At 45.2% G+C, this 1,052,071-nt stretch overlaps 4 protein-coding genes, 5 long non-coding RNA genes and 1 pseudogene across 57 annotated transcripts; 4 read left to right on the top strand and 6 right to left on the bottom strand.

Moving 5' to 3' along the window:
- The first annotated feature begins 32,972 nt into the window (after positions 1–32,972).
- LOC147827960 (uncharacterized) lies at positions 32,973–39,057 on the top strand. Its single transcript, XR_015451400.1, has 2 exons — positions 32,973–37,467; positions 38,767–39,057. It is a non-coding gene; the product is annotated as an uncharacterized LOC147827960 (long non-coding RNA).
- A 186,933-nt stretch (positions 39,058–225,990) lies between these two features.
- Positions 225,991–228,601, bottom strand: LOC110350539 (uncharacterized). The gene is made up of 3 exons (XR_002397154.2): positions 228,116–228,601; positions 227,485–227,701; positions 225,991–226,150 (listed from the first exon to the last, which is right to left on the bottom strand). It is a non-coding gene; the product is annotated as an uncharacterized LOC110350539 (long non-coding RNA).
- Positions 228,602–369,922: 141,321 nt separating this feature from the next.
- On the bottom strand, positions 369,923–591,014 carry LOC110350581 (uncharacterized). Of its 2 annotated transcripts, XR_015451399.1 has the most exons (10): positions 553,867–591,014; positions 524,727–524,946; positions 506,745–506,911; positions 401,897–405,491; positions 400,810–400,976; positions 400,363–400,464; positions 392,251–392,865; positions 391,791–391,883; positions 371,352–371,488; positions 369,923–370,625 (listed from the first exon to the last, which is right to left on the bottom strand). It is a non-coding gene; the product is annotated as an uncharacterized LOC110350581 (long non-coding RNA). The 2 variants fall into 2 exon arrangements; XR_015451398.1 differs by having other exon boundaries at positions 391,791–392,865.
- A 646-nt stretch (positions 591,015–591,660) lies between these two features.
- LOC110350582 (uncharacterized) lies at positions 591,661–605,983 on the bottom strand. 2 transcript variants are annotated; one of them, XR_002397237.2, is made up of 4 exons: positions 605,795–605,983; positions 603,738–603,782; positions 602,663–602,733; positions 591,661–596,140 (listed from the first exon to the last, which is right to left on the bottom strand). It is a non-coding gene; the product is annotated as an uncharacterized LOC110350582 (long non-coding RNA). The 2 variants fall into 2 exon arrangements; XR_015451330.1 differs by having other exon boundaries at positions 603,738–605,972.
- Positions 605,984–605,997: 14 nt separating this feature from the next.
- Positions 605,998–664,182, top strand: Dnajc24 (DnaJ heat shock protein family (Hsp40) member C24). Of its 3 annotated transcripts, none has more exons than XM_004851597.4 (5): positions 605,998–606,221; positions 606,709–606,851; positions 639,659–639,797; positions 648,769–648,837; positions 652,106–652,385. In XM_004851597.4, the coding sequence occupies exons 2-5, from the start codon at positions 606,744–606,746 to the stop codon at positions 652,234–652,236; spliced, it is 447 nt and encodes a 148-aa protein (XP_004851654.1). In that variant the 5' UTR covers positions 605,998–606,221; positions 606,709–606,743; the 3' UTR covers positions 652,237–652,385. The 3 variants fall into 3 exon arrangements, with proteins under 3 accessions (XP_004851654.1, XP_021119638.2, XP_021119637.2); XM_021263979.2 differs by lacking the exon at positions 652,106–652,385 and adding an exon at positions 663,929–664,182 and having other exon boundaries at positions 606,015–606,357; XM_021263978.2 differs by lacking the exon at positions 652,106–652,385 and adding an exon at positions 663,929–664,182 and having other exon boundaries at positions 606,095–606,221.
- Positions 655,600–713,956, bottom strand: Immp1l (inner mitochondrial membrane peptidase subunit 1). Of its 23 annotated transcripts, none has more exons than XM_021263970.2 (10): positions 713,843–713,956; positions 698,836–698,934; positions 689,575–689,672; positions 687,595–687,851; positions 685,278–685,446; positions 674,593–674,721; positions 672,995–673,083; positions 662,576–662,864; positions 656,485–656,595; positions 655,600–655,770 (listed from the first exon to the last, which is right to left on the bottom strand). In XM_021263970.2, exons 6-10 carry the CDS (start codon positions 674,695–674,697, stop codon positions 655,702–655,704), a joined length of 663 nt encoding a protein of 220 aa, XP_021119629.2. In that variant the 5' UTR covers positions 674,698–674,721; positions 685,278–685,446; positions 687,595–687,851; positions 689,575–689,672; positions 698,836–698,934; positions 713,843–713,956; the 3' UTR covers positions 655,600–655,701. The 23 variants fall into 23 exon arrangements, 22 of the variants coding, with proteins under 22 accessions (XP_021119629.2, XP_087067344.1, XP_021119625.2 ...); XM_087211218.1 differs by lacking the exon at positions 662,576–662,864 and adding an exon at positions 669,551–669,677 and having other exon boundaries at positions 713,782–713,928; XM_021263966.2 differs by having other exon boundaries at positions 713,782–713,928.
- A 53-nt stretch (positions 713,957–714,009) lies between these two features.
- Elp4 (elongator acetyltransferase complex subunit 4) lies at positions 714,010–907,403 on the top strand. Of its 16 annotated transcripts, XR_015451326.1 has the most exons (12): positions 714,010–714,269; positions 721,085–721,120; positions 730,843–730,964; positions 752,324–752,455; positions 760,358–760,500; positions 778,894–778,978; positions 783,715–783,903; positions 798,608–798,716; positions 801,324–801,430; positions 904,969–905,035; positions 905,166–905,451; positions 905,552–907,403. XR_015451326.1 is itself a non-coding variant. In XM_087211214.1 (10 exons), exons 1-10 carry the CDS (start codon positions 714,041–714,043, stop codon positions 904,969–904,971), a joined length of 1,155 nt encoding a protein of 384 aa, XP_087067340.1. In that variant the 5' UTR covers positions 714,010–714,040; the 3' UTR covers positions 904,972–907,403. The 16 variants fall into 16 exon arrangements, 12 of the variants coding, with proteins under 12 accessions (XP_087067340.1, XP_087067332.1, XP_087067336.1 ...); XR_015451325.1 differs by having other exon boundaries at positions 905,166–907,403; XR_015451323.1 differs by lacking the exons at positions 904,969–905,035; positions 905,166–905,451; positions 905,552–907,403 and adding exons at positions 834,182–835,466; positions 902,520–902,871.
- Positions 865,427–872,652, bottom strand: LOC106009931 (tyrosine-protein kinase Fer pseudogene; annotated as a pseudogene). Its single transcript, XR_015451366.1, has one exon. The product of XR_015451366.1 is annotated as a tyrosine-protein kinase Fer pseudogene (transcript).
- On the bottom strand, positions 907,357–929,996 carry Pax6 (paired box 6). Of its 7 annotated transcripts, none has more exons than XM_087211200.1 (14): positions 929,869–929,996; positions 924,815–925,006; positions 921,253–921,325; positions 920,861–920,922; positions 918,315–918,445; positions 917,571–917,612; positions 917,261–917,476; positions 916,445–916,610; positions 911,945–912,103; positions 911,493–911,575; positions 911,230–911,380; positions 911,017–911,132; positions 909,161–909,311; positions 907,357–908,373 (listed from the first exon to the last, which is right to left on the bottom strand). In XM_087211200.1, exons 4-14 carry the CDS (start codon positions 920,868–920,870, stop codon positions 908,288–908,290), a joined length of 1,311 nt encoding a protein of 436 aa, XP_087067326.1. In that variant the 5' UTR covers positions 920,871–920,922; positions 921,253–921,325; positions 924,815–925,006; positions 929,869–929,996; the 3' UTR covers positions 907,357–908,287. The 7 variants fall into 7 exon arrangements, with proteins under 7 accessions (XP_087067326.1, XP_004851663.1, XP_087067328.1 ...); XM_004851606.4 differs by lacking the exon at positions 929,869–929,996 and adding an exon at positions 925,095–925,380; XM_087211202.1 differs by lacking the exon at positions 917,571–917,612 and having other exon boundaries at positions 929,869–929,962.
- LOC147827959 (uncharacterized) lies at positions 926,430–935,851 on the top strand. The gene is made up of 3 exons (XR_015451329.1): positions 926,430–927,555; positions 927,687–929,104; positions 932,597–935,851. It is a non-coding gene; the product is annotated as an uncharacterized LOC147827959 (long non-coding RNA).
- The last annotated feature ends 116,220 nt before the right edge of the window (positions 935,852–1,052,071 follow it).

Genomic DNA, 1,052,071 nt, shown 5'->3' with positions numbered 1-1,052,071 from the left:
CAGTCCTGATTGCATACCTCCCTAGGTTTTGTTTTGTTTTCTATTGTTTTTGGTTTGTTTCGAGACATGAGCAACATTCTAAAAATCAAGTCAAGGATTTAATCTTTTTGCTAGCTGCAGCCTATTCTTAGTTATTTATACTGTTCAAATTCATAAGCAAAATAAAGTTTATTGAAAAAGCAGTGACTAACAATATTTAAACTTTATCACCCGTTGGTGCGACACTCTTCAGAGTTGTCTGGAATATAACATAGGTCTTCAACTTTGCCATTTCTCTGATACAGGAGGTCCAAGATATGATAGAAATAACATGAGCAAGTTATAGAATTTCAGAGAGGAGGAATTTTAGAATTCTTTAGAAGTTGGCAGTTTTTTGGCAAATTGTGTGGCTGCTGCTTTTCTGCCAGCTGAGATATGAAACCTGGGGAAGGCTGGATGGCCAGTGTTTATTTCAGCATAAGATTTGCACATTGAGCTACAGTCCTCTGTAGTAATCTTCAGCCGTGACTATAGACACGGACTAATCAATTTAAACAAATACAGTATGAATGTCAAGAGGTTGGCCTGGTGAATTCCAAACTTTTCTTTCAGAAAAGGCTGGACTAAGAGAAAAATATGCTCTACCACAGCTATTATCTGGTATCTGAATCAGCTGTTGGCAAACTGGTTCTCACACGTCTTTGAGGCATATGGAAATTGATGATGAAAGTGTCTAGTGTAACTAGAAATATAATTTGATGAAAACCGAAGCAGTGAACTGTGAGAAACTGTTAAACCCATGTCATCAAACAGTGTTTCAAAAATAGTGAAACAAATACCAACCCTTTCTAGGTAATATTGGGGAAAAATGAGAAAAGCAAATGGTATGCACAAAACGTTTAAATATATGAGGTAATGCTCTTTTTAATTACTACTATTACAAAGACCACTTCAGAATTCTACACCCAGACCTCGTTCCATTTATCTCTCAGTAGACAATGACATCACGTCTCCTCTAAATTATGCAGGCTCAGGGGACGGAATTGGCCCGTTAATGGGGAATGCCATGTTTGGGGCTGGCACAGTACTGAAAGCTTCTCTCACATTATCCCCAAACTGAAAAGCACGTTTGATCGTGGCCAAATAATTCAAAACGTTCCCTCTAGACTTTCAGCCTCAGAAAAACACGAAGAACAAAAGTAGAACTGCGCCGTGAGGTATAACCATAAAATGTCACAGAAGGAGAAGTCTGAGGGTCAGAAGGCTCCAGTCACCTGACAGCCCGCAGTTCCAGAAGTCCCTAAAAGTCACTGCACACTGCCTGGGTTTGGGACAAAGTCAGAGGCTGCTTTGTTCTCACTGCGAGGGAAATCAAAACCGACCCAGACTGCACAGGGCCAGTGCGCTTCGCCTTCTCGCTCACTCTGTGCTCAGCACAAGGAAATGACTTATGTTCAGAAAAGTCTGCGATTCTGTTCCTACTAATCCACGTCTGGGCTGGCAAAGTGCCAAAACACAATCAAAGGGGGGCAGACGCCTGCCCTTTCAAACAGGCTAGAAAATCTGTACCGAAAGATCACAGGCCGGCAGGGACAGCTGGAAAAATTGGAGCCGGGGCTCTGGTTTTTTGTGCCAGCGTTACACTTAATGCAGAGCGAATGCAGGGGGGAGATGGAGCTCTGTGTGCACTCTGCTCGGGCAACTCAGCGTTTGCAGAGCGACACACTACAACCTAACATTAAAAGCCCTGCTGAGGCGCAGAATTCATACATCGGAATCCAGCAACAAGTTGCTAACACAATAAGACAAGCACATGCAAAGAATCGCGAGTGAAGAAATTTCTCCAAAACTAGTTAACAGGAAGATGTTTCGCAAGTGACCTTTAACAATTATTTCTTTGGGAAAATATTCCCTAGGAATGTATTCACCCAGACAGAACTTCCTGCAAAGTGGCTTGCCATGTGTAAGCCACAGTGATTTTCCAATCAAAGACTTTAGGACATTTGTGATTTCTGTAAAACACATAGGTGATTTTTCTTGGGCTTTAGTAGTGGTTTTATTCACAATGGACAATAAATGCTAAGATGTTGGATGCAGTTCTCTATCATTTCTTTGTTGGATGGGTCTTTTCATTCACGGGTCAATTACATTAAAATTTTTCCAGGTGAAGTGTATTGCTCACAAGTGAAATCCTGAGTGTAAATAAGCTGCAGTATTTTATTGAGATGCTGTTGCAGGTCTCTGGGGTGCAGGACTACGCAGGCTGTTTTCAGCCTCCCACATTCTGTGGTCTTTGACAAGCATGAAGAAACGCAAGACCAAAACAGTCCTCAGAACACAGCTGGTGGCTACAAAGAGCTGCATTGGGAATGCCTGTCACCAAAGACAGCAGCTCTGAAACCCAACCACGGGAAGAAAGAGGTAAAAATCAAGCCAGAGAAAGGAGGAGGTTACAGTGGGTGAAATATAATACGAGAGCACGAAGAAGAAAACATTCAATCCCGAAAAATACCAGCAGCTGGAATCCCCAGCATATATTTTCTTCTCTTTTACTTCTAAGGGGTTCATTAATAAAGAAGTTTAGAAATGTACTACAGACAATTTATTTTTTTATTTTATTTTTTGGTACTGGGGATCGAACTTGGGACCTTGTGCTTGTGAGGCAGGCAGCAGAACCACTGAGCTAAATCCCCAGCCCCTGAGAAGTTTAGAAACGTAGATGGCCAACGGCACAATTACATTAAAAAAAAAACCTTCTCAAACCTTCTGACATCTCAGGAATATTGACTAATAAATTCCAGAAAAAGGAAGGTCTCTTCCTAGAAGCAACACATTTACTCTTTCACTCCATTATTTAATATTTTCATCTTTGATAAAGCAACACTTCAGTTTGCGTATGATCTCATTCTCTATTTTTTCAAACCTGCATTTTTTGATATTCATGTCTTCTTAGGTCAAAATTCTTTTTAGGGAGAGAATTTGATGACTCACTGATAATACATATTAGAACATGTATTCTTATTTAAATATGTACATAAATACCTTGAAGTTTTTTAGAAAAATATTCAGTTAATAAACACACACATACACATGCACATATACATAAGCTCATGCATCCCTAATATGTAAATTCTTCCAACAAGACTGGTAAAGATAAAACCCTAAGCTAATATGGAGCTAGACTTCTACTTTCCCAGCCTCTCAATATTTTTTTTTTCTGGTTTTCCAAATAAACAGCAGGCCCTGAGGGCTCTTTGAACTCACTGGTGTTTAGTTTAGCAATCGCTGGTTCGTGCTCTTACTTCTCCCGGTTATGTCTGTGTGATTGAATAGCTCCACCCTGGCCCAGGCAGTGAGAACTGGAGGGCCTGTTTCTAGAAGTCCTGCCCTCCCTGTTGCTGTCTGTGATAAACCAAATAAGCTTTCTTTGCCTCAGCTGTTTTCTTACAATCGTGTCTGTTTAGCAGCAGTGGAGTGAAGCTTCATTTATGAAAGTTGCTCACCATGGAAGCACAGCCTTCTACTGAGTTGTGCAGGTGAATGTAATGGACAAGTACCGGCCTCCTGATGAAGATATTAATTAAATATTCAGCATTGAAGTGACATTTAGTTGTCAAGAAATTAATACGACACATCTTCATTCTATTGATTGGGATTCCTTAGCTTTAAACAATAGGATCTGACCCTGGCTAGGTCAGCAGCAGGGAGTTTATTGAGGAGTGACAGGATTACATCAAGCAGGAAGGCTTGGGGTGTGGGATCCATTCTCTAAAGATGGTTGTACCAATACATAGCTTCTCACACGTTTTTCCTACACTGTGATATCGACTGTTCTCCCTGGACAGGTGGGCAGGTCTATGTTCTTTCCACTTGATCCTGAGTGGATTTCTACAGTTCTTCAATCAAGAATACAGGGCTGAGACTGGCTTGGTACTGCCTTCCCAGTACTCTGGGAGGCTGAGGCAGGAGGATCACATATTCCAGTCCCACTTGGGCAACATAGCAGACTCTGAAAATAAAAAATCAATTAAAAGGGGCCAGAGATTTAGCTCAGTGGCACAAGGTTCTGAGTTTGAACCCTGGTACCAGAAAAAAATCAATTAAAAAAAAGCTGGGATAAATTTCAGTGTGAAATTTCCAGTTTCACTACCCAGTACTGCAAAAAAAGAAAATCGGGTGCAGAGTACAGAGGTACAGCACATACTTAGCATGCACGAGGTCCAGGATTCAATCCCCAGCATTGTAAAAAAATAAAAATATAAGATTTGAAAAAGAAGTGCAGGCATGTCACCAGATGATACCAAGGGCTAAGTCAGAAAAGGAGATAGGGTTTCTGTCTGGACCCCTCTTGGGTCATGGATCTTTGTATTTCTAACCATATCTGACATTTAGGAAATGTGGCCACCCTCAAGCCCACATGTTGGATAAACCACAGAAAGGTTTTGAGAAAAACTCCCGTGTCTGGTCCCTGCCTGTTCAGGTTTCCATTACACAGACACCAGATGTGTGAGCAAGACTTCAAGCCCCATCCCATGCAAAAGATGAGTAGAGGAGGAAAACCTCCCACCTGGGTAAGCCCTGGTCCAGCCTGCAGGCTCAAGGAAAGAGATTATGTCGTAGTTAACGTTGTTGTGTAGTGGTGGTGGTGATGATGTTAGTGCTGATGTTGTTGCTTTGAGCCACTAACTGGGAGCTGGTCTATTAAAAGCTGTAGTTACTGGAACATTTGGGTAGAAAGCAAGAATGAAGGAAGGACAACCCAGAGCGCTGGGAGCCAAGAACTGGAGAAATAGCTCGTAACGATAGAACATAGTGTGAGGCAGCTACCAGGGCCACTCGGCTCCAAATGTCTCTCCAGTCCTGTGTCACTTGCCTCAGATTCTGAGTCCTGGAGAGCACATCCTGGAGACCTGTGCCTGATTGGGTGGAGCTGAGGTGCCTGCCCAGGAGAAAAGCAGGGCTTCACAGTGCCTGAGTGTGTCCTTCTCACCAGGACTGTAACATGGGAGGAGAGAAATTACCAGGGAAAAAAACCCAAACAAAAATCCAGAACAAGGCTGGAGATGTGGCTCAGTGGTAGAGCACTTGCCTGGTGTGTGTGATTTCCTGGGTTCAATCCCCAGTACCACGAAATAAAAACAACCCGGAATATTTTTCAGAAGGGCAGATGCCAGAAAGCCAAAAGCCAATAAGGTTCCACTCAGACACATTTGCATTCTACTTAGATAAACAATTTTCCATAGTCATGGTATCCTTGAATACAAATAAATTGCACATAAAATGTATTCTTTGTTTGCTAATGATGTCAGTAAATTGTATCAGTAGTCTTCAAGATAAAGACACTTATGGATGTTAGAATATATTAGGGTCCTTCCTTCTTTTATTCCATCCTTTCCTTTCTCTCTTTAAATGATTTTTAGTAATTTAATATCTAGCACCCAGTCTATGAAATATTCACCAACAGAAGACAAGAGTTTGCCCATTACAAAAATATGCAGGACTGTCTTAACTCGCTTTTTGATCAAAATAGAAAGATGAACAATAAATTTTAAAATACTCAAAAAATTTTCAGGACCATTATTTCTCAAACACTAGGGTCCCCTTCACTGGCATCTAAGCCTTGTCAAATGCTATGGCCCAACACACACACACATAATTGCCTGAGTCGTTTTCAGTCAAATAAGGTCCTCACTTTCTTGAAAATAGTAAGACTCACTGATTGGTGGACTGGATCAAAAGTTTATTTGACTGAGTTGAATGGCCATTGACCCAGCGACCTCATGGATAGCAAATGGAAAGGGTAATTTTTTCTGATCTTTGTGCTCATTCCAGTTTTAATCTGTGTTAGTTATTTAATAGAAGCCATCATTCCTTTTTTAATAAGGGCACACTGTTAAAACGATTCCTTATCAATGAGATTTCTCTATGATATTAAACAGGAGAAATAAAGAGATTTTTTAAAAAACTGAGATGTTTTCTTTTTTGTAGAAAAGATATCTGTACATTTCCCAAGGATTTCAATCAGATTACCTATATGCAGACACAGCATACTCTGAAGTAATACACCCAGGCTAAGAAAGTGTATTATTGTTTCCTACATATAAATCTTTGTAGAGTAGACTTGAGAATACAACCAAACATGACTTTGTCATAGCAATTTCCAGTTTAATCCAATTTAACTCTCCAGTGGGTCATTTTTCCAACAAGTGTTAATTGTACCTGCTGTGTACTGCTGCCAAATAATGAATCTGCCTGGCTTTTGTTTCTTGTTCATGTAAGGTAACTGTTAGGGTTCAGATCTAAAATGTCCCACAAAGTCTCATGTGTGCTGAAGTAGGGATTTTGGAAGGTGATTGGACCGTGGGGTGCTGACTCAGTTGTGGACTCATCCGTGGATGAGTTCATAGCTGGACGTGTGGTTAAGAGGTAGGGTCTGGACGGAGGAGGTGGGTCTCCGGGGACATGGCCTGGAAGGGTGTCCCTACGTCCTCCCTCCTCTCTCTCAGCTCCTGCCACGAGGTGAACATTTTCTGTGACACACCCTTCTGCCATGCCATTCTGCCCTGGAGCCAGTCAGCCATGGATTGAACCCTCTGAAACTGTGAGTCAAATAAACCTCTCCTCCTTATACTGTGTGTGTCAGGTGCTTTGTTCCAGTAGACACCAAGGTGACTGAAGTGGTAACCTCTAAATGCTTGGAGCTCCTCTAGCGAGCTGAGGATTTTTGTTACTCCTGGTAGTCAGCTGGGGCCACACCTGATAGGTTGCAGTCACAGCTGGCTCATGGCTGGCCTCGAGGTATAGTATTTTATACTAGAGAGGTGACCAGGTTAAGAACAAAAAGAAATCCCTTGAGTAGACCCTGAGGCTTTGCACCTCCCCTCTCCCAGGGAAGGGAGCTAGACATTGGGTACGTGGGGAGTGCCTCACCAATTGCTCCTATGTAATAAAACCCCAAGGGCAGCTCTGGACCCTGAGGCTCCAGTGTTCTTCCCTGGTTGGCAGCACCCTGAGTTGTCCCAAATCGGTGCACTGTGAGGAAACACACATCATGAGGACAAGGAAACTTCACAGCTGGGCCCTTGCAGACCCTGCCATTTATGGCTCTCCCTCTGCACTCTTTTGCTATAGCAAATAATTAATTCTGATGTGCTCCTGAGCTCTGTCAGGTGTTCTAGTGAATTATCGAGCCTGTCAAGCCAGCGGTGGGGAATGGGACTTGACATTTGTGGCAAGCTGGCCAGAAGGGGCATAGGGCCCCTTTGGTTTGGTTGGGTGGTGTCTGAAGCGAGGGTGGTTTGTGGAGGTGCCCTTCACCATGACACCTGGCTTCTCTCCAGGCAGTGGGCATGGAGCTCATTACAGTCACTTGGAGGCAGGCCATGAGCCCATGTTGAACAAAACAGAGTTGCTTCCTAACTCAAGAGCTTAAAGTGGAGAGAGATGAAAATATATCCAGGAAACCAAACACAGAAACTTTCTTGTGTACAATGAATTAAGTTTACAAAGACTGGTGGCCTTAAGTCTATCTGTTCCCAAACCCAAAATGATTCCTACAATGGATGAGCCAGATCATAAACCGATGCTTGGTGTCCCTGTTTCCTTCCCGATCTTACACCACTAAGGGTAGTTCCCATCATTCTCACTGCATATACATTCAGACATAATGAGGTTAATAATGCTCATAAAACACCTCAAAGTTAAGCACAAACATGAGAAGGAAGAAAAACACAAAATGACTAAGATTAGAAGGACTGTCCACAATCACTTCTGTCTTCAGTTGTCAGTGAATAGAACAGCCTGGGCTTTGACCCGGGCAGAGCTTTGTTTACCTGAGAATTTCTTAAATTGGACTTCAGAAAGAGCAATGGATGGATGGATGGGTGGGTGGGTGTAGAGGCTCCTTTAGAGCAGAGTTCAGGGCAGGTTGAGTAAAATTATCCAGGCAGAGTAGAGAGAGTGTTGAAGAAGGAAGATTGAAGAGGTACAAAGGGCCTTGCGGTGGATGAGAATTTGGTAGATTGGAAGCAAAGGGCAGCGCATCCAGGCAGTGAGCTTAGGAGTGGGGAGACAATTAGGGGCGGACTCTGCCCAGTGAGCCAGAGCTGGCATCCAGGCTCGAGCGTCCCAGGAGGTGAGGATTTGTGGGCTCAGGTAACATGGCTGACACTGGGAACTGTGTATAATCCAAAGAAGCTACAATAACTTGAGCTAAAAACAGGGATACCTGGCATGAATTGAAGCAGGTGCTATACGAGAACATGATGCATTAGCTGATCTCAGTGGGTAAGGTTGAATGTCAGATTGCTGTTTGAACACAAGCACTGTGGCGCTGGCCACCTTGGGTCTGAGCTCCATGGCGGAGAGGCCTCCTCGCTGCGTGGCCTGCATGTTCCGTGGCCCGCATGTCCCGTGGCCCGCATGTCCCGTGGCTGGGTCCCCACACCCCCAGCCTTTGGCCCCCAGGAATGGTGGGTGCTCCATGCCCATCCCTGAGCTGGGCACTAGCAGGCCAGGTTGTGATGTATGAAGCCCCTGAGGGTCTTTATGTTTGGGGAGGAAAATTCCTTGGAAGACCAGACTTGTGAGGCGAAGGGAAAGGGATCTGAAAGGCAGAGGGTGAGGGTTCAGCTCGTGGCTGAGGACTGGCACCTCTGGTCTTGACGTCATCCACCCGAGTGAGTGCTGCACACAGTGGAGCCCCCTGGAGACTGACCTGACTCCTCCGCTCACGTCCTCCAGCCCAGAACTGTCCAACTTGAGCCCCACAACCTTCCTTAGCTACGTTTCCCAAGACTCCCCCAGTGTCGCTGCGCTGACATTCTTGTCGTCCTCCCAACTCCTGGCGTCTTTCCCCACCAGTGCACACGCTGCTCCTTTGGCCAAAGTATTCATGTTTCGTGGTCTTCCGCTTCTAAGGCGCCTTCTCTGAACTTACGCTTGAAGGTCACTTCCGGTCCAGAGTGCCCATGCCTGGAGGACACAGGTTTGGCGGTGGCCCAGTTTGCCTTTTATGTCACACTGCTTCGCTTTCCCTGTGTGTGATGCAGAGCGCCTGAAGTGTGTAGCACAAACCCCCGGGCTCACAGAGGCAATAATCCAGCATCACAGGCCTAGCAGGGAGTAGCTCCGAATCTAGCACAAGTGTATCTCTCACACTTATGTAACACACAAATTTCTCCCTGTGAAAAGGGAAATCCCTCACTATCTGGCTTGAGCAGTATGTACGTATGTCTGTTCGTATCTGTTTAGTGGTACTGTGGATAGAACCCAGGTCCTTCATGCTGAGCTATGTCCCCAACCCGTTTTTAAATTTTACTCTGAGACAGGGTCTCACTAAGTTGCTGAGTTGCTCAAGCTGGGCTCAAACTTGCCATCTTCCAGCTTCAGCTTCCCAGAGGGCTGGGATTAACAAGCATGTTCCACTATGCTCAGCTTCATTGTACTTATTTTTATAAATTTAATTCTATGGCAAGAAATAAAGCTATGCCATTCACTATACTAATATAAAATTTTAAACACAAAATTTAAATTTAAATATGGAGGCATTTTAAAATTAGGTATTAGTCCAGTGTGTGTGGAGGTGCCAAAGATTTCTGAGCCAATACACAAGCACCTGCCGTCAGGAACATGCTGTTTCATGAGGTCAGTGCTGTCACTGCAGATGGCTGGGTCTGGAAACACCCCAGATGCGCAGGTCACAAAGGTGTGGGCCTCAGCTTAGCTTCATGGGAAGAGGTGGGGCTTTTCCAGAGCAGGCCAAGGAGAGGGTGTAGGTGCTGGGCACATGTCCTCCAAGTGGGTCCTGCACCCCCATTTGAACTGAGGGTCTCCCTTGTGTGCTAGGCAAGTGCCGCAACTCTGAGCCACATCCCTGCCAAAGGAATAGATTTTTTTAAACATCCTATTTGTCTGCATTGTCAAATTTCTTAGAGTTAAGAAGGTGTAAATGTCTATGACAGTAAAAGAAAATTCAAGGTGACCAAAGGAAACTTTGCATAAATTTAAGATATTACTCTATGCCCAGTGTTTTCTAATTTTGATCTCAAAGTAAGGGTGAGAGGGTTTGGTGAATTGATTCTATCGGGAGTAAAATTTCTGATGTTCTAGTCTGACTGTATTAGACTGCCTGCCTCCTACCCATAAGAATATGGAACTGCTAGTTATCGAGTGTCTGTGGAGTGCCTAACACCCCGGTGATTATCGCTTATTCTATGATAACCTGGCAAGGAGAGTGTTGTTACTGCCGTTATAAAGGCCAAGAAAATGAGCCTTTGGAAAATTAAACGGGTGGCCGAACTCACACAGCTAAGAACAGGCCCTGGCGCTGCCGGGCTCCGAAGGTTAGTGCTCTGCCCTCTCCCAAGAATGGAGTTCTGATTCTTGCTCTGCTGTCACCAGAGCCAGTTCACTCACCGGTTTGGTTTCATCGGAATGCAGAGCTCTTTTCCAGAGCAGATGCCAAGCAAGAGGATTTTGTTTGTGTGTCTTGAGGGTTCGGCCGTCAAGGCTAGGAAGAAACTGCTAAGACAGAGCTGTCACTTTTACAGTTACCAGTAGCTGGTCCTTAATCCAAACCAGCCGGAATATCACATTTGGGTCCTCACAACCTCATCCCATACATGCATTTTTTACTTCCGTTCCACTGACAAGAAAACAGGCATATTGGGCAAGCCACTAAGTTACCCAACTGCACCCAGCATTCGGGCCCAGCACCGTGACAGCAGTGTGCAGCACTCGGTGAGCAGACCAGGGGCCCTCGGGGAGGACAGGCTAGTACGTGCACAGCTGCATTGGTAGAAGTTCCTCCTGCAGCTTCCTTAGGAAAGTTGAGTCTTGCCAGTACCCCTTGTAATAGTCCTTTTCTTCATGCTTCCTCCTCCCTAGTTGATATAGATGGATACTTAGGTGACCTTAGGCAGTGTATGGGTTTTCTGCCAAAAATTTTTTTAAAAAATCTTTATGGACCAGAGTAGTGAGCTTTTGAAGAACCTCGAATAGAAACGTGTTGTATGAATTCCATAAGCACACAGCCCAATCTGAGCTACTTCTCCACTTGGTCCAATTTTGAAGTGATGAAAGAGCAGCTATGTTTTACCAAAGCTCCAATATTTTTATGTTCTGTTAGCAGAGTTTGCTTCCAAAAGAAAACCTATATAATTTGCTCCTTCTGGAAAAATTGCAGTTCTCAGGACTATAATATTTAAGGATATTAACGAGAAATATCCAAGGGAAACTCTAATCATTTGAGGAAAAAACATACATTTTCTGTGTCAAGGCAAAGATATTCCAGTGCTGTAAGTGGGCCAAATTATGAGAATTAGTCACACTTTTTCTATAGCACTTGCCAGAGCAGTTAAGATAATCTATGCTTGACTGCATCATGTGGTCCAGTCAGGATTTGGCATTTAAGGATGACACATGCTAAATTGAAAATACCTACTTGTTCAAAACAGAGTAAGAGAATTCAGTGGGTGCTTTTTCATATGTCAGGGGTTATCGGAAGCTGTAATTCAGGGAAGAATGAAAGGAAGAGATATAGTTTGCTGGATAGATTAGTACCACGTAGGGAGCTCTCAGCCTCTGCAGTGAGGTTTCCATTTGACAGGCAAAGAAAAGAATGACACTTCTTGTTGTGGTGATGGTTTGAGATGGCCTTGCTGTGCGACTCAGGCTGGCTTCCAACTCACAGTCTCCATGCCTCAGCCTCCTGCGTACTGGGCTTGTGCACCACCACGCTCAGCCTCCCACACACTTGGATGGTGACAGTCCGTGGTAAAGCATTCAAATCCTTCTACAGTTTGTACCAGTTGCCAAACTATGCCCCCTCCCAAAAACGAAAGAAAAAGTTAACATGAAGCAACAATCTCTGTTCTTCCAACCTTGCCAGCCTAGCAATGATGGGAAAAGAATAATAATGAGTTGGATGATACATGATGAACCATTCACTTTTTAAGTTTATATGGGACTTCACATTTATCCTAGAACAGCTTTCAGCACTGGCTTTGAGTGCCTGTAAACTCATTTCTAGGTTGTGTAAGTGCAAGATTTCATCAGGTAGGAATAGTACAGGACATATAATAGGCAATGCAAGTCATTTTTATCTGATGTCAACATTACAAGTAATGTGTTAATTTCAATAGGGTGAATCATAGGGAACTGTCAATATTCTGCTGTTATTGAACTACAAAATGTCACTTTTCATGGTTCAACCTGATATTTTAAGATGTAAATAAACCACAAGAAAAAACTGTTATTTTTGGACTTCTAACAATATTGGAATTACACTGGAATTTGTTCAAATTTACAGAAGCTATAATGATTTGAATATTTTGGCTTCCTGATTGCATTTGGAAGTGGTAGACTGAAAAATAAATAGAATATAAAGTGTCCTGACATCTTTAAGTATTAAATCAGACTGGTTCAGCATGGTTGATACTTTCAAAATCATCTTAAACCCAAACAAACGGATCATAAATTGACAATGCCGAACTTCCAGTGATTGCTGGAGTGTTTTCTTTGTCCGCCTGCGTGATACTTAAATGCTACAGAAAAGCATAGATAACTCCCCTTTAAGAAACTCTGCTGCCATACACAGCATCTAATGCCTGTGCAACAGCAGGAGAATTAAAATAAAAACAGAAAAGGCCACTGTGCAAAAGGAATTATAAAGACTAACCAAAGATATGGTGAATTTATGAAATTCATTATAGTAAAAGACACATTGCCACAAATCCCCCTCAAAATATTCCCTTTGGCTTTGAACACACTTAATCCCATCATTCTTGCCACTTTATGGAACATTTCTGTAAGTCCTCTACTGTGAGTGTCTTTTTGAGTTGTGCTTAACAGCTAATGGTGAGTGCTGCTGCCAAGTGTCATCCAACAGAAAGCCAGGCTTGTTAATACGTCACAGTGTGTCCTTGTCTACTTTATGCATCAGGGCTGGCACAGAGCCACTCCGGCTCTTCCCGAGCCAAGATGACCATGGAGGGAAGGAAGTGTTCTGAATGGATCAGGGCATCGAGGCATCCAGGACAGTGCAGCTGAAGCCACTCAGCAAAGAGGACCCCAGAGCTGCTGGAGAAAATGGCAGGAGTAGGAGAACAAGTGTGTTCAGAGCAAGGGGAAGCTTCTGAGGGGAATTCATGGCAATGCATCTTTTACTGCAATTTTTTTTTTTTATTTAAACACACACCATATTTCTCTGTCCTATCTCGCAGTCACTATGTCGGTCCCTTAACATGGACATTGAAATCCACTTATCACTTAACCCACAGAAACATTTTTCCAAGAGTGAAGACTCAGTGACTCATTACCATGATTGCTACAGAAAACCAAAGGTCACCTCAGTCCCAGAAAGAGCAATTAGCCAACCAGGAAATTAGTTCCTTCCACTTTTTTATTTCAAAAATTTCAGACCTACATAAAAGGGCGGAAAGAACACCAGGCCATCCCTACAGCCCTCACCTAGACTCGAAAATTGTTCAGTTGATAGTCTCTTGCTCCATCTATGCTGAGAGTCATAAATCATCAAAGATGTATTTTAAAGACTTTCCAGGGATTTTAAACACTTTCCATGTCAGCTGTGCACCCCCCTCCCCATTAACCAGTTAAGCAACATGGAAAATATTCATAGAAAGATCTGCCATCCGGAATGACAGGTCACCACCTTCGGGAAGCCCACGTTGATCACGTGGGTCTCTTGGTCAGAAATGTTCACCCGTGCTCTCGGTCCATCACCACAGATCTCAAGCTTCTCAGTCTAGGACGGACATTCACCTGGTACCACCTCGATGGCTGCTCTGGGGTGACACTGTGGATGCCCTGCTGCAGCACTTGGTAGAGAGAAATACAATAAAACCTTGGTGTGCGAGCATAGTTCTTCCAGACACATGCTTGTAATCCAGACCTCTTGTATGTCAAAGCCCATTTCCCCATAAGCAATAATGGGAACTCAGATTATTTGTTCTCCAACTCAAAAATAGTTAGGTAAAAAGGGTTATGATGCGGTAATATATTACAAAATAAGAAAGTCAACACAAAATATACAGACAGGTAAGCAAACTAACCTGCACTTTCCTTTGAAAACCCATGTGGCAGTTGGGAGGACAGCAGGTCGTGGTGTGGGATGACTCACTATCAGGGAGTCACTGCTGTCTGTTGGCCCAGTGGAATCTTTCTTTTCCTGCAACTTGAACAAGGAACCTGTCCAAAGTTTTGCCTCCTTTTGAGGATTTTTCAGAAATGTGTCATTGCACTGTCGTTAAACATATTCATCACTTGCACTGCTACAGCCTTATTTGGGTGGTGCTTTTCTACCAGTTTTGTGCTGTTTCCCACTTTTTCCACATCTCCCTAGTCTCATTCAAAGTGAGGGATTCCTTCGCTTTTTTCTCCTCCTCCCTGCAGAGGAGATTTCCTCCATGACCTCTTGCTGTTGGGAGCCAATCACCTACAATACTGTAGCAAGAGAGAGAGAAAACCATTGGCTCAGTTGTGACCGTGGGATGTTTGGCATCCCATACTGCTGGTAATGCAGGACATCACCCGGTCACCAAGTTAAAATCGACAGGTGTTTGCGCTCGCTGTGGAACACTTGCAGAACGAGTCACTTCCAGTCCAAACTTTGACTGTATTGCTTTGCCAACTCTCTGAGTGAGCTAAGAGTCTGTCTTGGTGGCTGGTCCCCAGAGTGCTGGGCTCGGGACGGGGCTGGCACGGGCAAGCGGTCAGTGGGGCCGGCCTGGCAGGGGACAGCGATGAAGGTGGTGCTGCTGGTTGGCCTGCATGGGTCTTGCCTGCTTCTAGCAGAGACATCACCTTTGCTTTAGGTCCCACCTTCAGATTCCACATCAGGGCGGTGAAAATGAACAAGTCCGTCCCACGCCTACCGGCCACTGCAAGCACTGCTGGGCCCTGGCCTGGCCACTCCCCGCTCGGCCTTCTTGGCAGCCTCTGCCCCTGCACCCTGCAGCCAAGCTCATCTTCATGCTGCTGTCAGGCACACAGGCGGGGCTCCAGAGAGCCGCAGGTGAATGTCCACATCCCCCATGGTGACCGGCCAGGCCCGCCCTGGGGTTCATCTCCTCACCGCTTCCCTGGCTCCGCTCATAGTGGTGCAGTTCCCGATCCTCAGCAGTGCCAAATGCTCTTTGCCTCATAGATCCACTCAAAGCCAGGTCCTTGGCGAGGCCTTCCCCGGGCAGCCTGGACGAGCCTTATCTCCCCTACATTGATCTCTCTCTGCCCCACCACCCTGTGTGCTTTGTTATATTGTAGAATGCCAGCCCTCTCTTACGTCTCTGTTACAGGTTTATTTGCTACCAGCCCACACTGGAGTCTGGCTTTCTAGAAGCCGTGGCTCTGTCTTGTTCATTGCTTAAGAACAGTCCCTGGCCAAACACTCGTTTGTTGGTGATGATCTGATGGACAGAAGCACTGAGCGCAAGGACCTGCACACTGTAACCCAACATCTGTTAGCTGTTTTACCATCACTGTGTTCCATTTAGTGAGACATCTGTCAGCAGCCCCTGCTCATCTCTCTCATGTTTGTATCTCAGCACCAGCATAGTGCTCAGCACCAAACTGACTGTGTTGCTTCTAAATTTTTAATAGTATCAGTCACCTTTCCTGTTGCTATAACAAAATATCTATCTGACACTTGGAACTTAAAGGAGGAAAGTGAATTTTGGCTCACAGTTGCAAGGATTCAGTCCATGGTCAGCTGGCTCCAAGGCAGAAACATCATGGCAGAAGGGCCTGGTGGAGGAGGGCTGGTCACTCATGGCAGCTGGGAAGCAGGAAGGGTTGGGAAGAAACAGCGAGGAAGGGCCCGGGGCCAGGTGATCCCCAGGGTCATGTCCATACGAGCCAGCCACACACAGCCAGGAGTGTGTTTGCTGATCTATCAGGCACCTCTCGAGTCAATCAAGCTGACAGTCAAGATTGAACAACACATTTGTGATCAGTAAAAATAACCAACCTGTTAAGAGCTTGGAGAGAGACTTCTTAGGGCCGCTTCATCTTTTTCATTCTCTCCATTTTGGCTTTGGGAATAGGAAGAACACAATTTCTTAGAAAGATTGGTTATTCATTTCTAAGTTATACGTATTTTCTGTAAAACTAATATTGTAAACTGGTAGCCCAGGGGTTCAGTATGATTCGTTTTGCTCAACAGTCCATTAAAGTAAAATATTTTCAGGGTACATTTAAAAATCAAAAGAGTAGCTCAAAGTTTTGCTTATGAAAAGGCAATTGTATTTTCAGTCTCTCTCTCAGAGGAAGATCTGGATACAGTTAACTCCCTGCCATATGGCAGTTGGCCAGCGCCGAGTAGGAAGCTCACTTCCACCTGGGCCTGAGCCCACCCACGCCGACTCATCCGCTTGTCCCCTGCCTGGATCCCAGGAGGGATTCGTGACTCCTCTCCTCAGAAAGGTCTCCAGAGGAGGATGCATGATTTTATTCCTTAGCAGGTAGAACTAGAATACCCCAGCTCCTCTCATCCAGGGTCCTGGTTTCATTAAGAAGCCAGGAGAGGAAGAGGCTGAGACGTGAAGAGACACTGACAGATATGATGGGTGGGGCAATGAAATTCAGGTTTTATGGGACGAGAAGCGTGTGCATCTTCTTCCTTAAGCTTTAAAAAAGAATATACCATTGACATTTTTTAAATTGCTAAGATCGTTCCTAGCACTTCACAAGAGGTTGGAGCAAGTGAAGGGCCCTGAAGTTGAAGCATCATTCGCTGTACTGTCGCTGCACCTCTGCCTGGAGGAAGGAGGAATAAGGAAAGCTCTGTAAGACTTTGCTCAGGTGAAACCCTCTGCATCCCCACAATGACAGGTGTGGTGCTGGAGAATGGGAGACAGTGGGCTGATGGAAGCTGCAGCGCAGCCCTGGGCCAAGCACATCCTTATTTCTGGCCTTCAATGTCCACCTCGTTCTGAGTGACCCTCTCCCGGTTCTGAGGGTTTTAAAATCACCCACAACCTGAGCCTCTCAGCTTCCTGTGTCAGCTGGCCTTGGCCAGTGGGAGCCCCGTGTAGCTGAGGCGGGGGACTGGCAGCAGCCACTGAGCGGTGCACCCGGCTCTCAGCCTGAGCGGAGCAGAAGCGGCCAGGTCTCCTCTTGTCCCGGGGCTGCAGGAGACTTTCAGGATCCCATGGCCGTAACCTCAGCTCCTCTGCACTTCCCAGAGGTAAAGGGACAGAATGTGTTTACGGCATGATGGGAGAGACATTTCCGGTTGTTCCTAACTCTGGGTGACCTATTTCCCCTTGGCTTTCCGCTTCTCTGTCACCTGGTAATCAGTTTCTTGCATTAGATTCCCTCTTATTGGTGCATAGCAGTTGCACAAACCCATGGGTTTCCTTTCAGTGCACTCGTCGGTGCATGTAAGGCCCTTTGGCCCTTCCCCTTCACCACCGCTCTTCCCCAACCACCTTCCTCTTCTCTAATCATGTCCTGTCCCCCAAGCCTCTACTTCTCAAATGAGAGGAAAGCCTCAACATTTGTCTGAGTTTGGCTTTTTTCATGGGCCATAATAATCCCCAGTTCAATCCATTCTCCTGCAAATGGCATCATTTCTTTCCTTCTTTATGGCTGAATAATATTCCATGGTGTATGCATACCACATTTTCTTATCAATGCATCTGCTGGTAGGTATGTAGACTGTTTTTTAGCTTAGCTATTTTGAGTCGCACTGCAATAAACTTGGGCAAGTAGGCATCTCCATAGTATGCTGACTTTAATTCTTTGGGGAGAATATCAGAGTGGTACAGCTAGATCAAATGGTAGCTCTCTTTTTAATCCTTTTGAGGAAGCTCCTCATTGATCTTCACGTTAGTGAAAAAGCGTTCCTTTTTCTCTATAACCTTGTCAGCATTTAATTTTTTTAATTGTATTTTTGATACTAGCCTTTCTAACTAGGGTGAGAAGGAATCTAAATGCAGTTTTGATTTACCTTTCCCTGATAACTAAAGATGTTGAACATTTTCTCATGTACTTATTGGCAATTTTAAATTTTTCTTTTGAAAACTATCTGCCCAGTTCATTTTTCCATTTGGTGACTGGGCTATTTCATTTTCTGGTGTTAAGTTTTTTGAGATCTTCATTTATTCTGGATATTAATTCTCTGTGGGAGGAGTAGCTAGCAAAGGTTTTCTCCTCTCCCTAGGAGTGTCTTCCATGGATCTTGCTCATCTCCTTTGCTGTGCAGAGACTTTTTAATTTGGTGTAATCCCATTTGTTGACACTTACCATTGTTTCCTGTGCCACTGATTTTGATTGTTTCTCCTAGTTTTCATCTAGGAATTTCAAAGTTACACATCTCTTAGCTAGGACTTCGATCCATTTTTAATTGATTATTGTTCAGAATGAGAGATAAGGATTCTCCATGGGGATATCTAACTTCCCCAGCTTCATTTGTTACAGGGCTGTCTTTTCTCCAACACGTGCTTTCAACCTCCTGCCAAGAATCACATGGCTGTGGCTGTATGAGTTTGTTTCTGTGTCCTCCATGCTGCCACTGGTGTATGTGTATTTTTGTGCCAGTACCATGCTGCTTTTGTTATATGGCTCTGTGGTATATTTTGAAATTGAGTATTGTGATCCCTTTAGGATTGCTTTTTTTGCTCCAGATTCCTTTGGTTAGTCTAGGTTGTTTGTGCTTCCATATGAATTTTAGGGTTGTTTTTTCCTACCTCTGTGAAGAACGTTATCAGTATTTTGATGGAGTTTGTATTGAACCATAGATGGCTTTTGGAATTGTGACCATTTTAACACTGCCGATCCATGAACATGGGAAGTCTTCCCACTTTCTGGTGTTTCCTTCAATTTTTGTAATTTTCATCATAGATGTCTTTCACCTCCTTGATTAACTTTATTGATTGTTTTTCTGTTGTTGCATTGTTCCTTATTTTATAGGAAATGCTTTCAGTATTTCCCCACTCAGTAGGGCATTGGCTAGGGTTTTGTCCTATATACCTTTCACTATATTGAAGTCAGATCCTTTTAGATATATTTTCTCCAGGACTTTTATCACAAAGGGAAAATTTTTGTGTTTTACATACTCAGAGTGTGTGCATTTTTATACTGGACTGATGTCTTTTTTGATGTTGGAACATATTTTATCTAGCTTTATTCATGGATTTCACTGAAACCTAATTCTATAATCTTTTTTATCTCATTATAAACTTTGATTTCAGTATAAAATCTTCCTACTTCTGACATCATGAAGTTGATTGGCTTATTAGCTTTATCTATCATTCCATCTTTGGATTATCCAGCTTGTGATGTACTTTGGTTTTATAAGAGTGACTTTCCTTGTGCAGATATTATTTTAGAGTAACTCTGATGAATGAGATATTAGAATACCAAAGAAAGTCCCAAACACACTTTCCATAAAGCATGTGCACTTAGAATTGATCTGAGATAGAAACGCAGGTTGTTGGATGATCAGATAGACTTTGATTACATAAAACTTTTTCTAGAAAATTTCAAACAGTCAAAGTGAATAAATTTGTATAATGAACCTCGTATTATCACTCAACTTCAACAATAATCAAATTTTCTTTTCTTGCCTCTATCCAATACCCCCAATAAAAATGTACATTTTAATTTTTATCATAAAATTTAGACATTAAAATGTACATATCCAGGTGTCATAGTGCATCCCTATAACTCCAGCATTCTGGGAGATCAAGGCAGGAGCCTGACATGTTGGAGTGCAGCCTGGTCCACTTAGGGAGTTAATAAGACCTTGTCTCAAAATAAAACACAGAGGGCTAGATATGTAGTTCAGACCAAAGGCCTTGGCTTCAATCCCCAGTACCACATAAGCAAAAGAAACCTTAGTCACATAATTCAATTTCCCAAGAACATTCATTCTCTCCCATCAAGTGCACCTATTCTAAAATATATCAAAAACAAACTATCCAACACATAAGTGGAATAATAAACATGTACACTTTGTATAGTTCAGCATCTATACATGGCCCTCATCCACATTATTGAGTATATGACTAATTCATCATTTCTTGTATTGCATTGTGTAAAGATTTCTCTAATTTATGGATTTGTGTTATTTTTTACTTTTTATGTATTGTGAAAATGCTTCTATGACTATTTCTAGTACATTTATTTTTTGTGACTATAGGTTTTCATTTCTCTTGTATAGCTCAGTAGAAGTGGAATTATTGAGTCAAATATATGCATGCTTAACATTATAATACTGCCAAGTTATCCAGTCTGGGCTCGAACTTCACAGCCTCCCAGAGTGCTGAGATTACAGGCATGCATCACCATGCTCTGTTATCTTTGTCTGCTTTCATGTTACAAAAAGTCTCTTATATTTTCTTTTAAAGGCTTTATAGTTTTATATTTATGTCTATAACCCTGCTCAATTTAAGTTTTGTATATTGTAAGAGATAACATTTGTTGTTTATTTTATTTTTTCACATGGATACCAGTTGTTTCATGCTTTTCACGGGAAATTTTCCACGTTTTTTGTTTTCCTTGTTTGTTTTCCTTCCTTCCTTATCTTTCTTTCCTTTTTTTTTTTTTTTTGGAATTTGAGTATCAGGATTATCATTGATTCTTTCTTCAATTTGAGTATCAGGATTATTGTTGATCCATAAGTGAATTAGGAAATGTTCCTTCTTTTTCTATTTTCTGAAGGAATTTGTGTTACAATTGACATTATTTCTTCCTTAAATATTTGGCAAAATTTACCAAAGAAAAATTTGGACTCAAAATGTTTTTTCTTTATTTTCATTTTGTGGAAAAGGATAGAAATGAATATGGGTATTTTGTGTTTATTCTGTTTTGCCCATAGTCAGTCTTTCTAAATTTAAAATGCTTTCTTCATTTAAAAAAAAACTTAATAAAATACGAGGGAATCAAATACAGAAATATATAAATGGATATTGCTTCAAGCCAAATGGCAATTACCCCAGAAATGCAAGTTTGATTTAACATTTGAAAATTAATCAATATAATACAGCTGAATAAATGAAAATGTAGTCATTTCAACAAGGACAAAAAAACATATTTGGAGGGGGGGGGATTAGCTCAGAGGTTCCGGTGCCTGCCTCGCAAGTGCAAGGTCCCAAGTTCCATCCCCAGTACCAAAAAAACAAAAAATACATTTGATGAAATTTCTTAGTCACTCAGGGTAAGAACTCTCATCAAACTAAGGAACAAAAGAAAACTTAATATGATAAAGAACACCTATGAAAAAATTACAGCTGGCTCTAGACCAGATGCTTTCTACCTTAAAAATTTTAAAAGTATGTAAGTCTTTTAACTCCTTTATTCAACATAGTACTGGAAGCTGTAGAAATGAAGAAAGGGAAGAATAATCTTCCTCTCTATGCAGATGGCAAGATTGTTTACTTAAAAAGGTATCAACCAAAAAATTGTAGTGGAACTAATAAGTAATTTTGGAAGGTCTCAGATGTGAACTAATATTGTTTAAAAATTAAAGGAATATCTGTGTCATAACAACATTTGAAAAGGAAATCTTAAACATGACATAAAAGATGTAAATTAACAATTTAATAAAGATTTATTTTTGAGACAGGATCTCACGATGTATTTTAGGCTGGACTTGCCTTAAGTATGTAGCCCTGGCTGGCCTTGGACCCAGTGATCCTCCCTTCTCAGTCGCTCAAATGCTGAGATTACGGGCTTGCTTTAAAAGATATTTTTAAAAGTGTCTAGGGTTAAAATGAAGAAAGTAAGTAAACATAACCTGAATAAATGGAAAGATATACTATGTTCATGGATTCAACACAATTCTTGTCATAATTCTGACAGTCATTTTAGAAATGTGTCAGTTGATAGCCCTCAATGGGTAACAGATAAAGGTCATTACTCTTAATTTCAAAGTGCTTAGTCTATAGCAAGTGACTATAATAATTTGTGATGAGTGTTTCAATGTTAGGAGAACACTGAGGAGAGGCACAATTTCATCTTTTAGTTAAAAATATCTTGTGTTATGTGGTCATGTTTTGATGTAGCTAAACACTTCAACATATTCCACCTGTATGGTACTTTCAGGATTAGATTCTTCCCATACTCTTCCCCTGGTTTTCTTTATCCTATTGAATGGCAGCCCCTCCTACAATCTAGATTTTAATTTGGTATTTGCTTATGTGTCTACCTGTGAAATATTTTTATTTATCGTCCTGGAATTAGTTTAGGTTTTTGAATCTATGGATTGACACCTTCCAGCAGATTTGAAAAAAAAATAAGTCATTTTCTGTTTAAATGTTTCCCTGGTTTATTGTTGCTTTTCTGTTCTACTCATTCACTAATTATTCACCATGGATGTCCACCATGGAAGTCCACCATGGAAGTCTTAGTTTTGCTGTTGGTATTTTTCCATTATGAAATTTTTATTATTTATTTATTTACTTATTCTTACATCTATTTTGTTACATTTTAAGAATCTGTGATTGTCTGCTTGAATTCATTAGGAATTAATTTTTATCTTCATGAATATAGTTGATTTATACTCTATAATTCAAAGTTCCAAGATTTGGAGTACTGGCTGGTTTGTTTCTATTGACTTTTACATCTGCTGTATACCTGTACATCTTTCTCTGTCTTGTCTTCTCATGGATGTAATTAGGTTTGGTTTGAAAAAACATTTGTAAAACAGTTTTTAGACCGTATTTTCTTTCTCTAGATTGAGTTCTCGTGTGTTCAGACAGGCATCTGCGTATTAGCAATTAAAGATCATCCCAATTCAGCTTCCATACCTGAGACTTTCCTGGGTCACTCTGGTGTCTAGACACTAAAGCCTTCTGTATAAGGACTGGCTGTCTTCCGGTGCAACCATCTTTCATGATGTAGCCCGCTGGGTCTGAGATGGCTCTGCAGTGTTCCTTCTTTCTAAACCATGGGCTTTGATTTTCATTTCCTAATCTTCTCCAGGAAGTTAAAGTACACCTCAAACTCTGGCTCCGTGTCCTGGATGGGCATCTACAGAGCCAAAATAACTTCAGATGTTCGGTTCATGTCTCTGAATTTCCATCCCTTTTTTTTTTTTTTTTGATGTTAGTCTATTGATTTCTCATGTATTTGTTAGCTATTTGATTATTTTTTAATTTTAATTTTCCTATGCATGTTTGCAGTACATAATGGTTACCCTCATCATAGGAAGTCAGTACATGCACATAACACACCTTAATTCTTTTGTACTTCCCCTTCCTCTTTGATTATCTTTAAGATATTTTTAAATTACTTCACATTTATCCATAGTGTGAATGATTTAATCTGCCACTATCAAAAACAGAATTCCAGTACCATTAATTTCTCTCCAACTTGTATGTCTGAGCTGCTGACTTCTGTGCATGTCACGGTCAAAAATTGAAGCACCATTATTTCTTTTTACCTGGACTACTGCTATAATCATTCCACTAACCCACCTGTGTTCTAGGTTTCTAGGTTCTAGGTTACCTGTGTTCTAGTTTCTAGGTTACTTCCTTGAATACAGTGTTTCTCAACCTGAGCATGTGGACATCTCAGTCAGGGTCATTCTCTATTAGGATGGGCGTAGGAGGCTGTCCCATGCACTGCAGCATGGGTGCAGCCTCACCTCTACTCACTGGATGAGAGCAGCCAACTTCTCCTTCCTACCCTGGTTATGACAACCAAAAATATCTGCCAAGAGACACTGCCGAATCAGCTTTTGTTGAGAACCACTGTTCTACTTCATCCATTACAAACATATGTATTTGTAAGCTCCCATCATTGAAAGTCCTTTCATGGCTCTGTCAGAATTATTCAAATCCCTTAGAAAATCCTTTAAAGCCTTATACAAGATGCTTTCTGTTTATATTCTTAATGAAATCTTGTGCTCGTTTTATATTCCATATTTTGTATGGCAGATGCCTTGACTTTTAATTTTCCTCAAGATTTTTTACAGCTATGGGGCCATTCCATGAGCTGTTCCTTCTGCCTGGATAGCTTTTCTCTTGCTTCTTGTCTGTCTTCTTATCCTCCAGGTCTCTGTGTATGTTTCTAATTGCCATTTCTGCAAGGTGAAATTTTGTTGAGAGAACGAAGCAATTTTAGCTCTGGGTTGGCTATCACTTTAGATGACACACCTTTTTCAAGGTTGTCTTAACAAAGCCAAAACCTATCAACTCCTCTTATCCTCTCTATCAAGACAGGCTATGATTTTCTTCAGATTTTCTGAGTCCCAGAAACTACCCGCTGGCCAATCAGGAATTATTCCTTATTCCTTTCAGATGGTTCTATAGTCCTATGCTTTATGACCAAACTAAAAGTTTCTGAGGTGATTTAAAACAGAATCAAATTCCTCCCTTTTCCTTCTTTTATATTCCCCTCCACATTTTCTTGATACCTGTACCATCTACAATTTTAAAACATACATTGAAATTACACATAGTGTTCCTCCAATGTAGTTACATTAAAAACGTTTTCATTTCATGCTTTTAAACATGAAAATATTAATTGGATCTCAAGTTTCATGTTTAAGTGGAGAAGGATAAGTGATATGATTTCTATTTAGCTCATCTCCTGGGGCTTCAACATCAGGAGACCTCTGCTTCATGGTAGAGGTTTGTTTAATCCTCCAAATCTCAGATGAAAGGATTCTGGAGAGGTGGTGAGCTGTCTGAACCACCAGACACTTGCACAAGCTTCCCCGTGGAGGGTAAATGGTCTGAATACAGAAGGTGGGCAAGAATGCTCATTTGTAATATTGTTTTCTCTCCAGCCCCCTATAAGTGAGATTATAAAAGACAGAATGTCAATTTCAACAACAGTTTGACATGACAACACTGTAGTCCAAAATATTTTGAAAAATACTATCTTTTCACATGTACAGTTTATCTTCATTATTTATATCCAACTATAAGAAACAGATGCGAGATGTCTGTAGTTTTCTCTAGGGAGAAATAAGTAATACTAATGAAATACAGATTATGCTTAAACAGATAATCAAGGAATTAGGATTTATGGCATTGAACAAGTCTTGGCATAAAAATGATCTGCTTAAGGCTTCTGAAGACCAGGTACACCTAAGGAGAAATATCAGCTACTCTAGAAAGACAAAGGTGTACTTGAACTGTGTGCTCCTGAAATGTTACCACATGTACTCCGGGAAATCCTGAAATACAAATAGGCCTAATCGTTGTTTTCTCCATATGAATAATGCATGTTGCATTAATCAAGACATAACTAGAGGAACATCTGGGAACTGATAGCTCACTCAGGGAAGAGTAGCTCAGATTCTACAAAGGAAAGCCCACAGGACACAAGTATTTTACCTGGTTTTCGGGATGAGAAACAGAAATAGGAACGGATTGTCGAATGAGGGCAGGGTGTGATGGGGAAAATGGTGGCCAACAAAGGGAACTCTGTTTTCAAGTATTTTCCCTGGCTGCGTGACACTGGACACTTCATTTACTTTTTCTTTTTTTGAAAGGAATAAGCTATTCTTGGAGAAGTTTTAGGTTCAGAGCAAAGCTGAGTGGAAAGCAGAGTTCTCGTGCGCACCTCCTCCTCAAGCGCAGCCCAGTCCGCATCCCCACCCCAGGGGCCTGGGTGAGGCCCTGACTACAGTGACGTCCCGGCCACCAGGCCCTGCCTCTGCAAGGCGTCAGCACCCTGCGCACCAAGCCCGGGCCTCTGGGCACGTTCCAGACCCAAACTGTCCAGCCCGGTAGGTACCTGATACAGCCCAGGAGGTTTGGCCCCAGTGGGCCAGCTGCTCGGGGCAGGCCTGGCTGAGGAGAAAGGAAAGCCTCCATAGTGTCAAACAGTTCCTCTCCCGCCTGCCTGAGGGAGGCTAGAGGGCAGCTTTCCCTGACTTTCACCGCGAGAACCCACTGGGGCGACGCTGGTAAACCCCACTGCAGTGTGAGGCCCCCCGCGACCGGGTCCCCCAGTTCCGGCCTCTCGCGTTCGTCCGCGGTGAGCCTCCCGCCGCTTGCTGCCCAGTGACGGCTCCTGCAGAGGGTTTGCTAGGGGCTCCTCGGCCTGGCCCTCTCTGACCATTCTCCGGCTCTCATCTTATCTCAGGGTCGAATCTGCCCGAGACCTTGCTTTTCCGAAGCATCTCAGCGGACCTGACGTTTCCACAGTAAGCTCCTTGGTTGGGGCTGTGGGCATGGAGCGAAGATCCCTAAGCTCCCTGCAGGACGAGCCCAAAACGCAAAGTCAAGTCACCGACTAGCCCTGGATCAGTCTCTCGGGCGGTCTGCATCCTCAAGGGCGGTGACGTTTTCTAAGCAGAGGGCCCACTCAGGAAAAACCCTATTAAAAGGCTCTTTATTCAAAATGAAGATTATTTTATTGTGCCTCGAGGAAACTGTACATTCATACTTTACCTTTTTCTCTGATTACCCTACTTGGCCAATAGGTTACTTAGATGGAGATGTCAGCACTATCTTGATGCTGGGCTTTGAACAACACAGTAAAGAGAGAAAGGCAAGAGGGATTTTTACCACCAATGCTGCTAAATTCAGTTTTAGACCAATGGAGAAGCTTGGCAGGACTCAGCCTCCAAGTTCAATGGTTGTTCATCAAAGAACTGTACTTATTCCAGGTCTGAAATTACATAAATGCTAAAATCTTCCTGTAACACCCCCACCCATGGTAAGATATTTAAAGGGACGGGTGATAAAACATCAGTGCCATTGTAGGGGATAAGAAAATAATATGTAATGCTAACAGTCGTTGATTCTATAGGAACTCACTCAGAGTCTTCGGAAGACAGAGTTGAGATGATAATGCTAGCTTGCTTTGTGTAACTCTGAGAAATATGAGCCTGCCATGAGCAGAGAACTAAATCGAGATGTGCGGACTAGAAATCCCCAAAGGTTTCGGGGAGGCCGCAGAGCTCCCCAGTGTGCACCAGAAATCTAAAGATACGATCTGCAGAGGGACCTTCTGCTATGAGTCCGAGTGAGAGGACCTTTTACAGGAGAGGAGTCGAGGGGATCAGGTACTAAATGAGCAAAAAGGCAAAGAAGAAAACAATGTTCTTGCTGGAATTTGAGAGCCAAAAAGGTCTTCTGAAGCTCAGGGCTCAAGAGAGTGAAGTAGATTTGAGGGAGGTTGGATTTGTGCTGGTGTCAGCTGTTGCAAAGTGTGCGTTTCACACATTTGCTGTCTGATCCAGTGACACACAGGTGAAACACTGGCCGCGGATGGCAAAGGCCTGCAAAGACAAGGGAATGGAATGCTGACTGTTGTGCAGGAGAAAGCAGAGACAGAGGAGATGTGGACCTCTGAGGGATGTGAACATTTGCATCTTTAGGATCAGAAACCTATGTCCTCTCCAAAACATGGTGTGCATGCTCTCCAAGGAGCTGCTGGCTTCCTGCTCAGTATTTTGCAGGTGATTATGAGTTGTATTCTTTCCTTCATGATATCAGCTCCTCTATGAAGCATCAACAACTGAAGGGAAACCCTCTACCCATAAACCCGAAACCAATAAAGGCTCCCTCTTTGTGTCCTTCAATACCTTGTGTGTATCTTTGCTGTGACTCTTGTCACTCGGGATGGCAGTGGGCTTCAGCCTCCTCGGTTTGGGAGTGTGAAATGTAGGGCAGGACATGTGAAGGCATCAGCGATACCCATGGATGCCCCTGTGATACATAAGTTTTCAAAGTGACTGAATGTTGGCCCAGCCTGTGGAAGATGTGGACTCCCTGGACTGTGTCTTGAAGTGGTTGGGAAAGCTGTGGCATCAGAACGGCTGGGCTGTTTCTACTTCTCAGCTGTGGGTGAATGGATGGATGATTTGAATTGAGCATGGAATGCTGTAAACATTAGCCCTGTGGATTGAACCTGGGGGAACTTAAGGGACTTAAACAAATAAGCCATGCCCTAAAATGTGGGTGCTGAATGTTTTAAACCTCACTTCTTCATCCTAAGCCATCACTAATTTCCGAACTTTCTTACAAAGCTTTTCACACCTGCTCACTCTCTTCTTCACTGTCATCTCTTTGTCTTTTATTTGGTACCAATGTTCCTCTGCTTATTCCTGAAACTGCAGCCCCACTTGGAAGGTTCCCTCATCCTCAGCATGAGAAACTTCAAAACAGGAAGGCTCTTTTTTTTTTAAAGCTGAGGAATGCATTTTACGGGGTGTACCCAAGAGAGTTCATTATTACAAAGCCAGTTGTGGTACCTGAATAATTAACCTATAACCAATGTATGTGTGAAATTATTGCCTGCAGCTCACCTTGGTAACTGTTTGCCATTAAATTAGTAGAATAAATAATTTACACCAAAATGTGGACCTGAGATACCACCGTTAAAACTGATAGGACCTGTTCATTAAAGGCACAAAATGAGAGGAGACACAGTTCCCCAGTGTGCGCTGTCCTGTGGTATGAGCGCCGTTTCAGTTCTGCATTTGCATGGAGGATAGAAGGAGATCCTCGACTCTCTCAGTTGATGATGGATCTAATTGAGTGAAGCATGTGTAAAACAATAAACTACAGAGAAAACGGATGAATGCCTTTGTCTTTCTATTTTTTGTTGTTTGGGCAGTGCTGGGGATTCAGCCCAGGGTGTCGCTCATGACAGGCAAGCACTGTACCTTGGAACAACACCCACCCTACCTCTTCTTTTCCTTAGATGACAAATGAACTCCAGCGCTATTTGCAGTCCAGAACATTTTAGGATCCTATTTTTAACAGCTTCAGAAACATTCAGGGATAGGAGAGAATGAAACTTCTGGTTCAGCCTCTTTATTCTACAGCTGGGAGACTCAGAAATCTGACATTATTCAAAGTTAACAGCCGTTCAGTGAACAACCGAAATTACAATTATCATCTCCTGACTCGTATTTTAATAATATTCCTCCACCTCATGAGGACTTGAAATAATTGAAACAACAGCTTTGCATTTAAAAAAAGGAAGAAAAAACTCCAAAGAACAAGCGTGTTAACCTTCCCTGGAAGCACAGGCATTAGCCAGGTTTTAAGTTCCTTGAACATAATATAATTTAATAGGGAGAGCTTCTGACATCAAGCGGCAAAATTTACACGGAGAAGGCCGGGAACGTGACACAGAGGAGGATGCTGGCAACCAAGGCCGACAGTAACTGATGGTTGCTATCCTGCAAGACAAAGGAGTGGACTCTGGAACTAAAGGTGTTCCAGAGTCGTTGCTGGCTGTGGGGAGGAGCAGCACCTGGCTTTCCCTTTTTCTCTGAGGATGGCTCTCTCCAAGTAAACACGGAGTGTTTCCTCACCCAGAATGGAGACTGGCTGTCATTCCTCGCGCACCATCGTATGGTTGGTGGCCGGCGGATAATGGACCAGAGTGTCAAGGTGACTGCCTTTCAATGCACACAAAACTAAAAATTATAGACCTGTCATTCCAGAGGCAGCCCACAATTAGCTGTCTATGCAACTTGAAATTTCCATTTTGCCAGCTGAGCGATCACTTGACGAGAGTTTCTCGTCATGGAAGCATTTCCAAGCCTTTTGTGTGTGAGTCTTTAAAATGTGGGTCCGAGAGTAAGTAAACAGTGCACTTAATGAGATATATTATTTTCATAAGCACCCCTTCCCAAACACACAGGCAAACCCCAGCACTGTCATCACAGTAACAACAATCACGTGACAAACCAATGTGACCCTTGGGTGTTTTATTTAGATAATGTGAGAGTTCAAGCTGTAAAACAAGGCTTGGGTCTTAATAGTTTGGAGTTCAGAGCTTAGGAAAAGAGACTGAGAGTTTGGCAGTGAAGTAACTTGATCAGGGAAATAAGTGAGACATAAAACCAAACTTGGGAATTTCAACCTTAGAGCCTTTTGTGGATTCAGAACTATCCGTTTACCAGTTTTCTATTTAGATTTGGTTTATAATTTCATATCTGAGTTCTATCCTAGTCTTTTATACTTGGAGAAAATGATACCAGAGGAGGCTTTATTGGAAAATCGAATTGCAATTTCAATTTGAAGGATCGTGGACTTTAGGATTCTACCGCCTCAGCTCAGATTCTAGATGGTCTAATTGAACACGGATCCCAGGGCCTCTCCCTCCCTTCCTTCTGTCCACATTACTCCCTTCCTCCCCCTGCCATGTGGATGATCTCTATCGAAATTTAAATTGCCAAGCCATGAGGATACACAAGAAGTTGACAATCAATACAAATTAAGGAAAAGATCAGAAGTAATTCTTCTTACCAGAAGACTTGGCAGCCTCATGGTTTTATTTAACTTTCCATCATGGCTTCTATGACTGGCCACGTTGGGCAGGGTTACACAGAATTGAAAAGATTTGCCTGGCATAGTAGAAGAACCGACTTTATATTGTATTGAAATAAGTCCTAATGAGGCTGTTGATGGTGAAATACTGACGATTCTATTGTTTTGAATGAATGAGTGTCATATTTTACTGGGACTGATTTCCAAGCCTAGGTCCACGAGCGATTGCATTTGTAGTTGGAGCTGCTCTGTCATGTGGCTCAGTGTGCAGGATCATCTGAACGGCAACCAGGATGTAACCCAGCATTTGGTGTGTGGATTCCAACTAATTTCTTCATTTGGTGTGTGCATATTCAATTTTTAAAGGACAAAAAGCCTCTTTTCATCTCCTTAGGAAAAAGCAGGGCATAATCAAGGATTCCAGGAGGCTTGATTATTAGGTTTAGGTGAATGTCAACCAGTAATTGGTTAATATTCTTTCTCCCATTTAGAAAAAAATAGGCTTTGCCAGTGATTCCTAATGATCAGCACACACGCATGCGCATACATGCACACATACACACTTACACACCCACACATTCACACACACTCACCAAGGCAGTCTCTTTAATTCCAAAAGTGTCCATTTAAGAAATATAAACTGTGAAGATAAGCAAAGGCTATTCTTGCTAAAGCAAAGTGTGTTCAAATGAACAGAGCTAGCGGATGTGGACTTAATTAGGTGGAGTCAGATGGGCATTAATTATTCACCTGCCTCGTCACTGAAGGAAAGAGAGCCGGTCTGGCCTGATGCTGACTTCTTTCCTGCCCCTGGCACTGAGGCTGCTGCAGTCCGAGCTGGCCGAGGATGTGAGAGCAGAGGAGAGAGGACAGTGTCCCCTGCCTTCACAACTGGGCGTGGGTTGTCGTTGGCAAGCATAGAATCCTCCACTGACACCAAATGTTATTGACTTCCTGCTCTGCGGCATAAAGCCTTCTGTGTGTGGAGGCACACGGGCTTGCCTGTTTTGCTCTTTAATACTTTCAAAATAGCTGTCCTTATTGTCAGAATTTTGTACACTCCAGACTTGGGGACAGCAGCCAAAAGTGATCAATAATTCAAATAGAGGATAACCACACATGGGTTAGGTTTGCTTACTTTTTACAGTCTGTAAAAATTAGTGTTTGTCACAGGCTAAAATTGCTGCAGTAAAAGATCAGCAATTATCTTTGAGTGTAATTTGTTAGTTTCAAGTGGCAAAAAGCAGAGTCAGAAAGAACCCAGAGATAAGACTTAGCAGAGCTGGGCTGGTGGCACATATCTGTGATCCCAGCACTCTGGGAGGCTGATGCAGGAGGATCGCAAGGGCAAGATCAACCTGGGCAATTTAGTGGGACCTGCTTTAAAATTAAAATTAAAGGGCTAGGGATGTAGCTCAGTGTGAAGATCCTGGATTCAGTCCCCAGGACTGAAGAAAAGACTTACAAGGAGTGGAGAGAGGTTACCTGGCTGATGGAGTAGATGCAGAAAGAGACTCCCCACCCTGAAGAGTGTTCCTGAGGAGCAATGACTCCATTATCATGTGTCCCTATTCATTGTCCTTGCAGTCCACACACTTTTAATTCTTTCGGTGAACTCATGCTAATTGCCTTTTATAGCTGAGAAAACCAATACCCATGAAGACAGAGTGACCTGATGTGAAATGGACAGCTTGTCAATAGGCCAGAGTCGGACTCGGAAGCTCCTGTTCCTGGCTAAGATGCATCTTTTCCTAAGCGACTGCTTTTAATCTTGGTGTTCTGGAAATAAGCAATTTTTTCAAAGTGGCTGTGCATTTCTGTGGGCTGTTTCAAATAGCTCCCTGGAAAGCCAGAATGATGATCTCAGCTCAACAAGTCCACTGTACATTTTGGTCTGGTGTAAAAATACGACTCATCCACATGTGAAGCTCTCAAGTCCATGACGGTTAGGGAAAAGAGTTGTAGGCAGCAGGAAAGTCTTTCCTAAATATGCGTTTCTCGGTGGAGAGGTGTATAAGAGTAAAATGGGAATCAAAAACACGGATTCAACTTCCGCAATAGCTAGTTAGGTTCGATTTCTTGGTGAAGCCGAAAACTACTCAAAACCTGAATAAATGTAGAGATGTGGCAGAAATTTGTCTTAAATTTGAATCAGCAGACATGATTTTTAAAAGTAATTCCATTTGGTTAAAGTCCCCCATTAAAAGATTTATGAAAATTACTGTGCATCACACTTGAAACACCTTTAATTTCTACCAAAGCTAACTCAATTTTAGTTTCTAAGTTAAAAAGTTCTAATATAACTCTGCAAATGTATTTGTCACATTTGTTGCTACACTTGTAGAGAGGTAGGTGAGTCAGAAACAAAATAAACGCTATAGGGAACGTTATTTGTGGACAGATGTGATGAATAAATTAAATTCCAAATTAGTACAGATCTGGCGGTGCAATCCACTTCTCTCCCAGGCCTCAGGTTATTACCATTTTGTCGTGGACTTTCTGCATATTGGCACCCACTGATGTCACGGTGTTGTTTTCCTGAGGGAAAGCGTCTTTTCCAGAGAAATAGAGGTTGGCCGAGTTTTAAGTCTAAGTTAGACTCTGTGTTTGGACAATGCATCGCTATAGACGGTCTCAGAGTTGTGTGCACGGAGGCTGGGCCTTTAGTGAACGCGTCCCTCTTGGCCAAGATTGTGTGCAGGCTTTCGCCCCGCCCTGACCGGTCATAAACAGGACGGCGGCCCCTGCCGGCTCCGTTAACGGGAAAAGCGGGCGGTGGCGGTGCACGCTGAGCACCGCACCCCGCCCCGCAGTCAGGCATCGGTCGGTCGGAGTCCCGCGGCCCGGGTCCCCCTGCAGCTCTTCTGCAGGACCTGCCTTTTCCGTAAAAGCCCCCCAGCTACAGGGGTGCACGCGCCCTGCCTGCCTCAGACTTGTGAGTGCTCTGGATTTTGTTCTGTGCCGGGCGCCCGTGGCCGCCGGATGCTGACAGCGCGTTAGCAGGACCGGCCCTGCGGGCCTGCGTCCCACTCAGTGACAGGCTGACACCACCAATCAGCGCGGGCGCAGCAAGGTCACCGCGCAGCCCCGACTGCTGATTGGCTGCGGCGCGTCAGCGTGTTATTACTGTCTGATTTGATCGGAGGCAGGGGGTGGTCTCCAATCAAACAGAGAAAAGGTCCTGGAGAAGGTAATTAAATCCTGTCAGAGGCAATTATCGGTTCCAGGGCCATGACTCTGGCCCTGAATGCAGATGATCTGAAACTGTATTCTTGCAGAAATTCAAGAGGGGCCCTGGCTCGGTGCAGTTGGGCATAAAAGGCTCAGCAGGCGCCCTGCAAACAATGCAGCTCTGTGTCTGGAGCCTTTCTGCCTCCCCCACCCCCTCTCTCTTTCTTCCCCTTTACCCGAAGACTTCTGCGTGCACTGATCAAAAATATTCCTTTTCAGGCCGCATTCTAAGCAATTTAATAGACTTTAAAGGCTTCCCGTTCTTGTGCATAAATAATGACAAGTTTTACCGAAGAACTTCTGCCCCTAACATGGCTCTGTGCCGGGGCCTTTAGCAAGGGCCGAGCGAGGCGAGGGATGCAGGACACAAGCCTGCTGCAGAGGAAGGCAGAGACAGCGCGAAAAGCCTGCCTGGCCAGCCTCCCTCCTGTCCATCTGTCCGTCTGTCCTGTACCATGTGCAGGCTGGGGATCGCTGCTGTGAGGATCCAGGAGTGAGATCGGCAGGGCGCTGGCTGCAGTTCTGTTTTTAAATTTACAGACAGGAGAGTCTGCAGCAGTCTGCCTTGAGCAGAATCCCCGCCCTGCAATCTCCCCGAGTTCCAGTTTTACACCGAGGCCTGGAAAACAAGAACAGAAAAGAGAGAGCAGAGGCCCACTGGCGTGGGCTCGCACGTGCGTAAAAACAAGACTTCAGCTTCATTTCCTTGTGTTTTCTTTTCAACTGCTGTGAAATAACCTTTAAGAGGTGGTTTTGGCCCAAGAACTCGGTCCTAGAAAGTAGATGTCTCTCCAGATCCTGAATAATCGTCATTGTTCTCCACACTAGGGCTCCGTTAGCTCGCAAAAGACCTGCTCCAATATGAAGTCATGCTGCAGTTTCCAGGCCCTCACGCTGCGGCTTTACCAGGCTCCGAGAAATGCTGCATTCTCTAAACGTCAGCCTTCCCAGCGGCAGCCGGCACGGCAGGCTTCGTGTTTTGTGAGCTCGGCTGTTATTTTTGCAAGAAGATGTTCAGAACACCATTAAAACAATTTCTGTACTGCTGATGAAACAGTGCCACCGCTAGGGTTTCTCCCCCGGGAACAGTTAACTTTCCTCTAATCTCGGTGGTTTTCTTTGTTTCTGAAACCCCATATTCCTTAATACGCTTGACTTTATTTGTTTTGTTGAAGCCTAAACAGATCTCTAAGCAAAACATCATTTTTAAAAGGTAGTCCCTGCCACTAGTCGATCCGTCAGAATGTGATATCAGGCTGGGAAACAAACTGGTGGGAGAAGATGTTAAGAATAATGAAAAATGATTTGGATAAGAGGTTTTAAAACATTTGGTCAGCTGGATTAAAAAATTTTTTTTTAAATCTCAAATCCAAATCTGCCCACGAGACTGGGAAAATGATGCTTAATTCATCCCATTTCATGTTTTTGTATCATCAGAGATTTCCCCGGATTCTCTAATGAAGATAAAATGGATAACAGGGAAAGAAGCGAACTGCTCACAAATCTGATGCTGTATTTTAGGTCATTAGGATCAAGTTCAGTGCTGGGAACACAATATTTCTCTTTTCCTCCATCAGAGTGACAATTCCAGGACAATTCCACTTTTGAGCAAGAGTTTATTTTTGTTTAACCAGTCATTGTCTAGTATTGTGTGCATCGGTTGTTTTCTTTTATTTTATTTGTGCTGTTTTAATGGAGATATTTTTTAGAAAGAAATCTAGGTGAAGAAGATAAAGAGTTCTGTCTCCCCACCAGTATTGTGGATGGAACTCGGGTCCTCCCACTGAGCTGCATCCCCAGATCTCTTTTTATTTTATTTTTGATTTTGCAACGTGGTCTTCCTAAGTCACTAAGTTGGCCAAGATGGGGGCAAACTTGCCACCTTCCTGCCTCGGCCTCCTGGAAACATTTTTTAGTTTATCAGTGTGCGTGTGTAGTACACCATGTTCACATTCCTTGTGTGGAGTTACCACAGCTCGATTCCTTTTTCTCAGCCCTTATCTCTTCCCTCCTTCCCCGGGCCTCTGTCTTTCTGTCCCGTTCCCCTCTGAAAATGATCTAGCTCCCCACTTCCTATCATGTCTTTTATTTGGCTCTTTATTTTACTCTGGTTTCTCATACAAGAGAAACCGTGTGATATTTAAGCTTATGTGTCTGCTTGACCCAGAAACATTTCTTGCGAGTAAAACAAACGAAAATATTAGAATATTTTCCCACAATAATTAAGCTCAGTGCTTCCAGAATGCAGTGAGGAAGGAGGAGGAGGAAAAGGAGAGGAAGAGGACAGACACCAGGGTGGGTGACCCACGCCTGGGGCCCCGCAGGAGCCCCTGTGCTCCGGGCAGCACCCCATTCTTTGCCCCAGGAGCGTCCTTCGAGGTGGGCTTGAGCTCCTGGAGGACAGGATGCTGTCCTGCTCTATGTGGCCCCTTGGCAACCGCCCAACGGCAGATGCATCAGCTCCCCACCCCTCTACATGGTGGGGCCACCCTAAGGTAAAACCCTGGGATCAGCAGTAACTGCCTGGCCGTGGGGGCGGGGAGAGAGAGAGAGCGTAAAAGGTCTTATTGAGGGGCTGACCCTGGACTGACTGCCATTTCCTGTGTCCAAGTGCCTAATTTGTGCACTAAACAAAGACAGACGCTTCATTACGCTCCCACTTAATTCTGCAGTCCTTCAAGCCCTGGCCATCAGCCTGCCGTAATCAAAACGCTCCACTCTCCGAGGTCCCTGGAATTGCACAGGTGGCAGCGCACGATGCATCTTTAAATGGTTGGTAAACAGATCTCTCCAGGGAATGCTGTGGTGCGCTCAGTATTAAAATGCATTTTAAAATTTACAACATTTATGCAAAACATTGAAAATAATTCCCATTTATCTCCTTATGCTTCGCTGCTTCGGTCAGCATTATCAGAATGGGAAGAAAGGATCTGCCTTTTAATTGGCCTTTCCCAGATTTCTGGTGAGATTCCCACTTCCACCAGCTACAGGAACTCGAAGCCCAAACAAAGCCCACCAGGTCCAGCCTCAGGATGGTTTATATGGGAACAGTAATTTATGAACAGTAATAGGAGCTGGGTATGCAATTCCCTGTCCCACACCAGCTAAGTGCACCCCACTGATTACCTGGTGCACTGAAAACCCGTGAGCAGATAAGACAAAAGCCATCTACAATTCTTCTTTGTAAGTTGGAATCCCTCAAAAGCAAATGAAAAAGGAAAAAGCAACAAAGACATGAAGATCGCTGTTAAGCAAATTGTGCTGAGAACCGTATGCATTTTTAAAAGGGGCTGGCAGTGAAAAATGATCTGGACCTTGCCGCTTGGGCAGGCGAAACTTAACTTCCGGCGTCTGCAGCGTAGCTGTGAATTTGGTTCCTGGCAAGGACATAGCCACCCCTCCAGGGATCTGAAAACAGATCAGGGTTTATTAATTTATTGACTCTGCACTGAGGTGTATTGGAGACCAATTTTAAGTACTTCATTTTGGTATTTATTCACTGCTTACAAAGAGAAGCAGCCTTCCCACAAACCCTGAGGGTTTTCCAACCCAAGGATATGAAATCTAAACCCTTCTGAATATTTTATTTGATATTTCTTAATGAGTGTCACCTTCATTCCTGACTTGCAAAACTCGCAGCATGGGCGTGCCTAGCAGGGTGCAGTTGCCCTGGGGGATGTGGTGTAAGAAGGAAGCGTCTCCTTATTCACAGGGAGCAGTGGTTTGGGCCTCCTTCAGCAGACAGAAATTGGGGGTGTGGCTGAAAGGATGGACATGCTAATCTCACGATGAATTTGAAGTTGCCTGGCCGGCTCAGAGAAGAGTAGGAAGGAATGCAGGGCCAGGGTTTGGACTCAGGAGAGCTGAACGGGAATGAAGAAGAGATGGATGTACTGAAGGAGCAATTGCTGGGGAGGCTGAGGAATACAAAGCCAAGCTGGCCAGTGGAGGCCAGGGCGCTGGACTGGACGTCCAAGAAGGCGGGCCCAAGTGCAGCACCTGTGGCCAGCCCTGCTCGGAGTGCCTGTGCTTTTCCTCCCTGCTGCAGGTAACACATTCAGTTACATCTCAGTGCCAGACAAATAATGAACATTTTAGTAAAAATATGCCCCCAGGGTTGCATGGGATAGATACCAAAAAATTATTTCCTTCTTTATGAGATTCAAATGTTGCTGGTCACACTGTATTTTCTTTGCTAAGTCTGGCAGCCACAGCCATGCACCGGCAGGAATACCTGCAGTGAATGCAGATGTCCTGCAGACCGAGGGCGGGGTCAAGACCGAAGCCCCTTGATTGAGTGTCTGCTAAGGGCTTTGAGGCTGACTTCGCACCTCCAGACCCTGTCACCTCCGGACGCCAGCTCACATCAGTTCCTTCGTGCTCCCCGTTGCTCATCGGCTGTCTCCTACCCCAGCTTCTCCCAGCTTCTTGGTCCACAGTCCATCCTTTATAAAGTCCTCTTTATCTTAGCATGGGAATTGCGTCTTTCCTTAGAGAAATGTGCTCTTCCTGAGGGATATTAATTCCTTTGTAGCCTCATCGTCAGCCAAGTTGTCTGGAGGCCACTCTGGGAGGTGCTCTGAGAACTAATGGGGGGAAAGCAGGTGTGACATTCTCATCTTCCAAATCCCGTGCGACAACTTCTGTCTGTTCAAAGTCCATTCCGTCTGTCCCCGCAGTGCCCTTCCCACTGTCTCATTTCCTGTTCACCCTTCTTCCCACTAGATGAAGCCTGTGCTACTCTCTCGCTTGCTCTGGGTACACACAGGGACCGTCTGTGGTTATTCACGAGAATCTGAGCAGCCTCACAGTCCGCTGACACCCTCGCTCATGTGCCATGGCGAGTCATAAGCCCCATGAAGTCTTTGCGCCTCCTCCATCGCCCACCCTTTGGACCAGATGACCCTGTGGCTTGATTTGTCTAGTCCAGTGTGACAGAAGGGACACTGCTACCTTTGAGCCCGATCTCCGTTTCTGAGGCTGGGTGCGTTGGTGCTGTGTCTCTTCATGTCTGAGCACAGCTCATGGGCCAGAGAGGCCATTGAGAGCCCCGACAGGCAGACTCGCTGAGATCCCCAGTAAAGGCATCAGGCCGTCTGAGAGCATCAACCTGGCAGTGCTTGCAGCCCACTGCAGAGCTCCCCAGAACCCGCCCAGACTGGAGGGGCTCCCTTAGTCTTCCCACTGCCCCATTATCTCAGCTAGCTCACAGCAAATGGGCCAAGTGATCAGGACTCACGGGTTCTGGCGACTAAGTTACAGGCTGATTAATCAGGCAGCACAATTTAGATGAGTGTTTTGGCAACTGGCTCATATCTTTTTCTTTCTGTCTGGATTCTGCCATCAGCCTCGAGCATTCCAACATCCAGATGGAGGTCTACCGATGCCCTCTCCTTGAAGAAATTCATCTTCATCTAAAACAAAGCAAAAGACTACAACTAACGTTAATGGTTTGGATGTGGAGAGAGAGACAGAAAAGTATAAGGGTAGGGAGTGTCAAGGTCATGATCTGAAGAGGTGAAATCCTTTGTGGACTGGCAGCACAAATGCAGACACAGGTGGGAAACTTGTTCATCACCAATCACATCTAACAAGTGAATCAATTCTGTATATAAAACCTCACCCCAATCCTCCGTGAGCTATTGCTTCCTGAATGGATCTGTGAGAAAGAACTCACTGTGGTGGTCAGGGTTGGGCTTGGAGAGGTGAATACTCTAGCAGTGGTGTGACAACAATGAATTCTGTCACAGCATATTCACACCCTGAGGTCGGAGATGGTGAGATGCCCCCAGAGCTTAGGATGGGAGTGGAGGCCCTGGGGGTGGTAAGAGCACAAAGTAGGAATGCGAGGAGGATGCTGGGAAGATGAGCGCACCTACGTTTATGAGCTAGGGAACAGAGCTGTGGAGGCTGGAGTGGAGGTGGAGTGGGTGCTGAGTGGAGAACGGACAGTCTGGGCATCTCACCTCTCTGTGGCTTGCTTTCTTCTCGTGGAAATCAGTGAGTGGGACTAAAGCTGGGACAGCAGATTCTCACCCTGCATCCCTCCACCTTCCCACTCTGTGGGCAGCCCGGCTCCGGTCATCCAGGACGGCCCATGGTCCTGCTCAGCACAGCCGGCCTTTCCCATCTCTCTCCTCCCAGCCAGCCCACAGCTGAGCCAACACAGTGCCTGGGCCTCTGATAAAATCCCGCGCCTTTACCCAGGTGAGCTCAAACGGCCTTTACAGTGAAAACTTTAACTTTGCAGTTAAAACTCTTCATGCCCAGTGTGGAGGATCCCAGCGCGGCTTTCCACTCCTGCTTCGGGAGAAGATACAGACCAGTGAGGTGACAATTTAGAGACCAAACTGCAAACCCAAACCCACTTATTTATTGAAAAGTGCCAACCCGAACAGGATGGTTTTAGTTCAGAAAAAACAACTCATGCCTTAACATCTTTTGTCTTAAAAGAAAAACAAGTAGCATGCGTGCCATAGGTTCGCCATCCCTTATCTAGACCGCAGCATGTTATAACGTGATGACTCACATCAAATGACTTCAAGTTCTGGGGAAAAATTCAGTATAGGTACTTGCCCTCTTCAATCTATTTCTCAGAATTCTAATGTAGAAAACCAAAACAGACATTTAAATTTAATTTTATCAAGATGAAAGGGAAAATTGATTTTAGGAGCCAACGTTCAATCTTGTGCGCGTTCCTCCTCTACCATATACGTCATACTGTAAATCCATTTTGAAGACACAATGACAGTCTTTTGAAGATTTCATTACATTTTTCTTAGAGCAGAACTGAAACCTACCTTTGAATACCAAACAAGTTTCCTCAAAGCCTTTTCTCAAAGATCATCTCCCATCCTCTTTGTTTCAAGAGAAAGTGGTGCCCCCAAATCACTTGTCCTGGTGGGAACTGTAGAGCAGGTGTGGCTCTCATTCATTAAAAGAAGCTGATTAATATCTTGAATAGTTTGATCCCTGCAGATGACACCAAAAGTTCAAAATGTTGGATAAGTCATATTTTTAATTTTATTCCACCAAATATAATGCAGCCACTACTGAAGATGCTGTTTAATTATATGAAAAATATGGCTGTGTTCATAAATTCACATACATTTTACACACTAAAAATATATAATTTTTCTCTTCACAAATATCCATGCTTCATGCTGTAAATACACTAGATGCAGAAAACATAAATTAAAAAATTCATTTATGCCTCTTCCACTTGGAAGTTGCCATGTTTAGCACGTTTCTGTTTTCACCATTGTTCTTCTCTCTTTCCCTTCTCCCTTCCTCATTCCTTCTGTCTCTCTCTCCAATGTTCCTCCCTTCTTTCCTCCTCTTTCTGGACTCATGAAGGATTTGTTGTTTTTCACTGCCTCCGGTTTAACTGAAGCACCTTCCTATGAAGATAAAGCCACGTCAATGAGTATTCCATCTTAACAGTTATCGTGATGATCTTTCCATGCAGTAGGGTGGAAAGCGGGGCTGGGGGAGATTTCCAGAACTGTGTGACCATGGAACCAACACTCACCAAGACTCGGAATGGTTTCCCTGTCCAGTTCATTACCAACCCTAGCCCGACACAGGCAACGCTAGCTGTGTCTGCTCCCAAATTTGTTTAATGGAGTAATACGGTAGGTAGGTGGTTTTCAGGATTTGAATTCTTTTAATCAACATAATGCTCCCTGCTGCTACCCAGCTTCAAAAGAGAATTGGTAGTCCAGGAAAAGGTCAGATTTCAAACTCCAAAGTGCAATTGTCATTAAATGTGTATCACTGTCACACTATCCTAAAGTTGAAAAATTGTACCCGAACACCGCAAGTTGGGTGTCTGCACGGTATTTTGCTTTTCCATTCATCTTTTGGCAGATGTTTGTGTTCTTTGTACTTTTTGACCACTATAAATACTAGTGCCAAGAACACTGGATGTGGGAGTAGAAATCTCTCTTCAAAGCTTTGGGTACAAACCTAGAGATGGAATCGCAGAGTCACATGGTAATTTCATGTTTAATTATTCTGAGCAGCCCAAAAGGCCATCCTAGTAGGTGTAAGGCTGCATTTCATGGTGATTTTGACTTTGTGTTTGGGCGAAACTTTGAACCTATTCTGATTATAAGTTTGAATAACATTTCCAGAACCATTTGTGTTTGGGGTTCTATCCATTCTAAAGTCATCTTACAGGCATACTCAGATTTTACTCCATAAAGGGAATCCTTTTCAGTGTATGTGTGTGTGTGTGTGTGTGTGTGTGTGTGTGTGTGTCTGTGTATGTGTCTGTGTGAGTGTGTTACTGACTGGAGATTGAACATGAGGCCTTTACACTTAGCTGCATCCCTATTCCCTTTTGTACTTTTTATTTTGAGACAAGGTCTTGTTAAATTGTTAAATTGACCAAGCTGGGCTCAAATTTGTGATCCCCTGCCTTGGCCTCCTAGGGGGTTGGAATTACAGATGTGTCCCACCATGCCTTTAGACAAGACTACATTGCTCTAAACCATTCTGTGGATATTACCCAACATTGGTGTATTTTGCTACCACTGTGGCAACTATTCATGTTCCATACACCGCTGACCGCCGGTGCTTGTGTGAATGGGCACAAATGAACCGTCACCTATCAGCAACCTGACACCTTTCATCCACTAACTATTATTCATCTTTAGATGGTAGTTGGTCCCTGCCGCCCCCTCTCTGCTCCTTTCTTCTGCTTCGGGTCCTCAAGGGGGATTGTGCCATGATCTGAGTGATTGTCTCCCCTCAGATCCATATGTTCAACTCTGCTCCCCAAGGTGATGATACCGGAGGTGTGGAATTTGGGAGGTGACTGGGGACTTACAGAAGAGGCCCCTGACAGAAACCTCACCCCTTCTCTCTATGTGCGAATCCAGCAAGAAGGCACCATTTTCTAGGTGTGGAAATGCACATCTGTGATCCCCACACTCCAGAGACTGAGGCGGGATGATCTCCAGTTGGAGGCAGGCTTGAATCCCACAGTGAGACCCGGCCTCAAACACAAGCAAACAAGAAAGGCAGTCACCATTTGTGAGTAAGGATGCCGATACTCGACAGACACAGGTCCTGCCAGCACCCAGACCTCAGACTTCCCGCCCACTGAAGCTGTGGTGAGGAAGTCAGCCATCCAGTTCGTGGTATTTTGTTATAGCAGCCAGACGGAACTAAGACAGTATGATAAATAATAGTGAGAACAATTGCCATACTCCTGGTGTTTTCTAGGTCCTTTAACTATTGAAGTACTGTTCACACTCTCCTGAATCTTGTCCTCCTGCATGCCTGTTACTCCCAGCTGAGCCTGCAGTGCAGGTCTGGTTTTGTCAGACCCGAGGGAGGAGTTAGCCATGGGGCAAGCCAGCTCCTTCTCAGAGCTCCTTCTTGGGCCCTGTACAACCTTCCATAAATACAGAAGAGGGATCTCTTTCAAAAACACCATACGTACAACATTTAACATAGAAGACGGAGCTCGAGTGGAACTTGCCACTTTGTCAGGCTCCACACACAGAATGTTGATAGGGTGCCAAGCTCGAATGAGCGGAGGCGTATAATTTCATCATCAGACTGGAAATAGACATTCTGAAGCAAGCACTGTGGACAATTAGCTTGTCCTGACAGATGAGAGTTGCTGTTTTCAGTTACTTTGCGGGTACTTTCCTCAGGAACCCCATAAGGTTCAAACTGCCTAACGTGATCTGGTGTCTGGGAAGACAGACCCTGAAGTGTCTGGACTGCTTTCCTCATCACGAAAACTTTATCAATATGACAATTGCTATGTCTTTAAAAATGAAAGGTGAGGTTGAAAGAACATAAAATCCAAATTTTGAAATGTACACTGTCATAGTAAGAACCAAAGGCAAGACCTTCCCAAAGCTGAGTCTGTTTTCTGCAGGGCGTGTTACCCTGGCTCAGGCCGGCACCCGGCGGGGGCTCCACAGTTCCCACTCCCGATTGCCAAGCCTGTGACACTGGCCTCCGGAGTCAGTCTTTATGGAAAGCCAGGGTATGAAAAAAGGGAAGGATGGCCCTTAGCTCCAGACTGAACCTCCGTGCCCTGGAAGATGCCCATTCATTTATTCATGCACGTGAAGCTCCCGTTGCGCCCAGTGACAGGGACCCGACAAGGAGCAGAAGACACAAGATCTGTTCTCCGTGGAGCTGAGGGCCAGCCGACTCCTCGGGTGTCAGATGTAACCTCAGCTCTGCCTGCAGCGCACGTAGGGTGCCCTGGGAGCTCTCACCAGGGTTCCGGTCTGACAGGGGCCTGGGAAGTCTTCTCCAAGGGGTGGTACTTGGGCTTGGATCTGAAAGAGGAATCAAAACCGACTGATGAAAGGGAGCATGAAGAGGACACCAGAGACAGAGAGAGAGAGAGAGAGAGAGAGAGAGAGAGAGAGAGAGAGAGAGAGAGAGAGAACTGTGTGTGCAAAGGCCCCTCCCAGAGGTGAGAGAGAGGAGGGAAGAATAGAGAGCTGGGCCTGGACCAAGGACAGGAGAGCAGGGCATAGAGCACCGTGAGGGCACCGGGAGGCAGACTGCGGATAGCGCATGCCCAGGGGCGTCCACGGAGCCCACCGGGTGCTGCTGAGTGTGCCAGCGACTGGGCGGGACACAGAGCACGGGGAGGGGGCCGCGGGGACTCGAGGAAACAGGCACCGGGGGCCGAGAGCGATTGTACAAGGGCATGGAGGAGCGCACGGTTAGGGCTGTGCAGGACGCGGATGTGCAGCCCTGGGGACGTCGGAGAGGGCAGGGAGGCTCCAGGGCAGGCCTCCGCCGGTGCGGTGCGGGAGGTTCTTGCAGAGCCGGCTCCGTGCACGGCAGCTGCTCGGACAAATCCTGCCAGGTGCCTGGTTTTGAAGTAAGGTTTGCTCGATCGAGGCCCCAGTCATCGTGTCTCTGTGTAGCTGGGTTTAAGCAACGAGAGCAGCATTGAGTAGAGCAGGGCGGAGAAAGGCTGACTTAGCCTGCAGTGTCTGTTACCTAGGTGTTCGCGAAAATGTCCGCCATCCATAGCAGGAAACGGCATCCGATACACAGACATGGACTGGGAAACACAGGAGAGCGGGAGAAAAACAGTGGGCCGGGGTGGACCTGGTACACGTGTGTGAAGTGCTTTGCTAAAGGCAAGAGATGAGTGAGGAATAGCACGTGGGACCGTGGGGATGCTGCCAAGGGGGGCGCCAAGTGCCCAAGGCCCGCGCTGGGAGCAGTGAGTACGGATGAGACGCCCAGGGAGAGGCTGGCACGGGGAACGGAAGAGGCCTAGGACAGAGCCCGGAGAGGCGGCGCCGGGCACGGGCCAGACAGGCGAGTGACCGAGGGAGATTCCAGCAAAGGACGCAGCGCTACAGAAGCCAGGCGCATTGGTGTCCCGGGGCTGCAGCCACAAATACCACAGGGAGCAGCTTCAGAGGAAACTGGTCTCTCGCAGCTCTGGAGGCAGAAGTCCAAATTCAGCAGGGCGGTTCCCCTGGGGCTCACGCGGAGACCCCTTTGTGCCCATTGCTTAGCTGCGGGCGTTCCCTGTGGACCCTGGTGGCCCTGGCTGGCGGGTGCATCACGCCAGGCTCTACCTCTGTGGTCACACGGCTCTGCCCTACGCACCTCTGTCCTGATGGGTCGCTGCTTCTCAGTCACCAGTCACTGCGTAAGGGCCTGGCCTGCCCTGGCATCACGGCCAGGAACCAGCGTAGTCTGAGGCTCCTGGAAGGGCGTGAGCTACGGGCTCCAGTGCACAGGGCAAAGGCAAGCTCCCCGAGGACGGGGTACCAGCGCTGTCCGAGGCGGCTGAGAGGGCCAGGTCGCAGAGCAGAGCAGAGCAGAGCAGAGCAGTGCAGAGCAGAGCAGAGAAGAGAATGCACACTCTGCCCCGCGTGTGCAGCCCCGCCTGGACTCTCACGCCGAGGGCGGATGGAGGCAGCCCTTCGGGTTGCGCCTGCTTTGACGGATGGCCCGGCCCTGTCCCTCGTGCGGCACAGGGCTTCCGGCTCTGGAGCGATGTGAGAGCAGCGATGGCACCTTCGGAATTTCTCTGGGTGACCTCTGCAACCGCGTGGCCTCCCTTGGAGGCGCTCCTTAAGTGACCTCCACGCCTGCTCCCTTCCAGCGCTCCAGGGCTGATGGGATCACGAGCTGAGGTGAAACGGTGGCAGAGGAAATGTGAAGACTAATTTATTTTCAGGGCTTTTAGGGATTCATGTGCTTTTAATGATAGCTTACTATAACCACAAATCCCTCATTTTCACTCTTGCAGGGGAGAGGACATTGCCATTATTAACAAAGAGGAAGACAGAGTAGGCAGCTAATTGACCCAGCTAAGCTGACACGATTGTGCTGGGGTTGTAGGAGCTGAAGAGCTTTAGAGGCTCGGAAGACTTCGGCCTCATCTTGATGGCGACTTCTTTAACCTCCCGCCAGCCATGTTCACCTGGGCATCTCTCTTCCTGCGACCCTCCACCTGGCAGGCACTCACGAAGACCTGCTGGACCGGGCTTTATGATTCACCCCTCCTCCTTTTCCTTTTCCTTTTCCTCCCCTCCTCCTCCTCTCCCTCGTTCTCCTCCTACTTTTTTCTACCAAGGATCTGATGCTGCCTGTGTCCCCGCCAATGGGATGGTGGTTTCCCTTGGAGAGAGCGGAGTGGGTGTGCTTACATCCTGCCAGCCCCTCTGCCCTGGGCTCCTCGGGTCCCCTGCTTCTTAACCGAAGGTGGGGTGATGGTTTGCTGTCACTGGCTGGGAAGGAAAGGAGGGACGCTGGGGGATGGTGACAGGGAAGTATACTTTCTTTTCATCTTGACATAAAAGGAAAGAGAAAAAGCCTCCCAGAGCCAGCAATGGCTCATCTCGGGGGACATCTTGGTTCCTTCCCTGTCCTAGCAGCTGGACCCCCACACCACACGCTGTAAGTTCCTAAGGTCCAGCGAGGCTGGGTGCCCATGTGCAGTGTCCGCTCCCTCCACTCCCTCTCCCTGTGCTGAGCTCAGGTCTTGCCCCAGGTCCGTGCTTTGCCTCTGATGAGTCACTAGGAGACACCGAGCCTCCCCAGGTTGGCAGCAGGGACTTCTCAGAAGGGATCTCACACAGCCTGAGGTCCTGGCTGTCAGAAGCTCCCGTTCCCAGGCTGCCCAGAACACCCAAGGCTGCTCCAGGCTCTGGCCCGAGACAGGCCCGGGGCCTGCTGTTCTGGGACAGTGCCTTGCTTGGGAAATGACTCGAAACCACTCTTGGAAGAGTGTGGGTTTGAAGTCAGCCCATCCAGGACTGAAAGCCAGGTTCTTATCACTTTTAAAAAGAAAACCTTCCACTGAGCACATTCTAAAAACAACGCTGCAGTGTTTATACATAAAATATACAGATAAAAGCAGACCTGAGCAGGACTGGGATAGCTCACAGGCAACTCTGGAGCCAGACAGTGCTGCTCAGGGAACAGAGGGATGTGCAGGGTCTTCATTAACGGCTTGGAGTGTTTTTCATTCTCAAGCTACCGGGACAAAAGGTTGACGGTATAAAGCTTCTGGTGGTGGGTCACACGATTCTCCCTACTTTTTTGCATTATCTTTTTATAAATCTATTTACCATTTTTACTTCTCTTGCAAAATAATAATTGCCTCCTATTTTTCTGCTGAGTTCTCTTTCCCATATTGCTTTGAGGTTATTTATATTTTCTAACCCCAAGGATGGGTTAGTTTTGCACATTCTGCCTGCTCCTTGTCTTGATTTACTGTTTCCCTTCTGTCTTTGGAGTTAGTGACAGTGACAGAAGTAGGGGACAGAAGTCCATGTATCGAACAACTCCTTTATGACTTGCATTTTTGGGGCAAGGAAAGACTGAAAGTCCCTCCTTACCTGAGTTTATAAGATTAGTTATTTTTATATATTTTTCTTATAGACTTAAAGTTTTGTTTTCCTTTGTAGGTCTCTAGTCAACCTGGGATTTATTTTGTTGACATGAGTAATTTACACATTTAATTTAATTTCTTTTCTACATGAAAATTCAGTTGTCCCCAAACTGAGTGGTTGGTTACAGGAATGTAATTGATTTTGTGTTCAGAAAACTCATTGAATTCTCATACATTTTAATAACCATAGATTTTTTTCATTTTATATGTAAGTAAAGCCCTGGTATTGTAAATAATGACTACTTCGTCTATTCCTAAATATCATTTATCATATTTCTTTTTCTTGTGTTATTGTAGTGTCAGAATCTCTAGTACAGTGTTAAATAGCCATGACAATAGCATGCATCCTTATCTCATTCCTGAGATCAATGAAAATGCTTTCAAACTTTTAAGTAGAAGTTTGCTATATATTTTGTTAAATATTATTTTTATCAGTTCCCAGAAGTTCCCTTTTACATCTAGTTAGCACCAAATACATTTTTTAAAAGCTATAAATAAACTTATTTCTCCTAACTTTCTCATGCTGCAGACTGATAGTCAGAGCCGCTGCTCCTTGAGGTCTTCGGTCCGCCTTCCCGTGGGCCGCCATTCTCACTGAGGACAGGAGGCGGCCAGGAGGTGGCCAGGAGGCGGCAGGCCAGGACCTTCAGCCCCAACATGGCCTGTACCGACCCTGCTCCTGTCCCACAGGCAGAAATTAGTCACAGGGCTGCACCTGCAAAGGAAGCCAACACTCACAGTGTGCACAGCCTCTGTCCAAAAGATATAACTTATGTGTTTAAAAATCTCCACCACTAGTCATTTCCTTTAACACAACTCATATGTGCATTTCCTAGGTATAGGAAAACACCAAAGTGTTTGTGAAGCTGGTGTGTGCGGGCTGCTTCCCGCACACCAAGTGATTCCTGAGTGGAAGTCAGCTGAGCGTCCTCTCCACCATTTGGGTCTGACCCTCCTCCCAGGAGACAACAGATCCCACAGGTGGAGCTTCCGTGTCCTTTCCCACTGCAGACACAGTCGCAAACCCTGGTTGGGGCTGAGCTTGCTTGGGTCTGAGTAAGTTGTGAGGTCTCAAGACTCTGGGAAACACCCACCTACACTGGTTTCTCAGTGAAAGAGATAATAAAGGATGCGGATCAGCAGCCAGACAGAGGAGGTCTAGAAAGGTCCTGTCCAGAATCCACAGCCAGGGACTTTTAGGAGGACTCATATGTAGGTGGGGCTGATTTTGAAGTCCACTCCCAGCCCATGTCCTGTCTCCAGGAAGTGAAGAGCTGGGGCATAGAAGCTCCATGCTTAGCACCGTGACTGGCTCTTTCTGGTGCTAGGTCCCATCCAAGAGCCCACAGAGAGTCACCTCATTAGAATCCAAGGAGCTCCTGCCACCCAAGGAATGCCAAGGGGAGCAGGAGCGCTGAGCCGCACCCTCATCACTCAGGAAATGACAATACTTTTAGGAGCTCCGTGTCAGGAGCCAGAGTCAAAAACTGAACATTAGAACTAAAGCTTCTCTTACCACCCCCTCCATGAGGGTGTTTAAAGGAACCAAGGTGGAGACCACATGTGGAACAAAACCTCTTAGTGCTGCCACTCTGAGGATAACACCAGGCTGCAGGGCTTTTTTCGGGGCATGGAGGGAGCCCACTGTACATTTTGTTCTACGATGTCGTTTCCGCCTTGGTCAGTTGCTGACATCTTTTATTCTAGTTTCTTATTTTTTGAAAACCCTGACATAATGCTCATTAAAAACTGGTGAAATCCATAGGCACACTGGACTGTAGCTAATAGTCACACACTGATGTTGATTTCTTAGTTGCAAAGTCTGAACCATGATTATATGAGAGGGGCAGGTCAGGACAAACTAGGTGAGCGCTATGTAAAAATGCTATCTCTGTGACTTTTTCTAAAGCTAAATTATTGTAAAGCCCAAGGGTGTTTTTTAGAAAAGGCTTTGGCTTTGTTGAACATTGCTACTCTTTCTTTTTGCTTTGATTTCTTTTTCATTGATCTGTGCCTCTGAAGCTGTCATTTCCTTCTCTCTAATTGCTTCAGATCTAAGCTGGTTTTCCAGCTCCTGGGTTGAAGGGGATGCGTCATTTTGCCCCGAGTCTGCTACTCTGGCCAGGTGAACTCTGTCAAGTCACTTACCATCATTTAACCTGCCATGTCCTCTGTCTGCATGTCCACGTCCAGTGTTGATGTCTTCCTTACAGAGTGAAAGGGGATGCAATGCACAGTAAGCACTTCACGAGTGATTGTTTCAATCCCCATCATTTTTGTCAGCATCATCAGGAAGAGCATTCATGGCAAAAGTGTTTTAGATGCCTACAATGGTTTCGGTGGGGTAAATTTCTTGGGAAAGTTAGTTATATTACTTCATGGACACAGTTTCCATGTTTTATTCACAGTTCTCCATTCTAGTGTCATAAAGTCCCTTCAAATGCCAGTCAGAATTGATGATGAGTATTTGGAAGGACATAGAAGTAGACGTGTGGGATAAAAGTAGTCACAGAGCTGTGGGGGGGGGGGGCGTCTTGTGTGTTGTGCTGCACATCTTCCACTGTCCTTCCAAAATGAGACTCTGCTCCTCTGCCCTTCTATGTCCATTCTGCTTCCCGGGGCTTAATTCTATGGCCTGAGTCAGATACATTCCCTGCCGTTTCTCAAAGGGAGGCATCAGTAGGAGGTTGAACATGAAAAGAAGGATTGTCCAGAGCATTTGTTTCCTTAGCCTTCTGTCGAAGACCACAATTCCTCACAAGGAGTCTAGGGGTCTCCAAGTCTGGGTAGTCTGCTCCTCCTCATTTCTTGCCCAGTGTCCCTTCAGACTGAAGAATGGTAACAGTTCCTAGATATTGCTAACATTGGAATACTTCACCCTTTTTTATAAATAGTCCCTTCACTAAACTCATCTCAATTAACCTGTTTAAGTACACCATCAATTTCATCACTAATGAATGTATGTTTCATCAATTACAATTTAATTTGCCACCATAGTTGAATTTTGAACAATTATATTAAAAATGGCACCCAAGGTTCAGAGGAAATTAGTCCAATATGCTTATCTTCAATTACAAATGTTAATGAGTAAAAGCTCTGAGATGATGACCCTCTGAGCTCACCTTTGGATATATTGATATTTTTTCCTACTGTCTCAGTGTCTATTACCAAGGGTATTATGGGGTGCATGAAGACATTAGAAGCAGTGGGCATTTGAAAGTATTTACTATGCGTAAGACATTCTTCTAAGTTGTTTTAATCCTTGAAAGAGCACCGAGAGATATTTACTCTTCACTATTATCTCTTTGGTTTTGTAGATGAGGACACTGAGAGATGGAAGAGAACTTTGTTCCAGATCACATGGTAACAAAGTGGTCAAGCTGAGACTTGGTCTGAGCATCTGGACTGCCACACCCGTCATGGAGCCACAGTTAACAACATGGTTGAGGTGATGGCAGCCCACTTCAGAAGATGCATGTGTCAGTCATAGTTCCAGCATGAAAGAGATGACAGCCTCAAGGCTGGCTAACTGTGAGGTATTTAATAAAGAACTTCCTCCAGGGTTTAGGGAAACCCAAAGGAATGGTCCAGTGTCCCAGAGCTACCAATAGTAGATGGGTATGCCTACCACCAGTCCCAGAAGGACAAGGAAAGGAAATGGTTACTGGAATCCAGAATAGTTCTAAGAGGAACTTCAGTCATAAGAGAAGAATGCTGTGTAACAGCCAGAAAAAGAAATATTTCCCTCTCACCTCCCTCCCATTTACCTATCTCCAATTTATCTCTTAGTCCCTTTCCTTTTGCTCTAACAAAACACCTGATGCTGGATACTTCATAAAGAAAGGAGGTTCGTGTAGCTCACAGTTGTTGAAGTTCAAGAGTGTGTTGCTGGGTAGGCTCCACTTCCTGAAGGTTCTGTTACTTCTCACTGTCACCACACTGGAGGACATGCAGCCTGCACACTCTGGGCCTTTGGGAAGCACCCAGCCTATATCGAAGCCCTCACATCCCTCCTGCTGAGCAAACCCAACTGGAAGCCAAAGGCTCAGTTGACCATCTACAAAGCTTTGCCTCCCAGGCTCTGGTGCAACATGGTGACTATGTTGGAGGGGTGACAGGAATATCCAGCTGAGCAAATGTTTTAAATGAAGGAAATTTAAGGAAATAGCTATGTTCCTGGAAAAGTTTTATGCAAAACTGAAATCTAAAGTAAAACTAATATACCCAATAAGGTGTTTAAAAACATCCCTTTCTCCTCTTCTTTATTTTCATTGCTTTTGGAAAGCAGCTGAACTTTTGTAAATGCTTCCACATACTGTTTGTTTGGTCTCTGTGGAAGAAATGCATATATGCCTAGAGTCTGCAGATATAACTGTGGATGGAAGGCAGTTTGGTTCTGGTTATCAACTCATGAGGAGGGATGCGCAATACATAAGAGAATACGGTAGGCAACATAAATCGGAGCCATTAACTTTTTAAATGCTAGAGAGCAGTAGATCCAATCATAGACATTTTATGGAACTTTAGAAATTGGATGATTGTTTAGGATTAAGTAGTTCAGCTTCCCATTCACTGAGGGAACATGGTATCCTGAAAGATAACTTTCCAATCTGTGAATCAGTTTTCCAATCCATGGGTCTATAACTCAAGGAAACAGAACTTCCTGAGACTTTATGATGCCACTGACTGCAATTCTCATCTTTTCCAGAATGAGCTTTTTCCCCTCTGTCACATGATTCTTCTCTAGTATTCTAGTTTACACCAATCACAGAGCGGTATTTAAGTTTTGAAACTATTTCCTCGGGGGTATCTTCTTTCTTAGATGAACAGGAGCTGAAACAGAGCAACTACAGTGGAGCAGTGAATTAAAAGTGTTCATCTAAACACTTCCCAGGGAAAAAGGGACCACAGTTACTGGGCACTGTTGGGTTCAATCTAATCTGTTTCCCTGGAAGCACTTATCTCCTTGTATATGTATTCGGAATTGTGCCTTACATATTTCATTTAGTCCATGCAAATAAAGGAGATATAAATACCCATCTTACAGACATGAAACTAGATTGATTTCCTATGAATGGAAAGCTATAACCAATCCCCAACTCTATCTCTTCAACCAGTGTTTCTCAGCACAGTAGAGAGAGAAGAAAAAAATATTCATAGAGGGGACATATGAAATGAGTGTGGGCAGTTTTTAAAGAAATTACTGTTGAAATGGTGGAGGAATGCTAGTGCTGACCAGGGCACTGAGTGTCCTGTGAGACACTCTAAGCACGATGAAGAATTCATTCTACAAAACAGCCCAATTAGGAGTATGGCTTACACCATACTGAAATAAAGTCAAGGAACACTGAGATTGTTAATGGGTTATAAGTGAAACCAGGATAGTCATGCATTTATTGTTTTATGCATTTTTTAAAAGTATCTATGCCTTTGTAAAAAATGTGGTAGCTGAAGAAATTGAAATTTTTATAAAGAAATCTTAGGAATATCAGTGAAGAAAGTGGACACTGAAGAAATATCGTCATAGTCTGAATCAAATAGAGGACCAGGTGACTGTAAGGTGTGTTGAATACTGGAAGCCTTGTTTTACATCACCGTGAAGACAGGCGTGAAAAGTGAAGATCCATCTGTCTTATGGATTGCCAGTATTCATGAGTGTCTTGGGCAGCACTCTCAGAGCGGCAGGGCTGGCTCATGAGGGATGTTTCTGGGAAGCCTTCTTGTTCAGCTCACTCCTGAAAGGCAATGGATGAGTGATTGCCAGGCCGCGAGTTCCTGGGTTTTCCTGCTTGTGTCAGGAGATTTGGACTGGTGAGGGAGGAACCTCCCTTGTGCGCTAGTTTGAAAGGTGCACATGACAGGGAGCGTCTTCTTGGTGAATTCCGTCTCCATCTTCCCAACCCTTCCTAGTTCACATCTTTCTCCACATGCAGGCATTCTCTGCCACCGTGGTTTTCGGTTTTCCGACAGTGGCTACAAAGGGCTTCCTGGGGAATCACTGTGGGAGAGAATGGGGTAGGGACCGGGCGTAAGGGTGAGGACAGAGGGTGCAGGACCCAGCAGTCTGTCCAGAGCTCTGCTGTGAGGATCAAGTCCAACCCTAATACTACTCCTCATTGCCCTGTCACCTCCACTGGGTCACCTCACCCTGGTAAGCCTGAGCCCCTCCATCTATAAAATGGAGGAAAACAGCAACACATACATCATGCAAGGGTGAAAATTCAACGAAATAATGGGAAGAAAACTATTTTTAATTCATCATCTGACCCTATGCCTCGGCCCAGCTTCACCTCCCTCTGACAGTAGCACATTGTACGCTCTGGTTACAGCAGACTAACTAGTTAGCATTTCTTAAAGTAAGTATCTTCTATGGCTCATGGGGTCCCATACTTGGAAGATCCCTCTCCTATTCTCTTTGGGGCACGTTTCAGTTCAGATCTAAAATGACCTCCAAAAGTCTCATGCTGAGGAAGGGTGGGATCATGGAGTGCTGTACCATGCAGTTAATCTTTCCATTCATGAGTTCATAACTAAAGGTGCTGTTAGGAGGTCGGCCTGGTTGGAGGTGGTCACTGGTGACATGACCTGGAAGGGTGTGTTCTGGTCCCCAGTTCCTCTCCTTTCTCTCTCTGCTTTCTGGTTGCTGTGGTTGAGCCCCTTTTCTTCCTCTGTGCTCCTCCACAATCTTGTTCTTCCCTCAGAGCCAGCTGTCTATGGACTGGAATTTGAGGCAAATTGAGCCTCTTTTCCTTTAAGTTGTGGGTATTAGATGTTTTGTCTCAGCGGTGAGAAAGTGACTAAGACAGAGCACAATCTCACAGCCTTTCTAGAGCCAGCTAAAATGTGCGTCAGACTCACTGTCAGAATTAATGGCTCTCTCTGTTGGCTTCTGAGACTCCCACATGGCCAACATCCAATCTTCTACTCCTCTTTTCTAATGCAACTCTGACCTGTTTAACACCCCAGCATGTGGAGCTGCAGAAAAGGTGATGATTGCTCAATTCCAATGCCAACAGTTCTGCTCTCCCAAACTCCACTAAATGCAGGTGTGGCCACAGGATACACGGAGGGGAGGTCTGTTGGGGCACCGTGTGGGGGAAACCTTGCCTTCCTGTTGGAGAGACTAGTGTGGCTGTCTGCTTTTCTTTTCTTACCGCAGTCTCCTCTTTCCTTCCACAGAGAACTGAGGCATGTGGTCATGCTGGCCTTGAACTTGTAATCCTCCTGTCTCAGCCTTCCAAGTAGCTGAGATTCCAAGCATGTGCCATGGCTCTCCAGCAAGCCTTAATTTTTTAAGCCACTGAAAGTCAAATTTTTGGTTATTTGTAGCCAAATGAGTTTCCAGCTACAGAAAATTGAAGTTCTTTAAAAATCCACATCATTAACTTTTTTATAATAAATATTATCTATATAAATTGCAGAAAAATGGTAAGTACAGAGTGGTCTGAGGTGGACTACTTTATTTGTTAAATATTTGGGGCCTGTCTTAGTTACTTTTCTCTTGTTACGGAGACAAGATATCTGACACTCAAAGTTAAAGGGCTTATTTAGCTCCCAGTTTGTAGAGGTTTCAGTCCATAATCAGCTGGCTCCAAGGCAGAGTGGCACATGGCAGAGGGGGATCGCAGAGGAGAAACAGTCCATGGCACCCACACAGTAACAAATGCAACAAGGGAACCTTAACAGTGTCTTTCTGCCCCTTTTATCCCATCCAGACTACTGGGATTAGGGTGGCACCAAACCAATCAGTGTAGCGGTTTAGTAACCTCACAGCCTTAATCCCAGCAACACACACTCTAGATTCAGCACCTTGACAAAGCTGCCTAGGACTGCATGAGGCTTTGGGGACATCTAGACCCGACCCTAACAGGGCCTTTCTTTACAGGAGGCATGTGGCTCCTCCATAGGATATGCCTGTGTGGTTTGTGCAGACACATGGAATGGGGGGAGGGATGCCTGCCACTTTCAAGACAAAGCCTTTGCCCACTTCCGTTGTGAGACCACAGTGTCCCAAAGGGAGGCTGACCCCTCCAGCATGGGTAAGAGAGAAAAGAACAAGGGACAGAGCTGCATCCCACCCCACCAAAGTGGACATGAAAATGAGAGAGAAATGAGATCTGGGATGATTTGTTTTTGAAGCACAACTGAACATAAGCTGACTTTAGAACAGAAGGAGGCAAAGGAGATTTCTAATTGTACAAAAAGGAAACAAATACTGTTGGTGATTTCTTTCACTAAAAAATTAGTAATTTTCAATGTATTTTAAATATTTGAGATATACCATATTTTTCTCAAAAACCTATAGAGTATAATTATTTCCCCTTGCTATTAAAATTTGAAATTCTATAGTTTTCTTAAAAATGGTTTTTGCTGTGTTGTGTAGGCTGGTCCCAAACTCTGGGCACAAATGATCCACCTCCTTCAGCCTCCCAAATAGCTGAGTGGACCATGGTGCCTGCTTCATAGATTTTTCTTAGTGATTGATTAATATCCCATTGTTCAGAAATCCTTTCCACAAATCACAAAGAGTATTTGTACCATTATTATTTGCATGATCAGATGAAGCCATTTTTAAAATTCTTTATTTATGTTGTCAACTATGTAGCACAGTATTTGGTATCTGTACAATCTCAAACATTTTTGTTCAAGAGAGGTAAAAATGAGAACAAAAATGAACAATTACCGTAGGCAGAGGCATGGGAATAGGCACACAATAGGAGGCATGGGAAAAACTGCAAGAGCTGAACCGCATATTCTCTAGTTACTTGTTTCTTTGTGGAGTTGGTTACAGCTTTTCTATATCGTTCTGACATTGTCTGCTCACTACCTTATTCATCTCAATGAGAGAAATGCAGCAAAACATGTGATCAGAGGAGACTATTCTGTCAGGAATTAATTAACTAACCCAATTATCTTTTTATTCAATAAAATTTTTATGAGTAAATGCTCATTTTGTAACAGGTCATGTTCTAGGCTCCGCAAATGAAACAATGACCACAACAGACAAGATCTCTCATGTATGGACCTTTATACTTTCCTGATATTGGAAGGGAGGCAGACAATAGGCAGTTATAAAAGAAAGGGGATGAATATTTCTGTATTGAGAAAAGTGTTAAAAAGAAAATAAAACAAGGTGTGTATTAGTCAGTTCTCCTGCCCTGGGATAAAATCCCTGGCACCCACAATTTAAAGAAAGAGAGCTGTAGTTTATTTCATGGTTTGGGGGATGCAGTCCATGGTTGGCTGGCTTCAGAATAAAAACATCATGGTGGAAGGGTGTGACAGAGGAAAGCTAGTCAACCCATGACAGCCACAAAGCCAAGAGAGAGAAGGGAGGAGCCAGAGACAAGAACACACCCTTCCTGGGCCTGTGCCCAGGGACCCATGACCAGTTTCTCCCACCAGGCCACACCTCTTACCTGCACATTCAGGCATGGAAGCATCAGCAGGTTAACCCACCGATGAGTATAACACCCCTGTGATACAATTGCCTTCCAAAAATCCCACCTCTGAACACATGAGACTTTTGGGGAACATTTTAGATCTAAGCCACAAAGGGGTTATCAGAACCAACGGAATCCTAGAGAAGGGAGTGCATAGCTTTAGCTTGGAGGATACGGAAAGTCTCCCTCAGAAGGTGACACTAGGTTTTTCATCTGAGCAACAAGAGATAATCTATATGAGGATGAGCGGAATAAATGTATCAAACTAAGGGAACAGTCATTACCAGGGCCCTGAAGAATGAGCTTGACACACGTGAAGAAAAGAGAGAGAACAGTGCGGTGAGTGAGAAGAGGAAGGGCTGAGGTGAGGGGCGACCATGCTCAGACAAGATGCACTTTCCAGCTCGTCAGGAGCTTCGAGTTATTCTAAGAGGAATGGAGAAGCCAGCTGAGTGCTTTGGGCAATGGAGCAAGATCGGATCCAAGTCCGACTTACATCCCGCGGTGCCCACGTGGCTGCCCTGTGGAGCATCGGCTGTTGGAGGTGACAGTAGGAGACACCAGCTGGACCTCACGGCGGGGCCAGGGTTGGCTCAGATGAGGGGGTGTTGGTGAAGACGGGGAAAATGAGCAGATGGGACGCATGCTTTGGAAGTGGAGCCCGCAGACTTGGTGGTGGGTTATACCTGTGTTGGGTCCCCTTGATGCTTTGTGCAGTGTTCTGGGTGTGGGCATTAGTGTCAGGTTGTCTCCTGGAGCCCTGGCTGCCACATTTTCTGATCTGGAGCAAATTGCAAAGCGTCTGTGTTTCAGTCTCTACATCCGCAAGCCATCTCATGAGGTTGAACAAATGAGTCAAGCATGTGAAACCCTTACTTAGCACGTTTGGCCCATGGGCAGCATTTGATAAATTCTACCTATTGTAGGGCTGTGCAAAGGATAGTATTTTTATGCAGAAACAACTGTACCTCAACCATGTCAAGTACATGAAGTGGGCAGTGGAACAACAGACGCAGGAGGACCAAGGAGGGGGCTTGTCTGAGGAGACTCGTGCTGCTCCTTGGGACAGCATCTGCCCTGGACTGCACAGAATACATGGGCTCTGTGCTCCTTTGAAGGCAGCGACTCAGAGCAGGGGAGAAAGGCCGTTCAGGAAGAAGCATAATACTGTTTTTTCATCTTGTATTTCTCCCTAAGATCCTCTTCTTTATTCCAGCACAGTATTCATCTGTAATACAAAGGAGATAATATGGAAATTAAAGTGCTAATTTCCGCTGTTAAGGGAATCAGGTCACAAAGTAAGGGTTAAGAGACCAAAGAACAAAAAGCTCAACACCTTTCCGCCAGGTTTCTTTGAGCCTATAGCTTTCCCGTGAAGAATTTTCTTAGTTTTGAAAGGAAAACGTCCCTTTTACTGTTGAATTTCTGGACATGGTAGAGTTCAGTGGTAGGCACAGTGATTTGTGATTCCATACGTGAGTTTCTCAAGTGTGAGAAATGGAGAAGTTAAGGTTTATATTCTGCAGGCTGCGTTATTATTAGATTTTGTTCATTAACAGTAAAAGCCGTGCTAATCGTGTACCAGATACTGTGCCAAGTTGCCAAAATACCCTAACTCACTTTTTACTGTAACCAAAAATAGCTCTTATCATGTCCATTATGAAAACGATAACACTGAGGCGTGAAGAGTTAAGCACTGGCTCAAAGTGATGCATAGCAAGTAGTAAAGCTAGCATTTGAACTAGGATTTGAATTCTGTGCTTTTAATAGCTGTGTTTTAACACCTATCCCTGCCAAAGTCTTACTGAACTTTATATAAATTACATATGTACCTTGTGTGAAATGCAAACCCATGAAAATAAGAAGTACAAAATTTTTATAGGAATAAAAGCAAACAGATTTACATAGTATAATTCGAGTGGTATAGGGTACCTTGTTTGTAACTCAGTTTTGGAGTCTCGATCATATATTGCTCACTGTGTAGTATAATGTGCAAATACATTAAACTTATATTTTTTTCTAAGTTAAAAATAACCTGTCCTACAGCTTAAAGACAAGAGAGCATGAGAAACAAACCTTGAAGTATTAGATTCGTGTATGGGTTGGTTTTGTCTTCAAATTACTGTTCTTATCACTCCTGGCCATGAACCTTGTCAGTTTGACATTTTGTTTATTTCAGAGAGAAATAATATAGACTGAAGTTTAATGTCAGGTAAGTAAATAGAATCCTCCCTGTTCCATCTCATCCTGAGGAATAGTGCAGTAGCTTTCCTTTCACAGATTAACTCCTGCGGTTCATAGGAGGAAAATGTTCTGGGGACACCAGTCTCCTTGTATCGGCAGTGTCACCAGTCTGATTTGAGAAGTGTTGACAGATGTGAGACACACCCAAGGTTTGAGAGACACTATGACAGAACAAAACAGAAAGAACACAAAACATCTCAACAATCGTGTTTTGCTGGTTACAGGTTGGAATATGGTAGATATTATCAGTAATTTACAGCCAGTGAGTCAAAGAAAATAGATTAGGAAAATTAATTTCACTCCTTTTTTAATGTGGCTACTAAAATTTTAAAGTGACCCATCTAGTTCACTTGATGTTTCTGCTTAATATCACTGTCGCTGAGTCTTAGGTTCAGTGTATTTATTTCCGAAGTCATTCTGGAGGTTAATGGGGGAGAGATTCATGCCCTCAGATGGAAGAAGAGTGGCTGGGCGAGGCTCCACTTCCGATGTAGTGCAAAATCAATGTAATCACCAGCGTAATAAAGTCAGGCTTAAGTTCCACAAAACCAAACATCTTCTTGGGAACTCATCTGAACTGTGGGAGACACCGGGCTTGGGGCCACATGGGCCTGATTTTAAGCTCTGAAGAGCCACACGGCCTGGAGCAGTGGCCATCCGTGTCTCCGTGCCTGACCCCAGCCCACCTCCTGCCATGGCCATGGAAGGCCTGGCTGTCCCTGCATGGGCTGCCGCTGGCTTTGGGCCGGGAGACGGGACAGTTCGAGCCTCACCCCACCCACACATCTAGCTTCCCGCCTGGGGCGTAGACGTGGCACTGCTACATGCAGACTTGAACATGCCAGGGAGGTAGGACGGGCAGGCCACTGCAACTAGCGAGGGGTCTCTCTTAGGTACTTTCTCCTCGATGGGACAAAACATCCAGCACCCACAAGCTGAAGGAGGAGAGGCCCATTTTGGCTCAGTCTGCAGAGGTTTCAGACCATGGCCAGCTGACTTCAAAGCAGGGGGCAGGGCAGAGGGGCCTGGCAGAGGAGGGTTACTTAGGGCACAGTGGAGGAGCAGAGAGTCAGATCAAGGAAGGAGTAGGGAGCAGCGAGATCCAGGCCCCATGCGTGGTGACCACCTCCTCCCCCGGACTTCGCCTCCCAACACCACGTGGAGCGATCAGCTCAATGGTGGACTCATGGCCCGGTGAGTGCCAGGCCCCCGTGATCAGATCACCTCCCCAGATCCCCACCTTTGAGCAAAGGAGGCTTCGGGGGACATCGAGCGCAAACAATAACAAGCCAGACACCAAAGACAAAGGCTCTGTTTACCCAGGGCCACATTACAGGGGCCGCTGTACTCAGGGTTTGCAAGGGAATAGATTTAATGCAGGACACATAGTTTATAGGATTATAATGGTCACCCAAAAAGTCAAATGCAGAGGAGCGCAAGAGATTAGCTTCACACTAGAGACCTGAAGAATCCAGCCAAGGGCCTGGGTCCCACAGCATAGTCCAGCCTGAGGGCTTAGAGCCCATGGCATTGTTGTCCCAAGTCCAGCCAGAGGCCTGGAGCCCACGGCAATGTCTCATGCTTGTCTGTATTGAGGATCTGCACCTGGAAGGCCCAAAGGCCAGTGGTGGAAGCCAGAAAACCTGCTCTCTGATGAGATGAAGGATTTGCCTCACCAAGCTGAGGGATCTGCACTGGAGCCAGGAAGTGAGGCTCAAGGTGAAGATCAGCACTCCCCTGAAGAGAACAGCCGAGTTCGCATCAGGAAAACCATCCACAGCAAGGTTCCCCTTGAAAATCAACAGCCCCCATCTGATCTTCCCCTCCAGCTCTCTCTTATGCCATTGGCAACAGTCCTGGGGTGGGTCCTCCACACCCAGACCACACTGACTCAGTTCAGCTGGGCGCTCCAAGGTGACCATTAGTTAACCCACCACAGTGGCATGCTCGAAATTCAGGGCCCGGCGGAGTGAAGCTCTGTCACCTTCACAAGTGGCCGGCTGAATAATGCCCCCTTGTACTGAATTTCCTCTTTCTCTCTTCCTGCGTCCCCGTCCTATTCCCAGGCTCAGTTCCCAAATAAACCACCCGCACACAAGCCTTTGTGTGAGCTGTGGATCCGGGCTAAGGCCCTTGGAGAGCGCTGTCAGGAAACCAAGATCTCAGTGTTCTTGTACATGAACAGGGACAACGCAAGGTATTTCGAAGAGCTGCAGGAGTTAGTGTCATGCGCTCAGCAACCTCGGGTAACCGTCATGGCTGTCTCGCTTGACATTATTAAGGTAAAATGCCTTGTCCATGGCTGACTGGGGAGGGTTCTTCAAGGGAGCTCTTTCAAGGGGTCTTGGGAAAGGCCATGGTTCGAGAAGGTGTTTTCTGAGGGGAACTCAATTTTACCATTCTAACATATGCAAGTGGATTAGAAATAAAAACATAGGTGAAAGGGAAAAGGGTTTTCCTTGGGAAAGTCATCCATTTGGAAATAGAAGGAGAAGGAGATGGTGACTTCTAAGGACGCAGGGTTCTGGTCTGGGGTCATCACTCTCCACTCTGTCTCCGATGTAAAATTAGGAGAAATATCGCACAAGTAAGGTCTTCACTCCCAGTGGGTTTGGACAAGAAAGCAAAAGTGCTCGCTCTAGATTTTTTTTTTTAAATGTTCATTACTCAGGAGGCTGAGGCAGGAGGACCAAAGTTCAAAGCTAGCCTGACAGCTCATCAAGATCCTGTCTGAATATAAAAAAATTACAGAGGCTGGGGATGCAACTCAGTGCTCCTCTGGTTTAACCCCCAGCACCACACAAAATAGTTTGATGTGAGTTAAAGACAAACACCAAGCTGTAAACTCAAGTGTATTTTCCCTATAAGTGTACCTAATTTCTACATATAGCTCCCATCCATTGGGAGAGGAAATTTTGTCTTGGTCAGTGCCAGGATACCTGGGTTGACTTGAGATTTGCCATTTCCTTCTCTTCTTGGGGGTGTATCTGTGTTCATGAAGGCAAAGAAGAGTCAGGCACTCTGTATCTCAAGGCCACTGCACTCATGAGCAGAGGCCATCCTGTCCTTGGCCACCATGTTGCCATGCTGCAGGTGCTGGGACTTCCATCAGCCTCCGTGGTACCTGGTTCTCCATTGTTAGCACTGGTCCAGTAGAGAAATCTCTCCTCATCTGTTCTGGAGTTTGTCGACCTCTCTGGATCCTCTAGTACCCCACACCCTGCCCACGCTGTTCTCACCTGCACTAGGACAAAGCACTTCGCGACGCCCTGGCATTCTGTGAAGTCCTGCCAGGCATCACACACAGCTGAGGTGGGTTGAACAGAGGCCTCCTGAAGCTGCCTGTGCCTGAACTCCAGCATCCGCAGTAATGCTGTTTCACAGCAAAGGAAAATTAAGGTGGAAGGTGCAATTACGATTGTTAATCAGTTGACTTTAAGAGGGGAAGATTATCCTGGATTACCCAACAAACCAGATGTAATCACAAGGGTCTTCAACTGTGGAAGGAAGAGGAAGAAGAGTCAATGTCAGAGCGATTCAGTGTTAGAAAGACTTGAGTGGCCACCACTGGCTTTGCAGATGGAAGAGGACCATAAGCAAAGAGATGTGGACAGCCAATCAGCAGCCAGAAAATACAAGAAAAAAATTCTTCCCTGGAACCTCCAAAAAGGAACGCACCTCTGCCCACAGCTGGATTTGAGCTCATTGAGGCCCATTTGGACATCCGACCTCTGCAACTTTAAGAGAGTAAATCTGTGTTGCGTTAAATCAATGATGTGTTGTGATTTGCAAAAGCAGCAACAAGAAATGAACATACCCCTTCTCTCTCACTGCTGCCGCCTGCGGACTCGATGTTTTTCTACCTGTGAGGCTGCTTTGCTTCTCCCCGTCCAGTTCTCTTGGATCACAGAACTCGGCAGTGCCATCTGTTGCTTTCCCCCTTGGTGGCATCCCACTGGGACCTTACCCACTTCCTCTTAGTCTATTTTCTTCCCCCAAGCTTTTAACAACTCTGGGTTTGAGAATGAGCAACTTTGGTCAGTTACATATTCCTCTAGGTATAGCAGCCCTGCTACAGCCTCTTCAAAAACCCAAGGCCAGCAGTATCTTCCTTCAGTTTTCATTTTCAGAGCAGGTTGTGTGTCTGTACACAACACATGGAGGTGCAAATGTGCACACTCACAGACAAGGAAGGAAAGAGAGGAAGGACAGACAGGACAAAGTTGGGACAAAGAAAACGGGAGGCCGGAGGCACTGGGGAGAACTAAACATGACGGAGATGCTGGCTCCGGCCAGAGCTGGTCGCGGCAGGGGCAGCCTTGCCAGCCCCTAGCAAGGGTGGGCGACTCCCTCTTCCAGCCTGTTCTCGGCAGCACCTGGATTTTCATTTTTTCCCCAGATTCTCTACCTCTCCTCAGTCACTTCTTTTCCATCGGTTTCTCATCTTTATTCCCATCAACTGAAACTGTCTGGATTCCATGACAGTCTCTTAACAGCCACCAACATCAGTGCCAGGCCGTCGGGTCGGATGAGAGGAAGGCTGCTCTACCCAGACAGCGAGGAAACAAAGATCGCTCTGTCCGGATGACACAGACAAAGGGCAGAGCTGATAGAAATTACCCAGAGACATAAAGCTATTTATCCTGCCATTTTCCCTCCATTCAAGGAATTTATAGATCCTAATAGAGAAAATTATAAACCACTTATGCAACGTGAGAGAAGTGAATACCTGCATGACATTTTGAGTTTTATACAGAGTTCTCTTTCACCGAACTTGTGATAAATTATTACTATCATTTTTCTAATTTTGTAACTAAGGAAAATTAAATCTTAAAGAAGTTCAGAGCTTTGACCCAAATCACTGGAAGTTGGAGCATGAACCCATATCTCTTACCTCCAAATCTAATCATTATTTTACCAAACAATGCCATGTACCAAATTGCTAAATGAATGTGAGTTTCATTTTCTGTGCAGTTCATCTAGGAGTCGTTATGTGTTAGGTAGCAGCTGTTACGTAGACTGAAGCAGCAGGGTTTAATACAAAGGAATTCTCCTTCTTACTTTTAATTGGCAGCAGATGCTCTCTCTGATGGGCAGGAAGGGCTTTTTCATCTCCCAGTGCAAAGTCTTCCAGAATGCAGTAGTGTGGATTATTCTTAAGTCAGAGCATAAATTCTAGGCCTATCATAAAAAGATGGAAAATCCACTGTAAGACCAGGCCTTCGAACAACCACTCTTAAAATCGAAGTGCAGTGGGTAAAGTCTTGCCCTGGGAAGACCACCTTTGTGATTCTGGTTCCTCCCCTGCCAGGATACATAAGCTTAAATATCGCATGGTTTCTCTCATACAAGAAACCCAAATTATAAATAAGAGCGAAATAGAAGACAGATAATAGGTCATAGGGAGATAGATTTATTTCGGGGAGAAGGGGGTAAAATAGGGAGGGAGGGGAGGGAAACAGGATTCAAAAGGAACTAAGAAATGTCCTGTACCTACACCAACACCCCACGAGGAGCACCATCATATATTGCAAACATGGGCCAACAAAAAATGAAAAAATTAGAAGTTCCCTAGCTTCAATCTTCAAAATTGTTACTGAAGAAAGGAAAGTTTCAGGAGGAAAACTTGTACTTAAACTTTTGTTTAGGGTTGACTGATAACTACTTACTATTAAAAATATTAAAATACAAAATGTAAAAATTTTTAAATTTTAAATCTTAGCTGGGCATGGTGACGTATGCCTTTACCATTACTCGGGAGGCTGAGGAAGCAGGATCGTGAGTTCAAGGCCAGCCTGGGCTATACAATGAGGACTAATTTAAATATTTTTTTCATTTTTAATTTATTCTAAGAGGAGCTTAGGGATGAATCACTGTCTCTAATGTTTTCCTTGGGGAGCTCTAGAAGAACCCCAATTCTGTCTGTTTTTAGATCTGGTCCTAGTCTAATACCAGGCTCAAACTGGCCACATGACCATGCAATATTTAGCATATCTGAACCTGGAGAGAGGGGATTTATGAAAAAGAACTCACCAAGGTAAAACTGACAAGAGGAAGAAAGCGGGAAATTTAAGTGTCAGAGAGTGACGAGGCCAAACAACCAATTGAAGGGACCTGAAGGAAGGTCACTTCTACCTGCCCATCTGGACACTGAGGTGAGCATAGGAGCAGGAAGAGGAGATGTTCGTGGAGAACTCCAGGAGGGACATCTGGCTTCAACTCTTGCAGTGATTTTCCATTTGTGACATGAAGATGGCTGACCATGACCTGGGGACTAGCAGGGTCCTGATCACACAGGGCAATGTCCTCACTTCACACAGGGACAGCGTGCGCCTCCATCCACACACAGGATGCTCACCATAGGCGCTCTGGCTCCAACGGCTGCCACCTTCCTACTCAGGGATCTCCACACGTAGGTGATGATGACGGAGATAAATCAGGATAAGAGAAACAGGAGAAGGAAATGAAATCAAAGTAAGCTCAGCAGGAACCGAAAGCAAATTTAAAACAAATAATGTTCCTATCTAATTATCTGTTTCATAGCTTACTTGAAACTTTTATAGTGAGGATTTGATGAGAAGAGGCATAGTTTTACTATAGTGCTAACAATGGGATGAGCCTGTGCCCTAAGGAATCTGACACTTCACACACCGATGACTTCACTGTCTTGTCTTCTTCATAAGTTTTTGATTAAATAAGAGCAGAAAGAGAAATGTCTTTCCAAGGATAAGGTGGCCGGGTACCAAGCTTTCCTTTACTACATCACAATTACTTTCCATATTTCAGTCAGTTCTGGGCCATGTCAGAGTTACGTCCAATATCATCTATTCTATTCATTTCAACTTTAGAGCAATATTAGTTTTCATGGAAAAATTCAGCATGAATGTGCTCTTGTCTGGTATCCTTTTATTGTATTTCAGAGAGAGGGCCATGGTCTTGGCATTTTTGTCATGATTTCAGGGAGCAACCAATGAGCATTTAGTCGGGTTTCTTTCTTATCTATTTTCCTACCACAGGTTTACGTGGGAATAGATTTCACCCACGTGTGGAAGCAAGTAAGTTGGAAACCTTACTTGTCCAAAATGTGGGAAATTACAGAAACGCAGGGGAGAAGATGATTTTTACACATGCACAGTTCGGTGTCCCAGAAGGACTCTGAGGTCTGGTTGCAAGCACATCTGGCCTTGGACCCTTGCTCTGTCACTTAGGGCTGGGGTGGCCACAGGACAGCTACTTCCTTCTGTTTGCTCATCTATGAACCGATGATATGAATGCACGACTTTACAGGTTAACTGTGAGGATAGAAAAGTACATGTGGAAATACTTGGCACAGTACATAGCATATAGTAGGTGCTTAATAAATGCTAATATTTTAATATCATTGGTATTATTGTCACCATCTCTAAACGGCGCTGAAGGACCAATTAGAAAAGTTAACATTAAAAACAGCACTTGAATATATTCACCTGGGTCCTGAGATGGAAACAGCCTTTCATGTGGCCAAAATAACCAGGGGAATATAAGTATAAAGTCACATTAAAATGTTTCATGCAGGGAAAAACAAGTGGTCTCTTAACTTGATTTTGCTCATTTATTTTCCTAGCAACCATTAACCCATAATCAGATCCTCAGAACTGGAAATAGCACATGCTAATAATCAGCTCTCGGGTAATAACTGAGGTCTCTGGGGAGAGACACTGCTGACCCCCGAGCCCATTCTCTCTTCAGCAAGCCAAAGCCCTCCTTGCGGCAACAAGCACTTAGTAAGATGCTTTCACTACCCTGAAATGAAACCCAGAGATAAAATAACCCATTTTTATCAAACTTTTAAAAAATGCCCTAAGTATAATTAAAGGAAAAATAAAAGTCATATATAGTAAAATATGCTCGGGCACATTATACTGGGGACCTAATGAAGCTGTCAGACAACTGTGCTTAAAGCAAAATCACCTTAACTATGGTGACTACAATCAGAGATCCATCCAGGTGGCTGAATTGGTGAGTCAGAGGCCACGAGCTGTGACTGAAGCACGGAAGTTATTTTCTGAAATGGTGATTGACTCCCAGTGAAGTGCCAAACAAGGCACAGCACCATCTTTCCTTGATTTACATACTAATTGCATTCTTGGAAAATTCAATGTATGTTCAAACTATACAGAAATATCTTGAGTTACATGTATTAGGAGTTAAACTCTATTCTGAGACAGTTGTAAATAGGTTTGCCATTGACGTCATGCCTGGAAGCAAGTTCCAAACTTGTCCAAACTGAAACTTGGGGCAAATTTTCCTTGTGCAGGCTTGTCTTGTTCATTAAAGAGCACGTGGCATTGCTGGCCCTTCACTATTTCAAGCCCAGAGGTGCCTACCAATCACTGGGACCTAGAATAATTCCCACTAAACTTTCAAAATATTCCCCAGGGACTGGTCCAGCACGCATCGAGAATCCTACGGTAGCCACACTCAGTACCTGGAATTCTATGGACAGCCAGCCTTTGGTTTTCTTCTTCTCTTTGCTTTGGAAGCTCCTCACCTTCCTGGCCTTGCTAGGATCCACTCATCCCCGGGGCTCACCTGGGCGGGGTCTCTAATCCAGGAACCCAATGTGAAGCTTCAGTTCCTCTTTCTGTGTGTTCCAGGAGACCCAGCTCTGCCTAAGGCTTGCCTGACTTTCATTGTCCTGTGCTATCGGATTTCCCACATTATCCCAAGAGCTCCTAAGGACAGAATCAACCAACCAATTTTTGTAACTTTATACTTTTACTCCTGCTTCTTTAAATTTAGATTTATGTCTTTATCCTTAGTGCCTGGCTAAGGACTATCATATATGAAAGATAGATAAAAAAGATGGTTGAAAAGATTGATAGATGACAATTTTATGCCAAATATTTGCCCTGAGAGAGCGACATTCAAGGTGGATTCCATTCTCGAGCTGTTTGTAGTCAAAGAAAGGACCTATATGACTCCTGACCATTTCCCAAAAGACTGGCAGAAGCCATAGCACATTCATCAGACAGAGGTTGTCAGTGAGCTTCGTGGTGCCGTGTATTTTATTTGGAACTGGTGGAGAAAAAGGGCTGCTGTAAAACTCCAGTTTAGGAATCATTAGTGTTATTTCAGGTGTACTGGGCAGGTTATTCTCATGTGGGGCAGAACAACACAGGATTGTTTTTAAAGCACAGTTTTCATACTTGGGGTATTTTAAAGTACTTCAAAATGCTTTACAAAGTAATGAGTTAAACACTAGCAATGAGAAACCATGTGTGCTAATGGAGAAAGCCATTATGTTCTTGACAGTAGCTCAGACAGGACTGTGGAAATTAGAAGCAGTTTTATTGATATTGGCCAGGATTTGGGACTAATCCTTGTTCTTTTTGAAAATCGCCATGGGATCTTTAAATTGCACTTGGACGGCCGCTGTGTTTAATAAGATTGTTTTCTGGACCTGAAACTCAACCAAAAAGTTTTTGTGCAGATATTCTACAAATAAAGTGCATTCGGAGACAGCGTTATTTTCCATAATGAATTTGGATAATGAAAGGTTTTTATTTTCAGTAGATGAAGCAGGGAGAGAAAAATTCCCCCGACCCTCTGTGGATTTCAGAAGCAACCTCACCGGAGACTCTGAAATATTCAGATGAATGTGTTCCAACTCGGCCTTGGCTCTTCAGGGTTCTGGCTGGGACTAAGGCAGAAATACCAAAAATCTGATGAGAAAGCCTGCTCATGAACAATTTCCATTCCACTATTAGCAGACATGCAAGGTTAAGAAGGTCTGAATAAATATGCAAACTTGATGATATTATGCTTTTGGAGCTCTGAAAATTTTGTATGAAATTCCAACCAAATTCTATCCAAACACCAGTGACAATTTAATTGGAAAGGGTGTAGCAACTTGAAGTCTAATATCTGTTTTAATATGTTGTATCATCTATTTATATGGAATGAAATGTTAAAACTAGTGGATTTGAGAAATACACACAATAAGCCTACAATGAAATTTACAGCTTAAATGACAGATGTTAAAACTAATCACTTATTAAAGTTCTTTTACATTTTGGTTAGAAGTTGCTTAAAATCTACAGCATTGTAACTCACTCTTCATTCGCTTAGGTACCCAGTGCCTCTAAGACAAGAATATATGCTAAGAAAGTCATGGTGATAAATACCCCGAAAGCTCAAGTTTCCTAGGTTTGAAATATAACGTTAGTAATAGTGAGACTGTCTATTCACCCTGGAACTGAAAAGTCTCCAAACCATCGACCTTCGGTTCTGAACTTGGTCTTTTCATATTTTGCCAAGGTGGAAATGCCAAAATCTTCACCACCAGGAGGTCTGCTTCGCTCCCAAACGTTTGAAGTCAAAGGAAGAGAAGGAAGAACCATGGTTAGTATCAGTAGCCATTAACTCTGCAAATTGCATGCAAAATGAGACAAAACAATATACTCTTTACAAACAGAAGTTACGAGCCTTTGGCAGCATTTGGGGGTCGCCCTGCTTTAGCCCCAGTGTGAGTCTGAGAAGTTTTAGGTGGCTGGGGGATCAGAGCGGCCCACTGCCAACATTTAAGTGTAGCACCAGACTGCCCAGGGTCGGAGAAGGAAAGGAATTGTGACAATGTAACAGACTTTTCAGGAACTCAGGAAAAGCATAAAAGATGCTTCTTACTATTTTTCCGTTCTAAAATTTACATATTTCACATGTAAAACTGTCCATAGTTACTTATCCAAATAAATGGCAGACTGCTAGCCCATCCTGCCAAGGCCTGCCCCGATGTGATTCTCCTTGTGCCCACACTCAAGCATGTTGGTGGTGTCTCCTCATTCTCAGTTACTGAGATTGTAATGACAGCCAAAACTAGGGCAAAGTTTTGTGCTATAAAGGCAGGAACCCAGATCTAGGACACAGCCCAGGTCTCCTGCTCTGACTTCTGCCATCCGCCCTTCCTCTGTGCTGGACTGCAAAGGCAAGAGCCACAGCATCTTATTTGCCATCAGATTCGCAACTGCTGGTACACTGAGGATGGGTTTCCCTCAAGTACTTTTTGAATGAAGGAGTAAAATTGCCTTGTGGCTATGACTTCCGTCTTGGCCTGGGCCTCTTAATTTGTGAACTGAGGGGGCTGGGCTTGCTGATGTCCTTGTACCCAGCCCAGGACCCTGTTGCTTAGCTGCTGGCCCTTGTTGTACATACGGCCTGCAGGACCTTGGCTCTGGGGACGCCCCAGGGCAATTCCTCTTTCAGTGCCCACACATGCTCCTCGCGCACAAAGAACCCACTCCAAGACAGCACAGATATGCTGAAATGGGACTGAAAGCAGGAGCTTTGCTCGACCCAAACCATCTGCATGCAGAGGGCAAGTGAGTATCTCGATAATTTGGACCTCCGGTTCCCAATACCACTAGCTTAGGGACAATGGATATTTTGTAAGAGGGCTTTATCCAGAGAATTTCCCCCATTCTTGATGGACATAGACAAGGATACATCACTTTCAGGCTTGGTGGAAAAGCTATAGCTTTTAAATAGAACCAACTTTACTTTTCCTTCCTATACAAAGATGTAGTTTTCAAGTAGTTTCCTTACACAAATACAGTATGCCACTAAATTAGGTTTGAAACTTTGTTTTACACACACACACGCGCGCGCACACACACATGCGAGCACCTTTCAAACTGATTAACCAAAATATAATTGACTTTCTTAGTATCCCAACAAGTGAATCTTTCTTCAAATGTTGATTGACATGTACTTTTCTGGATAAATATTTTCTTTTTCAAAGTGTAATTTTAAGAAATCCTAAATTTAAAAGTTGGCATTGGTGGGAACAAAGGCTTCAAATTGATAATAGAAAAGACAACTTCTTCTACTCAAATTCCTACTAACCACAGAAAGAACAGTGAAATGCGATTAAACAAACAATGCTAGGCCCTCTCTATGACATTTCCAAAGGCCAAAGTTAACAGCTGGGTTTAGGGTGCTCAACTTCGTCTTTGTTCTTACAAACTTCATCCTCCGATGTAGCGTGGATTGATGTGACTCAAGATGGGCCAAAGCAAAGAGATTTGGGTTATACATCTGAACTGTGGCCCAAGTCCCGTAGGTGGAGTTTTAAAGGAGGCCCAAGAACTAGAATTCCCAGCATTGCTTGAGCAGAACCCAGCCCTATCCTTTGAAAGAATCTTCCAACCTAAACACAGCCACTCGTTTCCCGTTGTTTCCGTTCCCGTGCATGGTTTCCAACTGCAGAAACCAGAGATACCGTTTGCCTTCCTGGCGGATGTCAGGCGTGCTGACCTTCAAGGAGAGCCGAGCTGGACAGGGTGGACGTTGCTGGAGAGTACAAGCCTGTGGTCTGCGCCAAAGTATTTGCTCTTCTGCCAGAAATACAGATGGAAGTAAAAGGAGAATGGTTTACAGGCTCAAATTTAAACAGTGCACTTTAAAGAACACATTATACTGAAATTTATTTTTTCTTTAAATCAGAGCTATTATGTGTTTAAATCACAGGAGCAGAAAGGATTAAGCTGATTGAGAAGATGTGGCATTTGCCCCCTGCCTTTAAAATACACTGTTGATTTTTCAGAATTATTACATGAAAAAGCAAATTTCAAATGCGTGTAATACGCTACCCTTCAAATGAGAAAGACGGGTAATTGAGAAAATACAGGCATGCTCAGTTATGTGGAAGACATACAGGAAGGATAAAGTGGAAATGAGAAAAACTGGACACCAAAGGAAGATGAAGAAAAGCAGCGATAGGAAGAAGGAAATCATGGAAGCTGCACCTTCTATGTGGAGCTAGGTCCCTGGGCTTCGAGTACATATCCAGAAGATAGTCGATGGCAGTTCCAGTGTTAAGTTTTTGAACAACATCCATCCTATTTTCCGTAATGGTTGCACCCGTCTACATTCCCTATTTCTGTGGTATTCTTGCCAAAAATACATAACCTTACCTCATTCCAATCATGAGAAAATGTCGGACAAACTCAAGAAACACTTGACAAAATATGTGATCCAGACTTCAAAATTTTAAGGTCAGGAGAGACCAGAAAAAGAACCACAGGACTGCAACAAAATGCAGGAGATTAGGGATAAACAAGAACCAAACACAACAGTAGGTTCTGAGAAAGACCCTGGGCCTGAAAAGCAAAGTGAACAGAAAACATGGGTGACACTGGACTCAGCCTGTGGTCCGGTTCTGGTGTCACATCGGCGTGGGCTCCGCCCTGGAGACAGACATGACAAAGGAACTGGCTGGACGAGACCCGTGTGGATGTGGAAATCCTCTCTGCTACTGTTACAGCCCTGCTCCCACTCTGAAAGGCGCTCAGAATAAAAGTATAAACACCAACATCGAACCTCATGGGCCAAAGGAGCTTTAAAGAAAACTGTCAGTGTGCCGTGTCCAGGCTGTTTGCCAAGGACCTTCGAACATGTATCCCACCTGGCTCATTCTCACCTCTCTTATGTCCCCTCCAATTCTGTGATGCCCACCCTGGTTTGTCTCTGTCCCTTGAGCACACACACACACTCACACGCACACACTCTTCCCCTGATCGCCCCCAGATTGGCTCCTTCTCATTGATCAGCAGCTTTGACCAAGTTATGACCAAAACTAAGACTTCCTCTTGGGTATGTTGCCTGGCTGGCCCAGGGTCGAGGGTCTGTGGTATACCTTTTCCCTACGTCCTCTGCATTCTAGGGTCCAGATCCAAAGGCCAAAGCAGACCTGGTAGTTCCTGGTAACCTGACCAAATTCAGGGTAGAGGAAAGCAGACAAGCGAGCTGATGGTGTCAAGCAGGACCTCTCAGAGCCCCCGCAGGGTGGCTCTCAGGCACCCACACTGCATGAGCATGGACAACCGCTTCATGAGGATGTGGTGGGATGGAAACTTCTTCTGCAGAAAGCAGTGAGGGCCCTTGTTAGGAGGTGCAATCTCACAGGGTAGACAGGAAGAATTTGGAACAATAATCTACTGTAAGACTCAGCTCCGTGAAGCTTTCTTGCAACTAAATCCACACAATTTCACAAAGTTACTTAGTATTCTATTATTTTATTTTGTTGTCACTTTCTAGAATTATTTTACTTTGTCAAGAATATAAATTCTATGGGAGAAGACAATTTGCCTAAGTTGTTCTGAGCTCTGCCCAGAAATCCCTTGCACGTTTTTAAGTGCTCAATATGTGTTTGTTAGATAAAAGTAAGGCATGGCCTGGAGTTGCTTAATGTTCATATCTTTATACAGCACGTCACATACAAGGTCTCACAGACGTGGACAGATGCTTGTTAAGTAAATGAATTCATTTTTATATTGAAAAAAATTAAAGATGCAAGCAACATGCACATATTTTGTTACTTGCATAGTATGTTTTATTATGGCTACGACAAAGGAAAAGATTTCCCTATGAAGAAGGAGCATCTCACTGCACCGAGCTGTACTCCACAGACTTCTGGAAGAGGTAGTGATTTTCCCCTCACAGCCCCAGCTAACCTCATCAAGGAGGAAGGACTTGAGGATTCAGTCCAGCCGATGCAGATGCAGAGAGTCTGCAGAATGGTCAAATTAATAATTTCCCTTCAAACAGAGCAGAAAGACGTGCAGTCAGGGAGAATGGATGAAACAGACAACCCACATGGACACACTGGTGTTGTAAGTGGGTTTTCCTTCCTCCCGCAGGTAGGTGCTACCTTTGGTAGAACACTTCAGTAAAATGTTCAACAATGCTGGCTCTTAGAGAAATGGAAATTAAAACAAAACTGAGATTCCAGCTTACTCCAGGAAGAATGAATATTATCAGCAAATCAAATAAGAGCAAGTGCTGATGGGGCAGCAGAAAAAAGGAACATTGTTGGTGGGAGTATAACCACTAGCACAACCACTGTGGAAATCAGAATGGAGTTTCCTCAAAAAACTAAAACAAGAAATTCCATTCAACCCAGTTATTCCCTTCTAGGTGTCTTCCCCAAAGAGTTAAAGGCATCATATTACAGTGATCCATGTACACACGTTTATAGCAGCACAACTCACAACAGCTAAATCTGGGGAGCAGCCTAAGTGTCCATCAGCAGATGACTGGATAAAGAAAATGTGGTATCTACACACAACAGAATATTACTCTGCTATAAAGAAAGGTAAACTTGAGTCATTTGTAGGAAAATGGATGCACCTTGTGACCATAATTTTAAGTGAAGTAAATCACACACACACACGCTTAATATCACATCATTTCTCTTATACGAGAAACCCATATAAAAAGAACAGAATGAAAGGTAGAGAATTAGAAATCGGAACATAGGGAAGGGGAATTGGAACTCAGCTCGATCTTTTGCAAAAGGGAAGGGAACCCAAAGATGGAAGGAATGGGGAGCAGGGAAGGAGAAGCGAAAAGGGGTGGAGAAATATTTAAGATGCGTTGTTCCCCACCAGGAAGCTGATCACTGTGTTCTACAAACGTGCTGAAAACTGAAAAAAAGTGAATGGCACCTGTTTGTAAGGTGCCTTTCCACAGTGAGTTCCACGTCTCTCACTTGCTTGAGCTCCCACTTTGCTCCAGAAAGAGAAAAATACTGATCCTGTTTCCTTAGACAACGTCTAAGTCATCTTCTGTTTTGCTGCGACACAATGCCCAGAGCCCACAACTTCGCTCTGGCTCATGCGGTCTTGACCGACCGGCTCCAAGGCAGAAACTAGATGGCAGAGGGTCACCGCAGAGGAAAAGCCCAGCTCAGGGTGGTCAGGAAACAGAGACGGGAGCAGCGAGAGCGAGTGGGAGATAAAAATTCCCGGGTCACGGCCCTGGACATCCCTCTTCCAGCCAGGCCTAGCCTCCCAGTAGCAGCAAGTCCCTGGCAGCGCCCTGATTCAGGCACCTCCCAAATTCCCTGCCTCTGAACGCAGAAGGCTTTGGGAACGTTCTCATCTAACCCCTAACAGATGGATGTAACCCTGCTGATGTCGCTTTCCTTGGCATGACTGTTTGCAGGTCCAAAGTGTTTACAGAGCTCCTCAGACTTAGCTTTCTGTAGAGACTGTCAGGGCTGTGAGGGTAAAAATCTTGGGCAGACCCTGCCTTCCTGGCCAGATTTCCATCACTAATAGTTCATTCCTGTGGCTGTAAACTAGATGACCTAAGAAAGTTGCTTTCGATCATAAATATGAAAAAGATTCATGTGAAAAATGTTGATTCTTTTCTTAAAGAAGTTTTTCTTGGTTCCAGGAAAAGAAGGATGCCATTGTTGGGAAAGAGGAAATGGAAAAGCGAGGGAGGAGTGGAACTACGAAGCTGAGGGGCTTTTTATTTTCCAGGTTTACCTTGAGCTGGCTCTGACCTTGGTAAATTACCTACGGTTGTAGCCATAAACCTGCAACCTATTATTGCGCAGAGTGAACTAAGATGAGGTCTGTAATGAACTCTGTGCCTGCGGGGAGGCTGGGTGGCCGGTTATCAATGGGCCGGCTATTCCGGGTCCTTCCGGGGGAAGCAGTCACAGCACAGAGCCCATTAGGGTGAGTGTGAGGAACAGTTACCTCCTTTCCATCTTTCTCAAATGCAGACATTAGTAACTCCGGACAGTAAATACCACTCACCATGTTTCTGATGAGTTGTACATCTTTGTAATGGGATAGCCTGAGATTCACTTCTAGTCCGTCATTCGTCAGCTACTGATCGGTGAGTCTCTCTGAGGCTCAGTCTCCTCCTCTGGAAGGTGGGTGTGCTCAGAGTGTCTGGCTCCAGGCGTGTTGTAAGAGTTCCGTGGAAGCATCCGTGTGTACTGGATGTCTTCAGCTGGACATCCCAGGGGCCCATCTCAAACAAAAAGGGGGGCTTAATGCACAAAGCCTACTTCGGCAGCTGGATGGAGATGTTTCACGACTGTTCAGAACCTGCCTCTCCCCGTTCTGGCTCAGGCTTTCTTTGGGCTTAAGTAGTTCTTCTTCAGGTGTTGGCAAAGATGACGCTGAGCAGCCAGCCTCAAACTGACGTCCCACTGGTTACCCCGTCCCACAAAGGTGGACGAGTAGCTGCCCCGCCCACAGTGCAGCAAAAGTCCCGAGACTGAATCTCCCGCCCGGGCCTGGGGTCATGTGCTCCAGCCGAGACCAAGAGAAAGAATTTCGGAGGGGCTTGGCTGAGCCAGAGTCACCCACCTTACACACAGACAAGTGTTCCGAGAGCAGCTCCCCTCCCTTACAAAAGGGGACACAAGAAACATCGGGGGAGACGAAGGGACAGGTGTCTACTCCGGTGCTTGAGGCATGGGCACCAGGCCTGACAGAGCCGGGCATCCCTGAGTACCTGGCGCTGTTCGTGCCGTCGGGTTCCCTCTTCAGGAAATAGGTGGGGGTGAGCGCAGGCAGTGGGCGGCCGGCAGAGCCAGACGGCTGTCGGCTCAGTAAGGATGCGAAGCACGGTTGTGGGACCAGCTCCTCTTGAGCTTTCTATTCCCGGAACGCACAGCACCAGCCTCACAGAAGAGGTGCTTGTGACTGCTCCTCGGGTGAGCCATGCACGCCGAGGCCACACTGCGCTGGGGCTGTGTCCGTGGACCCTCTCTCCGGGCAGAGCTGCCGTCTGAGTGCTGAGCTGGGAAGGCATGCCGAACCGGGGCCTGTGATACGGGCATATTCGGAATCCAGGAGACTGGGGCGAAGTGTGAGATTCTGTATTTTTAACAAGTTTCAGGAAGTCTCGTTGGCACTGGTCTGCAGAACGCCTTGGGAGTAGGGTCTCCGTCCACCTGGGTGTTGACAGCAAAAACGCCACCAGCTGGGGAGCTATGAACAATGAGAATTTGTATCTCACTATGGGGAGGTTAAGAAGTTCGAGGCCAGGTCAATCGTGAGTTTGGCATCCACCTTCTCAGTGCGTCCTCACGTGCTAGAAGGGCAGAGCATCCTTCTGGAGGGCCTCTTTCACAAGGGCTAATTAGGCCAGGCATGGTAGCAAAGGCCTGTAATCCCAGCATTCTGGTAGGCTGAGGCAGGAGGATTGTAAATTTGAACCCATCCTGGGCAGCTTAGTAATTTACTGAGACCCTGACTCAAAAATGAAAGAAATGAAATGGTTGGGAACGTAGCTCAGAGCAAAGACCGTGGGTTCAGTAACACACACACACACACACACACACACACACACACACGTGCACGCGTTAACCACATAAATGTGCCCCGTCCTCAAGACCTAAATGACTCACAAAGCCCTCACTCCCTGACGCTATCACTTTGGAGGACAGGATTTCAACCTAAGAATTTCAGACCTTAGCCGTTAGCCAGGATCTGAAGTTCTAAACTATCTCCAAGTAGGAGCTGACATAAAGCCTCTGCCGAAGGTTGTTCAGTCCCCTGCCTTGTAGCGTCTCCTTTAGGGTGTTCTCCTAACGTAGCATTTTGTGTGTGTGTGTGTGTGTGCATAAGGAGACAGAAAGGAAAGAACAGAGAAGTTATGCTGAGGAGACCCCTATCTTGGAAAATAGAGAAAACCACATAGAACGTACTTCTGAAGAGCTTAGTAAATTGGCTCCGAGCCCTTAAAATTGTTCCATGTTTATTAAGCAAATAGCTGCTTTTATTGAACACACACTCGACACCCAGGCATGGCAGTTTACAGATATTATTTCAATTAGTTTCGCAACACCCTGTGACACTGTAAATGGTGTCCCCAGTTCACACGCAAGGAAAATCTTCCTGAGAGAGCCACCCAGCCCTGCTGCGGGTTATGCATGATTTGTACTTTGACCTCTCCTCAGCTGCATATTTTAATTCGTTATATACAATCCCTAAATATGTTAGAAAATGCACCCATGACAGTCATTACAATCAAGCATGATGATTTTTAACCCGTTGCTGACTTCCCGTAGCACTCCATGGTGTGCAGACTCTGTGGATTTTTATTTTATCTCATCTGGCACGCTGAGATACAAGCTGACCTTCTAAGAGAATAGTCAGATGCTTGTGACAGCCATCTGACAGCATGAGAGAGGACAAAGTCACTCTAGGGCCTGCCTGGCAGCAGCGAAGTTCATGCTGTCGCTTGTGGGCGGACTGCAGTCCAGTTCTGACCTCCCGTGGGGATGACCTCTGCACTTCCTGGCTCAGCCTCACCCAGCAGTGCAGCCAGTAAACCCCACTCACCTCTGTCCTGTTCCTCGCGAGCAAAGGTGGGTGTGGTAAACATGGCCCTTAAGGATCCCTACTGCCTGCTGTCTCTTTTCTCTGTCTGCCCTCAGCCTCATTTTCATGCTCTCATTATCATCCTCACGTTTACCCCAATCCACTCCATGTCTAGGATGTGGAATTCTTGGCTCCACACCTGAGATTCATAATTGCTTCCTTCTGTTCAGGCAGCTGTGCGAAGTTCACATGCACAGCCCCCTCCTCTCTGTGTAGCCATGACACTGAACATGCATTTTCCCTCCTCAGCAATTACATGGAGGTTACTTAACCTGCTTGTTGGATCATAGTAGCAGATCCAGGCTAATAAAATGTTACCACAGACGGCCCCTTAAAGGTGATCTGTGGGTAGATGAATCAGAAAGACATATTTGCACATGTAATAGGGGAAGCAGAAAGACTCGGGCAGATGTAGATACAGGAATCCAAGCAGAAAACAAAGTTACGGTAAAGCTTGTCTGGCTTTCCCTGAGCGTGTCCAGGGCAGCAGGTACACCTGGAGACTTGGAGGGAGCATGTGGCTGGGGTGGAAGTTCTGTCTGCATGTGATTGTGCAGTCTGGCCACTCTGTCAAGCAATTAATGGAGCTAAGGAATCCAGCATATCCTCCCTCTAATTTGTAAAGTTCTTCAAGTTTCTGGCACTTCAAGGGAGTAGGAAATGAGGAACACTTCACTAGTCTAACTGAATGTCTCCAGGACTCAATTTTAAGGCTAAACATACAGAAACATTGTTTATTTTTTGTTGATCTCTTTGAGCCCCATGTATTTGGGGGGCCCCTTCTTAAGTGTATGGCTCATTCCCCATTTTTGCCATTTAAGTGAGAATATGCAATAGTTCTGCCCATGTGCCAGTCTTTATGTGTCACAGTGATTAGACTGTTTAATTCTTTCCTTTCTCAATAAAATAAAATTAATATTTATTTGACAATAAAAGTAGCAGTTAGAAAATTTAAGAATACAGAAAAGTAGAAAGAATAAGGAAAATACTAACTGTAAATCTACCCCCTACAAATAATCATCACTAACTTTTAGAATTTAGTTTCTGTCATCTATTTGTATGTGTACTGTTAATCATATTGGAATTATATAAATCTCCAATTTTACACTTAGCATCATATAAAGAACATATTCTATTAGCTTTAAGAAGTTCATAAGAAAACATTTTAATATATGTGTAATATTCATTATAAGAACATTACATCATTTATATACATTTTCTCTTGTTTTTTAGATGCTCACTACAGTCTATATTTTTCAGTGCTGTATATCAAGGATCAGTGTAAAAAGAGGTTGGAAAATGTTTGGGTTTTTTTGCAAGAGTTAACTGGACACAGACATCGCATGATCTCACTGTGGTGTGGAAGTGAAAACTTGATCTCAAAGAGGTGGACAGTGAATGACAGCTCCCATAGCATGGGGACGGTGTGGGGAGGAGATAGGAAGAGGGCCGCTTGTGGGGACAGGCACAGCCGGGGAGCAGGAATACGTCCAGCTGTGCTGTAACATGGAAGGGGAACTGCGGTTGACAGCAATTAACTGAACATTTCAAAATAGCCAGTAGAGAGGAAGAACCTCGGACGCTTCCGGCCGAAGGAAATAGTGTTCATGCTGATGAATATGCCGATCATACACATTGCAAATACGTATCAAGATGTCACACTGTACCCCACACATACATATAGTTACTCTGTGTCATTAAAAATCACAACATGTTCTTTAAGAAAACAGAGAGGGAACCAAAGGCAAATATTTTCACCTTTGTGAACTCTAAAGTCTCTGTTGGCAGAGAAAGGGCCTTGGACAAGACATTGTGGGGTGGCTGTGTCTTCCTTCCAGCACACACTTGTTGAAGATACAAGTGGCAGGAGGGGTGAGACCTGCTGCCTTCGAAATGACATCACCAGTTATTCCTCATGTGACTCAGAATCAATTCTTGGAACTAGAATTATGACTGAAAGAAGGTAAATATTTCCACAGTTGGACTGATTGATTGATGGTTGATCGGTTAGCGCTTGGGGTGGAGCCCAGGGCCTCCCATGCACTGAGCCAGTGCTCCACCACTGAGCTACAGCCCAGCTCAGTTTCTAAGAATCTTTATGCACATTATTAAATTTACCCCAAAATATTACAATTGCATTCCTCCTCAGTGAGTATAAAAGTCCTTATATGGCCGTGCAGCAACCATTATAGATTATAAACATTTAAAATTTTTCATTTAATAGGAACAAATTAGGAGTATCTTACTATTTTGACTTGGTATTTTAATTACCATTTTACAAAGTTCCTGAATATTTATTTAATATTTATATCGTTTTCTCCGTGTTCAACTTTTTTTAACATTTAGGCGATTTTCATTGTATTTTTCTTTGCCCTTAAAATTGGTCCATTCTTTTTTTGGTACCGGGGATTGAACTCGGGACCTTGCACTTGCGAGGCAGGTGGCGGCACCACTGAGCTAAATCCCAGGCCCAGGCCCTTAAAATTGGACATTAAAGATCTGCCATAAGGGCTGCGGGTGTAGCTCACTGGTAGAGCACCTGCTTAGCACATATGAGGCCCTGGGTTCACCCCAAGCACCCCAAATGGAAGAAAAGAAAAAGAAGGGAAGGAAGGAAGGAGGAAAACATAGAAGTGAAAGAGAGAAGTGCTGTGACATTAAGTTCAAGTGGGAGACACTCAGGGTTTGACTATAAATGGACAGTGCTCATCCAGGCAATTAACTATAAATATCAGTCAACTCTTGACCCTCCAGAGGCTTTTCTCACCTAGGACACAGCCCCAGAGTGTTTGGCGACTGACACGGCTCAGCCAGTCCCGTGTCTGTCCCTGCACGTGGAAATCTGTGTGGAGAAGGTGTCCATTGCCCTCACTGTCAGCACCTGATGGTGACAATGTGGCCCGGCCCAGGGCTGCTGATGGCACTCTGCGGGTTGGCCCAGCTGAAGGACCCAGATCTGGGAGAAACAGCCTTCATGAGCATCCAGACACCAGGTTTCAGGACTCCAAAAACATTTTTTAATTAAAAATCTTTTTTTAATGTTAATGGTAAAGACTAGTATTATCTTACATAAAAAAAGTTTGGCTAAATAACACTACTATAAAATATTTCAATAAGAAAAAATACAAAGCCAGTGACCAAACTGTACACATTTTCTTCCTTTATCGATTCTCTTTTTTTTAGGTGCTAAACACTTAATAAGACTGAAGTGTACCTGTTTGCATTTGGAATTAGCCCCATGTTATTACTACAATATCCAAAATTTGCACAGTTGTTATCGATTTTCTCAAGGGTAAGAAGACTTAAAATTGGCTTACTTCTCAGAGGAAGCCAAATAGAAAACCAGTAGGTTAAACGGCAGCAAAAGGAAACATCGGTACAGAGAGAAGTCAAACGTACGGCAGAAGAGCTCTGTGACTAATGCGTGGCCTTGTGCTTCGCACACGACCTCCATCTTCCTGGTAGGGAGCCGGGAAAGCAGGGCGAGGGAAGAAAACCCTGGGAGCCGGTGCCTACGATCGCGGCGGAAACTGTAGTTCTTTTCTTCCACACGTGGGATCACTAATGGCCATTTCTGGGATGCTTCCGCGCAGTCTTCTCATCAAGCGGGCTCGAAAGCATCAGGTGGATGGACGGATCCCCCCCTTTAAAGGGCGTTTGTGCTAACGCAAGCCAACGCGGCCGAGCAGACGTGGGGAATGAAGAGCCGATTCAGTGACCGGAGTTCAGCACCAGCAATTCCAAAAGAACAGACGACCATTGTCTGCCTCCCGCTCCTCCAAGAAGACCCTGGCTGTGCCCCAGCTGCAGGACTCCTCTGCTCCCAGGAGGGGCTGCTCGCGAGGCCGGGCTGTTTGATTTGGCAGGCTCACAGGCTTGGCAGGTGATCAAACAGAGGGCACAGAAGTGCAGGAAAAGCCTTCAGAAACTGTCTTCGCTGTTGTCGCTCCTGCCTTCGTGAACTGACATCTCAATGTTCAGCGGAAAGCAGCCGCAGACACCAACCGAGCGTGCGCCGGCCCCACGTACACGTCTCACACACCTTGGCCTGGAAAGCACGCACTTTCACGGGCCCAAAGCTTTCGAAGGAGTTGTACGTATCGCGACTTGTAAACAAATACACTCTCTTAAAACGTTTAAGTCGGTTTTACCCCAGCATTCTTGGGTGATGATACAGGCATAATGCAGTGGGTGGGGTTTGATTTTAACTCCGAAGATCTGGGTTCTGCTTCTGGAGATTCTAGATCTTGGCTGTTAGACCCAGGGCGAGCTTGGCCAAGCCGGGCTCCACTGTCTTTTAAACAAACTCCGGCCAGGGTGCTGATCCTCCCTGATCTGCTGGAAGCAAGCGAAAGACGCACATAGGGTCGCGTACAAACGCCTAGACAACGTGGCGAAGCGTAAAGAGCGATCCACGTGACTAAGTGGAATTTCCCAGCCTTGGACTCTCATTTAAGATCGGGATTTTAAGCAGCCGATTTTACAGTGGAAGAACATTAATCATAGGGGAACTTACTGGAGGGTGCCTGAATTTAAAATGTAAATGTAGAGAAAGCGAATGCTCAGAGCAACAGAGGACATGAAAAAAAATGGACCCCAAATTGATTTTTTAAAATGAATGCTAACTGTACAAATGATTAGCAAGATCGTGGAATTTCTAAGCCAGGGAATTACTAAAAATCGATTATTTTTGTTTCCGAGAGATCTTTGTGGCATAAGATTGTGATTTCGGGGTGGTTTCTCTCAGCTTCTGGGCCTTCACGCGTGCGTTCACAGGGTACAACCCCCTTCGGTTGCATTTCCACACCTATTCTGAGGGACCAGACTCAGTGCTCGAGAAATACCCGTGGAATGACTTATCGAGGTTATAAACTTCCGACACCCTGTGCCATTGATTGCGCAGGTGGCTGGGGATGAAGGAGTTCGGCAGAAAAGGCCTTGCTGTCCAGGTGCTGGGGGCGGGGGCAGGCAAACAAATACGCGCCTGGGGAGGATGCGGGCCTCACAGGCAGCCCTGCACTGACCATTCCGGGCGGGAAATAACGCAAACGCGAACTGCAGCTGCTCCGCAATTCTTACTCAAATTCTTTGAAAATGCCTTCTAAATTCCCATTTCTATTTGTCTTTTAAAATGATGACATTCGGTATGTGCGCAGAGTACTTTAATGGCCGCCCCAGCCTCGGCCCCTTCCCCCGTCCCACAGTAATTGTTATGGGGTTTTTTTCCAGGGATGGTGTGTGTGTGTGTGTGTGCGTGTGTGTGTGTGCTCATGCACCCATTATTGATTTTAAAGTACATAGTAATTAAAATAATAGCATACACATATGGTATTCTGAAAGTTTCTCTAAACAATACGTCTTGGAAATGCATCTCCATTGGTGTATTTTAATCTAGTTTTTTGTTTTGTTTTTCAGTACTGGGCATGGAACCCCAGGGCACTCTACCACTGAGCCGCATCCTCAGCCATTTTTTAATTTTTTATTTTGAGACAGGGTCTTACTGTGTTGCCTAGGCTGCCCTTGGACTTTCGATCCTCCTGCCTCAGCCTCCTGAGTAGCTGGCGGGCACATAGCCACGGGGCCCAACTCCAGTTCTTTCCTTTAAAATGCTGCAGTGACCGCGGCATGACCACCCTCACTTGGCGCTCCCTGAGGTGCGCAGTGAGCAGTCTGCCCTGTCTCCAGAGCGAGGCTACACCAGCTCCTCTAAAGCCCCTCCTGCTGGCACATGCAGGTTGGCCCAGATTCTCACTGTCACCCCCCACGCTGTATAGATGACCTCTGCACAAATCAGCTGAATGAGCTCATCCATTTTAAATCCCAGGCTTGAGGTCAGAAATTCCTCCCCGAGTTCTTATGCTAAGAGTTCACAATCGCAGCAGAAATATGAAAAATAAAAACAAAATAGCCCTTTGAGGAGCTGAGAGAGATGAACAACCCTGGTCTACTCCTTAAGCCCGGTACTTTAAAGGTTGAAGCCCCTCTCTTTTTTTTTTTTTATTAAGTTTATTGGTACATTTTAGGTGTACAATATAATGACATTCATCATTGGAAATTTGCACCTTTACATAATCCATCTTGGTTCTTATTTTCCCCCCTTCCCCTGCCCTCCCTTCAACCCCTCCATCCTCCCTATTTACAAAGACTTTGCTTCCATTTTTTCATTTTCTCATATTAATTCCATTCCCTTCTTTTTAAAGCCCCTCTCTTTACCTTGCTGTGCAGAAGGCGTGAGGATTAAACCTTCCCAGCCAGGCTTTGGCTTCCTGTGAAAGGTGGAACATGTACCACCCCTGAGGCCAGCCAGGCTTTGTGCATTCTTGAATGGCAGCACTTCTTTTCCACAAAAGCTGGCTATGACAAGCCCCGTACTGAGAGGGCCTTGACACCATGTTCCTATAGCGTCATCTGCAGGCAGAGGTCTCCCCTTCACAGCCCTAGTGCTTTCCTGTGCCGAATACGCTTCTGCACATTGAGGACCTCTGTCCCGAGGTGCAGCCACTGGCGAACACACTGCCACCCCACGTGCACCCTGCCAGGTGACAGCATGGGGACTGGGTCCACCTGGAGCCCTAAATATCCTTTCAGAGCAGCAACCAGTTAAAGAGATGCAGACTCGTGAAAGGGGCTTGATGAAATCCCCACGGGTTGGAAGCAGCGTTTCTCGAGAAGTGGATAGACAGGGGCCTCCTTGCTGTCATTTTGGCAGTGATGTGTGGGATTGATCCTGGCCTTTGGCTGGATCTCACGCGAAGTAGAGCTGAGGTCTGCGTCCTCGACCTGCAGTGGTGTCTGCTTGTCTCAGGGGCAGCAGCTGCAGTGCTGCAAGAGGACCTGGGAGGTGCTGGAGAATCGAAGGCTGCACAGGGCACAGGAAGGTGCTGCCCTGGCCGAGGGACAAGGCCACCCTCTGGCCCGCCCAAGGCATGGCCCTGTGAGGGGCTGAGGACCTGACCTCGGCCAGTGGGGTCCTAAGCACCTTGCCAGGCCTCCCGGGGCTGGGGCAGGGCCACAGGGGCACATCTGGCTGCCTTTCGGGGATGAGTCCTTGTGCCCGCCTTCAGGGTTGGATCATGCCTAGCACGCAGCTCCCTCCTCCAGGGAGTGACAGCAGCTTCTGCCTGGAGTGGGCTCCTCCCCGAGGGCTGCCTTTGTAACCGAGGAGTGGGCTGCGGGCTGTGTGAAGCTCGGGTGCACATCCTGTGTGCCACGGTGGTTCTTTGAAGGTGGAGTTAACAGACTTTAATGTCAGCTGCTGCTTTATCCCATATTTAAACTCAGCAAAGGCCTTAGTCCCAGCACTCTGGGAAGCTGAGGCAGGAGGATTGCAAATCTGAGCTTAGCCTGGGCAACTTGGTGACTTAGCGAGGTCCTGTTCCAAAATAAAAAATAGAACAAGCTGGGGACACAGCTCAGTGTGAAAGCCCTGGGTTAAACCCTTGGTGTCCCTCACCAAAAAACAAAAGCAAAACAAAATAACTTGGCAAAGGATGTCCTTGGGGATCACATGAAAGCAGGGTGGCTGAGGAGGATGTGACATGGACAGCTGGATGTATCAGGCAGATGCTCCACCCTCCAGAGGTACCTGCTTGAATGCTCTGACAGTGATCAGCTTCTTTGTATTCTGCTCTCCAGCTCCATGGTCCCAGGCCTGACATCAGATTCAATAGCACTGGGAGGGGCCTGAGAGTCTGTATTTTAACAGACTCCTCTTGTTATAACTGAGAAAGCCAATAAAAAAGCAACCGTACTGATCTGGTAGCAAAGCAGTGGGGACGGAGTTAATGCCGGGGCTGGAGAAGACCTTAGCAGAGTTTCAGGCACATGACAATTGCGGGGAGAATTTTAGCTGCTGTTCTCCTTTCCCCGGCCTTCTGGTGTGCCGCTGATCGGCCACCACTTGGGAGGTAAACCTGCTTTGTAAGTAGGATGTCACCTTGTGGGAATTGGATGCATGAATTTGAAACTGGAGATGTGGAACTTCTTTTGCAAACCCAAGAGGTGTCGCAGGGCCAGGCCTGGAACTGCGCTTTGGGGGAGCTATGCCTGGACCCGGCCGCTCCTTGAGATGTGTGCTCCCGGGGGAAACAGTCCTCCTTCCATCTGCCCCAGGGATCTGGATGTCTTGATCGGCTCCCAAGGACACTGGCATTCGAGGATTCCTGTTACAGGATCCCATCCAGCCTCTCCCTGTGGGATTCTAGAGGAAGATTGGTGACGGTTCTTTTATCCCAGCTATTCTTGATCAAGTAGCAGCTGTCCATGGACAGAGGCACAGTCTCGCTCGGCTTTGCCTGGTCAAGGGGATGGCAGGAGTAGCCTGCCTTCGCAACTTTCATGATTTAGTGGCATAATTTAGGATGCGTTCCAAGGGGCAGCGTTAGGAAAGTCTACTGAAACTCTTTGCCAGGGAACCTGACCCATGCTGAGATGGTGCCCAACAGAATCAAAGCGGGGTTTAAAGTCAGCTGCTGCCATTATTACACATTTAAAACTTGGCAAAGGATGTTCCTTGGGTTGGGACCACATGAAAGAAATGATGGCAGGTGAAGGGAGGCTAAAGAGAACAGATGGACTTGGACATCTTAAACCATCACAGTGACAGCGCAGCTTCCAAAGATACCTGCTTGGGTGCTCTGAAATTAATCATCATCTTTGTGATTATTTCTCTAGCTATGAGCAAGAAAGAGCTTGCTACAAAGGTATTGAGGCCACATTTGTCAAGCCTAGAATCCCACACAGATTTAGGAACTGTGCTTCAAGCTGAGCTCAAAACTTTCAACTCTCCAAAGTGCTACTTACCCCAAGTAAAAAGCAATTTTCCAGCTCAAAGAAAGGCAGGACTGCAAGGTTCAGGAGGAAAGGTCAGAAGACTCCTTGTACATCAATCAGCTCCTGGAAAACAACATGTCAATGAGTTAAGTGAACACGAATCAGGCACATATGGATTGAATTTCCCTTGAAATACTCCTGAGGTCTGAGATTTAAAGGGGGAGTAGAGGAGGGGTAAAAATTCTTAGGAAAATCTGCAGGCCCCGAATGCCTGAAAATACTTCCCCAATGTGGACTGCAGGGGCTGCAGGTCCTGCTGACCTGAGTCAGTGCTGAGTCTAGCCTACCTCTGCTTTCTGAGACTGGAAGGTTCTGAGGCCCATGTGACAGCCGAAGACACCCCCAGCCTTGAGGTGAACTTCATTCCATGGCATGAAGGTAGGGAGGGTGAGCGCATGAACGTAGGTGCGGCTTGGAAGCATGGATGAAGGGAAACACATTTATTTCAGAGAAAAAATAAACTTCAAGAAACTTGAATGGTTACCAGTTACGACTGCCAGGAGCCTGTTTTTAAGCAAGCAAATCAAACTTTCTGCACTTCCTTCCTTACTGGAATCTTAGGAAAAGCAGTGGGGAAATTATATAAATGTGGAGGTGAAAAGCAATGCAGGAGGGTTTCCTGGACTCTTCCCCATGGAAGTGTGTGGCATAGAGAAAATACTTTTTATGGCTAATATGAGGTCTCCCCAGCCTAAAACATGAAGGGAGGAGCGTTCAGAGTTTGCATCTGGTGTTAGGTTCATAGACACTGGGACTATTTAAGTCGATTTTAGTGTTGAAGGTAAATTAGTTTGGTAGTAACCACACACAGAACTTAAAATCAGAAATTAAAATCAGAACTTACAATCTTTCCCCATGGAGCATTGTAGAAAACTCAGAGTGAACTTTGAAACGGACATTTTCAACTCTCTAAAAGGAGACCTGTTGAGAAAAAATTGGGTATATTTCAGTTTTGTTGTATGGGGTATTTTGTGGTTGAACTGTTACTTCTTTTTAGGAAGAATAACCAGCTAGAAACTTCTTCACGGAAGAGGAACTACTGCTGTAGCCCTGCCCTTCTTTGTCTTTTTATTATTTTTTAAGCCAGTAGGTAATCAGAGATAAATGCTAATGGGATTTTCTAAAACAAATGATGTACCATCAAGCAAAGATTTTTCCACAATTGTCAAATTGTGTGGACAGTGTTCACACGGCTCATTCATTATTAGCAGCACCACCAACTCGTGCACACGCTTTTGCCGGTCTGCAGTTGATTGATGTACATTACTCGCATCAGGCTAATGGCACTTTATTTTCCAACAGCAGCAAGTCAGGAATGACCTTGAGTGCATATTGTTTTCCTGAAAGGGTTTGTTGTTCTGCTTCCTTTCCAAGCACCCCAAGGAAACAAGGCCTCTGTATTGGTGCTTTGCAGCAAACCTCATTTCTTTCATGGCTTTCTGTAAAAGAATTTGATACAGGGATAGAAGCTAACCTCCTGAGTAAATGAAATATTGATCCATGCTACTCTGGCCTTGCCTTCACCTTGTCCCAGGGCGGGTGAGTTACTGACTTTTCCGTTTTGGCTGTAATAGGAATTATTACAACAGACCTGTGCAAGTAATTACTTGGCATGGTAAAAAAGGAGGGTCCATCATATATTTCTGTGGAGACGTTAGTTTCCATCAGCCTAGCCGTCTGCTTTTTGGGCTCTGTCTTTCCTACTCTTGATTCAATTCTTTTACCCATCATTAATCACCCTCCTTGTCAGGAGAAGTTTATCAAAAGTATTAAGTGAGCAAGGTTGCCTGGCCTCCTGGAAAAAAAAAAACCAGCCAGTGCAGAGCAGTAAATTTCAAAATATGGAAGGTTGGTTCGGTGATATATACGAGTGTCTGTTCAGCTAGAATGAGCCGTTTGTTTTCGTGATAGATATTGTAGTTTGAGCCCTGATAGAACCCTTCTCAGGTTTATATGTTGCAGGCTATCGTTTATGAGAGACCGTGTGTTTCTAAATGGTGAAGGTCATGGCTGATGGCAAAAGTAAAAGCAGTGGTGATTCATTAAAAATAGTTAATAAGGACTGCGGCTGACAGCGATAAATAGGACCATGTGGCTCGCCAACCCCCAGCACCCATGCGGACACAGCTCTCGGCCCCTGCTCACCCCTGCTGTGGCCAGGCAACTGTGACCTGAGGGACAGACAGGCAGACGACAGACGGGAGCAAGAACACCTCTTTTGTGTTAATAATACTGAGGGAGAAATTTGTTTGTAAACACGACTCTTTCCCTCAGCTTGGCTTGGCTGCTATTCAACATTGTTACTGGGTTTTCAGTGGTCACAGAGAGGTTTATTATGTGGAACTCAAGTATGATAGAAGTACGTGATGCTGAAAAATGAAAAGGCTTCTCTATTAGCTCTGAAATGTTTAATTTATTTGAAAAAAGTAAATAAAACAAGTCAGGTATAGTTTTAAGATTTGATAAAGCTGAAAGGCAGCTCTGTGAGTATTTCTTGTGTTGGTCTGCATTCTACCCTTAGCTACTTTCAGAGTTTGCATTTAAGGTGTTTTTCTCATTTTCACAAATAAATATATCTATCACAATAATAATTTGTGATGTATGTGATAAGGAAAAATATAATCCATGTAAGAGTTCAATATATAGCTTATATTCTATTATTAGGTCATGTTATAATACAGATTCACAACTGCCTGTAAAAACTTTCTCCCATTTAGATGTGAATGTCTGATTATACTCATGGATGCAACCATTTATTCAGAAAATATATTGATACCTAATGAGGTATCCTTTAGAGGTGAGCATAGAGCCAGAGGTCTGCTTCTAGTTTGCACTCCAAATAGATCTAATAAAAGTTTCTATTCCCAGGTCCTAGGGAACAAAATAATCTGGAAACTCCTAAGAGCTAGAAAACAAAAGAGATTTTACTGATTAAGATCAATAGAGTTTGAGGATCTATTTAGGAAGGATAAATTAACAAAGGAATATGGGGAAGCAGATGGGGCCCTGGGGCAACCTCCACATGAGCATGTATGGATTTTCTATACCTACTTCTAATGAAGAAGGTTTTAAAAACAAAATTGTTTGGAGATTTGTTTCTTTTTGGTTATCTGAGTGTTCTTCTCTCTCTCTCTCTCCCTCCTTTAACTTGAGGAATCAGTGAAAAATGGCAGAGTGTCTTAAAATAATACCAGGACATAAAGATCTTCACTCTTCTTTGGAGTACCTCTTCTCCCTAGAAAAACAAATCATTTGGGAGAGCTAGAAAGTGGTTGGTGTTTCTGGATGGAAAAGGATAGTAAGGAAGCTGCACTGGGCAATCAGTTTCCAAATTCATTGGACAAGTTTCAGAGCACCCAACACAAAACGAAACAAAAACCCACACCATTTTATGTAAGCAAGTAAGAAGGGAAAAAAATGAATGAAAGAAAGAAAAAAAGAAGGAAAGAAAAAGAGAGCATTGTAGTCCCCCAATAGCCTCAAGTGCTGATGATGGGAGCTTCAGAAGGTGACTGGATTGTGGGGATTTATAGCTGACTGGCTGTTAGGACATGGGGTCTGGCAGGAAGAGGTGGGTCCCCAAGGGTTATGACCCGGAAGGGTTTATCTCCCTTCCTGCTCCTCCCTTCATTTGCTCCCTGCTTCCTGGCCACCATGACGTGAGCAGCTTTCTCCCACCAGGCCCTCTGCCATGCCACCCTGTCTTGGAGCCAGCTGACCATGGACTGAAACATGTACCAAAATAAATCTTTCCTTCCTTAAGTTGTGAGTGCCAGTTATTCTGTCCTAGCAAGGAGAAAAGTGACTAAAACAGAGAGAAGGAAGAAAGAGAAGGAAGGAATGGATAAAAAGAGGGAAGAAGTTGGTCTTTGGCTTTCCCACTTGCAGCCAGAGTGATCCTCCTCCGTCTGACTGTACCCTCTGAGTTGCTAAGGCCAGGTGGCTCCAGGTGTGTTTGCCATCTAGACAGCCATCAGAAAGAACCATCCCTTTGTGCCGTTTAAAAAAGTGCAAGTCACTCCACAGTTCTGCGAACTAAGCCCCCAACTTCAGCCTACATGCCTTTATTGTAGATGATTTCAGTTCTCGGGCCTCAATCATTACAGATGAAACTGCCAGAGCAATAGCAGTGCGTTCAGACCAAGCAGCATTGCAAATTAACATGTTTACAGGGAAAAGCACTTAGCCTCAAATTACCTAGAAAAGACCGGAGAAATGCACTGGATTTCACTCAAGGCCGAGGATGTTTCTGGGTAGCGTCATTTTGAAAGAGACTTTCACAGTGGTTACAAAGTGGCTTTTTATGGAGAATCTAAGACTGTTCCTAACCTATGGCACTGATATTATATTTAGTTAATATTTTATGAAAGAAAAGTCCTCCCATTAGAGGTGGCAAATTGCTTTATAATTATAGTACTTTACAGAACAGACTGTCTGCTTCATTTTAAAGCAAAAGCATAAAAATGCAGCCCCCTCATCCGTATAACTTCAGCGCAGAGCCCTTGTGGTAAGGGCTCCTTCCTGTGGTTTTTTTTCCTTCATTTCAAATATTAGTTTCATCTAATATTTTAATCTGGAGATTCAGGACGCATGCTTGGTGTGTGTTCATGAGCTGCTGATGCAGAAATCTCACTGTTGCCGGGCTGGGGCGCACTGGTGACCAGAGGTGACCGAGGACACCTCCCCCTTCCTGTCTCTGCCCCATGTCCACGCCGCTCTGTGGTGGCCACAGGCCCTGACAGGACAGCCACGGGTACCGATGAGGCACTGGACTTGGGCTGAGCAGCTTCAGTTTCCACCAGCGAATACAGGCTGGACGGGAGTGGAAGCTGGGCTGTTAGCTCCCTCTTCCTCCTCCTCTCCCTCTGCCTCTCCATCTCCTCCTCCTTCTTCCTCTTCCTTTTCTCCTTTACGCCTTCTTGGAGGAGTAACAGTGCCGACTTTCTCGCAGGAAAGGAGTCTTTCTTACGTTGCTTTCCGCAGAACACCTGGTTGACACAAAATGCACGTTGCCACAAACAAACCTTGCCCTGACTGTGTGGGAAAAGCTGTCAGTGCCTGATGCCTCCGGTTAAACTCCCCACTCCTTTGCCCCAGTGCAGTCTTCCCCAGGCCCCTGCCGCTTCCCCTTGGGGGCCCCCCTTGTCCCCTAAAGCTCACGGGACTAACCCCCAGGGTCAGCCCTTACCCAGATGAAAGGAGCAGGTGGACACAGGCCTGCTCCCAGGCCTGGGCTGGCTAATTCACAGGTGTGCTCTGCAGACTTCCAGAGTGCTCAGCGGAGCAGCCCTGCATCTGCGGGGCAGACTGATCACAAACATGCCCTTCCCTCCTGCCTGGTGTCCCTTCCCTATCTCTCTCAGCACTGACTCATGCAGCAGCTGACCTTGTGCCGCGCACTATGGGGCTGTGAAGCTGTTCAAGAGACTTACCTTTCCACTGCTCAGAAGTCCACAATGAGTGAGCTCGGAAGAGAAAACACACATTTAAAACAGTCAGCCAGCGTGGAGCAGACAGCCTGTGCAGGATACAATAAAGTCTGGGGTGAGTGTTTTGTGTAACTGGAGACAAGGACGCTGGAACACATTTGCAGGTGTGCAGTGCAGACAAAAGTCATCAGAAGGGCTTGCTGGACAAGAGGGAGACTAAACACCAGGCCCGGTTGGGCCCAGCAAATACTCCAGGTGGGAAAATGGACCAATGGCTTTATCATGAGAGCTCAGATGAGCTGTGCTGTAGATTCTCCCAAACTTGAACATGTGCAAATAGCACTTTCATCCTGGAGTTTCGTTTTAAGGCTTCACTTTCCCACTTTTCCTCTCTTTTCCTAGTCCACCTACATCAGCTTCTCCATCTCCTGGGGCATCTACTGCTCAGTAGCTGGGTGGCCAGAAGCAAGCTACTTAATCTCTTTGGATTCAGATTCCAGTGGTTGACTGGGACCCTGGGGAAGGGGGTAATGTGTCCCAGGAGGGTGTGGTGGTACAGTCCTGTAATCCCAGCATGCTGGGAGGGCCACAAGTTCAAGGCCAGCCTGGACAACTCAGAGAGACCCTACCACAAAATAAAAAATAAAAAGGGGCTGGGGAGGTAGCTCAGTGGGAAGGCTCAGGATTCACCCCCAATGCCACCAAAAGCAGTTCCATTGAAAAAATACAGTCCCGGTCTCTGTATCTGCTAAGCCTGGGCTTCACTCTACTCACTTCTATTACTGAGCCTGGGACTGTACGGAGATTGCCGTGCCTGTGTTACATGATGTATGGCATCCTAACAAAAATGCCTTGAAACAAACAAGAAGATTTGAACCTAAGCCTGTGCGGATCTAAGATTCAATTTGTTTTCCAAAAATGAGGCTGTTCTGTCTCCACCAGATATGATTATGTAAAGCATTCGACTCCAAGAATGCTCAGAGAATGGTGCTTTTTCGTCAGCTATGTGGAGGTATGATTTACATATAACAAACGCACGCATCTTATGGACAGAGTCTGAGGAGTGTTGACAAATGTGTCCACCACGTGGTTGCTCCCTGCCTGTCCACACAGCCGGCGTCTCCCTTGCCCTGGAAGGTGCTCTCGGGCTGCTTTGCAGCCGACCAACCCCTCCACCCCTGGCTCCAGCAAGCAGTGGTCTGCTTTCTGTCACCAGAGATTAGATGTGTCTTTTTCTAAGGTTTTACATAAATAGAATTATGCAGCATGTGTTCTTTTGTGCCTGGCTTCTCTCCTCCGGCAAATGTTTCTGAGATTCATTCATGTTTTCACATGTTCCCGGGTTTGCTGCTTTGTAATAAATGGCAGATCTTGTTCTGCTAATCTCACAAGAATCTTCTTTCTTTCTGAGACCTTTGAACATTATCATATCATCAGCAATCATGATGGATGGGTGAATTATGAATAGATTTATTTAAATATCTGAAGTGATTGCATTTAATCACTTTTCTTAAAAATTTATTAAAAATAGCTAATATTTATTAAATATATTTTTGTAACAGCACAGAATAGAAATAGGAGCTTTATTAATTATTTATGGTTGTGTAACAAAGTACCCAAAACTTACTGCTTTAAAATAATGAACATTCATTATCTCAAAACATCCCTGGGCCAGGAATTCAGAACTTGCTTAGCAAATGATCCTGGCTCAAGATCTCTGTAATTAAGAGGCTGACTGGAACTGCCGTCATCTGAAAGCTTGACCAGGACGACAAGAGGAACTAGGTGGCCCAGAGCGGCTGGCAAGATACCGGCCAGAGGGTCCGTCCTCCCAACTGGATTCTCCATGGCTCTGCTTGCGTCTTCCCAGCAGTCTCCTCCCAGAGTGCGAGAGTCAAGAGAGGGCGAGGGAGAGCAAGGGAAGCTTGCCTCTGGGTACCTAGCCTCTAAAGTCTCGTCTGCCTCTGCCCACACTCCAGGGGCTGCACAGGTTAGTTTTGTCCAGCGTGGGAGGGGACAGTTCCGGGTTGAATTCGCCCCTGATAAAGATATGCTGAAGTCCTAACGCTAGTACCCATGAATGAGGCCTTATTTAAATATAGATCACTGCGGACGGAACCAGGTCAAGACGAGGGATACCATGGGCCTTAAGTCCCATGGCTGGAGGGTTATAAGTTCAAGCCCAGCTGGGCAATTTAGTGATTTAGTGAGATCCTCATTCAGTATCAGAAAAGATCTGGGGATGGAGCTTAAGGGCAGAGGCCTTGTTTTCATTCATCAATGTTGAGAAGAGAAGAAGGAGAAGGAAGATGAAGAGGAGAAGGAGGAGAAAGGGAAGGAGGAGAAAGAGAAAGAAAAGGAGGAAGATGAAGAGGAGGGGAAAGAAGAGAAGGAGGAGAAAGAGGAGAAGAAGGAAAAGGAGGAAGAAAAGAGGAGGAAAGGAGAGAAGGAGAGAGAATTTTGAAGACAATCAGACACCCTGAGAAGGAAGCTACATGAAAACAGGGGCAGAGACTACTGTGACTAACCTAGAGGCCCAGGAGGGCCGAGGATTGTGGGGAACCCCTATAAGCTGGAAGGGCAAAGGAAGAATTCTCTCCTAGAGCCCTAAGAGGGAGTGTGGTCCTGCCAACATCTTTACTTTTCACTTTGAGCTTCCAGAACTTTGAGACAATAAGTTTCCATTCTTTCAGCCACCCACTGTGTGGTAATTTGCTGTGGTGCCCGTAGAATGCTGAAAGAACTAGATAATAGCACAAATATCAGAGGTGAGAATCACTGGGTGCCATCTTGGAGGTTGGGCACCATGGGAGGGGATAACTGGCTCCAGTGGAGTAATTAGAGAAGTGATAAAATGTGGACTGACACATGAAGAAGGAGAAGAAGCCGGCAAGGTGAAAAGCAGGGGCAAGAGTATTTCAGGTAGGTAAGTACCTTGAGAAGACTCAATGGTCATTGAGTTTGAGGTACAGCAAGGAGGCTCAACTGCGCTGTTGTCTACCAGGGAAATGAGAGAGGCACACACAGCAGGGTGAAAAGACCAGCTGAGGCCACATCCTTCCAGTGGTTTTGTAGACCATGGGAGACAGCATGGATTTTATTCACAGGTGACAGCAGACATTTGAAGCTGGGAAGTGGCATGCTCTTGTTCACAATTTTAGATGACTTTGGAAGCTATATGGACAGCAGATTGAAGAGTGACAGAACCTTTTCCAAAACAGAACATTTCTTAGGCCATAAAGCATGTTTGAATAACTACAAGAGGATTGAAATAATCCTCTGCAAACTTTCAGATCACAGCACCATGAAGCCAGAAAACAACAGCAAAGGAAGCCACAGAAACTATGCAAACATGTGGAGATTGAATAATACATTACTGAATAATCAGTGCATCACAGAAGAAATCAAGGAAGAAACAAAAATGTTCTAGAATCAAAAGACAGCGAAAGAACAACATACCAAAGAAATGACACAAAGAAAACAGTTCTAAGACAGAAGGTTATAGCTGTAAATGCATATATAAAAGAATAGAGTAATCTCGAATAAATAACCTAATGGTCCATTTCAAGGACATAGAAAAACAAGAACAATCTAAATCTGAGACAAATGAAAGGGAAGAAATAATAAAGATCAGAGAGGAAACTGATGAAATTAAGACTAGAAAAATACAAAGGATCAATGCATCAAAGAGTTTGGTGTGAAAAATGTCAGGAAAATTAATTAAAAATTAATTAATAAAAAATTAATCAATTAATAAAAAATTGAGAAAAGAGGAAAAGCTCAAGTGAATGAAGAGATGGACTAGGAAGCTCTTGCAGAAGTGGAGCCCGAGGTCGTTTTGGCTGGGCAGAGACCACAAGAGAAGGTGAAGGGAAGCGGGCAGACTGCTAGAGGGCCAGCCTGGAGCTCAGCCTGCAGGGTTCCCCTCCAAGGGGGACACAAGGAAGAGGAGGAACCGCGAATCCAAAATACTCCTTTGAATAACTGAAACGTATTCATTTTAAATGTGGACTTCACCCACGTGAGATCTTCAGGCTCAGAATTCCCTGTCATCCCCACTGCCCAGGGGACAAAGCCCACACTACTTCCCATGACAAAGGCCATCTCAATCTGTCCCTCCACTTTCTAGCTTGCCCTTCTGGGAGTGTGGAGTGCTGTAATGCACACCCTCTTCCCTCTGCCTGAGATTTTTCCCAGCTCATCTCCATGAAGATGTGCACTTCAGCAAGGTGCTCAGCACCTCCCTGCCTTTGCTCGAAGTGCATCCCTCCCACCTCTCACTTCTTTCTTACCCCGCCAGATGCTGATCCTTCCCCAGCACATGTTGTGTGTCTGCATGTTCCTTACACGTGAGCCTCTTGAGGGCGAAAAGCAAATCTAATGTTTACTCTCCGTCTCTGTCCAGCACAGTCTCTGGCACATTGTAGAGATTCCGTTAATGATGACCAGGCTGAGAGAGAGGTGTTTGGCATTTACTGGTCGACAGAATCATTTCTGGTGAATATCAAGCTATCATGCTTTCTCCCTATGTCAAAATCAAAGCATCCCAAAGACTTACTGTGAAAGAGAGAAAAGGCACATTTAGCATATTTATAAAGACATTTCTAAGACTATTCATAGGACAAATATAGAGCACCTACTGCGTGTCAGTCGTGGTTCTAAGTGTTGGGGACACATCAGGAAATAGCGCAGAACAATCTCAATCCTCATGGACCCCAGTTCTTTAGGAAGAGACAAATAACCACATGCACAAAAAGTGAATAAGGTAACTTCAGATAGAGGTAAAGGCCCCGTGCCGCAGTGGAGCCTGCATGGGGGTCTCTGGCTGGCGGTGGGTGGGGGACTCCAGAAGATCCCAGACTGCGGAAGGCCACAGTGGGAGCCAGCATGATGTGTTTGCAGGAAAAGAAAAGGGAGCCAATCATGGGCCCCAAACACGCTTCCCAAACGCCATGCCGTTCTTATACTTATAATTAATTAATATATTTTAAAGCAATCTTAAAATTGCATTAAACCTACTTCCTTTTTTTAAGTTGACACTTTTCATTGCCAGTGAATTTAACAGAAACTTTAATGACTGAAGAGTATTTCCACAAGGAGGTAATAGTTTATTTAAGCAAATCTCTCTTTCTATCCATGATGTTCCTAAAAAGCACAGTAAATATATAGTTTATATCCAGATGGCTCCCAAGAGCCTCGAAAGTCAGAGGCAGGGCTTTCGGGGTGCCGAGATGATGGGCTGCAGAGCTGACTTCCAGGTAGGAGGTGGGGTGTGGTGAAAGGGGTGGGCCATGGGTGCATCTCCTTTCCCTCTCCTCCCTTCACTCTGCTCATGAGCAGCTCTTTGCCCCTCTACCAAGCAGCTTTTCCCAAAGCCCAGTCCCAGGGGAGCTCGGGACTGACAGCTGAGCTCTCCGAGGGTGACCTGTTCAGTGGTCGCTCCCGCAGTCGCAGGGCTGGAGGGCCTGCCCCTGGCCTTTCCAGTAGCTCAGAGCAGCCACGCGCCTCTCCTAAAGAATGGGAGGAACCCCAGCTGACCAAACGTCTCCAAGGCTAGTTTCTGAGTCAGCCTTCAATTGTCTTTAAGCATCTGACTCAAACCAAATCTAATAAGCGTTCCTAAGCTTTGCCAAACTCACTACCAATAGCATAGGAAACTGCCAATTTATGAAAAAAAAATCCCATCTGTTGGCATTGGAAGGAGCAGCCACTGCCACATCACCAGCTTCTGCTGGCTTTCTCTTCTGTTTTTCACCGGCTAGAGAGGAAACCCAGGGCCTCTCACCTCCTAGCAGGGGCTCACCACTGAGCGACCCACACCAGCCCCAGCATCCGCTCTTCAGTTACAGTCTTAACAGAACATCCGGGACAATCACTGTTCTTGCCATAAAGAGCAAAACGTGAACAGACTGCACCGGGGGAAAGGCGATCTAAACGCATCATTCCTACGACTTTAAAAAGTTAATAGTTCATTTAAATTGTCTCTTCCAATCACAGAAATTTACGGCTGGTAGAGTTTTGACTTATGACCTCCTATCTTTGAAGAAATGGAGACATCATTTTTACGTAAAAATGTCTTTAGGGGCCCCAACTTGATAGAGATAACTTTTAGTTCATTGTTTGAGAAGATACTACCTGACCAGGAATGTATGACGTCAGGAGTAATTCTGAAGTTCGTGTTGATGTGCCAGAGACAATCGGCATAGCTCTGAGAGAGAAGGGTATTTTTAGCAAATGCCCCCCACAGTCAGTCGGCACAGTGCACGGGTGACTTGCAGCGAGCCCCAGGCCTGTTTCCTGGGAGGCCAGCTCAGGTCAGGACCGTTGAGCGCACTTCTTTACAGATGAGGAGACCAGAGTGCACAGAGGTCGAGGGGCTGTCCAAGTCCCGGGTGGAAACGGAGCTGCGGGAGCCAGCCTCTGGCTTTTCCCCACAGCTGCTCCAGCCGGCTGGGCACGCGGTTAGACTGGTAATTCCCAGTGTGATCCTGGGCAGGTCCCTGGCCGAGCCTCAGGGCTCTCCTCCACGCCACGAGTGGGTCCCATTTGTGCGACTCCTCCCTCGGCATGTGGGGCGAGCTGTCCACGCCGGCTACTCTCATTATTATCTTCACTGTGTCCATTTCCAAGAGCCCCAAACCTCATTTCCAACTTCTGTGCCAGGTCTCTGATTATCAATTCTAATTTCTGACGAGACTCCGTGTAAGCCAATGTGGGAGAGAGACTAGGTTTCTCTCTGTATTGCAGGAACTAACTTTGTCTCCTGGGCATTTTTGTAAGAGCAGGAATCTATTTGTCAACAACTCTGGGAATTAATTGCCTTACACTGTTTGCTATGTTTATGTACAACGAACTGCTGTCATTTTTACTTATCTCTGTAGAGTGAGACTGTTTAAAAAGTGAAACCTGTATATCTTGACTAATGGGATCACGAACTCTGTTGAAAAATATTATTATTTCTGTTATGGAAATTGGCCCTTTTACTGGATTTTTATTTAAATGCATTGTTAAAGTAAAACCAAACCAAACAAGAGCAATGTCCCTGCTTCTGGATACATGATTAGCACCTAGAGAAACTCGGGTCTTCCTTTCTCTGGTCTCTTCTTGGTCATTTAGACTAGGCAGAGTCAAGCTGTGGCCTCAAACTACAGTGGGAATGAGAATGTTATAATGTTTTGCAAAAGACTATTGTGAGTTTTTTTCAAAGTGCTCTTCCATATGCAAGAAGGACAGCATGTCTGGTGCTTCCCTTGCCTGAGCAAATCTGCACATCACACAGGATTACATGCATGGATAAGTGCTCGTCTGGACAAATGTAGCCATGGGAGAGAGAAATCTTCACTATTTCTTTGTTCTAAATTTTAACCTGACTCCAGTTATATTGGCTGAAAGCTTTGTGAATAGGCTGCCATAAAAAGCATTTGCCAAAACAGGACGGGATGCGCTCCGCAGTGACTCAGTCAAAAACAGTCACGTGAAGAACAGAAAGGAAAGAAAGCATTGAGGCAGGGAGCAGACTTCCCGAGGAGAAGCCTGTGCCATCACAAGGCAATGATGACCTCTTGTCCCAAGCAGGGACAATTTGGTCTCAAACAAACCCCTTAGCCTCTAAGCATTTCCCCCATTTCATAAAGCAGGGAGAAGGAAAGTCTTGGTCAGTTTCCTCCCCAGGCTCCTGAGACTCAAGCCAGGTGGTGAACAGGAAGGGTTTTGTGAATCAGGCACGTCCCAGTGCTCCTGGCGGAAAGTGGTAGCTATTCAATTGCTCTCCATTTGTTTCCACATCCAAGAAGGAGATTTAGTTGCACCGAAAAGTAGGCTCAGCTTTATATTCTTATTTTCACACTTTGTGAAATATGAATCAAGCAGGAGAGAAAGAAAACAATGCTTTTATTCTTGCATCATTAGAAAAAAGGACCCCAGCCACTGAGCACGGTGATCTCATGCTCTGCCGCGTTTGATGCCCTCTGCGGACACTCTTATCTGACCATCAGACAGGGGTCAGGGCGGAGCAGGACTCTGTGCTCCTTTCATCTGCATCTCTCCCAATCTGCCGGTGCACTATCGGGCCTGCCTTATCTGCCTTCTGAAATATTTTTCTGTTAATCACCAGATAATTCAATCGAGACAGTGATTGTGTCTTAAAAAATAACCGAATGTCTACAGTTCCTTTTTGATGTCCTAATACTCATATGATACCTTTTATCTTTCTGTAAATATCTCTCTATGACCTTTTAGAAATTGCCAGCAGCTTTCCAAACATCACTTGTGACATGATTTTATGATAAATCATCTAAACCAACACTACACTGAAATAGTATTATTCCCTAATTTTAAACTAAAGATTAATTTTTAAAAAAGGTTTTCATACATAGGATCAGACTGGGCTTATGGTAAGGGATGTTTCCTTTTGTAAAAGACTGGGGCATTGGAAGAGGGGTTAGCGTTTGTGCTTTTGAGGCAAATCTAAACTTCTTTATTTCATTGCTGTCTTTGGTTATACTTAAATTGAAATCTCATTAATACCCAGGCCCCTACCCCTGGGGGCAGGCACCCTTTTTCTGCTTTCTTCTCAGAAAGATTCTAGAGGTTGCTTCCTGGCCAGGGAGTAGAAGGAGGCCTGGGCCATCGTGAAATCCACAGGCAGCTCACAGACATGTAGCTCCGTGACACCTACAGCCATGAGTTCAGCAGACAGTGCTGATGCAGGAGCCTTCGCTGCGAGGTTCACTGGGTCCCAGGAAGGATGCACTTAGCAGCCCGGGATGTCGCGCCTGGTGGCTTCCTCATTATGCCACGCAGTGAACTGCAGAGGGAGAAGAATAAAAAGAGTCATTGTTCACATTTCCATGTCACTTGACTCCAGCGTGTGGAAAGGGTCATTTTTGTACCAGGGAAATGAAGATTTGATCCAGTGCTGCTAAAGTAAATATTTTTACTCAGTATGATCTAAATGAACAGTAGACTCTACTGTTTTTTCTTTCTCCTGGTATTTTCTCTTCTCATTAAAAGCTCTGATGGTGCTTTGTCGTAGTTCCCAGACAACAGGCTCTCAGGCTCATTATACGCAGCTCTGAGATTTGAGACAAAGGTCACCTGAAGAAGGGAAAATTGTGTTAAATAAAACTTGGGGAGAAAATCTGAATATGACAACAACTATAAATCTGTTATACATATAATGAGTTTTGACTACTTTTACTCTGGAAAAAAACTCAAGGCATTAAATAAAATTCTTTAACTGTTAAACTATTATTTCATAAAATGCTACCTTTTAGTTTCTTATTCATTTATCTCCTTTCAGAAATGTGATTGCTTAATGAACATATTCTCTGTGCTGCAGCCACAAGACAATTATACATCTTTCTAAATAGATTTATTCTCTGGAAGGAGGGGAAGGCTAATGTGTACAGGAAGATGAAAATAAAATTTAAATTCATTGGAAAATCAGAGTAAGGCCCAGGCAAGCATGCAATCAGTTGTAACAAGGTAAACAATATTAGGCAAGTGTTATCTTTTGTAGACTCGAATATAAAACTTGGCCAAGGAGAAAGCTGTAACGGTAACACTGTGCCAGTGTAGTAACACTAATTGTCACTGATGGAACATTTCTGCATGCCAGCTGCGAACTAAACATAGTCTTTATCCTACGGGTGGGTCACCTAGAGGTAAGCCTTGGCTTATAGTCAGTGGGGAGCTGCTTCCTTCTCCACCCTCCTCTAAGCTCTGAGGTATTTGTGCCATCTGCATTCAGAGACCAACGCGGCTTCCATGCTGCCCTGGGAAGGTGGGAGATGGCTCACATCTTCACTGTTCACCACTCTCCCACTGGAGCTCTGTTTGGAATCCCTGTCAATGGCTCGCGTGGGGCCCCAAAATATCATGGTTTCATGATTTTCTTCTGAACAGGTATGACTTTGTTGTTTTTATTATTTTATTTTATTTTTAGTACACATTTTTGGTACAAGAATCTTACACTCCTTTTGTGGAGCTGCCACATGTACTTGATACATCTTCACTCCTTTTCCATTGCCTCTCCCACTCCTGTCTCCCTCCTTCCTCCATCTCTTCACTCCGTTCCATTTGAAAATATCTATCACCCTACTTCCCATTAGCTGTCATTTATTTCACTCTTTATTCATGCTTTGAATTTCCCATATAAGAGAAATCATGTGACATCTAAGCTTGCATGTCTAATTTATTTCACTTAATGTTATGATCTCAAGGTGCATCCATTTTCCTACAAATGACTCAAGTTTATCTTTATGCCAGAGTAGTACTCCACCATGTGCAAATACCATGTTTTCTTTATCCATTCATCTGCTAGTGGACATACAGGCTGCTTCCAAGATTTAGCTGCTATGAGTTCTGCTGCTATAAACATGGGTGTGCCTGTATCACTATTATATGATGCCTTAAACTCTGTGGGAGAAGATACCTAGAAGGGGGAAAGCTAGGTCAAATGGAATTTTTAGTTTTAGTTTTTTGAGGAATCTGAGTTCCATAGAGGTTATATTAGTTTACATTTCCACAAGCAATGTTTCTATTTATTTTTTGGCATTAAAACTGAATTACTTAAACATTGTGTTATATGTGTTTTGTAATAGTACTATATAATTTTTTGAATAAGAGGAGGAACATAACCATGGAAGAACATAACTATAGAAAAAAGTGGCCTAGTTAATAAGCAATTGTTGAAAGTGATGCCTTTCTGTGTTTTACAATTTTAATCAATATTAACTATTGAAAAAATTGTAGCCATTATTATGAGATGTGGCGTTGCTTTAGTATCAGTGGGTATCAGGAACACACAAAACTTAGCTGCTGTACCCATAATTCAGAATATTTTTAGAAGTTGTCCTTGGCCCTACTGTGCTTGTGTGGCACAGGAAATACTGTTTCAGGACTTTGCAGTCATCTCCCAACACAGGTCAACTTTATGTTCTTTTATTTTTTCCCATTAAGTTTATTGGTACATTTTTGGTATAAGATACAGTTACATTCATCATTGGGATCTTGTACCATTACATGAGTATCTTGGTTCTTATTTTTTCCCCATTCCCCTGCCCTCCCTTCCCTATTTGCAAAGATTTTGTTTCCATTTTTTTCCTTTTCTCATATTTTTTCCTTTCCTTTTTTTCCTTTCCTCTACCACTCTCACTTCCCCTGTACCTTTAGACCATTCCTTCCTGTGACACAATATCAATTTTACATTTTTAAAATTAAAATATAAAGACCTAGGAGACATTACCACAGATTTTACAGAATTTAAAAGGATATAGAAAGCATATTTCAAAAATCTGTTTTGAAATAAATTTGACAACTTCTAAGAAGTACCTTGGAAGACAAATTAATGAAACTAACTCTGGAGGAAATAAAAATTTGAATAGCACCTATTAAAGAAAGTAAATTCCTAGCTCGAAAACCTACCTATATGACAACAGCAGGCTCATAAACATTTTAGCTGATAAATTATATCAAACAATTAAAGCAGAAAAAAGAAGGAACACTTCTCCTCTCATTTTAGGAAATCAACATTGTGCTAATACTAAAACTGGATAAAGATAATAGAAGAAAAAAGTATGAACATAGATAGAAAGTTATTTAACAAAACAAACTATTAGAAGTCAGATCTGGCAGGATGTAGAAAGTGGTTTTGTTATAGGGATGGCAGTGTTGGTTCAGCACTGGAAGATCCACCCCCAAAAGTCATCATTTTAACAGAGGAAAGGAAAAAGCCATATGATCCTGTCACTAGTTGGAGAAAAAGTATTGGACCAAATTCTACAGCTGTTCATGGTAAAAGCTATCAGGAGACCAGAAGTAGAACAGAACCTTCTCCACAGATTAAAGACATGTACTCCATACTTCCAGTGAGAACACCTTATAGGAATGGAGAAGATACAATGCTTTCTCCTTAAGGTGGGGAACAAGGGCAGATATGCTTACTCTTTATCTGTCCATTAAACTTTGAAACCTAGGCCCCACCAAAATAGTCTGACAATAAAATGTTACAACTAGGATAGGATTGGCACAGCAGAAGCAAAATCTTTATATGTAGATGAAATGATCATCTACAGAGAAAATACTAAGAAATCTCTAGGAGTCCCTAGAACTTGTACTTGAATTTAGCAAGATTAGAAAACACAAGGTATATATAAAAATTCAGGTCTGTGTATACTTGCTAGAAATGAAGAATTGGATATTGAAATTTAAAAGTTATGTAGGAGTACAAAGGACCTAGAAAAGTTTTTTTAAAAAAAGCAGTGTTAGGGCCGGGGATTTAGCTCAGTGGTTTCTTCGCCTGCTGCGCAAGCACAAGGGCCCGAGTTCAATCCCTGGTACCAAAAATAAAAACCAACAAAAAAAAACAGTGTTGAAAGACGTTTAGTACCTAATTTTAAGACTTCTTCTAAAGCTACAGTAATCAAGGCAGTGTTGGTGAAAGGAAAGACATATAGATCATTTGAATAAAACAGAGAATCTAGAAATAGAACCACACATATATGGTCCACTGAGTTTTGAAAGATGATTTAACATTAGCATTTTATAGAATATAAACTCAATTCAAGAGCTGAGGAAGAGATAGTGTCTTCAGCAAACGGCACTAGAACACCTGGTATCTGTATATAAAATATTAACCTGAACCCTTTATTTCCATACATAAAAATAACTTGAAGGGATCTATGAACCTAAATATGAAAGCCTAAAAGCATAAAACTTAAAGAAGAAATTATAAGGGAAAATGTTTATGAATTCAGGGTAGGCAAGAACTACCTAGGATACAAAAGACATAATGTATAAAAGAAAAAAATTGATAAATGAGATTCCATCAAAATTTAGAACTTTAAATGACCACATTAAAATGAAAAGTAGTCCTTAAACAGACCATATTTACAATGCATATAACCTATGACCAGAATATATGAAGAATTCTTAGAGCTCATTAATAGACAACCCAATTAAAAAGTAGACATAAGAAGATGATAAATAGTCAGTACAGCACAAGAAAAGGTGTGCAACTCTAGAATCAGAAAAATACTAATCAGTACAATAACAAGATTGAATTATACACTCATTAGGGAGATGAAGTTAAAAGTTTTAAAAGCCTTGTCATGACTTTTTCTTTTTGTTGGATTCTCCCACTTTGCGTTTAATTTGTCACACCCAATGGATTCATTCTGCTGGGGTTCCTGGGGTTTTGATCCTTATTGTCTTTTCCTAGGGTATTGTCTAAAATTTTTTGGAGTGCCGGTTTGATATTCATGAAGTTCCTGAGGTGCTCTTTATCATGAAAATATCTTATTTCTCCATCAATTTTGAAAGATAGTTTTGGAGGGTACATCAATCTGGGTTGGAGGCTGTTTTCCTTTAGGGCTTGAAATGCATCACTCCAAGCTCTTCTTGCCTTGAGGGTTTGCACTGAGAAGTCTGCTGTGATTCTGATGGCCTTTTCTTTGTATGTGATTTGTTTCTTTTCTCTCACTGCTTGTAGAATTTTGTTCTTCTGTTGGATTTCTGGAATCCTAACTATGATATGCCTATGTGTAGATTTTTTTTATCAAGGCTATTTGGAGTCCTATATTCCTCACTTATCTGTATGTCAAGTTCTTTTCCCTTGCTTGGGAAGTTTTCTGCCATCACTTCTGTGAAGTTTTTTTATGTCATCTGCATTCTCTCCTCTTTCTTCATTGACTCCAACCAGTCTTATGTTATTCTTCTTTGCACTGTATAGCAGCTGCTGGACTGATTTCTTGTGTTCCTTTACAATTTTAGAGAAATTTTTCTTTTCCTGGTCACTAATTGGAATATTTTCTTCTATATGTGAAATTCTATCCTCACATTGGTTCATTCTGCTCTGCAGATTTTTGATGGAGTTTTTAATCTCTTGGAAATCTGTTTGCATCTTTTTTATGGATTCCATTTGTTTCCTATGTTGGGATTCCATCATGTTCCTCAGATCCTCTATTTTTTTATCTGTGTCCTCTCTAGATTTATTAATCATGTCTTGCACCATGAGCAAAATCTTTCCTGTTATCTGAGTAATTATTTCTGATTTCATTTTTCCCAGATCCTCTTTTGTTGCCAGTTCAGAGAGTCCAGGTGGTTGAGTATCAGATTGTTCCATGTTGTTTCCCTTTGGGGTTACTGTAGGTGATCCAGAAGTCTGTTTTTGAGACTTGTTTACATGTCTTTTCATTTCCACCGGCGGGGGGGGGTGCTTCTGGCACCCACGCGGCTCACCTTCTCTGCCCTAGGAGTTTGGGATGGCAGCGGGGGAGCTTCCTTCCAGGTACTGGGACCGGCTCAGCTTCTCTGCCCTAGGAGCTTGGGATGGCAGTGGGGCAGCTTCCTTCGGGGTGCTTGGACCAGCTGAGCTTCTCTGCCCTAGGAGCTTGGGATGGCGGCAGGGGAGCTTCCTTCCGGGTTCTGGGGACCACTCTATGTTCTTGAGAAGAGCTGTCACTGACTGAAATCTGCAACACTGCTGAGAAGAATGAAATTTTGGCACCATTTCTGTTTTGTTTGTTTTTTTAAGAAAATGAGACCCAGACCCTGAGTACTGAGCATGAAGTCTCTAAATAGCTTTGAATAATGACAATATTGTTGTCCCCCAATTAAACCACATCACCCAGTCCTTTCCATGCTAAGCTCTGTACGCCTGTTACAAAACATACTTGTCAAGCAAGGACTCAGAGATCTTACCACTCGGGGCATTTTGAGACATAGCGATGTAGAAAAGATACCACAGGGAAGTTAGGAGAATTTTATTTTGCCAGAAATTTTTTCTAAAGAGTAAACTCCATAGAAGACAGTGCAATAATATATTCAAGTTCTAAGGGCAAATAACTGCCCATTTCAAACTCTGCTAGGCTCCCGTGACTTCAGTGGGATGGGTGGGCCCTGCCTCTCCCCAAGCCCAGAGCCTTCTCCCCAGCTGGAGGAAGAGAGGCTCACAGGAAGGCCTTCAGCCCTGAGCACCACAGTCACCTTATTAGGCAGAAGCCTGAAGTGAATGAAAAGAAGGAGTAAATGGAGAAAATAACAGAAAACAACAAAAGAGAAAGAACTGAAAGTTAAGAACAGGATCTTTGTACAGACCAATGCAGGGCATAAGCTGCCCAGACTGATCAGGAGGACAGAACACAGATGAGCGATGCTAGGAATAAAAAGCGTAGCTCTGGACGTATTGAAGGTGGCAAAACTGGAAGAAGGTGTCAGAAGCAGCTTTATTTCACTACTACTGAAATCTTGCATGAAGCAAAGGATTTACTGGAAATCATGAATTATCAAAACTGAGAAATAATAGATATTTAGATATAGATCTAGATATAGATGCAGATATAGACACAGATGGTATTGAAGAAACTAAGTTAATAATTATTCACCAAAAGTAAAAGTATCAGGGCCAGACAAGTTTAATACTAACACATAAGTGTCACTTCATGTGAATTATTCCAAAGGTTAGGGAGAGAGGGAAAACTCCTCATCCAATGGCCTGGGTCTTTCCAGCTATGCATTTAATAAGGAGACTGTAGACCTGTCTCATGAGGAACACGAGTTCAAAACACTTAAATAATGTGTTAGCAGAGTAATAAATACAATACTGTATATAAAATACAACTGACCAAGTAAGGTCTATCTCAGGGATACGAGAATGATCCAGGAATGATGGTACATGGTTTTGATCTCAGCAGTAGAAGGCTGAGGCAGGAGGATTGCCTGGCCTAGGCAAATTACTGACTTAGCAAGAACTGGTCTCAAAAACTCATTCATTCATTCATTCATTCAAAAGTCTGGGGTGTAGCTTGGTGCGAAGGCCCTGGCCTGAGCCTCAGTACCCCCCAAACGAAAGAGGGATGGCTGTCACTGACCAACACCTGTGAGACCCAGCCAGCAGGAAACTTGCTCCATGGCTTGCAGGAAGAGGTGTTTATTTTACCAGCGCACCAGGAACTCGGGAGCTCAGCGCTACAATTGGCTCAGCGGCTCATCCACACCGGGACCGGTTATTTTTCAGCCAACTCAGCCGTGGGCCCAGGCCGGTGGAGAAGGGAGGGAGTTGAGGGGCACCTGCTGTGTCTCCCTGGACTCTGCCCGGTGACCTCGCGGGTTTCCGGGTGCAGACCAGCAGGCACTGCGGCCAGAGCGCCCGGCATGAACAGGGCCTGCAGGGACAGCGAGGAGCACACTCAGTCATCTTCCCGCGTCGCAGCAACACCAGGATTCAGTCAGCGGCAGAATGGGCTCTGCCATAGACCCAGCAAGGAAACTCACCCTGTGGACAGATTAAAGGGGGACATTCGTCACACGCCCATCCTGTCAGGTGCCAAAAAGCAGTTAGTGAAGTAATACGAATTATTAGCACACTAGAAACATCAGACTCTGTTAACACAGTAAAGGACACACGTCAGAGCCCTCTAGAAAATGTTACCCTGAGTGCTGAAACTCCAGAAATGATGCCTTTGTTTTTGAAGATCGGTAAGTGCACGTTGTGACACGCGATAACGGCACTCAGCGTGGGTCTGATGCATGTGCACGTCCTCCACGTCTCGGTCATCTTTACTCCCTCTTCACTCTGACTCCCTTTCCTGACCACCCCCCAATCTTTTCAGCTTCTACCTTCCTATTGCTTAAGATGTCTCCTTTATTTTGCTCTTTAAATTATTTATATTTTGGGTCTTTCATATAAGAGAAACCATGTGATTTTACCCTTCTGTGCCTGAGTTCATTTAGTACTATTATGGTCTCAAGCTGCATCCATTTTCCTACAAATGACTCCAATTTATCGTTCTTTCTGCCAGAGTAGTACTCCATTGTATATACATGCCACATTTTCTTTATTCTTTCATCTGATGATTGATATGTAGGCTGCTTCCAATGTTTAGCTATTATGAATTGTGCTGCTATAAACATGGGTGTACTTGGGTCATGGTGATATGATGTCTTTATTTCTCTCACATTCAGTCCTCCTGACTTAGTACATAGGTCTTTGATCTATTTTTATTTCATTATAGTACAAAGGGAGAGATATGGACCTAGATTCTTTCTTACACGTGGATAACCGGTTTTCTCAGCGCCGTTTGTCAAAGAGACCATTTTGCCTCCAGTTTATATTGTTGGCCACTTTGTAGAAAATCAGATGGCCGAAAGTGCCTAGAGTCGCATCTGTATCTTACATTCTATTCCATTGGTCAATATGTCTGTTTCTGTGCCAGTTCCATACTGTTTTATTACTGTAGCTTTGCAGTGTAATTTGAAGGTTGGTATTGTAATGCTTCCCACTTGCTCTTGTTGCTCAGGGTCCTTTAGCTCTGAGTCTCTTCTGACTCCAAATAAATGTCAGAATTGCTTTTTCTAGTTCTGTGAAAAAAGCTGATGGTATTTTGTTTGGAATTGTATTAAATGTATATATCATTTTTATAATAAGGGAATTTTTACAATTTTGTTTATGCCTATCTAAGAACAGAAAATATCTTTCCGTTTTCTAATGTCCTCTTCCATTTCTTTTTCAAAGCAATACTGTTTTCAGTATAGAGGCTTTTCATTTCTTTGGTTGGGTTAACTCCTAGATGTTCAATTTTTTTGAAGCAGTTGTGAAAGAGATTGTTTTCCTGATTTCTTTCTCAGTGGGTTCATTCTTGGTGTACAGGAATACTACTGATTTTCATGATTTAGACTACTGTATTGAACAGGAGTGGTGAGAAAAGACACATTTGTCTTGTTGCTGATTTTCGTGGGAATATGCTTTCAGCTTTTCCTCCTTTAGTAGGATGTTAGCAGTGTGTTTGTCATATGTGGCTTTCTTCTTAAGGTTAGGTCATTCTATGCCTGTGTCCACTGAGGTTTTTATCGTAAATGGATGTTTGATTTTGACAAAGACTTTTTCTATATCTTTTGAGATGATCATATGATTTTCTCCTTACCTCTGTTTATGTGGTATATTACATCTATTGATTTCATTGCATCCCTGGGATAAAGCCAGTTTGGTCATGGTGTGTGATCTTTTCAATGATTAGTTATATTCTCTTTGCAAGCATCTTGCTGAGGATTTTTGCATGTATGTTCATTAAAGAAATTGGTCTGTAGTTTTCTTTTTTTAAGTCCTTTCCAGTTTTAGTGTTAGGGTAATGGTAGCTTGAAGAAATAAGTTTGGCAGCTCTTTCCCTTTCAGTTTCATGGAAGAGTTTAAAGAGTATTGGCATTAATTCTTCCATGAAGTTCTGATAAAATTCAATCTAGTCCTGGGCTTTTCTTAGTAGAGATTTTATTTCTGCCCATTTCATTGCCTATTTTTGGTCTATGCAGGGTTTTTATATCTTCTTGGTTTCGTTTTGGTAATTCATATGTATCTAGAAATTTATCCATTTGTTCTAGATTCTCCAGTTTATTGAAACATAGGTTTTTGTAGAAGTTTCTCATAGCCCTCTGATTTCAGTGGTGTCCATTATGATTTTGCCTTTTGCATGTCCAATAGCATAGATATGGGTATTTTCTTTTCTCCTTTCGGTAAGTTTGGCTAAGGGTTTATCTATTTTAATTATCCTTTCAAACAACCAACCCTTTGATTCATTGAGCCTTCTGCAGTAAGTCCCCAACTTAAGAATGAGTTCCATTCTAGGAAAAAGTTTGTAAGTTGGATTTTTTTTCATAAATTGGACAATACCTTTGACATACATATACAATGTAAAGCCTAAAAAAACCAAACACAAACACACAAATACTGCAAACCATTTTTTACTTTCGCAGTTACTTTAAAATGGTGATATAGTACTTTCATGATTTGTTCGCATCTACAAATGTTTATAATGTGAGTTCTATTTGTATCTGTGAAAGTTTGAAATTCAAATGTTCATAAGTCAGGGACTTACTGCATTTTTTTTTTTAGTCTTAATTTCATTAATTTCTGTTCTGATTTATAATTTCATTCCTTGTACAAGTTTTGGGTTTGGATTCCTCTTGTTTTTCTAGGCCCTTTGGGTGCATCATTAGGTTGTTTTTTTGGAATCTCTCTGTTTTTCTAACATGGGCATTCACAGCTATAAACTTCCCACTTAGGGCTGCTTTATTATGTTTATAGGTTTTAGCCTATTGTGCTGCCCTTGTTATTTGATACTAGGAAAGTTTTATTCCTTCCTTATTTCTTCCATGGCACATTGATTAATCAAGAGTGTATCATTTAATCTTCATGTATTTGCATAGAATCAGTGATTTCTTTTGTTTGTTGCTTTCTAGTTCCACTGGACAAAAGTCTGACAGTACACATGATAGTATTTCAAATCTTTTGTATTTACTTAAGCATACTTTTTGGCCCAAAGTGTAGTCTATTTTGGAGAAATCTCCATGTGCCACTGAGAAAAAATGTGTATTTTCTTATTGGATGAAATACTGTAGATATCTTTTAAGTCTATTTGTTCAATGGTGTGGTTCAGCTCTGATATTTCTTTGTTGTTGTTGTTGTTTTTTTTTTGGTCTGGTTGACCTGTTTTTGTGAGAATGAAGTATTGAAGACCCCCACTACAATTGTGTTGATGTTTATCTGACCTTTTATGTCCAGCAGTATTTGTTTTACAAAATTCCACTCAGTGTATATATATTTACAGGTGTTATCTCTTCTTGTTGAATTGTTCCCTTTACTGGTATATAGTGTCTTCTTTGTCTCTTCTGATCAGTTTTGGCTTGAAGTCCACTTTGTCTAAAGGAAAACAAATACTCCTGCTTGCTTTAAGACTCCTGTTTCATGGAATATCGTTTTCCATCCTTCCACTTTTGGTCTGTGTTTTTATAGACGAGATGTGTCTCCTGTAGGGAGAATACAGTTGGTCTTTGCCTCCTTATTTGTATCTTTTTTTTTTTTGGTACCAGGGATCGAACTCGGGACCTTGCACTTGCAAGGCAGGTGGCAGCACCACTGAACTAAATCCCCGGTCCATTTCTGGGGATTTAACCATGGAGTTCTTTTCTGATGGTGGCTATTTGCGGTTATGTGTCTCATCCTCTCAAAAACTGAATTCTTTTCCTTGGCTTGGAAAATTATCTCCCTTGATTTTGGTAATTAAATTGTTTATATTCATTGTATCATCTTCTAATTTTTTCTTAACTCTTACAATTCTTAGGTTAGTTTTTGAGTCATCTAACAGCTATTGGGTTCAATAAAAATAGTATCTTTAAAGGGGGGAACAAAACAAGGATGCACATTATCTCTGATAAGGACAAGAATACATAATTATGTATATTTTGCATGATATATAAAATAAATTATTATATAATCATTCACTCACTGAAATACCATTCATCAATTAAAATGAATGTTCAGTACTAGCTTTTTATCAACACATAAGTACCTCAAGCATATATGAAGACAATGAGTAGCCAAAGGATATAGATATATATATATAGATATATAGGCATATAGATATGATATACTGCCATTTATGTAAAATTTGAAAACCTCGAAAGTACTATTATATGTTGTTTATGAATAATTGCATTTTTCAGTATGAGTAGATGCCACACCCCCACTTTTCCTAGGAAAAAAAGAAACAAGGGAGAAAGATGTGGGCCACAGGAAGGTTTTTACAGATGAGACATGAACCCCTCAAAAAGAATCTAAAGAAAATAAGCCAGAATGCATTAAATGTGGGTACAAGATTGGCTGTTTTTTATTCTCTTCTGATTTCTTCTGAATGTTTTGCCTATTTGATAAAGATTAAAACCTCAAGAATGACTTGTGTCCCTGAGGTTCCCGTAGGAAAAGTCCTAGAAGGCCTGAGAGGGTTTCGGTGGTTTGCTTCACGCCCTGTGTGACAGCGGACTCAGAGGCTGACGTGTGCAGGTCCAGCTGCTCTGCAGGGTGCCTGTGCTCTGGCTCTCACCTCCCAGCCTCAACCAGCTCCCTGCTGAGGCCCTAACTTGGACACCTAACATGGCTCCCAATGCTCACTGCTTTTATAGAGCCCTGTAATAGTTTTCCTAGGTGGAATGAAGGTACTCATCTTGCAATTCATTCCCAAATGAGCAACTTAGAGCAAAAGCTAATTGCTTCAGGCCCCAAGCGTTATTATAGCTTTGTAGTATGTAACATACAGATCTACTCGTCTCCCTTCCTACCAGCAGACACAGGGCAATTTTCTCCAAGACTGGATCACATTTCCCAGATGGGCAGAGCTGGAGAAGCTTCATTAGAGATGCACTGTGCTTGAAAGAAACCCTACCCTACCACCTGCCAGGACGCCAAGCCCCCTGCTCCTGCTGTAAGCAAATGAGCACTGGCCCCTTTCTATTTTCTGGTGACCCTTGAGTCTGAGACTCTGCCACTTCTACTGGCCAACAGCAAAGGGGTGGGAGGAGGGCAGAAAAAGCAAGAGGATTTGTAGAATCATTTGCACTTGATAAGTCTGGCTGCACAATTTGTGAGACCCGGTACAAAATAATTGGAGCTCATTGTTCACAAACCAGTTGTGTGAACCTGTGTCACTGCATAGGTCACCTGACCGTAAAGTTGGACCTGGAGCCTGGTCGCCTTTCTCAACTGTGGTAAGCTCTCCTGCCCCTCAAAAACAGTCCCTATAGCCTACCTTTCTCTACTGCCAGATATCTGAAAGGATATTTCAGATATTTAACAGGAAGGAACTTTTGCATGTATACTGATGCCTTATTACTACCAGATCCAGATCTGCCTACTCACCACTCGAAAGCCAGTATTCAAGAGATGAGAGTTCATGTGGTGAGAAACAGATTTATTTGTGGGCCAGAAGATAGGGGGAACTATTATTCCCCCAAAGAGACCATCTTAGGCAATCCGTGTGTGCAAAGGGATTTTATAGAAAGGGAAAGGAGAGGCAAGGGATGGGCTGGGAGATCAGGAGTCAGGGGGTCTGTCATTCTGGGCTTGTGTGTCACCCCTCCACCCTGAGAACATTTCATCTGCTCTTGACTTCACCTCTTTTGACAAACATACTGATTTCTGGAAGTTAAACCTTGCAGAAGTTTACATGCCTCGATTAGGCGATGTGTCAGGCTAAAGAATAAGGAGGAGCGATACATATTCTGATGTTATCTGAAGGTCAGCAGAGGCTCTGGCTCCTGTAAATCAAAAGAAAGATTATTTAGCAGTTAAAGTCTTAATTATTATATTGGGCTTTTCTTTAGAATTTAGAATGGGAGGTGAAGTAACTTTGTAAATGACAACTCCCAAGGGTGTGGCTAATGTTGCCTTATTATCCTCCTTTTTAAATATAAAGAAACTAAGATTACACAATCAATAAGGTTTTGAACATAGTTGTACTTTACCTGAATTTCTATTCTCTCTTTCCCTTTTCTAAACAAGAAAAATAACCCACGTCTGTCATTGGCTCAGACTATGATAAAACAATGCTAGATGGTATTAAATAAAGATCCACTATTCGGAGGACCAGGCACTATACAAAGAACCACAGGAGTTAAAGCTGTCCGGAAGGCTGTGAATCCCTTGAGAACATGCGCTTGTAAGTGTAAATATCGAAAACAATGTGGAGCCTTGAGGATTGTCTGCAGGTCTGTCTCTTCTGGCTCACCACAGATGGCACCATCCCACCTACTTATGGCCATGTGACTGGCTTTGTCCAGCAGAAGGTTAATCGAAAATGATGGCTGTTAGTGGGGGAAAGAAGCTTTAAGAATCTATGATTTCTGCTATGTTACCTTTCCCTCTGTTGTGGGAACCAGCAGTGCTCCAGAGAGCCATTACTCTGTCATTGGGGTCCCAAAGGGACAATAAGCTAAGGCCCCCAGGTGACCTGTGGTGGGCATGTAGTATTGAGGCAGGAGATTAGGGCATTGCAGAGCTGGCTGGGGAAGTAGGTGTGACTTATTAATTACAAGATCCCAGAACATACATGCAGAACAGTTCCCAAAGCCCTGCATGTGGACTTCTCATGAGAACTCCAGCAGGTTTTCAATAGGATGACCTGGAGCTGACGTCAGCCTGAGGTGTGAATGTTACAAAAGGGATGGTCAGCAATGAGGTTTTGCCTCTGTGTTCTCTCTTGCCTCGTGGCCCACCCTCATGCTGTAGGGTGCACTTCTTTTCCAACCTTCACTTGGCCCAAACTCGCTCTGTAGATCTCTTTATTTTCCTACCTTTAAAAAAACTGCTACCATTTGTGCTTGTCTTGACCAATTCTTTGCTGAGGACAGAAAGAACCCAGAAACCACCTGCAGAAAGAGACCCCAGCACCCCCAAACCCAGCAACATTATTAATGGGAAAATAGTCCTTTGTTGCTTGGAGACATGGAAAATCCAGGGATTGCTTGTTACTGCAGCATAGTGTAACTCATCCTGATTAATATGTAAAGAGCTGCTGTTAAGTCCAATGTCATTAGTTATCACAACAGAAAATGAACTAGTTGTACATAGACCGATCATAAATACCAAAACATTTTTGCAACTCTGCCCATGTCTGCCATACCTTCAAACTGCTAACTTAAATATGAAATAATAATAAAACATATATATGATGTTTACTAGGGGGGCCACTGCTCCAAATGCTTTATAAATATTAATTCCTGCAGCTCTCACAGCAACCTTATACGGTAGGTGTTTTAATCTTCATTTTAAAGAAGAAAAAACTAAGAGAGGTTAAAATACAGAGAGGTTAAATACTTTGCCGGAGATCACATAGTTTGTCATTGAGGGGGGCTGGTATTTGAAGCTCAGGAACCTAGTTCCAAAATGTACACTTTTGACTTCAAAGTTCTGTTTTTAATATAAATAATACAACTGGAGCTACAGGGCTGCTCCCCTCCATTCACCTGAACCCGGGGAATGCCACAGGGCCAACTCCCCGCCACCCGCACCTTTGTCCTAATGCCTACTACCTAGAGGCAAAAAGAAGAAAAACAAAGACCTCTGAGCCTGGCCTGGAAAAATCCAAAATTCCAAAGCAGAACACAGGCAGCCAGAGTCTCTGGCGTGAGCTATGGTAACCTCACTCCACCAGGAGCTCACTGAAGTTCATGCACATGGACTGCATCTCAGGCATCAGATTATGACAGTGAATTACAGAAAAGGACATGCGCAATAGACACCGCTGACACGACTCCGCCCCCCCGTCGATCATGCCATCAAGCGTGCTCTGGAAGCCCCAAGAGGAGGCCCCCAGGACCCCTGGTGCCAGCTTCAATGCCCTCAGCACCTGTGGAGTTTTCCTTTCCCTGACCGTCAGCCCGCTCATTCTGAGAGGACTGCGCCTAATTAAACCTTGCTGCTGCTTCCTTACAGTCGCATGCCACGTCCAATTCCTTCGTTCATTGTGCACAAAATCCTAGGGACCCCATCACCCACGATGACACTTCCTCAGTGAAACTCAAAATCTGAACCAACGCAGGGAGAGCAAAGTCTGCTTCACAGCTGTCAAGAGCATAGTTGTTCACCGCCTCTTACCGGCAGCAGTAGTTCTTATTCCTCTGGGTGATTCTTTCTCCTCCGCTTTCAACCAGTATCGAGGGGCAGTTTGGCACCAGCTGTGCCCTGAGGGAACCTCTGGATCTCCTTAAACTAACCGGCCCACTTCCTCTTTGGGTTGGTTTGGGCGTGGAAAAGGTAGCTGGTGTTCCTGCAGAGGAAGGTTTCTCGTGGTTGCAGCCACCCTAAAGCTCTGAGGGATGAGGCTGAGGGGCACGAAGCCTGGAAGGGAAGCAGGCCCCAGAGAGCACAGCCAGGTGCCAGGCGCTTCCGCCCCTGGCTGAGCCCTGAGCCACGACGCACCTGAGGCCGCTGTGCCTGTGGGACTTTGCATTCCATGAGCCAACTAATTTCTCTTCTCACCTTAATCCATTTTGAGTTGGTTTTTCTGTCACTTGTGGCAAAATGATTTGTAATACATAAAAATGGAGACAAAATGAATAAATAGCAAGAGCAACTATAAAACACATGATATTGCTGCTCAAAGGGTGATGGTCAATGTCAATTATTGGAAGTGGCAACATGTATCATTGTTAAACAGCAATAGTAATAAAACATCAACTCCATTTCTTTAACTGAGAAAATCTCCAACAGTATATTTAACTGTGGTATATTTAACCTACGAATCTGAAATAATTGTTATGCTTATTTTTTAGACAAATTGCTAAGAATCATTTCCAACTGGCATCTCTTGTTGGAACACACAGGGCACTGCTCGGTGCCGTTGAACAATTTGTCGGACTTGTTTCTTAGGATGGATAAAATGCCTTCTGTTCCCTCAATAGGCCGGCTTTAAAAATATAATTTTAGGGATTCTTTTGTGGCAGAAGACATATCAATTATTTAACTCAAAGCTCCCATAGATTCAGTAAAGCTCTTAGGTATTTTTAAATTTTATTTATCATAACAGAATTTATATGCATTTGGAAATTAATGACTTCTATGTGTACTGGCCCAGTTCACACTAATGTTTGTCCTGCATGTGGATCTTGAGGGCATTAAATCCCTCTATTTATTTCCTCCCCAGGTGATGAAAGGACCACTTTTTTCTAAGCTTCCCAGCTAGTACCCTTGTAGAACTGATGTGGTCTACAATAAGGGTTGGAAAACTTTCCCTCCTAAGAGCCAGATAGTCCATGTTTCAGGGCCCCTGGGTCCTGACTAAACACTGGCCTCACTGCTATGACACATCCGCAGCCACAGTCACTGCACAGATGCGTGAGCACAGCTATGCTCCAACGAATGCATATTTACTTGTAGCCCATCATTTTCTATACCTTATCTACAATAACGATGTTTTTATGAAAAAATGTTCAACATCACTGGTCATTCGAGAGACGCAGATGAAAACAACGCTGAGATTCTACCTTACCCCAGAAAGAATGGCTGCTATTAAGAAATCAACAAATAACAAATGCTGGTGGGGGTGTGGAGAGAAAGGAACTCTTCTCCACTCCTGGTGTGAGTGCAGACTGGTGCAACCACTGTGGAAATCAGAATGGAGATACCTCAAAGAATTGGGGCTAGAGATCCCATTTGACCCAGCTATCCCCCTGCTGAGGATCTTCCCCAAAGAATTAAAAGAATCATACCACAGTGATATATGTGCACCCATGTTCATAGCGGCACAGTTTGTAATAGTTAAAGTTTGGAAACAGTCCAAGTGCCCATCAACTGGAAACTGGATAAAGAAGATGTGGTTTTTTTAATAATGGAGTACTACTCAGCCATAAAGAATGAAAAGCTAGAGTCATTTATAGCTAAATGGATGCATATCGAGGCCATACTCTTAAGTGAAATAAATAGGACACCGAATAGAAATAAATAGAATACCAAATAGTTTCTCTGGTGTAAGAAATTGAAAGTATAAATAAGGATTAAAATGGTTAAAATGAATAATTGATAATGTGAAATAGGAAGAAAAGGTCCAAAGCAGTAGGGGAAGTGGGAGGGGGAAGGGGAAAGGTAAGAAGGGAAAGGAAAAATTATGAGAAAAGGAAAAAATGGAAATAAAGTGTTTATAAATAGAGAAGGGTGGAGGGGGTGAAGGGAGGACAGGGAATGGGGAAAAAATAAGAACCAAGATCCATCATGTACAGGTACAAGCACCCAGTGATAGATGTAAACGTATACCTAGAATGTACCAATAGGAGAATTTAAGGAAAAAAATAAATAATAATGATGTTTTACTCTTTCAGATGCATTAGGCAATACTTAAAGCCTAGGAAATTGTTGTTCTCTTGGTTTGAGTAGTTTTATGTGGCCAGACCATTGGATTTGGCAAGAAAACAAATATCCTGAATTCTCTGTCTTTCTTCGCTTTGCCATTAGCTATAACTACTAACTATTGTTAAAGGAAGGCAGTATGAAATAACAATTAATGAGAATGAGCTGATGACAGGTGCTATGTTACCTGCCTTATTTATATGACATCCTTTAGTTCTCACTAGAAGTTTAGGAAAGATAAGTGTTTAGAAATAGAAGATGCTAGAAAGAAAGAGAAAATTTACAGGTGAGAGGCAATGAGAATAATGGAAATAACATGATTTTGGGGACAGACAGACTTGGTTTCAAGTCCTGGCTTTATTACTATGTCCCATGCAACCTTGGCTAGATTATATACGTCTCCGAACATTAGTTTCCTCATTTATAATTGCAAATATAAAATTATATGATGAAATTACATTCTAGTTGCAATTTTTAATATTACCTACATTTAGAAACATTTAAGCATTTACTAAAATAAACAGAAAAGCATGTAGCCCTGGGACATGGTACATGCTCCTGAGATTTGAGCCCTGCCATGTTTTACATGTGATGATGAAGTCACTTGCTGAAGGTCACACTGCAGCATGGGGTGGGTCTAGGATTTGCACCCCAGACCAAGAGAACTCAAAGTTCATGAACTTTCCACAGCATTTCAGATTCCCAGCTATAAATTTGAAGTAGCAATTGCTCAACCTGTTAAAATAGGAAGCTCCAAAGTCAGTCCCTCTGGGTGAGTCACCTGTCTTGGGCCACCAGAGCTGAGTGCATGTTTCTGGAAGAAAACCCGACACAGCCAGCATACCTCACTGCTGACACTGCTGTGCCACCCTGGACTTGTCATTCCTCCACAGGCAGATGCCACGGGAAACACTCCTGACCTTCCAAGTCTGGCTCAGATTCTCTTGCTGCCGAATTCCACAACCACCATAAAATGTGGCCTGAGCGTGGAACCTCTCATTACCTCAGAGTCTGTCTGGCCAAAGGCAGGACACGCGGGAGGAGAACTGCCAACTCCCGCCTCCACTCTCTTGACAGCATCTCAGGCCAGCAGCACTGACCATGGCTCATGAGTTGTCTTTGGCTGTGTCAAGGACAATCTCAACAAGGTAACTCAAGCTGTGAAGCTGGGGTCAGAAAGCAGTGGAGAGAGCATGAGACCGACATCCTCATTTGCTAATGTGAAGACTGAGGCCCTGGGAAGTAAGTAACAAGCTCAACTCACAAGTCTGGCCCTTCCCGATTCCTCTTCTCCCACCTCACTTGTAACTGGGGGCAAGGAGGTGGGAAGCTGAGGGAGGAAGTAGCTAAGGGAAAGGCTGAAGAAGAAGGGAGGGTCAGTCCACCTTGGAGCCTGCTCTCCAGCTAGAGCTGAGGGGTCAAGTGAGCAAGGAAGCAGCTGGAACGAAGGGAGGGCTGCCTTGGAGCCACTTTCTGGGCCTGCATCCACTCTGAGTTAAACTTAGCACAGGGCCGGGATGCCCAGCTCTAGCAGTGGGGAGAGGGGACTCAGCTCACATGCAGTGCTGCCCAGGCGGCCGCCCGGAGGTCTCCTGCAGCCCTAATCACGATGTCACTGACTGCAGATTTGACCCCCTTGGGCTTTGGGTGCCATGACAGTTTCTCCAAGGGTCACAAAAATCTCCACCAGCTGACGCAGGGGCCAAGTCAAGCCGCTCCTGGCTCCACTCTCCGGCAGGAGTCAGACCTCAGAGCCAACCTCGATCCAGCCCACGCCCTGGGGCCTAAAACCTTCAGCACCAAGGCCCCTGGGTCTCTCTTTCACTGGCCCTGCTGCCGCCCTTGGGTGTCCTGCTCAGCTCTGTGTTCAGGGCATAGAGAACCTGGACAAAACCCCCAACAGGAAAACCTGAGGACACCTAATTTTAAGTGAAGTCTGTCAGATTTAGTAAACAGAAACAAGGATGCTCAGTTAAATTTAAATTTCTGGTAAGTAATAATACTTCGAAAAATATAAACATGTTCCATGCAGTATTTGGGGCAATGTTTGCAACGTATTTACACTAAATAATTTCGCTCCATCTAACATTCAAATTGAACTGGGCATCCAGTATTTTTATCTGACAAACAGCCTAAGTCAAATAATCAGTGTTAAGATTTGGACCTTCTAAAAACCATTCGGAAGTGTCTAGTGAGAAATCTGGCTTAAGTGGAAGAAAAAAACCCTCATGAATTGAAGTTGAAAAAAGTCGGTGGCTAGAGAAGAGGTAATGAGGAGTTTAAGAAGAGCACGGAAAGAAAGAAAGGGAGGGAAGGAAGTGAAAGACCTCCAGGATGCAGTAATCTTTCCTTTATCTGTACAAGCTCTACGAAATAACATCCAGTCTGCTGCCTTTCCTGTCCCCTTTCACTCTGTCTGCTCATTCAGATCTCTACTTTTCCGGCATACACAGGTACCTTCCTACTCCTCTGCTGAAACAGAGGAGTTTTCATTTTTAAAGCCATTCACTTAGATGACCTAAAACTCAAAGAGCGTTTGAAGGCTTATAAAGAAAGGCTCCGGTCTGTCCCCCACCGCTAGGTTCTTCCCTTTTACAAACCACTATTAAACTCCTTGTCTGTTTAGAAAATGATTACTTGTCCCTGTCTGTCCAGAACAAGAGGTTTCCTGGGACCACTCTCTGGTCACCCCAGTTTTGACATCAGACATGTTTCCATCTCTGTAAACAGAACCCTATTTTGCTGGTCAATTTGAGCCCATGTGTATTTCTTTCCTACTTTTGTTCATTTCCAGTTGGTTCAACACCTTTCCACATAGCATGAGTTCCCCACATGGCTTCAAGGCTGCAGAGAGAATGTGTTTTCTCTAATCAGCAAAAGCAAGAACTCACTGTGTCACAAGGTACCACTTTATTTTCCCACTGAAATAATGTCCCCCACCTAGGAATCCTTTTAAATATTCTTAGGTTTAATTGCCTTCCCCCCCCATAAAGAAGTCAATTTAAATTAAGCAGAATTCATCACTGTGGTAATTTTTTAATGAGTAAAGATAATGTACTGTACAGAGATTGAAATGAAGTGATCCCAGGATCATTTGCATGGTCTCAAAAAGTCCTCCGAAGAGTCAGCTGCAGTTAATGAACCTCAGAGTCACGACCATCAGTGCCTTAGAACTGAGGACTGGGCTCAATGAAAAAACACACAATAATGAGAATTAGACTTTCCAATTTAAGCATCTAGGATCTTTCATTCCCCGGTCCTGAAGAATTTTATAAACATTAATTCAGCTCACAGGTGTGATTTGTTAGATTAACTCTCTGATAGCCACCAAGGAATCTCAGTGTGCCCAGAACTGGTTTAATGGGCTGAACTGTGAAGAGGAGTGATGAACACCCCAGGCTGACTGGTACCCTGGGTCAGAGCCTCCAGTGTTTGGGGAAGGTCAGGAGATGAGATGTGTGCCTTAGCTCAGACTTCTCCAGTGACCTCTGGTCTCAATCTGTCCTGACCATAGTTTGATGGTTCCGAATGTCATTGAAACAGTCACCTTCTATGGCTCATTTCAGCCTTTTTGTTGCTGTGTCCTCCTAATGCCACTGGATGTCAGAGATGGACATTGTGAAATGAGTGCCTTTCATTTCAACAAGAGTGTGCTGTGTGGAAATCTGAAGACACACTGACGGGTCTTGGGGGTGCAGGTGGTAGTCATGGTGCAGATACATAAACTGAGATTTTATTTCACAGGTCACTCAGGCCCTTCTTGGAGTTAAAGTTATTACAGGGGAAAAGCATTACTACATTTTGGTACTGTACTATGAGCAATATGCTGCCTTGATCATGCATGTGTGTGTGTGTGTGTGTGTGTGTGTATTCACACGCATGGTGCACAGAAGGTACTGAGACAGTAATAGTTGCAAATTAAAAATAGAATCTCACAAAGCCTTTTCAATAATGGATTGAGTTTACGGAGGTATGAAGGACTTTCCATTGTGTGGACCAAGAGGTAGACTGGCGTGCATGCTGCAAGAAGACTAAACAAAGCACGGCTCCACTGTTGAGTTCCAGTGACCTCTGAAGAAGAAGGGGCCAAACAGGGGAGACTGGTGAGTCGGGGGGGTCCTCCCAAAGTCTGGGACTCTAACGTGGAGTTGGGACCCTCTTTCCTCCAGCATCAGTAAATTCAATCCCCTCACCAGCGAGGTTGGTGATAAACGTGAGTCCTGGAGAACTAGTGACTCCAAATTAAGAATGTTAACTAGTGGCAGATCCGGGAGGGGGCCAATGTCCCTCTCATCTCCAGTTCCCATGGTGCTGGCGTAAAATCTGGTGGAAGCACTGGTTGCTTTTGTTGGATGAAAGCGTTTTGTGGAGACAAAATGAGAAGTGCGTGCTTCCCTGACAAACATCCAACAGTGAGGACCCTGAGTGCGGCTCTCTTGGGAGGGAGATGGTGGGTTAAAACCTGATCCGTGACCTCTGCTCAGCATGGTGGGATCCCGGCAAACACCATGGCTGCTCCAAAGAGAGCATAGCTCACCTTTGAGGAACTGAGAATTTACTCTGATCTGCAATGTTTTTTAAATAGTTCAACATGGGATATCAGTGCCCCCTTATTCAACCATCAAAAAGGCTCCTAGAAGTACAGCAAGTCCCTGAATTACCAGCGGTGGAGCTGTGGACTTCCACAGGTCTATTGCACAAGATTCACTCTGTCAGACCAAGAACAAATCCTATTTACAAACATTCTCCCGGAACTCACTCTAGTCAAGTAGGGAGAGACAGACGACGGCTGGTACTATTCAGTGAGACATTAGGATGACCTTGAGAGAAAGTGGAAATACTGAAGGCCCGTAAATAACGTGTCTTTGGATTTGAAGAACCTTAAACAGAAATCCTGTCTCCAGCTCTACCAACCTGATCAGTTCCCCAGGAATAGAGAGCTCACTAATTTACACCACAGGCCTTTCGCTGATAGGTAGGTTGGGTGTCAGACTTCAGTACACTGATCTAGGAAGCTGTCCTGCTATTTGGATAGGGTGGAAGAAATAAAGACGGGTAGAAAGGAGATAAGAAAATCATAACTAAAAATTGTGCTTTTAAAAAGACTACAACTTCCGGGACCCAGTGGAAGCTACCCACATCAGCTTCCCTTGGTAATCTTGGCACCTTTCCTCCCAGACTGTCACACTCAGAATCCCTCAAGATATTCTATGTCCATAATTAGCATAGTTTAAAACCAGTCAGAAGCAGGAACCTGGCTGTAAGATACAGAAGTGGGTTGACAGAATTCAAGGAATGCTTCAATTATCCGTCTTCTAAAAAAGAAAACAAAGAGCTCATACTTAAAATGGGCCAGCACCCTGCTGGGAGGTGAGCCACCTTTACTTGGGGCTTCCTCTCCTCCAGAGAAGCATAGGCAGCCCCAGATCCAGGAATAATCTGTCTTTCTCTGGAGGGCTCCCACTGCATTTCTTTGAGTGCATGCTAAAATTTCCGCCTAATAGATCCCTTGGTAGCTCTTACTGAAAAGTCTTTTTCCATGATGGAGTTAGCAAATCTGTGAACTTGGTCTGAGAGTAGGGCAGGTTTGGACTTCTCAGACCCTGCCTGGTGACGCTGATTACTGACGTCATGCCCCTGTCCTGTGGGTCCCTACACACGTGCCCTGTACATATCTGGGGGCTGCTATTTTCCAGGAAGTGCCGGGTTTCTCTGTTGGGTCTCTCCCTCTGCACTTTGCCAGGCCCGCAGTCCCTGTCTGCAGTGTATGCCCTAGAGTGGCCCCAGAAGATGAGCAATGGGGGCAACACGGGGCTCTCTTAACAACGGCTTCTCATTTCAGTTTGGTCAGTGGGAAGACCAAGAGGAAGCTGGAGATCAGAAAGAAGGAGGTTGGGCATTTCACAAGGCCACCTTCCTGCTGTGTACACTCTGGGTTGTGGTGCTGGGTATGTCCTTCTGAGTGGGCAGTTCCCGTCAAACCGTTCCCTCCACCCAGTCCACACCTCCATAAGCGGATAGTTCATGGGGTCCTCAAAGTGTGAGAGATCAGTTCTACTTTCCACTAGGCCTTCCACTGATTCACTAATGTTTTTAAAAAAAGATTTTCTGTTTCTTGAACTTCCCTCAATTAATATGGTTTTCTGGTGCTCTAATTATTTTAGGTGCTTTTATTTGGACACATTCTAGCTGGTCCAAATCATTCTGAAGAATTTCCCCCAGGACGGCAGGAGTTTCCAGGTTTAACACAGCAGTGGCTCCCTTCCCTGCCCGTGTTAATGACACCTGCGCTCTCTGACTCGTGCTGAGTTTAGGTTGCTTTTGTTGGGTGTGCAGCCCTTTCACACTGACATTTTACCTGGAGCTTGCCTTCAATTCAACTCCAAGATTTTTTCTTTCTTTTTTTTCCCCCATGCAATTTTCCTATTAAGCCAGGCCTCTCCAATATTTCGCTCCTTGTCAGGAGGCTGAATTATTTAAAAGGCCCAGCCCTTTTAAATTAAGATGCTGGTACTGAATGGTGAAAGAGTGCAGAGCAGACGATTTTAAAAACACTTTCAAAGAAGAATGTTTTAGTTTATCTTGTCCAGACTCCATTTGCTCTTGGAGACCATGTTATAAAACTTTCATGAACGTTCATGCTCTTCATCTTCCACGATCCTTATCAGCTCTAGACTTTAATTGTCTTCCAGATCGTCTTGGCTTTTGTTAACAACCTTCTCCTTTTCCTTCTGGTTTAGTTCATGATCCAAGGTCCTAAGAACACGTACCTGTGAAGACCAGCCAGGAACCCTGTACAATCCATCCTCATAGGAACCTCTTGAAATATTTGTGTCTGTATTTGACCAATGATGAACTGAAACTACACCCACTGAAGGTGCCGAGCAAGAAGCAGTTCTGACTGCTACGGTGGCCAGGCCCTGAGAACAGTGGTCTCTCAGAACAGCCTGCCTGGGGGCCTTGGGTAGCCCTCCACCCACCCTGCTGGTTACCAAGGAGATGGATCTGAAGGACCCATGTGTGGCAGGCACCTCCTTGCCAAGACTACACCGAGTCTCATTATCACACTGTCTCACCAGTGTGGTCATATTCCAGGTACACTGTCTGAGAGCTTTAATGGTGGAGTTATTGGCCACAAGGTTTCATAAAGAAAGATAGTAGTATAGTATCTCTGACAGGTGTTACCGACATATGGATAAATGGGAAACATTGGTCTTTAAATGTAGAATTAACCTGTTAATTACTAAGAAAACAGAAGCCTGGGAGGTAGAGAAATCTTAATGAGCAAAACCAAATTGTGTATAAAAGCTAAAAGTAAACTGTTTTGTGATGAATGCATATGAGCAAGTCTGTAATAATATTATTTACAATTGTCAGTACCTGCCAGCTGTTGATTAATAGAGTAGATTTGTATAATGCATGGTAGAAATATAATACTGTATTTATATTACCCATTAGGACTGGCAAGTCATCTAGAAGCTTCAATATTTCAGCATTTCTTGAAAAGTGAATGTTGGGGTGCAGAATACACAACACACACACACACACACACACTAAAACATATGATGCCAAGCCCACACTGTAATTTATCAACTGGGAAGGAAATTGGCATGTCTTTTCCTGCTGATTTATTGGTTAATTCCAACAATTCACTGTAGAAAAGGCCAACAATGAATTACAATGTCGGAAAAAAAATTAAGCAGAGCATTTAGAAAGGCGTTTCAGTATCCAGCTTTTAGAAACAACTTACATAGCAAGTTTGCAGCCATCCACAAAGCAAAGCAAAGCAATGGTGCACATGAAAGACAGTGTACACTGAAAAGGAAAAACACGGGAGGGAAGGACGCCCATCCCACCTCCCACCTGTGGGAGAATGTGCCCCTTCACATGGAGGCTGGACTTTCCCTTCCCCTTCACACTGGCATCCGATGGCATTGCTCTCACCTACTGTTGGCTTTAAGAATTGGGCTGCAAGAGCAGAGTAACAAGCAGGCAGCACCATGGAGAGGTCAGTGATGGGCAGTCTGCTTAGGGGCAGCGAGGGTCATCTCTAGTCCACAGGGCAGGAGCTGGAGGGGGGACACCTCTCACCGCCGTGTCCTTGGACCCAGCCCGGGTTCCACAGATCTAGAGATATCTGAAGAAAGGAAGTCCCCTGAAGAATTCCATTTCTAACTGCTGGAATCTGGCTTAACCAGGCAGCTCATTTTCATCAAAGGCAAGTCTATCTGGAATGACCAAGGATGCACGTGACGCGTGACCATGGCTGGGTCACAGTGCCCAGGTAGCTGTCACACACTATTCTGGATGTCTCTGTGAAGGGTTTGTTTGTGTGTTTGCTCTGCTTTTAATGAGATTTAGAGTTAAATCTCATTGAGGAAAGTCGATTGCCCTCCCTAACATAGTGGCCTTGCCCAGGTGGCTCAAATAGGGAAAGACAGGACCCCACCTGGCCCAGCCAGGGGCACCTGCGGGTGCAGCCTGCAGCATTGGAGCTGGAGCTGTCACGCTCCTCCTGGGGCCCCAGCTTTGGGCCTGGACTGTAGCAGGCTCTTCCCAGGTCTCCAGTCTGCCACCCAGATTTCCGTGATGGACAGCGGCTTCCACTGGCCCCTGGGCTGACCCCCTAAATGAATCTCTAGATACACATTCTACTGAACCTGTTTGTCTGGGGAACCCTAATGGGAAACAATGTAAATGGTGCCCTAAAACTGTAGGACACACTGTGCATGTGATGCCCAGAATTAATGTTAGCAGATGGGGTCATGTGCTTTCCACAGGCTGCTTCTTCTCCCCCGTCCTTTTCCTGCCTCCTTCCCCTCCTCCTCCTGTTCCTCTTCTTTGATGGTACTGGGGGTTGAACCTAGGGCCTTTACATTGAGCTACATCCCCAGACCTCTGTAAAAACATTTTTATTTAAGACAGGGTCTGTCTGAGTTGCTAAGTTGCCCAGGCTGGGCTCCAACTTGTGGGCTTCCTGCCTGGGGGTCCCACAGTGCTGATCACAGAGGTGCCCAGCACCTGCAAGCTCACGGGCATCTGTATTATTACTGTGCTCCGAGCGGAGGGCACATACTGAGCACCTCTGTGCCAAGCATCATTTATGAACACCAGTGACTCTACACTAGCAAGAAGGGATCATCTCTTCTATAAATAAGCAAAAGGAGCCCCGGGGGCTTGAGCACTTTGTGGAATCCACAGAGCTAACCTGAGTCCATGTACATTGCGTTTATTGGGGTCAGTGATTTCCTGCTCCTCCGTCACACTTTCTCATGTTGCCTCACACATTCTGCTGGGACCCCGTCTACATACAGAAGAGCACCCTTGGGAATGGAAACTACTGATTTTTGCAGCTCACCGTGAACGAGGCCCTGAGCTACAGGCTGTTCTTACACCCTCTCTCGCCTACATTGAACTGTGACAGCAAGGTACTAGCGTTTCCATTTGCCACCCAGGCTCAGAGAAGGCAAATGATAGCCCCAGCCCGCAGGTAACACAGCCAAGCCGGATGCGTGCCTAGGCTTATGTGCCCGTCCACTCTCAGTTCCTGCACTTCCTGGGACCTCTCCGGCAGTGCAGTCTCACAAATCACAGCCCTTGGTTTTCAGACAGCGAAGCTCCCAGGTTGCTGAATTTTCTTCTCTTTAGCTCCAAGCAATAGCCGAAGGGCTGCTAGGCTGCCACGTGCTATTTCCTGAGTGTTCAAGAAAAAGAAATAAATGTTCCTGAAGAAAGAGCAGAGTAAATACCGCTGACTCCAACACGGCTTTCCTCTTCGTGCTCTGGTCCCTGCAGCCCCTTGGGTTCTGCTACTGTCAGCACAGCGTCCATCCGCACCGCCTCTCCCTGCGAGTCCTGCCTGTGCCCACCTGGTCTGAAAAACTGAGCTGGGCTCTAAGTGCCGCATCGTGGGTGTTCCCTGCCCACAATGCTCCCCACTCACGCCAGGCTTCATGACCCAAAGTCACACGTGGCCCTGAAAGAAGAGACCGAATCAGCTGGAAGGAAGAGCCAGGGCCAGGAGAGGCCCAGTGGCCGGGACTGGGCAGCTCTCCCGGCCACCCATGGGCCTCAGAGAAGGCCGTTCTGCCCAGCTCCCCAGCGCTCCTTGATGACTGTGCCTCGAGGGCCTCGGGAGGCGAGCCCATTTGTCACTGGGGAGAGTGACAGAGATCTGCCAAGCCAGCTTCTTATCCCTGCTTCAGCAATTTATAGCGTGCTTCTCACAAGGTCACCTGCTCGGCCACCAAACAAAGGCGTCCTCCTCCCTGTTGCTGTCCCGCAGCGACCTAACACGCACACAGGGGTGCAGGTCACCAGATCCTTTCCAATTAATTTGCAGCCACTCGGGCAGAGCCGCACAGGCCTGGCATGGGTGCGTCTGTCATTGCCAGCAGCTCGGCAGTGTCGCAACCCCATGTTTTCAAAGAATCCTGCTCTTCTTTCTAATTCACTCCATTCAGATTTTTCTTTTCTTGTGAGGTAAGGAGCTTGCAGTAAGGGGGAAAATCATTCTTTGTGATTCAGGAGGGAGCTTTCCCTTCTGATAAGCTGCCTAGATTTCTCCATCGCAGACGCCTAACTCTCCTGCAGACGCGCCCAAGAGCGCAGGGCACCGGGACTGGGTCTTCAGCGCTCGGAGCATGGAGTGAGCAAAGGTGAGGGCGGGAACGTGGAGGCCTAACATCGGCCAGGCACGGAGGGTGGGTGTTTGTCACAGGAGCGGCCTGGGTGCCCCAGCGCAGGCCCCTCTCCCCACCAGTCTCCAGTGTTCGGTGAGGGGCTGCCCCAGGCTAACCCGGCCTCCCACTCCGCCTGCCCGGAAGGGCATCTGCTCCGCTCCCTAGCCTGGCCCTCTGGGCGGTCCTCATGCTGGGGCTGCGAGCTCCTTATCCTGTCTCCTCCAGGCCGCGGGAGACGTGTGGGCCACAGCCTGCTTACTGAGAGTCTTTTCAGCCCACCCCACCCACTGGGACCCCAACGAGGGGTTTCCTTTCTCTCTTCGTCACTTCCTGTCCCTGTCCTGACCACCGCATCAGGCCTCACTGGCTCACTGTGAATTCCTGGCATCTCCCAGCATTTCCGGAGGAAAGCAGAGCTGCTAGGGCTTCACCTCCGCTGCCTCAGTCTCCCTCCTGGAGATCGTGAGCTCAGGTGTGGAAAGTGCTCTACACACGCTCCCACCCATTGCTGCCAGATATAAACAGCGGCACTTGCTCCTCCAGCCTCCGCTGCCTCCTCTGTTTCGTTGTGTGAAGCAGTAGATCAATCGCAAGCTCTGTGACTTCAGCGGGGATGGGCAGCAACCGAGGAGGGGGCACTGCAAAGCTGGGGACGAAACAGACAACGGCCTGGAGGACACAGAGGCCGGGGTCAGAGCGAGAAGGGCTCTCCTGTCCTCCCGGGACCCCCAGCGGCCAGCAGCAATGGCCAGGGGCGCCAGCTGGGCCTGGGCAGCAGAGCCGGGGCTGGAGGCTGGGTGCAGAGCGTGAGGCCGGCAGAGGAGCTGGGTGGGTGGGGCGGGGCCGCTGGCGAGGGGCGCACAGGACGTGGGGGATGGGGCGCCAGCGAGCGGGCTGGGCGGGGTCCAGGGAGAGGGGCCTGGTTCTCTCCTCTGGGCTGGGAACACCACCCTGTGGCGGTGAGGACACAGAGCCTGTCCACGTCTCTGAGCTTTCTCAGACTTGGCGCAGTCTGCGGAGCCGCTCGGGTCCACACAGGGTCTTCCCCAGTTGTGGACACCAGGTCGACCTCCTCTCACGCAGCCCCTCGGTGGCCACGCCTCTCAGAGTGGTTGGTATCTTCTGGAGAAAGCCTTTCTGACGTCCTTCTCCATTAACCTGCACTGGCCGTGCAGCTCTCCTTGGCTGCCTTCGTTTCCCGTAGACATCGCAAAGAAGAAGCGAACGAAACACGCCCTGAGTCCCACGCCTGCGCACGCCACTCTCCTCCTGCGGAGCTCAGACCCCTTCCACCCTTTCCGAGAGATGCCAGTGCGTCTCCGCGGGAGCTGGCTGGCGTGTGGCACCGCTCTCCTCCCTTCCTGAACTGCGCCCAAGGCTAAGGAAGTGTGGTGAGCGGGTGGCTTGCGTGTGACTTGTGCGCAGGGCCTGTGAAACCCTGCTGTGCTCCTCCGAGAGCTCGTCTTCCACTGCGGCCACTCGCAGTCATGGGGTCCAGGATACAGAACCCAGAGGCCGACGGGGGCCACCCCAGGGGCACAGTATTGCACATGAAAGAAATCTGACTCCCTGGGGGCCCCTGAGGCTCAGAGTTTGTCTACCATAGCAGAAGAACCAGGTCTAGCTAGGTGTGTAGGACACCTTCTTTGCCGTTGCTTCTGACCGTGAAAGAGATAAAGCAGCCAGCTTTAAAACCAGTATGGTCAGCTATTGGTAAACAGAGTCAGCATTCTGTGGGCCCAGACTCAAAGCTAGAGCTGTCCTGTGTCCATGCACACCTGAACTACCGGCTGGCTTCCTGCCTGCCTTTGCATCTGAAACCCTGTTGAGGGCTCCGTGCCCCTGGCGCTACTGGAAAGCCAGGGACCCTCTAACAGGGGGGCTTGGGGTAAGAGGCTCAGTCCCCGCCCTTGTGGGATTTGGGGGCCCCAGCGCCTTCCTCTCTCCCTTTTCCCTCCCAGGGTGTCATGAGGTGAGCAGACTTCTGTCGTTTACTTGCTCCCACGTTGTCCCAGTGTCCCTGGACTGACACCTCAGAAACCCTGAGCCAACGTAAACCTTTCCTCTTTATACGCTGGCTCTCTTGGGTTTTTGTTGCAGCAATGGAAAGCTGACTAACACGCTTCCCACAATGGAATTTCTGTCTTTACTTTTCCTAGAGGAAGAAATGAGGACCTGAGTGGTGACATGGCTGCCCAGCCTGTGCACAGTAGCTGAGCGGCTTCTCGAGCACGCAAAGGCAGACCTGCCTCTGATCCAGCAGCTGACCTCTGGAGAGCCTGCTGTTCTTCCTCCGGGACCCCTTCTCTCTCCACAGGGAGCCTCGGGGAACAGCAGGGGTCCTGGCCATGGATTTACTTTCCTCTATAATGTGGAGTAACCAACTAGGGAACTGCCGTGCACACACTCTAAATGGCAAGACTGTGAGACTCAGGCATTATCTGGAAACCTGACTCCGCTCCTATTAACAAGGCCTCCTTTTCTTCAGTCTACCCCGTACCAGCAGCCACTGAGATCCTCAGTGTAGCATCAGGCCTGCTTTTCTCTCCTTCTTGATTGATTGATTAATTAGTTCTATGTACTCAGGTCCAGCAGGGAGTCCAGTGACAGCTGTGACATGAAAATTACTGGAAAGTTACAAAAATATGTAGCCGTGTTGACTGGCTGAAATGCAGTACCAGGGATTGATTAGAAACAGACACGTGTAACGATCATGTCTTGAAATTACCTGTCACTGAGGAGGCCTCGAGAAGACTCTTTTGATTAGGAAGAATTAATTCAGTTTCAGGCTAATCACCTGCAAAGAAATGAGTGAATTTTCTCTACTATTTTTTTTAAACTTTGTTTCTAGTCTGGAATCCTGGAGTATAAGAAAAACAATTCCTTTGGAGACAGAATGATTCTTTTAAAACTCAAACTCACTCAGGTTATTCCCTGTTTAAAATCCTCTAATGGTTTCACATTGTTCTTAGAGATAAAACAAACTGCTGACCTTGGCTTCCAAGGTACATCTTGTTTGGTCTTTAGCGTCCCTCAGCCCATGGGATATTTGCCTTTCCTCTCCCTTTCTCCCTCGCTGCTCACCACAGGGCCCTGGCACAGGCTCTTTTCATTTCTGAAATTCTCTCCCTTTTCAACTCTTTCTTATTCTTCAGGTCTCCGATCATCTCACTCGATGATCAAGCTCCTCGAGGAGCTTTCCAGGATCTCACTCTCAAATCTGTCCTCGCATTCTGTACCACCTTCTGTAGTACCTGTCACAGCTATATTTTACTACATGTGTATGCAATTAGAAAATTAATTTTTCTTTCCCCTAATTAGAAAGTTCAGGTCCATGAGGACTGTAGCTACTTCTGTTTTCTGCTTATTATTTCTTCCCTCGCACAGGGTTCCCCTGGTATAGAGCAGCCCCTTGATTTATATTTGATGAAATAAATGAATGAGCCCTTGATTGCCGCAGAAAACAGCCTGGGAGAAATTGACTAGAAATCACAGCCAGGCATTTTTCTTACACGCCTTTGACAGAGAAGAGGCACAAGCTCAGGAGAACCTTTCAAAGAATCCTAAGCTTAGTATGATTTCTCGGCAGAAAATATCCTGTGCACAAATAACACAGGAAGTAAAAGCCCCACCCCGCAGATTTTGCCACTGTGGTTCTCAGGTGCAGCAAACCTGGGCATTCATGATTCAGAAGCTCCTGAGAATTATCTCGATAAAATGATCATCTTTGTGCCTGACAATCTCTTCTGACTACAGCCCTGCCAGGAGCAAGAGGACACATATATTAATAATGCCCGGTGTGTCTGGGCCTTGGTGGGAAGCACCTGGCTCACTCTGAGGGGATTAACGGAGGAACATTTAAGGAAGAGACAATGTGGAGGAGTGGGCGGGCATCAGGAACGGAGAGCGCAGCGGGGCAGTGCAGGCATTAGCGGCAGCTAGGAGCTTCCCTCTTGGGTCTGAGGTGCCCAGAGAAGGACAGGGTATGGGAGAGACTAGGAGGCGGGCACCCAGGGAGGGCAGACTTTCAGACCAGCCCTGGGGGACACAGCCACAGAGCACTCACCTGGAGCTGGAGAGACTTGGTCTTCCTTAACTACCTGGGGCAAGCGCTGCACTTCCTCTTGCTGTAGATGGGCACAGTGACACTCGCAGCTGTTAACTAACCGGCCAAGGAAGTCGCACAAGACACGGGTCAGTGAGGGGACGCACGCAAAGCCTGGGACCCCCGGCCCAGAGCCACTGGCTTCATCAGCATCTTAATTTCAGAGGAGCTCTGACTTGGGGTGAAGACTTGAGGCCGGGCTCTCAGGAGGAGCAAATCGCTGGTGCAGAACCACAGGAGGAGAGGACCCTCTGGAGTCAGCACTGAGAAGCCCTTGGACACTGGAAAAGCTGTGGTTTCTACCCAGATGGCCCCTAAGCCTCAAGTGCTCAGGTTGGAGCTTGTGGAAGGTGACAGGGTCACGCGGGTGATCTATTTAACCTGCTTGAGCAGGCCAGAGGGGTCTGGGGGAAGAGACGGCCGCTCGGGCCTGGCCTGGAAGGGGGCATCTCCCTCCAGGCTCCTCCCTTCTCTCTGCTTCCTGTTCACCATGCTGTGAGCAGGTCTCCTCTGCCAGACCCTCACCCTGCGCCTTCCTCCCTTGGAGCCAGCTGACTGTAGACCAGAAACATAAGCCAAAATGACCACTTCCTTCTTGAAGCTCTGGGCTTCAGGTATTGTGTCCCAGTGACGAGAAAGCACCTAACACAATGAGGATGTATAGATTTCCTAGTAAAGTGTTGTTTTGGGTTAGTAGCTACCAGTGAAAGTGGTGACACACACATATGTGAACCTGAGGTTGTAGTCAAAGGTGAACTCAAAGGAGAAAATCTGCAAGTATGTCAGCACCACCTGCCAGATATTATTAGAGACAGAGTCAGAAGAATTTTAGTATAAGGTACATTGTCCATCTCATATTTACCCCTTGCTCTGATGGCTTGGACATTTTATCTAGCAGTCAATAATACTTCTAAAATCTGATGTATGTCTGAAAGTTGAAACTAAAATCAATCATATCTTTTTTTCTATATTCAGTAACTTACTTTAATTCTTCATGCTACTAAATTTAGAAATAACACATACAGATATACAAAAAGAAAAAAAGGCAACTATAATTTTACCACTTAGAGGGAGAAAAAACATCCGGCTGGTAAGTTATCACCTTGTCTGGTTCTATTTGTGTCTGTGTGTTCTTTACAGGATGAGGATGTTGAACTGACTGTTTTAAGCTTTATTTTCCCTAAAGTATGTAACAGGAAAGCTTCTACATCATTAATTTTTTTCTCATTTAATCACCTACTGTATAGTTGGCTGTTTAATACAGGAATAAAGCATAATTTATGTAGTCGATCCTTGGTGCTGGACATTCAGGGTGCTTTTGGGTTTTCTTTATTGCAAGTAGCTTGTGAATAAGCAGGGCTTTGCATGTATGCTTGTGGAGGAAATACAGAGGAAGTCATAACCTTTTGTCCTACTCGATGCCCCTTACCAATCTGGAGGTTTTCTGTTAGTATTTGAAAGTTATACAGAGATAGGGTTGAGGAGAGATAGGATGGAGGAAATAAAGCTAAGTAAAAATGAGACAAGGAAAATCAGATTCAAGTCATCACTCAGATTCAAGTAACACATGCATACCTATGTTTATAGCAGCATAATTCATAATACATTGGCCTATAAGTCCATCAGCAGATGAATGGATAAAAAAAATGTGGTCTTTACACACACTGGAGTATTAGTCTGCCAAAAAGAGGGATAAAGTTGAGTCATTTGTAGGAAAATAGATGCACCTTGAGACCATAATGTTAAGTGAAATAAGTCAGACACACAGGCTTGAATATTGGATGGTTTCTCTTATAGGAGGAACCCAGAGTATAAATTAAAGAGCAAAAAAAAGGAAAAAGGATTAAAAGAAAAGACTAGAAGGAAAAAAATGGAAACAGAGCTGTTGTAGATGAGGAGGGGAAAAGGACTGAAGGGAAGGGAAGGGAATGGGAGAAAGCAAGGAATTAATATATACTATGTACAGGCACAAATCCCCTATGATGAATGTGATCATTATTATGACAAACATGTACCAATAAGAAATAAATTTTACAGATAGAAGATAGACATAGAAAATGGCAAGAGAGAGAGAGAGAGAGAGAGAGAGAGAGAGAGAGAGAGAGAGAGACCTTTTGCAGGGCAAGGACCAAGAAATGAAGGGAGGGGAAGGAGATGAAAAGGAAGGACGCTGTATCATGTCCCCACTGCAGCTCCCCACAAGGGATGCAGTCGGTACGCATGCAAAAGTGGGCTAAGAAAAGTAAAAACTAAAAAGACCCTAAAATTTAAAAAGAAAAATGCTTAGATCAGAAGAATCTCTCTGCTAGAAAAGTAAAAGCAAAAGCAAAACAAACAGCTGCGCCACGGACCCAGCGTTTTCATGTGAAGCAATGTAGCTGTGAAGCAACCTCTTAGTTTTGTTTCCTACACAATGCAGTGCCCAGCTCTGTTGCACTGCAAATAAAATAAAGCAAGCTCACAGTCCTAGGACCTGCAGAAAGCATGTGTTGTGCATGTACTATAGGGAAGTCTCTTAAGTCCTGAAGGCATTTTTAGATGCCTGAGTAGTTTAGTCTTATGACATCTTTCCTGCTAACTCAGTGTGAAAAAAAAATGACAGAACTTGCTCCTTTATGGGGTATTCATTGTATTAATTCTAAGCAAAAGTACTTTGAAATTCAGAGCCACTCCAGGAACTTCGATAGGAGCACAGTCTGGGTGGTGGCAGGGTCTTTCCCAGCGCAAGGGAGAGACAGCAGTTACTGAGGCGGGGCCGCTTCCCCATTTAGTACAGTTACGGGGGTTTCCCTCACCCCCCTGCCCTAGGAGTCCTGTTTGTGGGACAGACTGAAGCTGCAGGCTACCAACTGCTCCACTTCATGCCATTTCCTCATTCCAAAGACTCTTTCTTGTAAACTTTCAGGAAAGTTTGCCGGGCTATAAACTGTTTAAAGTGCATAAATAGGAGTGTGTATTCCTTTCAAGAAAAATAAACGAATAAAACCTACTGTGTACTTGGCTTTGCCATGGATCATTCCCTTAATTCCTTAACGTAAGGGGAAGACTGTCTCAGAGAATCCCGGAGAGAAAGACGCACCTGCCAGCTTCCTCAGCCACCAATTGGCAGGGCCAGGCTTCACCTAAGGCGGGCTGACCTAAAAGCTCACACACCCTTTGGCTACCTCAGGTACCTCACTTGGGGCGCACGCCCCACTGTCCTATGCCAAGGCAGATGTCCGGTGTCCAGTCTGCTTCTGGCTATGTGGTATTCGGTCAGCCTCGGCCCCGGTTTCCTCTTCTTTGAATGTGGTTTCGAGCTGGGAAAGTTCTCCTCTCCCATTGTAGGCTTTGTCCGTGTTTAAGTCCTTTGTACAGCTGGAGGGTGGTCATGTGACTGGGCCAGCTGCTGTGCCGATTCTCAGACTTTGACCCTGTAGTGACCCAAGGAGGGGGAGACTGAACGGACATTTCCTACTGAAAGACAGCGCTCCTCCCAGCCCCTGGGTTCCTCCTATGCCAGGTCCTCCAGCCTCCCATCGAGTCTGAGAACTCGCCCTTCCTCACAATAGCTCTCTTTTGCTAAGCAGCCAGCACTGGTTTCTGTGGTTTGCAATCGAGTCTCAAGAAATGTGAGTTTTTAGTGGTATGGGCCAGGGAATGGCCAAACTCCTCAGCAGATGCTGCGGGCTGTCCATTTCTAGGGACTCCGACATTATTTCTGGGATGCCAGCAGCAATAACTCCAATATAGAGTAATAAGAGGTAGCTACATTCTCGAGGTCACGGCTGGAGTTAGTGACCATCGTGCTGGCTGTCCTGGCCAACCACTCAGTTTTACAGCGGTAGGGGACCTGGTGATCCTAGAGTGACATCCTCATTTCCCTTTATGACAGCTCCCCATCAGCCGTGAGAAAGACATCACATCCTCTTTACCCTTTGGACTTCGCTGTGCACACTGTCACCTTGAAGCCTCCCCTGTTCCTCTTGGACATTAGCCCACAGCGACCAAGCTTAATGCTCAGGAAATGACAGAGGGGTCACGGAAGGAAATCTCATTCTTCTGTTTTGTGAGTTCTTTCATTTGCAGTGGCCTTCCCCACTAGGTGGAGGAATTTTATTTAAGATTAGTAGTGAAGAGCGGGAGAGTTAAGCACGAAGCAAAACTCTGAAGCACAGCTCCCAATTCCAGCTGACCACATAGGAAAGCCTGGAATAAGGTGCAACCAGCTGCCAGGGTGGCCACTCTTGGGAACACCTTTGCAGGAGTTTCCTGGAGAGGATCAAAGGCTGCAGGTAAACAATATCCATGCGTCCACTTGTGACACATGGCTGGGGGCATCGCGGGGCAGAAGTGCACTGGGGAAGGGAGACCTAAGGTTCCTGTGGGGAACAGGGACAGCCCTGGGTTCCGAAAGCTAGGAGAGGTGGCCGAGCTCAGCAGCAGTTATGCATAACACACAGTGCAGAGGATGCTGAGCCAGGCAGTGAGCTTGGAGGCAGGGAGGAGCTGTCGCATGGGTCAGACAGGAAGTGGTGCTGAGGAAGGTGGATCCTCCGGGGCTCTTCAGCTGGTGCAGGTGAGATTCTTGTCCAAGGGTGGGCTTCCAAGAAGTCGGTCAGCAGGGCCCACAGAGTCATATGAGGTGCAATCCAGGTGGGCTGGGGCTGAAGAGGGAGGCCCTGGACTCTGCCACACACTGCACCAATGAATCCCGGTGGATGCCAATGGCCTCGACTGTAAAGTGGTGAGAAGCACAGTGTTTATTTTATAGGGCTGTGAGGAGGATTAAGTGAAATGATGCGTTTGTTACATGTATTGCATGTGTGTGCGTGTATGTGCATGCACTGAGCGCACACACAGAGCTGAAGAAACGGAAGCCATGCCGCTGTGAGGGTGGTGGAAAGGGTACAGGGTGGGTGCCGAGGCCCCCGTGAGGCAGTCTTCTGACTCCCAGGCTTCGAGCGTGTCTTGATCATCCTGCCCTGGCAGCTAATGAGCCTGGCTGACCATATAATCCAATTCTTAAGCCTGGGGCTGTAGATACCTTCTTCCCTACTTCTAATTAACCCAGAAACCAGACTGAGGCTCAGGTCTGGCAGGAAACCAGGCAAAGGCAGCGAGGCAGGGCAAAAGTGTAGACTGCAGTAGGGTAGGTGCCTGGCCCTGATTTTTTCAGGCTCAGAGCTAAGATAGCTCGGCTACGGTTGTTTCAAATGGATAATCCACTGGGCAGAGCCAACCTGCCACAATGAGTTTGAACACTGTCCCTTTTGACAATAGCTGATAGATAATTTTACTACAGGATGATGCTACACAAATACATCCCACCTGTGCCGTGGGATACTGGGGCACTGGGCACAGGGGTTTGGAGCTCTGTCTGATTTGTCCACTGAGTCAGGTGAACTTGAGTCAGCAATTTGTTAGGGGAGCTGCAGTACAGTCATGAAGACTTCTCTGGCTGAGAGTTTGCATGTGCTTTTCTCCTGATTTTCCCTAGTCGTCAATCTTTGATGGGGGAGAGAGTGAAGAGGGTGAGCAGGTAGAAGCAGGGCACCTATGGGTCCTCGGGGCCCTGCCCTCATCCTCAGGCAGCAGAGATGGCAAATCAGACCATGCCACCACCACTCAGCACCCTCAGGAAGGCATTTTCACCAAGTCTCCCAGGGCTCTGTGCTCCTCAGTCACTGCTCAGCCTGAACGGAGTCTACACAGGGCGACGGGGCTCCATGGAAAGGGCGACAGCTTCCTCCGCCCATGGTGTTGCCTGAGAAAGTTCAGTCCTGGGAATCAGAGTCCTGGAAAGTCCTTGTCCTGTGTGCTTCCTGCCACTTGGGTTTCCATAGTGTGATCTGTGGTACAGAAGGAGGAGACAATCCTGAGAGCAGCTTCTGACCCTTTCTGGGTTGTTTTGTATAGTTTTGAACCTGATGCCTTTCCATCTTTCCCAGTCAAACTGTATCCTTCATTTAAGGGTTAAGCAGCATGTACTGTATTGGATTCTATTCCATCTTATCAAGTCTGACCATTTTCATTTTAAATTGGCATGCTGAAAGAATACATCATTCTCAGATTCATATAAACTGATTTTCTGTTGGTGTCACCTGGTTTATTTTCTTTCTCTTGTTTCTTGACCCCATTTGGATAAATCCTATATTTATATTCTATGTCTTGGAACTTTAGTTACTTATCATTTCATTATTCTTTTAGTAACATACCACCCTGATTTAATACAACTTAAAATAAGTACTTTTAGTACTTCATGAAAAATACAGGGAACTTAGAGGACTTCGACCAGCTTTCCTGTTGTTCTGCACTTTAACCCTGAGCTCCTGTAGCTCGCCATGTGATTATCATTTTGTGTTCAGTATTCGTCTGTATTTACCCACCTGCCTGATCTTCACTTTGGTCTTCACCCTTCCCAGATTTCCATGTTTCCTTCTGGAACCATTTTCCGTCTGCCCTTTTATATTTCTTTTAGTGTAGCTTTCCTAGTGATGAATTTGTTTGTTTATGTTTGTCCAGAAACATCGTTATTTCAATTCTAGTTTGTAAGAATATTTTTACAGAATATAAAGTTATATGGTGGCATTTTTCTTTCTCTACTTTAAAGGTGTTTTCCCACTACCTTCTCACTTCTATGCTTTCTGTCAAGGAGCCAACTGTAAGTTTTAACATTGGTCTTTTAAAAGTTATACAATCAATCTCTGGGTGATTTTTAGATTTCTGTCGTCTCTGTGAACTTAGATGGGTTTTCTTGGTGTGGGTGGCTTCCTATTTCTCCACTCATGGTCTTGTTGGTGGGGGTCTGTCCCTGCCTAAATGCTCCCTGGGACTCCCAGGCTTCCTGTGGCCACATTTCTGGTCAGGGCTGCAAAGTTTTAGAGGGATCCCTCCTATGGCCCAGCCCAGCCTTTCCACAGCAGACACTTCCCCAATTCTGTATGCGTGAGAGAAGTAACAGTGGAAGGTGGTCCTCAGCCTCAGCTCCTCCTGTTCTCCTGCTGTGGGAGTGGTCTCAGCTCAGCCCCAGACGTCAAGGAGCAGCGAGGAGCCAGCCCCAGCCTGCTGCTGTCTTCCCTCAGCTCCCGAGCCTCAGGCCCCATGTGAATTCTGATGCTTTTGCTTCTTTATGCTGCTGAGCTTGGGATGATTTGTACACAACAGACAAGCGGAATGCTTTCACTGGCTCAGCAGAGCCCAGGTAGACGTTCCCTATAACTCACTCTGGCTCTTTTCATTCAACGGACCAAACCCAAGAAGAAAGGAACAGAGACAGGGCTACAAGCAGATATAGAAAAGCTTGCACTGCCGTGTCCGGCTTAACCTGGAAAATTAGAACAAGTGGGGCATTTTCCTGGAACCTGCCGTGAGCCTTGGTAGAGCAGGTCGCCACCTCCTCTCCCTTCCTCCCTCCATGTAGCCCAGTGCAAACACCCCGCCTTTGCTGGCTTTGCTTCAGGACCGTGCTCTCTGCATTACTGCTGTTAACCCAGACATGGATTCAAAGGATTGATGAGTCACAGAATCTGCAGTTGGAATAAAAATAGGCATCCCTAAAGGCCACTCTGGGAGATAATTTTTAGACACAGGGACCTTTCTGCGATACCTAAATCCTATCTGAGGGAGATATTCCCCTTCTCCAGTGGTTGTTACCTAGCTCCTGCCAAACCATGTGTTTCTCTTGGCAAATCTGAACTACTAGATTTTTAAAAAATTCAGTCACTTAGTAAATGGATGACACAAGAGTGATTTAATAATATTTCCTGAGAAATAAGAGCTGGGAAACAAAGAAGAATAAAACACAGTTCTTGGCCTCAAGAGCGACACAGTTTGGGATGCGACATTCAAGGAATAAACGTAAACTAAGTGTCCCACGCTGGTGTCAGCGATGAAAATGCACAATCAGCGGTCAATGCACCCCGGCTCCACAGGTGTCTGGCGATTTCTGCAGAGTCCCACGGAGAAACTGACACCTGTGTGCTTTCCCTCGGGTGACTCGGTTTCCAAATCCATCTGTATTCTGTTGATTGCCCCTCGTCTGGACACTATTCAGTCATTTAGAATCTGAAGAAGCATAATTCACCTAAATAATAAGATTAATATTAATAGTACTTAAATAATCTACAGGTCAAGGGACAGTCACATCTCTTGACCTGAATGCAATAACTTTATTTACAAAATTGAAGATCTCATCTGCATTTTTTATCAGACAGGTCATAGTATTTAACCTATGGACAGCCTAATGTATATTAAAAACTCCAGAATCTTTTCCACATGGGCTACTTTGAAATCAGGTTTTCCCGCTGTTAATATTTTGAGCCTGCATTAAGACTCGACATTAATTCTCCATCTCAGTCCAGTGTTTGCCTCTGGAGACTCCATCAGTGGGGAAAGGGGCAGGGGAGAGGCCTGATCTCAAATGCTAACAAATCAATTGGCTTTCCAGGTGTGTGTCTGCTGCAGATTTAATGAGCAAACCTTGTGTGTCTTTCTTCAAGGTGGTCATTAAAAATGTTGACCAAGACAGTCATGTAATCCGGGCTTGGATGTTCTATAGGAATGTACTCTCCTGTTAAGTGACTCATTTTCATTTGAGTGGCTTTCTGGAGAACCGATCCTGCTACCCTTAGCCAAAGACAGAACTCAGATGGGAGGAATACTGGACATCACCGAAGGCCACTGCCCTGTTGGGAGGTGATTATCAGACACAGGCCTCTTTCCGCATCTTCTCGATCAGATGCTGGGCAGCCTTCCATTCAGGCTGTGGAGCCCGTGCCCTGGTGTTCAAGCTTCCCACACGCTGCAGATGCTGGAGAAGATTGAAATGCACAGACAACTGCCGGCCACAGGCCAAGTTGGGCAGGGCTGGGTTTGGGGCAACCTGGAAGCTGCCTGGGTGGTTCCAATGTGCAGTTGAGGTGCAAAACCAAGGCCATGGTGGGAAGTCATTAGCCCTAGAAGAAAGAATGGGAGGTGAGAGGTCAGTGTGAGTGGACTGCAGCTCTGTCAGGTAAGGTTTTGTGACTGGACAAGTGGCATAATCCTTGACCTTCAGCTCTCTGAGCAATGGGATCAGGACTGGTGGTGACCACAAGGTGAGGGTGGGGAAGGGTCACAGGAGACTCACGAGGCACCAGTGCGTAGTGGTGAGTCTTCTCTCCTGGGGCCGCCCACCCCCTGAGTTGATCTGCAGTAGGTCAGTCCAGCTGGCGGGTGGGGAGCAGGCCTGACGCTCAGCCCTCTTCTGTGGTCCTCCTCCAGGGGTCAGATAACCTCACTGCTGGTGACCCGAGGCTCAGGCTCCTGCCTCCTAGAGTGATTCATACATCGCTGAAAACCCACAAATGTAGCTTAGCTGGCAAATAAAACGTATCATTGACTTAAATGGCAAATAGAAAAGAAATGTTTCATTTTCTGACTGGTCACAGAAGAGGCACTGCCCAAGTGTCAACAAGAAGGCCCTAAGTGTGCCAAGTCCTTCCCAGCAGTTCTCCTGCAAGCCGACTTTGTGAGAATGCAGAGCTGTTCCCTCGCTTCCTCCCCTTCTTCTCTCTCTCCCTCTGCCCTCTGCTCTCCTCTGCTCTCCTCTGCTCACCTCTCCTCTGCTCTCTCCTCACCTCCTTTTCCCTTCTTCCTCCTTCTCCTCCTTCTCTTCCTCCTCCTCCTCCTCCTTCCTCTCTCTCTCTCTCTCACTCTCTCTCTCATTTAGCAAGGAAAGTAAATCCTAAACAAATTTTTAAAACTTTGTGAAAAATCCTAACTAAAACACTACCTAGACAGAATTACATGATTTTTTCAAAAGAAATTCTTCATTGCGGCGATATACAATACATGCAATGAAAAATAACGTGCTGTGTTTCTAATCTGAACATATATACCAAAAGCCACATATTGTGCCAAAATTTCAAATACATTGAAGACTATCATTGCATTTATGTCCTGCCTTCCACTCAAATATAAACGATGGTTCTTCGCATACTATGAGTAAACAAGTTCAAATTTATCTTACCTCATTTCTGTAGTCTCACCTTTTCTCTTCTCATCTCATCTCACTCATTTTAAAAATATTTATTGAGATCCTAGTGTTCATTAGCCAGCCAATATAAACATGACTGGGACTTGTGGTCCCAGACTTTGAAGAGCTCACAATCTAGTGTAAAAAGTAATGAAAACCCAACAACATTGGTGAAGCTGAATAGGGTGTTGTTCTGGTCGACTTTCTTGTTTCAACATTGACTGCAGTCATGTGAGATGTTAGTGTTGAGGAAGGAGCCACAATAGTACGTCGAGAACTTTCCATGTAATTTTGTTTGGAAATAATAAAGTTAAAAATCCAGTATGGGGGCTGGGGATTTAGCTCAGTGGTTTCGCCACCTGCTGCACAAGCACAAGGACCCGAGTTCAAACCCCAGTACCAAAAAAAGTCCAGTGTGATAGAAGTAAAACCCTAGAACAGAGCTTGCAGAATAGCTGAGTTCGGAGACGTGACCCTGAATAGGGGACCCTTGGCGGTTTCACAAAGGAAATGACACAAAATCGGGCTTGTGAAAGACAAGGAGAAAGTCCCTAGTGTGTGAATTTCCTACAGCTGCTGTGACAAATTTCCACAGTCCTGGCACCCTACAGTAACAGAAATTTGTACCCTTATAATTCTGGAGGCCAGAATTTCAAAACTGGACTAAAGTCAAAACATTCGTAGGGCTGGTTTCTTCTGGAGGCTTTGAGGAGAAACCGTGCCCTGGCCGTTTCTAGCTTCTGAAGGCTTTCCGCGATCCTCAGCTTCGGGCGCTTCCTCCAGTCAGTCTCCTCCTCCTCTTCTGTTACCAGATCTTCCTCTGCCTCCTTCTTGTGAGGACTCCTCTGACTCTGCTGGGACTGCCTGCGGCAGGCATCCAGGATAACCCCATCTAACATCCTTATCTGCATCCAAGTCTCTCTTGCCGTATAAGGCAGCACTCGCAGGTTCTGGTGATTAGACCTGGATATCTTGGGGCCCTTGCTCAGCCTGCCACATGGGTGAAGGGCAGTAAGATTCTCTGGGCTCTCCTGGAGTGACGGGCAGTTGCGCAGTTGGGGAATGGTGAGGAGCCTGTGTGTCTGGGGCACAGGGATGGCAGAGTGGGCTGTGTGAGGGGCATGGTAGAGAGGTACACAGGTCTGCTGCTGTTGAATTATTACACGCGGGGCCACTGACCCACAGCCATTACTGCCAAGATGAGGCTTGTTTCTCCTCAGCCTTCTCCTTGGCTTGCAGCTGGCTGCCCTCTCCCTGTGTCCTTACCTGGCCCCTCTTGTGTGTGCACAGCCTTGGTGTCTCTTCCTCTTCTTACAAGGATGCAGGGTGGATTGCATTAGGTGTTTTAGTCACTTTCCTCAGCACTGGGATAAAATACTAGACACCCGCAACTCAGAAGAGGGGAGGTTTATTTTGGCTCAGATTTCAGAAGCTTCTGTCCTGGCCTGGCCTGGCACTGAGGGAAGTTGCTTGTGTCCTGACAACCAGGAAGCAGAGAGAGAAGGGAAGACCGAGGTGGCAGATACACTTCCAGGTCACAGTGTCCCCGGTGACCTGCCTCTTCCGGCCAGACCCAACCTCCCAGGATCACAGTTAGCTGCAGCAAGCCCAGGATTCAGTCAACCCTCGGAAGCCCTGCCTGTGAGCACATGGGAATCAGGAGGGACAAACAGATGTAAACCATAGCAGGTCAGACTTGTGACCTCATTTAATTGAAAGTACCACTGTCTCAGCCCTGTCCTCAAGCACAGTCACCTTCTGAGCTTCCAGAGGTTAGGACTGACAGTGTATGCATGGAGGCGGGGGTCACACAATAATCGGGCTCCAGCTTTGAAGGATTGTGACTGTGACTTGGTTAATGAGCTTGCTCTTAAAAATCACAGTGAACTCCTGAGGCTTTTGAGGGTGACAGTGATGAACTCACATTGTCAGATTAACAACTCTGAGCAGAGGGAGGGAGAAGCAAAGGCCTATAGCAGGGAGTACAAGCAGACCCCTTCCTGCCCAGGCGGATGAACAGTAGTGGACCGAGCTGCCATTGCGCTAGGGCAAGGGCCGTGGATGGGCCAGCAGCTGCCTGCTTTCTTCTACCACAAACGTGTGGACTCCCGAATAAACCATTACAATGAACTTTTGTTTGTTGCCGTGCAGCTACATTTAAATAAACGCTCAGGTGCTAGAAATGAAGCAAGAACTCAGAGCCAGTATGGTCTAAAAAAAAGTCTGACATTGCATGGGCATCAAACCAGGTACTGGGTGTGTGGCCTGGCGGGTATTTTAAAGCCATGGAGGAGGGGAAGAACCACACCCATGGGTTCAAGGATCTGGAAAGGCCACTTAGTCTGGACAAGGGGACTAGAGAGACCCCGAGCCCTTCTTCCAGGAAGCTACAAACAAGCTTGGTGCCTCTCAGCATGGAGGTGGGTGAGGGGAGAGCACAGTAATATCTAAGAACCTGAATCATTGTCCCTATTTAAAAAAACTTAAAATCTAAATTTACTTTTCCCATGTGGCAAGGGAACCCCAGACCAAAGAGATTATTAACTCAACAATTATCCCAGGACTATTGGAACTCCTAGAGCAAAAGGAGCAAGAAATAGAAAGTAAGATCCAAAACATTTAAGAAAATCAGATAATTAAGCAATATTGGAACAACAAGAGCAAGAAGAGTAGTGGAGGAAAACATAGTCTCAAAGAAATAAGTCAAGATTTTCTCCAGTCCAAAGAACATGTTTCCAGACTAAAAGAAAACTCAAGTGCTGAGAACAATAATTTAAAACATTAGGGACCAAAAAAATTTATGAGTTTTGAGAAAGAAAAACACAGAATTCATACAAATGATCAGAATGGCCTTCGGGTGTGCACGCATGAGTGTATGTGTGTGTGTGTGTGTGTCTGTGTTTCATTTTCCAAACCACAAAATCAATGAATAAGGCCTACAATCAAGAAATCAAGAAGGGAGAACAGATGTATACTGTTTAGGAATGCAGGGCAAAACACAAAACAAAAAAAAACCCTAACCCGAAAGAGCTCAAAGAGGCAGCCTTGGGGTCAAGAACGGGATCACCATCCTCCTTCTTTCAGTGTTGTTTCCAGATGCTCGTCTCTGCCTCCCCCTCAGGACTCCTGGCCCTGTGGAAGCAGATGACCTGCCCCTCCCTGTCACCTGTACCCCAGTCCTCTCAGTCTCCGAAGGTTTCCGAGCTGTCCTGCACACTGCCTGTGTGCACGGTCACTCCCGCTTTATCTCCAGGAATTTCAATATTCACACCCTGCCTCTCACTTTCTGTGAACTTGTAATTTGCACCCTTCCGCCTGCCTAGGTCTGACCCTACCCCTTGACATCTTTAACCTCACCCCTTCCAAAAGTTTTCATGTTAAATACCCCATATCCCAAACATCAAAATCTTAACCAATGAATACGTTTTCATGTTCCAACTTACTCTCCCAAACCCACTTCCTTCTAGCTGCTTCCCCTTCCTCTCTTCCCTCTCTGGCCTCTCTTTCCTTCCTAGTTTGCTTAGACCCACAGATGATGACTACAAAAATCCTAATATAAACCTTCAACTGCCTTGTCACCCTTCACTTCTATCATTCTCCTGCCAAACCCCAAACCTTTGTTAAAACTTACTCTTGTCTTTGAGCAGTTAAATAGAACTGGAGGCTGAATGCCATGAAACAGAACAAAATCATAAAACTGTACAGACTGGTTTCATTTCAAGTTTATGTTCCAAATCTCAAGAAAACCTACCACACAGTTTGGAAATCTTGCCACTCAATTTGCTCTTCTATTCTTTTACAATGATGATCTCCCCTTGTCTTTACAAAACTTTGAACTCCTCTCTCTGTTTTCATTTTCAGTTGGTGATGGTCCTTTTTAGTTTCCTGATGGAAAAATAGCAATCAGAAGAGGAAATTTTAGTTCCAGTCCCAGTTTGGCCACTCGCTGCCTAAGAGGAACAGGCAGGCACTTATTCTCCCTGGAGCCTAGTCACCTTATCTGTGCATGGAAGAAGTGCCTGGCAATTTTCTGTGGCTGTGCCTAGTCATCCCCCAAAGCCTCGTGCATCATAGGTGGGGCTTTTGCAGGTGGCTGGATCTAAGGTGTGTGATACTGGAATCAAGGATGTGATGCTGGGATTGATTCTTGGTGCGATGCTAGGATTAAGGCTGCCTCACCCTCAGGCAGGTGAGTGCCACCTGCTCTAAGGGTGGATAGCCTGGTTGGGATTTAAAGGATAGAGAGTTACTACTTATCACTTGCTGTTTCTTCATGATTTTGCTGGGTTGCTGCCTTCCACACTGCCATGGACTGTTTCTCCTCTGTGATGCCCCTCTGCTGTGCCATCCTGCCTTGGATCCAGCCAACCATGAACTGAAACCTCTACAGACTGTGAGCTTAACAAACCTTTCCTCCTTTAACCTTGAGTGTTAGGTATTTTGTCTCCGTAATGAGAGAAAAGTAAGTAAGACATAGTGAATGTGTCTGAGACACAGTCTCTGCTGATGAAATATTAGCTTACAAAGAAAGAAGCAAACCCTTCTTTCCATCACCAGATCTTCCACCCAACCACCGTGGTCCCAAAGGAGACCTTCTGCCCTCCTGGTGCCCACACTGCTGTCTTGCCTCTCATTCATGTCCATGTGTCTGTTATCTCTGCCTCCCCATCTGGCATAACAAGAACTGTCCCTGTGCCTGTCAGAGGCCACCCCTCTTCATGAGTCTGTGGTCTCATTCTCTCCCTCTGCCCAGTGACTTGGTTCCTGCAGTTGTTCCCCTTCTGCCTGTCTATCTCTTCCTTCTGTTTACTCCATTGCCCCCTCAGCACAAAAGAATTCTCTCATCTCTGCCATCATAAAAGTTTTCCTTGGTATCTCCATCCACAGTCCTCTCTCCTTTCTCTGGTTCCCTATGCAGGAAGAGTCTGGAAAGAGCCACCTGTATTTGCTTTGCTTTTCCTTACTGTGTCGAACCCATTGCAACACTTACCATTAAGGTTCATCTTTCCAGGCACTCAGGTGAATTATGAGCTTTCTTTCATTGACTCTCTCAGAAGAATTTCCCTTTTAGACTTTTTGACTTCACCTGGCATCTTACTTAGCTTGAACTGCCAAGAGAAACAGCCTAGAGGGGACAGGTTAAACAGAAATCTATTTTCTCGAAGTGTTGGAGATAGAGAAGCCCAAGATCAAGGTGCTGGCTGATCCTCTTGCTGCAAAAGCTTTCTCCTTGGGTCCAGATGGCCATCTTCACCTCGGGTCCTCCTATGCCCTTCCCTTGCTGCTTGTACATGCTGAGACAGGGAGATTTTCTCTCCTCCTTTTCACTAAATCCTACTGAAGTAGGACAACAGCCTCATGACCTCATAAATTGTTATGTTCCTCATGCCCACCTTTACCTATACTCACTTCTGAGGTTAAGGCTGTAATACATTAAACTTTGAGTTCATAGCCCTTGCCTTCTGGGACACCATATTTCATTGGTCTTTCTCAGTATATGAGTCTCTGCTCACATGACATCTCCTCAGAGAGCATTTTCCTGGCCCTCATCTCAGACAGCTTTTCTTCTACGATATCACCGATTTCTGTTCTCTAGTAGAATGTTGAGTCCAAAAGCCTGAACTGTGGAGGAAACTTCCCTGGTTTAAATCTGGGGTCCATCATCTGAGTGTCATAACCTGGGCCAAAATATTTAACTTCTGCTATGGCTTGGCATTCTCTTTCATAGAATGAGGACAACAATAATATGCATCTCGTGAATTAAGCAAATTACAATATACAGAATAAAACTGAAAATATTGCCTGCAACAATTTAAGTGGTCTTAAACATAAGCTTAGCTATTATTTTATTCACATTTGTCTATTTTCCTCATTTGAAAAAAATTGCTACTCCAAGAGTATAAGGACTTTCTGCCTTGCTGAATTCCATAGTGTCCTTAGGGCCTAGAACATTGCCAAATGCACAACAAATCTTGCATATACACTTGTGGGAAGAATGTAGGTCTGCGTTAACAGCTTCTTCGGAGATTTCAGGAAGTGTGGTTGACAGCACACATGTTTCAGGAAGCTCAGCAGAGGAGGACTTCAGTCCTTCAGTCGTTTGTCAATCATAAGACTGTTGGTGATTGGAGCGGCAATTTTATTGAGGCACCTTGCTAAGTGTGCTAATGTGCACAATGACCCTGTAAGGAAGCCGTACTGTTACCATTTCATAGATGACAGACCATGTCAGGGCTCTGGGGGACAGCAGCAGAACTGAAAGGATTGAGAGAGGAACAAGAATTAAAGATGTGGAGTCAATGCTATTGTGATGGCCTCTTGTTCAAACAGATTAGCCTATCTGAGAATGAATGAATCCAGCTGGTCAGAAACAATTTATTAGCCAATTTTTTAAATGGAAGAAAATAGGTAAAGCAAAGAGAGTGAGAACAATATAAATGGAATCAAATTGTTCAACTTTGTCAATATTTTTTCTCATGAGTCATGATAATACTTTAATTTATTCTTTGCATCCTCCATACTTGAAATACAGAGATGACATAGAAAAATTACTATCTTTGTAAGAAGCTCACTAGATGAGAGTAGTTTCCAAATAAATCACACTACTGAAGAAATTCTACCCAAGTTTGGAATCCAAATCCATGGAACCTCTGGCAGAACAACTTCAGAAGAGAGTCCCCGAGCATTTGAGAGTCATAGTCCTACACCTGTGCAGATCCTGCTGTCCTCCCATTGCTAGGGGACGGGTAGGGGGGTATCTTCCAGCAGGCCAACCAAAACAAGCCTTGAAACACTTCCAGAGATCCGGAGCTACATTCTGGAAGCTGTAACTGGGACTTCAGTGTTCATTCACAGTGCCTGTCTTGAATAATTAAAGGTAAAGATACCTGCATCAGAGAATCTGCTGCCTCTATGTTCCCTTATTTAGATGGTGTGGCCTGGAGTCCTCTGTGTTTCCATCCTGTCCATCTCCTTCCAGAGCTAAGGAAACAGCAGGACAAGGATGTCTCAAATCACCTTAGATTATGGAATATTTCAAAGTGATTCCCTTTGTTTTACATGGAAGGCTGAGATGTCAGTGTTTTCAGAGCAGTGGGGAACCAGGAGCGATGGCCCAACGGTGATGTTGGCTCCCTGTCCTGTGAAGAAAAGGCACGGGACATGTTCTCAGGCTCCAGTTGTCCATCTGCGTCAGTTTTCACAAGCTCTGTCCACTCAGCCCAGTCTCCCAGCTCTGCTCTCCACCGGTTGTTTACAACTCTTCATTTTCTCATTCCTTAGTCCCAGCTATTTGGCTGCTGTTAAGATGCCCACTAGGGGCTGCCCCAGCCACGGAGCGATACGACACAATCTGGTTCGCGCAAGAAGAGGGATCATTTTATTGTGCATTTCCTACAATATTGACAACTAAAGTCATCACCAGCCTTTTGTCCTTTTTTCCTTTCTTAATTCAAAGCTTCCGTGTTGCGCCGTGACTGTTCCGGCTCTGTCCAGTGCTGACATCTCCTTGGGAATCTGCAGTCCTACCCACCCTCTGGGCACCGGGTCTGCAGCCTGGAAGTTGTCTCCACTGCAGAAAGCAAGGGGTTAAGGGAGCTGGACGCCTACTGAGTTGTAAAAGGAACTGCTGAAGCTGATCAATGACCACTGTTAAGACCTGGAAACCAATTATAAACCTGAAATTTGTGATGAACAAAGCCCTGAAACACTGGGATGAAAACTACTGAATTAGTCCAGTTCATTAAAATCATTAATAGTCATGAAATGAAAACCACCAGAGTCCAAAAAGGCTTAATGCTCTATCCATATTAATTAGATGGGAGCAAATCCGAACTGAAAAGCAGCACATGCTTTGTAGAATTAGCAATTGGTCTCTACAGACTACACAGATCTCTATTAAAATTCAGTTTAATTAAAATTGATCACGTTAAGAAACTGATGTGGTTAATTAACTGAATTCCCGGACTTCTTTTCATGGGTTTCCCAGACGCCTTGTCCCGGTGTCCGTGGGTGACACTGTGTTACACAGAGCAGAGCCCACTGCAGGGTTAACTCTCTGCATTCCAGGGCGCAGGCCACGGAAAAGGGGTGCAGACTGGGTGGAGGTGGGGTGAAGAAGCCAAAGCCCAGGCTGAACTCCAGGCAACTCCTCTGGAAGATTCGCCACACTCCGGGGGCGGCGCATGGATGAAGGGTGGTGACAAAGACACCTTCGTGTCTTCCGGAGCAGCGAAGAAATATGGCCCCTAAGTAAGAGCGGCTGAAGGCGGTGGAGCAGGACAGGGGTGCGGGAGGCAGCTCCCGGAGGTGCTCCCGCCTGGCCCAGGCCAGGGAGCACGGTGCTCTCCTGGCCCACTCGGGGCTGTCGCTGGCTCGGGGCTCAGCTTGTGTTTTCCCGTCTGCAGATGGGGACGGCGACAGTCACCAGGGCACCACGTGGCTGGACATGATGATGATGACCTCTCCACCCGGCTGCTGCTTGCCAAGTCCACAGCCATGGAGCCAGACCCCTTGGTCCCTGTGCCTCTCAGCATCCGAGTCTCCAAGGCTCGCTCCGCACTCTGCTGGGTCCTCAGCTCCTGACGCCCCTGCCTTCAGCCGCCTGCCTCTGCCCTCCTGTCCTGTCCCAGTCCACTGGCCCTGGTCCAGTCTGCACTGGCAACTCACAGCCTCACTGGGCTCCCAAAGACCCGGGTCGGAGGCAGAGGAACATGGATCGTCCCTGAAACTGGACCTGGGCGGGCCTGGCGGGAACGCTGCACAGAAGCCTGTTCACGGCCCGGACAGAGCTGCCCTGTCTCTCCCCTCTCTGCCCACCTTCTCACAGGAGGTCGGGCTTTACCTTCTACAGAACTGCTTCAGTGTCTGAGCGCGACACGCTGGGAACGGCAGTGACGGGAAGGCCGGGCCCACCTCAGGCTGGGTCCGGACTCCGTCGGGCGCCTCCCCTGCGCCCTCACTGGGTCAGGGCGCCCACTCCCCTGGCTCCTCACTCCACCTACCCGGCCCCGGGCCGGCGGCCTCTCTCACCTCTGGCGCTTCCCCCACAACGAAGGCTTTCTGGGTTCTGCTCTTTCTCAGATCTTTTCAAAGAATCGGCTTCTTAATATATGCATTCTGTGTTTTTATCTTCATTTGCTCAATTTTAGCTCATTATTAGATTCTAGTTCCTATATTTGGCAGATTCTGTTATTAATTTTTTATGTCTTGCTAATTTAATATGTTAAAAATTCTTAATATATATTCAATTCCTCCTCCTTTTTCTTTTTTCTTTCTTTCTTCTTTACTAATAAGGGCACTGAGGACTGTATATTTTTCCCCAAACATAATTTTTATCATGACCTTTAGGCTTTTGATGGAGTGGTTTTATTTTCACGCTCTTCTAGGTCATTTACAATTTCAGATTTGATGTCTTTTTTTGATCCAGTGTGTTTCATGAATTATTAGTGACTCTATTTTAAAACTTTCTTATTTCTAGCCACACTTTTGGTGGTGGGCACTTGTAATCCCAGTGCTCTGAGAGCCTGAGGCAGTGAGATCCCAAGTTCAAGACCAGCCTGGGTGAGTTAGCAACGTATTGAGACCTTGTCTCAAATAAAAAGTAAAAAATGGAAAAGGGCTGCAGATGTAGCTCAGTGTGAAGGTCCTGGCTTTAATTCCTGGTACAGAAAAAAAATTGCTTATTCCGAACTCCACCCTATTGTGATCATAGAACATGGCTATGCAGGTTCTTTCGTCAAGCATGCAATTAATTCTTATAAATATTTCGTAAATATTCCATGGATACATACACAATGCATTCTTCTCCTCAAACTTTATAGAATTATTCGGTTCTTTTATCTATGCCTAATCTTTAGTCTGATCTGAAACAACCAATTTGAAAGTCTTATTAAGGGGGCACAAGGATTGCATTTTAATCAAATTTCAATTGAAGTTCTACACATTTTTGCTCTTGTTCAGTTGTTATGTATTTTGATTCATAAAGATTTATACCAACTGTACCTTTTCTGCCTGGAATTTTTAACCTAAATTTATCATCTGATTTTAATATTGTTTCTCTTTTTTCTTGTTTTCCTGGCCTGTTATCTCTTTGCCCATTTATTCTCAAACCCTTTTTTGTTCTTTTTGGCATATTTTCTCCAAAATATATTTGTATGTGGTTCTTTTTTTCAAAAAGAAGAACGACACATATTCTTACAAAATATTTTCTCAAAATACATACTATGTTTCATTAAAAACTTATTTAAGGCAATTCATAAAACTACATAGATTTCCCCTCAAAATAAAATAAATTAGCTGGGAAAATTAGAGCCAAGGTAAAAGAAGGTTCAGAGACAAAAGTGATCATTTATCTTTTGCTAATATGATCAAGCAAATCATTCCAGCCCCTTTGTCCTCTTTTGCATCCATTAATCTAGGAGAGGCATAAACTATACTTTCCATCCCATTAGAGGTTCATTTCTCCTTCCTGAAAGTCGTAATGAGACGTGCACTTTTCTACTACGTGGACCCCTTGCCTATGCCCATGTCTTCAAAGAGTTTTAGCTGTTATATCTCCCAGAAGATTGCTTCTGTTTTAACATTTAGATCTTTGAATGTTATTGTTATTGATTTTTGAGACAGGGTCTCACCATGTAGATCAAGCTGGCATTGAACTCACTGTGTAGCCCAGGCAGGCCTTGAACTTGTGGTGATCCTCCTGCTTCAGCCTCCCGAGGGCAAGCATGTACCACCACAACCAGCTTTTTTAATCCATTTTAACTTTAGTTTAGTACATGGTGAGATATAAAGGTCTAGATTCAACTTTCCGTGTGTAGATAGCGCATTTTCCCAGCACCATTTATTAAAGAGGTTGCTTTCCCTCCAGTGTGTGTTTTTTGCCCCTTTGTCAAAGATCAGACAACTGAATGTGCCTGGGATTGGTTCTGCTGACTCTGTTCTGAGTCACTGATCATGTGTCTGTTTTTGTGCCAGTGCCATGCTACTTTTTATCACTGTAGCTTTGTAACCTAACTTCAGGCCTGGGATCATGATGTCTCCTGCTTTGCTCTTGCTACCTGGCATTGCTTTTGATATTCTGGGTATCCCCTGGTTCCACAGGAATCTGGAGATGTTTTCTCTAGTTCTGTGCGGGATGCTGTTGGTATTCTGATTGGACTGCGTTAAATCTCACATCAGTTTTGGGAGTATGGCCATCTTGGCAGTATCAGTTCTGCCTGTCCGGAGGAGGGACATCGTTCCTTTTTCTGATGTCCTCTTCAATCTCCTTATTCAGTTACTGTACTTTACATTGTAGAAGCCTTTTGCTTCCTTGGTTAGGTTAATTCCTAAGTATTCAACTTTTCTTGATGCTGTTGTGAATGGTATGGTTTTCCTAATTGAAATTACCTATCTTCTTGTGCACTATTCTTAGTTAAGATCTGCCTTTTTTAGTGTTCTGGAGTTCTTCCTTTCTCTCACTGCTGGGACTCCTTATGTGGACTGCAATTTCCTTTTGCCTACTTTGACATTCAGGTTGACTTCATGGGGTACTTTTGGGTGATGTGCGGCTGGTCCTGTAGCAGCCACAGGTCATCAGTGCTGGGTGAACACTCTCCAGGGACAGAGAAAGGGGAATGTGCCCCAAAACCTCCTGTGGGCAAGCCCACTCTTCCTCTTGGAAGGCCCTAGATTTCCAACATCTGTGTTTTGCTTGAGATCATAGTACACTGATTTTTCTCCAAAATTCTCCACAATTGTAGCCTCTCCCTAAGGTCAGAAGAAAACGTCTGGCCCCAGATTTCTCCATCTGGACCTGCAGAGCTGAGACATGCTCTTCCCCTCAGACTGCCTGCTTGTCCTATAGACTCGGGAAGAAAGAAGGCTGTTGGATCGGACCTGAGACTCCAGGACAAGGGAAGGTCCAATGTGCCACGTTCTGAGAACCCTCTGAATACATTTTAAATGTTTTAAAATGTGAAATGTAACACACACAGGAATGTGCATAAATCATATATGCCAGGACAGTGAATATCAAGTGAACCCTACCGAAATCATGACACAGAATATTTGTAGCCAGGCTGAAGATGCATGGGTCTCCCTGCCTTGACACAATACCTTCTCTGCTCTTCACAGCTGAACCACTGTCCTGTCTGCTCTTGGAATTAGTTTTTCTGTCTTTTGAAAACTCAGGGTTATTATATATCCTCAAAAACATATGAGTTAGTGTTGCTTATTAGGAATTTTATACTAATGGATTCTCACTGAATGTGTTGATCTAGGTCTTCTTCCATCTGCTAAGCCCTGTCATGGCTTCTACCATTTCCTCATGCATCTGTAGCTCATTCATTTTTACTTGCTGCAGAGTATTCCATCTGTTCTCTCATCAGTGGACTTTCAGGATGTTTCTAGACTTGCATTATTTCAAATATTGCTGCTATCAACATCCTCAATGCATGCACTGACTCACGTGTACCTACATTTCTTAGAACACCGAGTTAGAGGTAGAATTATCCGAGGGCTCATAAAGCTGCTTTTCCTTGATTTCGTTAGATAAAGCCATACTGTCTCCTGTGAGCTATGCAATGGCAACACCCAGGAGTTTCTCAGCGGTGACTGCTGGTGTACTCGCGCTCTCCTGCCCAGGGTCCTGCACCAGTCTCATGGGTATGGGACAGTATCTCATCCTGGTTTTAGTTTACATTTCCCTGATTGGAGACTCAGTAGCATTTCTCAAATGAGAAAATACAGACCTGAAAGCACCGCTGAAAGGCTACAGCAGTGGAAGGACACTCTGCCCCAGGTGGTCCAGAGTGGAAATCTTCATAACAACCTTGAGGCAAGCATTGCCATGAGCTCGTTTTACAGATGGGGAGCAAGGGTCAGTGCAAATGTACAGCCCCTCAGTAGAAGCTGAGATTTGAGCCAGACTGGAACTTCTCCTTCGGACTGAGTCCCTCATCCTCTAAGAGACTGAGTAGAACAGCCACGTGGGTAGTAATCTAGAAACTGGGCTTGCTAATGTTAGGGAGAGGAGACAGGCTTCCTTGTTGAGAATGACCACAATGAGTCATGTAGATGTAGCTTTGAAAGCTTGTTGGCCAAGGCCTCGGGACAGAAAAGCCAAGTTGTCAGATAAGTTGACATTTAGTCTTAACTCTGCTATGAAGATTGGAGTACTTGTAGGATTCAAATGAGATTTCTTTTTAAGACCAAAAGCTATTTTTAAAAATAACCTTAACTTGTTTCCTGATATCAGTATGTTTATATATTTCACTTTCAAAATTTTGACAAATTCAGAAAACCACAAAGATGAAAACAAAAAGTACTCTTACTCCCAGAGATAATCACTATTATTTTATTTTATCCTTCCAGCCCTTTTTGCCCAAAGATATATATTATATTTAAACAAAATTGAGATCTGACTATATATGACATCTTAAAAACCTATCTCCCAAAATATTAAGAATACTTCTTATCATTAGAAACTTTTTGGGCATCATTTTTGAAAAGTACTCCATTTTAAAGTGGGATCTATTTTTAAAAATACTTTAAATAGCTAACTTCATGGTGAAGGCATTTACAGATAAAGTTTGACCATATTTCTGATTATAATTTTCTCAAATGATATTTCTAGATGTATCCATGACTGTGGATCATAGTTTAAAAGTTCTAGTTGGCAAAATATATCACATCAGTGTGGTTTCTTTAGATCAATTCAAAAATTTTCTTTTTGGTACCAGGGATTGAACTCAGGACCTTGCACTTGTGAGGCAGTCGCAGTGCCACTGAGTTAAATCCCTGGCCCAAGATCAATTCAAATTTCCCCCAAGTCCCTGGATCTCTGACAAGTGGTATATCAGATTTTCTCTTAGGGTTTTACACGAAAGAAGTTTATCTTATGCCTGCATTGTAGCGGAAGAATGTGAAGGACTCTAAGCCACTGTGGTTGGCATAGACATCAGCACTAGCAAAACTCCTGCTGTCCTTGAAGCCAGGTAACATGGCTTCTATATCACCTTTGGGACAAGTTTAGTTCTAAATGCCTCTCCCCAAAGTCTCATGCATTTGGAAGGTGGCTGGATCATGGGGTGCTGTATTATCAGTGGGTTCATCCTTTGAGAATTCATAGCTGAATGAGCTGTTAAGTGATGGGGCCTGGTTAGAGGTGGCTGACTGGGGGTAAGATCTTTAACTGTGCATTTGTGTCTCTGGCTCTCCTATCTTTTCTCTTGTTTCTGGCTGCCATGAGAGGAAAAGCTGTCTTCCAGGCCTTTCTACCATGCCACTTCTGTTCTGGATCCAACCTACCATGGACTGAACCCACTGGGAATTGGGAGCCAAACAAAGCTCTCCTCCTTTAAGTTTTGGCTGATTGAGCATTTTTCCCCAACAACAGGAAAGTGACTAATACAGCTTCTAGGCCTGGGTACCCCAGTATCCAGCATCTAGTCTTCCTGGACACCACACAACTGCTCCTACTTGAGCTGTGGCCACCATCCTGCCAATGGAGAGGACATTGGTCCCCCTGCCTTCCTTCCCAGGCTGAGAGAGAAAATCTCTATCTTGACCTTTTCATGTGGTTTCCAGCTCTCAACCTCTCCCTGGGACATTTAACATGGGACCTTCAATGACTTCAGACATCAGATGGACACGTTCCTGACGCTAAACACCCTCTGCTTCCCACCATGTGACAAACTTCTCTTGGGGCAGGGAACCCCAAGGTGTGTCACCTGCCTCAAATAAAGAGGAGAAAAAACAAGAGAGCACCACCAGTCGAAATACTTTTGATACTCATCTTTACATGTTTCTCGTCTGTCCTCTTGCAATGTCCAAAACACTTGTCCAGGCAATTCTCCTCTGGTGGGAGAGATAGGCTCACGAGTAATTGTAACGACACGAAAAAGTACGAAATGCAAGGCACTGATGGCACTTAAATCAAATTAAGAAAACTCAGGGCAACAGCTCATGGATGGGACAATAAAGCTTGAGAATGGGTGACAACTGGATAGTCTAAGCAGAGAAAGCAGAATGGTGAAAGAGTGTATAGAGTTGAGAAATCCCAGCTGTGTTTGAGGCCTTATTTGTGGCCTGTGGACCAGCAGCATCAACCTGAAAAGCAGAACCTCAGGTCCCCAGCGTCTGTATACTGACAAGAACCAAAGTCAGGGAGGGGTTTGTGGGCAAGCAACGTTTGAAAAGCACAGCTTTCGCCTCATGGTTCTCAAAATGCCCCATCAGGGCTCAGTGTGGGTTCTACTGGAAGCTTCTTAGAAATGCAAGTGGCCTGGGTCTACCCAAGAAAGGTGGATGAGGGTCTCTGAAGGTGGGGCTAGCAGTGTGTCCTAACAAGACCTACAAAGAGAGGCAGAATCATGTGCAAGCATGGGAACCACTGCTCCAGAGCAAAGTGGAAAACACCTTTGTGGAAATGGGCCAGATGCTAAATATCGAGCAGACTCTGAAGACAATAAGGTCTCTGTCCCAACTACTCAACTCTGCCATCGTAGCAAGAATGTATACTAGGCAAGAGGCAAAACGGTGAGCATGCTCGTCTCCAGTGAAGCCTTATTTATAAAACAGTAGAGGACTGGACTTGGCCCTGGGATCATTTTCGCCATCTCTTCAGCTGGATCACGGGCTATCCAACTTGACTGTTCATTAGACTCACTTGGGACAAGCTGAGTCATCTTCACACCCAGACCCTTCGCCTCACCAATGAAGCCAGCTTGCGGTTGAGGTGTTCTGGTTTGTATCTGATTGTCCCTCAAGAGCCTTCTGTCCTCGGGCTTTCAGAAGGTGACTGAGTCATGAGGGGCTGTAGCCGACTGGCTGTTAAGATGGGGTGTGGTCAGAAGGAGCTGTGGCTGGAAAGTGTGCATCCTCCCTTGTCTCCCTGCTTCCTGTCTGCCATACCGTGAGCAGCTCTCCTCCACTAGGCTCTTCCTCCATGTTGCCGACCATGGAAAGACTGACTGTTCCGAAAAGTGAGCCAGAGTAAACCTCTCCTTTAAGTTGCAGGTTGGATATTGTGTCCCAGAGATGAGCAAGTGACTAAGATGTAGGGGGAAGGATTAATATTTTTAAAGTCTTCTCAAGTGATTGGAATGCACAGCTAGGGAAGAAACCAGATATAAGACAGATGGCTAAAAAAGGGGCTGAGAGGATGGAAGGAGATTAAATAGGAAGCAAGAGAGGCTGGAAGCCTGACAGCAGAAGCTCAGCAAATGAGATGTTCTCCAAACGCCACCACCACACGGGAATTTGAATATTCCTGTAAGTCAGGGTGCACATTTTCATTCTTTTCCTTAACCACATGTTACTGTATTTAAACCACATATTAAAAATGAGAAACGTCTGAACAAGGAATAGGCCAAATGGCTTTTAATTCCCCAGCAGCAAAACCCTGTTAATACCTTGCCCTGTGTCAGCAAAATAATTGTGGTTCAAGTGAATATAAAACACTCCCGTTCAATCTTCTGCCTCCTCCCTTAGGCAAATGCTTTCTTATCACAGAGAAACAGTACTCCCCAAACTGTCAGACCACATCAGGGACTTGGACAAGAATTATAAAGCCAGGCTAAATCCAGGCCTCAGCTGGGAGGGTGGAATTCTCCCACAGGTGAGCTTTCTGCTGTAGCTTCTTTCTGAGAGGACCCTTCACCCAGGCTGCTGTACAAATGCTGGGAGAGAAGAAGCAAAGATTTTTCTGGGAAGAGGAATTAAATTTCCTTGGTTGTAAGTAGCACAGACTGTTACTGGGTAACTCAAGTGGGAAAAAAAAGTATTTGCAGAAAAGATGTACAGTGGCCCATAAAATAGAAGGAAAGGGTGAAGAACTGGTCTTGGGAGGAAGGGAGAGTCTACCATCTCAGGGCTTTGCAACTAGAGCGAGGGAAGGCCTGCTCATGGAGAAGGCAGAGCCCAGCCCGGGCTCCTCCCTAGGTCTCCCCATCCCTGGGACCGGTTCCAAGAGGAAGACATCAGATGGGTCAGGCAGAGTCACAGGACCTCCCTCCCCTAAACCCACCTGGTACCCCACTAACACAGACAGGGAGAGTAGATGCTTAGAAGGCAAGGCAAAAACCACCGATGTCCGCCACAGGAGGCGAGATCCTTCTATTGTTGAACAATGCAACTAAAACAGGTTGTCGCATGTGGAGCTGACCATGGGGCAGAGGACACACTCTTACGATACCAAAAGGAGAATGCTCATGGGTCCTAGGCACTGGACAGGAAAATCTCAAAGATAGAATGCCCTGTGATATGGGGGAGAAAACCGAGGAAGACTGAATAATTTCCCGAGTCTATTCCTAGCCATGCTTAATGTTATTCATGAAAAATACACAATTAGACAAGCATCCAAGTGACACCTTCTAGATCATTCTGCCCGTGGCTGTGAGGCGAGGGTTTTAATTTCCCTGAAGATTCCACTCATGCATCACGGCTGCTCTTTTAAAGATGAAAAATAACAGCATCTCGTGTTTGTCCTGTGGTTGTTATTAAAAAGCACTGGTTCCCAGGCCTTGTCCTTCAGGGACTCTGACTCAGAGGTCTGGCCGAGGCCCGGGAATGCATATTTCAGACCAGCACCTGAGTATGGCCGTTCTGCACCCCAATACTTAACACAGCAGCGGGGTGCACACAGCAGCAGCATTTCCTGAAGCAGGAAGTCAGGTGAGCGAAGCCGGAAGCTGCAGGACAGTGAGAAGAGCAGGAAGGTGGGGTGGGAGCCACTGTTGTCAAGCACCCGGGTGCCGAACAAAGTGCATTTGCAGGACAGACTGTGCTCCAAGATTCTGTGGGTTGCCGTGTGATCAGTGCTCCAGAGTGACTTACGCCGCAGTGAGCATCTGCAGGGTTGCTGCTCTTCCACGAATGCAGTTCAAGGTGAGAGATCAAGAGAAGCTTCCCCAAGGACTGGCGGCACCAGCTGAATTTGAACACAAATCTTCTGAATTGTTCTGCGAGGAACTTTACCCCCAAGTGCTGTACCCCTCATGGCTATTTGCACCTCTGTCTGTGACATAATCTGCAAAAAGCATTCCTTTCACATGGGATTAGTCTGTGTAGTCATGTATAGCCCAGGGAGAAAAGCCAGGCTGCAATTTTCTGAATACGTGGGAAACATGCAAGGCGAGCAGAGGCTTTAGAATTTCAGATTCTGGTACAAATCTTGGCACGCTATTGTGCAAAGGGAAGCCAAGCCAAGGTTGACCCAGCCTGTATAGTCTTTCTTTCGGTCTATCCAATAAACTTAATATATATTATTTTCATATCACAGTTGGACTATTCAGAAACACAAAATATATCTGGCACAGATTCACAGTTCCTTAATGAAACAAAAGATAAAGCCCCTGCAACAGTTAGAAAGTTAATTATTGATCTTGGCCAAAGACTCTGAATGTTGTGATGACACAGATTAAAGCAGCACTTTTCAAATAAGATGGAGTTAAGAAAGAAGGGCCAAGTGGCTGGAGGGCAATGCACAAGGGGTTGGAGAGGGGACCAAGGTACAAGAGGCTGGAGAGTTCCAGACGTATCTCACTCAGATATTTGAACCTCTGTACTGTCCCTGCACAATGCTGGAGGTAGAGAACAGAACTGGGACTCCAGCAGAGGTTAACCATGTAACATCCCTCTTTCAATGAACAAAGTGTGGTTCAGGGAGTCTGCTTTGACCCATTGTACATTAAAATAGCACATGGAAGATACTTTTGTAGATACTAGAACTCATCAAAGAAGTAGAACAAAATACAGTTTGGGTTATTTACAGCACACTTGGTTTACTTGGATAAAGGGAAACAATGTTTATAAAAGTATATTAAAATAACATTACAAATAAGGACAATTTTATAACAAATGAAATGGAAATTAAATCACTATCTGTAATGGTCAGCTTTCCCATTGCTGGGGCAAAACACCTGACACACACAACTTAAAGAAGAAAATGGTTTCCTTGGCTCAAGGTTGCAGACGATTCAGTCCATGGTTAGAAGCATCATGGTGGAAGGGCTTGGCGGAGCAGGGCTGCTCAGCTCATGGAGGTAGGGAAGCAGAGCACAGGAACCCAGTATCGGTGAGAGAAGTGTCCTCCAAAAGCAGTCCCCAGTGGCCCACCTCCAGCAACTGGGTCCAGCTGTGAATATCAGTAGATCAATCCACTGCTGAGCACAGAACCCCTGCGGTCCACCCACCTCTCCAGGAGTCTCTCAGTCTGCTCAAGGTGGCAACTAAGACTAACAAGCATACTATCTATAATATGTAAAGAGTTAACAATCACTAAAATCTTAGAACTACAGACACAGTACCCATATATCAACAGCTTACTACAGAAGAAATAAAGTGATCAACAAACAAAAAAATTTTTGATTTTACCTGCAACAAAATAAATGTACATTAAAACACAAATAAGACAAAAAGTTTCACTTATCAAATTGTCAACTTTAAAAATTAAAGCCTGAAGCCGCAGTAAAAGAGGGATTCTGAAACAAGGTTTGTAGAAGTAAAATTTGGCACAAAAATTTTGGAAACAATTTGGTATTTATGTGTTTGGCATTTGGCATTTTCCTTACCTATAAGAATGTATTATAAATTGGGGCCGGGGATTTAGCTCAGTGGCTCCACTGCCTGCCTCCAAAGAGCAAGGTTCTGAGTTCAATCCCTGGTACCAAAAAAAAAAAAAAGAATGTATTATCAATTAAACATTAAAATCACAGGCAAGTTTTAATTTATAATAGTGTTTATACTTACTATTAATTCATTATAATTTCTATAATAGAAAATTGGCTGTTCTTCAAGTGAGAACCCACCCAGTAGAGGATGGATTGAATAAGTCAGGGATATTTGGAGACTGAAGAGAATCCCCATTTTTTTCTTGCTCTGACACAAACCAAGGGATTCTGAGACCAGACAGTGGGTGTGGAGGGGAGTTTCCCTACATGCCGACCAATTCCCCAGCACACACCCACAGGCTGTCCTCTCCTTCAGTTCCAGATAAATGGTTTATTTGTCGATCAGCATCAGACGTCCAGGGTTGGGGGCTCAGTCCCGCTCGAGACAGAGGCCTGTGATGAGCAGAGGGCCTCCTGGGGGTCCCCGGGGACTCGCGCGTGGAGTAGGGAGTGCACAAAACTCAGGGAAGCACTGCACTTACGCCTGCCCCTTTCCTAGGAAGACTGTAACAGCCGGCCAGTGGGAGGCACCCCTGGGGCAGGGCGGGTGGGAAAGGTAGGAGGGAGTCTGCCACAGCTCTGCAAGCAGCCACCGCAGGACCCTCCACTGGCTCCGCTGTTCCAGCGCTCCTCCGGACACCGTCGCTTCGGGCGTTTATAAAGACTTCGTTGCACGTGTGTGACTGATTGTGCTGTCGGCCAGTGGTGACTGACTGACTCTCCGGCTTGCTCTCCTCCCCGGAGGCTGAGGATGGGGCTGAAAGTCCCAGTTGTCTAATCATGCCTGGGTCTTTCCAGTGACCGCCCAGGTCCTGGTGCTATCTAAGGTCCCCAGCCACCAGTCTTCTCATTGGCATACAGACGACACCTTCATTACCCCGGAGACCCAAGGACTTTGGGAGCTGCACAGCGGGAAATGACAACCACATACGTATTTTAAATTACCACAAAGGTACGTGATGAAATATTATTCTCCTGCTTTAAAAAGTCAAATTTCAATGAAAATTAAACTTTTGGGGAAAATTCCAATGAGTGAAAAGAGGAGAAAAGACTATAAATAAGGTGAAATAGCAGAGGGGTGGCTTAAAGAATGGAAACTTACTTTCCCATAGTTCTGGGGGCTGAAAGTCCACCACCAAGGCCCCAGCACCGTTGGATCCCAGCAAGACCTTCTGCGCTGGCTCCCCGGCCGTTGGGCTCCCTGTGGCCTCACATGGCCTTTCTTCCACGCCCACACTTCCGGTCTCCTGGGTAAGGACAGCAGCACCACTGGGCCTAGCCCCGCACTTAAGACCTCGCTTGGTCTTCATTCCCTCCCTGTAGGCTCTGCCTCCAAGTACGGTTGCCTTGGGGGCCAAGGCTACAACTTAGGATGTTGGTGAGGCACCATTCAGTCCAGAACGTGTTTCTTACCTCGTCTTAGTCTGTTTGGGCTGCTAAAGCAAAACACCTGGAAGTGGGGAATTTATAAAGATCAAAAGCTTATTTCTCAAAGTTCTGAAGACTGAACAATACAAAATCCAGATGCTGGCAGTTTTGAGGCACAGTTAGCGCTCAATTCCTACATCTAAGGCTGAGCACCGAGAGCCTTGTTCTTTGGGCGGCAGGGTGTTCCCTTCACAGGACTGATGAGTGGGCTGGTGCACCCCACGCCCACAGCCCTGTTTTGTGGCATTGACCACTTATGAGGGAACAGTCTTGGTGACTTCAGCACTTCCCACCCTGTTGTACTGGGGATTAAGCATCCAACACGAAAGTTAGAGAAACAGCATTTAAACCACGGCGTTCCCATAAAAAAAGGAAGCTAGAATCATATGAAACAATATCGACGGTGGTTATTTTTGAGTCAGGGGGATACGGGATATGGGCGATTATTCTTTGTTTTCCTATGTCTCCTCTCTCTGCTTTCTCCTTTTTTTTTTTTTTACAGTGTCATGCATTACAGCATAGGAGAAAGGTAAATAAATGGGAAAAATAAAACAGCACTCAGATTCACAAGCATGGGAGAGAAATCACGCAATTTAAAAATCATAAAACTAGGATTTGAGCTCCATTATTTTGGTAAAAGAGATATGTGAGCCAATGCTTCAGTTTCCAGAAGTGCAGCAACGACATGAAAAAAAAGGATTCATCTCATGAAATCACTGTGAGAAATAAAGAAGACTACACATATGTGTATTAGTCAGCTTTCTAATGCTGAGACACAATCCAACACCCACAGCGTAAAGGAAGAGAAGGTGAATTTGCTCACAGCTTCACTCCACTGTTGGCTGGCTCCAAAGAGGAGACACAGTGGAGAAACCTGCTCGATTTCTGGGGGCTGGAAGCAGAGCAGGGGAACAGAGGCAGAGAGGAGCAGACCTAGAACCCCAGGCCACCCTCCACAGTGGGTCCCACCCAGGCGGCCTGGGAGTGAGCTCCACCCATCCCCAGTTGGATCCCAAAGCCAAACAAGTTGAAACTCCAGCCTAACCACCACAATATGAAAATAATTTTGCAGCCCAATGATTAAGTTCAGTTTCTATTTGTAAAGTTTAACTCACTTAAGGTATAAATGCCTTCTACATGGCATGGTGATCTGTGTCTGCTTGCATTTGTATCTAAACCTGTACCCATCTCAGGATATCTCGGTCTGCATCTATACCTACGTCTTTGATTTCTGAGAGCTCGCAGCTCAGCTGAGATGAACAATAACAATGGGAAGCAAGGAGAGCAAGCCAACTAGTCATACAGACTTGAGTAAGGCCTCGGGCCTGTGTCCTATGCTGATCACACATTGATTTCTTGCCGCTCCTTTGCTCAGTTTTTCTACCGCTCCACAAGTCTTCTTCCTTCTAACTGGGCTGCCAGCTACTCAGATCTGACTGTCAGCATCAGAGATGAACACACGGCGGCCCCAGGTGGCCAATCAGAGTGCCTCATTCCCTTGGGGGATGGGAGTTGGTTCAGAGGTGACCATGTGACACTAGCAGGACTAGAGATACTTTGTGGCATTAACACGGAGTTCACTTCAATCCCACCTCCTCAGATAGGAGTATTATATGAAGAGAGGGAGCCAATGATTCATCACACAAAGGAGGACACGTTTGAAAGTGAAAGGTGAGGTTGTTCATACACACACTGGCCCAACACCTCAAACTGGACCTGTCCTGGGCGAATGATGATGCATGGTCATCCTGACTAAGGACCATGGAAACCAAAAGCTGTCTGGAACCACCAGGAGGAAGGGCACACCTGGAAACGACACCACCAGAAAGGAAGGCAGCAGGAGAAAGCTGGAGAAAACATGCGATGACTTGTTTGTGGAGTCCGAGTCCGCCTCTCCCAGCCTGATGGCTGCTGCCCTCTGGAATTGCCACTGCGTTCCGTATTTACTTAAGAAGGTGTCTTCCTCACCTACCCACGGCTGGGACACAGTCCTAACAGGCACACCTTAGAGAAGGAGAGGTTGATTTTGGCTCACAGCTTCGGAAGCTTCAGTCCATAGTTGGCCAGCTCCAGAGCAGGCCTGGGAGAAGAAAGTTGTTCGTGTCATGGCAGGTAAGGAGAGAGAGAGAGAGAGAGAGAGGAAGCAGGAAGGAGATAAATCTTCACACCCCCAGTGGCCCGCCTCTTCAATCAGACCCCCCCCATAGCACCTTCAGCTGTAGCAACCCGATGGTCCAATCACCTTCCAAACACATGAGACTTTGGGGGACACCCCATACCTAAACCAGGAAAGAACACCTTGCAGGAAGTGAAGAGCAGCAGGGCGAAGGCCCTGAGGGAGGGAGGAGTCACTCTCGGCTTCGTCCTGACTGAGGTCTGCAAACACGTTCGCTGCCCGTAGCTCTGTGGGTTCCAGAGGCATCTGGGAGCCAGAGGTCACTCATAAAAGATGATTTTCTCCTTCCCCACAAGTTCCTGTGGCACAACAGTCCCTAGAACACCACAGAAACTGCTGAGAGATGGAGAATCCCACACGCCTGGTCATTTTGTCTCGCCAAAGTCTCCCCGAGGTCACCTCTCCTGCTGACAGAAACAACCCTGTGGCGATGGCGTGGTCCTCCCAAGGGAAGGGTTCTGCCGTCTGCCATCTGAGGATGTTTCCGGCATCTGCCGAGCTGTATTCTCTCATAGTTTGGGCCTTGAGTATCTCTTGAAACTGGCGTCAAAGACTTGGTCCTTACAGTGGAGGTGGGGGAGAGGGTGCTGGTGGGAGGTTTCAGCTCATGGGAGGTGCAGTACTCAGAAAGGACTGAGGGACCCTGACCCTTCTTTTTCTTTTCGTTTCCCGGCCATGATTCGCATGGCTGTGCTCCACCATGATGAGCTGCCTTGTCACAGTTGTGGACCAAAACCTCCCAAACTCTGACCTGAAGCAAGCCTTTCCTCTTGTCAGTTAGCTCAGATACTTGGTTTTCCTCACAGAAAGAGACTAACCCAAGCACCACAACAGAAGGATTTCCTGCTTTGACACGGACTTAACTAGTTGGCCGGTTCTACAGGGACAGACACTTGCAGAGTCTCCGAAAGGCTGGATCCACAGAGGGCAGTGACAGGTTCCGCGGGCCTCACCCTCACATGGACGGGGCAGAGCCTCTCCCTCCTGGGAGAGTTAGAAGAACAAGGGGCTCCTGGGTGTGAGTCTGGCACAGCAACAAATAAAGACCGTGTTGCATAAGTAGACATCTGGTGCTTGAGGGAGGGTGGGCAGGAGGCGGTGACCACCTCTTCAGACCTAAAGACAGTCGGGAAACCTCCACGGAGAGAACACGCCATGCCTGCCTGTCCTGTTCTTCAGGAAGCTCCGGGAGTTCTTTGACTGAGCCCAGAAAGGTCTATGAGCTCCACATTTCCTTTTTGAGCAGATATATTTCTTCCTCATTTTCTTCCTTTTGTTATCTTTTCTCTTCTCTTTTCTATTTATTTATATTTAATGCTTGTCTTCTCTTCACTTCTTTCTGTAGCTATCATTTACTGCTTTCTCTTCTTTGGACTGAACTGAAAGAACAGGAAAATAACGTTGCACACCTTTCAGTGGCTCCCTCAAATACTTACGGTCTAACATTTTTACCACATTTGCTTTTTGGAGGTCTCTCTCCCTCTCCCTCTCCCTCCCCCTTTCTGAACTATTTGAAAATAAGTTGTACACATAACGGTGTTTAATTTCTCAATAGTTCTTTGTAAAATCAAGTATGTTTGTATAAGCACAGTAAGATTCTTGCAATCAGAAAATTAGCATTGATTCAATACTATCATCCAGAGCCTTTATTCAAATTTTTCCGTTTTACCCATGTTTAGCAAATTTCATTTTTTCTCATTCAGCCTCCTACCCAGAGCCACGCATCATATTTAGTTGTCCTAGCCTTTCAGCCGCCTTTAATCTGGAGTCTGATATGGTCTTCATTTTTCCTTTTTTTAATAACTTTGACATTTTTGAAGAGTACCCTGCAGCTACACTGCAAGATGTCCCTCAGTTTGGGTTTGTCAGACCCAGGGAGCGCACGCAAGACAGGAGTAACACCAGCGGGACCTGCGTCCTCGGGGGCCTTCTCAGAGGCCACACGGTGTCTGTCGGCCTTATGACTGGGAAGCCCTCTCTGATCCCCCTTAGGCTGCGTCTGCTAGATTCCCCACTGCCAGATGCCCATTTTTCCCAGGTAATTTATAAGTGCCTTATGTGAAGCTACTTAGAGAATATGTAAATACCTGGTTTCTCATCAAACTTTTACCGCTATTTTTAGCCGGTATGCTGACTCTCACCTGAATCAATTATTACTACAGAGGTTGCCAAGTGGTGATTGCGTTCCATCACTCATTCTAAATTGATCAGTTGGCATCCTATCACAAAGAAGAACATTTCCTCCCCGTCTTTATGTGTTATTTAATTTATATCAGTGTCGACTCATGGATCCTTTTCACTCAGTCGTGTTTCATAGGCCAAATCCGTGATGATTATGTTGGTGCTTAATGGCCTTGGCCCCTGCCCCATCCGCAGTTCCTCTCACACTCCCTCTTCCCTGGAGTCCCTTGACCTCCTACCCCCTTCCTGCCTTTCTTCTCCTGGTTGGCTGGATCACCCAAAGTGCACGGGTTTCTCTCAGGCAGCACGGCATTCAGCTCTCCTTCCTCACTTCCTGGGATGTGCCCCAAACTCCAGCTGCAGCGAGAGTGAATCTGGTCATTTCTGAAGATGGGAGTTCTCTTGAGCTAATCATAAAGATGCCAATCGCAGTTAAGAGTCTCAGTATTTCCAAAGGTTTATAACTTAGCTATAAAAATTCACTTTAGGCTACAGCTTGACTTATAATCTCCCAGCCCAGGAATGAATTTCCTTAATCATTTTCTATTCAATTCAACACTACTTGATTCAAGGTAGCTTTCATCCTCTAAAAATATATGCTCATGAGTTGCTACTGCCTCAATACAAATCATGCCCACTGTTGAAGTAATCACTGAAGGTAAATATTAAAAAGACACAACTTCACTGTTGTAGGGGTTGCAAAAAGAAAATAGTATTGATTTTCTCTGATGTTCTTTCTTCTAGCCATCTCTCTATTCATAAATTTCCAGTCTGATGTTAGGAAAATTGTGTCGTTGCTAAGATCCTGGCTTTTCTGGGACGGGGAGGCCTGTGTCTACTTTTGTTTTATGATCTGCCTTTAAATCAAAGGACCTGACCTGACCAAACGAATATGCACTTATATTACATTTTAATAACCAGAATTTGGAGAAGGAAAATACATAGGAGTATTATTTGCAAGAGACTGGGAAACCAGCGATGCAGCTGTGGGCAAGTTATAGGAAGAGAAGCATGATATGGTAGAGAAAGGGCTGAGTCTGAAAGGAGAGCATTAGAGCTCTGGTCTGGGTCAACTGCCAGCAATCTGCATAAGTCAATCACATCAGCTTTCCTTGCATTCCTTTTCCTGGTCTGTAAAGATAAGCGGTTAGCGACAGTGGCCCATAAGGTCCTTTCTAACTCTAATGCAGTCCTACAATCCTCAGATCCACAGAACAATTGAGACTCTTTCTAGTTTGAATATGCTAAAGCAAGTGTAATTTAGGGTGGGAAAGGTAAAATAAGATGGAAGACATTTCTAGCCAATTCAGGAATGGAAAGAAGGGGGCGGGGAGACTGGAGCAATTCAGTTTACAAAGTCATTTACTGATTTGCCTAGCTGCTTGTTTAAACTCATTTAATCCATGTGATCAAAGTGGTCCCCTGTGTATATCCAGTCTCAAAGGGCAGTGGAGGAAGAAAACTGTCTTGGGAACCAACTGGGCCTACTTTCCTCTCTTCTGGACCTTTATTCTCACATGTACAGGAGGAAAGATGCTTTTCCCGGATAGAGGTTGTGCACAGAAGCATCCACTGAACCTAGCACAGCGATGCCGCCTGAGTGGGCACCACAAGGGTTGCTACTGAATTGAGCTGCCCTGGATCTAAATAGGAGCCCTTGCCCTATTTCCTGGTGTCTTGGTGCCTCTGTCACCTGCTTCTCTCTCCTCTCTGACTTTTTAGACAAAAGGGGTCCCCACCATCCATTATGGGCAGGGCTCCTCCCTCCTCCTCTGGACTCAGCACTCTCCCGGAATGGCTCCAACCTGTTTTCTCACCACACTTCTCCCCCAGGTGCCAAGGACTCTGAGATCTTTACTTGGGGGGTTACCTCTCTTCTGATACTTGATTTCCTAAGACTTGGTTTTCAACCAGAAACACATCAGTGTCCTAAATTCCACACCCTCTTAATGGAAGTGCGATTTGCAAACCAGAAGGAGAGTCTTATTTATCATAATTAGTTCCTTTTTCTCCCCTCCTGGAGTCTGGGGAGAAACTCTGCTGTCATCTTCATCTTATCTCTTCCACCTAGCCCATTTTTTCTCTTTCTGAGCTGGATCAGATTGCATATGCTGGTGGAGTTGATCTCCATTTGAATGTCCTGTAATCAAATTCTGGCCTTGACAAGAGCTAAGGGATCCCAGGCAACTCCTTCTAGCTCTTAAGTTTTAGTCTTGGCTTTTGTTCCATTTTCTTTTTCCTCTGAAGTGCCCAAACACACCTGCCTTGCCTTCTTTCAACATGTCTATCGCTGGGCTGATGGTGTCACTAGGTGCTCCCGTGCTGATCCTACCCTGGGCTCCTGGGATGCAGAAAGCTCGGCCGGGCCCTCTGCAATGAGCCAGCAGACAGAGGAGTAGCTGAGGGGAATCTGGCTTGGGGCGGGGCCTGAAGATGTAAACTTCTCCTCTGCCTGCATGTCCATGAGCAGGGTCGATCACCGGGATGTAGGCAGCGAGTCAGAGCCTGCCATCTTCCACTGCTCCAGAGAACACTGAGCCAGGGTAGAGAATGCATCCCCTGCCTCTGCCTACAGTGTGTGGTGATGGGGTGGAGCATTCAGAAAAGAAAGACAAATTGAAATAATGGGAATTCATTTCCCCAGACGTCTACTGTTTCTTTAACATAATTTTTCCTAAGTTCAGTCATCCCAGCAGCACCCAGTAAGTTTTGGTATGATGATAGTCTGTCATTGTTTCTCTTTCTTTGAACTGATTTCTTGACCTAAATGTTTATTTTTAAAAATGGATTTGTTTGGTTGCTGCTATGAATGGAAAACTGGCATTTCTCTGATCTATATTAAAATAAATTAGGAGCAACAAGATAAATGCATCCATATCTCACCTAGGACATTTTGCACAGCACTAGTGGGCTTTCTAGGCTTTGGGAAAGGCCCTACTGGATCGGGCAAACCAGACAGCCGTGGCAGCCGAGGAGTGGTAGCTGTTCACGCGTGTGCTCGGGAAAAGCAGAAACAAAACCCTCAGGCTCCTTCCCAGAGAAATCTGCTTCCTCAGCCTGCCAGCCTGCCTTCTTTCCCTCCTTCTCTCTTTCCTCTTCCTTCCTTTCTCTCCCTCCCTCTGTTCCTCCCTCTCTCTGTCTCCCTCCCTGCTCCGCCCCCTTTCTCCATCTCTCCCTCTCCCTCTTGCTGTTCCATTTTGAGGAGGATGAGAGGGAGGTCTCGGAGGGAGGGATGGCTCCTTCCCCAGCTCCCTCAGGACTTTCCTCTCAGGAGGGTGACACCTGTTAGCATTGGGAAGTGCTGTCCAGCTGAGCATCTTCCGAGCCGCAGGGTGCCGAGCCCACTGCCCCCTGCCTGCTCCGAGCCATGTCCATGGCCCTCGGATACAGTTCTCCTTCGGGCAGAGGGAAGGGCAGACTGGGTGTCAGTGGCAACAGAGTGGAGGCGCCTGCCGGCTGAGGTGTGCAGTCCCTGGGCCCCTGGCCTGCATGCAGGGCTAGATTCAGAACAGACCCAACAGCCAGGCAGGAGCCTGTGAAAGTGCTTCATCTTCCTATCAGCGGGGTTTTACATCTATGCAGTAAATTTCAGCTGAACCCTCTAACTCTAGTAAAATACACCAAAGCATAGTAAATTCCACTTTACGGGGTTTACAGTTTGAAAACAGCTCCAGGCAGTCTGGGGCCAGGCAACCGGCTGGAGGAGACTCCCAGGGCTGGTTTGTCTCTGGGGGAGGCTCTGTCCCTGCTCCTCCATGCCCCGTCCACCTGGTGAGTCCCCTGGTCCTTGAATGTCCCTTCTGTCCCAGGTCTCTACCAGCAAAGCCAGCTCTACCAAGTGGAGAAAGAAGCAATTAAACCAGGAAGCAGAGAGCTGCTTGCTTCCCTGGGATGGGAGCAAATGAGCTTCATTAAAATGGGAATTTAGTTTCTGACTTTTAAAAATAGAGCTGACTGCCCCCAAAAGGTCCGTAGGCCTTTCCCGCCTTTTCCAAGTGGCAAATCAAATAACATTCCACCCCCACAATGTTTCTGCAAATTTCCCTGAGGCAGGCCTTCTCACATTCATCCAGATTTTAATGCACTGCTGTTTCTCTGCCTTTAGAAGTTGTTAAGACTCAGGAGCTGGGTACAGACTGAGGCCTCGACCCAGGGCAGCCGCTTCCCAGGGGCCCCTTCGGTCAGGTTGAGCCCCGAGGTAGCGCCATCCTCCTGTCCCTTCGAAGAGAACCCCAGGGCAGAGGCTGGCCCGAGCCTCACAGCCAGAACGGCCCAGGAAGCCCACATGCTGCCCCCCAGACCCGCCCTAGAGCAGGCTTTCTCTGTAGGATCCAGGGTGGCAGCCAGGATGCCCCACAAACCCCATCTGCAGGAGCGAACAACTCTGGGAGCTTTTGTTCTGACCTGAGAAGCGAGGGGCAGCCTTTGGAGACGGAGAGGAAGGCTGGGGTCTGGGGAAGGGTTGGAAGGGGAACGAGTCCAAAGGAGGGTTTTGGACGCCTTGGAATAATAGCTCTGGAAGACTGTGCTTCAGGAACCAGGGGACAGAGTCAAACTGAGTCAAGGGGGGAGGCAGAGTCAGGAGGATCTCACTGTACTGCAGACCTCCCAGCCCCCCTTCCCCAGAGAAAGCATCGGTGGAAGTGGGGACCAAGCAAAGGGCTCCCATGGCTTGCAGATGTCCCCAGCTGCCCTTCCCATGGCGGCCCGGGCTCCCAGTCCCCCTGTGCCGTCCTCTGCCCCATCCTGCTGGATGCTTTTGGACAGTGCTCATCACCACTTAGCACCAGTCTACTCACCTTGTTTTCTCTCCTTGTCTTTCATAAGAACGCCTGCCCCACAAAAGGAGAGACCCTATTGGTCTCGTTCATTGATCCCCCATACCTGATAAATGTGAAGATCTTAATAAATACTTTTTGAGTAAATGAATAAAATGTAGGCAGGAGATGTACCTGGAACTGCCAGCAATACTTTAGAGATGGCTGGGTGGATGTGCTGGGACGAAGTCCTAACACCGGGGCTAAGGAGCAGCCTCATTCGGGACTGGCAAAGACTTGGCACGTTTTGGGGCAAAGGTCATCAGTACAATCTTACAACTTACACAGCAAGCATCTCCCTTTCCATTTCACAGGCGAGAAAGCAAAGACTCACGAAGGTCACTGACCTGGCCCTAGTCCCTCAGACAATCTGGGGAGGAAAAGAATTCTACCTCTATCCAGCTGGCTCTATAGGTCACACCACTCCACCATGTTGCTTAACTCTGCACTTGGGCCCGACTCCTGCCTGTGAGGTCTATGGAGGGGTAGAGAAACCTGAACATAAATCTCTCAAAAGAACAGCTCCATCATATCTCTTGTTTTGACAGTACTGTGCAGAGCCAAAATTAAAAAATAAAAGCAAACGCGGCCAGAGTTCACGGCCTTGGTCTGCCACGTGACAGGCAAAACAAGGGAAGGTTCTTTAACGTAGGCAAGCTCAACCGATGTCTTCATGGTCGGTCGGCGGAGTGAGGCTGTTTCACGGTCCTCATCCTCTGGGTGCCAGGGTGTGAGTGGTGATGACACCTGAAAGAGACGGCCGTGCTGAGCCTGGGAGGCTGTCATGTCAAGCCAGCGTATTGTTGTGGCTGACAATCGCAGGTCTCGCCCTTGCCTCTGCCCTTGAAATATTTTCCCAAACATCGCCGGTGGAGTCTTTGCACCATCTCTGTTCCCCCCGCCAGCTCCCCCGGGAATTCTAAAACTTGTTTTCCCAGGTGCAAAGAAAGTCAATTAGCAGTCAATGGCTGCAACGAATCACTATCGTATCCCCAATTCGATTTCAACCATGGAGAATGAAGTGACTTGTAAAAGAAGGCCGAAGGGAAATTCTGTTTAGAACATCCTAGCAAAGTTGGGATTAAAATAAAACCTGCCATGCTTTGCTGAGGAATTCCATTTTTTCTTTAATTAATAAGGATTTGGGGTACGTTTTAGGTGTCCATAATGATCACATTCATCATAGGGAGTTTGCACCTGTACATGATGTATCTTGCTGCTTCCTTTTTTCCCATTCCCCTCCCTTCCCTTCAACTCTTTCCTTTGTTTCCATTTTTTTGTGATTTTCTCATTTTTTCCCCTTTTCCCTTCCTTCCTCTCCCCCTTCTCGCTCCTAGTTCCTCTTCCTATTTGAATATTTTCTTCCTATTTCACAATGCCTATTATACATTTTGATCCTTATTTACACTCAGTTTCTCACACCAGAGAAATAATGTAATATTTACACATGTGTGTCAGATTTATTTCACTGAAGGATATGATCTCAAGGTGCATCCATTAAACTAAAATTAGAGGTTCCATTTGACACAGCTATTCTCTTCTTACTGTCTTATCAAAAGAATTAAAAGGACCATACCACAGCAACATATGCACACCTGTGTTTATAGTGACATAGTTTGTAATAGCTAAGTGTTGGAAACGGCCCAAATGCCATCAACCCATGAGTGGATAAAGATGATGTGTTTTTTATATACAGTGGAGTACTACTTAGCCACAAAGAAGGATGAAGTTGAGAAACGTTGTTTCTGTAAATAATTCTTAGGAAAATACTAAAGAGAGCAGAACTTTCATGTCCAAAGCTGTTTCCTGAAACAGCAACAGGGAAGTGGGGAAAAACTAAACATCTATAGCAAATAAAAAGATGTATAGGTGACAGCTTTAGCCTTGTAGGAAATAAGGTCTAGTAATTAAAAGCTTATGAAATAATATAATAGCACAGGAAATGCTAATGCTTTACAATGAAGTGAAAAATAGAAAACAAAAGTTAATACTTCACGTCATCATGACTAAAAAAAATATTTTTAATGCACAGAAGAAAGATTGGAAGAAAACACAACAAAATATTTAAAGGGTTGGATTTATATGCTAGGACTGAGATTATTTTTCCACCTTTTATTGGCTCATCTGAATTTTTCATGTATATCTTATGCTGATGTACCTTATTGTTTTAATTTTATTCTTGAAAGATTTCCAACCCTCTTTGGGAAAGCAAATTCATATCACATAATTTCTATTCCTTGGTGACTGTGGCCTCAGGCTCAGAGTCAGGCTGCGTGAGACGAATCATCCGAGCCCTTTAAAGCATTTTGTCTGCACTGGGCACACACTGCATTCTCAACCCACAGAGATCATTTCAAGACAGATTATTGTTATTTGGGTTTGCATCTGAAGAGTTAGAAAATCTCAGGCACTGGCACATCTCAGCGCGTGGGCTTGCAGTGCTGTGATGTATCCTAAAACAGATCTCTTCATCTTTTCGGTGTTGGGTCCTGACTCCCAGGCTGCAAAAGGCTCCTGACTCCCCAAGCATGGGGCGGCTAGGTGAGTGTTCTGCCCAAATCTGTGGTCTTTGACCCAGATCTTAATCCCTTGAAATTTCCAGGGCCATGGGAGTGTCTTTTGTGTTAATGAGGTGGCTCTTATACTTCCTGGAGGGGGAGGACCAGGCCAGGGTTAGAAACTCGGTGCTTTTGGCCCCACCCCTCCCCCCCCTACCTGGGACCTCTGGGAAGGGCAGGGGACCTGGGGCAGGGCTTCGCCGTCCATCCTGAGCCACTGAAACTCCAGGGTGTGGTCTGGAGAGGCCTCTGGGGCTGTGCACGCGTCATGCCCAGGACAGGTTGTGTGTGCCTAGCTCCACACGACAGAAGCCCCTGCTTCCGGACCCTCTCAGTCCTTATCCGTGTTGCTCTTCATCTGGCTGCTCATCTGTGTTCTTAGCTAAATGCTTTATAATAAATGTAGATACACTGTTTCCTTGATTCTGGGAGCCACCCTAGCTAATTAATCAAACCCCCGGAGGTGACTGTGGGAAACCCCAAATTACAGCCAGCCAGTCAGGCGTTCCAGAGCCCATGTGAAGCTACAGAAATTGATCTTGCAGAAGTAAGCAGTGAACTGGTCCCTCCTAGGGTGGGGAGTGGGGCCCCACAGGAAGAGGAAGGAGAATGAAACGGTTAACAGGTGCAGGGGTACAGGTGGCTAGAGGAGAAACTTCAAACAGGACAGCCACGACTGACAACAATTAGTTATCTATTTCAGACCACCTGATAGAGCGGATCTGACTATTCCCACCACAGTCATGCAAGCTTGCAGGGATGGCTGTGCCAGTTACCCTGCCCTGATCATTGTACGTTGTACACATGCGTTGAAATGTCACACTGCACTGTGCACAGTTATTACGTGTCAATTAAAAATAAAAACCAATAAACCTAACTCCAAGTGGAAATATATATATATATAAAAAGCAACATTCACATGCAATTATGATTTTTAGTAGCCATAGTGAAGACAGCAAATCAAAGTAGATAAATTAATTTTAGTATTGTTTTATTGAACCCAATACATCCAAAATACTATCATTTCAACGTTTAATTGATATAAAAAAGATAGTGCCATGTTTAGGAGTTTTTTCATACTAGGTCTCTAAAACCCAGGGTGTATTCTATATGCTCACAATATTTCAGTTCAAAATAGACTATTTCAAGTGTTCCACAGCCACATATTAGACTCAGGTTTTTTTTCTGTTTTTTTGGTACCGGGGATCGAACTTGGGAACTTCTGCACTTTTGAGGAAGACGTGATGCCACTGAGCTACTTTCCCGGCTCCCTACAGCCACGTATGGGCTGCAGGTTCTCTGCGTATTGGACAAAAATATTTCTAAACCTCCTTTTTCAGCCTGAAGTGGAATCTTCCTCATTCTATGTAAAAAGCTCCAGGTTTTGTTCTTGCCTGCCCCCCCCCCGCCATAGCATACATAAGGATGAGGCACCAGCCTACGAGAGAGCCTGCAGGGGGTGTTCCACTGACGCTGGAGCCCTCTCGGTGCCGGGGCTGCCAGGAAACACCCTGCCTGTCATCCTGTCACTTCAGCCACCATCTTCCTGTTGAGTATTTTAAATACTAGTCTACAGATGGAAATTAGTGCTCACTCAAGTAACTTCATTTCGGCCACTTAGATTAAATTGTCTTGAAATAATCTCAGTTGTTATTAGGATTTGGTTTTAGTGACTCCACGACCATAGCATTTAAAATATGACTTTCACGTTGTACTGTTTCTACGACAGGAGCTTTGTCTTCACCAAGACTTTAATGAATGCCTCAAATACTGATCTCCTGTTACTGCATCATCATTCAGCTGCTACAATGTCAAGAAAACAAATTGCGTTAATCAGCAGTGTTGTCGCTTACACAGAGGTGGCGCGGCGTGAATGGAGCCACTGTCAAATGTCCCATGGGAGGAAGCTGCTTCTTTCTCTTTCCGGACCTCCCACCAAGGTCATTTGGAGTATCTAATTCAGATCTGCAGCCCCTGTCTTTTTCATCCCCTAGTTACTTTTGCAATGAGCACGAACCTTGGTATTTCCTGTTACAAGCCATGGTGAACCCGTTCTTTCCACTCAAGTATATGGTTGTTTACAATAAATGTGAGACACAGTTAGTTGAAGGAGTCCTACAAATGGCATGTGGTAAGATGCGAAGTGTCCCTTGAGCAGTGGCTACAAATCCGAATATATTTAGTAAGATGAAGGGGCAGAGCATCTGAGGAGCAGTGACTATCTGCCTGCCCAGTTCAGGACAAGGGAATAGAATAATTATTGGATAAACTTGATCTGTTGTTTGAGTTAGAGTTTGGATTTAGGCAAACTAAACCTCTTCACATAATTATCCTAGAAGCTTGTGTGGCTTGATAGATTTTGGTGATTTCCAAAGGTTTTCTTCACATACATTATTATGTGCAGTACCAACATATATCTAAAGGACATAAAAGTGAAACCAGTGGGATGAGAAGTCAGTAGATCACCTGCATTCCCCCAGCTAACCAGACCTGCCAACCCTATTGCTTAATGCTCAAAGGCTCTCTCATAGGAAAACTTTGAAGCTTACAATAATTCTGAGTCCTACAACCAGACAATCTACACATCTCTGCATTATTGAACAAGATGCGGAACCTGGGACTACAAAAACTATTTTGTGTGATCAAAAGACACAATGAATGTTTAAACTTTAAAAATTTATTTCAGTAAAAGACACATTGCCATAACCCCCCTCAGAATACCCCTCTTCATTTTGAGCATGTTTCCCATCATTCTTGCCACTTTCCGAAGCTGTTCTGGAAATCCTCTTTCATGAGGGTCTTTATGAAGTACAATAAAAATATGGTGAATGCTGTTGCCAAGCATCATCCAGCAGAAAGTCAGACTTGTAAAAATATTACGCTGTGTCCTCATCCACCTTATTCACTGGATCTGGAATCATGTGACTTCTGGCTCTTCCCCAAAGTCAAAATGGCCATGAATCAGGTCAATGTTTTCAATCAATTCAGGGCACTGAGTTGGCCGGGACAGTGCAACTGAAAACACTCAGGAAAGAGCATCCAAGAACATTTCAGAAAGTGGCAGAAGGATGGATAAGTGTGTGCTACGTGAGGGGGGATGTTGAGAAGGGTTAGTGGCAAAGGGCCTTTTACCGTAATGATTTTTTAAATTTAACATTCAACATAATTGTTGATGACCGCTCGTATGCATGTAGTTTGAAAATCTTATATTGCAATAACATTGAGGGGGAGTGTAGAGGAGAAGGAACTTTTCAGCTTTTGGGCCTCTAATTGAGAACAGTTTCTCAGCAGCTGAAGGTCTTCTCTAAGGGGGGAAGCTAGGAAGGAGACCCCAGGATACCTTGGTCCTGGCCCTGACCCGGCTCATCGGCTGGGGCTCTCTTGGTGTATCATCTCACCTCTAGCCTCTGTCTGCTTCCATTTCTTCACCTATAAAAGAAAAGCATCAGAACAGACATATTCTCGTTGCCAGGAATTAAGTCTACAATGCTGCGATTCTACATTTAGACATATGCAGGGAATCCAGCTGAGGTGGTAAGGATATAAATACTAGTTGAATATCAATAATTACATATGGTTCAACCCAATAGTACCGAGAGGAATCCAGACAATTACACACAGTACTAAACACATACATTGCTGCACCTCAGTACAAGAGTTTAGTATATGGGACACAGGAAAAAAAACTCACAGAGAGAAAGGGAAATTATAGAAAATTTATTCTGAGTCATGTGCCTATCAGTAGCTTTCTTGGGAATAAAAGCAAGTCTAGGATATGGTAGCATAACACGTCCAAGATGTGACATTCTAAGTCATTTCTCTGCGATGTGTGCTACGCTGAGGAAAGGTAATAGGAGCCTGGGTTGATTCCGTCTGATAACACCATCTGGTCCTAAGTACTTATGTAGGCCATGGATGTCTCGGCCTAGATGTGGTCACCATGATATCCAAAGGTCAAAGAAGGGTCTAATTACATGCTCCAGTGCTTAAAGGCCAGAGTCACCGGACCATGAACTTAATCACTCAGGCCAAACAAGACCCATTTATAATTTTAATTATCAGTGGATCTGACAACTCTATCAAATACCAATTATTTGGCTGTTGCTGAAAATAACTGTCTTGTCTTGTTAGCCTCTAGAACAACCCCTTGAAGGATGCTGAAATGTTTTCCTTAATATAAATATTAAGATCAATCGAGAAGGATTAGACTCATTTAATGATGCTCAGTATGGGTGGTTTATATTATGTATTTTTGCGGAACTCCAGAATCCGGAGAATGTTTCAGAGAGATTATTAACATTATCCACTCCTGACATCCAGGGCGTGGGTAAGGACACAGTACAGGACACTCCAGAAGCGCACTTTTTAAAAAACTGAACTAGTTCACCTCACATTTCAGCAAAACTTTACTGGGGCCTCAGTCAGCGACAAATACTTTTTGTGTCTGTGTGCCTGGAATGTACAATAAAGTACAGGAGATTTTCCCCCAAAGAGTTCGTATTCAGAGAAGCTAATGTATGGTACTGAAGGATTTAGCTTTGGGGTAGACAGGACTTATTTTTCTTTAATTCCAAAATTATGTTCTGCTGGAGAATCTAAGAAATAGTCCATAAATGATAATCTTAACACTGAGCAATGTTATTAAATGAGCCCTGGGAAACTGTCAGTTCAATAACTTGAACATCAGTAATCCCAGACAGGTTAACCTAGTAGTATGAGGGAGGAAATTTCAAAGAAGTAAAATGTCCAGATTACCCAAGTTTTTAAAACTTGGCTATCTTGAAATGAGTGTCATCGAGTGACTTGTGCGAAACCCTGCCCCCGCCCCTGGCTGTCAGCCGTGTGGGGCTCTCAGAGCCCAGCGTGAGCTCTGCTTTCTGCTGCCATCCTTTCTCCCTCTTCCTTTTCACCCACGGCAATGAAGACTGGAGTAGTATGTCATCCGGGTGGCTTTGATTTTTCCATTTCACTTGGACTCCAGGGCTCCTCAGTCATTTTGACACTCTTATAATTTTTATCTGCAATTAAGCTTTCATTATCTTCCTTCCTGATATTCTACATGTCCAATAAGCCTCTCGATTTCCTTAATTACTAAGTAACCTTCCCTCTTCGTGCCTCGGGCTATTTTTATGCCCACAATATTTATTACTAATGGCGCACATACACTTATACTTAGAATCATTTTCCTGGCCTGCCCTCTTTGTACCCTCTGTTTTGCTCCTCGGGAAACATTTTGTCCTCCTTGGTGACACTTGATATTAGTTCTTTTTGGCATGACAATACACTGTCACCCTTCCCCCAAAGAAAGTAGTTTGAACTCTTACTGTTCGTTTACAAATGATGCTTACGCTCCCCTTGTCTGTCTGGCTGGCTGTCTGGCTGTCTCTCTCAACATGACCATCGCAATAACCCCAGATCCGGGGTCAGAGTCAGAGCTGAGGTTGTTTCTGTCCCATGCTGCTCCTGGTCCTTGATCTTGTTCTTCTTCATTTGCGTTCACATCTTTACACCCTGCGTTCCAGCCTAGGAACAAAGGGCTTGGGCTTTGGATAATGCAACTGCCCTGCCCATTGGGGCGCACCTCAGAAATGGGTCTCAAGGCCCAGTCTCTTGAGTCAATCGCTTCTGCCTATGAGTAGAAACTGGACTTCGGCTGGTACATTCTTCATCATCAGAAATTTATAGGAATTTAACATTTGCCTAGAAGTCCCCAGAGCTTGCCCTGCTAGGGAAAGTAAAATTAATTTTTAGAATAACATATATGTTTTATTAAATAAGGAATACATTTTAGTTGCCAATGTGTCAGACAAGGCAGGTAGAAAATAGAGGAAAAACCGTCTGTGTCACCTCCACCCAGAGACAGGGACTGCAATGCTTAGTCTAGAATAGTCTTCCTAACCTTTGCTTAAGTGGCAGAGAAACCTTCCCTCTCTGTACTTTTCACTTCACAATGTGTTCATTTCTGTCTTCTGGAGAAAAATTTCTGATATTCTCAAGGAGCTAATGGCATGTTTTGTTTTTCCTTTCATCTGACCGGTCTAATTTTGAATTTCTCTTTCCTCAAGGGTAATTTTGCCCCAGCTTCCTGCACATCTTCACATCCCATTAGCTGAGTGAGCTTCTCTCCTGGTTTTCCTCTCTGGTCTGGCACCACACCCATCCTAGCATATTTAGGGACTTGGGTTTCTCTGCAGTCTGGATGAAAGTTTTGGTGTCACTTACAGAATGGGAGGTCATTAGTTCAGAGATTATGAACCGTCTCAGGAGCCTGGGACCTAAGGAAGGACAGGCCATGACTGTGATGAAATGTCTGCTCCACAAGTCAAGAGTTAGCCCAGAGCTATGCAATTGGAAAATCCAGCAGGCACAAGTCCAGTAAAAGAACATTTGAACTAAAAGTGTCTTATCCTAAAGTGCACATTTTTATTTAATTCAGGGTAAAGCAGAATGAAACATAATAGGTCAATAATAATGACTTATGGCTTCCTTCATATGGCACATTTACAATAAATGGTAATTTACCATTAAAGAGAGACATATTTCTTTTTTGTGCACAAGAAAAATTAGCATTAGTCATACTGAGAAAGAGCAGGTTTTCCATCTCTACATTTAGGATTTGTACTCAGGGTTACAGGCTTAGAATATAGTATGCAAACCACTTTCTCCAGGATTCCTCCCTCCCTGTTCCCATTTAGAGCATACAGGAAGGATTAAAATGTGGCCATTTATGACATCATCCCAACTCCACAGGGATGGACAGCACATCCATTTGGTGCTATTTGGAGGATATTTCATGTTCCAGTCATTAGACTCACTAAATGAGTACAGGCTTGGAATTGTGTGGGTAGAGAAGAGAGCAGTCGTGTTTGTAGCTGAGTGTGCACCGGTGACAGAAATGTGTGCATGCAATTCAGCTTCCCAACTCCCCCAGAGGATGAAAGTGCTGTCTTTAGATCCTGCCTTTCTCTCTACTTTCCTTCTTTCTTCCTATTTGAAACACTCTAATGCTTTTCTTGAGGCATTGACTCTGTGCATTGACAAAATTATAAGCCATTATTGTTTTCACAGATCAATAAGCATCTTAGATCTGGACTTTTCAATTGAAAAATGACTGACTCTAATTTGTTTGGTTTACTATCCCACCTTTGTTGTCCAGGTTTTTAAAAAAGTATGTGTGTAAATCAGGCTACAAAAATATAATTAGAAAAGTTCCCCATCTTCCTATGCACCTCCTGAATATTTGGCTAAAATGTTCCTCAGCTCAGAGCGATGTCAGATTAAATTACTGGGACATCCTCACACTTTCGAGCCTGCATATTCCATTTCTGTGGTTTATAAACCAGCTCACAATAACTTGATTAGGGGAAAGTCTTGAGTAATTGGATGAAGTCAGGCTCAGAAGATCTGCACAATAATCAATGAAATCTCTGGCTCCAGCTCTGCTGGTTCCACACTGCTTTTCTGTCCATTCAAATGGCCCTTTTCAAAACTGGAGCCTCAGAGAAAGAATATCAAGCCCTCAAAACTGAGCTAATTTCATAAGCTTTTTGAAAGTAGATTGAATTTAACAGGGCTGTGCTTTTGGAAATGAATGGTTGATATAAATCAGAGGTAGTAGAAAGGTAACGTTTATCTGATTTGATTTAGCAGCAATCTGGTCCAGATGGCAACGTGGAATTTAAAGATATTGAAATATACGGTTGCAGCTGGAGACTATATAAACCTAAATATAAATAATTCAGATGTGCTTATGCATTTAACAACATCAGTTTTAAATATAGATAAGAGCCAGGACTGTAGGCTAGCAATTGAAAACAAGAAGATGGCTAAATGCAGGTGCTCTAACATATGTGACCATATTTTAATTTCTAATTTAGCCCCAATCTGGAAACTGAGGCAAGGTTCATGAGATCTACCTGTCTAGCCTACGTGAACGAAGCACAAATTAGCATATGGGTGGTGTATTGGAAGCAAGAGGTCTGATTAAAAACAAGCAGTAGGATGAGCACTGGCTGTGACTCAGAAATGCACACCTTTCTCTCCATGCTGGGAGCAGACTCATCTTTCTAACAGGAACAATGGAAGATGCCCCTTTACACTTGAACCTACAAAGGCTCCATGCCATCTTGACGGGAGGTGGAAACAGAAGCCCAAATGTTGAGGAGAGTCACTAGGGCTTATGACACAGGTTCTTCTTCCAGTCAGAAACAACGCTGAGTTTGAAGACCTGAATTCAAATTTTGTTGCCCCTGGCAACCCTGGGGGCTGGGCCAAGTGTGGAGCCGACTGTGAGTCCCTGGCTCACCAGTGTTGCTGGTTTTTCTCCTTGCTTGGATCTTTCCCTCTCTTCTATCCCCTCTTCTGTGACTGTCTTTCATTTCCCACTGAACCAGACACCAGGTGGCCACAGCTTGGGGCTGCGTTTGGCTCCCCGGGGTTCAGCAGATGGTGACTTGTGGGCAGTGAGCGCACCAACCCCAGGCGTCACCTGTTCACATGCACTCCACATCCACACCTGCACAGGCACGAGTCCCACCGCACATTTGGCAATCGGCTTCTGCATCGCCTGCTTGCAAAGCCAAGGGCCCCGGGATAGGGTCGTCAGAATGACGGGTGGCACGTGGTGAGACCGTCAACTAAACTTCTGCATTAAAAAATAATGATTTGTAAGATGTCTTTGTGGGGAGGGTTGGTTATGAGAAAATGAGACAGCAAAGAGGACTCCACTCCTCCCATTCAGCCTGATTAAATCCTACCTCAAACCAAAGACCTTGCTTCAGAATAAAGAACCAGTTTGGAAGATGAAATGACTTGTTGAAGGTCACAGAGCTAGTTATAGTTTGGCTTGGAGCAAAGGTCCCCTGGATCCCAATATAGAACCTGCTCCTTCTGCAGGGAAAAATGGGTGAGAAAATTTACTAAAGTCACAGGAAAAGCAATCGATGCAGGTTTGCATAATCCAAAACAAGTCTATGGGAAGATGATGGAACCTTGGCATGCTGTCCAAACTCCATCAGGGCCAGTGGCATCATTTTCCCTGGAATCTATTCTAGGAAGAGGAGCAGGAAAGTAAGTTTATTCGTGGTAGGAGGAGTGCAGGGAAGATTGGACAAGTCGGAGGTTCATCCTGAGATTGTCTCAGCCGCTGGAAATTGTTTTCTGAGGTTACTTTCCCAAATGGTAGGCAGTCTTAATTCATTAGGAATATTCTCTCTCCTTATCACCTGCTCCCTCACACACAGAGTCCAACCCCACCAGCAACACGAGCAATGGTCCCCCTCCGTTTATCACTGGGCCGGAAGCTCAGCTCTGCCCTTGGCCCACAGCCCATTGAGCTGCCGCACCCACCTTTGTACAAGCAACCTTTCCTCCTCCATGTGAGTGGGAGGGTCTGGGTGCTCTGGTCCATCTCGGAATTCCCAGCCAGAACCCGGAACAAGGGAGTCACACTCTACGTGTTGGGTCAACGACACTGTGACAGCCATGTGCTTCTACACTGCAATTTAGTCATTTCATTCATCGGTCCATTCAAATATGCACACACATGCACACGCACACAGTTCTAGGCCTGGGTGACTGTGGGGACTGACACAATTCCACCCTCCAGAAGCTCTCAGGCCCTGGCCCCTGAGACAGTTAAACGCGATTCCAATAGGTAGTGAGAAGGCTTCAGTGGGCCGGGAGTGTTCCGTGGCAGGACGTGTGCTCAGCACGCACAAGGCCCGAGTTCAATCCCGACACCAAAACAACACCAATAGGAAACTTGTAGTGATGAAAGAGCAAGGGGGGTTTCTTGAAAGGGCAGTCAGCTCCATCTTAGGGACAGGGACACGCCCACGGAGGAAGTGAAAGTAAGGTGACACTCGATGGCAGAAGGAAGGGAAGGTGCACAGAGGTGCACAAGTGGCTCCCTGTGGGGAGGTAGAACAGGTGACAGTGGGACGAGGACACGGCCCACTCAGGAGAGGCCTGGCTCCCTGCTCCCGGGGCTCAGGTGGAATGGAAAGTGGGCTCATGCTCAGTGCCAGCTCACAGCCTCAGAGTTTCTGTCGCTGCTCAGACCACACTTGCAGGTCTTGAGACTCCTCTGGGCTCATGCTCGCAGTACCGATTGTCCAGGCCCAGCCTAAGAGAGCCAAGCCAGGGCATAGGGGCCTGGGCTGGAAGGCCACACTGTCCTCACGCTGGGGATGGCAGTGACCTCGCCCAGCCCAGTGGCCTGGCCTCCACCTAAGTCCACAGATGCCCATGGGCTTTAACTTCAAAGACACGCCAAGCCCTGGAGGCTGCAGGGCCCTGGCTGGTTCTGGAACCTACACTCCTTGTGCCAGCACCTCCAACTGTGACACGAGGAACAACTGGCTCCTGAGCCTGCTCCAGGGTGCACCGGGAAAGGCCCTCAGGAAAGCAGGAGCGACCCAGCCGCCTGACTCTGCTACGCAGACCCACACGGAGCAACTTGCTCCAAAGCCTTGGTCCCTGCTCTCCCAGCCGCATGTCCGAATGAGCCTGTTTCTCACATCCCTGGGAGTCCGTCACCTGCTAGTCGTAAGCGTCCCTTGTTCAAAGCATGCCAGAGACTTCCGGTCATGTCTCTGGATTTCCTACAGGGCCTGGCACTGTGACAGTGAGTCGCTGCCCTTAGATGAACTATTTAAGCTTCACAGCTCCAACTCTCCTCACTGTGCTGAGCGGGAGACTAAATCAGAGAAAGCTTAGGTAGTAGGCGGAAGCGACAGGTCATGAACCCCAGCAGCTTGGCTCCAAAGGATGATCCTAGCAGCTTTCCAGGAAGTCGCGCCGTGGACCAGCTGGTGGCGGTGGAGCTGTCGACAACGCACAGTGCCCTTCCCTTCTCTATTGTCTCCTTCTCTCCCTTCTCTTCACTCTGCTCGTTTGTGCACTGAGGAGGACATGCAGTCTCCCGTGGCATCTCCCACCTCCCGCAGTCCCAGGATCACCGCTGTTCGAGGGTCCCCTAACCACGCGGTAATGATGGCATCTTGGGCCTGACCCCTCCGACTCTTCCTTCCAGGCTGAGGGCTTGCTTGTTTCGTTGCCTTCTACACATGCTGAGAAACTCACCAACGTCAGGCTGACCGAGCAAGGAAATACGCAAAGGCCACCATGGACGGAGGGTTTGCCTTTGCACTCCAACCCAAGCACTGAGGGACAGCAGTTGGAGGGTCCCCAGGGATAATTATCTGAGCGGAGTAAAATCCACAGTTGGTGGTGGCCGGTGGAAGGCGGAGGCCCTGTCGCTGACCCCATCCAAGGTGGTCAGGGGCCACACTGAGAAGGGGTGGAGGGGGCTCCAGGTGGGCGGGAGTCAGGACGATCACGAACTTGCTGCAGCCCCGCAGGTGTTGCTTGGGGTTAGGCCATGGTCCTCTAACTAGCCTCCCTTGCACTCCAGCCCCAAGCTGATGCTCCTTCGCACACACACACACAGCGCTTGTCGCTTTTGGCAGCTGTTTTCCCACTCGGTGTGTGTGTCCTGTACACGCTGCAGCCTGACTCAGCAGCTTCCCTGTGGACGCGTGAGGGGGTAGGGGTGTTCAGCTACAGGGTGCTGTACCCCTCCCCAAACGATAGCGAAAGTAACCCTGCTTCTTGTATGTACACGAAATATTAGGACTCTGTGGCCCATTTCATTTGAGGAGGAAAGTTTTGCTGATTCGAAAATAAAACTCAGAATCCCTGGCCTCTGGGATGCATTCCGACATTCTGGCACTGACGGCAGCCCCAGTACACCTCACTCAGCTCCTCTCTCCCTTTTGCCACCTGAGTTTCAGGGCTGTGACCAGATCCCACCACAGGCCCCTCCAGGCTCTGGCCTCTGTGTATCTCCGTGGGCTGGAGGGTGGTGGAGTCTTCTGTGATGTTTCCATTTTGGTGAAATGCTCTTTTGGTTCAAAGCTCAACTCCAACTTCCTTCTCATCTCCTTTGAGGACCCTGACGTAGGCATTTGTTGCAGGCTTAGCACACGCTGACTTGGGGATGCTTCCCACAAAGCCAGCAGCTCTTCCTGTCTCCAGGGCCCCCACAAGGCACCTCATAAAGGCTTAGCTATTGAAAAATGATTACAAACCTCTGTAGGACAACCCAGCTTAGCTCTTCAGAAGCAAAAGTACAACAGGGACATTGAATAAAGTCCAACTTCGCTTCAAACGTGGATGCCCTTGGAGTTTGTTGCCAGAAACTTGCCAGGGCAGAAATGATGATCAGGGCTTGAGGAGCAGTTTTCTGCAGCGAGCTCTGCAGAGCCTGTGCTTTGGCCTTGCTCCTGTGTGCTGTAAATTAATCTAAATCATACGCTGCCCCCGGCTGTGTTCAGAATCTGAGGAAGTGAGGAGATATACAGCCCTTGAGGAAAAGGAGAAGGCCGGGGAAATGATGGAAGGCTCAGACTTGAGCCCCTTAAATTCAGCGAGGCTGCACAGGGCCTCCCAGTGTTTCCAGGCCTCGGAGCAAAGGAGTTTGTGCCAATTCTTACCAGGGAAAATACCCACGGGGCAAAAGCAGATAAGGTCAGCTCTGTACTTCCTCTCCTGGGTGTGGGTTTGCCCTAAAGTAGTACACAAATTAGATTAGGAAAGCTGTGGGATTACTCAGAAAAGCTGCATTCCATTTCATCCCATAAAAATGCTAATGATTTCATTGCGCATATTTAGCAGGCAGCAAAGGAATGGTAACTGTGTGTACTAGTCAGGCTGTCCTCCCAAAAGCACTCTTCCATATCTGCAATTTTAGCAGCTAATTTTTTTTATGTTATGGCACTAAGGTTTCTAAGAGTCACAAATTACAGGGACTTTCATCTACTAAAGCCAAATTGGAAACAACTTGAAAGATCTCACTTGCGCCCACAATGATTCAAAGGTAAGAATCAAGAGGAGGGTTTTGATTCGTGGCAGACTTTGGTGCCAGGCTTCAGGATGGTGCCTGGCTTCTGCCACTCACACCTTTGAGCAGCCGCTTCCCAGAGTGAACCATGGTGGCTCTGTGTGACCCAGAGGCGCCATCTTGGAAACCAAGCCTCCACCAGGGAAGCTGGGAGAGGACAGCAGTGAGGACTCCTCCTCTGTCCATCTCATGCAAGGCCCCTATCAGTGACTGCTTGGCCACTTTGCTGCCAAATTCCTGGCCCACAGACACTGAGAAAATTATCAACTGCTTATGGCTGAGCCACGAATTCTCGGGGTAATTAGTGGCACAGCAACCAGTATCTGATAAAAAGGTGTGCAGATTTTCATCCATGTGTTGAACGCCTTCTTTGCACCAGGGATCAGAGTGATACAACCATGAACTCTGATGAAACATAGGAGAGAGACAGAGTGGGGCGACAGATGACTTGATGTCCTTCCTCACAAGCTGACTTGTCCTCAGTTTCAGTCTGGGCAAAGACCCAATACTTGTTTGCACCGGTAGCTGAGTTCCTTCCCTCCATTCCTGTGACTAGAACCTCAGCCACTGGTCCAAACAACAAGAATGATCAGCTCAGGTTCTGTTCAGTGTTGCCTATGTCCTAACTCATATAATCAGCAAATAACTCCACAAAAACGTACTGATGTTATTCCCATTTTACAGAATGAGAAAACCGATGCTCATAGAAGTAAAGAATGGTCAAATGATACCATCCAGAAGCTCTTTCTCCAAAGTTTGGCTCTGTTTTCTCTCTTGGCTTCAGACTCAGCCAGGTTTCCCTTTGTGGTCAGTCCTCAGGACTGCACACTACTGACTCAGTGCTCCCCACAGCACAAGTGCATCTCCTTGCCCGTAGTTGCTGGAAATGCCCTGCAGCTGACGTCCATTAGCTCTGCTCATCATCCCACTCTGTCACATGTCCACGCAGGACAAAGGTGGGAGAGTGACCCCAGGTGAACTATACACACCGAGGCTAAGTGAAGGGTGGATTCCAGAAACAATTTCCAGCTTTCAATGCCAGGAGAAAGGACAGTGAGTGAATAACTGATCTTCCCCAGAGCCTTTTTCACTTTGCTGACCCAAATAAAAGGTGCATAATGGGAGAGGGTAAAGGAACCAATGAGGTCAGTTTCTATCAGATAAAGCTTTGAATCCATTCTTTCATTACCTAAATGCTTGTTCACAAGCCTATTGCTAGGCCTGAGGAATAAATGCGGTGGAGAGTTGGTGCTGGGTCTTACTGACGTGCAAAAGCCAATCATAACTTCAGGAATTTTTCCAAGAGGATTGCAAAACATAGCCATTTTTTTAAAAAATTGAGCAATTTAAAATTAAACTATATATTAAAGGTAATAAATGTGCAACACTTATTTAATTATTTTAATGATGGCTTTCTCACACCCATAATATTTATAGTCATTATAAATGTAGAAATATACTTTTGGTAGCTTGAAATTGGCCAATATGGGAATACTTACACCTTAGAAATGGGCTTGGTTTATTTTCTATTGGTTATCTAGACTTAAGAAAGCAACAGAGAAAGCAACAGTGATGCAAATATATCTATGGCCATCAGATTGTTTACGGCATAAAATATTGAACAAACATTCCCTAGTATTTGTGAATTTCTGTCTCAGCAAAGATGATTCACATTTCAGATGAACAAGTGAAATTTTAGTGTTTTCTCTGCATTTTTATGTGTTAAAAGAAAATATCAACCCACTTTCATGTTGGAATTACACTTGTTCATCAATTGCAACTAGAGTTTGACAAGAATTAATAAAAGCATTCTGGATGACACAACTGGCTAGATGGGGTATACAATGGAGTACTGTACACTTATAACTACTTATAGTGAGTGTGTTACATGTCTTTCGTATCATTAATATTTAAACTAACATGTGCTCATCCATGCACAAATTTCCTACATCTCCTCCCCAAAAATACTGCTTAAACATTTACCAGAAGACTTGTCTTCAGCACTTTCTCGTTGCTGAAATGAAATACCCAACTCCTCTAACTTATAGAAGGAGAGGCTTCTTTAGGCTCACAGTTTCAGAAGGTTTAGTCCATTGTTGGCTGGCTGCAATGCAGAAACAGCCGGTGGAAAGGCCTGCCATGGGAGAGCACTGCTCACATCTCAGTGTCCAGAAAGAAAGAGAGGAGCCAGGGGAGTTGCACCCTTTCAGGCTACTCCCTCAGTAACTGCCTCTCACTAGGCTGACCTCCTAACAGCGCACTCAGCTGCTAAACTCATCCCTGGATGGATCTGCTAAGGAGGAGTACAGTGCCTCCTTGATCCACTAGCCTTCCAAACGCTCCACCTCTGAGTTTGAGGCTTTTGGGGGACTTTCTATGTCTAAACCATAATGGAAAGTTAAGGAGTGAATATGCAATCTTATATCAAGCTAATAATTCAGCTTATTCTGCAGGCTATGAGGAGCCACTCTGTGTTTTGAGTAGAGGCATGGCATAGATTTGCACTTGAGAAGGTTCACTGGAAGCTGATATGCAGGATCCATCAGAAAAGGGGCGATGCAAGCAGAAAGATCTCTTAGAAAGTCTAGCCAAACTCAAATGCAGTTAACAATAACCTTCAGTTAAGCGCTAGACAGTATGCTAAGAAATTGCATGTGCTATCGCTTTTACTACACATAGCAACTGTATTAAAGTTGATATCATCCTGAGAGATGCCACGAGTCTGCAAGAAGGTGCAGATTTCAGAAGGAAATGGCATGAACAGGCGCACCTGGCTGTGCGCAGGGGTGGGCTTCCCTGGATTCTAGCAGCCAGCTCCTTGAGGGAATGCTGCTACCAGGGGCTTTGGAGGAACAGCCTCTTTCCAGGGTGCAGACCCCCGAGGAGCAACCGCATCACTCAAGCTAAGCATAACAGCCTTTCCCTCCTTGAGTAAAAACCCAAAGATGGGAGATGGATGAACATCCATTCCAGAGGTAGTGCTTAGCATAGCTGTTTAAATTGTTGGTTCTGCTTGAGCCAAGTGCAACACGGGTTTCTGTCCAATTTCTAAACCTCATCTCCAGCTCCAATTATCTTCCCTTTCTGCTTAAGTTTTCCTCTATTGTTTGCAATCAAAAAACTCCCACGAATGCAGTGTCTGATTAGAGAAGAGAGTGGTGGGAGGGTACAGGACTGAGCAGTGTTTATGGGGTCCCCTTCTGTTTGGGGTGACTGTAAGCTATCCCCCTTGTGAAATGGCACTCGCACAGGTCACTGCAATTCATTCCCTGGGTCTCTTTTGTCCTGGAGAACAATCCACACTTTAACACCTGTATGCATGGGCTTCCTGAGCACGCATTAAAGGGACCCCACGCTCTCGGCTGCAGCAAGGTGAATATTAATGATGGCTGGGCAGACCCCTGCCTGAGAGGCGGGGACATGAAAGACACACCTATGCGCCTGTGATCTGTACCATCAAAGGCCATGGAAACATCAGCCAGGAGGAAAGCAGGAAAATTGATGCAGCCACAGAATCAGCCCCTTGTCAAACAGAAGGTCCAGGCGGGTGCTCCTTAGAGAGGCCTCTGTGCTGGCCCTGATTGAAAGGTCTCTGGCTGCAAGGATCCGGAAGCAAAGGTCAAAGTGGCCTTGCAGTCAGGTCTTCCCAAGCCTCCTTCTGTGGAGGGGGTGAGGAAGCTTTAACATGGGCCAGGGCCAGAGCCGGGTAACCACAGTGCTTGACCAGGTGCCCTTGGGCCCAGGGGGACAACTCTGACTGTGCCCAAGGAGCCTTAATGACAGATGCCCTACAAGGCAGTGGTCTCTTGACTTCGCTATCAAATCCCTGGTTGGCAATGGATCAAGGCTGCCACACTGACCACATCCGGCTGCGTCTGCAGCCAAGATCAAAACCATGGATCTGTGAGTGCAAGAGGCCCACTTGCCAGTCCTGTCTCAGCAGCCTGCTGCCTGGTGCTGGGGGCCCCCATAAGAGTGTGTGGGTGAAGGGTCAGGAGAGGGAGGAGGAGGGACCCACTGCTGCCGGAGCCTGGGGGGGGGGGGTCTCTCTTCACTGCACCTCGGGTCTCTGGTCCCGGGGAAGAATTTCCTCCCGTCCGTTCCTGCCTCCCCACCCCACTGTCCTCAGCAGCGTCCCGTTCTTGTGGGGGCAGAGGAGCCCGGGACCTCGCTGATGACACTTCCCGTTACTTATTCTGGGACCGCTTGAGAGAAAAAGAGCCCTGGCCTGGCACCCGCCTGCCTCCGCTGCTGCAGGTCTGCAGGTTGCAGACCGCGCGGTTTCTGCACTTGCTGGAAGAAGGGATGTGCGTCCTGTCTCTGTCTAAGGGTAACCTTCCCTGTGTCTGGCTGTGCCTGCCGCTGCCTCCCTTCACGGCCAAGGCATCTTTGCACAGATCCCTAGCACTGCCTCGTGCGCCCGCCCCGCCTGAGGACGCCGCCCGTGCTGTCGCCATGATAACCTTCTGCTGACAGGATCAAGGTCCAGGGCGCAAAAGCCGATGTCAACGAGGTCGCAGCCCTGGGCAGAGGGCGTCACCCCCTCCATGAGCCATCTCCCCGGTCAGAAACCCAACCCGCGTGGCTCCACCGCGCCAACCATTCAAAGCTGCCCTCTCTGCTCTTTCAAATTTAATTTGTCTCAAATCTTGTAGGAGCCACAGAATTATTTCAGGATCGGAGTCAAGTGAAAACAGGTGTGCTGTTCTTTCATGCCCCTTCAGAGGAGCCGAGGAGGGGCTGAGGGAGCCCGGCCGAGGAGGAGGGGCCGGCTGTTCCGGGTGCTGCCCGGGGTTCTTGGGGCTCCCGGACAGGACTCCTGACCGAGCAACGTCCCCCGCCCCAGCCCAGAGTCCCTGCAGCGGCAGGATGAGGTGCCATCCGCAGCCCCAGCCCAGCACCCTGCTCCGCCCTCCAGGAGAAACCCGAGCTCTGCTGGCCACCACGGCGTTTTCCTTGGCTGTCCCATCCGGCTGACCTTCCTGGAGGGTCGGTATTGAGGGGACCATGCACGGAAAACATTCACAATGTTTAACATGAAGTAGAAAAGTCTTATTCAAACATAAAAACTGGAGTTCAGCGAAAGGTCAAAGCACAGCAGAAGAGCATTCTGACTGTGCCGTCCTTGGAAGGGGGCTGCTGAGAGGATGTCTCCTCTCCTCTGCCCTGCAGGCTCCTTCGCCTTCCTTATTTTTTCTCACAATTTGAACCCATCCTCATGCCAACAGCTGCCAAACTTAGATCTCCAACTCGTACCTCTCCCCCGAACTTCGGACTTGTGCATTGGTGATGGACTTGCTGTCGCTCCTTAGTCCCGGAAATACTCAAACCACCCACCCCAAAGCTTGGTCCTCCCTGCAGCAACACAGGGCTCCACTGCGCTCAGGCCCGAATCCTCCCAGACATCTCGGCCACACTCCTTCCGGTCTGCTGGGGCCTCTTGCTGCTCCACCCATAAAGTATTTCTCAAGTCCAGTTACTTCTTACACTTATTTTGCTGCCACCCTGCCACAATTTTCCACCTAAAAATCACAGCAGGCTTCTAGCTGGTCAGCCTACCCCACCCAGCCTAACTGCAGCGAGAAACAAAAGCAATTCTCCTCAGCCACAGTTCAGTCACCTCATCATGGATTCGCCACCCTCCAATGGCTTCCCAGCTCACTCACAGGAAAGCCTGAGTCTTCTCGTTGGCCCTAAAGATCCTTCAATATCCACCTCCTGTCCCACTTCCTGCCACATGACCTCTGACCTCATCATCTTCCTTTACTCTCTCCGTTCCAGTTACATTGGCCTCCACCGTGGGCCTCAGCTCACCAGTGACTCTCCCACTACAGGACCCTTGATCCTGCTGTCCTCTCTTGTGTGGGACGCTCATCCCCTCCCCAGGTACCTCAGACTGGTTGCATCCTCCGAGGCTTTAGTTAATTTCCAAGTATCACATCCATTCATCTTCACAACAGTAACAGCCACATACCCCTTCCCACTGCCCCCCAGCCCCTGTGTATTGCTTAGCCTGCTTTATATTTCCTGTGATGATTATCTTCACCTTGTTTATTATGTACACATTGCTGATTTTCTGTATCCCCCAAAGAGAGGATAAGAATAAGAAGATGAAACTTTTCTCTGTTGTCGCTGATTCCCCAGAACCTAAGCTGACATCTCTATGTGGTAGACTTAGCACAGAAGTTTTAGGAAGCTACCATGCATCCTTCAAGGGTCCTGCCCCCTTTGCTTTGCATGATCACCCTGCTTTAAGGCTGAGTGTGAGGCTCAGCCTTGGCCAACTGCAGTGTTTCACGGCCCTCCACATGAGCTCACAGGCAGAGACTGGGCCAGGGATGGTCGTGAGACACAGTGAGATTATCTCCAACTTCAGGAGACTTTGGGGACACCTTTCTCATGGAATTTTAAACTAACAAGGTACAGGAGGAACTGGCCTTCTGCAGTCCTTCGAACACGTTGTGGGGAATCTAGGCACCCACTGAGACATGTTGGTGGAAAGAAGTCACCATTCCTAAGCACAATATGACTGTATTGGTTGTGACTCCTCACCCCACATGTGAAGACCTGAACATCAGGGAGAAAACACAGGAAGACAAATAAATCAGCCTTTCTCCTGCTGAGAGCCCCATTTGCACCCTTGCAGAGCTTTGATGACACTACAACGTACATCAGTGATGGTGACAGGCTGCCTGCCCTGTCCAAGTGCAATCAAAGCGTGGTCGGTCATTCCCCCAAGGGTAGTGTTGAGAAAGAGCCAGAAGCTGTGACCAGCTCCGTAGGAAAGCATGCTGCGACTGACTATTAATGTCTGTTACGAGCTCAAGACTGGGATGTGGTGTACATTAGGGTAGAAAATCTGTCTTTGCAGAAGGCATGAAACCTGAGTTAATTTGAGGGATGCAATAATGACTGAATATGTATGCGATGAGGAAGAAGGCGCAAAGTGTGGGGGGATGAAGGACAGGCAGGCGTGGTTTCTGGTAGGTGAAACACCGCAGAGGCCTGGCTGTTCAGGCCGCCCATGGCTACTTTATATGGAACAGAGGAGCCAGGAGGACGTGAGGTCAGGCTGGGGGCATTCCGCAGCGACAGCACAATCTATGGGGACCCTGAATGCTGGACCAAAAGGGCTGGAGTGGACGCAGCACTGTTAGGAGGCTGGGTCTTCGGCAGGCAGGTGAGGGCTGTACCGCACCAAGACTGATGTTGGAAACAGATTATTTGGTCAGGTGAATGTGGGATGGAGTGAAGCCTGGGGAACTGGTGTCGGGGAGGCTGGTGAGCATCTTGTTGTGGCAAGCCAGGAAATGTACTCTGGAAGACGTCTCGAGCAGATCTGTCAGGATGCGGACCACAGACTCCTTAGCCGTGTGCAGAGCTGCGCCGGAGATGTTTGTGGAGAAGTCTCAGGACCTCAGCAGGAAATGGCCTGAGCAGCTGCAGAGCCTCTTCCCATCCTGGACGCTGGCGGTGGCCAGGGCCGGGCGGGAGACGTGTCTGGAACCACAGCTGAAGATCAGGTGTGGAAGGAAGGAAATGAGCTTTCTGTCACTGTCCACTCAGAGGGGCTCCTGGTGCTGCCACGGAGTCAGACGCAGGGAGATTCATTAGTTACTAAGGTTACCTCTTGTGAGCCCTGGGCATATACCTAGTGCAGCCACAGCAAGGACAGGGGACATACATGCAAATATCTGAAGTAACCACGGAAGTGTGGGTGCACCGGGAGGCCAGCATTCCAGAAAAGAAGCCACTACTCAGCCCTCATAGGTGACTTCCAACCCACAGGTGGAGCTCAACACTCCAATTGGTAAAGGAGAAGTCTCCATCTTGGGCTTCATGTTACAGAAAATTTTCTGATTCTTAAATATTCATAACTACTTTAATTTTATTTTCTGAAAAAACACTGCTGAGTTCTCTGTTCAGATTCCTTAACTCACAAATTATAGGCGGGGATTTCACCCCTGTTTGGAGGCACAGCCTCTGCTAGAGTTTGAATCTGGAATCTACGCAAAGGCCCACGTGTTTGAAGACGGGGAGTACATTGTGTGTCTGTGTGTATGTGTGTGCGTGTGTGTGTGTGCGCGAGTGTGTGTGTTTAATCCCAGCTACTGCTGGAATCCCTTTCTGGCCCTGGCGAAAAGAAAGCTTCCTTTCTTGCAGTGACTCTTCTGTAGGAAGACACCTGGGAAGTCTTTTTAGGGTCTAATGCTTAACGCTGCTGAAGGGTGCTGAAGAGTGCAGCTGATGCAGTCTGCAGAGCAGCGAGGCTGGGGCTCGAAGGTCCAGAGAGTGCAGAGAGGAGATGAAGCGGAGGAGAAGGAAGACCCTGACAGGTCCCGCCTGGAGGCCCAGGGCAGGAGAGGAGGGGAAGCGGGCTGAGAACAGGCGCCTCTGTCCCTGCTGAGAGCTGAGTTTGAGGAAAGCCAACCCTCGCACAGGGCTCAGGGAGCAGAGCGAAGCCAGTGCCCTGGACCCTGGACGGAGGGCAGGGAGAGTTCCCTCTGGGCTCGCCCTCCTCCGGCCGCCTTCGGCCCACCTGATGCTGTCAACAGTGCGAAAGGAGGTGTCCGTTTAGCCCATTTTTACAGACAGGAAAACTGAGGCATGGGGAACGAGTACTTGGCCCAAAGATACCCAGCTATGAATGACTCTGGATTCTGTGCTCAACATTATCCTAAAGAAGAACTCCATTTCCGGCAAGGAGATGGTATGAAAGGGAAGGTCCACAACAGGAGGGAGGAAGGACAGTTACTCAAAGGAATGGAAAGCTGGTGTGTGGGGCACGCTGCAGTCTCAGCACCAGGGAGGCCGAGGCAGGAGGATCCCAAGTTTGAACCCAGCCCGGGCAACTTGGTGACTTAGTGAGGCCCTGCCTCAAAATCAGAAAGCCATGGGGCTGCAGGTCGGTGCAAAGGTTCTGGGTTCCATTCCTAGCATAAAAGAAGGAGGAAGAGAAAGAGGAGGAGAAGGAGGAAGAGAAAGAGGAGAAGGAGGGAGAGTAGGAGGGAGGGGGAGGAGGGAAAGCTCTGAGACCCCAGACCCCTGCGAGGATGGGAGGGAGGCCCCTGTTACTGATTTTCCACTGGCTTGTGGGGTGAGGGGTCCTGAACAATTTCACCTTAAACATTGAAGTGGCCCAGTTTCTGCTTGATTCCGAGAGTCCAGAGGAAACACAAGCGATGACGTCCCCAGCCCAAGGCGGCCCAGGACCCCAAGTCTCGCGGCTGGGACAGAGGAGCAGGCCGCCTGGTCGTGGGTTTGAATGGCCCCAAGGCGGAGGAAAGGATCACAGAATGGAGACCTCCAGCACAGAGTAAAGCTCCCTGAGGCTTTCCTGAGCAAGGGAGGCGGGACTGACCAATCGCTCTCAAAGACGCCCCTGAGGCAGGTATGTGAGCAGGAAAGCGGCCGAGAGCCTTCCTCGGGGAGGCTCTGATGATCTGGGCCCAGGGAGAAGGGGGACCAAACTGCTGCTGCTGCCTTTGGCACGCTGTTCATCTGCCCAGCACGCGCTGCTTCGCTTTTCCAGGAGACAACGATGCAGCAGTGGACGATTTCCCCACGTACGGGTTGGCTGAGCCTGGGCCTTGCCATTGCTTTTAACTTTCCACAGTGAGAAAAATCTTTGAATGAAAACTGTGTCCATCAAAGGTAAAAAAGTTGAGGCCTGCCTGGGAGGAGGATGAGTGGGCATGATCAAAGGTATGCGTTCGCCCTGGGAGAGATCGGGAGTCGGGGACCAGGCTCTCTGGTATTTCTCTTCTCTTCTCCCTTTGTTAGAAAAGAACCAATGCTCGTATTTTACTGATGATCCTGTATCAGCGTTGGCAGTGCAGGGATGGCCTTTTTTCTCTAGCGCTATGCTCTTGTTTCCCAGAATGGAAACTGCAGAGGGGAAGAAGAAAAATGGACTGAACTATGGCGCGCTTGAGTTCCCCTCCAGCCGTGCTTCAAGGGTTACTTCTCAAATCTGGTTTTCTTTTATCAGGAGTGCATTGCTCTTTGCACTTAGCATGCACTTTGCATCTGTCTTCTCCATCTTGGAGATCACACGTGTGAAGCAGCTCCTAGTGGCGCGGAGCCGGGGCTGTGCCCCGGGTGTTTACAAAGACTCTGAGCCTGTGGCCCGCACAACAAGCTGCTTCTTGGTGGGATTGTGTGGGGCCGATTGTGCTCAGCTCTGGTGGAGCCAAAGGGAGGGAAGGGCCTCGAAGTGCGAGGAAGCACTGGTGGAAGCTCAGAGTTAAACAAAGAAGCCTTTTGAGTCTTAAGAAATAAAACAATGGGTCCAGGGCCATGGAATGGTGCCCAGGGCCCCGAAATGCTCATTTGCTTTTTAGGGTTGTTTAGGTTTTAATTAGTGAAGCCTTGCCTAAAAGGACTGAAATCTTAAACTTTCAGAAAGAACCATTTCGCAGGGGCAAATGGGTGCGGGTGCCAGAGCAGAACCGGCTGCTTGTCTAGCCTCCCTAAGCCCGGAGGAGGGGAAGCTGTTTATTTACAAGAAAGGCTCAGTCCACTTTATCCTGGTTTTGGGTGTGGGATAAAACTTACCAAGAAGAAACTTGCAGAAATGATGCTCTTTTCTTTGTAGTTTTAATCTTTCCACTTTTATCGAGCATCCTGGCTCACATTTGCCCCACCTCTCAACGCTCCAAAGTATATTGGACGCCTTCCAGTCCCACCAAAGTCCAAGCTACTTCCTGTGTCTACATCGCCACATCAAATGCTCTTCACTGCTTCTGCTTGCCAACTCCCGTGTGTCCCTCAAGAGGACCCATTCCACCCTCCCGCAGGCCTCTGCCCGTTGCAGTGGTGATGGATCCTGTGCTCCTCCGAGCCGGCAACTGGAATCCATCTGTGCAGTCGCAATGATCACGCTGCATTGCAAGTACTTGGTGACACACGCGTGAATGCAGAAGATCACACATGGCCCACACGCACATTTCAAATGGGAATCCCTAACACTTCGACGTACCAGCCCACGAAGGAAGGGAATGTTGGAAATAACCCAACTGCCTGCCTGACACGCCTGCTATCTTTCTGCCTGCTTATCCAGGAGATGCAACTGAAGACATTTTATACTTACCACAACCTTGTTTCCCTTTCTAATTTAACTACAGATATTTGGGTCCTAAATAATATACTAATATTGCATGTTTTCAATCCTGTATTTTTTTTCAGATTCATCCATACTGATAAATGAATCGTACTTTCTCAATAGGGGGTGGAAAATGGTTCTGAAAGTACTGAAAATTGTTGCTGTTAAAGCAAAGATATACAAACAGCATATAAACACAGTTTGTGTGTTGAATTAAAATTTCATCCAGGGCAGAATGATAGGGAATAATATCTAAAAAGACCCTTTATGGTTATGATGATGACAGCAAGTTGGGAAGCACAACTGTGGTTACATTCTTTTTTTGCTATTCAGCTCCTTACTATACAATCGTGCTCATAATAGACCATAATTATCCACTTTAATGTTGATAAAAATATAGGTTGTTTCAAATTATTATTATTATTAAAACAATTTTGTGTCCACAACTCGATGACCTAGAAGATATACACCAGTCATTTGAAAAACACAATCTGCTAAAACTCACAGAAGAAATAAATAATTTGAGTAGGCCTGTATCCATTAAGGAAATTTAATCAAGCCTGGTATGGTGGTGTACCCTGAAATCCCAGCACTCTGGGAGGCTGAGGCAGGAAGGATCATAAATTTAAATCTGTCCTGAGTAACTTAGTGATTTAGCAAGACCCTGTCTCAAAAAAAAGTGGAATAAATTCTTAATATTTTTCCAAAGCAGATAGTATCAGCCCCAGATGGGTTCACTAGTGACTCTAAAAATATTTAAGGCAGAAATTCTAGTCATTCTCTACAATCTCTTCCAGAAGATAATGGCAGAGAGAATACTTCTTAACTCTCTCTATGAGGCCAGCATTACCCTAATCATGAAACCAGATAAAGACATTATAAGAAAAGAAAACTACAGACCAGTATCTCTCATGACCATAACTGCAGAAATCCTCAACAGAATATTAGTAAGTAAAATCCAACTACTTATAAAAAGAATTACACATATACCACAGCCAAGTAGGATTTATCAAAGGTGTGTGAGGCAGGTTCAACATTCCAAATTTAATGTAACATATCACATCAATAGACTAAAGGAGAGAAATTACATCATCAAACCAATAGATGCAAAAAATCATTTGACACAACCCACTAACTCAACGTAATGAGAACTCTCAGAAAAATTGAAAGAGGGGAAAACTGCCTCAACTTGATAAAGAACAATGACAGAAATCTATGACATCTAACGTCATGGCCAGAAATCCAACTGTTTCCTGCTAAGATCAGGAACAAAACAAGGATATTTCCTCCCATCAAATTACTTTTTAATGTTGTACTTGAAGGCCCAAGCTAATGTAATGGACAAGAAAATAAAATAAAAGTTATAGAGCTTGGGAAAGGAGAAATGAGACAAAGATGTCTTTGTTCAAAGCTGACAATAATAATCTACATAGAAAATCTGAAAAAAACCTTGTGAACATTCTATACCTTGTGTTAAATTTTGCCAGGAACCAAAAACTAACCACTAAATCCTCTTTTTAGAGTGTTAGGTGCACATTCTTATACCTGTCCACTGGTATATATGTGCATCCGTTAATTCAAGGAAAGCCTGAAAACAAGTTGACTGGTTTCATGGCATATGTATATCCAAATTTACTAGACAGTCTCACATTATCCACGGAAATGCTCTCACTTTATATCCCCACCAACAGAGTGGATTTCCCATTATACTACATCCTCATTAGCACTGAGAGAGTCATGGGTTGTCATTCCTGTGATGTCAAAGGAAAATTTACTTGGGGTTTAGTTTACGTTTATCTGATTAGTTATGAAGTACAGCATCTTCTCATATGTTTATGCCAAGACAGATTTCTTCATCTGTAAAAGCATTTGTTTCTTTTGCCACTTTATTGAGTTATTTATTTTATTGGTTGCTAGGAATTCTGAAAACTATTCTGTCGCTGCTAATATATGCTGCCAGTGTCATATCTGGTACATGTTGTTTTAAGGTTTTTTGCCTGTTTTCTTTTCAATTTATGATTTTTTTTGGTGAATGGAATTTCTTCATTTTAATGTGGCCAAATTTATCAATCTTTTATTTGCTGTGATATCTGTTCATATTTTTAACATTTTATTTCCTCTACTTTCTTTAAGTTTAGACTTCCCTTTTTATTCAAAGTTCTTAATTTTTTTATCTTCTTGTATAGCAATTTATAAGCATTAAAATTCTATCAAAATAGTTTTACTTTTTTATTATTATTCAGTTGTAAGATGTTTTAGAAATTACTCAGTTGTAAGTTTTTTCTGTTATTATTTAGTCACAAATTTTGATTTCCTCTTTTATGTGTGAGGGTTTTTTTTCTCACAAATGATGAGATTATTCTAATCATCTCTTTGTTATTGGATTCTGACTGCCGTGATGTAGTTAGGAATGTGGTCTCTATGATACTCTTTGATATTGATTAAATCCCCCTTTATGACCTAAAATATGACCTGGCTTCCACGTGCTCCTTGGTAAAAATGTGCTCTCTAGCTGTTGGTGTGTGCTGTTTGTCTGCTACATGAAGTTTCTTCACTATATTTCACTGACCTTCCACACTCTTACTCTGTGACAGGGTGAGCTGCCAGTTTCAGAAGGAAATGTGGTAAACCTCCCCTGCTCTCGTGGTAGTTTGCCCATTTTTCTTTGCAGTTTTGTTGCTACCTGCTCCATATATTTTGGTAAGTTTTTAGGTGCCTACAATTTAGAACTATGCCAAGTTTTCTGTCTCACGGATGCTGCCCGCCTTAGTTTATTCTGTCTCCTGTAAACATAATCACGCTATTTTTTTGCCTTTACTTGCCTGGAGTGTCAGAGTCTTATGAGGAAAGCAGAAGCCTCCTTAAATAGCGAAACAGGGGGAATGCAATTCAGGGAAAGGCTGCACTGATGAGAGAAGACCTGAGAGATCCGACAGGAGGGAGGAAGTGATGTAAAGATCAGCAGCAGGAGAACGTTGATAGCATGAGCACTGCGGGACGCAGAGGGGAGAGGCGAGGTCAGCAGGGCCCAGGGGTGGCCACCACCAGAGTGTGTGGGAGCCACAGCAAGAAAGAGGTGCTGGAAGCGAGCAGGCGATGCCCCCGCTCCTACGGGAGTGGAAGCGCCAGGTCACCGGCTCTCCTGCCGTCTCCTCAGCCTCCGCGGACCGGGGACGACAGAGCCGGCTGGCCGGGGCAGCCCTACAGGAAAGGCAGCACTTCGATTTCACGCGCAGGACCTGCCACCCTGGCCCGTCCTTCTATTATGCGCCCTGTGTTCTCTGAGTACATCTTGTAACTTCACGGTACGCGAAAGTTGTTGAGGTCCATTTTGACCTTTCTCTGTGGCCCAGGGAGTTCCTGCCACCTGCCCAGGTGGTCCTGTGCCCAGGACGGCCCCTCCACGGTGGGCGCTGGTCCCTCGTCCCCCCAGTGAGGACAGAGTCCCGTGGGCCTCGGAGTCGTGCCCTTCTGACTGCGCTAGCATTTCCGGTCAGCCCCTCTGATTCCTGTGGAGGGGCTTTGTGTCTCACCTGATCTTTATCTTTTACATAGATTGCTCTTTTTTCACTGATTTTGAGCTTTAATATACTTCGATAGTCCAACGCAGGACTTTCTGTTTGTCTCTTCCTCGGCTTCTTTTAGATTGATTTCGTTTTTTCCTCTTATTCCACCTTTTTCCTTTTTGCTAGTTTGGATGTTACTCTAGCCTTCTGGGAATTAGTCTCCAAATTTCAACACACATTTTCAGTTTACCAAGATTTAAAAATAGCGGGTCTGTGTCCCCACCAGCAGGGGAGGAAGGGAGCCATGTGGGCCAGCAAGCAGGGCAGGAGCACCACCGGGAATGAGGGTGTCCAAGTGGGAGAGCTGGCCTGGCCCTGAGAGCCCGGGAAGAGCAGGACAGCCCCGTGGCGAGGCAACGTGAGGCGGAGTCCGAGTTGCAGTCAGCACCCTCTGCCCAAGCAAGTCCTAGCAGCTCAGGGGAGCTCTGGTCAGGATGCCGGCTCTGCGTAGGGTGGAGCCAGAGCAGGGGTGGGCAGATCTCTCCATGGGGCTGCAAAGGGAGAGCATGTCAGCCTGGAGCCCTTTTGGACGCCATAAAACAACATTTCAAGACAGCAAAGAAGCCAGCCTGGTGGAAAACTCACTGACAGAACCAAAGGCAATTGGAACATCCAAATAAATCCTGCAAATGATGGATTTCAACCTAAGAAATTATGAGTCCAAATGACATACCTACTTGTGCACATAGAAAAACTGATGAGAAAGGAGCATCCGCACCTGCAACCCTGCACTCGGGAGGCTGAGGAGGGAGGATCACTGGAGCCAGGAGGTAGAGACCAGCCTGAGCAACAAGGCCAGACCCATCTGAGGAGAGAGGAGGGAGAAGAGGAGGGAGAGAGGGAGGCGAAGGAAATCTGAAAAGGAACAGGCTATCTATGTAGTTTCATTACACCTTCCATCGAGCACTTATCAACGACGGAAGGAAAAGAGTGTCACTTCTGCAGTGAGTGTGAAAGCTGGAGAAGTGTCATCTTAGTTGGGTGAGCAGACTTAGCCTCTCCAGAAGAGGACAGGCGCTGACAGCAGCCCACGAGGACAGAGCGTCACGTCGATTCGAGTTTTGCCAGAGGCGAGAACTCATAGCACTTGGGCCTCCGGACAAAGCGCCATGAGAGCTGCTCCACGTCATAGCTGGCCTGTAGCTCTCAGGTGTCAAGATCATGAAAGTTGGGGGTGAGGGCACTTTGTACTGGCCTAAAGAGACACTGAGAAATAAATGTCTAAACAGAAGTCATTTTTTTTCTGTTGCGAACATCATTAGGACAATTGGGGAAATGTGAACAGGCAAGAGGATAAAATGTAGTAAGGAGGCCATGTCAGTTTGCTGTTCCTAGGGTTGGCATCACATGGGTACAGGGTCGGGGGCTTGGGGCATCAGGGTCTCAAAAGGTTCTGGAAGAAAGTTACAATGGTGTCACTGCAGATCTTCTGTAAGTTTAAAAATAAAATTTTGATGCCAGGTGTGGTGGCACAAACCTGTAACCCCAGCACTTGGGAAGCTGAGGCAGAAGGATTGCTGCAAGTTTGAGGCTGGCCTGGACTACATACAGTGGTACCTCAGTTCATGAACTTAATTCTTTCCCTGATTCTGTTTGCAAACCGAATCGGATGAGAACTGAGTCAAATTCTATGCTTAAGTTCACTGTTGACCTTATGGGGAAATTTGGTTTGGCTCTCATCCAATTTGGTTTGCAATCAGAATCAGGGAAAGAATTAAGTTCATGAACCAGGGTACCATTATCGTGAGATTCTTTAAAAAAAAACCTAAAATAAACAATGAAGATTTTTTTTTTTAAAGATAATTGTATTAGTCAGCTTTCCCATTGCTGTAAAAAATATCTGAGACTCAAAACTTAAAAGAGAGGTTTATTTTGGCTCACAGTTTCAGAGGGTTCAGTCCATGGCTGTCTGGCTTCAAGGTAGAAACAACATGGTGGAAGGGTCTGGGCAGAGGAGAGCTGCTCACCTCATGGCAGCCAGGAAGCAGAGAGGGAAGGGAGAAGCCAGGCACAGGAGCATACCCTTCCAGTGTGTGTCATACCCCCAGTGACAGCCTCTTCTGACTCAGCCCTACCTCTTTCAGAACAGTGCCCCATGATGCCATTACCTTTCATAAGCCTCACCCCTGAGCACAAGATTTAGGAAACACTTTAAGGCTGAACAATAGCAAAAGTCAATATTTTTATTCTTTTATTAGGTTGTTTTGACAGAACTCAGATGCCATTCATCCATCCATTCATCTGGCTCTTGACCTACGTGCCATTTCCAGTGTTTTCATTATATCTTTGTTTTAGTCCGGCAGAGTAAACCCTAATATTACCTTATACACTGAGTTTTCTTTAGATTCCATAGATCTCTCCATATTTGTGTATTTTCCTAATGATTACTTCTGACATCATGGACATTTCTTCTGGGAATGTTTTCATACTCTCAAACGAAAGTCCTTCAGAAGTTTCTTATGAGAGAGCACCTTTTGATTACCTACTGTTTTAGTTACTTTCTCATCACTGACACACGATGCTTGACATCCACAAGCTAAAGGAGGAAAAGTTTATTTTAGCTCGCAGACTGTAGAGGTTTCAGTTCATGGTCAGCTGGCTGCAAGGCAGGATGGCACGGTAGAGGGGCACTGAATAGGAGAAAGAGCTCATGGGATGGCAGCAGGAAGCAAAGAGATCACCGGAGGCGGAGGGAGAGAGACCCTTCCAGGCCACACCCCCATGACCACCTCCTCCAACCAGGCTTCACCTCCCAACATCACATTTAGCTATAAACTCATCAGTGGGTGAATCCGTTCACGAGTACCATGTCCCTGTGATCCAATCACCTCCCCAAACCACTCCTATGAGACTATGAGTGTACGAGGCTTTGAGGAAAGATCTAGATATATTAACACCTACACTGTTTTTATTTACCTGAAAATGTTTGTTTATAACCCTCATTCTTGAAGTCTACAGTATGGAGGGTTATAGAATTCTAGAATGACAGATTTTTTTATCAGCACTTTGATGACATTGCTTCTGCATCTTATGGTTTGCTGTTGCTATAAAGAAGTATACTGTCATTTTTTCTGATCACATCTTTGTAGTTAATTCATCTGTTCCTTAATTTTAATAGTTCTAATGTTTTCACTTTATCTTTTGGATTCTGCGGTTTTAGTACAAGGTCCATTAGACTCCCAGAATCTGATAAATGGCATCTTTTACAAGATCCAGGAAAACGTCAGCCATTATCTCACTGAAGACTGACTCTCCACAATCTTCTGTTAATAATTTTAGAACTCCAGTAGACATTTACCGGATTTTTGTGATTTTCTATGGTTCCTCAATTTATTTATAATTTCCATCTCTTTGAATTCCTTAAAAGTTTATTTCTCGCCTTTATTTTTTAAACATACTAAATAATATTTTTTATTCTGTATCACATAACCCCAGCCTCTGTGGTCTTTGCAGGTCATATTCTATAGTTTGTTGTTTCTACTGACTTTTCAGTATGGTGGGTTGTTTACTCATGTGCTCACTTTTCATTATTGTTGTTGACTTATGTTCCTCAGACTAATATCCATGGCAATCCTCCGAATCTTGGATTTAAAGTGTACTCCAAATACTGTTTCCTCTGTTCCTGCCAAACATCTTGGGGATGTTACCTGAGAGCACTTTAAGCTATCTTTCTACCCTAAGGTTTCTACTGATGCATTTTCTACCCAGAGCCAAACTCATGGGTAGATATCCGTGTACTCTGCAACATCTCTGTTCAGCATCAATTCTTATTTTTCTCGTCCATATCCTGTGGTATTATCCTGCACGATTCATTAGCTTTATACAAGAGGTCAGAAGTCCTTCAATCACATTTCCTCCCATCTCCCTTCTGTTTTCCAAACCATGAAAGGCTTTCAAGTAGGGTGTTACTTGAAAGGGCAAAGAACCCAAGTAATTAGAAAGACTGAATTTTTGCACCATTCCAAAGTGGCAGGGTCTGGAAATGAGGTTCGATGTGATTTAAAGAAAGCAAAACATTGCCCTAGGCACTAATCAAAGAAAAATATGACATATTTTCCCCTTACAACATGAAATAGTTTCTCTTGCTTTGATCTTCTACAGCATTGAGAATCAAAGAATCTAAAGAAAAGAGCAACAAGAAAACAATTAACCAAATAGAAAAGACAACTACCATAAAACAGAAGGTCATGGCAACTACTTTTTCCCCAAACCATCAGTAGCTACATATGTGTGCATGCGTGTGTATTTCCACATCCATCTGTGAGACCGACATTCCCTTTCCCTACAATTTCTCACAAATTCCAAATATGCTATCATTTATTTACACAAAGGAGAAGTTAACAAAAATTATTGCCAACTAGATTGCCTGAGGCAGAGCTGCTGCCTGTGGGAGATCAGGATGTACCACTCCTAAATATGCAGAACTATTCAGCTGAAGGCAAATGAGATGTAGATGGAGGAAAGAACTCTCTCCCCCATCTCTCTCTGTCTCTGTCTCTCTGTCCCTCTCTGCCTAAGCTCAGGATGCAGATTTACAAACAGAGAAGGTCTGGACATTGTCGGGTGATGGTTCCAGAGAGACTGACTTAATAGCTTTACTCACTACTCTATCAGCCTGTTATTTTCCTTCCCACGAGATTTCACCTGTAAAAGACACTCCATGTCTTTTTCCTCGGTCTTGTTACTTCTCTAAAATTTCCGATTCTTTGTTGAAGATGCTGTGTATTCTGGAACTGGAGGCCACCTCTGTGACTACTGCTTGTCCCCTGCATGTCTCCCACATATACATCACATCTACATGCTCATAAATTGTTTGTTCCCCTCTTGTTACTGTCTTTGGTTGGAGGGGCTATTTGAACCTAGAAGCTATAAGGATTGATAAAAAATAAAACATTGTTTTTCTTCCCCTACATGGGCATGCAAGAAAATAAAGGAAAGGGTATAGATTCTCTCTTTTGATCAAGGAGCTTGGAGAAGCTCCTTGTATGTAGGGAAAATGCAGAGACTTCCAGTCAGTGCTGTGAGTGTGTGCTCGGTTACTCGCTAGTGCTATGATCTTAGACGGACTCTGAGCTGAGTATGTAATCTGTGAACTAGGAAAGGTAAGAGTAACTTTGTTTTGAGAAGTTCCCAGGCAAATTTTGCCAAAGGGATTATCATAGAAAGTGTCATGAGAATCTAGAAAATCACTCAAGGAAGGCAGGAGTTTTGGGGAAGTGGGCCCTGTCCAGAGCCTAGGAGGATGTCAGTATTTGGAGAGCAAGAAAGGAACCTGTTCTACAGATGCCTGTCCTTGACTTAGGGCTAACGGAGGGCCTACAGCCAGTCTCAGTTTTCAACTCCTCTCCAGATTTATGAGGCTTAGACCAAAGCCTAGCTCTTTTCAGCCCCTGGATTCACTACTTGGGATAAAGTTAGAGAACACCTCGCTTTTTGCTTATGCTGAAAACAAAAAGAAAAAAAGACTAAGCTTGGGATTATTTTATCTGGGAAGCAGGACAGTGTCTACTGCACAGGGTGGTGAAAGGAGTCAGTGGCATGGCCGCTGTGAGCATTTAGCACGCAGCAATGCTTCAACGGATACCAGTTTCTACTCCTCTTACCGGTTTTGCTCATTGCCTTCTACTCCTCTTACCGGTTTTGCTCATTGCCTCTTTCTCCACCCGCTCTGCAGTGTGGCTAACTCGCTTAGTCGGCCTGACCCATCCACCTTTGGCCCTGGGTGGAAGAACACATCCCTGATTAAAGGTTACATCCTGAGAGGGCCACTGCCCGGCCGGCCCACAATAGGCTGCGAGACAATGCTCTCCTGTTCAGAGCAGCCACCCACAGGGACAGCAAAAGCCATCAATGGGCTGGGGTCAAAGATCCCTCTGTCACTCCATTCTTCCTGTGGCTGTCAGCGGAGCTCGCAGGAGCTCATTCTCAAGTCCGGAATCTAACTACAGCTCATCATCCCTGGCCCACACCAAGGGCACTGGGGAGCAAACTCCTGAGGCAAAGCAGCGCCCCCTCAGGCTTCTGCAAAGTATGGCTGCCAGCCCTGGGGTGTGAGGAAGCCACCAGCCACCAACCAGGCGGGGGCATCAGGGGAAGTGGGGACTCGAGCCCAAGGGTGGGGATTAGTGGGGAGACACGAGCACAGCAGCCTGAGAGGCTTCTCCAAGGGGATACCCAGGAGGCCTCAACTGCGGAGACAGCAGAATTGGGAACCAGGAACACAGGGTGTCTTGACAGCATGGCTTTCTTGTTTCTGCCTCACCAGCAACAGGAGCTTCACCCTAGGAAGTCATCAGAATGGTTGACACATCTTCTCCGCTCTTGGGCCTTGAGCCTGACATCCGTCCTGATGAGCTGGAGTCCTCCCTCTGGGGAGGTTCGGTCCTCGATGCCACTGCCGGGAGACCACAGACTGTCTGGATACGGAGTGGGTAAGCCACACCTCTCTCCCACCACACACCCACCCCGACAGGCACAGCGGTGGCACCGATTTGCTGCACAATCCTTCTTGATAGTACCCAGGAAGCAGCCCTCCCGATAGCATGGCTAAGTCATTGCTCTCTCTTTGCCTGGTGTCTTAGTTACTTCTCTGTTGTTGCTCAGACAAAATACCCGACACCCAAAGTTAAAGGGGAAGGGGTTTGTTTGCTCACAGTTTGTAGAGCTTTCAGTCCACGATCGGCTGGCTCCAGGGCAGGGTGGATGGGAGAGGGGCATCGCAGAGGAGAAAGCACACGGTGCACACAGGTAGCAAAGGCAACAACAACAAGAGAGCTCCACAGCGTCTTTGGGTCTCAGACCTCTTGAGGCAGGCAGCACTCACGCCCTGAATCCTAGTGCCCCGGGGGCCTAGTCTCACCACGAATCAGTCACACGCTCCGGATTCAGCCACCTCCAAAATCTGAAGTTCAAGCCTAGCCTGGGCTACTTAGAGAGACCTTTCTTTTTTAAAGGTGGAGAATGTAGGGTTCAATCCTGATACAGAACCAAAAACAAACAAACAAAAACAGTTCGGTGGTTCTGTGAAGCCTGAAAAGCACTTCTCTGACTCCACTTCACTCTGACTCCTTTGCTACGCCGCCATCCACACATCCGCTTGTGTGCACCTGAGCGGCTCTTGCTGCTGATTCCGTCTTGGAGGGCTTTCTCGTCCTTCACGGCCTGGCTGCAATACCACTGCCCCGGAAGCCGTTCCTCTCGCTCTTGATGCACTTCCCCAGCTCTTGGCTTGCACAGCCCGTGTTAGACGTGCTGCGCTGAGCCGTGTGCAGTTGGCTGTGTGTGCGTCTCATCACTCCCGCTGGACTCCAGTGTCCAGCACGAGGGACGGGATGACAGGGGTGTTGTACCTTGGTTGCGTCTGCATGGCACCCCGGCATCCGACTCCGGCCCCACCGTGCCGGCTCTCAGTAAGGCATCTCCACGGCAGTAAACCTTGATTGGGGAGCACCTTTTCAACACTCACTTTGGGAAGTCGCTCAGGGTGACCGGGACACGCTGCTTTCCTAGTCCTTCTTCAGCTCAAAGCATCCTTGCCCTGACAGGAGAGTAGTGTTGGTGCTGTTGTTTGTTTTCTGTTAGTCATGTTTTCATAAATTTTCTTTGGGATACTTCTTTCTTCGAGTGTAGGTCCACGGGGGCCCAGCCAAATGCCAGGACTAGGGCACCGGCTGAAACTGTGCATACTTTGGCTTCCGTCCTTGCCAGGCTCCAAGTTCCTTACGCACAAGAACAGTGGCGTCCACTTCTCTATACCCTCGGTAGCCTCCCTCTGCCAGACCTGCACTCAGTGTGAGGGCAGAATTAGCACACTGACTCTCGGTTCTGAATCCCTCGGGGTGGTACCCTGGCTTCCCGGGCCCCTCGGAAGTCAGGTGCATGCCCGCTGCCTCTCCCCTCTGGAGGTAACATCCGTGGATGCACAAAGCCCCTACCTAGCAATCAATGCTGGGTGAGTGGACAGATGAAGGAATGAAGGAGTGAATGAGTGAATGAGGGAAGGGAGGGAGGGAGGGAGCGAGGGAGGGAGGGACATTGATCTTAAAAATCATAGAGAGAAATAGTCCAAGAAGCAAGAAGGAAGTGGACCGTTATTCCTTGGCTTGTGGCATAAACGTGTGAAGCTGGGCATGCTTGGGGACATCCCCCTCACTTACAGCCACAGTTTTGGAACCCAAAGGGCAGAAGCAAGAGATGTGGAGAGGAAGCCAGGAATGTCCACCAGACTGCCAGTAACACGAAGGACTTCAATTAACAAGATGGCCACAGCATCTACCACTTATTCTCTTGCATGGGTCAGACACCATACTGAGTTTCTTCAATGCTGTTTCATTCAATCCTCCCAGTGACTCTATAATGCTGATGCTATTCTTACGCTTCTGAAAATTTTGCCCCATGAGATGCTAAGTAAGTTGCTCAAGGTCTCAAGGCATTGATTCCAACCCCGAGGCGGAGCACCAGAGCCTAAGTCATGACCTCTGCAGCAGAGACTCTTTCACAGATTCGCCGGCCAGGCACCACCCACCAGAAGCTCCAGCCCTGTTTGCAAGGCTGTCTTTTGTGGCAAAAGTTACAGAAAATTTTGTAACAGTGTACCCCACTTCCTGCACATCCGTCCATGGGCGTCTAAGTAAGGAACGATGAGGAGGAGACATTTTGATACAACACAGAGCATTTGGAGACACCCGGTGAGAGTGAGGGAAATTCTAAACATTTCCTTGGGCTTTTGCTCCTTTGTCTGCTGGTGTTCAATGCATGTTAATCTAACAGAATGCTTTCAGTTTGGGATGCACAGCCCAGAACTCTAGATGGCTGCCTTAGGGTGCTATTCGCTCCTGGTGGTGATTTGAAGCCCAAGGACAGAGTCATCATCATGATGGAGATTGGAATTCATCGGAATGCAGAGCGGAGGAGCAGCTTTGATGCACACTGTACAGATGCCTCTGCTTTCAGCTCAGAGATCAATGTGTTCATTTTTCTTCCCCAGAAATTCATTTGTGTTTATTCAGCCACTGGTATTGCAAGTGCCTGGCTGTGCACAGCGCTAGAGAGTGAGAATGTCAGCTTGTGGGTCCTGGTTGAGCTCACATTCTAGGGCCGTCAGACATCACAAGGACATCACAGGCCTGTGTAATACACAGGCTGAGAAAGACAAGGAACTAGAGAGCACAGGGAGGGGCAGCCGGCCCAGGCTGAGGAAGTTGAGAGAGACTTCACAAACATCTCAGAGCTTCAGAATAACTTTTTTGAAAAGCTGGACCTTTACTGAATGAAAATGATAAATATCATTGCACAAAGCACATAGCTATTAAAGTGATTTTTTGTAAAATCTGAAAGGCAGCAGAAGGTTAAAAACATACTGTTGGCCAAACAGATAGATATGCAAACAATAGAGGTGATGGCAAGACAAGATTATTCATGAGACTCGTTAAAGGACGTGAGGGCCAGGGCCATTAGGATAGGTTCAAAGACCACCATGATGGGTTGGCAATGGAAGAGGAAGGTTAGGTTTAACTCCAAATACAAGGAAAGGTGGTTAGAAGAGACATCAGGACAGGGAGGGGGCTGGCTGAACACCCTGACAGTTCTTGCTAAAAGCAGACCTGCCTGACCAGGCATTGCCTGGGGGACGGTAAAGGAGAAGAAACTTGTTTAGATACTGCAGCTGATCCCATGAGGACAGCAGCTCAGCTGACACAGCAGGATTCGTGCTCACATGGAACAAGGGAGAGGAGAACCCAGAAGTCTAAAAGTTGAAAAAGCACCCAGAAGAGCCTGAGTTTGGTCAAGGGCAGAATCGTTGTCTTTCGACATAAGCAGATGTGCAGCCCTGGAGGAGGAGGGCCCTGGATGATGCATTCCCTTCCTCACCCAAACTGCTTCCGTGCCAGGGACCCCTAAACGCCAACCGCCAGAGGAGGGCTGCTGTGCTGTGAGTGTTTGTCCCTGTGAGGCTCGTGCTGGAATCTCAACCAGACTTGCAGCTCCAGCCTTGAAATTAGATTAAGATAAACAGCTGAAAAGGAAGAAGGATTTACTCTGGCTCACAAGTTCCGAGGCTGCAGTGCACGGCGTTGGCCATGGTGTTTTGCCCCTCGGTGACACAGAACGCCGTGGCAGCAGGCGCGTGCGGCAGGGAGGCTGCTCACATGGCAGTAGGGAGACGAGAGAGACAGGAAGTGCCTGGATCCCCTGCCCGCTTCCAGGGCGCACCCCTGCAACCTCCCTTCCTTCCTCCAGGCCCACCTGCCTCCTAACTCCTCACCACCGTCCAATACCATCCCTGGCTGACAAACTTCCTGACTCATGGCCTCTGCAGAACCTTTAAGACTCAAACTGTGGCAGCCTCTTAACTTCCTTTGCTCTCGTGCACGCTCTCTCTTTCCTTCTACCACGGAAGATAGGGCAAAAAGGCCTTAGCCAGATGCTGGCACCTTCACAGTAGACTTCCCAGCCCCAGAGCTGTGAGCCAGTGCATTTCCGTTCATTGCAAGTGACCAGACTGCATGTCCCACTACCGCACCACAGACCACTGAGGCAGTGAGGCCCCACCGGGTTTCCAAAAGGCCCAAATGACACCAAGCCTTAACTGTGTTGCATTTTCTGCCGGTTTATGACTTTTCATCACACCTCACCGCAACTGGAGCTACCGATCAGAGTGCCACAGCATCAGCCTTCACCCTGGGATGCAGTTTCGGGACAGGACTCTGTCCACCAGCGTGGCAGGTTCCTTTAGAGCATCCCTTATCTAATATAGAAACATAGTTCCTTCACCACTGTGTTTTCCATTTCACAAATCCTGAGACTTTCTGTACTATTACAACCATATAGTTCAATGCAATTTAAAACCTATTTTTAAAACTGTATGTTGGATTTGTCTGTAATGCATACACCCAATTTTCTGTGTGTTGAGATGCCCCCTAGTGGACTTCATTGCATATGGAAAAGTTAAACTGAGCCTTAATGGCTTGTAATATAGCATTTGCTGCCTGCAAGTTGGGATCCAACTAATCTTCTTAGCCAGGGAAATCTCTGAATTTGAATTCAGGATTTAGTCAACATATGGCTAGCTCAAAAGAGACCAAAATTTGAAATTTCCCTTAAATATTATATTAGAGGAGATTTACCAGGAAAGCATCTATCTACATCAAAGGGACTGGTTTTGAGTTATCATCAGTGATAGTGGAAAGAGAAGCTGTTTTGAAAAAGGAGACCATTTTATGTAAGGGATAGGATTTGAAGCAAATCAAAAACCCAAATTTCAGAATTCCAAGTATAGATGGCAGTTTTAAAGATTTACTCTGTTTCCCATCTCCTTTAAGGGTCAGTCTTTCTAAATGCACCTTTACATCAGGTCAGGGTTGATGTTCACAGACGGTTGATTGACTGTCTATCGTGAACTGAACAGAAGCTGAGGCCTGAGAATTACTAATGAGCAAAGCTGAGCGGACACTAGCCCCAAAGCAGAGAGATCAGAACGGTCTGGATTTCCACTTAATTTTGTACCGAGCATGGTGTCACTGCTTTGCTCGTGTTTTGTCTGCTACAATCATAACAGAATCAGTTACTGTTCTGTACTGAAAGCCAAGGAGAGCTGGCTCGCTATCATGACTGGAACACACTGACTTCCAGAATTCCAGGACTGCCAAGAGGCCTGCTCCATCTATGGAAATACATTTGGTGAAACAGTTCAATACTGTAGAAAAATCTCAACAGATCACCATCATGTGGCTTTAGGGGAACTCTTTGTATGCACCCGCAGTTGGCTTGAGAATGGGCCGTCACCCCCTGAAGTACTGGGATCACATCCCGTAGGCCCAGACTCAAGCCAGCAAGTAGGGCTCAGAAAAGTGGAAAAAGCCAAGGCCACCCAAAGTGGAAATGCAGCGTACACCCTAATTCAGATTTCCCTGGGGCAGAGTAAAGACAGGGAGAGGCTAGAGGACTGAGCTGAGCCTCTTGCTGCTCTACAGTCTGGACTGAAGCAGTGATTGCCCTCAGCTCTCCTCTGGTTGCCCAAAGCAGTCTCCAGAGAACCACTAAACCACTGATGAGTCCAAAGAGCAACCAAGCACACAAGGAAGTAAGAGTTCATAGTGAAAGCTTAGGCTCACACAACCTACCTTTGCTATATTTTTAATTCCTAGGATCCAGCAGTATAATCTCTACCAGGAATGTTTCACGCAAATGAGCTGCATCTGTGGTAAGAGTCCTGGCATCACATAATAGCAGACAACTTGTCACAGAGGTCTTGGCGAGAACATGTGTGATAGTTAATCTTGATTGTCAAACTGACCTTGAGAAACGCCCAGGAAGTTGGTCAAGCACACTTCTGGGGCGGGGCTGTGAGGGTGTTTCCACCGATGATTGGCCTGTGGGGCAACAAACCAATGGGTGAGACCCTCCAAGGATGTGGGTGGCACCATCCAATAGGGTGAAGGCCAGGATGCAAGAAGGCCAGGATGCAAGAAAGCAGAAAGAGGAAGCCCACCAACATAGCCAAGCTGGCTGTCTTCCTCTGCTTCCCAGACACCACGAAGGGGCACTCCCAGCCACAGTGCTCTGCCCCTTCACTGCCCAGGAACAAGGGAGCCACGGGACTGTGGTCAGGGACCTCCGAAACTGTGAGCCAAAACAAACCTTTGCTCAGTCAAATTGCCTTTCTCAGGTATTTTGTCACAAGAACGGAAAGCTGACTATGATGGGTCAACAGGAATGACAGAAAGAAGGGAAGATGAGAGGAGGAAGGCAAGAGGGAAGGGAAGAGGCTAACATAGTTCTCTCTGCAGTTTTGAGGCTTTAAGAGAAGTGCCTCGCAGTGAGTGTGAGGTGAATCCTGTTGTGGAGATGCCCGTGTTAAATCCCATCACTACCACATACGAGTGGGGGAATCTCAAGTGAGAGACCGAACCTCTCAGAGGCACGGTGTCTTATCTGTGAAGGGAGATGATAGCAGGATCTCCGAAAAGGCTGCTGTGTGGTTTAGGCTGAACATCATGGATCAGTGCTCATCACAATGCCTCGATATAGTGAGTTTCTGACCTAGTTTGGACAGCCACTTCTTATTGTTGTTGACATTTTGTGATTGTTATTCATCATTATAATGAGATTTATTTGAATGATGTTTGGCTACTACATTCAGTTCTGGAGACCATGCTGGAGGGATATGGTAATACAACTGAGAGAGAACTGAAGGTATTTTTACCAGGTATATCATGAAATCATGTTGCCTGAGGACCGAGAAAGCTACAGCTTTGGAGAAATGTCACCCTGGAACTCACCTACGGACGGGAAGAGGAGTGAGGCTTGGTCCATGTAGCTGCAGGTGTGGGACTAAGCAGAATGAGTAGAAGTTAGAGCATAAAAGTTTCAGGTCAATGTAAAGAAGGATTTTCCTCAGGACTGTCAGGAAGTGAAAGGGCTTCCGGTCCATGGTGATGCTTCCATCCGGATGGTCAGTTGTCCCGGATGGTGTGTTGAAGGGAGAGCTTCACACATTAGGATTAGGATTCCAGATATGTTCTCTGATTCTAGCAGAAAAGAGGAAGGTATGAAAGAAGTGCTAAAGGGAGGAAATGGAGGAAGATAGCCAATCATGCTTCCTTTCTTTTCTCCCTTCTTTTTGGGTGGTCTGCTTTTTATCAAGGGTCGTTGTAGTCCATAGAGCACCTCTGTGCAGATCAGAAAATGGCGCTCCCTCTGGGCTGACTTGGAAGCATGTGTTAGGGCTCAGTAAGATGGAGGTGTCTGTGAAATCACAAAACAGAGACTCTTCTGGGCAGAGGCATGAGGACAGGAATGAAGACTGAATTTTGACTTCTACTTGTCCTCTCTACTGGGCATTTGTATAGAGTGGAAAACCTGAACAACCGAACTTGGCCTTTCTGGCTTCAATGGTCTGGCCCTTTGCTTGTGTGTGTGTGTGTGTGCGCGTGCGCGATGTGTGGTTTCTCTCCTCAGCATTGCCATCTGCTCATCAATCTACCTGACAAGTCTTGGAGAAGGAGAGGTTGGAGGTAGAGTCCAGACCCTACTTTGTACTTACATTCACTCAGGACAATCTAATGACAGCCTTTAGGTCTTTTTTAGCTCTTAGAACATGGGAATGTGATGTGAGCAATGTGATCCTGGTACCATGAACATGTAGCTTCAAAGGAAGTGAAAATTCAGTGAAAACATTCGGGAAGGTTGGGTTGGTAATGATGGACATTATGGGTTTTGGCTGCCAGCACACGTTTTCCCCCTTGTGTGGTTGAGGTGGGCAGTAATCTCAGGAGCAGACCTACAGATCTTTCCTCTCCCTGTTCTCTGGCTCCTTGCGGGTTCGAGAGTGACAGCTCAGTCTGACTAACAGGGAATGCGTTCCTCTTCTGAGACTTCAAATGCTGGGTTAGTGACTGGGGACCAAAGGGAATGCTGGGAAGTCATTCGCCTGCCCGGCTGTTCTGGGAACCAGAGGTTTCCGTGTCTCCTGCCTTTTTCTTTTGTCTTCTCCCTCTTGAGCTTCCTGTGTATACCCAAGGCTCACTTCTGGTATCCTTCAATTCTTTGAGTGCCGTGTTATCTTTCACGGGCTCTTCCCAAGGTGTGTTGTTAGTAGTAGATTTCTGTTGCTTGCAACCCAGAACTCTAACAGAAATATCAATATTAAAATTGAAAATGTTAGTCTTCTATTAATGCTATAAATGGCTTGAAAGGCATAAAATCTTCACTACTAGAGGTAAAACTCTATCACGCAGAGTCATATGTAATTTCCTGACCAAACTTTCATTTACACAATAACCAAAATCATTATGTTAGCTTGATATTTATTGAGAATTAACTGAGTTTTGGCCTTAGTGCTTTATGTGAATCACTTCATTTAATTCTCACAACAATTTATTTAAAATAAATACTAATACTGTAATCATTTTATAGATCAGAAACTGAGGCTGAGAGTAATTTGCTCAAGATCAACTTAGGAAATGGCACAGTCAGTATTTAAAACCAAAATCTATGTTCATATCTATTCTGCTCTTGTCTCTTTTTCTGCCTTACTGACCTACACGTTGTGAACATTTTTTAAAATTTCTTCAAATAATAAGTCATGATAGGGGCCAGGGATTTAGCTCAGTGGTTTCGCGGCCTGCTGTGCAAGCACAAGGACCCGAGTTCAATCCCCGGTACCAAAAAAAAAAAAATAAGTCATGATAGATCAAATAATGAAACATTGAAGTAAAAAGCACGTCTTTACAAATTATGAACCAGCTCTAGGAAAACACTTAAACTGAGCTTATTTACGGAGTAGCAGCCAAGAGTCACATTTCATATTTATGTGTAAGTACCAGGGCTCCGGATTGCCCAGTTTGGGACCGGTGATGCATGATATCCCTGCTGAGTCTCTCCCACTTGTGAAGTATCTGCTGGACTAAGTACTCTCCAAGCTCCCAGCAAGTTCATTACTTCACCTGAAAACACCTACCTCATCTGTCATCGACACCCAAATGGCCCCGGGGGATTTTTCATTTCCACTCCATTTTCCAAATTCTTTCTAGCATTTACCTCCCACATCTGGAATCAATCCCAACCGGGAGCAAGATGCTCAGTGGTCAGTAGGCCCCTCCCAAGGCAGCCTTTCTTTCTCCCAAGGAGAGAGACAAATAGGTCACTCGTGACCATTCTCCTCTGAAGGTAACAGGCCACAGAGGCAGCCTCTGGATTCTAACTGGCTCACATTTCCTTTCTTCTTTACTAAGTAAAATATTTAACTTAATGCATTGAGTCATTGCAGCCTAAAAACCACGTGTTTTTCAAGACTGGATCTATTTATGTTGTGAACTTGTGAGAATTCTTTTAGACATACCCCAGCTCATCATTTTATTCTCTCAGTAGACAATTTTCATTTTGGCAAACATGGCCTACTTTGCTGTCTGCTGCCCCTACCCACTGCTCGGCTTCTCTCCGATGCCCACTCCACAGGGAGAAGACAGGATCAGGTTTCCAGTGACAACAAACTCAGTTACACATCACGCATGTGATTTAAACATTTGGTTTTGTGTTGTTTGGAGTTTTCCTTCGGCTTTGTGTTTGTTTTCCTACCTAGTATGGAGCTGGCTTCACAGACTCCTGTACTTGCTTTCTAGGGGCCAACCTCTCAGTCCTTGGGAAGAAATGATAGTTGATTTAGAAATTTTTCTTTTCAGTAGGGAGGCACTGGATAAGAAAAGGTTCAGTATACTGAGTCCGCATGTCTTTCTTTAATTATTCTTGGGAATATCTTCATGAAAAAATATACACACCAAACAGGCAATGAAAGCTGCTGTATGTCAGCTAGGAAAATGTGTATATGAACATGGAGACAAAGTCAGTCTCTTAATTAGATAAATCACACCACTTTAGTAATGTCTCATATCCTGGCCTTCATTTTAAGTCATCAAAAAATCTTTTCTTTTTACTTCGAGAGCAAATAAAAATAAGCAAAGCCCAAGATGCCCAGCCTATCCTGAAATAACCCTCAGCGCCAGCTGAAGGAGGAGCTATGATGCTAAAAGGAAACGTTGCTATGGACAACAGAAAGTTTCAAGATGCAGTGAGGGAAAAAAGGACTTGTGCTTTAAGGGAGGGAATCTGGGGCTTTTCTCCTGCCGTCTGTAAGATTACCGACTGAATCTCCTCTCTGGTGCAGCCACGCCACACTCGGTGCAAGGGACTCTGGCCTCTTCCTCCTGTGAAGTCCACCAGGGTCCTCAGCACATGGGGTGCACATGAACAGCCTGTCTGTGCTGTCCTCGCACAACTGGCCAGGATGCAACAGTGAAAGCAAACCCTGCTCCTCCTCGGGAGCGAGGGCATAAAAGCAGAGCGAGCAGTGAGCTCTTTAGAAGCAAACCACCTCCCTCAGGGAGAAAGAAAGAAGACAGGAAGGTGGGCCTGAGTCAGTGTGATAGTGCAGGGGCAGCCCTGTGCATCCTTGTCTAGTTCTGGGCACTAGAAGGTCTCTATAATTTCAATTCAGGCAAAAGAAAAAGGCTTCTCTGCATGCACACCCTCTGGGCCCAACTCTGAATCCTCTCCTCTGGATTCTCAAGGGGCCCGCCCTGCTGTGTGCACCTGGATGCTAACCCTTCGGGGCCTTCTCCCTGGGCCGGGCCTGTCCTGGAGAGGGTCCTCCTCTGAGACTGCAACAAGCAGCAAGGGCAGAGGAGCCAGTCCTTGAGGGATGGCTACGGGGAGGCCAAGTTGTAATGCCTCGCTCAGTGGGTTTAATTGAAACCAAATGTTTTGGTGTTCTGAAAGCTCCGGGAACAGGAGGAATACAAGCTTTGCATTCGCTGGAGTTCAAGCAGAGAGCAGAGAGAGTCCAGAAGCTCAGGGGTAGGGGAAGAAGGTTGTTTCTCCGGGGAGTTCAATCAGAGAAATAAGAGGGTAAACACACTTGGCGTTTGCATTCACTTGCATTCACCTCCTCCTCTATGCACTTTGTTTTCTCCTGACAGAAAGGAAGGTTCCTCTGCTTAATGCAAAGTATTTGGCACATAGTAAGGGGTCAGTAAATACTTCTGAGTAAACAGGTAGACAGTGGTTAACAGCAAGGGGCTTAATGTTTCTGCCCCTTCTTACCCATGAGACTTGAGGCAAGTTGTTTAACGGCAGTGCCTCAGTTTCTCCATATGCAAATGGACTTAACAATGGCTATGAGGATTGAGCAGGCAAATGTGCCTACGGGCATCCAGAGGCCAGATGACTGCATGGTGGCTCCCTGGCTGCTCCTCGCTGACCCCAGCCCTGGGGTCCTCATACTGTCCGCCAACCCTTCCCTCTGCCAACCTGGGGTGGATGGAGAACACTACAGTGCTGGTAGGGTGACGGGCCTTGGGACTGTAAGAGAGAAATATGAACTCAACCACAGTGTGGACATAAAATAATACAGGTGTGGAAATAAGACAAAAGCTCATTCTGAGCCCAATACCAGTGAGCATGGCCTGGGCCACAGATTCAGGTGACCCTTCAGGCGGTGTCCGCTGTGGCCCAGGTTACAGGAGCACCAGTCCTCTGTGCAGTCCTCGAGTAGCGTCTGAGCAGGGCCGTGGGGGCTGCAGGTGGCATAGGCAGTCCTCTTGCTTTGGGTTTGGCGGGGCTGGAGGTCCATGAAGCTGAGTCCCTCACCCAAGATCTGACCCGCTGGCCATAAGGATGCAGGGAGCTCAGACAGCGAGGCTGAAAGGAAGCCAGGCAGCATGGGACAGCGTGGACTCTCAACTGCAAAGTCATCTTTCCACCATTACAGTGCGTTCAGCCAACGTCTGGCAGCCTGCAGAATCATTGTTTTCTTTATTGACCTTGTGGAATTTATTTTGCCCTTTTAAAACTTGCACGTTTTCTAAATTTTGATTCTATTCTTCCTTTACCCTTAACATGCCTTTTCCTTATTAGTTCATGTCTGCAGTGCATGATGTTTGCATCCCGTGGCGGGGGGGGGGGGTGTCCATGCACGTAGCACATCTTCATTAATTTTTCCCTCCCCTTCCTCTACTGCCCCTCCCCTCCCTCAGTCTCTTGGTCCTCTTCCCATCTGAGAAAGATCCATCTCCCTATTTCCTATCATTTATCTTTTATTTTGTTCTTTATTTATATTTTGGGTTTCTCATATAAAGGAAACCAGGCGATATTTAAGCTTGTGTCTGACTTACCTCACTTAACATTACAGTCTCAAGCTATATCTATTTTCCTACGAATGACTCCAGTTTTTCCTCCTTCATAGCACAGTAGTACTCTGTTGTGTGTGAATATCACATTTTCTTTATTCCTGCATCTGTTGATGGACATATGGGCCACTTCCAAGATTTAGCTATTATGAGCTGTGCTGCTAATGAAATGTTTTACATCACCATTCACGTATTTATTCACACAAGATTTTTTGGTATCAATGTACATATAAATATCAGTTGCCCTTTCTGTGCCCTTCCCCAGGTTTTCTCCTTCCTGGCATTTACTTCATTGTTTTCTTAACTATTTATTAGGTGCCCTTTTTATTGAGTGGGTGCCCTCACTAGGACTGTGTGGTCCAAGAGGACTAAGGCTCTGCCTGGTCCACCCCATGGTGCCAGCACCTAGGGGGCATTGACTACATTGGCACCAGGAGTTCCAGGAACCCGTGTTGCCTGAGTAGGCCATGCCCATTTCCTGTGGCTTGAGGTAGCCCTTGACTCTCAGATTCTCAGAAACCCATAACCCTATAAACCTGTTATCAGCACCCCTCAAAATATTTTTTGCTTTCAGGGGCAGCTTCCACTTTTCCCTTCCCCATAGAATCAGAAGACTTCTTCTCCACAAGCAAAGCGAATGGCCTGTGACTCCCCAACACCCATAGTGGAGTTCTGAGAAGTCTTAGGTTGTGCTCACAAATATAAGAAAGCTTGCAACCTGGATACATTAACCTGTGGTGAAGGCAGACCTCTCACAGTTTGTGGCTATACACACTCCTCCTCCTTTGTCAGAATTAACATTTTCATCAAATAAAATGCCTTGTTTGGAATGCTAAGTCTATGATCTCTTTTTTCTACTACAATGAAACAATGATATTGATTTCTTTTGTATCTGCATGAGATCTGTGAGAGACAGAATATGCCATACCAAAATATGCCCATTATGGCTTATATCTAGATGTCCCCTCAAAATTTATCTATATCTCTATGTTCCCCCAAAGCCTCATGCTCTTGTACATGGAGCATTTGGGAGTGACTGGGACATGGGGTTGTGGTACTAGATTAGTCCGCTGCTTGGTTCAGCATGGTTCTGGGTGTGGATGATGGATTTATTGAAGAGGAAAGACCCACTGTAGATGTGGGTGGCACCAACGAATAGGCTGATGGCCTGGATGGACTAAGAAAGGAAAGAAGAAGGAAGTCAGCTGCTTCCTGCCTACCCTGCCAAGGACTGTTTCTCCTCTATGATGCTGCCCCAATTTGGAGCCAGGTGACTACGGACTGAAACCTCTGCAACCTGTGAGCTAAAATAAACCTCTCCTCCTCCTTTCACTCTGGATGTTGGGTATTTTGTCCTAGCAATGAGGAAAGGGAATAAGACAATGCCTCTTTGGCAAAATGCTTATTTGGAGCTGGTTATTTTGAGAAACTGTGGGCACAGAAACTGGAAACAGGGCAGAAATGACCCTGCTGTAAGGGAAACTCACCCCTAGAAAGGAAACCTCCATTTGTAAGTGTGCCTCACTCTAACAGAAAGAATACATGTTAACAAGCTTGTTTGTTTTTCTCCTGTTATCCATTACAAAGGTCCTCCCCAACTAAGAAGCAGAAGGATGGGGAGAAAATTACTTTTACTCCTTTATATATACCTAATTATGGAGACTACTACTTCAACTTTAAAAATAAAATGAAATAGAAGTGCTCTTCTGTGTTTTATCTAAGCTGACATTAGAAACAATGTGGGGCACTGGAGGGAAATATTACTATTCTCGTTTCACAGATGAGGAAATTGATGTCCTGGGTACTAAGGGGAACAGCCAGAGTGGAAACCTAGCTCTTCATCTGATGCTTAACAAAGATTTAATGAGCACCTACAGTGCTGCGGGCACCTTGCGGGCCGTGGGGACAACATGGGTAACACACAGCTGGCACCAGCTTGCAGTACCTCTCTGGCTCCTAGTCTCGTCCTCTTAACTCATCTGAGGACTTCAGCCAAGCACAGAGGCACGAATTCATAATCCAATACACTGTTCACAGAAAAACGCAACAGGTTGTAGAAGGTTTCAATATGACACCTTTAAAAAGTCTCAAAGCATTTTGTCCATGATTGCTGACTCAGAGTGCAGTGAGCTTTGACCTAATTAATGGAAGTGCAATGGCAACACAGTTTGGAGGAAAAGCAGTCAAAAGTTTATCTGAATGTTGGCCAGTGTCACTGTCTTAGATAGAAGTCAGGTGCCTGGGACTCGCAGAGGTCAGCTGGGGGGCCCCTGGCCACGGTGACCCATGACTGAGGGCTCACTCGAGGCATCTCCATGAGTCTCTGCCAAGTCGCAGCCCAGCCAGCCAGGCCTGTGGCTCTCCCTGTTGTTCTCCTGCAGACAAAAGGAAAGCAGCGTGTGCTCCTTCTGCCCGACAGCTTTGTGATGGTCAGAATGTCAGCTTCATCAGCTTTTCCCTTCTAGGTAAAGGGGTTTTCTCCAAGGAATGCTCACAACCATTTCAGGACATTTGTGTCTCTTTCTCTTTTCCCACTTAAGATTCCTAGATGCACAACTTGTATCCACCATGATTTATTGCTTTTTAGTGTAACAAAATAACATCAGGGCAGTGAAAGTTAGACTCTGCCTTCGTGCGTGCTCTGAAATCACCTGTCCAAGAGGGACAGATCCTCTGTCCCCCACATCCTTAAGATCCTGGAAGTGAGATACATTTTCTTTTATACCGAGCCCTCATTCTCTTGAAAGCTCACTGGTATTTTTCAGGGGATTCTGTGAACCCCATGAACTGGCCTTAAGAACAACGTTTGGGGGGTAGGTAATTTTGTGAGCTGAGTCTTGAATGGCCCTTGGAGGAAGGTGACCCAAACAGCCTGTTGGGTCTGCCAATGTCCTCAACATCAATTCATTTGTAAGTAATGTCATACCCTTTTGTATGATTCTTCATACTTGGTATTTGAACCCAAAATGTACAACCCCCCAGAGATACGCACTAAGATTGTATGGTGCTAGTCCATACCATGACATTTATTTCATTTGTGCAACTTTGAGAAGTGTTTCTTGCCTCTGAAAAGCAGGGAGGGCCATTCCACGGTCACCTACTTAGTCTGACTGGGGACGGTCAGCAACCTAAAAAATGGGCCTGTCAGTCTTCTGTTTGCAGGTGGTGAAGAAAGTGTTCTTTCCTGTGAGGAGAGTGGGGGAGAGAGACAGGGAGGGGAAAGGGAGAGGCAGAGGGAGGAGGGGAGAGGGAAAGAGGAGAGAGAATTTTGTGTCTATGTAGACACACATGTAAACACAGACACACATGCATACATTTATTTCTGTGCACATCTATGTATACCTGAAGTTCAGTAGAAGTTTCTGTTTTTAAAAATTACAGGTACTGGTGCATTAAAGCTTGATAAGCTTTGTAAAATTTATAGAGGCATCCCCTTCAAGGCCTGATGTGAGTTATGAAATCTAATCTTGTTTTCATAGCTCTGTGATAAAATTTTATCAACATTATAAAAGGGGTCTTTACTAAGACTGACCAGAAATCTGAACTATCTGGCCAGGCAATAAAAACACATTTCTTAGCAGGAAAGTGTCAGACAAGCAGGGTTTAACTGAAATTGATCGATAAGTCTTCCTTTTACAGTTGAGTGCATTCGCTTTACCTCATAGGATAATAGTCTTTTTTAATGGTTTTTCCATTAATATCAGACTTCAGTGTTAGTAAGAAAGAAGAAAGACATAAAAAGGAGGGAGTCAAGCCATCAAGAAGCTGTGATCTTTAATGGCAGGGTGCTCGTGCCCAAAGTACTTGTGAGGGTGAAGTGGGGAGCTTCAGTTACTGATGCTTAGAGGTGGAATGCTGTCTGTCCTCAAATTCACATGCTAAGGCCTGAGTCCCCAACATTTCAGAATGTGATCTTGTTTGGCAATAGGAGCATTCCAGATGTATTAGTTGGGAGGGGATCACACCAGAGTAGGGTGAGCCCCTAGTCAATATAACAATATCCTGATAAAAATGGGAAAATCTGGACTAGGCTCACAGGGAGAATGCAACATACAGACCGAGGCAGAAATCAGGGTGATGTTTGTACAAGCACGGGAATGGCAGATACTGCCAGCTGTCTTAGTCTGTTCAGGCCACTGTGAAAGCTTAGCTTAGACTGAGTGGTCTGGAAACAGCAGAAACACAGCGGTTCTATAGGCCGGGGAATTCCTAGTCGAGGTCTGGTGTCTGGTGAGGGCCTGCTTGGTGAACAGTGCCCCGCTGTGTCCCCCTGCAGTGGGAAGGGTAAGGCTGCCGCCTGACACCTCTTTTCTAAGGTCACCAACCTCCCTAAGGTCTCCTCCCTACAGCCCTACCTCCTGCTCATGTCTCCTTAGTGATCTGGTTTCAGCATGTGAACCGGGGGCCAAGAGGCAGCCAGAAGCTCCAGGCCATAGCTCCAGCAAAGCATCAGGATGAGGGAGAGGAGAGGGGCAGAGCCTTCTCAAAGCCTAGGGAGGCATGAACTCTTGCTGATACCTGGACTTCCAGTCTCCAGAACGAGCTCGTAGTTTGTGCTGTCTGAGCCCACCGTGCTGTGGTGCTCTGTGATGGCAGAGGCTGTGGTCTGAAAGGGTCCTCCAGGGTCCAGGCCTTGGCCATTGAGGGGCAGGGGCAGGCATGGGAGATGAAGGAGGCTGCTGCGCACAGGGGCTGGGGGAGGGCTCGCACCCTCTTGTCCTTCCACCTTGGCCACCTGAGGATGGGGTAAGAAGACCCTCACCAGGGCCAGGGCCCTGACCTCGGGCCTGGACTTCCCAGGCTCCAGAGCGTGAGCAACAGGGTAACCGCTCCTTCTTGAGTGCTGTGGTGTAGGAGTGTAAAGCAACCCTAACAAACTAATAGGCAACAAATGCCACACCGGAGTGGGAGACAGGCCCCTTCCAGTGACGAGAGGCGAGGGCCTCTCCAGTGTGCAGCGGAGAGTCTCCCAGCCCAGCCCCGGCATCAAGGAACTTAGCCTCGGAGGCAGCGAATAAAGTGTAAAGTGAGCCCTTGCCAGAATCCTGTGAGGCCGGATGAGTGGTAACACTGACGTTTCCCAGCACGGAAAACACGCAAAGCGTCCATCCGTGCGATGGGAAAGGGAGGGGCCGCGAGGGTGGCACACCTGGGTACCGACAGCAGCTCTGCCACTTAGGCGGTGGGTGGACTTGGGCGAGATCTGTCACCCTCAGAAGCCCAGCTTCTCCGCTCGTAAAAGCTGAACCTGTTACAGAGAAGGAATCCGCTTCACAGGCCGGTTGTGAGTGTTGCAGGAGACAGACAGCAACAGACGCAGGCATCCGGCACAGGGCTGCACGGGTGGACACTGCAGTGCGAGTGCCCCTCCCCTTCCGTGTTCATGATCTCTGCTTCTTACACCGCGGATGGGCCCAAGAGCCCAAGATGACACTCAAAGCCAGCCTTTGACTACCTCTTCGAGGAGCCGCGTCTACTCTTTGGCTATCACAAAGCCAGCCCTGTGACGACTTCCTTTTGCGGCTCTGTTGAGATTCAGTTTGGGCCTCTAGGGTAAAGGTGAGCCCCGGTACAGATCCTGGTGAACATCTGTAGAAAGGCCCTGCTGAGATGGACTTCAGGAACCAGGTGAAACTCTGGCTCCCCTGACTCCTCTCGTCTAATCATATTTCACCACTGAATCCAAATCAGACTTCTGTAGCTGGGTGTAACTGGAGAGATTGCCCGTCTGTCCCTTCCGTTTTCTGGAGGGGAAAGCCACCGCTCAGGCGCACCCTCTGCTGGTCAGCCCTGAGTTGGGCGGTCCCGGAGCCAGGTCAATGTTCCTTCCATTCTGCTGTCTGCAGTAACCAAAAGGCCAGCTCGGGAAAGGGAGAACCAGGAAGATTCAAGGACACGTAAGAGATCCTCAGAATTAACCTTTGTCATTGAGAAGAAACGTGGCTTCAGTAGAATTGAGATTCTTCCTGGGTCGTGATTCTTAGACCAAGACGAGGTGAAGGTAGTTTCAGCATGGGGTGCAGGGGAACTCGCCCTACCTCTCCTCTTGTGCGGGTGGAGGCTCCTCCGGGACAGGCACCGAGGGCTGACAGAGCAGCCTCAGAGCAGCCCAGAGGCGAGGCTCTGTCTGGAGTCCGTCAGCGCAGCAGCAGACTGAACGTGCTGAACATGACGACTATGTCAGACAAACGCTGGCTGTTCTTGGGTTATCTGTGACACCACAGGCCAAACTCGCAGCAATCAAACCTGGGAGTGAGTTTACTTTTCCTAGTGATTTATGGGATGAGAATTCTGGTGCTCTGTGGGACTAATTTAATAAGGAACATTCAGATGTCTCTCCTCCAGCACATCCATCTTCCCTTAGCCTCCGGCACCAGGGCAGGGGTTCCCAGCCAGCCTGTCCCTGCTGGGCCACAAATCACGCACTTGTGAGGGTGCTGACACGGCTTCCCCACTGGCTGACGGAGAGGAGCCTCTCCATCCCCGGGCCTCAGCGTGCTGAAAGTTGCAGTCGGTGAGGAAGGGAACACAAGCGACGTGGCTTTGGCCGCCTTTCAGGAAGTATATCCTCCACACTGCTTGAGTCATAAAGCCACATAATATTCCATGGATGGATGCAGTCCTGCATGTGAGACAAGGAAGCTTTACAAAAAGCTGAATTTTGATTCAGTATATCATCTTTCAAAAGAGGACAGGTGCCTTCACTGCATGGTTAAACAACCTTTTAAAAACTTTTCGGTTACACTATCTCACATTCATTCCACACACGTTCATGAATAGGAGCCATCAGACTTCGCATCCAAGTCTGGGCCAGCAGAGGTCTGTAGAGCATGGTCACTGTGGCCAGTGGTACCACTAAGGCAGAAAGAGCCAGGGGAAGGCAGGGAAGGGGGCTCAGAAGGCTAGGATGGGAGGTCGCAAAGCTGTCTGAGGAAAGGGCTGAAACCCAAGATGAAGTTGGGTGTGCTGTTGTTTGGTGCATATATGGTGATAATTGTTATCTCTTCCTGTTCCCTTACCAGTATGTATTTGTTATCTCTTCCTGTTCCCTTACCAATATGTAGTGACTTTCTTTGCCTCCGCTAACCAGTTTTTACTTGAAGTCAACTTTGTCTGAAAATGGGATAACTATTTCTGCTTGTTTTTGGATCTCGTTGCATGGACTATCATCTTCCATCCTTTGACTTTTAGTCTATGAATTTCTTTTTGTATACGGTACATTGTTGGGTTTTGTCTCTTGATCCATTATGCCAATCTGTGTCTTTTTGTTGTTTTGATTGGGGAAGTGAGACCATTCAGATTACAAGCTATTATTGAAACATATTAACTTATTCCTGTCTTTACATTATTTGCTTGTTACTGACTTCCTTTTTCTTTGGCTGTGTGGATTCCCAGCTAGAACATTCATTCTCTTAGACATTTTGTCATTGTTCCATCCCTGGTATTAAAAAAAAAGTGGACTGGGGATGTATCTCAGTAGAAAGGCCCTGGGTTCCATGACCAGTACCACAAAAAAAAAAAAAAATGACCCAAAGGCAATACAGATATTGACATCAGAAAAAACATTACTAGCAACAATTTTGTCACATTAGGTATAGTAATAAAATCAACAACAATAATAGCATCCAAGGAACACTGGATATTGACATACACTAAAAACCAATGATGTACTACCCTTAACCATAGAAAAGAGATAATATAATTATAGTACAAACACTAAGACAAATGTTGACTTACAGTAACTATCTACTAAATGAAACTGCTTTACCTTCACTAACAGTCAAACAGTATTCATCAGTAACATAGAGTTCACTATCTAAACATTCATAAAGCTTAATGGTTATGATGGTAAAGCCAGAAGAGATGGAGAACCAGAGAATGAGAAAATTAAAATTTGAAAAATTTATCGATGGAAAATGATAGGGCAGAGATAAATGAGAGGAGGGATCCTATTGAGGAGTAAAAGGAAATTGATAGTCTTAGAAAACAGTGACAGAAAAGCACAAAAGGAAAACAAGAAAAAAGAAAGCCAAAAGCAAAATATAGGAAATAAAAGGAAGATAAGGAGGAAGAAAAAACATTTTAAAGGAAAAGAACAAAGAGACCAAAAGGAAAAAAGGGAGAAATTTTTTTTAAAAACTGATGAAATGAGAAAAATAATTTCTAAAAATTTTTGTATAGATTGAGTCTTTTAAAAATTCCCCTGTGTTTTTCATTGCATGGTTTCTTTTTGGTATCTGAAGTCTTGGAATCTAGCAGGTCACAGTTTTCTCATTTTAGGGTTTGAGGATGCTTGCACCAAGGCCCCTCCGTCCATCCACCCCAGGCCATGGTAAACTTCCAGGCAAAGACACGTCCTTGCTCACATCGATAGGTGGGAAAAGCAATCAGCCCTCTGATCTCTGCTGGATTTGGTCACAGGACAGGGATCCAAGCAGACAGCTAGGCTTACTGTCAACGCTTGCTAAGCCTGGTTTCTCACTGTGGAGGGCAGGACCCATACCCTTCCCAGCCTGAGGTTCAACTTATCTTGAACTCTGGGAGTCCGTGTCTAGCCAACACCCTCTCTTCAGCTGTCTCCTGTGCTGTCTCTCACCCAGCCACTGTGTGAGGGTAACTCAAATCCCTGAAGCTACTTGCCAGGTCCGTACTTCCTCCCTGGGTCTTCTGGCCCTCTGGGCTTACCCTCTCTCTCTGGACACTGTCCTTGTCCTGGATCAGGTCGGTTGATTGACTTGTCAGTGCCTCTGCCACCCTACACCAAGGGGGACCAAAACCTAGAGTTGCACTAGAGTTCGGGTGGTCATGGCCACACAGCGCCTTCCTCTAGGAGGCTTTGGGTATGTCACCCCATGAACACACATTATGAATTACACAAGTATTGGGGTCACACGTGTTACATCCACCTTGGCATGCTCACCATTCACTAAAATAGTGAATGCCTGGATATATGCAGCAATATGGGTGGGTGCATAAGGGTGCCTGGCTATACATGAATTAAGTCTTTGAAAAATTAGTTTTCTTCATATTTCCTGTCTTCTAAAAATTCCTGTCTCGAGCTGTATAGATTCCACTTATGGGATGAAGACCTATCTTGAATACTAATCTTCTCTAAGAGTCCTTGTTATTGAGCTGAACTAATATCCTGTGGATTTCCACACTTTTAGCCAGGGATACAGATGGCTCCCATTTCCACATTAACTAGATGTGGGGCACACACGACGGAGAGGTGTGGCCACTGCTGGCCATGTAGCTGGTCATGTACTCCATGTGGAAAGGAGGATCGTTGTCCCGGTTCCCAAGGTCTTCCTATTTGTACATACAAAGACCTATAAGAAAACTCTGGGAACTTGGTTATTTTCCCCACCCCCAAAATGACTCTGGTCCTTGATATGTGTACCACAGTACTGACATTATTCCTGTGACCTTTAAAATAGCAAGATTTGATCAGTGCTGAAGGCAGCTTACTTAACATGGGGCACTGCCACCCCTCCAACCCACTTGTTTGGCCTTCCACTCTTCGGCCTTCTTCCAGTCTTGGGGAGTGAGTCCTGGCTCCGGAACAGTCCCATCAATCCTAAGAACTTGGTGATTAGAAAACATGAGAACACTTGAACACGAGCCCTTGCACACAGCAAAAATGCTTTTTGTCTTTTCATTCCCAGAAACTGCCACTTACCACCTGCCCGTGCCCCATGGATAGTTAGGATGTTTTCCTTGACTGGCCCCAAACTCGTGTCAGAGCCTCTCCAACCTCCATCAACTTCTCCTCCCCATGGATTGGATAAGATGCAGATTCTGTCCCCACCTCAAGCACTCAGGCCCAGGACTATGCATTTCTCAAGTTTCCGGGTGCCTCCTGTGTACAGGAAAGCTTAGAATCATATCAGGAAGTATCCCTTGTTGATGCACAAATTGTTCCAGGAAGGGTTTGTTTTGTTTTGTTTAGTTTTGTTTTTATTTTCATGAAAGACCGGATTTAAAGGTTCTTAGAGAAGGCCAAAAGGCAGGGAGGGAGAGAGAAAAAAAGAAGGGATAGAGGGAAGAGTGATACAAAGGCAAGCAGGGACATGCGGAAGCCTTATACTTTGGGAGCAGTAAGCCGGGGCTCCCGGGAGGCTGGCTCCTCTCCCCCAGTCTCTCCAGCAGTCTGGGTTCTTTCAGGACACTGGCTCCATACAGCTGTGTGATGCCCTGCTCTTCCTGAGCTCCTGCACGTGGCTGGGACCCAACCTCAGTTCTCAAGATGGCACTTTCTGCTCTAGGACCAGCAGCTTGGAGGCGCTCTCTGTCTCCCCAATACTGGCAGCACCCTCCAAAGTCCTTCCAGCTGCAATGTTCTGCAGACGATGAGCAGTGCCGACCTGACACAGATTCGACATTTTAGCTGCCCTCTAATATGGTTTTCCTCTTCTCTCCTCTGAGCTCTTGGCCCTGTGGCCGGAGCACTTCTTTCTGCTCATGTTTCTATTTGCACACATGGTGCCGTGGGCAGGACACACTATTAGGAGTAGCTTCACAGTGATGATCTGCAGAATTAGAAAGCGGTATATCTGGTGACAGCCTTGCCGAGCATTCGTGGTCTCTGTTATGTCCGTTTACTGCCACCAGCTCTGGCCGCAGAAAACTCTGTTGATCTGGCCTTGCAGTTGTTTATGGCTGTGCAGGCCCAAACCACATCATTTATGCAGATTTTAGTTTATTGTGTTGAGAATAAAACTTCTGCTCTTTATTTCTGTTTCCTCAGCCTTAGAAGGGGCAAAATGGGCTCAGAGCCAGGAGCAACTGGAGCCATTGGGTTAAGGAAAACTGGGAATCACTGTTGGGTCCAAACTCCACTTACCTGAGCACTTGGGCTCCTGAGTTAGTGATAATCCACAGTAGCACAGACTTGTGTGTTTGGATTCCCCTTTCCAAATGCTGTCCCCCCAGATCTGGGTTGGAGAATCGTAGATCTCTCCATGCCACTCCACAGCCCACCTGGGCTGTTGTTGAGGTGACCACACAAACATGCTACAGCTGCTGGTCAAAGTTTCTAAGTGATTCTCTGGCAAAACAGAACAAATTATTTTGTGTTGTTGGATGGTTTTCCCCTTTGTCTTCTTGATTCACAAAACAATACTTCAGTTATGGGAACAATCAGGAAAACAATGGACATTCAGGGTTATGCTCACAAAAAGCTACATTTGCATTTTGTATCATCATGTCCTGTTCTGCAAAGCTGGCATAAGTACCCAGATAAAATGCCTATTTATAAATCCTGCCAGTCGGTCTCCAAGTGTTTGTCAATCGTTCAGACAGATAGCTTTTACGTAACTTGATTAGAAACAGGCAGCTTCACCTCCACACTTCATCAGGCCACAAAAGCTATTGGTAGGCAGAAAATGCCAGCTCTCCTGAGGACAATCACAAGCATGCACGCTGCTGATTAACATCTGGATCACCTTAAGGCTGTTTGTGAACCAGTAGGAAATAAATTTCTGGAGAAAGCGATGAACTTGAGGGTAGTTGCTTTAGTATTTAATCATGAATGGTTTTCAACTGATAGAAAAATATTGAAATCTGACTTATATATGTGAGGCTGATTCAAATTTGATAAATGTGCCCCCGAAGGAAATGACTGGATTTATTAAAAGCTCAGGAGGGTTGCACAGAGCTGCAATAGCCTTATCCTACAGCCCTAACTCCGCTCTATTCCTCTATTCTCCTTCCAGCCAGCCACCAAGGAAAGCAACAAATCAGCAAAGAGCAGGGCTGAGCTTGGTCTAAGTTACAAGTGGCCGCAAATTGCCAAGGTGCCCCAGGCCAGCTGCTGTCTACAAAGTCAGTGCGGCTGGCTTGCTGGTAAGATGTGATGTGTTGATGACTGTTATATTACAACTAAAATCCCATTTACTAGCAATGGGAAAGTTCACTGAAGACTTTTGCCTTCTGCCTCCTGATGGTTGGCACGGCACTGTGTGATACTACCAATTTTCACTTCAGGCCCATTCACATGCAATGGGGAAGACTTCACAAGAATTTGCACATTTGATGTAGGGTGAAATTATACCATTTTCATAGCAAATCCACTTGTCCCTGGCAGTGAAATGATACGTATTTTTGCACTTAGAGAAATGCCTTTGTTTTCAAGGAATTTTGCAAAAAAGGTTGTCTTTACAGGGATGGTGCTCAAGTCATTCTATGGAAAGGCCCAGTTGGCTCCCTCTCCAAATGTGAGCAAGTTCTTTTGCCTTTATTGTTTCCATTTGCTTGTGACAAAAAAAAAAAACACAGGAGTGGCATGCAATGACATGCAGCCTTGTCTCCCATGTGGCACAAATGCTTTCCCATCTCTAACGCTGTGCAACAAATGTCTGCAAAAGGCAAACAGTTGCTGCTGGAACACGGGAAATTTCACCTCTATGAGCTTTGCTTTTTGTAGTGTCGGAGCATTAGGAGTTTATTCATGCAGCTCTACTGATTCACAATGTAAGAATAAATAATGTGCCTTCTGCAGAGATTACCAGAGCCCCCTTCCTAGAAATGACACATTGCCTTCCTGTGTCACCTGAAAGTGGGGGGCCTGGGAGTCAGCCCAGCTGAGCCTCTCAGCACACCCCTGGTTGCAATTTATGTTCAGAAAGAACTGAGGCTCAGAGGAGAAAAAGGAAGAGCAGCTCTTGGGATGATTCTCACTAGGAACCAAGCCCAACTATGTTTGCCACTGCTACTTCTTAAAAAAATGATTGTCTCTTCTTTTCTGGAAGAAAGTAACAGGTAAATTCTTGTTCTGCAGGACTGATGCCTAAGACTGCTAAGGATCTCCCCTAGGCTCTTTTTAAAATAACTCCACATGATTTTGAAATACTGCATGTGTAATATATATACAGATATAGATAGAGATAGATATGTATGTATGTATATGTATGTGTGTGTGTGTGTGTGTGTGTATATATATATATATATATATATATATATATCTATATATATATATTGCTTTCTCTACTTTTTGTGAGGACATCATCTATGACTTCTGACTCCTGGTTGTACTTCAGGAGTGATCTAGCTTCATTCTCACAAATGACAGCTACCTGTGTCCTGTAAAGGGGCAGATTGTGCTACTCCAAGCAAAACTGACAAGAAATTAGAGGAAAGACAGATTCATGCAGCTTTTGGTAGCTGACAGCCATTTTTGCTCTATTTGGCAAATGTAGGAGCTTAATGAGGAGGTTTGGAAAACTGGGTGACTGAGCCAGAAAATGTCTCTTGGGGTCAAACTTAGGATTCAGTGTTCAAAGAGTCTACTGTATTATCAAATGTGCTACCTAGAGACATAGATACATAAACAAGCCCTACAGGTATGAATGTTATATATAATTTACTTGACCCTGAAATCTTACATTTCAGTAACAACTAGCAGTTTCCATTTTCCCTCCTGGAAGAAAGTGTTCCAAGATAATTATTTTACTGGCAATATTTTGTCTTGTTCAACTGCCTCTCCAAAACCAGATTTAAGGCATCAAATACCACTTTCTCTAAAATGTGTAAGGTAATAACTTTTAAACAAAACTTCGTGGAGTTACAAGATATAAAGAACCACGGCGTCCTAACAGGCATAGAAATACATACAACTAGCCATCTTGGTGAGACAAAGTCCACAAAATGATGTGTGTGTGTCTGTGTGTGTGTTTGTGTGTTTGGGGTTGTTTTGTTTTGTCTTTCGAGACTGTGAGTTCAGGCTAGCCTTAAACTCACTACACAGCCCAGGCTAGCCTCAAACTTGTGGTGACCCTACTTCCTCAGCCGCCCAGGTGCTGGGACTATAGGTGTGCGTCACCACACCCAGCTGTGATGGCTCTGAGAAGAGTTAATCATGTAGATGTCCCAGAGACAGCAGTTTCACAGGTGGTGAACCACAATGCCTGTGGGTTCAGAGCTCTGCCGCCCTCAGGCTCTGGCATAATTCGCCCTGACCTCTCTGCTGCTGCTTTAACTCTATTAAAATAAAAATATTTTGAAAAAGAACTTAATGTATTTGCAGAAAATAATTAAAAGCCAGGGATAATGAAAACCCTGCAGCTGCTGAGAAGCCCTGGGCTTCCACTGGAGCGCTTTCATCATACTTGCTGTGCCCAGCCTGTCAGCAGGGCACTAACATCCCTCAGGTTTCCAGAGCAGGCACTGCTACACTGAGCTTCTGTCCACGCTTTTTGTAAAGCCCAGATTGGAAACCAACCTGGGAGAGCTCTCCAAGTTGAACCCATTGAAATAATAAAAACCAGAGAAATGAGAATAGGGTTCAGATTTTTATAGCAAATGACATAAACCCTGTTTTAATTTTGTTGGGGTCTTGTAGGTGGGTGTGGAGGTGCATATCTGTAATCCTAGCATTCAGGGGGTTGAGGCAAGACAATCAAAGCAAGTCGGGGGTCAGCCTGACCCAGCCTGGACCCCCAAATATATTTTGTTGGGCGGTCTGTGTGAAAGAAGCCATTCTAACAGCATCTGGCTTGTTTGGCAAAGTCAAATTCATTTTTTAAAAACCCAATGTGATTCCTTTGATGACTAACTTCCACATGCTAAATGTTTTTATTTTACATTAAATGACACAAAATGAGTCATTGTGGTGTGTTCCATTTGAAAACTGGCAGCCTGCCCTATTTTCTTACTGCATAGTTTAACCAGTAGGTCATGGAAAAAAACATGTGGGGTGGTTAGTCAGATGTCTCTTACTAAAAACATACACAGCATTCTCTGTATTCTTTCTAAAAGCATTTTGAGAATCTAGATTTCTACTAAATGATTATTTCTAATTTCATTTCAGGGGAAAAATAAAATGGCAACAATAAAATGAATTTCTGAAGGATAACTATGTTAGACTCTGCCATCATTCGGACTTCCTGGAAGGTCTATGACTCCCTGAAAAGATCTCGGACAGTTAAGGAAACTGCCAGCCCGCCACAGTGAAGGCTGTGTGGGAACCTGCTTCCTAGGGCCTGACATGCAGACTTGCCAAGGTCCGGAGAATTCCCAGGGAGCACAGTGAGGGCCATATCTGCCTTTGGAATCTCTCAGTTCCCTTCAGAGCTTTGAGTGGTGACAGGCTCGTTCCTGGAAAGGCAGCCTTGCTCTCCCTCTGACGTGGACGCGCTTTGGCCAGCTCGCAGGAAGCACATTCAGCTCCGTCCATCTGACGAAAGGCTGCAAGTGCTTGTGAGATCCATCCGCTGGCTGCGATCATCTGTGATGTGTGCATATCTGCAGTTGTATTGAAAAGCCTTTTCAGGACAGGAAGCTGGCCTTTTTTTCCCCCAGCATCAGGGACTGAACTCAGGCAGCAAGAGCTGTATCTCCAGCCCTTTTAAAAAATGTTTTAGTCTTTCTAGGTTTCCCAGACTGGTCTCAAACTTTCAAACCTCCTGCCTCAGCCTCCTGAGCAGCTGAAATCACAGGTGTAAGCTACTGCACTTGGCTGTCTGGTCTGCAAACTTTGGGGACACCAGACGCTGTCAAGTGAAGCTTGCTAAGGGCGAGAAGCCCCCAGTGGCGGGCCCTGAGTCATCTCTCATCAGGGTCCCCAAGAGCTGAGGTGACGCAGCGGAGCAGTGGGTATGGAGCACCGGGGCTGAGCCACGCTGCAGGGTGGTGCCAAGGGCACATCTGCAGCACCCTTCGGAACAGCACCAGGCACCCGGAAAGTTCTCACCTCCCTGATTTTTCTCTTCCTTCTGTTCCTCCGACTCTCTCTGCTGCATATGAAGATGTGATCCCAACTATTTCAAAAGGTTTCGGTTTACCCCCCTTATAAATAACATAGTAACGATTTTATGATGCCTTCCTAAAAGACAGAAATCTAGTATTTTATTAGAAGAATATCTAGTAATTCACTTCCTAATAATTTAATTTTCTTTAAAGTAATAAGTGTCCTTTGGAATTTCCTGAAAATTACATCTTTGCTAATATAAACCCACCTAGAGAAGGAATAAGTTCTTCAGAGTAAATAGCATAAGTGACAAGAGTTGGTTCTCTAACAAATAAATATTCTTTCAATTTGTCACTTATCAACTAAAACAATCAAGGAACAGACAAGATAATAAAAGCAGCATGTATTTACTTATTAACGAAGAAAGGCAATCTGCAAGCTATACAGTTGCTATTAATAAAGCATTGTTTAAGCAATTTGAAAGGTAGGAGCCTCACTTTCGTTAGGGTTCACAAGTCAGAGCACCTTCATGTGAAGCCCTCTCAGTGTCTCCCTAAGAGGCACCTGGAACCTGATTGAGTGCTTTAAAGAAAACAATGTTAACGGTGAGGTCCTGGCACATACAAACATCACAATTTGACTTTCCGAACATGGAGCAGAGCAGCATGGGGTGCGCAATTATTCCAGACTATCATGACAAGATGTAGGGTTCAACCCGTGAGGTCTATGAAGAGAAGATTGGATGCTGTCACCCCACCTTTGGGGTTACAAAGCCGTGTCCCTCTCCGGGACCCCCCAAGGGGCATGCAGGCCTGGGCCAGCAGGGCCATCCTGAGACCTGAGCATCCCAGGCACAGCCCACTGGAAGCAGGCGGCTCCAGGGTGTTCAGAACTGGAGATGCAGGTCTTGGACAACCTAAGTATTCGCTCTCTTGTATCGGCCAGAAACAGGGAAGAAGGGACAGGAAGAGGCGCACACGAATGTCCCCAGATGCGTCCCACCGAGGCCACCAGTGCAGGGGCCAAGGCCTCCTTCTAGGTCTCCGTGTCACCTGGAAAAGCATCTTGCCCTTTCAGAAATTCTTAAGAAGCTCTGCATGAGAATCCAAACATCTCAACGTAGCTTAAAAATTCTTTGAATGACCAGGGGCCTAGAATGGGGAAAGACGAGGAGAACCAGGCTCTGGGCTCCAGGGCCTCAGACACATCAGGAAACTGTGACGAAATGGGCTCCTCAGACTTCTCCGGCACCGTGACTCAATGCTTAGGACGTCTTTTACTTTATCACTGATGAGACTTAGTGCCGTTCAACTTCTGTGTTCTAGCTGAAATACTCAAAAGAACACAAGAGCTCATGGAAAGTGTGAACAGTACAAGGAAGGTCAGCTGCCCTTCGCCACACCCCAGGAAGGTCCCGTTACGGTTAGAGTGTGAATGCGGTTTGAGGACAGAACAGCAGAGCCATGCAGGAAGAGAGCGGAGCCTACACATCCGCCTGTGAGCCTTCACCCATGGGAGCCAGAAGCCCCCTCAAGGCATAGGAGCCAGGTCCGCCTCTGCACCCAGATCACCACCAGCACTTCTGTCTGTGGGCCACTGGGGGCCACAACCCACACAGGGCAGCATGCAGGGCCCGCCAGGGTATCTGGAAAGCGAGGGGTCGTAGGCAGGGAGCAAGCTGAGCAGCATGGTGGGCAGAGTCATCCACAGAGCGCTGCCCTCCGCACACCATTTTTATCAAGGGGTGAGTGGAACGGATTGAATCGAATACTGGTTGAAATTATCTAAGAATGCATTCCCTTCAGTAGAGTGGGATAGTCTGAAAAGACCAGGACCTTTCCCCTGAGCTATAACTCCCATCTCTGTTTGCTTTTCATTGGAAGCGAAGGTCTTGCTAAGTCTTCAAACTGCCCAGGCTGGGCTTGAACTTTCAATCCTCCTGCCTCAGCCTCCCAGAGCACTAGGGTTACAGGTGTGTAATCCTAGTTCTTCAATCCATTTCTTCAAATCAAAGACACCAACCTGGGATAAGGCAAAGTTAGTGAAAAAGTTTTCTAACACTTAGAGAGGGTGAAAAGCTTTGAGAGTGATTTTTAAGTGATTTTATTCCTCCTGAAATTTCACTACATATATGCACATGAACCAACATGGAAGATAGAGGAAAATGTTAAATTTTTAAATCTTTAGATTTGAAATTGAGGGAAAGATTCTGAAAGCTCCTGAGTAGATATTTAGGGTGACCAAAGAGGACTAACTCATCCCATCTACTTCCAGAGATTGCTCCTTGGACAATGTGGTACAAGTAGAAAAATTAACAACAGCAACAATCTGAGGCTTGTGAATATATTCTGCAACATAAAGAAGGGTTCACTGGACCTAAGGCGATGATTTGGGGAAATATTTACAACACTAGTACATTTTAGTTGTACTCCCCCAAAATATAATGAAATATGATTTCCATAAACACATACACATAGAGAGAGAGAGAAATGACATTGCAACAGCTTAAAGGAAAATATTTCTGAAAGGCAGAGGTGATGATAACAATAATTATAGCTAAAATTCATTGACACATTTCTGTGGATACTTATTCTACGGATGCACATTTCCGTAGATACTTACCTGCAAGCTCCATTTCATTCTACACAAACAACTCTTATCCTTGTTTCATCGATAAGAAAAATGGAGAACAGAAGAGCTAATATCATAATCAAGGATGCTCAGGTGGTAAGAGAAGAAATGGGGTTTTAAACTGAGACAAAGAGAACTATGAATGAAAAGAAGGGACAAGGGGAGATGGTAAACTATTTAGTAATGCACCAAATCCAGTCAGTATTGAGAATCAGGTTGAGAAGAGCTCCAAGGATGTAGAGAAAGGACAAGAAGTAAAATCATGAGAGTCAGAATGAGAGGACATCAAATATTAAACTCTGCATTATTCTCTCTGGAGAAGAGGTTCCGAATACATTAAACTTACGTAATTATAAAACAAAATAGGAGAAAACTTTTTCGTCCCGAGTAAAAATCCATTTCTTCAAATCAAAGACAGCAACCTAAGATAAGGCAAAGTTAGTGAAAAAGTTTTCTAACACTTAGAGAGGGTGAAAAGTATGGATTTCAAGCATGGAGGACAAGGTGTCTAGGTGTGTTTAGACTTGTTCTCTGCCACACTCCGTAGCGAAGAAAATGGAGCAAAATCCACAAAGTTCTTGGGGAAGATTGTATCATAATTCTACATCCACCCAAGCTACCAAGTTATTACTTACAGTCGAAGAAGCAAACAATATACTCCCAGTTAGAGAAGCCCAGGAAATGTGTAATCTACATATATTTCAGATTAAGAAGTGAAGAAAATTCCTTCACTATTGGAAAGGTATATTAAGCATTAAGACTACTAGATCATGGGCTGGAGATTTAGCTCAGTGGTTTCGCCACCTGCTGCACAAGCGCAAGGACCGGAGTTTGATCCTCAGTACCAGGAAAAAAAAAAAAAGACTACTAGATCATGACATAGTTGCTACAAAAATGATCTAAAAGTAAGTGAATAAAAATTTTAAAGTAAGTCTTCAAGGAAAAAAAACATAAAACAAACATACAAAACATCTCAAAATGGGAGGTGGACCTGATACAAAACAGCATTCTCTCCCACCGTGTATGGATGCATCCATTTTTCTTTGTTAAGAATATTTATTTTTATAATTATAACCACTGGAATAAAATACAAAATCAGGATAAAAGAACTATTTCTATAGTGATGGACAAATAATTGTCATATCAATCTAATGCGATGTTGTTCTTAGAAACCAGAACAAGTCAAATGGGAATTAATAACAAAAATAACAGCACATAATAAAGTGGCCAAACACAAAAGCGATTGTAAAGCATTAATATTTTACTGTTCACCACAAATGGGCACTTAGAAAATACAGTGCAGAAAACATTCATCCTAAAAACTAAGCCGATCATGAATAACAATTATTTTAAAATGTGAGATCCTTATATTAAAAACCATAGAATTTTACCAAAAGATAAAAAAAAAAAAAAGGATAAGGCAGAACTTACTGTAGCTAAAGAATCCAACAGGCCAGGAGGGGACTGGGTGTCATTGCCCAGCCTGTCACCTTCCCCTGGGGCCAGGAGCCACCAGGAGCTGGGGTCGTTCTTTCAAAACCTTCCTCACTGAGAAAGAATGCACATTTCTGACCCTCCCGGGAGTGGGTACCGTAGTGACCCTTCTTAACCCTTCTTCACCTGCCACCTCTCTGTCCTCTTCCCATTTGGAAAAGATCTACCTCCTACTTCCTATTCTCTACCTTTCATTTTGCTCTTTAAGTTATTTATACTTCTCATATAAGAGGAATCAGAGAAACTATGTGATGTTTAAGCTCTTGTGTCTGGTTTATTTCACTTAACCTTATGCTCTGGAGATGCATCCATTTTCCTAGAAATGATTCCAGTTTAACCTTCTTTAAGGCAGAGTAGTACTCCATTATGTGCAAACACCTCATTGTTTAAAATCCAGCTGTCTGCTGACGGATACACAGGCTGTTTCCAAGATCCAGCTAATTTTAAAAATGAAATGAAGGACACAGTAGGAAACAAAGAGGTAGGTCTGCTGCAGATGGGAAGGGATCAAGGGAGGAAGGGGGGTGGTGAAAAGAATTGCTAAGTACCTGTGCCTACTCCCTAAGATGAATGTGGACACAGTGGGCTCAAAGATGGGCCAATAAATAATATCAACAGAAACAAGGCGCCCACTCTGGAAAAGAGCGTAACCTTCATTGATGCTTTGGCGGAACGAAGAGAGATGTATTTCTGGACTCCCGCATGGTGTGTCTCCTGCTGAGAGGGTCTGTCTGCCTATAACAGATGAGGGTTTGGTCTGGCTTGGTTTGGCTTAGAATCACATCTTTTGCTTTAACTGAGAAACGCTAAGGGAGCGTGGCTGGGTGTGGAGTCTTTGTTCACTGCCCCCAAACCCAGCAGTGCCTCGCCCGCTGCTCACCCTCCTGCGAGCCATCCTAGGTGCCCCTGCACCTACGCCCTGCTCGGCGGACCCCTCTCAGCCCAGCTGAGACTGTTTATCATCAGCTTCCTCTTGCTAGCAACCTGCACTGAGGCACACATCTCAGGTTCGGACTGAGTGTAGTTTACAAACTTGAAAAACCTTACGTAGGAGTCTGTCACTTTGATGCAAACTTCACAAAGCCAGAAAAGCTTTCCCAGGTCTCTGTGCCCTGTCCTCCCTCAGGAGCCAGCCTTTCTCTGTCCTGTCCGGCGTTTACATGAGCAGTCCCGACTGGTTAGCCAACTGGGCCGAGCCCTTTCTGTAGCCCTGAGTGTCTCCGCTCCATGAGGGCCTCGCTTGCTGCTCCTTTCACCCCCAGAGCAGGGAGCAGAGGCTGGGCCTGGCAGCGCCTCTCACACGGCGGGACTCTGTGTCCAGTGAGGCCAGCGGCCTCCCCACACTGCAGCCACCAGGACAGACCCGGCCTCCTGTCTCCCCATCGCCCGCCGGGGATGCTCACCTTGCTCTCCTCACTGACAATTCGCCTCCCAAATTGGCTCAGCAGCCCGGAGTATTTCTAAAACAGTATTAACCCGACAGCCTAGAGCCTTTGTGTTCCATGCAGTGACAGCTGTGAACACGCTTGGTTTCTGCCACTCCGCTGTGTCCCTTGGGCTGGAAGCTGTGGGGAGAGGAAGTATTTACTGCAATACGGATTCTGAGGGGTCGCAGGCGTGATTTCCTAAGCATGGCGTTCAGACGCGTGCATTCTTTCCACTGACCACTCCAAGTGAGTATAAAAGAGGTTTAACAATCACACTTCGGAAACGGTTTTCTCTTTCCTTGCAGAAGGTACACTCAAGTCGGAATCTCCTACTGACCCCAGCACTGTGGAAGGCTGAGGCAAGAAGACTGAAAGTTCAGGCCTGGGCAATTTAGCGACTTAGCAAGACCCCGTCTCCAAAAAAAAAAGAAAAAAATTAAAGGGTTGAGAATGTGGCTCAGCGCGGGGGCTCTAGGTTCAATCCCCAGGTCCAACAACAATAAAAGCAAGTAGCAGAAGCTGCTAAGTGTGAGGCGTCGGACAGTCTTCTTTGAGAAATTCACATTCAGGCTGATAAGACAATAGGATAGCTGAAGCCAAGTCGAGACTCAATTCTAATTTTGTTGCCAAGGTATTCTCCAGGGCAGATTTTCAAACTACGGTTGCAACAACCGTCTTAGAGAACAGTTCCATATTTCCAGAGGATGAAGGACCCGTGCCCTTTTGCTCCAGTTGGCTCCACAGCACAAATGTACGCTAAATGCAGTTTTTACTCAGCTTGACTCAGAATGCAGAATGCAGCACTCATTGATGACGCATAGATTTTTATGGATCATACACCACTGAGCATTTTATTTATAAAGCATTTCAAACATTGAGATTCTGTTTAGCTGAAGAGGGTTCAGCAATAGTTTATCATTTACACTGCTGATCACCAGGGATTGAATATAGAAAATGGGAAAAAATATTACGCATTTTTAAAATTTTTTGTCAGCTTGCTTCTAATGGTCTTAGAACATGCATGTGTCTGCACTATAATTTTCCTAAAGACGCCTAATGTTGGCACAAGAGGTTTCAGCTTAGGGAAGGGTTTACATAATCAACTATTATTGATGTAGATGGAATAACATAAATCAAAGCCAGGCAAAAATGTGTGTTGCATAGATTATGTTTATATTTTTTATGACACTTTTTCACATTCCCTATTTTATTATACCTGAGGTCAGGGGGTAATAGGACAATAGGTAACTATGAATGGGGCACGTCTCTTCTGCACCCTTCTCGTTACTGTTTGGAGACAGGTCTCGATGTGCTGCCCAGCCTGACACTAAACTCACGGGCTGAAGTGATTTTCCTGCCTCAGCCTCCCAAGTGCTGCGGCTGCAGGTGTGTCACTCTGCCCAGCTCCTCCTAGCCCAAGATTTCATTTCAAGTGGACAGAGCCGCCCTGAGAGTGCAGACGATTTCTCTGATTGGAAATTGGGAAAAATAACCTGCAGACTCTTGGCCAACTTTCACCCTTTTCTCTCCAAGAAGCTAGAGGACGTGGTGCTCTGCTGCCCTCTCGTGCTGTCTCACTGGACAGTGGTTCCCGTTGTCCCCTGCCTTGCTGGGGGCCTCCCTTGGTCAGGGCCACGTGGAGGTCAGAGGCCTCGGGTCTGGGTCAGCAAGTCCACTTTGCTTCCCAGCAAAGGAGATGATCCACCATGGGCTTTTACAGCCCGTCTCACCCTCAGTGTCCTTTATGAAAGTCCCCAAGTGGGAAATGGTGATAGATCACCTTTTCAGGAGCCCTTTCACCAACATGTATTGAGTATTTAGGACGATCTAACCAGTAGTATTTGACATTTGTTAATCATAAAAAGCTACAAGGAATTGCTAGCAGTATCATTAATAACAACCATGACTATGCCATCTCAACAGACAGAAAAAGGCCTCCCTCAAACCTTGGATAAGGGTTCATATTTCGCAGCAGAAACCACACGCATTTGCATTCAATTCCAGGAGAAACGACTCGGTGCTCCGCTCTGCAGTGGAGTCAACGGACGGTTTCCACAAGGTGTGGACAGGACCCCGAGTTAATTTCCATGCCTTTGACTCCTAAATGCAAAAAAGCTGAACACGACATAAACTCAGAGCTCAGTAAAAGTGGGTTTGGTTCTGCCAGGTGCTATTTTCAGTACACTGCTTTCTTTTGACTGAACCGGATACGGAAAGGAAGCGTAGACAGCGCCGGAGGGCGAACTGCTGAAACTGAAGTCTGGGGCCTACAGCTGTGCACAGAGCCAGGAGAAGCGCATGGCTGAGCACAGAGGGAGGCGTGGGCAGGTGATCGTGTTGATGCGCTGAGGACCAAAGAGAAGCCAGTCATTCCGGGCTCAGGCTGGAGAAGGGCCCTGGGGAGAAGCAGCCAGCTAGAGGGGCTCAGGGAGCTCGGCAGAGGGACGGAGTTGTGCCGAAAGCTCAGCTAGGAAAGCGCTGCCGCACCAGGGCATCCATCGACAGAAAGCCTAGAGAGGAGGGCAGGCGAGCGAGGGAGACCTGGGGAGAGGACCACACAGAAGCGAGATACACATGAAGAGCCACGCTGGGGAGTTTCACTTTGTCCGGGACGGCAGGGACCCGAGGACCCGGCACCGGGGGGGTCTTGCATACTCCACAGGTCACCGTCGCCCCTGCAGTGGAGACCGCAGCTGGGCGGAAGCAGGCATGAGGTCGGAGGGTGTGCCGGTCACCGCAGAAATCGGGGGTGTGAGCTTGGGCTTGGGCAGCAGCGGTGGAGACCACAGAGGGTAGAATTCACTGGACAGCAACACATTCAAAAGGAGTGTTTTCTCAAGGAGGCCGAGAAGGAGACACCGAGGATGACTCCTGGGTTCGGTATCAAGACAGCTTCCCAAAGAGCCAGCGACATCATATCACGGTGCCTCGGGCACACTCATGTCTATAGCAGAGCAGCTCATGATAGCTCAATCTCAGAAATGGCCCGTGTGACCATCACACATGAATGGATAAAGAAAATGTGGTATTCACAACCAAGGGAGCACTACTTGAGTAGTGGATAAACTTGAGTCATTTGTAGGAAAATGAATGCACCTTGAGACCATAATGCTAAGAGAAATACACCAGACATAAAGCCTAAATGTTGAAACCCAAAATTAAAGCACAAATAAAAGACAGAAAAGAGGAAGTAGGAAGACAAAGCCCTGCAAACAAGAAGAGAGGGGCAGGGGATGTAAAAAGGAAGTGCATGTGTTGTGCACACACACCAACTCCCCACAAGGAAGGTAATCATTACGTACCACAGACATGTAAAAATAAAATAGGAAGGGACACCTGGGAGGATGGTGGCAGAATCCTCGGCGGCAGGAAACAAAGTGGCATTCGTGCAGGACTGACAGGATAGCCAAGGTCTGGATGCGTCCGTGGGCAGCCAAGCAAAACTGTCCAGGGGCAAAGCAGTAGCAGTCAGGAGTGGTAATCCACACTTTTCACCAACATCCACCTCACAGTCCTTTGGCGAGAAATGGGTAGCCGGCATTCCAAACCAGAGCTCTGTCGCAGGCCTGTTAGGGATAATTTGTGTTTATTGCAGCAAAACTGACATGTTTTGGATGCAAGGAGGAGCATACTCTCAAGAGCTGAGAAAAGCTCACTGCAAAGCTCAGGGTAAGCACAGCCTTTCCGGTCTGAAGTCCACGGAACAGTTTCTCCCCAAAGAATCACCTGCATTTCAGGAGGGGGTACAAGACCCCCAGACAGCCACAGGGTTTCTGAGGACCACGATGAACAATGACTTGTCTACACCTGCCGCGGGAGAGCCTGAGTGCGGCCCTTCACCTCCTCCCTACTCCCTTTCTCCTCCATAGATAGTCAAAAGATTGTCGACCCTGGACCACACAGCCCGGAGACAGTTACATTGTATCCTTCCCGTTCCCTTCCTGATCACTGCATGCCCTGATCACGGAACAGTCTCGCTAAGCTCCGCCTAGGCCACGCAGGCCGCGTAGCACTGTTTGCCCCGCTGTCTCTTCCTGTTTGCTTCCACTAGAAATAAAGAACATGGAGCTCTAGGCATCCGTTAGCTCCCGACAAGCTATGGTTCCTCCTGGTCCCAAACTTCAGGAATAGTCGTGGTTTCTTCATTTCTTCATCTCCCAGCGCTCTTCCTGGCTTCAGACCCTACACTGTGCGGGTTGTAGCATACACGTTCCAAGCCATCGGGTTTCCTAGACTCAAAATAATTTGTGTTTCATTTCCATTCCCGAGTTTTCTGGGAAGCAAATGACATACTTACAAATGATGTATGCAGGTGATGAATGATGAATAAAAATAAAAAAGAACTAAGCTGATTAAGATGTAGTAAGTATATGTACCAACTCCCCATGATGAATATAATCATTATCTATGGCAAACATATACTAATAAAAAAGATTTCAAAATAAATAAATATATATATATGCTTTCCAAATTCATTTGTCCATTCAAAATATTTCATTCTATATTAATGGCTAAACAGCTAATACCAAAAGGAGAGATCAATACATAATTTTGATCAGAATTTTGTAGGCAACCAAAGAATTCAAATTACATAACTATAAACATATACTTTAACTTTTCTTATGATTACCTGGTTCTGAAAGAAATTTGAAGTAGTTTATTCTGAAATGAGAATAACAGTGAAATGAGAATAATAAGAGCTTTTAAGTAAAGAGGAAAATAAGGAGGACAGACTGAAGCCAAGTTCCCTTCATTTCTTCCTATTTATATGAATAATAACATTTGTCTCATTCTAATAAAAAAGTTAAGAAAAATGTTTTTCCCATTTACTTCGACAAGCATCCAATCAATGGCAGGTATTTTGGGGGTTTTTGTGTGTGTGTGACAGGGTCTCACTTTGTAGTTCAGTGTGCCCCTAAACTCACTATGTAGTCCAGGCTGGCCTCAAACTTGGGGATATCCTCCTGCCTCAGGCTCCCTAGTGCTGAGATTGCATGGTGTGCTACCATGCCTGGCTTATTTTTATTGTTAAACAGAAATAAACATCACATTTTTTATTTACTAGAGAAAAATTCAATTTGGATTCTGAGCTTCCTAGTGTCCAAAGCAAAAAGAGAAACACAATTTCCAGATTTATATGACCTACATACAGAGATGAATTCTCAGGAGATCCTTTTAGTCTAGTCTGGTCCTAAAATTGGAGAAAAATTCAAACAAGGGTCTTCATATAGAGGTGATTTGTGAAAAAGTTAACAGTAACTTGGAATAGAAATTAGCATGCATTGGCTGGGGATTTAGTTCAGTGGTTCCAGTGCCTGCCTCGAAAGCGCAAGGTCCTGAGTTCAATCCCCAGAACCAAAAAAAAAGAAATTAGCATGCATCAAGAAGTTACTGTGTGCTGGGCATTTTACTACAACTTTTACAGGTACTACTTTATCTCAACATGACCCTCTGTGTCCGTGCTATTGCCATTCTTCTGTTATAAATAAGATGAGTGGGGTTTGTGACCTAACTAGGGTGTAGCAGCTCCAGATTAGATCCCAGACATCCATGGGTGGTGCCTCCCTCCTAACCACTTCCTGTCTAGGAGCTCTGCTGATTCCATCCACCCTGGTCCTGTGAGGCTTCTCCATGGCCCAACACCAGTTCCCAGCTCCTGACCGAGCGGCCCCGAGCAGCCCTGGGATCCAGGATGACTGGGAGTACAGGGCGAAGGACTGACCTCATCCTGCACAGTGAACATTCCTCTGTACTTCCACCAGGCAGAGATGAGCTTGGAAGCGTGTGCCTGAAACTGACTCTTCCAGAGCCTGGAAGTCAGGTGCTCTCTATGCCAAATAAAGGCAGCGTTGTGTGTGTTAGTAAAGTTCAGCAGTGACTTAGAAATGCTGGAAAATAAGAAATAGCCTACTTACAGTGATGATAAATAATATTCACTGATTGTATGTAAAACATCAGCTAGGTACATTATTCTAAGTAATACACGTGCATCGATATATAGATTCATTCTTATAAACATATACATTCACATTATGAGGCCCAAATGAATGTATTCAATGCAGGCACTGAGTGTATGCATGTAATATATGAATATTGCTCTGAGTACCCTCCAAATCCAGGTTTTGCACCCTAATAGCCAGTGTGATGGTTTTCAGAAGTGGGGCCCCAAAGGAGGTGAGTCCAAGAGAGCGAGTGCCCCACGAATGGGATCGCAGTGCTACCAGAAGCGTTACCCGCACTTGGCCGTGCTGCCCTCTGCCTCCCACTGCAGGAGGATGCAGCTCCCATCCCTCAGAAAGACGCACCCCTTACCAGAAAACCAGCCTTGCCGGTGCCTGATCTCAGACCTCGAAGCCTCAGGACAGTGAGAACCACTCTCCTGTGCTGCAGAGCTCCTGGTTACCGAGTCATAGTCATAGCACAGGAGCACGGAGTGAACCGAGACAGTACCCGAGGGCCTGCTGAGCTTGGCTGCAGCAACACAGCTGACTCTGGGATCCACCAGGGAGCACTGGACCCACATCTGCATGGGTCTGGCTGGGCCATGGAGGCATAACCTTGGGGACCATGTCTGGTCCCTGGCCCCTTCCTCTCTGGCGCTGTCCCTTGCTTCCCAGCCTCCATGAGCTGAGCAGCTTTGCTCCACCAGGCCCTTCCACCATGATATTCCTGCCTGGATCCAGCTGACCATGGACTGAGTCCCTGAAACCATGAGCCAAATTAAACTCCAACCCGAACCCACTTTATTTATCACAAAGTGCCAACACTGCCATTAAACCTGAATGCTGAGGTTTTAGTTTAGAAAAAACAACTCACACATTAACGTATTTTGTCTTAAAAGAAAGAACACGTGTGCCATAGTTTCACCACAATTGCTCTAAGCTGCACTTCTCAATGCAGCAACAGAAAAGTCTTGCACTAAGAAAAATCTGCTGAACCACTACTGGCAAGGTTTGCTTCCATCTCACAGTGTTGTTTGGGACACGGATCCCCCCCTTGAGACTAAGGGGCACACAAAGATGTGAACAGATGATCGGAATTCCGTGAGCTAAAAGCTGCAATAGACAGCAGCGACCACAGCTTCCGGGAGCTTGGGAAGACAGGGCAGGCCAGTGGGGACAGGAAGGAGGAGGGAAAGGAGCTACAGAGAGAAGAGGCCTCTTCTGAGAGCAGGAGGACATTTGCATTCATCTAGCAACACTTTCTTAAGAGGTCTCCAGTAGGGTTTGGTTCTGAATTTGAGAACAAGACATTTGTCTTTTTTTTTTTGAAAGCAAGTGTTTTATTTACATCAGTTGTTAAATCACAGTTTATCCAAATGAACATAATGCCACATTGTTTGTAAAAGAAGGGGCACAAATATGACACAGATACAATCCAACATCTATCAAAATACCATTTGGAAGGAAGAAAACTTGACTCGTTTCATTCTGTGAGCAAATGCGGTCCAACATGTAAGAGCAGAGTCAAAAACTTACAACAGTCAATTATTTTCTATATAACATGAAAAACATTTCACTACGCCACCTCGGTGTTAAGCACACTCCTCTGTCCACCATAACAAAATCAATTAGGAGAAAAGATTGACAAGACTATATCTGTTAGTGGAAAAAAACTTCCTTCCAACTTCCACTGGACTAGCAAGAAAAATTTCACAGTAAGTAGGGAACATTCTGTGTGTTTCAAATGCTTTTTATGTTTAGCTCGCTGTGCATAATGGGAAAGTGACTGGTTTCTGAGTCCTACACTAAGCATGGACCTAAGCTTTAGTGGATTTGTAGAATAAGAATTCTCACCAGGAATGTTATTTCTTGGAAGCTGTTTTCATGGGTGTGAGGCTTTGAACTTCCCAAGGCCTCCCCATGGCTGCACACATTGTCACATGCTGTACGATAGGAAAGGCATGTATTATGCTGCACGTCTTCAAACACCAAGAAAAAATATGCAACAGATACAGAAGAGGATTACTCAAAACACAGATAAATACATGAAGAATGATACTCCAGTTGGAGAAGTACAACTACGTGTTGCCAACTCCAGTTCCGGGTCAAGCATTTAGGACCTCAGTTCAAAAATATCGTATGATATCAAGGGAAAGTAATAGGTGGTCTGGCAAAAAAGGCAGTGTTAGATGACCATAGCTCCTGATGAAGCCACTCTTATAAAGCAGCTAACCTATCAAATGTACTTTATTAGTTCTGTGCAATCTATTTATTGTTTCAATGCTCGAATCGAAATATACATTAATTTTTATGTTTCTTCTTCTCCAAGGTAAAAACAAAGTGAGAATCTCGTGGATGCCTTTACCGTCATGGCAGCTGGCTCTGGTTCTAAGATTCTAGCAGTGGCTCAGTGAAAGAATCACACTTAGCATTTCACACTCAAAGAGAAATAGAACCAGCAGATGGCTCTCCATGGTCACCAGTCTTCCACCCTTTTAGTGGTCATCTGTTCTGCTCCATCCCCGGGCTGTATCTTTGTTTTGTTTCGCAGAATCTCTCTGTTTAAAGAATTCATCCTTCACCCAGAAAAGGTAAGATTTGGGTTCTGTCTCTGGATAAATCTTGGAGGCTTCTCTGGTAAGGCCAGGTTGTCCTGTGTGTTCTGTAGGAAGCTAGATAACACAGCTGTAAGGAACTGGCAAGAAATAGTAACAGAAGTGGGACTAACATCGAAGAGCTTGGCACCTTAGAAATCTGAGAAAACCCTTTAATTTGAGAAAATACAAATCTGAATTATCACAGATCTTGCTTTTTGATTAGAGACAGATTTTTCATATTAGATTTCCCTGACCGATCTCACATTCCTCCAATCCTGCTGTGACAATCCTAACTGAAAATCCCGCAGCTGAAAATACACCAGCAGCTGGAGCATGCTAATAGAGTTTAACCTCAGAGGATTTTTGAAGAAATGTCCAACCTAGGAATCTACTTTCATGTTGCTTTATAAGGCATAACATTGTTGTAATGCTTCATATTGATGAAGTATCTTAAAATAAATGAGTAGTGAACTTCCAAAGCAAGAACTGAGGTGGATCCTTATTACCTCTGTCCTCCGGATGGGAAAACAGCCCAAGACCTTCATCTTCTTGCTCAAGATCATAAAAGCCAGCCCTGGTTCCCTGCATGAATCTTCGAATCACCAGCTTCAGAACTTTGTTCAACCCATGGAACAACAATATCTTGATTAAAAATCAATTTGTTTTCTACGCAAAAGATGAGTGTGTGTGTGTGTGTATGTACACGTATGTGCAAAGAAGCCTGCGAGCAGCTTAGTATCGCCTGTAAAGATGAAAAGAGAATCAAGATGTGCAGTGTGCGTGTACCAGATCCTCACAATGCACGCAAACATCCTGATGTACTCAAATGTGGACTAATAATTTTTTTTAATTTTGCAAATTGTGTCCCTAAAGGCCCTGTTCTGAATGTGGACAAGGCAGTCACCAAGCAGGAGGAAGACAGAGCCACCTCGCTCGCTCCTGGGTTCTCTCCTTCCCTGCGGTGCGGCCGCAGGGTCTCCAGCACAAGCCCGGCCTCCAGTTTGAAGGTGAACAAAGCGCCGTGCCGACAGGCAAGTGCTGAGACTGCGGTGACTGCAAGGCCCCAGCCGTCTGCCTCTGCAGCCTCTCGGAAGGGCAAAGCCTGTCTCTTTGTCCTCTGTTCACACAAGAACAAGGAGACCTCGCCCTGCTTCTCCTCTCTGGCTCTTTGCGCTGGAGCTGACCTGAAAACCACACTAGACCAGCTTCTCTTGGCTCACTGAGGAGAAGGTTCTATTCATCTCTCCTTTGTAGGAGCATCTTTAAGCCCACACCTCCTACTCAGGACTACTGTGGATTTAGGGACACACCGACCATTAGCGATTGTTGCTCTTATTATTCATTATTAAATTTTATTTTCACACACAAAAAATATTCTGGATTCTCATTTTCTAAGTTCATATCCAAAACCCTAAAATACGGTCGCAAGGGAAGCCTCTAAGGACAGCGGGGTCTTGGCTTCTGGCCAGGGACAGCCGTCACCTGGGGTCCCTTGGCAGGCAGTCCCTAGTCATTGCCACCACCGCGAGCTGTGCGCTTCTGTTGTGCAGGCCCTGGCAGAGCTCCCAGGTCTTTCCAGCCGTGGAGTCCCCTGAAGTCTGGCCTGGCCTTCTACGAGTATGGAGCCCCAGCCTCTCTCTGCTCTGGCTCTCATCCACCTCTGACGGCAGATGTGGAGGGAAGGTACCAGGACCCAGGAGGGCCTGGGTGGGCGTAAGGAGAGACCACACTACAGATTTGCTCTGTTTCCTCTCTAGGAGAACACTACTCAGTCCCGAAGAAGGCTAAACGTGGGTCATTTGTAGGAAAGCAGATGTACCTCGAGACAACATTAAGTGAAATAAATCAGACACAGGAGCTCAAACATGGCACAGTTTCTCTTAGATGAGAAACTCAGAGCTAAAATAAAGAGCAAAATAAAAGACAGAAAGGATGTGGGGAGATGGGTCTCTTGGAAATGCGAAGGGAATCCAGAGTGGGAGGGAGGGGTAGGGAGGGATAAGGGTGTCTTCAGCTAGAGCACCAACTCTTGCTGTGAATCTAAGCACTGTGCCCTGCAAACGGGCACTAATAAGAAAAGGAAAGAGGGAGGACACCCTGCCCAGGAGGAAGACGCTGAGGACCGCAGAGAGGGGGCTGCACTGTCCCTCCAGGAGCCTCCGAAACCTCCCAGGATGGCTGCAGGGCTCCTGCACCAGCTGCAGAGCTGAGCGCTGGGCCTGGCTCAAGTGGACTCCGGGTCCCCTGCAGCCTGTCACGGCCCTGCCATAGGGGTCAGGACGGGGTCCGGGGGGCGAGAGCCCTGCAGACACTCAGGGCTGCGAGCTGCCCACTGGAGCCGAGGACTCCTTTTCTCCAGTGTGTGACTTGAGTCCTTTCCACTTCTAAACTCGAGGAAAGGGTTCCCTAAACGGATCCATTTTAATTAAGACCACAGGCAGGAGGCAGCTTTCTTTTTCTCCTTTTCCTGCTCCAGAAGTTCTAGATAGCACTAGACTCCGACCTGTGATTTCAGGTGCCCGACCTGCAGGATTAGTAACAGCCCCAGCTCAGACTCCCCCTGAAAGGCTCCCAAGAGGAGTTTATGCCACAGCTACAGGCAGAAGAGCACCAGCTCAGGTGCGGGGTTTCTTCCTCACCCGGGGGCCACGCAGGGCACAAGGAAAGCTGTCCCCAGGCTAAGGTGTGGCAGTGCCTGGTTCACTTCAGAGGGAGGGTGGTGGAACTTTGTCCTCAAACCACAAAGAGGAAAAGGCTCCGGGCACAGGATGGGAAAGGTGCTGGGGGGAGGAAAACCCCAGAGGAGCGGAGATGAACTCACACTGAGGTCCCCGCCTGCCAGGCACCCAGCTTTAGCAGAGCTCAGCCCGCTGTGACCTCCACCACGCTGGTGGCCCTGAAGGACACCCAGGCCTTGGAGCCTGAAGCACAGAGCAGCGGAAACGATCAGCTGCTTCAGTTCCTGCCCTGCTCTCAGGGCTCCTGAATGAGCCGGGCAGAGAGCACTGTTTTTCCCTGTCCACCAGGCAGTACCTAACAGTCTCCCTGAAATGGGAGCAGAAACCGCTTCTATACAGGTGCCTCTGAACTACAGCACTTCTGTAGATCACCTCACCACGTAAATAAAGCACTTTGTCAGCACCAAATGCTGAATTTGAAATTGCAACACAAATGCATTATTTCACTCCCTAGAAATTAGGTTTAAAAATTATTTCCTAATTCTGGGGTGACAATTTAAACACACACAAGCACAGCCTGGTCCAGAATCAAGACTCTGGGAGGAACAGCCAGTTGCAGATGGGAAAAAAACAAACAATACAAGCAAGAGACATCTTCCTGTGCCCAGAAAGGAAACAAGCCATTCTAGAGTAAAGGGACCAAGTCAGAAAGACAGGAGCCACATGGAGGCCCTGAGACTGGCTCCAGTGGGGCAATCAGGGGAAAACAATGATCACAGAAGCAGGTCGAGTGAGTCTGGATGCGTAACATCCCACGAGTTTATAATGACGCCATCACTCTAAGTAAAGACAGACAAACACTAAACTCAGCTTCCTGGTGCACCCTTTAAAACTGAAAACTGGCTGTTAGAAAGTGTGGCAGACTCCCACCCAAGGCCACAGTACCACCACCGAGGTAGGCGCGAAAGCCCCCAGAAGTGCAGCTTTGCTGCCCTCCCAGCAGGATGCGAGAGTTCCTTTCTCTGCATCTCCTTCCTTGTGGGTGGGCAAGGCACCGGGCTTGTCATGGCCCAGGGGGGCACAACCCAGGGCTAAAGAGCAGCTGGGTAAGATGTGCTGGAGTCGTGCTGAAAACACTGAATCAGCCTGTGCTCCAGCAGCAATCCACTGCCCCTCACCCCGCTCCTTTGGCCTCTTCTCTGTACAGCCACCTGGTTCCACACTACAAAGATGCAGAGGACACCAGACCACCAGACCACTGTACTGGAGCTAATCAACTTTTCAACATTTAAAGAATGCTGCCCAGAGGTAGGGGCTTCTGAGCCGCTATCCCACTGCTCCTGGCCCAGAGGAAGGGCCTGCCCGGCCACTATCCCTCCTGCTGCTCCCTGCCCAGAGAAAAGGGCTTTTGGGCTGCTGTCCCTCCCGCCACTCCCGGCCCAGAGGTAGGGGCTTCTGAGCCACCGTCCCACTGCTCCTGGTCCAGAGGAAGGGGCTTCGAGGCCACCATCCCTACCGCCACTCCCGGCCCTTGGCCCACCTCTCCCAACTCACAAGAGGTGAGCTGCATGGACATCAAGAGCAACCCCCCCGCACCCCCAGTCGAAATGAGAAAACATGCAAATAAGTCTCAAAACTAGACTTCCAGATCACCTACAGCAACCCCAAAGGGAAATGAGATGGAACACTCTGATACTCAACCACCTGGACCCACTGAACTGGAAACAAAAGGGGATCTGGAAAAAATGAAATCAGAAATAATTTCTCAGATAACAAGAGAAATTGCGCTCCTAGTGCAAGACATGATTAATAAATCTAGAGAGGAGCTCAGGAACATGATGGAATCCCAACATAGGAAACAAATGGAATCCATAAAACAGATGCAAATAGATTTCCAGGACATGAAAAACTCCATTGAAAGTCTACAGCAGAATGAGCCAATGTGAGGACAGAATTTCAGATATAGAAGATAAGATTGCAATTAATGACCAGGAAAAGAAAAATTCCTTCAAAATTATAAGGGAACATGAGAAATCAATCCAGCAGCTGCTAGACGATGCAAAGAAGAATAACATAAGACTGATTGGAGTCAATGAAGAAACAGGAGAGAGTGCAGATGACATAAAAAAACTCTTTGCAGAAGTAATGGCAGAAAATTTCCCAAGCAGGGGGAAAGAGCTTGACATACAGATAAGTGAGGCATATAGGACTCCAAATAGCCTTGAGCAAAAAAAAATCTACACATAGGCATATAATTGTTAAGATTCCAGAAACTCAACAGAAGAACAAAGTTCTACAAGCAGTGAGAGAAAAGAAACAAATCACATACAAAGGAAAGCCCATCAAAATCACAGCAGACTTCTCAACACAAACCATCAAGGCAAGAAGAGCTTGGAATGACATATTCCAAGCCCTAAAGGAAAACAGCCTCCAACCCAGAATGATGGACCCTGCAAAATTATCTTTCAAAATTGATGGAGAAATAAGATACTTTCATGACAAAGAGTACCTTAGGAACTTTGTGAATACCAAACCTGCATTCCAAAGAATTTTACACAATATCCTAGGAACAGACATTGAGGATCACAACCCCAGGAAGCAAAGCAGAATGAACCCATTTGGCATGACAAGAAATTAAACGCAAAGGGGGAGAGCCCAACAAAAAGAAAAAGTCATGGCAATGACAAGTCAATATGTTTCAGTTATAACCATCCATGTTAAGGGTGTCAATTCACCAATCAAAAGAAAAAGACTGACAGAATGGGTCAAGAAGCAAAATCCAACAATATGCTGCATACAAGAAACACACTTAATTCAAAATGAAACTCATACACTGAAAGTTAAAGGGTGGAAAACAATACTCCATGTGATGGGAACCCAAAAAAAAGCAGGAGTAGCTATCCTCTTTGCAGATCAAGTAGATTTCAAACCAACACTGATTAAGAGAGATAAAGAAGGACACTATATCCTTGTAAAGGGAACAATCAAAGAGGAAGAGATGACAATCATAAACATCTGTGCACCAAACACTAGTGTGCCCAACTATATAAAACAAATATTAACGGACATGAAAATTCATATATGAATTAACACAATTGTAGTGGAGGACTTCAACACCCCACTGTCACAAATAGATAGATCAACTAGACAAAAAATAAGTAATGAAATACTAGAACTCAATCGAACTCTTGAACAAATGAACTTAACAGATGTTTACAGAGTCTTCCACCCCATAAAATCAGAATACACATTCTTCTCAGCTGCACATGGGTCATTCTCCAAATAGACCACATACTCACACATAGAACATGTTTAAGTAAGTGCAAAGGAATTGAAGTTATCCCCTGTATATTATCAGACCATAGTGTGATGAAATTGGAGATCCATAGCAAAAGAAACTCAAAAAATTTCATAAACAGTGGAAATAGAACAACACACTTCTGAATAACCAATGGGTCACAGAGGAAATTAAAGAAGAAATCAGACAGTTCCTTCAATTAAATGACAATGACAATACAACATATTGGAATCTATGGGACACAATGAAAGCAGTCTTACGGGGGAAATTCATAGCAGTGAATACGCGTACTAGAAAAACAGACTGAGCCCAATTAAACAACCTGATGCTGAACCCCAAGCATCTAGAAAAAGAAGAGCAGGACAACCCCAAAGCTCATACAAGGGAGGAAATTATAAAGACCAGAGGAGAAATCAATGCAATGGAGACTAAGAGAATGATACAAAAAATCAATGAAGCCAAGACTTGATTCTTCAAAAGAATCAACAAAATTGGCAAACCCTTAGCCAACCTTATCAGAAAAAGGAAAGAAAAGGCCCAAATCCATGCAATTAGGAATGAAAGGGGTGAAATTACAACAGACCCAGCAGAAATCCAGAGGATCATCAATACCTACTTCCAGAATCTATATGCCAATAAGATGGAAAACACAGAAGAAATGGACAGATTCCTAGATACATATGAATTACCAAAGTTGAATGAAGAAGACCTAAAAATTCTAAACAACCCAATATCAATTAATGAAATTGAAAACATAATTAAAAACTTAAAGAAAAGCCCAAGCCCTGATGGCTTCACTGCTGAATTCTACAAGACATTTAGAGAGGAACTGCTGCCACTACTGTTTAAACTCTTCAATGAAATTGAAAGAGAAGCAATACTCCCAAATTCATTCCTGGAAGCAAGCATCACCTTGATCCCCAAAGCAGAGAAAGACCCAACTGAAAAAGAGAACTATAGGCCAATCTCACTAATGAACATAGATGCAAAAATCCTTAATAAGATAATGGCAAATAGAATGCAGAAGATCATCAAGAAGATCATACACCTTGATCAAGTGGGATTCATCCCAGGGATGCAGGGATAGTTCAACATATGCAAATCAATCAATGTAATACACTATATCAATAGAGCCAAGGGAAAAAAACCATATGATTATCTCCATAGATGCAGAAAAAGCATTTGACAAAATCCAACATGCATTTATGATGAAAACCCTACAAAAAATTGGAATAGATGGTCTCTACCTCAAACTGATAGAAGTCATCTATGAAAAAACAACAGCCAATATCATACTAAATGGTCAAAAACTGAAATCCTTCACACTAAAATCAGGAACAAGACAAGGATGTCCACTATCACCACTCTTGTTCAATATAGTTTTGGAAACATTAGCCATGGCAATTAGACAAGAGAAAGAAATAAAAGGAATAAAGATAGGAAATGAAGAAGTCAAATTGTCATTATTTGCAGATGACATGATACTCTATATAGAAGACCCCAAGAACTCCACCAAAAGTCTTCTAGACTTAATAACCAAATTCAGTCAAGTAGCTGGTTACAAGGTCAACACACAAAAATCAATAGCTTTCCTCTACACCAATGACAGACTCACTGAGAGAGAAATAGGGCAAATAATTCCTTTCACAATAGCATCCAAAAAACTGAAATACCTAGGAATCAACCTAACGAAAGAAATCAAAGACCTCTTCTCGGAAAACTACAGCACTCTGAAAAGAGAGATTGAAGATGATATCAGACAATGGACAGACATCCCCTGCTCCTGGGTAGGAAGGATTAATATAGTGAAAATGGCCATACTTCCAAAACTGCTACATAGATTTAATGCAATTCCAATTGAGATCCCAGCACCATACTTCACGGACCTTGAGAAAACAATCCAAAAATTCATTTGGAACAAGAAGAGACCCAGAATAGCAAAAGCAATTCTAGGTAACAGAGACATGGAAGGGGGTATCACAATCCCTAACTTGCAACTATACTACAAATCTACTGTGATAAAAACAGCATGGTACTGGCAAAGAAACAGACCTGAAGACCAGTGGAACAGATTAGAAGATGCAGAAACAATGCCAGACACACTCAGCCATCTTATCTTTGATAAAGGAGCCAAACACCCTCACTGGAGGAAAGAGATCCTCTTTAATAAATGGTGCTGGAAAAATTGAGTTTCAACTTGCCAAAGATTAAAACTAGACCTGTGTCTCTCACCATGCACTCAACTAAAATCAAAATAGATTAAAGATCTAAATATTAAAATAGAAATGCTGAACCAGTTGGAACAGAGGTTAGGTAGAACTCTTGAAGACATCGGTGTAGGAAAAGATTTTATGAACAAAACCTCAGTTGCCTGTGAACTAGCACAAACAATCAACAAGTGGGATCTCTTCTTATTAAAAAGCTTCTGCACAGCCAGAGAAACCACCAACAGTGTGTAGAGACAACCCACAATGTGGGAAAAAATCTTCACCTGCTTTTCCTCAGACAAAGGTCTACTATCTCAAATCTATAAAGAACTTAAAAAGATCAGACCTCCCAAATTTGAAGACCCAATCTGAAAATGGGCATCTAAAATGAACAGACATTTCTCAGACAATGAAGTAGAAATAGCAAATAAATACATGAAAATATGTTCAACATCACTGGTCATTCGATAGATGCAAATGAAAACAATGCTGAGATTCCACCTCACACCAGAAAGAATGGCTGCTATCATGAAATCAACCAATAACAAATGTTGGCGGGGCTGTGGCAAAAGAGGAACCCTGCTCCACTGTTGGTGGGAGTGTAGACTGGTGCAACCACTGTGGAAATCAGTATGGAGATACCTCAAAGAACTAGGACTGGAAGTCCCATTTGACCCCGCTATTCCACTGCTGGGGATCTTCCCCAAAGAATTAAAAGAATCATACCACAGCACTATATGTGCACCCATGTTCATAGCAGCACAGTTTGTGATAGCTAAAACTTGGAAACAGCCCAAATGTCCATCAATCGGAGACTGGATAAAGAAAATGTGTTTTTTTTTTATAAAATGGAGTACTACTCAGCCACAAAAAATGAGAAATTAGAGACATTTATAGCTAAATGGATGTACATTGAGGCAATACTCTTAAGTGAAATAAATAGGACACACTTGTATAAATACCAAATAGTTTCTCTGGTGTGAGAAACTGAAAGTGTAAATAAGGACTAAAAGGTATAATAGGTAATGTGAAATAGGAAGAAAAGGGGCAAAGGGGAAGGAAGTGGGAGGGCTAGGGGAAAGGAAAGAAGGGAATGGAATTAATATGAGAAAATGGAAAAATAGGAACAAAATCTTTGTAAATAGGGAGGACTGGAGGGGTTGAAGGGAGGGGTGGGCAAGGGTGAAAAATAAGAATCAAGAGAGACTATGTAAAGGTGCAAATTTCCAATGATGAATGTCATTATATTGTATACCTAAAATGTACCAATGATTAGAATGAATAATCGATAATGCATAATAGGAAGAAAAGGTCCAAATTGGTAGGGGTAGTGGGAGGGGCAGGGGAAAGGAAAAGGGAAAGGAAAAATGATGAGAAATGGAAAAAATGGAAATAAAGTCTTTGTAAATAAGGAAGGGTGGAGGGGGTGAACGGAGGGTTAGGAATGGGGAAAAAATAAGAACCAAGATGCATTATGTAAAGGTACAATTCCCAGTGAGAAATGTAATTGTGTTGTGTACCTACAATGTACCAATAAAAGAATTTCAGGAAAAAAAAACATGCTGGCACACTGGGGCTGGTCCTCTCTGGCCAATACGTGGAACTCTGAAATCACACTGTAACAAACCTAAGCTCGCCTTCTCCAGGACTCGAGAGGCTGGGGAGCCAAGCCCCACCAACAGCCAGCCCACCACCCGGAGCACAGGAAGGGAGCCATCTTTGACCACCCAGCGGTTCTCTTAGAGCAAACAAACCACTGAAGAGCGGCCCGATGAATCCGCCACCTACCTTCGTGACCCTAGCAAGACCAGGAGACAGCCCCCTAAGCTCAACCCAAGCGGTTGGTCCACAAAGCTGAAAAAGGTTTGCTTTAAGCCATGAAGATGTCTGCTGGTTTGTTAATGCTGAAACAAGTGATATGTAGAGGAAGGGTTAAGAACCGATCCTACCTTTCCTTACAAACCATGTTTTCTGGTAGTCAAGTATCTAGTTGATGAGGTAATGTTTTTCCTCATATTAAAAGTTCAGCTGACTGACCCAAGGATTTAGCTCAGTGGCACCACACCTGCCTCACAAGTTTGATACCTGGTACCAGAAAAAAATTAGTTCAGCTGATAAATGTAAGGAAAACACCACAATTGCACAAAATTGACTCTTTTTTTTTGGTACCGGGATCAAACTCGGGTCCTTGCACTTGCAGGGCAGATGGCAGAACTACTGAGCTAAATCCCCGGCCCCAAAATTAACTCTTTTTAAACAACATGGTGACATTAGGTGAAAAGTCACTGGAGAAATTTTTCAAGTGTGATCAGATTGGAATCATCTGTCCACTAACAATAATTATCGCTAAAAAATGGAAAACCTGTGTGTTCCTGTCTAGTGAGGAATGTGATGTGAAAAACACAGAAAAACTTACACAGATTCTGCCAAAATATGTTGAACAAAAGTGTACAATTCTATTATACACTTCTAGTGCACAATTCTAATTGTAGGAATTACAGAGACAAGTTGAAGGAAACAAACAAAATCAAACATGGGACATTGTTTTCGATAATGGATCAGATTTGCAACCAAGTGTCCCCTGGGGGCCTTATTTGAGTCTTGACTCGAATCAGCAACTTTGAAAAGAATTCTTAGTAGGGCCAGAAATTTAGCTCAGTGGTTCCTCCACCTGCCTCACAAGTACAAGGTCCCAAGTTCGATCCCCGGTACCAAAAAAAAAATTCTTAGTACAACCTGGGTGATTTGATTAAGAATGAAATATTACAAGACAAACAGTTACTGCTGATTTTGTGAGTTGTGCCAAGGGCATGAAGTGTGTGCTAAATGTAAAGATGGGATTGGCAAATGAGACAAAACCTTGGTAACAGTTGAGTCCATATGATGAGTAATGAAGATGCATTGTACTAGTTCCTGTTTTGGAATGTGCAAGAAAATTTCTATGATACATCTTTGAAAGCACTCCTATGTATACTGTCCAATATTTCATTCTTCATACTTTTCCTTCATTCTTTCCTAACTGGACTCACAGAGTCTAAGTGGTTTCCAGAAACCCTGGTGAGGGCTGGGTGTGCAGCTCAGCTGCAGAGCGAGCAGGTGCCAAGCCCTGTCTAATCCCCAGCACCAAAGAGGAAAATACATCAGGATGCAGCTCCTGTGACCATAAGCTTTTCTAAAAAAAATTTTTTTAAAAAAAGCTCCTTGCTTTATTAAACTACTCTATTTTTGTTTTTCTTTTATCTTTTGGAAGACGGAACTTCTTACTGGTTGATCAATGATTTTTTTTCTTCTTTAATGATGTATGATGTCCCAATGCCAGCAAAATTTGCTGATGTGATTTCCTTACCCAGGACAGAGCTATGAAAGGCAATAAAAGTTGCTCTCTTTTCCATGTAAAGCCACTTCTGATTGGCAGTCCCATTATTGTATGGCTTATATTTCTGGAAAAACAAACAAAACATGGAGTTGAATAGACACATGAGTATGTGAAATGGTTATAGCAGTCATGTTTTCCATTGCATTCAGAAAGAACAACCAAACATTTTCCAATATAGACAATATTTTAGGTCATAAAACATGCTCAAATAGATACAAAAGAAATAGTCCCCTGCATACTACCAAATCATTGCAGAATGAAACTGGAAATCAACAGCAAAGCAAGCCATAGAAACTATGCAACAGATAAAGTCTGAATAATACATTTATCAATGGGTCACAGAAGAATTCAGGAAAGAAATAAAAAGTTTCTAGAATCAAATGACAACAGAAGCACAACATGCCAAACTTTATGGCACGCGATGGAAGCAGGTCTATGAGGGAAGTTTACAGCTGTGAATGCTGTAAACACAAGAACAGAGCAAGCCCAAAGAAATACCCTAATGATGCATCTCAAGGTCCTAGGAAAAATGCAAATCTGAAACTAACAGACGGAAAGAAATTATAAAGATCATAGTGGAAATCAATGAAATTGAGATTAAAAATACACAAATGATCAATGAATCAGAGTTGGTTCTCTGAAGGGAGGGGAAGGGAATCAGAGGATGAGGGAAGAGAGGAAAGAAGGGAGAGGAAGAAGGAATAAAGGGTGGTCAAGATGGGCTATGGACATGTGCTGATTCCCCATGATGAATGCATTTACTCTGTACTGCAAGTATATACTAATAGAAAGGGGAGGAAATTAAATTCAGAAAGTGCAGATAATTAGTCACAATTTCACTATGCACTGGCAATTACCATTGATATTTTTGTGGTTATATACATAATTTTATGCTTATACATATGCCACGTGGATTATTTGATATATAACAATAGAATCACAAAATACATGCAATTTGATAATTGCATTAATTTTTTAAATTTAACAATATTCCATGAAACTTTTTCTAATATTTTTGAAGAATATATTCACTTCATCTTATGAATATTTTATTTTACCAAAAATTCAGTAGATAAAAATGTAAGTTGCTTCTTTAAATTTCCCTGTAATAGACAAAACAGCATGTGACAACAATGTAAATAAATATCTGTGTATGTCCATGATAATTTCTTTAGGACAAATTTTTAGAAGGAGAGTTGCTGATAAAATATGATCATTTTAAAAGATGATGATCTAACTCATCAAAACTCTTTCTGGAGAGATGATTTTACTTAACACTTCCACCAACTGCAGATGAAACAGTGCACCTTCCTCATGTTCCTGCTCAAAATGGACAATCTCTCCCAAAGCGATAGCTTAGTAAATGAAAAAAATAAAACCTTAATTGATTCACTGATATTCAAGGAAATTTTTGCTAAATACATTCAGTTAAATATGTAATGGAAACAAGATATTTATTCCAATCATAAAACTTGGCTCAAGTATTAGTTGAGAAATAGTTTCAATTTAACAGAAATTAAAGCAGTAAATTGCTCCTAACACATGAAGACATCTCAAGGAACTTTATAATTTATAACACCGACTCTCTCAAGTGAGAATAATACTAAAGAAGAAAATAAATTAGTCTTCAGAGCAGATTTAATGGGTCTGGCCATGGGAGCTCCTCAGAGGCCTGGAAAACCAAATGCTCTATTTTCAAGGAACAAATACCCTTAGCGTTGCCCTAATGTGCCTCATTTTCATTATTCTTACATGAACTTTAATATTTTCTCACAATCAGATTGCTTCAATAAATAAAAATGAAACACTGGCAAAGAAAAAATCTTGAAAGGTGATTCAGATTGCCTTGGGATTAAATTTATTTCTTAGAAAATGAGAGCCCTGGGGGAAGACATCCATCTCTACACTTAAGGAACTAAATTTACACATGTGTGAGGGTTGAGCTCACCATGCTGTGTGTGGAAGCGGCACCTGACAGAGAAGAATGTGATGTTATGCATACTGTGTCTCCCAGAATAAATTTCTAGTCCTTATTTACCATGAGGATGGAAGATTTAAATTAAACTTTGGTATTGGCCCAGATTGCTGTGCCCCCGTTTTGGACTTAGGGCCTGCCAAACAAGTTTCTTCACTGCTACACAAAACATGGGGGTGGGGACAAATGTTCTATGGAGACAATATATTCTGCTCAGCCAAAGAGATGGCAAATCCCGTGGCTGTCACAGAAGGTTAAGTGCAGAGGAGGCACAAGGCTAAACTTCCTCTGCTCCTCACGAGGGAAAATGCAGCCATTCACAAGTGTGTGTGGGTCCTTTGTCCAAAACCCAGAGGAGCCCAGGCTTCTCCAGTCTCCAAAACTGGCAGCTCTCAGAATTTGCAAAACTGTAGTAAAGTGTATTGCAAATGGATTGCTTAGTAGAATTGACACATCTTCCAAAAGGACCTGCCTGGCCCGGTTCCCTCCACCGGTTCCCAGGTATAGCCCTGTGTGTGTCCCCCGTGGTGGAACTGAGGTGCCTGGAGCAGCAGGCCACCTGACTTCATCCTCCCCGAGACTGTCCACACCATGAATTCTACCAGGTCATTTCTCACACCTCCTGTTGGATTTGATTTTGGTAACTAGCATAGTGCCTGACGTGCAGCAAGCCCACAATCACCATCTGCCATGTTAAACTAAATTAAGAGACACATGAACATGTGTGATTTGAGATCCAGGAGGGCAATTATGAAGATGTTAGCAATGACGTAGAGACAGCACTCCATGACAGCTATTCCTTACTCCACAATGAGGAAGGGAGCTTTAGTTGCGTTTAATCAAGGGCCCTGATGATTGGTCAGCATCCACCTGACCATGTCCTACCTTAACGATGACCTGAAGCCGGGGGTTGTGCATCCAGCCTTGGTCATAGACACGGCCAGCACAGGGTCTGGGTCACTTGCCAGGTGAAAGGTACTGAGGACGATAGATCACAAACACTCAGTCTCCTCCTGGGCCACTTGTCATTGTGGCTTCCCAGCTCCATTCAGGCTCTGCTACAACAGACGCGCATCCTTTCTCTCCCACGTGTGAGGACAGCCTTTCATCTTCTCAGTGGAGACTGCTGTAACAGCCAGCGAAGGGCTCGCCTGTTCTTTGGGGGCAGCAGACAGGCGTGGGGAGACAGCCAGGACCCTGAACAGAACACGGCTCCCAGCCTCGTTGCTGCCCTCCTGACATGGACACCACTGGTTCCAGCCTCTGCTTGGCTGGTGCCCCATCCCCTGCATGCCAGGGTGCCTGGCAGCCCTGCACATGGCACACAAGTGCCAGAGGCTTCTCCCCTCACTCAGCATTGCAGACCAGCCCTGCAGACCAGCCCTGCAGGCTCCCTGGGCCAGCTCTTCCCCATTAGTGGATGCAACCCTGTGGCTCCCTCACAGCTCTGGGGTCAGAGCCCAGCCTGGGGAAGGGTCCCAGTTCCAGGCTGTCCTTTCCTGGGGACCCTCCCTCAGCCATGGGGTAATGCAGATATTATATAATAGAATACAACATCCATACTACAACTCTGCAAAACTGATTGAAGTACCAAATTTGTGTGAGGTTTTACATCTCTGTGGTCTATGCTGAAAACACATCTGACAGGAAAGAACGCAATGCTTAAACACACTTGTCTCCTAGAATTGATTTAATACTGTGTACTCTCTGAGGAGGGTAATAGTACATGAGATATAATATTATGTATTATAATACATATCAAACGTGAGAACATGCATTATGTATACTCCAACTGCCTGGGTAAAGTACAGAGCTTAAAGCCAGGTATGATCCCACATGCCTCTAGTCCCAGCACTTGGGAGACTGAGGCAGGAGGGTCACCCGAGTTCATGGTCAGCCTGAACTATATAGCAAGACTCTGTCTCAAAAACCCAAACCAAAATAAAGCAAAAAAAAAAAACAAAAACAAAAAATAGAGAGATGTTAAAAAGAGTATGCTTAATATACACAGAAGTTTCTACAGATTTCTCTCCTCGTGTAACTCCAAGTTTCTCCAGGCCTCCCTCCACAGCTTACCAGAACAAATGGGTTTCAATATCCACCACAACAGATCTATGCTTTTCCAAGTAAGAAAGGGGCTAAGAGATGGAGGTAGGGAATCACATGGGGAGGGAAGGGAGTAGAAACAGAATTAAGCTGCGTTACGTACATTTTTATGCCCGATGTCCCTCAAAGCCTCATGCACACATAGATGGGGCTTTTTCAGAAGTGGTTAGATCAGGGTGTGTGATGCTGGGATCAGGGGTGTAAATCAGTCGACTGACTGGTTTGGCATAGTTCTGGGTGTAGATAATGGGAAGGCCCTCCCTGGGTGAGGGTGCTACCCCTCCTAAGTGCTTGTGGCCTGGGCAGAATATAAGGGACAGAAAGAGGCTGCTGTTGCCCCTTGCTGCTTCACTACTTCACTGCTTACTGCCTTGCTGTCTTCTGCCTTCTGCCTGCCATGGACTGTTTCTTCTCTTGCAATGCCCCTCTGCCATGCCACTCTGCCTTGGAGCCAGCCAAGGACTGAAACCTCTACAATCTGTGAGCTAAATAAACCTTTCCTCCTTTAACCTCGGGTGTTGGGTATTTTGTCTCTGCTTTGAGAAAAGTAACGAAGACATACACATACCAACTCCCCATGATAAATATAATCATTGTGGGCTGAAAACATGGACTAATAACATGTATCCAATGCAATATATATAGTGTAGATAATGTTACTGTTTTATCATGGCTTAATAATTCTTCATGTTCTGATTTCCCTATTTCAAACATGGTGTGATTTCTATTCCAGATATCCCTGAACTGATATGCTGTCCTTGGCCATCCTATGCTTAGTGAAAAACAGTGAGAATGACTAGGCAGATTTTCAACTTGGTGCCTGTTTACTCATCTGTACAATGAGATTAGATAATAATGCATGATATGGAATAAAATGAGTTAATGCATATAAGATGCATAAAATATTATAAGGTACAGAGCAAGTAATATTGGCTGCTATTATTAACAGTTGTGGCATTGTATATTTTTCTATCAGAGACCCCTGCAGTGGATTCTGATCTCCTGCTTGATGCTATGATGAAGGGCGAGAAGAAAGACTCAGACAGACTCAAAGAGAAACAGGAAACCGGGATGGTCAAAGCTGAGTAAGCAGAGACCCTGAACAACCAGACCACTGATATTTATTGGTGACACAATAAAGGGTAAGTTGGGCTGAGGGGGCTGTGTGTGGTTGCTATGGAAAAGTTACTGATTCAGGCAAGGCTTGTAAAAGAAGAGACAAAGCATTCTTGTGTTAGGCACAGAACAGACCAGATATAGGTTGTGGTTGATGATTAACCTCGTCTTTCTAGTTTAGAAGGTTTTAACTCAGAATGAAATTTGAGTTAGAGTCACTCTGACCTCGGTCAGTTTATTTCTCAAAACAAGCCAATTGCAGGGTTAACTCTCTACAGCCTGCACTACTTGCAGCTTACTTTGGGCATAATAAACTGGGTGGTCTCCCACATTTTTTCCTTAAATTCTTGTAAAGGAGTTTTCCCAAAGCCCAAGATGCAGGTTGAATTTTTTTATGGTGGTCTTAATTGGAGCTAACACAAAGCCTTCTTCATTGAAGAATAAAATAAAAATTATTGAGCTAAAATCTTTAAATTCTTTTTCTTGCATCCCTTCAGAGCAAAAATAAATGAAACATTCAAGGCTTTTGTCTGCATAGAAAAGCCAATTCCTTATTTCTGCCAACATGTTTACACCAGAGACTGAGGTGGCCTTCCTACTGTGGGAAATATGACTTGTCCTGAATATAAAACTTAACAGTTCGGGGAACAGAAGGAAGGGGAGACTGTGGGGAAAGATCCATTATAAAAGTAATATTTTTTCCATTAAAGACTTAAAAACTTCCAGATACCAATTCAGATTTCTGCTCAGTGTACAGAAAGTACAAAGTACTGGAAAATATAATAAACTTTATAGCAGAACTTTAAGTATCACTCAACCTTCTACACAATAGTCACTATTAATCTTACACATGTCTCTTCCTCTACTGTTAGTTGGTGAGGTATCATTTTCAGTCCAAATACTCAATTTTGTGAAATCCTTTTCAGCACCTATAAAGCTGCACTGCAAAGGAGCTCCCCTTCCACAGTGCACCTCGGGCCTCAGCTTGCTGCCTGGTTTGCATCTTGCATTTTCACTGCCACTTGATCAGGTCACTCAAATGAGCAGATGGCCAGGTGTGTTCCACAGTGACCTCCTTAGGTGTCCAGAGTGGGAATCTCACTGCCCTTCTCCTTCTCCTTCCTGGAACAGATAGAATTGCTTCTCCTGCTCTTCGATACCATGACCCCCATCCCAGTGCTGATTTTCTTTGGCTTCCTGGACAGCACCATGGACTCCTGGCCTTGCCCTCAGCAGAGGAGGACACACAATCTGCACGAAGCCTGTGCTCACCCACTTGCACAAGAGCCCTAGACTGCCAAAGAGCAAGGTGGAGAATGCTCTGTGCCCCCAAGACACTCATTAGGACACCAGCACCTCTTTCACCAGCCTGTGATGTGAGCACATACGGCTCACTCAGTCTTCATAAGCCTCAATTTACCTTGTTTTGTAATCAAGTGACTAAGACTCAATGGGGTTTTGGGGAGGGGGGGGTTGTACCAGGGATCAAACTCAGGACCCTGTGATTAGGAGGCAAGGGCGGTGCCACTGAGATAAATCCCCAGCCCACAGCTCAGTGCTTTTAAAGATCTCTTTTAGCTCCAAATTCCTCAGCATTCTATTTCTTTCTTCTATAATTGTGGATTCTGTTGAGGGGACATCTATCCCTGAGGACCCTCATATTTCCTGTCAGAGACAAAATGGTTGTTGATGTTATCCTGAAGGTTGACCACACCCTTCTCCTGGGTGGATGGCAGCCAGATGAACAGTGCATGGCACCCTCCTACCACCTTCCAAGTCTCCTCACTCACTTCTGCCTCTGCACTGGGCGACTGTGGGGAGGCCTTCCTCTCACAGTCAAATCTCACTTAGAAGGCTTTGCTGATGATTGTCTAAGAGAGCAGACCCCTTGCATATTTTCTATTGGACATAGGAGGCTGACATTAAATGCAAGGTAAAACCCAAAGGACTGAATGGCAAAATGAATAGTAGAAAAATCTGGGCCCAGTGATAATGACTTAGTCCCTGTCAAGGTTTATAGCTGGCTGTCCCCCTAATGCTTCATGCAGTCCTAGGCAGGAACTTTGAAAGGTGATTGGATTTTAAGGGTTTAAGCTGACTTCCTGTTAGGAGACAGGTTCTGGTCAGAAGAGGTGGTCACCAGGGCTGTGGCCTGCAAGGGTGCATCTCCCCCGGCTCCTCCCTTCTCTCTCTGCTTCCTGTCTGCCATGCCATGAGCAGCTCTGCTCCACCTGGCTCCTGTGCCAGGCTCTCCTGCTTGGAGCCAGCTGACTATGGACTGAAACATGAGCCAAAGTAAGCCTCTCCTCCTTTAACTTGCAGCAACAACATCAGGTATCGTGTCTCAGCAACAAGGAAAATGACCAAGACAGCACCTTCAAATTCCAGATGGGCAGTTTCCTCCCCAGATGCTAACTTACTGCCTGGGTAAAATACAGAGGATAAAAAGACTGTCATTAACATGAGTGGAATTTTATACAGGACAGACTTCTGCTCGGGATCACACCCAGCCTCACCTTTGTGACTTCCTGCCAAGTGTGGCTGGAGTCCTGGAGGTGACTGAGGTGACTTGCATGCTCGGGAGCTGCTCCTGCTCCCTCTTGCTCTGCCCTACCTCTTCCCTCTGGACTCTGAAGTTTCCAATAAGGGATCAGCCAGCACTCTCATCTCCTTCTGGCCAGCCACCTCTCTGTTCCCTGGCACACGATGGGAAGGCCTGGCGATGACAAAGTCATGGCGTTCTGGATGTCAGAAGAGCTCAGAAGAGACCGGTGTGGCCATGCTTGGGTCTCCCAGGTGTGATGGCCCTGGCCCAACAGCTCCGTCTGTTGGGCAGAGCCTTCTGGTTTCCTTGAACAGCTTCCCCTCGCCCTGCTCTCCACACAGCACTCAGAAGAATGAAAGGCAAGGCCACACCAGACACCGGACAGGACTCAGAGCTGCAGTCCTCTCCCAGTGACCAAACTCATTACACTGGCCTTCCTCTTGCCTTCTGGTCCTGCTTCTCATTCCCCATGGTGTTCCTGAAACTCACAGCCATGCCTAATTGTCCTGCAGGCTTGGTCGGGGACAGCCCTCTACTGTAATGCAGGAAGACCCAACAGGAAAATTTGTTGCTAAATACACCAGACAGCTGGGCAACAATGGGACATCAGCTGCTGCAGGACAGTAGTTTTTATCTGTTTGGTCCCTAAAACTGCCCTCGATAACCTCTCACAGCTAAATGAATGGGTTCTGGTCCTGTGTAGCAAACCATTCACAGGAGAAGAGCCCTATGCCAGCTCCTCGCTGCATGGAGAGCTCAGCCTGCATGGATGGGGAGAAGGGAACCATACACCAGTGCTGTTCACAGCTGCTCTCTGGCCTCTCCAGACCACACAGGGGTGGGGTGGGGGTGGGGGGTGTTCCTTGCTGGGAGCTCTGCTCCTCGCAGAAAGTGCGTGGACGGAAGACAGACACTCCTCCATCTGCAGAAGTGGATGCCCTCGGCCCCATAGCCTTGGATGGCACAAAGGTTTGAAGAATCCAGAAAGTCACAGAGAGAAAGACTGCAGATACACATTTTGTGCAGCACTTCAAGAGGCTGAAGAGGCCCAGGGACCCACGGTGTGACATTAGCAGCAGAATTTGAAGCAATACCATCTAATAAATAAAGTTTCTGTCTTGTTAAAGAAATGTTTGAACGTGGGCCAAGAAAGAGAGAAATAGGCAAGGAATCATCATAGACTTAACAACTGTCAACATTCTGCCATTCCTGCTTTACCCAGTCACCTCAGTTTTTCACACATTTATTTTTGCTGGAGCGTTTAGAGTAAATCGGAGAGACCTTGCAGTTTTATCTGTAAATACTTCCATTTGTATCAGACTTACCAGAACTTCTTTTCTTCCTTCTTCCCTTCCTTCAGACCATTAAAACATTATTACAGGGCTGGGGATTTAGCTCAGTGGTTCCAGGGCCTGCCTTGCAAGCTCAAGGTCCCTAAGTTCGATGCCTGGCACCAAAAATAAAAAATAAAAAACATTATTACATTCAGCAGCAGTAATTCTTTCTGAATATCAGATAATCAAACTGTTTTAGATTTCCCGATGGTCTGAAAAAGCCCTTTGATGTAGAATCAAAAGTGAGACACTGAATGGGGTCAGGGGAGAGTTGCTCTCACCAGCCAGTTATTTTCTGAAGGAGGAGGCAGCAGGGAAGGTGTGTGTGTGTAGGGGGATGAGGGCTGAGTGAACAAAAAGTACCAAAAATCTTCAAACTTGGGGGCTTTAGAATTCATATTGGATTCCCCCATATCATAGAGATAAATGAGATGGAATCCAGCCTCGAGCCCAACGGCAGGAGGAGACGTACCCAGAAGAGCAGGCTGGACGTCGCTCATCTGCACCTGACCATCTGACGGCTGAGGAGTTATGCCCAGCTCCCTAGCACCCGTACTTCTTTCTGTCTTTCTCCTGCCTCCACCAAGAAACACCCTGGCCACATTCACCCTCAAATGCGCTGGGAATACCTGTGTCCTCCTCATGAGTCCAGCGCCGATGGCTTGGTCGTGTTCTTCTCCACCAAAATCACCTCTGTGCCCGAGCGGAGGTCAAAACCTTGCACCCCAGGATGGGCGAGGAGCAGTTCGGCTTAGGATTTGCCCCTCTCTGAATCCAAACTGTGAAGCCAGAGCTTCTGCCCCTGGCCAGGCTTGGGAGAGACCAAGAAAGCCTGTCAGAGGCTGAAGGACATCCCAGCCACAGCGACACAAGGGCTCTGCACCTCCCAGCCCAGGAAGAGCGGAAGTCAGGGCCTGCTTCGGAACTGAAAGGAATGTGTTTTCAAGAGCAATTTGGAGGACATCAGGGAAGACAAAAGACTTTAGCTGAGGGAAGAATTTGGATGAGAGGAAAACGTGAAATTCACAAGAGAAGAGAAGGCACAGGGAATAAAAACAAATAAAGGAGTTCTGATCAAATTAGGGTCGTTTCTAACTGCTGGCTACAGCAGGCCTGGAAAATAAGATTCCAGGCTGCGTTTTCAGTCTCCCCACCACACACAGTCTGAGTATCATCACAGGCAGGAGGACACACTAAGCTAATTTAGAGGAACCTACTACTTAAGGAAATCAAAGCACCAAGCAGACTTGTTAAACATGCTAAATATTACAATGTGTTGGCAAGTAAATTAAGCTAGAGAAATCTATTAAGGCCCTACCATGTGCATGGTATAATGTTAACTATTCAATGTGCTTAAACCATTTAACTCGCAAATTGTCCTCACAGTGTAATGCTGAGTAGATGTCTAAAGCTCATGAAATAATACAAATTATTATAGATTCCTGCTACTGCATTGGACCAGAAAAAGATGAATTAAAAAGGAAGAAACTACATTTTACTACTTTCATATAGACATCAGGGCATCTCACCTGCTTATTCCTAAGTTTACCCACACACCCCTTCAACAAATATGCATACACCTTGGTAGGTCCTCAGGAGGCAAAGGTGGATGAGATTACTGTTTAGTAAGGCCAAGAAATTTCATTCCACTGCACAAAATGAACTAAAGGGAAAATGACCTTCCTGCAAACTCTTTAATCAAGAGCATAAGACAAAAATGTGCATGTTGGTATAAACAGTAGTGAAGAGCAGCAAACATTTTAATTTGTACCCAAATAAGAAAATCAAAGACCAGCAGAACATCTCACTGGAATCCTTTCTATGTGTTTCTTCTGTGGGTCTGCATTTCCTCTGGAAGACTGTCACCCTTGTGGGAGTCACGGGGAGGCACACGTGCCCGGAGCTGGGCCTTGAGTGTGAGTCTGTCAGGCCTCGGAAGTCTGTCATCTGCTCTTAGAATTCTCTCCAGGGTGGAGTTTGGCCAGGATGCTGGCAGATCTGTGTATAAATCCTATTTCCATTAGGATGCCGAACAGGAGAAATCCACATCTTAGTGATACATAATTTAGCTCCTTTAATATGTCTATAAATAAAGTCCTCCTATGACATAATAAACAGCATCCATCTTTGTTATATTTGCTCAGAATAATGGAGCCATGTATTATTTTTCAAAAATGATGAAGATTAAGACTTGGAAAATTCATGATGAGCCTGTAATGAGACTCTGCTTCCCTCCCCCAGAAGTGGGTCAGAATCTGCTCTGGAACCACGCAGTGTACATTCCCGGTTCCATGAAGTTTACTCAGTAGACAGTGCTAAGAAAGCTTAGTTAACGTAAATTTTCCTCTCAACAGAGAAATCTTGACAGCTTCAAACTACATGTGCACACACGCGCCAGCTTTCAATGGAGAATAATACACTACTACGTATAAACAAACAGCCATTGTGAATAACCCAGCCAGCCTTCTGGCTTCCTAGGAGGACAAATCTGGGCAGGCTGCGGTCCCACGGCTCGCAGCCGGTGTCTGAAGTCTGGCCGCTGGGGGCACAGGTGTTTGGTTGCGATCCTGGCCCAGCGCGACAACTGCGGTAAACGCACAGCCTAGTGGCAGTGCGGCTCAACCCCGGAGCACCCTCGGGTGTAAATGAGCTTCTCAGGGCACACTGTCACTGTGGTGATGGAACTGCAAGCATTAACAATTAAGTTCCTGGGTGAGCGGAGCTGACCTCCACTTTGCAAACCCGACAGCCGCATGGCGTGGATTTGCCCAGCTGAGGCTCCTGGTTCCGAGCCCAGCACCTGCAGCGGCTCCAGCAAAATCTCCCTGACAGAGACGGACAACAGCACCATCTGGTGTTGGAAACGGAAATCTCAGCTTCCCAACTCCATTTCTTTGAAGGGAAAAATAGACATCCTTGGTTTTAACACACTTAGCAAGATATGGACCATGATTCCTCCCTTACACCCAGTGTTCAGCCTCCTTCTTGGATTTTACTTAGGAGCTCCTGAACTTCCAGGCAGAGGACGCGTACTCACGTCAAGTTTGAGTCATTTCTAAACCATCTTGTTTCATTAATTCTTTCGTTCATTCATTCATAGGACGAATCACCCATTGGTTATTCATCCCTTTCTCCGGTATTTCTTGAGCATCTAACATCGTGATAAACAGGACGGTGCGTTTTCAGGGTTTGGGAGTTCACATTCCAAGGGAAAGAAGAGATAACAGACCCTAGGTGAGTAACACTGAAGCAGAGCAGAACCCTGTGGTGGGAATCCCCGGAGCAGGGTGGGAGCGGCCTTAGCAGCGCAGTCCCCAAAGGCCGCTCAGTCGATGTTTGACAGTGGACCACGGGAAGGAGCCAGCTGTGCTGATCTAGAGGGGGGACGGGCATGCTTGGCCGAGGAAGGGACAAAGGCGAAGCGCTGACTCAGGAACACACCGGCCCTTTTGGGGATCAGAGCGGCATGGGTGTGGTGGGTGCACAGTGAGGTGGGGTGGGCTGTCCCTGTGACTTGGTCAGAGACGACACAGGGCTTGCTCTGCCCCCAAGCCTTCTCCCTGGAGGCATCGGCGCAGGCTGCACCTGCTTCCCTCCCTCCCTCCGTGCTGCACAGGACGCTCCAGAGGGGAAGACGGGGCTGGAAACGTGGTCGTTGCCCTCGGCGTTGTGGAAGAGCCACTCGCGAGAACCACACTCTGGGAAACGCCTGCCGGGCTGCTGCTGGCATCAGGACAGAGCCAGTGAAGGGCTCCTCAGGGCCAGGAAATGCGTCTGCAGAGCTGAGGACGGCACCCGGGGCTCCGGAAGCAGTCTTCAGGAGAAATAAGTTCCCACACAACCGCGACAGCGAAGGCCAGGTAGCTCTGGTTTGGGATTTGGAACCACACCCACTCCTTCCTGCGCTCCTTTAGTGAGAGTCAAAGAGCGCTCGCTCCCTGGACATCACAGGGCCTGTGTGGCTCGGTCCTTGTCCTCTCGGAGTCCCCAGGCTGGGAGCTGGCAGGAGGACGCGGCCGGCAGGGTGTCACTGTGGACGCTCACTGCTGTCCCGACTCCTCCGTGGAGGAAGTCAGTCTACAGGCGTCTCCCCGGAACCTGCTTCAGCAAGAAGCTTCAGCGCCCTCAGAGGCTGCTTACATAAGCAGAATATGATGAACTCCTCGAATTCCCACCCACACAGCTGAGATTCTGGTCTTTTGAAAATAACATCACAACCAATCCTGCAGAAAGTAGATTGCGTGGTGGCCACCACCGAAGCTCCAGTCCTCTGCCGTGGCCAGAGAACCAAGGCCATGTGAGCTCCTCACCGGCGAGCTCCTCCAGCTTGGCCTGGCTGGCTGCTCAGCTCGCTGCTGCTTTCGGGCTCAGGAGCCAGGTTGGGAAAGCAGCCTGCTAGCTTTCGGGGCTGCACTAATCACCGAAGGATCTCGCTGGAGCGCGCGCTGTTGGGAGAGCATCCTTCTGTAGTTGCTTTTCCTCTGCTTGTCTAGCTTGCTTCTCTTCTCCAAAAGTCGCTGCAGGTTTAGGGATGGCGAACTTGCTTCTGGGCACAGCGTCAGCCTGGACTTCTAAAACCAGAGCTGCAAAGAAGAGCGTGAATCACAAGGCAGAGCCTCAGGAGGCTGGAAACACAGGTCAGAACACAAACGCAAAAAGCTTTCCAGCCCTGCCCTTCATGGGCTGCTCTTTACACTTAGAAGTTGGATTTCATTTAACTCCACATTTGTAGATTCCTTCCCCTCAAGATATTCTTAGTCAAAGACTCTAAAAATGGGTCTTCTAGGAGTAAGTTGGTTATTCTACATTCTTATTTATTTGTTTTTTGAGACAGGATCTTGCAGTGTGGCCCAGGCTAGCCTCGAACTTATGGTGATCCTCCTGCCTCAGCCTCCCAGGTGCTGAGATTACAGGTGTGCACCACCACACCCAGAAATTATTCTATATGCAAATGTGCTTAGACATTTGCCCTAGATCAGGCTAGGGGTTCAGTCTTATCAGCCAAAGTCCCATGGCCGTGGCTCAGCTTTACCCTATGGTGTTCCATGTATGTATGTGAGAGGGTGACGTTTTAAGTTGGATCAGCTGCCTTCCCTTTCTCTTTCCTCTGTAGGTGAGCAAAGGAAGAGGAGCACTGGAAATTAGGGTGCTGCACGAGGAAGCCCTGACCAGCAGTGACCTGGCAAGCAGAAGGCTCCCAGCGCTGAGGAAGAAGATAGAAACCCGGGCCGGCACTGGTGGCAGGCATCTGGGCAGGGCTGTCGGGTGTCGCGATCCAGGCTCCGTGGCTGCTGATTGCTCTGGGGTCCCCTCCCCTCTCCAGGCTGTGGCCCTCTGACATTATTCCACCTCTCTGATCCTGATTTTCTTACCTTCCAGGGCCACTGTGAGGATGAAAGTTTGACCCTGAGAAGTGTCTAGCCAAGCTCCAGGCATGACTGGAAAGTGGGCAGACGGCGCCCGGCCTGTCCTCCGAGTAGCCATCGCGTGGCCGTCGCTCTCGCTGTGCCTTTGGACATCCTCCCCTTCTCCCGAGGCCGAGGCCTTGGCTTTCCTGGTGCAGCCTCTCTCCTTCTCCTTCTGAGTCACGCCTGCCAGTTGCTGCCCCTCCTCCCTTCCACCAGATGTGGTCTCTGCAAATCTGTTTGAAAGGGCAGATTGGGCAGATTAAACACCAGATGCGGGTTCTTCTCCCCTCCAGACAAGAACTGGGAGAGGCCTCAGGGTTTCGAAGAACAGCAAGTTGCCCTGCTCCCCGAGGAGCTCTCTCTCGACAGCTCAGGGAGTGACCTGTGATGGAATCCTGCAGCTGGCAAGCATGACAGAAAACAGTGGATTCCTCTAGATGAGTCTTTCCTAGACCAGTGCCATTTCAGTTGGGCTTTAAGGGATGAATAGGAGTTCATCAAGAGGGTTAGGCTAGATCTGGGTGTATAGACAGGAGGGGCCAGGTCAAGCTGGAGAAGAAGAAGGGAGTTCCTTTGAAAGCACTGAGGACTCCCGACTCTGCACCTGGCTGTAGCTGATAAACAGCAGGAAGCCAGTGAAGGTGTCAGAGCAGGTGAGTGATGCTATCAGATCTGCCTTCCGGCAACTGGTTTAGGATGGAGGAAAAAGCACCTGAAAAGGAATTTGGGCTTTGGAGTCAGATGGCTGGGCTTGAGTTTTAGTCTTCTCTTGTTCTGGCTGTGCAACCTTGGAAAAGTGGTTTAAACTTCTTGTTTGCCCATCAGTCAAAGCTGGAGGGAGGCGCGTGGCTGAACTTCCAGGTGGTTAAGCACAGAACTATCCTTGAAATCAGTTCTCTTCCTCCTAATCCAGTGATCCCTCAATACCACACGTTGCCCACAACTTCAAAGGAAGTAGAGGCTCTCAGCAAAAAGTGCCACATCCATTACTCTAAAATGAGCTTTGTACCACACTGTGGATGGAACTTAGCCCCTGTGGCACAGATTAATGTATTAACATCCCTAAGGCACCTGGCACCAAAGAGGTTGGCAGCATGTTATTAGAACAGGCACTGTGAGCACTTCCTGTCCTGGCCTCCCTTAGTCCCCAGGCCAGTCCTCAGCTGCTCATTCCACCGAGGAGGCTGAGTTCCTGGCTCCAGGTCACCAAGCTGGTAAGGAGGAGGTCTGCTGTGTAATCCTCATCCATGTCTCTCTGGGTCTTACTGCACCCTGTGGCTCCCTGAGACAGTACCCTCAAAAAGTGACCACATCTCAGCCCTGGAAAGTGAAGACATAAGGGTCCAGAGGCTGAGAGAGCTGTCCAGGGTGTCTCTGTGATGTGCAACAGAGGCTAGAAACCAGGTCCTGGGACTCTGCCCCGGGTGACAAGACAGGTGACCTGGCTCCTGCTGCTCTCCCGGTGCTGGTGGATCCTGGAAGACTGGATCTCAACTCCACCCAGGGCTTCCATGGTCTCCCAGACCCAAAGCAAAGCAAATGTAAACCCAAGGAAGGTGTTGTCAAAATTGAAAATTTTTTAAAATGAGCTTAATTTACATTTATAAAGTTGATAGGTAGAAAACTAGGGGAACGAACCAGACCTTGAATTTGGGGGAAAAAAACATTTTTTATTAAGTAGCATTGATCTCACAAGCTCACATAGTTTGTATATTTCACAGATTTAAAACTCTGGATTCATTATGTTAACTTTTTGTTAAGTCAGTATAAATGCATTTTGTGTTATTTATTATACATAATCATTCAGATATTGGAATAGAAAAATACTTTTGCATTTAGAATATCCAGAAGACCATAATACTGATTATGCCAAAGCAGTCTGGGAAGAGTTAACCCCACAGCTGGCTTGCTTATAGAAGTGAGTCTGGCTGAACCCTATGTGCTGGGGCCAGAGTAACTCACACAACTAACTTTCCCACAACTAAAACCTTCTGACTAATTACAACCATAAATTTTGTCTATTCTGTCCCTAAGTCAAGAATGTTTTGTCTTGTCCTTTCTGAGCCTTGTTTACATTAATTTCTATAGAAATTGCACCTAGCTCACCTTTACCCCAATGGATTGCCAATAAAAGTCAGTGCCTGGGACTGGCAACCACCTTTGTTGGGTGCACCAGCATTGGTCATCCTGGCACCCAGCTTTCTCTCTCTTAGTTCTGTCTCTTAGTGTATTTATTTTTCAGGCCTGTGTTGTATACTGGGCAGGGTACTGGAACCTAACTGCAGGGGTCTTCAGTAATTGGAGCCCATCATAGGGGCTTGAACCACAAGCAATCACATGCTCAGTGAGGCTACTCAGAAAAAAAAGAGTAAAAACAAAAAGGAAAAAAATAGAATCGATGACCCAGTGCCCCTCACATCAAACTGATAAGGACATCCAAACAGGAGGAACAAAAAAAAACAAAAAAAGAGGTAGGTGCTTCAGATGCCAGAAGGTAGTAAAGGTAGTCAGCTGGGACTAAAAAATGGAGTAATTGCTTTTGGCCCAAGTTGGCCTGCAGTGTTGAAATAAATGCTACAAAGGATAATTTATATAATCGTCATTTTAACAAACAAGAACTTTAGATATGGAACTTAGGGAGCATGTCAAAAATAACATCCAGACAGCTCAAAAAAGAAGAAAAGTTGCCTCCCTTAAGATTTTAACTGAGTCCTTCCTTGACAACTTGGAGCCTAGTGTGCTCAGTTTTGCAGCCCGAACAAGCTAGGGAGCCGCTCAAGCTTCTGCTCTGCCACAATGAGCCACTGGTGAGAACTGTACCAGACATAAAGAGGTTTTACAAGAGAAATCAAATTACAAATTTTGGTTATTTGATAAATGTATCTTTGTTTCAATTTGAGTTGATGTTTAATTGTTGTGCTTAAAACATTTCTTATGCATTGTGAATACTTGAATTGTAATTATAGGGTTACCTTGCTCTTTTCTGTACTTTGTTGATGAAGAACTCAAGGTCACTACCATTCTGTTGGCAGCCAGTCAAATTTTAAAATGTAACAATCTGAGAACAGAAAAATTGGATACTTTAAAATTTTAACAGCTAAAGACAAGTTTGTTATAGAAAGTTTATAGTAAGTGAAACGGAGGAAAAATATTGACAAGACTATAAGTATGAGAGATAACCTTTTGATATGAAAGGATTTTGTGTGTTTGTCTTGTTAGAAAGATAGAGACATACAAGACCAGAAGTCCTAGGTACATTGAGAAGGTGTGCAGAAGTGATTTATCAGGAAATATGTATGTTTGCTTGTTGATTTAAAGTCTGTTATAAAAGGTTGCATTTACAGGCATAAAGAGTGTTCGTTACTTCTGATTCTAATTCTTCAAGAGATCTCTGTGAACTGACTTACAAAAAGTTTTTACTGGTCTTATTTACAAATGTGAACCTAAAAATTGCAAAAGGATATTATAATTCAATTAGGCTAAATATATTTGAGTGCATTCTAGTTTTATAAATTGTCCTATATGTTTGTTTGTCCGTTTGTCTGTCCAATCATACACTGCTTAGTTTAAGCTCAACCATTTTTTTTCTTTTTTGCCTTTAAAATTTTTTTTTTTAATTTTCCTATAAGTTAAATTGGCTTATAGATAAAAGTTATTAAAGTTAAAGGCATGCATCCCCCACCAACCCGGTTGCTAGCAGATCAAAATGATATAATACATATTGTTGTCTAAATATAATCACTCCAAAACTTTAGTTGGTTACAAATGATGTATTTTTTTCCATTAAGTTTATTGGTACATTTTAGGTATAAAATACAGTTACATTCATCATTGGGATCTTGTACCATTACATGAGTATCTTGGTTCTTATTTTTTCCCCTTCCCCTGCCCTCCCTTCACCCCCTCCACCCTTCCCTATTTGCAAAGACTTTGTTTCCATTTTTTTCCTTTTCTCATATTTTTTCTTTTCCCTTTTTTTCCTTTCCCCTAGCCCTCCTACTTCCCCTGCTCCTTTAGACCTTTTCTTCCTATTACACAATATCAATTATACATTTTTTAAATTACAAATGTCAAGATATAGGAGACAGATTTTACAGAATTTAAAAGGATATAGAAAGCATATTACAAAAATCTTTTTTGAAATAAATTTGACAACTTCTAAGAAGTACCTTGGAAGACAAATTAATGAAACTAACTCTGGAGGAAATATAAAATTTGAATAGCACCTATTAAGGAAAGTATATTCTTAGCTTGAAAACCTTCCTATGTGATAACAGCAGGCTCATAAACATTTTAACTGATGAATTATATCAAACAATTAAAGCAGAAAAGAGAAGGAACACTTCTCCCCTCATTTTAGGAACTCAACATTGTGCTAATACTAAAACTGGATAAAGATAATAGAAGAAAAAAGTATGAACATAGAAGTTTGTTTAACAAAACAAACTATTAGAAGTCAGATCTGGCAGGATGTAGAAAGTGGTTTTGTTATAGGGAGGGCAGTTTTGGTTCAGCACTGGAAGATCCACCCCCAAAAGTCATCATTTTAATAGAGGAAAGGAAAAAGCCATATGATCCTGTCACTAGTTGGAGAAAAAGTATTGGACTAAATTCTACAGCTGTTCATGGTAAAAGCTATCAGGAGACTAGAAGTAGAACAGAAACTTCTCAACAGATCAAAGACATGTACTCCATACTTCCAGTGAGAACACCTTATGTGAATGGAGAAGATACAATGCTTTCTGCCTAAGGTGGGGAACAAGGGCAGATATGCTTACTCTTCATCTGTCCATTAAACTTTGACACATAGGCCTAAACCAAAACAGTCTGGCAATAAAATGACACAATTAGGATAGGATTGGCAAGGTAGAAGCAAAATCTTTATATGTAGATGAAATAATCATCTACAGAGAAAATACTAAGAAATCTCTAGGAGCCCCTAGAACTTGTGTTTGAATTTAGCAGGATTAGAAAACACAAGACATATATAAAAATTCAGGTCTATGTATACTTGCTATAAATAAAGAATTGGATATTGAAATTTAAAAGTTATGTAGGAGTACAAAGGACCTAGAAAAGTTAAAAAAAAATGTGGGAAGACAGTACCTAATTTTAAGACTTCTTCTAAAGCTATAGTAATCAAGGCAGTGTTGGTGTAAGGAAAGACATATAAATCATTTGAATAAAACAGAGAATCTAGAAATAGAACCACACATATATGGTCCACTGAGTTTTGAGAGATTATTTAACATTAGCATTTTACAGAATAGAAATTCAACTCAAGAGCTGAGGAAGAGATAGTGTTTTCAGCAAATGGCACTAGAACATCTGGTATCTGTATATAAAAAATTAACTTCAACCCTTTATTTCCATACATGAAAATAACTTAAAGGGATCTATGAACCTAAATATGAAAGCCTAAAAGCATAAAACTTTAAGAAGAAATTATAAGGGAAAATGTTTATGAATTCAGGGTAGGCAAGAACTACTTAGGATACAGAAAACACGAGGTCTAAAAGAAAAAAAATGATAAATGAGATCCCATCAAAATTTAGAACTTTAAATAACATCATCAAAATGAAAAGTAGTCCTTAAACAGACCATATTTACAATGCATATAACCTATGACCAGAATATATAAAGAACTCTTACAGCTCATTAATAGACAACCCAATTTAAAAAGTAGACATAAGAAGATGATAAATAGCCAGTATAGCACAAGGAAAGGTGGGCAACTCTAGAATCAGAAAAATACTAATCAGTACAATAACAAGATTGAATTATACACTCATTAGGGAGATGAAGTTAAAAGTTTTAAAAGCCTTGTCATGACTTTTTCTTTTTGTTGGATTCTCCCCCTTTGCATTCAATTTGTCACATCCAGTGGATTCATTCTGCTGGGTTTCCTGGGGTTGTGATCCTCATTGTCTTTTCCTAGGGTATTGTCTAAAATTTTTTGGAGTGTCAGTTTGGTATTCATGAAGTTCCTGAAGTGCTCTTTATCATGAAAGTATCTTATTTCTCCATCCATTTTGAAAGATAGTTTTGCTGGGTACATCAATCTGGGTTGGAGGCTGTTTTCCTTTAGGGCTTGAAATACATCACTCCAAGCTCTTCTTGCCTTGAGGGTTTGCATTGAGAAGTCTGCTGTGATTCTGATGGGCTTTCCATTGTATGTGATTTGGTTTTTTTCTCTCACTGCTTGTAGAATTTTGTTCTTCTGTTGGATTTCTGGAATCCTAACTATTATATGCCTATGTGTAGATTTTTTTTTGATTAAGGCTAGCTGGAGTCCTAATATGCCTCACTTATCTGTATGTCAAGTTCTTTTCCCTTCCTTGGGAAGTTTTCTGCCATCTCTTCTGTGAACAGTTTTTTCATGTCATCTACACTCTCTCCTCTTTCTTCATTGACTCCAATCAGTCTTATGTTATTCTTCTTTGCATCATCTAGCAGCTGCTGGATTGATTTCTCGTGTTCCCTTACAATTTTAAAGCAATTTTTCTTTTCCTGGTCACTAATTGCAATCTTATCTTCTATATCTGAAATTCTATCCCCACATTGGCTCATTCTGCTGTGCAGACTTTCGATGCAGTTTTAAATCTCTTGGAAATCTGTTTGCATCTTTTTTACGGATTCCATTTGTTTCCTATGTTGGAATTCCATCATGTTCCTCAGATCCTCTATTCTTTTATCTGTGTCCTCTCTAGATTTATTAATCATGTCTTGCACTATAAGCACAATCTTTACTGTTATCTGAGTAATTATTTCTGATTTCATTTTTCCCAGATCCTCTTTTGTTGCCAGTTCAGAAAGTCCAGGTGGTTGAGTATCAGAGTGTTCCATCTCGCTTCCCTTTAGGGTTGCTGTAGGTGATCCAGAAGTCTGTTTTTGAGGCTTGTTTACATGTCTTCTCATTTCCACCGGGGAAGAGGGGTGCTTCTGGCACCCACGCGGATCACATTCTCTGCCCTAGGACCTTGGGATGGTGGCAGGGGAGCTTCCTTCCAGGTGCTGGGACCGGCTCCGCTTCTCTGCCCTAGGAGCGTGGGATGGTGGCAAGGCTGATGTATTGATTGTTACCATCTGGTTTTTATAGGTTATTAAATAAGCTTTGTCAAAGTAATTAATGGAGACCTTTATATTTGGGGAGGCTGCTAAATGGGACTCCTCTTGGTGAACAAAGGAAATAAAGGAACAAAGGAACAAAAAAAAGGCCACATGGAAATATTTTCCAGCCTTTGCTCACTAGGGGGACCTCAACAGTTTCCATACTCTTAGAACACACTGACTCCAACAGTTTTCATAGCCTTATAAGAGACTCACCTCAATAAACACTACTTAAATATGTTATTATAATATATTTACATTGGTTATCATCAAAGGGTTAAGTTCTAAATATGTTATTATGATATGTTTACACTGGTCATCTTCCAAAGATTAAATTTTCTGGGAGAAAAACAAAGTTTTATTTTTAAAAAAATGCTTTTGGTACCAAACTAAAGAGCATAAAGTTTCATATAATTGTGATAATTATTATTGTTAATTTTCTGGTGTACTAAATGTATTCATGCTTTCTGACTTTACATGCTTTTTAATATATTGTTTATGGCAATAACCTCCTTTTGATTCAGCTATTTGCCTATCTCATATACTCCAGCTGCTTATGATAACAGATACATTTATAGGCTGATATACTTCCTTTAGATGACGTCTTATCAAAAGATAACAATTTGAGTAAGAATTTTTTGGTGATTTTTGTGGGGGATGAGTGTGTTCAACAATGGCTATGTTATATTGAGGGGCATTTAAGTGCGCTACAAAGATAATGTCATCATGATAACTGTCATGCTAAAATATTATGTGTGGCTCTCAATTTAAAGCCTTTTTTCTGTTGACATTTTACAGGAATTCAATTACTAAAACAACTATGATTGATAATAACAACAGTCCTCTAACTATATTTTATATTTCAAAGTGCTTGATACCCAGATAAAATTATAATAATTAAGTTCACTACTCCTATTGCAATGCTAATGTTATTGATCTTCTCTTCTGGGTACTCAACAACTAAAGTTTAGAGACTAGAACTAGAAAGGTAACTGGAATAAGAAGACAGCCAATATTTTGGCCCTGGCCCTTCAAGGTCTACTTACAACCCAGGACCTGAGAGAACCTTTTCTACAAGATCCTACAACTTTGGTAAGTCATCCAACCTCCTGAGTAGGGAGATTGTTGGACACCAAAAAGATAAGAATCAATAATGTGCCAATGGAGTGTCACTTATGGGTAAAATTCTCCGTGCTTTCACAGAAAGCAATATGGTCAGGCAAGGCCATTACACAGCCTGATGGCTGACACTGACAGAAGCTGAGAAGAGACTTAATTGACCTTGATAGATAGCAAGAGGTTAATTCTTATTAATATAGGTCTCTCCTTAACTTGGTCTTGAACACCCAGTAGAAAAGTATAACCCAAAGATAGATAAAGTCAAGACCATGGTAATACAGCTGGATACAAGAAGGGGCTCCAATCGCTGACCCCTACTGGCAGTTTCCAGCTACACATTAGAAGAAACTATGGTAAAATTTATAGACCTCAACAAGAGTTTTAAAATTTTTTAGCTAAAATTGTTTTTTTAATTATTAAATTTTTAATCATTTTACAGATAAAATTAAATAAAAATTATAACAAAATATCAGACTTATAGACAACCTCCATTATTGAAAGGGTCTAAGAGCCAGCAGGTTACAATCACTATTTTAGTCCTTTAAAAACAGTTTCTAAACATGGCTCTTTCCCCAACCTGCTTTTTTATTTTAGTACTTGTACTTTGATTAAATATGCTCTAATTTCTTAAAGAATTTATTCTTGCCTGTGAGCTGCCAAACGTCAAATGATCATATAATAAAATCAACAACAAATGTGCTAAACTTTTTACCAAAATCTACCAGATTGACTTTATAGAGTTTATAATTGCTAAATTACAACATGATTTTTATTTAAGGCCTATTGAATTAGCTCCCTGAAGAGAGCCCCTAACTGCGGTCTTCCCTACACCGACCCTTCTCAGATTGAAGCAGTTGGATTGAAACTATACCCTTTCTCCCCTAACCATAGTTGGAGATGCTCTTTGTAGAAAAAATTATTATAGACAGCTAAGTCAGTTAGACACATTATGAGCCCTTGTGACATAGGTCCTTTGGATAACTCATGGGGCCAGCTCATTTTTGGATCTACTCACCTTTCCCTAAAAACACAATTACATAAACAAAAAAGGGGGGTACAGCTACCTCCACAAGCTCAATTAGATTTTGTTACTTTCATTTAAAATTTTTAAATCCACTTATAGAAGGTAAATATACTGCATTGAAACTACATTGATACAAAGATAGATCTACAGACATGTCCTAGACACTAGTGTTGTCAAAGGATGTCCTAACTAAAAGGTAAATGTCTCAATACAATTAATAACATAGGGGCCAGGGTATGCTTATTTTTCATCAGAAAATAAAAAGATGCTATGACCATCATCCCAGGATGTACAGTCATGGACCAGGATGATGGTTTCACTGCAAGCAACACAATGTGACACCCCTGCTAAAAAGCCATGCAAAGGCTGCATCTGAGTGACTCCCCTCACCTGCTACAGCCCTAGGACCTGCCAAGATACCAGACCTGATACAGCCATCGTTATCAAGCAGAGAAGAGGGAGATTCATAGGACTGCAATATTGATTATGCCCAAAGCAGGCTGGGAAGAGTTAACCCCACAACTGGCTTGTTTATAGAAGTGAGTCTGGCCAAAGCCTACATGCCGAGGTCAGAGTAACTCACACCCAAATTCAGTTCCCACAACTAAAACCTTCTGACTAGAAGGACAACGTTCTAATTACAGTCATATATTTTGTCTATTTTGATCCTAATTTGAGAATGCTTTGTCTTGTTCTTAATGAGCCTTGTTTACATTAATTTCCATAGAAACTGCACGTAGCCTTTACCCCAGTTGATTGCCAATAAAAGTCAGTGCCTGGGACTGGCCAGTACCTTCAGCAGTTGCACTGGCATTGGTCATCCTGGCTCTCTGCTTTCTCTTTCTTAGTGTATTTATTTCTCAAGACTGCGTCATATACTGGGCAGGGTACTGGAATTTAACTGCAAGGGTCTCTGGTAAGAATATTAAATATTTACCTTTCCAAAAGATGGTGAAATTCAGTCTGGTTTACTTCTACTTCAGAACATTTATAGACACAGATTTTTGCCTTTCCTTTCTGTGTTAACATTTCTAAAACAAATGGCCTGCCATTTGATTATGTTAGTGTACATTGTCAAGTAGTTCTCAACATTTTTCAACATGTTAAAATATTATGAGGTCTTAATTTAATATGATTTCCCCTAAAATACTCTGCTCCTCTTTAAAAAGTAGAGTTTTAAATACTGACATAAATATTAAACTTCATATTATATATTAAATAACATGAGAAGTTATTATATAAACATATTATGAGAAATTTATATAAGAAAATAAATTTGCAATAGTTAATCCTCTTATAATGCTGAACATACTTAAATTTGTCAACTTTGAAAAAAACTCAGAAATTACAGCCATTTTCTCTGTAACATTTTATCCTTATACCTAAACATTTTAAACAGAAAAATAAATAATGATCATCATAAAAATGGATGCTTAATTGGAATATACGTCTGTTCAAATTTTTAAGTTAGAAAACTATTCTGTGCAGTTTTAGAATCTCTGTATTTTATTAAATGAAAAAATTACTGACCAAATATAACTATTCGTTCATTTAATAAGCATTGCTTTGCGGCCTGCTGTAGGTCCCTGATCATGTGGCTAATGTGACTCCCTAGCACTTTGCTTGCCTGATTAGCCAGGACACGCTGTTCGGGTCCACGTCAAGCACACAGCTGTATGGGGTGAATAGGACATCACCCCCTCTCCACTCAGGGCTGAGACAGAACCAAAGACCCAGGAAAGCACTGAGCCCAGCGCTGGGGGAGAACAGGGCAGGGCAGGCAGGCAGTGTCCAAGGCCACAGCCCCTGGGAGGGAGGGAGTCAGGCCAACATGGGAATAAAGTCCAGACTCTTCTCCAAGGTCTTTTCTCCCAAGGAGATGGGAGTTGGGAGTACAGGGCGGGGCGGGGGGGGGGGCGTAGGCCAGGGTCACATTGGTAAGAATTACCACTGGAGAAAAACTACAAGAAACAGCTCGAGTGAGTTGGGATCATAGTTTGTTAGTGGTTAACACATTTATAGTGAAATTAAACCATAAAGTTTACTTTAGAGCCTTATATTCGGCTTCTCCCCTTACAATTCCTTAAAATATCATTTATAAAATTGTCTTTGATTAACATGCAGTTCTGAAAGATGAAATTTGCCTGTGACACACAAAAAAATTATGAGTCAATTTATTTGGATCTGACAGCTTTATTGAGACTAATTAATGCGATCAGTTCGTAAGAGTAATAATCAACTACATAATAGACAAACAATGCTATCTGATCTCCCTTTGGCTTTGGAAATGGAGGAACCAACAACAACAACAAACCCCGAACACTGCCCACAGTGAACATCGCATAACTGAAAAGCAGCATTACCTGGCCACGATTTGGTTCACTCCAGCATGGCGGTGCTATAAAGTTACTAACCAGCCCAGCACCCCTTCTTTCCAGAAATATGCTTCAGACTAATGCAAGGGATGTATCCAGAGAGCTCAGTAGGATTTATTTCTTCTAGAAGGTGGGTGGCTTGGGTCTCCTGAAAGTAGCAAACAAGGCTTCTACCTTGGGAAGCGACACTGGAGGCCACTGGCACAGATGACAGAAGAAATGGTCCCTCATGGTGGTGGGCGACAGCTATCCTGCAGTGTTAGCCGAGTGGCTTTCCCATTAATCCTTTTGTTACCCAGCACTTACACACAGCCGGGGTGGGCCAAGGAGGATGCTATTAATGGTCATGTAGAATACATTCTGAGTCAACAAAGAAAGGCCAAACTACCCTGATTAGAGTTCTGGTGTCAGGTGTGTACTGGTGCAGTTTAGTTATTTGGGAGTAATTATTTCACATGGTGAAGGAGGAGGCTTCTAACCTCTGAAAACTTGATGGATGGGGACCTCTGTCCCATGAGTGCATCATAGAGACAACCAAATGGCGAAAGGCTATCTGCAGAATAAGAGTCCAATGTTTGGATTCCCTGCCTGAACCATGCATTGTAAAACATGAATGGGATAAGATGTTATCTGAATATATCCTTGGGCCACAATTAAAGATATAGAATAAGAAAATAAAATAAACATAAGAAGAGACAGAAATTATGTGTCAACTTTGAGTGTTTAGAAAAAAAAAGCCATACATTTCTTTAAGGGCATCAGCCTCGATATTACATCTGGCAGAATGAGCTAATTATGAAATGTATGCGTCAAAGATTTCAATTTCAGGCTTGACTTTACTCTCAAGATTAATTTTTTACTTTATCATCTTTACAGGCAGTTCAATGGACAGCCAATCTGAATGTTACTCATTGTTCAGCGATGTATGAAGTATATTTAATCAATGTGAAGAAAGTAATATTAAACTATTATCAGCAGCTCCAAATATCCTAATATCTTAAAAGAAAGGTCAAGAGGTAATATCGCTGGTAATTACATGAGAAACAATGTGCTTAACTCATTCTTTACATCAAAGCTTTTCAAAGATCTATGATTCCTTTTGCCATACAATGTAATAAAAATAGAGGAGGTGAATTTTCTCTAATGTTAGAGAAATTGTGGATGTTTGGGAGGATTTTATTCCAAAATAAGGCAAGCTGAAAGTATAAGCCAATTTTTTCATAGGAAGATAAACTTTTAAAATATTACCCAGAGGAAAGAGTATAAATTATATAGTTATATTTATGATAACTACATTTTTTGTTAAATATTGCAAATATATAAATAAAAATAACTGTGTATAATAATAATTCAAATAAGGATTTGCATAGTTATATTTAAGAAGCCATTTATGAATTTAGTTACTTCAAGATACATTAATGAAATGCAAGCAAAAGTGATCAAAATAAATAGTGATCATGGGACTTTTAAAAATCAGAACCACTCATTTTTAACTCATTATTTTCTACACCGCTTACCCTAAATTAGCAGAGGTCAAATTCATTTCCTGACATAGGAATGAGGTGAATTCTTGTATCTATTTTCATCTTTAAATATCAATATAGGAGTCCTCTTTGTAAATAAATTCCTCCAGAAAAATGTTCATAATGAAGAAAACAAAAGTCAGTAGAAAGTAGGAAGTATGGCTGATAATAAGGATGAACAAGGTGTTCTTCTAGCAGGTTCCTTCCAGGTGGAACGCCTGGGCCCAGTTCAGATCCGGCTCTTCTCATGGAGGATCCTGGGATGAGCAGCCCTTCTACTGGTTAATCAGCCTCCTTCAGAAAGAAATGAACAAAAGGTAGTAATAATAAATAGAAGAGGCATTTCTAGATTTAAAAAAATAAATATGCTGCTTAAATCTTTAATCTTTCAATAATTGGGCAAAATATTTATCAGGCAAGGATTATAGACCTTTGCCAAGTTAGTATTTCTATATGAAGGCAACTGGAAGAATTTCTCAGATACTGAGAAGTGCATCCAGAAAGGATCTTGTTGGAAAAACTTGCTGAATGGTTTACTGCAGCCATCAGAAAAATTAAAAAGTGTAGGGAAACAACTGTATGAAAGATTTGATGGTAGTCATTAGAACTAGTTAAGAAGTACGAAGTCTAAACTTGTTATAAAGCAAAATAAACTTAAATGGAAAGTAGATTTGTAAGCTAGATCTAAAATTTCAGTTTATGTAGATTTAAACTGCAAAAGTACATGCCAAATATGCAATGTATTGGGCAAGTAAATGCTGTGTGATTTTTGCCATGTAATATTATTGATAAATATTATTATTATTAAGCATGTTGTTAAGCCAAATGTATGTTAAATAAAAGTGCTTTTTCACTGTGGGCAGGACAAGTACAGTAAAAAGATTCTAAATGCTAATTTGACAAAATTGGAAAATGGTACACCCCCCCCCAAAAAAAACCTAGCAAGTTCATAATGTTAATACTCATAATGTAAGGCAAAAATTTCCAAAGCACTGGTTGGAGAGGGGTGGGCATATTTCAAATACTGATTGGGAAAACTAGTAATTACTGCATCAGATGAGAGTTTTTATAAGCCAGTTTGTCACTAAATTGTGGACAAAAATAGAATACATGCATTCCAAGTTTCTGGAATTGAAAACAAGTGAAAAAACCAAGAAAAAGTAGCAAAAGAAAAACCACCAAGGAAATGTTAAAATTAGCATAAAAGAGAGCCCGGCCTGGTGGCACACACCTGTAATCCCAGCACTTGGGAGGCTGAGGCAGGAGGATCTCTGTGAATTTGAGACCAGCCTGGACTACATAGCGAGACCCTGTCTCAAAAAATAAAAACAAAACAAAAAATTATCATAAAAGATTGACAGAGAAGGAGATGAATTATATTCATAAACCAATTAAATTCCCAATTAATAAGATCCAAACTGAGTCAAAAAATCAATCTCTGATCCAAGATACTCACATTTGTGTAAAACAAAGTTTAAAAGGATTTAAAAGTAATAGAGTGTCATTAGGTCATAGAAATGGAAAGCAGCATTTTTAGTAGGCAGAAATAAGAAATAAGAAAAAACAGAAATAAGAAACGAGGATATTACAAGATATTTCACATTGCAGAGACTGTGTCATTGGAATATAAGATTTCTGCTCCGTATCTTGACATGGCGATAGTTTTACTGATGTAAACTGATATGGATAAGAATATTTTAAAACATTTAAAATGAGAGTATTTTATGTACTTAAAATTCACTGAGCAATCCTTCAATTTGAAGAGAATCCGCATAGCAAAAAGAAGAACACTCTGACATGCCCCGTCCGGCTTTAGCTGCATGTCCTTGCGGTAAGACATTCGCCTTAGGGTTTCTCCCTCCTCACAAGTTAACTGAGGGTCTGCCCAGCTTCCTCCCGGGAGCCCTGGCGGGGCCCTGTGTCAGCCTGGCCCGCGGCTCCCCTGCAGCGCTCTCCCCGCGTGCCCGGACCGCACACCCCTCTGGCAGGACCAGCTCCCCGCCCAGCTCGCAGGGCCCAGCCCCGTCAGCCTCGGCTGGCCTTGACGCCCGGCTCTGGAGCAGCCTGTGTGCCCCCAAACCCACGGCCTCCTGGGGCCCGGCCGTGTCCCTCCCTGTCCCTGCCAGCCTGCCTTTCCCGGCCCTGCTCCGGCCGTGTAGAAAGCAGACACACGTGAACTGACCGGGCTAGGACCCCACAATCCGCAAGACCAGAAGTGGGGGAGCCCCGAGGGGCGTGGGCGCCGTGCCCTGGTAAGGGCGGTGGCCCGAGCCCCGGAGGTAGAGGCACGTGGCGGCCGTGTGGCCTTCGGTGTGTGGACAAGAGAACATGGTTTTCAAAAGCAGCCGACAACAAGTACAGTTACGTTAACTTACCTTTCCCAAACAGTCTTTAGAATCTTGTGATTACACTGAAAAAAAGGTGTTTTAAATGAATTATAAACAGAATATGAAGGTTATGAAGATTAAATATTCTGAAACAACGTCTAATTATGAGGTGCCAGTGTGTCAAATGAGTAAATAACAACTGCGTAGTTAGAAGAAAAAGCGTATAAATAAATGTTTAAAAATCTGACGAGTAGAATGCTTTTCTTTATTGTTTTTCTAGCAAGCATGTTAATTCAGTGGCAAATAAGGTTAACTTACCACACTTCTAAATAAGCCAAATTTGAATCAAAAAGTTGAATTTTATTCCTCACCTTCATTGAGAAGCTTTCATCTGTACGGAATTAAAATTACAAAGGGCATTCTATAAAACATTTATTTAAATAAATGTCTATTCTCTATGAACAGAGCAATAGAGGGTAACGTTCCCTTACCATGGTTACTGAGCAAAAATACCAAAGGTTACGACAAACTCATTGTCTATTTTCGTTTGAAACTATCTCATTGTGTAAAAGTTTTACTTACTGTGAGAGGCAGTAGGTGGGATGGAACTGTGTAACCTAAGAAGTAAGTTTGGGTCAGTTTGTAACTACTCTGCCACTGAGATGTTAATTGATTGGAAACAAATCAACTTTTGCACTATAGTTTCAGTCATAAACCATCATGAAGTAAGGGTTGGGTAGGTGGGAGAAATGGGGGAGAAAATCTCATTAAAAGTTACGCTCACGTTGAAATCTTGGTGTGAAGTAACTAACATTTCCCCTTTTCTTTGGAACCACAGGAGCAAAAGTCAAGAGAACCTCCCAGAGCTTCCCTCACCTCCAACTCGGCTCTTGGCAAGTGGCGGCCACCGTGGACACTGGCTTCAGCACCCCCAAGACCCTGCAGTATCCCGTCCACCTCCCGTGTCCTCCACACACAGGAAGGAGGCCCAGAGTCCCCCTTTTCCATGGGAGATGTGAAAAATTAGCTTGCCTTTCTACACATTCCAAATTTATCAGCTACAGGTGTCAATTCTTCCCCTTCCAAAATCCCTTCCTTCGCTTTAATTTTTGTCTTGAGCTCTAAGACACCACTCTAGCCTTCATGGAAATAAAGAAATACAGGTTCCAGATAACAAAGGACAACAAAAACATGGATAATTGAGCTGGTGAGAGCACCCTTCTCCCCTCCATTTTCTCCGTGGGAACTCCTCTGTCCTCACGCATTTCCTTATTGGTTTCCCCGGGATTCACACCATGCCTGGCACAGCTGCTGAGCCGGGTGACCCGTGAGTGACTGTGGCACTTCCTCCAAGTGACAATGCTGCTCTTTCTCTTTTACGTCTCTCAGCAGCACAGGGCCCATGTCTGTTTGGGACCCAGCTCTTGGGCAGTCATCTCAAGTTCTTTGTCTTACTGGCCCTGAATTATCCATTACTAATACACTAGCAGACAAATAAACCTTCACTTTTCTCTCTGAGTGCTCCCATGTCACCTTGACAAATTCACTGCTTGCTTTCAAGGATGTGCTTCTGCCCCTCCTCCCCTCAAGAGGGGTCTGGACTTGGATGAAATTTCAGAGCAACTTAGGCCGCTGTTACGAAGGCTCCATGGTCTCTGTTAAGGCTGCCCTGCTCCTCAGCGGCTCCAAGGACAGGCCTCTTGTCCCTGTTGGCGACTGGGTAACCGCATATCTTAGCAGACTGATACAATGTGCACTTTAAGTCTCTTTGGCCTATCGGGGGCCATCCAAATAGATATATTTTAACTGAGAAATTTTAAAACTACTACCCAGTAGTACATTCCAAACTCTTAAGTCTCTTCAAACGCACTTTTTTCAATGATTTCGCCCTGGAATGTGAAAATCCATTGCTTTTTGTCTTTAAGGGCTTAGAAATGCACCTTCCCAATTCACTTTTCCCCAAAGTGTAAGGAAATAACTAGAGTCCCTCTAAATATTCCCATGAACGAACAGAACATACAGAAGTCATTAACCCTCTGTTTTCATGTTCAACGTATTTTAAAATAATGACATTCTTTTATATATAATACTGTTTATTAATAAAAATATCCTCAATGGCCTTTTAGGACGAATAATGCTTAAAAGTGCTACTGTCATGAAATCAGCACTCAGAGCTGCCGTCACCGCCAGGAGGTAAATAACTTTGGCACTGATGCAGTCCGAGACACTGCAGGCACAACTCCCCGCTTCCACATACTCAGACTCCCTCCACCCTTCCTTTGGTCTTTCTGCTAGTTTGGCAGGTTCTTGTCACGGAAGTAACGGAGAATTGGATTCTCGCTGAAGGTAGCGTGGCGTAGGCGGTGCCTAATCCAGCCCGGACTTGACCGTCGGGTTCCCTCGCGCACCTTTCTTTACCCTGACCACGTGACCGCTGAAGTGGCCCAAATGAGCCGTGATTTCTGGGACGCCCAACTTTCGTGCGAGGTTCTTCTGCTTCCCTTTATCCTCTATTCGCTAACGCCACCTCCTCCCCTTTCTCCTTTCTTACTTTTTGACTCGTAGCCTCAACTTCTTGGATGATAAGCTTCATGAAGTCGGGGTCATGCCTCCGCCCTTCCTCATTAAGTCTCGTATCGCCTGAATATATAATGAACAATAGTTTGCGATGTAATAAAATTGGGAGATTAAGTCTGGACTGAAACTAATCCATACACGAACAGTGCCCAAAGTATCCTGAATCCCATGGTATGAATGCCACGTTTCTGAGTGACAGTTTATTCATATGGAAAGTCTTCCTAACAGAAATGTTAACTGCATTTAATTACACACTGAAATAAAATATTCTTTTTGCTAAAAATCAATTCTATGAAAATGAGACTAGAAGAAAACTTGGTGCCTTCCAATAAGACGGAGCCAGACTTGAAGTGAAACAGAGCGCATTCAATTTGCATGAGAGCGATTTGAACTCTGTATTTCATGAGCACTTTCTCCTCTTCCTCAAATATTCCAAGAAATATCAGGGTCCTGAGACTGAGTCCTTTTGAAAACAGGGTCAGCGTTTCTGACTTCAGCTCATTTACTGGCCCCGTCCTTTCTTTTCAGTGTACAAGAGTTTTGCTGGAGAAAAAGAACTTACCCAAGCCACACAAAAGCTACCGTTTTGTTTGAATGGAGGAGATTGAAATATTCCATATTACTTCCTAAGATCATTAGTTGTCAAATCCCAAACCATCAGTAAAAGTGTTCTTTTTTGAAGTTCTTATTAAAAGGAAGCTGGTTAACTTGGGTTTCTTCACCATTGGTCATTTAAAGCCCTTAACTTGTTGAAATATTTTTTCTTATACACTGCCATCAAAATAAGCACACTATCTGTGAAATCTGTGGTAAGAACACTTTTCTCTCTTCCCACACAAGGAAGTGCCTCCTGGTGGTCCATCCCTGTCCACCCATCCATCAGGTGGCAGGGAAACTTGACAATCCCTGTAGAGTGCTCCCATTTCTGCCAATGTCAAGTAACCTCTTCTCTTTGATTTTCATTTCTGTCCTCCTGGATACATAATCCACCCCATTAAACATTCGAATTCCTTACCCAGAGCTTTTGTTTCCTTTCGAGGACATACCTTTCCCCTTTCCTTCCACAAGATGGTTTCCAAGTTTAGATGAAAGATTAACAAGCTGTGCACCACTGGTAAAGGGGGTCCATGGTCTACCTGTAGATACTTCTGCTGTCCAGGATCCTCAGAGGCCTCTAGGGACAAGGAGACACAGGGCACCCTGCTGGCATCTTATCAGCAACCAGGACTGCTCCTTGGGTCTCACCCTCTGTCCTTCCTGAACCTCTGAAGGAAAATCTACAATCAGTGTGCCTCAGTCTGATTTTCTTAGCTCATGCTGGCCCTCAGGCTACCCTGGTTCCATGTTGGCTTTCAGAGCTACCAACCCTGTGATTCCGGCACATGAATGCACCCAGCCCTCAGTGCAGGCTGCCCACACCATGGCCTCTGTTATCCTGAAAGACTCCTGCTCTTTCAATGAAACTCAGCTTCCCAGACCATTGCTTCTAAAGCAGTCTAAGTATAAAGACATCTTGGGGCCTAAAAAATGATGTTTAGGTCTCAGGTACCATGTGTCCTTCTGCCAAAATGCTGAGACTCTGATTTAATCAGTGAAGAGGGAGAGGGAATGATGGTTATAAGAAAAAACTTAGTGGAGACCAGAACATATGACAAAATAGGTTAATTCATCGACCTGCTATTAGAAACAACTCAAATAATCAGGATAAACTATCTGAAAATCCTGTGGAATGGATAATTGACCCAATAAAAAGGTAAGACATACAGAGGCACAGGGAGGTAAGCAGGATGCTGAAACTGACTTTTATCTCCAAGGAATTTGCCTAGCTCCATTGCCCTTGGGCTTCTTCCATGATCTTATACAGGAAGGGCACAAGGGACAAGTCCAGCCCCCAGTCCACGTGGGAAGTCCAAGAGGAGACCCTCTCCCCTCCTAACACGAGGATTGTGGCTGACTAAATTTCCCTGAAAAGCCAAACCAAAAATAATACCTCTCCAGGTAGTTGCACATAAAATAGGTGACCTCAAACATTTTCCCCAGGAGGGTAAGAAAAATAATCTTCATGAACAACTCACATGGCAGGCTGACCATCACATGGAGCTGAAAACATGAGACAGGGATGAGGGAAGCCTTAATAAATGGAAGGAAAATGTCCACATATATGATGCAAAAATGTATCATGGAGACCAAAAAAGGGCTGGGAATGCAGCTCAGTGGTAGAGCACTAGCTTAGCATGCATAAGGTGCTGGCTTTGATTCTCAGGGAAGGGAAAAGTTAGGTTAGGAGTCATGGAGGTGAGGATAGGTCACTGTAGCATGCATAATCAGAGTTCTGTAAAGAATAGAGAGATGGTGTACAGGAGAGGGAATGTTTGAAGAGCCGAAAGGTGATCACTTCCTGAAATGACACAAGATCAATTCACAGACTCACCAACTCCAAAGAATCTGAGAATCTGAATCAGAATGCACGGGGAGAAGCCCCTTTCAGATATATTGTCGTGAAACTGTAGAACAGCACAGAACAGACAGGAGTTAAAGGCAGCCAGAGAGAAAGGATGGATCAGCTTCCGAGGGACAGCTCTCTGGATGAAAGCCACATTCTCAGAGGGGGAGGCTTCATTTCACTAAGGAAAATTCCTGATGAGAATGAGGGCAAAATGCAGACTTCAGATGAGTAAAACCGGAAAGCACTTGCTACAACTAAAATAGGGGTGTACAGTGCAGAGGGAAAGAGCTTGAGATATAAGAACAAATGGTGACAAGAAAGATAAAGCTTTGGGGATAAATCCAAATATGGATCATTTGCCCAAGACAATGTCAATATCTTGTGAAATTTTTCTAAAAGATAAAGCATAAATATATGGCAATAACAGCTTATATCACAACTTATAGGACTGAAAAATATTCTATTATTCTTGTTACTTGACAGAGGAGTACATATATTTATTAACTTTGCATTTTGATTATTTATGTAGGCAGGATAAAATATTCAGGATAAGAAAAACAAAACTAACAAAAATAGAGGGTATAACTAATAGATGGGGAAAATATAATGAAAAAATCAGTCTAAAAAACAGAAAAATGTGGGTGAGGAAAAACAGAAAAGGCAGGACCAATAGCATATAATAAATAATCCAAATACTCATATATTTTTATTACAGTAAACAGAAAGACCAAATGCTTTAGTTTAGAGATAAAGATAATATTCTTAAATTAACTGCACTGGGAAAGGATGGACAAAAGGTACACCAAGCAAGTAATAACCAAGAACAGAAGAGCTGGGATATCTTTATCAGTATTGGATGACTGAGACTTTCACTGGAGCTACAGAGAGTTTCTACATAATAATAAAATATCCAACTCGCCAGAGAGTTATAACATTTGGAACACGTATGTGCATGAGAACTGAATTTCACAATGCATACAGCAGAATTTGATGGACTACAAGAAATAAATGAAACAATGAAACAGAATGTACCTGTTTCCACGTCTTCCTATTGAACTAGAGAATTCACAAGTTGTTGTTTACCCAGGACAACTGCATGAGGATTTTCAGAAGGCTGGCCACATACTGGCCTTAGAGCCAGTCCCGAGCACCCTGCTTATGCCAAGCCACACAACCTGGTTAAGCTGGCCAGGCGGGAGGGCTGGCACGGGTGGGTGAGCTTGTTCCACGGAGGGTTTCAACTCTGAACGTTTCCACTGGCCTGGTTGCTGGTGACTTCCTGCTTTATGGGCCAACTAGAACAAAAAAGAAGACAAACGAGACATCACCAAGTTAAACGTGATTTCAAAATACAGGTTTTTTTCTGTGAGTTCTTGCTACATACCAGCAAAGACTCAGTCTAAATTAAAAACTCCAATCTGATTGTTTGCGGTTTACAAGAGTCACAAAGGAAAGTAATTCGAAAATAAAAGAATAAATTTTTAAAATCAGGAAAATATGTTTAAAAGTAAACCAAAATTAGCAATGCTATACCAGAGAAATTTAGGGTGAAAGACAAAGGAGAGTAACAGTCATTTTATATCGGCAATGACATAAATAGCAATATTCAAATAGAAAAAGTCAAGGAAAACTCTCAGACATTCAAATGAAAACGAACATGCTGTTGCTGTGGGAGACATTACTACATAACCACCACATAACTTTTCGAGTACTAAACAAGAACATAAAATATCTGGCTATTATCACTAACATAATCATGACCATTTATTTACAAACGTTACAAATGGTAGAGAATATGCCTTTCCCAACCATTCCTGTAACAGCTGTAACACTGGTCATGTATGTACACAGTAAACATCAGCACAGTTTCAAAGTAAAAATTCACAAGTATTATGCCAAGTGATAAAATAAATTTAGATATAAATGAAAATTTATAATTTTAACTGTAAGATAATCTAAAACCCACACATTCTCTCTCCCAAAATACTATTTTACCTGATTGGGGGAGGGAAGAGGGTAACAATGATATATAGCTATTTAGTAATCAATAAAAGTAATATATGTGAAAACTTACAAGATACATCATTCAGGGTGGTATAGTCATAGAAGAGAAGTTCATAATATAAATATAAATGCAATATATAAATAAGATATAAATATAAATAGAAGTTCATAATATAAAGCACTGGCTTATTAAGAGCTAAACAGAGAAGCTAAACTAATGAAGCATCCAAATCAATAATTTATTTATTAATTAAATAAAATTGTCCTGTGGAAAATGGGTGATAGGAAATAATAATAAAGATTCTAATAGAACTAAGGAACATAGAAAATAAAACCTCAATAGAATGGTTTGAAAAGATGTTTTGAAATCAAAAGTAGACTAGTGCAAATGACTTGCAAAGAAATCTAGATAAATCGAAGTAAAATACAATCCAAATAGGAAAATGGAGCTCAATACTTACTATGGACCAAATTAAGTGAGCGCTTATCATGCATGTGTATATTAATCAATGCAACAGTTCAGATAAAATGCATAAATGTTGGAAAAAATCTCTCAGACTTGAAATGGAAAATAGGAATTAGAAAACATATTCTTGCTCCTATCATTTCACAAGTCATGAAATAGATCATTTTCATGCTAACTAAAATATTCTACACCATAAAGATGGAGAAAACTAGCTCATTCGTCTCATGAAGGGGAGATAAGCATCATAAGGAAGTCAGTCACTAGTAATTTAAGAAGATACACAGCAGTCTTATAATTAAAGCTCCTAAGTCAATATTGACTGATAAAATGCAGCATTATGGTGTGAGAAAGATCGCCTGGCACTGGTCCTGGAAACCAAGCCAGACTTCAAACAGCCGGGCTGAGGAGCCACACGTGGCCTCTGCACAGGCGCTGGCCAGCAGCCGGGTCTGATGGCCTGGCCCAAGCCCCCCGTGGACACCAGGCGTCCCACGCACAAGCTGGCTGGGTTCCACGGCCCGACTCGCAGAGCTGGAGACGGCAGGAAAGACCCATCCTTTCCAACATGGAACCAGGAGGAATAAAGCTGAGGTCTTCAGAAGCCAGGGCAAGGGCAGATGCAGCCCCGAGTTCAGGTTTTCTTCTTTTCTGCTGAAACCAGGCTTTGGTCTGAGCAATGCTTCTTCCAGGTCTTATTTGCTCAGTCTTAGCTACATACCAAACAGTGAATGCCCAATGACCTGCAGTCTAAGGATAACAAAGTTCATTCATTCAGACGACGTCCGAAAGCCACTAGGCTACTACCGAGCAACTTCAGATGGAGGAGCGCTCCTGCTATTGCAGGTGACATGTGAGCAACACCCATATTCAGGTCACAGCCCTACTATTTGACTGGATTCATGTTACTTTCTGAATACTTGGCCATCTCCAAGGACCTGTTGCTTTCAAAATCCTCTTTAGTGATAGCTTCACCGTCTGCACGGCACATGGTTCTGGGCTTGGAGTGGTGAAATCTCTTCTGTGCTACTTGTCACCACTTCCAGTTGTGGCCCTTGCCCTCCCATCTCCCAGGATCACCTGCTGAGGTGAAGCCAATCTATAGACTGTACCTCCTACTCCCGTCCTCCATGAGTTCGTACCAGTTCTCCCGCATCTTCCCTTCTCATTTATTGAAGAGTTTCCCCTCCTGGCTTACTTTTGTTCTCTCCACCTCTGCTCCTGAAATTACTCAACATCTTCTCAGGGCCTAAGTAGACAATCCACCTGGTCTCTGCATGCCAATCTATTATCCTAATCCTGCTGCATATCAGGATGCCCTTCCCATGCTGCAGCCCCTAACTGGTCATTGCAAACAACCACTTCCAGGGTCCAAGCCCCAAACCCCTGCCGTCTCCATAGCCTGTGAAGCCCACTTGAATCACTCCCCATGCATCCAGAGGCTCCAGCCTCCGGCATCTGCCACCTCCTCCACTCGTGACTCCCTGCCAGGGTGGCTCTGCCCTTCAAATTCATTCAGCTAAGATCCCCCGGCCAGCAGGATGGCCACTCTCTGACCTCTTCCTCAACCAAATGCCCCTCTTTTCTTCTTGGTACTCCCTTAGAAATAGAGTATAAATCAGCTACACACAATTTTCTCCCTATTCAAAACCTACACTGTGATGGTTGAGCAGTAGCTGGAGAAAAACCCACAATCATAAATAGAATCACTCGAAATAGAGCAGCACGCAGGTGGGAAGCAGTGTGCATGAATTAAAGAACACTTTGAGCAACTGAGGACTCGTGGTTGTCATGAAGATTAGAGGACACCATCATCATTTAACTAGCAGAAGAACAAAAATACCAAACGTCCTCCGAAGTACAGCAAAGTTAGCTCCACATCCTACTGGCTTTTAACTTCCCCAGAGCACTCATGTAGGTGAAAACCTATTTATCTGAGTCAGAACTAAATTATATTTATATAAAAAAGTATTTTTGGACAATTTTCATATGCACTGAATGGAAGAAAGATCTGTTTTATTTTTTTCATGTCATTCACTCTTTGGCAAAAGTCACATTACTAATGACACTGCCATTTGTGGTATTTGAGTTAACAGCACCACTCAGGCGCAGGCTTTGAGCTCTGGCCTTCACATATTCAGGAGATTCTGTGCATAGGAGTAGGTAGGCCCAGGCTTGACAATGTCTACACTGCTGCCCTTCCGTTACCATTATCATTACATTGCTTCATGAGCAGAGATTAATGGTTTGGCTTATTGCCGAAGACCCTTAAGAAAACAAAACTGGAAAGCATGAATTCTGATGGAGAATTAAGCCTGTGGCTGGACCTAGGGGAGGCTTCAAAGCAGGTGGGTGTTTATTTCCTATGTTGATGCTCACCAGAGCGTATCCATCACCAAAGAAGTGCTAAACAACCAAGAGGACATCCTGCCCATCGGCACCGTCAGGATGTCCACCCATTGACCTGGTGTCCACACACATCGCTCAGAACAAGGAACCTATTGAGGACAAAGGAGGCTCACCGGTGGGCACTGGTGTCCACCTGTCCTAATTATACCTCATCACCCAGCTGGCCACACAGTACAAGGCACGGCCCTGAGGCCTGAACGAAGGCTCCCGCTTGGGGAAGAACTTGCAGGCTGGGTGGGGTGTCCTCTAGGATTTGCGTGTGCAATGATCCAAACATACCAGAGTTGCGCCCTCAATAGCTGGAACGTATGTGTTCAGAAACCAATGTGGAGGGCAAACTGGCCCTTCCGGCCACACTTCCAATGACTCACTTCTGAGCTGCACTCCTGTTCCTAAAATCGCAGGCTCTGCTGGGTTGGAGAGCTGGTTTCCACTGCAGGGACATTTCTGCCCAGGAAGATACTCAGCCTTTGGCTGACCCAGGGAAGCTTCAGTATTAGCTGGACACTCTGGCCTAGTAGAGTAGCAAATCATTAAGAGTCACTCTATTGGCAGAAGAACGGCCCTTAGTCACTGCAGAGACTAAAAGCTGCCCCTGCAGAAGGGAGGTGAAGGTCTGAAACCCGGGCCCTCAGGAGTATCTCTTGGTGCCCAGCGGAAACAGTGGGCCGCCAGCTGCAGCAGTCAGAGTCTGGTGAAGGGAGGACACTCAGGGCTGAGCCCATCATGCATAAAGTCTGTGTAGAGCAACTCAGGTCAGCCATGTGTGGCCCATGCACTAGACCGACTATGGCCGTGAGGTGGAAGCTGGATGTGCTAACACTTTGAGTTCTGGAGAATCCAGCAATGCCCAGCCTGGAGCACCTGACAGTCCTTCCCCTCCAGTGGCAGAGTCAAGGGCATCTCCTGTACCCATGAGATCTGGGCACTACAGAGGTACCTGTGGCACAATGGCTGGATGGCAGCTGCCCATTGGCGCGCCTCCAGCTTCCCCAGCCCCATCTCCTTGCTCCTGTGTTGAGGACACCCTAACCACCTCTCATTTTCTGCCTGGCTCAGTTTCTCACCTGCTTCCAGAAACAGAGTGAGACCCGGCCACAGCCTCCTGCACACCCCAACAGAGGAGCCAAGCAGCAAATCCTTTTCCCTTCTTCACCAACATGCATGCCTCTACAAGCCTGGGCAGGTGGTGTTCTGAATGAATTCACTTAGGAGGCGATGGTCAAACCCACAACACACTGCCCACTGCTTTATTTCTCCCCTTCCCTGCCCCATTTTCAGATTTCTTTCACTTTTGCTGACCTAGGATTGCACCTCTTAATAAGACTTTAGCGGATAGACTTTTCCCTCTGCTTTTTGACTGGGAAACTGGAATTAAACACCGGAAGACAGGGTAGAGGCAGCTGAAATCTCTAACTGACCACACTCTCAGGTTGGGCACATTGCCTTAAAAAGTCCAAGTTGGATGTCAATAACCTCTTGGTCACACTGGGTGCTGAGAATAAGACTTGATCTTCATGTGTAAAGACTAAAAAATAGAACGTCAACTGCATGTACAGCATGATGTATAGATGCACACGTGCATCATGTAAAGATCTGTCCTTAGTTTACCTCTAAAGTTTTTGAAGCAAGGGGAAAATAATCATCCATCTGGTTCCAGTGCCTGCAACTCCGGCCCACCAGGATGTCTTTAAAATGAGCTGGTCAAGCTCAACTTACACTGTTAATAAACATTCACGCGGATCAAAGACCATTAGACTGCAGCCTTCTGGCACAGCATGAGCTTTTATGTAAAAGCAACAGACCTCTTAATATTCCGCATTATAAATGAAGAGCTGACAGAGCCTGGCTGTAATGGCAGTGCAGCCCGATCTGATGACAGTCCACGAGCGTGGCATGACCAAGGAGCCTGTCGGTCCCCATTCCTGGAAGCCAGCGCTAGGTGGAGGCAGTGGTTCGTGCACAGCTCAGCAGCCTTCTTGGCCCTGGAGAGCTCCTGTTAAACCTCTGCCATTTTCCTCGTCAGTGTGAAACGAGATGGTTCTGAACAGTTGGCATTTTTAATAGAAATATTAGATGAAACAAAACATCTCAGGTCTGGGAAGAACCTATCTGAAAACACATGCATGCCACACCACACAGCAGCCCACAGGCACTGCCATTTAAGAGAATCTTATTAACTCTGCCTTCCTATTAAAGGTAAAATCCTATTTCTGATATGTCATGAGTATACACCACCATGCACAGGAATAAGTTATAAGACCCTTCTAGATGTATCTGAACCAAAAAGAACAAAAACTAGTGTCATTCCTTAATATTTTCTTCACAGCTATCTCCTCTCTCAAAAACTAGGAGCAGAATTGATCACATTTATTTCAATCTGATTAATTTAGTCATGGCTTCACAAGAATGATCAATTCAATTAATCTTATAAAGCAGTGGAAAATAAATGCACTTTGGATAAAGCTTTCAGAGTCCAGGGCCCCTGATGGACTGCAGTGTGTGGCAGACTGAATGCTCGGGAACTCGGACAGAAAGGTATTATTTGGCACTCTAAATTGGGAAATTGATAGCAAAATAAAACAAAACTAAATGTCCCCCAGTTGAAAACAAATAAATCTTTTTTATATTCTTTAGGACACAATTATATTGTTCCCAACAATGTAATGAACACAGTAATAAAGTGATACAATCTGTAATTTGTTTCTGATATGGTAAATATTAGATGTGCAGGCAAATTCCAGCCCAAGTCAGCAGTTCTATCCAACACCCATGTGGAAATGATCAGATTCACACCCCGAACTGTCAGGGAAACACTTTACCTTTGTTCATTAACACCAACATATATTTATTTATTTAACTGATCACTTTTCAGTTTTCAAGATTATCCAAACCACAAAATTATAGCACTTGGAATTCATCTATAATTAATTTAAAACTGCTTGGTTCATCAACAACAGAGGGCAACATGTTATTCAGCAGCACAATGGTATATTCCACACATGGATTTTGATAGAATGTGTTTTAAAGGACTAGTTTTAAGTACCTTATCTTTGAAAAAAGAAGAGAAATTGACAGTGTATAAAATAACAACCCATTTTGATGAGATTTGATAACAGCCCAACAAAACCCTGTTGAACTGTTTTGAAGACTTCTAAGGATCTAGTCCTTTCTATGTGAAATAAATCATTCAAAATCAAAACTGCACATATAAGCTGATTTAAAACCCTATCGGAAGGTTAAAATATTACACACATAGCTGAAAACTTGATCCATCAAATATTCAGTCTTTTACCAGTACCACCGTATGAAATATTTAAAATTATATTTACTTTGCAATTTACAGTGAATATTACAGGCAATTTTGACACTTTATGTAAATAATCATTTTTAATAATTTTAATAATTAAGTAAATAATTATTTTACACTTTAAATAACTTTATCCCAATAGAAATAAGGCACTAAAGACTAGAATACCATTAATTTATTTGCAAGCTAAAATTTACAAAGCTCAAGTATCTTTTATACATTAAACACTATTCTAGTTTTTTGAAATATTTTGTAATATTAATGTTAATAATATTAATATGTTAATAATATTAATATTAATAATGTTAATAAATGCAGTTAATTTGTCTCATATATTCCCTTTTGCTCCATCTCTTTATATTATTTTGATAATTAGCAAATTACTTAAAACAGAGACCATATTTTAATGGCAACTAAAGGCTAAGAGGGAGAAATTTATGATCATGATCCAACTTGCATAACAGAATTTCTAAGAGTGAGAAATTATCTCAACAATTACACTGAAAAATCATTATTTTATCATAATTTCCATGATTTTATTTTACACTCATTTCAATTAAAACTCATTAATTAGGTCCCTTAACACAACCTAGAGTTGAGTTGTTTTTTAAAAGATCAGTTTTCAGGCCGGGGATTTAGCTCAGTGGTTTCACCGCCTGCTGCAAAAGCACAAGGACCCAAGTTCGATCCCCGGTACCAAAAAAAATAAAATAAAAATAAAAGATCAGTTATGAAGTGTGGTAGAAACTTAGGGTTCACTAATGATAACTGCCAGCAGAATATATATTTGGAGCCTAGAAAAATAGAGACACTGAAAGATACAAAACCAAGCATAACACCTCCAGGAAGCTTGCCATTTAAAGTAAGTCTTTTACCTGCTCTATTTTGTTTTGGTTTTCTAGTTGGTTGAGCTTCCTGGCTATTTAGATTCTGGATACATAGAAGTAATCTATATTCAGCACTAAAAACCTATGATTATCTCCCATCCTCAGAGAGTTTCACACTCAGTTTGAAAGCAAAGCTCTCTTTGCAACTCCAGTAGTGTCAACCAGAAGCAAGTTTTGTAAAAAATTAAAATCAAAAACTTCTGAAAAGTCCTTCCTTTAACAACACAGCTCGTGATGGAACCCCATGGAATCTCTGCGCTCCTGAATATGTTTAATTTTTCTTGTATGAGAGCCTAACAGGTTAGCTTTGCTGTCTCAGGTCTTGGGAAAGAGCCAGGCGTGGTGGTGATCTCCACAGTTCCGGCTACTTAGGAGGCTAGGGTAGGAGGATTGCAGATTTGAGCTCAGTCTGGGCAGCCTAGCAACACGCTGTCTCAAAATAAATATTTCAAAAATAAAAAGGGTTAGCACCATAGCTCAGCATTAGAGCACTTGCCCAACATGAGCAAAGTCCTGGGTTTTTATCCCCAATAACACCAAAAAGGGGAAGAAATTATTTTATAGGCAATGAGGATAGCACCTCAGAAATACTGCCGTCTAAGATGATGTTGCTTGGTTTCTTTTAAAACAACATTTTTTTAAATCTCTAGCACTATCCTTTGGGTGTGCACTCACAATTGGTGTGTGTGCAGCACTTGTCTATGTAAACAGTGTAATTTCAAAATACAGTCCAAAACATAAGGGTCCTTGTAAGACACAGTGACTTACTGATAAAGATTTAGCCTAAGGGACAGTGTTTGTTTATTGCTGTTGGTGCTTGCAAATATTCTTCCTGGGTCTAGACACTGCATCACATCTCAGAACTGCGTCTCTGTGTGCACTGTGATCAAATGTGCAAGTCCTGATCAATTTCATGTGCCTTTCCTCTGCCTGCCCCTAAGAAGCCCCAGCTCTGTGGCTGCTTAGGACCCATCTGTGTCGATAGAGCACTAACCTCCTTGCTCTGCCCACCCCTAGCACCTTGATGATGCTGTTTACTGGCACATTGTCCTTCCCAATGTCCATGGGAACTGGCAGCCCATGCTGCCTTCAAGCTGGGCACTACTGGTGCTGACCCGCTCCTGTCTTCCTCAGGGTATGCAGAAAAATAAGAATGACAATTTGTTTCTTATCATCTTATGTGTATGTTTGGAATCTTATAGTAAAATCATGGACCAACACACAACCATGTGTGTCTTTTCTTGTACTCTTTACACTACAATCCTGGCACTGTAGGATGTTATTTCTTTGAGTGTTAGCTGCACCCCACCCCTGCCACCAGTGGAGAGGTACACAGGGGCACCCCAAGATGATCAGTCTCGTTTGCACAAGGAATGTTCACCCTTCCTTCCACACGGCTTGAAACCAACAGGGAGGCGGAATGTCACAGCAAGCAGGGGTGGGGAAGAAAGGCCGGATCCAAAGAGCGTGTTGAGATCTCAGAGCAGCAGTCTTGGGAGACAGGTGTGGTCACCCCCGGAGGACAACATTCAGACAGGTGTCACAGAGCCTGCAGACCTGGTGGAAACCGGCCCTGGAAGCCAGTGGAGAGGAGCAGAGGGTGGAGGGAGAGGCACTAAAACTGAGCAGGGCAGCCATGCTCAGAACTCAGGAAGCAGAAGGCAACAGTGAGCCCACACAGCTGGAGCCCAAGGACAAGCCTGGCAGGGCCTGGCCTCCTCTTGCCTGAGACACGAAGGAGAGTTACCCTGCCCCCCGCAGCATCCCATAGCAGATCCCTCGCTGCAGCAGAAAGAGCCATGTAGCCAGCCATGCTCCGGACCCAGCACATGACACCACGGCAGAGGAACGAGAGGCTCTGCCGGATGCAAATTAGAAGAGGACCCACAAGGTACCTGTCTGGACCAGGAGCATCCGGCCAAGCAGAGGGTCTTAGCCCGAGACCCAGGGCTGGAGACCCACCGGTCCAACCTGAGGCAGCTCCGTGTGTGTCCCCACAGGGACTGGGGGGACGTGGGTCAACACCACCTGGGAGGGCCCAAAGAGAGGGCAGCCATGACGAAGTGAGTGAGGGCTTCTCCACGGTGCTCCCTCTTCAGAAACTTCCTCAGTCAGCTCGGAAGCCTACGGATAATCTCTAAGTCCCACCTTAGCTGTCAATCAACCGAAGATCCCTGGAGCAGATGAGAAAAAAGACAAATGAGCAGCGAAGTGGAAAAGAACACAGCAGAGGTTCCCCATGAAAAGGGCAAGAGCGGTTACAGGGAGAAGAAATGAGACCGGAGCTCTGAGGTGCAGCAGACGAAGAAAGACCAATGAGGAATAGCAAGAGTCTTCTCTCTACAGTCGGTCTTGGGAAGCGCTGCTCTACACGTTTCTATGTCCACATTTCTGTGTCTGGTGCCACAGGTCCCAGGCCCCGGGCCAGGTCTATCCTTGAGGAGTCTCAGTTTGGTGAGAGAAATGGGTACAGGAGCCCCTGACACAGATGGGCAGGGGGACTGTGGAGTGCACGCTGGGCTGATTCCCCCTGAGGGCTTGGGAGTCAGTGAAGAAGAAACGGAAGTTGGCTCCCAGGACTCAGGACAGAGTTGGGCCCTGAGGATGCTGTCCCACTGCATCTCGAGTGACTGAAAGAACCGAGACAGATTGAAAACCTAGCCAGTGGATTCCCCCTACACTGATATTGTTCTTGGATCCTATACAAAGAGAGAAAATACATAAACACTCAAGATTTCCCTCACACCTAAACAAAAGAAGATGTCTTAGGTGATGTGACAGACTCCAGAATGACCTGCTGAGCAAAATTATTTATCACAACAAGCCCTAAAACCTCCTCATGAGCAATCAGTCCCTTTATGCTCCCATGAAGGTTTGTTTGGCAAGGCTTGCCGGTCAGTTGCAATCTGCAGGAGGGAGGCTGGAAATGGTCCTAGAAAGACCTCTTTCTCCATCCTGGGCCATGTGAGTGTTACTCTGGAAACCAAAACTTAACCTGGCAAATACGGTTCCGGCCTTTGAGATGGGGAGATTGTCTCGAATTAACTGATGGGTCCGTCCTCTGTGTCACCCTTGTGAGTGTTACGGGTTGTGTCTCGATGTCCCCCAAAGCCTCGTGGTCATGGGCTATTTTGGAGGTGGCTGAATCTGGAGTGTGTGACTGATTCATGGAGAGACTAGGCCCGAGGGCACTAGGATTAAAGGGCCTGAGTGCTGCCCACCCCAAGAGGTCTGAATAAGATAACGGGCAGAAAGACGCTCTTGTTGCCTTTGCTACCTGTGTGCACCATGTGCTTTCTCCTCTGCGATGCCCCTCTCCCATCCACCCTGCCCTGGAGCCAGCTGATCGTGGACTCAAACCTCTACAACCTGTGAGCAAACAAACCCCTTCCCCTTTAACTTTGGGTGTCGGGTATTTTGTCTGAGCAACAAGAGAGAAGTAACTAAGACAAAGAGGCGGCAGAGGAATATTGGATGGCACCGAGGGGGAGAGGAGCCAGACTGGAGTGAATGCCTCAGCTGCAGGGAGATGCGGCCCCAGGGTGAGAGCCCACGCTGTCCTCCTGGGCCACCCGCACCCAGATTCTAGCCCAGTGAGGCCGATTTCGGGTTTCTGACATCCGCAACTGTCAGAGTCCTCTTAAGCCATCAAGTTTGGGGTAATTTGTCACATAGCTTCCTCAGGAAGCTAATACATGGTTTTCAAGTTCATTTACAGAAATCAACAATTATTGCTCCTATGCTTTGGAGCACATTTATGAGTGTAAAAATAGAAAACATTTTATAATTCACATAATGTTTGTATTCTTCAAGTAGTATTTTTTAACATTGACTTTAGGAGGTGGTTTTCATTTCCTTTTATAAAAAAGGGTCATAAAATTATAAACAAATGGCGTTTAAATTTCTGTCCTGTTTTTCTTTTTAAAAAAGCTTATAATTTTTGCATTATCCATTTATAACAATTTTTTCTCATCAACATTCATAGTAATGGTAAAAGTTCATTTAAACATATACCATAGAGCCAGGCTTGGTGGTGCATGCCTGTGATCCCAGCACCCTGGGAGGCTGAGGGAGGAGGATCACATTTGAGCCCAGCCCTGGCAACTCAGTGACTTAGAGAGATCCTGTCTCCAAAAACAATGGTATATGTACACACAGCATAGCTTACTCACATAAATCTTTATTATTAAATCTGAAGTTGCTTCTACTTTTTATAATGATGTAAAACATTGAAGTAGACATACTTGTTTGTAAAGCTTTTCTACTCAATATTTTCCATCTCTTTCTTAGGCTAGACATGTAAAAATGTAATCGCTAAGACAAATAATATTAACATTTAGAATTACCATGTTGTTATCTAACAGGAAACAATACATTAAAATGTTTTATAGAAGAGGTTAAGCCAGTACCTATGGTTCTTACTACACTGTTTAAAATTACCCGACTCTGACTTGAGGAGTGATGAACATGAGAAGACGTCTCTGAAAGTCTCGTGGGTGCCAAGCCCACGGTGGGTTGTCTCTGTGTGGTGACACAACCCTGAGCACCTTGCCTGATCTCAGCCCACCCACTTTAGGGACTTCTGTTCTCCAAACCTTTCCAACTAGAACCATTTGAGACTTAACTAGCAGCTGGCTGAATCCTATTCCTCTAACTAAACTGCAAGGTTTGTGAGAAACCCTGGTCACCACGCACGTGGCCAGGCCCTGGGGCCCAGCAGTGTCTGGGACACCACAGACCCAGGGACACTGAGAAAGAGGGGGAGTCACGATGGTCACGCAGGGCAGAGCTCCACTCTCACAGTGAGGCCGGCTAAGTCAGGGCCGGGTCCACTCCTCACCTCTGCAGAACTGAGCGCAATCACAGGCATCTACAGATAGCACAAAACACATGAGCACCCTGTGCTGAACACTGCTTATTCATTCATTAGAGTCATAACAATAACGTTGACAAAGAATTATTACGATATAATTATAAACAGGAATTAAAAAGAACTATAAAAATGTATGCCTGCGGCCAGCTTGTATTTCAGTGGGTTGGCCAGTGTGTGGGAGGTCTTGGGTTCAGTACACGTCCCCCTAAACCACCCCAAAAGGAAAACCAAACGCAGGCTTAACTTTCCTCCGTGGGACGGACAGCAACACAGCACGGGGATCCACTTAGCGACCGACACATTTATGCCTCCAGTGTGGAGGGCACAGGCAAGTGCGGCTTTTTACACACGAATCCGCATGAGCTAAGTGAACGAGAAGTGAAAACGCTCCCCTCCAGCCCGTGGGCCGCGGGTGAAGTGGGAGCAATGGGGCCGTCAGTCTCGAGAAGCTGGCGGAGTGGGACCGCCGGGAGGCCACGGTGGGTTTGAACTGACTCAGTGGGGTGAAGAGCCAAAGAGAAAAGCGGCAGGGTTCCACCAGAAACTTAGAGCGACTAGAAAACTAAATGGCTCAGGAACGTCTCTGCCGCAGGCGTGGCTGGGTTGCCTCCTAGAAGCCTCTCTGTGGCTAGCCCAGACCAAAGAGTGAAGAGTGAAATGCGGCCCCGCGGCTAGCCTGTCCTCGTACCCTCCTTCCCGGGCCGGCCGGCGTCGCATCACAGAGTCTTCCAGTCACGCAGTAGCTATTGGTCGGGTCAGCCGACCCGCCCACGTACACACGAGTAACCCAGGAGGCTGCCTGAATTCGGCTTCGGAGCACCTTGTGCGTGCGGGAAAGCCTGGGCCCGAGCCTGCTGGGGAGAGGCCCGTCCCGGGAGCCCTGCCTCCCCCCAGGGCTGTTTCCAAGGTGGGTGGGACTCTGCTCCCCGCCCAGCTCCGAGTGCAGATGCCTGCGGGGCCTCCTGGCTAGCTCTCTCCCGTCAGTTCTTGGTGAAGGAGGAAGGAGATCCAGAAAGATTCACAGTGGGCTGCAGGGGAACTCCTGCTGAGCTCAGGTTTCCACAGCCCAGCCAGGCTCGCTGCCCTCCTGCACAGCAACACCGATTTAGACACAGACTCCCGCAGGCCTGCACAGCCACCCCCTCATGCAGCGCTTTAGCAGGTCGGCTTCTTGCGTGGGACTGCCAGAGAGCAGGCACTCAATGGACAACGGTTGAGTAAACATGAAACCAAGATGTGAGATAACCTCTCTGCTCTTCCACAGCAGAACTGAGAAGTTTTCTGAGACAGGAACCCAGAGCAATTTTCCACATAGTCCCCGATCCCCGCCAAAGGGTTCTGTTTTCTGTCCATGCAGCGCTTTATATGAAGGAAACTCTTCACACACACTCATGCAAAAGCCTACCCTGGCCACAGCAGCGACCTGGTATTGTGATCCTCAGAGCAGAGGAAACAGCGTCTGCTTCATGGGTCTGTGAGTTCACAGGGTTGCGTCTCCTCTCTTCATGCAGCTGCAGGTCCCAGCACAGCATCTGGTGTAGAGCCGGTGCTCAGTGAATCCTCATGAAATATTCACAGTACTAGTCCTGGGCCCTGGCAGCCCGGGGCCTGCCTTGACCCCTCTGCTTCTCTCAGTGGACAGGGGCTCCATGCACGAAAGGGGGTGTCTACCTAGAGTTTGTGTCCCTCCTTCCCACTCCCAGGCCATTCTGAGACCTCCAGGTTATCTGGCAAAACAGACCCAAACTGGTTTCAGAGGGTGAAACAGCCACCCCACCCAGATCTACCTGAAAGCAGGTCATGCTGCTGCCAGGCAGCCCCTAGAATGAAAAGGTGGGCATGTGTGGACACAGGGCTGCTGTGGCTACCCGCGAGCTTCGAAAGCACATTGTGCTACTGGATAAAGCTGGGGCTTTGAAGGGAGAAGGGTTGGCCATGAGCTAGGAGCCTCTATTTGTTTTTTTATCTCAGCCCTGAAAATTTTAAGAGATTTGATTAAATGGATGGAAGGATGGATGGATGGATGGATGGTGGGTGGATGGAATAATGGATGAAACAATGGATGGAATAATGGATGGATAGATGGATGGACGGATGGAAGAATGGATGGACACATGATGGATGGATGGACAGATGGAAGAATGGACAGAAGAATGGATAAATGAATGGATGTATGGGTGGGTGAATAAGTGAATGGAAATAATGCCTGTATGTGAACCAATGAAGTATATCAGGGAAAGGGAAATGAACAGAGACATATGGTCTTTTCCAAAGATCTTAATGATAGACAACTCTGTCAAATGGACAAGGACCTCTTTTAGTGCCTTTAATGACCCATCTCAAAAGCAACAACGCTGGAAAAACAGTGACTATTCATGAGATATTTTGCATGGTGGAAGAAGCTAGTTCTTCTTTAACTTTCAGTCTGACAAAAGCATACATTGTAAACTTTTAAAATCAAGTCCTCAAGAGGATGAAATTTTAAAATGTGTCACTTGACATACGCTTATTTGAAATCAAAATAGATTCGAGTTTCAATTATAGAGTAAAAATCCTAAATTCAAAACTAATGAAGCGCTTTCTCTCTTCAGAACTCTACCTGGCAGCAGAGCTGGTACCTAGAGGTGCCCACCAGGCGTTTTCTGGAGTGGTTGGTAACAAGCGGCCAATGCCAGGCCCCGGGGACTGAGTCTTCCTCACCTTGGCATAGCTGGGTGGTCTTGGCACTCTCAGGATGGTCAGACTACTACTCAGGATGGTGGTCAGAAAGATTAGAGGCATCACTGTTTGTGAGGGAACAGAGGGTGTCTGGACTGTGGTCACAGTCTCAGAAGGCTCCCTCTGAGTTACGGTAAGCAGAGTAACGGCTAGGGAACCCATAGTGTACGCTGTCCTTATGACGTACCTTAGTCTCAAACACAAGTGTGATCTCCAATTTGATCAATTTAGATTTTAAAGTCTTGTCGCTAAGCTAGCTGCAAAGCAGCTCTGCAAGCACAGGTGTCAGCCTCATCAAGAGTGCTTAGTGCATGGCCACAATGGGCTCTGGTGACCAGCACAGTCACTCACGGGGCCTCTGTGAGTCGGCAGTGGGGAGGCTGAATTCTAACTTTGTCTTTTCTGGCGATAAAGGTATGCCCAATGCTTCCATTATTTAAAAATCAATGCTAAATTCATAGAATGGCCTGGACCAGGGTTCTGCCAAGGAGAGCTCCCTGCAAACACAGATAGCTGGCTCGTCAGATGTGGTGATGGTGGTGGTGATGATGCTCACCCATATTTTAGGGTTGCTTATTTCTGTGCTCATATAATGGAATTTTAGGATGTCTTTACTTTCCTTAAAATGGCTAATCCTAAATGGTTAATTTCAAACAGATATAAATTCTATGTTTAAAAGCCCATGCACACCAATGCTGTGCGGACAGGGGTCCTGAGAACTTCTCTGGTGCAAGTCTTAGTTTCCATTTCGGCCAGCATTTGTGTCGCAGTTGTTTTTCTTCAAGCATCTCTGTGGGAGACACCTTCCCACCACTTCCTCAAGGTGAGTCGGCTTTGATGCTGCCGAGGGCCCCTTCATGCCAGAGGGGATCTGGGAGAAGGCGATCCCAAGTGTGGCGCAGGGCCCACCGCCCTGCAGAACTCGGCCTCTCCCTTCGAGAGGCTCAGACTGCCTGGAGCGGGAAGTGTTGGTCTGGAAATTAATAGCAACATTCTTTTGTTTCATATTATACAGCTTTAAAGACCCGAAGAGCCTTAGGAATTAATTGCAGGCTTCTAATAAACACAATGATGTAATGACGTATTTAACATTACTGTTTTTTGTTTGATTCCAAATAAATTGCAGATTTTTTTCTGGTGTGATACTAAAACAATTACCATTTTGCAAAAAGGATAATTAATCTGCAATTTTTTCACATTAGATCATAGATCTCTAAAGAGGGCCCACGGGTTTGATAGTGCTCAGCTGCTGTGTATTTATTTTTCATTTTTTCCACCAATGCGCCGCCCCGTCAGGGCTGACATTTAAATGAGTGAGTATTCAACACAAATGTGATCATTTGTACCACATCCAAGGCGGCCCCATACTGAGATGATTGCTTCTGGGAGCTGTCCGCGGGCTCTCAAATAGGGGGAAAAAGCCAGGCAAAATTTTATCAATTTACATTTTTCTGTGATTAATTTTTATGCAAATCAGGGCCCGACGTGCTCCCATCTCACCTGAATCATCCGGATCATCAAAGACAAATTGAGCATCACTTATTTAAAAAATAGGCTTTAAACTACTCTACAGCTGTGTTGGAAAATGCTAAGAGAGGGGCATGAACTTCTCTAATAGAACAGGAAGAGATAAGAAAATGCCTTTTATGTACACAATGCCATAAACGTGGAACTTAACAAAATCCTTTAAAAAATGGTCCTTGCTTTGGATATTCCCTTGTTCCTGGTAAATATCCAATAATGGGAATAATAGTGCACACCGCCACTTCTCTCCAATTTCCAAAGGTATCATCAGAAAGGTTTTCTGTTAGGCAAGAGACACTGACCAACACTCATGGCATGTTTCTGCCCACTTTCTATTGCTGCGAGATGAGAATAACTAATGGTCAAAAAATATAGAAAAGGCAAACTGTTGCAGAATTAGATGGAAAGTCTGTGTTCAGGGAGTTTCTGCTGTCAGGCTCAAACCGGCATAGCATTTTTAGGTCCTTTCCATGCAATTCTAAATTCATAGAACTCACACCCAGATAATAGAATGCTCTGGTTCCCATTTGACAGCCACAAAAATTATAAAAATCACACTAGAAGTTTTTAAGTAGCGCTGTCCTCCGTATTTATGAAGTAGAAATAAAGATGTTTTCATGATCTCTGGAACCGAGCTGACAGCGCTGTTTGCATCTTAATAAACCGCACGACTCACACACAGCATCTCCGCAGCCACTAAGTTCAATTTGCCATTTTTTAGGGAAAGCCTCCTTTTCCTCGTGTGGTATCCTTTAAAAAAGAAAAAAAAGTGGCTCGAGTGTACATGACTCACTTATGAAAACTTCCCCAGATGCCTCTCCTGCTCTCACTCATGAAAATAATCACCAGAGCAGAAATAAGTTGTTGACAATTCCCTGAGAATGGAAACAGACCCCAGGGGGTGGAAATCTGGTTATCTGAATGGCCGACATAATCGAAGGTCCCGCAAAGCCGAGGGAACCGCAAGGTAAAACAACGCCATCCACAGCGGCGTGGCCTGCGAGCAGAATGCGGAGGAACAGGATTAGAATCTTAAAAGCTATCCTGGGGAGCGAAATTACTGTGGGTCCAGGTGGGGCGGGAGGAGCGCAATAAATGGAGTTTAGTCCGCGGTTTGTAGGGTTTATTTCACGAAGGTGGAAATAAAGAAGTCTAAATCCGTAGTTAGGGCTGCTATGTGTGCACGCGCTCCGCGCGTGTGCACGTGTACCTGGGTGTGCTCCGGATGTGTGCAGAGCCGGGTCACGCCCCCCCCCCCCGCCCCCAGCACCTTCCAGGGAAGCAGGTCCTGTCTGGGTCCGCACTGCCGGCTGCAGAAATAATCTGGGAAAGATGGGGTTTGTTCTCACAAAAATTGCTCAATTCAGCCTGGCAGAAAACAGGAGAAACAGGAGCACTGCCCCAGTCCCGGGGCCTCAGTTTACTCCGCGAGCACAGCGACTATCTAAAGGGAAGAACGGAAGGAAACAATAAGAGGTAGCTTGTTTTATGAAAGAGAAAATCATGCTGGACGTGGTGGTGCATGCCTGTGACCTTAGCACTCTAGGCTGAGGCAGGAGGATCACGGGAAGTTCAAGGCCAGCCTGGGCTACGTATGTAGTGGGACCCTGTATCAAATAAATAATAAATAAATAAAATCACAAGTGAGCGGGGTCCTTCAATAACTTTCCTGAGCGTCTACAATGCCAGGGATTGTTCTGGGTGTCTGGGGTGGAGCTATGACAAGACTAACATGTTAGCTTCGCTTACAGAGCTGATAATTAAGAATCAAAGATGGTCTGAAATGCTTTCCCTGGAATGCAGCGAGTTAAGTTACATCGACATGGTCAGGCATAGTGGTGAACATCTGTGATAACAGCACTTCAGGAGGCTGAGGCAGGACTGCACTGTCTTCAAATAAAAAAATAAGAAAGCCTGAGTGAGCAGCTCACTGTGAAGGCCCTGGGTTCAATCCCCAGTAGCAAAGAGACACATTGATTTTTACTTGGTTCCCTCGAGGATGGATGGATGGGGCAGTGTGGCTGAGAAGCGGGCAGAGTTGGGACAGGTGGCCACGGGCAGGGCCGGCACTGTGGCTGGCAGGTGCTGGGCTCGAGATGCCAGGAGCTCCGGGTGGAAGTGTCCAGCAGACAGGACCCCGAGGCTGCAGAGCAGGGGACAGGGCTGTGGGCCTGGGAGTCACGGGCATTGGGGCAATGCCAGCCCAGAGCAGAGGGGACACAGGGAAGAGACCTCGAGGAGGGCAGGATGGAGATCGGAGAGCAAGTGTGCAGCCTGCAGGGGAGGAAGAGGAGGAGAGGGGAAGAAGGCCCCAGAGGGAGGGAGGCCGGAGGAGCCGTCCCAGGCAGGAGGCACTGACCACGCCAGGGCTGTGGAAGACCCAGCAACCCAGGACGAGGCCGAGCCTGGCAGCAGAGCGTGATGGCACCAGGGTCCCAAGGACCGAAGCCAGCTCAGCCTCCCCTGCCCAGCCACGATCTCGCCCCTGGGGTCTCACCCCTCCCCTCCTCTCTGATGCCTGGGGGTCACACAACCCACTTGGCCACTGGTGCTTGTGCAGGGCACCAAAGTGCCCTTGTGTCTCTGCACACTCACACCTCACACGTCAACGTCAGGCAGACTGGCTTCCAGCTCCAAGCACCCGCGGGCAAATCCAGCAGTGGAGCCAGGGGACCAGCACAGACCTCCTGGGTAACTAATGTGTAATATTACACACCACTGCACATGCACACGGGGTGCTTCTCAGCCCCTCCCCTGAAGAGCCACTGCTTAAAAGTCAGTGTTGTGCTGCAAGAGAAACCACCAACAGAGCTAAGAGACAACGTACAATGTGGGAAAACATTTTCAGCAGCTGTACCTTAGACAAAGGACTAATATCTAGAATATATAAAGAACTGAAAAAAATCAGACCCCCCACATTCAAAGACCCAATTCAAAACTGGGCATCTGAAATGAACAGACATTTCTCAAAGAAGTAAAAGCAGCAAATATACATATGAAAAAATGTTCAACATCACTGGTCATTCGAGAGATGCAGATGGAAACAACACTGAGATTCCCCCTCACCCCACAAAGAATGGCTATCAAGAAATCATCCAATGACAAATGCTGGAGGGGTGTGGGGAGAAAGGAACCCTTCTCCATTGTTGGTGGGAGTGCAGACTGGTGCAACCACTGTGGAAATCAGTATGGAGATACCTCAAAGAACTGGGCTTAGAGGTCCCATTAGACCCAGCTATTCCCCTGCTGGGTATCTTCCCAAAAGAATTAAAAGAATCATACCACAAGTGATATATATATGTGCACCATGTTTATAGCGACACAGTTTGTAATAGCTAAAGCTTGGAAACAGCCCAAGTGCCCATTAACTGGAAACTGGATAAAGAAGATGTGGGTTTTTTTATAAAATGGAGTACTACTCAGCCATAAAAAACGAGAAACTAGAGACATTTATAGCTAAATGGATGCCCACTGAGGCTATCCTCTTAAGTGAAATAAATAGGACACACATGTGTAAATACCGAATAGTTTCTCTGGTGTGAGAAACTGAAAGTGTAAATAAGGATACACACAGATGAAATGGCTTAATAACATATTTCTCGGATTGTGTTTCCATCACGTGTCATATGACTGCATCGAAATTTAAATTAGGGAGAAGTATGGCTTATGTGGAGTCTGCTAGCTAACTGGAGGTTTTTTCCAGACCACTATTTGTTCAGTGTTGGTTTTGGGGATATTTCTGAAACAAATCACATCCTCTGGTGTCTTGTTGGTGCTTGAGATGCTTTTTTAAGTTATATAGAAAAATGTTTAAGTGCTTTTCAGTTTTGTTTTGGTTGACTTCTACTGTATTTGAATATTGTAGCTTTTTTCCCCTTGCATTGTTCTTCTATGAATGGTTTTAATTTTTGTATGTGTGTTTGATAATAAAGTTATTTAAAAAAAAATCAGCGCTATGAAATGCCAAAAATAAAACCAACTTATGGTTTCTCTTCTGCAGCAGCCTGGAGGCCTCAGAGTACTGCAGGTCCTGGGGAAGGTGGGAACACAGGTGTGCGGCAACCTAGGCTGGGGACACCGGGACAGGACCTCGAGAGGTGGCCCATGAGCCGGCCCCGTCTCCCATACAGATGCAGAGGGACATTCCCGACACCCCGCACATACGTAAGGCAGCGCCATGCCTTCAGAATCTGAGTGCAAAGGACAGCCTGAGCTCCACCGCAGAGAGGAGCAGGAACCATGTGTGCAGTGTGAAATGCAAGCCATGACTCACAAGGGACACAAGTAAAATGGTTCTTCCTCCTGTAAGGGCTCATCTGAATCTTTTCCAAGGACCATATGAGGTGTCATAAAAATTATACTGGATGCTTAAATTTAAAAATGTATTGCAGTAGACACACTGCCCTGACTCCCCTTACAATCTTCCTTGTGCTTTGAACACACTTAGCCCACAATTCTTTCCACTTTGTTCAGCAGCTCTGGAGTCCTCTTTGGTGTCTTTACCAGGTGTGAACAAAAGCGCACGGAAGCCACTGCTGAGCGCCATCCAACGGAGAGACTGCCTCATAAAAACACAACCCTGTGTTCTCAGCCAACTTAGTCACCACATCCAGCACGTATGGCTTCCAGCTCTTCCCCAAGGTCAAAATGACCACGAGAAGTCAATGTTTTTAATCTATTCCGGACATCAAGGCAAACAGAACAGCACAACTAAAGACCCTCAGGAAAGAGCACACCCAGAACAGCTTCAGAAAGTGACAAGGATGATGGGATGAGTGTGCTCAGACCAAGGAGGAGGGTTCTGAAGGAGACTTGTGACAATGTCTTTTACTGCAATAAATTTAATCCTTATCTGTTTTAGATGCTTGCAGTATAAAATGATTACCTTCATTGTGGGAAGCTGGTACGCATGCATAACACATCTCAATGTTGTTTACATCCCCATGTCATTTGTTTATTTAAACTCGAGTGCCTTTTGACTGGCCCTTCTGTTCCAGAGTCACCCCTGCGGACAGAGAGAACCTGTAGTATCAGGAGGAGTTGGGGGTGCAGAGAGCAGGAGCAGCATGGCCCTGGCCGCAGCACACCTTCGCACAGGTGAGCACCTTCCTTACGGGCGACACCTGCCCCCTGCAAGGAGGTGGGGAGCAAGGACTGACTCCAGCTCTCTGGGCAGCGCAGCGTGCTGGGGAGTCGGAGGGGCCTGGACGGAGGGCTGCCCTTCCACGGATGAGGCAAGGAGCCCAAGGCCGGTGTTTTGTCAGGTGGGCTCTGTCCCCAGGCTGACGGGTCTGAGGACATCTGGGCTGCCCTAGCAGTGGAGCACACGTGTGCTTAATGCAGTCTGTTTCCTTTCTTCCTACTGACGGCATTAGGCTGTGTCCGCTCCACAGTGGCACCGCGCTTACTGTGATTTGGTAAAATGAGCCACCGGGAGGCGTGTCACCCGCGCGAGCCACACCAGCACATCGGAGCAAGTGACGCGGCACGGGCGAGCACGTCCAGGCTTGGGACAGGGTCCAGGCCGGTGGATGTGATGCGGTGCTGTCCCAACCCCAATGGCTCTCGGGTTGGAGGCTCCTCGTCCCCAGCCACACCGCGGGGAACGGGGAGGAGGCAGTGAGGAGGCTGTGACGTTGTGGGCACAAAAGCAGCAGCCACGCAGGAGTGAGGCAGGGGACACCCTGGACCCGCGGGCAGGTCCCAGCAGGCAGGCACCGGGCTGCGATGACAGCTGGGACCTGGGAGGGGGAGGCAAATCAATGAAATAATAATCCAGTCAGAGAGAAATCAAAGAAAGCTCCAAAAACGGTGCCTAGCCAGGTTGACAAAGAAAAGACAGAAGGCTCAAATAATACGGAAAATTGAGGTCTCCACCATCACTGTTAATTCCACAATGAAAGTCAGCAGGTGAATAATACAGAAATTTTGCACTCCTAAATTTGGCACCATAGAGGAAATGAACAAACTACTTGAAAACCACGAACTACAACTCACCCAAGAAGGAGTACGCAGTTTTAATATATCTATGTGTGATATTAAATGTGTAATCAAAACTCTCCAAATCAGGCTCAAATAATTTCACTGTCAAACACTATCAAAACTTTAAGAATGATAGTAATGCTAGTCTTTTCCCAAAAAATAGGTGAAAGCAATCTTGCCAACTAACTTATGAGGCCAGAATTATTCTAATGCCAAACCTAAACAAAGAAGTAGCAAAACAGAGAAATACAGACCACTATTTCCCATGAACACAGATGCAAAATCCTCAATAAAATATTACCAAATCAGATTGATCCAGCAACAGAAAAGGGATGAAATATCATACAACCAAGTGAGATTCAATACAAAGAATTCAAAACTTGTTCAAACACTGAAAATTAGAGTAATTTAACATATTAACAGATTAAGAAAAAAAATCATACAAAAATCTCAATAGGTACAGAAAAATTATTTAACCAAATTCTAAATGCTTTCATTATAAAAATTTACCCAAAAAATTGAGAATATGAAGAAATGTCTTTACTATAATAAAGGGCATCTATCTAAAGCAACAACAACCTACAGCTAACTCATAATCAATAGTGAGATACTGAATCATTTCACACTAAAGTCAAAAATATTATAAACATGTCATCTCTTACTACTCCTACTCAACATAGTCCTGGAATACTTAACAAATGCACTAAAGAATGACAAAAAGAAAATTTAAACAATATGTACATTGGAAAGAAATAAGCCTTCCTGACTTAGGCAATATGAATGCTTATTTAAAAATCCTAAAATATTACAGCAAACCACCTAGAGCTAGTGAGACAGTTTAGCAAAGTGGTAGGCTACAAAATCAATGAATGAAAATTAAGTGCATTCCAATATACCAGCAAAGACAAAAGTGGAATTTGAAGCTTAAAACACACACACATATTTGCAATTACACAAAATGTTAGGATAAAATACTTAGGGATAAACCTTAAAAATTCCGTGTTGTATCTGTTTGCTGAAAATAACAAAACTGATAAAAAGGGGAAAATATACCATATTCATGGATTGGAATAATACCAATGTTAGACCGTAAGTCTTTACAATTTGATTTACAGATTCAACGTCATAATCCCAGTAAAAATCTCAGGTATATTTTTATAAATCTTGAGAAGCTGATCCTAAAATATATCTGGAAAGTCAAGGTAACTAGCATAAACAAAAAATTCTAAAGAAGAACAAATATAGAGGAACTCATACTACCATATTTCAAGTCTTACTTTAGAGCTACATGATCAAAAAATTCTGATATTAGTTAAAAGACAGAAGCGTAAATCAACACATCTACACAATCGACCAATTTTTGGCAAAGGTAGAAAACCAATTAAGTAAATTAAAGTTTTTCACAAATGGTGCTGGAATAATTGAATGTGTTTTTAAAATCTCAATAAATACTTAGGAAATAACTTAAAATGAATCATAAACATAGAGGTAAAATGCAAAACTCTTGAAACATCTAGGAAAAAATAGTTTAGTCATGGGTTTTTATATCTATCACTACAAGCACAATTTATAAAAGAAAAAATTATAAATGAGATGCTATCAAAGTTCAAATTTTTTGTTCTGTGAAAACACTTGTTAAGAGAAGAAATAGACCAAATGGAAATATTTACATAGACCACGTATCTGACAAAGCACATGGACTGGGGTATTTTATCAGCAGTAGAGTGTGTGCTTAGTATGAGCAAGTCCCTGAGTTCAATACCCATCTCTGTAAAATTAAAATAAAACAAAATATAAAGTAAAATAAAATAGCTGTACCCAGAATATACACAGAACTCTTAAAAACCAACAATAAAAACAGCTCAATTTTCAAAACAGAAAATTATGTGGACAGACAGGTCGCCAAAAGAAGACACACAGCTGGCATATGTGATGGTCAATCTTGGTCATCAACTTGATTGGAATAAGAGATGCCTAGAGAGGTGGTTAGATTGTGAGGTTGCTGACCTCACCAATGGATTAAAGTACTAAGGAATTCATAGCTGTCTGGGCTATTCAGAGGAGAGCCTAGTTCCAGGAAGTAAGTCCCTGGGGTGTGACTTTGAATAATACAATTCTCATTCTCCCTGCTTACTGGCTGCCATGAGGTGAGCAGATTTCCTCTGCCACACCCTTCTACCATGTTGTTTCTGCCTTGGAGCCAGCTGACCATGTACCAAAATCTCTGAAACTGTGAGCCAAAATACCCCTGAGCCAAAATCGCTCCTTTATGTTGTGCCTGTCAGGTATGTTGTCCCTTGACAAAAAGTGACCAACATAGCATAGAAACACTAGGAAAAAGAAGAACCTCATTAATCATTAAGAAAATGTAAATTCAAATCATAATGTGATATATACATACTAGAATAGCTAAAAACAAATAAACCAATACAATAAGAAACAAACAAAAGCCACTGCAAGGGCTACTGAGACTACAGGGTAACAGGACCTTCACTCATTTGTGACAGGAGTGTAAAATGATGCATCACTTTGGAAAACAGTACAGCAAATACTTGTAGTTAATAAGACACTTACCATATAACCCAGCATTCATATTGCTAGGTATTTTCCTAAGTGCATGAAAAATTTATATTCACACAAACACATGAATACAAATTTTAAAAATACCATTCTTCATAATCTCCAAAACCTGGAAACAATCAAGATGTCTTTGGACCAGGAAAGAGATGAACTGTGGTGCATCCAGATGATAAAAGGGCAACAGGAGGAGAGGTCAGAGGATACGGGCCACGGTGTGGATGAATCTTAGATACATGGTACAATGGGGAAACGCCAGCTCTCAAAGGCGAGACATTCCCTGACGTGGGGTGTGTTACATTATGGAAAAGACAAAGCTTTAGAGAAAGAAAAGTGTTAGGAAGAGGCACGGGGTGAAGGGGGTTGATTCCAAAGGAGACAACGAGGACATATTTCAGGGTGACCAAGCTGCCCTTCGTGGTGAATACAGGACTCTGTGTCTGTCAGACTCCATGAGGCTGTACATGAGAAAGGGCGGCTTTAAAGCATACAAACTAACAAACAAAATACAAAAAAAAAAACCAACCAAGGCTTGCGGAGAATAGAGACAGAGTGTACACAGTGTGGGTCCCTCTCACTGTGCTGTGAATGTGAAACACAACCTCACTCAGGGTACAAGAGGGAGAAGCTGACCTAGAATTGTGAAAACCAGTTTAGTCCAGCTACTGTAAGGCTGAAGACCAGAAAGCAAGTGCACAAATATTGCATTCTAGTTGTTAAATTTGTTTCTTTCAGTAGTACAGTTCAACAAATCTGACAACCTTATATTTATATTGCACTGAAGTTGAAATAAGGAAAATATGATAGAGACCAGGTTTCTTACTGGCACAGAAAGAATATAAATAACCAGATGGTGATGGACTGGGGTCAAATACATCACCACACACTCACAATTGTTTTGTACATGTCAGATATGCACAGTAGTAACGATAAACATGTGTGTTCACAAAGGTCAACAAATACAGCTACGTATTTCTACCCAGGGTGAAAGCCAAGGAGGAACACACTCCAGTAGCACAAGCACACTTGGCACCCGGGCCTTGGCTTCTAAAAGGTTTTCCCCAACACAAGGAGCTAGGGCTGCTTGACTAAATGGCTGATTCTCTTACGGAGGTGAGGAATTTGCCTGATGAGCTTAAAGCACTTTGTAGTGTCACAAGGTAAGAAAAGATTAAAAAGAAAGAAAAGTATGATATGTGGCAAAGGCAGAGATGCCAACTGGGAAGCATTCCCAATAACTAAGGTTGGAACCATCAGAGCAAAAAAGAGTAACAGTAGAGTAGACCCTTGATTTACAAACTCAGTTCATTCCCAAGGGCTAGTTGTAACTCAGGTTGGTCAACAGAGGCTCAGGCTCCTCTACACAGCCTTCAAAGTCTCTCTCCTCTACATGGGCAGATCTCAGTGTCCTTAGAGAGACACTGGCCCAGGATTTCTCAGTGAACCCCACACAGGAAAAGATGCTGTCATGTTCCTTCCAGAATTCTTCAAGGGTTAAATCTCTATCTGAGACCAGCTGGAAGCACAAGAGGCTGGCATTCAAGTCATAGCTCAAGACTTTGGTTGTAAGTTAAAACTAAAATTCTGGTTGTAACCCAAGTTGTTCATATGTCAGATGGGTCCTAACTCAAGGGTCCACTATATATTGAATTATCATCCAAAGAAAAGTCTATATGAGATACGTGATAGCTTGACTAAATAAGTAAATGGGGGAGAAGTGATAAATTTTTCTTACAAAAGAATTCTAATTAATAAATCCAAAAACATTAGAGAAATAAGAAATCAGCCCTAGAACATAATAGCCATAGTTGTTGTAGGCAAAACCCACTGATGAACAATAAATGACTGGGCAAAACTTTTAGGAGAAAGTGAGTATTTGCATAACCTCAAGGTATCACCCCTCCAATATTTATCAAGTATTGGGATATAATTTCTTAACTATGTCCAGAAACTTTAACATACCTCCCTGTAGGAGTCGGAGCCAAACTCGTCTGCCCTGGAGTATGGGCGGAACCACTTGCTTCTAGCAAACACAATAGGCAAGGGGAAATAGTGACCTGAGGGCTGCTGGGAAAGCTGGCAGGCACCTTCTGAACCATGTGATCCAGGCTACATGTCCACTGAGGTGTACGAGACCTCACCATCTCATACACTGAAGTGGGAAGGACCCATAATTTCCATGGTATCTCCCCTCGAATCCATTTCAATCTGGTCATGAGAGATTCCCCGCCAAACCCCAACTGAAGGACATTGTACAAAAATACAAGAGTCAGGGAAAGACAATGGGCTGTGGAGAAACTAGCAGAGATCAGAGAGAGCCAGGGCGGGACTGCTGGGTGAGGCGTGCTGCGGGGCCTGGGAGCAAGGGCGCCCCGGGAGGACCAGGAAGCCCGCCCACATCGGCAACTCGGCCAACACGGTTGCACCAGCGCCCTTCTCTCAGTTTGATGAACGCACGGTGGTTAAGTCAGACGATAGCGTTAGGACAAGCTAAGCAGGAGGGCTGGAGAGGCTCTACGCTATCTTTACGATTGCTCTATAAATCTAAAATTATTTCAAAACAAAAACCTTTTCCAACATTATGTATGATTTAATTCCCTTTGATGCTCTACTTAAACATTACTATGCTTTCATTTTCTGTGAATGGCAAAGAAATGTCCACACTCTTGGCTACTGTGAGCGTAGCAATGTGTGAACACAGCACTAGCTTGAGAAGCTGAAGCCTGGATCCAAGTCCCAGCCCCTACAGCCAGGACTCTGTGCAATTTAGGGATCCCTGGGACTCCGTTTCCACATCACTGAAATAAGTTTAAGTAATTTGTTCAACAGGACTCCTACACACCTAAGCAGGAGAGGGCTAACATATTTCTAAGAAACTCAAAACTATATATATATTCCTTGCCTTCTACTTCATTTGCTAAATTCCAGGGCCTTGTCTGTGAGGTCGGAGGACATATGAGTGCGTGCCATGGCAGCCCATGTGCGGCACGGATACTCACATCTGCTCCAAACCCTACGTGGACAGCAGGTCTCAGTGCATCTCTGGGATGGGAAGCACTCAGACGCCATGCCTCCCGCAAGAGCAGCCCCGGATGGGGAAGTGTTACGGTAATGAAGCTCGGCTGGCAGCTGGCGAGTCGTGTTTCCAGGTTACACGTGGGCTCTTCCTAACACCATGAGAGAAAGAGCCAAGCCCACCCAGCTGAGTGAGCCTCGTTCCAATTGCCTAGGAAAAAACTAAAAGATGCCGTGAAGTCTATATATTGGGTACCTTGTTTTGATAGTTTCAAACGTCCAAAAAATTTGTGAAGAGATAACTTGGATCACCACATCAATCTTGATCCTCAACAACCTTTCAATTAGCGCTGTCTTCACATCTATTGCTGATTCTGCTTGAACCAGTTATTACCACGACAATTGTGAGATGGTGATTTTCTAACTGCTTCCTTCCATGTTCCTGGTTGGCATTCTATGAAAAGGAGGGCTTCTCTTCTCCATCTTTTAAAAAACTTATTCCTTTATTTATGTCAGTAGCAATCCATGGATTCCTCATTAGTTTATGGCCTACACTTCATTGCCATAAGTATTTCTTTTGATGCTAAAATCAAGTGAAGGCTTTTGAAGGGGCTTTTAAGGCGCACTGAATTTGCCACAGCTATTTCTGCTTTGGAAGCAAATGGTCCCTCTGCCTTCAAAACATTTTGAGGCACACACATGAAAATAGTGTCCTTCTGTTTGAACAGAAACCCTAACAAATCTTTTCTCTGCTTAGAAACTCCTGTCTGGACACATTACTCTTTCACAGCACAAAATCTCTGTTTTGCTCCCTACCCAGGGCTGCAGTTAATTACAGGCAGAGACAGATGCTGGCCGGCCTAAGGCTGCCTCTGCCACCAGAGCAAAGCTGAGCCCTGCTCCATGGGCAGGCAGGGGAGCAGACAAATGCTGCTTGACAACCTGCACCCAGGGTTAGAAAACAGCCAGGCCACTCCGGGTGCCCCGCACACATGGAGGGACATCAAGCAGATTGCTTCTGACAGAAAGCGGATGGGCCCGTGTGAATGAAACGATACTCTCTGCTTCCCATCTTCTCCTTTCACAGGCAGCAAGCAGAGCAAAGGGACATCGGAGGTGACAGCTCTGTGCAAGGTGCTTAGCAAGATTTTATAAGCTCGGTTTCCCTTTGCAGACATGAAAGAATTGGCCAAGGCTCAGCAACGTGCGAGCGGCAGTGATCCCTCCCAATGCCGGTGAACTTCGGCTTCCTCGAGCTGCCGTGTGGTTCTCCTTTTCCCCAGAGTGTGCTGTGTCCACACTGCAAATTACCAAAGACCAGGTCGGCTGTGTCACCACAGAGAGCAGACTCATCGAGAAATGTTCACTGGGAAATTAGCTGCCCCAGTGTCAGGCCTGCCAGGACGGTCAGGTGAGGGGCTACCCAGTGACTTTTCACTCAACGGACACAGAAAGCTCACGCGGACAAAACTCTCCTCCAATAGTAGGATTTGGAAGGAAATAATACTTCCACCCCAACACATAAGTAATTATGGCGAGGACTTCCTCATTAGCTGTCAGTGTGAATTGAGATGATTCCTACCAAAGCATGACGCAATCACTTCACTCTGCTGGTTAACACTGTGTTTCACTGAGTTTGTAGAAGACACTTACATGCCATGTCATGGACACAGCACATCACGCTAATTGAGTCCTGTCTCCTGCTTCCAAAGAAGCCCTGCACAGCCTGCTGTGAGCCCAACTGTTGGCCGGAAGACCAACAGTACCGCTCCCAAGGGCCCTACACAGCTCTCCTACACAGGGTTACCTGCACTGCAAACGGTCTGTGAATATTTCATAATACACCATGGATGCTGTAGCACACGGTTTTGCATCTATATGTGTAAGGGCTTGTATTGCACTTATACTGTTTATATATACATATAAAGTACTCATTTCTTCAAAAATTTTATACTGAATCATACCAATCATTCCAGAGTTTACCAGTGCATAAGCTGCCTCACAGCACTTTAATAGCACCTGGGTAGAATAGTGCACACCTGTAATCCCAGCACCTGGGAGGCTGAGGCAGGAGGACTGCCATGAGTTCCAGGGCAGCCAAGGTTACACAGTGAGTTTAAAGCCAGCCTGAGCTATGTAGCAAGATCCTATATCAAAAAAAAAACCAAAAAATAAAAGCAGCACTGTACTCGGTGCTGAATACGGTTGTTGCTGCAGACAGTGAGGGACTCTTTCCACTGGGGAGAGGGCAGCATTTGAACAAGCAGGTGCTGACCCAGGAGTCCTCTCCTTCCTGCTTCTCATCTGTCCTACTCCTGCAGCTCCCTGTCTGAGTACCACAAAGACAGGCAGGGAAGTGCAGACAAACAGTCACGGGGTGACCAGGATGTGATGGGAGAGGTGCCAGGGCAGGACAGGAAGAGACAGTCCCATGATGGCATCGAGGGAGACCAGGCAAGGAAGGGTCTTGGTCTGGAAAGCCAAGGAGCAAGGACAGGAGAGAAGGGCACGGAGCAGGCAGAGGCACGTCCAGAAAGACAGGCAAGATGGGTCCAGTGACCTGACGGACAGCACAAGCAGGACAGGATTTGCACTCAGGACAGAAAGGCTGGGACATGTGAGATGCCTGGGGAAGGTGACCCCTCCAAAAGCAGGAAGCACTGTCCAGGCTTAGCGGAGGATCCAAGCTCCTTCACATCACCCTGAGGGGCAAGCAGGGTACAGATGTCACCTGGGCTCCTGCCGGGCAACTGGTGACCACCCGTGCCCCTCACTGGGAGAGGAGAGAACCGGGGTCAGCTCCAGAAATGCGGAGGTGGGCTCCCTGGTGAGATCCGAAAGGACAGCCAAGGCTCATCCAATAAGCTCACTTCTCCAGAGGGTGCAGGAGACACTGGGTAAGAGCACCTCTCGCAAACCCTGAGGGAAGCAAAGGTAATGCCCAGAGCCTCTGCCCACGTGGTCCAGGAATGGCTCAGTTCATGAGCACTTCTGCTTACAAACAATCCAGTTCTTGGACAGAAGCGGTCAACAGAATGTTGCCTTCGTTCACATCAAGTCGCCAACACAATCAATGCTTCTTCCCCGGAATCGTGGAAGGAATTAAGTTTGTGATCAGAGGCACCACTGTATTTCATTATGAAAAGTACACAAATTCCTCACAACTGCTGGAGCATTTATGTTCCGTGTACAGAATATTAAATTTCTGTCCCCATTGCATGGAACTGATCTCAAATGCCTGAACAGAAGGACTCCTGTGACCTAGCTAGGCAACAGCAGTGTAACCACCGGCAAGTACCCCTTCTCTGGGCCTCCCTTCAGCCTCCCATCTGTGAGATGGAATAAAAAGGTGGGTGTGGTGGGGCACACCTGTAATCCCAGCACTCAGAGAGGCTGAGGCGGGAGGATCTCAAGTTCAAGGCCAGCCTGGGCAACTTAGCAAAACCCTGTCTCAAAAAATAAGAAAAGAGAAAAAAACTGGACATGTAGCTCAATGCAAAGACCCTGCATCCAATCCCCAGTGCCACCACCAAAAAAAAGAAAAAAGATAAAACTAAGCCTAGTTGTTATGTCGCATGCAACACATGGCAGACGTGGAAGAGTGCTTTAACAAGAAGCGATGGTACATGCGTCAGAATTTCTATAACAACTGTTAGCACCTGGGTGGATACTGGGTTCCCCTGAACCTGTCATGCAGAAAATAATACACAGATACATCTTACTAAATTCTCAACAATCTGTTTAACAAAAGATACAAAAAAACAAATATGGACAAAATATTTACAAAGCATACTAAATTATCTAACATATATAAGGAACTACTGCTGACCAATAAAATAAAAAGCAACTTAGATAAGGGGCCAGGCAGGTCCGGTCTGCTCTCTGGAACTCCCCATTGCTCCAGCTGGAGCTGGTTCCTCTTCTTACTCCCTCTCCTGTGTTAAGGGCAGCTGGCCACAGCTCCATCTGCTCCTCAAGGCAAAGCCCTGACCATTTCCTCTTACTTTGTAATTACAGCTTTTTCTTGGAAGGGAGGGAGGGAGGGAAGAAGTAAAGGATACAATAAGGAGTTCACAGAAAAGGAAGCCAGCATCACCAATAAATATGAAAAGATGCTCTACCTCATTAATACTGAGGTAAAGACAAATTATAGTATTAACATTATGATAATGATGTTAATGAGACCCCACTTTGCATCCACTGGACCAGCAAAACTCGAGTCTGACTCGGCCCATTCCCGTCATAAACACATAAACAGAGCTGCCGCCACCTTACGGAGCCATCCGGCAGTGCCCAACAGAGTGGGCAGGGTGTGTGCGCTTGGTTCATGGCAGCTCCACTTCCAGGCACACGAAACTCCCCACACTCAGGGAGATTTCGAGGGACCCCCAGCAGCACTGTGTAGAACTGTGCAACAGTCATGCTGTGCAAGCTGTAAGCACCTAGGAATGTCCTTTGTCGTAGACAAAAGAGATGCACGGCCAGCGTTGTGGATAAATCTCAAAATTACAGAGCTGAGTACAGAAAGCAAGCCACTGGCTACAACAGTGAAAAACCAAGTAAGCAAATATCCACTCACAGGGGAACGGAGGACTGAACAGAGACCACCACACAGCTCAGCTAGTTAGAAATAAATGTGCAGCCAGGGATGACTCTCAAACATGTCGACAAATAACACAACAATGTGCATAACATAATAAATGAATAAGACAAAATCACATAGTTCACAATTAGATAATTTATATAAACATTGCGAACATGTCATTTATATAGCAATAATAACTGAATATATTGTTAGTGAATAATAAACTAATTCCAATGATACGTGCCCACTGGCGAACAAGAAAGGGAGATGGGGCAGGGGACGGCACATGGTGGTCTTCGGATGTAATAGGAATTCTTAACTTCTGAAAAAGAAGTCCAAAGCCACTGTTGCAAAGAGCTGAAGCTCCATTAAAGCTGCTAAGTTGGTAATGGGTGCTCACTGTGCTATTCTGTGTTATTTTCTGCTTCTCAATAGCGGCACAGCTCATAATAGCTAAATCTGGGAAGCAGCCTTTATGTTCATCAGCAGATGAGTGGATAAAGAAAACGTGGTATTTACACACAGTGGAGCACTGCTGTGCCATAAAGAAGGATAAACTCGTCATTTGTAGGAAAACGGATGAACTCTGGGAACACGTTAAGTGAAATAAATCAGGCACAAGCGTCAGCACAGACATGCCTCGGTTAACGACCAAGTTCCTGTGCCTGGGTCCTTAAGTGAATTGGTTGCTAAATGCCGAGTTGTACACAGCATGTACATTACAATATTCAGAACAAAGAAACGCTCAAAGGAAGCTCCAACGTGATGATGCTGCTCTGACATCCATGGCTACATGAAGTCCTGTGACGTGTAACAGAATGTGGAGGTCCTGCACTGTGCTGGCCAGCACCATCAGCAAGGTCACAGTCCAGGCTGTTGGAGCCACTCTGCGCTCACCTTCCTTCGGGGCAGCCCCAGTGCCGGTCCTAAGTCTGAGCAGCTGTTCAGCAGTCTGGTCGCTGAAGGAGCAACATCTGTATTTTGAGGTTTCCTTGATCTGGGACTTCTGGTCTCCAGAACCATGAGGAACTAAGTCACTGCAAAGGGCCTGGCCACCCTGTGGTCTCCGTCCTGCAGACCCAGCTGATAGACAGGCCTGGCCCAGGAAGGCCATGCCCTCCAAGGTGCACTCACAGCTGACACCTGCTCTTCTCTCTCCGCAACCCACCCACCCGGGGCCACTGAAACTTCCCCACCGCACCTGGAGAAGCCTGGGGGCCAGAGAAGGAGCCCCGCCCACGGTCAGCCTGTGCAGTGCGGGCCGCACCTTCAGAGGATGGAGCCTGACACAGCTGGACCAGACCGCAGCTCCGCGACTCCGCGCTGCCAAAGCCGCTCCCGCTCGTCTCAGAAACTTAGGAGATCACAGTTCTCTTGCTAGGTCCTCAGATCTGGGGTGACTTGTATTCAGTGACACTCTGCTGTATTCAAAACGACTCCAAAAGCTTGCTGCTAATGTACCTACTTGACATAACAATCATTTTCTTGTCTTTCTTAACCCATCCCATGTTGCTCGGGATTAAACCCATGGCCTTCTCACCCAGCTATACCCCAGCCCTCTGTTTTGTTTCGTTTTTTATTTTGAGACAGAGACTAAGTTGTTAAATTGCCCAGGCCGGGCTCCAACTTTCAGTCCTCCTGCCTCAGCCTCCCAGAGTGCTAGGATTACAGCCCTGCACCACCACACCTGGTTGCTATGTCAAACATTTTCATCCATGGTGTTTAATAGTCACTAACCTCGCTATCTTTCACAAGCATCAATCTGTCAGATGGAGACACAACCACTAGGAGGCATTCCAGAGGTGTTTGTTTTCTACAAGTACTGCTCCTCAGAGATCGACATTTTAGTATGTATTCATCTTCTACCACCAGTATCCCAACATTTCCTGTAAAATCTATGTTGCAGATAATCCTCAACTGTAAAAGTTAAGTTTCATTTATCATCTTCAAGTTTAAGAAGCATCTTACATCCTCTTCGTGATTCCGTTGTCTATATTTAGCATTCAAAATGTCCTTTTGTTTTATTTTTAGCAATGCTAAGGCCTCTTCTTATTGTTAAACAGGCTTTTAGCCATATTAAAAATTGCTTCTCAGTAATAATGGGTTTTCACGGAAATGCTTCATTTTTCCTTTTCTGCTGCTCATCACCTGCTCACTGTTCCCTATCTCCAGCTGCTTGTGTTGCTGCTTGCTCAATTTTCCTCCTCTCAGTCCTCTCTCCCTATAGCAGTGAGCCCGTCCGCTGGCATGGAGGAGCCGCATTTTCCCTGTCTTTGGCACAAGTGTTGACATTCCATGCCTTTCATGGTCTTCTGAAATTCAAGACTGATGCAGGCTTCAATTCTCCTTGAGAGGTGACTGCAGAACCTCTAGGGAGAGGGCTGTTATTTCGGGGAAAGCCTGAAGCAGTTGGAAGGATGAAGACACCCTTAATGATATGCTTCGCGAGGCTGGTGCTCAGGGGAAGTGCTAGTCTGTCGCAGGCTTTCACGGAAGCTGCAATTGAAGTTGGGGCACCAGTGGATTTCCAGGAGGATGACACCAACTGGTTACCGGCCACCGAAGAGAGGCCCAGTGGGTGCCAGTGCAGTTTAAAAAGCAAAACCACACAGACCCTGAGGACACCAGACCCTGACCTAGATCACCTGAGTAATGCATGCTACAGTCAACATAACATCATTTTTTAAAATCTCTGTTCTTAAACATCCTTGAAGGTGACAGGGTTTTTGGAGATACTGAGGTTCTTGAGAGGAAAATCAGCTGCAGCACACTGAAGAAAGGGAGGGTGGATTTCAGTCCCGACTGTGCCCCGTTTTAGCCGAGAAGGCTTGTGCTGATCCCCTGGTTTCTGTCAGCGTCAGTTTCCTGAGGCATAAAGAGAAAATAGTGAAACCTGTGTTGAAGAGACGCTCAGGACTGATGGGATAAAGTGTGTGGCACACGGACAGCACTCGCCGGATGGCAGCTTCTGCAAGGGCCCCAAGTCAGTGGCAAAAAGGAGACAAACACGGGTAAGAGCCCCCCAGTCACATGACTCTATTAATTCTTAGATCTTAAGGCTGCCACTGAGGGCTTGGGCTGGGTTACCTGGTTCTCCTTGTCGTTCACCACTCAGCTCCAAAGTTTAACGCCATGATGCACATAAAATCACACACAGGAAAGAGACTGACTTGTCAGTAGGTAACTAGAGGTCGGAAGGTAACTCAGAAAGCATCATGAGGAAGCAGAAAATGGATTTACTGACGGTAGAACTTGGATTCAGGTGGGAAGCACTGAAGATTCAAAGATGGTGGCATCTGCGTCTTGTCTTTAAGGAAGCGAAGATGGGTTTCCCAGGGGACAAAGGGGTAGACCGGATGGCATGTGCAAGGACCCTGGGCTCAAAGCATCAAGGTTCATGTCAGTGGCACCAACCTGTCTGGAATTGAAATCAGTATGAGACACAGAGACTGGGGTTTAATTGTCTGGGGTATGGCTTGAGCTTTGTGCAGTTAAAGTGCACCAGCTCATTCTGATCAGCGCACAAACTTGGGAACCACTGGTGTATTAACTAAGTCCCTGAAGTGGTCCTGTCAGAGGAATGGGAGAAACCATGGGAGGTGAACCTGCAATGCCACGCCACAGAATCTGGATGCATGCGCACCTTAATCCAGGTATTGGATCTAGAATTTAGACACTAACCAAGAGTCCAGACTTTGGACTCAAATTATATTCTAACCAGATAAGGTTTGGTTTTTGCTATAATTTTAAAAAATCAGGATATGCCCCAAAATGTTATTAGCTAACTTAACATAGGCACTACTGTAAAAATATAGCACAGAAACAGGCACGGTGGCCCGTCTGTACCCCCAGCTACTTGGGACATTGAGGTAGGAGAACCACAAGTTCAAGGCCAGCCCGGGCAACTTACCAAGACCTTGTCTCAAAATAAATTTTTTTTCTTTTGGTACCAGGGATCAAACTCAGGACCTTGCACTTGCGAGGCAGGCACCAGAACCACTGAGCTACATCCCTGGCCCCTCAAAATAAAATTTTTAAAAATAGGCCTGGGGATGTAGCTCCCTGGTAGAGTCCTTGCACTCGTACAGCCTTGGGTTCAATCCCTGGTACTACAAAAATAAATAAATAATAAATAATAAAACAATGAAAGTAAAAGATTAAAGAATGAAGTAGTACTTAAGAGTCAGTTTAATAATAAAAAAATACCTGCTTTTGCTAAATTGCTATTGCTAAAATATTACTTTTGTGTAAGCAATAAGACACGATGCATTTCGTTGTCACAACCTTGGGTGGACATTTCCCATACAGAAACTCTAAGGCCTGCTTTTTTTTTCCTTTAGTGCTGGGGAATGAACCCAGAGCCTTGCACATATGAGGCACACATGCTACCACTGAGGTGCTACTCCAGCCCTCTAAAGTCTCTCTTTAACTCAGTATTTTTTAAAAAAATGTTTTTAATCTTTATGCTGGGGATTGAACCCAGGACCTTGTATATATGAAGTACGAACACACTCTACCATCTACTAAGAGCTCCTTCAGATATTTTATCATTTGGTTTTAGCAACTGTCATAACCTAAACCCAACCCCTCAAAAAGTATGTATATCCAATATCATTAGCTGAACATAAGACTAAATCATGATTCTCACTTTCAAGCCCACGACCAGTTATGTAAGAACTTAGTTAATATTAGGCTGGCAATGTTTCAGCCATCCTGCTATCACTAGATGTTACAAATTTATCAAAAAGCACTAACAAAATGAATAAACAGCCTCAAAATGCAATGAGATGCACACTCTGGAATATTTTTAAGCCATCTAGGAAACGTACTTTCATGTTTTAAGTTTGATACGGAGAGGAAGGGGACGATTTCTGTGAGATAGGAAAGATGAGTGTTTTAAGAGGAGCATTTTAAGAGAGAGAGACAAGGTCAGGAGAACTTCGCTGGGATTCAGAAATGATTGCTCAGCTGACAGACACCGGACCCCGTGTTCCCCACAAGCCCCTGTCCTGTTGGGAAGTCTGTGTGTTAGAGGTGAGGAGATGGAGGCTCACAGAAGGGCCCTCTAAAAATTACACTGTAAAGATCTTAATCAGGCTGCAGTACTCCAATCCACACAAGAGTTAGCCAGCCCAAAGACCATACACAGGAGGTTGGACTTAGAGACAAGAAAGCCCAACACTTAAAAGAGAGCAAGAGGCAGATTATTCACCCCGAACTTACCTTCCTTCTGAGACAAGAACAGGGAGACAGATCAATAAAAAAACAACGGATGGATTTACATCAGGCTATTCCGTTTACCTTTTACATAAGGATTTAATGCACAAAAGCAACCTCCTTGGCGTGACGATGAGAAATGGCTGCTTTGGGTTGGGGACTTAGCTCCTTCTCCCGATTTCTCAAAGCTCAAGTCGCAGCGACACTCTGCTATATTCAAAACGACTCCACTAGCACTCTGGGAGGCTGAGGCAGGAGGACTGAAAGCTGAAGCCCAGCCTGGGCAATTTAACAACTTAGTCTCTGTTTCAAAATAAAAAACAAAAAAAAAAGTTCTGCTTGGACAGCTTGACACTTGGTAGGAGGGACTCCACTTGGATTTTAGCCTGGGCTGTTGTGGCCTGGTGAGAATCTTCATCCAGACCAACAGGCCCTCTAAAATTTGTCTGATGAAAATAACTACAGCAGTAAAAGCGCAGCAGACCAATTTGGAATTAGACAATGGAGGCCTAAGAAAGTGGTTTTCAGAAGGTACCAAGAGAGATTTTTTTTGAGAGAGATCACAAATTTTCCTGAGCCAGAGCTGATGAGATTAGGCAGCAGGAAACTGCGATGTGAGACATTTAGCAAAATTCAGTGGCATTTTCCCACACTGGGACAATTCAGGCACCACAGAGAAGTGAGAAGAAAGGAGAAGCTGGATGACTCCAGGGTTGTGGCAAAGGGCTTGGGAAAGAGCTGTCCTAATGGTGCACCTTGGCTGGGGGCACAGAGCAAGGATGAGATGGGAACTGGAGGCTAGGTGAGGAGCCAGAGAAGGTCCAACAGGCAGAGGCCCTGTCCCACCAGGAGCCCACTGCTCACCAATGGAAGGCCAGTATGTGGGAGCCGAGAGTGGGTAGGAAGACTCGGTTTATTCGAGGGCCAGCACCCTGGAGGATGGCGGGCTCCACCTCAGCTCCACTCTGGCAGCAGTGTGGCAGGGCTATGACAGAGCGGACCAGAGCATCTTCACCAGCCATGCATGTGTCTCCTTTCTCCTCCTCCAGCGCATCCGCCAGCCTCGGCCTCCTGGAGCTGGCTCCTGTTGTTGTTCTGAAACAGACACGTTACTTCTCTGCAAGCTCAACCTCACATCCATGCATGTGCTTCCTAGTAGCTGATGCATAGAAGAGCAGCCAGGAAGAGGCATTCCAAAGGTCCCCGGATGGTGGGGTTCTGTACTTTAGAGAGAGACTTAGCAGGTTACATCTTAACCATTTAGGCTGGGCTTCTCTTTAGCATTTAGGACAGTGGAGGAAAGGCAGAATCCTGCCAAAAGGACGAGGGAAGAGAAGGAAGAATAACTCTGCATAGGACGGCTTCCCAAAGGAGCTGCCCGAGACAACTCAGCTGGGAAGAAGATGCGTAGACAACAGTCCTGACTGTCATGTACCCCACAGTCCTGCCTGGCCCTGACCCAGCCCACTGTTCTAGTACCTCCTTGGGTCAGTTTCGTCATCTACACAGTGAGTTACAGACCCGTGCGGTTCTCACAGGGGAGCTGATGGGTCCGAGGGTCAGCTGCAGACGGCTCTGGATGAGAAGTGCTGTCCTGAGAGCCCTCAGAGACATGGAGGGGACAGCGGGATAGGTGGGCAAGGTGCAGCCAGGTCGTGGGGAGCAAAGGTCCTTGAGATGAGAAGTTTCAAGAACTAAGAGTGTAAAACTACACAGGCTGCAGACTGAGGGAAATTCTAGAAGAGCACAGGAGGATGGAATGAAGAGCCCCGGGTCCATGTGGACAGAGGGCGCTGGCACCAGGGCTGGCGAGGAAGGATGAGAAGAGGCGTCGGGGCTGCGTGCAGAGGCTTCTGCCGAGAGCACCTTGCCTCCTCATGTCTGACCCAGTGTAATAACGTAGCAGTGTGGTCTCTTCCGGCCTGAGGCAGATCACTTTGCTCCTCCTTTATATTCTCAAGGGCTTCTCTGCTTCCAACTCAAATCCAAACTGCCAGCACCTCCAAAAGCTCTCCAGGGCTCTCCGTCCTCCTCTCTCTCTCTCTCTCTCTCCCTCTCCCTCTGTCCTTCTGCCTCTGTCTCTCGCTCTCTCTCTCTCTCTCTGCACCCCCCCTGCTCTAAATGCCCACCCAGCCCCATCCTCTCTCCTGTCTGCATCAGCGGCACTGGCTCAGTCCAGGCTCTCTTCAGAGACGTCTTCCTTAGCTCCCCAGTGGGCTGTGAGCAGCCTCCCGTCCAGTCCCCTGGCCCACTCGCTGTCATGCTCCTTCGCAGGGTCCCTCACCAGCGTGAACCTGCCCATTTCTCACTCTAACTGCAGTGCAAACACAACACGTGAGGATGCGAACATCACAGCAGGCATTTATTGCTAGAGCCGCAGCACTGACAACTGTACAGTTTTAAAAGATAGGTGCTCAATTAATATAATCAGTTGAATAAATGAATCATCAGACTAGAAAAATAAATATTACCTGTGTCATCAATAAAGACACCATCTCCTCTGGTTAACAAGAGTTCTTTTCTCCCACAAAACCAGACAAATTCACAGACTCTTGGGCACAATGGTAAAACCCATCCTCTTCCCAGGCAACAGAATTCTCCTTCCCATACACACCGATCCTTACCTCTGCTTTCTGGAATGCCAAGAAAACAAAACCGTAACCATGACTCTAACCCACAACTCCAAGAAAAATCTTAGGAGAGCCAGAGACATCTACCTTGAAGTATCAGGACAACTGTAGACCGCCAGCCTCTTAGGCTCCGAATGCCACGAGCAGAGGTGATCTCATTGGATACCTTAAAAATAGCTCAGATTACTCTATAATTTGGAAGTAGAAAAGACCTTTTAAATTCACACAAAATCTAGGTGAGTTTTGTATGAAAAACTCCACAAGTAAAGTCAAAAAAACTATAATCTAGGGAATATATTTGTAACTCGTTTCATAACCACAGGGCTGACCTTCCAGTACATATTTTAAAACTCTTACAAATCAGTAACACTAAAATCCCATGGGGAAAATGGGCAAAGGTACTGACCATTCATAGAAAGGGAAATGTAATTTAAACATAGGAAATATGCTCAAACTCACTTAAAGTAGAACTCCAAAGTAAAATTACATCAACAGACTTATTCTTACTGTGTCTGTTGGCAAAGGTTCTAAGTCTGAGAACGTCTTTCACCAGCGAGGCTACGGAGGCAGCCCCTCCCTGTGCTTCTGGAGAGCGTGTAAATTGGTCTCTTTAGAAAACAGTTTGGCACTGTCTTTAAAAATCACATACACACATACCTGCTTCTCATCCCATCTGCTTTTTAAAATCTATTTAAAATCTATTCTAATATATTTGCACATGCTTAACTACTGCACCATCGATTTTAAGAACAAAACTCTGGAAACAGTCTCAGAAAGCAATTTAAATAAATTATGGCACGTCCCCACGCCCCTGGGCACCGGCCCTGCTGCAGACGCCCCCCGGGCCCCACACCCGACACCCGTTCTGCCCCTCCTGGCCTCCGCATCGGCCCCTTCCTTCGTTTTCCCTAATGCCACATTTCATTCCGGAACTCTCTGCCGGTCTCGCTCTTCTAGAGGCCTCGAGGGTGCAAGGCAGCGCGGCGAGGCCCACGGGGCACTGCAGCCTGCGGCGGGAGCCTTCCCCGGCCTTGCTAGCTCCGGGCTCCTGGACCCTCCGCGTCCCGGGCCTGCAGCGTGGCCTCCTGGCACGGGTTAGGGGAGCGCTTCCCAAGCTCCACGCGTCCGCAGGTCTCGGAACCGGAACCGGGCCCGGCCCGCGCTGCCCGCCTCCCTGGCTGAGTCCCGAACGCCTTTGGTCTGCGCACGCGCGCGCACCGATTTCGCTTCCCAGACGGGGTGCGAGAGCCTCGGAAGAGAGCTGCGCTTCCCCGCGGTGTCCAGGCCGCCGCTGCGCTCGGAAGGGCCTCGGAGGCGACCGCCTGGACGCAGGGGAGCGAAGCCGGCCGCAGACCCTGCAACCTTTACCTTCCAGAACCTCCCCTGCCGGCCTCCTGCCGATCGCCCGGCGCTGAGGGGGCCCGAGCGCCCCGGAGCAGCGCCCGGACGGAAACGGAAACGGCGAGCGAGCGGTGGGCGCAGTCCGGGTGGGGAACCGCAGGGCCGCCGGGGGCCCAGGGCGGTGCGGCTCCCCCGTCGCCTCTGGGGTGCAGGTGTTTCCCTCCGCACAGAGCAGCTGCACGCAGCCACGCACGCACGCATGCGCACACGCACGCACGCATGTGCATGCCACGTGGGCCGCCTCTGCTGGAAGAGGAGCTCGAAGTCTGCGGACGTCCGTGACGGGCGCCTGGGAGTCCCCGGCAGCGAGTTGCTCACTGCTGCTGGCTCCGTCCACGAGGGCAGCCAAAGGCTTGTGGCAGGACAAGGAGGAGCAGGCTTAGGAGTGCAGTGAGGGAGATCCTGGCCTGAAGCCCCACTGGGGAGCGTCGCTGCACACCTCCTGACAAGGATCACACCCAGGACCCAGGGCTGAGCAGCGCCTCACGGCTGCCTGGGACGCGCGGCTCATTCTGACCGTTGGGGAAAAGTCCGCGCAGTATACTGTCCTGGTGTAAAAGCTCTTGTGTATTGGAAAATAGTAAAATTAAATAGCATACTGGAAAATTGTTTGTATTAAATATAATATACAAAGGTTAGTTGTAATGTATAATTTCTCCATTTGAATTGTTTTTACTTTGAAAACTCCAAATAGGCACAGGATATAAATGGATAACTCGTGTTTAAAAAACTGAGAAAACAGATCCATGTGAAATTGAATAAAATAAATGCAAATTGGAGCAATTTTTTTTTAAATACTGAGTGTAACAAAAGGATAAAGTTAAAGCTCACTTCAGATGAATTTGGAAAGAAAATTATTAGGTTCTCTTATTGCTGCATGTACTGTATTACAATGGGTTCAATCTCATTCAAAACAGTAATACAATCTGGTATGCTATCAAGATGGTCATCACTTTTGAAAAATGAGTAAAGTTTTTGGAATGTATCCTAAGAAATTAAAACTAGCATGAAGGAACATTCACTGGAATCCTGTCCATAATGAAAGAATGGGAGATGACCTGAATATCTCTCTCTAGGATAATAATTTAATATGTTTTAATCCCATAGAATGTTATAACTATTAAAATTGTCATTGTGTTTACTCATATAAAAGCATTATGCATCAGTGGTAAATAAAAAAAGAATACAGGTAGAAGGCACATGATTGCAAAAATACATATTCCTATGGGATATGATACATCTACTCAGTAAAAATGTGGTAAGCAACTATTACTACCTATAGGTTTTATGTTAGGACCTACAGGATACAGTCCCTCAACTAAGGCCACAGCATCATGGAATAAAGATATCAGATTCACCATTGCAGTATAGAAGGTACAATACATGGTATTCAAAAACAAAAAGAACAATGAGTTGGAACTGTGTGCATGATATTTAACCTTATTTGTTTTGCACTTGTTCTTTCTTCGTATATTATGGAAAATCACATGCTCATTGTAAAATACAGAAAACACTGTAAGGAAGGAGTCAAGAACCTCTCAGCCCTGCACCCACAGACAACCACCTTGGAACATGGCAAGTTTTCATTCTGTATGGAGTTGATGTATATGCCTTGTGTTCTATGACCAATTTAAATGATACTAAGTTGATAAGCAAGCTCTAACCTATTGAACATGCTTTGGGAAAGGTGTTCCATATTTTACAATATCCATCATAGGATGAAATGTAACTCATTTATCAATGCCCTCGTGGTCAGATACCTCACTTCCAAATGTTCGTTAGCTGTAATCATGCAGCAAGAAATATTTTGTCTGCTTAAAGCATTTCACTTTGTTTTGAAGCTACAACTTAGTAATTAAGTCGGAGGCATTTTACCATGTGCAGGGCTTCAATATTCTGAATATGAACTATGTCATCTATAATAATGCCAACCACTGTGTTTGAGAACTAACGTGATCAATATCTCAAAGAGAAAAAAGTTGCATTGAAGATTATCACAGAGCTTTTCTTCCTGGACACTCTTGGCACATACAGCTTTCTCCAAAGGTGAGAAAGATGTCCATGCCCTCAACTCACATCCTGAGATGACAACAGAACAAGTGCTAAACTGGGTGTGATGGTGCATGGTGTGACCCCAGCACTCTGGGAGGCTGAGGCAGGAGGATCGCAGTGGGTTTGAAGCCAGCCAGGACTACACAGTGATTTCAAGATCAGCCTGAACTATGTAGCAAGACCCTCCCCATCTCAAAAAAACCAAAATAAATAAAACCTGAACAAACATTTAGTTTTCATTGTGACTGACTTTCTACAGGAACTATAGCAAGTGAACATCCATGTCAGAGACAAAACTGAGGCTCAGTCTGTTTGAATGTGTGGCCAGATCTTAAGTATGCAGAGACCCGGTGAGCTAGGAAGAACTTGGGCTGTGGGATGAACAGTGACATAAATGACTTTAGACAGAAGTCTTTAGAATTGGAGCTTACTGTCTAGATAGGAGCAGCAGAATCAGGCAAAACGTGCAAGGTGTTTTTTTCATGATTCTTGACGAAGGAGAAAGAACATGTAAAACCTGTAATAAACATTCTTAATTCAAGTATCATTTAAACTCATTAATCATCAAGTATTCATATCTGTATTTATCTTTAAAGGGAAGCATAAAAAGCTCTGTGATTCTTTTAGAGATAAAAGAATGAGACGAGAAGAGAGGCCATAAATGTAGGAATTACAATATTACTGCTGTAACAACTCTTCACTAATAGAATGCATGACATGCTACCTTGGTAGAATAAAAGCTAAACATTGCAGAGGACACAGAATGTAGATCAATTTGAGTCTAACGCATCAGAAGAGCACGCTGATCCCAAGACGTTATGGAATGGTAAACTCAAGATATTGTGCTGCTTTTCAAGTTTATGTGCCTATGATTATTTAATTTTCTTTTGTGCATGCTCAAGTATAGCTGTTATGTGACTACACATGAGAGAACCTGAAATTAATTTGTCTGTATGAGATCAGTGAATGTACAAATTCTTATGAAAACTAACATGCCATGACAATAGTAATTTTGATAAAATTATAGCAAGTGCTGCAATTCTCTGCCATCTGGCTGTCTCGTCATAACTACTTTGATGTGCTTTTATTACTTATTTATTTACTTCAACCACTTTATTGCTATAGTTTTAGAGCACGAAAATTATCAGCATGGAAGGTTTTGGCGTTGGAAGAAGACTACCTTCATGTATAAATGTTGAACTTTTCACAAAATGATGAGACTCTAGCTTTTTTGATGGGAAAACATTACCCAAGAAAAAGTTGTATCAAAAGTTTCTTAGATTATTTGCTATAATTTTTATTATGTTTTATCTTTAAACCCCAGCAACCCTGACTGTGAACTTCTCTACAGTAATTCAGTTCTGTACATTTGACTATCGCTTGGATCTTAACCTGTCAAATTCAGTGAACTCAATCTGAGTTTATGCTTTGTAAGTTACTTTAAATGAATACTAACTAAACCAACACATTTCTAAGCTGTATAAATATGAAGGTCAAATCCAATCTTTATCCATCATGAATCCTTTTTGTTTGAAGGATTTAATTCGTCCTTAGAAGGTATTCTTCGTGTGCTTACATTCCAATTTCAAAACCCAGAAATGCACTCCCTCAGGGCCAAATGATTTCTCTTCACAGCCACATTACCTAAATACTCTGTCTCCAAGTCTCATAAAAATTCAAGTTTCCACTGAGTATTACGGACACAAAAGCTGAGTTTTGATATATATCCCAGTGGACAGTATGTGAAATTTGGCACATAAATGATATATGTAATGAAACTCTTTACTGTTGTGAGGGAAATGATTTTAGTCCTATTTCCAATGACTCGGTTTGCATTTCATCAACCCTGCAGAGATAACACTTGTTGATGGCTTGGGTAAAAAGCTAAGAATTGCAAATAATGCTCTTCTCTGCTGTTAAGCATTTAATTGGCAATTTAAATGCTACAATATCAGCAAAAAAATAATTCATTAGCACCTTAGGGGTGTGTGTGTGTGTGTGTGTGTGTGTGTGTGAGGTCAGGACACTTGATTGTCTACACTGATGAAACCCATAATACATGCTCAGCAAATGTCTAAAACCTCTCTTGACTCAGTTGGCATAAGAAACTTCTTAAAGATGGTAGAAAATAGCTCAGCTGTAATTCACTTGGAACTAATTTCAGTCACTGCTAAAGCATGCTGGGTTGGAAATTAGTGTCAAACGACAAAATGGCATGACTTCTTAAAAGCATTGGAACTCACATTTTATATGCCCACAATGCACTCGAATTAAAGTTTCTGGGATTTGGGACTGAACCATAGTCAGATACTGCCACCGGTATTCTCATTGCAGTCTTAGAGAAAATTGCACCCACGATTATGTATGAGATTTGGAAAGGCATATCGAGGAGACATCATTGTCTACTTCCTCATAATCAGAAGCAAGAAATTAGTATAAGGATCAATATCACAGTGAGCTGTATTCTATGAAATAAAATAGCCACTGTCTTAGATTTTTGGACTCTGTAAATGATATATAACAAAGCTGTCTTTTTCAGTACAGATAAAACATGTTAAAGTAACTTAGTTCCTACAACCTTCTCAAAATAAAACAAAAATAAATGTTCTTAAGGCCAACACACAAAACCATGAGATTGCTTTAATAACACAAACATTGTTGCATGTTATCCACATATTTTTTCTGGTAGTCCAATGTTTCCTTGATCCTATAGTTCTTAAAAGTTGAAAGTCATCAGTAACAAGTACTTCTTGAAATATTTGGACCCATATTTGCCAGAAACATTTACAATTCTGCTCACTGCACTAAATATCAGCCACAATAAATAGAGTGGCTCATGCCCTGTCCACCATTTTTACTGCAATTTCATATCTGAATGTAGTAATTATTTAGTAGCCTTTAAACCACTCTTGTTTTCATTATTTACTTACAGCATGCTAAATCGGGGGAGTTAAACTCAGAGAGAAAGTAACAAAGGCCAAGGCTTTTAAATGAACTAACAAATTTAGAATGGGGAAACAGCAAAGTCACACTGTGATAAATCTATTTGATGTTTTCTTTCTAATGAAATAAAGGTTCAAGGTTTTGCTTTCTCTGTAAAGTTGAATTTCTTATCTTGAGCACAGGCTTTCTATGAAATGGAATCGTTATACATGGTTCTAGATGTGATTACAATATCTCTGTATCACTGGGGAGTCCTGCCCATCTGAATCAGAAACTATAGCAAACTAAAGGGCTTGGTTGGAGACTAATTAATATTAATGAGTATATTTTGTTCACAGCACTGTGTAATAAGTAGCATGCTTTCTGTTTACCCCATTTGAACTAAGCTAAGTCAGGCCTGCCTCTAGCCAAACACTACATTATAAAGAATGAGACAGAGGGTACAGATTTTTACATCTGACCATACAGAAGATGAAAGAATTGCTGTCTCTGAACTTCCTTCAGAGAGAAGGAACTTGGATTCTTTTCCTGTTTCATTTCCTATTGTCCTGTAGGATAAGACTTTTCAAATCTATCTGCCAACCAAAAGTCAACAGCAATAATATCTTCCTTTTTAAGTCAAGTGACCGCCTAAGGAAAGAACTCAAAGTCATTCTCATTGTATATTTTATAACTCCTGAAATAAAAGCCCTTTACAAATCATGAGCAAAAAGGGGTAGAGGAAAAAGAAAAAACATATACAGTCTATTTTTTATATACTATTGCAAAGAATTCAAACAGGAAGCAGACTTTTTGCTTAAAATGTCACTTTGCTGTTTAGTGGTTCTTCATAGAAAAGTATCTTTTAGATTCACAATACAGTAATGACGAGGTAGGTAGTAGAGTATGGACACCTGTATTCCACTTGTAGAAGGAACAAAGTTGTATGGGCTCATTATTATATCTTTGCTTTTTAAAAATAGCATTTTCTAGCAAGCACATTCTTTATTTGCTATTCTCTGACATCTCAATTCGTGTATAAACTTTCAGTATTCTGGTACTTGCTGAAAAAATATTGGCCACAAGTGTCTCCATATCAAATCCAATCTTAAGCCCGGTGCTTCTATCTAATCCTTCTTTATAACAATAAAATACATTTGGAGCTTTGCTTTTTGTTTATAAATACAGGGCCAATATTTATGTTAACTCTCAACAAGATTTTGGCTTACATAAAGAAATGTATTTTCAATACTGACACTATACTTTTTCAGAGAAAGGTGAAAGAAAAATTGTTCACATCCATAAAAGGAATTTTATTTACATAGTTCCTGTTGCAAAAAGAAGTCCCCTTTCACATAACGTGATAATTTCTATAATCCACACAGTTAAATTGCTAAAAGCAAGATAGTCAAAATTCCCCAGTTTTTACTTCAATTTGAAATAAAATGATGTGAAATAGTTACTGTGGGTATGGACTTGAAAAAAGAAACATTTTCTCTACTTGGGCCAATGAGTCATGTACACCAATCTTTTTTTTTTCTGGCAATTTTGAACTGCTTGTCTTTCATAGGATTTCTTATGGCTATTTACATTTTCACTCAGTGAAAATCAATTACCTTCCTGCAATAAGCCTCATTTGCTACCTTTGAGTATAATAGAAACACCATTAGGATGATGACATTACGCAAAAGAAGGGCACCACGCAGTTGGTAGACATGAATTAAGGGCGCGCTCACATATGCATTAGAAATACTGCTGTGTCTGAAATATGCATCGCGTCCGTGTCTATTAGAGCTATTAGTGTGCGGGGCTGATGATTTTGAAGGGGGAGGGACGGCTGGTAGATTGTGATCTACTACTTTGACAAAATTATGTATTTCCTTTTTCGCCCGGTGTACACCACTGATGCAATAAGCTGGGCCCCCAGCTGAGCTGCATTTGGAAATGCCACTGAGCATGGAGCGCGCTTCACTTCCCCACACAAGCAGGCGCTGTCAGCAGCCGCGGCCGGCCGGGCCCACTCCTCCTCCAGCGCCCTGACCTCCTCGGCTCCGCGGATGTCTGCCTGGGTGACGCCGGCACTCAGGCGGAAAACACCTCCCGCGGATCAATTCATAGGATTTAGGGACATTTAACTTTCATCAAGCACACATCATCCTATTGGTATTTGAGGGCCGGCTTATTACTGAACATTACTGGCCAGGACGCAGAGTTGTATTTCCCAGGAGAAGCAAAAAAACAAATCCAGAAACCGCCCCCTCCCCTTCTGCGCCTACAAAACACAGGAAACCAGGCTTGGCCTCAGCTATTTTTATCTGAGTTCTTATAAAGCTTAAGGAAAACAAAATTATAACACCTGCGCCCCCGGGTAGGAGGGCAGGTTATGGGCGCTTAGAGGTCTTAGGGGACGCATCACAAGGCTTGCAGAATTGTTTTCAGTCTTTTGGGCAGTCTTGCAAATTCAGGGGCCACGCGGGCAGCTCCCCGTGAGGGAATTCTGAATGATGAACAAGGCTTGCGGGCCAGGGCTAGAAGAAGCGGAAAGGGAAGGCGGGGACTCGGAGGTTGTGACTTTTGCACCTCCCAGAAGTTGGCGAATGGTAGAATTGAATGTTTTCTTCGTAAAGGACAGATCCAAACACTGCGCTCTCATTACAGTCTCAAGTTGCTATGGCTAGACTTTTTAAGAAACTCCTGACTTGGCAATGTCAAAATATCTGTTATCAAACCGTTACATATATGCATGAAATTCACTGAGCTAGTACCTTCTTATTTTACATATTACTATACTTTTACTAAAAGATTCATCATGATGACTTTAGCTTCTTTATAGTGGTAATATGACCTGACAAGAATTGTTTTAAATCCTGAAAATGTATCCTATGAAATCACTTTTGTGGAAAAGGAGCACAGATTTTTCTATGTCCATCCCACAGATCCACATGTCATCCACATATCAGCCACATGTCTCATTTGACCACTACCAAAAAAACATGCAATATTGTGAAATTAATTTTACTGATCACCACATTCTTATTAGATTCTTATAAAATGTAAGTTTCCCTTAAGTAAGTGTTCAGCCTCAATCTGTGTCACAATAATAAACTGAATCTAGAAATAAATAAATAAATAAAATTCATACTGTAGAGGTTTAACTCTAAAATGGCCATTGTATTTTTCTTTAATGTCAATTATGGGCAAAACCACTTTCGAGATCTTGCATCACAAAGGTAGTGAGGTATTTAGAGTGTCTGAAATTCTGTAAATGGCATTTTCCTTGGTTAAGTCGACGGACACAATGATGCCACTGCATGCAAATGCAGTGCTGTGAAGAGCAGCCTGCTGTGGTCCACACTTCCTTAGCCGCCCGAGTGCCTGGGTCCCACACACATGACGCTGCATCATGTGACACTTGGCTCGCTGAGTCCACCACCTGCGATTGATTTCTACGTCCACAGAATACATGAGGCTCACAGGTTCACGCAGAGCAGGGATCTGAACGGACTCCCACGAAGTACTGCTAGAATAATGATCAGAAACTGTGTCCTTTGCAAGGATTCAAGGCAAAGTCGCTAGTTTCTGTCAACATTTGAAGGACAAAGATTATGTGATGTGGTACATTTTCACTTTAACTCACTAGCCATGTCTTATAGGAATATGCTCTTCCCTAATGTTTTTTATTCAAATCTGTTTACAGAGAGTGTTATGAAAGGAAGCCATAATTTTATAATCAAGAAACAAAATGAATAAATAAGCCTTCAGACTGCTACAGCATAAGTATGCCTTAGAGAAACAAATAAAATATTTTGTAGGGAAAAACACTGAGTACAAATAAAAAATAAAACAGGAAGGTGTAATTAGGACAACAAATAAGAGCCATACAAACAGCAAATGGATTAAGTAGATTTGTTCTAATACCTTTCCTATAATTAGAAAAGAGCTTTCTTTATCCCACTGAAAGAGGAGAGTGGGGTTTGAAGTTTGGGATCAGTTTTCTTTTCTTTTTCTTATTTTAATTACTTTAATAAAGTGGAGTGTAAAGAGCTTATAGGAGAATAAAACAAACCTAAACTGCTTGTGGGGCAATCAGCATAGTCAGGGCCTACAATTTAGCCGTCTTCCTTCTATTTTAAAAGGTAGCAGCTCCTGTTCCTCCCCTGACCCTGCTGAAAGAAGGCACACCTGGCGGGGTGGCCGAGCCCCCATCAAAAGGGACAGGGCCCTTCCCCGGACTCCAGCCCAGCTGTTTCAGGAGGGGTGTCCTCATCTCCAGGGCACTGTGGTAAACGAGCTAATTGCTGCAGGGATGATTTATGCAGGAGATTGTACACTGCCTGTTAATTACAGGCACAAAAATTGCCCATTCCACAAAGCCGGCTCAAAGAGATCTCTGCAGGGCGGAGAAGAAACATTTAAACCTCTACCAAAGGAAGTTCTGCCAACTGAGAGGGTGCATCAGGAGATGCGTACCTTTCACAAACATTTACCTTTGTTTCTATTTTCATGTCACTTAACATCTATTCCGAATTCAAATCCTGAGGAATTCTCTCAGCTGAGAATGGCCCTTAATTACTTGAGGTCTCGGTTAAGCACCACTTTAAGCTGTGAGTCTCCCGTCCAGGACAGCATCACAGGCTGCATGCATCCTGCAGACACAGCAGCCTCTCAGACTCTGCAGCACGTGGCGTCCACTTAATGCCTCACCTTGGGGGCCTCCATCCACGAGGTTCAGATGGTCCTTGTATCCCTGCCTTTAACATTTCTCCAGGAAACTAATCAGCAGAGCACCCCCAGTTCGTGTTTGCCTGATGTTTCTCATCCGTACACTGAGGCTATGATTTCAGGCAGACCACCCCATAAGTCTGCCCTTCTCGGGAGACCTTTCCAGGAGGCCTTGGTTCCACACTTCACGCCTGCTCACAGTAACTCGCGCGGTTACGCTACTGCCCGTCTGGATTCCTCCACTGTAAAACCTCACGTTCCTCTGCAATGAACACATGTGTGGGGATTTATTTGGAAATCTCTAGATTTCCCGAAGCTTCCCCTGATGGATCCTGCCTGTGGTGCTCACTGCTCGAGGGTCTGGGGAGAGTTCTCGGCGTCCTTCATTCCTTCTGCCTCACTGCAGCGTCTCCGGAGGAAGAGCTGGTTCCTCTGGCCCTCAGAAACTCCCTTATCTGAGCATGTGTTTCTACCAGCATAGGTTCATAAACACTTAGTTTGGGGCTGATGTTTCACTCACTCCACTGAGCTTCCTTTGGCCACTGAGAACTTCCGGCAGATCAGCTCCTGCCTCCCCGAAGTGCACCGGGCCCTGTTACATCTATAGCAATTCCTTCTTTCCTGCGATAATCAGCTCTATTTTAAGCAGCCACTTTGGAATTGCTGTGGTCCACAGAAACTGAATGTTTCACCTGACAAACTGCACGTTCCCTGGAGGCTTAGCTTTTATTCCCTGCACCTAACGGAGTAGCCGGCAAGTGACAGGCGTGTGCTGAACATGCACGCGTCGACTGAATGATTATTTATTCCACATTTGACAACGGCAAGAATTATTCACAGTATTCCATTTATGTTCACTACTCATTGTTCTCAGTTCACATAGAATGGGGCTTGTTCTTCTGCCCGTTGCTGAGAGACAGTCATCAATATTATCACTGTCGTTTGCCGCAGCCCATCACTGAGACTTGCCCTGCCTAGCTTCTGTGGCAAACACGACAAAAACCAAATTATAAAGCTGGGTGTGGTGGTGCACGCCTGTAATCCCAGCACCCAGGAGGCTGAGGCAGGAGGATCACTGCAAGTTCAAGGCCAGGCTGGGCTATGTAGAAAGACCCTGCCTCACAAAATAAAAGCAAAAACAAAAACAAAAACAAAGCAAATTATAGGAGTGTCTTTCCCACTTGACTCCTGATTTAAACTCACAAGAAAATAATACAATCCACAAACACAATATACATGCTTTATGAGTACTTAGTGAAACAAGGAATCTAAAATACAATCAACATATATTATTTAAAACTGCATGATGTGCAGTACACAAATAACCAAAGTAGTACAGAGGCCATAGGAAGGTTGTACTCCTGAATCCTTAGTTTATGTAACTACCTTAAAATTATAAAGGGTTTGCTTTCTGCTTCTTAAATTTTAGCAGAAGAGCCATGTCCTGTGCGCTCCTGTGTGGCCAGGCACTGTCTGGTCATGATTGGATCTGATCATGTCACCACCACCAGACGCGGAAACCCACACAGGAGGTCAGTCCCTGGCCCAGGGTCCTTCATCCACTGAGTGCTGAGCCAGGACTGGGACTGAGGCAAACTGACCAGGGCCCCTGCACGACCCAGGAAGGAGAGGAGGAGGCACTGGGCAGCTCAATTCCAGGCTCATCCTCGTCTGGGCCCTGAACCCAGGACTAGAAAATGCAAGTTCAAAACCAGTTCCTGGGTGTCCCCAGACTGGCCACGCCAAGAAAGCAGAGCTTGAATCGTCCCAGAACCTAATGAAAGTTGCTGTGGATTATTTCACAGATCCACAGTCACACTCCCGAGCCCACTGGCTTCTCAATTTTGCTCTTTCCAGGAGTCCTCCGGTCCTCTCACCTCTATTGTGTCCACAACCACTTCCCAGATGTGCTCATTAAGAACTTAACCTTTGTTTGTTTTTCTTCCCTTTGTGAGCTAACATTCTCCACTAATGAGAGGAATTGCTTGCATCTTCCCCTAATAAAGATGATCTTTAATTTGGACTTTGATCTCTCCAGGTGCCAAGCAGCGTTTCTCACTATTCATCCTGGTTTTAAAATCATCATGGCTTTAGTGATTTTTAGAACAACAGAGAACTGAGGGTTCAGTCGGTGAATGAAAGTGCACACGTCAGAGCTAAGCTTTTAGACACCCAAAGAGTATTTTTCTTTTTTCTTTTTCTTCATGTTTTTCAGCAGTATGGTTCTTTTGATGACTTACTACATATTTTAAATAAGTTGAAAACATGTGTCTGATTCTTTGGCATAATTTCAACTTTTCATGCATGCTTCTATGTTTATTGATTTCTGCCAAATCCTTGAAAAACAGGCCAAACACCGGGCCAGTCTGGGACCAGGATCATTTGTCCATGCCTAAGAGGGACACCTGACGGGGACGCTGACCAGTGAAGCACACTGTAGGCTGAGTCTGGACTTGGCATCCAATTTCTGGGGGAGGGAGTCACCCAAAATTATTTTGTTTGACCTGTTTCTCTCTGGCCTCTCTGCAGGCTCCCTGTGCTTGTGCCACTGCCTCGGGGCTAACTCACACTGCGTCACCTTTCAGAGCTCCGCACTTCCCCATCCTAATGCAGGCACCTGTTTTTGAAGTTCCTCGGGGTCTAGTTGTTCAGGATCTCCAAGGACAGAAGTTTATTTCCCTGTGGGAGAGACAAACCTCCCTCAGTCATGGTAGGAGCTGGTATAGTCAGGAATTTTTAAGGAACTCAAGGTTACAAAAACATTCATGTAGTCAAAGTTAGGGAAAAGCAAGTAAAAATGATAAATTTATTTTTAATATTCACTAATAAATGCTATTGTGCTCAAAAAAAAAACAAAACCACGGGCCCTTCCTTCCCCAGGGAACACACTGTTGAGGGAGGCATCTCCTTCCCATGCGCCTGAAAAGGGATCTTGGCAAGGAAGGGGAAGGGAGAGGACAGAGAGAGAGAGAGGGAGGGAGGGAGGGATAACCAACTTTACCAGCTCAAAATGAAAAAATGTAAGACTTACGAAAGAAATGTTTTCCATGTATCATGGTGGCAAATATCTTCCTAAATTCTAATTTCATAATCTGAGTGGTTAACTTTCCAATGTTGGTATCTAATCAACCTTATAGTCAGTGCTTGTGCTTTCTGCAGATATCTAGTTACATAATAAAATGAGTATGATAAAATGCTAAACAATAATTGTTTTTTTGTTTTTTTTAGTTTTTATTGGTACATTTTAAGGTACACAATATGTTTACATTTATCATTCAGTGCTTGTACCTGTACATGATGTATCTTAGTTCTTATTTTTTTCCCCATTGCCTGTGCGCCCTTCACCCCCTCCACCCTTCCCTATTTACATAGATTTCATTTCCATTTTTTTTTCTTTTCTCATAGTTTTTCCTTTCCCTCTTTTCCTTTCCCCTTCCCCTCCCTTCACTCCTTCGTCTTTGGACTTTTTTCCTATTTCAAATTATCAGTTATTCATTTTAATCATTTTAACCCTTGTTTACACTATCAGTTTCTCACACTAGAGAAACTATTCGGTATTTACACATGTGTGTCCTATTTATTTCACTTAAGAGGATGGTCTCGATATGCATCCATTTAGCTATAAATGACTCTAGTTTTTCATTCTTTATGGCTGAGTAGTACTCCATTTTATAAAAAAAACCACATTTTCTTTATCCAGTTTCCAGTTGATGGGCACTTGGGCTGCTTCCAAGCTTTAGCTATTACAAACTGTGCCACTATGAACATGGGTGCACATATATCATTGTGATATGAGTCTTTTAATTCTTTTGGGAACTTATCTTCCAGCAAGTTTAGTGTTTCTGTCTTAATATTTATATCATTAATCCACTTTGATCTTAGTTTAGTGCATGGTGATAGGTATGGGTCTAGTTTTAATCTTTGGCAGGTTGAAATCCAGTTTTTCCAACCCCCTTTATTAAATAGGCTATCTTTCCTCCAATGATGGTGGTTGGCTCCTTTGTCAAAGATGAGGTGGCTGAGCATGTCTGGAGTTGTTTCTGCATCTTCTAATCTATTCCACTGATCCTCAGGTCTGTTCCTTTGCCAGTGCCATGCTGATTTTATCACAGTAGCTTTGTAGTATAGTTTCAAGTTGGGGATTGTGATACCCCCAGCCATGTCTCTGTTGCTTAGAATTGCTTTAGCTATTCTAGGTTTCTTGTGGTTCCAAATGAATTTTTGGATTGTTTTCTCTAGTTCTGTGAAGTATATTGTCGGAATTTCAATTGGCATTGCATTGAATCTATATAGTAGTTTTGGAAGCATGGCCATTTTCACTATATTGGTTCTTCCTACTCAGGAGCAAGGGATGTCTTTCCATTTTCTTGTATCCTCTTCGATCTCTTTTTTCAGAGTGCACTAAACTAAGATCGAAGTGGATTAAAGATATAAATATTAAGACAGAAACACTAAACTTGCTGGAAGACAAGTTAGGCAGAACTCTTGAAGACATTGGCATAGGAAAAGACTTCATGAACAAAACCTCAGCAGCACGGGAACTAGCAGAAAGAATCAACAACTGGGATTTCATCTTATTAAAAAGCTTCTGCACTGCAAAAGAAACCACCAACAGAGCTAAGAGACAACCTACAATATGGGAAAAAAACTTTAGCAGCTGTACCTCAGACAAAAGACTACTATCTAGAATATATAAAGAATTGAAAAAAATCAGACCCCCCCCCAATTCAAAGACCCAATACAAGAATGGGCATCTGAAATGAACAGACATTTCTCAGACAAAGTAAAAGCAGCAAACAAATATGTGAAAAAATGTTCAACATCACTCATCATTCGAGAGATGTAGATGAAAACAACACTGAGATTCCACCTCACACCACAAAGAATGGCTGCTATCAAGAAATCAACAAATAGCAAATGCTGGCGGGGTGTGGGGAGAAAGGAACCCTTCTCCATAGTTGGTGGGAGTGCAGACTGGTGCAACCACTGTGGAAATCAGTGTGGAGATACCTCGAAGAACTAGGACTAGAGGTCCCATTTGACCCAGCAATGATTATTTTTCAATCCTTGTCTTTACCACACTTTATACATTAGGAGTTTTTTTACTTTGTCTTGATTTTAAGTTCAAAATTTAAAATGAACAACAAAATAAAGTGTGTCACAATTTTCTTTTAAGGGAATATATATACATATACATATATGAATAACAATATATTTAATAGACAATGTCATGAAAAATAATAATCAATATGATGGGAAAGTAATAAAAGTTGAAAAACTAGCAGGATTCAGTGCTCCACACCTGTAATCCAGCATTCAGGAGGCTGAGGCAGGAAGACCATGAATTTGAGGTCAGCCTGGGCTACATAGGAGACCTTGTCTCAAAAAGACCCAAAAAAACCCTTAAAAAACTTTAAATAAAGAACAATAAATAAAAACAGCCACAGCAGAATCCTACATCTTGAGAAAAGATGCGATGAACATTTACTAAATAGCAAATATCTTTCAAACATGAAAATCACTTAACTTACCTGGCTAGGGCTGAAACCTTCAGGTGACTAGTTGACGCTAGAACATTAGTTAAGTTCTCTGCACATCATTTTTCTCATACAAAAGAAAAAGAAATGGTAAAAACAGTCCTTACTTCAAAGAACTTTTACAGGGCTGAATGTGAGACCAGGCAGAAAGTGCCTCTCTCCAAAAGAACACACAGAAGAGTCTTAGAAGTGTGTAGGGTTTACATGTGCCGCTGACTTCAGACATGATCCTGACTAACAGCAATACAGAGCTCACAGGTTTTCTACTGGAAAACAAAGACAGGTTTTGAGTCAGTAGGTAGCTGTTCCTTGTGAAATCATCAATAATTAAGAGATTAATTCTTTTGGGTTTCTAAGAGGTCCTGATTCAAAAACACAAAGTTATCTCATAGTCATGACTCAGCCAGACACGAAGGTTTCATGGCCCCTCAAGTGCACATGGGCAAAGGCCTCCCTTCTACTATGCTCAGCGCATTTAGGATGTTAAAGATCTAAGACAAAAGCCACATATTTGAATGCAGGCCAGAAATACCAAATTCGCATGGCTAATCAAGGACATTTCCATGAGAAGTATTCACAGAAAAAGAGTGGAGAACAGTGAAGTCTTCCAAGCCAGAAGCACTATCATGTGTGGGCATTTTGTTTAAAGTATAGTGAGCTATCTTATATTTAGAGGGATTTATGCTTGGGTCATTAGTTTTAATCATTGATGCGCACAACAACCCATCTTGAGTTTGTAGAGTTTGTGCTGGGCAGTGTCCCGGGTGTGCACTACCACGTAAAGGGTTAAACTGCTCCTCCTCCTCATGCAGCTTAACTTCCCAAGGGTACATAGATTGGATGTCCAAAAACTGAGCGAGCAAGAGACTTTAGACAGTGCTAAGTGCTATGAAGACAAACTTGTGACCCTCCTGCCTCACCCTCCCAGAGTGATGGGATTACAAGTATGTGCGACCAGTTTATGTAGTTTCTTTTGTGAACTGGACAAAGCCTTCCATTTCTTTACTTTTAGAAGCAAAACTCCAAGGTCCCCAAAGCATACTTTGGATATTACTGAAATATCCACCCAGTTTCCTTTCAGCTTACTATGATTGGCTTCATTGCGGTGCATGAGTGAGATGAAATATCTGTACACAGCCACAGACAGCAAACGTCTCCAATCACCTCCTGGGGATGAGGAAACTACTGCAGGTGCTGCCTCTCATGCTGTTTAGGGTCCCGCAGCATCTTCCAGAAACCTGAGGCTGATTCTGTCCAGATGCAGGGCTCCCTCAGTCACAGTCTGCGTGGTTCCAGCGGAGCCACTTCCTCCCGGCCAGGTAGGAAACACCTGGCCCAGGCCCCTGTCGGCGAGCTCATCAGCATTAGGTGGCCAAGCATGTGTCTGTGTGTCTGTGTGTCTGTGTGTGTGTGTGTGTGTGTGTGTGTGTGTGTGTGTGTACTACAAAGGCTGCCTTCTGTGCTCTTTCTATCTGTGTTTGTGTTGGCCAGAAGAGGAATTCTGCAATCAGAAGACAAATCCAGGCATTATCTAAGCTCACCCCAGTCACAGAGCAGTTGTGCAGTGGGCAGAACTCTGAGACTGGCCCCCAAGGATGTCCTTGGTGGTTTGGGACAATAATAACCTCAGTGTTGGGCATTCATGATATGGGAAAGACACAGTAGGTGTATTTATGTTTAGCCTTGTAATAATGAAAGCTACAACATACCAGTAGACCATAATGAATTTGACTCTATTCTGTTGCTCTTATGGGGAAACAGATTTCAGGGTAGGCTTCTGAGTAGCTTAGCCTCAAATTCCTTACTGGTCATATGCTAAATACCTCTGTCTGCTGTTAGAACCAGAAACTGATTTTGCATCTACCTTGTAGCCTACTGTTTAAAGACGGACCGTGAACTACCCTAAATTTAGAAAATATTTTGTGTCTAGTACTAATAATACCTTTCTTTCAGAGGCTCTAGATAATCTTTTTTTAAGAAAACAAAAACCTCTGTGTCGAGAGCCTGCCTAGGTTAGCACATGAGTGCGGTCAAAGTTTCTCTATGAAGAACTGTGTGTTGTGAAGGGTTTGTTTCTTCCGGTGCTGGGGATCAATCGCAGGACATCTCACGAGCTAGGCAAACTCTAGCACACAGTGGTGGCCAAGCAGGTGGACTGTCAGCCCATTGTAGTCAAATAAATTAATGGACAGTTAAAATGGCTATATTACTACAACATAATTATTCTTAAATAACTTGTTTCAAGTCAAAATTCTTTATTTTACAGAAAGACTTATAGAAAACATTTGTCATCAAAGGATATTTGCTATTTCTGTTTTTAAAACATAAATATAACTCTGAGACATAGCATATGTCATAGTTTGGTTAACTCTGTATCCCGGTTAAAAACACATAAAAATATACATACAAGACTTATGTTTGAAGAGAGAGACTAAACTGCTGTTAGAAAAAACAAATTCAGGCTTTTCATTTGGTCATCTTAGCTAAAAACATTATAAATCATTACTGTTCTTCCAGAGGAAAAAAAATGAGCCCAAAGCATTATTTGAAGAAACAATGGTGGAGAAAATTCTAAAATGATAAAACATACTAAGACACAAATCCAAGTTCTAAAAATCTGAAGTAATATAAACATAAAATAATGAGCCATGTGTGTGGCTCACACCTATAATCCCAGCATTCTGAGAGGCTGAGCCAGGAACATCACTGTGAGTTCAAGGCCAGTCTGGACTGCATAGTGAGCCTCTGTCTCAACAGACACAAATCAATCAATCCATCAAAAGTCAACACCAGGGCCGGGGATTTAGCTCAGTGGTTTTGCCGCCTGCTGCGCAAGTGCAAGGACCCAAGTTCGATCTCCGGTACCAAAAAAAAGTCAACATCAATAAAAATATTGAAAAGAAATCATAATGAAGACCAAAGACAAAGAAAAACATCTTAATATCAGCCAGAGGAAAACAGCATGTTGCCTTCCAAGGAGTACCAGCAAGGGGAACACTGGACTTCTCAAGGGAAAAAAACAGGAAGTCAAAGATCATGGAATGAGATCTTCAGTCTGTGGAGGGGATGACAGCCTAGCATTTGATACCAGTGAAAACATGAAAGTAAAATATGGATATATAAGAATAGAATATCTAACTCATGGTTGGCAGACCCACACGTTAAGGAATTCAAAGGGTGCTCTTTACACACAGGAAATCATTCATGGGGGCCCAGAGAGGAGGAAGAAAGATAGAGCAACTAAAGATGTAAAAATATAGGTAATTCCAAATGAATATTGACTGTAAGAAGTGATAATTCTAATAAGTACATTGTTCTATTGGAATTAAAATACGTAAGAAATAAAATACACAGATGCATTTAGACAGAAAGGGCCTATATAGGGTTTGAGTTGCAGTGTCTGAAAAATGGTGCAAACACTAATTTATATTAAACATTAATAAGTTAAGGAAGCATTTATAACATCTAGAGGAACTACCAAAAAATGCAACCAATGTAATTGAAGGGAAAAATTAAATAATAGAAAATAGATGATAAATCCAAAACGAGGGAGAGAGGGGGAGGGAGAGGGGGAGGGATGTATAGGGGGGAAGGGAAGGAGAGAAAGAGAATAGGTGGAACCCACAGAAATCAAATAGTAATACTGAAGTAGTTAAATATCTAAACATCAGTATTTACATTGTATGTAAATGGACTAGCTACTTCTATTAAATGACACAGATTATCATACTGTGTTAATAAAAACAATATGCTTTCATATGAAACACTTCTTCAATATAAAATTTAAGAGCAAAATGATACAAAAAATATATCATGCCAACACTGTCACTATATTTAATAATAGACAAAGTAAACTTTAAGTTAAAAAGAGACATTGTATAATAAAATGCATTCTAATTCACCAGAAAGATAGAAGAATTCTAGAATTTTTGCATGTGCTTAATAAATACCCTTATTATAGAAAAGAAAAATCCATGAACTAAAGGGAGAAATTGACAAGTCCAGAATTATAAAGGGAGGTTTTAATGGACCTCTTTGAGTAAATGATGTAACAACAGACGAAGTATCAGTAAGTATACACAAGATTTGAAAACATAACTGCCGAATTCAGTCTAGTTGGCCTGTCTGGAGCACCACACCTCCAAACTGCAGGACACATGGTCTTTGCAAGTGTACATGAATTACTTATAAAAAGTGTTCATCGCCACTTGCCTGGCAGCACAAGGACCCAAGTTCAATCCCCAATACCAAAAAAAAATATGTGTTCATGTACTAGATGGGCCATAAAGCAAGTATCAGCAAATACCAATACCTTAGTCACTTTCATGTCACAGGAACAAAATACCCAACACTCACGACTTAAATGAAGAGAAGTCGATGTGGTTCATGGTTTCCAGTGGGTTCAGTCCATGGTCAGCTGGCTCCAAGACAGGAATGCCATGATAGAAGGGCCTGGTGAAGGGGAGTGGCTCACCCCATAGCAGCCAGGAAGCAGAGAAGGAAGAGAAGAGCCAGGCGCAAGAATGCACCTCTCCAGCTCACACTCCAGTGACTGCCTCCAACCAGGCCTGTCTCCTAACGGCACATTCGCCTGCTGCATACACTCATGAGTACAGCACCCCCATAAGTCAATCATCCTCCCAGCAAGTGAGACTTTTCAGGCACATTTTAGGTGTAGATCATAACAATGTTGAAATTGTACCAAAAATTTTTTCCAATCACAGTGAAATTAAACTAGAAATCATTGTACGTGTACAAGCCATAAATGTTTCATAATTTGGAAATTAAGAAACATACTTCCGAATTACTCAAGAATCAAAGAATACGCCAAAATGGAAATCATAATGAAACAATAATGAAAATATAACATGTTAAAATTTTTGGAATGAAGCTAAAGCCATGCTTAGGTATAAATTTATACCCTTAAATATGCATATTAGAAGAAAAAAAGGCTGAAAAAAAATCAGTGAAAATAGGCCATGTAGACAGTAAATCTTAAGTAGAAAAAGAAAAGAAAAGAAAGAAAGAAGAGCATTTGGTTAAGCAAACCAGCATGAGAATAACTAGCCTAGGCCTATGTAGTCAAGGGGATTCTGAGACAGGAGATTAGAGTACAGTTGAGTATGACAGTTAGGGTTTCACTGAATTTAGTCAACAAGAGGAAACATTGAAGAATCCGGAGTCAATGAGTGAAATGCTCAGAGTGGAACTTGCGGGGCACAGGACCAGGGAGGAGGGCTGAGGACGCCTACGTTCCCCCTTCAATGACAATCACCACTCTCTATCTAAGGATGTGTTTAATACCTCTCCTTCGCACGACGTTTGGTGGGGAAGCTCTCTAAGTCCAGAAATTGTACCTATTTTTTCAGGACTGTATTCCCACAGTGATTAACTAGGCTGCAGGAATGCTTAGAAGCCAGAAAATGCCCACTACACATTTCTGCATTAGGAAAGGATGAAAGAAACAGATGTTTGCTAACAGGAATCAGTTAGAAACCAACCCATCATAGTACTTGGGCTCAGTTTTGGATTGATATACGAGGAAGTCGTAAGGTGACAGTTGTTGAAAACCAGAGGATCTTGAAATGTAGATATGGATATCAGACTTGCTTCCCGCTCTGTTTCATTCCCATTAATCACACTACTTCATTGTATTTATTACTCAGCTTTCCTGTCTCTGGGACAAAATACCCAACACTCTCAGAGGAAGAGAGGTTTATTTTGCCTCAAAGTTCCAGTGGGTTAAGTCCGTGGTTGACCGGCTCCAAGGCAGAGGAGGCTTAGTGGAGGACATGGCACAGGAACGCTGCCCACGTCATGGCGGCCAGAAGCAGAGAGAGAAGGGAAGAGTAGGGGACAAGAGCACACGGTTTAGCTCACAACCCCAGTGACCTCCTTTTCCACACACGACCCACTTCCCAGCACATGAGACTTGGGGAACGTTTTAGAGCTAAACCATAAGATTGAGTGTTTTATTTGTTCAAGTATTTAAAACCTTTGTATGGAGTACCCACCGTGGACCAGGTATAATCTGGACTTGGGGGTATAGATGTGAATTAGGCAACATTCCTGCTGAAGGGAGCAAACCTTCTAACCGAGCGATTCAGGCAATAAAGACCTATGTGTACGACAGGTAACAATAAGGACCCTAAAGAAAACTAGAGCAGGGAAAGGTTGTGACAGGATGAGAGCATGGGTGACAAGTCTGAGAAACTGCAGAGGAGCCAGGATGACTGGGGGAGAGGAGAAAGGGAGGAGACAGGGATGATCATGAGGAGCTGAGGGGCCTGCTGAAGGAGGCGGCAGCATTGGTGAAGCCTGGCTGGGTTCACTGTGCAGGAAACAGAAAGCCCCAGGAGGACTCGGGGCTGAGAACTTGCATTATTTGATTTACAAGTGCAAGAGGATCCCTTGGGCCACTAAGTGGGGGACGGATCATGGGAGAGGCCAATAGTAGAGAGAGAGACAGAAACATGGAGCTGGCCTGTAGGTCACTCCCATGTATGATCACTTACGGACAGATCCACCACCTGTGTCCTCCCTTCCCAACCCCCTTACCTTCTACCTTCACTTTACAGTGTGAGACACTTGGTGGGACTTTTAAGATGGAAGAAGGCAGGAGGAGAGCTTCCTACCCACCCCTTAAACAGTTCCATAGGTCACATCGAGCGGAATAGAAAGATAAACAGTCCGCTCCTCAAACTGGGAAGTAAGCAGCTTAGTTGAAGAGTTGGGCAACTCATGGCTGAAAATGAGAACAAACATTAACCCTAAAATGTTTACTTGAAAGTCTTTGATGATTGCTGAATTAATGCACACAGACATAAGCTGAACCCTTTGGGATGCATGCTTTTGACTTTGTTTCAAAGAAGCAGGTGCAATTATATCATTTGTTCACTTTATTACAATTCACAGAGAACATATGGGGATTAATTTTTAAAATATACAAAAACCCAAACGGAATGACATCAGCCAAATTCAGGATATTTTACTTTTATAATAAAAGCAAATTAGACCCTCGTATTTCTGGAGCACGTAACTTCGTGTTCTTCGATGTAATGCCATCCTCTTGGGTAAAGTATGTAAAAGAGCTACAGGCAAATTCTTACAGCGGAACATTTTCAATATCTAAGAAAAGTAATGCTGTATAATGTGGGATTTTTAATCCTAGGAAGTGTAATTGGGTTTAATGACTACCAAGGGAAATTCTGTCAACATTTCCTTTTACTGGTAAGAAAGAGTTCTAGAAGTAAGAATTAGAGCTGTGGGATTTTCCACTTTCCTTAAAAGACAGAGTCTGACCAAATTCTATCAAAACTGACCTGTTCACGCATAATCTGTACAAAAATCATGCTGATATTTACTGAACAAAATGAAGACAAAGTTAAAAGTAAATAACATGGTTGCAGATTACTATCAAATATGTGAAAAACTACATAAATTACTTGATAGAGTAATAAATCATATACTACTGAATACTCAAGAAAATCAGAAGATGATTCTTTCAATTTTTAATAATTGGTTTTTTACAATTTATAATTACATAGACATGACCATTGTCTTCTTAGAGAAGTCCTCATTACTATTAATTTATCTTTCTTTGACAAGCAAGAGACTATAATAGCTCCTTTAGCTACTGCATCTCCAGTCTGTTCCTAAAGAAAAAGCTTGAATACAGGAAAAAAAGTCACTTCTTTCAAGTCTCGTTTCTTCCTTTTAAGTAGGCGGGAAAATGCCTTTTAAAAATTGACCAGTGTGATATAGTTTGAATTCATATTCTCTTGGAATGGTAAACATAATACAGTGAAAGCCAGATGCCAGCATTTATTCTGTGCCAATCATAGCCAGACGTAATTATAGTAGTAGGACTGATTTTACAGCAATTGTAAAAATGTAAATAAGGCTTTAAAACTGACTCAGGAATTATATTTTGTAAATGAGACTTTGATTTTAATTTGGATAATTCTCTGAGGGTGTGATATGCGTCATTCAGAATGCTCTGCTCTCCTTAGGGCAGAATAGTAGTCGTCCTTCAGGAAACCAGACCACAGCCACACCCGCCTCTTATCAAACTACATCTCCTAATGATTATAATATTTTTAAGCACTAGATTAACTTTAAAATGTAAATACTGCAATTTTAAAGTTTTGATTATCAGATAGAAGTTTCTTTAAAAATTGTCAGTGGGAAAATATGAAATAAAATATAGCACCATTTTTCCCAATTCAGTCCAGTCTCACTAGTGAAGTATGTATTGAGTGTTGTCTATATTAAAAATGCTTTTCATAACTTGTATTGACTTTCCCTACTTCAAATATAATATTTAATTATTAAAACACAGAAAATAATTGGAAACTCAAATGCAGACCCTCAGGAACAACTGTCAATATTTTGATACATGGAAACATCAAATCACCTTTCCATCTGGTCTCTACCTTTAGCTATATAAAATTTTGATAACATTAAATGTCTTTTATAACTTGCTTTTTTATGAGTAGCCAAACTCACCTGACATTGGCGTGCATTTTGATTGAAAAAGCTCAAAGCACTGTTAAAGATTGGCCCCTTTTCAGAGAGGGAGGCACCCGCCAGCTCGGGGCAGGAAGACAAATGTCAGCACGGCGGTGGCAGCTGTTCGCCTCCCCAGGAAGGAAGGGCCGCGCAGAGTACAGTACTCGCAGCCCCTCAGCTCCCGGGAAGCCACTCTGGGAGCAGAACAAAGGCCTCTCTCCAATGCAGCTAACACAGATGTGCCCAAAGGCAAACTGTCAGAAAGAGTTAGGATGACAGCTACTCACAGTTCGTTACTTCCCCCTCACAGGTCACTGGTGACAAGCTGGGTCAGCATGCTTTGTTGGCTGTCCCAGTCCCTCCCACCCCACCCCGCTCACTCTAAATATGGTTAAAGGGCTCCTCTGGATAAACTTATGTAAACAGACACATTTCAGACACTTACGGATGCTGGAAGATGCCATTTATTTTACTTTGGACCAAGGTGAGAATTCAATGTATACACAACTTACTTTATCCAAGCCAGGAGGGAGCAAAAGCAATTTAAGGTGTGGCTAAAATGAACAAGAGAATATAGCCTTCTATGAACCAAGTACCTTCTACATAGGCCTCGTATCATAAGAGATTTTCATTTCTCTTCAGTAGGAAAAAGAATTTTTCCACGGTATGAAGAAAGGAATCAAAAATCACATTGCTTTCCCAAAGAAAAGAAATGAAATGATTCTGTAAGTGGAGAACTAACTAGTTTTTGGTAATTGTTTTAGACTCTGTGTGTGCCTGGCAGAGGGTGAGGATGGAATTCAAAATAATACACCAATCCAAATGGCAGTGTCAGGCCAGGATGTGGCTCAGCGGCACGGCACCTGCCTGGCGAGCGAGAGGCCCTGAGTTCGATTCTAGGTACCGAAAAGAAAAAAAAGGCGATGTGGAGAGTTTCTTGTCTTACAGAATGAACAAAAAATAGCAATGGCCAAAATCAACTCTTTTGGGATGCACTGCACATACCATTTTAGGAATAGTCTGATGTGGAGACCCTTTTGATAACATTCTGTTGTGAAATCAATAAATAAAAATAGGAAAGAGGGTGGTCAAGAGGTCTTCATGGGCCTGTATGCAGATCCCAACTCAGCATTAATCAGCTGCGTAGCTGGGCACATAGGTAGCTACTCTGAGCCCCAGTTTCTATGTCTTAGTTTATTATGAGAACTACTATGATGAGTTTATCATGTCAATTAAAAAATCAATCTCATGAAGTAAGAAGAATTAAAAAGTACTTAGTGGCCACATAGTAAATATTCAACAAATGACAGCTTTAAGTTTTCTATAACCAAATTTAATATATGTACAGCCAAATTGAACCACCAAAGCATGAAATACATAGAACAATCACAAGTAATTATAGTCCCATTATTAGAAAAGGGCTTTTAAAAATCTCTGATTAGTTCAAGGCTAACCCTCTGTAAATCAGGTTTAGATATAATGTCTCCCCAGAATCTCCCGTGTTCATGGGTGGGCCTTCTAGAAGGTGATTGGATCATGGGGGGACTGTACTCATCACTGGATTAATTCATGAGCAAATTCAGAGCTGCAGGAGGTGGGGTCTGGTTGGAGGTGGTCATTGGTGACTTCTTGTTCCCAACCCCTCCCTATTCTCGCTGCTTCTAGGCCACCATGGGTTGAGCAGCTGTCCCTTAGCCAGACCCTTCCACCATGCCACTTCAGCCTTGGAGCCAGATGACTGTGAACTGAACCCTCTGAAACCATGAGCCAAAGTAAACCTGTTCTCCTTACAGTTGCAGGTGTGTGGTACACTGCCCTGGTGATGGGAAATGACACAATCAGTAGATCCAGACTGCTGGTTTAGATTGTTGGCTGGAACAAGGAATCAGAGGTTTACAGTTTCCATGAATATCATCTACCCATTATTTAGTCTTCACTGAAACTGAATATATTGATATACCTTTCTGCTCTCCTTCTAAACTGCTCTACCTTATTCAAAGTTTCCCTTTCTAAGATACCCAGTTAAAGTAATAGCCTCCCCTTGACAGGCTGAAGATCTGGAATAACTGCTGAGACAAAAGCACGCATGGCCCCTAGTCTGCTTTCAGAGCTCAGACTCGGCTCCCTCAGGCCTGCCTGATCTGCTGACTGGGCGCCCAAACCCCCAACTCAGCCCCTCGGTGCCCCTGTGTCCCCCACTAAAGCAGAGACAATGCCCCTGTTTCGCTTTTCTCGTCCGATATCGGGACAGAAGGCAGTTAAGTACCTGAGCAAAGTCAGCACACTTCAGCTGTCACCATTTACAGTCTGATGTCTTTTATTTCCATGTATTACCAGCTGCTTCCTTACACTGTCTTTTCCCACATTCGGCTACTGTGATTCTGTCCTTCGTTCGCTACTTCTAAGGAAGTACATACTTTTGTGTATCTCTAACTGTTCATTATTTTCAAGTATATATTCTTGGTTCAGATTATTAGCTCAATATTTTTCTCAGTGTCCTAAAATCCTATTTCTTTTTCCAATTTCCACACCTCAGATTATTTCACATAACTCCTTTATTTTACACAGTCATTTTTTATTTAATTGAATTTTCACTGGGAAAAGCAAGAAAAGATAAAGCTGTCCCATAATGCACCAATGGTCTTCTCTTTGGAAAGCACAAAAGCCCAACAAGAGAACTTTGGGTTTGGAGCAACCATTTTGCCAAATTCAGTGCCACTGCTTCCCGGGGAGCCAGGCTCCCAGTGATAGGAGGATGGCAGCCAGCGTGCAGCACGGGTGGCCACAAGGGTCAGAGAGCAGGGGCCTTGTGCGTGATTAACAGGTGTGTGTCGGGAACAGAAGAGTGGACTCTACACGGTCACGCCCACCCAGACACTCCCCCACTGCCCACACAGCAGGGCACTGCACTTCCTGGTTTGTGTCTTATTATCAGAATAGCAAATGCAAACAGTAAACTAAAGACATAACAAATTGAAAAATCACTTTTCCTATCTATTAGGAAAAATATATTTCCTTCCTATCAAAATTCCAGATGCAACTATGTAATTTTAAGAATATAAAATTGCTCTTAATTGAAATACTTACCAATATTTTTCTTTTTTCATACAAATGACATTTCTATCTCAAATTAGCCTAGTTAAATTTAGGGGTTCCCTTGAACTTTAGTGTAAGAGCATTTCAGGCAACAGTAATGTCAGCAGTTATAACTGGAACCATAGTTTATAAAGGCATTTTGTGATTGACAACATCAAGCCCAACAAAGTCATAGTAATGATAAAATAATAATAATAATAATAATAATAATAATAAGCTTTATTTTCCAATTAAGTAAAGAGGATCCCAGGAATCCTCTTTCTGTCCTTCATCCAGGGGTAATTTCCAATTGATTAGTAAATCAATGTTACTTTTGCTCTGATGGTGGAAATGGTGTTACTTTGTTAGGCCAGCTCTACTTAACATCCCATCTGGTACTGTGCATTTCCTGACCCAGATCCAGTGACTCCGCATGCAGAACAGAAGGACAGGCCGAGGCCTCAGAAGCTCTGGGTAGTTTCCTTACTGGGGTCGGACTGGGCACTGCCTTCTCCTAACTGCAGTTTCAGTGGATCTCCGTGAGATCTCCGATCAGCGATCAATACTGGGTGTACTTACAAATAGTAACACACACCAGTCTTCAACAAAGCACACATAAATGTCGCCTCCCTTCGTCAAATGTGACGGTAAGCGGCTATGCTTGAGAACTAGCAGGTTTCTGAGCTCTTTCAGACTCTTCAGGAAATCCATCCTACACGGTGCAGCTGAAGGAACCACCGAAAGTCAGGAGCAATCAGCTGGCAGCACCGGCCTCTGAGCCAGTCAGGATGTTCCTTTTCAGTCTCCTCACCAGTGCCACTGCCAGCTGCCTCTGGTCCCCAAGGGAACCTCCTGGCGTGAAATGGGTGTTCAAGGGCTCAGGCAGCTGCTTCGAACCACAGTTGCTGGCACTTTTTTGCAGAACCTAATAAATGAAATATAGGAATAATGTCACTAATTTTCATTGAGTGGAAACAGCTGAACTATGTATGCCCAAATCACAACACTGCAGTTCTCATGGTTCCTTCTGTCTTCACACAGCACACAGTCGAGTTCGGGGCCAGAACAAAAGCAGGCAGTCCTAAGAGAAAGCCAGCATGCGATCGTTTATTTAGCAAATTGCTCATGCAAACATGTATGATATTAGATGTGTCAGTGTAACTGTGTGCATGGGTAGGAAGTAGCCTGTTTGGGACTAAGCAGTCAGTAATGTTCAGGTGTGAACGTGCGCTTTGCCCCTGAAGACAAAGTGAACAGTTTTTGTCTTTCCAAGCACACTGTAGGGTCTGTTTCTGTCTTGCCTCGGCTCACTACACAGGCCTTGTCCTCTTAGTGCTCAGCTGTGGCCTGGGCACATGGTTCACAAGATGCTTCATTCAGGTCTCATGGACCTGTGCAGCAAGCTTCTCCAAGCGGTCACAACAAGTGAGGAAAAGCCTGCGTCAACGGAGAGAGGAACCAGCAGCAGCCTGGTAGGGGTCACCAATCTGCCAGGGAGAGGGGGTATTAATGAGATGAGCAGTGAGGAGGTCTGGGTTATTGACTTGGCATTTTACTATCAATTTCAGACCAAAGTCAAGGCCAAGTCACCTTAGGGTTAAACTTTCCAATCAGGTGTTTATTCTGATCTAGGATAGCAGATAATCTTTACCTTTAGACAGCTAGGATTATGACAGCAAAACGTTCTTAACAATAAACGGAGCATTCATCGTTTCTGTTGTCAGGTACTATTGCAAACACGATATATGTACGAACCATGAAGTGTGGTGCAGGAGTTTCCATTCCGCCCTAGAAGAAAACACAAAATGGATGAGACCCAGTTTACAGAGACAAGTTAGTGAGAAGCATCCAACGTGGAAGACAGCACGCGTCCTTGAACGTGGAAAAGGACAGGACAAGATAGACATTTAATATTTATGATTTACTCAGTGACAGCCACACCACCAAATATTTTTGATGCGCTGAATATAAATGATCCATGTGAGGTGCACGGCAGTCGTGAGGTGCTCTCAGCCGCCCACTGCTGACCCCCCCCCCGGGGGCCCCTGGCCGCTCCTGGGTGGCACAGAGACCACTGCTGCCGGCCCGGACCGGCACACAGCTGGCATCAATTTAAGTCGATGTCACTGTGAAGCAAAAAATGGCCTGAGAATAAAGTCTACGTAAGAAGAATATAAGCATAAGTGGCCAAACAAAAATAAATAATATTATATCATTAAATTGTTTCATATGGCAAACTGACATCAAGAAAGTAAAAGACAACCTACAGGGAGAGAATATTTACAAATCATAGGTATGATAATGTATGTGTACCCAGAATATATAAGGAGCTTTTATACCCAATAATAAAGGGAAAAGTAACACAAAACATGAGCAAAGGATTTGCATACACATAGACACTTCTCCAGTGAAGATATACACATAGCCAGAGAGCACATGGGAAGACACCCAACATCAGCAGTTGTTAGGGAAATACAAATCAAAACCTTCATGAGGTGACACGTCATACCCACTAGGATGGTTATAATTAAATGACAGAGAATAACAAGAATTGGCAAGGATGTGGGGAAGTTAGAATCCTCATCTGTTGATGGGAAGAATGTAAAATGGCAGAGCCATTTGTTTGGAAAACAGCTTGGCTATTTGTCAAAATGTGCAGTGTAGAGTTATCATACAACCCAGCAGCTGCAGTTAGTTACACAGTCATGAGAAACGAAGTCATATGTACACATGCTCACTTCTATACCAGTGTCCTCAGCCTTATTCACGAAAGACTGGGCAGAAGTAAATAAAATACCCATGAGCTGATAAATGGAAACATGACTGCAATACTTCCAACCCTGGAACGTATTTGGCAACAAAAGAAACAAATTACTAGTGCATGCCACAATATGGAAGAGCTTGGGAAAGATTCAATCATAATAGACCGCATTCTGTATGATTCTACTTACATGAAATATCCAGAATGGGCAGAATGAATGGGGCTGGGGGCAGAATCTAGGAGTAAATAAAGATTTACTTGGGGTTGAGTTGTGGCTTTTACAGTCCTTGCCTTACAATGAACACAGCCCTCAATTCCACCACCTGCTCCTGAGACTCATCTCCTTTGTGCCTGTAATGAAAATGTCATTTAGAGACTGACACAGAAACGTTTGCGGGGTGCGAATACAAGAATGCTTTTCCACAAGGTGAGGGTGGCCCTAGTCTACCAAGGCTCTCTGCCGTCACAGCAGCTGAAGCCTTCCCGATTCTCACATTGATGCTGTGGTAGGGAGTGTGTGTGTGTGTGTGTGTGTGTGTGTGTGTGTGTGTTCATTACCACAGTCATGGTAAGAATTTTAGAGAAGAAATGTAATCAATAAGCTATTATAAGCTAAAGCTTGGAAACAGCCCAAGTCCCCATCGACTGGAAACTGGATAAAGAAGATGTGGGTTTTTTTATAAAATGGAGTACTACTCAGCCATAAAGAATGAGAAATTAGAGTCATTTATAGCTAAATGGATGCACATCGAGGCCATACTCTTAAGTGAAATAAATAGGACACACATGTATAAATACCGAATAGCTTCTCTAGAGTGAGAAACTGAAAGTGTAAATAAGGATTAAAATGATTAAAATGAATAATTGATAATTTGAAATAAGAAAAGGTCCAAGGGTTTGGGGATGGTGGAAGGGAAAGGAGAAAGGGAAGAAGGGAAAGAAAAAATTATGAGAAAAAAAAATGGAATCAAAGTCTGTAAATAGGGAAGGGTGGAGGGGGTGATGGGTGCACAGGTAATGGGGGAAAAAATAAAAAGCAAGATCCATCATGTACAGATACAAACACTCAATGATAAATGTAAATGTATTTTATACCTAAAATGTACCAATATATATATATATATATATTTAAAAAAATAAGCTATTACAGAAATTTCTGTCGCCAAAAAGATCCTTCGTGAGACTAACCTTGAGGGGCTTACCTACGTCTGAGGGTCAGGAGGGTGCTGTGGAGAGGGGCCTGGTACAGCTCTTCCTGAGGGGGGCGGCTCTTCTGAGGGGACATCGTATTTGCCGAGCTAAGTCTCAGGAAGGCAACAACCCTGAAACGCCATGAAGCTAACATGCCTAGGTTAACTAATCCTGTATTCATTAAGATTTGGAAACCTTGCAAAGGTGTGACAAACGGCACTAAATCAAGTGTAACAAGATGTTAAACAAGACTTTCCTGCTGCCTCTGAGTTGTGACAGAACACCGTGTCCGCTGGAGCTGTCTCCACACGCAGCGCGCTTGGGGGGCGGCGTGGAAGGCGGGTCCGGCCGACCTCAGCCACACCCGAGAAGGTGAGATGCGTGAGGCGGGCGAGGTGGGAAAGCAGAAGGGGAGAAGCGCCGGGAGGGAGGGGCGACCGTGAGGACGCGCAGTCGGACGTGGGTCAGAACGGCACCGTGAAGCCCACTGCTGGGCCCGCGAAGAGTGCTAATGAGGGGGCTGCCGAGTGCCGTTGGGTGGACAGCTGCAGACCCAGCCCTCGGTCCTGATTGCGAGGCTGTGGACCCCCAGAGCCCAGGCTGACAGGGGCTCCGAGGGAGTCCAGTAAGAATTCAGCGGGGCTTGGGCGCTGGCCTTCCGTGGACCAGACTGGGAGACAAGAGACCGGGATGAAGAAAGCAGTGAGGAAAGAAAGGTAAGATGCTCAACCTGAAGAAGTAAGGACCGCAGCCATCCTGACCCCAGGCTCCCGTGACGGGAGTTCCCAGGGAGGCGGCAGCATCCTTTGCTGTGAGGAGGTGGCTCTCGCTGGGCTTCCCGCCTCCCTCCAGAAACCCCCGCCCACGACCAGAAGCTCTGAAGTTTCCGCCCATCCACCGCCCCCGAAGGGAGGGAGAGGAAGACCTGGACACCGGGTCACTAATCCTCCAAGCCTGTGTGAGCCCCTCGAAGTGCAGGGCAGGATTGGGAGCAGCCGTAGGCAGAGACGCTGGGCCAGCGCCTCGGGGACCCGGCTTCTGCACTTGATAGCTCTTCCTCCTCCGTCACCCTCTGTAGTAAGTGGACGGCCGTAGGAAGGGATTCCCCGGTTCCGGGAGCCACAGTTAGATCACGGAAGCTGAGCAGGGCGCGGGAAGCCCCAGGCAGCAATCCGGTGTCCGACCGATGTGGGGCAGACTTTCAGGACTGAGGCCCCCGCTTGGCTGCGGGATTAACGCTGACTTCAGGAAAACAGGGCCACCCTGAATGGAACTGCTGCACCCCCACCCGGCTGAGGCCCTCAGAGGACTGGAGAAGTTTTGGTGTGAAAAAAACACCCACACATCTAGGGTCAGAAGTAAAACGCAGAGAAATAACGTTTTGCCTATGCAAAAATAACATAAGCAGAGAACGCACTTGGTGATGGAGAAGCAGGGCGGGCTTAGAAGCGAATCCCAGTACACCTGGGTCTCGAAGACAATGATTCTGTTTTCATCTCCTTGGTGCTGGGGACAGAGTCCAGGCCCTGAGCTACACCGACCTAGAAAATGAAATTAAACAGAGGAGAGGGGGTCCAAGATGTGAAGAGATCCGGAAAGTATGATTGCTTGTGTAAATTTTTAATAAAAGCCATCCAAAGGGCCAGAGATTTAGCTCAGTGGTTCCAGCACCTGCCTCACAAGCGCAAGGTCCTGAGTTCAATCCCCGGTACCAAAAAAAAAAGCCATCCAAGGCATAACTGATTCCTAAGCCGAACATCTCACTCTGGGGCTTTAGACAAACCAGACCGTGGCCCAGGCCAGGTTGGGGAGCTTGGGGAGGTGTCTTTCCCAGGACTTTTAACCCCCACATTGTGCAGCTTTAAAAGGTTGACCCTGCCGGGGACCACAGTGAGGAGCAGGAACCAGAAGTGCAGCACAGCGCCAGACCTCAGCCCCAGCCCTCCCCAGCGGCCCGGAAAACCACAGGAGTTACTGGGTGCAACTCGAAGCCTGAAGATGTATCAGCACTTTCATTGGCAATCATTTCACATGGACATGTGTTTCCATGGTCACAACTATTGTAATACAATTATGCTGAAATAATCACCTAATAGTTTCATAGGATAACAATTTCTCCTGGATTAACAAGAAGGAAAGCTCTTCTTTTTTTCTCATTTTAAGACAGGGCCTTGCTAAGTTGCTCAGGCTGGGTTTGAACTTGTGGTTCTCCTGCCTCAGCCTCCCAGAATGCTGGGCATACAGGCATGGGCCACTGGGCCCAGCTGAAGGTTTGTATCTCAACCACTGAATGAAGAAATAGCTAAAGAAATAAATAACCAGTACTGTTGGTCTTTAATGTTGTCAATGTCAAGCGCAGGACCATATGCCGCAAAAATCCAGAAGAGGGATTGCCATGATGCCGTGATGGAAATGTGTGGGCCGTGATAAACTTCACATCACCTGAATGACCCGTGTGGCCTCCTTCTCCCCTTTCACAGATGAGGGAACGGAAGGCTGCCTGCCCAGGCGGCTGGCTACCTGTAACCCCACCAGGGCCGCATGCCTGGACTGAGATGTGGCTGCTGTGATGGTTGGATATAGATCCTCCTGGAAATCTGTGAAATGTGTGTATGTACGTACTGTGGATCCTTTGAAATATTCCATTTCTCAGCTAGCAGAGGGAAGGAGGCAGCCCACGGCTGGACTTCAGTTTTGGGGGGGAACTCCACAGGTTCGTGCCCTTCAGTAGACTCCAAGGAGGAGCCCCATCGTGCATCACAAGTCCACTTGCACGTACCTCACATGCCTCTGGGGTCAAAAGTAGAATCCACAGGGAGCAAGGGACAGCGAGTTCCCCTCCGCAATTCTTAATAAGAGCAGAGATAACAACTTGCATTCAGCAACCCACGTAAGTGTGAAAATACAGACGGAGAACTTTCTACTTGATGCTGACATCCCTAAGGGTGTTATCTACATGTGTGAATATTACTGTGTCTCTGCTGTTATCCAGCATTACACAACTGCACTCCGTGGCTGTGCTAAGAGACAGCCTTAAAGCAGCAGGTGTCTCTAACCTAATCTGTTAGCCAGTTATCACTCCATTTCCACCAAGTCCTGAGTGGCAAAACACAAGGTGGATTCCTAAAACCACAACAGAAAGAGTGAAAGGTAACATCAAAAGAAGGAAGATAGGAAAGACCACTTTAAATTGAACAGGGTTCCATGATAGTCTGAAATCTCTTTTCTGGATCATATTTTTTTTAATTTTGTCCCAGCCCTGGGTCATCTTTATGACAGAAAATTCAGCCCTGTATTTGTTCTCGTTTAGGAAGTCCACAGCATAAAGCTGGGTAGAAACCGTGCTCCTTCTGCAGCCCCATGAGTCCACGGATCTTACACGAATGGGCTGCACATTCTGAAGTCACAGTGGCCACACAGGTAGCAAAAAGGCAGGGTCTGAGGAGCGCTGGTGGGGCACAGTGTCACCAGCCGAAGCCCAGGTGCCCTACCTCAGTTACTCAGCGCCTGGCAGGCCGGGTTGTGAGAGGATCCAAGGCCAGGGCTGCTCATTCTGCCAACTTTCTCAAGAAAACCCAGAAGTAATTTTTGTGTGTGGAACCCTCCTATCTCTTCAGGGTCACATCTCATAGAAAAATGTGTGAGAATATGCAGACCAAAGAAAATCTATAGGGCGATCATTTTTAACCTCTCATCGAACTTCTGTGTGTTATTTTAATTAGTTTTTAGTTTTACCCTAAAGACCAGATCCTACACACTCACATTCCTCACATGCCTTAAAAATAAACCAAGACCAAGATGCAGTGGTGGCCTGAAAAGTAACTTTGATCCAACTGACTTCTCTGAAAAGATGTTCAAAGTACCTTCTGAAAAGCAGGATCTTTTTACGATTTTTAAGGCTGTCAGGTCACTTGGCAATGACGTTGTTGGTTTGCCTGTCACCCACTGATGCACAAAACAGAAAAAAATAATTAGAAGGAAAAGTCTGTCCAAGGCCCTGCTACACTGAAGAAGAATAAAATGATTGGCACTGAGAGACATAACTGAGCTAGTGAGCCAATGTTCACAACCCTCTGTGAGTTGTCAGCTTGCTACTGAAAATGCTAGTTCTATTATTTTTAGCATATAAAAGGCTATGTCTTGATTCATAGCTTTGATTAAAATCATTACTTAGGAGGAGAGGGAAAATTTTGTATCTAGAAGTTGCTGTCACTTGAGGTTATTTATTGGTATTGCTAATGAAATATGGTTACCTTGAAAGAGCAAGTTGGACAAGTAGGTTAGATGCTCAGGAAAAGATAAGTATATTTGAAAGTATGTACCCAGAGGAAAGGTGAGTTCGAAAAACTTCGTCCTTACTGCTTTTTAAAAACTGAAGTGTAATTTCCCAGTGACAACCTGTAGTTTCCAAATGTTCAGCTATTTCACCTCCATCTTCCAATAGTTCTCTTTTTTTCTCAGATAAAGGCAAGTTGCATTCACACAAAACCTAATCATCCTTCCTGGCATCGGGACCCTCCTTCCTTCCCACCGGTCTTCTCTCCCACCTGCCTTCCCTCTCTTTCTTCCTTCCTTTCTAGATTTAACAAATTTATTTCTTGTAAATAGAGATAATTAAGTTAAAATTACTACATTTTAAAAACTGTCACCCTTTCTTTGCCCAAGCTCTCTCTGCAGCACCAAGGATACTCACTCTTCGGTGTCGTCAGCCCTGTTCAGTTCTAGGACCGTCCTGACCAGAGTGGGAAAGGATGGCTGTCGGCTAAGCCCACGTCAGCTGCAGCACTTTCACTGTGTCCAGGGGGACCCAGGGCTGAAGAGCAGGACTCCCCAACACCTGCCTCTGCCACCTTGGCCACTGACCCAAGCTCCCACTGAGAAAGGCTTTCTCTCGCCGTCCCTGTTTAGAGTAACCATTGATCCAGTCCCTGCTCATCATTTTGAGTTTTTGCTTTTTTCTTTGTTTGTTAAAGCAGCTTTATTGGGAAGTAACTGCCATAGAATATATCAATGGTACAATTGACAGGCACATATCTAAAGAGAAAATTTGCTAAGTTTTGCAATATATATTTACCTGTAAAAGCATCACAGCAATCAAGATAATAAACATATCCATTACCCCCCCCAAAAAAAAATCACTTCTAAAGTCTCCTGTGAGTCTTGTAAAACTCTCCCTCGAATCTCTCCCCACCTTCCTACCTCCAGGCAACCAGAAATCCACTCTCTGCTGCTCTGTACTATTTTCTAAAGTTCCATATAAGTGGAATCAAGCAGTATGTGCTCCTGTTGGCTTTGCTGCTTTCCTTCAGCATGACTACTTTGAGATTTGTCCCTATTGTTGCAAATGTCAAGAGTTTATTTTGTTTTAATTGTTGATATTATACTGGTACATGGATATACCAAAATGAGCTTATTTATTCACCTACAGATGGACATTTGGGTTGTTTCTAGCTCTTCTGGCTTCAGGAAATAAAGCTACTGTGAACATTCATGTGCAAGTGTTTGTATGAACATACACTTTCATTTTGGGGGGGTAAATTTCAAGGAGTAAAATAACCAGGCCATAAGGCACATAAATGTTCAATGTTTTAGGAAAGGACCAACTATTGTCCAAGGTGGCTGAAGCATTTTTTAAATTTCCACCAACTTCGTATGATGAGAGCACCCTGGTTGCATATCCTCACCAGTACTTAGTGTGATTGGTCTTTTAAACATTAGATGTTTTAATCGATACATAGGGGCACTTCATTGCAGGTTTATTTTTTGCATATCCCTTAATTTTCATATGTCAACTGTATATCTCCTTATTAAAGCACAGTACCTGTCAAAATTACTTATCTGTCCATGTTTCCTGACTGCTCTCCCGTGTATTTTGTAAGTGCCCTACTAGTGCACTACTGTGTCCACCACCAGACTTGGCAGCTGGTGACCACTTGACGTTCACTTGCGGCAGTGCAGTGTGGCCTGCTTTCAGGTCACAGTGTCTGAATGGATTTGCACTCCTGCCCCCCCGACCCAGTACTACCTGAACAAGCGATTTCTCCTCTGAATCTCAATGTCCTCATCTGTAATGATAAATAAAGATACCTAGTGTACCAAGATGTTGTGATGGAACAATGCAAAGTTAAAAAATGAGAGTTGTGCTTGATGCACAATTTTGTTGCCACTGTTGGACTAAGAGTACGGCCAGGATTTGCCCCTGGGACTCTGACTCCAAAGACCAAATTTTAGTTCCTGAGCCCCTTCCCAGCTGTCAGACCATCTGCACTTCGTGTTGGAGGAAGGTTCCCTTCTGGGCTCTCTCTGGAGCCTGCTCTTCTAATACCCGATGCCCAATTCTGGTTCTGATCTAAGCACCTCCCAACTGCCTGTCCCATCGGGAGTTTGGATAGTAGCTTTTTTAAGTCCTAAAACACACTAAGACTTGCTTTTGTCAAATTTAGGTGAAATCAAAAGATAAATGAGCAAGAAAAAAGAAACCTTCAGGGAGCAATAGTTTAGGCTGTTAGAGATTAATCAACCTTTTTCCTTATTGCTAATTTTTAAGTCTATTTTTTAAAAAAAATTTAGCTCTACGTTTGTGAGTCAGAAAAAAAAGAAATGAAGGGCATCTACGGTCCCTCCCAAGCTAGCAGTTGTCTTCTCTCCATAATTCTTTCACAGTTCAATGTTCCACATTCAGAAGACAGAGAAAAGGTTACAAACACACACATGCATTTCAGTTTTGAGCTAGCAATCACAGTGGAGCTAAAGAAACTAGCTCTGATAATTACAGAGTACAGAGTAGCTTGCCAACAGCAAGGGTGCATGTTGAAGGTCAAACACTTTACTTTTTAAAATATTTGTAAAACACTACCAAACTAAATGGCTTCCATCTCCCAGCTTTTTGTAGACTAAGAATGAGTACTGGTATTATTAATACAAATTTAAATGCCTAATGAATATTCTAAGCCAGGAAACATCACCATTTGTGGGCTCAGAGCTCTTGGAATTAACATGTCTTATGTGGCTCTCAGGAGCCCGCAGACCTTCCCTCTTCTGAGGGTTCATTTATAGCCTTCCAGGATGCCTCTCTGCAGCCTTCACTGGGATTGGGCGTCCAGCAGCCAGGCAGCCCCAAGTTGCCACCCGGCTCAGGATCATTCCAGTCTTCCAATGAATAGAGAGGGGGAGAGGTCTAAATAAGTTAAAAGAACCAGAAAATTCAACAATGTGTCACAAAGAGTGAGGTCATTATGCCTGGATAAGCCCGGATATTAACAGTTGCCGAAAGTGAAACCCTACCCACAACTTAGCAGTCAGTGAGCCCTGCTTGGAATCAGTGATCTTCTGTCCCACAAGGGTGGCATTTTACAGTTCAGTGGGAAATAAAACAGACCCTGATATCTTCATTTGTCCCTTTTTTTTTTTTTTGCTGTGCATATTTCACAGTGCAGTGATTTGGGGTCTATCATGTGTCACTTGCTAGAGTTATAACTACAGAGCTTACTGTAAATATCTATGCACAGGGAAAAATGCAGTGAACTGAAAAAATGGAAACTAATCCTTAACCTTCATATCAATTTAAAGTTTTACTCTGGGTCTAAATACCACAGGTTAAACATTTTAAGATGGTTGGTGAACTTACATTGTTTTAAATGTTAGGATTCCCTGCCAAGAAAATTAATTGGGAATATTGTTGAAATGGCTATGTGATCATTTTCCAACTTAGTGGATCAAGAGAGCATTATAAATAAGTAACAACTGGGCCGGGGACTTAGCTCAGTGGTTCCACCGCCTGCCTCACATGCAGAAGGACCCGAGTTCGATACCTGGTACCAAAAAAAAAAAAAAACACAAAATAAATAAGTAACAACTTCTGGGGAGTTCATCCATACCTATCGGGGATTGGCAGCGTGCACAATTCTCTGCCTTACCAGGTGAAAGGGTTAGTTTGGAAAGAGGAAGAGACAGTTGTATCTAAAAAATTTTAGAAATCATTTCCTTTTAATCATGTGTCTTTTTATGTCTCACAACTTAGCTGTGGAGAAAACACAGGACTGAAGAAAAGTATTTCTAAAACAGTTTGGTTGCAATGAACACTGGAATCCAGACTCACCCGGTTGAACTGAGAAGGGAGCCCTGCTTGCCAGGCGTTTTGTATGTCAAGGTCTTAGGCTCAAACCTCCCCCTGCTTTCCATGCCAGCATCATAGCGACCATGCAGGTCACATAATAAGTGAGGTTAATAAGTCCAATTGCCCACGGCGATACCTCGTCCAGAGGATGAATTTATGCCCTTCCAGTGCAGCCAAGCACCTCTCCCAAGGTCGCCAAGAGATTCCAGTTCTGAGCTTTCTTACTCCCAAAACCACCATGTTGCTTCTTCCTACCCAAGAGCAAGGGATATCTTTCCATTTTCTGATATTCTTTCTGATCTCCTTTTCCAGAGTTTTGTAGTTTTCAATGTAAAGCTCAGTAAACAGGTCAATTATTTTGGAGGAAACTCTGGGTAATACAGGTATTGTGGTGCCCTGAAACTCGGGAAACAGATGCCAGAGATGCCAACAGCCGGGAGACCAGGGAGAGGACTCCCATAGCATCAAGTCCTGCTCTCTGCAAAGAGGAGGCTGGGGCCCAGGGGCCCGGGGTGACTGGCAGGCTGTCACAGCCAGGGATGCAGGGCTAAGACAGAGGAACCTCTGCCGGCCTTGGAGATGGCTCAAAGACAGCAGCGTTTTACTTTGCAGTGAAGTAGGGCAGACCAAGAACTGTCTCCTTTGCCACGTACACCCTTGTTGTCATCAGCTGAAAACCTGCATGGCTCTTGTAGGATTAAATAATAAATGCGTATAAGGTGCCCAAGAGGTGTGACATAGTACCATCCAACAAAACAGTAGCTATTATTATTAAATCAAACAAAATACAGTGTCAAAAGGACCAGCAGTTAATCGAGCGTCAGGGCTGGAAGCAGAAGTTAGGACTAGCTCCTGTATCCTCGGTGTCCGTTGGTGTACAAAATGAATGACATCTCAGTACCTTTGCAGCTCAATTATTCCGTATATCTGCTTTTTACTTCCCAGGACTCAAACGATGGGTTAAGATTTCATTTAAGAGAGATGTTTCAGACTCCCCTCTGCCTCAAACTAAGTACAGCAAACAACTTTTGCATCCGCCGCAGTGTTTAAAAAGCAGCAGAATATTTAGATCTTTGATCCATTTTGATTTCAGTTTAGTGTATGGTGAAAGGCATGCATCTAGTTTTAGTTCCTGACATGTGGAGTTTTTCCAGCACCATTTATTAAAGAGGCTCTCTTTCTTCCAGTGAAAATGTTTGGCCCCTTTGTCAAAGGTGAGGTGGCTGAGTGTGTTTGGAGTTGTTTCTGAATCTTCTAATCTGTTCCATTGATCCTCGGGTCTGTTTTTTTTTTTTGCCAATACCATGCTGTTTTTATCACAGTAGCTTTGTAGTATAACTTCAAGCCCCAGACTGTGATGCCTCCTGGCTTGCCTTTGTTGCCTACCATCATTTTTGCTATTCTAGGTTTCTTCAGGTTCCCAAATTAATTTTAGGGCTGTTTTCTCTAATTCTGTGATGCATGCCATTGGTATTTTGATTAGGATTGCATTAAATCTGTATAACAGTTTTGGAAGTATGGCCATTTTCACTATGTTGGTTCTTCCTACCTAAGGTCAAGGGATAGCTTTCCATTTTCTGATATTCCTTTTGATCTCCTTTTTCAGAGTACTTAGTTTTCAATGTAAAGATCTTTTACTTCTTTTGTTAGAATGATTCCCAAGTATTTTATTTTTCTCAATGCTATTGTGAATTGTGTGGTTTCCCTTATTTCTCTCTCTGTGAATTTGTTATTTGTGAACAGGAAAGCTATTGATTTTTGAGTGTTGACTTTGTATCCAGCTATGTGACTGAATTTGGTTATTAAATCTAAACAGAAATACTAAATCTTCTGGAAGATAAAATAGGTGGAACTCTTAAAGACATAGGTGTAGGCAAAGACTTTATGAACAAAACCCCAATCACTCAGGAAATATCATGAAGAATCAGCAACTGGCATCTTATCTTATTAAAAAACTTCCACAGCAAAAGAAATCCTCAACAGAGTGAAGAGAAAACCCACAGAGTGGGAAAAAGTTTTTGTCAGCTGTTCCTTGGTAAAAGGACTACTACCTAGAATATATAAAGAACTCAAAAAAATCAGACCCCTCAAATTTAAAGACCCAGTCCAAAAATGGGCATCTGAAATGAACAGACACTTCTCAGATAAAGTACAAATATATATATATATATATATAAATATATATATATACACAAACATATTAAAAAATGTTGAACATCACTGGTCATTCGAGAGATGCAGATGAAAACAATGCTGGGATTCCACCTCACCCCAGAAAGAATGGCTGCCATCATGAAATCAACCAATAACAAATGCTGGTGGGGGTGTGGGGAGAAAGGAACCCTTCTCCATTGTTGGTGGGAGTGCAGACTGGGGCAACCACTGTGGAAATCAGTGTGGAGATTTCTCAAAAAACGAGGATTAGAGGTCCCATTTGACCCAGCTATCCCCTGCTGGGGATCTTTTGAAAGAATTTAAAACATCATACCACAGTGATATATACACACCCATGTTTATAGTGGCACAGTTTGTAATAGCTAAATCTTGAACACAGCCCAAATGCCTACCAACTGATGAATAGATAAAGATGTGTTTTTTATACAATGAAGTACTGCTCAGCCATAAGAAGGATAAACTTGAGACATTCCTAGGTAAATAGATGCACCTTGGACCATACTCTTAAGTGAGATAATTGAACATACATGTGTAAATATCACACTGGTTTGAAAAACCGAAAGTGTTTTAAATAAGAACCAAAATGTGTAACAGATATTGTGAAATACGAAGAAAATGTTCACATGGGAAGGGAAACTAAGGCGGGGGCAGTGGGAAAGGAAGGAAGGGAACAGAAAAAAAGAAAAAGAAGGAAAAATGGAAACAAAGCTTTTGTAAATAAGGAGGGCAGAGGGGTTGAGGGAGGGCAGGGGAATGGGAAAAAACGAACCAAGATCTATCATGTACAGGTACCAATTCCCAGTGATGAGTCTGATCATGATATATATATATATAATAAATTATCATTATATATCTTATTGCATATGATATATATTAATATGGTATTATAGCATTACATGACTATTCTATTATATATTATATTATCATATTACGATATTATTTATATATCATATACATCCAATAAACTTAATTGATTTTTTAAAAAGCAGCAGAGTAGCGTGGGGCGAGATGGGAATGGGAGAGGCCGGGGCTCAGACGCGGTGTTTCCAGACCCAAAGTCGCAGGGCAGTGGCAGAAGGGTCGCCAGGGTGAGTGTGTGTTCTCACGCACGTCAGGTCCAGGGGAGCGCCACTCGCTAGTCAGCACTGCCAATGCTCTGGTACAAAGAGCTCGTGCACCGAGTTTCGTGCTCGCTCGGGACCTGAAAAGCTGCGCCCTGGGCTGAGACCGCACGGGGTCTCAGCGTGGCGCTGCCCTCCGTGGGCAGCGACGCCGTGCGAGGTCCGCCGGACAGCGACCCCGAGGAGTGGGAGCCCGCTCACGACAGCGACGCGTGTGGGTCGGACAAGCGCTAGGCTGGGCTTTCTGAAACACTGTTTTTTGCACTAAAGAGACTTACGACACAACAGTTGCCCACTTGTCACACACAATACACAACTCTAGATAAGCCATTAAATAATGCTGCTACGGGCATGCAAAAACTAGTGAGCTCGTTTCCTCTGCTGGAACAACCACAGCCAAACACTGGGCGTCTTGAAAGAGATGAATGGTGAGAGAGACGCGCCTTGGGCTTGTGGTGGGCTCCAAAGGTGCCAAAGAGTGGGAGGGGTGGAGCGCGAGGCTGTGCGTTGGAGGGCAGTCGGGACTGGGGGGCTCCCGCGGGAGGCTGAGGAAGGTCAGTCTGCCCAGGAGACGGACTGGGCTGTGAGCCAGCGACATCAAAGGCAGGGGACCGGGGGCCACACAGTCTCCGGAGGATAAAGGGACAGAAGCAGAGACTTTGGGGACAGCTGCAGGACGGTCGGGAGGGGCCCAGCGGGCAAGGCACTGTGTCCCAGCCACCAAGATCCCCATCAGAGTGCTTATATCAAAGGCGCTGTGAGACTTCTGGTGTCTCGCACTTCAGACTTAATTGTCCGATCACCAGCCACTCACATGCAAAAATTCTGTCACTTACACTGAAAAGCTTTATCTCCTAAATTAAACAATCACTTGTCCTGTGTATTCTCACCAAGTCTTTAAGTACCAATATTTCTTTGTATGAGATCCTAGTAATATACCCCACCAAAATGGCATGGCTTCAGTAACAAAATTATTTTCTAATACTAAAAAGTCCATCCTATATCTGTGATGATGGCAGCTATTCAATTGAATAGCAAATTATTTTGAAAACACATATTAAAGAAACATTTAATAGGTGATATTTTATAAATGTGATCAAACAGTAACATAAGGGGACAACTGATCTATTTGTTAACTATTCTGTAATGGAAGATAGCTATTTCTCAAGCAAGGAAATGTCATATGTCTCCTGGGTGTGAAAATGAAAATTTTAAAAATACAGTAACCCCCTCCCCAACATAAGCAGATCTGACTCCCAGCTTTCTTATTCCATATTCCCCTGGCTGGCCAGGAGTGGCTGGACACCGGAGGGGAAGCCCCACAGTTTCTGAACAATGCTGAACTATATTCCCCTAATCCACCCACCATGGGACTCGGCATTTAAAGTAGCACACTTGAGCTCAACCTCCCAACTCCAAGTGTGCCCTACTCCAAAGTCCCTCCACCACTGGGCAGAAGATTGTTTTGACTGGAATTAGTCAGACAGAAGAGCCATCCTGCCAACTGCTTCATTGTACAGCACCTGCTGCCAATCCCTAAATTCTTGTTATCTCCACAACATGGCTTAATCTTTTAACAGTTGGCTTATTGGTGGAGAGCGGAGGGTTCCTTTGTCTCCGTGCTGGGCTGGCACCCAGAATGAACACCATGCTGTTCTTCGAGAGATATTTTGCTGGACAGTTCCCAAGTGATTCTACAGAGGGCAGACACAGCCAGGTCACTAACGCAGCTTCATGTTGTGTTATTAGAGAGACAGAGAGAGAGAGAGTGAGTTTAAAATTGACAGTGCCTGTTCCACTTATCTTCTGTGTGACTATACCTTCTTCTTTTACATTTCAAACACTTATTGCAAGAAATTCATGTTCAATGCCTTGTTGCTCAAACAGAAAGAAGATTTCTCAAGAGGCATATAGCAAAAGGCTGATGAAAATAAAAGTTTAAAATGCGGTTACAGAGGGAAGTAAGCCCTCTGACACGGGATTGCTGCTACACACAGCCCATAGCCCGGCCCTGGCCTGGAGGGGGACATTCCTTTCCAAGTCTTGGTTTTTGGCAAAGATTTTCCCTACTTTTTAATTCAGCCTGATGGCTTAGCTTTAGAACAATATTTATGATGGGTGGGAGATAAAGAAAAACAACTGTGTACAGGGTATAAAGCCATGGTGGTGAAAGTGGTATCGAAATACACCTGGTCACATCTCTTAGTAGAAAATCTTTAAAATTTGTGTTGCAAATTTTAAAAAATTTGTATATTCCTTTGAATATCTATATACATAATCCCTTTAAATGACTATTTTAATTTTGCTTCTCTGAATAAACTGTGGGACATAGAAGCAAAGATAAAAATGATGCACAGTCATGCAAAGCCAATTAAAACTTCTGGTTCAATTTTTTTCCGAGTAATAAATTATGGCAGAGTAGCCTTCAATCCTCTTGTGCAAATTCAAAATAATAAGAACTCCCTGTGGTCTTCTAACACAAACCTACCAAGGAACAGACTACAGGATAATGAAATTTTTCTTGGAAGTAGAAGTCCATAGATTACAGCCTTCGTTCATATAAATTATTTACTACCTAGAAATGTTTCTAAAACTTTCACTTTTGATAATGTATTTAGGGCCGAGATAAATAATTTTATACTCAAACTAAAGCTACAACTGTAAGAAATGGGATAAAAATTTCCCTCATGTCTTTGCTACTCTGACACCATCTCCATTTTCTAACCATGTAGCTTACCACCCCCCACCTCCTTGGCCAGGAACGAGAAAAGTGTGAAAGCAGGAAATGTCAGGAAATACATAATTGTGCAACCAAACCAGGCCAAATAACTACAGTCCACTAGTAGCTTCCAATTGTTGATCTAAAAAGAAGGAAAGGACTTGGGAATTTAAAGAACTTTGTCCTGTGCTAACGAGAATCAGTTAAAAATTTAAACTAAAATCTTGTATTTGCTCCAGTATGTTAAAATTTTATGGGACATAAACGTCCTCTCCAAGGGAAAATCAAGAATCACTTGCCTTTTCCCAGCCTCCTTTGTGATGGAAATAATAATGCTAAATCAAAGCGAATAACCAGGCAGATCTGCACTCTGCCAGCCTGCACAAGCACTGAACTCAGAGTCGGCCTGTGACACACATGCCATCATGGTAACATCATAACTTGGTGGTTTTCTTGCGACTTCCATACACAGGGCTGTCACTGATATCCCTGATGTCTGCGGAGCCACATACTAGAAGCAGAGCCAAGACGCTGCATTTCCTTTCCCTTCTGGCAATCACTGTGGAGACTACTTTCTCTGCCCTGTGTTCTCACACCAGGCACCCTTCCATGTAGTCACACAAAATGGTTTTTTCTTTTATATCAACTACCATGAAGTTTAACTCTCGTCCATTTCACATAAGCATATAATTTTATTGTTTTAAACTGTGTCAATCTAAAAAATTGCCAATTTAAGTAACAATGGTGAGCTATTGAAAGATGTATATGCCAAATTGTCGACGTCTAGTAGATTCCAAATCTGTTTTTAAAATGGATAAAAGGGCAACAGGTTGTAATTGTCCGGATTGTATCTGCCTCCCACATTACAAATGGGGATTATATGTTCCAAATATTTCTCGGTGGGAAAGGTTTTACTTGTCAATAAGAGATTTAAAAGATCAGTCAGGGGTTGGACACTGATATCTCTGTCTCCAGCCAATTTTAAAAGCTATGCATCAAGAATATTGGCTTTTCTTTCCTTCCCTCAACCCCTGTTGTAATCCTCTTAGTGTCTTCTTTACCTCAGTGGGCAGCAAGTTTCCACAATAAAATGCCCCAAAGATATCTATCACCTCTGCCTGAGCCCACCTCTCAGAGTGCTCCTTTCGGTTATTAAATTACTATTCCCAGTGCACTGATCACCTCTCTGGAAATAATTGGAGGCAGTATTTTTTTTTCCAGAAAGGATTTTAAAGGTTTCATACCTAAGGGAAAGTCATTTTTTCCTGAAAGCTTTTCATGACTAACCAATTTATCAGGTTTTGCTTTCTTATGCTGCTATTTTTGTTGGACCAAAGTTTTATTCAAAATCAATTTCTTCTTTCAAAAATAAAGTCATGTAAAAACATTGATTGGAGATGAATACTTTCTTATTTTCTCTAAATCTTTAGAACCAATTAATAATGGTAAATAACTGCACACAGTTATTCTCTCTTCTTGGAACATTAGAGGACATAATTGGTCTTATAAAGCCCAACAATGATTTTTTAAAAAGCAAAGCGTAAAGCCTCCTTTGGGTCCCTTTCCCTAATATCTCTTTGATATCCAATTTTTTTCAGGCTTCAGCTGGTCTTGATAAGTAAGCCAATTTGTGAATTCAGTCTAGTTTAGCCAAGTCTGAGCATACAGATATTGCACAGGGACAAACAGGATGAGCATATCTATGGCCTGCAGGAATTTTACATCAGTCCGAGACACAGACTCCTGAGTTCGCTTCCAAACAAGGGCTGGGATCAGATCATGCCCCTGCTCCAGTATTTCCAGTTGCTCCTTGCTTTGTACAGGACAACAACCAGAATCCCTACCACTGAATTAGGCCCCTTCATGATGCAAGCCCAACACTGTCATAGAATCTACCATTCTACTCCACCTGTCCCCAAAATCACCGGAAATGCACCCTAACGTGGAGTCTGGTCAACTCTGAACCATGGAAGAGATATCGTAAGAGGAGGAGCACCTAGTTCACTCCACTCATCAACAGCAAAGAAGGGATTCACATGATGAGCCAGAAACATCATATCGAATTTAGAGAAAGATTCCATGAAGCAGCCTGGATAGGTAGGGCTTGAAAGGCGAGCAGGATTTCCATGGCATTTATTGAAAGCCCACCACATGCCAGACTCCATGCTAGGCTAAGGCACAAGGCTGACAGAGAAGGCTGGAGGTGGGGACAAAGAAAGAAAAAGGTTGAATTCCAGCCAGAAGGATCCAACAGGTACAGTAACAAATAGCATGGAGTCCTTTCAGAGCACAGCAAACGAGCAATCTGGCTTGGCTAACACACGAAGAGCACTATAGAACAGTCAGCCTTGAAGGATAGGCTACGGCTCAGCAACAACAACAAAAACCCACTCATCCAAGATGCATTGTGCCCATGCCCTACATTCGAGACTGATTGCTAGCATGAGGGACACAGGGCTCAGTCGTGACAGTGGTGCCCAGAGGGTTCTGGGTGTAGTCATGGAGAAAGACACAAAAGCAAATGCCTATCCCAAAACACAAACTCCAAGAGTGAAGTTGGAGGATGAGAAGGCATTCAGAGAACACAGGGAGAGGTTAGTTCTCTTAGGAGGAGAGGGTCAGAGAAGGCGGAACAGGAGAGGTTGAGTAAAACCGCAAGATCAAGGAGGAGTAGGTCCCTGGCCAAGCCAACTCAAGCCATGGGGCCAGTCCACCCAGAGCATGGCCTGGTGCACAGCTGAGCAGTTCCGACTGCACCCTAAGGTGCAGAGAGGATCAGAAAGTGACAAGACTGGAAAGGTAAACTGAAAGTGGGGGCAGAGAGTTACCAAGATCAAGGAAGGCCCAATGAGAATTGTGGAGCTTTGGTAGGGAACAGTCAGAGGTACAGGGCTTTGAGCAGGAAAATAACATTGCAGCAAAAATCTAATGAAAAATACCAGGGTGAAGAAAGCTGAATGTTAGGTAAATATAAAATATAAAAGGCATTTAGTATGCTATTTCATTTACTTTTGTTTTCTGAATTTGCTAAAAAAAATAGGATTAGATACATTTTATTCTGTTTTTATAATATTATTTAGATTCATATGCTTCTTGAAACAGCCAAGATTTCCAATATGAAATTTGACATAATAGAGAGACTCAAGGGGTAGCATGCAGGAATTGAAGAGCAAATTGGAGCAAAGGGTCTTTTGCATGGTATGATAAACATGGGACCCAGACTGGTCAACAGGAGTCTTACTTCCATTGAGCTTCTCTGTTTCTGTCCATACGTTTTGGTTCTGGTTTCTTTGTGTTCAAAAACTGAAGTTCATGGAGCTGAAATGAATAACAATCTTCCACAGAATTTTCCAGCTAAAAAGTACAAAGGTATTATTCCCTCTTTGAAAATACACTTACCATGCCTCTCATAGTTCAGCTTGAGGATAAAAAAATCTTTACTATAAGAATAGATTGATAACAGGTACAGTTGTAAATTAATAACAGATCTGTACTGAATCACCGTGAATCGAGTTTGCTAAGGAACTGACGTGCCTTTGACTCCTGACCACAGAGCCATCCAGTCCATTCCACAGTTCTGAGAGATGGCCGCTATCTTAAAGACTTTAACAACTACAGCTTACAACTTGAACAAAGAAAGTATGACAAAAACTAGGATTTAAATGACATAATTCAAGTAGAATGCTTTTCCGGGTAGGGGTTTTATATATTGTTTCAGGTTTGGAGTATTTAACAAGAATCAAAGAAAAATATTAGCTCCAACATTTTTTAAAAACAACATATAGTTTTAGATATAACTTTCAGGGCTTAGGATGGGGCTCAGCATAGGGTGCCTGAGACCCTGGGTTAGATCTTCAGCACAGACAACAAATTAAATTGAAATTTAATTACATTGTAAAACAAAACAACAGAAAACATTTCACAACTATCCACTCAGTTCATAATATACTGATTGAATGTCAGATATATAAAACATATATTATTAAGTACAATAAACAAACTCTGACCTTGTTCCACAGGAAATGGCTTTCCCAGTCCACCTTTTCATCTTTCGACTGGTACAGTCGAAATTAGTTGGAAATCCTTCACAAACTTCCCAACTAAGTAAAGCAAAATATTCAATTACTTTTGTTAGAATAAAAAGCAATTTCATTATAATGTGCTTTCCTAGTGTAACAGTGTATGCATCTTAGTCTCTACTAGTGAGAAAAATAAAGAATGTAAAACTCAGAGTTTTTCAAATAGAACTTTGTACAGTGTCATGGTATTTATAATTGGGAACAAAAAGGTTTTAAAAGCTCACCTTGCAATTGTTTATGACACTGCGAGATTCCATGACTAAATAATCAATAACCAAAAAAAATGATTTTTAATCTTACAGAATCATGAGTAGTGGAGACTATCTTTGTTGTCAGGTTTATATTCTATATGCTGGAGTGGGAACAATAGTGACGTTTTTATACTTACAGTGGTTGTTATACATCCTGGTTTGGCATTTTCAAGACAGTCTTAAAGGCCTTGCAATCTACTAGGTACATAGAAAAAACACAAACTAGCAAGATTGGATTTCATTCCTTGTTCAGCCAAATCACTTGTCTTAGGGCTAAGGGTGTAGCTCAGTGATAGAGTGCTTGCCTACCACACAGGAAGCCTTAGCTTCAAGCCTCAGAACCATAAAGAAAAGTGACCCATTTATGACCCAGCTCAACTCCTATGTGTTAGGACTTGGGTACCACATGCTATTCAACAGAAGCCAATCCTGAGACTGATAATAGCAACTTTTGTCAATATTCTGAGAAATACAAGAAATAAGAGCATCATTATGAAGATGTCAAATGATCTTTCAAATACAGAAAGAAAATTCAAATGGAGTGTAAAAGTAAGTAAATTATCTAACAAAATTAGTTTGCATTCAATAAGGGCAGCTTTATATTGTTACTCTTGGGGACCTAGATCTGATTTGAATCACTTCAGTAAAACAGCATTTACTGTACCTGGGGATGCACAGTCAAGGATTAGGCCAGGGATTTGGCTCAGTGGCAGCATGCCTGCCTTGCAAGCGCAAGGTCCTGAGTTTGACCCCTGGTACCAAAAAGAAAAAGACACAAAAAGGATTAGATGAGGTAAGAATATTAAAGTGTATAATGTGAAATATCTGTGTCAATACTTAATATAAATGTTAGAAATAAAGCTAAAATTTAAAAGAAAGGGTCTGGACAATCTAATCACTTAAAATACTATTGTACTCAAAACAAATCTTCTAAATGAAAAGCGCCTGTAACAAAAGAATGCCCCTGAGTTATTTTTTATGTATAAAGGGAAGGAGAAACAGATTCATTCTTGGCTAAAAAGTGCAGCAATGTTTGGGGGGACAGAGCTATTGATTAAGCAAGGAAAACCAACGAGCTCTCTTAGGCACAGGGAGCAATCGGCCAGACCAGGGCCCTCGAGTGACAGCTCCTGGTGCCTGCATCCTCCTTCCAACTATAGAGTAAGGAGCACTGTGATCTATTAAATTACAAACTGGTAAGGCTGGACAGGGCCTTGCCGACAGATCTCCTAATCCCACCTCCTATCAATGTCAGGCCGAAATATCCAATATGCTGGACATTAATCACATAGTCCTATTTAAATTTAAATTACTTTAAATAAAATTTAAAGATCAGTTCCACAGTCACATCGTAAGTGCTCAACAGTAAGAAAGTTGTGTTTTTGTCACCATAGAAAGTTCAATGGGACCACTCTGCACAGGGGTTAGGCACTTAGATAACAGACGATCTGGATCAGAACTCTGACTACTTTTGTGTGGCTTTAGGCAAATTACTTCTTTTGGTCTTGGCTTCTGTCTTTGAAAAATGGAGAATAGCATACTGGGGAACAAAGAGATTTAAATTATTGTTTTGACAACTAAATAAATTCTTACACAATTCTCTGGTAACTCTGCCTGGCCTACTGTCAGCACCCAGAAAACCCCGCTTTTATAGCCGATCCGGGCCCCAACCCTGGGCAGAAGAGAGGACAGGGCCCCAGGTCTCCCTTCTTCTCAGGTCCTACCAGGCTCCGGGCACTCTGCTTTCTTTTGAAATTTATCATCATCGAGTGAAATGTTTAAATGTGCACATTCATGGGGAGAACACAGACCCTACTTAAAATGTTTAATTTAGAAATAACCACCAAAACAGCTTTTACACTTCAAACGAGATTGTTACTTCTGCAAAGTAGGAGCTACCCTCTGCCCGTGGCCCACAGGACTTTTTTACCCTAGGGAGGTAGCAAAGGGTCTTTGGGCAGGACCGTACTGTGCTAGGAAGGAGGGCGGACACAAAGAGTCAGGGAAGGCGACTCAGAGAATAGCTCTTGGTGCTGCACACCCTGGGAAACTCGGACCTGGGTGATAGATTATGTCAATCGACGAAGGTTAACTGACTTGTCGCTCCCAACATGCTCTTGTAGGGACTGTGAGGCCACCACTGGCAAACGCAGTCACCTGGTCAAAGGTCAAAGTCAAAGCAGGGATGAGTGGAGATCGGGAAATGGAAAAAAATACAATCTATCTCCAAATTATACAGACACTGAAATGTGAACACAGGTCAGCAATAAAGCATCACAGTCTCACTAACAAAATCCAGAAATAAGGGAATTTCCCATTTATAGTACTGTTGTTAAAATCAGATACACACCTCTGAAAGGTATACTTTAGTTTATTTAGCTGATTCATTGCACCAACAACAGTGGCAACATTTATAACTTTAATAAACAATTGCAACAATGAAAGTATTAAGTTGAGAAAAAAACACTCAATTGTTGCTATAATTTTCATTTTTCAAGTATAACTGCAACCCAATGAATGCTTTCATAATGAACTCTGGAACTGCTAATTAAAATCTGAGTCCTTAATATTTGACTACAAACAACTATTTTTTTCTGAGCTCACCAAGTGTTACGCTGATTTGATTTTCATATTACATGTCACATACACCGCTTTAGATGAATTGGAAATTAGACTCAAATGGAAAACAGATCATAGATTTTAAGATGGTCACTGTGTGGGCTATGAGCCCTTTTTTCTCTATACTGGTAACAAAGATTTGCTGGTGAACTCCAGAAGAAAAGGACACTACAGTGTTACCTGTCCCAAAGATATTTGAACTGAATCTCACTACAAGAAAACACTCAGGCAAGTCCACCACGTGGGCAATCTATTAAGAAAGAATCGGTGTCAGGCAAACCAAAGCAGAACAAAGGCAGAGAGGAGATTCTAGACTAAAAGCAACAATGGAAAACAGCTAAATGCCATCCAGGAAGCTCACTTGGATATTGGATTACAAAAACCTTTAAAGCACATTTTGGGGACCTTGAGCCGAGACTGCTTCTTAGATAATGACATGCTATAATGGACTGTGTTAGATGTCATACAGAGGAATGCCCTGTCCTTCAGTTATCTGCTGCATTTGGGAGTTAAATTTTAATAATTATCCAGAAATATGTTCAAACTACCTGAGAGAGAAAAGGGAGATGTAAGAGAAATAAAACAAATATGGAAAACTCTTTAAATGGGTGGCTCTAGATGCAATACATACAAGTGCTCATTATACTACCCTTTCAGCTTCTCTTTAGATGTGAAACTTTTCAGAATAAAAATGTGGGGGAAAGAATGACTGAAGGGCTCAAATATTGGACAAAATTAACTTTGGTAAACAAGCAACCTGCGCCTCCTCTCCCAGGCTAACAGAAATTAGACACAGCACAACTGCTTCCCGAAGACAAACGGTCTCACTTACTATAGATTGCATATGTTTGCAATATATTTTAAAATATATAGTCATAACTTTGTAGACAAACAAATTTTAAGGTTTCATGGTGGCAAAATGTGATAATGGTTCCTTGGTGCTTTATGTCAGACTAGGGCTTTATTTTCAAAATTTAAAAATACACTAAAAGAAAAATGAAATACAAATAAACATATGCACTTAGAAATTTCTCCAGATACAATCCTCAGCTGATTTTAGGATATTCCAGACTACTGACCTTTTATCAGTCACTCCATAAATATAATCCAGTTAGCCAAGAACAAGTGTGGTCTTTTTAAAATACTATAACAAACATCAAAATTAGTCAATCATTACTTCCACTTTGACAGTGATATTAAGAAAAAAATAAGATTGGCATACATTTTATTAAGGTCTTTCTCTTGCAATTGGAAGGTCCTGCTAAAGCAAGAATTCTTGCCACTTTAGAATTCATTACTGTTTTTATCATCATAAAACTAATTCCACTCACAAGGTACCTAAATTAGATTTTGAAATTTGACTGTTGGGGAAAGAAATTTATCTTTCTTTATGGATATTTTAGTTGTAAAAATTACACAGCATAAGAAATCATTTTAAGCATTTTAATTTTATTCTACTCTGGTAGATGAAACAAAATTCTGTAACCTGTTACCATAACTTATCCTATCAACCTCTACCAATGCCTGCATGGGTTTCTGAGGCTGTTTTTGTTTCAGTATTTGAAATTTTGATGATTTGGATATTTGGAAAACCCAGGCAGCCCATAGGTTTGCTAAGATTTAGTCTATCCATGCTGTTGTCCTTATAATCAACATATGACCGATATACACACCTTATATGCAGAATTGCTTTCCTTTATTCTGATCTGCAGCTAAAGAGTGAACTAAGCAAATATGTATACGTGTATAAAGAGGCAAGAAAGTGTGCTTAAGTTTCCTGACGGGCAGCCTCAGAGCTCCTCTGGATATTCCCCGTCAAAATATGCATACATTTCCAAGATACTGGGCACAGCAGCCCTGCTCTGCTCTGCTCCTCAGAGCTATGGACCGCAGCCTTTTCCTTTCTTTAGAAAGGCAGATAATTTTATGCAGGAATTTACCAATCTACAAAAATTTACACAATCCTCAGCAAAAACCGGTAATTACTGTGGGATAATGCGAGGCACATTTGAGGAATATAACTTTGGCAGGATGGGGCTTCCGAGCTTTACCAATTTAGCTTTAGCTGTTCTGTCACCGGTGCTTAAGAGGTTAAGACTTTATTTGTGAAAACATAGAGAGGGAGTGGAATCGTGTTGTCTGCAGCTTCATAAATCTTGCTTAAGATCCTTTTCAATTACCATCCATTTCTCCTTTAAAAAGGGACAAAAAAATAGCGGAGTGGAAGCGGGTCAGGGCAGTGTTCGACAATGGCAGTGTGATGGGCCGGGCCCCCGCAGCGTTTCCATCTGCTATCATTAAGGTGCCTACTCAGACATGAACAAATCCCTCTTGCTGTGCTGACAGGCAGACTTCAAGAACTATGACAAGGCATTAAGACAGAAAATCAGGGAGAGAGGGAGAGCGCGCACGAGAGATCATATTCCATAAACAATGCTGTCTCTAAAAAATGCCCCTGAAATTTTATTGCAATTCAGAAATTTTTTTAATTTCCCAAGAGGTGCTGCTTGGCTCTTCCGAGCCTCCTTTCTGCTAAATTTGCTGGTCCCTGGAATGACAGGACGGAAAGGAGACACACCTCACTCCTACCTGCGCACTGCACCATAAGAGAACCCAATATTGTGCGCTTTCTTCAGCAAAAGCGGAGTCTTACTTTCTTGGCTGTCCTCACAGAAAAGCTGGGTTGGGGCTGAAGTGGGGCCGGGTGGGCCAATGGAAGAACCTTGCAGCCTGGCGTGGATCCTGAGGAGTAGCTGGTGAGGCGGGCAGGGGGTGGGGAGGAAGACAGAAGCTAAAACGAGAACATCTGTAATGAACTGCCTCTGCTCTGTAACAAATGAAGTCCAAACAAATGATAATTAAATTCACATAGAATGTGAAAAGAAGTGTGAAATGACTACAGTGTTTAGCTCAGTGTAAAGTAACAAAATGAGCACGGGCTTTTAACCAGCAGGGGGTGCCACAGGCTTGTGATTGAGCGCTGACCCCTGGGCCCCGGGACTGAAAGCAGATGGATGTGACAGACTCCAGAAGAGCACTTAGTCTGCACTGGAAACAGTCCTCTGAGCAGTTCTGCCCCGAGGCCTGAGCTGCACACTGTTCGGGGCCTTCGAGACCAGATTCAAGCTGCACAACTGCCCACCTCCCTGTCCCCAGCTAACTGCAGATGACCCTGGTAGAGCAATTTAATTCTCCACTCACAGGGCTGCAAAATAAACGTGACTTTCAGCTCACATTGGTCCTCACAGAAGAACTCTTCCCGGAAGCATCTGAATGACCACAGCTGGCAGCCATGTGTGTGCGAGAGGCTGCATGCACGCAAGCTTGGGACTGTGTTCAGAGACAGCGTTTTCAAGGTGTGGCTAAGACACCACTTGAGGGCGATGCATGACATGCTGTCATCTAGCGTTTTAAATCACAGCATTGGTCGTGTTGCCATCTACCTTGCATGTAGGGACTCTGAGTTGTCTGGCTGATTCTCATTTGAGGCACATTTCGGATCTGGAGCAAATCGGAGTGCGCCGTGCAGACCAGGTATGTAGAAGCTCTTTGGGGCATCGGGCCCCACCTTGCCCTCCTGCCCTGGCCCCACGCTGCCATCTCGCCCCAGAGCCTCTGTCATGGGCTTGCTGTCCCCTCCCCGTCCCCCCTTAAGTCCTCAGTTTCTCCTGGCTCCCTGCAGGGACAGGGCTCTGGCTTGGTCTTTTTTGCCTCGCTACGATGCTGTCTTTCCTTTTTGCTCCTTCTATTAATTTCCAGGGAAGATACCCTAAGAAGTGCTAAATTCCGAGCATCAGGGCAAAAGGAAGGGAAGCTGCCATCTCTCTGTCCCTGTCAGGTGACTCGCTGATTGACTATAAGCTCTTGACTACATAAAATAATGTCTTTCGGCCACTGTGGAATGTCTGAGAATTGGGCTTTGTCTGATTAAAGACCCACAGCAGCGTCCCCAGCTTTAGTGCTACAATGCTCTACTTAACCAGATTCTTAGTGCTCAGAACCAGAGAGGCTGGAAATGGAAACACTTTTCAAAATTTCATTAAAGTGGATACTTATCCTCCAGCAGAGCCAATCCTTCGCATTAAAAATGACTGTCCCCTGTAGGTGACTAACAGCAAAAGCAGGAGTAAAGATTTGTTTGTTTTTGTCACTAGAAGCACAAACGTGCTTTGCCATCTGTAGACCGTATTTCCAAAGGCCTACATTTATTTCTGTGTGGTCTCAACCCTGGAGCTTGGTTGTGCTACTTTACTACTATTTCAGAAAACATGTAATGCTTGTCATTTTTTAAATCACAGGGATTTTGCTTTATGGGCATCACCTTTTTGTACAAGGAAAAGATACAGAAGATTTAAGAAAAGAAAGCCAGGGAAGAAATGGGGCCCGGGCGTGGGGGAGACGATGCTGTGAGTCCTCAGCCACTTAACCAAATCCCCCCAGGAGTGGCGTTGGGATCTCTGCTTTCTCACCTTGCTGGCAGACTGCACTTTAGGTGCTCCTCACTAGGCCACTGATTAGGGCTGGGCTGTGCAAAGCAAACACAGGTGATCTTCACCCACTTATCTTTAAAGCTACCATCACCTGGCCTTTATAGGATCAAACTTTGCCGAGGGATCCCAGCTAGTGTGTGAGACAAACGTCCACCCAAGCAGTAGTCGGGTGTGGGGGACCTAATCAATGCCGCTGCCACCCCAACCCTCACATAGAAGTGAAGCACATCAGTGCACCCTCGGTGGGGACGAAGCTTTCTCCGGAATAACATCTTCCTGTATAGGAGAACACAAATGCCATCTTCCATTTCAGCATGAACCAAAAAGTAAAATATTCTCATGCCAGAAGGCTACAGGGAGACAGGCAGAAAATTCTGGAGAGCTTTTGTACTATGGCGATTTGTGTAAGACACCAGGAAGACTCTGGATGGGTCTTTAATCAAGCAAGATTCCATTTCTTGGTCTCCCCTGGGTCCAGCCAGTGGTCCAATGAGAGGCTCTCAATTCACATGCAAGTCTTTGATTGGCTCCAAAGCCCAGGTAAGGGATACCACCAGAGGGAGGTACCTATGTCTGGGGTGCGGAAGGGAGGGAGCAGAAAGAGTGAGTTTGGGACAAAAAGGCTGGTGCACTCGGGCACATAAACAACGGGGTGTCCGGGGTGTCTTTTGTGCACGACAAAGGCCCCAAATGAAGACCCTGGACAAGCTGCCTCTGCCTGAGAAACACCCCAATTGTCTGGAAAAGAGGCACAGGTGTGGGCACCTGAGACAAACCTGCTGGCCTGGCCCGCAGTGAGTGCGGAAAGACCCTGCTGTGCCCCTGACCAAGACTCGGACTCCCAGGGACCTACAGCATCCCCTCCACTGAAGACCACCAAAGACTTCCTGGTATAGGGGCAAAAGGAGCCCAATCCTGACTCATCCAAGCCAGGCCCCACTGCCAACGGATTTTCAAACATAAACAGCACGGAGGTTGAGATGCAAGTAGGACAGGGTCCACAGTTAATACTCCGCCAAGGCTCGGCTGACAGACCAGCAAATGACTGACCTTCTGCAAACAGCTTTAGGGTGTCGTTGCCTAAATCAGCTTCTCCTAACCTGGAAAACATCTGGAGTCCTCAACAGACGGTAAACTCACCCTTTCCATCACACTGTCCTGTGGAGCCAAGCTGCTAGACCCGAAATCTTTTTTACTGATATAAACGGAGGTCTCTCCAGTGCCTTTACCATTTCTGAGTACCTAAAAAATAAACACATTGAAAAATAAAAATAAGCACACACACAGATACCATATTCACACACACTTGTAAATGTGGGCACAGCGTGTGTCAAGTGAGATTAGTGCTTCTACGGGAATCGTGCAGGGCGAGAGCCAGCCACAGAAAGGCCACAGGAGAGTAGCAGTGGAGGGAAACCAGCAGCACCAGGAGAACAGCATGAAGCTCAGCCCTGGTTCTCCCATGCTCTCTGTGTCTAATCCGACTCTCGCACTCCCTGCAAGGGCAAAACAGGAGAAAACTCACTTGGACATGGAAGGAAACGTTGCTGACCGACCCTGAGGTCCACTAGCAACCAGTGAACTCACTCATTTTGTCTGTCTTCAAAACCATCAGGCAAGATCACGTGAGGGGCATCTGATCCATGTTTAAATTCTGTGTCGAGCTCATCTTGTGACTCACAGAAAGGAAATTCAGGTTGGCAGATTTATCACATAACAGTCGGGGAAAGGCATCCATTCCAAATGCACATGTCCTGGAAGTCAGCGGGAGAGAGAAAAAAATCCTTAACACTGCATTGCACAACACTTGCTAGGGAAAGAAAACACCGTGTAGTCCCAACAGGAGTGAGGACCATGCTCTGTCCACACCGTGGGTCCAGGCGGGGTCCACTGCTCCCCAGCAGGGAAAGGAGCAGGCCGGGTTTGGGGCTGGCTAGTAACTGGATAATAATGCATTTCCAGTGCTGTTTCCAGAGAAGATAATTTGGGAAAATAACACTGAAAAATTAAGAGAGTTGTCTTATATTTTGGAGATCATTCAACATTTAATCAGTTGCTGTGGCACTTCCTCAGACTCTAGATGCACACAAATGTGATTAAGAAAAACAAAAAGGGGCTCAGTGGTTCCAGCGCCTACCTTGCAAGCACAAGGCCCCGAGTTCGATCCCAGTACAAAAAAAAGGAAAAACAAAGAGTAAGAACGTTAAGAATTGTAGGTTTGGGCCAGGGATTTAGCTCAGTGGTTTCGCCACCTGCTGTGTAAGTGCAAGGACCCAAGTTTGATCCCTGATACCAAAAAACAAAAGAATTGTAGGTTTGACTCTGATATAGGCTTTTCACAGAGCCTCTGATGGTAACATCTTTTTCTAATTGGGAATTTTGTTAATGACTTTCTGAGTGAAGATTCAGTTCCAGCACCAGGCAGGGTGGCTCACACCTGTAATCCCAGCTCTCAGGAGGCTGAGACAGGAGGATCACCATGCTCAAGGCCATGCCTAGACTACATGGTGAGATCAAGGCCAGCCTGGAGTACATAGTCTCAAAACAACAAAAATCAAAAACAAAAAAAAAGATATGATTCTGGGCAAGAAATCTCCCTGCTTTTGCAAAGAACCTTAGGCACCCAACCGTTGCCTTCAGATTTGTGGTAAATCAAGTGGGAGGAGACTCTTACGGTCTGAAGCATCTCTTCGGGCTCAGTCTGGAGCAAAGCTGAGACAACAGGCAGACGGACCGGGCCAACAGAAGTGGGCATGCCCGAAGCATGCGCTCTGTAAAGCTGGTGAGGCTGCGAAAGCTCAGGGCGGAGAACTCACTGCTGTTGCGCGTGGAGGTAGGGTCGGAGCGTGGGCAGCTGCGTTGTGCTCCGTGCTGTGTGGGTACCACAGGATGCCGAGGACGTGGTCAGCACCAAGCCTCTTGGCTGAGCTCACGGGACTGGAAGAAGACCTCCCATTGTGTCCTGAGATGCGTCCTCCAGAAACAGGAATAAAAATTGGCTACAATTCCAAAAGTGCTCAGAGGACATTTTTTAAAAGGTGTTTTAATGGTTAAGCAAAGTGTAGGTGTTTACATGGGGAAAGCCTGCCATCCACTAGCCGTTTGTGCACTGTTTCTGCTATCTGTCCACAAAAATAAAACTGTCCAAAACTAAAGTATCCAGATTCTGTGGGATTCTGCTTTTCTTAAGGCTTGCCTCGAGCTTCTAAGCTTTATGGAAACATGTCCACATGTCCATTTTAAATTAATATGTGTACATGTCCCTCCTGCCATGAGGACTCTAACATCTAATGTCTAGTGCTCAAACAAAGACAGCTCTCTGAACAGCATTTCTACGATTGACTAAATATAGGAAGTGAAAAAGAGTCCACCTTCATCCTACTGCTGCCTCATCTATGGCCCAAGAAAAACCAGCTCCTGTGTCAGCTCTCTGAGCAGCCTCCTGCTTCAGAATGAAACCCTCGCCCTGGAGTAGTGTGATGCTACCTGGTCAATGTGGAAGGAAGAAACTGCACAGCCTGACATGAATGGTCCAGGTCCTCATGAAACATGGCAGCTAGTGAGCACTGAAGAGACACCAGGAATAGGAGCATCAGCATCCTGAGCCCAGGGATTTAAGAGGAAGTGTTGTTCACGCTCCACAGCATTCCCACTCTCCCCTTGGCATTACTTTTACTTTTCAGTTCCAATACATTCATACTAGCCTTTCGTGAGCAAGACCAAAGTAGATCAACCTCAACTGTTGGGGGTAATGTCACTTAATCCATTCACTCACCCGATGTGCACTGAGTGTCTACCTATGCAGTGTGTGAGACACATCTGTGAACTCGGCCTTCTGCTCTTGGGGTGCCCACCCTCTGTGGGCAAGGGGAAGGGACAGACACTAAATAAGCAGCACAGAACCTACGGGCCAGTCGGCCAGGGAAGGGACTTCCAGAACTGTGAACTGAAACACCCTTCTCTCTTTGTAAGTTAACTGTCACAGGCATTTTGTGACAGTGACAGAAAGCTGGCTAACACACTTGAACTCCATCTCCCTAGCCATACCTCAGAAATGCTCACAGCTACTTCTATACCATGAGGTGCAAGGGAGGTGTAAAAGATAGGAAATTGGGATGGAAAGAGATAATGGGCTCAACCTCTCTTGGTGGAAATATGCTACAGAAACACCCATGTGAGGGTTGAGGGACCTAAGCAGGAAGAAGCCCTAGGCTTAACCTCCACTGGCTTCCGGGTAAATACTCTGAGTACAGAGGAAGGTGGTAGGTGCTATGTGAGAGAGAGCAGAGCAGGCAGGGGCAGGGCTTGGGGTCAGGAGTGGGGCGGGAGTAGTGGTCGCCATATGAGAGGGGAGGAGGGATAAACTAAAGAGAGGAACCACCGGGCGAAGATCAGAGGAAAGCAGGAGCCGAGCAGAGAGCTGGGAGGGGGCCCCCGGGGTACAGGATGGGGCTGGAACAGAGGGCGCCGATGTGGCTGAAGCAGCTGGGGACGAGGGGTCAGTCACTGGGAAACCAGACAGGTGCGGAACCAGTGGACAGTGTGGAGCAGAGCAGAACAGACTCTGACCCGCATCCTTAGGGGCTCAGCAGAGGCCAAGGGAACCCGGAGGGGCAGACCGGGGCTGGAACCGGGTCTCACCCAGGGATGTGTGAGACGCGGGCAGTCGGCCATGCATCCCAGAGGGTCGTTATCTGCTACTGTGTATTTGAGGTTAAGAAATAGAATGTCTAGCTGGTATTCCTGAAATACATTTCTGCACTGATGAGTGGACGTTATTAACCGATGTAACTATGCATATGTGGAACTTGTGAAAACATAAGCGTGTCAGCCGAGTCCCAGAACGATTCTACTGGCTGAGAAGATTTCACAAAGACAGGAACCAAGACTTAAACTACGCAGGGGAAGCTGAGTGAAGGCGGAGTTAGGAGCCAGCCTTGGACAGGGCTGCCGGGCCTCTCCGGTGGCTTCTACTGAGGCTGGGAAGGCCTGCTCGGCACGTTATCTCTCCACCTGTAGTGCTCCAAGTCCGGTTAAGCGCCGGCTTCGGGAACAGCAGGCTCCCACACTCCGCAACCCCGACAGACCGCCCGACAGCTCCCCATGCGCGCCCAAGGCCAACACCCAAGCTTCAAGGAGCCTCCGGATCGGCGCTGTCGAGAGGCAATAATAGAAAAATGACACCGCTGAGCACTGCCCAGAGCTGGGAAGCTGAGGAGTGGCAGGATAACTCCCCGCGGAGGTCTGGTGCAAAAAGGGAACAAAGTGGCCTCGCAGCGCTGCCCGGCCCAGTGCAGGTGAGCGTAATTAGACATGGAAATCCAGCCAGCCTGCAGGTTGTCTTGCACTGTGGTCCCCGGGAAACAGACGCTGGGCCGAGCTTTGGCTGCAGGAAGCCTGCTGGGGAGCAGGGTAGGCAGGGCGGAAGTGTCCGCAGTACTACGGGGGCTGCAGCGGGGCTTGTTTCCGTTCGGGGTTCACGGCGATCCCTCATCGCCAGCGCGGGCCGGCGCTTGTGCACAGCACGTCTTCACCCCTCCGCTCCCCGCCCTCGCTCCGTCTCTCCGTCCCATTTCCTTTGGCATAAGGTCTAAACCCGTTTCCTGTTAGCTACTTTTCTTCTGCTCTTTACATTATTTATACTTTGGGCTGCTCATACAAGAGAACCTGGGATATTGAAGCTTGTGTGTCTGACATATTTCACTTCACAGGATGGTCTCGAGGTGCATCCGTTTTCCTACAGATGACTCGGGTGCATCCTTCTGCACGGCAGAGCAGTTCCAGGTGTCTTCCCGAAAGAGGCAGTCGTCCCGGTGACCGAGCACACCATGTTCACGGGGGCTCAGCTCGCAGCAGCTAACCCTTGGAAGCGGCCCGCTGCCCATCAGCAGCGGGATGGACGCAGCCCATGCGCGGTTCACACCTGACTGGGAGCCCTTACCACGTGTCAGGACGCTGGACACAGCCTGCCAGGAGGCCCCACCGCTGTCCCGGCAGGACGTGGTGTGGGGAGGGGTGGCAGCTCGGACCTTCCACGCAGGCCCGGAGTTCGGGTGGAGGCACTGTCGCCACAGGAAGTGCTCAGCGCCACAGCGGCCGGCTGTCCCCCGGGGCTGGGCTCTTCCGAGCATCTGGAGAAATCAAGTCCCGGTGCTGCAAATCACAGACACCAGCACTGCTCCTCCGTCGTGTGAGGGGCTGTGATGTGTGAAACTGGACACAAGGACCTCTTCAAGCACAGAAAAGCATCGGAGAGCAGGAGCGTTTACCTAAATCAAGGAACAAGAGAGTTCACAGGAAACCGTTTTCTTGGGCAGGAAGCTAACCAGCCATGAAAAATTATTTCTCCAATCAGAATTCAAAGTCACCTTTGAAGACGGAAAATCAACTCTACCTAGATTAATGTTTTATGGACATTAAAAGTACTGCTTTTTCTACTTTTATAGACTTAATAAATGATTTTTCTTACACTGTAACTTCTCAAATATGTAATATTCGAGATATAATATATACATCAAATAAGCATATCTAACTATTAAATGAATATTAGAACTATGGGATGCAGGCAACAAAAGGTTAATACAGTAATAAATTCATATATGTATGCCCATACATGAAAAAGTATTTTAATGCCTAATATAACAGTATTTAACGAGGAAGGAGACAATATATTTCACCCTAGAAAATGGGAGAACATTATACGATTGTTAAACTTCATCAGTCTAAAGGTTATCTAGACCAAAACCCAATAACATTTCCTTACAGCCCACCAAGGGCATATTTAAGAAAAGAGTTTATTCTGGAGGAGACGTTTGGGGCTGCCACTTAGACGGAGGCGAAGTGAGGGACTCTGACGCGGGGGGTGCCCAAGAAGTTTAAACCCCAAATCTCTCCCCATCTTGCAACCCCAGCACACCACAGCTTCGGGACAGGAAGTGAAGGAGCTGGGGTTTCCACCTCTGCTCTGCAGCCCCTGGGTGGCCCTGGAGGGGCGGGGTCAGGAGGCAGGGGGAGGGCAACCTCACTGGCTTCACCCACGGGGCCCATCCTGGAATCCAAGAAAGACTGTGGGCCTGAGAAGGACTCGGAAGGCAGTGTCCTCCTGGAAAGACTGCGCAGCGGTGCTTCTCTGACAGCACGCTTTGCAGCAAGGGTGATCCTGACAGCTGGGACCTGACAGCCGGGACTGGGGCAGAGGCGGGTGGAGGCCAGGCCGGGAGAGGCAGAGGACCCCCGCCCAGGGAGAGGCGGCAGGTGCAGCCCGGTGCTGCCCTGCACCTTTAAGGGGTCTTCTGACACCCGGCTGACTTCTCAGACACAGTGCAAAGTGCTCCAAAAGCATTCTCCTCACACCCATCACACTTCGCACCAAATTCAGCATAGGAGAATGCTCAGAACTCTCTGAGGCAGGGTCAGCGGTCATGTCCTAAGGTGCACAATCTCAGTGAGCACTTTAGAATTGCGATCTCGAGGAAAAACTGAACAAGAATTTGACTTTGGTTAAGTTAGTGCTTGCAAGTCAATGGAATTTGGATTAAAATGTCAGGTCCGTGGGTACTTTCACAATGTCATGTATAACATATAAGAACTTGATAAGTAAAGGTTGTGAGGAGAAGGCTTTTAGGGTTGTTGTTTTGTTTTGTTTGAGACAGGGTCTAAGTGGCTAAATTGCCCAAGCTGGGCTAGAACTTTCAACCCTCCTGCCTCAGCCTCCCAGAGTGCTGGGATTACAGGCACGTACCACCACACCTGGCAATACAGCTCTTTAATACAAAGCCAGGGGGCTTTTAGTAAGAAAAAATATAGCCATGTACCCCAGGTTTTATCCTCCTAGTAGAAATAAACATTAGAGGAGTAGATATAAAGCAAAGCAAATTCTTATCCTCTGAGACCACATTCTCGTCTTTGGATAAAACATGTTCTAATGCTATTTAGTGTCTTCCTTTTTATATCAAATATGCCTGTAAACACGATTTCCCTCCTATGAATGGGTGGTCAGGTAACTAAAACCTATTCCAAAACTCACGCTCTATTGCAAAACATTTTTATCTTAAATAATCCTTTTTCGTCATAAAGCATCATCAAATTGTAGGCAGAGTCTGCAGCGGGCTTGAAGGTATGGCCTCATCTGCCCTTCCTGGAAGCCCTGCATTTATTGATGTTCCAGTGAAGAATTACTGCCTGAAAATGCCCAGGGAGGGCCGGGCTGACCCAGACCGCATCGGGAAAGCAGGGGCCGGAACATATGCAGGGCAGGATCTCCGAGACTTGAGCCATCAAGCACTGTGAAAAAGCTAATTGAGAGGTACAAACAAATTAGCTGCTATGGAGAAGGACAGTGTCCCTGAGAGAGTGTGCGCCAGCAGCGGGGTTCAGCGGAGCGTTTAGTCTGCCTCACTGCTGGGACAGAAATGCAGCCCAGCCTGGGCTCTCCCCGCTGACTGCCCACCTGCCAATTCTCTAGGCACCTTCCAGATGTCAGGCCGGCACAGGCCAGGCCTGTCTCATTACAGCCCACGCCGTGGAGCCTACACCCAACTGATGGCTCACCCCTGCCCCCCATACTGTTCTTGTCCTTCTCTGCAGCGGACATGGGGAAGGAAGATTGCATCGCCCTGCAGGCGGAGTTTACACCTGGCTGCACATGCCCATCAGCCTGGCCTGGCTGTGGGAAGGAAGGAGAGGAGGTGAGAGGCCTCGGGCCCACTGCTAATGAGCCACCCCGGGCGGGGGAGGGGGGAGCCAGGTGAGACATGCCTGGAGTCTCAGCCTCCCGGCCCTTCTCCTGGGTGGTCAGCTGGGCTGCTGTGCTAGAATCCACACATGAAGGCTGGCCTTCACCGAGACATGCTGCCCAGCATTCCATGGATGCCCTTGAGATCCTATTGACCTTGAAGCTTCTGCCGCTGTCTGCTGTCATAATTTCTTTGCAAGCGCAGGTCGGTTGGCATGTTTTACTGCTTGGCTCGGAGGGCGTCGCCTGGATTTGCTTTCCCATTGTTTATTGACATGACTTGCAGGAAACAGAGCACTTCAGGATTATAAACAGGTATTTGGGGAGGTAATGAATAGGAAAGGCAGGACCAAGGAATGCATGTGGAAATAAGGGCACAATGTGCATGCAGAACAGTGGAGTCCATCCAGCAGCCCCCCTGAAACCTCGCCCCTCATCTATGGACGATGTCCCTCAGTCATCATGCATGGATTTGGAAATATTCAAATAAAATCCCCAGCACTATAAATGAATGGTTGGAGAACGACGACCACACAACAGAGTACAAATCTCCAACAGTTTCTTGGACCCCCTGGGAGAGCATTCAAGCATCCAGGTGCCGGGAAAGGCCAGGAGATAAAAGTCAGCCTCCATTTTCTAAATAAAAACCGGGCTGCAAGGGAAAGTGATGGAATGGCAGGAAAAAGCTAAGTAGATGGACGCATTAGTTTTGCTGCAGAAGGCATCATATTCTAACTGTACAAAGACGGTCCCGGCCACCCCTCTGGCCTCTCCCCATGGTGTGCACAGCCCGTGGACAGCATTCACTGTGCTGCGATTTCCTATCTTTCTCTCATTGGCAGAATAAAATTGTTAAAGGCACCATACCTAGAGGATGAATTAAGTGCTGGACAAAGACATGCTTTAAAAAAGAAAAATCTCTGAGTTACCCCTTTAACCATTTTAAATTTCTTTATGCTATAGGAATCCAGCCCAACAAACAATACACAAAGGAAAGGCCTGACGTCGCTGCCCCACAGCGCTCCGAATCTTGTTCTTGTCCAGATTATTAAGTTCTACTACGTCCCCTGCTCCCACACAGTGGATCTGGGGACGTTCACAAAGACCAAGCATCAGGCTCCTCATCTGCTCCAGGCCCTGGAAGGTCCAGAAATGTCACAGAGAGGCGTGGGGCAGGACGCCAGCCAGGGAACCCCCCTCGCGGGCATTTCTAACCAGGAGCAGAGAAAAGATCTCAGAAGGGCCTGAACCACGAAGGCCCCCTTCACTGGCTGTGATTTGCTTTCTCATTCTAAGTAAACACCCACGTTCAGACCGATTCCAAGGAGAGCTTCCCCTGTCCCCGCTCTCAAATTTCCCAAGCCCCACAGAAATCGGATCTGCCCCTGTGGGCAGCTTTCGGAAGACGTCACTGACTGACTGAGGGTGAAAGGCACTAGTTCCAGGGAAGGAGAGGCCTGTCCCTCTTCCGGGCTTCCCCCGCCCATCGATCCCCGCCACAGTCACCCACCTTAGGACTGACTGCCACCCACCTACTCCTCCAGATTTGCTAATACGCTCTGCTGTCAGGCTTTTCTCCCTGCTCTCCCAGGGAAGCACCAGCATTTCTGACAGCATCTCCATGGCGGCGGGGGGGGGGGGGGGGGGGGGGGCCGGGGGGGGGGGGGGGGGGAGCTGGCTGGAAGGCAGAGGCACTAAGCCTTGGTGGGAGCAGATATCCCCAGAAGGGCGGGGTGGTGGCAGCCAGGGGATCCAGTCGGAACAGCAGGACATTGCTGCCCAGAACTGCTCCCCGGAGGAGCTTCCCAGGCACTGAGTGGGACCCCTGGGGCACACGAAGTAAGACCCTCCTGGACCCCGAGGCTGAGGGTGTGGTGTGCAGAGAGGGCTGCACTACACCCTCGGAGGAACAAGGCCCCTGCAGCTGCTGCACTGTTTCCCAACACTCCCCCACAATGCTAGGGTCTGTTTTCAGCTTACTGCTAGACGAGGCGTGAGTGGCCGCATGTGCGTTCTCCTCACGGCGCTGCGCCGTGCCACCCGACAGCAAAAGCGGAAACACAACGCCCTCATGAGCCACAGAAATACAGCCTGGCGATTCCAGGAGACCCAAGCAAACCTTGCCGATTTTCAATGAGCAGTGGAAGATACCATGAGGGCAGAAAGCTGGCGGGGAGCGGTGAAGGCCACGGCACCCACGGGGACATCGCCAGGCCGTGCCGGCGCCACCCGCTGCCTCCGCCTCTGGAGAACAGGTCCCCCATGTCTCATCCTCGGGAGAGGGCGGCCTCGGGTACCACATGAGCCGAACCCTTCCCAGCCACTGGCCAAGCCGCTGCGTCTGTGCCGGGCTCGTAGTCAAGATCTGCCCGGCTCAAACATACTCTCCTAAATGATGGGACTCTCGGAGAGACGTGATGACTCCGGTCCGATACCGTTTAACCCCAAAGGTCAGGGATGAGGGCCGCGACTTCCTTCCATGCACACTTGAAGAAGTAAAAAGAGGCCCACTCTGTGGAAAGAAACAAGAAATGGAGAAAGCATCTCACAGAGAGTTGCAGAGATGAAAGATCTCGGGCTCCAAGAGAAAGAAGGTGGCAGCGTGGAGACTCTCGTGGGACACTCGGCTACATGTGCTGATTTTCATCTCCATGAGATTCTCTTCAGTGGTCTCAGCAAATTGGCTTTTATTTGAGTATGAGAAAGCTTACCCTACAGGTAGTACGAATTTCCAGCCAAACGCAGGACCAGCAGCCCTAGAGCACAGCACAGAGGGGAGGCAAGAGGAGAAGGATAACACGCCCCTTGCCTCACGCCTGCTCCCCCTCTGATGGAGGCTGGAACGGGGGGAGTCAGATCTGAAGCACGACTTGTTGCAAGAACATTTGGAATGCATCTCTGAAAACGCCAAGTACCTTTGCTTTGCTTTCTCATTCTGGGGATCCAACTCAGGGCCCCCTGGGCCAGGTGAGCGCTCAGCATGGAGCCACCCCTCCCCAGACTTCTGCACGCACTTGGGATGCATCGCTACCATTCAGGGGGTCACCGTTTGGGACCAGTGATTATGGTTCATTTCAGTCAACAATTTTCCTATGTGAAAAATTAGTCATATGCCAGAAAGCTTTCTTTTCAAACACAAAGCGTATTGCTGACTATTGCATAATTTCTTAATAAAGGGCAGAATTATTATGAGAAGATTTAAAGAAATCGCAATTAAAACACAGACCCAGGTTTCCTGCATTACATAATCACAGCCCTTTCCACTGCCCCTGCTTGCTTGTGTTCCATGCCTGCTTCCTCCTCACGCTAGTGCCTCAGGGCTGTGAGGTCATCAGGCGCTGAGATTTAAATCAGCCCTAGACCACAGTGCACGCCTTGTGGTTACCGGATCCTCAGAATGGCACTGAACAGCTGTGGGTCTAAGCTCGCCAGAACTCGCTGACCTCATTTGTTACCTACTCGGGACCAGCCATTCCGACCAAGAAGGCTTCTATACACGCTCTGATTTCTCCTCTGAAAATGCGCAGTGGACCCTTGCGTTATGACTGGCCTGACGTATGAACAACTTGAGTTATGACCGGAATTTTAGTTTCAACTTATGACCAAAGTCTTGAGTTACGAACCAAATGGCGACCCCTTGTGCTTCCAGATGGTCTCAGATACAGATTTCACCCTCAAAGAGCTCTGGAAGGAACAGTACAGCATCCTTTCCCGTGTGGGGTTACCTGAGAAATCCTGGGCCAGGGTCTCTCTAAGGACACTGAGCTCTGCCTGTGTACAGGAGAGAGATTCTGAAGGCTGTGTAGAGGAGCCTGAGCTTTCAATTTGACCAACTGGAGTTACAACCAGCCCTCAAGAACAAATTGAGTTTGTAAGTCAAGGGTCCACTGTATCTTACAAAGGAAAAGTCCAAAAACTAGCTAAGAAATACAGATTGACTCATTTTGTTGCTATTGTTCAAAGGTGAATATTCTCCCTCTCCATAATTTTAGGACAAATGATTTCACCACTGGCCTTTTCTACTTTACTGATATAAAAGTACAGAGAAAAGTTTCAGCTGATTGGCAACCTGGAAAGAGAATTTCTTTGTGGGATCCTATTGGTTATGTTCTGAAGCTTGCTTTGAAAATCTTGCTATGATACTCAACGAAGTATCATATGGGAATTTTTCAAAAATACTCATGCCTGGACCACACCTATATACCAATAGTAACTCGTATTGGTATACTGATGGTAATTGATATAAAAACATATGGCACCTAAATTTCAAATAATAGTAAAATACATCATACTAATTGCAGATTTCCCTCCGCCAACAGATCCTTACAGATGCTTCCTGACTCCTGCAATCTTGCCCACACACCCTACCCATGGCTGCAGCTGAGAAAGGAGCGCTCTTCCACCTCGAGTGCTGATGACGTTTCCGCCCACGTCACGAGACAAAAGGAAATGCGGGAGATGGGTGTAGGGCTGTTCTTACTACTTAATGGCAAGAGGAGCAATTCCTCTGTGGATTCAGGAAATAGATTTTGTACCTGGAAGGATGCTTCAACTTTTTATGCTAGTCACAAAGTCATAAACTTTGCCCTTTTAAACTTAGTCTGCATGATGGATTTTTCCCATCCTGCACTTAAGTCTAGACTAGGAGTCACAGTTTCTCCGTAAAGGGCCAAAGCGTGAATATTTTAGGGTTTAAAGTCGTGTCTGCCCCAGCCCCTCCACTCCAATTTGGCTTATGAACAATGAGCAAGCAGGAGGGATGGGGCCCAGTCAAAAATTATTTTTAATGGGGCCGAGGATTTAGCACAGTGGTTTCGCTGCTTGCTGCACAAGCGCAAGGACCTGGGTTCGATCCCCGGTACAAAAAAAAAAAAAATTATTTTTAAAAATCAGGTAGCATCAGTCAGAGTCCTGAACATCATCACATCCCTATAATAATCAAAAGGAAATGAAGAGTTATAGTAATGGTGTGCTTTAGATGAAAAAAGCCATACTTTGAAGTAACTCAGATTTTATAAATTATCATCCCTTGAAAGGTGAGATAAAAAGTTACAGAACTATATAAACTTAACAGACTTGGATATTCTGGTATGAAAAGTGTTTAAATCCCCTGAGCTTTAATCACCTACCCCACTTCAGCCAAGAAGGAGTTATTCTTTCTCTTTTCCAAAGCTGCAGTAGCAGAACAGTGCAGGACATTTAGCCATCTTGTCCTGACAAATAACCAATTCACCTTTCCCGGTATATTCTGAAGTATTGATTTCACCCAGTGAAGTCACACTTGTGTCACGTTACCCAGCATAGATCCTTCCTTCTGCCTGGAAATGCAGTTAGAACATCAATCAGGTGCTGGCCTTTCACCTCGAGTTCCTGTTACCACAGTCTGTCAACTATTAAAGAAGGGCCATTTCTCCAAACACATTATTTTTAGAAACTGATACATACAGTGACTCCTACAAACAATATCCGTCTTGGGAAAGTAGGCAAATGTTTGCCTGATTAAATTTCTTCATTAAAATTACTCTCCTGGGCTGCAAACTAGTTAAAGGTTAGAGATCCACCTTTCAAAGACCGCCAGGTTTCTCCTTTTAACACCTATTTCCTGATTAGCAGTGTTAGCACTGGAAAGCCAAACTCCAGTCTTAAGGATGAAATAAAAAGAGAGGCAAGCCAGAGAGCAGTATTACATAATCCTTCGGGTGCAGCAGAGCGTCTGCCTCTGCCTGAATCTAGCAAAGCCGCAGACCCACAGCCACCTGGAGCTGCGGCCTCCTGGGACCAGGGTGTTTGCCGGAAGGCTTTAATGTGTTGGTAGATACCAGAGGAGAATTGCTCCTGCTCAGCCTGTAATTGGGGGCCAAGTTTAGTCAGACGACCTGTGCTGCTTTTGATAGCTGTCTGCCATTCATCTGTCAGCCTGCTCACCTGAAAGGGTTAAATTACAAGACTTGTTAGCAAGAAGTAATTGTTGATGTCTCACCTATTAGATTTTTTTGAGGATCTCGTCTGAAGTGGGTGAGGGGGTGACTTCAGTGGAAGAGTCTGAGCACACATTTTTCCTCCAGTAAAGAGAATGGAGGAGATACACATGCAGTCTTTCACCAGCAGGTTTTATTTACAAAAATGTCTAGGCTTCTCTCTCCAGCAATGTGGGATAGATAGCCACCTACAATTGCTTAATGAAAAGTATCTCTGGGTATAAAAAGTCATGTTTGCAAAGGATTTCTCCTTGCTTAACAAAATAAAACCTTCCTAGGGCTTTAAATCATGCAATGTATATAACCTGCTACCATATTTCATTCTTCCATGTGTTCCTTATTCTTTAGAATTTTAGTAAAATTTAATACATATGCTAAATTTATTAAAGTTTTGTCTACCTTTAAAATAAACCTGTTATCTCCTCCCAAATATTCTAAAAATATTTTTTCCAAATTTAATTTGATAATTTTCTGGAAGACCCATACTTCGAAGACAATATTTTAAATATTTGTCAATGTCAAAATTAAGCATAGAATTTTTTCAGAAATAGCAATGGCTTTGTAAACATGTGCCATTGATTTTTAAATTTCTAGACTTAATTGGTGTATTTAAGACTGACATGTGAACTTTATTTATGGACATGCTGCAGACTAATATAAAGTAAATTAATGTTTGATTTATACCATTTACAAATTAAAAATTCATGACCCTTCTTTGACTCTTCACTGTCTTCATACACTTATATTCCATTTAGTAGACTGGGTCCTCCCGTAGCCCTGGTCTACACATGTCAAGTCCCAAAAGAAATCCACCACACTTGTGACCCTCTGAAGTGAGCAAGTCAGGCCCAGTTAGGATTATTAATGACTGAAGAGAGCATGCGCCTAAGAATCCTGGGTTAAAATGCTGGCTCTCCCACCTAACGACGGGGAGACTCTGAATGGGTAACAAAACCCTCTCCCTAAGTGAAGAGTAAACCTGACCTTACCATACTGAGAACCCAATGAGATCACAAACGGCTGGTGGTCTACCCCACACTTGGGCCCCAGGGCACAGTGTTTTCTTTTTTAAACCTGTGTTTTCCACATGTCCAGTTCTAATTGTTTTCTTGGCTTATCCTTCTTGTCCTTGCGCCTGTTTCGCAAGGCAGACAGAAATCCCACATTATTTCGTGCACGGCTTCCCCGGTTCACTTCAGCATGTAAAAATGAAGTGGAAATTCCTTTTCAGAGGTTCTCTCGTGTGCTAACAGTTCATCCTCTATCTCTGTCAGCTAAAAATATGATTTTTCCCTCCCCCTTGCTCCAGTTCTGATATTAAGATTGTAATTTCACCTTTCTGCAGAAGTCTCAGGAATTCACTGAAGACACGTTTATATTCTCAACCGTATGAGTTCAGCATTCATTTTTCTACTTCACCTCATTGGCTCAACTTGTGTCTGTGTGTGCACTTTATAAGAGAAAAACACAACTGAAGTTTTACATGTACAAAAACTTCGATTATGCTTAACTTTTAACAAAAGCTTTTTGAGCATTGTGTGCGTACAAACAAGATACTTCAAAGGGATTGCCATCTTTCTGTAGTCTCCCACATCTCTCTTATTTCTTTCCATGTGATCCATCATCTACCCCCTTTTACACAATCCTTTCTTCAAGTAAAGGGTTGGCAAACTTCTTCAGAACACAGCCAGGAGACAGTGAACACTTTGGGCTCAGCGGACCACAAGGTCTCCATCAAGACTCTTTATCCACCTCAGAGTCAGAAAGCAGTCACATCCAGTACGAGAAGGAGCAGGCTGTGACCGAGTGAAAGAAGCAGTGGGCTGGGCTACATTTTGCACCCTAAAGGCATTTCCTATCCTGCCTTCCCCTTCTGGTAAGCAGTACTCTGGTCCAAACCATTATCTTCTCGTTCCTTCCCTCAAATACTCACCCAGCAGTGTCCCTGTCCTGAGCTCTCCCCTCTGATCCACCCTGCCAACCCCAAGAAATTAGTCTGCCTTCAGCTGCATGCTGAGCCCCCTGCTGCTCGCCCAGACGTCTCCACTTGGCACTCGGGAATCAGGACGCCTTACGGTCTGCTTCCCACCTGGCCGTGTGGCTGGGATTGGTACCAGACCCCGCCGGAAGAGGCCTCTTCTCACGACTGCGCCCAAACACATGCCCTCCTGCTCAGAGAACCTCCAGATAAGTAGGACAACGCTTGATTGACTCCTTTTCTTACCATCATCACTGGTCTCAGAAACGAGGAAACATGGGTTCAGAAAGTTAATTTATACAGAACACATAGTATCAGCCCTGAAACTAGAGTCCCGCTCCCCTGTGACAGGCCACTGTCTTACAGTTCCCCTTCCCCCCCGGGGCCCATTCATCACAGAGGCTGCACTTCCCGTGCCAGGCCTCCCAGCATTCACCGAGAGGGTGTGGGCCCCTGGCACCCAGTCCAGGTCACTGGGCCCCGCGCTGCACTCGGTCCCTGCACCAGCACTGTGTTGCTCCGATGAAGCCTCAGGTCTTTCCCAAAAGCTCTCCCTGCTTTACACAGCAAGCCCCTAGGCTCGGGAATAACCCATGCAGATGAGTTGAGGATGGGAAGTGAATGCTGGCAAGGACAGAGCAGAAATGAAATACTGGAAGGAGAGAGGGAGGGTGGGTGGGTAGAAGACAGGGAGAGGAGGGGGAGGAAGAGAAAGAGAGAAAGAGAAAGAGAAAGGGGAAGGGAAAGGGAAAGAGAAAAGAGAAAGAAAGAGAAAGAGAGAGAGAGAGAGAGAGAGAGAGAGACTCCCTCACAGGTGTAAGAATGACATCAGAGTCCCCATGTGATTTGCTCTGCCCAATGAAATGTAAGCAACAGTAATATACACTACTTCCATGGAAGCCGGATGCTACCATGCTTCCACCAGCTCTTTCCCCCACCGTGAACACAGCAATGTCCCAGCAGAAGCTGCTCCTTCAGCTCCAGCCCAGACCGAGAAAGACTTACTAGAGAGAGTCAAAGGCAGCCCGTAGCCAACTTATAAGGTGAGCAAGAAATAACGATTTGTTTTAAGTCACCGAGATTGTGGGCTTGTTGACTAATACAGCACAGTCTAACACAAGCTGATTAATACTTGCCTTTTATTGAGTTGTTGCAGTCCTTTAGAATGCATCCAGCAGGATACTCCTAGGCAGCCCTTAACTGGAGGGTAAGCCCATGACAACTTCTGTGAACCATCCACAAGGAAGCTATAGTCAACCAGTAGAACCCAGACAAAACTTTGGGGATTATGAGCATGTAAGGTATGTATGGGAGGTGTAACAGATAGAACAGAAAAGAAAGAATAAGCAAAAGGAAAAAGAAAGAAAAAATAATGGAAGAAATCAAAAGGAGGGGCTGATTACGTTAATAAGTAGAAAGGAAGAGACCCTCGGGCTCTGAGAGGATGGGCCTCTGCCCTCCCTGGCACTGCTAACCCTGTGAGGAAGCTGTCACATGTTCAGAATGGAGCTGATGGATGGTTTGCTGCTCAGGCTCTCGGCTTCCCCTCCCCATCAGTAGACAGCACCCTCCAGCACTGTGTCCCAGGAAACACCCGGAAGTGGGCAACTGGAACAGGCCAAGGCTTGCTGCTAAGGTGATTTGGTGAAGTTCAAACCCCAGCACCAAAGGCCCCAAGAGAGAGACTTTGCTGTAAGAAAGCACTGGTCTCCCTGAACCCACCTGAGCCATGTGATTCGAGAAAGTACGACCTCAGGCAGCCTCTAAAGCAGCAAGGTCATGCGCTGTGTTTTGTTAATCAAGGACAAGACGCTGCTCTCTTTAATTTTATGTACTTCACTTTGTGCTAAACACCAGGTCACAAAAACAAAGGAAGAATTTCAGACTTTGATCTGAGAGCATTTTTATACATGACTGCTTCCACTGTCATAACGCATCGCTGTTCCCAGATGGAGGATGTCATGTGACATCAGAAAGCAGCCAACCATACAATTGATGATGTCATTTGCACTCTAAAGGGCTATTGGCTAAAGTCTTAAAACTTTCGTCTGGGATAAATTCTTTGTTGTTTCGAAAATTTTTCTCTGTCATTTTTGCTGTTTTCATTGACCCCTGGATTATCTGTTAAAGTATGAGAACCATAATTACATCAATTATCACTTGTTTTTTAACTCCAAACTATCAAACAATATGTCCTAGCAAAGATTAACTTACATCTTAAACATGGGAGAAAATATTTGAAGAATCCCACCAGAGACATTTTAATAATGTTTCCATTCAATATTCCTCAAACTTTGTTACTTTACATATTCATAAGCTCTTTCATCCTCAAAGTGCCATGCTTTGTCCTCAGTTATCATTATATCATAACTACATGTGAAATAACTCATATCCTAAAATCAGGTAAATAATGCGATATTCCTGAATTATTTCACATAATATGATTTTTTTCCAAATCACAGATGTTGCTAAAAGGGGGGAAAATGTTCTTTAAAATTCTTTATCATAAATCTTTTTTCCCCTGCAAATCCTCTTTTTTCTCTCTCTCTACAAAGGCAATGTGAATAGGGGTAAAAGAAGACAAAACTTGACCTTCTGTGATCCCAGCATTAATGGGTCTGTTCATAATTCAATCTATGTGTGTGGAAGCATCCATGTGGAAACATAGAGGCCTGAGAGACAGAAAGCCTTTCCCTTTAAACATTATCTGACCCCATCAGCCCCATTCACGGAGAAGGCTTACGCATGCATATGCTGAAAAAATGGACCATCTCATTGTGCCACGGAAAGCCTGCTCATTCTACTCAGCGTCCCCCATGGAAATGCAGCACGGAAGTGACACTTACACAGAATTTGGGAGAGTGACAAATGGGCAGAAGGTAGCAAAAAATACACACTGAACAGTCTAGTGAGGAAATAAGCCAAACTTCTCAGAGTGTAAATGTCCATAAACGCACACATAGGTTTTGCAGAACGCACGGGGTGGCTCAGTCACGTTGATGAGATGTATGTGTGTAACTCTAGAATTCAGTTGAAGTCTCAGGATGATTTACAGTTAGCACAAAATAGTGTCCTGTTTCTTATCCTCCTGAGGCGGATGCATAGGGCAGGTGTTCGTTTCTGAGCCCTCCAAGGTGGCTCCTGCAGGTTGGCCACCAGTAATGACTCTTTGAAGAGCTCTTCTTCTCCTAGTGATGAATGTAGCTGTCAGCCTGAATTCTCCGTGGCTTGGAACCCACCCATGTGATTCAGGAGAACTCCGGAGTGGTTGCACGGAGCTGTCACCCAGAATCGTCACGGAAGGAAGCAGCCTCTGTGCTGGGAGCACCATCTTGTTGCCTAACACACGGGTCGTTCTCAAGGCCGGGTCAGCACTGCAACCTGAGGCATAGCCACCTTCTAATCAGCAACATACCGAGTCAAATGAACTTGGGGTGGAGCAGGGAGATTAAAATGAGTGTTCTAAGCCTCCTAAAATCTCCACCCACAAACATAGCATTGTTCAGGTGAAAACATGACCACAGCCCTCACCTGACGAACAGAGACTGGAAGAGGCACAGGCCCCTGAGCAGAGTTAGGCATCTCTGGACTTGGAAGCCGAGTTGCTGTGTAACTACCAGGAAATCTAGAGGGCTGGAACCCCTGCCCACAAGCACTTCAACTACTACCAATCTGGCCGTCGTTTCCAAGAACCTTTCCAAGCTGGAACGATCTATCCTTTCTCCAATGAGCTGTCCCTTTCGTGCGGCCAGCAGGCCCATTCAACAGTGTCACGTCCCCTCTACTCCCAGGAGAAGGGATGGAAACAGGAATTTCAAACATCTTCTCCCCTGTGCAATTTAAAAAGTAACTTTATTTGCAAAAAATTCTACCATCACAAAACTTTGCAGGCAATCGAAGCACAAAAGCAACATTCGCCCATTTCACAGAGCCTGTCTGTGCACCAAACTACCTACGAAATGCAATCCTTCTAAGGCAGGTCCAACATCTGGTTGACATGCACATTATTGAAAATTTTCTATAGCATGAACACTTCACAGTGTATCTTCTCCCAAATGTGGAAATGTAATGTTTATATTAATTCTTGTATGTATCATTTATAACAGAAATGAAAACTTCAAGGTGTTAAATCCATGAGGGCAAGAATAGATAACACAAATGAATTAAAGATAGTTTTAAGTTGTTCCACCCTTTGAGTTCCCAAAGATTTTTATTTTCAGCTCCACAGAACAAAAGGTTTCTACTGTGAAATGTCTTCCTGATTCACCTGGCAACAGGGCTGGGTTCACAGCAGCAAGATGGTGTCTACTGCACCTTCCAAGGCAGCTGAGGAACTGCAGGAGCGATGTCAACCCAGGGTCCCAGCTGCCTTGCCTGAGCCCGTCTCTGCCAGGGCCACCAAGGAGGACACCAGGATCCAATCTGGCTCCCTCACGGCCGCCTGTGGCGCTGCCAGCCTTCCTCAGGCTGCACACTGGTCCAGGATGCTTCGCCCGTCCACCCTGCTCTCTGCTCAGCCGAGCTGAGCTGAGCCTCTCTCAGAGCACCCTCAGCCCCGCCCAGCACCCTCCGTTTCCTGAGGCATTTCTTCTAATAAAACCCTTAGTAGACCCATCCTGCGGTCTACTTTCCACAGAACCCAGAATGAAACACATTTACATTGGTAACAATAAATTACAAAACATCCCAGAAAGCCAAGTGTGTCATGGCGTGTGTCATCATCTCAAAGGAGCCATGGGATGCATAGATTAGCGTCACTCCCAGGGCTCATGTGAAAAATTTCGTGGAAAAAAAGTCAAAATCTTAAGAGAAAACTATAGGCAGTGGAACAGGAGCTAAGTTTCAGATGTTACAGTGTTTAATTTGGCTTTTGAAATATGTGTAGAAAGTTGTATTTGTGGGGCTGGGGATTTAGCTCAGTGGTTTCGCCGCCTCCTGCGCAAGCGCAAGGACCCGAGTTTAATCCCCGGTACCAAAACAACAACAACAACAACAAAAGTTGTATTTGTGTTTAAAAAACAAAAAACAAAAAAACCGTGGGAGAAATTGAAATGATTTCCCCTAAAATTGTTTGTTTTTTCCTTCAGGGTCTCACATTTCTATCCCAATCAGGGCTGAACTGAACTCTCCTGACTTTCCCTAGCGAAACACTAGAACTCATACTGCCAAATAACAGAATCACTTTCCCCGTAATCACTTGGGAATTTACAAATTATCTCCATAGACTTAGAGATCATTACACACATCCCCTTTACCATGTATCTATCTGACTTTTGAAGCAAACAAAAGACATTTTGAGCTGTCCCTGAAAGAGCAACTCAAGTGTCCAAAGAAAGCACAGTGAAGAAAGAGCATTAGAGTAGGTAGTGCTAAATAAATGTAAAGATGATGCAAAGAAGAAAGACCAAGTAAGCGTAATTACGGTTGTATTTCTAGGACAAGACAATTTTCATGCCCAGTGTTGCTAACAAAGTCATATCAAAAATTACACAAAATAAGTATTTTCCTGGGTCACTAAAGTTTTCTGGTCCAATAGAGTAATTGTGCACAAAATATCAAAGAACTATAGCTATAAATCTATACGATGGTTATTTATCACATTTTAAAAATTATACAAGTTTTTCTTTTGAAAGATTCTCTATTGAGAATCCTAATTAATGTGTACAATATCAACCCTACTACTAGACATATACATTCCAAATACTGACATAGTTTCCTATAAGAATTGAATTCATATAGGAAAATTGGTGTCTGTTTATCTATATGAACCATATAGTTAATAAAGAAGATACAGTGGTAACAAAGTACTAAAACCCTAGAGCTTGGATAGATTTCCTCAACATTTAAAAAATTATGAGAAGTTTATTTTCTAAATATTCGCATTAGCTTATTTCTTAGGTTGATTATAGATTTTATTTACTGACAGTGGTATATGGAAATTAGCGAATTCATGTTCATTCCTCAGCAAGATTGAATGCTTTTGCATTCCAGGAAATTACATGAAAATCATTTCCCCTTTTGTCTAACATCAATTTTGTATTATTATTTCATTTATGGAATATGCTGTCAACGTCACAGCATGAGCTTTGGGGAGGAGAGGTTTGATTTAATAGTTCTTCATTACAATTTTGCCTACAGAATCTTATGATTAGCTCACTTAGCCTTGACATTTGTAAACTACAGTTTTCCCTTGAGAAAATACAACCTTTCTAAAACTCAGAATGCTAATTCTGGTCTGAGAAGTTGGATTCTAAAAATGAAGCAGATTTATTAACAGCTAAGAAAACGTGTGTTTTCCCTTTGTTGGCAAATTCCTTTTCACAATTCCAGTTTCACGTTGCACGTAATAATTTACCAGTTTAGGGAATTTATAAGAAAACATTCATAAGATAGTGCTTTAGAAAATCAGGATTTGATTTATTCTGTCAAGTACACTATTATTTTTCAGGCCCCCTATATCAATAAAATTTTTTCTCGTTTGGATAGTTTTTTTCCATCGTAAGTTATTACTGACCAATAGCAGATTTTTAAAATTAGCATTCACTGTAGTCTCACTATGGTTGGCGATAGAAAACCTTATTTCCTTTCATGCTGCATGGTGCACCTTTGCCATCATTGAAAGAATGACTTTTTCTGGAAATTTCTCCTCTGTCCATTTGCAGCCAGATTCAACTAAAAGAAATGAATAAACGATGTGAAAACAGGTCCTTATTTATATCTAGGAGCAACATTTATTCAAATAACCAGTTTAGATTCTTGAAGGTGACTTATATCCATGTTGACAGTATTTATATGAAAATGAACTTAGATGAAATAAAAAGTTCATTTTTATATTTAAAATATTTAGCACTCTGAGCTTTGCTCTTATTAGTCTTAGGATTACTAAATATGACTTGGCAAAGGCAAGTCCTTCATCACAGACATCAGACACTGGTAATTTCTTGTTAAAAGGAATTTTTAAAATGAACTTACAACTTTTTAAAAATTCAGCCTGATACTTTCTATTAGAAGTTTTGATTGGAAGTAGGGACAAATTGGCTGCTGTTACATTGAGATAAGAAGCCAAGGACATAAGTCCAAAGTGTCAATTTGAACACACTTGAGGGTGCGCCATGATTTATAAAACAGAATTTCATAACAAAGCATCATGTATCTAAACACCGACAGTCACCTCCAACCTGCTCACCTACAAAGTCGGAGAAAGGCCTTCTGCTACTGTGGCTGACCCCTGCGTGTTAAAAGGTGAACGTAGCCCACTACATATTCCTTCATAAATAATCCTTATGGAAACAAAAAAAGATTTTTTCAACAAAGGAAAACAGCTAAATTCACACAACAATATTCACTCACTAGATTGACATTAATAGAAAGAAAGAGAACAAAGCCGTCAGAGAACTCTCCGGATTGCAATGCTTAGCGATGCTGAAGCAATGTCCTTGCTATAGCACATGTCCTTATTGAGGATTCTCGGAGAATGAAGACCAGCTGTGCTCCTGCCTCTCTTACAGTGGCTCTCTCAGCTGTGCACCTGGTCCATCCTGTCCGAGCGAACAGGGATGTGATCCTTACGCTGCCTGAAGAGTTGTCCCATGCATTGGGGTGCAGTGGGAGTTGGAGTTGGGGTGCAGCGGTCATCCTCTTCACTCCAGCTGTGCGTGTGTGCACAAGACAGCATCAGGTCAGTCAGTGCACACGCACCTGAGGGTGTGGGATTCAGCTCAGGACCTCACCATTCTGAGCTGGGAGGGGTGAGACCCAGGCACCTCGGGGTAACTCTGGAGGGCAGTCACCTGACAGGGCTGGCAGATGCCTCTGTAAGGGCCAGCTGCTCAGTACTCTGGGCTTTGGGGGAGTTGCAGCCTCTGCGCAACCACTCAACACTGCTCTTATAGCATAAAATAAATAGTACAGAAAGGAGCGCGTATGGCTTTGCTTCCACAAAACCAAAACGCTCAACAGAAGACAGGTGGCGGCCGAATCCAGCCTGCTCTCAGGGCTTTGCCAAACTTTGCCCTCAACTGAAAATCAAGGAGAGTTTTTTTAATGTTATAATGAAAGCTAGGCACGGTGGCACATGCCTGTAACTCCAACAGCTCAGAAGGCTAAGGCAAGAGGGTGATAAATCTGAGCCCAGCCTGGGCACTCAGCAAGACCCCTTCTCAAAATAGAAAACAAAAAGAGCTGAGAATGCAGCTCAGTGGCAGGTTGTTTGCCTAGCGGATGTGAGGCCCTGGGCTCTATCTCAGCACTGGGAAAGAAAAGGGCGAAGGAAGGAAGGAAGGCAGGAAGGAAGGAGGGAAGGAGGGAAGGAGGGAAGGAAGGCAGGTAGGCAGGTAGGCAGGAAGGAAGGAAGGAAGGCAGGCAGGCAGGCAGGAAGGAAGGAGGGAAGGAGGGAAGGAGGGAAGGAAGGCAGGCAGGCAGGCAGGCAGGAAGGAAGGCAGGCAGGCAGGAAGGAGGGAAGGAAGGAAGGAAGGAAGGAAGGAAGGAAGGAAGGAAGGAAGGAAGGCAGGAAGGAAGGAGGGAAGGAAGGAGGGAAGAAAGGAAATCATGAAAGACTTCTCAGACTCAGTGTCTCCAAGGAGCACTGGCTCCTGTGATAAGGTGACACAGAAGCATAATACTATGAAAATGTAAATGTCAAGTTCAACTTCCACACACAGGGTTCTGTGTGTGGGCCCGAGCACAACCTTGGGTATGGAGTCTTTTTGGTAGTTCATCAGGGGATCAGCATCTTAGGGGCAGAGGGATATGGAAGGCAGCAAGGGGAGAATACCCATGAAGTTCATCTACTCTTGACAAAACTAATTTCCAAGGGCAAAAAGCTTTCATAGCAGATCTTTTCTTTTAAGAAAGCAAAACAAATACAAAAACAGAGGCCTGAAATCCTTTGGCACCACAGCAGGTGGGTTAGAGTCTAATGAGCTTTCCCAGGATCTTGGCATTCAGAACCACTCACTTCCAAGTAAGGTAAGCAGCACAGCTGGAGAAAAGTCGCCTCCATTGTAACAACTTCCGAAGAAGCCCCACAGTAATGTACGTAAGTGGAGGGTACTCGTCCCATCATCGCTGCAAGCACAGTGCACGGAGCAAGGAGGGTCAGGCTCCGGGGAACCAGGGAGAAAGAACTGCAGAGCCCAAGATGTGTACGTGGGGTCTTTCCTGGAAATAGGAGAGCCATTCCCAGAAGATGCGTATTTTAATGTAATCATGTAGAGGGAGTTATTGAAAGTAAAAAGCCAAATCGAGAGAGTAAATTTTCACCTGAAGGTATTAATAATATGCAGTGCTAGCAGCATCTTTCCCTCAGCCCACGACATGACAACTTCACAGGATTCTTCTCTCCTGTCACTTTTGAAGAGAACATCGTGTTTCTTCATTAAGGCAAAACTTAGAGCCTTTGATTTTCTGTCCTTATCTTAAATATATAAAATCAATTTGTTGATGAAGTTGAGATTTGTGAGGCTGATTTTTCAGGTATGAAAGAGGACAGAAACTTCAAAAATCAAAAATATAAAAAAAGAAAGACAGCTAAAATTTGTGTATATCTTTGAAAAGCCAAATCTCCACCGAATGGGGAAGGAAAAGCCCAGTCACTTTTTTCTGTATATTTTGCCTCTTTTCCACGTGGGAATCCCCACCCTATATTCACTGTGCACATAGAAATCTAATGCCCTGAGGAGCAAGGCTTGATTCACCCGTCTGCCAGACTTTGCACCATCCATAGCAAGGCGAAAGCTGAGCCAGAAGTGGACGTGAGAGACTGATTGGGAACAGAAGCAGAATGGCTTTATCACAGAAAACTGAGCAAAAGTGCTTCAAGAAAACAGCCTGGCTAGATAAGCAGAAGGCAGAGGAATAAATTCACCTTGAGCAGTTTAAGCATTAAGAAGAAATATCCACAAAAACAGGATCTGAAGCAACAGACTCCATTGAAATGATGTCCACTGGCTCTGACCTTTCAGACTATTTATTTTATTTAAAATTATTAACACTAAGGTACCAGGCTTTTCTCCTCGCTAAAGCCCTAACAAGCTGTAGTTTAGTAATACACAGGTCTAAGTAATGCATACGGTCCATTTTGCGAGTAAATGAAAGTGCTCTCAATTGTGAGGAATTCTTTGAGCGCTGCTGGCTCCAGAAGCTCTGCTGTGGACATGGGAAGGGGTCACAGGTCTGAGCCTCCCACTGGAGAAAGACAGACAGCAGCCACCTTGCCACCTGTGCATCCCAGGCAGCATCTAGCTCCTCTTTCTAACTCCCTCTGGATGTTCCGAAGTGTGTTTATAGAAATCATACAGACTATGGGAGAAGAAAATAACTCTAAAGTTGTCGCTGTCTGTTTCAATTGTTAATAGCTTATCAAAAATGCAGTAATTCAAACACACTGCTGTGCTCTGTCCACCTGACTGATCCTAAAGTTGCACACAGGAGCCAGCCCGAGGGGAAAATCCTTTTAGTTCAACCAAGCTCCCGGCCCTGAGCTGTGGTCTTCATGTTGCTTTCTCTCAATTCAGAAGAACAACTATGTAGTGATTCAGATGTGAGGTGCAAGATATGCGTTGTGCATAATCTACTTTAAAAAGTCAATATGCCCTGACGACAAAATTGAATTTATCAGAAATCTAAGGTTTTCACCAGTAAATATTGATCTATTAGTACATGATTTGATCCATATTTTACATGCAGATCAATACAGGCAATACACTTTAACATAAACAATGGACAATCAGCCTTCATGTATATTGACAAGTTTCCCAATGGTCTGTTCATATACAAAAGACTGGGACAAATTACTTATTTATATATACAAAACATGGTTATAATGGCCAGCTTCAGGTATTTTTTTTGGAAAGTGCATTTTAATAAGGTTCTATTCAGTTACAGAACAAATGGAGAAGTGGCTTGCACTAGAGTTTAGCAAGAGAGCTTTCTCTTTTTCTAGCCACGAAATCAATCATCTGTCCAGACTGTGGGAGTCAGAGTTAGTTACTGAAAAGAGCTCCGTATATAAACAAGTCAATAACTCATTGTGTGTTATTGTAGGGCTGAAGAAGTCGGCTTTCACAAAGCTGCCCCTGCTTCTCTTGGAGTGAATGTCACTGGATTCGAGTGCTGGGAGAGCCCTTTGTCTCTCACCATTGCTGGCTGCCATTGTGTATGGGAACCGGGGGTGGCTGCTGGGAAGAACCAGGGAGGCCACTATTTCCTATCACACGGCCAGGAAAGACTGAAATTCGTCAGCCTTCGCAAGGCGAACCGGGAAATGCATCATGGAGTTGATCAAGGGTGGCCACACAAGACAATATTCGACAAAAGAGTAAATGAGTGTGGATCATTTTAAATTGGACAAGGCTGATATTTTCAGCTCCTTACCTGTCAACAGAGATGAATCCAAAATTCCGACAGTGGTTTCAAAAGTTCAAGTGTACAAAATTGAACTGATGAACAGGTCAACATGTCAAATGAATGCTATCTGTTCTTGCCATAAAGAGTAAGGCTGATTCTTGATTCTTGGGATTCTCAAATGGGTTTTCAGAGTCTCTGTGTGTGTGTGTGTGTGTGTGTGTGTGTGTGTGTGTGTGTGTGTACACATTCACGTATTTCTTTTATTCATCTCTACTAAAGATAAAAATGAATTCATGAAGAAGGTATTATATTCTGGATAAGATGATAAAACTTCTTTAAGGAATGATTTTATGTTCCCAACACCTGTTATAAGACAATCCCAACTATCTTTGACATAAAAATTAATTTGAATATCCGCTATAGTTTAAACTGTACCTAAAATTTATAAGCTGTAAATATTATCATAACCTTACTTATTTCATCATAATATTTGTTAACCAGCTATTCTTCGTTCAGAATCGGATTAAGGACTGTAAAGGAGCCCAAGAGTGGCTTCAAACTTCGTAGTTAGGCTGAGCAAGTAACAAATCCAACCACTTGTTTCACAAATGGCCTTTTCATCCTTTTTACTGCTGCCTCTAAAATCTTTACGCAAACTCACTTAGCTAAAGCTGTAGCTGTGGGCAAGGAGGGAACTAAGGACGTTAACTGAGTCCGCTTGATCCCAATCCCCTTAGAAAACCAGAGTGGACACATGAGGTCACACTTCCCCCTGCAGCAGGCAACACATGACTTTTCCAGATACAAATAGGTTAGCAGCAAAGTATAATATGATAAAAAGGGAAAAATAATATTTAGTCTGATGAAGACGGTAATTGCTAAATGGAAGTTGTGGTGGTTTATACCTAGCTGTCCCCTAAAACTCCGTGCTCAAGAGCAGGATGCAAGGTGATTGGATCTTGGGACCTCAGCTGATGGCTGTGAGCGTGTGGAGCCGGGTCAGAAGAGGCGGTCACCCAGGGGCATGACCCGGAAGAGTTTCTCTCCCTTCCAGGCTCCTCCCTTCATGCGCCCTCTGCTTCCTGTCCTCCATGCCCTGAGCAGCTCCCCTCCACCAGACTGTGTGCCAGTGCTGTCCTGCCTTGGAGCCAACTGACTATGGACTGAAATGTGAACCAAAATAAACATTGCTTCAAGATGCGGATGTCGAGTACTGTGTCTCAGTGAGGAGGAAAACAACTAAGACAGAAGTATAAACGGTACAACCCATGACCAAACAGACTAGTTAGGGTCGGGGTGGTGGCAGGTTAGGAGGCTAAATGATAAGTCCTATCGGGCTAGGAGATGAAGAGAGGAGTGGTTATAAGGGACAGTATTATTAATTAGTATTGTTGTGGTTACATGACAAAGTTAGATCGGAGTAAAATTAGCCAAGTGTCTTGACATGGTGCTGGGAGCGGGAGGGCTGCTGGGAGGAGCACTAGAAAAGGGCGTTGCTGATGCACCGGCGAAGAGAGTGGTCTGATTAGAAGGCAAGCTTCATGCAGGGGCTGAAGCCGGTGGTCCGTCCGTGTGAACCCATACTTAACCCACTGCTGAATTCAGATGTAAGGCGGAGGGTGAGGCCAAGTGCCAGGACCACAGTGAGGACCAAAATGAGGACTCGGTTCTTAGTTCCACAAGGGCTCAGCTCCCTCCTGGAGCTACTATGGTTTCACTCAGCTCCAGTCTTCTGGGCCTTAGGAGTCCTGACCCAGCCCCACTTCCAGCAGCACAGTCTCACCTCAGCCCCTCTGTAAAGAAACTCAAAGTGCTGCTTCCAGTCTGAAGGAGGGAGGAGAACCCTTCCAGTTCCAAACTGGCTGTGAATTCCGGCTCTGACACGAATCAGTTCTGAGCCCCTGGGCAATGCCGGCGGTTAACACAGCCCGAGCTTCCCGAGCCAGGGATCCATCTCCCATCCTCACTACCACTTGGCAAAAAGCTCCTCTTCCACAGCCCGTGGCTTTTTGAGGACAGTTTGTGTGAGAGAGAATTTGAAAAGGAAACCATGACATTGTGAGATCACTAGTGGACTAACACATAACCATCACTTTAAAATAGTAATATTGTAAAATTGTTATGATTTGTCTGAAAGGATACAAAAGAGAATTGCCCATAACACCTTGAATTTATTTAACAATTAAAGAAACGAGTTTTTTTAAAAATCCCTTTTCCGTAAGTAACCATACAGTCTCGCCCTTCCACATCCAGTGGGAAGCAGCGCTGAGTGGTCCTGACTTGATGATCATGTCCTGCCCAGCTAGCTGTCATGATTAGGCGCATCCACGCCCTACCCTGAAGGCACGTTGCCCTGCCAGACTGACTCCCTCCTCCATTTCCTCCACTATCACCATGCAACTTTGGAAGAACTGTCCTTCCTTGGCCACAGGCTGTGACTCTGGTCCCCATCAAACCATCATTCTCTTTCTAAGAAAGGCACCCCTGAGGTGATCCAATCAGACATGAACAATTGCAGAAAATCTATCCTGTGAGCCGTGCCCTACAGAGTGCCCCTTGCATCCAGGTGAGCAGAGCTGAGCCTGCTCTGTCTGCAGCCCCTCTCTGGCTTCCCTTGAAGGTCATGTGCAACCGCTGCCATCCTATCAGACTACGCTTCTGCCTAAATTAGCCTGAAACAGCTCCTCCTGTGGACGGCACCCAGCAAATCCTAACAGACAGTCACACAAAATGCCCTGACTTCGGGACGCCAGAGTCTCTATCCATTGAAACCAACACACCCACTTCCAACATCTCAACCATGTTACAAGTTTAAAGAAAGGCTCCATCTAAGGCAATGAGTAATGCAACAGGGGAAGTCACGTTTAGGTTGGATCGACCTAGCAGTGCCACCAGAAAGAGTTTGAGACCCAAGGAATGGGCTAGCTGAATGGCAGAGTTGAGAACAAAGCCAGGGCTCCGGGGTCTGGAAGGGGCGAGCCAGGCAAACAGACACCTCCCTTACATCGCAGACTGACTGGTGTAGGCTGGCACAATGTCCCTTACCTCTCCAGTCCTCCTGTTTCCAGCACTCACCTAGCAAAGAGCTCTCCAGACTGACCTCCTCCGAGTGCTCCTTCCCCTCCTCAGTATTTCTCCGGGTAAAGTCTCATCTCTCCTCATCATGCAGCCACCTTTGGAGCCCAAGTTGGGTTCAACCTCATCAGTGAAGCCCTTTCTGGCTCTGTCCTTTCGTCATACGCATAGAGGAGCCCAAGCATGCTGCCATGTCCTCAGCCTCTCCTTTCAGTCCTTTATCTAGGGTATCTGTGGACCCCAGTGCAGATAGAAACAGAGCACCGCACAGGTCAGTGTAGCACAAATATCAATTGACCAAGCGTCACATGCACCTTCAGAGGGCTGATAATCCATTGAAAATGGAAATTTGGCATTCAGCAATGTCGTTTTCCTTGTGTTTGTCCCTCAGGTAAGGGACCACATCTGATGCTTATTTATATTCCCAGTAAACCCACACTCCAGGCAGGGAGCAGACATTCAGTAACAACCAGTGATGACTTAGTGATCGGTAAGAATCTTCAGGTTCTACCTAACTCTACTTTTCATTTTCACCTGGCTCCCTAACTTGTGTTGGGAGTGATGTGATGGGGATCTCTGGTTAAGTAATCTTGCTAAACAGCAGGCTAAAGCAAGGTGAATAGGGTTCTCACAGTGAGGAGCCTAGGAGTTTTAATATATTAGCAGACAGTGTTGATGACATAGAGCACCACGCGAAGCTTGAGCCTGACAGACTTCCAGAAAAGTGTCCAGCACTCGCTAATCCCTGCGTTGAGGAGGGGGCCTTCTGAATTGTCAGGAGTGGGCCCAGAAGTGATTCGGGCACTTAACTGGGTCCCTCTGTCACCACAGGTCCACACCACCAGCTGTGCACTCCCAAACTAGCCCAGAATTGTCAATGCCATTTCATCAGATCTTCAAAAGATATTCGCACATCAGACAATAGTGACCAAGACGTTTTTGGAAAAGAGAACTACTAAAGCCAAATTAAAGTAAAAGTCATTGAAGCAGTATAACCCTAAAGCAGTGGGTCAGCATGGTATGGCAGGAGATAGGGAAAACCAAAGATCAGACCAAAGACATACAAAACTAGCATACTGAGGGCTTCACTGTGCACCACGTGAGACAATGGTTTTCAATTCCTTAGCCTCACCTCCGAAATCTAAGAAGACCTGAGAATTGGAATTTTTCCCTACAACTCATCAGACAGCAAAACTTAGCAAGAATTAGTTTACAGGCTTTTACTGATCCCACTTAGTTGAATATTTCACTAGGAAAATATTAAAACATTTTATTTCAGGGAATTGTTTCAGACTCCAATGGGGTGGTTACATAATATATGGTTCATGCACTATAGTACTGTTCCAAAATCCACAAAATGTTTAATTCTTAAATACACCTGGATGCAGAGGGTTCAGATAAGGAATTGAGGTTGAAACTTCAAATCAATAAGAAAGGGTGAATTATAAAACAGGTAGTATTAGAAACGATGACTGAATAACACTTTAAAAAGCATGTTGGACACACTGTTTCATACACTTTGGGTAATTTAAGGATCTACATATTATAAAAGAGATCTCAAAGATAATTTGGCCGAATTCCCAAAACCTAAAAGGAGAAGTCTTTCTTAGCCAAATACAGATAGTTTTAACTAAAATCCAGAACACCTTCTCAGAAAGGAGCTATAGTAAAACTGAAAAGCAACATTACAGTGAGGAAATATTCGTAGCACAATAATAAGTCAATATGCTTAACCTGTGGGAGGACTTTTACAACATTTTTAAAATAGTGAAAACTAAACAACAAGGAAAATAAGAGCAAAGGAAATGGACATACAGAATACAAGAAAAAAATACAAGTGGCAAAGGAAAACATACCAAAACTTTTCAACATTACTACCAATAAAACAAACCAAACTAAAACAATGAGGTACTATGTTGTACCTTGTCAAATGGTCAAAAAGGATTGGATTAGTGATAAGGATTATAAGTGATAATCCGATGATAAGGATTAGTGACTAGAAGGCCTAACAAATACAGGGAAAGCGATGCTTTTATGTATTAATTGGTGGAAACGCAAGTGCTACACCTTTGCCAAGAAAAGTGTGGTGATGAATACCAGCCCTAGAAAGGTTAAAAACTTTGATGCAGAAATTCCACTTTCAGAAAATTTCCAACAGGAAGTAATTACAGATATCAATCTAGGAAACTGATGAGAAGGATTACAAAATATTGCTTCGACTGGAATATAGTATGTAAAGGTGCAAAATCAAACCTTAGACTAGCATGTCATCATCTATTTAAAATAATGCTCTGGGTTCTTTAATTACAAACATAATAATATGTAAGTGGAAAAAATGAGGCCTCAGAAAGCAAATACAATTTTAAATGTATATATCAGGATGTTCACGTAAGAAGGCCAAACCCGCATCAAAATACTGGGCGCACCCGCCCAGCTCAGACAGTGAGTGTGTGGTGGTACAGCCCTCTCGTTCTCAGCTGCATCATCTCGCTCCGCGTTCTTAAATCTTCTACAACACTTGCCTCCCCACACCCACACGGTCCCATAACGGTGCCGCTTTCCTCACTGCCCACTAACCTTTCACTGCTCGGTCTTTATTATCTGCTCATCCCATTGGCCCTTTCACCAATTTCATCTCAGTCTTTAAAAGGTGAACTATAACTCAAAGGGAACCCTGAAACTTAAAAAGACAGACGATTTTTTAAAAACTATCACCTTTGCTTTTAAAATTGCCAACTGTTGACTAACTTTCTTTAAGAATAAGGACGTAAATGAGTCAACAGATATAGGGCAACGGGAGGCTTCTGAGTTCTTATTTCACAGCAGCACTAAGCTCTATGCTCATTGATGACTGACTACAGCCCTGGTGACTGAACCCAGGGCCTCACACCGAGCTACACCCCAGCCCTTTTTAAATTTTGAGACAGGGTCTTGCTGAGTCACTAAGTCACCCAGGCTGGGATCAAACTTGCAGTCCTCCTGCCTCAGCCTCCCAGAGTGTCAGGATGACAGGTGTGCCCACAACCCAGTTGTTCGCTATTTCTTAAAAGTGGACTAAGATTAGAACAAAGATGAAATAGACACAGGGCTGGGCCCTCACTGCCACTGTTCCAGGCACTCAGACATTCGGTGTCACCCGATCCTTGGAAAGAGAATAAATCTCAGCGTGTTGTGAAAACAATGCCAAAGAGGATAAGCAACTTGACAGAGAAAACTGAAGAATGGGATCTGAGTCCAGTGTGTCTGACTCCAGCACCCGTGATTTTTTTATTGTGCCTTGGACACCAGGAAAGGATGATAAGAGAGGGAAGCAATAGCTAGACAGTAAAGACAAATGCGCAAGTTTTTATATCATATCAAAGCATGGTTATGAAAATCCAGAGTCAAGATAGCAGTTCTATTAATATAAATTTTTATAAAATTATTAAGAAAAGACATTGCATTGGGAGTCGTTAGTCTAGGAGAATTTATTTTTGAGTGTTGTCCAAAAAAGAAACTGGATTAAGATTCACTATCAGCAGTTATCACTGAGATGTATTAAAATCATTTACCCAACTTCCATTTTGCCTCTAAGATTATCAAAAACAACACCTAATGTCATTTTTATTGTGAAAATATCTATTAATGTGTTCTAACAATCAGTACAGCAATTAATGAGCACTCAGAGGTATAATTAAATTTTGTGTGTAATAGTTAAGAATTTTCCTATGCACATATGTAGAAATATAAATACATGTAAAATATATGAATTTTATATTAACTGAAATATCATATTATTTGACAATTTGCCTTTTTGCACATCAATGCCTTCAAATGTCCTTTAAAATGTCTTAAGCAGATCACAACTACCCAGCCACCTACACTTATCAGGCAAAGGGAGCCCGGCTTCAGTTAGGCAAGAGAAATAACTTTCAATGATCTAGCACACAGCATCAGGACTATTTGTCACTAATAGTGTTGCATATTTCAAAATTGTTAAGAGTGAGTTGTAAACGTTCTCATCACAAAACAATGATAAATTCGTGACAATTATCATTTGTCAATTAAAGATAAAAATAAAGTTTTAAAATTTTTACTCAAACGGATACATTGCCTTTCCATGCAAATCCGGCCTTATAAAATTTGCAAGGCAGGAAAGGCTACCCGGGGAAGCCTGGCATGAATTTTGTTATTGGCTCACCCACCCTGGCAAGGCCTGACGTAGACCCTTACCACACTACACCACAAATGTCTCGTCCCTGACACCCACCTCGAATTCCCAGGGTGCCCAAACCATCAACCAGAAACTGTTGTGGGCAAGCACACATTTACCATATCAGCTTACAACTAATCAACACCTCAAGGAAATTGTTCCTTTGGTTTTGTTTTTCAGAACTTCATCTAGATTCTAAGTTTTTATTCTCCTCTATTTCAAATTCTGTTCATTAAAAAGAGCTAAAATCTTTGTTGTTGAGTCATTTGAATGTGGATGCTAAGGGGGACTGATTTACTTTCTCTAAGCTTTGAACTCTTAATTGTATCTGGGATCAAGATACTCTTGTTATTTGGTGTTCCATGGTCTTATTCGTCACCATCATCTACCCTGAGAAGACCAAGACTGCACTAAGGCTTACTCCATGCTGAGTATTGTGCTAAGTATGTACATTGTGCTTTATGGCACTTGTATTTCTCATTACTTTAAGAAAGTCCTGCAGGGCTGGATGTAGCTTAGTGACAGAACACTCACTTACCATGCACAAGGAACTGGGTTCAATCCCAGCACTGAAAATAAAAGTTTTTTTAAAAAAGAGAGAAAGTATTGTAATAGGGAAGAGCAAAGTATGGCAATGACCCAAATCTAGACACAAACTTTGAAATCACCCTCAAAAAATAAATAAATAAATCCCCTTCCTCTGAATCTTTTGTGCTGTTTTAAGTCAAATGTACAGCATTTTGCATCACTGACAGCATTAAAAATACTTATTGAATACTTGTTATGTGTCAGTCCTAAGAAATGGTGATTCATGAGCCAGACATTTCCCTCATGGAGCTTAACATCTCAGAAAGAAGATACACAAAGGACAAGGACAGTAGTAGAATGGGCATAAAAACGGGAAGCACAGAATTCTGAGGGAGATCTCCCCTAAGCTCAGGGCCAGAGAAGGAAATGATTCTAGGAGCTACATAAGCTAAAGATGACAAACATTGACCAAGTCAGCATGGACAAGGAGTCCAACATAGGCAGAGGAAGTATCAGAATCAGTGTTTCACAAAACATCTCACAAGTGTCATACTCAATCTCCAAAATGACTCTAAGTGGAATCATTATTGCCATTTTACAGATGACAAAACTAAGACTCAGAGGTTAGCTAGGTGAATGAACCAGACTGCTTGTCCACTGGAATCCAAGCTCCTCCACCACACTCAGACTCCTCTCAAAGCTGCTGCTGGACCAGCTATTGGAAGACCGTCCCTGTGAAGAAAATGGTCCTAAATGCTTTAGGTGTTGTGCAACAAGAGACAAAATCGGGGAATCAAAAAATAAGAACAAGAGATAAAAACAAATTTCCATAAATTTTTACAAAACTCAAAATATAATAATAATTGATACAATATTTTGTAATACAAGTCTGCTAATGGCAAGAAGGAAGTTATTTTGGGGAGAATAACATTTCATTGACGTGGAGTGCCAAGCTAGTGTTCCCTCTCATCAAATCAATTACAGATATTCACCTGCAAAGACCATGCTTTGCTTTCTGATCACATCAATTGGTGACCAGGGAGAGTCCAGTAGCCACGCTGATATAGGCTCAAAGGGACTGGGTTGTGGTTCCGCAGCAGAGAAGTGTGAGGCCCTGGGTTTGACCCCCAGCACAATGTTAATGTGCTCAAATAGTCAAGAAAAAAAGCTTTAAAAAGATGAAATTTAAAGGGCTTTTGGGCCACCATCTGTCCTGCAGCTCCCAGCCCAGAGGTAGAGGTTTCCTGACCACCATGCCTCCCACCACTCCCAGCCCAGAGGAAAGGGCTTCTGGGCCGCTGACCATCCCACCACTCCAGGCTTAGAGGAAGGGGCTTCCAGGCCACCATCCCTCCCGCCACTCCTGGCCCCTGTCCCACCTCTCCCAGCTCAGAGGAGGTGAGCCGTGTGAGCACCAACAGCACTCCCCCACCTGCCCAGTCAAAATGAGAAGACACATAAATAAGTCTCAAAACCAGACTTCCAGATCACCTACAGCAACCCCAAGGGGAAATGAGATGGAACATTCTGATATTCAACCACCTGGACCCACTGAACTGGCAACAAAAGGGGATCTGGAAAAAATGAAATCAGAAATAATTTCTCAGATAACAGGAGAGATTGTGCTCCTAGTGCAAGACATGATTAATAAATCTAGAGAGGAGCTGAGGAACATGATGGAATCCTAACATAGGAAACAAATGGAATCCATAAAACAGAAGCAAACAGATTTCCAGGAGATTAAAAACTCCATTGAAAGTCTACACAGGAGAATGAGCCAATGTGAGGACAGAATTTCAGATATAGAAGATAAGATTGCAATTAATGACCAGGAAAAGAAAAATTGCTTCAAAATTATAAGAGAACACAAGAAATCAATCCAGCAGCTGCTAGATGATGCAAAGAAGAATAACATAAGACTGATTGGAGTCAAAGAAGAAAAAGGAGAGAGTGCAGATGACATAAAAAAAAACTCTTAACAGAAGTAATAGCAGAAAACTTCCCAAGGAGGGGAAAAGAACTTGACATACAGATCGAGGTGCTGAGTCGAGCAGAAGATGCTGAATCACCCCGCTGCAGACAGGCAGGTCTGTCTGCCCAAGCCCTACCGAGGTCCTGAGTCACACAGAACATGCCGAATCAGCCCACTGCAGACAGGCAGGTCTGCCCACGCCCTACCAAGGTCTGCAGTCATGGAATACGCTGAATCAGCCCGCTGCAGATAGGCAGCCACCTGGTTCCACACTACAAAGATGCAGAGGACACCAGACCACCAGACCAAGGTACTGAGTCCCGCTGTTCCCGGCCCAGAAGTAGGGGCTTCTGAGCCATCGTACCACTGCTCCTGGTCCAGAGGAAGGGGCTTCCTGGTCACCATCCCTCCTGCTGCTCCCAGCCCAGAGGAAAGGGCTTTTGGGCCACCTTCTGTCCCGCTGCTCCTGGCCCAGAGGAAGGGGCTTCCAGGCCACCATCCCTCCCGCTGCTCCCAGCCCACAAGGAAGGGCTTTTGGGTCACCATTCCTACCACTGCTCCCGGCCCCTGTCCCACCTCACCCAGCTCAGAGGAGGTAATCCGTGCAGGCACTAACAGCCCCCGCCCCAGTCAAAATGAGAAAACACGTAAATAAGTCTCAAAACCAGACTTCCAGATCACCTACAGCAACCCCAAAGGAAAATGAGATGGAACACTCTGATACTCAACCACCTGGACCCATTGAACTGTCAACAAAAGGGGATGTGGAAAAAATGAAATCACAAATAATTTCTCAGATAACAGGAGAAATTGTGCCCCTAGTGCAAGACATGATTAATAAATCTAGAGAGGAGCTCAGGAACATGATGGAATCCCAACATAAGAAACAAATGGAATCCATAAAACAGATGCAAATAGATTTCCAGGACATGAAAAACTCCACTGAAAGTCTACACAGCAGAATGAGCCAATGTGAGCACAGAATTTCAGATATAGAAGATAAGATTGCAATTAGTGACCAGGAAAAGAATAATTGCTTCAAAACTATGAGGGAACATGAGAAATCAATCCAGCAGCTGCTAGATGATGCAAAGAAGAATAACATAAGACTGACTGGGCTCAATGAAGAAACACAAGAGAGCAGAGATGACATAAAAAATCTCTTCACAGAAATAATGGCAGAAAACTTCCCAAGCAGGGGAAAAGAGCTTGACATACAGATAAGTGAGGCATATAGGACTCCAAATAGCCTTGATCAAAAAAAATCTACACACATGCATATAATTGTTAAGATTCCAGAAACACAAGAGAAGAACAAAGTTCTCCAAGCAGTCAGAGAAAAGAAACAAATCACATACAAAGGAAAGCCCATCAGAATCGCAGCAGACTTCTCAACACAAACCATCAAGGCAAGAAGAGCTTGGAGTGGCATATTCCAAGCCCTAAAAGAAAACAGCCTCCAACCCAGATTGATGCACCCTGAAAAACTATCTTTCAAAATTGATGGAGAAATAAGATACTTTCATGACAAAGAGCCCTTAGGAACTTCATGAATAAGAAAACCAGCACTCCAAAAAATTTTACACAATATCCTATGAACAGACATTGAGGATCACAACCCCAGGAAGCAAAGCAAAATGAACCCATCTGGCATGACAAGAAATTAAATGTACAGGGGGAGAACCCAACAAAAAGAAAAAAGTCACGGCCATGACAAGTCAATACGTTTCAGTTATAACCATCAATGTTGATGGTCTCAATTCACCAATCAAAAGAAACAGACTGCCAGAATGGGTCAAGAAGCAAAATCCAACAATATGCTGCATACAAGAAACACACTTAATTCAAAATGAAACTCATACACTGAAAGTTAAAGGGTGGAAAACAATACTCCATGTGACGGGAACCCGAAAAAAAGCAGGAGTAGCTATCCTCTTTGCAGATCAAGTAGATTTCAAACCAACACTGATTAAGAGAGTCAAAGAAGGACACTACATCTTTGTAAAGGGAACAATCCAACAGGAAGAGATGATGATCATAAATATCTATGCATCAAACACTAGTGCGCCCAACTATATATATAAAACAAATATTAACAGACCTGGAAAGTCATATATGCGCTAATACAATCGTAGTGGGGGACCTCAACACCACACTGGCACAAATAGATAGATCAACTTGACAAAAAATAAGTAATGAAATACTAGAACTCAATTGAACTCTTGAACAAATGAACTTAACAGATGTTTACAGAGTCTTCCACCCCACAAAATCAGAATACACATTCTTCTCAGTTGCACATGGGTGGTTCTCCAAAATAGACCACATACTCACACACAGAACATGTTTAAGCAAGTGCAAAGGAATTGAAGTTATCCCCTGTATATTATCAGACCATAGTGCGATGAAATTGGAGATCCATAGCAAAAGAAACTGGAAAAATTTCATAAACATGTGGAAATTGAACAACACACTTCTGAATAACCAATGAGTCACAGAGGAAATTAAAGAAGAAATCAAGACAGTTCCTTCAATTAAATGACAATGACAATACAACATATCGGAATCTATGGGACACAATGAAAGCAGTCTTATGAGGGAAATTCATAGCAGTGAATATGCATATTAGGAAAACAGAATGAGCCCAATTAAACAACCTGATGCTGAACCTCAAGCTTCTAGAAAAAGAAGAGCAGGACAACCCCAAAGCTCATACAAGGGAGGAAATTATAAAGATCAGAGGAGAAATCAATGCAATGGAGACTAAGAGAATGATACAGAAAATCAATGAAGCCAAGAGTTGGTTCTTCAAAAGAATCAACAAAATTGACAAACCCTTAGCCAACCTTATCAGAAAAAGGAAAGAAAAGGCCCAAATCCATGTAATTAGGAATGAAAAGGGTGAAATTACAACAGACCCAGCAGAAATCCAGAGGATCATCAATACCTACTTCCAGAACCTATACGCCAATAAGATGGACAACACAAAAGAAATGGACAGATTCCTAGATACATATGAATTACCAAAGTTGAATGAAGAAGACCTAAAAATTCTAAACAACCCAATATCAACCAATGAAATTGAAAATGTAATTAAAAACTTATCAACTAAGAAAAGCCCGGGCCCTGATGACTTCACTGCTGAATTCTACAAGACATTTAGAGAGGAACTGCTGCCACTACTGTTCAAACTCTTCAGTGAGATTGAAAGGGAAGCAATACTCCCAAATTCATTCCTGGAAGCAAGCATCACCTTGATCCCCAAAGCAGAGAAAGACCCAACCGAAAAAGAGAACTATAGGCCAATCTCACTAATGAACATAGATGCAAAAATCCTTAATAAGATAATGGCAAATAGAATGCAGAAGATCATCAAGAAGATCATACATCCTGATCAAGTGGGATTCATCCCAGGGATGCAGGGATGGTTCAACATATGCAAATCAATCAATGTAATACACTATATCAATAGAGCCAAGGACAAAAACCATATGATTATCTCCATAGATGCAGAAAAAGCATTTGACAAAATCCAACATGCATTTATGATGAAAACCCTACAAAAAATTGGAATAGATGGTCTCTACCTCAAACTGATAGAAGTCATCTATGAAAAAACAACAGCCAATATCATACTAAATGGTCAAAAACTGAAATCCTTCACACTAAAATCAGGAACAAGACAAGGATGTCCACTATCACCACTCTTGTTCAATATAGTTCTGGAAACATTAGCCATGGCAATTAGACAAGAGAAAGAAATAAAAGGAATAAAGATAGGTAATGAAGAAGTCAAATTGTCATTATTTGCAGATGACATGATACTCTATATAGAAGACCCCAAGAACTCCACCAAAAGTCTTCTAGACTTAATAACCAAATTCATTCAAGTAGCTGGTTACAAGGTCAACACACAAAAATCAATAGCTTTCCTCTACACGAATGACAGACTCACTGAGAGAGAAATAGGGCAAATAATTCCTTTCACAATAGCATCCAAAAAACTGAAATACCTAGGAATCATCCTAACGAAAGAAATCAAAGACCTCTTCTCAGAAAACTATGGCACTCTGAAAAGAGAGATTGAAGATGATATCAGAAAATGTACAGGCATCCCCTGCTCCTGGGTAGGAAGGATTAATATAGTGAAAATGGCCATACTTCCAAAACTGCTATATAGATTTAATGCAATTCCAATTGAGATCCCAGCAGCATACTTCATGGACCTTGAGAAAACAATCCAAAAATTCATTTGGAACAAGAAGAGACCCAGAATAGCAAAAGCAATTCTAGGTAACAGAGACATGGAAGCGGGTATCACAATTCCCAACTTGCATCTATACTACAAAGCTACTGTGATAAAAAAAACAGCATGATACTGGCAAAGAAACAGACCTGAGGACCAGTGGAACAGATTAGAAGATGCAGAAACAACGCCAGACACACTCGGCCTTCTCATCTTTGAAAAAGGAGCCAAACACCCTCACTGGAGGAAAGAGATCCTCTTTAATAAATGGTGCTGGAAAAATTGGGTTTCAACTTGCCAAAGATTAAAACTAGATCTATATCTCTTGCCATGCACTAAACTAAAATCAAAATGGATTAAAGATCTAAATATTAAAATAGAAACTCTGAACCAGTTGGAACAGAGGTTAGGTAGAACTCTTGAAGACATCGGTGTAGGAAAAGATTTTATGAACAAAACCTCAGTTGCCCATGAACTAGCACAAACAATCAACAAGTGGGATCTCTTCTTATTAAAAAGCTTCTGCACAGCAAGAGAAACCACCAGCAGTGTGAAGAGACAACCCACAATGTGGGAAAAAATCTTCACCTGCTTTTCCTCAGACAAAGGTCTACTATCTCGAATCTATAAAGAACTTAAAAAGATCTGACCTCCCAAATTTAAAGACCCAATCAGAAAATGGGCACCTGAAATGAACAGCCATTTCTCAGACAAAGAAGTAGAAATAACAAATAAATACATGAAAAACTGTTCAACATCACTGGCCATTCGAGAGATGCAAATGAAAACAACACTGAGATTCCACCTCACTCCAGAAAGAATGGCTGCTATCATGAAATCAACCAATAACAAATGCTGGCGGGGTTGTGGGGAAAGAGGAATCCTGCTCCACTGCTGGTGGGAGTGTAGACTGGTGCAACCACTGTGGAAATCAGTATGGAGATACCTCAAAGAACTAGGACTGGAAGTTCCATTTGACCCTGCTATTCCCCTGCTGGGGATCTTCCCCAAAGAATTAAAAGAATCATACCACAGTGATATATGTGCACCCATGTTCATAGCAGCACAGTTTGTAATAGCTGAAACTTGGAAACAGCCCAAATGCCCATCAACTGGAGACTGGATAAAGAAAATGTGGTTTTTTTATAAAATGGAGTACTACTCAGCCATAAAAAATGAGAAATTAGAGACATCTATAGCTAAATGGATGCACATTGAGGCGATACTCTTAAGTGAAATGAATAGGACACACATCTATAAATACCAAACAGTTTCTCTGGTGTGAGAAATTGAAAGTGTAAATAAGGACTAAAAGGTATAATAGGTAATGTGAAATAGGAAGAAAGGGGCAAAGGGGAAGGAAGTGGAAGGGGTAGGGGAAAGGAAAGAAAGGAATGGGATTAATATGAGAAAATGGAAAAATAGGAAGAAAATCTTTGTAAATAGGGAGGAATGGAGGGGTTGAAGGGAGGGCTGGGCAAGGGTGAAAAATAAGAACCAAGAGAGATTATGTAAAGGTGCAAATTTCCAATGATGAATGTCATTATATTGTATACCTAAAATGTACCAATGATTAGAATGAATAGTCAATAATGCAAAATAGGAAGAAAAGGTCCAAAGGGGTAGAGGTAGTGGGAGGAGCAGGGGAAAGGAAGGAAGGGAAAGGAAAAATGATGAGAAATGGAAAAAATGGAAATAAAGTCTTTGTAAATAGGGAAGGGTGGAGGGGGTGAAGGGAGGGCTAGAAATGGGGAAAAAATAAGAACCAAGATGCATCATGTATAATTTGAAATAGGAAAAGGTCTAAAGGTGGAGGGGTGGTGGGACGGGAAAGGGAAAGGGAAGAAAGGAAAGGAAAATTTATGAGAAAGGAAAAAAAAAAGGAAACAATGTCTATGGAAATAGGGAAGGGTGGTGGGGGTGAAAGGCGCACAGGTAATGGGGGAAAAAATAACCGAGATACATCATGTACAGGTCCAAAGACCCAATGATAAATATAAATATATTGTATACCTAAAATGTACCAATTAATATATAAATTTTAAAAATTAATAAAAAAAGATGCATCATATAAAGGTACAAGCTCCCAATGAGAAATGTAAATGTGTTGTATACCTAAAATGTACCAATAAAAGAATTTAAGAAAAAAAAAGATGAAATTTATTCTAGAAATACGTTTTTTAACTAAGTTTATTGGTACATTTTAGATGTACATAATTATCACATTCGTCACAGGGAATTTGCACCTGTACATGACAGGTCTTCATTCTTCTTTTTTTCCCATTCCCCTCCCTTCTCTTCAACTCTTCTTCCCTCCTTATTTACAAATGCTTTTCCACCCTTCTTTTCTTGCTTTTTTCTTTTACCCTCCTTCTTCCCCCTTCCCCTTCCTAATTCCTCTTCCATTTGAACATTTTCTTTCTATTTCCCAATATCTATTATACATTTTGGTCCCTATTTACACTTTAGGTTTCTCACACTAGAGAAACAACGCTATATTTACACACAAGTGCCCAATTTATTTCACTTAAGAGTATGGTCTCAAGGTGCATCCATTTACTTAGAAATGTCTCAAATTTATCCTTCATTATGGCTGAGTAGTACTTCATTGTTAAAAAAAAAAAAAAGCCCACATCTTCTTTATCCTTTCATTAGATAATGGGCACTTGGGCTGTTTCCAAGATTTAGCTATTACAAACTGTGCTGCTATAAACATGAGTGTGCATATATCACTGTGGTATGATGTTTTTAATTCTTTCAGAAAGATACCAAGAAGGGGAATAGCTGGGTTGAATGGAAGTTCTAGTTTTAGTGTTTTGAAGAATCTGCACACTGATTTCCACTGTGGTTGCACCAATCTGCACTCCCACCAACAGTGGAGAAGGGTTCCTTTCTCCCCACATCCCCACCAGTATTTGTTGTTGGTTGATTTCTTGATAATAGAAATTCTTTCTGGAGTGAAGTGGAATCTCAGCATTGTTTTAATTTACATTTAATGAATGACTAGTGATGTTGAACATTTTTTCATATGTTCATTTGCCATTTCTATCTCTTCATCTGAGAAATGTCTATTCCTTTCAGTTGCCCATTTTTGGATTGGGTCTTTAAATTTAGGGGGTATGCTTGGGGAGTTTGAGCTCATCTTATTAAAAAGCTTTTGCACAGCAAGAGAAATTATCAACACAGTGAAGAGACAACCCACAGGGTGGGAAAGTATTTTTGCCAGCTGTTCTTCAAAGGACTAATATCTAGAAAATATAAAGAACTCAAAAAATAGAAATATACCTTACTTAACCAAAAATTATCATTTAAAATGTAATCAATACAAAAATTATGAGTGGGCTATTTTGCTGTCTCTTTATACCAAATTTATGAAATTCAGTATGAATTTTACCCTAAAAGTGGACGATTCACCCACCAACCACCATGGCTGTCAAGGGCTTGGCGTGTGTAACTGATATGTGACTGAGCACAACCTGCGTGGCATGGGGTATGTCTGGATGTCCCCCAAAGCCTCATGCACTCTAGGAGGGGCTTTAGGGACCATGGGGCCCGACACTCATCACTGGATTGGTCCACTATGAGTTTATAACTAAATGTGACTTGGGAAGTGGTGGTCACTGGAGGTGTGGCCTGGAAGGGTCCATCTCCCTCCTCCTCCCTTGATCCCTCTGCTCCTGCTTGCCATGCCGTGAGCAACCCTTCTCTGCCATGCCACTCTGCCTTGGAGCCAGCCAACTATGGACTGAAAGATCTAAACACCATGAGCCAAAATAACCCTCTTCTTATTTAACTTATGGTGTTAGGTATTGTGTCTCAGCAATGAGAGAAGTAACTAAAAGTGTTCCACTGAAGACTTCCAATTCTGTCAAAAGGTAGCAACTGCTACTTAGCTACAGAGAATGTGATCATGTGAAAAGTGGTTCAATGTGCTGACAGATGTTCCAGATTTTCTGCAAAAACAGAAATCCAGAACTGAACATAAAAATCTCTCAATTTCTAGATGCTAACAAATAATTTTTTAAAAATTTATACACATTCTATAGAGCAATTTGAGTCTGCACACTAAATCCTGCCCAACCTCCTCCATAGGAATGCCTTGTGATTGCTGCCTTTCTTTTTGGCTTTATTGGCCCTAGGTGGCTCAGTAAAGTAGAAGACTTCTTGAATATTTGTGAATAAAATACTTCAAGAGTATCAAAGGAATGGCGATGGATGGCAATAAAGACAATGAAGGAAATAATCATACACACATTGCAGCTATCTTATAAAATACAGGTTTACCACTGAGATGATTTAATTTAAAGAATAAATTTCTTCAATTAAAAGAAGTTGTAATAACTACAAAAAAAGGTGGGAAAAAACCCAAATATCTTCCAATGAATGTACAGATAAACAAAATGTGGTCTATACATGCAAAGAAATATTAAAAGAAGGAAATTCTGATGTACACCAAACATGGATCAACCTTGACAACATTATGCCAAGTGGAATAAGCCAGTCATAAAATAACAAATAAAGCTGAGTTACCAAGAGTAATCGAATTCACAGTGACGGAAAGTAGAAAGTTGGTTCCCAAGGCCAAGGGCCAGGAGGACAGGGAATGCGGGTCTGGTGGGTGTGGGGTTTCAGTCTGGGAAGAGGAACAGCCTGAGATGCTGAGTTGTGAGGGCTTTGGGGTAATAAATATGCGGAATGCCACAGAACCAGAGCTCAAAATACAGGTCTGACCTCGCACCCACAAGGTCCTCGGTTCTATCTATGGCTCCCTGCTGCTCCCAACCCCCAAAAAAGAAAAACAGAAAATCTGACACTACAGTACTTTACTAAAATGAAAAAGTGGCCATAACATATTTTAATAATAAACACTTTTAATTGGCAAAATTTGTAAATATTTACAATATACAACATGATGTCTTGAAATACGTATATTGTAGAATAGCTAAATCAGATATGAACCTATGCATTATCTCATGTGCTTATTTTTCTATGGTGAAAACAATTAAAATCCACTCAACAATTCTTCTCACTTCTACAGCTCATTGTCAGTAGCTCTAGTCACCATGAAGTACAATTGATCACCTGAATATATTCTTCCTGTCTTACTGAAATTAAACTCCAACACTGCTAACTACCATTTTATTCTCTATGCGATTGACCAAAAAACACTCATTTTTACTTTTTAATAATTCAGAGCATATGATAGCCTTTCAAATTCAAATAATTAGAAAAAGTTTCATTTTTATTTGAACTGTTAATCTTTAATATCCAGACATGCACACCAACTGAAACAAAATTAACAATATTAATTTGTTCAAACTTCAGCATGACTTCTTAGGACATACACACAAAAATTGGTTAAATCTGTTTGTAGTGAATTTATTTCTCATTCATCTCATTTTATCAGCTTATACCTTAATAAGCCATTCCTTATACTTCCACTAGACTCATCCATTGTCAGAGTACACAAAAACAGTTGGTTTCCTGAGTATTTCATTTATTCCATCCTAGTATTACGTTCATAACTAATGGGAATCGGTGTCAGTAATTGTCATACTTATCTATCTCATGGACTACTAAGAAAATCAAATAACTTTAATTAAAAGTGAAAAATCTCATCATAAGCTGCCAAGTGCTGTGCAGATCTTGTTATTAGCATAGAACTCATAAACAGCGGGGCTTAGATGTGATTCCACAAAATGGCACACATTAAAGACAAATGTCCTGGGTTTGGGGTGTAGCTCGGTGGTAGGGTGCTTGCCTAGCATGTGTGAGGCCCTGGATTTAACCCCTGCCCCAAACACAAAACAAAACAAGTCTGACTTGATAATTCATCAGAATGGCTCCTTTCTGTCTCCAGTCAAGCTTACTGGAAAAAATACTTTCTATTTCCCCTAATTCATGTAGAGACAAAACTATACTACTCTGGGATTTTTAAGTTCAATTTCATAGGGCAAATACTTCCTGGAACTATTTGAATATCTACTGTCTGACCCAGATAGATTTGCATTTATAGAGACAACAGATGGGCTGTTCCTAGCTCAATACTCCCACTGTCTTGTTCTAAGAGCTCCCATCTCCATTTTCCAACGCGGGGCCCGTGTTTGGAGTTCATTTCTGCGAGAGGTCACAGTCGAACACCGCGCTGAGGAAGGAGTCGATACTCAAATGCAGGCGGCAAGGCAAGTGTGAGCCGACTGCCAGGCCAATCGAATCTCATGCTTCAAGGAAGAAAGTGATCGTTTGCAGGGTCAGGAAGGGATTTCCTGTTTCCTATCGACCGGAGATACCAAGCAACCTGAGGATGAGTCTCCGGAGGGTCCCGAAGTGCAGACCTCAGTAAGGCCCTCTCCCCAGGTGATCCAGGGCTCAGCGTGTGGTGGCATGAGCCCCGTGAGAAAGACACGCCCAGCGCTGCGTGACCTTCAACGCCATATGCACTCAGCCCATCCTCAGAGGCGTGTGTGCTGGTAACAACCTCAAGCAACCTTGAATTGATGGTCATAATAATGAAATTTGATTCCCATTACTTGGTTAGTTTCCTATTAGCACAGTCCTGCTTCAGCAGTTAACTTTAGGTCACCTTAGCTTCTATAAGATTTGCAGTTTTCATAATATAAAAACTTACTAACAGATGATTATAAACGCCTAACCATTTAAGTAAGACTCACCTCCCTTGCCTTGAGTAAACATGAATGTTTCCCGAATGAAATTCCTAATACCGATCACACATTTTAAAATACATGTATTTAAATGTCTTTTTCAGTTATGTTGAAATAAATTCAATCAATACACAAGACACAACCCATTTTTAACATTTGTTTTTACTGAGGTACCCATTACATGTTGAGAATCTGTGAGCTATGATGTCACTTGATTTGTGACAACTATGTTTCTAAAAACTGTTTTTCTCAGCATTTTAAAATAAAAAGTTCACACTATGTAAATGTGACACACTGTCGCAGTTGGCATTAATTGTGTAGCAGATCTATGGAGGATCACAGATGTTTAGTAACTAGAATCCAGTTATAATTGGAAATATCACCCCTTTGCCCAAAAGCATTACAGGTTTTAAAGAGCACTGCAGATTTTCTAGAGGCTGCTACTGCTGTCACTGCTGTGGTTTCTGAGCCCAATTCCGGCCTCCCCAACAGAGCAACTCCATGCCTGGCTCAACCCGCAGGTGCTCCTGGAATATCCAGGGCTAATCCTCATCCCAGAATGACACAGGGGTGGTTTAAGTGTGGGGCATTTGTTGAAAAGACAACAAATATTCCTGGGAAACACTTACACGCCTTATCACAGGATTCGTTGCTGTCCAGCACACCGGCCACAGCCTGTCCCTCCCAGAATTAACAAAGCATCCACGATGCTAAAATCTGCCTGCAGCCCTCACTGCATTTTTCTTTCTTAAAAGTTTATTGTGCATAAAGAGTACAGGACCATGCACCCACACTGCTTCTAGAAATTCATTATGTTTGTACACAGTTCGCAAATATGAGATTCTATTCAAATTCATGACAACATTGCACAAATTTAAAAAAACCAAAACCTTCCTCTGTCTTAGCTCTTAGCTATTTTTTTCCTCTTGCCATCCACAGCCTGACCCAGCCTGAGAAGCCGTGAGCTGGCAGCTGTGATTGCAGTACAGATTTCACACAGTGTAATTACGGCAGTGACACTAAGACTGAGAGGTACAAAGGAAAAAAGGAGGCCCTACAGGTTATTAGCACTAAACACTGGGGGAAATCAAACGAGGAGTCGATGCGTAATTTCGAGGCCCATCAAGCCTCATCGGGAACAGCGGGGAGGAAAGTGCTCCACTTCATCATCTCACTCTCTGACTTTTGTTGAAAATTACAGTAATTAAAAAAGAGCTAAGTACTTCTCAGGCAAGGGGTCTTTTCTTTACCCATCACCTTTTAGTTGGCTGCTGATTCTGCGTGACCTTTTCCCTGGCTCTGTCTATTGCAGTCAACACAGATCTTTGTTGCACAGCTCTCTGGAACCTAATTACTGTCTGCTGGACGCAGTATTGATCAGCAAAGGTGGCACAGCAAAATCAGAACACCAGCACTGTGGCCCTGGCAATCGAAAAGCAATTCCAGCCCCACAGAAAGGGCCCTTGCATCCGCTTATTAGAGCAGCTGTGATGTTGCCAAATCGATACCCCACACTGGATTGCTTCTTTGACTAAAACGTTGTCTTTCTTTTCTGAAGTCAGTGCAAGCAGTGGCCCCGGACTTCAAAAGCCTCTGCCCTCGTGCTCTGTGTGGGCGAACAAAGTCTACGTTGGCAAACATCTTCAGTACAAGGAGAGGGCGGTGGAGTTTTGCTGCATCGCTACTTATATTTAGCGTTAACACCAGCAAGCCAATGCAGTGGTCCAGCCGGTAAACTCTACTCTCAACCAAGAGGGCCACGGGGATTGCACTTCCCCAGAAAGAAAATACCCAAATGTATTGGAACGCATACATTCATCTAAATGAGATAGCCAAGCCATTTTAACAAAAACATACATTTTCTGAGGAGCAATAGTAATTAATCTACTATATTTATAACAGGTCAAAGTTCAGTTGTGGTTAATTGGTATTTAGTAAGTGGATTACTTTGGGGGTTTTTTTTCAAGGATAACAATGTTGTTCTATTTACACTAAACATAAAGACATAAAGAAGCACTCAAATCTAAGTGCTGGCATTTAAAATCAGATATTTTGGTACTTACACATAAAGAGTGAGTTGCGGAGATTTGCTGAGCGTTGGATCAACCCTCAGTTGTAGCATACAGAGTGTTCCAGCTGGAAACGCATAATAACTACTTAAAACTGCTGTCATAACTAAAGCTAAGGAGACAGCTCAGTTTAATTTCTATTTTCAGACACTTAAGGCTAGAACAATTAACAGTTCACTGGAAAAGGATTTCACCTGCAATTATTTTATTTTATTTATTACTCAAAATTGCATCATATTTTCAATCTCTCTAGGTCTAATAGGAGTCAAATCGTATTTATTTAAAGATCTTCCCAGCTAAATCATTAGCTGCATGAGAAATCATACCACTGACATAGTGAATGGTTTTTGTATGGGGGTCTATTTTAAAGATAATTACAGGAATTAAATAAATCAAAACCATCAACAAATTTCCTAAGAATTTTTCCTGACACTGTTACTGCAATTTTCTTTCCAAGAATATCATTGTACATAACAATTGCTTCATAACACGAACACTAAATTATAGATATATTGTAGTCTCTACTTTATCAGAGAAATGCATTTCATTCAGTTTTACATGTCTAAGGTGATTATAAAAATTATCACAGCATATAAAAATTAGCAGATTAGAAATCTGAGACACAGATAATCCAGCTACATCTCTTACTTTACAAACAAACTCTAGACCACAGACTTTGACTTCTGACTACATTTTGCTGAAGCAGTTCTTCCAACCATGAGGTACAGCATTTCCCACATGGGAGTTTCCATGCCTCAATCTAAACCCCAGAGGTCCCCACCTTCCTACACGCACAGTGCCGGTGGCCCACAAAAGCTGAAGCCACCCCACGGTGCACTGAGCCCAGCAGGTGCCTAGCAGCACAGTTCAGGGCCCAAACTCAAGCCTCTATTCGATTCAACAGTATATTTACTATGGATCATACGAAACAAAAAAAAGGCACTATATCTTGTTTTATGAATTTAAAAGACACAAAAATTATTCTACGACCAGTCAGTGTATGTATGAGTAGTTCATTACTACAGTAAATGGAAATTAGAGGTCATGAATGACCATTGATGCCTTAAATTTTTAAAAAATTATTTGCATTTCTGTTTTTGTTTGTCATTCCTTTTATTTATTTTTTCCTAACCTTTGGTTCCACCATGATGCTAATTCCAAAACAGTTTGTACACTTTTCTAGTAAAATACAGTTTATTAATGTTTACAGATGTTTAATTAGCCTCTATACAGCTATGTGCTTATTAAAATATATTTAAAGTTTTCTCACAAGTCCCTGAGAATATTAAAATGTGCTAAAAGAGAGCTTTAAATGGTAGAAAAATGTATGAAACTTCTACAGAAATAAAAGATGCAAAAAATAGCATGTGCTTAAGAATACTCCACTTATCTAATTATACTGCTTATTTTAAAAGAAGATGGTATGGTTAATAAAAAAAATTAGAAACATAAAACATAACCCAATGCTTCAAATAACCAAACATCTATGGCTATAAAAACAAGCACTGCTTGGAACGTGTAACTTCCTGTTGGTGAGCAGCAATGCTTCATGGCAAATAAGCTCTTTCATTTCTATTTTACAGTCTTTTTTCTTTCCACTGGTAAGTGTGCTTTGAATCCATCCTTGCTTCTATCTGTAAATAATATAAAGTAAAATAACTACAGTTATGTAGATGTGGAATAGTTGGTCAAGGCAACTGAGGGAGATAAATCTTGCTGAAAAAAGGCACAGTTTGACATCAAACCCTATAACTATAAACACTTGAGATTTTAACCCAAACTTGGAATACACATAAGACTTCAAAGAATGTTACCATAATGGTATAAACAAGTTTGCTACCTATTTAAAAGTTTCTTGAGTTACAAAACATATAATTTAAGCATTGTGAAGTGGCAGCATTCACGTGGATGTGTGCAATTACCTTGTGATGGAAAGAATATTATAATTAGGATTTTATTTTTTATTTTTTTTATTTTTTTAAAACAGCTTTGGATTTACAGAAATCCTGCAAAGATGGCATAGAGCAGTGGTGTTGAGCCTTTTAGAGACAAATGCCCAAACTGCAACCCAAACCCACTTACTTATCACAAAGTGCCAGCTCTGCAATTAACCCTGCATACTGAGGTTTTAGTTTAGAAAGAACAACCCAGCCATGCTGGGGTGACATGGCTTGCACACTCACAGAGAGGGCTCTCAGCACGCATACCACAGGTTCACCTCCACTGGCACAGAGTGTTCCTATACATTCCAAACTCGGTTTCCTCTATTATCATCTGACATAAGGGTATAGCCCATTTGTTGCAGTTAATTAACTAAGCCTGAACATTTTTATTTTATTATTAACTGCAGTCATGCTTTATTCATATTTCCTTAGTTTTTACCTAATGTCCTTCTTCTGCTCTAAAATCTCAGTTAATTTTCTCATTACTAAGACAAAATACTCAACACCAAAAGTTAAAAGAGGAAAGGTTTGTTTGGCTCACAGTTTGTAAAGGTTTCAGTCCATAGTTGTCTGGCTCCAAAGTAGGGTGGATGGCAGAGGGGCATCTCAAAGGAGAAACAGTCCATGGTGGGCAGAAGGCAGCAAAAGCAATGAAGTATGGAAGAAGAAGCTGCAGCTGCAACTAACAAACAAGGACAACAGCAGCCCTCTTTCTGTCCCTTAAATCCCATCAGGCTACCCACCCTTCGAGCAGGTAGCACTTACACCCAGAGTGGGGCAGCCTTAATCCTAGCATCACACCAAGAATCAATCCCAGCATGATTGATTCCAGCAGCACACACCCTAGATCCAGCCCCCTCTGAAAAGCCCCACCTATGATTGCATGAGGCCTTGGGGAGGCAGCTAGATGCAAGCCACAATAGATTCCATCCAGGAGTCCACATTACATTTAGTCATCACGTCTCCTCAGGACTTTTCTTGGCTGTAATAATTTCTTAGACCTTCAAAGTTTGGGGGGTTGCCAGTCAGGCATTTTGTAGGCTCTTCCTTAGTTAGGATTATCTGATGTGTCTTCCTCTGATTAGGTTGGAGTTGGAGGAAGATTAGGGAGGTGAAGTGCTGTTCACAGACCAAGTCCAGACTATCAACATGGCTTACTGCTGCGGAACACCTGGCCAACCCAGTGTGTGTCAGGGTTTTCACAAAAGGTTTCTCTTTCCTTCCCTTTTCCACATTGTACTCTGAAAGAACATCACTAGCAAGCCCACACCAGCAGAGGGAGATATGCTCCATCTCCTCATGGTTTCAGAGGATGTAATACATGGTCCACAGGTTCCAAGGCAGGAGCATCATGGCGGAAGGGTGTAATGGAGCAAAGATGCTTAGTCCGTGGCAGTCTGGAAGCAGAGCAGGACAGCAGCACCAGAGAGAAAAGGACCAGATACAAGATATAGTACTCAAGGCCATAATTCCATGACCCACCTGGACATACCCAGAAGTTCTGCCTTATTAATCCCTTAGGAAGCTCCCAAGCTAATCAGGTTGATACACTAAAGCTTCTACATCACATTCCACCTCTTGTCAACACACACACACACACAACACACACACACACATTTCCTTAAAGCACACTTAATCTCAAAATAAACCCAAGGTTATAATTCCACCTAATATGATACAACTATCTTGCCTACAACCGAAAATGCAATAATCCTCTCCCCAAAATCTCAACAGTTCCAGCATTTTTCAAAAGTCAAAGTCTCTTCTGAAACTCCAAGCAAATTCTTCGGTGTAAACTTCTATAAAAATAAAAAACAAATGACAGAGCCACCGCCATCCCAGGCTCCTAGGGCAGTGAAGCTCAGCCGGTCCCAGCACCCAGAAGGAAGCTCCCCCACTGCCATCTCAAGCTCCTAGGGCAGAGAAGCTGAGCCAGTCCCAGAACCCAGAAGGAAGCTCCCCCACTGCCATCCCAAGCTCCTAGGGCAGAGAAGGTGAGCCGTGTGGGCACCAGAAGAAACCCCCCCCCAAGAGTGGAAATGAGAAGACACATAAACAAGCCTCAAAAACAGACTTCTGGATCACCTACAGCAACCCCAAAGGGAAATGAGATGGAACACTCTGATACTCAACCACCTGGACTCTCTGAACTGGCAACAAAAGAGGATCTGGAAAAAATGAAATCAGAAATAATTACTCAGATAACAGCAAAGATTTTGCTAATGGTGCAAGACATGATTAATAAATCTAGAGAGGACACAGATAAAAAAATAGAGGATCTGAGGAACATGATGGAATCCCAACATGGGAAACAAAGGGAATCCATAAAACAGATACAAACAGATTTCCAAGAGGTTAAAAACTCCATTGAAAGTCTGTGCAGCAGAATGAACCAATGTGAGGATAGAATTTCACATATAGAAGATAAGATTGCAATTAGTGAGGAGGAAAAGAAAAATTGCTTTAAAATTGTAAGGGAACATGAGAAATCAATCCAGCTGCTCCTAGACGATGCAAAGAAGAATAACATAAGACTGATTGGAGTCATTGAAGAAAGAGGAGAGAGTGGAGATGACATAAAAAACTGTTCACAGAAGTGATGGCAGAAAACTTCCCAAGGAGGGGAAAAGAACTTGACATACAGATAAGTGAGGCATATTACGACTCCAGCTAGCCTTGATCAAAAAAAATCTACACATAGGCATATAATAGTTAGGATTCCAGAAATCCAACAGAAGAACAAAATTCTACAAGCAGTGAGAGAAAAAAAACAAATCACATACAAAGGAAAGCCCATCAGAATCACAGCAGACTTCTCAATGCAAACTCTCAAGGCAAGAAGAGCTTGGAGTGATGTATTTCAAGCCCTAAAGGAAAACAGCCTCCAACCCAGATTGATGTACCCTGCAAAACTATCTTTCAAAATGGATGGAGAAATAAGATACTTTCATGATAAAGAGCACCTCAGGAACTTCATGAATACCAAACCAGCACTCCAAAAAATTTTAGGCAATACCCTAGGAAAAGACAATGAGGATCACAAACCCAGGAAAGCCAGCAGAATGAATCCCTTGGGTGTGACAAATTAAACGCAAAGTGGGAGAATCCAACAAAAAGAAAAAGTCATGACAAGGCTTTTAAAACTTTTAACTTCATCTCCCTAATGAGTGTATAATTCAATCTTATTATTGTACTGATTAGTATTTTTCTGATTCTAGAGTTGCCCACCTTTCCTTGTGCTATACTGGCTATTTATCATCTTCTTATGTCTACATTTTAATTGGGTTGTCTATTAATGAGCTCTAAGAATTCTTTATATATTCTGCTCATAGGTTATATGCATTGTAAATATGGTCTGTTTAAGGACTACTTTTCATTTCAATGATGTCATTTAAAGTTCTAAATTTTGATGGAATCTCATTTATCAATTATGTTTTTTTATACATCATGTTTTTTGTATCCTAGGTAGTTCTTGCCTACCCTGAACTCATAAATATTTTCCCTTATAATTTCTTCTTAAAGTTTTATACTTTTAGGCTTCCTTATTTAGGTTCATAGATCCCTTCAAGCTATTTTCATGTATGGAATAAAAGGGTTGAGGTTAATTTTTTATATACGGATACTAGGTGCTCTAGTGCCATTTGCTGAAAACACTATCTCTTCCTTGGCTCTTGAATTGAGTTTATATTCTATAAAATGCTAATGTTAAATAATCTTTCAAAACTCAGTGGACCATATATGTGTGGTTCTATTTCTAGATTCTCTGTTTTATTCCAATGATCTATATGTCTTTCCTTACACCAGCACTGCCTTGATTACTGTAGCTTTAGAAGAAGTCTTAAAATTGGGTGCTAAACATCTTCCAACACTGTTTTTGTTTTTGTTTTTGTTTTTGGCTTTTCTGGGTCCTTTGTACTCCTACATAACTTTTCAATTTCAATATCCAGTTCTTCATTTATAGCAAGTATACACAGACCTGAATTTTTATATATACCTTGTGTTTTCTAATCCTGCTAAATTCAAGTACAAGTTCTAGGGGCTCCTAGAGATTTAGTATTTTCTCTGTAGATGATCGTTTCATCTACCTATAAAGATTTTGCTTCTGCCGTGCCAATCCTATCCTAGTTGTGTCATTTTATTGCCAGACTATTTTGGTGGGGACTAGGTTTCAAAGTTTAATGGACAGATAAAGAGTAAGCATATCTGCCCTTATCCCCCACCTTAAGGAGAAAGCATTGTATCTTCTCCATTCATACAAGGCATTCTCGCTGGAAGTACGGAGTACATGTCTTTAATTTGTTGAGAAGTTTCTGTTCTACTTTTAGTCTCCTGATAGCTTTTACCATGAACAGCTGTAGAATTTGGTCCAATCCTTTTTCTCCAACTAGTGACAGGATCATATGGCTTTTTCCTTTCCTCTGTTAAAATGATGACTTTTGGGGGGTAGATCTTCCAATGCTGAACCAACACTGCCATCCCTATAACAAAACCACTTTCTACATCCTGCCAGATCTGACTTCTAATTGTTTTGTTAAACAAATTTCTATCTATGTTCATACTTTTTTCTTCTGTTATCTTTATCCAGTTTTAGGATTAGCACAATGTTGAGTTCCTAAAATGAGGGGAGAAGTGTTCCTTCTTTTTTCTGCTTTAATTGTTTGATATAATTTATCAGTTAAAATGCATATGAGCCTGCTGTTGTCATATAGGTAGGTTTTCGAGCTAGGAATATACTTTCTTTAATAGGTGCTATTCAAATTTTATATTTCCTCCAGAGTTAGTTTCATTAATTTGTCTTCTAAGTTACTTCTTAGAAGTTGTCAAATTTATTTCAAAAAAGATTTTTGTAATATGCTTTCCATATCCTTTTAAATTCTGTAAAATCTGTGGTAATGTCTCCTAGATCTTAATATTGTAATTTTAAAAATGTATAACTGATATTGTGTAACAGGAAGAAAAGGTCTAAAGGAGCAGGGGAATTGGGAGGGGTAGGGGAAGGGAAAAAAGGGAAAGGAAAAAATATGAGAAGAGGAAAAAAATGGAAACAAGGTCTTTGCAAATACGGAAGGGTGGAGGGGGTGAAGGGAGGGCAAGGGAAGGGGAAAAAAATAATCAAGAGACTCATGTAATGGTACAAGATCCCAATGATGAATGTAACTGTATTGTATACCTAAAATGTACCAATAAAGTTAATGGGGAAAAAAATGACATAAATCCCAAGATGTAATGACATAGGTAGGTATTCCTATTCCAAATGGGAAGAATAGAAGGATAGAAAAAGAAATGGGCCAAAGCACAGCAGGATAAACACTGATTCTGTAGCTCCACATTCAGGATCTAGGCATGTGGAGGTAAGATGTGGGGCCCAAAGAACTGGACAGGCCAACTCCTGTGGCCTGGCTGGTCACAGCCCACATGGCCTCTCTCTTGGGCTGGTTCCACTCATGGCTGGCAGCTTTCTTTGGAAGATGTTTTACATCCATAGCATCTCAAGCTCCCTGGGGTCTCCACTGTGCCTTCAACTTCATTCCCACAGCTTCATGCACCACCCTCTCAGGGCTCCTGACCTGGCTTCCCTTCCCAGCCCTTTCTTTGAAATCCAGGTAGAATCCTCATGGACCGCACAACTCTTGCATTCTGCAAACTGGTAAAATTGTCATCATGAGGATGGCGCCAAGGTCAGCTGCCAGTGGGAGCCCCCTTGGACCATGGCTCCAGCAGCCTCTGAGTGCCTGGGCAGCTGAGCATGGTGAAACGAATCCTGGATAACTAATTCCTGAGGTGGCCCCTCTCAAGCAGCCATCCAGGAATTCTCTTCTCAAATGAAAGGTTAATACTTTTGTACCCTTAAACCTGAAATGGTTGGGGTCTTACCAATTTCTGAGATTCTCTCAAAGCGTCTTTCTCTTATCCCTGTTCAAAGACTTGGTCTCTTTTTAATGGCACTAATCTTTTCAGCAACCACACCTCCTTTGGCCCCTACTTTATACATGGCTCCTTCTGGGCCAAAATTTAAGCTTTTCAAATTTTTCTGCTCTGCTTTTTGCTCCCAGCTCTCACTATAAATCTGGCTAAAAGAAGTCAGTAGTACTTTGCCACAGCCTGAAGGTTGGGTTGCCTTTCAATTTCCTCCACAATATCTATTTGTCCACCATCCTTAATCTCGGTCTCCCACAGAATCTCAAGACATGGGCAAAAAGTAGACAAAATTTTTTGCCAGAGTATAACACACATGGCCTCTAATTCAACTGCCAAAGAAATTTCCTGAGCCTGGACCTTACCATTCACATTCTTATCAGCATTCTTGTCTTCTGCTATCCCACCAGAATCACCCATTAGGCTTCCATCTAGCATTCTAAGGCTTCTATAGCTCACATCTCCACATTTTTCCAAATTCCTCCCGCAAGCCAGTTCCAAAGGCTTCTAAATCACATGGTCAAGTACAGTTGTAGCACTGACTCCTCCTCTCCAGTACCAATTTTCTGTATTAGTCACCTTTCCTGTTGCTGGAACACAATACCCAGTACCTATGCCGTAAAGGAGAAGAGGTTTAATTTAGCTCACAATTTCAGGGGGTTTTGTATATGGCAACAGGCTCCAAAACAGGCACATCATGGCAGAAGGCTATGACAGAGAAGACATTTAGTTACTGGTAGCTTAGAGACAGAACAAGGGAAGAGTGCCAAGGAGGATGGGACCAAAGACCAAGCAGAGTACCTAAACTCATTCCATGACCCATTCAGACACACGCAGAAATGTACTTTACTAATCCCCTAGACAGCTCCCTATCCAATCACATCTACTCCAAGAAGCTTAAATGTCACATCAAGTTCTACAGATTCTTATAACAAATTAGCAAATAATTTATCTTTTTAATTTCATCACACAGCATTGTAGTGATTTTCATTCACACATAAAATAGCTACAAATAGTAATAGTTTTAAAATAGCTTTCCGTGCAATTTCAGGATATTCTCCAACAAAATGAATCCATATAAGTAAACCAGAAATAAGGAAAAATTCCAGTCCTAAGTCACTAACAATATGGTCGGATTTAAAGCATAAGTATTATGATTAGATTGAAAAATATCCAGAACTTACAAAAAGCAGTGAAACTATATGTACATATATGCTGATACCTCTACACAATATAAGAAGTACTACATTAATTCTAGTTAAATAGGAAATGAAAATGTTAAGCTTAGGGACTACATGCACTACTGCTATATCTTGCTGTGCAGATTAGATTATTTAATAATATTCTAACACGATGTGATACGGTTACTGAGGAAGTGAATGTTAGACCATGGTAAGCACAGTTAGCAATTCATTTGTAGGAGTATCATCTATAGATAAACTCACACAAAGCTCTAGAAAGTGCAGGAATATTCATTGCATCATTGTTTATAATAGCCAAAAACTGAATAAAGATCAGATGTTCATCAACAGAGAAATGGTTAAATAAATTATGGTATATCCATATAGTACAAGTCAGCTATGTAAGGCATTGGATGCTTCTCAAAATACATGGTGAACATAAAAAAGGCACCATGCAGCCTAAATAACATGCTACCACTAATGGAGAAGGATGGGGAGAAAGAAGGAAGAGGAAGGTGGTACTGTATACACACAAGCTTGTTTATGGGTGGGACCATCCCTGGAAGAATACCCAAGGGGCTGGTAACAGTGGGTGACTTTGGCCATTGAGAAAAAGGCAGGCTTTTTGCAGTATGCTCTTTTGTAATATTTACTAGTTTTTGTCACCAAGTACATGCACAATTCCATTTTTCATTTAAAAGGGTAGTACTTTAAGTGAGTAAGAAAGTTATTTATAAAATGAGTGACTGCAGACTTGAACTACCTACTTCCTATGAAGACAGCCAAATGAGTTTATTTTTTTAAAGCCTCAATTGAGTATTGTCAAGAATTGAATTCATATAAGTTAGTAATGTGCAAAACCAGAGAACAAGGGGCCAGGGATTTAGCTCAGTGGTTTCGCCACCTGCTACGCAAGTGCAAGGACCTGAGTTCATTCCCCGCCCCGCCAAAAAAACCAGAGAACAACAGCAGAGTGAATATCAACTTTTCAGCATGTGTCTTTTGGATGTTTTCACCTTATGCAAGTTTTCACCTTTTGCAAGTTTTCACCTTTTGCAAGTTTCACCTTTTACAAGTTTTCCCCATTCAAATTAATACAGAAATTTTTGAAAATGTTCAGCATTAACTCTGAGATTGCACAAAATGAAGCTCACCTGGAAGTTCAAGTTAAAACACTGGTTTTCCGTAGCAAATTGGGTACATGGACATCTGAATATATGCACTGATATATGTGTACATGGTAAGTGTGCAAATGTATATGTACGTACATATGTATGCATACATGTACATATATTTAAAGAAATCAAGTGTTTGTATAACCTTCTTAGTTTTTATACAGTCTAGTTTAAGGCATTCTTCCCACCTCAAAGATACTCTCATTTCCTCCACAGCAATTCATGCACAATTCTTCCTTAATTACAATTAAAAACTAGACCTCTTCCATGCATGCTTTCCTGATTAGCTAAACCCTACATTGGGTAGATTACTCATTCATTCAGTAAATGCTAAGAACCTACAACTTGCAAACACAGGTTCTACGTTTATAGAGCCCATGGGGGTCACAGGGGGAGGGTTATCAAAATATGTTATGCACCTGTGAATAAAGTATGAATACGCCAGAGTGAAGCCCACTCTTCTGCATCACTAAGGTGCACTGATATTTTTAAATATGGATTTTTGAAAAGAAAATTTCTTGAAATCCAGTTTGGGTCAGTGCCACAAAGTAAGGATGGTGAGAGGTCTAAGCGTAAGAGAACCCTTGGCCAACCGGGGAGGGTCTCTGAGAGAATGGAATTGGAGCTGAAGGGGATTAATCCACTGTGTCAGGGGAAAAGTGGGCAGGAAAAGCACTCCAGACAGAGGGAAGGCCTTGTGCTGGGGCCGTGCAGGAGTCTGGGGTGTTTGCGTAAAGGGAAAAGGTGGAGTGACTGAGGTGTGGTGTAAACTCCGGGTAATGAGGTTGGGCAGGGAAACAAAGACTTCGCAAGCCATGGAAGGTCTCGTGGTTTCTCTGACTCTGGTACCTCAACCCTGATTTAGGGATTTTTATTACAATCTAATTTCTTTATTAATATCATTGTTCTACCTTGAATGTTTATTTTATTTTTTCAGGTAAATTATAAGACACTAGAGGACAAAAATATCCATAACTATGTGCAGGATGTTGCTATGCTTCTCAGTTATGTTATTTGTAAAATGAGGATAATAACAGTGCCTGCCTTCAATTATTGGAATTGAGTGAGTTAATATGGTTACTAAATAAATAAATGAGTCAAGTGTAACACCTCAAAGAGCACCAGAAAGAGTCAGCGTCAGCTAATATTTAGTACTGAGCTGCTCATGTATCCTTGGGAAGAACCCCAGTTCATGAATCCTAGAAAATACGGTCCAGTGCGTTCTAAATGGATGCTGCTTAAATTGGAAGTGAAAGTTTAGTCCAAGACACTGCCTTCCTTGCTAAAATAGCAGATATTATACCGTTTAGTTGTACTGTTGTCATTTGTTTATGTCAGAGTTTGCTATCAAGGAAGGACTAAAACCACAGAACAAAGACTGAAGTCTGTGAAATCAGAGCCACCAGGCTTCTCCGATGGCAGCCACCTCCCTCTGCGTGCCCAGCTCCTCCCCTCTCCAGGTCAGGGGGGTTCCCTCTGCTCCCACCCAGAACTGCCTCCATCACTTGCCCATCCCTGAAGACACTGGGGCACAGATGTGGACACCACTCCATCCCACCAGGTACCTGAAAGTCACACAGCACCTCGGAGAAAGGACACAAGGCGAGGACCCTGCTCTGATGTTTCCGTGGCTGGAAACAGGGAGGGAAAGGAGTTGTCCGGCTTCCACTTTTGGAAACCAAGCCAGTGTGCTGGTGGATGGCTGTGTCCCCCACTCACTGAAAGCAGAGACAGCGCCCAGCTCTGTCAGCTCCTATCCCTGCTCGTTGGGTTGTTTGGACCTGTGCATAGCAGCAGCCTCTGACTCCCTCAGGAAACACTTCCTCACGAGGAGCAGTGTCCCTGCATCCCCGAAATCACCACCCCTCTCTCACTGACGCTGAGGTTGGCTCACTGCTACCAAAACACAGGCTGTTGGAAGCTCTTAGAGTCTGAGTCAGAAGCATCTTTGCTGACCATAGGGTTTCAGATGTCCAGCTGGCCTCTGCTGGGGAACAACTCTGCCAGGGCTTCTCTGGCTCCCTACGTATCTTGTGAGGAGAGGCCGCCATGACTTTTGCCCTGGAATGTCTTTTCAAGGCTGCTTGTGTAATGTTCCACCTTGGAAGACGGGGGAGACTGGCTCAGCAGCAAGGATCTTTTTCTTGAATAGGTTTATAAAGACAATATCCCTTTCTGGTGCAAAGCTTGGATATGCTGACAGCCTCTTTAGAAGATTAGCTATTTCCTAACCTTGGGGTTTCTCAGGAATAACCCAAATTTACTGCCTGTAGAGTTTCCACTTGGGCCACACTACATTGCCCTGTTAGGGTTCAGGGCAAGAGAACCAATGAGAACCTGGAGCTCAAGACTCTCCCTGCGCTGAGTGACAACATCCCTTGTCTCCAACCCAGGGGTCTTGTATCTTCTCCCAGCACTCCGGAAGCCATGGTACCCACCCCGTTAGTTTGCAAACAGAACAGAAAGCTCAGACCTTTAACAATTCTTCACAATTTTTGATGTAACTCTTCATAAGACTTTCCATAATTTTCAGGTTTTTAAAAATATTTCTAGACCTTCATTTTAACAATACCCAAAGCCCACTGAATTGAGATACTTCATTACATGACTAGAAACACAACTGAATATAAAATTTTGAGTATCTGGTGAGGATTTTTACAATTGCATTAAAAAATAGATCAAATAAAAGTGGACCTCTTGGTTGTATTTTAGAATGGATGCATTTATTTAATCACCCAACTGCTTTATTTCTAAATAACAATTCAATGTAATATACAAAAGTATAAAGTTAATAGGAAATTAGAAAATGAAAAACACAAGAAAATAGGCGAAATTACTTTTCAGCTTTCCTCTACATTACATATCGTGCCTTCAAAGAAGCAGGCATGCGAGCTAATGCTGGCTTCCTGCCTCTCCCAGACAGACTCTCAGCCCCCTGAAAGTGGGGATCCGGGTGGCCTTGTCCATGGTAAAGGGCACCTGATGCATAGTGGATGCAGAATGGCTCATGGGACTTCTCACCGCTGACACCCTACGCCCTGTGCCTCACTGAAGTGGTGATGCTCCAGCCTCCTTTGCACACAGGAACGGCCAATAAACTAGAAATAAATGCAAACTGTGGGACTTCTAGGAATGCTCCTTATGCCCGGCCACCATTTCTCCACATACACATCCATGATGGCCAAAGCTTCAGCCGCTGTCCTGAGCCATGAGATGAAAGCCAGGGAGGGTCAGAAAGTTCATCTCTGGGGTCCTTGGGCCCAGATATGCCAGCCACACTTCCCTCTGGGCTTCTCAGAGTTCAAGCCATGGCGAGGTAGGCTGTCTGCGAAACTGTAATCAGATGTAACCCTGCTACTGCCCATGGATCCCACGTCATGAATTTATGTAAGTGCAACTATGATGCACCTGTATTTCACCCCATTCATGGTTAGAAGCGGGTTGGAAAAGGTGACATGCATGAATTTAAGAAAAACCACTGGATGTCCAAGTAAATATATCAACAGATAAAACAGTACTGTTACAATTCAACGTGAGATTTCAAACTTACCCAAAATGCATCAACCCTAAATGTTGACTTACTCAAATTTAATGTTAGTTTCTTGGTAAACGTTACACCTTCCTGCTCCAAACATCACCCTCAAAAAGTTAAGTAAGTGAGTAAGAGAGTGAGGCAGCCTTTCATCTGTCAGGAATTTGCCATTTAATTTCTTGGGCTCTTCTTTTTCCCTCATCCTTTAGATTTTACCAGTCAGCAAGGCTTTGTGAAAATTCTCAGATTACACCTTTCCTTTTTCTATTTCCAGAAAAACCACCTTAGGCAAGGCTTCAACCTCCTAATCCATAATTACTATAATTGCTTTCTAAACGGTCTTTCCAGTCCCCTTCCCTCCACATAGCTCACTGAGCCTCAGACCCTTCTGTTTCATTGCATCACTTTCTGCCTTCACAGCACATACTGCAGAACCTTGAGCATATTTATTTTATTGAGTGCTTATTTCTCTTCTAAATGGTGATGTCATAAGAAGATACTTTGCCTGTATTTTTCCACAGTCATACTTCTCAATTCCATCTTTGTGCTAGAAAGGAAGAGCTTTTTCTTTCCTTTTCTTTTCAGGTTTGAAGAGTGAATCAAGGCCTTTCCTACATTCTCAGTCCTTTCATTTTTCATTTTGAGACAGAATCTTACTGAGTCACTAAATTATCCAGGCTGGGCTTGAACTTGCAATACTTCCATCTTAGCCTCCCAGAGCACAATGATTACAGTTAGACACCAGCACACCCAGCTTACAAAGAGTTTATAAAATACACTGGTGCCCCAAGCCTTCTTACTCATCTAACTGGGTGAGGGGCTCTGGCACACACATCTCCCAAAATGACACCCACCCTCATTACTCATGCTGGAGAAACAACACTGAACACGCAAGGTGTAAACCTTACACTGAAGTCGGTACTCAGCTGTTTTCACACGATGCCCGGGATATGTTTGCATTCATACCTACATGGGCACAGATGCACACACATGTGCACACACACATGCACAGCCTCCTCCAAGTACAACTCATCCATTCTTTGAGTTTGAATCGAGTCCTGCCTCCTTTGTGATCAGCCTTGAAGACAGCATCAGCAGTACTTTCTTTCCTCTAATCCAATGTCCTGAGGTTCTGTTGGTAGCTGAGGTTTTTGGGGGGTTTTTTTGTACTGAGGATTGAACTCAGGACCTTGTACTTGTGAGGCAGGTGCAGGCTCCACTGAGCCAAATCCCAGGCCCTGAGATTTTTGTATAACACAATCGGCACCCACTGTACATGGGCAAGGTGTTCAACTGCAAAACAGGCACAATTCCTTAAACTCTAACTTTGCATTCATTTCTCTCCACTGCCCAATTTAACACTCAATATGGATGATGTTTTCCACTAATTATTTGATATTTGTATATTTCCTGCAGCCAACTAACGCATAGGTTCTTTAAATATGAGGAATATGGTTTTACAGCCCTCGATGTCTAGTGCTTAAATACACATGTAGAAAAATTTCACAAATGCTTTAGCCAGACTTGGCACCGTATTTAAAAATGAGGACAAAATGACAGGAAGCCTTTTTTTCAGTTAGACAAATCAACGGGTTTCCTCGTGCCATTTCCATACATGCTTGCAGTGTTTGGATTGTATTCATCCTGCCCACAGCTCGCTCCCCCCACCCCTCTCATCCCCTTCCCAACAGGCTCCCTTCTAACTTCATATTTTCCTGATTCCACGTATGAGAGAAAATACATGATGCTTGTCTTTCTGGGTCTTGCTTGTTTCACTTAACATGATGATCTCTAGTTCCATCCAACTCCTTGCGCATGACATGATCTTGGTCCTCTCTGTGGCTGAGTAATAGCACACACTACACCTTCCTGTCCGTTCACCCTTCGGGCTGTCTGGGCTGACCCACAGCTTGGCTATGATGAGCAGCTCCATGGTAAATGGGGGCCTGCAGCTACTTCATCTGCTCACTTTGATTTCGGGTACATGCCCGGAGTGGGAAGCTGGACCACACAGTACTTCTGTTTTTAGATTTTTTTTTTAAATAGCTTCCATTCTCCTTTCCACAGTGACCATCTCAATTTACATCCCCACAGTGTATTCGAGTTCCTCACCAGCTATTATTAATTTTTGTGTGCTTGATAATATTTCCATTCTGACTGGAGTGAGATGGGGCTAAGGTCCAGTCTTGCCTTTCCTGATGCAGAAGCAGGGTAAGCTAAGGCCCACAGGACAACACAGGATTCTGTGGGGAAGGCTGAGTTTCTATGCAGTGCAGTGTGAGAGAGTGGGGTGATACAAGACGTGTTGGAAAGGAAAGCCAGGCTGCATTATGGGGTCTTTCAATGCCCCTGATTTGTGAGCGAAGAAAAGTAACATCCTGTTCAGAGCTTTAGAGATGCACTTCAGAAGGTAGGAAGCATTCAATCTGACTGGACATTGGGGAAACTGAGGCACCATCAGGAGAACAGCCTGAGCCCAGACAGGCTCCTCACCACACACATCAGCATTGCTGATGCTGCCCACTGCTCCTGGGTCTGAATCATCAGGCAAGGGTCAAGCTGCCTTTAGGCTCACTTCTAATTTCTTCTTCTCCCAAAGCTACAAACCTAAAAACCAGAACTGATGGACATATTTATTTGTTGGAGAGCCAAGCTGAAGCTAAAGTCTCCCAGGATGGGGCTGGCGGGGGCTTAGGGAGCAGGCCATAGTAACCAAAGCTGCTTCGAGATCTAGTAAGGACATCTTGGACTTTCTAATTTCCAACCCTTTGCACAAAATCTGTATCTTAGTCTTAGAAGGAAAATGGTATTCCTCAAATAATATGCCTTAAATTTTGCTCACTTGGGAACAAGAGCAATAACGAATTTATATTTTATACCATGTAATCCGGTGTCCCATCCAGCCACCTCAGTCACCACACAGGCAAACCATCCTCAGGATGAAAGCTTTCTGCCGCGTTTGGATGCAAGAAGGTATTGGATCAAAGCACTGATATTTGAGCTCCAATAAGACAGAGTGGGAAAGAATCAGCATCCTGATGTGACAATTCTACACCTGAATCTTCACAGTTCAACCCCTCAGAAAAGATCCTTGGATCCATCGCTGGAACCATAGATTAAATAATAGACGTTCTGAACTGTTCTGGCCATGCCGTTTCTTCTGCAACTACTTAATTCCAGCGTGTAGGGTAGAATAGGCCATAGACAGCACATAAACAAGTAGGTGTGGCTGTGTCTCCTGGAAACTGGATTGACCGTAGCAGACTGCAGCCATGACTTGGCCCGTGTGCTGTAGATGGGAAATCTTCAGTGCATAACAACTCAACCCTCCTCATGTCCCTTACAGGAGGAGTGGATGACCAGATACCACTTACCTCTTCACTCCAGGACCCAAACTACATCCCACCAGACTCATGCAGAAGGAAAGAAAGCTGCGGGTGTCTCCAGATGGAAAGCAATGCTCTGCCGCAGCAGTTGTGGCCATCACTCCTGGGGATAGCTTACTCGCCAGAAGTAGTCCAAGTCTGTCCCCTTCCCAGGGCTTCCTAGTGTGACTTCAACGTCTAGGAGGCACAGAGCTTGAAGCTTTCGGCCAAGAGAGTCAGCAGCTACAAGACTTAGTTTAAACTAAAGATTGTGTTAGGAAAAGTTTTCCTTCATTCAAACAAGTTTCGTGTGCGTAGCACTGACAAGCTGTAGCCCATCAAGATGAGCTTATAGACATGTCAACTGATCTAACAATCATTCTAGATAGGCATTGTTCCAAGACTCAAGATCGCTCAAAAGAGTTATTCTCCTGTGAGAAATTCATTTGGCATATTTCACTTTATATAATACATTAAGAAAGAGAAATTGATAGAAGAGAAAACAAGTGATTGAATGAAAAAACCTGATGGTCAAAGTGACAGATTTCTATCATGTAAAAGGTACAAAATAGCTTAGACATGCATATGTACAATTTAATTATGATCTGTACGATGCTGCTTAATGATCATTTTGAAAATTACATATTTTCTCTATCATCTAAATTTCATATCCAAGATAACACCTTCCACTAGCCAGGTTTTTTCTTTCCTATTGTCTGTTTTGAAAAAGTTATCGGCTTCAAACTAAGAATTCTATGATTAAATTATAAGAAGTTATATGTAATCTTTTCAAGTAGCCTAGTAAGATCACTAAAGACATTTCCTCGATGTGTAATTTCTTGTTAAATTAATGAGATCAATTGGGAATATATTCCATCCTTACTATTGCCTACATACTGACATCAATATAAATCTGTCCGTAAACAAGTGCTTACCAAAAGGGACTTTCCTGATCACAAATAATAAAGTTCCAGAGATGCTACACATGGTAGGAGAAGCAAAGAGACCATGCAAGTAATCAGTGCAAACTGCATCCACCACTCCATTCTTAAAGGGAAGGCAGACCTCGGGCTGCACATACCAGTGCCCGAGAGAAGCAGGCTGATTCAATTCAGAATCACATTGATATTACAATACCATTTTACATCTACAAAAATATTTGGTTTTTACAATAAAGTACAGGATATAAATTTACTTTCCTAAGGGAGATGAAAAGATAAGATGAGGAAGAATTTGGGGTGAGCCCACATAAAGGCTGTGAAGGACAGCACCTCACCCCAAAGCAACCAGCTCGGGTCTGGTACAATGAAGGCTGTCACTTATGCTGCATTTGATTAAATAATAGTTTCCTTTTTAAGGCAAGTATACAAAAAATTCAAAGCTGATTCTTTTCTCTTTTTTTACGTGACACTGCAGACCTTCACACTGAACCACATCCCCAGCCTATTTCATTTTTATTGTTTATTTTGAGGCAAGGTCTTGCTAAGTTGCCTGGGTTGGCCTCAGACTTGCAATCCTCCTGCCTCAGCCTCCAAAGCTGGTGAGCTGATGGGATGACAGGCATGTGCCACCGTGTCTGGTACTGATTCTTTTCTTACAGCTGTGCTATTCCCACAAAAGGATTTCAAGCTCTCCTTTACATCCTTTTTTTACATCCTTCCTTTTATTGAATGAAAGTTAGTTCTATTTCCAACTTGTATAAATCTTCAGGTTTCCATCTTCCCTCGGGTCCCATTTCAGTCAGTGTGTCCCTAAAGTAGGACGGAGAGTACTGAAAATTCAACTTACAAGGAACATACCTGACCAACTACTTAGAAGAGCCTTAATTCTCAACAACTGTCCAAAGTATGAAATCATTATAATCAATTTTGTAAAGTTTCCCCGTGTACTTTACACACACTCTCTCTCTCACACACACACACACACACACTTTAGATAGCTGAAGATGGCAACAAAAAATCCGAGGCTTTGTCAAGTTAGGATGTGCAAGTTCTTTCTCTTTTTTTGGTATTGGGGATCGAACTCAGGTCCTTGCATTTTTGAGGCAGGCAGCGGAACCACTGAGCTAAATCCCTGGCCAGGATGTGCAAATTCTAAAAAAGGATCCCATTAGTCTGCACCCTAAGTGTGCTTTGAAATTTCTTATTTGCCCCCTTTTAATTTGAATATCACTTTATTAAAATTTCACAGATTGCTGGAAACTTTTACTCTCTAAAATGTGATTTTTCTCTGTGCTACTCCAGTTGAGCGAGCTCTGAAACACCTCATATACCTACAGAAGTTGTGAGCTTCATGTACGAAATAGTTTTGAATCCTAAGGAGTGTGAAGATCTCAAGAATTCTTGTTTTGGGCTGTTCCCGGAAGCTTTATCTAGAGAAGAAGATGAAAACATGAAAAGTTCTAGAAGAACTTTTCTTTTCTATTTGTTAGCAAAAACTGTCCAACTTTAAGCTTTGCTGAAGATCATAGGGCTTCTCCACTGTTACATGTGGTGCATGCATCATCCTCGGATTTGTGCTTTGCAGGAAAAAACAGGCCATTGTGTGGAGCAGGGATTCCACCACAGGAGCCAGTCTTCGAAGTGGTAACAGCATTCGTTCATTTTCTCCAAAGGTGAATTAATGAGACCAGAACACAGTGTTCTCCACACTGAATATTTCTTCTTTCTCGTTCTTTTTTTTGAGTTATTCAGCATAGTCTCCAAACCCCTTCCAGCTTAATGGAGGGAGACATCGCTGCTGAGTACATTATCCACGGGGCTGGGGCTCGATTTCCCTCCTCAGAAGCCCCAGAGAGACCTTCGGGAGCACAGGACACCGACCCCTGCCAGTCTGTCCACCAGGTGCTCCCCCTGGGGTTTCCTCGGCGGCAACTCAGGGACAAACACAGGGTCAGGGGCCTAGGCCGCCCCTGGGTCCCACCCATTCCCACACCTGTTTCTCCATTCTCGGCTGCTTCTCTCCCATGCTTGTTTCACTTGCTTTGTTTTTTGTTTTTTGTTTTTAATTGGGCAATATTTTTTGATTTGTCTCTTTTTTTATTAAGTTTGTTGGTACACTTTAGGTGTACGTTACGATCATGCTCATCATTAGGAATTTGTACCTGTACATGGTGTATCTCAGTTCTTGTTTTTTAGCCAGTTGGAGTTTGTGTACAGTAATCCAGAGCCTTGGTCAACAGTCTCCATAAAGCAAAGAAATGGTAGCCCTGAATTCACAGCCCAGATGCAGAGTAAGAACCGGTGGTGAAACACTCCCATTTTTAAAACGTCCTGCATCATTTATCACTGAGCTTTCGCTTCCAAAACCTTCCTCGGCAGGCTGCAAGCAGCTTTCGGCCTCTTTGTCGGGGCACTGAGTGGAAAATAAATCTGGTTTTCTGTCTCACTTTCAGAGTTGTAGGCCAATCACAAAGTTGTGTTCCACACCTTCTATGTCAGGGTCAGAGGGGAAGGAGCTGGGTTGGATTTATGAACTAAAGACCAGATCTCCCACACAAAAGACCAGCTCCTTCAAAAACTGGGTCACGTTGGAAGGCTCGGAGGTTTTAGCCACTAACCTGAAGAGGTTCATTTGCAGAACCCGAAATGTCAGGCCATGAAGCTGCTCTCAAAAATGATGTTTGACCAATTAATAAATTTAAAGCACTCACGAGATTAATGATCAAGAATGACGGAAAAGGAGGAAGAAATCACTAGAAGATCTTAATCACAACGTTTTCCTGAAAGCAGGTCCAAGAAAATAGACATAAATATGTGACAAAAGAAAAAATTAATCAGAACATTATGAAAAAGTGATTCTAAAGATTAAAAATATATACCGGCCTTTCTTTATTGGAAAGCAAAAAAGAAATCAAAGTATGTGATTGCTGACCTTCACATAATTGGTCAAAAAGACATCCAACAATACAGTGTTTGTTTCATTGTCCAGACCACTGAGTATTCGTACCCTAGTCATAGCTACCCGTCACTAACACAAGCAGGGGCATAGGAATCCATCCCTTCTCCAGTAGTGACCCATGTTATTTGTATTAACTGCTTCAAGTGAAGAAAGAAGCATTGATAAGAGTAATTAACCCACTTATACTAATAGGATCTGACACTATCATAATTTACATAGACTTGCATTTATGTCACATCATTTAATCTGATCACAACCCTGTAAGTTAGATAAGTCTCCCCAATTTATAAAAACAGGCAGAATTAATCATGGAGCAAGAATCACAGAAATGATGAACAGCTTCCTGCCCTAAGCTCAGTACTCCCTCCATCACGGCTGTGCAGGCATCAGTTCACGAGGAACATAGCACCCGTGGCAACAAGCAGACTGCGCCACTCATTCCCTCATTTATATATGCAGCAAAAGTGAGCTTCGTCAGTGCCCACTCTGGCAGGCGTCAGGCACAGCTCCAGGAGCTGGCAATGTCACTGCTGGCAAGACAAGGCCCCTGCCCACCTTCTAGAACAGAGGAGCAGACAGGGAAATAGTTGGATGGAGAATTACAATTCTGAGATAGCAATTAGTCCAAAAGCCAAATAGGACATTTTCAGGAGGCCCGGGTCAAGTGGGCCACATTAGCACAACCCCAGCCAACACCGTGATACTGGGTGCCATGCTCACCAAAGAGGGGTCCACTGACCTTTTCCATTTTTGATCCTGGAAGCGTACTCATTTGGCCGGCCCTGTTTCCCAAAGGGGGACAACAATCCAAGACAAAATTTTTACCATCCACGGCAAATGAGAACTAGTTTTCACAACCCAAGCCACATGAGTGCTATGGTCTGAATGTGTGTGTTGCCCCAAAACTGCACAGGACAAAGCAGGAATCCTGGGTGGGTCAGTGTGAAGAAGGGGGTTAGGTCCCAAGGGCCCTGCCCTTCTGGATGGAGTCAGCACCCCTCTAAAGAGGCCTGGGGGGTGTGGGATGCAGCAAGAAGGCCAAACCCTTGAAGCAAAGGACAGCTCTCCCCACACCTGGCCCTGCAGACACCTTAATCTCAGACTCCCCAGCCTGGAGACTTAGGTACATCCCATCCCAAATGGACTAAGACAGTGAGAAATCATGTGATAGATTCTAAATAAAACTAAATTATCCAACACCATGAAAAGGACCTGAGTATGCGGATGCTTACGGAACACCAAAGACACAAGGAACCTGAGATGTGCTGCTCTCCCCTTGGGGAAGTAGACAGTGTTCCCTGTGGCCTAAACGTGGCATGACTGGGGGACCTTCAGCAACCATCCGACCGGAACTGAACATTTCACTGTAAAGTTTAAACTCTGCGTCTCTGGTCCTGTTCTTTTGTTCCCTCTTGCTATCTTGGGAGAGGTCCCTGTGGCTCCTGGAACATAATAGGACAAGCTCAATGGCTTAAAACAACACAAATTATCATAAAGGTCCGAGATACAAAGTCCAGAAGGGGCTGGCACCTGTGTTCCTTCTGGAAGCTCCAGCTGAGCACAAGTTTCCATGCCTTCTCCAGCTTCCAGAGGCAGAAGCATCCTTTGCCTGACTTCATCTCTCCAACCTCAGTGGCTGTCGTCAAGTCCCCTCCCCCCGTGTGTCCATCCCCACGCCTTCCACTGATGCTGAGCCCTTGGCCCCTCTTGGAAGGGCCCTTGGGATTCCATGGAGCCTCCCAGATAAGCCAGGGTAAACTTCCACCCCCAAGTCCCTAATCAGGCCTGCAGGGTCTCTCTGGGCACCTCAGGTAACATCCGCACAGGATGCAGATATCTTTGCAGGGCCATTATTATGTTCACTGTATCTTCTAAGACCCACAGAAGCACTCATCATGAAGGGCCCTTAACTCAGGTATTCTTCCTAGGTGCCTCTAGAAATATGGTACTCATCCAACGCTGAGCCACTTCTTTTAAGGCCAGGTTCCACTGACTCAGTATGAGGAGCATCCAATGTACATGGAGAGGACAGTATATGCTTCACTCCAGCTCTTACCGAGGCATATCAGGGAAAATTCCAGATCCCTGATGACCTGTTTTATGCTAGCGCAAAGTGATTACCATGTATCGTCCACCCAGCCGAACAACAAAAGGGTTGACTACATTATTCCTATTTGGACATAAGAAAACTGAGGCTCAGCACTGAGGGGAAATTTGTTCAAGGTCAGCCAGATTTGGGACCCAGGCCCTCTCCTCTGTACTCTCGACTTCCAATGCAAGCGTCTCATCTCCAGGGCAGCAGCATGAAGCCTGGGTCATTCCATGACTCCAATATTCTTTGTTCCACAGCAGGAAGTGCTGATGATTATGATGTATATGTCCTGCTCAGAGACAAGGAGGCTGTTCAACGGTCTGAGGAAGCCTGTGGGAAGGCCTGGAGAACTTGCCCATAAGAGAAGGGCTGGGAGGCACAGTGGTAGCACACAAGAGGGCAACATGTCTACCATGCTCTTCCCTGTCCACGTTTCCATAACATCCCGTGTTCAAGCAAACAGGCTGCAGTCGGGAACAAAGTGCTAAATGTGCTCAGTCCATAAAAACCGATGACTAAAGTGAAGTGATAGCAATAATTATTCTGAATCACACTAATTACTACATAATATGACCCACCACCAATCTGCAAAATGATATTTCACTCGATTTATGTACCTTAATTTAAGCAGTTCCTTATTAATGAACGTGGAGGTTGTCTTGTTAACTAACCGCAGCACTATTATAATGAACAATGTTGAATATCTTGCTGCAAATACTTGTTAAAACAAATTCCTATTGTGATACATAATACAAATCACCCTCCAAAAACACCACCCTGACTTACAATCTACTAATAGTATGTGGAAATACCTACTTTATTCACACTCTCTCCAACTCCAGGTGTGAGCAAACTTTTTACTCTTTCCCATAACATTAGGTGAAAATGTATATCATGGTTTGATTTTCATTTTTTTAATTATCTGAGCCCAATTAACATTATTCAGTATTTCATTGGCCATTTGTGTTTATTTCCATAAATTTATGACTTATATTCTTGATCCATTTTTCCGCTTGCCATCTGCCTGTCATTGACTTGAAAGGGCTGTATACTCTCAGAAGTTAAGCTTTTGTCTATGAATTGCAAATTCATCTCCAGTCCTTCATTTGCTTTCCGCTGTTTCCTGTAATGTCTCTAGTCTTTCATTTACTTTTCAGTTTCTTCCTTCTGACAGTATTCCCTTTAGCCCGATGCTGGCTTCTGCCTATATACATGCATTCAGAGAGAGAAAGCAAACTGCAACAGACACTATCAAGAGAGATGGAAGAGTGCCGTAGAGGTCTCAAACACAAGGCCAAAAGGAATGGAAGGGCTGGTGTGGGTGAGTAGTGTGAGCACTAAAAGGAATTCTGGTGACAGATTTTACTGCTGGGTTCTTGAATCTCCGCTTTGCAGACTACACTTCATGGGACTTCTGATTTCCATATTGCATGAGACAGTTCCCATAATAAATGAATCCATACACAGTGGTGCCTCAGTTCACGAACACCTCTGTTCACCAACAATTCAGTTCATAAACAGAAGTGCTCAGCAAAATTTTGCTTCCATTCAAGAACTCCGCATCTGGTGATGAACACGGTGGCATCTTCCCCAGTTGGGAAATGAATAAAGTTCGTGACCTGAGGTACCGCTCTAGATAGAGCCTATATAACCCTTAAGTTCTATTTCTCTGAAGAACATGACTAGGACAAGGGCTGCCTCCCTAACTAAATTACAAGCATCTCAACTCTTAGCCCTCAAAGTATCCAGCACACACTGGAACATCACTAAAGGTTTCATGAATGAATTAACTGATACATGCACGCCTGGACGTCTGTCAGTGGTCAGTGCTCTCATCTTCCTCCTCTATGGCAGCAGAAGTCTGAAGATGGACTCTCAGACCTCGTGCCAGAGTTCCCTGGTATCCGTGGCCAGCTGCAGCAGCAAGAATGAGGCTACAAAGGAGGACAACGTCTTCTGCACTGAACCTCTGCCGGATTCTGGGACACTCATTTCCGCCTCAGTGAGCACCCCAGAGAGGACAATAAAATGCCGTATCTGGGCTTCCGCGGGTAATTTGAAAGCCCTGCCAGAGGTTCGGTAGCATGTGTGAGGAAGGTTGAGGGGTGCAAAACTTCCTAGCTGCTCGGTACATCTTGGGTCATGGGCTTCAGAGTGGAATCAAAGTACTGCACAGGGCAGGCAGCGCTGCGTCTGAGCACGTGCGCAGGCAGTGATGCAAGCCGATGCCACGCACTCTGAAAGTGATGCTTGCGCGAGCCCTTCCGGTTCAGGGTTTCCGGGCCGCTGCTCACTACAAACTGCCCCTCACCCTCCGAGGGAGGAAACTTGCCTGTTTGTCACTGGGTGTACTTCTACATCCAGGGAAGAGAACGCATGATGTTGCTAGGAGTTTAGAAAATTATCTCACTGTTCTTTCTGAGGTTTCATTACAATGGCTGTAGTTTTCCGCTGCACACCAGGCCCTTTTAGTCTGCAGTAGCCCCCTTGTGTCCAGGGGTATGTGTTTCAAGACCCCAGTGGAGGGCTGAAACCACAAATGGTACCAAACCCTACAATTTAATGCCTTTTCTATAACAACCGAACACTTCTCACTCACCATGGCTGCAAGTTTTGCAATTTGAGGTGCGACAGCAAAAGTAGCATGAGCTTCTATTTCCCTCCTTCCAGCTTGGAAATAGGAGATTTATTCTTGCCATAGATCACAACAGCCTTAGCATGTGATATTTTCCTTTCCTTACTAAGTTAGGAACTTTCACCTTTTCACTTATGAGAAGCACTCTACAGTTTCCTTCTGGCACATCCCAATGCCAGCACCATTAAAAAAAAAATCTCGGGGCCAGGGATTTAGCTCAGTGGTTTCACCGCCTGCTACGCAAGTGCAAAGACCTGAGTTCGATCCCCGGTACCAAAAAAAAAAAAAAAAATCTAGTACTGTTTAAAAAGACATAAAGCCTTAACTTTGAGATACATATCAATGACAAATATATACCTAATGGAATATTATTCAGCCATAAAAAGAAGAAAATGTTGTCATTTGCAGAAAATAGATGACTCTAAAGATCATTAGGTTGAGTGAAACAAGCCAGATTCAGAAGGCAAATATCATATGTTATCCCTAATAGGTGGAATCTAACAAAGATGACAAGAAAGTAGAAGGGAGACTATTATTGGGCTAGAGAAAGGAAATAGAAGAGTCTAAGAGTCTAGGGGGATGATTTGATCAAAATACATTTCACACATTGAACCCCTCACCATGTGAAATTAGGAAGGACGGAGGGGGAAAGAGATGGGCATGGGGAGTGATTAAAGTTGTTATGTGCATGTACAAATCTGCCCAAATGAAACCCATTCATCCGCATGACCAATGTGCACTAATAAAAAATGTTAGGGAAAAAAAACAGTAATATTGCTTTGAACCTAACAGATTTTTAACTACTATATCTCCAGCAACTAGAAGAGTTCTTTGCACATAATAAGCACTTGATCATTTTTTAATGAAATGAATCCAGAACCACAAGGATAAGGTGATACCTAAGCAAACTATGTACATGGACATGGAGTTACAAGAAATGACCAAAAACCACAATGAGTTATTACTACGGACCCAACATCAGTGTGGCTGACAGTGGAAAGACAGATAACACCAAGTGTTGGTGAATATATACATGAAAAGGAACCATCACACACTGAGGCAGGAATATGAATTAGTTCATCCTCTTTTGAAAACTTATCACTATGTATTTAAGGTACACATAACCCACATTATACCCTAGCAATCCTACCCTTAGGTGTGTATATTCCATAGGAATTGGTAAATGTATCCACCAAAAGACATGCATCAAAATGTGCTACTATTCATAGTTAAAACTAATTGGAAAGAACCCAAATATATCAGTAGGAGAAGGGACAGATGAATGATGGCATAGGGTGGCATGGTGTATAACAGCTGCTACACAGCAATCTGGAATAATAAATGGAGCCCCTCAGGAACATAGTGAACCTTGCAGGCATTATTGTGCGCAGAAGAAACCAGGCACAAATGAGATATATGCTATACTATTCCATTTTTATGGAATTCAAGAATGGATAAAACTAACCAATAGTGACAGAAATCAGAATAGAGGTTTCTTGGGAAAATGAAAGAAGAAACTCTCCAGGCTGCCTGAAGTCTGTGTCTTAGTGGGGGTGATTGCTATAGGACTGAATCTTTGCTATCCCATAGAGCTACACACTTACAATGTGCACTTTCCTGTGTGCAGGTTAGAACTCAATTTTAAAAGGGAGGAAAACAGTTCAAATGAAAAATGTAAATTGTGCTGATATAGAATATATAATATTTAGCACTAAATAAGGCATTCCCCAAACCATGTATTTCTTCATTGTATTGATGTAATTGGTAAGCTGATAGTTTGTTTATTGGCAGTATTTTTCTTTCTTTTAGTTGCTATAGCTTCTATTAAGATCAGACTCCTTAGATTTATTCTGGTAGTTCATAATGATTACTAGTTGGACATCTTTATGAATAGTAAGTAAAGGGAAAGAATTCAGAATCTGTCTCCCTTTACCACTGGATAACCAAACAAGTAGAGGAAGGGAAGTATCAATGTGAGAAAGCATATAAGTATTAAATGACAAATTATTGTATTCATTTGCAAAATAGTAAAAACAGGTCAGGCAGTGAGCATTAACTGATGTTAACATCACAAGGATAAATACTACTGACTGATGCACTAGGACACAGCCACATACAATGTTGACAAAAATTAAAAGCTGACTCAGTCTCTGGTTCCAGACCCAGTGTACATTTATAGGAAATACAGAAACAGAGTCAGGTTGAGTTAAACCCTGACAACGATTCGCAAAATCCAGACTGGGAACTCTATAGATCAAATGAACTGGAGTGTTCAATTCATAAATTAAAAGGACGGAAAAAGGAAGAGGGAAAAGGGACACATGGATTAACACAGCTTTGAAAGAGTGATAACATTTTAAGAGAGTGAAAACATTACTTGTTAAGTCATTCATTGAACATATATATGTGTGTGTTGAGCTCCTAGCATAAGCATTGAGTCAAGTATGGTAGAAACAAAAAGATAAATACAAAAGTATCCTTTCTCTGTGTGGAAATAAAATGTGACCATATTTATTACTCTGTTCCATAACTTACATTTTTGTCAATATTATATTATAAGCCTTCTCTGCATTGTTAAAATAGCACCATAATCATCATTTTAATGGCAGCACAGTTCTATCACACACAGGTACCATAATTTACTTAATCTTCCTTTAACGATGGATATTTTAGCCCATATTTAGTACAAAAAATGCTGTGGTGGGCATTTTTGCATGTAATATCTATTCTATTTCTTGTCATTTTTGCAGAGCAAATCCCTGAATGTGCACCAGTTATATCAGAGGCAGAAATTAGAGCCAGCTGTTTCCAACAAGAGGAAGTGTGGTAGGAATCAGGGTGAGGTCAAGAGCAGATTTCAGCAGAGCTGATGGAATGGGGCGGTGGCTCGTCCTGGGTCTTCTATTAATCCCTATGGAATGCCTGGCACTAATTTCACTTCCATATGTCTTATGGACGATGATCAAGAGTGAGTAAATTGTCTCTAGTACCCTTTAAAAGCTAAAATTCTGGTGACACATGCCTGTAATCCCAGCACTTTGGGAGGCCGAGGCAGGAGGATTGCAAGTATAAGCCCCACCCACCTGGGCAACTTAGTGAGATCTTGTCTCAAAATAAAAAGGGCTGTGGATGTAGCCGAGTGCAAAGGCCCCGAGTTTATTCCCCAGTGCCACCATTAAAAAAAAACTACAACTCAATTATTCTAGTGATTAAAGTTTTCTTCAGGGACCTCGAATCTCTGATTCTGTTAGAACTTCCATTCCCCACATGGGAGCTTTCATCCCGCAGACTCCATGTAGTTTTTTGGTAGCTGCAGTGCTACTGAGACAGATACAGTAATTTCACTTCCTAAGTGAGGTCTTTCCTACCCCTCACTCACCCTTTAAGCTGCAAAGCAAAGGTTACTTCTGCCCACGTCAGCACCACCAGGTGCTTCTTCACAGAGCGCGGTTCGTATCTCCAGACACTCATCCCATGCTAATGCCCTGTGAGTCTCAACCTGTCCACTTACATGGTGACCGACTACTAGGTTCTTAGTTCCACAAAAGCTACACCAAATACGTCTTTGCTTTTTACTTTCCAAGTCCCTGGCCAGTATACTCAATAACACCTGTTAAGTAAAGATTCATAATGATTAACACTTACTGAGAGCCTAGGGAGACTCTCACAACGTTGGAGCTTACGATATGATTAGGCACAGATGATTAATTTTTTCCTTCAAGATCTTAATACCAAGGCCCCATCGTGATTCCTGAGTCTGTCCTTCTGTCCTTCTATCACCTCTTCCATCATATTTCCTGCTACTGTTGAAAGCAATTTCTTTGTTCCTTTATTCCATCCACCCTCATCCATCCTACAACAGACAATGAGGAGGAGCGAAAGGGTAAACTCTCCTTCTCTACACTCACACACTTCCGGCACCAATATGTGGGGTTCCCCCACCAACCAGCTCTCTCTCTGGACACCAACTAGGGTCCTAAAGGTGGACTGATTCCTGACGCTAACTACCTGGAGCCAGTGCAGACCCACACCTTACGGTTCCATCCTACAGGACTGCCCCTCAGCTCAGATGCCAGTCACAAGTCAGGGGTCCCCAGATTACCCACACTTCTATCCAACTTCCAACACACCTAGGTTTCTTATGAGCAGCCTTCTTAGGGTCTGAAGTTTGTGATCATGGTTCACAGAACTTGGGGAACGACTGTACAGACTGTTACGGGTCTACTCAAAAGGCTGAATCTCAGAGGCTGCCAAATGGGAGATGTGCACAGAGCGAGGTGTGCAAAAGGGCTCCCCAAGTGCACCACCCACTTGCTACCTGGATGCGCCAGTCAACCCAGCAGCGTTCTGAACTCACTACTTGGGGTTTCTGTAGAGGCCCCATTCTGTGGGCGTGGCTGATTAAACCTGTGTTCACTGATGACTCAGTCTGTCTCTGAGCCCTCTCCTCCCCACGCATGAACTCCCCGCCTCTCCTCATGCCTTGGACTCTCTGGGGACCCCACCTCAGCCCCTCCATGAGCCCCAGCCACTTGTCCTCTCCTGAGCATCCAAAAGGAAGTCTTCTCACTCTGAAATGCCGGTGTCACGATCCCAGGACTGAGACCAAATATCATAACGGAAGACTTTCCTCTTGCCTCATCTCTGAGGAAATTGGAAGGGCTTTGGAAGCTAAATGTCAGGAACTGAGGCAGAGACCAAATACAGTTATTATGTCCCAGACATAATAAAAGAAACTGGCTTATTTATAAGGTATGTCTAAAAGTGTTTCGAAATACTGTCCTGTTGCAAGATGAGTTTTCCAAAAAGCACTGGTGAAAGTTGTGGTCACATCTCCTCATGATCACAACTATTAAATCTTCTAAAGAAAAGTACTGGGAGCTCATTATTTCATTACATAACTAAACCTCCAACCTCCTGCGTCTTCTCTGCTAATGCTAAGAGTGCTTAATAAATACAGTAATGCTGATAATAACGATCACACAGAAACTGTAATAGCTTCTATGCTCTTTGCTTTACTAATTATTTTACTTAATCCTAAAATAACCACACAAAGTAAGCATTTTTAATCCCTACTTTTAAAAAATTTTCTCTCAGATGTTAAGTGAAATATTTAAAGGTCTCAGAGGTTGTAAGATTTGGAGCCAAATTCAGACCTACATTCTCTTATTTAAATTTCCGTCCTCTCAGTGAGCACATGACCCACATCCTTCTTAGAATCAGCCTGTCATCTGCCACTGCCGAAGGGGAGTGACATGAGCCCCTTACATTCCACACAGCTGATGCTTACCATTTTATGTGTCCCCGATCTTTCATGGCATAATCATGATCGATGCACGTCTTCCTAAATTTATGCTGCTCCTTTCCTCATCTTAAGAAGAATCTCCTTAACTAACCTTATTTTCAGTGCATTTGTCAGGTGATCTGACAATAAGAAAACTCTCACGCCTCAGTGGTCCAACACACTAGGAATTCACACCTCACTCGAGTTAAGCCCAATACAGGCGTCCAATGAAAGCCCTCTCCACTGCGATGCTGAGACCTGGGACTCTTCCTTCCACCTGGTGACTCTGCCTTCCTCAACCCAAGGCTCTCAGGACTGCACTGAGGATTTCAGGTCCAAGGAAGGCAGTCTTGCTCCCGAGCACTTCGGAGCAGAAGCACTCACACCTTGCAGTCATGCTGCATGGGTGGGGATTGGTGCTAGGGCACTGAGAGAAACGGAGCCAGAAATGCGATCCCAGCACAACTCCGAACCATGGAAGGTACCACACACCTTTGGTGTCTCTGCCATTTCTGCCACGTCTGGACTCTGAGGCCGTGATGATGCAGGGGAAAGAGCTTGAAGTTCAACACTGGCCTCAGCACTTACTGGTGAAGCAACTCAATGTCTTGCTCAAGGACGCTGAGCATATCGAGTCGTCTCTGACGTGGAACATGCATTCCTGTCTGCGGTTATGAGAACGGATATGATGTGTGCGCAGTTACTCCATGAGCACACGCTGTGATCCTCATCATCAGACATGAACACGGCCTTAGGGACGCGGAGAGGCAGATTGCTATGCCCCACAGGACAACACTACCTGGCAATCCCCCTCTATTTCTGAAGTATGTACACACATAAGGTTTTCATGGGGTTCATCACTGCTCGTCCTACCAACGAAGTTTCAGCCCGTGTTTCTTTCTGGCAACTGTAACACTGCCTATGGTAGACCCAGAACTTTAGTTGAAAAGCGTGATCATGGGATTTGTCTTGGAGTCACTTTTTGGTGAACAATTTATTTGTAATTAGTATTATAGAACAATAAAAATATTTTCCATTCTAAAAAAGTTCTTTTTCACATTATTTAATAATATTGAGAAAATGTCAGTAGGCAACATCAAAATATAATTACTTGGGAGACACACTGAGATGATGGGGTCTACACTTCCGCTTCTAAATTGTCTCTACTTGCCAGCTTGTCCCTGCTTAGCGATTCCTGCCCGTTTCTACATCAAGCTCTTGGTCCTCCTCTGCTGTCCCGCTGTGTTCTTAAACTCAGGCTTCTCCTGTGGTTCTCGGCCTGTTTCTTGAAACTATCCCTAGCTAATGATAGTGACCCTTTTCTGCCAACAGTGAACTGGCTGGTCCTCCCACAGCCCGGGAATCTTGGTGTCTAGGTCTTCCCAACTATTTTCCTTAAAGGACCACTCTCACGTGCAGAAGTGGGTGTTCCTGTTTATGTGGGTTTTGTGGTTGTTTCTTTATTTTGGGTTTTTTGAGACCGAGTCTTACTGTTTTGCCCAGGCTGGTCTCAGATTCCTGGGATCAGGCGACCCTCGCACCTGAGCCACCCAAAAAGCTGGGACCACAGGCACACACCAGTGAGCACAGCCACCGCAAATGCCTTTTACCGTAGAGTTTATTATGCTTCAGGTCACTCCCAAAACTAACGTCCCAATAAGGGAACTGTTACAAATTTTCTACAGAAGATCTAAGTGAAAAAAAAATCAAAATAACATTACTGGCAGGAAAATGAACTGAATTAGTGTATTGACAACATGCAGTGAAAACGGGTTGATTGAATTCTTCCTTCAAAGGAGGTTATTTTGGTTTAGTGAAGACACAGGTGAAAATATAATAGCTGATTTCAGAGAAATTCTTTAATGAAAACACCACCATCCAACTTTAACTATTTTTTTTTCATCAGTGATTCACATTCACTGATGTCTGGGGCCAGCCATAAAAGCTCTCACTTGGTGACCTAGGCACTTGCTTATGTGGAAAAGCCCTGTAGGTGCCCATCACAGACATCCAGAAAGCCACTCACTTTGTGTTGTGCTCCCTCTGAGAAGATGAAAATGCATCTCTGTCAGACGCTGGGTCCCAGTTCTCTAAGTGCACACTTTACCAACTAAGGACATTCAGCCAAGACCAAGAAAACTTAAGAATGCTGGCCCAAAATAATGAGACCCAAGCTCTTGAAATTTTCCATCAAAGTTGGAAGAAGACTTTGTCTTCTCAGCATGCCTGGAACTTAAGAGAAATCTAAGGCAGGGCATGGAGACTGTCACATGGCAGATACTAATTGTTCCGATTACAGTCTAACAAGCTGGCCTCCCTGCTGCTCCGGGAATGTCTCTGACTTTTGATCCTGACATCCGCGTCTTACAAGAATTTCACTCTGCTCTGACACTCCTTCTGATGTTGATCCAGGAATTAATGGATTGTGAAAAAGCTGGCAGGATATCATTTAAAAAATAGAATTCCTAGCGTACAAGTGATGAAAAGGTATCAGAATTCACATACTTGGTGTCTGATACCAACGTGATTCTCAGGTTTGGCTGTTTGGGTTTTTCTAATACTGATCCAAAACAGGACTGAAAATAGAATTTAGCTAAAAAGTTCTCGTGACAAAATAAAAAGTTTTTTCAATATTCTTTCATTATGTAGAAGGAATATGTTTCTGAAAAACACTGAAATTCTGTATGAAATCCTTTGGTCTGAGAAGTACTTTTAATATATATTCAGTTAATCACCCTTTATAAGAAATCTAGTATTTTTATACAATGGAAAATTTTGCTTAAGAAATCAGAGGCTATTTTTTTGAATGACTTGAAACTTCCCCTGGGAATACGTATGCCATCTCTCTGGCAGTTTATAATGTTTGGAGACAGGGCCATAATAAACGGTTGACCATCAGGGCCATTTTCTTTAATTAAGGAATCTGTAATTTTTAATTCAAAAAAGTTTAAATTAAAACTGTCTAAAGATAGGTTTTAAATTAAGAAATTCTCTTCAGGATTGAAATTTTACACATCAGAAGATACTGCCTTGCATACATGGCTCTGGATAATTACTAGATGCCAGTGGATAACTTAAACATAGCTTAGATTCATTGACATTAATGTGTGACAAGCATTACAGAACATATTTAGTAATTTTAAAAGAAAAAGTAAGAGGATTTTTGAAAAAACAGGAAAAACTGCCATGGTGGCAACAATATAAATTTTTGAGTTAGGAAAAAAATTCTTCTTTATTTCATGACCAAGAAACTCAATAAGTTAACATTGTTAGCTAAAATTGACCCTAAGAAGTCAATTTAATGGTTAGATCTACAATTCATGTAAAAATTAATAGGGTCAGCTATGCAACTCCTGTATTCAACCAACTATCTGATTTTCACATTAAAAGGAGCAGCTTTGTTTTTTAAAAGTCGCAAATGTCTTACAGCTTTGTTTAGACAGATCGCTTTGGTGATTTTTGGAGTTCCTCTGTTACATGGAGAAATAAGGGGCAAGTTCATTAAAATAAATAAAAGTGATGGACAGCACGCTCTCACTAGCTGCTAATGACCAGCCTGTGCGGGTTCGTTGCTGCAATCATGTAATGATATTTAATTATTCAAAATGTTATATATTACCTTTCTATGACTCATCAATTTCCCAAACACTCTAGAAATACACAGCCGCCAACAAGATGAGCATCACTGGGGTGTAAGAGAGAAAGAAGGCCTTTCTAACCCCAAACCACTTCCAAGTGGGTCTTCCTGTACATCCCCTCCCAGCAGCTTGACTCTCCACAAACATTAGATGGCTGTCGGTCTGCCCAGTCAGACTCTGCTCTTTTTCAGGGCAGAACCAGACCCACATGTTTATTATTACAGCCCTGGTTTAAAGCCTGCATGCTCAGTACTCAATAAATAAATGGGTGAATGTGGCTTATGGGGTTATTCCTTATTTCAACAATTTCTTTGTACCTGTCTTTTAATATATGCTGCCTTACTTACTTCTTCAGTGAGAGAAGGTTGAAAATTATCTGATCTATTTAATATTATTAAATTAAAATTAATATAATCCACAATTAAATAATGTACCACTATTATTACTGAATATATATCAGCTATATACTTTGTCTGTGTGGTCACTTTATAAAAGTTGAGTACCTGTCATATTAGTTTCTCCAACATAACTAAAATATTGTTTTAAGTCTGGAGGCCAGGGGGGGTGTGGCCCAGTGGTAGACCACTAGCATGCACAAGGCCCTGGGTTCACTCTCCAGCACTGAAAAAAAAGGATTGAGTTACATGCAGAGATATCAAGCCTAGAAAACACGATACTGGGGTCAGGAAGAAAGTGTCATAACATCCACAAATTAGCATCTGCATCAGAAGAGCCTCTTATGTCGCTTGACGTGTGTCACTTTCACCAACACCCTTTGTTCCTACCTCTCACTCCTAAAATAGCCCTTAAATAAAAATAGATTGAAAAGTAGTGCGCAAACTACAAGACAATGAAAGGCCAGATGAAGTGTTCCGTCCGCACAGGCCAGCAACCTGAAGCCAAGACTGCGAAAGCCACAAAAGGAAGAGGAGGGCGGTAGGGGGAAAACAAGACAGCTGGGAGGAAAGGAACGCAAATGCAAAGAACAAATTAGACAAGTCACGCATTTTAAATTCTCAAAGACCGTGGCTCGCTGTCACCAACAGGATGTCAGAGCTGGTGCAGCTTCTTCTAAATGTCTCTCAGGATTGTTGGGTTTTTTCCTTGTGTGTCTTAAAAGTAAAAAGTGGCACTGGCTTTTGAACAAATCACTTTTGGATTTCCAGTTTGCTTCAGTTGGATCTAAGAGGGCAGGCTGCGTCTGTGATTCTGACTCTTCCTCCTCAGGGTGTCACCTTGCAGGTCCAAGGCCTCCCAAGGGGCCTGACCCTTGGCCATGCCTGCTCCCCAAGTGCCCTGCTCGCTGGAGTGGGGCGCACAGGCTGCAGCAGGGAGAGCGCCTCACTCAGGGCCAGGGAAGCAGAGTGTCAGCAGGGAGTCACAGTCACCAAAGGTGTAAAACCTGAATTTACCCAGGCCTTGGATGAAGTCACCTCTGTCTGAGGCCCTGGATGTCTAAGGGTCTTGTGGATAGAGCTTAGGGAGGTTGGACCCCAGATGGGTAGAAGATGTCATCTCTATTTACTGTAACTTAGGGAAATGTAACATTTCCCCCACTGTAAAAGTGAACGTAAGACTAAAACCGGTTTAACAATGCCTCTAGGTCTCTGTTCTGACTATCTCAGTGCCAGTAAGAGCAATCATATTTCTGTGAAACATGAGAGTTGTCACCTCTCTGCATCTTTGCATGCATCTAAATATTGTTTATCTTCAACTGTGAAGTACAAGAGCGGTAGGAAGTGGGGTTTACTCTTACCAACACTTCGGGAATAAAGCCCTATGTTACAGAGGCTCGGCAATCCCTTCTCTCATGCCTGCTCCAGGCAGGTTTGGGGACTCGGCCTCCTGGAGCTCTGCCCTCACCAGCAGCATGGCTGACAATTCCCTGTGTTCGAGGATACAGAAAGGCTGACTGGCAGGAGCTCCCAGGACTGCAGCCAGAACAGCACAGGCCCACGACCTCTCTTGTCATTACTGAACTTTAACACTAAGAAAGGGATATGTGCTACTACATATTAAAAGGTCAGTTCCGATTATAAAATATACAACACAAAAAACCAAGGCCCCGGAAGTTTATCCATGTGTCATCTTTCTTGAATTATTTTTCCCCAACTGGAAATTGGGCCACATCAGGCCCTGGTGGAGTCAGGGGTCCATAGCCTAGCGGGATAACCAGGGGAGAACCGCCCGGCTCCTCTTCCCTCTGCCCAGCCCACGCTCCTGGCTCCATCCTTTCTGCAGTGACGATGGATGGATCTTCCCGTGTTCTCCTGAAATTGTACAACTGGTCTTTCGCAACATCGGCTTGTCCTCCTTCATCTGACTGTCGCCATGCAGCAGGCACGCGTGCCGTGCTGTGACACGCTCTAAGAAACCCTTCCTGATGCTCAGCCTGGCCCATCTCCCTGTCCTGTGCATCCCAACACTCCGAAACACCGTCTGGGCTTCCTTACTCCTTTCTCGGACCTGCCTCCACTCTCTCAGATGGGGTTTCTATCCCAGGACACCACCCCAGGGCCACTGGCGGCCACCATGCATCGAGGCCCATGGTGGTTCTCACTATCTTCCTGCCTGGGACGTGCATTTTCTTGAACATTTTCTTCTCTGAGCTCTGTGATTCCCCCCTCTGCCTTCTCAGCTTTCTCGCTTGGTTCCCTTACCGGGCCACTAGACTACAGAATCTCAAATTCCGTCACCTGCCCTTCCTCTATCTGTCCCCTCCCCCTGGTGATCACACCCATGGTTTTAAATGCTGTCTAGGTATTAACAGCAATCAGAACTGGGTCTCCCGCTCAGGTCTCTGCTCTCTCTCCAACTGCCTGTTTGAATTCTTGCTTGACTATCTACTGCTGCAGCCCTCCCTCGCTCTGTGCTTCTTCATTGCAGTAAGTGTGGCCAATATTTTGGGCTCAGACCAAAAAATCAGGGCACATCTTCCATTCCTGTCTTTCCTCCATCCCCCAAAATTTAATCCAGCATAAATTTTTCCCAAAATATGTCTTGAACCTTACCATTTCTCAGCATTTCCACAACATAGTCCATGCAAGCCAACTTCTGCCTGGACACTTCCACAGCCTGACAATAACTTGTCTGCCCCTACTCTCACCCGCCAGCTTTCCTAAGGCTGAAAAACTCAATGCGTCTCACTACCAACTGTTCCCACTTCCCATGAGGTACTACACTTCTATGTGTGGCCCAAAGCAAGTCCTAAAGAGATACCTGTCAGGGCTGGGGATTTAGCTCAGTGGTTCCACCACCTGCCCTGCAAGTTCAAGGACCTGACTTCGATCCCCAGTACCAAAAAAAAAAAAAAAGAAGAGTGATACCTGTCGATTGCACAACCAACAGGTACTATTCACTGAGTTCCTACTGTGGATCTCACAACGGGCCATGCACTGTTTTAGAACTCTTCACATATTAAACCGTTAATACTCACAGAACCCTGCAGCTATCCCCATTCAATCAGTAAACCTTGCAGCACAAAGAGGGTTTCTTATTCAGAGTCCCACCATAAGAGGCAGAGCAGGGACTGGAAAGTTAACTTCTAGACCCTCCTACCTCCCTGAAATTAACGAATGCACAGGCCTCACCCTCCTCTGGAATCCATCCCTCAGCCCCAAGCAGGCGAGTTGCAGAATGTCTCAGGAAGCCAATTTTTCAAGGCCTAGTTTGCTTGGTTGATTCAAGAGCTATTTCAGAAGATATTTATGACTTCGACTTTAGACAAAGAAATGGTTCTCATCTACAGATACTCACCCTCCCTGACTCAAGGAGCACATCCGAAACTCCTCTTCATCATCAGCCTGAGTCTGGGGATCAGAGCTAAACTGTGCCCACATGCCCAAGCTTTAGTGTCCCTCAGGGGACATTATTCAAACCACCCTAACAACAACAACAACCTATCAACGTGCAACAGTAATTATTGTGATAAAGAATATACGATGTCTCAACTAGACGTACTAGATTCACTCATCTATCTATTAACATCTTCTATATTTGTTGGAAACAAATATTCACATATACACCATGGCATCTTTAAAATCAGCATCTGCTCTTCATATCCTGCTACTTGGATATCCTGCTTTAATGCTTCCCTCATCCCCTCAGCCCCCTCCACAAGATGAAATTCATCAAACAGGCTTCTTTCATCAAGAGAACATGCATTAGTTGCTTAAGGATGTGCCCAGGAACTTTGTTCTTTAAAAAGAAGAAACCCAAATGGAATCATCACTTTCAATATTTTTAAAGCTTCCTGCAGACAAAACGTCAATAGTGTTATATTTTCTGTTACAGGAATTCATAATGGGGATGCTACAGGTAGTCATAGGTATGAACTTTTTTTCATAAAGTATGAACTTTCATACTCTTGGTATAAGTACAAAAAATAAATTCCACATGAATTTAAGTTAAATTTAGAAAAATACTAAGGGAAAAAATACTTATACTCTTAGATGAGTGTGTGATATATAATGTGTAAATTTTGTTAGCATAACTTAAAAAAACATTTTTTTTAAGTGACAAATATTTAACTCATGTATGTCAAAGGACATTAGAAACTTTAAAAGACAAATGACAAACTTAAGGAGAAAATTACATTTTGGTATAACAGGTGCCCTAAACACACTCGACCCATAAAGAATATTTACAACTCACTACTGGGAAGATGAACAGAGCTGACTGAACACAAGTATGGATAGGTGAATTACAAAGGAAACACAAGTCACCAGTAAACATGTAGAAGCACACACATAACTTCACTAATAATCAGTGGGTTTTTAAATGATCTAATCGTTCACCTGTCAGGTTGACACAGTGAATAAAAGTGAGGATGTGAGCTATTAGTAAATCCAGGGGAAACCTGCATACCATTAGTCTGATACTGGAAGTTCCTACGCAGCATTAGCAGCGGAAGTGTGCCCGGGATATGGAGCTCTGCACGGCGCTGCTCCGGATAACAGAGACCGGAAGTGAGCTCGGTACAGCGCTGCTCCTGGTAACGGAGACCGGAAGTGAGTTCGGTCCGGCGGCCGCAGAGTAAATACACACAGCTGTGACACTGGACGTGGTCAGCAGGTGCTGCGTGCATGCCTCTGCCCTCCCAGAAAGTCCGTCTCTGTCTCCCTCTTCTCAGGTGCTGGGCCCCAGACTTGCCCACGGGTGTGAGCTCAGCTTCTGTGAAAGCCCAGGCCCCACCTTCCTCCCCAACCTCAGTGGCTGGCCGCTTCTCCTCCTCCGAGGGGCAATTAATCTGCTGTCCTTCAGAGAAGGAATGTAGTTATGCAGTTGTTTTATCCACACTGGGGGTGAAACCCAGAGCCTCCACACTGAGCTACATCCCCGCCCTTTTTATTTATTTTTTGTATTTTAAGACAGCATCTTGCAAAGTTGCCCAGGTGGGATTGGAACTTGTGATCTTCACGCTTCGGGTTTCCAAAGTGCCGGGATTACAAGCATGCGCCACTGTGTCTGGCTGGGAATATAGCTCTTCTGTCACTCCACCTCAGGCTGGTGGACACGTTAGCCTCACGTCAGTCTTCTTCCCAAGTGCAGCCAGATCCGCAGTAAAGTGAATGCCAGATTTTAATTCTTGCCTGACTCCAGAGTCTATTTATCAACTGGCTTAACATCCAAAGGAGAACGCACTTACTGTCCAAAGCCTAATACAGTGAATTACACGCAGCCGTTAGAAGTGGTCACCTCCAAGTGGCGACATGGACACAAGGCTGTGACATAGGGGATGACAAGTTACGGAGTATGACTTGTAAAAAGAAAAGACATACTTTACATATGTCTGGCCCATGTGTGCGTGACAGTATTGACAGCAATTATCTCTAGGGAATGGTTTGGATGAGGCAGATTTCCATTTCACATTTCAAAATTTTCTGTAATTTTACAGATCACTTATTCACCTATGTCTCAACCCCTACATTTTTTTTTAAAAAGATGGAAAATATTAACTTATTATGGAAAAATAAAGAGTTGTTGGGGCCAGGGATTTAGCTCAGTGGTGCTGCTACCTACCTCACAAGTGTAAGGTCCTGAGTTCGATCCCCAGTACCAAAAAACAAGAGTTATTTATGCCCAAGTCCCTGGGTTCTTCCCTCGCACTACCCCAAAATGACCGTCTCCTCCGAATAGGGTGGCCGGGTAACGAACAGCCCCGCCCCACAGTCAGAAGTGTGTGCAGTAGCGCCCCTGGGATCCCTCCAAACCAGGTCGCTTGCACGCGGATTTGCTGTGGTGAAAATCCTGCAACAGAGTTTAATACTTTCACCATAAGACACTTTGTTGATGAAGAAAATGAACAACAAAAAGACTCCAAAAAGATTCCAAAACGGATGATGTGAGAGTCAGTGTCAGCGCATGAAATGCAGGGGTTCAATGTTTCAATGACTGTTGAAGAGTCACATTCATTCAGCTGCTGGGGACAGACAGGTGGAATTAGCAGGGACAGTGGATGGGGTGGGAACTCGGACGAGGGGAGGGCACGGGAGGCAGCTCCTGGCCACACCCTCCGTGGGCACCAGCAGACCAGAGACAGCTCGGGGAAGCGTGAAGGGAAGCGGACAGAAACAGGACTGGGATCTGATTGAATGCCATTTGAAAAGACTAAGGTTACAAATAAGTAACACAAATGTGTCCTTTTCTTATTTTTGCTGACTAAAATAAGCTGACTTGTGAGAGGAGAGGATTGTTTACAATGCAGCTAAATGTAAAGATATGCTAATTTGGGGTAAGCTGTGCTTCTTATCTTTAATAATTTCACTAATATAAGAAATAATCACTTCTAGCCAGGCGTGGTGTCACCTGCCTGCAATCCCAGCACTCTGGAGGCTGAGGCAAGAGGACCACTGTGAGTTCAAGGCCACCCTGGGCTTCGTAGTGAGTTCAAGGTCAACATGAACTATATAGCAAGACCCTGTCTCAAAAACAAAACAAAAAAGAGAAATAATCATGTCCATAATTAAATATCTTTATTAATATATTTATATAGTCAATATTTTTTAATATCCATGTCCTATAAGCAGGCCATCTGGACAGTTATATATTTAAGTGGTGCATATCCATGAATATGAGTGACTTCTTTCATCAAATTCATGCCCAAAGTGGCATTGAAGTCCCATATTTAAAGTTATAGCTAGACAGGAGTGAGAAGTTCTGGTATGCTATGGCAGAACACGATGATTACACATCACAGTAAGGTACTGTAGATTCCCAAAGGCTGGAAGAAAGGATTTTGAAATGATAAACATTTGAAGATGTAGATGTTTAACCTGACCTAAACATTACACCATGTTTACATGTATTGAAATACCCAATGGGACTCCATAAATGTGCATGGGGGGATTGAGACAGGGTCTCGCTATGTGGTTCAGGCTGGCCTTGAACTCACTATGTAGTCCAAGCTAGCCTCAAAATTGAGGCAATCCTCCTGCCTCAGCCTCCCAAGTGCTGGGATTATAGGCATGCACCACAACACCTGGCTTAATATTTATAATTTTTATGTTTTTATGCATTGGTTAAAATTAATTTAAAATTTAAAAGTTCTGTATTTAGAAAACTAATCTGAAGCAAATTCAAACATGTACACACAACTAAAATGTAAATATCTGTCAACCCTAGTAACAAAATTAACTATCATGGTGATTACATTCACGTAATTGACATGTAATAGAAAATCAGAAGTAACATCTATACAGAAAGATGTAGGCTCTGTTTCTCATAGAAGAATAATGCATTTCGCTACAGGCCATACAGTTGATTGTACACCTAATCTATTCTGTTTTAGGCAAGTACATATTGGGTTAAAAGCAACATTAATTACTATTAGACAGATATCTTAGAAACAAGAAATAGTAAAACATGGGTTTATAAATTATCCAACATTTGATCACATATGTAGGCTACTTGGTTTTCTTTTTAATTTTAAAGATACAAAAGTAACTAAAGTAAAATCATTTCATTTTGTAGAAAAAAGGTCACGAAAACAATATGTCAGTGGCATTCAACTTTTAAAAAAATCATTCTTTTCATAATGTGTAGTGTGACCCTGTTCATGCCTTCCAGTCAAGGTTGTATGTCCCACTTGTATTCAACAACTGGCTACTTGAAAATCTATTATATATTTTAAAGAAATGTCACCATTTCAAATGTAGAAATGCTTTCTGAAACTGTACCCACTAAATGGAGAGAGCTATCAGACTGCATTTTTGGCTTATGCTTTTAAAAAATCAGCCATAATCCAAAGATTTCCAAAGCAGAAATATAACTATAGAAAGCTTTTTTTCATAAGAACCTAGGAGGACAAAGAAGAAAAAAACATTTCTAATACATACTAAAGTCCTCACAGAAGCTAAAATGTCAGGAAACAAGCAATTGGTGTATGTATTCGTATAAAATACAATATAGTATAGTCATTATCATAATTGTTACTCTCCTCAAAAACTTTTCTCTCTGTACTCTAAGAATAAATACTTGTAGGAAAAAAGCAAATCAATGCCTTCCTTTTCAAATCCTATTTTCTATGCTTCTAATTTCGGGTCATACTTAAATGTAGCAAAAGACTGTTTTCTCAAACAAACTTCACTTTTTGAAGCTGCTGTCATTAGAAGGCCTCCTTGATTTTATTTTTCCTGACACCAGGTTGTGTGGGTTATATTTACTGTCCAGTTTCTAATGGCATTTCCAGAGGACTTCAAGAACTAAATTCCATCCTTTTTGGTATCAGCACAAATATACACATATAAACTTAAAAGGGTCGTAATAAGACATAACAGCCAGACGTCACACTGATGACAGGGTGGAGAGGATGAAAACTCAAGTCTAACTTGGAATCTTGATTCTTCAAACTCATCCTCGGACTCATAACTTCACAGCGTCCTTCCCCCGCACCTTCAGCTGTACCCAGCCTGCCCACCGAGTCTGGAAAACATCCAAACCTACAGTGCTGACTTCTAGGAAGATTTGGTGGGTCCAGAGGAACTTTGCTGAAATTGGAAGCGGAATTTTCCAAGCATGTTAGGTGCTGCCTCCAAGTAATAAGGCTGACCTCACGCGGGGCCTGCGGGGAGGGAGGAGGGAGGGATGGCACAAGCCCGGACAAGTTCTGACCTGGACAGCAGCGCTGCGCTGCGAGGGTGCTGAAAACGCGCACGCACACACACACACACACACACACACACACACACACAGCCCACATTAAAAACAAATGAGTCAAACAAACTCACAGTCAAGAAAATTCTTGAGTAAAAATTTTAGCATAAATTTAGATGTAGAAAATGTATTTCTGTGTAAAATTACATCTGCAAAAGAATACAAGACCTGTTAAAAGAAACTGGGGGGAAAAAAGAAACCAGAGGAGATAAAGCTATGTCTTAAAGAACATTTTTAACTGATCTCACAAAAGTTCATTAGAAACAGAGAATGCACTCGGGATACTCAGTCTAACTACGGGGGCCTCCCTGCCCAGAGCACCTTTCGGAAATTAGGGCCCCTCGCCCTGCCCGGGACCGCTGAGTACAAATGGACTCTGATGCGCGGCTCTGATCCAACCAGCTTTGGAAACGCTTCCCGGGGACACAGTGCCAAGGGGTGATATCCCGCGCATCGGAACGGGTGATTGAAAGAAAACAGGTAACGGAAGAGTTAAATTCACTCCAAGGATCCCACTTATTTTGAAGAAAATTTGAATGGGGGTTTTCAATCCGTCACTGGTTTGGCAACAAGGAGTTCCTGAGTGCCAGCTCCGAACAAGGCGGGGTGCTGCACAGAGGCCTCCGAGAACGAGTCCGGCAAAAGGGAAACACGGTGTGATAGCAACAGCAGCGGGTCACCCGTTGTGTTGCTTTCCGTGTGCCGGACACTGTCCTACACACACACAGAGACCACCCTTTGGGTCTACCTCATTCTTTTCTATTGTCTTGTTGTAGGTTGGCAGTACGTAATGCTCACGCTCCCCGTGCGGTGTTGGCACACAAACCAACACAGCTTAATTCCTTTTCCTGTCCACCCCCTTCCTTGCCCTCCCTCCTTTTCCGCCAAGCCAGTGTGCCAGTGAGGGGGACTCAGCGGCCGGTTGTCTACAGTCAGGACGGGAGCCGCACCAGACCCTCGGACTCCGGCTTCCGGTCTTCGGAGCAGTGAGACGACGTATCATGTTTAACCCGCCCCATCTGTGCAGCTCTGCTACAGCAGCTTGAGCAATCCATGACAGGCTGCTGTGCAAGTGCTCCTCTGCACACTCACACTAGGTACTGCGTGTCGGACGACACAGTGATAGCTGGCACTCTTGGCTCTGCTGGGAGGCAGAGCTACTATTAGGTAAGTCACAGAGGTATGGTGTATGTTTGTCCGCATGTGAGAAAATGAGGAAAATGGGAACCCTATGAACTGCTGGTGAGCGCATAAACTAGCACGGTAGCCACATCAGGGACATAGACAACAGCCTGCAGAGATATGTGTGTCTTCTCACGGCAGCCTTACTTCTAGATATACAGCATGGAGAGATCCTACTACATGCAAATAGGCAGCAATGTGACAGATATTTGTAAAGTGTTATTTGCAACAGAAAACATTTGGAAATTAAATGTCTGTCAATAAGTAATTAGATAGTTGATTGTAGAATATTCATACAATAAAATGCTCTATAGCTCTTAAAAGTCAGTGCATAATAACTTTATATATCAGCATTAATATATCTCACAGATACAATGTCGAAAGTGCAGAGTGACATGTGTAGTATGCTGCTTATCTAAAGTTTGAAAAAGGCAAAACATACACACTAATGATATTGTCTCCTAATATAAAATATTCCTAGAATTTATGACACTGGTTATGTCTAGAAAGAGGACACATGAGGAAATGTTTTGCAGAAAGGATTTGATAAAGTTGGATGGGGGTTACATAACTGTTTACACTCATATTTTGTGTAAAATATTCTATTATTTTTAGAGGAAAAGAAGAAGCACATTCCTGTTTCATACAGGGGAGTGGGAGCATGCTGTGACGAGGGGCAGTGACAAGAACGACTTCAGAAGGGAGTGGTATCCACAAGAAGACATGGAGAAGGTTCATCTCCACCCCTGAGCTGCAGCCCCAGCCAGAGTGTTGGAAAGTAATATTTATGATATACTCATGAAAAGAGAAAATAATGATGCTCCTAAACAGTGGAGGAGACTGCAGAATGAAGAACATACCAAGAATAAGGAGAAACATTTCACAGTGATTTGTTTGTTTTGGTACCGGGGATTGAACTCAGGACCTTGTGCTTACAAGGCAGGCAGCGGAACCACTGAGCTAAATCCCCAGCCCCAGATCAATTAATTTTAAAATGAAAAGGATAGAAATCACCAACACTAGGAAATAAAAAGCAAACGGGTGATGATACAATTAACTTCTTTGCATCGGTAAGTCAGTCGATTTAAGTCCTTCAAAGACTGTTCCAGTACTTGGGCCAAGGAGCTGGCTCAGGGGTAGAGTGCCTGGCACCAAAAGAGTGAAAGGAGGAAAAGTAGAAGACTGTTACAGTATAAAAGGTGAGCCCAAAACAGTTACATCAATTAGATAGTCCTAAGTATATTAAATAAGTTTAATTCATAACAAACAATCTGCCTACGAACAAATTCCAGTCCTGAAGACAATTTCACTAGTGAATTTTATCAAACATTTAAGAAATAATACAAGTTTCAATCCCCAGTACCAAAAAAAAAAAAAGAAAGAAAGAAAGAATACAAGTGGTAAACAGATTTGGAAAGTAGAAGAGAGGGCTGGGGATTTAGCTCAGTGGTTGCGCACCTGCCTTGCAAGTGCAAGGACCCAAGTTTGATCCCTGGTACCAAAAAGAAAAAAGAAAAAAAAATAGAAGAGAAAAAAATACTTCCCAACTCATTTTATAAAGGCAACATTACACTAAAAAACTCAAAATACCAAAAATACCTAAATATCAAAACCAGACAAAAACATTGGACAAAAAGGAAACTATGGATCAATATCCTTCATGACCATAAACACAAAAATCATCAGTACCATTGTAATAAGTTTATTAAGAATACATACAGACGATAGTAATTATCCAAGAAATATATGATTCCCTTAACATTTAGATGTGAATCAATATAATTCACTATATTTAATGGCCAAATATGTTTCTCAATAAAAAGGTATTTGACAAAATATGTGGTAAACATTAAGACCTGAGCAAACAGATGTGAGGCCCTAAATCCACAGCCCTGAAGAACCACAGGCTAACAGGAGCCAGAAAAGCCACAAATGTTAAGAATCAATTACCAATTTGGATTAATACCTGGAATGCAAGGATGCTTCAACAAATGAAAATCAATACAATACTCCACATTAATAAAATAAATGACAAAAAACATCATAATTCTCTCAATTGACATAGAAAAAGCATGTGACAAAACTCAACATACTGTTGTGATAAAATCGTCAACAAATAAGGACTAGAAGGAAACTAACTTAGAAGAATAAAAACCATATAAAAAAGCCTATCATTATCACTCTACTCAATAGCCACACAATGAAAGATTTCCATCTAAAATCAAGACACAACTACTCAATATAACACTGACCACAACCACAGCAATCAGATAAGAAAAAGAAATAAAAGGTATCCAAAACAGAAAGACTAAGGAAAGTTTGTTTACAGATGAGATGATCTTATCTGTACAAAACTATAATGCAAAATTATCACAACTCATAATTCCAGCAAAGTTGTAGGAATAAAAAGTCTCACACAAAAACCAGTTGCATTTCTATACACTGGCAATGATCAATCTAAAAAAGGAAATTAAAAAAATAATCCCTTTTGCTACACCATCAAAAAGGAGAAAATACCTAGGAATAAATAAACTTAACCAATTCAAAGAAGTGAAAACCTTATACAGTGAAAACTATAAAATTTTGCTGAAAGAAGTCAACAAAGATGCGAATAAGTCGAAAGGCAACCCATGCCTCTTATTAGAAGATTTAATGTTGTTAAACTATTCATACTTTCTAAAGCAATCGCAATAAAAATACCAATTGTTTTTGCAGGAGCAGAGAAAAAAAACCCTAAAATTCACATGGAATCTCAATAAACTCCAAATAGCTAGAACATTCTTGAGAAGGAGAACTAAAAGTGTCACAATTCCTGATTTCAGAATAAACTACAAAGCAACAGCAATCAAGACTCTGTGATACTGTTGGGAAAATAGAGACTAACAGAACAGATTACCGATGCTGAAATAGCAGTAAGGAAACCTCTGTTTATGGTCAGATAATCCGCCACAAGGGTGCCAAGCTGCACACAAAGGAAAGGACAGTCTCTTCAACAAACGATGTTGGGAAACTGCATGTCCACATGTAAAAGAATGAAGTTAAACTCTTACCCTACTCCACCTAAAAATTAATTCAAAATAGATTAAAGTCTTAAGTGTAAGATGTAAAGCTATTAAACTCCTAGAAGAAAAAAAAATTAGGAAGAAACTTCAGGACAGAATCAGCAATGATTTCTTGCATATGACACCAAAATCACAAGCAACAGAAGCAAAAATGGAATGGCCTCGTGGTTCAACATTTCCATTTCTGGGCATATATCCACAAGAAGCCAAAGCAGGATCTGAAGAAGTGTTTGCACACATATACACATCACACCATTACTCCTGAGGGCCAAAAAGTAGAAGCACCCCAAGTGTCTATGAACAGAGAGGATAAAGAATGCGGTTGTACGCACACAATGGGTGTTACCAGCCCCTGGAGGAAGGAGACCCTATCCTGTTACAGCATGATCGCACCTCAAGGGAATTACACAAAGGGAAATAAGCCAGCCACAAAAGGGCAAATACTGCATGGCGCCACTTGTTACATGTACCTTAAATAGGTGAAATCACAGAAACATAGAAAGGTAGTTGCCCAGGGCTGGGTATGAAAGAGAGGGACAATCAGTTTAATGGGTACAGTTTCAATAATGCAAGATAAAAATATTTTAAAGGGGCCGGAGATGCAGTTCAGTGGCAGACACCTGCCTGGCGGGCTGGGAATCCTAGATTCAAAGCCCTAGAGATCTGGTGTACAGAAATGAAAATGTATTTAACACTACTGAACCATACACTTAGGGGCAGAGCTAGGTGTCACACCATTCAGCTCCTTAACAGGAGCCCGGAGAAAACAGCAGGGCCTGAAGGGTCCACCAGCTGCTCAGGGAGCAGCACATCAGAGCCTGCATGGGTCTGATTTTCACAATTTTTGTTTTCTTTTGTTTTCTTTGTGAAGAACAGGGCAACTTGTCTACCCATACTGAATTAAATCCTGATCGTGTTAAAAGAGTCTTTGTTATGCTGCTAGCCATAGAATGAGGGGGTCCAGGGCCAGGGTATCATTGGGGTGTTTGACTAAATCATCTCCTTCCAGAACAGCACTGTGCGACAGACTTCTCTGTGATGATAGAGGTACTGAGCACTTAAAATGTGGTCATTAAGATTGAGAAGGTGAGTTTTAAATTCTATTTCATTTCAGTTACCCTAGAATGTAAAACCACACAAGGACAGAGTGCCGGGCAGTACAGGGTAAGTCGGTGTCCAAGCCCACAAATCTGAGCTCTGAAAGCTGCAAAATCCAAAGCTTCTGAATGCTGGAACAACAAGGTGACAGGGGAATCTCACACTGGCCCTACACAGGTGCACTGAGCTGCTGAAGGAAATCGCCCCAAGGCCGGCTGTGTAAAGGACACGCAAAGCGCGAGTGCTCTCCGTGTTTAGATTTGGTCCCAAGCCCAGGACCTTTCGTTGTGTGTTTGCAATTATTCCCAAGTCCGAAAGTCTCTGAAATCTAAAACGGTTCTGGTCCCAAGCATTTCAGAAAGGGAAGCATGACTCTCACATGGCTTGCCAACTCTGTGGTCTTGGATCTTCCGGCACCTTTGATTTATGCAATAATTCTCTTCCTGAGAGTCCTCATCATTTGCCTCCCAGTGAAGTGCACTAAGTGTTCACAAATGGATTTGCCCCTCCTACGGCTGTGTTTAAAACCTTCAGACCCTTTAGCAGTGTAAGAAGCTACTGAGTATTTTTTAGAAAATTGTGTAGAATTGATTTTCTAGGATAGTTAACACTGGAATGCTTGACCAAAGACAGCAGTAAATGAATGGAAAATATTCATTTCCATATTTTGCTGCATATATAAAATATGAGCAAAGAATGAGTTATATTACTTTAAAATCAGCTCTTCGTTGTAAAGTGGATGTTTGTTAACAACAAGTGAGAAGAAGCCACTCTATCTATGTCTCTGAGTAAAGCATTTAAGTCTGTCTTTATCTGTCATTAGTCAGACTTCTTAATAATCAAGGACGGAAACAGCCACTGACCAATTTGAATAACAAACAGGAAGGTGCTAGCGATCCCCAGGACAACAGGCTGTGGGCGGCCTGAGAATACCTTCACTGCTGCTTCAGGCCTTGGGGTAGAAGAGGGTAGCATTCATATTCCCATCCACCCCTCAAGCTCTGAGCATTAGTGTTTGGGGAGGGGTCGGCAGGCAGGGGCCAGATAGGGAGTCAGTGGCCTCTCTAACCAGCTGAAGCCTGAGTGATTGTTTTCTTACAAATAATGCCTGTAGGTGGCTGAGTAATCTAAAGAAAATTTGTCAGGTCTACTCTCACTTACTGTACTAGAATGATTCTGTACAGATTTGGAGGTTTTTAAATGCAACATTTTCCACTCAGTGTGATCATAAATTTCAAAATACAGTGTCTTTCTCTAACTAGAGAACTAAATTAAACATGAAGAGATATGACACAGCATTAGCATGTCTGAGGATAAAATTCTGGTCAGAAGGTGCAAATAATGCTATAATCATTTCCACTTTTCACAACTGTGGACGTTACCCGTGCACAGACATATGAAGACACAAGCTATGGAAACAGTGTATTATAAAGCTGCATTTTTAATTCACTAATGCCAAATCCTTCTCAGAGAAACTCAAATGCCCAGGTCTAATGAACTTACCAAATTGTCTATATAAACTAAAAAACAGAAGAGTAAAGGTAACAACTACTTCCAGATTAATCAGATTTCCATATTAAATCAATCTGTATCCATATTATCACTTTACCTGGACTATCATGAGCACTTAAATTCAGATTTTTATAGAATTTTCAGTTAAGCATTCACAAGTTCAGTGGGAGATACAGTAAAAATAATGCTTCATTTTAAAACATTTCCCATGAAATGAAATAATTGAAGTAATTTTTACTAATCAAGGAAATAAAGTGATGATATTTTGTAATATGAAAGATGAAGAGTCTTAGATAATGCCCAATGGGATGCACCCTGCATAATTAATTACACCGACAGGGAAACCTAGCTTCCTTGCATGAGCCTGATAGCTTTTAAATAAAGTGTATTTCCTTGAAAGAGCCATTTGTAAAGCAGGCTGGCTCCCAGGTTGTGATGGAGTGTTTAATAGTAACAAATCTAACTTCTTAATTGAAAGGCACCCAACTGCGATGCTACTCCAACTGTTTTATATAACTGATTCCATGTCAAAAAAAAATCTCAAACTTCGTTCCAAAGTGAGTTATTTAATATTTATTTCGTAGTTTTAAAAAAAGTGCAATCTTCACCCGGAGATACGCATCGCACATTCGGTAGCGCACTTCTACGAGAATTAAGAAGGACGCACATTTGCAGCAGCTGCGCGGGCAGTGCACCCAGCTGGAGCGACCCGCGGGCGGCCCCGGCCTTGCAGGAGCAAACCCGGACCCTCGCGGCCGCCTGCCCGGCGCAGCTCCCCAGATCGGGCTCCAGGTGGCGCTGTTGCCCCGGCTGTCCTGGCGGCGCGGCCGAGCCCCGCGCCCTCTTTATCAACATTTTATGTGCCCTGGATCTATAGCCGCTTATTATAAGTGTAATGAAGCAGAAGTTATTGAAGCATTTATTGATTGCTCAGATCACAAGTTTAGTGCCATACTGAATTGGCACCTCACTCGCTGAAGCAAACTGCTGACACCTTTTTTAAAAAGTGACAACTACATCTATTTCATGACCAGAAATCCATTTTCATCTCTATCAGGACAAGAATGCAATTTTCACTTCATTTAACTGATGTTAGGCCTGCTCGAAGCATGACACTTAGAAAGAGACACAAGTTTAAGGTTCTTAAAATACTTCAAGTAACTAGAATGCAGCTTGGTTTTAGGGGTGAAAAAAATCAACACTCATTCAAATCTATAAACAATCCAATATTCTAAAACATTACTTATCAGAACCTTCAGGAGTAGTTTTCACTTTGAAACAACTGCCACGCTCTTTTCATGTTTTTAAGAATAAGTTATGTTTATATATTAGACATTTTATTCAAGGTTTCAAAAGACATAAAGTTTGTTCAAAATTGAAATATCCTGAATATTGTCCCAAAAAATGCTAACTCAAGGAAAAGGCTCAAGGTTTAAAGTGTATACAGTGTAGGAAATAAAACAAGTTATTCTTTCAGTAACATATACCAGTAGGTGATTGTGATTGACATAAAACTCAGGCTCCAAAAAGACAAACTTTCCACACTTCTTTTATGAAAAATTAAAATACTCAGATTCTTTTAAAAGTATGCTTGAAATTTTAAAAATTCTGCCAGTACTAATTGCAATTCAAGAGTATTTTGAGCTGAATCAATTTTGAATACAATTATATTATTGTTCCATATCTAATTATCAAACTTATTGGAAGTGTGTGTAGAGTGAGCTAATGTTATACATTTTTTAACAAAGTCTGGGTGCTTTGACAAAACTTAGTTCAGCATATTAATAAAATACATTTCAATTTTAAACTGCAAAGCCAACAGAGGTTAGACGGTTATTTCCTTATTTAATAATATACCTACAAAACAGATCTATAATATGGTTCCAACTGAAAAAGTGAAATCTAATTTTTGAAACATAAATTCAGTACCTAGATCCCTAATCTCAATGTATCAAATATGGAACTTTTAGAAATAGCATATAATAGCATTCAGAACAGTTATTGTGCTTAAATTAATTTTAAAAGACCACAGACACACACAAAAAAATTTTAATTGCCTGGGCCCAGTTATATACTTCTCAACCAACTTTATTAAGTAATGGTTTATTACAAATAGTTCAAGTGCACATTTTCAAAATGTTTCCCTGCAGCTTCAGACATAAACAGCAATTGCTAGTGTTTTTTAATGTATTGCCAAAGTTTAGAAAAATGCCTAAAAATCTTAAGCCATAATTGAGGAAATGTTTTTTGTTTATTCAATGTGTTAAAATAATTATGCAAGCTAACATTTAATCTCAGGCCTGATCATTCCCTTCTAAAATGCTAAAGCTTTGTAGTATTAAAAACTCCTTCAAGTTTCTTGGTCCCGTGGTGGTAAATGGCTTCTCCACGTCTGGAGGCACCGGGCTGGCTGAGGGGGCTCCTGGGGATGTCACACGGAGACCCTCCTTCCCTTTGTGCCCTCTGAATTTCAGAAACGTCTACACCGTCCTCAACAACGGAGCCTCAGCGCAAAGGGCTCTGAATCACGAACACTGAATGCTGATAAGCTCCTTCAAAAGTTGCATCAAGAAGAAAAGAGAGAGGAGAGCCGGGCGTTCATTAGGCAAAAGTCCCCAGAGTTCTGCTGGGGGCGGGGTCCAAGGTCTGTACCCCGGGAAGACCCCAGAAATGAAAGTCCCCAGGCCTTCGCTTCCCGCGCCGCCAGGCGCCCGGATGATTATTTACACAGCCCCCTGGCACTGCTCCACGCACTTTTATTCATCTGTACAGTATTTCTGAGCAGACTGGCATATTTTGTTTACTGACAGCAACTAAAAGCTCTATGCAGGATCATAAATAGAGAAGATCGTGCTTAAAACTCACTAATATCATTTTAAAAGGCGGCGCAGGCTGTGTTTGGCCTGTGAATGAAGGCTGCCCTGCTTGAAGCTCGCAGAGAGCACAGCCTCTCTCTTTCACTGACAGGACTGGGGCCTTTTCACACGTTCCTTCCACAGCAGTGTTTGTCCCCAAACACTGGGGCTCCACACAATGGCATTCCTACTCCAACACCCCCACCAACAGCAACTGCTCACCAAGAATGCTAATGAGCCCGGGGCAGTCGCGGAAAGTGTTAACTGCATTGATTTCATGGGCCGCGTGGTGCCACCTCCGAGATTACCAATTAAATAAATTCTGCTTAGCTCTCAGCAATTTCCAAGATGGTTCGGCTTTTAAGGAAATAAATGTGATAAATGAAAGACTAAATGGCTTTATGCTGTCCTGAATATAATATCCCGTTTTAACACAAACGAGTCAGTATACATTTAAGACCACCACAATGTGGTGCTTAATTCAGTTGCAGACTACAACAACCACGCTGAAGTTAAAAATTAAAGACTGAGTCGGTTCATAAACAGAAAACCAGCAGGCCTGGCTCTTCCTCTAACGCTCTATTATTGCAATTGATTTAAAAGAAATCTCCTTTGAGAATGTCAAAATTTAAAGTCTGCGATCTTTTGACAGACAGCAAAACAATGTGGTTTTATATGGGATATCAAGAGAAGAGTAAACGGAAATGATATCAAGAGTTAATAAAATCCTATTCTTTTTAAACTTGGATTTGTTTGGGAAATAGGACCCTTCATCCATCTCCATTTCTCCTATCTAATCATTCCCCAACACGAACTTACAACTGAATACAAAAGTCTATCCCAAAGGTCACATGGAGTAAACGCAGTTGAAAAAAAGTTCATTAATGCTAAGAGGGTTGTTTGCTAAGAAATCCTGCTTATAAACAGAGATATTGCCAGGTTTAACATTTATCCACTCACCAATGGCTAGATAATAGGACCACCACAATGACTTTTCTAAACACTGTAAATAATTTTAAATTAAGTCATGGTATAACACGTCATGGAACAGACTCACAAATGCAAACGAGGAAACAGAAACAGAACTTGGCGTGGAAATGTTTAACTGGCAGATTTCTGTTTGTTTTCTTCATTTTTATAGTGTAAAATAAAACTTAAACAAGTATCATTTTACAACACTTCAGATTGTTACAACTTAGTGAAAGGTAAAAGGAAGGTTTCAGTTAGAAATAGCAAGATACTAACTTTTAAGTATTCTTTAATGTGGCACAGTGTTGAAATTCTTACAGATTGGCCAAAGAGAAAACTTTTGATACACTAAACATGTTAAATTCTGTTCATATTTAGATTAATAAAATGTATATTTCATCAATTTTGAATCATAAGGAGGTTCTTTAAGTCAAAGCAGTAATTCTCAAGGCAATTCATACAGCTGTTTATACCTATTTAAATTTAAAATGTTTAAGATAGCAGAAAAAAAGAAAATGCCGTTACTTTCTGAGAAGTTCCTCATCTCTGTCACTTTCACTTTTAATAAACGTTAGAAAATGTTGGCCTTTAGATTTGATTTAAAGAGTGCTCTCCTTGCACTGGAAAAATGGTCTTATATTTTAAGTTACTTTAAACCTTCCAGTTAGTGGAATCAAACCACAGAATAATAAATGAATGATTGCAGCACAATTAGTTATATTTAACAATCTCATCATATCTTCAAAATTAAATAATATTCCCATTGCAATAATTTATAATAAAATATTTTACACCCATTTTGTATATGATAGGTTAATAATTAACATTAAAGGAAGTCTGGCTTATAATTTTTTTCCTTAAATTCATTTATTGGTATATTTTAGGTAAACAATACGTTTACATTTATCATTGGGTGCTTGTACCTGTACATGATGTATCTTGGTTCTTATTTTTTCCCCATTCCCTGTGCACCCTTCATCCCCCTCCTCCCTTCCCTATTTACAAAGACTTTGTTTCCATTTTTTCCTTTTCTCATCATTTTTCCTTTCCCTTCTTTCCTTTCCCCTTCCCCTCCCACTTCCCCTAACCCTTTGGACCTTTTCTTCCTATTTGGCTTATAATTTTTACACTTATGAATAGCCTCACCTATGTCAATGACTAATCCTGTTTCTGATATTAATTAAAGGGCACACCAAACACATTTGGAAAAAGAAAAAAGTTCCTCTTGGGAAGATGTTTCCAACAGTCGTGGAGCCCTTAGTGTCACGCTCCTCCCGGCGGCAGGAGCTGCGCTTCCCCGCGGCGGCCGGCAGGAGGTGCTGTGTCGACGCCGAGGCCCACACCGCAGCCTGCCTGCCTCCCAGTCCTCTCTGCACACGAATAGCGCGGTGCTTTCAAGATGCTGTTTTCAGCAGCCCTTGGCCTGAGGTAATGAGCCCGCTTCTCAGCTGGAACCTCCCGGCTCACAATGTAAACGTAGTCCTTATTTAACGTGGTAAAAACGTGTGTTTCACTCTTAAAACCAAGTGCAAAGAGGATTGCAGCAATGTGGCAGCTCCACCTTCATTTACAAAGGGCATCAGTTCTTCTGCTTTATAACGTGCACCCTATCCTACTTTAAGGTAAAGGTCCATGTAAACAGTTACAAAAATACAAAATTCCTTACACACACACACACACACACACACACACAAGAATTATGGAACCCATGCAGAGAAATTAAAAGACATAATCTAGTTTAGCCTGGCTCAAACACATGAATTCTACTTGTATATTTTGCTCCTGAAACACACAAGTTAATAAGCATAAAGAAAGTAAGTTACCCTGATGTGGAATTAATTCACAATTTCATGTCTCAGAACCTGATTGGTTTTATTTTAGCCCAACTTCTACAACGGCGATCTGATTTTAGACTGAAGGAAAAAAACCGAGGAGGCTGCAAATGAATGAGGAGCTGCTTGTCCTCTGACTGAAGGCGACTGTCCACAGAATCTCCACAGAAGGGGCTGCAGAGTGCTGCAGAGTCTGCAGCGAGGAGACCCGACATGGGACACCCCACACCAAAAGACAGACACAATGAGCCCGTTGTCACTGGCTGGAGACAGCAGCAGCGCCTCGGTTCCTAGCAGGCACGGAGCACACAAAATCCACGTCACAGTTCTCTAGGACACAGTGCCAGTCACTGCCCCATGCCCGCCAGCACACGTTCACAGCACACAGCAAAGCAGCCTGGAAAATGGGGTGACTCACCTGAGCATAACACTTTTGTGTAGACTTTAGTCATTGGTGTAAGGTCAAAAGAGCTCCTCGCATGTACACCTGAGCTCCTGAGAGGCTGAAACCTTCTCCCTGAGACACCCACAGTGGTCCCCGCAAAGGTGCGACGGACTCGTCCCAGCACTTTCCAAGCAGAGGAGCTAAGCAAGAAAAGAAAGGAGAAAAAGAATTCTTGTGACCCGACTGAAATACACTGGCTGGACCGCAGCCACCCCAGTACCAGCGCTTACTCTTAACATCTATTATTTATATCTGACCTGGGTTAAGTCTGGGGGAGGCAATTCCCGAATTAGGAGTAGCCACCATGAAGGAGGCATTTATACTGAGGCATCCCCCGGCAAACAGACTGCAAGCTTTGTGCGCACACCTGAGTAGTCCTGAAGTGCATCTAACTAGCTGCACGGAGTGTCGTGGTGTGCACTGATGGCCTTATCTTCTCATTTATCACAGATGAGTTGGAACCAACCTTCCTGAAATCTACTTGCATTGTCCTGATAAAATTGTAAGACCCATGTTGTTTCTGGATACAGCTTCCTGGAGTGGCATCTGCCCACCTAAAACACCACATCTGGACATTATTCATAAAATATAATCCACACCTCCCTAGGCTGTCCTACTCAAAGCTACTCATTACCGCTCCTGAAGTAACCCAGAAAATAGGCTGGGAGACTGTTTAAAAACAAGGGGGAGCATCTTAAGCAAGCATCTTATTATACCCTCTTGTTCTTAAGTTCCTGGGATATAAATGAGTCATGATTTAGGAAAGCTTCTCTAGTATGCATTTTGTAAACACATAAAAAATATTTACTTGCAGGCCTGTAATACAACATCCATATGGACTTGACAGACATGTTTATACACTTTTTTCACACGATTAGCTTATAAAGTCTTTCTAGTGTAAAATAGTCAAATAACATGGCAGCTAGCTAACATTTTTCAAGATTTAATTTTCCTCTGAAAAGCCAGAAATAAAGAAATAATAAAGTCTTAGGCATACATGGGAAAAATAAAGGATATCACTTTTTGCTTCATGGCCTTCACGAAGCATACACATGCAACCCAAATATAAATGTACCAAATAACTGCATATCTTGGCTTCCTTATTTTGATACACATTTCTATTAGAAAAGGGAATTAAATAGATACCAGTGAAGAAATGGGCCTGTTCTTGGTTATGTTATATGTTGCATATTTTATGCAGAGAGGCCTAGTTTAGCAATGTGGAAATTGAATTACAATTAGGTTCAGCGGAGCCGCTGAGAGGCTGAGTTATGCAGCTGGCCTTAGCTGCTGGTGCTCTGCTGAATTTTGCTCTTAGTTAGAAAGTTATGCGTGTGATGGCACTAAGTTCTACAACTCTCTGCCAAAGCACAATTCAAAGTCTGCCTAATATACTAAGCACTTCACAGAACACTGAGAATAGATTTTAAATTTTTTCTACTACTAGAATATAAATAAAGTTAAGAGGAAATAACAGCCTAATGACTAATGTATGAGACTCACTCAGCCAGTTTGAAAAACTAATTCCTGGAATTCACCTATCAATCTCAGTTTTACACCTTTAGAGCAATTAGCTTTTCTGTGTAAGTTGTACCCTACAAGTGCCTCAAACTTTTAAAAATATAAGATCACATCATTTACTATAAAGCAAGTAAAAACTTTTTTAAAACTTATTTTTAGAAGTAGAATTCTTCAATCATTATAAAAAGGTAATAAAATCAATCTCAGTTATAATTTTTCCTAAAATTATAGCATAAGAAGCTTCAGCATATTGGCTTTCCATCACAACATTCATATATATATGCACTAGATTTGAATTTACACAATTTTAAGTGATATATGCATTTAACCTAGCATACTTTTTTGAACATTGAAAATCACTACAAAAATAGATGTCAAATTGAAATAAAGTCAAATAAATTGAGTAAGCAAAACTTAAAAGATTCATATCCTAGACCTCATCTTGAATTTAAACCCGAGAAACTGCTATCAGATTCACCAGTGTGTCTCATCTATGCTTCTCACAAATAACTTTCTGATTCACTGTCAGCCTGACAGATTCCAAAACAAAACAACAAAAAAAATCACTTACTAGATTTTCTAACTCAAAACTCTACTTTTTTCAGAGTCTGCACTCTCCATAAGCATTTAAGAAAAACGTATAACTTGGAAAAAATTAAAAGTGATCCCATGATGTAAGCAGTGTCCGAACTGATACTAGATGGACAATGGCTCCCTGCTCCACATGGTTTATATAATTAGGAATACTATGGAAACCAGAAACAGTAAAGCAAAGAAAGCAGCATTCACAAGCAGGTTTTACAAGGGACTTCAGAATCTGCTCTGAACTTGTTGAATAATCTGTTCAGTATTCCAGAACCTCCCTGCTGGAAGCGGGGTCCTCATTATGCCCACAAGAGTGCTAATAAAGGTTCGCCTCTGAACTAGGGATTAGAAAGCTCTTTCTCTTTGGAAGCTGCAAACTAGTAACTTTGATGATCTTCTTGAAAAGGAAGACAAAGCACACTCCATGAACAATGTTTCCACTAAGTAGGAAGGTACAGAAAACAGAAGAAAATGATACGCCTAAGTACTTGGAAAGGAAGTAGAAATCAGCCTTAGTATGCTATATTGAAAAATGAAATGTATTAAGCAATTAGAACTAAGAAAGTTTCCATTATTAAAAAGAAAAAGAGCCTTGGCCTAAAATGTAGTTTTAAACTATAAGAGAATAGCTGATACTTAAAAAATCAAGTGGCTTGGCTTTTCGACCCCGGCCATTGATTTTAACACAGGTGTGAATTGTTTAAGTTTTGCTGGCTATCCCTAACATGACACAGCAGCTAAGCGCTCCTAACCAGGGCTTTCTTCTTTTGTGTAGAGCTATCCGTCTCTCCTTCTGAAGTAAAACTTGTATTAAAGATTATTATATAAATATGTGCGAGAAATCAGGGCAGTGACTTAGAAAGGTTCACAAGCACGCTTCCGCCTGGGAAAGAGCAGGAGCTTGGAGCTGGCGCAGCCCGAGCTCAGCGCAGAACCCGTGTGCTCCCCGGGGTCCTCGAGGGGCTGCGTCCCTTTCCTATGTCCTCCGCCACTGTGTCCCCCGCCAGTCCATCTCCTTCTCCAGCCCGAGACCCGGGGCGCCTGCTCCGCCAGCAGCAGCACTTGCTCCCGGTGGGGCCTCCACTGCAGTCTCCCCTTTCCTCCTGCTCCCTTGACTGCCACAAGGACAAGAACCTCGCTTTTCTGTAGCTTCAGTCTTTCCATTCTGTACTGGGTAAATGACTGGAAGCCCATCGCCTCTCACACTGATTGGCTCTCACGCTTCAGTCGGATGGGACCATTTCTGCCGCGAGCGAGGTGGAAAGTCCATGAATACTGCTTCTGGTCCGTTTTGATGAATCTCGGGTTATGGCTATAGGGTGAGCGAAAAGTTAAATCTAAAGTTTCAGAGGGTTTCAAGCAAAGATTGGGGTGATGGGCAATTAGAGCCTGGGCAGAAACAGTAACTTCGCCGGGCGGGGCTAACACACCGTTAGTAAGCAGGGCCAAGGCCGAGAGGGAAGGGCGCCAACTTCACGACCAGCAGCTGAAGTCGGTCTCACGCAGGCTGCCCTGTCCCTAGCTCCTTCCTGTTTCCACTTGGTACTTAGCACATTCTCTTCCCCCAGGATCACGGCAAAGGCCACCTCCTCTGCAGAAATCATGGCCCGCGGGAGAATCCACAGTTCCCTCCCCTATGCTTCCTACAGCACTTCTTATACTTTTATTTCTTATTCCTTTATTTTTCTGCCATTGAGTTTTATTAGTCTTTATCTTCTCCCTTCCCACTTCCTTCCTCCGGGAAATCCCAAGCCCTTGTGGAGTTTGAAGCCATAGTATTTGGCTTGATGTTTCTATTTTCTTTTTATTTGACAAATGATACGTGTATACATTTAGGAGGTACAAATGGTGTGCACGCTGTGCAGTGACCCAAGCCAGGCTAATGAGCACATTGAGTCATGGCTTTTTATAGTTTCGTAAAAGCAATGCTCAGTAAAGTCTACTGGACACATGCAGGGTATTCAGGTCTGCAGTGTTCAGTCTTCTGGATAGGTTTGAAGACCATGGATATAGCTAGATAGGACCACTCAGAATCTGCAACTTTCCACAACCTAATAAAAATTTAACCAAAATCTGTAAAATAAACATGAATTCCTCAGAATTGCCAAGCACATTTGGTGTATGTACAGTTGCTTTTTAATTTTCCTCAATTATTTTGAAGACTAAGGAGGAAAACTAACAAAAACACACCAAAAACACCCAGGAGATCTGGCAATAAGCATTAATTAGACAGGTGAAGACCAGAGGTGCATAGTTGTTGAAGTCCTTGGAAAGCCTGTGTGAGCTTTATCCTACTCTATAAGAAATCATGCTCTGTGGGGAAATTAAATTTTAAAAGCAGAGCAGTAACATTAGATTGAGATCAAAATAACAACTTTAAGGGCTGGGGATGTAGCTCAGTGTTGCCACCACCTGCCCTGCAAGCACAAGGTCCAGAGTTCCATCCCTGGTACCAAAACAAACAAACAAACAAAAAAACTTTAAGATTTTCCAAAGACCCCAATAAGGTGAATTCAAACCCTAAATATGAAAATAACCTGTTTGGTTTTTAGGAAGCCCTTTCATCCAGAGCATGGCATCACCGATAAAAAAAACTTCCACTTCTTGGATGTGAGTTGGGGGTGATGCAGGACCAGGACCCCAAAACCCTCTCATGAGAAACCACAAAGCTCCTGGAACTTAGTGAGGAGACAGAGATGGGAGGTCTGCCAAGACCTCTACCTGGGGAATGATGTCGGTCTCCAACGGCAACGGCAACATCTTCAACGAGCACTTTGCATATCTCACTCCAGTCTACCCAGAAAAGTGACAGGGTTCGGGGTGTTTATCACCATAGTTTTGAGAAGCACAGGAACCAATCAAAGGCTGGAATGACCTGCTTCCAATTAAAAACTAAAATTCGTGCCAGTTGAGCCTCCAGAACCATGATGCACATAGTGCTGTAATTTTCACATTTCAGGCAGAGTACATGAAACCCTGGAAGAAAAGCACTGCCCGCGGCAGTTAGCAGTGAAGAAACTTTTTCTGTTCTCTGGGGCCGAGGGCTGCAGGTCTCAGTCTCAGAAACGCCCACCAGGGTCAGCTGGACCTTGTCCAGATAGACGCACTAAGAAGACATCGGTGATTTCCCGCCAAGTCAAACAGAATTTATCTTTAAAAGTGACGTTGACCCGAAAAGTCTTTTTCAGACAAAACCATGGGAGTTCTCAGATATACTAAGTTCTGGACCCAGCAGGGGAGCTCCCAGCCCCAGGCCACTGCCACGCCTCTCAGGCCAGGGCTGCCGGATGGCAGGAGCAGCCTCTCTGGGTCTCCTCCTCTAGGAAACCAACAGCTGCTGTGTACTTTTGTTTACACGCTGTATGTCAGATCTCATTGTCCCTGAGGTACTTATGAGACAAGATTTAGCAGTCGTTTTCTTAAATACTGATGCCTACCCAAATTTGGATTTGTCCTCCACTGAGCAAAATGACAAGCGCAGGATGTCTGTACTCCCAGCGATTCCTCACAGCTGTGCTGAGTTTGCAGTGATCCCATTAAACTGACGGCGCATGCCTGTGGGCCCTGCGTGTTACCCCACTGCAGCCAGAGACACTGATTGGTGTGATAGGATCAAACAGAAGAGGGTGCAGGGGAGGGGAGAACATCTCAGGTCCTGCTGCCTTCACCTGGGTCAGAGTTAATCCGGGCACTGTGACCTCCGCAGGACACCTGGTTATTAATGGCTGGTATGTGCAGGTTGACACTGGGCTCGGACAGTGTGAAGTCCTAGGAAGTACCCCCTCCTTTGAGACGGCAGCCTGAGCCATGTCTTTTCTTTGCTGACCGAAGTAGCTGTGCATTAAATATGCTGGCACATCTTCTGCCGGAGCAAGTGGACCGAGACGCTGTGAATTGTTAATGCCTTGCTGCTTTGGCTCAGGGTTTGTGATTGATCATTTGTAACTATATCTACTCCTTGTTCCATGAAATCAAGTATGGAGTAATGGGTTCATCAGATTTTGGGGTTAAATTGAGAGTGAAGAGGTACTGTGTATGGAATAAGAGTGGCCATGTTCAGGGCTGGCCTTCTAACAGCATGGAATCTAAAGGCGATATTCAAAACCACTTCACTCATCATACGCTTACTGATTCTGAATAGGGCCCATTTGCAGGGACGTTTGGTAGTTTTCCAGTGCGCTTTATGCTTCTTTCCCCTCACACCGCCATGCACCCAGTCACACACTGGAGAACAGGTCAGCATACACAATTCAGTTATTTAAATGACTTGCTTTAGACATGCAGAAATAAGCCAGGCCTCTGTTGTCTGAATCTTGCGTTTCCTCTCAACAAAACTATCTGTCTTTGAGAATACAAGTATTTTTTGAACTCAATTTCTTGGGCATCTAAAATATTTGATATTTAGTAATTGTGTCAAATCACCAGACTGGCATATGTGCATCTAAAAGTACTTAAGAGAAATACTGGGAATGAACCATAACTAAGTCTATTTTTATGTGGCAGTTGTCTTTAACGATACACAAAGATTGAATGTATATGACAACTTTTGTGAACTTTGAAGCACTGTACAAAAATTTAAAAAATTTTCTTAGAGCTAATTTTAGAAAGTAGAATACGTGAAACAGATAAATTTAACAAAAACTAGAAGTAATGGCCTTTAGAAATATCATTATATAGTTGCACTAATAACTAACACTTCTATTATTTTAGATGATTATATTTTATTTTTATTACTATTCTAAAAAGTTTAGCCCAAATATTTTTAAATGAGGCACAAATTAACTTTAGGCTCAGTTGGGATAGATGTAGTAAAGCTTATGTAATCAAGTAGCATGCAAAACTAAGTAAACTAAGTGTACAAAGCCTTTACTACCATAAATAACATTCAAAAGCAAGCTAATTATAGAATGTCTCAAAATTCTACTGATGGGCCAGGGATTTAGCTCAGTGGTTCCACCGCCTGCCTTGCAAGCACAAGTTCCTGGGTTCGATCCCCGGTACCCCGCCCCCCGAAAAAATTCGACTGATACATTGTGTATCACAAAAACACAAATCTCAAAAATGCAGCTAATCTTTTTAAATTAAAAAGCAGGATTAATAGTAATACATGGAACACACACGCCTAGTTCAGAGAGAGGTAAGAGTTAATTTGAGTAAAGCCACACCTTAAATCCAAATGTGAAGACAGCATACTCTGTACATTTATATATTTTCTTTAGGATGTAACATATATGTCAATTAAAGATTTATATTTTAAATATGACAAACTAAAAAAGCCTTAATAGTTTCAGCAGTTACAACAAAAGTTTCCCTTTTGAGAATTTTTTTCTCCCTGTTTGTTTCACAAAAGCAGGATCTTCTGCAATTAGCATTTTATATTTTTGTCTACTATTCTCTTAGGAAAGAGAGCTAATCTTTGAGGAGTCATGTTCTGTTCCATGGACAATCCCCGAGTTCAATCCCCAGTACTGAAAAAAAAAAAAAAAGGCAAGAAAGAAAAAGAAAGTTTTATAATAGTAATTAGGCTATTTGTTTTCATTGGTAAATATACTTTTTACTATATATTTCACAATGAATTTCTGGGATCAGGGACAAGTCATCACAGTCAAAATAAATTTTAGGTGTTAGAATTCCAAGACTAAGGAATAAGACACATACACACCAGGAAACAGAGCAACACATAAGGAGAAAGGGAAAGAACAAGGATTTCATTGAAAATACATAGGAAATAATGACACAAGTTTAGTCCAATAAAATCCAGGAGTGATTATTCTATCTTCATGAAAATAAAAGAGAATCTAAGTCTTTTTAAAGACTTCAAAAGAAACTTTCTGACAGATTCCAAAAGGGCCTAGGAGTAGGCTCCTCTGCAAATGTGCCTATGTCTCAGTTCAGCATCTCACATAGGACAGACAACAGTGATCCAACCCTAGTGCAATTCTGAGTGTCCACCATAGATCCATAGTAGGCATCTAAATCAGTGATTACTTAACACGTTCTGATTTTGATCTAAGCAAGGGCAGCCAAGTCTGGCATCCGGAAGTCGGTGGGAGACACTGAGAGCCTCCTCTCAGGAATCTCAGAGCCAAGGTTTAGTCATACAACCACAGTCCCAAGGCCGCAGACTTGGTCCTGAAGGCAGCTCTCCAACCCAGAATGCATCAAGCTCGGCTGCCTGTTATAACCCGACCTCTGCCCTGGAAAGAAGTGAGACTGATGACCACTGACCTGTACCCTTCTCAGCAAGAGACCTCAAGTTTCACATTTTGGAAAATTTGAGAAATACAGATTGGGGCCAGGGATGTATCTCAGTGGTGCTGAACCTGCCTGGCAAATGCAAGGTCCTGAGTTCGATTCTTGCAGGGGTTTGGGGGGGGGCGGGGGAGGCAATGAATTAGAAAAGGACTCTGGGATCGAAGAGATGCAAAGAAATGTTATCCATATGCTCTATTGTAATTCCATCAAAAATTCTAGAACAAATTCTAAAATGGTTTGTGAAGCCTCAGGAAAACAAACAGTAATCATCAAGACCCAACGTGGGTCATTCACTGTTAAATATCTAATGCAGAGAGAGGCAGATTCTTGGGGAAACACCCTACACTGAGCTTCAGATTCCCAACACCAGCAGCAGATAACCAGTATTTCTTCCAACAGGAAGCAGGTCCTAACAGTGTGGACACCACCTATGGTCTTTACACAATTCACTGACAAATATGTGTGCCCCCTCCCAGGTAAACGGCCTCTGTAACTGGGTAGGGGAACATGCAATGTTGCAAACCTCCTAGTTAGGTCTTCTTTTTAGAACTCATGATTGCTTGCTTTAAATGTTACTACTTAAAAATCAAAGAGAAATATACAGCTAAGTACCCAAAACAAGACAAAAATAGGAATGCATGCTGCCTTGGCTTACAATTTCATTCCCAAAGAAAGTATGAAAGGAAAGAGAATTAGCACACACATGGGCGCGTGCGCATGCGCGTGAGAGAATGCGTGCGCACAGGGGCAGGTGCGCATGCGCCTGAGTTACCCTCGCCTCCCTAAGAAGACAACTCGGCTTCCAGAGCCCAGACTGAGTGGATTCTCGGACAACTCCACAGCTGAGAGAACAGGAGCAGGACCAGCCGAGCCAGGGAAGTGGGGAGGCATCCTTAGAGCACGAGAGGAGAGGGAAGTGTGTCCACAAGACTATCTCTCACTGCCTAGTCAGTCCTCCTCCAGAAAGCGTCTCAGTACAAAGCTTCTGCGGAAGGGCAGCACCCCGGTCTTCTGCAGCTCTTGCAGAGTCCAAGCTACACCGATTAGCCCCGGGCTAACGTGAGACAACAGTAGTTACAAAATTTCCGACCTGTGGGTTACAGTCCGGAGAAGAGACAGGCGTTAAGCAGACAACGCCCTTGAAAGCTGTATCAGCTACAGTTGCGATGGTCATTGTGTGGAGCAGCTGCGGCGCCTTCCTGTACGTGTCAAGGTGACAGGGTGACCGGGAGACGTTCGGCAGGGTGGACCCTCGGTGTGTCTGAGTTTTGGATCCGTAGCCTGAGGAAAGCCAGTCACCCTCCCTGACCTAGGTGGGCCGCATCCAGGACCCGCGAAACCCGCCTGTCGCTGCAGACTAGATCTCCTGGGCCTTCAGCTTCCAACTGCAAATCCTGGCCAGCGGCCGTGCTCACTCAAGCTGATTCCTTATAACAAATCGAGAGACAGAGATGGAGAGAGACTACCAGCAGCTTCTACTTCTTGAGCGAATCCTAACAAATATATCATCGTAGACAATGGCAGAAAGTGAAGTAGGGACAAGACTGAGTCAAGAAGATTTCCCAGAAGTGACATTTAGACTCCAGGTCTAATAATGGGGAGTCAGGGGCTTCCAAGAGGACAGTGTAAGAGAGAACCCAGCGGAGGAAACCTAGGCCACAATATGGATTTAAATATTATCTCAACATATAAGGTATGAAACACTAAGATCATTTTTTTAAATGCTGTTAGTAGAATGATGTCATTAAAAGTTGTGTGTCTAAATTAGAGGTAAGTGAGCTTATAGATTCCTAATTAAATGAACAATCATAGCAGAGAGAATTAATCAGAAGCAAGGATGCTGTGAGCGCACAAAAGATCTCTGCCCATTACCCATTACCGTGGTAGAGCCCACATGTTTATCCTCACTGGGACAGGGCGGACTTGGTACTTGTAAGCAAATTCACAAAACTGACAATGATGGGAGACACTGTGAATCTCCGGATGACAGGTCAAATGCTTGAAAATTTATGAACTACTAAGCAAAAACCTCAGAAGCAGAAATTTAGTAGGAATCAATATATAAAACTTTGTTCTTGCATCTAAAAACTCAGCAGTGCAAATCAAGGATAAGATAGAAGTAGCTTAAAAGCCAATGGAGAGCCTGGGGGCTTCAGTTGTATACAGGTCGACAGTATGATGTGTCTAACAGGGACAATAATGCAACATAATAATGCGACATCCTGGGGTGGGGTGGCCTCACTTGATATCAGCTGACCTGGACAATTGTACAGTTTCAGCCTTCCAGAAGTAAGAAGGACAGAGAGAGTCAGACAAGTCATCTGAGAGACTAGGGATGTTTAATGTGGGAAAGGTTTAAATGATAAACATTCAAGTATCTGAAAGACACTCATAGACTAAGTATTAATTTCCGGGCCAACAGTAACATTAAAGGATATATTTCAGTGAGCCATAAAATAGATTTTTTTGTTCCAAAAGTGGAAGAAGCAGAGAGTAAGTGAATACTTGTTGAAAAGAATTTAGAGAAGATTTGTGAAGTGATTTTTTTTCTCATCCCCTAAGATCCTTCTAGGTGTTCAGATCAAAAGTCAATCAACAATACTATTCTATTCAAAAAATGGGGCTGGGGATTTAGTTCAGTGGTTCCAGCACCTGCCACACAAATGCAAGGTCCTGAGTTTGATCCCTGGTACCAAAAAAAAAAAAGTCATTAGCACTTGTTCTCATGCTGTACTATCACTAATAAATGAGAATCTTCTAGCTTTTAAAGGTCTATGGATATGGCAAGATACTACTCAAAGTGGTCAGTGAATCTTTAATTAATATCAAAGAGAACTGCCAACAAAGAGTAGTTAATAGCTTGGGGAGGTAGCTGAGTGGTAGAGAGCTTGCCTAGCACAACATGCCCAAGGTCCTGGGTTCAATCCCAGCATGGCCAATAAATAGATAGATAGATAGATAGATAGATAAATAGATAGATAGATAGGATAACCAGTTAACAGTAATTTGTTCCAAAATCAATTGTTTAAAAATTTGGGGACTTTATTCATTGAAAGTATTTGCATCAGTATATTTTAAGTGCTATAACATATGACTCTGCTTAACATTTATTTTAATTTTTATTTCTTGAGGGTCTGTTATGTGCCTCATTCCATGGTAGATATTAGGAGTCTTTTGGAGATTTTTCTGGGGGAGTCAGACAGGGCCTTAAAAAGTAGTTTAGGCTGGCCTCTAACTTGAGGTGATCCTCCTGCCTCATCCTTCCAAGTGCTGGGATTATAGACATGTGCCACCACACCCAGCTGGACATTTTGTTTTGAAAGTACTATGTAAGATAAATTTTCTCTTTAGCTAAAGGGATAAGTCCTATACACAAAACAGAAACACCACATGATCAAATTTTCTAGCACATGTGCAGATAGAACCTAAAGAAGCTGTGAAAAGGAGATGAGAGCAGACCAACTTAAGTGGGATTTAAATACTATTTCTAAGCTTTGCTCCCTGGGAGCCTGCAGGCCTCAGAGTCGTGGGGCCCAGGCCAGAATTCTTGACCCACAGAAAATTGAAAAATCATACACTGTTGTTGCTTTGAGCTAATAAATGCTGAGTAATTTATCACACAGCAGGGTATATATACATGTGTGTGTACTGTGTAAACCGCACAGATTTAGATTAGGGATAGTGTGGTGTGTTTCACTATTATAACACTCATCTCCCAGTCTCTACACGTCACACTTGGCTCGTGACCTACCATGGTGCACACCATTGCACTGAATGAAGGCGGCAGCACACGACGGATGTGCTTCGCCATGTTAATGTCGGCGCAGTCGGCCCACAGCGGCGTGTAGTGTGAGAGAAGCACACCTTGATGAGCCACGGAGAGTCCCAGGGGTTATGGCAAAGTTCTCTGCCAGTAGTTTCAGGGCCCCTCATTACAGCACAGCAATATACCCTGACACAAACCTCGGGACTCCGAGTAGCTGGAGCCAAGAGACTTACCTGAGGGGGCAAAAGATAGCAAAGGCGAGGACCCAAGGCCTGCCACTCCGTGTGAGGGGCACTGAGCAGGCGTCCAGCCACAGCAGAAGGTGGATGCGGGTGTCTGCCTTGCGAGGGATGAAGCTGGGTGGACAGGGCCGGAGCATGGAGACTGTCATGCGGTTCGATGTGCAGAGTTTTGAGGGGGATAATCTAAGTGCTACTTAGGGAACATTGCTCTCTGGCAGTCTGAAGGCTAAGGTTTAGGAACAGATGCTAGCTATGTAGTCAGTGAATAAAGATGGCATGGTAGCATTTACAAAGTCCGAGTAGATCAGTAGGTCTGCACCTGCTGCCCAGCAATGCTGAACTGCAAGCTGCCTTGAAACTCAGTTTCCATGAACAGATCCTGAGTTTGCAGATGGCTGAGTGGCTCTGACTCTTATCTAGGCTTTTGCACTGTGTCTTGGAGGCAGCTATCAGCCAAAGTAGGGTGATCTTGGCTGAGATAGCGGGCTAAGTTCTTCTGCACTTAACTTTTCTTTGAAAATATTTATGGTAAAATTCACATAACAGAAGCTCAGCCAGTCCCAGCACCTGGAAGGAAGCTCCCCACCTCCATTCCAGGCTCCTAGGGCAGTGAAGCTCAGCCAGTCCCAGCACCCTGAAGGAAGCTCCCCCGCCACCATCCCAAGCTCCTAGGGCAGAGAAGGTGAGCCATGTGGGCACCAGAGGAACCCCCCCCCCCCCGTGGAAATGAGAAGACACATAAACAAGCCTCAAAAACAGACTTCCAGATCACCTACAGTAACCCCAAAGGGAAACGAGATGGAACACTCTGATACTCAACCACCTGGACTCTCTGAACTGGCAACAAAAGAAGATCTGGGAAAAATGAAATCAGAAATGATTGCTCAGATAACAGCAAGGATTTTGCTCATGGTGCAAGACATGATTAATAAATCTAGAGAGAACACAGATAAAAAAATAGAGGATCTAAGGAACATAATGGAATCCCAACATAGGAAACAAATGGAATCCATAAAACAGATACAAACAGATTTCCAAGAGATTAAAACTCCATTGAAAGTCTGCACAGCAGAATGAACCAATGTGAGGATAGAATTTCACATATAGAAGATAAGATTGCAATTAGTGAGGAGGAAAAGAAAAATTGCTTTAAAATTGTAAGGGAACATGAGAAATCAATCCAGCAGCTGCTAGTCGATGCAAAGAAGAATAACATAAGACTGATTGGAGTCAATGATGAAAGAGGAGAGAGTGCAGATGACATTAAAAAACTGTTCACAGAAGTGATGGCAGAAAACTTCCCAAGGAGGGGAAAAGAACTTGACATACAGATAAGTGAGGCATATAGGACTCCAGCTAGCCTTAATCAAAAAAAATCTACACATAGGCATATGATAGTTAGGATTCCAGAAATCCAACAGAAGAACAAAATTCTACAAGCAGTGAGAGACAAGAAACAAATCACCTACAAAGGAAAGCCCATCAGAATCACAGCAGACTTCTCAATGCAAACCCTCAAGGCAAGAAGAGCTTGGAGTGATGTATTTCAAGCCCTAAAGGAAAACAGCTTCCAACCCAGATTGATGTACCCTGCAAAACTATCTTTCAAAATGGATGGAGAAATAAGATACTTTCATGATAAAGAGCACCTCAGGAACTTCACGAATACCAAACTGGCACTCCAAAAAATTTTAGACAATACCCTAGGAAAAGACAATGAGGATCACAACCCCAGGAGACCCAGCAGAATGAATCCATTGGGCATGACAAATTAAATGCAAAGGGGGAGAATCCAACAAAAAGAAAAAGCCATGACAAGGCTTTTAAAACTTTTAACTTCATCTCCCTAATGAGTGTATAATTCAATCTTATTATTGTACTGACTAGTATTTTTCTGATTCTAGAGTTGTACAGCGTTCCTTGTGCTATACTGGCTATTTATCATCTTCTTATGTCTACATTTTAATTGGGTTGTCTATTAATGAGCTCTAAGAATTCTTTATATATTCTGCTCATAGGTTATATGCATTGTAAATATGGTCTGCTTAAGGACTACTTTTCATTTCAATAATGTCATTTAAAGTTCTAAATTTTGATGGAATCTCATTTATCAATTTTTTTCTTTTATACATCATGTTTTTTGTATCCTAGGTAATTCTTGCCTACCCTGAATTCATAAATATTTTCCCTTATAATTTCTTCTTAAAGTTTTATACTTTTAGGCTTCCTTATTTAGGTTCATAGATCCCTTCAAGCTATTTTCATGTATGGAATAAAAGGGTTGAGGTTAATTTTTTATATATGGATACCAGGTGTTCTAGTGCCGTTTGCTGAAGACACTATCTCTTCCCTGGCTCTTGAATAGAGTTTATATTCTATAAAATGCTAATGTTAAATAATCTTTCAAAACTCAGTGGACCATATATGTGTGGTTCTATTTCTAGATTCTCTGTTTTATTCCAATGATCTATATGTCTTTCCTTACACCAGCAGTGCCTTGATTACTGTAGCTTTAGAAGAAGTCTTAAAATTAGGCACTAAACATCTTCCAACACTGTTTTTGTTTTTGTTTTTAACTTTTCTAGGTCCTTTGTACTCCTACATAACTTTTAAATTTCAATATCCAATTCTTCATTTCTAGCAAGTATACACAGACCTGAATTTTTATATATACCTTGTGTTTTCTAATCCTGCTAAATTCAAGTACAAGTTCTAGGGGCTCCTAGAGATTTCTTAGTATTTTCTCTGTAGATGATCACTTCATCTACATATAAAGATTTAGCTTCTGCCGTGCCAATCCTATCCTAGTTGTGTCATTTTATTGCCAGACTATTTTGGTGGGGACTAGGTTTCAAAGTTTAATGGACAGATAAAGAGTAAGCATATCTGCCCTTGTTCCCCACCTTGAGGAGAAAGCATTGTGTCTTCTCCATTCATATAAGGCATTCTCGCTGGAAGTATGGAGTACATGTCTTTAATCTGTTGAGAAGGTTCTGTTCTACTTCTAGTCTCCTGATAGCTTTTACCATGAACAGCTGTAGAATTTGGTCCAATACTTTTTCTCCAACTAGTGACAGGATCATATGGCTTTTTCCTTTCCTCTGTTAAAATTATGACTTTTGGGGGTGGATCTTCCAATGCTGACCAACACTGCCATCCCTATAACAAAACCACTTTCTACATCCTGCCAGATCTGACTTCTAATAGTTTGTTTTGCTAAACAAATTTCTATCTATGTTCATACTTTTTTCTTCTATTATCTTTATCCAGTTTTAGGATTAGCACAATGTTGAGTTCCTAAAATGATGGGAGAAGTGTTCCTTCTTTTTTCTGCTTTAATTGTTTGATATAATTTATCAGTTAAAATGTTTATGAGCCTGCTGTTGTCATATAGGTAGGTTTTCAAGCTAGGAATATACTTTCTTTAATAGGTGCTATTCAAATTTTATATTTCCTCCAGAGTTAGTTTCATTAATTTGTCTTCCAAGTTACTTCTTACAAGTTGTCAAATTTATTTCAAAAAAGATTTTTGTAATATGCTTTCTATATCCTTTTAAATTCTGTAATCTGTGGTAATGTCTCCTAGATCTTAATATTGTAATTTAAAAAATGTATAACTGATATTGTGTAACAGGTAGAAAAGGTCTAAAGAGCAGGGGAATTGGGAGGGGTAGGGGAAGGGAAAAAAGGGAAAGGAAAAAATATGAGAAGAGGAAAAAAATGGAAACAAGGTCTTTGCAAATAGGGAAGGGTGGAGGGGATGAAGAGAGGGCAAGGGAAGGGGAAAAAATAAGAACCAAGAGACTCATGTATGGTACAAGATCCCAATGATGAATATAATTGTATTGTATACCTAAAATGTACCAATAAAGTTAATGGGGAAAAAAAATTCACATAACAAAAAAAATCAACCATTTGAAAGTGAATGACTGGGGGGCACTTGATAGGCTGAACATGCGCAGTCGCCATCTCTGTCCGGTCCCGGACATTTCCTTCCTTCTCTCCAAAGTGAAGCTGGTTATGCTAGAAGCAGTCTCTCCCAACCTCTTCCCACCCACGCCCTGGCAAACAGCCTGCATTCCGGCTCCATGGATTTGTCCGCCCAGGATACTTCATAGGAATGGAAGCCTGTGGTGTGTTCCCTTTGTGTCTGACTTCTGTCAGGGGGATAATGTTTTCAAAATGTATCCACGTGGAGCATTATCAGTTTTCACTCCTTTTCATGGCTTAGTAACGTTGTACCACATGCACATACCACAGTTTATTTTTATGCTAACCGATTGCCAGACATTCAGTTTCCGCTTTTTGGCTACTCTGTATAGTGTTTCTAAAAACATGAGTACACATAGACTTGTTTACTTTTTGGAGAAAATACTAACCAGTTTTCCAAAGTAGCTGTACCATTTTATGTTCCCACAAGCAATGTAAAAGGGTTCCAATTTCTCCACATTATCACCAACACTGATTTTCTATGTGTGTGTGTTTTATTACCATCATGCCTGTGTTTGTGAAGTGATATTTCATTGTGGTTTTAACTTGCATTTCTCTGACTACGGATGTTGAGCTTTTTTTCATGTGCTTCTTGCCTCTCAGCCATCTTACCTGCAGAAATGTCTATTTGGGTCCTTTGCCAATTTTTAATTGGTTGGTTTGTCCTTTTGTTACGGAGCATAAGAGTTCTTTACATATTTTAATATTAAGCCCTTATCAGCTATATCATTGGGAAAATATTTTTTCTTTCTATAGTTTATTTTTTATTTTATTGATAATATTCTTCAATGAACATTTTTAAATCTGATGAAGTCCAATTTATCAGGTGTTTTTTGCTTTTTTATTCCTCATGCTTTTTCTATCCTGTCTACAACTCCAGTGCCAAATCCAAGGTCATAAAGAGCGACCCCATATTTTCTTCTGAGAGTTGCATCAGTTTGGCTCTTACACTTGGATTTCTGATCCATTCTGAGTTAACATTTACAGACAGGAACTGAGTCTAACTTCAGTCTTTGGCACATGCAGGTCTGTTGTGTCAGCACCACCAGCTGAGGAGACTCTTCTTTTCTCAGTGAATGACCGTAGTATATCTGCTGAGAGTCAACTGCCATTGATCAAAAACGTACTGGTTTATTTCTGGACTCCGAGTTCTGTTCCATTGTCTGTATGGCAAACCTCTTAGAGACCGAGCATCCAAACATCATCCCAATGCCCACTTATTTATTGCTAAGTGGGACACTGCAATTAATATTCAATGCTTGAATATCCAATCCAATATCCAATGCTTGGCTGCTGGGCCCGCCGTGGCACACGTGCCATGGGTTCACCACCACTGGTCTATATGCTGGTACCCCACCACTTTAAATGTTGTGGTCCTATTTGTAGAAAGCTTTAAAATCAGGAAAGGTGAGCCCAGTGTAGAGTTTCCAAGGACATGCCTGCGACAACCTAAGACATCAGTCACATGTTTGGGGATTCCCAGGACACCATCCTCACTTCTGATCAGTGGGTGACAAACACGAGTGTTCACGCTACACTCTCAGGTCCAATAATTCAGTAAGATGGCTCACAAAACTCAGGGAAGGGCATACTTACGGTATCACTTTGGTAGAAAGTCATAGGAAGTTACTATGAAGAGCAAATACAAAGCTGGAGATTTGTGGAGGGCTTCCATTGGTGACTTTGCACTTTGATGGTATGTAAAGACAATATAGTGTTGGTTGTTTGCTTGCCTTTTGACCTCAGGTATGGAGCAGCTCGTGTTGGATCACATAGTTGAATATACAGTTCTGTAGCTATATTTTCCTTGCAAAGCCTGTGCATAGAGAAATGGCAGGTTAGTCTTAAACTTTGTAACAAGCAAGGGCTACAGGAAATTAGAACTTGATAAGTCACAGAAAGAATGCAACTGAAATCTGGAGAATGGAGAGAAGCAGCCACAGTGTTGCAGGGTTTGGAGGTGGAACTGGATGCCCCTGGACGGCCATGGAAACAGACAATGCTAGTAGAAGAGGTTGAATCTCAGGAAGCAGGTCAGGGGTTACTGAGCTTTGAGCTTGACGCTGTGCTGGGCCAGCTCAAGCAGGGATCCCGGGAGCTCTGGTCCCTAAGACACTGTGACCATGATGTTAGACCTGGCACAGAGCGCCAGCTCCACAGAAGACTTTCCTGCTACAGTCCTGGAGTTCCTGGCACTCTCAATGCAGTTGTTCCTCAAAATCTTAACTATGGAACACCCACCAGCCTCCAGCTTGGCCATGCACACAGGCAGAACAGGCGCAGGCTGAGTGTGCCCTTCTCAGTCCGGCTCACTCTGCCCACTTTAGACCAGGAGACCCAGCTGGTGAAGACCCCTGGGCATGCCCAACAGCCTCCAGCTTGGCCGCAAGGGTGCCTGCAACAACAGCACCCCCCTCCCCCTGCCACTTGGATCCACACTACAGAGGTACAGGGGAGCATAAAGGCCATTGTCCTGAACTGCAGAAGTGAACAACAGAGAGAGGGCCTCTCTCAGGCTCCTTGATGAAAACTGAAGCCTACTGGAAAAGTGAAGAGAATCTCTGCAATAAAGGCACACCAGACCACCATGCTTGGTAAGTTGGAGGGATCATCACCTCCCTTTGGAACCTGGACTATCTTACCAAGGGAAAGGCAGCTAGAACCTGCAGTAGAACTTTGCAGCATTCAACCCTGCAGGAAGACAGGGAGCTCAACTTGTGACTTGCAGCCAGAAATCTGCCTGAATCTTATGCATCTGTGACTGGCTTGCTGAGACTCATTGACTTATAACTGCACACTGCTGCCCACGTTGTCTATTGTGACAGCAGAGACGTACCCTGAAGGAGTCCCTTCATTTTTATTTTTATTTGTTATTTTTGAAATTACCACTATTTTTTTTTGCTCTTATTTTTGTTTTTCTTCTTTGCTACGCTTTTAAATTTTTATTTATTATTTTTCTCTTTTTTCTTTCTTTTCTCTTTTCTTTCTTCCTCTCTCTCTGCCTCACTCCCTTGCTGTCTCACATTGTTCTTCATCTCCCTTTGTGTTCCTGTTGTGCCCCTAATTTATATTTCTTCTTTATCTTTCTTTTCTTCTCTTTTTTTCTCTCACCTGTGTTCTCTGGCCTCACTGCTAACCTTTCCCTATCCTTCTACCTACCTATTCCTCTCTCCCGAACTCCTTCTAACTCCCTATCCCAAAGGTTATAGTTGCTATATTGAACAGTTTATTCACTATAAACATACATTGTGTTGGTCCTTGATTTTGATCTAATTCACACAGTTAAAGGTAATATATTAATAACTACCACAAATTGTCATTTTCTAAGAGGTCCTTGATGCTATTGTGTTGCTGATTGTATCACTTGGGCTAAGGTGTTGTGATTGATCTAATCAGTTGTCCTTCCTGGTATAATGAAAATGAGACAGCCTCAGAGCCATTAGAGACTCAAAACCTAAAGACTAGCTATATCCAGAAGACATCTCTGAGAAGCAATCACTCCATAAGTGTTCTAAATACATCAACAAAGATATTTACAATAAGCAACTTCAAAGTATCAAACCAGGAATTAAACCAAGGACAGCACCAAAAACAAAAATGAGAAGACATTTAAGCAAGGCACAAACTCAGACTTCCACCCCACAAAAGGCAAATTCTGGGGGAAACGAGGTGGAAAAGTCTGATGATCAACCACCTGGACACCCTGAACTGATAGCACAGGAAGTAACAAAATAGATAAATGAGGCACTAGAAAAATTCAAAACAGAAATAATTTCCCAGATAACTACAGAGATGGTGAGTAGAGTGAAAGACATGATTAGAGGCTCCAGAACAGAAATAGATTAAAAAATAGATGAGCTCAGAAACATGCTGGAAGCCATAAATGCCCAGAATAAGAAAGAAATGGAAACCATGATCACCCAACATAAGAAAGAAATGGAATCCATGAAACAGATTCAAACAGATATTCAGGAGATTAAAAACTCTATTGAAAGCATGCAGAGCAGATTAAGGGAATCTGAAGATAGGATATCAGATATAAAAGACAGGATTGTGCTTAAGGACCATGAAAACAGAGATCTCTTCAAAACAGTAAGGGACCATGAGAAATCAATCCAGCAGCTGCTAGATGATGCAAAGAAGAATAACATAAGACTGATAGCAGTCCACGAAAAAACAGGAGAAAGTACAATTGACATAAAAAAACTGTTCATAGAAGTAATAGAAAACTTCCCTGACAGAGGTGGAGAATTGGACATTCAGACAAGTGAGGCATATAGAACTCCAACTAGCCATGATCAAAAAAATCCACACATAGACGTATAATAGTCAAGATCCCAGAAACCCAACAGAAGAACAAAATCCTACAGGCAGTTAGAGAAAAGAAACAAATCACGTACAAAGGAAAGTCCATCAGAATCACAGCAGACTTTTCCACACAAACCCTCAAATCAAGGAGAGCCTGGAGTGAAGTATTTCAAGCCCTAAAAGAAAATAACTTCCAACCTAAACTGTTGTATCCTGCAAAATTATCTTTCAAAATCGATGGGGAAATTAGATACTTCCATGACAAAGAACATCTGAGAAATTTCATGAACACCAAACCAGCACTCCAAACAATTCTAAGCAATATCCTAGAAAAAGACAATGAAGGTCACAATTCTGTGAGGCCCAACAGAGGGAAGCCACCAGGCAAGGTAAGAAACTAAAGGGAAAGGGGGAAATAAATAAGAAATAAAAGAGCCAACAACAGCAAAACATCATGACAAGGATCAGTCAATATCTATCAATTATAACTCTCAGTGTTAATGGCCTCAATTCACCAATCAAAAGAAATAGACTGACAGAATGGATTAAGAAGCAAAATCCAACAATATGCTGTTTACAAGAAACACACCTAACTCAAAAAGGAATTCATAGACTGAAAGTAAAAGGATGGAAAGTAGTTTTCCATGAGACAGGAACCCAGAAAAAAGCAGGGGTAGCAATCTTATTTGCAGACAAAGTAGATTTCAAACCAAAACTAAGTAAGAGAGACAAAGATGGTCACTACATCCTTGTGAAGGGAACAATCCAAGAGGAAGAGATGACAATCCTAAATATATATCCACCAAATATGAATGCCCCCAACTATACAAAACAAATACTAATGGACATGAAAAATCAAATAAGCACTAATGCAATTGTAGTGGGGAACTTCAATACCCCACTATCACAAATAGGCAGATCATCTAGACAAAAAATTAACAATAAAATTTTAGGACTGAACAAAGCTATTGAACAAATTGACTTAATAGATGTTTACAGAGTGTTCCACCCCACAAAATCAGAATACACATTTTTTTCAGCTGCACGTGGGTCATTCTCCAAAATAGACCATGTGCTAGCTCATTGGACATGTCTAAGTAAATGTGAAAAATTGAAGTTACCTCCTGTGTAGTATCAGCCAGTAGTGCAATAAACTTGGAGGTCAATAACATAAGAAACCGCAAAACCCCCACAAACACATGGAAATTGAATAACACCCTCCTGAACAACCAATGGGTCACAGAAGTAATTAAAGAAGAAATTAGACAGTTTCTACAAGTACATGATAATGCCAGTACAACATACAGGAATCTATGGGACATAATGAAAGCAGTTCTATGTGGGAAATTCATAGCAGTGAGTGCCCATATTAGGAAAACAGAGAGAACTCAGATAAATAACCTAATGCAGAACCTCAAGCTCCTAGAAAAAGAAGAGCATAACAAACCCAAAGCTTGTACAAGAAAGGAAATTATAAAGATCAGGGCAGAAATCAATGCAATGGAGACTAAGAGACTGATACAAAAAATTAATAAATCAAAAGAGTTGTTTTTTTGAAATAATAAGTACAACCAATAAACCTTTACCCAACCTTATCAAAAAAAGGAAAGATAAGGCTCAAATCCATGTAATTAAGAACGAAAAAGGTGAAGTCACAACAGACCCAGCAGAAATCCAGAGGACCATCATACCTACTTTGAGAACCTGTACTCTAATAAATTGGAAAACACAGAAGAAATGGACAGATTCTTAGATACATATGAATTGCCAAAGTTAAATGAAGAAGATATAGAAATTTTAAATACCCCAATTACAATGAGTGAAATTGAAAATGTAACAAAAAATTTAGCAACAAAGAAAAGCCTAGGTCCTGGTGGCTTCACTGCTGAATTCTACGAGACATTTAAAGAATTATCACCATTACTCTTTAAACTCATTAAGGAAATTGAAAGGGAAGCAAGGCTTCCAAATTCATTCCTGGAAGCAAGTGTTACTTTGATTCCAAAACCAAAGACCCAACCCAAAAAGAGAACGGTAGACCAGTCTCCCTAATGAACATTCATGCAAAAATCCTCAACAAGATACTGGCAAACAGAATACAGAGGGTCATCAAGAAGATCATACACCATGACCAAGTTGGATTTATCCCAGGGATGCAAGGATGGTTCAACATTCATAAATCAATAAATGAAATACACTATCTCAACAGAGTCAAGGACAAAAACCGTATGATCATCTCAATAGATACAGAAAAGCCATTTGACAAAATCCAACACACATTCATGATAAAAACTCTACAGAAAATTGGAATAGAAGGTCTTTATTTCAACCTGATTAAGACTATGAAAAACCAACAGCCAACATCATACTAAATGGCCAAAAACTGAAAACTTTCACACTAAAATCAGGAACAAGATGAAGATGCCCACTATCACCACTCCTGTTCAATATAGTTCTGGAAACATTAGCCACGGCAATTAGACAAGAGAAAGAAATAAAAGGAATAAAGATAGGAAAGGAAGAAGTGAAACTGTCATTATTTGCCAATGATATGATACTTTACATAGAAGACCCAAAAAACTTGGCCAAAAGACTTCTAGACTTAATTGACAGATTCAGTAGAGTAGCTGGGTATAAGGTCAACACTCAAAATACAATAGCCTTCTTATACACAAATAGCAGACACACTGAGAGAGAAATTTGGGAAACAATTCCTTTTATAATAGCATCCCCAAAAAATGAAGTATCTAGGAATCAACCTAACAAAGGAAGCAAAAGACCTCTACACTGAAAACTACAGCACTCTGAAAAAAGAGATGGAAGAGGATATAAGAAAATGGAAAGACATCCCTTGTTCCTGGGTAGGAAGAACCAATATAGTGAAAATGGCCATACTTCCAAAACTACTATATAGATTTAATACAATGTTTATTGAAATTCCAACAATATACTTCATAGAACTAGAGGAAACAATCCAAAAATTCATTTGGAACCAGAAGAGATCTAGAATACCAAAAGCAATTCTAGGCAACAGAGACATGGCTGGAGGTATCACAATCCCCAACTTGAAAGTATACCACAAAGCTACTTGATAAAAACAGCATGGTACTGGCAAAGAAACAGACCTGAGGATCAGTGGAATAGATTAGAAGATCCAGAAACAACTTCAGACATACTCAACCACCTCATCTTTGACAAAGGAGTCAACCACCCTCATTGGAGGAAAGAGCCTATTTAATAAATAGTGTTGGAAAAACTGGATTTCAAACTGTCAAAGATTAAAACTAGACCCATACCTATTGCCATGCACTAAACTAAGATCAAAGTGGATTAAAGATCTAAATATTAAGACAGAAACACTAAACTTGCTAGAAGATAAGTTAGATAGAATTCTTGAAGACATTGGCATAGGAAAAGACTTTATGAACAAAACCTCAGTAGCAAGGGAGCTAGCACAAAGAATCAACAACTGGGATCTTATCTTATTAAAAAGCTTCTGCACTGCAAGAGAAACTATCAACAGAGCTAAGAGGCAACGTACAATGTAGGAAAAAAATTTTAGCAGCTGTACCTCAGACAAAGGTCTACTATGTACAATATATAAAGAATTGAAAAAAATCAGACTCCCCAAATTCAAAGACCCAATTCAAAAATGGGCATCTAAAATGAACAGACATTTCTCAGTCAAAGAAGTAAAAGCAGCAAATAAATATATGAAGAAATATTCAACATCACTGGTCATTCGGGAGATGCAGATGAAAACAACGCTGAGATTCCCCCTCACCCCACAAAGAATGGCTGCTATCAAGAAATCAACCAATAACAAATGCTGGCGGGGGTGTGGGGAGAAAGGAACCCTTCTCCATTGTTGGTGGGAGTGCAGACTGGTGCAACCACTGTGGAAATCAGTATGGAGATACCTCAAAGAACTAGGGCTAGAGGTCCCATTTGACCCAGCTATCCCTCTGCTGGGGATCTTCCCCAAAGAATTGAAAGAATCATACCACAGCAATATATGTGCACCCATGTTTATAGCAGCACAGTTTGTCATAGGTAAAGCTTGGAAACAGCCCAAGTGCCCATCAACTGGAGACTGGATAAAGAAGATGTGGTTTTTTTATAAAATGGAGTACTACTCAGCCATAAAGAATGAGAAACTAGAGACATTTATGGCTAAATGGATGCAAATTGAAGCCATACTCTTAAGCAAAATAAATAGGACACACATGTGTAAATACCGAATAGTTTCTCTAGTGTGAGAAACTGAAAGTGTAAATAAGGATTAAAATGATTAAAATGAATAATTGATAATTTGAAATAGGAAAAGGTCCAAAGGGGTAGGGGTGTTGGGAGGGGAAGGGGAAAGGAAAGAGGGGAAAGGAAAAATTATGAGAAAGAAAAATGGAAACAAAGTCTATGTAAATAGGGATGGGCACACAGGGAATGGGGAAAAAATAAGAACCAAGATGCATCATGTACAGGTACAAGCACCCAGTGATAAATATAAAAGTATCGTATACCTAAAATGTACCAGTAAAAGAATTTAAGCAAAAAAAAAAATGCAACTGAAATTATTTTGTCACAGCGTTAGCCTTCAGAAAATGCCAGCCCGGGCTTGGGCATGGTTCTGATTCGCCAGGCTCCCAGGAAGGGCTGAGCACACCCAGCTGGTCACACCTGCCTCACTGCGCAGGCTGCTACAGCTGCACTTTTACCACACGTTGAACTTCAACTAAAGCTTCAGACAAGTCAGCCATGAGGTGACGTCATTTTAGGCAGAGGAAGGTGGAAAAATATTTGCTGCTTTTCTGTGTTTTAAATGTAAATCTGCAGGCCACTCTTTACAATGGTAGCTGAATTTATGTGCATGACAGAAATAGCCTACCTTTAAGTTGCACCAGGACTGGCTAGGGAGCATTAGCGAGCATTGCTATTATAAACTGCATTTGGGCCCCAGAAGGAAACCTAGGTGAGCTAATCTTAGATTTGTAGGGCTTGTCCATGGCTTTTAAGGTAACCTCTGCTAACCCAAGTTGACTCTAAATTTGCTTATCACATATTTTGGCCATGTTTCTAAATTTCATAAACCCAAATTGTGTCTTCTCCAACAGAAAATATCCAATTTACTGTAAAAAGAACATTCTGTGTTCCTGAATTAAAACACAGAAACCATGAAAAGAGAGCATTACAAATCTAGGGACCTGATTTGGTAAAGGAATCAAGGAGAAAGTAAAGTGGTTTTAAAATATGCTTCATGATTTTGATCAGAGTAGAACAGTGTATACATGAAAAAAAAGCAAAGCAAGGTGATTCAGCTGGAGGAGGAAGAGGAATCCTTAGAATAACAACAAACACCCAAGCATACATATTTGACCAATACGAAAAAGAGAAATGTATCATGATAACGTGAAGTCAACAATCAGGAAGACAGGTTCAAATCTAACTGCTTTTTAAAAAGGTTATTACATAACAGGGGAAAATGTTTCAGCTGCAACAAAATCAAGGAACAGTAACTTGGGTCCAGTGATTCCTAGAAGAGGAATAAAGTCAAGATCTTGGACAGGAGACTCAATAATCCTCCTGAGGGGCCAGAGCCTAAACACTGCAAAGGTGGGATTTATGGTGCATGTAAATTTCTAATAAGACCGATTGGGGAATCTCTTTTGAAGATAGGACAATTATACAAAGAGTGCCCGTAAAATCTGTACAAATTGGAGGTTAGTGTAAAATACTAAAAAAAAAAAGTGTCGGGTAAATTCTAAAAATTGATGGTCCCATGATTAAGGGAAGGCAAAGACAAGATGAGTTCTGTTACAGGGAGCCAGGCAGAACAATAACAGACCTGACTCCTGATCTGAACTAGATGTCAGGCTGCGGAAGGACGCGTCCTCGGCAGAATCCTTTAACTCAGGAAAGTGAAAATGAACCAGACTGGTCCAAACAAGGGATGCTATTGACAACCTCAGAGGCTATTGACTTCGGATCTCTTACTACAAGAAACCCTGCAGGGAAAATATCTAGAGATATATGTTAGAAAAATATCAGCATGGGCTGGAAAGCAAGGTAAAACAAAAGAAGGTGCTTGTCTGTGGTGAGTTACACTCACTCGAGCCTTGTGAGGAAGGGAACATCTCTGAAAGGCCCGCAGGGAGAAGAGACAACCCTCATACTGCAGAAAGGGAACTGTTAGCCCGAGAGCAGGGGCACCCAGGTGCTGAGGAAAGACCAGGTCTTCCTTCCAGAGCAAAGGGCAAACATCTTGGTCCTCACCAAGGCCTTGAGAACTGGGTCTCGTACCGCAGCCTGAAAACTCATCGGACAGTGAGGGCCGAGGGGAAGCTATGCCCAGGAAGGGCGTTTCTTCAGTTTATTTTTTTAAATTAATTTTATTGGTACACTTTAGGTACCACTTTAGGTATACACTTTAGGTATACAATATAATGACGCTCATCATTGGAGATTTGCACCTTTCCATAAGATATCTTGATTCATTTTTCCCCCTTCCCCTGCCCTCCCTTCGACTCCTCCACCCCTCTCTATTTACAAAGACTTTGTTTCCATTTTCTCATTTTCCCATATTAATTCCCCTCCTATCTTTCCTTTCCCCACCCCTCCCACCTCCCCTTCCCCTTTGCCCCTTTTTAAACAATTCCTTCCTTGTCAGAAGCCCTTAGAGGAGCAGTGGGGCCCAGGATGGAGCGCCTCTCTCAGAACAAGGTGGATGCTGCTACCAGACAGGAGCCGCACTCTGGTCACTTAACCCTTGAAATGACCTACTAAAGTAATTATTATAATCCCTGATTTTTTATTTATTTACTTATTTATTGATTTATTCGTACATCACGAATACATTTTTGCGAGTAATTTAGGGACACGTACAAGGCACATCTTACTCTTTAGAGGGTATCAGAAAGTACACAATAATCGTTTTGGACTGTGTCGTTGGGCGTAAACTGGGACACAAACAGAATAGGAAGAGAACATTCTGCGTGATGTAGAGTGGATTTGGAGTTGATTCGATTAATCTGCTATTTTTTCTTCCGGTCCCGGGGATCGAACTCAGGGCCTCGCCCTTGGCAGGCAGGCGCGGCGCCACTGCGCTTCATCCCGGGCCCCTCGATTAATCTGCCATTCGGACTCGTTTGAGAACCCCTGGGGTATGCTTTTCACCACCTGCTATGCTCTGGGACCCCCGGAAGAGCAGGGACGTCCCGGGCGGACTGAGGCCGGGTCAGCACGCCCCCCCGCAGGACGAGAAGGCCGGAGCCCGCCCCGACCCCCCCGCCCCGGCCGCACGCAGCTTCCCTGAGGGTCCCCGGGCTTGTGGGCACTGGGCTTCCTCCTGAGCGGCGGCGCCAGAGCAGTGCACGTGGCGGGGACCTCTGCCTGCAGCCCGGTTCCCAGCTCCGCTTCCTCCTGTGCCTCCAGAAGGGAAGCCCTGGCCCAGCCTGCCCTCCGCCTCCTTCTCTGGGCCGCGATGCCTCCGAAACAGCAGGCTGCGCTCACTGTCTCGAAATCCATTATGATTTCAGTCTGTTCTGGTCTCAGAGGTGCACAGAATCCGAGTAGCCTCCCAACCCCTCGATTCCGGAAGCCCTGTTATGGGGGGTGCTGTGCAGAAGGCGATTTTCACACAGCTCAGAACCAAGGCCTGGCTAGAAGAACCTGCTAAAGCAAGAGCAGGCAGCTTCTTTCTGCTCTTAGAAGGACGCGTGGAGACAGGAACCATAGCTAAAGCATTTACCACATGAAACTATATAAATGTCTTTATGAAAATTGTCTAAATCTTTTGGAGTTCTTAGTTATTCGTAGACTTTACAAAGTAAAAGCAGTTTAATATTAACACAGATGTGTAGAAGGAAAACTCAAAAATATCTAATTCATTAAAAAGGAAGTAACAAAAGAAATTCTTATTTTGCAGATCTGTTGTTTTTAGTTCTTGGTACAATTACACTTCTAATCTGTGCTTGTAAATAGAAGTAATTGTTATGAAATAACATTATGCATTATTAAATAATATTTTTTCAGATCTGGTATAAAGCAAGCAAAACAACAAGGCATGTATTGAATCAAGAGTATGAACACTGGGGCCGGGGATTTAGCTCAGTGGTTTCGCCGCCTGCTGCGCAAGCGCAAGGACCTGAGTTCGATCCCCGGTACCAAAAAAAAAAAAAAGAGTATGAGCACTTACTTATCTAACTAAAAGATAGCATTCACGTAACACTTGACCTTTCTCAAGTGAGGTCCCGGAGAACATAAAAGCTTAGCGACTCCAACCATTTGGTGCATAAAATCATAACAATGAACAATGAACAAGAAATGAAAAATCTAATAGTAACTGACTAGGTGCTGCAGCCTGGAAGTTCCCCAATCGGATTAGCTTCTCTGTATTTCAACTCCGGTGGACTAGTAATGCTTCCACATGTTAGTAGCTGCAAAGGCTGCTCCCAGCTGGCATATGCTTTTGTTTATAAGTATGCAAAACACGAGGCCAGGCACGCATTAGAATGTGATAATAGCTCACTTCAGGGACACGTGCGGCAGAGGCTTGGACCTGAACGCCTCCGGCACCTAAGAAGCATCGCTCTTCTGTTTTGATAAGTAATTCTGTTAGACCACATTTAGAAGAGGGGAAATCAACTTTATAAATATAAATCTTGCATCTTAACCAATGTTCCCTAAATTTGAGCAGTTTACTCAAATATGATTTAAAATTCCAGGTGAGCTGGAAATAATCTAAGGCTCTTAAAATGTGTTGTTTACTTTTTATTAATTTATCAGTTAAAATGCATATGAGCCTGCTGTTGTCATATAGGTAGGTTTTCGAGCTAGGAATATACTTTCTTTAATAGGTGCTATTCAAATTTTATATTTCCTCCAGAGTTAGTTTCATTAATTTGTCTTCTAAGTTACTTCTTAGAAGTTGTCAAATTTATTTCAAAAAAGATTTTTGTAATATGCTTTCTATATCCTTTTAAATTCTGTAATCTGTGGTAATGTCTCCTAGATCTTAATATTGTAATTTAAAAAATGTATAACTGATATTGTGTAACAGGTAGAAAAGGTCTAAAGAGCAGGGGAATTGGGAGGGGTAGGGGAAGGGAAAAAAGGGAAAGGAAAAAATATGAGAAGAGGAAAAAAATGGAAACAAGGTCTTTGCAAATAGGGAAGGGTGGAGGGGGTGAAGGGAGGGCAAGGGAAGGGGAAAAAATAAGAACCAAGAGACTCATGTAATGGTACAAGATCCCAATGATGAATGTAACTGTATTGTATACCTAAAATGTACCAATAAAATTAATGGGGGGAAAAAAAGCGTGTTATTTACTATCTCGGCCTTCTTTGGGCACGGATTTATAGTTTAGGTGAAATGATAGCACTATCACAATAACACACTTAAACTCACAGATGTAGACTTGATGGTATTTTTGTTTTAGGGAACTAGCAAAACAATTCCTTTGTGATATCACATGGAAATCTCATCTCTTGGCAAAGACAATTCACATATTTTCAAGTACATTCATAAGTCTCAAATAGCTTCTGGTTGACCAAAAATTTCTAAAATCTCAATCTGAGCGTGCAATAGCACAGTGGTAAAATTATGAAAATGTATTAATTAACTTTGCTTCTTTAGTTATGGTTTAGTAAGATTAAAATACCCATCAAGTCTTTTTTAAAAATTCAAATTTTTCCCAGGCATGATGGTGCTCTCAGAAAGCCCAGGCAGGAGGATCATTGAGACTCTGAGTCCAGCCTGGGCTACATCGTGAAACCCTGTCTCAAAAAATCAAAAAACAAAATAATAAAAATTCACATCTGTGCTAAAAGATTCCTAAAACCTTAATGCCCTTTGTATAAGAATATCTCATTCATGCATGTTCTATTTAAACTTTTTATTATATCTGTTTTCCTTTTACACATTTAAAGTAAAAACAAAACTATATGAATGTCTTTAAAAATATTATCATATAGTCTACAAAATCTTTACCACTTAACTTTTGAAATAGCTTCAACTTTTCTGATGTACAAGTCATAAAGATATCTGGATAGTGAATCTAGATTGGTTTTCATGGGCAAGTGTCTAAAACCCACACAGGAAAATAAATCCTCTAAATAATTACTACAGTAGGCTGTGGTTATTCAAATATACGTTTAAAGACTTTTCTGTAGTATATGCCTATTGAAATTATATCATAAAATAAAATTTGATGATGTATGAAATGATTCTAATATATAAAGTGCAAAGAAGTTAAATTTGCTGGATCCCAGTTGTACTTTGAAAAAATATCCAAGTATTAATGAGAGAGAGAGATTGAGAGAGAGAGGAGAGGAGAGGCCGAGGTGAGAGGAACACCACGTCAAGGCCAGCCTGGGCAACTTGGTAAGACCCTATCTCAGAATAAAAGCTGGAAAGGGCTGGGCCGTCACTCCTGCAAGGCCCTGGGCCCGATCTCCAGATGGAGCAGGTGGGGTCTAATGTCCCTCCCGCCTTCCACAGGGAGAATTTCCACACCATCTGCTCCCCACTCTCTCTCTACAGCCTTCTCCTCATCGCTTCCCTTTGCGCTGTGACCTCCCACATAGGAGAGGAGATGGAAGCTTCATCCTGCTGCCTCCGAGGCTACCCAGCCTCTGACTCGAGCATGCACCCTCTTTCCCTCTGGTACTGGCACAGAGCCCCTCTCCCATCTAACAATACTCCTCCATGCGTGCCTGCAGTGCTGTTTCCTCTCAGCTTTTGAAGCTGGGTAAATTAGGGACCTTTCTTCTCTCTCCAGCATACTCAACTACTCCTTGACCAGAGTTTTCCGATGGACCCTCAGGCATGGTCAGATCTTCCTTTTCTGAAAATTAAATCCCTCCCCCGTGTCCCCACTTCTCTCTAACTACTCTTCCCCTTCCCAGTGAAATGTCCGAAAAGACCATCCATGCTCTCCTCGTCCGTTCCCTCTGCTCCCACTCATTCTCAAACCACTCAGGTCTTGCTTTCTTGCCACCGTTTGATAAATTGAAGGACATTTTCCTCATTCTCACTTATTTTTGTCTTTAAGCATTGTTTCACCACTTTCTTTACTCCTTTTCCTTGAATTCCAAGGTACAATTCCACTAATTTTTCATCCTGCTTGTTTCTGTCCTTCACAGGCTTATGCCCTCCATTCACTTCCTGTACTTTTTAGTAAACCCTAAACCTCTTTCCTCCCCACTCTATGTTTTCTCTTGAGATGATCTACACAGAGCTCCGAAGGCTCATCTCCCATCCACGGCCTGACAACCCCCAGGTGGCCGCATCCACGAGGCTCCCGAGCATGGGCCGTAGTGTACAACCTGTTCAATATTTCCTTATACACACATTAGAGTCACTCGAGGTCAACATGTCCAGTACTGAACCCCAGTCCTCTCCAAGCCCAGTGCTCCTCTAGCATCCTGTGTCTCAGGAAGAAGATCCCCATCCATCCAGATGAGCAAACCAGAAGGCTCCAAATCATCTCCACTCCTTTAGCAAACTGTGGCAGCTAATCCTGACTGTCAGCTCAGTTAGCTCCAGAGACACCCAGGAGATCGGTAAAGCCCACTTCAGGAAGAGAGGCCAGGGGAGGTGGAGAGGCCAGGAGGGCAGGGCCTTGGGGATGGCATCTGGTCCCCAGTGCCACCCTCTGGGGCTCTTCCCCACTCTCCATCCCAGATACCATGAGGTGAGCGCTGGGCTCCAGCACAAGCCTCTGCCACGAGGTTTCTGCCTTGGAGCCGGCTGGTCATGGACTGAAAACGCTGAAACTATGAGCCAAAATAAGCCCTTCCTCCTAAAACAGGTTTTGTTGAAGCAATGGAAAGCCCGATACAGAAAAGGGGTACTGACAAGAAGGGCCACTGGCATGACTCTACCTAACCATGTGGTTTGTAGGAGAATCTGGAAAAGTTTGAAGATATAGGTTGGAGAAGCCTCAAATGCTGTAACCAAAGCTTGATGGGTGACCCCGGTGGAATTTCTGATCAGAATGCTGATAGGAGTGTGGACAGTAGAGACTATATCATGTGGTTTCAGATGGGAGCAAGGATTCTATTTGGAATTTGACTGGAGATCACATGGGTTACATTCAAGAAAAGAATTTGTGCACCTTTTATGTAGGTCTTCCAATTTAGCATGAGGCCAAGCTTAAGGGTGCCAGACTAATTGATCTAGTGGAGGAAATTTCAAGGCAGCCCAACATTCAGGCTGTGGCATGGATCCTGCTGGCTACTTTTAGCCAGATTTGTAGTGAGAATGGGAGCAAAAAGAAGAGCTGAAAGGTTTAAAAAGCTCAGTTTGACCAGACAAAAATCACATTTGAATCTGAGGCTAAAGAAGGGTGGTTGCTGAAGAGACTGGCACCATGAAGAAGAAGCCAAGTACTCAGCACTGGCACAAGAAGAGGGAGCACCTCAGGGCATCTCAGAAATCAATAAGACCCTACCCACTGCAGGCTTAAGGCTGCAACAATATAAACCTTGAAGAAGTGAGCCCATGGGCCCCCTGCTTGAAAAGGACCACCTAAGAAATTGGTTCTCTGAAATTCATTCCACCCTGCTCAGCCATCCAAGCACTCAAAGGCTACTGTAGCTATGGTCCAAGGGGACCTGGCTACTGCTCAAGCTGGCAACATACCTTGATGTCTTCCATGTAATGCTGGTTTTACAGGCATGCAGAATGCAAGAGTAACGGGGACATGGAAGCTTCTTCCCAGATTTCAATGGGAGGCCAGGCAATGTATGATAGGGTCAGAGTCCCTGAGAGGGTGATGCATGAAGCTATGAGAGTGAGGACAAAGCTGCAATGGATAGCCAAGGAAGTTGAAGATACAAGGAATGTGCCAAGTACTTAGCCACGTACTTAGACATTTCTGCTAAACAAAGCCATAGACAGCAAATAAATCCACCCCAAGAGAGAGGTTATGTTGACTGTCACCAGCAAGACCCCGGGTCAGGGCTACCCAAGATCTTTGGCACTGATATCAAGCTATCATGTGTCCTAGATGCCAAACATGGAGCTACAGGATTTCAGGTTTGCCCTGCTGGGTTTCAACCTTGCTTTGGTCCACATCTTTTCTAACTCCTTATCCCTCCCCCTTTAGAAAGAGAATGTTTACCCTGTGCCATTGTATTTTGGGAGCGTGTAACTTGCTTACTGAATTATACAGGGGCTCAGAGTTAAGATTTTGCCCTGAGTCTCAGAAGGAACTTTCAACTTGGACTTTTGAGCAATGCTGTATTGTTGAAGCTTTGGGCAAGATATTCATGCATTTTCAGTTGTACACAGGGAGAGTATATCATTTTAGGCAGAAATATGACCTTGCTATTGTCTCTATTTGTAGATTAAGTATGGCTTAAGGAGGTGTATTTTGGTGTCAAGTTGGCAAGGGGTGGACTTGAGATGGTTGATCATGCCAGGGATTTAGCTTAGTGTTTCCGGTGCCTGCTTCGCAAGTGCAAAGTCCTGAGTTCAATCCCCAGTACCCAAAAGGAGAAGAGATGGTTAATTGTGATTGTCAATTTAGTTGGCTGGAGAAACACTACAAGATCAGTGAAGAACACTCTGGGTCTGTCTGTGTGGGCTGTGGAGGTGTGACCCGGGTACTCTATCTAGTTCCTGGGGCTCTTTCCCTGCTCTCCACTTCCAGGCCGGAGTTGAGCACCTTTCCTCCACCATGACCTTCTGCTGTGATGTCTCTGCCCTGCAGCCATTTGACTATGGTCTGAAACCACGAGCCAAAGTAAATCCTTCCTCCTCATGTTGCCTATGCCCGGCATTTCATCTCAGCGATGGAAAGGTGACTGATACACTCCTCATTGTCCCTTGCTCCATGCCTCCAACAAATTAGCAGGCCCTGCTGGTATTGCCTTCTAAAAATCTTACCAATTCATCCACCAAGCTTCATTTCCACTACCACTCCCTTCCACGTTCTTACCATCTGCCATGAGGACTCACACAAGAGTTGAGCTCATTTCACCATTAAGGTCATATTTTTATTAAGATTTTGATAAACTGTGCAAAGAAAATTAATGACAAGTTTTACAGAATTATGCTACGACTAAAGGATAAATAATTTGGGGGAAATTTGTTTTCACTTTTTTTAGTACAAGCACTCACTTGCTCTTTCTTTCCTCTCTCTCTCTACACTTGGGATGGAACCCAGGGGTACTTTATCACTGAGCTATGTTCCCAGCCCTTTTTATTTTTTATTTTGCACCAGAGCCTTGCTCAGTTCCCCAAGCTGGCCTCAAACTCATGGTCCTCTTGCTTCAGCCTCCTGAATAATGATGAATACAGTCATGCACCACTGCCCCTGGCTCAGACCGCTGACTTTGTATTGTCCTTAGGAAACATAAAAGGAAAACCTCTCCATGTTTGTAGCAATACTCTTCTTTGCATACCCCAAATCTATCCTCTACTTCATCCTTGTTACACAGGACTAGTTTTATTGAGGGATTCACCTTTCCCACTTTTGTTATCTGAATTAATCTAAATCCCTTACTGTACCTTCATACCCCTTACCAGCGTATGTTTGGGATGGGCACATGAACCAGTTTTGGCCAGTGACACCAGAAGGGCCTGTTGGCAGAGGCTTCCTCATCCATAGGGAAGAGAGGATCCATGCTTTTTTGCCTCTGGAAATAACTGTACTCAGGTGTGCAGCGGCCATCTCATTACCAACATATGAAAAACTCAAAATCCAGACAACAGCTGGATCCTGTGTACTCTGCTTGCAGGTGCCCTACCTCTGGATTTCTGGGTTCCTTTTTGCCTAAGTCTGAAACAGAATTCTCTGCTATTTGTGGCTAAAGTCATCCTGCCTGATAGAAAAAAAAATTTTTTTGTTGGCCCATACTCCTCAAATGATGAAAACTGATTTAGCTAACTCTGTATGTATTTGTATAGCAAATAGATTACAACAGTATTCACTATGGAAACCTGGGGAGCAAATCATTTAATTAGGAACCCAGGGATGAATTTTAGAATAAACTTAGCAAGCTGAAAACTGTGAAAATGAGTGGATAATTATGAAATTAATTCTTTGAATTACTAAAAATATTTCACTGTTTGAAATTAATTGTACTTGTTCAGTAGAAGAGGACTACAATTTATCATGAACCTTTTGAGGAGGGAAATCTGTTTCTACAGATATTTTTGCTAACTGAAAGACTGTCCAATAGATTATGAATTTTCAAAGATTTAAAATTTACGTCATAGCGTAAATCTTTGAGACCAACATTTTAATACAGTTTACCTCCAGGATTACGATCACTATTTTAACCTAAAGACACCAGGAAATTGAGTTGAACTTGTCCCCATCTTATTAAGTCACTTCAGGGTACTTTCCTGAATAAATCTCTGAGATAAGTGTGCTGGCATATTCTTCATCTTATTCTCATAACGATAGGTGATAGAATAAAATCTAGATCTAGTTGCTTGCTGTTACTCACTAGTAATAAACATAACTACAGCTTGTAAAAGCAACTATTTCTTGTGACTTTGTGTCTTGGTATTATATATTAAAATGAGAATGAAAGAGAACAGGAGAGATTGGTAAGTAATATATTAATGCATACTCTTTGGCTATTTTACCCTTAATTGATCTCTTCTTATGGATAACTAAATGTCCCAGATTACAATGGTAATCATATTGCCATTTTTTGTTTGAAAGTCTACTATATTAATGTCTCGCTGGCGTGAAAGAAACTATACCTATTTTAAATGTGCAGTTTGATGGAGATAGAAAAATATATACACTTGTGTAACTCTGGTCACAATCAAGATACAGAGTATTGCCATTACATTCCAAAATTCTTCGTGCTCCTTTCTAATTTCAACTCAGTTCTTGCTATATTTCTGCCACTAGAAAACAATTGTACCTATTTTCCAGTTTCATAGTATGTAATAGTTTGTAACTGGCTTTTGCACTATCTATAGTTCTTATTCCTCTTTATTGCTGAAGTGTACCCCTTCTCATGGATGAAGTGTAATTTATTTGCCAGTTGCTGGGCTTTGGGGTTGTTTCCACTTTGGGGCTATTATCCCAAAGCTACTGTGATCAGCACTTGGAAGTCTTGGTGTTGACATGTATTATGTCTCTTGCTACATACCTAGGAGCAGGAATTGCCAGACCGCACAGTCAGTTGTGTCTTTAACTGCACGTGAAATCGCCAAATTTTTGCAAAGTGGCCGGATCGGTCTGCATTCTCGTCAGCTAAATGTGAGATTTTTTTCATTGTTTCATGTTTTTACTGACACTTGGTAATGTCAGTCTTTTTAATTTCAGCTGTTCTAATATGTGGTAATTCACTGTGGATTTAATTTGCATTTCCTTCATGACTAAGAATATTGAGCACCTTTTCATGTGCGTTGGTCTGCTTTTTGTAGTGTCCTGTTCAAAATCTTTTGACTTGTTTTTTTTTAACTGAGGTTTGAACCCAAGGCCTTTGCACTAAGTTAGATCCCCAGGCCTTTTTAAAAAACTTTTCTACTTTGAGACAGGGTTTAGCTAAATTTTAAGTTGCCCCAGGCTAGGCTCAAATCTTCAATCCTCCTGCCTCGGGCTCCCAGAGTGCTGGAATTACAGGTATGCACCACCAAGCCCTGCTTTTTTACCTTTTTTTATTGAGTTGTTTTACTACTGAGTTGACAGAGATCTTCATATGCTACAAATATAAGGGTTTTTTCTTTGGCAGATATATTTTTTATGACTTATCTTTTCATTTTATTAACACTTTTTGGAAGAGCAGAAGGTTTTCCACTTGGATTAAGTATTTTTAATCATTTTTGTTTACTTGCTCAGAAATCTTTGCCATGATTTTCTTTCATGTTTTCTTTGAGTACTGTTATAACTACTTTTAAACCATATTTATGATTAATTTAGATTAATTTGAGTGAACAGTTCGGGATAATTTCTTATCATACAGATACGTCATTGCTTCAGCAGCACTTGTCACAGGCTGCCCTTTGCACTTTGAATTCTTACATCAAGAGTTTTGCCCTGTAGGGTGTCTATTTTTTTAACTCTATTTTGGTTTGTGTTTGAGAGGAGGTTTTTGTTTTGTTTTGTTTGTTTTGCTCTTTGGTCTAATCTTATCTCAATATTATCGGGCCTTAATTAATTCAGCACTATAATCAATACTGAAATGAGGGATGTAAATGGGATACCACTGGGGCTTAAAAGAGGAGCACATGGTGTTGAGCTGGGCTAGAGGTTCATGCCCATAACCCCAGCTACTCCAGAGCCTGAGGCAGGAGGGTTGCCAAGTTGGGACCAGCCTGGGCAACGCAGTGAGACTCTGCCTCAAAATAACTTTAAAAGAAAAATAAAGTCTAGGGATGTAGCTCAATGGTAGAATTCTTACTGTGGGTTCAATCCCCAGTGCTGTAGAAGAGAAAAGAAGAAGAAAAGAGGGCAGGGAGCACAGAGAAAAGGGAGAGAGGAGGCATCATGTCACTCGCAACAGTACGGACGGCCTGGCGGACATCATGCTGTGCAGCAGGGCCAGGCATGGACCAATACCAGGGGCCTGGGCTGCATCTGAGAGCTAAGCTGTCAGACTTCTAGGGGCAGCGACGGGAGTGCTCAGGCTCAGGAGCAGACGGTGCAGGGGAACGGGGGAGACTTGGAGCAAAGGATACAAAATTTTAGTCAAGAGGAATCAGTCCAGAGAATTATTTAATGTCACGGTGACTGTAGTCAACACCAATGTACGTGTATTAACATTGCTAAAAGTAGATTTTACATGTTTTTACCCCAAAAGATGTGAAGTATATGAAGTAACACGTACATGTTAATTAGGCTGGTCTAGCCACTGTGCAATGTGTATATGCTTTCAAACACTGGGGGCACTCCATAAGTATATACCATTTGTATTTGTCAATTTAAAAATCATAATAATAACGTCTTAAAACGATAACTTAAAAGAACAGAAGTTGGGAATGGAAGTGTGGTTACCAGAGGCTGGGGAGATTGGAGCCAAGGCAGCAGGGGAAGGGCTGATGGATGCATGGGGTTGAGCTCCAGTTCCGTGGTCTGACTGTCACAGTGGGGTGACCACAGACAACAATTATGTGTTGTATATTATGAAAAACTAGAAAAAAGAATCTGGAACACTTTCACCATAATGAGAAGATATATTTAACCTTAGTTAAACATTACACAATGTATCCATGTATCAACACATCACATAGCACCTCATGAATATGTAGACTCGTTCAACATACTAGTTAAATGAAGACATTTTTAAAATAAAAATTATAATTAATGAATACCCAAATAAAATTTTAACAAAAGAAACCAGGGAGTGTATAATTACTCTCCTTTTCCTAGCATTTTAAGGTGAAGCCTTAGGCTACCGATGTTCAACATTTCACCTTTTTAAACCTAAGTGTTTAAGCACTGCTGTACTTTAGCTTCACCCTACAAATCTGAGAGTTTGAATTCATTGTTATTCTAACTTCCTTTCATGTTTCTTCCCAAGTCATGTGTTGTTTAGGATTGTAGTGCTTAATGTCTGTGCGCTGTGTCTGCAGTATGGCCTGCTGTCTTTTGTTATTTATCACTAATTGATTTCTGTTGTGGTTAGGAAGCATACTTCATAGGACCTTGATTCCTCCCAAGGCATCAGAGCTTGCTCAGTGAAGACCAAATGCTCCCTCTCAGGGAGCATTTCATGCACATTTGACATAGTCCCTTTGTGTATACTCAACTTCTTCCAGCATCATTTTCTTTCAGTGAAAAAAATTCTTTCACATTTCGTGTAGTGCAAGTCTTCTAGAAAGAAGTCGCCTCCTTTGTGTTTGCTGGAGAATGTCTTTATTTTGCTTTGCAGTTTCCAGTGTACATGAAATTCTATGGTGACCTGTATTTTCCGTAAGCCCATTAATGATGTCGTTTCTCTCCACGAGTAATGATTTGCTGTCTTTCGGTGTGTACTGTTTTTGACAGGAAATTAGTCGGCTTTCATTCTGATATTCTGGTCTCTGTTTTTGATGTGTCCCTCCCTACCCACCGGGATGCTTCGAAGCTCTTCTCTTCCTCGTTGTTTACAACAACTTGACTTCTGTCCCGGTCTAGCTTTTCCTCCTGCTAGCTGTTCATTAAGCCTCTTGGATCTGTGAGTTGAGATTCTTTCTGACTTCAGAAAAAAGTCTGGCCATCATTTATTCAGGGTATTCAGTCCCTTCTCAGTCTTTGTAGGGAGCTACCGGACATCCGACCCTACAGCTTGCTGACCCTTTTCTTAGTCTTCTGCTTTTTCCTCTCTATATTTCAAGTGGGACAGTTTTTATTGCTCTGTCTTGAAGTTCACTGATCTTTCCTCCTCTGCCGTCTAACCTGTTGTTAAATCCATCCATTCTCTTTGCCTTTGAGACATCATTTCTCAGGTCTAGACATTCCATCGATTCTTTTTGGTTGCCATTCCTCTTCACATTATATCCACTGTTTACAAAATTTCTTAAACATATTTAAAATAGTTTGTTAAGGGTCCACATCTGATAACTTTATTTTTGTGTCTGTTTATACTGAGGAACTTTCTCTTGGACATGAAGTACTTATTTTGGGATCTTGCTGAATGAAACGCCCTACCAGTTCACCGAGACATCTCTCCGACACTGAGCATGCACTCCTTCCCTCCTCTGCTCTCACAGTGTCTCCCTCTTATGGTCCTAACAGCTGTTCAAGCCCTGGTGAGGGTGTGCACCAGGCTTGTGGGACTGGGTCCACACACGGGCAACTGCACCATTCCACTCATGCCCTCCCGAGGCCTGTGGTCCCCCACATGGCTCAGTCTTCTCTGGCCTTGACCTTCAGCCTCTCAAACCCCCAACGTCCATCTTTTCAGCTTAAGGAGACCACTGGGCTTTCTTTTCCTTGGGTTTTTCCTCTGTGAATGACAGTCCCATGGTCGCCACCAGGTGCGAGGGCAGGGTAAGTGGAAAGACCCATTTCAATTCTTCCCTGCATTGCAGCTGGTGCTTCCTGTTACTTAATATCTAAAATTAATATTTGTCCTGTATTTGTCTGGTGTTTTAGCTGTGTAGAATGTGATGACTGCTAGTCTGCTACAAGATATTCTGTGTGCCTGGAAACAGATGTTTCACTTTTTAAAAAATTTTCAGTGGTTATGTTAAGTCATTTTCATATTTCATATTTCATAAAATTCTGAGATTCTGATGTCCAGAAATTAGACAAAGTTCATCAAAGATAAATTAGTAATAAGGGTCTATATAGACTACCCCAATAAATCTTTCAATTTAGCTATCATTGTTTTATGTTCCTAGAAATAAAAAAATATTAGACATAAAATATACATGACTAGAAAACAATTGGAATGAAAGAACACAGAAATAAATTTTACATCTTCAGATTAACTATATAACTGTTAACCTGTTCCTGAAGAATATTAAGGACTGTCCTTAACTACCATCAGTAAATAAATTTTAAGACTGAAAATTCTCTTTAGTTTTTATTTCTACCTAGGTAATTCATATTTCTTTTTTTAAAGAATTTCATTCAAGGAAAAGTCTGACTGCTAAATACTTACTTATAATATTATAAAATAACCCAGTTGTATAACCGTTAGAATTCACACTAAGTAAAGAGAAGACAATTGGCTACTGATGGTCTCTCAAGAATAAATTATATTATAATATATTATATTGTCAAATTCTATATTTTAAAAAGTAATCTTTTCATTTTTAAAAATTAGATATTAACACGTGATATAAAAATCAGACTAAGTTTTAAATAACAATGTCAAAAGAATTTTTCTTTTCTTTCATAAAAAGCTCTTTAAAGAACTTCCAACATACTAATTATGCATGACCTCCCCTGTCGGAACCTATGATGAACATTCTTAATCAAATTTTGTTACTCCAACTGCTCCTTTCTGAATCTCTTAAAATGGACCCTGAATTATCTTACCCACAATATTGGGAAATCTCTGCTACTACAGTTACTGATCTATATGTGTGAACATTCTACAATTATATTATCATGTTGTATTTCTTCAATTGAATTGAGCTCTTCTTCAACTTAAAAAATATTAAAGGATTTTTGTTTAGGCTACTATGCTATTTTTTTCAAATGAATACAAGGTAAAAATAACAAAGTCTAGACTTTCATCTGATTTAAAGATATCTAATAAAGTCTTTTATCTATACCTTGACAGTCATATACATATGTATGTGATTCCTTTAATACATGTTTCTTCAGTAAAAACATGGAAATATGTCTACATATGAATATGAAGGGAGTATTTACTTTTTTGAAAGCCAGCCTTATTGCACATAGACCACTTCCTTTCTGCAAACTTGTACATATTTTCCATTTCCTGATTTCTAAACCCCATACTTTTATCCAAATCTAGCATCTAATTGTCTAATTTCTCATAACCTCCTTTTTTGTCTCACCAGCTATTTTCTTTCTTTCAAACCAATAAGAAATAATAGCAGATCAAACAAGAAAGAACTCCATGAAAATTATTTTCATCACAAAGAAATGATACATGTTCGAGGAAACAGATGTTTACCCAGATTTGAATATTATACAATGTATGCACGTGTCAAGACATCACAGGTACTCCATAAATATACACAATCTTATTAATTAACTTTAAAAGACAAAGACGGAAATTGCCACCAGCCAATATCCGCATAGCTTTTGAGCAGGGGAATAAGAGTTTTTCAATTCTGGTGGGTTGAGGAATCATCAGCAGGCACAGAATGGATCCGGATTCGCAGGCCTGTGCTGCAGAGACTCCCCACTGCACCAGCCTGGAGGGGCCTGGAGTGTGGTCTTTCTTTCAACACAGCCCAGGCGACGGTAGCAGGTGCTCTGTGGGGCAGACTTGGGGAAATATCACCGGCTCCCGCCTGCAGCAAACATGGATCCCCCGGAGAACGGGAGGAAGTATTCCCCTCCCATTCAAGTACCCTGACTTGATGTTTTCTAAGTTAGGGTGCAGGAACACCCACAGATTGGGAAAACAATCAGTTGTGATAGGAAGAGAATATTTTTAATCTTAAAAATCAACATTTTCAATACCAAAGATTAGTTTTTTTAAAAAAGGAACAGAAAGGAGGGAAGATAATTAAGTGGTAACTGATTTAGCAGAAAAATTGAAACTTAAGCCTCCAGAAGTAAAGGTGACTTGTGTTGTTGAACCCTGGAAAGGACTGGAAATGGGAGCCACTGGGTATTGGAAAGTGGACCTGAAGACAGGATGATTATTCCCTGAAACTGTCAGGCTCGGCAGTGTTGCCATCAGGAAGAAGGAAGGAGCTGTGCACTCCGGAGATTAATCCAGGGAATCGGGGAACAGCGGCTGCTCCCATGGAGCCCCGGAGCGATGGTAACTCACGGAAAAGATGGAAAGGAAGCGGTAGTGCAGGGGAGGCTGAGGCAGGGGATCACAAGTTCAAGGCCAGCCTGGGCGACTTAGGGAGACCCTGTCTCACATGGGAAGGCCTGCGCTGTCCCTCAGTGCTCCCAGGCAATCCCCAGCATACACTGCAAATCTGAAAGGGGCAGGGGGTGAGGGATGTGGACACGTTGCAGGAGAGACCCCACCCCTTTCCTCGCTCCCAGACTGCATTGCACAGGGCAGACTCCATCCAGGGAGGCTGGTCAACCCGACCCCGATGGCCAGCTGCCCCGCCCCAGAGGAAATCCTTCCTTCACAGGACGCACTCAGGCTTGCAGAACCTTAAACCAGCTTCTCAGTTCTCCTCTTTTCAATCTGGATGGAGGATTAAATTCATATTTCAAGAAAGCCCATAATCAAATAATACAATCAAGACATCCCCAAACCCTAAAACAAAAACCAAGTAGAGAAGACAGAGACAATGTATGGTGAATCAAAAAATCCTCCAAGTTAAAGGTAGAGATAAGCAAACCTCCCAGGATAGGAAATGCTGTAGTTCAGTCCACAAGATCCAAGACGGAAAAGACTTTCCATAAAACCAGCACAGCGAGGATGAAGCCCGGGGATATTGTCAAAGAATAATTCCCATTTTCTCTAAGAAGGTGGGTGAGACTTTCAGGCTGAAAAGAACCTGAGCATCTGCGCGTCTCGGACACATGTGTGCACACTGCCCATAAGGAGCAGACTCCAAGTGTTCTCACCCTCATGTCACCTGGAAAGGGTGAGGATCGCGCAGTGTTGGCCTAGGTAACAGCAACTCTGGAAACCAGGTGGAGGGAGGAATAGCTTTAATACTGGGAGGGATAAAAATGTTTCCAAAGATCTCGAAGCATTCACCTCCTGTATTCCCATTCCTGGGCAGCACTGGAATATGTGCACAACAGAGCAAGTGACAACAGAGAAGAAATAGGAAGAGAGGGGATCCAACACAGGAGAGAGGAAAGGTCATGGGCTGAGGCAGAAGGCGACCCGGAACAGCAGAGGCCACGCACACCAGGACCACAGAGGCTGTTCCATCATCTGATTCTTATTTTTCATCATTTTCTTCACCAGTGTTCAGTGAAAGAATATAGAAAACCAAGCAAAAAAAGATATATTATAAATTGCTGAAGGAAAACAATATTTTCTTTAAAAGGGATACTATCCTGGAAAATATCCACACCACTTACTGATACTTCTTTAACAATTAATCTATAATTAATCTATAATTGTCTTTGATAATTGGAGGAAAGTAAAACTTATCCATCATGCTGCCAACTTTACGAGCAAGTTCTTTCTTTGGAGGGGGGCGGTTACCGGGGATTGAACTGGAGTCCTTGCGCTTGCTCGGCAGGCGGCAGAACCACTGAGTTAAATCCCCGGCCCAATGCTGCCAATTTTAAAAAGTTAGGTATCTCAGCCAGGTGTGGTGGTGCAGACCTGTAATCCCAGCGCTCGGAAGGCTGAGGTGGGAGGACTACAGTGAGTTCCAGGTCAGCCTGGGCTACATGGTGGGTTCAAAGCCAGCCTGAACTACTTAGCAAGTTCCTGTTTAAAAAACAAAGTTAGGTATCTGTAGCTTTTCATTCTCCATTAACAGATTTCTCTTAATACCTTTACCAGTTCACAGAATATATGCACTTAGGATATATCCTATAGTAGCAAACACTATGTGATTATTAAACCATACTAAGTATTTCTAAAGCTATCAGATTTGAGTTTCAAATGGATATGCAGTACTACTGGCATTCTAAAGTCTAGTGAAGATTTATATAATTTTGGCCCTCACCTCAAACTTTAATTACTCAACCTCCCAAAATAAATAAACACCTTTCCCTCTGATTTCTTGTCTATGATTGAAACACAGTTCTTCCCCTTGTCTCCCTTCCAGGCCCCTAGGGACTTGGTGGCTCTATCTCTCTTATTTTACCACTGTTCAATAGTTCTCCTCTGTCCCACCCTAATAACCTTTGCCACATTAGACTCCTTTACATTCCACTCTACTTTTATAACACAGTAATAATCCGAAAATACTAACATGCCCAATATTTTATCATAAAAGAAAAAATACTTTGTTTTCTTATGACTATGCCATCTTATTTCTATTTCTAAGAATTAGAATTTCTATCTTTTATGTCTATTACTATTATCTAACCTATAAATAAGGCATTATCAATAATTACCAAAAAGCCTTAACATTCATTTTAAATTTTATTTAAATAATAATTAGCTGGCCTTACTTTTCCCTTCCCAAAGTTCTTAACGATGCCCAGGACTAGCACATTGTTGCCCCCTCCCTTTACTTCATTCTGAAAAGTGAGATTGGGCAAATGTCTATAGACACATTTATTACTGCATCATGTCCCATCATTTCACGAATGGAGAAATCTCTAAATTCTACAAATTGTAAGGGGAAAAATAAGCTGCAGACGTCCATGATCATCCAGTTTTAAATAAATTGCTCTGTGGAGGCAAAAATCGAAACATCAGTGACATTTTTACTTACGCCCAGCCTGTCATCTAAGAGCACAGCATCTGTGAGAGCAGCTATTACTCCAGCTCTGCCGCCAAGACCGGAGCAGAGTGAGCCCAAGTGAGTGCAGGAGGTTATCCAGTCTCGCTTCCATCCCAGGGAGGCTGCGTCTTAACAATCCAAGAGGCGCTGGGTCTTTCCTCTCTACTTTTCAAAATTTCCAAGGAAGATGCTACAACAAGCCTCAGCAATTTCCTCTTATATATCATGTCCCTTGGTCTAACCCAAATATGCAAGTCAGTAACAAATAAAACCCAGGTGCCCAGCTCCTAAATGCTCTTAACTGATATGATGTTAACCACCATAAAAATAAGTGGATGATGAAATAGATATTTTGGTTAAAATTTTCAGTATGTAGTTGAGTGTTCATCCATTTCAAGCAATATTCAATTTGAAATAGTTTGGTCTAAAGAAGTCAGGTACACATATATTCAGTTCCTAATAACCTCTTCCCATTCATAAGAAAAATAACTTCTAGTAGAAGTTATTGCACATTTATTCATTCTAAAGATAATAGAAATATTTACTGGAAACTCCTTGGTTGCCAGGCCTGCTTCTGCATGTATAATATCATGCTGATTTCCCAAAGAGAGAGTGGGAAGTCGGCATTACTGCTATCCCATTTTAGATGAAGAAGTTGCTTAATTTCCCAGCACAACCATGACTTTTTATTTTGTTTTGTTTTGTTGGTACCGGGGATCGAACTTGGTACCCTGCGGGCGCCGGAACCACTGAGCTAAATCCCTGGTCCTCAGTGACTTTTTACTAAGTGAATGGTCAGTTATGTTAACCAAATAAACATCATCATGCTGCTAAAATAACTCGTGTTGTTGGTGCAATAAGCACACCTCTAAACAGATGGATGTTTACTTACATGTAATGCCTTCTTAATGATTTAAGTTTATTAGTTGATATTGCCATTTAGAAGGGGGGAAAGCACATTTTGAAAGCCCTAAAAAGTTTGAAATCTGATTCATATTCTGATGTTGGGCACAAATCACCTTCCTCGTGGCTTCCTTCCCCTCTTGGCCCTCATGCCCGTCCTGCCCCGCGCAGCTCCTAAAGAGCAGAACGCGGACCCAGTCTTCCCAGGGGCCTCCTCACCCCAAGGAAACCGCAGGCTTGTGCCCCACCTCTGAGACCGCAGGAACCGTCGGCCCCTCATTGTCCAAGTTACTTTCTTCATCAACAACAGATGGTCTAGAAAACAGGTTGTTTTTTAAAATCAAGTCACTATTTGGCTTCAAAATTAAAAGTGGACACACCGTCCTCCCTCCCCAGTTACCTGTGTCTGTGCCCTGGCCAGCCTCCACCTCGATGCTGGTTTCCAAAACACCACCACCAGCTTCCCACTAACCGTGACATAAGCTGTAGCAAGCTGTCTGCTCTGATAGCCTGCATAAATCATCATTTCTGAAGGGAACAGATGTTCAGGGTATGAAAGAGTAATACCACAATTTAGTCCTAATTAAAATTCACCTTAGCACGCCGCTATCACTGATCAGGTGCTCCCAGGTGAAAGGGTCCAGGAAAGAATCAACGTCCTCCATCACTGTGCAGCAGCATGGGGCCGCGCTTCTGTGTTCTCTGGGCTTGGGAAAACCCTAAACACGATTCCCTCCCCAGTGCAACTTCTTATCCATGATGCCTTAAAGATGATGACCTCCGGATAGCAACTGTCTGCTATTATTCCTCCCCCGTAACAAGAATGAAGGGCCTTCTGGAGCATCTTTGGTGAGAGATTCAAACTATTTCCTTGAAAACAAAAAACAGTTTTTCATTAACAGTTTACTTTGACATACACATTTTCAAAGATGTGTATAGGGACTGAAGTTTCAAAACTCTCACTAACATTAATAGGAATATGACTATTACTAGGTAGGGTGCTGAAAATACATGGGCAGGAGCAGGAGAATGGTGTGTTGCCTACAAAGTTACCGTCAGCGTTCCTTTCTTTTCAAGAGATTTTATTGCATGAATAAATAATTTGCACCCGAGCATCTTTACTTGTGTATCCAATTTACTTTAGATCATATTAATTGCACATTAGTAACAAAGCACATAGATGTCTCCCTCATTTGCTCTTGTCCTAATGAGAGAAACACAATCTTATTTACACATAACTGGAAACAGCTACATTTATTTGTTTGCACAGATTTCCAAATAACCCTTCTGTGTTAGCGCTTATTGAAAGAACCAGGATCCCTTTGACTTAGAAATGGTATTTTAGATAAAATCTGCTACTATTGATAGGAAATATAACAGTAGATATTAATAACCTCCACTTTATCTCTTTCTCTCTCTCTCTCCCAGACTTCTACACACATACAAATGCATATATGGTGAGCAGAAATGTGAGCAAAACTTAGAGTGAATTAGAGCTAGATTATAAGATTATAAATGTGATTCTCCTTCAAAAAGAAAAATATTTTGCATAAATTAGTTGCTGTATTTTTCATTTTATAATATGAAATTGATAAGAATTAGAATTAGGAAAAATGAGCTACAGTTAATGGGTTCTTATATATCCAAAAGAATTGACAATGGCCATCCAGTTAAATTCATGTACAGGTGTGTTCACTGCAGCACTATTCCTGGCAACCAAAGGTGAAAACTGCATGCCTATCGGTGGATGAATAGCTAAACAAATTGCAGTATTTACATGATAGAACATTACTCAGCTATGAAAAGGAATGAAACACTGATGCCTACTACAATGTAGATGAACATAAAGACATTATGCAAAAAAGTAACACACTCTGATTCTATGTTTATGAAATGTTGTGAAGAGGTAAACTCATATAAGCAGAACAGAGAGGGAGGGGTGTCTGGGATTGAGACAAGACAGCAGTGGTAGAAACTATGGGGAAGGAATTTATTTGGGAAAGATGGAAACGCTTTGGAACTAGACAGGTGTGGTTGCACAACATTGTAAATGCACTAAATGCTATTGAATTGTCTGCTTTAAGATGATTAATTTTGTTATTGTGACTTTCACCTCAATAAATAATGAAAGAAGAGAATAAGGAAGAAAAGGAGGTCTAAAACCAACTCTCTTAAAATTAAAAATAATAATAAACTATGTCTTACTGGAGGAAAGAAACCAAAGTTAATGAATTCTTGCAGTTTAATGGGAGTCCACCACCATCTGAGTGCTCCAAATTCTACAAGGAGTAGAAAAAGTGTAAGCTCTGAATCTCAGCACTGTTACTTAGTGGGCTTGGTTGAGTTCTGCATCGCCCAATCTCAGATTCCTCATGGGTGAACTCTCAGTGGGCATCACCCCACTGTTTTCTGAAGATTCAACCTTCTGAAGGAAAGATCCCAATGCATTAAAGTCACTCCATATACATTAGCTTCTTCCTCACCTCCTTGAAATCCATTGCTCCCAGGCTATGAAGTCAGTCAACTGTGACATCAGCTAGTGCCCAGACAGGAAAAGAGAGCCCACCAGAGGGGACATCAGGGAACTAGATGTGTCCATGGAAGGAGAGGCTGGGAAACCGGCACCAGACCCTAGCCATGCCAGAGACCAGCACTAGCCAGAGCCCACCATTGCCAGGGCAAGAATGGAAGACTGCACCAGACATGGAGAACCCAACCCACAGAGGGCTTCTGGTCATCACTCAGACCAGGAACTGGGGTGAGGGAGCATTATGGCTCATGTCCAGACATCCGCCCCAAAGCCTCACATGCTCATAGGTGGGCCTTTTTGGAGCTGGCTGGATCTAGGGCATGTGATACTGGAATTAAGGATTTGTGGTACTAAATTAGTTCACTGATTGGTTTAGCATAGAGCTACCCTGGGTGTGGGTAGCACCAATCAATAGGCTTGTAGGGCCAGGGATTTAGCTCAGTGGTGCTGCTGCCTGCCTCACAAGCACAAGATCCCGAGTTTGATCCCCAGTACCAAAAAAAAAGGCTTGTAGCCTTTTAAAGGGAGAGAGGGAAGGCAGGCTGCTGCCGCTGCCTCCTGCCTACCCTGCCATGAACTGTTTCTCCTCTGCCATGCTACCCTGCCTTGGAGCCAGCAGACTGTGGACTGAAACCTCCACAGACTGTGAGCTAAACCTTTCCTCCCTTGGGTTGGAACTTGGGGGTGTTGGGTATTTTGTCTCTGTAGCCAGACAAGACAAGGAGTCAGGCCAAGAAGAGGACATTCAAGAAGGTGCACTCCAGGCCCTCCCACAACCCTCGGAGCAAGTGCCTCAAGACAGTTGTCACTGTGTCGCCCTAGTCCTGGCCTTGGCTGTGACCTTCGCTCCTCTCTGTAGAACTTGCCAAGTTCCACCAATGATAATGCTTGCTGCCACCCAGCCCCTGTTCTGCGAGACTGATGCAGTTACCTCAGTCCTGCTGACCACTTCATGACAGGTGATATTGTTCTGCCCACTTCCATAACAGCCCAGGACCTCAGGCTGCTCCGTGGTGGAGTGGGCAGGAAGTCAGCTCTGGACACCCTGTGCTTCCAGCCGCCACCCTGCCCTCCGCCATGAATTTTCTGCCTGATCTCACAGGCATCGTGTTCTGCACTCGTCCAGGTTCCATTCCACTTTTTTCAGTTATCCCAGGAGATCTTGAGCTCTCCACACCTATTCATTTCTCCCCAAGTGACTCCACTCCTCCGCACTCACTGGGCATCCCCTGGTTGAGGCCCCAGTGACTGTTGTGGAGGAGACACTGCTGCTGATGCAGCCCAGAGCCTCCCAGGGGCTGGCAACTGAGGCCTCTCTGACAAGCAGACACTGGGTAGTGAAGCTGGATGAGGAGACACTCCTCCTGAAAAGCTCAGGGAAAGTGAAAACCAAATGCAGCCTGGGCGCATGGGGGCACACGCCTGTGATCCCGCGCTCTGGAAGGCTGAGGCAGGAAGGTCCCAAGTTCGAGCCCAGCCTGGGTGAGTTAGCAGCTTAGCCAGACCCTGCCTCCAAACAAACAAAAACACACAGAGGCTCCGAGGCAAGAATCAGCTTGGCGTGGTTGAGAAAGAAAAAACTAAGGTTGAGACAGGGAGTTTATGGACCTGTGGCCAAAGAGGCAGAAGGGGCCCAGATTGTGCAGGTTGTGGTGAAGGCTCTGGCTCTATTCTGGGCGTGATGGAGGCCATCAGAAGGCAAGAGTACGGCTGAGTAGGGTCCATACTGTCCACTTACTCCCGTGCCCCAGACGTCAGCCACTGCAAGTCCTGCTGCCACGCCACACAGCTGCCCAGTGTCCCCAACGGGAAACCTGCAAGGCGATCCTCCCTGGTAGCCAGGAGACAGCCTCTGCCAAGGAAAGGCCTTGAGAAAGTGCACTTTCTGTCTCAAGGAGGGGCGGCTCTGCCTGGTCCTGCATCCTTCAGCCCAGGGAAGACTGGCTGGACACGGGGCCTGGCCCCTCTGCGTCCCCTTGGCAAGTCTTGGGGATGAAACCTCATCACAGTCCCCACCCCGAATTAAGATGAGAAGTCGTGAAAGTCAAGACCCAGCCCCAAGAGCTTCCTCTTTCGGCAGTGATAAAATGAATGTTCTAGGGAAATTCAGCAGTGGTTGGAGTATGGAATAGCAGGTGTGACGAAGGACGCCAGACAGGTAGGAAGCCCTTCCCAGTGGTCCCTGGCGGCCGAGAGGGAGGGAGGAGCGGTCCGGGGAGAGTGACAGGAAGGTGCTCTGAAGGGTCGCTGTGGATCTGAGCGCCACTGGCTCCTCCTGGAAGGCCTTGGAGAATCTGCCGTGTGGCCATCAGCGCTTGCACTTTTCTTAGTTGGAAGGTTTTTTCTTTACTGCATCGATTTCATTGCTTATGATTGGATTTTTCAGAATTTTTATGTCTTCATGGTTCAGCTTTGGTAATTCATATGGGTCTAGAGTCTGTCCATTTCGTCAAGACTCTCCGATTTATTGGAGTGAAAGCGTAAAGAAATTAAAGGGCAAAATAAAAGACAGGTGATAGGAAACAAGGGGGTGCGGACGGAGAGATAGAGGGAGGGGGTGGAAACAGAATTCAGATGTGCAGTGCACACGCACCAGCTCCCCGCGAGCAGTGTGGTCAGTGTGCACTGCCAACATGGGCGAATACAAGGAAAAGTTAAGATCGAGGGTTTACTGTCAGGAACACACAGTTGAGTCAGGACTCCCTCCATCTTGTCTCAGGTTAGGTTCCCTCGGAGTGAAAGGGAAAAAGGGATAAAGCAAAATGTGAAATGTCACTTGTAACATAAATTACATGTAGTGATTTTAGAGTTCATTCTACTTTCCCGATCTCAGTTGATATTGACAAACACAGGAGAACTACTGGAATTTTGCAGCATGTTAAAGAACTAAAATGTTTGGACCAACCCATGAAGGACTCTAAGGCAAGCATCCTAACGCCAACGCCCGTGCACTGGTCATTACCAGGGAGCCCCGTGGCATCCTAGCCAGTGCGGGGCTCCGCAGCCACACGCCCTTCGGCTGACCTTGGCTTTGCCTCTCTCCGGCTCTGAAACCTCGGAAAAACCCGCCTCCCACGTTATCTGCGTTAGTTTTGGGAATGGGAATAATCGTAGCAGTGCCCTTACCTGTCATAGGAACGAGTCTGTCTCTACGAGAGAGGCTCCCCTGAGCGTAAATACGCAGGCCTGCCCTTCGCTGCGCTATTACTACCCTCGCGATTTTCACTGAGGATGCAACATTCGGAAAACACTGTGGCGAGTGCTTTACGTTCACTAACCCCTCTGTCCTCACGACCTTAAGGAGTAGATAACGCCATTTGAATTTTAGCAAGGAGACTTAGAGAAGTCAGACTTTGAGGAAATTGCAATTTAGGGAGATGACTGTTAGACCTGAGGCATCCGTAGATTAAATGGGGCGAAATCCGACCCAGAGCAGACGGCTCCAGACCCCACACCTTCAACTAGGGCACGGTGCACTTCCTCAAGGGCCTAAAAAAGGGTCTCGAGGAACAAGAGAACACCCCCAGACCCACCAGCTTTCCCTGCATCTGGCTTCCTGCTCCCCACGTCTCGCGTGTATCCACCCGCCCCACCTAAAAAGTGCTGCCCTTACCAGGTGCCAATATCATGCTCAAAATGCCTTTAGGCACAGTGCACGCTCTCTTTATGCACCCCCCCCACCCCCGTGCCGCGGCTGATCAGAATCGCTCGCGCAGCTGGGCGCGGCTTCCCACTCCGGCACTGTCAGTCCTGTGCCCTCCTACGAGGCTAGCACGCCGCCGGATGGTTACCAGCTCTTCCCACCAGATGCCTGCCGGCGCCCGCCCAGTTGGAGCAAACAGGAGCGGCCCCAGAGCCGACGCGGCCCCAGAGTGGTGCCCGCCACTGGCACCCAGCAGGTGCCTTCCTGAGCCCAGCCGTGCTGCCTCCCGTCGCTCATCGGGCTCCCCAGCCAGGTGTCCCCTGGCCACGGCCTCTCCGTCTTTGTACCCGCCCGTTAGGCCCGGGCACCTCCAGGACTCAGAACGCGCCCACCTGTGGGCCTCCAGGAGCTGGCACATCGTGAGGGAGCACACGAGGCCCAGGGCTTGGACGGTGCAGGTGGCCGCCCGTTTTCAGAGTGAGCATTTGTTTCGCGCTGCACAGCTCGTACCCGACGCGGTGTGTGGACACAGCCGTGCTCAGCGAATGTGTCAGATCACAGCACGGCCGCTACTCACTGGGCACTTAGCAGGTTAGACGCCAGGCCACATTCCACTCAATAGGTATTAATTTGACTGCTGTTTTCTCTGCATTTGGGGAAACAGTTTCATTTTTATACTCAAGACTAATTAGCTATTTCATTATTGTGCCCTTTGTTGAGTTTACTAGGAAATGAGAATGTGTATCACAGGACAACTCGGGAAGAGGCAGCAAAAAAGCACAAGTTTGGTGCCTACTACACAGCGGCTTCGGAACTGTCAAGCTTTGGGATTGAAAGAAACTTTAAAAATTACTGGCTTCACTTAGGCCATTTCATTCACTCATCGTGCATTGAGCAAAGGCGCTGGGCATCCCCACGGCTCCTGTCTGCGTGGACACCGCGTGGAGAAAACCCCGACAGAGGTCGCCGTCTGCAGGGAGACAGGGGAACCAGCCGGCCAGGCGCTGGCAGAGGAGAGAGCTGGGCTCGGGGCCGGGCGACAGGGACACCGCAGCGCCCGGGTCTGCAGAGGGCGCGGGCAGGCTGAGAACGGGACGCAGGGCCCTGGCGGACACGGAGTGGGCGAAGGCCGAGGAGGCAGCAACAGGAAGGGGCCGCGGTGAGGGCACCAGGAGGCCTCAGGAGGGCCGCGCATGCCACGGAACCCAGAACAACGGCCGCCAAGGCCTGCCAGGCTCCGCTCCGGTGGAGGGGCGCAATCTGAGGCTGGCGTGGGTGGGCAGCAACACAAGAGCAAGGGGCTGCAGGGCCCGGGGAGGGGCGCCAGGCTGAGCAGCGAGACAAGAACCTCTGTGGCACCCAAATGCACGGTGACCCTCCAGGAAACAGCCTCTCTTCCTGCCTTCCTGAACTTCCTCATCTCCAGAAAGCCAAAACTTGCAGTTCCCAGAACCCAGGCAGCCTAGCACCTGCCCAGGAATTGGGAACCAGTGGCCTCCCTCTCCCACTCCCCCTCCACCTCCTGCCCCAGGCCAGGGTTAGAAAAGGCTGAGTCCGTACCCTCTGGGCCGGGCCTCCGCCCACACCCTGGCTGCCAAGGAAGGGCTTTCTCATCCTGTCTTCCCATCCTGTTCCCCACATTTCTTACCCATGCCTGGTGGCTCCCAGAACAATTGCAACCAGAACTCCCCCAGTCTTTGTCTCCTCAGGCACTGGGAAAGTTAAGATTCCAGTGTGGGCAGAGGGGCCCTCCTGAGGCTTTAGGGCTTTGTGTCACCTTGGAAAACGCTGCCCAAGGGCCATAGCCCGGGTTCCCAGGGACTGCCCAGTGCAGCCCTGCTCATGGACTTGTTTTCCCAAAGCACCCAAAGAATGCTCTGCCCCCATCATGGGCTGGATTTTATTTCATAGAATCTACATCCTAGTTTAATTTCATTTTTATTGTCAAATCAGGAAAAAGATAGAGCACTTCCTAGACTGCTCCAGTGTTAAAAGCTCCATCTATAACATAACTGCATTTCCTCAGTTTACTTTTTTTAAAAAGCCAATGCATGTCATAAAATTAAATAATTCTAGGTGCTCCCAACATTATAATTTTCCATTTGACCTGTATCAGCTCCCCCCAAACTTCCTGTCTTATTCTACCACTAGAATGAAAGCATCAAACTCAACTTCAGATCCAGCTTATTAGAAATCTTATTTTAAAAAATTCATTCTCCTATAGTTGGGCAGTAAACCTGAAAGCACATTAAAGCTCTGCCTGTCAGGTAGGTACAGATAATGACATTAAACGTGAACAAGCACAGCATTTCATGGGTTCAAGATGAGTTTATAAAATATAAAGGCTCTGACAGTAAGAAGAGATACTGCTCTATTCAATTATATCATCCACCCAAAACACAATTGCCCCTGTGTTTGGTAAACAGATTAATCCAGGTCACATTCCTGCCTTCAATTGAGTCTCTAGTCCCTCCCTTCTCTCTAAATACTTGTGCTCTTTGTTTCCGCATGTTCTTTAAGTGTCATCCTTTATTGCTGTAGGCATGATGGCTATATTTAACTAATAATGACAGTGCTTGTCATTAGATTTTAACTCAGCAACACTAGTCTGACATATCATCTGAAGTATGTCTTCAATTTAAATTTGATTAAAATTACAAACATCCCATCTATTGTGCCAATCAAAATGTTGTCACCCTTTCCCTGAACTTTTCAATGAACTTTCTCTAAGTCAGTGATGGCAGCTGACAGGTAAGTCTCACCCTGGGTCATGAACATATTTCAAAATACAACTCTTGGAAGAGAGCAGGGGAAGGCAGGCTCTTCTTGGAGGGTTGTTTAGAAGAGGCCTTGGTTTCCACCTATGCTTCAGATAGGGTTTAGAGCGCCTGATGCAGACTCCCACAACACGAGGTATTACAGCTGCTCCACAAGGATTTTACTTTGCTGGCCTGGATTTTGAGATCTCAGGGCTGGCAAATCACTAGCAGTGAATTCTGGTATTTGTGACAACCTGTAGGAAAAGCCTGTGGAAACACATCAGGAAAGACAGAGCACAAGAGGGAAAATCAGGGAAGAGTAGATGGACAGACAGTGTTTTTGAAATGAACCCTGTGCCAGATTTGTACGCCCACTGTCTTCTTTCCACCTGAGCATGACTCTCAGGTTGACTTTATCATGCTCAATTTATGGATAAGGAAACTCTGGCTTAGCGAGATTAAGTGATTCGCCCCAGTCCCACTGTACTTTGTTTTCCTGGCAGTGATAAAGCACGTAGGAGCTACATTTTTGCTGTTGTCTTTTTCCTGAACCCAGCCAGCCCCGCTATCCTAGGACGATAGAAGCAGATGGAGAGTTCTGAGTAATAGTTTTGGAATCTTTGTTATGTTTACGGAATGCTATTCTGCTTTCTATTCAGACTGGGGATTTATAGGCCTTTTATTTTTAACTAATTTGTCTTTATTAGAAAAATAAGACAAAACTTAATAATCATGTACTATTGCCTCTATTCTACAGATAAGGGCATTATAAAGTGCAAACCAATTCACCCGAGGTCACAGGGCAGGGATGAGACTCCCTCCCTCGAGATCTGACTTTCAAGTCTAGCTTTCTTCCCACTAAATAATGATGCTTGTCTCGCCTTTATCCTAGCAGATGAGAGAGTGTCAAAAGTGAGCAGTGTGAAAGGTAAACCACTCTGAAAGAGGAACTATCGAATTGAATTTGATATTCTGAAGAAACAGCTTCTCTGGTAGAGTAACACGCACAGTGGGCAGACCGCTGTCTAAAAGATTTGATTAAAGCTTACAGCAAACACCTGTTTCATCCTTTACATTCCCACCTCCTTCTTTCCCGTGATATTATTTGTTCTTGTTAGACCATTTTTACGAACTTTGATTCATGAACTTCATTCTTTCCACGATTCTGTTTGCAAACCAAATCAAATTTCCCCATAAGGTCTACATGGAACCTAACATTGAATTTGATCGGTTCTCATCTAACTTGGCTTGCAAGTAATTCTGCATAGTTCTGAGTACACGCAGCTAAGTAAGAGATAAACTAGACCAGTGGTGGCGAACCTATGGCAGGCGTGCCACACCAGCTGTTTATATCATTGAAAGCTCTAAAAGATTCGCCACCACTGAACTAGACTAACAATCTTTCTAGTGCAGGTATGTTTCAAACAAAACAACAATGAAAGAGAATTTGGGGAAAGCAACCCTAATCCCCGTAGCTGCCTCAGTTAAGCAGACCTGCCTCCGAGGTGGTGTCAGGATGCCTGGTGTTTGCTGTAGCAGGAGAAAGGGACCACTGGTGTGGGCGGCACCATAGCATTATCCTGAAGTCCAGCAACAGATGAAGCAAGGTGCGATGTGGTATGAGTCGTGGGTCTTTTTGCAACTTGTGCATTTAACACAACTCTGAAAAACCAACAACTCAGTAGATATATAATGGAACAGGATATAATGCATGAATCCAGGTTCATTAAACTAATGCATTTTTTGAAAAACAAAATATGACAGAACATTTCATTATTGACGCAGATAGGGGGAAAAGTGTTATGCTGCTATTTAGAATGTGCCTTGTGTGTCGTGAAATTGAAATATTTCTAAATCATCAATAATTAAAATGATGAGAATCCATCATTTCACTGACATTTACTTCTACATGAAAAGATGGCCTATTTTAAAAGTGCTCACACATATTCTTGTCAATCACAAGCTGTCACAGCAAATTATTTCATTTTGTAGATCACATGGCAGTTAGCAGAAAATCTCTAGGTTTAAATTTAGATCTTAGGTGTAATATCAAGAATTCCTTTCATGGATTTTTTTCCCTGTGACTACATCTTCACAATACAGATTATAAAAGATGGAAAATCTTATTCATAATACTCCATTTCACTTCTGGATTTCAAAACTCAGGACTGAAATGAATCACTGTAAATGATAACCAAAAGCCAAACAGTAGTGAAAGATATACAGGAAAGAGTGGAAATATTACCCCCCCCCATTTTAATGACTGTCAGAGCTCCCTGCAGCAGAACTGAGACCTAAGCAGTTAAGTCCAAACAGTTTTGCTCCTTCATCTTTTTAAAGATAATTAAGCAACCACAGGGCACAAACTGCTCCTTCTGCTACATCTGCACTGCACACAGCTCCTAGCAGTTACATAGGAGTTGAACTCTCATAAACCATGTGGGACTAAGCCAAGATTTTCACTGTCACTATTAAGTAAAAGTTTCAGAAACTGTGAATAAAACCATATAGCCATAAATCCAAAAGCTTTTAAAATGTCTTTTCTAATAATTCATTAACTACATCTTCACAACTCCAGAATCATTAATAAATGTCAGAATCTCAAAATCCCACAATTATAAGACTTAATAAGACATATTTATCAACAGACTTCATATAAAATACTTCTACTTTTCTGATCTTTTCCATCCCTTGCTAATCCTTCTTGTTGATCACCAAACTTCAAAATGTAAGAATTATTCTGATATTGCATTTCAACAGGGAGTGCTGTGTGTCAGGCTTGACCTTGGGCTGACCTCTAAATGAAAGCTTTGTGTTTTGAGGTATGTGATGAATAGCTCTCTGGCTTTCTGTTAAACGTAGTGCCGCTGGTTGTCCACAATGATGTTCAAAAGGGGAAGTAAATTAGTTTTAAAAATCAGAGATGATATGCAGGCTTTTTTCTAACTTAGTGAATCTAGGGTTACTTTCCAATAACAAACCATTTCACTGTCTACACTGATTTTCTAAAGTGTAAAGAAACCAATGAAGTATGAAAATATAATTGCCAAAATATACACTGACTTAGATGGCCTTCCTATAGCAGAAATAATTTTCCTTTGGAAGACCCATTTGATTTACATTGTTAAATAGTACTCAATTTGAGAATTTATAACTTACCTATCCAGATCAAGCTCCTTAAAGGTCAGGACTTCTGTTCTTTTGCCAGGGCTAGATGCACAATATATAGTCAATAAAAATATTTGTTGATTTAATGTTTTGAATTAAAATTAGATGAAAGAATAATGGCTACAAATTCAGAATATGAGCCCAACTTTTACCTGCCCTTGATCCAGCCTGTTACCAGGTCACGGCAGGCACTGAGAACTTGCTGCATAAATAAAAATCAGTAAATTAAATAAGGATTAAGTGCCGACTCCAATGCCTTTCAGCTAACTACGTATTAAAATATTTATGCTCATTTAGAATGATGTTTCAGCAAGACCAAATCTTGTCAATTGTTTTTCTCCTATTTATCTTTGGCAATTTTCTAATTTCTGATGATGTCACCTCACTCTGAATTTATCTGCTCTTTTCAAAGTCATTCATGTGGGTTTCACTTTCAAAATACACTTGTGAAAACAGGTTGGCAAATTATTGATAAAGCTATGAAACACATGCTGGAAAGGGAATCTTTAATCTGCTTTAGGTGACTTGAAAAAATATATATGAATATGTGGGTGATATATAGACATATCACTCCCAGTGAATTAAATATTTCCTTTCAGAGGGTGTGAGTATGTGTGTGTTCATGTTTATATCCTTAACATTCTGAAAGAAATCAAATATCAGGGTTTGGGCTTATTCCTGAGCTTAACTTAGATAAGTGGCTTTCCCCCTTCCTCTTCCCCTGAGTCTTCAATGGACATGTGATCCACTAGTCTGTGTCCAAGCTCACCTACAATTTCTTTTCTCAAAAGACAACACACATCTGCCACCTGCTCCACTCCGTGTCCCAGCAACAACTGTCGAGCAGCATAAAGATTGATTATCAGTCAAAAACCATTGCACAACACCAGATTTTGGTGGGTTAAGCTTGCTGATCCAGCAAGAGATGGTGTGAAATTTTCAGGAGTGTGTGCCAACATTTTGGTGCTAAAAGAACAGCAGCGCATGTCACAGTGAAACGCAGCCAAGGATGTGTAAACAAAGCAGAGAAGTTCCTTTTTGTTCTGGACTTGGCTTTAAAAGGGATGAAAGAGAAGACAAGAAGCAGGAGGAAATTAGTATGTACATTTAAAAACCATCCACCAAGCTTAGTCATGTGTGTGACAGTATCACTTCAGGTACACACATCCAGATTTTTCTTCCCATCTTAGCTACAAATAATCTTTGTATATCTTTTCTGTTCACATAAAAGGCAAGTATTTCTTATTAATAAAATAATCAAGGATCTTAGTGAAGCAATCATTACGTAAATATCTAACATTTTAAAAAAATCATAGAAATGGTTTTGCCCACTAAGATTTGTATTTTTATATAATCAAATGATTCAACGAATTTCAAAATTAAAAGCTGCTATCTTTTCAAGTTAAAGCAAAATCTGGAAAATAGATGTATCTACACTGTCACAAGGGGAATTTTTAATGAGTATTACAGCAACAAGTCTCTTGACAAGGACCAAATTATCTTGAACTTTTTACTGAACTCAAGAAATTACTTATTTTCTGATGATCGAGTATTATCAAAGAGATAGGAATCCTGGTATCATTTTATACAATAACATTATAATACAAGAGGGGTTTTCATCACCTCATCTATAATGAGCTCCAGAATTACTTTCCTTCTACTTATGCAATTACTGCCTAGACTTGCCTTTGATTCACCAGCCTCCTAGGAGCTGCAGAAAACATACTTCTAATAAGGTATAAAAAGCCTAGGGGAGGACAGCACTGAGGCACATGACTTTTCATAACAAGTTCTTATTCCTTATGTTACTTAAATCCGATTATCATATATAGCACTTGATAACTACCTCTGGGTACAACATGCTTGGAAGAATATTTTTAGATATTCACATTTTTATTTCTCTTTTAGAATGTATGCTTTCCCACTGAAGAGAGCAAAAAAATGTGGGGTTTTGGGGGGGGGGGGTTTGTACCGGGGATCGAACGTGGGTCCTTGCGTTTGCACAGCAGGCAGTGAAACCACTGAGCTAAATCCCCGGCCCCAAAAAATGTTTTAATCTTAGAAAATCCTTATATTTCTGAAATAAGAAAAACCATGGGCTTTTCAAAAAACCTAACCCGAAAAATCTGAGATTATATATGTATATTTAAGAGAAAAATTAAGCTGCAGTATTTACATAATGAAAAATGCTATTAGGAGGATCACACGTATACAAGAGTTATATGTTCATTACTGGCCACATTTTCATAATTACATTAATGCCATCTGAAAAAAAAGTCCAAGACTATGAATGAATAAATGATACTTGAAACTTTGAACTATTTTCTGAGAGAGTAAATCTAATGAATTATGTCTGTTGAGTGTCACAGAAACTAAATTGTAAATTCAATAATCTCTGATTTAATTTATTATATTTTCACCATTTAACCTCCTGCGGGCTCCCTCATGTCTATTCAAATCTATATTAAATTAAGCACCAATGCTAATGAAGGGCAATGAACATGGCTGTCAGTGGGTTTTTCTTTCATTACGCACATTATCCTCTTACTGAGCTGTAAATGCGTAAACATTAGTTTTGTTAAACCATGCAAAAAAGACAGGACGAAAATCAATTTTTAATTGCACCCCTTAAGCAGTTGACTGTGTGTAGGGATAGGGTCTTTTTTTCTCCTTTTTCCCTTTAATGTTTTGGAAAGGATCTGCAGAGGGCTCTCTGGTGGAAACACGGGGTTGGCTTGGTGGGGCGCATCTTTGGTTCGAGGGCCTCCTTGCCGTCTGCCAGGGACAGCTCCATGCAGCCCTGTTCAGATGCAGCCTGGCTACGTGCTACTCAGCAAGGGCAGAGAGCAGGAGGTAGGATGGAGCGTTCGGGACGGCCAAGGACACGTTTCCACAGCAAGGGGCTCCGGCCACGGAAGGAGCCGCTGGCCAAGGTCAGTAACTCAACCACCATGCTGTAGCTATTTTCTAACAGATGGAAATATGGAAATAAAAGGTAAGTCACATCGTTGAGAGTATGAGATTCTAGCCAGTTTCAGTCATTAAGTGATCTAACAACTCTACAAAATAGAATGACACTGTATGTGCTGAATCTGTAATTAGTAATTATGCTTATAGATTGATTTTAAAGGAAAGGAGCAAAATGTCTGTGAAATCAACGTATATTAAGCAATTTTCAGAATCAGATTTCCAAAAAGAAAATGTTTACACAATAAATATCATCTTTCTCAGCTTTTATGTTATCAAGAAAGCAAAGGAGAAAATACCACATGGGAAACTTTGGAATACTAGTTACTAAGGCGATTGTTGGTGTGGTAACTTTGCCAAAGACTGGTCTAAAACCCATTTTTGTAAGCTGTTACTTTAATCACTTTTGGTTGAAGTTTGTGTCTTTGAGATAATTTTTGCCAATTCTGGGCCAAATCAAATTTTAGAGAGGGGAATTCTAAAACTCTAAAGAAAAAAAGGGGGGAAGAAAATTTGTGCATGTTAATTACTAAAAATTTCAAAATAAAATTTAGCCTAGTTTTTTAAAACAAACATAAACCCTGAAGATTGCCCCTATGTTTATAAGCATTCCCCTACAAAACTTTTTATAGAATGAGATCGTCATTATTTAAAAACCCAGAAACATTTAAAATAGGCTGCTTGGCAGATCTGCTCATATGAAACATCTATTCTGCGATAAATCATTTTATCAGCTTATCTATAAAACCCTGTAACATTTATTTTAATATCAGATAGCTGAAAAATTAGAGAAATAAATGGATATCTGCTTTGTTCAGAGAGCAAAAAACTAAAATGGTCTTAATATGAAATAGTAAATGATTTCCCACAAGTCTTCATGCCGATGAAAGTTCTTTGATTTTTAAAAAGTATTTGAAATTCAAATAGATTATATATAATTATAACTAAAAATCTGACTCTAAAATTACTTGTACTGTCTCCATTTAAATTATTTAGGGAGGAAGCAGGAGTTAAAATTTCTAAATTTTCTACTTTAGTCAAAACCAGTTTCATTCTTTTTTTTTTGTCTTAGCTAAAGATTAAGGTGAATTGACTAACAAATGTTGGATTTCAAAACTCCCTAACCAGGTTAATTTGTACTGCCACAGAAAAAAAGCAACATTTTAAAGTAAAAATTGCAGGTAAATTACACTGATAACATATCCACATATTCACACACCTAAAAAGTAGTTGGAGTATCAGTTTCTTATTTTGATTTCTGTTTTTACTAACATAGTTTTCTGTCCATAACCTTTTAGGTCAACATTTTATGAGAACAATCTCACTATGAAAACATACATAAAATGGTTTTAGAGTAAGTTCATTTCAGTTCGATTTTTTTGAAAATACTGGTTAAATATCACAAATACTCATGTCTATTTTCAAATCAATATCCTGTGAGCAAAGATATTTCCCAGAACTATCCTAGTTCTGCTTCAGCTATCTTTTCAGAGTTCTGGTCACCCAGGTTGAAGTACATCTCATGTTTTCCACGATGTAATTAGCAACATTCTACTCTGGTGCTTTCAAAGGAAAAAAACAGAACAAAAAACCAAAACAGAAGCACAACCCAGAAGCTGTGTTGTCATTTAATGCCTGAAACAGCCAACAGAATCACCATAAACTGTGCTCCAGGGACAGTGCTTCTGCAGTCAGTTACAAAGCAGAGCGCGGCTTTGATTCCGCAATTAACCACTGGAGCACTGACAAGTCTGCCTCTTTAGATGCTCATGGGAAACAAGAATTGTCTTTCCTGTTTGATTTGCGGCTCTCTGGGTCTGATATTTCCTTGTCTGTGATCTGATGCTGTTTGATGTATAGAACAATCTTCTTCGAGTCCTGACCCTTCTCATCCTGCTGCTGGATGCGAAAGTCTGCTGGGGGCAAACTGAGGCTGTGGATAATCGTCAGTAGTTGTAATAACTGCTGTTGTCTGGGATGACATAAACACCCTGAAAGAAATGGCGTTGCAAGACACAGTGAACAGAGCCATAATCACTTGCCCACAACTGCCTCACAACAACTGGCTGTGGACACGTGGTAGACCAAACGCCACACAGCCAGTGGGTTGTGTAAGCCTTACACTGACCCTGGGGGGGGGGGTTAGTACTTGTGCCTCACTTTACAAACTTAAGACAGTGAGGCTCAGAGAGGTTAACAAATGTACCTGATGTCAGCTGGCCAGTGGCAAAGTGGCAGGGGGCCCAGGCCTGCCTAAAATGAAATCTGTGTTTATAACCACTGAGCCTCACCACTTAATTCAACTAGAGAGAGCTTGTGCAATGCTTGAAACAATATGAGTAAAAACTTTAGTTTTTAGGTTCACTGTACACCATGCTAGCACTCTCAGGATTAGGGAATACAGAAATTGAGAGAGATGCAGCCCTAGAAACTTGCAAAAGGACCAAGAAATGGAGACTGGGAGGAGTAGGGAGGGGGAGAATTGAGACGCACGATGTTCTCGAACCAGCTCCCCAGGAAGAAAGTGCAAACGTGGACTAATAACATCAAAATTATAAAAGTAAATTCAATAATGGAGCAAACAACAAAAGAGAAGCTTCCAAAGGATTCCCAGTACAGAAAATGTTTTTTCAAAAACTGCTCCAAGCCATGGGTGTGTATTAGCTCTAGATGCCCTGATATGACTGTGCCAACCGACCGTGGCCGATGCCTGTCACACGTCCCAGGACACGCGGGGACGAGGCGCCGGGGGGATGTGGACACAGGTCAGGAGGCCCGATGTGGCCCGACGGAGAGCAGGGGAGGCTGCAGCTGTGAGAACACCAGGCAGGGCCACTCTCTCAGGGTCTGACGGGGAGGTTTCTGTCCGAACCCCATCCGAGGCCTCTCAGTGTGCTACTTCCGTCATCCCCTCTCGTGTCACCACTTCCCACCGCGCCGCTCGCACATCTGCACCGCGGCTGCCCTGTGGCCCTGACAGCTGGAATCGCACGGCAGTGACTATTCCCCAGAACGAAACTGCCAGTCCCGAGGCTCAGCCAAATGCCCCAGCTCACCGTGTGGTGCTCACGCTCACCGTGGCCCAGGAGCACGGTTGGTTTTGTTTTTAAACCTGGAAGCTAAATTGTACTGCTACAGGTTCGTGTCACCTACCTCCCTTCATAAACCTGCCTCCTTTTAAAAAGCGATCTCCGCGCCTGCCTGCCTGCCTGCCTTTTCTCTCTCCCTTGTTAGTTTTCTATTGCTGTGAAACAACCACACCATGTAAGAGCGGAACAACCCCTTTCTCGCCCACGCTGTCCATCCCTCACAGTGCTCGGCCGGCCCAGCGAGGGGTCTCACGGGGCTGAAATCCCCGCGGTGTCCCGGGCGGAGCTCATGTAGGTGCAGGCCAAGTCCACCCAGCGGCTGGGCACTCGGGACTCCGCTCTCGTGGGGGTCAGCAGGGCCTCTCTCGGGTCCTCCAATCCTCTTCCTCAGCCCAGGACAATCCCCACCCGATGGCGTGCGTCTGCAGCGTGAGGGTGTCGCCTCACTGGATTTCCAGCTGCACCTGCATCTACACTCAAGAGGGACTCGCGTGAGGCACGCACGCCAGTCCACAGAAACCTTGGGGACCGGGTTAAAATTCTGCTTTCCATATTAGCTCTGCAATTAGCCACTTTTTATCACACACTTTTTATTTTCTAGTTTTTATAACAAATCAAACTCCAGAGAGTTTATTTTCTGGAATATTCAAATACAACTACCTAGGGTTAAATTTTGCCGTAAAATCAATACCAAGAATATTTTTTAAATGTGCCCAGTTCCTGCTGGCAAATACAAAGAGAAACTCACAGAATGCTTTGAGAAGTGGCAGCATCATTGGAATAAATTACTTCCTGAAGTGAATATTAAAGGGGGGGCATTCCCTTGGATATAAATGTTTTGCTTTTTTTTTCAGCTATATTATTTCTGAATTATTGTTTATGGTTCATTTTTAGGAAAATATTACTTTTACCAATTTGAATCATTCTTTACAAATTAGGTGATAAGAAAGCAAATATGGCTATATGTGTCTATATGCATAAAAATATCAAAACTTAATCCTAAAGCCATATTGATTAAAACTACCTAATTTGGAAGTATAAAACTTTGGGTAAATCAATCTTTAAACAATCTCTATGTAGGACACACAAACATGAGGTATTACAGAATTAAAAGCTAGAAGGTATATTATGCTTTCCTCTTTTTCCTAGATGAGTCTTCGTCTCATCTACATCTGGCCTTTATGACGTTCAGAGACAGGTCTTATGCACTGTTGAACTTACAGGCCCCTGGATATTCCAGGTTAGTATTTAATCATGCTGACTCTCTATTGAACTCGATAGTTTTATTTACAACTAAGTCAAGACATAAAATCTAAAAGGAGAAGAAAATATGCTTTTAAAAGGAGTATTTAAAAACCAGATAGAAGACTGTGATAAGATCACATCTGTTTTCCATGCACAAAACCCTGGTCCAAGCCCAGTGGAAATGGGTGTGGATAGTTAGCACGAGCCAAGTGCAATGGTCATGCTGGAAATCCCACTACGTGGAAGACTGAGGCAGGAGGGTCACAAGTCTGAGGCCAGCCTGGGCAATGTGGTGAACTCCTGTCTCAAAACACAGAAAGTGCTCAGTGGGAGAGCACTTGCCTAGCATGCATGAGGCTTTGGGTTCAATCCCCAGTGCCACCTAAGAGAAAAAAACCTGCAGAGATGACTCTAGTTTTCTTTTCTTTTTTTTGGTACCAGGGATCAAACTCAGGACCTTGTACTTGTGAGGCAGGCTCGGTGCCACTGAGCTAAATCCCTGGCCCAAGATGCCTCTAGTTTTGACAAAAGCAAGTTTTCTTCTCAGTTCCTCTATTTTAATCGCACTAATAAAATACTGGCTCATTATAGCAATTTGAGGGCTGCTCCTAATAAAGGTGTATTTTTTGTTTCACGCTGAAGGATTTTTCACAACTGGTACTACTCAGTACCCTCCTGGAATACTCAGCTATACCTGCAGGGCAGGGTCTTCTGTGGTCCTCACATGTCTGCCTTTTTACCTGTGAACTAATCTCTACCCTTGCCTGGGCTTCTTTCAGGTGTCAACAGTATTCATCTGAATTCGGAGCTCACATTTTCTAGCACCCCTCCCATAGAAACAAGAATCGCCTGGGGCAAGAGGGAAATAGGAAACAAATAGCCACATGTTTAAATTCATGACTGCTGACTGTGATTCAGTGAAGGAAAAGTCCTGGTTACTACAGGGAGAAATTCAGATTGAAAGCTTAGGAGGGCTTCACCAAAGCTGTTCGAGCTGATAAGACATGAAGAGGGGCCAGCCCCACTAGAGCCTGGCTGTCCCCAATTTAAGTCCCTTCCCAGCCCTGTTTAGGGACAACTCCGTTTTGCATATTGCTGTTTTTGCCTTATGTCTTCAGATGATGTCCTACCCCAGGCTGCAAGAGCAAGATCCTTATTTCACATCTTTTACACTTCCAACGGAACTCGAGCAGGGATTGGCATGCACAGATTATTCTTTGATAGCTATGACACTGTGCAAAAATGTATCACAAGAATGCCACTGGAAAACAAATACAGCTTTGGAGGAAGTGAAATATAATAGAGCTGAAGCCAGAAGTCACATCAAGCAACGCCGACTATTTTTCTAACAGTTGTGTTCCTCCTCCGGCTCTTTTCTCTATGGAAGCTCCAGTCTTAGGGGCTCTTTCTCTCTCTGCCCATAGTTGTTCCCTCTGGTTCCCCACAGTGGGCAAAGCCTCAATGATCCCAGTCCACTGGCTGGTGGGAATTCTACCTCCCAACTCCTAGGCAGGTTAAATAACCTGCTCATTATCCAAGTCGAGCCAGTGAGGAAGGCTTTTCCCTAATGAAAGAGGTGGAAGTGTCCAACAGCCATCTTCTCCCTCCAGACACAGAGGGAGTGCAGGATGAGCCTTCTGCAAATGGCACAGGCCAAACCCAGGGGCAGAGCATGGGAGAGAGCCAGGCTGAGCTAACTCTGTGGGGCCAAACTCACTCCTGTCCCAAGGTCCTCAGGTGAGAAAGCCAGTGCTCCTGGCCAGGGAGGAGGGTGGTACTAGGGCTGAACCCCAGGCCTTTGCTTTTATGTTTTAAAGTCACTTACAACTTGGTTTCCTGTTACTTTTGACTTTCAGGGACCTAACTTACACAATAGCTTTCTACTATCTGGGATGAGAAACCTGCATTGCATGTAATAAGCAATTAATATAATAGAATGAATAATCTGCTTACACTTGCTTTGTTTTTAGCTTTATAAAAATCTCTTCTGATGCTGATTTCACGACTGGGAAAATGTAAACCTATCTGTTCTCTTGTGTGTGAAAATTAAACTCTGACTTAATCAAGAACATTTCACCAGCAATTTCAGTGTGAGCGTAAAATGCTGTTGAATTTTTAATCCACCCCCTTTTGAAACTCAAAGCATCCTCTTCAAATTTAGATTTCTGCAGCATCAATCTGCATGTGGCCAACAGTTCTGTCAGTAAGAAGTGCGGCCATGGTGACAGACCAGGGCTCAGTAACAAACACGTAGGTCTAAGCGCAGTTTGGGTGTGAATTCAACAGCAGGATAACGACAGTTGCCAAGGATTCGTGCTTGCTGTCACGTCTTACTAGTGCTGCCTGTCAAAATGTCTCTCTCTCTTATACAGAAGCCATAGAATTTTTACGGATAGCAATTACTTACAATATCCAATGAAGTACATCAAATCTAACAACCACTCTTAGCCCTTCATTATTGGGTAGACTCTTTGTTAAATGTAGTCAACCATTTTCATCTAAATTATTTATTTATACTGTATATTTGACAAGCATATATTTCTCGCTTTATATTCTAATGGCATTTAAACCTTCCTAAAGAGTTATGTGGTTTTTTTAATATTATCATTTGTAAAACTTATCTTTATCCTATTACCATTGTAATGGCAATTAAATTCTCTAATTGCAATACTATATATACAAATAAGAAATTATAAACACAAAGGCAAATGACCATAAGTATGTTCAATAAGAAATCATAAATTTAAAATGCTAGAATGCAGCCAATAAAAGAAATAACATCAAATGTGTCTGTTGGATGCAGTCTTTTGTAAGATAAGGAGTACACAAAGCAGAGAGATGTCATTAAACCCTGCCATTTCCTCAACTTGCTTAAACAAATAACCTTCAAAGACAGCATTAAGTTTCTGCGATGTCGCTGATAAAATGGCATTTAAACATCACAGAAAGTGAATAATCAAAGTGACAATAATGAAAGTGAATGATTCTCCATGAATTTTATTTCCAACACCAGAAGAAAGTATCATTCAAGTTTAGTTTAGAAATGTTGGTTAAGGTTTCCCAATTGCAGGACAATTTCAAGTTATATTATAGCACATAATGTGAAATTCTTACTAGCAATTCAATGATTGAATAGAACCAATGTACAATATTACTGTATGTTCAAATTACATATATGCCACAGAGAAGAAAGTCAGTAAATGTTTCTTAAACTGGTTTTCTTTAGAGAAGAAGGAAATTCTAAAAAAGATTCTAAAGAATCAGCCAGGCAAGGTGGATCGCCATGAGTTCAAGGTCAGACTGAATTACATAGCAAATGTAGGACCAGAGGAATAAACCATTCCACCCAAGGAAAAAAAGGGTACTTTTGGATATGCAAAAATGCAAAGAAATAAACATAAGGAACATTTTAAATCTAAAGCTAGGAGAGGTTAGAGATATTACATACAACTTTTCCAGAAGATAGGTACATTTTCAGATGGAAACAGTGATCTGGCCGCTTGTGACTCTGAAGGACAATATATTAATGTTTAGTTTTGTAGAGATAGTTTAAAAGGTTTGAAGGAAAAATATGAAAAATTATTATGATTTAAGGAAAGTGTACTTCTGTGGGCCACAGGGATGGCACTGCCTTAGTTTGTTTCCTACTGCTGTCCTGTTCATAGTCCCAGTGCCATGGTCCTGGCATGGGGACAAATAGCTCACGGTGGGAATGATGAAGTTACTGCACTGAAACTGCCCTGGAAAAGGAGACACAGTCAAAGTGTCTACTTGGTAAAGGTTCTAAGACTCCTTCCAATTAAAATACCTAAGATGAGTAAAAGACATTAAGAACGTGGCTGGGAACAATTAGATCACAGTATGGCAGGAAAGGTCCCCGATTCTGCTCCCCTGAAAGAAATCACAGCAAGAGGCTGGACCACAGGCTCACAAAAAGAGGAAGAGAAGATCATCTGACCCATCGGCTTCGGTATTCTTGGAGGGTGGGATCCTGACAGTGATTCTCACTCTGTTTCAAGCAAATGTGGATGGAGTGATAGCAAAAGAAAACACTGAAAGAACAGAAGAAAGAGAGGAAAGAATATCAGAAAATAACAGGAAAGGGCAGGGGATTTAGCTCAGTGGTTCCAGCTCCTGACTCACAAATGCAAGGTCCTGAGTTCAATCCCCGGTACCAAAAAAAAGAAAAGAACAGGAAAATAAAGCGGTCATTGAAAGGCTATAAATGGATTTAATATATGTGTAGGCATAATTTGTAAACAGCATAATGTGCTAAATAGTGAAGAAAAGCATAACCCCTGATATATGTAAAGGCAAAATCATAATTCTATTCCTAAGAAGTGTGTTTCATGTTTCTCATTAAAAAAACCACAAAGATGGTAGGAGAAAGTGACAAAGCAGACAAGGATGAGACGAGAGAAGTGTTAACCGCAGTTGGGGAAAACGTCCTTCCTTTCTCTGATAATCACTATACCAAAGGTTGCCGGCTACCTCTGGCCTTGATGAACTTGGTCACTAGGCTTGTAGCTCTTCACTTTGTGTTGCTGAAGGCGAACGACCTCCAGGCATTGTCCCATGCTAGAGATGGCACCATCAAACCTGATGCTAACAGGCGCTCAGGGAAAAAAGAAGCCAGGATGCAAACAAAGGAGCAGAAGAAGCATGTTGAAACAGAAACTAAAAACCAGGCAGAAGGGAAGTGTCACATGAGAAGAAAGACTGACATGTAATAAAAAGGACAAATGAAGCCAGAGTTAAAGAGACTGAGAATCAAAGCAAGGCAGGAAAAAGAAGCTGTATAATGAAAGTATGTTTATCTCTACACAAAAAAGATTTTAAAATGCACAAAAAATAATCAGAATAAAAAAAGGTAGTAACAGTTTGAAGTGGAAAGCTGGAACAAATGAATTCTAAAAGCAGTTAAAATATGTGTAAAAATGATAGAATTGACTTTTGTAAAAGGAAAGCTTTAAAATCCTATTTAGAAAATTTTTTCATTGTCTTATTGGAAAGAATATTATCATAAGCAACTTGTGTTACTACAATATAACATACTGGGTAAGCAATGTTTAAAAATTATCCAGATAGAGTACATCATATAAAAGATCTCATACTTTGCTAGTATATACTATAACTGAGAAGAATAAGGCAAAAACCTACGGTCAGCTAAAAATTTAGGTTTCACTTTTTTCTTTACTTAGTGACACCAAAAAAAACGTAGACATTCAAACCATTACAAGAAACAAATATACAAGTGAGATTATTATAGTTTGTGTCTAGATGTCCCCCCCCAAAGCCTCATACATTCATAGGTGGAGCTTTATGGAGCTGGCTGGATCTAGGGTGTGTGATACTGGGATTAAGGGTATGTATAGCTAAATGGGTTTAGCATAGTTCTGAGTGTAAATAATGGAAGCCCCACCCTGGATATATGTGGAGCCAATCAATAGGCTTATATCCTGGATGGGATATAAAGGGAGAGAGGGAAGGCAGGCTGCTGCTGCTGCTTGCTGCTTCACTGTTTCTTGCCTGCCATGCCTTGGACTGTTTCTCCTTTGTGATGCCCCCCTGCCATGCCACCCTGGCTTGAAGCCAGCCAACTATGGACTGAAACCTCTACAAACTGTGGGCTAAAAAAAGCTTTCCCTCTTTAACTTTGAATGTCAGGTACTTTCTCTCAGCAACAAGAAAAGTAAGAGATTAAAACATAATCTCTAATTTGTGAATAATTTCTGTAATGCTCTTATATTCAGTTTTCTATCTGACATAAGACTATGGCATCACATTTAGCCAAGCAATGCTCTAACAGATATATTTTAAAGTGAGAGTTTTTTACATTTTAAGAGAAAAAACAGAAATATACCCCTGGTCTCCTCTGCTTTGTTTGTACTTCCGGTAGGTGCTATGCAGTCAGATCCACCTGGTTGCAAAACATGCCTTCTGTACTTACTGGATATGGGTGAGTCTAGTTGAGTTAAATAACTCTCTGGGCCTTGGTTTCTTCATCAATAAAGTGGAGATGTTTAGAATCTCACCTGCCCATTGTTACCTAGGATTGTTTTTGAGAACAAAATTGATAAAATGCAGATTAAGGGCTGGGATGGCTTGTGTTTAGATGTCCTCCAAAGCCTCCTGCTTTTTCTAAGGTGCTGAATCTAGAGTGTGTAATGCTGGGATTAAGGGCTCATGATTACTAAATCACCTGAGTGATTGGTTTGGCACCACCCTAATCCCTGTAGCCTGGATGAGATAAAAGGGGCAGATGCTGTGAAGGCCCCTTATTGCCTTGGCTGCCTTGTGCACACCATGTTGTTTCTCCTCTTCGATGCCTGTTTGCCGTGCCTGTCTTGGAGCCAGCCGATTATGGCCTGAAACCTCTATGAACTGTGAGCCTAATCAACCCCTTCCCCTTTAACTTTGGGTGCTGGGTATTCCAACAATGAGAGAAAAGTAACACAAGGGCTACACATGTTGACTGGCACATAGCAAGTATGTACTAACTGCCATTATTGTTATTATTGATATCATTATTGTTATTAACTGTTCAAGTCAGACTCCAGGGAAAATTCACATTTATTGCATCTCAATCTTATTTCTTCCTGTACGGCAGAATAAATTGGAGGACTTGTGATGGTTGCTCAATTGCCAACTTGAGTGGTGGTATGATTTAGATTTCATGTGTTCTGAGGTGGGGGTTTTGGAAGGTGCCTGGATCATGGGGTGCTGTACTCGTTTGTAGACTGACACACTGTAGAGTTGATAGCTAAAGGTGTGGATAGGTGCTCTGATTGGAAGAGCTGCAACACTGGGCTCATTCTTTGGAGGGTCTATCTCCCTGCCTGGTCCCTCCCTTCTGCTTCCCAGCTGCCACAAAGTGAGCAGCTTTCCTCCCCTACACCCTTCTGCCATGATGTTTCTGCCGTGGAACCAGACAGCTACACACTGAACCTCTGAGACCATCAGCCAAAATATACCTTTCCATCTTTAAGTTGCAGGTGTTGGGCAATGTGAAAGTCATTCAGAGCCCTGATGACAGAAGGCAGGGCAGAAGCCCCTGGAATTGCTCACTTAAGAACAATGTAAAAAGGGCCGGGGATTTAGCACAGTGGTTTCACTGCCTGCTGCACAAGCGCGAGGATTGGAGTTCGATCCCGGTACCAAAAAAAAAAAAAAAAAAAAAAGAACAATATAAACAATGAAATGAAGCCAAAAAAGATGCAAATGGACCTGAGAGAAGGAGAGAGTGAGAGTGAGAGGGAATCCTGATGACAACAGGAATCTCTGGAGTCATTTATTAAAAGCGACCACAGCTCTTCAGGCTTTGGGTTCATAAGCCCAGTTTCTTTCTTGCTTGAGCTGGATTTTTGTTGAGATTGTCTTATGTACAACCTGGAAATCTTGTGTAACACCTAAAGACAAACTAAAACTTCTTAAGACCAAAACAATATCTGCATAAGGAATACAGGGGTATTTTGGTTCATGAACTTAATTCATCCCACAATTCTTGGAAAGATGCCACGGTCATGTTTGTCACCTGATGTTCATGGATAGAAACAACATCTTGCCCAATGCTTCTGTTCATGAACCAAATCGTTCATGAACAAAAACGTTCATGAACTGAGGCATTACTGTAATATCAAAGAACACTATCCATCACTTTGCACGGTGTAACTACGCACTTGCAATCCTGACATGGCTGCAGAGACTCATCTCTACTGTAGCTCACTGAGGCAATGGAGAGCATCCCCGTGGCAGGATGACATTCTAGGACTGAGGAGAAGATACTGCATTTCCCAGTCTTTCTTGTAGCTGGGTAGTGGTGTATCAATGTTTTCTGGCCAGTGGCTTCTTAGTGGAAATGATCTATGATGTGCGTTTGCCTTTCTTTTTCCTTCTTTCTGCTCCTACAGTGAAGAAATAATGGTGGCCCTGGATTGGTCGTCTTTAGCTTTGAGATGAGGCTAGGGTTGGAAGGCATGTCCCAGGAAGGACAGGAGGAGCTGCAATCTGTGGCAACACTGAGTACCACACCAGCCCTGGACAACCTACCCCAGACCATTACATAAGAAATACACTTCCACTTTTCAAAACAGTGTTAAGATGGGGCTCTGTCATCTGCAGTTGAACCTTCTGCTGGAACCCCTGCTAGATACCCTCCTGGAATAAGTTGCCTTCAAGAACCTAAAATACATGGAATTGGCTTAGAGCAGGGAAACAGGGAGACAATGTGGATGACCTGAAACATAAATTTAACTCAGTGCACCCAGTAAGGTGAGGCTTTGGGTCTTACTGAGTGGAAGGATACTGCTACACCCAAAGCAGAAACCATTACTAGTAGCATCTACAGTGGTACCTTTGGAAGATGGACTGTGGCCCCAGTCTTTATAAAACACTGTTCTCTAAGAATTGTCACTCAATAAAAGCACAGCTGTCAAAGATCACATGAAGCTTGCTGCTTTCCCACCCATGCTGATTACGTTAGAAGGCCTCAGAGAGGAACTTTTTTGTTGAGGACAGACAGGCTGAGTCAGGGAGTGGATGGCCAGTCTCTGGGCTTAAACAGGCAGTATCTCAGTGCCATCTTTGGCTGTTACATGGGCTCAACTGGTTTATTCACGGGGAGGAGGTATGAGTGTCAGATTGCTAAAGGAACCCCAAAGCTGACCAAGAACCTTGTAACTGACCTTTAAATCAAATCTCAATCCCATATCGATATTATAAGGAAACAGACTGCAAAAGCTATGCCATGCTCTTGAGGACCAGATTTCCATGGCTCATCTCAGAGGTGGAAGGAATGTACAAGGAAGACCCTTCCTGGGAGGCAAAGCCAGGGCATCAGATGAACTGATCAAGGAGACTGCCCCACCCCACAGGGAGGAGCCTTCCCATTCCCATGTGGCCTTGCAGTAACGAGCTACCTGGCAGCCCCATTCTGATTTCCAAGCAGACGTGTGGTAGGTGCTGTGTGAGGGGCCAGGTGTGTTGACTCCTACTTTGCAGGTTCCAGGCCACCTGGATTTAATGAAAAGGACTGTTTATCAGTCGGACAGTGTGGATTAAGGGCCATATTCAAATGGATTGTATCTGGATGTCTTCCGTGCATTTCTAAAGACAGTTGTTTTTGTGCCATGGGGTTGGACTGTGGAAGGAGCTGGTAGAGGCCTCTGAAAGTTGTTGTCCTGTCATATAGACTTAGTGTCCTTGCAGGTGTGGTCATAGGACCCTGTGACTAAGTCCTGGTCAGCAGAACATAAGGAGAAGTGGTCTATGGAGCTGTAACTAAAGAAAGAGGGCACAGAGCTGACTTGGCCTTCTTTTCTCTTTCCTGGGGTCTGAAATGGGATCTCAACTAAAAGGTACAACAGCCATGTATGATCAGGAATGGACATCCATGACCGGGAGAGAAGCCACTCGCCACAGATAGCAAGCAGAAAGGATCTCAGAGCAGGACACCAGCTGTCCAGACTTTCGTAGGAGCAGGAAGCCGCCTTCCCCCTACTACACTTCAACCCAGATTTAATACCGGTGCTCCCCTTATTCCCATTTGCACACCTTCACATATCTGCCCTCACAACGCAAAAGGTTTAGAAGACTAAAAAGCAGCTGGCTATAGTGAAATTGACTTCTTTGTTCCACATTCTAAAAGTTCTTGTTCAAAATCATTGGTTGGGTGGATGAAATTAAGAAAAAAATTCCTATCTGCCATGGTGAGAAAGTTTGCACCTTCCGAAATTCCCACGTGGAAAGCAATCCCCAGTGTGGAATATTAGGAGGCACAGCTTTAGGGAGAGGTCTGAGGGAGAAGCCTCGAGGAATGGGATTAGTGCCTTTTCACAGAGCCTGAGAGAGCTCCTGACGACCTCATGGGGACACAGGGGAAGGCGTGGTCAGGGAGGACCTGGACCGTCTCCAGACACTGCCTGTGCTTAGATCTGGGACTTCCCAGGCTCTCCAAAATAAACTTCTGATCTTTTTAAGTTACCTAGGAGAGACATTTTGGTGTATCAGGCCAAAGAGACTTAAGACAATATGCTAAGAAGTACACACGCAAATCACAGATACCATATGGTCTCCCTGCCTTACCCGATGTGTTATGTAACATGAAGTATCCGCCCAGGGACACTGTTGCTAAAGTTCTGCACTATTCACTTCACTTTCACGGGGCTCACTGCAGTAGCTGGCGCGCAGCAGCTTTTCGGTATTCATTAAATAAAGAAAAAGAGGAAACTGCTTCAGATGCCAAGGACACACAAATCCACCTCAGCAATGCTGTAATCCCAGGAGATGGGTTTCTGACAGGACTAAAGTAAACACTTGTGAGCTGAGTTTCAGTGTCACTTCTTTCTATCCAACCTGGGCCTGACTCAGGAAAATCGTTATGTCCAGTCACCCGTGCACACATTAGCAGACCCACGAGAGGTATGGCTCTGTTCACCTCCAAATTGATAATCGCACATGTATCCATGAAACCCAGCAAAGACTTAGCTGATTTGACTTAGATGTATTGTTTGTTGCTTTTAAGAGAAGGTACCCCCAAATGTCTGTTTTTATCTTAATGGGAAGATGTTTTCCTTTCCACAGACTTAGGAAAGGCACCTCCTCCCCACCAACCCTACCCCCCGGCTAATCATCCTCCTGGTCCAAGGTCTGGTTTTCCATCACTCAGGGGGACACGTGGGCTTGGTGCATTTTTGAAATCTGGGTCTAAGAAACTTTCGAGATAAATCAATGGACTTCTCAAGATTAAAAAAGGTAAGCAAGGTGGGCCGAGGATTTAGCTCAGTGGTGCCACTGCCTGCCTCACAAGCGCAAGGTCCCGAGTTCGATCCCCAGTACAAAAAAAAAAAAAGATAAGCAAGGATTGGTTTGCAATCACAAATCTACACCAACATAGCTATTCTGAGGCCTAATGGCTGGGCGGCCACAGTGTGGCCCAGTCACTTTTTAAAGACCTCACGTAATGCAGTTAAGTGGCAATTAGATTTCAACAGGATTTGGGGAAGGGACGGATATGCCAACCACAGCACCACTGGACCCCACAGCATCCATTACCTGACTGGCTGCACTGGTCCACGTTTCTGGAAAGTCTTTCTGGTACAAGCCCAGCTCAGCCTTGTGAGTTGGCTTGGTCTTGGAAAGAGGATTATTAGTTAGGGTTCTCCAAAGCACCCACCATGATGCGTATACTTACACATGTGTGTGTCTTCTCTCCTTTCTCCTCTCCTCTCTTCCTTCTTCTCTCTTCATCTTCTTCCTCTTCTCCTTTCCTCTCTGTCCTTTTTCTTCCTCTCTCCCCCTGATGTCATGCCCCCACACCCTCTGACACAGGATGATACAGCAAGAAGGCACCTCTGACCCCTGGGACCTGGACTTTCTGCCTCCAGGGCTAGGAGGGCATCCCATGGATCCCTGCTCTTCATAAATACTCAGTGTGCGATGCTTCCTGCAACAGCAGCACCCACAGACAAGCAGCTGATGCCAGCCCACCCTCATGTGAGTGAGGCAGCCAGGGGACTTCCCTTCAGAACTACAGTTGACTCCTAGGTTCGAAGATAATTCACAGAAAATGCAGAGTGCAGAGACTATGGAGGAATACTACTGGGAAGCTAAGTCAGGAGGACTGCAATTTAAAGAGACCCTGTCTGAAACTAAAAAGGGCTGGGGATATAGCTTAGTGCTCCTTGGATTCAAACCTATACCACCAAAAAAAAGTTTAAAAGGAAGAATAAAAGAAATTATAACTTATACCGCAAGGCTTAGCATCCACACCTCTTCTACAGAAAGGAAAGGTGACACTTTTCTCTGCCACCCTGGCTACATGGCCCTTAGCAGCACGATCTTTCTGAACCTCGTTCTTCTCACCAGCAGGCAAGGTCACCTTCGTGGTAATGAGGGTACAGGGCATGGTGACGGTGGGCACTGGGCACCGTGCTGAGCACACAGTGGACGTTCAGTGGCCACTACGAGAATCTGAATTTCATCAAACAGTACAGGGTCTCTCCCTCTGCTCAGTGCACATCACCTCACTGGAGATCAGGGCTGGAGGACTTCACACTCCCACTTCGGGCTTCTCCAGGCAGAAGTCCAACCCCTAAGACCATGGCCTGAGTCCTTCCCCAGTTGAGTCCCTCCTGGTTGGAGAACCCCCATAAGTGCAACATCCACCGTGTAGAGCAAGCTGAATTCTATTAGACTGCAAATCACCTTGCAGAATGCAACCCCCGACTCCCCCAGTGTATTTATTACCAAATCCAACTACTTAAAAATGAAACTGCACCAAGCCGGGCATGGTGGCATATGCCTATAATCCCAGAATTGGGAGGCTGAGGCCAGAGGATCATCATGAGTTCAAGGCCAGCCTGGGCTACTCAGTGAGTTTACAACTAGCCTGAACGACATAGCAAGACCCTGCCTCAAAAAGAAAGGAAGGAAGGAAGGAAGGAAGGAAGGAAGGAAGGAAGGAAGGAAAAGAAAGAAAATGCACCTATTCAAAAATAGCTCTTGAAATATAGCCATAGTTTTACTTTTTTTACTTATTCCTGATTACAATTCTAATTTTCAGTGAACCAGGTAGTAACTTTAGTGATGAGTAGTTTTTTTTCATGTAAAAGAGTTTCATATTCCTGTTAGTGGAATGAGTTATTTCAGTGAGACACCATTATCATTATTGAATGCAATATTTCTTCTGTACTGTTACTATAAAAACTGTGTCATCCTCACTAAAAGTAGAACATATTCACAGGTTAAGCAGGATGTGCAGAATACAACAGGATTTCAGATACTAATCAAATGAGAACTAATTGTTAATTAGAAATTAAAGAAATAAGTGTGTTAATTTTAATTGGCTCGACACAAACTACCATGGGATTTTAACGGAGCACGGATACAGGCATCGCCGAGGGTTTTACTGATGCATGCCTAACTGACTCCAACACTGAATTCTACATTCTACTTCCTATTTCTTACCGGGTTTACACGAGTACGTGCTCCCCTCTCATGCCCTATCCTGAAAACGGCAGCACCTCTTTTTCAGGGCATTCTAGTAACCAGTGGGCACGGGCCCTGCGGCCAGAGCCTGCGTTTGCCAACCTGCTGCTCTCCTTCGCCCGTGTCCCTCTGGACAAGTCACGCGCCGCTGCGTGCCTCAGTTTCTCCATCTGGAGAGGACAAGGCGAGCGCGTCGTGAAGTTGTGTGCCTGGCACATAGCAGGTTCCAGGCGGTCCTGGTCGGGGCTCGGGCGGCTCCCGGGCGGGGCTCGGGCGGCAGGCGTGAAGGAAAGCGATTTCCAGCGCCTTGGCCTCCACACCCGCGCTTCCGCGCTTCCTCGGCCGGCCGGCTCCCCGTTCCTTCAAGGCCCGCGGCAGGGCCTCAAACCCAGCCGGACACCGACCGCTGCTCCCGCCAAGGCGTCCTAAGCGGCACCCAAACTGTGTCCCGCACACACTTCTCACATCCCCTTCGCGTTCGGCCTCAGAAACGGCTGCTTTCAATTATGGCACGCTACGGCTCTGAATTACCGCACACTCCCCGTCGGAGTCACCTGCTCACCGTCGGGACTCACGCACTGAAGGAGTCGAGGCTGCCTGGGCTCAAGCCTCAGTCCGCAGGGGCGCAGCAAGGCAGGGCCGGAGGGGCGGCGGAGGAGCGCGCTCAGCGCACCCGACCGGAAGCAGCGGGTGACGCCCGGAAGCAGCGAGCAGAGGCGCCTGGCACTCACCCCCGCGCCCGTCTCTTCCCGCCAGGCCTGGGCCCCCAAGAGCACGTGCAGCTGCGGGCCCGGCGTCTGTGCACCTTCCGCGAGCGCCTCCCACTGTGAGCACAGGAGGCTGGGGGCATCTGCGTGGGAACTACAGCACCAGCTGTTCAATAGGGGAAAGTTTTCACGCTCTCCTGTCACAGGACATTGTTAAAAACTGTTATTGCAGAGCAATGTGATTCGAATGGCCTATAAGAGACTTTGAAACAAAGAAACAGAACTCTACAGAAGAAATGGAATAGAAAATGAAGGAGCAAAAGGATGTAAAGTTTCCAACTGCCAAGAAAAGCCTGTTAAAGTTGGTAGTATTTTAGGGTCAATGTGGAACTCAGGGCTGGGGCCAGAATGTGACGTTCACTCATCTCACCTAAAAGCAGAGGGAGGGTTTGCAGCACCTCAGAAGCATTCAGGAAGCCAACTAAAAGGGAATTCCATTGGCCTAAATTGGATACTCCGGGAATTTAAACGAGGTGTAAGAGACTGAAACAGCGTATCTAATAATACTACGATAAACGATTTGAACATCATTCTCTCATCATTGCCACTGAAGGTTGCTGGGGCACCAACCTACTATTTATTCTAGGAAAAAAAGGACTGCGTTTATTCTGCTTTTTTTTAAAATTAAATGCAGTTCAGAACAACCAAAGTAATGAGAGAAAATTCTCCTTTCTACAAGAATGAGAGCTAATACATGTAGATGAAATTAAAAAATGAGAAAACCCTCACTGCCTAAACCCTAATGAAATAATGGATTCTGACGATATGTGTCCTGGTGACATCATCACTTGGTTAAGAAGGAATGGAAAATTTATAGCAGCTGAATTGACTGATGTCACCTGTACCATCATCCCTAGCGATGTTACTGGAATAGAACAACGAAAAAATGCTTCTCCTTGAATCCAGGATTATAAACATAGCACCGCTTATTATGCATTCTTGCCATAAATACTGAATCTAATCAAGTTTCTATGTTTAATTTCTGATTTAGGACAAGCATGAGTAGTGGAGAAATATGAATAAATGGCAGGACAGGGAAAAGAGAGAAGGAAGAAATACTACAAAGAGAAACTTAAAGATCATCTTAATGCAATGCATAAAACTTAAGATCTTGATATGAACAAACCATTAATCATACATTTTTTTAGTCATAGGTGACAGTTGAATATGGGATTGGTACTATTTGAAATTAGGGAATTTATTTGATTGTGAATAAATGATACTGTTATGACAAAACTTATCTGTTGGAGATACAAATCAAAGTATTTATAAAATCTGATTGGTGTTTGCTTTAAAGCACCTCAGAAAAAAACAAGGGAAAATAGGTAAGAATGGCAAAAGTTCTGGTCATTTAACTTGGGTAAAGTGTATGCAAGGGTTCGTTATACTCATTTTTTTTCTGTATGTATTTGAAAATGTTTATAACAAAATGTTTTTAATCATTTAAAATTTATGTCCTATTAGATACATTTTAAAGACTGTTGAGCAGCTGTATTTTGAAATGTCAGTACTCGTAGTGTTCCAGTTATTAGTCAGCTCTCCTGTTGCTGGACAAAATGCCTGACACCTGCAACTTGAAAGAGGAGCGATTTCTCTGATCCACAGGGTGCAGTCCATGGCTGGCTGGTTCCAAGGCAGGAACATCGTGGTGGAAGGCCGTGGTGACCAAAGCTGCTTAGTTCACAGCCTCCAGGAAGCAGAGCAGGGAAACAGCGCCAGCGAGGAAGGGGCCAGGGACCAGACATGGACCCCAAGGCCACACCCCCATGACCCCACACACTCCAAATGTAATTTACTAATCTCCTAGGGCTCCCAAGCCAATCAAGTTGACAATTAAGCTCAACTACCACATCAGAAATCACATCTTTTCCCTCTATTTAAGCTCATAATAAAAAAATTTTAAATGTCAACTTAAAATATGCAAAAAAAGTATATGCTTTTCAAATTCTATTAGAGAGTACATGAGGGGAAAACAACATTTGAATGTCACTGTTCCAGACAATGCACACATCTGGTCTCAGCTATGAGAAGTAATTCAACTGGGACAGCGATGACACTGACTTCCCAAGTAAACTGGGAGCTTTTGTAGTTTCCCTGGGTTCACTTAGAGAAAAGCCCCCTCTGGAGGTGATAATTCCATCACAGTGGGGACAGGTTCTTACGATCATGAGAGAGCCACCATCACTAACACTATGTTCACAGCTTGTTTTAAGTCCTTAAAGCAGAAGGTGACCAGTGCACTCCTCAGGACTCCAGATGGTGGGGAAGGGTTGGGGCTCAGTGCCGTCCAGTGGAATGCTACCTTGATGTAGTGGCAGATGCCAACTCTATTACCAGGCAAGCTAACTCAGAGGTCTCACATACCAAATTCAAACTTTTAATTCATATAATTTACCCTAAAAATTAAACGATAAGCAAGGGAAATCAATAAAAGAGGTTGATGTCCATGCTTAAGATAGGTGTGAGTGGAAGGACCACACTAACTGCGTCCCGGGTCACAGGAAATCCATGCTCTGCTCTCTGAGCCATCAGCCTTCCTGTGGTGGTGTTTCAGGGCCAGAATGAGATTTGAGCCAGGCAGCCCAGGAAGAAGGTCCCAGGGGTCAATGGCTCATAGTTGATAATGAGACAGACAAAGGACCAGCTCTACCTGACTAAAGATGTATCTTGCCCACCAGGCATAATGGTGCACACCTGTGGTCCCAGCACCCTGGGAGGCAGAGGCAGGAGGTCACAAGTTTGAGCCCAGCCTGGGAAGCTTAGCACTTTAGCCAGATACTGTCTCAAAAAATGAAAAAAAGGCTGAGGATGTAGCTCTGTGCGAGACCCTGGATTCAATCTCTAGTACCAAAAAAACAAAAAGTAGCTTGTTAATTAACTTGGTGAAGAGGTATGGGTTTTATCTGCATTTCTTGAGCACAGTACTTTGGGACAAAATGGGACCGCACTGGATGTCATTAGAAAGTAGAATGGCAACAGTTGTCAGCTCAGGAGTTTCAAGGTCATGATTTGGTCTTTCTAGCTTTCTATCAAACGAACATTGTCTGTTCTATCATATTGTATTTAATTCATCTTAGCATGCTTCATAGATTATTAACTTGGTTACACTGTGTACATATTTTTAAATTAATTTTAATTGTAAAATAATTGCATACATTTATGATGCTATATATACATATATATAATGTGGTATGATTAAATCAAGCTAATTAACATATCCTTCATGTTGTTTACCTGTCATTTATTATGAAGAAACATTGTTAATGCTCTTATTTTGACATATATAATAGATTATTATTGACTATCACCACACTGCGATGGCAACTGATCTCAAAACCCATTCTTCCTGTCCACTGGAAATTTGATGCATCTCCTGAATTTTACCTTTCTTTCTCAAATTTCTTGCTCACTCATATCTGTACTTAACACATCCTGTGAGTGTCACCTGTGTCTCAAAAGCTACTAGCTTACCTACCAAGTATGCTCAAGATTTCTCATGAGCTTTATCATCTCATTTGTTTCCTTCCCTTCTATGGACGAACTGAACAGTCAGACTCCCTTCCTTTACACGATACCTTCTAGTGGACAGAGATACCAGAGAGCAGAGGAGGCCGGCGTGTGGGAGAAAGATATGACACAGAGAGCTCTCCTCATCTCTAAGGGCCCAGGTCCACGTAAGAGAGCTGGTCCACCATGGATGGGATTAGAGCCACAGGTCACTTCCCAAAGGCCACACAATACTGTTTCATGGGGCAGGTGGTACAGCTCAGTGGTAGAGCACTTGCCTAGCCTGTGCAAGGCCCTGGATTTGATCCCAGGAACTGAAAGAAAAAAAATTATTTCATCATAACAATTTTTACTAACTTGTCTTATTAAAAACAATTTAAATGGTGACAACTAGAGTAAACAAATGCCCTTATTAGGATTAGAGAGAAAAATGTTTAAAAAAGTAAAATTTCTTACAATCTCCTGGCCTTGAAATAAGCTACCACTATAATTTTGGAATATGTTTTTAGACTTCCAGTTATGATTTTATATAGTCTTTTCTTTAAACAAAGGCATGACCATATTAAACATAGTTTATATATACAATAGTTCATTTAATGAGAACATTTCTGTTATTTTCTTTATTACATACTTAATATTCTAGTTATTTCAAATGTTTCTTATTGAAAAACAAAACTGTAGTTCTCAGATACATACCTTTGGCCAAACCACTGATTCCTTGAAAAGTGCTGGAAGTTAAATTCATGGATCAAATATAAAAACAATTGTAAGGCTGCTGATGTGTGTCTCTTGTTTTTATAAATGGGTCAGGATCTAAAGCTACAAGAATATTATACAAAAGTCCATCCAATAGCACCTAATAGAGGATTAAAATACTACTTCTTAACTGTTCTAGTTTTACAATAACTTTAGAAAAAAATAATTCTAAAATTGGCAGTGAAAATTTAAGTTTTAAAATTACCATTCCTCAATTTTAAAGATCATAGCAATATTCAAACAGGAATACTAAGGGGTAATCATGAGATTTTGTTGACTATAAATTATTTTTATTCTATTTTGAAAACTAATTAAAGGAGAAAATTTCTAAAATACAGAATGTATATGTTAAACTTCTAGATAGTTTAAAGATAATCAAGTTCAAAATATCTAATTAGCCCAATGTCCCCTTTTCTGTATACTTAGGAGAAGATAGCCAATTATCTTGAAAAAGGCAATTAAAATCACTATTAATGATCTTAATACTAAGATGTGTTATAATTCATTTGATAATTACATTTCCCACAAAGATACTGTCAACATAAACTGTGAAACTGCAGAGCCATCCTGTTTACAAGTACTGGAGACAATATGCTTGCTGTCTGTAGTGCTTAAACGCCGTGTTGCAGTTTCTCCTGGCAGGTGATACGTGACATGAAACACGTCTGCTTCTGTGCTTCACAACTCCAATTCTGATGTTTAACATTAGAATATTTTATTTATGTATCACACATGTCAGAAAACGATTTAAATAAATAATTAAACAAAGAAAAAGAGTAGCGACCACGCCTTTCATCTCAAATACAAAACAGAAATCTTTTGTTCATAGATGTTAAAAACTGTCTTCGATCGGAAATGCAAATGGCTTGCATGTTCCAATTTATGAAGCTAAGATTAAGTATGTGGTCTAAGTGTTCAGGTTTTATATTTTCAGAAATTTGTTATGAATCAAAAGATTTAAGTCGTAAAAATAGGAAAAATTGAGAGACTACATTTTAAGATTGACCCACGAGTTTCATTATTTCTATTATTTATTTTCATTTTTACAACAAGAAAATTGTAATTATTTTGCTTTTTAAAACATACTGCAAGAAAAGGTATCATTTAAGTGAACCTGAAGTTTATATTATTTATTGCTATTTTTCTTCAATAATATGCATTAGAATAAATATTTTTCTAAACAGCAAAATAAATACAATACATGGTTCTGGCGTATTTATATTTTTGAAAAGCTTTTCTGCTTCTTAGACAGCATAAGTACTAAGTAGTGTGGTAGTTGCCATAGTAATGAGTAAATAGGAGCATAAAATACATGCTATTTTTCAAATGCATCCACTTTTTTCATAAATATGCATATTTTATATGTAAAAGATTATTCAACTCTTGCTTTAGTTCCTTTTTAGAGAGAGAAATGTAATTCTTTAGACATCAAAGATTGCCGTGTGGCAATAGAATAGGCTCAAAAAGTTTGGAAGTGGTACATGGGAAATCTTAAGGTTTTTATGTCAATTTTCAAAAATGAAGGCAGAAAAAAAGCTCCTTTCACTCCATATTAGCTTAATGGACACAACTCTTTAAGTAAGGGTAAAAATCACATCAATGCCTTTTCCTCCTGAGCATGAAATTGCTTTTATTTTGCTTAAATTTATTATTTACAGCCATAAAATGCAGCACTTGACTTCGGAAAGCAGAAAGCTGAAACCCTGAGGAGTAGAGAAACAAGTTGAATGCTCCCCCAGGAGGAAAAGTCCTCCCCCACTGACTTCAGTGAATTCCTCTCTCCTCTGCCTTAGGGAAATACAATGGTCCTGCTTGCAGGTACCTTAGAGCGGCCAGGCGCAGAGGCGCACGCCTGTAATCCTAGCACGCGGGAGGCTGAGGCAGGAGGATCACCCCAAGTTCGAGGCCAGCCTGGGCTACATAGTGAGTTCAAGGCCTGAATTACATAGCCAGACCGTGCCTCAGTGAGAGAGAGGGAGAGGCCTTAGAGACACAGCAAGGTACTGATACAGCCTCCCGAACTCTGCTCACTCTGAAGAGGGCTCTCATGCATTTCGCGTGGAGGGCTGGAGAGGGGAGCGACTCTGAGGTGGACGTGAACGCCGGTCCTCACTGTCTCCGCTGAGCCCGGCCGCCAGAGCCAACTCGAGCGTTCGCTCCGCAGGCAGCTGCCGCGCCCCACCTCCGCTAAGCGCTCCGTGCTGCGGCCAGCTTCACGGGCAGCCTGAGCCGAGCCCCCACCGCACCTTTGCTTTCTTTACCATTTCATGGCTGTATTTGTTCTTGTCAGAAATCTGGGCCATTTCACTGTGCATTTTTTTCCCTTTCCCTAAGTGGAGGTCTTTTTCCACTTAAAGAAAGAACTTGATGGCTTGGCTTTGGCGTCTTAGAATCTCACCAGGATTGCTACTCTTGCACCCTGGGGCCAGTAGTAAGTAAAATAAAGGCCACTTGAACACCAACTCTGCGATACCTACCACCGGCCTGGGCCTGAGCACCGCGAGGCAGGCTCCAGCACCAGCAGGCAGAAGCTGTAGGACACGAAGGGGCGGCCTCAGCCGGCCGGCTCAGCCCTGCTAAGGGCTCGCAACAGGCAGCCTCGAACCCTGTCTATTTCCGGGACGTTTCATCCGGTGTTTTCATAACCCAGCTGAACGACTCAGGGATGATTTCAATATATATAACTTCGTAATTCAACTAATCATAGCAATTCATGTATCATGAAAGCATAGTCTAATTCCCCATCTACAACGCCTAGCTTACCCTCAAAACAATGATATCATCTTCTTAAATTAACGTGAGAGATCATTAACAATCCTATCTGCACCCCGTAATCTTTGGAGAAATGCTGCATCTGCCTACATTCAGATAACTGTGTTCCCCTATCTTTAGGATTCTAAAAACAGTCAAAATTTGTGAAGATCCAAGCAAAGCAACGGATTGTGTAGCCTTGCGGAAGTGAGGAGGGAAGGGCTCCACCCTCAAAGCGCACCTCTGACCCAATCTTGTGTGCTAGTTTCTGTTCTGCCAGCTGGGAGACGCAGGAGGCCGATTTGACTATGTGACTTCCACTGTGAGTTTTCCAAGCTCAGTAAACTTGACCTAGCAAGTGAGTAAGTACCTCCTCGCAGTGTTCACAGTCTTCCCAAGCTCTCACTGGCTGTTAGAAGCCACACACATTAGAAACTAGGACTTGGCCAAATCCCACCCCCCACCCGCCTCCCCCAGTCTGCAAGAACTAACGTTTTCCACCAGCTGAGGTACCTGTCTGCCAGCCTCAAGTGGCCTCCCCCTGCGAGCACTTTGGGGTACAATGCTTTACATTCATTTGAAAAGTGAAGTTTCCATTTTACTTGATTAAATAGCTGTGTTAATGTTAATATAAAATGGTCCCAACCCATGGTTTTCACAGGTAGGGACACAGGCAGGCAGCATCCATGGCTCGGGGGACAGACTGCTGAGTAACATGGGCCCCGTCTTCAGCATCCTCTGGGCAGACCCTCTATCCCCTACACTTGATGATTTCCACAAAATCAAACTGCTTTCACAGCTTTAGATAATATTTTTCTTAAATGCCTTATTCTTAGGATAATTTGTAGCTTCGAGTCTGATGTTTGATATTTACTTGTAATTCTTTGATTATAATCCTAACACCCACTAATCAGCAAGGCTAAACTTCCAGGCACGCACAGAGTAAGTACAGTGAACCGCTTGACATGTTGAGGCACCATACTAGGTAACCTGAGCTCCTCTGCAGACTGAATAATAGCAAGGAAATTATTCAGTTTGCAAAGCCTGAAATAAATAGAAATGGCTACAACTGAGGGCTCTGAAACTAGACACACTCTTAAAGAAGTACATGATAAGCTTTCCTCCAGAAGAGACAGCTACTTTGAACTTTAAGAAGCCTAAGAATGAATTAAAACATTAAATATTTATGACCATAGATTAAAATAGGTCACATGAGCAATGTGACTACCACAAAAGAAAAAATATGATATTCTCATCCCTCTTCCTTCCCACTCCTTTTAACTATTTCGGTCTGTTCTCACCATAGTAAAGTGATGGGAAAACGCCCCTGAAGACTGTAAAAGGGAAAATATACCCATCCTTAAAGCAAGGGGAAATGATTTTGGTAATTAGACAGCTCCTGAGAACACGCAGGAACAAATGAAACAATCATTAGTAGCACTGAGAAGCACATAAAAAACTGGCATCCAAAGAGCCTAATGTGCCATGTGAACTTAGTGTCTTCCTGTGACAGAATGACAGGGCATGTTACCTTGGGAGATGTGAACAGTGTCATTTCAGTGCTGTGGGTTTTTCAATTCTATTTCCCACTTCAGTAGGAAAAATATTTCTGAGGGAAGGACCCCAAAAATCTGCACTAATGGTAGAGGTGGCTACTGGGCCATGGCCACTCTCTCGAGGCACTCTTTCGGAACTCAGCCAGGTTCACTGGGGACTGATGGAAGGGGTATTGGCCTCCTTATATTTTGGACCCATCCCATCAGGCCCTTCAGATCTTCGAAATTTAAAATATGACTTTCCATAATTTTCTAACTCCTTGACCTTTCTTTGACCTGGGGATCTTAAATGACTTGATTCCAAGTGGTACTGCACTGGGACAAGATGGAAACCAAATTTAGGTAGCAATTTTGAGAGGAAGAGAGGGAATGTTTTGTGAATGAATTAAAAGGGTCTTCCAGGGCCACAGATGGCAATGCAATGGTGGTTGGAATGTAAGTACTTGATGAAAGTACTTAAAACTTGAAGGTTGTGAAGAATAGCTGTTACTTGGTTAGAGAAGGAAGAAAATATAGACAAGATGAAGGAGGGAAGTCTTTGTATCAGGAGACCAGAGTAGCCCAGATAGGGCTGGGGATTTAGCTCAGTGGTTTTGCCACCTGCTGTGCAAGTGCAAGGACACAAATTCGATCCCTGGTACCAAAAAAAAGAAAAGAAAGAAAAGAGTAAACCAGAGTAGCCCAGATAAAAATGGCGCAGAGGACTCCAGGGTACTGAGAGCCTGGCTACGATGGGAAGACCCTGATGGGGAAACATCTGGCTTTGGTGAGGATGGGGCAAGAGCCAGCACTATGTTAAAACGAGCTGCTCTCAGATCGGAGTTGCTGTCCCCAACCTGTTACCACTTATAACATAGTAAAATAATAACATCGACATCTTAGGGAAAAAGTGTGAGGACCAGGTTGTAGTCTGACTGCACTTGTCCTTCTAAGCCTCAGGACCAAGGAAACGATCAGGGAGCCCCCAGCCTAGAGAAGGACAGATGCCCTGGTGACATCGCATGCATTGGAGGATGAAGGAGGAACTGGGGACGAGTCAGTGCCCCACCTCTTCCCTAGGCTCTGTCAACACAGGTACCTCAGTCACCACGGTCTCCTCTTCCTCTGGTATCCAGGACACTCCAGAATGTTCAGTGGCAACACCTACACAATGAAACAGTTTTGTAACTCAGACAGTGTGGTGAAACAAGGTAAAAATATGTCCATCTGCCAAGCCAAGACTGTAACCAATAATTGCTTTATTTTATTGACTGAAGAAAATACAACTAAAGAGAATGCTTTGTGACCAAAACAAAAGGATCTCCCATGGGTACAGATGGCAACATCACGGTACTTAAAATGTAAGTACTTGGTAAAAATCACTTAAAACCTGAAGATTAGGAAGAATAGCTGTTGCCTGGTTAGAGAAGGAAGATGGTATAGACAAGATGAAAGAAGGCGGTCCATGTATCTGGAGACCAGTGTATCCCAGATCAAAGTAGCATGGAGGACTTCAGGGTATGAAGACTTCGGTCACAGGAAGGGACCATCATGCACTTGTAGTTCTGGTTTTAGCTGTGGGGCAGACCTGGGGTACATCTTGAACTCTCTTGGCTTTATTTCTGTCTAAAACTGACAAGAGGGAAGACTCATACAAGGGGCCCTCTAAAGCCCTTCTATTGTTAAAATTTGAGCCATTTAATAGAGGATCTTTCACATATGGGAGCTCAGATTATGTCAGCTGATGTAGGTGTGAATATTTCCACTATCCTTTCCCACCCTTCTTTCCTTGTGTATATGATAATATAACTCCTTTCCATTCCCCATAGGATTATTCAAAAGATCAAATGAGTAAACAATGTGAAAGTGGGTATTAATTAAAAAGCTCCACATTTTTGTATTTAGATCTGTCTCCTGCATTATCCAAACACAGGTGAGTGTTTTTTTTATTTTTTTTTTAGTACTGGGGAGTGAGCTCAGGACCTTGCGCTTGCAAGGCAGGCGGCAGCACCACTGAGCTAAATCCTGGGCTCTTCAAACAGCATATTTAGCCATGGCGGAATATATTCGTATCCCAGAGACTCTGGTGTCAGAGAAGATGCAGCTATTTGCAGTTGAGAAGAGTTTGTCTCCTGTGCTGTTGATTTGCTAACAGTGCCAGGGGGAGGGCGGCAGCACAGGTCCCTGTGGACTGAGGTATGAATAGCTGTTTTCTGTCATGGAAAAACAGGTCTGTTTTCCAGACCAATTCCTCTGAAGGAAAAGTGGAGACTCTGGCCAAAAGTCAGGGCTGTCAGTTGGTGGTTGCTATGGTTTCAGCATGGTTTGTTCCCCGAAGATTCACTCGCTGGAAGCTTGGTCCTCTGGCAGGGGTGTAGGGAGGTGTGCTGGAACCCTTCGGGAGTCTGGCCTGGGGGGAGGTCCTTAGGGATGGGCACCCTCTCAGCAAGGAGCCTGGTGGCCCTTAGGGACAACACGCGGTTCTGGAAGCCAGGCCTCAGCCCCGGACTCACCCTCTGGCTTCCTCCACATACTCCCACCACGTGGTCTTCACCACGGCTGAGCTGGTGCTGTCACCAGGCCCTGGAATCTCCAGAACTGTGAGCTGAAAAATCCCCTTTCTTTATGAAGTGTCCCAGCCTCACATATTTCACTATAACAAGACACGGGCTAACACAGTGGTGGGTTGGAAGTGGAAGCAAAGGGAGGCTGGCCGGGTTTGGGAAGGACTCTGGGGAGGTCTCGGCCCGGGCTCCCAGTTAGTAGAGTAGCCCTGCCCAAAGGGGCGGCCGCGGGACTCACTCGCGAGACTGCGCCCCACCCTCCCGCTCCTCTGGAGTTGTTGCTATTTTGCATCTGTGGCACCTTCTGATAAAAGCTGAAAAAAAGAGAGATAATGAACAGCAGCAGAAAGGGGCTGAGGACACAGGGAATCGCCATTCAGATTCTCTAAACTGTGCTGGGCAGACCTACATTATAGAAGAAACAGAGCCAGTAGAGCAAAACTTTGGGAGGTTCAGACATGAAGAATAAATAACACGTTTGCAAAGCTTATCCAGGAAAAAGGCTATAAAACGCTAGAAACTCAACCCCTTCCGGTAACTTCCTTTCTCATCATGACACCCAGCTTTTCCTTCAGTAAATCTGTAATGAATTTCAGAGAGCTCTTCACTTTCACTCCTCATATATACAAAATGAGACTACATAAGACTGGATACAAAATAGACAATCATTTCTAAATAGCGTGCTAAAACTTACTTCGCTGATTAAAATCATTACTATACTGATTAAGGCTTTCTCCACAAATCAAAGTGGATCCAGGAGGCCAGGCTTCTATTTGTGAGTCATGGTGTACCGCGAAGCAAGCCGCGTGCAAAGGGTCAAAAAGCCAGGACTGAGTCAAGCTGCAGCAGCACAAGAAATTCAGAACTATTCATTACGCATTGATTGCCAACTGATATCTACAGTTAGAGAGGTACAAAAATAAAAACTAATTTAGTTCGGTAAAACTGATTCCATTACATTTCGAGTTGTCTGAAATGCTTTCAGCTTGCCAGTTGTCACCATGCTACGCACCACGATCTGCTTTCTTGGCCAGCGTTTGCCCCAAGTCCCAGGCAAGGACCAAGCAACAATGTAACAGCAGCGCTTGCATCTTGTTTGACAGGTTGGCCTCTCTGCCTACAGCAAGAGTCAGAAGGATTGTGCGCTTGGACCGAGTGGGCTACCGTGAGGACCTAGAAAAATCTTATACTCTATCCAGTTAACGTTCTCATTTTGCCTCTCCTTCTTTTGCAGGATTACCTGAGTTTAACTTAAAGCTAATGTAAGAACTACTTCTAAGGCTATCTTTCTCTGTAGTGATGTATCTGAATATAGGTATATGTGTATGTATGTAATATACAAGATATTTTAAATTCTGAACTTATATATGTATGTAGTAATATGAAATAATCTTTTCTTTTCTTCACTTAAATAAGAAAATGTATTTAAGTTGCTCCAAATATACAGAGAAACTAAAAATAATTAATTTACTATTCACAGAGCATTCAGAGACTACCATTGTAGACCAGGATTTACACTACAGACAAAGATTTCTTAAAAACGATATAGTCTTTCAAATTAATGTATCTGGCTGCCTTTCTTCAGCACTGCTGCTTCACCTGCAGCACATCAGACAAGGTAATAATTTATGATAATCATATGAAAATATACAATTAATATTCATCACCTCTCATTCTTCATCACTTTAGATGATCAGTAATGCAGAGTGAAAATGCTGTCAGATTTCTAATTGCTTTGTAATGGGCTTGAAACAGGGAAATCATTAAAGGCAAACAATCTGTCATTTGTGTGTTACTTTAACTATCTATCACACCGAAAAACTCATTAAAGAAATTGCTAATAAGCTACAAAAGACTACGCTCACAGTGGTTCTCTAGTAGATTAAAAAGTAATACCATGAATGGCTTAAAATATCTTTAAAATATGATGCTTTTGTGGAAATTCATCAGAAAACATCTATTCTTCAGTATATTTTTTAAACTGTGCGCTTTCATTATTTTGGCATTTAATTCATCAATGTGGAAATCCTTTTAGCATACGAGACTTGCTTTTCATCAATCGCTAAATAATTAAACCAAAAGGCTGCAAAAAGAAGCAGAAATGCTAAATGTGTTTATTACTAGTAAACTGACACAAGTAATAAAAAATAGTACTGTAGTAACCCTGGCACCAAGTGAAGAATGTATTTTAAGATGTGATGTTTACAGTCATCTCTCTTGTGGATTTGAACTGTGGAATTCGCAGGGCTTCCTTCATCTGAAATAGAGCTGTCATCCTACAGAAATGACATTCAGCTACTGAAATGGAGCAAAGAACATGAAATTCTGCATCATGTTACCTATTTGAAAGTTTTGAAGAAACTAATCCTAAAACATCTCATATTACTTCAAGTAATTTTAGCAGAGAAAAAGCATCATTTCTTTAAATGACCACACACCAAATTTTATATATCTTTATCAACTCTACCTTCTAGATGAATTCTACCTTCTGTTTTCAGAAGTCTATAATAATGGTGATAATTTTGTTAATAAAACAAGGAGGCATATAGACAAATTAAACCTAGAATATTTTTGAAGGTTATACAGCATGGATATATTTTTATTTTAGAAAAATATATCAGTAACAAAGATAATTGTAATATGTTTTGCACTATTTTAAGGATGCATTAAATGATGAATTTAATTTCCTATAGAAAATGGTCTCATTAATAAAACACAACTTTCTCTAAATGTGAGGATTTATTCATATCCACTAGAATTCGCACGAATTTGAAGACCTGCGCACAGCAGCATGTTAAGGTAGGTGCCATGGTTATACACTAGTGCATTGTGAGCCAATGGCAAAGGTTTCCCAACACCCTGGAAACATCTTCATTATGCTCTCTAATTGACTTAAACAGACTTCCTATCAACTGTTTAACACATTTTAACCCACAAATTAACACCCCTTGGTCATTCAGATTAACCTTTCTTCTGTGAGTCAATTACATGACAAAAATAACCTTTTTTTTTTTTTTTTTTTTTTAAAAAAAAGCCTTCTGATTTAAAAAATTAAAATGAAAAGGGAAGAAAGTTTTTTTTAAAAAAGCCAGTATAGAAATGCATCCCTCACGTGAATGAAAGAGTGGATGACACATTTTAGGGTTGCTGGAAAGTACACAGCTGAGCCAGGGTGGCCATAAGACCAAAGAGAAAGGGGAGAAGAGGGAAAATAAATTGGTTTTTCTTACGATTACCTAAGAGAAACAGAAGATGTTTGTACACAGTTTCTTTAATAGATTCATGGACATATTAAAACATTAGTTGTGAAGAAGGTAGAAAAATCCTAACAAAAATCTCAGATAAAATAAAGACCTTGGAGGGAGCTAAAATCAACATAACTGTTGAGAAACAAAGAAGAAAAACAGGAGGAGGAGGTGCTGGGAGCTTCTCAGCCTCTTGCCCTCTCCCCTCATGGCTGTGTGGAGCTCAGTGGCTCAGGATGGGCAGAAAAACAGGCAGACATGGGCCAAGTGAGGGCCATCAATGAGGGGAAAGGCAAAACCAAAAGCTATTTTTAAAAGAAGAGGGAGGCAAAGATGTCTGTGCTGAAAACTACAGCTCCCTGAAAAAGGGGCCCAGAGGAGATCAGAGCATGGAGAGTGTGCCCTGCTGCAGAACAGGCAGAGCTGATACGGTCCAAATGGCCACACTTCCAAAAGTGCGACACAGATTTAAGGCAATCCCTGTGAAAACACCAACAGCATTCTTCACAGATTTGGAGAAAATAACCCTAAAATTTACATGGAACCAGAAGAGACCTAGAATAGCAAAAGCAATCCTGGGTAAAAAGAGCAAAGCAGGAGACATCACAACCCTGGACTTGAAGTTATACTACAAAGCTACAGCAAGAAAACAGCATGGTGCTGGCACAAAACCAGACAGGAGGACCAGTGGAGCAGGACAGGGGGAGCAGAGACAGCCCCAGGCACCACCAGCTATCTGATTTTTGACAAAGGGGAAAATGACACACACTGGGAGAAAGACAGCCTCTAATAAATGCCGCTGGGAAAACTGCTGCCCACATGCAGAAGACTGGATATAGATCCATACATCTCACCATGCACTCAACTAAAATCAAAACAGGTCAAAGATCTAAATGTTAAAACAGAAACAATCTTCTGAAGACAAAAGAGGTAAAACTCTGGAAGAGAGCCCTAGGCAAGGACTTTCTGAACAGAACCCCAATTGCACAAGACATAACATCAGGAATAAACAAATGAGATTATTTCAAATTAAAAAGCTTCTGCACAGCAAAGAAAACAGCCGACAGAGTGAAGAGACAACTTACAGAACAGGAAAATATTTTTGCCAGCTACTCCATGGGCAGAGGACTAATGTCAAGAATATATAAAGAACTCAAAAAAATTAGATCCCCCAAAATAAAAGACCCAGTCAAAAAATGGACAACTGAAATCTCAGAAAAAGTACAAATGCTCAATAAATACATGAAATCCCTGACCATTAGAGAAATGCAAATTAAAACAGCACTGAGATTCCATTTTATTCCGGAAAGAATGGCCATCATCAAGAAATTTAATAATAACAAATGCTGGGGAGGCTGCAAAGAAAAAGGAGCCCTTCTGCACTGTCAGTGGGAGTGCAAGCTGATCCCTATGGATCAGTATGGGGGTTCTGTAAAACACAACTAGAAATTCCATTCAGCTCAGCTCTTCCCCTTTAGGAATTTTCCTGAAATAGCTGCCCCCCCATCATATAGTGTCTCTCTCTAAATCGAGTTGCTCATCTCTCCCTTCCTCCAAAACATGATTTAACACTTCCAGAATACCTTTTCCTGGACTGGTTTCAACTGGACTCAAGGGTTTCAACCCTCAGTGACCTATTGTGTGTGCATACCTGTAAGTGACTGGAGGCACAGCAATTGGTACTTCCTCTCGCTTAGTGCTTACTGCTGCTTCAGTTCCTTGTTTAAACATCCATCTACCGTATCCATGCTAAGCTCCTGAGAGGGCCGCCTTGTGTGTCCCGTGTAAGGCACACAGTAGACACTCAGGAAATATTTGGTTGAGGGAATAGGTAAATGATGCACATATAACAAAGGTACAGTATCATTGTGTTTTACCTCAGCATGAGCCGATTCTTGGTGGTTTTGCTGTCTTCCCAGTGAGTTTGAATTGCACTCCAAGCAAACCTCTAATTTATTTAAAAAATAAATACAGCTTAGTTCACTGCTATGAAAATCCTAAAAATATAGAAATAAAGATCAAGCAAATTAAAGAAGAGTTGGTGATGGAACCACTAGGAAGGGGACAAGTGTGTGTAATGCTAAGAGAGGAACTTGAACCCAGCACAAGTACACTGTTGCTATGGTAAGTGTCCCCCCAACCCGTGTTCAAGATTCATCTCCAGGTTGGCATCACTTGGGGGAATCTCTGGGAGCTGAGGCCTAGTGGGAGACCTGTAGGTTGCTGGAGCTGTGGCCTCAGAAGGGACTGTGGGCCTGGTCTCTTGCTCTTTCTACCTTGGTTCCTGGCCATGAAGATGCATTCTGTTCCCTCACACTCTCTACCATTGCTATTTGGCTGCCCCAACAGTGACCTTGGACCAGACCCTCCAATACAGTGAGCCAAAGTAAATCCTTTCTCTGTCTGAGTTAAGGATCTCAGGTATTTTATTGTAGTGACAGAAAGCTGATCAATACAACTGTACATATTATAAGTATTATCTATCAATGAGAAACACAGTTTACTTGTATGATATGATATGAAGATTTTGTTAATGTCTGGTGGATATCAGTGTAGGGGCAGGCTAGTTTTAAATTGATACATTGGATAACTGTGGTATTTTTCATGCCACTAGTTGTAACCAATAGACTTAAACCTCTGATCTATGTTTCTATGTCTATGTATTACAGTATTTTGTTAATTGTATTGAATCAAACATTAATGTATACCTATCTTACCCATATTAGATCTTGATGATTCAAATTAAGAGGGTTTTGCTCATATCTTTGATACTATCCTGCAGCCAAGCAAAAAGTATATTCAACAGGTATTTGTTTTGGTTTTTTTTTTTCCTAATTCATTTTCATTTGGTCTGTTTGGAAATTCCCAAAGAAGTGCTATGAATCAAAACAGCAACAAATACCTCCCTATTAATTATGATAATAATCCTTATAAGCAGCAAAAATACCTCACCTTTAATAAGCTCTCACTTCTTTCAGGCATAGTTACCTCCATTTCCTAGAAGGGAGATGTTATTATTGTTTCTGTTTTACAGAGGAAAAACCAAAACAGAGGTTGACTTTAAAAAGTACTCATGCAAAAGGCAGATCTGGGCTTTCCATAGTCTGACTCAGAACTGAAGCTCTTACCCATTAAATAACGTCGTTCATATTTCTGCTTTATTAGTTTCACATAATACAGACACAGTGAGAATGCCGCAGTGAGGAAGTTGATTAGGATTAACATTAAACGTTTCTGTTTCTCTGTTGAGAGGTGTTCACGCTGGAATATGCACCTGAAACAGTGCACTGTGCCATGCGATGGATTCAGATGAGTGCACACGGAACTTTTTAAGAAAGCCAAGGAAGTAATTTTCAAGGCCTGAGCCACCATGAAAGGTGGTGGAAGATACAGGCTTTAAAGGAGGGATAAAACTGAGAGCGGAAGAAGAGTGAAGGTAAGGGGAAGCATTGGACAAAATGATGGGTGAAACATTGAGAAAAGATCCAGCTGTTTATCCTTTTCATTTACGGAGGTAACAGGAGACCAGGCTGGAAAACTAAGGATTGTATTGGGAAGGTACATGAATGCCCGGCTCGGAGTCAGGACACTGTACTCTGGAGGGCCCTGCTCAGTACAGGGCCCACCACTTGCATCCAGCTTCTGAGCACCTGAAATGCATCGAGGCCACACTGGGGCGTGCGGTTTTCAGGCAAAGTACAGACCAGCTTTTGAAGACTCCAGAGGAAAAAACAATGCGAAATGTTGCACAGACAAGTTTATATTGACTACATTTTGAAACGATAGTATTCTGGATATAAATAAAATATTTAAAACATTTTGGATTTGCTGGGGTAAAAGTACCTTTCTTATTTTTCAAACCCAAGTAAACAAGCAGAATAAAAGATAACACAGCACCTTTATGGAGGAGTAAATCAAAATAAAGCTGTACAGACTGGAGTACTCTAGGGTATCTCTCTGTCTCTGTCCAGGGAAGGACGGAGCAGGGAATTGAGATTGAGAGTAGACCCATTGAGGGGCGTTACTGTACCCTGATAACACTGCGTGGGAAGGTATTCACCACACCTAATTCCGTTGCCCTACATATTCTGGTAGAGCCCCGCGGAAGTATCCTGGATCTAGGATTAAAACTAGGGCCTAGCCGCGTTCAATCCCCGGTACCAAAAAACCCCAAAACAAACAAGAAAACCTAGGGGCCGGGGATTTAGCTTAGTGGTTTCACGGCCTGCCTCAAAAGTGCAAGGTCCCGAGTTTGATCCCCGGTACAGAGAAAAAAACCCAAACAAACAAAAACTAGATTGCCTACTGATCAGCATAAAGCTCTTCATGTTGGCTTAAACGCGAAAACTCCTGCGGAGAACCAATTTTTAGATGTTTTTGTGTTGCCTGTCTCAATCTATTCTTTATAATTCATACCATCACTGCATAATGACCATATTAGAATATTTTACCTATCCAACTCAAGGTTCTCTTGAATGCTTCTTAAAGTGAGATTTGGTAGAAGAAAGATTAAAAAGAAGGGAAGTAAATGTAAGTGGTGGCAAGAATAAAACCATTTGAACATCTCCAAGTGAAGTTTGTGTCAGGCTGCCAAAGGTTCAGATCTGGTCTTTACCTCTAGGCACCGTGCGAGGAAGAGAGACCAGGGTAACAAGCAGCCCAGAGAAGAGGCCGTGACGGGAGCGGAGGAAGAGAGGAAAACCAAGGACAGCACACCCACAGGGTCCACCTGCGTGTCTCCTGCTGACTCCAGGGGGGCGGCGCCCTCTCCTTTTCCCCAAGTCTGAGAGAGCTCAGCGCCCTGGAACCTGCAGGCCCAGCCCGCAGCTCCGGCCGATCGCGGCTTTACCTCCTCGTCCTAAAGCTGGTGACAGCAACGCCTTCCTTACTGGTCTGGCTGGGCGGAAGGGAAAGCAAAGCGAAACAACAAATGCAAAAGGATTTGAACAGTTCTTTAATAAGTCGGTTGCTAACAACTACAAGAAGTAATGAGCTTGAGCATATTTTACCAGATCTGCTGCTCCCCTAACGCCGCTCCCAGCCCCTCGCCACGCGCGTCCGGCTACAGAACAAAAGGGCCGGGAGTAAGTAGAGCCAGGCAGCGTACCTCGCGGGGCCCGGTTACCATCGCGACCGCGTCGGGGCGGGAGGAACGGCGCTTCCGGTCGGTGCCTCGGCCATGGCTCGACTGGCAACGCGGTGACGTCACGCCAACTTCCGGCGGAAGCGGACGCCGGTGCCGAGTGCGTCCGGCGGCTGTGGGAGCGAGGTGCGGACGGAGCCGGGCGGCGCACGAGGAGCGGAGCTGAGCGGTCGTGTGCTGTCCCTGGGCGTGCGGCGCGGCGGGAAGGCTGGCCCGTCCGGACCCGGCTCCAGCTCAAGCTCCAGCTCCGCAGCGCGGCCTCCGGAGGAGGGACGGGGCCCGGGCCGGCCCAGGTGGGTCCCGGCGGCGTGGCTGGATTTCGCCTCCCGTGTTTGCCGCGCTGTCGTTAGGGTGCCGCGTTTACCCTGCGAGAAGCCGGAGTATAAGTCAGCCCGCCAGAGGAAGTGGGAGGCAGATCCCTTGCAGATGGTAAAGCGACCGAGAGACGGAGGGAGGGAAGAGATGAAAGAATTAAGGTGTCCTCGGCGCCTTCCTGCGGGGTTACCCACCGCCCGCGCTGGCCTTGTGATGCTAAGGTCTAGTTGTGAATTTAAGAGCGAACATCTAGCACATTTTGTCTTAAACATTTGGCGCATTTCCCGTACTTGTTTGTATCGTTTTACATGGAGTTACTGAGAACATAGGAAATAAAAATTACGCTTCAAGTTTGGATTATAATCATGATTTACTCAGCCAAATAGTAAGGAACTTAGGAAGGCAATCTTGGGTTTTTTGAGGTACATGCGGACTGTAATGGGCTGTCGTTTGTATTTTACGCAGCTGGCCTGAGAAGACCCTCTTCTGGTTCAAGAGTGATGGCGTTGGAACAGGGGCCAGCAAAGGATTGGTATGGCATTCTGGGGGCCGAGCCTTCTGCTAATGTGTCAGAACTGAAGCAAAAGTATCAGAAACTCATATTAATGGTAACTCATTTCTTTCATCTTTTAAATCATGAGAGGAAAAAGTCAGTTTTTAAATATGATCTGAAATTTACATTTCAAAAAAATACTATATGATGTCACCTGGAAATCAGTAATATTAATTTGATTTAGTTGAACATTCAGTAATTCAGCAGACAAACAAAAACCAAACTTTTGATGTGAAACAGCATGGTGTTTAGGAAGAAAGGTTTTGAGTTGAGCTGATTAAGAAGGCCGAATCCCCTGACTCTACTACAGTTGGTGAGAACTTGGATGACTTTCCTCTACTCGGTACTTGGAGGAGTAAACAGAATAATCCACTCCTCTGTATGGTACTCAAGAGTAGATGGAATAACCCATGTAAATGCTTAGAAGCTGGCTACGTAATAACGAGTGCTAGCTGAGTAGTAGCCCCCAGCCACACGGAACTCTCCAGCGCTTGGCATGCTAGTCCACATGGATATGCACTCGTAAGTGTAAAATACACATTGGATTTTGAAGGCAGTACCAAAAGTGTAAAAAAACCTAAACATTTTAGGTTGGTTACATGTTAAAATGATAGTATTTTGGCTGTTTTGCATAGTATATGTATTTTTTTTATATAATTACCAAATTGTATTTCATCTTCTTTTTGCCTTTTGAACATTTCATATGTAGCCTGCATTTAGGTTTAGGTTATATTTCTATTGTATGGTGCTGATTTAGGTCATTTTTATACTACTTTCAGTTGCATTCATCCCCTTTCTAAAAAGAAATAAGTTGTAGTAATTCATAAATATATAGTATCTCTCTGAGCCTATATTCATCTTTTCAATCTGTATTGTGATGATCTTAAACCCATGTCAGTATCTGTAGTGATCTACAGTTAAATGAGGTTACAAGAAAGATTAAAGAGGTGTCACTATATGGTATTAGTTGTTTCTCTTTACCAGAAACATCTGGGTATTTTTCCTAGACTGTGTTCATGATGAAGGAAAGATAGTTCACTGCCAGGAACGTACTAATATTCCTGCCTGGGGTACTGAATTGGACTAAGTGATCTTAAAGCATGTTCTGCCTTTGAATTTCTAAGATTTCTGTAAGTAAAATTAAATAGGTTTTATTGAAGATGTTCCTGACGTTCACTCATCTTTATGCTTCAGTTTGGAGAGATGGCTGGAGGAGTAAATGAGTCTGGGAGCGCAGGTCTTCCAGGCTGATGGCAGTGAGGAGCCTTCTGCGGTGCCAGACACTAAAGGGGATGGACCGTATGGTGCCCGTGTTTGGAGTATGTCAGCTCCGGCTGCTCCACCTGAGCAACAGCCCATGGTGCTGTCAGTCTCTTCGTGTTTCTCAGCTGTGAAAACTGTGTGAGGTAATGCGCAGCTGTGTGGGCTGCCCAGTGCGTGATGAGCTGTGTGGCAGCACCCTCGATGCCAGTGCAAACCCAGCCACAGTAGCTCCTGGTGGTCAGTGGCAACCATCGCTCACTGGGAATCACTGTGCTGCTCTTGTCTGTAGCTACATCTCATGGTGGGGACTGTTTTTTGGTTTTGGTCTTTTTTTCCTTTGATGATGCTGTTGAGTGTTTTTTGATGTAATTATTGGCTATTTGTATAATCTTCTGTGTGTTTGTTTTCAACTGAGTGTGTGCTTTTTCTAGCGTGTGTGTTGCGGATGGTTTGCCTGGTGTGTAGCTTAGCAAGTTGTTTTCTTAGTGGTGTCTTTTGATGCACAGAAGCTTTTTGTTTTTGAGGAGTTAATTTATCAAAGTTTGTTCTGCAGATAGTGCTTTCTATGCCTTCTGTGTTTTCTTCTGTATATAAGTAAAGAAGTTTGTTTTGGGCCCCAGTGTCTGATGTTTCAGCCCAAGATCAGTTGGCCCCTGGGCTTTTGGGCCTGTGATGTGACAGCTTCCTGGGGTAGAGCAAAACCGGTTTGGTCAGGCAGGGAGCAGAGTAGAGGGGGAGGAGACCAGGGACCTGTGGTTCTTGGGGAACATCTCCAGACCTAAAGACCTCCCACTAGGCCACACCTCTTAAAGGGCCCAGCACCTTCCAGTAGCCCCAGGCTGGGAACCAAGCCTTTAACACTGAAACTCAGGGGTCTTTCCAGACCCAGTTTCTAGCAAATTCTGTATATTTCCATCGCTTCACATTTTGGTGTCTCTCACCTGCCTTTTCTCTTCTGTTTGTTCTTGTGCATTTATGCTTTTTGCCTTTTAAAAAAAAATATTATTCTTTTGCTGTTGCTATAGTGGAATTTTGGGAGGGAACAGGAGTAAATGTGTGTATTAGTTTGACATTTATAGATGCTCTCAACTGTTGCCATTTCTTCTGGGCCTCCCACCTTTGCTGTTGTCTTTGCCACGTACCTGCCACATACCACTGTGGCCCATCCTCTACCTCACCTGCTTTGCTCTCACTCATTGTTTCGAAACGGTCTTAGTTGTAATTCCCTGGGCCCAGTGCCCTCCCTGGTAGTCGTGTTTAGTGATGATTCTCTAGGACACGGGAGGCAGAGCTGTAAAGGAAGGAGAGCGAGGATGGCTGGAGTGCGGGAGGAGGTTGCGGTAGGGCCTCCTTCTTTTAAAAGGTGGGTGAGACTTGGGCACGTTCCCATTTTGGGGAGAGTCGCAGGAGAGAGCAGTTGACAGACAGAGGTGGGATGGCAAGCCGAGACTGAAAGGTCAGCCTGGCTCCAGGTTACAGGCAAGGGGAAGTGGGCGCAGTGGTTTGGTGCGGAAAGCTGATGAGCTCTTGTTTGGTGGCTTCTCTTTCCCCTGGAGCAGAAGACAAACAGTGGTGAGAGAAGAATAAGAGTAGTTGAGGCAGCAGGCTGAGGACAGTTTCGCCCTGCCTTGTGCTGGCTGGCGCCGTGTGCAGCCGCAGTTAACCCACACAGCGGCTCTGGGCAGGTGGCAGGCTGTGGCCCACAAGCATCCCGGCCTCTCCCGCCATGTCCCTGGGGTCACGGCGAGATGCGAGATGAGACAATGTGACCTTGAGTTCTGTTCTGCTGGGTGTGCTCTGTAGGAGGACAGGAGAGTGTGTAGGGAGTGTGGAAGTAGTGCACAGTTGCAGTTCACGCATGCTTTCCAAGGCCTCTGACCTTGTTTCCTTCTCCTGCCGTCCAGCCTGGCAGGTAATGTTAGCCTCTGTTTGCAGTTGACAGCCTGAGACTTGGTTCTAGTTTCCTGGTTTGTCAGCAACACGCAGTTAGTGGAGGTGGAAAACCTCGGTGTGATCCTGTGCCCTCTGACCTTGGCTTCTCCTGGGACCTCACTTGCCCGTGGCATTGCCACCCAAAAAGGCCTCCCTCCAGTTGTTGGAAGCCATAATTTCTCTTATTCTGGATTTTTTTTTTTGGTACCGGGGCTCGAACCTGGGTCCCTGTGCTTGCGCAGCAGGCAGCGAAACCACTGAGCTAAATCCCCGGCCTCGCTGCTTTAATTTTGATGGGATCTAGGTTATATACAGCTAGTGAAACTTATTTCCTTATCTCTTTTGTACCATAAGTATGGTGTTTCTGATAGGGTTAAGGAGAAAATTATACAGGAAAACCGTACAATTTATCATGTTTATCAGTTTCTTTTTTTCACAAAAGCAAGCTTCTAAAGCTCATGTTTTTTTGTTTCCCAATTTGAATTAGCATATATGTGTGTGTGTATATATATATATATATATTTTTTTTTTTTTTTTTTTTTTTTTTTTTTTGTACTGGGCATCCAACTCAGGACCTCAAGCTTGCCAGGCAGGTGCTAACTAGCATATTTTTTCAATTTGTTCTTTCAACAATGTCACAGAATAGTTGGAGAATAGAATTACATTTGACTAATACCATTCTGTATCTAATTTTATAAAAAGGGCACATTTTTTTTTTTCTTTTTTTTTTTTTGGTACCGGGGCTCGAACTCGGGTCCTTGCACTTGCGCAGCAGGTGACGAAACCACTGAGCCAAATCCCCGGCCCACAAAAGGGCACATTTATTATATGTGGTTTTCCAAGGTCAGAAGATTTTTAATTTAACACCTCCTGCATAATTGTGAAATAAAATATTGTTGAATTGTAGGCTGCTGAATTTACAGTACATGTTTATTTAGTAAATACTGTTCGCTTATTTCACTTTTTGTAAATGTAGTGCTTATTCAAGGTCTTAATTCTGAAAAACTCTTATCGATTGAGAGATTTTAGAATGGTAAAAAGCTACATGCAAAGAAAGTGCAGAATTAGCTTTAAGTATACATATTTCACATCCATTAAGTCTGTTGCCAAATAATTTACTATATAAAATTAAAGCAATTGAATCAATGCTCTCTGCTTTACTAGTGGGCACTTAGTAAAGGGGCATTGCTGTTTGTACCTTGCAAGTTTCTAATTTTTTAGTTTTCCACTAATAACAGTTTGAATAATAATACATTGCTTTTAAAAATGGTTGGGAGTCCAGAATAGTTACATTATTCACATTTTTTTTGCAGTTATACATGTGAAAATTGTTGTTTACTGAACATAAAGCTTTGTTAAATTGAACAGTGGGGGTCTTTCCCATTGATGCTGATAATATTTTATGGCATCTTGTAATTGGAAAAGAATTACGGTATTGGAAAATAATATGCTGTTACAATATGTCCCATGATCTGGAAGGAAATCTATGTAATTTGAGGCAAGAGTGTGCAGGATTCTCTTATTGTCAATGTTGGAAGGGTATAAAATGCCCCTCAGGGGCCGGGGACTTAGCTCAGTGGTTCCGCCGCCTGCTACGCAAGCGCAAGGACCCGAGTTTGATCCCTGGTACCCCCCCCCCAAGTGCCGCCTAATACTCACGTAGGCATTCAGAGGGTCTTTCCTTCATTATAAGTGCTTATATATGGGTTAGCATTGAGTTTGTTGAGTAATGCATTTTAACGTCCTGAAAAAGAAGCTGGAAAGGGAACCTGTAGAGCAGTCAGGACAGTTGCCACCTCAGGAAGAAGGGAGTTAGAGCAGTTCTTTCACGTCTTTGAGTACTTTACAAGCAAAGCAGTCTTGGTTACAGGAAATGTACATAGACATTGAGAGAAATTTTGTAGAAAAAATCTGGGGATATTGAAAGTAAAAATCAGAAAGGTATAACTGGTCTTGTAGTGAGCATTATAATCTTTGTTGACATAGTGAACTCTTCACTGTTTAGCTGCCATCTGTGTCATACAGGATGTAAGATATTTAGCAATAAATTACCTGGGTACTTTATGGAAACTGTCTTATAAACTATCATTTTTGTCTTTGTCTCAAATAAAATAAGGCAAGCTTGGTCATGCACACCTATAATCCCAGCATTTGAGAGGCTGAGGCAGGAGGCTCCCCATGAACCCTGAAGCCAGCGTGGGCTATGTACTGAGTTCAAGGCCAGCCTGGACTACATAGCAAGACCCTGCCTCACAAACAAACAAACATCCTTTTAGTGATAAAGGGGGCAGGAATCTGACATTTTAATAAGTGGTAATTTTCCGCTGCTCTGTGACACTGAGTAGCAGCAGATACTGTTCTGGTCACTTTGTGTGTGTTCCCTCATTTAGCCCTGGTTAGGTGCTGTACCCCTAACATCCCCAGTAGTGAGGAAACTGAGGTCAGACTAAGAAACACTAATTAGAAGCGAAAATTGCGAAGCATTCTATGTGTACTCTGAGGCAGCAGACAGTTACTGCTTCAGCGTTGTGAAGTACTTCTTCAGCATCCATGCAGAGTCATGGAGAAAAACAACATTTACACTAATGGTGCAGAGCTGCGCAGAGCTGTGCACCTGAGTTGTGGGCTCACTTCTTGGATTTGAACTCTGCCCCATCCGTTTGCATAGGCTGTCTCCTTGTCTTAAGATGGACGTGAATCATGTGTGACAAATCTGATGCTGCTTGATTTACAACTGGATTACATTGCACTAAACCCACTGGAAGTCGGAAAACATTGGCCAGAAGAGTGTTGAAAGGGCCGAGGGCGTGGCTCAGTGTGGAGTGCCTGCCTAGTGTGTGCAAGGCCCTGGATGAGAGGAGTGATGCAAAAAGGAGGAAGCCTTGGCCCCCAGGCCGCGTGGGTGCTGGCTCAGTGCACAGCTTCGCCAGAGCAGCTGCCCATGAGGACTGCGCCGGCGCTGCCAGCCTGGGGAGAGGGCTGTGTTTGTGTATGGCTGGCCTGGTGAGAGATCAGAGTCCCGCTCTGGTTTCCGCACGCCATGTGCTGGTCATGCAGCATCGCGAAGTGGAAAGTGCCGAGTCCTGCTGAGCCGGCATCAGTCCGCCTCCCTCCGTACTCACTCAAGGCACTGTGGACTAGCCCAGCTCAGGGAGGAGATGGTGAACACTTATCTCATGGGCAGTTATAAAACTGTAGGGGAGTTACACACAAAAAACATTTAGAGCAGCTCTTGGCACAGTGGAAATGCTTGGCTTTTGTTTTACAGTTGCATCTTCATTGAGCTTCAGACCTTTGAGAAAGAGTGTTTCGGTTTGGCTGAAGGTTGAGATTTTTCTGGATTTTTTTTCTTCAGCAGGGTCAAAATAACACTTCCATTCTTTCTAAGGGCTTAGGAGTCACTGTTGTGAATATAAGTATTTGTCCTGTGAAGATAGGGACCTAGAGGAGGCAGTGAGCAGTGTCAGATCCCTGGAAGTGAGGCTGAGGCTTGTCTCTCTCTGTGCTGCTGCATCTTCGCAGGTTTGACCCCTGTTCCATCCAGGCCCTCCTCCTGGAGAGGACCTCGGCACCTAGTCAGCCTTCTGGGCCACGCCAGCGTTTTGCCACGTGGCTGTGGCCTGGTGGTCAGCTGCAGTTTTTGTTAAGTGCGTTGGTTTGGCTATTACGCTAGAAGACACTTTAACACATATGCGTGCAGTCTCTTTGAACCCTTTGAATTCGGTGCTAGTCCAAGGACAGAAGCTTAAACATAAATGTGTGGTCGGCTGAGCCTGGGTTCAGAGGAGGACACTGGCTGTGGAGCCTCCCAAGGGTGTCCCCTGAGGGTCCCTGTCCGAGGTCCTGATGGTGTTGCTGGCATGTGCTTGCTTAGTCCCCATCCCAGGCCATGGTTTTGTGGGGGTTTTTTGGTACCGGGGATCGAACTCGGGTCCTTGCGCTTGTGCAGCAGGCTGTGAAACCACTGAGCTAAATCCCCAGCCCCCCAGGCCATAGTTTTGCTTTGCATGGTTAACCCACAGTCATCCATAGTCTAAAAATTGTATTAAATAGAAAATCTGAGAAATAATTCATGAATCTTAAATGCATGCCATTCTGAGTGACGTGATGAAATCCTGTGCTGCTTTCCTCTCTTGGGCTCTCCAGTCTCTGGTACTGTGGTAGCAGCACGAAACAAACCTGTGCAGCTAGGCCCCAAAATAGGAGCTCTTGCTCTGAGTGAATCCAAGAATAGTTACCTAGCCTCCATCTGGTCTTTGGGGGGTCTTGGGTATGTAGGCTTTTTATTTTCATTCTCGTTGATGAAATCCGGTAGCCTATAACTTACTGCTCAGTACATTTGATTAAGTTGTTAAATTAACATAACATTATGAAGTCTTTCAAAATGATGTGTTAACAGATGAGTTCTCTGAAGCATTTCTTGAGTTGGTAGTATTTCCAGGATATTCATCTTTCTAATGACACAGCTGAAGTTGAAGCGCCAAAACCATTCTTTAGAAAAGTGCAGATAGTTTAATCAGATTAACTCAGAAAATTCTTTTAATTTAGAATATTGCTAAAAATAGGAACTTGTAAAAATACGGATTTTTAAATCTTTTCAATGAAACCTCGTTTTATGTAAATCATAAACACACGGACTATGGTCTATTTAAGTGTTTTCTTAAAATGGTACCCATTATTTATATGTAAAGTAATTTTAGATGGTATACAGCAAATGGGTTTTTATGTGAACAGTTGTCTTTATCATATAATTGTATATGTGATATAATAAGTGTATTTGTCACAATTTATGTATATTAATCTGTTATATACAGATACCACAACACATTCAGTATGTGGTGCTAGGATGTGGCTAAGCAGTAAACTGTCATAAGAGTAATAGAAGTACTGATAACATAGAATATGGGGCCGAAGTCTTGCAAATGGTTGAAAGTTTGGCAGTCGCTATTTGCAGCTCTGGCTGAGGAATCTCCTTTGGGTGGGACGCTGTTTGGCCGCCTTCCTGACTCTAGGCAGTGAGGTGATGAAGTAAAGCCTGCCCGGGAAGCATCCTGCCCGCTCAGAGCCGGTGCTGAGACTCCTGACTCCACCAGTTTGCTCTCCCGTTCGCCCATCCGCCTGCTGGGGTAGGTCTAGCGGTGTGTCTGGTGTAAGCAGGGGGTGCTGTTGTGCACCACACAGTTGTTACTGTGTGTAGGTAGAGTTGTGCTCTGTACATGTTTCTGTAAGAGGGCCGTGTCATATTTCAGCAAAAACGTTATTTTAACAGTTGAATAAAATGCAAAATTTAACAGAGCGCCTTTCTGGCTCTGGAGGTATTACTGCCCATTGTGAAATCTTGCCTCTTGACTGAACGCGCCCTGTGATTTTACTGGTTTTGTTGCTCTTCCTGTGCAATAGCGGGTGGAATTGGGCACAATTTGCACCGCCTGCAACCTGGGATCTGTGATTTCCTTAATGTCTTCAGCTGCATGTTTTCAGGGTGGAAAGCATTTGGGGGACTTAGGGTTGCTGGGCAAGAGAACAGTACCTCACCAGACCCTGTGCATACTTTGTAGAAACGAGTGAGCAGGAGTGCACCAGAAACTGCAATGTGGCCGTGTGGCATCATGCTTATCAGTTAGTAACATTTACTTCTCTCAGTTCCCGAAAAGTGTATCTTCTTGAAATTCATATTCCTTATCCTCCCCCATTTCTACTGAAATTGTGCTGGACCAATTAAAGTGTGTGTGTGTGTTTCTGGTACGGGGCATTGTATCCAGGGCCTCTCACATGCTAGCCATGCCTGTACCATTGAGCTATATCCCTACCTCTTTTTATTCATTTTTAATTGAGTCAGGGTCTCCCTAAATTGCCTAGGCCAGCATTGAACATGAGACCTGCCTGCCTCGGCCTCCTGAGTGTCTGGGATCACAGGCATGCATCATCATGCCTGGCTGAGTTGTGTCTTCACTCACATGAGCTTCATGCTCCTAAGTTTCTCCATCTGTGAAAACAAGGGGCTGGTACAGAGCTGTGTTAACGTCTATAGCTGGTTGTAGAATTTGTTCATGTACTTTTTTCTCTTACTATATCTTTGTCATTGAGCTAGTCCTGCCTTTTGAGAAATTTTTTCCTTGCTTCAGTTTACTATATTTTTTTTATTGTTTTTTTTTGGTACCAGGGATTGAACTTGGGACTTGGTGCTTGAGTGGCAGGCACCAGAACCACTGAGCTAAATCCCCGGCCCAGTTTACTATATTTTTAAGATGAAAAAACAATCCTTAGTTTCATTGCTGCTATTTTTTTTTTTTGTATTGGGGATTGAACTCTGGTCCTTGCACTTGCTCAGCAGGCGGCGAAACCCCTGAGCTAAATCCCTGGCCCTGCTGCTAATTTTTTTAAGCTTAATGTGGGTATAAATAACACCACATTTTGCTTTTACGGAAAGCAAAAGAAAGAAATCTTAAAGTAACTTTGCAATTACCCTCTGACTCGCTTAATAAGAGACCCGGGCAGAGGCTGGGGCCTTGATAATCTGCGTCGTTGTCTAGCTTCAGAGCAGTCCTGGGGTCTCGGAGTCCCCAAGGGAGCCCCAGAATGTCAGAGCCGGAAGCTCCCACTGCAGAAGCTGGGCAGGGCCGCAGGGGTGTGCTGACTCAGGGTCAGGGGGCCGCGCAGCCAGATGCAGATGGAGTTATTTTCAAAATTGTGTCAAATAATGCTGAACAAAAATTGAAATGGGAATGCTGAATGTGTTGTTTTAAAATACGTTCAGAATCTCCTTGGGATCCGGTGTAACATTTTTTCAGTTATGTCAGAGTGATCCTTCCAGGGGAATTAGTATCTCACTGTTTTTTAACAACCAGAATGTTATCATGTTTGTCAGGCTGTTTTTGTTTGGTTGGTTTTGTTTTGTTGCAGTATTGGGGGTTGAATTCAGGACCTTCACACTGAGATACATCCCCAGCCCTTTTTTTGTTTCATTTTTTTGTTTCATTTTTGAGACAGGTTCTTGCTAAGTTGCCAGGTTGCCCAGGCTGGACTCAAGCCTGAGATCCTCCTGCTTCAGCCTTCCAGAGTGCTAGGATTACAAGTGTGCACCACTATGCTGGCTTTCAGCTGTTTTAGTTCTAAGCTGGTTTTATTTATTTATTTTTTTTGGACCCAGATCGAACTCAGGACTTTGCACTTGCAAGACAGGTGTGGCGCCACTGAGCTAAATCCCTGGTCTAGCTCTAAGCAGTTTTAAGAAACCAACTTTACTGAGGTCTAATTTATATATATTAAATTAAGTATATTGACTACATACATAAAAATACAGAGAGAGAGAGAGCAAAATGACTATGACCAAGGCACACAGTTTGGACTGAACCGATTGCCTTGTACAGCTCTGTGCATCTTGTTGGTAGGGCCTTGGCATGCTGCACACAGTCTCCACGGCACTGTAGCTTGCGGGCTGCACTGTGCAGTGCGGCCCTGTAGCTCTGTTGTGTTACACTGCAGCGGGGCCTGCAAGAGCTGCTCAGGCATGTGCAGCCATCCAGGCAGAGTCTGCTTGGACCGTTTTGATTGCATGGTGTCCTGTGCATGCTGTGCAGTCCCTCATTCAGTCCCAGTTTACTGAACGGCCTGGTTGCAGGGACAGAACTCACAGTTAAACGAGTGCATATATGAAGTATATAAAATATTAATTGTATACGTGCATGTATGTGCAAGTACGTATTTCTACGCGGTATAAAAATACGGTGTTTAAATTTAAAAACTTACAGCGGAAGACATATCAGCACTTACCCCTCTCCAAGTCCTCCCCTTGCTTCAAACACGCTTATCCCATTGTTCTGGCCACTTTCTGAAGTAGCTCTGGAGTCCTCTCTCTCAGGACTGGCTTTATTGCACTCTTGTGCCTGCTTTGATGTCTTGAATTGGTTCAAAGTACTTTTTATGGCCCTTTTGTCTTTGAGGAAGAGCTGGAAGTCACATGGCGCCAAAGCTGGTGAGTAAGGTGGCTGAGGACACAGTGTGATGTTCATAGGAGCTGCTTTCTGTTGGGTGGCGCTTTGTGGCAGCATTCACTGTGTTTTTGATCACACCTCATAAAGACGCAAAAGAGGACTCCAGAACTGCTTCAGAAAGTGCCAAGAACTATGGGATGAGTGTGTGAGAAGCAAAGGGGAAGATTTTGGGGTGGATTCCTGGCAATATGTTTTACTGTAATAAATTTTAATTTAAACATTTGCCATACATTTGGATCTACTCTCTTGTACTGGAAGGCATACTGTTTCACTGTATAACTGTATCACCATCACCATGCCAAAATACAGAGCACTTTCATCTCCCCAGAAAATTGTTGTGTGCTCCCCAGCCTTCCCTCGGCAATCATGGGTCTGTTTTCTTTTTTTTTTTGGTACCGGGGATCGAACTTGGGACCTTGTGTTTGCGAGGCAGGCGCCGGAACCACTGAGCTAAATCCCCGGCCCACTCAGCATTTCTTTGGTAGTGCTTTAGGATCTAAAAATATCTTCATGTTTTATTCTGTTGTTATGGCTTAGTTAAGATTTTTAAAGAGATGAATTTATGCCCTCATGCACTCCTAAAAAGAAAACCTTATGAGAGCGTACTGTATAATACGCATCCAGGAAGAATGCCTCAGAGTTCTGCTGGTGTACCAGGCAGTCACAGGAGAGTGGTGTGGGCCCTTTGTGCTTGAAAGTAATTAACTGTCACCTGCATACAGAAAACCACAGGTCTGAGAAAAGACACATCTTCACAGTTTGCCTTCAGGAAAATCATGGATTTTAGCTCATTGAGCCCCTTTTACTCATTAAGGTTATTTATGTTTTGATTAGTTTTTCTCGTATTTTCCAATTCGTTTGCTATTAAAAACTATAGTGATTTGTTATATATGTATGCCTCAATTATGTTTTGTCACTAATACTGTTCATGCTGTCGTGCCCATGTTATTCACTAGTTAAAGATGAAGTGGATGCTTGAATTCAGCAGTGGAATGTAGAACTTGCCCTTTCGTTTGGGTTTTGTTGCTGACTGAGCTGAGCATTGTCATTGTCGCAGCCTGCGAGATGTCTGGAGAGGGCACGCCGTGTGGCTTCTCACTGCATTGAACAGTGCAGATGGTCCTTACAGTTGCTGAAGGTAGCCCACAATGTTTTCTCTGAGAAAACCAGTTTTTAGACTGGTTAAAGGTATGGATTTAGATCTGTTCATGAGGATTGAAACAGTCTGAGGTTGTCTTATAGCAGCTAATTCTCCTGTTTACTCAAAATTTGTTAGGGTCTCATCGACTGTGTTTCTAGCTAGGCTGTATTCTAGATGCTGTGGATGCAGCAGTACTCATTGATGGAGAAAGGCACACATGCATAAATAGTATCTGGTGTAATCAGTATTACCTGTACAGCATATCCATTCAGAGTGGTTTGAAAGGGTGGCTGGTATAGCACAGTCGTTAACAGTCCTGGGTTTGAATTTTACCAGTGCCATCTTTGATTTGTGTAACACAGGAATAACGACTCATCCTCTGTTAGCCTCAGTTTCTTATTTGCAAATATCAGGATAACACCCTCCTCACAGTGTTTCATAAAAACTAAATGAAACAATGAATGTAGAGCATATAGGCAGCTTTTTCTATGTGGTGCCTTAGTATAAATTATAATCATCATAGACATTATGTGTAAAAATGCAGAGATCCATGAAGGGCTATGTAAGATACATCGTAATGATATACACATTTAATTATTGTTGAATAAAAAGAGTTTAAAAATAGTAAGATTACATTTTGGATATGTGCTTTTCGTTGTCTGTATTGCTGTATATGTCATACACTTAGGTGTACGTACTGCTGTATAGGGTTGTATTGAAATAGAAAAACCCGAAGTGTGTTTCCTACTTGCACACCACTCAGTACAGTACTCCTAGTACCCGATATGCAGGAAGTCCTCCCACATATCAAGCAGTTTTCAAGTGGACACCATCTGCATGTCTTACAGTTCATTTCCGACATTGTGACAGTTAAGCTGCTTTGCCAACTTGATTGGCTTGAGTGCTGCCCAAGGGGTTGGTAAAGAGCGCTTCTGGGTATGTGTGGGGGCTCATGCAGGAAGAACCCTGCATACTATTTCTGGTCAGGGCCCACATTGCTGGGAAGACTGCACTGTAGATCACTATGGCCAGGCCTAACTCGCCTCCTCCTGAGGACGAGGCAGGGCCCCGTGTGGAATGAGGAACACGCATCTCGTTCGCTTCCTTCCGTGGATGAGGTAGGCCCCATGAGAGGAGAACAGGTGAGAAGAGGGCACGTCAAAGCAAGGCCTGGCTGAGAAGAGGACGTGACTTCCCCCCTGCCCATTTGCCATAAAGCCCTCAAGCATGATGTTCTGCAGACCCTACTGCTGTCCCTGTTCCAGTCACCGGCACCCCTTTTTAACCTCCCCCTGCGCTTCCCTATCTCTAGGCTAAAAATAAACTCGCTGTGGTTGCCAGCCAGGTCTTTTTCTCCTGTCAGGAGGAAAGCCCCACTTGGCCCCAGCTTTTGCATCTCTTTGTTCTTTTGTTCTCTTTGTTCTATCCTCCTTCTTTCTCCTGCCCTCCTCCCTCGGTGGACCCTTCAGCCTGGCACGTGACACCTCATCTTGGTGCATTTTCCCTACTCTGCGTCTGGCTACATGAATCAAGCAGCTTTGTTCCACCACACTCTTCCTCCATGATGTTTCTGTTTTGGAGCAGCTGGTTATGGGGTGAAACACCTAAAACCAGCCTTTCCTTCTTTAAGTTTCAGTGTCAGGTAGTCTTGATTATTGCCTTTGTTGCTGGGACAAAATACCCAATAACCAGAGGTTTATTTTGGCTCATGTTTCAGTCTATAATCTGCTGGCTCCAAGGAAAGATGGCTTGGCAAAAGGGCTTGGCAGAGCAGAGCTGCCCATGGCATGGTAGACAGGAAGCTGAGAGTAAAGGGAGAAGGTGGAAAGGGAAGTACAACCTTCTGGGTCACACCCAGGCCCCACCTCCTAACAACAAGTCAGCTATGACCCTGCCATCCAGTCACCTTCCAGAAGTCCCATCTATGATTGTGTGAGGCTTTAGGGGGACATGTAGATATAAAGCATGACAGGGAGTTTGTCCCAGCAGTGGGAGAGCTGGCCAGTACTGAAAGTTGCTATCAGAGAAGTGGAGTTGTTGCTGTGACTATATCTGACCATGTAGTTTAGAAGTCTTCGGAACTGATTTGAAGGAGGAGTTTGGAAAGGTTTGAAGATGTAGGCTAGTGGAGCTTTGGAATGGTGTAAGCAGAGCCTGGTGGGTATTTCTGTTCAGAACTGAGAAGATCATGTAGACAGTAAAAGTAGGCTCATGAGGTTCAGATGTGAACAGGGACTCAAGTAGAGGCCATACGTTTTACACTCATGCAAAAAAGTTACCTACATTTTGTCAGTGTCCTAAGACTTCACATGAGGCTGAATTTAAAGGTGAGAACTAATTGATCTGGAAGTGTTAATTTGAAGTTAACCCAGCATTCAAACCATGGCGTAGGTACTGCTGGCTGCTTTTAGCTAGATTTATTCTGAGTCTTGGGAACAAAAAGCACAGTAGAAATATTTGCAAAACTTAAATTTTGGCCAGAGGAAAAGCATATATAAAGTTGGGGGCTGAAGGTGGTATAGTTGCCAAGGAGAGTAACATCATTAAAAGGAAACCAAGTTTATGAACTGGAACAAGAAGGAAGATGTCTTAAGGGCTTTTGGGAATCAGCAAGACCCTACCCCTTGGAGGCTCAAGGGTGCACAAGTGTGAGGTTTTTGTTTAGAAGAGCCCTTGGGCCCCCTACTCAAGAAGAACTGTCTAGGTAGTGTTGGGTTTCATTTTACTATGTGCAGCCATGTAAGCACTCAGTGGCCACTGTAGCCATAGTCCAAAGGGGACTGGCTATTGCTTGGACTAACAGAAAACCATTTCTTCCATGTGATGCTGTTTTTTCAGACCTGCAGAATCAAGAATTGTGGGATCATGGAGGCTTCCACCCGGATTTCAGAGGAAAGCCTAGAAGGCCAAGCAATGTGCCCATGAGAGGGGGATGTGTGAAGCTGTGGGAATGAAGCTAAGGGAAGTCAGAGATGCCAGGAACATGGGAAGTTGGCTGAGGGAAGCCATAGACAGGGAGGGGAACCAGCCCAAGAGCGACCATGTCATTAGCAACTGGCAGGCAAGAGAGGTGGGGCCACCCGTGCCATCCAGAACTCATATCTCATCACGGTGTGCCCCGGCTGCCAACTGGAGCCATGGAGCATGGTGTTTACCCTGCTGTGTTTGGATCTTGCTTTGATCTAATTATTTTCTACTTCATTTTTTCTCTCTTTTTAGGATGGGAATACTTACCCTGTGGTGCAGTGTATATTGGGACTATGTACCTTCCTTTAAAAAATGTATAGGTGTCTCAGAGAGACATGGACTTGGGCCTTTGTGTGTGTATGGAACTGAGAATTGAACAGGGGGCCTTCATGCTGAGCTACATCCTCAGTCCATTTCTATTTTTTATTTTGAGACAGGGTTTCAGTACTTTTGAGCAGTGCTGGTACTGTTGAGTTTGGGCAAGGGCATAGGTGTGTTTTCAGTTGAACATGGGGTAGTTATGGAAGGTGGAATCATGACCTTGTGTTTATTTAGGTTAAGGCGATGTGTTTGAGTGTCAGGTGACAAGGGCTGAACTGTGACAGTTAAGCGAACCGTCAATGCGAGTGGCCTGAGAACTGCCTGGGGAATGAGTGAGACACACTTCTGGGTGTGCGAGGGTGGCTTGGGGCGTGACTTTGGGAACGTGCCTTGTCCGTGAGCCCTCTGACTGCGCTGTCCCCTTGCTTTGCTTCTGGGCTGCCATGAAGTGAGCAGCTCTGCTCCACTGTGCCCTTCTGCCATGATGTTTCTGCGGCCAGCCAGCCATGGACTGGAACTTCAGACACTGGAAGCCGAAACACACCTCTCTGCCCTTAAGTTTCAGGTGTCAGGTGGCTCATCCCACCCACAGGGAAGCCAACAGAGTAGAGTGACAGATCCGCAGGGTAAGTGCGCACTGCCACCCCCTGCCCCGCCATTGCTGCTGCTGAACTTGCCATAGATCAGCTCTGCCGTGATCCCTCCTGCATTTAAATTAATTTGCTGAGGGGTTTATGGATTGTAGGAAATCTTTACACTGACCCATTTGTTACAAGAGATATTTTATGTGGCACTGCTCAAGGCACGCGGCTCCAGGGTCCTCTCTACTCTTCACTGTGAAGTTTCTTCAGCACCTCGGAGACTAGGCATTGCTTCCTCTGCCTCGGGCCCGCCTGCCTCCCATTCGCCTTCTCCCTATACCGATGGCCCCTCGGGTGTCCAGGGGCGGTCGCTGCTCTGCAGCAACTCAGTGACACGTCGGTTCCTGGTTGAGCGCGCTAAGTTTCGGAAATGAAAGCACTTGGTCTCTGACTTTCTCACCTTCCTGCCTCATTTTTACCTCTTTCCCCTTAAGTTTCTCCCCTTCGCTCCCAAGGTGCCTTTCTCACCATGGCTGTGCAGCCCCTTCTGGGCCACCTTCCAAGGGGCTTCATCCCTCTTACTCCTCTTTCTTCGGTCTCTCCGGTTACTTTTTAGTGTCTCCCCTCTGCCGTCCTTAGCTAAATTGTCCTGCACGGCCAAGGATGATAATTGGAAGCAGGTAGAGTAAAAAGGCTAGATTTCTGGAGTCTGTTTGCATGATGTTCAGATTCCAATGCAACCCTTGAGCTGTTTACTCAACTTTAGTTTTCTTGTCTATAAAAAGTTAATTATAACATCTACTTCCTTACCCCGTCGCCAGGCAGATTTTATGGTGAAGCAAATGAGCTTTAAGTTCAACTTGCCCAGAACTCTGAGATTTGTAGTCTTTTAGGTGGGGAGGTTGGAACCAGGAAGAATTTCTCATAAGTGAAAAGATCTCTTAATTTTGTTATTTATTTTCTCATTTCTTAATAAACATTCATCATCGTGCTTAAAAAAAAAACAAAGAAAAAAACGAGATATTTTAAAGGATACAGATGAACATTGAGGAGAAGAGATTCCCCGCGTGAGGTCTGGAACAGCTGGGCTTGTGTTTCCGTGGACTTAGGGTGTGGCACCCTACCAGCATGTGCCAGTGTCCTGTTCACTGACCTGTTTGCTCTCTGAACCTTGTCTTTGGTGCTTGGTGGAGGGATTGTGTTTGCCCAGGCCACGTGGTCAGCTCGGCCCTCAGCACCCAGCAACACCGCCCCCCCCCGGGGGAGGGGTATCGGGTCCTGCCTGGACTCTGGTGATGAGCCCCACCCAAAGATGTCATCTCACTGGCACACAGAGGATGCACTTCTCAGTCCAGCGATTGATTCCCAGGGTTTAGGGGCTTCGTGCCAGGAAGCAGTGGTAAAGACCACATCTTCTTATAATGTCACAGGTTTGATTTATGGAGCTTCAGGTGCGAAACGTAGTGCACAGTGTAGAGATTTTCAAGAGTAGTTTTCATTAAAGAGAATCTGTGCATCGCCTGTGGACCTGGGCAGCTCTGAAGACTGCTCTTCCCCTGTGAGTTGCATGTGGAGGAATGGGTGCCTTGCTCCATGGCAGGAGTGGGAGAACGCTGGAGTCCACTTCCCTGGGGTTGGGGGGCCCCAGGGCCACTGTCCCGTTTTAGTCGTCACGACATCTTCCTTGGCTGGCACAGTGTCTAGGGTACATATATATTTTCTTGATAGATAAACACACTTTTGGGTTGCCAGTCTTAATATGGATTATATTTTCTCTAAATCACAAACCCTAAAAAATTAAAACATACTGAAGATACTGTGTTTTGTCAACAGTTTCATGACAAATGAGTTGTTCCTACCTCTTTAGGCAGTATTTTCGTAAGCATTAGGTGGCAGTAGTGTGTCGTACTTGTCCATACGTTTAGGATTGTTTTTTTCAGCTTTCCTAATCTTGACGTGGTGTCCAAGGGTAAAGGACAGGCTCTGTAGAGGCTCTTTGCCTCGCTTCTCATAACGTGGTCTTACTTTAAGCAGGTGGGCACCTCGCAGAAACAGAACAACACAGCCACCCACGCCGGTCAGGTCAGGGCGTCGCTCTCCTACCTGTCTGCACTGCATTTGGGCTGGTGAGGGAATCACCAGAGCACAGCCTCACCAGCACTGCCGCACCAGCTGGTGACGGCTGCTTCATACGAAGGTTATTTGTAATCAGGAAAACCAAAAATTAGCTCAGAATGTATTTCTGCTTGACGTCCTCAGGTGCTTACTTGCCCCCTTATCTGAAACGTAGGATATTCATTGACTGTAGCCATGTCCTGAGTGCTTTCCTCCCGTTCTGCACATCAGCCTGTCAGTCTGAAGGTTACCTATCTTCTCAAGCTCCGACCTTAGGTGTGTACAGTAAACCCCCATGAAGCGCAAGCACTTATGTACGAAAATGTCAGTGCTTGTGGTATACAGCTCATTACCATTGTGGCTTCCTATCGGGTACACATTCTATAGAAATTATGTTTTGTGTTTTTACGGGAAACAGTTTTAGAGCTGACTCAGATGTGAGCGAGGTGAGGTTGATCTGTCACATGTTCTTTCTCCTGCCTCTGACTTCCTCTTCTATCCTGGCGGTGTAGTACTTGGGGGAATTCACCACCAGTGCAGCAGTGTCATTAGTGTGGCAGAACGATCTCTTAATGAGAGCAGGGCATGAAGGCGCTGGCAGAGCACGCCGCCTAATTAGTACACCGGCCCTGGTGGCCGCAGCGCGGAGCCGTCCAGAGGGTCTCGGTCTCTGTCTCCACTCGTAGCTAGCAGGGATCGGCCCTCAGTCACACGCACCCTGGCCTCACTGCGCCCAGCTGCTCATTATCACTTGGGGACCCGGAGACTGAGTGTGCGTCTTGGGACTTTCTCCCGCTCACATTGAGTGCACCTGAGTGACTCTTGGGCCCAGAGAGGTGAGTGTGTGTGCGTAGGGCCGCAGCACCAGGTGGACTTGTTTGCAGGGAACCTGATCTAACTTTCACTTTGCCTTGTTTTGGGTGAACGGAAAGTAGAGGTGCATAAGCATTTTGGGGGAGCTTCTTGGTTTTTATAAAATTATTGAAGATTAAGAATCTACTGATTTTCTTGGACTACTGTAGTAAAGCCTAAATGTAATAATAATGCAATAATAAATGTAAATCAAAAAACAGGTCTTCCCGGGGAAGCGATGTCAGATGTTGTGGTGGGATTTATTGATGGCTCATTATTCGTATCATTCTCTCCCCTTTACCTTTTCCGTTTTATTTCTCCTCAGATGCCCAGGGAAATGAGGTTTTATTATCTTTAGTGATGAGTGCCTCAAAATATTGTGACGACTAGGCCCTCAAAGGAGTGTAGTGAAAATGACCCATGGTGAGCCTTTGCGAAGGTTTTGAAGGCCCTGGGCTGTTCTGCAGTGTAACGGCTGCAACCTGAGTGCACCGCGGTACTGTAGAAACCCGGCAGCGGTCGTACTGGGCCTGGCGGCACAGGCCTAGGATGGCTTCTGTTCCGGGACCCAGAGACGCGGTGAGGCCTGCTGTTGTTAGGACGCGTGCTCGCTTGCTTAATGGTGCGCAGTTGCTGTGTGAGACTGGAACGTGTTCAGGGAGACCGGAAGGGGAGAGACAGAAACCCCGTGGTTTTATTTTTTAAAAGGATTTGGCCTTGCTCGCATTTCGGTCTCGTGCTACTCTTAACAAAATACTGGAGCCTGGGTAGTTCATAGTAACGGATTTATTGGCTCACAGTTCTGCAGTCTGCAAGCCCGAGGTCATGGGCTGGCGTCTGGCACAGGCGAGGACCGTGTGCCAGAGAAAGGGGCTCGCTGGTCCCTGGCGCCCACGTGTGCGGTCGCGTGTGTCCCTTCTGAGGTTCCGCTCCTGCTGCTCGCACGTGGCAGTCCATTCGGGATGAGTCCTGGAGCGCGTGGAGGGGACACAGATGAAGTTGCGGCCTCCGCCTGCCCAGTTTCTCCAGGCGTGCCTTCGCACGCACTCCTCTCGGGGTCTGGCTGCGCCCCTCTTGGCTCACGTAGGAAAGTCTCCGCCGAGCTGTGGGGCAGGAGCGCGCTCCCGGAGCAGGCGCTTCCGAGGGTTCGAGCGCATGGCACGGTGAATGCCTGCTTGGCAGGAAGTGCGAGTAGAGAGAAGAGCACAGGCCACCCTCAGCTCAGCTCAGCTCACGTTCAGCTCCTGCCCTGTGCAGAGGTGACAGCTTCGTTCCTGGGCGCTGTTACATGCAGCTTCAGCCCTGCCTGCTGACCGGGTGCTGCTGCAGAGGCGCTGCCCACACGCTGCGCAGGGTTTATCTCATTCCTGAACCAGGTGGAGGTGGAGTGGGAGCTTGACCGTAGCACTTTTAGGATTGGGGAATGTGACTAGTTTCTTACCCAGTAGAGTGTCGCTTAGCCCTGAGTGGGGCCTGTGGACTGGAAGCAGGTCGGGTAGGCAGGGCTCTTGGAACAGGCCGCTGAGAGCAGGTAGGAGTGCGTGGAGCAGGGTCAGCGTGGGGGAGGGTGTGGCGTTAGGTAGCAGCACCTGCAGGATCGGGCCGCTCCCATTCGTGGTGATGCTTCTAACAGACACGGATTTCAGTAAGGAATCTAATTTTAAAACCTGGAGTACACATTTTAAGTATGTGGGATTTATAGTGGTGACAAAATAAGTTTTCAGAAGTATTTTGAAATTTAGTTCTGATGGTAGAATTAGAGAGCTATCCTGTTAATGGTACTGAACTCATCTGTTAGGCACAGAAAAACCACGGTGCTGTGGTACATGGGGGCCACACTGTTAGGTCCGATAATATCAGCTTGATTACTTGGGGTTTTTTGTTTAGTCAGATTTGCCCAAGGTCCTTTTCATAATTCATTTCCTTATTTGTAGTCGATATTTTATAAATGGGAACAGAATAATCCTAGGTGTACAGTAAAGGTTCATGTATGTGGGTGGTATGCTCTAAGACTCTCGGGCGTTCACCTGAAGAAATACCATTTCACTCCCCTCTCCTGTTGATGGTGCTTTTAGAAGAGCTCACGAATTCCGCTGGAGCCAAGGAGCATTCACATATTCACTGCAACAGACTAGGAGTTGCTGAAACGTCGACGTTGTATTGTATTACACTGTTTTTACAATTCATACACCATTTTTTCTCCTGTAGTTATAAAACATTTGCCCAGGTGCTAAATCTGTCATGGTTACCATTACAGGATTAAGTAGCTGACACCTGATACCTATAGTGTCCCCCTCCTCGAAAAAAAAATCAGCAAATTTCAACAGCTTCTTCTTTAGGGCAGTAAGTTTATATTCGGGCTAACAAGGGAATAAAAGGCCAGCATTTGTAATTAGTGAACAGAAGGTGTCAGATATCTAAAAATGTGTGACTTGGAATGCTTAATAAATTTTCACTGTGGTGTTGTAAATTAACATAATCCAGGAGGGTCACTCATTCAACATTTATTTTCCTTCTTACAAATTATATACTTGGTGGAATGCATTTGTCACAGGAATGTTTCATTGAAAGCACACATTTTCAGATTTATCCTTAAATTCGGTGTTTTAAGCAATGGAGGCTAGCAGTGTTCTCAGACTTCAGCATGCACAGTCATTGCCTGGAGAGTTTGGTGGGACGTGTTTTGGAGTTCTGGGCCCTGGGATGAGGGTGATACATTGTGACAGTCACTCCATATTGGTAATTTAAAAAGCATTCAGACTTAGTAGGCAGAAAATGTCTCTAATGAAGACATAATCAGATAAGCCATTGCTGTAAAGTTTCAGCTGAGAGAACCAAGGAGACCAGGAGTGCAGCTCAGCGGAAGAGCAGTTGCCTAACACGCGCCAGGCCTGAGTTTAAAATCCAAGGACAGAAGACCTAGGCACTCAGAATTAAAGTGTGAAGTGTTAGTTATTAAACAGTTAGTTCAGAAACAGATGTCAACCAATCCTAGTAAAATGTCATATTGCTCTCTGTGTATCTTTTGTGGTTCCATGCATGTTTCTTTACTTTTGTATTAATACAATTTCTTAATCTTTTATTTAAAAGGGTCAGTTTTTCTTATGCTCCATAAATAACACGGGAATTTAAAGAACATAAGTTTATAAAATTGGAAAGCTTTCCCTAAAATGCGAGGAAATTACTTAGATTGTAAAGTATCAAGTCATTTGAGAATATTAAAAGGAATTTGTCGAAAGTTTGTAAATTTGCTCTTTTATAATAAAGAATTAGAGATAATATCGCTTTCAGTATTTTTAGTATTGTGATATTTATATTTTAATTTTGGATATATTTTGGCTTTTTACTAAGCAACACTTTTAAAAATGTTTTAAAGTTGTTGGAATTGGCAAGTGTGCTTGAAAGTAATAAAACTATTTGCATAAATTACTCTGTAATTCACACTTGACTAATTTACTTTGTGTTTTTAATTGTACTTCTCATTAAGATTTTTCCCTATGGCTTAGGAAGATTTGCTGAATTCCTGCATGCAGTAGCACAAGTCTGCACTTCCCAGGCAGGATGGCAAGGGGAAGGCCAGCCTGGGCAATCGAGCAAGACCCTGTCTCAGAATTCTGAAAGGGCTGGGAACGTACCTCAGCACTTTCTGGATTCAATCTCCAGTATCAAAAAAGGAAAAAACAAAACAAAACAAAGAGAATGTCTTGTTAAATTGTTCTTTTAATTTGGTTTATTTTTGGTACCGAGGATCAAACTCGGGTCCTTTGGCTTGCGAGGCAGGCGGTGGAACCACTGAGCTAAATCCCCGGCTCTTTTTTTTTTAAAATTTAGATATTTCTCAAAAGTGTTTATTACTGGAAGATGGTCAGCATACCCTGACAAGTTACACTGATCTTAGTGTTTGGCTTGGTGAGTTCTGATGCCAGGTGAGCGCCACCCCAAACAAGTCATGGAACATTTCAGTTCCCCCCCCTCTCCTTAATTCCGACTGCCTGTCCCTGCCTGGACACCAGTGTTGACTTCTGTCACCCTAGAGTGGACTTGCCAGGATTTGGGTTTCATACTAACATAACATACAGTATGTATTCTTGCTTGACAGTGTTTTAGGCATTCATTTTTTATTATGTCACAGTTTTCTTATTGTTGACTAGTATTCCTTTTCATTGATTTAATAAAATGTGTTACTCTACAGTCTTTTGATTGGCACTGCTTGCTGTTATGAATGTGACGTTAACATTCCCAGTCTTAGTGGATGTGTGTTTTTATGTTGCATTTCTCTTTGCTGAATATCTGAGCTTGGACTTTCTTGATTGTGGAGTAGATATGTGCCACTTTATAAGAAACTGGTCAACAAAAGTTTCCTGCCAGCAGTGCGTAAGAGTTTATCTGCTGTTACCAGGCTTTTTTATTTGCACCATCCTACTAGGTGTGATCATATTTTGATAATGACTGATGAAAAAGTATGAGTGCAAGTTTATGTATACATTTTATATTCCATTTTGGTAAAAAAAAAAGTATCTATTGAAGTCTTCTGTTTTTCTGAATATTGATACAAGTTCTGATGTATGTGCAGCCAGTACTTTTTCCCAGTCTGTCACTTGTCTGTTCATTGTTTAGTGGTGTCTTTGATGAGCATAAAGGTGTAAAGTTCAGTGGAGGTGAGCTGACAGTTTGCGTGTGAGGAGCACAGATGCTCCTGTGTCCTTCGGGAACCTTCTGAGTCCGAGTCTTACATGACGTTTTTGACTGACCCTGCTTGATTGTCGTGTGTGGCGTGAGAGTGGCTGAGGGTATCTCTTTAGCGTGGGTGACCCATTGTCTCCAAACTGTTTGTCACCTGACCCCCAGACCTTGGGGGCCCCGGAGGCGTGTGTGGAAGGTGGGTCCTGCCTGTGGCACTCCTGGGTGGGGTGGGGTGTGGCAGAAGGCAGGTAGGTTCTTTGGGGGGGGCCCTTGGAGTGGCGTTTAGAACTGGCCCGCTCCTCCTCTGGGCCACACTGAGGTGACCAGGCCTTCTGTCCCCACACTCCCCTCTGTGTGTGACACACCGTCCTGCCGCAGGCCCAGGGCTGCGGGCCACCAACCCTGGGCTTAGGTCCCAGAGCTTTGAGCTAAACACACCTCTTTGCTCCTGGGCTGATTAGCTCAGCACCCAGGACAGCAGCAGAAAGCTGGCCCGTGCCCGTGCTCCCCGCTTGGCTGTGGTGGAAAGGCGCCTGGCCTTGTGTGCACTGTCTCTTTCTAGACTCCTCACGTGGCTCTGTTCATTCCTTTTATATCTTTATGCCAGCACTACAGTCTTGGTGATTGCAGCTTTATAGGAAGTCTTGAAATATAAATAATACAACCAGCTAGCACATTGTTTCGAAGAAACCCACTGGAATGTTGGTGGGATTGTGCTAATGTGTTTAGTTTAAGGAAAGTAGACATGAATCTTCCCATTCCTTTCCCAGGGTCCAGTGTCATCTTTGATCTCTCTCAGTGATGTCTTGTACTTTTCAGTGAGGGTGTGCTTTTCCTTTTTTTTTCTTCTCCTTTTTGCAACATGAGGAATGAACTCAGAGCCTCAAGTGCCAGGCAAGCGCTGTCCCTGAGCCTGAGCTACATCCCTGGCCCCAGTGTAAAAGTCCTGTGCGCCCTTCATTGGGTTTATTATGAAGTGAGTGGTTTTTAAAATTGCTGATGTTTATGCTATTGGTGATGGTGATTTCTTGAAAATTTGTTTTCTGTTTGTTGCAAGACTTGCCGATTTCTTTATTTTGAGTTCATGATTCCAGTAGAATTAAGTTTTTCTCTTTTTAGGAAAACGCATTTCTACTGAAAGACAGTGGAAATCAGTTAAAATAAGTGAACTTTACAATATGAACTGTAGAATATAACTGCTTTTTTTGATTTGTTTTTGGCAGGATCTCTGTGTAGTGTAGAGTGGCAGGCTGGGCCTGAATTCCCTGCGATCCTCTTGCCTCAACTTCCTGAGTGCTGGAATTAGAGGCCAGCACACCTGGCTAGAATCTGTAGTACTGTTGGGACCAGCAGTATTTTCTGTTTCCTTGGCAGATACTATCCTTGAAATTCCTCACTGTTGTGAGATTCGGCTAGAGGAAGCCCTGCTTCTTCATGTGGCCTCTCGCTCCTCAGGTAGCTGTCCCCACAATACCGGAGTCTTTAGTTGGCGTCTCTCCTTTGATGAAGGAAGGAAGGAAGGGAGTTGGGTAGCTTTGGCTCTCCAGAATGAAAAGGGCCGGCTGGTGGGGAGTTACAGGAAAGAAAGGGACAAGGAATGAGATGAGCTCCACAGCGGCAGGAAAGCAGCATCGCTGTGGTGATAGGAGTAAGTGAGCCCACCTCCACCTGGATGCTTTTGACTTAGAGATGCTGGGAAGAAATAAACATACTCTGGGGCTGGAAAGTCTTGCAGCATAAGATTAGGGGTTTACTCTCCCATTTAAAATCCATTTCAGATTTTAAAGTGAAGAATATGCCGAATATTGGCACCATTTTATGAATAGACTTTGTAATTAAAACTTCTTAAAATGGGCACGTCAGCAGTGTAGCCTGGGAGCCCAGGTCAGCAGGGCTGGACTGAGGTTGGGACGTCAGTAGGGGGCGAGGGAGGAGGCGCCAAAGGGAGGAGCATCGGCTTCTCTGGCTTCTGGCTGCGCCATGCCCCAGACAGCCCCTGCAGCGGCTGCAGCTCGTCCCCAGCACTGTCTTCGTGCCTTTGCCTTGATGTCCATCACCTCTCCTGTCTCTTTCCTGTAGGGTACTTTGTGTCTAGGACCCTCCTGGATAATGCAGGACGAACTTCCCATTTCACATTCTTTACCTACATCTACAGATTCCCTGGTTTTTCAAATCAAGTAACAATTTTGACAGGAGCTAGGAAGTGGGACTTAGTATCTTGGGGACCCGTTAGCAGCCTACAGTCGACCGCAGTATTCTTTTCCAGACCTTTTGTTGTGTAACTTGCTGACAAGATATATTGGACTGAGGCTTTTAGCACCGCAAATGACACACCTTCTTTCTTCCTGTAGTTGACTTTTATTTTTTATTTTTTTTTGGTAGCCAGAGATCGAACTCGGGACCTTGCGCTTGGGAGGCAGGCGGCGGCACCACTGAGCTAAATCCCTGGCCCTGTAGTTGACATTTTTAGTGGATGGCATCTAATAAGTGGGTGTCATAGAATGGCATTAAATTCTAGTGTTGCAGGAGAATAGACTTAAAAGCCTCAGATAGCAGGCTGCTTATTTTCCATAGTAATCAGGAAAATACCAAATGAGGGAAAGAGATGGAATCGTGTTTTGACTGTCATGGAACTGAAAATGTGATTCATGATAAAATGTAGGGACAGCTTTTGGTGTGGGGGCAACAGGAGCTAGTTTGGAACTTTGCAGGCCGTTCTTGGTAAGGGTGGTGTATGATCAGGCCTCCCAAGTAGAATTCCTGTAGTTTCCTGTTATAAATTCTTTCTTCAGCGCCTCCTCATTTTTTAGTCTGAGCTCTTACTCTGTAACCAGGAGCCTGACTTAGTGCTTAGGACACACGGAGATGAAGAGTCTCCACATGTTAGTGTGTCTTAAATGGAGGCTGGTGGCTGTTTGAATGTACCGTATGTGAGAATGTAGTTGTAGCAAGCTTGTTAACAGTCCGCTCTGCACGGAGGAAGGGGCAGCGAAGGACCTCTGTGTGGCTCTTGTCTGAGCACTGCTTCATAAGCCAAAGAAGGTGAAGTAGTGAAGCCTCAGTTTGCTTTCCTGTGCTTCCCTTATTGTCTTAGTTGGGTTAAGTATCTCAGCGTTGACGACTGATGGATTTAGGGTTTGGAGAAAGCAAGTTTGCCAGAGGAAAGTGGAGGCGGAGTTCTTGTAGACAGTGGGTGCTGATGGGTCCTTCTGCCTGGCCCAGGGCCATCAGGGTAGAGAGGTCCTCCTGGAAGGCAAAGCATTGTCCAGAGCAGTGGCCCAGCGTGCAGTAAATTTGGATTCCTGAACCCATGTTGTTTAGCCTCATGGTACTTGCCACAGTTTACTAACTTCAGTATGGCATGGGTGGCACTCCTAAAAGTTTGTGCCCTTCTGATGTATGTGAAACAGTCAAAGAATTTCTAAAATTGTACCATTAATTGTTGAGTATGTGTACCAACCATGTTGATGTATCACTGAAATGTGAATATGGCTATTAGCCTTTGTAAAATGCAAAATTATTGTAAAAACTTGAAAAAATAGTGAAAAAGAAAAACTGCCACACTCAAAAGGAATTCCTAAGTTTATTTTTTACGTTAAAAAATGTTTGTTTTTTTTTAAAGGAGGAAAAGTTTATTTGGCTCAGTTTGTAGAGGTTTCAGACCATAGTGGACTGGCTCAAAGACAGTGGCAAGGCAGAGAAGTAGTCCATAGCAAGCAGTCAGGGGAAAGCACATTAGCCCTGTTTCTGTCCCTTGTATTTCATGCAGGCTACTCACCATAGGGCAGTTGTAGCAATCACATCCTTAATCCTAGCCAGAACTATGCCAAACCAGTCAGTAATCACACACCTTTGATCCCAGCACTACACACTCTGGATCCAGTCCCCTCTCAAAAGCACCCCCATGACTGCATGAGGCTTTGGGGTGACATCTAGATACAAACCATAACATTCCACCCTGACTCCCCACCCCAAAGACTCATGCACATCCCTTTATGCAGAAAGCATTTAGTCCATCTCTAAGAGTTGCCAAAGTCCTAACATATTCAGCATTGCTGAAAAGTCCAAGTCCCAAGTCTCTGAGATTTAAGGTAAGCTCTTAGCTGCAAGCCCCTATACAAATGAAAAGAAAGTTAAAGACTTCCAACATTTAAGTACTGTAGTTCCATGTCCAGAATCTGAGGCAATCTGTGGCAAAATGTGAACTCCAAAGGGCTCAGGTGGCTGTGCCCTTATGGTACTGCCAGAGGTTGTAGCTCCCATGGGTCCTCTCTTGGGCCAGCTCCGATCCTTCCTTGAAGTTTTCCTCAGACGATCCACGTTCTTGGCTTTTCCAAACTTCTGCGGTCTCCGTGGCACCTTTGGCTTCACATTCACAGCTTTACATGCTATCCTATCAGGGGCACACTGCCTGGCCTCCCAGGCCTCCTTCTAAAATCTGGGTGGAAGCCTTTCTGATCCCACAGCTCTTGCATTCTGCATGCACCTAAACGCAGTACCATGTGGATGATGCCAAGGTCTGCTGCCAGCTGGAGCAGTAGCCAGGCTTCCTTCTCTCTTGGCTATAGGGGTCCAGTGCCTATGAACCAAATCCCAAGGAACAGCTTCCTTAGGACACTGCCATTCTGGAATGTGCTCTGGAATGCTCTGGGGCTCTCTTCTCAAAGCAAAATCTTTCACCTTTGCAACTCTGAGGCTACAAAGGTTGGAGTCCTGCTGGTCTGTTTTTTTTTTTACCCGGGATCGAACTCAGGACCTTGCCTTGCAGAGCAGGTGGTGGCATCACTGAGCTAAATCCCCAGGCCCCTGCTGGCTCTTATGATATCCTCAGGCTATCTTTTCTGTTGTTCTGAAATACTTGGCTTTTTCTTGCTAGTCTTTTCACCGAGCAGTTTCTCCTCTGTTCCATCTTTGTAGGCCACAAGTTTACTGGAACTTCCTTTCTGGCCAAACTCAGAATGTTTTAAATCATTCTGCAGGGCTCTTTGCTCTTTACTCTCAACATAAATCTGGCAAAAAGCCCCCAACAGTAGCCATTCCACTGCCCTTAATCTCAGTCTCAGACAGAGTCTCTGGACACAAGAAAAATGCAGACAAACTTTCTGCCAAGCCATAACACACATTGTCTGAAGTCCAATAGCCTATGCAGTCCTTCTTTGAAGCAGAAACCTACTGAGCCTGTTCTCTACTGGCATCATTTCTATCAGCATTATGGTCTTCTGAGCTCTGACCAGAATCTTCCATCAAGTACAGCTTAAGACATTCCAGGGGTGCTTCTTCAGCCAACATCTCCACACCTTTCCAAACTCTTCCCACAAGCCAGTTCCAAAGGTTCCTGAACCACATGGTTAGGTACAATCACATCAATGACCCCGAACTCCTGGTACCAAAATCTGTGTTAGTTTTCTTGTTGCTGAGACAAAATACTTGCAACCCAAAGTTAAAGGAGGAAAGGTTTATTTGCCTCATATTTTGTAGAGATTTCAGTCCATAGTTAGATGGTTCCAAGGCAGGGTGGCATGGCAGGGGGTGGGGTGGGTAGAAATAGTTCATGGAGGCAGAAGGCAACAAAGTAGCATGCAGCAAGTGACAGCAAGCCACCTAAAAAATGTTTTGTAAAATATTTGATAAAACTTTCAAAGTAAGCTCTGATTGGAAGTTCTGAATAAATACTATCAGAGGTTCCTGTTTACTCGAGAGTGAAAAAATTATCTTCTCCTGTTACTCAGATTGTTTTAAATGGAATGTCTCTAAGTTTAAATAATCTTTCCTCATTTGTTAACTGTTGAGACTTACTGATTGTTTCAGAAGAACTGTTAGCCTGACACTAATTTTGTCATAAAGGCGCATAATGACAGAATATTTGGAATATTTAGAATATTTCTATTGGTAAATTAATTTTATGAGTTTTATTATATTAAAGAATGAGTACTTAACAGGAAAAAATCAAAAATTATTGAATTTTTAATATTTAGCAAGTGTTTATAAAAACATTTTCAGCATCGACTTTTGTGGTGTACAGTCTATAAAATAACACAAATAAATTCTTATATGAACTACAATGAAAATAACAATGGCACTTTACAAAAAAATCTTTATTTCAATTATCACACCTAAGGTAGTCTGCACACATGACAACAGTATGTTCCATACCCACGTATTGCTTATACTGACAGTACATGTGTTTTGCTTTCCTGGCCCTTTTTGTGGGACATACCTGGCATCCCACTGGTCTTGCTGTATTGTCAGGAGTTTCTTGTACAGTGGGTAGTTAACAGGAACATAAAATATTAATAAAATAAAGTATTAAATTCTTAATATGTATTGTGTGTTGTTTAGAATAGACATCAACATTTTCACATCAGCTGTGTACTTGCTTACAAAACCTAAAAGATAGCATCAGAAATAAAAACCTATGTGAACTACAAACAAAAGTCTACCACAGGAATAATCTTTGCTTCAGCTGTCACACTCAAGGCAGTCTTTACACATGACAACTGCATGTTTGATACACAAGTATCACTTAAACTGATAGCCACATATGTTTTGTTTTCCTGTCCTTTCTTGTAAGTCATGGTTGATATTTTTTTGGTTTTCCTATTATTGCAGTAGGTCTTTGTAATGCTGCGCCTGCCTACTCACCTGTTGCTCACCAGTGTGGTCCACAATTTTTTTGTGTATTCCATGGGCAGAAATATTCCTCTACTTTAAGTGACCTCTTATGAGTTCCAGTCCCAGTCCTTCAAGAAAATTTCCCCATGATATTTTGCACTTGGTATTTTCTTTGTAAACTATCAAACTATTTATGCCACACATGTTTAGGATCGACAACCATTGGCCAATGCTTTGTGCTTTGAGTGACATCATAGTTGCCGTATAACTCCATCAATAACATCTACTCCACCTTTGGTTTTGTTGTAGAAAGGTTCCATCACATGCTTCTGTTTTGTCAAGGTTTCCCTGTCAGTATTTCTGTCATGGTACAATGTTGACATCAGCAGTACCAGTTTGCTTTTTCTTTGCCATATACTTGGCCAATGTAAGTCTTTCTGAAATTTGAAGATTGTACTCTGCAGTTCTCTGTTTTGAAATTGCAACATTTCATTTGGAATTTCTGCTTTGTTGCTGCATACAGTTCCTGCTGTGGTCAACTTGTGCTCTGTTAGCATGTGTAACATCAGTTAGAAACTGGTAAACCAATTTTCCAATGTCACATTCTGATTAGTTTGGTAAATGGGAGCAACAAGTCTGTTCACAACATCATTCAGTTTATTACTATATGAATAAGGACCTGATGGCTGAGTGTCCAGGATAAATGTCTAAATTGAAAGCATAATAAGTCCTCCCATCTATGAGGGCATAAATTTTTAGGCCATATTTTGCCCCATTGCTTTTCCATAAGTCTTGTACATTCCTGCGATTACCATGAGAAATCCCTGCTAAGTACAACAGACCTATGAATGTGTTTAGTTTAGCTAGTGAGGTGTCATAATAAATACATTTTTAAATATGGCTATTGGTACATACAGAACGTTTTACTTGTATTTCAGCCTCTGTGTATTTCACAGCATCTTGTTACATTTTATCTGTTACAGTTTCAAATATTGAATGGCAATGCTGACTTTCTGTCGAATACATTTCACCCCTGTCAAGACCCTCACTATATTTGCAGACCTGATTCTAACACTGGATCATTCTATTTGGTTGCATGGCCATTTTGCAACATTTCGATTAGTCAAATATGTACTCCCACTCCCATTGCTGTTTTCTTTGTCATCTGAATCAGGGAGGTCCTCATTCCATGTCTGTATCACTTGATTCTTGTTCCGTTTCACTGTCATAGGAACTTTGGCTCACATGGCCAGTGTCAAAGTTGTCGTTGTCGTCATCATCACCATCATCATCACCATCATCCACCCACACCACTCTTCTGTTATGAAAACATGTATTTACCATAATGGACCATCTTCATCATCCATGCATGAATGATCTGATGATTCACTTTTGACCTCCTTCAAAACATGCAAATCTGGCTTTTCATGTGCCATTGTACTGAATTGGGCTACTTCTACCAGAAAAACCAAAAGAAGACTTTTTTTTTTTTAACAAATCCTGGAGTTGTATGGGTCTCTTGGACTCTCTGTGATACTTGGGTAAACGTATGCAAAACCAGATAGATGGAGCATATCTTAGGTAAAATCCCATTTTGCCACTTTTGCACAGGTGTATACACCTTGCCATTCATCATACCAAGTAGTTAACATATAGATTGCTTCCTGTATTCCTCAGGGAAAAGTACTGAGACGCACAGCTGGCTACTATTATGCTAAAGTACAAATTTACAGTGGAAGATAAAGGATGGGTCCGCTGGACCCAGCATCATACTCGGTTGGTCAGGTAGAGGGGGAACTTTGGAGAAAAGGAGAAGAGAAAGGAGTCGTGGAAGGGCAGTGTAAATATGTAGCAAACCATATTTAGGTGAGCAGTTGAGATTTCCTGAGTTGGTGCAAAATGTTCTGGTTCTCACCAAATAGTATACAGAAGTTACTGCATTGCTAAAAAGTTCTGAGTTAGAAATCACACAAGAAATATTCTTTAATGAATTAATTTATGTACATGGTTTATTATGTTTTGGCAACTAAATCTGGCCTAGAATAACCAGTTTGCAATAAAAGTGTGTATAGGGATTTGTAGCATTAAAATCTTGGGAGCTGAGCAAGAATGTGAAGTGTGTTTTATTGTTACAGCAGGATAGTTTTGTCCTTTGGAGGTAAACCAGCCAGGAGACCCATGATTGGTTCTGAGAGCCACCTTGGCACGCTGTGACGGACTGTGCCACCTGGGCCTTGCTGGTGGCTCCTCAGTCCGATGAACCTGGTGGCCATCTCCAGTGCCTGGCACGGTCTCCTGGCCTTGGCAGCATGGCTTCCTCTCCCGTCACCCTCTTATGCAGTACTTGGCTTCCAGCTGCCGAGTCCTGTCCCTCACCAGCCCCTCTGGTTTTGATTGGCAGTATCACCCCGACAAGCAGAGCACAGCTGCGTCGGCAGGGACACCAGAGGAGTGCCTGCAGAAGTTCATCGAGGTGGATCAGGCGTGGAAAATTCTGGGGAATGAAGCTGCAAGGAAAGAGTATGACCTGCAGCGGCATGGTAGGTCCTCAAGGCCCAGCCACTAGGGGGCGCTGGCAAGCCTTCACCCCAGCTCATTGTCCCCTGTCCTCCTCCAGCCAGCATGTTTTTAATTTTTTTAATGTTAGGCATTATTCTTGGTAGCGACGTCTGTTGGGAAGCTAACAGAACCGCTAGGATGCAGCTCCTTGTGAAGCTATGTGAGCTCCTTTTTTTAGCTGCTAAATATGTTTATGCATTCTGAATTAATATGCTTTCCATGTTTCCAGCTCTTCATCGAATCTAATTCTGTACAACTGAATTGGTAACGGTAGTCCTTCTGAGACCGCCTCCTGTAGAAAGGGCAGTCTCGGCCTCGGCAGGCCCCGGTGGCATGGCGCTCACTGGCCGCCCCTGCTGAGGGTGCGCGCTGCCCGAGCAGTTTGAGCAGAGCTTGTACCCCAGTGACAAGCTGCTGTTTGGAAGTGGGGCAGGAATGTAGGTCAGGTTTGTCACGCATGGACGCAGCTACATGAAGTGATTGGCTTCTTTCAGCGCTGTCCTTGAGACAGGCGTCCCGGCCTTCCTTCTTTGGGACCTTTGGTGTGCACCTGCATGCTAATGGACCCATGGGCCCTCGCTGCATGGAGGGGAGGTGTGGCACAAAGCCCTGGCCCTGGCCCTGGTGATGCGACCCCTCCCATGCCCCGCCTGGGCAGCTCGCTGTCCAGCCTGCATCCGGCCCCAGGAACTGATGGAAAGGCTCCTGCTGCACAGCAAAGGACATTGGATCTGCCCGCAAAGCGTTATGGGGTGGTGCTGACTCTGTTGGGAGAGCATCCCTACTTAACTTTCACAGGAAGTTGTGCCGATCACATGGTTTCTTTTGGTTTGATACTTGTGTGTGAAAAGACTTAGGGAGCTTTGTGTATGTACTGGAACATATTGATGTTAATAGTGATGGATTCATACTGCTAGTCAGCTTAAGGCCCTTTTACTTTCAGAAAGGCTGATGAGATTTTTAAACAAATTTGAAAAACCTGCTGAGTGTACCTTTTGTGGTTCTCGCATTGATGTTCGAGTATGGCTTGAATAGGGCCTTCTGCTTGCCATTCGTTCGTCTGGGAGAGAAGGTAGGGAGGGTTTCATTCATGAATATGCTTTGTTATAGTTATATCCTTTTAAACAGGGTTCACAAAAAAAATCAGAATAAGCTGGGTTCCCAGGTCATAGCTTCTCTGAAAGTCCTGACACGAATGCCCACGCACGTGTTGTCTGTGTCTGGATGCCTCGGAGCTCCGTGTTCAGAGGCGAGGGCTCTCTCGTGGGGTTTGCACATCACCAGTCACCAGTTTGCGTCAGTTCATCATCTCCAGCATGCTGTCCATACCGAGAGGGAGGGTGTGTGTTTCCAGAGTCCCGCTGCATCCTGCCACTCCACAGCCTGTGTGCATGAGGACAGTGCCAGTGAAGCCCCTCACTGTGGAAGTTCGCAGTCCAGAAGAGAGGTGTGGAGAGATCACAGACCACCCAGTGTCCTCCTCCCTGAAGCGGCGAGTTGGGTGAGCCAGCAGGGGGAAGACACACAAAACCAGCTTTCAAACCAGCACCGGGTCTGGGAGGGAAGGGTGGGAGGTACTTCAAGTCCAAATGCTGCAGTTATCAAGCAGAAAGGGCTTGGGGCCCTGAGTTTCCTCCCCTCCTGCAGGGGATTGGATCCAGACCTGATGTGTACCCCCAACATTTTTTAGGTTTTATTTTGAAACAGGGTCTCAATATGTTGCCCTAGCTGGCCTGGAACTTTTGATCCTCCTGCCTCAGCCTCCCAAGTAGTAGCTGGGCCTGCAGGCATGCATCACAGGCCATTGATGAGATCACAGTGAAATCTTGCCGAGCCATGAGCAGTGAGAGCTGCTTCATAATGCGGGTAAACAGTTGGGATTTCCATAATGGCAGGTCACTTTGCAGGTTGTTTTCAGAGGGATATTACTGAGTTGAGTCATCCTAGAGCGGAGGGCAGTAGAAATACAGCTCTCCAGGGTGCTGTAGTACCCTCCTGAGTTTGGAGCGTGTCCTCCTTCGCCGAGGCCCGAAGTGCTGAGTGCCGAGTGCTGAGTGCTGAGTCCGGGTTCTCCTTGGATATCTACCTCAGCGAAACAGAACTGCTTTCAGAGAGCTCACAATAAACCTTCTTTCATGTTGTCCCTCTGAATATTGATATTAATTTTTTCTTGAGTCATCTTCAATAAATGGGTCCTCACAAAAAGGAAGTGAACTTGATCTTGTAGCAGTGGGATTTAGGTTTGAGGGAAGAAAGAGCTCTGAGAGTGGTAATTTGTTAAAGACCAGGGTGGTTGGCCGAGAACCCAGAGAGAGACTTGTTATAACCAGGTCAGAGCACTGTCTTTCTGGGTCACCCCTGGGGACGTGGACACAGTTTTGTACAGGGAGCTCTGTCTGCGCGTACGCAGTGAGGGCTCACTGTGAAACTTCCCGTAGGGTGTGCTTGAAGTAGGTTTGTTCCCTGCCTGCCATGAACTTGCCATCCAAAGTAAGACCAGCCCTGCATCACCGGCAAGGAGGTAGGCGGGCTTGCCTGCTGCTCTGGAGCCCTTTCCATATTCCCAGCTCACTGTGGTGCCCTGTTCTGAGGAAAGCCCAGTGTTAGTGTTGCCCACAGCCACGGGATGATCTGGAAGAGTTGAAAGGAGCGCTTGACATCTGTGATGCTTTGCTTCTCAAAAGAAATAATCAGAGGGTTAGAGTCTGGGCCAGGTGACCTCAGGTAAAATACATATGTTTTTCTCTCTTGGGCAAGGCTGGCCAGGCTAGAAAAGAGGAGGATGCGTAATGTTTGGTTCCCGGAGAGCAGGAATTTGAAGGCAGTGCTAATAGAGAATTGGCTCAATTAGTTCCAGTTGGCATATTTGCCTTATTGTTTCTGAGGCTGCTGCCAGTGTCTCTGCAAAGCACCCAGCGCTGCACTTCGGCTGGAGGACCACGGTGGAGCTGCCAGGACTCGGCGCACGTTCACATGCAGGGGGGCGGGATGGCCTGTGCCTTTGTGAGCCGTGCGTAAGCGTGTTCCAGAACACATCACAAGTGTGCCGTGGGTGTAACAGGGCCGTGACAGATATCTCGGGACTTCTCGGTGGCCTCATGGTGCGGCACAACCGATGAGTCAGCCACTGCTGCGCCCTGAAGAGGAGCAAACCTTCATGCGGTTCTGTGTGAGCGAGAATGGAGTGAGCTTGAAATCCTTGCCAGTGTTTGATGTTAATGCATCTTGTCATCCTGCCGATGTCTGACTCCCCGCTTTCTGCCCACACCCACAGCAGCCTGGTCGGGAGCCTTGGTCAGACCCCCAGGGCGAGTGGCCTTTGTTGACATGCAGGCCATCACTGTGCCATGTTGTAGAACCCACCGCACCCTGTAGTAGGATAAGTATTGGATAACAGAAGACCAGGAAATCAGTCTCAGGCCAAGGGAAGACGGTATCTGAAAACCCCACCACCCTTTATGTGTCAGATAATTAAACCAACGTATCATTGCTTAAGCTCATAGTTAGAATTTCCCTGAAAAGAATGAAAGACCAATTAACACTGTAAGAAAGGGAAATAACATACTTGTAAATGTAAATAATATGGATAACAGAGTGGCGACTTTAGGCCAGGTGACAGCTGTGTAAAGTATGTCCTAAAGCTGACCCTTACAAAACACTTGAATTAGTTAGATCAGGGTTTCCTTATATGGTCATATTAGCATTTCCATTTGATTTTTAGGAATTTCAAAATTGGCTGTAAAAATTTGCTTCAGGTAAAAACTGGAAGATAAGCATCAAGGGGTCTGCTTTTTTGGTGACTGTTTCTGGGAAAAGTAAGTATGTGAAGTGATGCAGAAAATTTGTGTCGACAGTTGGGATAAATGGTGTTGTCTTGAGGGGGAGAAGAAAGTACACAGAAGACTTCCTTGAGCTTACCCGCTCATCTTGTGTCAGAAGGTGACGCTGCCTACATTGCTTTACTTTGATTAAATGCAAATAGCTTTTTGTAATGACAGTGTATTTCAGGGTCATTTTTATTAATTTTGAATAAAAGTTTGGCTTGTTTCAAACACCACAGGCATTTGTGTGGGCAGGCTCCTAGTGTGATTCTGGTACCCGGGAACAGTTCGGGGCCTCCCTCAGGAAGAGCCGGCCTCTAGGGTCTCAGGACATCGAGTTCCAGCTTTAGCCTCTCTGCCAGTGTCTGCTAGTTGCTTGACCCTTTGGAAACCCAGTGGGTCCAGAACCAAGACCCGGTCACTTTTCTCCCTCAGCCTTGAAACCTGGATTTCCCGCTAGACCTCAGCCACTTCTCCTTCAGTCGGGGGCAGCAGTGGGTCCAAGCCCCGCATCTCCACTTCCAGCTGAGTGCCCGCAGTGCTCCTTGTCCAGGGCTGCTCTGTTGAAGACTCTCCTTAGCCTCCTGAGCTCCCTCCCTGCCACAGCATCCCCCAGGGAAAGCAGCTTTTATGTTGGCCCCATTGCAGACCTACGTGCCCATGGCGCACTGCCCTGGACACTGTGTCGTCCTGGCTCTTCCCCCCGCCGACCTTCCCACGCTGGTCTGACCCCAGGATTCACGGTTGCGAAGCTTCTCTGATTCCTGTCTTCTGCTCTGTGTCTGGTGCTTAAGAGCGGCTAGAAGTCACAAAGATAGACTGTGCCTGATAGGAGTGGGCAACCTGGCTGCAAATCCAGATGGGGCCAAGCGCTGCCTCCGCCGGTCCCGCAGAACTGGGGCCTCTTCTCACGGGGGTGGCTGCTGCTCAATCGCTGTCCTGGGTTGCAGGGTAGCCCAGTGTGCGGCAGTGTGTGGTGTCCCGTGAGCACTGTCCTAGGGCCCTGTGAGGGCGACACTGACATCTGCCTCCCAGAGAGCATGAGAGGCTCTGCCAAGGTCCCCTCCCTGCTTGCCGGGAGGGGCCAGCTGCACCCACCGTGTGCAGGGTTTCGGGTCCCACCGAGTGCAGCAGTGCAGGTGGGACGAGGAGGCCGGTGTGGCTCGCCTGACACCTCGTGTGCTCCCAGTTCCCAAGCCCGCAAGGTTGGCTTCTGAGCTCAGCCCCAGGTGCGTGGCCTTCCTTCAGTGTGGACGGCAGGAGGCTGGGTCCATCTGGGGAAGGCTCGGAAGGCTCCAGGGTCCCATAAACAGCTTTCAGATTGCACGTTGCCTCGTCCTGTCTCATGGCGAGTGAGAGCAAGGACACTGGTTAGCTGCGTGTAACTCTCCATAGGACAGGGACTTGGGCAGCGGGACGTGACATTTCAGAATTAAATCACTTGGTCTTTAGATGGCAGGATACTGTGTTACACCAAAGGGGAACAGTTTGGTTCTCACCTTCACGCACACACATGTCTTTAAAAGATGAACTGGAGGCATTTGAAACAGCGTACAGGAAAAAAGGGAGAGCAGTTGCTAAATGAGAGCGAGCCTTTTGGGGATGGGATGGCGGTGGTCACTTGTGACAGCACCCCCCCGAGTAATACGGACAGCGCTGCCCACAGACTTGGCCTTTGGGCCAGTGTGCTCGAGCCTTCAGTGAGTGAAGTTAAACTCCTTTCTCCTGAAGCTTTTTGTTGTTACTTGTTTTGTATTTGAATTTTTTAAAAATTGTAGCTACACTTAGAAAATGTTTCCTGGGATTAGAGGTGTAATTATTTAGACATTAAACAAAGGGTTGTTTTAGACATTTTACTATCATTAGGAGGAAGTTGAAAAAGACTGGAATTCCATTGTCTTGTAAGAAGTGAGAAATATTTATTGATTCCCAAATGGAGCTGAAAAACCCTTTCCTCTTTTAGAAAGTGGTGAATGACCCAGCGAGAGCTCTAGTAAGCTTTACTGAGCCGAGCTGCTAATAGTTATTTAATGTTATTCTTCAGTGTGAAAGAATCTCCCGAGATTTCCCTTTTAATCTCTTTGAATTGCAGGCTCATAAACCTCTCTGATGAGTCCTGCCAGTGTTTTCTTGGATCCCACTGCGGAGACAATGGAGCCCGGAATTCTTTCCCCTCTTGTTGTCAGACAAATCCAATGGAACACAGGTCACAAGGGCTGATGCTTCTAAGGGTTGAAAGATTCCTTTTCAAGTAGCCACATAAATTATTTGATTTTATCATTATATTCTCAGACCCTCTCACTATAGTGCATTGCTTTCTCTCTGGAAAAGTGGGTTCGGCAACCCCTCTCATGTCCTTATTTGGCCCAGTATGTGCACACAGCACAGAATGTAGCAGACTCACTGCTCCTAGGCTCTTGGAGAAAGCCGCACCGTGTGTCTCCGGGAAGTCAGCCATGCTGTGCCACTGGCCTGAGCTAGTGAGCCCCAAGACCAGGCGGGAGCCTTGCTTTCCCAGTGGTCGTGGGCTTTTCTTGTTTATCAGTAGTGATTGCCATTCTGAGCAGAGACTCCACATTTAAAGTCTTGGATCTGGTTCTTCAATGAAGTCACTAAGGCAGTTTGTTTTTCCGACATTTTTAGTAGTGTCCTGATAACAGAACTCTGAGGTAAGATTTGCGGTTCTGGGCACTTATTAAATGTTCTGTTACAATGAGCAAAATTGTCATATTAATCCTACAAAAGGAAAATCACTTATCTGTTTTGAAGATGCCAGGCGCGATTAGGAGACAATTATCAAAGCTAATTACGCTTTCCTGTGAGTTACTTCAGTGGCTAGGGAGGAATTAGGTTTTTAATTATAAACACAATGGTAGACAAGCAGAGATCATTGTTTCAGAAGAAAAACAAACATTGATTTGTCTGTGCGCTGTCCTTGTGGGGGCTGGGGTGGGCGGGTCTGCTCTGCCCTCCCTGGGACCCCTGGCTGAGCACTGAGGTCCCAGCTGCCCCTGCTGCCCAGGCAGCCCTGCTCCTCTTGCCACTCCAGGTCCGGTCTCCCTCCCCTGGAAACTGGAGAAGGTTGCACATGAATGAAACATTAATGGTGAGGAGTCCAGTTGCTCCCCAGTGGAGAAGCAGAGAGTAAGAGGGTGATTGGCTGGGCAGTTGCATTTGTAAGCGATCTCTCATTTAGGGTTGGGAATAAGAATGCTGTAGTGGGAGTCCATGGCCGGGCCGGGCCGGGCCGCCTCTCTGAGCGGTTCTGCATTGTAGGTGTCCAGGGTCGGTTAGCTTCAGAGCTGGCTGCCTCATCTGTCGTCATCACTGCCGGTCTGCTTTGCTTTAACTGACCGCACCGCTGCCGAGGATAGCTGTGCACATATACCCTGGAAGAGAGGCACTTGGTCGTAAACTGGCGCGTCCTGTTTCTTCCCTAAGTGGGCTTCTTTAAGCATCAGTTACGCCTTCTTCAAATCTACACAAGTGTCTCATTTCCCCATTCTAGCCAACCACCTCAGTCCCTGTAAGAAACTACAACGTGTACTTGCTGTAGAGTGCGGAAATGAGGTCGTTGTGTTCAGCAGTGCCAAAGCGTAGTATCCGTGCCACAGACCCCAGTGGTCACACACAGCTGCTGCGCAAGGTCCGGCCTGTGACTTTGGCTTTTGGGGACAGCTGAACGGCCTGGTGGTGTCCAGTCCATGTGAAGTGGTGTGATATTTGAAAATGCCTTAATAGAATACTATGGTGAGTTCAAAATATTATATAATCTTTGCATCTATTTTAAAATTATGTAACTCACCAATAAATTTTGAACAGGCAGTTATTAAATATAATTAAATTGCAGGCATTCACACAAGGGAACAAAGGGAGGCATTCCCAGGAAGTGAACAAGAGACTAGTGAGACAGCTCAAGAAAATTTCACTGGAGTGGGGGCTGGATTTTAATAGCTTTTTTTAAAGCCTTGGCTTCCAGAAGAACAATACAAGCATGCAGGAAACAGGCCATGCCTTTACAACAGTGACAGCTGCTTCCCATCCAGAGTTGCTTTGTCTGCCCCAAGATACACTTGTTTTAAGCAAGGAGTGCGCTTCTCCTACTGAGGCCATGTCTTGCTGTAGTTGGTCGGATTCCAGGTTCCTTTGGAACTTCCGTTTCAGAGAAAACTTTTGCTCACAAAAAGCATAGAGCATCCACACAGTGCCATTTACGGGCTTGCAACACCACATTCTGCCTGGGAGTGACATTCTCCTCTGTGACGGCCAGGTCCCCAGCGGCCCCTCCATTGGGTAGCACCAGCCCTTCACGGCCAGATCTCCTGTGAGGGAGGGACGTGCGCCCGGCATGCCCATCCGCCTCTGCACAGACCTGACCTGAAGACAGACCTCTCTCCCTCTTCTTAGAGCCACCAGCCCTGTTGGATTAGGACCTAGCCCCAGGACGTCCTTACCACCTAAAGCCTGGGGGCAGTGCGTCAACCCGGGGCCTTCGGGGCACAGCTCCCAGCTCCTGAAATAAATAAGGAAGTGGTGGCTCCTGTCTCATGCCCAAGGTCCAGGTGGCTGTTGGGAATCAGCGCCGCTGACATAATTTATCTGGCAGATCTCTCCAGTCTCTCTCAAAGCAGAGGTTACCAGCTGATGACAAAAAACAGACCGACTTCATACTTTTGTATGTTGCATATTTATGAAAAATAGGCCAGATTTTGGCTGTTTTTAGACCTCTGAAGTCAAGTAGCCTTCACACTGCTGTCAGGATGGTAAATTGAGTTTGAAACAATAAAGTCAGTAAGAATGGTAACAAGCCGGGCGTGGTGGCACACACCTGTAATCCCAGCGCTAGAGAGCCTGAGGCAGGAGGATTGCCGTGAGTTCGAGGCCAGCTTGGGCTACATAGTGACCTCAGGGCCAGCCTGAACTACATAGCAAGACCCGTCTCAAAAAAAATCCCAAAAAACCCAAAATTGCTGGAGTTGCCCCTCTGCGTCCTTCACAGGTCATGTATCAAAATTAAGCCTCTACAGCAAAAAAATGGAAATAAAGTTTTTGTACATAGGATGGGGAGGGGCAGAATGGGATAAAATAAAATTTGTTTAAAAAATTAAGTGTCTCGTTTTCTATTTTACAGAAGATGAGCTCAGAAGTATGGGACCAATAGACGCTCAAATGTATCTTGAAGAAATGTCTTGGAATGAAGGTTGGTTTTTTTTCTTTTGGTATTATCTACTATGAAGACAAATATTAGAGATTTTTTTAATAAGGAAAAGAGCCCACAGGGTGTTGGGAAACCTTGAAAAGATCGTAGTAGCTTGGCTTTCCTTTTGTTTGGCTTGTTTTTGTTTAATTCTAAACTTCATTTATTGATGACCCCTCTGACTTATTTCAAGTTTTCTATTCTAATAAGATTTTCTATTCTAATAAGATTTTTTTCCATTTGTTTTTACTACTTTTGATTTTGCGTTACTCTCTGTAATGTGGTAAAGTCAAAGAATGATTTTTTCCATTTATTTTGTGTTGACTGTTGAGGTGAATTCATAGTAGAATTTTGGTTTAAAATTTTCTCTATATATGGAATTATGAACTGTCAGACAAGGGCTTTTAATGTTATGCTCTTCCACCGGGAGGCTTGATTTTTCCCTCTCACTTTTTGATGATGTCCTAAGAGGAAGAGGAAAATCTGTCCCTCCCCTTTATCATGAAATCTTGTCGTTTTCCCTTTTAAAGCTTTATTGAATCAGATTTAATTTTCACATTCTCTGGTGTTCCCTTAGTTACTCTGGGTGGATGGCACTGAGTTAGGAAAACACCTCTACATGGAAGCCATGCGGTTCTCCTTGCTTCTCTCAGTGGAGGAAGAAAATGCTACTGTTTCCTAGAAGTTTTGTACACTCAACTCTGTAACTTTATTGTTCAGCCTAAAGGTTTATAGAAGTTTGCTAATGAATATGGATGGGAGGGCTGGGGATTTAGCTCAGTGGTTCCGCCACCTACCTCGTAAGCACAAGGTCTGGAGTTTGATCCCCGGTACCAAAAAAAAAGAATATGGATGGGAGAAGATAAACAGAGCCATCCTTGAAACCCTTTACTTTATTAATGGTAAATTCTTAGTTTAGTGCTTTAAAAAAGTGAGTTATAAGCCACTTGGAAGGCACATTGTGCTTTCCTTATAGGGTTGTTCTGCCCTCATCCGCTCAGATGGAATCGTGGAGTAGAAATTCTTGTTTGCAGTTGCGTAATTGGGAACCTCGAGGTTCTGTATGACCAGGCTCTCTGTGGTGGTGACAGTCTTCTCAGACTCAGCGGGAGGAGCCCTGCCTGGCGGCCTGGACAGCAGTGACAGGCTTCCACGGCTGGCTGTGGAGGAACACACAGGACAGGCCTTTCATTAGAGACCTGAGCAACGAAATGGATTGTTTAAATCCATTTTTGAAGTTAATTACAATATAATTTTGAAATTTTATTTAAAATTGAAAATACAGGTTGGTGGTTCAAGCATCTGTTAGTAAATACACAGACCTTTGGATCCAAGTGAAAATACCAATATGAAGAAAATGTCCAGCAGGAAACATGAGGGTCGCCAGAAGCAGGGCTTTGTCCTGGGGCTCCCCAAGCCCCTCCTCATGGGGCAGAGCAGCAGAATCCAGGTCACAGCAGTGGATCTGCCGCAAGCAGACACGGTTTATCTTAAACACGTGGACCATCTCTGATGCTTATTTAAATGAAGGGCTTGCATGATGGTAGAGATGGAAATATCCTCATCCCCCTGAGATAAATACGGAGCAACAGTTCTTGAAGCCATTATTCTTGTAGGAATATTTAGAAACGAATCCTGCAAGCTTGGAACTAAAAATGCTTGCAGTTGGAAAGAGCCAGCTTAGCATATGAAATTAAATAAACAGTGTGATCAGCTGGACAAATGGAAGTGTTTATATTCCTTCGGGTTGTTTGCAGAATGACCTTGGCAGGTAAAGGCCCAGCAGAGAAGTTCTGACCCTCCGCCCGTGTGGTCTACGGCTAGGTTGCCAGCACTTGGGAGGCGTGCGCGGTGTCTGAGGCACTGGGGAAGGCTCTCCTCACTTGGCTGTCGGGGGGCTTCAGGCCTCGTGTTTGAACAGGCAATTTCTGTGAAGATACCACTTTGTTAATGCTGGATGGCAGCAGTGTAAGAAGAAATTTCCATGAGATGTGAATTCTTAGCATTAACTTTGGAATTATCAGCGACAATATCCACAGTAACCCATGTGTCCTCTGTGTCATTTACTAAGTACCTGTCACCTCCGATTTCTTCTCAGTGTTCACTGAAGTGGTAAGAAAACAAGAGGAGGAGATTTAGCCTAAGAAAATCAATGGTTAGAATATGTATATTTTTAGACAGTTTAACAGTAAAACAGTTCTCTTTGAAAATATGCTACAGCATGTGTGTTGGCCTAGACAGGAAGAGGTTTGTTTGCATTTCTGAATTCAAGGTTATTTTTCTTTATGGAGAATACAAAGCCAGATTGGTTGACTGGATTCATTGTTTTCTTTGATAAAAGAAGCAGGTACACTTGGCTTACCTAAGTGCTAGCTGTTTCAAGACTGAACTTGATAGAAAGCAAGTGCAGGGCAGTGGATTCCCCCTTCACATCTGTGTTCAGAGCGAAATGTTAATCAGGTTTAGGAATCAAGTGAAGATACCTGAGTGTAGGAAGTCCTGAGCCCTTCGAGATTTACTTCGTTTATCTGTAATAACAAATTCTGATAGTAATGGCATCGATACTATGATGAGTAAGTACTGTGAGAATTTTTGGCAGTTTCTTCCCAGAGACAGTGCAGTAGAAGGCTGGAGGGATGAGAGATTCTTTAGCGTCCAACCTCCCCGAGGAGAGCAGCCTGAAAAGCCCTGCCACTAGAAGAGCCGTGGCCCCACATGCCTCCTGTAGGTGTCTCATGCCAGGGACTTTCCTCTTGGCCCCTCTGACCTTTGTAAACACAGGCAGACAGCCATACAGACGTGTCCCGCAGCGATTCCCGGGGTCACATACTCCTGGACGGAAAGCAGCCAGGTGCCCAGCTTCGTCAGTCAGGCACGGTTCTCTGAGAGGGTGGAATCCAGGCCGAACGTCATGCCCCTTTCAGGCGAGACCTCTTTCTTCACTGTCGCATTTTACACAATTGTATTGTTGAGAAGAATGTAAAATGTGCAGAAGTCTCAAGATCGAAAACTTGAAGTAAATGCTGTTGGTTGCTTCTGAGCCCCCACCCCAGTTCCTCGGCCCATCTCCTGTGCACATAGATTCTTCTGTAGATGGGAATCTGTGCAGATACCGCCCCTATGCAAGAACTGTTTTCTGTACTTCCCCTTCCTGAGCTTTACTGAGCTGCTGCCTTTTGTCTTGCAATTTCTGTGGAATAAATTGTTTCTGAGGGTGTGAACAAAGTCACTGCTTGTAGGCATTTGAAGCATTATTTTGTTGTCTTTGCAGGCAATCGTTCTTTCTCTCTGAGCTGCCGATGTGGTGGCAGATATGTCGTTTCTGAGCAGGAGGCAGCAGCCACCAGCCTGGTTCCGTGCGACACATGTTCGCTGATGGTGGAGCTCCTTCGTGACAACTAGCTGCGCAGTCACACTCTTGCCAGGAGAGGCCAACTGGAAGCCGCCACGGAGTAATAGGAAATGAACTTCGTCATAACGTGGGCTTAGAATTCATATTTACACATTGCCAAAGAAAAGACTTCAATTATAAATTGTATTTTGTGGATTGATGTCTGAGAACTTTTGTTTGCTCTTAGGAAAATAAGAACTTTCTTTTTCAAACGTGAGCATGTCTTCCCTTGTGTTGGGTCACAGTGCCACCGATTCCTTTACAGTGACTTGGGTTCTGATCGGCCAGAGCTGCTTCTGGCTGCTGAAGGCACAGGCCTGGTGGCCTCTCTGTGGATCCGAACCCCTGTGGGATGCGCAGAGCTGGTTCTCCGTGAGCAAGGCTGGGTGAGGGTGGCATGGGGCGGTTCCCAGTGGCTGGAGATCGGGCGGCAGCAGCTGGAGAAATGCAGCTCGGAGCCCTGGCTGCGAACAGTGCCATCCTCAGGTGTAACTCAGGGAGTGGAAGCTTAAAGAAGCAACCAGAAAAGGCGCTTCCCTTTGCCTACTCCAGAGCCTCAGGATCCGACCACAGTGCCTACGTTGGGGTTCCCTGGGATGAGGCACCGGACTTTGATGGTGTGGGCTGTGGACTGTGGCTTGCGAGGCATTGGTTCCCCCTTTTCCGATACAGTGCTGCCTCACTTGTCCCACAGCTCCATGCTTGGACTTTCTTGAACTTTCCACCATTTGAACAGCAAAGTTCGAAAAAAATCTCCTCGGTGCTTGTAACTTTGCTTGATGGTTGAACAAAAATCCGACTAGAAGAAACCTGTACGGGTGGAGAGTGAATCATGGACTGCATTTCTCCTTGGACACAAAAGGGTGACGCTTCACTCAGCGCTGCTTTGGCCCAGCCCACAAACAGTGCTTCTGTTAGTACGTTACAACACCCGTCACTGTGCTTTTTCCGGCGTTATTTGCATAAAATATGATAACCATGGCCCCAAAGAAAGTGACAGCAGCAAAGCAAAGTGGAAAACTGAGAAACATGACAGAGTTAAAGAAATTGTGAAATTTGAATCAGGTCACTGCTTGTCTGATTTGGTAGCTGAATACAACATGGCTAAGTCGCCATTATCAACACTTCTAGAAAAAAATGTGATTAAAGCGGCCAATGTAGTAAAAGGTGTGAAAACGTTAACGGCGAAACGAAGAACCCAGGCCATCATAGAGGCTGAAAAGTTACCGTAAGGTCGGGTAAATGAGAAACTGGACGGCGACGGTGACAATTCGAGAAGGCCAAACACCTCCACAGTGATTCACTGACAGAGTTGCGGAGTGAGTGCTGAGCAGCCTCAAGTGTTCAAAGCCAGCTGTGGCTGGTTTGAAAAATTCAGAAAGAACAGGCACACACAGTAGAGTGAGACATGGGGAAGGAGGGAGCTCAAATACAGACAAAGCCGGTACCTGTGAGGCTAGACTTGCTGAATATGTGGATGCTGAGTGTCACTCCTCAGCAAGTATTCAGTGGGACAAACTAGACTCTGGGAAAGAAATGCCCAGTAGGAACTCATTCTGAAGCGGAAAAGGCACTGCCAGGCCACGAGCCTATGAGATAGGCTGGCTCTGTTGTTGGGGAACACGGGTGGGGACTGAAGTGAAGCCCGTGTTAGTGCACCATTCTGAAACCCATGGGTTTTTAAAGAACAAAACAATAAAAAATAAGTGCGATGTGGAGGGTAAATAATGAAGTGTGGGGAGCAGACCGTTTTTCACTGAGTAGGTGTTTGGGCAGGAGAATTTGCCTGGAAACTCACTCCTCCTGACTGATGGTGCTCCTGCTAATCCTCCAGGCTTGGAGGGCGTTGGATGATAAATGCTCCTTTATCACTGTTAAGTTCTTGGCCCTGAATACACTCCTGTCATCCCGCATGGACCTGCAGGTCTTTGCTAATTTCACAAAACTCCACCAGGGGACTGTCGCCGCGTGCTTGGAAATACCCTCCCACACAGGGGACCCTTCCAGAGTTCTGGCAGTCACGTTCGCATGCTCACTGCATTGCCCTTCTCCATAAGGCCTGGGGGAAGTCTCTACAAGACCCTGAATGCTGCACGGTCAAAGCTGTGGCCAGAAGCAGAGACTCTGAAGGCTCCGAGGGCTCTGAGGAGCAGCCTGGTGTGAAGCATGTTGTGCCTCGCAGGTGCCTGTGTGTCTGGAGGCTGATGACATGGAGGAGTCGGCAACCGAGCACAGTGCAAAGCTCGCCCCAGAAGAACGTCAGGGTCTTCAGGAGGAGCAGCGGTGTGTGGCAGCTGAGGGCATAGCCTGGGTGAGGAGGAGGGGCCCGAGGAGCTCCCCGCTCGTTGATAAAGAAGTGAATGCACCATGGGTGGAAATGGCCACCTCTGGACAGAACCACACACGGAAGGCCGTGACAGGACTGTGAGCCTCGCAAATGCAAATGCTGCCTCTCACTTCAGGAAGTTTGAAAAGGCAGAAGCAGGTGTTGGACAAATTTTTAGTGAGAAAAGATGAAAAAAAGACCGAGAGACAAGACCCAGAAAGGGTACTGCCAGGAGTCGCTGCAGAAGGAGACGCTCCTTCCAGAAATAACATTTCTCCCTCTGATTTCTCTCCAGCTTCTGCTATGCCAGGAAGCCTCCAAGTCTCAGAGTGAAGCTCCTGGACAGATTTTCTTAAAATTTCACTTACTGTATCATTTTGGTATTTAATGTACCATATTTATGGTGTTCAGCTGTTTTAGGGATATTTCCACAACCAAGGGCTGTTTGTTTTGTGTAAAGTCCTGGAAAAATGAATTTTTAAGTGTAATTTTTGGGCCTCAGAACCCATTATTTGGTTTTTCACTTTTCTTATGGGGAAAAAAATGTATTCAGTTCTTTGAACTTTTCAGTGTTTGAACATGAATTTGGAACAAATTGAGTTTGACAACCGAGGTATCACTGAACTTGATGTTCTATGGTGTAAGGTAGAATTTATTTGAAGATCTTCACAGCATCCTTCCTGGGGTCTCTGAACTTCCCTACTTCAGATGAGCGAGCCATGCACGTTGCTCGGCAGGTCTTCATCAGATGCGTGCTCGGTGCTATCGGCTTGAATTCACGAGCAGAGCAGTTACACTGCCCTGAAAATGTAGCTGACAAATGTGGCACATTCAGAAAGAGTAGACCTTTTGCTTTGGCTTTACTGTACCTATCAAAGCAAAATTTAAAAGTGAAGTACTCATCCAGGTTCTCCTCCCAAAATGTTTGTATATCACCATAAAATTTAGATGGAAAACTTAACTTTGCCTTACATTTTTGTCCAGGTATTTTGAACTAATTTGCAGTGTGTTGCTTGTTCTTTATGTTTAAGCATTCAAAACAACAAAATAAATAACAAATCATTTATTGGTAAGGTAAGTACATGGTTTCCACTGTGGTCATAAATTCACTGGACCAGGAGACTCATCAGGTCAGAGGAATAAATGCTTGTCAGTTGTCAGAAAACCGGTGGCCATTGGGGCTGTCACGTAGAAATCCAAAGTCACTCAGAGGCCAGATCTGTAAAATCCACAGGAGGTGGAGATGGTTAATGAAGGTGATGCTGTACCCTCACCACATTCCCCTGTCCTCCTCCTCCTCCTTTCTCTGGGGTTGATAACACTTCCTCCTTGCTCATACCCCATGAGTAAGTTTCGGGTGCAGAGTGACACTTTACAAAACATTTATGTATTTACACATACAAGAATGTGTGTGTGTGTGTGTGTGGTGTGGACATAAACGTATGAATCTGTGTGTCCGCAAGGAAGGTAACTGCACCTTTGACCCAAGATATCTAAGGGTAACATCGACGTATACAGGACCCTAGATTATCCCACTGCTGCAACTGGCTTCAAACTGTCCTTCCTGTCACTGGGCGGGGCAGCGAAGGCAGCTGCCTTCCCTAGCGCTGCACACTTGGCTGCATGGCCCAGGCTGCTCTGCTGCGGGTGCTCATGCACGTCTTTCCAGCTTGGTGCTGACAGGTGACAGACAGTGTGAGAGAGAATGAAGGTTTGGAGAACTAAGGAATCTGAGTTTTATTATAAAAATCCCTGCTCAGTCACCTGCCTCTGAGCGTGGAAGACAGCAGTAAGGTTTGGTGGTGAGCTGTCAAGTGAAGGCTGGTGTGTTCATGAAGTGTAGGTACTGCAACCAGAAGTCCCATGGGCCTGAAGATGGCATAGTTATTTCTGCAGCTGACAGTACAGCTGACGGTTCATCAGAAAACTGTACCTTAAAGAAGATGCGTCCTCTTATGAGTCCATACGGGATGGGGCCATAGAACCTGGAATCTGTGGAGTTCTGTAGATTGTCACCTTCTAACCAGACATGGCCCGTGGGCACCTACAGGTACAGGGAACAGCAGCCCCTTTAAAACAGATGACTGGGGCACCGTCACTCCAAAGGTAGTCATAAAATACATCCGAATCCTAAGATAGGCACTTAGCTTTCACTTCTTGCACAATAACATAACTTACTAAATGTCAAGGATTTTAAGTGTTTAAAAGACTTACCCATTATCATATAGCTCCCATTTATTTACTATCCAAATCCTGAACTGAGGTTCTAAGAGATCAACACAGTGTGTGTGACAGAGTCATTAATTTAATAGACATCAAAAGAGGTCATGAGGATGCTGACTGGAAATGTGCCCTCCTGTCTCAGAGACTGCATCAGCAGGGCAGCCCCTCCACGTCCTGGGGCCAGCTCCAGGGCCGCCCTCTTCGATGCTCCTGAAGAACTGGATGGTAATTGATCATGACACCAATTACACATAATCTCGTCATGCTAGTGGAGGGGCTTGTCAGAGTTCTCATTAAGAGCCAGCTCTGCCTTTGTACAGGCTGCATCTTCCTGCATTCCACTTTGATAATGACCATCCGGAACCACAAGGACCCATTATAAAATCATCAGTTGTATATTAATGATGGTGACCTTCCTAAATGGTAAGGCCCTATCTCACACGGCCATGTGTCAACTGGTAAATACGCTTAAATTCTTACTGACCATCATATTTAGGACAAAACGTTACTTTCAAAAAATGCCTTCTGCCATGCGAGCCTTTTGCCTGCTAGCATCGGTTTCATCATGTAAGCTTAAGCGATTACTCTCCAGCCACTGTGAAAGCTGCTCTCTCAAGTTTGCATTTTACAGCTTGTTACCCAAGAAAGTTGAGTTACCAACCGGACAGAATCGATCTATTGGGAAGGAATTTATTTTCACTCTGTTCAATAGCATTTAATAGGAGGCATGGACATTTCTTCCGTGTGATACATTACCTTTTTGAAAGATAAATGGATGCAAGCATATAAAATTTTATAAATTCCCTTTAAGAAATTAGGATTCTGTAATGTATCATGTAGAAATATTTGCCAAAATCCTCCAAGTTATTTCTTTGCACTTAAATCTATTTTATAGAGAAATATGTTTGCTGAAAGAATATCAGTGCCAGGCATGGTGCACACCTATAATCCCAGCATTCTGGGAGGCGGAGGCAGGACATTTGCTAGTGCAGCCCCATCTTGAGCAACCTACAACATGGCCCGACCCATCCTGCAATACAGAGTAAGGTGAGGGGAGCACTCTGGGAAGGCCCACGGGCAGTGCTCCCATTACCTCATCCTGCAGCCTCCCTTCCTTAGAGTGCACTTTCTCACACTACCGAGACACTCATCTGGGTGAGGGCTAAATTGTTTTTGTTTTGGAGACAGGGTCTCGCTATGTAGTTCAGGCTGGTTTTTGAACTCGCACAATCCCACCTCAGCCTCCTGAGTGCTGGGATGACAGGCATCCTAGAGATTTCTCATGTGAAGTGAGTGTTGGCATCACGAACTTGCGTCTCCAGCACATTGCCGGGGTTGTTTTACCCTTTCCCTACCACAGGCTCTAGAGAAGATCTGCCCGACTCGGCATGACCCCTGTGCACTAATGCAAAGGTGCACTGCAGTCCTAGATGCGCCTGGAGACTGGCAGGAGCACAGATGTTCTCCGGCAGGTAGGCAGGGCCCAGTAAAGTATGGTTGATTTATGTAAGACTGGCTCATCAAAGCAACACAAACTGAACTCACGGAGAGGGGTATACATGTTATAAATTCCCATTTTTATAATGATACAGTCTGTTAGCTAATGGACCTAACTGTGTGTATGTGTATAGACAGACACGTGTGCGCATCTTAAAATGCTTACTCTTTCCAGTGACTCCTGTACTTTTAAAAGATGGAACATGGAAACACTGCCATGATGATGAAGCTAGGAAACGCTTGGTTGAGTTTTGTATTGTTCTTCATCTGGTCTTTGGCACGTAGACAGAGTGACCTCGCCCTCACCCATAAGGCAAGCTCTGCTGCCCTGCCGCTCTGCGCAGCACCAGTGAGTGAGTGACAGTCAGCAGCCTTGCCGCCAGGTGCCCACTGCTGAGGAGACTCGTGCAGCAGAAGGTTTGTGCCTTTACATGCAAAGCACAGCCACCTGCGGCTGGCGTCAGAAACGCAAAGCCTGATGTCAGTGAGGCAGAGGACAGAACAAAACACGGCGCCATCTGTTAGGTTGACCTACTGGCTATCTCGGAAGCAGAAAATTCAAACCAGATAAGGGAAAAAAATTTATGACTGGATAAGCTGGTAGATGCAAATGTATTTTTAAAGAAGCTATGGTGTCTTTACAACCAAGTGTGAAAAGTACTCCAGTTAACAACTGTTTTGCAAATGGTTTAAAATGGAAACCCCAGTTGTTACTTCTCATAATCACAACTGTCCTCAGGGCCGGGGACTTAGCTCAGTGGTTCCGGTGCCTGCCTCGAAAGCGCAAGGTCCTGAGTTTGATCCCTGGTACCAAAAAAAACCAAAACAAACACAACTGTCCTCAGTCTTGTAGATCCGCCCTCCACCTTAAGGAGTGCAGACTGAATAAGAATACATAGATGTATGTTTTCAGTTAGTGCCACCGAGAAACTGGTTTCCTTTTGCTCAAATCTCAGTCTTCTGGTGCCTCAGACACAGCTGAGCCCCTGTGGGCTGAAGATGGAGCCACGTTGCTTCTCCCGCCCAGGTCTGAGGTCACCCCTGGGCGGTGGCAGACCTCACTGCAGGCTGTGGAGAAGCCAGTCTGCCTTCTCAGCTGCCTCACAGGCCAGCTGCGGACCCCCCCCCAGCTGCAGTTACAGACACTCAGGGAAGAGGACCCCAGGACTGCTGCAGAAAGTGGTGGGAGTGGTGGGTAAGTGTGGTCCAAGCGACAGGAATACTATTTTGAGGGGGATTCATGGCAATGTGTCCTTTACTGTAATAAAAATTTTCAAATTTAAACATTCACTGTATAGTATTTTTCAATCATACCTCATTGCCTGAGAAAAAACTCATATGATAAATGCATATTCACAAAAATGACATTATTTTAGCAATAACTATATAATTGTTTGTTTTTTTGGTACTGGGGATAGAACTCGGGTCCTTGTGCTTGCAAGGCAGGGGCGGAACCACTGAGCTAAATCCCTGGCAACGTAATTGTTTTTAATGTTAGTATTTTCCAGGTAAGCAGTATCAAGTCAAATTACTACACCTATAAGTAGCTAATGCATATTCTGCCTAACCATAACCTACGTAAGTAAGATGTGGCCAGAATAAGATTCTATGCTCACTAACCATCAGAAAGAATATTTGGAAAGTGAAATAATTTGGTAATAGTAATGTTGTAAAAAAGTTCCACCAAACCCAATCTTTGTTTGACTCGGGGAACATCAATACTAGAAACATCATCAGGAAATAATTGGAGTATAACCTTCGAGCAGCACCAGCAAAAGCAAGGAACTGGGATATGTAGAAAAAGAGAAAAGTTACATCCCCGAGGCAGCAGTTAGAAGACCCTTGTAGCACAAAGGCCGGGAATGCTGGTAGTCTCTAACAAAACGGGAGTTCTGGCGGTGTGCTGTGGACCAGGCCCCGATGCCCCTACTCCTGACTCTGTCCTTGCCTCAAATCTCGCTCACATTCTGCCTCTGTGAGTTCAGCGACCAGGCAGTGCCACACTGGGCTCCTAGTGAGGTGCTTCCCAAGGCCAGGTGAGTGACAAAGGGGTCTCATTTCTAAGGACAGGGACAGAATGGCTCATGAACTGATGGGTCCCATGAGCACTACATCTACACGGGCTGCTGCTTTTTCTCCCAAGTCCTGCTTATTACTCTCCTATCCATATAGGATAAGACCATTACTCCCCTTCTCTACTTCAGAACAGGGCTGCCTGCCCAGTGTGGCTCACACCTGTAACCCCCCAGCAAGTTGGAGCCCAGCCTGGGTAATTTAGTGGCGCAGGGAGTCTCTGTCTCCAGAGTAAACAAATAGGGCCGAGAGCCTGGGCTCATGGGCAAGACCCAGCCCCCGAATCACAGTCCTGAGCTCCACATGCAGCTCTGCAACTTCCTAGCTGAACAGCCTCTTCTGCACGGTTCAGGAAGAGTGCCGGAAACCAATGAGCGCACCAGCTCCTGCCACTCAGAAAAGCAGACAGCAGCTGCCCACCTGCAGGCCCTCAGACTCCTGGCTCGCCTTGCCCCTGCTTCCTGAGGAGGGCCGCGCTCTGCAGCGTGACCTATGTGCCATGATTTGCCTGTGACCAGTTTTGGCTATTTCATACTGCATTCAGTGAATCAGCTGTAGTGCTAGCCAAGTGTTTGAACTAAATATGCTATAATTAATAATGCACATTAGCTGTGAATAAGAGCCAATGATTCACTGAAGTTCGGTCGTTAGTGAGAAAGACTACCGTTTTCTACTGTTACCAGGCAGCCCGATCAAGGCACGACCTGAATTCTTAGACCCTTCCTTACGAAGAAGTGTCCACTTCTCTGGATACCCTGCCCAAGGAGTGAGGAAGTGGAAGGCTGGGACAGAAGCCAGGATCTGGGCCTTCCAGGCACCCAGGACCACTGTCGTAGTCTCGGAACCGCGGGCCTTTCATCCTCCGCCTTCCTGTTCGGTGTGCAGATACGACACTGCTTGCTCTGGTTCGGGCTGGTATTTAAACGAGGCATTTTCTATTCCCATTGAAAGATTACGGAGGAATCTCCTCTCCTGCTGCCCTGTTACAGGCAGGATCCTAACTTCCTGCCACACAGGGCCTTTCAGGGGACAGTAGAATAGGGAGGCTAAGCAGTAAAACAGTGAGCTCTCTTGGGCTGTCAGAAAACGTTTGAAACAGTCGGTAAACCAGATGCATGCTGTGTAAAATATGTAGCTATGTTTCCACCAAAAATTTTATTTGTCCCTTCACATAATTCTGCCCCAAATCAAATCCCAACTCCTCCCCACATGGATTCATTGCTACCACAGATGAATCTGTCTGAGTTCTCTGAAGTCTATTGTCCCTGTGTGTACCCGCTTCCCGGAGTCAGGCTAGAAAAGATCTGTATCTGCAATGGTATGAGAAACAAGACCACCAGTAGAAAAGAGCCCCCCTACTTCAAAAAAAGAAACGATGAAAATTAAACACGTTGGTCTTTTTGTATGATATTACCAAAGGATTTTTTAAAAAGGCTTTGTTGCATGTTTCTCTGTGACAGTCACTTGTATTTTATTCATCAAAACACAACTCTAATGTTCCAAACCCTGCACATTATTTAGAATGAAACCCAGCTTTGTGAATACAGAATTACCAGTTAGGCAGGCAGATGACAGATGACATTTTCAGGTGACGCATAATAAAAGGAGAGTGAAGAGCTCTAGGATGGAGAGCCTAGTGCTGAGGGCAGAGATGCTGTTCCCATGAGGGGATTGAGGAAACCTCCTGTGGACGCCACGGAAGGAACTGCAGATACCTGGATGTCACTTCACAGAACTGCACCTGGACGCGGCCACATACTGGAACAGATTCAGTGGTCACTAACCTCAAATATAGTCTCTCAGGTGAGCTGGACGCTACACCTGTCTGAAATCCCTGTCTCCCCCCCACACGGCCGTTCTGCTGACTGCTCGCCCCGCTGCCGAAGCTAACTTGGGTGGTGCTCTTCAGCCATCCTAGTTCCCGCTCTCCCAACAGCCAGCCTTCCCGTGATAGTTCACTACTCGCTGCCGCAGTCTTGCTTCCTGCCCCTCTCACTGTTAGCCCCACTGTCTGTCGCCCCTGACTAACTGGGCTTCCTGCCCCAGGAGCTCTGCACGCCGTCGTTTCTGCCAGGAGGTCAGTAGTGGAGCGGCAGTTCCAGAGCCACGTCTCATCAGGTTACCCCCTGGCCGAGACAAGGGGGGGCGGGGGGGGAGTGCGTTCCCTTCCCACCGTCCTCCCACCGCCCTGCCGCCTCCTGTGCACTGCCTGCTCCGGGCACTCTGCTCACCCTCTCCAGCCTCTGCCCAGGACTGTCCTCCAGGCGGGAAGATCCGTGTCTGCCCCGGCTGGGAAAAGCAGCTGTGCTTGGCCGACGTAGCTCCCTGTGCCTAGCTCGGTGCACCACAGCGCAGCCCGCGTCGGCTCCACACTGGCCACACGAGGTGTGCGCAGCACCGCAGCCGGGCCCCCAGGGGCCCAGACACAGCGTCCCACTGCCTGAAGTCTTGCGGGTCATCGCCGAGGGCAGACTGGGTCCACACTCGCAGTGCTCACTGTCACCGCAGGCTTCATACGTTCTGGAATGAATGAGGGCACGAGTGAGCCAAGTGGCAAAGCAGAGGGAGAGCCGTGGCCTGCTCCCTCAGCCCCTCAGGCCCACTGCAGTTCCCTCTCAAAGCCAGCCCATTAGAGAAGATGCCTCCATGCTGGGCTGGGGTCCGTCCCCAGGCCCACTCGACTTTCTTCAAGTAGGAAGGTCAGGGCAGACTTCCCCGCTTGCGGGTGACACAGGTCTCTCTCTGACACTTCTGATTTTAGGGTCTTATGTGCACCGATCTTGTGACACCTTGGACCTTGCCATTATGCACCTATAGCTCTAAGTACTTTCCTAAACATTCGCAGCTCAGTCTCCTTTCCGGTTGGCTGCTGGGTCTGGGGGCACAGGCCCAAGCTGTGCCACAGGAGTGACGTGTCGCGTGCTCCAACTTAGAGAACGCCCTCGAATGTCTGGGGCAGTACAGTGACTCGGAATGCCAGTATCTTCTTGCTCACTTAGCATCTGCAGCTGTTTACCTCCTGTTCCTCTGACCTTTTGAGACAGTGCCTCTAGCATTTCAGGCTGGTCTTGAAGGTACACTAGCCCTCCTGCTTCAGCCCCGAGTGCTGAGATTACAGGCGCCGCGCCACCCCCCGTGCCCAGCCTGCATACTCGCTTTTATATGTCACTGCCCTTTCCATTTTTCTTTTGAATGCAGAATAGCCTGGTATTGAGAAAATGCTTTCATCATCTAAGATGACGCGGGTCACATAAAGCCGTCAAGTTTTAGTTACCCAAAGTGGTAACAAGAATTTCACTGTGCTGCTTATACCAAGACTTATGAGCTCACTGTATCCGGTGAACAGCAGCTTCCCGGCAGGCCAAGGAAAGAGGACAGTGCCACACTAGAAAGCCGCACAGCTCCTGGAGTATCCTCCGTACACCAACAGAGCCTGGGGTTCCGTGCCAGGGTTCATACTGAGTGGCAGGATCACGCTTTCTTTCTTAACTCCTCCCAATTACTTTTAAGCACGTATGGAGGCCTCAGATAATGCGGGTAAAAATAAGTATTTACATTTTATTGAATTCTCTTTGGCCCCCTAGATTCACACCAGCAGCATCGACTTTCTGCTCTGCTTAAGGTATTCTTGCCTGAGCGACATTCACCAGTCTCAGGACGACCTGCTACACTGCGCCACCGAGATGTTCGTCTTCGTATGTACACACGTGTATTTTCAAATATGCGAAAACAAGCTGTGACCCTGCAGAACAAAACTACACAGTACCCGACCAAGCCCAGACTATGAGGGTGTTTGGAGGACAGGTCAGGAACGCAGGAGCCCGGGCGCTCGCTCACCTTTGGAGGGAAGCAGCATGGCCAGCCAGCAGCAGGGTGAATTCCCTTCCTCCCAGCAGCGGCAATCAAAGCACTATGGGAGCAGGCTGACTATGCTGGGAGCCGTTGCTGAGAGACGGAAACAGACCGGGCTTTTATCACCAGTGTGCACAGAGCCAGCCCCTTGTTTAGATACCCCGTCCTAGTAAGTGACACGACAGGCAGTACTTCTGTTTAACTGACAGGAGGATTTAGGGTATCAGCAGCTGACCCCCAACACGCCCTTTCAACCTGAGCCCGCTCCCGGCACAGAAGTACCTCTCCTGTTTATCAGACAAGCGGTAACGGAAGGCCAGATGGCCTGACTTTCAGCTACGCTAAGCGACACTGAAACACAAGAACAGCACTAGGGACCTGGGACCTGGACTGCCTATGTACACAGTGCAATTAAAGACCTGTCAGTCTACCTGCAGAAGTGACTGTTTGCTCATGCTGTCTAGTTAGCAACATTGTTTTAAGGGCTGTCAGTAAGTTTTATTAAAGCATTTTCTAATAGTACAGCATAAAACAGCTGTATTACTAACACATTACTGTGTTTCCAAGATCTCTCGCAACAGCATACACCAACAGTGCACCAGAACACACTCAAGCAGTTCTTTCCAAAATGTAAACCTGTCTCGCTCGGTCTCTTACATTTCTGCCAGTAACCATGATATTAACATCTCTGTAATTTGCAAAGAAACAGGTAAGAAATACTGTGTTCTTTATTCACCTGCCACTGCCCTACGCTGGTAAGAGACTATTGTTTGGTGAACATTTCACCTTTGTCCATGACAGCGCTATCTGGTACTGAGGACAACCACAAAGCTTTAAATGGCTTGGCACGAAGAGCCTTGTGTTCCAGCCGGGTGTGGTGGCTGTGTGGTGGCACACAGCCGTGATCTGGGAGTGCCAGGCCAGCCCAGCCCAGCCCAGCCCAAACCTAACTCCTGAGATCAAGGCAACCTGGATACACCCTGAGACTGGCTTGGAAAACACACCCAGAAGCAAGCAGATATGCTTGAGAGCAGGGTCAACAGCCTGTTCTCCAGAGGGGTGGACAGTCAGCAGTTTCTGTCACAACTGTGGCACTGCCACAGTGAGACAGACCACACGAATGAGCAGGACCGCGTTCCAGCAAAGCCTGAGCTGCACGCACAGCTACAGCAAGGAGGGTGCGTGGGGCATTGTAGGCCACCGTGACCTACGGCCTTCAGGACAGAAACAGGAAGCCCCTGGGAGAGGGGAGCAGAAAGTGACAGGATGGGTACTGAAAAGCAGCAGCACCTGAAAGGAGCCCTTCACTGGCTGCGTGGAACAGGCCACTGGGAGAGGTGGAAAGCATGGAGAAGGGAAGGGACACGCAGAGCACCATTCAGAAGCCACTGCAGGAGACGGAGCTGGCAACGGTGTGAATGGGATTCTGCGTAGGAAGGGCAGTCAGGATCTCCTCACGGGCGGAAAGAAGAAGAGAGTCAAGGCTAATTCCACACATTATGGCCCAAACCTGAAGACACTTGCCTTTCCCAAGATTGGGCATGATGTGGAAGAGCTTGTTTAGCAAGAAACACTGGGATTTTTTGTCTGTTAACCACTCGTGGCACTATTAACTTGAAAGTAAGATGTGTGATCTGGAATGCAGGACGGAGACTGGGGTGATATAATTTAGGCGGGCAGTTCTGAAACATGAGGTAAGGCGAGGGGACTTGCGTGTAAGTGTACAGAGGCGGGGTGTAAGCTACGAGCTCTCCTCCTCCGGGGCCTAGGGTCACTCGAGAGGAGGTAGCACTCAGGCGACTGGGGGAGGAGGGTACACAGTGGATGTGGTGTCCTGAAGCCCGGAAGCTGGGCCTGAGGAACAGCTGTCCAGCACTAAGGCCATAGTGAGTGAGGACCCAGGATGGGCGGCGGGGGACCTCACAGCAGACCAGGATGTCTGCACTTCAGAGCGGTCACCACAGCAGGGGTGCGCTGCAGCTGGGAACTACAGCTCTGGGCCAGCAGCGGTCTCCTCGTGGAGACTGAGAAGGGGCCATGCGTGGTGGCACAAGTGGTGACACTCAGGGAGCGAGTGCCCTGGGCTCAGTCCCCAGTAACCACAACACAAAGAAAGGTAGGTGGATAAGGAAGTGTGAATTTGTCTTCTTTTCCTCATTAGCTTTATAACAAAATGTTACTATGCTGACTGGGTGCTGGCCCTGTATCCCTGAAGATAACGGACCCTAAATAAAATAGGGTTTTACTTTGTGTTCTGCCTACTGTGCAGGCCAACAGGAGAATGCCAATTCATATTATTTTCTATTTGTGAAGTGCTGCTACTTAAATCATCTTTTTTTTTTTTTTTGATAAAGTAGTGGCTTCCAGCAGAGAACTGAAGAATTTCTGTAGGACATGCAGAAATGCAGGGTATTCAAGATGTTTGAGCTGATTATCATTTCTTCTGAGTCACAAATTTAACTCATATCCTAGTAGTCAATGCTCAGCCCATAACTGAGGAAAGAATTACCTGCCTTAGGTGGAAACATCAAAGGAAGCAAAGCCACTGCAGTAGCACCTTGTTAGGGGCTTCTCAGTTTCCAAACATTTAATGTGAGAAATCTAGCTACAAGGGCTGCTTGCCATGTGATTTAAACTCTAGAATGAATAAACTGATTTCACATCACTTAACCAATGAACTGTTCATACCCTTTTATGCCAACTCACAAACAATGCTTTTCCTTTCATATGCTAACTCTATAGTCGAGGCTCCAAATGACAGTGTGGCGTTCTGCTTCCTGAAATACCTACGTACAAGATTAAACGTCTTTTGCCTGGAATTCAAAACACATTTCCTACTGATCATCTTCACTGTGCAGCTCAAGCGAGATCCAAGTAGCAGTGTCTTCATCTGTGGACCGCAGCAGCTTTCTAAAGGAGGCAGAGGAAAGGCGGAAGCCCGTTTCCTGCACTGCAGCCATGGCGTGCTCATGAGAGCTGGAAGGGGCGAGTTCTCCCCAGCCAGAGCTGCAGGCACCCGGGTGTCTTTTCAGAGAGCTCCACACCTGGACCAACTCGTGTTCTAAATCACCTTGATTAATGGGACACGTGTGCTAAAGTGGTGGGTTCTGTCATAGCTATACAATTCTTATGCTAGAATAACACTGCTGAAAAAACTGGCAAGGAGGAAAACCCTTCAAACGCGTGGGTTTCTCTGTCACAATCAATACTGTTCCTCATCAGAAGCAGCTGCCTTGTTCCCTAGAAGAACAAGCACTGTAAGTTTTCAGGGCCGTGCACAGGGGCGGAGAGGAGGCTGGGGGACTGTGGTGCAGAGCACGCCTGGAGCTGGGCCCAGGCCTCGGCCCCAACGCTTCCTGTCTCACCGTGTGCCGCCGGGTGACCGATGACCGATGCGATGCGACCTCTGTCATTCCTCACAGCGGAACCCTCCTCTTACCCGCCTGGGCGGGCTGCTACTTGAATCATCAATCCAGTCAGCCCCTCAGCGAGGTCCGGCAGCCAGAGGAAGTGCGCAGGTGCTCACTGCGTATTTGGGGCTGCGTCGGGCACTCAGCACAATGCCAGACCGCACAGAGTGGGACAGGCTCGCAAGGAGCCGGCCGTGTCCTCTGCCTGGTCCGCTTCTGACACACAGCACAATGGGTGGACATCTTCCTCAGGCAGAGTATCTTAAAGGTTCCCACCTCACAGTCCGCTGGCTACTCAGCAAATCTAAACCCTTTCCTGTGCTGCAACTGCTTCTCTACTGACCTCTTACAAAGAAAATGACAACGAGTTTCGGTACAGACAGGAGGACGTCCCCAAGCAGAGGACGTTACTGTGCATCTGTCGTGTTCACTCTGGTGACCGAACTCTTCCTAGTCTCTGGGACACACTTGTCACTGACGCCACCTGGAAGTGACTGGAACATCTCAGAAAGTGGAGGAGAATCCCACGCAGACTCTAATGGACACGGTGCTCATGCTGAAGGCCACAAGCAGCAAGCGGATCACCTAGCACCTCAGCACCTCTTCCACATCACCCCCGCCGCCAAAAAGCACAGTGCGGAGCAGTCCCGATAGCCTCAGAAACAGCGGCATAGTGGGCCGCAGTCTAGTATGGATGGCAAGTAACAGACCGCTTCATAGTCTGCTGACCAAAGTCTCTTGTGGGCAATCAGAGGCTACTGTAAATCTGAACAAATTTACACTGCAGAAGACAATTTTACTCCAATTACTTGTCTTAGGGATGAACAGAGTTGGTTAACAAACATAACAGCTGTATTAATAATGTGATAGTGACACGAAAAAACTGAAGTAGAAAATTAAGCTGTAGTTAGAGAAGTCCGCAGTGTATATGCTGAATAGACAAGAGGCTGTGGCCACGTCCATGAAGTCTGTCACGGTAGCCGTGTGACGGGGAGAGAAGCAGCACCCGACATACGCTGTTGCCCTTCCCATCCACTGCTCTTGCACTCTTCTACTGTCGTAGGCAAGGTGATTACATGGGATTTCTGTTCTGAACATTTTCAAGAGTATTGTTTTGTCTGGTTTTTTGTGAGTGAGGGTCTTGCTATGTAGTTCAGGTTGGCCTTGAACTCACTATGTAGCCCAGGCTGGCCTCAAACCCATGGCAACCCTCCTGCCTCAGCCTCCCGAGTGCTGGGATTACAGGTGTGTACTACTGCACCTGGCATTCAAGAGGTTTTAAAAAACCAAACTGCAGACTTTTGATTCTGTTAGATTTCCAACTGATGAGTAAGAGGACAAACTTTCTAAGCCAGGGAACCAGACTGATCTTAGCTATCTATCCTGCCTCCTCCTCTCGCCTCCAGACTTTTCTTGTTTTTCATGACCGCAACAGTTTTGAGAAGCACTGGTCAGTGACATCGATCTCTCGAGTCAGGCCAAGGCTGGCTCTGTGGGCTGTCTGGTGTGGCTGGCTAAGAATCCCACGAGACACGCCCCTTGGCCCCTTGCTGTGCCCCTGTGTGTCCCTGTGAAGTCACCCTTCAGCATCTGGTTAAGGAGGCATCAGGCAGGTTTCTTCTCTACTACGTGACTATTATTCCCTTTATAGTAAAACCTCAGGAGAGAGACATTGAGACTGTGAAAATACCTGTTTCTCCTCAAACTGGTGTCCAATAATTTTAGCATCCACTGGGAAATCGTGTCTGTCTTAATTACTACTGACATATTTACATGGGAACTAAAATATACAAAATGCAATGGCCAAATTTTTCTTGATTTACTTAAATTATACTGAATATAGCATTTTCCTTACATTCAAAAGTTATCAGGTTTTCTCGGTGTATTCAGTCAATATTAATCAACTATGACAGCAATGAACAACATAACTGAAATATTACTTACATAACTATGGCTTTTAAAGAAATCTGATGGGCTAGTGGTGAGGACTTTGTCTCCTTCCAAACCAATTACTCTCTTACAAATATTTGACTTTGGATCGCTCGGGCTTTTTGCAATCACAATGTCACCTCTGAGGGGAAGGCAAAGAAACACCAGTGTTATTCATCACGTCTGCACATGCACGGTGCTGGCTTTGTCATGTCATAGGCGACTTAAGGAAGGCAGTTATCTTCTTGCTTTAACCCTCGGACACTCACCAGCGTGGAGACCTTACGACTGCCTGTTCCGGGTTACAATCCAATGAGAGTAACGGAGAGGCCATCTAGAGTTTCGTATATTGTAGAAGAGTAAATTTTCAAATGGTTCACTAAAATTATCTTCACCATATCCACAGTATGTTACTACTGTACCCAAATTTTTAGAACAAAATGGTGGGGAGCCAAATCCATATAAATGCCACCAAAATAAAGTTCACTGCCCAGCACTGACTGACTCTAGAGTACTGAAAAGAAACCTCGTCTGTGTTTCCCAGAGCTGGAAGAACTGAGTCACAAAATGTAAGTCATACAGGGCATATATGAACCTTTCAGGTTAGCCAAAAGAACATATTTGGGGGAAAAATTTAAAAATCACAACCAAATAAAATAGAAGCTAGTCAACACTATAAAAAAGAAGATGTGCTATCAAACACATAAAACCACGGTAGGTCTAATAACAGGGAAGGCACGATTTCCCGAAGTAGTGATACTACATAGTAAGGGGATAAGAAAGATCTTGAAAAGCAGAAAAACAGATACAAAGAATATAGAGCTAATGCCCCCACCAAATGGAACACAATGCTCTTTCTGTGTAAAATAAGCAGCATGTGAACTGCTCACTAACACATGTACTTAACAGAACTGAAGCTGAGTGTGGTGGGGGACACCTGTGATCTGAGCACACCAGGAGACCGAGGCAGGAGGATTCCAAGTCTCAGCCTGGCCTGCACAATTCAGCAAGACCCTGCCTCAAAAAGGAGAGTGGGGTGGGGGGGTGTGGCACATTGCGAAGGCCTTGGGTTCAAACCTCAGTACCATGAAAAGAAGAAAAGAAAAAAAACACATTTATTATTTGTACCAAGTTCCAGAGATAATTTGATGTTATTTATAATAAAAGACAAATGTTAAAATAATATCAAAAGCTGTAACAATAAAAGGAAGATGACAATCAAATCAGAAATTTAATTATTGCTATATTACGAATATCACAAAGAATGCTAAGCCTTTTGGTAGCCAAGTAAAAGAATTAAGATTATTACACAGTAATCATTAATTAATAAAGTTCAGCAGGAGATATGGCAAAATTTCATAAGAAAGATTGTATATATGGGAATAAAGGACACTATTTTTAGAGAAACTCCAGAAACAGTATTCACAACAGTCATGTCTTGAAATTATTCTTGGTAGGAGCAGAATGGTATCAAATCATTAAATTCAGTAATTTGGTGGCAAAATAATACCTCCTGTTTTTGAAGACAGGATAAACTTCTCTTTCCAGCCATGTCAGTAGAACTGTTCAGAGAGTAAGTCTGTGAAGATGTGAACACACTACCAAAGTTGATTTGGGCAGCACTGGAAGAAGAAACTTTTTCCATGGGTGTCTCAGGAAGTTTAAGTTCTAATCAAATAACCTTAAGCCGTGCACTTAGAGTGTGTGCAACATGAACTGTAATTCAGGCAAGCTGCTCTAACAGGAAGTAATATGAATGCAGACTGTGTCTCCGGTAGTATAGCCAGGTATACGTATAAATTAGATCAATATGTGTCTCTTGCACTCGCAACTTTTTCAAAAAGGGATTTCAAAGAAACTTAATAGATCTGTTAGCTAAAACTTCCTTTCTCATTTGCAGTTGTAAATATCCTTATCCTACTAGAGAGAGGTATACTTTAGAAAGGAACGGCAGTCTCTCTCATTTCCTTCCCTTTGAGTCTTATCCATGAGGTGCTCCTTAGCTGTTTGTTGGGAGAAGAAGAGACAAGAGGACGTGACTGTCTCGTGGATGAGTGTTCTGTGCAGCTGATGGGAAAGAGCCAGGTGCTTGGGACAGCACGTACACTGACTCTGATAGCTGCCTACATGGAAGGCTCTTCTGTCTTTACAAAGAGGCAGCCAGCAAGGGAACCTTGCTCCAAACAGAAATCCCCCTGAAATCTCAGTGTTCTGTGCTGCAGATAAAAGAACAAGGACGGTAATATTTTTAAAGGAGAAGTTACCAACCGGCAACCTTAGTGCTAAATGTTATTCTCCTATGTCTGACAGGATGCAGACTCTGACCTCTTCTACAACCAGATGGGCCGCAGAACAAAAATGAAACCTTCAAAGAATCTTTGTTTCCTAGATGTAAACATAAGACATTGAGCTGTTCATTCAAAAACTATTCAGCCAGTAGTTTTAGCCCCTTAAGGATGTTTTAAGATTGTAGAATCCTTGTGACAGAAGCTTTCTTCATGCTATAGTGAGGCTGAGTGCCCAGCTAATGCAAAGGCTGTATTAGGTTATTTTGATAAAGTCAAAAAGAAAGTAGAGTTAGAATACAGCCTATGACACGACTGTTGATACATAACCCTATATGTACAATTAGGTTTCCTGAAGTAGATCTGAACACTTTCCCAGGGATCGTGTTAGAGCAGAATTTCCCTCTGTAGAACCAAGGGCTAGTAAGAGTGAGCAGCAGGAATGGCTTTCCATTACTTGAATGATTTCTCAATAAGAAATGGGCTACAGCCAAGGTAGACAGTGAGAGAGAAGTACCTAGACCTACTTACGAGAGCATAATTAGATGCAGGTGGAGACAGTCGCATTGTAGTTGAGATGAAGGGCAGTACAGATTCATTATAAATGGACTCAAAAATTTTAGAGAATCAGAGCTGTCCTTTTATATAATGCCATACTCTAGAAATCATTAAATGGTTATCACAGCCTATACAGAAAAAATTATAGCAGTCATCAGGCAAACTACAGAGTAGTTTCAAAAATTACCCAGAATAGTTACTTGATGCGCAACACAGTTTTAAACTTCCCAGTTGTTGACTCAGAATATTTCAGGACCCAGTAACACAGTGAACTAGGTTTCCATGTGAAAAAGAGATGGCTAACTGTCTGGGACAGTAATGCAAGGGACAGTGGCCCAAGAGACTGCACATGCTTAGTGAAACTTAAAATTTCTCAGACTGATGGGCTGGGGATTAGCTCAGTAGCCTGCCTTGCAAGCACAAGGTACTGAGTTCGATCCCCGGTACCAGAAAAAAAAATTTCTCGGACTGAGAAAATATTTGACTCACAATTTTATCAAATTAATTTGATGATTTACAAAGCTGGTTTTAAAGGTAAAGTGAAGACACTATAGGAAAGCCCAACATGTACCTGTCCTTTCACTGTAACCTGAATCTATCTAGGATGGAAATTTACCTTTGGATGCCATGAAAATGTCGGCTGAGATTTTCTGCAAAGACAATATCTGAGTTTTGAATGGTAGGCTCCATTGATGGTCCGGAACACTGAAAAAAGAGACAGTTCTGTAATTTGAGTTCAAATCCTCCTTCAGTGTAACAGAAGTCACCTGAGTGGCTTAAAAGAAAACCAAGGAAATGTTCTTCCATCTTGGGGATGATTCCTATGGTGGCAGTTCCCAAGTAAGCTTTCCTCCAGAACAGCTACTACACTGGAAACACAAGTACAAGTGGTTTACACGATGACATTTTGCTATCTGCACAAGGTGATGCTATCCATGTTTCCAGACAGTGGCCACACTGTAGAAGGGGAGCTGTGTGAGCTCGGAGACCTGCGCCTCGTTTCCCAGCTCTGTAATGAAGGACGACCAGCACTCGGCATAGAGCTGCAGCGCCACACTCATCCTAGATGAGCGAGGCCTGTGTTGTTCTGGCTGCTGTCCACCACCACCCAGTGCGCGGATCGAATGCTACCCACTTCTCACTGCTCTGCAACCGCCTCCCTCTTCCAAGACACTGGCTTCCTCAATGCATGGGGCTGCAACGCAGACCTAAATTTGCTGGCATAACAAGATGCACTTTAAACACATTCATATTTGTATGTCTTAAAACTGTAATCTTGATATATACCTCAAAACTGGAATAAATAAGCAACTTAAAACCACAAACACATCAGTCTCGCGCTATCCTACTTATCTGTAAATAAAACTTTTTACAACTTTCCACTTAGGCAGAACAAAGAATACTGTGAAAGTTTGCTACTTGTAGAAGTGCCAATGTAACCTTCAAAAATTAAGGAGGGACTTTCAGTTAAATGTATTTATATTACAGTAGCACATCTTGAGGGTGTCTGACCGTTGATCTAATACAAAAAATAATCACAATAACTAAACATTGGCCGGCCAATCAGTCAATCGGATATTTTCTCACTGACATGACAGAAGATCTGACAGTCAGAATTGGCAGGTTCATGATGAAATACTGAGAACAAGTATGGGCTGGGGATTTGAAGGGCCAGCTTTAGCATTTTAACACTGGCACAACAAAAGAATTATTTGTTTTAATGAGTTGAATTCAGTAGTCATGAGTAAGAGTTTTGGAAATCAGACAAATGTGTGTCGAAAATTCCGTATGTGCTGCTTAAGTATGGGCCCTGGAAGAAGTTAGGTGAGCTTTCTCAACCTCTTTCTGCACGTGCATAATGGATCGGTACTATTATCTCACAGAAGTGTGAGAGACTGAATGACTTAGTAAGTGTACAACATCAGACATCTCCTGGAGACGGAAACAGTAACACTCAACACACAGTAACTACCACGAGGCTATTATGAAAACCTTATGAGTCCCTGTTACAAACAATACAGAACATATTTAAAGTAATGGTTCTTATATCAGTGCCAAGGCAAACACTTTTATATCTCAATACTTAGATTTTGTTTCCACTTTTATATTTTATTCATTAATAACTTCAATTAAAATGAAAGGACAGCACATTTTCCTTCAATTTAAAAACAGCATATATATTTAAAATGAACATTCTTGAATGTAAAAACTTACCATCACAACCCCACCGACGTACTCAAAAGCGCAATGCGCTATGCAGCCGTACTGAATGGTGTAGCCAGCAAGCCGAAAGGTCTTCCCCAGAGCTCCTCGAAGCATCGTTTTGTGAAGACGCTGCTACCACTGGCCGGATGGTAAATCCCAAAAAGCGTCATGATCAGTAGTACTATTTGAAAACATGTATAAGCACCTCCACATACTACAGTCACCAGAATGTACAGAGTGGCTAATACAATGTGGCACAGATATGCAAGCACTTATTTTCATTTCTGCTAAAGATACATGGCAAGTTACAGACACCGACTGTTTTGTTCTGCCAGAGATCATGTTCAAATGTCACCGAGCTTATCTATAAATCAGATAACTAGTCGATTCTGAAGTTGTCTGGTCCCTTCCACATTACTATTTCTTGGCATTAAGAAAGACACTTAAGAAAAGATATTAAGTTTTTCAAAATAGTAATAGTTTTTCATCTTTGTTCCATTCTAACATATTTAGCTACATTAATGTAACTTATGTAATTTAATATACATTAATACATTTGTTTGTAATGTCCTAATATGTAAGTTACACATGTAACTTAATGTACATTAAAGTACATTAACTAATGTGTTTAGTAATGTAAGTATAATCCTTGCATACATCAGCTCTTGTTGTGTAATGTGACATAACAGGGAAACCACTCAGTGTACAGATTCATTTTAAATTGATTCGCTTATTAACTTGTGTGGTTAATTTAATAAATTAACCATTTTTAAGGCCATACTCTTAAGTGAAATAGAGGACATACATGTGTAAATACTGAATAATTTCTTTGGTGTGCGAAACAAAGTGTAAATGAGAATTAAAATGTATAATAGATAATATGAAATAGGAAGAAAATATCCAAAGGGGAAGTGGGAGGGGTAGGGGAAAGGAAAGAAGGGAAAGGAAAAAATAAGAGAAAAGGAAAAAACGGAAACAGTCTTTATAAATAGGGAGGGGTGGAGCGGGTGAAGGAAGAGCAGGAGAATGGGGAAAAAATAAGAACCAAGATAAGATTATGTATAGGTACAAATTCCCTGGGCCGGGGATTTAGCTCAGTGGTGCTGCCGCCTGCCTCACAAGTGCAAGGTCCCGAGGAGTTTGATCCCTGCTATCAAAAAAAAAAGAAATCAAATTCCCAATGATGAGTGTCATCACTGTATACATAAAATGTACACTTAATAAAAAAATTAACCATTCTGAGGCTTAATAAAATAAAAATAATCTCAAAAAATGGTTCTGAGAATCAACTTTAACATATGCCAAAGTGTTCTGTAAATCATAAGTTACATTCAGTTATCAGCTACGATTTGTGCATGCTTAGTCACAAAATGGCATTTGACATGGGGAAGGTCCTCTCGGGCTGCGCCCTTCACTTATGGGATATGCAGCTGACTCTAGGAGTTTGAAAAAAATCAAATGGAAATGATATGCAATGCAGTAATAGAATAAAACCCAACATTGGAAATAAAAATTCACGACATACAGGTCTACTCACACATCAGACACAGCCTAACATAGGGCAAAGGAAAGCAGAACAGTGGCTGGGCCCTGATACATGGGAAAACAGGCAGATGATGCAGGAAATGAGCAGCCCCAGAGAGCCAAGGGGAAGAGGCGGACGCAGTATTCTCAGGATGACACTGGCACACAACTTCCACTCTGACAAAAGTCATGAACTCACAAATTCTAGGAATTCAGCAAAAACTGAAAAGATAGACACAAAGCAAACAAGGAAACAAATGCATACAGGCACATTAGTGTCAAGCTGCTAAAGAAAAAGACAGTGAAAGGTTAAAAATTGGCCAGAAGGAAGGGTCAGCTTATTTTCAGAAGAACAATTTTGTCTGTTCTAAAGGATGGCTGCCAGGTGTGGTGGCACTCATCTGTAATCCCAGCACTCTGGGAGGCCGAGCAGGAGGATCTCAAGTTCAAGCCCAGCCTGGTCGACTTAGCAACACCATGTTTCAAATAAAAAATACAGGGCCAGGGATTTAGCTGTGGTTCTGACGCCTACCTCGCAAGCGCAACATAAGTTCTCGAGTTCGATCCCCGGTACCAAAAAAAAAAACCAACCCCAAAGCTGAGGATGTAACTCAGTGGGAAGGCTGAGGGAATAATGAAGGGAAAAAAATGAAATGGCACTTTTAAAGAGAAAATTACTAGTCTAAAATTTTATACTCACTGAAAACGTACCACAAGAGCTAAAGCAAAAATGAAAATATTTTCAGAAAATGAGTTTTGAAAACATTTTTGCCAATATAATAGAGCAATTCAAGAAAAACCTAAATGATACCAAATAAACTCAGGTAACTTCAAGGAAGAAAAAGAACTAAAGAGAATTATGTATTTGGATAATTTTTTAAAAACTATATAAACAATAACAAAAATATTTTATAAGCTATAAAATGTATGTCAAAGTATGTATCTGTGTTAAGAATACAAAGGTGGAAGAAAGTTAAATGGAATTAAACTTAAGTTTTTGCACAGTTCTATAACTGGTAAAGTGGAATTTAAGTTAAATAAATAAAAAATCAACAATTTAAGTAATAAACACTAGGAAAACATTAAGAGAATACTGAAAGATTACACAATTAACTAGCCAATAGAATGAAAAAGATCTGATGAGGAAAAAAATGCTTTATTTTCAACAGAAGAAAGGAAAAAAACAGTTGACAAAAAGAAAAGGAAAGATTATAGATTTAACTAAAAATATACTGGTAAGTCCATTAAATGTAAAAGAAATGTATCAATTTAAACATTAAGAGTAATAAACTAAACTCGTATTTCTTCATCATAAATTTTAACTATCAGGGTAAAGAAAGGACAAAAGTAAAAGACACTCTATGCAAAGGATCACCACTTATTTATACCCTATAAGAATATGGCCAGAAGGAAAAAAAAAAGAAAAGAAAAATACTAGAAATAAAAAATTTTACTAGAAATAAAAAGGAATATTTCACTAGAATAAAAAGGCTAAAAGTTCAAAAGTTTAAATAACCACGCAGAATATATTTTCCAATTACTCAAGAGCTAAAGTAGGAATTAAAAGAGATAATTGAATATTTGTATGTTTACAAATTAAACAATGCACATGAAAAAAAATTCTCATTTTATACTGAAGTGAAAATATGACACAGCAAAACTTGTGGGAGCCAACCAAAGCAGTAATAAGAAAACTTACAGCTTTAAGTATATAAAATAGAAAAAAAGGGATAAAAGTTAATGATTTAAACTTCTAGCTTGGTAAGGTAGAAAAAGCACAAACTAAAAAGTAAGAAAATAGCAAGAACACAAATGAATAATATAAAAACCAAATACACAAGTGAAAATGAATACAGTAAATCCAAAAGCTAGTTGTTTAGCAAAGTTAATAAAACTGATGAAAGTCTGATTAAGAATGAAAAAAGAGAAAGAACTTGAATTACTGGTACTAGGATTAAGAAAGAAGTCTTGATAGAGATCTTACAATGTAAGATAATAAATGAACATTGTAAAAAACTTTATCTTAGTAAGAGTGATATTTTAAATTAAACTGACACAAAGTACTGATAGAAAAAATTTAAGAAGAATGTACATACACATATATACATATGCATATATATGTATATACACATATATACATACACACATATATATACATATACATACATATATATATACACACACACACACACATGCATACATACAATGAATTTAATCTGGGTTAAAAATCCTCCTCCTAAATTTATTTTTCCAGGCCCAGACGGCCTTACTGATAAATTCTTCCAAACGTTTAAGGAAGAAACATCAATAAACTTTTTGAGTGAAAAATAAAATGAAGGGATATTTCCCATCTGGTTTTATGTGGCTAGTATAACCTTGAAACTAAAACGTGACATGGGCATAATAGGAGTCAAATTCCAAAACAATCTCTCTCATCAACAGACATAAAAGCCCTGAACAAAAACAGCAAACTGAATCCAATATGTAAAAAATACAACATATCATTCCAAGAATGGAAAGTTGGCACTACATTTCAAAAATCAATCAGGATAATTCATATTGATAAGGAAAAAATCATGTGATCGGCTCAAATGATGCAGAAAAAGCATCTGATAACATTCCCCATCCTTTCATGATAAACTTAAGAATAGGAAGGCGCTTTCTAAGCCTGGGAAGGGTTGTCTACAAAAAACAAAACAAAAAAATCCCTAGAGAAAACATTTTACTAAATGGTAAAACAATGATACTGTATGTGCTAGCCAACTCATTCAAGAAGATATAAAAATTGGAAAGTATGATGTCAAAAGGTCATCATTAATAAATAATACTTCTGTATAGAGAAAAAGAACATTGCTTGTTTGTTTGGGGACAAAACTCAGGACCTTAAACTTGTAAGGCAGGTGCCGGAACCACTGAGCTAAATCCCCAGAAGGAAAAGAACAAATATATGAATTAGTAGTGTCTCCTGAAACAAGGTCGCCAAAAATTAATAGATTAGCTAACAGTTACTGAATTTCTATATGCTAGCAAAATAGTTATAAAATTAAAATTTAAATTATACTATACAACAACACCATAAACATCAAATACTTTAGAAAATAATCTAAGTAAGTGTGGAAGACCTTTACAGTGCTAAGAGAAAACAAAGGAGACTCTAAAAAAGGAAAGCTATACCATGTTTATGGACTGGACTTTAGTGTTCTCAGTCCTTACTCAAATGAGCTAGAGTCAATATTATTATATAAATTCCAGTAGGTTAATTTGTTTCAGTAGAAATTCTACAAAACATTGATTATAAAATGAATGCAAAAGGCCCAAAATATAAACATTAAGAACAAAGTTGATGGACTGAGCTCAGATATCAAGATTCATAACTGACTGACATAATCCAGAAAACATTGTACTGGGGGAAATCTAGGCAAAGACCAACGGAAGAGAATAGAGAACCCAGTAACAAACCCAGACACTGATGGCCATCAGATGCGCACCAACGCTCTAGGACAAGTCAGTGGGAAAAGGGTGGTCTTTTCAAGGAATGGTGCTGGGTAAACCAGATATGAATATTAAAACAACAACAAAAGAAACAGCCATCTTGGCCCACGCCCTCACCATATATAAAATTAACCTGAGGAATGGAGCTGTAGTTCAGCAGCAGACCATTTGCTTAGCCTGGGCTTGATCCCCAGCAACAGTATGTATGTGTGTATGTATGTATGTATGTATGTATGTATGCATCTATCTTTGGGATGGATTAAATATAAATATGAAAGGTAAGGCAATAAATCTTAGAAAATACAGAGATTATTTTCATTACCTGGAGGTAAGACTACTATTTCTTTTTGTTTCCTTGTTTATTTGTGTGTATATGGTCCTACAGATGGAAGCCAGGGCTATTCTACCACTGAGCCACATTCCCAGCCTTTTATATTATGAGACAGGGTCTTGCTAAGTTGTGTAGGCAAACCTGGAACTTCTGATCCTCCTGTTACAACCTCCCCACTAGCTGGGATTACAAGTGTGTGCCACCATGCCTCTCGGGCTACTATTTCTTAAACTGTGATTCTCAAAAAGCACGACCTCTAACAATAGGATTGTTGATTTGGATTACATTCAAATTAATCATATTTTATATCAGATACTATTTTAAAAAGTAAGAGGTCAATCCACAGACTGGAAAAAGATAACTAGATAGATACACATCTGACAAAGGCACATCCTGAATCTACACGAGGCCAACAAATCACGGGAACAAAACAAAACCTCAAGAAACTTTCACAAAAAGGAAAAGGTTGCCCGAAGTGTTAACAGATACCTGTAAAAGAGGACTCATCAGCTCGCATTCAGACGCTCAGAGGCTGGCCAGTCCCACAGTGGCGTCCATGTGCTCCGGAGCCGGAGACACAGGAGCTGCTCACCCAGGCTGCAGCCTGGCCCAGGCCCAGGGCCGGGTGCTCCCCAGAGTAGCTGCTGTGAGAATCAGGGCTCTGATGTCCTCGGGGTTGGCAGTGGAAACACCACAGCCCCCCATGCAGAGGCTTCCTTTTCCTGCTCCTGCTGGACAGCGCACCCCCACTCAGGGCAGCCCTCTGCCCTCACCTTCCTGCTGCACACACCAGTGGTGTCTGGAAACAACCCTCTGACACACCTGACCCGGCCTCTTGATCCAGTCAAGCCAACAACTGAGACTCACTGTCAGTCAGTAAGAACACGAAACACTTCTCATTGCCTGTCATCAAATGACTGCCAATCAATACAACCACAAAGTGATACTACCACAAAGCCACCACTGTGGCTACAAATGAAAAGGCAGCACTAAGAACTAAGAAAGGTGTGGAGTAGCCATCACTCTCTTTCATGCTGGTGAAAAGGCAATTTATACATCACTCTGGAAGCCTCGTATGCCCAGAGCCGGGCCTGTCAGAACTGGATCGTCAGGCTGTCCTACCATTGCAGCCACGTGTGCTGTAAGGAAGCAGGGTGCAACTGGGTCAGAGAAGCCCCTGGGGTGGGTGCCTCTGGAGGACGTATTTCTTACTTGGGCTCTTCCCTGTCTGCTTCTGACTGTCATGAGGTGAGCAGTCATGTCCCTCTGCCATGGATTAAAACTTTTCAAACTGTAAGCCAAACTAAATCCTTCCTCTTTTTACTTGCAGGTGCTGGGTATTTTGTCCTAGCAACAGCAAAGGTGACTAATACACTATTCCCAGACGCATATTCCACAGAATAAGATGTTTATGTTTGTATCAGTCATGTTCTCATGGCTGGGAGATACACCCAACATCTGCAACTTAAAAGAGGGGAGGGTTATCTTGGCTCATGGTTTTGGTAGATTCAGTTCATGACTGGCTGGCTCCAAGCCAGAGACGGCATGGTAGAGGGTCACGGCAGAAGAGAGCTGCTCAACGCATGGCAACTAGGAAGCAGAGAGAGGAGGGAGGAGCCAGGAACAAGAGCGCACCCTTCCAGGCCACACTTCGAATGGCCTGCCCCTTCTGTGAGCACACGAGACTTGGGGGACACCGTGCATGTATACCATAACATTGTTCCCTAAGACCCGTGCACACACAGTAAAAGTAGCTTTATTGATAATATCTGCAAAATATGAACAGCCTAAATGTCAAGCATAAGGAAAATGAGTGAGTTGTGGTATATTCACATACTGGTGTAATGCATAGCAATAAAAAGGACAAACACGAAAGAGTAGATAGTATATAATTCCACTTATATTCTTAATTTTCATGGAAGCCAAATACAAACTAAACTAAGACAGAGGTTAAATTAGTGGTTTATCTCTGGGGATACTAGAACCCTAGCAGTGGTTACACATGTACATACATTTGTTTACACACATGACATGGTAGGGGTGTATATGTGTATACAAGTACATATCATGCCTCAAGTTTTTTTAAAGGGGAAAAGAGAAAAAGGATCAAACAAAAGTAGAGTAACTGCCTTGAGAGAAGCTGAAACACTTTCCCAAGTGTAAAAAGGAAGAAAATAAAGAGTTCAGTTACTGGTAGTTTTTTTAGTTCGATGGCAGGAGGGAGCTCTTGCCTTATGTTTTTCTCAAGCTCTTAAGTTGAAGCTGTGGTGAAATTGGGAATCCCTGGCACAAAGCAATCTAGTAAACAGAATTCATTACTGATGTGTTAGTATTCTATTGCTGCCGTAACAACCACAAACTCAGTGGCTTAAGACAACACAGATGTAGACTCTCCCAGTCTGCAGGCCGGAAGTCTGATATGGAGTCCTGGGCTAACCTGTAGGCGTTGGGCAGGCTCCAGTCCTTCTGGAGGCAGTGGGCAAGGTCCACTTTCTTGCTTTGGCCAGCTCCTAGAAGCCACCAATGTTGCGTGGCTCATGGGCGCTTTCCTTCTACTTGCATGCCCCGTGTGGCTCCAGCTACTATTCCACATTCACACCTCCGACTCTGTCTCTCAGGCCTCCTCCCGTCACTTTAAGGAGCTGTGAGTACAGTGAGCTCACTGAGATGGTCTATGATCGTCTATGGCCCCTAAGTGAATCCCACCTGCAAAGTCCCTTTTATGGTACTCGCCGGCTGGTGGGTTGCCCACACTGACATCCCTGGAGGGCCGCTGCTCTGCCCTGCACATGAGGACAGTGACACAGGAAAGCAGGGGTCCTCAGAGCGGCCTCAAGGCAGTATGCCAGACAAATTCTCAGGCCAAATCCAAGACTTACAGAATCAGAAATCTGGGGCCAGGAATGAATAATGCATACCTTAGTCCTGGAAACTAGCAAGGCTAGGGCAAGAGGAGCCTTCTGAGTCCACCAGTTCGAGACCAGCCTGGGCAACCTTGTCAGACCCCCATCGCAGTTTAAAAAAAAAAAAAGGGAAAAGAAAAGAAAGGAAAGGAAAAAGAATCTTTGAAACCAGAAAGGACCGTTGAGAGTGCTCTCAGAAATCTGTGTGCGCAAGGCTCCCGATGACTGAGCACAGCAGCATCGGAGAGCCAGGGCCGCAGCCCTGGGTGCTCACAGGCCACCTCCACATGCCGGTCTGTTCACCCCGGCAGTAAACACCAGCTGCCACGGAACCTGCCATGCATGCTGCAGAAAAGTTGGGAAGCATGGGCAAAAAGATTTCTATTCCACCCAGGATACGGAATGCATCACCTTTTATTCCCCATTACATTCACATCTTTAACAAACGGAATCATTAATACAATTCTTTTAAAGGTAACCTACATACTTTATCAAATAACTAAAAGGAAAGCTAGGGAAAAAGTGAAAATGTTTAAAATTGTGACTGTCACTTAATATAATAAAGGAAGTGTAAAATGATACTTTTAACAGGCTCTGTTTAAAATACAGTAAAACTCAATACAATGCTGGCATGGGGAACATTTCAATAATGCTTCACATTATAGACAGATGCTAAAGTAATGTTAGAAAACATGAAGGGTGCAGCTAATAATGGTTTCTTTCAGTAAACATAAAAATTTTCAAATATGAACCAAAATAACAGCAACAATAATAGTGAACACATGGCCACTCTTACTTAGTGTAAGGCATAGTTCCGACTGCTTTACAGACACTAACTCATCCAACCTTGGCACCAATTCTAGGAGAACGTGGGAATCTCATTTTACAAAGAAAGAAACTCAGAGGCAGAGAGGATAACAGAACCATCTGAAATCACAGACCAAAGAAGGTGGAGCCAGAATTCAAAATGGGGGGCTCCAGCTCTAAATCCTATTGCAGTGCAACACCACTTCTCAGTTTAAGTAAAATAAAGTTTTGAAAACTATCCAATAGGCATCTAGGAATAAACATGGGAAGAAGGCTGGACTGATGTTAAAGCCAAGCACAAAGACTGAGCAAAGTAAGAAGCTAAGAAGCAATTACAAATTCTCTATCCCTGAAGATTCTGGACATAGGCATTCAATTCTAAGGCCCAGTATTATCATAATTTCTTCTCCACTAGTGAGGATGGAACTCAGGGCCTAGCATGCCTCTGAGATCCTAATTTAGATCTAGCCACTGAAGTAGCTTCAGAGTGACTGTAGACTATCAAAAGCCACAAACAAAATGTCCACCAGGTTCCTGTGAAGAGGAGGGATTTTGTTTCAGAAATAGGCAAAAATATGTGATGTGTCAAATGTTTATCACGGCCACGGTTTGCAGTCACTTATCCATTCTAGAGTATGAGCAACTAATCAGAGAAGTCATTAATTTACATTTTTTGCAGACAGAGGGACATATTAGCATTTAAAGAGGCGTTCGCATTAAGGAAAGATAAGCAGAAGCAAGTAGATGGGGAAACAAAACAAATCTAACATCAAAATTTGTTAATTGACCTTCACTTGGAAAAAATAGTAGACTTCAACATTTCTGAGGCTTGTGTGACTTTCAGACCCAAGAACACTGACACAGAGCACAGAACGGAAAGACCCATGTCCGCTTCAGACCCTAGCGGAGGTGGCTGTCACGAGAGGACAACAGGGGCGCATTAAGACACAGGGGCTGCGGGTGCCCGGCTCACCAGCGACACCTCCACGCCACACAGCAGCTGCCAGGTCTCCTCCCCTTGGGGCTGCTGCTGACAGCTCAGCCTGCACACGGTAGGTCTACCGGAAGACCTGACAGGGCTCTTATTTTCCAGAACTGCAAATTCGAGATGCTTTGGGCACAATCTAAGGCTTTGCTAAAACCTTTTTGTTTCCTTCCTAGAGGAAACAAATGCCTTTACCAAGTGGTTTAGAACAGTGACTACTGCTTTAGCTCTGACTGAAGCATCCAAATGACTGGAAACCAACACCAAGATTCAAAATCCAAATCCTCAAGCTCCTGTCATGAAGCTAATGAGTGGACTCTCGGGACAAGCCACAGGGTTGGCCCTTCACTCTCCCAGGGTGGAGTCCCAGTAAAAGGCTTTGCACTGCCATCTGACACCACAGAGACATGCTTGTATTTTCAGAAATTGGAAAAAATTTAACCATTCATTATTTTTAAACTGAATAGGGTAGTTCTATAAATTTTCGTTATCAATTGAACTTTATGCTAAATATGACCACGTATCTCAATCCAATGTTATTTTCCTAAGTTCATTTTTATATATCTCCAAAATCAAAACTGTTTATAATGCATAAGCAGCTGAGATTTTTAATCAGATCAACCACCAGCTTTGAAACAATAAAATACTGTACCCAAACCAAGGGCATCCACCTTCAACGGCTCTGTGATCCGTGTGCATGAGAGGAACAGCAGCGGGGCAGGCAACAGCGACAGTGCCAATGGAGGAGCGGCACTGAGTGGCCCTGGCCCGCTGTCCCTGCGGCCAGCTGCACGACACGCAGGGTCCGAGAGGGTCTCAGTCTGTGTCACCAGGAGAGGAGAACGAAGTCATCATTCCTTAAACAATCAAGAATTCCCAAGATCCCCATTCTTCTCTTGATTACACCTGCCTTACTCCTTTTGAAGAATCTCTTCTCATCTCTTACCTTGTATCCCATTCTATCTCCCAACATACAACTGTCCTTGACGTTTTGAGTTTCCTGTGCCACAAATTAAATTAGTATCTAGCTTTTCAAGATGAGCCAGTTTCTTTAAGCCATCAAGAAGGTATGAACTTCAAATAATCTGTATCTAAGAAAAGAATGTCAGTGAAAAGATCTTCCATGTTTACAGTGAACTGAACTAAGATGAGTTTATGTGGGACTTTCCAAGGAAGTAACTATGTCTAGTCAAGTGAGAACGATGCCCAAGAGAGGAGAAAAACACACTAACTCTCAGGAGCCACTCAGTAAACAGGTGAAAAGCAGCATCAAAGCAAATACTGATCACGTTTCCTTTTTGTTCTGTTTTGTTTTTTGGGGGACAGGGTTTCACTATGTAGCCCAGGCTGGCCCTGAACTCGCAATATTCTCCCGCCTCAACCTCTGAAGTGCTGGGGTTACAGGTATGAGCCACTATGCCCAGCTATTGACCACATTTAATAAAACCTTCCAGTCAAAATGTGGTTTGAAAAGAAAGGTACATTAAGAAGATAATTGTATGATGTTATTAAGGACCACAGAAAGTTATACTGTTAAAATAAACCACCTGGCTAATAATATGACATTACATATAAGCCAAACATTTGATAATTAAAATACAAGAAAAAAAATTCAGTTCATTTAGTTCATGGATAGCTCTTTTCAGGCTACAGTAAAATTTTTAAATAAATAATTTTCCAAACAGTAGAAATATAAACAAAAGGCTACAGAAGTTGTTTACAAATTAACATAATGCAGGTCAGTAGGAATACTGTTAAGCTTTCTCATCTATTCATTTAAAATGTAACAAAAATGAAGAAATATATTTTGGACACAATAGATGAGAACCAGTTAAACTAAATCCATTAAGAACAGCAAGTTTGCAAGGAAGATTTAATGAAAGAATTTTATATACACTATCTCCTGCTTGCTGACTTTTCCAATAAAGATTTTAAATGGAGAATAAAAGATACTACATGGAAAAGGAGGCTACATGTACATTATTAGCCATGTGTAAAATACATAATATTTTATTGTTATAATTTCATCAAAATTTCACGTACCTATATTTAGTTGAAATTCTAAAGTTTAAAAACATTTACCCACTTAGGTCTTATCATATATTTAAAATATCAAGCTACTACATCAAAAACATGGTAAGATAAAAATCCAGTTCTATGAATAAATGCTTCTAAATTAAGTGCTCTAGGATCATAACACTGACAACCCTAATTATCTTTTCTAGTCTTGGCAGTTATGTTGCACACTGTTTGGGCGACTGATGGGATAATTGGACTTCATTTTCTCTCACTCTATTCTGGATTGTGTAAGAGAAGAATACTAAAATAATTAACACCTCTAAACAAAGTAGTTGATAAAGTTTTTGGTTGAAATGAAATGCTAAAAGTATGAACTAATGCAAAGATTCTAGAGCAAATAAGTAACCTCCATGGGCTAAAGAAAAACGTGATGAAGAATCACTGAAGTCATCGGTATGAACTACCAGAACTTTTATATACAGAGCATGTATTTTCAGAACGCTTTGTCCGAACTCTTACCTTCACTGCCAAAATATGTGTCTATGTATCTTACAATACTAAGTGTTTTATTTACTAAAAATACTTCATTAGTAGTAATGAAAGCAGTCCAAAACTGGAAAATTATCTGACAAAACAAATTATTTCAATTTCTGTCTTACACCTGTCGACATTATGCTGACTTTAATAATGGCCTTATATCCAAAAGAAAATAATAGTATTTAAATTTGGAATCTAAAATATGAAACTGAAACTGTAGCAATTACTTTGCTGCTAACTAAAAAAGGTATAAAAGACACAATTAGTAAGCTTTCCTATATGGACAGTTTAACAAATTCTGAACTGTATCTAGTTTATAGTTTGTGCCTCATATAACTTATACGTCACAAAGCTTAAAGTAAGGCTGCCCATTATAAACAATGAATAAAAAGTATATTCTTTGCCTGGATCACCTGATTTTTTTGTTGTTGTTTATAGAATTAATCACAGTTAGCAGGGTAGAAATTGCTTTGAGCTTCATGAATGACATCCAAGAGATGGGAAAGGATTAGTTCTCAGTTGCTGCCAGTTATAGCGCCAGGTGGCTTCTTCTGCAGTGAAGGTGTTACCGATAATCCCATTACACTGGTACTAAATCTTGCAGACATCAAAATTATCACCAAGGTTCCTTTTCATCCCATCCTTTCCAAATGACTGGAAGTCGCTTCACCTGAAAGAAGTCAAATCCACATGCAGCTGCTGTTTTAGCAGGCAGCAAACTCCCTGAGAATGCCAGCCATGATTCAATTTTGCTGCGCTGGTGGCCCCCTATTCCCTGTCCAATAATACATCTGTTAAAAAATCCTACAGCTACAAATCAAGTTTAATCCTACCAGGGACCTCATGTTGGTCTTGTCTTCCAAAAAGGCAGCAGGTTCTGCTGTCTATCTCTGCCAGTGTCTGGGGAATACCCTTTAAATCCCAGCCCTACTTAGAAGAATAAGCTAAGGATCACAAAACATGACCTCAAAAACCCTGATATGACTATATTCTGACCCAGAGGCATTCATTCTAGGTGAAGATTAGAACTTTGCATAATAAGATTACACAGCAAGTGAATGATATCAAGGGACTATCCATATGCAGCCGCCTGGTTTTGTATAGACAGCTTGCGCTGTGCAATATGCAGTGCAGACGAAAAAGAGCTTGGTCTTTCTAGCTGAAATAAAACAGATTCACATAAATTAGTTGGCCATTTCCAGATTCCTAAATCCCCTATTACATCTTTTATTGACAGCTCCTGTGAGGATAGCACAAATGTTATTCCTTTTTATTCTGTGCTTCTATAACAATCATGCTCTGTAATTGGAATGTACATAGATTATGTCTAGAAATTAACATCTTGTTTGCTGTAATCTTGGATTACAATTGACTGTGTACATAATAAAATTAGGAAATCAATGGACAGATTTATCATCTCCAAGAAACTAGAGGTATTATTTAAAGAGTAGTTTAACATTTTGTGCCAACACTTGAAATGCGGACGCCACAGAGAGCAGTCAATAAACATTTAAGTGAATCAAAGAATATAATAGGCATTTGAAAATACCTACATAAACATGATGTGATGTAAACAGTAGGTCACATCCCTCAAAATTTAGAAAACGTGAAGAAGAGAGCTCATGAATATATGTAAGGTTTTCTGTAAACCATTCTCCAGCAAGGAGGTCAATGACACAGGACAAGTTTTACACTTTTTTTATAAAGTAGGTAAACCTGCAGTCTTTAATCCAAATCCCCTTAATCATTTTAAAACCATATTTTAGAATACTGGAATCAATTTAGACAATTATAATTAAAGCTTTTATAATTCTTAGCTATGCTTTTAAAATACCAGTGAACTCATCATATTTATATACAGGAAATTTTAATGCAAAGAATCTTAAGAGATATTTAGAAAACAGTATTTGATGATCACCATTTCCCCCTCCAAGTAGTTTAAAACAGCCCTTAAGCAAACTAGATATACATACATATATATATGTGTGTATATATATGATTCATATTCATTCACACAAAACCTGTCCAGGAAAAGTCTTAAGTGTGTCAAGAAGAAACATCCTCAGTTAATATAAAAAAAACCCCAAAGTATTAAAGGCTTGCTGTGGGATTCTTATAAAACTACGCCCCTCAGGCTACTTGAAATACGGCTTATTTGACAAGTTTGATTTGCCCACAATTTCTGAGGTACATTCTACTTCCACGGCATTTTCTCCTTGTCTTTACCATATCTGTAAGTGAATCTGTACAATGTCTGATAGGTACTCAGTAATCAGAGACATAATTCTGATTTTGTGTATAAAACAGACAGATACACATCAAGATATCAGTGGCAGAGGTATCAAAAACATGGTATTTAATTGCAACTACACAGCACATACTATTTTGCTTACCTTAGGGCAGTGATGGTGAACCTTTCAGAGCTTTCAGTGATAAACAGCCTGTGCGGCATGCCTGCCATAGATTCACCACCAACTGGCTTAGGGTATTACTAGAAAAAATAGTGAATGCCAAGAAAAGCTCATAAATTTTCATGACATTCTGTTACAATTGTGAAATACTTCAGAACTACGCTGCCCAGTGAGGTGGTCACTGGCCCGTGTGGTTCCTAAGGACCTGAAGGGTGACTAGTTCAAACTGAGGTTTACTGTAAGATTCAAATACACATCACACTTTGAAGACAATACAAAAACAAAGAAAGAAAAATATTTTGTTAATTTTTATACTGACTACGTGTTGAAAAGAGACTTTTGGATGGAGTTGGTTAAATCATATATATGTGTGACTTACATCATACTTCTACAGGAGAGCACAGTGTTAGTGGTCATACATTGTCAATAAGATGTTCCTCTGCTAAACAGAATGCACAACTAATAAAAGCACTGAAGCTGCAGGTCATGATGGAAGAACACACATCCCAGTGTTTCAGCAAATAAACTTAGCAGAGCAAGTACGAGATTCTGTCACTTTACCCCCTACTTCATGTTTTTGCCTTAAGGGTACTGGTGGGAGGAAAGACCTCACAGATGGCTATTGCATACCTAAAAGGAATAATGTGACTAATTTCAACATGCTTTAGTCCAGGTTTTTGAATAAATTTCCTCTTGTGCACCTTCACAGACGGCTGGTGAAGCCTGTGTATGACCCCTAAGTTTTAAATATATTTAAGTAATAACTATAAAGATTTTAAGCATTTACCATATTTCAAAATGTTAGCAAAACCAAAGGGATCAATTTTAGAAACTATTAGTAAGCTTTTCCATAATATTTTTTTGTCATATCCATCAATGGAATTTTTAAAAGACCCTTTACTAAAAAGTGCTTTATAGAAATAAGGAAAACTAAAAATAATTAAAATATATAACTAATTTAATCCAAATCTTTTTACACATTGAAATATGATTTCAGTATAAACGAAAGTACTTATAGTACTAATGGATTTAAAAGTGGCTTTTCATAATTATATTTATCTACGATAAGACTACAGATGATTTTGAATATCAAGAAACAAGATGGACAAAATTTAAATCGATTCTTTCTTACCCAGTAATGTTACTTTTTTCTAGCCTTTTAGTATTGTTTATTCCCTTTCAGGTTACAAGTACCACACATTGACATATATACAAAAGGCAAACAAAATAATAACAATAACCCCCCTCAAAAAAAACTTTCTAGCCATCAATAGAAGAGTGCAATGATATTCAATCTAAGTTAATCTCCAGACATCTAAATTCATGAATAAAAATTCATCAGTTTTAAATACACTGAGCCTATTAAGCAAGAACAAAAGCATATGCACAAAAGAGCTTTTAATATATTTCAAAGCCCACAAGAGCCATGGTCTCATTAAAATTATAAATTACACAAACATGGAATGAAGATTCCAACTGCAGTGCAGCTAAGCAGATTACAGCAAAGCCCGCGTTCCATATGATAACACACCGCGGCCTCCCAGATGGGGGCTTGGAACAAAAAGGCCATCTCCGCAGCGAGGGAAAACCTCCTTGTGATCTCTGGTTTCTGTTCAGCAGATGACAGCCAAATAATATGTTGATTATTCTGTTTGTGCTGCTAAGCTTGTAAGATGGAATAAAAGCGATATGATCTATTGTGAACCCAATGCTAATGTGTTGCTCCACTCATAAATAATATACTGGATTTATTTTGAAACTATCTTTTATCTGAATCTCAGTTTTTAAATGGATGAATTAAAATAAAAGCCAGGATAAAAATAATAGTTAATTTGATGCTTTAAACTAAAAAATGTAGTTGACAAGTGAAAAATTTATCTAAATGCTTAGTGAGAAGTCAAGTATAATCACCTTTTTTAATTTCAGCACTATGATCAGAGGCAAAATACATTTTACAATAGGCAATTACTCTCATTACAAAATATAAATATAAAATTAAGTAATACAATCATCATGAAGTTAATAATATACATTATTGACAAGACAAAAACTAAATCAGGTTATTCAAGAACACATTTCTATAATATAATAATATATAATCAGAACATACAATGAAAATATTTCTGAACAATAAAAAGTATAGATGACTATAAATGTTCAAACCTGCACACAAGATCAAAAGAAATCCTACTGAAATTAAAAAGTTTATGAAAATATTTAAAATATAATAGCCTGGATTCTATATTGCTTTGGTGACAAAATGTTAAAACAATTTCCCTTCAGTTAAATGACTGTATATTTAATATCCTAAGCTTTAATAGACTAAACAATATTGAAATGAAGTAATTACAATTCTGTCTGAGAATACTTTATAAAAATTTTATATCACAAATAAAAGTATTTATGAATATTAGTATTATTATCAACACTAAAAACCATACATTTACTTTTCTCTGAGTGATCTGGCACATTCTCCTAGCACAGTGCACTGAACATGCCAGGAGGTACACTGCAGAAGCACAGCATGTCAACATGGATGTAGACCACTATATAAGGTACATGAGAGAAGTATCTAAGCATGGTAGTAACCTAAGACTACCTCCTTTTTCTCTGTGTCCAGATTCAGCCTTGAGTCTAAAAAAACCTCAACAAAACTGCCTAACAAGAAAACACAATCTAGGGGCTGGAGATTTAGCTCAGTGGTGCTGTGCTGCCACCTGCCTTGCAAGCGCAAGGTCCTGAGTTCGATCCCTGGTACCAAAAAAACCCCCCAAAACCACAATCTAAAATGATAAGTCTAAAAGGTAAAACAAGGACTTTTAGTGGAAAACAAAATATAAAGCACTTCAGAGTAAACAAATAGGTCTTAAACATGGCAAAAAACCCACATTTAACATACATAACAAACTAGACTACATTAATGTCATGAATTTCTGTTCATCAAACACAGTATTAAGCGAGTGAAAAAGCAATAATCCAATACCCAATATACATATGAAAAATGCAACCCTATTAAAGCTGGACATATACATATTTATGACCAAGTAATTTTACTGCTAGATATACCGCCAAAGAAATATAGATATGTGTGCATGCATATGTATATATACACAGGGAGTGATCAATACATATGGTAAAGTGAAATGTTTAAACAAAAACATTTATTATTACAGTAAAAGACACATCGTAATCACCCTCAAATTACTCCCCCCTTCTTTGAACACAATTATCCCACTCTAACTCTATTTGCCACTTTCTAAGGCAGTTCTGGAAGTCCTCTTTCCTAAGGGTCTTTATGAAGCGTGATCAAAACTATAAGGAATGCTGCTGCTGGGTGCCATCTGAAGGAAACGCATGCTCATGAACAATCCTGGTGTGTCCTCATCCATCTATTCCCTGGATCTGACACCTCGCAACTTCTGGCTCTTCCTCAAAGTCAGAATAAGCATAAAAGTTAAATGCTTTGAATCAGTTTGGGACATCAGGGGAGCCAGGACAGTGCAACTAAGGACACCTAGGAAAGAGGACTCCAGAGCTGCTGCAGAAAGTGCTAAGGACCATGGTCTAAGTGTGTTTGAAGCAAGGGGGATTATTTTGAGGGGGATTTGTATGTCTTTTACTATAAAAATTTCAAAATAAGACTTCAGTATATATTTTTCAGTCACAACTTACATACATCAAGAGATATATACTAGAACATTCATAGTTGTGATATATTCACTTAATGGAGTGAGACAATGAGAATAAATTACAACTACCTGCAATATTCTGGATGACACTCGAGATATAATGTTGACCAAAAAAATCTGACACAAAAAACCTGTACTATCTAAAATACACAAGCAAGCAAGCTACTTTCTGCTCTGAAAAGTCAGGGTAGGGTCATTACCTCGCGAAGAGAGGGGAGTGGAGGGGCACAGCCAGGCAGGCATCTGCTGGACACTCACTCGCTCTGTGCTGTTTGCTAGCGTGTTGTCTGGTTTGTGAGACTCTTGTGCTTCTCACTACATACAGCTTTCTTTTAAAAAGGCAGTGTTACACACAAACACGAAATGGCAGTCAAAAATCTGTGTTGTCAGAAATTTAGGGACAAGTGCCATGCATACAATCTAAATGAAAAAACAGAGGTCTTATAATGCCTACTTGAACAATCAAATCTTCAAACTAGCTAGGTAAGTTCTGGGCTCATATAAACGGGGAACAATGGTCATTTATTCCAATATCCCCCCGGCCCCCAGTATTTTCAGACATACTGAGTCTTTTTGTCAGGAGTGAGTGCTACTGCTATCACAGCAGCTTTTAAGATACTCCAGACCGAAGATGTGGCCTGACAGGGAAAACTGAAGCAGCACGAAGATCAGGCGGTATAAAGAACACTGTACACATGCTTGCCGTTCCCCACACCCTCAAATTTTATAAGCCTTTGCTAATCACGAAAGATTTCTTATAAGCTTTTGTTCTGCTTTTTCAGTAAAGTTAAGGAGAATGTAATTTACTCTTTTTTTTTTTGGAACTGGGGATTGAACTTGGGACCTTGTGCTTGCGAGGCAGGCGGCGGCAGCACTGAGCTAAATCCCCAGCCCCATATATAATTTACTCTTTAATATCAGTATTGCACAAACTAAATGACACTTCATAATAATCTGAAAATAAACAATGCACCTCATAGTACCCACTTAAAGTACCTTCTCTTATTTCTATGCTGGAATCAGTGCACAACTTCCGTTTTCCTCATACTGAGAAGATGCTTTAAGCTGAGAAAGATCATCCAAAGACTACAGAGTTCACTCTTCCTGTGTAACAATGATTTATTACCTCCTTACTATCTGCCAGGCTCTGGGCTAATGTTTACAGTAAACAACAACACCAAACCATTTTTAACAGTAACATCTCCACCTCTTCAAGAGGAAAACTCATCTCAAAGGAGCACAGTACATGCCTCCTCCACCGCCCGGACCTCACACAGGACCGAGACTTCCGCGCGCCTTCCTGACCTTCCTCCTGCCAAGAGAACCAACAGGAACACGCACTTCAACCCCCTTTACACAAGAAGTACTTTACTACACGCTGTTTCCAACTCTGAGTTTTTAAAGTATAACAGCCTGTGTGGGAAAGCTTTCCAGATCCCCACCTGGAGGGGACCCGTGTGTGCCCTCCCTGTTGACAGCTGTCGAGTCATGGCACAGCTCGGTCCCTGGACAGCGGCACCTCACTGACACAGACGGAGCCATGGAGTCAAGTCCTGGATCGGCTGGTGTGTAAGTGCACAAGCATACCGGATGCAGTTCCCAGGACCCACACTGGGACAAGGGTGTGCGTCAGTGTCTCCAGAAGTTGCCATTTCCTCGGCACTTTCCCCTCGGCCACCTCTGCCACCTCCTGCACAGAATCACTCCCTTTCCTTGAGTCGGCTCCTAAGGCGGTTTAAAGATGACCTCACGGGAGTAAAGTACATGAAGCTCCTTGTTCATTTTTCCCAAATACATCTGTAAAATCTGCTGGTTTATTAGGTTTAAAAGCACATGAATTTTCAAATTTGACTCTTACCAACACAGTAAATACAGTGCTGGGACAGCAACTATTTTTCTTTCCGTATCTCTTGGGCCTAAAATTAAACATATTCCCTATTCTAGATTTTTCTAAAAATTCACTTTAATACTTTATAATTAGATATGCAATCAAAAAAGGGTTTCACTTTCAAATGTTTTCCTGAAAATTTATGTTTGCATAAAAATAAATCTGTGTTACTTCTATATTTCCCTTATAATTTCAAATGTACTTTAATCTTTATGACCACCAATTTTACTAGGCAATGTCACCTAAAACATTTTTATTTCCATTCTTGCCCTAAAAAATAATTAGAAAATGAACACAGAAGTCTGTTGGACTTCCTATTTGAAAAAAAATCCTGAAGTGTTTTCAGTTTCAATTTCATTATAACTGGTTTATACGTAAACATATAAATGTTCATTTGTATTCCTCAAATAAGGACACACCAGTATGTATACAATCTATTTTGTATTTCAGTAATTTAAAAATCAGTTATGAGACCATCTCAATGCTCCAAAATGAAGAGAATAGACTAGCTGCTGACTCCAAAATACATTTTTAAAAACTGCTACATATTCTATGCTCCCAGTCAAGAGACAGGATGGAAGCCTTTCTTCAACTTTCACCGAAGCAGCTTTCACCCTAAGTCAGGAGAATACCCTGACAATACATTGACCGCAAAAGGCAAGAATTATCAAAGAAAGAGAAGATAAAACAAAACAAAAAACACATCACAAGTAGCACCTTGGGTAAAATCTTCTTAGCTTAAAACAATTTAGCAGAAAACAATCTGACAAGAGATAATGGTTCCTGACAAAAATCACTTTATTTTAATTATGTAAGATGATGGACATTCACCATGACAACATTGAGCCATTAAAAAAACAAACTCTGAAATGTATTCTGTTTGAGAAAACAGAGATGTGAATTTTATATTTTAGAAAAATATTCATATAAAACAAATTAGGCACATAAAAAGTAAGATTCCATTACCCAGAAAAATAACAGAGGACAAATGTACCATTTAACACCCCAGTCCGTGAGGAAATACCCAAAGGAAACTTTCTCCCTTAAAATTAGCGTATACTGATATGGCTGCTTCGGAAGGCGAGCTGGATGCAGTGCACTAACATCCTGGGGCTGTAAAGATACAACTCCTGGGCTAAGCCAGTTCTTGTTTAACAGCTGAAAGAGTATCTGTAATTTCTGAAAGGTCTTCAGGCAAACTTCCAGTGAAGTAACTGGAACACTTAAGAAAATATCCTGATCTCACTTTATTCACTCTGAATCAAGACTGCCAACTTGACAGGTGGGTCTGGTTCTGGCTCCAACTTGCCATCCGCCGGCAGGTCACTCGATCTCTTTAGTGCTGTTTCGCCATCAATGAAGTGGAGAGCTTGTCAGAAGCGCAAGCTGCTAGTGACCTGCTAGTGAATGGGACGAGTGTGCCAAAGAAAGGACACAGTTATCTCACAAGACCCTCTGCCACAATCTGTACTGCTCTACATCCATCCATCTGTAGTCTAAACCATCCCTGTTTACATGCTACTCTACCACATACTTAAAAGTCTGGAGTACTAAAAGAGATTATAATCACTTCAGAATCTTTCCCGACATTCAATATTAGGTACTGTCAAGATACTGTATAACAAACTGATTATGTAGTCATTTAAATGTACTTAAAATAGCACTGTATCCAATTATCTTGTGCTATTAAATATTTTCCTACCTGAAAATAGATAACTGGTCATTTGACAGATTAAAAAAAATGGCCTGTAACCAGGATATTTTTAAAAGAATATTCATAGCAACACCGTTTATAATAGCCAAACAGCAGACACAACCCAATTATCCACCAACTGTGGAATGACCATGCAACTACATAGATGACTCTTTGAAATATAATGCTGAGGAAGAAAATACATAACAATTCCACAAAGGAACCAGAGACAAGATGCAAACATACAGCTCAGGAGCACAGATGAAAGTGATAAAATTATATAAATTATTACCACAGAAAGCAGAATATTGGTTATACTGAAGAAAAGGGCAAACTTCTGAGATGCCCATGATACTCTGAATGTTTACCATACAATTATTACATAATTACTCATTATATTACACATTTCTATATATTTTATAAGTACATTTTCTGAAATAGTAATATGTTCTTGTCCAGCACACAGAAATTTCTTCTCTTTTTGCTAATAATAATTTTATTTTCTTGCTCTATATTTGCTTTTATTGTAATATTTTAAAACAAAGAAATAAGTTACAGTGATTAATTCTCCAAACCCTAATTAAGAATGGATTTCATATGACTGGGTATGGTGGTGCAGTTAACCTCAGCTACTCATGAGGCTAGCAACTGGAGTATTAAAAGTTAGAGGCCAGCCTGGGCAACTTGGTGAGACTATGTCTCAAAATTCAAAGAAAAAAACAAAAAGGTGGCAGTGGTGGAACACTTGCCTACCATGCACAAGGCCCTGGGTTCAACTCCTAGGACTGCAAGCAAAGGGGAAAGAAACTACCACCACCAACAACAAAACCAGGCCTTTAAAGGTTACAAGATCAACTATCCCGCTTAATCTTAGCTTGTTTGCTCAATGTTATATCTGTAAGTTTTTCTTCTTTCCAAAAACATGTATATTTATGTATAATAAATTCTAAATTATATCCCAATAATGTTTTGTAGTCTGCTAGTTTAGCCTGAGGGTAGGAAGAAGGACATTTTTATCTCTCACACTTTAAAAAATTAATTCTGGTGCACTTGTGTATATACACAATATGAGAATCCATGGCAGGTCGGTCAGTGCACACTCAGTGTCACTCTGGGTCAAGGTATGGCTCACTGTATGTACTAGAAGACATGATCACTGGACTATGGGGTGGGCATACAAAATAAGTTAGATCTAAAGTCCACTGTATAGAATGTAATACGGGTTAATTCATTGAAAACAGATGCAACATGACCTAATTTCAATTTTACCGAGGCAGTTTTAAATATTTCCTTTGGAACAACAGAGTCGCAGGGAGACAAAAATGTCATCATTATAATAGTAAACTGAGTTCACTACCAAAACATACACAGAATGAGGGAATCCTAAAAGGCCCACCACCTACAAGTTCCTTCAGTGTGCATCTGCTGTACCTTTGTGTGTGTGTGTGTGGGGGGGTGCTGGGGATCTCAGGGCCTCATGTACGTTAGGCATGTGCTCTACCACTGAGTTACATCCCAGCCCCAGACCACAACTATTTACATGCCACCAAGTAGAAAGAGACGGTGAGATCTGGAACAAGACATCAGGACTATAAGCACTCTCAGTGGGCTCTTCACTATCAACATGATGGCATTGTACAGTACTATGACCAGTACTTCTGCTAGATACTGCTTTGCTGTGAATGTAGCCAAGGCTTCCTCTCCTTAATGGGTCAAGCTAACCAGTTCTTTGCTCATCCACTAAGTGCCAATCTTAGAAAATGACAGTGTGTCCAGAAGGGAGCAGCATCACAACAGCCATGAGTCCTAACTTGAGCATGAAATCAACAGAAGAAAAAGGACGTTAGGGGCCGGGGATTTAGCTCAGTGGTTCCGGAGCCTGCCTCACAAGCGCAAGGTCCCGAGTTCGATCCCCGGTACCAAAAAAAAAAAAAGAATAACCAGGCACTAAAAGGATGTAAAAGCTTACTTACCATAGGTCTGTTCCACAACACACTCAATTTTCAAGGGTGCCTTCAGGGCTTCCAGAAAAAAATCTAAAGCACACATGGGTCATCCATGGCTTCAGGACCCTAAGGCAGGAAATCAAAGTTATATCAGTAAAGACTTCTCTGGCCTAAGCTGAGCTGAATTAATATACACTAAGTGAATGTTTCTGTGTGTGCTGCTAAGACAAATCTTCCTCTTAGTGCGTCAACGGGATTCTGAACTTGCATATTCAATGATACTATATCAAAACAAAAAAGGGAAAAACTCCCATGAATTTTAAAGTCCTTTATCTACCACGGAATGTAAAAGAAAGAAACTGGGTGACATAACAGATAATAAAATCTCAATCTACCTAAAAAGAACTGTGGTCAAAGAATTAAAGAAGTTGATAGCAGTTCGGTTTGTGTTTACATGTGGTGTTTCAGCATCTACAACAAAAACCAAATTTCTGCTTTCAAAAGGTAACATATGAACACTCACCTTTATATCTTTACATAACTGCAGAAATCTTACATAACATATAATGTGACAATATAGTACATATTTATGTGAAATTTAATGAATAAAATGTAAGGTAATTCCTACAATTTTCTTCTAGCAAAGTGACACAAGCAGCTTGCCTTGAGTCAGTTTATCGGGACTAAAATGATGGTTATCACTAATCTGACCGAGGCTGAAACAAAGCGCCATGCTTCGCTCTCCCTTTCAACAGGAAGCTATTTACCCCTCTCTTTCTCATCTTTTTCTTTCCTTAGAGTCTTCCTCTTATCCTATCTCTGGCCTTAGCTTTTGTAAATTCCACTTTTCTGATACTTCCTCCTTTCTACAAATCTTTTTTTTTTTTGGTACTGGGGATCGAACTCAGGTCCCTGTGCTTGCGCAGCAGGCAGTGAAACCGCTGAGCTAAATCCCCGGCCCCTCTACAAATCTTATTTTCTCTCTCTTTGGTAATGCCTTTCTACTTCAACTCCAATATCAGTTTTACTCGTATTCCTCCCTTTTTAATCCTACTGTTCTCCTTTATGTTTCCTATTTACTTAAAAGTGAGTTTTCTCCCTTAACAACCCACTTAAATACACCCTTTCATCTGTCCACAGTATTGTGTCTGACCTTAACAACCTCACCTGGCTGGAAGACTCAACTAAATATATTTCATACCACTTCTATTCATAAAAATATATGAGTTACTTCAGTATTTGAAAATCTAACTAAACATCTGAGAGTTGATCTTGAACCACTCAAAAAACTAAGACTCATTCTATTCAATTGGAGACTACCTCTATTAATAAGGAGGAGATTTCAGATCTCACTATGTTGATGTGAAAAAATGCTGAGGAACAAATTTCAGGTCAGCAGAAATTTCAGGTGAGCAATGTGCACAGTACATCTGCATGAACAGAATAGCCTCAGTACTCCTGACTTCCCACGTATACCATCCAGTCCGAGAAAAGTGACTTCCCCACTCAGCACTAATATAAATACAAACACTAAGTATATTACTATCTTGTGAAATAATCTCATAAAAATAATCACTCATAAGCTTTGACATTTTTAAAATTTATAGATTATATAACATATTTATATAAACAATATAATTTCCTAAAAATCGGACTGCAGTGGGTTGCATCCTCCCCTCTCCTGTATAAATCCACACTCACCTGGAACCTTAGAATGTGGCAATATTTGAATGGTCTTTGAGGATGTAATTAACACAGTCACGACAGGCCACGATCGGTAGTGGCACATGCATGACTGTTCCATTGGATGGCTTTTTATTAATTTTACTTGTAAAATTTTATTCCTAGATCTGTTTGTACCCAGTGGTACAAGCCACCCGATGGCATAGTTATGCATACAAGCTGGCTCAAGCCACTGGGCATGTGTTAAGAGAAGGGCCAGCATGAACTCACCTAGATTACAGAGGGCCTAAACCCAACGAGAACGTCCTTGCCTGAGACAGAAAGGACACAAAGGGACACAGCAAAGAGGCTAACGTGAAAATGGAGGCAGTTTGGAGTTCTGCTGCCAAGAGGGACGGAGCAATCAGAAATTGAAGAGGCAAGGAATGAGTCTTCTCTAGAGTCTGAACATGGGCCTGCTGACATCATGATTTCAGATTTCTGACTCCAAAAGTATAAAAATAAAGTTCTCTTGTGTCAAGCAAGGAAGTTTGTGGTACTTGGCGTGGCAGTCCTAGGAGATGAACATAGACTATGGTAAAAGGAAGTGGGTGTTGCTCTGCCACCTGTATCCGAAAAGCCCTGCAACACCCTAAAAAGGCCACTGGTAGAAATAGAGACGTGCAGACAACTCTGAGGGCTTGGAAAGAAGTGGAGAGCAACACAAAAAAAGTCCTATTGCCTTAGAGAACATACCGTCAAAAGCAGAATGCTGGAAGAAACAGAAACATTCAAGGGCTGATGGTGAGGTCATAAGTGTAAGAGGAGAAACAATCTTGGCTCTAGGGTGACAGAAAACCTGGCTGGAGTGTGCTCTACTGTGAGGAGGGATGAACAACTGGTAAGCAAGGGACCTGGACATGTAGCTGAGGAAGTTTCCAAGAAAGTGTTATAAACCCAGCCTGGTCTCTCCTTGCTCCTTACAGTAAAATATGAGACAAACAGATGAACCGAGGTAGCAAAAGGTAATCAGCATGTTATGATTTTGAAAATTCTCAGACTACGTAGATCATAACAGATGCTAAAGCATACCCTGGAGAAATGGACGAGGGAGTGGGGAGCCAGTCTACTCATCACAGGCTACTCTGGCACAGTGGTACATGCCTGTAACCCCAGCACTGGGAGGATGAGGCATGAGGATGAAGAATTCAAGGCCTCCTTGGATTACATAGGAAGTTCAAGGCTATCGCTTCTCGGCCTTTTGGCTAAGATGAAGTGTAGGAAGTTCAAGGCTACCCTGGAATACATAACATGACCTTGCCTCAGAAAAACAAAAAACAAAAAACAAAAAAAAGAGGAGGGAGAAGAGTAGAAAGGAAAAAGGAAGAGAGTGGGCGGGGGAGGAAAAGAAGGATAAGGAGAAGGAAGAGAGGGAACGGGAAAGAGATGAGGTATGTGATTCATGGGCTCCATCAATCATCTCAGCAGAAGCCAAGAGCTCAGATGAAGTTACACAGGAAGGAGAGTGAATAACCCGGATTCCACAGATTCTCACGACACCTGAGAGACCCACAAGGGCTTTGAAAATGCTGCATCAGCAGAAACAGCGCCATCGTGTACTGAAGGACACCGAGGCTGGGTTAAATGAAAGGTTGCCAAAGTGTGGTATTATTTGGAAATACAGTCTCTGTAGATACAGTTAAGGATCAGGATGAAACTCTACTGGGGTAGTTGTGCCCTGCATCTAATGAGAACAGAGAAGGGCACACTGAGTCACAAAGAGGAGAGCAGTACAAGCATGGAACATAGTGAGACTGCAGGAAGGCACCCGACGCAAGGGTCCCCCAGGAGATATGCAAGAGGCATGCAGCAGTCTCTCCCGAAAAGCCTGAGAAAGGCATGGGACAGTCTCTTCTGCAGAGCCTCCAGAAAGAATGAACTCTACGGACATCTAAATTTGAGACTTCTGATTGCCATAACTGCAGGAAAAATATTCTGTTGTTTTAAGCCTCCATGTTTATGGTGATTCTATTATGACAGCAACCCTAGAAAACTAATACTGTAGACAGATCTAACTTCATTCATCATCATTTCTGGAATTAAATGAAATTATAGCTGTAAGATATAACACAAGAGAAAGACCATGCAATTGTGTGCATAAATTGTGTTCATGAAAAATGTCTGCACACCTCCCAACAAAGTAAAGCCCTGTATCAGTTACTTCACTGGTGAATTCTACCAAATAAGTAGAAAAGAATCATCACCAGTCCTTCTCAAAGTCTTCCAAAGCATTCAAGAGGTGGAAACACAAGCCAACTCATGCTATGAGGCTACATTATCAAATACTAAAGTTAACAAAGACACTACAAGAAAAAACTACAAACCAACATCCCTCATGACTACTGATGCAAAATACCAGCAAACCAGATTCAGCAGCATATTAAAAGGATTATACATCATAACCAAGCAGGATTTACTCAACATATGAAAGTCAATCAATACCATATGAAAAGTCCCAGGCCTCTCAACAGATGCAGAAGAGGAACTTGACAAAATTCAATTCATTTGACTCCTTGGGTCAAGGTACCTTTCATGAAAAAAAAATCACTCAACAATGTAAGAATAAAGTGAAACTTGCTCAAGTATAATAAGCAATACATGAAAACTCCACAGTTAATACATACTCCATGGTAAAAACCCGAAAACTTTTCCAAGATGAGGAACAAGGCAAAGATGTCCACTTTTGCTTGTTATACTCAATATAACATTGAACATTTATAGCCAGAGCAATTAGGCAAGAAAAGGAAATAAAAGGCATCCAAATCGGAAAGAAAAAAGTGAAATTATCTCTGTTTGCAGATCTTATACATCTTATATAGAAAACCCTAAAGAAGCACAAAACTATTAAAACAATTAATGCAACTAATCAGCAGGACATAAAGTCAATACGCAAAATCAGTTATGTTTTTACACACCAACAATGAACAATCTAAAAACGAAGTTAAAAAACAAAGACTTTTGTCATAGCATTAAAAAATGACATACAGTAGTAAGGGAAAAACAAAGTGAAAGCCTAGTATGTTGAAAACTACAAAATATTGCAGAAAGAAATTTTAAAAGACATAAATAAATGGAAAGCCATCTTTCTCAAAAACTGGAAGACTTAACATTCTTAAGGTGGTAACACTACCCAAAGGTGACAGAGAAGTTCAATGTAACGTCTATCAAATCCCAAAGATATGTTTTTTGCAAAATAGAAAACATAATTGTAATATTCAAAAGAATTGTCAAGGAACCTGAATGCTCAAAATACTCTTAAGAAGGGCTGGGGATTTAGCTCAGTGGTTCTGCCGCCTGCCTCGCAAGCTCAAGTTTGAGCCCCAGTATCAGAAAATAAATTAAAAAATAAAAAATACTCTTAAGAAAGTTGTAGGATCTACACTTCTTGATTTTAAAATTTAGTACAAAGTTACAGTAATCAAGATAATGTGATACTGTTGCCATGACAGATAGATAAATGGAACAGAATAAAGACCCTAGAAATATACCTTCGCATAATGGTGAAATGATTTTTAACAAGGGTGCCAGGACTATTCACTGGGGAAAAGACAGGAAAAGACAGTCTTTCTAACAATGCTGTTGAGAAAAGTAGGTATCAGTATGCAAAAGAATGAAGCTGTACCCTTATCTTACACTGTATATAAACATTTACTCAAAATGGTTCAAAAACCTAAATGTAAGAGCTAAAACGGAGGAAACAACATAGGGCAAAGATTCAGTGACACTGAATTTGGCAATGATTTCTTGGAGTTCACAAACAAAAGAGAACAACAGTTTAGAAGTCATCAAAATTAGTCTTATGAAAGCAACAACTCCAGCAGATACATACTTACATGCCAATGTTCATTGTGACATTATTCTCAATAGGCAAAGGGTAGAAACAATCCACATATCTATCAACTGATAAATGGATAAACAAAATATGGTGTACACATGCAGAATATAATTCACCCATAAAAAAGGAATGCAGGGCCGGGGATTTAGCTCAGTGCAAGGTCGTGAGTTCAATCCCCAGTACCAAAAGAAAAAAAAAAAAAGAATGTAATTTTGATACATAATACAAGATTAATGAACTAGGAAAAGCATTACCCTAAGCAAGAAACACTACGCAAATGTAATGAAAGAACAGATACTACATGAGGTACCTTATAAAGAACAAGTCACTGGCACAATGAAGCACAGTAAGACAAAGGTCACCAGGGTTGAGGTAGGGTAGACTGAGGCCTCACTGCGGCAGGTGGATCAAACGTTCTGCAAACTGGTGATGATCACACAACAAAGCACATATACTTCATGCCACTGTACACTTAATAGCTATTAAAATGGGGAATTGTATGTGTTTTCTGTCAAGCCAGCTCAGACCCAAATACGTCAATCAGGGAATGTAAAGCAGGCTACTGACGAGCTCTGCTTAATGGGGATGATGATCATCACAGGACAGCACCTCATTAGCTCTCCTGTGAGGAGATCCAAGGAATGTTAACAGAAAAAGGAAACGCCATTTGCTTGTTTTTTAAATTTAATCTTAGAATACAAAATGTACTATAAAATTCTTTTCAAGGTTGGGGGTGTAGCCCAGTGATACAGCACTTGCCTAACACTTGTGAGGCCCTAGGTTTGACTCTAGCACTGCAAAAAAGAAAAGAAAGTAAAATAAAATAAAATAAATTTATTTTCTACTCTTTCATTTTCATGCTGAGGAATAAAAACATAAAAAGTAAACAATATAAAATTAAAATCCTGACGATTTTTAAAGCATATATTTTTAAATTATGAAGGACCTTGCTTTAGTGCTGGACAACCCTAATAGAAAGTTTGTTAATCCGAACTGAACTTGAAATTTCTATGCTGTGGAGAGGCAAAAAATTCTAATTTCTTTCACAAGATTAAGACAGGTATCACGGATTTCAGGGTCGTTTGCTATTGGGCTAAGTGGGTCTCACTATCCCAGGCGGTTTCAGGTCACATTTTCTCACCGCAGCAAGCACTCTGAATCCATTCCCACTGTAAGAAGCCAAATATGTCCTATTTTATGTTAATATCCACAAATGGTAAGTGAAGGTTTAGCTTAAGGAGGGAGGGTACTAAGGTCCACTTCGGCCTGGGGAGCAGCAGGGAGGAGGACAGGGACTTTCGAGCCAGCCCAGCTGCTCTGTGAATCCCAGTCCTACCACTATAAACCTGGTGACTTATCCCTGACGCGGTCACAGTCCCTTCAAAAACTACACTGAAACAACGGTGCATTAAAAAATAACACAGAAGCGCGACGAGCATAAAACACACTAGACTGTGAAGCTGCTAGAAGGGAGAGCACGGGAATTAGCCAGTGAGGCGGAGGGCAGAGGGCTGAGAACACACACAGGCACATGGGCCAACCTTCCAGCCGCAGTGTACTTCTTCAGGCCAAGGTCAAAACGTGTCTTTCTTTTCATACTTTTAAGTGGCTGACAGCACTGACACGGCAAACTGCATGAACAACTCCCCCGTCGGCACCGTAAACGCGGTGCTATGCCAGCCAAGCTCATTTCTCAGCGCCGTGGAGGCCGCGTTCCCACCGCAGAGCCAGCACTTGCAAACAGCTTACTGCCTGCCAAGCCTCAGATACATACGACCTGGCCCCAGCAAAGGATGCCAGCCCTGCCCAAGCACAAACCGTGCTCATGGTGTGGGGAAGATGGGACCCTTCTTCCTGCGGCTCCGAGTCCTGGTCTGAATGGGGCGTCGGAGGACAAGCCTCTCAGAGATGTTATCTGCCTGAAGGAATCTGCCCTCCAAAGTACAGAGACTGGAAGGCCAGGATGGGGTTCTCCTTGTTTGGCTCCCTTGTGTATCCACTTGGAAACAAGGAATACCAATAAACTAGTTCTGTGGACTTACAAAAAGTCCCTGTCAGTCCTCTTTCCATTTAGGGTGTGGATTTGCTGGGAAAACAATGGAGAGAAGCCTATTCTAGCTTCCCTTAACACTCAACAGGCCATTCATCTACCAACGTGAACGGACAACCAAGGATCTCTGACAGTGATGGAAAACACAAGCAGAAAAAAGAACGCCGAGAAAACCACAAAAGGCAACCCTAACAAAATGACAGGTAATTCTGGGAAGGGGTGGGGACACAGAAAAGGACTCTATTAAATACCTTCCTAGGTTTGGGAAAGACATAGCATCTAAAAGACCATGTGGAAGAACAGAATGAAAAGAACAGAGTTTAAAGAAATCAACCCCCCACCTCCCCACACAAAAGATCAAAAAGCTGGAAGAACTGAAGAAACAGAGAACAGCCCACAGGGCAAAAAAGTTACAGAAAAGGACAGAACTCTCTCCTCTCTAGACCCCAACCCTGCCCACTCGACCCACGCACGAAGGGAGGGAGACCTGCCCAGAGCCCAGCAAGCTCTGTTTAGTAGACCTGGTCTTACGGGCAATCATGCTTATTTGTGTGCATTTCCTCTCTGACTGCTTTGTGCTAAAAAGCAGAAGGTGAGTAATTGACCAATATAGAACACAAAGCCTAAAATATTTACTATTTGATCTTCTATAGAAAAACATTTGTCAAAAACCTCTTTAAATATGGTACTAGAGATTGAACCCAGGGCTTTTGCACTCAGCTATATCCACAGCCCTTTCTTACTACTTTGAGACAGGGTTTCACTGAGGTCTTAAATTTCCAGGCTGAGCTGGAACTTCTGATCCTCTGGCCTCAGCCTCCTAGAGTGCTGAGATTACAGGCATGTGCCACCATGCCTGACAAAAATAGAACATTTATTTTTTTGTTTTTTGGTACCAGGGATCGAACTTGGGACCTTGTGCTGGTGAGGCAGGCCGCGGAACCACTGAGCTAAATCCCAGCCCCTAAAATAGAACTTTAAAAAAATTATCCTTCAAAATTAATCGGACAGAAAAGACATGAATCAAGAAAAAAAAAATCAAAGACATAGACTTACAAATAAAAGCCTGAATATCCCTGCAAATTGGGAAGGGATTATAAGGGAATCCAATGTCGAGAATGCAATTAATACTGCCAAATTTGAAAACGCTAATTTAAAAGTTTCCAGTCCTAAAAAACACAAATCAGAGAGTTACAGTATACAGAAGAGTCATGAATAATTTTTTTAAAAAACTGTGTCACAGATGACTCCAATTCAGTTCTGAGTTATTTCTGTGGACACGTTTACTTGACAAATCTTCTCGAACTGAAATATGTCCAGATGTTTGACATATTTACCTTATTACACTAATCATTCCATGATATAAGTACACAATGGTTTTAGATTTTAAGGCCCACAATCTTCTCTTTAAAATCCATTAAAATCAGAATGCATGTAAGTACTCATTTGCCTTAAATATAATTCAGTATTTTAGCATTCTCATAAGTATCCTGAATAATCCATTATGATATTAGAAAACATTATGAATGAAGACGAAACAGACTGTTAAAAGTGCTTAGAAAAAAAAAAGGCCGGGGATTTAGCTCAGTGGTGCCGCCACCTGCCTCACAAGCACAAGGTCCCGAGTTCGATCCCCAGTACCAAAAAAAAGAAAAAAAAAAAGGTGCTTAGAGAAAATCACATCTTAACTACAGTCTATTAGAAAAGAAGAAGGGTGGGAAACCAATGAATTAAGCTTTTATTGAAAAGAGGGAACAGCCATGGCCTCAGCAAATAAAAACCAAGGAATGTGGAGGGAAATAAATAATAAAGATAGGAGCAGCAATTAATGAAATAGAAAGTAAATATAAAACTGAAGAAAAACAACACTGCCAAGTTAATTTTTTAAAAAACTAATAGAAATGAAAAATGCCCAGCAAAACAAACAATGAAGAAGAAAAATAAACACACATCACCAATATCAGCAATTAAAAGTAATTATTGTAAAGGGAGAAATCACTAGAGTCACAAAAAAGGCAGTAAGAACTGCTTCTAGTGTAGACAGGAGCAAACATACTGGAAAAGTCAAGTCAGAAGAAGTCCACCAGATAAAAAATCTGGACAAAGTACAAGTGACAAGCAAGTGAAGGAAGGTCCAAGAGACTGAGTGGAAGCAGAAGGCTGTGTCAGGCAGTTACAAAAGCAGAGAACACAGGGCGAGGTCCAGTGTTCAGCACGTTCAGTACAGCTAAGTTCTAGAAGAAAAGAAGCCAACTCCCTAACAAGCCTGAAGAGCCACAGATATATCTGCGAAACGAGAATCGAGAGAGAAATCGGCCGCTTACACAGGGCTTCATGGAAGAGATGAGGCAACAGAACAGGACAGACCCTCATTCCCGTGGGGCGTGAGGCTCAGGACCCTCACAGAAGGAGACAAGAGACCTTTCGCCAGCCCTACCACAGACACAGGAACATGACTGTCACAGCCTCCAGGTGAGCAGCAGGCCTTTTAGCAGAGTCACAGTCCCCTTCTGGACCCTGGAGCAGGCACACCTGGCCCCGAGTGCTGCCTCTGAGAGGTGACATCAGAGTGTACTCTGACTGAAACAGAAAGACAAGGACCCGAGAGGCAGGCCACAGACTGACAGAAGACACTTGCAATGCATTTACTTCAAAATGGGCTTTTACTGAAAATATTAAAAGAACTCTTACAAATTCACAGAGGAAAAAAAAATCCAGTTTTCAAAAATTAGCAAAGTCATGGACAGATCCTTCATCAAAGAGGACCCCCAAATGGCCAATAAACATCTGAGCAAGGGCTCAAGTTCATCCGTCAAATTCTAGGCCATCTGCACTTCAAGGCTCCATGAACAGTGAGCACGATGAGGGTGCTCAGTGCTGCTCAGGACTGAGTGCAGCAGGAGTTCTCCAAGCCTAGCAGTAAGAGTGTACGCTGGTACAGTTGTGCTACAAAAGCAGTGGGCCACAAACGAGAAACAGCCAAATCTCCTTCAATGAGATACATTAACATAATACTATGCAGCAATAAATCATCCATAACGATACACTTTAAACACAGCATTCATCAAAAGAAGTCAATGCCAAGAATATACACTGTTTGGCTTTACTTATATAAAGTAGGAAACAGGCAAAACACTGTGATGCTAGAACTCAAGCTCTGGTTTCCTTAGGTGAATACAGTGACAGGCAGAGGCAGACAAAGATTACCGAGGTCCTTACCTTACAGGTAAGGTGCAGGCATGACCTTGACCTTCATTCCTCCAAAGGTGCTGCCAGAATCCCAGCAGGGCCAGTAGTGAGCCTCCAGTCTCTCAGGCAATTTACCTGCCCAGACACAACTGTAATACCGACCCCAGGGCTGCGGGAGCCACTGCAAACCTGACAGAAGGGGAGCCCATTTGCATCATGGGGTGGCTGCTTACTACAGCCACTGCATGCTCTCTGGTACACCTTAAACTGGTTGCTGGCAGGGAAGGGTGCCCGATGTCCATCTGAGGGCGTGAGGCAGAGGGCCCACAGGCATTCAGAGGACAGTCAGGATGGTTGTGGTGCTGCACGCCCATAATCCAGCACTCTGGAAAACTGACTCAGGACAATTGCAAGTTCCAGCCCAGCCTGGGCAACAGTTTAGTGAGACTGTCTCAAAACTAAAGATAAAAGGGGCTGGAATATAGCTCAGTGCAAAGGCCCTGGTTTCAGTCCCCAAGACAATGATGAAAAGTAAAATATGTGATGAGGGTTCTAGAGATCACAGATGTGACCTGGGCTATGGCTATAAATAGTAACTGGAATGGGGGAGGGGGGAGTGAAGGAAAGCAGATGATGGAATGAAAGAGAAAAATGGTCTTATGAGATCTAAGATTTAATGGCACAAAGGAGGAGAAAAGCCCTTCCTGTTAGCCACTGAATGACCCCGCCTTTCAAATACTGATCTCTCTGCTGAAGCCTGGAGTCCTCCTCTTAGTCAGACCTTGGTACTCCACTGCCCTCAAACTCATCGGACTCTGTTTGGTTCTGGTTGGCGTCCACTGCTTCAGGACTACCTACTCCTAGTTCGGAACTCACTGTGCCTCCAGGAAGCAGTTAACAAGCACCAAGGCACCACTGTCCCTCATTCATGGCCTTCTGAATCTCTCCTCAGTCTTCCCGTTCTCTCCCTCAACGACGAAAGCACAACCAATAGCCTTTCTCATCATCCGCTTCCCTTCACAGCAGATCTTTCTAAAATGCACAATGTTCTACTTCCATGGGGTATTACACTTCCCCTGCCATTCTCATCTAAACACAATTACAGTATTTCACTTTTAAATTGACTACTCCAGAAAAATCTACCTTAGCAGTTATAACATAAACCTTCATTATTAACTGAACACTTTCCAGTCCTTATTTTACTTTATTTTCCTCTGCCCAACTTTTAAATGTTGCTGTTCCCCAGTTTATTTGTGGTTCTTTTTCTTATAAAATATGCATTTCCTTAGGGATCAACTGCCAGTATGTGTTTAATAATTTCAAATCTGAACCATTTAACTTGCATACTCCATGAGTACTGTATCTCAAATTAAACATGTTTATAACAGATTAAAAAACCTCAATTTATGACCCCTTCCCCCAAAACAACCAACATCACAACTACTCAGTTCTGCTTTTCCTCCTTTATTCTCTGTCTTCCATAATCTACCAAGCTGCTCTAGGTGGAATCTTACCAGTTACCTTTGGTTCACCCCCTATCTTCCCTTGGTCACGTCAATTCCACCCCTGGTGATCTTTTCTTACATGTAATTTTATTGGTATATTTTAGGTATACAATATAATGATATTCATTACTGGAGATTTGTACCTTTACATAATATATCTTGATTCTTATTTTTTCCCCATTGGTAATGATCTTTTCATTCACCCTGCTCTCTTTGTCCCAGTTCCAGGTAGGGCCACTCATTTTCTTCTAGCATGTTTAGCCATTCCCTTCATAAGGATCAAAAAAATCAGTCATTCTTTTACAGCGTTTTAATGATTCTCATTTTTCACTGTCCTCAAGGGGAAAACCAAATCCATCAGCCCTTTGCCTAACTTCTGCAGTGTCCTCTTCTCTTAACCCTCCTTTGTAGAGCTAGCGACGCAGGCCAGGGCAGAGCGCTTGCCTACTGTGTCCAGGGTCCTAGGCTCAATCCCAAGTTCTGCACACGTATTTGAAAATCCACTCATAGAAATCATAGGAGCGACTCACACAGAAGCACGGACACAGATTTTTTGAAGAAAAAAATCTGACACCTCATTCTTTTTACTATTCTATCTTCTGCACACCCTGTCAAACTCAGGCTCAGCTGAGAAACTCAGCAAAGCTCCTCTCTCACTGGAGTCAGGAGGCCACACTAGGCCTCTGCAGCACTCCCAGCATGCTGTATCTGCCCATGTACCTGCTGTCTCTCCCATCCGTGAAAGCAAGTAGCAGAGACTAAATATTTTTCTCCTGTAACCCGAGCTCTTAGAACGCGTTTTGGCACACCTGAACATAAGCCATTCTAACTTTTCCCTCCCATGAATTCTTTATTCCAATGTTTCATACTGAGTTTTACTATAATTTGGCACACAATTATATGTAATCATTTGGCAGCAAAAGTTTTGTTTTTGTTAAAAAAAAACCACAGAGATTAAAGAAATATACGCCATAATAGTGCTATACCAGACCTATACCCTAATTTCATGAACACCTTGCTAGGTATGTCATGCTTCCTGAATTACATGAGCTGTAAAATAACTCTTCTAGTAGCAAGGTAAATGAACCATCACTTATCATGGCCTGGAGAAAACAAAGAGGTAACATAAATACAGTAGGAACTAAGAAAATCTATAGTACAGCAACTTATAAATTTAACTATCTGTAATATTTCAAAGTCTTGGCAAAAATATTCAAGAAGCTTCTATTTGATACTGGAGAATTTATCACTTTTTCTTTTGGTCGCCCTAGTGCTTATATACTACACTACAAAATTAGCCTCGACTATTTAATGTTTTCCGTTTAAGTGCAACAAATATGGTTTTCTATGTCTAAAATGACGAGATATATCTAAGCAGATGTTAATCACTCAACAGTTATGAGTAATTTACACTAAAGATTTATACTGATGAAAGCTGTGAAATGAAAGCAACATTGATCAAAGTTTTCTAGTTGACAGATTCCTAACCAGCAATGTATTTTTTTCTGAATATAATTCATAAAAGGAAAAAACAAAACAAAACCCAAAACTCCAGTCATTATTTAGCAATACTAATTTCAATTTATCAAACAGAATCAGTCAAAAGTTTCAACAGGTCAGACATTTAAAACAATTTGATGCAAGAATTCCAATGAGGGATATATTTAAAAGGTATTATTACCAGGGCACAATGCGATGTACCTGTAGTTACAGATACTTGGGAGGCTGAGGCAGGATGATCGCTTAAGTCAGAGCTAGAGGCCAGCTTGGGAAACACAGTAGCAACCCCTTGTTTCTCAATCAAACAATTAACTACAAAGTATCACTGTCAAAGTCAACAGTAAAGTAGTGGTGCAGGCAAGATCTGGGAGTCCTTTTTAGTTCAGACATCTGTCAATCACGAAAGCATTTAAAAATAACTTACCGGGGCGGGGATTTAGCTCAGTGGTTCTGCCGCCTGTCTCACAAGCGCAGGGACCCGAGTTCAATCCCCAGTACCAAAATAATAATAATAATAGTAATAATAATAATAATAATAATAATAAAAAAATAAAAATAACTTACCCATCCCCCTCCCAATTCAGGTTTGAAAAAATATTTAAATCCAAAACACAGCTGTAAACTACGTTTTTTCCGTGCACAAGATTCATATTATAGTGAGGAAGCTTTCGATTCAGAGTGCACAAATATCTAAGTACGCACACATCTAACTTCTTTTATGTTTCTTTTTGGGGGAGACCGAAAGTGTTTTGTTGTTGGCAGCTGGTTTAACAGCCAAGGACGATAAGTGCGTGGGCAAGGTGGCCAGAGGAACAGGGTCCTGCGCACGCCGAGGCCAGGCGCCCGACCGACCCGCCGAGCTCGGAGGCGGCGGAGCCCTGCACAGGGCCGTCCCGCGCGCCTGCCTCCGGCCCCATCCCGCCCGCCGCCGCTCCGCAAGCAGCTCCTCAGGGCCGCAGCCCCGACCTCGGAGCCGCGCCATCTCCGGAGACGGGAAGGGGAGCGGCTTCTCGGGCCCAGAAGAGGCACCGGGCCTCTCTCTCCGGGGCAGGGAGGCAAGCTCGCGGGGCTCTCGCCAGACCCTTCAGGGCTCTCCGCTCCGCCCGCCTTCCTGAAACCCGCCGCGAACGAAGGCTCTCGAGGTTGAAGGATCACGGGAGGCTCATACCCACCTCCAGCCCGAAAGGACCCCGGAAGGCCCAGCTCAGCCCAGACTCCAGGGGCGGCTCTCACCTGCGCCCTGCAAAAGACTTTCGTCCTTACGTAGTGCGCACCTTTCAATAATACTTCTTGCGATTGGTAGGCTCGGGAAGAAAGTCTCAGCTCTACTGGCTACGGGAAGGAGAGGAGACGGGACTTTGGCCCGGGCTCTGATTGGCCGGCTACTCTCATTCCCAGACTTCCTATTGGGTACTCACGGGACGCTCCAAGATGGCGGCAGCGGCTAAGGCAACCTGCGGTGCTGGCGCCAGGAGTCCTGGGTCTGTGGCGGCAGCGGCCGACAGAAGCAGTGCCACCAGCTTCCAGAGGAGGGGTCCCAGGGCCGGCGGTGCCGATGGCAGAGGCCCTCGCCTGGTGTCCGTTGCGGGCACGCGGCCGTCGGTGCGGAATGGACAGCTGCTGGTTTCCACCGGGCTCCCGGCCCTGGACCAGCTCTTAGGTCGGTTCAGACGGAGATCTGGGTCCCCCGAGGGAGGGGAGCGGCCTGGGCCGCACACCTCGCTGGGCCGTGCGGGAGGAAGGGCGGCCGCGTGCAGCCGCGGAGCTGTGCGCTGCACGGGTTCTGCGCCGGCCGGGCAGCCTACTTCACCCTCCGCGCTTCCTAGTGGGAGGGAACCGCTGATCAGGCGAAAGGCCTGGCTTCTCCTAGGACTCCCGCCCGTCTCCGAGTCCACCTCCTACCAGCCCCAGGCAGCTCACGCCTGGGCCAACCTACAAAAGTTTTTATCATTGGCCAGAAAGGCATCGTTAGAAAAGGCTACAAAAAAGCATTTTGCCCCTTTCATCGCCATGCTGTTTAACTTCTGAGATTGTAAAACAAACCATGTTGGCTCAAAGAGTCTGGGTGTATTGAGGCAAAGTACTAGTTGAAGCCTGTCCTGGGTAGTCAACCCCATCTGCGTTAAGTGTGTATGTGTGCGTGCGTGTGTTTGGTATTTTTTTTCCATGTACAGCCTGCTTCCTGGAGATGATCGCTGCTACCCACCAAATGACAAGTTTAAATTTAATCTATACCGTAATGAGAAAAAGAAACCCAGTTCTTAGGCTGTCTCTGGAATTTTTCATGAGACGCTTATTGAAAAATATGCTTGTTGCCTAACTGTTCTATTGAAAGGCTGATCAGATTAGATTGGTTGGACAGAGCTGCTGTGTTAATAAAGCTTGTAGATTAATTTTTATCTCGATGCTGCTGCATTAAAACTGTTGTGTCTATTTCATAACTTTTTTCATAATGTGGGATATGTGTCTGTTAAATCCGGTACACGTTCGTAATGTATTACCAATGCCATTGCTTGTTCCTGTACTTCACTTGACATTTCTCACCGTAATCCACCCCTCTCCCCAGCTTTTCAAATATGCTTAGTACAGAGGAAAGTAGTAAGACAAGCAGCCTTCTAGAGAGAGTATGGCTCCTTAAGTCTGTTTCTTCATATCTTAACTGAATCCTGATTCTGCATAAATTTAGGTATTTTCATGTAATTTTTTTCAAGTCTGATATCCTCTTGAGTTGCATGGTACTAAAAACATATAATTCAAAATATATAGTTAACAAATATTCATTTCACTTTTTTACCTTTGTAAGCCTCGCTTCGTATTTTTATTTTTTTTATTTTGAGGCAGCATCTCAGTTTCCCAGGCTAGCCTCAAACTAGCAGTCTTCCAGGCTTAGCCTCTCAGATTATGAAATGCCATCATGCCCGTCTATCTTTTGTAATTCAGTGGGGATATGTAACTTCATTCATTTTGATACTGAAACTCTCCAAACAAAAAGCCCATATCTTTGGCATTATATCTTCATTCCTCATTAAAATGAGAAACTGTGCTTAGCACAATTTCTGACATTTAGGAGGTTCTTAGTAAGTTCTTGTTCAAAGAAAAATGGTGGGTAGAAAAATTGATGGAACTTGTAGGCTGGAGGTAGAAGTTTAAGCTGTAGAAACAGATTCAGAAATTAAGTGATATGACAGTCCCTAAACTTGTAACCATGTAGGCTGCTCTTTAGGGTTCAGATTTATGCCTTCTGAACCATATTACAGCTTTATCAGATTTTTGACAACTTTTCATAGCATTTTGACCATTTATTGAGCCTAAATTTATGATTGAACTATAGTCTCTTTGAGCGACCACCAGAGAAAACTCAAAACACCTTCCACATGTATTTCTAGAGATATAAACTTGAAAAATAATGTTTAAACCTTCCAGTTTTGCTTGGGGAGTGGCACACTCTAGTATTTGACTGTAGCAAGCTTATTCTAAAAAGCAGTATTCATTAACACAATTGAACCACTGTTATTCAATATTTTGAAATATATTCTGCATGTATGCAGTTAATTATCAAAGTACCCAGAATTTGAAGTTGTTATAATAGCAGTTACTACATTTGGAATAATAAATATGTCCACAACTATTTCAGTTGTTGTAAAAGTCTTAATGATATTTTTGTTTCGATTTTCTGTTATGTATGGTCCTATGGAGCAGTTTATATTATTTTTTATTAAAATATTATTTGAAACAGAAACATTTGACTGATAATGTATAAAAGTATAGGCAATTGAGACTACATTGTTACTCTAAAATGTTATTTGACCCAGATTGTAACCAGGCTCACAAGTACATGCCCTGTTTTGACAAAATGTAAGGATAATAGGATACCAGAAGGATGAGACTGTACTGACATTGTTACTTTTGCCAAAATATATTAAGTGGTTATGTGTAACAAACTAGTGTATTACAACCAATGTGTGGTGTGGTGGCATTTTACTGCTGCCACAATAACATCATTGTAATTTTAAGCATAGATGCAGAATACATTGGAAAGATAGTATATATCAGTAACACTTACATTTTAGAAAAGGAAGGGACTTTATTAAATACTCCGTTTCTCTTTTTCCAGGAATTTCCAAAGAAAGATTTTAAGAGATAAATTTTGCAAACCTGGGAGGTGCTCAAAAGACAGTGACTTCATAGATTTGGTTGCTTAACTTCTGTTATGAATTTGACAGTCAAGTCAATGGCAGATAGGGATTTGGGCTAAATAAGAGTCCAACAAGAGTTTCTGGAAGAAGCCTGGTAGAGTAGCTGCCATTTTCAGCATGATTTCAGACAGTAAACAATGGCAGGCTTGCTTCCTTTATCTTACTCTGTAGTGTGGGATGATATGCATTGAATTTGTACTGTATATTTACAGTACTGTGGTTACACTACTGTACCAACTTGTTCCTTTGTATTACTATGTAAAACTTTCCTGTGATTTAATGTAGAGAACCATTATCACTATTAATCGTTAGTACCTTTATTTTTTATTCTATTTGCCCAGCCAATATTTGTCATGTTCATGTTCATCAGAATGTTTCTTCTTACAGGGAAAGAAAGGTAGGCGTGTTAACATGAAATAACTGCAATTGAATTTGAGCTATGGCACTAAGTAGTTAAGAAGCCTGATGGTGTCATCCCCATACACGGGTCAGGAGGATCACAAGTTCAAGCCCAGTCTGGGCAACTTAGTGACTTAGGAGCCCCTGTCTCAACCGAAAAAAAGGCTGGAGATGTAGCTCAGTGGGAAAGGACCTGCCTGGTCTTGATCCCCAGTCCCCCTCCTGTCACTACAAAAGAAAACAGTTAAGGATATTGCTATGAAGTAAAGGTACGGATTGTCTTTTACATTACATTTTCCAAACAATGTCTTTTCTGTAATTTTAAACAAAATTATCACTTTATACAGAGCTCTGGACAGAACTGGTATAAATCACTGTTACTTCTCTTGACTTTCTTTTCCCTATTACTTTCTCTAACTTTGAAAAATGAAATAGCACAGTTGGGTCTTAATAGTCTAATGTATTAATTTGACCTCACGCAAAACTTACAGCTTAATTAGAGATTTGTTTAGGGGTGGGCATATGTAGGATTGAATTTTCTCACTTGAAGGGAGTACTGAAATCATTGTCTTAACTACTACCCATATGAGTTAAACCAATGGCAAAAGCCCTTTTCATTATATTTTTAAAATCATAAGATAGGAAAGTCTTGGTAGTTTCAGTCACAAGATGATCTTAAATTTCCTTGTGTATTTTTACAGAAATACTTGCTCTTTCATTCATTCATTCATTCATACAGAGGCTGTGGGGCTCCACATCAGGATCTGGCACATCCTAGGCAAGCACAGCCTGAGATACACCCCAGCCTGTGTCTTATTTTTAAAAGTCAAAATCTTAATGAAATAAGTACTTCAAAATATCAAACTTTCAAAGTATATTCAACCTTCCAACACATATTCTTACATGTAAATAAAATACTTAGCCAGTATTAGAAACAAGTTTCAGTATACTTCAGAGAAGCCTAGAAGTAAAACCCAGAGTTTTCTAATTGACTTTGAAAGCGTGTTGGTGATTTTCTTCTAAGTGAGGATGACCACCTCAGCCCCTTCCCGCTTCTTTACATCATGATTATGAGCTAATTGTTTCCTGACCTGCATTATTTATCTGGAAAACATTCTAGTAAAATAGTGAGAAAAGATTTCCATCTTAAGTAGAAATTATTAGTGTGAAGTCTGCTTTGATTTTAAAGTTGGATTAAATTACTAATGGATGACTATATTCAATAGGGTAAAAGCTAGCTTTCAAGGAGTATATCATGTTAAACATCTGTTGTGGTTGGTTGTTTTAGCTTTTTATTTATTACTTGTAGGGGCATGGTTACAGATTCATTTCAGCTTTAAAATGCCGTGCATCTGGAACCTTGGTATATCAAGTAAGATATATCAAAATCAAAGATATTTTGGGGAAATACTGTGAGATCTGGTCTCACCAAAATCAAGTTTGGAGGAATAGAAGGACTTTGCTGCTACCTGTGTGTGTTATGTGTGTGTGTCAAATCATTTTCACCTCCTGTGCAGAGAAACAAATGTAAAAAACTTTAAATTAATAAGCTAATTCCTCCCCATGACCAACCTTCAACATGACCCAACCTTTTTAGAACTAATCTAAATTTGAATCGTGAATTTATATAATAGAGCTCATTTAGAAAGAAAACTTGGCTTTTTTTATGAGAAGAGTTGATATTTTAATTTGGCTGATAAAAGTCATTTAAGATGTCCTCATATGAAGTAATGTTCAGCGTTTCCAAGCATTCTTAGAATTTTTATGATTTTAAGTTTTTGAGCAGTGTTTTCCTGAATTATCAGGAACAGATAATTGTTTGGCTGAATTTAACAGAAAATGGTCTGAGCGTAGTCAGATCTGCTCTAGCTAGTTCAGTGGTGGCGAACCTGTGGCACGTGTGTTACTGTGGGTTTTTTTAAAGACGAAAGTGTTACTGCGTGAGTTGTTTTATCTAAACCCTCAGTATTCAGGTGTAATTGCAGTGTTGGCACTTTGTGATAAGTCAGTGAGTTTTGGGTTGCAGTTTGGACACTCAGTCTCCAAAAAGTTTGCCATCACTGAGAAATATTCTTTCTAATTATCACTGTTGCTGTGATCACCACATACCAAATAACAATAAGCTTGTAGTGATTTGTTCTGATCTGAAAATAATTGCCAGCATGACAAGCATTCCTCTTATAATCCCCTGAGACAGACAGCTGTACTAGGCATCACTTCATGTCATCAGGATGCTTCTCCCACTGCGAATATCAGACTCCTTTAACTTCCTGTGGAGGTTCTGTAACAAATGTAATAAAGTAAGGAAACAGATTTAAGAAAGGTGGCCGACTTCTTTCTAGTACCAAAGCAGACTGTTGTTTATTTCATCTCCTTAAACGTACACAAAGTGGCTATATTAGGGAATTAAATATTTATATTTCCAAATAAGGGAAATTAGAGAAATGTGAAATTGTAGTGTGGTGTAAAATGAGCAAGATGAATTAAGAGTTGTGGTACCCTATGTGTGCCGCCAATTGTGCAATTAGACTTAGCCAGGTCCAAAGGCAACCTGCTGTGAGTGCTGTCCTCATACGTGTTGCAGCTCGCACTAATCTTGTCTGCATGGTGCTAATTCTCCTCTTTAGGCTGTATGCTGTAAATGCCATAAGGAAGGAGTTTGTCCAGATGTGAAATTAAAATGCATATTGTATTCTAATAAGTCCATGTAAACATAAGATTTACAAATCTACATTTTCATTTCTTTCTCTAACAATTTGAAGTGTTCTACAGATTGTTTTAAAATTGATTTCGAGTCTCACCATATAAGCCACATGTTTCATTTTGTTCCGGAAATATGTGTGTTACCAGATTTCAAGTTATCTGAAACACAACAGTTGTTCATGTGTATTTGCAAGGTTTAAAAGACATTCAGAGGAGCTTTTCATATTTTTTCTACATGATATTTGCCACTACATAACTTTTTGGGGAAACTTCTTTATTGGTATTGTAAATGTTTCTTATATAATTCTGTGTTCACAAACACACACCGGCAACATTGTGTGTTGTTGCTGGAATTTGAGTAGTTTCTTTTTAAATTACATTTTAAACACATATCTATTCAATAGTTGACATGCTCTTATAAATTTTAAAATGAATTTGTTAATGTTGCTGAGACTTTTACCAAGGGATGAAAAAGTATCAGTGTACTGTGTCATCTTTTTAGTGTATAGTTCTAGTTTCTTAATAGTTAAATGATTTTTAATGATTGGCTATTTTAATTATACATTTATGATTATATTTCCTTAGTTCGGATATTTAAAATAACATTTTCTTGTAATGCAGAAAATGTATGAGGTTTGTCTGAAATGACAAAAATATTGTTAATTTTAAATCCTAAATTTAGAATATGTTCAGACTTCGTGTACATTATTCATAATTTTTAAAGAAAAATTAATTATCAGCTCTTATCTAAGGCCTACAACATTTGAGGATAAATATTAAAGTGGGGTTTCTATTGCAATAGCCTTTCTTTTCTATGTTGTGCTTGTGTAGCAAAGTTACTGTGCACGGGTAGGTCTTGGCCATTGAGTTAATTTATTAGCAAGTGCTAAATATAACTTTTGCATTGTTTAACCACAGTTACGTTGAATGCTGCACAGTTCTATCCCAGGAGAAAGTATAGTACAGTATATTATGAAAGTAATTGTAATGTTTAGTATATAATTACACATAATATGTAATTATTTCATAATAGCCCCTTGAGCAAAGAATAGAAAAGGTAATTAAAATGTTGTTTGCAACTGCAGTTTTAAAGTTATTGAAATACTTGTCCTCGATAAAGCCTAACTTTGATGCAAAAGGTAGATTAATTTTCTTCTTGGTTTTGTTTTATTTCCAGGTGGAGGTTTAGCCGTTGGAACAGTTCTTTTGATTGGTTAGTACAAAATATATATTTTGCTCTTTCCAATTAGTTTTATGTTGTACATTATGATTTTGTGAGTTTTTCTCTTCTGAAACCAAGTAAAGGATTAGCTCTCTAGAAAACAAGATACATTAGAGAGAAATTGCTCTAAATATGAACTTAAATTCAAATAAACTAGGCAAATGTATCAGAAAATGTAGCTCTTATAATTTAAAAATGTTGGCCAGGGATTTAGCTCAGTGGTTCCACCACCTGCCTCGCAAGTGCAAGGTCCTGAGTTCCATCCCCATACCAAAAGAAATATATATTGCCGTAATTTTAAAATGTTCACAGTGCATTGTGCTCTATTTTAAAGTCTAAAATTAACAGCAGTTGACTTTTCAAAGAATCTCAGTATTGACTGTGGAATTATTCTGGTGAATAATTTGAGAAACTGAGAATTTCATTGTGTGTGTGTGTGTGTGTGTGTGTGTATGTGTGTGTATGTATGTATGTGTAGACTCATATATATCACAGATTTTTTTTTCATTAAATTCTTTTATTGGTACATTTTAGGTATACAATATGTTTACATTTATCATTGGGTGCTTGTACCTGTCCATGATGCATCTTGGTTCTTATTTTTTTCCCATTACCTCTGCGCCCTTCACCCCCTCCACTCTTCCCTATTTACATAGACTTCATTTCCATTTTTTTTTCTTTTCTCATAATTTTTCCTTTCCATTCTTCCCTTTTCCCATCTCCTCCCACCACCCTTACCCCTTTGGACCTTTTCCTGTTTCAAAGTATCAGTTATTAGTTATTAATCCTTTTAATCCTTATTTACGCTCTCAGTTTCTCACACTAGAGAAAAATATTCAGTATTTACACATGTGTGTCTTATTTATTTCACTTAAGAGTATGGCCTCCATATGCATCCATTTAGCTATAAATGACTCTAGTTATATCACAGATTTTGTCATTACTGTCTTACTGAAAGAAAAATAAGCTAATCATATTGTTGTTCATATGTAAAGAAATTTCTTATTTAAATAAATATCCCTATTTAGCTTACTTTTAGTGTAGATCACAGAATCTTGGATTTGAAGTAAATCTTCACAATTACATAACCAAAACACCCCTATATTGTTTGACCCAGAGCCCTGTAGCATATCTATTATCCGTAGTTTTGTCCTCTGATATATTACAGAATGAACATGCCTACTTTTTCATATGACATCCTTAAAATATTTGCAGATAGCTAGATTATCACTTGCATTCTGCTCCAAAGAAGCATTGTTTCTTAACCTGGTTTGTGTGAGTTAGAACTTTTACAGCCCTGATCCCCCACGTTGTTCTCTTGGCTCAGATCCTGGTCTGACTCTTTACACGGCAGAACTCAGTAGGATACTCTGAATTTCACACCAGCTGTATTCACCGTACTCAGACTGTGGCACCTGATTGGTGCTGGGCAGGAATGAAAGTTAGTTCCTTGTGATCGACCACCCTTAAGGTAGCAAAGACGAGTAGTAAATATTGTAGAAAATTTGCTCCAGGAATGATTACAATGCGAGTGGCGCGTGGCGGTGCATAAAGGTCACACGTACGTAAGCATTTGTCTAATAACGAGCGAAACACCACCTGGAAAAGTTGGGAGCCGCCACCTGAGCTATCTTACTCCGCCTCTCTCCTTGCTACTGGGAGGGTAGTGATAGTAGGCAACTGCCCTTTCCCTGACTTCTAGGAGGAGTCATGTATTATGCTAAGCACTTTATGTATGCATTTTTCATTTATACAACAATCTCTCCAGGTACTCAGTTCATATCACCTCTGTTTCATTCATAAAGAAATGAAGCTAGAAGGGTGAAGTAACTCCCTGTATCCATAGTGAGAAAACCAGGATTTGAATTCTGGTGTGATTCGAGATCCCATGTATTTATGTAACTGCTCCATAGTTTTCAGAAGTGTTTTATTTAACAGGCACAAGCAGTAAAATAAAAGTTGTAACCCTTTTTAAAATAGTAAAGTTTTAAACAGTAAAATAAAGTCCACAAATGTGGGATTTTTGTTTTGTTTTGTTGCAGTACTGAGGATTTATCCCGGGGCCTTGTGCATACTAAACAAGCACTCTACCACTGAGCTATATGCCCAGCCCTTTTTAAAACTTTATTTTTTCAGACAAGTTCTTGCTAAATTGCTCTGGCTGGTCTCAAAATAGTGGTTCTCCTGCTTGAGCCTCCCTAGTAGCTGGAATTACAAGTGTACAACACTACACCGGAGAATTTGTGTTTTTTAAAATCAATTTTCAAATTTTTTTTCAATTTTTAAAGTTTTAAACATGAAAGATCTAATTTAATTAATGTATAATAAGGATTGAAGTTGCAGCACTGAAAAAATTCATATTTCACATGCTCACCACTTCTCCATTATAATCTGAAAGTTTTGTCTTTCAAATGGTGAAATAATATACAGGGACTGCTAATAAGATTTCCAAGTATATGTCAGTTAAAGATTGTTTTTATAGTTGTAGTGTATTACTACTAAAAATGTAAAGCATTGATTTTTTTTTTTTGTCATCATGCCACTTACACATTTTAGTCCTGTTTTCTCTGAAGCTAACCATTAACTTCGAGATGGCTCTGGAACAACAGTTTCCTGCCTTCTCTCACCACTGAGGCGCTGTATTATCCACTCTGTAATATCTGTCATAGAAATGGGTGAGATGAGAGGAGGTGTCCAGATTAGGAGGCTGCTCGGCTGGGTTCTGCATTTTTCTGTGCTTCGAAGTCGGTGTGACTTGCACAGTGAGTAAACTCTGCCTCAGGAGGTGGAGGAGTAGCTCTGAGATATGAACAGACACAGGGATCAAAAACTAGTGGCTGGGAGCCTCCAGCATTGCTGTACTGCTCAGCACCAAGACATAATTTTTTATCCCAGAAGTAAGAGAAAAGTGAAGCGGGAAAATGATTTGCACTGGTAATTTTTCACTGCAGATTGCCAGTGTTCTGAGCATTTTCTCGTGAAGTAGACTGTCCATTAGCCGTGGTGGCTCCTGTGTGCGCCAGCGTGGCCTCCCCGCCGTGTGCTGACAGCTTCAGCAGAGATGCAGCTGTGTGAACTCCAGGGAGGCTGCGTCCACTTGGCACTGCAGAAGCAAGGAGAGTGGATGCAGAAAGGCCATTCTCAGAGGGGAAAACCCTTAAAAACGGATTCTCATTAAAACGTGTTTAATTCTTTAGCGCTGTAGTAAGCTTTGAGATGTTTTATATCAAAATTGTTTTTTTAAAAGAATTCGTGGTTCTAGGGATTGAACCCAGGGCCTTCACACTGTGGTACATCTCCAGCGTTTTTTTGAGGCAGAGTCTTGCTGAATTGCCCAGGCTGGGCTGGAACTTGGAATCTCCTACCTCAGCCTCCCAGAGTGAGTGCAGCACCACCCCTGGCTTTGAAATCGTTTTTTGGTAAATTTGTATCAAAAGTGAAGTGATAATGAACATCAGATCTTTTTCTGTTCATACATATACCATGTAACAGGTTCAATAGAAATTGTCAGGAATTAAAATACAAGTTAAGTGACATTCTCAGTGAGCTCCTGTATTATTTACATGCTTTTACTTCTGTAAGTAGCAGATAGTTGATGGGCGATTGGACAGTTAGTTACAGCTATGGATGCTCCTCAAGTTCCATCTGATGGACCCTTCATGAGTCAAAACACCGTGAGTCAAATCATCGTAGGTCGAGGACCGCCTAATGCCAGGTGCATTAATGATTAGTTCTGTTCTCATGGAAGAATATTAACACAGTTTGCTGGCATATCCCAGCTCACATTTGACCTCTTGCCATTTCTGTGGACCAGTGATGCCTTCATACGTCCACAGCCATAGTGCCAGCCAGGACAGGGTCCCTCTCTTGGTTTGTTTTGGGTATCCATGGTAGGCCTCAGGCTTGGAGCCCTTCTGCCCCAGCCTCCCGACAGCTGGGACTCCAGGCCTATGCCACCAAGCCCAAGTCAGTGTAGCTTTTCCCCTGCAGGCTCACAGGGGGGTTCTGCAGTCTGCCTCACCAGGCCTTGCCCTGTTGGCCAGCTGGCCGCGCCCGGGATTGCTCACAGGTGGCTTCTTATTTCATCAACACCAAGAGGAAGATGTCTCAGCATGGTCCACAGTTGACATTGTCACTTTGCCCTGTTTTCTTGCTCAGGACCGAGTCACCCTGTGACCATCAGGGAAGGGTCTAGGAAAGCAGAACATGAGAAGGTGCTAAGCATGGGATCACCTTAGCGAGTGGCGTTTGCATCTGGTCCAGGTTTCCCTCACAGGCTCGTACGGGATTCCCTCGTCAGTTGTCCTCAGCACTTTTTGCTGGGCTGTTTCTCTTCCACATCACGCAGCACATTTTGAGCATTTCCCTTCTTATGTGGGAGCCGGCTAACTTGGCCGGCTGCCTGGCTGCCTGTCTCTGTGACAGTTTGCAGCGGCCTAGCCAGGCCTGCTTATTTGCACGCGGTCCACAGCTGCTCGTGTAGGACGAGGGCAAGTGTGAGCAGGTGCAGTGGCGAGCATGTGACCCATGCACCCAAAGTATTTACTCACTGGAGTTCTGGGAAAACTCTCTAATCTGATTTGTATTAATACTTTGTATTCTTCATTCCACGTACAGTAGTACTGCAGCTTCATTAACGGACTGAAAGAGGGCACCCTGCTGTCCGTGCACTTCTTCAGCAGAAACACGTGGCTTTTAGTGCAGCAGCACTTCAGTTTGCGGGATGCGCTTGGCCTTGTTAGGCCGTAAAACTCTTGGCTTTTCCTCTTTATGAATTAAGCAAGGTGCTGGTTGCGCATGAATACTCAGCATGCCTAGAATATGCAGGCAAATGCGAGAGCTGTGGAAAAGATGCAGCTAGAATCAGTATGGGTGGAGCTGAGGCGAGCAGGGGGAGAGGCGTGCTCTTGGGGACGGCCGCTGGCGCTGGCGCGCGGGGACCTCAGCGGGCGTGCTCGGCTCGCTGGTACCGGGCGGCCGTCTGAGGGGGAAAGGCCGAGCTCGGCCTCAACTCCCTCGTGAAATTCAAATCCTGAAACTTGTGGCTCTTGTACTCACCCCGAAACCAGTGTGCAAAGATCAGGCGATTATCTGTACCTCCAGAGGACTCCCAGAATGTGTTTGTTTAAACTTTAGCGCCAACAAAATCCATCCTGCCTCACCCCTTTATCTTTGGTCGTTGTCTAAGAATTAAGCTCTTCCAAAGCTCTTATCTCCACCATATTGTGTGGCTTTTCTTTTTAGGCTCAATATCCTACTATTTACTTCCCTTACAAACCTTTCCAATGTGCCTGCCATCTGTGCCACCTATTTTAAGTAAAACCAACCTTGATATCCTAAAATCGTATCACTTTATTGAAACATTTAATATTTATTGATGATTTTCTGTATGCCAGGCATCATGTGGAGCCCTAGTCATGTGTTTACCATTCAATTTCACTACAGTCAGATAAGGCGTCTACATTTAACAGGTGATAAAATTGAATTTTTAAAAACATTTAATTATGCTTTTTGAGACAGAGTCTTGCTAAGTTGCCCAGGCTGGGCTTGAACTTGGAATCCCCCTGTCTCAGCCTCCCAGAGTGCTGGGATTATGTATATGTACCACCATGCTCAATTACAATTGAAATTTTTGGAGAAACTAAGTAACTTACCCAAGGGCAAACAGATTAATGGCTGAGATTCACAATCAGATTTCTTTGATATTAAATCATTTTATATAAAAACCTGATAATTCATTTAAAAAAATCCCTTCTGAGGTGAGATATATCTTTGGACAGTGTACCTTCTCATTTCTGCCATATCCCAGCTTCTTAATCATGTCACTCTTTTATTAGAGACTGTCATAATCTCTAATCTCAGGTGGGCCCTTAACACTGGCGGAAAACTCTTGCGTAGCTCTAGTTACCTCTTTTTTATTCTCAGTAATCTCAGTGGCCTTTTAAACTTTCATGCCTTCAAACATCAGTCAGTACTGCTTGTTCCTTCATTCTTTGTGATGGTTTCCAGTGTTACACACACACAAAAATGTTTTCAATGGATGAGAATGTGCCAAGCCTCCTACCATCAACCCTTAAAGCTTTCCTATGTTCACAGATAAATTACACTATATCTTCTGTTTGAGAATCACCCTTTCCCCTCTTCCTGAGGTCTTACATTGGTCAGCTTTCCACTGCTGAGACAAAGTACCTGACACTTGCAAGCTAATGGAGGAAGAAGTTATTTGGGCTCATGGGTTCAGAGGTTTCAGTCCATGGTTGGCTGGCTCCAAGGCAAGAGCATTATGGGAGAGGGATGTGGCAGAGGAATGCTGCTCACCTCCTGGCAGCCTAAGGAATAGAGAGGGAGGGTCTGGGGTCAGGATGCACCCTTGGAAGGCACACACTTTCTCCAACCAGGCCCCACCCCTCGGCACATTAGGGTGTGAGCTTATCCATGCGTTCTTCTACGGATGAAGTTTGCACCTCTGTGATCCAGGCACCTTCCAAAGCCCAGCTCTGACACATGACATTTGACACTGGGGGACATTGTAGATCCAAACCATAGCAGGTCTCCTGTCCTTCCACCTTTCCAAGGATCTGTCAATAGTAAGCTCTCTTCTCTCCTTATCTTAATCTTTTCCTCTTTATTAGTTCTTATCTGTGTGTACCACATACACATGGGTACACATGGTCAGATCTTTGGCATAGTGGCACATTCCTATAATCCCACAGCACTTGGGATTCTGAGGGAGGAAGATCTCAGGTTCAAGGCCAGCCTGGACTGTATAGTGAGACTTATTTAAAAGAAAAAAAGAAAGAAAAAGTAGTCACATTGGTCAGCCTGCAGTTAAAATAGAAATACCCGAGGAGGTCCGCTTCTCCAGGAGAGGTCTGGTGGGCTCACAGCGTTGAAGCAGGTTGGCCTCTTGCTTTCGGGTCTGTGGCCAGGCAGCACGTGATGGTGGCAGAGTGGCAACTCCATCATCCGGTGAATGGTGGGAGGAGGGGGTGAAGGCGGGGCCTCCAAGGACACAGCGACTCGCACAAGGCCCTCGGCTGAAGGTTCCTGCCACATCCCATGCACAAGCCCGGCCCGGGCCTTTGATTTGAGGCCTCCAGCCTAGCAGAGCCTTTCCATCCTGACCAGCCTCTCTCTGCGGTTGCTGCTCCTCTTTCCTCTCACGGCCAAGCCTCCATACAGTGTGTGCTTGTGTACTGTGGTAGTGCACTTGCTCCTCAGTGTACTGCAGACACCACTGTTTCACAGAAACCGCGTTAGTCACTCAAGGCCATCTCACTGCCTGACCCAGAGGGTTCTTCTCAGCCCTTTGTGACCTGTGGACCAAGTCATGTTGGGAGTTGCCCTTGCTTCCTTTGGAATCTGTTGGCACATTCTGCTCTGGTCCTCCTTACTCCTGCTTCCCGTAAAGTGCTGGTGTCCTGCTCTCTCTCCTAGTGCTCTCTGGGAGGGGTTCTCAGCCCTGCCTCCGCTGGCTGATCAGGGAGTCGAAGTAACCGTAATCTCCAGACAGGCTGCATGGTAGGATGCAGAGGGAAGGGCCAGAGCCTCCTCTGTTCCTTGTGCAGCAATTCCTGTCTGATACCTTGCCACTGCCTCAAAACCAGAGCATCTGGAGCTGAGTGTGCAGCCTTTCCCTGCCTCCAAAGTCCACCCCACTCTTCTGAACCCACCTCTTCCTGTGATCCTGGGTTATTGTATCTCCCAGGTGCCAAGCCAGACACCCGAGTGACGAGGGTGGCTCTCCCTGCCTACATTCAGAAATCATTAAAGCCCAGTGGTGTTTAGCTTTTAGCTTTGGACAGGATTGGTTCGGCAGGGATGGCCTTAGGTGGTGCCCAAGCTCAGCCTGCAGTGCCCCGTCTGTGCTAGACTGTCCACACAGCCCAGCGGTGCAGGGAGGGGGCGTCACTGGAACTGCCCCCGGCCGTCTCCAGGTGCCCTGCTGCCTGCTGCAGGTACTGGGAGCAGCAGGTGCCTCCTGGGGTGATGACTTGCATGGGAGCCGGCCTCTCCAGAGAGGGAAACTCACAGGCCAGCCCAAACACTAGGCTCCTCCTTGGAGGGGCTCTTCAGTCAGGAGTGTGGCCCAGGGAGGCAGGGTCCCTCAAGCAAGCCACTTATCTTCCTTGCTTCCTCCTTCCTTCCATTCTTTTGTTTTCCATGACTGGGAATTGAACCCAGTGCCTCAGACATGCCAGGCGAGCTCCTAGTGCTGAGCTACATTCCTAGCCCTCTCACTCTCCTTTTTATTGATCCAGGGTTTTTTTTTAATTGATTTTTATTCTTTATTATTTCTTATCATTTACTTTGAATTTTACATGAGCTTATTTGTCTAGCTTTTAAAAAATTAAAACAGATAATTGACTACGGCATTCTAATTTTCTTATTAAGCACTTAAAAGTTACAGATTTTCTTCTAAGATACGCTCTTAGCGCCCCCTCCATTTTTTATATTATGTATTTCCATAATTTTGTTCAAAATATCTTCTGATTTTCCTTTTCGTATAGTTTTGGTCCACAGTTCAGCACAAATGGGTGCTTTGATTTCAGCGGTAGGAGTTTTTATGAATTAATGCATTATCATTGAATTCTGTTTTCCTTCCACCTTAGCCTGAGAACACACTCTGTGGGCGGTGCTTTGAAATCTGTCACGGTGTGTTTTTGGGTTAGCCCGTGTTCTGTTTTGGTGCATATTCCGAATGACTGAAAGGGAATGGACATTCTGTGTCATGTGACATCATCCTTAGGAGAGTGAGGAGTCTTTCAGGGTTTCTCTTAACGACTTTCATCTCTCACTGTACTGCCAATTACTATGAAAGGTGTTATAGGAATTCAGTTAATATTTGTTCAGTAAGTTAATAATGACTGCTCTTGTTTTAGGCAGTGGTTACCTATTTTCCTGGTTTTCCCCTGTGTTCCAGTTATTGAAGGAAAGAAAGCTGATATAAAAGTATAGACATGTGGCTTATTAGAAATAGTAAGAGGACGAAGATAGTATGAAGCTGTTTTCATTTTTTAATGACATTTCAAAACTAAGGCATATTTTTGCCCAAGAAACCTCCAGAATAACATTGGGGGGGGTACCGGGGATCGAACTCGGGTCCTTGCACTTTCGCGGCAGGCAGCAGAATAACGTTCAATTGTTACAATTCTGAAAAGAAAAAGGATAAAGGGAGTAATAAAAAGCAGAAGACTATTTACTGAGAAAACAGTACAAATTTAGAAATTCTATCCACTTTAAAGTCTTCAATTTAAAATAGTATTGGATTTTAAACCCCAAACTGGAGATGAGAAACAGAATCTAATTCTGTTTTTGTGAACTTGGTAAGCGTTAGACATCAGGCTCCCTGCATGGAGTGCGTCCTTACTGGGACGTGAGGAGAGGGCTGGGCGTGTACAGGCTGTGGAGGCGCTGGGCGTGCCTGCACACCACGTCTCGGCGGAGGGAAAGCCTTTGATGTTTTCCACGCTATCGTGGAGCAGAAGCCTCCCAGCTCTGTGGCTGTGGGCGGTCAGTGGTTGGAGAATGATGTGTGCAGTCAGTCTGTCCGCAGTGTCTCCTCACGGACTGTCCTGACAGTCTCCTCTTGGTGCCGGAGGGAGGCACAGCGTGGCCCCACGTCCTTGCTCTAAGGAGGAAAGGCCGCGAAAGCATGCGAGGGTGCTTGGTGCGTTACAGCTTTCTGACTGTCGTCTTTCTCTTGTTTCCAGAGGAGGATAAATACGATATTTACTCACCGCTGCTCTTCAAGCATTTCCTGGCCGAGGGCATTGTCAGTGGGCACACTTTGTTGGTTGCATCCGCTAAAGAGCACCCTGCTGGCATTTTACAGGTATAGAGTGTCGCCCTTCAGCCTTGCATCTGGGACGTGGCGTACCAACGTGTTGGTTTTGTATGTCAGCAAGATGCACGTATTTCTATACAAACTATATCTTAAAACACTAATAGGACTATGTGTATTTTTATCTCAATGAGAAGTATCAAATTTACTAGAATGTAGTGTTGCATTTTAAATTAGTTTTCTTAGATAAGTTTTTAAATTTAAAGTAATTCATATCAGATATGAGGAAATATTGATAAGCTGTTTAAAGCTGACACTAATTAAAATTACTGGGTCAGACATCCATACAAATCATGTTTAATAGAAAAAAATCAATATTGAAGAGGAGAAATACCCTTTAATTCTTTACTTCCAGTTATAACTTTCTGCTTTTGACATAATTAATTTCATCCTAACTACTATGCTTAAGTAGATTTTCCAAACTCTGAGCATTCCTTTACTGTTCATTAAGTGTAATTTAACTATTATTACCTTAAGAATTCCTTAAAAGAAACTTGAATTTTAATTTTTACCTTGAAGCTATCAAATAAAAGTATGGGCAATCACTGCTGTATAAGTGAGTTAAAACAAATAATGGAATAAAAAACACAAGCAGATTCTATTCAATAAGCAAATTGTCTTGTAAGACATTTTTAGTATTTTACATTTATGCTTAACATAAGCAAGAATAAAATGGTTGTAAGACTACAGTAGTTGGCATTTTTACTACCAGCTTTTGCATGGTTTTAGCCTGAACACATCTAAGAAAATTGAAATACTCATAAATGAATTTTTAATTTTCTTAGATGTGATTGAGAGAAAACCCTGCTTTGTGTTATTATCTGTTTATTTCCTTTTTACAAGAATCTTTTTGCTTTATATCTTATACTTAGCAACTACTTTGAAGAAAATGATACATAGTGTATTAACTATTGTTTTTTATTATTTTATGAGACTTTATTTTTTCATAAAGTAAAAATACAAGTAAAGAAATGCTCTGTCAGTGTAAAAAAACTATTATAACGAGTAGGTCATACTCTACATCATTTTGATAATAAGACAACCTTGAAAAAACTCGGTAGAGAAAAACAACTGGAGAAAGTCTGGTAATTATATTACCAATATGCCAAATGTATAAATCAGAAGAAAGATACAGAAATTAGAAGTCCTCACTGATTAAAGTTATTTTGCTGTGAGACTGCTAGAGCAGATTCTCTTCCAAATAATAAGCAGTAAAGATAACATATATGATTCATGTATTGTATCGTTTTTTAGCCAGGCACACATTTCACCTCAGAAAGGACTGTCCTAACTTGGAAAATTCTTAATTCCGTTGCGTAGAGCAGGACCCCAATTTAAGTCATTATTTGGATACAGTTCATGTTCTAAATAAAGTCTTTCACCATGGGAGATTTTTATTTCAGCACATAGTCCCTCAAATGGTAAATGAGTACTTCATTTTTAAGGAATTTGTACATGGTAAATACTAATTTACAGTAACTATCAACAGACACCAACAAACTTCTACACTCAGTTATAAAAGTTACTATAATACTGAAGTCAAAACTAATATTCTTTCACACAGGTCAACCTTTATTTATTAAATAATATTGTTATAAAATGGAAAGAAAAAAAACCATTGTATGATGGATGTTGCAAGGCCTATTTGCCCCTTCTGTCTTTTTCAGATGTTCACTTTCTGAGACATTTTCTTGATGGTTTTATTTCTCCTCTGTTCTTTTTCCTTGGCCCTACCCTCTCTGCCAGTGTCTGGGCAGTAGCTGTGCTTGCCAGGAGCAGTGAAGTTGGTAGTCATTGTCCAAGGAGGCGGCATGGGTTCCACGTGGCGTGTTCTGTAATATGCTGAGGCTAACATTTCATCTCAAACACTTTCAAAGCCGTCTCAGGAAAATTTCTCCACACTAGAAGCGGAAAGGCCTTATATGCTTTTAAAAATAAAGTGTTTTTCTTTCTTGACTCTTCCATCCACAGTAGCCCGTGTTAAAACCTAGTATAGATAGACAGAACTTTTTATCTCCGTACTAAACCCACGTCTCTCTTAGGTACCTTAAACTTGCCGGAGTGGTACTAAAAATCACAGTGTGCCTTATATGTCCGTCAACCTTTCTAGTCTATCCAGTCAAATATGTAAGAATTTTAATTCTGTAAGCATTTATTTACAGAGCAACTTTATGGTGTAGAAAAATTAAAAAAAAATAGATCCTTAAAATATATATAGAACCTTAAGAAGGAGAAAAATATAGATCCTTCAAGTTGTACTGTTTGTCCATGTTGCAAAATCTAACCAAGGTAAATGATAAAGATCAAATTTCCTTTCTTGCCTGAAACAACTAATTTTTTTTTAAGTACAAGATATATGAATCAAAACATTTCCAAACATGAGCATTAGAATGGTGATTTCTGATTTAGCAAAAAAGGAAGGAAGCCCTGTAACTTCCCTAGTTAAGCACATATAGCATTTCCAGTGCATAGTGAAAGGAAGAGGAATGTACATTAAGACTTAGGAGACAGAGCTAGGAGTCCAGGGAGGCCAGGGTAATTTGTCTTCACAAGTATCCGGAAGGGGACAGGTGCAAGGATGTGCCTCCATTCCTTACACGAGCATCTGGATGCAAGAAAACTCCCCAAGGGGAGGGAGAGAACCACTTGAAAGTGTTGGAAGTAACGATTCCCAGAGTTAACAGGAGTGTTTGCTCTCACATGCCAGAGTGGAAAACCTTGTAATTTATAGGATTTCAGAGTATTAGGAAGAGTTATGCATTGGTAGTGGGCAAATTTATCCCTAGATTATAAATCCAGCTTTGGTCCTGCCAAGTGAAACTAAGCTCATAATACTAAAAGCAATAGAAAAATAACAAGCACCCAACAGAATAAAATATATAATGTCTGTATATTTTATTAGAACTTAGTATGTATGCAAAGAAACAAGACCATACAATTTATAGTAAGAATGAAAGTCAATTAGAACAAAAGGGAAATGACACCAGTAATAGATTTAATAGAGAAGAACATAAGTTTTTATTATAACTGTATTCTAAATATTGAGTAAACTAGAGGACAGATTCAGCATGTTAAAGGGAGACATGGAAGATATAAACAGTACAAATTGAAGTTCACAAGGAAAGCAATGGGAAGCACAGTGGTAGATATTAAAGTAGATTAGACACTGGTGAAGATAAGATCAGTGAACTTGAAAACAACATTGAAATCATCTTAACAGAAACACGGAAAATCAAAAAGAGAAAAGATGACTTTTTTCAGTGAGCTGTGGTATGATTTTAATGTGATTGGTGTCCTTGAACATGGAAGGCATGGTACAAAAAAAAATATTTGAAGAAATAAAGAGTGAAATGTTTCCAAAAGATGAAAATTACATCTTCACAATTCTGAAGTGTTTGGCAAACCCCAAGTTAAAAGCCCTGAAGAAAACAACCTCAAGACAAATCATAATCGGATTGCTTAAAACAAGTATAAAAGGGACAGTCTTGAAATATCCAGAAGAAAAAAGCACCATTACACAGACAGGACCATAAAGGGGAGTAACACCAGGCTTTAAGGTACAAGTGGTGCAAGAGAGAATACAATGAAGAGGTCTTTAAAAGACTTTGAAAAACACAAAAATCCACTGTCAATTCAGAGTTCTATACCCATTGAAAGTATCTTTCAGAAACAAAGGTTATTTTGCAATAAGAAGGGTTGTTTCTCCATGGAAGTAAAATTTTTAAAAAGCTGTAGACATTAATAAAATCTGAAAGAATTTATTACTCCTAGACTTATACTATAAGAAATACTAAAGAAGGTCTTTCACATAAAAGCAAAACAATATCAGGTGGATACTTGGGCCTGGATAATGGAGTCAGGAGCCTTAGATATTATATGAGGAAATATGAGAAGTTTTTTTCATTTTTAAAGATAAAGTGTTGGTGGTAGGATGGAGATGATAACACACACACAAAAAAAATCAGAATTTTGAAGGTAATAGATATATTCAGTCTTAATTTATTAATAAGTTTCAAAGGTATATACCTACATAAAATATTACCAAATTTTGTACTTTAAGTACAATTTCTTGTGCTTAAAGATATACCTCAATAAAGCTATTTTTTTAATTAAAATTTTAAATTATATTAACACTTTTTTTCTTTTTTGAGACAGGGTCTCACTGTGTAGTGAAGGCTGGCCTTGTACTCACCATGTTCCCCAGGCTGGCTTCAAACTCACAGCAATCCTCCTGCCTCAGCCTCCCAAGTTCTGAGATTACAGGCTTGCAACACCATACCTAGCCCATGAAGACATATTTTTAAGTCCCAATTCTGCCCATTTTTAATAATAACTTAAGCAATCTTTATGTACATTATTCTCTTTTTATGAGATAAGGATAACACCTGATCTTGTGAAAGATTTGAAAACATGATGCCCCCAATTTTCTAAATAACAGATGTGAGACTAGGTAGGCAACACAGATTTCTAATCTTGCAAGAAAAAAAACACAACATTATCATAGTTCTTTTCCTCTATTTGGGTTTTCCTAGCAATTCTGATGAAGGTAAAATTTTGGATATTTTATTTAGATGACTATAATTACAGTGGTAATGTCCTAGGCCTCATCCACCTTGGCTCATGAGCAGCACTTGATACCACCGATCACTTCATCCTCCCAGATACATTTTCTTCCCGTGGTTTCCAGGATACCACATGTTCTTGGTGTTCTTCTATCTCCAGGGCCAATTTTGCTCATATAGTTTTCTTCTTTGTTAGTTCCAGTTACTTTTCTTGTTGCTGAGACAAAATACCCAACAACCAAAGTTAAAGGAAGAAAGGCTTATTTCAGCTCAGTTTGTAGAGGTTTCAGTCCATAGTAGTCTGGCTCCTAGGCAGGGCAGCATGGCAGAGGGGTATCACAGAGCAGAAACAGTCCACAGCAGGGTAGACGGGACAGCAAGCAACAGCAGCTGCAACCTGTCTTTATATTTCATTCAGGCTATATGCCTGTTGGGCAGTGCCGCCCACACCCAGGGTAGGGACCCTTAATCCCAGCATCACACACCCTAGATCTAGCCACCTCCAAAAAGCCCCACCTATGACTGCATGAAGCTTTGGGGGGTAGCTAGATACAAGCGATAACACTTCCATATACAGATGTCCTGGGACTCAGTACTTAGAACTTGTTTCTTCTGTCCATACTATTGATCACACCCTGCCCTCAGGATGTCAAGACTATTTACATACTGTTGACTTTCAAATTCATATATCCACCTGGACCTCCCCAGAACTCACCTGCCTCGTGTGCGTCCAGCTGTGAATAATTGTAAATCTAACCATGGACTCCACATCTCAAAACTAATGTTCAAAACCAAACTCAGGGGCAGCTCTTCCCAGACTTGTTCCTTCTTTCAGTTAATGGGAAACTCAGTTCTTCCCTTTGCAGCCCAGCCAAAAGCCATGGCTTCATTCTTAACTCTTTTTGTCCTACTGCTGTTACCCAATTTCTCAGAAAAGTCGAGCATGTCCACTTTTAACCTAAATCATGGCCACTTAAACCTAAGTTGTTTGTTGCTGGCCTCCTGGTTCTCCCTTCGCTTCAGCCTCCTCTCGCCAGTGTTCAGAGTGAGCCTCTTCAGATGTGAGTCAGATTGCATACTCCAGGGGCCAAAGCCTGCACACCCCATCATGCTTTGCGAGGCCTTACTAATGTCGCTCACCTCCCCACTGTATGTCTGTCCCATTGCCTGCTATCTTCCCCATCTTCATTCTGTATACATGAGCTTCCTTGCCTGGTAGGTGGTCTCCAAAATCATTGGATTTGTTGTTCCTCTGTGGAGGAACTGTTCTTTTGCTGCCCCCATGTTTTGTTCCTACTCCCCAGACCCACAAATCCTCTTGCCTGCCTGAGTTTTATCCACAGCCTTACTACCACCTGATATAGTCTATATTTACTCTGTACTTGTTTATTGTGGATATTCCCTATGAGGACAGAGCCTTTCCTGTTTCATTCACCGCTGTGTCTTTACAGAATGTTTAATGTACAGGAAGAGTGTAAGGAAATCATAAAACTGGTTTGTGATGGTTAATTGCATGTGTCGACTTGCCTGGACCACGTTGTCCCTAGATATTTGTTGGACATTGTTCCAGGTGTGGCTGAGAGCATGTTTTTGGAGATTGATTTGCCAAACTGAGTAGAGATGATGACCTTCTCTAATATGACTGGCCCTTGCCCAGCGTCACAGGCCTGAATAGAGCAACAGGGCTGATCCTCTCTGAGTGAGAGAGAAGTTCCCTGCCTGACTGGCCCTGAACTTGGACACTGGCTATTTCCTGCCTTGTGCCTTGAGCTGAAACTTCAGCTATTCCTAGATCTGGAGTCCTCCAGCCTTCAGATTGCAGCAGCAATCAATCCTTCGGTTGACCCTTGGACCATTCTGGACCTGTATCATTGACTTCCAGCCTCCAGGCTGAGGTGTTGGCATTCGTCAGCTTCATAGTCTCATGGGCCAGTTCTTACAGTCTGCCTCTGAATATATATATAAAGATGGACGCTTGCACACACACACACACACACACACACACACAGATGCAGGCACACACACAAGGCCTGTTGGTTTTGTTTCTGTAAAGAACAGTAACAAATACACATTTTAATGTCTCAAAGAGGTCCTTGCTTTGGACTAGGATCGGTAGCTTTTTGTCTTCAAGTTGTTAATTTTTGTGTAATGTTCTTGCCCCACTCTCCAGTATTATTGAGGTATAACTGACAACTAAAGTCTATATATTTAAGCTATACAGCGGGATGATTACATATACATGATTGCCCACTCAAGCTAATTGATGTGTACATCACCTCACATGTTTAACATTTTTCATGTAGTATTATTATTATTTTTGGTACCGGGGATCAAACTCAGGACCTTGCATTTGCGAGGCAGGCGGCAGCACCACTGAGCTACATCCCCGGCCCTTGATGTGGTATTATGGTATTATTAACTGTAGTGCCTGTACTTTACATTGGATTTCTGGGACTTACTCATGGTATAACTAAGTTTTATATTTTTTAACCAGTAGCTCCCTGCTTCCCTCACTCTCTAAGCCCAGACAGATCCTGTCCTACTCTCTCATAGGGGTTTTGAACTTATAAATGGATTCTAGTGTCATTATATCTGTTATGCTTTATCTTATCTAAGAATGGATTATCAAAGACATAATTGCTGCCATAAAAGTCCTAGTGGGCTCAAGCAGTAGATTTACTGTATGTAACATTGCAGATTTGATACTACATTTTGAAACTTTATTTTATTCTTGTCTTCATGAATAGTGTAGAACAAATTGTTTTTATTTAAATAGCAAGTTTATTTTATATGACTATTGAATATGTTTAGTGAAGTTAAATATTGAATTAACTGTAAAGTTGAGTGTAATTGTCAGGAAAAATTTATCTCATTTGATTTTAATGGCATTTATTTTTAACTAAAATCAAATATATAAATGTGTACTAAAAGTAATCGAAGGTTACATATGCTAAATAATATGCCTACAACATTTTCTTAAATCACTAAAATTATTTAAAAACTTTTAATTATGTGTTCTTGTATTTCCTGCAACTTTGCTCAGAAAATATATCTACATAAAACAATCTTTTTTACTCAGTAATATTTCTTAAATTCCCAATCTTGTTGTTTTATATTTCTTATATTTGATATAGAATAGGAACAGTATTTTATTTAAAAGAATAATATACTATCCTAATTTTCTTAGGAAAAATACAAAAGTACTATTTTTGGCATGTGTTATTTAATGTGGTCCAGTTAGTATTTATATATGTTTAGAATAGAATGGATTAGAAAAATATGACTGATAAAATTTTAAATTATTTATATTCTGCCTATCACCATTGGAAAGGCACTTCTAGCTTTTCTCTGAGAGGAATAAAAATGTTTTTATAATTTACAATGTGATGTTGAATACTAATGTCAATAAGTATTATCGATTTTTCTATATAATAATCACTCAGGATTTCTATGTGCCCAGTGCACTAATAGTTATACTTTAATCTTCCTCTTTGTCTAGAATTCAACAGGGAGTGACCAGAACCAAGGCCTTAACAGTGTTTAGAGATCCAAGTGCAGGGGAAACTGCTATAATTGCTTAGTGGTAATTTTATGATCTATGATTGGGGATTTCTTGAACCTATAACCAAGGCAAATAATTCTGGTCCTAGAAAAGGGAAAAGGCAATCTTATAGACCATAATTATCTTAAAACTGTGTATAACTAAAAGACAAGTAAAAGATGAAAAGCTCCATCAGCTGCAGGAGATATATTATATAATCACCCAGCAATTTATGCATCACCTTCTGAAAACATACTCATGCCTATTGTAGTCACAGCTCCTTCAGGAAGTCAGCCTGGAGATGTAATGCTGAAAAATTACACCCCTTAGAAAATCCTATAGAGGGATATACAGATGTGGTTAAAGCTTTTAAGATAACATACTGTAAGTATTTTTTATTCAATATGTTTTTCAAAGGAATTTTCTTGATCTCTTGAAATGCAGTAATGAGTGTTCTCCAAGAAAACTTCGTATAGAATGTTTTCTAAAGTAGTAAAAATTGCATTTGTATGGTAAAATGTTTAAATATTTATCAGTAGACATGGTTTTCATGAAATAAAATGATATACACACAAACATTTCATTAGAAATTGAAAATGCCAATTTTATATCCTTTAATAGTTTGAGTAATATGCATTAATATTTATGGATTTAGAGAAAATAATGATTTTCAGACATAAATGTAAAGGCTAATTCATGTTTTAAGATTTTATTTGAATATTTGCTAGTGACAGCATGCCAGATAGGTAAAAGTCTCGCTGGACAAAGTGTTTACTATCTGAGATTCCCTGCATGTGGTTCATTCTTGAGTTGCTGCATTTACGTTTTTTGAGTTATCCATTCTATGCAACGTGTGCTGTCCAACTTCAACCAAAATTAAAGCACGCTGGGAAGCTGGGGTGTTTGAAACAAGTATAAATGTTGTTTTGTTTGGCTGGTTGATAGGTTTTGTTTTCAGCAGCACCAGGAATCAAAACTGGAACCTTGTGCATGCTAAGCACCGTTCCCTCACCCTGAGCTGCATGCCCGGCTCCTTAACACTGTCTTCTTGAAATGTATGGTCACCATAGTGGAGGGCTGCCCACTGGAGCCTTGGAGCGTGCTGAATGTTTACTAAAGGCTTACAACCTGTAACATGTTTTAGCGTCACATGACATTAAATAATGTACATTTAAAATTAATTAAGGTAAGACTTCCCATGTTTAATATATAGAAAATCTTTCCTAATTGAAAATGACGGCTCATTTTATAATAGCCTGTAAGTCACAGAATTAGTAAAAGTTTCATTGAAAATAACCTATGTCATATTTGATGAACTAACACAACAAAATATTTAGTGATGAAGCAGTGCAATAAAATGTGAACATTGAGCTGAACATCTTTAGAATTCTTTTTCATGAGCTCCAAGGCCTGTAAGTAAACAATACAATATCTTAATAATTTGAAAGGATTATTTTATACCCCACAATTCTAGACTTTAACCCAAATATTGAAGTCATTGGCTAAGATCTGATCATTATGTTTTATATCTTTTGCTTTGATTCTTTGATTGAAAATTAAAGATACTGTTTGACTTAGAATTAGGTGAAACAGTATTATTTACTAAACAATTTAAAGTTTGAATTACTATTACAAAGTTTTCCTTCTGGAAATTTGATATCAAAATTTTAAAGTCTGTATTTACCATCCGTTTTTCACTGATCATGGAACAAAACTTAAACATCCCAATCCAATAAGAAGTCAGCCTTCTCTGCTCTTAGTGCAGCACAGTGCAGTCCTGTCTGAATGAAAAACCTATCTCAGTCCAACCCAGCTTTCATAGTTCTTTTAGAAGGTGAGATGCCTATAAGAAAGAAGTTAAAGAAACAATAAATGATTGGCTGAATATACTACTGAAGATTTTTATTTCAGTCATCTCCAAGTGTGATGTCATAATGATTCAAAGCCAAAACAATGTATCGTGTTATAAATAAAATTTTTCTAACTTTTCATCATTCCACTTTGGAAGTCTTATGCATATTCAATACCTTATAAATAATACTTTTCCATACATTTTTACTTCTAGAATACGTACCATTTACTGTATTTCCTTAAAACTCTTCTGACACTGTGTATAATTTTTCTGTAGCACAAATACAAATATTATGAGACCCCTTTGAATGCAAAGATATAATCAGAATATGTCCTCTGATTTCTTTGTCAGTGTTTTATTTGTTCAGAAAATTGTCAGGCCATCTCTACACATTTCAGTGCTCCCTGCTCTGAGGGATAGCTGAGCCGGAAGTTTGCTGTTTGACCTCTGAGTTTCACTCTTTCTCTCCCCACTGGCCACTGTGAGAGCTTATTTAAAATTCTAAGTTCTCTCCTGGCAGCTGCAGTTAGAGCTTCTTTGGCAAACTGAAAAGACTAAAAAAAAGAACGTGCGAAAGCTGAGTACCGCTTCTAGTGACCTACATTTGTAGCCAACTTAGAAAGATGGCATGTGCCTGATTTCCCAGTAAGGAAATGCAAGGAAAGATATATATATGCATATATATGAATAAATCTAGTTTCTTTCTCTCACCAGCTAGTGGGAACCGTTGCTCTTGTAAAGGTAAACACACGTTTGACACTGAAGTTTGTGCATCAGTCAACAAAGGAAAGGAAATTTGCGTGTAAAAGATGCCTAAGTCATACAGCAAAAGTGCCCTGCCCTGTGATAGGATCTTTATCATTTGGAATTTGAGCTTAGATTTTAATTGCTGTGTTACTTCTTTACTGGTTGGAAGACCTTGTGCAAGTCACTTAACCTTTCATTTTAAGATGTGGGTACTAAGTTTCCTGGCTACCATAGACCAGAGTTCTAAGTTAAAAATGAAATATCTGGGATTTTGCTTTCTAAATCTTAAAACACTAATTCCAGCTTTAAACTCACTTTCAAAAATTTTATTTGTAATGCATAAGTGTAATATATAAAAGATAGTTGTAATGCATAGTTATTGTTATGTTCAAAAGAAATATCTAAATCTTGGAGCTGTTATACAGCATTTTATCCTTCTTGAAAAAGATAGAAAGTCAGAATTGGGAGTTTAAAAATAGAGTTCATTTTTTAATGAATACTTTGCATTTTTTCCAAGAAAAAAGGTACTCAGTTCTTTGGTGAGGGCTAAATGACTTTAAACTAGAGCCATTAAAACTAGTGTGTCGCTCCCCTAATGAACATAGTATCCCTCTTCATGACGTAGGAAAGGCTGGCATGCAAGGAAACACCCGGCTTCTGGGCCAGGGCGGGAGATTAAGCAGGCTGCAGAGGTTTATGATGTGCCCCAGAAGAACTTGGCTCTCCACAGGCTGATGCCTGTGGGGCCAGTGTTGTGTTTTTCCCGAGAGTTTCATTTTTGTTAATCAGTTATTGACAGGCAGTTGGAGAAAGCGATATTAGTTTGTCACGCCTATCTTTTGAAATTATGATATTCGAGTGAAATCAGAAGCCAGTGCACTCATGGTTTGTTGTGATACTCATCCTGCAGTTTGACTGTGTGTACAAGTCTGTACTGGATTTCCACAACACGGTGGGTAGTATTAAACTGAAGACTTCAGCTGGAAGTAGCAAACAAATTTGAGACAGTGAGATGAAGCTTCCTATTCAGTATTTTTTCTTAAAACAGTTCATAATTATCAGGCTTCTCTAGAATTTAAAAACCTTGTTTTACACTTTTCCCCAAATGCTTCTTCTTCTCAGTGATCAAAGAGCAGAAAGAGAATCAGTTTTGTTCTGTTAACAAAGTGTTCCACAGAAAATAACCTTAAAATGTAATAAAAATAAAGTGCTGTGCAGTCATGTGTGGTATCCACAGTACCCTAAGTATTCTTGCTGGTATCGTTTTCTATAAACTAGGTTTGTTCTGGAAAAATAAGAGGACTGCTAACAAATAAAACCAGTTGATTACTGTGTTTTCCTGAGCTGAGAGTGGACCAAGCTGCCCCTCTTACATGAAGATAAGGCCTTGCCCTGTTCCTAACTCGAGAGAGTTCTTGGAAGTATTCTGTAGAATACATCTTTTCCAAAAATGTAAAAACTCTTTGACCTCTGTTTTAGAAATAATAATGATAATCATCATTGTCATACCTTAATTTCTATTAAAATAATTATACCTACAGATGTTTTTGTTATATCAGGTTTTTAGAAATTATTAGTATTAGTTCACATTCTAAGGACATTTAATCCTTAAAGGGATTTCATAGGGAAACTTTTGCACAGAAAAGAATCTTGCTATAATTTAAATGAGTATTATATAAACTGCTTTTTTTCTTTTAAAAAAGCTAATATATACTTTTATTTGCATGGTTTTCCTAAGTAAACATGTAAATACCAGTAATCAGTGGAAAATCAGTCCACTTTTTAAATCATTTAACAAAACTTACATTAATCAAGATTTTGTTTATTATAAGAACTGTGTGTGTGTGAATAGACACATTTAGGTATGCACATACACACACACAGGTGTGTATGTGTGATATGTGTATAATAAACAGGCACACAGAGGTCCACATAGGGTTAGCAGTGGTAGTCACCTAACTAGGAACCCTCTTCACTGAAGTGTAGAGTTATTTGCAGGGTGTCACCTCCTGTGACCTCGCCAGTAGGAGTTGTATTGATGTGTGATATGCCCAGAGCCAGATTAAGCACTGACAGCATTTAACATATGAACTTTACTATGTAAAGGAAGCCCCAAAGGAATACTTCAATTTTGATGGTTACACAAATTAATAGGTGTCAGCAATTTAGCCTTGTCTCTCTTTAAGTAAAAGCATAGAATTTCTGATTGTAAATTTTGTAAGAACTTTGTTTGAAGAGGACTTTTTCAAATAATGTGTAATATAGATTTTACATTCTAACATACAGTTAATACATTCTGGATCTTAGTATATGTAGGAAAATTAATAAACCTAATATAGACTGTGCAGAATTATTTTTAGCAATTTGACAGTTCTGAATTTCTATATATATGAGAACATACTATGGATGCTAGTACTGTAAGAATGCCAAGAAATTCAGTGCATTTCCCTTTAAACTCCATTTAAGTCAGTGCTGTCCACAGGCACTATTCATTCGTGGGCTGCCTTGGTCAAGACCTGGACAGCTGTTTATGGTAGTAGCTAACACATTCATGGGCCTAGAGAAGGAATATAAATCTGCCTTTTCCTCATTTTCTTAACCACACTACTAGAATGGGGTTGAAGTCAAGGATTAATTAGATATGTATTTAAAGTACTTTGAGATCTTTCTATGATTGTTACTATTAAAAATGTGAAGGATTAAAAGGTAATATTTTTAGATAATTAGATTAGGATTTTTGTTTAAATGACCATAGTATTATTTTTAATTTTTCTTTAGCATGATCCATTCTCTTCATTTCTGAATACTCAATGCAGATTTGGATTTCATCCTTCAGCCTATTTCCCCTCTCTTCTGTCTTACAAAGAAAGATGAAAGAGATAACCTAGTCTTCTCTACACACTTAGTTTACATGGTGGAAAGAAATGTGGTAGGGCCAGAGAGAAGTACGGAGCACAGTGTTCTTTCCTGATTGCTTCCCTCCCTTGCTTTCCTATTCCCAGAGTTACGTGATTGATGGACTTGCTGAGTAAAAGGCATCACTTTTGTCAGTGGCTGCGCTTGGTTTTATTGAAACAGCATTTGTATACCAACGTGAAAGCGTGTCTCTTCCTTTCTTTTTGTAGTAGCAGTATTTTTGCCTTTGTATTCAAGAACAAATTACACTAAGATGTTTTCTAACCTGTACTATAGTTTGAAATATAACTTACTTAAAAACATAAGTTAATTTACTACACAGTTAATCTTAAAATCACTTAATGCAGCATGATTTCATGCAGTTGTGTGACATTTTTCTGAATGATTTTTAACAACTAAAATCAACCCTCCCTTATATTTTTAAGTATTTTAACAGAAGATAATGAGAATAAACCTTTAATATACAGATACTCATGTCTAGAGTACTTTTCAAATTATGGTAAACAAGGAATCTCACCTTTATTTTCCTTTCAGCTTTCAATAAATAAAAATGGCCAAAACAAACCCAAAAAATCAACAAAGTAACGTCTCACTGATGCATTATAATATACTTACTGATACATGGATAATGCTTAAGTAGCATTAATTATACAGTTAGCAAAACCTGCAAGGATCAAAAGATTTTATTTTTAAGAAGGATTTCTCATGCTGCATGGATTATGTTGCTACATAATGGCTCAGTAGTACTTCTGCTGAATTGTAAAATAGCTTAGAGAGGAGTATGATGCCCGTAGTTGGTGTAATGCATTGGTAATTAAGAGGGTGTGAGGCTAAGCTTCATTAACTGCTGAGGGATTGTATCTTGGGTTTTATTATGCCCTAGAGAGCGTAAAAAGTGAGAAGGGTCAAACTGTTGGAGTCAGATTTTGCTTGTGCATCTGCCAACACAAAGACCACAAAATAATGTAGCAGTGAGCACAGAAAGGCATGGATTGCAAAGAGAAGAGATATATTTTCAGTGTCTTGTGTACGAGGAAAATGTTTCTGGTGGAAAATAAATACACTGGAATACTGGAGTATATTTTGACAGTACAAGTGTGAAATAATTTTGTTTCATGTAGGATTTGTTTTTAAATAGACTTGTTTTTGTTCAAAGGTATTACCATTTTCTTTATTCACGTTAATTGTCTAACCTTGCTCCCTTGATTATTCACCTATATCAAATTTGTGAAGTATGCTTTTGATTTTTATTTATTCCTGACCCTTGCTGGAGAACTGCAGGCACTACACTGCAAAAAAAGAACCAAATTTGGATTCTCTTTCTTAAGAAAGGAGGCTGTGATGCTGGTATAGTGTGTTCTTTGGGACTCAGTCAGAAATCAAAGCCTGGGATTTCCAAAAGTGTGTGAGCGGACCCTTGTCAGTGATTGACAGCTAGGATAGTTGAGTGTTAAACAGCTATTAGCATTCTGTTGAGATAGATATTTATCAAAACAAATTTTTTATTTGCTTAGAGACAAGATGTTGTGACAAATGGTGTGGAATTTTAGCAGTTTTCCTCTCTGGTGGGATCAGTGAGTCATGGCAAGGTAGGTAATCTTGTCGTATTTAAAATTTTTAGGGCTCCCAGATGTGATAATGTGTTGAATACACACTCTTATGTGAGACATTTCTGAGTAGTAGGGGACAAAAGCATCACAGAATATTTCTTTTTCTAGAATTATCTATTCATTTCACTTGCCCATTGTTTGATATTTTTTTTCCTGGCACGGGGGATTGAACTCAGGACCTTGCATTTGCAAGGCAGGCGTGGTGCCACTGACCTAAATCCCTGGCCCCAGAATATTTCTCTCTTGTCTCTCCTGCTTCTCTACCCATTACTCAATCCAGTGCCGCTGGTACCTGTTTGTTATAGCAGCACCCTTGTCACGCATCGTACTTTGTTTTGCCTGGGGCTGCTATGAAAAAAATACGGTGAACTAAGTGGTTTCAATGACATAAATGTCAGTCTGGAGGCTGAAGTCCAAGACCCAGTGGCAGGACTGCCGTTCTGGTGAGGGCTCTTCTGGGCTTGCAGCTGCCTCAGCTGCCTCAGCTTCACTGCTGTCTCTCCTCACAAGGACCCTGGTGCTGCCGGGTCCCCGCTCCACTTCCTGACCTCCTGTTGTGACTTGCACAAGACTCTGTCTCCAGAGGCCATCTCCCTGGGGATTGGGCTTCACCCGTATTTGGGGCCATACCAACCTCTGGTCTGCAACAGTTGTCGAGGATGACCAGGTGACTAAGACATAGACCCTGCCTTTCAAAAAGATCTGGTGCAGTGGTTGAAAATTAAGGAGAGCTTTGGCTACATAAAGATACCGGAGGGTTGTTTTGTTTGATGTTAAGTGGAGATTTCTGAAACTATATCTGATAACATGTATGGAATAATTTCAGTTCTTTTTTATCTACTTAAGTTTACTTTACTGGCCAATATTGGTCTGTTTTGAGAAAATTCCACATACTGCTGAGGATGTTATTGTGCTGTTGGGTTGAACACTCTGCAGATATTTATTAAGTCCATATGTTTGAAGAAGTGGTTCAACTCTCATATGTTTTTTTCTTTTTTAGTTTTTGTCTAGTTGATCTGCCTATTTGTGATAGTGGGGTATTGACTCCCTGACTATAATTGTGCTGCTGTTCATGTGATCTCTTATTTCCGATAGTATTTGTTTTATGTTATGTTCTGTGCATATAATTTATAATTACTATCTCTTCCTGTTAAATTGTTCCCTTAACTAATATGTAGTGATGTTCTTTGCTTCTTTGAAATAGTTTTGGCTTGAAGTCCACTTTGTCTGAAAATAGGATAGCTGCTCCTGTTTGCTTTGGGCCCCCATTACCCGGAATATTGTTTTCCATCCTTTGATTTTTTTTTTTTTTAGTCTATGAATTTATTTTTAGATTTTTTTTTTTTTTTTTTGAGACAGGCTCCAGCCGTCCTTGAACTCACTAAATAGCCCAGGCTGGCTTTGAACTCATGGCGATCCTCCTGCCTCAGCCTCCCCAGTGCTGACATTATAGGCGTGCACCACCATGCCCAGCACTCTTTTTGAATTAAATATGTTTTTTGTATATAGCATACTCTTCGGTTTTGTTTTTTGATCCAATCTGTCAGTCTGTGTCTTGTGATTAGATAATTGAGACTGTTCACATTGGCAGTTATTACTGAAAGGTGTTGCGTGATTTGTCATTAGATTATTTTCCTGTTGCTCCCCTCTTTTGCGTAACTGCTCACCCTACTTGTCCCAGTCGTCCCATTTGGCTTTTCTTGGCTTCATAACGTTTGTGTTGAGAGAAGTCTGCTGTAATTCTAATGGATTTACCACTGTGAGTGATTTGTTGATTTTCTGTAGTAGCTTTTAAGATTCCGTCCTGTTAGGGATTTTAACTGTGATGTGGCCCAGAAGGGTTCATTTCTGATCCTGGCTATTTGGGATTCCATATGCCACACTTCTCTGTATGTTAAGTTCCATCTCCATATTTGGAAAGTTTTCTACTATTAGTTCTAGAAACAGGTTTTTTATGCCATTTGTGCTAGCTTCTGATTTTTTTCCTAATTCCAATTAATCTTGGATTATTCTTGTTTATTAGGTTACAAACAACATAAAGGTTCAACAAAGAGAAATACAATTAATTTAAATTGATATACTTTAATTGATATATAGTACTTTACAGCCATTGAAAATCATGATTAAATGTGGAAATTATCACATATCATCAGTTAAAATATAAACTATAATATATTCCATATATAATAGATTAGTAAATAATAATAGATTAGCATAATAGATTAGTAAAACTAACTCAGATCATACATTTTTTTTTTTTTTTTGGCACTGGGGATCAAACTCAGGACCTTACGCTTGCGAGGCAGGCGATGGAACCACTGAGCTAAATTCCCACCCCCAAAATGTTTTAATTGACATCTAGAATCTTTTATTAAATGCAAAAAGGGAAATTAAAGAGAAAAACATTTTTCCACAATTACAGTAAAAAAAAATAGATTTTGCAAGCTAGATATAAATTGTTTAAATTTAAATTTTTATATTTTATTAAAATATTTTCCTTTCAGAAAAAAATCACACATTAAATTATATACACAAATTTACAGAAATTACAAATATAATAGGAAATTTGAATTTGATGAAAACAAACAATGACAAATGAACAAAAGAAAACAAAAACAAAAAACACCTGATAGAAGTGCTGGTGGGTAAAAAAATAGAGATTAAATTGGAGGTCCTCAAAACCTGAGTCTCTAAACATCAGCGCCCTGTCTAATCTATCATGATCTGAAGAATAGCATAGATACCTCCAAAGATTATTAATTATATATGGGTGATATCACATGTCTATGGAAAGTATTTGTAGTAGTGTATTATATAGATTTTCTATTAATTGTAGGATGATTTTTATAGAGAATTTTCTGCATCAATTTTGACCTTATCAAAGAGACAGTCTTTGACTACTTTTATAAAAGTAGAGTTTGTGTCTTCTTGCCTTTCTCAAACTTTTACATTTATTGTCAGGTGATCTATTATATAACTGCTTGTTTGCTGTTTTTAACCCCCACCCCAAATACAGTGAAAGCTTGGAATAGAGGCAGTGTGGCCTGTGGCTAAGAACACACGCTCCAGAACTGACCACCCAGGCCCAGATTCATAGCTGGCATTTACTACTTTGTGGCCTTGGGGAGGTAACTGGTGGATAATCTTGGCTCCTGCCTCATAAACTTACTGTGGACAGAGAGTGGGCGTGTCTGGAGCACTTGGGAAAGGGGTTGGGCCAGCGGGCACTCTCTGTGTACACTTGTTACTGCTGCTTTGTTTGTTCACTGTTTACTACTTCAACCTCAAATCTGAGCCAAAACCTAGCATACAGTAAATACTTAGTAAGTAATAATTTCAATATATTTCTTATAATCTTATAAGAAATTACAACTTCCATCTTGCATTATGTATGGCAATTCAGTTGGAATGTATCAAAGACCTAAACGTAAGAACTAAAATTCATAAAGAGGGGCCGGGGATGTAGTTCAGTGGTGCTGCCGCCTCCCTCACAAGCGCAAGGTCCCCAGTTCCATCCCTGGTGCCAAAAAAAAAAAAAATCATAAAGAAAACAGAGGTATACGTCTTCCTGACCATGAATTAGGCAGTTTTTATATATGACATCAAAAGCATAAACAACAAAAGAAAAAACAAATAAATTGGGCTTCATCAAATTAAAACCTTTTGGGCCCCAGAGGGCATTGCCAAGAGAGTGAAAAAGCAACCCGTGGAAAGAGAAAGTAACAGATGAATCTGTTAACATCTAGTACACAGATGTAAGTAAGGCTTCCAGCTCAGCAACCAAAGGGAAACAACTGGATTTAAAATCAGGGAAAGGACACGATACAGTGGTACCCAGGAAGGCACAAATGGCCAAACTGGCACATGAGAAGTCCCTCAGCATTGCTGTCGTTTGGGAAACGCAAATCCAAACCACACGGAGATCCACTTCATGCTTGGGTAGCTGCTTTTTTTTAAATGGAAAACTAAGTGTAGGTAAGGATTTGGAAAAATTGGAGCCATCATACATTTTTGGTCAGAATATAAACCAGCTTAGCCACAGTGGAAAACATTTTGATACTTCTTCAAAAAGTTAAACGTAGAGTTATTCTGTGACCCAGAAGTTCTGCTCCTAGGACCTAAAAGAATTGAAAAGATATGTTCACATACAAAAAAAAGTGCATGCAGCATTACTCATAGATAGCCAAAAGATGGAAATTATTCATATGTCCATCAGTACTAGAAGATGAACAAAATGTAGTGTATCTTCACAGTGGAATATTATTCAGGAATAAAAAAGAATGAGGCACTGATACACGCTACAACATAGGTAAGTGTTGAAGACATGCTACGTAAAAGAAATCAAACAGAAAGAAGTCACATATTCTCTGATTTTATTCATATAAAGTGTTTGTAGTGGATTAATTTATCAAAAGAAAAAGCAGATTAGTGATTGCCAGGGACGGGGACATAGGTGAGAGAACAGGAAGTATTTAAGGAGTGCAGGGTTTCTTTTCAGAGCAGTGAAAGTTTTCTGAAATTCAGTGGTGATAGTTAACACAGTTCTGGATGTGGTTAAAAAAAAAGCACTGAATTTAAGAAAGTGGACTTTAAATGGACCTTAATTGTTGGATTGTAGTTTCTATGCATCTTGAATTTTTTTCACCTTTAACTTTGCAAAATGAGTTACCTGTCTTACCAGTACTACAGTTAAGATCAGTATAACTTTCATAACACACGAAAAGGTTTTAAACTGGTGAAATGTCTGCTGCAGGAATAGGTATATATGTAGTGAGATAAATGGAAAGTGCTTTTTTATAATCTTATTTAGATGTGTTACTGTGTTAAAAAGACTAAGCTATTTGACTATAGGGCTTTTTGTGTGTAGGTGCTAGGGATTGAATCTGCATCAGGCAAGTGCTCCACCATGGAGCTACATCCACAGCCCTTCCTCACTTTTATTTTGACACAAGGTCTGAGCTGCACAGGCTGGCCTCAAGCTTGCAACCCTCCTGCCCCAGCTTCTCAAGGGCCTGAGACTGCAGGTGTGCGCCACCGTGCCCAGCCAGCACTGTATTTTCTATCGCATTAATTTCTCTATGCATTAGTTTAACAACATTTTCTTTCAAATTTGCATATTTTAAACAGTGGAAGATAATGTGATAGAAATTTTGAAATTTATTATATCCCTGTTGCAAAATTAATTTTTAGCATGAGTAACCTTTGTCATAACTATTATGTGTTCCTGCATTTAAGAAATATATGAATCTATGTATTTTATACTAACTGCTCCGTAATACTGATGATCTAAAATGTGTGGCTCAGAGTAACAGGATTTGCTGAACTTCTCGTGTCCCTCGTTCATTGGATGCTTAGCAGTTTATAAGATTGTGATTACTTATTTAAATCTCCACATTATCTTTGTGATTCTAATAAAAATTATTTTATATGCATTTCTTTTTCAAAAAACTTGTTTGTTTTTTTAATTCTATAGTACCTGTTTACAAAAACAAAATGTTTCCTGCTTTTTGTAGTCACTTAGTGGATCATCTTCTAAAATTAATAAATTGGAATTCAGCATCTCTTCATTTAATCAGAGATTTTAAATTCTACTTTCATTGGTAAAGAGGAAATATAAGCTTGCAGGTACAAAACTAATATTTGATATGGGTAAAATAAATGTCTTTATTCTTAGTTGTTACTTTACCCATTATGTCGGTGAATGAGTTTTTTGAATTCTGGAATTACAAACCAGTAAATAGATTGTGCAGTGCTTTATTTTTACCTTGTGGCAAATATAACAATAATTATATGTAATGTGTAAGTGCTAATTCCAGGCTTGCTTTAAAATACAGTTTTTGAAAAATGTGCTTAGCCTCTTATTGGAATAGTAATTGATTTTTGTGATAATAGAAGCTCAGATATTTTCAAATTCTAGTTTATTACTACAGCATTAAATTTCCCAGATAATATACCCTTTTTCTGATTTAGAAATGTCTATATTGTTGTTAATTCATGCTTAAATAAATACTAAGACACCGATTTTTAATACATTGGAAAGTTATAGTTTTGCCAATATTATGATTTTAAAAGTTGTCATATTTACCACAGATGCTCAATAATGTATTATTCTGTTTTCTTAGGAACTTCCTGCACCATTACTTGATGATAGTTATAAAAGAGAACTTGAGGAAGATGAATGTAATCATAAAACACCAGAATCTAATGTGAAGATGAAAATAGCTTGGCGGTACCAGTTATTACCCAAGATAGAGGCAAGTCACCCTACCAGCTATGTATAATATGTGCAGACGGACTTATTTACTATTTAAATAATTAAGCATTTCATTTAGTGTTTGATTAGATGGTGTATGTCTTACAAATAACGATAATTTTTACCAAAATAGATTATTCTATTTTTCCCCAATTTCCGTATAGAATCCTTTATTCTAGGCTTGCTGGCAGCAGTAAGTGAACTGATGAGGCCATTTACATCCGTTATGGTCACCTACAAGTATTCAGTGTACATGGTAATTGTGGAGCTGCTATTTTGATCCCTATGCATATTCAACCATTACCAAACTCAGTTATCTCACCTGTCAAGAATAAGCTGGGACACGTTCCATCCCTGTACTGGAAAAAAGAAAAAGAAGAAGCTGAGACAGGAAATGAGGAGAGGTTTCTGGAAGGCAAAGCAGGTATCAGTTAAGCCTGTCGTTTAAAGTCAGGAACTGGCATGAGCTCTTTGCAAGAGCTCTGTTTGCCAGTTGTTGCTGTTGTCGTTCCTCTTCGGCAGTACTGTCCTTGGGACTAAGCCCACCTCACACATGCTAGGCAAGCACTCTTGCACTGTGCTACATTCCTAGCCCTTTTTAATTGTTTTTCAAAGTCTGACACATGATGTTGCTGCATTCCCCAGGCTGGCATCCAGCTTGTAACCTTTCTACCTCGGCTTCCCAAGTAGCTGGGATTATAGACATGTGCCACTGTGTCTAGCTTTTGGGGGCCGCCCAACCACCTGACCAAGGGTACGGCGAGGATGAAGAACAAGGGGTAGTTTTAACTGGGGGCGCCGGAAGGCCCAAGCTCTTCAAGGATTAAGACCCTGAGGCTCTGGACCAGCCACTATTTATTGGTTACACAGTATAGCAGGGGATGTAAAGGCAAAGCTAGGAAAGAACAGGACTAAGGACTGAGAAAAGCCAGGCCTGTAAAAGGGAGGAGTGGTGGACTCCTGTGAAGGACAGATCATAGTTAGGAAGCCACCTGTGGTATCTTTAGGTGGCGTTTGATCTGAGAGAAGGCTGCACAAGAGTCGAATCCTCAGCTGTGGTGTCATCTTGCTTTCAGAGGCACCACAGTATCATTGACCATTAAGATCTCAACTGTGAACGTTGGCTTATGGAGCTCTATTTCCACATGCCAGCCGAAGGATCATTCAGCGAGTCACATAGGCCAAGGACAGATTCTCAGTTTCATTAATAGCCCATTTATTAGCCAATCCAATAACTTCCTATAGCCTGGCCAGTGTGGTTTCAAGCTGGTCTCCTACACAACTCTGTTTATTTAACTAACCCCTCTTTTGGCTGATCACTTCATTCTCTTCTCAGGACACTTTGATGTCTGCCAGACTTTATCTTGTTGTTAGAAAAGGGGAAAATTCTAATCAGAATGAGACATAGTTCTCCTTCCCTCTCTCTGGTCTTCCACGTTGACATCTGCATGGTCTTTCCCAAGGACGGAAGTAGGTTGGCAGTGCTTTGTAACTTCAGATGCCTCCCTTGTTTTCCTGTTTGTGCTGCCCCTTCTGAAAGATGGCAGGCTGTTGTTTATGCCACATTGCTGCCAGGCCCAGAGGCAGCATCCAGCCCTGTCTTGCATGACCTGTGAGGGAAGGTACAGTGTGAGGTGTGCACTTCCTGTGAGTGTGCACAAACTATAGCCTCACCCAAGCTGGCCACCCCAGACCCTCCCTTCTATGGACGCTCACTCTCTGAGAGCCGCCCCTTGGGAACAGCTTGGGTTTCTGCTGGCCGTGCCTTTCACTTTCTCATTCACCAAGTCTTCCTTCTCTAAGTGCACTCAGACATCTTTCCGTGCAGATTATCTACATTGTCATTTTTATTTTCCATAGCACTTCATAATTTTCAAGCTCTCACGTTATTTCAAGTTAATTGTTAGTACAACTCTGTCTTCCACCAGAGTTCTTCATGAGGACAGAGGACTTGTTTTCTTTTCTCATGTCTCTCTGCCACCTATACTAATGCCCAGATCATGAATAAATATTGAGTGAATGTTAAAGGCATTCATTCATTCAGTTGGCAAATATTGATTAAGCATTAACAATAACGCATGCATATTAAGCAATGGCAGATTTTCATAATTTAAATGTGGAACTTGTTTAAATAATATGATTTGTATGAGTGAACCAACTGCAAACTGCAGAGAGAGTATTTGCAACTCATGTACTAAAATAAGGACTAATCTTTCATTTATACAAAGAACTAAGAAATTAGCATGGAAAAGCCCAAAATGCAATTTTTAGAAATGGGCAAAAATATGAAAAGAAAATTCAAGTGTCTTTTAAACATAAGCAAAATACCCAGATTCCCAATTTCAGTTGTAGTAAGAGAAATGCAAATGAAAACTGCACTGATCTGTCATTTTCTCTTGTTAGATGAACAGTGATCTGAGTTGTTTGGTAGAACACTGTGCTAGCAAGGTCAGAGGGGAACTGGTACTCTTGTACCTGCTGGTGGACAGATACCAGGTACCACTTCTGTGGAGACTAATTTGGTAGTGTCCTTCAGAAGTACAAAAACATACATCCATTGATCCTGTTGGAAATTGAAATTATGAATGCATTTACTCAGCTGTACAATGGAAAATGTGTGAGCTAGTCATGTAGCACGTTTTTAATAGTAATAGATTGGAATAACCCAATGTGCGTAGTATGCAGCTAGTTAAATGAACTGTGGCATGTCTGAACAGTAGAATAGTACACGCTTGTATTTGAAAGAATCCAGAGTTGTTAGTGTGCTTGGGAAACATGAGGTGCAGGTGCATGTCGGAGACGAAAGCAGCAGGAGATGTGGAACTAGCACTTGAGAACCCTAACAGCAAGTACGTCGTGTCTTTAATCTGGAGAATTTATTTAAGTTACCTGGCTTGCTCTTCTGAGGAGAGTGAATCATTAGTAATGAACATGAGCTCTAACTTAAATCTGGCCTTTTAGTAAAGACAGTGCCCCGTCTTTGATTAGACAGCACTTGTTTCTGCAGCCTTTTCTCTTTACTTCCATCTCGGGCTGGTTCTTTAACTGGTCATCAACATTCTTCAGGGGAAACCTTAAGCCTTCGCTCTTACTGCTTGCTATGAAATCTGTCTGAAGTTTGGAAAAAGATTCTTTGTTTCCTTAGAACTTCTTTGCTTCTTTATAAATTGTAGTTTTGGACAACACTGTGTCCTCATTCACTATCAGTGAGTAGTGCTACTTCCACCCTGCCTTTGAGAATGAGGCACACCTGTAGTGCCTTGATTATTTATGGAGTCAGCTTCCTCAGTGCCAAACAGTAACAGATAACTCTCGGTGTTCAGTTTTCAATGATTAAAGCTGGAATGTTGTGAAAATTGTGTTCTTTTTACAGTAATCTGCAAACTACTTATTCTATCTTCTCTGGGGGTTTGCCGATGTGTCACTGCACCAGGAGTGATGTCCTACACTCTCCTGTCATCTCATGCCATTGATTATCACTAGAGCTAGCAGATAATATGTTTTCTTATTTGTCAGTTTTCTTCTACTAGAATATGAGCTCCGGAGGAGAAAGAGATTTTGCTGTTTTGATTTACTGGCATATAGTGGGTGCTCAGTAGTCACTTGTTGGGTGTATGAATGAATGGCTTGTACAGTATGCAAGGTAAAGGTTAAACTGAGTTCAGTTGCATTAATAAATACCACAAATAAAATAACAGCTTATTTTGACTTTACAGTTAATGGTCAAAGTTTATTTTATTAACAAGTGAGTTCTACAGAGAACAGAATCATCTTCTGGCTTTTTGCTTTTCTCTGAAATGTCTCCAGCATGTATATTTGCCTTTCATGGTTGTTTTATTTTATTGTTTGCAGTGCTGAGGGTCAAGCCAGGGATTTGCATGTGCTAAGCAGGTGCTCAGCTACTCACTACATCCTCAGCCTCACACTAATTTTATATGTAATGATTTGCCAAAACTGATAATTCTTGGTCATCACTCATCCTCATGGACTTTATAACTTTGGAGGGGGGGTGGACCGGGGATCGAACTTGGGATCTTGCGCTTGCAAGGCAGGCAGCAGAACCACTGAGCTAAATCCCTGGCCCGACTTTATAACTTTTGCGATTTCCAGTTTAGTTTGTGGTCCAGGGGATCAAACCCAGGGCCTCGTGCATGCTAGGCAAATGTTCAACCATTGAGCAACTCCAGTAGCCCTGCTACTTCCCGTTTGTAACAAAACCAAATAAAAGAAAAAACTGGGTTTTTTATTATTTTACTTGGTACGAAATGCAGTTAACATGATTATAGTTTAAGATTAACCAAGTAGTCCAAGCCCAGATGTGTTGAGTAGTAGGAATCCCCTCTCATATAAATTGTCACCAGGTTTGAGAATGTAGTTGTATTCCCACTTAGGGGATGTAAAAAGGTTAAGAATTTGCACACGTTAATCAGTAGCATAGTTAAATAAATCAGTGACTCATCTAGTTCAAAGCATGTGCTGTCTTAATGAAGCTCCCTTCCCTCACTATGTGATTTTGAGTCTCTCTCCGAAGTGGAGCTGCCCCCTTCCTTGCTGTCTAATCATCAGTCCCTCTTTCCTTCTCATGCCACGAGTTGGTGGCCTGCTTGCAGTGCGTTCTGAAGTACTTTCTTCAGCATTGTAGAACTCTGCCACCGTGGCCACTGCAGCTCTGGATTTCACACAGGGATGGGTCTTCATTATATTGAATTCTCCTTGCACTTTGGCTTGCTATCTTAGCCCCACAATCTTGTGACCAGTGCGTGGATGTGTAGATGACCAACAGATGTCATGTTCCATGAGACACTTAATTACAAAGGGTGACTTGGGACACAATCATGATAGCATTTATACAGTGCCTCACACTTTATGGAATGGCTATTACCGAATGAAATAATTATTGGCTCCAGTTCAGTTGCCTGTGCTGAGACTCAAAGTGCTGTAGTGGCTATTTGGATGCTTGCTTTCCTTTATGCCTTCCTGAGAAACAAGAAATGAGAACATGGTGAGAAAATGTCTTCTTCATGCTGTTTACTGAAAGTCCCACTTCTGCCTAATCTCCTGGGGAGGGCTCGTTACTGTTTTGTTGCTCCATTTTCCTTCTGTACCTCTATCAGTGTCCATTTTCTTTTAGCACAGTAAATTTTTACTTCCTGTTACATTATATTTCTTGACAGGAGGCAAAGTTAAAAGGTAACTTACAGATGTGAAGTAGAAGTTCCCATAATGTAAAACTAAGGCAACATGTTCTTACCAGACCAAGTAAACTGGCTGTGGATGACAATTTGATATTTTTAATGCATCTGTTTTTGTAAAGTTGATCATAGTATTGTATGGATAATTATCATTATTATTATTATTTGTAACATTTAATGGTCTTTTTTAGAGGAAATATTTCAGTGTTTGTTTTATAGTTTGGGGCCTCAGAAGACTTCCATGTTTCTGATATCTGATTATATGTCAATACCATGTGTCTTGGGTAGAAGAAAACCTGCAAACTTGTTTTTTCTGTACGAATATATTTGTTTTCCTTTGTAATTGAAAGATTAAAGTCTTTACTCAGTAAGGAAAGTTTTATGTGTACCTCGCGAATTCTTTTAGCTATCATGTTGAATCTTAATTTCTAAATAATTTGCTAACAATTATAATGAGAAAAGCTCCCAATTTCATTTTTACATTTTAATGAATTATTTGTGTCATATATGTAAACTGTCACAGCATGAAATCAGTTTTCTGCCTTGATTCATCCCAAATCTGAGACGGCTATCACATTAATATTGTAATTAGAAACATTAATAGAGACGGCGACTTAAAAAGCATACTTCTCTTCTTGGCAATTTAGCATATTTCTCTGCATGCACAAGGCTTGGAGAACCTTCAGCCCACTAATAAATTTATTAACTCAACTTAAAAGAAGTGGAAAGTCTCTCTTTCTTCCCGCTCCCCATGGCCAGGCTGCTAAAATAGATTATTCATGCTTGTTTGATTCAGGTAGGCTTTTGCAAGCTTCCCTGCTAGGCCTGGGAATGGGCTACACTGAGCCCCTTTCAGAGGGCTCTGACGCAGACGGGCTTTTATTGCATGGTGTTTCATTCTGGCCAAATCCAAGTCTCCACCCAGTTTGTAGGCACTCTGCTTATCCTTTTGAATCAGGAGAGGTTATCATCTGCCGTAATCCGTGCTGCTGCGTGGATTAGGGACACCAGTGAGCCCCAGGGTTCTCAAAGAGGATCCTGGAAACTTCTGGTTTCTTCTTTTTTTGCTGTCTTTACTAAATTCTATTGGGCCCCAGGGGGATTTGCATCTGAAATGGGCGACCTGGTGTTTTTCTCAATGAAGACATCAGATCAAAGTTCAGTTAGTCAAGGCCTTTCTAAAACGTTGAGGGGGCTTGGGCTCACACAATGAAAAGATGAGTTCTGGCAGAGATTGCAGTGAAAACATTCTGCACCATAATCCGGATAAAGAATAGATTATAGGCCAAAGAACAGACCTTGTTTCGGACTAATGCTAAGACCTGGCTTTAGACTAATAACTACCTTTAAAAACTTCACACTCTATTTATAAGAAGCATATTTTAATGGCGTATAATTTATTTATACTGTCAGTACTTTACATCCAAAATGGGTAAATCATATTTTGGGAACCATAATTCTGCATGTAATACTGTATTGGAAAGATTAGATCACAGCCAACTAATAGATCTCCAGATCTCTTTCATTAATGAAAATGAGTAGAACTTTGTAGAGAGATGAATAGTTGTTGTATTAGGAAAATAAACGTCAGACCCACAAACTGGATCTGAGAAAAGTACTTCTGTGAGAAGTGTTTTGTCCCATGTTACTGTATAATTTGATGAGTATAGCCATTTAATTTACAAATACAAACTTTTGAAGTCTTAAATGCAAATATCTGGTGTCAAGCAGATTTGTGTTTTTAGCTAGATTAAGAAATTGTCTTTTAGTAAGATGTAAGATAAGAACCCAGCATGTGTATTTCTTCTCTTCCTAAAGAGGTTATTTAGTTTTGTTGAATGTTCTTAAATTTGCCCATTTTGTAGCATTTAGGACATGGAAATTATGTAAGATTAGAGCAGAGCTTTTACTAGAAGCTGTGGTCAGGTGGAATTTGTTAACATTTCAACTTTGAATAGAGGGGTGTGCATGTGTGAACATATGTGTGTATTTTTTTCTGATGTGCTGAATGAAAACTGAGACCAGAGTCCATTCAAAGCAGTGAAATAATTAGTAGATTTTATAACATGTATAAATACATGTCAATAGTTATTACATTTTCTTAGGAAAAAAATAGTTTGCTGGAGAAGTTATTAATAGGGAACACAAAGCAGGAATTATCAGTGAACTAGCGATTCTGCCAAGCGCTGACCTGTCTGGTACATGGACTGTGTCTTCCAGCTCTGTCCTGTGCCCTGTCCTTGCCAGAGTAAGGTGGTGCCTTTTATGCCCTAAGCTTAATTTGACAGCCTGTAAGAAATGCTGAACATACATGTGCTTTATCTTGTGAGCATTTCGTTTTTAAAATTATATTTAGTATATTTAAGTACCTGGTTTTTGGGGGGCCTCCCACCAGTGAATTAATGTTGATTAATTTTCATTTGGGTCCTAGCAACTGCCTATTTAGTTTTTCATTAAAACTTGAAATCTTAAACATTAAGTAAGAATTACGCATTCTTTGTTTTAAAATTATTTATTATTCTTAAATTATTCTTTAACTTAAGAGATACAGTAAAGTAAAAAGAAGTCTTAATGCTTATTAAATTTGGCAGTAAAGAAACTTATTTATATATTATAGTACATAAGTATATATCATTGTTTTGCTGGATGTCGGATGATGAAATTGTAGTTAAAAAATAATTTTCTTAAATAACCAGTACAGGTTGTTTTAGCAGGTTGGGCCAGTGGCGTCTTCAAGATTTGGTCATTATTATGACACATCCAAAAAGATCCCCCAAGAACTGCTTGAGACTGCAAAATGGCATGAGTTCTTCCTTCCAGAAAAGTCATCTTCACCCCTCAGCACAGAACCCTGGTAAGTTAATGGCCCGTATATGAGTGGATTCCAGTTTGAATGTGAATTCTGGTCAATAGAATACATTTTTTTAACACCAGGTTTGGAAGCTCACATACCCTAATAGTAAATCTCATGTTCCTGCAGTACATAGGGTTCCCATTAACTATGTAGCTCTTGTCATCTCCTCCTCCTCTTTCACATCCTTGTCCTCCTTCTCATTCTGCTTCTGTACTGTCAGGCTGGCTATCACTTTCATTTACAGCTGGAAAACTAGATTCCAGCTAGTTATGACCTCTCGTTTTGTTTTTTTTAAAAAATGAAACAGTTCTAAGTCAGCATCTTTCAACATGCAATTACTTATTAATAAGTACTTATTGATAATAACAGCAGGGAAAATGACACAAAGTAATACTCCTTGTTCAATGTCTTGGGCAAGTGCACTTTCAAAAAGTAAGTAAGCCTGTACTTTCCCAAGACTGTTTAGTTATGGTGCAAATAAAATAATCTGTATAGTGTTAGGTGAAAAGCATTTATAGTGTGAATTTTACAAGGAAGAGTTTAAATGTTAAAACAACCCATCTATACTGCTAATAACTTCAGTAAGATAGAATGCTGAAAATTACAGGACTTGATACTGAATAATTTATAAAGTGCTAATATTTAATTTCAATTCTTATTACAGTAATCCATGGAACAGGGTTGTGGCCTTGGTTAACTTTAACGCTATAAAACCATTACTTGCAATGTAAAATGAATGATGAAATAAAGATCTAATACACAGGAAGTTGTGAACTGAGATTTAAAAACCTGTGGTTTCCTTTCTGGAAATAATACCTGAGAATTCAGTGCAGACTGCTCTACTTATTCTTATGCGCCTTGCTTCTAAAACCTTCCTTCACTTTAGTACGGGGCTGTCTGGTCTGTGTCCAGATACAGCGTAGGCGACATTGGTGCTGTTTTGGTGAGAGTCGCTCTCATCGCGTGACTGCAGTCTGCTCCACACCCCACACTGGCCAGCTCACATAGCCCTGTGTCCACCCTGTGGAAGCATGGATGCCTCGTTTCCAGAACCATTGATTCACAAAAGTGATTTATCTGAGGCTCAACTATGAAGTTGTAGAACCAGGATTGGGGTGTCAGATTAGTTCTCTGTCTCTTAGCTTCACTACCCGAGAAGCTTTGGGTGTCTTTCACATTTACCTTTTGTGTTATGGAGAAAAGAGCACACTGTTAGAGGGATGAAAAATCTGTGCAGATGCTAAGTTCATCTTCCTGTTAATCTTGAGAAGATCTCTTAAATTCAGTGAAAATAAATATCCTGGTGTGAAAAATGTGGGTCTGAGGGATAGAGAAGTTCTACCTACACTACCCACATTGATGATTTTTGTTCATTTTGAATGATTACACTGACTATGCTAGTGCCTAACTTCTGCTACACAGTGAACCAAATTTACATACAGGCGTGGGAAATACATCCAGACAACTTTTCCATCATTTCTCAGAGAGTAGCTGGTGGATCTGAGACACAGGGTGCGCGCTCTGTGACTCAGAGTGCTGTGAGCAGTTCTGTTCACCCTGCTTCTCGAGGGAATGAGGGCCTGGGTTCTGGAGGCTCGCCTGGTGGGGTGAGGCCTGGGCTTAGTCCCCAGCACCATGGGAGTGCAGAAGGCGAGGCATCGCAGGGTGTGATGCAAGGGAACAAATGCCAATACAGGGCTACTTCTGTGCTTTAGAACGTGTATTTCGGGGCTAAAACTTTCTTTATGCCAAAAAGTACAAGATTTTATTCCAGCATTCAGCAGTTGAGCAAAGGAAGAAATTAACTGTAGTTGAACACCTTCTGTGGTTGGGATACTAGTCAGGCCTTACACTATGCATATTTAATTCTCCCTCAGCCCTGGAGGAGTAGCATTAGTGCATCTTGTGGGAAGCCTGGGGTCAGAATGCTCAATAACGCTCCTAGGCTGCAGTCCTGAGTAACCAAGCTGTCACCCAAACCGAGGTCTCCAGAACCTCTACCCAGGCCACCTCCATCCACCCAGGAGTCCGTGGACAGTCCACCCAGCTGGCACCAGAACTGCACCTTGGGTAGCTGGGAGCATGGAATCCAGTAGTCTTTCAAATACATATTTTCTGAGTGTGTTTTGAGAGCTAGCAGTTTTGTACAGAATAGGAAAATTTATAGATTTTAATTATCAAGGCAGTATTTCATTTCATCCTAGTTAACTGATAATTCATTTATTTCATATTAAACTTAAATGCTTAATTAAATGTAATTAAATTTTAAACATGTAATTAAATTAATTTTGAAAATGGGTACTTTACCATGTGAGATTTATTTTAATTTATGAAAAGCGTGTGCTCATTTCACTAAAATGAACTTTACTGGTTCATTTATAAAACAATAAAGCTAAGCCTCATAGTTGTCTATATTTCCTATAATTAAGGCTAGAGTATATAGCTGTGTCCCACTATCATATGTGAAAATAAATATATATAATTTCATAATTTCGAAAGGTGCTATTGAAAACATGTAAAGATATTTTTTCAGCAAGTAAAACTAAAGGTCATTTGAAATTTGCAGCAATTAATTTTAAATTATTGGTAGATTTGCCTTGGTAAAAATGTTCAAACATATAGCTTAAATTTTCAGATTTAAGCCTAGGCACAAAAACTTGATATGTTTCACAGTACATAATATTATTGAGACAGTTTTGATATTTCATTGTCAAAAATTGAATAATCTGGGTCACAAAATAATAGATGAGAAAGCTCATTTTTTTTTTTTGGTTTTTGTTTTTTTTGTTTTTTTTGTTTTTTTGTTTTTTCGGTTCCAGGGATGGAACTTGGGACCTTGTGCTTGCGAGGCAGGTGCCAGAACCACTGAGCTAAATCCCCGCCCCAAGAAAGCTCATTTGAGAATAATTGTGTAGTCTGAGAGTTTTAAATTTTGCTTTGTTTTGCATTTAACATTTGCCAAGAGGAGGGTCTGAGAGCACTTTGGTTTCCTCAGTAGGAAACCTCTTCCATCGATGAATAAACCTGCTACATAGGGGACCCACTGTGTGACTGTCCTCTGGGCTCCCAGGGCAGGCCTGACTGGGCGATGGATTGGAGAGGGCCCTTGAGGGACCTCAGATTTAGACCAAGTGATGAGGGCGGAGCCTGGTCACGTGGGGTTGAAGTCCTCACTGAAGAGCAGGAGACCCTGGAGTTCCCAGCCAGGCCCTGTGTGCACGCAGCAAGGCGGCTGGAGACCAACCCTGCTGCTACCGTGCCTTGGTCGTCCCGGCCCAGAACCGCTAGATGATAAACTCCTGATGATTCAACACCCCGTCTGTGTCTGCTGTGATGGCAGCCTGTCTTAGTCTACTTGTGTTTCTGTAGCAAGACACCTGAGATTGGGTAGTTTATAAAGAACAGAAAGATGTTGTCTCACAGTTCTGGAGGCCAGAAAGTCCAGGATCCAGGGACTTTGGGTTCTGTGGTCTGAGGAGCACTGCCTTCCACTTCCAGAGTGACAGCTGGTCCCTGCGGGCTCTGCCGGAGAAATACTGTGTTCTTGCATGGTGGAGGGTGGAGGAGCAAAGTAGCCAAGGGCTGTATAAATCCTCTTTTATCAGGGCATAATCCTATTTAGGAGGGAGAAGTCCTGATGGCTTAATTACCTCAAGAGGCCCTGCCTCTTCACGCTGTCACACTGGCAGCACTGGAACTTTAGAGGGACCCACTCGAGCACAGCGGAGTATTTCTGTTCCAGCTAATATTTCTCTTACATTGTAAAATGTTATATTTTAGCTATAGGTACTCTGCATCTTGAATTTTGAGTTTCCATAGAGTTGATGGTAAATAGAATGCATTCATTTTTATGTTTCTCTGAATTTCAAGCTTTTATTTTTACACGTTTATCCACACAGTGAACAGTAATTCTTTACTTTGGCTAAGTTTTGTACTGATTAAATTCAGTGAACTGAATTCTGAGAAAACCAGTTATCTTTCTAGGGGAATTTACAGGACAAGATCAATGGAAAGAGGATGGAAATAGTACTGAAGGTTTTAGAAGTCATTCTGTTTCTCTTTTCCTGCCAGGTTTCCTTTCCAGGTGAAATGGGACCTCCACAGCCTTCTGTAACATTTTCCTAGACCAAGTACAGTTGTGCTTCCCATTCACTCCTACTGATTTTTCTTCATCTTCTGTCAGAATACTAATCACATTACACTACAATTATTTTCTTTGTCGGCATGCTTGCTTTCCCCTCGAGCATTGTAAATCCTTGAGGAAAAGCGTTTTGCTTTCTTCAGGTGCTAGTGCTGGAGTCTAGGATGAAGTTGTCTGTATTTGATGAATTAATGCATTCTACAGCACTCAGATAACCTCAGCCTTTTTCTAATCCCAGTGTTCAGGAGAAACCAGCAACTGGGCCTGGGTCACATAGGAATGTATGGTACTTCAGAAATACTCCACAACTCTCTGAGATTGAGAAGCAGAGAACTGTAGTGTACTTGGAAGTCAGAAATAGAAAATTGATACTTACAAGAAGGAATCATGGAGCAAAATTTAACAAGACTAAAGTTTGCAACAAAAGTCATGTAGTTGTAGAAATATAAATTATGTTATTAAAAACAGATAGTTAGTGATACATTAATACAGAGCTCAGAACTGACGAAAAGATACGGTGTAATTGTAAATAGAGATTCTTGTCTAACTGCTTAGCTGCTTAGTAAAATTAAAGTAAAAATACAGAACTGTATCCTGAACTGTTTTGATCAATGAAGAGAAGTTACTTGCTTGTATGTTTATCTTTCTGTTTTCCTCCTTTTGTTCTTTAAGGGGTTTTATGGTTCACATCCAAATTGTCTTGTATTGAGCCAGGCATTTAGCTCAGTGGTTTTGCTGCCTGCTGCACAAGCGCAAGGACCCGAGTTCGATCCCCAGTACCAAATAAATAAATAGTCTTATGTTCATAGGTGGGGCTGTCAGATGTGATTGATCATGGAGTGCTGTACTCAATGGTGGATGGATTGGGATTAGATGAGTTCACAGTTGTTAAGAGTGGGGCCTAGTTGAAGGCGTCACTGGGATGTGAGGTGGAAGGATGTGTTCTTGTCCTGGGCTCTCCCTTCTCTTTCTGCTTCCTGGCTACCATGAGTGAGCAGATGTCTTCCACCAGGCCTTTCCACCATGCTGTTTCTGCCATGGAGCCAGCCAACCATGGACTGAACCCCCTGGAAACTGAGTCAAATAAATCTCTTCCTTTAAGTTGTGGTTATCAGGTATTTTGTCCCAAGGACAGGAAAGTGACTAAGATCAAAGGATTTAGAGTTCCACTTGGTGGCTCATCCTACTTCTCAGTTCATGTATGCATGCTAAAGACATTGGTCTACATGGTTTTGTTTTATTATCTCCAACCATACTCACCATCCTGAATCCTCATACCTTCTTCATAGACATCTCTCTCTCGTGTTTATGGGTGTCCTTCCAGCTTTCTATTCTTCCTTCAGTTAAGTAGTCTTTAAACCCTGACCCCTCTCTCCCTACACCCCCTCTCTTTACATTTAATCTGTCAAGTTTTATCTGCTGTATTTTAAAAATATATCCAGATATCACTTCTTGCAACCTTTACTTCTGACATGCTAGCCTGCATCACCACATTTCTTCCGCATTTCTTACCAGAACTCCTGGGCTATTAGTCTTGCTCCTTGGTGTCTGCAAGTTTCCCCTGGACAGACCTAATGAACCTGTCCACGCAGCACTGTCCAGAAGAGCTCTCTGCAGGGTGGGATGTTCTGATCTGTGCTAGAAAAGAGCAGCCTCTGGCTACGTGCCACTGGTGCGGACTGAAATGTGACTAGTGTGACGGAAGCGCTGAGATTTTATTTTGTTTTACTTTGCAAAGTAGGGCCAGGGATTTAGCTCAGTGGTTCCGGCGCCTGCCTCGCAAGCACAAGGTCCCAAGTTTGATCCCTGGTACCAAAAAATACCACACACACACACTTTGCAAAGTATCGGTAGGTGACTGATGCCTGTCTCCTTAGACATTCCAGTTTTACAACCCAAGTCAGCTGTCCTCAGACTGGCCCACAGCGTCTAAGGACTTCCCGCCCTGGAATCAGAAACCCGTGTTCTGACTGGGGCCCAAGTGGCCCGAGGCCCTGCCGCCTGGTAGTCTCTTTATCTCTCTAAACTCCCGGTCCTTGGGCTGGGGAAAGGGAAAGGGAATATTGAGAATGTTTGCCAGGTTCCCACATGAGAACTGAGCCAGTGCGGTTCACTGAGTAAGCCCAAGCACGTATCCAGCACTATTTACTGAACCTCTTCTCTGAATCTTAGCGCCCCTGTGAGACCGAGCACCTCCCAGCAGCCTGCCTTTATTGTTACTGTGCTACCCTTCCAACATGGAGCTTCAGGTCCAGGAGAAGTCACACAAAATTCTTAAAGAACAAATAAACAACTAGATGTGCAATTAAGAATTGTAGAGAACACTTTCCTGGTATATTTCCTGTGGGATACTTAACTGTAAGGCAGGCGGTGAGGGCAGTTTATTTCCGGCAAGGCCTTTCTGAAGAAAACGATGGTGAAAAGAGCACTAGTCTAGGAGGTCCTCTCTACAGGGGCACCGGGTGGGCTGTGAAAGGACAACCCGTGTTTTCTGGACCGGAGAGGCTCTTGAGGCTGGGAGGAGTCTGTGAAGGGTGAGCTCAGGAAGCAGGCAGGGATCAGTCGCTCTTGGGAGACTTGGTCATGGAGGGAAGGAGGAGAGCCGCACCTGGAAGGAGTTGGCAATGAGTGAAGATGTTTTTTCTGTTTGATTGTAAGAGAAAATGGGAAGAATTAACTAGAATGGGAATAGATGAAGATGCAGGTGAGGACGCTGCAGTCTCTGAAGTACAGACTGACCCTCAGTGAAGTCACAGGCACAGTCATCCTTGTAGCCCTGCAGTGTGGGCTCAGTGGGGAAGCGTCCACAGCCTATGGCCGTACCAGTCCGTCGGGTTGTGTGTCTGTCTTGCATCCATGCCAATATTCTTGGGTAGAAGCAGGGTTGAAATGCTGCCAGCTGGAGTCAATAGAAGTCAAAAGAGCAAAGGGGATTAAAGTGTTAGGAATAATGAACAAATAGATCAACAATAACCTTTAGGTGGAAGAAAAAGAATTGAAGACACCCACTGCTGATATGTAGGATGACTGAGAAGGGGCTGTGACCTGGTAAAAGCCTGAGGAAGCCAGTGAACAGAATGAGCTCCCAAGAGAAGCAGTATTGCTTGAGAATAAGACGCTTCCGTTAGGACTGTAAACCAGGTACAGGAAGGCAGACCAGCTCATGGAAGGCTGCAAGTCTAAGCCCTTCTTAGGTGATCTAAGAGATTCACAATATTAGGGTAAACAAGTACAATTTTTATAATGAGGGGAAGGATTTCAAATTAATAGGCATAGTCATTTCGGGATGTTATCGTGAAATCCATACCTCATATTTCACATCAAATTACATTTCTGAAGAACTAAAGATTCAAATATAGTGAGTGAAATTATAAAAGTAATGGAAGAAAATATGAAGGGTTGTCCTAAATAGTTGGAATGGGGAAGTAAATGTGTATATATCTAAAACCAAATATGAACATCATTCTCCAATCAGAGGGACCCAGACTCTTCGGAGAAAATGACCATGAAGTGCTATATCCCATTTAATGATAGAAGAAACCACAAGTACACACTGATATAAATAAATAAGTAATGTAAAATAATCTGAAAATGTGTTCAGGAACAAGACACTTAAACAGCCTCAAAACACCTCCATACAAAGTATTTATTAACTACAAAGGGGAAAAAAAAGAATAATTCCATAGTGAGAAGATGGCAGATATCACCTTGACCAGGTTAATGAAGCAAATCAAAGTTATGGAGCACCTGGTAATATGCTGTAAGAAGAAAGTCAGTGATATTTGGATATTTCTACCAAGAATGCAAAATTTAAATTGTTTTTTAGTTTCTTTTGTTACTAGTATCTGTTTGCAGTACATAATTACATTCATCTTGGGGAATTGTTACCTATGCATATCACTTCTTAACCATTTTTACTGGCCCTTCCCCTTCCTGCCCAAATCTAAGCTTAAGAAACAACAAAGCTGTATTTTAAGTCAAATACAGGTGCAGAAGTGTCAAGATCTTCTAAGTCAAGGAATCCAGCCCTAAGGTGGCTGAAGAGAAGACAGGGCAGCTGTACGCAGCGTGTGATCCTGACCTGAGTTCCTTTGCCACATGGAATGTTATGAGACAAGGGGCAGAACCAGACAGGAGCCTAAGGGTCAGGTGACAGCATTGTCATATGAGCTGGCTGTATTGTTCTTCTAGAGGAGGATGTCATTTGCGGGAATCACACCCTGAACATTTAGAAGTGATGTTGTCATGTCAGTAACTTACTGTCAAGTCAAACAAGAAAGTTTTCTTTGTTCTGTATTTTCTATAAGCTTAAGATTGTTTCAGAATTTAAAAAATTGCACGTGTGTATATATTTCAGTAAATTAAGACATTTTTTGAATTGATACAAAAAAGCTGAGGACTACAAAATAGGCAAAAGATAGATATCAGGTCTTGTAAGAACTGAATGAAATAACTATTGTTTTAAGAACAGTACAAGACAGGAGATCATTTCTCAATAAATTTTGAACACAAGCCACAAAAGAGGGCCCAGCATTTAGCTCAGTGGCACTGCGCCTGCCTTGCAAGCACAAAGTCCTGAGTTCCATCCCCAGTACCAAAGAGGGGAAGCATGCTTTTAACAAGCCACAAGCGCATAGGTAACAAAAGCAAGAGACAGCTTGGTCTATATAAAAAGTATTTTCTCAAAAAATGATGCAGAACTAGCCATTATCATCACTATTACATCATGAAAATGTCAATGCAAAGAAATATCATTTTGTACCTATAAGGTTCTAGAAAAACAAAAGCAATCCAACTCCCAAACTTGTAGGAGAGAAATTATAATGAGAGCAGAAATCCATGAATTTGAGACTAAAAGAATGACAATGATCAATGACTGAAAGAGTGGGTTCCTTGAAAGGATAAATAACATTGATAAACCCTTAGCCAGTTTTGTCAGAAGAAGGAAAGAAAAGATCCATATTAGTGCAATTAGAAATGAAAAAGGTAAAATCACAACAGACACTACTGGAATCTAAAGCACTGTAAGAAACTATTTTGAAAATTTATATTCTAGTAAATTGGAAAATCTGCAAGAAACAAATAAATTCCTAGCCACATATAACTTACCAAAATTGAACCAAGAAGATATAAAATCCTCAAATAATCCAGTAACAGGCAATGAAATTGAGGCAGTTAAAAAAAAAAAAAGTACCAACTAAGAAAAGCCCAGGACCTAAAGGATTCACTGCTGAGTTTTACCAGAACTTCAGAGAAGAACTGACACCAATATTTCTCCAACTCTTGCATGTAATTGAAAGGAGAGGAACTGATAAACTTGTTCCTTGAAGCCAGCATGACTCAGGTACAAAAACTGGGCAAGGATTCATTAGAATCATTTCATAGAAAACTATAAGCCATTATCCCTAATGAACACAGATGCAAAAATCCTCAGCAAGATACTGTACTGGAAAACAGAATCCAACAAATCATTAAAAAGATCATACATCACGACCATGTCAGCTTCATCTCAGGGAAATAATGATGGTACAACATATGTAAATCAATAAATATATCACATAAGTAGAAGTAAGGATAAAAATCACATGATCTAAATATATGCAGAAAAAGCCTTTGACAAAATCCAACAACCATTCATGACAAAAACCCTGATGAAAATAGGAATCTTAACACAATTAAACCTATTTATGACAAACCTACAGCCAACATCATACTAAATGGAGAAATATTGAAAACATTCCCTCTAAAAAAAGAAATGAGAAAAAGAGTCGATTCTCAGCACTGCTCCTCAGTTTAATACTCAGAACTTTAGCTAGAACAATCAGGCAAGAGGAAGAAATTAAAAGGATTGCAACTATTTCTATTTGCAGATGTTTTGATATCATCACATATTTCAGATAATAATCCCCTGCACTGGAGATAATAAAGAAAAATCACTCATGTTAATTATGGGAATGTTAAGTTGTTAACAACAAAAATGTATGAAAAGTGAGAGTGTATCTCATCTTGCCATCGTGCCATTTCTAGGAATTTATCGTGAAGAAGCCAGCACAAGTTAGTAGAAACATATGTACACAAGTGATAATCATAATTGTGTGTCATGTTGAAAATCCAGAAATAACATTTCTCACTATGGAATAGTTGACTAAATTATGTTGCATGCAAACAATGGAAGAGCTTGTACCCCAAAATGAAAGATTTATTTTTGAAAATTACAAACCAGAATATAATATATACTAAAATATGTAAGTTGTATAAAATGGTCAGTAGTATTCATAGTAATTACGTCTAAATGTTTGCATTATGGACAATTTTTTATAATTTTAAAATTTTTATTAGTACAAGTTCATAGTACATAATGATTACATTCATCATGGAGAGTTGGTATATACATGCAATATGTATCTTTTTAAAATTTTATTTTATTGGTACATTTTAGATATACAATATAATGACATTAATTATTGGAAATTTGCACCTTTACATAATCTCTCTTGGTTCTTATTCTTTCCCCATTCCCCTGCCCTCCCTTCAACCCCCTCCATTCCTCCCTATTTACAAAGATTTTGTTTCCATTTTTTCATTTTCTCATATTCCATTCCCTTCTTTCCTTTCCCCTACCCCTCCCAATTCCCCTTCCCCTATTTCACATTATCTGTTATACCTTTGTATTTTTTTCCCATTAAGTTTATTGGTACATTTTCGGTATAAAATACAGTTACATTCATCATTGGGATCTTGTACCATGACATGAGTATCTTGGTTCTTTTTTTTTTTCCTTCCCTTGCCCTCCCTTCACCCCCTCCACCCTTCCCTATTTGCAAAGACTTTTTTCCCATTTTTTTTCCTTTTCTCATATTTTTTCTTTTCCCTTTTTTCCTTACCCTACCCCTCCCACTTCCCCTGCACCTTTAGACCTTTTCTTCCTGTTGCACAATATCAGTTATACATTTTTTAAATTACAATATCAAGATCTAGGAGATATTACCACAGATTTTACAGAGTTTAAAAGGATAAAGAAAGCATATTGCAAACATCTTTTTTGAAATAAATTTCACAATTTCTAAGAAGTACCTTGGAAGATAAATTAATGAAACTAGCTCTGGAGGAAATATAAAATTTGAGTAGCACCTATTAAAGAAAGTATATTCCTAGCTTGAAAACCTACCTATATGACAACAGCAGGCTCATATGCATTTTAACTGATAAATTATATCAAACAATTAAAGCAAAAAAAAGAAGGAACACTTCTCCCCTCATTTTAGGAACTCAACATTGTGCTAATCCTAAAACTGGATAAAGATAATAGAAGAAAAAGGTATGAACATAGATAGAAATTTGTTTAACAAAATAAACTATTAGAAGTCAGATCTGGCAGGATGTATAAAGTGGCCTTGTTTTGGGATGGCAGTGTTGGTTCAGCATTGGAAGGAAGATCCACCCCCAAAAGTCATCATTTAAATAGAGGAAAGGAAAAAGCCATATGATCCTGTCACTAGTTGGAGAAAAAGTATTGGACTATATTCTACAGCTGTTTATGGTAAAAGCTATCAGGAGACTAGAAGTAGAACAGAACCGTCTCAACAAATTAAAGACACGCACTCCATACTTCCAGCGAGAACACCTTATATGAATGGAGAAGATCCAATGCTTTCTCCTCAAGGTGGGGAAAAAGGGCAGATATGCTTACTCTTTATCTGTCCATTAAACTTTGAAACCTAGTCCCCACCAAAACAGTCTGGCAATAAAATGACACAACTAGGATAGGATTGGCATGGCAGAAGCTAAATCTTTATATGTAGATGAAATGATCATTACAGAGAAAATACTAAGAAATCTCTAGGAGCCCCTAGAACTTGTACTTGAATTTAGCAGGATTAGAAAACACAAGGTATATATAAAAATTCAGGTCTGTGTATACTTGCTAGAAATGAAGAATTGGATATTGAAATTTAAAAGTTATGTGGGAGTACAAAGACCTAGAAAAGTTAAAAACAAAAACAAAAACAGTGTTGGAAGATGTTTATTACCTAATTTTAAGACTTCTTCTAAAGCTACAGTAATCAAGGCAGTGTTGGTGTAAGGAAAGACATATAGATCATTTGAATAAAACAGAGAATCTAGAAATAGAACCACACATATATGGTCCACTGAGTTTTGAAAGATTATTTAACATTAGCATTTTATAGAATATAAACTCAATTCAAGAGCCGAGGAAGAGATAGTGTTTTCAGTGAACGGCACTAGAACACCTGGTTTCTGTATATAAAAAATTAACCTCAACTCTTTTTTTCCATACATGAAAATAACTTGAAGGGATCTATGAACCTAAATAAGAAAGCCTAAAAGTATAAAACTTTAAGAAGAAATTATAAGGGAAAATATTTATGAATTCAGGGCAGGCAAGAACTACCTAGGATACAAAAACATGATGTATAAAAGAAAAAAATTGATAAATGAGATTCCATCAAAATTTAGAACTTTAAATTACATCTTTAATTAAAATGAAAAGTAGACCGTATTTCCAATGCATGTAACCTATGAGCAGAATATATAAAGAATTCTTAGAGCTCATTAATAGACAACCCATTTAAAAAGTAGACATAAGAAGATGATAAATAGCCAGTACAGCACAAGGAATGGTGTGCAACTCTAGAATCAGAAAAATACTAATCAGTATAATAACAAGATTGAATTATACACTCATTAGGGAGATGAAGTCAGAAGTTTTAAAAGCCTTGTCATGACTTTTTCTTTTTGTTGGATTCTCCCCCTTTGCATTTAATTTGTCACGCCCAATGGATTCATTCTGCTGGGTTTCCTGGGGTTGTGATCCTCATTGTCTTTTCCTAGGGTATTGTCTAAAATTTTTTGGAGTGCCGGTTTGATATTCATGAAGTTCCTGAGGTGCTCTTTATCATGAAAGTATCTTATTTCTCCATCCATTTTGAAAGAGTTTTGCTGGGTACATCAATCTGGGTTGGAGGTTGTTTTCCTTTAGGGCTTGAAATACATCAGTCAAAGCTCTTCTTGCCTTGAGGGTTTGCATTGAGAAGTCTGCTGTGATTCTGATGGGCTTTCCTTTGTACGTGATTTGTTTCTTTTCTCTCACTGCTTGTAGAATTTTATTCTTCTGTTGGATTTCTGGAATCCTATTATATGCCTATGTGTAGATTTTTTTTGATTAAGGCTAGCTGGAGTCCTATATGCCTCACTTATCTGTATGTCAAGTTCTTTTCCCCTCCTTGGGAAGTTTTCTGCCATCACTACTATGAACAGTTTTTTTATGTCATCTGCACTCTCTCCTGTTTCTTCATTGACTCCAATCAGTCTTATGTTATTCTTCTTTGCATCGCCTAGCAGCTGCTGTATTGATTTCTCATGTTCCTTTACAATTTTAAAGCAATTTTTCTTTTCCTCCTCACTAATTGCAATCTTATCTTCTATATGTGAAATTCTATCCTCACATTGGTTCATTCTGCTGCGCAGACTTTCCATGGAGTTTTTAATCTCTGGGAAATCTGTTTGTATCTGTTTTATGGATTCCATTTGTTTCCTATGTTGGGATTCCATCATGTTCCTCAGATCCTCTATTTTTTTTATCTGTATCCTCTCTAGATTTATTAATCATGTCTTGCACCATGAGCAAAATCGTTGGTGTTATCTGAGTAATTATTTCTGATTTCATTTTTCCCAGATCCTCTTTTGTTGCCAGTTCTGAGAGTCCAGGTGGTTGAGTATTAGATTGTTCCATCTTGTTTCCTTTTGGGGTTGCTGTAGGTGATCCAGAAGTCTGTTTTTGAGATTTGTTTACGTGTCTTCTTATTTACATGGGAGAGGGTGCTTCTGGCGCCCACACGGCTTACCTTCTCTGCTCTAGGAGCTTGGGATGGTGGTGGGGGAGATTCTTTCTGGGTGCTGGGATGGGCTTACCTTCTCTGCCCTAGGAGCTTGGGATGGCAGCGGGGAGCTTCTTTTCGGGTGCTGGGACCAGCTGAGCTTCTCTGCCCTAGGAGCCTGGGATGGAGGCGAGGAGCTTCTGGGTGCTGGGACCAGCTAAGCTTCTCTGCCTTAGGAGCCTGGGATGGAGGTGCAGATCTTCCTTCCGGGTTCTGGGACTGGCTGAGCTTTTCAGCCCTAGGAGCTAGGGATGGAGGCAGGGAGCTTCCTTCTGGGTGCTGGGACCGGCTGAGCTTCTCCACCTTTTTAAAATTTTGAGACAAGCTTTTGCTCAGACTGTGCTCAAACTTGTGATCTTTCTGACTGAGCCTCCCAGCATGCTGGAATCATAGGTTTGCAGCACCATATCCTGGTAATATAATTTTAATTTTTTTGTTGGTTTAAATCCATGTAATTTATTAGGCCATTCCTAGGAAACCAACAGAGTACATATTTGATATTGTAAAATAATCAGAATTTTATGTCACTATTTAATATTTTACCTGTATCCTGAAGACATTATAGTCAATGGAAAATTTTCACTCAAAATAAAAGTACTTATACGCTATACACACATTTCTTCTCATATTTTCTGGATTCTGAGAATCATGCAGTTCAGAACAAGCTAATGTGCTGCTACCGTAGAAATACGTTTTTAGTACATTTTTAGAATACATCACAATTTTTCTGTTAGAGAATTACTACAATTCATTTGTATTTTACAGTCCTATTCAGAATAATATACCATATCTTCAATAAAATGTATATTTATGGAGCCTTCGAAAGGGAATAACAAGATGTAATAATCCTTTATTTTGTTAAAGAATATATTTTATACACATTACAAAGTACTTTGCCCTGTTATCCTAGGCTAGTTGCCATGTTACAGCTATTAAACTCAGATCAGATTTCCTGCTGAATTTCTAGTTCATTCTCTGGTTTTTTATTTTTAATTAAATTGCTACAATTTAGATGTACATAATGATCACATCCATCATAGGGAGTTTGTACCTGTACATGATAGATCTTCATTCTTCTTTTTCCCCTTCCCCTCCCCTCCCTTCAACCCTTTTTGCCCCCTTATTTACAAATATAATTATAATTTTAATTTTAGTTTATAGTCTCAAAATATTTTCTCCTGTTTCCCCAGGAGTTTTACATTTTTTAATTAAAGATAAGTGCTTGAAATTTTAAAGGTAAAAGTTAGAGTTCTATTAATTATTTTTATATTCCTTATACTGTGATAACTTGAAAGACAAATTGTAGCATCTCAAGGTAGATCATTTTAGTATAAGAGTTTTCAAAAATTATGAATCAGGCAAAATATAGTTTACATGATTAAAAATATGCTGCCTTTGGAGCAGGTTTTAGAAACATACTTGCACTCACCTAAGCTGTGTTAAATGTTCGGACACATTAATAAGGAGGCCTGGGTCATATTTGTAACTGGGCTTCCTTCTTACCAACTACTATAACTAGACTAAGGAGCACACACACAGAAAGAAACATCCTCAAAATGAAAAATTGTTAATAACAAATCCACAATTTCAGATGAAAATAGATTTATTTCAGGAAAATATACATTACATATTTTGTTTTTGAGAAGGTCTTGCTATATAATTCAGGATGGCCTTAAACTCACTAAGTCACTCGGGCTGGCCTCGAACTTGTGGCAATCCACCTGCCTCAGCCTCCTGAATGCTGGGATTACAGGCATCCACCACCACACGTGGCTCATTATTATCAATGTTAATGGAAAGAAATGTATGGAGGTTAGCAGTGCTTAGTATTTTAGTATCAAAACATATAAATGATTTTAGTCTTAAGTGATTTAATCCCAATGTTAATGTTAACAATAGATACACCTAAATAAAAGGACCCCCCATTTTGTCAAGGCTGTTATTTTCCTAGAACTGTAATTAGTTGGAGAAATCGATCTTAATACCTACAGAGCTCTAAGCATTGTTGGTGATTGGATTTCCTTCTGTAGAGATTAAAGAAGAGCTCAAGATGCACTGGCTCTGTGTCTTTGTTTTGTTCCTGTCCAAGAGAGCACCCTATTCTGCCCAGCAGTGGAAGCACAATGGAGAGACCATCTTGGGATGGGGGAAGGTATTTGGAGAAGAGGTTAACGCCCCAAATATATAAGGCACCAAACAAGTCAATGGCAAGATAACAACCTAGTTAACAAATGAGCAAAGGCCCTAGCAGACATTTCTCAAAAGAAGACAAACAACTGGACAACATGTCTGTGAAAGAATGCCGAACACCATTAATCATCTGGGAAATGTGAATTAAAATCACAATGAGATCATCTTACACCTGTCAGAATGGCTATTATCAAATAGACAAAAGAGAAGTGTTGGGGGGAAAAGGACCCCTGTACACTGTTGGTGGGAATTATAAACTGTTACAACTGTTGTGGAAAACAATATGGAGGCACCACAAAATTTAAACATAGAGCCACTGTATGCAGCAGCCCCTCTTCCTGGTGTATGTCTAAAGGAGATCAGATGATCGTTTTGAAGGGACACCTGTTTATTGCAGTGTTGCAAAAGCCAAGAGATGTAATCAACCTCAGTGTTCATCAACAGACCAGTAAATAAAGTGGTGGGCACACAACTGAATGGTCTTTACCCTTACAGAACAAAGGAAATCCTATCATTTGTGACAGCATCATACTGGAGGACATTGTCACATAAAATAAGACCGGCACAGAAAGACAGTGCTGCAGGAGCCTCTGTTGTTGTTGTTGTTGTTGTCGTCGTCATACCTTATTGTTATCATCATCACCATTATTTGCAATAATGCTGGTCTTGGATAGATGTATTATTGGTATTTTGGGAGGTGCTAGGTGTATACATCCTCCTTGAGCCCTGTAGTAACATCAAATGGTGGGCTGGAATTAGTTTCATAATCAAGAATGTTGGAGCAAATTTCAGCCCCTGGGGGAAGCTAGTTGAGCAGGATAGGAATGTTCTGTACTGCATGTGAACACTACACTGTGTTTTAAAAGTTGAGCTACCTACAAATTTGTGTTAAGATATGAAATAGTAACAAAACTGCCCTGGTAGAATATGACTTGTAGACACGCTTCCTCAGTTATGAAAGTGGAAATATGTGTCCACCTAATTGCCTGTATTCTCGCTGAAGATGGAGACATAATTAGATGAAAAAAGCCGCTGAGCCCTTCATCACCTCCAGCTGTGCAAAAGTCACACCCCTTTCCTGTTTGTTTTTGTAGGATAAGCACTCTGGGGTTGGCCGGGGCTGACATGGCATAGATACAGAAGTGCAAGTACGTTTGTGCTGAGCCGTCCGCCACTGCTTCTGCACCCAGAAAGCTCCATTTCCTGCCTTTGTATTTACCGTAGCCTATACGCTTCTAATTCTGTTTCATTATTTGAAAGTATCATTTTCTTCCCATGCGACCGCGTGCCCGGGGTCACCGTCTGCAGATGCTGCTGTGCACTCGGGGTCCTGCATGGTGCTTGCAGCCCGCAGTGCGCTGTGTCGGTGCCTAACAGCTGTGCCCCAGAACTTTGGCTCTGAAGGTTCACGCCCAGACCTAGCGCATGGTCGTCCATATGCAGATCTTAACTTCAGCCAGAGTAAGGCAGATTTTCTCTGCTCTGGTTAATTTTTCTCTGAGATTTCATAGTACTTGTGAAATATTTTTAAATTGTAACATTAATGCTTGTTTTTCTTGTGGGCAATAATTTAGGTTGTCTTCATAAATTCATAATTTCCTTGATTGTCTTTTAACAGAGAAGTGGATAAACAGTAACTTTCATGGCGATTCCACCCACCTGTCTTCATGTGTCTTAAAATATCAAGCTTCTAAATTACTATCATTTTAGCAGTTTGTTCTAAGGAAATTAGAACTTGGAGGATGAGCTCTGGAGATTAGGACATCGATTCAGGTGTACTTGGCCTAGCAGCTCATTAACTATGTGTTAATTATGTATGATTACTCCTGGAAAGCTATAGTGGCTTCGCCATTTAGGTTGCTTCATTAAATCATTAATTTTCTTGGAGGTAACCAAGCCTGACATAATTAAGTCATCCCAGTCTCCACAGATTTTTGTCTTCCCATGATGTTGAGAGCACTGAGTGAGTTAAGATAAGGCGTGTGGCTTATTCCCTTTTTGTATTGATTTAGACGTTGGCATTATTTATACTAGTTTGACACGTTTGCTTTATGTTTAAGTACTCTAATGAATGTCTGTCTTGTAATTGTTGACTTCCTGTTTTAGTAGCTTTTCCTCCTTTGTAGCAGCCCATTCATGTGTCTGAACCACTTCTCCCAACAGCCACTTGACCCATGGCTACATGAAGCTCCTTGAGTTTATCAAGAACATCATTTCTGAGGAAGGCTTTGATGGATCCAATCCCCAGGTATTGTGTTCTTTCAGAGCCTTTTACAGCCACGCAGAGTGTTGTTTTCAGACCCTCGAGGGGCAGGCCCAGGAGTCTTGGAGAAGCACACAGTGCACAAGCCGCTGTCAAGCGCCAGCCGTGTGAATGGAGAGACAGGCGGCCTCAGCCCAGGAGCGCCTGAGCCGTGTTCTCAGTGGGTGCTCAGAAGATGCACACTCATTGTCAGCACTTTTCCCAAATACCTGTTTGTAGCCTCTGGGATTAATAAATAGCTGCATTTTGGAAATGATTTTTAAACCTGCAACATTGGTACATTTCTATGTAAATCTTTTGTTTCTGTCAGGCCTTAATTTCAAATTACCTTATGTGTAAGAATTATCTTGAAATTTTATCTTTTGTTATATAATGTTTTGCATTGTTTCAGTGAATAAATGGATTTTTATTTGCTATTTTAAAATGTTTTATAGCTTAACTCTTCTCTGTAGTTCTAATTTTAAATACTTCTTCTACTTCACACTAATAAAGATGTTCTGGTTAGTTTACCTTAAACAAAATGAGGAAAATTATTTTGAGATATCATGCCTTTTAAATTTTTCCCCAGTGATTTAGTTGTATTTGCAACTGAAAGATCCATGCCTCCGTTATTTTAGCAGAAGTGTTCCACAGCACCATTATTTTTATTGACAAAGACAGAAGCCAAAAATCTTATTTTTGGCATTCTTAGCTATATTTGCTGTCAACTCATAGATTTTGAAATATTCTTATAAACTTTACTCCTGTAGTTAACAATTTCTCCATTAGAAAAGAAATAATTTTGAAATTTGTTCCAACTAACAGTTTCATAGGAGGTCGGAAGCACTGGTGTGCGCCTGGTGACTGCAGGTACTCTGATGGCCTTTAGCTCTCCACAGAATGTTGTCTTGCTTGTGGCTCTACCCTGGCTTGAGCTGAGGCTGTGGGTCCCCTGCCCTCCCTCCGCTGCCAGTGCTTGTCTGGAGAGGTAAATTGGTCCCTGACAAGCACCTCTCCCCCTTGCTGCAGTAACCATGGAAACAGGCATGTCATAACAGTTCCTGTGGCACAGTGTGCGGGGCCACTGCTTGTGCAGGATGGAGACACATCTTCTGAGAGCGAGACATTTTACAGAATGCAGAAGAGGAGAGACAAAAGCAGAGGCTTGTGCTCACACACGCGCGCACTCTGAGAGCATGCAGCTACACCTAGGAATGCTGACTAAGTAAGCGAGCATTGGAATCGATGTTTTGTTGTCTTGTTTAGTTGAAAATGAAAAAGGCACCATTGTCAAGAAGCAATACTTTTTTTCTTGAAAATCGATAGACAACAAACGAGCTATCTTGGTTCTCTGAACTATTGACAGTCATAAAAATTGAGCAGGATGGAGGTAGGCATTTCTGTGGTGAACACCAAGAATGCTTGACATTTTCAAATCAAAATAAACCAATAGGCTATTATAAAAGTACACTTCCAATTTACTAAAACTAAATATAGTTAATAAATTTCTATACCATGAAATTACAGATTGTACTGCTTGCTGAATTACTGAGTCTATACATTGGTCTTAGGAAATTTGGATGAATTTAAGAAGGCATTTATCAAGCAGTCCTTTCAAAAGTATATTCCCAAAGTAAAATTATATCCTGGCACTGAAAGAAATCCTACTTTTTAAAAGGAAATTTTTATCTTATTTTATCACTGCAATTCCAAATAAACTGAACTAGTTGTAGACAACAGATAGACATACAGTCTGAGCAGACTATTATAATCTACCTCATCACTGGCTTTCGTGGTAGGTGATGTTGGTGCAGCTCATCTGTAAAGATGTCTGAGGTGGTGCTGTTCACAGATTGCTGGCACCACGGCACTATAAAAGCAAATGGGAACAATTCGTTTTGCTTACCATACTAGATTATGTTAGATGTTCTCGAGGAAGAGATGTATTTATTGTGCAGGTGTCAGCAAAAGTTTTTTTTTTCAAACCTTATCATACCACACAGTGTGGTCACTGCTAGGTGGTGTGGCAGAGGAAGGAATAAGTGTCCCAAGTGACCCAGGACACTGCGATTCTGTCTTTGTTTTCCATTTGCCACCATTGTTTTTAAAATCTTAACTACATCTCTTGCATTGAAGTATTACATTCAATTATGTCCCAGTCTGCTGTGTACCTCCTGACTTAGATGTCTTCTCACTCTTTGACTTAATATTCTCATTCTTTCTGTTCGTGTGTGTCAGCGTGACTGAGCTTCTGTCCTTCTCCTGACTCCTTGCTCTGAAGCCTTTATGTTTTCACGGTACTTCTTGGTACATAGTAGGAGCTGGGGACCATGGGCTAGAAGGGTTAGAACACCCTGACCGGTCGTTTCTGAAGAGCAAGTGAGAACAGCACAGTGTCGCTATCCCTCAGCCTCAGATTGCACTCTGCGATCGAGATATTTTGTGGGAGGTACTGAGGCTCTTACTCCCTTTTCCTGAATTGCTCTTCCTGTGGAGAATCTAACGTAAGTTTGTCAACATGAGCTAACAAGTTCAGAAATGACAAAATGGTGCCAGGGATGTAGCTCAGTGGTGCTGCCCCTGGCCTGGCAAGCACAAGGTCCTGAGTTCAATCCCTGGTATCAAAAAAAAAGACAAAATGAACCTGAAATTTTTGCCATGTTACTTAAATTTTGAAGTTCTAAGTAATAAAAAAAGGAGTATCCTCACATATTTTACAGATACCTTACTCAGATTTGCAAGGAACATATTCATATTTCCAGGATATACCTTGGTACATCTGTTTGCTTCATTTCACTCAACTAATGCAGAAATAGAAATAAAACAGTGTTCACGGATGACCAAGATCCTAACATCAGACCTCTTGGGTGGTTGTCTGTCATAACTTCAACACCATCCAAAGAGGATCTTGGACGAGCTTCCTTGACTCTTCCTTATTTCAAGTTCTTGGTGACAGGACGTTTTTTTCTGATGAAGATTCCTTTTTCTGTTATTTCACTTTTATAGTCTGTCGAGGCCTTCGTATATTCAAAGAATTGTATGGAATTAAAGACCAGTGTCCCATTCTATCCTTTTAACTTTAGAAATGGGTAGTAGTTGACCCTCTGTTCCATATGCACAGGTGCAATGCACAGCAGTTGAAAACACTTGAAAACTTCTCCTCTGTGTACACCACAGACCTTTTTCCTTCTCCTTAGTCCCACACAATACATTTAGATCATATGAGGTACACTGCATTAACCTAGAGGTGATTTAAAGCATCCTGGAGGGCGTGCCTGGGTTCTGTGTCAATTCTACAGCTCTGACATAAAGAACGGACTCGCATGTCCACCAGTGCTGGCGTCCTGGCATTGCTTCTCTGGGTACCAGGAGGGGCTTGCGGGTGGTGCCCAGGGTCATAGGTCTGCCTCGTTATGCCGCCCACCTTGTTGGGCTCTGTTACTTGTCTTCTAAGCACTGCTCCCAGGGGCTTACCTCTTCTAACGTTTGAATGTATTATTCATTCTCCCTACTTCCCATTTGTCAATAAATTCTGCCTGAGAAAATATACAAACTCAATTTCCATTTGTCTATCAGAGAAATAGATACGTCATGATGGACCATAACTGATTGTTAATAACAGTTACGGGTGGTATTTTATGGCAGCTGCAAGTACTCTATTTTAGGATCTTGTTTCATCAGAATCACATTTAAAGAGACATATGTCTCGAATATGGCTTTAAGAGAGGACATCTTTTTTTTTCCCACTAGAATTGTAGTAATGGTTTTCCATATAGTTGCATGTGCCAGTTTTTGTTAACACCTCTTTCTTTTGCCCAGAAGTTTCACTAGATTGCTAAGGAAAGCATTTACAAAACATTTGTTCAGCTAGAATAACCCAAACAGTAGAATGTATTATAAATACATGTTGGCAAACACTTATTGACAATCATCTGGGCTTTCCTTTGATGATTTTAAAATGTTTATTCCCAAGAAATATTGGTCACTATTATTACAACCTTAATATTAGTAGGCTCAAGTTCTAAATATTTGCCTGTTAAATTTTATGAAAAATGTTGAACTTAAAGTATCATTATAAAAATAGCTTCAAAATGAAAAACTAGAGACAAGTATAAAATGTAAAACCAAAAAAGTTACACATCGCTAAACATCTTTCAAACAAAGGAGCAGGCACAGGTTAGAATAATATAAACGAGAAATATTGAGCAACTTACAGTTTATTGAAAAACAATTTTGAATTTTAAGAATGGGTTTGTAAACATTTTAGTTTAGATTTTACCTATGATTTTTTATATATTGTTTTAACTTTCTCAAACTAACTCTTAAAGAATCACTGTGAAATTTTAGAGATCATTTAAAGCTTAAGGCATACACTTAAAATTTTCCAAAATGGCAAAAAATTTAGTTATTGTATTACATGACTAATCAATTTCGAGACAGGGTCTCGCAGTGTCGCCAGGCTAGCCTCAAACCCTGGGACTCATTGACCCTGCAGCCTCAGTCTCCTGAGTAGCTGGGACCACATGCCACCACACCTGGCTTACGACTGATATTTTTTGTCCTCTCGGAATCTGAAAGTCTGCCTGTACACTGCCTTGCTACTAATACTGCATTTTTTTTCCCGTATCTATTGGCATTGTCTTCCTGATGTTATCAACAAAGCTAGGAGCTGGCAGATGACAGAGATTGGCTTACTGATGAACAAAGCCTTACGTGTTTACCTGCCTCCCACTTTGTTGTAGAAAACGCAGAAGAGTATTTTAAGAATAGGAATCCAGAACCTCGGCTCACCCTTATGGGGAGATGACGTGTGCTGCACAGAAACCTGCGGCGACAGGCACAGCCTCACCACGTTCCTCTATGTTCTCCGCGGCCTCATGCGGGCCTCACTCTCGGTCTGCACCATCACGATGCCAACACACCTGATCCAGGTAAGCCTTCATCGTCACTTTCCCCACGTTGCAGAAAAATGGTGTGGCGCAGTCAGGTTCATTCCATTTCCTTGATTGCTGCTGATGTTGGCTGTCTTTCATGTGCTTATTCGCCATTTTAATATTTTGTCCATTTTTAGTTGTCCAGTTGTAAAATTACTTATATATTTTAGCTATAATTTGCAGTAATTTTCTTCTGGTCGATGGCTTGACTTTTCTTAATGGTGTATTTATGGAGAGCCAAAGTGATAAATCTTGATGAAGTTAAATTCATCTATTTTTTTAATGGCTAATTCTCTCTCCCCTTCAGTCTTCCCAGTCTTTGGCCTTGCCAAGATCTTTTTCTTATTTTTTTTCAACATATTTTGTAGTCTTTTCCTATACTAATGGATCAACATATTCCTATTTGAATTTTTTACACAATTTAAATTCATGTCCAATAGCTCTTGGTTTCTTTAGTTAACATTCCTGAACCTAAATTATTATTGTGACCTGAAAATTCTATAAGTCTTATAGAAAAACTCCTTTCTCTAATCATACTAGATGTTGTACAAATACTTGCATAGTTTTTATTGTTAGTGAAGCTGTTGTGAAGTTGATGCTTTAATAGTACTTTGGTTTAACACAATGAGCTTCTTGACTTTGATAAGTAAGCCCGAACAGATTTATCAGAGGCCAGGGAGATGCTGCCGTGCCCGACACCACTGTAACTAACCGTGCTGCTGCCCTGCTGCTGCCACGACCCCACAAGCATCAGGCCCTTCGGTCTTCACCGCAGCCCTGTGATGCAGGCCGTGTGCACCCCTCAGCTCAGTGTCCCAGTTAGCAAGTGGCAAAGCCGGTGTTTTTCCCTGACTCTGAACCCTCACAGTTACTCACATAACTTCTCAGTCGTCGCAGTAGCCCTGTGGGAGAGCCGTATGTCACCTGCAGAGTAAACCACAGCGAGGGCCAAGTGACTCTGAAAGCTTGTGTCAGACTCGAACACACACCTCGGTCCTTTCCCTCCGTCATCCTACATCCTCATGTGTCTGGAATTAGTCACCACCTGTGATGACACCAACTTGCCACTAGCAAATTGTTGTGGCTAACTTTGCTCTATTATTTGGTATTTTCAAAGAGGAACTCTCATCATACAATCTGAAAGATTAAGATGTCTGAAAGCAGAAGTAGCAAACTACATTTCAGAAGAGGGAGGAATAGTTTGCATAGTTGCACAGCAAAAACAAAAATATGAACTGCATATGTATATATAATTTTTCCAGTTTACTCCAAAGAAACCTGTGCAAGAAAAAAAAAAAAGAGAGAAAAGAACCTTTTTTTACCAGACACCTTGTTGGTGACTGTTTCTGTTCCCTGGAAGATTCCGGCCCTGTTGCAGACGCAGGAGCCGTGACTGCCAGCTTGGTTCCTGGGCCCCACCGTGGTGCTCCAAGGAGATGGACGACAGACGGGCCCGTCCCAGCCAGCACTGTCAGGGACCACTGCATGAGGAGGCGAACTGGGAGCTGCACGTGAAGCAGTAGCTTAACGCGGATACTGCACAAATCTGTGTAAGCCCCTGTGTAACTGGAAGCAATGTGCATTAAATCTGCACCTTAACGTATCAATAGAGAGGCTCCTTTGAAATGGAAATAACAGTGTGTCAGAGTAGGTGATGAGTTCATAGTGACACGCCACGACCAAGAATCACGACAGGTTTCTCAAAGTAGAAGGTGTCTTTTAGAAAGAAAGCCTTCTAATGTTTTCACATTTTTATGTTCTTTTCCCTACACACTTTGGCGAAGCAAAGGGATACTAGTCTTCTGGCCTATAATTCTCTTATTCTTTAAACATGATGTCTGACCATGTATTTGTTTTTCTATCAAAACATTTAGGAGAAAATGCAAAATTTGATCAAAATAGTCATGATATAAGTAGGAGATAAAACTCTTAATAAGTGTTAAGCTGGCCAAGAAAATAGGCTAAGGAAAGAGAATAACAACTATGACCAGTATGCCTAGAAAGCTAGTCGCACACCCATGAATATACCAGACCAGGAAACTGAGTTTATTTCATTGAAACATATATAGGGTTACTGTGGGCCATGTGTTGTCCTGAAATCCCTCCAAGTGTTGGTCCAACCCTTCACTGACCAGTGTGTGTGGTGCTGTCTGTTCCCGCTCACACACACAGTCTAGTGAGTGGCAGAATTCGGGCTCAGCCTCCCTGTGGGTACAGCACTCTCACCCGCCGCGCTGTGCTGCTCGGCCAACACAGCTCCTGACACAGGGACAGGTAGGAGAACAATGAAATGCAGAGTGGGACAGTCACAGAGAGCAAGCTGCCCTTCAGAGGTGGAGACTCCACAGGTGATTTGTCTGACCTTTCTGAGCCTCAGCTTCTTCCTCTAGTGATGGGGCCGAAACCCCCCACTTCGGGGGATCAGCAGAAATGTGGCCACACAGGGCCAGCACCTTGGCACTGAGGATGTTAGCAGTTGTCACCTTCCCTATTATGACTTAAACAGACCTCCAGAACTGAGAATTGGAGCAGTGTCAGTCAGGCCTTACTAGAGAAACAGATTAAATACAAGATGTACAAATACAGTGGTGCCTCAGTTCACGAACTCAGTTGTCCATGATTCTGGCTGCAAACTGAACTGGATGAGAACCGAATCAAATTTCCCCATAAAGTCAACATTGAACCTAACCATTGAATGTGATTTGGTTCTCGTCTAACTGAATGTTTGCAACCAGAACCGTGGAAAGAATCAAGTTCGTGAGTGGAGGTACCACTGCATGCAGTGTAAGGGTCTGCAAGATAGGTTACAGTGGCCGCCCTCAGACCCGGGTGTGAGGAAGGCGGAAGGGCTGGGTGTGCACAGAGAGCTGGAGGACCCAGGCGAGGGCCTGGGGCTCAGTGTAGAGCCCCTTGCAGGTCTGTATCAGGAGGCTGAAGGGTCTGTGCCAGAAGCCCGGGGACGACGTCTAAGGTCCAAGGTGAAGGCGAGTGAACACTCGCGCTCCTCCGAAGGAACAGAAGCAGCCTGCCTTCTCCATTCCCCTCGTGTTCCACTCAGGTGGCAAGCCTCTCGGTCCACTCGTGCCCTGTGGGTCTTCCGTCTTCAGTAAATCCCTTCAGCCACACCCAGAACTGTGCTGATCCACTTTAGTTGGGCATTCCTTCTCTACTGACATCACAAACAGAGCTCAGTCTGCAAACACTAAGATGTCCAAGTCTGCTCTCGAGGGAGAGGCATGAGGGCCGTGGCCCTGTGTGGCAGAGGGTGCACTTGGCCTTCTCGCCGGCCTGGATTCAGTCCCGAGCACAGAAAATCACAGTGAGGACACTGGAGCGCGTCAGCATCCTGGCTTTTTGAATGAGGAACAGTGCCAGGGTCTTCTCGTGGGGGAGCCAAGTTGGCCGGCCGGTATAGATGAAGTGAGGTGTCCATTGAGATCTCAGTAGCAACACTCCTGACTTCAGACGCAGCTTCCTTTCCGCCATGACCAAGGCCGTCTCTGGAGACTGCAGGTTTAAATGGTCATTGAACGACTACGAGTCGAGTCGTTTAGCTGATACACTGGTTCAGCAGGCGGAGCAGGCACTGTTCTAGGCACCCAAGGGGACACGGGGCTGAACCTGACAAAGTCCCTGTCCCCCATGGGGTCTTTCAACACGTGAGAAGAGGAACTGAGACAGAAAAGCGCTGAATGTGGTCTCTGGCCACGTGAGCTGGGGCCTGAGGGTAGTCTGTGGGTACAGAGATCAGAAATGTAGTGTGGCGTCCTTGGAAACGGTGTCATGTAAGTAAACATCTGCCGATAAAGGAGCGGGAGATTAAAGGCCTATGAGACATCTTCGACTCCCAGAGGGCAAGCCAGCCAATCATTGTTCTCCTTTTAGTTATTAGCATTCTGTCAGACGTGTACAGTAATGATTAGTTACCCTTTATTGTACTTTTGGCATGCTTCCCATGTTTAATCTCTTTGTAAGGAAGGAACACATAGTTAAGGAAATTGCAAAGAGAGGGAAAAGTTAAAAAAGGGAAAATAATGACATAGATTCAAAACTGATTTTAAGACTTGTGAGTAGGGTGAGCTAGAACGATTTTTAGATTTGTATTCAAAATGTTTTGTGTTCAGCCCTTCAGCTTTAAACTTGAATGTTATTTATTTTGAGTTAAAGATTATTTCCACAACAACAGAGGAAAAATGCCAAGCATACTCTGAAGCAAATGCATAACAATAAATTCTTAATATCTGTTAAGCAAGCGCTAAAATTATTTGTCAAATGTGTTACAGATGCCTTAAAACACAGACAGTCTCGAGCAGTTTACCTGTGAGACAGTATTATTGCTCTCATAGCCTCCCTTTGGGATGCAGGTTTAGCGTCTGCCCAGAGACCTTGTGCTGAAAGCCGGGCTCCGCGCCCCCCTGCCCGGGAGGAGGCCTCGTTAGGGGAGAGCCCGGACGGACGGACGGAGGGACGGACGGAGGGAGCCCCAGACCCCAACCCCCCAGCAGCTCCTTCCCAGAGGGAGCCCCGGTGTGCAGCCGCGCCGCTGCGTTGGCCAAGAAGCTGCGAAGGGGCCCGCGCCTGTGCGGACAGCCCCGCGCTCCGCCTCGCTGGGGCTACACAGGCGGGGCGGACAGCGAGCATGTGGCTCCCGGCTCGGCTCCGGTCACGGTCACGGTCACGGTCAGGTCACGCGGCTGCCACGTCCCCGCGCTCCCGGCCAGCTCTGGTCCAGGCAGGCGGCGGGCCCCCGGCCTGCGGGCCAGCCCTGGGAACTGCAGGCTGTGTGTCCGCCTTAAAGGTCGTATTTCCGCTAAGGCACTTTCCACTGCTGTTTTCTGTTTACTGTTAGAAACAAAAATATTTTGTTCTCTTGGAAACCTTTTAATGAGATTTTTATTTTGCAAAGTGGCCACTTTAAAATAGTTACAATAAGACACTTTGGTTTCCTATCTAGCTAGATAAGAAACTAGCTTCTCTCCGGTATGTAATTGGGAGGTGGCTTCTAGTGAAATTCATCACCCACTTTCAAATTATGGAAGCATGTTGTGCCTTTTAGATTAATTTTATTTTCCTTCTTAGTGATAATTGTGTGCTTGAGAAGAATGGTGATCAGTAACATTTATTCCTTAGGAAAATAAAAACTTAATTTTGTGTCTTACTATTATTATTATTATTATTATTACTATTTTGTATTTTATTAGCAAGGGGGCAAGAAAATAAATTCCCTCTGGGTTATGCATTTTTAAATACACTCTGTGACAGGTTGCTCTTCATTTGGATTTTTATTGATTAAAAACATTTTTACCCGAAACCATTAGGAAATAAATATTGAAGCACTTAGAATTGTAATTAAAATACAAAGGTTATGTAGCTGTACCGTTCTCATAGCATTCCTTTCAAAAGAAAATTGACTTATGATTGCTAATTTTATTCAAGCTGTCATAATCTATACTTTTAAGGAATTTTTGAATACAAACCTAGTAAGCTTCTCTTTATAATAATGCAAGGATGAAGACTTTTTGCTATTCTTGATAATAAAGATAATAGATATTTTCATTCTAAAAACTTCTAAGTTTTGCCATCATTTAATGTATTTGCTTAGAGAACATTAGAACTTTATTTTATTCAGATTTTAAAATAGACAACAGCACATTTTTATTTGTCATCAACAGAATTTGGCCAGTTAATAACACGATGCAGTTTGTTGTGTATAACCACTATTTCACAATACTCTGTAAATTCTCTTCAGCCGTCTCATTGAAGAAAACTGTTACTAGCATTAGTTAGCTTGTCCAGAGTGGTGAAACTTTGGCACACGTGTTGCAGCGGGCTGTTTGTTATCACTGAAAGCTCTAAAATGTTTGCTGTCACTGTTTATACCAAGGAAAATTTATTTTCTGCTGAAAACCGTGAAGAAAGGGCCTTTTATAGTTATGTCTCTTGAAAATTGAATAAGGTGCAAATTGCTATTTTAACTGATAGCTCTTCAAGTAAATCTATAATATTCATATATTAGTGCTTGAAACTTGTGGAAGTAAATGGTACAGTATGTTTCCAGGTAGAGAAATTCAGAACTAACCTTTTCACATTCATAAACTTTTGTGCTCATGCTGAGTATTTTATCAGCTGAACTCTACGTCAAGCAATAGAAGAAAGCTTTAGAAATGACCACTAATATGTGATTGTGAAATGTAGACTCCAGTGGTCTTGTGAATTTCTCCCAGTGTGAAATGTTTTATTCTTAAAACAAGAACTAAGGATAATTGCTTGGTGAGTACACAACAGACTTTTGTGAGTTTACAACTATAAAATCTGAGGGGAAATTTTTATGTAGTTGTTGGTATGAGCATTATTATAGGAATGCATAGCCCCGCCTTCAACTGTACATCTTAATCAACTTTAGCGGTTTTTTGAATGTACTTTATTAAGAAAAGTATTCAAGGGCTAAAATTATAGATTTGATCTCTTAATCATAGCTCTCAATTATTAAAAGATAAAGCCATATATTCTGGATCTTTTCATGAAGTCCTTCCTTAATCAAGATATTCACAACTGAGACTCTGCCTTTACTATCTCTGATCTTAACTACTTTAACATTGATCCTAGGAAACTGAGAAAATTAAAAATTTTTAAAGGCAGTTTTAAAAAAATGAATGGAATCGTATTAAATCCACTTTAATTTTGACATTTATCAAATTCTGATAACTTCACATAAGTCTAGTGAGTTGTAAACAGTCTACTTTTCTTTAAAATAGAAAATAGAGCTGTGTTTCAACTCTCTTATTAGAAGCTTGGAATTTATAAATTCTTATAGCTCCAAATTCTTTTCTTCTGTTTCAGACTATACATACTGGCATCTGCTTAATTTTTTATTTTTATTTTTCTGGTACCAGGGATTGAACTCGGGACCTTGTGCTTGTGAGGCAGGCAACAGCACCACTGAGCTAAACCCTGGCCCGCATCTGCTTAATTTTTAAAATTGTAGCTTGTGTACATTATACATATACTATAATTTGATTTATTCATCAAGGATAATTGAAACTTAAAAAGATGAACACCAAATTATCTGTAAATTTCTGTCCACATAGAGCATCTACAGCAGAATATGTTTCACTTTGTCTTAGGGTAAATATGCGTATTAAATAAGAGCAGGGTAGACTTTAAAAGAAAAAATACCATTTAGAAACATTCTGTCACAATCTAACCAAAGCATATTCAGTAAGCCATAAAAATAATAATCATTTTCGTTGTAAATGATCTTTTGCCTTCTCTATGGCAGCTTTGTATGTTGTGGCTCACACTGTGCTTCGTGTGTGGTGCCTGTCGTGCTCGTGGATCTTAGCTGAAGGGCTAGTTAAGCCAGACTTCCTCAGTGTGTTGCTACTGGAGTAGCGAGAGCGCTGTCGCGGTGTGGAAATTGAGTCCTCTGCTTGCGCGTATGGAATCTCTGGCCGGGCGGCGTGGCCTTTGCAATGCCCAGTGTCCAGGCCTGGACACAGTGTCCTGGGGCTGGGGACGCCCCGTGCGTTCAGGCCACTTGAACGTGATAGAAGAAAAATGGGGGGAGGTTCTGTCGCATTATTTTTTATTATATGCTATCTTCTGCATCACTTTTTTATACAGAAAAGAAGTACAACTTAATGTAATTTTGCATGTATTTTACAAATAAAATTACTAGGCCTGTATCTTTAGTCTTACAAGCTATTTGAAAAATACCTGTAAGAGAAATGCAAGCTTTTAATTACTCAGATTTATAAACTTGTTTGCATACCTTTAAAGAAAGCTTGCTGTCTTTGAGGAAGGATGATACTTTATATTGAGAGCAGATGTGCTTGTAACCAATTATAATTCAAAGCTGTTTAAGTACCAGGTCAGCTATTACGTCCTGATGTTATGTTTTAGCCCTTTGCTATTAATTACATTATTACCACTATATAAAGAGTCCTAGTTTCTTTAATAATGTTTTCACACCCTATGCAGTTCATCTTTAATGTTGGGGAGGATGAGGGGAGAGATTAAATTAGCCTTGTAACCTCTTTCTCTTCCAGGCTGATGATGGAAAATAAAAGCTCTTAGCCACAAAATGTAACACTTAGAATTAATATTTAATTAGACCAGCAAATTGTACGCAGTGGCTGAAAGCTTCCAAGGAGTTGTTAGTGCCACAGTTGACCTACAGGTTTAATAATAACTCACTTCTGGAAGCGAGTGCCAGTTCAGCATCATGGAACCACCAAGAGGAGGTCCTGGGAGAGCACCATCAGCCACCAAATGGCAGGCAAGGTTCCCAGGCCCAAGCCTTCTGGAGCCAGGACTCCGATGGGAACAGCGGGGAAAGCGGATCCCTCCTGTTCTGGGAGCTTCTGGTTGGAGGCCAGAATCTTAGAACAGGTTTTTACTAAATGTTTTTGCTGCAGCCATTAACTTACATTGAAAATCAAATATCAAATAATTTTTCTGTAAAATTTACCAGATCTCTTATGTGAACACTCGCCCTTAATTCCTCCCATATTAGTACATGAGCTCTGTAAACTCAGATCATTAGACTGTCGGGTAGGTTTGGCGCTGTACATTGTGCTCTTTTGCTGCGACATGCTGTTTCCTTGTTCCCTGTATAGTTGATTTATATGGTTCATTTCTATATTATTTCATTACGGGCATTATGTAGAGCCTGAGCAGAGCTCGTGAATCTGCAGCCCACGGATTGTTTGTCTGCGAGAATAGATGTGTACATCAACAAGCGTAATGCAGAGGCATCCTTCATTTTAAAAGGCCTTATATTATAAAAAGCTGTACTGTATTTGCTTATGCTTATGATATAATTAAATTACAAGATAGATAGTTGGACCTCCGGGTGAAACATTGGATCCTTTTGGATCTGACGAGTTAATCAGATGAAAACAGGATACCGTGAGCTTACAAGTGTGCAAATCCAGAGCAGCGGCCTGGAAGGGGGGCACCGTCCATAATTTATCGGTTATATCTTAAATTATTAAAGGCAGCCGGCCAGCAAGGAGCAGCCCGAGCAGGTGAGGGCCTCGCCAGCAGGGGGAGCAGTCCTGTCTGGCCCGGGCTCCCAGCGCCGCCCCACCTGCCCCCCGCCCCTTTCCCAGCCAGTCTCCCATCTGGACCTGGCTCTGCCCGCCTGCTCCTGATGACAGGCTATCATTTCATACTCAATATGGGATTACTCTAAGCTGCTTTTAAACTTTCGTATCTTTAACCTGCCACTGCAGCCCGCGCATCAGCTGGAGGCTCTGTTTGATATTTGGATATTAGCAATGGTTTTTCCAGGCGGGGCACAAGCTTGTGGACATCTGTGAATTGGATCTTAGGGGTTTTAAGGAGAAAGTAGTAAGATAAAATTTCTGATTTAGGAAGTTACCCGTAAAACAACCAGTTATAAGCATAAGCCACAATCCAGTTTCTCTTGAAGATTTTCCATGGTGGGAAACTACATGATGTACAGTTGTGGCAAGCTCCAAAAGTTAATCCTGAGTGTTACACCATTATTCTGTCTAACCTACCGATGGCGGCGCTTTGTTCATCCTACTTCTGAGTTTTCAAAAAATGTAAGCTTTTCAAATGTTTTACAGAATAACCCGAAAAAAAAGAAACAAAACGGACATTCTGCAAAGTATGTAGTATTTGAGGCCAGTGTCAATATAAATAAGCTCTCTGAAAATGAAACCCAGTGCTTCAGAAGCAGTAATCCTCAGTTATAAAGAGCCAGCAGTTTCACACCAAAATGTAGAAATCACATATATATCAAGCAGGAAACACCAGAAGACGCGGTTCCATTGCTTATTCCTGGTAAAGTTCAACACACTCAGCCACTTCCTTCACCTTTGAGATTAAGTGTATTTGCCATTGGCACCTTTGTGGATGTATTAAGCTTTAGAGGGAAAAAAAGTGTTTGTTTTATGATTTCCCCTAAATGGACTATTGTTATGTGATGCTACCAAGTGAATAATACTTACATTTTTATTTTTAAAATTCCTCTGAATCCTAAAATTAACTGATTTTGAGTAAAATTTAGTATTAAATCTGGGAAGATTTCATCTAATACCTTCATTTGTTACAAATATGCATTAATTTTATCTGATAACACTGTATTCTTTATTAAGCCCACAACAGTCATGAACAGAATTATTTCCTCACTATTAAATATTGTAATAAAATAAAAATCTAACCTATGAAGTAAGGCAACAACGCTGGGGAAGATGGAGCAAGTTATAAACAGCATAGTTTTATAATTTCAGTCTTGATTTCCATGGGATAAAGAAGTTAATAACGTTAATAATGAGGCAAATTCAATTCCTTATTAAATATCCTTAGATTTGTTCTTTGATCCAAGTTTATTTTTGGATTTCATGACAAAGAAATGTTATAGTTGCCAGTACATTTATTTTTCTATGCATTTTTCAGAGTTGTGTGAATGAGCTGTTTGGTCTGGTGCATTTCCTTGTGCTGATACACCACCTACTTCATGCCATGTACTAGGGTTAAACACAAAGTAACAAATTTTTCTGTAATGCTTCAAATTACTTGTGCTTTCCTCCAGATCTGACATTTGTGTCATACCCACACGGGGCCTTTCCCTTTCACATTACATTTGCTTTCTTTCTTGAGTAGTATAGATTGAGTAACCCCAAAATCTTCCTTCTTGAAGCATTGCATAAATGCTTTATGTCAGTTGGTTTATTTCTCTTGAACTTCTTGGTAACTAAGTTGTTGGTTAATTATTTCTTAATCTTAAGATATTTCTCCTTAAGATATTTTGTGTTGGTACAAATTGCATCTTTTATATTACTGAGAAAACTCAGTCCAAGAAAATAAGGAAATATGCAGGGTTGAAGTAGTCTCATTCTTAGTTGGTAATGCTAACTGGACTTCTGAACTATTTTTATTAGAAAATTGTGAGAGTTTTACAGGACATTGTTTGAACTTCTATCTCTTATAACAAAATTCCTAATTTAATTTTATGAGCTTTAAATTAAAAGGAAACATTAATCTTCCCTAATTTAAAGGCCAGTTAATGACTGTGAGTTCTGTTAAATAAAAATATGCTTCCATTCTATGAAAGCAGGCAGGAAATAGTCAAAACACAATCTTTTAAGGGCCTCATAGAATTAAAATTGGAATACAAAGGTGGAAGATTGGATAATCTGATTTGCCTTTTTAACTTGCAAAACATTTGATATATTTTAAATTTAAACACTTAAGAAATTAATTCTGCGACATCAAATGCGAGAGCCTTTCATGTAACTTATTACAATGCATGTTAGCCTGCCAGTAAACTCCTAAAACTCCTGGACACTGGCTCTCTTCTCTTCTGGCTTCTCTCCTAGTCATGTCTTGGCCACTGTCCAGAGCTGACAACTCTCGCCCAGGAGCAAAGGGAGATTTGTCTGGTGTAAGAAGGATTTTTGAGTCATCCTTGATTTTCATATCCAGATGGGCGAGGAGGAAGGGTGGCAGAATCATTGTATGCACTTGGGCGATGCCATGGAGCCACACATGCACCAGGACATTGATTTACTCACACTGGTGTATTCTGAATGTCCTTAGACGCGCTTAATGAGAAACTGTAATGTAACGACTTCAAAACTAACAGAAAAATTATGTTCAAATTTGCATTTGAGCAGTTGATGCACAAATGCCTTTAATTCTCCATTTCCAGCTATATACGGAAGCCACAAGGGGTTGGACATCTTTGTTATGCATATAAAAACTCTTAAAATCTGTTAGGATGAAAATGTAGAAGTTTGAAGCCCTTTGCTCCAATCATTATGCTAAAGCTTTCTGAACACTGTTGGTCATATTACAACAATTTGTTATCCACAGTGTTTTCCTGCTAAAGTGAATTGTGATTATTATGCTTTTAAGGGTTTCCTGAAGCTGTTAATTTTAGATTCTCTTAAGTAAATTGACTTTCACTTATCTAAAGAACCATTTAGTATTAATATTACGATTTGAAAGACCTTGACAAGAATGGTTTTAGGTAGGATTACATCAACAGATTGTATCCCTTATGAATCATGGACATACAGAGGTAATCTGTAACACGTTTTTAACATTAAGAAAATGTGCATTTATGTGTCCAGATATCTTCTGTGCTTCTATAAATAACTAGAAAACTGAATGAGTTTATCATTAGATATTATTCTTAAATAATTTCCATTCCATTTTATTCTATAGATGTTTTTCAGATATCTGTACAGTTTTCACAGTTAATCTGTTTTGCCATCTTATATAAACTATTTTGCAAAATAGCTGTGCAGAAAGCAGTAAGGTCATTGTTAAATGTAACTCATAGTATACTATTTTACAGAGATGTAATAGTATGATGAAAAGTTTATCCTTGCTCTAAGTCTTTGTGAAAGCTTTAAAAATAGTTTGTAATTAATAGCTGTGATATAAACCTATAGAACTTAGAAATACAATAAATATATGAATGAGTTTCTTAGAACTCTGCATGTCTTTTGTACTTGAAATTAATTAGTTTTCTTCTTTAAAGTACTTTAAAAAGACCTACAAGGTTGATAAATATTGTTTCTTAGTTTTAATTATTAATTATGTATTAATGATTCATTATTAAAGTTAAGTGAAGGAAGTAAATGTCAAGTTAACCATTGAAATACATAGCATCTTGCTTACATATTGCTAGAATGAAAGTCACTCATCACAGTCCCTGTTAACCCCATAATTCCTAGTATCCATGTAAGTGAGAAGGTGCTAGTGTATCACTGAGATCTTGAAAGTTGCGTTCTAACACAGAACACCTTTCACCACTTTAGATTCAGATGTCTAGATACAGAGAGTCCTGTCTTGATAGATAAAAGTAAATCTGACCTTTTGGATTAAGAAATATTGCCAGTAGCCTTTGTAGGTGCTTGTTCATCTGAGGGTCTGTGACAGGAGAACGCTTCCCAGTTGAGTTCATACTAAAACTGAAATGATACGAGCCTGCTGGTTGTGATCCAAGATTCTTCTCCATGGGGGCACCACATGGTTTTCTCCATCTCCCACTTGTTCTCACCCTCTCTTACCAGCTCAGCCACACCCCACCCCCACCCCAACATTGTTCAGGGCCTAGCACAATGAATCATTTTCAAGTTGACTCTTTGTGAACTGTCTCCCAGCTGTTGGAATGTCTGGCAGACATTTTTGTTTGGGTGAAGAATAACTGGCTGAAGCCCAACCTGGATGAGTTTGATATAATGGTCTCTGGCTAAAGAAATATTGAGAGGAGCATGTTTATGGCCTCAGAGCCCCTGTTATTCCTGGAGTAGGACCATCCCTTGTGGCACGGAACCGAAAGGAATCAATCTGAATTATTTTCTCACCATTGAATGAAAAATTGCCTACGGAAAAAAAACAGGCATTTCCAAGTGATGTTTGTTTTCTATGCTTGGTATGCCCATGTGACTGAAAGTAGTAAAGACAATTAAAGGAAGTCATTTTTACTGGCCCTCTTTAGGAGCACTGGTTCAGAGGCTGAGGTGTTCTTTATACCCTTGCGGATGAGTTCGCAGCACTACTGTGGAAGGCTCGGTGCCAGAGTTGCCTCACACCTCGTCTGGTAACACTGACGTGCCCTCTGTTAAAACTTCAATCCTGGACAGTCTTCATAAAAGGGCTTGAGAAGCAGAGGGCCACCAGTAAGCTCACTAGGCCGTGGTGTCTTCCTTATATGTGACCTCTTCTGTGCCAGAAGGACGAGCATCAAAATGATACATTTTCTGGACTGTTCCACATTTCCCATCCTTTTCTTCAGAGATTACTTTTAAACTGGCGGGCACCCCAGTGTACAAAGAGGAGCTTCACAATCACAGTATTTTAGGAGCTCTGGGGCTTCAGACTGAAATGTTTTCTGCGGTGTTAGAGCCATGAGCACAATTTTCTGACCCACTGCCCCGTCGGGGACTAAAAGGAACGCTGGGATGTCCTTAAATAATTCCCCAAACCAGCCAGCTAGCTGGTGATTTCATGTTCAGAGCCGAGACTGTCTGGGTGTGTTAGAACTTTCACTGCTTACTGACCGGACACACTCTTTCTGGAAACAGTGCTATAGTGTCTAACGGCACCTGGGCCCATCTTGGTTGCATTGGGAAAGGCAGGGCAGGTGGTGGGCATGAGAGCTGCTCACCTGCCATCTTTCCTTTTCCTCTATTGTTAGCGCAGAGCCACGGGGCAGTGCCAGGAAGGAAGACAAACCGCGAGCGCTGCCGTGTCAGCCCTTAGCAGGACCTCCTGTGCCCAGCGTGTCACCAAGGCGCCTGGCTGTTCCTGGGCTGAGACCTGGGACCCTTGCCTTATACCTGATACTGTGCCGTCTGCTGCTTCTGAGTTCTCTTGTCTGCAAGGTTTTCCAGTGGGCAGTGGGCAAAGTAATTTGAAGAATAATAAAGAATGAAAATGAAGGTAGCCTTGCCCCCAAAAGGGAATGAAAAATAATTACGTTTTCTACCAATTTATGCTTTCCCCTCAGCTCTTCAGTTAGAGTAGTGTACCTATGCAGGTTGAAATTTTCAATTAAGAGCACATTTTGTCCAGTTTTCAGCTGGTAGCAGCTTTAATTTTTCTGTTATTTCTCTATCCTGATAATCTGTCTCCACCATAATTTGTCATTGAGATGTCGTAGTGGCACTGTATAGATGTTATATTTTTAAACATGTTTCATTTTTGTGTTTTGCAGAATAAATCAGTAACTGCTCGTGTTATAAATTTGTCAGATACAGTAGTGGGCCTGGAATCGTTTATTGGTTTGGAGAGAGAAGCCAATCCTCTCTATAAGGATTATCACGGTAAGCGTCCCCTTCGGCACAAGCAGGCCGAGCCCTGGCCGCTTGCAGTCCTGTGCAGTCCGTGGCTCGTGGAGCAGCATGGACGTCACCTCATAGTGGACCTGTCAGGGTTCTCCAGTCCTAGCTGGTCTCCCGGGCAGTGCACCATCAGACTGCCCGAGAGCCAGAGGCTGTGCTACCTGAGAGGAGTCGGCCCAGGGTCTAAGGCCTGGCTTAGATGCACTGTGGCTGTCCCAGTCCCTGAAAGCTGCCATGCACTCAGATGTACTTTTTAAGCTATGCTGGAAATAAGTATGTTAATTCTCATCATGCAAGTTGAGTATCCCTAACCCAGAAATCCTCTCTGAAATGTTTCAGGCTTGGGAGCCCTTGGGTCCTAAGCATGGCCACCCGCCCAGCTCTGGCTTCAGAGGGCTCCACTAGGGATGAGAAGGGACCTGCCACATCACGATGGGTTAACACGGGGAGCTCCTCTGGCATTTCACTTTCATGTCTTAAGCTTTGGCTTCATTTGGAGGTTTTGCTGGTAGAGAGTGAACTCGGGGCTTGTGCATGTTAATATGTGCTCTACCATTGAGCTACACCCCCAGCCCCTGTTTTTTTAAAGTTTTTAATATTACTCTAGTCATTTGGTTAGTTGGAGGATTTTTTAAAAATAAAAATTCTTACACAGAAGCATTTGAATTTTAAAAGTTTAGTAGCTACATGTGCACTTGGTCTAAACTTCATATAGAAAACAGTGAATAACAGATTTTTTACCTATTTATGTATCCTAAATAAAATGTAAGTTAAAGTGTAAGTTATTGCTGTTACTCTTGTAGAATCACTGTACTTCTGTAGAAATTTCTGGTCTAAAGACTCGGCTTCTTTGAAGTCTGTTACTTCAATTTTGTGAGTCTGTGGAAGTTATTTTGTTGGTCCACATATTAGAATGTACACAAAAATTATTAAAGAGTATACTTTATCTAATGAGCTCGTGCTTTGAGTTTTAAAACTATCATAGCAATCAGTGCTGTTTTTAGATCTGTGAACAGAAACTCCCCACAGAAATCTGCCTCCTGCTCGTTCCCTTGGCTAAGTGTGCACGTGGCCATCCTAGGCTCTCCCTGTGTGCAGTTCAGTCCACGTGTCTTTTCTGCCGTGATGGGAAGAGATCTGCTAAGATTTCAATGTTTTTTAATTTGTTTTTTCTTTTAATGCAATCCAAGTTGAATATCATCATTATATATTATCATTTATAAGTATTACAATGATTAACTTATTAATTTAGTAAAACCATATTTTATATTCTGAAAATGCTGTTTTGATGAGAGCATTTCACAGGTGGGGGGGCTGTGTGTCTTTGTGCTGAAATCTCTGAACTGAGGAATTATTCCCCAGAGTCACGAGTGGTTCTGATGACTAGTAAATTGTCATTAATGAGGAGGCCTTTCCAGTGCAATCACTCATTCCTTCTGTGAGGGCTCCTGACTTCACAGCTAAACAAGCGCCCTAAGCTTAAAATGAGAAATGTGTGAGAGTATGATGTGCATTTTCCTAATAAGTGTATTTTACCAAATAGCTATGTATGGGGTATTTTTAATTCATAGCTAGAAGTTATTTTTTCAATAGTTCCGTCTACATTTTTTTTAAGTTTAAAAAATTTAGTGAGCTATGTTAGTGAATTGTTTTTGCAGGGATCATTTCTGAGGTTCACCCTTTTAAGCTAGTGCAGACCCCTGCACTACTGAGCTTCGGTTCACACAGCACCTTGGCGTGACTGCTGGGTCTGCAGGGTGCTCCGGCCTGGTAAGGCTCGTCCTGCAGTGCTGGCTCCTGAGCAGGAGTCACATCCAGCAGGGAGGTACACTGAGGGCCTGGTGTGTCCTCGTCTGTGGGAAATGACCCTCATTCCGTCAGAAGCGACATCAGGCTGCACAAAGCCATCCAGTGCCCCTGTCAGAAGGAATTAGCAGGCATTGCCACTGACGAGAGGCCAGGCTCATGGTTTACCTAGCGCCGGCACAAAGCCTGTGGCGGGCGGCCCTGTGAAGGGCAGTCAGCCAGGCCGTGGAAATGTGTGTCTCGGTGGCCGGCCTGGGTGCATGCTGGGCCCACGGTGCACTCTGAGATGCAGTCTTCCTCCGCGGTGTGCCCAAGTCGCTAACAGGCACAGAACGCAGCACCTTTTATCAGAGCCTTGCTGGTGATCAGTAACCCATAAGCCTTGTTTTGCTGGCTGCTTACTGGTGCATTTAATAAAATAAAGATCACTTAGTGGTGCCGTGGGCAGCGTGCAAGGTGATAGCCATATTTGCTTACTGTAAATACAAGGGAAAATCACACACAAACCGGCTGTAGTTTTGACAAGAATTAAGATCCCTCTTTACATCTGTACTTGTGTACCAAAGTGCAATTAGTTTTCCTCGCACAAGGATTTCTGTTTATCTTATTCTGCCTGATTACTTGAGTACAATCACACCATTTGCTTCACTGCTCCTGGTAGTGAGCCCCAGTTTTAAAGGGAGAGGCCTGCGTGTAAATTTACAGGATTCTGCTGTAAGACTTTAATTTATGCGTCTGATGACAGTGTCTTGAAATTTTTTCTTTTAATTTTCTCTCTACAAGGTTTGATTCATATTCGGCAGATTCCTCGGCTTAATAACTTGATTTGCGATGAATCAGATGTCAAAGACTTAGCTTTTAAGTTAAAAAGGAAGCTATTTGCCATTGAGGTAAGGGAATTTTTATTTTTTAGTTTACAATCTGGAGGTAAATGCTATCTCCTCTCTTTCTCTTTCCCTTTAATGAAATTCTTAAGACGTGTTTCATGCTAAATACTAAGTTCTCTTGATGTAGCACACAGAATAGGTTTTTACTGTCCTTTTATTTTAAATGATTCATCATTAGAGTATAGCAAAAATGATTTTGTTCTAAATGTCTGTTAAAAGTGAGCTCCGAACTTACATGATAAATATGACGTGCAGATTCTCAAGGCCTTCCAAAGTGTATTTAATTCGATCTTGATGAGCTATGCTGACTCGTGTGTGGAGTGTGAATGCTTCCCATGATTGTGTAGGGCTAAGATGCTCCTGATCCACATCTGAGAAGTGTTTTTCTTCAAGACCAGTGAAATTACCTTTACCTTTACATGCTGAATTAAACAAAGTATAATTTACACTAGTGGCTTTAAGTAAATTTTCTACAATACTGAAACTTTTTTTGTGACCTTTATGCAACCAATGATGACAGAAAGTAGTAGAACAAAAGATTTATTTCAGCGTAATCTTGCTAAAGAGCAAATGAACATAGAACAATTAAGCAATTAGAGTTGATATATTTATTAACGTAGTAAATGTTCAGAGAGATGGCTTTTGGCTGATGTGATAGTTATCAGTATAGTTGGTGCAATTTTTTTTTTTAAACAAAGACATAAAACAGCCAAGCAGCCTTGACTGACCATTTTGTTTAATCTCTTTTCAAATGAAAAGCTCTTAAGCAGGCCACTTGTCTTAACTGCCTGAAACCATAAAAAGAGAGAATTGCCACCAATAAATTAACATATTTTTAACTTCGTCACCAAATGATGGTCAATGCAGCTTGGCACTGCTTTGGTGTTCGGGACTTCACCCTAAGTGACCACTGTGGCCCTTCTTTGACCCTCTGCCCTCTCTAAGCTGGCCACTCGATAAGGTCACTTAATGGCTCTCTCTCTTTCTCTCTTTCCCTCCACATTTGCAAGTAGCACTAACCTATAAATCATTGTAAGGGCCTATCCGGTGACAAATTAATGTGCCCTCCTCCTAATTAATGGTCATCAATGCCCTTAATTATCTAATCCTATTGAGAGCAGTTAATAGTTAATCAGGCAGCCAGCTCTTCAGGCGGGCCATCTCCGCAGGAGAGTCAGAAGTTTCTCATGTGGGGAGGCTCCCTCCAAGCCACTTAACACCAGGAGAGCCAGAATGGAGAAATAGTGATTCTTGAGCTAATTCGCTTCAGTTCTCAAAAGAAACCGTTGAAATGGAACCCAGCACTGTAATGGTTCACACATTGTTTCAGCTCTTCTGACAGAATACTGAGTGATTTACCAAAATACTGTTTAAAACTCTTAGGATACAATTCTAATGTACCATCACCAGGAAAGCATCCTCATCATTTTCTCTTAAGTTGAATTTGTAGTTTAAATGAAAGATGTAAGTTCTTTTCCTCCGTGAGGCACCCTTTACCCAAAATCAGTATCTGACGACCAAGTCTAAGGTGTCATTTCTGTTACCATACAAAACAATAAGCTCCCCAGTGGAGAAAACATGTATTGTGCCCAAAGAACAAAGTAGTGCAATAGCCCGAGCCATGTTTTTGATTGCTCTTTCTCTCCACCGGGTCCCTGGAGTTGGGCTGGAGCAGTGTAGGGGTAGAGCAATTTCCCAGTGTCAGCTGCTCCATGTAGGAGGTGTGGGCTCCACTGGGGGTTGCACAGCACCTTGGCGCTGTCAAGAGACCTTTACCAGCCACCCAGTCTCTTCTCCCACCGTGCTAAACCAGGAGAACCAGTGCACTGGATACCTTGTGGTTTGGAAGCAGTATTGGAAAACAAAGTAAAAATAAACAGTTATTTTTTAAGAAGCCCATATTCAATGCACAGTTGATCAAATCCTTTGTGTTTTTGGCTTATAACCTACCCAATAAAGATTTAATATTTTTAAACTAGAAATATAGGTGCAGCCCATTTTAAGAAAACATTTTCTTATGCTGTAATATTAAATTTGGTGGTTAAAAAAATACGAATTAAGGAAGCAAACAAACCTAGTATCCAATAATAGCTGTGCGTACTATACAAGTACATAGAGCTACCCATAGCTGTTATTAGAACAGAAGGTAGTCATATGGTCACCTAAGATGAAATGCTTTCCATATAGCACTGTCTCTTATAACATGCGTATCCAGAGAGGTTGCCAGTCTTTGATAACGTACACTAGACTTGTGAGGAGAAGTGGCCTGGAAGTTGTTGGTTCTTGGAGTCCTTTGCTGGGGCAGTCACCCATGAAGTACCAGTGTTTCAGTATGCGGTGAATACGTTTGTGGTGCACTGATATTTTTGAATAAAATATGTCCTCACCCATTCTGTGAAATTTGAGACTGTCACACAGCAGGCAGTGCACGTGAGGCACCTCTCAGAAGCAAGGTGGTTTGACAGGTCGAGCAGAGACATTCCGATCCCGTGCAGGCATTCCCTGTCCCGTGGCCTCTAACAAAGAGCAGCTGGAGGTAGGGGACCCAGGAGCAGGCAAGTGCCCTCACCCTTGTGTCGAAGGTGCTTGAGAATACAGTCAGTCACCGGCCTTTTTATATATGAAAACTGATTAGTATTTACTAACAACTCCAAGGGCTTCTGACAGGTAATGCAGCTTTAGAAGTCTCAAATTTCTTTTAGTGATTTGGAGAAGGCAAGAGAATAGTTTTTCCTTCTTGGAATGTGTGCTTGGTGTTGTCATGATTCAAGTGGAAACATTTGTCTGATCACAGTAAGTTATTGCTGTACCTCTAACTATACAGTTGTGTAAATTAGCCTCTCTACAGAACCCATAGTAAAATCACATCTACACTAAGGACACCAGAATCCTGGCGCCCATTCTAAGTAACTCCTATTGCAAGACTAGGAATAGGGCCGTTTACTTAGCAGGCATAAAATCTTTGCTGAACTTCGTGTAATCTAAAGAAATTACAAATGGAGTTTTTAAATACTCCAAGTCATAGATCTCTACGTACTACATAAGCCCCGTTGGCCAAGTGATCCGAAACACGCTGCCTTGCAGTTGTGTCCGAGAGCTGCAGCACGGAGATACAGCTTCACCTGTGAGCTGCAGTAACTGCTCAGAGCTTGCATTGTTTCACTTCCTGTGATTTCTATGTCTTTAATGCTGGAATTATCATTATAGTTTTTTCTTTACATTATGGAATTATAATTCATAAATAAGTAGGATTTGAAACGTGGCTGCATTTAATTTGATGACATCATAAAAACAGCATTTTCACTAGCAATATTATTTTGCTATTTTAATACTGTATTTTCTAATACAAATAATAACAGCATATTACTCCATTAGTTGCAACATCTGTCAGTTACTACCAAGAAGGTCTCCATGTTTTCTGGGACAGTTTTTCACCCAAGATTCAGCGTTTCGAAGCAAGTCAGGTGGTAACTGGGTTGCACTGAAATGTACAAAAGACATGCACTGTTGGCTGTGAACTTTCAGTACAAAGATGAACAATAATTATACAGGCTGTGATTGGCCCAGAAGTAATAGCTACCATCAATAGTGTGTCTGTGGGTCTTGTAGGCTAAATGAATCTAGAGAGCAGAGAATGTCAGAGTAAATCAAGTTTACTCCAGATCATCCTGTGATACCTTACACCTAACTCAGAATACAAGGCCCAGTATCTCTGTAATCACCAGGAAGTTTTTCTCACAAAATAATTGGCTAACCAGTGTTTATTAGCTAGCTGTTATTTTTGGTGCACTGATTCATTCTTGAAGTATTAAGACCAGGGTCCTAGATACTGTCTGTGTAAATTAGCTTTGTAAAACAGTACTCCACGATAACTTGAGATAACTCCATAGAATTATTTGAAATTTTTATATTTTGGAAAAGCATAGAATTCTTGCTAACTCCTAGTCACCATGATAATATTTAACAGTTTGGATTGTTGCGTGATATTGGTAGTCTCAGATTTACTTCCCCCTATACATTTATTTTCAACAGCCTTTTCAGTTTTTAAATGAGAAGTAGAAGGGTGAATAGATGTTTATTATATGTAGAGATGAGGAGAGGGAGAGTTAACTTTTTGTCAGTTCACAATTACATCATTAAAGTAAAGTAACGGAAGCGTCTGGCTTGGGAGCCTCACATGTCCTAGCAGCAGGAGCCCTATCCTCTAATACACCTTTTCTGTCTGATGATGCCCTCTACAAATATTGGCAGCTATTAAATTAGTTTTTTATTCCTAGATACACTGCAGTTATCAAATAAACAAATAAATCAAATGAAAGTTGAACAGAGGCACCTGTGGGTGGAGTTGTTTGTCAAAAGTAAGCCCCAAGTAACGATGAAGTAGAGCTTCCTGTGGTTCCTGTTGTAGTGCATCGTTCCACCCCTGTGCCCATGCATACTGTAACTCAGCGATGCCGATGTACAGTGCTGCCTGTGGCTGTCCCAGCCTGCAGAGGTTGCCGTGTCCTCACTGTGTCTCACACCATCCTGGACCTGTCAGAAGTGTGTACCACCTTAACGGGAGCAGTTTGGAGACTCTGGCTAATCCTATTTCTTCCCACTTTGGAATCTTAATTGGAAGAGATAAGGGGAAGAAAAAACATCATTTAACTAAATTATTGTCTTGACTCTGTAGCAAGAGGTATAATCCGCAATTGGGCCAATTAGTGAGGGCCGCAGTGGCTCCCGGCCGTGAGCTCTTGATGAGGTCTGACCCCACCCGGTTCCCACTGCTGTGCTGCCAGGTGAGAGGCGGACTTCAAAGGCCAAGGCATCAGCAGGGCAAGGTCTGCAGGCCAGCTTAGGTCCGGCTGCTAATCTCCCTGCTGAACTCCAGTGGCTCTCACACAAGACCAGCTTACACGGCACAGTCATGCGGTATTAAAGTCGGAGTCGAGTTGTGCCAATGTGCCTTTGATTTTTTGATGATTGACCAAAGATGGCTACATGACTAGACACATGCTGAAAGTGTACTGATTAGGTCATTTCCCAAAATATTTGAAGTATTTTCTAACTTCCTTTATAAATGTTGTGAAAGCTTATTCCTTTGTGCTTAATCTTCCAGAGGAATAGTACTGTAGCATTTCTCACTGCTGCCTGGCCACCAAAGTTTTCACTTACCACTTCTCCTGGTTTATCTTTGCGTTAATAGTTCCATAAGGAGAATGTAAAAGGAAATTGTTGCTAAGTGGCAGCCTGTTTAAAAATCTATTAAGTGCGTCAAGAGAAGAAACATTTTCTCTGAGTCACTTATGTTCACTGACAATTCCTCTGAAATTTCTTTGTAATTGTTTTCCACTTACACGTTGAGTAAAGTGCCCTTGTGGGGTGTGATTACATAAGTGTTCTGTCCGTGTCCCCATTTGCTGGAGGCCACCGAGCGGTGACATGTTTCCATTCTGAGGAGGGCCCGGGGCTACAGCAGGCCTGCGCCTGTGTCCCAGCCCGGTGTCTCTGGCCAGCGGGAGGCAGCCTGCATGCCTGCTGTAGGCCTTCACATCTCGGGAGTCATCGGCACCGAGGATGGTAAACTTCTAATCAGCTATGTCGGATGCACCCCATTTCCTTGGCAGACAGTAAAATGTCTTCTAGCACCTTGCCTGTCATGGCACTGCTACAGAAATCTTCATTTCATTAATTGACCTTGGGTCTAATTTTAGCTTGAAACTCTTTGTGTGCTTCTTCATAACTGCATTTCGCATAGGAAACCTAAGGAGAGTGGCGCTCGCGCAGCACCGAGGTGACGGCATGGAGCCGTGGCCTGCAGTCGGCCTGGCTCTCGGGACAGTGCTGGCCCTGGGGTGAGACGGGGCGTGGGCTCACTGTCTACCTCCTGTCCAGGTGTTTCGGACACGAACTTTCTGTCTGTGTTCTTGGCTTGGACCCAAGAAAGGTCTAGTGCAGAGAGACCTCTAAGGTTTCGCCCAGAGCCAGTGTACAACTGCTGCAGTGGAATTCACTCCATGCACACAGCTCCCAGTGTGTCGTTTATGCGTCTGAGGGGTAGAAAACGGAACTCAGGCTGAGGGAGAATCGCAGCTGTTTCAGTTTCCCACCTAAAAACAATTTAAGTTCTTAGAAGATAACGTGCATTGTGCTAGTCGGTCCTCCACCATGCCTCGAGCACTAATGCTTCATAGATGTGGGGTTCAGGCAGCTTTGGGTGCTCCTGTGCCCCAGGACTCCAGGTTCAGTAAGTGCGCAGCAAGCATCCAGGATGTGGCTCCCTCTGGTTCCTTCCAGCTGCTTGGGGTCATTGGACCGTACATCACTGTCCCCATCTCCCTTTTAGAGAAAGCTGGCCAGCCCATCTGGTACCCTTTAACTCACAGTCTTGATCGTGGGCATTATTTTAAATTCTCATTGTAACATTTCTAGGTTACTGTAGTTATTTATCTCTTCTTGTGTTTGTTTTTTCAACCTTAGCAGTAAACTATCAGCTTTACAAACTGGGGACATAGTTGGGCTTATTTGCTGTAATTGCTTAGGATGTGTTGTTAAGTTGTTAAGCTCCTATTTCTAAAGTAACTAACGTCTACCATAAGTTTCTTTAAAACATGTATTTGTTATCTCATTTGTCCTAAGTGTTGTGTTGGATGTTTTCACACACATGAACATATTTAAATCTTATTCTCGTAGGAGTCCTTTATACACAGTTTTACACACAGTTTAGAGTTCCTTCACCTTCTCAGAGACACACATCTATGGTTACCAGAATTAAATCCAGGACTTCTGACTCCATCAACAAAGTTACACTGGAAAGCTAACATGTTCAGGAGCTAATTATTGTTAATATAAGAAATAGTAAGTTTTATTAATTGTTTAGCAGTGTCCTGGACTAATGCAGGTGCTTTATAGGCATTGTTTAACAGACCTTGCAAATACCACTTATTGTTGACATTACACATTACAAGGGAAGAGACTCAGTGAGTACGCATCATAACTTACCCAAAGTCACGTAGCCAAGAGGTAGCAGAAATAACACTTCACCCTAAGTCTGTTAGGTTCTAAAGTCTGCGCCCTTTACCGCTAATTGCTGTGCCCAAGTCATAAACCAAGTGTATCTGCTTTGAGTGACTGTGTGTCTTCCGTGTATGTTCACCAAGTGCATAGCTTTAGTGCAAAGCCAGAAAGCCTCTGTCCTAAAAGATTTCTTCATGAGAAATGCACTTTTAAATCCAGTATCTGAGAAATGTGTGTATGTACACGTGTGTGTAATGAATGCATAGACATATGAGAATATGTACATTCTTTTAACTTTCAAGTTAAAAAATTCTATCCATAGCAAACATTTCTGCTCTATTTTTGTGAAATACATTATGAAATTTAAATTACATTCATCACAGCTTCTCCCTTACAGAGCATGATGCTAGTCTATTTGGAACAAATGTATTTGTACATCCATAATTACATAGGGTAACAATATTGTTTTTTCCTTACTTTTAATTATTTCTGGTACCTGCCCAGTATTTTATTATGAAAATACTAATTCGCAAAACATTTTCCTCAAACACTATCTGATTTTATAGAATTTCTAAATCCCATATAAAGTCTTCCCTACAAAGAAATGTAGTTCCTGTGTCCTGGTCAAATATTGTGATGTAATAGAAATATGTGCCAAATTTCATTCCAACATATTACTGCATTCACTTAAGTTCTATAATTAGGCACCTTTGCAAATATTAATTTGATCATAATTAGTTAATACGTTTTGCATTTTCCTAAATTACAGTTGTTATTCTTACAGCATCAAAACTTTCCTGTGAAATAAAGATATACAATAAGGGCCTACTGAAATCAGACTTTTCAAATTTCTAATATTTGCCTCCTCCTTTATCGTAATCAGTTCTAACGAAGGTTTGATTTGTTCTATGAAAAGCTGCGCTTTTCTTTTGCAAATGTTTCATTTGTTGGAAATTCTCCGAGTAAAATTAAGTAATCTTGTTTTGGAAGATATTTTCCTCTTTTATTAATATTAGAGTTTCTAGCACTTTAGTCATGTGAAGGAATTACATTCATCATTGAGAAAACATGGCATCAAATATACATTTTTAGTCTTTAAAGGCAGGACTAGGGACGAGAGAACATGAGGTGTGATGGGAATGCCTTTAGGTCCCAAACTAGCGAAGCAGTTCTCTTATTCCTTAGAAATTAAAATTTTGGCAAAGTTATGGTGCCACTACTCGATGCCACTGTGGACGTTTTGTAGATGCAGGTCGGGTCCTTCAATCTGGTACAGCAAAGCTCATGGAGCCGTCAGGTCGGCCCAACACCATGGGAGAGAAGCAGACTGAATAGTTCAGCATGATCTTTCCAGAAGTAACCAGTACATGGGCTTTCATGAAATTGTTTGGTTTCCATTTTTTGGAAGGCTGTCAAATGTGTATTGCACTCTTTCATAAATTTCTGAGTAAATCAGTTGGAATATTGGACCCTATCCTTTATTGAACAGTTGTTTAAATAAGTATCACTGTTCAGTATAAAAAATACTTGAAACATATTTGGGTGTATATTTTTAGGTATAGGACTCTTCACTGGATGTTTTCAAGTAATAAAACTTCAAAGTGTACAGTCATTTAGTAAAAAGAGATGATTACTAAAATTGAAACATTCTGTGGTGAAATGAAGCTAACAGCAACTTTGATGTAACTAGCTTTGTTTCCGGTAGCTACTACAAGAAGTGTTGAGTTTGATTAAATTTCTGAAGTCTTTAATTGTGTATGAATGTCCTGAATATTTCGTTCTCATGATTAAGGATGAAAGCATCTCTGTGGTCCATGGTTCCTTTAAAAGGCCTTGTGGTGGTGTATTCTCACAGGCCTTACATTTTTATGTGCATGTTTTAATACAGGATGTTGTTTTCCTTGGGATTTCTGCTCAATACCCTGAGAAATTTTTCACTGACTTATGCTGTAGCTATGGCGTAGCATTGAAAAAAGCTTCTAGCAGAAAGCCTCTTGGTGCAATTAAAGGTCACTTGTACATATTGTAATAGGCCTACTCATTTACAAGATCTTTGCGAAGGGTCAGCGCTATGGCATGAAATGATTGCCCTTGTTGAGCCTCTAAATGGCTCAGCCTGTATCCAGTAAGCAAAGGGAAAGGCTCACACAGTACTCGTGTATTCATATGTTTACAAACACTGCTAAAATGGAGAACAAAACCAAATACGTTAGGGTTGTGTTCTTGATGTAAATAATATATAGAAAATTATAGAATATATCATTGTGGCTTTTAAGAGGAAATTACTTATACGTATATAATACTCATATACATTGCATGAGAATAACAATATTTTCTTTCCTTACTGTTTAATCATTTCTGGTATCTGGTATTTTATTATGAAAAATTAATTTGCAAAAATATATGTTTAAATATATGGATCATAAAACCTTAGCCAAACAGAGCGTGGTGACAGTGTCCTTCACTCTGAATCCATCCGATTTCATAATGGCCAAGGTTTGTGGACCTCTTTTCTGTATTGAAATTCAAACCCTACAGTGGATAGATATGAATCGTCAGGTAGTAGTTCATTTTACTTATCTTTCACAGCCTTTCTGATACTGCTGGGGGGCGGGGTCCAGGTAAAGTGTCAGTGACATTCTGTACTGAATGAGTGTAGTCATCTAACTTTCAATAAATTCAGACTTCAGAATAAAAGTAAAACTGGCGATGAAAACATTCTCCTCTGTATAATGAAGTATCCGAGCCTTGGGAAGACGTGGTTCTCAGGTGTGAAAGCTCCAGATGCAGGCCTGTTTATTCATCACTGCGTCCCCTTTCCTAGATCAGTGTCTGGCCATGTGGGTGGAAGTGCGCGCGCGTGCTCCTGGCTGGCTCAAAGCACGTTAGAGGGTGTGACCGTGAGATTCTCACTATTTCAGACTGTATGGAATAGTCTGATAGTGGTAACGAGGTCTTTCTGTAGATGCTTGATGTACCTGTGAGGTTTTGCATAAATAACTTTCAACAAATATCAGCCAACAGGGCTGGGGATTGATTTAGCTCAGTGGTTCCACCGCAAGCACAGGATTCTGAGTTCAATCCCCGGTACCCAAAAAAGAAAAGAATTCTTCAAATCTCAGCCAACAGTATTACAAACTAGTTAGCTGAAATGGAGAGAACTTACTCCTAGGTCAGCAGGTAGTCAGTGTGAAAAGTCAGTTTTAACTTGACATGTGGTTGACGTGCTACCTGAGTCCTTATTTCATTTTACTGCCATTCATCATTATCTCAAGAGCTTCATCTGAAAATGAATTTCTAAATTCATAAATGTCAGTAAGGAGTTTCTCATTGAGTTCCTTTTGTCAAATAGTAGGTCTAGACTGGTTTCTTACAGTCCTCCAGGGCAGAGAGAACCTAACCCTGATTCTCCATGGAAAGCACGGTAGATCTCATAACCCCTGCTGTCCAGCAGGGGCCTGTCGGTATCCCTGGGTGTTCTGTGACGTGTGGAGTTCATTTTATTGCCTATGTGTTTTTCTGGCTTTTAACAGAAAAAAAATCATAGATTTGTGAAACTTTCAAGTTATGGATGAAGTAACTATATAAAATGTAATTTGAATACATTTTGAGCACTTTACAATGTTAATATAGATCTGCTTTAACAGTAACGTAACTAATACCCCTTCCATCATGGCAGAAGTGAGGGTTATCCTCACGAAGAATCATCCCATGCATGACCTTTTAGGGCACATGCAGCTAGCAGGTTCCCACCTAGTTTGGCTTCTTAAGAATTTCCTCGTGGGAAATCATTCTGATCGGTAGAAATTTAAATTAAGGACAATGACATTCAAAAGAAAAGCTGCGTAGTACATAATTCACAAGTCTTTTTCTTCACATATGACAACATATAAATAGTAATGTAAATATTTTGGGGGCTGTGACCTGCTCTCAGAGTGCCCGCCGTAAGCCCTGGCCATTTCTTTCCATGTCACTCGGTCAGTTTGGCCTTCCCGTCCACTCCCACTGCCTGGAAGGATATGAGTGTGAGGTCCACGTTATGAAACTGAGGAAAGGCCATTGAGAGATCAGCCACGCCCTGTTGCCCCGGAGCACAGTTAGCTTGTTGTGGCCCAAATCCGGCCCACCATTCTTTTAAATAAATTTCTGAAATGCAGCTACTCCTATGTGGGTTTTTTGTTTTTTGTTTTTGGGGGTTTTTTTGTGCCAGGGATTGAACTCAGGACCTTGCGTTTGCAAGGCAGGCATGGCGCCACTGAGCTAAATCCCTCTATGGGTTTTATCTATTGACTGCTTTTACACTACATTGCCAAATTGAAATCCTATGAACTGTAAAGCAGAAAATATTGACAGAAAACGGTGCTATAAAAAAGAATCACTACTTTGGGGGCCTACATATTTTCATAAAGAAAACCGAGGAAATTATCAATTGGTGGATATAATTTATAGTCTTAAAATTAACCTTCCTTTGAAAAATAGCACACACACTCAGTTGCTTGATGTGTAATTTGCACTTGTAGAAGTAATACAGTCTGAGAAAATACCTGCCTTTTCTCAGGTTGCAACTAACATCTCTGAGAAAACACCTAAATTTAAAAGGTTAAAATCAGAAGGGAGCTGCAGGCGCTTCAGAGCCACCTTCTCACTGCTCCCACGTTTTCTCATCCGACCTCTCTGGAGTCATGTGGAACCCACTTTGTTGGCGGCAGCCACTTCTGTCTCCCAGTTCTTTCCGATGTTAACGCAGTCTCTCCGCCAATAATGCTGCCTTTGCTTCCTGGAGCTATACATAAATCGATATTTTCTGTATACTAACTACTGCTAGATTCAGAATAAATACCTAATATATGACAAACAGTTAAAATTTGTGGATGTATCTTCTTCGTTGCCCTTAGATTTCTTTTATAAAACAATATGAATTACACTGACATTTTTATGGGTTTTTTCATACATTTTACTTAAAACCTTAAGGATGAAGCCCATGTAATATTAATATTACCTTTAAAAGGAACCTTTTCTCTCTTTTCAAATGAAGTATTAATTACAAATATTAACATAATAGCTTTGAACTCAAGTAAAATGCTTTATGAATTACAGATTCTGTAATTTCAATACTAAAATTTCGCATTTTTATTTGTAGCATGTTTGAGTACATAGATGACTTCAGATGATTAAAAGGGATAAAAATTAACATTAAATGTGAGCTTTAAGTTTTTATAACTACTTAAGATTATTTTATTGAACAGTAAGTGAATCAAAAGGTGACATTAAACTTTGGGTGACAGGATATCAGGAGGCATATTAAGAATATATTTCCAAGAAGTATTGCTTTTTATCAGCAGAAGTACACAAAGCCACACTATAATTCATAGTCAAAGTAAAACAGTTTTAAGAGGCACTGGGGTTCAAGAAGTCTTGCTTATTTTGACTGTAGAAATTTCCTAGACAAGGAAAAAAGATCATATTGAAGCTTAAAATTTAATACAATGTTAGAAACTAGTGTTGCTGCTGCTAAGATTATTTTTAATTCATAGGAAACTTGAATTGGACTATTTTGGCATTTTACTTAGGAAATTTAAACATAAAAGCATTTTAATGAAAATTGCATTTATTTAAGCTATGCATATTGTTATGTTTTCAGTAATTATGTAAGATTTAATGTCCTTGGTATTTGAGAATTATTTTAAAATTAGGTAAAACAAAACCTCCTTTCAAAGATGTTTATAATGTAGAACAGAAGATTGCATGAAACCACACAGAAAGGACTCAGCTTGGTGTTTTCAGCCTAATAAAAATGTTGTAAAAATACTTGTAAGCTTGAAAATCACACTAGCTATTCTTGTTTCAAATTCTGTTTAATATATTGTTCTGTATGATTTTATAATAAACAGATTACTTCTCGAACAGGAATTAAGAAGAAAGCTGCCAGGAAGGGGTTTTGTTGTCAGAGTCGTTCCCGCCTCGTGTTTTGTAAGGGATTTCAGGGTCCCATTGTGAAGAGTAGATGATTTAAAACGTGTTCCCAAGATAAACTTTCCCATTGTCATTAATGAGGGTGGGTAATACTGAGTGACAAGTGCATTAGGAGTGACACGGAGAGAGCTGTTAGATTTGTCAGAGCCCATCGCTTCAGGGGCTGACACTTGAGGACGTTATTTCTGTGGATATTGGGGGGTGGGGTGGGGGGGGTCCGGTTTAAAGATTCCGGAGTTGTGTTGGCCAGTAGAACCATGTATTTTGCAATATATAAATATATATTTCCAGTGTTTACAAAATATTTGGAAAGTTCCTTAGATTGAGTTCTTTCACATTTTTTTCATGCTTTTATGATACCCTGATTCCTTCCTAAGAAAGTCATCAAACTGTATAGCACTTGAGTAGTCAAACATTTCCACAAAACTAAGTTTTCTCTTTTAGAAAGTTGTGCTTCTTGGAATATCCAACTAAAGGAAGGATACTAAAAATGATATAAATTATAAATTAATGTAACTGGTAATTTTTGTTGCCTTACTCCCGTACATAAAAGATATCATCTTGAGACAAAGATTTTTAAATGAGAATATACACAGAATTTATATTGCCTCTCTAAAAATATATTTCTTCAGAGAAATATTTTAAATGTCAATCAGCAAGTGATTGATAATGTATGACTTTTCTGGTATTTAAAGTATTTCCAAACTGTAGTGTGCCTCTCAGTTTCAATTTTGAGCATGCAATTGGTCGCTTTTTCACTTTGATTCCTCTTCCATGCTGCCAACCAAATTTCATCTCTGTGTACCTTTTTGACACTAATAGCGGCTGAGACTCTGTTCATTTGAGTTCAAGATTTCCCAAGCGGCATTTTGGTGCTGGGACAAACTATCTATCATGACTGCATAGACTAATCTGCCTCACCAAAGCAGCCAGTGACTGATATTGCACTTGACAGCCCACCTCGTCGTGATGGGCCGGAGGTGAGCGAGCAGCGGGCCTTCCCCGGGCGGACGGGGCCCTTCACATGCCGGTGGGGCCCTTCACACGCCGGCGGGGCCTTGTCACTCGTGACGCGGGACTTCAGCCGTGCGGGGTGAGGGAGGGTCTCTCTCGTCTCTCGCTTTTAATAGGATTACTCCTGTAGTACAGAACTCCTCAAAAATATCTGATACTCACGTCCAGCCATCGTAAGCACTGTCTATAAGGCCAGTTAGCTTTACTGGAAGCATAAAACCCGTAGACATTTTTAAAAGTATTTATGCTTTCACAAATTCCCAGTGATGAGTGTCATCATATTGTATGCCTAAAATGTACCAATAAACTTAATGAATAAAAAAATTATGCTTTCTAAAACATTCTATTATTTATATATCACAATTACCAAATGTCAGAGACCTATTAGTTTTTGACTCTTACCAGAATCACCACTTGAAATATGTCTGTGTTTTTATATTAGGAAAATGATTTTTAGGAGAGTTTAATTCTATCATTTGAACATAAAAATATTTTTCAAAGTAAATTTCTTGTTCTTTAAAGATTTTAAAAGTATGTTTGAAGAGAATAAATTGAACACTATACCAGAAAACATTTAATTTTTATGAAGATTCCATAAGTAGACTTAATTACCACTTTTTACTATTCCTATATAAAGTCTTGAGAGAAACAGCTTCTCAAGAGAGTAAACTTACTGCTTTACATCCTTTTTGTGAAAATACCTTTCCTTGGGAATCAAAATATTAGCAAACATTTTGCAGTGACAGACAAGAGGGTCTGGTTAGTAGTAGACTGAGGAGGAGAACTCTGAAGTTACTTTGAAGAACATGTACGGAGGATTCAGTGGTCAGGCCAGCAGATCAACAGGGAAAGACAGGACAGAGGTCATTGCAGTGCAGCACACGGGTGTCAACACAGCTTCTCACAGGCCACACCGAGGCAAGCTCGCCACAAGCCCATCCTGGGTGGTGAGGCGTGCTTCCACCTGAAGACGTTCAGGTGGCCTGGAAAGTTGGGCCCATAGGGTTCTGGCAGGCCAGCAGTGGCGAGCCCATGGCACACGCACCACAGTATCAGTGAAAGCTCTAGAAGGCTTGGCATGACTGTGTTAGGGGATCAGAGCAAGCATTTATTGAGTTGATTCGTAATGGTCCTTTACATTTAATTAAAGCTATTGTTCCTTTAAAAAATTCTTTTAGTAGAGATAATATTTTCAATAACTGTGTAAAGTAGTAGTAAAATACTGATTCATTCTACACAGTTTTTAGAAAGTATCTAAAATCAAACAACCATCAACTTTATTTTGGAAATTTATGTGAATTAATTTCTTGATTATCACAGAGGTAGTGAGAGAAACACTTATATATTGAATGTAGTATAAATTATTTTTAACTAATAAGCTTAATCTTTAACTCTTATTTTCTAACTAATATAATAAGTACATTATTTTAACTAATTAATCATTTATGTAATATATGTACCTTCTCCCAGTGAGCTGGTATCTTATCCAGTGACATGTATTTCTAAAGGAATACTATCAAAGTAAGTTAGTAAACTATTTATATTTATCCTTTATTCCAAAAACAATTAAATGTAAAGTCTGATTTATACCCTGATTCATACTAGCAGCCTTAATTTTGTGCTAAATTTTAATTTAGGCCGTACACTCTGTGATCCATTCCTCCTATCATACCCAGTTCATCCTCCCATCTAATTATATGATCATTAAATGTACTTTTTATTATAGGATGCACTCGCATCAGTTTTTAAAAGTAAAATTACTTCTGTTTTTCCCACAAGCATCTATTTTCTAATCAGAACAGTTGATATTACATTGGCTTATAGTAAATATTCAACAATTTAGAAATGGTAGTTATTGAATTGTTATAATCCAAAAGGGTAATGGCTTCATTTGGAAAGCAGAATTGCCTTATATTAAATTTAGAAAACAAGTAAATTACGATATTTTATCTAATATGTAAATAATTATTCTTTTTGAGTTTTAAATACAACCTTTTATCACACTAGAATGTACTTTGCCTAATATACCATGAATCCTATAAAAATGTGACAAGAAAGTAAAATGGTCATGCCTTTTAGTAAGTAAGCTGCATAAAATTATCTTGAAAAATACCTTAACACAGTCTCATACGGCAAAATTATTGTGTTCTTCAGAATATGTCTGATAGTGATTGGCAACATTCATGTCAGTTGTTCTGCACATTCAAGAAGGAGAAATTCTTTCCTACTGTTATTATTTAAAGTAATTCTCTTTTCTTTAGATGTCAGACTGAAATTTCCCTGTGTGTGTGTGTGTGTGTGTGTGTGTTTTATGAGCCCTGTAGAAAGAAGTGTAAGAAATCTGTCAGACTCTTAACTCTCCCAACCCAGGACGGAAGAGTTTGATGCCAGTGTAACGTACATTCTGGATCGGTGGAAGCTTCCAGGGCTAACTACATGAGACAAGGGCAACTCAAGGTGTGTACTAATTCATTTAGCAGGCAGTTATGCTGGTATCTTCAGGTGAATTTTTAATCTGGTCCAGTGCTTTTTTTAAGCTCCATGTCCTTAGGATCTGGCCCAGCTACTGCCTGGCCTCCTCTCTTGCCTGAGCTCCAGGATGCAGCGCGGCTTCCACCAAGCTCGCTGTGGGCCCGTCTTCTGCCACTCAAAGATCTTCCATAGGTGCTAGAGGTTCTCTCTTGCCCCTGGCCTCCAGGTGTTCTCGATAGATCAGTCACATTCGGAAGTCAGCCCTCAACTTAGACAGCGCCTCGGGGAAGATGCTGTCCTGGCCCTCCAGGCTGCTCCCAGAGCACCCGTCAGCTCTGTCCGTCGTGGCGCTTACAGCTTCACTGTGACGCCTGTTGCCTGCAAGTCCTCCTTTGCTGTGCTGTAAGCTGATGGCGGGACCTTTTTATTGCAGTTCACTGACACATTTCGCTCATGGTAGGTCTTCAGGAAGTATTTATTGAGTGAGTTTAAAAAGCCAACAGTATGCTCAGTACCCGAATGTATCTTTCATCAGCTCTCCATCTGGGGTGAGGTTGTCTTCCTTTGGGGGAAGAACTTTAGAAATCAGACCTCCAAGACCAAAGCGAACTGTTGGAATTTTCTCTTAGTTTTCTCCAACTGCTTCTTGTCTTTAAGAATTTGTACTAGAAAGTTAGAAGACTCCCTCATATCAACCTGGAATTTAAAAAAAGCATCTTTAGCAGCTCACTTGGTCCTGCCTTCTTGGTGAAGACTTTCTTGCACTTTTCCACTACTCAGCTCTTCGCCGTCAGCCTGGTGGCTTCCTCCTAGGTCTTTGGCTCAGCCAGGACCCCCCCCCCCCTTGAGAAAGTCTGCTGCTTGCGTTTCAACTCCCTGTCCTGTCCGAGAGGTGTGTTTCAGATGTACTCATCTGTATCCTCCCTTGATGCGGTAGGACGTCAGTGTGGCTCCCCATCCTAGTGACTGGGGGCCAGTCTCAGCACACCCTCCGCACGGGAAGGGCCGCCTGGGTAACACCCTGGTAACATCGGTAGCCCTATCCTGGGAGCTTCACAGTCATTGTTCCCAGTCAGTTGACATTTATATCTATTGTCACTCGAGAGAGACATGATTAATTATTTCACGATAATTTGGATCATCACTTAAAATTCAGTTTGCAGAGTGTTATGTCCCTGCCATCTTCCCCTCCCGTTCTTTAGGGTGTTCGGAGCCACTCTGCTATTTAGGGAAGATTATTTCTCCTTCTAATTATTACATAGTAAGCCTCATTGTTTTCCAAATAGGAGCCTCCTTCTCCCTCTAAGAGTAATAATTTTATGCTGCAGACAGCACAGATGAGGACAAGAATGTCACATTGGGATTCTGACTCCATGACATGCCACAGTAACACAAAGTGAAAAACTCAAGCAAGGAGAGCTTTTTGCCTTTTCTATGGCATCAGCAGTCATGTTTCTCAGATGTTTTTCTATAAACTGGGCATTAAAATAGCCATTATTAAATCATTTGTAAAATTGTAGTTTTATCTTGAAGTTTTATTCATAAAATATTTCTCCAAAACCGTACTTTTTCATAAGAATATTTTTTGCTAATCAAGGAAGAGGAATTATAGTTCCTACTTTTCTCTTAGCTATTTTAGAGATTTATTGCCTTAATCTATATGTAATGTGTTTATCACTTAGGAAACATTTAAAAGAATACCATGGGTTAGTAATTTTGTATAATGCCATAATTATATCTTTCATCAGGATAATTATATAAAAGTAAATAAAGGTAGGGCTAAGATAATACCTAATTTAGGATGCCTTTCAACTATAATGCTTATAATTAAAGATTTCAGATAGAAAGTAAAAGGCCTTGGTTTCCTTACACATCAACTTAATTTTCAAAATAAAATCATAAAAGTTAGCTAAGTGGTTTCTTTACTTACACATTTAAACACTGAAACACAACTGTCCACCTAGAAGCTTTTCACAGAAAAATATTGGTAATGTCTTTACACTAGAGCACAGAACGTTAAAAACTGAACTTTGTAGCTCACTTGCCCTGCCAGGTTGAGAGCGGAAATGACCGAACTGGCCAGCTTCTGTAGGCAGCAGGGGAACGCTCGGGGAGTCCATCACTGCAGTCTCATGTCCCTCACACTATGGAGAGAAAACACCACACACGATCAGTGTTAAAGCGAACATCGTGAGGACATGGGAGTTCGAGGATTTAAGACGTCACAGGTAGCAACACACGACCCTGAGACGTCAGGTCACAAGTCCCTGTGCACGGACGTCTGCCCCACCTGCACTGAGAGGCGCACACTGAACACCTGGCCTCCCAGCTGCGCACCCTCCTACAGCCTTCCTGCCAGCCGAGGTATGGGCAGCGAGGGTGACTATGGCTGTCCATTCCTCACAGCCTCAGGGTAGGGGGCGGTCCTCTGGTCAGAGGTTTCCAGGACAATGCACACTATTTTCTTCAAGTCGTATCAGCCTTACTTGTTTCAAGAAATAAAGTGTCAGCTGGGTGTGGTGATGCACACTTGAATCCCACCACTAGGGAGGCTGAGGCAGGAGGGTCACCGGTGAGTTCAAGCCCAGCTTGGACTACATGACCAGACCCTGTCTCAAAAAACAAAAATATAAAAAAGAAAAGAAAAAAAAATGAAGTGTCATTTGGTACTCAAATCTTTTGTAAGGGGATTTTGTAATGATGACGTTTGTTAGAATTGTATTTATTCTGGGACTGAGAAACCTACATATAACTCTTTGATTTTTATTGATTATCTGTGGGTTGGAAGTAATGATACAAAAAAACCTCAGCCATTGTATTTATAATATATCCATATGGTTTCCAGGTGAGCTTATGGTATTCTAGTAAGTTGAAGTGTTGAAGAATAAAGCCTAGAAATTAATAAAACTCTTAAGACGTGCTGGTAGTTTCCGATGAGAGTCCAGTGCCATATTTCTGATGCATAAACCCCAGTCATTATCAATCACCCATTCTAAACTCCAAAATTTTAATTATCACCACTTTCCATGTGGGCTGGGGTGGGGCTCAGTGCCAGAGTGATTTAGCATGAACAAGGCCCCGAACAAACAAACAAAAAAAATACTACCTGTGAGTTATTTAAAAGAAAATGCCTGTTAATAGATGTCTAAACATGCTGAATATGCTTGGAATTTCTTCTGTACAATATGATGTACTGGTATTTACTTCTTGATTGTTTTTATTATTTATCTAAAGAAATGCCTGTTAGTCATCTTACTCTGCTTAGGTGAACTGGAGAAAGATTATTTAGGGGTGCCATTCATTATAATGTTTATTCATTCATAATGTTGCCCATGTTAGAGAAGTCCTTGCTAATTAAAATATATTGTTTAACATTGCCTCGAACCACAAGACGTGTAGTGGGGTGGCCATGAAAATAAAGCAGACTATACCTTTTGGAAGTGTATTGCCTGGATAATACTGTTAGCAGTTCACTAGTCTGTGACTGTATTGGAGAGAGGAAAGTCACTGGAATTGTTTTGTTTGTTTGGTTTGGTTTGGTTTTTTGGTACCAGGGAATGAACTCAAGATCTTGTGCTTGTGAGGCAGGCGCAGTGCCAGTGAGCTAAATCCCTGGCTGGAATTTGTTTTGTTTTTTTTTTTCCAGTACCAGGGATTGAACTCGGGACCTTGAGCTTACAAGGCAGGCGGCAGAACCACTGAGCTAAATCCCCGGCCCTGGAATTGTTTTTTAGTAAAAGTGAACAATGGGCTAAGATCTGTGTAGAATCTCATAAAAATTGTATTTAATAGAGTATTTAACAGAACACGAATTAATTTCATGGGGGATTTTGAATAGGTAAACGTAGAACGTTGCTCTTAGTAAAGGTTTCACAGCAGAGCATGCTGAGTGTCTGGGAAGGCCTGGCAGAGCTCTGCGTGGGACACAGGTCTCATTTCTGAAACCGTCCTGGAGTCATCCTGTAGCTTGAGCTGCCAACTGCCTTTCTTTGTCTTCCCAGGGATATGGATAGGACTGGAAGGAAGAGAGGGGAAACCGCCCTTCAGTCTTGGGGTCTTTGAATGCCAAGGCTTGGTTTTGCTCCAGCCAGAAGGCTCACAGAATGAAATGTGATGTACTCAGGAACAGGGATTGCGAAAGAATTTAATTCTGTCTTTAAGAACTTTTTCATTGCTGTACCTGCAGCACCCCTTGAACACTCAAATGCTGAAGGCCTGGTCGGCCTCTGACAGGCTCTCGAGGAGTGAACTGGACTCTGACTCCTCAGTGGATTAATCCACTGTGAGATGGTGACTTGATGGCACCATGAGGGAATGGAAACGGGAGGCAGGGCCTTGGTGAAGGCTGTGGTCACGGGGCAGGGCTCGGGCTGTGTGGCCCCATCCTCCTTCTCTGCTTCCTGCCGGCCTGAGGTGAGCAGCTTCCCTCCACCATGCCCTCTGCCGCGATGTTTCTTCCTCGATGCAGGCCTAGAAGCAGGGGAGCCAAGTGAGTAACCATGGACTAAAACCTCTGAAACCGTGAGCCAGAACCCACCTTTACTTGGGTAAGGTATTCTAAGATATTTGCTCACCAAGAACTGAGTCAGCACCTGTGCATTTCCTAAACAGTGAGTGCCACCTTTTCATAGAATGGCAGCAGTGAGGTCTTCATCAGTTTAGGTTTCCAGTATGCAGCTTTTTCAGTGCCTGGACTGCAAAGCATATTAGGTGTGTTTGTACACAGCATGGCAGTACCAAAGCTTTGGAAATTACTGCCACTAAGCGATGGGTTATAGCCTTCCCTTTCCGATTTTATTGTTAATTCCACAGAAAGACAGTTGCCTATCCATTTGGCTTCCTTAGCATATAAGTTCTTTGCACGTGGGAAAAATCATTGCTGTCAAGTAGAAAGGAAGAGGAAGGGCCAGAGGGAGGCTGTCCCTAACTGGGTGGACAGAGTTGTGACCCAGGCGCAGGAGATGGGAGTGTGAGGCAAGCTTACTACTGCAGCCTTTTGTGTGAGTGTATTGAGCAAGCCCATGGAACGCTAGGGTGTTGGCACGGGGGGATGCAGCCCATGTTGTGCCTGCTTTCTGTTCTCACTCAGCCCGCCTCCCAGGTTTTGGGGAAGTCTCTCCCCAAAGTCATGAGGTCTTTCTCCGATGTCTGAGGAGGATTTTTGTCCCCATGAGTGGAATGCGCAGTCACACTTTGCCGGCACCCCTTCTGACAGAAGGCCACCTCACTGTGGACTTCTGCTTCCAAATGAACTGATCACCCTAAGTGGTTCGGTCCAGACCACCGTCTTGCTCTGCCTGCACCTTCACAGTCCCCGCCCAGCTGGATCTGTGCTCTTACCCTGAGGCTCCCAGGCCCTTCTTGCAGCAGCCAGGAGGATGCTTCTTCCACAGGGAAACCCAGCTGGTGCTGTTCTCTCCCAGACTCCCACACTTCTCCTCTCACCCGGCCCGCAGAGCCCCCAAGACCCCAGGAGACCCGGGCCACCCCATCTCATCTGTCTCCTCCCAGAGGGCTCAGGCCCAGCCACCCAGGCCCCCTTGCTTGAGCACACCGACCCTCCCCTTGCCTGAAATGTTGGTCGGATCTTTTCAGAGCTGACTTCCTCAGTGTGTCAGATGGTTGTTAGAACAGCTCCTCCTAATGCGGCTTTCCCTGTCATCCTTCCGAAAGCAACATCGCACCCCTGTTCTGCCGGCCCCGTCACCCCTCATCGGCTTCACTCCCTGTGCACTCGCCACCTCCTGACAGGCCGCCTGAGGCCCTAACTTGTGGGTTTGCTTTCCATCTCTGCACTCACATAACAAGGGGGTCTGTCTGTCTGCCTGTCTGTCAGTCCTGTTGAACAGCACCTGCCACATGAATAGAGAGGACGAATATTACTAAAGTAATTCTTCTGTAGATCTCAATCTCTCCCAAATTACCTCGTTTTCCCCTTTCTCTGTTTAAATTATATACCAGGATGAGTGCTTGTGGAAGCTCATGCCAGCTGTGAAGAAAGATCGCTCAGTGTGGTTACTACGTGTTGGATGCAGTACTGGGCACGTGACCTGTACATTTCACTTGATCCACACCACTAGCCTCAGATCAGGCAGGTGGGCTGAGAGAGGCCACATCACCTGTCCATTGTCACATCCCTCCCTGGTGACTGGCTGATCACCAAGCCAGGGGCCCTGCAGGCACTGGGCCCCCTTGGTCGCCTTGAGTTCCGGCCACCTTTGCAGAGTTTGAGCCATTATCAGTATTCTTGTTTATATATACTAAAGAACACTGACTAAAGGAATTACCCAGCATCAACAGTTAGATTAGTTGAGTACTAGTTTGCTTAACGCTATCTCTGGAGTAATTTTTGTAATTCAAATGATGGAAATGCGATCATGCTTTTGGATTGTGTGATGATAGAGATGTCATCAGATTGGAATGACCACACGCGTGGGCCATAGAATGAGGATTTGCTCAAGGAGCACAGAGGAAACAGAGGAGAGGATGTGAAAAGTGAGATGAGGACTTAATCTCAGCTTCGAGGACTAACAGGAAGGAGAAGTCCTCTCTCAGTTGTTCTGATCCCTTGCCTTCCTGTATACACTGTAGTGGTAGCTGGCCAATATTCACAAAGTAACTTGCTAGGATTTGTATTGAGATTGCACAGAATGTATAGCTCCAGTGGGGTGAAGTGAAGTCTTGACAAGATTGAGTCTTCCTGTCCCAGAGACTGGGCTCCCTGGAGCTTTGTACGCTCATTCCCGTCTACACTGCGTGTCTAGCAATTGATCATTCACAGCCTAAGTTTTGCTTCTGTTCTGGTAATGATGCCCGTGGAGATTTCTGCTCCCTCAGCTCTATGTCCACCTATTCTCAATAAAACTTGGGTGCGGTAATTTGCCCTGTGACCTTAATTCTCTGATGGGTCTAAAAGAATTTGTTGATTTTTCAGTTCGTTGACCTGTTACTTTTTATGAAGGTGGGAAGGACAAGATCCAAGCTCTGTCCACACAGGACTAGAAGCCAGAAGTCACCAAGTTAGTTACTTTTTATTATTTCAACATTGTCCCTAAGAAAAGTAAGCACTTGGTGATTCATTATTCTATAGAAGGGCTATGATTAGGTACAGTATATCTTGAAATGGGTAAAAACTACATTTTAGGAAAATAATTTTAGGAAATTATGTCTCTACTTGAAGCATTAGTTTTTTTCCCCAACTTTTTACTGATTTATTTTCTTTTTTATTGAGTTTATTGGCACATTTAGGTATATCTTAAGATCAATTCATCATTGAGAATTTGTACCTGTACACGATGTATCTTGATTCTTATTTTTCCCCATCCCCCTGCCCTCCCTCCACCCCCCCCATATACATAAGCTTTGTTTCCGTTTTTGTCTTCCCCATTTCCCCTTCCCCTTTGAACATTCTCTTCCTATTTCACATTATCTATTAAACATTTTGGTCCTCATTTACACCTTCCGTTTCTCACACCAGAGAAATGATTCCATATTTACACATGTGTGTCCTGTTTGTTTCACTTATGAGTACGGCCTCAAGGTGCATCCATTTAGCTATGTGTCTCAAGTTTGTCTTTCTTTTTTATTGGTACCGGGGATCGAACTCAGGTCCTTGCGCTTACGCAGCAGGCAGCAAAACCACTGAGCTAAATCCCGGCCTAAGTTTGTCTTTCTTTATGGCTGAGTAGTACTTCATTTTATAAAAAAAAACCCCACATCTTCTTTGCCCACTCACCAGTTGATGGGCACTTGGGCTGTTTCCAAGCTTTAGCTATTACAAACTGTGCTGCTATAAACATGGGTGCACATCTATCACTGTGGTATGATTCTTTTAATTCTTTTGGAAAAATACCCAGCAGGGGAATAGCTGGGTCAAATGGGACCTCTAGTCCTAGTACTCTGAGGTATCTCCATTCTGATTTCCACAGTGGTTGCACCAGTCTGCACTCCCACCAGCAATGGAGAAGAGTTCCTTTCTCCCCACACCCCCACCAGCATTTGTTATTTGTTGATTTCTTGATAGCAGCCATTCTTTGCGGGGTGAGGTGGAATCTCAGTGTTGTTTTCATCTGCATCTCTTGAATGACCAGTGATGTTGAACATTTTTTCATATATTTATTTGCTGCTTTTACCTCTTTGTCTGAGAAATGTCCGTTCATTTCAGATGTCCATTTTTGAATTGGGTCTTTGAATTTGGGGAGTCTGATTTTTTTGAGTTCTTTATATATTCTATATAGTAGACCTTTGAGGTACAGCTGGTAACAATTTTCCCCACGTTGTAGGTTGTCTCTTAGCTCTGTTGGTGGTTTCTCTTGCAGTGCAGAAGCTTTGTAATGAGATGCGATCCCTGTTGTTGATTCTCTGTGCTGGTTCCTGTGCCACTGAGGCTTTGCTCCTGAAGTCTTTTCCTGCTCCAGTGCTGGATCATTAGGTTTTTGGGGGGTGTTTTGGTACCGGGGATCAAACTCGGGTCCTTGTGCTTGTGAGGCAGGCGTCAGAACCACTGAGCTAAATCCCCAGCCCGGATCATTAGGTTTTAAAAATCTATGTCTCCACAGCAGTGGTGGGAACTGATGGCGCATGTACCACAGCAGCTATTTGTATCCCTCAAAGCTCTGAAAGGTTCGCCATCGCTGCCCTAGAGCATTGCTTTGTAAAATGCTGTGGGCTTTGTGGGTCCTCATGATTCCTCTGGAATTGCTGATTTGGGTTGTGGGTGGGAGGGAAGCAAATATAAGTGATTTATCCCGAGGAATGGAAGTTGAATACTTCTGAGGCATTAACTGGCTCCGTAATAACAATAAAGCATGTCACACCTTTATTAACCTGGGGTTTAGTTTCTTATAAATGTCTGTTCATCTTTACTTATTAGGAACATTTGGAATTAACCAGCTTGGTAATGTCTATGTTTTTAAGAATTCAGATTTACTTACGTGTTTAGATTTTTTGTTTGTTTTATGAAATTTGACCTTATATCAAAAGGGTGGTTAGGGCCAGTGTTGAAATAAGATTTCATGCTTTCCTCCTGGAACATGTATCCAGACTGAGCAGGCACACACTTTTAATTCATCTAGCAGACATGTATAATCATGTGTGCATGGTTCTGTCTGTGAAGGAGCATCTAGGAAGGCAGCAGAAACAGCACTGGGTCTGTGAGGTACATAAGCTTTGCATCCCTCAGCACAGAAACAGAGGTACTGCAAGAAAGCATTCTTAGTAGAGAAACCAACTCAAGAAATTAAATGCCTCTTCTATGTAAAGCAAGTAACCAAAGCATCATTCTTGTACCACAAAAGTGAATACGATAGTAAAGGAGATTGGACAGATGTTCAAAAATCAATACAGGGCAAAATGGTCTAAGTATAAATAAGTAGCACAAAATGCTGCAGAGCTTAAAGAAGAGAGAGGGGCTGCATCTGTTTGAATTCAAACTGGAAGGAGATTGAAGGGGGAAATAATTAAATTTGTGATGAATCTGGAAGAACTGGGAGAGAGATACATCAGTTAGGAAATGGTTCAGGTGTATGCTAAAGAAAACTCACTGATAGAAGCTCTAGCAAATGGGCTTTCTATTCAAACAGAACCAGAAGTCTGGAGCAAACAGCTGCTGGTGTTGATTCAGTGGTTCTGTAATGGCAGGGACCCACCCACTGGTGTAGCAGTTTCAGCAGAGCTGTTGACAAATCTAAGAGATACTGTAAATGAAGTGCTATGCTTGATAATCTACTTGACATTTGCCAGGATCTGAAGGATAAAGAAGAGGAAGAATCATAGATTACCCACAGCTGTAAAATTAGTGGCCCAATAATAAGCTTTATAAATGCTTGTTTACGCATCTGACTTCCTAATTGCTAAAGCTAGAGAGGTGCAGGAATAGTAGGTCTGGTAACTTTACCTTGATCACACTTCCAGAATCCTTACCTGTCTTTCTCCTTCTGAGATCCTGCGTGCATATTCAGAGCTGGCCGAAGATCTATCCTCCTCCCCAAGCCTGGCCTGACACTAAGGACTTTAACTCAACTCTCCATCTAATAAGCACAGTAGCTTACAGCAGTAGGTGCTAAGTAAATGTTCATTGGATGAGTGAACAGTAATGACCAGACTTTAAGGACAGGAATGAGACCTTAGCAGTGAGCTTTTTCAACCCTTTGATGGCAACATGGCTTGAGTTATCACAGTGATTGTCACTAGTACTTAGTGGATGGGTCTAGGGTGGTCTGACATCTAGCAGCACTCTGTGCAGTCTTGCCCCATGAACACTTACACGTCCTGGAAGACATTGAAAGTCTGACAAATACACTACAACCAGAAATGGATGTCACTTCCAAAGTCGATGTTTATATGCAGTGCCATCCTTATCAAAATCCTGGTAGAGGGCTGGGGATTTAGCTCAGTGGTTCTACCACCTACCTCACAAAATCCCAGTAGAATTTTTGGTTTAAAAAAATGTAAAGGGCCAAGAAGATGTTCTTTCCACCTTACAAAGCTAGAGGACTCACACTACCCAATGCCAAGATGTGGTGGTGTTGATACTAAGATGGAGCAATAAGCAGTTGGGACAGAAGAATGTCCAGGAAGAGACCCGTATGTGGCCAGATCATGCGAGAGCACAGCAGTGTTGTGTGGTGGGAGGGTGGGCTTTCTGATAGACAGAACTCAGGTGACTGGAGTCCATGTGGGAAGAAAGGGACCAGGGTCACACCATAAGCAAGACTCACTTCCAGATGGAGTGCAGTCTAAACACCAGATACTACACAGGAGGCTTCTAGATCCAGCATAGGAGACTGATTTTATCAGTAGTGTCTGGCAAAAAGGAGAAGGTTCTTCTGGAATGTTGCTAAAATTTATGATTTTGAACTTAGGAAACATAAAATGAGATTTCAATATATATACCTATAAACCATAAATTGTATTTTAGGATATAATACCAAAAAGTTCAGTAAGAAGTTGTGCATAGGGGCTAGGGATTTAGCTCAGTGGTTTCGTCGCCTGCTGTGCAAGCACAAGGACCCAAGTTCAATCCCCAGTACCAAAAAAAAAAGAAGTTGTGCATAAAAGGTCATAATAGCAAGGGAACCTTAATTGAAAAATAATTGCACCATTATCGAACAGTTGACTTACTGTGGGCATTTTTTCTACTAAATATTTCCAATTACAGTTAATTGAAGTGGGTTTCAGTGCAATAGTGCATTTACTTCAAGAACAGTGAAATGAATTGCAAATTTGTATTAGGAGAGTTGAATCCTAACAACAATCTTAACACCTGACACAATGTCTTGATAGACATTAGTCACCCCAGTGGGTGACCAAGACCTCCAGATCTATGCTTTCCTTAAAAAGTTTTTTGTTCTTTCCATGTACACTTGCTACATGACTTGCTTCCCCATTGTATCAGTATTACCTAAGTGGCTGTACTTGTAATCGTATTGGTTGGTTGATCATAATTTTGTCCCATATTGTAGCGACCTCCTGATTCTACTCTATAAAACTTCCCCTGTGAAGTGGTGTCCCCAGCAGCCCATTCAGGTCCCATCCTGTCTTAGGAGCGAAAATCTCTCTCAATGAATATATCCTACTCTTAACCTTCATTGTTCCTTAGAATTCATTGATTTAGGGGAACACGAACTCAGTGTATCTGATATCTAGCAGGTTCCTATGTCATTTAGAGGCCCTGTATCATTTGTATGTTAATATCTATGTTATAAAAAATATAAATTAAAATATTTCAAGATTAGACAACTTCTCTATAGTTTTTAATGTAATTCTTTTCGAACCTTTCCACTGGTCTCCATCACTTATCAAAAATGAAGGCCAAGCTCATTTGTGGAAAACATTTATACACTTTACATGTCAGTAGTCTGTAAATCATCTTGTCACAGTACCCTTAATCAAGTCAGGTCTCATCCCTCTTTGTCTTATCAGTATCAGTAAGTCTGGCCTTTCATTATTTATCCTAACACTAGTTTTTGTTCTGGAATCTCTCTCTGTACTGTGTTTCTGAACTTTTGTGTGAGTGTGTGTGTATTGGTATGGAATAGCTTCTAGTCTTGGTTACCCTAAATGCTAAATGCAAGCAGCTGTCAATGGTACTTCAGTTTTAAACGTGGGATAAAGGAAGGAAGAAGCCCTCTAAGAAAGAGCCATATCATATTATTTCTGGCTAATAGTTTCGGGTTTCTTCCATGGATAATGGGACACCTTGTAAGTGTTTGATGCAGGAATTGCTGATCAGATTGTGTTTTTAAAGTGGTCACTCTAGCAGTAATGTGAAGGATCATGTGGAAGGGTGGCAAGACTGGAGTCTGTGAATTCAGTTAGAAAACCCAGGAGCAGCCAGAGTGCCCTCCCCCTCCTCCCCTTCCTTGTTACCTTGGCAGAGGAAAGAAGCTAACAGAAATGAGAAGGAAACACCTGAGCTTGGTCCCTCAGTGAGGGAGAAGGAGGAGTCCAAGCTGGCTCCCAGATTTCTGATTTCAGGCACTGGGTGAGTTGAGCGCCTTTGTTTGTTTGTTTATTTATTTATTTGGCGGCGGGGGGGGGGGGTACCGGGGATTGAACTCAGGTCCTTGCGCTTGCGCAGCGGGTGGCAAAACCACTGAGCTAAATCCCCAGCCCAGTTGAGTGCCTTTGACTAAACAGGAAGAGGTCCGGTTTCGCACAGTAGCAGGGGACACACAGGCAGAAGTGACCTGTCCACACCTGGATGTGTGAGTTTGTTCAGCAGACACATGTGAGATGGAGAGAGAGCTTTGGGAATTATTGTATAGCTGGTAGTTGAAGTCCTTAGAGTGAGATCAGAAGAGATGTCAAAAGAATCATGGGGAGTGTTGTCATGGAAGTCGAGGGGATTTGGGGTGCCGAATGCATTGACCAAAGAATCGAAAGTCAACACAAGAGAGGATGCTGCCAAGGAGTGTTGGAGACGTGGAGCACAGTACCTTATTTACCCATCACTGGCTAAAGACCAGAGGGATTTTGCAGGGGTTTTGCAAAGTATTAAGAAGTAACTCTGAGGTGAAGAAGTAGAGACAGCACATCTCTGCTCCAGGGTCTGGAGTATGAGGGAAGAGAAAGAAAGAGAATTGGCCAGGGGGAGGTGCAGAACAAATGGGTTTTAATTCTTTAGGTTTTCCCTCTTGTTCCTTGATTAAAATGTTGCTTTTTGTTGCATTTCCATGAGTTAAACTTTATTTTTCTATAATTAATCATTTGATAATACTTCGGTTAGTGGTATAAATTTGAAAGAATGAGGGCTGCCCCAGACCATGCTAAGCCCAAGTATGAAGTTGTGTGATTCTATGAATGCACGGGATTAAAAATATTTGTGACAGAAATATGTAGACTCATGATTGAATAAAAAGAAGAAGGTGACAGCATGTTGGATAAATGTGAGATATCGTAACAAATGAGTTTTAAATGAGGCCATCTGTTAGAGCTTGCTGATGCTGTGAGTCTGGAGCAAGAGGTTATTTATGTTTTCACGCAAATCAGGCTTTAACCAAAATACTCTGGAAAAAACAGATGCCTTATAGAAATTCATTATTCCTAAAAATAATTACAACCTTCTAAATGTTAACATCCCTTCCTACAAAGAATGGTATTATGCTAATACTGTTTGTATATGTGAATGTGAAATTATGGCATCATCCCGCACTGCCGAGCTACGCTTCCCCCTGCCCTCCTCCCCCCTCCCCCCAGGAGACTTTTGCCTGCGTACCAGGACCAATTTTCTACCTACTTAGCCAAAAATAATTGACCTTTGAAAGTCAGAACACAAGTCATTGAATTTGAACCAAAATCTAAAGATAAACCTAATCTTTCAAGCATTATTTTCCTCCTACTCCTTTGGTCGTTTTGACAACCAATAAGTAAGTCTTGCCAGATATCTTGAAGTGGAGGAAATTTTCAAAGCAAAATACAGTTAGCATGTTTCATCACTGTTGAAGATTTCATGTAGTGAATAGAACAAGAAGAGACTACTTTGTATAATACTTAAAAATCACGGCAGGTCCTAGGTAGGCTGTACACTCAATAAATGCCTCTTCAGCGTGCAGACTTAGTAACATTTTGCTACACAATGAACCTCCAATGTTCCCACTGTTTTATAATTCTTATAGTCACTCAGTTGTAAGGCGTGAACAGACTGCAGAAATGCCTGGGGACAGAGAAAACCTGAGAGTCCCTCGCTTTCTACATCCAGATTAAACTAATTTGAGTGTGTGTACAAAGGGCAGATTTGGGCAGGCTGGAGAAAAAAATTGAGGGGACGTCCTGTTTGCAGTTTTTATCCTTATTGAGACAGCAGCAGCGGCGGCTAACATCCAGATGATAATGTTGGCTCCTCTGATATGTAACATTTCGTTAGTTTTGTCACTGAGAGGAAAGCTGAAGCACATTCCTAAGGCTATGTGCACCATGCTTGGGGTTCACCTTAGGACTTCATCATAGAAGCTTTTAGGCACACAGTCTTTATTTAGCACACTAATGAAAGCAGTATCAATTATTAACTGGCGTATTCTTGTCCTGTGAGAACACTTGCAACTGCAGTAAGCTCATGTTTATTTAGAAATAGTGGGCCTAGGGCCGGGGATTTAGCTCAGTGGTTCTGCCGCCTGCTGCGCAAGTGCAAGGACCCAAATTTGATCCCCGGTACCAAAAATACAAACAAACAAAAATAAAAATAGTTGGCTGGGTATTTAGCTCAGTGGTTCTGCTGCCTGCCCCACAAGTGTAAGGTCCCAAGTTCGATCCTCAGTACCAAATAAATAAATAAATAAATGCCCACTGGGATCCACAGCTCGCTCCACCTGCCCTGCGTTGGTGCCTTCACAGAGTCGGGGGCTGGAGGAGCTGGGGGTGACGTGTGAGCCCCTGTGGCTCCCAGCTTGCCCTAGAAGTCTGCAGACACAGCGCCCCACCCAGGTGCCTGAATTTGAACGTTGGCACCACCACTTAATGTTTGTGTGAGCCCAGGAGGTAATTCCCCTGCCTCAGTTTCCTCACCTCTCCGAGACCCATGGGATTAAGTAAGCTGTTTTGTCCAGAAGGGTGGTGTTTTCCACGCAGACCAGGCAGCCCCTGGCAGTGCCATCAGCAGGCAGCACCCCTGCTCTGTCCTGCTCTACCAGGGAGTGGAATGAAAGCAGCTCTCCTCTCCTGAGAGAAGGAAAACTGACCATGTGTGCCACATGCTCCATCTCAGTCACTCCTCAGAACAATCCCTGCAGAGTAAATCTCACTTGCTGGCTTATGTGGGCCGCAGCCTGAGGCTGGAGCAGATCCTGCCCCTTCCCGAGTGCTCAGCACTTGGCAAAGCCAAGTACAAGCCACATCACCACTGCGAGTCAGCTCCCATCCCAGAGGGGCAAAGGACAAGAGACCCCTGCATTCCACAGCCCTCCCTGTGAGGAGAACAGGCATCCTGTCTCTGCTACTGCAGGGCTCCTCTGCACTGAGTGTGAGCTCCTGGGGCTGCATGGAAGAGTGAAAGCAGAATTCCACATAGGAGGCACGGTCGTCCCTATCCAGCCTGAATCCTCGGACACTGAATAGGTTAACATGTGTCTGAGTTTGGGAGAAAGTATCATTTTAACAACTTCCTGTCAAGCTCTATTTTGATCCTTTTGTTTATTTCTTTAAAGAAAAACGTTGGCCCTGTCAATTCTTGCCTTTGGGCAAAACCAATAATGTCCTTATGTGGTAATAATTTTGGTTAAAAGCAGGAAAGCCATATAAATGATAATTATTTGTCACCTGAAATAGTGAAGACATAAGTACTGACACATCTAAAGCACTCTTACATGGGGGACTTCATAGGAAGAATCACATTTCCAAATACGGTTACCTTTAGTTGGTCTTCTTCTAAACTGCCATGTAGCACGTGTGAGTCCTACAGGTAACAAGACTGCTGGCGCCCTCTGTAATCGGGCACTGAAGGAATCTGAGGCAGTAGAAACGAAAGTTCGAATTCCACCCAGGAAGTTTAGTGAGACCTTGTCTCAAAATAAAAAGGCCTGGAGATACAGCTTCCTGGTAGCGGGCCCCTGGATTCAATCCCCAGTACCACCAAAAATAAAATAAAATAAAATAAAAAGAATACTATTGTTATTTGGCTCCACCAAAGCATGCACTTTCATTGAAAACCTTCCATGCTTGTCTTCCTAGTGCCAGTCATGCTGGAAACTACCCACCATTCCATCCATCCTCCTCTCCGTGTTTCTATCTCTGAGGGCTCCACACTTAGGTCCATAGTTACCCGTTGTGTTTGTGTTTGTTCCGCTCTTCTCACTGCAGGAGCAGAAGACCCTTCTACTAACTAGTTGTGTAACCTGGATACCTCATCGGCTTCCCAGCACCTCCTTAATAGGTGCCGTGAGCCACCTTAGCAGGGCTTGTGCATCTGACTTCATTGATCTTCGTATCACCGAGACGAGATGCTGGAGAGCTTAAGTGACACAGTGTCCCGTGGCTGCTGTGGCAGGGCCAGCACTCAGACACCTCCGTGTGCACTGCTGAGCCAGAGCGCAGGCCACACCCCATCCCAGCAGCAGCCTTCCCGGTTGGCCGTGTGCCTTGTCCCCGGGGAGAGTTGCCAGCGTTCGGGGAGGAGGACACTCGTGCCCTGAGCTGTGTTTCTAACTGGGGCAAGGAGCGGCACCGTCCCCAGACTCCCCGAGACAAGGATGTGCCATGCCCCTCTTTATGGGTTCTGCGTGGCTGTGATGTGCAGGAGCCTGGAGTCCAGGCCCAGCGCTCTCGATGCTCGAAGACAGGGTCTGTTGTTGTTGTTGTTGTTGTTGTTGTTGCTACTGACTCCTCGGTGATTAAAGGACAGTGTGCACAGTGGTGGGTCAAGCTGGACCACATGCTCAGAGCCGGCTGCATACCTGACTGCTGCCAACGGGGTTAACTTCCGGCCATGACTCAGTCACTCACCACTCCTGCTCTTAAGGACGCTGCTTTTCAGGAGCCATTTTCCTCCCAGGCAGCTGAACGAGTGACTTGGAGACTTCTAGTTCTTTGCACGAAGAGAGAGCTGAGAGACATTATCTAATTAGCTGCTTTTAAAGGGGAACCTTGAAACAACCCGGCTGCTACCCAGGGTGGGAAGGCAGCAGTCGGCCGGGAGCATAGGCCCGGAGCCCCAGGTGCTGGTGTGGTGACAGGGCTCGAAGATGACGCAGAGAATGCCGGGAGTGCTTGGTCCAGCACCCGCCGCCTCGTTAGCGCCGGCCATCCTCTGCTTGGCCGAGCTCGGGCTCCTGGGAGCCCTTCTTGGGCCCCGTCTGGGTGCCTCTGTGGCCCTTTTCTCAGTTCTCGCCAGCATCGGAACACCACCTGGCCGCTTCTCCAACGTCCTGCCCGAGCAGATGCGAGGTCCGGCCAGGCTGGGCAGGCTGAAGACAGCGTGTCCCGGCCTCGGGCAGCGGGGGGCACGGCCTCGGGGCCTTCTGGCAGTGACTTGGCTATTTACCGAGCGAGTTCGAAACACGGCTTCAGATGGATTTCTTAACGCACACGTTGTGTTTTCTGAGCCTGCTAATTCTTCAAGGAAAAATAATGAAGCCGTGTTACACAGGTACTTAATTTTTTTTTAATGTGGGGTAGTACTATGGTAATTAATGCTTATTTTATGCAAACTAGACTATATCTGTTAACGGACACATTACTGTCAAGAAAATATTACTTGTCTTAATTATCAGTAATGAAGCAGGGATAAGCTGCTCACTTAGATATAATACATCTCATGACCTTTTCAGTTAGAGGTTGGGCTGAAAGGTATCAGTTTCACAAATTATGCTTCATTCAGCTTCTGGCCTTTGTGTAGATTAATGTTTTGTGGATGAGTTTTAAAGTCAGGCATAAATTGTGTTTGGTGTTTAAAATTGATTTAGTGCTTGCTTTTAGTACATCATTCTCTCATTTATAAAGGCTCCGTTTTATCTCCAAGCTTTAAAAATAGACTGTTGTAAATTTAGGATTGCCCTACTAGCCACCAGTGGGGTTTTTTTAACCTTACTAAATAAAAAGGCACATATATTTCCATTTGTTTAACCAAAGGACACACTTGACAACTGCAGTTTCTTTGTTATTTCTGAATTTAAGACAACCACAATATTTACAATAACAATTTTGAGCTAAGAATATAAATATTTATAATACTATTTTTTCCTATTCAAAATTCCCGAGATGGGACAAAGCTAACCATTTTGAAAGAGTTGATGAGCTCCCTTAACCAGCCTCTCAGCGAGTAGCAGGTGTCTCATCTCGTGCCGTTGAAACCACCCAAGAACTCGAGAGTGTAGCCCTCTTCAGAGCAGGACTTCCCGGGGTGTGAGGTACTGAGTGAGAAGCTCCGGGTCTGTGGTGGAAACAAGACTTCAGACGACGAGTCAGCAGTGTCTTCCGTTTCTAAGCTGCGGAACCCTACTCGGAAGCCCAGTGAGGAACTGGAGCATCTCCTCCAGCCTGTGGAGCCCGGCGAGGAGCGGACTCGGGCCCTGGCCCTAGGACGAGGTTGAGGGGACCTGCAGGAGGGAGGAGACAGCGCGTCGCCTGCTTGGCGGTTCCAGGCGGGGTGCGGCTTCTGGTGGGGCCTTGCCTGGTGCTCCCACCCTCTCGTTGGCGGCTCCACTGCGGCCGCCCCCCAGCCGACCTGTGTCCCTCCGGCCCTGCAGGCCGAGGACCCTGAGCTCTGCGTGCCCTTTTTTCTCTTTCTATGGTTCAGGGGTCTAGGGGCTCAAACCCTGGGCTGCAAGCACACCAGGCAAGTACTCTACCGCTGAGCCCCAGGAGCTGTGAGCCTGCCGCAGGCCCCTTCCCATCCCAGACTGAGGAAGCTTCTCCCAAACATGAACATTTTTAAGAGCCAGCTTGCTTTTTTCCCCAAAAACGTCCTGAGAAATTGAGGAACAGACCCCGCCTTCATTTACTGCCATGGACTTCTCGTGATAGGACCATTCTTTACATAAAATATTTGTAGTTCTATTATAAATCTTGGGATTTACTTCTTTGTTTTACCCTGAGAATTGGTACTCGTAAAACTCATAATTTAACATATTACTATGTGGCCAAGATGGAATCATTGTCTACAATTAAAAACATCAAAAGTTTTTTCAGTAAAAAAAATGAAGACTTTACAGTTAATTAGAGTCCCATCAAAAACAGTAGCGCTCTTCAAGTGAGTAACTATATTATTTTTGTATTGGCAAGAGCAGTGGAGGTGGGGAATGGGATTCGAGAGAGAAGGGAAAAGAAGTTTCGCACTCAGGTTTCCAGAAAGTTGAGAAGGAAAAGCTTCATTTAAAAAAAGACTCGTTGAACTTTAGTAATGATGCTACTACATATCAGAAAATGCTTTTTTAAGGGTTTTCTTTTGGAAAATAATGCACATAGCCAGAGCAGCAGTTTATATTTAACAGGACTAAATGGTCACATTTTCAAGTAAAATACGCCCTGGCATTTGAACAGCTGTTATATCTGCATCAGATTTGAATACTGTTGCTGAACCCTCCCAGCTGTGGCGGGGGTGGAATGTTGGTCTATTCCAGTATAAAATATGCATAGTATACTTGAATTTGAAACTTTAAACACATACTTGTATTAAGCTGATAACTTTTAGTCATTTAAGCCTATTTTAGATAACTCTTTTAAATTTCTGTGGGCTTCTTATTGTCCTCTACATTGTATGTTTGAGGAGATCTTAACCAATTAAAAGGTCTTTCCAGACCCTTTCTGTTTAGTTCACATTTTATGTTTGTATTAGTAATGAACAAAAAAAAAATATTTCTATGCATATGCTTATGAATACATACATTGATAGAACCATGAGAAATTCTAAATTGTATTTTCTTGTATTTCTTTCTAATTTTCTGGCCCCGACAGGACCCTCTTAGTAATACAATCATAGAAATGGAGTGAGGGAGAGGCGATTGCTATAGGAGGCAGAATGGGAGGCCAGTACTGCTCAAATCTTACAAAACTGAGGCTGCAAGGTATTACGATCAAAAATCACTGAGTGGAGGATGTAGCTCAGTGGTTCCAGCGCCTGCCTCGCAAGCGCAAGGTCCTGAGTTCGATCTCCGGTACCCTAAAAGAAATATATATAATATATATACACACCACATACCGAATGAATAGACTACCTAAAACTGTTTGTCAGAGACTGCTACACTGTCAAGCACAGCATGCACTTAGAAAGAAAGAAATGCTGGTGGTCACATGGGTGCCACACGTGTTCTTGCACAGGCATGTGCGGTCCTCAGCGTGTCTCTGTGTGTGTCTGTGTACTTGAAATACTGGGGACCTTTCTTAGTCTTCTCTTCTGGTGAGCTTGGCAGCATAACCACCTGGGGACACAACAGGTGTCAGTTTCTAAAGGTGTTCCCCCACTGTAGCAGCAGTGGGAAAGGGGAGGGCAGCCTTTGGCAAAATAGCTCATTCTAGGGCCATGGTACATGAAGTATGAGATGTGGCCAGAATTTGTGCTGGAAAATGAGGAGATACGCAAAGAATGATAGGGCCACGAGGAAATCACAGGGGCCGACTTGAATGGTTCCCACTGGCCAGCCTGGAATCTGACCCTCAGAGTAATATTGGAAAATAATCCATTCAAACATGAAAACCCTTGAAGGCATGTCGAGCTGGGTGGGTAGATGGATGGATAGATGGATAGACCCCTTCCTTAGAGAATATCAACAGATAAACATCAAAGAAATGGAAATAGGAAAGTGAGCATTTGGCAGTGCGGGCGTCCTCAGTTCAGCAGTTTTCCTGGAGCCTGAGGCTGCAGCTCTTGCATCTTTAATGGCAGAGGCTGAGAAGAGCCATGTGGTGTGTCGGTGATGTGTGGTCGTGAGTTCATTCCAGCTGGATCTGGACATGTGGCCACCCTTGGGGCGTACTGCCAAGGCCACGAAGGACAAGGAGAGACTGAGGATTCTGAAAGAAGACAAATGTCCTGACCCACTGGGTGCACTGATGGAGTTTGGATGGGTTGATGGGTTGATGCCCCTGTTGTCTGAAGGTTGATTTCACACTTGCTGCTGCTTATGCAGGAGAATGCCGGTCCCGGGCATGCACTGTGGATGTGTAGAGTTGATAGGGCCCTATCTTCTGTTTCTCCTGAGTGTTTCGTAAAAAGGCTAGTGACAGGTGTATGTACTTGTTTGAAGACTGTCCGTGTATTTTAAAAAGGGAAAGAGAGATGGAGCAAGTGTGCAGTGTTAAATGTTGGAGGATCTAGGTGATGGGAATATTGGAAGTCTTTGTTCTGATTTTGTAGATTTTTCTATGTCCAAAATACTTTCTAAAATGTTTATTAAGAATAGGCAGGAGTGGTGGCACAGTCCTGTAATCCCAGCACTCTGAGAGGCTGAGGCAGGAGGACCACAAATTCAAGTCCAGCCTAGGCAACTTAGCAAGACCCCATGTCAAATTAAAAACGAAAAGAGCTGGGGATGAGGCTCAGCGTGAAAGCCCTGGGTTCAGTCTTCAGTACTGGGAGAAAAAAGATGAGGATAATCAACATCTCATCACGAAGCACATTCATATTTCTGCAGTGATCATATGCGTGGTCACGGTCAGAGTGATAAAACCGAAAATGGCTTTCTGCCTGCTGAGGCCAGGCTTTAACCCAGTGAGCTAAGGTTTCCAGAGCTCCTTGGGTTTGGAAATTGAGGAAACAGGTGGAGGAACTGTGTCAGGAGCCTGGGGCCCAGGGCAGGAAGTTCTCGGCCTCACCCAGGAAGTAAAGAACTAAGTCCAGACCAGTGCCTCTTGGTGCCCGACCCAGTCGTGCCAGGGTGACAGCTGGCACACAGGTCACCTGCAGGACACTGTACTGAGGTCTTACTTGGCAGCTCATGCAGCAGAGCCCCACACTGACAGAGGGGCCTTGGGTTCCATTAGACTCCCTGCGGGGACACACCCTCCCTCCATCACGTCCCCCCAAAATAGAACGCTCCTTCTGCTCGGTGCCTGTGTTGTATTGAGCAGTGTGAACGTAGGACTGAATGATGACATCCTCCCTCCCTGCTCCTCGCCCCTTTCTGACTTCTACCCTACATGTTTCCTTCCTCCTTAGCAGTGTAGAACAGCCTTGAATCTTTGCTTTTTGTAATTTGATTTACCAATCAAATAACTACAGGGCCTCATGTATGTGTATCGTTTCCAGTAATCATTGATTTGAATTTCTATATAAGAATATTTCTCAAGGCCGGGGATGTAGCTCAGTGGCACCACTCCTGCCTGGCAACTGAGGTCCTGAGTTCGATGCCTGGTACCACACACACAAAAAAGAATATTTCCCCATACCATTTGGATATAGTTAAAGATTTTGTACTCAAGCATTTATTTTTCCTTTTATTGTTTTTTTTAGTCATTGTCTTACTTGCAGGCAGTCCCCCACCCCTAATACTGGGGATGGAGCCCAGGGAATACTGAGCTACATCTCCAGCCCTTATGTTTTTAAATTTATTTTTTAACTCTTAATACAGGGTCTCACTGACTTTCCCAGGCTGGCCTATCCTCCTACCTCAGCCTCCTGAGTAGCTGGGATTACAGACATGAGCCACCATGCCTACCAAGAAAATATTCTTGGATATTTTCAGTTATATAACTAATATAATAAAGTTAATTTAGGGACTAAATATTTTTCTTCAAGTTGTCATATTGCTTAAGTAGGTTTTAGGTAAGCTTCTAGTATCTCTTTATATTCACTTTTAAATTAATAATTTTGTCATTTGTTTATTTTTAACTAACATAAAAATATAATTGTTCCTGCTAACAAGGTGCCATGTAATGTTTTGATACATATATACATGGTATAATATTCAAATTAGGTTGAACATATCTATTTCCTGAAACAATTTTCATTTCTTTATGGTTAAAACTTTAAAAATCCTTCTAAAAATTTTTCTAGAAGCAAAAAATATATTTAACCTTTGAGATATTTAAACATCATAAATATTTGACATTCTACATGTTAGATTTTCTGAATATTTCTATATATATAATATATTCTATTTAACATCATGTATAATTGGTACTTATAATTCTTGTCGGTAGGAATGCTATCTAATATTCTTAATATAGTACTGGGAATGCCAACCATTTGAAGGGTTCATTTTACCAGGTGTGTGTGTCATCTTTCTTATAAATAAACTTTCATATAGGACAGGTACTGAATCATATTTCTGTGTGATAAGCATGGAAATTTTACTGGTACTTACTGTGTCATTACTGTGTAGCAGTGTATTCTATATATGTCTCCTGTAATTCACACACATTCCATGGGAGGAATTGGTCAGTTCTGCTCAAACAGTTGGTCTTTTCTTGTTTCTTTCAGTTCTGTGGATGATGCATAACTGCTTCTCTGTCAGTTCCCTGTTGCCGTAGTGCATCACTGCAAACGCAGTGGCTGAGCATTTATTACTTACAGTTCACAGGTCAGAGGTCCAAAGCCAGCCACCCTGGACTGGGGTCAAGGCAGCAGCGACAGGCTGGCTGTGCCGCTAGACTCTCGGGAGAGCCAGAGGGAGAGCCCAAGGCTGACCTCTCCCTTCTCTAGCGGGTGCTCCTGTCCTTTGCTTGTGGCCTCCGACTCCAGCCTCCAGGGCTATCTCTTGGCTGGTCCTGACTTCCTCCCAGGAGGAGTCCTGGCCCCGTGCTCCTGGGCCTTGGCTCCATCCCCCCACCACACCACAGTCCTAAAATAGCTCTTGTCCTTTCGTGGACCTGACAGTTTCGGCTTCACATCCTTGCCCAATCACTCGCAAAGCCCTCCTGCCTATGCAGGGCTGTTCGTGGCTCCCAGGGACGAGGCCGTCCTCTACCCTTTGTGGGTAGGCAGGGGCAGGGGCAGCTGCCGCAGGTCCTCTTCATCGTCACTTTTGATCCCCAAAGGCTCAGTGTTCTCTCCGCTACGAGGCCTCCTGCTGGCCCCTGCATCTCAGAGTGGCCACTCTCCGGGGAAGCCCAGTCTTAGTCTTCATGGTGTGATTCTTTGATGAGGGTCTCTGACCCTTGGTTTTTGGTTGGGTTTGGGTGTTTGTTTGTTTGTTTGTTGCAGTATTGGGGACTGAACCCGGAGCCTTCGAGACACATCCCCAGCCCTTTTTTATTTTTTATTTTAAGGCACTCTTGCAAGGAACTGGTGACCCTCCTACCTCAGCCTCCCAGAGTGCCGGGATTACAGGTGGAAGCCACCATGTCCAGCTGTTTTTAAACTCTGACATGACAGGTGCGAAGGTTTCTCCCTATTTTTTCTTACCTTTGTATCCCATTGCCTATTAAGTAAATATTTGTGAAAGGAGTAGTCTTTTTTACATTTATGTCAGATTTATTCCAAATTATTTTATGAGTTTTTCCTTAATTATTGTGAATAGGGTTTTTAAAATTACATTCCTATATTGTGCTTCAGTGTTCATTTTATATCTAGCCCATCATATGGAGCCATTTCTTTAATCTTAATAGCTTCTTAGTTGGGTGGCTTGGATCTTACAGTTGGGTAATCATGTTACCTATGAATCACTTGTTTCCTTCTTTCTGGTAATTTTTTGTTGTCCAGTTTACTATCTAGGACTTGTAGTGTAATAAAAATGTTGGTGAAGTTGACCTCAAGACCACAATGTGAAGTGAAATAAATCAGACGCAAAAGTTTAAATATTTCCTGGTCTCTCTTATATGAGAAAGCCAAGGTACACAGGGCCAAATGAAGGGTAGGTGGTGGGGAGAGGGGGATCTTTGGGGCAGCAGCCTTTGTAGCTGATATGAATGAGGTTTCCTGCATTGTCTTTCTTACTATTAAAGACATTTGTTTTAGATGCCCAGTAGGTCCATTTATCTGATAAAGCATGTTTCCTTTCATCTCTGCCTTGTGGAGAGTGTTAATCAAGCATTTTTCTGCTTCTGGTATTTCTCCTTCAGTCTTGTAGCATAGTTAGTAACTTCCCAGTTTGAGGCCTTAGCTGTTTCCTCCTTGCCAGTTCTCTCTTTTCCTCTGCAACACCTGGAGTTTCTGGGTCTCATATTTCTATCCTTTTAACTCCTAGCATGTAGTTTTCTTTGCCCTTCTGACTTCTCTTCTGGAAGAATCCCTTTACTTCATTTCCTAGTTCACTAATCCCCAGCCCACGTGTCTCCATTCTCTTCTCTTGGTACCGAACCTTTTTCTGACAATCATTCTTATTTTTAATCCTCCCTAGGTTCAAACACCTAGTTCTGTCCACCATTCCGGTCTCTAACTGAACTGGATGAGAACCAGATCAAATTCAATGCTTAGGGTCAATGTTGACTTCTTGGGGAAATTTGATTCGGTTCTCATCCAAATCAGTTTGTGACCAGAATTGTGGACAGAATTAAGTTCATGAAGCCAGGCACCACTGGGCTCCTGCCGAGGCTGTTTGTACCTGTCATGAACACAGGTCTGCCTGCTCTTGCAAGCGCCTATGCTAACCTACTCCAGGGATGGAGGTGGGCAGGGCGTTCTCCACTGCAGGGTGCTGTAGTCGTCTCACACCTGGTCTCCTCCTGCCTTTGTGGAAGTCAGCAGACACCTGGGATCAATTTTCCTGGCTCTAGAATATACTCTTAAAGAAACCGAAAAACCCCAACAAACACATGGAAACTGAATAACACCCTCTTGAACAACCAATGGGTCACAGAAGTAATTAAAGAAGAAATTAAACAGTTTCTACAAATAAATGAAAATGCCAGTTCAACATACAGTAATCTATGGGACACAATGAAAGCAGTTCTATGCGGGAAATTCATAGCAGTGAATGCCCATATTAGGAAAACAGAGAAAACTCAGATAAATAACCTAATGCAGAACCTCAAGCTGCTAGAAAAAGAAGAGCATAACAAATCCAAAGCTCGTACAAGAGAGGAAATTATAAAGATCAGGGCAGAAATTAATGCAATGGAGACTAAGAGAACAATACAAAAAATCAATGAATCAAAGAGGTGGTTTTTTGAAAGAATAAATAAAATCAATAAACCTCTAGCCAACCTTATCAAAAAGAGGAAAGAAAAGGCTGAGATCCATGCAATTAAGAATGAAAAAGGTGAAGTCACAACAGATCCAACAGAAATCCAGAGAATCATCAATACCTACTTCGAGAACCTCTACTCCAATAAAATGGAAAACACAGAAGAAATGGGCAGATTCCTAGATACATACGAATTGCCAAAGTTAAATGAAGAAGATATAGAAATTCTAAACACCCCAATTACAATGAGTGAAATTGAAAATGTAATAAAATATTTACCAACAAAGAAAAGCGCAGGTCCGGATGGCTTTACTGCTGAATTTTACAAGACATTTAAAGAAGAACTAATGCCATTACTTTTTAAACTCATCAAGGAAATTGAAAGGAAAGCAATACTTCCAAATTCATTCCTGGAAGCAAGTGTTACTTTGATTCCAGAACCAGGGAAAGAGCCAACCCAAAAAGAGAACTACAGGCCAATCTCCCTAATGAACATAGATGCAAAACTCCTCAACAAGATACTGGCAAGCAGAATACAGAGGGTCATCAAGAAGATCATACACCCTGACCAAGGTGGATTTATCCCAGGGATGCAAGGATGGTTCAACATTCATAAATCAATAAATGTAATACATTATGTTAACAGAGTCAAGGACAAAAACCACATGATCATCTCAATAGATGCGGAAAAGGCATTTGACAAAATTCAGCACCCACCCATGATTAAAACACCACAGAAAATTGGAATAGAAGGTCTTTATCTCAACCTGATTAAGGCTATCTATGAAAAACAAACTGCCAACATCATACTAAATGGTCAAAAACTGAAAACTTTCATGCTAAAATCAGGAACAAGACAAGGATGCCCACTATCACCACTCCTGTTCAATATAGTTCTGGAAACATTAGCCACAGCAATTAGAAAAGACAAAGAAATAAAAGGAATAAAGATAGGAAAAGAAGAAGTTAAACTGTCATTATTTGCTGATGATATGATACTTTACATAGAAGACCCAAAAAACTCCACTAGAAGACTTCTAGACTTAATTGACAGATTCAGTAGAGTAGCTGGATACAAGGTCAATACTCAAAAAACAATAGCCTTCTTATACATGAATAGCAGACTCACTGAAAGAGAAATTAGGGAAACAATTCCTTTTACAATAGCATTCAAAAAAATGAAATATCTAGGAATCAGTCTAACAAAGGAAGCAAAAGACCTCTACACTGAAAACTACAGCACTCTGAAAAAAGAGATGGAAGAGGATACAAGAAAATGGAAAGACATCCCTTGCTCCTGGGTAGGAAGAACCAATATAGTGAAAATGGCCATACTTCCAGAACTACTATATAGATTTAATGCAATGCCAATTGAAATTCCGACAATATACTTCACAGAACTAGAGAAAACAATCCAAAAATTCATTTGGAACCATAAGAGACCTAGAATAGCTAAAGCAATTCTAAGCAACAGAGACATGGCTGGGGGTATCACAATCCCCAACTTGAAACTATACTACAAAGCTACTGTGATAAAATCAGCATGGTGCTGGCAAAGGAACAGACCTGAGGATCAGTGGAATAAATTAGAAGATCCAGAAACAACTCCAGATATGCTCAGCCACCTCATCTTTGACAAAGGAGCCAATCACCCTCATTGGAGGAAAGATAGCCTATTTAATAAATGGTGTTGGTAAAACTGGATTTCAACCTGCCAAAGATTAAAACTAGACCCATACCTATCACCATGCACTAAACTAAGATCGAAGTGGATTAAAGATATAAATATTAAGACAGAAACACTAAACTTGCTAGAAGGTAAGTTAGGTAGAACTCTTGAAGACATTGGCATAGGAAAAGACTTGATGAGCAAAACCTCAGCAGCACTGGAACTAGCAGAAAGAATCAACAACTGGGATCTCATCTTATTAAAAAGCTTCTGCACTGCAAAAGAAACCACCAACAGAGCTAAGAGACATCCTGCAATATGGGAAAAAATTTTTAGCAGCTGTACCTCAGACAAAGGTCTACTATCTAGAATATATAAAGAATTGAAAAAGATTAGACCCCCCAAATTCAAAGACCCAATTCAAAAATGGGCATCTGAAATGAACAGACATTTCTCAGACAAAGAAGTAAAAGCAGCAAACAAATATATGAAAAAATGTTCAACATCACTGGTCATTCAAGAGATGCAGATGAAAACAACCCTGAGATTCCACCTCACCCCGCAAAGAATGGCTGCTATCAAGAAATCAACAAATAACAAATGCTGGCGGGGGTGTGGGGAGAAAGGAACTCTTCTCCATTGTTGGTGGGAGTGCAGACTGGTGCAACCACTGTGGAAGTCAGTATGGAGATACCTCAGAGAACTAGGACTAGAGGTCCCATTTGACCCAGCTATTCCCCTGCTGGGGATCTTCCCCAAAGATTTAAAAGAATCATACCACAGTGATATATGTGCACCCATGTTTATAGCAGCACAGTTTGTCATAGGTAAAGCTTGGAAACAGCCCAAGTGCCCATCAACTGGAAACTGGATAAAGAAAATGTGGTTTTTAATAAAATGGAGTACTATTCAGTCATAAAGAATGAGAAACTAGAGTCATTTATAGCTAAATGGATGCATATCAAGGCCGTACTCTTAAGTGAAATAAATAGGACACACGTGTAAATACTGAATAGTTTCTCTAGTGTGAGAAACTGATAGTGTAAACAAGAGTCAAAATGATTAAAATGAATAAATGATAATTTGAAATAGGAAAAAAGGTCCAAAGACGAAAGATGAAGGGAGGGGAAGGGGAAAGGAAAAGAGGGAAAGGAAAAACTATGAGAAAAGAAAAAAAAAATGGAAACGAAGTCTATGCAAATAGGGAAGGGCGCACAGGGAATGGGGAAAAAATAAGAACCAAGATATATCATGTACAGGTACAAGCACCCAATGATAAATGTAAATGAATTGTATACCTAAAATGTACCAATAAAATGTACCAATAAAATTAATTTTTAAAAAAAGAATATTCTTAAAGAATTTCTATTGATAATAAACCTATTTTTATAATAAACCCTGTCTTTTCCTACTTCTGTTTATCAATCTATTTGTTTTCTAATTTCTCATCTTAAAATTGTTTTGACTCATTCCTTTGGTGTTCCTTAAGATTACTGTTATCTTCTGAGTAATATTTTTCTCAGTTCTTGAACCACAGCAAAGCCAGGAGAGAGTGCTGTTTTGTCCCAGAGGGTTTCCATATGATCTAATGAAATGTAACTTTGATATGAAACTTAGGTTTTAACACATTACTAGCATGCTGTCCACAACAGAATTTGAAAAGCCAGTTCTCAGTTGTCTGCAAGTATATGCACCACATTTTAGACTGCAAGTTTTTATTGACAGTATCATTTAACGAAGGAACTCTTCTCTTAAACAGCATACTTAATTAGCATAATCTGGCCAGATCTGAAGGACAAAGAGTTGTCAATCAGTTCAAGTGAAGGTGAGAGCCAACAAGCTCTAAACATGTGCTTTTTAAGCTCTGATTTCAACTGGTATATCTGTACAGATGTCTCAAGAGATGACGCTGATTTGTCTCAGTAATGAGAGACATTTAAGCAATAAAGAATGTTGGAGAAGTTAACTTCTGACTACTTCCTGCAAAAGCCAGAGTAAAAAGTCCCTTCTGAATGGAGCACTTATTTTTAAGCTAGTCTTGGATTACCCACGCCTTCGGTCTCCACTGCAAGTGTGCAAAGAAAGTTGTTATTGGCATTCACAATTTTGTTTGGAATAAAGATGTGAGCTATTTTCTCCATTTTTCTTTTGCCTCTTCTTAGTTTTTAAAATATCTGAAGGTGTGCAAGGGATTTAGCTCAGTGGTTCTGGCGCCTGCCTTGCAAGCACGAGGTCCCGATTTCAATCCCTGGTACCAAAAAAAAAAAAAAAAAAAAAAAAGAGGGAAATATCTGAAGGCTAACTCCATCTGTGAAGTGAGTTCTTGATGGGTTGATTTTATTAAACTTCCGACCATGTAAGGTCTGATCACACACACCCTGTTGTTGAATATTTTCAGCATTTGAGTGAAGGAAGAGACGCTCCACATGGACACTTGGTGGAGTGGGGTTTCCTGGGAACCTAGGGTCCTGAACTTGCTTTCATCCGGGAACAAGATAGGAAAAAACAGGCTAGAAAGTCCATTGGAAATGCTTTTAAACAAGATTTTCGACCCAAGGGTCTCTGTCTTCTGCAGACATCTTCAGAGACCAATCGAGTTTATGCTCGAACCAGGAGTGTGAAGTCTCCTTTAAGACCCAAGTCTGCTTATCCATTCTCATTTACCACATATTTGTGAAATAAAGGCCTGCTTATTGCTTTCTGATGAAGCTGAGATCCACAGAGCGATCCCTGGTCCCCATGGCGATACCCCACACTGCAATCTCGGAAGCTTGTGTTTAGTCCCAACTCTGCCCTGACAACTTGTCTGACTTTGAGGGAGTGTCTGATTCTAATTCACAGCCCCCATTTCCTCACCTGGAGAGGAATGGGGTGATGGAAGTACCTACCCTGTTTGGAGGATGAAATGGTAAATACACGTGAGCCTCCCAGCACAGTGGTGCCCCTCAGGAGGACTCAGTCCGTGTTCGCTTCAGTCATAATCGTCGTGGTTCCGCAGTGTGGGTGGGAAGCAAGGCCATGACTTCAATAAGTCATATGCCAATTCAGGGTAATAATGAGTTTGATTATTGATTATTCCTGCGTGCTGCGGATGCCACAGGAAATGAGCCCCCTGACTGCATGTGTAGATCGTCAGGTGGGCACTGCGCAGGCTGACCGGCTTTCCCTGCAGGGCCTCAGTCTCGAGTCGGTCTCCGCTTGTCCTCCCTCCCCAGCACCTCGCCAGCCCCTGTAGTGCGGGAGCTGCACTTCTGTTCAGCCCTTGCACCCCCAGCACACGCTGAGTGCACTCAGTATGTACTTGTGGCGTGCAGGAGTTGAGAAGGAGGAGGTCCCTGTGGGCCCCATGACCAGGCCAGCACTGGGAGGAGGTGAGGCTTGAGCCCCGAACGTGACTGAGGCCTGGATGGACACAGCGGCAAGGATGCATTCAGGGTTGTGACTGGGGGAAGGAGGCGTGGGGTGACTAAAACAAATACCGTTCACAGTACTGAGTGGGAGTGGGGTCATTGTACTCTGTGGGACAGGAGACAAATGACGCTTCCCCTTCCGTTTCACAGAAAGGCAAGAGCCAGAGGGTGACAGAGGCAGGCTTAGAGGCCACGCCACTTCTGTGCCTCATGCTAACAGAGCTTGGGTGCGGTGGGACAGACGACCGGACCGATGTAGACAGTGGCTTGCATGGAGCCCTGCACACCAGCAGCTCCTGGTACCCAAGAGTCAGGCGGGCAGCAGGCTGTGCGCTGGAGTCGGGTTGGGAGACAGGAGTGACCGGAGCACTAACAGTGCAGGCAGGTGCATGCTGCGTCTTCCGCGCTTTGGACTGGGCATGAACAGTGTCGTTTGCGTAGACCTGAGCAGGCAGTGAGCTGACCATGGTGGCCGGGACTGACTGCCGGAAGCCAGTTCTGCTGGGCTTGAGACGTACATAGAAAAATAAAACAGGCTTTGTTCTTAGAGATTCTGTCTAAAAAAGCAAGCAGGTTCCATAAAACCGAGGGAAAATCAAAATCTTACCTGGGGGACTTTAGAAAACGGAGGCACCGTGTGCACTGAGTGGTACTAAGTGCTCTCGTAACAAATGATATCCAGAAGAGCATCGACAGACAGCCCTTTCAGGAGTGCAGTGACGGCCCCAACAGCAGTATAAAGCCAGCCCTCAGGCCGCCTTCGGTCAGACCCACCTGCGTCACTTCCCTGTAAACTGCAGTGGGGACGTGGGAAGAGCACCAGTGAGCTGACTGTTATCTTCTCTGTCATCAGATGGCTGGGCTGGGAAAATGCGCTTCAAAATTAATTCCATTCTCTTTTAGGCTACCTGGAATTATTCTGTTCCTCTGGGGTTTTTTAAAATTCATTACGTTTATTGGTACATTTTAGGTATATAATCTGATGACACTCATCATTGGGAATCTGTGCCTTTGCATGATGTATCTTGGTTCTTATTTTTCCCCATTCTCCTGCACTCCCTTCCACCCCTCCATCCCTCCCTTTTTACAAAGTGTTCCTCCATTTTTAAAACAAAGCCGATGTGCATGGGATCTGATTTTTTTTATATTTATGGATCCAGAAAGTCAGTATTGATAATAGATAGTACCTCAGAAATATTTTAGACTCTTTCATATGTTTTTAAAAATATTTTGAATGAATTGACCAAGTTTGCGATATATTTAATGAACTGGCAGATGCGACTTTGGTCTTTTTACTCTTTTCCTTTTAGCTTTGTAAAACATCGTATTCTGTAATGAATTAAATAATAGGCCTACAAATTATCAACTGGCTTGTGCTACAACTCCATATTAGTGGTGCAGCTGATGAAAATAAGTATCAATAACCTAAAGATGTATAGTGCTGGGGACAAAGGTGGCATTTTACATTTTTATTAACACTTGTAATCTTCTCCCGCTTGATTTCTTTTAGGCCAAGCCCAATTTCTTCTAAACCATGGGTCAGTGAGCTCACACTGATTCTCTTATGAATGATGCGCTTGATTCTGCAGCAGTGTCACCAGCCACCAGCACCTAAGTCTAGTTACCATCATTATGAACACCCTAGACTGGAGCAGTGTAAATTAGAATGCATTATTTCCTTTAATTCACTAACCGAGACAGCTCGATGCCATCAAAATTGTGTATGTTTGTGAAGCATCGTATCTTTAGATTTTACTAATGTGGCAGTAACAAAATCATTTAAAATACAAGCCAAACATTCTCTTTTAAATATGTGTTAACTTTCCTTGTTACGCATCATAGAAAAGAGTGTGTACTAAATGGTCTTACTAAGGTAAAGTCTGTGTTTAGTAAATGACCTCCCATGGCCAAATACAAGTTTGAGAACAACCAGGTCTTGCCAGAATGTAATGCATGTCTGCTCTAGTAGATTTCCATATCCTCCCAAACGAAAACAATATTATATTAATAAACCACAAGAGGCTTCTATTAGCTTGATAAATAAGTACATGGAAAATACAAGTTAGGAAAGGATTTGTTTAAATACCTTAAGTCCTCATCAGACTATCCCAGTGATGTCAAATACAATTTTCATTTTTAAAAGGTTTTAGTTAGAATTTAATCTTTGAAAATATTAATAACAGCTTACAGCAGGTAAGCTATAAAATAGCACTGGATGCTGTCTATTTAGTTTCTGGTTGAAAAAGCACAGCAGTACTTTAGTTCATTACCTTTGAAAAAAACACTAACAAGATAATACAGCTGCCTCTGATTAAGATGTAAATTCTTTCTAATTAGAATGTAAATTCTTACATTTAAATGAAGACATCAATTGTCAGGATGCCATATGATATCTTATTCCACCTTGCCTCAGTGCAGCCCGTACTGCTCATCCAAGGCACTCACATAGTTCTGCAATCCCTTTGTTCTCTGATTCTTGTAATATTCTCTCTTCATGTTCCCTTTTCACATTGCTTTTGTTTGTTTTCCCCCTTGCATCTGATATTGTTGTGCCTTGGGATTTTGCAGAAATTTGGAATGAAAATTGAGTTCAGTCAGTGCCAGTATTTGCCTGTGCCTCAATTACTTCTGCTGAATTTTCCTCAATGCAAATCAGGCAGGTTGCATAAGGTGGTGCATGTATTTGAAATAATTAATTTTCCGTAAAATGATGGATCAAGTCCAATCAACCTTCATGAAAACTAAATAATAGAATAGAGAATTAGAAATTAATTAACATTTTGTGTTGTTAATACTTTCTGGTATAAACTAGCAGTCGTGAGTTTTACTGTTGATTCTAACTTTTTCTTTATTCAATGTTGATTAAAACCTTCTGCATCAATCATCTTGCCAGAAATTTGCTAATAAATCCTTTGTATCAATGACATTGAAGCAAAGATTTCCAGGTACAAAGATTATATAAACAGTTCATCAGTGAGTTGGATTATTTGTGCTTCTCTTTACTGAGCAGTAGTGAAATTTCTATCTTGAGTAATATACATTAATCTGTAGAAATCTACTAGTCATGGATGAGGCCATGACTGTTTGAACAACCATAGTCTCACATTTCTTTTATGTCACATTTCTTCAACCAAAAAAGATATAACTTTAGAGATAATTTAATTCACCAACCTTCAGGTGCTAGGGAAGGAGAAACCTAGAAATTAAAAAGAATGCATCACAGATAGAAGGGTACCTCCTCTAGTTATTTTTTAATATTTTATTAAAGAACATTTCAAATACAGTGGTACCTTGGCTCACAAACTTAATTCCTTCCACAGTTCTGGGGAAGATGCCGAATTTGTGTTCAGTGATGCGCAGGTCATCAATGATGCATGCTCAAACTGATGCACAGTTCGAGAAGGGAAGCAAAATTTTTCTAAATGCTTCTGTTCAAGAACCAAATTGTTCACCAACAGAAGCATTTGTACACCGAGGTATTACTGTGTATAGGAAAATAGAGAATAATATAATGAAGCCCTGTGAACCTGTCAACCAACTTTGATCATCAAGGAGCGGAGAAGGAAACAATACGCAAACCTGAAATAATAATAAATAACATGCGTGAGAGAGTGGAGTGCGACAGAGGCTGAGATGTGGCTCCGCAGTGTGCATCTCACTACTTAGGAAAGGCTGGCGGTGCTGAGTGGCAGGACAGGGCGGAAGGATGTCCTGGAGGGCAGGTGCCGCTGTGATGGGGCAGGGGAGTGGGGCGAGCTCATCACAAGTTTCATTCTGCAGGTTATACTGGTTAGCTTTGGTTGGTAAATTCAGGGATTTGAGAGCCAGGCAATACATTTTAGTACTAATTGGCCAAGCAACTATTTGTGGCATTATAAAAATGCCAGTGTCAAAAGTATCTTCTACTTATCCAAGCAAAACTCCCTCCTGTTGTCATTAAACTGCTTTCCTTACTATTTTTTAATCAGTCACAAATAGGACATTTATAAAGACTAAAGTCTGAACTGCACAGAAAAAGTTTTGTCTCTATCCCAGCTAATTAAATGTCAGTAATGAATCCATAAGGATGGAATTCACTGTTTCATCTCATGTGACTTCTGTATGCAGTACAATCAAGAAAGCATCATTGTTATTCATGCAATCACCTGTTTAAAACACAGCATGTTTGTTTTTGTACAGTTCCAAATTTGTGGTATTATTTATATAATGTATTAGTTTCCTGTTGCCACTGTGACAAATTACCACAAAATTTGAGTCTTAGACAGTAGAAGCTGATTTCCTTGAGATGTGGAGAGCAGAAAAACCAAAGTTAATTCTCTGGGACTAAAATCAAGGGGCTCACAGGGCCATGTTCCTTCTGGTGGCTGTCGGAAGACCTGTCACCTCACCTCTTCCTGCTCCCACAGCTCCTCCTGCCTAGTCTCTGGGCCTGTTTCTCCATCCTCAAAGCCAGAACTTACGGGCCAAATCCTCATATTGTAGTCTCTCTGGTTCTCTCTTCTGCTCCTGTCTTGCTTTACAGGATCCTTGTGATTACATTGGCCTGCAGACAAATCAGGATAATCTCCCTAGTTTGGAGCTGTATGTATTAGTCACTTTTCCATCACTGGGACAAAATTCCCAACACCCATAACTTAAAGAAGGAGAGGTTTGTTTGGCTCACAGTTTCAGTGGGTTCAGTCCATGGTTGGCTGGCTCCAAGACAAAAACAGCATGGTGGAAGGGCCTGATAGAAGGGTCGCACCACACCTCTAGTGACCACCTCCAACCAGGCCCCACCTCCTAACAGCATATTTAGCTAGGAACTCATCAATGAATTCATCTGTGGATGAGTACAGCACCCCACAATCCAGTCACCTCTGAGCACATGACACTTGGGGGGGACATTTTAGATCCAAACATTAACAAAGGCCAATTGATTAGCAACCTTGATTCCATCTGTGAACTTACTGTCCTTTCCCATGTAAGGTAACAGGTAATAAGTCTGGAAGATTGTGCCGTGCGCATCTCTGGGGGACCATGGTTCAGAAGGCCTATCATGTTTGCTGATCAGTAACTGCTTTGGTGGAGAGAGGAAATACTTTATGGGCTCAGATGAAATTTGTTCTCAGTTTTAAAATAAGCTAATATTTATCATTTTAGCTGAATTCTAGCAAAAGAAGAAAGAAACTACATACAGTAGTGTATTGCAACTTTTGCACAACCCAACATGAACATTTTGACAAAACTGTTTTCTAAAGTCAGTCACAACAGACATGGCCAAAAATTTGTGTTTCAAAGAAAAAGGACTAAGAAGCTAGCATTTATTGACCGCTTGCTGTGCAACAGAAACTATAATAAATATTTTACAGATGTTACTGCTTTTTAATCTTGAAACCTCTCTATAAGTAGCTTCATTTCCCTTTGAAAGATAAGGAAGCTGAACAGGAAGACTGGGGGTAAGTTCCCAGAAAACATGCAGTTAATGAGAGATCCCCTCATTTTCATACCACACTGGGCTGAATTCTGTGAAATGCCATTTGGATCCATTAAAACACGGATTTTTTTCAGTAACGAGTCGGATCAAAATCCTGTGCCATCAACAAGAAAGCATAAGAAATAATCTCTCCCTTCAAGAATGTTATAATCTAGTTGAAGAAGTAAGATAAAAACACATGGGGTAGTAGTATAGTGTGGGCATTTGTTTGTCTCCTATTTCTGGTGTTGGAGAATCAAACCCAGAGGCCCTAGAGCAAGTTAGGCAAGCGCTGTGCCACTGAGCTGTCTCCTAGCCCAGCTAGCAGTGTTTTCAAGCCTGGATTTTGGAGTTGGACAGCTGTGGGTAGCACCCTTGCTCTTTTACTGCTTAATCTTTTACTATTTAAATAGGAGCCCAGCTTTTCTTTCCTGCCTGGGAGGGTTGTTACAGAGATTAGCTGTACATTAAGTCACTTAGCTCGAGGTCTGGCCCATAGCAAGCACTCAGTAAATGGGAGCTGCCATTATTGGAATAAAACCCAGCAGCACAAGTGCTGAGTTAATGATTAGCCAGCTCGGGATACAGGCCGACGAAAGAAGGGGAGCTAAGTGTCTGTGAGACCCGCGATTCCATGGTAGGGTACAGATCCAGACGAGCAGGTCTTATATTTATATGCAGGTGTCACCAGCAAGGTCAAGTGTAGTAGTGAAGAACACTGGCTCTGAGAAACGATGTCTAGTTTCAGGTTCCATCTGTCTACTAGTTTATCTGTGCCTCTGTTTCCTCATTTTTAAGATGGGAATAAATATAGCACCTCTGTCATGGGGTTGATGAGAGAATTAAGTGAACATGTGAGGTGCTTAGAAGAGGATCTGCCACTCAGTAGGTGCCACGTAGGAGTCTCTGACATTGAGGGTGCACTGTGTAGCCCGTGCTCATGGTCCTCCATGGTTGGCAGCGATGATAAGGAACATTAGGGCCATCTTCGTTTCCCGCAGCCGTGAAGGTGATTTACACCACTATAGTATTGCCGGTAGGATAAGCATTGCACAAGGGTGTGTTGCCTGGCATGATGCCACACACCAGTAACCCCAGCCACTTGGGAGGCTGGGGCAGGAAGATCATGAGTTTAAGTCCAGTGTGGGTAACTCAGCAAGACCCTGTCTCTAAATAAAATTTTAAAAAGGGATGAGCATATAGTTCAGTGGTGGAATGCCTGCCCAGCATGCATGAAGAAAGTAAAATTAAAAAGATCAAGCACCTGCTATTTACTCAGCTCAGTGGCAGTCCGAGGAGGGGAGCTCTCATGGGTCGGTGTGTCACCTTCCTGAGAAAGAGGAACTGGAGGTGTCGGGGTGGGTTCTGAGACGTGGCTGCTGGGTGAGAGGGTGACAGGGTTCTGAATGGAGGAACCTGCCCACGCCCAGGGGCTCGTGCTTCTTTCATCTCCACTTTCTCCCAACTTCTTAATTGGGAAGCAACAAAAGAGGAAAAGTCAGGCGGGAAGCATCACAGGCGAGAGCCCATGGGATCGTAGATGAATGAAGGATTAGGGGTTAAAGACAAGGGGTCTGTGGCTAAAGCGAGAGGTTCCAGCAGCCCGAGAGGAAGGGCAGTGCCTCCCACAGAGACCTAGCACTTGTTAGTGAGGAGCCCCAGCTCCCAGCCCAGGAGCAGCCGGGCCTGTCCCCAGCAGAGACCACAGACTTCTCTCATCTAGGAGCGTGATCATTAAAAATGTCAAAATATTAGTTATGTTCCTTTCCTTGAGCAGATATTAAGTCCACTGCAATCCTTACTAATGGTTGATTAAAAAGCATAAATAGGGCTGGGGATTTAGCTCAGTGGTACCGTCGCCTGCCTTGCAAGCACAGGGTCCCGGGTTCGATCCCCAGTACCAAAAAAAAAAAAGCATAAATAGATTAGCAAAAATTAGTTTATTATTTGGTAACATTTCAGTGCAGTTTGTTTCCTTTGAAATCTGGTGTATTTTGTTTTACACATTAGAAAGCATTCCTCTGAGAGAGGGTCCATAGCCGCAGGAGTCCAGGGTACAGGGAGAATGAATGCTTCTGTTCATGCAGGTAGGAATACATGTGTGATTTTTTGGTAACCACATGCATAGTTGCCTTACAATCAAGTGAAATCCTTTTTCATACATGTTAGTTCAGGCTCTCTTTATTCCCTAATATGGGCAACTAACATTATGCAGCCAGCAGCTGGAACTGACTGACAATATCCTGAAATTCCCAGGGCAGTAGTTTATAAAAATTTCTGCCTACCTAAATATAGAACATCATATTGAGGTGATATTTTCCAAGATATTTTCTATATGCAGATATATCTGCCAAAGAAAAGCTATATTTCCTTTTTAAATGGTAGTCTTTTGCTGTATTTTGCAGGGTGGGGTGGGGGACAGGAAGGCTGTGGTAGTTATCATTGCTGTTTGTCCATTCAACCCAAAACTCCACCTTATGCACCTCTTCTCACACCCCAGCCTTCCCGGGGCGGGGCGGGGGTGGTGGTGGTGGGGACTGGGTAGGGTGCAGCAGGTGCTCCCCGGACCCTGGGGGCCTGTTTCCCACACTGCGGTCTTTGGCCAGGAAGGTCTGAAAGGGGAAGGTTGGAAGGGACTGGGAGCGACTTCCGGGTATCCAGTGGTCCACTCTGGCCATGGACCGGTCAGCTGCGATTTCACCTAGAGCACCTGGGCTTCTCAGGCACAGCGCTTTCTCCCGCAGGATGGCCGGACTCGGGCACTGCATCTGAGGGTCCGGGTGACCTGTCAGAGGCCGAGTGGCCTTCCCAGTCCCATCCTGAGAGGCGAGGAAACTCACATCCACCCTGCTCCGGTGGTTGGGATGCTCGCAAGCCCTCCAAGACTCACAGGGGAGAGTGAGCCCAGCCCTGGGTGGCGGGCGGACACCTGCAGCAGCTGCACAGCTGTGTGGGTCTAAGGGTGCAGTCCTGGGGCGCGTGGCCACCATTCCTGAACAGCATTTTGTCTTAAAAGACTTGGATTTGAAGAAGAGGGTCTAATGATGCCATCTATTATTCTCATAGTGGAGTTTCTTGTTTTATTAGGACAGGAGGAAGGCTCTGTGGGCTTTTCCAAATTTGCAAATTTGATGATTTGAAAACTTGAACCTCTTGATGTTTGTAAGCAAAAGATGGAAAGCCACAAGCTTCATATGACACACATATTAAGGAGAGGGGGAATGGTCCATACCCCACTAAATGCTCTTATAAGAAAAATGAACTCTAAGGCTGCATTGTACAGTTTGTGACTTTTATCTCAATAAACTTGTTTAACCAAAAAGAGCCATACTGGGTGTGGTGCACACCTGGCATTCCACACCCAGGAGGAGGAGGACTGCCTCAAGTTGGGGCCAGCCTGCACTGTGCAGGAGCCCCTGTCTAGCCACAAACACTGAATTCTGGCTAATGATGGGCAAGCTGAAGCAGTTAGAGGTAAAGTGTCGCGCTGTCTGCAACTTTCTGTAATGCTCATCAATGATTTGACAGATTGATGCTCACATAAATGTTTAGAGATGTAATGAAGTACATAGAAGTATATAGAAAGGCCAACTGCACAATCTACAGGATATAGTTATAAATATGTTCTCTTTAAAAAGTCAACTTTTTCTTTGTTTGCAAATTTTAAAAAATAATAGAGAAAAGTCATAATGGGACTCCATTACGTAATCACTAGAACGGCCTTTTTAAAAAGGTTTTTTTCTCAAGGTTTTTTTAGTTTTTGTTTTTGTTTTTTTCGTACCGGAGATCGAACTCAGGGCCTTGCGCTTCCGAGGCAGGTGGCGGCACCACTGAGCTAAATCCCTGCCCCTTCAGGTATTTTTTTTACTGACCATTCCTAAGTAATTTTGGTGATGTGAAGTTACACTGACTGGAACATCACCTATATTATTACTCAGGTCACCAAACCTCAACATCGCTCTTTGACTGCAAAATCAAACCTTTGAGACAAATGATAATTAACACAGTCTCGCCCCTGGGAGGACTGAAACTCTCAACTGAGTATGTAAACAGAGTATGGGTTCCATTGCAATTGCTGCTTGCCCTCGGAAAATCTTACACCCTTTTTTTTAAATCTCTGGACAATTACTTTTATTTTATTTTTTCCTCCTCTTTGCCCTCAGCATGTGTCCCCTGTTTACATTATTCACGGAGTCGTGAAGGGTCACTGTTGTCTGCCCAGTCCCAAAGTAACCTGGCAGTCTTCTGGTTTGCTTGGGTTGTGCGGAAGGGCAACCTGCTGACCCCGGCACATGCCAGCCCCGCTCCGCTACCATCGGCAGAGGCCTCGCGGGAGGGAGGGAAGAGGGGGGAAGGAGGGGGGAAGGGGGGGGGAGGAGGGGGGAAGGGGAGGGGAAGGAGGAGGGAAGGGGAGGGGAAGGGGAGGGAAGGAGGGGGGAAGGGGAGGGGAAGGAGGGGGGGAAGGGGAGGGAAGGAGGGGGGGAAGGGGAGGGGAAGGGGAGGGAAGGAGGGGGGAAGGGGAGGGAAGGAGGGGGGAAGGGGAGGGGAAGGGGAGGGAAGGACGGGGGAAGGGGAGGGAAGGAGGGGGGAAGGGGAGGGGAAGGGGAGGGAAGGAGGGGGGAAGGGGAGGGAAGGAGGGGGGAAGGGGAGGGGAAGGGGAGGGAAGGAGGGGCTCCGTCAGTGCTGAACTGAGGAGCAGCTGGCCGCGAGTGGTGGAGCTGGCAAGTGTGAGTCCTCTGGCCGGCCGGACTGGCCTCGGTGAGACCGCTGCGTCGTGCCTGGGAGGAACAGTGAGCAGTGTTCAGTTGAGGCTTTCAGCGGACTGAGCGCTGAGAATACCCTTCTCCGGTGTCCAGCGAAGGCCGGGACCAAGGTGGCGGGTTGTGCGGAATCCTCGCCTTAGCCAACATGGCGGCACTGCTCGAAGGGCAGCAGCGCGCGCTGCAGGGGATGCACAAGGCGGCGAATACCAAGCCCCCCATGGACGCCGTGGGCCCTGTTCTCTTGCTCCATGGGAGGAGGCCGGGAGGGGGCGGCCGGGCCCCGCGCCCCACACTGCAGTGGCTGTGCACGGCACGTCCTCGGTCCTGTACTTGAGGCTTTGACTCTTCTGAAACTTCGTAGCCTGGAAGCTGACTCTGCACTCACTCGGGCTGTTTCCCAGCCTGCTGGGCTGTGTGCTGAATGCAGACTGCGGAAAGGTGCGCCTGCTCGGGCCTTGGCGGTCAGCCGGGGTCGTCCGCCCGAGGCCCAGCCTCCTGGCCCAGAGGGTCCTTCCGGCTGGGTGTGCCGGCTTCCTTGCGGCTGCTCACCTGTTGCCATGAAGAGAGGCCTAAGAGCAGATGCAGCAGAGGCCAAGCCACAGACCCCGGGGGTAGCACAGCACAGCGCTGGTGGGCTTTGTTAAAATGTTTAACTATTTTGGCTTTTCTTTTCCCCAAAAATCTGTTTTCTAAAACTGCCTGCAACTCCTGGTTTTGCATTCAGCCCATAACAAAGCTGCCCAGCTGCCCAGCTGGAACCTGGATTCGCCTCCTCTCAGGAACACACTCAAACCAGCAGGGCAGCCGGGGCATTCGAGGGCGGCGGATTCAGATTTGGCAGCGCCCTGGGGATATTAATCAATCAGAAAATATAAACCGGGCAGTCATTTCTCAGACAGAATGGTTGAGCCAAGAAGAATACTGAAATGAAAACTCCAAGATGTGGACCAAACTGAAAGCTGTGGAATCCATCGAGTCGTGAGTGGTGGACGAGGTCTGCGAGTTCACCAGGCTGCCTCTTGGAGCCTTTGCAGTTTAGCTGCCCGGTGACTGTGGGTGAGCCTGGCTTTGCTGCTGACGCCCCACGGCTCCGCAGGCAGGTGAAGAGTCAGTTTCACTGCAGTTCGTGTCATCACCGTGTTGTAACATATAGCGTGTTTTAAATAAGTAGCTAAGATGCTCCTCAGATAAAACCACACTTACTCAGCTTGGCCACTGGAAGTTAGGAAAGCCTCCCACAAAAACATTTTGGTGTTTTGTGTATTCATTCTTTCATCCAAGCACCAAAAATTACTACAAGAATTCAGGAAGGAGGAGGTGGCCCTTGAAGAGGGTGATCAGCTGAGGGACACGGAGCTAACGCGTGTCCCTCCATGCACGGGCACGGCGAAGTTCATGCTTGGTGTCTGCGGTTACCATGCCTGGGTTCAGGGCCTGTCCGCTGTCGCTGTGTGGTGCGACGCCAAGGAGCAGCAGTGTCTGTTGTAAAAAGCCTTCTGGGGAAGAAAGCGAGCCTCTCTTGGGCAGGCGGCTGCAGCAGTTGGAGGGCCGGTGAAAACAGAAGGCAGGTCCTCCTGTGCAGAACACCCAGGAGGAGGTGCGGTGCGCTCAAGGTGCGGGAACAGCAGGCCTTCCCCTCTGCGCCGCCACCGCCGGGGCTGGGGCCGGGCTGTCTTCGCCCACAGAGGCCCTGCTCTTCAGGCAGAGTGCTGTGAGAGAGTGCGGCCGAGCCCCATGTCTTGGGCCCTGTCCCCCTCCCCGAGTGCGTGCCCAGCCCTGACACTCACCAGGGATGGGGACAGAGAGGCGCCTGGAGTGGGGAAGCAGCCGGAGGGCAGGAAGGAGAGGTGAGAGCAGGGTGCAGTTCAGCCACTCCCTGCCTTGGGCCACACCCTCCCCTGTCCTGCGACCCGGACTCGCAGTGTACCGGGCCCCACCCAGCGCCGGTCTGCGCGGTGCCCATGACGTGCCGGACAGAGCTCGACTGCACGTGGAGTGAGCAGAACATGGCGGGCGGAAGCCCTGTCCTCAGCAGGGCTTAGAGTGTGAGCGTCCTGGCCCGTCTCACAGAGGGAGGAGCTGCTGACTGAGGCACGCTGAGGAGAGCCTGCTTCCTGGAGACTGAAGGAGCGGTGCATCACTGAGACCTTCCAGAGAAAGCCCGGCACATCTGTGAGCAAGGCACTGCTGAAGGCTTTGACCCCAGGCTCATTTCTAGAAGATTCTAGATTGAGTTGACCATGAGTACCGAGAGCTAAGGACCTGATGCCTGGCTCAGCTGGGACATCAAAGGCAGCTCTCAGGGACTTACGGGGTTCCAGCCCCAGCACCTCCAAAACAAACAAAAAGCCGCTATCATAGATAGAGCTGTCTGTGCTAAAGGGCCAGAGAGAGGAAATGCAAAAGCAGAGGGGGTTGTGGGCGCCCGAGGATTGCGCTGTTGGGGGGGGGGGCTGTCACTAGAGCCTGCCTGTTGGACGCTGCACCCCAGGGGCCCTGCACAGGTTTATGAACGAGGTGGTGACGTGAGCACCACAGAGCCCCGCCCTGGGCAGCCAGGTTCCCAGGCCCCGCAGCAGCCCAGTGGGAAGCCTGGAGGACAGCAGGTGAGAGGAAGCTCGTCAGCCCAGGTGCCTTCCCGCCGGCTTCATTTTCTTTTGTCTCCCTTGTTGGAGGTGATTTCCTGTACCATTGTGTAAATGCTAATGCTGACTACAGCCATCTCACCCTAACCGGCAAGGCTGTTGGAAAATGACTACTTTAATTGAACTTGCTGCTGTAAAACCCAGCCTGACTGACGCTAATAGAAGGGCCCTGGGTCAGCTTGTCTGGCCATCTCTTCAGAGACAGGGGGGCTGGAATTCCTCGACACCTTGCTGCACGTCTCCAGCAAGACAGGTGCTCGTTCTGCACTGAGAATTAGAGGAACCTGCAAGTGTCCAGGCCAGGTGTGATGCTCCCGCCAGCTCCTTTATGCCCCCACACAAAAGCATGAAACAGGAGCCAGGCCGACGGCTGAAGCTGTTTCTGGAGGAATTCAGCCAGGCAGTGCACCTGGGAGCAGTGTGCCTTGCTCTCGAGCCACCTTGGCCATGCTGTGCAGCTTCGGGGACGCTTGCTTACTAACATCAGAGCTGTGTATGGCAGAGCCTCGCGTCCAGGCTCCATCTCCTCTGCCACCTGCCTAGTGCTGAGTGAGCAGGAGCCTCCCTGCTTAAGGAGGCGAGGCGGAAAGGGTTGGAGGGCGGTGGAGTCCACTTCTGAGGGCTTCTCCCTCCTGTTCAAGCCCCACTTCCTCCTAGTGGGTGGCCAGGAAAAAGCAGCAGGCGCAGGGTGTGCATCCTTCCACCTGGCCACTCCTGGAGTTTTCTGCAGATTGAGGAACTTGTCTGAGGTCCCAGCACTGACCCCCTCGGCTAGACGTGTGTCCCAGAGGTCCTGTGTTCCCAGCCTCGGCCCACAGTGGCCGTCCACCCTCCTGTGCCAGGCAGTCACCCACTCGGGCACAGCACCAGCCACCCATGGGAGCCTCCTGGGTGCTCCCCAAGCAAAACGTGGATTTGTGGTCTGCCCACTGGCAGCCTCCTCTCTGCCCGCCGCCTCTCTCGGTTGTTTGCCTCCCTCTGTAGACAGGGACAGCTCAGAACGTCCTATGCTGAACAGGTGCTGAACAGAGCTGGAACACGGAGCTTTCCATCTTGAAGGCACAGCCAGTCTGAGTAGGTTCCTCCAAGCCATCCTAGCACCTTTGAAACCAGCTTCACAATAGAATTTCCGCTGTGGCATTTACACTCAGTGGAGCACTACTCTGCCATAAAGAAGGATAGGCTTGAGTCATTTGTAGGAAAGCGGGTGCACCTTGAGACCATGACGTTAAGTGAAGTCAGTCAGCACACAGCTCAAGCATCACAAGGTCTCTCTTATATGAGAAACCCAGAGTATAAATACAGAGCAAGATAAAGATAGGTGATAGGGAAAGAAAGAACAGAATCTCCTCATATCACAAGCCCTGCCTTTCCACAATGACCAGTGTCCCCTAACGTGGCTCCATTCCGAAGACTTCCTGCACGGACACTTCAGCGGCAGTGGTGGCTGTGGTAGGAGTCAGGTCTCTCCTTCCTTGGGCGATGTGTGGCCCAGTCACTGAGCCTCTTTTGGGGCCTCATTTCATCCCCGCTGTCAGGACAGGACCCATCCTCTGTGCTGTGGTGACAGGCCCTCGTGCGGAGCAGTCTTCAGGACAAGCTGCACCACAACCGTGCCTAGCATGAGCTCCTTCTCCCAGGAAGAAGGCCGAGCTGGTAGGGCGGCCTAGGCCCAGAGCTACTGGGCAATTCCAGCAAAGTGGGTGGGACTGAAAACCAGGTGGTTCCGCCGGAAGGAGACTGGACAAAGGTCGCGATTTGGGAAACGGAGTCAGCCTTTTCTGCAGTGGAAAAGCAGTCTAGGAACATCAGATCAGAGAGCCATGGAGGCCAGAATCAAGGAATCAATGTGGGCACAGTGGAAAGGCTTTTCAGTAGTGACCCTGGGAGATGGAGGTTCGGGGGAGCTGATGCTTAGGGAAGGGAGTGGGGAAAGGAGACCAGCGGAGGGAGAAATAAGGAAGAGTTGCAGGGCACGAGGGTGCCCGTGGGAAGGGGACTGTAGCTGACTTGCGATCGTGTGTGGTTTGGGGTGACCAAGCTTGCTGGGTAGCATGTTCCAAGCTGCGTGCCACACGGTGCTCATCCTATCCGCTGTTCTGAGTCAACACTGAACCTCTGGTCAGCAGACCGAGGAGGCTCAGCGTAACACAGTCCCAGCTTGGAGGCCATAGTTAAAATTATGCAGAAATCTTAAAAAAGAAGAAAGCATGCCCTGCTTCACAGTGCGTTTCCCGTGATGACTTGATGATCGTGGAACCTCCTGGGTTGTAACTCTCATCGTGTAGAATCAGAGGTCCCAAAACCAAACTTGGGGGTCCCCTGGACCGTGTGACATGATAGGAGCAGATTGATAGGTTCAATGAATTATCTTTTTCTCCATAAGCAATAAAAATCAAAAGCATAATTTAGGATGAACTCTTTCTGAGTAGAAAATAGCTTTCTTAGTAGAAGATAGCTTTTGGATTCAACTTGAGCTCAGTCTTTTGAGGTGTATCTCATATTCAAAATATCTTTCAGTAACAAGAGACTAAAAACAGGTAGCTCAAATTTCATAATTTTATAATGCTCTCTAGGATTGACTTTAGTGGCCTTCAGAAACATCAGTGTCTGTGTCCTCAGCTTTGAGCCTTGTTTCTGAAGGGCTTTCTTTCATTAGCCTGTGTTCACAGTACCTAATGTTTACACTCCCCCTGTGGAATGGGCGCATGGACACAACACATTGTCTTTCTTTCATCCACTTCCCTCCCTCCCTCTCCTGACCTCCTCCCCATCTGAGAAACATCTATCTCCTTGCTTCCTATTACCTATCTTTTCTTTTGCTTGTGATTTATAGTTTGGGTTTCCCATAAGAGAGAAGTGCCCATAAGGTAAAGGGATTTCTTTGAGAGCAACTGGGGGAGCCGTTTGTCATTTGTTACTTGTTACACGCAGTAACAGCTTTTGGCCCTGACTTACTGTTTCATAGGAGGGTAAGGACCTGGAGAACCAGGTCTCCTGTTCTCTCTAGCGAAGCACCCGCCTCAAGGAGAAGTTAAAGCGACCCCTTTCACTGACTACCAAAGGACTTTTCTCTGCACATTGCTCCAAACCTCTTAGACGACCTGACCAGACGCGTCTGGTTCACGCTTACTCCTGACAGAGCCCTGCCATCTGCACCCCTCTCGGCGTCACTGTGGAGGGTGAGCAGACCTGCCTCGCCTTACTCCGCACTGTATCCGCTGAGGACAGCCCGGCCACTGATCACCGCCTGGGCGGCCAGGATTGTGCCCAGGTGAGAGTCAGGAAGGCAGGCTCCGAAAGGGTCGAGGGCAAGCGGCCGCCCTGTGGCAGCATGTGTCTTCCTCGTCCTGGTCACACACACTGCGCGGCCCTGACCCTCAAGGAGGTGGAGGTGGCCTGGCGTGTGTTCTCCAAGCATGACAGTACCTGCTGTGAGAGTCCCCAACAGCTCGGGAACAGCGCTCACAAAGCAAACAGCCTCACCTTCGGCAATGAAGTACAGACATACAGTTCTTAAAAGCCATTCGCTTTACATCTGACTAATATTCAAGTCCTAAGCTGATAAAAACATTTGATTTTGTTTCATCTTTTCCTATATTACATATTTTTATGCATTATTTACAAAATTTATTTCAAAGAGGTTTTTTGGTGTGATCCGATTTATAGTTACTTTGCAGTTCTTTCTGAGGTTACTCTTAATAATAAAAAAGCATGTATAGTATGTTAAGAGAACATATTATGGTTATCTATACTCTTCCTTTTCAGAAGGAAGGAAATTCTAGGAAGATGGGAATATGGAAGGGCACTTTCAGTTTTTATTTTATACATACATCTATATTGTATTATTTTATATTTATTTATTCTAAGCATATGTTACTATTACAATTTTTCAAAGTTCACAGAATTGTTTTTAAAGAATAAAAAGCATGTAGTTTCCTTAGTGGATATTTATACATTTGTGAAAAATTGAGCATTTTCAAACAGAGATACTGCTAAAAAGCTTGAGTGTACAAGCAGTAACATTTCAGGTAAAATTAGTAAAGCTCATTAAGGCAAATCTCCCAGCCTTGCCCTGGTAACAGCAGCGGCCCCCAGTCCCCCAGCCTGCCTGCCCGATCAGCCCTGGTTAAAGAGCAGCAGATGCTTCTCGGACGTGCAGCTCCGCTGCCCCGGAGCGGTCGTAACCACCGTTGCTGGGTAATGGGCAGCACAGCACGCTCGGCTCCCTTCACCTCTGCGTTTATTTATCCAGATTAATGATGTGGACCATCATAAACAAACAGGCTGCTTGTTATACAAATAGGCTGGCTAATGCATTTCAGGACATTTTAAGATTTTCCTTAGCATTGGTGTGTACTCTTAGTGCTTTTAACCTTGAACGAGATATAGATTGTTTGGAAACCAAAATTAAAGTTAGCTTGAAAGGGCACAATTCGATCTCCTCACTCATGATAAATCATACTGTGCGTCTTAGGGGGTCAACTGGACTTTTTATTTGAATTGTTTCCTAGCAGATAGAAATAAGTTGTAGAATAATTCTTTTATATTGTTGCCTCTAATAGTCATATCAGTTAGTGGAGAAAAATCTGAAGTTTCTTTATTCTTCATGTTTCAAATTTCAAAGGAAAATCAAATCCAAGAGAAATGTTTTAACCGTGAAACTGAACATTGCTATAATTCCAGCTTATGTTAGAATGTGCTTATTTATAAGGACTAAGAAAGTCCTAAGTGCAGTGCGTTTCAAATATTTCACAAGGTAAGATGGCACTGTGAGTGGTGACGGCTGCACTACACCATATTCGCAGTCAGGACAGCACCCCAAGGCCTCTGAACAGATTGTTTCTGCAATCAGTATCTGTGTACTGAGTTAGCAATAAAAATATATATGGGTTGTTTCCTCAGGCTCTACCTAACGGAGATGTTGCAAAACTAAAACTGAAATAATAGCCAAATAATCAGTTTAGAGCAGAATATAAAACACCACCCATGAGATGAGGTTTAATAACAATAATTATGGACATCAGTACAGGCTTACGGGAATTGAACTTTGTTGTTGCTATTATACTCTACTGCTCTTTTGTTGTGTTATCATGGAAACCAGTGGAAAGGTTTTGGGCCTCCATACAGGAATGCTTCAGCCAGATCATGAATTGATGTTAGCTGTATATGAAGCTAGTTAGTGAACTGACCTTCTGACTGTAACCCAGAACCAGAACCAACTGCCACCCTTATTCACTCAGCCATCTCTGTCAGAGGCCAGTGGGACTGAGCAGAGCCTTGTGTTGCTTGTGAGTGAGTGAATGGCCCAGCCCAAGTGAGGCCTCATTCTTCAGGGCACGTGTTTTCTTCTGCCTGGTCCACGCAGAGTTCAGCCACATTGACCACAGTACCATCTCCTTGGCTGAAACCTGTCCTTTTCAGATAGTGCAGTGGCTGCTGTGCAGCAAGATGTTCGTACTCAGAAGGCCATCCTCTGGCAGCGATGTCTGCAAGAGTAGAATAGGATGCCCAGACCTCTCTCCTTCCCAAGGCACTGACTCAGTGGCACATGGGCCCGCTCCTGTCCCCAGTGAAGGGGCTCCCCAGGAAGTGCCTCACCAGCTGCACCCAGGCACCCTCTTACCCTGGTGCCTCCCAGCACAGCATCAGGGACTCAGGCAGGGTGCATTTCAGCCATGTGTACTGCTGCAGCAGAGTGACAGACTTGGTGCTTTATCAGTAGAGCAGACTTAGTTCTCGCAGTTCTAGGACCCCCACAGCCCAGAACTGGGTGCTGGAAGGCTGAGTGTCTACTGAAGGCCCTTCCTCAGAGACAGGGCCAGCTCTCTGTCCTGTGTGCAGAAGAGGTGGACAGAAGCACTCCCCAGAGGCTCGACTCCATCATCAGTGTGGTCCTGCATTCTCCTCACCACCTCTTGCAGGCCCACTTCCTCGTGCTACGTAACTCTGGAGGCCAGGAGGCCTGTGCCATGATTCAAGAGCAAACTCTCAGCTCCCAGCTCTCCCTGGGGAAGGAAAAAGAAGCCTCCACCCACCTCACTTCCAGCATTTGGACTTGGGGGGTCAGGGGCATAAGGAACTGGCTTCTGTGTCACTTCTCAGAGCACAGGCAGGAGGGATCTGGGGATTCCAGACTCCTGGGGTCCACTGAGAACTGAGGAGCCGTGCAGTGTGCCACTCCAGGCCACCGCTGATGTAGCAGACACGGGGCAGGATGGGCTGGCCACTCTCAGGAGAAAGAGGATGGAACCGTGTGTCCAGCATTCCAGCATTGCAGGGGCTTCCATGACTGCTTTCTTTCCAGCTAGGCCTCAGGCAATAATGAGAACCAATATACACTAGATGCCTGGGGCCACTGAGGAGAAGACAGAGCCAGTGGGCTGGTGTTCTGCTGCTCCAGAAGACCTGCCCTACATTAGAGAGACATGCATGGGGCAAGAAATGATGAGCTCCTGAGCAGAAAGAAAGCAGCAGACCAAGTGAGACTTTTAACACACATCCACCAAAGGCATGGCCACAGAGGGGGTTTGAGACCCCCAGAATTGCTTACTGGGTCAACGGGTGGGAGTCTCTTCTAGTGTAAAGCCAGTCTGTGGATACAAATATGGTCATAGGGAGCAGGAAGAAATGGGAGCAGTGCCCAGCAAAGGAACAGAGTAAATCTCCAGAAGCAGACTCACATAAACAGACGTGTCGGTGACCTGACAGAGCATGCACAGTGACCGTGATACAGAGACTCGGGAAGAGCATGCATGGACAATATGAGAATTTCAACAGAGAGTTAGAAAATATAAAAAAGAACTAAACAAATCTTAGAGCTGAAGAATGCAAGAACTGAATGGGAAATTCAGTAGAGGGTTCACCAGCAGACTCTTTCAAGCCAAACGAAGACTCAGTAAACTCGAAGATATGGCATTGGAAAAGATCTAGTCTGAAGAACAAACAGAAAGGTTTCTCATCAAAAACTCACAAGAGACAGGGCCGGGGATTTAGCTCAGTGGTTCCGCCACCTGCTTTGTAAGAGCAAGGCCCCGAGTTCATTCCCCAGTACCAAAAAAAAAAAAAAACCTCACAAGAGACAAAGAAGTACATTATATAATGGTAAAGGATTGATTTTTTCAAGATGATGTCATTTAAATATGCTTGCACCCATCAGCACACCCAAATTACAAAACAAACATTGACAAAACTGTAAGGAGAATTAGACAGCAGCACAATACTAGTAGGGGATTTTAGCACTGATTTCATTAATGAGTGGAGCATCGAGACAGGGATCAGTAAGGAGCCAGGACTTGAACAGCAGTCGACGAGAATGACAGGACACACAGAGCATTCTGCCCAGCAGCAGCAGAACACACGTCTTCTCAAACATTGAACATTGCTCACAACAAATCACATGTTAGGTCACAAAACAAGTCCAACAAACTTAGAAAGACTGAAATCACACCAAGTGGTTTTTCTTGTATCAGTGGAATAAAACTGCAAGTCAGTAGCAGAAGGAAAACTGGAAAATTCACACGTATGTGGAAAACAGACAATACGTTTTCAACCAGTGAGTGAGAGAAGTCAAAAAGGAAATTAGAAAACATTTTAAGACAAAGGAAAACAAAAACAAAAACATCAAAACTTAAGAGATACATTAAGAGAGAAGTTTATAGCAATAAACATCTATATTAAAAAAAAAAGAAAAGAAAGAGGGGGCCAGGGATTTAGCTTAGTGATGCCGCCACCTGCCTCACAAGCAGAAGGTCTCGATCCCCGGTACCAAACCAAACCAAACAGAACAAAACAAAAAACAGAAATGTCTCAAATTAATAAGCTGACTATACTGAGGGAACTAGAGAAAAGGACAACTCAAGCCAAAAGGTAGAAGGAAATAATAAAGATTGAAGCAGAAATAAATGCAATTAAGGTTGGTTTTTGGAAAATCTCAACAAAACTATAAACCTTTAGCTAGACGAAGGAAAAAAGAGGGAAGACTCAAATACAATCAGAAATTAAAGAGGAGACATTACCACTGATGCTACAGATGAAAATAGGGCCAGAAGAGACGACTATGAACAAATTGAAGCCTACAGAATGGATAACCAAAAAGAAATAAATAAATTCCTAGAAATATATAACCTAACAAGACTGAATCATGAGAAATTTAAAAATCTGAACAGAACTAAAACTAGTAAGGAAATTCAAGCAGTAATCAAAAACCTTCCAACAAAGAAAATCCCGGGACCAGATGGCTTCACGGGTGAATTCTACCAAACATTTTTTAAAAGAATTAATGCCAATTCTTCCCAAACTCATCCAAAAAATTGAAGAGGAGGGAACACATCCAAATGCATTTTATGAAGCCAGCATTATTCTGATTCCAAAGCCAGAAAAAAGACACCACAAGAAAAAAAATCATAGGCCACTATCTCTAATGAACACAAATGCAAAAATCCTCATGAAAAATACTTGTATTCCACAATACCATAAAAGTGAGATGTATTCCTGTGAGGCAAGGATGGTTCAGCACACAGAAAATAGTATGATACACCACATTTAAAAGGATAAAAATTATTTGACAGAAGTTAACACACTTTCATGATAAAAACCCTGAACAACCCTGGAATAGCAGGAAATTATGTCAACATAGTAAAAAGCGCACAGCTAATATTCCTGCTAATGAAGATCTGAAAGCCTTTCACCTTTGATCAGGAATGAGGTGAGGGCACTCACTCCTGCCTCTCATCCCTCAGACCACTGCACACCTACCCACAGTGACTGGGCAAGGGAAAAACAACAATGAAGGGCATCCAGGTTAGGAACGAAGGAGTAATATAATCTCTGTTTGAAATGACAAGATCTTTGTGTAAAATCCACGAAGGATTGCACAAGCGCATGTGTGCACACCCTACAGTCTGTTAGAACTGATAAACATTCATCAGGATTGCAAGATAAAAAAAGACAACCTACAAAAATTACTTGTATGTCTGTACACCATCACTGTATAATAAAAAAGAAAATTAAGAAAGCACTTCCATTTATAAGGTGTCAAGATGAATAAAATACTTAGGAATAAACCAAGCAGGTAAAAGATTTGGACACTTAAAACTGCTAAAGAAAACCCCTAAAACAGACATTTAAAAAATTAAAAGAAATCTCATGTTCATAGATTTGAGATTTTGCATTTTTAAAATGTCTCTACAACTCAGTAATCTAGAGACTCAATGTACTCCCTATCAAAATCCTAATGGTGCTTTTTACAGAAATGGAAAAAACATCCATCTGGAACCGTAAAGAACCCCATATAGCCAAAAAAGTCATGAGAAAGAACAACAAAGTGGGAGGCCTCATGTTTCCTGATTTCAAGATGCATATTACAAAGCCACAGTAACCAAAACAGTATGTCCCCAGAGCAAGGCGTTTATAGACCAATGGAACTGAGTAGCTCTAGAAGTAAGGCCACGCAAACATGGGCAAATGATTCTTTTTTCTTTTTTCCCAATACAAGATTATAACAATACTATATTTAAAGTTATGATCCCTTGGCAGAGCAGAAAACCAACTATGTTGGAACGTATCCAGCAAACACATTACCAGTGCTGTTTATAGCACCAACTGAGTAGGTCTGTGGCAAAAGGCAGCACCTGAGAACTGTGCCTGATGTGGAAAACCTTTGAGAAACATCAGTGGTCCTATATGTAACAATGGTGGAGATGTTTATCCTTCACACATTTAGAGTCTGTGCTCTCCTATTTACAGTGGCCTGAAATGGCAGGACTGCACATAAAGGCCCTGGTGAGACTATTTCTTGAATAAATTTGACTTTGACATATTTTAAAGTGGAACATATTTTTTAAAAACCCAGTTAATAAAAAAATAACCTTAGAAGATGGTTGCAGGTAATGTGGTATAAACTCATTGTTAAGGAGAACAAGAGCATTACTCTGCTGGAGGACAGAGTCCTGAAGGCAAGCATGGCACTCCTCTGTGACTGTGTGATTTTCCTCTTGCTGATATCGAGCTCTCTCACAAGATCACTGAATTTAGGGAGATTTTCAGGCTTATAATCCCAACACTTCCTCATAATTTTAAAGATAGCCTCTGGACATTGCTGAGGGGCTGACATCCGGTATCCTCTCTCCACTTGCTCCTGAGCTTGCTGATTTGTCATGTCAGGGTATGGACAGATGCCTAAGCTGAAGGCCTCCCAGAGGAGGATGCCAAAGCTCCACACGTCACTCTCAGAACTGTATCTCCCACAATTAAGAGCTTCTGGTGCTGTCCATTTAATGGGAATCTGCTTTAAGCCAGAAGATAAATACACGCCACCATCTTCTTGACGAGACATTCCAAAGTCACTGATTTTCAGAACATTATTTTCACCTACCAGGCAGTTTCTTGCAGCAAGGTCCCTGTGTAGACAGTTTATACTCTTGAGATAAAACATACCAGCAGCAGCATCTAAGGAAAATGTCACTAACTGTTGGAGTTTTAATTCATCTTTCGTCTTTCTCAGAAAGGATAGAAAATCACCTCCTGCAACCAGTTCCATAATGATATAGACAGGCTGTCTTTGTGTGCAAACCCCTATATGTTTGACAATATTAGGATGATCATATTGCTTGAGAATTTTGGCTTCTTGTAAAAATTTTATTTTCAATTCCTGAGGAAGATCTTCTTCACATGTTTTAACAGGAACAGCAGTTTTATCCTTTAATATGCCCTTATACACTTCACCAAAGTTTCCCTTGCCCAGTAATCCTCCCAGCATGACATCTTCATGGTTGAGAGTCCATTTCTTATCTTTGATCAGTTTGTTGTGGCAGAAATGAGGCTGTATGAGTTACGAACTCTAGACTGAAATAACCCTGAGTCTCCCTCTTCACCACCTCAGGACGTTGCCCTGAGATCACAGTGCTGTTCTGGGCAAAGGATTCTCGACAGCGGTGCTGAGGACATGCAGAGAGGAGGAGAGGCCTCTCCCACAAATGGTGTTGGGAAAAGCGTGCAAAAGGAGGGTACTGGGCGTTGTGTACCACACATGAAACTCAGCCCAAAGTGGACTGAAAACTTAATCTGAGGCCTGAGTTTAAAGCTGAGCCTTCGACTTGGCATTGGATTTGTCAGTGATTTATTGGACATGACACAAAAAGCACAGGCAAAGACAGCAAAAGCAGACAAGTGAGGCTACATGAAACTGAACCCACACAGCCGTGGAAAAGGCCACAGAGCGAAAGGCAGCCACGGGGTGGAAGAAAAGATCTGGAAACCATTTATCTGATAAAACTGATGTCCAGAATGCACAGAGAGCTTCTAAAGAGAAACAACAAAATGGCAGGCCACCCCACCAAGCATGGGCAGGGCCTAGGGTTTGTAGCTCGTGGATAGGCACTTGCCTACCGTGCAAAAATAAAAGAAAGTAAAATTCAAAAGAGCAAAAGACTTGAGTAGATATTTCCCTAAAGAAGACATACAGATAGCCGACAGTTTGCGAGGAAACACTCAGCCACCAGTCCTCGGGGAACCCAAACCCAAACCCGGGGCGCTGTGCCCTTGTTCCCGTCATGATAGCCCTTGTCAAAACAATGGGAAATGGCAAGTGTCCCCGAGAAGTTGGGCCCCTTGTGCACTATTGTGCCAGTGTAAAATGAGCAGCCACTGTGGAAAATAGTACAGAGGTACCTAAAAAAATCAAAAATAGATCCAGAACCTGGCTTCTTCAAGTAATTCTCCAAAGCATTACAGCGCAGATCTGAAAGCAGTACCGGCACTGCCATGTGTATTGCAGCATCATTCACAACAGCAAGAGGTGAAAACAGATGAACGAATACAACACGAGCTGTAGACTCACACTGGAGCATCACTCAGCCCTAAAAAGGGGGACCCGACTGCTCTGTGTCACAGTTGGCATCACGCTGTGCTAAATGAAGCAAGTGGTCAGAGAGACATGATTCTACTTCCACGAATATCAGAGTAGACTCAGCAAAGCAGCGAGTATGATGGTGGTCGCCGGCGAGTGGGAGGAGGGAAAATCAGAAATGTGGCTCGGTAGGTATGAGTTTCAGTCACGCAAGCTGAAGAAGCTGTGGAGATCTGTGAACCGCACTGTGCTTAGAGTTGACAATGCTATGGACTTAAAATCTTGCTAAGAGTGTAGAAAAAGTCTGCTTATTCTGATCTTGTATGCCACCATTTTCAGAACAGAGAATATTAGGGTGAGGGAGGTTTATAATGAAATATAAAGGTCTAGTGAGTTAATTAAAATTCTGTAACTCTAATGATCTCTAAAATTATACATGAGCATACTACATGGAACTCTGCTTTCACTAAGGTCGCCTATATGCTTATCTTAAAAAATGTGAAGTTTCCATTTATTATGGATATCAGAGTATTTTTCCTTTGCTGTGGGTCTGTGTTTTGTGGCACTTTGTTTTGTGAGAGGTATTGCACGTACGATTTTTCCATGGTAGACACAGCATAGAATTTGTTTTCTTGACATGTATAGTAAGTTAACAATACTTCTTCCAATCTTTCTCATTGGTGTCCAGGTTTATCAATAGTGAAAAACTATTTTAAGTAGCATCTGGTACTATTTATGCCTAATAATTTTAATTTTAGTACTAATGATTTTATAGATGCTTGTTAAAATTCATATATATTATCATTATTTTAAAGCTGAAATCTCAGTTTTTAAAGAAGAAGTTAAAATACCAGTAGATAGCCATATTCCAAAACCACACGTACACCTGCTGACCCCACAGGGTGTGTCCATTGCTGCCGCGCATCTTCTGTGTAAAAGTTGCACTCTGCCAGACCACAGGCACATGGCAATCAGCGTTATTTGTATGGACTCTTTCGTTTGGCTCATATGCATAGAGCACACTCATCTGAATATCCTCCCGGGCTCTCTGCTTAGTCATCGCTCGGTGCTGAACACGAAAATCACTTTTTTCCAAATTCATATTCAGGCTTTTCTCTGAAGCTTTAAAACGGCAACCGCAGTTGCCAAGAGAGGCTCCAAGAAAGCCAGGGTTTCACCCAGAGGCATGTAGCAATCATTCTCAAATTGGTACCGATTACTGATTATCGGAGTTGGCTCTTCCACCTAAAGTTCACCACCTAATTTCCAGAGCTACAGTTCACTTTCACTTATGAGACCTTGGTCTATTACTGGGAAAAAGGTCTTTCCCCCCTGCTCAAGCTTTTCCAGTAATGCTTCCGCAAACCAATAAACTGTTGGCACATTTGGGTCCTGGAGGACAGATTTGGTTTGGCATCCTAAGGAATTTTGATACATTTAAGGAGGTGCGAAGTACACATTGGCATCAATAAACAACATAAGTCTAAACCCAATTGACTTTCACGTGCCAAAGATGTGCGATGTGCCAAGTGTTTAATAGTACACAGTAGCTGCTCCCTACATAAGTTGATTGTGGCAGAACAGCGTAGTGTGCTTTGCCCTGAATCGTTTAGATGTGGTTATGTCTTACAGCGCCTTAGCAAGAGAAGCAGATTGTCTGTAACTGTCGAATAAGCAGGTATGAAGAATACTGAAACGTTAGCCATAGTAAAGTTCCGTAGAAGTTTAGTTTAAGATGCCTCTTCCACAGATTCAGTGCTGCCAACCAATTTAAAATAGTCTGAAGTTGATTACTGTAGACAATTTGATTTCTTAGAATAAAATTAAGTTGGACTTTTAGTGAGTTTAGGAAGCATATCTTAGATTTCCTTTTATTTTCGCCTTTTTAAATGCTGTGCTGCTCATTTCAGCTGCACCAACACTGTGCATGTCTGTTTGTGTGTGGCACTGTGCAAACACCCACTGAGTGTGTACACACACACCCAGACACGTCGAGAGACACAGTGAAATACGGTCTGCTCCTCTAAGGAGCTCTGCAGTCACACGGGAAGCATCAGGCAGACCCCACAGGTCCACACGTGTGAGCGGACAGGCCCTGTTTCAAGACACGCACAGCGCGGGTCTGCACAGCCCAAGGAGATGAGAAGGGGCTTCCTGTCTGCAGCTCACCTCGACCACATCGGAGGAGTGGAGGAGCAGAAGCAAGCTGATGCCCAGAAGGGTGGAGGGGAGGGCAGAAGAGGTGAGGCCATATTTTAAAGGACAGATGTCTCTGTTATGAAATTGAGAGCAAAGGACTTGTGTCACTGTACTACGGAACATGTGGCGCATATACTCGTCATTGGTTGGTTTCTTGGCCTCCATGAAATCCACTGGGGCACCAGGGCCACCCCAGAGGGACAGCGGTCATCCGCCAGGGAGCGGAGCTGCGGTGCCCGAGGAGGTGACTGCCACCCTCGAGAGACGGGATGCCATGGGTGGTCCCCGGGCCAGGAAGCAGCAGCAGTTGTTTCCAGGATGACCCCAGCCCCAGGTCACGAGGACAGGCACGCTGAGCGTGGTCACAGCTGTCTCAAGGGGGTGTGGCAGCGACAGTGAGGAAGGGCTTTGCCCCACAACCTGGGGATCAGGGAGTGGACAGTGTGAGGACAGCCAGGGTCACAGCGAAGACCTGTTCCACTTCTGTGCCAAACAGCTTCTCCACAAGGCAGAGCATGTGAAAGCGTCGGAATTGCTCCTTGAAATTATGTTTGCACTTTATCCAAAAAGGGGCTTTTCTTATACATAATGGAGTTTAGATTTCAGTTCTGCAAGTCTAGATTACAGTTCCTTTGGGAGATGAGCGTTGTGCTATTAGAGCATCCTCCAGTTGTCTTCTTGCTCTGCAGTGAGCAGTCTCGGGTTGTGGTCCTCCCAGCTGCGGTTACCATCATGAGCTCTTCCTGGTCCGCACTGAAGGAAGTCAGGCTCTCCCATGGCGAAGCGAACCAAGCCCTTGCACCACAGGTTTCTGGCTGGCGTGGTTCTGATGAACACTGAACTCTGCATGTTGTGGCTGTCTTCCTTCACGTATCACGCTCGTCCCTCTGAGCTCATGGTGCAGGAGCACAGAAAGGCAAGGAGATGCACGTTTGTGCAGAGTGGGTGTGATTATAGCTCAGCAAAGAAAGGCCAGGTGGGGCTGGGTTGGGAACTGCTAGGCCTGGGCCAGACTGAAGTGTGGCACAGCGGAGACATTCTCCATAAGGCTGCTGAAACAGGAAGGGCTTCCTGTAAGAGAAAACAAGTCAAAGCAAGGGCTATGAAGCCGGTCCAGCTCTGGGAAACAGGGTGGAAACTGGCCTGACGGGAGAAAGACTGTACTGGGAACCAAAATGAGGGGTGATTTGTGGAGTGCTGTGACAGTCATAGTGGACACGGAGAGCATTGTAGGTTCTCGAGGGTCATAAAGGCAACATTTAATAAACACTGATGTGGACGCAGTGTGCCAGACATTGTAACAGCAGAGAATAGTCAGGGATGCAGTTATTTTAAGTGTGAGGTTATGAAAGCCTCAAAACTTCTAGGAAAAGTGAAGACCGAGGAAAAGAGAGACATAAAGTCCCTTCCAATAAACCATTAACATAACTTAGACACAGATTACAGAGAGTACAGCGAGGTAAGTTTTCTCTAAATGCAGCTGTTCTGTGTGGCCCGTGTGTAGTCAGCTTGGCTTTGCTAACAGATCGTTCCCCCAGCAACCTGGACCTGAATCTCTCATACATGTCCACACAACGATTATTCCAAATTGCTTCCTCTGTCAGTGATTTCTAATTCTAGCAAATGATCTTTCAAACATCCATTGTTTAACTTCTATTTATACTCCATTACTGGGATTTGGAGGTTTTTCCGCGTACTGCAACGCTCTGCAATGTAGGTAGAAAGAAGAAAAGAATTGGGAGAGAAGGAATTTCTCCCTAGAAATACTCCAAAAACTAAAGACATAGATTTAACCAGTCCTGATTCTTGTAACGAGAGAACAGAAATAGCGAGGCACTTCTGCTGAGCTGGTCAGGGTGGTCCAGCTGTGTATGCCCTGTCGGCTCCCCTCGTGCTGTTCCGAATGTTGTCGGAAGTGCTTCCTGGACGCAGGTTGTTGGGTTGGTGTTTATGCTTCCAGCCGTGTTGCTGGGTTCCAGGTAGGTGGGACAGATGGTGATGGAAATCAGGCTCAGTGGAGGGAGCACAGGCCCCTCGAACCTGCTGCTTGGCTGCGTGGCCACAGAGCAGCCTCCGTCGGCCACCCGGGTGCTGGGGATGGACCCCAGGGCATCAGCTTGCAGCCAGCCAGGAGGGCTTGCAGGGCTTGCAGTGGGCATTTCTCAGACAGACCAAAGGAACCTCCAAAACACGTATCCTTTCTTCTCAGTACTTTCCTTGCCTTTCTCAAAACAACCTCTCTCCCTGTCATGTGCTCTGTCCCCCGGGCCAGCTGGGATGCGGAGGGCTTGCAGAGTCCCTGCTTATCTTGCCAAGATGGCTGGCACCTCCTGCAGGCCCACATAAGTCTTGTGTAGTGACAGCCATGCTTTCCTCTCGGCTTCCTGTGGTTTCCGTGGCCCTTCAGCTTTGAGGCCACACTGGCCCCCATACCCATGCATCCCCTCTGCTTTCCCCAGGTTAGTCAGGCATGCATTTGGCTGAAGTTTGCAGAGAGAATATTCCTTTCCTTAAAGGCCTCCCACGGAAGAGAATTCTCCGCCCTCCACATGTGGCATCTCATTGCCAGTATCTGTGTGTAGAAACCATGCGGCACATTAAAGGCTGGAAGAACCTAGGGAATCGCCGAGTCCTGACGTTTTGTTTTATATAGAAGAGTGAGTCTCAGAGAAGCATCTTCTATGAGCACACCAGCCCTCCCCAACACGGAGCAGGGTGTGCATTTTAAACAGTGGCTTTCTAACCAGAAGGGCAGTGGGAGTTGGCTTCAGCACCTGTTTGTAAGCTGGCCCTGGCTAGAGCCAAGAAAAAACATAAAGTTCTCCTAAGGGCTTCGTTTCTCTCAGCACCAAGTTCTGCAGCATGTTCCACACTCATCCATCCTGCCAATTTCAGATGACACGATCAGTCTTCCTGTGGCCCAGCGTCTGCATCCTCTTTCCACTCTGCTTTTTGGAAAACCTGGGAGGAAACAGGAAAACCAAAACAAGTTTCTCGGAAGCAAAGCACAGGAAATAGAGTTGCCTTTAACCCTAGAGAGAGAAGAAAAGCAAAGCCATCACTCCTGTCTAAAACACTCAGACGATTTGGAGGAAGAGGAGAAAAACAACATACCCAGAGTTTGCCATTGAACAGACACTTAAGAAGGATTTTTCAGTTAGTGAAATGAGGGAGTTGATCTCGGGCCTGAGCTGTCTTCAGCGTGGCCTCCTCCCAAGCCCCCAGCCTCAGGGTGGCTTCCTGGTCCCAAAGAGGCTCTTCCCTCTCAGCTTTCTGTCAGTGTGAATCCTGCCCCTGAGCCGCACACCAAGTCCCCTCCCCTGTCACTCACCCCTCAAGGCAAGACCCCACATACCTCCACCTTTCGGGGTCCCAGATGTATCAGGGCCCTGCCACGTCCAAAAAAGAGATAACCTCCTAGGTGGTCACAGCTTCCGGTGGTCCCTGTCTTATAGAGAGACAGAGAAAGAAAACCCATTTGACTTTTATGAAGCAAGCATTACAAAAACTAAAATAGCAACCATTGCCTCACACCCAGCCAACTGACAGATTGTATAAAATCTGAAAGTCAAGTGAGTTACTGAGAAGCAGGAGACCCGGAGCTTACAGACACCTGTGGGAGTGAGTGTAAGCCGCTACATCGTCATCTGGAACAAGTTGGGGATGCTTCCTAGTCTTGATGGGGCACATCCCTTTACCTAGAAATGCCACTGTGTGGGTGGGTGCTCCAAAAACCCTCGGGCATATGCACGGGAGGACAGATGAAGGAGTGTCTCTTAGGACACAAAAACGGAAAACAGCATCACCGACTCAACAAGAGAACCGATACAGTAATGTTGTTTGTTCACATTCACACGAGGGAAGCCTGCTATAGAGCGCTGTAAAATAAATGAGCTAGATGAATCAACCTGACTCTCCGAATCATCCTTTTGTATGAAATAATACAAGTTGCTAAATGGCACCTCCATTCTATCTAAACTCGTATGCACATGGAGTGACTCCGCACGTTGTCTGTGTGTACAGCAGTCCCCACCTACCACGCGACACACGTCCCACCCCCCATGGACGGCTCGGACTGCAGAGACCCTGAACCCTCCGAGAATGCCTTCATCCTCTCAGCTACGCGCTCAGCACGCGCTGTAGTGGTGGCAGACCTGGCGTGAGTTTCTTTTTCTTTCTTTACCATTTCATGTGTACAAGGTGTGTCCTTAGTGTGCAGCTTAGTGATCTCAGCAAAAGGTGTGCATCACCTGAAGTCCGGGCCTTCATCTGTCACTTAGCGCAAGTGCTGTGTGCTCCTGTTTGGTGCATCCAAGTAGTCACAGCGCCGCTGGGCTGTTAGGAAGCAAAATGAGGTTGATTGGACTCAGCCACGAGATACCCAACATGCCCTGCTCACCAGGGTTAGGGCTGCCGAGGACTGGGGTGTGGACCGTGCGTGTCCAGGGGAACACCCAGCAAAGGATGGCTTCTGTCCAGGGAGGGCCAGAGCGGCACAGCATGAGATTCCTCCACGGCCTCAGAAAGGCGTGCGATCCCACCTTAGATTTGTTTATCTTCCACTGACTACTTTGGACCACGAGTGACTGCAGATAACTGACTATGAAAGGGAAACTGCAGAGGAAGGGACTTGTGCCTATATCCAGCAGCATGCTAGGCTGCCCATGGAATGCTGAATGTCCAGCTCATTTTGCTGCTGCCCTGTGGAGTGTGATGGAGATTCTCACTGCGGTGTATCCGGGAGCCAGCACGGCCCAGTGCTAGGACGCAGTGACACTCAGGGACCAGCACATGGGCATCGCGTTTGATGGTCTATTTTCTGAATTTTCTGTGTGTGACATACTCCTGCAGAAATGCATGAATGTCCCGAATCTAGCCCCTCATCACCAGGAACCTCGAGGGAGCGCTCCTAGCCTGCCACCCCACCAGGAAACCCTAAAGGAACCCTCCCGGGCCGGCCCATCAGTCATGGGGAGGGATCTAGAGAATTGCTGGCAGGCAGACACCACAGTCACAATCCCTGGATGAGGGAAGTGTAGTGGGCGGAAGTCTGAGGAGACGCGGACTCAGTTCAGTCTCGTGACAGGATCCCCAGTTCCCTGGGAAGGGTCACAGTCTCACTCCCAAGAAACCTGACAGCCACCAGCTTACCCAGCACTCGGGAGGCTCGAAGACACCTCAGCACCTTCACCGCTGCCTGAGGGGCTCAGAGAGGTCTTGCCGGAAGTGCAGGACCTGGGCTCTGAGACTTCAGACACCACCTGCAGGGCGGCCGGGAGCACCCAGGTCGGCACCACACTCCAAGGACAAGGAAAGCTGAGGAGCTGCTGCAGACCAGGGAGGGGAAGGAGAAATCGGAACTGAGTGCAAGTGGGGTCCTGAGGTAGGAAGGGGTGTGGGTGGCCGCGGTGGGGCTTCGTGAACCTGGCGAGAGCACGTGCCGCCCAGCCGCCTGCCTGCCTGTCCCCGGTGCTGCCCTATCCCTTCCCCGTCTCCACCTGCTTCGTCCCTGCTTGCTTCGGACAGACTACGTGAGAAACGATGGCAGTGACACAGCGTGCTCTTCGGAAGATCACGGTGACTTTCCTAGGTGCTATTTGGAAGGAGTAAATCTATTTTTTAACTTTTTAAAAAAAAAAAAATAAACTACTTAAGAAAGTTTTAGCTGAACAGAAAATGTGCAAAGATAGTACAGAGTTCTCATATACCCTAAAACCGTTTCCTTCCTATTAATGTTTATGTCACTGTAACTTGCTTATCCCAACTAATGAAAAACTTGGCACGCTGTTGCAGACTAAGTGCACCCTGTGTCCAGCTGTCCTCAGGTTTCCTGTCAGGCGTCCTTTCCTTAGCATCTCCCCAGGCTCCTGACTGTGACAGTTTCCCAGTCTCTCTCCATTCCGGTGGCCTTGAGGGGCATTTTGTAAAATGTCCCAGAGTGGGGTTTGTCTGAGGTTTTCCATGGGTTTGACTGGAGTCATGGGTTTGGGGAGCCACCGAGGAGGCAAGCGCCTGTGACTGCAGCCCTCTGGGAGGCTGGGGCAGGAAGATCGAAAGTTCAAGCCAGCTGGGGCAGCATAGTGACTCTGAGACGCTGTTGCCGAAGAATAAAACGTCAAGAGTGAGTCTGCACAGATTCGGGCACTGGCTAAGGAGAGCTGAGAAGTAACATGGGTGGACGTGAGGAGCTCACTCTTGGCCTGTCTGGGGCCAGGGTCTCATCCCTCGCCTCCTGGGACCCCGTGCTCAGGGCCGCCCTCCCTCCTGCCCTCGAGAGCAGCCACTCCCAGAAAGAGTGCCCAGCACGTCTACCCCCGAGGCTTCTCATCCTCCTTCCTCCGACCTGTGTGAGCCTCACAGAGAGCAGGCCACGACACCTCTCCTCCGCGACCCTGAGTCCTGCTGTCCACGCCTGCCCCACAGCCTGCCCCTCTGCAGCACCCTCCTGAGGAAAAGGAGGCCTCGAACCCCTGTCCAGCTCAGGCCGTGTGCATGCGCCTTGTTGAAAAAAGAAAGAAGAGAAAGAAACGCAAAGAAGGCAGGGAGCTCTTAAAGTCATAAAAATAGTAAGCAAACAAACTCTCCCCTGACCTTCTCTGGCCATGGATCTGTGATTCCAATATCTTGCATATTTGCATAATTCATTCCTTTTACCCAGTTCTCTGCTTGTCCTTTGACGTGGTGAAACCCACATATTCATTAACAAAGAAATGTCACAGTGAAAAGCTGTGACAATTCCTGAAGAAGGCAATGTTGAGCCAGGCTAGTACTGTGAAATGCTTGTTTCACTTTAGCAATCAGAAAATCATAAACTATCTGGATTGCCAGCTTCATCGTCTTTTAAGCTGACGCTTCCGGTGGTTTGCAGAGCTGTAGTGAAGTGAGGGTGATCAGCAGAGGTGTGTCCGGAACCTCTCAGGGAGTTTCAGGAATGCAAGGCGCTCAGAGTCTGCCCTCTGCTTCCCCAGTTGGCGTCCTTTCCATTTCCAGTCACCAAGTGGTTTACTCAGTACCAATCTGCTGCACCTATAGGGTAGGAAGCTTCGGAAGAGGGTAAATAAAGCAGCCCTGGCTCCTAGGTCCATCTCAGCAAAACACATCTCTAAGGACAGGAGGGGTGTGAGATCCAGGAAGATGGGAAAGATCCTGCCCCTGGATCCTTTCCAGCTCCGATGACAGCTGTCCCCCATCTGCACCCCGAGTGTGGTGTTCCTGCCACGGCACGCAGAGCAGCCGCCTGCCGCGCAGGGGCTGGCAGAGAAGCCCCCAGTCCTGCAGGAGTGACAGGGGCGCTGGCTGATCAGCTCCGGGCCATTCAGTGCCCCTCTCAAGCGCTCATTTTCTGGAGCTGAATGCGCTCGTGGCTGTGCACACAGGCACGCTAAAGTTTGTCAGAGTGAAGTGCTCGTAAACGCCACTTGAGTGTGATTGAAAAAGTCCCGGGCTCCTCCTTACACAAGATGCCGGGCCTCTCAGGAAGGGACACTGTGTGGCAAAGTGGCTTAGGAAAGTGCAGGCGCCATTTGCTGTGCTTGTGGAGCAAGGCCTGCTGGAAGCAGTGTTTTCAGGAGTCGCAGGGCCTTGGGCTGCAGGATTCGTACTGGAAAGGGCCTGGCATTTCTTTGGCTTTGTTTTAGAAATCAGTCTGTTTCACTTACTGCCTTGAGTTTCTTGTCTAGAGTTCTCTTTTCCCTTCCTAGTTATTATAATTTTCTAAAGCACTTCAAGACAGTATTAAGCAATTTTCCACTCAACATCGTTGGTAAATTTTACTTCTAATTCTAAGCCAAACTAAGGCTACTAGTGTTATTTTACAATGTGACTTTGAAAGGCTCCCAATACAGCTTAGTTACTCGGCTCAGTCTTCGTCTTCTAGTGTCAGAGGCTGTTAACAGCTCCAGCCTGTAGTGCAGTTTTCTACCCCTAGGTAAATTCCAAAGACTTATTACACCTCCCAGCCTCTGATTTAATGTGCGGCCAGCCCGGTGTTCACCCGTCGTCGCCCCAGCCGCGGAGTCTGTGTCGTGTGGTCCTATGGGTCACATAGAGCCTGAAGGTTGTGGCATCATGAGGCCAGACTTGTAGGAACGCAGGCGGTGGGCCGAGGTCTGGCTGGAGACTGCACTGTGCTCCACCTAGACTGTTACGACCACAGAAGCTGTCCATCTAGAATGTTCTCTGCTTTTGCAGTTTTTTTTTTTAATCCAGCACAAGTTTTGTCAGGTAGTGTTTGCCAGAAGATATTGTCCAAGATCTCACCTCATACTAAGGCATTTCAGATGGAATGATTAAGCTTTGGTTTTCATTCGTTGTTAAGGATATGTTGGCAAGGAGGTGGAACTTTTGAATAGAAAAATAACATTTGAGGACATTAAATAACAAGGCCATGTCATCTTATGTAACATACCTCGTTGTCTTCTTATTAAGCTTGCGACTCACTTTCATTTGTCATCCTGTTCAATGAAAATTTTTTAAATTGCACAGTATGATTGTTTAACTGACTACGTGCTAAGAACTAATCTTATATTCTGGTGCCTGTAAAACAGTTAACAAAGGGCTGGGGATTTAGCTCAGTGGTGCCGCCGCCTGCCTCGGCAAGCGAAAGGTCCTGAGTTCGATCTCCGGTACCAAAAAAAACAAACAGCTAACAAAAATAAGATTTGCCTAGTGTGTCCACATAATCCATTAATCGTTCTCCAGAGTAATGAATTTACAAATCAAGGAGCCCTGCCCAGACTGGATACATTCTACATTAGAAAACTTGTATTCGTTTTTCCTGTTGTTCTGCTGTGTCGAGGTCTGATATGTACTTCTACAAGAACCCTCTCCTGAACAGTAACTGACCCTGTAACTTCGGCATTGCCCCCATGAGGGTAAGAAACAGTGTATCATTTTGCACATTCAGTGTATCCTCTCATGTTCAGAAGGGCTTTATCACTTCAGTAGGAATCAGTTGCCCTTTTAAGACACGTGATTGCAGCACTGTGTAACGATGCCTTCATCGTGCTCGGCAGCCCATCTCTTTGTTTTTATTCAGATGGATTTGCATTTATCGGTAGCATTGTTCTTCCTGTAACTTACCAGGCTCTTTTAAGTGGCTCCCGATCACAACTCCAGTAGCTTGTGCTCCTCGGCCTCTGTGCTTGTACGAGAGCACTGGAGTCGGTGACAGCCCAAGTACCCTGAGTGTGCCTCCCTGGGGACAGACTGCTTCTCAGCCTGCCCTGCTCTGGGGTCTCGGCCCTGCCTGGCTCCTGGATGCTGGGAAGAGTGCAGTTCCAGCAAACGAGCTCACCCCTCTCTGCCTGCCCTGAAAACACACATCACCACGGTGGTGTTCTAGGCCGAGAGGAGGGTCCTGCTCTCCTCCAAGCTCCTGGAAGTCTAACCCTAGCTGGAGAGGTTGGCTTAGATCTTGAATCCGTCGCTTTATCTGGGATGCTTTAGCAAACCGTTTCCTTTAAAAAAGATGTATGGGCTGGGGATTTGGCTCAGTGGTTCCGGCACCTGCCTGGAAACCTCAAGGTCCTGAGTTCGATCTCCGGTACCAAAAAATAAATAAATAAAATAAAAATTAAAAAGATGTATCACATTAAGTGTGTGAGACACTTTAATGTGGATGTGTAAAAACAGGAGAGAATATTTGTCTCTCAAAAGGTCTTTTCCTTTTATATAAGATTCACAATACATTCTGCCTATGTCCATATGTCCAGCAGTATCTCCCTTCACAGCAAGTTACTTTAGATACGTTGTTCGAGAATAAAGCTGCCTGTAACCCTGTACTTGGATGACCTCCTTAAATATTCTGGATGATTCTAAAGGAAAATGAACTGCGATGGGTTCTGACTTCAGGTGTAAGCTGGTTACATTATGATTGTGATAGCAGAGCCCATTCATCTTTTGCTAGAATCTTGTACGTTTTCCAATAGTCAGACCAAAAATGTCATTTTCAAACAAGTTAGCTTGGTCTGTTCCTAATAACTGCATATCCCTAAGATTAGGGAATTATGTGGCATAATGGTGTTGTTTTATTATTTTATAAACCTTTATCTCTGCTAAGAGTTAAACTGTATGCTGCAGCCTAAAAATAGAGTAAGCTGTAACTAAGTTTAGTACCAACTTTGTAGGATATTTTAACAACTCAAAAGCTCCTAGGATAATCCTTAGAGTAATAAAACCACTGTTCATTTCTTGTTTGTTTTTGATAAATGATATGTTCAAAATTCAATAATATTTTAAGTGCAGAAATGGAAAGAGAAGGAGTAATGAATAGACTTTCTTGCTGGAGTAAAATTTCAACCTGTTACATATTCATCAGTCACTATATAAAATCTCAGTAGGGAGAAATGAATATGAAACTAAGCAGACATTTGGATAAAAAGCATGCGTTCTAGTAGGATGGTCAGTGAAGGAAGGGGCCAGGAGAGAAAGGGTAATAATGGAAGATACACCAGAGAAACTGGAAATGAGATACAAGTGGTTCAGAAGGCGCTGAGGGCAGATGATTTATGCAGCTAAACAGATAAGAAGCTGCATCTTGGTGAAGTGGGACAGTTGGCCTGTGTGGAGGTGTGGTCTTGGGAAGCTGCCACCCAGGCCGGGGCTGTGGGCCGGAGGAGGATGGCCATCTGCTCCTGGTGACTCCTACCGGCTGATCCAAAGCGCTCAGTTGGCACGGGTCTCAGAGGAGACTGCCAGCCTTCCATCCGCAAGTAGGCACAACAATGGCATCGAAGCCCTGCATGGAGAGGAAGGGATGGCCAAAGCAGTAAGAGGCAACACAGGGTCACAGCACTGCAGAGTCTGAAGCCAGGAGCTCTGAGTTGGCCTGGTGCGGAGCGGGCGATCTTGCAGATGAGCGAGGAAGCTCAGAAGCCAGGCACTTGCTCTGGTCGCAGGCAGGCCTCTCTGCGCAGTGACCTTTAGCACTGAGCAGACTCGCAGACGCGGAACAGGAGCTGCAGGCGGTGGCCACACTGCAGCCTGAGGAGGAACCCTCTGCCCCTGCCCTGGCCGCAGTTTATCTAGATGAGCTGTCCTTCCTTCAGAAGGCTGCAGGAGTAGGACCAGTGAGTGTTTCCTTACCTCAAAGGAATCTACATTTCTTTTTAAAGAACTTGAAATTAAGTTATACTGAGACTTTAAAAAATGTAAATGGTTCAAATTTTTTTAAATAACCATTAGACTCCAAAAACACTTATTAAACTCCAGACTCCTTACAGTAAGACTCTTTTCACCTCCCCTGTTGAAGTCAGAGATAATCTCAGCGTTGTTCTTTGCATCTCAGTAGACAAATCCATCTTGTTCCTGTAGGTTTACAGTCATTTCCAAATACAGTTAGCTATGCTTATTTAGAGCCTGAGTATCATCTGTATAACTACTTTTAAATAATTAGAGAGGATTACTTGCTCAAGTAAGAGATTAAAAATGTGTAAATTTGCTATCCAGTTTAAAGATTCTAATTTTGTTATGTTTTGAGTTACATTTTTTAAACTATTACTTGGCTGTAGAAATATTTAAGTGTGCTTACAGTGGAATTTTTTTAAGAATAGTAATTTTTTTGGAAGTGCAATGTAAAGAAAGATAAACCGGAAACCAACTTTACACTTTGAACATAATATACAAAAAAAGTATTAAATACAGGAATCAGCAGTTCTGTTCTCCTATAGCTACCCATACATTGTTGTTAAATAAAACAAAAAGTACTTTAACGACACCAACAAACGATGAGTAAGCTCAGATATAAAGTGCTTTCTGCTTAAGATCTGGAGTCTTTAAATGCAGCTCAGCATAATGAGCAAAGAGAACGCATATCATTTTAATTAGATGACCACTTTAAAAGTAACGCGCCCTTGTTAAAATACACAAGTGATGAAAAACACACAACTGTGAAGGCTGGCCATTGAAAATATGCATGCTTCCAATATCCAAATATAAGCCCGTTCCTGTCGCTTCATTTGTTGCAAATATTTAGGATAGAGGAGTTCACTGTGCTTTTAAAAAGATACACAATCCAGAAAGAAAATGAGATGTTAGCTTTTTCCCCCTCTAATCCTTCTCCATCCCTTCAAAATTACTGTTGACTAACAAGTTGTGTCTCTTTTCTCTGAGGCAGTGGGTGCAAGACATCTACTTGAGACAAGAGAGGAACATTTATCCTGCGGGCCTCTCGTACTTACTCAAGCAGAAAGACTCTGCATGGGGAGAAGGTTCTTTACAGCATTCCACATTTTTAATGAGCTTCCTTGCAAAGGGTATGGGCTCTCCCTTTTTTCAGCTAAAGCTTCTACTGAAAGAGGGATTTGTTCTCATTAAGAAGGGAATGTTAAGGGATGATAGTTTAAGGTGTTCGCATACTGCTATTTAATCACCTTTTTACCAAAGATTAAACTTTACAGCTAACACTGCAGCCAACATGAGTGCTTTCCTAAGCAGAAGTTTGCGTTCAGAAGGCTACCTATTTTTTTTTTTTAAATCTAACATGTTCTGCGTCTGGCTTGTTTTCATGCTGTATGACATCTAAAGAAACAGGCTCTCAATGCCACTTTCTAAAGTCTTTTGTGTAGGTGTGCACAGGTAGCCCATGGGGCTCCATCCGCGAAAAATTTTTAAAATGGAAAAATTGCATGATTGTTTTCCTAAATAGTGGCCATCCTTTACATTGAAAATCTGTAGTTCTCTTTGATAAGCAGGCTTCAGAGTCAGGCAGGAAGTCTCTGTTTTTCTCTAAAGTGGTGCGTGTTTTCCTGTCTCTTTTTGAGAATGGACGCTTATTTTTTGTGTTCAGTGCAGCGCAAACAAGGAGGCTGCAGTGGGTGTCCGGTCGTGTCGTACTTTAGGTAAAACCCGAGCATCTTGGTGTGCGATACAATATTGCGATAATGTCTATTTTATACCTAGGTGGACAAACACAATTAAAGGCTGGTTACTTATTGTCCCAACCCCGTTTGAAATAGTCTCAGAGTACATCGTTTGTGCCAAACTAGCTGTGTGTGCTTGAAGACAACCTTTGAGAGTCTCTGCCGACCAGTATAATCTAATGATTTCACTTACACCTCCCTTATTTAACACTGTCATGGAAAGTAAGGAACAGGCCATTCATAATTTACATGTCATTTGCTGCTTCATATTGTGTGAAATTTAATTACACAGCTTAAATCGTAGCCAGTGCTCATTTGTCTCAGGGAGCACTCACAATAAGGCATTGATGTGAGCCCAGCATTCACCCGGAGTCCGCCTTTTATCAAATCACCTTCTGCTGCGGCCATCGAGGCTGCACAGTTGTTCTTTTCACTCCTTTGTAAGGAAAATGAGAGAATTTGACCCCCATTTTCATTTAAAAATCCAGGGCATCATATAAAAGATGCTGCTTGAAAAGATTTTATTCAGTGCTTTGCCACAATGGAATATACAGATAAATTTTCTGAAGGTGATTACGAAGCCCGGCCGGGTCCTCCCAGAGCTGTAATAGTTTTGTAGAACTTCCATTGAATCTGGAGAAAAATGAAATACTAAAAGTCCCCCACAGGTGTCGGTTTGATTATTTTTTCAACAAACACTTCTGGTCGAGGGGAACCCCTGATCCACAGCTACAAATTACTAATCACGTGTATTATTCAGCGTTTAAGTCCATTTCTGAAACTTTTCCTTTAAATCAAAAGGGCCGCTCCTGGGTAATTGCGGGCTGCCCGGCCCCTGATGGGGAGACTCCCAACCCTCCTACCCTAATCCCCGGCGGTTCGCACCCACCCCACCCCACAGCCCACACTAAGGCTGAACTAAGAGGATGAAGAGGATAATTATTAGATTCAGGAACAGTTTCCCAGCAAAATCTGTTTTTTATTCACCACCATAAAAAACTGTTTATGGTTTTGGAAATACTCTGCTATAGTAATGGGTCTGAAGCTGTTAGGAGAAGTGACCTTATTTTAAAATTTAGCAGTTAAAAAGGGTTTTTTTAACAAAAAAATTGCATACAGTACGACCAAAAGCACACAGCCCTCGGTGCAGGCTTCGCCTCTGACGCCTGCGACATGGTGGGGAATGTTGGTGACATTCCGAGATGACAGCAGCTCCTGTCCTCGGCGGCCTCCAGAGCCCCACGTCATCTGACCCAGTGGACACCTCTTCTAAGCTAAACCGAGTCTTTTCAATATTGGGATACACTTGATTCAGTTTTTCCTATCAGATAAATAGCGAAACCACCAAATCTTAAACTAGATACAGTATGGGTACCCACTGACCTCACGATTGTCCTAAGTCGCCATCTTTGTCAAAGAAATGAGTAGTATTTGTAAAAAAAAAAATTAAAATTACAACCAGAGGATTTAGGAGTTCCTAGCATGTAAGTAAATAGAATTTAACAATAGACGCTCTGGACAATTAAGGCCCATTGCCCCTTTTCTGAGAATACTATGTAATTACTAAATATTTTAAACTACAAATTACTTTGTATACCTTTTTAAACATTAGTGACACCTGATAAATTGGCACCATGTGAAAACTCCTCTTAGCTTGATGCAGGCATTTATCGAGAAACAACGTCGATTTTTTATTATTGACCACAGTCATTAATATCTGAAATAATTCTCTCTTCATATTCAAGAGACTTTAGTCTTAATAAGAGACTTCTCTCTCTAAAAAAAAACAAGTTCTCTTCTTTGTTCCCTTAACGCATTGGAAATAAATATGAAAAGCACATTCAGTGTAGTTTAGTAATCTGTGATTGTTGATTTCTTATGTATGCTCTACCTATAAGTTTTAACCTAGGGAAAAAAATCATTACAGAATCAAAACTGCATACATCAATATAATAAATTTCAAATACAAATTAAGTCTAGCTCTTAAACATATGAGTAGCTTTGCTACAATTGCATTATTTTTTCCATAATAAACTAAGAAATATTTTTTAAACCATCTGAATAAAAAAAATCATGAAAGCATAATAGCAATAAATAGATTTTTCATAAAACAAGAGTATACACACAGCTGATCTGTATTGAGGTTCTAAGTATATCTACCTGAGAGTTTGCTTTTCCATGCAGTGTCTTTATCAATGTCAGGCGTACATGCATATAGCTTCAGGGCTTAGGCAGGAGTGTGGATATTCCTGAGTCCTTTAAACAGGCATAAGTTTAGACATTCTTTTGACTGTTTACAAGTAAGGGTGTGTTCCCATATTTATTTTTTCCATGGCTGTTAAGATAGTTTTTGGCTCATGATTTTAAAATGTAATCAATGATCTTTTTATGTGAAATATTAATATTTAGTTACAGAGAAATCAGTTGTAAGATAGACTGTTAAAATACACAAGCCAGATGTGATTTACATAAAAGTAAATATGTGATGATAAATTGGAGATGCTTGTTAAAATTTTTCATTTAGAAACAGACGGATAGGTATTTGTAATATACTCTGCAATTTATAGGTATCTGATCAGGTGTTGATATACTTGCTGAAACGGAGTCAGAGCAAACAACTAAATCCTTTTAGGACATGAAACATCATAATTAAAAACAAAAGTACCGATACTTGATATATATTTAAAGGAAAACTCCACTTTTTTCATCATTTGTCAAATTGCAGAACTTCTCGATATTGCATTTTAGAAATAATCTGGTGGTAGTTTTTTCCTACAAATCATTTTTTCTTCCCTTTGAATATCTTGAGAAATTTTTATATGTATTTATAATATTAATGGAGCTGAATAAAATGTACAGAGTTATATTTTATTTAATTTAGCTCTTGAAAGCCTAGAGAATAATCCTGTGTAACACTGACAAGATGACTCCCTTGCTCCTTCGTGCTGGGTGCAATTTCACAAATCCCTGGAGGAGCTCCCGGCAGACCAGCAGGCCGGGAGGAGGGGACAGCAAGGCTGGGTCCCTGGACCCCCGTGGCCCCTTCCCCAGAGAGGACCTGGGGGATCGAGCCCATTCAGGATCTCCAGTCCTTCTGCTTCATCCTGGGGCTCTTTCAGAGCTCCGTGTAAACAGATTTAGCTCAATGGTAAAGTTAAGTAGTGGGGGGAAAAATCCTCCCCATGTAAAAGCAAATGAGTTTTTAAAGAAAAGAAAATAATCTCTATGAGAAATTACTTCTAAATTATCCATGTGGAAATCAAGCCTAGCTCTTGTTAACATTTCTATACAAATGCGATTTGATTAAGTGAAACAAACCAAAAAAAAAAAGAAACCCTAAAAGTAGGCGTAGTCATTTGTTTGTATACTCACGAGTACTTGCTCTCCTCTGCACTTTTCATCAGTACTTTTTTCTTGCTTTATTTGCTCCATTTCCTGTAACTTCCTCCCCATTGTGCATGGAGAGGCCTTCTACCCAAGACACGCAGTCCGGCTCACTGTATGTGTGCCTCCCTGGCACCCTGTCCGTCCGCTCTGGCCCCGCTCCGCTGGGTCTTGGCTGGCCCAGTCTGCACCGAGCGCCCTTTGAAACTGGTGACGCTGGGAGGGAAGAGATGTGCCGGGGACCTCATGGGACCAGGAGCTTGTGAGTCTGTCCCAAGTTTGCAGTGGAAGTGGGGCGGGGGTTTCCGGGTTAGCGGCTTTCCGAAATCAAAGGGAGCTGGGAAGTTTTCATTGCAGAGGGCCCTGATGCCACAGGCTTTTCTTTCCTAAATTTCACTAAGACATTAGCAATTAACTGAAGTACAGGCATAAAAGATGATGAGATATTCACGACAACACTGTCGCTTTATGTATTTACACACACACCTATGGGTAGATAGATAGATGCAGAATACACAGTATCACCTATCAAAAACTGCACTTAATATCACCTCGGTATTAAAGTTAGAGCAAGGGAAATGCATTGCACTTGGCAGAATATACTTTTATCTGTTCATGAAGAGTGAGGAAAATCTTCGTCGTAAATGATACTTTTGCTCATTATGAAAAGTTTTTATCCAGTCAATGTAGACAAAGCCACATTTCATTTTGTCAAACCAGAAGCATACCGTCTAACTGCCTTTGATAAAAAAATAGTACTGTCACCCTCATTGTACACCAAACTGGTGAAAGAACTTAGGAATGGTTTGGTGGAGATCAAACATAAAAATATTTTTATGTTATTCTCTTTGGATTCATATTCATACCAGGTAGACTTTGTCAAATACCTATAGAGAAGAAGAACTTGTTCATGCATGCAGAACAAAATAAAATAAGATTAAAAGTGCCAGGAAATCAGCCTGCTTGAAAAACCATTAAAATGTGCCTCTCCCCCAGCTTTACAAAAGTGTTAATTGTCGTGCCTCAGTCATGTAAATATGTTTCAGTATGGAGGACCCTCCCTGGCGTGGGGGTGGGGAGGCTGGTCAGCGGCACAGTGCCGGACCTGCCTTGGACAGTGCCTGCTCCTTCTCAGCACCCAGAAATGCTTCGAGGAAGCTCCGGGCTGCCTAGCAATGGCACTTTCTACTTCTGGCAAGCTTGAAAAAGTAAATACAACTATTGAACATAAGGCAGCTCCTAATAAAGAACAACAATCCCCCCTTGTAAACACCTACACTTGGCCCCATTAAAAATTCTTTCTTCATACCCAGGAACTAGCAGGCCCTTCAGGGCGGGGCCTCAGAGCAAGAAAAGAGGAGCTGGAAGACGTGGCCTCTCTGCCATCCTCGGGCCCGTCTCCAGGCTCCATAGGCAGTGCTCCCCGCACAGGGCAGGGCGGTGCAGCCAGAAGGAACCCAGGCCTGTTCCCTCGAGCGCGTGCCGTGTGTGAGCTATGACGGCCACGTTCCCCGAAGGGTGCTTCTTCACAAGCTGCTGATTGGGAGAGTCCTTTACCGCACTGACCTTGACATAGAACCCTACATGGTCGGGTACATTACCGATTTTGGAATGCCCCAGTGGCGGCCTGAGAGCTCATGTGTTCTGTGAGCCTTGTACCATCACGCCTCGGCCAGCCCCTCCGCGGACAGCCCCTCCGTGGACAGCCCCTCCGTGGACAGCTGGTTGACGACACTTCTCAGAGCGTCTGGGATTTAGGGATCACCTCGCTGTGTGTACACATTTATCTGCTGACAGCTGACCGAGGAGGAGGCTGCAGCTAAGGCTGCAGTTGAGCGTTGGGAGCAACATGAGTTTGAACAAGGCAGTGCACACAGGCGGAGGTTGTTAGCGTTTGCTACCTCCATGGCAGTTCCCGTAGCTTATGATTTCAGAGAACAAGGAAAGGGGACCAAAAGGAGGTCTCATGTTGTCATACTCCGAATTAATTTCTCAACCAGTTTTCTGCAAGCTCAACATTTATAAAAACACTGTGTGTCCCTAAGCCATCTTAGTGTTCTTAAGGCCAGAGGGTAGGACCCAGGATACTTCCCCTAGCTCAGGCAGGAAAGGCCTTCCCGGTGAAGCTGGCTTGGAGTCTGGTCACGGTAACAGTCTGTCCCAAGAAGTCCCCAGCTCTCGGAGTCCAGATTCTGCCCCTCTAGAGTCCCGGCTGGGCCAGGCAGCATTGCAACATTGGGGCCCTGCTGCTGCGCCAGGCTGATGGCCACAATCTTGTGGGGAGCCCCAGGCGCCTCCTTCAGGCCATGGTACAGAATGAGAGGCTCCGGGGAGCGTGGAGGCCAGGGGCAGCTCCTCCAGCCCAGGCAGCAGCCCTTTGTCCCAAGCAGAGGCTGCGGGTGGCGGAGTCACCCCTCAGGGTTTTCACAGTCCATGTTGAGGCAACAGTTCCAGCTGCATTGTTCCAGCTGTTGCCTAAATGATTGTTTCCCGGTCCTGCTCGTGTTGGAACAGTAATGGGAAGAAAATGGACCACAGAACAAAGGGACAACCGAAAGAAACTTACCTCCTTTAGTGTGCACAGAAACAAACCCCTTTGGAAGCACAGCCCTCCGCCCGGGAGCCGGGCATTCTCTGCGGATGTGTGGGCTAAGGAAGGCATGCTGCACTCACGTCTTAAATGTCTCCAAGCTCAGGACGCCGAGCCTGGTGGAGTTCTTGTGACTAGGACGCTGTCAGGGTTCCAGCCCACCTGGGGAAGGATGGAGCTCCCAGCATCTGGAGGGTCTCCTTGCAGGATGTCGCTCGGGCCTCACCTGGAGTCCCCCTGCCTCCACACAGGGCACTGAGAGTCGCCACTTGCACAGGAGGAGGCTGGGGGGACGCTGTGGCGCCCTGGTCTCCACAGGCAGAAGAAAGGATGTTGAGCAGCCGTGTTCTCCACCTTTGGGGGAATTCTATCTTTACTAGAGTGTGCTCGTTTGCACCAACTACTGTTTTCCATTATTGAAAGTGCCCGTGTAAGGGTAGCTGAGTGGCGGAGCCCTTGTTGGGCACGCCTGGGGCCTGGGTTCGATCCCTGGCACAGAAAGGGAGGGTGGGGAGTGGGTGTCTGTGCCTGATTGTTTGGAGCTGGGCAGCAGGGCCCAGTACTCAAGGAGGTGAGCTTCTGACATCCTTACTGCCTCTCGCCCTTAAAAACTATACCCAAGCCAGTCGGCACAGTGACAAACTCCACAAGAGTGACACCTGCTCTCCGGGCCACACTTCGAGCCACTTTGCTTGTTGGCTGCCCTAAAGGCTTATTTCGGACTCAGGGCTTTGCCCTCTCATTCCCACGGCCTGGGCCTCCTTCCTGCAGGTCGTACGAGTCCCTTACCAGTGCCTTCTCACATGCAGCTCTTGGCCTAAGCCACGCTGCAGAAAGGCCTTCCTGGCCCGACCTGGGTGGCCACCAGACCGTCTGCCTCACCACAGTTAATTCTTGAAAGCAGCTTCGCCATCCAGATGGTCTGTCCTCTTCACAAGTCTCTCCTGGGTGTCGCCAGCTCTGCTCGAGCCATGTAAATCTCGCTGTCATGTCCCGTCTGCTCGGTGGTTCCATGGAAGTGGGGCCCGCTGTCTCAGAGTGGAGGTGGTGGACCGGCCTGCCAGGGTTTGGTATGTGGAACTCGCTGGCGTGGCAGTGTCTTCCTGCTCCTTTGGTTCCCACCCAGCTGCGTGGAAAGGGCAGGTCGGACCACGGTGCCTTCCTCCTGGCTGGCCCTGAGCTTTGTGCAGTGTGGCCATCCACGAAGCACGGTCCACAGCCCCTGCTCTGGGAGAAGCTTCCCTGCTCGGCCTCCTCGGCCCGCACTGCCTGGCCCGAGATCGAGATCGCTGCTGGAGGACGTGCTGAGGCTGAGGAGGGCACCCCGCTTCTGTGCAGGCTGCTGCCCCTCTGGCCACCCCGCTTCCTCTCACTGCCGAGGGCCCTGGTCTGTTTCCTTCCCGTCCATTCTGCATGTGACAGTCGCAGCCCGGGAGCTCGTCCCAGTGTTGCTCAAGGATTCATCACAGGAAGCGATGCTGCCCACTTTTGCAGACTGGAGATCGCTCAGTGAGACTGGGGCTGAGGGAGCGACTGGAGGGCTGGGGACACTGCCACCCGCTGGAGACTGCACCACTGGGGTGCGCCCAGCCGCCGGGCAGCTGCACCCCGGCCCTGAGGTGGTCCCTGAGGTGGTCCCTGAGGTGGTCCCTGAGCCTGGGCCACAGGACTGCGCCACCCGAGACATGGAGGCTGCCCTGGCTGCTCCTCCTCCTGGGCACTTTGCAATGCCAGCCCCACCCCCTCAGGCGTCTCTAGCGTGGCCAGGGGCACAGCCAGGGCAAAGGCTGCTGTGGGGCAGGAGCAGGAACTGCAGGTGCCTCAGACCTGCGGCCCCTGCACCCGAGCCCTTCGGCGGCCTGGGTTGTGAGCTGAGGGCGGAGGTGCCAGGGGAGCCTGGGCCTCCTCGGGTGACCCCGCCCGATTCTTGCATTATTGCAGACGGCGTGTCCTCTGTACGGATGAGGTAAAGGGAGGCTGTCATTACAGACCCAGAACGGCCATGGTGTCAGTGCTGTAGCGCTTCCTGGTCTCCCACGGAAGGCCCAGCTGGGTGGACCGTGACTTTCCTAGTAGCCAGGATGGGTCCTAGACTCGTTCTCTGGTTTTGCTCTGCCCTCTGCTTCGAGTCCTGTGTGGCTGCTGCTGCACCACCCCTCACACCCACATCTCAGCATGTGGGACAAGCAAATTTAGGTTTGTCCCTGATACTTGCAGAGCCGCAAGGAAGAATGCAAAATAAGCACCACAAAATTATGCCCGGCTGTTCAAGTTGTGAAGCCAAGAAGCCACTCACTGGGTGTTAATTCCTTCCTCACAAATACACCTTCACACCCAGTTTAAATGTAGGAGAGCTTCGGGCTTCGCAGCCAGAATGGGGAGCTTCGAGGCCCTGAGCACCCAGAGTGCATTCAGTGAGGAAGGGTACGGAATGGGACACGGTGCCACAGCCTGTGATGCAGCACCAAGGGAAGCCGAGGCCGAAAGATGACAAATACAAGTCCCTCCTGTGCCATTTAGCAAGATCTTGTCTTCATATAAAAAATTAGCCAGGGATTTAGCTCAGCAGCACCATGCCTGCCTCGAAAGTACAAGGTCTTGAGTTCAATCCCCAGTACTGAAAAAAAAAATTAAAAGAGCTCAGTGGTAGCCCCTGGGTTCAGTCCCCAGTACTACCTAAAAAGAAAAAGACTGAGACGCCATGGGAGTTCTTTTAGCCCTGCAGTTCCTCAGCCCACAGGGAGAGCTGACCAAGGAAGAGGTGGGTCAGGGCATGGGAAGGGCCCCTTGCCCAGGTCTAGAGGCCATGCTATGGGAAGGGACCGTGGCTGGAGCCCACTCAGTACACCAAGAGGAAGGACCGAGCATGGTCACCCAGTGCAGGGCATGGCCAGGGAGCTGGGGTCTGGCTTTGTCCTGGGAGGCAGCACCTTTCTGCTGCATGGATCCTTTGATACTCTGCACAGGAGAGCAGACCCTGGGATACGCAGCCATCTGTGTAGAGACGCAGCCTTTTCCGAAATAGCACTTGTGTTTAGACAGGAGCGTTCCCGCAGCCAGCTGTCGGAGGGGTGAGGCCGATTCCGAGGCGGCTGTGTCAGTTATAATTGTGCACCTGAGCAGCTTCCGAGGGCAGCCCTCGTGCAGTGTTCCCACTCTGACGTGCTGCCTCGTTTTCAGATCCACCCGGAAGAAATGCACAGTTTGTTTAATTCAAAGGGTATGGCAGGATTGTGACATTTGGCAGGACCGTTCTCACCCAAAACGCGGAGAGCGAGCTGGACGTTACACCCCCAAAGCTCAGACCTAGACCTGACGGTGTTTTCCAGAAATATTCTTCTCCTCCTGGATGTATGCTTGCAAGGCAAAGGGAAGGGAGCAGAACTTTGGTCCTGGCCTCGTTTCCACTGGCATGAGAACAGCGCATAGTTCCCCAGAACTGGGCAGAAGCCTCTCCCTCCCACAGCCCGAAGCTTTCCCCAGATGTAGAATACTTACCTCGTGGCCCTCTAGTAATCAGGAAGCGACATGAGCGCAGCAAGGAAAGGGCACAGCAGCTGCAGCAGCCGCCGCCTTGGTGCTCAGAGGTCCTGTGGAGCCCAGTGGCGCCTGCAGTGGGTCCCCACTTCCCTGCTGACGAGCCCCAGGTGGAAACGGGGCTGCCCCGGGAAGGGAACGACTCTCCGGGCAGGGCAGGAGAGGCGCGGGTGCGCTGTTTCCTCACCCTGCGCGGCTTCTGGGGACACTGAGGTTCAGGTCCTCTGTCAGAACCCAGAATGGAGCCCCACAGCCTGCGCAGGCCACACTGGGCAGCACTGAGGCGACCACCTCGCTGCGGTCCCTCCCGGACTGCAACACGGTCTGTGACACTGTTGCCTCCCAACAGCCAATGCCATGGATTTGCTAAACATTGACTACACACCCACTCCCGTGCAGGCAGTGAGGCCCAGGCCTGGTGCACTGTGGGCATCCCGAGCCTGCCTGGGCACAGGGCTGAGTCCCCAGCGCCCCCGACCACTGGAGCAGGGCAGAGAGGCGCTGGGACTCGGACAGGACAGGGCTGAGCGACTGTTCATCCCTCCTGTCTCCTTATTTATATAAAGTGTGGGGGAGAGAATAAACTCCAGGGAGCAGCTTCATCTCGATGTTTCCTTATTGGTTATTCCGTCAGCAGTCCAGATGAGCGCAAGGTAGATCTTAACAATAAGATGGACCTGAGTCACCTTCGTGCTCCAGCCATGCCCAGACACTAGAGGCAGAGCCAGGTGCCCTGGCCGGGCCTTCTCCCCCTTCTCCTGCCACCTCCTAAGTGGGTGGGAGGTGCAGCCCATCTCCTTCCGTCTCCTTGCCCCCCCCCCCCCGGGAGCGGGCGTGGACACCAGCACAGGGCTCTGTTGCCGGCACTCAGGATTGCTGTCCTTGCTCCTTAGAGCCAAGACTCCGCCCGGTGCTGACACACAGGCTCATCCCTGGCTCCTCTTCCCCGCTGTTGTCAGCAGCACCTTCGGGTCCTTCCAGGGCAGGAAGAGGCACAGACGCACGAGTGGAGTGCTCAGTGCGTCACGCGGCACCACAGCCTGCACGCGGTCCTGCCAGAGGCCGCGCCAGGCATCATCGGCCTCACACAGCGGCTCGGCCAAGAGACCTCACGAGAGTGGAGGATAGGGAGGTGTCACCTGTCACTGCGCCCGCCTCTGCCTGTGGGAGGTCAGAAAGTGTTTCCAGGCTGAAGACAAATGTGTCCGTCCCTTCCGATAAGGGTTAAAGTGCAGTGTCATTTGCTGTCAGAAACCAGCTGTGCCTGGGGCGTGGGTGCGGCTGAATGTGCAGACTGAGCTTTACTGGGGTGCACCCAGGTGTCTTCTGGCTTCGTGGCTTTGCGCCCGTCTGAGGTCCCGGGTCTGGCAGCCAGGAGCAGAGAGAACTGGGCAGGCACTGCGGCAGGAAACACAGCTCTGTGTCTGTGGGCGCTGTCTTGTTGCCCACTCAGAAGGAGCCAAGGGGAGAGGCAGGCGGGGGCCACTTCCGCCAGGTCCTGGGCTGCTGGTGCCAGAGGTGACCTCCTGTCCCTCCTCATGGGCGGGGAGGAATCCCCGGGTCACCAGCCTTGAGCAGGAATCTTAGGAGCTGCCCACCTTTCCCACACTCGGAATCCGTCATTTTGGACAAGGAAACAAGGCGGCAGCCAGTGATGAGCATCTCCTGCCCAATCCACACAGATGCCGGGAAAAGAAACTGGGTAGAGGGGAGAGAAGCACTCAGCTCAGGAGATGTCTTCGCCTTGGGCCCTTACGTTGGGCTGAGGGTGTGAAACGTGAAAGAGGAACGCTCGATTTGGTGGAAAGCTGGAAAATAGCATCCCACATGGAGCCCAGGCAATTTTACTGTAGTCTGATTTTTAGTTAAGCCCTCACTCGGTGCAGCCTGGCTGTCTTCAGCCGCCGACCCCCGAAGCCCCGAGTTGTGGTCCAAAGGAGGTCACGGTGCCCGTTCCTCAGATGACAGATCTGGGGCACAGCAGATCTGAATACTCACGTCCCTGTCCCCGAGCGGCAGGAGCCTCAGAGGGAGGTGCTGACACACCTGGCCGGCCGCACGCGCAGGGCGCAGCGCATGTTCCGGGCTCCGGGCTCCAGAACCAGCGCAGAGGCAGCCCCAGGCCAGCGTGGGTGCCGGACTCCCGGGCCAGCGCGGAGGTCTGCGGCTGGGGGGCGGGGGGCAGCGCCGTCCTTGCAGCCTCGAGCCACTCACCCAGCTACCCCGTGGCTCCGCTGTCGTTGGGAATCAACGGCCAGCGCCTTCCGCGCTAGGCCCCTCCGCCCGGGCGACGGTTCTGTGGTGGGCGCTTCTCCGCCCCCTTCCATTGCGAGCCTGCTGCAGCTCCGCCCTTGCCGTGCGCTACCCGAGTGTCCACTCTGCGGGTGGCCTTGTGCTGGTGCCATGGTGGTCGTAAGAACTCGGGGTGTGACTCGCACTTCCCCGAGGGCCCATGCACCTGACGTCGCGTGGCCGGAAATGCGCGTCCGCGCGCACCCCTGCGGTAACCGGTCACCTACCGGCCAGGCGCGTCCTGGGTGCTTTCTCCGTGCTCATCGGTGGCAAGGAGAGGAGAGGAGGACCCGGACACCGGCTGAAAGCTCCCTCCCCTCCGCGGCCTCGCCTTGAGAGCCCCGCGTCATCCCCTAGCGCCTTTCCGCCTGACATCCTTTCCGGGACAAACTAGGCCATAAAGAAAGGGAGTTATTTAAAACAAAGACACTTTTCGCACTCAGGAAGTGGACGTGTAGGTGCTTCGTGAACGACAGGCTGGGCGCTGGGAGCACGGGAGGGGAGCTGCGGGCCGGGCGGCGCGGTAATGTCAGCTCCCCCTGACCCACCTGGCTGAGTGCGACTCTGTGATGTCTCTTTCCTCCTAAATATGTGAGCCTGAAAAGATAAGCCTAGGCAAACTGAAGTCACGGAAGATCTTCATAAATCATTTTAAATGCATTAAAACATTTTGATCATTTGCACACAGCTTGTGTTTACATGACAATAAATAAGCCTTTCATCGGAAAAGACACTGGCTGGAACATATGTTTGTGGACCACAATATTTTGACACACACACAAAAATAAATGGCTCTAGCCTTTTTCTATGTTTTTCCTTGCTTTTGCATGATGAAGGGAGTTTCCGGGGGAAGGGTCTCGGCTGGAGTGTCCCTGGGGCAGGGTCGCTGTGGAGAGCCAAGCTGGGGCCCTGAGCAGCGATTCACACCCCTCATGTCTGCAGGGTGGGGGCTGTGGGGGACCCCAAAACCTGTGCACGCCGAAGGCTGTCCCCACACACATCCGCCACAGCCAAGCACGTCTACACCCCCTGCTGCCTGGTAAAGGCTGTGTGAAGGACCAGGGCAGGGCCTGCACACTCGGTGCACACATGGCTCTTTTCCAGATAAGTTCAGCCCATGGTTGGCTGAATCCACAGATGTGAAATCCACCGATACAGGAAGCCAGCCGTGTCTTCCTTTAAATTTGGATTTTTATGAAATCAGTTGTGTTGTGAGCTAGGAGTCCTGATAGTTAAAGGAACCTGGCGTTGTTTGCGACCACAAAGTTCTTGTGAAATACAACCAAGTCACACTCATTACAGCACCTTCCATAACTACAGTCAGCAGTGGGTCTGCATCCTCAGCTGGGGTGTGCGGGAGAGCAGCTGGGTGGGTCCACAGCCAGCGCCAGGCACAGAGGCAGAGAGACCTGCGGATGCTGCAGCCACCGACCTGACCGTGCGGAGTGTGCTGGCGCCCTGTGATTGCTGTCACTTTCTCATCGCGTTTGCGTTGCTATTAAAATTTTAAGTGCCTAGAAAAAGTATAGCCTTGAGATAGAATCGCCACGTCAACTTACAAACAAAGAGAAACAAGCATTTGTGGGGATCCATAATTCCCAAAGCATTTTGGAGCCCTGGCAACACAAAATAGGGCCGCAGGTAGGGGTGGAGGCTGCTATTATTTGTGTGCTTTTTTCAGTCTGTATCTTTATATCTTCTCATCTCTACCTAAATAAGAAAAAATGTCAGCACTCCAGGGTTTGTCCTCTGCAATGTCCCACTAAGATCCTTGATCCCGTTTCTGCCCTGGCTGCAATTTGTAAACATCTCCTCAGACGGGATGTGATCATCTTGGGCTCCAGCCTGAGGAACTGCGGTAGCAGGGATTCGATATGCAGGACTAAATGCTGATCAGCAGAGCATAATGTTGTCTTCTGAAGGATCCTGGCAAGACTAACATGAATTTCTCCCCTTCTTTCTCTCCTTGCCCTGAAACCCCCTCACAGCGCCTGCACTTGCCTCCAGACCTGTCAGACTCTGTGAGCCGCTGGAGCAAACAGGATGTGGCAGGATCCGCCCGGCAGCCGGGCCTGGGCTGCGGCGGGATGGCTGAGGGCGCCAGGCACCTGGACTTCTAGGGGCCCGGCCTCACTCATTAGGGCTGCTAATGGCTTAGGTAAATATTGCTCCTAATGACGCGACCCTGTCATCCTCGGAAACGCGGTGAGGGTCACCAAAGGGGGCCTCGGCCCGGCTCCTCAACCAACTCTCTACCCTTTTATTCTGGAATTTGCTGTGTTTAAAGAAAATAGGTATTTTATTTTTCAATAAATCCAAAACAAGGGTCAAAAGAATCAAGATGCCTAACAGTGGTCATTGTGTGTGTGCTGAGCTACGTCAGGTGTCAGAGTGAAGTGCACGTGCCAATAACACGCAGAACACTGACACGCATGCTGTGTGTGAATGCCTTTTCTCTTTATTTCTGGAAAAGTCACTTGTTACCAAAAATGCTGTTTTTTTAAGAAAATCCTGTTGCTGGTATATAAAATATGTCTGCATTCATGTACAGTTATTAAAATGATGAAGACAAAATAATACTTGGGATTCGGACTCTGTTAACTAGTCTGTCAGAGCGGGTGATAAACAGCCAGCCCTGGAGTGGGAGGGAGCACTGGAAATGAAGGTCCTCTGCTGTCTCGCGGTCCTGGGCAGTCGGAGTCAGCAAGGAAACTGTGTCATCAGACACAATGCAGGACTGAGATTCAAACTGGCAGCTCTGTCACTGCTGGGAGGGCGGGAGAGACAAGCCTGGGGCTTGGAGAGAATCGTAGGGAATGGAGGTCCAAGACGAAGTGGAAAAGTGAAACCAACCCAGATTCCCACTGCATCAACAGGAAGCCTTCGTTAAGTATGAACCTCGGCTGAGTACGGAAATTTCTGAGCATACAAACCTGTCTCTTGGGGTGTATGGTCTGTTGAACCAGTTTTCATATAAAACATGAGGTTTGAAATCATAGTTCCATGTTCTCGAAGATTTTGACAATTAATGGACAAAAAGTGAAAGTGAAAAGGTAACTTGCATATTTCAGTCGAGCATCTCAATTTAAAACATATTTAACATCCTTTGGGAGAAACTGAAATTCCAAAATGCATTTTCAAATGTACTCGAGTATTTTGAAGCAGTTATAACTAGCGTTTTTAAGCAATTTTCTTTTAATATACCACAAATTATACTTTATTTGCTCTTGACAACATTGTAGAAAACAAAGACTAGGTTTTTAAAACTGTCTAACCAGTATGATGAATGTCAGTCACTTAAAAAAAGCCCACTGTAGCATAAACACACGCTGTATACAGCTTTTATTCGGAATTGCAATAATTGAATCGATGACAGCGATTTGCCAGGGTGTCAAATCTCTCCATCACACCCTGTCACTACCAGTTTATTTTTTGTGATGAAAATCAAAAAGACAACTATTTTGTCACCCACTATTTCATTCGTACTAAAAAATCAGGTTTATTCTTTTTTTTTTTTTTTAGAATGTCTGATTTATTTTTTTTCATCTCTTTTAATTCTAAAGACACAAATTCTTCTCCATTTTCTTTTCAAAATAAAGTTCCAGGATTGATCTGTCAGTTAAAATTAAAAGGCTTTTCTATTAAGCAAAAGTGCTTTTAAGATTTAAAGCAACTAGATAACAAATGATGCTCTGCAGGTTCCACAAAGCCTTGGGGCAGCCTGAATAAATTCACATGAAGACTTTACTCAGGTTATTACTTTAATAACCAGCCTTTTCCTTACTGTGTTGTGGATCATTTTATGCAAACACAGAACAGAACAATTACACAGCACTTGACTCTGAGAAGGAAACACGAGGTCACCAGATATGTAAATTGCTTGTCAGGATACTTAATAGGTCATTGATTTACTTCCCCATACCATATCTATAAAATTAACAGCCAATTACTGGTTAATATATGCTGCACAAAGATAAATACTGTAAAAACCTAGTGTGTCTACTTAGACCCTTATTTAAGATATGAAAGAAACTCTTCAAACTCAATAAAGTGCATTTTAAACAATAAAAGGAACCTAGGCTTTCAAAAAGAATCAGCTTTGTTTTTTCTGACTCACTGGACATTCTCCGTGAAAGGAAGGTACTCCTGCTAGAGAGCGTTTACATTTTTGCTTTTCTCTGATAAACACCAACCCTAAAAACATGTTTCCTTTCCTCCTAGAAACATGGTTTGTTCTCCATTACCCTAATAACTCACTCCAAAAACTAATGGTCTTCAAAACTGCTGCCGTATGTATATACACCCTTGTGATATATTATGAAATATGTATCTATGAACAGATTTTTGAGTTACCAGTTTGACTTAAAGATATAAATACTTAAGAACAATCCCAGTGTAATGTGTTGAAATGTCCTCCTATCTTTTAAATGTTTCCAGTAGGTGAACTTTGGGGCCCTGTGTGTTCTTCATTTCTTACGCTAGATCTGCCTTTCTTCAACATGAGGTAAATATTTTGACTACCGCAGTCTGCTCAGGTACTGGGGCTCTGAGCCCTTCTGAATTTCTTTTTAGTAGCCACCAGCCAACATCCACTTTTCTCTTCCTCTCTTCATTTATTCTCTTGCCAACTCCAGGATCTCCAATCACTGGCACTAGACGACATGAAAGTACTTCACCAGGAAGAGACATTCTCCAGTCAGTTCCGGTCTACCTCTTAACTTCAGTGATTGAGACACACGAACACGCACACACAAAGGGGGCCCTGCTGGTTTGTGTCCGCCCGTGACGAATGTCACTGAGGTGCTGAGCTCCTGCCCTTCAAAGTCCCCGTGGCAGCACAGAGAGGAGGCTGCCTCACCAGCTCCACTGTGGATCAAAACAGCAGCCAGTCACTCTCGTGAACGAGGAAAACAGAAAGAGGTATATTCCTGAGAAACGAAGAGCATGTGTTTGACCCCGGTGAAGCAGACACACAGACCAAAAATAGCTCTTTTCGGCTTTTTGTCTTCCTAACCCTAAGACCCAGAGCACGTAGCAGTGGGCAGGATCCAGACACCCTGCCGGTGGCCACTCACACCAGCACCGAGCCCTAAGGCAGCATGGTCCAGATCAGCCTAGGAAGCCATGAGGTGATGCTACACAGGGAGAACTGGGGTGAGAACCGCCTGGAGAAGCCAGGTGTTTGCTTCGTTTGTGTACAAGTTAGGAGACACCGCTTTGGAGGAAAAAATTTCTGGGGAATTCATCCCTCTAAAAAGTGCTTTTTACCTAGAGCGATTCCGCTCTTGTTCTGTTCACCTAGCTTCCCAAAGTCAGTCAAATTTGGAGAAGAACTTTAGGCTGCTAGTCCAGTGTTTTGCTGAGGCCATCGTCCTGGAAACCAGCATCAAAACGTCCCTGCGGGGCTCCCACTGGTAAATCTATAAGTGCACCTATCCGCAAATAAATCAACAAATGTAAGTTATCACATCAGCAGGCAGGAGGCCAACTGCCAGGCACAGCCACCTGAGTGTCACTGTTCCTGCATCCCTGGTGGCTCCTGGGATGGTGCACATTCCGGCGTGTGGCTGCAGGGAGGCGCTGTCCCCTCCCTGCTGTACACACACAGCCTCCGCCCCGCCACGGCCCACCGGGCCCAGCCTTGCGCCCAGTAGGTGCCACCCAGCAGAGCCACGGGACCCTGGCCACAACAAGCCACTTGGAAACTGTCCCTCCTTTCAGGAGAAGCCAGCCACTCCCAAATCTCTGACAGTCCCCTAGGCACCACAGCTGGGACGCAGGGTCTGCAGGGCAGCAGGAGCAGAAAGGCCCGCCCCGGCCAGTGCACCAGCAGGGCATTGCGCCCTTGTGACACACACACGCACACTGCAGGCCACGCACAAGGTGCTGGTGGGAAGAAAGCACTAGCAAGCAGCAGGCCCGAGAGTGGCTCCCAGCACCCTGCCTGACGCACAGAGTGGTAGGTGCCGAGCTAGGTTAGGCTCCAGTCTCCCAATTAATTTCTGCCTTTTTGATCATCTCCCTTTGAGGAGTAAGAAAAAAGAACAAAAGCGGAGTGCAGTCCGGGGGTGGTGCATCCCTTCCCCACAGGCCTCTGCTGTGGGAGCGTCCTGACCGTTTGCAGTTCGCGGGCGACTTCTCTTTGTGGGCTCACATTTTGCAGAGTGGACAGAAACCACAGCCTCGCCCAGGCCTTCCCAAACCAGCAAAGCTTATTTCTCTCCACGCTCGACTCGGCTCGCTCGGCTCGAGCGCTCCCGCTCCGCACGCCGCCACAGTGGCCGAGCTGGGTGGCGAGGCCTCCACCCCCGCCAGCCAGGCGCTCTGCTGTCACCGCGGACGTGTCCCCGACCCCCACCCTACTGGCCACAGCGCGCAGAGCCAGGCTCCAGCAGAAGAACAGCAGGGTGGCGCCCCCCCCCCCGCCCCGGGCTCGGGGCTCGGCCAGGCAGCGGCCCCCCAGAGCGGGCAGCAGCTTCCGGGCATCCTGCTGGAGGAACTCACTTCTCAGTGTGCTGTAAGAGGCCACTGCTGAAACAGGCGGAGAATGGAAATCCGCCCCAGTGTACACCAGGCCCTAACTCGGCAAGCCGACCTCACCAGGGCACTGCGTCTGAGGTGAGGGACCCAGAGGCTAGCTGGGGAAGGGCTGTGGGTGTGGACGGGTGCAAAGCCAACCACTTCCGGGATTCTCTCTGGTTCATGCTATCTGGAAGAACTGTTTCCTTAAACATCGTCAAGATGTGGAGTAGAGTTATGTCGGGAGGGGACCATTGGCCTAGAATGTTAATCCAACACGGAAACAAAATTTGTAACACCACACTATAAGGTTAAAAAGAAAATGGTATAATAAAGGAAATACAAAGGCTTTGGCATGGTTTTTACAATCAACAGTGGTTAATTCTGATATGTAGTTGTGAACAACTTCAAAACACTTAAGTTTAAAACTCTTGCAAGCACTTTTAATTGATTAGGAATGAATTCTAGATGCACAAAATGATTGGACCGTGAACAGTAATACAACTATATCTAAGACAATTAACTTCTGCTGTCCAAAAAAGAAATGTATGATTGCATGGAAATGTGTATAAAACATCTATAGAGTATTCTTGTCAAATATAAATGAAATTAACTTTATTATAGAAATCATTCTGAGGATTTCTAGGGAAGACAAACACTTACATTTCGACATGAAACAAATCGGATTATATCGAAGACACACTCTACCCCTTAGCAATCACCTTTTTTCTTCCTTGAATTTATATCTCACCCTTTTTTTGCACATAAACTTCATCTGTTAACAACCTTTGGAAAACCAACATATTTCTTACATAAATCTGGTGCGTGTCGTTCCAGGTTTAATTGTATGCAAAGGAATGATACAAACGCGGAACATCGGTCCATAAACTAGGAACAGATGAGTAGAAGGACTCAATATATCTGGATAAAACTCTTTAAATTCGTGGCAAATCTTGTTGATCATGGTTTCCTTTTTTCTTTCTTTAAACAACCTCATGACCAACCGAGACCAAACCTCCATCCAGTCCAAGTTGTTCTTTTGTTTTTCATTATAACATACAAATGCCCATTTACAAATAATACACCAACATGAATAAAGGTTTGGATACCAAAATGAAGCTTTGTTCCAACTGAGTGCCTCCGCATCAGAGGTCCTGGTGGGTGAAGTGCTTTAGCGCCGAGCACCTGCATGTCCACAAAAGTCACTGACTGAGTAACACAATTCCCTCTTCTTTTTTTACTGTAATCTTGGCCAATATTGAGACATATCAGGTTCACTTCCAGGAACCTGGACTGGAACGGACACGCCGGGAGAAATGAGGCCTAGAAATGGAAGGAAGGAAGAGCTATGTGGATAACTGTCTTCAAGGGACAAGCACAGAGGATGGATTTATAGGCTTTGGAAAATCTTCAATACTCTATAATGTGGTTTACTGTATTTTTAAAAATATTGCGACTCTTCCAAGCCAGGCTTGGTGATATACACCTGTCATCCCAGCACTTGGGAGGCTGAGGCAGGAGGATCGCCTTGAGTTGGAGGCCAGCCTGGGCTGGATATTGAGTTCAAGATCATTCTGGACTACACAGTGAGACCCTGTCTCAAAAAAATCAAGGTAAAAAACTAAAAGAAGTTAAAATACTGAAGAACCTTTCAAACAGCAGCACCACCAGAAACTAGACAAGCTGTGCTACAGACATAGCTACTGAGGCCCTAGCCCCCAGCCCACAAGGGAAGGAAATGGCTCCCATGTGCATGTGCCTCGCCTGTCCCCGGGAGACCACGCGTGCTGAGACCCGGGTTGCATGGAAAGACCCGCGGGAGCCGGGCACAGACATTCTCCCCACAGCACTGGGCACACAACTTGGGAGCCTCAGGCCTCGCCTTCTACACAACTTCAGGGCCAGATTAAGGAAAAGCCACCTCCCATATGGCGTCAGGTTACCAGCTGGCTTAACTCAGTTTCCCCCTCAGGCAGTTTTGCCCACAGACTAGTGCGGCAGAGTTGCACACACCCGCACAGGCAGCTCTTTCCGGCTCAGCTTTGAGATGGGCTGGCGAAAGTGCTGCAAAGGCCAGCTGTGTGCAGCCCGCAGGTGCCGCGAGGCTCACCTGTAGACGTGGTGCCCGAGGTGCCCATAGGCTGGCTATTCATGTGGGTCTGCATGTGTGGGGGCGTGTAGGTGTCATAACTCCGCCCGTTCACCGATGGGCTGGTGGGCAGCATGCAGGAGTACGAGGAGGTCTGGCTGGGGACAGGGGGCTGCAGAAGAGAGGAGATATGGGTCACCAAGGAGCACGGCCACAGCCAGGCTCAACAGCCCACACATCAGCACCCTAAAGCTGGAGCCCCTCGTGGTGAGCACGCCTGTAACCCCAGCACTCAGGAGGCTGAGGCAGGAGGCTCCCATGAGTTCAAGGCCAGCCTGGGCTACATAATGAGACCCTATCTCAAATAAAAACAAACAAAGCTCTGTGCATTCTGACAACGTCCAGCACAATGGCTGGCGCTGCCCACGCGTGGACAGGACAGGGCTTCTGGCCACTGTCTCCTCTGGCAGCACCCTCAGACCTGTGGCATGAGGACCCCATCACTAGATGTCCCCCTTGTCCCTGCTGATCGGGTCTAAGCCCAGCCCTGAGCCCCAAGCTCTGTGGCAGAGCACAAGAACTTGGGAGATGCAGATCCGTGACGACCACCGGTGACCATGGCAGAGCTGCAGGAAGCAGAAGCTGCCCTGTCCCGAGCTTAGCTCAGGTGGGGTCATCCACAAAGCTGTGCTGCTCCCCAGTCAGTGCTTAGAGGGCAGCGCCCGGGTGGCAGACAGCCCCTCCTCGCAGCTAAGAAACAGGAGGGCAGGTGGACTCCCTCGCGGGCAGCCTCAGGATGAGTCCCTAGAAGCATCGTGTTCGCATCGAGGTAGATGACAGCACCACTTGTCGCTGTGCAGGGGGACCCCGTTCTCAGGGGTGAGCGGCCCAGAGTGTGAAACACTGGGGATGTTGGTCGCCAGGATGGACAGACAGATGGACAGACAGCCCACTCCAGATGCAGAGCTGTCTTCCCCGAACAGGGAAGCCCTCGCTCACGAGTCTGTTTGCTGAGCGCGTGCTTTCTGAGTTATGTAAACCGAGTGATTCTGAAAAGTCCTCGTGTGAAATGCGCTGACCCTACACCCGCCCACGTGTGCACCCAGCACCACCTGTGTGCTCGTTTCTCATTGCTTTCTCAAATATAAGGCACACAATGGACTTGTGACACTGGTCTCATTAAAGCAGGCCATTCAGCGTCTAGTTCAGAGAGGCAGACGGCCTGAGGGCCCTGCCGCAGCTTCAACTCACATCAGGCTGACGCCCTGCACCAGGTGGCTGGACTTCCGGGAAGCTGCAGGGCAGCCACAGGAAGTGACTGCCAGCTGAGCGCACAGTGGTCGCACGGAGCCCGATCCTCAGGGGCAACAAAGTCCCCCGAAGCCGCTTACCTCGCCATTCTAGGCGAATCTGGGGCCCAAGACCTCTGCTTTCCTCTCACTTGGATCTGAAACCCAGCACACATGCTGGGTGGAAACAAACATCTGCACTACCCAGAAGCATTTCCAGTCCGCGCCAGCCGCGCCTCTAACTGTGGCCCCACAGGGAGACCAGGAAAGCCACCACTGTCATGGCCACCATAGACCGAAGGGAGTTTTCTGCTCCACATCCAGAACGCACCCAGCAAGCAGCCTCTGGTTCCCTGCCCGCCCATGCACCTACATTACCCAGCACCAGCCCGGCCCGCACAGGGGCAGAACTGGGAACGGGCAGTCAGCTGCCAACTGAGCAGCAGTGAACTCGCTGCATTCCCAGTGACCATGTCCTGCTCCTCTCTATAGGGCTGGACAGGCCGAGCCGGTCACCATGGAGACACAGACCCGAGGGTGCAGCCCCTGCTGCCTCTTTCTGCGGCCTGGCAGGCAGCGCCCGCTTACCTGCATAGGCAGGCTGTTGGCCATGGTGAAGCTGGGCATGGGTGGCAGCGCGCTGTACGTGTTGGTGAGGGCCGTGTCTGTCCGGCCCAGCATGGAGCCAGACGTGAAGGAGGACACTGCAGAGAGAGAGGCCCAGCCCGGGTGAGCAGCGCGGCCAGGCCAGGCCAGGCCGGGCCAGGGGTCGGGAGCGCGTGCAGGTGTGCGCGCCGTTACCCGGGGTGGTGGGCTGCGGGATGGGCTGGTACACGCTCGTGCTGAAGCTGCTGCTGATGGGGATGTGGCTGGGGGTGTTGCTGGCCTGTCTCCGCTGGTTCCTCAGCTTCTCCTCTCGTCTCCACTTGGCCCTTCTGTTGGAAAACCAGACCTGCGAGGAGAGGATGCAGCTCAGCCCGGCCTGCACCAGTCCAAGAGCCCTGGGCCGCCGTCAAGGCTGCTCCTAGGGGAGCCCAGGGTCCAGGAAGGCGGCGCAGCCATACCTGTATTCTCGCTTCAGGTAGGTCTATCTTGGCTGCTAGTCTTTCCCGGGCGAACACATCTGGATAGTGGGTTCTCTCAAACTCTGCAAGAGGAAGTGGATGCGATGCCGGGTCAGAGGGGCACCCAGGTGCAGCCCAGCCCTGGACCGAGCCCGCCCATCACCCGCCAATGCGCGAGTGACGCAGGCACAAGCAGCGCCAGGGCGTGAGTGACACGCAGTGACCCTCTGTGCCTGGGGCAGCCAGAGCATCACACTTCCTCTCTAAATCGACCTCTGTCTCTGAATGACTGGGACAAGAAAAGAAGAAAGAAAACACACAGACCCTGAAAAGATGCCTGGAGGAAAATTAAAAGACAGAAAAGAGCGAGCTTTTCAGCCCTCTGTGCAGAGCCCTGGCGAAATCTAGCTCTGTCCCTGAGACGGCGTGGGGCTGACGCCCGTGGGCATCACCTTTCTCCAGGGCCTCGATCTGCTCCTGAGTGAAGGAGGTCCTGTTCCGCTGCAGCTTCCGCTTCAGCTGCAGCCGCATCTGCGCCTCGTCCGAGTCCTCCCCGTTGGAGCTGATGGAGTTGGTGTTCTCCCCCGCTCCTTCCTGCTGCTGGCACCCATCTGGACAGAAGGAAGGGCATGCTGAGAGGCCAGGAAGGACCCGCGGGCAGCGGAGGGCCCAGAGATCGGACCCGAGCAGCCCCCTGCCAGGGTCTCGGGCATTCCCTAGGTAACCAGGTGCCCGCCTCCCTCGGGGGAGGCCACCAGCAAGGCGGCTGCCCTCCTCCCCTTCCTGTCTTTACCAAGCCGAGACCACACTGTCCACTGAGCACAAGGGCATCTCTCTGAGTGACAAAACCATCACTGAAGTTTAAGCAGCCTCGACTCCCAAAGGCTTCCCTAGCCCCTTTCCCCCAGAACGTCTCTACCTATGGCTGTGTTGGGAAAATACAAGAGTGACGTGCAGGATTTCAGCTGATCTATAATCAGTAATTCCCATCTAATCAATTAGATGTTGATAGGTTTGTAGAAAATGCTATTAAGAAACCAAACCAAGCTTGTAATCTTTAAAAAAAAATATTTATCTAGTTTTTATTTGAATTCTGCACAGTCAATTTCATTTTAAAGGTTGTGAATTTAGAAGTGCTTGCATTGTTCTGCAGTTTTATTCAACTATTGTATGAGTGCGCGTCGCCTTGACACCTATTACGAGCACAGCTGTAATTATATCATCACCAAGAACAGGCTATAATTGCTGAAAATGGAATTTTATATTTAGATAAAAGGACTGTCCATTCTTTGTAATGTGTTGCACCAGAGAAAAGTAAGATTTCTTTTAAATTTTTAACGTGTAATTTTAAAAAAGAAATGGAGAGTTCACTAACTCGCTCAATATGCTACTCTGCAGCTGAATCCTTGGCATCTCGTTTAAGTGGTACATTTTTAATTAGGGCATTTCCACCACTTTTAATGTAATTTCTATCATTAAACAGGGGAAAGTTTTATTGTTTTCCTTTGCCGTTTGGAGACCAAGATGTGTGCTCGGGCTCTCCGTCTGCACCTTGCCTGTCTGCCGGAAAGGACTCAGGGCTCGAAGGCCAGACACCGGGTCCTGAGGCCCGGAGGGACACCGAGGGACCCCCGAGGGACCCCAGGACGGGCCAGCTAGGGGGAGGGGCGGGCAGCCCGGTGGGAATCGGCCAGGCCAGGAATATCATTCATAACCAGGACACAATGGGCAGCGCCTTCAAAGAGCCCAGGGAATTGTGACAGGATCTAGTTGGATCCTTTCAGGAACTTTGAAATGTTTTAAAACCCCAACTTTCTCCCCCATTTAAACAGGCGGATTCATCGGCACTGGCCACCATATGGGCCCTCGGAGATCTATTGAGATGACCACCAACACTTGAATAGCGCGGGGCCGCTTTTCAGCACGCACAAAGCCCCGCGAGTAAGGGAAACTATTAAACTCCTGGGCAGGAGCGTTGGCAAACTTTCGTGGGCAGAATTTCGAGGCCACAATGAGCATGGACAACAAAAGGATTCTCTTGAGGCGTGCAGCGGGCCACATTGTGTTACAAGAAGCCAGTCAACAGACTTCCAGCGCAGTGTGTTAACCCCCGGCTCTGCCATCATTAATCACTGTCCGGAGCAGGGCGCGGGGGCTTCCCGTGCGGGACGCCGGGGGTGGGGACGGGCCGGGAGGGGTAGGGAACGGGGGCGGGGAACCGGGATGGGGGAGCTGGGGGACCGGACCAGCGTGCGGGGGGGGGGGGTGGAGGAGGAGAGGGAGGAGGGAGCCCGGATGCGGGGGAGGGCTCTCCAAGGGTGGGGTGAAGGCGCCGCCCTGCTCTGCAGGGTGCTGGCTCCGGAGATGAGGGTCCAGAGACCCAGGCTGCGAGCCAGCGAGCGAGGGAGCGAGGGAGCGGGGCCGGCCGGGGCTGCTCTGCCCGAGGGGAACGGGGCCGAGGGCGGATGGGACCGGGCGGACGGCGATGGGGCAGCCCAGAGGGTGACAGGGAGGCAGAGGAGTGAGAAGGCAGCCAGGTCGGAGGAGGGTCCGGCGCAGGAGAGGCGACGCGGGGCCTCCTGCAACCCGGGAGCGGGCGCGCCGCTGCAGGGCTAGGGCTGTGACTGCCCTGCCTCCGGGCTCCTCAGAGGGAGGAAGTGAAGGGCGCCCCGCTCCGGGATGGGCTGGGGAGGGGAAGCCTGGAAGGGGCCCTGGTCTGCAGCGGGAGCCCTGCTTCCCGCCTCCCTGCACCTGAGCTCGCGGGTCCAGCCGGGTGCTGGGGCCCGGAAACCCTGCAGACAGCCTGGCCCGCCTGCCCAGGCTCCCAGGGCAGAGGAGACCAGACCGAGGCGCACGCGCACACACATGCACAGCACGCACGCCCTTCCGCATGCTCCGCGTGTGTGCCTCGACACACAGGGGAAAAAGTCAACAGGGGAACTTGATTTTAAATCTCTTTTTTAAGTGCAATTCTGGGCCAGCAAGGAGGGGCGGGGCTCCAGGGCCCTGGACCCCAGGCCATCCCACATCCCGGGGTCCCCTGGCTGCTTGGAAAGGAGCAGCTGCCCCAGCGAGGCGGTGACAGGGGCCACTCAGAGCAGGCGCCCCTTTTGTCCCCTCAGGGGCCTTCCCTTCCCCCCTTAAGCCTTCTGACAGAGTCAGACTGGACGCTGCACCCCAACCCTGGTGCTAAGGCCTCGTGGGGCGACAGAGCCGACCCTGGGTGCAGCCACCCCTAATCCGCGCCCCGCGGGCCCTTTTCGGCCACCTGATGCTGGGAATGGGATTTGTGTCCTGGAGGAGGAGAAGAAAGACGCTGGGAAATAAAATCATTCCTTGCTTTCTTAGTGTCGCAATCAGTGAGGCGGAAACTGAGCAAGAAAAGATAGCGGCAGCACCTTCCTGGCTTCTCGGATCAAAATCTGAGGCCTCTGGGAGGGGACAGAGGGGACCAAACCCCCTAGTGACCTGGTGACAAAGGAGGGGACTGAGTCCCAGAGTGGGCTGGGGACCAGCGGCTGAGGGGACAGGCGAGGGCGGTTCTCCCCCGTGCCCAGCCAGACGGGAACTGAGCCGTGCAGTCGTCCCTGTGGCCAGCAGGATTTTATCCCCACTGAGAGGCGCGGGTCAGGAGGAGACCGCATCTGTCCCCTGGGAGATGATCCTCGCCTCTGGCTTTGGGTGTCGACTCTAAGGGGTGGACCCCGCGTCCTGCGCACAGGTGCGGAGCACGGGTGACAAAGGGCAGAGCTTGGAGCCAGGGCCACCCCCAGGCCCAAGGTTACCAGGGATCCACAGGTGCGACCAGCGGAACCGTGTGGCGCCCCGAGGAGTCTGCTGCCTGCCTGGGCCTCGTCCTGGCGGAAAGAGGGGGTCCACTGGCTGCACCCCGAGCCGGACCCTGGCCCAGCTTGCCAGCCTGCCGGCAGAGGCAGAACACGGAGGCTCCCTGGCCCCGCGGCCGGACTGGGGATGAACGGGGCCCGGTGCCTATCTTCCCAGTGTCCGTCCTATATTGTTTCCTGCTCTTAAAACTGACATGTCTAATTGGCAATTGGTGCCGAATCGTGTCCAGAGGTCTCTTGTGGAACATTTCTACAGCTGTCTCCTTCGACTAGACGCTTATTCATGTCGCCTTAATGAGAAACAAAACGTTCTCTAATGAGCAATTACAGAGCGACAGGATTGTTCCCATAACAAATTCTTGCGAGTGACAGAAGCATCCTTTGTACCAGATATTCCGCATACTGTTGCCGATTTCCCCTTCCCTTGCTGCCCGGGCCGGGCCGCAGCATAAGGTGCCCAGGGGTCCCCAGGACCCGCTGTCCCCGCCCGGCAGCACTCGCCCCGAGGGAGACGCCATGCCGGAGCCAGTTACCCCGCACATTCTCCTCTCCTCGCCCATCTTGGGCCCCACTGCTTCCTCCAACCGGGCTGCCTTGCTGGGGACAGGCCCCTCCCTCACTCGCTGGGTCCTCCCCAGGGGCAGGACCGCAGGGCTCCCCTCAGGCTGGGGCGGGGCCACCCACAGAGGCGAGAGGGTACCTGGGGGAGGGGATGGACGGACGGACGGATGGGGCCAGCAAAGGACAGGCCGGTGCCTCCACCTCCCAGCGTCCGCGCCCAACCACCTCCGTCTGCAAGGTGCCAAGGATGGCAAAAACCAAGGCGCTGCATGAGGCTTCCCCGGGGCTGTCAGGCTGTTCCTAACCCTTTGTCACCGCCGTGGACCGTGGACGGGGCTCCTGCACTCACACGTCAGCTGTAAGGGGCGTGCCTGCCACACACACATGCACATGCCCAGGCCTGCCACCTTCCTGCCACTCCTGACCCCGGCACCTCCCCCGGGGCCCCTTGCTGTGCCCAGGCCTCCACTCTGGGCTGCCAGTCCACCCTTGGCACCCACCCCCTGGGGCTGCATCTGTTGAAGAGTCGGGCCACTCGGCTCTTACCTTGTGTGGGCTGGCCTGGCACGGAAGTGCCCGGATACCACCCAGGGCGGGTGCCCCAGCTTCCGGTCTGCCCGTTCAGCATCCTTAGTTTATCATACATGCCGTCTGCGCCCATCTGTTGCTTTTCGCTAGCCAGGTTGCGAAGAACTCTGTTTATTGATGACACCTGCAGATCAACCAAAATCAGACCAAATGGTAGCATCTCCCGAAGACATGGACACCCCATGCCCACCTCAGCTCTCCCGCCTTCTGCGGAGTGCTTCTCCACACGTGAGAGCTCCCAGCCACCCTGGCACAGTGAGTAGATTCACAGCTACACCAGCGACAGAAGGCAGCTGTTGCTGCTGGGAGCAGGGAAGTTGGGCTGGGACGAGATGGGGAGTGAGGGTCCCTGGCTTTCCCCACGTGCCACCGGTGACCTCACTCAAGGGCTTTGCTTTGTGTAAAGACTTCCCCAGCACAGGCTGAGACCCCGTGCTGATTTTTCTCATTGCACGGTTCTATACCAGAGCGGAAATGGGTGTCGGGCTCCTGAAGGAAGTTCAGGCAGGTCCCCTGCAGCAGGTAGAATATGCTTTTCATTTGCATTTTCCTTCTTGGTCCTAGTGCCTTTCCCCGCCCCCCCCACCTGTCTGCTCTGGGTTTGCAGGAAGAGAACAACTGCCCACACTGACCCCGTTCCGTTCCCCAGATGGCCAGAAACACTAGGGGCCCTGCTCTGCTAGCCCAGTGTCAGAGGAGGCTGGGCCAGGCGGGGCAGCACAGCCACATGGAGAGGAGGAGGAGGGAGTGGCAGGAGGGCAGCACCAAACTCACACTTGGTATGTTGTCGTTGGTGCAGACCCCCTCAGACAGCAATCTGTCTCGGATTTCCCAGGCAAAGATGGACGGGCACTCCCGCTTGTACTGGGCAATTTTGCTCACAACTTCCGGAGTTGCCACTCTGGGTTTACTGCCCCCGATGGCCCTGGGTCGGATGGAGCCGGTCTCGTAATATCTGCCCAGAATTTTACTCACACAGCCGTTGGACACCTGCAGAGGGGAAGTGGACAGAAAACCACATTATTAATAATTTCAAGACAAAAATAAAATTGTTTAAGTATGCATTAAACAATGACAAGCTTACGTTTTGATTGTCCAGCACTTGGACTTTTGCATCTGCATGGGTCTATAACACAAAAATATACCTTCAATGGTACGAGAGCTTACTGTAGAGTGCTTTTCTTTCTTAAAATTGCATTGGTAGCCCTAAAACTACAAATAGGGTGATACTTTCAAACACCTTGCACTAAAAAAAGAATCCTAAAAAAATTTTTTAAAAACTCTTCCTAAACACTGCCAGAAGATGCATCAAAACGAAGTCAAATTAAATTTTTTTGTACTGACCTGGCACCAAGGGGTATTACATTCTAACAAGCAAAGGGGAGAGATGAATTGAATGTTTACTTTCTTATTAAAAATATGCCCAACTGAGGGGAAGCGAGTCAGGGTGCAGTGGATGGCGTTTTCCTTGTCTGATTAACGTGTGTCCTCATCAGCATGAAGGACTGAAGGACAGGAACATCTCTCTGGGGGTCCCAGGGAAGCCGGGACAGAGAGGGGCGCTGAGCCCGGTCCGGTCCTAGCCCTCAGCTCACTGCAGTGTGGGAACTGTCACCACTCGGGCATCTTGCCCAAACGGAAGGAGGAAGGGCGTTTTTAATGCATACACAATTGTGTTCTGAAGCAGATGAATTCTCGTATGCGACTGACTCAGATTGAAAGAGTCAGGGAGGACAGCGGAAGGTGAGGGAAAGCTGGGGACAGGGGAAGTGGGGTCCGGCAGCGCAGCGATTGCAGGAGGAAGTGAAGAGAGGGCCAGGAGGATCACCTGCAGAATTCGGGAGATGTCGCAAGGCCGGGCCCCGCTGTGCGCTAGCTCTACGATCTTCTGCCGGGTGGAGTCCGGCAGTGGCCGCCCGTTGACAAAGACACCTCCGAGCTGATTCACACCACTGTGACCTGCGGAAAGGGACAGGAGAGGCGAGAGGAGGAAGAGGAGGCGGAGGAAGAGGAGGGAGAGGGGAGGAGGAGGAAGAGGAGCGGAGGAGGAAGAAAGGAAGGAAAAGAGGAGAAGGAAGAAAACGGAGGAGGAAGGAAGAGAGAAAGAAACAACACAGTGCATCCTCAGCCCCTGCTAACCCGTGCCAAGCTCAGCATCCGGCTCCTTGCTGTGGAGCAGGAAAGCCACAGGACAAGAGCCCCAGCAGGCAGGGCACGGGCAGCCCAGCCTGCACACACGCCCGAGAGGACGCCTGTACCCCAGCCCCGCTGTCACCCAGCAGCGCAGCCGCCCTCCGCGAGCCCAGCCATGTCCAGCCCAAGGGCAAAGTCTCCTCCCAGAGACTCCAAGGGCACAAGTTGGGACCCACAGAGCCACCGACGCCCCCACAGCTAGCCGCCCACAGCAGCCTTGGGGCGACAGTGGTGTCACCATCTAAACTGCGTGGACGGCAGGCAGCTCAGCACCGGGCGGGCTGGGCTGCTTTCGTGCTTTCCTAGAAGGTAAGGGGAAGGCACCGAAAGCCAGAGCGCCCCAGCCCCCGACCCAGTGACCTTACTGCTGCCCGACAGGCAGGCCCAGACCAGCCCCACGCGGAGAAGGCCATTGCCCAGATCCTGCACGGCCACTGCCCCTCACGCCCGCTGCTGATCTGTGCCCTGCCCTCGGCCAAGGACAGACACTGCGGAACTCAGGAGGAGAGAAGCACCAGGACCACATCCCTGAGCCGCCCTCCAGTCTGTCCCGACAGGACACCTCCTCCCACTGATGGGGACGCTGAGCCTTCCCGGGCCTGCTCCCCGGGAGCGTGGCCCCCGGTCCAGGGCCTGCCTCTGGCCCCCCAACCTGCAGGGAGTCCCCCCGCAGCCTCCCAGGAGAAGAGGATCCCGGCTCCCTGTCCGCCTCTCCTTGCTCTCCTCCTCTCTCCTTGGAGCCTCCTGATAAATTGACTCCAGGAGCCTGAGCTTCTTAGCAATAAATAAGCTCCAAATATAGAAGAGGGGGGAAAATATGATGAGCCTCTCTGACATTTGTCTTTAAAATAAAACGAGCTGCACGTCAAGTTTGAGCTTAATTTCTGGAAATAGGCGGAAGTCGCTCCGGATCATGCATGGAAGGCTAATTGAAAAGATCAGTCGGGGCGCTGGTGGCAGCCCTGTCACTTTGTGACAGTGCTCCGCTCCGGGAAATCGCATCGTCACGACAAACCGGGCCGTGATAAAGCGACCCTTTCCGTCCCTATTTGTAGATCACTCAGACGAGATTGGACTGGGCTCCCTTCCCCTTCCAGGGGAGCCCAAGGCTGGAGGCCCGGGGTGGGGGTGGGGGAGGCTGTGGAGGGGCTGGGCCTCAGCGCAATGAGAAGTGACAGGCGTTGGGGCTGGGACAGCGCTGCCCCAGCCAGGCCTCGCCCGCTTCTGAGCCGTGCTGCCGGCTGGCCCGGTCCCCAGTGCTGCCCCCGCCCAGCAGGGCCTAGGACGACTGTGCTGACTCCCGCGCCCCGGGCACCAGGCTGCAGCGCCCCGGCCGAGGCCCAGGCCCAGGCCTCGCCCCGAGGACGCAGACGCGGACGCGCACCGCCTCGACCAGAGCCTCTGCCAGCGCGAAAAGGCTGCAGGCCACGTCGGGCCCGCCCAAGGTCAAGCCTCAATCCTCGCGCGCTCCCCGGGGACGCGGCGCTCGCCCAGTGGCGATGATTATGCGCCTTGAAGCCGACCGCGAAGCCTGCGATAGGAAAGCATATGGTGCCAATTTGGAGGCTCCTCGGCCGCGCACACCGGGAAGCGAGGCACAAAGCCCGAAGGGGCCCAGCTGCCGGGCGCCACCTGCGCTGCTAGCCGAGCCGGCGCCCACCCGCCCAGGTGCACGCCGGACGTGCGAGCCTCTGGCTGCCGGGCCGCGCCCTCCAGAAGGGCAGACCCAGGCCGACGCCGCTCCTAGCCACAGCAGCGCACTGCGCAGGAGGCCAGCCCAGGTCGGAGGGGAGGGGACAGGGCCTGGGAGCCAGGATGCTGGCGGCAGCGGCGGTTCGGGTCTCTCCCGCACAGGCGGCCCCACCCACCCACCGGGCCCTAGGCGGCGGCCCCACCCTAGTGTCGCGACTCCGATGCCCGCCCGCCTGTCCGCCCGCCTGTCCGCCCGCCTGTCCGTCCCGTCCATTCCCGCTCGGCCCAGGGGCCTCCAGCTCCCAGCTCGCCCCGCCCCAGGCGCCGGCCCCTCTCTGGGGTCAGAGCTCGGGCAGGCGGGGAGGGGTGTGAGTTACAGGACTGGGGGGATGGGGTGTCTCCACCTTGGCTTCCCGGCAGGCAGGCTGCTCTGCAGGTCTCCTGCCCGTCCTTCCCACCGGGCCCTGCAGCCCCACACTTGGCACTTACTGTTCTGCATGCTGGCGCTGGCGGGGGGGCCTCAGGATCCCACCGGGCTGCGGTGCGGGGCTCTGTGGGCAGGAACGCAGGAGTCAGACCCAGTGCTTCACCAGGCAGGCCCACCCCGCCCAGAGCAACTTGGGCCTGATGGGAGCCTCCTTGCTCAGAATTGCATCTACTCCAGGGCCTGGGGGTCTGGGGGTCATCTACCTCTGCCTTCCTGAGCAGCAGAAGCTCCCCTTAGGGCTGCAAATAACACACCCCGATATTCCCAATACAGACCCTCTCACCAGGAGGAGCCCTGACCTGATTTTGGTTGTTTTTTTTTTTCTATCTGAACCCTAATGCAGGAATATTCTGAAACAGTTTGTTTGGACTCTCTCAGGTTTTGCGGAACTTGCCTGAAATCAGGGACGTCTGTCTGCTCTCCGAATAAGAGGCTTTGCACATCTGCGCACCCCTAAAGTCTTCCCCCTAAGACAAAACAGAGGGAGAAGGGGGGTCAAACTGCACGCGAAAAGCTGTGGTGGGTGAGCAGCTCCTGAGCCCCGGTCCCGGTCCCGGTCCCGGTCCCGGTCCCGGAAGAATGGGCTTCAGGACCCAGCCATTCTGCCAGGAGAGCCCAGATCCCAGCAGTGCACCCACATCTCCAGCGTCCATCCCACAGAGCCTCACCCTGCGGTGAAGAGCATGCTGGTCTGGGCTGGGAGGACTGGAGAGGCTTAAGAGTTAGGGTTTCACTTTGCAAAAATACCAAGACCCTGGGAAAGGAAGAGGGGAAAGCGAAACCAGGGGAGGCAGGCAGAGGCGCAGGGAGGCAGGCAGGCCAGGAGGGAGGAGACCCAGAGTTTGGAGGTGCACAGAAGGGAGGCTGCAGGAGCTTCACAGCTCCCACCTGCTGGGGCACAGGGTGGAGAGAGGCTGCGGCCTGCACGCCCTCCTTCCACGAGGACTCTGCCACCAAAGTGGCCCCGAGGCCCTCAGGGCCCAAGTCTCATCTGGGCTCACCCCCAAAAAGGCTTCTGACAGCCCCCTGCACCTGCCTCCCAGCCCTTCCGAACTCTGCAAGCAAACTGCAAGCCCCACTTCCCCCATGGCTCACTCCTCGAGACTGGGGTGTTTAGATTGTCCCCCCTTTACGGCACGGTGACACACGCTGTCTACCTCGGCTCGTTGCTTTAAGAAGTACAAACAGGAGGGGGTGAGCGTGGTCGACAGAGCCTCCAGACTCGAACAATGGCTGCTATTCTCCGGCTCTCCCTCAGCCCCAGAGCAAAGCCCAGGCTCCCAGCCGGCAACGCAGCTTCCAGTCCGAGGCACCAACCACTGGCCAGCTCTCAGGGAGCAGGGGACCTCCTCCCCAGTCCTGACCCGGATCGGCCCCATCCTCACCCTCCGCGGCCCTCCCGCCTTCCCCAGGAACACGCCGAGCGTGGGGGAGGAGAAAACAGAAACCCAATTTCTCGTTATAAATATCTGGGGTAATTGTGTTACTGGTGTGGGTTGTTGGGCAGTAAAAAGATACAAGGGCGCGGTGGGGAGCTCCATTGGGAAAGGAGAGAGACAATAAAGAGCCCATTGAAGAGGTTCGCCCCCCAAAAGAGGGAAAATAACAATACAGCCGCAGCTTCATTTCTGTCGGCTCTCAAAAAATTATCCTTCTTCCTCCTGGCCTGTGATGATTCTAATGTTGCCCGCCTGGCAGCAGAGTTTCAAGAAGCACATTTTTCTCTTTGAAGCCATTTGTAGGCTAATTTTAACTAGCTGGAAGGCAGCTTAAATCCAGAAAAATAAACCTCACCAAGGACTTTTTCTCAGCATCCCTCGTGGCCTGGTAACCGCTGGCCTCCAAGCCGCCTCCCGCCCAACTGCAGCCCTGCCCCGGCAGGAAAAAACCCCTCTCCCGCGGGCAGGTCCCTCCCCACAAATGTGGGGCTCAAGCTGAGAGAGGGGAGTGGGGTTCCCCTCGGAGGGGCGAAACTTCCTGAACTGCCGTCCTTGGCCACGCTGCACGGAGCACAAACGAATGCCCCCTTCCCGGCTAGTACTTTCTTGGTGCCATTTTAAAAATTTCCCTAGCGGGTCCCTGAAAGGCCTCGCTGGTTAATTTTCGAAGCAGCTGGGAAAGTGATAAGATTTCAGGTTCCGGTTCTGCTCCCTTCTCCCCGGCTATCTAATTACTTAAGTAATAGTTAACACTTTGAGCAAAACCAAACCGGGAAGCGGGGTGCAGGACACCCGGAAGCAGTTGTGAACTCAGGAGGCCGAACCTGGCAGCAGCCCGAGACCCCACCGCCCGCGGATGCGTGCAGCTCTGCGGGCCGAAAAGCCACGTCCAGCGTGCAGGAGGCCCCAGAAACCTCCGCTCACCCAGGCCGCGGCCTCCGAAGCCGCTGTCCTCCTAGCCCGGCACAGGCCTAGCTCCCCAAGCCCTGTTGCTTTTATTAATTTTCAAAACCCAGGCCCAAGGAGTGAAGGGAACAGCTCCTTCCCCTCCTGCCCCCGGGCCAGAGAGTAATTAGCAATTAGGATGACAAAGTTTTACTCTCAGGGCCAAGTAAGATAACAGCTAATCAAATCGCCTTCAGACGTCCACAAAGGTCACAGGCTGTAAAAAATGTAATGTCAACGCAACAGCTATTTTCCCCTCGGTGCTCGGCTGGCCTTTCAAGCGCTCTGCTTTCATTTCATTTTCTGCTCCTGCCCCTCTTCAAACCTTCCCAAGTTCCAGTTAAACATCCAAAATGGCTTAGAGAGCTTTGGAGCAGATGAGAAAGGAAGAAAGAAAGAAACCACATTTACTTTGTTTCTAAACTTTCTAGAAATCACTCAAGACTGAAGGGCCAGGTTTTAGCACTCGAAAAAGAAAAGCATTTCCACTTGAAATTCAGCTCCATTTCCCCCAATTACACTTGCTAAAATTCAGGGCTATTATGGCGCAGGGAGACTGAGAAAATCTGCGCGGGGAAAGAGGCAACAACTTTATGAACTTTGAAAAGACACTTTTCCTCTCGGGTCTTAGAATCCAAAAGCTCTCGAATTACTCAGACTAATTAGCCGGCAGAGGAGCTGATCGCAGGAGGGAAGCCAAGGCTTCCTATACATTTTTTTAAAAGGCCACACAAAGGGGGAAAAAAAATCAAGATTCGTATTTTTTTAAAATGCAAACCACCTTCCCAGCTCCAGATCCAAACTTCTTGAAATGCAACCTCGGCGGCGGCTCGGCCAAAGGAACCCTGGGCGAAACTACCCACCGCGCAGGAGGCCCGGGTGGTGCACCCGGCTTCGCAGGGCCGGGCTGGACAGGGGCAGCCCGGAGCTTTCAAGTCCGACCTCGGCGCTCGGGTCGGGCTGCAGGCAGCGCCTGGGCCTTAGGAAGCTGACAGTCCCGGCTCCCCGGGCCCGGGTCCCTCGCCGCGCGCCTCCGCCGCCAACTCGGCCTGGTGGCTCGGCTCCCGGGGCGCGGGCTGCGGGTCCCCGGCGAGCGTGTGGCCGCCTCGCTGCTCGCTCGGCTGGGGCTGGGGCTGGCGCGGGCGAGCTGTCGTGGGCGCCGAGGGCTCGGGCTGCTCCGCGCCGCAGCCAAGCCGCACAAAGCAGGGGCACGCGCGGCTCCGGTCCCCTCTCTGCGCGCCCGCGGCCCGCGCTGGACAAAGCGGCCGATCTCCGCTGCCGTTAGGGGTCCGGGCCCCGCGCAGCCTCCTTCGTCCTCGCCGCCGGCTTGGGAAGCTTCGGGGACGCCGGGCCAGGAGTGGCGCTGCAGCCTCCCTCCGCACCTCCCGCGAGCAGCTCGCCCGCGCCCCGCACCCCGCGCCTCCAGCCAGCGCCTTCGGTGGCGGCTCGGTGCGCGGGAGAAAGTTTGGGCTCTGGCGGGGAAACTTCTCGGGCCCCGCGGTCCGGCCGGGCAGGGGCGGGGCGCGGAGAGGGACCAGGCTGGCGGCGGCGATCCGGGCGCGAGGGACTCACCTTTGGGAGGCATCGCGGCTCGCGGGCGGCCCCTGCGCCTGTCAGGACTTCCGCGGGCTGGGGAGCTGGGCTCGCTTGGCTGCTTCCTGACTTTCTCCTGGCGCAGCTGCCTAAAGAGCACGGCGGCTGGCAGGCTCGGCGCCCGCCCGGAGTCGCTCGCGCGTCTTCTCCGCGGGCGCAGCGCCGGGGTCCCTGGGAGGAGACAGAGGGCGACAGTGAAGCGGGCGGGCAGCGCAGCGGCGAGCGAGGCGAGCGCGGGGGAGCGGCCGGGCCAGCACACCTAGGTGATCGTGGCGCTAACGTGTGCGCGGCGCCCGGCCTCGCCGCCGCGCTGCTCACTGGCCCATTAGCGGAGCCTGACCTCTGTCATCATCATCCTCCAGCAAACACTTCCTCCTGCGCCCGAACCAGAGCGGGAAATGGGGCCGAGCCACGGTTCGCTTTTCAAACCCACTAATCACTCCGCAACATGCAAATGCGCCGCTTGCTCCCACACAAAATATTGCTTTATGCAAAGCAGCGCCGGGGCCTCGCGCCAGCCGATTGGCCGCTCCCGCTCCCCGCCCGGCGCAATTGGTCCGTTTGTTTGAATATGAATACACTTGCTGCGCCCCGCCGCCGCCGTCCCGGCTCCGCGCCTGGCCTGGGCCCCGCTCCTGGCCCGCACCGCCTGGGCCCCGCCGCCGCCCGCGAACTTGAGCATCGATCAGGCGCGCGGAGGCCTCGGCCCAAGCCGCGCCCCGCCCCGCCCCAGCCCCCTCAGCCGGCCCACGCGCGGAGCGAGTACCTAAGCCCCGCCGCGCCCCTCTCCGCCCGGCCCCCCTGGCCCGCGGGAGTTGACGGCCGGGCCGGGGCGTCGCGGGGCCGCTCCTCCTGGCCGTGCAGGCGCGAGGCCCAGGCCGAAAGAGGGTCGGGATCGCCCTCCCGGCCTTTTCTTCTCGCCTTCCTCCTCGGGAAGCCGCGGGGCGAGGCCCAGCCCTGCGCAGAGGCCGAGTAAACACGCACTCGTGTGCTCAGAAGGCTGTGAAAGGCCCGAGTCCTCACCAAACACTCAACTTCCCCACGTGCCTTTGTTGACCAAGCGCGGCTCCGTTCCAGGCGCCCGGAGGGGGGCGGGGGCCGGGGGGCGCGTGCCGTGCGCCCCGCGATCCGCGTGGGGCGCGTGTACCGCTCTGCGGCCCCTCTCCCGGGTCGGCCCCATGCGCGGATGCAGCGCCCCTTCTGCTCCGGCCGGAACACCGGGCAGGAAAGTAAGAGAGCGGCCTTTGCGTGCGGGGCGGCTCGGCTGGGACTGGGACTGGGACGCAGCTCCGCTACCCCAGGCGGCCCTCGAGCGGCCCCCAGGCGGCGCAGGGAGCGGGGCTGCGTCCGAGCAGCCGGAAGGGGCCCGGCCGGGAGAGGGTCGGTGCTGCGGCGCGGAGGCCGAGAAGCAGTGGGCGGCGCGGTCTCCGCCACCCGGGGAAGCTCCGAAGCAGGCGCGGGCTCGGCTGCCGGGCCTCATGGCCCCAGGGAGGCCTCGGGTCGCCCGCAGCCCCGCCTGCCCCGGGTGGCGGCTCGGCCCTACGTCCGGATCGCGCAGCCGAGCCCGAAGCCTGGCTGGGGCAGGGGAGGAGGAGGCGCGGGCTCCGCTCCGGATTTCGCAGGATCGCGACTTTCGGGGACCCCTGGAAGCGGGCGGCGGCTCGGAGCCCACGCGGGCCCGCTCCCCTCCTCCCACTTTGTACTTCTGAAGCGAGCAAGAAGGAAGTGTGAACCCCACCATGTAGGAGCGAGAGGGGGACAGGCCTGGGGCTCTGTCCGAGCCAAGGCGAACACCTTTTCTGCAGCCCCAATTAGCGCCCGGCGGATTAGCACCTTCTTAAGCTCTGCCTGGAAGCAGCCGAGGTCTTTCGCCGTCCACCCCCACCCGCCGCGGACTGGGAGTCAGGGCTCCCCGCCCCCACGCGCCCCACCCCCGCCCGCCCCGAGAAAAGTTTTCACCGAAAACCCGAGGCTGCCAGAGCCGGAGTGGAAGCCACTGACGTCACTGGCGGGCTAGGGCACGGAGGGCGCCTGGAGACTCGGATGGCGACCGAGGATGTGGCTGCTTCCAAGGTGTCTCCATCTGCGGGCAGGGAGGGGGCTCAGCCCCGGAAGCGGGCAGAGTTTGCACAGTTCAGGAGCGAAGGGTGGGAGCAAGCTGCCCGGGCCTGGCCTACTTGACGGGACGCGGGGTGCGTGCCTGCTTCCCAGGCTCCCCCCTCCCCTGCCAGGTGCCCGCAGCGGGGGCGACGCGGCCAGGGAGGGGTGCACGGAGGTGTCGCAGGACCGAGGCCACGCGCAAGTCGCCCTGTTCCTTGAGGCTTCCATTTGCACCGGGTCGAGGTCACCGCTGCCCTCCGAGGCCGGGCTCTTCCCCTGCACCCTGGGATGCCCGCCCGGGTTGTCCCACTCGGGAACAGGACGCATCATCCTGGAGCCGGGGCAAGAGCGTGCTCGGGGCCACAGCCCCCTTTCCGCCAGCCCCCAGCCCCGGCTGGGCTCCAGGTTCCCCGTCCCCAGGGTGCCGCTCAGCTCCGGGATGTACTTTTGGCTCTCAGCCTCTGAAGTCAGGGTTGTCCACCGGTGTCCCCGCATCCTGAACTTCTGCTGTCCCTGTGGCCAGCAGAGGCGCGGCGCCAGCTGCTGAAGTGGGAAGAGGGCATGTTTCTGTCGGAGGGGTCTGGACAGACGCCTGCGTCCCTTTACGCAGCCCTGGGGAGGTGAGTTCCCCATGGGCGGCAGCCACACGCGGATCCCGGGACCCGAAGCTGAAGGCCTCTCGCCCCGCCCAGGGCCAGGGCCTCCTCTGCCCGAGCCCCTCACACCCTTCTTTCGCCTTCACCCTGCTCAGCTCCTGATCATCCTCGCCAAGCTCAGAGGCCTCCAAGCGCGGCCAAGCTTGGCTGGCGAAGCCGTGGCGCCCCGGCCCTTTCTCGCCTCTGCACCGGCTGTGCTCCGAGCTGCCTCCCTTCCAAGGACACTGGGCAGCCGGCTTCCTTCTGCTTCTGCCCCCCTCCCCCCGCTTAGAAACGGTACTTTCCGTTGGGTCCCCCAGAGCAGCCCAGGGTCTAACTCCCAACGCCCCGCGGCCCCATGTTAAAGCTCCTGCGGTGAGCGGGCCTTGCGCGCAGCGCCCTGGCAGTCTTGCAAACAGGATTCCTGGGAAAGTTTGCTCGGACTCCGTCAGCCCAGGACAGACCCCCCCCCCCCACCTCTGCTGCTCTCGACCTCTGCCCCCAGAGGCAGGAGTTGGGCTTCCTGGGAGCAGCAAGCCAACGCCACGGCCCCTCCTCCCTCCACAGCTGCCGGTCCCGAGGGCGCAGGACCCAGCCCCAGGCTGTGCTCCCGGAGCCGGGGGAGGAGAGCGAACCTCAGGGCTGGCTCTCCACAGCCGCCGGAGCTGAGTGCATCCCGATCGGCTTTTAGGATGGCATTGACTGGGACAAGCTGTTCCCAGCCCCGTAAGCGTTAATCTGCCTGTTAATCAAAGCACTGAGGGGCTCAATGAGGGTTTTATTAGCGACCGGAGAGCAGAGGCAGCAGCCAGGGATCAAAAGCCAGGGTCCCAGGTACTTTGTCAGCAAGGCACTCAAAAAAATTGTATTTTCAATTAGAGAACAATTCGGGGCTTTTCATCATCTCCTAACCAGGTCTCACAGATGCTGACTTCCAGACTGTGCGCAGGGGAGAACCAAATGCCCGGGGGCGGACCGGGGCGGCCGAGGGGCCCTGACGCCTCCCGACGCAGTCGAAAGGGAAGCCGCGAGCCACACCGCCAATGTGGGCTTCAGACCCTGGGTCGCCCGCGCCACTGCCGGGCTGCCGGAAGTTTACGGAGCCGGAGCCGAGAGACTCCCACGCGCCTCCTCTGCCCTGGAGGGAGGCTGGGTCCCCTCCAGGGTGCCTCTCAAACCCTAAAACAAATACATAAAAGCCCAGGCCTTGGGGACTTTTGAACAGCAATTGCTCCAATAATCCAAATTGTACGAGAACTCCAGGGAAAAGAGCCAACCCAGCCACACCCGCCCTGCGATCGCGAGGGCAGCGGCGAGGCCACCGCGAGGACTCGGTCAGAGGCGATTATGTCACCGCGTTTTCTCGCCGTGACAGCCGAATAAACACGATCTCCAATAAACATCTCTAATGAGGGAGGAGGCCCGAGGACGGCTGGGTTTGATTTATGACTGGAGAAGGTCCTCTGCCCACAGCGAGGCGGGCAGCCTGCTCTCCGCTCAGCTCGAGGAGAGATCCGCGTGGGACCCAGCCCAGGTAAGGGCGCGGTTACCGGCCGGGCAGGGGTTGGGGGGTCTCCAGCGCCTGTCACCGGGGCCTGGGATCCAGGCGTCCCCCCAGGTCTGGAGAGGGGGTGCGGAAGGCGCGGGGCCTGCCCGAGGCCGCCCCTAGCTCCGGAGCGCGCCCTGAGCTCCCCGGGGCCTCAGGCCTCCAAATTTGGTGGCCGTCCCCCCCCCCCCCCGGCTGGGAAACTTTCGCCCCGGCTGCGCGTCCCGGGCCAGAGGCTGCGCGCCCTGCACCCCACGCCGCGTCCCTAGGTCCCCAAGGCGCCCGAGCCGCGCATAAGCCGAGCCCTTTCCGCTCATCCCGGGAGTCGCTGCGAACGGCTCCTCGCGGGAGCGCGATCCCACGCCCTGCTCCGCGTGGCCGCCCCGGGCCCGCGTGCTCCGGTGCCCCGCGCCTCTGAGGACACGAAGCTCAGTGCTCACCCTTGGTCGCCGCCCGTCCGCCACTCTTGGAAACTTTTGCGGCTCGTAGTCGCGCGACCCGGGGCGCGGCCCAGGGCCCTCTCCACGCGCGGACGCCTGGAACTTCGGCGCCGGGAATCTGGGTGCCTCGCACCCCGTCTCACGCGTGTCCACCGCCCGGGCTCCCGCGACCCCGCCCCAGCGCAGCTCTGGGCCACCGCGCGCGTCCACCTGGACTGGGCAGAAAGCTCCAGGGTAAAGCGGGGCGCGCCCCTCCCGCGCCACCCCCTGGGCTCAGGTCTGGGGACCCCGCGCCGAGCCCTCGCGCGTTACCTGGCGGAGGGCGGAGCGGCGGCGCCTGTTCCCACGCTCGTCCCCGCCGCGCGGCGGACAGTGGCGGTGACAGCCGCGCGGCGCGGGGCGGCCCGGCCCGGAGTTTAAATGTCCCCGAGAGGAGAGGGTGTCTAGGCGGGCGCCAACTTTCCTTAATACCCGCTTGGCGCCGCGCTCATTGGCTGCGGGCGCGCGTGACGTCACGGGGCGAGTCGGGTTCGGCTCGAGAGGTCCGGGCCGGGACCCCAATCCGCACCAGGTCCAGGCCTCTGGACCCGCTCCCAGCCGACCGGCCCGCCCTCCTAGGGCGCAGGGACCACCTCATCCCTTTCTGGGACCGGGCCTGCCCAGGCTTCGGTCAGTGCTCTTTGGGTGGCCACCCTGTCCCCTCCTCAGTTTCCGGGAGTCACTTGGTCAGAGGGACCCCCGAGTGCGCGCCGGGTCGACCGGGCCGCTGCAGAAGCCTGGCAGGGGCTCAAGGCGCCATGATCCCGGCCTGGCTCTGCCCGGTGCCCCATCCCTGCTGGACACGGGATCTGAAGGGATGAACGCCCTACCCGGCCCGCGGGGCCTGCCCGGGCTGAAAGGCTCCAGCCGCGTAGAAAATGCAGGTGATTGTGCTCCTGGGCGGTGACTGCAGGGTCAGCTGCTGACTTTGCGGCCTGCAGGGGTGTGGGGACCCCGCCGACCCGAGGTCAGGACCGCCCCTGCTGGTGTGCGGAAACTCCTGGGCTTGGGCAGGTGCCGCGCAGATGTCCACACCTCCTGAAGATGAGGGGCAGCCTGTAGGTGCCCAACATGCTCTTGGGAACGGGTGCCCGCAGGGACCTTCTGCACTCCCAGCTCCCATTCTCTGCCTGCAGGAGTGGTCCATCCTGGGGGTGAAGGGCCCGGGGTCAGCCTTGGGCAGCTCCTGGCAGGCCCAGCCTGGGCGGAGGCTGGGGTGTGTGTGTGTGTGTGTGTGTGGCCAGCAGGAGGCCTCAGGGCCAGACCAGGCATACCTTGGTAGGGGGGCAGTAGCAGGGCAGGGCCATGCGCAGATGATGCCAAGGTGCCAGGTCTCGAGGTTCCTGCTGCAACCTCTCGCACCTGGCCAAGTGTGTGACCTTGGGACAGCCAGGATGGCGCCTGGCCCAGCGGCCTGCTGCCCTTGGCCTGGACAGCTTGCAGCTGGACTCAGTGGTCTGTTTTGCCCTGGTGGTCAAGGCTGGAGGGTGGATGGGGAGAAGAGGAGCCCTGAACAGGTGGCTGGGACCCTCACCCCTTGAACCACACTGCCAGTTGGGGCTACCCCAGGCCAGGCCTGGACCCTCAGTGCCCTGGGCCCCAAGTCTGGCTCCGCTGCAACATGCTCAGTGGTTCTGCCAACACCGGCCTCTCCCATGACCCAGTTTCCCTCACTGAGCCCCTAGCTGCCCTGCAGGGCCTGGTGCACCTGACTCCAAAGGTCCTGAGGTCGCCTCTCCATGCCATCCGCCTTGGGCGGGGCTCCGGGAGGGCCTGGGCCTGAGTAGGCCTGGCCAGCCCTCACTCTGTCCTAGAGAGCTGCTTCCCCTGTCTGCCCTGCCCTTGCCACCCAGGGTCCATCTGGGGCTGTCTGGAGTGCAGGCCATTGGTGCCTGCATCCCCGAACCCCAGCAGGGTGCTGGAAGTGCAGGCCACTGCCTGCTTCTCCACAGGGGTGAGGACAGGGCAAGGCTGGCTGGGCCTGTGCTCTGGGCTGACCCGTGGCTGCTCCCCACTTGCCTGGTCGGGAGAGGGGGGGCAAGGAGAGGTGCAGCTGAGTTCTCTGAGAAGTGTGGACCTTGCCGAGCCCGAGTGCTGGGCCTCCGCTCCGCGGCCACCGGCTCCAGGTCCAGCGGGGCCAGGTTCTCCAGGTGCAGCCTGGCCCCTCTAGGCGGAGAGGCCACTGGGGCGGAGAGGGTGCAGGGGAACACCGAGGTCAGCGAGTGCTCCCCGGGCAGGAGCCAGGCAGGGTGGAAGCGAAAAACTCCTCAGTCACCCAGGGCAGCCCCAGGCTCTGGTCCTCCCCTGCCTCCTCCACGGGCAGCGCCTTCCGCCTGCGTCAGAGCTCCGGACCACCTCCCGGCCATCCACGACTGCCAGGGAAGCCCAGCAGAAGCTGGGTGGGGGCGAGGCAGGGGCAGGAGCACAGGCAGTCAGCCTAGGTGGGTAGAGAGCAGAGAGGAGGAAGAGGGGGAGAGGGGAAGAGACAGAGGGCTTAGGCTTGAACCCAGCCCAGCCCTGCAGCTCCCCCGGCCGGTCTCTCCCCCGCCAGCCACCCTGCAGAGCTAAGTGGTCCTTCCTGCTGGGCCTGGGCCCTGGCTGGGTGGGACCTGATTATTTCTCTTTTCATCCAGAATGAGCACCCATTGTCCCAACAACTGAAAAGTAGAAATGGATTTTCCCACTTAAATATTTCAATTCCATTTTACTAAGACTGGACAGGGGACAGGGATTTAGCGCAGTGACACCGCACCTGCCTCGCGAGCGAAAGGTCCTGAGTTCAATCCATGCTACCGGAAAAAAAAAAGACTGGACAGCAGTGCATCTTATCAACGTCTGTTAAAAATAGTATTCCTGGGGGCCAGGGATTTAGCTCAGTGGTTCCGCCGCTTGCCTCAAAAGTGCAAGGTCCCGAGTTCAATCCCTGGTACCAAAAAAAAAAAAATAGTATTCCTGGGTGCGCGTTGCTTATGCATGGGCTTCATAAAGCTTTCTTACCTAGAAATTAAGAGAAGAAGAGGAGAAGTGCGCACACTACTGAGAAAACACCATGTGCATCTCTGGAGCATTGCAGACGCCATACCAGCGTAGCCCAGAGAAGAAACCAGCTGGGCTGTGAGGGTGCTTTCCTGCTCCTCCCTTCCTTCTTTCGTTTTAACCCTTTTTATATTTTAGATGAAAATTGCGGGAACGTTTTGTGAACCCGAACGTAAAAAAGGAAGCTATTTAGCAGAGGCGCTGTTTGCGGCTCTTCGCCTGTCTGAGGGACTCCATTGGGCCTGCTCTGCACACCTCTGATTTCTCTGCCCTTACAAGAAGAGCATCTCGGGCCTCCTTCTCTGCAAAAAGTTTTCTTCAACCTTGGAGAAAAATATCCAGTCCTTCCAGTTAGAGTTCCCAGTACTAAATCCCTACTTCAGTCAGTTCAAGGAATCGGCCACCCTCTCCTAAGCGCGTTTCCTATGAAGGCATCGCGCACTGTGTTTGATTTCTGTCTCTCCGTCTGGGTGGAGATGGAGACATCAGCTGAATTCCCTGGGGGTGATTGGATGCGACTCGCTGCAAGTCGACAGGCACGTCCTGGATGTTAGAGATTCACTTCTGCTCAACGTGACAAGGCCGGCTTCGATCTGCAATTGTATTTGAATGGGCAATGAGCGGAAAGATGCCTCGTCATTAAGCCTGCTTCTACTTTAGCAAAATAAGGGGCAGCTTCATTTGCACACAAATGCTCATGAAGCTCGGATTCCTGCAACTCTTTAATAAAGGGGTGGCTGTGTAATCTAAACTGGAGGTGAGGAGGAGGCAGAGGGAGATGAGGTGCTCCACTGCGTGCCCCCCAAGGTCTGTGTGATCCAGTTGACTTTTTTACTTGAAATCTTAAATAAGATGGGAGTTGTAACAAGAGGATTGGCACTTACTCCGTGACCCTTATAATTGGATTAAATATAGACTGAGACATACAAAGACACCGGAGATTGACACCTGCCAACCGGACTTCCTTATGACTGATGGTGATGCTTCGTGCTGGCAACAATAATGAAATAAATTGTACGGATAAAACAGCGCATTTGTCATTTCCGTGCCATGAGTGAGGAAGTCAACAGTGAGGCAAGCTGTTAGCTGACAGGAGAGAGCGGGAGGCGAGCTAAAGAGATAAATAAGGATTCCAGGCACTGACAGGGCAAATTATAACTTGTCACAACCTTTTTAAATTCAGAAGTTTTCAATTAACATATATATTGCTGTTACATATAAGATAAGGGGTGCCCACGTAAACATGCGGGCGCAGGGACCCCCCTCCTGGCACAGGCCGTGGGCTCTGGGCCTTTCCTGCCACCATGCCTGAGCCAGCACTGACCCGACTGCCCCGCTCCAGCTCTATGACGTGGGAGAGGGGCTGGCACCCTTCCTCAGAGAAGCCAAGTTTGAAGAGCCGGGCCAGGCCTGGGAGCAGGCCCAGCACTGCCAGCCCTGCCGGGTGTCCCTGAGCCCAAGGGTTAGAGAGCGGAGTGGCCCTCGGCATCCTGGGCACAGGCCTAGGCCCAAGCTGGGGTGACCCAGGGACACCCCTGGGCTCTGAGGACCTCGATGACTCCCAGGCTGGTTACTGGGAAGAGGCGACTTTTCAGGCCCTGAAGGACACAGAGCTAGAGGGGAGCCGTTTCCGCCTGGCCCATGGGAATGGGGGTGAAGGGGAAGAAGAACTAGCTGGCAGGCCCCTGGGTAAACTGAGGCCTTGCATACAGAGTTACTGAGGTTGGGGGGGCAAGATGCTGGGGTGACCCAGGAGGCGCAGCAGGTCAGGGGTGGCCACAGGGGTTTGAGCCAAGTCTGGACCCTGTGGATGTGACTGGAGGCCTCAGGGGGACCTGCAGGCAACCCCAGGAGCTGTCTGCACCCCAAAGGAGCCAAACACTGACCCAAGCTGGGATCTGGGTGGCTCCTGCCTCAGCCCTCTTGCCCACATCCAGCTGGAGTAGAAGGTGTGCCATGGGAAAGTGAGTCGTCCAGCCCAGGCAGGTCCGGAGGAGGGCGTGGGGCAGGTCCTGGGCAGTGTGTCCGGGTGGCCGAGGCGGAAGGACAAGGACTGGCGGGCTGGGTTCCTCTGGCTGCTGCTGCTGCCCCGGGATGTTCCTGCTGTCCGAGCCTCCTGTGAAGGACTCCGAACCTGCACCCTTGTCCTGGTCCTCCAGGGAGGAAGCTGGCTACGCTGTCCAGGCTTCCCTGGACAGCGCGGCGCGGCCAGCTCTGAGCTCCAGAGCTGCGGTGCGAACCTCTGGGTGTTTGCACCAAATTCTTACAAAGACAAAAAAGGGAGGGAGGGAAAAAAACCAAAACCAAGTTACACGGAATTAGTTGGAAGCAGCCGCATTCCCCCGCGACCGCAGCCATTAACATTATAATCTCAAACGCCGTTTTTTATGTAACACTATTGTTAGTAAATCAACTCCTCAGGTCCTCCGAGACGCTGACCCCTGGCAATTCAGTGAAAGTGTAATTATCTCCCCGAATCTTGGACAGATTTAAGAGATTACATTTCAACTAAATCTATATCAATGCTAATTCCCTCTCCCCCCAGCCTGCAGGTGCTGGGCCGGGGATGGCGTCAGGCCCCAACCGAACGTGCCACAAAGGGGGCCGGGCTTGCCGCGGCCGGCAGGGCCAAAAGAAATGAAGCCCCACATAAAATTACACCTTTTTTTTTTTGCTACAAAACCTGGTTCTTATATAGCAAAGTTAAACAAAGCAGCTATGCTAAATTAGCGTTACATAAAGGCGGGTTTAATGCTCGGTTTCAGTCCACGGGTGTATCTCTGATGGCTAATTGTCTATCAAAATTAAAGAGAAAAGAACAAATGATTCGTTATAAGAAGGTGTTAAAAGCCCCCACGAAAGGACATTTCACAAACATAATGCAGGCCGCCCGGGATCGCCGCGGGGTTGTTCAGGCCCGGCCCTGCGAAGCCGCAGTGGGTGCCCCGCAGGCCCTGCGGGGCTCATTTCCTCCGAATGGGCCTCGGGAGCACCGAGGGGCGATGTTAGCGCAGCGGACGCCGGGGTTGAGCCTGATCTGAGACCCTGGGCCTGGGCCTCGGAAGCCACCGCTCGGCACCGCCGGCCGGGCAGCCAGAGGCACACCCCGGCCGTCCCGAGGGCCGGGGCCGCTGGGCTGCGCCTCCCCTTTAGTCTTCGCCAACTCGGACCCCAAAGAAAGCGTCTGCCGACGGCCGAGTGGATCGCGCTCTCCGCCGCTCTGAACCCTAGCGGCCCCGCCGGCTTCTGGACTCGCTCAGGGCGCGGCGCCCACTGCACCCGGGACCGGGCGGGAGCCGAAGCGGAGCCTCCGCGGGCCCAGACGGCGGGCCGGGCGCGCGTCCTCCGGTTCTGGACCGGCCAGGCCGGCATGCTCGGCTCCCGCCCAGACGACCCGGGGGCGCCGCGCCTCTGTCCCCTCCTGTCCGCCCCGTCCCCTCTGTCCCCAAAGCCCTCGCATCCCTTCCTCCTCCTCCTCCTCCACCGCAGCAGCAGCGCCCGGCTCGCGCACGCGGGACCCCGGCCCCTGGCCCCTCGCGGGTGTGCAGGTGACCCCGGCCCTGGCCCGCTCCCCGCCTTCCTGCGGACCCCGGAGAGGGGCGGGCGCCAGGCCCCGGCCCGGCCCGGCGGGGCGGGGCGCGCGGGGTCGCAGTGCGCACGCGCCGGGCGCCCCCTCCCAGGCGGTCCCGGCCGCACCCCGCGCGCCTCTGCGCAGCTCCCGCTTCTTAAAAAAAAGACCATCTGGTAATTGTCTTTCTTTAGATCTTCCCGTAATTATGCTTTTAATTAAAGATGGTTCAAGGCCCCGGACCACATGAAGGGCAGTAATTACAAATTACATTACAGACCCGACAGATGCAGCGCGATCTGCTGGGAAAAAGGTACCGGAGTAAAAACTCGGCTCAACTTTGGGATAAATTAACCGGCGGCTCTGCGAGCGCGGCGCGGCTCTGATGCCGTGGGCTGCGACGAGGACTTCGTCTGGGGTCGGGGTTGTTTTCATATTTCTTTGATGTCCATTGATTTGGAGGCAGCTGCGAGCCCGGCCCGGGAGAGCGCGCAGTCACAACCCATTAGCGTGACGGCTCGGGCGGGCGGAGGGGCCAGCGCGGTCCGGGCCTCGCCGTCCCGGGAGGAGCTCAAGGGGTCCTCAGGCCTCTCCTGCACCTCCGGGACGCGGGGCTGGGAGAAGCTCCTGGGGCTCCCATCTGGGCCTCTGCTGCTGGTGGCGCGGGCCTGTAATCCGAGCCCTCTGGGAGGCTGAGGCAGGAGGATGGAAAGTTCCAGCCCACCCTGGGCATTTTAGCAAGACCCTGTCTCAAGATAAAAGAGAGGGCTGGGCTGTAGCTCTGTGCGAGGCCCTGGGTTCAATCCCCAGCACCTAAAAAAACAAAACAGCCACCGACCCTGGCCCAGAGGCTCCAGGTCCAGCCCTTGCTGGCCTCTTTCGCAGGTGGCCGGGCCTGACCCGGGCGCTGGGCCTCGGGCAGGGAAGGGCGAGAGCGACTTGAGCAGGACGGCTGTGAGGAGCGGATGGAGCTGGGCCTCTCCCTTCCTCTCTGCGGAGGACTCTCCCCCTCCTCCTCCCCCCTCCCCCCCCCCTCCTCCTCCCCCCTCCCTCCTCCCCCCTCCCCCTCCTCCTCCTCCCTCCCCCCCCCCCCCCGCTCCTCTCCCAGCCTCGCCCTGGCCTCCAGTCACAATGGGGTCTCGCAGGGCGCTCGCTTTGTGCAGAAACTCCGCGTGCCTCTCTCTCCCGTGGAAAGCGCCCCGCGGGACCTCGGGAACACCCAGGGCTCGGATCACACCCCCAGGGCAGAGGGTCCAAGCTCCTGAGCCCCCGCGGGACCCTTGGCCTGAACCCTTTCCCCGACCCAGGGGAGGAAAGTGCTTCTTTTGATCCCTCTCCTCTCCCCTTCTTCTTCTGTTCGGTGCGGTACCGAAAGTCAGCTCAAGCTCCCGTGGTTGCAGGGACCCCCGGGCTGGTGGCCTCCGCCCTCTGGCCTGTCTGTGGGGTGACCGCAGTGTCCCCAGACTGTCCAGATCTCCATGGGCGGCCACCGGGCAGTTGCTCAGGGCAGGGCAGTCCACACACACACCTGGAGGGGCTGACAAGGTCTAATTCGGGGGCACCCTCTCCTCTCCCGGTCCCGCGGCGCCGCCGGTACTGAGGTATGCCAAAGTCACAGAAATCCTAGCTGAAAACATTAAAACCCTGTTGGATTCTGTGTGTTTGTAGTGGGGATTTCTTTTTCTTTGCCGGCATCTACTATCAACCAGAGGTGCAAAGTTCAGAGAAGCTAGAATTAGGAGGAACTGTAGTGCTAAGGTTTCCCTCGTTTCTGAGTATAATACAGCTTCTAACGCATCTCCTCCTCCAACGTGAAGCAGCAATTGCCAGGGGGTATGGTGTGTCCTTGGAGTGTGCGTGTGAACGGTCCCTACATATCGATGTGGCCACTTTTACATCTGAAAGAACCTCTGAACACAGACACAGCCCGCACAGTAACCTGCTCTCTGGTTCTCTATCAGAGTGAGAACATCTTAGCACCGACTTTAAATACCCCCACTGCACTGTTGGCTGTGGACACTGTAGGCCCCAGAGGATTGCCCACATTGTGTTTATTCTTTACCCAGCTCCTCCATGGCGTAAGGAGTATTTTAAAGAACACATCTTGGCCATCTCTAAATCCCTTTTTAAAAAACATCTAATCCTCTATATTTGTGACAAACAAGGCTGAGGATGTTTGTTTTGTTGTAGAAAAATTTTAATAAATAATGGTGAGGATTTAGTATAGTCCTATACAGTGCCAACAATGCTTCAGACTAGAAGAAAGGAAATATTGTTAGGACTGCCTCTAACACTGCTTGTGATCCTGATTTCTTTTTGCTGCCAGGAATCTAAATTTTTTTTTTTTTTTTTGGTACCAGGGACCAAACTTGGGTCCTTCTGCTTGCAAGGCAGGCAGCGGAACCACTGAGCTAAATCCCCGGCCCAGGAATCTGAATTTTTCAGCTGAGAGGAGATTGGCTTCTCATCCTGTGTTTCTGTTGGGAAGCTCCCTTTGCCGTCTCCCAAAGCTCCCCGTGTGGAATTCTGGTGCATATGAATGACTGCTGCAGGGTGCAGCTGGCCGCTTTGGGCCTCCCAGATCCCACTGTGCCTGTCCCTCCAGTTCCGTGATGAAAGTGAATGGCTGGGCCCTTCAGTCTGGGGCAGTTTAAGCACAGAGAACACGGGGTTTGGGTCAGAGCTTCCCTCACATCCTGCTTTGGACTTGGAAGCAGAACCCAGTGGGTGGCAACATCAGTTCTTGGCTCTGACTCCAGCAAGGCTCCTGGAGCAGGTGGCTGGGACTTGTGCTGAGACAGAGATCTCCGTGAAAGGCTTGCACCTCAGAGGCTGCGGGGCTCAGGGGACCCAGAGAGTTCTGCTCCCAGGTGCCTGACTGACTGACTTGCAGAGCAGGAAGTTGTCCCTGGTTTTTCTTGCCTGCATTACCTTCGCTGTCTGTCAGCTAAGCAGAGAGCAGCCGCAGGCCACCTCGCTTCAGGATTTCCTGTGGACTTGCCCCATGCCCCGAAGACACTGGAGATCCTGGAGTTGCTGGGGGGGGTCACACGAAGCCCCAACATCATGGCCCCTCTACTCCATCTAGGCAGATGCGCATCCAGGCTTCTGACCATTCAAAGGAGAACAAGTAATAGGAACTGGGTGGTGGAGGTGGAGGGAGTAGGAGCAATCGGCGGAGTCTTTTGAGTTGAAAGGATTGGCTTCTATTCCAAAACCATGGAACTGAGTGCAAAATCAGACACTTCCCACTCAGTCCTTTTGAAGTGATTGCCTCTCCCTTTTGGTGATGTGGTGTATTTGGGTTGGGGAGCTGTCACATTTATTTACCACGAAACTTTACTCTGTCCCCACAACCAGAGAGCAGCAGGGTGCTTGAATTCTGTAGCTCCGTGTGCCTGGCTCTCCCTGCTTGAAGCTACTGCATGAGGCAGTACGGGAACCCATTTGCATCAGGTAATAAGAAGCAGGGATAAGACGAGGCACTGTGCTGACTAAGGGCACAAATCCCACTCTGAGAGCTCCCTGAAAGCCAGTGCCATCGTCACATTGGTAGGTCAAGCAGAACCCTGAGATCAGATCAATGTCAGGTTCCTTTCTGGGGGACAGACAGGGACCCACCAGAATGACACCCAGTAACTCTCGGCATCAAGAACCTCACTGTGGTTGACAAGCCCAGCTTTGCTGTGGGTCAAATATTTCCTACCTACATGGTACCATCTTACAGCATTGTTCTCTCTCACACAGACAGGACAATGTGCTGTCCACTCCCAGCTACTTCTTCAGGAGAAGGCGGACACACAGAGGCTTTGGGGGCCTGGCTGTGCTGCCGCTGACCCTGTGTGGAAGACTGCTAGGGTCTGGAGCTGCTTCCCCTCCCAGCTCCTGACCCGCCCGGCTGCATCCAGTGAGCCCAGGACCATTTCTCTGTTGGTTGATTTACTGAGTCCTTTTAATATTCTTACTTTTTGAATCTGATTATAGATTCATGTGCTTCTGAATTCTAAAGTTCATAGATTATTTTGTGAGCATTCTTCCTGCCATATCATACAGCCACCAAATTCTGACCCAAAGGAAGCAACAGATAAGGCCAGTTTTTATGTATGGAGAAGCATCAAAAAAATACAGAATCCCAAGCCCAAGGAGGTAGGTACTCTTCAGAGGCAGGCACCTTGATATTTGTATTTTTAGAAATTCTTCCCAGGTGGTTTTGTTGACTTGGGCACTGATTTGACTTCTGGATGTTTTGAACACTGAGATTCTATGGAAACCTGTAACACACAGTGCTGTCTGCTCCATCCATCCCCATATGCATGTGACATGTTTTCAAAGCAGTGTATTTCTATTCTTCTTGCAACCCTGTGAGATAAGTATTAATTTTCTGCCATCTCCCAATTTTACAAGAGAAGAAAACTGAGTTTGTCCAGCAAACTCAGCTAATAAGCCACAGAATCTGTCATCCTGCCCGGGACCTACGCTCTGTTTCTTTGAGGCATACCTCACACAGCATCCAAAATAATATATACCACACTTGGACGTCCTTGTTCGCTATAAACTACTTTGAGGGAATGCTGACAATTTTGAATTTTGTTAGAAATGCATTATTTGTTTTTATGACCTAAACTTTCTTACATTGATATGTATGAGTTGAGTCACACCTAGAATGTTGATATAACAAACTTTTAAGATCATGGAAGCATTTATTAGTAATTTTGTGATTTTTTTTTTCTTGGTACTGGGGATCAAACTTGGGACCTTGAGCTTGTGAGGCAGGCACTGGAACCACTGAGCTAAATCCCCAGCCCTTGTGTTTTGTTTTTTAATGCTTTGGAGCCACTAATTTTCAGAGTAGGGGCCAAAAGGGTGTGTAACTTTCAGGCATTAGGCCCAAGGAACTTGCTTTACTTGTGGTAAAGATCAGCTTCTGAAACTAATAGTTCCTGCAGCAATTTAGCAGGTGAAAGAAGCATGCAGTTCAGGCTGGCCTTGAACTCATGGTGATCCTTCTGCCTCAGCCTCCTGAGTGCTGGGATTACAGGTGTGCGGCACCATGCCAAGCTGCGTGTTGTCTCTTATCTAACCATCTGAGGTCCACTTCTGGGGCACAGCAGCTCTTGTGTGTGACTGCAGGCTCCTCTCCTCAGCGCTGCCTTTGTCTGTCGGGTCGTGGCTGCCCCCGGGCCTTGGCTCATGGGAGCTATGGGAGAGTTCTGGGGGCTGCCATGGGCTGCGGGCCAGTCCTCTGCTCTTGGCCTCGTGGCGAGCTCGGTCAAGTGTCCTTGGCCAGCTGCAAGTCCGCCTGGTCTGCCTCTGGTGAGCGCGTGTGCGGCTCATGCAGAGGGGACAGGAGAACGGACCGGAGCGGCAGAGGTGCTGCGCTCCGGGTGTGACCGGGAGACTCTCTCACGGGCTAGACAGGGATGCGAAGGACAGACAAGTCAAGGTGACTGTGGGTTTGGCCTCAGCAGCTGGAGAAATGGATTTGCCATTCGTAGGGTGGAGGAAGGGGGTATGGAGAGAAAGAACGGACTCCTCAATGGGCATGTTGGGTTTGAGATGTTCAGTGCAGCCAAGGCGAGTCGGGGTCTGAGGTGTGGGGAGACAGAACAGAGCAGCCGGGCCGGAGGCCAGCCGAGGAGGGGTAGGCATGGGCCGACCAGGCCGCCGACCTCGCCTCAGTGAGGCCAGGGGTTGCTGGGCCCCGGGAGGTGGCGGTGGGCTGGTCAACACGAGGCTCGAGGGGCCGTGGCGCTGACTGGCGGGTGAGGGGCTGCAGCAGCAGGATGAACCCTTGTCGGGATGAGGTCCACCCCACGGGAGACGAGCCTGAAGGCAGCACAAGCACCACAGCCCCTTGGCTGTAGGGGAGCAGCGGACACTGCAGTGGACAAGTGTGGAGAAATGCATCAGCATGTTGGGATTCTCATGGGAACCCTAACACTGGAGAGGGAAGACTGATGATTCGAGGGGAGACAGGGAGAGAGAGGCTGCTTGTGCTCTGCGTGCCAGGGAGCGGCTCCATGGAATCCGTGTCCTACTGGGCCTCGAGCAGCTGCGGGGACCAGAGCTCGGCTTCCTGAGATCCAGGCCAGGGTCGGTCGGCCAGGTGCCTGGAGGGGCCCGGGGTCTTCTGAGACCACAGGGGCAGCTCTGGGGCCCAGGAAGCTCAGCTGCTGGGTGGGGCAGCGGGCAGGAATGTGTGCGGGGATTTCGGGGGAAGGTGGGGACCCTGGATGAAGCCGCAGAGAAGAGGGGCTCCACGGGGAGAGGCCGGAGAAGAGAGGCCACCGCCCGAGGACGGGGGCCGTGGGGAGAGCCAAGTGTCAGGACGGGAACTGGCGAAGGCCACTGTGCAGGGACAAACTGTGGCACAGGGCAGGGGACAGGCAGATCAGGCGAGGCTGCCCCGTGGGATGCGGAGCCCGGCCCAGTCCCCAGGACTTCGAGTCACCCTCTCTTCTCCCCGCCAGGATGACGGCCTGCCCACCCTTCCACGCCCCTCCCTGCCCACCCTCCAGGTTCCCGCTCATTGTCCTCCTTCCCTCTCTCTCTTGCCCTCTCCTTCTTCACTCAGAGAATGAAGTGTAAAACAGCAGAACGAGAGATGAGGAAAACAGAAGCCAGACTGGTCCCCAGCCCGTGGTGCAGATGGGGTGTGCCCAGGAATGGTGGCTTTCACTGCTCTTCGTCCACCCTGCCGGAGCTGAAGGAGGGCAGCAGTCCTGTCCCGGAGGCAGGCGTGCGCGACCTCACTGCACACCCAGCTCTGCAGCCGGGCGCGGAGTGAGCAGTCAAAGGCTGCCTTACCTGCCCATGTGGAGAAGGTGTTGGCTAAGGGACCCCATAGCCTTTGTTGAGGGACAATAACTACCGACTGTTACACTTCCATTTGGAAAGAACCTTTATAAAATGCGCTGCTTAACGTGGGACACTGAGGAAGGAAGATCACTGGGAGTCCCGGCCCAGCTTGCATTGCACAGCGAGAGCCTGTCTCAGAAAACCAAAAATAAAATGAAGTAAAATAAAATGCATTGGCTAAATAGATACAGTACCATTTTGGGGTAATTACTACTGCTCAGGAAAGTAAGGGCGAGAACTTGAAGAGAAGCAGTGAGAGAGCTGAAAGGGGAGGCGCGGGAACAGCCCCTGGACCTGGGGCCCCTCGTGTTGCCTCTGTCTGGCTGCACAGCCTGCGGACCCGAGGCCCAGGAGCCTGGCCAGGCTGACCAAGCACGACCAGCAGAGGCTGTGGCCGGAGGGCATCGAGCAGACGGCGTTTGCCGGCCCTTGCATGGCGGTCCCTGCGGCTGAGGACACTGCTTGGTCCTGGCCGGGGCTCGGACCCGAGCTTGGAGCTTGGCAGCTCCCTCAGAGGGAGCTCCTGTCTTCCCAACTGCAAAAGATCTACCTCCCTGTTTCCTGTGGTCTGTCTTTTACTTTGCTCTTCATTTATACTCTGGATTTCTCATATAAGATAAGCCATGCGGTACTGAAGCCTGTGTGTCTGATTTCACTTAACGTTTGCATCCACTTTCCTACACTGACTCAGTTGACCGTTCTTTCTGGCTGAGCAGTGCTCCATCGCGTGTGAAGTGCAGCCCATGCATCATCCATTGGCCGCCGCACCCCAACCTCACGTCTGGCATCAGCAGATGACGCCCCGGACCTGACCCCACCTTGCACCTCAGCCTGTCAGAGCCGGAGCTGCTCGGGCTTGTCCCCAGAATGCAGGTCCTATGGCTGGGCGGGACCAAGGCCACACAGAGCTTGTGTCGCTGTGAAGAGCAGCTCTCAGGAGCACAGTGCGGCGTGGTTCCTCCAACCTCACCACCGTGACAGAGTCAGCATGAGCATGGCCAGGCATCTCCTGCCTCTCGCTTCCACCGGCCCTCACCACGGCCCCTCCGGCTACCCTACCCACAGCTCACTGTTCTCTCCCTGTCGGCCCCGCTCCTCCCCAGAAGCCAGCCCAGTCACCACCACAGCCTCCCTTTGCTGGCCACGTCGAGTCCCACACGGGGTGGCCTGGGAATGTGGACGGCCTGCAGCTGGCCCCTGGCTGCTTTGGGACTTGCCCACCAGGCACATTCCGCACCAGGCCGCTCGTACTTGGACCCTCGTGCAGATGTGTGGCTCCTGCACACATGGCTGTGCCCACTGAGCATGCATTAAGGGTCCAGACCCTGCCCAGCCCCCCAGCCGTGCCAGGCACCCTTCCCACCCTTCCCTGGCCCATCCCCTCCTCCCTCGGGCCTCAGAGAGGCGACCTGTCAGCTGGCGGAGCCCTGTGGACGCTGAACACACCTGACACCTTGCTGAACCCCAGGGCTTACTCTGCAGTGCAGGGATAGCTGAGGGGTGCTGGGTGGGCCCCTTCACCCTGATTGACAGGCTGCTTCTCAGTCGGGGGCCGCACAGGCAGGACCTGCTCTGTGGTTGCTAAAACGCTCTCTTTATTCCGACTGGACGCAGGGATCTGGCCCCTGTGTGTCTGCTTCCACTGGGCGCTCTGCCCCGGGGATCCACCTGGATCCTCAAAGCCTTGCTGCCCCAGACTCGGGGCTCTGGCCTTCCTTGCCAGTGCGCAGGCAGGAGGCTGCTTCCCTGCCCCTCTGCCATGTACAAAGCCCAGAGGACAGGGCAGCGGTCTCACCGGGTGGGGACCCTGTACGGCACCAATAACTTGCACGGACAATGATGCCCGCTTTGGGTTTTAAGACCACTTAATAGACTTCATTTCTTAAACCCAAACCACAGATTAATCTTTCAGACTGTGTCCTCAGAAGAGAAGAGCCACAGATTGCCTGCACAGGCTCCCGGCTGTAAAATAATGTGCTGCTGTTTTACTAGGTAGTAAAACCCCAGGAGAAAGGACTTTCCCTATGGTGTAGGGGTTACCCACAGGGCCTCGGAGATCGAACTCGGGACCTTGCGCTTGAGAGGCAGGCGCCGGAACCACTGAGCTAAATCCCTGGCCCACTTTTTGTTTTTTTAAAGAAGAACTTTTCTGTTTTTATAAAATTGACTGACTTAAAGGAAGTCAAATAATGCAGAAACATAATGAAAAAAGTTTTTAAAGCCTGGTAATATATGAAATCTCACAAACTACAAAGGGGCCGCATGAACATCCTGGAGTAGAGTTTCTGTAAGCACTGTATACACTTTTGCACATGCATGGACCACACTCTTCTGAACAGTCTTTCACCCCAATTAAAACACGTGTTATTGTTATTTGGGCTGGGGATTTAGCTCAGTGGTTCTGCCGCCTACTTCACAAGGGCAAGGACCCGAGTTCGATCCCCAGTACCAAAAACACCCCAAACAAACAAACAAAACCAAATGTGTTACTGCCCTCCACATACCTTGGTGCTATCTGCACGTCACAGGCCTTGGGTACGCCAGGCAGGGGCCCATTGGTGTGCGATACCTCCAGCCTGTGTTACTGTAACACCAATCCATGTTGCATTCAGTGATCATGTCACAACTTATTTATTTATTTATTTTTTTTGGTACCGGGGATCGAACTCGGGTCCTTGCGCTTGCAAGGCAGGTGGGGGAACCACTGAGCTAAATCCCCGGCCCACGTCACAACTTATTAAACCAGTTCTCTTATTGTTAGGATCTTTCCAAATTTTTTCTGTGTGTGTTATTGTGGCCAATATTTTTTTTCCTGGTACCTGGAATCAAACTCCAATCTTGTGCTTGTCAGGTAGGTTCGGTGCCACTGAACTAAATCCCCTGCCCCATGTGAAAAATTTTCTATGGCTGTCCTTAGGATATCCCTGTAACACGTCCCAGAAAGTAAAACTAATGGCTTGAGCAACTTTGTATTTTTAGAAGTATTTTAGGGCAAGGGATGTAGCTCAGTGGTACCATGCCTGGCTTGCAAGGTCCTGAGTTCGATCCTTGGTACCAAAAAAAAGTATTTTGTTTCATTTATGTTCTTGAGATGTGGTCTTGCTATGTTGCCCAGGCTGACCTCGAACCCCAGGGATCAAGCGATGTTCTTGCCTCAGTTCCTCAAGGACCTGGGGTTACAGGCATGCCACATGGCTCCTGGCTTTAAATCCTTCGAGAAAGGCATAGATTCCACAGCAAAGCGAGCCCATTTCCCTGTATAGAAGCAGACACTGAATGATAACATTAACGTTACCTTTGCCTGCATCCGTCTCTGGCGTCTATTCCCACTATATGTCAGTCATCTGTATGTCTATCACCGCACTGTGTCTCTGTCATCTATCACCAATCTCCGATCATCTATCTATCATCTATCCCCATCTACCTATCTCTGTCTGTCTATCTCTCACCTGTCCACCATTCAGCCACAGGAAGGTGGGATCTCGTTTGTGCTAAGGAGGGAGGACTGGGTCAGAGAGCAGCCACACAGAGAGATGGATGCGGCACAGCCCGCTCGCGTGAGGGGCCGAGTGCTGGCCTCCCTCCCGGAAGTGGGCAGGTCCACCTGCGGCCTCGGAGCAGGTCGCTGGCAGGAGGGGATTCTGTGTCCTGTCGCAGGGCAGGTGGCCATGGTGTTTCCGAACAGCTGCTGTGGCAGAGTCCCGAATGCTCTCACCTGGAGACAAGGCGACAAGTGGGATGACAGCTGCCCTCAGAACCTCAGTGTGGCCGCGCCCCACAACATCCTGTGTCCCCGGGGGTGTGCGGTGTGTGTCCCTGAAGAGCTGGTGCGGCGGCCACTCGTGTGGCCCAGGGTGTCACACAAGCCCTCCCTGCTGACTTTCCAGTTCTGTTTCATTTGAGCAGTTTCCGGTGTCCTGGGTCTGTGACACGGTTGATGCATTTGAGGGCTGCCTGGCGCGTGTGCCTGAGGACGCCGAGAGCCCCAGCGGGTGGTGAGGGGGCAGGCGGCCTCGGTCCAGGGCTGCTGCCCACATGTTTCCAGGAGCATAGGAAAGGGAAAGCCCAGAGGGGACAGAACTCGCCCAGCCCTCTCTTGCTGCTGCCCACGTCTGGTCGGTTGCTGGGCCACGAGTTCGAAGGTGGCACTGCCGCAGTGCTGGGACAGAGAAGACCGGGAGGATCCCCTCCCCGAAGCCCAGCCGCCTCTGCTGTCCTGCGGGCCTCACCTGGGTCCTCACCCCAGAGAGCAGCTGCATGGTCCTCTGCACAGGAGCTTGGTCCAGACTCAGGTTTCTTAACAATTAGAGGTAAAGGTGAGAAGCCAGACTGACAGGGAGAGGGAGGAAGAGGTGGAAGGGACTGAAGGTGTGCTGTGCTCACGCAGCAGCTCCACACAAGGACAAAGCTTATGGACCGCAAGAATGTGCTAATGAAGACAATGATCCCCTCACTCGGGAGGCTGAGGCAGGAGGATCGCCCCAAGCTCAGGGCCCACCTGGGCTACACAGTGAGCTCAAGGCCAGCCTGAATTACAGAGTGAGACCCTGCCTCAAAAACAAAACAAAACAAAAGAAACACCCAAAACAGAATAAACGTAGTTTAACCCCCACAAAAAAAAATGATCTGAAAAAATTTTAAATATTATTCCAGGTTTTGGTGTGCTTCCTTTGTAGTACTTAACAAATGGTGGTAGCGAATGTGCTCATTTGGGCTCAGAGTACTTTGAAAATTACAAGGGAGATGTGTGGACTCCACAAGAGTGCTGTACTCTCGAGGGTCCTAGCAATTTTGTTTTGTAATAAAGCGAAGGTAAATAAATATTGTATAACTTTGGGAACACTTGGTACAAACCACGCATAAATCTTAGCACTTTACATATACAGACTCCGCCAAAACAACATACACACACTTCAGGAAGAGAAACACTTGTATGAATATTTTAATACCAAGTCTGCTGAGACCCCATGAGACTAGTACCAGTTACCTTTGGCCCCTACAGCCACAGGAGGAGCTCAGAGTGGCGGCCGTGAGCTTCCAGACCTTTGTCAGCATGGGGAGCTGCTGCTTGGGCGGCCTTGGACGGAGAGGGCTGCGCGTGCGCGCTCAGCTTCTTCTCTGAGGGCCGGCCTGGCCTCGCTTCCTGCTCCTCACGTCCCAGGTCTGCTCTGACCTTCGGTCCCTGCTGTGGGTCCCTCGCTGCTCCTCCGCCGCCCGGGCAGCTCTAGCATCCCGCAGGCTCCCAACTGCAGCTCGCCCATTGCTGTAGGGCCCGGCCCGCACCTGGCTGTGCCCGACCGGCCCGCGTCTCACCTCCCACCTGTGCGCCTCTGTCAGTCTCGTACCCTGTCACACGCAAGGCCGCGTGTGGACACTCGGTGGGCAGAGGAACTGAAGGAGATGGAGGGTGTCAGCTCCGTGTGCTTACCTGCCCAGAGCCCGCAGACTACTCTTTAAACACCGTTTTTGAAATAAATTCAGATCTACCAGACATTTGCAAAGGTAGGGTTCTCTCACACACACACCACCCTGCGTCCTCTCACCGGAACAGCGCTCATACCAGAGGCACGTTCAGCAAAACTGAGACCCACACTCAGGGTCACTAACAGCGAGCAGCAGGCTTTATTCTCATCCAGCAGTTTCCCAGCAGTGGCTTTTCCTGCTCTCAGAGCCAATCCAGAGTGTCACGTTGCACTTCATTGTAGTGTTTTCTCGGCTCCTGCCTGTAATTTATCCCCTTCCTTTCTGCCTCTCCTTCGTGCATCACACCTGACACCTCGGAAGAAGTACTGCAGCGATCAGCGACTCTGTAGGGTGCCCGACAGCCCGGTTGACTGCGTTTTCTTGTGGCCTGTGGCGTTTCCGCTTTGGGGTGAGAACGCCGGCTTTGTAAGGGCACAGCCTGTCCCGTGCCCGCTCAGCTGGCAGTCACTCCGGCTGCTGGGGGCCTCGTAGGAGCCACGCAGTGGAGCAAGGAGACTGGAGAGCCGGTTCATCCTGGGAGCAGCCCGGCAACCTCCCAAGAGGCCTCACCCTGGCGCCGTGGTGCTCACAGGGGCGGCCGCCTGGCAGCAGATAGCCCTGTCTAGGAGGACCTGTTTGTGCAGAGACCCCCCAACTGGTTCTCGCCCATGAGGTGCTGATGTTCATGTGTGGTTTTCCTAGCAGCAGGAATGTTACTCCTGTGGCAAAGGATCCCCATCCTGGAGGAATGGAAATGAGGGTCCCCCCAGTTCTACCTAACTTTGAAGTCAATCCACAGTGGTCTTTAAATGAGAAAGCTATTTCCAACTGTTTTCAGACATTTCTTAGGGAAATTAAGCCGGGCAAGTTAAAAACCACAGGAGACCTGCCTTCCGCGAAGGGGGCCTCAGACCCGAAGGCAGACCCTGCTTGGCCATGGAAAAGCCTGTTTCAGTCCCCGGCAAATCTCAGGCCCCTGTGATGTCCTGGAGCACATTCAGCAACCCCTCTGAGGTGTGTGACGGGCGAGGCCAGGAGCTCCCCAGCCGGACAGTGAAGGTGAAGGGCCCACGAAGGGGTGGCAAGTATCAGTGGAAAGGCAGCTGTCCAACACAGACAATGGGGATGTCTCTGTCTCCACGAGGGAGGGCCGCCGGAAGCGCTGGCTCTCATGGAAGAGGAGAGACTTCAGCGGAAGCGGCCCAGGCTGGGCCAGGGGGCAGGTGCCCTGAAAGGCGAACGCTGGGCTCAGATGGGCAGCGACCTGGCAGGTGTAAGCCTTGCAGACAGGGAAACATTCAAGCACCAAGAGGATGGTTCTTCTGGGACTAAAGAGTTAAAAATTAAAGTTATGCCCTGGCCCTGGAACAGGACCGAGAGACGGAGACCTGTGACTCGGCTGCCCCTCGTGTGTGTGGACAATGCACCCCACCATGGTTGGCTGTCCCCAGAGGACCCAGAAGTAAGGAGGACCCGGGTCAGCAAGTGTGGCCGGGGTGCTGGTCACAGGTCCGCCTGGAGGGGCAGAAGGAGACCAGGCAGTGGAATGGAACTGAGTCGGTGAAAACAACTGCACTTCTTGCAGGCCCAGGGCTGGGGACAGAACTGGCCTTCGTGATGCTTTGCCATGCACCAAAGTGGGGAAGGGAGCATCGGCTTGCATGTTATTAAAACCCACACTTCTCGGTAAACTTTTGCTCCAGCTCAGTTGATTTTCTTTGTATTAGTTGATTGGTACAGACTTCTCCTTTATAGTTTACAGCGCCGTGTAAGATGTAAGTGGTGTTCTGGCTGGGTGTGGCGGCCCACACCTATAATCCTGCACTGGGGAGGCTGAGGCAGGAGGATTTCCATGGGTTTGAGGCCAGCCTGGGCTACACAGTGAGTTCAAGTCCAGCCTGAACTACACAGTAAGACCCTGTCTCAAAAAAACAATAACAAGAAAGTAGTGTTCTGACAGGTGACTGTGATTATATATTCCAACAAATAGCATTGTGCATTATTTCATTTATTTATTTTGTTGGTGTTTTTGAGACAGGATCTTGCTATATAGCCCAGGCTGGCCTCAAACTCATGGAAACCCTCCTGCCTGAGCCTCCCAAATGTTGGGATGACAGGCGAGCACCACCACAACTAGTGATTAGTTTCATATATTCTAAATGATCATAGTACCATATATATAACCACTCTCTTAGTTTTGCTTGCTTTTCTTAACAGCCATATACTAAGCACATTTTGAGAGATGGAGCTGAGACTCCCAGACTTGATGTACTGGGGAGAGGCCAAGCAGGCGGCCTCAGAGCTGGCAGCAGGATGTGGCCTTCCGGGGGCTTCTGTGCTGTGAGCCACTGTGCCCTGCTGCACAATAAGGCAGTACCCGCACTCGGCCTTGCAGGATCAATCAAAAGCAATTCTATTTTCTCTACATTAAGCATCCCCAAATTAAAAGCCATCCAGGCTTGAATCTCAGGAAGACAGGCAATAAGCTGTGCGCACCCACTGGCAGGGCCCCAGGAAGAGCCCTGGGCCCTGGGGCAGATGAGGGATACACAGGCCCATCCCTGGCCTCCTGTGGGGAGAGGGAGAAGCCTGGAGCAGGGGGAACAAGCCACAGATGTGTGCACTGCTGCCAGAGGGGCCGGGGGAGGCATAGCCCTCGGCAGGAAAGCACGGGGCAGAGCCTGCCCGACTGGCCTTCTGCAGGGGCCTGCGTCCTCCAGGTGAAAGAAGGCATTTGCTTTGGAAGAGTTCAGGATGATAGATGGCTTCCTCATCCCTGCCGTGGACTGTGAAACCCAAATGTTCTGACCTGGATGCAAGCTTTGAAAATCGTGCCAGTAGGAATATGTATTTATACACACATATGTACGACATATGTATTAGATAGTATATTAGTGACCTCTTATCCACTAAATTAATATTTAACGTTGGCTAGAAGAGCCAGTCAAGGCACCAGCATCGCTCTAGTGAACCCTGAATCCGAAACTGCTTGCAAGTAGAAATAAGGAAAGGGTTTAAGCAATTCCAATCAGATAGCATTTTGTCGAGAACAGGAGTTGGTGGGAAGAGGTCACTGATGTAACCGTTTATGCCCACCAGTGTACCCATGCCTGTAATGTCCCCTTTAAGTCTTTCTGGATGTCCAGCGTCCAGCTAACTTACTTGCCCAAGGCCTGCGTTGGAGATGAGTCTGAGACACAGATGGGTGGGCGCGCGATGTGCTAGGAACCTCAAGCCCTAAGTAACCCTCAGGGCAGCGGAGCAAGTCCCAGGGGCCTGGCCACACTGCGGTGAGCGTCACCAGCTCGCTCTACGTCGTCGTGGTGGCGTTTGTCACTGCCCTGGCTTTAGGACCCCCCCCCCCGGGACTGGCCATGCACGGGGACGCTGTCCCAGCCGTTGGGCCTCTGCCTGCACTTCTTCGGGAAGCTGAGGTGACCAAGTGCCCTGTGAGGATTCAGGGGGTGCCCAGCTCCCCCCAGCCCAAGACCAGGAGCATTTGGGTCCTTCTTTCTCCTCTGACAAGGGGGGGATCAAATATCTAAGAGTAGAAGAAGGGACCGGAGGGGAATGTCACCTGGACTATCCCTGAGCTGTTGGGGTGACGCTGAAACAAGTCATCGGTGGGCACAGGGAACAGGAGGGTTTCCATGGAAATGGCAAACTCACCCTGCAGATTCCCAGCCATTTTCCTTGAGCCCTTCTTTGAGTCTCACAGCAGGGCTTTCTGACTGTTTGTGGTCAGCCCAGTGAGGAGCAGAGTGGGCCGTGGGCCTCTGCCCAAAGCTGAGGTCTGTGATCCCCAGCCAGCAGGCCTGGGACACCGAGAATCACTCAGTGCCCTGTAGTGGGAGACTGGGCACATCACCCATTCCATCTGAAATGCCGTTCATGTTAGCTCAGCTCCACACTGCAGGCCTTGCATTTGGAAGAAGGGGAAACGGGGTTCAAACGTGAAGCTTCATGTTCGGTGTGAGGCTATGGAGCTTTCCTGGAGGAGCTCACTTTCCACAAGGCTTTGCATGAAAGTCTTTTTCCTGCTTCCTGAGGGGGGTTTTGGAAAACTTGGAGAGACTTCTGCCCGCTGGTTGAATGCAGTGGAACATCATGTTTCTTCCCGTCCTTTGCAAATAACGATGGACAGGCAGCCCCGTTTCCAGTAGGCTGGGATTCTGCCTTTTCAGCAGCACGAAGGAAAAGATCTGGTTCCTTTTATAGAAATGCAATCTCCTGAGGTTGTCCTTTAAAAGCTGTTTTGGTCCGTGGATGCTGCTCCTGCCAAATTCTCCAACTCCCAAACACCATTATGCATTTTCTCTTGGATGCAGAATTTTAGGCTCAACCCGCCTGATCCCATAATAAAGCCATTTGTTTCTCCCTGAGATGGAAGATTCATTTATTTTTTTCTTGTTTCTCCTTGGCAATTATCTTGATCACTACCCATAATCTGCCCAATCTTTTTCAATAACATGCTGTGATTAAAGCCAATTGGCTCATGTTGAAAGCTAGAGGAGAGTTAACCAGGCCCAGAAATACCACCCTGGGATTGAAGAAGGCAGCTTTCTCTAGGCGGGTTCCTACGAGATTCTTGATGGGAAGAGTGCTGAGCTGCTGGTCACACTTAGTGCTGTTGTAAAATAAAAAGAGCACACGCTCAAAAGAGGGCCAACATATGGCAGTTCCTTATGGAGGACCACAGGGCAGAGCTGCCCACAAACAAGGTCGAGGGATACCTTGCTGATTTTCAGATATAGCCCCAATAATTACACTGGGCAGCATTTCAGAAGTGGAGGAACCAAAGAATCTTACAACAACAACAACAACAGTAATAGTAGTAGTACCAGTCATTCAGCTGAGCCATTTGTATTCATTTGTTTCATTCTTTCCATAACCTTTAATATATTAGAGTGCTGGTTTTATAGAGGAGCTAAGTGATCACTTCAGGTTGCCCACTAGTAAAGAGCAAGGCAAGGATTTGAACATAAGCAGGAATGCCCAAAGTGTTCTCCGCCCAGGATGACTCCTGACATCATAGGAGAAGATGAGACAGAGGTGCACAAATACTTTTTGTGTCTTTGGCTTGGGATAGGTGAGTGTCATGGCTTGTGTCTAGATGTCGCCCCAAAGCCTCATGTGCTCATAGGTTGGGGCTTTTGGGAGGTGAGTGGATCATGGGTGTGTGAAAATGCATTAAGGGTGTGTGATAACTGAATTGTCCCACTGATTAGTTTAGCATAGTTCTGGGTGTGGATAATGGAAGCCCACCCTGGGTTTGGATGGCACCAACCAATAGGCTTTACCCTGGATGGGATTTAAAGGGAGAGAGGGAAGGCAGGCTACTGCTTCCTGCCTACCCTGCCATGGACTGTTTCTCCTCCACCACGCCCCTCTGCCATCTAACCCTGCCTTGGAGCCAGCTAACTGTGGACTAAAACTCCTACTTGCTGTGAGCCAAAATAAACCTTTCCTCCTTTAACTTGTGGGTGTCAAGTAGTCTGTTCCAGCAGTAAGAAAGCAATGAAGACCATAACACTCCAGGAACTCTTAAAGAGACATGAGCAAAAATACACAATTAAGCCCCTACAACAGTCTCCTATCACTAGTTAATTCCCTTTTGACATTAGCCAGTCCCTGTACAGATTACTGGTGTGGACCTGTGCCGAGAAGTGCACGCATCCGCAGGAGCTCAGAGATAATAGGGGGCACTGGGGGTCAGTGTTTGCAGCTCGGCCACAACTGCTTAGCTGACAGAACTTGGAGAAAGCCCTCTTAGCCAGTTTCCTCATCAGGTGTGAACGGCACCTTCCTCCAAGAAGTGTCAGTGGAGAAACTAAGAATTCAAGGAAAATGGTTTGCACACAGGAAGATCTGTAATAACAAAACATCAAGAATATAAAAGCTCAGAAACAGCACTGTCGAAGTCCGAGTCCTGGACAGATGAGTGGCACAGGACTGCTGCTGATTTCAGCCTTTACCTGCAGCTCATTTTGCTCCCCATAAAACTGGTGCATGGCCGGGACCCCTGCTCATCTCCCTCAGAGACACATTACGGGGCTGGGTACACAAACCGCAGCTTCTAGCCTGAGACCGACACCATTGGGCGAGATTTTCCCTAGAAAGTGTGATTAGTCGCTAAAAATACTTTTTGAACTAAGCCTTTTATTTTGGAATAATTTTAAACCAACAGCGAAATTGCAAAGGCAGCATTCCCATATGTCTCTCACCAGTTCTGCTAAGCTGTTTTGAAAATATGTCTGTTCGCACCCTTACCATGCTAACAAATTCGTGGTTTTCTCTCCTCCACGTGTCTTCCTAGTTATGATTCCCGGACACTTAACATGGCAGATGGAATTTTTATTTCATTTCTTCACTTCCAGCAGCAACGTCGCTATGGGACTGGGCCACGTCACACGGGGAAGCCTGTCTCTACTCCGTCGCTGGGCTGGGCCGTGCCTTCCTTTTGAGTCAGGTGGGCTGAGAAGAGCTGTGAACTTGAGGTGTTTGGGGTAGGAGCAAACGTAAACGTAAGTGTGTGCTGGACTGTCCAGACTTGACCTTGTGCACTGACCAACTCTGACGATTATGGGGGGACCTCGGTGTGATGTGTCTGCAGCCTTAGCTACACTGAGATGGACACAACTCTGCCCCTTCTGCTCTCAGGGCGTCGAGGGGGCTCTGGGCTCCCAACCCTGTCTACAGCGGGGCCGTCCAAGCCCAGCCCCCTGTCGGCTTTGCTTCTTTCTAAGGGAATCCTGACCTCTCCACACAGCACCCTGCCCTGTCGTGGCCCGTCTCACACAGCCTGGGCACGGGTGTCACCTGAGCCGTATACAACCCTCGGGCAGTGCTGCGAAAGTTGCAAAACAGGAAATGCAGCTGGCTGGGAAACCGACACCATCCTGGAAGAGGAAGCCCTGTAGGGTGAAAAGGAGGGAGGCACACAGGTGGGAGACTCGCGCTATTGTCATCACGTCACCAAAGTGTTTTACTCCAGTGTGGTCCGCGCAGCCCGCAGCCTCTCCTTCACCTGCGTGTGCTCCGCCTTCAACCTCGGAGGAACCAGGCGGCCCAGGTCCTCAGTGCAGAGAAAGCTCACCTGCCCAGGTGCCCGCCCAGGTGGGAGATGCGCCCCGAGGCGGCCCCCTCTCCTGGGCCGGAGGCGCTGCGCGCACGCGCACTCCGGGGGAAGGAGAAAGCTCAGCCTGGTGTCCTGGTGTCCGGACTCCCTTCACCGGCATCTCCCGCGTCTCCTTACAGACATTTTCAGGCTTAGATTTTCAGCTCTATTTTTTTTTTTTTTGGCAGAAACCAGGGCCTGCACATTGAGTTACACCCCAGCCCTTTTTATTTGGCCCAATCTTGAGTTTTTGATCCTCCTGCCTCAGCCTCCCAGAGTGCTGGGATCACAGGTGTGCCACCACTGCCTGCTTCAGGTGGCTTTGGCCCTTGCCAGGGTCAGTGCACGGCCCAGAGCTGAGAGGAGGTGATGGCCCCGGGGACTGGCCCAGCACTGGCCACTCATGTGCTGTCCCTGGTGGATGAGGCTGGGCTTGGCTGGGTCCTCACTCGCTCTCTCAGCTCTTAGAGCCGACCGAGCAGCACAAAAACTTGCGCAGAAGCCCAGCATCTCCAGCTTCTTCTAAATGTCAGAGAAGATGGCAAAAGCCACAGTGAAAACATTAACACATGCCTGAGCATGGACGCCATCTTCGTTCAGAATTTGATGACTATTTCAGAATTGGAGTGAAAATACAACTTCTGCGAATGTATTTTCACATACGAATTAATGAGAATGAGGCAGCCAACTCAGTGCTGACTCCCGAGCTCTGTCAGCGGTTCCCCGAGGCCCCAACCCCCCTGGGGTCCTCCAGGCGCAGGCCTGCGCCCCTCACTGTGCCCTTGTGAGGTCACCTGCATAGGGAGGGGCGCCCGGAGACAGAAGATCACGCGGAGCCCACAAGACGTCCACAGCAGAGGGGTCCCTGGGTGGCCTCCCCTCCCCGCATCGATTCCCCCAGGCAGACAGGGTCCTGGCCGGCGGGGAACGCATCTGAGCTGCCCTGCACAGTCACGTGCACCCTGTCAGAGTGAGCAGGGGACATGTGCTCCACAGCAGAGCAGAGGGGACTGCCGAGGCTGAGCTTGAGTACTGGGGTCATAGCCAAAGAGACGGGCAGCTGCCGGAACGCGGAGGGCACAGGCCTGGCTTTCCCCAGAGCCCTTGGAGGGCTGTGGCCACTCTGCACCTTGACTTCAGCCCCAGGAAGTTGATTTCGGACTTCAGCCTCCTACACTGTGAAAGGTGCATTTGTATCACTGTGAGCCACCAGGTTTGTAGGGTTTTTATAGCAGCCACAGGAAATGAGCGTGACATACACCTACCTACATTAGTATCATCGCAGTCATCACACAGGGGAAGCAAGTCTGAGGGAAGCCAACAAAGTCACAAGTGGCAGAGTAAGCTAGGTGTAGTGGCGCACGCCTGTAATCCTGGCATGTGGGAGGCAGAGGCAGGAAGGTCACTGTGAGTTTGAGGCCTGCCTGGAGCACATAGCAAGATCTATCTCAAAACAACCCCAACAAAACCAAATAAAGCAAAACGAAAGAACCACACACACACACACACACACACACACAGAGCAGCAAAGTCCACATCTGAGCCCTGAAGGGAAGCCTTGCGTGTCCACCGTGAGCCCAGGAGCCTGACCTGTGAGGGGCAGAGCAGCTTGGTACCCCAGGCCCCTGTGCACCTGTCCTGTCACACACAGCGTCAGCCCCGTGCCCTCCGCAGTCACTGCTGAACACGTGGGGAGCCGCTCGGCGTTTCTTCCCAGAAAGATCCCATCCCCTCATCGTCCTGGCCACATGGGGCCCAGCGCTGTGGCCCACGGCAGCTGGGGACAGCTGCTGCCAGCCAGTGCTGGGCTGCGGCCCTGCAGAAGGGAGGTGATCTCTGGGGCCCGTGCAGAGGGCGGAGTGGGTGGGGCGTCCTGGAGCCCTTCGGACCTGACCAGGGAAGGGACCTCACAGGGCCCGGCTCTCACTCGCTGGCTCCCAGCCCTGTGGGGTCCACTTCTGTGGGCCCCAGTGCCACTCTGGCTTTCTGTTCTTTGCAGCCCTTAGGAATGGGGACCCGGTCCTTTGGGTGCCGGCAGGGCCCTGGAGCTCGGGACACCAGGACTGGCCAACTCAGGCCACCCTTGTGTCCAGCCATGGAGGTTTACCGCCGAGAGCTGTGACCTGCCCGCCACGTGGGTCTCCCGGCCTAGACTGTGGTCCGGCTGTTCCCTGAGGAGGTCGGTGTGCTGTGGAGTCCCCGTTACACCGCCAGGAGAGGACAGTGGCCACCTGCTGTGGATCGGAGCCTCCCTGCACTGCAAGAGGGCAGCCACGCGCTTCCGCCTTTCTGTCCTGCTTCCTTACTGTGCCTGTTAGAGGCCGCTTGGCGTGTGTGTGTGTGCACGCGTGTGTGTAAGGGATGAGGGCTGTCCTGTAAAAAACTGAAAGGCTGAAATTTTGGTTTATCTTCATGATTCAGCGGAAGACTGTGAAACGCTGCTTGATGGCCTGTCACTCTGTCTCTCGGGAAGAACCCAGGACCCAGGGCCTTTGTACTGAGCTACATCCCCAGCCCTTTTTGTAATTTTTCATTTGAGACAGGGTCTCATTATGCCTCTAAATTCCCCAGGCTGGGTTCAGACTTTCGTTCCTCCTGCCTCAGCCTCCCTGAGTGCTGGGCTGACATTCTGTCTTCATAAAGTGAATGATATACTTTCAACCTCAAAAATGAAGATTTCTTTAGATCAAATTCGATTCTAATTAATGAAAATTCACCTAGTTAAACACTTTGGAGAGGTTGGTTTCTCAGGTACTTTAGCCGGAAGACCGGGCTCTGAAGGTCCGGAGAAAGAAAAGCGGCTCCTGCTGGGGGAACCCAACCCGCGACCACACTGGGGACCCCGCAGAGGCGGGAGTGCGGGAGGGGCAGAGGCGCGAGGCCGGCCGTGTGGAATCGGGGTTCTCGGCCCAGTCCGCCCGCCGGGCAGGCAGGAGGGACCGTCCGGGAGCAGGAGCTGGGCTGGGAGGCGAGGCGAGGCGAGGCGAGGCGGGCACTTCCTGGGCAGCTGCCGACCGCGCGGGGCCTGCACAGGACGCAACCCTTGAGCAGGGTCGGAAGGGGTCAGCGGCAGGGGCCAGCGGCAGGGGCTCCGATCGCCTTTTCAGAAGCGGAAAGCGACCACTCCGACAGGCCGGGAACTACTTCCCGCTCCGAGACCCGCGGCCCAACGAAGTTGCTCGGCCCCGCCCGCGTGGCCCGCGCCTGTTTACGAGCGGGGTCCGTGGCAGCAGAGGAGCGCGGAGAGGGACAGCGCCCCGCGAAGAGGCCCAGGCCCCGGCCGGCGCGGGAGACGATTCCCAGGGTTAGGGGCCGCCATCTGGCTGCCACCGAGGCCCGAGACCAGCGGAGAGCCGCACGCGCGGGGCGCCCTGTCCGGGGGCGGCGCAGGCCCCGGGCCGACTGACCACCCGCCCGTGGCCCTCGCGGGAAGGCTGAGGAGCAGGCGGCGTCCAAGGGCATGCTGGAGACGCGGCTCTGAAGAAGCCTATTGGTTGGTGCCACCCACATCTGGGGCGGGCTCTCTCCTCAGTTGGCGGCCTAGCTGTCAGTCATCTGTAGGCCTAGCTGTCCATCATCTGTAGGCCTACCTGTCAATCATCCACAGACCCTGCCGGAGCTGCCAGTCGCTGACGAGCCTGGCGTTATGTATTGTCACAGGCGGCCGCGGGAAGTACAGAGGGCGCCGCAGGGAGGCTGAATTGCAGGGCGCGGTGTAGGGTGTTTTGGAGCCACAGGTGTCGGTGACGGGCACCCCAGGGGTCCTGCGCTGTGGGTGTGAAGCACTGTTGAGTGTACCAAGCCGGCCTTGGAAATCCTGCGAGCTGCCCGACAGCCTTGGGCCGTCCAGGACTTAAAGACAGGAAGCTGCTCTGTGCGCTGAAAGCCCTACACAGCCGTTCCTGCTATCTGCAGGGCCAGTCCCAGGAACACTGCAGACGCCAGGATCCAAGCACGCTCCAGTCCTCATTATTATTATTATTATTATTATTATTATTATTTTAGAGGCAGGGTCTTGCTTGTAGCCCACGGCAAACTTGGCAGTCTTCCTGCCTCAGCCTCTTGAGAGCTGGGATTGCAGGCATACAGCACATGCCTGCCTGAGGCGGACAGGGTTTGCATAGAATGCATGTTCGTCTCCTACACTTTGAATCATCTCCAGATTGCGTGGCGTGGCCAACGTGATGTGGCTCAGGTTGTTACCGGGGTTTGGGTGCTGGGGTCTCCTTCTGGAGGTCGTTTGTAGGTTCTTGTGAGCTTTTACATTTGTTACAGGTGGGAAAAGGAAGGCATGCTCTGCAGAGTGAGTGCCGGCCAGCTAGAGGTAAGAAGACTCACACCCTGCAGGGCGCAGCATGGGCCGTGGGAGGCGACAGTGTTCTCCGCTTCTCTCACTTGCACTTCCCAGGCCAATCCAGGTCTGGCTGTCACGTCAGACACTGCTGCGCTCCGGCATGGAGAACTGGAGACAGTGTTCTGACTGGGCCCCGTTTCGGGGCAGTACGGACTGCTCTGGGGCAGGATCCTGGGTCTCCGTGTTTGACAGGCCACGCTCACCTGCCCAGCCAGTTTGCCACTCCCTGATCTCCCACCTCCAGGTCACTGTGCCCACCACCAATGGTGTCCATCCACCGTGCTCCACTAGAGACTTCAATGCATTATGGGTATTTTTGTGAATAGAGAACTCTTGCTATGAAAAATAGCTGTCATAGCAATAAGCTAGCCTACACTTACCATGCTGCGTGGGTGTCAATTTAACTCTGATTTGCACCCTCCCAGTGTATCAAGTCCCCAGGGAGCTGTGGGTGCATGGTGAGATTGGTCTGAAGGTGGCCAGACCTCCCAAGCATGTGGACAGTCTGGGGGAGTCAGCTAAGCCCCGCTCCCTGCTGAGATTCCCAGGGGTTGGGGGAGCCCTGGGCCCCAATTCCCACCATGGGACGGGTTCATGAGCACATTGACCCCCGCCCCCCATTGCTGGGCCCTGCAGCTGGACTGGGGAGTGGATGCGAATTGTGGGTGAGGCCTGGGAGGGCCTCCATACTCTCTCTGACCTGGTCAGAAGTGGCTGGGAACTCGGGGGCCTGTGGTCAGCCCCAGCGGGGAGGATGCAGGTGTGGACGTCAGGCCAGCATGGATGTCGCTGAGAGTGGCCGGCTGGGTGCTTAGTCACTGTCCCCATCACCAGCTGTGCTCACCAGGTGCCTTCCCCCTGGGGGGCCACCCAGGACACCAAGAGGGGGCCGTGTGCTTCGATGAGTTTGGGACAGGTCTGCTTGGCCGAGCTTCATCACCAGGGGCTGGGTCTAGTCCGTGGCTCTGCTCTGGCTCTGCTGCTGTGCCCTCTTGCCCTGCTTCTGGCCTGGCCTTCTGTTTTCTCCCTTGGGAGCGTTCTCACCACAGGTGTCAGTCCCGGAGTGGGGTCCTTTTCAGGTCACAGGTGCTGCACCTGTTCACCCGAACTGAGACACAACCGGAAATCTTGTACGCCAGGTGTGTGGTGTACACCTATGACCTCAGCACTTGGGAGGCTGAGGCAGGAGGATCACCACAAGTTTGAGGGCAGCCTGAGCTACACAGTGAGACCCTGTCTCACTGGATGTCTCGTATTTTGTCTGGCAACTGTGTGACCGAAGGAAAGTAGCTAAACTCTGAAGTGGTCAGAAAACTGGTAGGCTGTGTTATACATGTGCCCATAGGAGCCCGATTATGTTATTGGAGGTGTTGGGCCAAATTGCAGGCAGCTGTTATCCAGCAATTGTTTTCTTTCTATTAGTAATAGAAGTTTCACATTTACTCTGAAACAAGGAGGGAGAGAGAGACAGAGAGACAGAGAGAGACAGAGAGACAGAGAGAGAGAGAGACAGAGAGACAGAGAGAGAGAGATTGCTCAGCATCCCTTGCAGCTAGAAGTCACCAGACGCATATGAGTGGTAGCAGCCTGTGCACTTTCAGGGTCATGTCCTTAAAGGGACACATGCTCCTTTCTCTCACTAATTGGAACAAAGATGTGGTGGTGGGAGCGGGAGTGGGACTCACTGGTGGGGACGGCTCTGCTGTGGCCTCCGCGGCTGGCCGATGGGTGACTGAGGCCTGCGCTTGTCACAGAGTCCCCGGAGCACCTTCACCGGGCACACAGAGCTGTGCCCTTCTGGGGCCCAGGCCAGACCCGGAGTCAGCTCTGACCCCCAGCACAGGCTGACCTGGAGGCCGAGTGTCCTGAGTCTGGGACCTGGCTGGGCCCGGAGCCACAGAAACCCGCTCTGTGGACCCGAGCCCAGCCACGCCAGCAGCTCAGTCTCCCCAGGTCAGGCTCGGCCTGAGCCCCCGCGAGCTCTCCTCTTGCTCACACAGCTGGAGCTGCAGCCATCAGCCCCCAGCTCCTCCTCCCTGCTTCCCTCCGGTGGGAACTTGTCCCAGGAGGCAGATCCTGCTTCTGGCTCCCAGGGTGAGACCAACCAACACCTGAGCTGCAGTCAGTCCCCTCCTGCCATGGCAGGGCAAGGAGCAGTGTGAGATCATTGAGGCGAAAGTGACGGCCAGACTGAGGTGGGTTTGGGGCAAGGGTTTCTTTGATGATAGAAGGAGTCAGATAACCGGGAGCAGCCTTTCCACCATGCACAGTCCTTCCTCTGTGTGATGGCTGGAGCCACAGCAGCTGTGGGTATTGTGAGGTTTGGGGTTTTTAAAAGATAAGTTACTTCTTGTTTACCTTAAACAGGTTGAGTTGCATTTTTATGTTACTTAAAGCCAAAAATCATTTTAAAATTTTTGTTATTGATTTCAAGTTGCATAAAATTTAAATAAAATCATACAAATTCAGTGGCGGCTGACTATCTTCCATGGGTACACCATCACCAACTGTGTAAAACGCCAAATGCTTTGACATTGAGTCTCACTTCCTCACTCCCTTCCTCTCCCCTGCTCTGTCTCTACAGCCCTTGCCTGGAGCCCCCCTGAACCCCACACCAGCTCCCCAGTGTTGATGTGTCACACCCAGGCACTTAGGAAAATCACTCAGCTTGGGCCACAGCCACCACGCCGGGCCACGCCTAACATGGTTTCCGTCCTGTCCTCGTCTGCACAGGACACTGGCCGGACACCATGCCGCCTGGCTCTTGTTGGCTTTGACGACCTCACAGGCTTCCCTCCCCACCCGGGGGCCCCCAGTGTCCCTGCCTCCTCTTCTGATGGGGACACGAGGGCTCAGAGCAGGATCCTCATGTGCTGCAAACTAATAAACAGGAGAAAGCTCTCTGTCTCACAGGAGGGAGACAGTGGGCCCTGGGTCCCTTCCCGCTCCCCAGCACAGGACCCCCACCCCTAGGACCCTCTGCGCCTTCCGGGTCCAGTCCCAGTGCAGGCCGCAATGCACAGCGCCTCCTGGTGTCTGCTGCGAGCGTGGAGCCTGCAGTCCCTGGGCGTCGGGGTGCAGCCCGCAGTGCAGGGCTCCTTCCTGCCAGGCGACGATGCCTCAGCTCGCACGGTGCCCTGGGCCCCCACTGCCCGCGCCTGCTGGCTCCAGGGGCGCCCTCCATGACACCCACCTCGTCACCCTGATGCTCGGGCCCGGCCACCCCAGGACCAGGCCAGGAGGCCCAGGCAGGAGACAAAGCCTCTTCCTGCCTGCCCGAAGGCGGAAGAGGGCACTGGCCTGGCAGGGCACTGCGCCCTGTTCATTGGGCAGCCTTAGGTCTCTCACTGACACTGAGGACTCGGGGAGCCAGCCGCCCCCCACTGCAGCCACACAGAACCAGCTCCGAGTCACGAGGGCTCCACAGCTTCCTGGGTCATGGCTGCTCCAGGAGCCATCCAGCTGACCAGGGGCAGGAGTGTCGAGGGCACCACAAACTGAGCCCTTGCCAGTCACAGACAGCCGAGAGCCTCGTGATGCTGGTGCACACCTGTCATCCAGCTACGTGAGAGGCTGAGGCAGGAGGGTGGCGAGTTCCCGGCCAGCCTGGGCAACCTGGAGAGGCCCGGTCTCAGAGTGAAAAATAGAAGGGCAGGGCGTGGTGTGTGGTGGAGCTCTGGCCTAGCGTGTGCGGCCCTGGGTCCGTCCCCAGCGTGAACAACGATCTTGTGGTGGTGCTGGGTTTCAGGACACACGGACACACCGCCCCAGAACCCGGCACCGTGGCAGCTTGCTGCTTCGGGAGGGAGGAGTCTGAAGACAGCAGGAGCAGTGGGCTCTCCCAGTGTCAGTGTCGGGCCGGGCAGTGGGGCAGCAAAGCTAGAAGGACACGGCGCAGGCCGCGGGCCATCCCGGGCGGGGGGGCGAGTCCCCTTCCTTTCCTGCTTCTTCGCCCTCCCTAGCTCTCCATAACGTGTGCTCTGCAGGAGACAAGACAGTAACAGGACTTCTCCCCGAGAAAAGAAAGGACCCCACTGGCTGCCTGTTGTGGACGTGGAGAACCAGGCTGTGTCCACCTGCTGAGACCTCAGGCCAAGCCACTGTGACAAAGGTACGCATTTGATTCACTACCCATCCAGCCCTCGAGGGAGCACGGAGCTGCTGTTCCATGCAGAGCAGCTCATGGTGGGCGCCAGGGACCCGCATCCCGAGGACAGGGACCCCAGCTCAGCAGGGGTGGCAGCTGGGATGGGGCTGGGGACCCCATTTTTGACTCGGCACCAGCACTCGCTCCGAAACCCATCTGCAAGTCTGGTTCTTCCAGCAGATCTGGGATGCCAAGGGAGGTCTGTGAGCACTGCCGAGAACTTCAGCTGTGTGTGCAGGATGCATCGCTCCATGGGGCTGGACACAGGGAGGTGTGCGAGGTGTGATCGGGCCTCCAGGAGGATATGTAGATTAAAGATCTCGGTATATCCCAGTGAAAGACGTGTCGCCAGAATCCTCCCGGCCCACTCAGCCCATCCTGCGTGCCGCTTCCAGAAGAGCTCTGAGGTCCTCTTTCCCGGTGTCCTCACCAGGTGGGATCAGAGTACGCTGAGTGCTGCTGCCGAGCGCCATCCCGCGGAAAGGAGCTCGAAAACCACGGCGCTGTGTCCTCCTGCGCCTCAGTCACCGGGTCTGGCGCCCTGTGACTCCGGCTCTTCCTCCAGGTCAGAACGACCACGGGAGGTCAAGGTCTTGGGTCAGGACCTCGAGGCAGCCAGGGCAGCGCAGCTGAAGGCGCTGAGGAGCGAGGGCTCCAGAGCAGCTGCAGGAAGTGGCCTGGACCCTGGGATGGGATGAGTGTGCTCCCAGCCGGGAGGGTTTGAGGGATTCATTTTTGCTGTAATGAAGTTTTTAAAAATTCAAGCACTGACACTGCTTTCAATTGTACCTCACCCAGGGAAGGGGGCCTAGGTGGTGCTGTCCTGGGGCCACAGGAGGAGAGGGGAGGACAGTGGGGGGCGGCAGAGCTGAGGCCCCTGGGAGGAGGAGCAGCGTTGGGAGCACGGGTGGGTGCCCTGCCCAATGGTTTGGGGCTCAGGGGCTCAGTAAGACCCAGGGCCAGGGCTTCAGTGGGGCCAGGAGAGCGTGGGGTGTGGGGCAGAGGGGCGAGGGCCTGAGAACGAGTTCTCCACCCCATTTCCTGTGCAGTGAGCTCTTCCTGCCCCTTTCTCGGAGGAGGGACAGGGCAGGGACTGCCACCTTTAGGCACCTGCCCTCTGCCGGGCCTGCTGTGCTGCCTTTGAAAGTCACCAGTTCCATCTTTGGGATAGGAAAACCGAGGCTTGGAGGCCCGGATTAGGTAAGTGACTCATGCACACCCAGCATGTGACAGACCTGAGATTTGGACTGGAGAGAGTCCGAGTCCTAAAGGGTCACTGTGCTTTGCTTTCTGTCCTGGGCGTGGGGCCCAGGGCCTCACAGGAGCCCCACCTGGGCCTGTGGAGCTAGGGTCCAGCTTTTTTTTTAATGAGGCAAAGTCTCCCTATGCAGCCCAGGCTGACCTTGAACTTGGGGGATCCTCCTGCCGCAGCCTCCTGAGTGCTGATTATAGGCGTGCGACATCACACACAGCTCCAGAATTGCACTTTTATCTGTGCAAAGTGCTTCCATGTGCCTGGCTCGTTTGAGTCTGACTGTGGTGAACTGGCAAGCACCATCGAGGGCCCCTTTTCAGGAGGGAAACTGAGTCACAAGAGGGCCCTGCTGACCTGAGAATTTCAGGATTCGGTGCTGACACAGAGGAGGTGAGCATGGGAACCAGTACACAGAGGCGACCCCAGTGTGGCTCGGGCTGGCCAGCCCACCCCTCCTCCCAGCTGCCCCCTGCGTCCAGGGCCCCTCCAGCAGGGACAACTGTGGCCTCGCCTCAGAGGCCCCGTGGGACCCAGGCTGGCACCAGGTTTGGCAGGAGGTGCTCGGAGGAGGTGGCGTTGGCTTTAATTAGGCCGTCTCTGTTTGTGTGCGCTGCTGATCGGCTAATTGGCCAGCAAGGTGTGAGTCACGCAGTCCCTGGGCACGGATCAGCATCAGGGCGAAGCCAGGGGCCAAGCGGTCCCAATTAGGGGAGAGGGGACCCCCCCCGGGCTTGTTCTTGGATCCCGAGGATGGCAGCTCCTGCTGCTCCTGTGACCGTGAGGGCCCAGGATCCAGCCCGGGCCTGCTGGCTGCTAGAGACTTCTTCACATGCCCGGCCCAGGAACCCTTGGATCCTCAACCCCAGCCTCAGCCCCTTCAGGGAACCAGCTTGTGCTTAGCGCCTTTCTGTGTGCACTTCCTGGAGTCCCAGCAGCACAGCCAGCGCTGTCCCGCAGGGCACGGGGAAACTGGAGCTCGGGCAACACAGCAGTGTCTTGTCATGTAGTTCGGGCTCAGGGCGACTCTCCTGCCTCAGCCTCCGGAGGGCTGGGATGACAGTTATGTGCCACCACGCCCAGCTGGTGGCTGGTGGCTCCTGGTCGGCCAGCCCAGTTCTGGGTGGCCAGCCCTGCTCCTCAATCCAGCAGCCTCCCTTCCCCTCCCTCCTGTGACTTCCTGCATCTCCAAGAGCCCTGGGGGCCGTGCTGGTCACTTGGCTTCTGGTGTCCCTTGCTCTGCCTGTCTGGGCGGTGGCCAGGGCAGGACCTGGGAGAGCGCAGGAACGCCGTGTGCTGCCCTTGAGCTGAGTGCTGGCCTCTGGAATGTCCACAAAGCCCACTCGGCCACCCTCCCTCACCCGGTGACAGATGGCCCTGGCTTTCAGCAGCGGCCCTGAGCACATTGTCACTCCCGGCTGAAAGTGAAATATTCAGTGGCATTTAGATTAAATAGACTCTAATGCTTCAGTAATATTAATTACGTTTTCATTCATCCCTGGCCTAATAAATCAACACGTAAAGAGGGAGTGGGGCTGGCAACCTTTGTGTGATCTGGCACACAATGAGCCCTTCTCAGGGGCCGGGGCCAGACATCTGTGCTCAGCCCTGGAGGAGGAGCCGCCCTGACATCTACACTCGGCGGCCGAGCTCCCCGGCCGGGCTGTGCGGTGCTAGGGGCTCTCCGAGATTTCGGGTTAGGGAAGGGGCGCAGAGAGAGGCCCACGTGCTGGGTCACAGCCTTGGGCTGGAGGACCCTGGGCAGGGAGGCTTGGGAGGGAAGAGTGGAACTGTAAATGCCCACTGCTCGGGTGCTTACTATGCACAGGGACTGTGCTCAGCACTTCGAGGTGCTCCTGTCTTTATTCCTTCTGACCACCTGTAACAGGAACCAGCAGCCTTCCTGGCCCATTTTCCTGGTGACGCATGTATCTGCTGCTCAGCCATATGAGGTAGCATGGGGAAATCGGGGTTACTAGGGGGGTCCCCAGGGCTGTGGCATAGGTGGGGTTGTGGAGTCCAGGCTGGAGCTGGCTGCAAGGTCCCCTGGTTTCTGAGTTCACTGCCTCGGGGAGGTCCGTCCCAGCAGCCCCAGGCTCCTGCCATACATATGTAAAAGAAGCCAATAAAACAGCCGGGGAGCCTGCCCTCCTAAATCTTTGGCACAAAACCACACACTCGGACACTTCAAAGTTGCCCCAGCTACCAGTTTCTCCAGAAGTCCCCACTCAATGCCTCTGATTGGAAAATAAATAGCCATGCCCATAAAAACTGCAGGCGATTGTCAGCCCGGGAATGGGAAATGCAGGGTGCTCCCATGTGGGCCCAGCCGGCCACCCCGGAGGCCAGCACAGCCAGGGGCCCAGAGGGAGGGGGGAACATGGCTCCGTGGAGATTCAAAAACAGCAAATGTTCCATGGGATGAGAAAAATGTACGAAATACAGATGAACACAAAGAAACGAAAACATCCCAAACCCTCTGCCTGGAGTTAACACTCAGGGCTCTCCTGGAGGACTAGAAGCACTTCCATGGCATTGACGACCTCCGATAAGACACCTAAGCATTTGTTCTGCAACTTTCAGGGGAGATGTAGCTTGTGAATTTCACCCACCCCCAACTGCATGACATTTATTTGGGTCGTTCTCCCCACCTTCACCCCAAAAATGCCATAATGAATTTTCCCTTTGAAATTGTTACATTGAGGGAATATGTATGTATATTTTGAGGGAAGAAATCCTGAGTGCTCTGAGCAGGGTGTGATGGTGCACACTGTGTCTTAGTTACTTTTCTCATAGCTGAGACAGAATACCTGACACCCACAAATTAAAAGGGGAAAGGCTTATTTAGCTCACAGTTTTTAGAGGTTTCCATCCATACTCAGCTGGCTCTAAGGCAGGGTGGCATGGCAGAGGGGCATCGCAGAGGAGAAACAGTCCATGGCAGGGCAGGCAGGAGGAGGCAGCAGCAGCCTGCCTTCCCTCTCTCCCTTTCTGTCCCATCCGGCTACAAGCCTATTGATTGATGCCACCCACACCCAGGGTGGGCCTCCCATTACCCACACCCACAACTATGCTAAACCAAGTTAGTAATCAGACACCCCTAATCCCAGTATCACACACCTGAGATCCAGCCACCTGTGGACACATGAGGCTTTGGGGGACATCTAGAAACAAGCCATAACACACCTGTAATCCCAGCACTCATGAGGCTGAGGCAGAAGGATCTCTGTGAGTTCGAGGCCAGCCTGGGGTACATAGTGAGACCCTGTCTCAGCTCTCCCCACCCAAATGCTGTGGAGAGCTGTGTGCCTGCCCAGCCCCTGTCCTACCTGGTGTAAACATCTTCACCCTCCACCCTCTAGGCCTGGCCCTGGAGGCTGGGCTCATGGTACAAACCCACCTCCTGGGCGTCTTGACCATGGGCTGTGCTCAGTGCCTGCAGCCTCAGGCTGAGGACAGGAAGAGCTGCCCACTAGGGATCCTCGGGGCTGCTGCACAGAGTCTGACCTGTGACCTCTGCAGCCTAGATTCAGCAGCAGCCTGGCCTCAGATGGCTGTGTGGCTGAAAGGAAACCACCAACCTCTCTGACGCAGTGGCCTCATCTGCAAGGTGGTGGGTGATCCTTGTGTCCACAGTGCCGCCGTGAAGAGCGACAGGTCCACACGGCACAGGGTCTGATGTGTGGCGAGCGCCCGCCTCATGCTGGCCACTGTGCACTTATGATGTCAGCCCTGACCCGAGAGAGCACCAGTCCATTCTCAGCTGCACTGCTCAAGCCTTGCATGTTCGAGGGAAGGCAGGAGAAGCCGGAGATCCTCTCCCTTCACATCTCCCACATCCCAGGCAGGGTGGCAGAGTTGAATCCACCTCATGAAGGTCCGGCCCAGCCCTGTTAGGCACCATGGAGGAGGATGCGGAGCCGAGCAGGTCCTGGGCTCAGGCTGGCGGGGAGGGGAGGAAGCATCAGGAACTTGGCAGCTGTTGCACAGAGGACAGGGCGCACACGGCGACTGTGTGTCTCCAGACACAGCTCTCAGGAGGGGCGTTTGAAGAGCAGTGGGCAGCTCAGGCCCTGGTCCGAGTCACACAGCGGCTCGCAGACCACCTGGGACAGCCACCAGGGAGATGTGGGCTCCACGGCCTTGCTGCCGCATGGCAGCCTGGGCCTGCACAGGCAGCAAGAGTCTTGCGTTCTAGTCAGCCAGACCAGGCCTCTGTGGGACAGCAGGGCAGACAGAGGCTTTCAAGGGAAGGGCTGCCGCCGGAGATCAAAGTTTCCGGTGTCCATGGAGGGCGAGAGCTTGGCCATCGGGAGCAAGGAGCAAAGCTGGCGCTGACGTGGGGAGCCGTCCTGGCCTCCGAGCTCTGCACCCTGGGTGCGCACATGTGTGTGGCTGCAGAGCCGGGCCCGAGCCTCTTTGTGCCGCTTTGTCACAGATTTGGGGCCAGGCCAGAGCCCGTGGGGAGGGCCCTCTTTGGCAAGCGCAGCCCCTTCTCCTCTGTTTTGTCATTGGCACTGGGCCGCGTCGCTCTCTCGAGCTGGAGCCACCGCACGCATGGTGTTCCCACTCTGTCCGCTGTCACACCCCGGCCAGGCCGGCAGCAGGGCTGTCACGCCGAGCTCACAGAAAGCCTCCTGTCTGCTGGGACGGCTGGGCCAGGGGAGGCTCTCCGGGTCAGCTCAATGAGAATGGGTCTCCTGGCAGAGAGGTGTTCAACACGGGACAATCTCAGGCTGCGGGTCGAGGCTGTGGATGGGAGGCGGGCAGGGGGAGGTGGCCATGGGGCCCTTTTGCCCCTCCAGGTCCCCAGATCCAATGTTGTTCTCTGGGAATCATGTCCCTCACCCCCTGACAGTCGGACTGGCTGGTCCTGAGGCCTGGGCAGTTCAGGCTGTCACCGGGATGCCCAGCTAAGTCACTTAGATTTTACTCTCTCAACCTAAATTTAAAACAGCAGTTGAGCTGGGCATGGCGGTACATGCCTGTCATCCCAGCACTAGGGAGGCTGAGGCAGGAGGATTGCTGTGAGTTTGAGGCCAGCCTGAACTACATAGCAAGACCTTGTCTCAAAAAACAAAACAAAATGAAATGAAAACACAGCAGTCGTGGGCTGGGGTGTGGCTCAGCGGCAGAGTGCTTGCCTAGCATGCATGAAGCCCTGGGTTCCATACCCAGGTCCACAAAAATAATAAAGTCATACGGCCATCTCCACACGTTTGGAAGAGAGCAGATACTAAGTGGCTGCCGTGCAAATCTTGCTTTGATCTCCGTGAGGATCCAGGAATCACTGACGCAAGCGCATGGAGTGCGCTTGGTTCTGGGGTGCGGCACGTGCGTGTGCACGCAGTGTGTGGATGATCCCAGGGAAGCTGTGGAAGAGAAGCAGGAAGCCCCAGTTTAAGCGCGTGGAGGCTGAGGCGGGTGGAGGCAGAGCCCAGAGTCCCGGACAGCGTGTGGCCGGGCAGCAGGCCCAGCCTTGGTCCTGGCCGCAGAGCAGGAGGGCGGGGTGCACACGGGGGCCCTGGGGTGCGGGGCACACTGGGAGACTGAGCCCGCAGATGTGGACGAGGCATGGGCAGGCCTCCTGCCTCTGCCAGAGACTGAGCGTCGGGCAGATCAGATGGCCAGGAGGAGGCGCATGGCGTCGCCAGTCACCGCTTGCCCTTCCCTCTGTGGGAGCCCAGCAGCTTGGTTTCTTTAGACTTCTGGGAATTGCGTCAGGTCCAAGGCTTCCCTCCCAACCCTCTCCCCTTGGCCAGTGTCCAGCGACTACTGAGATGCGCTGACCACCACAGCTGCTGTTGCCAGGGGTGGAACTGGCCTCAGCTCAACAGCAGAGCTGTGCGTGGCCCCAGGAAGGCCGGCTTCAGGCAAGGCTGGATGCAGGTGCTCCAAGTGGGCCCCACCCACCTCCCCGCTGTTCCTCCCTCCTCCTCAGGCTCCCGGTAGGGATGGCTGCCCACAGCCCGAGGTCCCTCTGAATCCCACGAGATGCACGACCTCCTCCCGCAGTGCTGGTGGGGACAGAAACATGGCCCAGTGGACAGTTCAGAAATCAGGGGCCGCCCGGGAAGGAGGCTGGGGCTGGGTGAAGATGTGGTTTCCCTGGAGAGTCCCAGATGGCCTTGGGATCCCCGGGACTCTGTCACAGCTGGGCAGGGGCTGTCCTCGCCCTCCACCTTCCTGTGCACAGCAACCCGGCCCTGCCGGAACTGGTGCTGCTCCTCCCGGAGTCAGTCTCCCCTCTTAGCACACACCACTGTGAGCATCAGTGAGCCTGTGTCAGAGGTGCTGACCTCAGTCCTGTCAAAGCGCCCTTCTGGCCTTCTTCCTGTTCTTCCTAACACCTGGGCAGCGAATTGGTCATCACTGCATGAATGGCAGGGAGCCTGCCACATGGCTGAGCTACGGCAGGCGTCCACTTCCTCATATGGTCTGGGTGGCCGATGCTGCAGGGCAGCGATCCAGGCTCCATCTTGCCTATGTATTACGAGCCCAGCTCCCTCTTCGAGGCTGCCTTCTGGCCTTGCAGGGCTGCTGTCGCTCCAGCTATCACGTCCTATTCTGGCCAGAAGGAAGAAGAAACAAGAGCAGAGGTCTGTGTTCCTTTTCTTCTCAGAGGTGCCCGTCCCGCTCCTGCCCGCTCCATGCTGGGACTGAAGGCATCCTGACACACGGAGACAGGAAGTGCAGCTTGACACCGGGCAGCCATGGTCCCCAGCGAGGCATCTGCCCCCGGAGGAGGCTGGGCTCTGCCGAGCAGGCTGTGGAGGCCCAGCCTGCAGCTCTGTTCCCTGGGCCAAGGCACCCAGCAGCCTCTGACACTGCCAGTCAGCCAGGGAGGCAGAGCATCCAACTTGGGCGGGGGCCAAATTCCAGGCCTCGTGGGGCTGACTGGCAGCCGCTCTGTCTGTGCAACCTGGGGGACCCTGAGAAAGAAGGGGCAGTCGAGTCCCAGAGCAGCAGCGAGGATGCGCAGGCTGGGGGCTGCAGGGGCGGGGCGAGGTCAGGACAGACAGATGGATGGGGCTCAGCTCCCTCCGGACTCAGTGCTGCCCTCACCAGTCACAGGCCAGGGTGACAAGGGCGTCTGCGGGGGCTCAGGGACAGAGCCGATGGCAGCCGGAGCAGCATTCAGGGTGGGGAGCTCTGTGCCTCTCACTGGATTTTGCTGTGAGCCTAACTCTCTGAAGAACAACATCTAGGAAAGGAATGGGGGAAAGAAAAGAAAGAAGGAAGGGGGAGGGAGGGAGAGGGGAGCCCGGGAAGCTGCTGGCCTGGGGCCCCACTTCCAGCTTGGACTGGACACAGTGTTATGCACAGCTGCTGAGAGGATGCCAGCCATGTCCCGGTACCACCTGGACCCAAAGCAACTGCAGGGCCACACAGGCACGGTGAGCAGCCCCTCGGCCAGCTGCGATGCTTTATCAAGCTAGATGCAGTAAGACTCACGGAGACCCCCGGCTGCCTGTAACAACACTGTGCACTTCTGGGTGTGGAGCGGTGGCTGACGGGGGCATGGCTTAGCCTGGACCATGGAGCAGGAAGCAGATGACACCACAGTGGTGAGGTTCTCCGTGCTCTCAAACTGTCCTGTCCTGGCTGCCTTCAGGCTTCAGGAGGGCGGTGCCTCTGGGGCTCTGCAGGCAGCATCTTGCTCTTTAAGCTGGCTAGGACACGCAGTGCCCTGAAGCAAATGCCAGGCAATGCTGTGCTGTCCTGTAGAGCTGCCCCTGAGGACCAAGACCTTCAGGGTCTTCTGATCTGTGTGGCCCAGCGTAGCACCCACAGGCCACCCGTGGCTCTTGAGCATTAGGAGCAAGACTAGCACAGTGGGAACATGGAATTTTGTTTTAATAAATGCAGCTTACAAGTGCAAAATAAGCCACAATATAGCAGTGGCCACTGTGTTGGGCAGCCTGGGTCTAGTGGTATCCTGCTCAGTAGCTCTTTCCCTAATCACTGCAGAGTCTTTTGAAAGTTTGCTTTTGTATGTGTGAGTGTGAGTGAGTGTGTGTGTGTGTGTGTGTGTGTGCATGAAGTGATGGTGCATGTGCCAGCATGTGCACAAAGTCATGCAGAGGTTCCCTGGGTCCAGCCAGGACTTATGCTCTGGAGCATGTCTATGTTGTACACCTTGTATGTGTTCTTGTTTTATAAAAGTCAGTTGTCTATCACACTGATAGCTGTGTCATGCACACCTGGCACAGGGTTAGCTGTGGCTCCAGGCTGGTCCTGGCTTTACCACCAAGTTGTCGCTGGGTCTGGGAGGTGACATTCCTCCCTGGCTCTCAGTTTTGCCCTGGTGAGCAAATAAACTGTGCAGCAAATAAACTGACACCATGCCAGGTCTGAGGAGGTCACAGCAGTTGTGGCTGGCGGCCGTGGGTGTGGGCCTGCAGCTGTGCTGCTTGGTCCCAGGTGCCTGTGGTGAGCTGGTGGATGATCCAAGGGACCCTGGGTTAGGCGGCCTGGAGAGCACCAGGTAAAGGCTGGGTGGGCTCTTAGCTGGGGCCTCCTCTGAGCCCTTTTCATGCTAATGTGCGTGGGGATGCTGCAGGGGCACCCTACACAGCCCCCAGATTATTTCTGCTCCAGGAGCCTCAGGCAAAGAGGACTGATCCTGGGGGTCACACTTTGGTGGCACTGGTCTTACAGACGCGGGCTGGGTCCTGTGGGTGTGACAGGACAGGAGGCAGCCTGCGGTGGTGAGGGCCTCTCATGCTCACTTTTCTGACTTTGTCCAGGGCCAGGAAATGCAGAGCCTTCCTGTCTGCAGCCAGCTGTCTGGACAAGGCCCAGGCCACGTTTACTCCAGTCACTTTGTCCCCAGACATCTTCACCTGGAGGCTTTAGAAATGGCCTCCCAGACCCAGCAGGATGAGACTCAGGCCTCTGGGTGTGAGAGAAGCCGCCATGCAGTAGAGTTTTCTCCTGTGACCACACCTGTGAGGAAAGCCTGGCTGCCTGAGGCTTCTAGTTCCTGTCAGACTATGGCTGATGGAGCATTCTAGAACACCCAGGCACAGGCTGGGCTGAGGACCATGGCTGACGGAGCATTCCTGAAGACCAGGGGATGCAGGGCTTCCTGGGGGAGGGATCTCAGAAAGGCTGGAAGAGCTTCTCCACCGTCTACAGCCCTTGTGCCCCGAGCCCCCCAGTGGACAGGCAGTGTCCCCAAAGCCTGCCTGAGTTCAGGAGGCTGGGAGCCAGCCCAGCCTTGGGGGCACCTGGAGAACGAGGCTTAGTCGCCCATCGGCTGGCCAGTCAGGCCTGACTCCCCGATCCCGCAGGGAAGGCACCTGCAGGGCATCGTTAATTCATGAGCATGCAGGGGGCACTTTTATGGACTCCTAATAGCTTGTGTTTTACGTGTCTAATAATAATGAAAGGTTAGGGCTCTCCCTCTGGTCATTCTTAAAAATGAACCTGATTTATCCCATCATTAGAGCTTTATGTCCCTGGCTGGGGCAGGATGCCAGATCTTGGCTTAAGGAACATTTAGAGGATAAGAGAACATAAAGAAGGCCCAGCTGTGCCCTAAGAATCAGAAAGGGGCGAGTGGGCTGCCCGGGATCGCAGTGCTGTTTCACAGGCCGTGCTGAGTGGACCCAGGCCGCGAGCCTGTGTTATGTGGCCGTGACCTCGCAAGCCCCCTGGCAAGGATGCTTTCTGTCCAGGAGGCACGGGAAGAGGTGCTCCTGTGTCCTCCACCTCAGCCCCGGCACCATCCGGGAGGTGGGCGGTGTGACCCCAGCCTCGCAGATGGGGAAACTGAGGTTCACAGCGCTAGGAGTCCCAGCTTCCTGGGTCAGCCCTGGGTCAGCCCTGGGGTGTTGGCTGCACGGCTGGGGTGTCCTCCTGTGCCCGCTGCTCGCGCCCTTCCTGCCATATGGATGGAAACCACACAGCCATCTCTGGCTACTGTGTGGACAAAGGGCCAGGTGTGAGAGGACAGGATGCTTTCCCGGCTGCTTTTTGGGGTTCAGACCAGGGGTGCCCCGCTCCAGCCAAGGGGAGAGGATGGCTCTGGGTGTGGAGGGGTGGCCTCGGCTGGGGTCACGGCGGTCCTTAGGCTCCATGTGTGCACGTCTCGGGGTGCTGGGGAGCAAGGTGGCTCTGTCCCGTGGGGACCCTGCAGGGAGGAGAAAGCAGGGACCAACTGCTGTCTCCCTGGGGTCCAGGAGGCGGGGGGTGGGGTCTCGGTCACTGCTGTCCTCCCTTGCTTGGTGCGTGGCCTCTGGGGCAGCAAGGGTGAGGTTGCTATGATGGAAGCGGCCCAAGCCACCGAGTCCAGGGCCGGAGCTGGGAGGCGACAGAGGACGCTTCTCAGAGCCCAGGTTTCTGTCAGCGTGGGGCTCTGCAGACTGAGCCTTGGTGAGGAAGAGGACCACTGGGCCGGGCAGAGGGAAAGATGGGGCTGAGACGCAGCCCACCACGTGGGGCGGTGCAGGGAAAGAGGCCGGGAGGCGAGGGCAATGGACGTTCTGCAAAGTCATCCAGCAGAGAGGATCTACTTACTATGACTTTTGGCAAAGTTCATGCCTTAAAAAAAAAACAAACCTTTTATTTTGAAAAAATTGCAAATGTGCAGCAAAAGTTGCAAATGTATGAACAGAGGCCTCCCTAGGACGCTCTTATTTACTCAGATTCACTGCTTAACATTTTGCCACATTTACTGTCGTTCTTCCCCTCCTCACCTCTCTGTCTCTAATTTTTTGAACATCTGAGAGTCAGTTGTGGACACAATGCCATTTTACCCCTTCCTTAATATTTTAGTGTGGGTTTCCCGAGAACAAGATCATTCTTTTATGTAGCCCTAGTTCAGTTACTAAAACGAGGAAATCTAGCAAAATTTTCATTTAATTTAGGAGTAGGCAAATTTTCTTTTATGTTAAGGGCCAGATGATAAATATTTTTAGCAGATGGGCCAGAGTCTCAGCCTTTGTCATATATAAAGCAGCTGTAGGGCCGGGGACTTAGCTCAGTGGTTCTGTCGCCTGCCTCGCAAGCGCAAGGGCCTGAGTTGGGTCCCCTGTACCAAAAGAAAAAACAAAAACAAATAAAGCAGCTGTAGGCAACACACAAATGAATGGGCATGGCTGTGTTCCAATACAACTTTATTTACACAATTGATAACAGCCAGGTAGGGCTAAAGGCCACAGTTTGTTGGCTTATCATTGAACCTGCAGTCCATACCTTTCTTTGTCTTTTATGGTTGGTGTTCGAAAGCATATAGTTTTTCTGTAGACTACATCATTTGACTTTCCCTGAGTTTCTTTGTGGCTAAATTGAAGTTTTATAATATGGTAGGAATATTCCGGCAGGGGCGCTGAGCCTACTTGTACATCAGAGCAGGGTGATGCTAGGTCCTGTGACAGGTCTTGACCACATGCTTTTTAAACGAGGGACTCAGGTAGTCTCCACCAGAGTATGGAATGGTTCTGCAGGGTCCTGGCACACAAGGGGATGTGTGAGGGGGCATCCACACTGACTCCAGCACAAGATGTGAGCTCACAAGAATGGGTATTAGTGGTAGCAGTGAGCTATCTCTACTGATCACGCATGCGCAGGCATTGTGGCAAGGCCTCAATAATATAGTCCTCTAATAATGCATGAGGCAGGTGCTGTTGCCATTCCATTTTACAAACAAGAGAATAGGGTATAAGCAGGGACTTCATGGGAGAGAATTTTTCCAGAGGTGTGGGAGGGGTCTGGGGATGTGTCAAGTGCATCACACTTATTGTGCATTTTATTTCTGACATTATTATGTTGTGATGTATAATGAAGTAATATAGAATTCACTGTAATGCTGAATCAGTGGAAGCCCTGGGCTTGTTTTCCTCTGGCTAGATGGTCCCATCTCAGGGTGATGGGAGACAGTGACAGCTGAAGTGTGTCCCTGAGTCCAGTCCACTCTATAATCTCATTTTCGTTGCTGTCACTGCAGAAAACTCTGCTTCCCAAAGGCAGGATGTTGGAAATGAAGCAGAGTTTCCAGTGCTTTTGTGGCAATCTCAGGATGTTCTGCCTTGACTTCAGTCTAGGATGTGTGAAGACTGAAGTTGTCTCAGACATACTTTTAAGGTCACTGTCATTTGTGATCTCATGCAGTCGATCCTCTTCTAGCACAGACAAAGTCAGTTCACCTGGCTTACTCCCAAATGGGTTGCAGACCGGTTCCTTCCCTATTCAGGGATCTTTTGTGGTTGGATAGTAATGATCAAACACTTGACAGCTGAGACAAGTGATCATGCACTAGCCAGAAGAAAGAAGGCCCTGGCTCAGTCTCTTTCTAAATCTTTGCTAATGTTTGAAACATATGAAAATTCCCAATATTCACTTGTTGTCCTCATAATTCCAGCTTGGCTTTGAATGTACCCGCTTTATCTGCTGTCTTGAATACAGTTGTCATTCTCCCCTGAAGTGATGGGTCCAGTTCACTGAGCAGATTGAGTATGTCACACAAGCAATTATGTGTCACTGAAATGGGCTGCCAGTACCTTCTGTTTTTCTAAAAGAAATCTCTGGAGCAGCTCTCATATCTAACATCTGGCCAGTAGTCTACCTGTAGAGAGTGCCTCCCTTGTGAGTGTGCTCTGAGCCCACCTCCTCACAGAGCTGTGCATGCAGACATCAATGAAGGGCACGGGCTTTCCTGTGGGTGATAATTTTTTGTTGTTGTTGTTGTTTTGTGGGTTTTTTTGGTACCGGGGATCAAACTTGGGACCTTGCACTTGCGAGGCAGGCAGCAGAACCACTGAGCTAAATCCCCAGCCCATGGGTGATAATTTCAATCACATCCCACAAAACGTTAAGTTCAGGTGACATTTTCTGGCAGGCCAGCATTTCTCTGTGGATAACACAGTGTGTGGACTCATAGTCAGAAGCGACTTCTTTGACCTGAGTGGTGAAACCAGAAAGTCCAGTCGCAGCAGGCGCTCTGTCTGTGCACACACAGACACGAAATGATCAGCTCAGTTTTCCTGATCTGTAGTCAAAGACTTGAGTGGTTCTGGCTGGCGACAAGATGCACGTAACATATTCTCATGCACATCCTCCTGATAAGTATGTTGAACAAAAACAAGCATTGTTTCCTTGTTGTCAACATCAGTAGACTCATCAAACTGGATTTTGTGCCCTAGTGACTCATTAATCCTCTCTAGCAATTGTGCCTCAATATCCTTTGCTATTTTACCAATTTGTCTAGTTGTGGTGCTAACTGAAAGAGAAATGCATGCCACCTTTTTTACTTCAGCCTCTCCTAAAAGTTACTGACAAGTGTCCCTGGCAGCGGGCAGGATCAGCTCCTCTCCCACGGTAAAGGGCTTTGCAGTTAGTCTCTGGGAATGGGGCTCTCAGGGCAGACATAGGTGATGGAGTTGTGGCCTCCAGTGATTGCTCCTGTTTTTCATGTTCACATTTTTTTCCTTTGAAAAACTCCAAAGGCCAGGCTTTTAACATTTGTTCTCCAGGTGGTGAAGCAGTTTTGAAGTTTTCATGGCTTCATTGGACAGCTGTTCACTGTGTTTGAGAAAGTGGGTTTGGAGATGAGTCATGTTACAATGAACCCATAATTTCAGCAGGACTTTTGGTATTTTCTTTTTAATGCAGTTTTCTTCCTGTTGCAGTCTTAGAGTCTTCTTCTATTTTGTCACTCCGTCTTTTCCCCTTTTCAAGTTCTCCAGTGATGTTTGCTTTTTACTCATTTTGATTGGAGTTAGCTGTGGGCTTCCCCAAACTGTGACTGAGACAAGGGCATAGTGTGAGAAAAAGGCATGGACAGAAGAGGTAAATAAAATAACAGGCAGGCTACATGCAGGCTAAAAGAAGGGTGGGATTCTGATTTAAACCTGCCAACAGATGCAGCTGTACAACTGAAATCCATCACCTCCCTTGTCATTAAACCTGCCACAAGATGTGGCTTGACTGTCTTTCACCACCCACTGACCAGGTTCTGATCTGAGTCTTCAGGGATTGATTTCTCATGGCCTCTGCAGTCAGCCTCTCTGCTCATCTGCATTGCAGCTGCTCCCCAAGGCTAGCGTCACCATCTCAGCTCCCCTCAGATGCTCAGGCATCAGGTTCTCATGAGGAGCCACAACCTGTGTCCCTGGCGTGCACAGTTCACAGTGAGGTTCATGGTCCTTGAGAGTCTAACACCCCACTTATCAGGCCAGAGGTGGAGCTCAGGTGTTGATTTGCCTGATGAGAGGTGACTGTAAGCCCAGAAGAAGTTTCACCTGCTAGCCTGCAGTGCACTTCCTCCTGTGTGGCCCGAATCCTAACTGGAAGCCCCGGTGAAGAGAACGGGAGAAATTTCATCACTCGAATTCTTCTCCCCTTTCTGCATCTTCTTCCTTTGCCTTACAACTTTGCTGTTCTCCTGGCAAAAAAAAAGGCAGGGTATTGTAGGGGAGGAAAAATATCCTTTCCTTACCCAGAGGTAGTTTTGCAGCTGAGGCCTCTATGCCAAAAGCTAGATTAACAAGAGAAAAGCAGACAAATTTACTTAATTTTATGTGAAAGGTGAACCTTCACCAGAAACGGAAGTTCCTCCGAATGTTTAAATCTGTGTATTTTTATTCTAATTTAGAATAGATGAGTTGACACTTGTGGAGAAACACACCAGGACAAAGTGGGTGTGGGGTACTGGTAATAAACTTGGGGAGAACTTAGCCAGGTCTTTGCCTCAGAGTCTTCTCTGTGGCATTGGATACTCAGAGATAAGGGTCCTTCCTTGCTCCAGGAGAGGGAGACACAGACTGCTCTCCAGTGAGGGTCTTGTGAGCTTTCTCAGGAAGGTCAGGACATTCTTGCCTGGTTTTGTGACTTGTTTCAAGGAAGAAGGGCAGGGAGGAGGTGAGAGAGGGTTTCCTGCTTCTGGAGTTTTCTCAAATACCCAGGTGCTGCTTTTGGAGGTAGCACGTCTTGAACTCCACCAATTTATTTCTTTCCTTTTTTTCAGGGCTGGGCTCAAACTCAAGACCTCATGCATGCTGGACAAACTCTACCACTGAGCTACACTCCAGACTCTTCAGTTCGCCTCTTCGATACTTGGCTATGCAACTGCTTTTGACCAGCAGAATGAGGAGGCACATGTGACTAGGCGCCAGTGTGCAGCTTGGGTCTAGCGACTCTGCAGGGTTCCACTTGCTCTTGTGTGGTCACCAAGGGAAGAAGGTATGTGAGGTGTCCCTTTGCCCCAGAAAGAGAATGGGATGCATTCAAAGCAGAGTGATAGCGCCCAAGCCTAGCCTCAGTTGGCCCACCCACAGTGGGCTTGCAGGCTTGTGACAAACAGGAAAAGGCTTATTTTAAGTCACTGAGATCTGGAATGATTTGTTATGCAATGATAGCTAACTCAAACAAAGGGCTTAACTAACTTGTCCATGCTCATACAACAATGATGTTCTGCAGCTGGGCTTTGAAGAAAAACTAACATTTCAGCAACTTCCATTTTAACCATTATGCCCTGGTTATGTGTTATTGCTTAAGTTCACAACATGCTAAGGGGTATACAGTTCCCACTTCCCAAATATGGATCTTCCTGGCAATTCTTTTATTGACTGTATGAAGTCTGTGTGTCCCTGGAGAACAAGGCTCCTTGCAGTGTTAGGGCGTGGTCACAGATCACAAAGAGAATCTGGTAATAGCTCTGGGTTCACTTTATTTTTCCTCCCCATAGAGAGGTTGAGCAAATAACCTTGGTAAATTTTACACACAATTTTGAGTGGGTCATGGGTACCCGAAGTTTTCCCACAAATCACCTGGGAATGTGTAGACCCCAGATGAAGAATCTTGGTTTTAGGCCGATGTGGGAAAACCCTCCCTTGTGGTTATAATCAGGATTTTTAATTAGAAAAAGGCAGTGGTCAGACTCACTCACCAGATCATTGCTTCCCACTGATGGAGGGTTTCCTTTATTGGATGCCAAACTGCTTTATGCGTTTCTATGGCTTCCCATCCCCCAGGCCCCAAAGCATCTCTGTGGCAATCTAGGAACAGAAGGATTTTGTCAGAACCGCCCTCCTGCCTCATTTCCTTTGCCACAGCCACAGCCGCTGCCATCGCTCGCTCTGGTCCCATCCAGGTCAAAGGAGCCAGGGCCAGGCCACGTCACTGAGCTCCAGCCAGCCTCATCCTTCCTTTCCGGCAAGGCTTGGTGCTGGCTTCTCGCCCAGGCCCAGGATCCACGTGTCCAGTCTAACTGGGCACACGATAGGGGCCAGGCTCAGTCTCTGAACTCAAGGACGAGCAGTCGCTGAGCTGATCAAGTGCTCACTGTGTACGTGAGCAAAACACCTGGACGCGCTGTCTCTAGAACCCTTACCACCGCCCAGGGAGCAGGCTATGTTCCCTGTTCAAAGTTGGAAGCTGTGGTTAAGACCTGTGTACGGTCCTCGGGGATGGTGCCGGGACGTGGCCCAGAATCACAGCCTGCATATTGCTCACCGCCTCCTCTGCTGTTCTTTGGGTCATCATCTATCCTCACTGAAGCCAGACTCTGTCCTATGATGATCTCCTAGTTCTCGTTACTGTGTAAATTATAGCTCTCTCCATTCCCAGCGGGCTGCTAGGCCCAGCAGTGAGTTTTTGTTTCGGTTTTCATGGTCCCATGATCCCCACGATCTCAGGTATGGGCCCTTCTCAGCCCTGATAGGATGGGGTGGTCCTGAAGAGATTTCCTGGTTGGCAGCTGCCTGTGCTCTGACTTCCTAATCTCTCCCATCCAGGATTCGCTCCTTATGTGCACTTGAGGATTGATAGGTCCCTTCAGAAGCCACTGAGTTAATAGCTGCCCGCTTTCCACGTGCTGCTCATGCCAGAAAAGGTGTCTGGGGCAGTGTGGGCGGGTCCTGCGAGCTGGTGATGGGAGAGGCACAGGGAGAAAGGCAGGAGGTACAGATAAACTCGGCAGAGGTCGTTCCAGGAACATTACTGGTGAGCACGCAGTTGTGCAATGAGCTGTTGTGTCCCCATGTTGGTGGAATCTGCCTGTGAAGCAGTTGGCTTTGGACCACAGCCCAAGGAAGAGGCCCAGTTTCTCAGACAATAGATGACTGTCTTTTGGGTAACCCACACAAGGGGAGCTGATAAGCAAACACGCCATCCCTTTATTAGAGGCAGAGGCAAAGTTGGTAACTAAGAGGTCACCAAGAAAGGTTAGCTTTCTTAAGGTTTTGTTGTGTTGTGCTTTAATGTCTCAGTGGCCAAATAAGGATGGCTATTATCTAAATACTGGAGAGGCAGCAAGTGAGGTGGAAAGACCAGGAGTCAGATGGCACAAAGAAATCATGGCTGGTTCACTAGGAAAGACCCAGGGCGCTGAGGACCAGTGGCTTGGAAGTGGCCAAAAGAGGTAAAGAAGAACCCATGGGGTAGGCCAAGGAGGCTGAGAAACCTCCAGGACTACAGAGTGACCTTCAGCATCTGGGTCACTGCCCAGCTAGGGAGCTTGGCCAGTCACCTCAGACAATGCGGGCCAGGCCTTACAGATCAACACAATGAGTTTAGGAGCCATCAGATTGTCAAGATGTGGGAACGGAGCCAGCTTGGATTATAGATGAGCTAAGAGGTCGTCTGTCAGTGTGCTATGACTTCAAAATCCTTGACCTTGCCAACTGCTTTGGGTGGAGGGTGGAACTCAGAGGAGAAGTGGATGCAGGGTTTAAGTATGCAGAGATAGTCCTCATCTCCATCCTCTAGCTCTTAGAGGACCCTACTTGTGACAGGTAAGGTGGGCTGCCAATTTGATTGGCTTGAGAGCCATGCAGGGGCTTAGTAAAGCACATTCCTGTCCTGTCTGGGTGAATATAAGGGTGATGGTGGGATCTATATCTGGTCCCTGGCTCCTTTCTCTCAGGCACTGTTCCCTTGTTCTGTTTCCCAGCCTAAGCAGCTTTGCTCCACCTTGTGCCTCCGCCTACTGTTTCTGCTTTGGAGCCACACTACCATGGACTGAATCCTCTGAAACCACAAGCCAAGTGAACCTCCCCTCCTTTAAAATGTGGATGTCAGGTATTTTGTCCTAGTGATGGGAAAGCTGATTAATATACTCCTCTTGGTAGGATGAAAATATTTCTTTGGAAGGAATAGGGGTCAAGGCAGGGTAGGGTGGAATTTGCTGTATCTTTCTATTCTGTCTCTACTGAGCAGCACCACTTCCTGTTGGAGGGAAAGACCTGTGTGTGTTCTTAAAATCTTGCCTCTTTTGTGTTGAAAATTTAAAAATTTGTCTAAGTTCTGAGGAAAATACTTCACTCTGTTCTTTTTTTTAATTGCTCAATCTGTTCTTAAGGTTCAGAATTTCCACTCTTCTCCCACCAGACTTAGTTTGAATGCTAAGAATAGCAGGCAGGTTTCTTGTAGCAACATTAGGGACAGCAGAACTAATTTCCTGACTCTCAGGAGGACCGTGGGCAGCAACATGCAAACAAATGCTAAACTGATCATCAATTTACTGGAAGATTTCAGCCCAAGGCATCTCTTGGTGGTTTTCTTTGGCCTCCTAAGTCCTTCAGGGCCACTGAAGAATTAGTGGGTAATTCCATCATCCTGTGTCTTCATGTGTGTACATGGGATTTACCACACTGTATTACAACCAATTACAAACCCAACAAGACAGAATGTTTTCCCTCATTTGTGTGCACCTAGACAGCAGTAGGGGTTCAGGAATTAATTGTTGGTTGACTTGGTTTCCATTTTCATGTACCTGCCAGAATCCAAATCCTTTAGGAAGGAACATATGGAACTCAGTGTTCACAGAAGGACTTCTGTCCTTTTTTGAGTCAAGCTTTCCTTCAATCTACTTCCTCTCACTCCCCAGCAAACCCCCATTTCCCTGGAGTCTGGGGAAACCCGTCAAAGATGAGGTCCCCACCCTGGGGCCTCAGAGGTAGAGCGCAGTCATTTCAGGAGTGCTTTGCAAAACGAAATGGCTGCCTTGGACACGACCGACGCATCTGCCATTGTCACCAGAGCCAAAGGTGCAGCGGACCAGATGCCGAGGGGCCATGCGCTCTTAGCACCAGGTTCGACATCCGAGAGCACCGTCGGCGGAGGTGCCTTCCCTATCCGGGGTTTCCTTGGGAGGAGAAACTAAGGGGATTATTATTTGGTGATGAGAACAAACTTCTGACCTTGGACTTGAGCTGGACTCTGGGGTCCTCTGAGCTTCCCTGAATTAATCACCACTGTACCTTGTCCGGGCCTTGAAGTCAGTGTAGAAGGAAGTTGTGTCCATTTTCTAAGAACAGAGGCGTCTCCTCTGGGGATTAGAGCATGTGTCAGATTAAGGAAGTTGATCCCTTTAAGCATGAAAAGTTTTCTATTATTTTAACCATCTTAGATGGAAATCTCTCAAGCGCATTACACGCTTACCCATCTTCCTCGTGTGGCTTTTCCCTGTTGATGCCTGAGGTTTCCGGTGCTGTCCAGAGCCCCTTTGCTCCTGGGTGAGGAGCAGCCCAGCAGCCAGCGGCTACTTCCTGTCTGGGCCTCGAATCCCACCGCTTGTCCCCCACCGGCCCTCACGGTGGCTCCACTGCGAAGATGCCACTCTCTGTCGACTTTGGGACAACAAGTACCTGTTGAAACGTTAGGACAACATGGGGCTGGATGAAGTGGGGAGATCGCAATTTGGAATGTGTTCTTTTGGGATTTTTAAAGGCCTAGAAGCACACACTGCTCAATAGCTGCTTGGCCTGGGGCAGGCTCAGCCACCTCCCTGGCCCCGCCTCCGGGTCTGTGACTTGGGGTGGCAGTCTCCCCAGGGGGATGTGGTGAGAGGCCCTAGTGCTCTGGCACAGGGCGAGGGCCTGCCAAACTCCCACCCTCTCCCTAAGTTTCTCTCTGGCAAATCGCTGAGGAGCCGCACGATCTCCCATTGAGCTCCGGCTGCTCCCTGCGAGCCGCTCAGCGCTGTCGGAGCATGTATGGGGCGAGACCGTGTGCAGCAGCAGGGACTCCTACACTTCCGTGTGCCATGCTGCTGTGTCAGCCCTCACAACTCCACGGGGACTGCGGTTTCCCCCCATCGACAGACAAAGAAACTAAGGCCTAGCGATGCCAGGTGCCTGGTGTGGATCGTGGTGATAGAGCTGGTGCCGTGTGGACCGGGACTCCGGCAGCCAGTCCAAGGCCGGGGCCTAGGTCCTTCCGCCCTGTTCTTCCCTCGCCCAACAGCCTGAGCGGGTGTAAGTAGGATGCCGAGCGCCTGGCCGGGGACAGGAAGTCACAGGTGTGCAGAGCACGCTGGCCTCAAACCCTAGGCCTCCTCCCTCTCTGGGGTTGCTCCCCTTCCCTTCCCGACTTAGATGTGGCTGCCCACAGCTGCCCCCGCTGTCCATCTTGGACCTCGGCCCTCTCCTGCCCTCGGGCACTCCGCGGCTCTGCAGCCGGCCCGCCCTGGCTGCACTCTCCCTGCCCGAGTCCCCTGCATCCCTCAGCCAGCTGTGCCTCTGCTCCCCTTCTTGAGCCCAGTCTTGGCAGCACGCTGTCCTTCCCTCCCTCTGAGGCTGCAGTTCCTCTTCATGTCCTCGGGTGAGGGCTCCATCACTTCACGCCCTACATGGTGAGAAGAGCTTCCCCCTACTTTTTGCCCTGCTTCCCCCCACTGCCATGACATAAGCATCTATCACATCACTTCCTGTTGCCCCTGACATCAAACCCAAGGTGGCGCCTATGATCCTCTCCATGCATTCACTTCCAGTGCTGCCCGCTCAGAACCTCTGCCCTCGACCTCATCGCCTGCCACCCCCACTCCTGCAGATGTTCAGAGGTGACATTTTCCTACTTGGGCCACCACTTCCCCTGCGTCCCCCACGCTACCCTACTGTTCCTCATCCAAAGAAAAAACTGCTTCCCTAGGTCTAGAGAAAACCATATTTGAGTACCAGCTGAATTTTAGGAGGCTGTTGACCCAGATCCTTTAGAATTGTGCACCCAGCATCTACCTCCTTGTTGAAGAGCAGCTCAGGGGGAGCCTCCTGTATGGGTGGAGTCAGCCACCTGTGGGGCGGAGGGTGGGAGCAGCCGTCACCTGCTGGGCAGGCCACCGGCTTTCTGGGTGTGGGGATCATGTATCCTTATTTCCCACACACTAGGAATCTGTTCAATAAATACTTATTAATGAATGAACCAGTGAGGCAGACAATCATATACATTAAGGAGGTCCCACAGGGACTGCAGTAATTAGGAATGACTTCATGAAAAATTAAGATATGTAGTGGGCCTTGGAGGGTGAGCATTCTGACTTATTTTGCTTATTTTGGCCAGGAACAAAAGTTGGATCTACAGAGGATTTTGCATTGCTTTGAGGGGTGTATTAGTTAATTTTGTGAACCTGAGATGCAGTATCCAATACTCACAATTGAAAGAGCGAAGGTATATTTGGGCTCATGGTCACAGTCCATAGTCAGCTGGGTCAGTGGAAGAGGACACAGGGGCCTGGCGGAGGAGCACTGCTCACATCCTGGCTGCCAGGAAGCAGGGAGAAAGGAGGAGCCGGGGAGGGGAGGCATCCTCCCAGGCCACGCCCCAGTGACCACCTCTTCTGAGCAGGCCCTGCCTCCTACAGCACATTTAACTGGGAACTGATCAGTGACTGATCAGTGAGGACAGCATCCCATGATCCAGGAACCTCCCAGACCCCACCACTGAGCACAAGGCTTCAGAGCCATAGAGATAGAAACCCCAACACAGGGTAAGGGGCATTCCGGGTGACCCAGGGACCCACCTCCCTTGGCCCCTGACTTCTAAAGGGGCACCTCCAGCCCAAGCTTCCCCTTTGGACACCAAACTTGCCAATCCAGCTGCCTGCTCAGCAGTTCCATGGTCAAGACATCACAGAGTCCTCATGGCAAGAACCAGATTCCTAAGTGCCACTAGCCTTTCCTCAGCCCGGCGGGAGGCTCTGGCCTCTGGGCCCTGGGACACGCTGCTCCCTCCGAGGCCTGCTGGGTTGGCTCTCCTTCAGCTTCTCAACTTGGCTTCCACAGAGGGTGACCCTGCGTCCTTGGCTGGCGCCATGGTCTGTGTGTGATGATGACAGCTTTCTCTCAGGCTCTCCAGGGTCCTCAGGTGGACGATGACAGTGCCTCCCCTACTGAGGGGTCTCTGCCCATCACCCACTTACACTGCCCCTGCCTGCCGATGCTCCCAGTTCCCTGCCTCATGCATCTTCTTCTGTCCCCCAGGCCCCCCTCTGCCCTGTCCCAGAACTGCCTCTTTGCCGGGTCACCACTTACTGTCTCCTTGGCTGCAAGGTGGCTGCCCAGAGGGGTGGACTCTTCAGCATCTTTCTCACTCAGAGTGTTCCTGGCATTCACAGTCACGGAGCTCTCCGCGCTAGCTGGGTCTCACGCCCCCTGTTTACCAAGAGCACAGACACCGGCGAGCCTCCTCTCTGTCCCTCACTTATTCTGCGCCTGTGAGATCGATTGGGGCTTCCCTGGGCCTGATTGGGGTGCTGGGGAAGCCACTATGTCTGCCACCTCTGTAGATTTATGGGTCCCTTTAATGCGGCCTGGCCATAGGTCCCTTCCACCCAGCACCACTCCGTTCTCTTCTGGGAAATAATAAAATCACATCGTGTGCTACATCTCCAAACCGTGGGTTCCCCATGAGAAGCCAACCCTCCATTCCACAGCTTTCAGCTGGAGCTCATCACAAAACAGCAGGACAGGCTACTCGACTAAACACAACACAGCTCCTGAAAGTCCAGCCTGACGATGTCCTCGGAGTTCGCAGGACGTCCTGCAGTTTTGGGCTGAAAGCCCGCACTTCTTGCTCAGAGCTGCGTGACTTTGGGGCAGTCCCTTTCCCTCTCTGGGCCTCACCTCCTATGCGTAAGGAGAGGATGTGGACGCGTTTTCCTGGCCCCATGCAGCATCAGGCTGTGGCTCTCCTGCAGGACCAAGATGCTTCTGGAAGTGGTAGGCTGAGCACAGACATGTGCCAGCATCCCTCCCGAGGGGCAGAGGTGGACTATGGCGTGCATTGGCCTCTGCTTCTCTTTGTCTTGTTTACAAGGGACCTTAGTCCCTCTGAGCTGCTGTGCCCAAAGCCTTAACCTGGGTGGCTTAGGAGAAGCAGGGGTTCTTTTCTCATGGTTCCGGGACCAGGGCTCCTGGCTTCTCACACGGCCGCAGGGCCAGGAAGGTCCCACGGTCCCTCTTCCAAGGACACGAATCCTGTTCATGAGGGCTGCAACTTTAGGACCTAATCACCCCCGAGGTCTGGCCTCCAAACCCCAGCACACTGGGCGCTAGGTTGTGAAGTATGGCTGGGGTACACAGTCTATGGCAGGGGAGCCAGTTGGAGGGGTCACTACCAGGATCCAGAGTTCCAGAGCTCCAGTCACCACCTCCCATCTCCTGTCCCTCAGTGAGAACGGATCTGGTGTGTCTACTGCAGAAGGAGACTGCCTTTCTGGACACTGGCCACGGCCACACACGGTGCCCAGTACTCCGCCAAGTGGGGCTCTCACCTCTACCCTGTGAGAGAGTCAGGGCCTGGGTCTCAAGGCCTTAGGCCCCCCAGCCAGGACCTGGCAAGGCCACATTGCCCCAGGCCCATGTGACCCTGGCAGCCAGGGTGGGCAGATCCAAGGTGGCAGCCCTAGCGCGCCATGCAGCATGGGCTAGTGAGAGAGGAGGCCTTGGAGCCAGTGCTGCCCTGAGCGGACGTGAGCCCCGAGACCACTCCAGGTAGGTGACGGAAGGAAAGAAGAGTGGCCTTGGGCTCCAGGGCATGTGGCCTCCTCTGGGGCTCCTGGCGGTGGGAGGAGGAGCGGCCATCTTCCCACACCTGCGCTTCTCCCCTTGACCCATGGCCCTTCCCCCTGGAGGCCTCCAAGGTGGATGGCAGAGGCAGCCAGAGCCCAAGGCCTTGGCACCTCCGCTGCCCGCAAAGGTCAGCACATTCTGATCCAGAGCTGCGTCCCTGACGAGGTGCCCGGGAGGGACGCGCGCCTGTCCTCCTCATTTTCCTCCCCATCCACAGCCTCGGTTCCCTGCTGGCAGGGAGGGAGGGTGACCCGCGATGCACGGTCTGTTCCCCACCCCTCGAGCGCCTCCTTACCTAAAGCACAAATGAGGCCCCGGGTCCCCAAAATAGCTGCGTCCAGCTGCCCAGCTCCGCTTATGACTCCTGAGGTCAGCACAGCGTCAGCTCAATGTCACCTGCAGCCCCAAGAAAGGAGCTATTATGGCCTCCTCACCATTTCTAGGACTTGCCTCAGCTCTCAGAGAAGTTAGAGACCTAATTTGTTTTGACCTGGAGCCAGGAAGCTCCGTCCAATAATAACCCAGAGCCGTCAGGCCCCGACTCCCAAACCTGCAGCCGGTGAGGACATCGCTCTGGGTAGCAGCAGGGCAAACAGCCTGGAGCTGATGCTTGGGCCTCAGGCCAGCAACCTGGCTCCCCCAGGGAAGGTGCATCACTGGGCTTTGCCTATTTACTGTTCTTCTTTGAGTAATAAAAGCTGGCCCGGGAGGCTGGGGCAGGAGGACAAGTCTGAGCCCAGCCTCAGTAACTTGGTGAGACCCTGTCTCAAAAAAAAGAAAGAAGAAGGCTGATGCAACTCACTCTGAAGGCCCTGGGTTCAATCCCCAGTACTGCGGAAAGCGAGAGGGGAGAGAGAGAGAGCATTAATCAATTTCATGTGCTCATGTTGTTCATACTGACTGAGAATGTTAAATTACAGGACACAAAAGGCCGCCCCCAGCTCCGGCGCCCACAGTGGGTGGGATTAGAGAGGGCTCGCGCTGAGCAATCCCACCACTCTGACCCAAACCCCATCGCACGGGACCTTTGCATCCGTTTTTCTCACCTCAGAGCTCGCACTTGTAGCAAATGTCACCGGTCCCCAGGGCTTACCAAGGATAAACTGGACCCTCCTTTCTCATTAGTCTGTCTCCTGTCCCTGGGGACCCTTTTCAATGTAATTGTCACTAAGGGTGTGTGGCACCAGGCTCTGGTGAGGTTCAGTGCATGTTGTCTTAAAAAAGAAGCAAAAGCTAGGAGTGCTGGCACACATCTGTATTCCAGATACTCAGGAGGCTGAGGCAGGAGGATTGCAAGTTCAAGTTTAGTCTTGGCAACTTAATGAGACCTCCCGTGTCAAAATAACAAACAAACATGCTTGGGGACGTGGCGCAGTGTAAAGGCCCTGGCTTCACTCTTCAGGACCACAGAAGGGGAAGGAGAAGGAGCGGGAGAAAAGGAGGAAGAGGAGGAAGAAGTAGAGGAGGAGGAAGTGAGGAGGGAGAGAGGGGGAGGGAGAGAGGGACTGAGATGCGCAGGAAACAAAGCCACTTTGTTTTCCTATGAGTGAACCTAATTTCTTTTGTTTTGTTTTGTGCTGTGAGCTCTGGCTGTGTGAAGAGAATGGGAATCCCAGCCGATCTGATCCCCCGCCTTCCCTTTAGGGCCGGGTGGGGTTTTTCCTCTGGGGTGCATGGTGGGCTGCAGGCTGGAGGCTGAGCCCGTCCTTGGTCACCACGGGCAGCCCCTCATCCACTCTGAGGCCTGCATGTCCCCCGGGATGTCAGTGCTGCCCGGTTGTTTGGTCTCAGGCTTGTTCTGGTCTGTCGTTTTCTGTCACCTCTGTGCCACGCCGGGGTTCTATCCAGCCCCATGCACCTCAGGGCTCTCTGCACCCCTGACATTCTGCAGGAGTAATCTGTGGCTACTTAGATACATGGCCCAGCGTGAGGACAAGCCGAGGCAGGACACTCTCCTGGGCTCCCTCCAGCCCCCAGTCATGTGGCTGCTGCTGGCCCCAGACCCAGGGCTCCTCCAAGCAACCTGTTGGTGCTCACGCTCACCGCTCTCCCTTCTCTTCTCTTTCCCCTAGTTCTTGGCTTCACTCATCCACAGATAAAAACCATCATGGCCTCCGTAATACACGGCATTATTTTATGTTTCCTTTTTTAAACACAGGGTGTCTTAGTCACTTTCCTGTCACACAAAATACTTGATACCCACCGCTTAAAGAGGAGAGGTTTATTTTGGCTCACGTTGTCAGCTTATTGTTGGCTGGCTCCAAGGCAGAAAGGCCTGGCAGCCGAGAGCTGCTTCCATCATGGTGGACAGGAAGCAGAGAGAAGGGAGGAAGCAGGAAAGGAGAGAAACGCTTCTGGGTCCTGCCCCCAGTGACTGCCTCTTCCCTCCAGACCCCAGCATCCTAACAGTAATCAGCTCTAGTGCCCACAGTCCAGTCCCTTCCTATGTGCACAGGAGGCCTTTGGGGACCTATGGACCTAAACCACACCACAGGGCCTTCACCCCGGGCTGCATCCCTAGCCCTGTGTTTATGTGTTGTAGGATGCAGTATGACTGGCTGGCTCAGAAGCGCAAGATGTAGGTACCAGGTGATGCCATTCCGAAGAGGCCCTTTCCTGGCTTGCAGGAGCCCCTCTGTCTGTGCCCTGCCGGGTCTTTCCTGGGGCAGGTGCATGGACAAGAGCATCCCTCGCCCTCCTCTACACCAGCACCAGTTTCACTGGTTAGAACCTTGTTGTCATGGCCACAGTGAACCTCAGCCCCGAAAGGCCCTGAAAAGCCCTGTCTCCAATTATACTCTCACACGTTAGGGCTTCCGCCTATGAGTTTGAAGGACACCAGTTTAGTCCACTGAAATGTCTTTTTTCTCCCTGCTGTGGATGGAGCACACCTACCAAACACATCCTCTACCACTACATCTCCAGCCCCAGAAAATCATTCTGTCCTCTCCATAATTAATTTTTAAAAATTTTTATTTATTTATTTTAAATTAACTTTATTATCAAACACACACACACATACAGAAATTAAAACCATTCAAAGAACAATGCAAGGGAAAAAAACCGACAATAATATTCAAATACAGTAGAACTCAACCAAAACAAAACTGAAAAGCACTTAAACATTTTTCCATATAACTTAAAAAAGCATCTCAAACACCAACAAGACACCAGAGGATGTGATTTGTTTCAGAAAGATCCCCAAAACCAACACTGAACAAATAGTGGTCTGGAAAGAAACTCCAGTTAGCTAGCAGGCTCTACATATGCCAAGCTTCTCCCTAATTTAAATTTCCTTTTTTTTGGGTATTAAATTCCTTTATTGGTACATTGTAGGCATACAACACAATTACATTTCTCATTGGGAATTGTACCTTTACATAATGCATCTTGGTTCTTATTTTTTCCCATTCCTAGCCCTCCCTTCATGACCTCCACCCTTCCCTATTTACAAAGACTTTATTTCCATTTTTTCCATTTCTCATCATTTTTTCCTTTCCCTTCTTTCCTTTCCCCTGCCCCTCCCACTACCCCTACCCCTTTGGACCTTTTCTTCCTATTTTACATTATTGATTATTCATTCTAATCATTGGTACATTTTAGGTATACAATATAATGACATTCATCATTGGAGATTTGCACCTTTACATAGTCGTTCTTGATTCTTATTTTTCACCCTTGCCCAGCCCTCCCTTCAACCCCCTTAATTTAAATTTCGATGCAGTTATATGACACACGATGGAAACACAATCCGAGAACTATGTTATTAGGCCATTTCATCTGTGTGTATCCTTATTTACACTTTCAGTTTCTCACACCAGAGAAACTATTCAGTATTTACACATGGGTGTCCTATTTATTTCACTTAAGAAGATGGCCTCAAAATGCATCCATTTAGCTATAAATGACTCTAGTTTCTCATTCTTTATGGCTGAGTAGTACTCCATTTTATAAAAAAAACACATCTTCTTTATCCAGTCTCCAGCTGATGGGCACTTGGGCTGTTTCCAAGCTTTAGCTATTATGAACTGTGTTGCTATAAACATAGGAGCACATATATCACTGTGGTATGATTCTTTTGGGAAGATCCCCAGCAGGGGAATAGCTGGGTCAAATGGGACCTCTAGCCCTAGTTCTTTGAGGTATCTCCATACTGATTTCCACAGTGGTTGCACCAGTCTGCACTCTCACCCTCAATGGAGAAGGGTTCCTTTCTCCCCACAACCCTGCCAGCATTTGTGATTGGATGATTTCTTGATAGCAGCCATTCTTTCTGGGGTGAGGTGGAATCTGTGTTGTTTTCATCTGCATCTCTTGAATAACCAGTGATGTTGAACATATTTTTCATATATTTATTTGCTGATTTTACTTCTTTGTCTGAGAAATGTCTGTTCATTTCAGATGTCCATTATTGAATTGGGTCTTTGAATTTGGGGGGGTCTGATTTTTTTGAGTTCTTTATTCTAGATAGTAGTCCTTTGTCTGAGGTACAGTTGCTGAAAATTTTTTCCCACATTGTAGGTTGTCTGTTAGCTCTGTTGGTGGTTTCTCTTTTTGTGCAGAAGCTTTTTAATAAGATGAGATCCCAGTTGTTGATTCTCTGTGCTAGTTCCCGTGCTACTGAGGTTTTGTTAATAAAGTCTTTTCCTATACCAATATCTTCAAGAGTTCCACCTAACTTATCTTCTAGCAAATTTAGTGTTTCTGTCTTAATATTTAAATCTTTAATCCCATAATTAATTTTTTGAAGAAAAAAATACTTTGACAAAATTAATCAGTTAATTTTGCAAAATATTATACTGTTGGGAGCAACGCTACATAATTTTAGGGAAAAACCATTTGGTTAGCTCTAGTTCTCCTGCCTACAACCCAGCTATGGAATTCCGAGACATAACTCCATTTTGGCCTCCGGTCACAACTGAGACCTCAATGATCCAGTGATGCTGTCTGTGATTCTCCAGGACAAGATTACACCAGCTGAAGACATCCTGGGAGGAACAAAATCTTCATCTACTTGGTTCCTCATTGCTCTTGGACTGTTACACCTTGTTTATCCCGATGTACTAAATTCTCTGCAAGTCATTTGTTACATTTGTTTCTCCCCCGATGTACTGAGTACTGAATAAAAGATGCGGTAAGCTGGGGGCTTTCGTCTTTGCCCCCCAGAGCAGCACTGATCAGACCCAAAGCTCAGCTTCTTCTCAGTCGCATTTTTTTCTACCTTTCCTGTACAATAAGTTAATTCGCCTTGTGCTGCCGTGGCTTGCAGGAGACTAGGACTCACTGCAGAGGTCCTAGTAATGTCCCGTCTCCCTGTTCCCTACATTATACCATCATATTAATTGCCCAAACTCTCATTTCTGGGGTGCAGATAAGAGAGGTGGTAGTTCACGTATTGGTGTACGGTTGCTTTCAAATGCATTAAGGTGGAAGTACAACTTCCCTTGTGCTTGCACATGTTAAAGCTGCTGTGAGAAAGATGGCAGCACAGATGCCCAGCAGAGCCTGTTCCTAATATGACCCGAGTCCACTGACAGAGAGAAATGGGTTTATTCAGGACTTCTGTTTCCATACTGGGTGACCGCACAAATCCAATGACCCATGTCTTTGCAGTTTTAAGTTGCTGTTGTTGACTTCTTTGCTTTCATTCTCACCCTGTGCTGTCTAAAGGGAACTAATTTTGAGCAAGTGTCTAGTGGGAGGGGCTGGGGTGTGGAGTAGAGGTAGATGCTCTTTTTCCTTTTTGCTACTGGGGATCGAACTCAGGACCTTGCCCTTGCAAAGCAGGTGGTGGCACCACTGAGCTAAACCCCTGGCCTGAGGTAAACCCGAGGACCTGGTTTTGACCCTCAGCCCCATGGCAAAATGTATAAGGGGATCCTGACAGATTGAACTTTGAGGAGGCAAAAGGACCAAGGCAAGGAGTCAGGGCCTGAAATCTGAATGGCGGGGGCTCATTTACAACTCTTGCTTGTTTGTATTTTGAGACAGTCTCACTAAGCTACCCAGGCTGGGCTCAATCTTGCGACACTCCTGCCTCAGCCTCCCAGAGTGCTGGAATTACAGGTGTGCACCACCACGCCTGGCTCAGGGCTGTTCTGTTACATGTGGCTGGTTTAGGGTCCCAGGTCCCCTGCCTACTGTTGCTCTTTGCTTGAGTCTCTTCTATAACCTCATTCAGCCTCGGGCTCTCGTCTGTGGAATGGGGCAGCACTGGTACCAGTCCTGCCACTGCCATGAGAATGGAGAGGCAGCTCACACAGGACACGGCTTGAGGGCTGCAGAAGTGTCCAGGACAGCTTCGGTTGCTCTCAGTGGCATCGGATGCTGCACTGCGTAGGGAAGCGGCTTCCCACTGGCCTTACTTGAATAGTGCTATTTTCAGCAGAGAGCTACAGAAACGCCAAAGGCACCCCCGGCCTGTGACCCAGCCAGGGCACCCGCTGCCTTTTGTAAGCTGTTGTAAGGAGCAGAGGCCAGGCCTTTCCCCTTAGGCTTGGGGCGCTCAGCCCCGAAGGGCGGAAGGGACCCGCCCAGGTCTGGGTCCCAGGTCTGGGTGCTGCTTCTAGTCCTGGCTGTTGCTGCTGTTACCCCATCCGCCAAGCTCTTAGACACAGTTTCTTCTTAAGTTTCGGGACCTCGCACACACACACTTTGCAAGCAGGGCTGAGTTGGGGAGAGGAGAGAGAAGGGAAGCAGCTGGGAGGAAAGAGCAGGCTGGAGCTCTGGATTAGAGAAGCAAAAGCTCCGAGCGGAGAGGGAGGATTCGAAACAGCTCAGAAGAGCAGCTTAACGGGTGCTGTTAACGGGACCGAGAAGCGGCGACCAGGACCGCAGTGTTTCTCACGGACCTCGGTGCTGCTCACTCACGGCACCCCTGCTTCTGTCCGGCCAGGCCTGGCCCCCAACTTGGACCCGCAGCTGTCCACTGCTGTGTGACACGCTCCCCGGAAGCCTCACAGCTGTGTGGCTCAGGTGCATCAGGGCTCGAGGCGACCTCTGCCCCCGAGGCGGGGACAGTAGGGCCAGGCTGGTCTCCAGGGCGGAAGTGGAGTTTAAGGCTTCACCACCGCGTCTGCGCATGGGCACGGGCCTGGGGCCGGAGCCCACAGAGGGTCTCTGACGACCCGCAGCGGCACGCAAGGCACCCTACTGTCCCAGCAGCCCCGAGACCTGAGGGACAGGGAACGGAGCCGTGCCGGGGAGAGGAGCGCAGAGACGCCCAAGGCTGGGCCCCGGGAGGACTGTGCGGACGGGTTCTCCTTCAGGGACCCCAGGAGCAGCCATAAGATAAGTTAGGGCCCGGATGAAAGCCAAGGGATGCCGAGCCCTCCTACTGCGGCAGCAAACGTCCACGTCACTGTGTGCAAACCAACGTTTCTCCTCAATTTAAGGAACACATCATGGAACAACTTCCAGTTTGGGCCCAGCCCCAGGATAAGCATCACGCACACGACCCTCGCTGTGACCCTCTGAGAATCAGATCTCCTTGGTAGCTCTGAGTTCGAGTTACTAAGCATTCGGCTGAGCCCTGCGGACCGCTGCCCTTCTGGAGACAGAGACCCAGGAAGACCCCGCGTGAGCCTCTCAAGCTGCACCGTCCAGGGCTCCCCGTGTCCTGAATGGATTCAAAACGTCGCTCTCTCGTGGCGATTTCCACTTGGGGAAAAGCCGGAAGTCACGCAGCGCCAGATCCGGTGGGCGACTGAGGTGGCTGAGGCCATGGCATCATGGTTTCCCGAGCTCCTTCCCATCGGACGGCGCTCAGCCCAGCATTCACTGTATTTCTGATCATCTCCTAAAGGCACTCAGGAAAGGGGACTCCAGAGCTGCTGCAGAAAGTGGCGAGAGCCATGGGGTACGTGCGTTTGAAGTGAGGGGAGGATTCTGAGGGGATTCGTGGCAATGTCTTGACCTGTGACACATTTCAAAGACTTGAAGCCTTCACCACACATTTTCCTAATGAGGATTCGGAAGCTGAGAGGAATCAGCTCACTTTCTCCCAAGGCTGCACAGCTGCTCTTGGCCGCAGCAGCACTCAAACCCAGAACTGTGTGCCTGGCTTGTGCCCTCAGCACGCGCCCTTCAAGACCCCCTGCCTGTGGCAGAGGCCGCTGCTACCCCACCTTGGCCCAAATGCAAATGGCCCCAGGGAGCGCTGTCCCCCGGCAGACGCCATTGTAAATATGATCTGCTTCTGAGGACCTCGGAGTGGTAACACGCAAGCAATTACTTTCCTTTCAAGATCGTTAAACACAAATCAGACTCATATTTTAATAGGGCTGCAGTGTCGCTAATGGCAGGGAGGGTGGCGGGGCAGGTTGAGTTGTTTCCTCTAAGGGGCGAATGTCAACATTATCACCTTCTGGAGATCTGGAGAAGCCCTGCTGGGGAGGTTGCCCAGGCTTCAGAGACCATTCTTAGCCTGCTGTCTTCCTTCCTCCCTCCGTCCCTCCTTCTTCTTCTTCTTTTCTTTTTTTTTGGTGGAGACAGAGTAGCCCAGGCTGGCCTTGAATTCAGTAACCCTCCTGCCTCAGCCTCCTTAGTGCTGGGATTGCACCATGTTCCACCATGCCTACTCTCTTTGGGCTGTTTTGCACCCCAGACCCATGACCTCCCTCAGGGGACTTGGCGGGACAGTGGTCACTGGGCCCTGGGCCAGGACGGGGCCTCCCCCTTGCTCCCCGGCCTGCACAGTGACCATTGTCCTCAGCAAGTCCCCTCCGAGGATGGCAGGGGGTGGAGAAAACTGGGGCTGGGGACCGATGTGTCCCTGCACGGGGCTCCACGCACATAACCTGTCCCGCTTACCCGGAGGCCGCTGGGCCCTGGCTGGGGTCCCGTGAGGGTGTCTGCGAAGGAGCTGGCGGTCTGTCCGAAGCCCATGCCCAGACCGCACCCTGGGGGGCTTGGCATTGCCCGCTGTGTGGGCCGTGCTGTGGGCAGCGTCCCAGGTGGCTGTGTCCAGGGCACCAAAGGGGGTGCACATAGGGACAGCGGAGACTGAGGGGCCCGGGAATGAGGATCAGAGCACCCAAGCTGTGAGGCTGAAGTTGTTTCTGTGTGACCTCAGGGGAGTTTGTTTAAATTCTCTGAGCCCCAGGGCCGGGGATTTAGCTCAGTGGTTCTGCCACCTGCCTTGTAAGCGGAAGGACCCGAGTTTGATCCCCGGTACCAAAAATAAACAAACAAATAAATAAATAAATTCTCTGAGCCCCACTGGGTGTTATGTCGTAAGCCTGTAATTCCAACAGTCTGGAGGCAGAGGCAGGAGGATCGCTGTGAGGCCAGCCTGGACTACACAGCGAGACCTAGTCTCACAAAGAAAAAACCAAAACTCTCTGGGCCTTGATTTCTTCATAGACAAAACAGAGGGTCACAGCTGTTAACGCTCACTTCAGACGGCTGTCTCGGGGTTCAGGCAGGGGCAGTGTCCCAGGACGCCCTCCTGTGGCCCTGGGACAACCCTGTCCCTTCCCATCGGGAGCCGACTGCCCTGGGCTGCGCCAGCCCTCCAAGCACCACATGGAGGACCGCCCGGAAGTGGACGTGGCCGAGACCACGGTCGTCTTGGTACCAGCTCGGACGGCAGGGGGTGCGGAAGGAACCCTGAGGGCCAGGCACCCGTGGTCCCTGCAGTCTGGGCTGCTCTGCCTGTCCCAGCGGCTGGTCTTCTCGGGATGAACATTCGTGCTGCTTTTTCTTCATTTCTGCCTGTAGGCTCTGTCCGTGTTGGGTAGAATTTGTCACGCCCTGTTCTGCTAGCCCTGGGCTGCACCCTTTCCCCTGGAGATCGCCGCACCTAAACCATGGCTGGCTGAGAATCTGAGAGACGAGACCCGCAGTCCCGGCACTCAGGAGGCTGAGATAGGAGGGTGGCAAGCAGGAGCCCTGAAGTGTCACAGCTCACGCGTCCTCACAGCGGGGCTGGAGCACGCGGCTCATCAGCCAAGAGGCAAGACGAGGTCAGGCGCTTCCTGGTGGCACAGAAGGGCGCGAGTCAGGGTGTCCGGTGGGGGGGTGGCTCGCTGGGAGTTCCCAGGCTGGCAGCCCTCTGGTGCCCAGACACACCAGTCACAGCCGCCGGGTTCTGCGGGCCCAGTGTGTGCCGCCTGTGTCCAGGCGTTTTCCGAAGTCACTCTCAGAGGGAGGACGGACTCTGGGGTCCCCTCTGCCTTGGCCCCTGGGTTGCTCAAGGAGAGCAAGAGCTCTGGGCAGTGGACCCACTGCTGCCCTAGAGGACAGAGCACCTGAAAGGCACCCCTGGACAAGGGGCCGTGGCTGGCTGGGCCTGTCTGTCCTCACTGGCAGCCGATCATGAAGGCATGTTCCACAAACAGCTGCTCTTCCGAGCTGGGAGGGAAGCGCATGAGCAGTGGGCGCTTTGAGCGCTGGGAGGGACCCTCCTTCCTCCCTCCCCTGCAGTGGCCACTGTCGCAGGCCGTGGAGAGCACCTGGCCTTCCTCCATGAAATAGCGCCTGTTCAGCCCAGCAGCGTCACTGCCAGGAGGTAGGAAGAGGATCATCCACCTTCTGCTGTCCCAAAGGTTGCGCAGACTGCATTTGGAAATCCTTCTTCAACCTTTTTAAGCATAACACAATTGCGTGATACAGGAAGTCAGTAAAACTGATGAAACACGCCATTGACAACTTTTAATAAATACCTGTCAGTGACTGTGTGACATTTAGGGTAGAATCCGTCCAGCCATTTCCACGTTGTGGGACACGTAGGGTGCTGCTGATAGTCTGTGATTAAGCATGATGCCAAGAAGAACACTGATGTGGAGAGAGCACCTCGTCATTGGGAGTTTTCCCTTTGAGGCCCTCAGGATGGAGCTCACCCCACTGACTCTCCGGTGTCAGGCACGTGAGGAGCTGTGACGCCGCGTGATGCGGATGGAGCTCGGCATGTCCTCAGCCGTGTGCAGGCTGGAGCTCGGCGGTGTGTGGGTCAGAGCCCTAAGTCAGGCTGTGGAGGCCGTAGTCAGCTCATCGGCGCATCTAAGTGGGACTCCGGTGCCCCAGGCCGGTGGGCCCAGGCCTGTGTCCCCTGCCCTCCTGGGTGCTGTGTTCTCCCCGCTGGGTAAAGGCTCAGCCCAGGGGCCCCGGCTCCTGTGAACACCTCGAAGCCCCATTTCACCTGTAGCAGGAGCCCAGCCTCCCACTGGCCATTAGTGGGTCCCATGACAGTGGCCCCGGGATCAGGCTGTGTTCTGCGAGGCCTGCTTTGCCCTGGAGACAGACAGACGTCTTCTGGCCCAAATCCAAACTGGCTGAGACTACGGGAGACAGAGTCCACTGAGAGGGCACGAAGCGGGCACGGTGGCGCAGGACCCGTCATCCTGCACTCTGGGAGGCTGAGACGGGAGGATTGCAAGTTTGAGCCCAGCCTGGGCAGCTTAGCAACTTAGCCAGACCCTGTGGCAAAACTTAAAAAATACAGAGAAAAGGGGCTGGTAATGTAGCTCAGTGCGAAGGTCTGGGTTCAGTCTCCACGGTGGGGGTGCAGAGGAGAAGCCCGAGCCCTTCACTGCACGGCTCTTCCAGGTGCTGTGCACAGCCCTCCCTGGGAAAGGAGCCCCACGGGCACCGCGCTGCCCCTGAAAGACAGGCGCTCAACGCCGGCACACAGCAGAGGGCCTCTCTGGAAAACCCATCCCGCTTCTCTGTTTTCACACAGGGATTTCAGCACTGCCACGAATCAGCTCACCCTTCCCAAGCACTGCTGCTCGGGGTGCGGACCCCGCCATGACCCCTCGGACCGCCTTCTGCTTAATCTGTGGGGCTCCATGAACTGCCGAATCTGCGTCCTGGGCTGTCGTGGCCGGCCTGTGTTCATTTACAATCGCCATGGCCACTGCCACTCTGGCAGGCTGGGCTGTAATTTGCTTGGGCACTTTAGCTTCGCTGTGAAAACAGCCACAAGACAGCTTCTCCACTTGCCTCATTTGGCTGTTAGGTTTGTGCCGAGGATTGGAACACTGAACTCCAAAGCGGCAGAAATGTGACGTAGAGGCCGAGAGAGAAAACAGGTACAGACTGCCAATAGAGTCTCTCCAACAAAGATAGCTTGGCAGGCGGGCTTCGAAGGCGTTCGCCTCACCGGATTCCCTGCACCAGGGTCTTTGCTGCTCTCTGTTCCCGTGTTGAAGGCTCTCCCAAGCAGAGCCTTCACCCGCGCTTCTGCTTGGGCAGCGGTCCCTTGTAATGCTCCCTGAATATCTTGGTAAAAGTGTCGGTGAGCAATGACTTCCAGCAGCATGAGACCACGGGGCAGACACAGCGACCAGAAGATGTCATGTGCCGGGCTGTGCTGGGGAGCTTGGGCCAGTGAAGGTAACCGTGGGGACGAAACACTCTGACACAGCAAGAAAGGCCAGCGAGGCCTTCACCTCACTCGCCGCCTGTGGTCCTGCCAAGCTGGTTTGTGTCCAGTCTCGTCATCCACGAGGCCGAGTCAGGAAGGCACAGCAGAGGCCATGGTGTGAGGGGTCAGGAGTGTGAGCTATAAATTCTGAGGCCTGAGTTCCAGTCCCACCCCCACTCAGCAGCCGTGTGTGTGACTGGGTGAGGACCCCCTCACCTTGGTGTTTTTACTTATAAAATCGGGCTTCCAGGAGGCACCTTGGCGACTTGAGACAAACCCTGAGCAGTGTCTACGATAAGCGCCACCTCTCCTGTTACAGCTGCTACTACAGTCGCCCGCTCTGATTCCCCAGCAGATACTGGACGCCTTTGTCCCTTGCCATGCATTTTGTGAGGCCTCCTACATCCCAGGCTCATTCCAGCAGGGGACAGCACTGCAGGCGGACAGAGGAGTCCAGCGATAAGGAATGTGGACCTAGGGGAGAGAGATGAAACAAGCAAACGCGGAAACACTGAAGTTTCACAGAGAGCTACTGCTGTTAAGGAGTGGAGAGACCTCATCCAGTATGGCCAGAAGTAGGAGGATCCTTAGGTAGGGAGAGATTTTGCCCAAGAGATGAATGCTGGGAAGACAGCAGTCGTGACAAAGACCTCAGAGGGTTTTCAAGGCAGCCATCCGGGGTGGAAATAATCTCAGCAGGAAGGGGCAGGAAAAAAGGTTGCTAGAGGGTAGCTGAGAATAGAATGGGTGAGAACTAAGGGGATGAGTGCTGGGATCAACTGGTGATGTCTGCCCAGGGCAGGGAATATGGGGAAAGCATGGATGTCATATAGCTTTGATTCCTGATATCCCCCTTTCAATCACTGCTATGAAAAACACACTTGGGAATCTCCTAGCTTCAGCCTATAATCCAGGAAAATGAGAAGCTCACAGCTGTTTCATGATCATATTTCAGATTTTAAGAGCCAAAGTTTCTTCCCATCCTCTCCTTCCTCCTCCTCTTCTTCTTTCAACTTGGAGGTGTTCCCATTTCTGGCTTCCCCATCCTGTGTTCCCTTCCTGTCACCCAGGTATGGGCCAGGACCTCTTCAATCTTCCCAGAGGACCCTACTCTGTGACCGCTACTAATAAGCGAGCTCTCCAAGGTACTGTCTGTGTGCTGCTCCATCTGTGTCCAGCAGCCCCAAGGACCTCCCTCGATGATGGAAAGGCCCTCTACCTGCACTGCCCAGCACAGGAACCACTGTCCACCGCAGCTGCTGCAAACCTGAAACGTGGCTGATGCAGCCCAGGAAGTGAGCTTTCATGTCTCCTATCTGTGTGCCGAGACTGCAGTGACAACACTGGGCAAGTAGCCAGCGCCGTCCCTGACCAGGGCAGATCAGCACACAGGGGAGCTCGTGCTGAGTATTAGGGAACTCCTCTTGGGGAAGGGTTGGAGTTGCACTGTCCCTTTCATAAGATGGTGAGAGGTCTGTTAGTGCCTTTTATGTTTGGGGACTTTGATCTGTGACATCTGCTAACATTTTTTGACTCATTCATCAACTCGTTCACTGGGCAAAATAGTTTAATAATTCAGTCGTGGCTATTGGGGCAAAATCAGATTCTGATTTAGACTCACACTTACAGCACCACCAGCCAGAGGCCCACAAGTGACTTACCCTCTCTAGGACTCAGTTTTGTTATTTGTGTACTAGTAAGGGTTCTCTAGAGGAATGGAATCAACAGAAAACGTGTAGGATTATGCAAGGGGATTTATCAGGGAGCACGGAGGGTCAGAGGTGGGAGGTTCGCATGGCCATCAGCACCCTGGAAAGCCAAAGGTCCGGGAGCTGCTCAGCCCAAGATGGAAGCCGCAGAACAAGAGGGATCAAGGACACAGCGCCAGTCCAAGGTCGGAGGCCTGCATGCTCCCGGGAGAGCTGCTCCGGTGAGTCTCCGACGGAGGCTGAAGAAACCGGAGACTGAAGTCCAAAGCGGATGGCAAAGACTGGGGCTCTTCCGAACCTGGACACTTCCTTCCTTCCTTTCCCCTTTATCCTGTCCAGGCTACGAGCCTATTGGTTGGTGCCACCCACATCCGAGGTGGACCTTTGTTTTTAGTTTGTTGGCCTACACGTCAATCATCCATAGACATGCTCAGAACCATGCTTTACTAATTTGCTAGACCCTTCTGTTTTTTTTTTGGTACCGGGGATCAAACTCGGGACCTTCCGCTTGTGAGGCAGGTGGCAGAACCACTGAGCTAAATCCCCGGCCCGTGCTAGGCCCTTCTTAATCCATTGAAGCTGACACACGATGATTAATGGTCACAATTTTCAAGGTGAGAATATTAATACCTAGGCCAGGGCTATCTGTCATGATTAAATAAGATAATGCAGGTGGCATATTTAGTCTGTAGTTTGCCACATAGTAAGCATTCCAAAACTATTGCTTATTATTTTATTCATGTAAAACACATTTATTCAGCACTCACTGTATGGCAGATGCTGCGCTAAGAGAGGAGGACAGTGCTCAAGCCAATGCGAATCAAAAAGGAACACAAGACAATGACAAGTAGGGAAGACACTGGTTACCACGCTGTGGACACCAGCACCTCGTTTTTCACTTCCACCCCAGTCATATCCAAGTACTTCCCTTACACGGGGCAAACTCATCCTCCATCTTTTCATCTGGAGGCTCGGAATCTGCTCTGCCCAGCCCTTGGATGCGCTTGTTAATTAATGCTTGGCCAGATCAACACTATTTTTCATCATTTAGTAATGAACTTGTGCAGTGTTAAGCTTTTATGAGGTAAAACCCAGCTCAAAAAGAAAGATTTTTCTGCTCTTCAGAGGACCGAGATTTTGACTTTGATATATCATTTATGCATTGCATCCATTATTGATGGGTTACAGCTTTTACATGAGGCGCTGACCTTTTCAAATAAAGATAAAACTACATTGTCCTGATTTGTTTCTTGCCGATACTGTTTTCAGAGTACAAGAAATCCTTGTGTTCTGCAGACTTCACTGTGAAGCTTCCTTTCTTTGAGAACAAATGGCAGGAAGGCCCCACACCCGCGCCTCCTGGCTGGGTGGCGGAGCTGCAAGCACGCCTGATTCCCACTCTGAAGTCCTGTAATGAGCGCATCGGCAGGCACTGAGACGCGCGGAATGTGGACGCTCCGTGCTGCAGGTCTGCATGGTGGCGATGGCCAGGGCAGCACCTCTGGGTGGCAGTTTTCAGCTGCGCTGGGCTGATGGATGGGCCGAGTCCCGTAAAGGAACATGGTGGGCGTCCTGCAGAGGCGTGGACCCGCCTGCCCCGGTGGGTCCACTACTGTGCTCTGCGGTGGGGGACTTGGACCCGGTCAGTGGGACTCGGAGACTCACAGACTGTCACACTGGAAGGGCTCTGGGCGGTCATCGCATCCAAGCCCTGTTTCTTTCCCACGCGTAGTGACGCACCAGCATTTATTAATCGCGCCCTGCTTAGAAGCCGCAGCTGGCTGCCCACGCCCTGAGGGGGACCCTCAGACACAAAGCTTCCCCAGGTCTGCCTCCTGCCCGTGTCTCTGCCTCCCACCTCTGTCGCTACCTCTGTGCGCTCCTCTAGCTCCCTGTCTCTGGCTGCCTCTCTGTCTTTATCGCTACTGTCTCGATCCCTGTCACAGTCGCCATCTCTGTCACCCCCTCCGCCTCTTCCCTGTCACCTCTGTCTCTCCACCATCTCTGCCTCTGTCCTCTGTCTCCTCACTGTCTGTCCTCGGCTACCCCTCAAAGGGGAGCTCCAGCCAGGCTGAGCCTTTGGCCTGGGTCACTGTGGCTCCAGCTTTAGGTGTCTGCATAGAAGACAGCACGAGCTCCCTGAGTCCCCAAGCTGAGGCTGGTGTCCTCTCGAGCAGTGGAGAGTCTCTCTTGCTACTCCCTCTGCTCGGTTGCCTCGGTTTTCACTTCTCTGTCTGCTGCCTGGCCAGGCCCCTTGAGGGCCGGCCCAGCCCCTCCCCTCCCGTGTCCTAGAGCCCTACAAGCTACCTGGCATGGGTGGGTCTCCGTTACTCACTGCTGCCTGATGAGGTGGCTCGAAGTGTGGCAGGCTCTGCACAGAGGCCGGCCCTGAGCTGAGACACAGCCCTGCTCCAGGACAAAGCACGTGGTCCATGCAGCTCCTCCATAGCTCTCCCCAGAGGATGCTTTTGCTCAGCTTACCTAATTTGAAGGAGTTGCATTCTGAGGAGTTTTGAGAAAAGTTTAGCAATAACCTTGGAATTCCCAATATTTCAAACTGCTTAAAAACACATGGCCCAGGCTTAGCTACCCCTGTCCAAGTGACAGGCAGGAACGGGAAACAGGAGACCTGTGAGTGGTAGGGTTTGGAGAGGCATTGGGATCGCCCACCCAGCCGCTCCTCTGACAGGCGAATGGGCCAACCAGAAGCAGCGATAGGAGCCAAGCCTCAAAGTCAGTCAGAGGTCACCTGGGTCCTGCCACTCCCTGGGCCATCCTCTGATGAAGTTCCAGGACTGTGAGCCACCCCAGCCCACACTGCTCATCCTCAGACCTGTGTCCAGGTGAAGAGTGGACACTGGCTTCTCCGAGCAGCCCACTATCCCTGACAGTACCAGTGGGGTCCCATGCGGATTGGAGACCCCTCCTCCCACGCACTGGGGCAGACGTGCTGCCAGGTCTCCCACCTGTGCTGGCTGAAGAGCAGGCTCTGCAAGGGCCACACTTCCAGCACGGTGCCAGCCCCCAATCCCTCAAGGACTTAATTAAACAATGATTTAATCCAAGGTGCCAGGCACCATATAAAGATGTAAAAGGTCGCTGCTGACCCTCCGATGGACCTGTAGACACTGACCATCCCGTTTTTCTTAGACAATGAATTTCAGCTCAGAAACTTTCACTGAGCAGAGTGAGTGTTTGGAGAGCCAGACAGGTGCAAACACCCCTGAGCAGTCAGGGTGGGCTCGCTGGAGCCCACATTCTGGGGTCACGTACAACCAAGGACCTTCCCAGTCCAGGACTGAATAGATTCAATTTTCAAGCACCCAAGAAAATTTTTTTAAAAATGTTTGTTTTGAAAAGGAAAAGTCACCCTGAATGCTCACATGGAGGCTCCTGGCTGCTATTTCTTGCTCACAAGAGATGATTCCAGGTGCACTGTATGTATTTTTAAAAACAGACTGAGTGCTGGGTTGGGCTCCACTCTGCAGAGCTGCGGTGATGCTGATGAGAGAGCAAAGCTGTGCAGCTCTGCACCCCAAGCAGGAGGCTCGGCCAGGATTCCCACCTGGACACCATTAAGATCAGACCGGAATTCTGCGTGTGCTGCACCTAATGCAGTCAGGAAAGATCGCTGGATAGGCACTTAGGGCTGCCCCTTTCCTCCTGGTCTTTTCCGGTGCTGGAGATGATCCCAGGGCCTGGAGCATGCTGAGTGCAGTGTGCTCTACTACTGAGCAGCCCAGCCCCACCGCTGCCAACAGCCAACAGTGCAGCGGGTGTCAATACCGTCCTGCGGGCGTCCATACCGTCCTGCGGGCACGGCTGTCTACGGCCCAGCTGGATGTGCATGCAGTATGGCCGACTTCCGATTGCCACCGTGGGGACAGGCAGCCTGTATTTATATATGTTTTTACTGAACGGTATATGCCTGTGACTCAATTCTTTAGCGTTATGTTTTAGTGATTTGTCCCGGTTGATTCAAGTGTTGTGTTCTAGTCCACCTTACTGCTACCTGGCTCCCCGGTCTAACTGTGCCAGTATTTATTTATCTATTCACTGCTGGCGGCTTTGGATGGACCCTGGCTCGGTGGGCAGGGCTCTGTAGGGCGAATGCTCCCGTGATGCAAGCAAAGTCTTAGTGGTGTGGGAGGTCAGCTTGAAAGTGCGAGTGTTTTCTGGATGACCTGGGCAGGTTTTATTTCCCATTTTTCCCCTGAGGTCTCCATCTGATACTGACCAACTGGAAGATTCCTACCATCGCGGTGGGATTTGATCATGAGGTTCATTTGCGTTTGCTGATGAAAACGTTCAGGCACCTTCTCACTTACTTTTGGGCCACTTGTACTGCCTCTCCTATGAAATGAGTATCCTGCCCCTCTGACCGTTTTTCGTTTGGGTTTCCTCATTTGCATTGATTGTGGCAGCTTTCTGAAGGTTCATTCTGTATAAGTTGTGATATGGTCTAAGTACATTCTCATTTTGATGTTTACCTTTCTATTATCTCAGAGTATTATTTTGATGAACAGAAGTTCTGATATTTTAAAACTTTTTATTTTAAAATAACACAAGATTTAAGAGAAAGTTATAAAAATAGTACAAAGAATTTCTCTTACCCCTGATTTTCTAAATGTTAACATTCCGCTACATTTGTCTTATTGCTCCCTTTATCCGTTTTATATTTTTCTTACTATTGTAAATGATGTCTTTACAACTTACATACTCTAATTTGTTGGTGGTGTTTAGGGAGGCAATTGACTTTTTATGTTGTTTTTAGAGACAATTTTCATAAACTCTCAAGTTCCACAATTTCTGTAGATTGCTTGACACGTTTTCTAGGTGAACAGTCCGTCACCTGCGAGGCCGGATGGATTGTTTGGTCCTGAGTTCTCCGGCGCCTGAGCACTGAATTGGTGACTCCTCCTCTTGCAGGGGATGTTTTCAGTGTATCACCATGTACGACGTGTTGAGAATGATGCTTGCAGTGGCTTTTTCCCCCGCTTTGAGGCTGTCCACTGCCGGCTGTGCTTGCGCGTGGGCATTTCATGAGTAAACAGTTTCCAGATTTGCAGAAAAACCAAGCAGATGCCGCGGAGACCTCTGTCCTCTGTCTCACCTCCCGGTTTTCTGTTGCTGACTTCTTGCACAGTGTGGCAAGCATCTTAACGCTGACTGGTGGACACTGACACTCCACGAGTAACTGAGGCCACGCACACGAGGGTGCATGCATGCTGCATGTTGCACACGTCTGTGTGGTAACGTGGGTCCACCGCTGCACAATGATACAGGGCCGCGGCCACCCCCTCCTCTGAGCCATGGCGAACCCTGCATTTCTCGAGTCTCTCAGTGGCTTTGCCTTTTCCGAATGCAGAGTTGGACCCGTGGTGGGCAGTGTTTCCACTTCGGCTTCTTTCCCTCAGTGCATACCAGAGATCCCGCCAGACCTTCCTGAGGACCCTACTGTCCCTCCTTTCGTCACAAAGCGATAGTCCGCATGTGGAAGTACTGCCCTCTGTCCTCCTGTCAGGGCTGAAGGACGTCCTGTGGCTCCAGGTTCTGACCATGATGAAGGAAGCTGCCCGCTATGCTCGCCTGTGTGCAGGTTCTGAGTGGACACAAGTTTGCGGCTCACTTAGTTGAGTGCTGAGGTGCACGACTGTGGGTTTGTCCTGAGACTGCTGGGCTTTGCCCCTAGGAAACCACCTGACTCTTCCAAAGTGGCAGTGGGATTTTGTGCCGTTTTTGCTTGGGTTGCACCAGCCGTGAACGGGGCTTCCTCTTGCTCCGTGTTTTCCTAGCATTTGGGGTTCTGGGGTGCTTTTTGGAGTTTAGCCCCCCTCACACGTGTGCAGTAGTATCTGATTATTGCTGTAATTTGCAATGTTCTAATGACTGAGGATGCTGGACCTCTTCTCCTATGCCTACGTGCTGTTTGCTATTTGTGTATTGTTGGCAATGTGTTTGTCCAGAATTTTGCCCATGTTTAAATTGGGCTGTTTGTTTCCTTATTATTGAATCTTAACAGTTCTTTGTATGTTTTGGATAGAAGTTCTTTTATCAGATATGTATTTTACAAACATTTTCTCCCAATCCATGGCCTGTCTTTCCTTTCTCTTGGCAGATTCTCTTTTTACATACATAATCATAACAATGTTCTCTTTTCTAGTTCTGAGTTTGCAGCCTGGGGGGAAGATGGGCTTTGTTCAGTACGATCACGTAGAAGAGAGTAGATTCCCAGGTTTTACTCAGAATGAACCTTCTGAGCGTCTGTCTGCCTGGGCCCCGTCTTCACTGAGGACAGCACACCTCTGCTCTGAGGCACTTGGCCCTGCGCTCAGGAAGGCTTCCCGATCTCATCTGCATGCGCCCCAAGGCATCCCCAAAGCGCCGGGCCTGATTTGCCCATCCTGGGCTCTGCTGCTCACCCAGCTCAGGTGTTGCCAACCTCCCTCTTCCTGGAAGACTGGGGTCGTAGTTGGGCCACTCTGGGCACTTCTGCACCTCAGGGTGCTTGCATGCAGAGAGTATTCTCTGAGTGCCGAGTGTCCCCAGACTGTGAGCTCCTTGAAGCCAGGCCAGGCTAGTCACTGATGGGCGCTCCACACGCCAGGCCCACGCTGGCTCCTCACAGAGCCCAGTCAGAGCAGAGAGAAGCGAGTGGCCAGCAGGTCTGCCACGCACCACCTGCCCTGACCCACAGGCGACGCCTCTGGTGACATGTGTGGAGACAGCTTCCTTTCTCACAGTGGGGGTTTGCTCTTAATCAGAAGGAGGGACTTTTGTCTGTCTGAGAGCTTGGTCTTTTTTGTGACCTGCAGGGGTCACTCAAAGAGAGGCCTGGTGTGCAGTGCCGAGGCCAGGCTGTAGATGCTGGGCAGCCCCAGGGCCGGACTCGCAGGGCGATGTGGGTGTGGACTGTGGTCCTCACGCGGCCTGCAGTGTCCTGGGCCTGCAGGAGACATCGCCGTTCCCTTGGGATTTTCAGCACAGCTCCAGTCCTAGGAAGGAGACTGTGTTAGACTTTTCCAAAGGGCTCCACCTCCCAAAACAGAAACCGGGAGAAGTCACGAGGGGGACGAATAGCTGGTGACTGAACGTGGAAATCAGCACTGAGGGGTTTGTGAGATCCACATCCCACTAACTTCCTGTGTGTGCCTGGCTTTCAGAGTACTGAGCGAGTTCCGGTGTTGGGTGTCTGTTGGTTGAGTGGTCCTTGGCCCAGGCAGGTCTGGTGTCTGAATCCTCCTGCTCCTCCTCCTCCTGCTCCTCCTCCTGCTCCTCCTCCACCTGCTCCTCCTCCTGCTCCTCCTCCTCCCCTGGTTGCTCTCTGCCGGCATTCAGCGTACCCTGGTGAGACGGAAGGAAGAGCCCCCACCTGGGAAGGTGTGAGCGTGCAGAGAGCAGTCCCGTTGCTTGTTCCACTGCCCTGCGCCTGGCTGGGAAGGACTCCAGGCCTCCCTATGCCTTCACCGTGCACCTGGCACAACAGTGGGCACCGTGCAGCACTGACATTCCCCGTGGGCTTTTGTGGTGGGCATGGTCAGTCCCCTGCAGTAGGGGTGGGGCCTTGGCCACGCCCCTGAGCAGCTTCCATCACATGCCCCCAACATCCCATCTTCCCTTTCCCCACCCCAGAGCCATCTCCCGAGGTACTGCACGGTTCTGTGGTTTGGGCCTGGAATGTGCCCCAAAAGCCTCTTGGGCTCATACGTGAAGTCTTTGGCAGGTGATTGGATCATGAGGGCTGCTATGGCCAACTTGCTCTGAGCAGGTGGGGCTGGGTCAGAAGAGATGGGTCACTGTGGGCATGGCCTGCAAGGTGCACCTCCCTGCCAGCTTCTCCCTTCTCTCTCTGCTTCCTGTCCACCACGCCATGAGCAGCTTTCCTGGCCCAGGCCCTTCCACTGTTTCTGTGTTTAAGCCTGCTGGACATAGACTAGAACTTCTGAAACATGAGCTGAAATAAACCTCTTCTCCTTAAGTTTCGGGTGTCAGGTATTGTGTTCCAGCAACAAGAACGTGACTAGACAGATTTTGGTACCAGGAGTAGGGCCACTGTAGTGAATATACTTGACAAGATTTAATGCTTGCCCTGCTGGGTTTCTGTCTTGCTTTGGTCCTATGTAGAACTGGCTTGTGGGAGGAGTTTGGAAAGGTTTAGAGATGTCAGCTGGAGAAGCTCAAGAATGCTATGAGCCAAGCTTGATGGGAGATTCTAATTGGAGATCAGAGAGCAGAATGCTTTCTGATGAAAGTGCAAATGGTAAAGGCCTCTCTCAGGTGGGAAGAAGGACTCTGTTGATAGTTGGGTTAGACTATGTATGTTATGCTCTGGCAGAAAAATTGTCTACATGTTGTTCATGTCCTGACACTTTGCAGGAGACTGAGATTAAGGGTAGCAAACTGATTATCCCGGTGGAGGAAATTCCAAGGAAGCCTTGTGTTGAGGCTCTGGCATGGGTACTGCTGGCAGCTTTCAGCCAGCTTTATACTGAAAATCATGAGCAAAAAGTTCTTTTGAAAAGTTTTCAGTTTCCCCAGAAAGAAAGGGCCTGTAAAGTTGGAGCCTACAAAATTTTGGCTGAGACCTTGGTTGTTGAAAAGATTAGTATTTTGTAAAAAGCCAATCATTTTATGTTAGGACAATAGGAAAGATCCCATGAGGAAATCTCAGAAATCTGCAGGACCTTGCCCTTCACAGGTGCAAGGATACAAAAGTGTAAGACTTTTCTTTGCGAAGAGACCCCCAGGAGGGCCAGCTGGGAATTGATCTTCTAGGATTCTTTCACAATGCTCAGCCATCTAGGCACTCAGAGGCTGCTGCAGCCATAATTCAAGGGTGCCTGGATACTGCTTGAGCTTGTGTAAGACTTTGGCATCACCCACACGGTTCTAGTTTTTCAGGAATGCAGAATGCAAGAGTTGTGGTTTCAGGGAGGCTTGCACCCAGATTTCAGGCCGTGTGCCCCGAGATGGCAATGTGTGAAGCTATATAGTGAGGTTGAAAGTACAATGGAGACCACAGGGATTTGGAGAGGCCAAGAATGTCAAATGCCATCTGAGGAAAACCACAGACAGTGAGCAAAGCCAAGGCAAGGGAAAGGCCATGAAAGCTGCAATTGGCAATGCCACAGGGGAAGGGTCACCTAGGCCATTTGAAGTTCACATCTTTGCCTTAGGTGCTGGACATGGAGCTACAGGGTTTAATGTTTGCCCCTTGCTCTTGCTTTGGTCCCATTCCTTTTTATCCTCCTATTTCTCCCTTTTGGAAAGGGAATGTTTATCCTGTGCTATTGTATGTTGGCAGCGTTTAACTTTCTTTTTTATTTTATAGGGGGTCACAGCTAAGAGTCTGTCTTGAGCCTCTCAAAGGAAACTTTGGGCTTAGACTCTTCAGCAATGCTGGAACTGTCAATGCTTAGACAACTCTTGGAGAGGGGACTAAATGCACTGTGCACAGAGATGGACACGAATGCTCAGGGGGCCAGGGTGGAGTGTTGTGGTTTGGATCTGGAACCTTCCCCAGGGCCTCACGTGCCCATAGGCAGGGCATTTGGAGGGCGGTTGAATCATGGTGACGCTACAGCTGACTTGCTGTTAGGACGTGGGGCCTGGCTGGAGGGGGTCACTGGGGCAAGGCCTGGAAGGGTGCGTCTCCCTCCCCAGGACCTCCCTTCTCTCTGTTTCCTGGTCACCAAGTTGTGAGCAGCTCTCCTCTGCCCAGGGGCCTCCACCAGGCCAATTCTATTTAAACCTGGTGAATGTGGACCAATAAACGTGTCTTCCTTTAAGTTTTAGATGTTGGGTATGGTGTCCCAGTGAGAAAAAGTAGCTAAGACAACAGTCTGAGGGGAGGCGCTGCACTCAGGAAAGCTTGGGTTTTACCAAGTGGAAGGAGAAGAGGTCTTCCAGCCTTCAACACCGGACCCAGCTCTGAGTTCAGCAGATTCCTTAGAGCGTGTAGAGCAGTTCCGAAGGCCCTTTGGTACCTGGGACCGAGGCAGAGCCCCCCACACTGAGGCAAAACATTCCAACTCAGCCTCTTCCAGGCCAGAGTGGCCAGAGGACTGTGCTGTGGTTGTGGGATGAGGGGAGGTCCCTGTTGGCGATCCTGAGCTATTACTATGGATGGCAGGACAGGTGGGTGGCTGAAGCCTGGGTTCTTTGTGGCAGTGATCAAATGTGTTTATAGTTCAAGGTGTTGCTTGTTGAGTATTTAAATTGAGTGTTGGGGAGGCAGTCTCTGAAAGCACTGAAGTTGTAGAGAAGAAAATATTAACAGGGAGGAGCGCTGATTAATAGCACTGTGGGCAGAGAAGGACAGGGAGAGGGCTGCAAGTCCAAGGTCAAGATGAGAGGGCCCACAGCATGGAAACAACGGTTCTGGAAAGGTCAACTAAGAACAAATTTGGAAATGAGAAGCTTTATTGAAGAGATTATTGCAATAGGAAGGCAGATTAGTGTATTGCCACGGAAATCCTTTGACTGTGATACCCAAAACTGGCTCAATGGTTAGGTTTTAATAAAAGGAAATTGCTTTTATAAAAGACATGAAGCCCAGAATGAACCCATTCCAGTGAGGGAACTGGATGTGTTACAGGGCAGTGGACAAGAGAGTTTCTCCCTGAGGCTACCCACCTTCGGGCAGGGTCCTGAGGAGAGGGTTTCCCTTGTCCCAGGGCTCAGGGACCTCGACATGGAGCAGAAGCCGGACTTAGATCTGGTCAAGTCAGGTCGGCAGCATCTTGTCCAGACTATTCACTGGGGATGAATGGTTCGGCTACTCACTTGAGACCAAGCCCGAGAGTGTGGGTGGGATGTGCCTGGCCTTGTCCTGGGTTGACAAGGGCTGGCCATGAGTCCTGGCCTGACCCCCGGGGAAGGGTGGTTCTGTGCAGAGCCATTTCCTTGAGCACAGAAGGGCAGGTGGGCAGGACTTTTTTCTGTCCCTCTTTTCTAGGATCACACAGGGCTCAGGTGGAGTTCCACATCATCAAGGAAGAAGCCAAAAAAGGTGAAATCAGACCCGGGGCAGTCAGTGGTCACGGACTCCATCTGATACATCCCATGAACCAGGCATGTGTTAGTGGACATGGGGGCCCAGAGGTGACTCAGACATGACTGAGCAAGGCGCACAGCAGAGGTGAAGGGCACACCCTGCATCTCCACAGGGAGCCCTGACACCCACAATCCACCTCCTGTGGCCGTGCACACTCAGATCCTGTTTCCTTTGGGAGGAGCCCGAGCCCCTTGGAAGGAGGTTTCCGAGGACTCGAGTCTTGGGTCTCAAGATTTTCAAGCTGAATTTGAGTTTGCTGTCCTTCTCTGATGAACACTGGGAAGCGTCACCTGAGTCCTCACACTTTGGCCCAGACGGGCATGAAGATTCTCGGCGTGCAGGCAGGAAACCCCAGGGAGTGCCAGCCCTCCAGCCAGGTCACACAGCAGTTGTGGCCAAGACTCAAGAGAGCTGTGCTTCCTCTTGCTCTGCTTCTGCCTCACAGCTCCATTTCCACTCAGTGGCTCTTGGCCTTTCGGTAGGTGGGTAGAAGCTGGAGTCGGGCAGGAGGCAGTTCTAAAACGCAGAGCCAGGTGGCTACTCCCTGGCAGAGAGGTGGGTGACAGCACAGAGACATTTATACCTCCACTTAGTCCACACACCCGAAGTTAAGGCACCAAGTCCCCTGCTTGATTGTGAGCACCTGAGGACATCACCACTTATGGTCCTGACAGGAAGCCAGCACTGCATGTCCGAGAACATGGGTGACCACATGGACACAAGACAGCCCTCAGAATGTCCCATTCACAGTAAGTTTTTCAAAATTATCACCAGAGGCTTCCTAAGTAGATTTCTGCACTTGACCTTTCGGGGGTCACAGGCACATGGTGCTTCTTTCCCCAACACTGGACTGACCCCCAGGTTGTGTGACAGCCTTCATATCCCACACCACCCTTCTTTCCTCTTCCTCACCCTCTTCCGCTTCCTCTCACTCAGCATCGCACACAGCATAGCAGAGATTGCGGACTATTTATTTCTCAATAGGTATTCCCTTTTCTTCCTTCTGGAGAACCTTCAAAGTTTTGCTAAGGATATAACTGCTCAGATAAAAAACAAACAAACCCCAAAACCAAAAAAACCCCTGCACTGTCCAGCTTCCCTTGCAGCTAGCAGGGCTGCATGACTCTTTCTTACAGGTGGCATAGAAATGAAAGCAATATATGCACTTAAGGAGGAGCAGACCCTGCCCTTACTCCACTTCCTCCTTCTATCCAGCACAAGGCTGTGAAGGTGGGGATGGAGCAGCCACCCTGGGACATGAGACAGAGGACAAATCCTTCCATGTTTTGAGCAGAGGAACAGAACAGAAGGCACCTGGGCCATGGATGTTATTGATAAATGACCTGGACTCCCTTCCTAAACTTTAAGTAGGAGAAATTCATTTTCCAGCTACAGGTCCTGCTCAGGATAGAGAAAATAAGTGACAGACCGGAGATCACCAGAGAAGCCCACCCACCCGTGACTGCTGTCACAAATCCTAACCAGCTAAGACACTAGAAGAAAGCACATGTCACTGGTGGCTGGGCCGGCTGCAGCAAGTGAGGATGGAGAGGTTTCCATGGAGTGTGATGATCTGGGGCAGGCAAATGCCGCTTGGTGGCCTTGGGAGATTCTTGGTACTTTAACCAGTTTCTTCTTCCAGGGTGTGGATGCAGTGACTTGTACCTGACCATGTGGAGAATCCAATGAGCAGTACACAGAATGCTCAGAAGCCAGGAGGCCTGGATTTGAGTCCTGTCTGCCCTGAGCTTGCTGGGTTCCCCTGGGCCAGTGCTGCACATTTCCAAGGACTTTTAGATGAGATTATCTGGGGTCTCCTCCTCCCCAGGTATTCTGTGGTCCATATCCCAGACCGTGGTGATATGGAGAACCTGACGGTGATGCAATTGAGCCTGCATAAGTGATATTCATGATGGTGGCCTGTGGGCCATAGTGGCAACATCTGTGGGCCCCAGGAGTCGGGTGCGCACCCAGAAGGAAATCATGGCATTTCTTTGATGCTCACAGGAGTGAACAGAACTGGTTTCACTGGAGATGAGAACATCCAGGCTCCATTCCCAGGAGCAGAGGCCCTGGAGGAGGAGGAATTAGAAGTTACCTGACTCCCAGTTCCTGAGCTCCCCAATCCAGCCCCGGGCTGCACAAATGGGTCCCTTGGGGGGTGAAGGCATTAGTAATGCTCCCTGGGTGACCAACTTTCCCGGCAAGTTGTGCCGCTTTGTAATTTAATTAAAGCTGGAGGCTGAGGTAATGGGTCCGAGGGGCCTGCAGCGGCAGCCCAGGGAAAAGTCGGGCCCCTGGGACCCTGAGAAGAGGGCTTCGCAGGGAGATCAGGAGATCTCTGGGAGAGACCAGGCACAGTCCTTAAATTACTCCAGTGATTCCAAACGAGGCAGCCAGAGGCCCTGGCTCGCCCAGCCCTGGGGCCCCAGGCTTGGAGCGTGTTTGTCCTTGTGAACCCAGGGACCACCCACTTGTCCCTCCGCCATTTGGTGTCTTCTCCAAAGTGAGTCCCCAGTTGCCAGCACCTCCTCCCCACCAGAGGAGCCCAGCAGGCCCTGCAGCAGAGCTGGGCGCCCGCTGGCTGGCTCCTTCCACTGCAGCCTGCTGGTCTGGCTCTTGTTTCCCCTTGGTGCCTTGCTGGTGCCACATAGCCAAGGGCAACACGCCCACCCCAGCCACCATGACCCTTAGCGCCTGTGTCCCGGTGGTGCCCGGATGTTATAGGTCACTCGTGCTTTCTGTTTTTAAAAACTTTGATTTTTGTTCGTCCATATGTGCCGTAGGTCATGACTTCGTTCTTCATGGGGAGCCGGTGCATGTGTATAACACATCTCAGTTCTTTTCACATCTCCTTTTCCTCCCCTCCTGTCTCCTTCATCTCTCCATTCCCTTCCCATTTGCAAAAGAACTATCCCCATTTCCTATAGTCTATCTTCTATTTTGGTCTTTATTTATACTCTGGGTTTCTCATATCAAAGAAACTGCACAATATCTAAGCTGTGCGTCTGATTTATTTCGCTTAACATGATGGTCTCAAGGTGCCTCCATTTTCCTACGAATGACTCCAGTGTACCCTTCTTCGTGGCAGAGTAGTACTCCATCATGTGTAAATACATTTTCCTTACCCTCTCGATTGCTGATCTCAGTTTTTGTGTTACTGTGTCATGGCCCTGTAGCAAGCCATGTGCAGCCCAGTGTAGTGATAGCTTGTGACCAGCTGTGCCCTTCTCTGAACAGAGCTCCTCTGCCCCGGCGAGTCCTCCTCCCTCTCCAGTGCCTTGTTGAGCTGCCCAGAGGCTGCTGTCCCAGCTGGACCTTGGGCAGTGCTTCAGGCCCCTTCCAGCTCCTTGGCCGCCAGGGTGGAGCCTGCAGAGTCTGAAGCGGATTCTGTCCATGGTCAGTCCCTCAGGACTGGTGCCTCTCAGGAAGGAGTCAGCGAGAGCCAGCAGGTCCCCAGGCAGGGAAAGCAAGATCACCCTGTGCTTCCTCCTGTGCCCGCAGACTCAGAACTGCAAGGGCATAGAGGGTGGGAGGGGAGACTGCCAGCCTGCCTGGTGTTCCCGGGTCACCAGACACCTGCTGCCCGATGACCTTAGTGCAGACAGGAGAGGGAAGGTGCTCTGAAAGACGCAGCTTGCTCTAGAGTGCTAATGGCTGACATCACCACTGTGCTCATGGGAGGGAGGGTGGCCCCGAACTGAGCCCTGGCTCTGAGGGTGTGGACATGTTCCCCAGGGTCCCAGGAGCTTTAGGAGGGGAAGAGGAGGAATAGGAGGTAAGGAGCCTTCATGGGGGCACTGTGGTTATCCCACGGCTGGATCCGTTTCCAGAAAAGACAGATCCTGGGCCGACCGGCGAATTTGAAGAGCAGGGTCCGAGGCAGGCCAGTACAGAGCGCAGCACTGATGCTGGAAAGGGACAGGGCCCTAGGTGTCCACAGGGCTTTCCTTCTCCCTTTCTCCTTCCTGCTCTCCCAGCACAGTACAAACGGCGGTGTCCACAGCGTCCCTTTCAGGGTGCCTGGGGCCAAGTGCCTCCTCCCTGCTGTGAGAGCCCAGAGGCCAGGTGAGGGAGGCCCTGTCCAGGTGAGGGAGGCCCTGTCCAGGTGAGGGAGCCCCTGTCCAGGTGAGGGAGCCCCTGTCCAGGTGAGGGAGGCCGCTGTCCAGGTGAGGGAGGCCCTGTCCAGGTGAGGAGGCCCTGTCCAGGTGAGGAGGCCCACCCCCTCCTGGACACACCTGTGCCGGGCTGAGAGGGCGGGGCGAGGGCCTGGCCGGCTTCCGGCTGGTCGCCTAATGGCGTCTTGCAGCTCCGGGAGGAAGGACAGGGAGAGTCCAGCCAGGGACACCGGACAGGCTGTGCCGGGGCTGCCAAGTAGGCAGGGACACAGCGCCACCTCCCGGCCGCCCGAGAAGAGGCCGCAGGGGCCTCTGCTCGACCTGCTCTGGGCGGCCGTGGGGGGCAAGCAAAGGGCGAAGGCAGCCACTGGGAGGCTCCGCCAGGGTTGGGCCTGAGCTGTTGTGGAGCAGAGGAGCTGTGCAGTCCCAGGCAGGTGACGCAGCCCTCTCTGGTCTTCTTTCCTCTCCTGTGGAGTAAAGGGCATGAGATGACCAAGCCCAGAGTGCCCGGCCCGAACCGGCGACCGAGGTCCTGGAGTAACCGGCAGGATGGGCAGCAGAGGCCGACCTGTGACACCCGGGCCGGGCTGATTTGTCAGCCATGCCTGCGGGCCTTAAACCTGGGAGTGAAGCAAACAGCCCCAAGGGAAGGAGGAGGCGAAGGGCCGCCTGGGGCCGCAGGAGAGCCCAGGCCACCTGCAGAACCCACAGAGCGGTGCTGTTTTCAGCTGGAAGGGTGCAGTTTGGCGCAAGGCTGCCTCCAGGTTCCCACCGAGCCACGGCCCCCCGCGTGCCTGCCACAGGTCCCCTCACACGGAGCAAGCCTGGACCCACCGGGCCTCGGGCTCCTTGCACGCAAACAGCCAGTGGACGAAAGCTTAGGAAAAGTATCTCAGAGAAGGGTCCCCTTCAGAAGTGCTGGCAACCGGAATTAGTATCTTTCAATTTTGTTTAGTAAGTTTGTGAGACTGCCACTTCCTGAGGGTGACTCCACTACCACAGGAGGCCTGGCAGCGGCAGCTGAAGACTTCCAACTACATTCAGCTGTGATCTTTGACAAAGGGGCGAAGCACACTGGAGGAAAGAGAGCCTTCTTAATAAACGGTGCTGAGTCTAGAAGAGTGAGTCTAGACTCATATCCCTCACCATGCACTAAACTAAAATCCAAGTGAATGGAAGAGCAAGTGTTAAAATGGAAACACTTCACCTGCTGGAAGACAAGACAGGTAAAACTCTTGAAGTCACAGCTGTAGGCAAGGACTTTCTGGATGGAACCCAGGTTACACAGGAAGTAGTTTTGAGAATCAACAAATGGGATCATAGCAAATTAAAAAGCTTCTGCACAGGAAAAGAAACAACCAACAGAGTGAAAAGAAAACCTACAGAACGGGAAAAAATTTGCCAGCTATTCCTCAGACAGGGGAATATCTAATAACTAGAATATATGAAGCATCCAAAAATTAGAACTCCCCCCAAAATAAGATGCAGTCAAAAAATGGGCAAATGAAATGAACAGACTTCATGCGGAAGAAGTACAAATGGCCGATAAATACTGTAAAAATGTGAAACATCGCTGGCCATCAGAGAAAAGCAAATGGGCAAATAAAAACAACATTGAGATTCCATCTTATCCCAGAAAGGATGGCCAGCAGCAAGAAATCAAACAATAACGAATGCTTGCAAGGCTGTGGGGAAAAAGGAGCGATCCTACATTGTTGGTGGAACTGTAAACTAGTACCACTGTGGAAATCAATACTCCTCAAAAAGTTAAAAATAGAAATTCCATTTGAATTTCTTCTAGATATCTTTCTGAAAGAGTTAAAGACATCGTATTACAATGATACATACATACTCATGTTTATAGCAACACAATTCATAATAGCTAAAGCTTGGGAGTGCCTTATATGTCCATCAACCGACAAATAGGTAAAGAAATAGGTAGACAAATAGGTAAAGAAACAAATATAGGTCTTAGTTACTTTTTCTCATTGCTAAGACAAAATACCCAATACCCAAAGTTAAAGGAGGAGAGGTTTATTGAACTTACTGTTCATAGAGGTTTCAGTTCATAGTTGGCTGGCTCCAAGGCAGAGTGGCATCGCAGAGGGGAAACTGTTCATGGTAGGCAGTAGGCAGCAAAGTAGTAAAGAAGCAAAGCAGCAAGCAGCAGGCGACAAGCAACCCCAACAGCCTCTTTCTGTCCCTTATATTCTGCCCAGGCCACAAGCCCTTAGGAGGGGTAGCACCCACATCCAGGGAGGGCCTTCCTGTTATCTACACCCAGAACTACGCCAAACCAGTCAGTGGACTGATTTAGTAATCACACACCCCTGATCCCAGCGTCACACACCCTGGATCTAACCACTTCTTAAAAAGCCCCATCTGTGCGTGCATGAGGCTTTGAGGGACATCTAGACACAAGCATATATATTATATTAATATATGTTATATACTATTCTGCCATAAGCATACACTTGAGTCATTTGTGGGAAAATGGATGCACCTTGAGACCATAATGTTAAGTGAAATAAATCAGACTCACAAGCTTAAACATCACACGATTGCTCTTCTATGAGAAACCCAAAGTGTAACTAAAAAGCAAGATAAAAGACAGTCGCTAGATAGCAGGGAGCTAGGTCATTCTCAATGGGAAAAGGATCAGGAGATGGGGGACAGGGTGAAAAAGGATGAAAAAAGGAGTCAGGATGTGTTGTGTGGATGTACCAACCCCAGGAGGAGTGTGCACATTATGTACTGCAGACATGGACCAAAAAAGAGCAAGGGTCGGGCTGTGGGGAGGGGGATGAGGCAGGGATTTAAATATATTCTGTAATGTGCCAACTTCCCACAAGGAATATAAACACTATGCACTGCACATGTGCACTAAAACTAAAATAATAAAAAGAATCAATCAAAAAGAATTGTGTAGAGGGCCGGGGACTTAGCTCAGTGGTTCTGCCGCCTGCCTTGCAAGAGCAAGGTCCCAAGCTTGATCCCCAGTACCAAAAAAAAAAAAAAAAAAGAATTGTGTACTAAACTGGGCATGGTGCTGCACACCAGTCATCCCAGCACTCTGGGAGGCTGAGGCAGGGGGGTGGCAAGTTTGAGCCAAGCTTGAGTGACTTAGTGAGACCCTGTCTCAAAGTAAAAAGTACTACAATAGGGCCAGGGGTGCAGCTCAGCGTGAGGGCTTCGGGCTCAATGCCCAATGTCTCAAAGTGAAAAAAAGATAGTAAGGACTGTGTTCTAGGGTTAGGGTCCTCCGCCTTCCTCAGGAATGAGCACCCTCGGCCAAGGAGGAGCTGCCCCGCACCCTCGGAGAAGTGCAATCCGTGCTGTGCAAATAGGGGCTTAGGTCCCTGCTCCAGCTCGTGAGGCTAGCCTGGCAGGCGAGGCAGGAGTTTCGACATCACCCACCGTGCCATGTGTTTCGAGGGCTGCATGTGACTGCACGGGCAGAGGCCGGAGGTGAGTGCTGAGCACAAAGCAGATCAGAAGGGAAAGAAAGTGAGAACGGCTCATGCAAGTCTGAGCCTGGCTGCGACCCAGCCCTCTCCTCCCCTCTCAGGGAAGTGGCTGAGGCAGTAACATTGCTATGGGAACAATCTCCAGTCTGTTGAAAAGGCGGATTTTGTGATCGTCAGTTAAGATTGCCTTTGAGGAACCTGGTCGTGTGCCAAGTGCAGAGGTGCTGCCCTCCTCCTGCTTCGTGCAGTAGGTATCAGTCTCCTGGGGCTGCTGAAACAAACAGCCCCACACCTGGTGGCTTCGACCGCAGAATGTGCAGAATGTGTTGCCTTACAGTCCTGCGGGTCAGGCTGGGCTGGGCTTCCTCTGGAGGCCCGGGGAGGGCCCTTTCCTCGGCCACGGCTGCCTTCCGTCTTCACGGCCGGACAGCAGTGAATCTCACGGTGCATTCCTGGTTCTGACTTCTCTTCCTCTGCCCATTTAAAGTCCTCTGTGGCTACACTGCTCGGCCTCAGCCACCCAGGAAGCACTGTATTTTAAGATCAGTTGATCAGGAACCTTAATTTTGCACCCTGTACTGCCACTTGCTGTGCAGCAGCACGCTAACAGTGTTTGGTAACTAGGACAGACTAAGTGTCCTTAGGGCATTATTCCGGCTGCCCCTGGGATTACCCTGACCTTGGCACAGTCATTTGCTATTCATTCGTGTGTGCTGCTGCTTTACTCATGATCAGCAGCAAATATTGTGAGCACTGCACAGCGATGTCAGCCCCCAGCTGGTGGGCAGGCTGAGAGGGTCCAACACATGGCAACCTAACAAGCCTGAGTTGACATTGTTCAAGGAGCAATTCTCTGTTAAAATCATGGCAGTCGCAGGATCGTGAGATGGGAAAAGCTCCGTGACCTCCTCGCAGGATGGGAAGGGACCCAACAGGCCTGCTGCACATGGAGAGATGCGTTGTTTTCCTAGCGGAACCTGGGACTCTCAGCCTCTGGATCTTCCCATAAGTTTTTCTGAGTGCATTGCAGAGAGTGAGTGGCCCAGGGGGTACAATTAGGCATTTAGGGAATAGTGATTAGAAACATGCTGTGTTTCTCCTTAAAAACAACAACTTCTACTTTTTAAAAATTATAGTACAATGCACACGGTATAAACGTGCCACCTTAGCCATGTTAAGTGTACTCTTTTTTGCCTTTTCACTATGTCTATTAATGTTATAAAATATTGAGTTTTGATGAACATGCATTTTGATCCTATCCACCCCTCCCCTCCCCTCCCCTCCCCTCCCCTCCCACTCCCCTTATTCCCTGCCTTTTGTCTGATAAAACTCTCTCTTCTACTTTCTCCCCATCTTCTTCAGATCCCACACATTATAGTTCATATCTAGATGTCTCCCAAAGACTCACGTGCTCATGGGTGGGGCTTTGGGAGGTGATTGGATCTGGGGCTCCCAGCTGACTTGGGTTGGGAGGCGGGGTCTGACTGGAGGAGGTGGCCAGTGGGCAGGGCCTAGAAGGGGCGTCTCCCTCCCCAGCTGCTCCTCCTCCTTCTGCTTCCTGTCCACTATGCTGTGAGCAGGTCTCCTGCCGCAGGGCCTTCTACCAGGCCTTGGTTTGGAGCCAGGGGAGTATGGAGTAAAAAGGTAAAGCAAAACGAACTTCTCCTTGAACTTGTGGGTGTTGAGTATTTTATCCCAGAAACGAGGAACATATTAAAGACACCACATATTAGGGAGAACATGTGACATTTGTCTTTCTGAGTCTGGCTTCCTTCTCAACACGGGGGTCTCTCCACCTGTCCATTTAGGGTTAAGTATTCTCACTCCACTGTGTGCACAATCCCAGAACTTCGCTCCCAGAGAACTGAAACTCTGTACCCTTTAAACAGCACCTCCCCATCCCACCCTCCCTGCACCTGGGCACTCCCACCCCCCTTGTGTCTTTGCCGTTGACTGCTGCAGGTGCCTCTGGTAGGTGGGTGCCGGGTGTCTTCTTGTTTCACTTGGTGGCCTCGAGGTGCATCCATGTGCAGTGGGTGTCAGAGCCCTTTCCTCTATAACATGAATGCTTCTTGGGTGTGTGTGCTCCTCCCACCTCAGTCATCATCCGTCTGCTTCTGGCTCTTGGCTCTTGTGTGTGACTCTGCTGTGAAGCAGCAGATAGATATCTCTTCCAGACCCTGCTTCCGGTTCTGCTGAGTATGTATCCAAAAGTGGAGTTGCTGCAATAAAAGGTAGTTCTATTTTTAATTTTTTGAGGAGCTACTACACTTTTTCCGCAGGGGCTGCACATTTGCACCAAGTGTGTGCAAGAATTCCAGGTTCTATACCTCCATGCCAATACTTGGTTTTTTTTCCAATAATATCCTTTCTGATAGGTGTGAGGTGACCCAATTTTAGTTTTTCTAATCACAAAAGTAATATCTACTCATAGTAAAAATATCAAAAAGGTGCAGAAAGGCAAAAATTGAAACAAAACTCATGTACTTGTCTCTTCTCCTCCTGTCTTTCAGAGGTAACCACAATCACAATTCGTGGGTCCACCAATTCCATACAAATGCATTCCTAGTCACATTGTGCACCTATACTATATATGCTGCTCCATCCTTTATAAACCCAACTATTTACATACCTTAGAAATCTATCCATGTGAGCCCTACTGATTAACCTCATTCTTTTCCACAACCACATAATATTCTATCGTATGAGCAATAATTTCAGCTACTCTCTGGGAGTAGGCAGTAGATTTTAGAACATTTTTAATTAAACAAAACGCAGTGACCAACCTGGAGAGACTGTAGCTGTGATTCTGCGTGCTGATCTGGAGCTCAGCTGTTTAGGTTCAAATTCCAGCTCTCAATAGCTCTCGGATGTTGGGTGAATGATTTCCTTTCCCGTGCCTCAGTTTCTCCATACCTAAAATGGGGTGATAGTAGCTCTTCATGGTTCTAAGGGTATTGCAGGGCTCCATGGATTGCTCTACATCATTTCTGACTGGTAGGGTGTGGCGAGCTCTCGCTGTTACTGGGCCCTCATCAGCCTCTTCTTTTCTTTTCCCCTTGCCTGATGGGCATGCAGGCGAGTGGCTTGAAGTCAAGGGGCTGGGCCAACGCATGATGTTTTCTCTGCATAGAGATACTTTGCTTTTCTTTTTCTAACAGTCATTAGCAGAGAGGTACAATAGTCACACAGCCGGTGGTGGGGAGAGTTGAGTGTGGTAAAGAGCAGCACACTGAGCTTGGTGCGCTGGGCACCTGCCACTGTGCTCTGTGTGACTCGGGCTTGGGAGGGGTCTGCCCGGCTGTGCCTGGGGCAGGCTTGTGGTCCTGGGCGAGTGTGGGTCGGTTCCAGTTCTGTCGGGGGCCCTGCATCCACACGCACGCTCCCAGTGGGGCTGAGGGCCACACCGCACCTGGGAACCTTGCTCTTCTCTGGAGCTCTCACCCGGTCCGTGGTGACCCAGGGCGCATGGGGCCTGAAGCCCTTATGAAATTCTGCCTCATCCTGCGGGCCTGCCTGTCTGGTGAGCTACACTGAAATGAGTCCTTGGCATCGTGATTGACTTTATTTTTTTAGTATATGTCTTATGCTGATTGATTTAAAAGCAGTGCATGCTCCCTGTAAACCAAGTCAAGAAACACAGAGGAATACGTCAAGGTCAAAACAGAATTTCTCATTTCCTCCTGTTTTCCCATTATCTTGTGTCCCCAGAAATCATGACCATTAGTATCTTGTTAACGGTCCTCTACACTTTTAAAAATGCAATTAGATGCAATTGTGTTATTTATATTCTCAGGCCCACTTCCTTTATTCAACATCTCACAGCTTCCTGTTTGTTTGGGTTTTTTTTGGTAACAGGGATCGAACTCGGGTCCTTGCGCTTTCGCAGCAGGCAGTGAAACCACTGAGCTAAATCCCCGGCCCCCTCAGCTTCCTGCTTTGAAGTGCATGGACCTGTGTTATCCTTTGTCAAATGGCTGGATGATATCCTAGATGTGCTTTTATCAAAGACGTGCTGCTTGGCCTTGGACGGGAGGATTTCAAAGAGGGCCTTCCGCGTGGAGGGTGTGTGGGCTGGGAGGAAAGCACTCGATCTGGAGCCACAGAGCTCCTCGACTCGGTCTGCTGTGTGTCTTTGAGTGAGGAAATGTCTCTCTGTGTTAGGAATGGAAGAGGATCACTTGAGGGAAAGGACAAACCTGCATTAGATGCACAGGAACATTATTCCCCTGAGGACCAGCAAGTCTGGGCTAAGCTGGGGCCTAGGACAAGATGGCCCAGTGGTTGTACAGCCTAGAGCTGTCTGGAGCCCACAGGGAGTGCACAGCCTTGAACTCACTGCATGATGAACAACGGGCAGGAGGAAAGCAGAGCTCACCTCCCTCCGCTTGGCATTCAGGGGAAGGTGCTGCCCTGCCCATGCTCCGGGCAAGTCCAGAAAGCACCACAGTCCTGGTCAGGACTCCCCAGGCCCTCCTCCCAGCCGTCCTCCTCCGAAGAAGACAGAAGGGCTCCGCCAGGCTGGGGCCATGGGCCAAGAGGGGAGGGCTGTGAGTCATGTCACCCAGGGCTCCAAGATGAGGGCCCCCTGGGCAGTCAGGTGAGGGCATGGCCGGAGCCTGTTGTTTTTGTGCTTCTAGCTTTGGCCAAATCCCTGTGGCCTGGAGTCCTCTGTAAAATGAAGGGTCTCGAAGTGTAATATCTAGTGACTTTCATCCATCTTCGAAGCATATTTGTTAAAAGCCAGCCCTGGCTACATCCTGCTCAGCTCCTGCAGATGTAGTAATTTCTACAAAGCAATGAATACTTACACAGCACTTCTCATGCTGGACACCATCCTGAGAGTTTTATACATTAATTTATTTAATCATTAGGGCAACTCCATGAAGAAGGTGCGATTAGTGCCACCGTTTCATAGATGAGACCACTGAGACAGGAAGCCAAGGTCCTTGTTCAAGGCACAGGGCAGCTTAGGAAGGGAGCAGGTCCCAAGCCAGCTTGGTGGCTTGAAACCGCACACCTGACCTCCAGGTCCTCAGAGAGCACAGGCCGGGCGGTAACAGTGGCTCCCACGCCGAATGTCTGCCATGCCCGACCAGGGCTGGCTCTTTCCGCTCCACCCTGAATTGATTGATTGAACACTGATGTTGAGGACCAAGCCCAGGGCCCACACATGTCAAACATGCTCTGCCACTGAGCCACACCCCAGCCCTGCATTTCTGTCTCACAACAACCTCGATGGAGGGAGTCATAGTTTACAGGTAAGAAAAGAGAGACTTGGTTTTGCCACCTGCTGCACAAGCACAAGGACCAGAGTTGGATCCCCGGTACCAAAAAAAAAAAAGAGAGAGAGAGACTGCACGAGGCCAGGTCGTGGCTTTCCAAAGTGGCAGCTGGACCTGGAGCCCTGTGTGCTTGGCCTTGGGCTGGGCTGGACAGCTCCCTGGGGCATTCTTCAGGCCAGGGTGACACTGAGACACGGGGTGGCACCCTGCGGGCCTGGGCCTGGGTGGCCCCTCTGGCCTCCGAGGACCTGGTTCTTAGGCTGGCCCCGCAGGCTCAGGGGTGCAGCCTGGAAGACTCCGTGGCTGTGTTGGGGTGGTCGGGAGCTGGACGCCAGAGCCCCCTTCCTCAGCATCTCAGGCCTCATCCTGGACAGGCTCCTGTTGCAGCACCTGGGGGATACAGTGGGGAGAGCAGGCGCCCGATGCCACACCCCTCTGCGGCTGGGTGGCTTCCCTCCCTGGACCCCTGTCCTGGCCCTCCTGGGAGCGCATTCTGGGGAGGCCTAGGCTCAGATCCTGCCAGAGAGCCTGGAGAGCTGGGAGCCGTGACGCAGTGCTCCCTGCGTTTGGATGAGTGTGTGACAAGCGGTGACCCAGGAGACACCTGGCCCCGGGCGGGAGTCACATGGAGAGAACACAAAGGAACACGTCCGAGGCCTGGGTCCTGGGGCAGGGCTTGGGTGAGGGCGGAAGTTCAGAGCAGGACCCGGCTGGGCAGGCGTGGGGTGGCGGTGGGCGCATGCAGAGCGATGAGGCCCTAGCTCCATCCCAGCCCCAAAAACATGAAGCCCAGGACCACGCTGAGCCCGGGAGCCGCCCATCGGACCGGCACCTGCCACACTTTCCCTGCACCCCAGGACTGCTTAGAGGGGTCCTGCCTTCCTCCCTGGCTCAGGGAAGGACGGGCCTTGCACTCACTGCCCCACCGGGAAGCCACACACAACTCCAAGTTAATTAAAGCCTCCACACGGAGGAGAGAAGGGAATGTTCCATTTGGTAAATTTAGAAACAGCTGGTTAGTTTCACCCATTACTTCTGCGAGAACATCGGCCGACCTCATTCCAGTCTGCCTTTTTATGAAGCTGTCCTTCCGAGGCTACCTGATAGCTACTAATTGCTGCAACTACATTTCTGAATTGCAAATTTTCTGCACTGATAAAAACTTTGATTGCCTGTCAGCTACACATAAGGAAAAGATCACAGTGCTAAATGAGGGGTTCCACGCTTGGATAATAATGCCTAATGAATTATTCAGGAAAGAATGGTTGAATGAAGCAAACAATTTGAAGGGTTACTAGCAGCCGCAACAGTTCAACAGGCAAAAGAACAAAAGTATCATCTTGAACATTACACTAATGATGAAAAAATGCGTATTAATTCTAGATTTGGAGAAAAAAGAAATGCCAATCTGATTTTAAAGGTTAATCATTATTTTCTCAGTAATGCGCTGATCTTTGGTGTGGGGGGGTTGGCGAGGAAGGCGGACCCTCTGCTAATATTTTGGGATGTGTAATATTATGACATAATAGAGTCATATAATTTCACACACATCATTTAAATATTGTAAATTTCAAATTTCATTGGGAAAGATCACACAGAAAACTAACAGCGAGGAGGCGAGCGCTCGCTCCAAGAACTTCGCAGAGCGAGAACTTCGCAGAGCGCTGGCTGGCTGCAGGGCGCCAGGGCCACTCTCCCTGGAGCGAGGGGCCCGCAGAAACAGCAAACGGAAGTAAGACATATGTGATTAAACATATGCAAATACATATCATAATTAGTGACTCTTTCTGGCGGAATTTGAATGTGTTTTACATATTTCCAAGCGCGCTGGTGATGCGAGTGGCAAATCCTTTAAAAGCTTCTGCCTATTGGGCCTGAAACTCAAGAAAACAAACCAATAAATCAGATTTTAGCTTCTGTCCAAGACTGACACATTTGCTGCTTTCCTAAAAAATATATTTCTCCCACCCCAAGTGCTAATTTGTTTTGACAGATGCTGTGCAGTTGCCAAATATGAGGGGGTGGGGGCCCGGGAAATCGGGATGCGGGCTCATGTAATTAAAGACGTTAAGGACGTTAAGGATTGCCACTGCCGCGGTACCACGGTGGCTCTGAATATTTAGGAACTGCTTCTGGGGGCTGTGCACAGGCGCTTCCGGGCCACTAGGGCCACCTGGAGGGCATCGTGGACAGTCCGGGTGGCTCCGTGGCATATTAGGAGTCGTGTGAGCTTGTGAAATGCGCGGCCAGCCGCTCACAGGCCCACAAGGCGCTTCTTCAGCCACCAATTAGCAATCTTATTCTAAAGATGTCCAAGGTCAAGATGATGCTGTGTCCAGCCACACGGGCTAGACATCATGCCTCCCCGGGGACAGGCCCTGTTTCCTTGTTGCTCTTTTCAAAATGAGGTTGATAAACACATTCACGCGCAATGAAAACATGTTTTCTCTGACCGGTGGCAGCGACCCTGTCAGCCAGCTTCGTAGCTGTGGTACCAGCATGTCCCTCAGCGTGGTGTGCAGCGAGGTGCAGGATCCGCTCTGGGTCCTCACTGGCTCCTCTGTGAGGCCCTGGTGACATTTCCAGGCGCCTGGAGTCTCACAGGGAAACGCACCCGGCATGGACCAGGCGGGAGGCAGGAGAGGCTGGACTGGCAGCCGAGGCTGCAGGCCGGGGACCTTGTGGGCTGGGACGCATGGAGCAGGCGTCACTGGGGTCCCTGCCAAGGCCAATCAGTGCCCTACCTCGTGCGGCGGCCGGGCCAGGGCTGCAGGGCAGGGTGCTGTGCTCTGGTCTCGGCCACTGGATCTGCAGGACAGTCTACGGAGCTGGTGGTGTTGTTTTCTGTTTTACAGATGAAAAAACAACTGGTGCTTGAAGTGGAGTCACGTGTCCACCAGCACGCAGCGTGGCGCTAGGACTTGAACCCACGGCCTCCTGATGTCCAGGTCTGCACCCACGAGGACGCTGTGACCCCTTTGCACACAGCCTCCCCAGCCCAGCTGGGGTCCCCTAGTAGTGCCACAGACTGGGAGGACTCAGGTTAGCAGCCCTCAGGTCCCAGGACCCCAGTCTTGCCCTCTCTTGAGGAGCATCTTTTCCCGTCGCTTGCCCCTGTAATGCTTAGGCCATTTGTCCTTTCGGTGGATTTAAAAACAATTTTTTTTTACACTCTGGATTGATTTTCTGTCAGAATAGTGGCTGGCAAAGGCAGCTCTCCCATGTTGTAGGCCGTCTCTTCACGCTGTCTCCTTTGCTGTGCAGTTTTCAGTCCGACACAACCCCGTTTGTCTACTCCTCTTAGTTGCTGTGGGTTGAAGTGCCAGTCAGGAAGTTGCGGCTGGGCTTGTCTTGAAGGGTTTCCCCTGTGTTTTCTTCTAGCGGATTCAAAGTTTCAGGCCTTCTGCTTCGCTCTGTGATCCATTTTGACTTGATATTTTTGTGCAGGATGATGCGGGGAGCTCATTTCACTCATCTGCATATGGACACCCCGTTTCCCCAGCACTGTCTTTTCTTCAGTACAGGCTTTTGCTACCTTTGACAGGAATCGGATACCCGTAGTTATCTAAGTTTGTTTCTGTGTCTTCTATTCTATGCCATTGATCTTTGCATTTATTTTTGTGGCAGTACCGTATTTTTGTGTGTGTGTGAATGTGTGGAACTGGGGGTTAAAACCAGGGGTACTGAGGTGCACCCCAGCCCTTTTAAAAATTTGAGACAGAGTCTCACAAAATTACTCAGATTGGACTCAAAGTTGTGACCCTCCTGCTTCAGCCTCCAGAATGCTGAGTGCTACTGCACTGGGCTCATACCATGCTATTTTTATTATGATGGCCCTGTAGTATATTTTGAAATCAGGTATTATGATACCTCCAGCATTGTTCTTTTTCCTCAGGGTCACTTTGGTTATTCCGAGTCTTTTGTGTTTCCATATGAATTTTAGGATTTTTTTCTAGTTCTTTGAAGAATTGGCATTTTGATGGGGACTACATTGAATCTGTAGATCACTTTCCATTTTAATATTAATTCTGCTGAATAGTGATTGTGGGAGGTCTTTCCATCTCCCAGTATTGTCTTCAATTATTTTTCTTTAATGTTCTGTAATTTTCCTGTAGAAGACTTTCACCATTTTTTTTTTTTTTTGTACCAGGGATCGAACTCGGAACTTTGTGCTTGCGAGGCAGGTGGCAGAACCACTGGGCTAAATCCTCAGCCCCAGCCTTTCACCTTTTGGTTAGGTTGATTCCTACACACCTAATTTTTTAAAACTAGTGTGAATGGAACTTGTTTTCCTGATTTATTGCTTTACATGTTCATTACTGGTACATTAGAAAAACTATTGATTTCGTACACTCCCACTACGCTGAGTTTGTTTATCAGACCTAGAAGTCTTCTGGTGAGTTTTGAGGTGCATCTGCAATTATGTCACCTACACATAGGGGTCATCTGACCTCTTCCTTTCCTATCTGTATCCCTTTTATTTCTTTCTCTGGCCTCATTGCTCTGGCTAAAATCTCAAGGATTTTGTTGAACAGGAGCAGCAATGATGGATACTCTTATCTCATTCCTGGTTGTATTTTTTTTGTTTTTTGGTGCCGGTGATCGAACTCAGTCATTCCTGGTTGTAGAGAAATGCTTTCAGTCCTTCCCCATCCAGAATGCTGTGGGCTGTGGGTCTGCTGTATATGGCCTTTACTATATGGAAGTATCATCCATCTATATCTGGGTTTTCCAGGGCTTTTATCAAGAGATGTTGGATTTTGTCAAAGGCTTTCTCCACATCTACTGAGATGATCATGGGGCTCTATCTCTGATGTTATCTATTTGATGTGCTATGTATATTGATTTGCATATGTTAAAGCATCCTTGCAACCATGGAATTAAACCACCTTGATCATGGCATATGATCTTTTAATGTGTTGTTGAATTCTTTTTTTTTTAAGTAGGAAAAATTTATTGAGAGAAAGATAGTTTCTGTCTAAGAGAGACAGAAGGGGGACCGGAAAGTGGGTTGCCCATGTTTAATTCTGATTGCAAGAACTTATTGGAGATTTTTGCATCTATGTTCATCAAGGATATCAGCCTATAATTTTCTTTCTTTGTTGGGTCTATACCCATGTTTGGTATCACAGTTCTTGTTATGGCTTGTACCTGGACCCTCCCACACACCATATCCTCATAGCTGGGGCTTTTTGGAGATGACTGGATCTAGGGTGTGTGAATATGGTTAAGGGTAACTAAATTAGTCGGGTGATTGGTTTAGCAGAGTTCTGGATGTGGATAATAGAAAGGTCCATCCTGGGTGTGGGTGGCACCAACCAATAGGCTTTTAGCTTGGATGGGATAAAAGTCCAGAAGGCAGGCTGCTGTAGCTGCTGCTGCTTCCTGTCTGCCCTGCCATGGACTGTTTCTCCTCTGCAATGCCCCTCTGCCATGCTGCCCTGCCTTGGAGCCAATCCACTATGGACTGAAACCTCTACAAACTGAGCTAACATAAACCCTTCCTCCTTTAACTTGTGGGTGTCAGGTATTTTGTTCCAGACAGTGATACTGGCCTTCTATTTCATGCATAGTTTGTGGCACACTGGTGTTCATTCTTCTTTAACAATCTGGTGAAATCCAGCAGAGAACCCATCTGGTCCTGGGATTTTTTTTGATGGGAGAACTTTTATGTCTGTTTCCATCTCATTGCTTGTTATTCATCTGCTTAGGTTATTACATCCTCTTGGTTCAGTTTCAGGACCCTGCAGACTTTCACAGGCAGCTCCATCTGAGGCTGGATGCCAGGACCAAGGTCCCGCCCACTGAGGACCCCAGCTGCGAGTTAGCCTGTGACACATGGGTCCCTCTTCCCACAGGCCCTGAGCCTAGAGGTTCCCCATCCCTCACGGCCACTCTCCTTGGCCAGCACACTCACGAGAGCCTGGTTGGAGGTGGGCACATCAAACAGGGCCCTGCAATGGCAGAGAAGTATGGAACGTGAACTGGAAAATGGGCACATTGTTTATCTCTCTGGGTCTCAGTTTCTTCACAATGGAATGAGTGGACTAGTTCAGCAGGGTTTTACATATTACCAGTGTTTAAGAGCCCACTGAGGGTCTCATGCAGGCTAGGTAAATGCTCAACCACCAGGTTGGCCCGTCCACCTTCCACCTTCTGGAAGTCAGGTTTCTGAATGTCTAATTTACATGCAGCAGATGCACACCTCTTAGGTACAGAGTTGTGAGTGCTGGCAAGCGTGTTGTCGCTCTTCCTCCTCCCCAGGTGAGTATAAGTCTGCCTGTAATCTTCCTGCCTCCCCCCAGCTCCTGGTGTCCCTAATATTCCGTCTTTCCTAGGGTACTGTGCAAATGGGAGCCCATCGTACCATCGAGTGGTAAGAGTTTTAGAAATATATTCTAGATTCAAGTCTTTTGTCAGCAGTGTGTTACTTTTTATAAAAATGGGCCTCTTCAAAAAATAGAAATATATTTCAAAGACTCTAAATGGTTCTAGTGTTTAGTACTAAAGTGTCCTTTGACCAAGAAGAACATATAATAACAAAAACCCATTCCTATAAAAAAATCAACACCTTCAATAAATCTGTGCTTCACTAATCACAATACAACAGAATCTAATACATTTTAACAAGAGTCACACAGGACATTTACTTGGGTGGGAAAATTCCTGTAGAAAGCTGATAAAATACCATAATAATCTTTTTCCTCTTGGAAGAAAATGCACATTTAAATTAAATATCTGTGTTCACCCTCAGAGGGTTAGTAGATGCTAAAGTCTGCCATGGTGTTCCCAGGCAGGGCACCCACAGGCAGTTCCTAACCCACAGCCGGCCCCCTGGCATTGATGGCTTCTGATGCCCTTCTGGCCTCAGCAGAAGCTGGGCTTCTAAGCTCACCAGGACCAGGCACTGGGATGCTCCGGACGATGTGTTTGCCCAGTGCCAAGGCAAAAGAGCCCAGAAACGTGTTCGATGTTTTGCTTGTGGAAGAGAGGGGCTCAGTCTGCTCAGTCTCTCTAGCCCCAGATTCTCTTCGGTCCCGGGTACAGATGCGGGGCTGAGGCTCCCTCTCAGACAGGACGTCCCCAGGACCTGGCCCCAATCCCGCTGTCCCCGTCACCCGCTCTCCATCGCTCAGTGGACTGCACGTCGGCTCAGTGGCTGTGCTGAGCCAGTCAGAAAGAAGCCTCCCTGCTCTTTGCCCCAGTCGGCCCCAGCTCACCACATAATTCTGTAGCATCAGCACTCGCTGTGCATTTACATTTGTTCTCTTTTTTTCTACGTCGCTTGGAAAGCTGGAAGCAGAAAGAGCCTGACACGGCGACATGGAGGGGCTGGGAGGTGACTTTCTCTGCTCTCCGGCAAAAGCAGATGCATTGGTGGAGCCGTGGAGCGACAGGGGCCACAGTCGGAGCTGCTTCGGTGGACAGACCGATGTGCCGGCCAATGTGGGGCCGGGAGGGCAGGGAAGTGTCTCTGGTGGTCACTGGCGCAAGAGTTGCAGGTGGAGTTGGCTGGAGAAAGTGAGGCCATGGGTCGGCTTTCCAATAGGTTGATTTTTGAGGAGCCAGTGGAAATCCACAGTTGGATCGAGAAGTCTGCAGCTCCGGGCTGAAGTGGGGCTGGGACAGAAGTGTGGGCTCCTCCACCTGCAAACCACTGCACTGGGAAGCCACCCGGCCTCTCGGAAGGAGCCCAGGGGAGGCAGACTCTTCCTCTGCTGCCGGCTGCAGGGAGACAGAGCTGCATCCCTGAGTCCCCCGCCAGGGAGCAGCCTTCCATTGGGCTTGACTTCTAGAGTTGGGTTTGAGGCCCCTGAAGCAAATCTGTTGTGCAAAACTTTATCCAGCAAAGTAGATTTCGGTGAAGATGCCAGAAAGCCGGAGTGAGGGCTGCTCGCACCCCTCCGGCAGCGCTCTGCAAGTGTCCTCTGCCCAGCTATACCCTTCCTGTCAGCGCCTCTGCCACCATCACCATCAGGTGTCTCCGCTGCCACCTGCGCTCAGCCCAGTGCGGCTCTCAGTGCCTCTTACCCGGCGCCAAGCTGCCCTCCCCAGGAGGAGGTGAAATCGAGTGCTGAGGGCCTCAGCGAGCCCCCGACTGATCCGAGGTGCAGCGTGGGTGCTGGCCAGGTTGCTTAGCCGCCACAGCAGGCCACTTCCTAGAGTTCTGATGGAAATTAAATTATTTAGTGCCTGTAAAGACTCAGAACAGGGTCTAGCCCATGAAAAGTACTCAGCAGATGTGACTTGGGGCAAGAGTTACTGAGGATCACCCAGAGCCTTTGCTCTGACCTACATCCTGGTTCCTTACACTTTATTTACTGCTTTATTTCTGTTTTAAAATTTTTTTCCTTAGTAAGACAGGGACTGGGCTTGAATTTGCAATCCTCCTGCCTCAGCCTCCCAAGTAGCTAGGATTGCAGGCATTGCCACCACACCTGGCCAAATGTTCTCCTTCTTACTCCGAAGGGCATTGGAATTTCCTGATTCCTTGTAGAACTCTCCCCTTTTTGACTCAATAATTTTATTCTTAATTCAGAAAGTCTCCGCACAAGTTAAGTCAGATCCTGTTTCCAAGAGGGAAGATAAGTTAGTTGTAAGCCACCTTCATGAACAAAGTTCAGTGGTCTTTTCCTGTACAGTGGTACCTCGTGTGGGGGGCAAAGGTGGCCATGCCCCGGGGCCCCATCGTGTCAGTGTCCTGTGGCGTCTGGCGCCAGGTGTCCTGAGGGTGTCCCCTCGCCATATCTGGACACGTGTGCCCGTCCTCGGGGATTGTGGGGTGAGGCTGGCTGTGCGTCCTCTGCCCCATGCCCTGCTCCTGCCCTGCCTCAGTGGGGCATGTCCCCTGCCCATGTGCCCCATGCCCACAGCTGCTTGAGGTCCCAGCAGGGAGTCGCGTGGGGAGGATTCCACTGGGATCAGCAGCAGCGAGTGCGCCCAGAGGGCAGTGCCAGCCGTGTCTGTGTGTGCACCCCCTTGGCAGTGCCACCCCAGGGCCCCGGATGGGCCCTGTCCTGCCGCCCGAGCTGGTCCTGCCTTTCCAGCGGCCCCTCTCTCTCCCCCCACGGCCTCCTCCATCCCTGCCCAGTGTCCTTTCTTCCTCAGCACTCTCTGCCCCTCGCAGGGCTCGTCCTTCTGTCCGTCTGCTCCTGGGCCGCAGGGCAGGGACTTCTGAGAGCCTGAGACCTTCAGGAACTTGAGCTGGAAGAAGACTGTTTTGCTTCAGGGGGTTCCGCCATGGCCATGGGCAGCTCCACCAAGACTCTGGAGCACACAGCCTGCGTCCTGCTCTTTCCCTGACCGCGGGAGTTGCAAATTCCCTCCGGTCTTACTTTATCGGGAAAGTTTGTGCACCAAGTCTAGTGTGTGGTGCAGGAGTTTGGGCGTTCCATCGCCTGCACCCACTCGGAAGGCGGGCTGCACTTTCTCCTATCAGAAGAGGGGCTCGGCTGCTGGCCTCTGCCTCTCCACCTCCCGCGAGGGCCCAGCAGTGGGTCTGGTCTTCTGCCCCTGTCCAGCTTCCCCGGCTGAACCCTGCCCATGGGACGGCAGACAGAACACGGTGACCGCCCCATCCAGCCCGACCTTCTGGAACTTCACCTGCTTGCTTCAAAGCCACACTTCCGCTCCCCGGAAACCCGCCTGTGAGGCCCCTGGCCAGCCCTGAGAACCGGACCTGTGAGTCACAGTCCCATGGCCTCTCCCAGTCGTCTGGAGGGCTCCCTCCTAAAGGGCCTAAATTGAAGCACAAGGCATGATGAGTTTTGGTGTCAATCGAGATACGGAAGACCTGACCCCGTCCCCACTGGCCCCTCCTGGCGCTCTGCAGCCCCGGCAGCCTCTGTCTTCCCCTCGCTGTGCCACAGGCTCCTTTGCTTCTCCAGTTTTGCCCAAGCGGAGTCACCAGCATGAATGCCTTTGTGCCCTGCATCCTCCATTCAGCCGGGCCTTCTCCCTTACTGGTTTTCATTGTGTGGATGTATGAACGCTTATCCATTCACCTGCGTGGGTATTTTCTGATTTTTTTCCACATGCACATTTGAATCGATATGTTGTATGAACTTAGGTAACTTCTGTTAGATAACTGGGAAAACAAAAAGAAAAAAGAAGCAGACAGGAAACACAAATCCAGCAACAGTAACAAGCATTTAAACCTTTTGGCACACCTATTGCTAGTATCGCTTTATTTTTCAATTTTTAAAGTGGTAAATTTCTAATATTTAAGGTACTATTTATTCTATGCATCACTTAGGTGCTATTTTAACACCTTCTAAGGATTTTCCTATCGGTATTGTCAAGAAAAGCTGTTAAAAAGAATGGAGTTGATGGTGAAGGGAAAAGATTACCAGAGCAGAGTGGTGTCAGGGTGGGCGAAGCTCGGGCGCAGAGCCCCTGCCGGGGTGTGCGGTTCCCCTTCTCCATCCGCAGCACCGAGAAGAAAGGCCAGGGCCAGGCTGGATTAGGAGCAGCGTATTCAGGGAGACCATGCTCGCAGGGCTAAGGAGCAGGCGCTTCCGAGTGGAAAGGCAGCAGCTGGGCCAGAGGTGAAACTGGACCCCGAGGTCTCGAAGGCCAGAGTAAGGGCCAGAGTGGGTTTGCCTGGAGTGAAACGCGCAGCATTAGTTTCAGCTGAGAAGAGATGACAGGCATGAGTTACACAGAGTGCTGTCCAGATGTGCAAAGAAAAGACCCTGGCCCAAGTTGGGAGAAGGGAGCCAGCCTAGGAGCCACGGAAATGATCCAAGGGACATTAACAGTGGCTTAGACCAAGGGCAGGTTGGAGCTGCCCGGAGATGGGGAGATTCTGGGGTACACACCTGTAATCCCAGCTGCTTGTGATCCCGAGGCAGGAGGACTTCGAGTTCGAGGCAAGCCTTGACATCTTCATGACAGCCTGTCTCAAATACAACGGAAAGGGCTGGGAATGTCGCTCAGTGGTCAGTGCTGGCTTAGCATGTCCAAGACCTTAGGTTGAATCCCCCGTCCAGCAAAAAATATAAAATGAAATCAAATAATACAGTCCACGGACCGAAGGGAAGGTATGGGGTGAGGGAATGGCGGAAGTGAAAAGACCCCCAGAGCTCTGTGCTGGGAGATGGGCCTTGTGCTGTGTCAGAGAAGACTGGGGAGCCCAGGTCGGGGATGGATGGGTGGGGAGCTTGGCCGGGCCGGTTAAGTAAGAAACCCTTTTCACATCCAGTGGAGATGGTGACAGAGCCAGGGCTCGGGCCGAGCCACAGCCTGGAAACACGGTTAGTCGGCATTTAGGTGGTGTTAAGGACAGAGGGGGATGAGTCACAGGGCCTTGAGTTTGGGCAAAGAGAAGGCATCGAGGACCAAGCCTTAAGTCCCGCCACCTGGGGAAGGGTGGGAGAGGAGGAAAAACAGCAAAGGGGTCCACGCAGGAGAGCAGGAGAGGACAGGGTGTGGGAGCCCTGGAGACCACCAAGAAACAGGTTCGGGAGGAGCAGGGATGGAGGGCAGAGGAGCTGCAGGGTGAGGTGGGTGAGAACTGACCCTCCGGCCTCCCTAGTGGGAATGAAGGCAGGGGAGCAGGAGGAGGGCAGAAAGGGCAAGGGGGTCCGTCCAGGGAGAGCAGGCACCTGGCTGAGGGCCGGAGCCAGCCGGGAAGAACAGGGCACAGCTCACAGTCCCAGGCTGGGTTGGTGCTGCCACAGAGCCCGGAGGCGATGGAAGTCTGAGGTCAGGGGCCCAGCAGGGTGGGCATGGCCAGCGCCCGCTTCCACTGTGTCTCCTCCTGGAAGCAGAGCGCCGTCCGCTGTCCCGGGCACTCCCATCGCTGAGACACCCGCCCCACAGCTGAGAGGGGGAGAGGCTTAGGGGGCTTGGGTGCCCTTCCAGGGTGGCAGGGCAGGGGCCTGGCAGTCAGGAAGCAGTGGGCGGGGGAGCGGGAGGGCCAGGCACAAGTCCAGGTAACGCCCGGTGCCCCCTCCCCCGGCAGCCCCCCAACACAGGGCCGCTGGGTCTCCAGTGCAGGGCTTCGGTCCCGTGGGATCCGAGCCACAGAGCCATCCTCGGCCCGGGTCCCTGTGGCTCCCTCGGTGCAGAGGGGCTGTGCGGCCTTCAGACAGCAAGACGGAGCCCGAGAGCCTCAAACGGCAGCTGAAGCCCACGCCAGTGGACAGGGGTGGGGAGGCTGGGGCTGGGCCGGCTGAGCCGCCAGGTGCGGGGGGCGGAGGGCGCACGCCCCGCGCAACCTCGGCAGGCGCCAGTGCTGACGGCTGATGCTCGCCCGGCAGGGGCTCCTTGGCCAGGGGCCCACTCGAAAGTCTGTCTTCCTGCTTATGGTTGTAACTTTTAGAATTCTTGGCTTCCACAAGGCTCTTCTCAGTCATCCGACTTGGATCTTTTAGATCCTGATGCCAGCTTCTCAAAGGAATTCACTAATACGTCTCCTTTCACACCAGATTCAAAGACAGCCAAAGCCAACATTCAAAGAAAGACCTGGGTGAAACTAGCAGGAAGAGAACGAACCGCGAGCGCGCAGTTGCCACAGAAATGCAGCCTAAGGGATCACCTGACCCTGCCGTCCACCGGGGCTCAGCTGGGCCCGGCTGGGGCCACGAAGTCCGCTCAGCGTCCTCCGTCTTCTCCTTGACCAGCCTTCAAGGCCCACTCTGTTATGGTGACAAAAAGGGCAAAAAACAAAAGTGGAAACACGGGGAGGTGCTGACTCTGGCTCAGAGCCTGCATCTGCCTCTGCCTCCTTCTGTCGGCCAAAGCCAGGGTGGGAAATGCGTTCTGTGGACCGGAGGGTCCGCACCACTACCCTGGGAAGGCGCGGCTTGGGGTGGTGTGAGGGACAGCTCCCGAGACGCAGCCGAGCCGCCGCAGAACAGACTCAAGGTGCGGCGGCATCTACCTGAGCGGCCGGGAGGGGCCTGGCCAGGGAGCGATGCAGGGAGGGCCTAGCGACTCCTTCACCGTGCTTCTAGCTGCAAGCCATGGTGGTGATTAGCTTCCTCTTTATCACTCCTACAGCCTATGTATACAATACTACTTAGCAATTTCTTTAAGTGCCTGGAACACAATAAATAATGAAATCACAACATTGTACACCTCAGATTCTATACTATTTCAGTTTCATTCTTTCAATTTATGCTACTCTTTTGCTAATTTTTGATTCTCTAATCTTGTTTGCTCTCACTTGCCAATATAAATAATGGTTTGGTTCTCCAACCTGTGGACACTCATATCATCTACACGCATATTTATAATCTCAGTATGCTGCTCACACTTTAAAGGAAACCAGCCTGTACATTTTAACAAAATTCATTTTCCTTGGTTCCTTTCAAAGTAAACTCATCTAAAACCACAAATTGTTGTCCTGGCAGTTATTAGTCTGGATTGATTAGGTTTGATCTCTGGGTTAATTTCACATGTAATCATATTATAGTTAGTCACACCTAGTGGCTCTATTAATTCAGATGTATTTGCACTTCCTTACCTATTAATTATAACCACCTCCGAAGACAGATTGGGGCTGGCTGTGGAGAAAAGCAACCCTCATATATCAGGGAACAAATTACTGATCCCACACAGGGAGAGCTCGACTGACTCGGGGCCCCGCAGGAAGACCGTGGGCGTCCTCGTGCCTGGACCCACCCTTGCCGGTGAGGGACGCCTGCTAAACAGCAAAGTCAGGCCCGCAGAGCCTGCCTGGATTCTCTGGGACCGTGATCTGGGGATGAAGCAGGGGGAGATGATTAGGTAACACGAATGCTGTGTGTGTGGTTGAGGCGCACGTCATATAACCTGTTGGGCCTTTTCTTCAGATTTGTAGAGTGTTCACGGCATTGAATTTGGGTGTAGGCTGGGTGGAAAGTCTGAAGCTAGATCTAGACTTAACCAGACCTGCTGCCATCGAGGTTCAACTTTGTGTGATGAGTGGCTGGTGAAACACAAGAGCAGAAACTTTGCACAACACACCGTAGGACTTCTGTAGAAGACATTACAACCCACGTTGCTTAGGATGAGAAGCCTCACCAGATTATTCTCTTGGTTCTAATCTCAGAGGAGAGATCAGCGTTTTCTCCAGAAAGTTAGAATCACATAATGAGTTGTGTTTCTCTTTTCACCCTGGCTGCCAGGGAGCTTAGAGTTAATTTTGAAGCTCAACTCCAGTAACTACTAAGGATGTCACCACCCACAGACCTGCCTTCTAAGTATCTTCTCCACAACTCTTTTATATCTGTATTTGATTTTAGTTTTAGTTTTAGTTTTAATGTTTGCCAACAGTTTTTAGCTTTTGTTAATAAGCAGCTTGATTGTACGCCGGTGAGAGAGCGCCCAGGAGACCGGATAAGTAACCTCAATAGTGACCTTGGAGATGGACCTAAGAACGTGAGTGTGGGTGGAGCATGGGGCCAGCCTTGCATCGTAATCAACTTTGTGGCTGGAAAGGTTTGGCTCATGGTTTCCAAGGCTCCAGCTGCGGTCCCTCGCCCTGTCCCTCTGGCTCTGTGGAGTCCTGTTGGCCTCAGAGACAAGCAATGAGAGAGACTGTGTGCTGGACCCATGTGCCCTTCGAGGGTGCCCCCAGCGACTGGGCTTTGCGTGCTGGCCCCAACTCTTAGGGGTTCTCCACCTCCGACAGCACGTGAGCCTGGGCCCACCCTTCAACACCAGGTGCTTGGGGACACCCATCCCAACTGCGCCCCAAGCCTGAGGCTCCTGCTGCCTCGGGCCCAGGCGTGGCCCTTCCTGTCCCCATAAGTCCAGGGACCCCTGCCGTGGCATCCCTCCTGGGACTCCACCAAGTCCTTCCTCCCAGCACAGCTATTGCCAGGAGACCCTGAGGGTCCTCCCTGCAGGGTGTGGGCACCTGGAAGCTCTGGCCACCACGGAGCAGAGTGTGGTGTCACAGCTGCCCACCCTAGCCCCACATAGCTCACTCACTGCAGCTGGCATTTCCCGCAGCACAGGGCTGGGCACTGTGGGCGTCAAAGAGAGGATGCCTGTTGGCCTCCGGAGCCACTGCCCTGCTGCAGCGCAGCCTCACGTCATCAGCCCAGTGGGGCTGGGTACTGGTTCTCAGTGTTTGTCTCCTCAGCTCTGGTACTCATGTTCAGCACTGGCCTGAACTCATCACGGGCATGAAGACAGAGGTCTGCAGATGCCTCCCCACCTCCAGGGAGAACCTGGCCCCTCAGAGGACACCCAGAAGCCCATCCACATGGCAGCATCTGACACCTTACCTCTGCATTGTGGGAACATTACTCCACTTCCAGACCCTTGGTTTCTTCTGCAAATGGGGACAGCACTGTGCCAGTTTCAGCATGGTGTGAGGTTCCAATGACCTAACTCCACACATTAATTTAATCGTGCCACTTTGCCAAAGAATGACATGGATGAGGATGCCCAGCTGTGAGTCCCACTCAGAACTCTTTGCTAGGAGCCTTTCAAGAGCCAAGGGGTTGCTGGATCCAGTGAAGATGGGACTGAGCCCGGCTGCTTGAGACTCCCCCAGGAGGGAGTCTCTTTCCAGGAGACTCAAGCAGGAGCCAAACTACCCTCCTGTGCTGTGGGTACCAACACATGTAAGAGACTCTTTTGAATCATAAAAAGTCAAGCTTGGGTTTTCCAGAATCCAGTAGCTCTTTCAGGGCATTCTGGCAGGAGCTCATGGTCAGGGTGTGGCCTCTGCTCTCTGCTCTGTGGCACAGAGGTGACGAGCACCAGACTCAGCATCCTGGGAGGCCCAGATGCTGAGAGAGCCCAGGCCCTGTGCGGTTGACCTGGAGCCCACAGCCCTGAGAGACAGCAGCAAGTATTCGCTGCATCTGCACCCTGCCTACTGAGGAGGACAGCCTCCACACACCGGAGCTCATAGCTCTGCCACACAGAGGTCAGAAGCGCAACTCAAAGTGCCCATAGTGCCTTTCCTCTTCCCACTGAGAGCCTCTCAGAAAGCTGCCCTAGATCTCATTTGTTTCTTGTTGGCCTGGCTTCATTTTGCTAATGGCCACTTCACCCACCAGCTAAGGAAGACTCCATTCTGTCAGCAGGAGAGGAAAGGTTGGGTCTCCAGGCACAGGGTAGTGCAGCAGGAGGAGAAGGAAGGGGACAGGACACAGTGCTGCTGATCAGTAAAAAGCTGAGGTAGAAAAGGCCCAGGATTTCCCTATAGCCCTCCTTACCTTCACCAGCTGGTTGTGGGATGGTGATGGAACAGGCTCTCCTTTTTAACAGCCAGTAGCCTACTCCATCCATCCATCTGTCCACCTATCCACCCAGCCACCCATCCATCCAGCTGGCCAGCCAGCCATCAACCTATCTGTCTTCCCATCTGTCCACCCATCCACCCATCCACCCATCCACCCACCCACCCATCCACCTGCCTATCTGTGTATGACTTTATTCATTCATTGGTGACTAGTTCTCCAGTGCCTGTTATGCACATAGAATATGATGCTGAGAAGAAAGTCCTCTCCTCTCCTCATGAAGCTCACAGTTTAGGGACCTCACACACATTATTGAAGGGGTCCCAGCTGCATTCAGGGCTGTGGTGTGGTCAGCGAGGGCTTCCTGTAGGAAATGAGGCCTGATCCAAGATGAAGAAGCCTTGGAACAGATGGGAGGAGATTGAAGAGAGGATGAGGGTGCCATAGGGAAAGCTACCCTAGACAGAACAGTTTTGGACACATACAAACAAGATAAAAAGCTTGCTTGCACATGATGGGACCCTGAGGCTGCACACAGTGCAACCCACAGGTAGCAGAGCTCAGGCAGGGACAGCCAGTTGGGGCTCTCATCCAGGGCACATCATTCTCAACTCCTTCACAGACCTCAGGTTCCAGGCTGTGAGGGGGGACAGGTCCCTTCGTGTGGCCTGTGGTAGGGGCAGAATGACAGCAGATCCTTGTACCCGGGAGGAACAGACAGACATGGCTGTGCTAGCCCTGAGTCCCTGGACCTGGACCTCAGTAGGGTTTGCAGCCATGATCTAAGGCATTGGAGGCAAAGTGCTGGACATCAGCCACCAGGGAGGGATCCAGGTCTTCCCTGATATGACATGTGTGACAAAAGCACCCCGAGCACTTTGGGCACTACTATGAGCCAAGCGCTTCCAACTCTAGCCCTAACCTAACTATAACCCCACACCACGTGCTCCCTAACCCTAACCCTGACCCTGACCTACCCTGTGCTTGCGATGCCCGGCAGCACCACGGACAGCGCCCCGCTCTGGGATGGGGCTCTGCCCGTGCTCAGCGCTTCTGCTCTTTCCCAGCCAGGCTGGAAGTCGCGTGTACACAGCCTGTGTGAAGCGCGGAGCTCACTAACTGGGCCCGAGACAGACACACCTGTGTTCCAAACTCACCGGCTGCACGCGATGGGGAAATCACTCCCTGGGCCTCTGCCTGCTGCTTGGGGACAGCCCTGTCTCCCAGCGGCACGGAGGGTTAGAGAGGAAGTTCCATGTGGAGTGTTTTGCACCGTGGCTGCTAGTTATGAACTGTCTCCGACGCCTGCCTTCCGGGCTTTGTGCTGCCTGCTGGATCTCTGCAGAGCCTTAAAGCTTCCCCGTTCTCTCACTGCTTCTCCAGACACCACGAAGAGGCCCAAAGATGCCCCGCATTTGAGAACGCTTCCCACCAGCGAGCGGCCACAGCACTGCGGGCCGTGAACTCCCCTCTCCCATCCGTGAGTGAGGCCCACGGTACTTGTCTCTTGGCCATCGCCCGGGAGACCTGCATAACAGCGTTCACAACGGGCCGAGTCCAGCCAGCGAGAGGCCAGAGAGCAGCAAGTGTGATGCAGGGTGCTGAGGACGGGGAGACAGAGGGGAGGAGGCCGGGGACGGGCGGGTGCTGCGCTCCTCACGGTGAGATGGGCGCTTCCAGGACTGCACCCCCACGGTCACCAGGCGGCAGGGGCTGTCACTCGTGTCTGTCCCCACTGGCCGTGTCGGAATCCACGGAGGGAGTGCTGCATGCCAGGCGCCTCTCTGGGCTCTGGCCTCCACCCGAGAGAAATGCAGATCCGGACCTCGGCTGCGCAGCTTAACAGGAGTCGGGGCAGTGTGGGTAGCGTGGGGGGCTTCCAGGCCCCTGGAGGGGGCTGTCAATTCAGGGACTCAAAACCATCCCTGGGCTACACTGCGCCTCAGTGTCCCCATCTGAAAATACCCACTTACAGTATTGGCCTGCGAGGCGTAGGGGAAGTCGCAGCTGCTCCTTTCTTCACCCCTGGAATGTGCCCTGCTGTGCCCAGGACAGTGCCCTCCCTGCGCATCTGTGCAGCTGCCAGAGGTCATCTGCTGCGCACCTCGGGCCTTTGGGCCGCGAAGTGACAGGCGCGGGCGGGGTGGAAGGCGGAGGCAGGAGGGCGCGGGAGGAGGCTCTGACCCTGTGGAGGAGCCGGGCCACACACGCTTTGAACACCTGGTCCGGTGCAGGTGCTCTGTGCCAGGCCTCGAGGGACCAAGCCCCTGTCTCAGGAGCTGCCATGGGGTTGATGAAAACACGGTGAAGGTTTTAATCTAAAAATTCACTGTAGTAAAAGACATGTTCCCGCTGAGCCCCTTCAAAATACCCACACCTTTGCTTCCAACACATGTGCTCATCATCTGTGCCACTTTCTGAGCAGCTTTGGGGTCCTCTCTCCTGTGTGTCTTTATAAAGGATGGTCACAAATAAGGTGACTGCTGCTGCTGAGCGCCATCCAACAGAAAGGCAGCTCATGAAACCGCGACGTGCTGTCCTCATCCACCTTCCTCACCAGCTCTGCCACCGTGTAACTGCTGGCTCTTCCACAAAGTCAAAATGACAAATGTTTTACATCAGTTCAGGACACTGAGGCAGCTACAAGGAGCAACTAAAGACACTCAGGAAAGAGGACTCCAGAGCTGCTCAGAAAGTAGCAAGGATGGGATGCCTGTGTTCGAAGTGAGGTGTATGATCCTGAGGGGGATTCACAGCAATGTGCCTTTTACGGCAAAAGCTTTTTAAAAATGTAAACCTACCCACATGGTTTCAGTCACACCTTGAACATTACAGTGGTGATTCAGAGTGGGAGAAGCAGTTGGTGGTGACAGTGCTCGGGAGCTCAGAGGGGCAAACGCTCACGCACAATGAGCCCTGCTGGCTTAAGTGACACCGGAGCATGCTCATCCTAATGTTTAAAGAATCTGGGGCCAGAAATTAGTCATCTTTTTGGAGGGAAGAACATTATTAATATTTAATTCTAGATAATGTGTTCAGGTAACCCCAAATTTTCTGAAACAATCTGATGTCAGGTCATATAGGTAAAACAAACCTTTAGAAACACCTGTAACCCTTTCAGAATTGATGGTGCGCCGTGGAAATACACATCCTGCTACAGCCTTTTCCATGAAGACCCCGCACTTCCTGTTTAAGGCAATCATAGTGCACTGTGGTGTGATAGCCACCCATGATAACAGCCTTTCCTGGCTTTAGACCCTTTCTGCAGCATCATTTTAAGTAACTCTGACCTGCAAATTATAATTTAACTGTCTGCCCGCAGTGGTTCAGTGTAGTTTGTGTAACGTCACAGCAAATCTCTAAATGTGCGCTCACAGCCTGGGCTCCATGCTCACAGGGCAGGAGTTGTCTTCCGGGAGCTGTGGAACCTCCTCAGGAAGCCAGCAGGGGTAAGCTGGTGTCTGGGGAGGCCAGTGTCACCCTCTGGGGTCCTCCCCTGCTAAACCTCAACCCAGTGCCTCGGGCTGGGGTTGCCCACAGCCCAGCAGCTGGGATTCGGTGGCACCAGTGACTCAGTGCAGGATGCAATCCCACGGAAGCAGCTGGCAGGCTGCAGAAACCTGCTTCCCACAGCTCTGGAGGCTGAGGTCCAGGTCAGTGAGCAGATCCGGTGTCCAAGTCCTGGCTCGTAGGTGGCGGCTTCTCTCTGTGTTCTCAGGGAGCGGAAGAAACTGGCTGCCTTGCGGGGGTCCCTTTTACAAGAGCTAGACTCCCACTCGAGAAGGCCTCCTCCTCCTGACTTCTACCTCACCTTGGGGCGTAGGATTTTATACTCCAGTGGGGGAGCACGAAATATCCAGACCATGAGAACAGAAAAGGTGCCTTTTGCTGGTGACTTCTGGGGGCTTTTGTTCACTTTCCCGATGGGATGGAAGGGGCCTTGCAGCATCCTGCAGGCCCTATGTCCACCCCAACAGTGTGTGGCATCCGGAGTGATTGCTCCAGGGCTCAAGGCTTGGTGTTCTCGCCCTTGACCTAGGGCGATCACAGACCCACCTCAGAGCTACAGGCAGGAGAGAGGGGATGGTGGCCCCACGCACTGGCCAAAGCCAGGGGTGGCTCGTGGAGTCACGGTGCTCCAGGAGCTTGGAGTCTGGGCCTTGAGGCCCAGGTGGGCGAGATGTTTCCTGTGTGTGTATTCAGCAAGCAGAATGAGTATTCAGACTCTCAACCACTCTGTCCTGCTTCCCCAACTACACCCAGCGGGAGCCCTGCTGGTGCCTCCCCACTGCCTCACCTGCAGAGCCAGCATAGCTGCCCTTGGCATGGGGTATGGGCAGTGGGAAGATGAGGACCCGGTAGGCAGGGCTCTGAGGTGTCCCGCACTTACATACAGCTCTGTTCTCTGGCCTGGACTTGCCAAGCGCCTCCTCTGTGCAGGGCAGGCCTGCGCTGTGTGTCCGTGTTTCTGCTCCGACTGCTGTGCACCGCAGGGCCCAGCCAGGGGTGCTGAGGGCAGCAGCCACGGATCCCGTGACCTCCCTGATGTGACCTCCCCTGCCGTGTGCCCTGTGCTCCTCTGATTTGTGGCACTGGGACACGGGAGAGGAAAACACACCATGGTCCTCATTTCAGGGACGCAGAAAAACCAGTTTGCTTGTGAAGGATTCTCCTCAGTTCCCCGCTGTCCTTGCCAGAATCTGGTTCCCACCAGGGTCCCCCTGATCCATCATGTGTGTCTGTGTAGGGCACAATCCCCCGTAGACTGCTTCCCCTCTTCTCTCAAGAGAACCGAGCTCTTTGTACTTGGCTTAAGGCCGTGGACTCTGGTTGAACTGCCCAGGTGGCCGTCCTGAGCCTTCACCTTCCTTGTCGCTACCTTGGAAAAGTTACTTAACGTCTCATGCCTCAGTTTCCTCATTTGTCAAAGGGGTCATAAGAACTAAGCCTGGGCCGAGGCTGCCCCATTAGTTAGGCGCGTCAACTCCAGGTTAGCGGAGTGGTCCTGAGGAGTAGGCAGAGTTACCGCTGTTTTGTAGGTGGGAGGCAGCAGGACGGAAATGTGAAGCAACTTCCAAGTGTCAAGCAATTCCCACTGAGGACAACGCCGAAGGTTTAAACAAGGGCACAAGAGCGGCCAAAGAGTGGCTCTTCTTTCATCAGGAATGATAAATTTGAAGTGGGACCCCGAGTACTAGACAGACAGGTCTCAACGACAGCGGAAAAGCACATAGAAACATTAGGAGGAAATTTATTAAAACATGAATCATGGTTAACTCTCATCTTGGGAGACTGAGATGATTACCGGTGACATTTTTCATACTTTTAGAGATTTTGTGAAATAAAAGATTTTTCCAATATTTTGCTGTAAGTGTGCATTTCCTTAATACTCAGGAAAAATGAACTGGGAACCTGCTCTTCTGGCTCAGTCCTTCTGAGCCACTTCCTGTACACCAGGTGCTGGCCCCGTGAGCCCTTGTGGGGGTTCTGGGCCTGGGGTCCCAGGCCACCAGACTGCTGACCCCCACTCCCCAGGCAAGGGGGCTACAGTCGACCTGCACCTTCTTGTGAATCATGGGTCTCATTACTCACTTAGTTTCATTATGTCTTTAATTATGACCTTCCAGTCTGAGGGGAAAAGAAGTATAATTTTGCTTAAGAGATACACCAGGCCTACATTCCCAGCATATCCAGGTTTCATAGAAATTGCAGGGATCATAGAAATTTAAGCTGATAATTACTTCAATATTTCAAGGCACACACTTGCACTCTCTTAGAGTAATTATGGGTTGGTGTTTTCCTCCCAAACTCTTCTATTTTTCCATTATTACAGGTTATGCTCCTTTCCTTTGTAGTGTATCCCTGAGACAGAGGTGCAGGCCTCTCCTGGATTCTCTGGTGCGTAGCATCACCTTGATAGAACATCTTGTTACTGGTTCCTCTTCTTACTGGTTCTCTTGCACTAGAAGTTTCCTGTGAGCCAGGAAAATGTGTATAATTTGAGTATCCACTCTCCAAGATGCTTGAAGGGCAGAAGTGTTTTGGATTTGGGATTTTAAAAAAATATTTGCATATGCATAATGAGCTATTAAGGGATGAGACACAAGTCCAACCACAGAATTCATTTATTTGCATATTCCTCCTATGCACATAGCCTGAAGTCAAGGCATACAATTTTAAAATAATTGTAAGAAAAAAGTTTTAGGGTGTGGAATTTTCCACTGTGGCAGCTGTCGGGCTTAGAAAGTTTCAGACTGTGGAGCATTTTGGGTTTTGGATTTTTGGATTAGGATGATAAACCTGTATTTGGTTCATTCTATCCAGAGTGCTTAAAATGGAACTTAGTACATAGTGGCCATGTATAAGTATTTTTTGAATGAGTAACAGAGGCAGTAAAATTAGAAGGTGAGAGACTAGCTGCATTTGTGTATCTATCATTTATTATTGTTATTATTGGTTTTTGAGACAGCCTCTCACTACTATTCCAGGCTGGCTTGAACCCACTGCATAGCCTAGGCTGGCCTTAAACTTGCAGCAATCCTCCTGCCTCAGCGTTTCAAGTGGTGGGGTTGCAGGCGTGCACCACCACGCCGGCTGCATCTGTGTATTTAAAGTAACCTAACATCATCAAACTCCTGTCACTCACCTGCCCCGGAATGGCAGCACGGTCCCCTTGGCCAGAGTGAGACTACTGGAGCCAGATGCACCCGGATCCCAGAATTTCCAAGTTTTCCAAGGCCTGTGTCTAATCTCTCTGCGTTGGCTAGGGCAGCGCCCCATGATCCAGCAACACACTGACCAATCCTGCTGTGGAACTGTGTGAACAGAAACATGGAGGTGGGCACAAACCTGACAGTAACCTCGGGACAGTGACCTCATGTGACGCACTGCTGTCTGGATTGGAGTTGCAGGGAAGGACCGGGTCCTGGGCACCCCAGGACCTACACCAAAGTGGGGCCATCCTGCTTCCTGGCTCAGTAACTGCCTTGTTTCGGGCACAGTCACATCCTCGGTGGCTCCCTCCTCTTGAGCTAAGGATGTCAAGGAAGACCACACCTAAGCTCACTAGGAGGATTTCAGGGAGGTGACGCACAGCATGACCCAGTGTCCATGCTCAGTGAATGCTCAGTCACCTCATTTTGTGACTCAGGGGACCACTTGTTTTAGGGAATCTGACAGGAGAAGCAGAAAGCAAGGCGGGTTAAACATCGGTCCACTGTGACCCCATGGGGAGGGACGCAGGGCTGGAGCCCCACACCCGCTCCCAGAACCTGCACTGCACCCGGCTGAGATTCCTTTATCAGCATTATGCCCTCTCCCCCCACAGGCATGCAGTTTTTGAGGAAAGAAATTACAAGCCCAGGCAAAATGAAAGTGTTGAGATGGGCATTTTCTGGGCAGGCTCTCTCTGCTCGCTCCTCCTTTCTGGTGAAAGTATAAACAGGAGGACTTGGCAGGATTCCACGCCTCCACTCTCCGAAGTGCGACCCCGGCAGGCAGGCACGATTCCTGCCTAGCTGCACGCTTGGCGGGGTGGCGAGGCCTGGGGCAGCGGGCAGGCTGCAGGGCCGTGGGGGGCTCAGGCTCGCACCCTGCCCAGCTGCGGAGGCCCTGTAAGGATGCCAGCGCGCCCGGCCTGCTCCTGCCTGCTGCCTTCGCCCATCTGCCACACATTTCACAAAGTGCTGAAGATCACAAATGTCGGAACCTATCACCGTGGTGTAGTTCAGCTGCATTCTGATGGCCAGGGCTGCGCCCCAAGCCTGGTATTGGGGTGCAAGGATCGAGTTCTCCTACAAAGGAGGCGCCAGTCTCTAGGTGCCTGGGTTACTTGGGAGGGGCTTAAGGAAGAAGCCTTCCTCCCGTGAGGCGCCCTTGTCATCCAGTTAGCTGGCAAAGGACACCTAGGGCAAAGGAGAACTGGCCTGTGGTGCTCCGCAGGGGCTCCCAGGTTTTCCTGTCGGAGTCTCTGTCCTGGCTTTCTCCAAGAGGGGACCCGATGTGTTCCTTGAAGGGACCTGTGTCATCTGCGACCTCTGTCGTGGCGGCTGACTTGAAGCCTGTGAATTGTGACCACTCCCCAGGGACATCGCAGAGTCGGCCTCCACTTGTCCTTGACTCTGGCCTCACAGCCCCTGCCCCGGCCCTCAGGGCTCTGGGTGGCTCCAGGGGCCACCACATTCAGGCCGACTGGACACTGCGCCCAAGGCTCCTCGCCTTCCACCTTCTGAAGGAAACGGCTGAAAGATACAGCTCCATGCATGGCGGAGCCTCAGGACAGCCTGGGACAACATGAGGATCAGTGGTGATCCCCGTGCAGTGTTTATTCATGACTTTGATAATATGTGCATTCTGGAATTTTGATGTTCATCTTGATTTTTCAAATATATTACATGAAAACCTGATTCATCTTGATTGTTGAGGGTGTAAACTTTACACCAGGTCCCGTGCGTGTACACTGCAGAGGGTTAGCAGCGGGGTGCACAGCTCCCTGCCCTGTCCCTTTCGGGTGGTGGCTGGGTGGGCTTCGTTAGCACACCCACGGTGTCTCTGTAGGACCAGCCTGTGGCTGGAGGAGGCGGGCGCCATGTCAGGCTGTGTCGGGCCACAGGGAGCAGCTATGGGCTGCAGGGAGCTCAGCACAACCCTTTCTTGGCTCACACACCTGTGCAGCGCAGTGCTGGCTCTCGGGTGGAGCTG

This window comes from Heterocephalus glaber, unplaced genomic scaffold, assembly GCF_053883595.1.
Source record: "Heterocephalus glaber isolate CG9 unplaced genomic scaffold, H.glaber_assembly_v1.0 deba00001428, whole genome shotgun sequence".
NCBI classification, from domain to species: Eukaryota; Metazoa; Chordata; class Mammalia; order Rodentia; family Bathyergidae; genus Heterocephalus; species Heterocephalus glaber.
Note: the sequence above shows the minus strand (reverse complement) of the source record. Positions and strands in the feature narration are given on the sequence as shown.

Excerpts from the sequence above, each read along its gene's own strand:
- Dnajc24 (XM_021263979.2), top strand. The coding sequence starts at position 606,744 with ATGGCGTTGGAACAGGGGCCAGCAAAGGATTGGTATGGCATTCTGGGG. Across the intron at positions 639,798-648,768 it reads GTATGACCTGCAGCGGCATG|AAGATGAGCTCAGAAGTATG; the intron begins GTAGGTCCTCAA and ends TCTATTTTACAG. Across the intron at positions 648,838-663,928 it reads AGAAATGTCTTGGAATGAAG|ATTCACACCAGCAGCATCGA; the intron begins GTTGGTTTTTTT and ends TTGGCCCCCTAG.
- Immp1l (XM_021263970.2), bottom strand. The coding sequence starts at position 674,697 with ATGCTTCGAGGAGCTCTGGGGAAGACCTTTCGGCTTGCTGGCTACACC. Across the intron at positions 673,084-674,592 it reads ACGTCGGTGGGGTTGTGATG|TGTTCCGGACCATCAATGGA; the intron begins GTAAGTTTTTAC and ends CTCTTTTTTCAG. Across the intron at positions 662,865-672,994 it reads CATTTTCATGGCATCCAAAG|AACGTATGAAGCCTGCGGTG; the intron begins GTAAATTTCCAT and ends CATTCATTCCAG.
- Elp4 (XM_087211203.1), top strand. The coding sequence starts at position 714,041 with ATGGCGGCAGCGGCTAAGGCAACCTGCGGTGCTGGCGCCAGGAGTCCT. Across the intron at positions 760,501-778,893 it reads CCCCTCAGCACAGAACCCTG|CCACTTGACCCATGGCTACA; the intron begins GTAAGTTAATGG and ends TTCTCCCAACAG. Across the intron at positions 783,904-798,607 it reads TGCCAACACACCTGATCCAG|AATAAATCAGTAACTGCTCG; the intron begins GTAAGCCTTCAT and ends TGTGTTTTGCAG.
- Pax6 (XM_021263962.2), bottom strand. The coding sequence starts at position 918,608 with ATGCACTGTGTTGTTTCTTTCTCTCTTCCTTCCTCCTCCGTTTTCTTC. Across the intron at positions 917,613-918,314 it reads ACATCTCCCGAATTCTGCAG|ACCCATGCAGATGCAAAAGT; the intron begins GTGATCCTCCTG and ends TTTGTGTTATAG. Across the intron at positions 909,312-911,016 it reads CCAACAGCCTGCCTATGCAG|CCCCCTGTCCCCAGCCAGAC; the intron begins GTAAGCGGGCGC and ends TCTCTTCTGCAG.